Source organism: Equus przewalskii, chromosome 1 (genome assembly GCF_037783145.1).
Source record: "Equus przewalskii isolate Varuska chromosome 1, EquPr2, whole genome shotgun sequence".
In the NCBI taxonomy this organism is placed as follows: Eukaryota; Metazoa; Chordata; class Mammalia; order Perissodactyla; family Equidae; genus Equus; species Equus przewalskii.
In genome coordinates this window covers 26,063,308-26,977,608 of record NC_091831.1, presented here as the reverse complement: position 1 = coordinate 26,977,608, position 914,301 = coordinate 26,063,308, and the positions used below count along the sequence as shown (strand labels likewise).

At 46.5% G+C, this 914,301-nt stretch overlaps 16 protein-coding genes, 6 long non-coding RNA genes and 1 pseudogene across 85 annotated transcripts; 12 read left to right on the top strand and 11 right to left on the bottom strand.

The window, feature by feature from the left end:
• Positions 1-5,402: 5,402 nt before the first annotated feature.
• TAF5 (TATA-box binding protein associated factor 5) lies at positions 5,403-19,758 on the top strand. Its single transcript, XM_070556748.1, has 11 exons — positions 5,403-6,563; positions 8,860-9,097; positions 12,352-12,667; positions 13,424-13,587; positions 13,697-13,832; positions 14,846-14,966; positions 15,700-15,829; positions 17,043-17,207; positions 17,863-18,040; positions 18,223-18,400; positions 18,697-19,758. The coding sequence occupies exons 1-11, from the start codon at positions 6,005-6,007 to the stop codon at positions 18,912-18,914; spliced, it is 2,403 nt and encodes an 800-aa protein (XP_070412849.1). The 5' UTR covers positions 5,403-6,004; the 3' UTR covers positions 18,915-19,758.
• Positions 19,743-25,320, bottom strand: ATP5MK (ATP synthase membrane subunit k). The gene is made up of 4 exons (XM_008542576.2): positions 25,125-25,320; positions 21,363-21,458; positions 21,185-21,277; positions 19,743-19,845 (listed from the first exon to the last, which is right to left on the bottom strand). The coding sequence occupies exons 2-3, from the start codon at positions 21,447-21,449 to the stop codon at positions 21,188-21,190; spliced, it is 177 nt and encodes a 58-aa protein (XP_008540798.1). The 5' UTR covers positions 21,450-21,458; positions 25,125-25,320; the 3' UTR covers positions 19,743-19,845; positions 21,185-21,187.
• On the top strand, positions 25,297-69,249 carry PDCD11 (programmed cell death 11). 4 transcript variants are annotated; one of them, XM_008542573.2, is made up of 36 exons: positions 25,297-25,467; positions 26,817-26,929; positions 28,199-28,330; positions 29,325-29,492; positions 31,004-31,165; positions 32,489-32,609; positions 33,104-33,285; positions 37,651-37,758; positions 39,131-39,337; positions 41,146-41,270; positions 41,453-41,513; positions 42,167-42,313; positions 43,625-43,876; positions 44,452-44,586; positions 45,140-45,334; positions 46,145-46,315; positions 47,309-47,528; positions 48,324-48,473; positions 48,889-49,004; positions 50,325-50,866; positions 51,787-51,849; positions 56,725-56,833; positions 58,214-58,303; positions 58,514-58,616; positions 59,045-59,222; positions 61,233-61,289; positions 61,890-62,012; positions 63,445-63,567; positions 63,975-64,269; positions 64,494-64,610; positions 65,285-65,434; positions 65,655-65,905; positions 66,640-66,808; positions 67,385-67,538; positions 67,992-68,157; positions 68,905-69,249. In XM_008542573.2, the coding sequence occupies exons 2-36, from the start codon at positions 26,828-26,830 to the stop codon at positions 69,074-69,076; spliced, it is 5,616 nt and encodes a 1,871-aa protein (XP_008540795.1). In that variant the 5' UTR covers positions 25,297-25,467; positions 26,817-26,827; the 3' UTR covers positions 69,077-69,249. The 4 variants fall into 4 exon arrangements, with proteins under 4 accessions (XP_008540795.1, XP_008540797.1, XP_070489717.1 ...); XM_008542575.2 differs by having other exon boundaries at positions 25,299-25,467; positions 65,658-65,905; XM_070633616.1 differs by having other exon boundaries at positions 25,333-25,567; positions 65,658-65,905.
• A 5-nt stretch (positions 69,250-69,254) lies between these two features.
• CALHM2 (calcium homeostasis modulator family member 2) lies at positions 69,255-76,930 on the bottom strand. 8 transcript variants are annotated; one of them, XR_011522225.1, is made up of 5 exons: positions 75,967-76,930; positions 73,187-74,648; positions 70,732-71,855; positions 69,762-69,969; positions 69,255-69,375 (listed from the first exon to the last, which is right to left on the bottom strand). XR_011522225.1 is itself a non-coding variant. In XM_008542571.2 (4 exons), exons 3-4 carry the CDS (start codon positions 73,739-73,741, stop codon positions 71,439-71,441), a joined length of 972 nt encoding a protein of 323 aa, XP_008540793.2. In that variant the 5' UTR covers positions 73,742-73,901; positions 74,567-74,648; positions 75,967-76,297; the 3' UTR covers positions 70,672-71,438. The 8 variants fall into 8 exon arrangements, 3 of the variants coding, with proteins under 3 accessions (XP_008540793.2, XP_008540792.2, XP_008540794.2); XR_011522228.1 differs by having other exon boundaries at positions 73,187-73,901; positions 75,967-76,272; XR_011522224.1 differs by having other exon boundaries at positions 69,255-69,969.
• Positions 76,931-79,062: 2,132 nt separating this feature from the next.
• On the bottom strand, positions 79,063-82,794 carry CALHM1 (calcium homeostasis modulator 1). The gene is made up of 2 exons (XM_008542567.2): positions 82,101-82,794; positions 79,063-79,678 (listed from the first exon to the last, which is right to left on the bottom strand). The coding sequence occupies exons 1-2, from the start codon at positions 82,650-82,652 to the stop codon at positions 79,196-79,198; spliced, it is 1,035 nt and encodes a 344-aa protein (XP_008540789.1). The 5' UTR covers positions 82,653-82,794; the 3' UTR covers positions 79,063-79,195.
• An 11,331-nt stretch (positions 82,795-94,125) lies between these two features.
• Positions 94,126-100,824, bottom strand: CALHM3 (calcium homeostasis modulator 3). The gene is made up of 3 exons (XM_008542566.2): positions 100,400-100,824; positions 97,953-98,208; positions 94,126-95,043 (listed from the first exon to the last, which is right to left on the bottom strand). The coding sequence occupies exons 1-3, from the start codon at positions 100,684-100,686 to the stop codon at positions 94,552-94,554; spliced, it is 1,035 nt and encodes a 344-aa protein (XP_008540788.1). The 5' UTR covers positions 100,687-100,824; the 3' UTR covers positions 94,126-94,551.
• An 87-nt stretch (positions 100,825-100,911) lies between these two features.
• LOC139073472 (uncharacterized) lies at positions 100,912-103,552 on the top strand. The gene is made up of 2 exons (XR_011522240.1): positions 100,912-101,399; positions 102,918-103,552. It is a non-coding gene; the product is annotated as an uncharacterized lncRNA (long non-coding RNA).
• An 11,496-nt stretch (positions 103,553-115,048) lies between these two features.
• On the bottom strand, positions 115,049-117,557 carry LOC139073468 (uncharacterized). The gene is made up of 3 exons (XR_011522234.1): positions 117,418-117,557; positions 116,419-116,521; positions 115,049-116,111 (listed from the first exon to the last, which is right to left on the bottom strand). It is a non-coding gene; the product is annotated as an uncharacterized lncRNA (long non-coding RNA).
• NEURL1 (neuralized E3 ubiquitin protein ligase 1) lies at positions 117,207-197,276 on the top strand. 3 transcript variants are annotated; one of them, XM_070557066.1, is made up of 6 exons: positions 117,207-117,564; positions 176,752-176,993; positions 177,409-177,730; positions 190,579-191,268; positions 194,242-194,388; positions 194,778-197,276. In XM_070557066.1, the coding sequence occupies exons 1-6, from the start codon at positions 117,480-117,482 to the stop codon at positions 195,014-195,016; spliced, it is 1,725 nt and encodes a 574-aa protein (XP_070413167.1). In that variant the 5' UTR covers positions 117,207-117,479; the 3' UTR covers positions 195,017-197,276. The 3 variants fall into 3 exon arrangements, with proteins under 3 accessions (XP_070413167.1, XP_070413178.1, XP_070413189.1); XM_070557077.1 differs by lacking the exon at positions 117,207-117,564 and adding an exon at positions 162,491-162,734; XM_070557088.1 differs by lacking the exon at positions 117,207-117,564 and adding an exon at positions 165,971-166,087.
• A 1,060-nt stretch (positions 197,277-198,336) lies between these two features.
• Positions 198,337-444,821, bottom strand: SH3PXD2A (SH3 and PX domains 2A). Of its 8 annotated transcripts, XM_070633632.1 has the most exons (15): positions 444,426-444,821; positions 395,393-395,473; positions 356,252-356,327; positions 325,874-325,950; positions 315,133-315,224; positions 287,923-287,951; positions 268,764-268,808; positions 261,919-262,050; positions 230,412-230,525; positions 225,740-225,823; positions 220,548-220,665; positions 216,608-216,945; positions 215,456-215,505; positions 212,639-212,758; positions 198,337-207,942 (listed from the first exon to the last, which is right to left on the bottom strand). In XM_070633632.1, the coding sequence occupies exons 1-15, from the start codon at positions 444,495-444,497 to the stop codon at positions 205,984-205,986; spliced, it is 3,387 nt and encodes a 1,128-aa protein (XP_070489733.1). In that variant the 5' UTR covers positions 444,498-444,821; the 3' UTR covers positions 198,337-205,983. The 8 variants fall into 8 exon arrangements, 7 of the variants coding, with proteins under 7 accessions (XP_070489733.1, XP_070412789.1, XP_070412779.1 ...); XM_070556688.1 differs by lacking the exon at positions 225,740-225,823; XM_070556678.1 differs by lacking the exon at positions 268,764-268,808.
• LOC139073471 (uncharacterized) lies at positions 317,244-328,792 on the top strand. Its single transcript, XR_011522239.1, has 3 exons — positions 317,244-317,574; positions 321,207-321,395; positions 327,987-328,792. It is a non-coding gene; the product is annotated as an uncharacterized lncRNA (long non-coding RNA).
• On the top strand, positions 388,312-388,860 carry LOC103549799 (large ribosomal subunit protein uL23 pseudogene; annotated as a pseudogene).
• On the top strand, positions 444,510-448,385 carry LOC139073467 (uncharacterized). Its single transcript, XR_011522233.1, has 2 exons — positions 444,510-444,643; positions 445,376-448,385. It is a non-coding gene; the product is annotated as an uncharacterized lncRNA (long non-coding RNA).
• A 24,379-nt stretch (positions 448,386-472,764) lies between these two features.
• STN1 (STN1 subunit of CST complex) lies at positions 472,765-518,227 on the bottom strand. 21 transcript variants are annotated; one of them, XM_070557235.1, is made up of 11 exons: positions 517,784-518,227; positions 517,218-517,410; positions 510,657-510,752; positions 505,711-505,779; positions 500,361-500,525; positions 499,230-499,353; positions 497,905-498,076; positions 493,237-493,359; positions 490,481-490,553; positions 490,142-490,196; positions 483,677-489,296 (listed from the first exon to the last, which is right to left on the bottom strand). In XM_070557235.1, the coding sequence occupies exons 2-11, from the start codon at positions 517,348-517,350 to the stop codon at positions 489,182-489,184; spliced, it is 1,125 nt and encodes a 374-aa protein (XP_070413336.1). In that variant the 5' UTR covers positions 517,351-517,410; positions 517,784-518,227; the 3' UTR covers positions 483,677-489,181. The 21 variants fall into 21 exon arrangements, with proteins under 21 accessions (XP_070413381.1, XP_008516588.1, XP_070413293.1 ...); XM_070557204.1 differs by having other exon boundaries at positions 488,391-489,624; positions 517,784-518,127; XM_008518366.2 differs by lacking the exons at positions 483,677-489,296; positions 490,142-490,196 and adding an exon at positions 473,571-473,879 and having other exon boundaries at positions 517,784-518,142.
• A 42,079-nt stretch (positions 518,228-560,306) lies between these two features.
• Positions 560,307-616,333, top strand: SLK (STE20 like kinase). 4 transcript variants are annotated; one of them, XM_008518362.2, is made up of 19 exons: positions 560,307-561,053; positions 581,008-581,172; positions 582,913-582,961; positions 583,289-583,438; positions 589,478-589,550; positions 589,711-589,905; positions 590,471-590,552; positions 591,724-591,852; positions 592,193-593,569; positions 595,567-595,697; positions 595,906-596,029; positions 597,509-597,688; positions 600,137-600,229; positions 606,222-606,351; positions 606,979-607,103; positions 607,626-607,814; positions 608,305-608,430; positions 609,357-609,470; positions 612,670-616,333. In XM_008518362.2, exons 1-19 carry the CDS (start codon positions 560,904-560,906, stop codon positions 612,814-612,816), a joined length of 3,729 nt encoding a protein of 1,242 aa, XP_008516584.1. In that variant the 5' UTR covers positions 560,307-560,903; the 3' UTR covers positions 612,817-616,333. The 4 variants fall into 4 exon arrangements, with proteins under 4 accessions (XP_008516584.1, XP_008516585.1, XP_070489685.1 ...); XM_008518363.2 differs by lacking the exon at positions 600,137-600,229; XM_070633584.1 differs by lacking the exon at positions 582,913-582,961 and having other exon boundaries at positions 560,699-561,053.
• Positions 616,334-617,995: 1,662 nt separating this feature from the next.
• Positions 617,996-669,050, bottom strand: COL17A1 (collagen type XVII alpha 1 chain). Its single transcript, XM_070633563.1, has 56 exons — positions 668,588-669,050; positions 663,674-663,736; positions 661,716-661,760; positions 660,602-660,706; positions 659,509-659,640; positions 657,827-657,874; positions 656,878-656,913; positions 655,711-655,758; positions 654,146-654,289; positions 652,713-652,871; positions 652,031-652,102; positions 650,605-650,676; positions 649,772-649,840; positions 648,499-648,663; positions 648,035-648,115; positions 646,853-646,897; positions 645,675-645,866; positions 644,126-644,335; positions 643,757-643,786; positions 643,353-643,379; positions 641,881-641,907; positions 641,721-641,783; positions 640,791-640,895; positions 639,936-639,998; positions 639,247-639,282; positions 638,567-638,620; positions 638,293-638,328; positions 637,728-637,763; positions 636,989-637,051; positions 635,738-635,773; positions 635,406-635,477; positions 635,074-635,100; positions 634,071-634,106; positions 631,794-631,829; positions 631,444-631,524; positions 630,359-630,394; positions 629,692-629,769; positions 628,688-628,741; positions 628,505-628,546; positions 628,285-628,338; positions 626,945-627,004; positions 626,574-626,600; positions 626,056-626,130; positions 625,682-625,732; positions 625,040-625,165; positions 624,377-624,514; positions 623,808-623,876; positions 623,262-623,402; positions 622,046-622,135; positions 621,833-621,943; positions 621,190-621,336; positions 620,589-620,927; positions 619,888-620,025; positions 619,560-619,622; positions 619,360-619,440; positions 617,996-618,984 (listed from the first exon to the last, which is right to left on the bottom strand). The coding sequence occupies exons 2-56, from the start codon at positions 663,723-663,725 to the stop codon at positions 618,929-618,931; spliced, it is 4,479 nt and encodes a 1,492-aa protein (XP_070489664.1). The 5' UTR covers positions 663,726-663,736; positions 668,588-669,050; the 3' UTR covers positions 617,996-618,928.
• A 46,331-nt stretch (positions 669,051-715,381) lies between these two features.
• On the top strand, positions 715,382-720,127 carry SFR1 (SWI5 dependent homologous recombination repair protein 1). 5 transcript variants are annotated; one of them, XM_008518354.2, is made up of 4 exons: positions 715,382-715,680; positions 717,212-717,333; positions 717,953-718,366; positions 719,666-720,127. In XM_008518354.2, exons 2-4 carry the CDS (start codon positions 717,238-717,240, stop codon positions 719,849-719,851), a joined length of 696 nt encoding a protein of 231 aa, XP_008516576.1. In that variant the 5' UTR covers positions 715,382-715,680; positions 717,212-717,237; the 3' UTR covers positions 719,852-720,127. The 5 variants fall into 5 exon arrangements, with proteins under 5 accessions (XP_008516576.1, XP_008516572.1, XP_008516574.1 ...); XM_008518350.2 differs by lacking the exon at positions 715,382-715,680 and adding an exon at positions 716,280-716,400; XM_008518352.2 differs by lacking the exon at positions 715,382-715,680 and adding an exon at positions 716,318-717,030.
• A 3,502-nt stretch (positions 720,128-723,629) lies between these two features.
• On the bottom strand, positions 723,630-851,756 carry CFAP43 (cilia and flagella associated protein 43). Of its 8 annotated transcripts, none has more exons than XM_070605702.1 (39): positions 851,598-851,756; positions 831,081-831,210; positions 827,375-827,628; positions 823,494-823,590; positions 817,977-818,144; positions 816,090-816,240; positions 810,503-810,662; positions 806,236-806,303; positions 804,265-804,396; positions 800,004-800,120; positions 790,270-790,350; positions 786,831-786,979; positions 785,155-785,258; positions 781,837-781,977; positions 780,856-781,028; positions 779,376-779,525; positions 776,720-776,850; positions 774,360-774,513; positions 772,214-772,312; positions 771,081-771,158; positions 761,783-761,908; positions 758,895-758,999; positions 757,515-757,631; positions 756,376-756,606; positions 754,397-754,603; positions 752,612-752,701; positions 752,222-752,302; positions 751,484-751,609; positions 743,208-743,327; positions 739,676-739,783; positions 737,920-738,006; positions 737,157-737,245; positions 735,330-735,543; positions 733,730-733,842; positions 732,609-732,768; positions 726,796-726,960; positions 724,829-724,909; positions 724,042-724,195; positions 723,630-723,859 (listed from the first exon to the last, which is right to left on the bottom strand). In XM_070605702.1, the coding sequence occupies exons 2-39, from the start codon at positions 831,191-831,193 to the stop codon at positions 723,693-723,695; spliced, it is 5,061 nt and encodes a 1,686-aa protein (XP_070461803.1). In that variant the 5' UTR covers positions 831,194-831,210; positions 851,598-851,756; the 3' UTR covers positions 723,630-723,692. The 8 variants fall into 8 exon arrangements, with proteins under 8 accessions (XP_070461803.1, XP_070461715.1, XP_070461948.1 ...); XM_070605614.1 differs by having other exon boundaries at positions 851,627-851,750; XM_070605847.1 differs by lacking the exons at positions 831,081-831,210; positions 851,598-851,756 and adding an exon at positions 830,742-830,894.
• LOC139081460 (uncharacterized) lies at positions 754,597-756,930 on the top strand. Its single transcript, XR_011536586.1, has 2 exons — positions 754,597-754,835; positions 756,414-756,930. It is a non-coding gene; the product is annotated as an uncharacterized lncRNA (long non-coding RNA).
• GSTO1 (glutathione S-transferase omega 1) lies at positions 838,329-850,796 on the top strand. The gene is made up of 6 exons (XM_008518358.2): positions 838,329-838,859; positions 839,029-839,137; positions 842,324-842,546; positions 846,168-846,266; positions 849,710-849,816; positions 850,566-850,796. Exons 1-6 carry the CDS (start codon positions 838,826-838,828, stop codon positions 850,717-850,719), a joined length of 726 nt encoding a protein of 241 aa, XP_008516580.1. The 5' UTR covers positions 838,329-838,825; the 3' UTR covers positions 850,720-850,796.
• A 5-nt stretch (positions 851,757-851,761) lies between the features above and the next one.
• Positions 851,762-876,317, top strand: LOC103549794 (glutathione S-transferase omega-2). 5 transcript variants are annotated; one of them, XR_011536438.1, is made up of 8 exons: positions 851,789-852,098; positions 858,515-858,616; positions 858,883-858,991; positions 860,083-860,305; positions 861,252-861,353; positions 861,446-861,660; positions 874,433-874,539; positions 876,022-876,317. XR_011536438.1 is itself a non-coding variant. In XM_008518359.2 (7 exons), exons 2-7 carry the CDS (start codon positions 858,562-858,564, stop codon positions 876,179-876,181), a joined length of 756 nt encoding a protein of 251 aa, XP_008516581.1. In that variant the 5' UTR covers positions 851,762-852,098; positions 858,482-858,561; the 3' UTR covers positions 876,182-876,317. The 5 variants fall into 5 exon arrangements, 3 of the variants coding, with proteins under 3 accessions (XP_008516581.1, XP_008516582.1, XP_070462901.1); XR_011536428.1 differs by having other exon boundaries at positions 851,936-852,098; positions 858,482-858,616; XM_008518359.2 differs by lacking the exon at positions 861,446-861,660 and having other exon boundaries at positions 851,762-852,098; positions 858,482-858,616.
• Positions 876,318-880,931: 4,614 nt separating this feature from the next.
• LOC103549789 (uncharacterized) lies at positions 880,932-883,377 on the bottom strand. Its single transcript, XR_544614.2, has 2 exons — positions 883,240-883,377; positions 880,932-883,137 (listed from the first exon to the last, which is right to left on the bottom strand). It is a non-coding gene; the product is annotated as an uncharacterized lncRNA (long non-coding RNA).
• A 3,233-nt stretch (positions 883,378-886,610) lies between these two features.
• Positions 886,611-912,431, bottom strand: ITPRIP (inositol 1,4,5-trisphosphate receptor interacting protein). 7 transcript variants are annotated; one of them, XR_011536292.1, is made up of 5 exons: positions 911,741-911,873; positions 893,220-893,356; positions 892,461-892,722; positions 887,309-890,450; positions 886,611-887,233 (listed from the first exon to the last, which is right to left on the bottom strand). XR_011536292.1 is itself a non-coding variant. In XM_008518345.2 (4 exons), the coding sequence occupies exons 3-4, from the start codon at positions 892,487-892,489 to the stop codon at positions 888,779-888,781; spliced, it is 1,701 nt and encodes a 566-aa protein (XP_008516567.1). In that variant the 5' UTR covers positions 892,490-892,820; positions 893,220-893,356; positions 911,741-911,969; the 3' UTR covers positions 886,611-888,778. The 7 variants fall into 7 exon arrangements, 4 of the variants coding, with proteins under 4 accessions (XP_008516567.1, XP_070462478.1, XP_008516571.1 ...); XM_008518345.2 differs by having other exon boundaries at positions 886,611-890,450; positions 892,461-892,820; positions 911,741-911,969; XM_070606377.1 differs by having other exon boundaries at positions 886,611-890,450; positions 911,741-911,893.
• Positions 912,432-914,301: the final 1,870 nt, after the last annotated feature.

Sequence of the window (914,301 nt, the reverse complement as noted above, 5' to 3'; positions counted from 1 at the left end):
CTCAGCATCACTTCTGCCAAATATGCATAACCTGAATCTATCTGTGAGAAAACATGAGACAAACTCAAATTGAAAAACATTCTACAAATTAACTGGCCCGTATTCTTCAAAGTGTCAAAGTTATGAAATACAATATGTCAAAGTTATGAGATACAAAATGTCAAAGTTATGAAATACAGAAAAAGACTCAAAAGAGACTATAGAGATATGACAACTGCATGCAATGAATACTCTCAGATTTTCTTTGCTACAAAGGATATTATTCAGACAATTGGAAAAACCTAAATAAGGTCTGTAGACAATCATTGAGACAGTAGTAGTGTATCAATGTTTATGTATTGACTTTGGTAATTGTCCTGTGGTTATGTAAGATAATACTTTATTTTGAGGAAATACACACTGCAATATTTAGGGGAAAAAGGACATCATGTTCACAACTTTTAGTAGTTCAGAGAAAATATATACTTGTTTTTCTGAACTGCTGAGAGTAAGTCTGAACTCCCTATGTGTATATTTATATGTATATATATAGAGAGAGAGAAGGATAAAGCATATGTAGTAAATGTTAATTTGGGGGGGAATGTGGTGAAGGGTTTCTGGGAATTCTTTGTACTACTCTTGCAGCTTCCCTGTAAATCTGAAATTGTCAGTTTAAAAAGTTTTAAAAATAAATTAAATCTGGAAAAAAAAAGTGAGGTAGAGGAGGAGGAAGTGACAATGGAAGAGTCAAGAGATGGCCGGAAGAATGAGGAAAACAAGGAGAAGTTTGAGTCCCACAATTCGGGCAAAAAGATAATTTCAAGAACACGTGAGTGAGTGCTCCCTGGATTTGTCTTGAAATATGGATGTTCCTTCAGAAGTCGGTCCTACATCTTCGTTTCTTGCCCTCTACACTACCTGGGGGTGGGGTGGGGTAAACCTTATTCATTCACGTGACTTCAATCACCACCTCTACACTGATTTCCAGATCTCTATCTCCTGCCTAGATTTTTTCCCTCACTCCTAAACCATACGTGCTTCTGTTTACTGGCTAGCTCCCCTTGCGCATCCTCCAGGGACCTCAAGCTCAACGTGTCAAAAACGGAATTCCTAATCTTCCTCCGTAACCAGGTTTAATTCTCAGGGAATTATATCACCATCCTCTCAGTCACCCAAGCCAAATGCCTGGAAGTTATCCTTAACACAGTCTTTGTCCTCACCTCCTAAATCCAAATGTGACATCCTGTGTCTCCAATACCTACTATATATATTATTTATTTATGTCTCCTTCTCTAATTACGCCTCTAATAATAATTAGTCTAGTCTGGAGTTTTCAAACTGCAGGTCAATTTAAAATTAATTAAACTAAAATTAATTTAATGAGTCACAGTCAATATTTTATTTAAAGAATAGAATATCAAATGTCAGAGGGTACTTCATATGGTAATTATATATAGTATTATTTCATAAAACTTTTGTCTCACTTATAAATATCCATGGACAAGTGTGATAGTATGAGTTATGTTAAATATATTTCTTTTTCTTTAAAGATTTTATTATTTATTATATAAATTATATATACATTATTATATATAATAAATTATTATTATTATTTTATTTTTTATTTTTCCTTCTTCTCCTCAACGCCCCCCAGTACACAGTTGTATATTTTAGTTGTGGGTCCTTCTAGTTGTGCTCTGTGGGACGCCGCCTCAGCAAGGCTTGATGAGCAGTGCTAGGTCCGCACCCAGGATCCGAACCAGTCAAACCCTGGGCCGCTGAAGGAGAGCATGCGAACTTAACCACTCAGCCACCGTGCTAGCCCCATTAAATATATTTCTTATCACGAATCACGCCAAAAATGTTTGAAAGCTACTCGTCTAGATCAGTGTTGTCCAATAGAAATATAAGGCGAGTGGCATATGTAATTAAAAATTTTAATGTAGGGACATTAAAAAAGTAAAAAGAAACAGGAAATTAATTTTAACAAAATATTTAACTCATACCAAAAATATTATCCTTTCAACATGACCAATATAAAAATTATTAATGAGCTATTTTACTTTTTTTTGTACTAAGTCTTTGAAATCCAGTGTGTATTTTACACTTACAGAACATCCACGTTCAGACCAACCACGTTCAGTGGCAGTACACAGCCACACACTGGTAGACAGTGCAAGTCAGCTTATTGCAACCATCTCCGAACCGAACTTGCTGTCTAGTCTTGCCTCCCTCTGATCCTTTCTTCCAAGTTAGCCTGAGACATATAAACATATAAATCTACTCATCTCCTTCCTCAGATTAAAATATTCCAATGGCTTCTTATTACCTTAGGGATAGAGTCAAAAGTCTTGAACAGAATTGACAATTTTTGTCAGGATCTGACCCTAGCTTAGCGTTCTAGTCTCTTCTCTTCTTCCTCCTCATGCTAATACTCCAGCCATAAAGAGCTTGTTACCTAAATATGCTCCCGCCTCTGGTCCTTTGCGTATCCCATCCCCTCCTCCAGCCACCTGCCCCAAAGTTTCCCGCTAGCACAGTAAACATTGTTACTGTCTGGGCTCCATCACTCCTTTTGCCAACATACATGCACATGTGCGAGTGCATGTGTGTGCACACACACACGCACATGCCCCTCAGGAAACCTTCCTGTAGTCAATTGCTACCTTAGACATTCCTCTTTCCAGAGTGAGGTGGGAAAGAGACAAATGCAAATAAAAGGCTTTTCCTCAGACTAACTTGTCTGTGGCCCCGTGACCCCTTTCACTTTGAGCTGCTATTACACACACACATGCATACACATCCTTAGAGTTTTCAGTTTTTATGGATCTATCAGTTTCAGTACCATCTCTAGGGTTGGGTATGATGGGCAAGGCAGGCACTAGAGTGAGTTTAAACTAAAGAATTAACAAGATGGTAAACTTGGGGAAGGGAGGAGGGCGAAAGGGGTGGTTAAGCACATGTATGTGGTGATGGACTGTAATTCGTCTTTGGGTGGTGAACATGATGTAATCTACACAGGAATTGAAATATAATGACGTACACCTGAAATTTATACAATGTGATAAACCAACGTTACTGCAATAAAAAATGATAATTTAAAAAGATGGTAAACTCACAATAGTGGCTGGCTCCCCTGTCACACTCAACCCTAGAGATGGCATCATAATTGTTAGATCTGTAAAAACTGTGAAAACCCTGGGGATATGTGTGCGTGCACATGTGAGCGTGTGTGTTGGCAAAAAGAGAGTGATAGAGCCCAGATAGACACCAGAGGCCTTCCTCCTGTTGGTGCATCCCTTGCCTTTTCCCAGTGCTGGGCTTCAGCCTCTCCCTCTGCGTATCCGTATCAGCCAAGGTAGCTGATACCTCCAGGGAAATACAAACTCATGGAGAAAAGTAGTGAGATGTAGAAGGAGGTGCAACTCCTATTAAAGCATAAAATGGAACAACCTAGACTAGATGAAACAGATTAAATGCATCAGATGGAAAGATAATTTAAATAAAGTAATATATATCCTCAAAGAGAAAAGAGTTCAAATTGGTTACACCCGGGTTTCCCAACCTTGGCGCTATTGACATTTTGGGCCAGATGATTTGTTGTGGGAGGGGTGGGGCTGTCCTGTGCATTGTGGGAAGTTTAGCAGCATCCCTGGCTTCTACCTGCTACATGCCAGTAGGACCACATTTGAGTTGTGACAACCAAAAGTGTCTTCAGACATTGCCAAATGTCCTCAGGGGAGACAAAATCACCCAACTGGGTTACATGAAGCAGGAACAATAAATCATGAAGAACTAATTCGAAATACTATAAAAACTATAATATTTGAAGTAAATAACTCAATAAATGGGTTATATAGTAATATAGATCTAGGCCAAGAACGAATTGCTGTACTGAAAAGTCAGGTAGAGGAACTCTTTTAGAAGGTATCAGGAAGGGGTAAACATAAAAATATGAAAGTTAGACTTAGAGCATAGAAGTGTAAGTATCAATATCTACATCATAAGAATACAAGAAGGGGAAAAATACAGGGAGGAAATGTTTGTAGATCTAATGCTTGCTAAATTCCCAAAACTAAAAAAAAAAATCCCAGATTGAATGGGTGCATTAAGGGCCAATTGGAATAGACAGGAAAAAGCTAGTCCTAGATACATTAGAGTGAAGTGAAAGAACATCAAAGACAAAGAGAAACATCCAGAGAGAAAAAGCAGCTGTTCTATAAAGGAAGAAAGATACAGATTGACAGTAGACTTCTTAAAGCATCCCAGGAAGAGAGTAGGGACAGAATGGGAGTAGCGATCAGAAAGGAAGCAGAAAAGAGAAACAAAAATTAAAAACAGGCTTTGCAGTCATTCAATAAACTTGTCTCTATTGCGGTGTAACACAAAAACCACTCTCCCTGGAGTGAGCAACCTTAGCTGAAGTCTCAACCCAGACTCTCTGGCACTTAAGAGACAAAGCCAGGTAAAAGTAGGCCCCACAGAAGAAAAGTGGGAGGCTTTCGTGAGTCCTAGTATCTGGGCTTCAGCTGTACAGGTGGATCCAGTTCCCAGGACTTGATTCACGAGCCTAATATATGCAACAGGATGTTAATTTACTCTTCACAATGGGGTAAAACGTCTTTTCAGTGAATAGTAACCACACCTGGACTTGTTATTCATGTCATCTCTCATCTACCTAAGTGTTCAATTTATTATCAAGTTAATCAGTGAATACTGAATCAGAGAAATAAGCTGAATGATCCTGAGGAAAATGATGAATTCTCCCCATCTCATAAGAGTGTAGCATCAGATTCAGATTCTCTCTCTTAGCCAGTGCTGAGTAAATGCTAACCAATTCTTGCTCATCTTCTCCCCGACCTCCAACCCCATGTTTTACATTCTTACTTTAGATACCTAATTAGATTAGTTTTATATTTCAGTCTTGAGATCACCCTGAACATTATGATTGGACTTTCTTATCAAACATTTGCAGAACACCTTTTAAGGCAAAGTAAAAATAACCAATAGCTATTTATTATCTCAGGCATCACATATACATTACCTCATTTAATCCTCACAACTCTATAAGGTAGGTACTATCGTTATCCCTATTTTAGAAATTGGGTGACTGGAATAGAGTGAGTTAGGTAACTTGCTCCAGGTCATTCAAGAAAGCCAGTAAGACCTCAAAACCAACAACATGAATCTTTGCCAGATCTTCCCAAAGTCCCAGGCTCACTTTTCTTATCCGTACCTATCCCACAGAGCTGTGAAGTTCAAATGAGATAACATGTGCAGCAGGATTTTATAACCTATGAAGCATATTGCAAAGTGGTATATACTATCTAAAAATATACAATTAAAATGCAGTTTGCTTGTAATAATGGATTACCAAGCACGAATACAGAATGTACATATTTCACAATCACAAAATTCAGGTATTTAAAAACTTTTTATTGAAATATATACGCTGTCAAGGTCACAGAGCTTAAGCTTGCACTCGATTTTTACAAAAGCAAAAATTGCAAAGAAAAGAAAAAAGTAACCTCCATCTAGATCAAAATATAAAACATTACCAATATCTCAGAAGCCTCCCTCTGGCAAAAGGTATATGCTTTTGAGTTAAAGACCTGGATTTGAACCTTGGCACTTTCACTTTCTTCTTGTGTGACTCTGAAAAGTTATTTAACTTCTTTGGACCTCGGTTGAACCATCTGTAAAGTGAAGATAAAAATACCTTATAAAATTGTGGAATTAAAGGAGGTCGTATAATGTAAAACGTCTACCACAGTGCCTGAATATAGCTGGTCTGCAGTAAACGGTAATGACTATCAGGCAAACGTAATAGGCGGCCACCAACAACCACTTCCTGCCTTTCTGTCACTTTCGAAAGTAGCCCTCGCTCTCATTCCTCTTCGCCTTCTTTCTCGCTCCTCCTACTGCCGTAAAGTGCCTTCCAGAGCTGTCGTAAAATGCTCCTCCCCGCCCTCCATGTGGCGAAAACGCAATCACGCTTGACGGCGCGAGGTGGCTCAGCCGCAAGATGGCGGCGCTGGCGGAGGAGCAGACGGAGGTGGCGGTCAAGTTAGAGTCTGAGGGACCGCCGACGCTGCTACCTCCTCAGGCGGGGGACGGCGCTGGCGAAGGTGGCGGCGGCACTACCAACAACGGCCCCAACGGCTGCGGCGGGAACGTTGCGGCGTCGTCGTCGGCCGGCGGGGATGGCGGGACCCCCAAACCTTCGGTGGCTGTCTCCGCCGTTGCCCCGGCGGGGGCGGCCCCGGTGCCCGCCGCTGCTCCGGACGCCGGCGCTCCCCACGACCGACAGACTCTGCTGGCCGTGCTGCAGTTCCTACGGCAGAGCAACCTCCGCGAGGCCGAAGAGGCGCTGCGCCGTGAGGCCCGGCTGCTGGAGGAGGCAGTGGCGGGCTCCGGAGCCCCGGGAGAGGCGGACGGCGCCGGCGGTGAGGCGGCTAGCGCGCTTCTCAGCCGGGTCACAGCCTCGGTCCCCGGCCCTGCAGCCCCCGACCCTCCGGGCACCGGCCCTTCGGGGCCCGCCGCCGTCTCGGGCTCAGCCACAGGTCCTGCGGCTCCGGGGAAAGGTGAGCCGCGGGGTCTCGGGGAGGCAGGGCCGGCACGAAGGGGAGCAAGCCGGGAAAGCAGGGGATGGCAGGCCTGCACCTCTGCGGGCTTGTTTTGAATTTCCTGGGCCCGCCTCTAGGGCCACATGCCCGCCCCTTTCTCTGGTGCGCCGGCTGCGCAAACCCTCTTCGGAGCTGTCAGTTCCAGCGAGAGGCTGAGAGCTGCTGAGCAAAGGGATGTATGGGGAAGGTGGGCGCGGAGAGGCGGGGACCTTCAGGCTTTTGGTCCCTTCCCTCTTATTTGGGCTCTTGAGCTTCGAGCAGGTCTGCATGAACACTAACAGTATTTGTACAGTTCTGTACTAGCGTACTTTAAGTACTATAAATACTTTGTGTATCTTAATTCTTACAATTCTGTGAGATAGACATTCTCTCTCTTCTAGAAATGAGAAAACAGATTGAGAAAGGCCAAGAGACTTGCTTTGGATCACACAGCCGGGGAGTGATGGAACATGGTGTAGCTAGTATTTCTCAGAATAGAGACTAAAGACCACCAGTGTTAAATCTTTTGGGGAATGCAGGGTCCTGGTCATCACTTCAGACTCAGTGAATCAGACCCTGTAGAGGTGGAGTCTGGGAATCTGCATTTTTGAATAAATGCTTCCAAGGGGTATTGATGTGTGGCAATGTTTGAGAACCATTCGTTTAGGAATAGGGATTGGGCAGACCTGGGTTCAGATTCTGTCTCTGTTGCTTTTACTTGTGTGATGCTGATTAAGTTATTCTCCCTAAGCTTGAGTTTTTTTCCCTCTATTTAGTGGGTTGTTGTGAGGCTTGAATATAATACATGTAAAATGCCTGGCACTGGCACTAATAAGTTTATGTCTAGGTATCCATCCCTAACATCTGAGCCCTCCTCCCCTTTTTCCCAGCAACTGTTGTCACAAAGTCCGTGCGGTAAAACTCCTACACAATATAGGGTCTCAAAGGTGATCGTGAGTTGATCGTAAATATTTATTGAGTTAAATTATCCAATGCAGAGCCTCTAGGCAAATTAATTTGTATTTATGAGACCTAATTTTTGCAGCATTGCTGAAGTGAAGTATGGATAGCATTGTAACTCATTGAAAGAAATGTGTGAAAATATGATTGAGAGGAATCTTTTCAGAATGCTGAATTTTGTGAATGAACTATAAGGTGGAAAAATTCTGTTGTTGGTTATTTTGCTATAATCTCTCATCTCCAGAGAAACTTGACCTATTTTTTAGGATCGTAACTCAGAAACCAGTAAGGAGGAAAAGAGGCTGTAAGAGTAATCAGAAGATTTTATAACATTTGTGCAGTGAAGAGCATAACATAACAGTTGCAGCTTAAAAATTTCCAGCAAACGGATTTGATTCACAGATGTATCATTGTTTGCTATATTATTATATTATTGCTATATTATTATATTATTGTATTGCTATATTACAAATAAATACTAATGTTTTCTGCCTTGAAATGGTGGTTATGGAAATTGTTTTAAGCATATAAAATTGAACTATCTTTTGGAAATGTATAAGGCAAAGTCCTTCCTACCCTTAAAATGCTTACATTTTATGAAGAGTGATAGATGGACACATATGAAGGTAACACAGGATAGGATGTGTTATGGGAAAGTTATAAAGTACTTAGGTAGTTCAGAGAGCTGGGAATGTTACTCCCCGGCATGGGTTGTTGGTGGTGGGTGCCATTTGCGCTGATCCTTTTTTTTTAAAAGATTTTATTTTTCCTTTTTCTCCTGCAAGCCCCCCAGTACATAGTTGTGTATTTTTAGTTGTGGGTCCTTCCAGTTGTGGCATGTGGGATGCCACCTCAGCATAGCCTGATGAGCGGTGCCATGTCAGTGCCCAGGAGCCAAACGGGCAAAACCCTAGGCCGCCAAAGCCGAGTGTGTGAACTTAACCACTCTGCCACGGGGCCGGCCCCTGCACTGATCCTTGAGAGAAGATTAATATAGTTTTTTGATTTGCACATACCATGTTTTATAAAATTAGTCTTTACAATAAGGTAGCTCCAGGAAAAATATTGGATCTTCTTGTTATTGATTTGAAAATTTTATTTTAAGATATGGACGAGCTGAAGGAGTTTTGGATGGGCGACTGAAACAAAGGGAAAATCTCATTAAAAGATCATGTGGTTGTGTTGGGGAAGAGAGTTTGAGAGGAGAAGGATAAACATTTGAGAAACAATTCATCTCTGGACCTTAGCAAAATAGCCCTAGTTACTTGGTGCATACCATGTCATTTTCTTGAAAGTTGTTTTTGTTTTTAAACAGTTGGAAGTGTAGCTGTGGAGGACCAGCCGGATGTTAGTGCCGTGCTGTCAGCCTACAACCAACAAGGAGACCCCACAATGTATGAAGAATACTATAGTGGACTGAAACACTTCATTGAATGTTCCTTGGACTGCCATCGGGCAGAGTTATCCCAACTCTTTTATCCTCTGTTTGTGCACATGTACTTGGAACTAGTCTACAATCAACATGAGAATGAAGCAAAATCATTCTTTGAGAAGTATGTGAATTTTTATAAATTTTATATTTACATACATATATATATATGTGTGTATATATATATAAAATGTATATATGCATCTGTAACCACACAAATGTAAGATTACAACTCAAAAAGTACTTTATAAGGGAGAGGTACCTGATACTATGAGAACCTAAAATGGAGGAGTTTGATCTAGTTGGAGAAGTCAGGGAAGGCTCCCACAGGAAGTGATGCTTGAAGTATGATGTGAAGATTAGGTAGGTGTTAACTGGATGAAGAGAAGAGGGAAAACCGTATGTGAAAGCTCTGTGGCAGGAGGGATCATTGTAGGTACAGAGACTGAAAGAAGGCCAGTGTGGCTGGAGTGGAGTGTGGAGTTGGAGCGTCTACAACATGAAGCTGGACAATTGGTTAGGGGCTAGAACAGGCGGGTTCTTGGGCCATGTTGAAGGTCTTTGTGTATCCTAAGAACAGTAGAGGGTTGTATTGGATGGGATTAGATTTGGCTGAGATTCACTGAAAACTCAAACAATAATGGCATAAATAAAATAAAAGCTTAGTTTTGTTTTTATCCTAAGAGCAATAGGAAGCTGTGTTAGGATTAGATTAGACTCAGAGTGGCTGAAAACCCAAACCATAGAGGCTTAAAGTTTATTTCTCTCTCTTGTGAAGGTAGGCAGTCTAGGACTGGTATGGAGTCCTTGATTATCAGGGGCCCAGGCTCTCTGGATCTTCGTGCTCTACCATCCTTGTCATGCAGCTTCCACCTGTGGCACAAGATGGCTCTCCAGCCCTAAGCAATTCTATCAGTGTTATTGTCATCAGGGAGGGTACACATCCTTCCTGGAAGGTGCACACACTTCTTTTTTTATGTCATTATTCAATGGCCACACCTACCTACAAGGGAGGTAGGAAATGTGATCTTTACCTTGATGTCTATGTGCTCAGCTAATATTCAGGTGTTCTCTTGTGGAGGAAGAAAGGAAAATGGATGTTTGAGAACACTGAGGCATCTCTGCTACAGAAGTCATTGAAGGACCATGTCATTATTAGATTTGCATTTTGAAAGGACCTTTATGCAGTGCAGAAAACAGATATTGAGGGGACAGAGTGACTATAGATTGACCAGTTTTGGAGGTTAATGCAGTGGTTCTCAACTGAGGGTGATATTATTCTTCCTTCCCCTGGGCTACTTGAAAATGTTTGGAAGTGTTTTTGGTTGTTATAATGACTAGGGGGCAGGAGCAGGTGGCTTATGGATGCCAAATGTTCTAATATGTGCAGGTAGTCCCACTTAGCAAAGAATTGTTCTGCCTAAAATGCCAGTACCACCCCTGTTGAGGAACAGTGGACTGGAGTGTGGTACTTTAGCGGAAGGAAGTAGACATATTGATGAGGCACTTGGTGATGGATTAGATATGGAGGTGAGGGAGATAAGGTATCATTGATAACCCCTGAATTTCTGGCTCCCCCAGCCTGATAGGGGTGCCCTTCACTGAGATAGAAAACCCTGGAAGAGGACCTGGTTTGTCAGGTTGTGAAATAATCTTGAGTTCAGATTTGAATATGCCTTTGACTTATTTAAGAGATGTCAAGTTGATAGGGGAATGATATATAAGGCTCTGGAGTTCAGAGGAGAGGTAGGGACTGGAGCCATAAATTGGAGTTGTATGCAGTATTGATGGATATGGATGAGATTGTCTAGGGGAGAGTATGAAATAAGTCAATGAGAGGGCTAGGCCTGAGTTTTGAGGAACTCCAACATTTGGAGTAGGAGAGATATAAAAGGAGTAGAAGGTTTAGCCAAGTAGAAGAGATATAAAGGGAGAGGCCAGAGAAGTAGGAAGAAAAGCAAGAGATGTTGAGTTATAGAAGTCAAAGAAAAGGAGTGTTTAAGAAGGAGGCAGTGCTTACCTGTATCAATAAGAGCTCTTTAGTACAAGCAATAGACCCAGAAGCCAGGACTTGTCAGATAACATAGGTGGTGGTAATAGAGGAATAATAGAACTTGGGACTCCTGGCTTCTATGCCGTTGTATTCATTCATTACTCTACGATGTCTAATAGAAGGTATACAAAGCAAATGTTCTGTAGCTCAGTGTGTTTAAAAAAGTTAAGAAAGGCTGATGGTGACAGAACTTGTAAGCTAATTTTTCTTACAGTACTGTCATCAAAAAACCTCTTCCAGTTTCATGGTATAGCCATCTCCTCACACGAGAGGCTGCAGTATCCTAGGGGACTCTCTGTCTCCTTGGTATGGACAGTCTCAGCCCTTGTGGGGACCCCATGCTCAGATGAGGTTATGGGCAGTGATTGATGCAAACACTAAGAGGCTGAGATTTCTAATTTCATTCAAATCTTGGACAGAAACCCTTAATTCATATCTTATGAGTCATAATAGGGTAACACAGGTGACAGTTTAGGAATCTATTGGCTATGTGTCTGTCAGAGCTAGACCCCCAATATCTTATGTTTAGTCGTTGTTTTCTAAATGTTTTTGCATTGTTTGCTGCTCTTAGTGAGTGCCAAATATGATCTTTAATTTTACTTTTTTAGGAAAATTAAGATTTGTAGAAACAAAAGTACAATTAAATTTACTGATTGTCACCAAAGCTGAAAGCTTTATGTAGTTGCTTTTGGTATAGGTGAGTTAAATGGAAGTACTCATTCTTTGATATTGACATTTGTTTATTCTTTTGTCATGTTATTGAAGTACTGATGTTTAATAAATATGTCTGGTATTAAGAATATAAGAAATCATTAAAAATGGTAGATTTTGTGAGAATGCCATGTAATGGTTATTGCTGAGAGGCTGGATAAGAGGTAAATTGAGTTCATTATACAAGTTTCTGCTTTTGTATATGTTTGAAATTTTCCATAATAAAAATTTTTAAAAGTGGTTTTGAGAGAACATAAAATTTACTAAAGCAAGGACTCTAACGTTTTCAAATATCTACCACTGGTGGCATTCCAAAGAGACTGCCTACCCATGGTGGATATCTTATCTTTCATTCACTTACGGTGTTTATTTCAAATTCTCTTAAAATGTTTATGATACATTTCATTAGAGAATTAAATTGGTCATTTTTAGGATGAATTCAGAAACTGAATTGTAATCATTTTGAGGTGAATTACTTCTGATCCTACAGCATAGTCCAGGATTATTCAGACTGCTACGTTGAAAATATTCTGGGATGTTTATAAATATATGGGGGAGAGGCAGATCCCTGAATGATTACATTGAAAAATGACTTTTTAAAATCACTGAAACAGGTTCCATGGAGATCAGGAATGTTATTACCAGGATGACCTACGAGTATTATCTAGTCTTACCAAAAAGGAACACATGAAAGGGAATGAAACCATGTTGGATTTTCGAACAAGTAAATTTGTTCTGCGTATTTCCCGTGACTCGTACCAACTCTTGAAGAGGCATCTTCAGGAGAAACAGAACAATCAGATATGGAACATAGTTCAGGAGCACCTCTACATTGACATCTTTGATGGGATGCCGCGTAGTAAGCAACAGATAGATGCGATGGTGGGAAGTTTGGCAGGAGAGGCTAAACGAGAGGCAAACAAATCAAAGGTATGGGAATAAACCTAAGAACTATATAATGCAGATTATGAAAAATTGTAGCATTTACATCTACATAATTTACACATTTTTCTTATAGCTAGTTTGGGAATAATTTTACACTGTATACTAAGTTTCATGTTCTAAGGATGATGTATATATTAGTGAGAATTTGGGAATGGCTGCATTTAACAGAACCCTGACTACAGTGGCTGAAACAAGAAAGGGGTTTTTCTCACATAAAATGAATTACAGGGGAAGGCCCTCCTGAGCTTTCATGAGGGCTCCACAATGCCGTAGAGAACCCTGACTCCTTCTAGTTTCTGCTCCGCTGTCTTTAGAATGTGGCTTTCTTCTTTGTGCTCACAGATGGCTGTTGCAGCTCCAGCATTGCAACTGCATTCCAGGAAGGCAGAAGGGGGAGGACAAAAGGCATATCCCTGCTGAATGTCCCCTTTTTTATTTAAAATTCTACCCAGTATACTTGTGTTTATATCTCTTGGCAAGAATGATATTACATGGCCATTCCTGGCTGCAAGAGAGCCTGGGAACAGAATTGATTTAACTGAGCACACTGCTCCTCCAACAAAATCGGGGTTCTGTTAGTACAGAAGAAGGGAAGATTGGCTATTGGGTAGATAAGTACAGAATCTGCTTCAGGGTATAAATTACTATATTGTAGTTGTGATTCATCTTATCAAGATATGAAAAGGATGTGTTAATGAACAAAAAATTAATTTAAAAAATGTTGGCTCATTTGACTTGTAGGTATTTTTTGGTTTATTAAAAGAGCCAGAAATTGAGGTGCCTTTGGATGATGAGGATGAAGAAGGAGAAAATGAAGAAGGAAAACCTAAAAAGAAGAAGCCTAGAAAAGACAGTATTGGATCCAAAAGCAAAAAACAAGATCCCAATGCTCCACCTCAAAACAGGTGAGGAAAAAAACCTCAGGAACATGTGTGAAGGTGTAAGAGGATACATTATAGAAGGTTTAAGTTTCTTAATATTCAGAGTAATTTCCAGTCTGTTTTTCTTTCACAGAATCCCTCTTCCTGAGTTGAAGGATTCAGATAAGTTGGATAAGATAATGAATATGAAAGAAACCACCAAAAGAGTACGCCTTGGGCCAGACTGTTTACCTTCCATTTGTTTCTATACATTCCTTAATGCTTACCAGGTTGGTAAAATAACTGAGCAATTTCTGCCTAGAGAGTCATGTAAAATGGTGATTTACCTTTAAAAGAAACTTACATGTGTTAACTAAAATGGAGTTTTCTCATTTAAACTTTTGATATAAATATACCTTAAAGACAGCATAGGGAAAGGAGAATTGGACACTGCTAGGAATAGACAGAAAGCAATGTTTAAAAGACCTTTAGCAACTTGTAGGTACCAGAATCTTGCTTATATGTGCCCCTCATTTCACGGATCTGAATTCTCCTAGCCTTTTAGGAGGAGGAAACTGTGAAGTTCATCTCTGTTGAACTTGGTTTAAGTACTTATGTAAACTTAATATTTTTTATTAAGAATTCTGTTCGTCTTTAGGGGCTGGCTCCGTGGCCGAGTGGTTAAGTTTGCGCGCTCTGCTGCAGTGGCCCAGGGTTCAGATCCTGGGCGCGGACATGGCACTGCTCGTCAGGCCACGTTGAGGTGGCGTCCCACATCCCACAGCTAGAAGGACCTGCAACTAAGATATACAACTGTGTATAGGGGGCGGTTTGGGGAGATAAAGCAGAAAAAAAAAAAAAGATTGGCAACAGTTGTTAGCCCAGGTGCCAATCCTTAAAAAAGAAAAAAAAAAAGAAGATTGGCAACAGTTGTTAGCCTAGGTGCCAATCTTAAAAAATAAAAATAAAAAAATAAAAGTATTTAAAAAAAGAGAATTCTGTTCATCTTTATAGACTGTATAATAAGCTGCTGAGGATATATTTAGTAAAGCGCAAAAATGATTAACATTTGCTTCATAGCATGCACTCCAAATTTGGAGGGCAAAAAATGGGTAAATTGATAATGTTCTCAAGGTAAGTGCTTTCAAACAGTGGGTTTCATAGGAGGATGAAATCCCAAATGATCTTTTATATGAAAAAAATAGCTATCATTAAGTATTCTCTACGATGTGATTGTAATTTTTTCCCCAAAACAATATTTAATATAAAGCTTTTTGTTTTTGTTTTTATTTTTTATTGGCAGGGCCTTACTGCAGTAGATGTCACTGATGATTCTAGTTTGATTGCTGGAGGTTTTGCAGATTCAACTGTCAGGGTGTGGTCTGTGACACCCAAAAAGCTGCGCAGTGTCAAACAAGCAGCAGGTAACTGAGATGACTTATTAGAATGTAGACTCATCGTTAGTTTACACCAATCTTGATTCCATGGAACATACGCACAGATTGTGATCTTAGCAGAATTTCACTTGATTTTCCTTTAACTCAAAATGTTCATTCCCAACAGTGAAAAATGCATTGGAGTGGCAATCAGGAGACTGTCATGCTAGACTGGTTTAATTTCTCTGGGCCTCAGTTTTCTCATCTGTAGAATGAGAGGCTTAGGCTAGAAAATTCCTTAAGGTTAAAAACCTAACATTTTCTGATTGCTTATGAATTTTAAAAAACTTTTAATGTAAATATGGGAGAGTACTTTGTTTTAGCCATAAAAATGGCTAAAAAGAATAAGGTCTGCATTTAATTTTAAAGAAAGTTTCTTGCTAACTGTGTTGTTTAAACAAGATAATGCATTTTCGATAATTTAATATTTCCATAGTTTTCATTTTTGTGAAACATTGTGATATAGTGGATAAACTTGAGTTTCAGACCTAGTCCCAACACTGAGTAACTGTGCACTCTGGCAAATTATTAACTATTCTGAATCTCAGTTTTCTCTCCTATACACTGGGATGATATCACCTAATTTAGAGGTGTTAGCACAGTGGTTGTTATGTAGGAGGAACTGTTCAAATGTTATTTCTTCTCCTGAGCTGTAATGTGATTGCCTTAAAAGGTTTTAATGAATATACTTTTAAAAATCAATATTTCTGGACCATTTTAGATCTTAGCCTTATAGACAAAGAATCAGATGATGTCTTAGAAAGAATCATGGATGAGAAAACAGCAAGTGAATTGAAGATTTTGTATGGTCACAGTGGGCCTGTCTATGGAGCCAGCTTCAGTCCGGATAGGTAAAATGCAAACAATAAAAATTAAATACTGATGTATTATATTGAGATTATGTAAAAGTGAACTGCTGAAAACATTATGCAAATGTTGGGAAAAGTTCTCTTAGAAAAATCTCATGGTTTTTTTATCATTCATTATCTTTTAGCATCTTGCCATTTGTCAATTCATCTTGGGTTGCTGGTGTACAAGATAGCAACTTAATATATAACCAAATTATAGAATCAAGATGCACAGCTTCAGGGTTTGCTGGTTTTAAAAATTAGCTTCAGTTTTGTATAACCCCAAAAGGGGTTAAATTGCTTCTTTGGGTTCCTGCCTTGGGTTTTGTGGCTACTGCGGTCTTCCATCATCTCCAAATTCACAACAGATTCCTGATAGTAAAGGCATATTAGCTATCAATTGAAGATTTATCTTTGTATAATCAAAAGAACTAAGAGGATACAGGATACTGAAAAGGGAATTTGAAACCCACAAATAGGTATTTGCCTATTTTTCATGATCTCTAACATTCTGTAGAAATGGGGGAGTATTTTGTATTCATAATACCATATGTATCTTACTTGGATAGATAATAGCTTTCAATCCATCAAGATTTTCGTCTTCATGAAACTTTGAGAATGAGGTTTTTTGTTGTTTGATAGGCTTTAGCCAGATGATACATTTTTATTTCAGGGAAACTTCTGATTTCATTGAAAACCATTTTACTTTCTGAGTAGCTCAGCTATTGTATTTATCCCTGAAAAAGAGTATTATTCACATGTATAGTGTTTTTTTGTTTTGTCACAGGCTTTCCTTTTAAATTCTTATGCAACTCATAGGATAGGAAAATAGCATCTCCATTTTAAAGTAAAAACTTGAGTTTTAAGTGACATCTTAGTCATATTTCTTAGAAGCCTTTCTCAATTGACCTTATTTGACCATACTTTTTGTTATTACCCCTTGGTATTGTTATTACTTTTTTAAAGAACTATGATTTTCCTTCTATTTTTTTTTTATAATCTAACCTCATCAGTAAGTGCTCAGTAGATGGACGTGTCATGGCTAGCATTAGTTTAGTTAGTACTTTCAACTCTACTATCTACTGTGAATTCCATGTATAAAAGTGAGATATAGCATGTCAGTTAGCTATATTTAATATATTCAAAAGTATAGAGAAACTGGGCGGTAACTAAAAGGTATTCTGGGAATCAAATATATCACCTTCTCTTCTCTCAGGAACTACCTGCTTTCCTCTTCAGAGGATGGAACTGTTAGACTGTGGAGTCTTCAAACATTTACTTGCTTAGTGGGCTATAAAGGACACAACTATCCAGTATGGGACACACAGTTTTCTCCATATGGATATTATTTTGTGTCAGGCGGCCACGACCGAGTGGCTCGGTAAGGACATTGTGATTTTACGACTGGGTCTATTCAAGGAACAGAATGGTTTCTTGCTGAGAATTACAAACTTCAGCCAAACTAATTTTCCATTCTGTTATTCAGGGTCAACTTTTTAGAATGTCAACACTGAAAACTCCTTCTTTGAAAATGCATTTGGGACAAGAGTATTAACTATGTCTGCAATTATGTGTATACTGAGCCCTGCTTTTATTTCCCAAGTTAGCTTATTAACACTCTCCTTGCTTAACACCATCTTTCACTACCACTGTGAGCACCTTTGTCTTCCTGTCATCTCCATAAAAGTTTAGGGTGAGGTAGCCCAGGTTAGAAACTAATTATATGTGGTGGTCAAAACTAGGGGAAAAAAATACTTTTCTATGGGTTAGACTAGTAGTTGGGGTGGGACAGGAGAGGAGGGGGTTCATACAGAGAACTATGAAGAATTCTAGAATTTAAAAATTTTTGTACCACGTCAACTAAGAATGCTATTTAGTCTCAATCATTCCTTCTTTCCCTCGGGTAACTAGTGAGGAAGACCCATTTGGAACTAACATTTCACATGGATGTTTCTGTATTTATTTTGGATAGAATTTTGGCATTTCATACTTAACTACTAATTATCATCTTGTGCTTTTAATAAATTTTTTTAAAGGCTCTGGGCCACAGACCACTATCAGCCTTTAAGGATATTTGCTGGCCATCTTGCTGATGTGAATTGTACCAGATTCCATCCAAATTCTAATTATGTTGCTACGGGCTCTGCAGATAGAACTGTGCGCCTCTGGGATGTCCTGAATGGGAACTGTGTAAGGATCTTCACTGGACACAAGGTATTTTTATATCTTCATTATTCCAGAACAGAAGGTTGCTTTTGAGAGAAAATATTTTTAAAATTAACCAGTGACACATACATTTTAAAGATATTATTTATAACACTAAACTTTACAATTCTAACTTTGTCTTATTTTCTTAGATATTTTTAACACTACTTTTCCATGGGCTTCTTTTTTAGGGACCAATTCATTCCTTGACATTTTCTCCCAATGGGAGATTCCTGGCTACAGGAGCAACAGATGGCAGAGTACTCCTTTGGGATATTGGACATGGTTTGATGGTTGGAGAATTAAAAGGCCACACTGATACAGTCTGTTCACTTAGGTTTAGTAGAGATGGTGAAATTTTGGCATCAGGTAAATGACTAGAAGTGTGTTAAAAGGAAACACTGAGTGTTGACAATTGCAAAATTAAGTCCTGCTGTTTTAGGTTTTGCTTCTCCTTAGCCATGATTCTAGTGTGTCACCCTACCTGTATATTGACTTCTCAGGTTAAACTACTGCTTAAAATGCTCTTTTAGAAGGAAGAGAGTTGTTAATCAGTTTAGATTTCTTTCATGAGAAATATACAGTAAATACATAAAGTATAGCTGACAAAATGTCAGAATTCAATTGTGGATGCTACTAAATGGTTTCCTTTGACTTCCCCGTAGGTTCAATGGATAATACAGTCCGGTTATGGGATGCTGTCAAAGCATTTGAAGACTTAGAGACTGATGACTTTACTACAGCTACTGGGCATATAAATTTACCTGAGAATTCACAGGAGTTATTGTTGGGAACATATATGACCAAATCAACACCAGTTGTACACCTCCATTTTACTCGAAGAAACTTGGTTCTAGCTGCAGGAGCCTATAGTCCACAATAAACCATCGGTATTAAAGACCTTTTGGAAGCTACTGTTTGAAAAAGGGAGACTAAAAGCAAATACCTCAGTAATTAATATTTAAGCTATAAAGAATGTTTTGTCTATATGGATCTGGAAGTATGCTGCTTGGAAAATCTGAACAGGACAGTTCCACGTTTCTATAGCAACCACATTTAACTAATTTCCGTTAGTTGAATAAGAGGTATGTTCGTGGAAGGGACATTTACGGTGCTTTGGATTGTGTGGAAACTATGCATTTTCTGTTCAAATGCTATTTTAATTTATTATGTTTAGAAAAAATCAATTGATTTCAATAATTCATCCTGCTTTAAGATTCAAATTGAGTAATATAATACCATCTTGAATTTTAGCTGAAGAATTCAACGAGCATGTATGTTTCTGCTGTAAAAATGTAGTTACTGTATGGCACTCAAGTACTACGTTAAATGATCCACTAACATTTTTGCTTGGCCCATGATTAGTGGAATGTACGTTAACTGGGTAGGGTGAACTACAGTTCCTTTCTAAGAACTAGGGGAAGTACAACCATCCGCTAACTTCTGAATTTACACCTGTTGGATTTTGAGTGCACCCAACACTCTTTAACCAGGTGAAGAAGTTTAGCTTCCATGTTCTACTTCAGCTAAAATGGCTACACACAACCTAGTACACTTGAAGTCAGACAGACATTTCAGTTGCTTACCTCCAGTACTGAGCCTTGCTTTGGGAAACTAAAAGATTTAGACCAAGTCACTGCCAGTTTTTTGCCTTTGTTGCATTTTGTACAGTTTTTATATTTTTGATATCTTGTAAATAAAGACAACCAGATTTTCCAGGTTCATAATTTATTGTATAAATTGAGTATCACATGATGAGTTGACATTAGCTTCTCAGCCATGGAAACTTAACAGATGAAGTACAGTCTACAATCCTATAAACAAAACAAAATAGTTTAGACACAAACGAGTTCAACTCTACTTTCAAGACATTCAATAATTACTAGTAGAGGACTACCTAGTCTTCTGAACCCCCTGAAATTGAATGCAAATTCATCAGATTCACAAAGGAGTCAGTAATCCTGCAAAATTAAGGTGTCTCTCCACTTAATACAGTTTAACCTAACATTCCACCTTGACCAAAAGAGCTGCCAACAATTCAGTATCATCCTAAATGTATACTATTGGAAAAGTCTAGTAGATAAAGCAACATTTTAAACAGTAGAAAACATCTGTTAATTAATATTTGAGAGACAATTTCTCCATTTTTGTAATGGGGTTACTACCACCCTCCCAAAATTAGAAGGTACCTAATATGGAAAATTGTGCAAAATACTACCTGTTTGTCAGGAATAAGCCATGGACCACTGCATTCTGGGACATGCAGTCCACTAAAGTCAGTGGTTATGGGATTGCAAAAGCTCTTTCAGAGCAGAGGAAAAACTTTCTGTCTGTGGAGAGCTATATCAGATAAAGATCTCGTTTTGGGTTTTCTGAACATCATCTGCCAACACAACAAATATTTATTCACTCAAGCATGGGCAAATGGGTGTTGAGGGGCAAAATAAGTAAACGAAGCCTATGGAAATTTAAAGAAAAGACAGAAATGCTTATATAAAAATTTGAAACTAGCAAACAAACTGGGAAAAATCGGATATATTTGCAATTGATTTAAAAGGTTAAAAATTATTACATAAAGAGCTTACACAAGAGAAATAGGTCTTCACAAAAAGAAGCCCCAATTGTTAAATGAGAAAAGCACATGACGAGAATGTTAAGAAAAAATGGAAAAAATGTACAACTTCATCTAAAAGACAAATTATGTTTACTCATCATATTGACAAAAATCAGGGATATTCAAAATAGTCTGAGGCAAAAGAGACACCCCCTTACAAAGCTGGATGCCCCACAACCCTTTGGGAAAGCACTTCATGCTCAAAAGTCTTCACTGTAATTTTATTTATATTAAAAAATTTTAATAGATTTCCACTGTAAATCATGTATCCATGAGCACCCCTGCATTCAAATTAGAGAGGACAGACTTGTGTTACAACAAAATTACGGACATGAATCACAGCCAATGGAAACCAAATAAAATACATAAAAAAAGAGCTAAAATGTTAAAAATTGTCAGGGTAATGGGATATGGGCAATATTTTCCTCTTTATTTTTGTTTATGTAATGCACAGTGACAACAATTTACTTTTATAGAGGGGGAAAAAACCCTAACATCAAAATGGCCAAGTTATAAACTTTTAAAGGTCAACTCCTTACCGTTTATGTTGCTTTCACCGCTGGAGTTTTTTTAGACCTTAACTTGAAGTATAAGACCAGCAAAGCAATGCTCCCATATGTGGCCAGTACACACTGAAATAGAAAGTAAAAAGTAAATGAGTTGTCACATCTCTGTTCTTCTAAAATATAACTGTTTAAAGGTATCATTAATACTTACATTCATTCTACCTGTGAGAGTATAAGAGTTGAAATATTTTTTGATACCAGTGAACTGGAATTGGGCATCAGTTTCTGGACCTGCCATGATTTCAATCTTTTAGAAAAAGAAAGAAGGCAATGATAAATTGATTTGGGTATAATTTAAAAGACAATTATTTTTTTCAGTTTAAAAACTTTAAAAGTTACTGCATATAAATATTGTTAAATTTTTTTGTATCCAACACAGCAGTAGCAAAGAACAGTGGAAAAAGCCTTGCTGATATGAGAAATTTTTGGAAGGAGGACTTTACCTTGGTTGCTATTACACACTTCAGAATATACATCAAACCACTCAGCAAAGAGTCTCCATGTCCATCTTCTGACCCAATACTGCCTGATGTTTTCACTCCTGGCACTATCTATACCATGGTAGACTGTACATAGAATTAATCAGTTTTAAGACTAGTTGAAAGTTGGCGCTTGTGATACTTTTCAAAGTTTCTCAGACAGGTACCTACCAACTAAAGGTCAACTTACAACCCCTCCTCTTATAATTTTCTTATAAATAATTTAGCACCTCCATGGAAACGTAGTTGATACATACTAGCATTGGTGGTGGGGAAGTTGGAATCCTTCCTTCTTAAACTAAAATAGATAAAAGATTTCAATGTAAATAGTGAAACAAAAAAGTCTTGGAAGAAAACATGGGCAAATATTTTAATCATCTCAGGGAAGGGAAAATATAAAGGCCAAAAACAAAAAAGGCGAAACTTTAAAAGATAACCTCATGATCAGTCAAAGAAATGTAAAATGAGATCAATATTTAACCATCAGACTGGCAAAAATAAAATTATGATAGTAAGTAGTAGTAAGAATGTGGGAAAATAAGCATTCCCTCAGTTGTCTGGAGTATAAACTGGTACAACCTTCCTGAAGTGCAATTTTGCAATATCTATCAAATTAGAAGGTTAGTATACCCTTTTATCTAGCTGATTCATTTGTTCTCCAGGAATTTAGCCTTACAGAAATACTACAAAGTGGAAGCATGTTATATGGTTCAAGATGGTGACTGAAGTACTGTTTATGAAAAGAAAAACTGGAAAAACTAAAGTCCAACTCCAGAAGACTGATAAATGATGGTTTTTATTGGGGGAAATACAATGTGTGTACATCTTTATGTATTGACGTGGAAGGATGTCCCCATGTAATGTTAAATATTAAAAAAAATCCTATTTCTGGACTATATTATACAGCACATAGAGAACAACAGTTCTCACTGGTCCCTAGACCAGCAGTATCAGCCTCACCGGAACTTGTTAGAAATGCAAATTCTCAGGCCCTACCTCAGGCCTACTGCATCAGAAACTGGGGGGCCCCGGAATCTGTTTTAAAATGCCCTCTAGGTGATTCTGATGCACGCTAAAGTTTAAAAAACACTGCAGTAACAGAAACAGAAAGCCAAATACTTATTAGTTATTATATAGGAAAAAATCCTGCATGAATATATAGCATACTTTTAAGAGGGGTTGTATCTATAGTACCTATGTATTTTACAAAGGCATGTATTTCTTTTATAATAAAAAACAGCAAAGGCACATTCAAAGGTCACCAGAACAACACTTGAAAATTCGTATGTATGACCGCCTATCTACCACGACCGACGCCACGCCGAGTCGATTGGCAACATAGACGAGCCGGTCGAGGTCCGGTCGAGATTGGTAGGCAGTGGCAGTAACTCAGCTGGCTCTTGATGAAATGGAAGAGGGAGAGAACTGTGAGGAAGTTGCTATGGAAACTGGCACTCCTCTGTTTACCATTCAAAGGCCTTCAGAGGCATTCATGTGCATAGAATTGGCAATGAAAATGTGGACAAATGACCTTAATTTTGAACACTGTTTCACGAAGGTTCTTGGAGTAATGAAGGAAATCCAAACATGGTTGGGCCCCCTCAGGAACCTTGGTCTGTCCAGCCCAAGTAGGAAAATCTCCATTAAAAGAAATCTTTAGGGACTGGCCGGATGATGTAGTGGTTAAGTTCATGCACTCTGCTTCGGTGGCCAGGGTTCATGGGTTCCCATCCCAGGCGCAGACCTACACATTGCTCATCAAGCCATGCTGTGGCGGTGTCCCCCACACAAAATAGAGCATGATCAGCACAGATGTTAGCTCAGGGACAATCTTCCTCAAGCAAAAAGAGGAAGATTGGCAACAGATGTTAGCTCAGAGCCAATGTTCCTCACCGAAAAAAAAACCCCAACATCTTTATGATGTAGCTTTTATATTAACTGTTTCATTTTATTAAACTTATTAAAGGTATTCTCTTTTTTCCATTCATCCATCTTCATGATACATTTTTGGATTCTTACAGTATCAAGTAGGTTTCTAAGAGAAACCCTACAGAACACAAGAGCTTAACTTTGTCAGATTATTAACTGATAACCCCCACTATCTTATGTCTAACAAAAAGTTTTAGGAGGATGTGGTGTCCAACTGCAAAAATATTAAGGTGCTTTAAATTTCCCTCTACTTTTCACAATATAGGGGGAAGGCTGATGTTTGGGATATTCCACAGAGGACTCATTCTGACTGCAGGAAAGGGCATGGTAAAGGAACTGAAATTTAGTCTTGGTCTTGGAGACTCGTGAGGCTGACACAGAGGGGAGGGGAGGGAGTGGGATGTTGCTAGTGAGATAAAAAACGGGAGCAAAGCCTGGAAACACTTGGGACTGCACCTTTCAGCAAACCGCAGATTACTTTTGGGCAAAGATGGGGAACCCCTGTGTTAGAGGGCCCTTTGTGGAATAATTGAGCTGAACCTTTATTTCCTTTTGAGTCATATTTAAATTCAGAAAGACATTAATGAAGAAGAAAATTACCTAAGACAAATAATTCTACGAATTGTTAAATGGTAGCCTGTGGGAAAGTCTAGAGATGGGGTCTTAGCTTTTGTTTCTTATTAAACGGTGAACGGCTATTAAATGTAATTAATCCTTCCATACTTCTCTTCGCCTGTGAAACGGACATTAAAGAGAAGGCCCAAAGCGGCCAAGTGTCCTCCCTACTTCTCGCTACTTTGTTTCTCGATAATGCTGTCTCCTGTCTGACCGGACACCCACCTGCAATGGTGAGATCAGGAGGGAAAGGAGGCAAAGACGAGTGAGAGCTGCTCAGATACCAGAAGCAGCCTCTTGCACTTCAAGTTTACAGCTCTCTGTTCTGGCGACCACCTAAGAAAGGCCTTCCCGCTGATCGTACACAGATCGACATCTAACCCGCTTACCCGCGGGCCTGGCGAGCGCAGGGGCCGGGCCACGCTCACTCTCGCTTTGACAAAGGGTGCAGCGCAGCTAGGGGCGGCCTGGCTGGCCAGCTTCCTAAGCACAGCTCAGGAAACAAACGGCTACACGCATACAGACGAAAAGAGGTCAATTCGGCCAGAGGTGGGGGTTATAAGCCCGAGTTCTCATCCAACATTACGTCACTGGGTGACCTTGGGGGACTCCCTTTGCTGCGGGCCTCATTTTTCTCCACTGGAAAATGCAATCTAAGGGTCCTCGGGAACTACGGAAGCATCTACCCGCCTCGCACCGAGGTTTCTCAGATGCTATCCGCCACCTCGCGCCCTGGCCCTCGTTGTCTCTAGTTCCTTTCCTTTCTCCGCCGCCCCAGGCCCGCAAAGCGAAGGCCTCGCAGGGTTCCCGGACCAGGCACGGCCGGATTCTAGGCTGGCGCCGCAAAGCCAAAGCGCGAGGTCCGAGCCCGCCGTCCCCTCCACACGCACCTTAGAAAACGCACAAATTCCGCAGCTGCGTCCTTCAACGAACTCAGCAACCCCTCGGTCCGGCCGGAAGAAACCTCCTCCCCCCGCGCCCGTGTCCAAAAGGCGACAGCGATCCGGCCTTCTGCGTTGATTCGCTACGGCTCGAAGCCCCGCCCTTCCGCTTCCTGTCTCTAAAGCCCCTCCCCGGACCCGTAGGACTCCGTAGTATAGTAACGGAAGTAGGGCGCTGAGCCCGCCCGAGCTTCCGGGAGAGCGACGTTAGGCTGCGGATGTGTTAGTCTCCGCGTGTGTGATTACAGCGGCGCGGGCTCCGGAGTGGAGAGGTGCTGGCGTTGCGGGGCCGGTGAGTGAGGGCAAAGGCGAGAACGGAGGAAACCTCGCGGCTTCCAGGCGTGTGACAGGGCTGGGTCCTCCAGGCCACTGCCATGAACCCGCAGTGCCGGGTGAGTGGTTCGGCCACCCGAGCCCGGCTTAGAAGCCGCTCTGCTCCAGTGGCCCCTGTAACATCAGGTTCTGTCCCCGGGAAGTAGTTTAAGTCTCTTCTTTGCCGCTGGATCGCTTTACGCTTTGAAGCTTCAGTTTCCAACTTGTCTGAAATGAGATTAAGGGTCAAGTTCCCAGCAAACTGAATCCTTCTGCACTTTCCTGTTTCTACGAAACGTACACCCATTCCTGATTCCAAATCCTAGGCTCCCCTCGGTTGTCACCTCTTCTGTAGTCTCAAGCCTTTCTAGATTCTTATTCCCAAGTGTCTCTCAGAACCATCCCCTCCTGTCTTCCCTTCTCACTTCTACCTAGTTCTGGTTCTCCTGATTTCTCTGCTGTATTGCGGTTGAATCCTTCTGCCCGGTTTACCTTCCTTCAGTCCTGTCTCTAGTCCTGACCAATCTATAGCCTGCAGGATATTTTTCTTGATTACTGTTCTATCTCTTCCCGTACTTAAGGCTCTGACTTACCAAAGTAAACAAACTACTCATATCTAATTCAAGATCTTCCATAAAAAAGCCCAATCTGTCTTAAAATGTACCTTCGGTTATTATGCTTTATTTGCCCTGTGGTCTAGTTGAACACTTCTTCACGGAAAGGGAACAGCAAGCTTTTGAGCAGTTGTTTGACAGACAACTTGCTCGTTGCTCGTTGAAATAATTGGCTTTTCCTGTTTCCATGCTTTTTCTCACGTTCCTTCTCCTTTTCCCTTTCTGCCTGTCAAAATCCTATTTGTCTTCTAACGGTTCAGCTCAAAAGCATCTTCTTTAGGAAGCTCACCTCCTTTACTGAAGCGTCATCACTTTCTACCTCTTTGTTGATAGTTTATAATCTAATTTGTGTTTTAAATTATTTGTGTAATTGTTTCGTCTTAAAAGTGTGCGTGTTTTTTGAAGGTAAGGGGTTATACATTTGTTTATGTGTGTGCGTCTTAACTGTAGCTGCTTAATGATATTTACTACATTGAATCTAGAACTTCTTTTCCCAGAGGAAAATGTGTGGACTTGTGGTTTTGAAGTAGAGATCTTTGGAAAGGTGAATTATGGATTATCGGGGACCTGGCATCAAACCATCTATTTCTCAGTCCTGAATGCTGTCTAGCACATTGGTGCTAGAAGGCTCTATCTCTTGCCCATTGATGACAGCCTTCAGGAAGTCTGGCACTAGGGCTACATGTCTCACTGTCACTATTTGTGTTGTTTTTAGGAGACCCAAACATGGCAACCATGGAAGAAAGCTTCCCCCGAGGGGGTACGAGAAAGCCCCACAAATCAGACAAGGCTTTCCAGCAGTCAGTTGAACAAGACAACTTATTTGATGTAAGTAGTGTGTTTGGTAAGACTCAGTGAACATTTTCTCCCTAGTGTCCTTGTAAAGAATGAGCCTTGTTTGAGAATGTGTTATTTTCCAGATTTGTTTGTTTCTTTTTTTTTTTTTTTTGCCAAGGAAGAGTCTCCCTGAGCTAACATCCATGCTAATCTTCCCTTATTTAAAAAAAATTTTTTTTATTGCTTTTTCTCCCCAAATGCCCCCAGTACATAATTGTATATTCTAGTTGTGGGTCCTTCTGGTTGTGGCATGTGGGATGCTGCCTCAGCGTGGCCTGATGAGTGGTCCCATGTCCACGCCCAGGATCTGAACCAGCGAAACCCTGGGCTGCCGAAGTGGAGCGGACAAACTTAACCACTCAGCCACAGGGCCAGCCCCCCTTTATTTTTTAGTATGTGGGCCACCAGCACAGCATGGCCACTAACAGAGGGATGTAGGTCTGCGCCTGGGATCTGAACCTGGGCCACTGAAGCAGAGTGCACTGGGGCTGGCCCCCAGATTTGTTTCTTTCTGAAGTCTACTTTTGTAAATTGACCTTGTTAGAGAGTCCATACCACCACAAAGCTGTATCTTTTGAAATATGGCATTTAGTAGTTAAGTTTGCAATGCTTTTGTTCCTTATTCTTAGGAACTTTGTGCCATGTTGATTAAGGATGGAGAGAAAGCAGTTTGATCATTGAATTTTTGAATGGGGTCCTTGCCATGTATAATGGCCAGAATTTGCAGTCTTTACCTAGAGTAGGCTGTGTTCCAAATGCTAGAGGGAAGAGAACTAATGTTTGATTGTATGGCCTTATGTCTGTTTTATGTAATCTTTCCAGCTATACTATGAAGTAGAGTTTGCCACTCCATGATGAAGAACTAAGGCTCAGAGAGGTTATATAATTTAGATGAAGCCACACAGCTTGTTATGGTGGAGTTGGGAGTTTAACTCAGGTCTCCATGACTCCACCTTCCATTTTTTATGCTCTATTCCAAATTTCTTCTTAGACTGGGGAACCCCAATGCCCATTCCAGTCAAGGGAGGAAGAATACAGGAGAGAAGGGGCTTTTGAGAACATGAGGGAGGCCCCGACTTTGGGGAAAGGGAGCATTGATGGCAGAATGAGAGAGTCGGGATTGAAGCAGGAATTAAAGGAACAGTTGGGAGTGGGGTGGAGTGGAGGAGTAACAAGACAAGGTGACGGATAACCTGAAATTGGAGAGAAAGGCCAGGATTGCTGCTTTTCATTCTTTTGCATCTTTTTTCTCCCTTTAAGATTTCTACTGAACAAGAATCCACCAAAAGGAAAAAGAACCAGAAAGGACCAGCAAAAACAAAGAAGTTGAAAGTTGAAAAGAGAGAAAGCAGCAAGTCTATAAGAGAGAAATTTGATATCCTTAGTATTGAGGTTTGTTGAAGTTTGGTTTTGTTTTAAACAAACTACCCGGGTTGCTTAAGTGTGTATATATTCTTCTTTCCCTCTTTCCTTCCTTCTTTCCTTCATTCCTTTCTTCCTTTGTATATATAGTGTATGTTTGTGTCTATAGAGATTCTTGTAGTTTGTGCTCAGAATTGAGCATTATTTCCTTCAATTATTAAACAGTGCCTGGGATCATGTATTGGTTTTTGGTTTATCTGTTTTTCTTTTTAGCTGCTGAGTCCCCCATCTTGCATGGAACTTATATTTTAGTAGATTCATAGGTTAGAACTGGCAATAACTTTAGCAATCATTCTCATTCTACCCTTTCATCATTGTGGAAAGTATATCTCAGAAAAGTGAAGTGGTTATTATGTTCCTTAAATTTTTATAAAACTCCGATATATGTTATAAAAAGAATAATAGTCAAATGATTCTGAAGGGCAAGATTCAGATTCAGCCTGCAGAAGTGTTTTGTTTGTCCTATATGATACTTTAAAAAGCAGTTGTTTAATTTGGTGCCAACATTAGAAAACTAAAAAATTTCATATAAAAACGTGACTTCTGGCTTCTAGTAAAAATATGAAATTGCCAACTACACAAGCGCGCATTCCCTCGTGTTTGTAGTCCCCTGGAGCTGAGTAGTGGTTGCACCCTTTAGACCTGGCCTACACACTCCAGGTGGCCGTGGGCTCCACTGGCCTGCTTCCTTCATTTTGTTGCCTGCCAGGCATTTGAGTTTGGGTTGCTTGGAATAAGATAAAAGGCAAAAATGCCCTCCAGCACCATAGTGCTGTTAACACTGTTGTATGATTTAGACCTTTTACAGTGCTCAGTCGGATGTTTGATAAGCACACTGACTTATCCACATAGGTATTTCCTGTAGCTTTTGTATGTCCGAGTTGGGACTGAAAGCCAGACCCGCTAACCTCCCCAATCATTGTTCTCTTCCCTGTTGTACACATTTCCCCTTTTTCTCTTCTAGTCCCTGTGTGAGGGGATGCGGATTTTGGGTTGTGTGAAAGAGGTAAATGAACTGGAACTGGTGATTAGTCTCCCCAATGGCCTCCAGGGGTTTGTGCAAGTGACTGAAATCTGTGATGCTTATACCAAAAAGCTGAGTGAGCAAGTGGCGCAAGAAGAACCTCTAAAGGTGAGGGAAATCTGGATGAAACCTGTGACTGGAAATAAATTATTGCTGCACAAATAAATGTATAATTAACAACTGCTAAGTGCTAAGAAAGAAAGGTACAAGGTGCCATGAGAGTTTATAATAGAGGATTTTTTTTGTTTTGTTTTTAAATAAGGGGATTTTGACTTAGTCCAGGGAGTGTGGAAGGCTTCCCTGAGGAAAAGATGCTTGAGCTGCGGTCTGAAGGCTGAGGGTTTACTGTGTAAAGAAGGAAGGGAATCGAGCAGAAGGAGCTCGATACGCAGCAGAGAGAAGGCTACTGTGGCGAGAGCAGAGAGAGCAAGGGAGAGTGTGGTGTGGGATGGGGCTGGAGAGCTGGGTGGAGGCCAGACCATAGTTAGGATTGGTTTTTAATTCTAGAATCAATGGGAAGCTCTTGGAATATTCTCGTTGGGGTGAGTGACATGTAGACAGCATAGAGAAGAGATGGAAGAGGTGTGAGTAGTTGCCTAGAGACCAGTTAGGAGGCTATTGTGGTAGTCCAGGCTTGGAGATGGATGGCAGCTTGGGGTCAGGATTTACTGGGGACTGAGGAGGTAAAGTCAGTGGCTGGTGATGGATTCGATATGGGTGGTGAGGCAGAGAGAAGTGTCAGGAAGGAGTCCTAGGTTTCTGTTGAGCATGACTCGACAGTTGGCCATGCCACCGAGATAGGAAACCTTAAAAGATGTCCTGGGTTGGAAGAGAGGATCGTGATAGGAACTTTTGATATGCTGAGTTTGAGATGCAGTTGAGACATTCGGTAAACAGGTGATTCCAGAGCTCAGGAAAGTCTGGGCTAGAGTCATAAATGTGTGAGACTTCTTTGTGTGGGTGGTAATTGAAGCTATCAAGGGGGAAGAAGTTGCTTAGAGGGAGCAAATAGAGGGAGAAAAGACTAAAAGACTGAGCCTGGAGTAAATACTGTATTTCGATTGCTGAGTAGAAGGAGAGTTGCTGTCAGAAGAAGCAGGAGCGGCCAGAGAGAGAGAGAAGACAACCAGGAAATGAAGGGGCTTGGAAACCAGGGAGAAAATGTTTAAAGAAGGCAGGAGTGATCACCAGTGTTAAACGCTTTTTAAAGGTGGCCTACGAGAAAGACTGCAAAATGGGCTGGGTTTAGCGACGTGGGAATCACTGGTGATTTTCTTGGGAGAGAAAGTGGTGGGGTGAGAGAGGTGGGCCACAGATGCAGTGAGCTGAAGAGCAAGTAGGAGATGAAGAAGTGGAGACAGTGAATACAGACAGCTCTTCTGACAAGTCATTTTACATCTGCCCATTGTGTGGAGGTATTTGGAGGCCTTCTGCTGAGATTCAAGACTGTGACTCGGCCACAGACCCTTCTTCCTCTGTGGGCAAGTGGTTACTCTCTTCATCCGCCTTTTGGGTTCTTTAAGGTCTGAGGATGAAAAACCACTGAGCCAGATGTGAGCAGTGGATTCTTGCTTCAAGGGAGGGGTATGTATCACATCTTTCTCGTTTGTATTATGCAGGACCTGGCCCGCTTGCCTGAACTCTTCTCGCCTGGGATGCTGGTGAGATGTGTGGTGAGCAGTCTGAGCGTCACAGAGAAGGGCAAAAAGAATGTCAAGCTATCTCTGAACCCCAAAAATGTCAACGAAGTATTGAGTGCTGAGGCCCTGAAGCCAGGCATGGTACGGATCTGGGCTCAGGGAAGAGGAGTAGACGATGTGCCTTCCCCCTGCCCTGCCTCCTGGGGAGTGTCTAGACCGCCTTTCCTTCAGCTTAACTGTTACACATGGGCGTGGGTCTTTTCCTGGGAAGTCTCCAGGATGCTTTGGGTACTTAATGGAAATTGAAGACTTGAACCTAATCACGTTACCTGGGAGGGGAGGAAGTCCAAAATTTACTAGTGGCAAAAAAAGTGACTCTAAGCATCCTTATCAGAGGATTTACTACTGCTGAGAAGAAGTTCCTGGAAGTGCCTTACTTACCAAGACTTCTTCACAGATGAAGTCTTTTTCAAGGGCCATCTGGCATTTGTGGGGAATGCTTGAGGGCTGCTCTCTGGAGCAAGAGACAGGGTAGACAGGGCAGTTAGTCTGTCAGCTGCATTAGTGGCTGGCCCGCTCCTGAGTCTCCCAGTCCTGTGACCTAGCTCAGAGCCTGCAAGTCCAGTAGGTACAAAACAGTAAGCTACACTCATATAAGCGCTCTTGTAAATTAAGGGAAGGAGAGCAATATGATCTTGTAAACGTTCAGTTAGAAGTGGTGGAGTTTGAGACAGGCCCTGGAAGTTGTGTAGAAATGGGAGTAGAAGTAAACCAAATTGTAGGAAGTCGACAGGTGTTGAGAGCCTGCTGTATGACAGGTGCTGTTTTACACACGTCGTCTGAGGAAATTCTCACAGCAGCCCTGTGAGGCAGATAGATATCACTGTTGGTATGTTTGAGAAAATGCACTCAGAAACGTTTAAATGACTTGCCAAGGATCAAATAGCTAGTAAGCGTCAGAGCCAGATTTGAATGCCGCACTGCTTCCCATGAAATCTAAAGGAGGTTGGCAAGATTATTTTTTGATGTCTTGGAGGTCTTAGAAAAGACATGATGACAGCTAGAGGGGTAGTTCTGGATTCTCACTAGTCATGGTGCTGGGGGATGACCTTGCGGGGCCATCTGGTTTCTCTCTCTTTGAGTAACATAAAGGTCTTTCCTATCTTCTGAAAATTCTCCAGGGGAGAGACCTCTCTGTCATTCGTTATTCAACTGTGTACGACACTCCTCACTGTCTGGAAACCATAAGATCCTTCAAACTCTGGGAGAATTCAAGTTAATATCTTTCCCTTTTCTATCTTCTAGTGGGATTGAGGTTTAAAGTGAAAATTGAGGGGAGTCGGGTAGGATTATGGGATGATGTTGAGATTGATGGTGGCGGCATTCTCCTTTGGTTGTGCATGTTTGCTGTGTGTCCCGTTACCTCGACTTTTGAACTTTTTGGAATGCTTTCTCTTCCTTCAGCTGCTCACAGGCACCGTGTCCAGCCTAGAAGACCATGGCTATCTAGTGGACATTGGTGTTGCTGGGGCCAGAGCTTTTCTGCCACTGCAGAAAGCGCAGGAGTATATCCGGCAGAACAAAGGTGAGGGGAGGAAGAGGGGCCAGTGCGTGATAGTGAGGTGGTGTATATGGAGATTATATATAAATGCCACTTTGGTGAGTAAAATGACTGACTGGTGAGCCCGAGGCTGTTTGGTTTTGCTAAAATGAGTGGTTAATACAGCTGATAGAAAAGGGAAGATGTATGAAGGGCCAGGGTATCTCTCACCAAGATCTGATGGATCAGTTTCACTTTTTCTCACCTAGAAGATTCTACTGAAATTTGGGCCCCCAGGGCCTCTGAACCAGCATTCTCTTGCCTCACTGAGATTTTCATATTTTTGTGGGGGAATTGATTCTAGATCAGTTAGGGGCACTTCCCTCCCTTCTTGTAGTTGGTCCCTTAGAGATTAGGAATGTGGGGAGTATTATGTGGTAGCTGGGCAGGTCGCCATGCATCCTTTCAGGTGTTGCTTGAGCCCACGTTAAAGGTCCTTCTCATGGAGGTATTTTTCCTTTTTGGGGCTGGGCTTGCAGGTGCTAAACTGAAGGTGGGCCAGTACCTGAACTGCATCATTGAAGAGGTAAAAGGCAGCGGAGGAGTTGTTAGTCTGTCTATTGGTCATTCAGAAGTTTCTACTGCCATTGCTACTGAGGAGCATAACTGGACCCTTAATAACTTGCTGCCAGGGCTGGTAGTTAAAGCCCAGGTACAGAAGGTAAGCCATTCATTGTTACTACTGTTTTCTAAAATAACAGTACTTCTTATTGAAGTAGTACCTGCACACAGTCTAAAATTGTGCCATCTAGTAAGGTAGCCACTGGTCACATGTGGCCATTGAGCGCTTGAAATGTAGCCAGTACCACATATTGAAATGGTCATACGTTGGATATACTGATAGACAACATTTCACGTGTGTTGTCATAACTTGTTGCTGGAGGAGTTACTTTGTGACTCCACTGGGAGAGAACTCTTGTAAGCTTGCACTTGGTTTCTTTCGGACTGTTAAATAAACTATTAAAATAAATTTCACCTGTTTCTTTGTAGTTTTTAAAATGTGACTGCTAGAAAATTGCATGTGTGGCTTAGATTTCTGTTGGACAGATCTTCTCTAAAAGATCAAATAGTATTAGAAGACTTTTAATGAAGAACTGTTTCATCCCCCCAACCCCCATCTTTAACTCTGTTAGTTTATCTTTTGAAATTTACCTCTGTATTTCTAAGTAATTAGCCTCTGCTGTCGTCTCTTGGTTTATCAGTTGTAGGCATTGAGTTGTAACTTCTTATCACGGTAGATAAGACTTGGCTCTCTTGATTTTCCCTTCCCTTCCCCAACCTCCCAGCAGTGGCATATTAAAACTTTGATTAAATCAGTATTCAGTATTTAAATTAGGATGACTGTGTACATATTGTGCACTGTTGAGCTAGGTAATATAATATGACTTTCTTGAATAGCTTTTTTTCTCTGTTGTTGATAATCAGCTTTGTTTTAGTCATTTACCAAAATGTATTCCTGCTTATCAGTATTTCTTCACACATCCTGTAGTTATTTTCCTCTCACTACAATTTTCCGTGTTTTCAAACCCTTTAAATAGTCTCTTAGTTACTTTTTTTTCCGACCTGGAGTCCTTTTTACTGTCCTCCTGCTCCAGCCTGGACTGGTTGCTCTGTAGAGCTCCTGCAGAGCTGGTGTGCTGGGACTTCCCTTCTGTGTTATCCTGGATCCTTCGCCACTCTCTTGTACTGGAGCCTTCTTTGATTCCATGTATTTCTCTTCTTTAATTTGCTCCCTCATTTTAATGTGGCACATTCTTCAGAAGCATCCTCAGAAAGGTACGTGGGAGGTTAATTGCTTGACCTAGTGTGTTGGGGATCCCCAAGACCACTCCCAGGTTGGATGATTCACTAGGAAGACTCACAGGACCCAGCATAGTGGTACTGACAGCTGTGATTGATTGCAGTGAAAGGAGGCAAAGCAAAATCAGCAAAAGGAAAGCCCCATGGAGTGAAGCCCAGAAGAAACGAGGCACAAGCCTCTGAGAGTTCTCTCCCAGCAGAGTCACAAAGGGTGTACTTAATTCCTCCAGCAACAAGTTATGACAACACATGTGAAATGTTGTCTGCAAGGAAGCTCATTAGAAACTCTGCCTGGGGGTTTTTATTGGGGCTGGTCACGTAGGCACCCTCTGCCTGGCATCTACCAAAATCCAGACTCTCAGAAGGAGAGTGAGTGTTTAACATAAGACAGATTGTTTGCACAAACAGGTTAAGTACAGTGAGCTGCTCAGTTCTGGGAGTGTTGGGAACGGAATCTAAGTTCCCACCCACCAGCCGAGGGCCAACCTCGCAAGCAGGCTTTTCTAAGGAGCTCAGTCTCCCGTTGGCTATGTTAACTCTTTTCTGCATACCTACTATGTCTGAAAACGTCTTTGTTCTACTCTTACGTGTGGTTGGTAATTAGGCTGGGTTTAGAATTCTAGGGCAAAGGTAACTCGGAGTTTTGAAGTCTGTATTCCCATTGTCACTGGCCTCTGTTTGTGTTGAAAAGTCTGATTTTATTTTGATTCCTCCTCTTTGTATATGTTTTTTCTTTTTGGAAGAGTTCAAGGAGCTTGTCTTTATCCTTTTTACTTTAAAATTCCATGATGATGTGCTTCACTCTGGCTCTCTCTCCATTTATTTGTGCTAGACTCCTGCAATCCAGAAATGCAGATCCTTCAGTTCTGAGAAAGTTTCTTGTGTTGTTGTTCTTTTTCTCAATTTTTAAATTGAGATATAATTCATATATAGTTGTAGTAAGATTCACCGTTTTGAAGTGTATCGTTCAGTGGTTTTTTTAGTGTATTCACAAAGGTGTGTAAGCCATTACCACTATTTAATTCCAGAAGATTTTCATCACCCCAGTAAGAAAACCTGAAACCACTGGTGGTCACTCTCCACTCCTCCCTCCCTCTAGCTCCTGGCAACCACTGATGTACTTTTTTGTCTCTAGGTTTGCCTAGTCTGGATATTTCCTATAAATGGAATCATGCAATATGTGGTCTTTTGTGTCTGGTTATGTGACTGAGCATGTTTTCAAGGTTCATCCATGTTGTGGCATGTGTCAATGATTTATTCCTTTTTATGGCTGAATGATATTCCATCACATGGATATAGCACATTTTGTTTGTCCATTCATCAGTTGGTGGACATTTGGGTTGTTCCTACTTTTGGCTTTTGTGACTAATGCTGCTATGGAATCCATGTGTACGTTTTTGTGTGGACATGTGCTTTCATTCCTGTTGGGTGTAGACCTAGGAATGGAACTGCTGGGTTACATAGTAACTCTACATTTAACTTTCTGGGGAACAGCCAAAGTGTCTGCACTGTTTCGCATTCCCACCCGCAATGTAAGGGGTCTAATTTCTCTACATTCTCACAAACACTTGTTCTTGTCCTTCTTTTATTATAACCATCCTAGTGGGTGGGAAGTAGTACCTCATTGTGATTTTGATTTGCATTTCTCTAATGATTAGTTATGTTGAGCATCTTTGCGTGGGCTTATTGGCCATTTGTGTATATTCTTTGGAGAAATATTTATTCAAAAGTCTTTTGCTCATTTTAAAATTAGGTTGTCTTTTTATCGTTAAGTTGTAAGAGTTCTTTATATTTTCTGGATCCTAGCCCCTTATCAGATCTTGTTTTTGTTTGTTTTAAAGTATAATTTCCTCTTCTTTTTCTGTAATTCCTGTTAATATGATGTTAGACTTCATGGATTAATTCTCTAATTTTCTTATCTTTTCCTCTATTCTTATCTTTGTTTTGATATATGCATGCATTTGTCTATATCCTACCTTCTGGGAATCTCTCAACTTTAACTTCCCATTCTCTGTTGAATTTTAGTTTTGACTGTCGTACTATGAGTGAGGCACTGAAAAACTCCTAGGAAGTCTGCGTGCCTCGGTGGGACTTGCTGACTGGCTGACTTCACTGTCAGGATCTGGAGCTAGCAGACTTTCTCTGGGCAACCTCCAAATATCATTGTTAGAAGTCTCCTCTGGCATATTAGATTTCTCTAGAAAGGATCTACTGACTTCCACCCAGGAGGGTATAAATAAGCCTGACTGCCTGAGACCAGGTGGGAGAAAGGGGCTGGATGTCTCCGTGTCTATATCCATACGACATTCAGAATTTTTCTTTTTTTTTTTTTTTTTTAAAGATTGGCACCTGAGCTAACAACTATTGCCAATCTTTTTTTTCCCCCCTCCTGTTTTATGTCCCCAACCCCCCCAGTACATGGTTGTATATCTTAGTTGCAGGTCCTTCTAGTTGTGGGATGTGGGATGCCACCTCACCGTGGCCTGAGGAGCAAGGCCATGTCTGCACCCAGGATCCGAACCCTGGGCCGCCACAGTGGAGCGTGCGAACTTAACCACTCGGCCACGGAGCCGGCCCCCAGAATTTTTCTTAATCCACATTTTCAGTGTTTGCACTCTTGCTGTGTTTTGAGTCTGGTACCATTTTCCTGGGGAATAACTCTCCCATTGCGTGTGGAGATAGGAGAGGGGTGGATCTATAAGGTGAGAAGAGGACCTTGGGATCTGACCTAGTTTCCCTGATTTCAGTCATCTACCTCATTGCTCTCTTTTGAGGTGCTTCTCATCTCTAATTCCTTGGCTTTTGGGGTCTCTGCAGGGTGAACTGGCCCGCTCATGGTCAGTATCTCCCTTTTGCAAGCACTTGGATTTTACCTTCTTAGTCTGGGCAAATCACCAAGTTAGCAATAATTTGTATAAGTTATCAGGCTGGCAGTTCCCCGAGGATCCTTGTACAAAGCGCCCTCCATCCCTTTGGGAAGTCCTGAGGGTGGGAGGGCTGATGTCCTGTCGATCTGGAAGGGGGTGAGCTTACTGAATAAAGAAGCAGGCAGTGCCAGGAGTTGTTCTGCCACTTAATTTTATAGGAAGAAAGATTGATATAGTTCAGCTGGGGGAAGAGAGAGACGGTTATCATGGAAAATGTGGCACTGAGTATGAACAGCATCTCTCACATTCTTGATTCCTTCAGACATATGTTTTTCATAACTTGTTCTGTTTATTTCTAGGTGACTCCGCTTGGCCTTACGCTAAACTTCCTCTCATTCTTCACTGGCCTGGTTGACTTTATGCACCTGGATCCCAAGAAAGCTGGAAAATATTTCTCAAATCAAGCAGTAAGAAATGTTGCTCCTGTCTTTTCTTTTCTTGATTCCAGTGTGTCCCAATCCAGTAAGACAGCTAGCTACAGGGCAGGTCCTAGGGCTGCCTGTGGACAAGTGTCAGAGAGGAGGTGAGGGCAATAAGAAGTGTTTTGGAAGGACCTCAAGAAACTACCAGTGGTTAAAGAAGAAGCCCGTGGAGGAGAAGGCAACGTTTAGTTTTTATTTCATATTCTTTTATATAGTTTGATTTCCTTTTTTGATAGTGAATCTTTTGCTTTTATAGTTTAAAGTGATGTATTTTTTTATTTTTTAATTTTGTCTAAAGATTGGCCGTGAGCTAACATCTGTTGCCAATCTTTTTCTTTTTCTTTTTCTTCTTCTCCCCAAAGCCCCTCAGTGCATAGTTGTATCTTCTAGTTGTAGGTCCTTCTGGTTCTGCTGTGTGGGACGCCAGCTGAGCATGGCTTGATGAGTGGTGCTAATTCCATGCCCAGGATCCAAACCAGCAAAACCCTGGGCTGCCAAAGCAGAGCACGTGAACTTAACCACTCAGCCATGGGGCTGGCTCTAAAGTGATTTAGAAGAATATTTAACATAAGAGAACTACATATATGTTTAAATAGGAAAATGTGGTTTAAAAAGTGGTGTGAGTAATATAGATCCAATTTTGAAAAAAAACTTTAAAAAGAGTACACCTGGTTAAGATACTGGAAGATTATGCCATCAAGTTAATAGTGATTTAACTCTGGGTGATTTTTCTACCCTTATCTAATATTCAAATTTTCTACAATGAATATGGATTTTGGGAAGAAAATCCCAATATATGTTATTCAGAATTTTTAAAAAATCCTGATATGATTTTTTTTTCTGTTCGTTTTTGTTTTTAACAGTAATGCATGCTAATGGAAGCTATAGAGACTTTTTTTTAAAGTAAAAATAAGGTTTTTCACCACCTAGTGATAATATTATTAACATTTTGGTAAATCTCTTTCTAGTCATTTTTTTCTCTCTGTAGTTGTATTTGCAGAACTGAGACATTTTACATGCTTTAACCTTGCAGTCAGAGCAGGCTGTTCTGGTGTTTCCAATGAGCTCTGATGTAGTGGTGCCAGTACATGGTTTCTGTTGCATATGAGTTAGCCTCATGGTGTTGAGGGGACGCTGGTATATTTTTCCTGGCCTTGAGTAAGCTTTGATTTAGTTGGACATAGTCCCTCTGGAACACTTTGTTTGAATTTTTGCATGCTGTTTGCACAAGCCGGTTTTCGTGCTTATGTCCACAACCTGGTCAGCACATGGCGAGTCTTAACCTCAGAAAGTCTGCTGCAGGTGCCTTGTCTCCTGTCTGCCTCCTCCTGCTCATTTTGCCTTTTCCCTTGTCTAGGTGCGGGCCTGTGTCCTCTGTGTCCATCCTCGGACCAGAGCTGTGCGGCTGAGCCTGCGTCCCGTCTTCCTGCAGCCTGGGCGCCCCCTCACCCGGCTCTCTTGCCAGCATCTGGGAGCTGTGCTGGATAACGTTCCTGTCCAGGGCTTTTTCAGCAAGGCCGGGGCCACCTTTAGGCTGAAGGATGGGGCTCTGGCCTATGCCCGGGTAAGGAGGCTCTTTGTTTTGTCAGGGATCTTATCACTAGAAGCTTTTGGGACTCATGGGTCCTCTTCTGCTTTCTTCATCCCTTGGTATCAGTTTCCTATTTCTGAATATCCCCAAGTGAGGCAGACTGTTCACAGGGACTAGAACAGTGTCTATTTGTTATGTTAGGATGTCTTAGAATCAGTTTGACATGTTTGATAACTAGTCAATAGTAGGTACAAGAATGAATTAGGATCTACACCAGGGCTTGGCAAAGCTTTTCTTTTCTTTCTTTCTTTTTTTTTTTGGCTGAGGAAGATTTTCCCTGAGCTAACATCTGCTTCCAGTCTTCCTCTTTTTGTATGTGAGCTGCTGCCACTGCGTCACCACCGACACGAGTGATGTAGGTCAGCACCCAGGAACCAAACCTGGGCCACCTAAGTGGACTGTGCCAAACTTAACCACTAGGCCCCCAAGGCTGGCCCAGCAAAGCTTTTCTTAAAGGGCTGGATGGTACATATTTTAGACCTCTGGGCTATACAGTCTCTGTCCTAACTACTCAACTCTGTTGTTACAGCCTGAAAGTAGCCATAGACAGTATGTGAATGAACGGGCATTGGTGCGCTCCAGTACAGCTTTTACAGCCATGCGTCGTTTAGCAACAGGGATATTTCTGAGAAATGCGTTGTTAGGCAATTTTGTTGTTCTGTGAACATCATAAAATGTACTGAAGGGGAACAAAATTTGTCACCCCAAAATGTATCTCTTTAACATGAAGATTATTTTAGGCTGATTATTTTTAGGAAACAAAAGACTCAGGAAGTTTTTCTTATTACCTTTCCTTAATGCCTTAAAAGAATTCAGATAAAAAATTCTGCCTCAGTTAGGGGTTACCAGAGGAGAAGGAGGTTGGGGGTGGGCATAAAGGGTAAAGGGGCACATATATATATGGCGACTAACAAATAATGTACAACTGAAATTTCACAATGTTATAAACTATTATGACCTCAATAAAATAAAATTTTAAAAAATTCTTAAAAAAAAAATTCCTGTCTCAAGAAGCAGGCTATCACCTTAGCATGACATGAACTAGATGGTAGACAGGGAGGAACCTAGAACAGCATATTTGTTTGGCTCCCCTCTGTGTTCTGTTTCTGTGTGGCCAAACACTTGTTTTTCACACATGTGCTCCTTTTTACCTACCTCTGATTTGCCTGCCTTTCCTTTGAAGTCTCTGACTCTCCCCACTGCCAATATGTTCTTTTGTCTTTAGGTGAGGATGGTATTTGAGATGAAGGCTTCCGCCATTTTGGCGAGTTACTTGGTTTTTCTGAGTTTCTCCCATGTATGCATGTTATTCAACTTCTCTTTTTCTTCTGTTAATCTGTCTCATGTCAATTTAATTCTTAGATCAGCCAGAAGAACCTAGAAGGGTAGAAGAAAATATCTTCCTTCCCTACAGTACCCAAACCTAGATGATATAGCCTCCTACACACCTAGGCTACATGGTACTAATCTTATGGGACCACCGTCATATACGCTGTCTGTCATTGACCAAAACATCATTACGCAGTGCATGACGGTATTTGCAGAAATAGGCACTGACTTGTGAGCTTTAATTTACTGACCCATGATCTAGAGTATCCTCTGACCTTATGGAGATTCTATGATAGTAAACACCAGTTTTTTAGTTAGAGGAATAACAGGTAATCAGAGTACTGTTTTTATCATAGGTGATAAATGTGTTGTGTCATCTTGGTGTACTTTGATGTCTGATTGCCTCAGATCTGTTGTCTCTTGCTTGTCCTTAATCACTTGGTACTTCGTAGCTCAGCCATCTCTCCGATCCTAAGAATGTCTTCAATCCTGAGACCTTCAAGCCAGGGAACACTCACAAGTGTAGAATCATCGACTACAGCCAAATGGATGAACTGGCTTTGCTGTCTCTGCGGACGTAAGTCTGTCATTAACACGTGTGGGCTGTAGAGCTGTGCTGCTGGGCAGGTGCAAATTCACACTTTCTCCTGGCCTGGCCCTGGGAGGGTGTCGTTTCTTGCCAACGTGATTGCAGTAGCCCTGAATTTTAGGCAGCCTCTATCCTACTGCATTTAATCTTGTATTTTTCTTTTGTTTTAGGTCTGTTATTGAAGCTCAGTATCTTAGATATCATGACATTAAACCTGGGGCATTGGTAAAGGTAAGGCCTCAAACATATAGTTAGTTACCCTCCCAACTTCAGACATTCTTTAGTTCACAGGTTAACGGTCAGCTTGTTAGTCCTCGTGTGAGCACATTTAAAGTCATGTTCCTTGTCTCTGCCTGCTAACTGGAATTTCTTTTTCTTCCCTTGGATAATTTGTAATTAATTTTAAGGGAAGGTCTTACTCGCACCACCCAACAACACAGAGGCAGTAGGTCATAACTCCTGGGATTTGATGGTGTTTTTTTAGACCAGGTCAAAAATTAGTTCTGTGATAATTGAGCTACCAAGGATATTAGTAAGAAGCCAGTTCCAGTGGCCTCTCCAGGCCAATCATTTAGCCCTAGTTGAGCAGCTCCTCTTTATATGCAGAGTTCATTCCTTAGAAGACATAGTCCCTTCCTTTGGAGAAGGTACTGGTAAGGGAGACAAGACATGCTCACACAAAAAGAGGTGAAGGTTGCCATAAATAAACCCAATTGCATCCAGATCAGTGTAGGGTATGTGCTTTACCCCTGTGAGATCTGGAATAACTGGCACAGTTAGCCCAGGAAGCTGGGCTTTGAAAGAGGGGTGACGTGCTTTGTTTTAAGAGCTGGAGGAAAGAGCATGCTTGAGTCATCATGCCATCTTTTCTTTGGACTCACCAGGGCACGGTACTGACCATAAAGCCATATGGGATGCTGGTGAAGGTGGGTGAGCAAATCAGGGGCCTGGTACCTCCCATGCACCTGGCTGACATCCTGATGAAGAATCCAGAGAAGAAGTACCGCACTGGGGATGAGGTCAAGTGTCGGGTGAGCCTCCTGAAGGGTCTCTGGTGGGTTTTTGACCACATGGGAAGAGAGTAGTGCTTCTCAGCTGAAGTTTCTGCCTTTTTCCACTAAATGACCTTAACATCTGCAGTGCTGTGCCTGGCATTGGGAGGAGGAAGCTGAGTCCCTGCTCTTGAGAATTATGTAGTATAATTGAGAATTAAAATATCCATAATGAAGAGAGCCAGGCCAGTGTGTGACCTTTTGCCACATGGTTTGGTGCAGGCTCCATGCTGTAGTCATACCTCAGAAAGGGGAGGTGAGGGTGGGCTGGGGCAGAAAGGATCACTGATGATATATATCAATGGCAACTATCGTGTAATGTGTGCTCTGTGCCAGTTACAGTGCTAGGCATGGGACGTGCATTATTTTATTTAATTCATAAGACGGCCTTATAGAGTAAGAACAGTTGTCCTCATTTTTCAGGTGGGGAAATTAAAGCTTAGGGAAGCCAAGTATCTTGCCTGAAGTCACACAGCTAATAAATGGCAGAACCATTTTCAAATCAGCTCTATATGACAATGATGTCTTCTTGATTTCTGGCAGCGGTGGGACTTGAACTAGAAAGGATGGGTAGGATTTGGAAGGTTGAGGAGGAGTAAAGGGTGTGCCAGGCACAGAAATAACCCAGACAAAGCTTCCAGAACTTGAGTGGTTTATAGCAAAGGCTTGAATCCCAAGAGAAGCTTCGTAGTTGTGAAGATTAAGTGTGATAATACACAGTGCTTAGCATAGGGCATAGTGTGTGTAGGCATTCAGAATGTTAGATTTTCTTATTGTCGTTTTATCTCATTACTATTGAGTCAACAAAGATATTGATTATCCCTTTGTGCAAAATTTTATAGTAGTGCGGTCAGGAGGTTAGAAATGGAGGGATTTCTCTGCCCTCAAGGAGATGACCTCCTGAGGGATGAGAGATGGTTGGCTCTCTCAGTCTTAGTTTGTAGCTAATATTCAGCAGTATTGAGGGGGTAAATTGGTTTAGTCATTCATTCTGTTGGACGAGATGCAGGTGGTCTAGGAGGGAGCTAAGGCAGCGTAGAAGTGAGATAATGAGTGTCACTGCAGGCCCGGGGGGGTGATTTATGGGAGGAAGTAGATTTGAAATAGAGGTGAGCACTCTCTAGATTGTCATCCAGCAGGATGCAGGGAGGATCTGTGGCTGAAATTATTCTCAGAGGGAAGAGCAGGTTCTTAGAGACTATGGCCCCTGGGTTAGGGGGCTGTGGAGACTACCAGCTAGTGGCTCTCTTGGTAATGGTGACTTGATGACAGCCAGTATCCTTTCCCTAGGTTCTGCTTTGTGACCCTGAAGCCAGGAAGCTGATGATGACCCTGAAGAAAACCCTGGTTGAGTCCAAACTACCTGCCATTACCTGCTATGCTGATGCCAAGCCTGGTCTGCAGACACACGGCTTTATCCTCAGGGTCAAGGACTATGGCTGCATTGTGAAGTTCTACAATGATGTGCAGGGACTAGTGCCCAAGCATGAGCTCAGTGCCGAGTATGTCCCTGACCCAGAGAGGGTCTTTTACGCTGGCCAGGTAACCCTTTCCGTGGACAAGCTCCTACCCTTAGTGACCCCATGAACACAGATTTGAAGTAGTAGGAGGGCTACTGTTTAAGGGATAAGGAAGACAGCATGTGGGGCAGTGGGCCTGAGCCAGCTAAGCAGAGGAGATGGGAACAGAGTAGAGAGAAATCCTCAAGGGGGTTCAACGGAAGCCAGTAAGCTAATGAACCTCAGGCCCACAACCTGAAAGCAGTCTTTACCTATAATACGCTGGTGTCCGACACATCAGAAAGTGTTCTGGGGCCACTGTCACCACAAGGGGGCACTGCCATAAAACTGGTGAGCCTGGGTCTGTCTAGGAAAAATAATTTTTTAAAACTTGGGTTTATACCAAAAACATTCATTCATGTCTTCCTTTCACCCAAAAGGCTGACTTGTGGGGATTGTGTGCAGCTCGTGGTACGTTTCTTTTCACTGCCTTCTGGTCTGATCCAGGGTCTTGGTGGAGCTCCCAAGGCCTCCGCAGTGCTCATGGAGGGCCCCTCTCTGCAGGGCCTGACGGGCCTGCTGGGAGGAGTTAGCCAGGCAGGCATGGTTTCTCACCAGGTGGTGAAGGTGGTGGTGCTGAACTGTGAGCCGTCCAAGGAGAGGATGCTGTTGTCCTTCAAGCTGTTGAGTGATTCAAAGAAAGAGTGTGCTGGACACAATCAGAAGAAAAGAAGAGCTGTTAATGTTGGGCAGGTACCTGGACTTCTCCAGACAAGTTATTTTAGTTTACAGTGGCAGAGAGCAGGGTGCTACTGACACATGGGGTCCTGGAACCCGTGGAGGGGAAAGATCAAGGTAGCTAGCAAAGATTCTGGGACTGGAGAGTATTGAGTTTCTTGAGAGATGATGTCATATATGTTCTTTCCTATGTGTCAGAACCAATGGAAGTTGTCTAGGAAAGGAAAGTTCTGTTGTGGTATGGCTTTTCGGCAGTATCCTGCTGCCCTCTTTCCTCTCTGGTCCCTAGGGCCAGCCTGCAAGACTGTCTTTCCTCTGGGACCCAGTGGAGGGACTTGGGAGAGGAGTGACGTGAGCGCACAGATGGGTCCTGGTGTGGCGCGGGTGTGCATGCATGTTGGGTCCTTGAAGGGTGGTGTGGGGTGTGGAAGAAAGCTGCTTCTCTGATCTTGACCTCTCAGTCATCCCTGGTGCTGGAATTTGATGCCTCTGGTCTCCACCTGACCCAGATGAGGTTGCTTTCTGCTCAACACAAGTGCTATTTTTTGTCTTTCTCTTTTCTGGGTAGTTGGTGGACGTGAAGGTGTTAGAGAAGACCAAAGATGGGCTGGAGGTGGCTGTCCTGCCCCACAACATTCCTGCTTTTCTCCCCACACCTCATCTGTCAGACCATGTTGCCAACGGCCCACTGTTGTATCACTGGCTCCAGGCTGGCGACACCCTGCACAGAGTCCTGTGTCTGAGCCAGAGTGAGAGACATGTTGTATCCTTTACTGGTATCTGGGGAGCTGTGGGCCCTGGCGGCTCAGGCTCTGCTCTTAGTTGGAAACTCCATGGGAAAAAGTCAGCTATTTGACTTCGGAAATACCTCCATAAAACCGAACCAGTGGCCAAGCCTGCACTTTCCATCTATTCTTCTGGTGGAAAGTAGGAACAGGATTGAAGTGCTGCCAGCAGATACTGGTGGTAAGGGCAGAGTGGGAGTCCAGGGTATTGGGGAGGCGGCAGTGTGGCCTGCCAGGCCCAGGAGGATATTCCCAGTAGCACGTCTAGCCTTCTTGCACTCAGTGCTTGCCCCTTGAGCTGGAACAGTGAATAAGGTAGCTGTGGTCCTCCTCCTTTCTTTCCCCTTTTTCTCCCTTCCACCCCACTCCCCCCGCCAGGGGTTGGTTACTTTGAAGATGGGGACAGTGGAGGGTTGTGTCATGGCAGATCCAGCTGCCAAGCCACAGGGATGAACCGTTCCCTGTTTGGTTCCCTCCAGTAATCCTGGAGATGAATTAATAAGGAAAGGAATAAAACAGTGGTTCTCAAACTTACGTGTGCATCAGAATCACCTTCAGGGCTTATTCAAACACAGCTTGCTGGGCCCACCCCAGAGTTTCTAATTTCAGTAGGTCTGGGCGTGGTGCTCAAGAATTTGCATTTCTGACAAGATCCAAGTGATGCTGCTGCTGCTGATCTGCACACTTAGAGAATCCTGCAGGAGATGGTGGAGAGTGGAGAAAGGAGATGGGAGAGATGGACATTTCCTCAGTCCTTTCTGGGACATTCCTTAATGAGGTGCCACTAGCTCCTTTGCAGGAAACCAGCTTTGGTCTCCACAGTAGAAGGTGGCCAGGATCCCAAGAGCTTCTCAGAAATCCATCCTGGAATGCTGCTCATCGGTTTTGTGAAGAGCATCAAGGACTATGGTGTGTTCGTCCAGTTCCCCTCAGGTCTTAGTGGACTGGCCCCCAAAGCTGTAAGTTCAGCTCCATGCACAAAGGCCTTTGAGGAGACAACAGAGTCGGGGAACCTGAGGGTGGTGGGAAAGAGCAGGATGCTTTGATCCTTGAACATTTGTCAGGGGCGTGATATAGGAGCTGAGATTCAGTCCTTGTTCCTCTTGCCCAGTCCTGTGTCCTGGCTCAGGGCTGTGTCCTCCTGGAGAAAGGGGCACCTTTTCTACTTCATTCTACAACATTGGGTAGGCAGCTGGTGACCAAGAAGGCTTTATTCTCCACTGTGGTGATACTGAGCTTGTTTTTTGTACTCAGCATGTTTAGACATGGAAATTGATTTTCCCGAGCAGCTGTGTACAGGTTTTGTAGCTCTTGGAATTTTTGAGGTTTTAAGGTGCCAGAATACCCTTCAAATTATTACCTCCCCCGTCCATGTCATTGAATCATAACTTTTGGACTAGAAAAGATCCTAGCAATTGCATAGTTGAACCCTCTCTTATGCCTGCTGAGTAAACTGAGACTCAGAGTGGGGAGGAATCTTACCAAAGTCAGTGTAAGACAGTGGTCCGCAAATGGCTTCTCTCTCATTCCTGCCACAGATAAGTCCTAAATGTTTCTTCCTTTTCAGAGGGCTGTCTCCCTGATGTTTTGCCTGGGCAGATCTCATTTACGTCTCCTGCCAGAACAATTTTGAAAATGGGAACAGCGGGGAGGACCTCAGAAAAATGCGTAGTGAGGATTGCCATTCGGTGTCAAAGACATGGACAGTGAGGTGTCCCTCTGGCTTGCCATTAATGTGCCTTCTCGGCTACGTGCCCTCTAGAAGGCTGGATTGGGCAGCCAGGGCCTCTCCTATATTTTTATGGAAGGAGAGTAGAGTTTTACTTAGGACTGGGGGGAACTTCCTGGGTCCCATCTTCCCCCTCCCACACTCTATTTTGGGTGCATTAAGTGGGTTGTCTTAATAGGAACTTCCTTTGCTTTCTCCATTTTCTGCCCATTCTTCCCGTCAGATCATGAGTGACAAGTTTGTGACCTCCACAAGTGACCACTTTGTCGAGGGGCAGACAGTGGTTGCGAAGGTGACCAACGTGGACGAGGAGAAGCAGCGGATGCTCCTGTCACTGCGGCTCTCGGACTGCACCCTGGGGGACCTGGCTACCACCAGCCTCCTCCTCCTGAGCCAGTGCCTAGAGGAGCGGCAGGGTGTGCGCAGCCTCATGAGCAACCGAGGTGGGGGCAGGAGGGCAGAGGATGAGGGTTGGGTGGAGAGTGTGTGTTTTAAGTAATGCCTTTCTGTTCTGATGAGTTGTTGGGCTTCCCAGAATTAAAAAAAAAAAAAAAATTGGTAAACTTTTTAATGGGAGTATGACCTGCAGAAGGTACGCAAATCATTAAGTGTACAGCTCAGTAAATGTTTATAAAATGAACGCCCTTGTTTAACTACCACCCAGATTCAGGTAAAGATCATTACCAGCATCCCAGACCCCTCTGTGCTCCCTCCCAGTCCAGAATCATAATTTCCCTTTGTTCTGTGGCCTCAGGTTTGCATTTGTTGTGGAATTTATTCACTGCTTCGCTTTTGTTTTTTCATTCAGCACATTTATCTGTGGGTCATATGTGGGTGATAAAATGCAGCAGGGACTTGCTAAAACACTTCGTGAGGGCTTATTACTCTGACCCTCCTAAGCTTTGAACCATTGTGTAGGATTGCTGGAACCCTGGTAGGATTTGAGAACAGGTGGCATGGGAGGGCAGATTCCAAACAGAAAGAATGAAAATTCAGAAACCAGAAGAAAGCATGTTTCTGGTATTGTTTGGCTATTTTCATGAATTATAGCCAAGTAGGACTAGCAAGGGGTACAGGTCTCTGCCTGTGATAGGAGTTTTCATGGCTATTGGACATTTTTACCCAAACTGATTGTACCTTCGCAGTGCTCCACTGTCCTCCGTGAACAGGACATTTCCAAAGGAGAAGAATGGTGTGACTCTTGTTGCTAATCCCTGTTTCCTTTGGAATTCTGGCAGACTCTGTGTTGATCCAGACGCTGGCTGAGATGACCCCGGGAATGGTCCTTGACTTGGAGGTACAGGAAGTGTTGGAAGATGGCTCTGTGCTGTTCAGTGAGGGCCCAGTGCCTGGCCTGGTCCTGAGAGCCAACAGATATCATCGGGCAGGTGAGTGCTTGTGTCTCACCCATCATGGTTGGTGGAGGAAACCTTTTGCCCTTTGCTCCCTCTCCTGGCTACAAGAGTTCCAAATACAGAGGGTAGATGAGATGATTCAATAGAAATTTTTGGCGTGCCTGTCTTGTGTGAATGCAAATCAGAACAACTGACAGCATACTAAGGAAGATTTAGGTGTGAATCTTTTCATTGGTTATAATTGGGTAAATAGAGATTTGACGTATCAGCATGAATTAAGGCGCCCCTGAACTTGAACTGTGGGCGCTAGACCCTTGGTTTCCCCAACCCATATAGACATGTGGCCTCTTTTCTTTTTTATGCCTAAGGGTTTGAGGTCTTGGAGAGATGCTGTCTCCTTCCCCCTGTTCCATGGGGTGATCATGTTGTGTTTGGTTCTGCACTGCAGGGCAGGAGGTAGAATCTGGGCAGAAAAAGAAGGCTGTCATCTTAAATGTTGATATGTTGAAGTTGGAAGTACACGTTTCCCTTTGCCACGATTTGGTGAATAGAAAAGCTAAAAAGGTAAGCTTGCTGAGGACTCCGTTTCCATGGTTTCAAATGCGTCACCCACCCTTCCTCTCACACTCTTGGCTCAGGGCACTAATGCAAATTCCTTTAGATAGGGTGACCGTATACCCAGACTTGTCTGGGACATTCCTAGTTTCTACCTCTCGTCCTGGTGTGGTTATTAACTCACTGACTTTCACTCTGGTTCAGAGGATAACTTATATGGTCACCATGTCTTTAGGGCCAGGCTGGTAACGTAAATGAGTGAGGTGGGCCAGGCCGGTTAGGAAGCTGTAGTGGTAGGACTCTGACAGACCACATGCCCTCCCACAAAGGGTGGGGACTCTTCAGCTCCGTCTGGTTGTTGCCAGGTGGGAACATCTGCATCCAATGTCTTTGATTTTTAAGAAGATGCAGAATTTGGATTTTTATTTATAAATGTGGGAAATGTTAGAAACTGTTTTTTTAAAACATCACATGAATCAAGCAAAACATGGCTGTGGGTGGTTCTGACCTCCAGCCTGCTCATCCATACCTTCTCCTGTATGCTGTTGTGTGACAGAAGAACGAGTTCAAGGGAAGTCTCAAAATTAGTAGTATTTTCCTCTGGATGATGTATATATTTGATCGTCATCTGTAGTACTTTTTAAGTACCTAATTGCGTAGAGTATGGTATAGAAAATTACGTAGATATAGTTCTTAACTTCTCGTTTCTTATAATTTTAAGACTTTAAGAGAGACAAAGAGAACTAGAAAACAACACTAACCCCCTACTAAGGTTCTGGCAGGTCCCTGTTCCATTTTATCATCCACATGAAAGCTTGAACATATAAGGATGTCAGCACAGTTGGATTTGGGGGAAAGACAGGCTAAAGGCCTGCACGTGATAAGCTCTCAGTAATGACTCTATTTGTTGAATGATTGAAAGAGTGAATAAACTGGGTGGAGAGCTGCAGGACTGAGAGGCTCGGGAACCGGTGTTTTACAGCTGGAGAACTGTTAGAGGTCACCTAGTTATGCATGAGAATCACCTAAGTAACTTTTAAAATTCTGATTCTACTACTTCTAGGATAGGACCTAGGAACCTGAATTCAAAACAAAACAAACACTATCTCCAGGTGATTCTGATGTGGCACCTTGAGCTCAGTCAGAGTCACCTCAGTGTACAGGAGGGGGAAGCTAGGTCGAGGGAGCGAAGGCTAGTTTGTTACAGCTCAGACTAGCCTTGGGTCCTGTGGACTCCAGAGGGTTTCCCCAGCCCTACCTTGCCCAGTGGGTGATGGACTAGCACCTGTCCTCTGTATGAAGCGGGGATGTGGGCTTTCTGTTTTCCAGCTGAAGAAAGGCAGCGAACACCAGGCGATTGTGCAGCACCTGGAGGAGTCCTTTGCCGTTGCCTCTTTAGTAGAAACTGGCCACCTGGCAGCTTTCTCCCTGACCTCTCACCTCAATGACACCTTCCGCTTTGACTCAGAGAAGTTGCACGTGGGACAGGGTGTCTCCCTAACCCTCAAGACCACAGAACCAGGAGTGACTGGTCTTCTCTTGGCTGTTGAGGGGCCAGCTGCTAAGAGGACCATGAGACAGACCCGAAAGGACTCTGAGGCAGTCGACGAGGATGAGGAAGTGGATGCAACTCTGGTTGTGGGGACTGTGAAGAAGCATACCCTGTCCATTGGGGACATGGTCACAGGGACTGTCAAGTCCATTAAGCCCACCCATGTGGTTGTGACCCTGGCAGATGGCATCATTGGCTGTATCCATGCCTCCCACATTCTAGATGATGTTCCAGCGGGCACTTCTCCTACTGCCAAGCTGAAAGTTGGGAAGACCGTCACTGCCCGAGTGATTGGTGGGCGAGACGTGAAGACCTTCAAGTATGGAGGCTTTTGGGGATGGGCCGGCTTTGAGGGGAGATTGTTGTAACTGTGGGAGGAGGAATGGCAACTGAGGCAGGTTCCCAAAAGTTGCACATAGATCAGATTTTCTTTTAGTTAACAAGAACATTCACAAAGAATCTTTTTTTTTTTAATGGAATATATTGTAGTGGTTAAGAGCATTGGCTTAGAGTCAGACCTGGGTTTGAATTCCAGAATTGGCACTTAAAATTATGCGACCATGATCATGAGTTAAGTTGTTACTTAACTCTCTGAGTTCTGTTTTCCTAATTTGTAAAGTGAGAGCAATGGGAGTGACAACCTTTTAGGGCCGTTGTGAGGGTTGAAAGAAAGAACCTCTAGTATGTAATGTGCCTCGCAGGTTGCCTGACACTTAGTTGTTGATTGGTATCCATCAGAATTATTATTGTCCATTCTTCACTGCATAGCTTAATTATACTCATCTACTTTAAATCTAGTTACAGTGTGTTATTGTAGCAGAAATGCTTGCTACAATGAGAAAAGCAAAAAATGAATTCAAAGTCTAGCCAATAATTTGCATAATTTCAGTAAGTAATTGTGGGATCTTCAGTAAGTCATTTATTCTCTCTAGACCTCAGCTTCCGTATTTTTGGAATGAAAGAGTTGGGGTACATAGTCTCTAAGGAGAATTCTTTTCAGTGTTTAATATGATGATCTTAAAAGATCAGATGAGCCAGCTCCTTAACATTTATTGCAAAGGATGAGAATAGACACCCTCAGGACACCCTCAGGCCTGGCACATCACCAATGGGTGGTATTGAGGTGGAGTGGTGGTGTTTTTAAGCTTGGTTTGGTGGGGAGTAGAGAGAAATTCTGACCTCCAGATTGTAGTGTTACGGAGATTAAGGGAAATGATTTGGCTTTATTTGTTTCTCCAGGTTTCTCCCAATAAGTCATCCCAGATTTATTCGAACCATCCCGGAGCTGAGTGTTCGGCCAAGGTGAGGGGAACCCCCAGGACCGTGGTCTCATGGAAAGAGCACTGGGCTCTGGCGTCAGGAGCCTGAGTTCCAGTCTTGATTCTGCCAGTGTTGTGACTTATTTTGCCTCTCTCTGTCCTGGTTGTCCTATTTCTATAGTAGGAATATTTGTCTATTACAGGGCTAGTTAGAGGGATTATATGAAAATTAAGGTAAAAGCTGTTTTCAGGGTTTAAGTATCAGTTGAAAGGCTGATTACGGTTCTGTTTATTGGCATATAACAAAAGGAAACATTTTTTCCTCTCAACCCAGTTTTCTAGAACTCAGTAGTTCCCTAAATAAACAACGTGTAGCCAAGAATGCGTGTTCTTTGAGTGTGAACTCTTGCTTGGTGACTGGGATCTCAGGGCGTGCTCTAGTCAGCTCTGCAGGGGCTTCTGCGAGGGATTCTGGGTGGAGGAGAGCTACTGGTTCCACGTAGTGGTGGATCCAGTTTGTCTGGGATCATTTTTTCAGATGATCTTAAACATTTTGATCCATGGGCCTATCTGCTTCTGCTTCCTCCATTAAAAAAACCCTAGCCTCTCAGAATTGATAGGCCATCAACGAGTAAAGCTGGATACACGTGACCATGAGACTAGCTCTCCAGAGTCAGCCCCGGGACCCCTCCAGGTTGTACGTCTTATGTGCCTAGGGATGTTGTGGAAGGGCCTCTTAAGTAACTTTCAGAGAGTGGGGTTTGGTCAGTGTACTGAAAGGACCAGGATAGAAGTGGAATGTTTCTGTGAAAGCTTGTGTCTGAGGCAGGGATATATTCCTGGAAGACTGAGTTCTAAATGCTAACAACACTCCTGGAACTTCAAAGTAAGCCCTTTAGTTCCAGGATAATGAAATTTGGCGGATGCACGCATTCTTGTTTCATCTGTGGTTTCCTTAGTTTTGTAGATTTTCATTGTGTCCCCCTCCAGTTTCACTGTGAAAATAAAGAGATCTCATCATATTAGTCGTTTTAGTCTGCTGTTTCTTCACCTCTGAGGTGTGATGTCTTGTTTAATTAAGGGTTGAGGTCAAGTAGCTTATTCAGGCTAAGGGTGGATATCTTAAATTAATGAATACTTCAAGGGACAAGGCAGTGAACTTGTGGGAAGACCCACTGGGATCCTAAATGGTTCTTGACCCTCAGAGTGCTAGAACCTCTCATGAACTAACACTGCTGTTGTTGGTCCACCCCCTTGTCTTGGGGGACTGTGCTATGAACCAGAGTGGTGGTACTTGGCTGTAGCAGTGTGGGCCAAGTGCATTTATTGAGGAGGTGGAGAATGGAGAGTTAAAACAACAGACAGGGGCCGGCCCAGTGGTGCAGCGGTTAAGTTCGCACGTTCCGCTTCAGCAGCCTAGGATTCGCTGGTTCAGATCCCGGGTGTGGACATGGCAGCGCTTGTCAAGCCATGCTGTGGCAGGCGTCCCACATATAAAGTAGAGGAAGATGGGCACGGATGGTAGCTCAGGGCCAGTCTTCCTCAGCAAAAAGAGGAGGATTGGCAGCAGTTAGCTCAGGGCTAATCTTCCTAAAAAATAATAATACTAAAATAAATAAATAAAAATAACAAGTGGACAGATAAACTCTAGCACATCTTCCACTTCCTCTGTTCCCCTATGTTATAGTGTTAGTTATTTTATTTTAATCAAGGCCCCTGAGAAACATCGTATAAATATATTAGTGGTATTATTGCCATATTTCTCTAATGGTTATGTTTTAAAATACATATTTTGAAGTCAGGAGGAAATTTGTTTAATTGACGGTGTTGACTTATTGAGGAAATGTAGTCGTATTTTCATTCCCGCGTATCCGTGGAGGTCTTATGCACGAAGGGAATGCCGTCTGTACTAGAGCTGAGGTGAGGATCGTGGAGGGCATTCAAGCTAGAGCCGTCGCTTCCTTCTCAGCTGCTCTTTCGGAGGGGTAGGAGTTCAGGGAGCAGAGCAGTTCAAGAGTCTTAAACTGTATCTCTGGGATTCCTGCTAGTTGCTGAGTTTTCTGTTAGCATTACTTCAGTTATGCCCACCCTTCTTTTTTGTGGTTATTCTTTTTTGGAGAGGCAGTTTAAAGTCATTTTGGGAAAAGAAAAAAGGGTAACATACTCGTTATATGTATATGTGTTCTATTTTTTGTGGGTTTTTTTGGCTTAAACAACAGACATCTATTTTCTGATAATTCTGGAGGCTAGGAGTCTGAGATGAAGGTGTTGGCAGGGTTTGTTCTTCTGAGTCCTCTCTCCTTGGCTTGTAGATGGCCACCTTCTCCCAGTGTCTTCATGTGGTCTTCCCTTTGTATACCTCTGTGTTGTAATCTCCCTTTTTTTTAATTATTGTGGTAAGAGCACATAACATAAATTTATCCTTCACTAGTTTTTAAGTGTTTGTTACAGTATCATTAACTATATGCACATTATTGTATAACAGATCTCTAGAATTTTTTCATTTTGTGACTGAAACTCTATACCCATTGAACAATTCTCTGCCCCACCCCCCACGAGGTGGCAGCCTCTGACAACCACCATTCTGCTTTCTGTTTTCTTGAGTTTGATCACTTTAGATACCTCATATAAGTGGAGTCATGCACACTCCTTCTGTGACTGGCCTATTTCACTTAGCATAATGTCCTCAAGGATCATCCGTGTTGTAGCAGATAGCAGGATTTCCTACTTTTTTAAAGCTGAGTAATATTCCATTGTGTCTCTGTACCACATTTTCTTTATCCCTTCATCCATCAATGGACATTTAGGTTGCTTCCACATCTTGGCTGTTGCGAATAATGCTGCAGTGAACATGGGTGTACGATATCTCTTTGAGATCTTCTTCGGTTCTTTTGGATGTACAGTCATGTTTTGCTTAGCGATGGGGATTCTGAAAAATGCGTTGTTAGGCAATTTCATTGTGCAAACATCATAGTGCGTACTTACCACCGTTGTATATGCAGTCAATCGTTGACTGACATGTTGTTATGTGGCACGTGACTGTGTACCCAGAAGTAGGAATGCTGGATCGTATGGTAGTTATATTTTCAGTTTTTTGAGGAGCTTCTGTACTATTTTCTATAGCAGCTGTGCCATTTTACAGTCCTACCAACAGTGTACAGGGAGGGGTTCCCTTTACTCCACATCCTCACCAACACTTGTTCTGTTACATCGCTACAAGTGTGAAGTGATATCTCACTATGGTTTTGATTTGTATTTTCCTGATGTTTAGTGATGTTGAGCACCTTTTCCTGTGCTTCTCAGCCATATGTATCTTCTTTGGGGAAATGTGTATTCAAGTCCTGTTTTCTTAATTGGGTTATTTGGTTTTTGTTATTGAGTTGTAGCTTAATCTCTTCCTATAAGAACACCAGTCATACTGGATTAAGGCCCACCCTGACAACTTCATTTTAACTTTCTTCCTTTTTAAATTCCCTGTCTCCAGATACAGTCACATTCTGAGGTACTGGGGATTAGTACTTCAACATGTCAATCTGAGGGGGAGAGGGGTGCACAATTCAGCCCATAACAGACATTCTAATGTCACCTAACTATGTAAGTTTCATCCTAACTATAACTTATATAACTATATAAGTTCATCCCAACTGTAAACTGCATTAGAGATAACGTGTGTACATTGTCTGTTACAGTGCCAGGCACACGGAAGTTGTGTGTGTGTGCGCGTGTTAAGAAATAACAGTTTACAGATGCTCTCTTCCCTAGGCTTCTCTCTCCTCGTCCCAGAGGATGAATTCCGCAGTATTAATTTCATGTATATCCAGCTCTTGCTTTTATACTTTAATTATATATACACATATATATGTACATATATATCTACAAAAAATTCTGTAGTTTTCAAATTTTACTGCTATGCTGACTTAATATTTTGTAACTTGTTTTTTTCACTCAAAATTTTGCTTTTTGAGATCTATCCATTTTTGTGCCTGTAATTAAAGTAGTAATCTGTCCTATGAATGTGCCAAACTATGTATGTCTCAAACTCATGGAGGACATATAAGGTGGTTTCCAGTTTTTCTCGTTTATAAGCAATGCCACAATGAACATCCTTGAACTTGTTCCGTTGTGCATCCATCCAAGGATTTCTCTAGGGTGGAATTGCTGGGTCATAGGATATCTGCATTTCCAACTTTACTAGTATGTGAAGGTTCTCATTTTTCTATATTCACCAATACTTGCTATTATTATATGTTACACTTTTATTGGTAGTACTTGTACCATTTTATTGATGGGTTTTGTTTTCTCTTAGAAATTACCTGAATTGGTAAGCTGGGCTGGGTCGGAAGGGTGGGAGCTTTGTGATGCCTTTGAAGTAATTTGTGGACTGATAACCTTCAGACCACACCCATTGTTGCTTTTCTGAGAAGAAAAAGAGAGTTAAGAAGGTGATGGTGGCAAGGGGCCTAGGGGACAGAGCCCTGGAGTTTTGAATCAGAGCCCCGACTTCAGCTCCTGGTTTAATAGCATAAAATGAGTTTAGTAATATCTACCCTGCCTGATTCACACATGACACTGTTGTCACATGCAGTGAGAGATTATTTGTGAAAGCCGTTCTGCAAACTGTAAAGCGATAGCTAAAGTCTTATGTAAGAAGTAAAACAGTTTTGTCTCCTAAATTTATGGATTGTTATAGGCTGCTACCTCTTTTGTAGCTTGTTCATATCTAGGCGAGCGCGAGGGCAAAGATTAGCTCAAGTATTGTGGACATTCCTCTTTAAGGAGCGAAATGGGGGTGCGGGAGGTGTGTGTGAGTTAGGGGAGTCCTGTACAATTGATCCGTGACCACTTGGGGGAGATGTTTTCTAAGCTAGAAGCTTCTCCTGAGGTTACTTTACTCTTTCCTTGGCCTTTCTGCCAACAGCGAGCTGGAGAAGGATGGCCACACCGCTCTCAACACGCACTCTGTCAGCCCCTTGGAGAAGATTAAACAGTACCAGGCTGGTCAGACCGTGACTTGCTTCTTGAAGAAGGTGAGTAGTGCATGCCCTGCAGTGCGACGCCATCCTTTCAGAAGGAAAGGGGGAGAAGCTGGAGACACTGGCACTAGGCATTTGATTCTGTTCGCTGCTGTGTTGGTTTGTGGGAGACCATATAAGGCCTTTGCTCCTAGAAAACTTCTGGTCTAATCAAAGAGCTGAAATTAGGGTTTACAAAACAGTTAACCAGCAACTCACAGTTCAACATGCTTGTAGATAATTGTACAAATTACAAAGAAAAATATATCATAGAACAAGACTTCAATGCAGTATTGGATTTACGTCCTTACCTTTCATAAAACTCAGGTGCAGTGCAAAACAATACATAACGGGGTGCCAGAGTATTTGTTCTAACCCCAAGTGGAACAGGAGTTCAAGAAAGGGAGGAGATCGCTAAGAGCTGTGCTGTTTGGAATATATCAGAGAGAGTTGGACGTGTTTGGCCTTGAGGGATCACTCCTCTTCTTTGCTGCCAGATTCTTCTTCCATAAGCACTGTGTGAGCATGTCACTGAGGCTTGGTCCCCTTAGTTACCTGTTGTCTATAGGTGGGGTTCCTAAACCCCAGATGCCTTAGAATGAGACTTAAGGCTCTTCATACTTGGACCTCACGCACCCTCTGTACCAATCACTCTGAAAACCTTTTTCCCTTCTTGTCTTTATTTCTGCAGCTGGAGTACCCTCTATTCCTATTGCCTCCAGCCCTTCAAGGTCCAGCCCAGATAACCCTCCCTTATTACTAGTTCTATATAGTCCCATAGCATATTTTTCTCCCTATTGTACTTCCACTGCTCTAGTTATTTGCATACTCATTTACTCTTTGTAGATTGTGATCTCCTTGAAGGCAGGGCCTGGCTTTTATTTATCACTGTGATGCCATATGCATAGTGGCTGTTTGATAAATGTTTTGTTGAATTGACTTGAAAATTGGGGGGTGTGTTTAGAGCAGGGCCCTGTGCAAACAGTGAAGGATCAAAATCTTAAATTTATTTAGAAGTAGAGGTTGGCTCCTGGAGATGATTAACAATCACTGGGCACAGCTGAGCTTGGAGGCAGCTGCAGAGATCAGTGGGGTTGGTCCTACTGCTTGAGGACATCTCTGAGGTCGTTTTTGCCTCCTCATCAGCTGGGGCACCAGGAGGGAGGCATGTTCTGTAGGCTGGCGAAGAGTCTGAGCTAACTCTGAGGGAAGCGTGGGATGTGGAGGTTGGCCAGGGCCAGTGGGATGTCGGGGTGGATTCCTGTCCCTTGGAGAAATGCAGGATTAGGGCCCTTTCAATGCTGTGATTTTAGGAGAGTCTGTGTTTTAGTGAAGAGAAAAGAAGAGAGACTTGTATCTGTCCTGTTCCATTTCTTCTGTTTTTTTTTCTCCCAGTACAATGTGGTTAAGAAATGGCTTGAGGTGGAGATTGCTCCGGACATCCGAGGGAGAATTCCCTTGTTGCTCACTTCTCTCAGCTTCAAGGTCAGTGTGCTTGAGATCCCTGGAGAGGAAACGCGGGCTCCCTAAGCTCAACTCAGTGTCTCGTGGGTGTGTTCACAGTGGGTACAAGGAACCGTGTGCTTATGCACGGCTTGGTTTGGGGGAGACTTACTGTAGAGACTTAAATGATGTGATTTTGGATAAATGACGCATCTTTCTTCAAACATTAGAGGAATTTTCTTGTCCTTCCAGGTTCTGAAACATCCAGATAAGAAGTTCCGGATTGGCCAGGCCCTGAAGGCCACCGTGGTTAACCCAGATTCTTCCAAGGCTTTCTTGTGTCTCTCGCTCATAGGTGTGGTGATGAATGGTGCCTGCTCAGGGAAGGGAGGAGTGGAAAGGAGTGGGAAGGGGTCTTCACTTGTTGCCCAGGTTGAAGGATGCCTTCAGTATTGGAGGCCTCAGAAAGCCTAGTGTGGTTGGTGCCTTCTTGGAACAGTTTTTCTTTTGGGACTTTGTTCTCTGGCCTGTGTCACTCTTCTACTGTCTGAGTCACCTTTACCTACACAGTTGGTTTTCTCAAGTCCCTCAGAAAGGGTTGTCCACTACATGGCCCTGAGAATATGGCATGGTAATCTGAGTTTTCGTGGTCATTCTGGTCCGCTCAGCCTAGACACCCCAAGTCTGGACAGCCTCCCCCTTCCCCAGCCTGGGGTTGTGCAGCATTCCAGTTCTTTCTTGGCTCTTTTCCTCCTCCCTGAATCAGGTTCATTCTCTTACCAGGTCCTCACAATCTCGAGAAAGGGGAAGTGGCCATGGGCCGAGTGGTGAAGGTGACTCCCAAGAAGGGGCTGACTGTTTCCTTCCCCTTTGGGAAGATCGGAAGAGTCAGCATATTTCACGTGAGTGACTCCTACTCGGAGACGCCCCTGGAAGACTTCACCCCGCAGAAGGTTGTCAGGTAGGCCAAGTTTTTTCCTCTTTTCACCTGTCTGTGGGATTGGTAGAGTTAAAATATATATACATATGTACATATATATACACACGTATATGTCTAAGTAATGCATGGTTTTGTACCAGAAAAAAATAGTATATAAAACAGAAAGTGAAAATTTCTATTGCTCGTCTCTTTTTCCACCACTTTTCACCGTTATATACTTTGGTCTCTAACTTTCAAGACTTTAACACATATATAGGAATAATTTTCCTTTATGTAATAATAGAATTTCATTTTATATACTATTCTGCACTCTCTTTTTTCTCATAGCAGTTTCTCATGGACTTTTTCTTTTCCTATGCTAGTGTATCTAAATCTTCCTTGTTCTTTTACCTTATTTTTAGTATTTTTTTAGCATTTCATTGTGTATTTTTTTATCGGAATTTATTTAAGCAATTCCCTGCTGATGGACCGTGATGTTGAAGTGAATATCTTTGCACATGTGTTCCGATACTAGTGCGAGTATATCTGTGGAGTACAGTCAACGGGTCAAGCAATGTTATACATTGTGCCAAATTCCCCCCAAAGGGCTGTGCTGATTTTTATCTCCATTAACAATAAATGTGACTCTCTGTTTCTTGTACCCCTACCAACCCTGGGTATTCTTCATTTTTAATCTTAGCCATTGAATAGGCAAAAATTGATCTCTCATTTTAATTGGCATTTCTCTAACTGGGCGTTTTCCCCCTTTATTGGCTGTTGACATTTGTTCTGTGCTTTGCTTGTCCAAGTTGCTTGCTCATTTTTACACTGAAGCAGTCATCTTTTTAATTTTCTGAGAATTGATCTGTAGGAGTTCTGTCCGAGGAAAGGGGCGTTTTATAGTTGGGGGGCTTTCTTTATGAACTATTTCGATGCACAAAAGTGAACTACCTCAGAGTTTTGAGCCCTTTTGATAGCCTGAATAAATTAGCATCGAAGAGGCAGACTTCAGCCTGATTCAGTGAAGACTTTTCTGGGGATCAAAATTAGCTGACAGTGGAGCGGACGCCTTCAGGAGGCAGAGACTGAAAAGTATAATTGCTCCTTCCCATCTTGAGTATTCCAGCCACTGGCACCTGCCGAAAGTCTCCACCACTTGTCAGAGCTAAACAGCACAAGATACCCAGGCCTGGGAGGAGAAATAGACTGCCCAGAGAGACCGGGATCTCTCCGCTGTGTCTCTTGAGGCTTACAAAATGCAAGTGTGACTTTTAGCAAAGTATTTATTTTAAATACATTGTATTATAGCCACACCTGTGAGAAGCATTCAGTTGCAATTCCTTCATCTGTCAAATGTGGGTAATAAGTTAATTGCCTAAAGGTCCCTTCCCACTTTAAGGGCTATGACGCCATCTTATAAGAGGCAAGCACCTGTCGTGGGGAAAATTTGGACTGTATTGTTGCTGAGATCCTTCCTACGCTAAGATTCTAGACTTTGCAACTTTGGGCTACTAACTGACATTTTACATGAAATAAATTTGGAAATGCAACCAAAAAGTAAACCCTGCTTTCCTCCCGGAAGCTGCCCTGCTCAGGCCTCTCTGATCGGCCTCCTCAACTAGTGCTGTTAGTCTGTACTGGCACATGGGTCATCCCCTGGTCACAGTTTCCTGTGGTTAGTCTCTCTTTCCACTGAGATCACACATACCCAGGTCCTCACACGGGGCTGTTTCATCTCCTAAATACTCACCACGTGGCTCTCTCTGTCTTCCAGGGCGCTTTCGTGTCTCCTCTTATTTTCTTCTCCCAGTACCTTTCTTGGGTAAGAAGAGCAGGTGGTATTATTTTTACTTGACAGACGGGTAAACTGAGGCCCGAGAGGTGACTTGTCCCTCAGCAGGTTTGCAACAGAATGAAAACCAGAGCCCAGGTGTTATGTCTCCTCACTCTTGCCTGTTGGTTGATCAGCCTGTGGAGAGGAAGCTGGGTCCCTCTGCTGTCTCCCGAGATGCTGAAAAGTCAGCGTTTCCTTCTCTTTTGCTCTCCTTCCAGGTGTTATGTCCTGTCCACTGCAGGCCATGTATTGACTTTGTCCCTGCGATCGTCCAGGTGAGTGTCTGTGTTGTTGGGACAAAAGCGGGGAGAACCCACTCAGAGGACAGAGGAGAGGCTCCATGGAACCTTGGCTTCCCACCTTTATTCTCTGCTTGTCCCCTTTGTACCCTGCCCTGCTTTTACCCAGAAAACCTGAGGACATTCAGATTGCTAGAATAACCTTTCTGCCAGGTTCTTGTTTCCCAGGGAAAGGTTCGATGTCCAAATGTCGGTGTTCTAGGTTGACAGACAGTGGCCCTGGTGAGGGGAGATGATTGGCTTCCACAGGAGGGGTAAATGTGTCATGGAGTGGATTGGCCTGAGGTCAACTTGTGCCCTGGTCAGAAATGGCTGTTTATGAGGCCAGCGCTTTAGGTTTGGCCTCCCTCTGGCTCCGTCAGCCTCTCACTGTTTCTGCATACCCAGCTCACAGACACGTGTTCCCGGCTGACAGGACTTCACGAGAGAGTAGGGCTGGGCTCTAAACGTTGCATCCTACTGACAGGGCCAGAGTCATATATTTACAAACAAACTTTGATTATCCCAGGTGAGCTGGGGGTGAGAGTGGGGAAAAGGGGATCGGTATCTGTGTATGTAAGCCTTTTATTCCTTTAGGACAAACCCGGAGACAAAAAGCAAAATAGCAGATCCTGAGATTAACTCCCTGAAGGACATTCGGGAAGGGCAGCTGCTGAGGGGCTATGTGAAGTCCGTCCAGCCGCACGGTGTGCTCTTTGGGTGAGTGAGGTGGGGCCTGGGGACAGGGCCAGACGGAGTGCCCTCCTGGGCCCGTCCTGTTGTGGTCCACTGCATCCCTCAGTCAGCTTCTCTGAACGGAATATGAAGGAAGGAGAGCCTGAATTCCCCTCAGTTTTTTAAATTCCAAGTTGTTGGGGTTTTTTTTTCTATTTTATTTTTTATTGGGGTTATGATAGTTTACAACCTTGTAAAATTTCAGTTTTACATTATTATTTGTAAGTCATATTGTAGGTGCACCACTTCATCCTTTGTGCCTGCCTGTCACTCCCCTTTCCCCTGGTAACTACTAATCTGTTCTCTTTGTCCATGTGTTTCTTTATCTTCCACATATGAGTGGAGTCATACAGAGATTGTCTTTCTCTGTCTGGCTTACTTTACTTAACATAATACCCTCAAGGTCCATCCATGTTGTTGTCAATGGGACAATTTTATCCTTTTTTTTAATGGCTGAGTAGTATTCCATTGTGTATATATACCATATTTTCTTTATCCGGTCATTAGTCAATGGGCAGTTAGGTTGCTTCCACTTCTTGGCTATTGTGAATAATGCTGCAGTGAACATAGGGGTGCATGGGTCTCTTTGAATTGCTGATTTCAAGGTCTTTGGCTAGGTACCCAGTAGTGGGATGGCTGGGTCATATGGTATTTCTGTTTTTAATTTTTTGAGAACTCTTCATACTGTTTTCCATAGTGGCTGCACCAGTTTGCATTCCCACCAGCAGAGTATGAGGGTTCCTTTTTCTCCACAACCTCTCCAACATTTATTTTTTGTCTTGGTTATTTTAGCCATTCTAATGGGTATAAGGTGATATCCTAGTGTAGTTTTGATTTGCATTTCCCTGATGATCAGTGATGAACATTTTTTCATGTGCCTATTGGCTATCCGTATATCTTCTTTGGAGAAATGTCTGTTCATGTCCCCTGCCCATTTTTTGATTGGGTTGTTTCTTGTTGAGTTGAAATTCCAAGTTTTTTTATACTTTAAAAAAAGTGTTGAATTATTCTTGTTTGGTGTTTTCGACAAAGAGTATGTCATGTCCATGATCATGATTTGTAAATGTCCTGTGAAATCACGTGGTGGTCACAGCCACCAGATCTTACACCCTTCCCTGCTATAATCACGTTTCCTCGTTTTCTTCTTGTCTTTCTAGCAGTTGGTGATTTATACACTGATGCTCACATGTGCGGTGGGCGGGGAGGAAATAGCCTTCAATCATGTCTTCATTAGGCTTGATAATTTTTTCCAGTTTACAAAGCCCTCTTGATCTTGTTGAATGCCAGGAACTTACGTCTGTTTAAATCCTTGTCACAACTTGGGTGTCTGGGAAAGTAGAGACCCTAGGCTTGGCTGTGACTCTGTTACTCTGTTGTTGTATTTGTGACCCTAGGACCCTTGTCTCTCTCTTGTCAGCCTTGGCCCCTCAGTTGTGGGTTTGGCCCAGTACCCGCATGTCTCCCAGTACAGCCCGACCGAGAAAGCCCTTTATAACAGACACCTCCCCGAAGGGAAGCTGCTCACAGCCAAGGTCCTGAGGTAGGTGCCTTAGCTCTCTTTCCTTCTGTCTCTCACCCTTTGTCTGGGAGCCCCGGGGAGGAGATTTAGAGGTAAACTGTAGGCATAGTGGTGAATGCAATGTTCAGATAAATGAAATCCCTTTGTTTGGAGCCTTCTACCTAAGCTCCTAAAAGCAAATGTGGAGACTTTCTGCATAGGCACCTGTTGTTGGGGACAAAGCAGGGGACCATCACGACCACCCCCTCTATTTTTCTGCTCAGCATGGTAAAATGTACAAACCATTCCTAAGAATACCGAGTGGATTCCAAGGCAAGTGGGGCAGGGCCCAGAAAATTCTGGGCTGATCAGGAGAGAAAGGCCCAAGCTGCTTGCGGTGCCTGTAGTCTGTCGTCTTCATTGTCCACCTCCCTCTCTCCCTGTCGTAGCCTGAACCACCAGAAGAACCTGGTAGAGCTGTCGTTCCTCCCGGGTGACACTGGGAAGCCGGACGTGTTTCCCGCCTCCCTAGGACTGCTGCTTCTGAAGCCAGAGGAGAGGAGAATAGAGGCAGAGGTAGACCGCGAAGGAGAGGAGGAGAGGAAGAAGAATCAGAAAAGGAAAGAGAAGAGGAGCCAGAAGGGGCAGGAGGAGGCGCAGCTATCCAGCAAGAAGAAAGAGCCCCAGAAACCACAAGCGAAGAAGCAGGGCAAGCGGCTGCGCCTGGAGTCTGGAAGTGGACAGGTACGTCCCTCAGGGAGGGTGGCCTCGCCTCTTGTGAAAAGCAGAGCCCTTCAAAACTCGGCCAGGCAGCGGCCTAGCCTTCTCTTGGACTGACAGCAGCGTGAGTTTGGAGGCCAGGCACTGGGTGGTGCCAGGAGGGGCCAGGGATGGCATTGCCCTGGGCCACCGGAGGTGCTCCTGGGCAAGGAGGGTGGCTTGGCATTTTTCCCCACCTGTCATCTCAGGAGAGAGTGAACAAGAAGCAAAAGAAAGCCGCTCCATCAGAGGGAGACGACAGTGGTGTCGAGGTGTATTATCGGGAAGGAGAAGAGGAGATAGAAGAGACAAGTGTGCTGCCCAAGGTGAGGGACCACACCTGCTCGGGGAGAGAAGGCAGCTCTGGGGAGGGAAGTCCTCGGTCGCCTGCCTTGGAGCTGGGCTGTCTTCGGCACCATCCTCTTCTCTCTCATTTCCTATAAAATAGGAAAAGTGAGGCTACTAGTTTCTTCAGTTGGTCATCGGCTCCCTGAGGACAGGGACCCCGTCTTACCCATAGAGTGGGCTGCATAAGATAAACTCTAATCAGTGTTACTGGCTGGAGCAGAATTAAGTAGTGGGGTGGGCAGATAGAGGGGGCCTGGCCTTTCTGTGCCTCTGTCCCCCTCTGAAGAAAGGAGAGCAGTTCTACTTGAACTGAGGGAACTGGGTATGGAAGGACTTCCCAGACTTGAGGGACTCACGGCCCTGCCACCTTCAGAACGTTTGTCATATCTCTGTCCTGGCTCTACTCTTATTTTATACACGTGTGTAGATGTGTATATGCACACATACCTATTCTGAAACTTTGTTACCTAAATGAACTTATTTACAAAGAAAGCTTTTCTGTCACTACTATAAAGTTTCCCCAGTGGACCGGGACCTGGCCTGGCCCTGGGAGGAGCGGAAAGGTGTCCGGGCATGGTGGGGGTCCCTGCTCCAGGTGGGACGGAGCTGGGGAACAGGAGTGCCTTCCTCACATGCCTCTGTGATCCTCCAGGGGAAGCCGACCAGGCCAGCAGAAGTGCCCCGGCTGCAGCTGTCTTCTGGCTTTGTTTGGGATGTGGGGCTAGACTCTCTGACCCCGGCCTTGCCACTTCGAGGAGAGAGCTCCGACAGCGAGGAGGACGAGAAGCCACAGCAATCCATGGTGTCGTATTTTGCAGGGCTTTGTCCTTTGTGCAGGGACCCCTTGGTGCCAGTCCCTGTGCTCTGTCCGAGCCTGGGTGTCTCTTGCAGTGGGTGGGGCGATCTCAGGCCAAGAAGTATTTATAGAGCTCGTGGACTGCCCTGCCCACTCATGGTCTCTGCCACAGACCTCCCCAGGGTCTGAGGAGCAGATTGCTCACTTGTTTTTCTTCCTTCCCCAGCAGAAGAAGAAAAGCAAGAAGGAAAGGGAATTGGAGAAGCAGAAGGCAGAGAAAGAGCTGTCCCGCATCGAGGAGGCCCTGATGGATCCCGGGCGACAGCCAGAGTCAGCAGATGATTTTGACCGACTCGTGCTGAGCTCCCCCAACAGCTCCATCCTGTGGCTGCAGTACATGGCCTTCCACCTGCAGGCCACGGAGATCGAGAAGGCCCGGGCTGTGGCTGAGAGGGCTCTCAAGACTATTTCCTTCAGGTCTCGGCTTTGCACCCACCGTAGGGAGGGCCCTTTCGACAGGGAGGGCCGTGTCTCCCCAGGTTGCAGGGCTTGCTGCCTATGGGTCATTTCCTCCTCGGCAGGCTGACAGCAGTTTCAGAGGCTGCCACCAGGGGCCCCTGGGTTCCCAGGCTTTCTCTCCTAGAGGGGCCATCTGTGAAACAGATCTGCTCGTTTATAATTTATAGTCCTCTTCACTGAAATAGCTAAGGGTAACATTTACCAGAGTCCCTACACTAAATAAGGTGTCCAACTTAGAGCACAACTAGAACAGGGAAACATCTCTGCACACACCTGGGTGAAAACCCTGTAGGTGGCCATTTCCAGGCAGAGAGTGGAGTGAGTTTCCTGAAGGCTAGGGAAGAGGATGGCGATCCTTTGCTTCATTCTCTTAGTGTGGGGAGAGAAGCACACCAGAGGTTCTGCTCCTTCCAGCCCACCCTCAGGCCAGTTTAACATTTGATAGGCTTCCTTCCTGGGAATGGAGGCAGAAACAAGGGGAGCCCCAGACCCAGTAGTGGAGGGGGCGGGGTTCCTGCTTCTGTGTGAGCTGCAGGGAACGTGGTCTCTTAGTACGAGCACTTGGGGTGGGAACTGAGGACAGGATGGAGCTTGGGGAGGAAGAAGTACCTTCAGTCAACATGCCCAGATGGGCGTCGGGGGCTCGTTGGGCTGAGATGGTGGAGCTCATGGGCTGCCTGCTCTCCCTCTAGAGAGGAGCAGGAGAAGCTGAACGTGTGGGTGGCACTGCTGAACCTAGAAAACATGTACGGCTCTCAGGAGTCACTGACCAAGGTCTTCGAGCGGGCCGTGCAGTACAACGAGCCTCTCAAGGTCTTTCTCCACCTGGCTGACATCTACACCAAGTCAGAGAAATTCCAGGTAGGAGTCTGGGCCAGGTGGCCTGCTGCCAGGGGGTCCTCAGCCACTCGAAACTAACTCCTGGGAGTCATAGAGGCATCTGGGAAGAGCCCCACATTCTGGATCCAGTCCTGCTCCGTGACATCTGGGCCCTAACTTGCTCATCTTCCAAGTGGGAGAAGTCATTTCTCCCCACCTGTGCTTTAGGAACGTGGGGTGAAGATGAGAGAAATGAAGGGACACTGGGCCCCTGGTGTGTATCCTTTGGGCTGCTGACAGGGGTGTTACAGACAGAAGGTGACATCTCAGCCCAGTGTCCCCTTTCCATCTCTCCTGTACTCACTTGTCATTCTCTCGTCTAGTCTTAGGGCCTCCTTACGGGCACAGGATTAGTTGAGAGCCTCCCCATCGTGTCAGGCCTCCTCGTGTGCTCTCCTCATCTCTCTGAGCCTGCCTGCTCCCTCCAGCTTCTAGAGTTGGGCCTACTCAGTGACTGGAGTCTGTGAGCCCAAGTCTAACTTCCCACAAGCATAGCTGCTTGTCTCTATTGTTGCTGCCTCTGTCGTATCATCTCACCTTACCTCGTCTTTCCCACAGGAAGCTGGTGAACTCTACAATCGGATGCTGAAGCGTTTCCGGCAGGAGAAAGCTGTCTGGATCAAATATGGTGCCTTTCTTCTGCGGAGGGGCCAGGCTGGGGCCAGTCACCGTGTGATGCAGCGAGCCCTCGAGTGCCTGCCCGTTAAAGAGCGTGAGTGCTCACTCCCTCCTACTGGCCCATTCCTGAACACGTTAGGCTCTCTTATCTGGTCACAGGGATTGGAGGTCTTCTTGTCTGAGGCGGGTATTAGGAAAGCCTTGTGGAGGGTACATAGCTCTCTCTCTGTTGATTATATGCTCATGAACATAATGCTTTTTGCATTTAAAATGCTAAGCTCCAAAGATGGAGGAACAAAAAGCAATTAGCATTAACTCTGTTGTCCCTGTCCCACTCCCCTTTCTGGGCCCAGAGAGTAGAGTGTCTGCAGTGGGAGTTGTAGATCAGAGCCCAGCTGTGTATTTGGCCCTAAACCGACCCCACTGTCCCTCTTGTCATCACCAAGGTCTTGGGACCCACGAATAGGGAGTCGTGAGTGTGAGTGTCCCTGCAGCACATTCTCTTGTGGCGACGAGTCTGTCTGCTTTGTGTGTCCCCTCCCTGCAGACGTGGATGTGATTGCCAAGTTTGCCCAGCTTGAGTTCCAGCTGGGGGATGCAGAGCGGGCCAAAGCCATTTTTGAGAACATGCTAAGCACCTACCCAAAGCGCACGGATGTCTGGTCGGTCTACATCGACATGATCATCAAGCATGGCAGCCAGAAGGAAGTCCGGTGAGAGGGGAAAACAGACCAGGGCTCAATTCCCTGTGAGGGGTTAGGGACATGGGCCAAGCAGATGAGGTTTAGCCCCACAGAAGCTCCCAGCCTCCCCAGTTCTCTTCCTCTATCTGGAAAAACAGCTTTGACATGACGTAACACGTCCTATGGCATTCACTTTTCCACCTTCTTTTTCTGCCTCAGGGGCCAGCCTCCCGTCTGTGTGTGGCACCTTGGGTGGGAGGTGGCTGGCCCTGGCCTGGGAGCCAGGAGGCTTGGGTTTCCCTCCTGATTAACCCTGTGCCGGCTCTCGTTGTAGAGAGTGTTCACAGGCCTTATCCCGGTGCTGTCCACCAGCGTCCCCACAAGGTGGGGGGGATTAGAGATGGGTAGACTGAGTCCAGAAAGAACTAGTGCCTCGCCCAAATCCATCAGTGAGTTTTAAGCAGGGCTTTTCTCACAGATCCGTACCTCACTGTGTCCCCCTATCTTAGTAGCTTTGTCTTGATTCCCTGTGTGACTTCAGGCCAGTAAGTCCTTTAGCACCTGTGGGTGTCTGTCTGCTCATCTGGAAGGTGAGGGTGGTGTTTCTCTCCCCATGCTCATGCTGGGAGTTTATAACGGTAATAAAAATAAAGATAGAAGTGGGAGTGCTGGCTAGCAGAGTCCCTGGCTCCGGAGCCAGAAAGCAAGTGGGGGAAGGTTAGCGGGAATCGTGTGTCCAGGGCCCAGGAGGCAGATGCTGCCTGCTCTTCCTCACAGGGACATCTTCGAGCGGGTCATTCACCTGAGCCTGGCCCCCAAGCGAATGAAATTCTTCTTCAAGCGCTACCTGGACTACGAGAAGCAGCACGGCACTGAGAAGGATGTGCAGGCAGTCAAGGCGAAGGCCCTGGAGTACGTGGAGGCCAAGAGCTCCGTGTTGGAGGACTAGTGGCAGGCGGGCTCCGGACGGCCACCGTCAGCAGCGGGCCCGCCCGGCGGAACCTCAGGCGCCGGGGCAGTTGAAAAACTGTGGTGCCTGAGGACTCTATTTAAGTGCTGCTTTTTCTGCAGCACCCTTGGGGTAATCCTGTTAGGATAAAAAAGAACTTGAGATTTCTTGTAGTTAGTTTTTGCTTGTTTTAAGTATCAATTTATTCCATCTTTTTTCTTGTCTGAGGCTGCTCAGTGGTTGCAGGCAACAGGCTCCTGGACTCCCAGAAGACTTGAGGGTCTCTCCATGGCAGTTCCCTGGGGAACAGGAATGGAGGGCTGACTCCTGAGCCTTGTGAGGTCAGGATCCCACTTTGGCCCTGGTAGGCTCTTGGTCCAGCCAGAAGGGGGTCAGCAGGGTCCAGGGAGCGGACCCCCTGCCCTGGATCTTGGAGTCTCTGGGCATTCCCTCAGCCTCAGCTCAGCTGGCACCTTGTGCCCTTTTGTGGAGGCTGTGAGGCTGGGACAGGAGGACAGAGGTGGAGCCCAGAAAGGAAAATTGGGGAACCTGAGCGCCTGAGAGGAAAGCCACAGGTATTGGCTTAAACCACCTGGTGATGTCTCCTCCCAGGCCCACCAGGGCCAGACTACCCACCTCTCCAAATTGGGTGCCTCATTTGTGAAATGGGGTTAAAAAGTCCTACCTTGAAGGCTGGTTCTGTGGATTAAACGAGAGCGTAAGTGTTGGGTGCTGCTGCCAGGCCTGGCAGGGAGGAGGCTCAGGGAGGACCTAGACCAATGTGCTGTGTGGCTTTGGGGAGAGACACGGTTTCTCTGTGTCTCCTTGTAGCTCCTCTGGGGAGAGGTTGCTGGGCAGAGGGCATCGACTGGCTTGGTGGTGGTTCTTGAGTCCTGAGGGAGAGGGGACATGATGGACCCACCATACCCACACCTCCCTGTGACCCTTGTAAAATTCCCAGGAAGATGGTCTCTCTCCAGTATGTTCCAGAGTCCCTGGAGGCCAGCACAGACCCAGTTAGTTGTTGAAGCCAGTGCTTTTTTGGCTTGGTCTTGAGGGAATTAAACATTTTCTTTAGCAGAGCTTTAAATGTCCTGAGGGCTGGAGAGCTTTTCCCTGGGAAATGACTGCGTTGTAAGCCAGGAAGCAGGACAGGGGCAAGGGAGGGCCTCTCCAGTTTTGGAGGTGGTGGAGGTGATCAGGGCAAGGATGGGCGTGGGAGGGAGGCAAAGCTGGGACCGGCCTGGTTCCTGGTCATCGGCACTAGGTTACAAGAGCTGGTCTGCCCTACTGAGTGCACGATCTCCCGGCTCTTGAAATTTAAGCTGAGCTTCCCTCTGAGAAGGGCCAAGCTCTATCTGTCTCCCAGATCAAATCAGATAATGGGATGCAATTGCGAAGAGATCATGGGCCCCAGGGCCTTCCCACGTGTGGGAAGGAGCACCCGGCTCTCCCTGCACCCCTGCCCTCCCATCCAGACTTGCCCAGAGTCTCAGTCCCTTTTGCTTCCACACAGGATGGGATTTGGGCCTGTCCCATGACCCCCAGCCTGCTGTGTCTTGGCCCACCCGATCATGCAGACAGCAAGATCATCCTTTATACCAAGAAAAACTTTATCAAAAATTCAAATATACAAAGGAAAACTAGAGGCATACCTTGGAGGGCACCAGAGCAGCGCTGTCCATATGCAATTACACACAAATTAACTGCACAATATCCTATACAAGGAGCCTACTGGTGAGTTTCATTGTCACCTGGCTCTGCTGGCCGGTCTTCCCAGCCTTGGAGTCCCACCAGCAAAAGGTCATCCACATCGTAGTTAATTAAGGACCAGTTCTGGGAAAGGGTCTCTTCTCCAAAGCTGTTGACCAAGTGGCTGGTGGCAACAGGAGAGGGGTTTCTTCAGGTCTGAGAGCCTTCCTGTCTGAGCTGACCACGTGGTCTGCTACCTTTCTCCTCCGCACCCCAGGTTACTTTGTGTTCCTTTCACCTGGCCTGTTTCCCCAAAAAGCTGTGGTTAAAAAAAAAAATCTCAGGGCCTGCCCGGTGGTGCAGTGGTTAAGTTCACACGTTCTGCTTCTCGGCGGCCCGGGGTTCACTGGTTTGGATCCCGGGTGCGGACATGGCACCACTTGGCAAGCCATGCTGTGGCAGGCGTCCCACATGTAAAGTAAAGGAAGGTGGGCATGGATGTTAGCTCAGGGCCAGCCTTCCTCAGCAAAAAGAGGAGGACTGGCACTAGTTAGCTCAGGGCTAATCTTCCTCAAAAAAAAAAAAGTCTTCAGATGTTGATGTGAGCAGGCAGTGGGGTTCAATTTGGGACCAAGTACTGTCATTTGCAAAGAGCATGGGAACAGGCCCCTTAGGAGGGGAGCAGGGCCATCTCTATGTTGTCCTGGGCCCTGCCGTTGCCCACCAGACCCTGGGCCCACTTGTGCAGGCGGCTGTAGAGTGGGAGGCCCTGGTTCTCGCGATACAAATAGACGCCGGTGATGGCGTTCCACTGTGGCCGCGGCTGTGTGCCTTCCACTGGGAACTTGGCAACCAGCTCCTCATCGTCCTTGTTGAGGGCCACGAAGCCAAAGAAGCGTCGCACATTGTTGGCAGCCAGCACCCGCGAGTGCACCTCGGCCGTGCGCTGGAAGAGCTGGTCCTCGTTGGAGCGGTACTGCGCCCAGTAGGCCTCCTGGCGGTAGCTGAGCGGGGAGCAGTAATGCTTGAGGCACTTGGTCAGGAACACCAGGATGGCCACCACGCCGATGAGCAGCCACCCGAAGAGCTGGCCAGAGAAGGGTCAGGGTTGAGGAGAGTCAAGGAGCTGCCTGACCCCGACCCGCCCCAGGAAGAAGACACTGGTCGGAGCCGGTGGGCTGGGCCGAACCTGGGCCTGAGAACCCCCGGAGACCTGGCTCTGGCACTTGCCTGGCCGCAGCTTCTGCTTCTGTAAGGGAAGCAGGCCCTTCTGGCTGTGATTCTACCTCTTTGTCCTCCCTGGAACTCACGCTTGCTCTGTTCTTAGACTTTGCCTCCTGCATTTTCTGCTGCCATTCCTGCAGCCCTAAGGCCGTCCCTCCCTGGCATCTCAGCCCATCAAAATCCAGCTCAAACTGCCAGGCTCAGCCCAGAGGCCACCTCCAGGAAGCCTGCAAAGGCACCTCTGGGAGCAATCTTGCCTTCTCTGAGTCCCTCATGACCTGGTTCCTCTTACACATTGTTCTTTGCCTCGTTTTGAAGTCTACTCGTGTGCTGGTCTCAAATACTTGTGTGTGAGCCTCTCGAGGGCTAGGACCCTCAAGGTCATCTTCCCCTCCCCATTCCATGCTGTACGGAGATCTGTGGGCATTTGATCATCATCAAGTAAATTTTTTTTCTCCGTCTACCATTTTCCATCTCATTCAGTGCTGTCTCCAGCCCTGCCTCTCTGTCTGCTTGTGTTTCTTATGTACCTGAGAAACCTTTTAGAAAATCTTGTGCTCTTTCCGCTCTCCCCCTCACCCCCTGCTTCTCCAGGTGAACATTTCCAGCTATTTTTCTGCTTCTGCCCTGGTCTCTGCCCTGGGCTGTCTCTCCCCTGACCAACCTCCGCTGCTTCAGAACTAAGCCAAGGCCAAAGCTAGGATCCCGGCAGCAGCTGCTGCTTCCTGCTTCGACTCCCCTTCCTGGCTCTAGGCACTCCCCTTATGTCAGCAATACTCGAGGCCGACTCAGTGCTGGGCCAGGGTCCTTCCCAGGGTGGGAACATGCTCGTCCCCAGAGCCAGCCACACTTCATTATCAACTCATGGCTAACAGCAAACTTTTCATAAGCTTGCAGAGGTTCATGCTCACTCTGGCTGGAGTGAGGGGTTTAATCTGCGACTAGGATCGAGGCTCTGAGCCAGAAGAATGTTTCTTTTAATGTTTAAAACTCTTATTTGGGACTGGAATTGCCCCACCAAGCACTAACCCATGATTACCCAGCTCTGATAACTGACACTGATAATCTAGTGCTTTCCTGGAGACCTCAGCCCTGAGGACCAACTCTGGCTTTAACGCTGGGCCATCCTGGCACTTCCCCTCCAGCCACCACCCAGGGAGGAAAGGAGAGGTGCCTCCTTTTACACGGCCTTACCTGGGACTCGTACTTGAGCCTGCGACTGACCTCCTCCCGGAAGCCTGACAGGTTGGCAGGGCCCTCCCCACAAGGGAACCTGGCGAGGATTTCTGTGGTGTGGGCTGGTGGGAAGCCCTCTTCCCTGGCTGTGAGTGAAGAAGGGTCCACGAACTCGCTGAGAGCGCAGACATAGGCCTCACCGCGCAGCAGGGAGATGACAGACCAGGTGACGGGGGCCACGGCTGCACGGCCCAGGATGGAGCTAAGGAGGAGGAAGTTGGGGGCAGCCGAGCAGTTCTTGGTCCTCCGGTACTGGCACTCAGCAACTAGGTTCCACGTGTGGTTGTTGAGGATGACGCCAATGAGGAAGAGCGCCAGGGCGGGCACACCGATGGCTGTCAGCCCGTACAGGTAGTTCCGGGCTGGCGAGCAAGGGCAGTGGAAAGCCACCACAGAGAACAGTTCCTGGCTGCCCACGGTGCCCAGAGCCACCAACCCGTTGAAAATCATCACATCCTTGCTCTTAAAGAAGAGTGATAGGAAGCGGAAGTTCTCTGCGATCAGGGCTGCCATGGTGACAGGTCGACCGGGGGACCGACGGCAGGGGTGGAGGCAGGAGGAGACCGGGATCGATGGTTCCTGGTGGCACGAGGAAGGAGCTCAGGCCGGTGGGCACCCGAAGGCAGGGCACAGCCTTGCTGTTTATCCGCTACAGTGGCCGGCCTGGCGCTTCCTGTGGAACAGTAGATGACTGATAAATGTTTGCTTCTGAGAACAAGGATTGAGGCCTGGCTGGTGAGAAAGGATGGAGACGGGAAGAATGACGGCAGCCACTGTTCACTGAGCTCCTACTCTGCATCAGTTGCTTTCCACCCCTTGGTTGCCCATCTTCGAGATCCTGCACTGAGCTGTCACATCCCCCGTGTGTGTAGAGGAGGTGGAGGCTTCCTGAGGGTGAGTGGCTTGCCAGGGTCACATGTAAGTAGCAGAGCTGAGATTCTAGCTCAGGTCTCTCTCCCTCAGACACCTAGGTTCTTGAAGATCAGTACCACAAGCTTCCCTTGAGGCGGAGATTAGGACTGGCCTGTGGCACTGGGGAATGTGGGATGTTGACTGGCTTTCCCCTTGGGATTCCAGGTAGTGCCTAGATACTGAGGGACATAGGACTCTTTGGAGCTTGTGTCCTCAAGGCCTCTAGCCCTATGGGTATAAAAGCTGGAGTGGGTATCCTAGTGGATAAGGGACTTGGACTTGACCCTGTGATGTAGGGTGGGGTGGAGGAAGGGGCCCTGAGTCAGTGGTGAGCCTGGGGCAGCATCCGTGGAGTTCATAAGAAGCTTCTCATGTTGGAAACCTCAGGCTCTGGACTGGTTTAGGAGATTCTGGCTCTCAACATACTTCATGACTTTCCTGTGGGCCTCAGTGTCCCCATCCGTGAAAAGAGGATAAATCGTTCTGGAACTTGCTCTCCTCACGGATGCTGGAGGGAAAAGAAAGGGAATAAACGATGCCTGGTAATTGTCCTATGTGTGAAACCCTCCGTCTCTCACCCTGTGGAGTGTTCAGGGCCGCTCCCAGAGGGGAGGCACAGAGGGATGGTTCTCCTTCCTGCAAAGATCAGGAAACTAAGCCCTAAAGAGGATAAACCCTACTCGAGGCCATTCAAATATGGAGGTGCCTGGACAGGACCACGAGCTCAGGAGGCCTGGGACGTGGACAAGGGTGAGTCAAGCTGAGTCCTCCGTTTTCTCAGTCTCCTACTGACCTTGCTCTGTGCCCATCCATGAGAGCCCTGACGAACCTCCCCTTTACCTTCCCACCCATAACCCCGTCCCTATCCAGCAGCCTCTCCTAGCAGCCCTGTTCCACCGAGGTCCCTGGGCCCGGGAAGCACCCAGCCTCCCAGCGACAGAAAGTTTTGGTGAAGGCTAAGCCTTGGCCATGCCCACCAGCCCATCTCGAGCCTGTCTCTGCCTTGGTTTGGGCTGCAGCGGTGCTGGCCGCCTGCCAGGAAGTGGCCATGACCTCAGGCTACAGCCATGTTCTGCCCCAACTCCCTTCTCAGGCTCCACCCACACAAGCCAAGAGATGGGCCAGGGTGTGGCCCCATGACTTTCTCCTCATTGCGGGCTTGAAAAACAAAAGTCCGCAGCGGGGAGTGGAGGGATGGGGTGGCAGCAAACAAAGCTGGAGAGACCTCCCCATATTTCCTTCTGTGCCTCCTCGCTACACCACCACCCCTTGCAGCCTCTGCCAAGACTGCCAGATGGGCCCGGGCAGAGCGGGTGGCCACGTGGGGCACCAGGAGATGGAGGAGGAGGAAGGGTGTGACTCTTCCCCAACTCACAGCCCGGGGGCTCCAGTCTGACTCCTTGGGAAAGGGAGTCTGTAATATTGCTGGGGATGCAGGGGTTAAAGCCATCCCCCTCTCCCTCTTCCCCTTCCCGTTTTGGATTCGAGGCTCCTAATGAGCTCCCCATGGGGACCCTGGGTTCATAAACCACCCAAAGTCGGGTACAAGTTGCCTGAACACTGGCGGGTGGTGGGCAGAGGAGGGACCAGGCCATCTTCTAAGACTTCTGCCCCTGTCCCCCCGGCCAGGCCCGGGTGGGACTTCCTCCAACAACAGTCAGAACAAGAGACAGGCCCTGGAAAAGTGGGGTCGGACTGGCCCTGCCCAGAGTGGGGGGCCTCAGCTAGGGGCCTCTCTCCCCGGCACAAACCCTCTGGGCAGCCTCAGGTGGCCCTGCCATGCTCCTCTGTCACCTGGCACGCCCCAGGGAGGAGCTTTTCCTTACCTGGGGCCAGCTGCAGGTACCAGTGGCCTTGGCCTCCGCGGGCTGGAGTCTTGGAGCTGCGCAGACATCAGAGCCCAGGGACTGGGCTTTCAGGGCGGGCCACCCGGTAGAGCAGCGGCCCCACCCAAAGTGCTGCCACGGTACCCTCTGCGGGCTCCCTCCCACTGCTGCACAGACGCGGGGCGCTTGAGACCAGCAGGGCTTGGGGCTGACGATGTCTTCAGGAAAGTTTAACTCCAGAAAAGAAGAAACAACGGGATGGAACACGCATCCAACGAATGGAAAAACAGCTCTCAGGCGCCAGGCAGAGGAGGGGGGGTGCGGCGAGGGCGGTGCGAGAGGAGAGGAAGTCGTGCCTGAGCACTCTGCCAGGGACAGCATGCCGGGGGTTCCACACCGGCGGGACCAGTTCAGGGGCCAGGCCGGGTGTGGGGAGGGGGGAGGTGTGGGGGGGTGGGGGGGGGCCTTTGGGGAGATCTGGCCTGGGCCTGCCCTCCAGGCCACTTTTAACAGCACCCCTGCTTGATTCTCACCGGACGGAAGCTGCCGGCAGGAGACGGGCAGGAGTCACGATGCTGACTCCTAGCAGGAGACGCAAGGCCAGGAGCCCCCCTCCCCTATTCAGGCCCTTCTCCCTCAGAGCCGTCCTGCCACTAACTGGACAAACCCTCCCACTGCTGGCTCTTTTCTCCATATGTCAGCTAACTCCCCACGTACTGCTTCAAATCTCCGGAGGGCTGACGAGTGAATTCTGGGGTCTAGGGAGTCTCTGAGGTCCTGTGGGCAGAGCTCTGACAGGTGGGTGGAAATTACAAGGTGGCAGGTCTCTGAAGGAAGCCCTTTATAATGATGAGAGCTGCCCAGCCTGTCCCAGAATGTGGTCATGAGCTCCCCATCTGCGGGACTGTGCAAGCTGAGGCTGAAAAGTCATGGGTCAAGAATGCTGAAGGGGAGAGCCCTGTGCAAGGACAGGCTCAATAACCCTTAGGATCAAGGGGGACACCCCCCCAGACCCTTGTCAGCTTTGTGATGTTTGTGGTTCTATGACAGTGGAACTGCTGAGTGACATGGGAGCCTCCCTGAGCTGGGCTTGTCCATGTGCAGAATGAAGGAAAAGGCCCAGTGCTTATTTTTCATATCCTACCTAATGTGCCAAACACCGTTCCAGATTCTTCCTCAAAAGTTCCCCTCCTCTATCCTCACCATAATCCCGAAAAGCAGGTCTTTTAACATTCATTTTATAGACAGACACTCTGAGGCTCAGAGGGATTTGGTGACTTGCCATAGGTCCTTCGGCTCTAGTCTTTGAACTCAGGTCTGCCTGACCCAAAGCTTTGCTCTTTCCTCCACACGTGTGCCTCCCGATACCTCTGGGCTTTCTTCCCACCGGAAGCCCCGACCACCAATATATACCTGGCCCGCACTAATCTGAATCTTCCCCCTGATTCAGGGCATAGATCGAGTCCCGTCTCCTGGAGGCTCCTCCAGCCCACCTTGGCCTACAGGGCTCGCCCTCTTCCCAAATCATTAACGGGAGGGGGACCAGGTCTCAGAATTGGGAATAGAGGGAAGGATGCATAAAGAAGAGTGGGAATTATTAAAACAATGTTGTAAGGATCAAGATCAAAATGAGTTCTTAGATGAGTGGGACTTACATCTCAGAGATATTTGAGGGGGCAAGAAGCCTATATTCTTGGCCCTGCTTCCTCCTCCTCAACAAAGATAGCTCCATTTCCTGATGACCACCTCCTCTATGTCCAGGAGCAGGGGCTAAGCCCTCAGTTTAGAAATCAACACACACATTAGCACCATGTGCTCAGTGCCCACCACGTGCCGTGGGCTTATCTGCTTCACTCATTTGATGCTCACAACCCCACGAGGTAGGTGTCCACATCCCCACTGTAGAGATGAGGAAACTGAGGCACAGGAAATGAAGCAACTGGCCCAAGGGACACAGTTTGGAAAGTGGTAGAGCCAGCATTTGACCCAGTTCTGTCTCTGGAGTCTTGAGCTGTTTCCGCTCTAGTTACCTCCTCTCACACCCTCCACCGTCATCTCCACCTCAGGGCAGAGCCTCTTAGACTTGGAGCTCCCTCCCCAGGGGGTGGGGTGTTTGAGAAAATGAATCTGTTTCTAACTGCTCGAGCCCTGAGGGTGGTCTGATTTTCCCCTGAGACCCGGATGTAAGGGGAGTGTTAGGGTGGTCTCCAGCGTCCTTCCGTGACACGTGCTGTGGTGTGAATGAGTCGGCTCCAAATTCACAGGTTGAAATCCTAACCCCTAAATGTGCTGATATTAGGAGGCGGGGCCTTTGAGAGGTGCTTAGTTGTGAGGGCAGAGCCCTCATGAATGAGATTAGCACCTTATTAAAGAGGCTGCAGAGAGATCCCTAGCCCCGTCTCTCTCAGATCCCTAGCCCTGTCTGTCTGCTGTGTGAGGACGCAGTGAGAGGACCTGGCTGTGGAGCAGGAAGAAGGCCTCCGCCAGAACTCAACAGGCCAGCTCCCTGATCCTGGACTCCCAGCCTCCACAATTGTGAGAAACGAGTTTTCGTTGCTTATAACCTACCGAGTCTGTGGCATTTTGTGGCAGCAGTCCAAACAGACTGGCACAGGAGGCCTTTTGTGTTTGGTGCTAAATAAATGTGAGGTCCACTTTGACAACTGTTGAGTGACCTCCATGGTGACCACACACCTGGCTTCTCCCGAATGGACCTAACTTCTGCCATCTTGTCTCGTCACCTGTCAACCCAGGCGTGTCACACCAGGTGAAGCTGGGTGTCACGTCCTTATGGCCCACCTTAGCCCACTCAGCCTCTCTCAGGAGACTGGCCAAAATTAGAGGATTCTTGCTTCATGAGACGGCTGGATGCACCTCCCCCACCCAATCTCTGGGCCTTTTAGAGGTACTAAAAAGTCCCAGACGAGAGTGGACGCCAGGGCAGGGGTGAAGTGGCTGGGAGGGGCTGGGCAGATGGGAGCTTGTCCCCTCCAAGCCAGGTCTGAACCCTCTGACAAATACTGCTCATGGCCCCGCTGCCCCAGGGCCATCCAGGGCAGCTGGAGGCAAATTTCCTGCCTCAATGGGCAGGTGAATACATGGGCATGTGGGTCTGCTCATGCAGGGGCCTACCGCCCAACACCTGCAGCCTTCATTGTTCCAGCTGGTCTGGGGGTCTGAGGGGTTGCGGGCGCACAGCCCCATTCCTGCCTCTTCACCTGGCCACGGCTCACACTTTGCTGACGTAGGTGGCCACCTCCTTACGTGGAAGCCGGGGCCCTCCCGCAGCCCAGCCGTTGCCCATCAGCGGCTTCTCCTGGCCCAGCCGCAGGGGCGGCTTGCACTTGTGCCAGCTCGTGAGCAGCCTGTTCATAGTGCCTTGATCGGTGATGCCGCGCAGCTTCTCCTTCTCCTCCTCAGCACCTTTGGTGGTAGCCGGGACAGCAGAGCTAGCAGGGGTTGCGGCCAGGGCCCCGTGGGCGTGACCCAGCTCCAGGTCATGGTTCATGGCCTCGAAGAACTGCTGGATACAGACCTTGGCGAAGGCCCTGGCATGCTCCGTACATGTCTCATCAAAGAGCTTGCGCTCGATGTCAATATAGTGGGACCAGTACTTGCTTTTGAGGAAGGCAGCCTGCGTGAAGCAGGGCCGCACAGAGCGCACGATGAATGCCAGCAGTGTGGTCAGCAGCACGAAGGACCAGCCAAGGGCCTGCAGGGGAGAGAAGAGAGAGTCAGCGAGACACTGCCCTCTGGCCTCCTAAGCCTGTCCAGACCCTACAAAGCACTCTTTACAGCAGGGCCTTTAGGGAAAAGAGTACCAACTGGGCAAGTGACTTCACTTTTTTTTTTTTTTAAAGATTTTATTTTTTCCTTTTTCTCCCCAAAGCTCCCCGGTACATAGTTGTATATTCTTCGTTGTGGGTCCTTCTAGTTGTGGCATGTGGGACGCTGCCTCAGCGTGGTTTGATGAGCAGTGACATGTCCGCGCCCAGGATTTGAACCAACGAAACACTGGGCCGCCTGCAGCGGAGCGCGTGAACTTAACCACTCAGCCACAGGGCCAGCCCCATGACTTCACTTCTTGGCCTCCATTTCCTCTTCTGTAAAACGGGCACAGAAATACCATCTCATGCAAATGAGATCATGTGAGTAAAAGGCCCAAGTGTAGGCCTCACACTCAACACACAGGAGTCAACTGGGCAGACCCTGGATTAGGCTGCCTGGGTTTGAATCCTAGCTCCACTACTTACTAGTTGGCTGGAGCAAGGTCCCTGACTTTTCTGTGCCTCAGTTTCCCCACCCATAAAATGGGGCTAGTGATAGAGATAGTTACAGTTGCTGTGAGTACTAACTGTGACAGTAAATGTGCCGTAGTGCCTGGGACATAGTTAGTGGTTAGCAGCTGTTAGCCATTGTTATTACCCCAATGGGCCCTCGCTGACCTCACCTCTCTCAAGGAAGCCTTCCTTGACCTCCCAGACCGTAGTGGCCCTTCCTGCTCTGAGTTCTGTACCTCTCCTTTGGCTCCTGGTACTGTCTGCCTTTCAGTCGCCAGCCCTAAATGAAACCTCCTCTGTGTGGGCTCCGAGCTGTGCCCTCAGGGGTCACCGAGACAAATCCGATGGTCACTCAAACTCTGTGCTGAGAAGCACTGGATGCTTGGGGGCTAGCTCTGTTCTGCCAATAACTCCCTGTGGGGCGTAGGGCAGAATGCTCCCTCAGCCTGCGCTTCAGGGTCAGCCCCAGCTGCACAGAGAAGCATTTGGCCAGATCAGGATGGTGGACAAGGAGCAAACCCAAAAGCGTGTGATGGGGGCCAGTGCGTAAGGGCAGAGCAGACACCAAGTGGGGGGCCGCAGAGCATGTGCTCAGTTTGCGGGGGCACACCCAAAGCTGCTTAATGAGGAAATGTGAGCACTGTGGGGCTGGATCTCCCGATGTTTCAGGTAAAGCTGGAAATCTGATTTGTATGTGAAAATTTCTGGCTTTAGATGATGCTAACTAATTCTAAAATTGAATTTCAAATTCACACTCTGAGGGCCAAATGAAACATGTCTATAGGCCAGGTGGCTGTCCACTGGGGGCCCTTTTAGCTTCCGATATGATGCTAAAGATGTTTACAGATCAAGTAGAGGGACAGCTGCCCCAGGCCCTGAGGCCCATGGGAGAGGAGGCTCAGGTTTGGGAGTGACACAGCGTTCAGATTGGACACTCAGAGTGTGAAACTCACACAGGGCGTCTGGCGGTGATACAGGCCCCACGGGAGAGAGTTCTGGGCTGGAGGGGGTGGCCAGGGTGTCTGGACTGGCCAGAGCAGAGTGTATATGTTCCTCTAGTTCTTGCAGGGCAGGTCCAGCGCCCCCTCTGCCTCCCCTGACAGCCCCCGGTCCACAGTTTGCAAGGGATGCTGCCCGGGCTGGCCTCCCCATGCTGCAATGACTGAAGGGGAGGCCTGAGCGGCTCCCATGAGTGAGGGCCCAGAGGGGCAGAGGATGTGGGGGTGGAGCTGGGGAGGACCCGAGCTCTGGAGTTCCCGTCAGTGGGCCCTCCAACCCTGCCTTTAGGGCACATCCCAACAATGCACCCCCTCACACAAGCCCTCCCTTTCAGGGGCACCCAGACCCTGAGCTCCCGCTCCCCCAGCAGGGAGGCATCAGCTGGGGGCATTTGCCAGGGAAATGTACCCAAATGGCCCAGCCATCCACCAGCCTCACCACTGCCTAGACCTGGAAGAGGAAAAGGATGCAAATTCCCCCAGGCTTCCATGCTGGAGCTCAGGATGGAAGATGTGGGGCTGGCTGAGCTGTTGGGTCCTCTCTGGGAGCCTCAGGACAGGGCACGGTCCTCTGGACTAAGGTAGCCACGGCGCTTTCTCCAGGTGGCACTGATCTGAGGGAAGATATGTGGCTCTGCCTTCAGAAGCCCCCACCTCAGTCAGGAAAATATGCTCCTGCCCCACAGAGCTCTGTCTGAGCGGGGAGACCCAGACTTGTCTGGGGAGTCCCCATCTGTTGGGGAAACATGACTGTGCCCTGAGGAACCCCGTTTCTAGAGGTAAGGGGATTGGGCCCTTCCAGAGGGACTCTGGTCTGGGAGGGGAGACCCAGCCCAAGGTCATCTGGCCCCCTCACCTGGGAGATGCAGCGCAGGTAGCGCACGGCCACCTCACGGGCCAGCAGCCAGTCGCCGTCGTAGATCTCGGGGCAGGGCACCCGGGCCAGCAGGCGGGCGAGCTCGGGTGGAGGCAGGCCGGGTGCCAGGCTGCCATTGCCCAGCACAGTCACTGGCACGGCAGTGCAGAAGGCGCAGAGGAAGCACTTGCCATCGAGCAAGGTGACAGCCACCCAGATGACGGGTGCAATGAGGGCTCGCTGGGCCATGGAACAGAACATATAGCGCAACACGGCAGGGTCCTTGGCCCGGCGGCCCGGCGGCCGCTTCCACTCCTCTGCCAGCATGGACACGTTGTTGTTCATGACCAGACCGAGCAGAAAGAGCACGAGGGGTGGTGCCAGCAGGATGCCAGCACTGTAGGCAGCGTTGTAGCCCGGCAGGCAGGGGCAGTTGAAGTCGAAGGCAGAGTACATCTGGGCGCTGGCCAGCGCCATGATGCCGCAGATGCCATTCATGAAGGACTCTTGGTTGGACTGCAGGAACTGGAAGATCATCCGGAACTTGTCCATTGTGGCCCCCTCGGGGCCCGGTGGCCTCCTCCCACCTCACCACTGCCTCAAGGATGGCCCCTGTGGCCCACTCTGCATGCGGGGTGCCCACCTCATGGCTGAGATGGGCAGAGCTCAGGGTGGTGGCTAAGGTCACTGTCTCTTTGAGAAACCTTCTAGTCAGGTGCTGGCAGAGAGGGCGCAGGTTGGCCAATCCCATGGGTGCAGCCAGGGTTCTGCCCCTCCCCTCCTCACCTCTCCTGGGTTTCTCTCCACAGCCGTCTCTGGTGCTGGGAAACCACGAAGGCTGCACCTGGTGGGGACCAGTTCTCTGTGGGCGTGGGAGGGGGGCGGGGGGATGGGAAAGAGAGGGCAAGGAAGCTGAGACACAGCTGTGAGACACTGTCTCCAGTAGGGTGGGTGTTTGGGAGAATCCAGGCCTGCTGCAGAGGGCTGTGCTTCTGGGCCTTGTCCCCTGGGCTCCTAGGAAGCATGTCGTCTTCCTTCTGCCCTTCCCATCGAGTCTTTCCTCCATGTTGTATCAGTGTCGAAGAGGTCTCCTCTATCAGTTCAGATGGTATAACGATGAAGCGATGGCAGCGTAGTGGCCATAATGGGGGTGATAATGGTGGAGGCGGGGATGCTGCTGCTGGAGGTAAAGGTGATAGAGGTGCTGATGGCACTGATGCAGGTGAAGGTGCTGCTGGCGGTGGTGATGGTGATGGCAATGTTGGTGGTGGGGGTGGTGCTGATGCTGGTGATGGTGATGGTGGTGGTGGTGGTGGTGGTGCTGATGCTGGTGATGGTGATGGTGGTGGTGGTGGTGGTGGTGCTGATGCTGGTGATGGTGATGGTGGTGGTGGTGGTGGTGGTGGTGATGGTGATGGTGATGGTGGTGGTGGTGGTGGTGCTGATGCTGGTGATGGTGATGGTGGTGGTGGTGGTGGTGATGGTGATGGTGATGGTGATGGTGGTGGTGGTGCTGATGCTGGTGATGGCAATGTTGGTGGTGGGGGTGGTGGTGATGCTGGTGATGGTGATGGTGGTGGTGGTGATGCTGGTGATGGTGATGGTGATGGTGGTGGTGGTGAGGATGGCAGTAATGCTGGTGATGTGGTAGTGATGGTGGTGGGGATATTGCTCACAGCGGGGATGGTGGTGGTGCTGGTTGTGTTGGAGATAGTGCTAATGCGGCATGGCATAGAGTAAAAAGCACTGAATTTGGAGTCAGAGGATTTGGATTTAGGAGGTGGCCAAGTCCCATCCCTGCCAGGCATAACGCAGGTGCATTTGTGTCCCATCTGCTTGTGTCTCTGTGGGTATGTCTGTGTGTTTGTGGATTGTGGATGACAAATCCTTTCCTGGCTCCACCTCCTACCTCTGCTCTCCAGATCAAAAACTGAAGGGTGGGGCAGTGGGCTTTCATGCCTGGAGCTCAGGCCTCCGAAAGCCTGTGGGAACCAGGCCAGGGCCCCTCCTTCGGCATATCAAAGTGGGGAGGAGCTTACAGTGATCCCTTTGATGCTGCCAACTCTCCCAGAAGAGCAGGTCAGACCCAGCCCCACCCAGACAGCTCCTGCCCGAGGTGAGCACGTGGGGCTGGGGCTGAAGCAGAACAAGAGCCTGGACAGGGAGACTCCCGGGGGCCCTCAGATCTGTGCAGCCTGTGCGTGCCCCGTGTGAGCTCACTGTGGCCTTGGGCCTCAGTGTCTGTGTATCCTCATGTGTGTGTGTAACCACATGAGTGGTCCTGTGTCTATGAGTCTCTGTATGACCGACAAGAACTGGCACTGACCAGGGCTTCTCCTGTGTCAGTCCCTATGCCAACATTCTACATACATCACCTTGTGTAATCCTCCTACAATCTATGGGATAGGTGCTATTGTCCCCTTTTACAGAGGTGGGGACTGAGGCTCAGAGAGGTTAAGTTACTAGCTAGAGGTTACACAGCTTGTAGGTGGAAGAGTGGATTTGAACCCAGGCTAGGTGGGAGTAGGGGTGGTGGAGGAGGAGGCAGGGAAGTGTTTTCTGGCTTTTCTCCTCCGGCTGAATCAGGTTCTACGGTTCTACTAGACGGGGTTGAAACTCTATTGTGTCACAAATAGGATATATGTGGAGAAGGATATTGCATCCCTTGGCCCTCAGGCTGGCCCTGGGGCAACTGAAGCCTCTAGGCTGGGACATCTAGAGGACCCTTGTTGGGCACTCCTGAGGGGGGCACCCACAGATGGAGAGCAGGATGAGGGAGATCCCGCCAAGGAGGTGTCCACCCCTGAACATCTATTGCAGATCGATGTGCATGGCTGACAAGGGTTCTGAGCTGCTAACAGAGCCTGACACACGGCCCCAGGTCTGGAGTAGTGGGCTGGGGGGTTGCAGGAGGCCAGGAGCCCAGGAGGGGTGTGGCTCCAGGGGCCGCTTGGAGTCTCTGTCTTCTGTAGGGGACATGGCTCCCTGTTAGTTGTGGACGGCCCTTTGGTAGCACCCAAGCTGGCCTGCTTTAACCACATATACACTCTCTGCAAATTCAACTTCGACGTTGTTTTAAAATGCTTTGATATAAAATAATTTGATTGGATTCTAAACCTATTACTGTCATTATCACAAGAATTTTGGTTACAGTTATTGAAAGGAAAGGATGAGTGTTAGAGTCTTTACTTACCATTTCAACAGCTGTAAATTTTTGAATAGTTGTAAAAATTAGTTTTAAATTTATCACCTCCTTGGGCCAAGATTTTTGTGGGTGATGTTTATCACACAATTGAAGAGATGATCATTAAAGAGCCTTGAGGGGTGAGGGGTGGGCAAAATGGGTGAAAGGGGTCGAAAGGTACAAACTTCCAGTTATAAAATAAATAAGTGCTGGGGATGCACCACACAGCATGGCGACCATACATAACAATACTGTTAACAATACTGTTTTGTATATTTGAAAGTTGCAAAGAGAGTGGATTTTAAAAGTTCTCATCACAAGAAAAAAATTTGTAACTATGTGTGTAGTGATAGATGTTAACTAGACTTGTTGTGGTGATCATTTTGCAACAGGTATATACATTGAATCATTACGTTGCGCCTCTGAAACTAATACAATATGTCAATTATATCTCAATTACAAAAAAAAATCTTGACTAGGAATGGCCCATAGTTATTTCATTCAAAAAATCTGATGTTAAAAAGTTGTGTTCATGGAAGCAAGCCCAAGGCTCTCATTTTAAGAGGTCTGGGAGATTTCATTTGGATGTTTTATACCAACTCAGTGTTTAATATCTTTCCTAAGGCTTTGCACTACATCGTTCTTATCATAATGATATAAGATAAAGAAGACGTAACTTTTTTTCTGCCAGGCTCTATAAAAATGTCTCCAGATCCTCTCAGTTTGCCCCAGAGTCATGTACCGATGGACCGGGATGTTCAGAAGGTTAGGAGCTCTGCCTCTGAAGGATGGAGGGGCGGGGGCAGGTGCCTCGAGGGAGAAGGCGGGCTGGCCTCTTGAACAGCAGCTGAGCACACAGCTGTGTCAGTGACCACAGAGCGGGGACAAGGCTGCCTGGGGGAGACTCCTTAACCGTTACCCCTTTACTTGTGCTGTCCCCCTCCTGGAATACCATCTGCCCACCCACATCCACTTCAAGGTCCCACCCATTCTCTTATTGTTTCTTTCACTGAACAGTCAAGTCTTTTTCTCAGCAAGAAACCATGTCACGGAGTGGTTAAGAACACCCTAACCAATGACCTGCGTTCAGGTCTCAACCCTGCCACACACCAGCTGGGACCTTGGGCTGCTAATTTAACTTCTGGGTCCACAGTCTTCTCATCTGTAAAGTGGGGAGAATAGAAGAGTTAACCTCTCAGGTTGTCATGAGGGGTCGGGGAAATGCTGCAGTGAAAGAGTTCAGCACAGGGCCATGCCCACAGCGTGCTCCCAGGAAGTGATGATGCTTTATCGCCCGTAACAGTAAGAAATACCATCTCTGCACCTGAGTTTTAGTAGCACATTTTGAAAATTTGTATTAGTTTCTTATTACTGCTGTAGAGAACTAGCACAAATTTAGTGGCTTAAAACAACACAAGTTTATTCTCTCATAGTCCTGGGTGGTCAGGAGTCTGAAATGGGGCTAAAAATCAGGGGGCGGCAGGCTGTGTTTAGGGGAGAAGCCACTTCCTGGCTTTCTCCAGTGTCTAGAGGACACACGCGTTCCCTGGCTCGTGGCTCTGCAGCACTCCGACCTCTGCTTCCATCACACATCTTGTCAGACTCAGATCCTCCTGCCTCCCTCTTATAGGGACGTGTGATTACATCGGGCCCACCCAGCTAACCCAGGATAGTACCCCCACCTCAAGATTTTTAAAGTAGTCACATCTGCAAAGTCCCTTTTGCAGGTAACACATTCACAGGTGCAGCGATCAGGAGCGGGGCCTTGGGGCCCATTATCCTATCTCCTCCAGTGGGGTCTTTGGCAGTGCATTTAGCAGAGATCTTCTCTGCCCCTCCCCCATAACTCCTGGAGTGTGGCTTGTGACCGGGGTCAACAGGAAGCAGGACGTCATGACCCAGCTCAAACTTCTCCACATGTTGGCAACAAAGTCACCCACCGCCACTGCTGTGGGATGTACACCGGCCCCTTCACTTCCTGCCCTCAGGAGCATTGTCCCGGTACTCAGCCCAGTGCTGGTGAGTCCACTCCGGCTTGGAGGAGTTAAGAGTACCATGAAAAGTAGCATGCAAAGGGGGCCTCTGGGGAGCGGGTGCGCTACCTCTAGGAAAATTCCCAATTTGCATAGGAGAGCACGAGTGTGTGGTGCTCCAGCGGCACTGTCCTCAACCCCCAGCTGTGGGAGCACCCAGAGAACAAGGCAGTGGAGGAGGCAGGAGCTGTCAGTGAGATATGGCTGCCAAGGCAGCTCAAGTACCATCAGGCTGTGTTACCAGAGGTATGACATCTTTACCTAAGAAGGATAGAGTGCTATTCTCTTCTGCATCAGCCAAACTGTATTGGGGGTTGTATATTGTGGCAAAAAAATTGGTGGTGCTCACCAAATATTCCATGGCTTCCTAGCAATTCCTAGCCCCTGTCCCAGGTAGGTTGGGGCCATGGGATTGAGAGTTCCCCACTTCTTACCGCCCTCGCTCTTCTTTCTCTCCCCTGCCTCTCAGACTCTGGACGGAAGTGAAGCAGGGCCTCTGTGCCACCCATCCCCGTCAGCACTCACCTCGACATTACAAAGGCTGCTCACGACCCACCTGAGACATTGGCCCAAGGCAAGCAGGAGGCACCGCAGTTAGTGCCCCTCCAATGACAGTCGGAGATTGGCGATAAACACTGCCCCCCTCCCCTCTGGGTTGATTGAGCCCGGGTGTGGGCTCCCAGGGTTGCCCGCAGCGGTGGCTGGCTGGCCCCGCAGCACCGTTTCCTGCTTCACTCCCCTTCCTGTATCACTTCCCCTGGTCCTTCCTGGTGTTCCCTGGGAGAACTTCCACATAAACTACTTGCAGTCACTTCCTTGTCTCGGGACCTGGGGAATACCACGTGTCTGGATGGTGGCACCCTAAGATGGGTCAGCCGGGTCCTCAAGTGACCAGAGGAGCCCCCCCTCCCCGTTCACCCTCCTCAGACTGCCTGAGTGAGAAATACATCTTTGTTTTGCTAAGGCGCCGACATTTCGGTTTCATTTTTACTGTATTTATTTTTACATCCTGGTCTAACCTGACTAATACAGTGTGGGCTGCTCTACGGGTACATTTTTTTTTCTGCTATTTCTCCCCAAATTCCCCCAGTACATAGTTGTATATTTTAGTTGTGGGTCCTTCTAGTTGTGGCACGTGGGACGCCGCCTCAACGTGCCCTGATGAGTGGTGCCATGTCCGAGCCCAGGATCTGAACCAGCGAAACCCTGGGCCGCCACAGCAAAGTGCACAAACTTAACCACTCAGCCAGCCCCTGTGGGTACATTTTAAGCAGGACACTGACAAACAAGAGCACCCAGGCCCATTTTGCCTCCTAAATGCTGTAATCTGTGCTTCTCTCCAGCTCCACCCGCCCGGCCCTGTCAGCTCTCAGCTGCCTCCTGCACCTTGCACTGGCCCCTATCAAGCTATTCCCGGGCTGCGGACAGAACGACCTGTTAAAAGCGGACATCTGATTAAATTACCACATGCTTAGTTCCCTTCAGTGGCTGAAGTCCAAAACCCTTAACAGGGCCTCTATGGCCATGTGACAGCTGGCCCTGGCACCACTCTCCTCCCAAAGTCGACTCTTGGGCTCACTTACCTGCCTGCTCTCAGCTCCTCAAACAGGATAAACCCCTTTTCCTTTGCACATGCTTTGCACATTCCTAGAGTGCTTCTCCCCCTACTCTTCACTTGAGAAGTTCCTGTTCATCTTTAAGATCTCAGCTGAATGGTCCCTTCTTTAGAGAAATTCCTGAACCCTCAGCTGAGACAAGGCCTGCTGACGCAGCTTCCATGGCCCCCGGCTGTCCTTCCCCTTCACAGCACTGGCTACAGTTTCAAGGACCTGTTTGGAAGGGGTGTGTTTCTTTAATAAATGGGGCTCCCGTGGACCACAAAGGCTGCAGGTCCACATCTGCTTTGTTCACTGCTACGTTCCCAATGCTCAGCACAGTTCCCTGCCTCAGCAGATGCTCAATTAACAGGTGCTGAATGAATGAATACGTGAATAAGTGAATAAAGGGGAAAAGTGAGCCTTGGACAAGATAAATGTGTGAGGAGGCAGGAACTCAGACACAAACAGGAGAGAGTCCTCGCCATGCTGGCTCTTGGCTTGCCTCCAGGGTTAGGTTCTGTGAGCAGAGTGGGGAGGGCTGAAGAGCAGTGCCTCCTTTATGTGAAGGTGGGTGGGACCCTCAGGGACACTCTCCCCTTTCTACAGCTCCCTCTGCCCTCCCCCTGTCAAAGCTGATCAAGCAGAGGCAAGGAAAGCTCATTTCATTTGGCTTCAAAGGGTTGGCAGAGCTGAGAGAACCCCGCCATCTTCTCTGAGACCCTGGAAATGGAAGCTTGTTAGTGTAGGCCAGAGTCCTCTGCTCCTATGGTAGTCTTTGGGTCCTGGTGCCCTTCCTCGTACAGGGATGCCGAAGGTCCCTCTCACATCAATATCCTAAAGTGGGGCAGGCTCCAAACCTCCCACCCTTTCTTTATACCCTCGGTGGGGCAGGTGCCCAGGGATTTATATGAATCCTACAGAAACCCAACCGTCTACTTCGCTGGGACCACCTCCCCGGGTGAGCCGTCCCTTGCCCTGGGCATTCACCAATAAGCAATGATTCTCTCTCAATGCTCCCCCTCCGGGGTCTCTCTGAAGCTCCGCATTTATTGCTCATCCTTCCCCCATCTTGAAATTCACTCCTCCCTGGCATTCTTCTGGGCTCTTTGCCTCTGTTGCTGCGGGCTCGGTAAGCCAAGGAGTTGAAAGAAAGATTTCTCGGACCCTCAAGGTCTGGCAGCAGTGCTCCTCTATTCAGAGAATAGCATGAAGCAGCCTGGGGACAGGACCCATGGGCAGTGAAGAGCGGCAGCATGGGTTGAAGGTAGGTAGGGCTAAATTTATAAAGCATAGGTATGTGAGTTATCGCTTTACAAGACAAAGGCAAGATTATGTAAAAAAGCCATTAAAATGGTGTCAGTGCAGGTGGGGTCTGGTTATCGGGTGGTCCTATAACTCTGGATGGGAATCAGGTCAGATCAGGCCAGGACATCCCAGAGGATGCTGTAGATCACATGTAGGGCAGGACGCCTTGGGCTTCTCTCCTGGGACAGCCTTGATCCTCATCATCTGTGACGGCTCCTCTTCGTCCTCCAAAACTCTAAAAGTCTTGGTCCTTCCTCTTCCCACTCAAGCCTCTCTCTCTTGCTGGCCCTTTCCGTTCCTGCAGCCTCAGGCATGGCTGTCACGTGGATGAATCCCAAGTATCACCCCTCCTGACCTTGCCCGCAAGCACTTGCCTCCCATTCCAACTGTCTGCAGGATAAAGTCAAAGTGCTGAGCTAAACCTTCAAGGCTCCTGCCATCTTCCCCTTCTCCTGCAGAACCACAGCTGCCCAGGCTGTGTGAGACAGGGGACTTACACAGCCAAAGCCACATTTCCAGGACATTTCTGCCTTGCCCAGCTGGCCACTGTGTCACTCAGAAGAGAGGGCTTATGTGTAGGGCAGGGCCAGGAGGGTTATCACCCAGAGTTGCTGAGGCTTTGGGGAATGTGCTTGGCACCCCACAGCTGCTCTCTTCCAAGGGGAGGGTCTTTAGGAGCAGGTGGAAGCCTCGCCCTTGTGTCCCTCACTCCCAGATGGTGGCATGTGCTGCTCCAGGCATCTCCCTCTCAGCGCATATGGATGATTAATGGTGTGGATGGACGAAGGCAAAGAGGTTTAGGGGTGAAACCACATCATTTGGGGACTGAAGAGGATGGGGATGCATTTGAGGGCTGTCAAGGGCAAAGGATCCTGAGAATGTGTCACTGGATGCAGGGAACAGGGAGCATCTCTTGGTGGGATGCATTGGACTGGGCTTCTCAGCCCTCTGGCCAAGGTCCTTTCCTTTTGCCAGGCTGGACTTCGCACTCCTCCACTTGGCTGTTGGCTCACTAGCTCATGTCCTAGCTCCCCTCCAGACCAGAAGCTCCATTAAGATAGGACTATGTCTGTCCTGCTCTCTGGCACTCTAGGCATTCCATCAATGTTTGTTGAATGAATAAATGAAACACGCGTTGTGACTTTCCCAACTTTATGCTTTTGCTCTTGCTGTTTCTTCCCTTTAGGTGCTCTGTCCCCCGACCCCCATCTCTCCCTCCACTTGTCAAAACCCTCCCCATCCTTCGAGACCCATTCAAAGGAAGCTGACAAATAAAAATGGCAAGCAATAGCATATATTGGAGAATATGAGGAAGCCATTTGGTATAAACCTAATTCGGCCTGACCTTGTCTTTCCAAAAGGGCCTGACCGTGGCTGTTGAGCATGCATTGTATATCTGCTTTAGATATTCCCTATGGCAAGAGCAAAGGCCCTTGAGATAAAGGTGCAACTTCCCTCCCCCTCCCAACGTTGGCATTCCCTTAAGGATTAAGCATCTTTCCTGAGGCTAGGAACTGATTGCTGCGCTCACCTGTGACCATCCAGCTTGAGACAATAGGCTCGCCTCCTGCTACGCCCACCGAGATAGCAGACCCCCTACCTGCTGTGTCCATCATGCGCTGTGCTGACAGGGCAATCTTGTGACTACTGTGGGAGGGACATTTCAATCATATGTGAAACGTCCTGTATGAGGGTATATAACCACTCTGTATACCTCACTTCCTGGGTGCCCTTTCTTCCTTTGGGAAGAAAGGCACCGGGCCATGGTCCTCAGATTTCAGCTCAGAATAAACTCATCCAAATTTTCATTTATAGGTTATGGATTATTTTCGTCGACAATAATCCTCAGCCTGGCTCAAGTAAAACTGACCTTCTCTCTCTTATCTATAAAACGGTTATTGGTTATTTTGTGCACAGTACTTTCTATGCAGTAGTTACTCTGTAAGTGCTCAGAAGAAGGCAAGAGTGCTGATTGAAGCCAGTGGCTTTTTACGGGTCCCTAAGCCCAACGTAGGGGTCCCTGTGTTACCGAACCAAGTTCATTTTTGCCCATTGCCCGGAAAGCCAAACACCAAGACTTCAAGATTGCAGCAGAGACAGGGTTAATCACAAGGCAGCCAAGTGAGGAAAGGGGAGAACGAATCTCAAATTCACTTTCCCGAAAATAGGGACTCAGGGACATTTGTGGGGTAGGGGGCAAGGTGGTCTGAAATGTGGAGATAGATGATTGCAGGTGAGGAGAGGTAAGGTAATTGATGATGTGCGCAAGAGTAGTTGGACTCCTTGCCTCTTCATAGGATGCATGTTCACAAAATGGCAGCATTAGCATGACATGAGGGTGGAGTTTTAGCCTCTTGATGTCAAAGGGTCGCTTATCAGACATCTGTGTGGGCCCAGTTGATGGGCTGGTGCTCTCAACTGGCCTGAAGTGAACAAGGGGTCCTAATTCCTGAAGCACAGCTCACACACCCATTACCATGGTGACCCAGGCTCCAGGGAGACGTTATCTATAGGAACCTAGTGGGAGTCAGTATATTGCCTGAACATCACAGTTAACGATGGGTGGGTAAACAGCTAAAAGCTATAATCAATAATTGCAAAAAGGAAAAAGACCCTTTAGTTTCTAGCTACTTAATCATCAATGGCTAACTGTTGGCAGGTTTCACCTGAGCCTCCTTTCCCCAGGCTGGGAGCTCACCAGTACTGACTGGGCCACCCCCAGGTCTCCTTCCTCCCTCCCCACCCAATCCCTGCTAACACTTTGCCTAAATCTGGCCCCACCCCAGTGCCATTTCAGACATTTGCATGGCCTGACCACAGCAGGTGGAGGGGGGAGGCTGAGCGGCAGGGATTGTCTGCTCTTACAAGGTCCCTTGGTAAGAACCCAGGTGAGCAGAGACTACCTGATATGGAGGGGGCTGGCTCCAGGGTGCATCCAGGGGCCCCTGCACTGTTCCCTGTCCCACCCCAGGCCCTGAGGATCAGGAAAACATGGGATGAACCCAGGCCTGCATGTCTGTGGTCAGCATCTGTGCTGATGGAGGCTATAGCAGGATGTGTGTGTGTGTGTGTGTGTGTGTTTGTGTGTGTATGGTGAGTCATCAGGGAGGGGCAGAGGAACCCACAGACCTGATCTTCCCCAACGCTTCCTGTTTGGGCTGCCAGAGATTGAGTGGGCATTTTTCCAACAAAATTTAACCCTAGTTTTTCAAGGGTTTTCATCCCTGAGCCAGACCGCACACCCACACGTGGCCCAGAGGTTCTTCAACATTGGAACTTACAAAATCACCTGGGGTGCTTGTTCAGCATGGAGATTTCTAGGTCCGTCCCTACCACGATTTGCTGATCTGGCCCATACACCATACAGCAGGGAAATCCCCACTGGGGTGCCACTTCTTGCCGAGGGCAGGGGGTAGATACCCCTGGGAATGCGTGGGGAAGGAGGCAGCCTTAGCAAGAGATGCTGAACTCCGGGGTCAGGCTGCAGGTGGTGGGGATGGTGGTGAGCGGAAAGGTGAGGGAGGCAACGCCTGCTAGCTGGAGGTGAGCAGAAGGCTGGGTCGAGAAAGGAGCTGCATCTGGAAGGAGGCCACCCAGGCAGGGCTGCTCAACAAGAAACAGAATTGGTGACACTTAGGAAGATGGGAGTTGGAAGAGTCAGCCTCCTTGACATTCAAATACAGGAAAATAGAAAACTATTCATCTGCAGTAGCCAGCAAGAGGCACTAATTAGGACTTTTGAGAGGAATGCAACAAGCAGAGCTTGCCAGGGCTTACTCAGAGAACTTAGGTGGAAGCTGCCGGAAACCCAACCAGAACATTAAACACAAATACACAAACTAGAGGGCAAACTGACAGACTCGAGAACACCACCTGGCACATAGTAAGCACCAGATAAGCATGTGTTGCTGTTGTTATTATATTATTTATTTTAGAATATTTAGAATTATTTTTATTTTAGAATCTGGACATCTAGGACCCAGAACCCACGGCAGATCTACTTAGACTCTTGCTACTCAAAGTTTGGTCCGCTGACCAGAAACATTAGCATCACCTGGTAGCTCGTCAGAACTGCAGTCTCAGACCCAGCCCTGGATGAACTGAATTAGAATCTGAGTTTAACAAGAGCCCAAGTGAACGTGAGCACATCAGTTTGTGGAGCACTGCTTTAGAGCGCACAGGAGGCCACCCCAGAAACGAGGCCAGGATTGGGCTATTTTTGGGAAGATGGCCAACAAGGGTTAGGCTGCCCTGCCTTGGGGGCCCCACAGTCTCGAAAGCCCCGACCCTTGTCAGCGTGGGCATTTCACATGGGGACGCTGCCGGGGTCCCTACACGTCGGTGTGTTGGGACAGCCTTGTACTCGGGGCCACCATGGGGGTGCGGTGGCTGAGGCCACCCCCCCAGAGCCCAGAGGATGCCATGAGGTCGAGGGGCGGTTTGCTGGAGTACCAGGTGCTCAGGAGGTGGTCCACCTGCTCCTGGCTGCAGACTGAGCGCAGGTGGGCCTTCTCCCTTCCACCATCCAGGCCCTCAGGGGGCTCTGGCACCTCGGGGGTCTCGGGGTCCCTGCTCGCAGCATCCCGGCGCAGCCCCCGTGCCCGCATCTCGCTCTGCATGCTGGCGAAGAAGTGCAGCACGCAGCGGTGTGCGAAGTCCCGCGCATGCTCACAGCACGTCTCGTCGAAGAGTTTCTGCTCCAGGTCGACGTAGTTGCTCCAGTATCTGCGCTGCAAGAAGACTGTCTGGTCGAAGCAGGGCCTTAGGCAGCGAGCCAGGAAGGCCACGATGATCAGCACCAGGGTGATGCTCCAGCCGATGGCCTGGAGAGTGGGGAGTGCGAGATAGGGTGTAGGTAGGCCTCGGGGCTGTAGGGTGTGGCAAGGGTGTTCCAGAGTCTCTCCCTTTACTTACCCCTCCCATCCTTCCTCAGATTTATTCATCTTCCCACCTAGTCATCCATCCTATCAACCATCTCCACCCATCCTTCCTTCCATTCATTCCATCATCCTCACATCCATTCATCTATCCAACTCTCTCTCCATCTATCCATTGTCATCCACCTTCTCATCTGACTATATGTCTATTGTCCTCCTATGCAGCCATCCTTTCAACCATCCTTCCATCTGCCCATCATCTATCCTCCTGTCCAGCCATCTATTCTCCCATCCATTCATCTTCTCATACTCTCATCCCTTCCTTCCAGTTATTTCTCCAACCATTCATCCACCCACCCATACATCCTTCCAACCTTCCCCCTGAAGGAAACCAGAATAGGTCACCCCAAAGCATGCCTCTTTGACATAAGAATTATCTTGAGCTGAAGACAATTAAGAAGCAGCAAAGATAGGAAAAGCTGTCTCTACCCTCCCCTTTTCTGCTAAAGGCAGGATATAAATTCTGCTTTTATTGGAGACAGACTCTTTTATCAGCCTAGAGAGGCGCCAGAGGAATCTGCAAACAAACCTTACTCCGTTTCCTCCCATGTATTTACCTTCCCACAGTTTTTACCCTTAGAAGTCTAAACCCGCTTTCCTTTGTCCTGTCATTTCTCTACAAAGGTATTATTCTTTGTTGAAGATGCTATATAAGCGAGAATCTAAGCCACTACTTTGAGTTACTTTTTTTTAAAGATTGCCACCTGAGCTAACAACCGTTGCCAATCTTCTTCTTTTTTTTTCTGCTTTTTCTCCCCAAATCCCCCCAGTACATAGTTGTATATTTTAGTTGTGGGTCCTTCTAGTTGTGGCATGTGGGACGCCACCTCAAGGTGGCCTGACGAATGGTGCCATGTCTGCACCCAGGATCTGAGCCAGCAAAACCCTGGGCTGTGATGTGCACTGCATACCTTAATAAACTGTTTCCTCTTGTAATTTTGGCTTTTTGTTAGAGTCTTAGCTGAAAACCTAAGATGGGTAGAGGTAAAGTTTTGCTTTCCCTACACTCCCATCCATCCATCCATCCATCCATCCATCCGTCCTCCATCATCCATCCTCCTTTCATCTTTCTATCCAGCACTCTATCCATCCTCACACATATTTGTCCATCCCATCTGTGCATCCATCCATCTTGTATTTGGGAGGAGGCATTGGGGACCCAGTCTTGCTCCCACAGAGCTCACCTGTTAGTGGAGGGAACAATTAAACAGGTGATGCTGGCTAAGTGCCATGTTGAGGGATGTACAGGGAGTCATGGGTATTCAGAGGGACACACAACCTGAACTTGAGGGCTCAGCAAACAGCGAGGTTTAGGCTGAGACCTGATGGATGAGTAACAGTTAGACAGGATACAAACGGAGAACAGTGTTCCAGGCCAAGAGTGACAAGAGACAGGACGTTGTTCTCTAAGGCTGGAGCCCACACTACGCTGATCCCCTCCTCCTGTCTGCCCATCCAAAGCTATAGTCTCTGCAAGGCCTTGTTTAAGACCAGAGCCATGGTGTGGACCTGGAGCAGAGAAGTCGCTCCTCTGAGCCACAAGCAGAAACATATTTGGACCCTTGTCATTTGTAGATGGGATGTCCTCAATTTATAAAGTTCCTTCATTTGGCCTGTCACAGGATCCCTCCCCTACCGATTTAAAATACTCACGCGAACCTTTTATACACAAGGAGCAGAAAAGCAAACAACTTGTTAAATTTAACGTGACTGATCGCTTACAGCTGAGTCAGGACTCAAACCCTGGTCTGATGGCCAATTCCACACTCCTCCCAGTGAACTAGTGAGAGCCTGGAGTGCTGGAGCCCGCAGGGACCATCAAGGTGGAGGAGACCACACCTCCCTTTATTTTGCAGGAGAAAACAGAGGCCCAGAGGGAGAGGGAGGTGGCCAAGGTCACAGTCTGACCCAGAATCAAGCGCGTCCTGCACACTGGCGCCCCCCTGCACTGTGCCGCCGGCCTGCGCTTGCCACGAGCCTGTCTCGGCACGGCAAAGGGCGGGGTTGTGTTTTCCTCTCTGTGGCCCCAGTGAGGCTCTGCATGTGTGGGTTCACGGAAACGCTCTCTGGGGGCCACAGCCCAAGCTGGGGCTCTGGGGGGGGAGTGGTGGAATCTGAGTCTGGGGCTGGGGTTTGCCCCCAGGAGAGGGGAGTTGGTGCCCTGTGGGGAGCCAGGCCTCTGGGGAGAACCTGCTTTGTACAGAGGTCATTAAGAGAGTTTGGAGTACTGACATGTGTGTTCAGATTCCCGCCCTGCCTCTTACAAGCTGTGTGACTTTGGCCTTGTGAACGAACCTTTCAGAGCCCCGGTTTCCTCATCTGCAAAGTGGGGTGATGATTGCCTCCAGCTGATAGGGTTGTTCTGTGAGTTAAAGGAAGTAATAGATGAGATGCTTGACACAGGGCCTGACACATAAGAGTTCAATAGGTGGGAATTAGTATTATTTCTGAGGGGTGGGAAGAATGTGTGCATGGGGTGGGGGGCAGGGCAGAGCAGTACACCTCCAGAACTTTCCTGCCATCCAGCCTTCTGGGGATGGGCCTAGCTGACTCCTGGAGGTGTGGGCACCTCGTCTCTGCCCATGGAGTCAGCACTGATGACAAAGTGCCCACTTCCTAAGGCCCAACACTGTCCCGTATGTGGGTCATACTCCTGATCTCCCCGGGGCCCACCTGCTCCTTGACTGTGTCTCCAGCAGTGGAGTGGGACCTCAGGAAACCTGAAGCGCCTAGGCCCATGCCCCTCGGGACCATTGTAGGATGTTTTCCAGGGCTGGCAGAGGATGCCGAATTACCTGTGACAGGCACCGCAGGTAGCGAGACACTGCCTTTCGAGCAGGGCTGTCCCTGACCAGCTCATCCTCCTTGCAGGGTACCTTGGCCAGGAAGAGCTGCACCTGGCTGGGGGTCATGTTGGCAAAGTCCAGAAACTTCTCGGGGTCCACGTTGCTGCTGAAGGCACACACGAAGCACTTCCCGTCAAGGAGGGCCAGCAGGATCCAGACGAGGGGGGCAGCCAGCGCTCTCTGCAGCACAGAGGAGCACATGTACCTGGGAGCAGAGGAGGGGAGGGGTCACCACGGGCAGCCCGAATTCAGCTGCAGCAGGGGAGACGCAAGGATGGACTTCCCAGGAGAGCTGCAAAATATCCCAGGTGCCATTACATCAAAGGAAGGGCGAGGGGTGAGAGGGGCGCAGGGCAGGAATCCCAGGACGGGAACTCTGGGGAGCTGGTGTTCTTCCCACTCTAGGCCTCGTAGCTGACTCTGTGGGTCCACTGGTGGATAGTTTCTATTCACGTGGAGGGCTTGAGGGCCTCCGATCCCAACCACCTGCGTGGCCCTCTCTGAGGGTTTGGGAAAAGTCTCTGCTCCCAGAGGGGTGGGCTAGAATTGCTGGAGAGTTACCAGCCCCCAAACCAACCTTCTACCCGGGAGGGACGGGGCCTGGAGGATGAACACCCCAGCTTCCTAGCCCCTCAGTGGGACAATTCTGAGGTGTGTTCTACTCACCTCTCAGGGGGTCCCCAGAAAGACTGAGCCCCAGATGCCTGTTCATGGTCACATTCTTCCCAGAGCCTGCTTCTGGGGGAGGCCAGGCTTAGACAGCCCGGCATAATAACGCTCCCAGCAGCAGCACCTCAAACACCTCCCCCCAGCATCCGGGGAGCCCACCCTCTCATTGTCCCCAGATGCCTCTCCTGACCTACTTGGCCCCTCTCGTGGCCTAGATTGAGTATCGGTCACAGGACAGGAGCCCAGTGGAGCTGCGCCTGCTGGATCCCAGAGGAAAAGGCAAAGGGCACACCCAGTGCATGTGACCCCCTGTGTGGCTGTGTGACAGGGAGAATGGACCCCAGTGGAACGTCAAACAGAGGCTGCTTGTGCACAGGATGCACAAGTTGTTTCTAACTTGCATTGTATATGAAACATAAAATGGTGTGTGCTGGGTGTGTGTGTGTGTGTGTCTATGCGGTGTAGTACAGTGTACTTACCCAGTGTAAATTATAAATATATTGTAGACAGGGGTGGCTCCAGCATTTTCTGTGGGGGCGATGTGGTTAGAAGGTGGAACTGAGGACTCGTTGTGAAGTTACATTACGTATGTTTGAGAACACCACAACCGTCCATGTCGAAGAATAGGGGAGAGTGGGAGATCATGAGGGGCTGAAACCCACCAAGCCCCTCCTGCCACTGCCCACACATCTAGAGCACTCAGATACTCTGTCCAAAACACTAAGGGCAGCAGTTCCTGCCTGAGCTGGGAGTCTGCCTGTGTTTGAATCTGAGCCGCTTCTTAGCTGTGGGAGCTCAGCCAAGTCACCTAACCTCTCTGTGCTTCAGGTCCCTCATCCTTAAAAATGGGTCCATTAGAGGGGCCAGCCCTGTGGTCTACTGGTTAAAGTTCCACGTGCTCTGCTTCTGCAGCCCAGGTTCGTGGGTTCGGATCCTGGATGCGGACATACTCCACTCATCAGTCACGCTGTGGCGGCATCCCGCAAGCAAAGTGGAGGAAGATGGGCACAGATGTTAGCTGAGGGCGAATCTTCCTCAAGCAAAAAAAAAAACCAAACCAAAACAAAGGGTCCATCCCAGGGGCAGACCCAGGGCTGAGGTGAGAATGCAGAGGCTGTGCACACACGGCACTTGGCGCAGAGCTTGGCACCGAGCCGGTGCTCACTGTCAGCCAGGGAGCATTACAAATTGCTAAACTCCCTCCTCTGATCTTGATCTAGGGCACCAATCAGGTGCAAGGCTCTGAGGACACAGCAGTACGACAGATGAGGTCCTTGCCCTCAGGAAGCTCACAGAAGGGACTCGCCTTTGAGCCAATCATGCCTCTCACTACCTGCACAACCTCCAAGGTGTGTCATGGGATGGCCTTCGTGTGTGTGGTGAGTCGTAATCCATGGCCAGTATGACACATGTGACCTGGCTAATTCTTGGGAATCCTGTATCATGCATGTGTCTCCAGCACTGGTCACAGAAAGGTGACAAGTGACAGGAACAGAAATATCTGTTTCCAGAGTGGAAACCGGCAAACCCGTCTCTGAACTGATGGTGCCCCAGTTGAGGAAAGGAAGGGGCACATCCAATAGTGCCTGTCAGGGTGGAGGGGGAGCCCCAACCATACCCATGGGGGTCACTGGGGTTTGGGGGTCACCTGGCAGTGCCTGCGGGGGTAAGTGGGTGGGGGAGCCCCTGACAATGCCCATGGGCAGCTGGGTGGTGTGGGACCGCACCTGATGACTCCCGGGTCCTTCCTCCGCTGTCCCGAGGGCCGGCGCCACTCCTCCACCATCACCACGGACTGCCGGTTGGCAAGGAGGCCACAGAGGAAGAGGGCGAGCGGGGGTGTGAGCAGCAGGCCCAGGCCGTAGAGGGCGTTGTAGCGGGCCAGGCAGGGGCAGTTGAAGTCGAAGGAGGAGTACAGCTTGACAGTGACCGCAGCCAGCAGCAGGCAGACGCCGTTCATCACCGACTCGGAGCTGGACTGGAAGTGCTGGAAGAGCATGCGGAATTTATCCATGCCTGGCCTGGGTGGGGGGTAGCCGTCGTGGGGTAGGGGGGCAGAGAGGCTTCCGCCGCCTTCCTGGCCAACGCCAGCCCACGCCGGGTGTAAGCTGGGAGCCTGCAGGAGGTTCTCTCTTCTCTTCCAAGGGCCTGAGGGGACGAGGAGGAGGTGGTGTCCAGTCCCCAGCCCAGCCTCCTGGGGTCCAGCCAAGGATGTAAGGCGGAGGCAGGCTGTCTCCACCAAGGCTGCCCTGCCCAGCCCGAGTGTCCCCCAGTGCCACGCCCCGCCTTTCTGGGGGAATGAGTCACTGCTCCATGAGCAGCCAGCCCAAAGCACCTCTAGGCAAATGCGCCCCACCCTGTCGTTCCATCCCTCCCAGCCCGTTCCTTCCTCTCTTCAGGGTTTGGATACTGAGATCTGACAGCTGGTGGGGCTTCCCGTGAGGGACAGGCAAATTCTGGGTGTGGTAAGGCCAAGATACTGATGGAATCAATTATATTTTCTGGTCTTTGCGAAACACATGACTGGACTGAGCTGAGCCCCGGGAGAGTTCACGTTGGCGTTCATGCTGGAAGGAGCTAGGGGGCACCTACCCTTCCTTCCCCGAGGCTTCCTACAGAGAAGATCCTTGAGAAGAGTTTAAACCACGTTTCAGCGTTTGCCAGTGATAGGAGTGGTGGAAGGGAAGGCCTTCCAGCAGAGGGCACTGCACGGGCAAAGGCACAGAGGTGAGAAGAGGCCTGATGTGGGCCAGCAGTCCGGGCTTGCAGACAGTGGGTATCGGGAGAGAGGACTGGAGGGGTCAGTAGGTGCCTGCAACCCTCTCCTCCATTTTATTCCACTGCCCTCCAGGCCTGGCCCCTGGCCAGCCCAGGTCTCCACTACGTCACTCCTCAGCTCAAGGGTGAGGGGGGCTCCCTCAGCTTCCTTAGCTCGGCGTTCAAGGCCCTCTTAACCGAACCCAGACATGTCTTCCCACCTCCACACCTTTGCTGACACCATCCTTCCCACTGAAAACCAGGGCCCCTTCCTCCCACCTGCTCTTCAAGAGGCAGTTCAGATGTAGCCTGGTCACCAAGCCAGACTGTCCTGGTGACCTCAGCTCCATGGGAGCCTCTTCCTCCCATTCAGCCCTTGGAAAGGCCGCCTTGGCCTGTTATTAACCTTTCTCAGGTGTGGGGGATGGATGTCCCAACTAGTGCAGGGACCTGGACCTGCCCCTTTTTGTTCCCTGCAGCATCCAGTGTGACACTAAGCACACAGCAAGTGACAGCAAGCACTTGTTCTCTGTGACGCTGATGCTCAGACCCCCTTTATTTCCTCTCTGGCCCTGTCAGCTCTGCCCACCTCTTTTTTTTTTTTTTTTAAAGATTTTATTTTTTTCCTTTTTCTCCCCAAACCCCCCGGTACATAGTTGTGTATTCTTCGTTGTGGGTTCTTCTAGTTGTGGCATGTGGGACGCTGCCTCAGCGTGGTCTGATGAGCAGTGCCATGTCGGCGCCCAGGATTCGAACTAACGAAACACTGGGCCGCCTGCAGCGGAGCGCGCGAACTTAACCACTCGGCCACAGGGCCAGCCCCAGCTCTGCCCACCTCTTGACCGGCAGCTGCCTGCCTGTCTGCTCCTAGGAAGCAAATGAGTGCACCGTAGGCCCTGCCCTTAACTTCTCTCTGTCTCTGTCTCCCTCCCTTTGTCTCTCGCTCATTCTGTCCCTTTCTGTCTCTCAAACTCTACCTTTCTGTGTGTGTGTGACTCTCTGTGTCCCTCAGTGTGTGTGTCTGAGTTCCGTGTGTCTCTCTGTCTGTCCCTCTCTCTGTGTTGCTGCCCCTTCCTGTCTTTTTATCTTTCCATCCTCCTCACCCGCTGCCCACCCCATAGCACCCCAGTCTTACTGGCCCCCAGCCTGACATTGGCAGCCTGGCTTGGGGAAGAATTGTGGAGGCATCCACAGGAGCCCATGGGTCTGTTCCTGGGGTCACAGGTCAGTGGGCCTTGGGCCTGGAGCATGTGCTGGGGGTGGGCGAGGTATCCAGACCCCAATTACTTAGGCTCTTCCTCAGTCTTCATCTCTCTGGCTCCCACCCTCTCAGCCCAGGGCCACCCCTGAGAAAAGGAGAACCTCAGGGACTGGGATGGACTTGACCCCACTGACCCTGCTCCATCCAGCCTGGACCAGCGGGTGTCCTGAACTCCAAGTGATGTCCTTAGTTAAATTCATGCCTCAACACTCTTGTCCTTCCCTCAGACCCTGGGCCCTCACAGTCGTGAATGCAGCTTCCCGCCGACTCTCCAGAGCACGTGTGGTCAGCGTCCTTCTGGATCTCCCGACCCTCGGAGGCCTAGCTCCAGCCGTCTGTCTCCACGGAGCTCGCCCGGGCTACTGCAGCTGCACCGACCACCGACCACCTTATTTCCATATTCTCAAATAACTTTTAGAAAATGGAAATATCTCCATTTTTTCTGCTTAAACACACCATTATAAAGAATTTAAGAATAGGAAACATGAGAGCGTCCCCATCACCGCAATCCCCAGAGAGTCTGCCAGTCACTGCACCGGTGTGTGTCCTTCCAGACTTCTTCCAGGACCCAGATGGTCACATGCCAGCTGTGCCTGGTGCTCCTTGGGAGAACTGTTAACCGCCTTTAACTAACCACTGGGTGCCGCTGCTCACCCAGGAGAGCTGGGGTTGCCCGCAGGAGAGGCAGCTCAGGCTGCCAGCTGACCTTCCATTTGAGGCGTGTCTGTTCCTTCTCTTAACATTCGTGACCCAGGTCTCTCACTGTGTCTTGGTTTCAGCTTCTCTGAAGGATGACAGCCTGGCTGTTTGAGGGACCCCTGGGACCTGAAAAATAAATTTTGTGTAGCTTACTTAGCCTGTATTTTGAGTCAGACCGTCCTGAATATGTCCTGCAGGTTTTATAACTGACTGTGCATCTGTACCTCTGAAGAAGGAGCGACAGGCAGAAACCTGGGCCTTACTTATTATTTGCATTTTACCTAATTAGTGTGTTAGTCCGGGTCCTATGAGACAGGATTACCTGTGTGAGGGAAAATGGGGAGGGAGCTGGAGGAGGCGGGAGAGCCATCAGAGGTGTGTGTGTGTGGGCATATGGCTCCGAGGGAAGGAGAGGTCGTGGCATTGGGCATTGAAACCCTTCAAGCCCCTTCCTTCTCCCGGGCTCCCAGTGTAGCAGAGAAGCCCACTGCGACATTCTTTAGTGGGGTGTGGGTCTCAGAGAGGCTGGGGGTCTGTCGGAGGTCACACAGCCTGGTGAGGACAGAGCCAGGAAGGAAGCTGGGATCCTTCTTCTGGGCCTTCCAGCCTTAGTCACCTGCCAGGCTGCTGACCAGAGAGGGACCTATCCTGGCCCAAGGTTATGGTTTTGGACCCTGAGCCACAGAGCTGGGCCCTGAGCAGGGAGGGGAGAGAGCTGGGCTGGGAGGCTCTGAGCAACTCCCTCTCGCATTCCAGTCTCCTCTAACGTGGGGAGTCTCCAGTAAGGAGGAAACAGCACTTCTGGGAGGGCACTGCAGGAAACTGGCATCAGGTCTCTTCCAGGCCATCCTGTCCACAGCTCCACCCTCTGAGAGCTGAGACAGAGCTCCCAGGTCAGCCCGGGGCCTGGGGGCCCACAGGGGAACGGTGTGCTGTGTGACTGCACTGGCCCTTGCTGGGTATTCACTGGAAAATGCTCAAGCAAAGAGAAAGGCATGAGGAAGGCCCTCACAACTTAAAGGAATATGGTCTCTCAGGGTGAGGGGGTTGCTTTGCATTAAAAAAAATTGTGCATTTTCTAAACTGTCTACTTTTATAATAATTTTTAAAATTTCCCAATAAAAATTGTAAACTATTTTTACTGGAGAAACGCAAAGGGATTAAGGAACAGGTAAAAGGAGGGGGGATCACAATTGGTTGCCTGGAGCCCCGGCCTGCTGAACCAGGAGAGGCAGAAACAGAAGAAAGAAGAGAAGGAGAAAGGCTTGCTTTACTCACGTGTGAGGAAAGATGTTAAATTGTACATCTGCTACGTGATGATGCCGCACACCAGACTTTCTCACTTCCCTACGCCACCCCAGGGGTCTGCAGCTCTGTTCTTGCGGGTCTTTTAATTCTGGGAAAATTTTTAAAATTCACATTTTCATTTCAATGATGACGTCTTTTTAGCAGTTTTAAACATGTGTCAACTTGCAATTGGAGGATCTTTATAGAACAAGACTTGGTTTCTTTGCTTTTTTTCTCAAATTGGGAACTTGCAGATAGATTCTTGGGGGTCTTCTGGATTTATTTCCTTTAAAAGGAATCTGGATATTATTTGTGAAACAGTAGCTTTCCCGTTCTTAGAGTGCCTGCGATTGAGAGGGCTCTTTAGGACTGGGTGCCCCCTGCTGGAGAAACTCAGTGTTTCTGATGTGTGAGTGGTGTGTGTATGTATGTGGTATGTATATGTGTAGAGTGTGTGTTTTAAAAAATACAGGTGTGGTTAAGGTTTTTCTTTCTCTTCTTTTTCCTTCAGAAAGAAGACTTTGGATGCGTGTCTCACTTCTCTCTCAGGACTGGGAGACTTTTTTTTTTTTTGAGGAAGATTAGCCCTGAGCTAACATCTTCCTCCAATCCTCCACTTTTTGCTGAGGAAGACTGGCCCTGAGCTAACATACGTGCCCATCTTCCTCTACTTTATATGTGGGACGCCTACCACAGCATGGCGTGCCAAGCGGTGCCATGTCCTTACCTGGGATCCGAACCAGCAAACCCCAGCCCCCAATGAGGAACGTGTGAACTTAACCGCTGGGCCACCAGGCCGGCCACATGGACTGGGAGACTATTGTGCCCTCATGGCCAGCAGAGCCGTGGTGCCCTCTCCATCCCTGAGACCCGACTCTCTTCCGCCTTGATAACAGAGGCCTTCCTGGTCTGTCTCCGGCAGACTTGGTTCAAGCAACGCTGCACGTATGTGGGCTCCACTCTGGTGACTATATCGAGCCAGGGGGCCCCCAAGGACTGGAAAAAGAATGAAAATGAAAAGGGGACTATCTGACAAACGGCACTGGAACAACTGGCTAAGCATTTGGGAAAATCTTAAACTGAATCTCTACTTCATTTTTACACCAAGACAAATTCCAAATGGCTCAAAGATTTACATAAAAATTGAAAACATAAAAATTTACAGGAAAATGTAGGTGAATTTATTCATAGTCAGAGATTAGGGAAGGCCTTTGTGAACAGAGCAGAGATTCAGTAGCTATGAAGGAGAAGATGGGTAAAGTAGGCCTCATAACCTTTGTGGACTAAAGACCAAGAAGTAAAGTGAAAATAACAAACTGAAAAAGATATTTGCCACACAAAGGCCTGTTTTCCCCAATTTGGTGATCATATAAATCAGTAAAAAAATGGACAATCCTATGGAAAAATGGGCAAAGGATGTGAACAGGCTGTTCACAGGAAAAGAAAGACAAGTGGCCAAAATCCTGCAAAGATTCTAATCCTCTTTCATAATTAAATAGAAATCTAAACAACTGGGTGTCTTTTTTTTTTTTTTTTGAGGAAGATCAGCCCTGAGCTAACATCCACTGCCAATCCTCTTCTTTTTGCTGAGGAAGACTGGCCCTGAGCTAACATCCGTGCCCATCTTCCTCTATGTTATATGTGGGATGCCTACCACAGCACGGCTTGCCAAGCGGTGCCATGTCCAAACCGGCGAACCCCGGCATCCAAACTGGCGAACCCTGGGCCGCCAAAGCGGAACGTGCACACTTAACTGCTTCACCCCTGGGCCGGCCCCTGGTTGCCTTTTTAAAATCACCAAATTGTTAGAAACTAACAAATTGCTAATATCCACTGTTGATGAGGGCTTAGGGAAACACTTTCATACACCAGTGGTTGGAATACAAATTTGTACTGTTTTTCGAGAACAATTTGGCAATATGTTTAAAGGAAAAATTTCAATACACATGCTCTTTGATCTAACAATTACATAGCTCTGAATTTGCCCGATGGGTAGATTTGCAGAAGCCAACACAAACAAATGAGGATGTTCATTATAGCTTTGTTTTCATGGCAATAAAACTGTAAACAACCTAAATTTTATCAACAGAGGACTGCTTAAATAAATTATGGCACAGCCATAAAATGGGATCTGTGCAGCCATTGAAAGAATGAAGAAAACTATGTGTTCATATGAAAAAACCTCTAATAGATTCTGATAAGTTAAAAGAAGCAATTTAGTATACTGTGCATGGTGTAATCCCTTCTAGGTAAAAATGTTATAAATATGTAAAAATGTTGGTATTGTGCATACACTTTTTGCTGGAAGGTTACATAGGAAACACAGATAGTTATTACCCTTGGGTTGTCAAGGAGGGGGGACTTTTATTTTCTCTCCAGTTTATACTTTTCTCTGTTGTTTGACTTTTCAAACAATGAGTACAGATGAATTTTATTTTTAAAAGATCAACAGGGCTGGCCTGGTGGTGCAGCAGTTAAGTTTGCACGTTCCGCTTCGGCGGCCCGGGTTTGCTGGTTGGGATCCCGGTTACAGACATGGCACCGCTTGGCACACCATGCTGTGGCAGGCGTCCCACATATAAAGTAGAGGAAGATGGGCACGTATGTTAGCTCAGGGCCAGTCTTCCTCAGCAAAAAGAGGAGGATTGGCAGTAGATGTTAGCTCAGGGCTAATCTTCCTCAAAAAAAAAAAAGATCAACAGAGGTTATCTGGGCAGTGGGTCTATATAGATTTTTAAAATATGTTTCCATAAGTAAATAGATAAACATTACTTTTAAGAAATAGGATTAAAATATATGACTGACACAAAATAAAATAACCAGGTTCAAACCTGAACATTCTTCCACACTTTAATTTTTGGTTTTTACCCCACAGTTACAGAATGCGGAAAAATTTCTTTGGTTCACGGTACGTTTCTAACTCCTTTTCTCAGAAGAAGAAACAGGTAAGCCTGGTTTTAAAATATTATCATCTTTCTCTCTCTCTTTTTTTTTGCATGACTAACAAGCTATAAACATGGATTTTCTGACGCAACTGAAATGAAGTTGTTTCCAGACCCTGCTGAGGGGGCTGGTTTTCTGGCGTGGAGATCCTGCCGGGGCTGGCATCAGACGCTAACTATGGGGTCAAATGCAGAGACTTGGGGGCAAAAACAGGTGGATTACTCTGGGAGAGGGGCACCCATCCAGCTGGATTTAATGGATTCCACTTCTACTCCACAAACACCAAAGTCAGAATGACCCCAGGGCTCCACTTTTCCCCGTGCCTGAGCACACAAACTCACGAGACTTCTGGGACTGCCTAGTGTGGTTGAGTAAACGTAGAGGTGTTTGCGGGGCTGGGAGTGGCGAGTCCCAGCTCTGAGGGTAATCAAGTGCTCAGAGGGTCAAGTTAGGAAGTGCCCTTGTTATTGGCCACAGACCCTCAAACTCTGGCCACGTAGCAACAGATGTTCACCGGGCATCTGCAGAATGCCAGGTGCTGTGCTGATGCGGGGCATACACAGATGCCCACATCAGGTCCCAGATGCAGCCAATGGGGCATCTCAGTGTGAACTGGGGTACTCCGAAGAGGCTTAAGTTTGGGGAGATTCTCCCTCAGTCCTGGGAGACAGTCTCCGTTGGTGGGAGTGACCTTTTCTTTGGTCTAGCCACTGTGACAGGGAGGGCTCCTCCGGAGAGGAAAACCTCAGTAGGAAAGATGAGGACGTGTCCTCAGTGCAGCAAATGTACCCAGGGGGTAATATCCTAGCCGCTAAAGAGTAGGGCTAATTCCTCACTGAAATATTTTCTCTACAATGAAGTAGCTAATGGAAGCTATAAGGATATATATATTTCCCCCCCCAAATGCTCTTTTTGTTTTGAAGGAGGAAAAGAGCAACCTGTAAACATTTTTAAGGTGTTTTGGTTGACTTGAGGGTCCCCCCCAAAAGGTTTGCCAGAGACAAAGGGAATTCTAAATGGAGTTCTAGTGCTGCCTAGTGGTGGCTGGAGACAGAAACTGGGGGGCGGCGGGTGGGAGAGAGATGGTGGGACACACAGGGTTGCTCACTCTGGTGAAAGCAGACTTTCCACAAGTTACCCTCACTGGGAAGAGAGGCCCACCGTGAGGCGCCTTTGGGTGAAGGTTGGAAGAAGCTAGAGCCTCTGGGACCTCTTTTGGGAAAGGTGGATAGAAGTGAGATGTCACACTGCCAGCAGTGATGGAGGAATGTCTGTTTCCTATTCTGAGTCTAGGAATGCAGGGTATTTGAAGCGATTGAAGGCTGTGGGCTTATTGGAGATGTGCCTCCTGACTCCTATTTGTCTTTCAACTTTTGCCATTGCAGGAGTTTTAAATTTTTATGTAGTCACATTTATCATACTTTTCCTTTACGATTCTCTGGTCTTTGTAACTTTCTCAGAAAGGCTTTCCTGCCAAGTAAAAGTCATTTAAAACATCTAGGAGAGAAGAAGGATGCTGGGGTATTACCACCACTTTGAGTATTTTTCTTTGATTTCAGGTTTGCTATTTTAAATCTGCTTCGTGTTCATTAGTGGCCATGTGCTCCCTGGCTAACTTCCAGATTGCTGAGACAAGGCCCCTGGGAGTCGTAAGGGTCTCTCAGGCAGGAGGGAGCTGGTTCAAGAACTCAGTGAGGACACCTTCCCCACAGCAGATGTCTTCCTCAGGCTGGGCACTTGAAGGAAGCTCATTCTGGGGCGAGTGTAATATCGTAGGCATTCAGACTCAGACCATCCTAACACTGCACCTCAGTGCTTCATTTATCAGCTCCTAGGCAAGCGTCTTAGTTCCCCAAACCTCGGGATTGTCATTTGTGAAATGGGAATGATGATGATGATGACGATGATAATAGTACCCACCTCACAGAGTTTTTACCAGGCTTAAATGAACTAATACAGATGAAGTGCTTAGACCACGGCCTGGTACATGTGGCTAAATGCTCTGCAAACATCACCTGCCACTATTATCTGAGCAAACAGCCCTGGGATGGGTCAGGGGTGCTGGACTCCTTTGAAGTCAGTACACAGGTTTCCCAGACAGGGATGCTCATGGTCCTCTTTCTGGTGTCGGGCATTTTCCTTTCTGCTTCTTGCAGGGGCCTCTACCTGTCCTTTTAGATGCAAACTTGGGGGGCCGGCCCCGTGGCCGAGTGATTAAGTTTGTGTGCTCCACTTCAGCGGGCCAGGGTTTCACCAGGGTTTCACCGGTTCGAATCCTGGGTGTGGACATGGCACCGCTCATCAAGCCATGCTGAGGTGACGTCCCACATGCCACAACTAGAAGGACCCACAACTAAAAATACACAACTATGTACTGGGGGGCTTTGGGGAGAAAAAGGAAAAAAATAAAATCTTCAGATGCAAACTTGGGGATGCCTGGCCTCAGGCCTGGATTTTATCCATGGGCGCTGTAGGCCCAGGACTTAGATCTACAGGCTTTCTAAGGGTTTGCTTAAGACTGGAAAAAAACGATATTGGCTCCAAACTATGAAAGGAACACTTCAAAATCAAAATTAATAAATGTTTACTTCATTGCCTACAAAACTTAATGCTGTGCCAACTTCATTAATCGTTAAATGAGTACTCATAAATATTTCATTATAGTTGAAGACAATCGTAGGTTTTTCTCACTTGGCAAGAAATTGAACACATGCCTGATTGCTTAAAAATAAAACCAATTGTACATTCAAGGAGTTCTTTGTAAGTCCAATGATTCCAAAAGCCAAATTGTAAAAATCTTTTCAAAATGTTTGAGGCAGGAGAATTATGTTTAATGTAGGATGTAGTATATTTTGGTATGTTTGACCTGATAGGCTTGGGCTCCAAAGATAGGGTTGGTGGGCTAGGAAGATCCTGGACCCAGGGGCTGCCTCCCAGGGGGAAAGTCTGTCTGTGGAGCAGAGGGAGGGGCAGGGGTTCCCCTCCCTGCCCAGCCACCCCCTGCCCTACCTTCCAACGTGTCTAGCCCTGGTTGGGTAGCAGCCTGCGCTGCCCTGGCTCCATGTGGTGTCCAGCTTTCCCTGGAGAAGTCTGCAGGCATTCGCTAAACATCATCCTCTCAACTAGAACGACCGTCCATATGGAGCAGTTTCCCAAAGTGTGATCAATTAATGACCTGCTTTAGAGTCTACTGAACCAGAATCTCCTGGAGTGAGGCCTGAGAATCTGCATTTTATTAACCATCTCTCCCTCTCCCCCTGTAGATGATTCTGACGCATGCTAAGTTTGAGAATCATTAGTTTTTCGTGTGTGTGCACCCCAGGAGGGAGAAAAGATGATCCTTTTTAAAAAAATAGACTTTGTTCTTGAGAGCAGTTTTAGGTTCACAGCAAAACTGAGTGGAAGGTATATAGATTTCCCATATACCCACTGCCCCCCCCCCATGTATAGTCTTCCCCATTATCAATATCCTCCACCAGAGTGGTACATTTGTCACAGTGATGAACGTACATTGACACATCATTATCGCCCACAGTGCGTAGTTTACATTAGGGTTCACTCTTGGTGTTGTGCATTCTATGGGCTGGATAAATGTATGGTGACATGTATCCACCATTACGGTGTCATTCAGAGGAGTTCCACCACCCTAAGAAGACTCTGTGCTCCACCCATCCATCCTTCCCTCCCCCCAACTCCTGGCAACCACTGATCTTTTTACTGTCGCCATAGTTTTGCCTTTTCAGAATGTCATGTAGTTGGAATCACACCATAAGCAGCCTTTTCAGATTGGTTTCTTTCACTTAGTAGTATGCATTTAAGGTCCCCCCATGTCTTTTCATGGCTTAATAGCTCCTTTCTTTTTAGCACCAAATAGTAGTCCATTGTCCAGGTGTCCCACAGTTTATTTATCCATTCACACACTGAAGGACATCTTGGTTGCTTCCAAGTTTTGGCAATTATGAATAAAGATTTTATAAACATTCGTGTGCAGGTTTTTGTGTGGACATAAGTTTTCAGCTCCTTTGGGTAAATACCAAGGAGTGCAACTGATGGATAGTTTGGTAAGAGTGCGTTTAGTTTTGTAAGAAACCACCAAACTGTTTTCCAAAGTGGCTGTGCTATTTTGTATTCATATTAGCAATGAACGAGAGAATTCCTGTTGCTCCACATCCTCACCAGCATTTAGTGTTGTCAGTGTTTTGGATTTTGGTTAGTCTAATAAGTGCATCTCGTTGTTTTGGTTTGCATTACCCTGATGATGTAAGTTATAGAGCATCTTTTCACAGGCTTATTTGCCTTCTTTGGTTAAATGTCTGCTAAGATCTTTGGCTCATTTTTTAAATTGAGTTGTTTCTTTTCTTATTGTTGAGTTTTAAGAGTTCTTTGTATATTTTGAACAATGGTCTTTTATCAGCTATGTCCTTTGCATATATTTTCTCCCATTCTGTAGTTTGTTTTCTTATTTTCTTGACAGTATCTTTCGCAGAGCATAAAAATTTAATTGTAACGAAGTCCAGCTTATCAATTCTTTCTTTCATAGTTCATGCCTTTGGTGTTGTATCTAAAAAGTCATTGCCAAATGCAAGGTCATCTAGGTTTTCTCCTATGTTATCTTCTAGGACTTTTATAGTTTTGCATTTTACATTTAGGTCTGTGATCCATTTTGAGTTAATTTTTGTAAAGTTCTGAGTCTAGATTCATTTTTTGTATCTGGGTGTCCACTTGTTTGTGTATCATTTGTTGAAAAGACTATCTTTGCTTCTCTGTATTGCCTTTGCTCCATCGTCAAAGACCAGTGGACTGTATTTATGTAGCTTCATTTCTGGGCTCCCTGCTCTGTTCCATTGATCTAGTTGTCTGTTCTTTCACCAGTACCGTGCTGTCTTGATTACTGTAGCTTTGCAGTAAGTCTTGAAGTTGAGTAGTATTAGTCCTCCAACTTTGTTCTTCTCTTTCAACATTGTGTTGGCTATTCTGGGTCTTTTGCCTCTCCATATATTAAAATAAGTTTGTTGATATCCACAAAATAACTTGCTGGGACTTTTATTGGGATGCATTGAATCTATAAATCATGTTGGGAAGAACTGACATCTTGACAATACTGAGAACTACTGTGTGTTTGGCCCTACACTTAGTTGTGGGAGGTGGGAGACTGGACTGGAATACACAAAAGCACAGGACAAGCTCCCCAGGATGCACCTCACACAGTGCCAGGCATACAGGTAGTGCTCAATAAATGGTCACTGGGGTAATGAGTGAAGCTGAATCCCAAAGCACCTGGGAACAAGGAAGCTATGGTGCACCTTCCATGCTCAGGTGGGTAGCACAGACTCCCATCCTTCACAGGGAAGGCCTAGCCTCAGGGAAAACTTTGCGGGAAAGGTACCATTGAGAAGGGAACTGGCCAGGTGGGCTGGTCTGAGCGAGACTCTCGGGCTGACTGGGTGGCTGTATTGATAGGTTAATTCACTGATTTATTCATTCATTGATTCACTGAATAAATATTTATCGAGTATCTGTTATGTATCAGGCACTCAGGGATCTCCCTCTCTAACGTGACCAGCCATCCCCTGCAGTTCGGGCAGGACAACCCTGTGCAGGTTTTCTGATGGCCTGGGAACTATGGGTTGGGCCTCGGGGGTGGCAGGGTGGCCCTGTGTCCTAGCTAGGGATGGCTGTGGCTGTTTCTTATTTTAAGGTTATTTTCTCAACAGGGAGGGAGGTGTCATGCCATTGACGAGGGTGGTCTCAAGTTTAGGGAGTCCGGCTTGGCCTAGACGAATCCCACTCCTGCCTGGCTGGTGGGGGACCATCCCTGTGGCTGGTTCTCGGCTCAGCATCCAGGGGCTCGGGGAAGGATGAAAGGAGACTCTCAGACAAGTATTTTATTTTATCAACATGGAGACTCTGCAAGACTTGAACTGATCTGGGAGCTGTGGAGAGTGAGAAAGAAGGGAAAGAAAGAGGTGAACCATGAGGAGGAGACAAGGCTAGGAACAAAAAGAGGAGAGACAGCCAGGAGAGAAAGTGACAAGGGTGGAGAGAAGCAGAGCAGGGGAGAGAGAAGGAGAGAAAGACAAAGGGAGAGAGAGAGAGAGGAAGAGGGAGAGAGAGAAAGGAGTCAGCCAGAAGGGAGAGAAAGGAGGGAGAGAGAAGGGGAGGGTGGGGGCCAAGCTACTGTTGAAGGGGCCCCAGTTCTGCCCTGAGTCCCTGCCTGGGACCCTCCCTCTCCTGCGTCTTAGTGTGAGCACTCATGGCACCTGCACATGCACATGCAAGGACACACACGTACACACGTGCAAACACGCATGCACTGACACCCACCCCCTTGGGCACGGCCTTCATAATCTACACTGCTGGGCAGGTGGGGCTGCCACTGTGACAGGTGCTGGAGCAACACCTTATGAGTAGCTTCCACTGAAGCCACCAAAACTTCATCCAGCCCCATCTCCCTGGCGGGTTCCTTCTCCCTCCTCCCTTCCAGGATGAGGCTGAGAAGAGCCCTCGGGGCCACACAGGCACTTCCCTGCCTCCTGGCAGCCGCCTTGGTGAAGGATGGCTCAAAGGCCTTGGGGACTCTGTGCAGAGTCCAGGCAGGGATGAGGGTGCTGGAGTCCTTTGATCCTCCGAGCTGGGTCTAACCACAGCCCCTGCCAAGAGAGGGTTTCTGAGGCACAGCACCCCTCAGAGGGGTCACTCTCAGCTTCTCTGGGTCCCAAGCATCCACGTCCCCTCCTTTAGGTCCCTGCCTAGCTAGGGACTTGCACCCAGTTGACACTTGACAGTGGCGCCCCCTCCCACAGTACAGAGCTCCCAGGAAGGGCTAAGGCCAGGCTAGGGAGGTGGCCTTGGGTACAAGACTTCAGAGGCCCTCACTCTCAGACTTGAGCAGGTGCAGGGCTGGCCATGCACGACTCTGAGAGTGAGCATCTCCTTACATTTTATGCCAGGGGTGTCTTGCTTGCCTCGTCATAATCCTGGCCCTGTTGATACTTCCATTATCTCCTCAACCCTCTCAGGTCAGGGGAAGTTTCTGTACTGCCCTCAGTTGCCTGCCTTGGTCCCTAAGGCCTCTCCCCTTCCTGTGGGGGCCCCAGGATCAGGCCGCCCTGAGCTGCAGAGCCCGTTGCCGCCTCTGGACTCCTCAGGCGGGCCCTGGACTCTGGGCCTCTCTTCCCTCCTTCCCGTTGACCTTCTCCTCTCTCTCCTGCTTTGCCCCTAGTCCCAAGTTTAGACCACATGGGGCCTGTGCCATCCCTGCTGTCCCCTACCTTTGGGGCCTCACCCCCACCCCCATGCCCTGGCCCATGCTCCAGGTCCTGCTCCCTGGGGAAGGGAGGGGTGTGACTCCTCTAGGAAGGGCCCCAAGCCTTCCCCAAGCCACGGTCTGCAAATCCTACCAAGGGCCTTGCATTCACGCACACTCCAGGGGAATCAGGCTCGCCTATACAGAGCCTTCAGATTTATTGTGAAGCCAGCAGCCGCTCACAGTGACCTCATTCCAACAGACTTCAGGGGGCATATGAGTGCATGTGAGTGTGTGTGTGAGCTTGTGTAGAAGTGAGTGTATGACAAAGGAGAGAGGTGTGTGCAAATGTGTGAGTGTGCTGCCATTCGGGGTCCATGCATTTCGGACACACGAGTCGTCGGTTGGGAGTGAGCCTCGGGAAGACACGCCCATAAAGAAGACAGCACCTCTGACCTGCCATGTGCAGTCTGCAGCTGGCCGGGCACGTGATCCTCGGCATCTAAGAGGCTGGAGGTGGGGGTGGGGCCTGTTTTTCCCTCCAGACCCCAGAGAGCAGCTGTCATGGATATTTCTAGCTCGCCTGGAGTCCCAGACATTTAAGGATGCCTGGAATGGGGTGGGGGTGGGGGGCAAGGGATGGAAATAAAGGGCGGTTCCAAGGCTTTACTCCCAGGGGTCTTAGCTGAGTTCTGCTGGGGGGCAGGGGGATTCATCCATTCCACAAGTATTTTTTGATAGTCTGTCATGAGCCAGACACTCTCCTAGGGGCTAGGGACATCATGGTGAGTGGAGCCAACCTACATTCTTGTTGCAGGAGGCAGAACATAAACACGAGGGAAAGGCTACTTTCTAACTAATTCCAGAAAACAAAACAGAATAACGGTATGGAAGGTGACTGCGAGTGGAGAGGTTCTTTAGCTGGGGCGGTCAGGAGGTGACACACGAACTGTGCCTGAATAATGAGGAGCCAGCACACGGGGACTTGAGGGAAGAACCTGCCATAAGAAGATGGATGAGATGCTGTTTCACCCCACAGCCTCGCTGGACTCTGGATCAGAGTTGCTGAAGCCAGTCAGGGAGCTCGAGGTGACCTAGAGGACCAGGAAGGCAGATTCTCTCTCTGGAGGGACCACGGTGCATCTTCTACCCCTGACAGACTGGGAGGAGGAGATGCCCCAGGTCCAAGTAGGAGGAGAATGACCTCCTTTTCCCCTCCTGCAGTCTTCCTGGTAGCAGTGCTGAGCTACAGGATGGAAGAGTCATGTGAACAGGGGACTTGCCGAAGCCTCTTTCCTCCAGGAAGCCTTCTTTACTACAGACCACAGAGGACCCCTCACCCCACCTCTTATAGCTGACAGAACCGCTCAGTTCAGAGTTCGCGGTTCTCTGATGGTTTGTCCCTGAGATCTGTTCCCCCAGCTTGGCCAGGGACCCAGTCTCCTAGGTCCAGTCTGTATTCATCCCAAGGCCCCCACTGCCATGTGTCCAGGAATTGGACAGCCTGGGGTTCTTGTTCTGAGCCCCTGCCCCAGTGCCCCTTGAGAGCTCACCGAGAGCGGAGGATCAAGTGCTGGAGCTCCTAATCTCACTTCGTTTATTCAGTCATCCATTCACTCATTTAAATTTTTTTCTTGAGCCTTTACAACGTACCTGCTGTAAGGGAAATTGTAAATTAGAGCTACCTCGCCCGCCCCTGGCACCCAGGGAGCCCAACGTTCTGGCTGTACTGTTTCCCTGGTTTTCAAGACCAAGTCCCAGGGTCCATGAGAGCAACAAGCCCAACCCGTGGAGCCCAAGTCTCGGCCTGATAGCTGACCCCCGCCGGGGCCCCGGTCCCCCGCGCCGCCGAGAACTTGTGGCCACGGGAACGCGGCGCGCCCCGGGACCACATCTGGCTGAGCGGGCGCGCGCGTGTCACTAAGACGCTCATTCACCGGCGCAGCTGTCACCATAACAACCGGAGCCAGGGAATCCTGGCGACGGCTGCGGGCGAGGGGCGGGGGCGGCGGTCGCGGGAGGGACCCGGCGAGGGCAGGAGCGCGGCGGCCGGGGGAGACCAAGCACCGCGGGCGCGCCCAGCCCGCTCCGCGCTCCACGGAGCCCCGCTCCATGCACACCCGCAGGCGGCAGGGCGCCACGCACGTCGCCGCAGCGGCAGTCCCCGCGGGCGGGGACCGAGCCTGCTGCCGACCTCCGAGCCACCGGGCAGGCCGAACTGCTGAGCGCCCGCGTCGCGGGCCCTGACTCTATGGCCCCAGGGGAGCGCGCCGGAGCCGCCGCGCAGCCCACCACCAGCCGGAGGAAGAGGGGAGCCCCGGGCACCGCCGGCCCCAGCCCCCGGGCCCGCCCGCGGCCCCCGCCCCCGCCGCGGGGAATGGCAGGCAGGTAGCCGGCTCGCGCGAGGACCCCCGCGGCGGGCAGGATCCGCCGAGGACGCAGGAGCCCGGAGAGAAGGAGAGGAGGAGCGGTCCGCCCGCCCCCGGCCGCAGCCCCACGAGGGCCCTCCCCCGCGGCGCGCGAGCGCGCGCGCACACACTTGCACACAGTACCTCGGCTCCTGCCCAGTCTTGCCTGCCCCCCGCCGGTGCCGAACCCTCTGGGGCCGGATGCCATGGGTAACAACTTCTCCAGTATCCCCTCTCTGCCCCGAGGAAATCCGAACCGGGCGCCGCGGGGTCACCCCCAAAACCTCAAAGGTAAGGCTCGGCCGGGCCGGGCTCAGCTGAGGACCGGGGCGCAGGTGGAGGGGCAGGGAGAGGTGGAGAGGTGTGGTTAGGGAGGATGGGCAGGTGCCACCTGTTGTGCGCATTTGGAGACAGAAGATGCACATCTCACCATGGAGGTGGGCTGGGGGTGGGGGGCTACGGGTGGTGATGATGAACACCGGGGAGAATGGCGTACCGTGGGGTCTGCGCAGTTCTTTCTGCCAACACGGGAAACGTCACTGGAGTCCCCTCAGGTCACGATGCTAGGAAAACGTGTAGGGGTGAGGAAGGGAGGTTGCTAGGTGTGTAGCGGAGGGTAGCGGGATGCTCATGTCTGCCAGCAGTGCTTCTCAAGGGAGGCACCACCATCTCCTTTTTCATTTGCTCAGGACTGGAGAGGTCACGTTGGAAGCACTAGTTGCATTTCCAACTGGAAGGTCTTAAAGATCCAGCACTGACACATAGCAGCCTGCAAGAAGGGGCCAGAGCCAATGGCTTCTGGAGTCCGCTGCAGCTGTTGACTTTTTGCATTCACTGAATCACTTGGTTTCTGGTTTCCCCAAAGGCCAGATGTCCATTCCCAACCCTAGAAAGGAGTGGCTGGGAGCCTTGAAACAGAGGGACATTTACCAGGAAGATCTTTGCCCTCTAAGCCTGCCGACCCACCCAACACCCTCAGGGGGGCCCCAGGCCCAGTTCGAAGTCCTGCAGCTTCCAGTGCTGTCTCTGACCTTTGGAAGACATAGCTGGGTCCTCCCAGACCCTCAGACCCCACTGATTCCCTTCAGGAAGCTGCTTTTCTGTCACCCTCAGAACCAGCCAGCACTTGTCCTGGGCATTCTGACAGCTAAGAGCCAGGAAGGGAAGCCCTCAGGCTGTCGCAAAGAACAACTGGCTGATTCAGCCCCCTGGGGTTATAAGGATAATAGTAATGTCCTTTGACAAAGCACTGAAGTTTACAAAGAACTTTTACAAACACCTTTTCTTGGGAGCGAGGAAGCTGCTCTGGGTAGTCAGGGAAGCCGATCATACCCACTTTACAGTTGAGGAGAAGCGATGCTGGTTTCGAGTTCCCAAGGCCAGTGCGAGGCAGAGCCAGGCTGCAGATCTCTATCTGCTGACTTGGAATTCTGTCCTCTCTTTCGCTCGACAGTTAACCTTTGAGACTGGGAGAGAGGAGGAGAGATGGGACCACCGCCCCTCATTCTAACTCCAACTTTTTCAGAACTTCACTTCTCGCTCTCAGCTCAGGAAAATCAGTGGGTTTGTTGTGTCTTTCTGGAAATTAATGTGGCAGTACTTTTTAAGAAATATCATATTCGTTGGCCTTGTGATTCCCCCTGAAGGAACTGATCCCAAGGAAATAGAGATGCAGGCAAATACTTATGCAGTAGGCTAGGATGTTCACAGCAGTGTTATTTATACTAGGAAAACAACTAAAATGCCCAGTAATCGTGGTGTATCCTCTTGGTGGAGTGTTATGCAATCATTAAAGTTGTATTTTTGAAGAATATTTGGTGACTTGGGACAATGTTCATAGCAGCATAATGACAGTTGAAAAAAGCAGGATACAAGGCTCTATATACTGTAAGATCCCAGTTTTGTTAGAATGAAATGATATGAATGCAAAAAAAAAAAAAAAATCAAACAACCCTGGAAAGAAGTTTCCAAAAGGTTAACAATGGTTTCCTCTGGGTAGTGGGAACACATGAGACTTTTTCTTTTCTTTTTTTTGTATTTCACTCTTTTCTAAAATTTCTACAATGAGCAAATATTGTTTTATAGAATCAGAAATAATCTGTGAGTGTTAGCATATATAAAGACTGATTCTGAGCATTGGAAACAGAGTCCTAATGATGGAGGAAGCTGTGGACATCGCCCAGTTCAATGTCCTCCCTTACAAGTGAGAAGAGTGAGGGAAAGGGTTAGTGATTTGCCCAGTCACTCAGTGGGTCAGTCAAGAGAGGATGGGCAAGCCAGGCTAAGTCCTTCCAGCGCAGGGGTTAGCTGGGGGCCAGGGAGTTAGCTTGGTGCATTAATGCTCACAAACTGCCCCAAGAAGGCGCTGCTCCATCCTTGACCCTAGGGAAGCCCAAGAAGGCCTCCATAATTGCACCTCTTTTGACTTAAAGATTGGGATGGTGAGGATGTAAGTTCTCTGTGGCTGGGGTCTTTGACAAGGGAGGAAGTGGGCAGGAGAGGGTCTGAGGCCCTCCCTCCTCCCTGCCCCCACCCCAGCCTCCTCCTCTGCCTGAAACCCCCCTTATGCTGCCTCTCTGGTTTGCAGGAATCAGTTCTTCTTTTGTGGGAGTGAATGGTGAAGTTCTTCCCCCGGCCGTCCCCCTCCCCTGCCCATCTCCCTTCAGGCTTGATTCACTAGAGTTTATTCTCCCCTGACGCTACCCACACACCTACTGGAGGTGGCTGTGAGAATTTTGATTCTGCTCCTTTCAAGCCTGAGATGAAGGATTACAGCGTGCCCATGAAGACCATGTATGGGTGCCCTCCATCCTTCATCCAGGGTCCGGTGATCCTCCTTCTCAACCTGACTTCTCATCCTAAAGAGCCATCAGCTTTATTCTGTGATTGTTTTAGTGTTCACTCCAAATTCCCTTCTAACTGTATCAGCACTGACCTAGGAGTCTTCTCTGATACATCAGTGGTTATCCAGAATTCCATTCCAATTGTATTGGTGTTGACCTTGATACTGACTGACTGTGATTCTAAGACTGTCCACCCAGAATTCTGCTGGGACTGCTTCTGTACTCACCCAGAATTCAGCTCTAATTCTTATCAGTGTCCATCCAGAAATTTGCTGGGGGCAGGGACCGTCTTTTCTCTATAATTGTAATCTCTATTGATTTCTCACCATTTTAATTAAAACAACTGGAAGGAGCCTGGTGTAATAGTGGCCCTGGGACTCATTGGAGATCTAAGATTGGTTTGGCTGTCAGGCTGACATGAAATGAGGCTCGTCCATCACCTGGCGGGTGGTAGACTTTGGTCTTTGGTCTTCTTCCTGAAGACACACTGGCCTCCCTCCACTGCTGGCGGTCCCCACCGGGGTCTGAACAGGGTTGGTTTAGGAGTGTCCAGGGCAGAGGTCTAGGGTATAGCTCTGGGCTTAGGACCAATAGACAGTTACGAGGAGCTGCTGTGTGCCTGGCTCAGAGGTGGGGGCTTCTGACATCCCTGTACACTCACAGGCTGAAGATCTACTTGGAAAGGCAAGGCTAAGGGAGGAAATAGAGCGAGTGCTTGGTTGGACCATTGAAATCCCAGATGTATGTGGGCAGAGGGGAGTCAATGAAGGATTTGAGCTGGACATGGAGGAAACTGCAGAAATTGGATACATAGCAAGGGGTGCAGTGGGAGTCCTAGGGTGTAGGGAGGAGAGTCGAGGAAGGGACATACAGCAAAGTCTTGCAGGTGGGAATGAGCAAGTGCGCGTATATATTCTCGGTAGCGGGCACAGGGTGACTGCGGCAGGGAATTCATGCTTCATGGATCCCAATACAGAGAATAAAGATCTTCCTCCTTCCCCAGCTCTTTCTGAGTGCCTGCCTGCTTGATGCTAAGTGGTGAGGGAAACGTAGTTAGGAAAGCCTTTGGGGAGGGCTCCCAGCCCCAGGGGTCACCCATAGATCAGGATTGGATGGGCCACCTCCCATCTTTTTTTTAATTGCAGTAAAATTCACATAACATAAAATGCACCATTTTAACATTTTAAAGTGTACAATTCAGTGGCATTTAATACATTTACAGCATTGTGCAACCACCACCTCTATCTAGTTCCAGAACATGTACATTACCCCAAAAGGAAAGCCTGTACCCATTAAGCGGTCACTCCCCATTACCCTCTCTGCTGAATCCCTGGCAACCACTAATCTTCTTTCTGTCTCTATGGATTTGCCTATTTTGGACATTTCATATAAATGGACTCATACTATATTTGTCCTTTTGTGCCTGGCTTCTTTCACTTAGCATAGTGTTTTCCAGGTTCATCTATGATGTAACATGTATCTTCTTTCATTTTTGTGGCTGAAAAATATTCTGTCGTATAGATATGCCACATTTTGTTTATCTGCTTGTCAGTTGATGGACATTTGGGTTGTTTCCACCTTTTAGTTATTGTAAATTTTGCTGCTCTAAAGATTTGTGTATAAGCTTTTGTTTGAACACCTGTTTTTAGTTCTTTGGGGTAAATACCTAGGAGTAAACCTTCCATCTTTTAAAAGCTGGTACCTCTTGAATTGGATATTTCACAAAGCCACTGGCTGTGACAGCCGCAGGGAGATTGTCCCCCTCCAGCTTTGACTGGGTGTGACGCCAGCCAGACACCTGTTGTTTTCAGAGTTTCTTTTCCATGACGGCTGAGGCTCCTGGCCGGCCGAGGGAGGAGCTTCCCAGGTCGGCCCAGGTGCCTTGATTCTTTGAGGTGGGCCAGAGTGAGCCGTGGGAACTTGTCTGCAGACCCTGAACTTCCTCTCTGCTCTCTGAGGGTGAGGATGTGGGATCCGTCCTCCGAGGACAAGGTCCTACCTTTCATATCCTTGCTGCTTCTTCCCTGAGTCCACATTCTAGATACTGCAATAGCTGCCTTCCTAACTAGCTTCTCTACCTCTGGTTCCTTCTTTGATGCTGCCAGAGCGATCCTTTCATCATGCCCCTCCCCTATCAATGGCATTCCATGTTATGACTGAGACCGCCATAATCGGATATTCAAGGCCTCTGTTCTTTAGCCAACCCACAGATATTCCCGCAGCCCATGTCTGGGCTCCTTCCTTGGTTGTCATGATGCTTGCAGGTTAGGTGAGCTCATCTAGCTCTCCGCCCCCAGCAATGCAGCAGACAGACCTGACGGAGTGGGGTGGGGTAGGGTGGGTGCTGGTGGCCTCCTCTGCCACCCCAAGACTTCAGAGAGGCTAGGCTAAGACAGCCTCCGTTTTCAACTCTGAGCATCTATCTCGCACACCATGTTGGTTTTTAGTTCAGTATGACCTTTGAACCCTGTATTGTCAATCATAGCAATAATCTTTCTAATAGCTACCGTGTGTTGGGTGGTTACCATGTGCTAAGTACTTCCATGTAGATTATTTCCATTAATATCCTCCTGACAACCTACTGGGGAGGGCGGCGGGTATTGTTGTCACCATTGTATAGATGGGGAAAGAGAAACTCAGAGAGGTTAAGTAACTTATCCCATACCACAAGTTAATAACTCATGGAGCTGGGATTCAAACTGTCATGACCACTATACTCTCATGTCCCCATAGAATTTGGCTTCATTGGGTTCTGTCTTCCATTGTGGGAAAGAAACTGGGGAGCAATCTCCTGGGCTCTGGACAGAGCCCCAGAGGAGAGAAAGAGGGTGTACAAGGGGCTCTTGATGTCCCTTCCCAGCCCCCTGTCCCTTACAGCTCCCCTGCAGGGTTCTTAGCCATGGAGACTCATCAGCCAGTTATCACTTTCAAGGGAACTTTCAGTTCCTTTGGGCCACTATTTCTCAAAGCGAGCCTTTTCTACTGCCTGCATCAGCTGGAAGCACGTCTAAAATGCAGGTTCCCAGCCCCCAGGCCAGACCTACTGTCTCAGAATATCTTGGGGGTACGGGGCCCCCAAACCCCAATGAATCATGTTTGATAAGATCCCCAGGTCGTTCTGATGGGTATATCAGGTCTGAGAACTTCCAGGCTGTGGGACCTCAGAACAGACCTACTCTGATGCTGTTGGAGTTGGTGAGATTGGGCTTCTCAGAGGAGGGGAGCCTGGAGTTGGGTGGAGAAGACTTGGAATGGAGCTTCAAGGGCATCTCCGTGAGGCTGCAGCAGCAAAAGCATGGAGGCAGGAAGATGCAAGGTGTGTGCAGGGGCCGGGGCAGTCCCTCCTGCCTGGGATGGGGGGGCTCCCGGTGGGGAGCTGAACAAACACGTCAGTCTTTGAAGGTAGGTTGGCACCCGATCTTGCAGGGGTGAGAAAATCTTGGATCTTGGATCTTGGATGTCAGGATGAATACTTTATTTTTCTATTATTACTTTTAAGAAGACAGCTTGATTTTTTCAATGAGTGGAAGATTTGAACAAATATTTCAACACACAAAATATATGAGTGGAAAACAAGCAGATAGAAAAATTTTCAATGCCATTAGTTATTAGAGAAGTGCAAATTAAAACCACAATGAGGCACCACTCTACTTTCCCGGGAATAGCTGGAATTAAAAAGACCGATAATACCTAGTGCTGGTGAGAATGTGAAGCAGCTGGAACTCTCGAACCTTGCTGGTGGGAGGCGCCTTAGACTTGGTCCTGTAGGCAGTGGGAGGACAGCTTTTGAGCAGAGGAGTGTAGTGACGTCATTCAAACAGCAGCAGCAGCAGAATACCGCTGTGGGGAGGAGGGAAGGAAGCATCTGGAGCTGCTGGGAGGTTAATGGCAGCTGCAGGGCTTCTGTCCTAGGCCAGGCTGAAAGGGCCGGGTGCACAGCCATGCTGACGACCTCATCTAGGATTCCCATGGGTTATTCTGGAAGCATTTCTGACCAATGGCTATGGTCAGAAGGGCAATTGCTCATCAGAATTTTAAAAAAAAAGGATTTTTAAGAAGTGCCTTGATGCTAGGCACTGTGCTAGGTGCATCAATGTAGGTTAATTCCTTTAATTTCTCAATAAAAGTGAGGTTGGCATTATTGTTCCCATTTAACAAGGTGAGAAAATTGAGACTAAGAATGCTGCCTAGAAACACTGACCTAGAAAATGGCCAAGTTGGGATTTCTACCCAGGACACCAAAGCCCACAAGGGAGAAAATTGGTCTTGGAGGGAATTTCTACATGTTGGGGCTTCCTTTCACCGACCCTCTGGGATGGCATGTGCCCACCTCCAAGATGTGCACATTGAGGCATTGGCTCTAAATCACAGAGCCCAAGATGGAGGCAGGATGGACAACAGCAGTAACAGAAGGAGCAAGAGGGAGGAGGAAGGAGGGCAGAGCTGGGCACTGCCCAGGGGAGGCCTGCACCCCAGTGTGCCAGCTGCCTGGGCCTATTTCCTGTTGGTCTGTGACTCTCTCATTCCTGGTCCTGTACACCCAGGGGCCAGAGGCTGAGGGGCTGCTTTTCACTGAGCTGGTTGCTTTGGCAACCCCGGGCAGGATGCAAGTGGTCTCCTTGGTAACGCCTGGGAAACCTGCCTGAGGGATGGAGGGAAGTGGACTGGCCAGCAGTCGGGCTGGGTGGCACAGGCAGGGCAGGCTGCCGAGACCTCAGGCGTGTGGGGAGGGTCAGGCTTACGGAATAGCCTGGGCTGTCTGTTGGTCCTTCCCCAGAAAGCCACAGTCCAGAGGCCCTGAGGGCCTGAGGGCCTGCCTGGTGAGACCAGAGGCATTAATGGGCCAGCTCAGGAAGTGGGAGGAGATGGGGGTGGGAGTGAGAAGAGGGGAGAATATCTTCTGGATGACAGATCCAGCTACAGGGTTTATTAAAAGATGCTTATCAGAGGTCATTACCCAGATCCTGCTGCTTCGGGGAAATGAGCAGGTGCTGACGCCTGTGGGGGGTGGAGCGGAGAGAGAAGAAGGGCTAGGAGAGGGGGCGGAGGGACGGGACTGGAGTCACTGTGAGCAGGTGGGAGGCCTTGGCTTTCTCTGCTCTCGCTGCAGTCCTGAGTGTAGGTGGGGCTCTGCGCTGGGCTCTGGGACTGAAGGGTGGAGTGGGGGTTCCAGGGCTGCTCTGATGCAGAGGGCTCATTCTGTTGTTTAACAAACACATACTAAGCATCAGCGATGGGCCAGATGCTCTCCTAGGCATGAGGATACAGTGGTATACCAAACAGACGAGGGCTCGCTGCCATGGAGCTTTCCCTCCAGTGGGGGAGGCAGATGGGGACAAAAAGGACAAATGAATAAAAATGAGTCAGAATATGATGACAGTTGGTAACATGCGATGTGAAGAAGCCCATGCTAAGCTCTTTACACTTATTATCTCATTTAATCTTTAAAACAACCACGTGGAGTAAGTACAATTATTAACCCCATTTATGGGTGAATAAACTGAGGCTTGGAGAGGGTAAGCAACTTGTCCAAGGTCACACGTCTGGCCTGAGGTGGAGCTGGGATTCTAGCCGAGATCTTTTTGACTTGGGAGCTATCATTCTTTTTTTTTTTTTAAGAAATACTTTTTTTTTATGCAGAACAGTTTTAGATTTACAGAATTATTGCAAAATAGTACAGAGAGTTTCCTAGTATTCTATAGCCAGTTTCCTCCATTATTAACGTCTTACGTTAACATGGAACATTTGTGATAATTAATGAACAAATATCAATACAGTGTTATTAACTAAAGCCCATATTTTATTCAGATTTCCTCAGTTTTCCTTAATGTTCTTTTTCTATACCAGGATCCCACATTATATTTTTAGTTACTACATTATATATTTAGTTGTCATGTTTTCTTAGGCTCCTCTTGATTGTGACAGTCTCTCACACTTTCCTTGTTTTTGATGGCCTTGACTGTTTTGACCGTGACTGGTGAGGTCTTCTGTAGACTGTCCCTCTACTGGCGTTCATCTGACGTTCTTCTCTTGATTAGGCTGTGGTCATAGGTTTTGGAGAGAAAGACCATAGAGGTGAAGTGCCATTTTCATCTCATCATAACGATGGTGCGTGCTCTCAACCTGACTTACCACTGTTGATGTTGACCTTGATCACTTGGCTGAGGGAGTGCTTGTCAGGTTTCTCCGTTAAAAACTTAAAGTTACACTTTTCTCCCTTTTCCGTATTGCGCTCTTTGGAAGAAAGTCGCTGTGCGCAGCCCACACGGGGGCTGGAGAATTCTGCTCCACCTCCTTGAGGCTGGGGCACTTCTTCGACTGCTCTGTCAACTCTTTCTTCAGTTGTTTATCCAAGCAGTTACATTTAGTAAGGGCTGTGAAAGAGAAGCCTAGGGAGCTGGAACGGGGGAACTTGACCTGGTCTTGGGCGTCCGAGAAGGTTTCTCTAGGGACGTCGGCCTCACGTTCCCAGTATGGGTGCTCCTGGCATGTTGGGCGTGGAACTGTTCATTTAGCATCCCTGACCCCTGCCTATTAAATGCCACTGGCCACCTTAATGTCATATTATGACATTAAAAAACAATAGCTCTCTTATATTTTTAAAAGCACCCCAGAGGGGCCAATACCACCCCCAATTGAGAGCATTGAGCTGGGTGTGGAGGGCGGCAGTGAAGCGTTGTTGGTAGGGGCCCTCACACAAGCCCCTGGGCTTGAAGACAGCACTGAGGGTTGGCTCGCTGCTGCTGCTAAGTATGGAGGGGCTGAGTTAAGATGTTGAGCACAGTTTTTGACAGTTGAATGGAGCTAGGGGACAAAAATTAGAATTTAGGACCTGGCAGGGAGGAAGGCCTTTGGAAAATACTCTGGAGTTTTAGTCAGGAACCGTGAAGTCTAGGCCAATGTCATCCCAGCCCTCTAAGCCAAGGAACTTTCAGCAGAAAATCATTCAGTGGCTGCTCCTTTGCCTCTCTGTCCATGGAAGCAAGTTGGTGGTCACAAGGGCTGTCTGTGCAGGGGCGAGGCAGGAGGAGGAGAGAGGGCCTGTCTTGGGATGAAGGGAGAGAAAGAGGAAATATGTCTGGTGGCTTACCTGGACGGCTTTCCTTGCCTCTCCTGCCCCCAGGATGCCATCCTGGCGGCTCCAGAGTTTGGCGTGGGGACGGAAAAGGGAGAACGTTGCCAGGGGAATGTGCTGTCTTATGATTAGGGTGGTGGCAGTTCCACGTGCTCCTGGCTGCCACCTTCCTCTTTCCCCCTTGGCTTGCCCCAGCCTCTGTCTGGCATCTGCTGAAAGGCTGACCTCCTCTAGGGGATGGGCCACTCTAGATGTGTGTGTCCAAATGGGGGTGTCCAGGTGCCCCTGAGAGTGAGGGGAGGAGGTGCTTTACCCTGATCAGAGTAGAGTGAAGCTGCAAGGATGCTCCAGCTGATTTGTTTCACTTGTCGGTGCCCTCTGTGCACTGGGCTGGGTATAGGGGACTGAGAGGTGAGTACTGGGCGTTGTCTTTGCCCTTGATGTGCTCGCAGCCCAGCCTCATCCAGTTCAGACATCAGTCCATATTGGCAGAAGGGTCCGGGAGCCCTTCTCCTCCTCCGTGTCTGCTTTCTTTTTGTTTCTTTCTCTGATCTCCCCAGCAAATGCTCCTTTGAGCACATTATTCCTGAGGGGAGAGGACTGGCAGGTGGTCAGGCATGTGCTTGAGGCTGGTGGAAGGGCTGGTGGCGCTGACTTCCAACATTGGAACCCAAATATACCATAGAGATCGTTTTGTCCTACCTCCTTTCTCAACCCTAGAGTTGGGAAGTGACTTGGCCAACGTCATACAGCTGGACTGGCCCAGGTGGTAATGAGGTCTCAAGGCTCTGCCCTTGCAGGATGATGTATTGTGCTGCTGATGACGTGTGCTGTTCCAAGGGGAACTACCGGAGGGCTTTAAACAGAAGAGTGACAAGATCGTTTAGATGCCTTAGAAATCTCTGGGGCAAGAGAGGGGCAGAGGAGGGGCCAGGCAGGAGGCTGCTGCAGTCCTTCAGGCGAGGAGAGGTGTGGCTTCCAGCAGGGGAGGGCAGCGAGCAGCGAGGCCAGTGGATTAATTTGGGAGATGCTTTAGAAGGTGGACTTGAAGATTTGCAGGTGGGGAGGGGATGCACAGGAGCTGCTTGTGCTGACACGTCCCTGAGGATTCTGACTTCTGGGCAGTGGTCAGTGAGACGCCCAGGTGGCTTGGCTTGGAAGAGCCTGAATACACCGGGAGGGTGGGCCTCTTGGTGTGAACTGATGTGTGGGTGTTTCCGCGAGAGCTATGTCCCACCCAAGGCCTCGAGGTCTTAGAGCCAGGAGGAGAGGCAGGTGAGCAGGGCAGGGCTGGCCCTGAGCTCTTGGCTCCATCCCTACCCCCTGGGACACCATCAATAATGAATGTCCCCTTTGCCCGTCACATGTGGCTCCTGGGTGGGCAGAGGCAGGGCCCTGGCTTCTCTGGTGTGATATGCATCTGGCTTCCGTCAGCTTCTGAACCAGGGCCTTCAGTCCCAACCCAGCCAGGCTTTCTCAGTGGCTCCTCGCTCCCCATGGGTGCCAGTTCCCCCGGCATATGCACACAAACCATGAAAGGTGGCCATAAATCAGCCAAGACAGGCCAAGGCTGCTCTGGTTTTCCCAGAGTTGAGATCAAAGCCCAAGACCCTCACCTTGGGGCTCAGGACTTATTAACTTATTAAACTGTCAAGGGAGGGGAAAGCAGGATGGACTGGATGGATGGCCATATAGTAAGACAGAATGTGAAAAAATGGCCTGAGAAATGAAGCAGCAGGTGGGAAAGGGGAAGAGAGGAGAGAAAAAAGCTGTCTTGGCCCCAGGGCTCTGAGACTTTTCACAGCGCTGTGTCCCTTGTGTTTGTATAGCACTTAAACAGTTCCCTCTTGCTTTCTCCTCCAAGATCTCATTCGATTCCCATCACAAGGATTCTTAGCCCCACGTTACAGAGGAGAAACTGAGAGCCAGGTTGTCCTAGGATTATGAAAGTCTGTACCTCCGAGTCCTGTTCCAGGCCCTTTCTGGGCCTCTTAATGGGGCCTCTGAATCGACATTAGGTTGACACCCGTTCTTGACCCTCACTCTCAAGATACAGACTGGGGTGAGTGAAGCCTTCCATTCCGATTCCAGGAGGACCAGCCAGGGCCCCTTCCTGCCTCTGAGAGCCCTGGACTGTCCTCCAGCTTCCAGGGACAAAGGCAGAGCTTGAACCCAATAGAGTGCCCATCCCTGCCTGAGGCAACAGATCCTATCCCCAGCCCCCAACTCCAGTTGTCGGCAGGAAACTTCTTCTTTTCTTTTCCCAGCTTTATTGTGGTATAATTGACAAATAAAATTGTAATATATTTAAAGTATACGATATCATGGTTTGATATATGGATATATTATGAAGTGATTCCCACAATCGAGTTAATTAACACATCCATCACCTCACATAGTTACTTTTTTTTGGTGAGAACTTTTAAGATCTGCTGTCTTAGCAACTTTCAAGTACACCATACGGTATTATCAACTGTACTCACCATGCTGTACATTAGATCCTCAGAACTTATTTATCTTATAACTGAAAGTTGGTACTTTTTGGCCAACCTCTCCCCATTTCCTTCACTCCTCAGCCGCTGGCAACCACCAGTCTACTCTCTGTTTCTATGAGTTTGACTTTGTTGTTGTTTTCTTTTTAGATTCCACATATAAGTGATACCATACAGTATTTGTCTTTCTGTGGCTTACTTCATTTAGTATAATGTCCTCTAGGTTCATCCACATTGTCCCAAATAGCAAGATTTCCTCCTTTTTTATGGCTGAATAATATTCCATTGAGCGTGTGTGTGTGTGTGTGTGTGTGTGTGTGTGTGTACCACATTTTCTTTATCCATTCATCTGTCAACACTTAGGTTGTTTTCATATCTTGGCTATTTGGAATAATGCTACAATAAACATGGGGGTGCAGATATCTCTTCAAGGTAGTGATTTCATTTCCTTTGGGTATATACCCCAAAGTGGGACTGCTGGATCACATGGTAATTCTATTTTTAATTTTTTGAGGAACCTCCATACTGTTTTCCAAAATGGCTGTTTCAATTTACATTCCCACCAACGGTGTACAAGAGTTCTTTTTTCTCTACGTCTTTGTCAATATTTGTTATCTCTTGTCTTTTTGATAATAGCCATCTGACGGGTGTGAGGTGGTCTCTCTTGTGGTTTTGATTTGCATTTCCCTGATGGTTAGCAATGTTGAGCACCTTTTCATGTACCTATTGGCCTTTGTATGTCTTCTTCGGAAAAATGACTATTCAGGTCCTTTGCCCATTTTTTGAGTCATTATTATTATTATTATTATTTTGCTATTGAGTTGTAAAAGTTCCTTATAGATTTGGGATATTAACCCCTTATCAGATGTATGGTTTGCAAATATTTTCTCCCATTCCACAGATTGCCTTTCATTTTGCTGATTGTTTCCTTTGCTGTGCAGAAACTTTTTAGTTTGATGTAGTTCCACTTGTTTACTTTTTCTTTTGTTATGTGTGCTTTGGGTGTCAAAACAAAAAATCATTACCAAGATCAATGTCAAGGAGCTCTCCCCCTATGTTTTCTTCTAGGAATTTTATGGTTTCAGGTCTTATGTCTAGATCTTAAATTCATTTTGAGTTGATTTTTGTATATGGTGTGACATAAGGGTCCAGTTTAACTCTTTTGCATGTGGATATCCAGTTTTCCCAGGACCATTTGTTGAAAAGACTGTCTTTTCCTCATTGTGTATTCTTGGCACCTTTGTTGAAAATTAGTTGACCATATATGCATGGGTTTATTTCTTGTCTGTCTATTCTAATCCATTAATCTATATGTCTATTTTTATGCCAATGCCATACTTTTTTGATTAGTATAGCTTTGTAATATAGCTTGAAATCAGGAAGTGTGATGCCTCCAGCTTTGCTCTTCTTGCTCAAGATTGCTATTTAGGGTCTTTTGTGATTCCATACAATTTCTGAGATTTTTCCCCCCCATTTTTGTGAAAAATGCCATTAGAATTTTGATGGGGATTGCAGTGAATCTGTAGATTGCTTTGGAAGGTAGGGACATTTTAACAATATTAATTCTTTCAACCCATGAACATGGGATATTCTTTGCATGTATTTATATCTTCTTCAATTTCTTTCCTCAGTGTTTTTTAGTTTTCAGTGTGCAAATCTTTTATCTCCTTGGTTAAATTTATCCTTAAGGATATTTTATTCTTTTTGATGCTATTATAAATTGATTTGTTTTCTTCATTTCTTTTTTGGATAGTTTGTTGTTAATGCATAGAAACACACCTGACTTTTGTGTGTTGATTTTGTATCCTGCAACTTTACTGAATTTGTTCATCAATTCTAACAGTCTTTTGGTGGAGTCTTTAGAGTTTTCTGTATATAAGACCATGTCATCTGAAAACAGAGACAGTTTTACTTCTTCCTTTCTTATTTGGATGCCTTTTCTTTATTTTTCTTGCCTAAGTGCTCTGGCTGGGACTTACAGTACTTTGTTGAATAGAAGTGGTGAGAGTAGGCACCCTTGTCTTGTTCCTGATCTTAGAGGAGGTGCTTTCAGCTTTTCACTATTGTGTATGATGCTAGCTGTGGGCTTGTCGTATATGGCCTTTATTATGTTGAGCCACATTCCATCTATACCTAATTTGTTGACAGTGTTTATCATGAAAGGATGTTGATTTTTGTCAAATGCTTTTTATGCATCTATTGAGATGATTATGTGATTATTATCCTTCATTTTGTTAATATGGTATATTACATTTATTGATGTTGCATATGTTGAACCATCCTTGCATCCCAGGGATAAATCCTTGATCATGCTGTATGATCCTTTTAATGTGCTGTTGAATGTGTTCGCTAATATTTTGTTGAAGATTTTTGCGTCTATGTTCATTAGGGATATTGGCCTGTAATTTTCTTTTCTTGTAGTATCCTTGTCTGGCCTTGGTATCAGTGTAATGCTGGCTTTGTAAAATGAGTTTGGAACTGTTCCCTTCTCTTCATTTTTTGGGAAGAGTTTAAGAAAGATTAATTCTGGGTATTAATTCTTCTTTAGAGTCAGCCCTGTGGCATGGTGGTTAAGTTTGGCAAACTCTGCCTTGGTGGCCTGAGTTCGCAGGTTCAGATCCTGAGCATGCATCTACACCCTCATCAGCCATGCTGTGGCAGCAACCCACATACAAAATAGAGGAAGATTGGCACAGATGTTAGCTCAGAGAGAATCTTCCTCAGCAAAAAAAAAAAACAAAACCAAAAACAAACCCCCCCAAAAAACTCAAAAACAAAACAAAACCCACAAATATAATTCTTCTTTAAATGTTTGGTAGAATTCACCACTGAAGCCATCGGTCCTGGACTTTTCTTTGTTGGGAGATTTAAGAATACTTTACCTAGCAACGCTGTCCTTCAGAATTGAAGGAGAGTTACAGATATCCCCAGACAAACAAAAGCTGAAAGAGTTCATAACCACTAAACCTGCTTTACAAGAAATGCTAAAGGAGTTCATCAAGCTGAAAAGAAAGGACATTAACTAGTAACATGAAAACATATGGAAGTGTAAAACTCCCTGGTAAGTGTAAATATACGGTCAAATTCAGGATACTCTAATGCCGTAATGGTGGTATGTAAATCACTTATAACTCTAGCATAAAGGGTAAAAGAAAATAGCTATACTATAGTATATAGTTTATACTATACTATATAGTTTAGCTATACTAAAAGAAAATAGCTATACAATAGTTGTAACTATAATAATTAGTGGATATATAGTATAGAAAGATGTAAATTGTGACATCAAAAACATAAAATGTTGAGGAGGGAGTAAAAGTGTTGACCCTTTGTGTGTGAGCAAAGTTAGGTTGTTATCAACTTAAAGTGGACTGCTATAACTATAAGATGTTTTATGTAAACCTCATGGTAACCACAAAGCAAAAACCACTAGTAGATACACAAAAAATAAAGAGAGAGGGATCAAAGCATGTCACTACAGAAAAACATCAAATCACGAAGGAAGACAGTAAGAGAGAAAGAAAGGAGCAAAGGATCTACAAAATACCCAGAAAAGAATGAACACAATGGCAATAGTAAGTCCTTACCTATCATTAATTACTTTAAATATAAATAGTCTAGATTCTCCAATCAAAAGACATAGGGTGGCTAAATGGGTGGAAAAAACAAGACTCAACAAACTACCCCATTGTAAGAGACTCACTTCAACTTTAAGGACACACATAAGCTGAAAGTGAAGGAGTGGAAGCAGATATTCCAGGCAAATGGAAACCAGAAGAGAGCAAGGGTAGTTATACCTATATCAGAAAAATAGACTTTAAGTAAAAAACTGTAATAAGAGACAAACAAGGTCATTATAGAATGATAAAGGGATCAGTTCATTAAGAGGAAATAACTAGAGTAAATATATATGCACCCAACATCAGAGCACATAAATATATAAAGCAAATATTTAACAGATCCGAAGGGAGAAATATACAGTGATACCATGATAGTAGAGGACTTCTGTTGTCCACTTTCCACAATGGATAGATTATTCTGACAGAAAATGAATAAGGAAACATTGGACTTGAGCTACACTTTAGCCCAAATGGACCTAACAGACGCATATAGAACATTCCATCAAACGGCAGCAAAACACACATTCTTCTCAAGCAGAGACAAAACATTTTCCAGGATAGATCATACGTTAGCCAGCAAACAAGTCTTAACATATTGAAGAAGGTTGAAATCATATCAGGTGTCTTTTCCGACCACAATGGTATGAAACTAGAAATAAATTAGAGGAGGAAAACCAGAAAATTCACAAACATGTGGGGATTGAACAACATGCTCCTGAACAACCAATGGGTCAAAGAAGAAATCAAAAGGGAAATAAAAAAATATCTTGAGACAAACTAAATGGAACTACAACATACCAAAACTTATGGGATGCAGCAAAAACAGTTCTAAGAGGGAAATTTATAGTGATAAGTGCTTACATTAAGAAAAAAGAAAGAGGGGGCTGGCCCCGTGGCTGAGTGGTAAGTTCATGTGCTTTGCTTTGGTGGCCCAGGGTTCACCGGTTTGGATCCTGGGCGCAGACCTACATACCACTCATCAAGCCATGCTGTGGTGGTGTCCCACATAGAAGAACCAGAATGACCTGCAACTAGGATATACAACTATGTACTTGGGCTTTGGGGAGAAAAAAAAAAAAGAAAGATCTCAAATAAACAACCTAGTTTTACACCTCAAGGAACTAGAGAAAGAAGAACAAACTAAGCCCAAAGTTAGGAGAAGGGAGGAAATAACAAAGATCAGAGTGGAAATAAATGAAGTAAAGACTAGAATGACAACAGAAAAGATCAACAAAACTAAGAGTTGTTTTTTTTTAAAAAGACAAGTAAAATTGACAAACCTTTAGCTAGACCAACTAAGAAGAAAAGAAAGAAGCCTTAAATAAATAAAATCATTAATGAAAGGAGACATTGCAGTTGATATCACAGAAATACAAAGGATCGTAAGACACTACTATGAACGATTATATGCCAACAAGTTGATAATCTAGAAGAAATGGATAAATTCCTGGAAACGTACAACCTACCAAGACTGAATCATGAAGAAGCAGAAATCTGAACAGACTAATAATGAGTAAGGAAACCTCTTTCTTCAGGGCAGAGAGAGCCTACCCAGTGCCTGAGAGTTATAGAGGGGGTTTTCCCTCTCCTGGGCTGGAGCTGGCAGACCCTCTGGGGCTGAGGAGACCAACCAGACACCCAGACCCTGGTGGAGCCAGAGGCTGGAGGACGGGGTGGGAGGAGGCTGTGAGTGACTAGGACACCACTCACATGAAGTTTCTGCGTCAAAATGCAGTCCTCCTGGAAACCAGGGCTCTGGTTGCATGAGGTTCCTCGGGTTCCTTCACTGCAAAACGTCAAGGAAAAGTGTCTTAGGGAGTTTCAGTCTCCTCGTCTGGTTTCCAAGTTGAGGTTGTCTTAAAGAAACAAAATATACGAAGAGTCTGGATCAGCTGTTGAGCAGAGAGTTTCCCAAGATTCAGGGCTTATTCTGAAAGTAGGGGTTTACTGTCTGGGAGTTAAGGTTCAGTTCCCAGGGCACAAGGTTCTATTTTGGGGTGAAAGTGCCATTTCTTCAGGCAGGATTCTGGCTTGGTGTTGCAGTGCCAGTTTTGGGGTCAGTTCCGTGCTGGGGCAAGAGTTTCATTTCTGGAGGGGAGTTTTCACTCCAGGGTCTGGGGTTCAAGACTGCAGTTGACCTTTGAGTCTTGGGGCCAAGAGTTCCTTTTGGGGCTCCATATTCTAGGATTGAGTTGAGGTTCCCTTCTTGCGTTTGGGGTTTGATTATCAGACTGGAGGTCTTGTTCCCTGGGAGGAAGGGAAAAGCTACAAACCCCTTTCACTTCCAGAGAAGACTTTCTGGGACCACCAGCAGAAGAATGGGCCAGTAGACTCATGAGCTGGTGATGGTCCAGGCTTGGGTTTCTGCTCTTGCCTGGATGTGAGACTAAGGATAGATCACCTGTAAGTTCTAGGTCTCCAGCTGAAAGCTTGGCCAGACTGTGGTGGTGACTCACGAAGCACCATCCAAGCTTGCTCGATCCTCCCAAAATGACACTAATAGTGACACTAATAGTGGGCTCCATAGGCACCGATGGCCATTGCTCAGTGAGTCAGATCCATGATGACAGCACTCAAGCTACCCTGGGCGCTGCCAGCTTGGTCCAATTAGTGCCAATTGGATCTTAACTTGTGCTGAGGGGCCCCTGGGGAGAGTGAGCACACACTGAGTGGGATATGTTAAATCTGGGTCCTTGGGGCTTGGTGTGTGGCTCTGGTGGGCAGGAGCTGAGCCAGGTTGGGTCAACAGCCTTCCTCCCTGGTAAGCCAGCTCTCGTATAGCCCAGGCAGTGGCTACAGACATGCCGTAAACCGTGACTGAGGAGGCTGGCTCTCCCCCTTGTGCTCTGTGGAGCGCCTGGGGTGCAGAGGGGTTGTTGCGTCCTCTTGCAGCAGGGTCAGCCAGAGGGTCCCTCTGGGCTGTGGAAACCCAACCCAGACATTGAACTCTGGTGTGGCCCAGCAGGCCTCTGGAGTTCCCCAAGCGCATCTGAGGGGACCCGGGCCAGTCAGTCGTGCCTAGGGTGTGAGGAGGGAGCAGGAGAGGCAGGTAGGGTAGAATGCACTGTGTTTGAGGTCGGGCTTGGGGGTCAGACTTCGTCTTTGCTGCCTGTGCCACCTGGAGCCAGAGGCTTGACTTCTCCATTCTCTAATTCCTTGTTAGAGATCATGCTTGACTAGTCATAAATGTATAATAAATGCTAGTTATTGTTGTCATCATGAGGCTCCACCTTCAGGTCCTGACTTCCACCGGGAAGCTTTCCCTGACCACCCTGGCTGGTTAGATGGCCTCTGTGTCCTCTCCCACTGCTGCCCTGTGCCCCCGTCATGGCTGATCATGCTAGGTGTCAGGGCCTGTGTACTTGTCAGTATCTCCTGCTGCCTGGTTGCTCACTGTTGTGTCACCACCACCAGTGCCTGGCACACACAGTAGGCGCTCGGCAAATACATATTTTGAAATGAATGCAAGGATGGGCTGATTCTGGGGAAGTCAAACTTTCCTTCCACGGGTCCTTCTGGGCTGCTGCAGCCCACTGTCTTTTCTTTGTTGAAAAAACTCTTCCTGAATCCCAGGCTCTGGGGCCAAGACAAGAGCAGGTGAGAGCAACATGGAACCGGCGGTTCCTTCCTGCCTTCCCTGATGTTATGATGTGCTTTGAGTGCCTTCCACGTGCTAGGCCTCGTGCCAGCCTCCGGGGACGGACATGGCCCTGCCCTCACAGCGCTGTGATGCTGATCGCTGGGGTTGAGGGGGGTCAGAGGAGAGGAGGGTGGTCCCTGAGGCTGCGTGGAGTCAGGGAGGGTTTCCAGGAAGAGGCATTTGTTTGGAAGAATGATGGGGAGGTTTGGATAGATATAGACGGCCTTTCTCTTGGGGGCAGGCAGGGAGCAGATGGAGCTGCTGTATGTGGCAGTAAGGCAAGGCTGGCCAATGACAGTGTGGCCTGAGGGTGCAGGGCCTTGACTGTTAGGCTGAAGATGGATTCAGAAGCTGTGGGTACCACAGGTCCCAGCTCTGCCACGCACAGATGAGTGACCTGGTGAAGGTCACGTCACTCCCCGAGTGCTAGTTTATTCACCTCTACGATGGGAACTGTGGTGTCCGCCGCTCAGGGTTGTCAGATCACAGTGGCAAAGCGCTTTGTAAAAGGAGGTGGTCCAGGTGGTGGAGGGATGGAGGGGCAGGCCCTGCAGGGTTAGGCTAGAAGGCAGGTCTGTCTGGAGGGGGCCTGTGTGGGAAAACAGGAAGGCAGTCCGCTTCAGGCTTCTCTGTTTTGTAAATAATTAAATTCTTATCTCAGGTTTATGGTGTCCACACTGCAGGAGACAGGTGGGGCAGCTGGGAACAAGGTGCTTTTGTCCAGGAACTGCTGGAGTCCCTTCCCTCCCCTTTTACCTCCCTCCTGGCCTCCTGGTCATGGCAGGCGGAGTGGGGGTGAGAAGGAAGGACGGTGCCACTCTTGCTCTGCATTTCTCTCTCTCGCCCTCTCTCCACGGCTCATTGTCTGGTTCCCCTTCACATTCCCACTTCTGCAGACACAAAGAGCACTTGCCACCTCGACCCCCAGGCCCCATGTCCCTTGGCGCCACTACCCTGTGCCCGCCCCACATTGATGCCTGTTGAAACCCTTCTCCCTCCTCAGTGGGCTTCTCAACGCCCCCCCCCCCCCCAACCCCCATGGGTCCTCCCAAGGTCTGCTGAGCTTCTCGAGGGGCCTCAGGGGAGCACCGACCTCTCCCTCGCCCCATGCTCCAGAGACAAACAGTCGTTTTTTCATTTTTAGTGCTTAATACTGAGCGTGTGAAGGTCTGTTTAGTCTTGCCCAGCTAACATAAACCAGCCGGAACTGGGCCGTGGCAGGGAACTTTGCTGTAAGTTCCCTTATTTGGAATGAAATTCAGTGTTTTTCACTGGGAGGCAGTGGGGGCTTTGGGGACTCACCGCTGGGCCTCTTCCCCAGGGTGTAGCCTGAGTGGCCCCTCCAAAGGTCACTAAGTTGTCTGTGACACAGAGGCTGGCCCTAGGACATCAGCCACACCCAATGCCTCAGGATGGAGAGAGCCTGGAGTCCCATTGTGCACCCTGCCCTTTCACTGGGGAGAAACTGAGGCTCAGAGAGGAGAAGAGACCTGCCCAGAGTCCCGAGGCAAGTTGAAGCAGACAGAGGTCTGGGACGCAGGGCTCCTGGTTCCCCGGCTCTCAGATCTCTCTGCTGTGCCAGGGCGCCTCTGGCCTCGGAGCTGGTGAGGGTGGGGCTGTGAGGTGGGAGGGGGTGCTGATGAATCTGGCTGGAGGTGGCCTGCAGTCTGGGGATCTTGCAAGGCTTCTGAGGAAGCAGCTAAGGGCAGAGGCCTGGGGCAGTGAGCCTTGGGAGAGACATGGGAGCGGAGGCAGCGGAAAAAAGGAAGAGGTGGCTGCGGGACCCTGGAGAGCTGGGTCCTGGTCCTGCCTCTGCCGCTGTCACTGGGACTTTGGGCCCTCAAGTGCCTCCTTCCCCACCTGTCCTGGGGGCTCAGCCCTGTTTTGCGCATCTCCTAGGGCGGGCCTTGGATGAAGCGAGGTCAGGAAGCGTTTCTGACCTGTGATGGGCTCTGAGGACCAGCTCACGGGGCAGGTGACTGTCCCTCCCTGTGCTCAGGTTTCCGCCTCCTTGTAAAGAGGGGTGTGGACTCTTCATGAGTCCTCCGTGAGAGTGACCTTTAGAGGCAGACCTTGGGTTCCAGTCTTAACTCTGACGCTTAGGAGCTGGGCTACTAATTAGGGGCAGAGACTTCAAAACCCAGGACTCTAGAAGGAGCAGTGAGGGTCTTTGCAAGGATGACATGAACTCGTGTATCCAAAATGTCTGCACCTGAGTGCCCAACAGATAGTGTGGGGAGTGGGGCAGGAAGCAGGCAAGCGGGCGGCCACGGACCTCCAAGCTGCACGGTCGCCCCGGCCAGCCGTGTGGCTCTCCGTGGCCCTGCTTCCTTAGCTCTATCCCAGACCTCTACTTGAAAAACAGCAAGTGCGTGTTTAGTCTTTCTAGAGGAAGTTCCCCATTTAACGTCCTTTAAAAAGAGCCTCTCATTTATTCACTTACTCTTTTCACGGAGAACACACAGCTGGAACGTAGGAAGCTGTAACTGACCAGTGTAGGAATTCCTGACAGTGGAAAAGGGAAGACCGTGTTAGAAAGTGCAGGCCTGATAAATCTTAACTGGAAGGGCCCTGGGCTGGGGATCTCGGGCAGGAGAACGTGTATTGTTTACTATGAACATTCCATTCACTGCTCTTGCAGCAGCGCTAGTATCCGACGCATTTATAAAGGTATGTTCTACACGGTTGGTGAGGCACTCATTTACAAAAGATCATCTTGTTGCCAAGAGCAAACCGCCACCTGGTGAAACATTAAACTCTGCGTCAAAAGTGAAGGGAGATGATGTGTGGACTCACGTCCACACAGGCCCTCGGCTTCTCTGGGCAGTGGGAGCCATTGAAGATTGGAGATTCACTTTTTGGATAGGTCATTCCAGCTGCCCTGTGGAAGATGGATTTAAGGACAAGCTGAGAGCAGGGAGACCAGTTCTGACAGGAATGGGACTGTCTGGGGGGAGGATGCCAAAGCCTGAACTGCAGTTTTGGTGAAGGAGAGGAAGGGCCACGTTTGAGACACATTTAGGAGGTGTGCTTGGCGGCAGTGGTGAATGAATGGTGGGGTGGTAAGGGAGGGGGAGAATCCAAGACAGTGCCCAGGGTTTCAGGTGGCTGGGGGGATGGTGATTCCATTAGGATCCCAGGCAGGAGAGGAGGCTTGGAGGGGAAGATGGGAGGATGAGTTTTGGGATATGTCAGAGGAGCCCTGAGGGTTTCTGGGGGAGACGTTGGGTTGGCAGTTCTGTGGGGGCTCAAAGCTCAGGGGAGAGGTCATGGCTGCAACCTACTGTCAGCAATGGATGCCACTCAAACCTTGAGAGTGAATGAAGGATCCCAGGGTGGACAGAATGAAACTGTGAAGGAGTCATCAGAGAAATACAAGAGAACCAAGAAAGGGTAGAGGGCCAGAGAGGCCAAGGGAGGCCATGGGAGTAGAGTTTAGAGGTCCTGATGTGGCCACCGCAGTAGTTCTAAGACCTTAATGGGCTTCCAGATTGCCTGGAAGCTTGTAAAAATGCAGGTTCCTGGGGTCCACCATCAGATAATCCGGTTTAGTAAATTTAGGGGTGGGTTCCTGGGATCTGCTTTTTTAAACAAGAATCTCAAGCAATCCTGGTGTGAGGGATCTGTGGAACACCCATGGTGAGAGACTTGCCCGGAGGTCAGTCAGATCTGGGTTTAAATCTTGACTCTTGGGTCTTGACCCCAGGCAAGTCCCTTGATCTTCTAAACCTTGGTTTCTTTCTCGGTAAATAAGCATGCTAGTTCCCACCTCATGGCTCCATCGTGTGGATTAAATGAGGTCATAACTGTAGGTCATGTGGCTCCGGACCTGGTCCATAGTGAGAGCTCAGTAAACAGTAAGTGTTTCTTGTTTATCGCTAGAAGTTTGAAGATGGTGAGCAATGGGGCAGGGCAGGCTGCTGACCACAGAGATGAGTCAGCCCAAGGGGAGTACTCCCCTGCCCAGCATCTGGCCCTTAGCTGGGCTGGCCCCAAATTTCTATCTCCAAGGTGTCCTGTCCGAGTTGGTAGGAACCTTCCTGGCTCATTTAATCAAATCCACAAAAACTCCTGAATCCAATCAGAAGTCAGTTTATTACTTCTCAGTGAGAAATTTGCTGGAGGTGGACTGGACGGTATGTTGACTGCTTGGCACCATCTCCCTCTGTAGGAAAGTACTTGAGTGCTGTGTGAACTTGGCGTCGGACCAGAGAGTTGGGGACACGATCTGAGGATTTAATGCCTTTGGGCTCTGAACCCTGCCCAGGCCACTTCACCAACAGGGAAATGCCTGCCAGGTGGACGCAACGCTTGGGCCAGCCTGGCAGGGTGTCATCTCCCTGGCTGTGCTCCTGTGGGCACCACCACGGTTTGCCTCAGTGACTCCCCCTTTTCCCTGATTCCTCAGCATCCAATTAACACATCTTTCCTTTAAGTTTGTTAATACCTCCAGTCAGGTCTCCTGGAAGTCCCACCAGGTCTAGGGCCGTTTCGTCTCTTGAGCGTAATTTTGCACGCTCTGATCCATCACCAGTTGATGTCGTAGACTGAAATTCAGGGAAAACATATTGCTGGGTACCATTGTGACCCCCTCCCTACTTACTGCCCACGCAGGATTTCAAGAAGGAGGGAGTGGGTTAGGTCAATGAGAGCACCACCATACACAGGAATACTTTGCAGCGTTTAATATTATGAGGTACTGTGATAAAAAGTGTCCATCATATTGTTAAGAGAAGAAAGCAAATTGCATGATATGCATAGTGTGCAGAGTATGATCCTATTTGTATTTAGAGTATTATATTTTTCCTTTCTTCTTCCTCCCCTCCCCTCCTTCCTTCCAGCTAGTATTTATTCAGTGCCTACTGTGTGCCAGGCACTGTTCTAGGCACTAGGATATAGCAGTGAACAAATCCCGTCTCATGGAGTTGCATTCTTAGGAGAGACAGATTTAAAAAAAAAAAAGAAAAAGGTAACATATGGGATGTCAGCTGGTGATAAGTGCTATGGAGACAGATAAATCATGGGGTGTGGTGGGGATAGAGATTACAGGTGGGGGTCTGGAGATGTGACATTTCTAAATAGGTTGGCCAGAGCAAGCCTGATGGCAGTGAAAATGACCAGAAGGAGGTGAGGGAGTGAGCGATGCAGATATCTAGATGTCTAATATCTGGCTCTCTATTCTGTGGTTTGATACCTCAGTATCTATCTGTGCATCTGTTCGTCACTCATCCATGTTTACTTTGTTTATACAAACACAGACCACGGCTGAGTGGATGCCCACCCAGCTGTTCCCAGTGGTTGCCTCTGGGGAATAGGCTGGGGATGGAGTGGTGTGGGGAGAGAGGATGCTTTTATTTTTTACCTCATACTAATTGGTACTGTTTCATTTATTTTTTTAAATAATAAGCATATATTGCTTTTATACTTTAAATTTTTTTTAAATGAACTTTTATATCCCTGCCCCTCCCAAAAAAGAGGGTGGTCAACACAGTCGATTCCCTGCTTTGACTGAGCTGCGTGGAGGAATGAATGAGATGCTTGATATATGGTGGCCAGTGGGTGTGCTCAGTAAAGGTTAAATTCTTTTTCCTTCTCTTATTTCTTCCCCTCAGTGCCCCAGGACTGGGCTAGGTATCCAAAAGTGCATGATAACAATGGGTGGAATTCAAACAGATCCTGACTCACTGGTCTTACTCGGAGCCCCTGGGAGTCAGTGCAGGGGCTCTACGTCTCGTGCCTCTGGGGGCTGGTTGGGTCTGGTTCCCCTCCACAAAGATTAAGGAACCCCTTAAGGACTTATCTAGAAGACCCCAGAGCCTCCTTGACCTGTGTGTGGTTTTGGACCCCCTGTCTCAGTCCTCATTATCATTTTGGACATCATTTTAAACTCTACTACTGCCACCAGCAACGGACACTTTAAAAACAGTTTATTCCTTAAATTATTATAAATAATATAGCCTTTGACCAACATCTCCCCATTTTCCCTACTCTTCAGCCCCTGGCAACCACCGTTCTACTCTCTGCTTTTATGAGTTTGGCTTTTTTAGATTTCACGTGGAAGCGAGATCATGCAGGATTCGTCTGGCTTATTTTACTCAGCATAATGTCCTCTAGGGTCATCCATATTGTCTTAAATGGCTGGATTTCCTTCTTTTTAAAGGCTGAGTAATATTCCGTTGTGGATATATACCGCATTTTCTTTATCCATTCATCTGTAGATGGACACTTAGGTTGTTTCCCTTTATTGTCTGTTGTGAACAATGCTGCAATGAACGTGGGAGTGAAGACATCTCTTTGAGATAGTGATTTAATTTTCTTTGGATATATACTCCAAATATATAAGTGGGACTGCTGGATCATATAGTTTAGTTCTATTCTTAATTTTTTCAGGAACCTCCTTTCTGTTTTCTGTAATGGCTTCACCAGTTTACATTCCCACCAATAGTGCACGAGGGTTCCCTTTTCTCCGCATCCTCACCAGCACTTGTCTTCTCTTGTCTTTCTGATGATAGCCATCCTAACAGGTGTGAGGTGATATCTCATTGTGGTTTGATGTGCATTTCCTTGATGACTAGCGATGTTGAACACTTTTTCATATTCTTGCTGGCCGTTTGTATATCTTCTTTGGAAAAATGTCTATTCAGGTTCTTTGCCCATTTTTAAAATCAGGGTGTTTGTCTTTTTCCTGTTCAGTTCTTTGAGTTCCTTATATATTTTGGATGTTAACCCTTTATCAGATATATAGTTTGCAAATATTTTCTTCCATTCTTTAGGTTGTCTCTTCACTCTATTCATTTCTTCCTTTGCTGTGCAGAAGCTTTTTAGTTTGATGCAATCCCACTTGTCTATTTTTGCTTTTGTTGCCTGTGCTTTTGGAATCATTGTCAAGACCAATGTCAAGCTTTTCCCCCATATTTTCTTCAAGTAGTTTTACAGTTTCAGGTCTTAGGTTTAAGTCTTTATTCCATTCTGAGTTGGTTTTTATATATGGTATGAGATAGAGGTCCAATTTCATAATTCTGCATGTGGATATCCAATTTTCCCAACATCACTTACTGAAGAGACTGTCCTTTCCCCATTGTGTAGGTTGTCTCTTCACTCTGTTGATTGCTTCCTTTGTTAAAGATCAGTTAACCATAAATGCTTGGACTTATTTCTGGGCTCTCTATTCTGTCCCATTGGTCTGTGTGTCTGTTTTTATGCCAATACCACACTGTTTTAGTTACTATAGCTTTGTTATTGTTTGAAATCAGAAAGTGTGATGCCTCCAGCTTTGCTCTTCTTGCTCAAGATTGCTGTCGCTTTTGGGGTCTTTTGTGGTTCCATGTGAATTCTAGGATTGTTTTTATATTTCTGTGAAAAATGACATGGGAATTTTGATAGGAATTGCATTGAATCTGTAGATGGCTTTGAAAATACGGATGTTTTAACAGCATTGACTCTTCCAATCCGTGAACCCGAGATATCTTTCCACTTATTTGTATCTTCACTTTCCTTCATCAATATTTTATAGTTTTCAGTGTACAGATCTTTCACTTCCTTGGTTAAATTTACCCCTAGGTATTTTATTCTTTTTGATGCCATTGTAAATGAGATTGTTTTCTTAATTTCTTTTTTGGATAGCATTCTGCAGTTGTCTTGCCTACATGTAATTGAGGGAGACCAGCCTATAGTGCACCCTTTCAAAGCATTCAACTTAGTTTGTTTTTTGGTTGTATTTTTTTTTTAATAATTGTGGTAGGGCCTGGCCCCGTGGCCGAGTGGTTAAGTTTGCGTGCTCCGCTGCAGGCGGCCCGGTGTTTCATTGGTTCGAATCCTGGGCGGACATGGCACTGCTCATCAAACCACGCTGAGGCAGCGTCCCACATGCCACAACTAGAAGGACCCACAACGAAGAATATACAACTATGTACTGGGGCGGGGGGCTTTGGGGAGAAAAAGGAAAAAAATAAAATCTTTAAAAAAAAATAATTGTGGTAAAATACACATAACATAACATTTACCACCCTAACCGTTTTTAGGCGTACAGTTAGTGGCATTAAGTACATTCACATTGGATTAGCACATTAATGCACCATCCATTTCCAGACCTTTTTTCATTTTCCCAAACTGAAACTCTGTATCCATTAAACAGTAACTCCCCATTTTCCCTGCCTCCAGCCCCAGCATCCACCCTTCTACTTTCTGTCTTTATGAATTTGACTACTCTAGGTACCTCATGTAAGTGGAATCATACAGTATTTTGTCTTTCTGTGACTGGCTTATTTCACCTAGCATAGTGTCTTCAAGGTTCATTCACATTGTAGAGTGTGTCAGAATTTCCTTCCTTTTTGCGGCTGAATAATATTCCATATGTTATTGCATACATGTGGTGTATATATAGAGACCACATTTTCTTTATCCATTCGTCTGTTGATGGACACTTGCATTGTTTCTTTCTTTTGGTTATTGTGAATAACGCTGCTATGAACATAGGTGTACAAATATCTGTTCGAGATCTTGCTTTCAATTCTTTTGGGTGTGTACCCAGAAGTGAAATTGTTGGATCATATGATAATTCTGTTTTTAATTTTTTTGAGGAACTAATTCACCTAGTTTTTACAGAAACAACAATCTTCTTTACCTACCCCCTTCTCTCACACTCATATTTAATGGATTTTTAAAAACAGCTTTATTGAAGTGTAATTGATGTATAATATACCGCACGTATTTATAATTGTGCACTTTGCTGTGTTTTGATGTACATATATATCTGTGAAAGCACCAGCACTGTCGAGTTAATGAAGATCTCCATTACCCTCAAAGATGTCCTTGTGCCTTTAGAAATCCCTCTCTCCTACTCCTCCCGCCCCAAATTCAAGTAACTACTGATCTCCTTCCTGTCACTGTAGATTAGTTTGCATTTTTAAGAATTCTATATAAATGGAATTATACAGAAGGTCCTCTCTTTTCCTCTGGCTTCTTCCGCTCGTATACTGATTTTGAGATTCATTCACGTTGTGATGAATTACTAGTTCATTCCTTTTTATTGCTTGGTGCTGTTCCATGGTATGCTTGTACGATTTGTTCCTCTGTTCACCTGCTGATGAACATTTGGGTGGTTTTCAATTTTATGCTATTACAAATAAAGTTGCTAAGAACATTTGTGTACAAGTCTACGTATGAACATGTATTTCCTTTTCTCTTGGGCAAATGCTTAGAAGTGGAATGGCTGGATCTTATAGCAGGTGTATGTTTAATTTAAAAGAAACTGCCAAACTATTTTTTTAAATGGTTACCATTTACGTTTTTGCAGCACAGTAGGAGAGTTCTGTGTTCTCCACATTCTCACCAACACTCAGTATTAATTTTGGCCATCTAATAGGGGTGTAGTGGTATCTCATCAGGGTTTTAATTTGCATTTCCTAATGATTAATGATATTGATCATTTTTTTCATGTGTTTATTTACCATCTCTATCCACTTTGGTGAAGTGTCTACTGAAATTTTTGTGCATTATTTTTTGCCAGCTTTATTGAGATATGATTGACACATAACATTGTGTGAGTTTAAGGTGTACAAAGTGTTGATTTGATACAAGTATATACTGCAAAATGATTACTATCATAGTGTTAGCTCCCACCTCCATACCGTCACATAGTTGCCATTTCTTTTTTGTGGTGAGAACATTTAAGATCTACTCTCTTAGAAACATTCAAGTGTATGATACAGTATTATTAGCTAAATCACCATGCTGTACATTAGATCTACAAACTTACTCATCTTATAACTAGAAGTTTATACCCTTTAACTAAAATCTCCCCATTTCCCCCACCCCCAACTCCTGGTAACCAGCACTCCACTCTGTTTCTCTGAGTTTGACCCTTTTAGATTTCACATGTAGGTGATATCATACTTGTCTTTTTCTGTCTTGACTTATTTCACTTAGCATAATACCATCAAGGTTCATTCAAATTGTTGCAAATGGCAGTCTTTCCTTCTTTCTTCTTGGCCCATTATTTTTTATTTTTTTAAAGATTGGCACCTGAGCTAACATCTGTTGCCAATCTTTTTTTTTTCCTTCTTCTCCCCAAAGCCCCCCAGTACATACTGGTATGATCTAGTTGTGGGTCCTTCTGGTTGTGCTGTGTGGGACGCTGCCTCAGCATGGCCTGATGAGCGGTGCCATGTCTGCACCCAGGATCCAAACTGGCGAAACCCTGAGCTGCTGAAGCGGAGCACATGAACTTAACCACTTGGCCACGGGGCCTGCCCCCCATTATTTTTTATTGGGTTGTTTGTTTTCTTATTTTTGAGTTTTAAGAGTTCTTTACATATTCTGCATTCTCTCTTAGGTATGTACTTTGCAATGATTTTCTCCCAGTCTGTGGCTTGTCTTTTCATTTTCTTAGAAAAGATTTTTGATACTTTTTAGGTAATATTTAAGGAGATTGCATAGTTTCCTGGCATGCAAACCTGTCATAAACCAGTTCAGGGACAACATAACTTCTCATTTTGAGCATACAGTTCGACTGGAGGGAGCAGAAGAGTATGAAGGGACACCAGGGAAGCCCACACCAGTTTTGAAGAATCTGTGTGCTGTGGGCCTCAGTCATCATGTTTTCCAGAGGGAAGGGAGCTCATCATTGTGGCTGAGGACCCGGTTTTTATTTGAGGTGGCAATATGTCCAATGAAAAGACCACATATTCCAGCTTCCCTTGCAGTTTGGTGTAACTATGTGACTACATTGTAGTCAATGAAATAGAAATTAGAATTGTTGGGTGGACTTCGAATACAGCTCCTTTAAAGAGAAGCAGATAGCTGCTGTAGGTCCTTTGATTTTGGTATTCCATCCTCCTCCTGCTTTCTGCTTGGAATGTGGACATGGTGGCTGGAGCTTCAGCAGCTATCTTGGACCATGAAGCAAACTTGAAGTGTCTTGTGGAAAGGTGGGGTAGAAAGATAAAGGAAGCCTAGGTCCCTGATGACTGCTGAGCTTTCACACTAGCCTTGGACTGCATACCTACACACTTCTTCTATGTGAGCGAGAACACCTTCTGTGTTTAAAAATCTGTGTTATTTCTGGGTTTTGTTATTAGCAACCAAATGCAATTCCTAAAGGAATTTGGTTAATATGGCAATGGGTCAAGGGGACGTCATATACTGCATATATATTTACATCATTGAGATCATACTCTTAGAATATTTTTTTATCCTTGCTTTTCATACTTATCTTTATCGCTACCATTGTTTTCTCCATCATCACGACCATCTTCATCTTCATATCATCCTCTTCTTCATATTATTGTTGTGAATAATAATCATTTTCATTATTGTAGCAGTCTTTGAGAGAATTCACTTCTTGTTGGTAGAGGGTTTTTGTGTATAAAATGTATTTCTCTTGTTAAGTATTTCATTGGGGGATAAAGGAAAGGGAGTCTGAGGGAGGCTTTATCACTGAGGAACATGTGTAGAAATGGGTGGAGTTGGTACTCAAATCTAGGGCAGCCTCACTGTTCACTGGGCATTGGCCACATCAATCACTTCTGGCCTGTGAATGGCCAGCATTACTCCACATGGGGAGGCCCTCCAGGCACGTAAGTGAAATAATGGATGGATTTCATTCTTCTGCCAGGGTTCGCTGGTAGGGCAGGTCAGAGTCAGCAGTGCCTATAACGAAAGGTAGAGGAAATTGAACTTGATGGTGTAAGAAATAAGAAACGATTGAAGGTCTTGGGTAGAGGAATAGCGTGGTTTGTGTAGGAAGGATGGGGACAAGGTGGAGGGAACTCAAGGTGGGCAGGCCACGGAGCAGGCTCTCACAGTGGTCCAGGCCTGAAGTGGCGAAGGTCATGTGTTAGGCGGGTCATGTATTCAGCGGTTAAGCAGACATCAAGAGAGGATTAAACATGCAAAAACAATAAAGACAATTATCAGAGAAAATGCCTGTGTGAGGGAAAATAGGGAGGAAGTATGAGAGGCTGGGTGAGCCATCAGACCTCAGTGCAAATGTGACCATGAGTGAAGGAGACGGATAAGGAGGCAAGTTTGGTGAAGCATTTTACACTGCAGTGCAATTCTAAGGAAAGTTCGGCAAGGCCCTTGGGGAGTCCTCAAGCCCAAGCTCCAGTCACTGGTCAGAGGAGTGCCATGTCCGCAAGGAATGGGCCTGCCTTGATATCCCTGATGGCTCAGTCATTAGCTGGGAGCGGCTGTGGGAAGTGTGGCCTTGGAGCAAACACTGGGATGGATGGCAGAGCTCCAGAGCTGGGGCCCTCAGTCAGTTATGCTCCCTGCGAGGGAAGATCTAAGGGGATAACTGGGGTGTGGGATATGGAGAAGGTGACAGCTGCTGTCTCAGGGCTGTCATTGCAAATCACAAATGCTGTCCTGGACTGGCATAAACAGTGAGGTACTGTACTATCTCAGACCCCCGCAAGTTCAGGGGCTGGTGGATTTCAGGGGTGGTGGAGTCAGAGCTCTGAGATGAGGTCTAGCATGAGGCACTTTCCATCTCTCTGCTCTGCCTTCTCTGGGTTGACTTCTGTCTGGACTGGTAGCAACATGGCCACGGCAGTCCCAGGCATTGCAGCCAGACACAACAAGATCTGGAGGAAGAGGAAGAACTTCTCTCATGTGCTTCCTTCTGAGGAGCAAGGAAGCCTTTCTCAGAGGGGTCCTGCTGATTTCCCACTATGCTTCATTGGCCAGAAGTGGGTCCTGTGGCGGTTCTTGACCAATCACTGGCAAGGGGAAATGGAATCATTGTGCTTGGTTTATACCGGTGGATGGCAGCCCTGGCTGCACATTAGAACTAGCTGCAGAGCTTTTAGAAACCCCCCCGCCCGGGCCCTGCTCTCAGAGTTTCTGTATGAATTGTTCTGGAGTGGGGACTGGGCATCAGTAATTTTTTTTTTTTTTTAGATTTTATTTTTCCTTTTTCTCCCCAATGCCCCCCGATACACAGTTATAGATTCTTAGTTGTGTGTCCTTCTAGTTGTGGCATGTAATCAGTAATTTTATAATCCCCTTAGGTGATGCTAATGTGCAGCCAGGGTGGAGAACCGCTGTCATCTTGGAGTAGAATAGATGCTGGGGACTCAGCCACGATGTCTGTTACTGTCACTTACGAGTTTTGTGTATCTTGGGCAAGTCGCTTAACCTCTTTGAAGCTCGATTTGCTCATCTGTAAAGTGGGGGCTGGCAATAGCCGCTTCTGCAGTTACTGGGGAGACTGACTGAGCTCTTGGATGCTCATAGACTTTGCAAACTGTAAGTCACTGACACCTGAGGTATGGTTGCTCATCATCCTCCTTCAATTTGGAGGGAAAATTCAGCTTCTGTGCTGCTAGGAGCAGCCAGGGTGGAGATTTCTCCTGAGCATAGGTTCCTGCCATTAAAATAAAAAAAATGAAAGAGAAGGAAGAACGACAGACTGGGAAACCACAGGCAACTGCAGTGGGCTTTTTTCTTCTTGGAAGGCGTGGGTTTGAATGTGCTGCTATAAATGGTTTATGCAAATGAGGTGGAGGGGCTCATCTCCCTGCTGCCTGAATCCGGGAGACGCTGGGAGGGAGCTGGCACACGGTTTTCAGCATCTCCTCATTGTAGTCCTGCCGTGGGCGGTTGGGGGCTGGTGGATGCTCTCCTGCTGCCTCCAGGGAAGATGGTCAGATAAGGCTCTGGTTTCTCAGTGTTCCAGGACACACCTGGCTGCTTGGCTTCTTGGCCGTTTCTGCCCTAGTGAGCACCTGCTGGTGCTGCCAATAGTACTGAGGGAACAAGGAGGGCCACCTGGGGTCTGTGAGGTCATGGGTCAGGCAGTCTGTTTCCTTCAGGTACCACCGGGTCCACAGGGACCTAGGGCATCACAGCTGGGAGGGTGACCTCAGGGCTGTGATCTGGAGCCTGGAGAAGGGGAAGACCAGGGCCACCATCGCTCCTGGCCTCGTTTTTTCCCTCCTCTCCTTTTCTCGCTTCCTTCATAAAATATACTTTGAGCACTACCCAGCGCCCACCATGTTGGGTGCTGGGGATCCAGAGCTAAAAAGACACCTGTGTGCCCTCAGGTTTCTCCCAGTATGGGAAGGGGACCATTGCCATCACTGCAGGGCTGGGGCTGAGCAAAGGGCTGGACATGCCTTGGAAAAGGCAGGTCTGGTCTGCCCAGGGGCATTGGGATGACCTCAGGGTAAAGATCCCGCTGAACTGAGAGATGAAAGTGAGGTAGGAGTTTTTGAGTGACTAGTGTGGTGGGGGGCGTTCCAGGTAGAGGACCCGTGTTTGGAGAGCCATGGACATGTGTGGTGCAGTCATGTTCTAGGACACACGTGGCTCATGTGCATGGAGTATAGGTACTCGGGGTGGGAGGAGGTCCTGGGGGGTGAGGGCAGATACGCAGGCTGGGCTAGTTCACAGGGGGCCTTGAATACGCCCCAAAGGAGGGTCGAATTTATCCACTGTGGGCTCTGAGCTGGGCAGTGACCCAGCTGGATTAGTCAGGCAGAAAGGTCAGTCTGGCAGCCCTGAGGAAGGGGGATGGGAGGTCAAAGGCTGTTGGAAGAATTGTCCGAATCAGGGTGATGCTGGTGGCCTGAACTGTGGGAATAGCCAGGGGATGGATTTGAGAAGGATGCAGTGACTGCTCAGTAGGGGGAGGCCAGGCTGACACCAGACTTCTGGCCTGGCTAGTAGAATTCAAGGGGTAACCAGGCCCTGGAGCCCTGGGGAGGTACCCATGTTGGATGGGGTCAGGAAGGGGACCAAGAAGCAGTGATGCCCAGCTAGGAGCGTACTGGCCCATCCTTGGTTTTCCACCAAACCTTGGTGGAAAGGGGGTGAGAGGGCGGGTCTGCTGCTTCAGAGAGTGCAGGAATTCTTGACTGCTTCTCCCCAAATGATTCCCCTCCCACATCCCTGACTCAGGGAACTCCTGGTTCAGAGCTAAAGATGCATGAGTCAAATGCTCCATTTTACAGATGTGAAAACTGTGGCCCACAGAGGAGATGGACTTGCCCAAGGTCACAGAGTGAATTATGGGGGCAGAATCATGGCTAGTAAAAATAGACCCCCAATCAAAGACTAATGGAACCCATCTCCCTTAATTGACCCTGAGAGCGGAGAGCTCTCCTCTGGGCAGGAGAAGTGGGTTTGGCTAACCAGGGTTGAAGTTATGAGGGGTGGGGCATTGTTTTAGAGAGGGGACGGGGCTCTGTGGGGAGAGATACCTGTTCCTATTTGCCTAGAAGTGGGGCCCAACACAGGAGCTGCATTAACCCACCTCCTGGAGCCCTTATCCCACCAGGAGGGAGGCACCTATGCAGACATTAAAAGGGATCACCCTCCTTGAATCTCCCCAATCCCAAGTAGGCTTCTGCAGACCTTCCAAGCCTTGGTTTTACCATGGGCTATAGGACCTGCCTGGAACCCGGGAGTCCTGACTCCCAGGGAAGGCTTTGTCCTCTGAACTTTAATTTTTTTTTTTTTTTGGTGAGGAAGATTCTCCCAGAGCTAACATCTGTGCCATTCTCCCTCCACTTTGCATGTGGGACCCGCCACAGCATGGCATGATGAGCAGTGAGTAGGTCCATGCCCGGCATCCAAACCCACGAATCCCAGGCCGCTGAAGCAGAGCATGCAAACCCATCCCCTGCGCCACCAGGCTGGCCCCTGTCCTCTGAACTTTGATGCTGCAGAGTCCATCCTGTGTACTGCTGTGGTCTCTGGTGGCTTGCCTGACCCTGGGCTCCAGCAGCTGGAGGGAGGGAGGAAGAAAGTAATCCCAAAGAGTGTGGCCTCTTGGGGGAGGAGCCTGAGAGAGAGGGAAGGAAGGTGGGAGCAAGGGATGGACGTGCAAATCGGGAGATGGGGCAGCTGCAGGGAGGAAAATGGGTTTCCTGTCATTGCCTTCACCCTGTGCTGACTGCCCCTCATGGGCTGTCCTTTAGGCGGGAAGACCACGGTCCCGACAGTGGCCTTTGGTCAGCCACAGCTGAGCCCTGGCTCCAGAGGGAGGGGCTACCAGCACCGATCCAGCCACATGCTCATGGTCCCCATTCCTTTAGGGACTAAGAGCCACTTTGTGGGGCTTCCTGATGATGTGATGTGAGATTGTCTAGGGTTGGGGTCAGGGACTCAGTTTGGGCCAAGGGTAGAGGTACAGCACAGGGGACAGAGTTCCTTCATCAGTTCAGTGGTCATGAGAGCCGCCAGCCTCTCTGAGAGGCCCTGAATGGACCGCTGTACTCACAGGTGCCTCTGTGCCTGGGGTCCTGCCCTCGACTCTGCAGCCAGCCTGGCCGATGTCCTCTGTGCTCCAGGTCATGCATGGCCCTTGGGGGTTGAGAACAGAGCAGGCATAGTTCAGTGGCTGGACCCCAGGTTGGTCATCCCTTTTGCTCTGTGAGAACAGAAGCTTCTGTTTCAGAGCCTGGCTGAGCCCCCTGCTCCTGGAAAGGACCTGCCTTCCCTTTCTCTTTCCAGAGCATTTTCGGGTTTGTGTCTCAGGGCCTGTGAGGGCTGGGCCCCCCCTGCATTCATCTGCCAGTTCCCCGTTGCACGCGTGTGTGGTGTAAAGCCCTGGGTCCTGGAGCTCAGAGTCCCCTTGGACTCCCCAGTGTGGAAGTGCCAGAGTGGGCGGGGTCGGGCCTGTGGGTGGGGGCAGGACAACGACTGTGGAAACACCACAGCCCGAGTCCAGAACTGGCTCACATTGGGATCAACAGTTTTGTGTTTGTGCCTGTGCCGACCCTGGGCCCCTCCGACTGATGCCGTGTTTATATAATTGAAGGCGGCTTTTCTCAGGGCAGCACTGTGTAATTGACAAAGCCCAGGACCTTGGACTCCTGAGTCTGAGATCTGGGTTCTGGACCGAGCTTGGGCGCTTTCTAGCTTTGGCAATTCATTTCTATCTCCTTGAGCCTCTCTGTTTTTCTCATGTATTAAAAGGGATGAGCATCTGCCCTGTGGTCCCTCATAGGGTGCATTTGCAAATCCAGTAAGATTTTGGTGAAAGTGTTTTGTCTCTTTTAAGCACTGGGTCGTTATTCCCGGAGGCCACTTGGCAGAGAGGCAAGTGCCTGGACTCTGATGTCTGGTAGACATGCGTGCAAATCCCGGCTTAGCTGCGTATTAGCTGTGTGACCTGGGACGCAGTGTTTGGCTTCCTAGAGCCTCCATTTTCCGTTCCCCGCGCCACTGCCTCTGGGGGCCCAGAGCAGGGGTTTCAAGATGCCGGAAGTAGATGTAATTTTCTTGATTGGTCTGGGTCCTTATTTGTCTTAGTTTCTGCCTAATTTTTGCAGGAGGAGGAGGTGCTGAGACCCTCACTGATGGGGTAAAGGCCTTCAGGGGAGCCAGGTCAGAGACCACTGTGTGGTGGGGAGGCCGCCAGGCCCGGTGGGACTGAGGAGCTCTGAGGGACAGAGGCCCCGGGGCGGCTGGTGGAGCAGCTCTGGGGAGAGGCCTCTCTCTTGGGCTGGGGATTCTGGGACCTCGGGCCCCACCCGTCCTCCGACAGCCCCTGGGACTCTCAGCTCAGCCTTCTGCTCTGCTGAATGGCTTCCCGGATCTGGCCTGGTCAGCAGCCCGGTCCTCTCCAAAGCTGTCCCCGTGACCATTTGCTTGGACAGTATCCGCTGCCCACCGTCCTGGGAGGTGCCCTGTGCAGTGCTTAGGAGCGCAGGCTCCAGAGGCCAGCTGGCCCATGGTCCAATCCCAACGCTGCCATTTCCCACTCTGTGTCCCGGGTTCTCATCTGCGAGCTGGGGTAAGGCCGGGGCCTCTGTGTTGAGTTCAGGATGCAGGTGTCTCATCCACAGGACTGTCGTGGATGTGGCACTTCCTGTGCGTTCCACACTGTTCTGAGCACACTATGTGTGTGAACTCACTTCGTCCCCCAGCAGCCCTATGAAGTAGGCACTGTCGTCATCAACCCCATTTTCAGCAAAGGAAATAGACACCAAATGGGGGTTAGAACTGGAATTTGAACCCAGGCAGTCTGACTCCAGAGCCTACTCTTCACCACCACCTGTGAAGCACCTGGTGTAGACATGTTCTAAGTGGTGGCAATGACTCATATTTAGTGTTGTCAGGTTATTGGGGTTTGGCCAACAGTGCTGCTATTGGGGGTGCCCCAGCCCCAGGGCCTGGCCCTTGTGGGGTCCTGCACCGTCACTCTCTTGTGCCCACTAAGGCCCAATGTCTGAGACCGAGTGTTGGAGTGAGAGGCCCCAGCAGTGGGGGGAGGCGGGGCCAGGGCCAGGGTGCAGGAGTAGAGGTAGGGGACAAGTCAGCTGGTCCTGGGCTCTGCCATCCCTCGGTAAGCCGGACCTGGGAGGGGCAGGAAGCAGGAGAGAGCCCGAGGAAGCAGGCTTCTCAGAGGCAGGAGGGTGGGCTGAAGGGGCCCTAGGGGGCCCTCCCAGCCTGAGGGTGGCCTCAGTGGGCTGGGGGCTGAGCACCAGAAGAGGTGGGCAGCGGGAGTCCTGGCTGAGCCATGGGGGCTAAAGGTGTGTGTGTGAATGTGTGTGAGAACGAAAGAGACGGGGGCGGGGGAGGGAGGAAGTGAGGGGGTGGGTGGGGTGGAGGAGGGTGCTCTCTGCCTGCTGAGAGGGGATTGAACCTCCTGCTTGTTGGCTCCAGCTTTTCTCATAATCCGGGCAGGCCCAGCAGGATCAGCCCAGTGTGTTTACACATCTCCGAGGGAGGAGGCTCATGCCTTGCTCCAGCACACGTGTCCTGTCTCCTGCGTCACCTTGGGTCTCCTCATCTCTCTGCCTCACCTCCCCCATAAATGTCTCCTTGTCTGCCCTTCCTCAGCCTCCTCAGCAAGGTTATAATTTAGGGAGCATCTTATGAATTCAGACCCTCGTCATTTATCACCTGTGATCATTGAGACAAGGGCTGGCTTCAAGTTTAAAATTCATTCTACCCCTGAACAAAAGCAGAGCACTAACCAGGTGACAAGGGACGATGTTTAATCTGCCTACTTAGGAGAACCTGCTGTTACCCAGCACTCTGAAACGGCATTTGCATATAAGGCATGCGTGCGATGATACGAATACGGCTTAGAGCAGAGACTGGTGCAAGGTGAGCGGTGCTGAGCTGACCGTGCTGGCGGGATGCTGAAGGCAGTCATTATCTCTCACAGCTGATACCCCCTTCTTCTCCTTGATGTAACATTTATACTTAGTGCTGTACTCGTATCCTGCATCCTAAGTCACTCCTCTCTGAGGTTGGGGCAGGGATCTCAGCCCCTCCAGGTTTTACCTGGATTCCCGAGTTCTCTGGGTCTCTGAACAACAACATTGACAGCGACAGTTACTATTACTTGTTGGGCCAAGTACTGGGTTTGGAGAAGCTTGGTGGCTTGCCCAGTTAAGTAGCAGGCGAGCTTGCCTGTCTGATCTCAAGACCAGAGCTCCCACCCTCCATGAGGGTGGGGTGGGCCCATCACCCACCCTTCCTGGCCAGTGACATAGATCTTATCACAGGCAAATGTTTGCTTCCTGCTGGGGATTCTGAGGGTGTGGCCTCCATCTGGCACACTCTGTTCTGGGATTTGAAACCTGGTTTCTTCCTTGTTCTGTCCTTTCTGCCTGGCATGGATGGTGATCCCTCTGTCTAGTGCAGGCTGGCTGGGATGGCCCTGCGGCCCGGACCTGGGGAGCAGGAGGAGGTGTGTTTGTGTCCTGGAGGGTTTAAGAAAGGGCTGCTTGGCCCTGGGCCCGGGGCCTGGGAGGGGCGCCCAGCTCCAGGCTGTTTTCTCAGATTCCCTTTTGGTCTCCGCCCCCGCCTCCACACCTGTTGTGTTCCCATCATCCTGGGCGGCTGGCAGCTGTCACTGCTGGGGCACCTGTCCCAGCCCCAGAGGACGACGCCCTAAGGGCTCCTTGGCTTCAGTTTCTCTGCAGCACACAGCTCGTGCCCTCTGTCTCTGCCTCTCTCTGTGTCTTTGTCCTCGTCTCCACGCACATTGCTTTTCCTTCCAGGCCCCAGGCGGCAGCCTCCATTCTCATCCTGGTTCTGGGCATGGGAGGAAGCTTTAGGGTGGGGTTCGCTGCTCCCTATTCTCCAGCTACAGGTCCCGTCTAACAGGGTAGGGAGGATGACCCTGGCAGACTGGCCTTAAGCCCTAAATGCTAGGTGACTCATCAGTTCAATCAAATTATCCCTTGTTCTTGATGAGAAAGACACTATAGCAACCAGAAGCTGCGTCCCAGCTCCTCTCCAGCAGGGCCATCTCCCCTCCCTGACCCATCTCTATGGACCTCTCCAGACACCAGGCCCCTCTGCCCATCTCATAAAGAGAACTTATCGCTTCTCCTTGACCAGTCTTGTCTTCTGTGCCTTCTGATGCCCTGACCTGTATGTCATATTAAGCTCCAGAAGACGTTAGACCTGAGTTCAAGGCCTCCTTACCCTCTACCCACTGTGTGACCATGCGAAAGCCTACAACGTACCAGGCCTCCTTTGCTACACCTGTATAATGGGCAAGTTACTTCTTGGGCTGCCTGAAGGCAGTGGCTGGACCCGGTGCTCTCTTGGGGCTCCTTCCCCTCAGAGATCTTGGAGTCTGCGATTCCGATGGTTTCTATTGTCCAGTGAACTTGTTCTATGTTTTGTTCTGCAGTTTCTGGGTCTGCCCTATACTTTATGTTCTGAGAAGGCAGGCTCAGCCTAGGGGTGTGGGTGCTGGGCCTTTGGGGACATGGATGAGAAAGGACTTGGTGAGGAGAGACTTGAGCTGAGTAGCCTACCGTGGAGAACAAGATGGTGCCCAAGAGGGAAGAGGAGCAGGCAGAAAGGGGTCAGGAGACAGCGAGATGGCAGGGGGAGGAGGAAGGCCCTGGTGGGGAGGGTCTGGGGGGCTGAGGGGGTTCAGAGAGCCAAGGGGGTGGAGGGTCCCTCGATGGGGCCAGAGAGCAGATGCAGCCAGTGGCTAGCCAGAAAGAGAGGGGTTCTTTCTGAAGCCCAGCAGGGTTTCTCTCAGAATGAGTTGCTTCCCAAGGACACATCCAGCCCTGCCTTCTGCCTGTGGGCTCTGAGGCATTACAGCCCCCACCCAGGGCACAGACAGGTCTACCTTCTGCAAGGTTTCCAGGATGGGCTCGCCTGTTAGCAGGCAGGAAGTCCGGTCTTATGCCAGTGCTTGATCTCTTCTGCCTTCATTTAGGCTCCATCCCTGGGACGTCACCTCCTGTCTACTGGAAAACACCTAGGCTCTGCCTCTGCCTGGAACCCTTCTGATCTCTTCAGAAGGTCCATCTTCCCCTTGTTTTCTCTTCTGTAAGCAAGAAGAGCCCTTGCCCTTTGACATTTTTTGGATAGAGCATGAGTTTTGATGCAGGCAGTTCTGGGTTTGAGCTCTGGCTTGTCTTGCCTTCAGCGTTCTCTCTCTGAGCCTCAGTTTCACAGCCTGCAGGATGGGGATGATTATAATCCTGCAGGCATGTTGTGGGGATTAGGTGAGATTATGTGTGTGAAATGCCCAGCATGGTGCCTGGCACACAGTAAGTGTCCAATAAACGGTAGCATTTATAACCTCTTCTGTAGGTTTGCTTCTAGATTCTCCATTCCTCTTTCATGTCCTTTCTATCCTTTCACATCCCCTTTCACATCCCTTCTGGCTACAGAACAGAAATAATAATTCTACCACAGCCAAAGTAACCTCGTTCCTTGATCCCAGCATGGCTCCTGCTTGGCTTCTGAAGGGTGGAAGTTGGGTCTTGCCCACCACCGGGTCTACAATTGGCACTCAGTGAATGAATGAATGATGTAGGTCAGTGGTTCTCTCAGCCTTATGTATAGTAACAGAATCCTTTATGAAATTGTATGTGATGCCCCAATGAATAAAACAGGAGAGGTACAACACTGGCTGCCACAGCTTCTATAGAGGCCTGGACACTGCTCTGGGGAGGTGGGGTGGGGGGGCCCTCAGACCCAGGACATTGCCACTTCCTGTTTAAACTGGGGAAGTAGGTTGTAGGAAAGAGGACCCATGTCTGCTGGACAAGCCTTCCAGACAGTAGCGTGTGAAGGCCCAGGAGCCGCCCAGGCTGCCTGCCAGTTCTCTACTCCATTCTGAGCGAGGGCTGCTGCCCACCTGCAGGACTCCCGGTTTGCTGAGCCTTCACCCTGTCCCCATCCCTGCTTGGTTACTCTCCCCCCACCCCTCCACCCCATCCTGTCTCCAGAAAGTTACATGAATTCAGTTCTATTCATGAGATATTTTCTGAGCAACTGCTCTGTGCAGGCACGATGCTAGGCCTCGGGGAGTGAGCTGTGTCGGGTACAGGCCCGACCTTGCTGGATGGTGCTGCTTTCTCCCCTAGTACCTTTGCCTCCTCCTATGCATTCTCCACACCAGATGGCAGAGTGACCTTTTAGAAACACAGGTCTGGTCTTGTTTCCCCCCTGCTGAAACCTGTCCGGGGTTCCCTATTGCTCTCAGAAAGAAGGCCAGATTCTTCACCCTGCTCTTTGAGGCCCTCCTGGTGTGTCCCCAGACCACCTTGGCCTGCCACCAGAAAATTTCCCCAGGTCCTCTACCATCCCTGCTCCAGCGATACCAACCTTGCTTCTTGAATGTGCAGGGCTCCCTCCAGCCACAGGGCCTTTGCACATGTTGTGCTCAGTCTCTGGAGCACTCTCTCCCCTAACTTACCTCTATAACCCATGGACATGCCTACCTTTCCTTCACCATTGCTTTTCAGAAAGGCATGCCCTGAGCCCCCAGAACCTTGCTCTTCTCTTTCAGAACACTTCTGGGACTGTGATGAAATGTTCCTTAGTGAGACTACATGATAAATGTCTGTCTCCCTCTGGACTGTAAGTCCACGAGAGCCGGGACCTATCTATTGTTGATCACCATTGCATCCCCAGCTTAGTGTCTGGCACTTAGTAGGCATTCAATAAATGCTGGTCAAGTTGAATTGTTGAGATGCATGCAGGAGAAGCCAGGGCAGGCAGACAAGGCCGCAGCTAGGCCATGGCTATTTCTGTGAAGGGCAGCGTAAGATGGGATGGGAGAGGCATAGCTCGGGCTCAGAGGAGAGACAAGCTCCAAGAAGCGGGACTCATTCTGCACCGAGGGCCCTAAGAAGGCTTCCCAGAAGAGGTGGTTTCAGTGCTCTGGGGGTGGGAAGACCAGGCTGGCCATGTGGGAGCGGTTGGTGGGGAAAGGCCCAGCCAGGTGCATTAGAAAGCAGGCAGGATGAGAGGGGTTGACTCTGCTGCTGCAGGAACAGCCTCCAGAGCAGCCGCTTTTTGCCTTAGTTTCCTCATCTGTAAAATGGGCATAAAAATGCCACCTATCTCTTAGGGTTGTCATGAGGATTTTTTTTTTTTTGAGGAAGATTAGCCCTGAGCTAACATCTGCTGCCCATACTCCTCTTTTTGCTGAGGAAGACTGGCACGGAGCTAACATCTGTGGCCATCTTCCTCTACTTTATATGTGGGATGCCTGCCACAGCATGGCTTGCCAAGCAGTGCCGTGTCCACACCCGGGATCTGGGCTGGTGAACCCCGGGCTGCCGAAGTGGAATGTGTGAACTTAACTGCTGCGCCACCAGGCCCCTGTCATGAGGGTTGAACGAGTTAATATGTGTAATGTGCTCAGAACAGCCTGGCACACAGTCAGGCCTTGTGTTGGCTATTATTATGTTTATTTTCCCCACAAAGGTGTTTGGGTTATTTCCTCTCGGTCAGACTTTGGCTCAGCCTCCCTCCCCCAGAGGACCTGGGTGTGTGTGCCATGGAGCGTGTGTGCACATACGTGTGGCTGTGCACAGCCACAGGTGAGCACATGCCTGTAGAAAGGGGCAGCTGTTTGTGGAATCAGTGTGGCAGCTTCTCCCAGGGAGAAGAGTCAGGCACACCTTTGGCCTGAGAGAAGGATTAGCGCGCCGGGCTTGTGGGCACTTTCCCCCAGGGCCTGCCCAGCCCTCTGGCTGATGACCCTTGGTCAGGACTGAATGCTCCTCCCCCTTCTCCAGACCCACACAGGGTGGCAGCAACAGGGTCATGCGGCGGGGGCTCAGGGCCCAGCACAGCCCCTCACAGTGCCAGACCTCTGAGTTCCATCTGATAGGAGATGGCCCCCGCCTTTCCCACGGCTCTCTCCCCAGCCCCCACCCCTCTGCCCTCTGGCTTTCCCTCCCCACCCAGATCTTTCCCTGGGAACCCAGATCCCTGACCCTGAGGACAGGGGCTGGGGGCTGGGCCAGGGCCTGAGAGGAGGGAGCTGTCCTGTTTTCCTGGGAGAGGCCCCTGTCCTGCAGAGATCCTGTGATGGGTGATGGACTGTGCAATTGTCCCACGGACCCAGGCCTGAGTCCTGGCTCTGTCTCTGACCTGCTGGGTAACATCAGGCAAGTTCCTGAGCCTTTTGGAGCCTCCACTCTCTTTTCTGTAAAATGGACATAACAGCAGCCCCTGCCACCCAGAATATAAATCAGATAGTGCACGCAGTGCCTGGTGCACAGTGAGTGCTCAGTGCACGGGGGGCTGCTCTTCTGGTGATGCCCTGGGGCTCCCAGCATGCTTGCCCAGCGCTAGGGGGCCTGCCTTCCTGCCTTCCTGCCTTCTCTGTCTGCACCTTCACTCAGCCCTGCATGTGGGGTGCCAGGTTCCACACTCAAGATTTCTCCAGAGACTGTGTGAGTTTGTGGGAGGGTGCGTGTGTTGAGTGTACATTGCAAAGTGTGTACGTAACCATGTAAGTATGCGCCTGGTGGGCAGTATGTGGCTAAGTGGGTACAACGGTGAATGCTTGCGAGTGCTTATGAACCTGTGTTTGTGCACGTACGTGTGACAGGGTGTAGACAGGTGATGTGGTCTGCATACTTTGGCCTAGGTTCATATGTATTTATGATTAAAGGGATGGTTTGGTGCGGGAATCAAAGCGTGGATTCCAGTGCCATACTGCCTGGGTTTGCATCCCAGCCCTGCTGCTTTCTAGGTCCATCGCTTCTCTCTGTTTCAGTTTTTTCATTTGTAAGATAATCATAATAATGGTTCCTATTGATAATAACAATAATACTGAACTCATCATTCAGCCCAGGAGGACCAAAGGAGTTAATACTCCTACAGCGCTCTCAGTAGAGCCTGGAGGAAGATAGAAGCAGTGTTCGCTGTTTGTTGTTAAGCTTCACCAGCCAGACTGTAAGCCTCTTGCGGGCAGGGACAAGGTCTGTTTTGCTCACCATGGTATCCTCATTGCCTTGCCCAGTGTCCACATGTTGTAGGTGCGTGATGGCATGTAAAGGGCTGAAGGCGTGGGTGAATGGTGAGGTTGTGTGTGTGTATCTGTGATGAGGGGTGTGATGGGGAATGTGCATAGGTGCATGTGTGTGTGTGTGTGTGTTTTTATGTGTCTGCTCCGGCTGGGGCATCTCCAGCGCTTTCTGGAGCTTGGCTATTTCAGGAAGCCTCTAGTCTCCTCCTCCTTATGTAAATAAACATGACAGATCCCATCGCCTGTACCAGCGCGGGGAGGTGGGGGAGGCTCCGGGAGTGGGTGGGAGCTGGGAGGCAGCAGTGAGCAGGGCCAGAGGGGTGTGCGTGTGTGCGTGTGTGCGTGTGTGGCCGGCCTCGCGGGCTGGCGGCCGTGTGCGGGAGGGAGTGCGTGGGGGCACGGGAGGGGTGGGCTCGGCCCTGCCATGCCGGCTGCCGGCCGCGGGGGAGGAGGGGGGGCAGGAGGAGGGGAGCTGGCGGCCAGGGCGGCTCCGTGACGAGGCCAGCCGGCTAAACGGAGGTGGCTGTACTGCCCGCTGCCCGTGATGGGGGGACAGATCACCCGGAGCACCCTCCACGGTAAGGCCCCAGCTGATGACTGGGGGGGTCCGCCCATCCCCAGCCTGGGGACCACCTGGGGAGGCTGGGGCCAGGAGCACTGGGGCTGAGGGTATGGTCAGCCCCCTGCCTCTTCACTCCTTGGTGGGCTCCAGGACCATGGGAGGGGGCGCCTTTGGGTGGGGGAAAGCAGTGGGCCTGGGAAAAGCAGGAAAGGGGGCTTTCCCTGGCAGCTGGCGAGGTCAGGCAGCTGAGACTCCCCGCAAAGTCTCCTTGTCCTCTTACCTCCCCAGGGTGCTGACCAGCCCCTAAGTAGGATGTGAGGTCCATACCCTCCTCTCCTAGAACTAAGGAAAATCACAGTTAGACAGCTGGGGCGGGGGGGGGGGACCTGTTTGTGAGTCCTGGGATGCAGGCCATGGAGGTCAGCGCTGTGTTCCATGATGGAGCCGTGGAGAGATGTGCGGGCACACATGTGTGTGCATGAGGATGTGTGCATGTCTGTGCTCATGAGTGTGCATTGGAGGTATCTGTGGCTGTGTACCTGTGCCAGTCTGTGCTTAAGCACGTGGGTAAGCAAGTGACAGCCCCCTACATTGCCTTACCTCTGTGGTTCTCAAAATATGCACTCTGCTGGGGAGGCCAGTGAACTTCTGACCCCTGGGGTTCACGTCCACAGACCAGACCGACAGGCAGGCAGGTGAAGGGGTGGAAGGGAGGAGCACCAGCTGGCTCCCTACTTGCAGACTCCTGCATGCCCGACTCCTGTGCCCTCATCTGCCTGGCTTGAGCGCTGTGGTCTTAGGAGTAACATGGACGATGTGACACCAGACCCACAAGGGGAAACCTTCCCAGGGACTTGCTTTGTCATCGCTGGGCCCCGGGAGCTGGGGTTCCTGTACAAACTGGCTGACTCTAGAACAGTCTGGGCTGACCTTGCGGAGTCCCTGCCACACTCCCCTGTGGCCCCTCCTCCCCCCTCGGACAGGGTATTAGGAGATGGGGCAGCCTCCATCTGCTGGGTCCAGTGGGCACTGGCACCCTGGGAGAGGCCCAAGAAGGAAGGACGGTGATGGCAGGAGTGAGTGGGAAGCTGTGGCCAGGACTGGTGACCAGGTGGCTTCCCCCTTCTAGGTGCTGGACTTTGAGAGAGTAATTTCTAATTAAAAAAGAAAAAGGCATGGAAGGAGACATGGGAAAAGCAAGTCATTGGCTCTCTTAAAAGGAAATGAATTTTGTCCTGGGCCTGGAGGGATAAGTGACAGATGGAAGGCCCTGAAGACACATAATCTGGAGCTGGCCAGGGGCAGTGCCAGTGGCCTGGGCCTTGGCCTGAGACTCGGGCTGGGCTGACCTGGGCCTGGCCCTGCCCGTCTGTGGGACGGGAGCTCCTCTCAGGGCTCATTGGCCCCAGCGGGGCCTGTTGGCAGAGGGTCTGGGCCAACTGGCATTTTCCACTGGAGTCAGACTTGGGCAAGCCTGTGGCCTGGGAAGGACTTAGAGGCCTTCAGAACAGGCTCAGGACGCAGCACGCTGTCCCCCAGCTGTGTGGGAGCACAGACTTCAGAGGGGAGGGAGGACCCCGAGACCACCCGAGATGGTAGGTGGTCGTCAAAAGCTCATGCTCTGGAGTAGGTAGACGTGCGTTACAGCGAGTGTCTTCCTGAGCCTCGGTTTTCTCATCTGTCAGTGGGGCTAATAATAGTACCCTCCTCATAGGATTATTGTGAGGGTTACACAAGACAATGTGAGCAACGACTTAACATGCGCAAAAGCAAAAGGGCTTAGAAAGGCATTCTGAGGCCAGGGTCATATTCCCTCCCTTCCCCCGTGGGACAGGAGGATAACTTGGGGTATGCTGGGAACTCTAGGAGTTGGGCGTCCAGGCTGGGTGGCCACTGGTGAGTGCTAATTAAAAGTCTCATCTGCCTTGATGGCCACCCGCTTGCCAGGACCACCCTACTCAGGCTGGGCCCTTGCTAAGCGGTCTGGCCCCGCCTCAGCCTACCATCAACATGAGCCAGAGATGGGGGTGGGGGTTGTGGAGAGGGGGTATTTCCCTGTACCCACAGAGCACCTTAGCCAGAACCCCTGGGTGCATGTCCTCACGTGTCCTCACCCATGTCCACACCTACGTGTGCCCACACCTGTGCACGGGCTGCCCTGGTGGCTCTGGTTTCACCTCCTCCTGGGCGGTGAGTTGGGGGAAGTGAGAGATGCAGGGGGGTTCCTCCTTCCCACGGGTGCACTCAGCCCACCGCCTGACTCCCTAAGACGTAGTTACATAGTTCTTGATGTTATTTTCACTGTGGGCTGGTTCAAGCTGAAGATTTTAGATGGCTTGGTGACAGTGAGAGGTGAAGGGAAAGTGACAGAGTAACCCGAGACTGTGTGTGTGTGGAGTTTATCTAGTGTGTTTGTGGACATGTTCTGGCTGGCTGTGTTTCTGGTGTCCACAGATTGTGTATTTGTGTTTGATGTGTAAGTGTATCTATCTGTGTAATGTTCAGGGGATTTCGTGTTGTTGTGTCTGCGTTTCCATGTGTGAGCAGCCACGTTTGTGGTACTCTGCCTGTGACATGTCCTTGTTATTCTGCAGATGTCACTGTTTCTGCACGAGTTGTGTGTGTGTGTTTGAGAGTGTGTTTGTGTGTGTGTGAGTGTGTGTGTGTGTGTGTGGTAGGGCTGGTGGTGACGAGTCAGGTTCCTCTGGGACCAGCCTGGCAGGGGACCCATGGGAGAAATTAATTACCATTTGGAAAATGATTTCGGCAGTTACATGCTTGATCTCTTTCATCGGGCAGATTTCCAGAGCTGTTCCCAGTCTTGAGGGCAGGATGGGGGTGGGGAGAGCACAGAGGGAGGCAGCAGCAATACTGGGATGCCTCCCCTCCCCTTCCCTCCCCTGCCCTCCCCTTCCTTCTGCTTCCTCCTGTGCCTCCTTCACCACTCCCCCCAGGGAAGGATGGACCCGTTGCTGAGGGGTTGATGTGCCGATGACACACACAAATGCACCCAGATGTACATGGCCACATCTAGGTTGGTCTCTGGACCAACAAACCCTAGATGCTGGGGTGCAGGGGGCTGAGAGATTGGTTCCCACCATGTCCTTTCACAGAGGGGATGCTGTGGCCCAGAAAGGGAAATGTCCGGCTGAGGTCACATAGCTGGTGGCTCAGAGGGGAAGCCAGGTCTTGTTCCTTCCACAGCTGACCCCCCACTTCTTCTCCTTGGGTTCCTTAATTCTCAAACATACAGCACGGAAAGGGTATCAAGGGGCCTTCTGAGACCCGGGATTAGCTCAGAGGGAGCCGTCTGACTCCTGGCAGCAGCTCTGGAGGCTTAGGCCGAGGTGAGCTCACCAGAGCGGGCAGGTACGTGTGTGAACATATGTGTGCACATGCACACACACCCCACTCGTGCTGTGGGCTCTGGGAGGGTGTGGATCAGGTGGATCCATCTCCGTATTAACCCGTCTTAACCCAGCCCAGTGCCTGGCACACAATGGGCACTAGCAGACGCTTGGTCAGTGAGCGAGAGGGAATAGTGTGGGGTACAGGCCCTGGCTGCTGGACCACGTGACATTGGAGCTGCAGGTGGCGTGACGGGGCAGGTGGGATGCGGCTGTCAGAGACGGCTTCAGATGTGCAGCCTGAGCTGGGCAATAAAGCCAGACGAGGCTGGAGAGGAAGGGTAAGGTGGGCTGTGTTCTTGGTGAGAGTTCGAATCCTGTTCCACTTTTACTGGCTGTGTGACTTTGGGTCAGTCCCTTCATCTGAGTCTGAGTCTCAGTGTCCACTTCTGAAGGTGGGGATGGTAAGATTTACGCTGAAGGGCTGTAGAAAGGATTAAGTGAACCAATGGGCAAAAAGGGCCACCCACCTGCTGCATAGTAAGCTCTCTGTTGGTGGATGTACCTCTGTGAAGGTTTCCACGGAGGCTCCTCCAGGCTGTGGGTGCTCACGAGTGCATACACACACACGTGCCTGGCTGTCTCTAAGGACCCAGATTGCATCTTCTGCCTCTTCCAGCCGTGGTAGGCCCCTGGGACAGAATATTCCCTGGGTGCTTGTGTTCGCCATTAGACATACCCACTGGCTGTGTGTGTACACGCACCTACACACGAGTGAGTGTGGATTTGTGTAAGGGGAACTAAGGGCGATGGTCTGCATGGTGTGTGGACTTATGTGACTGAGCCACGCTCCCCCTCATTCTCTCAGGCCTGGCAGGTTTGGGGGAGGCACTGGGAAGACAGGGACAGGGAGCGGAACCCGGAATAGTTAGCATCTGGAATCCCCTTCTGGTCCCCTCCCAGCAGTGAGGATGTTGGGAGGCACAGCTGCATGCACATCTGGCAGCTGGACATGTCAGAGACTGGGATGTCGCCGAGTGAATGAGCAGGAGGCTCAGGGTGAAGATGAACTTGGCTACGAAGGTGCGATGCTGCCCACTCCCTGCCACTCTCCTTCGCCTCCTCATTGTCATGAATTCCTTCAGTCTTCCAGGGAGCAGCAGGGCCTCTGGATGCCTAGCCTGGCGCCCTGGAGGAGACGATAGGGTGCTAGTCATGCAGCAAAGGTGTACATACATGGGGGCTGCAGCGGTCATGGAGAAACTGACTAGGGTGGGGAGGAGGGATCATGGAGGGGAGGCGGGGCTGAGCATGCTGGCCAGCTAGCTGGGGCTCCCTGAGGACGGCTGCACAGCGAGACAGATCTGAATTCAGAGCCCAGTGCTGCCCCTTACCAGCTATGTGACCTTGGGCAAGTTATTACCTCTCACAGCCTCTGCTTCCTTATCAATAAAATGGGACTAATTGATACTGTATTGCTGCATAACATATCTATTGCTATATAACAAATTACCCCAAAAGTTAGTGGCTTAAAACAACGAACATTTGACTATCCCACAGTTTCTGTGGGTCAGGAATCTTGACACGGTTTAGGGAGGTGCCCCCAGCTTAATGTCTCTCGGGAGGCTGCAGTCAAGTTGTTGGCCGGGGCTGTGGTCTCCTCGGAAGGCTTGCCTGGAGAGGGGTCCATAGCCCAGCTTACTCACATAGTTATGGGCAGTCCTTGGTCCCTCACCACTCGGTTTCCCCATGGGGCTACCTCACGACACGGCGGCCGGCTCCCCACAGAGGGAGAGACCCAAGGGAGGCGAGAGAGAGTAACTAAGATGGAGGTCAAAGGTTTTCTATAACCCGGTCTAGGGAGTGACATCCCATTACTTCAGCCGTGTTCACTGCGTTAGAAGCCAGTTGCTAGGTTCACTTCACACGCAAGGGGAGGGGATTACGAAAGCGATGACTGTCGGGAGGTGGATGTGGGATCACTGGGGCCATGTTAGAGGCTGCTTCCCATGCACACCTATCCTGCCGGGATTGGGAGGGTGAGATGAGCTTGTTTATGGACGGCATCAGGTGCAGTATCTGACACACAGGAAAGAATCAACTCTCATGACCTTCCTTTTCTCCTTTTTCCTGCAGGCAAGTAGGGAGTTATTGAAGGTTCTTGAGCAGGCAGGGCTGTAGTCAGGCAAGTGTTGTGGGATCTTGGTGCTGAGCAGTAAGGGAAGCTGTTCCTTTAGTCTCTTTTTCTCTAATTTCTCCCCAGGATACCAGACAGGGCAAGGCACAAAGTGGGTGCTCCCTGGACATTTGCCAATTGATCCGGGGTCTGAAGAATTGAGTGGTGGCCATTCCTTCAGCTTTTGCTGAGCACCTGCTGTTGCTCTGAGCTAGGCCCTGGGGAAACAGCAGTAAAAAAAGACAACAGCCTCTGCCCTCAGGAGGCTCACGGTGCCTCTGGGAGACAGACACCCATAACCCTGCAGACTTTCCTAGCTGGAAAGCAGTGTCCAGAAGACAGAAAATGATCTGAGTGACTCTTTTCTCAGTTCTCCCAAGGATGGCACATAACCAGACCCTTCTGGGTATAGAGAAGACAAGGCAGGGCGTTGCATACAGTGGATGCCCCAGGGCATTTGGGCTTAATTCTGTGGAGGAATCAGAGTTGAGAAAGGCTGCTTGGGTGCTGGATGCTCTGTTAGGGGCGGCTGGGGTCCCTGAAGGTCCATAGCAGGGCCCCTAATATGGTCTGGGGCCAGAGAGACTTCTGGGAGAAAGTGAGCTTTAAAATCAAGGTCCGAAGGATCGGTGAGAGAAAGGCAGGCAGGTAGGTGGGAATGAGGAAGGAAAGGTTCCCAGGAGAGAAATGGGCTTGGGCCAAGCTTGGAGGCAAGAGCCAGGTGAGGGGGGTGGGCCCCATTAAGAAACCCGGAGATGTTCACATCTGCCCAGTTTTACAGTCATCTCTCACCCAAGCCCCCTCCCCATCTGCTCTCCCACCCTTCCAGCTCACTCCCAAAGTCTTCTGCCCAGTGAGAGCCCTATTCAATGAATGCATATAAGCTAGTCCAAATCAGGGCCACCTGGCAATCTGGGATTAGGGCGTTTGGGATAAGATAAAGCAGAAGTGGCCGGCCTCCCACTGGGCTGAAAGGAGCTGATCATTTCCTATGGCAGTGGCGGTTGCTTTTATAAGAAAAAATAAGACCTTATGTTGGGATCAGGTGTTAAAGTTTGCAGAATTCTTTCACATCTGTGAACTCATTGGGTCCTCACAACAACCTGGAGAAGTGGGCAGGGCAGCTATGATGACTCTGTTTTATGGAGAAAGCAAGCAAGGTTCAGAGAGGTGAAGCGACTTGCCCCAAGTCACACAACAAATCTGTGGCATGGCCAGGGTTTGAGGCCAGGGCCTCCTGCCTCCAGTGCCCATGCTCTTTGCCCCGTCCCATTGTCCAGAAAGGGAGACAAGCCTCCCTCATAGGGGATGCAAAGGATCATGCCAGCACTGGTATTCAGGGCCGTGGGTTCAGAAGGAGGTGATCTTGAACACAGTGGGATTCAGCTGGGCCTTGACACATGGGTGGGATTTGGAGAGGTGCAGGTGGGGCAGGGCGAGAAGATACCTGGGGCAGGGGCAACGGCTTGAGCAAAGGGGTGGAGAGTACAGATGGATGTCAATAGCGATAATTATTAGTAGTATTGTTATATAATTATTAATAACTATTAACTATCAATATAATTATTAACAACTATTATATATAACAATTCTTCTTCTTCTGGCAACCACTTACTGAGTTAGTTTTACATGCCTCATCTCATTTAATCCTCACAAGAGTCCCATGAAGAAGGTCTGTGTGACCCTATTTTACGGATGAGAACACTGAGCCTCCTGGAGGTCTCACAGTTCGTGACGGAGCTGTGGGTTTGGAGGCAGCGGGCTGGGTTCAGATCTGGGCTCTTTACTCTGGCTGGGTGACCTTGGCGAGGACCTGTCTCATCGTGGCATTGGGGGCATAATGAAGACACTGCCTGTTAAGCCACACAGAGGTTGGTCATTGTCATTAGTGTTGGTCTCTCCCTGTCTCTCCTGGGCAGCCCGGCTGAGCCCTGCCCAGGCATCTGGGGCTCTGCCAGCATGGTTCTGGGGCAGTGGGGAGCTCACTCAAGAGGCTACATTGTGCCCGGGCCTCTCTCACTGGGATCCCATCAAGAGGCAGGAATGCGGTCCAGAGCTGGCTGAGGGTCACGGGAGGGCTGGGTAGGCTTGTGTCTGGCAGCTCATAAATGCCCAGGAGGAATGGGCTGTGGGGGAGTTTCCATTTTGTCAGCAGCAGCCTCGCCTGAGTGAGGTGCCCCCACTGTGGCTCCCGAGAAGCTCGTAAAACTGTCACTAAGTGGGGCGGGGGCTCCCTAGGAGCTCTGCGGTGAGCCAGATGGGGCTCCACCCAGGAGCGTTGGCCACTGGGGGAGCAGTTGTGCAGTGCGCAGGCCCAGCATCTTGAGGCCCTTTGATGTGGCCGCTCCCTCAGCTGGGACTGGCCAGCACCTCCTCCACACAGTCTTTTCCCACTGTGCCTGCCATCTTGGACTCATGGGGAAAATGAGCTCTAGTATTAGATGCTGAGTAGCGTAAAGGACTCTGGACATGGCATTGGAAGATCAGGGTTCAGGTTCCAGCCCTACCACTTAATTACTGTGTGACCTCAGCAAGTTGGTTAACCAGTTTGAATCGCAACTCCTCTATAGAATGGGGACCTTAAGGGGTCATGGTGTACATCAAAGTGCAGTAAGGGAACCCTTTTGGATGGTATGGGGAAGAAGCCCTGCCCCCAGCTGCCCTCTGGCACTTTGTATCAGAGTCGTACTCAGGATTAATTCATTTTGCCTTTCTCCTTCCTCCTCCTAGATAGTAATGTCAGCTGAGATGGAAGAGGGAGACAGCAGAAACAGGGACAGCAGGGGGTGGGGCGGTGGTGCTCACCCAGGTCCGGGCTGCCATATTGGACACTCTGAGGGCATCATTCCTATTGTAGTCCTTGAAAATGGCACCCCCGGAGGTGTGCAGCACAGAAGCCTATGTGGCTATACAGGGTGGTCCTGGCCTTTGTTCCAGAAGTGATGAGGCGGGGCCTAGGACCATGGCAACAGGAGGCCAGGAGCGGGCAGGGCCCAGGGATATTTATTTCTGAGGTGGGATTGGCAGGTTGGGTGTGGAATGCTCCAAGACTCCACTGGGGCCTGGGGGGCACGGTGGGGCTGGTGGGTTACTGTCAGGACTTCAGCTGGGGCCTGCTAAGTGGCAAGTGACGGTGGTCCGTGGGCAGGAGATGCTCGGCGGGCCAGAGAGGGTTTTCAAGTCATCCCTACAAAGGTGGCTTGGTGGGTGTTGAGCACGCAGCATGCTTGAGATACAGAGATGGGGCTGAGGACAGTGCCCAGGCAGCCCCTGCATCCAGGGCTGTCCTCACAGCCTCGGAGACCTCACTGGGGGCCCAGGGAGGCAGCATGCGACCTTGCAGGCCCCGGGATCCATGAAGGTGCTTCGCAGCTCCCAGAGCGCTCTCCTCGTACCCAGAGCGGGCAGGGAACAGCACCCCTGCCTCACAGGTGTGGAAGGAACTTAAGGCTGAGAGCGGCAGGCAGACCAGGCCTTGGGGTCTCCTGTAAGGTGGTCCAAACACTGCGGTGGGGTGATGGGGGCCGTGGTGGTCAGGATTCCAGCCGGCCTCTCCTCCATCTTAAGGAAGGTCTGGTTTGTAATTGTTGTTGCTTTTGACATATAATTTATAGACAATAAAATTCATCCTTTTTAAGTATATAATTTAGTGACTTTTGACAAATGCCTAAGTTGTGTAACTACTACCACAATTAAGATATAGAACATTTCTGTCACCATAGAAACGTCCTTTGTGCTGCTGCATAGTCACCTCTCTTCCTGTCCCCAAACTCCGATACCCACTGATCTTTCTACCTCTATCATTTTGCTTTTTCCAGAATGTTGTACAGATGGAGTCAGACCGCATGTGGCCTTTCGAGTCTGGTCTCTTTCACTTAGCCTGCTTTTGAGGTTCCTTCTCGTTGTATCACAGCTCCGTTCATTTTTATTGCTGAGTAGTATTCATTGTGGCGATGTACCACGTTTTCTTTGTCTATTCACCTGCTGAAGGACATTCGAGGTGTTTCCAGTTTTTGGTTATTATGAATAAAGCTGCCGTACCTTTGTGTCCAGGTCATTGTGTGGGTGTGTTTTCATTTCTCTTGGGTCACTGCCCACGAGTGTGACTGCTGAGTTGCATGGTAGCTGTTTAACTTTATAAGAAACTGCCAAGCCATTTCCCACATTGGCTGCACCGTGCTGCATCCTATCAGCCATGTCTCAGGGCAGTGCATGAAAACGTGGTGTGCAGCCAGACCTGATGACCTAGGGGTTAAAGTTCGGCGCTCCCACCACTTCAGCAGCCCAGGTTCCTTTCCTGGTCGTGGAACCACTCCCCCCATCTGTCAGTTGCCATGCTGTGGTGGCGGCTCACATAGAAGAACTAGAAGGACTTACAACTGGGATATACAACCAGGCACTGGGGCTCTGGGGAAAGGAAAAAAAAAAGAGAGGAAGATTGGCAACAGATGTTAGCTCAGGGCCAGTCCTTCCCTGCCCAAACCAACCAACCCATGGTGTGTATTTCTGTGTTTTGGTGGCATCCACACAGGTGTGATGACAGCAGCATACTAGAATGCCACGTCTCCCCCAGCATGCTCCAAGAGATGCCTTGACGTGATACATGGATGAACATTTTTTCCATATTTTACAGTTTTGACCATATTTTAATGTGTATTTAAAAAAAATGCATCCAGCACACCAAACCTGTGCTTTCTTGGCTGTTAATGCTTAATGGTTAAAACACAGGCCCTACAGTCAGATTGCCTGGGTTTGGCTCCTAGAGCCCCTTCCTGTGGCTGTGTGACCTTGGGCAAGCCCCTCAGTCTCTCTGAGGCTCAGATTCATCATCAGTAAAATGGGCTGGGAATGTCCCTCCCTCCCTCCTAAGTTTGCTGTGAGGGTGAGACCAGTAAGTGTGTGTAGAACTTCCAGTGCAGAGCCTGGCCCGTGTTAGCTCTTGATGAATGGCTGCCATTGTTATTAGGTGCACGGCCTGTGTGTGCTGGGCGTGTGTTTATGTGTACTGTTTTGTGCATCCGTGTGTACGTGAATACATGCCTGTGCACACAGTTCATATGTAAATGTGGGCTTCCTGGTCTAAGGGAGAGTCTCTCTCCCACCATGTCTCCTAGCGTCTGGGTTACCTTCATGTGCTCACAGGTGTATGTGTATGCCTTTTTGAGGCCACACATCCGGGTGCACATCGTGCCGCCAGGGAACAGGGTTCCCACATCCCCTGTTCTCCATCGGTCCTGCTGGCAGCCAGCGTGGTTGGGCCTGTGCTGCCCTTGCCCACCCAACACCCTCCCTGTGGAAGGGAGGCCCTGGGGAATGGTGCTTCCAGGGCCTGGCTCTTTGGTCCCTCAGCGTCTCCACCATATTTGCCCAGAGCCAGTGTTTTCTGGACCTTTACCCGGGGCCCTAGGACCCCGGCCGGGATGGATGGGAAGAAGAGGAAGCTTTTTTGAAGGAAGCTGAGGCCCTGCAGTTGGTCCTTGGGTTCTGAGTGGAGGCTGGGGAGGCCTCTCCTAGAAGAGGCTCTAAGCAGCTGCTGGGCACAGCACGCTTAAAATACTGCTTTATTGAGGGATAGTTGACATACACCAAACCACACATGTTTAAAGTGTGTAACTGGATGGCTTTTGTCATTTGTGTACACCCATGAAACCATCACCACCGTCAAGATAGGAAACACATCCATCACCCCAAATGCTCCCTTGTGCTCCTTAGTAATTCCTCCCTCCCTCCCGCCACCGTCCTCAGGTGACTGCCAATCTCTCGTTATCACTGTAGCTTAGCGTGCGTTTCCTAGAATTGATATAGTGGGACAGTGTGGAGGGAGAGGAAGGCTTTGAAAGGAAGGGAGGCCCTGCAGTTACTCCATGGATCGTGTATGTTTTATTTAAAGCTGCCTTCTTTCACTCGGCATACTTATTTTGACATTTATCCATGTTGCTGCTCATATCAGTAGTTCTTGTCTTTTTCACTGCTGAGTAGTATTCCATTGTATAGCTGTACCCTGTTATCCATTCACCCAGCAGGTATTTTTTTCCTTTATGCTTTCATTTCTACATATGTACACATCCCTAAACAATGTGTAATGTTACCTTTCACCAGCAGGTATTTTTTTAAAACCAAGAGTCAAGCTGTGTCTTAGGCTGGCCTGAGCCCCAAGGGCACCTCTTCCAGGCAGGGCACCTGTAGCCAGTGCCACACTCTGTGCTTCACCCCAACTATTCCCTTCCCTGGAATGACCTCCCCTGCTCTGCTCTATCCAGGGGCCACTCAGCCTCTTCCAGGTAGCCTTCCCAGACTATCTGGGCCTCCTCAGAGCAATTTCAACCTTCGCTGCTTGGCGGTTCTCAAAGCCTTGAGCACTGTTAGCAATTCCAGTCTTTTCTCCTTAGTGAGAGCAAGGCGAGTTCCTCCTTGTGTCCCCAACCCCCCCAGCCTCCCTCCTCATGGGCGCCGCATACAGGAAGCTGCTCCAGGGAGGCCTGGAGGCTGACACACAGGGTGTCTGGCTGGCCCTGGACTGCGGACACTGGTGTCTGGGGCCCTCTGGGAAAGAGGAAGCGAAGATGCAAAATTATGCAAACCAATGCAAATACAGCCTGGACTGAAGTCTGGGCTTTCTAGCCTCTGGGGTCCCTCCCTCACTCCCCCCCCCCCCCCCCCCCCCCCCCGTCTTCCTCTCCTTCCTGGAAACCCCTCCTCCCCTTTAGGGAGTGGAGGGCCTCTGGGTACACCCATGCTAACCGAGCTTTCTGTGTTATTAAATTTCTGCCTCTCAGGGGCCAAAGTTTGATCCCAGAAGGCCTCTGTCACATTCTGTGGCTTTCCACTTCCCCGCCTCCATCTTCCCCATCCTCCATGTCGCTCTTTCCTTAAGACGATGGCATGGGCAGGGGCTGCCCTTCCTGATGGGTGGCATAGGGTCTTGGGGAAGAAATGAACACCTCCCCTCCCTTGCCCTCAACCACCAAGGCTGCGCATTAATGCTGCCAGTGCTGCTGATAGATGTCTTAGAGCCACAGGGTGGAGACCGTCCATTGTGCCAGAGAGGGGAAGTCACTTCCCCAAGCTCACACAGCCAGGTAGTGACAGACACAAGCCACCCAACACCTCATCCCATATTCTTTCCTCTCTCTGCCCTGTCTCCTGGATGCCAGCTTCATGTTTGTAAAGCGCCTTCTCCTGGACCAAGCCCTGTGCTGTACTCTGTCCTGTTTTGGGGTGCAGTAGGGCTGTCTGTGGAAGAAAGCTGTATCCCTCCCTGGTCAGGTGCTCTTGAGGCAGATCTGAGGTCCGTTAGGAAACTCGGTGAAGAGGCCCACCTGTGTCTGAGATGTTGCAGGCACGAGAGGGGAAAGCAAGAAGGCAACCTAGGTAGGAAGACATGGGTGTGGTCCTGGGTCTGTCGCTGCAGAGGCGGTCCCTCCACACTTCCTGGTCTTCATGGCAGCCCCACAGTCATGTGTTCACTGCACTCCAGCCTTGTCAGCCCCGCTCCAGTGCCTTCTCCCCCTTCTCCAGGAGGCCTTCCTGAGAAGTGACCTGCCTGTACGTCCTTTTGGCACTTACCACCGTCGGCCATTTGTATTGCAATTTCTGTCCATGTCTTATCTCCCTTCCTGGACTGTTGGCTTCTTGAGGACAGGATACATGTATGTTTCATGCCTATGTCTCCAGTGCCCAGGAAAGGGGTTGGTATTCAGCAGATATGTAATGAATATTTGTTGAATAAAATAAATGATGGTGGTAGTGAGTGACAGAGAATGGTGGTGGGCGTTTGTAGTAAACAGTGATTTATCACAATGATAGATGGTGGAAGATAGATGGTGGTAAATACTAGTGAGGAACAGTAGATGGTAGTTGGTGGTGGTCAGGCAGAGAGGTTATGGGTGAAGGACAATGGTAGGTAGTGGTGGCGGGAGGTGAGAGTCAAGGACAGTGGTAGATGGTGGTGGTGGGAGGTGATGGGTGAATGATGAGGGTAGATGTGGTGATAGGAGGGGACGGTGGAAGATGATGGTAGATGATGGTGATGGGTGAAGGATGAGGGTAGATGGCAGTGCTGGGAGGTGACGGATGAACGATGAGGGAAGATGGTGGTGATGGGATGGTGGAAGATGATGGTAGATGATGGTGATGGGTGAAGGATGAGGGTAGATGGCAGTGCTGGGAGGTGACGGGTGAATGAGGAGGGAAGATGGTGGTGATGGGATGGTGGAGGATGATGGTAGATGATGGTGATGGGTGAAGGATGAGGGTAGATGGCAGTGCTGGGAGGTGATGGGTGAAGGGTGATGGTACATGGTGGTGAATAGTGAAGTGGGAATGGCAATAGATGGTAGCAGGAAAAGGATGGTGGCAAAACGTGGTGGTGGTGTGTGGCAATGATGGTGGAAATACTGGGCAGTGGAGTGACTTCTGCTTATGCACCAGCCCTCTGCCCTTCCCTAGGGGAGCCTGGTCCAGCTCTTGGACTGCCAAGTTCTCTGACACTGTGGCTTGTTCCTTTGCAGACTCCATCGGGGGCCCCTTCCCTGTCACCTCTCACCGATGCCACCACAAGCAGAAGCACTGCCCCCCGGTGCTGCCTGGCGGGGGGCTCCCAGCCACGCCGCTGCTCTTCCACCCACACACCAAGGGCTCCCAGATCCTCATGGACCTCAGCCACAAGGCCGTTAAGAGGCAGGCCAGCTTCTGCAATGCCATCACCTTCAGTAACCGCCCAGTCCTCATCTACGAGCAAGTCAGGCTGAAGGTGGGGCCTCCCTCCCTGCTCTCCATCACTGTATCCCCCTGGGCCTCTGAGCTTTCTCCCCCAGGCACTGCCTTCTGCCACAGCCATTACTACACACTGGCCCCTTCTCTTTCTCTCTGCTGCCATTTCTACTCTTGCTAGTCTCTCCTCTTTCTCTTCCCTCTTCCTTACTCCTTTCTCAACCTTCCCTGTGTGACAAAGAAGGAACGGGGGAGGGGAGTAGCCATGGGGACCAGTAGCTCTCACCAGACTGGTGGGAGGGCTCCTGGGGGAGGGAAAGGAGCCTGAGTGGTGGGTGATCCGGGGTGATGTGACTCCCATGGGAGGGGGTCTGCGGAGAAGGGCGCGCTCCCGTCCCCTGGGGCTCCCTGAGAGGGAGCGAGAGGCTGTCTGAGGCCAGCTGCCTTCCGCCCAGATCACCAAGAAGCAGTGCTGCTGGAGCGGGGCTCTGCGCCTGGGCTTCACGAGCAAGGACCCCTCCCGCATCCACCCCGACTCGCTGCCCAAGTACGCCTGCCCCGACCTGGTGTCCCAGAGCGGCTTCTGGGCCAAGGCGCTGCCCGAGGAGTTTGCCAACGAGGGCAACATCATCGCCTTCTGGGTGGACAAGAAGGGCCGTGTGTTCTACCGCATCAACGACTCGGCTGCCATGCTCTTCTTCAACGGGGTCCGCACGGCCGACCCGCTCTGGGCCCTGGTGGACGTCTACGGCCTCACGCGGGGCGTCCAGCTGCTCGGTGAGTGTCCGCCCTCCCGGTTAGGTGCCGGCCCGCCTCCAGGCCCTCTGGTCCCACATGCTGGATCCCATCAGGCATGGGAGCCCCTCTGCCACTGGGAGCAGCCCCAGGGCCAAGCGGCCCCCGGGCAGCTCGGGGGCCTTTGTGTGAGCTGCAGAACGCCCCTTCCTCCAGGCCACAGCTGTGGCGGGTGGTGCCTGGGCGGGATTTCTGCCCTCCGCGGACCCTCAGGTTGTGGCTTTCAGCATAAACGGAGCCTCGAAGCCCCCCCACCCCCAGGAAGTAGTGAATATGAATCATTGTAACCATGGGTTAGAGAGCACTCACTACCTGCTAGGCACTTCGATCCTGGGCCCAGTAATGGAGGCGAGACTCAAGCTCGGGGAGGTTGAGTCATTGGCCCCAGGAGACATAGTGGGTGAGTGGTAGAGCCAGCACTCAGTCCCAAGTGAGCCTGTGGCCCCTGGGCTCTGCAGCCAATCCTAGCCTAGTGCTTTCTGCAGGGATGTGGGCAAAACAGGGAAGAGGGGAGAGCAGAAGGCACTAGGGGGGCTAAGACTTTTCCGGCTGCTCCCAGCCCCTGGTGTGAGTAAGGCTGCTCAGGGGAGTGAGAGGGCAGACATCCTGTTGGGGACGAGGAGGAGCACTGGCAGGTAGCCCGGAGCTGCTGAGTACCAGGCCTCCCAGCCAGGGCGCATGTGGACCCTAAGATGTCAGGGCTGGAAGGGGCCTCAGAGAGTCTGTGATTTCCTAGGGTCACACAGTGAGTTGGTGGCTTAGCTGGGACTAGCATTCAGGTCACCTGACTCCCGGTCCAGGATCCCTCTCACCTTGCTACACTGTGCGCATGCAGGCAAGTGTGTATGTGTGTGCATACATAGACTCTGGGTGCCAATCAGCCTATTGGCAAATTGGCTGTGTCTCCAGGCAGAGCCTGCACGAGCCTCAGCTTTCCCATCTGTAAAGTGGGTTGGTGGGAAGATTAAATTAAAGGGGCCGTGAGTAAAATGCCCAGCACGGTCCTGGGTATCAAGTTGGCGCTCAACCAATGCTTGTCCTTCCTGTCTGCCATCCCTGCCCCTCTCCCCAGAGAGAAAAATGTCATAGGGGTGGTTGAAAAAGTTTTTTTCTTTTCTGACTTCAGAGCCTAGAAACGGTGAAGCTCTTCTTTTCAAAACACCTTTATTTGAGTAGAAAAGATAGTGCAAGAGAAGCAAAGAAATGAATAATCATCAGAAGCCTTTCTGTTTGCTGAGTTCTAAGCATCAGGAGGCTGTTTTTATTAATTAATAGTTGGTGTGCTTTCTGTTTTTCAACTCAATGAAAGTGTTTCTGTATTCGCATGGACGTGTTAAGAGGCTGAAGCCAGGCTCTTCCGGGTCTCAGCAAGTCAGGAAGGGAGCCCCTGCTGCCCAGGATGAATGCTTTCCGTTCCCTCTGAAATGGGTGTGCCTGCAGGGCCTCTGCCGGCCGGAGGCAGAAAGGCCAGAGTTACGCTACTGGACGACAGAGTCAGACAGATCCTGGTCGGATCCTGGCCTCACCCTGGACTAGCTACGGGACCTCAGATCCTCATCTGAAAATGGGGGTAATAATCGCTGTTCTCAGGGTTCTTTTGAAGGCTCAGGCAGCTGGGTTTCGTGAAGCAGCTTACACACAGTAGGTACGCAGTGATGGGCACTCATCCCCACCCATCCTGGAGAGGGCGGTGCTTAAACCCAGGCTCAAGTCAGCACCTCCCACTGCTCAGACATCCTCAGGGCCCCGTACTTCAAGGCACTGGGCTCCCAAAGCTTGAGTTTGAGCTCCAGCTTGCACACTTCTATCTGAGCCTCGGTCTTCTCGTCTGTGAAGTGGTTGGTTGTGAGTCCTATGCCTTAGCCCAGGGCTCGGCCACATGGTGGGAGACAGAAGGATGTCTCTGCTCTTAAGAAAGTCACAGTCTTGTTGAAGGGAGAGGGGTAAAGGAAGTGGGGGCAATATTCTTGCTTTTCTCTAAGCAAAAAATGCCCTTCCCCCCAGTCCCCAAAGGTCAAAATCCCACTCAGACTTCAAGGCCCAGCTTAAAAGCCACCTCCTCCCTGAAGCCTTCCGGGGCTGAATTCTTTTCTCTGTCCCTTCTGTCCCACCGCCTGGTGCCTGCTCTCCTCTCCGCACTGCGCATTGGCCAAGCCTTGGTCCATCCACATGTCTGTTTCTGCACAAGCTGGGGAGGGCTTTGAGGGAGGAGTCCGTGTCTTCCCCAGCCAGGTTCCTCTCCGGAGCGCAATCCTGTGCCTGGCGTGTGGAGGACACCAAGGAGTATGTGTAGGGTGGGTGAGGGAGGGTAGGGATGGCTGGATGACTTGTTAGAGGAAGGAAAGTAGGGGCGACTGGGGTAGACCCAGGCCTGCTCATAGCCAGTGCCAGGCTCCCTGGGAAATTAGGGACACAAAGCAAACACTCCAGTCACAATCAGGGCATAACCCAAGGGAAGACAGCAAATTGTTTAACGCTGTGGTCATAGGATCCCTTCCATCTGCCGAGACGGTTTCCATCCAGTTATCTCATTTAACCTCTCAGCACCTGGCTCTGGATGGAGGGTTTTTCATCCCCATTTGGCAAGGAGGAAATTGAGGCCCCTGGAAGGCCTGACCTGCCTGCATAGGGATTCGGCAGAGCTGGGACTGGAACTGGGTGTTCTGATACCAAAGGCAGTGCCTTCCCCTTTACCTGTTGGCAGGTGTAAGCGTGAAGGGAGGCAGGAAGTCAGAGGCGACTGAGGTCAGTGAGGGAGGATGGAGTCCAGGAGGGCTTCTTGGAAGAGGGGGCAGACGCTGGGCCTACAAGTTCCAGGAGGGTCTAGAGGTGTGTGGGGATAAAGGGGTCATTCCAGGGGAGATGAGGCTTCCAAAGCTCAGGGGATGAAGGAGGGGCCTGGAGAGGAGTCGGAAGGGCCTCCCCCTGGGGCAGAGCCGGGCGGCTGACCCGGCCTGGCCCCGTCCCCCTCTTTGACTATACATGGGTTTTCACGTGGTGTTTCCAGTTGCATCTGGACTTCCCCGCAGGCCCCTCTGTACACCCGATAAGGCCGAGGCCGCGGCTGATTCCCGTCCCAGCCGTAAATCACCATAATCCCTGGGCATTTTCAAACACTGATTATGGCCCCTAAATTCAATTAGCAGATTAAAATGTCTCTTCGTTTTGTTCTTCCTAAATCGATCCAGCCAGCTACCTTTGGAAGCGGGCATGCTGCTCTGTGCCCTGGTTCGGAGCCCCTGCCCTCTGGGAGCCGCCTGCTGCCCTAAATCGTCCCAGTGTCCGTTTTCTTCCCTCTCCCCTTCCCCCTCCCGCCTGTGCTTCGCTGCATCTGTGTCTCTCCCTCCGCCCAGGTCCCTCCAGCCCCTCCGGCCTCCCCTGGTCTCCCTCCCCGGCTGCTGCCTTTGACTTTCTCCTCTGAAGAAGTCGCTCTCTGTCTTGGGGGCTCTGAGGAGGGGCCTGTCTTTCCTGGGGTGATTGTCCCCCAAACCAGTGTCTCCTCTTTAGAGATTTCCTGCCAGGCCTGCCCGCTCCCCTCCTGTCTCTGTCTGGACCCTGTGGGCAAAGCCTTTCAAACCCCACCTGGCCAGTGTCTGCTCCTCAGAGCAGAGACATCCTGGGGTACCTGGCACATAGTAGGTTTGCAAGTCAGGCCATGGATGGATTGGCCCTCTCCCCCAACAGAGTGGAGGCAGGGGCTGGTGTCTCTCCCTGGTTGACACCTCCAGGCAGGTGCCCCGTCCCCTCCCCCGACTGCCCTAACCATAACCCATGCCCCCTGGGCCCACGCCACGGCCCCAGCAGGCCTGCTTCAGGCCTTCCACGCTCCCCGTTCTGCTGGAGTTCACCAGATCACCCTCGTCCCTCGGAGCACCCTGGCCCAAGCCCGGGCTGGTATCTCCAAGAATAACAGCTTCCTACCTCCAGGAAGAAGGACCTGCCAGCAACTAAATAAATACAAGTTTTATGGGGTGATTAATACTTGAGAGATAAGCTCCTATCCCAGTTTTTCAAGGTCTCCCTGCTCCTCTCAGAAATGTTGGCTCAGGAAGAGTGGCTGTGGGTCCTGGCAGAAAGCTGGTGAGCCAAGACTCCATTTATAGGGTGCTCCTGAGCACCCCTCTGTGCCCACCACAGCCTAGGCACCAAGCAGGGGTTGGGGGAGACACAAGAATGGGAAACCCACCCCTCTCCTTGCAGGAAGACACTGCAGCACACACCATTAACTGCTCTAAGGTGACCTAAATCCACTTCTGCAGTCAAGCGTGCTGAAGAGTAAAACTGTGCGGGTGCAGCCGGGGAGCAGTCCAGGAGGACTTCCTGTAGGAGATAGGTTTCAAGGCAGGAACCAAGGGAGGTGAAAAGAATGGACTGGTTGAAGAGGAGCAATTTAGCCCAGACAGGAGGGATGTGCATGGACACAGAGGTGGAGAATTAGCAGTCAGTTGGGGAGCAGATCCTTCAGGGGAGGGGTGAAGTGGAAAGGTAGTAGGTGACTTGTGAAGAGGGGGTGTGCCCAGGTGTGGGTATGTGCATGCATCACAGGGGAGAGAGCCAAGAGAGTAGAAAGTTTCTGGTAGCTTCTGTGTTGTCAGGTTTTTCAATAAGAGGAAATGTGGCCCAGAGATGGGGAGGGGCCTGCCCAAATTTCCTAGCTAGTCAGAAGCCAGGCCGGGACTGAAATTCAGATCTCCCTGGTTGATCTGGGCATAAGGTCAGTGCGAGAAGACATTGGCAAATCAAATGGTAGTGGCTGAGCCCAGGAGGGTGTTAGGAGGGCATTAGGGGGACCCCCAAGGGCTCACAGCATCCTGCTTCATCCCAGCCTGGCTCAGGGTCTCAGGACTTGGTGAAAGACCCCACCTGCTCAGGGAGGAGAGAGATGTATGGAGACGGGCAGGGTAGCTTTCTGAGGACCAGGCTGCTGGGGGGCCCATTGCTAGGGTGGCGGGCCAGCCTGGCTGCCCTGCGATGAGAGGCCTGGGCCTCTCCAGGGATAAGGCCCTGGGTCAGGTCCCCTGCCCAGAGTGTGCCTCAGCTTGTGGCACAGCGTGTGAGCCATCCCTGGTCGGCTGAGGACCACACTGCCATCAGGACTTCCGCTTCCCAGGCTAAACCAATATTTACCCTCAGCGGTGGCTGCCAGGGGCTGAGAGGCAAATATTAGTTTAAGGAGCTGGAGCCAAGCTCTTGGGATGGGGCGAGGGGCTGAGGATGCTGATCGTGATCTCTTCCTCTTTAACAATTTTCATTTCTTGTTGATTAAAAAAAATCTTGCTGTTCCTTCTGCTCCAGAGACTTTTCCAGACACTTCCTTTCTGTTCACCCCCAATTCTGCCAGTTATATCAGGGCCCAACACCGTGGACCCTCCCCTCCACCGGGAAGCCTTCCCTGACCTCCCCTGTTCTTGATGACCCCCCTCCTCCTGAGCCCTGGCAGCACGCAGAGGTCTAAGTGGTATCAGCAGTTCTGCATCATCTTTTGTCCTGCTCTTTCAGAAGACAGCATAAATCCTCTTTGTATATATTATAAAGAAAGTTATTACTCTACCCATTTTGCAGATAAGGAAACAGAGGCTCAGAGATGTCCGATAACTTGCCCAAGGTCACACAGCTTGGTGGAGCTGAGACTTGAGCCCAGAAGCATGGGCTGTGTTGCCTCCCAGCTTCTCTAAATAGAAGCCCGTCTGGTCTCCCTATTAAGTCTGGAGACCCCCAAGGGTGGGCACTGTGGCCTTCCTGTGTATTCCAGGACAGAGCTTATGAGAGCTCAAGGCCTGAGGGATCATTGCATATGTTGGGCACAGATAGGCCACCAGGGCCCCAGCAGTGTCGGCACAGGGAAGAGGGGCAGGGGGTGCCCAGCACCCCGATTCAGTGGCGAGGGGGATCTGCCTGCCTTGTAGTTCCCCGAAGGCTCCCAGGGGCTGGTCTCTTCCGCTGTTCACGGCGGGCTCTAGTTTTCTATCAGAATAAATATATATAAAATATGACCATATGTCATTGCCAGCATTGGACTGTTGCTAATGTACAGAAACGGCAATTTCATATGTTTCCACCTAGGATCTCTTTGGCCCAAGATATAGTTCCGGGGTCCTTGGAGAGAGACCTGAGGGGCTCAGGGTGGGGCGTGTTTGTAGGGGAGGAGCTGGGGCCTTGCAGACCTGGGGATAAAGCCCTCGTTTCAGAAGCAGGAGACCTGACCGAACCAAGACTTGACTGGGCCACTCCCCAGCTTTGGCCACGTCTCTCAGCTTCTCTGTGTCTCGACCACCTTATCTGTTATTTGAGCACAATGAGACATGTGCCATTTACCTCCCAGAGCATCTGTGAGGCTCAGGGATAGGTAACCGTATCTACACAAATGGGAAGGGCGGTTGCTTTTAGGTTACAGAGGAGTAGCTAATTTAAAAACACCCCCGAAACACACAAGCCCCCAAGCCGGTCCTCTCATTAGAAGAAGGAGACTTAGGGGCTGGCCCCGTGGCCAAGTGGTTAAGTTCACACGTGCCACTCTGGCGGCCCAGGGTTTCACCGGTTCGGATCCTGGGTGTGGACATGGCACCACTTGTCAGGCCACATTGAGGCGGCATCCCACATGCCACAACTAGAAGGACCGACATCTAGAATATACAACTATGTACCGAGGGGCTTTGGGGAGAAGAGGAAGAAAAAAAAAAAAAGATTGGCAAGAGATGTTAGCTCAGGTGCCAATCTTAGGGAAAAAAAAAAAAGAAGAAGACTTAAAACCCAGGCCCGGTATCTGGATGAAAGTCACACCATGCAATCTAAATTGTTTCTGGGAACGAGATCTGTGGTTCTTCAGCTGGGTTGCATGGAACACTGGGGTTCTACAGAGGCATCTTGGAGGGGGCTGAGTGCCAGGGCTCTGTGGCCACCACTTAGACTTCAGCCAGAGCTTTTGGTTCTGTTGGACAAAAGGATTCCACTGCTTAAAAAAAAAACATTGAGGGGCTGACTCCGTGGCCGAGTGGTTAAGTTCTCATGCTCTCCTGCGGTGGCCCAGCGTTTCTCTGGTTTGGATCCTGGGCGCCGACATGGCACCGCTCATCAGGCCATGCTGAGATGGCATCCCACATGCCACAACTAGAAGGACCCACAACTAAAATATAAACTATGTACTAGGGGGATTTGGGGAGAAAAAGCAGGAAAAAAAATATTGAGAACCACCAGATCAGATGATTCTGAGAATCTATACATCTAAGATCCTGTGGCTTGAAGACTATAAATCTAAGAATCTGTGCGTGATTCTGGGACATTCTGCCCTTCCCTCCATGAGCCTCAGAAAGTGTTTGTCTCTCCTCGCTTCCCCTTGGACGGGGGAGAGAGTGGGGGCGGGTGTGGGTTTCAGGGCGCTGCCCAGAGGGGTGGAGAAACCCCTCAGCCGGCCAAGCCGTGCAGCGCCCTCCCGGCTCCTTCCCCAGCCCCGTGCCAGATGCGCACCAGCAGGAGGATGTTTATGGAGACAGTAAATGGGCTGGCAGCGCCTGCCAAACAGGGGCCAGCACATACCCGCCAGCCCGCCCAGCGGCTGCAGGCTGACTCGTGGTTAAAGATTATCCAGCACTCCGGATGAGAGATCTAAACAAACAAGGCTTGGGCTGATGGCAGGCCCTGCTTCAAAGGAGCCCCCTCGCCGATCCCTGCTCCTCCTGCCCCAGTGCCCAGGCCCTGCCTCGATTAACCTGCACTGGCTGGCAACGGTGGGAGGCCCAGTGCCCTCCTCCTGGCCCCGTCGTCCTCTCCCCTCCTTTCTCCTCCCTGGCCCGCCGTTTCCCACCCAGAGGGCCTCTCGTGCTGTCTGTCAATGCAAACCCTCTTGTCCTTCAGGGCTCAGGTCAAATCCCGTTTCTTCCAAGATGGCATCTCTGACTCTTTCTGAAATAGGAAGGGCTTTATCCGAAAAGGGATATTTATCCTAAAGAAGAGAAGGCTCAGAGGAGACCCGAGGGGTGGATATAGGGCACATCAGGATCCATGAAGGAGAGTTTTTCCAACAGCCGTAATTGTTTAGAGACAGGGAAGAGAGAGCCTTGAGAGGTGGTGAGCTTCTTGTCCTCAGGGGCATTCTAGCCATGGCTGAGTGAGAGCTTGGCAGAAGTAAATAGCTTTCCTCATTCTCCTCTAAGGTCCTGTCTAATCCGAGACACTAAGAATTTTGTAACAAAGATGTATTCAAATATTTTCATACCTCCAAGCTTCAATGCTCCCAAGGGCTACTGGCTTCCCAGGGCCCGGGTCCTGGCTTCTTCTGGCTGGGCACACAGTGGGTCAGTGAGTGGGTGCCCTGAGTGCCACCCTGAGGGGAGGCAACCCCTGGCCCAGGCCTCCCTGCCCTTTGCAGGGCCCCCCTTGTTTCTGCCCTGGCCCAGGGGATCTGCAGGGCCACCCCCAGGCACCAAATTAGGCTGGAGCTGAAGACTGTCAACTTCCTTCCTGAAAGAGGGGACTCGAGAGGGAGCCAGCTTAGCAGCTTCTCCCCAGCCTCGTGTTGCCCCTCCCCCCTCCATAAACACCTCCAAAGTGGGCAGTCGCGTGTCCCAGGCACAGATCACATAACTTGTTGCTTCAAAATGTCAGGCCAGCTCCTGCTTGGGGTCACAGGTGGCCCATGTGGTTTTTCTAAGCTGCACGCCAGGGCGCAGTCCTGGGCTGAGGTTGGTCCCGTAGTGTTCTCCTCTGGCTCTGGGGGCCCGGACCCTTCCCTGGCCTCCGACTTGATGTTGGCTCACTCAGCTGTGACCTTTGCTGTCCCTTCTGTGGAGGGCGCTCTGACCAGCTCCTCCATCTCGAGTTTCATCTATTTCAGGGCCCCGGCACAGCTGAGCCCACTGACGGGATGGTTATTTCGGAGCTCGCTGGCAGCCTGCGCCTGCTCCTGACCCCGCGGGTGGAGGGGCTGGGCACGGGCCCCAGGGACTCCGTTTTTAGCTGGGTCCCAGCATCCCCTGGACCTCCTCTCCCAACTCCTGCAATATTTCAAGCAAGGCCCCGGGGGTCCTTTCCCTACCCCTTCTCCTCTCTCTCCGTCCCCCACTGTTTCTCCTTCCTTCTCTTCTTCTCCTCTAATCTCCACTTGTAGCTTCTCCTTCCTGGTCTTTAGTCAGCGATGTCCTTCAATGATCATGTCCTGGGTGCCCATCGTGACTGATAGAAAATCCTAATTTAGGTTCGGAAAGTTAATTGTCTGAGCGCAAGTGGACCTGGCTTTGGTTGGTATACGCAACCTGAGCAAATACTAGTTTCTGAAGGTATCAAGTCCCCAGGTGCCAAGGGCTTCACTCTCTACCTCTGGGCCCTGCAACAACATTGCAAGGCGGGTATTATTACCCCTGTTCCCTAGGTGAGTGATCTGCGGCTGGGAGGAAAGTTGCTTACCACAGGCCACCAGCCAAGGGCTGGATTAGGCATTTAAACTCACGCTTGTATCCCCTCAAAGCCCATGTGCTTGCTTCTGAGTCATGTGGCATGTAAACAAAAATAACGATGGCTCTTTTTTTTTTTTTTGGTGAGGAAGATTCTTCTTGAGCTAACATCCATTGCCAATCTTCCTCTTTTTTTTTTTCACTTGAGGAGGATTAGCCCTGAGCTAACATCTCTGCCAGTCCTCCTCTACTTTGTATGTGGGATGCCTCCACAGCATGGCTGATGACTTGGAGAGGTCTGTGCCCAGGATCTGACCTCGCACAGCCAGGCCACTGAAGTGGAGAATGGAACTTAACCACTTGGCCACAGGGCTGGCCCCTGGCTCACATTAACCTGATGATTACTATGCGCCAGGTCCTCTACTGGGAGCCCTATGTACCTTATTCCACTTCATCTTCATGACATCCTTTCTGAGGAGAGCATTAGAATACAGATTTTATACCAGTCAGTGAATGCTGATTTCACTGCTGAAGAAAAGAGGCCCAGAGAAGTTAAGCTATTTGTCCAAGGTCATACAGCCAGGAAATGGCAGAGCCAGGATTCGAACCCAAGCCTGACTTCGAAGTCCTGGCACTTAACTATGCTCCTATCTTGCCTAGCAGCCTATGGATTTTGGTTACTGAAAAACCTAAAATGCTCTTAGGTTGCATTATTAGAAGTATAGTGTACGTATCAAGGGAGGTGATGGCCACACTGTGCCTTGAGCTGGTCAGGCACATCTGCAGTACTGAGTCTAATTCTGTTTATTGTCTAAGAGGTGGAAGGTGTGTAGGGAGTCTGAGTCTTCCCTGAGGAGAGCTGTCTTCAGTATGTGGCTGAGAGGTAGTGGGTATAAATATGGGGGGCTGGGGTGGGGGGTAGATTTCAGTTTAAGAGAAGGAAATGCTTTCTTAAAGACAGAGTAATTCACCAGGGGTGCAGGTCTCCTGGGAGGTAGTGAGCACCCAATAGTGGGCATATTCAATAGAAGAGGACTCCTGAAAGGGCAGAGACCAGGGTAGCTCGCATGCAGCCCCATTTGGAAATCTGTCCGAGGGTCTGCCAGCTCCGTGGGTCTGGACCGATTGTCCTGAGGGTGTGTGTGGAGGGGGTGGGGGGGTGATATGTGTGGGGGCCCCTGTGACAGCCTTGTCCCTGTAGGCTCTGGCTGGGCATCTCTGAGCCATTCGTTTCCTCCCCACCCTGCTGTCCTCATTCCTTCCCCTCTGTCTCCAACCCTCTGGAGTTCTCAAGGGCCAGAGCCTGGAATCCCTGAGGGCTGGGGGAGCACGGGCTGTTGCCTGGGGTCCAGCTCAGCCCACAGCCCTCCCCAGGTCCCCGCTGTTCTCTCTCGTGCCTCCCCTGCTGCTCAGGCCCTCCTCGCTTTGCCTCTCCACAGCCCCCCAGCCTCTCTGCATCACCGCTGTCACAGAGTCAATTCCCTGGAATAATCGCATTTTCCGGTCGGCTCCCTCCTCCTTGCCAAGCATGATCCTGGGAAATCCCAACCAGCCAGGCCCCGAGAGGCTTCTCCAGGGAGCCAGGGGACTGGCGGGGAGGGCCGACACCCACTCCTTGCCTGGGCCCAAACAGCACTGTTCCTGAAGGGCCGGGGGCGGGGGGAGAACAAAAGCAGGAAGGCTTTAGGGATTGGCTCTAGACTCAGCTGGAGCTGAATTCTGGCCTCTGCTGCCCAAACCAGTCCAGGCCCCCAAGCTTCGCTCTCACACTGAGCATCCTGCCGTCCCTACCCAGTTCCTGGAGAGAAGGCACAGATTCTCCCTTGGGGAGGCTCAGAGAAAAGGCTCCTGGGAAGGCCTGGCCCCTGATGCGGCCTACTAGCCAAATATGGGGACTCCCACAGAATAAACAAGGAGGGCCTGAAAGCGAAGAATGTGGTGTCAGGCGCCGGACAGCCCTTGCTTCAGTCCTGGATGTGCCACTGGGTGCTGTTACATCGCATCTCTGAGCTTTATCTGTACAATGGGAACACCTCCATGGGATGGTTGAAGGATGAGATGCAGGGGGAATTCGTTGCGCGTGATGACTTTTATTGTAAATTACAGGACTCCATAAAGCATGACATAACACAGCCCTTAAAAAAATATGGTGTTGGGGGCTGGCCCTGTGACGGAGTGGTTAAGTTTGCGAGCTCCCCTTCGGTGGCCCAGGGTTTCAATGGTTCGGATCCTGGGTGTGGACATGGCTCATCAGGCCATGCTGAGGCGGTGTCCCACATGCCACAACTAGAAGGACCCACAACTAAAATATACAACTCTGTACTGGGGGGCTTTGGGGAGAAGAATGAAAAAAAAAAAAAGGAAGATTGGCTACAGTTGTTAGCTCAGGTGCCAATCTTTTTTTTAAAAAATATACAGTCTTGGAAACACGGCTATTGCATGGAAAGGTGGTTAGGACGTAGTAAGTGGAAAAGGTCGTTTTGAAAAGGAAATCTGTCTAGCAGGGTTCTCACCTGACGTCCATGGCCGTGGATGGCTTTACGTGATTCACGGATGCCCTGGAATTATCCATAGGATTTAGGGAGAATGTGCACTTTTCCAAGGAGATAGGTCAAAGTTATTACGTTTTCAAAGGGATTTGTTACCCATAAAAGGTTAAAAACTACTGGTATTTAAATAGCATGATTCCATTTTTGCATTAGAAAAATTACTGAAAAATATATTGAAAAAAGGCTAGAAGGTCATACATCCAAATATTAATAGAGTTTTTCTCTGGTTGGTGGGCGGACAGGCGATGACTTTTTCTTTTTGCTGAACTGTCTTTTCTACCAAATACAGTCTGTATCCCTTGTATGATTAAAAAGAGAAAGGGTTTGATTTCCAGTTAAGTCACTTTCAAAAGGATATCTTGGATAAATTAACTTCTCAGCCTCAGAGTCCTGTGGCAATGATAACCTCAAAAGGGAATTGTTAGGATAACATGAGACAATGTATACCAAGAGGCGTTCTGGGGTGAGGGGTAGGATGTCCTCAGTTCATTCAACAAACATTTACGGCTGTCTGCTAAGTGCTGGATGCTGTTCCAGCTGCTGGGGATAAAGAGGGAGGGCCAGACGAGTTAAATTAAAAAAAAAAACAAACAAAAAACACTTTTATGACCGTACCATTTAGAAGCAATCGTATCTTTAATTTTGGTGTCTTTCCTTCCATCCTTACCCCTTTGCTTAAACACATAGTTAGATGTCCTGCAAAACTCGGTTTCCCGATTTTTGCTCGTTAATGGGTGTCCTAAGCACTGTCTATGCCCTTAAGGATCCGGTAAGTATTGTCACGGGGCACGCTGTCAAGGCCGGCGGGAGGCAGAGCGCGCGCCCCGGGGCCGGGGACGGGGCCGGCCCGGCCGGCGCGCGTGACGGTGGCCCTGTCTCCCCCTCCCGGCCGCAGACAGCGAGCTGGTGCTCCCGGACTGCCTGCGGCCGCGCTCCTTCACCGCGCTGCGGCGGCCGTCACTGCGGCGCGAGGCCGACGACGCGCGCCTCTCCGTGAGCCTGTGCGACCTCAACGTGCCGGGCGGCGACGGCGACGAGCCCCCGCCGGCCGCCGGCTGCCCGGTGCCGCAGAACTCGCTCAACTCGCAGCACAGCCGCGCGCTGCCCGCGCAGCTCGACGGCGACCTGCGCTTCCACGCGCTGCGCGCCGGCGCGCACGTCCGCATCCTGGACGAGCAGACGGTGGCGCGCCTGGAGCACGGGCGCGACGAGCGCGCGCTCGTCTTCACCAGCCGGCCCGTGCGCGTGGCCGAGACCATCTTCGTCAAGGTCACGCGCTCGGGCGGCGCGCGGCCCGGCGCGCTCTCGTTCGGCGTCACCACGTGCGACCCCGGCACGCTGCGGCCCGCCGAGCTGCCGTTCAGCCCCGAGGCGCTGGTGGACCGCAAGGAGTTCTGGGCCGTGTGCCGCGTGCCCGGGCCCCTGCACAGCGGCGACATCCTGGGCCTGGTGGTCAACGCCGAAGGCGAGCTGCACCTCAGCCACAACGGCGCCGCGGCCGGCATGCAGCTGTGCGTGGACGCCTCGCAGCCGCTCTGGATGCTCTTTGGTCTGCACGGGGCCGTCACGCAGATCCGCATCCTTGGTGAGTGCTCCGTCGGCCCGTCCGTGGTCCTCAGCTCTCCCTCACCAGATGCCCCCCGGGGAGGGGGAGGAAAGCGTGGATCCTTGAGTTTCACTCTCAGAGTCCCATTAACCCAGATTCCCACAGGTGCATAACCAGCCTGGGGACACACACCCCAGTGGCCACTTAAAAATTTGTTTCCTCCAGCAGTTAACTTTTTGAGGTGCATTCTCCGTTTTTCCCAAATGGGAATAAAGGCCTCTGCCTCTAAGGATGGTTGTGTGTCTAAATAAGAAAAAGAGGTTGGCATGTCAGAAGCCGGGTATCTGTGCGGGGTGGTGCCTGGGTTGGGGGCCTGTGGGGAATCCCTGAGCAGAGGGCCTTGGAGGAAGTGGGGTTGCAGAGGTCCCAGCCTTCCTTTCCTGGGTTTGAATGGACAGTGTTTGAATGGAGTGGGGGATGTGGACTTGTGTGAGCTGTGTTTCCTGGAGTGTTCTGCAGGATAGGTGCCTGTTGAAAAAGGGTCCTTGGGGTCAGAAAAGTTTGGGAAATATGGAGTTTAAAAAAAGCGGGGCATTCTTTACTGCAGAACTTCTCAGAGCTTTGTAGTGTGAATCTTTAAGAAGGGGGTGGTGATTATGGTGTACAGCTTTTCCAAACTGATTTGACCAGAAATCTTTTATTCGCAAAGCGTCTCCACGGAGACTCCTCCTCTGGTACCGTCCCCCCAGAGTGAACAGGTGTTCATGCTTTCCGAGTGCTGTTCTGCTAACCGGCTGCCGTAGACAGGGCTAGTTTCATTAGACTCACTCGGAGAACCTGCATGTGCAGATTCTTCAATCTCACCTCCAGAAATTTTGATTCTTTAGGTCTTAGATCGATCCTGGGCATCTGAATTTTTTTGAGCAAGTTTACTAAGACAAGTTTGGAGACCCCTGGGCCTCAGAGCCCCCAGCCTAGACCTTACCTCAAGGCAAGGAGGCTTCATAGACAAGACAATGTGTGTATGTGAGTGAGCACGAGTTATGCTGCAGGACTGACACACTGTGTATCGGTGCATGTGAGCGACTAAGTGCCTGTGTATTTGTGTCTGTACTGCTGTTGGTGATTGTGAGAGTTTGTGAAATCAGATAAAATCAGTGGGGACTTCCTACTCTGGAAAGAGACCAAGTGAAGATGGAGTGAAAAATGAATGTTAAAAAGAATGAAAAACGAAGGATGCTAAGTAAGAAATTAGGATTGAAGGAAGATAAATCAGGAAGGAATGAAAAGAAATCAGGTAGATGAAAAGACATCAGGAAGGAAAGAAGTTGGGGTGAAAATTCAGGGTAGAAAAAAAATAAATCGGACTGGGGTGCAGGAAAAAAAATTCAAGTTGATGTCAAAAGTTAGTTGGCTACACTCCCCGGGAGACACTGCTCCCCAGATGAAGGAAATTGTTTCAGGGCTGGGACTCTCTTGCCTCAGCATCATCTAATAATAGATAAGGAGCTTTCCAATGAGGATTCTGTTGCCCAAAGAGGCTTACTAGACTGGAGCAAAGGAGAAGCTTAAAAAAAAAAAAATCAGGATTTAAAGTTCCCAAAGGTAAGTGGGCCCAGGTGGGTGCTGAAGAAAAATCATCCAGAATTCCGGGTGCTAAACAGAGTGCTCGAGCTGTTTGGAGACTTGGGCATCTCAACCAGCAAATCGGTGTTAGGGGATCTTGACTGACTCCAAAAAACAAGCCAGTGACAGTGTATGAAGGGTAATTACTCACCTTATAGAGAGAGGAAGGCTGCTTTGTTGAAGCCCTAAGTGAACTCAGAATGGAAGGATATTTCCTTCACTCCAAAACTACAGCTGATTTCACACTTAATGATAAAACACTAGAAAATTCTCCTTAAAGTCAGAAATATGATAGAGATGCCTTGGAATATTGTTCTGAAAATGCTAGCTGGTGTAATAAGGCAAGAAAAACAAATAGGAGGTATGAATTTCTGAAAGAAGGAGATGATAATTAACTTGAAACTGTTAACACTTAGAAGCCCTGTGGACATCTGATGAATAGTGTTAGAAACAATGACTATTAAATGAATTAGGATGAATAACTAATAATATAAAGGTCTCACTAAGCACCTGCTTGTGTGTTGGGCATTATGTTAGGGCCTGTGGGAGAGTCACAGGTGAACAAGATTTCCTGCTCTCAGGAAACTCATGGCTTAACTGGGGAAACAAAGCTGCATTCCTGGGCAGAGAACAAATAATACCCCAGGCTCTGTAGTGGTTTAGTCCTGTGTGTGTGGTGTGTGTGGCTGTGCTAATAGAGTAATGTGGTGGTGTGTGGGGTGGGGTCAAGGCTGCCCAGAGGAGGAGGTTTGAGGACAGCCCCAGGAGGCTCCTGGACAGTCAGCTCTTTGGGGCCCTGGGCCCTGGTGGTCTCGTTGCCAGTTTTATGTATACACAGTGCCTGGTACCTGGTAGGCCCTCAGCAAGGACTTGTTGAAGGGAGGAGGGAGGGAGGGTAGGAAGGAGGGAAAGAGTGTAGGTCAGAACATGTATGGGAGATGGTGAAGGGCTTTTCAAAGGTGCTAATACAGAGGAGAAGGTGGGTGATATCTGGGGACAGTGACAACACAGGGCTCTGGACAGGGGCATGAGGCTAGGGCTTGAAGGACTGTGCTAGGTGGACGGAGGCCTAGGAAACCTTGAAGGTGAAGGATGCGAGGGGGAGGGTGGAGGTGAGATTCTAGGCAGGGGGCTTGTTTGGAGTGTGCTGCTGTCGTAACCCCAACGCACGATGTAGCCCTCCAATTTGTAGGCAGGAACAGAGAGCTGGGGCCCGAGGCTGAGCCGGCCTGTGGAATCTGCCTTGAGCCTAGGGGCTGGGCTGTGTGGTCAGGCTGTGACCCCCATTTTCTCTCCTGGGAATCTGCTGGAGGGGCAGAGACTGGAACTTTCTCCCAGTGGGCCTCTGAGTGGCTAGCGTCTCTCTCCCTCCCTCCCCTGCTGCAGGCTCCACCATCCTGGCAGAGCGGGGCATGCCATCACTCCCCTGCTCCCCTGCCTCCACGCCAACCTCACCCAGCGCCCTGGGCAGCCACCTCTCCGACCCCTTGCTCAGCACGTGCAGCTCCGGACCTCTGGGTAGCTCTGCTGGTGGTAAGTAAGCTGGTCCCTCCAGTTCCGTGGTGTATCCCATCTTGTCCCCTAGCTGGGTAGCTTTCTCCAAAGGACTTTTAGCACAGAGGGAATACCCAAGGCTAGTGCGGGAGGGGCCTGCCTTCAAAGATTTGGGCCCCCTTCCTTCCTCCATTCCTCCTCCTCTCACTGCCTCATGGACACCCTGGCCTCTGGTCTAGGAGCTGAAGGCCAGACGCAGGGCTGCCCAGAGGGCTTCTTCCCTCTCGTGCCCAGAAATTGGGTCGTCAGGGTAAATAGGCAGATCCCGATAAATGGAGGAGGAGACAAGAGGCCGGGGGCTCTCTTCCCGTGAAGCTGGGGCTGGGCTGGGCCATGTCTCCCCCTGAGTAGTGTCCCCTTGCCCCCAGGGACGGCCCCCAACTCACCGGTGAGCCTGCCAGAGTCACCAGTGACCCCAGGCACGGGCCAGTGGAGTGATGAGTGCACAATTTGCTATGAGCACGCGGTGGACACGGTCATCTACACATGTGGCCACATGTGCCTCTGCTACGCCTGTGGTCTACGCCTCAAGAAGGCCTTGCACGCCTGCTGCCCCATCTGCCGCCGCCCCATCAAGGACATCATCAAGACCTACCGCAGCTCCTAGCCCGCTGCGGTGCCCCACCCCGCACACCCACCTCCTCAGACTGCGGCCCAGCTCCAGCTGAGGGGCAAGCCAACAGGGACCCTTCTCTTCTTCCTCATTTTGGAAACTCTTTTCTCTTCTCATTAAACATGGGAAACTGAGGCCCCTGAAGGTTTGGGGAGAAAGGAGATATCTGGCAGGGAGGTGGGAGCAGAAGCAGATCCCCTGGCAGAGGGGAGGGGAGGAGTCCATGTTCTCCCTGTCTTTCCCTTCTCTGCACCCAGCTCTTCCCTGCATGCTGAGGGGCTAAACTGGGGTCTCAGTCTGTCCTAATCCTCCCCAATCTGGGGCAGATTTCTAGGAGGTCCCTCTAGCCTGTGTGGCGCCTCTGTGAGAATTAGAAAACATGTCCGTTCCTCTGGGCAGATGTGGCCCTGAGCCAGGGCATGTGGCTTGGCCAGTGGAGTATGGACTGGACTTCAGCCTCCGTTTGCTTCCTCAGCCAGCTTCCCTTGAGCAGTGTACAACCTGCTCAACAGCAGCCCTGGGCAGGCAGCCCCTGAGCTGCTGCCTTACTCTCTGACCTATACACACCTCTTTCCTCTCTTCCCTGCCCCTTGGGCCTGGCAGCCAGGGGTAAGGCCAGTGGATACCTCTCACCCCGGGCAGGTGCAGCCTCTATGCCATGTCCTTTTCTACTCGCCCAGGGTGGGTGGCCTGAGAGGCCATAGGAGGTTCCAGGTTCTGGATCCCCGGCCCCATGCCCTAGCTGAGATGCCGAGGGCTCCTTCCTGGCTGTAGCCTTTCTGCCCCGTTCATCTCGCTGGCTGCTGCTGCCCGGGACGGCCTCTTGTTGTGGGCTGGAGAGCGGGCCTATCTTCTTTCAGAGTCTCTAAGAACAGGTGCACGTCTCCTCTCTGTGCCCTGTCCTCCCGCATCTCAGCGCTGTCCTGGGCGTGGCTGATGCTTAGAGAGGCTGTAGTGTTCCCAGGAGAGGCCAGAGCCCTGGTTGGGGGTTTCCCTGGGGTAAGACCAGCCTTTTTCCTTATTTTAATTTATTTATTTATTTGGTTTGTGGGTTTTTTTTCGGGGGGGGCGGTGAGCTCCCATCCCCTGGGCCCCCAGAAATGCTGCCCTGGCGTGCAGGGTGCCTGGTGAGGGGCCGGCAGAGGTAGTCCTCACTCAGAATCTTCCATAGACTCCAGCCCAAAAGTCCATGGCCAGCCCTGCCTATCATGAATTAGAAGTCCATAAAAAGGGGCTGAGTTGGGAGGCCTCCTGGCAAACTGTGTCCATTTTACAGAGCAGCAAACTGAGTCTCCTCAAGGCCCCGGGGCTGGTGGATCACCCAGAGCCGCAAAGTGCCCTTCCTCCCTGGGCGGAGCAGGGTTATCATCCTTGGCTCAAACAGCTAGCAGGCCCAGGAGTTCCCCTCCGCAAGGACATGAGTTCTAGGAGGGCCGAGGAGGGGCCCAGCTTGGGCAGGAACAGGGCTGGGGGCCTGCTCTTAGGAAAGGCCCTTCACCTGCGGGAAAGATGGGGAGGGCTGGCTTCCAGCACGTCTGGGTTCTTCCTGGTTTTGGGTGAGGGACTGCCCCCCATCTGCTCTTGGGTTACAGTCGTCTCAGCCCTGCCCACCCTGTCCTGATTGGCCTCGGGCTGGAGCCAGCTGTCTGAGGCTTGGCCTGGTGTCCCCCGAGCCTCCCAGCCCTCTGCCCCCTCAGATGGCTTGTGTCCATCAGTCTGCTGCTCCCTGTGGCCAGCAGAGCATGGGAGTCTAGACCTGGCCACTGACCGGTTGTGTGGCCCTGGCCGGGTCACAGCCCCTCTGAGCCTCAGCTGCCGCCTCTGTAAGATGACTGTGTGGGGAGGGGCAGACTTTCTGTGTGACGCTTGGGCTTTCTTTGGTGAGGGCTGCTATGGGGTGGGGTGGTGGGACAGCACTGTGGGTCAGGAGCCAGGCTGGGCCTCAGTCTGCCCCTGCCTTGCGGTGGGCCTTTGGGAAGTCATGATTCCCCAGTCACTGACCCCGGAGACCCCTTCTGTGGGGGTGGGATGGGGTGGGGCGGGTGGCAGCCCCATCCAGTCAGGGGTCCCATCTCAGAGGAGGAAAGGTGTGAAGTGCAGGGGCTGCGTGGCTGGAGGGTCCGGAAGAGGAAGCCATCTGTTCCATTGTCTCTGTTAGTGTGGGAGTAGTTGCTGCCTCCTTTGTGAACTTGGGTCGCTGTGATTGTGAATAAAGGTGATTTCGTACCAGCCTGAGGGCTGTGCTGTGCAGTGAGGAGGGTGTGCTGTGTGTGTGTGTGGGGGGGGGGGTGCGGTGTGTGTGGGGGGGTGGAGTGTCAGGTCTCCTGGACACGGAGGGGAGTCAGCAATCAGGGAAGACTCCCTGGAGTGGGGGGCTGGAGCATGACGTGGGGCTTGGACAGCAGGGGCTGGAATGCCAGGTGAGCCTTGTTGTAAGATGAAAGATGGCCTCAGCTCCCTGGGTCCGTGAGGAGCAGCGTTTGTTGGGGCAGGAGCAGCAGGGGTCCATGAGGCCTGCTCAGCTTCCCTTGTGGTGTGGCTGCGCCACCTAGGGGCTAATGAGAGGATGACAGGTCCTCCACTCAGGTCAACAGGGACGGTGCTGAACTCCCCAGGAGGAGGGCCTCCCCATCCCTCACCCCAGGCCTAGACCCCTGCCTCTGGCTGGGAACTCAGCTGCTCTCCCACTGGTGAGTGCAGACGCCTATACCAAATGGGTGGCACAGCTGGGCAGAAAAGGGAGGCCTCTGGCCAGAGACCTTTAGAGAAACTTTCTAGATGTGCTGAGTACATCTGGCTGGCCGCAGAAGCTGGGGGTGGCAGAGGGGGCTGGGCACAAAGCCGGAATCGGGCTCATTTGACGGGCCGGCCTCAGAAGCACACAGGATGCCTGCCCTCTCTCCTGGGAGCACGCTCTGGCTGCCAGCCTCTGCCTGGCCTTGAACAGCCATGGGCTGCTTCCTACATCAGGACCGCCCAGCATTGCTTACTGGACTCCAGCAGAAGTTGGGGAGGGTCAGGCGCTCCAAGCTGAAGGGCCAGCTAGGCCCGCTGCATGTACGCCTTTGGCCCCAAGATCTGCCTCTCTCTCTCAACTGCCCAGAAAGCCTCCCTAAGGTGGGGCGGGGGTGGGGCGGGGGGAACTTCAGCATGATTCTCACCAACCGTGGGGGGAACTTACCTGCCCCCCCTCCTCCCTCCATGTCCTCACAGGGCCCCGACCCTGCAGTTCACGCTGCCTTTGGGATAATGTGGCTTTTGCCATTCAGCTGGATGGGTTTTCTGGTGGCAGGGAGAATCAAGAGGTGATTGTGTTCAGTTAAAAAGGCCAAAAACTTTATTTAGTTTTTAGGGAAATACAAGATGCATGTAAACATAAACAAAATACAAAACAAAACAACCCAAATCTTACAGTCTAGAAGCATGCCAAGACAGAGTATCTGCTGCAGACCACAGAGTCCCGTCAAAATGATGAAGGATACCTGGGAAGTGGCAGGCCAAGGGGTGAGTCCCTTCCCCAAGGACGCTGCATTTTTGTGATGAAAACAATGAAAAAAAAAAACCCACCCACTATTAAAAATAGAAACATGAAGATAGTTTAGCACCACCATTGATCCTGGAAATTTGTTAGCACTCAAATTGACTACACTGAATTCAATGTCCTTTTCGTCTGTTTCTCTGCTGAGGAGGGAAGAAGGAACAACCTGCTGACCCCACAGAGCCCACTAGGAGCTGGGAGGCGTTGAATGGACACCATGAGGAACTCCCCAAGTTCTGGAACCCCAGAGACATCCAGCAGTTCCCATGCAAGCATGCAGTCTACAAACCCACACTTCAGGGACCTGCCACTCACATTGGCCTCTGCCAAGTCACCTTCCTGCAGGCCCCTCGGTAACCGGCAGTGAAACCCTTTCCCAATCTGTCCTGGATTTAAAGAAAACCTGTTGCAGAGAATAAGCTGCAGGTTCAAGAATGGTGGCTCTGTTTACCCCCCACTGAAATAAACACTTTTAGGAGCAGTGCGCCTTGGTCACAGGCCACTCGAAAGGAAAGGGCATATGCGCAGACGGGTGTGCGCTGCACCTCGTCTTCTAAGTCACACCAGCGAGGCGGGCTCCACAAACTGAACCACCACAGGTATCAGGAGAGAGACTCGAGGATAACTGGTGTCAACAAGACAAATGAAGCTGCCTTCCTCCCGGATATGCTTGGTGGTATCTAGACCCCAAGGTTCCAGTTTGGGGGTGGTGGGTCCTCGCTGCATGATCCATTATGGTGAGTGGTCTCTAACTGATTCAAGCAATTTGAGAAGTTAGCTCTGGATTGGACAAAGGGAGGTGGGCAAAACCAGCTGGGAACCTGGGAGATGGATGAATGTTCTGGAGCCAGGGCCTCCAAACTCTAAGATCTGCTTGTTGTTGGCAACTTTCCTTCTCTACTAAGTCCATCAGTGACCAGTAAGAACCTGCTGGGGACCCAGCTTGTGGCCCAGCAAGCAGTTGTTTCCTCAGGCTAGCTGCTTCTATGGCCAAATCTTGGGGCTTTTCCAACCTGCTCTGGCTGGACCCTTCGGTGTTGAATCACTGAATTCCCTCCCCACCTGCTCTCTTCCTGAAAACAATCAGAATTGACTTCTTCCTTCTTTCTAATAAAGACATAACTCGACTCCAGACCCTCTCAGGCTTCTCACACTTTTCCCTTTCTGCCTAGAGGACATCCTCTTCTGGAAGCTGCCTTCCCAGGGAAGGGACGGTAAGCCCCAGCCACCCCAAACATGCACACACTTCTCTCGCCGACATGCCTCTCGCTTGCCTCCAACATGCTCGACCCATCCCTTTGCTTTACGACAACAACTCTTCCTCCCTCTCTCTTGCCTCCTGAGGTCCAGCCGATTAGCCAGGATGGAACTGGGAGCAAAGGAGGGACCTTCAGTGCAGGGACTCATTCTCTAAGGCCACTAAGTTCTAGGACTGGGATGGGAGAGGGGGCTGATTGTCAAGGTCAAGTGCAAACTCAAGATTAAAAAAGGTAGGGCTGGGAAAAGGGGTAGTCCCAACCTTAGAGGCAGGCTGAGATCAAGGCCTTGGAACGCAGAGCTCTCTACCCAGTCTGTAAGCACCAGTGTGCCCAACTTCTGGCCGGGGGACAAAACAGGAGGGAAGCTAAATCAGTGGGGCTGTTTTTCCTAAAATGAGGAAGCTTTAGGTCACTGACCCTATCCTGTCACTGATGATAGAGCTTGAGAACCACAGAGGCTGCCCCCAAATGGGGATCATGATTTAGGAAGAAGCTCAGTCAAGAGGGAGCCCCCCACACTACTCCCATGCAGTGTTCAGTCGGGGCCTGCAATCCAGACCAGAGGGGCTGATGTGTCTGCACGTGGTCTGCAGAGCTCACCGGGAGCAAGTGCTCGCCCTGGCCGCCTGACCCACCCTCAGAAACACAAGACCTGAGGGCCAGCAGCTCTTTTATTCCATGAGGATTCCCAGTGATGACGTGCATGGCAGTGGGCCGCAGTCAGCCTGCTAGATAACACACCTGCAGGTGGTGACCCAATTTAACCACCTCAGCGCTTCCACACCCAGTGGCAGCTTTTTGACATCTTCATTTTGGAGCCCGGGACGGTGGCCTAGGCTGCTTCTGCTAGATCTGTTAATGCCAGTGTGAAGTTTCCAACTAAATACTTAATAAAATAATTACCAAAAAAAAAAAAAAAAAAAAAGACACATTGCACTCTCCAGCCAGAATTACGTGTGAATAACACACATACTTGCTGCCAGAAGCTGCGAGTCCCATGGGGCCTGCCCAATGCCAAGGACTTTTCAATGGAGACAGCTTGCCCGATATTTTTTTCCTCTAACCCCATGTTATTTAGTTCAAGTGGGAAATTACCAACACTCACACGTGGGTGCGTGTGCACTTGCACACGCACACACACACACGCATGCGTGAACACACACTTTCTCAACAACACACAGCCCTCAAAAAAGCGAGGGAATCTTAATTCTTTAGCGATGTGGAAAGTTCTCTTACCAGAGAGCTCTGCATCGAGATTCTCAAAGATTGGACACATAGATGTATTCGCTCCAGGGAGAGACACCCACACATGGGGGCACTTAGATCCGTACTGGGACAGAAACTCACCGCACGGGGGGTTGGAGCAGCAAGCGTACAGTACTGGAAGAGGGGACGAGCCCATGAGCACGTCCTGCAGCCCTGAGGGGCAGAGCTCCACGGGCTCGGACCAGGGACTCCCCACCTGCCGCTTTCTCTACTGGCGCCATGTCCGGAGGAGGCCAGCTTCTACCTGCTGTGGGAAGTTCTGTCTCCAGAGCGCTGAGGAGGCCCCTCAGACACTTCTCCGAGACCCTCTGGGGACTGTGGGGGGTTGAGCAGAAGACAGGGCTCCCTCCTCAGGCTGGTCATTGAGATGAATGGGTGGTCCAGGCTCAGCACCAGGCCCAGCTGCAGGCTTGTGGGAATGGGTGTCTCACTGGGGTACGCAGGGCTCAAGGCACCCACATCCCCCAAAAAGGATTTGGTTCTATCTAGGGTTCCTGCCCATAAACTGAACTGAGGTTACACAGTTTTAGAAAGACTCAAACATACATCAAAAAGCTCATGGCCCACACATCAGGAGACTGGGGTGAGAGGGGGCTGCTGGGAGTGATTTTTAGGACAGGTCTTTCCGAGCAACCGGCTGAAAAACAATGGAAATGAAAACAAGGAACGGTTTCTGGATGTCCTTGCTCCGCTCCGAGGGCTGGGGCACCAGGAAGTCAGGCACCCCATGTCAGTTCCCTGAACCCCTTTCTTCTGGGTGGACAAGACTCAACAGAAGAAGGGGCTGCCCTTTGGCGGGGACCCCTGCCATCTTGCCAGGGAAGGGGGAGGGGCAGGAGGGGTAAAAGATGAACCCAGGAAGTCACCTGGCAGCTCCACACGGGGCCACTGTGTCTCCCGCGACTATCCCAACCAGCCCTGGCATCCCTCTTGATAATATTGCACTTTTCCTGTCTCTCAGATTGTTTTCATTTTCGATTGAGAATGCAAAGTATTTGGAGGGAATAGGGGAAGTGAGTAACCTTAAAGAAATAATATATTAGTTAAATACAAAAACAGGAAAAGTAGGGGTACTTTTTTTTTTTCCTTAAAAACAAAATGAACTACCAAACCAAGGTCTAAACTTAAATAATCCTACACCTACTCTGCAAATACTAGTAATATGAAAATAATGCTTGACCGAAATTCCCTTGTCTTTTTTCCTTAGATGATAAAAGTAGTAACATGCCTTGCTGAGGAAAGCAATGGATATAAATGCCAGTAAAATATGCTGCTCTAACATCTGAATGTGATTAAAACGATTCTATATAATGCCGTCGTCAAGATGGAGAATCGAAGAGGAAGAAAGAGAAGCCCGTGAGGCCAGGCTGGGGGTGGATGGGGCTGAGGCCTGGCAAGGCAGGGCCCAGCCACAGCCAGGGGCAGATGGCACACCTGCTGTTCAGGGGTGCCCCTTCCAACTCCTTGCTGCCTCCAGGATCCCTCGGCCTAATGGGAACAGCATGGTGGGGCCAGGGAGCCTGGCCAGGCCTGCTGTTACAAAGTGGGAGAGAGATGAAGACATTTTTTTCCCTCGTAATAAAAGAAAAAAGTCTTTAAACTGAAAGAAAAAGCACCAAATGATGCATCTTCGGGCATTATATAAACCTCAATAATGACCTCAGAAGGGCTCATTATGATTAAAGTTGCAGTATACAGCAATACAATGTCAATTCACATTTTCAATCGCGACTAATGGAAAACTAGGTTTGGACACTGCTGAGATTTCATTTTTCTTTTTCCTTTTTTAGTCCAATCTGGTTTTCCTCCAGATGGGTCAGAGCCTCAGGCCCCTCCCTCCTCCACCTGCTGCCGGCAGTACCCTCCAACATCACAAAGCAGCTCAGTAGCTCTAGGGAAAGGCCCTCTGGCCCTGGGTAGGGCTAGGAGTCCAGGGGCACAAGGCCTGGCACCCCCTGGCCGTGTCTGAGAGGGACTGGCATGCACCCTTCTTGCTTCAAGTATTAATATTCTCTTTGGGTTTGCAGGGTTTGTGCTGTGCTGTGAGTTAGGGGTGATAGTGAGGGGCGAGGGGCGAAGATGAGGCATGGCAATCCCTGTTCACTGCCCAAATCTACCTGCTGTCACCAGGTGGCAGCATTCTCCACTTTTCCTGGATGCCTGAGCAACTCCCAGCCATCCTTAGGGCTGGATGTCACAATGTAAACATGATGACCACACAATAAACTATAACGGGGTTGGGGAGGAGCGCAAGGACTGACGCAGTGGGGAGGTCTGCCGTTAACCAGCTGTGTGATTTTTGGAGTCATTTCCCGTCCTTGGGCTGCAGAACAGGAGGGGATGGGACGGAGCGACCTTTGAGGTCACTTTTAATGACTATCACTTAGAGCTCTAGGATCAAGGAGGGAGGGTCCTTAAGGGGCTGGGAGAACGTGGGGCTCGCGGGTGGTGGAGAGCCCAGGGGGCAGTGCAGACAGTGAGGAAGGGCAGGGAAAGGCAGGCTCTGGGGAGCACTGTGGTCCAGTCCAACTGAGATGCTCTGTGCTTGGCAGATGCGTCCTGCACTCCTTGCTGGCCGGGCTGGCACGTTGCTGATTGAACTGGCTCAGTGCAGACAATTGAGGAGTGAGGCCCCTGGGGCCCTCCCCCTGGAAGATAGCTATGTGGAAGGTCCTTTAACCTGACAGTCACTCTACTTTTAAATTTTATTTTAAATAATCATAAATTACTTTTTTTTCTTTTAATAAATATGTGCTGCTTAAAAATGAGAAAAGTATATACTGCATCTTTAAGTAATGCACTTTGCTCTCTGGGTTTCTTTCCATTCCACCTTATTAAAGTGCATTAATTAAAAAATAATGAACCACTTCTTTATCATTATTGTTCAAATAAGTCCAAATAACATTAATATGAAGACACTAATCCACTACCATTAGTACTGCAATCTAGCAGAGTAACTCACCATCCTGCTCTATTTAATACTGTCCAGCAGAAGAAAATAACTAATTTCAATTTTAAACAAACTTACAAAAAAAAACACAAAAGGAAACAAAATCTCACCACAGCCCTTCAACAAAGAACACGCGCAGTCTGTGATAGCTGCCAGACATCAGTGTACGGCGAGGGAGGAGGGCTGGGGGCGACACCCAGGCAAGGCCGCAGGGGCGGGGGGAGGGGGATACTGCAGCAGGAGATGCTGGCTCCCGTGCTGATCTTCAGGCAGCATATACTGCCCGGGTAGGGGGCAGGGTGGGATGGGGGCGGGGGTGCCTTTCCTCCTTGGTAGAAAACACCAACCCTCAGTCCAGGATTCTGACAGCTGAATCGGGGGCTGTGAAGCCCGATCTGTCCGAAATCAAAGGCACGTGTGGAAATCCACTCCCAGCAAAGGGTGAGTCCTTGGGGAAGCCGCTTCAGCTTCTGGAGGGTCCCCTCTGAAACGTCAACGATTCAAAGACACAGCCCAAAGCTGACAGGGACTTTATTCTCGCTCCTCTCTTCGTGGCGGCACTGCCCCTCAGGAAGACCAGATTAGCTCCTGGCCTGGGGATGCCCCATCTTCTTGGGCACCTATGTCATTGCTTGCAGCCCAGGGGGCGGCTGGTGGTGTTTGTCCAGCCGGGGTCTCCTCAGCCCAGGGTGGGGCTATGGCTGCTTCTCCGTAGTACACACATAAGGCTTCTGGTCCTGCCCAGGCGGGAGAATGCACACGGGATGGCCCTCACCCAGCAGCCTGGGAACTGCCTTCTCTCCTCCCTCCTGGGGAGGGTCCTGCCCCACTGAGGTTGGGCAAGAACCAGATGAGCATTGTCTCTGCTTTGCCGGGTCTGGGACCTGGGGCTCCCCCGCCCCCGAGCCCTCCAGCAAGCGCTGTGCTCAGGTACTGTCCACACAGTGGAAACCAAATAAAGCGACTTTGGCTTGTGAAGGGGAAGAATGTGAAACACAGACGAAACCACCTCCCCACGAGCAGAGGACAGAAAAGCCCCGTCCACTACCCATCCATCCTGCTCCTGTAAGGCTGACCGCCTTTAGGCCCCCAAACAACCCCTAAAATAAGACCAAAACCCAAGGCCCAACAGAGAAGCCCCAAACCAATAAACCTCTCCCAAAACATGCAAAGGAACCGCCCACCCAGAAATATCCAAAATAAAGTCTGTGCAGACTGTGAGGAGACCCACAGCTTCGCCCACCCTCTCTGTAAACTCTGGGCTGGTGGTCCTGCGGGCAGCGCGGGCTTTCTCCTCAAGGCCAGGGGCAGTGGCAGCTAAGAAAGGTGGTCCTTGCTCGCACTTGAGCAACTACTTTTTCTTCAACAGACACTGACAGCGGGCTGGTCCACGGACAGGCTGAGCTCACGGGAGATGCCTCGAAGCCCCAGAGCTGGTGGCATCTTCTACCACACCCAGCTGTGGTGGGTGGTGGCAATCCCTGGGAAACCAGCACCATCCACAAATACAGATTAGGACAATCTGAGGGCTACCTCCACTGGTAAGATGCCAGCAACTGAAACTGGGCTGGGCAGGGAAAGGGCAGAGGAGGCCCCTACAATCACATCTTTTCCAGACTTGCAGCCAAGGCACCATTGGGGTTTCCCAGGTGGCCTGTCCCAAATGGTGCCAAGTCCATCAGCAAAGTCACCAAGGTGCACACATGGGGTTCAGCTTTCTCACCGCTGATCTCAGGCCCATGGCTCCCCTGCCCATTCCCATCCCTGCTCAATGTGGGCCCACCAGGCCCTACCTTCCAGCTGAGGGACAGCCTGGAGGGGGGCATCTTTGAGGTCACACATTCTGCAGGGTTTAATGCTGTCCTCCCCCCACCCCCTCCCATTTCCCTTTCCCTTTTGTCTTCACCTCACTGCTCATCCACACTGAGTCTGGGAGGACCATGCCCCGTTAGTTCTTTTTCTCCAGGTAGTTGGAGGGCACCCAGCCTTTGAAGGGCTTCACCCCATCCAGGATCTGGCAGTACCACCAGCCATTGGGGTTCCTCTCCAGGACCTCCATGGACACGCCCTCCTGGAAGCCTGCTGTCTCCTCATCCCCCTCGTAGTCTGCAATCGAGACATATACATCTTTGAGGTTGTTGTGGATGAACTGGGACTTCTCGATGGGCTTGGGACGCACAGGGGACACGGGGATGCTGTTGCGCTGGGCGGGCAGCAGAGGTGCATCTGAGCCCTGGCTGGTGGCCCGTTCGGCCAGGCGGCCCTTGGCCTCTGCAGCAGCTGAGCGGGCAGTGCTGAAGGAGGAGTTCCGGCGGACACCTCGGAGGCCATCAGTGGCCGTGAGCGACTCGTTCCTCCGCAGGGCGCACGACAGGTTGTTGTCCTTGGGTGGCGGGGACACAAACACGGACTGGGGCCTCACCGCCACCTGCCGCACGCCATTCCTCATCTTCACCACCCCAGCACCTGAGGTCTTACTGAAGCCCCCAGGAGGCTTGGAGGGGATGGGCGGCGTGGCCCTCTTGTTCTGGTTGACAGTGTTCAGTGCTTGGACTCGCTTCTCAATCTTTTCCAGGCTGTCTGATTTGCCCTCGTTCTGCTTGTTCTTGGTGGTTACTGCGTCTGGCTCCTTGCCAGACAGGTCAGGTTGCTCGTTCTCGCCGAGCACCAAATAGTGGGAGGGGGCCCAGCCCTCCAGCTCTCCAAACCTCACGTACCACCAGCCGCTTTCCAGCTTCTCAAGCACCTGTACCTCCACGCCGGCGGGGAAGCTGATCTCTGAGTCCTGGACCTTCTGGTAGGCGCTACATGTCGTGTAGGAGGTGGCCTGCCCTTCCCGTCCTTTCTTGGTGGGTGTGGTGGCAGGGAGGGTGATGAGGTCGGCTGAGCTTCTCCTAGACCCCTCATTCGGACCCTCAAAGGCTGTCTGAGGGGGCAGCTCTGAATCCTCGCTCTTTGAGCCCTTGAGACCACCCCGGAGTTGGCCTGTGGGTCTCAGCTGGCGCCGTAAAGTGCTGATGTCCATCTTCTCTTGACTCTGGGACTCTGCCCGGTTCAGGAACGGCTTGGGCCGGACCGACGGCTTGGCCCGGGCACAGGAGGTCAGCCCAGCCTTCAGGTCAGCGTCCTTCTTTGCCCCGACCTTGGGAGTGCCGCGGATGCCTGCGTCCGAGGCAGAACGGGGCTTCAGGTCACCACTGTTCTTGGACAAGGAGGAGGAGGAGGACGAAGAGGAGCAGGTGGTGTTGATGGTGATGGATGAGGAAAAGGAGGCTGAGGAGTGGTTCTTCCCCAATTCTGCCTGGGTGTTCTTCTCTGCCTTGAGCTTTAGGAGTGACGATGATTTGGGGGAGCCCGATTTTGGGGAGTTTTTCCTGGCAAGGGACAGCGGGGAGCTCCCTGGGGAGTCACTGTCCCGGGAGGAGCGTCTGACTGACAGGGCGTCCTCTGCACACGGCCGGAAGCCCTCGTTCTCATAGATGGTCTCCTCTTCCAGGGCCACATCCTCTGAAGACCCACCCACCCTGAAGCGGGCCCGCTGCAGTGAGGAGGCGGGCGAGGGCCTGTGGGGCTGGGCAGGCCGCCTGTCCCCCGAGCCACTGTCCTCTGTGGGCTCCTCGCTCAGCTCTGGCTCTGAGTCGAAGCCAAAGGCAGGGATGTCATACTCAGGCTCCTCGTACTTGAGCTTTAGCGGGGAGTCCTGGCTCTCGTTAGTGCTCGCTGGAGCCTCCTCAGCCTCCTTGGGCTTGCTGGGGGGTGCCGGTGGGGGTACCTTGGGCCGGGTCAGTGTGCTTGTACGGCGGCTCAGGTTGGGCTTCTTGCGCTTATCGATGTATGACGCAGGGGCCCAGCCCTCCTTCTCACCGATCTGCACGTACCACCAGCCGCCTGAGTTCTTGTCGATGACCTGGGGGAAGGGGCGGGAAGAAAAGTGACTATATCAAATGCCAGAGGTGCCTGTGGTGTGGACGTGGCCAGAACCCGGGTCCCCAGTATCTTACTTGGGTCACCTGGACCACATTTTCCTAACAGTAGTACTTCCTAATGTGGGTTCTGTGGAATCCTGCCCCCAGATGCTCTTGGGACAGAAAATTCTGGGCAATGCCCCTCTGAGAGATGCACAGTGACAACCCGTTATCATAGGCTCTGAGTTCTGCAATTAAAACAACAAAAGTGGTTGGATTTTGTTTAACCCACTGTTCTCCAAACTCACTCAACCACAGAAACTCTTTGTTTTAAGACACTCCCATCACAAGCTCCTACAATATGCTTTGGGAAATGCTGCTGTGAGGGAAGCATTGTGGAGCTGGGTGGAGACAGGGGTCCCAGTTTCTAGTCCTGGCTGTGGCATTTACTAGAGTTAGGCAAATTCTCACGCCTGTAGGTCTTGTTTCTGCACCTTTCCTGCCCACCCCTCAGGAACGCTGCCAGCAAGACATAAATGGGAAGCAAGATAGGTCTTTGACCAGCATGAATTAAAACCCTCAGCCTCAAAAAAGTCAGAAAATAATTCACAAAATGGCAATAAGTACATACCTATCAATCATTACTTTAAATGTAAATGAACTAAATTCTCCAATAAAAAGACAGAGTGGCTGAATGGATAAAAAATAACAAGATACATCTATATGCTGCCTACAAGAGACTAACTTCAGAAGTAAAGACATACACAGACTGTGAGGGGATGGAAAAAGATACTCCATGCAAATGGAAATGAAAAGAAAGGTGGTATAGGTATACTCATATCAGACAAAATAGACTTTAAAATAAAGATGGTAATAAAAGATAAAGAGAGGCACTCCATAATGATAAAGGGGTCAATCTAGCCAGAAGATATAACATTTATAAATATATATATATACCCAACATAGAAGCACCAAAATATATAAAACAAGTATTAACAGACCTAAAGGGAGAAATATATTGCAATACAATAATAGTAGGGGACTTTAACACCCTACTTACATCAATGGATAGATCATCCAAACAGAAAATCAATAAGGAAACATTGGCCTTTAATGACACATTAGACCAGATGGACTTATTTGATATATACAGAACATTCCATCCAAAAGCAACAGAAAACACATTCTTCTCAAGTGCATAGGGAACATTCTCCAGGATAGATCACATGTTAGGCCACAAAATAAGTCTTAATAAATTCAAGAAGACTGAAATAATATCTAGCCTCCCTTCTGACCACAATGCTACAAAACTAGAAATCAATTAGAAGAAGGAAACTGGAAAAACTACAAATATGTGGGATTAAACATGTTACTAAACAACTACTGGGGCATATAAGAAATCAAAGGAGAAATTAAAAAATACCTACAAACAAAAACAGAAATACAACATATCAAAATCTACAGGATGCAGAAAAAACAGTTCTAAGAAGGAAGTTCATAGCAATACAGGCCTACTTCAAGAAACAAGGGAAATCTCAAATAAACAATTTAACTTCACACCTAAAGGAACTAGAAAAAGATGAACAAACAAAGCGCAAAGTTAGTAGAAGGAAGGAAATAATAAAGATCAGAGTGAAAATAAATGACATAGAGACTAAAAAGACAATAGAAAAGACCAATGAAACCAAAAGCTGGTTCTTTGAAAAGATAAACAAAATTGACAAACCTTTAGCTGGACTCACCAAGAAAAAAAGAGGGCTCACATAAATAAAATCGGAAATGAAAGAGGAGAAGTTACAAATGATACTGCAGAAATATAAAGGATCATAAGAGACTACTATGAACAATTATACGCCAACAGGTTGGACAACCCAGAAGAAATGGATAAATTTCTAGAAGTTTATAATCTTCCAAGAATGAATCATGAAGAAATAGAAAATCTGAATAGACTGATTACTAGGAAGGAGACTGAATCAGTAATCAAAAACCACTCAAAAAACAAAAGTTCAGGACCAGACTGCTTCACTGGTGAATTCTATCAAACATTCGGAGAAGATTTAATATCTATCCTTCTCTAACTCTTCCCAAAACATGAAGAGGAAGGAAAGCTTCCAAGCTCATTTTATGAGTCCAGCATTACCCTAATACCAAAACCAGACAAGGACATCACAAAAAAAGAAAACTACAGGCGAATATCACTGATGAACATAGAGGCAAAAATCCTCAACAAAATATTAACAAGCCGAATTTAACAATACATTAAAGGATCACACACCATGATCAAGTGGGATTTATTCCAGGGATGTAAAGATGGCTTAACATCTGCAAACCAACTGATGTGATACACCACGTTAACAAAATGAAAGATGAAAATCATACGATCATCTCAACAGATGCAGAGAAAGCATCTGACAAAACTCAACACCCATTTATGATAAGAACTCTTAACAAAGTGAGTACAGAAGGGATGTACCTCAACATAGTAAAGCACATACAGGACAAACCCACAGCTAACATATACTCAATGGTGAAAAGCTGAAAGCTTTTCTTCTAAGATTAGGAACAAGACAACAATGCCCACTCTTGCCACTTTTATTCAACATAGTATTGGAAGTCCTGGCCATAGAAATTAGGCAAGAAAAAGAAATAAAAGGCATCCAAATCAGAAAGGAAGAAGTAAAACCGTCACTATTTGCTAATGATATGATACTATATAAAGAAAACCCTGAACACTCCACCAAAAAACTGTTAGAATTAATAAATGAATTCAGTAAAGTTGCAGGATACAAAATCAATATACAAAAAACCTGTGGCATTTCTATACACTAATAACAAAATTTCAGAAAGAGAAATCAAGAAAACAATCCCATTTACAATTGCAACAAAAAGAAGAAAATACCTAGGAATAAATTCGACCAAGGAGATGAAAGACTTGTACATTGAAAACTATAAGGCCCTGATGAAAAAAAATGGAAAAGGACACACATAAAGGAAAGCTAATTTTGTGCTCATGGGTTGGGCGACTTAACATCGTTAAAATGTCCATACTACACAAAGCAATCTACGATTCAAGGATATTCCCAACAAAATTCCAATGACATTTTTCACAGAACTAGAACAAATAATTCTAAAATTTGTATGGAACCACAAAAGACCCCAAATTGCCAAAGCAATCTTGAGAAAGAAGAACACTGCTGGAGGTATCACGCTCCCTGATTTCAAACTATACTACAATGCTATAGCAATAAAAACCGTATTGATATGCTATTGGCATAAAAACAGACACAAAGATCAATGGAACAGAATTGAGAACCCAGAAATAAATCCACACACATATGGGCAATTAATTTATGATAAGAAGCCAAGAACATACAATGGAGAAAGGACAGTCTCTTCAATAAATGGAGCTGGGAAAACCGGACAGCCACTTGCAAAAGACTGAAATGAGACCACTGCCTTGCACCATACACCATAATTAACTCAAAATAGATAAAGACTTGAATATAAGACCTGAACCCATTAAATTCCTAGAAGAAAACACAGGTGGTAAGCTCCTTGACATAGGTCTTAGTGATGTTTTTGTGGATCTGATTCCAAAGGCAAGAGAAACAAAAGCAAAAATAAACAAATGGGACTACATCAAACTAAAAAGCTCCTGCAGAGGAAAGGAATCATCATCAAAACAAAAAGGCAACCTACTGAATGGGAGACTATATTTGCAAATCATATATCCGACAAGGAGTTAATATCCAAAATATATAAAGAACTCATACAACTCAACAACCACAAAATAAACAACCTGATGAAAAAATGGGTAGAGGAACTAAATATGCATTTTTTTCAAAGAAGACATACAGATGGCCAACAGGCACATGAAAAGATGTTCCACATCACTAATTATTAGGGAAACAGAAATCAAAACCACAATGAGATATCACCTGACCCCTGACAGAACAGCTATTATCAAAAAGAAAGGAAATAACAAGTGTTGGCAAGGGTGTGAAGAAAAGGAAACTCCCATGCACTTTTAGTGAGAATGTAAATCGGTAGAGACACTATGGACAACAGTATGGAGGTTCCTCAAAAAACTAAGAGTAGAACTACGATATGATCCAGCTATTCCATTTTACCCGTTTATTGGAAGAATACAAAAACACTTATTTGAAAAGATATATGCACCCCTATGGTCATCACAGCATTATTTATAATAGCCAAGATATGGAAATAACCTAAGTGTCCATCGACAGATGAATGGATAAAGAAGATATAGTATGTGTATATACACACACACTATATACAACAGAATACTATTCAGCCATAAAAAAGGATGAAATCTTGCCATTTGTGACAACATGGATGGACCTTGAGGGTATTATGCTAGGTGAAATAAGTCAGAGAAAGACAAATATCATATGACTTCAGTCCTCTGTGGAATCTAAAAAACAAAACAAACAAACAAAACAAAACAAACTCATCGTTAGAGAACAGATTGGTGGTTACCAGAGGCGAAGGGAGTTAGGAGGTGGGCAAAGTGGGTGAAGGGGGTTAATAGTATGGTTTTCGGTGGTGATCACTTTGTAGTGTATACAGATGTCAAACTATAATGTTATAACACCTGAAACTTATATAATGTTACGTACAAATTTTAACTCACCGAAACAAAAAAAACAACCCTCAGCCTCATGGCTCAAAGCTCACCTCTGCCTTTTGTCCACCCCGGAAGCTGATCCCGTCAGAAATGCACGACTGGAATTCGGCTATGGTGTAGTACTCCACCTCAACAGAAGGGGGCTCTGGTGGCTTCGGCAGCTGGAACCCCTAAGCAGAGAAGGACTCAGTGAGCAAAACCCACTCGATCCGAAAGGTAATGGAGGTGAGTGTGGTGTTCACACCAGCTGGACAGCAGCTGACTTGAGGAAGCATCTATCACCTGAGTCTCAGGGTGTCTCCCCAAGAGATCACGCTCCTGACCAGGCTTTCTAAGAGCACCTGCGCTCTATCCGTGACTTGTCTGAGGTATCACAATGATCATTTGGTAACACCCGTCCATCTGTGGAGGCCCAGCGTTCAGATGCCTCAACAGCTAGGTCCCCAAATGGAAATTAAAAAGCAAAGAAATCATTGTAACAAAGCCTGTGCACACTGCCTCAAGGGAGCGGAGAGCCCCTCCTTAAGTCTAAGGGTGAAAGGCTGCAGGGGTGACATCTGGCTGCAGAGGCAGAGCCAGGGGGCATGGCCATCTCTGTGGGTGGGATGGGAATGTGAGGGGGTGTGGGGTTGGGTGAGAAAAGCCCTTGGTCGGTCATCACAACGATGCCAAACAGTCAGGCAAGCACTGAATAAAACTTGGGATCCTTGGCTCTGTGAGCAGGCTGGAACATGCTGGAGAGCCTACATGTTTTTTAAATGCTGGCACATCAATATCTAAGCATGACATTCAAGGACATTTAGAATTTGGCCACAGCCCATGACCTGTGAGCCTCATTCATCCATTTTACAAATGTTTGCTGTGCATCAACCAAGTGCCAGGCACTGGTCTAAGGCACTGGGCATCCAAGAGTGAGTCAAGAGCACAACCCCCTTGCCCTCAGGGAGTGGACGTTCTAGCATTGCTCGGTCTCTACCCCAGCCAAAATGGACTTCTTGCCTCCCCATCATGCCCAGTATGTCCCAGTATCATACAAAGGGGTTACAGCAAAACAATTAAAAAGAAAAGATGTATATGCGTGTGTGGGTGTTGGGGAGGGGAAGCAGCTGTGGTCTAACAGGGAGACCTCAAAAGACCTCTGCCTTACAGCTGGACACATGTGGACTCCAATCCCATCTCAGCAATTCACCAGCTGCGTGGCCCTGGGCGAGGCCCATGACCTCACTGAGCCACAGTTTCCTCATCTGTAAAATGGAAACCAATAACAGGGTCACTAAGAGGATTACTGAGATAATGTACTTAACTTCCGGCCCAGCCAGAGCACAGGAAGAGCTCCATAAGGAGAAGCCGAAGCTGAACATTCCTCCTGAAACACCACCCTATTCCTCTGAGCCTTCTTTGTCCTTCAAGGCTCAGCATGTCCTAATCCCGCCAGTCACAGCCGAGCTGCCTGCGGTCAGAGGGAGCAAAGGTAGGAGGAAGCTGGTTTTGAGGGACTGGCTGTGATTCAGTCAACTTTCTGCCCTAGTGCCTGGCCCTGCAGCCACGCATGTGAGCAGATTCAGCCCAGGCCCCAGCCTGGCCTGGACCCCCGGCCAGGTGGGATTCAGCGGGGCCTAGCTGGAAAGAGCAGTCCTGCCTCAGCAAGCCTGCATCTGGAAGTGTGGAAGGAACTACCCCGTTCTTGCCAAAATCAAGTCTGCCTGAAAATAATCAGCTGGGGCTGAGAGCGATGGGAGGAAAGGAGAACTTGTTGCTTGGTCATGTAAAATGCAAGGGGAAAAGGAAATAGGAACTCTGCTGGGGCTGACGGCCAGGGTGAGGGCAGTCTCACCTCCAGGGGCCAAATCTTCAAAAATCCTGTTTACTGAAGGCCCTCTCTTCCAGGGACTGCTGCTCTCCCCTCTCGGGGGCAGATGCCACTGATCACAGTAATTCTTGCTGCTAAGCCCAGATGTGACTTCAGAAATCTTTTTCCACACAATGCAGCAGGTATGGAAACTCCACTGCCAGCCCTCTAAGACACATGTCATCTCATGTCATCCTTACAACAGCCCTAGGAGATGGCTGCATTGTCCCCGTCTTATAGATAAGGACATTGAAGCTTGTGGAGGGGAAGCAGCTTGCCCAGGGTCTCGCTGTTCCTAAGTGTCGGAAGTGGAATATGAATCCGTGCCTGGCAGGCTCGGAGCCCCATTCTTTCCACTGCATCCACTGCTCCTGATAACAGTTCTCTGTTCTAGGACTCTCGGCCTGCCTCCAGCATCACTGCCGCCCTCAAGCCCCAGCACCCCGAGTGCACATCTGCCTGTCTGACCATCTGGACACCAGGAAACCCCACCCACAGGAGCCAGGAACCCCAGCAGCATTGAACTTTTTTAAGCTTCAGCCTAAGCCAGTCCTTGCCATTCACCTCCTCCCTGGAGGATGCACACTGTCTGCCCTCTGCCCTTCCAGGCTCTGGCATCCACCACATCCACAGGGCATTTCTGAGCAAGGAAGGCAAAGCTGAAGGCTTCCAGGCTCACATGGACAGCAGCCCCATTTCCAGCCCCTGGCAATGCCCCGGCTGGACACTCTCGCCAGCCAGTCTAAATGTTTATGTCTGCCAGTGTGGTGGCTGGGATGGATTTATTTAGCTTTGGAATGCAGTGCGTTTTCAATTATAAACTGTCCAGCAAGGGCCCCAGAAAGGCTGGGCTCCTCAGGCTTCCCTGCCCGTCCCCAACCCCACAAAGCTGGAAGCTACGGCACGGCCTTGGGAAACTTCAGGACCAACAGGTTCTGCAGTGAGCGAGCCAATGAACTGGGGCTGCTACAGGGCATCCTGACGAGGAACAGTAAAGGGAGAAGTTCAGCACACGTACCAGGCTGGATTCTCTGCGAGGTGGAGGCCTTGTCCTTAGGTTTGGGGAGCCTGGAAGAAGAAACACGGCTTCAGAAACCCCAGCCACTCTGGGCAATGGTGCCGGACCTGCCTTCCCTGGGCGTGACCATCTCCGGATCCTGGGGAGCTCCCGCTTTTGTCCCACACTGATGAAGGACCCAGGCTTGCGGTCACTCTAGGCACTGGATTTGGGCTTCTTCAGTGGGAAGCCACAGATCTTTAAGCTTCCTTGGCTGTGCTTCAGGGGCATCCATGAGTCCTCTAAAATGATGCGCGCATTTCAAAATGTACGGACATAGAGGCGTTTGTCAGGAGAAGGGGTAGATAGCTCTATCAGATTTTGAAGGTTAGGAGCAGGGACCATGTCTATTTTTTGCTCACTACCAAATCCTTAGAAGCTAGCACAATTCCAGGCAAGAGGAGGTGCCCAAAAAACATCTCCCAACTGACTGCCAAAAGGATTCAGCGACATGAGCTAACTTAACCAAGATCAGAACTAAAGAACAGCTTTGCTCCAGATTTTAAGGATGGCTGGACACAAACGGAAGCTGGTCTCTCAAGATACAGAACAGTTGAACCCTCAGCGAAAAGCACTGTGGAGCCAGGGAGACCTGGAGGCCAGATCGCCGGGGTTCTCCTGTAAGAATGCAGGAGATTCCTGAAGAATGTCCTTTAAAACTGTGCTTGTAGAGAGAGTAAAACCACACCTTCCAAGTCTTTTAGGCTTCCAGGAACTAGAGAGGAAGGCGATAGGGCAGGAGGGTTAAGGCCCAGAAGGAGGTCCTCTATTCGCTGTCACTCCATAAAGCAGCCTTGCATAGAGGGCCCGCATTTCACAGCCCAGGGACTTCACCTATCTGCAAGGTACCGTTCCCGGCTCTCCACCCAAGAAGGAGGGAATGCTACCAGCTTATATACTCGGGTAACTTATCTTAGGTGGAGGAATGGCCTTGCCCACTCTTGTGATTAGCATGAGACAAGCTGATAGAGTGAGGCTGGGGTCAGGTGTCAGTCACTACCTCAGGAAGAAAATGGCGGGGGTTCCTGCGCACCCCTCTGGCTTTCCTTGCACCCCACGCCCACTCTATAAAGAGCTCTGCAGTGAGGACCCATGGGTCAGTGAGGCTCTTACTGATCTGGGCCCTCTGAGGAGCAATCCTGGCCACAGCTGGGGAGCCCTGGGCCAGCTTGGAGACGGTCCTCTCAGGCACTCCCAGGGCGCTGCCATTGGAGGCGTTGCAGAGGATGGGCAGGCTGATCTCCTTCTTGGTGATGGGGGCCTCAGGGCCCTCGCCTTCGGCTGGTGGAGTCTCCTTGTCCCCCGATGTCTTCTTGTTCAGCAGGTTGCTTATCTCCATGATGTTTCCAATGATTTCCACTGGGCCTGCCAGATTCTTCTTTCGCGCTGGCAGGTCATCCTTGGCTTTCTTCAGGTAGGATGCTGGCGCCCAGCCCTCTTTGCCCAGGTATCTGTGGGGAGGAGTGGAACATAGCATCATTACAGCGCTGACGCCTGACCTCACGCCCCACTCCCGGACCCCAGGCTCCATCTGGCCTTGCCCAGCTGAGCCTTTGCTACCATGTTGTGCAAGACATTTGGCAATCCCACTACTCTGGAGAGAACTGGAACAGAGGGCAGCTGGAAAAGGCACCTCGAACACCACTTCTTCCTCTCTATCTCCTCATTCTTTGCCTGATCCCTCTTAGTGGGCGCTCTCATTCTCTGCAAAGTCAGCCAAACGTGGGACCTTGAGATTAGAAGATTCCTCAAATTTTGGGTTGCCCAAAAAATGGACTTTGCAATAGCCTGCTACTTCACAATCAGTAGAGAGCAATTCTAGAGATACGAAATGAGGTGTATCGCATTAACTGCCCTATTGGAAAGAGAAGTATTCTTAGAGAGGCCAAGAGATAGCAGAGGGAGAATCAGGAAACTCAAGTTCTGCTCTATGGTACCTTGGACGAGTCCCTACCTTGGAGCTCAATCTTTCCTCTTCTGCGAAATACAGGGGGAAAGTAGCTATGAAAATGTATCCAGAAAGATAGACACATTGAGACTGACCAAGAAGGTCTCTATAAAGAAGAGCGAGTGCCGGGGAAATTATCGACACTACTGCAGGGCTGGCAGGTGGGTCACGTTCACAGAACAAACCCACAGAGACCGGCACTACAGATAACATTTCAAATGAGTGGGGTAAGGATGGATTATTACAGGAGCGATTTGGAGACAACTAATTATCCAGTTAGGAAAAACAAGTGAGACCCTGGTCTCATGCTGTACAGCAAAATAACAAATGCAAGTTGGGAACATTTGCCTCATCTTGGGGGTGGAGAAAACCCTTCTAGATGGGACTCCAAAAGCTGGACCAGAAATGAAAAGACTAAAGCATGTGACTGGATAAAATGAAAACCTTTGGTATGGCAAAATGAAACAAAATGAAACAAAACAAAATGAAAACAAACCCCAAACCCCATAAACAAGAGCAGAAAGCAAATGACAGGGCTGACTTAATTTTAGGTGATTTGATGACTTCTGAAAACAAGCTTTTCCCCCTTTTTCCCCATGATGTCGAGCTTCTACCCAAACCAACTGGGAGCTTACTTCCTGGTCCAGCAGTTGCTGGCCAATGCCCCTGAGTCTGGGTTGCAATGTCCCTGTCTGCTCCCTGGGACACATCTGGCTCCTTGGAATGGCTCCTCCACCCCAGATGTCTCACAATTTCCCGTCCCCAGCCTCCCCGATCTGACCTTGATCTTGGGCGCTCATTAGGTGGGAATAAAAGGAATGCGAAAGCTGACGTTTCTATCTATGTGTCTGAGTTTTGCCGGAAAGCTCAGGTAGGAGGTGGCTTCTTCCATTCACGTCACAGGAAGGTGCAGGCAGGCTCACCCCAGCTCACCTGACTGGCCCCTGTTTAGGGCTTAGAAGGCAGGCATCAGTGAACAAATGGATGAAGTCAGGGAGCTGGCAGACAAGCACAGAATTTCAGGGGTAGATGGAAGCAACTAGTAAAGATGCCTAATCTCACATATGAGCCAACAACCAATGCTCAGAAAGCAGAGCAAGTAGCAGAGGGTCACACAGCTAGCTGTTGGCAGCATCTGGCCCAGAACCTGGTGCTCTTGCATCTTGGAGAAAAGAGGAAGATGAATCTGCTGGCTGTTGCAGACGTTTTTTGATGAGAACATGGTGGAGAGATGGGGCACAGGGTCTCGCAGGAGTGACGGTCAGGCCTACTCGCTGCCTGAGTGCTCCTATTTCAAACCCTGTCGTGTTCCTTCAGCGTTACATGGATAAAATTAGACTCCAGGCGGAGAGATGCAAGGGAATCAGGAGTGGCTGTGTGTTTCTGGGTCCAACTCTGCTCACATCTGCTTTCCAGCTCTGGAACATGGAATGACTCCAGAGGGAAGCAAACTGGAAAAGGAGGGATGGAGAGAGAGGGAGGGAGGTGTGTGTGCGTGTTGGGGGGGTGGTGGTGGAGAAGAAAGACAGGAAATGAGGATCAACACACAGCCTGGAATGTTGGGAAATGGCATATTTAAGGGGTGTCTGGCAGCCTTCTTAAGGTGGAAGCTTTTCAGCAGGGTTTTCTCAGTTGAAGCTCCCACTGGCTAAAGGGCCAGGCCACAGGGACAAGAGTTGACTAGAGGCAGCAGCTCAGAATGACTTTATTGGTCATTTTAGAAAATTAAAAAAAAAAAAAAATCCAGCAGCTTTGTAGATAACCTCCAGGCAAGCAACTTAGGTTCCCAGCCTGCCAGAATGTTCGCTGGCCTTTCCATGCCAGATGTGTGATTGCCGGATTTTTAGGTTGGCTCTCCTTTCCATTGCTTAGAAAACAGGAAAGGCTTTGGGTAACACATCCCTGCCCCATCTAACAAGACAGAAAGGGACACCTCAGCCCTCCTGACTGATAACGTACAGGGCAGAAGGCAGCTATGTGGTGTCAAGTCACACTAAGGTTCAGTCCCATGAGGCCAGTGCCCTTCATCCTACTCGTCAGCATAGACCAATCTTAACACCATCGCGGTCTGCCGAGGTCTAAGCAACTGTCTCATGAGTGCCTGCGTCACCTCGGTCAATCCTGCCCCTGCTGTGGGAGACAGCTCAGAACACACATCCTGCCCACAGTGGGTCTGGGGTTCCCAGGTGTGGCGGGCTGGCCAGGCAGTCCCCAGAGCCCACAGATATGGGACTATCTCTGGAGGCTGCCTTATGAGCAGGAGAGAGAAACTGGGCAAAATCATTACAGCTGAGCGGGCTCCAAAGACATCAAAGCATCTCCTGCGAGCAAGGCTCCCTAAGGGTGGCCGCCAGCCTCGGAGCCCCAAGCAGAGGAGACTGGAAGGGCCGGATCTGGTAGGGGAGAGACGAGTGAAGCCCACGGGGTTTAGTTTGTTTCCAGGAGCATCAGGAAAGCTCCCTAGTTCCCTACTCACACTCCCAAATGGGTTTCTTAGCTGAGGAGTGTGATCAGGCCCTGGGAGAGCAAGGCACAGGAGATGCAAGAGGCCTCTGAACTAGGCCTGGGCTCAGGCCTCACTTCTGCCTCAGCTCTTGCAACCACGTGAGCCAGCCCTGAGGAGTGGAACAGCCCGGGACAAAGCCGGCATCTGGGGCCCCAAGTGCTGGGCCGTGGGCAGCAGGGGCTGCCTGCTGGGACCTCAGCAAGGCCTGTGGACGCCAGCGCTCCAGGCAGCCTGAGCTGCAAAGCACGCCAGGCAGTCAAGGCCGGACGCAGAAAACCAAATTCAGATGTGCTGGACCCTCTTGGCAGATGCAAGGGAAGGGATTGCACCACTGCCTGCAAGCTGAGCCTGGGCCCCTGTGCCCCGCTGGCTGCAGCTCAGACTCTGCTTTACATGTCCCGGGAGAGACTCTGCAAGAGCACTCTCTGTTCATGCTGTTCAGCTGTACAGACTTGGAGCGGCCAAGCCCGGGCCACGGGCGCAAAGCTGATGTCAGTATCTACCCGCCGGCTGGTGCCCACAGCCACTCTGCTGCCCAGGACTGGGCCTGAGGGCTAGGGTGGCAGAGAGACATCTCGCTCCTCTGTGGGGGCTCCTACCTGATGTACCACCAGCCCTCCAAATTCTTCCGGATCACCTCCACAGTGACACCCTTCTCGAAGCCAATCTCATCCTTGCTTTGGCTGGTGTAAGGCTGCACAGTGACATACTTCTCCTCTGTGGGTGGTGGGCAAAGCAAGAAAGCACAATTACTTGCGGGTCCTCCTCCTTGTCTCCTCCTTCCTTGGCCTGACCTGGCCTAGCTGGTTGCCAAGGTGCACTGGGTCAGCCTCTGGGCTTTTTCAGCAAAGGGAACAGAAGGGTCCAAACCTCACTCCCAGTCTGTGCCAAAGCCAGCCAGGGCCCCAGTGGTCTAGCAAAGCCCCAGGCAACGTAAAGGCTCTCCCAGCCTCCCAGCCCAACAACGACAGCCAGGCTGCTGGGGCCTGGAGTCCTCAGCGTCCCAGAAGCTCCCAGGGATGAGGGCAGGGTTGGGAGGAACCTGCCCTTTCGGAGTCCTGTGCCAGGAAGTCTGAGACCAACCTTGGGTGTCCCCTGAATACCCTGAGGGCCCGTGGCATGCCCTCTCCTTCCCTGAAGGTGCCACCCTTCCATCTCTGTTGCAGACTTGCTCTCTGGGCCCTTCTCCCACCTCAACTCCTTAAATCTTTCCTGTCTGACCTTCCAATGGCTCCAGGGGCACTTCCTCAGGGAAGCCTTCCCTGACCACTAATCTGATCACCTGATCATGAAACTTCCCCAAGAGGGTTCCAAGGAACGCACGTCCCATGGGAGTGGTTCTATGTGTCTTGTTAAGATAAGGGTCCTGTGGCCAAATGAGCAGTGGCAGCGCTAAGTGCAGCACACCAGGCAGGACCTCACGGGGCACTGAGTGGGACAGTGTGCTGAGCTGACCAGGCGGTGTGGCAGACCCTGCTGGGGAGTGGCCTGCTCTGCTCTCACAGGTGTGACTGCGGGCTTTGTTCAGGGTCTCCCCAGGCAGTGGGAAAGAGGTGCCCTGTGGGAGCTCAGGAAAAGCTTGAGGGGAGCCATTGGGAGGCTGAACAACACGCGTCTTCCCTGGTTCCCTCAGCCCCTCTCCCGGCAGAGGGTCCTGCTGCCTCCACAGGAGTCCTTGCTCAGGCTTCCAGAGAGGTGCTTCTTTGTCTGCTAGGGTCCAGCTCTGCCTGCCCCCAGGAAGCCACTGACATCTAGACCCATAGCTGGCCAGCCACAGACACCCTGACACCGGGTGGAGTGCCTCCCCAGAGGACCGCTCGGGCCTCAAGAAGGAGAATGCTCCCTCACCCTCACCCTCTGGGAGAACGAAGAGCAGACAGACAGGGAAGAACTGGCCATCTGGCCACGCCCTTTGGGAGGGTCACCCTGAACCTACACTGTCCTCTCCAGCCTGGGTGTTCCCTGAGGCTGAGACAGTGTCTGGCACACAGCAGGGGCTCCAGAGGGACTACGGAGCACGATGGGGGAGAAGGGGGAACTGAGCAGCGACACCAAGCGGGAGACGTTCTGGGAGCTCAAAAGAGCATGACGCTGGCACAGAACATGGGTCTCTAAGACGCCTGCGCACCCCTTGCCACCGACTCCCAGCTGTGACCACCACTCCCTGGACTCCTCAGCTAGACGCTGACGGGCAGCCTGAGCCTCTGGCAGCAATGGGGGAGGAGGGCAGCCGCCACCCCCACCCCCTGCAGGAGGGCCATCTGTTCATTCTGCCCAGGATTATCAGGGTCCTGTTTGCAGCCCTGTGCTGGGCCGAGATAGCAGCTCCCTTTGGGACGAACGCAGCTGCCCTGCCAGGCCCCAGGGATGGGCTGCGGGCGGAATCTGAAAGGCTGCCAATAGGCAAACGGTGAGTGACGGGCCTCCACGATTCTTCAGCATGCTCTTCTCAACGGCAGACCTTTCCCAGGTGAAGGCCTTTCTCGGCGTCAACCAGCTCCTGGAAGCTTTGAGAGTCCAATCCGGTCACGCTGGAGAGAGCTGCCAAGAGCGCCTGAGAACCCTATTCAGCCAGATTCTGACTCGGGCCTTTGAGCAGCTCAGGGTTCTGCAGTCCAGCCTGCTCTTGGGCCTGCTCCACTTTCCAGTGGGGCACGGCAAATCCTGGCCTGGGCAGCAGCTAGAGGGGCAGCGCCAGGCCCTGGGGACCTGGAGTTCTGAGGTTAGGGTGAGGCGAGGCCTGGGCTCCACATTTTGCCTTTGTTCAGCTGGGCTATTTTTAAAAGCCTGTGGTTCGAGCAGGAAGCCATCATTAAAGTTTTCCTAGGCAAAGTTGCTTTGGCAGGGAAAAAATTACAGTCCTTCTCTTGGGAAGATCCGAGGAGCCCAGCCCTGCTGTATGGCAGAGAGTAGGGTCTAAACCATGTGCACCCCAAGCACCAGCCTCCGCAGCCCCCCGTGTATTGAGGATGGAGCCCCGTGGGCCATGTAAGCATTCCACATTCCCCTGACCCTCTTGGGGTGGGCAGAATCAAGGATATCAGTTTTACTGGGTAAAGCTGAGCTGCTCCTGCAAAAGGCCCTAGTCGTGGTGGCCCTGGGGCTGATGTGAACACAGAAGTCTGGGAGTTTGTGCTCCCAGTAAGAGAGCTGGCTGGCTCAGAGGCTTGGTCCGCCCTGTCACTGTGCATGTTCCAGGTGATGAGAATTCAGAGCTCTGGTCCCACGCAGGGCAACTCTTCCAATTGGTCTGTTTAGGGGCTCAGTTCTCTGCCACGGTTGGCTCAGATGGAAGAGGTGTGGAGTGCCTTCATGTGGACACGTGCCACAGGGGTCTCAGGCCCCCAACTCACAGGTTTCCCTGAGGAGGCAGCAGAGCCAGCCCTTCCAATGGACTGGGGCCACAAACCCCACCTGGAGGGGGGCTGTGAGTTCCGGGGGGCACCTCAGGGATTCTGGGAAGCACTGAGGCTGTGGTCACTCTGATGTACCATCAAAGGATGGTGGCAACCCTGCCCCAGGGAGGGCTGGCCAGGCCGCCCACGGGCTGGGTGGGTGGGTGGCTGGGGGGAGGTGGACAGGCCTGTTTTGGTTTTGGAGGCAGGGGCTGAAAAGCCCTACAGTTCCAAACCACAGACGCCTCCTCTTTCCAAACGCTTTCCCCGCCGTCAGCAGTCTCCCCGGCTCCCCTCCCGGCCCCCACAACTTACCCAACCCCACTGCAAGGGGCCTTCTGATTCCAAGGCCTGGTTGGCTGAGGGAATGGGGAGTGGAGGCCCTGGGGAGGCACTGCTTTTCTCTTGTCTGGTTATATATGATCCACTGCCTGCTTCCCCCACCGTCAGCTCCGCTGTTTGTAGCAACGTTTTTCCCAGCCAACTCTCTGCAAGCTTTTCTTGGCTGCCTGATTTAACTGAGGGCTAAGACTGGGAAATAATGTTTAGGTCTCTTATTTAAGAGAGAGAGAGAAGTTGTGGGCATGTGTCTGCATATGTAGGGGTGACGAGAGAATGAGGCATTTAGCTGGGTATTTGTGTCTATATATATCACTGTATGTTTGTAATTGTGAATACAGCACCTATGTACATGTGGCACAAGGGGTTATGTAGATGAAACTGTATATGAAGCTCTGTGTGTACTTGTGGTGTTGCTGCAGAGCTGTACCTATGAAGTGGCCATGAGCAGTTAGCCGTGTGGGCAACGTATTTGTGACTGCGTAAATCATGTATATGTGGAACGGTCCACGTGTGGTTGCATAAGTGTAATTACATATGCGTATCTGTGAGTGGTTGTGTGCGCAGGACCGTGGATGTGCAGTTGTGTGGGGGTTGGATGGGAGAGTGTACTGCAGCCATGCCTGTGGCCAACAGGCTGTGCATGGGTGGTAGTGGTTCCCTGGCTGCATGTGTCTGGGTGGTTGTGGAGGCAGTTGTATTTGGGGCTGAATGTGTGATGGTGTTTGGAGCAGATGCTGGAGGGGACGGGGGAAGGTCAAGCCTTTCTCCCTGCTGTTTTCCCAGGCCAGCATCCCAGTCTCCTTCACCGCCAAGGCCGGGGGTTGTGTCCCAGCCTGGCCCCCCTGCAAGGCTGTCCCACTCCTCCTAGCTCTAGGGTGCCTTTGCTTTACATTCAGCCTGTTCTTGCTCTATCCACAACTCAGCCCCCTGCCCTGCACCAGACCCCATGGTCCAACCCACACCCCACCCTCAGGACAAGCTGGGCTCCTCACGGCCAGCACTCTGAGCCTGATGCCGGGCTAGCCACAGACAGAGGCCACCCCAGAGTCCAGGCTTCCTGCTGCCCAGGGCTTGGGGGTAGATACCAAAATATGGTCTTACAGTCATTCAGGAACAAGCTTTGGGAGAGGGGGTACAAGTCACAGGGCATCCCTGCCATTCTAGAGAGGCCAGTGCTTACTGCCACCTCCCAGCTGTGCCATCACTGCCCAGAACACACACGATGTGCTCTCCTCGAGGCAGGAGAAACTAGCCACTCACTGGCCTCGGGGCTCTGTGGATGTTCAGGGGTTTGTTCAGAGGCCGGCCCCTTCTCTCCCTCCCTCCCCAGCTCCTGGACACTGGAAAGGCCCTGCGCCTGCATATGTCTTGGTTCCTGATCAGCCTACGTGGCAGGCCTGGGGCCTCCCTGGAATCCTCTTGATCGGGCCCCTCCTGAAGTCCCCATGGCTAGTGCTGGAGACATTGGAAGCTCCTGACTGGACCCGATCCCTCCATCAGAGCTTGCGGGGGCTGTGCCCTGGGGCCAGGCCAGGGCTGGCTTTGGCTCCCTTCTAGTTTCCTGGGAGCTGGCTGAAGGAGGAGGGCTGTGGGCTGCTCCTCCTTCCTACTCTGTCCCTAAGTAATTGCTACAACAGCTTTGGCTGAGGGAGCACCTTCCCAGAGGAAGGAGGTAATGAAGGGCGGGGGGGAGTGGACGGCCCCTGCAGAGTCATAGACACACTCAGTTCTCATCGCAGCTTGCAAGGCAAACGTGGCCTCTTTTAGAGCCCCCACAATCATGTCCTAAGTCCCATGAACCCCACCCCCAGGATGCTGTCAGGAGCCAGAGCCGCCCCCAGTGTCATCCTAATTCCCAAACAGCCCCCACGCCCGCCTTCCTCCCCCCAGCCTCCCAGCTGCAGTAAGTAAGAGAAAGGTCTGGCCAGTGAATCTGGGTGAAGAGGCCACTGGGCAGAGCAGAGTAGAGCCCGGAAAGGAGGAGAGGCGTTAGTGAGAGAGAGAGAGAGAGAGGTGGCAGCTGCGGGTGAGGACAAGCTGGCTCCCACGGTCACCTCGGCTGTGCTGCCTGTTGACCATCCCGCCCAGGGTCCACCGGCGATCCAGGCGCCGCAGATGGGCCTTGCGTCTCTTGGACACTGGTGCGGGAGATGGCGATGGAACACGCGGGCGACAGGAACCGGCAGAGAGAATGGAGATGAGGATGAGATGGGTTGGGATGGGGCGGGGAAGGGATGGAGGGAGGGAAGGTTCACACGCCCAGGTCATCAGCTCCTGGTCGGAGCCCTCCCGGCACACCCCTGCTGGATGGGGACAGATGTGACAAGTGACAACGCTGGCATGTGGGGGACAACTCAACCAAAGCCAAACCCCGGGGGTTACACCCCTGAACCTGGGAGGGGCTACGAATTTACAATCCCAGCACCTGAGAGGTGGAGACAGGCCTTGGCTCCAGCCTGGTGCAAGGACGGCCCTCCGCTGCAGCCCCAGGGAGAGCTCATGCTCCCGCCATGGCTCTGCCGGTTCCCGCAAGGGCCTGGGGCCCCAGCGCACGGCCCTTACGTCCATCTGCTCTCCACTCACCCACTCACCAAGTCTCACTTGGGAACCAGCCACCATCTGCCAGTACCACGTGTGGAAGAATAAATGTGGCCAGGAGAGCCTTGGGGCCCCTTCCTCACAGAGATTACAGCTCTTACAGCTCTGGGTTTGTTTATGTCTCTGCTTTCTAGGTCATTCCCACTGGAGTGAGGCTGTTGAGACAAAGACGTTGAGTCTCTGCATCCCCAGGGCCCAGCAAAGGTGGCCCCGCGCCTTGGCTTTTCACTTCTCCACATGCCATCCATTGGAGTTCTGACGACAGAGGACCTGCCTCCTGGCTGCTCACTGCTCCAGACCTTTTGTTTAGACCACCCTCTCTGGGGCAGCACCTGCACTGGTCCTCGGGTGGCAGTGGCCCAGCTCCAGATGCCCCCTGCCTTCCTATGGGACACCCAGCTGGAAAGGACACCACACCATGGCTCCAGCATGCCAACCGGCCCCCAACTCCTGGCCCTGCAGAAGGAGGGTGCCAGGCCAGGTCTGGGGTTGGTGGAGGCCAGCAGTTAGAGTAAAACTGTCCAGACACCCCTGGGCCAAAGCCCAGCAAGCCCTCCTGGGAAGAATTCACTTTCCCGGAAGGAGAGCGCCCTGGGCGACCTCCTGCTCCTAAGCAAGAGGCGTGGACCAAAGGTTAGGAGGTGTGCATTCGGTCCAGGCTACACTGCCAGGTTACTGTGTCACCCCGGGCAGGCTGTTGTCCCTCTCTGGTCTCTGTTTCCTCATCTGTCATGGGGGTCGACACCACCTGACAGGGACTGACTGGGCTCTGTGGAAATAAACCAGGCCTGGGGGTGAGGCCAGACTGGGAGGAACTCTGACAGCAGGGCTCCGAGCGGGTGTGTGTGACTTCTCTAGAGGAGCTTCAGCTGATGCCCAGGCCAGGGGTCACCTTAACCGTAGTCATGTTTACCTGGTCTAAACCATTTACAAGGACCATCTCACTGGAGCCTCACCAAAGCTCTGTGTGGTTGGCACTGTCCCCATTTTAGAAATGGGAAACAGGCACAGGTCATGAAGGAACCCTCTGGGTCAGACACCTGAGAGCCTGGACAACATGTGGATCCAGACAGGCTGGCCCCGGAGCCTGGACTCTAGGCCCTGCAATGCTGTTCTTCCCCTGGGATCCTGTGCCCCTTAGCCTGCCAACAGTGGAGAAGGCACAGATGGGGGCCAGTGCCAGGGCTATCCCACCAGGAGGAAGGCAGGTCATCGCCGGTAGCTGGGGGTCACAGGGACACAGGTAGGAACCCAGGTTCTGGTCTTGGCTCTGCCAAACTGACCTGGGGCCCTGTGGAGGTGCTACCTCTCCAGGCCTCCATGTCCTCACCTCTGGGAGGCGATGCATCTGGTGGTTCACTAAAGCACCTTGCCAGCATCAGGCTTGGATCCTCCTCCACATCAGTGCGCGAGAGGGTCTGCACCTCCACTAAAGCCCTCCTAGCCCCTACTGCTAACATTTCCTTTTTTTCTTTTTGAGGAAGATTAGCCCTGAGCTAACATCTGCTGCCAATCCTCCTCTTTTTGCTAAGGAAGGCTGGCCCTGAGCTAACATCCGTGCCCATCTTCCTCCACTTTATATGTGGGACGCCCACCACAGCATGGCTTGCCAAGTGGTGCCATGTCTGCACCCGGGATCCAAACTGGCGAACCCCGGGCCGCCAAAGCAGAACGTGTGAACTTAACCGCTGTGCCCCTGGGCCGGCCCCTAACATTTCTGAGTTCTATGCAACACACCTGGCTCTAGAAGAAACATGAACATATGCCAGAATGTCTGATGATAGAAATAAACCAAAATAGCCATTGTCTCTTTCCTTCCAAAGCAATGAACCATGAGCTGTTACAGAAGCTTTGAGGGGATGAAGGCTTGCAATTCTGTCTACAGGGCTCAGGGGACCTATGAGGGGATGGCAACAGGCCTGGGGTAGAGATGGCCAGAGAGGGGACCAGGGTAGGCTTATCTCTTAGGCACATGGCTGCGGGGGCAGAGAAACTGGTGGACATCCCACAGCAGCGGAGCCTTGGGATGGGGTGCTGAGCCCTGAGTCCTTCAGTAGAGTTGGCGGGGATGCCCAAGATGTGATGATGGAATTCACAGCTGCCCAAAGGTTGCCAGGGGTAGTGGCATACAGGTCCTATCAGAAGCATGCACAGGAAGCTATTTTAAGGAGGGTTACCCTGCGTGCACATGTGTGTGCACACACATCTCTGAATGCAGAACCTGCACTGGCTGCCTGATTCTTACTCCATCAAGGTCAAAATTCTCTACAACCCACTACTGCTTGTTCTGTGCAAAGCACCTGCTCCCTCTTCCAACCAGGCTTGCATCTGTGTCCACACACCTCTCAGGCTCTCTCCCGCCCACTCAGTGTCCTGGTCCTCCCATCATCAACCCAACATCTCCACTGTGACATTCCTGACATAGCCTTTTCAGGCAGGGCTCTGACTCCACATACACACTCTTCTAGCATTGCTTACAAGCAAAATGCTTCACGGAGAGGCATGCAGCACAGTGGTGATGACCGTGGGCCAAAGGAGGCCAACCAGGGCTCAAGGCTGACGAAGACAGCTTACATAGCTAACATCTCGAAGCCTCACTTCCTGCATCAGAAAAATGGGGGTCGAAACAGTGCCCTCCCAGGGTAGAGGCGAGGGCATTTAAAGCACTAGGCCAGGTACCTGGGACTGAGCGAGACAGCACCCTCTAGGGAATGTTATTTCTGAGAGGCCTTGGGATGCCCCGCAGAATGTGCAGTTGGGTAGGAGCTGAGGCCTGGCGACTGTAGACAGACTAGACCAGACCCAGCTCAGGGGTCAAGACCCTCCGGCGCTGCAGAGGTGCAAGGGACCCAGAGGTGAGATGGGGTGCAGGCTCAACCCCAGGCTCAGGGAGCAGCCAGGAGGGACTGGGCACCCAGCCTGAACGTACAGGCCCTTCCTGACGGGGACTAGTCCCTGGAAACCTGTCACAAGGTGGATGTGCACTGCAGGGACTGCAGCTCTGCTCAAGGGACCGAAATAAAGCCTTTACACGAGAGGAAGGGTGGGGCTCCAACTGCCTGCTGAGTAACCGACATTTAGAGGAAGGATGAATAAGGAGCTGGCACTCGGCGGGCTGCGTATTTTGGCCTGGGCAGTGGGGAATGGGGTGGGGGGGCAGGCCTGGAGGTGGCCTGAGCCCTGGGTGGCAGGCCTCCATCCCCCTGGCTCCCAGACGTGCCCATTTGGATGGTCACCACTGACCGTTAGGGCAAGCGTTCCTGCTGCCAGGACTCAGGAGGATTGGAAGGCATTAGGAACAGGGGGCCAGGAACTAGTGGTGGCTCACACTCACTGGCTTGGGCAGCCTACTCTGGGGAATACCTGAGTCCACAGACAGGCTGTCCAGGCCAGCGCTGGCCTGGGGAGGTAGGGGAGGCAGGCTCTCTGAAATGCAACCAGAAAGATCCAGAAAACCCTCACCAGGCCAGAGCTAATCAGAGAGGCTGATGGTGCAGGGGCCAGAGCCACCCATTGGTTCCTGCGACACTGAGAAATGACTCACAGACTTGCCCTCTGAGTCTGCACCCTCGGCCAGGCTAACAGACACCCAGAGCAGAGGCCTCTGAGCACCATAACACACACACAGCAGAAGTTGTATGCACACTGCCCCTTGGGGTCATCCCTGCACAGGGAGCATAGTGTGGGACGGGGATCTCTGTGGGGGCCCCCACAGGAACCCAGGGCTTCTACAGGGAGAGGGAGCTTTGGGGGTCTAGTCCTAAGACTGTTCTTCCCAGTCTCTGCCCATAACTTGCCAAAGCCTGAGATCCACATCCCAAGGGAATTTCCCCTCTAATTTTAGCCCCACGTCAGGGCCAGCAGGGACAGGCCTGGGCTGGGAGGTGAGCTTGTGGGTCAGCCTCAGTGAGACAGGATCCTGGGGAAAGGGACTGGCACACAGCCCCTTCTGACGGTTCTGATGGTTTTAGGGAGAGGAGTGGGAAAGCTGCCTCCAGGAGGACTCGGATTCACTCCTGGGGCCAGGGATGGGGTGGGCACCAATCCCCGAGGGCCCCAGTGGCAGTCAGCTCCCTGCGCCTGCTCCATTACCCACCCCCCTCCTACCCCGAATGTGCAGGCCCTTACCTTCCCCCGTCTTGGAGGTGTTGATGTCTGAGTCATCCCGAGTACCATTTTGGGCCTCCAGGTAGGTGGCAGGGACCCAGCCCTGCTCCTCAGAAGTGCTCACAAACCACCAGCCTGTGGAGGGGACAAGAGAGAACAGGGCCATGAGAGCCCAGCAGGATGGCAGAGGCAGGCTGGGGCCCAGAGGAGGGAAGGAGCAGCGCAGAGGGCACAGCGCCAGACAGCCTGCCGCCTGGCAAATGCCTGGTCCACATCCAGCCTCGCTAAGGAAGACGAGACCAACACGCTCTCTGAGCAGAGGCCCGATGGGCTGCGGCCCACACTTCACAAATGTTTGACGAAAAAATTAAAAAATGAAATTGAAACAATATGTCCAATGTGTGAAAGTCACCTTGTAGGAAAGGCCAGGGGAGCTCTGGCCAGACAGAGACCCTTGCCAGTCTTTCAGTGGACCATTAGGACCGCTGGTTTGGCCTGGAGTTCGGCTGCTTTCTCTGCTTTCAAAGGCATCCGGGCATCAGTGCCTCACAGATGCCTTCCAGTGGTCGCTGTTCCCCTTTCCCATCCGGGTCAGTGGTAATTTTACATCGGTGCTACTTGCAGCTGCCCTTTAAGTGTGCTGACATTTTTAAGTGGGTACTGCACACTCAAGTGACACTTGAAAGTCACGGCCAAATAATACAGGCTCATTCATTTTCTTTTCTTTGTTCGTTGGTTCATTCATTCATCATTCAAACAAACACTGACCGAGCAAAGTACTCTGAGAGCCCGGGTCTTGGGACTCTGCTGAACTGCCTTCAGTTCCTTCTAGAACATACTCTTTACAGGATCCTGTCTTTGTCCCCATCCCTTCCTGATCCTTCTCTGCCTCCCAAAGCAATCTGGGACCGATTCTCTCTTCTGTCCATGACAGAGCTCATGAATTCCAAATCTGCACTGTTCCCTGTCAAGGGACCGTGGAGCTTCTGCCTGGGCATCACTGAGGCTCCAGCACTCTTCGCAGCAGCGAGTGGCTGCCTGAAGAAGGGGCGTGCTGGGGGGCCTCGCAGGTACTCCCAGCTGGGCTTAGCACCCGGAGGTGGAGGAGGCAGCCTGAGGGCTGCTATGATGACAACAGAGAGAGACAGAGGAAAACAGTCTCACCACTGCACAGACCTCAGAACCCAGGGTCATCTCCTAGGTCTTCAACTAGGTCCTCGCTGCCCTGTGTGACAGTCCTGGGATAGCAAATAGCCTGTGATTTAGTGCCTTTTTTTTTTAAAGATTGGTACCTGAGCTAACAACTGTTGCCAATCTTTTTTTTGCTTTTCTGCTTTTTCTCCCCAAACCCACCCCCCCAATACATAGTTGTATATTTTAGTTGTGGGTCCTTCTAGTTGTGGCATGTAGGACGCCGCCTCAGCGTGGCCTGATGAGTTGTGCCATGTCCGCGCCCAGGATGCAAACTGGCGAAACCCTGGGCCACCGCAGCAGAGCGCGCGAACTTAAGCACTCGGCCCCGGGGCCAGCCCCTGTGATTTAGTCTTGAATGTATCCTGTGCCCCATCCATTCTAGGGAGTTCTACAACTCTGTGCCTGCAGCTCTTCAAAGCCCATGAAACGCCACAACATCTATATGATACCTTCACAATGGATCCATGTCATTATAGGTCTGTCCATACCCAGAGAATGTACAGCACCAAGAGTAAACTCTAATGGAAACTATGAACTCTGGGTGATTAGGAAGTGTTGATGTAGGGTCATCAATAGTGTAACAAATGTACCACTCTGATGGGGGATGTTGATAACGGGGGAGGCTGTGTATATGTGGGGGCAGGGGGTATATGGGAAACCTCTGTACTTTCCACTCAATTTTGCTGTAAACCTAAAAGTGCTCTAAAATAAGAGTCTTAAAAAAAAAGAGGGCCAGCCCCATGGCCGAGTGGTTAAGTTCCCATGCTCCACTTTGGCGACCCAGGGTTTCATCAGTTCGGATCCTGGGCACGGACATGGCACCGCTCATCAGGCCATGCTGAGGCGGCGTCCCACACAGCACAACCAGAAGGACCTACCACCAGAATACACAACTATGTACTGGGGGTCTTTGGGCAGAAGATGAGGGGGAAAAAAAAAAAGAAGATTGGCAACAGATGTTAGCTCAGGTGCCAATCTTTAAAAAAAAGGAAAAGAAAAGAAAAAGTCCTGGATGAGAGGTCTGAACTCTCAAGGCCCAGGTCTACTTGGCTCGGAGGCCTGAGCTGAGTCACTGCCCTTCTGGAACCTGGGCTGGATGACTTCCTTCCCGCCCTCTGCCAGATTCAGGTAAATTCCCCTGTCTTTCCCGAGTGGGATGGGCGTGGGCCACCTTCATCACACTCATAGCCTACATTCTGGGCCTACCAGGCATGGGGCCACTGAGTGGGCAGCGCCACCGTCCTCCCTGAGGCCCAGGCCACAACGATGTGGCTGCTCAAGACGCTGTGGCTGATAGAGGCCCCAAAGAAGCCAGAAGGCATGGTCTTGCAGGAGTCTCTGCCTGGGGTCTCTGTAGTCGTCTCTGTCTTCTCTCCTTCTCTCAGCCGCTGGGGGAGCACTCTCAGGGACCTCAACGGTCTCTGCCAAGAAGCACCAGCACCAGGTATTCTTCCCCAGAACCTAAGCGGAGGCCACGGGACAGGGATTCCCATCTCACAGGGCTTTCTGCCCTCTGGCTCCGCCTCCTTGACCACAGGAGTGCACATGTCTGGCCAGGCATCTTCTGACTGGTCTGTCATCTCCCAGGACACTGTCATGGTTCAGGGTTTTTTTCAGGAATTGAAATGGGTGCTTTCTGAATCCTAAATCCCACATAAAACAGGAATCGCAGGGATATGTGGGAAGAGATGGCCCAAGAGTTAAGTCAATAAAGGGGCAGCAAAGTCAAGAGATGGAGAAAGTCAGTCCTGATTAACATCATTTAGAGCTCCAGGTTCCAGATGTGCTAAAGTAAGACCACCCCATTGGACTTCCTAATAACAATGAGCCAAGGACCTTCCTGTGCTGTTTAACTTAGCCATAGCAGTTTCCATCACTAGAACTGCAGAGTCCTCACCAATGCCATCCCTACCCAGGAATCACCATGGTTCATGATTGAAGGTCCATCACCATGAGTCAAATTTGGAGACTAAAACTCCAGTCCACTGGGCATCTGTAACTACAGATCTCAGCAGGTGAGGATGGAGCCCTCCAAATCGCTCTGAGTAAGCAGTCCCTCCCCAAGATAACCTCCAAGAGCCCCAAACAGCAGTCCCCACAATTCCCAACTTGGCGTCACTTTTGGGGGGGTCTCAAGGCTGAGGCTGTCACATGACTCCCCAGGTCCAGGTCCCAATGGCAAAAGCACACAGGTGTTGCCTAATACGTCTCATCTAGACCCTCCCCCAAACTGATCACCCCAGTTCCACCCCTCAAAGCCAAGCCAAGTCCCAGTAGGGAAAGAAGTACCCTGAAGCCCTGGCCTCAAAGGGGAGCCTTTCTTCCCAGAATGTTTCCCCAGGATGGGCCTAGGCTGGGGCCAGGGATCTTACTGTCATCAGACAAAACAGGGATGTGCCTCGAACAGCAGAGCTTGGAAGCACGTGTCTTGTTGAGGGTTTGCCGAGATCCCTCCATGCCCATTCTCTCCCAGTCTCTTTCTACACCAACATGTACCCACTGCCAACTCCATTCTCTGAAACAACCGTCTTTCTCTCTGTCTCCACTGGGAGAATATTCCCTCCTTTTTCTGTGTTAGCCCATGGCTTCCCAGGAAAGCAGGGAACCTGGTGGTCTCCTGGATGGTTGGGGTCACTGTCTTCTAAGCCTTCTCTCTACTTCTGGAATTTGGGCTCCAAAGTCATCCTCAGCAGAGTTTGAAGGAGGCAAGCCCCTCCAATGGCTCCAGGGGAATTTTCTCTATTGGGCCCATCCAAGCCTGTCTTCTCATCTGGTGTAAAGTGAGTCCACCAGCCTGCTGATCTCTTGCTCTCCTCCTCTCCCCGCCTGGCTACCTTGGGGACCAGCCCTCTGCATGGACCTTTCTCCTCAGCTCCAAGGGCCCCATAAGCCCAGGATTCAGGTCTCTTCTCTGCTGGCAGGATCATCTCTTCTCCCCCTCACTTCACCCTTTGAGAACCCTTCCATGCATATTCTGCTTCCTCCCTTCCCCCAGGAGCCAGGGATGGATCTGGACTGATCTGCCCAGGGAAACTCCTAGGCACAGGGCAGTCCTGCCCTCCTCCTTCTCTGATGCATAGGCCTGGCACTCAGGGGTAGCCGGGCAGAGACTTGCTGAGGAGCCAAATATGTGGCTGAGGTGCCCACTGGGCAGGGTGGCATGATGCTCTGCACCTCACACTGCCTAGGTGCCCCGTGGATGTGCCAGGGCTTCCTCTGAGTCCTTTCCACCTCAAAATCTGCACTGCACCAGAAGCTTCTGCAGAACCTGGGCCACATTATCAACTGACCATGATCATCTCCTCACCTCAGGGCAGCAACTTAGGATCCTATTCTCCTGCTGCACCCCCAAGACTTGGGGTGAGACCCTCATTATCTTCACGGCTTGGTGGTCCCTGCCAACCTGGACTATTCCTGAACAGGAACACTGGCCTGGACTTCCACTCCAGCCCTGAAATGTGCAGAGTTGGGCTGTGAGGCTTCACGTCTTAGATCCCTCTTGGGTCAGGCCCTGCAGAGAAGAGCTTGCTGCTAGCTTGGCTGTGAGGCACCTCCACTAAGATGGACAGGCTCAAATATCGCCCAGGTGGGTGTGGGTGAACATGGGCAGAGGTGCCCACCCCAGCTCCATGCTGACCTCCCAGGAGCCCTGGCATGAGTCACACAGTTGGGCCTCCAGGGGAGGCTCCCTGGGCCTGTGCCCACCCACGGCTGCTGTCAGGCCTCTCCCAGATGCCAGCAGCTCAGATGTCAATTGCTACAACCAGGGCTCCTGCCCAAAGTCATTGCTGCTCCACGAAGGAGCAATTAGAGCCTGAACCCCTGGGTGGAGCCTCCCGGCCCAGAGGGCTCAGGTGTCAGCCGGCCCCAAGGGGCTCCCAGGCTGACGTCCAATGACCCGGCATCCTCTTTCCTGCAGAGTCTGAGAGTGTGTGGGGTGGATGTGGGGTAGGTGTGGACAAGGCTTATGTATTTCTGAGTACACGGGAGGTGGGTTACATCCATGTACACATCTGTGTGAGGGACATGCACGTGGAACAAAGGTGTATTGTTTGTCAAGCATTTATTATACACGATGATTATTATGGCCAGACACTGAGAAGAGGACTCTGCATCAGCCACTAACTTTACATACACTACTTTACTGAATCTTCAACAATCTAGTGAAAAAGTGCTACTTGTCGTCATCATCCCCACTTTACAGATGAGGAGACTGAGGCGGAGGCAGATGACAATTAGAAAGAGGCAGAGCGGGACTTCAGGCCCAGGCAGTCTGGCTCCAGGACCCAGACTGTTCACCACCACAGAAGTGGGTAAGGTACAGACCTGCTATATGCACAAGGATAGGGGTGACTCCTGAAAATGTGTGTCCCTGAATACTGGTACTTCATGTATGTACTCATGAGCGGGGATGTCTACGTCACTGAGCATGTGCTTTGCGTGTGTATACCATGAGTAGAGAGGCAGGCTGTGTGTACTTGAGTGTCCATGTGTTCGGGTGAGGGTCCTCTGGGGGTAGAGGGCAATAATTAGGGGTCTGGAGTCAGAATGACTCATATTCAGATTCTGGCTTCCTAGTTCCTTGCTGTGTGATCTTGGGCAAGTTACTAAACCTTTCTGAGCCTCAGTGCCACCTCTCTGATACTGGAGTAATGAATGGAGCCTACCACCCAAGGTTGAAGTGAATAAACGAGCTATTAAGTAACGTAGCTCAGGGCCTAGCACAGTGCAGGAGCTCAAAACCTTGAGCTATTAGCAGCGTGGTGGTGGCGGTGTGGATTTCTTCTAGACCGAGAGAGTCAGCACCCCTGGGTGGCTGGGGGTGTCTGTGCCCGAGGAGTGTATAAGGAGGTACTCACTACAGCCTGGTGACCCGACTTGGATGTGTGTGCGCACATGCCCAAGCATTTACTTTTTTCTGTAGAGTGTGGAGCTGCCTTCAGGGCTTCCAGAAGAACAGAAGGGGTTCTCCTCTGCAACATGGCTTGCTCCTTCCTCAGCTGACACAATACGTGACAGCAAAGCATGGTGGGAAATGGGGCTGGAGGGGAGATGTCCCTGGGGTTTTCCTCCTTGCCCAACACTTCTCAGAGCCATCTTCAGCCTGGCTCCTGTCCTTCGGCTCACATGGTTCCCCAGGACAGAGGTCCTGCAGCCTCCTCTCTCCTGTCCTACCTCCCAACTGATCCCCAAATCCTAATAGTGTCCAGAGCGTCAAGCTCACAATTCACAGCTGCTTATGCACTCTGAGAATTAGTCTTATTCAGACTATAAGTAGCATGTCTACTTCGTCTCCAGGGCAGAACTGAGCTTGCAGCAAGCAGCCCAGCAGATGAAGAAACTGAGGTACAGAGCCTAAGTGCTGGAGCCAAAGATCTGAGTCTGAATCCCATCTCTGCCACTTCTGTGCTGTGTGGTCTCAGGAAAGTGACTTAACCTTTCTGAGCCTCGGTTTCTTCACCTGTAAAATGTTAAGACTAGCATCTACCTTGCAGGCGAGTGTGAGGGCTGGATGAGATAAAGAACAGTGCAGGGGGCCTGGCACACAGCAGGTGCCCACTGAACAGAAGCTATGAGCTTTACTGAATGAAGGACTAAAGCCTTAGGACGTGGGAGGTTAGGTGGCCAGCACTCATGGACGCCAAGGGAGCAGCCCAGGTTACCTCTTGCATTTTTCATGTCCCCAGGAAGACAGGTCCAAACTCCAAGCTGGCCTCTGCTAGTCTTTCTCTTCTGTCCTCCCAGCCTCCATTCTTGGGGAATTCAGTGAGGTTTTAACAAAGGACTTAGCTTTGGACTGCCGAGTGCTTACACCTGTGCCCAGATGGGGGCGACTGTTCGCCGAATGGCTGCCAGACCTGGCCTCTTCCTGAGAAATCAGCCCGTTTCCAGGTGGAAGGGGAGTGGGCTCTTTTTTTGGGGGGTGGGGAGGGAGACACAGAGACCTTGTGCAGCAGGAGATGGTGGGGAACCCCCCAAGGGACCTGGGCCGGCTCTGAGACCCCTTAGCACACCCCTGCACCCCACCTCTACCAATGCCTGCAGCCCATTGCCCCCCCTGGAGTGCCTTTATGCTGAGATGCCCCCCCAGACAGGGAGCAGGAGAGGGGCCACCATGTCCGTTCCTTTGAAGGGGAAACTGCAAACTGCTGGAGAGGAATCCTGACAGAGGAGCCCACACACACTTCGACGTGCAGGAGAAACCTTCACTCTGGGGTCTCTAGGCCTGGTCTTTGAGGCTAAGTCCCCAGAATGGGGAAGTCGTCTTGGAGAATCCTAAATTGGCCAGCCCCCTGAAAGCTGCCTCACCCTGGCTCTCCTGTGAGGGCCACGTCTCCAGAGCACCAGAAGAAGAAGAAAGTTCAGCCAGGCTGCCTGACAGGCCAGGGCCCAGCCCTCCCCCAGGAGGCCAAGCCCAGGAAGAACAGCAATGTCACCTGTCATGCCAGCCAGCCCTGCTCCGTGGGCCCCAATAACGACCCACTTCACCCCCTTTGCCGAGGGGAGGAGAAAGCAACACCAGGGTGGCCTGGATAGCACCTCCAGCTCTGGGCAGGGAAGGGAGACCCCCAGATCCAAGAGGGAAAAGCTCAGGCCCAAGAGCGAGACCCTCTCTTTCCAGGCTGAGCATAATCTTCAGGGAAGCGGCCCGATGGGGCCCACCTGTTTGGCCAATTTCTAAGCCCTCTCAAACTGATTCTTAACTGGGGCTTCTCAACGCTGGCACTGGGGGGGATGGAAGTGGAGATAGAAATTGAGAGTGAGCCACAAACTGAGACAGAAACAGAGTGGGAAAGGGACAGAAAGAGAGGCAGACCAAGAGAGAGAGGCAGAGAGAGTGAGAGAGAGAGAGGCAGAGATGGAAACAGACAGAGAGGGGGATGGGAGGACCTGGGGGAGGGGCCGGGAACCTGTGCCTCTCTGGGAAGGGGCTGAGCCTGGCCAAGTGTGGCAGGAAGTAATGGACACTCCCAGGCCACTGCTGTCCCCAGGGTGACCAGGCCACAATGGCCTCCTTAATGAGAGGATAATGAGATCATTAGGCCCAGAGGAGGCCAGCTGCACACAATTAGGATGTTAATAAAGGTCACAACTCAGCCTAGGATAAAACAATTGGTGGGGGAGGGGGACCCTGCTCCTTCCTCTCCCTCTGAAACGTCCCCATCCTTCTATGTGTCATCCTCCATGAGGCCATCCCTGACTTTCCCCATCCTCTCGGCCCTGCTGGCCCCAGGATTCAGCTGAGAGGCTCCTCCTAGGCTTCTCTTCCAAGACAGAACTTGGTTTGGATCCTGGCTTCATCACATACTAGCTGTGTGACCTGAAGCAGGTCACTGGCCCTCTCTGAGCATCATACCAGGATGATGTGATCTGCCCAGAGGGTTGCCTGGCAACAGGGACATATGGTGAACTCAATAACCAACTATTTACTGAGCACCTGGTACATGCCAGGCCCTGTTCCAGGCGTGAGGACACTGCAGAGAACAACAGTCAGCCGGGACTCAGGCTCTCCTTCCCCATCTTCCCCTGCATGGCACACAGGATGGGCGCGATGCAGTGCAACCGAGCACTGGCGCGGGGAGCAGGAGACGGCGGGGCTTCCACCCACCAGCCCCAGGCGCGCACCCAGAGGACAGGGAGGTGGGGTGAGACTCCAAGTTTGGAGTTTAGAGAACCCAGTAGCCTTTAGGTGACTTCTGGGCCTCGCTTTTTCTTTCCCCTCCGGGTCCTTCACATGTCAGAGCACCACAGTACACCCAGGCCCACGTGAAGGCTTGTGGCTTCCAGAAGGGTGGTGAAGGAGCCAGGAAAAGTAGAAGACACAGTCTCAGGCCTCAAACACCTGCCTCCATTCATGACACATGCCTTGGCTCAGGCTTCGGCCCCTCTGGGAGGGTGATATGTCCACGCATCCCGTGTTCTTTCCTTGGGGCATCTGAAGGAGGCGATGAGGTGAGAATCTGTGAGCAGCAGATGGCGGAGGTGGGGATACTGAGAGGAGGACTGGGGCTGACAGGGGCCTGTCACTAGTGCCGCCCGCCTGGGCACACCACGCCTGGCAAAAGGCTGGGCCCTAAGGGACTGCTTCTGCCCTGGACCCAGCCTGACCCCTTTCCTATAACCTTGGGGCAGATCTGAGGTTTCTATTTGAGAGGGACCAGAGCCACTGAAAATGCGGGCTGCCATGGTCATGCTGTGCCTTTAAGAACAACGAAAGGCGGCCCACCCTCGGCCAGGCCTCCCCTGGTCAGAAGGCTCTGTCAGTGAGCCTCTTGCCAAGACACACTCCAGCTCACAGCACGTGGCCTCCATGGTCCAAAGCAAACAGGAGGAGGGGAGAGGCTCCCCCGGTCTCTCCCGTAGGCACCCCCATAGCCCCTGCCTTCCTGCCTGACCATTCTTCTGGTCCCACCTCTAGTACCCACCCTGTCTGTTGCCCATGACCTCCTCTTCCCCCAGATGGGGCTCTTAGGTCACCAGGGCCCCAGAACCCTCCCTGGGCGCCTGAGGCCTGGATTCCAAGACCATTAGCACAGGCTGCTACGTCACGGTTTGGAAGGCTCCGTGGAGTCTGTGGCAAGAAGACAGCAAGAACTGGGCTGCTGCCACCCCTCCCCCAACCTGGCTCCAGCCTGCCCACCTCACTGGATGGGCCCAGAAGCCCAGTGCTGGGCCTGGGCAGGCTGGGGCCATGAGTGAGGCACCCAGGGGAAGGCCTGGCTGATAAGCATTCTCAGGCAGAGAAGGAGCACATGATAATTCGCCAGGAGAATAGCGGTTTTAAGCAAGGGCTCCAGGGCCCAGTTACCTGGGTTTAAGTCGCAGCTCTGCTACTTACTAGCTGCATGAATTTGGGCATTTGCTTCAGTTTCCTGATGTGTAAATTGGACCTACAGTCATGCCTACATCTCACAGTGTCATAAGGGTTGAGATCAGTTAATCCACGAAAAGCATTCAGAACAGAGTCTGGTTCCTAGCAAGTTGCACCAGACGGCTATTACTAAAGTTTAAGTGCAAACCCCAGGGAATTTTAAAGAAGGAACCAAGACCTCAGTGCCCCTCAGTGAGTGGTGCCCGGGCTGGGCAGGGAGGCAGGTGGGTCTCAGGTGTCTGGAGTCTCAGGGACAGAGAGACTCTTGATGTCACTGTCATTTGGCCTTGATCTTGGAAGGTCTCTACTGAAAACTCTGGGTCTGGTTCTGTGCCTGGCATGGGTGGGGTTCGGGGCAGGGTGAGGTGGAGAATCCAAGATGGCACAAGGCCCCTCCAGGAACTGCAGAGCAGAGGGCCCTGTGTCACAGACAGCCCTGTGCCACAGACATGCACTTGTTGCTACAACGTTTGCTGAAGGAACTGCTGACATCCAGAGATGACACTGAGCAGTCAGGGAAGAATTAAGGGAGACTCGAACTGAACCTCAGACCAGATCTGGAGGGAGGTGAATCTGGTGGGAGGAAAAGGACAGGCAGAGTGGTGGGAGTACCTGTGGCCCACCCAGTAATGCTCACAGTGCCTCACGGTGGGGATTCTTCCAGATGAAAGCAAGAGAGGCACTCCCCTTCAACATCCCTGTCCTCCACCTACCCTATTATAAAGCAGGGCACGGAGGGGTGAGCCTGTGGCCAGATTCCTGAACAGAAGGCGGCTCAGGAGGGATAGAAGATGCAAAAGGGGATTTTCTAACACAATTGTAAATGGTGCAAATGGCAGGGTGAGATGTGCCTATACAGAGGGAGGCCCTGGAAGACGGATGGAGGGGTGGTCCTCATGAAAGAAGAACAGAGACAAGGGAAATGTGCCTGGCTAAGAATCAGGTCAGGAAGGTTAAGGTCTCACAAGTTGATCCCCCAAAATATGCTCAGGGTTTCCCCTGATGTTCCAGGCCAAAGAAAGAGGTTAAGTCGAAAGACGCTGAGAGAGGTTGCGGCACCGTGATGCCAACGCAAGGGGGAAGGGGTCTGCTGGACTCCCATCCGCGGCTCAGCATTTTCTCTCAGGAAGGAGGGTGCTCAGACAGGAAAGTGCTGAGCGGGAGGGTGGCAAGCAAATGGACTGAAGGCGGAGATGGAGGCAGCACTGACAGGCCACCCTCCAAGAGCTCTCATCAGCTGGCCGTGAGAGGAGGTCTGGAGAGCACTTGACAGAGAGCTGCCAGGCCACCACGAGCAATCCTGGAAGACATGGAGATGTTCCAAGGCCAGAGGACAGAACAGGCAAAGGTCCCAACTTCCCAAGAAGAAGAAGGTAAATTCCAGAGCAGAGACGGGCAACCTCAATGCTGTCCTGATCAAGTGAAATGTGCGTTTCTGAGGGATGGTCAGATAGCCTGGAAAATGGTGCTGAGCAGAAAGGCACAACAGGAAGGAAGGGGGCCAGGCCACACTGGATTCTGATAAGGAGGAGTGGACCACTGGCCTGGCGGATCTGGGACGTGTCAGAGCCGAGTCGAGACGTCAGGCCTTGGGGCTCCCATGATGCCCTGGGGGCTGCAGGGCTGCACTGACAGATTGGCAGCTGACAGCTGACCACATCCAAAGAGGGAGTAACGATTTACTAGTCACAACTTGCGGGGGGGTGGGGTGGGGTTTCTATTGGGAACCTGTCCTGTTGGATGTTTTAATCAGTCTCAGGATGAGGACAGAGGCACTGTGCTGGTGGCACCATCTCCTCTAGCGAAAGTTGTGCCAGGACTAGGAGTCAATAAAAAAAGGTCTGAACAGATGGTAATGACAGGTCAAACCTGATAAGATGAAGAGTAGTAAATGGAGAGATGGAAGGATATGGCTTACTATAGTGATCTTATGACTTATTGTCCTAACTTTTTGGAGTAAATGGGGGGTGCTATTCACAATTGTGCCAAAACACTAGGTGCCAACTGGGAGTGTCTAGGCAATTGGGATGTATGGGTCACCCTCCCTGGCAGTGAGGATGAGAAAGGTCCTGGAGTTTGGGGGACTATAAGTTCCGTAAGTTGTCTCCCCCAAGTCAGAAACCTTAGGCTGTGTTAGGAAACGCCTGGACCAAGGTGCCTGGATAAGAAGGGGCAGTGCCAGGATTGGCGCCCAGGTCTGACTCCCAGGACAGCATCCACTCAGTTCTCCTTAAAAACGTCTCCAGCTGTCCGTTCCTTTGCAGAAGGAGACCAACAGTCTGCTCTTGCTATTAGATCCCCAACTTTCCATCTGACTGAGGAGCCGGGAAACCAGTCCCCTCTTCTGCTTCTCCTCCATTCCATCAGTGTCTCCAAAGCAGATCTGATTCTCTGGAGAGTCACAGGACTGGCTTCCCCTCTCTTGCCCTCCCCTCCAAGAGGAGGGGGCTGACCTGTGGTTTCCAGCCCCTTCTCCAGGTTGCCTCTCCCTCACCCGCTCTGAGCCCACAGGGCAGGGCGAGGGAGGGGCACCCAGGCTAAGTGAGTTTCTGGCACAAGATAATGCCCAAGGGCTTTGCCAGGAGAGAGTGACTTTGGATCAGCATTTCTCAAACCTCAGATATTTCCACACATGCATGACTTTTGCATCTCCTTGAACTACGGATACTGTGGTTCATATAGTAAATATATATCTAAAGCCATCCACCATTTTTTTTTTTTAACTTCAAGATAACAATTTGTTTAGGGAAACTTCAGATTGCCACCATGAATAAACAGCTGGGACCACTGGCCCCAACCATGAAATTACAGAGAACAAAGGCATGTAGCGAATTGGAGCTGCACTAAGACTGAGGAGGTGGTGCCCGCAGGCCGCTCCCTCTTTGTTACAAAGGAGATTTATTAGAGAGGGGTCAAAGCCAGCGAGGCACCAAGGGGAGACACATCAGAAGGCTTGGGAGGGAACTGAAACACGACAAACTTTTCTCCCTGTGTGCTGCACACGTATTTGATACTGCCTCCCTGTATCATCTAAGAGTATCCAATGTTCCATGGTGTTGCGTGGACATTTTTTAGGAAACCACCTTTGCATTAGAATGATACTTGGTCACTCAAAATGGCTTAAGAAAGAGGCTGAAGAGTCCTCATCACTGAGTTGAGAATAGTAAATAGCTTGTACTACCCAGGGTTGTGGTGAGAAATCAAAGGGAAAAGAAGAGAAAGAACCTAGAAATGTGTCTGGTGCCTTCAATGTGTATTTCCGGTCCGGAGAAAAGAGCTGAGGGAACCCTCTGTAGCTGTTACAGCCATTTGAAATATAAGAGGTTATCCTTATTCTTTAAACCAGCCTCCTCCAGTACCTAAGAAGTATACATGTCTGAGTTTATTTTTCCCTTTTCCTCTCTTTGCTAAAAATGGAGGTTTCTTGGCCCCAGAACTGAGTTGGTTTCAGCTAAAAGCCTTAGGCTGACAACTGTCCCCTCCCTTCCAGCTGAGTTCAGCCCCTCTTCAATTGGGGCAAAAATAAAACGGGGGCAATTTCCACTTTAAAGACGATGTTCATAAACAAAACGAACCCACTCCACAATTTGTCTAGGGCATTCTTCCCTGCGAACCCTCCTTATTTAATTTCTGCGGAATTTTAAATAGAGGCCTTGCAAAATCCTGCACCGCCTGACGTCAACGGCTCTCTGACAACTCGGATTCGTCCACGCGGTGTGGGGAGCAGCCACCGCGAATGCCGATGCTCTTCCAGGCTCCCTTCCCGGTTGGAATTTGGGAGCCACTGGTGTCACCCTAGGAAACTGTGACAGAAGCACCGCACCCAAGAGTGTCCCGCTTGGAGTCCTGTAACTGCGTTTCCCAAACCTCAGGCATTATAGACATGCAATTAAGCTATCCGAGTAGCACCTGTACTAGTGTTTTCTTTAAAAAAACTTAAATATTATTTCAAAAAGACATTTTCCTATGCTACACTAAGTGGAAAGCCAGTAACCCTTGGCATAAATGGAAGATACTGGAAAAATACATACAACAGAACAATAATGCCATGGACTTATAGCAAGATATTAAGGCAAGTTCTAGCAAGACACTCAGGCTGGGGCCAGACTTTCTCTTGGTCAAAGAAACAACGTCAGCAAGTGTTAACAACACAGGAGCCCCACGTGGAGACTTTCCCCTTGCCTCGGTGTGGCGTGAAAGAGAACTGAAAGGAAACAGCCTTCTCATGATGGGATTCCACGCCATTTAATGCTGTGTCCACCACACATCTGTATGACCCACTCTCTGGGAAACCCTGATCTTGCAGAAGGAGCCGTGGGTTAAGAATACGCAGCCCGGGGGCCGGACCATGGCTGAGTGGTTAAGTTCGCCTCTTCCACTTCAGCGGCCCAGGGTTTCACCAGTTTGGATCCTGGGCACGGACATGGCACTACCCACCAAGCCATAATGAGGCAGTGTCCCACACAGTAGAACCAGAAGGACCTACACCTAGAATATACAGCTATGTACTGGAGAGCTTTGGGGAGAAGAAGAAGAAAAAAAGAAGATTAGCGACAGATGTTAGCTCCGGTGCTAATCTTTAAAAAATAAAAAAATAAAAGAATATACAGCCCCTTAGTTTGAATCCAAGCTTGGTCACTAGTGAGCCTTGAGGTCTTGGGCAAACCACTTACCCTTCTGAAAGTCAGTTTCTTCTTCTGAAAAATGGAAACAAAGCCACCTGCCCTCCTTACCCCTATAGTTACTCTGAGATAATAGATGGGAAAAATCCCTTGAAAAGTATCCGGGTTGTAGATAGATGGGGGCAGAGGGGTTGTTATTCTGAGCAACTTCAGGAACCTGATGGACTCCTAACCCGCCTGGATACAACATACTGCTCAGACTGGATGGTGGCCCATCCCTGTCTATCAGAGAAAATAAAAGAAAATCAGTGTGCCACTCGACAATTTTCTTTCACAGTTAACCTTCCCAGTAGCCACATGGGTTTCAAAACTATCTTCATTTGACAGATATGGAAACTGAGGAGCAAAATGGCCACATACTGGCTGCTCAGTGGCAGAGTGGGATCGGAACACAAGCCTTTCATGGGACCTGGGGGAAATGCCCTCTATCTTGCTTTTGTGTGCACACCCAGCATGGCTCAGAAGCCCCAAATGTGTGGTCTTTCTGATCCATCACTGTGTTCAGGCTTCATCTTTCAAAGCTGCCACCTTTGTGACGTTCCCGTCACTCCCCGCCAGCTGGGATTCTGTCTCCTGCCCGTGTGCTCCTCCAGCACCCTGATCTTAGGTTGGGACTGGCCATCTCCCTCAGCAAGACCAAGAGCTCTATGAGGACAAACGCCACGTCTTACTCATCGTGGCATCCTGTCGAGCCCCTGCCTGGGTCCGTGTTTCAGACAAAGAAGGGGCTCAGGGAGCAGCTGCCACACCACAGTACCTCCTGCTCCCCTTGGCCTCAGTATCTCTCCAGTCCAGCTCCTGGGGTCAGTGCGCGGTCAGCCCTGGGCATCTTCTCTCCAGCTCTCACCCCTCGGGCCGCTCCAGCTGCACCAGAATCCAGCGCAGCTGTTCAGCCCCTGGGCAGCATTCCCTCGTCAAGTGCCCCGTGTTCAGGAGGTACCTCCGACTCAGAGCTCCCCTACAGGGATTTACCCACAGGGACCTGAGGCTGTGAGATTTTTTGCTGCTTGTTGCATAACTCGCCCAAGATCACCCAGCAAGCTATTACTCCCACCCATGAGCTCTTTCTTGCAATCTGCTCATATACCTGATTGGGCCATTTTCATTTGGGCCTCTCCCCTCACAGGAATGGAAAAGCAAAGCTCAGGGAGGTCCCACAGGCCAAGCACCAGGGACAAGCCCACACGCTGGGTGAGGCTCCTGGAGGAATGCGGAGGGACACCACTAACGGCCCCTCCCCAGGCCCATTCAAAGCAGTCCCACTGGCCAGCCACAGGCCTCTGCTGGGACTCTTGGAGCCATGGCTTTTCACACAGAAACAAGAACAGAGCTCACCTCCTTGGTGGGGGCAGCTTGGAGTCCTGGAGCAGGCAGCGCAAGAGAGCTGCTGCCCCCAACCCCCAGAGGGTGGGTGGGGAGAGAGCTACACCCAAAATAGCTTCCCCGACCATGGTGCCCTACTCAGGGCCCAGGGAACTGCAGAAAATTAACTAGGAGGCTGCAGAGTGTGCAGGGAAGAAGATGGCAAATTACCTGTACTCTCTGGGCCTCAGGGTTCTCATCTGTAAAATGGGAGTCACGCTACCTGTGCTTTATGGGGCTGTGGTGGGGGTTAGAGGAAAGAAGGTATTTGGCTCACATCTGATATACAGGAGGTGTTTCAATAATCCCTTTCTGGCCTTTCCCATGGGTTTCTGATATTAATAGTCTACAGAAAGCAGCAAAAGGGTTTAACTTGAGCCTGAAATATCCTGGTCCTGGCATAACCATCCTGGAGCCCCAGCTGGGTTTGTGGCGATTTAGGAATAGGTTCTTTCCCTGAGCTGTTCCTGCTCATTTCCCTTCCTGCCTCTCCTGCTTCTGGGCACCATCTTGTTTTCCTAGTTCCTAAGATCTAGTCCAGTACAGATCCTACCCCAATCCCAAGAGAAAAGGCTACACTTGAACCAGATAATCCCTAGTCCAGCTGCCCTAGAGACCGCCCAGGTCCAGGTGTCTCATTTGACACTTGTCACAGTTACAGTGATTGGTCAGGCAGTGTGACTGACACCCATGAGCACCAATCACTGATGGAACTCTCCTCATCTCTAACCTATCTCTGGTGCCTCCTGCCCCAACACCCAAAGACAATCACCATCCTGCCTCACAACACACCAGCAACCACAGTCTCCTCGGCCAGGTCAGAAGTGGGTAGCTGTCCACTTCCCCATTAGACTGTCAGCTCCATGACACGGAGATCAAGTCTTCCTTGTTCAGCTCTGTGCCTCGGTGCCTGGCACACAGCAGGAGATAAAGGTTGGGGAGTGAATGAATGCCTGATCTCCAGCTCCTGACTACATGCTCGCTTGCTTGCTTTGTTTGGTTTTCTCCACTCTGAATGAGTAGCCAGCCTCTGATCAACACCCTACCATGGTCAGCAGGAAGATCCTGGTACCTAACGGCAGACAGATGGGGTAGGAAGCCAGGAAAGTCACTGACCCCACCTGCCCTCCATATTCCCATCTCCCAGCCTCCATGGGGTCATCCCACCTCCTCAGGGCCCTTGGAGAAGAGACTCCATTCCAGAAGTGGTTCTAAGGTAGGGAGAACTGGATGGAGTAAGATAACAGAAGTCAGGGAGTCAAGGTGGGGCCAGGAAGCTTTCCCCCTTTAAATATGATAGACCCAAGAGACTGCAGCTGAGTCCCAGCCCTCAGCCAAGGCAGACTGTAACTTCACGCCCCAGGAAGGGACCAATATCATCATAGGCTCCAGCCCCCCAGCTCTGGCCTGTCCTTTAGACTAGAACGTGGACGTCTCCACCTCCCAGTCCCTCTGTGCTGGTCTCTGGATCAGAGTTCCTGCCCAACCTGGCTCTGACTCCATCCAGGCCCCCAACCCTGAAACCACTTCTAGAACGGAGTTTCTCATCCAAAGGCCCTGAGGTGGGATGGCCCCATGGAGGCTGAGAGATGGAGGGCAGGCTTGTCCCCTGAGGTCCAGAATCCTTCTCCTAGCTGCCACGTCAGCGCCGACAAGATGCTCTGGCTCCATCAGAAGTGGAGACCCTTTAAGTCCAAGGCGGCAAGTTTGTGTTTGGCTGTGCAGTGAGGCCTGGGACACAGGGCTGGGCTTGAAGCAGAAGAAGGGGGTTAAACGCTCATATGGGAGGCACTGAGGCAGGGTTCTGGATGCTCATTCTCCCTGTGCAAAGCCCCGACGATAAGTCAACTTCCTTCGTTGCCTCCAAGAGACAGCTGGTTAAAATCCCACTCTGTTGGTGTTTGCCAACCTGGTTCTGCTCCCATTACCAATGCCAGGGGGAAGCACGCCCCTCACCATGTCAACACTCCGGGGAGTGGTATTATTTATACCCAAGCATGAAGGAGTTGATCTGATACTTGCCTAGGAGGTGCTGACTGAGGCAGGGGGAGGGGGATGAGAAGCAGGCCCCCCAGAGTTGTTTTGAGGCTAGGAGGAGTGAGAGCCTCATTATTTTGTCATCTTCACTGGGCTCGCAGGGCCTGCTCCAACGTGCTGAGCTATTTTCATTTTTTCTCCACCTGACTGCTCACCCCCCTCTGCCCCATGCTAGGTACGTGGTAAACCTGCAGAAAATGCCAGCCTAAATGCGCAGAAGGGTCAGGACCCTTGGTTGGTGGGCAAGATGAAGGTGAGGATGCCCCAGGGAAACAAGAAAGACTCTGGGAATATTGGCTTTTCCAGTTCATCCTAAGGAGGAATGGGGGTAGCAAACGGGCCAGACACACCCCTGCCCCAATAGCAGCAGCGGTTGGGGGAGCCCAGGCATGAGACCCCTTGCTGGCTTGAATTTTGGCCTCTCCCTACGTCCCAAAGCTACTGCTTTCACAGATCTTGTTTAACTTGAGAAGGATGGGGGAGGAGGGGCAAGGAAAACTGCATTCTTCCCCATCAAAGCCAAGAGTCTAAAGTAATACTTCTGGTTGTAACTGATCCCAGCCTGTTTGTGATTACTGCCCCTTGCTTGCTTTCTGGCAGGATGGCCCTGGAACCCCACAGCACAGCTGAAGGGGAGAGACACCCTCGCTCACTTTGATAATCTTGTCCTCGTCTGACATGACCAAAAACGTCTGTCAGCCTCTCTGCTTTCAGCAGTTCTCCAGGGCAACACTTCAAAACATTACTTTATTTAAAAAAAGGGGGGAAAAGCCACCCCCAACCCCTACCATGAAATTCCACACTACTAATCATATTCCTTCTGTTACCAGCACCATTCTGGAAAACAAGGCAGCACGAGCAGTCCCATTGGCTGATGCAAATTGAAGGAGAGAGGGAAGCTCAGGATTGGACCATCTTCCTCTTTTGCCTACCCCCTCCCTTGTATTAGGGGACACACACACACACACACACACCCTTTTGCTGCCATAGCACAGAAGTGGCTTAGCAAAGCTCAAGACTATTTCTCAGCTGTTCTTTCTCCGGAAATTTAATCTGCAAAGCATTTGGCCTCACAAAGCCCATTCCAAAGGTGTCCAGGAGCCCAGGAGCCCTGTGATCATCATTACAAACCCCGGGATGTTTGCAGCCAGTGACCCATTTGGCTGCTTGGGGGAGAGTTGGCTGAAGGCTTGCCAACATGGTCAAATTCCCCTTGCCTGCTCCCACTAAGCTGAAATTGGCTTTTTCTTGGCCCTCCAGGGGTTAGAGGGGATCTTAGGAGCTCTGGAACTATGGAGATGAAAGGGCTGCTTCTTGCCCAGCTTGGTAAAGCACAGCGGTGGGGAATGGGGTGGTTTGGTATCTAGAAAGCAACTGTGGCCACTGTCTTCAATCCTAATCACAGGTGAGGAAAGTTGATGCTCAGAGAGGTAAAGTGATCTGCCTGAGGTCACCTGGTTAGTAAGTGGCTGAGCTTGGAACCTAGACTGACCGAAATCCTCTTATGCAAAGCCTGCCATTCCTTCCATGAGGGCACATTGCCACCCTGCCCACTGAGATGACACCCTGAGCACCACGCCAAGTGGCAGTTCCCTCACTCAATGCCTCGAGCAAGAAGTGGGTGGCTGGAACTGGCAGAAACCCTCCCCCCACAACCCCCCGGGGCACAGAGAGGTCACTTGGGCAGGCCAGGCCTGGGAGAAGCCTGTAGCCAATGCTGCAGGCAGTGGTGTAGGGCCCGAGTCCCAGGCCTTGCTGTGGGTGCATCCTGGTTGCAGCAACTCAAAATCCTGCTGCAATCAGGAGATGGTGAGCATGCTGAGTCGAGAGAAGGCTGGGGCCTGGTGAGGGTGCCGGTCAGAAGTACAGAAAACAAACAAGAAAAGACAGAGTGTCCAGAAACACCAGGCCTGGAGGCCTGGCCAAGCTCAACAGCACCGTCACCATCTTCCTCGGGGAAGGGAGGAACAGAAGGGGCAGAGGAGGCAGAGCCTTTGGTCTTGGGGAAGACCCACAGCCAGCCGTGGGACAGCCCCAAGACGAGGCGTTGCTAAACGGGAGAGCCTGCTTCTCAAGTTGGGGCATCTGAAGATGATCCTGCAGTGGGAAGCCCCTGTATCTGAAAAAAATGAGTCTGTCTGAATGCACAGGGTTGGGGAGGACATGCAGGGAGAGCCCCAAGTCTCGGGCCTGCCTCTGTTCCGCCCGTCTCCAGGCTCTAGCTTCAGCACCAGGCTGAGGAGCCCAGGGGGAGAGAGCTGAAGAGCCCACTCACCTTCTCCCCTCACCTTGGGGGTGGGCTGGGTCTCAATCAGGGGTGACATGGGGTAGGGTCAGCCCTGAGTTGGTGGCGAGGCCTCAGTGATGCTGGGAGATGCCAGCAGACCTTGGAGACAGCCACCTCTGTACCAACGGTCCGGAGTCGTGTGGCAGCCCTGCCATGAACACGCTGTGTGACACTGGGCAAGTGCCTTCAGTTTTCCAGGCTCTGTTCCTCCTCTGACAAAGAAGCGGTTCGGGCAGATGGTCAGAATGTCTCCCTCAGCTTGGTGGGGAAGGACAGGAAAAGCTCTCTTTCACCTGACACTTGAGGCCATTCAAGGCCCCTCCAGCCTGTTACTGCTAGGTGAATGTCTCCTCTTAGGTAGCCACAGGCACTGCTGCCAGATCACGCCTGTCCACACCACCCTCCACACCGCTGCACGTGTCATTCTGGTTCACTCAGCTTGCAGCACCTTCCTCCTTCAGTCCTTGTTCAAGGCCCACTTTCTCCAGAAGACTTCCTTGACCACCCAACCCAGGCACTGCCCCATCTCTGAACCCGACGGTGTTCATGAAAACCCAGAGCAGACCATGCCTCTGGTCCCGCCCTCCCGTCCCCTCTGTAATGCTGTATGGCCCCAGCAACACTCTGCTTTCTCCCTTGCACATGGTAGGTGCACTGTGAAAATGATCAATTCACTGCATCTGGGCCCTTATCCTGCAGGTAGGAGAGAGCCCGAGAATGCCGTCACCTCCAGCAATGGGAAGATAGGGATGGCTGCTGCATCTCAGAACTTGGTACACCACAGGGCACACAGTAGGTGCTTCATGTTTGTTGACTGAATGAGCAAACTTCATCCTATGGAAGCAGACCCTGCATGTAGGACATCACTCAAACAGGGCTAAGACTGCTGGAACATGTGGGCAGAGTGGGGAAGGAGGCAGGATGGCAGCTCTTCCTTTGGTCTTGTGGGGTCGGGGAAGGGGCCAGGACAGGTCTATTTGTTTGGACAAACGGAGAAGGCAGAGTGGGCTGGGGCCCTGACTAGCACCACCCAGGCACAGCCTAGGCTCTGCCCTCACACCTTCAGCCCTGCCCACCGAGGCCCTGGTGAGCAGATCTCTGGGGAGACCACGAGTGCCCTGACCTATCCACTCATGCAGTCCAGCCCCGGCCCATGGACCTGGCTGAGCTAAACCCTGGAACATGCACACAACTCTTCTGCAGGAAACTGAGTCAGTGTGGTTCCTTTCCCTTTCACGTTCCCTCTGACCTGCCCCTCAGCCTTTCTCCTACCCTAGCCGGGCCTTCAGCAGGACTGACCCTGCTCTCCTGCTCTCTGTGGCCTGGGGAACTCACGCAGCAGAGGTCTCTGGGCTCTGGCTTTCCAAAGAAGTAAAATCCACAAGGAAGAGGAATGCAAACATCCGAATTTCCAAACACTGGATAAATAGCATGTGTTGGAAGCCCACCCCCACCTCCCAGCTGTGCAAACTTTGGGCAAGTCACTTAACCACTCTGGGCTTCAACTTCTGCCTCGGAAAGACAGGATGCCGACATCTGCCCCTCTTCTTACCAAGATGTTTTATAAACTGCATGGTTTTATAGCTTGTAAAATACAAAATATTCTAATTCAAAAAGAGGCCACCTTGAAAAAAGTCCCAAATCCCCTACTAGCTAGCATGAGCAGGCACTCCCCAGGCGGCCTTGACCTCTCCTATGACGTTCCTAGCAGGAGTTTAAAAGAGAACAGACATGCAGGCTTCAGGCCACTGTGCTGAGAACGTCCCTTAAAACACAAGGTTCTGAGACACGGTGATCCAAGGGGACGAGGGGCCAGATCCAACAGGAGAGAGGGATCTGCTGTCAGAGCACAGCGGTCTCAAGAGCCCACTGAGCTTTGCTCACTTTATGGCCAGTGCTTGGCAGACTCTTTCTCTGAGTTTGGCTTTCTCTCACCTCCCACAGCACCTGAGCCACTTCCAAATAATCGAGTCCAATAAAGCTTAGGGGAGGCAAACACATTTTTGCAGGAGCCTGCGAGGTGCCTGACTAAGAAGGGAAATGCAGAGCTGGGGCTGAGACAATTAAATGAAACAAAACTCCCAATATTTCCATATAGCATATTTCAAACGTAGATAGAAGTAAAGTTGGGGGTTACACAAGCCAGAAGCTTCCCTCCAGGATGGGGAGCCCCAGTGAACACTGGCTCCCAGCAGGCATTGCAGAGCGGCTGGGTTAACCTGGTCCCCCTGGCCGTCCCCCCACAACGAGGCCAGGGAGGCCAGGTCAGCACCGGGAACCCAGGGGATGAGGTTATGGAATCTGAAAAGCTGCTGATAGAGACGAAGGCGGTCACCCTTGGTAAACCCCAGTACCACCAGTGCGATTACTGAAAACCCAACTGCTGAGGGGTGTAATATCACACGGCTACGGGGTAATCTGGGGAAGGAACAAGGCGCAATTTCTCAACCCGAATTCCCCGAGGTCCTGACAAATTATACTCCCCAGAAAGCACCGTGGTCCTAGGGTGGAAATCTGTTACATAAGAGCAGAGGAAACGTGGTGGAGGGGGATCTGTTCCCTGCTCTTCGGCAGTGCAGTGAGACCTGTCACTTCTCCTGGGGACAAAAGGCCATCTATATGTGTGCATGTATGTGTGTGCATGTTGGGGGCCGGCAGAGGGTCTCCAGTGTTGCCCGCTCCCTGGGCACCAGGGCCAGGGAATGTCTGGGGACGGGAGTGGGGTCACCTGTTGGCTACACTGCGAGACTCCTACTTGGGGTATGGGGACTGTTATCCCTGGAACAACACACCCTGGCCTGGGACCACCCGGCCTCTCCTGCTTCTCTGCCCTTACTCACCACCACTCCGCCCTGGACCCACTGGTCTCTGGCTCTCCCTCCGTTCACCAAGCTCCATGCGTGCTCAGCTTTACTGGCACCTCCTCGGCGAGGTCTCCCCTGGCCACTCTCTCTCACCTCGTCCTCCAGCTTATTCGCTGCCATAGTGCCCTGTTTACGTCCTGCATTGCACTTTTCATCATCGAGCATTATTTTCCTGATTTACTTGTGACTGTCTCTCCACTACATATGAGCCTCGTGAGGGCAGGAATTTGTTGGCCTCCGTCCCCTCTGGGCCCCAACCTGGCACTTAATGAACTAGGATGGATTTAGTGACAACCAATCACCTGAAGACTGGCCTTGCTGGGGTCCGGGCAGTGTACGGTTCAACTGGTCCCTTGGTGGTCAAACTCAGAAAAGCAGCATTTTGGAGATACTCGTGAACAGACTCAGTGCAAACCTGTCTGCACCTCCAAAGGGCAGGTAGCCAGGTGTTGCCCTGGGGCTGAGCTGGGATGAGCAGCTGGCATCACTGTGGCACTTCAGCTGGATTTCTAAGGTCACCACTGAACCACATTGTTTGCTCAGAATGACTATTCCAGGAAAATGGCCTCAGAGGAGTTTGGGACACGACAGGTCCATGAGCCATCGTGAGGTTAGAGTGATCGGCCACTCCACTTGCGAAACCTGAGCAGATGGAGGCGAGGCAGAGGGTGCCCCACTGCCCCACTCAGCCACCCAGCAGCTGGCTCTAGGCAGGTGGCTGGCAGTGCTCAGTGCTGACAAGCCCTTGGCATGTCCCTGACAACAGCCTGTGCAGATCTAGCTTGATGAAAGCTATTTCCAGTCCCCACTACATCTGCCCCTGCCACCCTCCTCCCCATAGCCAGGATCGCTTGCTTCAAGTACCACCATTCTCAGGTCCCTCTCCTGCTCCCCTACTTTCCATGGCCCCATCCTTCCTCCCCACCCACTTTTGCCCAACTTCCACTTTCTTTATTAGCACATACCTGCTTGAGGCAACCAGACAACTGCCTTGCTGTCCCAGCCCCAACAAGCCAGCCCTCTGCCTGGCATCCACTCATGTGGAACTGGAACTCCTTCCCCTCTCTGCCTACCTAACTCTCCAGGGCCCAGCTCAATGCCTCCAACTCCTCCAGGAAGCCTTCCCTGACTGTGGTAGTCTCCTCACCCACCGCCGACACCCCACCCCCAGCACTTCATCTCTGTGCCATGCAACAGTGTCACTGGGTGACAGCAGCATGGGGGTGTCGCAGGTGGGCCTCTCCTCTCTCCAGCCTTGCATGAAGCCCCTTGATCCCATGAGGGTACTGCTGCTGGGTCATCAACAGGAACTTGACTTCTATTTCCAACTCTTCTCTTTGTCTTAGGCTGGGGCCCTAAGCTGCCCAAGGAACGTCTCCAGGGGGACAACTATGGTCCCTAGCATGGTCTCCTGGCTTCATGACCCTGTAGTAAGCTCCCTGCTTGCCCTACCCACTTCACAAAACCATCAGGCTGAGAGAATCCTCAGACACCACTGACTGCAATCCATTCTCTGGCCAAGTGGGGAAACCAGGGCCACAAGCAGAAAACTGGCCTGCTGTGGGCCCCAACGTCAATCTCTGGCCGAGCTACCCCAGTCCAGTGGTCCTACGAGCGACTATCATGTACTGAACACTTACTGTGTGCAGGCCCTGCACTAGGCACTGAATTCCTTTTGAATCAGCATACACCAACCCTATAGCTGTGGGTAAAATTATTTCCATTTTACCAGGTAAGGAGGCTGATACTTAGAGTGACCTTCCCAGGGTCACCACCAGTAAGTACCAAACCAAGATTAAAACCGGGCTTATCTAGGTTGGAGCTCACGTTGTTAATTGCTGGGCTACCCTGCAATCTCATTCTCAAAACAACCTCTACCCTGAGGTGAATAACGCTGGGTCGAGGGGCCCAAGGGTGGATTAGGATGCCCAATTCTGCTCCCAGATTTATGCTCTATGGTCCTTTCCCTTCCAGCCAGCTTTGTGAAGTGGAGAACAACTGCCCATGAGAGACAGTCTTGGACCAGAATGGACTTTGGAATTGCTGATTAGGCTGACACAGCAGGAACACGCACACACGTGCTGCACTGAGAAAGAGAAACGCTGTCAGAGACCAAGGCCTCCTGACGGCTGGGACAGGCCCGCATGGGCCAGTTGCCACATCTAAATGGAGGGTGGCTCCCTGGAACCAAGCTCTTAACAGGCTGTTGCAGAGTTAAGAGTGTTAGTTTACTTATCTGCAATAAACCTGCCTTTCTAGAAACAGCCTATCCTATCTTTATTGGGACATCTCTTTCCTAGGGTAGCTTGGCAGTCAGAATTAGCCATCAGGTGGTTCCTGAGTAAGCACATAAACTAAGCAAAAGACACAGATGATATTCAGAAGTCCATTTAAGACAATGAAAAGTCTTCAGAGGTATCCCAGCCTCATGGTACAGTCCACCCCCCTTAAGTACCCAGAATGCTCACACTTGGAGCCTGAGCTCCACAAAGGCAGGAACCTTATGGGTATGTGGCCAATCACCACAGGGCCCGGGACAAAGGTATTCAAGAATTACAAAAGAAGTGAATGAGTGAATAAATGAAAAAATACCATGTACAGTATATTTCTCCCTTATAAAAGCCCATGTAGAACTAGTTATAACAATGTTCATGAAGAAATATCTAAGTATGGGGCTGGCCCCGTGGCCGAGTGGTTAAGTTCGCGTGCTCTGCTTCGGCGGCCCAGGGTCTCGGCGGTTCAAATCCTGGGTGTGGACATGGCACCGCTCATCAGGCCATGCTGAGGAGGCATCCCATATGCCACAACTAGAAGGACCCACAACTAAAAATATGCAACTATGTACTGGGGGGCTTTGGGAAGAAAAAGGAAAAATAAAATCTTAAAAAAAAAAAAATCTAAGTAACAGAATAGATACATCCTCAATGTTAAGATTCCAACGTACAAAATACGTGGTTGAAGAATGCATTATCTTTGACAACACAAAATAATCATTAGGACACACAAATCTGTGAGAAAAGCTTATTAGTTTGTCTTATTGATAAAGAGAGTTGTCAAATAATAAATGGTTACATTTCATTAAAAAAAAAAAAACCAAACAGCCCATGTAGTACATATCCTTGCCCCCTCATACTGATGAAGAAACAGAAATTGATTCCTACTTACATCACACAGTTAGGATAGCATTTGATCTTAAACCTAATATTCAGATTCCTGATTCTTTGCTCTCTCCACTACACACACACACAGCTGTGAAATGAGCAAACTAATTGCAGCCAACATGTTTTTGGGTAACTTACCCCCTCTATACCTCCTCTCTCTAAAACCTGCTCTCCAACAGCCACTGCTGAAGAGGTTGGCTAGGTAGCCACGTTTATACCCCATGATGCTTCTGGGCACAGCTGATTGGCCCAGGGCTGGACACTGGATCTAAGATCTGCCAATCCATTGGCTGGCCAGAAACCAATCAGATTCAAAATTTTGAACTCAGTGGCTGCCCTGTGGCAGAGTGGTTAAGTTCGCCAGCTCTGCTTCCACTGCCCAGGGTTTGCCAGTTCGAATCCTGGGTGCAGACATGGCACCGCTCATCAAGCCACACTGAGGCGGCATCCCACATGCCACAACTAGAAGGACCCACAACCACAAATACACAACTATGTCCTGGGGGCTTTGGGAGAAAAAGGAAAAATAAAATCTTTAAAAAAAAAAATTTTGGACTCAGAGAACCAGAGGCAATCATCGGTTGGTGGCAGTCATTTCCTGACAAGCCAACAGCAGGAGACCAGCTGCTGCTGTGAGTGAATAGGAAGAGAAGGAAGGCTGGTCTGCAGTTAGGAAATCACAGTTGGGCTTTAAATCCACATGGTACCCAAGAGAGAGACAGAGACAAGAGAAGCTGCTAAGGCTCATGCCGATTTCCTGGTTCCCAGTACCTGTGAGGCCAGGATGTACTTCCTACCCTTGGGTTTGGTGAGATTTTTCTGCATCCTTTCAACAATCTCTTGAGAAAGTTTGAGTGGCTTTCTGTCTTCTGCTCACAACACAACTGGGACCAAAGCATTGACTTTGGAGGAGACTGAAGATTCTCAAACTCTCCAAGACTCAGTTTTCTCCCCTGAATGGACCAAAAGAGCTCAAAATTTCTTGCTTTGATCTTAGATCCTTACAGCTATGTGCCTCCAAGGAAGGACCCAGTGTTATCATGTCGGTGCCAGTAAAGCAGCAGACTCAAGAAGAAAAGCTGAAGCAGGAAAAGAATGAGCATCTGTTGACTCATATCCCCACATCCTCTCCTGGCCCCTAGTACTGAGAAGCAAACAATCCTGGAATGTTAGAGGCAGCTTTGCTCAACAGAGAAATCAGAGCAACCAGGACCCTGCCATCACCACTCTGCCATAAGATAGACCAGATTATGTCTGCTGGAAGGCGAAGCCAATGCGGTCTTTGAGGTATAAGAATGTTCTACAAAGGAGGCATCTCAGGCACTGCTGTTTATACCACGGGTGGAGAGGTTTCTAAGGACAAGACAACAATGATTGCTGCCTGCCTTGCTAGTTGGCAAAGCTAACAAGCTGTTGAATCTTTCCGCTAGATTTATCCCTGGTGATCAATGAAGACAAAAGAGTCCTTTTCTGGCTGGGCCCCAGGCCCACTGCTTGACCAAAAATGCTTTCCCTGAAGCCACTCAGGTCCCACTTTGGGTATCCTTGACTTCTGTCCACCTATGTTCCCTGGAGTAGGCTTATGCTGGGTACACATCACCCTCCTAAGATCCTCTTAGCTGTTGCTTGTCTCCAAGTTCAAAGGAACAATTAACACACAAATTCCCACTACCTCTGAGCACCGTGCTGCAGGGTGGGACACAGAGACATCCTGCTGCAATGACGTTCCAGGGAGCCCTGCAGTCATCTCAACGGGCCCCCAGCTTTCCCCTCTTCCCAACTCGCAGCATCACCAGCTCAGTCATGATCCCACTCAGGATCAGCCCATTCTCACCCTCCCCCAGTCCTCTGTAGATGGGGAGAGATCTCAGCTGTTGGACTCTAGGGAAATGACTTCAGCTCTTAGCCTGTCACTACAGTCACAAAATGGTTAAAGCACCTTCTGCTGCCTGGGATCATTCCATGATTCCAGTAAAATGATGCCTGTGAAGTCCATGGCCTGGCACCTGTTGTTTACTGTTTACTGACTCTGAACTGCTTTCCAGACATACCTCTCTCTTTAGACCAATGAGATTACAGAGCACTGGTACAACCACACCTCTAAATCGCTTGGTGGCTAGGGTCCCAGCCAGAGGGATTTGATGAGCAGGTGGAGCTAGAGGTGGCTGGATCCCTCTATGAACACTCTACTGGAGAGACTTCAGGCCAAGCGAGAAGGGGACACAGGCAGAGTCCTGGCTCCCAGTGGGCAAGGCGAGGCCCTGGGGGGCAGGGATGGTGTTTATTGGGGTCACTGCCCCAACAACTTGAGTGGAAATGCCTCAACACACCCACCATGTGCCAAGGTCAAAGGCATTACAATTGGGTCTTTGTTCCACTCACCACTCCTTCCAAAGCTAGCTTGCAGGATGCACAACTCCCCTCCCCCACCATCAGACTTCCAGCTTCCTTGAATTGGGAACCCACCCTCCCAAGGATCTGCAGTTTGGCTTCTTTCTTTCTCCTCTCCACTCAGTTTCTCTGGTTAAGCTGGTTGTACACTCCAGGCCTCCTGGTTTCTGATGGCGACAGATAGTGTAGGTCTGCATGGTGGACACAGCACTCCAAGGCGCCTGTGTAAACTTGTGCTGCTGAGCAGCCGTCCCTACCAAGGGTAAAGATACGAAGGTCCCAGAGAAGCGGAAAAGCCACATTCAGGGGAGCTCGCTCTATTCAACACCCAGGGCCCTACAGAGACTCCCAGCCACGGAGTTCAGACCTGGGAGAGGGCTTGGGGAGGTCATCTGCTCCAGGCCCTGCTTCCAAGCAGCTGCCAGGTCATCTCTATTTTACAGAAGGGATAAATGAGACCCAGAGGGATTACGGGACTTGAAGCCACCCAGCCTGTAGGGGGTGGGCAGACACCTGCTTCCAGGGACAGCAACTCCCTCAGAGGGTCTGTGTGCCAGACTGGCCTGCTCTGAGGAGTCAGGCCCCCTGAGCCCTTCAAACAGCCATCGGGGACTCCTTAGGCGAGGAGGTGCCTCTACACCCTTCCAAGCCTAACACAGAACCCCCACTTTGCCAAGGCTCTCCCTCCCCTACCCCTAGGCAGACCTCCAAGTATTGCCAGTGTCCTGGATGGAAATGGGAAGGCAGAGGACACACACGTCCCTGGGAGTCTTATAGCAGGCTGACTTCCTTTTGTGTGGGGTCTCCTCTTCAGCCATCCTGGCAAATGGCTGCTACCCAGAGACATGGAGCTCACTCTCCCTGCTGCTCCAGGATTATATAGCTGTGCTGGTGACACAAGGCAGGTGAGGCAGCAGGAGGGTCCCTAAGTCAGAACTCGGCGTCTGAGTAGCCCTGACCTTATACAGAGAAGCAGGCCTGCCGTCCTTTGGAGCAAGCTCCAAAAACATCTCGCTCTCCTCAGCAGCTATCTCCAATTGCACCATGGGAGATTCCTTCCTTTGGGCCTTGAAGTGCTTAGGGTTTCCAGAGCCAGGCCCCTAAGACAATGCAGCTCCCCTGGGGAGTGAGGAGGTAGAGCTGGTACTGTGACAAAGGCTGAAGGCAAAGCTGTGCAGGAATGAGGCCAGTGTGGGTACCTGCAAGCCTTATGCTGGCACGTGGCTCTGCCAGGTGAAGACTTAAGCTGCCAATCACCTTGGCGATGACTCCAGGCACAAAGGCAGAGCCCGACCTCTCTAAAAGGGGAAGAGGCTGTGAAGACTCCAGACTCAGGAGCGCCATAAGTCACACCTATGTTGGCATCACAGCCCTGTTTCTCAGAAAGCACAGTTCCTGAGCCTCCTGCAACAGGAGCCTGAACTCACTTCTACCAGGAGGCCTGCCAGGATTTCTCCAGCATCTCTACAGCTACTTGCTGCCCACAGGCATAGGAATCAGAGGCCCAGGAACATCCCTGTTCTGTTTTGCTTTTGACTGTAGGTGAGTCACTTCCCCTCAAATTTTCTGTGCCTCAGTTACTCTATCTGTAGAATGGGCACAGCTATTCTTTGGTCTGCCTTCTTTTCAGGGCTCACTCAAAATATCGGAAGGGAACAGAATGGGAAAGGAAAAGAACAGACCCCCTCCCCTCTGGGAGTGTCCTCTAAACATAGCCCAGAGAGGCTCCAGTGCATGGGGCCTTCCCCCACAGCAAACTGAAACCGAAAGAGACTACCCCAGGAGCTAAGTCAAGTCCCAGCTGGCTGTGGGCAAACTGCTGATGGATGTCTGGGGCCAAAGCCCATCCCTGGCCCTGCAGGGAGCCGCATGCGCCTACACCTCTGACGAACAGGACTCAGGCCCTCCTCTCTCCACCTGCAGAGACTCCCACTGCCAAGGGCTCTGAGGCACTTGGGCCCACTCAGCGAGAACCCTGGAACCAGCAGCCCCCTCCACAGCCATCCGCAGGGCCCCAGACAAGACAAAGCCTCAGCTCCCCATGACACCGCAGCTGCTGCAGGACCCTCCCTGGCCCCAGGACCTGGGTACATCCCCCAGTCTGGGCCGTCTTCCCAGGTCCTGATGGGCTTCAGCTCAGCAGGGGGCAGTCAGCTCACCGCCCAAACACTAACCAACCCCTCAGGCCTGGCCTTTCCCCGGACAGCCCGCCAGGGGCCCGAGGACCCCGGATCACACAGTGACATCATGGCCTGCCTTCCCCACCAGCTAGCGGGGTTCTCCGCCCCTGCCTGGCCCCCTGGCTTGGAATATGGCCCCAACTGGGGGAAGCTGCTGTAAGGCGCCCCTGAGGTGGGAGCGACCTTCCGCATGGGCCTCAGAGGGGATGGAGACCCCGAACATGGGCTGGACAGTCACACCCGCGCTGGCACCCTGGCCTTGAATTAACACAAGCTGGTTAATTACCCCGAGCCGTGGAGACATTCCTCCACCACCAGGCAAACTGCTGGCCTGCAGCCCAAACCAACAGGGGAAACTTCAGGCTCCGCGGCCCTCTCCCCGCCAGATGGAAACAACGTATAGCTGCAGAGGTGGGGGAGGAGGAAGGGAACAAAACGCAGCCTGCCGAGGAGCCAGGCCGGAACCCGAGCGGCCGGCCAGCCATCCGGGGCACTCACCGCTTTCGTTCTTCTCGATGACATCCACCACCTCCCCGGCCTGGAGGCTCAGCTCCGAGTTCTCCTGCTTCTTATAGTTGGACACCACCACGTACTGCTCCAGGATCATGGGCTCGGCGTTGGCGTCGGCACCTGGTGAGGGCAGAAAGCACGCGGTGAGCCAGCGGCCAGCCATGGCCCCGCGGCCGGGGCGCCCCCTGTCCATGGGCCTCGGGGGAGGCTGCTCCGTCGCCAGCGCCACTCGGAGGGGCCGCCTGCAGCCAGGGCTCGCAGCTCGCCGGGCCCCAAGGACAGGCCATATAGCAGGGCCCCACACCGGCCCGCTGCAGCGCGGGGACCGGGGGACATGGGGAGCCGAGGGGACAGAGGAGGAGTAGGGGGAGGAGGGAGAGAGACAGAGATGGAGGCCAAGGAAGCTCAGAGGAAGAGCCTTCTGCTGCGATGAGTTAGTCCCGGCCCGGCATGAGGGAGTCTGAGGAGAGGCCGGGGGCGGCCACCGACTCTCCAGACCCCTGGGCCGCAGGGGTGCGAGGGGAGGGCCGCGAGCGGGCGGGCGGCCGGCCCATGAGGGCGGAGGCCAGAGCACAGGAGGGAGAGACAGGCAAGGCCTGGAGGAGGGTTCCTGCCTCCCTCCAGCCCCTCTAAACCAGAGAAAGAAAGTCAGCCGTCCTCCCCTCGGGAGGGAGAGGGAGAGAGCGGGAGAGGAGGCTCCGCAGCCAGGGCCCAGGCGAGAAGTCCAGAGGGTTGGAGGCCGCCAATCACTGGGGTTTACTCGCAACCCTTAAATAGAAACACATGAGACCCATCGAATGAGCAGCCGGGGGTGGAGGCAGGCGAGGGGGAGGAGGGCCGAGACTGTTTACTTGAAACCCAAGAAGAAAGTCCCAGCGCCAGCGGCTGACGAGCCCAGCCCGCCCCCCGCCAGCTTTTCCTCAAGTTCGGCTCCGGTCCTGGCCCTCGGGCGCACCCAGGCACTGCCACCAAGCCGAGGGCCTGGCGCGGGCCGGAGCAGCCTGGGCCGGCCCTCCCAGCCGCTGCCAGAGGGGGCGTCCTCCGCCTGGCTGCGACCTCCGCCACACGGGGACTGACTCAGTCCCCCTCCGCCTGTCCGCGCTGGGGCTAGTGGCCAGGCTCCTGAAAGCCTCCAGCTGCCCTCTCCTGGCAGTTTCCTGAAGCTCGAGGGGTCAAAAGGTGGGGCTCAGCAGAAGGAGGGCAGGTGGGCAGGAGGCTCCCAGCAGCAAGCAACTTCTCCGTCCTCCTCGGCCACTAGGCCAGGGCAACATCCATTAAGCAAGCACTGGGCTGGGAGGTGGACAGACTGGGTGCCCATTGGACATGCTGCTCAGACCTCCCTACCCCTCCCTATTACCACCATAATCACTAGGGTAGAGGTGGGCACAAAACACCTAAGATAATACATGCCCTGCTAGGAGCTAAAAGGATCCACAAACCAGAGACCCACTGGTCACCTCCTACAGGAAGCCTTCCCGGACTACCCCCAGCCCAAAGAGAATTGCTAGTACAGTTAAACTGTTTCTACCCTCCTATATATCTGCCAATCTCCTGGCTGGGGACTTCACACAACCAGCCTGGCTGTAGAAACGGCCCCAGGCGCCCCACGGCCCACTTGGTGCTTCAGCCTACAGCCACCTTCCCTACGTGCCTGAGTCTAACCTGGCAAATGCTCTGTGCCAGGCATGTACACTGTCCCACTTTATTCTCACAACCTTCTTACCTCCCCATTTCACAAAAGGCACCTCAGAGGCCCAGAGAGGGCAAGAGACTTGCCCCAGCTCACACAGCTGCTATGGAAAGAACCAAATTCACTTGGTGTTTTAGGTTTAAGCCCATCTCTCTTTCCATGAACAGAACTGCCTCTGATTTCTGTTTCCAGACATCCCATTCTTTTAGCACAACGAACCTCAACATGGTCCCACAAAATTGCCTGGGGAGCTTTTAAAGAATACCAGTGCCTGGGCCCCACCCCCAGAAACCCAGATTTAATTGGTCTGGGGTATTTTTTTAGACACTGGCTCCTCCTCCGTGCTTCTCACGTACAGCCAGGGGTGAGAGACATGACTTAGATCTTTGGGTCTTTCCATGGGGGAGGCTCCATCCAACCTGGGACGGGGGGCAAAGGAGGGGAAAGAATCCCACTGCCCTGGCAGTCTGCCATGAGGTGTGGGCCCCACAGCCCCAGCTCAGCCCTCTGGAGACCCAGAAGGGACTCTGTCCCAGCTGAGGCCTGCCACATGGATACGTACACACAGCCCCAGGCAGCCCCTCCAAAGCCAGGATTGTATTTCAGGCAGAAATGCAACCAACAGCTGGGCAGTAGGGCCAGCCCAGCCCTGCACTCAGATGGGCCAGCTTCTGCGCCCGCCCCGCCAGCTGGATAGAGGCAGCACTGGACACAGCGCTGACAGAGACTACCTCCCACTGTGCCCAGGGGATGTCCGTGCTTCTTAAGTGCACCCAGCACAAAAAGGGGCAGCCCCTCCTGTGGGATCCAGGGGCTCCCTTTCCAGTTGGTGGGAAAGGAAAACTCAAAACACAAACAGAAGAGGGGGGGAATCCCCTAGATCCTGAGAGGGTCTAGATTACACCGACAAGCAAGTGAGTCCTCGTTAGCGCTCACTTGCGGTCAGCACTGGGCCAAGTGCCCAACCGTATCATCTCGCTGTCTCGTCTGATCCTCACAACAACCCTGTGAGGTAGGTCCTATTATACCCATTTTACAAACAGGCAGACTGAGGCTCATGAGGGTAAGTAATTTCCCTAAGGTCACAGTGCCGGGATTGAACCCAAACCCATCTGACATCATTGCTTGTGTTCTGAACTTCTGCACTATACACGGCCGACAGAGAGCCACTGGTGCCTGGTTTCTAAGGAGGGACCTTGCCTCATCCTGTCTCCACAGAGACTTGAGTGTGGGTTCCTTGTTCTCCTGCTACATCCAATGCCCAGATCACAGTGCCCATTAGGTGGTAGAACTCAGTAAGTGTTTATGGAATGAATGAATGAAATGAATGAGCAGGCAGACAGACAAACAGTGATTTAATGGTTTGTTTTGAGCCAATACAGATAAACCAGGCAGGGCTTTACCTCTGAAATTTGGGAAAACTAGACAGCTCAACTCTGGAAGGTAGAAAGAGGAGATGGGGAAACAGAGGCACAGAGGAGCAAGGAGCGATGGGTTTTTTTTCTTTTTCTCTTTTTTTTTTGAGGAAGATCAGCCCTGAGCTAACTGCTGTCAATCCTCCTCTTTTTGCTGAGGAAGACTGGCCCTGAGCTAACATCCGTGCCCATCTTCCTCTGCTTTATATGTGGGATGCCTACCACACCATGGCTTGGTGAGCGGTGGCATGTCCGCACCCGGGATCCGAACTCGCGAATCCTGGGCCGCCGAAGCGGAACACGCGAACTCAACCGCTGCACCACTCGGCCAGCCCAAGGAGCGATGGGTTTGTGGCCAGAAGCTGCTAGAGAGGACAAGTGGGGTGCTGGGAGTGGAGAGACATCGTTCATTTTAATCCAAGCCAAGGAAATCGGAGGCAAGATTTCAAAGAGGGGAAAAATCCACACTCCGCCTCCCCTAGCCCCTTGGAAAACTGGCCTGAGCTCTCTGAAGATGGACACTTTAGGACACAGGTAGAAACGTTAAGAAAATGTTCTCTAGGCATTCAGGCGGCAGTACTTCTTGGAGGCTACTCCAGACAGGACAGATGGACACGCAGACAGACACTGTCCTCCTGGCTGCCCTCCTCTCCCCTCCCCCAGCACACGCGGGCTCCCAGCTTACACTCTCTGGCATCTGCCTCTCAGGGTGGTGCCTGCCCAGGGCTGCCCGGGCGGGTGTGAGCTGCGAGCAGGTATCCAGATGAGAAAGCACTCAGCAGGCGGGCCGGTGGGTGATGTCATCCCAGAGGCTGCTCTGGATCCCCTCCCAGCCAAGGCCTGGAAAACTGGGGGCTGAAGGAATCGGCCCAAGGGAGGGGGAGGGGCGGTGGAGGGAGCCTCCTGGCTTCGGAAGGGAAGGGTTTGGCAGAGGCCTGGAGAAGGGGTGTACCTCTTCTAGAGAGGAGAGCCCCTCCCAGGTTGGAAGGGGACTTCGTAAGTCTCATCCAGGGCTGGACCCTTTTGCCTTACTCAGAGCCCCTGGCTGGATCTGCTGGGGCTGCGGCAGTGCCCTGGAGCCCTGCCCCACCCTGGCCTCACACCTGCAATTCCTCCACTGCCACCTGCATGGACCCTGGCTCCTGCCTGACCCTGGCTGCCAACTTAAACTTCTAAATGAGGCTTTCGCCAAGTCAGTCCCCTGCTCCAACACCTTCAATGGGTCCCTGTTGCCTGTAGAATAAAGGTCAAATTCGAGCTCAGTCTTTCTTGACAATCTGAGCTCCCAAGTTCCCTGACACACAACCCCTCTGTTCCAGGCAACAATGATGATTCAACACACATGTATCGAGCACCCACCGTGTGCCAGCCACACACTGTTTCACACAGGTTCTTACTTCCAAACCTTTGCTTTAGCTGTTCCCCGACCTAGAACGCCTTCCCTTCTACAATCCCACTTCCACTCAGCCATCTCTGCCCCTCCAGGAGTCCCCTGACCACTGTGGCCCCAGCACTTGCTCCGGGCCTGGACCAGATTTTTTGTGGGGCCCTGCTCCCCCACTAGACAATGTGCTTTAGACGAGAGTCTCTCTGATGAGAGTGGACGCCCCAGGACTGGCACCATAGGACATGGCCCTGGACACAGTAATTGCCCAAGATTCATGATACACCGGCAGGAAATTGGAGTCGCAGGGTCCGAGTGCCCCTACCAGCCCTGTGACCCTGGGGAAGACACTTAACCTCTCTGAGCTTTAGCTTCCTCATCTGTAAACATGAACAAAACAGTCCCTACCTCATGGGGTTGTTCTGAGCATGGTAGGAGGTGACTGGGTTAATGCCCCACGTAAACTATAGACAGTGTTTATGAAGCAAACAGGAAATGGGAGATTTTGGGAGGAGCAGGAGGCGTTTAGGTTTCTCTGCAGCCTCAGAACCAGCAGGCAGCTCAGGGCAGGGGCCACAGGCACCAGGAGAAGGGCGGCCGTGGCTGTGTCCCTGTAACATGCCTCTCAGACCCCACCTCCTGGCAGGCAGCAGGCACTTGCCAGCTGGAGAGCCAGATCAGAGCCCCCTGGGCCCACTCTGGGGTGGAGACCAGGCTGAGCAGCCCCAGGACCCTTCTCCATAAGGATCTCCAGCATCAGCCCCTTACCTCTGAGTTTCCTGTCTCATCGAACTCTCCAACATTCCAGATGGGGAAACCAAGGCCCAGAGCGAGCTGGCGGCTTGCCCAGGCCTCCATCCCTGGACTCCAAGCCTGGCTGGTTTTCTCCAGCCCACACTACCTCCCCTCAGCTTCTCACTCCAAACAGCTGGGCTCATCCTGAGACGCCAAGCCCTGCGGTGGCCCTGGCCCCAGGCTCCCCACGTTCTCCATGACCCCCCCGTAAACCCTGGGCATCCTACCAAAGGCCATCTAGTACCTCACCACTGGTTCCTCCCAGGCCGGCCTCGGCCTGCCGGCTTCTCCACAGGCCCGAGGGCAGCCAGGCTATATGTTTGGTGAATAAAATGTATTGTTGTGGGCCAAGCAGGCTCTGGCTCCCTGGCTTGTGGAGAGGAAAAAAGGGACAGGAGCCCAGTGATTGGCTCAAGCCCAGGCCCTCGTCACAGGCAACACCAGAAGGATGATTGCACGGGGGTCCTCCTGCCTGCTGCCTTCTCCTCTGGCCCCCTCCCAGGAGGTCTACCTCCCTTCCTAGCCCACTGCGGTGGGGGGTGGGGAGAGGGGGCACTGAGCCTCAGGCTCTGACCCCTGGGGCTGGCCCAGCCCCGCTCTGGCCCCTGAACCCTCTGTCTTGTACCCCAACCCTCGAGCCTGACCCTCTGCTCTCAGGTTTGAGCTGGGAAAGTGGGGTCAGGGAGCACTCAGGAATGGAGGGGCTCCTAGAAGCCCCTTCTGGAGATCCCACCCCTCTGCCTGCCACCATCTCCTTCTAGCAGCTGAGAACCCTGCTGGTCAGGTTTTCCACCAGTGTCCAGTAAGACAAAGGCTAAGGACCAGCCCCTGACCCCTGGTCTAGCTCTGCCAGACACAGGGTACAGGCCCAAGTCCCTGAGGGCCATCCTGGGCCAGGCAGCCCAAAGCCCAGAGAGGGCAGCTCCAAGCCCTGATCCCTGGGGGTGGTGACCTCCGTCCCCAGGCTCCCCAGCCCTGCCTCAGCTCCCCAGGAAGGAGCACAGAACGCCACGCCTGGTGTCAGAGACTTCAGCTCTCTGCCTCAGTTTAACTGCCTGAAGCAAGATTAATACTCTTTGGCAGCCCCATCCCACAGGGAGGGCCACTTGAGTCACTGCTGAAGAGGATGGTGGCCTCGCCATCACCTGAGCACCTTCTGTGCGCCAGGCTCCCCGCGGGGTGGCCCTGCATCCGCCTAGGGAGGTTACACAACCCGCCCAAAGCAGCCCAGCCAGGACGTGGCAGAGCTGGGATTCAAACCCACATGGTCTGGGTCCAGAGCGCATTTGCTTACACGCTGTGCTATGGGGTCGTCGCCCATCAAAGGGCTCCAAAGCTGGCTCTGAGACCTAAACAGGGTTGAAAGGAAAGCAGAGGGACAGCCAGCAGAAGGGCAGGCAAGGGATGAGGAGACACTGAATGCCGACGGAAGGCTGCTCCACATCCCAGGGAAGCATGCGGAGAGCAGCCAGCAGCACCGGCTCCCACGCGGGCATGCCTGGGACACACGCGGTCACACACATGCGCTCACATGCACACCGGGCAGTACCTGTCACGTCCTTCTTGGGAGACTCAGCCCAGCTGGAGAGCCACACTTCCGAGTGCCCCGAGAGCGAGCGGCAGCAGGAGAGGAGAACCAGAGGAGGAGAGAGAACCGTTAGGCAGGCAGGAGGTCCAGGCCGGGCTGCAGGCGCCGCGCTGGGCCGGGCGGAAGGCGGGGGAGGGGCGGGAACGATTTCCTGGCCCTGGGCTGGCTGCTGGGCGTGGGCCTGAGTGATTACAGAGGCGCTGGGACACAGCCGGCTGGGACCGGGATAATGAGGTGTCTGGCGAAACGCAGGAATCCTCTGTAGCACAGAGAATCCTACACAATCCTGCCTGGAAGAGGGCCTGTGGGTTATCGCTGTCCCAGAGAAGCCTGGATCTTTCTCTCTGGCCATGTGGGTGGCTGCTCCACAGGGCCGATGGCTCCAAGGATCCTCGCGGGCCAGCAGGCTCAGCAGCCTGGACCCGGACCCTCAAACGTCAGGGTCGGAAAGCCCAGTCTCGCGGCAGCACACCACTGGGCCTGGATGTCTTGTTCAGCCCTCGCCCCAGCGCCCCCTCCCCGCTGAGGACTACAGGCCCTGGCAGAATGGAAGGAAGCCTCGCCCCTCAACTCTAACCCAGGAGGATGGGGCCTTTAGTGACCAGAAGAGATGAGGGCTCTCTTCCAGGCTCAGACAGTCGTGTCTAATCTGGGCCTCAGTTTCCTCATCTGTGAAGTAAGGTTGAAAATTATTCTCCTGGGCCTGCCCCAGTGGCCTAGTTGTTAAGTTCAGCATGCTCTGCTTTGGTGGCCCAGGTTCAGTTCCCAGGTATAGACCTACACTACTCATCTGTCAGTGGCCATGCTGTGGCAGCAGCTCACACACAAAAAGAGGAAGATTGGCAGCAGATGTTAGCTTAGGGCAAATCTTCCTCAGCAAAACAAAAAAATATAAATAAAATAAAAACTGTCCTCCTGCCAAGAGGGAAGAGCAGAGTCAAAGCACCTAAAAGAACATATGATTGTGAGACGTGATGCAGTAACATCACAGTGAGGTAGAAAGCTCTTGGCCTCATCATCAGGACCGACATCTTTAGTACTGACACTGCCTACAGTGTACACTGGCTCATTCCCTCCCCACGACAACCCCCTGAACTGGGTATGCATTTTTCGCCCCATTTTACAAGGGAGGATTCTGAGTTCAGACAGGGGAAGTAACCGGCCCAAGTTCCCACGAGCACAGAGCAGCAGAGCCAGAAATGGAACCAGGTCTGGGAACAGCCGGGCTGGTGCCGTCTCTGCTGACTGTTCATCGCCTCCAAAGGCACACAGCGTCGGCGGTGGTGGGGACACCGAGAAGGAAAAGCTGAGATGAGTGTGAGACGCAAACCCTTGTCCCGCCCACCCAGCGCTGGCCAGAAGAGCTGCCTGACCCGGTGACGAGGAGCAATAATAACCCTAACAGCAGCAAAAGTTTATACAGCATTTACCGCATGCTAAGCATTGTGCTGAGCACTTACATATAGTAACTCATTTGTGTTTCACAGTAATCCTATAACGATAAGATACTCCCTCCATTTTGCAGATGGGGAAAATGAACCAGAGAGGTTAAATAACTTGCCCAAGGTCACACAGCTAGTACAATGTCCATCTCTTGCGGGGACACAGACCTCAGGCCATCAGTTTGACACCACTCACCATTTGAAGCATCTAACCCTCCCTCACTCAGCAAGCTACCCTCCACCTGCAGGCTGGCTCCCCATATAGAACTGGGAAGCCTGGTCCTTGCAGCTCTCATAGTAAACCAACAGAATAGGGCTCTGGTGGGGAGGTTTAACAAGGTCTCTAGAGTCTGACTATTCAAATCCAGGCTCTGCCCCTTTGAGGAAGTTACCTGACCTGTCCAGACCTGTTCCCTCAGTTGTGAAAATGGAGATGAACTGGTACGCTCACCTTCTAGGTTGCTGTGGGGATTAATGAGGTAATAGGCAGTAAGTGCTCAATGATGGTTAGCCACCAGCAACATCTCCCATGAGCTTGGTTCATTCAGCCCTGGGGGCACCAGGGAAATGGCACTCCTGGAGCTACAAGGATGCGAACCGGACGGTGTTTGATATTGGATGCACCAAGAAAATGCTGGCACCCAGTCAGACACGCCTCCCCATAGACACCCCCGACTCCAGTTCAGCTGGAACTGGGGGTAGAGGGACTCCAGGGGATGGTACCCAGAGACAAACCTCCTGTGGCCAGAGCCTCTCACCAGGCCTAGCAGCCAGAAGCCCTCTCAGGCAGCAGGAGGGCCACTGGCCCCGCTTTCTCGCCCTGGTAGGGCCGAGACAAGGTGGACGCACCCAGGCCCTCCCAGGCTTTAAGCTGGTGTGGCTGAGTGGGTCTGAGTTCAGAATATGGGGCTTTACTGCCTGGTGCCACATCTTTCTGGGGGCTATAACTTCCTATTGTGGTACCCTAGATGCAGCCAAGTGGGCTGCTCCCGGCAAGGCCATCCTAACCCCCCGGACAGACCCATCCCAGCCCCATCTGGCCCCATAGAGCCCCAGGCTGACCCAGCTAAGAGATTACCCACGTCTCTCTCTCTCTCTGCTGGCTTTGTCACCTTGTGCACCTTCCTTTGTGGTTTCTGCTGGGGTTCTTCAGAAGGAACCTTTTGGGAAACGCTAACGTCCTTCAGTGAGCCAACGGAAATCATTTTGCCCGTGCCTGGAGAACCCAGGAAGACTTGTTCTGCTAGAACGGGGACGACAAACTTTTTCTATAAAGTGCCAGAGTCACTCTTTAGGCTTTGTGGGCCATGTGGTCTCTGTCGAGACTACTCACCCCTGCTGTTGTAGTGCAAAAGCAGCCCCCCAAAATCTGGAGAAGAATGAGTGGGCTGTGTGCCAATCAAACTTTATTTACAAAACCACGTGGTGGGCTGGGCTTGGCCTCCAGGCAGTGCTTTGCCAACCCCTATGCTAGAAGCTGAGGGCTGTCAGGGAGGGTGAGCTGCTCTCGTCATGGGGGAGATGCTCCAAAACCCTAGGAAAGAAAAGTGGGGACCCCCCAGCCCACCTAGACTAAACGCTCACAAGGTTTCTGCTGCTTGGATGATTTTTTTCAAGAATCATCTTAAAGGGTCTGATGCCCTTCCAGGCCCTCGGGGTTTGGGCATTTGGGCAGGCAGGGGGCAGGGGACAGGAAAAGATCCCTCAGCTTCTGGAAACTGAGCCCCCACTGCTGAGCATGGAACAACCCAAACTCATGCCCGCCCCCTTCACCCCCCACAAGCGGTCTTCCTTTCTCTCTCCAAAGGAAAATGGGAAGCGGACCAGAAACGAGCCTGTCTTTTTAAAATAAAAGTCTCTTTTAAAACATGATTTATTTCCCAGGCCCCTGGGTCCGCAGAATTAATCCAGTTTTGCTGCTCCCACCCCAAACTCCCCCCACTTTAGAGTGCCTTCTCTCCAGCCCACCGAGCAAGTCCTCTCCCAGGGAGGGAAGGACCCCCCCCCCCCCCGCCCCCCGCCTCATTACAATAAACAGAGGAGAGCCCCTGGCTCAGAACCCTGGCCCTCTGGCCAGGAGGCAGACAAGGCTGCTGGCTCAGGGCTGGGAAAAGGGAGAGACAGAGAGACGGGGTGAAGGAGCAAGGAGGCAGGCGCAGCCAAATGAGCAGCTGTGACGGACACAAACCAACTGCTTCCTGCCCTCCCCTCTTTACCTCCCTCTCCTCCAGTGACAGAACCAAGGGCCCTACAGAGCAGGGTCACAGGGCCCAGTGGAAAGCAAAGGGTGCCAGACCGGGAATCTGCACAACTGGTTTTGCTGAGAACTAGCTGTGTGACCTTGAGAAAGTGGCTTAACTTCTCTGGACCTCAATGCTCACATCTATAAAACGAAGCATTTGGGCCTACTGATCTCCAGGGTACTTGTTTGATGTTCTAGACTCTTCGAGCAGAAATCTGATAGTCTCCATAACATGAGTGCACCAGAACTGAAATGAATCTTTCCAGAGAAACAGACTGCCTTTCCAGGGAAAACCAATTGAACGCGCACTCAATATATGGAAACTCGGGGCCGGCCAGTGGCGCAGCGGTTAAGTGCACACGTTCCGCTTCGGTGGCCCAGGGTTCACCGGTTTGGATCCCGGGTGTGGACATGGCACCACTTGGCAAACCATGCTGTGGCAGGCGTCCCACATATAAAGTGGAGGAAGATGGGCACGGATGTTAGCTCAGGGCCAGTCTTCCCCAGCAAAAAGAGGAGGATTGGCAGCAGTCAGCTCAGGGGTAATCTTGCTAAAAAAAAAAAAAAAAAAAAAAAGGAAACAAGTGAAACACGCAAATAATTCAGGAGGCATAGAGGGAAGAGAACTGGGGCAAGAGTTTCCAAAAAATCTTGGTTCTTGTGCTTACTCTGCCACTTAGCTACTGATTCTGGGGCATTTAGAATATCTCTCAGCCTCTTTTCCTTCTGTAAAAATGGGGCTAAAAATACCTAGCTTGTCGTCTTTGTAGAGTTGTTTTAAGAAGGAAATGGCTTAATGCCTATGAGGTTTGGAGGGGTAGGAATTAGGCCTCCGGGACACAGAAGCAGAGAGGGCAACAGGGACAAAGCTGGTGACTAAAGTAGTGTGTGCCTGGGAGACAGGAGGAAGGAGACAGGACCCCTGCCTTGGCCATCCCACAGCACTCACGTCCATTCCTCCCGGCTTGCCAAAACAGCAAGAATCCAGGCTCCGAGCAAACCAGGTGCCCGCAGGTCCTGGCCAAGCACAGTGACCTGAGGATGCTTAGATGCTGACTCTGATTCCTGTCAGTCCAGGTGATGATGAGAAATCAAAGAACACCACTACAGGTACCCCTGCCTTTAAGAAAGCTCCCTGCAAACATCCATACACCCAAGTATCACATAAAACACACCTGGATAGCCCTAAGCTATCTTTTAACCTTGCGTTAACTCCAGAGCAGTGAGAATTGAGTTCAATCTACCCAAATCTAGTCTCAAATCATGATTCCAGGACTCCTTCCCTGGGGTAAAGCAAGTTCCACCCATCCACACTAATAAATTCAGAGTGGGCTGCGAGCCCAGGTGGGAGAGACAGGAGCAAGAACATCCAACAGCACAAACTCCTCAGAGAATGAAAGCAAATCAAAGGCTCAGGGGGACCGGGGCAGGGTCAACCCGCCTTATCGGCTTACACAGCCCCTACCCTGGGCTCCTGGGAGGGGAGGGGAAGCAGGGACCCTGCCAAGGGCCCCCAAATGGAATGAACAACCCCCCCGCCCAACCCCCCATCTTCTGCATGTCCTTCCATTCTTCCATATCTCAGCACACTGGAGCACTCCAGACCTCTCCCTCTTTGGGAATTTTATTGTTCTTGCCTCACTGCAGCCTTGAACTGGTTTCTAAATATCTGCTGTATTCGAGTCTTTTCTCTCCCTTCGTACAACTAAACTTTGCATGGGGCTAGATTTCTCAGGTTTCCTACAGACGCCACGTTGCTTTTTCTTTTTGACTCGGCCACCACTTTCAGGTGTCAACTAATTAGGGCCTGACAGCTGCCAGCCCTGTTATTTAATAGTAGTCAAATACTTGTGGCATGAAAAAATCATGCCCTTGGACTGGACGGAGGAGGGGTCAATGCTGCTACAGTAGCAGCCGGGACCCCTGGCCCTGCCTCCTGCACTCTCAGGCAGGGCTGGCTCGAGGGGAGTGTGATCGGGACAGTCACTCAGGGCCCCACGCTCAGAAGGTCCCTGCACTTGATGTAATGCTCTTCTGTTTCCCATTTGAAATCTTTAATAATTTATGAACAAGAGGCCCCGCAAATCATGTAGCTTGGTCCTGCCCAAGGCCTGAGGGTTCTTGGCCACAGAACTATGAGCGAAATAAACAGAAGCACTCCAGAAGAAATTTAGGAGGGCTGAATTTCTGATGGATATCATCTTAAAGACAGAAGGCAAGTCCTACATGGGAAGACAGGCCATTGTTTGTCTCCAGGTCCCTTCCCTGTAACATCTCTGGCTTCTTGGTGGTACTCCAAAGGCTGGAAGGAGCATGTGGGGACTCAGGACCAGAGAGGGGAAGACAGTGGCCTAAGAACACACAGCAGGTGAGAGGCAAGGCTGGGGCTAGAACAGTCATACCAGTTCCCACTTTCTTAACACTCACGCTCAGCACTGAGTTGAACATCTTGTGAGCACTCTCTCATTTAGTCCTCACGACAATCTGTGTTTTATAGATGCAGAAATGAGGCTCAGGAAAGTTCGGGTTCTTCCCAAGGCCCCACGGCAAGGACATGATGGGCCAGACTTGAGCCCAGGCAGGCTGGCCAGGAACTGGAACGAAAGGGCCTAAATCGGGGACTTTGTTCCCTGGATCCTCCCCAGCCACTGGCCAAGGGAGGTTCATTCATTCCTGCTGGGCTTCTCTTTGTAAATGCAGCCATATTCCTATTTTTTTTGCTCTCCATAAGGGGCCTGCCTCTTTCCCCAGGAGCTGCCTTTCCCAGAATCCAGAGTCCATGTGGGGGCAGCCCAACCCAGGGTAGGAATGCACTGCTGACCCTCCGGCCGCCAAGCTATGCAGTCAGAGAACAGTCAGTTTCCCTGCTCAGGTGGTGAGTAGGGTGGGGTGGGGGCTGAGGCTGGAGCCATTGCATGGCCGCTTAGGGACTAAGTCCAAGGGCACTCACCTAGGCTACGGCTGGGGCCAGCAGATACAGTCCAGCCCACGTGGGTTTGGGCAGAGAGGCCAAGGGTGCCCCTGGGAGCACTGCAGCTGCCCAAGGGGGCTGCCCTGGCAGAGGGTGGTGGGCAGGTCTGCCATCCTCCCTCCACGCTGCTGAAAAGTCCAGAAACTTCCTGGCTAGACAGGTGCTGCAGTTAGTCAGAGGCACCGTGGGTGGACAGAGGGGTGCTGGGTGGGGAGGCCGGCGGGGTTCTGAGCCTCCGCTCCCAGCAGCTGCTGTCTGATCCCACAGCAGCCCCTTGGGTTGCAGCCTCCTCCTCAGTTCTCAGGTTCTCACCTCTTCCTATGCCGGGCCGTCGGTGTGTAGAGAAGAGACAAAAAACACTGTTCAGAGTTCTGGGATCCCAGCCACCCTGCTCCCTGGGGTGGTCTGCCTTGGTGGTCCTCCCCCACTTACTGGGATATCCCCCCTCCAATTCCCCCACCCACCAGCTCCCCCAGCCAAAGCCGGTACACGTGAGGATGAGGCTGCAGGAGAAACAGGGGCCAGTGAAGCAGGATGAAGTGAGCAGCCGCTGGGTCTGCAGCCCCTACCCCGCAGCCCATCTTCCTCCCTGGCTCAGTCTCCACAGAGCACAAGCAGGGGAGGGAGTCCACAGCAATGGGCTCAGGACCGACGTTCCCATCCCCGGCCCACAAAAAGTGCAATGCTTTGTTTTCTCCAGACGAGACTCTTGCTATCAGATTATCAGTGAATCAACCACCAACTATTTAATGAGTATCTACCACATGCACAGCTGGGGGCCCCCGGCCATGACCAACTCACTCCCTACCATCTGTCCCCACAAGTCAGGGGCACAAATATTTATGATCACAGACACTTTCCCAAGTGACCCTGTCTGCATCAGAAGTCAAGTAGATTTGGGGGAGTCAGCGTGGCTCCCTCATCCACCTGCCTGGCACTGTCAGGGCTGCCACTCGAGTGCATCCTTACTCCATAAGGCTGACCCGACTGGAGGGCAAGCTGAGGCCAGGCACAGCAGTCTGGGCCCTGGGTGGGTGGCCCATGGCGGGAGATGCAGCAGGGCTGAGTCGGGAGGCCTCACATCTGTAATTGGACCCTGCCTTTGGGGCAGGCAGGGCTCAAATGCTTCAGCTGACGTCTGGCTGGACACTGCCATCGACTGGAGCAGGATGGGGGTGGGGCTGAGGGGGCAGGGGCTAGGGGCAGAGTTCACTCTTAAACTGAGGTTGTGGATAACCCACTCGTCAAGGTTTGCCGGCCTCTCTCATCTTGCTCTGGGCAGGATCTCTGTACTGTTCACTGACAGTGTCAACTGGCCCCGGAATGTCTGGTTGGTGCCGTAGTCTCAGCAAGTGTCTGGCGCATGGTAGGTACTTACTCAAAATCTGTTCTGAGCCCCTCCAATCAGATCTGACCCTTCAGGGTCTTAACCCTGTCAGCATCCTCATAGCCCCCAAGCACAGTAGGTGGTGCCCAAGAAATCCTCAGTGGCTGATGGAAGGATGCACACTCATTGCACTCAGTCCCAAGGATTTCATGGGGAAACTGAGGCCCAGCTTACCCCACTGTGTCTCCTTGGCACCCAGGGCCCTGCACTCTGTCTAGTCCAGGTTTTGCCTCTGGAGCCACACACAGCCGAGGAAAGACCCTGAGCCTAGCTTGTGCCGGGCAGAGTGGCTCATGGGCAGGGCCCCCGAGCCCGGTAGGCCAACCCTGGAAGGCTGCTGGCTTGCAGCATCTGCTGTAAAGCCTTCAAAGAGAATTTTTAAAAAATTTATCCATAACCAATATGGTCTATGGCAAGATGGATGTTGCAGGAAATGGGAATCTGAGCAAGAACAACTGGCTTATCTACCACGTCTGGTGGGAGCAGGGCTCAGAGAAGCCCTCCATGGTGTGTGCTGGGAGCCCCTGGGCCTCTCTTCACGCCCATCCCTCCCCTGCTCTGCATGGGTCTGGACCAATCCCCTGAGCTCTCAGATGCCACGTAAACAGAGCAGTGTAAGTGTGTGTGTGCGCGTGCGCGAGCGTGCATGCACTGCACGCACGCACACGCGCACGCACACACACACACACACACACACCACTGCTTGGGAAATCCCCACATCTGGCTCTCACGTGACCGAGCAATGCCCAGAAAGCCGCAGCTGGGAGGGCCTGGAGGCCAGGGGAGGGTCAGGAGCGTGTGAGCTCTCGAGGGAGCACAGAGTTAACCCTTTGGCACCACAGCGCAGGGTCTCTGGCTAATGCTGAGCTTCCACCCTGGGGGGAAGCCAGGAAGGAGACCAGTGCTCAGAGGGCCCTGTCCTGGCTCACCGCACAAGTGTGGGAAGGTGGGATCACTTCTCTGGGTCCCCCTGGTCTTCACGTGTGATTTGAAAGGGCTGCTCTTTCTCTGTCCTGTCAGTTCTAGTAAATCATCAGCCTCTGCCTGGAGAGTCCTCCCCTAACAGACCAGGCTGTCAGTCAGCTATTTAACGAGCAGCTCTTCATGCCAGGCCCTGGCTAGGAGGACCATGGCCCTGGAACCGTACGGAGTCAGGGTTCATGTCGTCCTTTCACAGGCAAGCACTCGTGTCCCCCAGGAGACTGCCAGAAGCCAGAGTCCTCCTGATGATAAGGAAAGGGCCAGAGGTGGCCTCTGGGGCAAGTCGTCTCCAACCCAGGCACATGTGTTAATGCTACCGTTAGAACTTTTTAAGCTTCAAGAACTTTAGCGAAGGAGTGGCCATCTGCAACAATCTCTCTGAAACGCACCCAGGAGGTACTCAGTGCCTCAGCCCAGTTCCCAAGATGTGGCACCCTCAGACAGCTAATGCAGAGGCCGACCAGACGTCCTCCGTGGCTGCTCTCCCTCTCCTCTGGCTGACTCACTGAAAAGCCTCAGCCACCAGGAGTGGAAGGCCTCGTCCGGCACCCCCAGGCTGGGCTGTGCCTCCCACGAGGCCCCCTCTCACTCTGCCCCACCCCCACTATGTCATAACCGCTGCTCACTTTCCTACCTCCTCCTCCCACTGAGGGTCCTGAGGACAAGGACCTCATGGTATCCATCTGGGTCCCTGGGCTTCCACCGCAGGGCCTGGCACGAGGAGGTCCATTCATTGGACCAATCTACAAGACAGCCATGGATGGCCAGGGCCAGGGCAGCCAGCTACAGGTCTGGCAGGAGCCATCGAGTCCTAGAAGGCAAGTCTAGCACAGCGTCCATTCAGAAACTTGCTGCCCATCAATTCAGCCCTCAAGGGTTCCCCTCCTCGCAGAGAGCTGCAACTAGCGTCGACTGAGCCATGTGCTTAAAGCAGAAAGAACAACTAAGGTTGTGAAGAAGCTGGGGGAAGGGCCCTCTTCATCAGAACCCTGGGATCAAATGCAATGAGAACTGATGGAGGTCTTGGAGCCACTAGGCTCCAAGGAGGGGCAGCGGATGGCAGGGAGCTGGCAGACCAGGAGAAGAACTGGGCCCACCCTGAAAGATCTGGGACAACGTGATAAAGTCTGCATGTTTGCAAGGTTTCCCCGGGGGGCTGTTGCCAACGTACAAAGACAGTCTTAGTCTGGCCTCTTGTCACGAGCCTGTCATCACAGCTTTATGAGGACCTCGCCCTCCTGCCGGGAACAGTTATGCTCCCAACCCGGACCCTGATCCAACACTCAGGGAACCGAAGGTGGTCCAGTGCTGAGCTGGGGAGACCCTGGATAACGGGGAGAGGCAGCCCCTGGACGCGTGCGGGGGCCTTCTACAGCACGCACCCATTAGCCAGAAGACCAGAGAGGCGGAAGCTCCTCCTTCTGAGCACAAGGAAGAAAGGGACTTTCTGACGGGGGCCCAGTTTTCCTGGTACAAGACTCCAGGTGTAATACTAGCAAAATACGTCTTCGTACCAGCTGCTTGGGTCACACGTGGCAACGACAAGATCCAGGGGACAAAGCACAAAGAGTCAGGGGAAAACAACCACTAATTTTTCCCTGCAAACTTCTAAGTTTTACTGAAACTTTGGAAATTTTTTCCTTGCCATCATATTTCAAAACTCATCAATGATGCCACGAGACAAGTAAGTTACACACGCCACATTTCTGTTTCTAAACAAAGTAACTTTAGATCAGAAAAAGGTGCTAAAACAATAAGTAATGCACATTTTCCCCAGATCTTGGTTTTCCATTGGCTTCATTGTTACTGGAAATGTTTCCTCTTCTGTCACATGTCCATAAACCAAAAAGCCGAAGTGAAGAACAAGTTATTTTCTGGCTGAGGGCCATGGTGGGAGGGATTTCTTTGCTGGACCACAATGTGGGTATTTCCTCCCCCAAGAAGAAAACCTTGTGGAAATATAAGGCAGACGGAGTCTTGTCGCTGCCTCCTAATAAGGCCAGAAGCGAGGTCAGCGGCTGGGCAGGCCCCTTAGATAGCCATTCTCCCAGGCTCCGAATGCTGGGCCAGTGTTCAAGGGACAAGAGACTTGGAATCCTGTCCTCTGACTGGTCCCCCTGTCCCATGTTGGCCCAGCCCCCAACTTGGAAGACAACTGAATCCATCTTCCAGGAGAAGCCCCATCTAGTTGAAGTCCGTCATGGGGGCTCCAGTCCTTCTGTCACCTCACTGCCTGTCTACCCTGAACACCGCCATCAACCCACATGGATGAATCATCCCAAGTTCAACCCTGGCTTCATCTGAGAATCCCCGGGGAGCCTGTCAATAATGCCAATTCCTGGGCATCACCCTCCAGAGATGCTGATTCAGCAGGTCTGGGCAGGGCCTGGGAATCTGTACTTCAACAGGCAGGCTCAGGATTCTGAAGCACACCTCGGGCCTTTGCACATGCTCTTCCCTTTCAGACCATCTTCCTATTCTCCTAGCAGGAGAAGCTAGGTGATAGGAGCGAGGGGGCAGAAAGAAGCTAAGCTAGCAGGGCGGAGGGACTCAAGACTACCAGCTGGCTAGGAGTGAGAGATGTGATTCCAGGATTGGGGGGGGCTCTCCCCTCCCCCACCCCTGCTTCGTGAGTCCTCACTGTCTCTGGCGGGGGAGTCATGGCACAGACGCACACGTGAGCAGCACATTCACTTTCTCCATCGCATCACTGCCACATGGGCTGGCCGTGGAGCTGCCAAATCAATCAGCCCCCTTTCATTCCCAATTAGTTGGCTTTGAACTCCAGGGGTGACATCAGGCAGAGGACCCAGAGCCATGAAAATAAAAACTGTTTAAAAACACCAGGATGGGTGAGATGTGCCAGAAGGCGATGCCTTCACGAGACGCATTTGCTTTTGGAATGGGCCGCTGGAGGGTGCCAGGAATATCTTGGCCATGTTCAATACACAGCCTGGGCCTTTCCCACTGAGGATGGGTGGCTCGGGCAGACAGAAAGCCTTGGAAATTGCTTTGAAAAGTCTTGCTGACATACTCTCCAAGTCTTCCTTTCCAGACTCATCTCCTGCCCTCCCCTTCCCTGGCCCTCTCTTTACTCCTTCCTTCAAACTTCTCAAACTCATACCAGCCAAGTCCTTGCCTGTGCCCGGCTCTCCTGCCAGGGGCATCTGCCCAGCCCTCTGCTCACCTCAATCTCTCGCATCCTCCAAGACACATCTCCAGCCTTGGCTAGCCCCACTCCCTTCTGTTTGACACCCACAGCTTGGTGGATCACAACCCATCCTGTCTTGTATTCACTAATGAAGCCCTCACAACATCTTGCTTTCTCAGCTGAGCTGTGAGCTCCATGGGGCCAGGGACCAGCAACCATCTAAGAGAAATGAAAGCCTCAGGGACCCCGCACTCGGGAGGAGAGTGAAGGCCGCTGCTTTGTCTCTGTGCCTCTCCCTCTGCGGCTGGTGAGCAGGGCAGGCCTGGGGCCCAGAGAGAGCCCGGCTCCGCCCTAGGTCCTACTAGGGCATTCGTCTTGGGGGAAGACGGGCACGAGAGGCCTCACAGACCTGCTCTCTCTGCTTCATGATGGCCCTCCTCACACCTCCGCCTCCTTCCAGGGCTTGGTGGGAGTGTGCTGCGCAGGAGACCGCATTCTGCCCACCCCTCAGCTTGGGCAGGCGGCAGTCCCTCTCTTAGTTGCTTCATCTATAAAAGGAGGAGGGTAGACTAACTGTTTACACTAGCCAGTACTTCCAGGCGGGTTTTGCTTTAAGCAAATCCACTTTATTAAAAACCAAATCACATGAAGAGAAATCAAGGGGATATTAATCACACAGCAAAAAGGGACCCTTTACCAAATGAAGAATCCCTTGTGACCAGTGTGTTCTTCTAGACACCTCGGGGCGGGGGGGGGGGTCTTGGGAGAGGCCCCCTCCCAGTCTATGGAACCTCCTGCTAGAGGTCTTCAGAGCCCAGGTCCTGGCCACCTGTGGATCCCCTGGGCCGTGGCCCAGGAGGGAAGAGACTTCAGTGGAAAGAGGTTTGGATCAGAAGGACCAGATTCGAATCCTGTGTCTACCTGGCTAGGTGACCTTGGGCAAGTGTCCCTTTCCTGGGGACAAGACCACTTGCCGGGGTGTTGTGAGGCTTAATGGCAATTACATGATGATGCACACTCCGCCTTCCCCCACCTGATTGAGGGGAGTCGCTCCTGGAGGAGGACAAACGCCATAGCCAGTGGTCTGTCCTGTGGGAGAGCTGGACACCTATGGTCCTATTCAGAAGAGAAAGAGCTTGACCCTTAGTGAGTGCAGACTGGGCCAGGCACGGTGCTGAAGTTATTTCATATATTAACTCATACTCAAGTCTCAAACAAACTGATGAAGTGCTATCATTACCCCCATTTCACAGATGAGGAAACTGAGGCACAGGGAAGTTAAGGACTCGTCCAAGACCGCACAGCTGGCAGAGCTGGGACGTGAAACCAGGCATTCCAGCTCCAGAGTCTGTGGTCTTAACTCTACAGAATACTCCATCACGGCCGAGTCTGGGTCCCATCTCCCCTGGGGCCAGGCCCAGGGCTCAGAGAATGGAAATCAATGCTTCAAGTGGGTCTTTTTACTCTCCAACTGAAGGTAAGACCAATGTCTCCCCTCCTTTCAGAGCCCATCAATAATTACAATAACAACAATGGCAGCTACTAATATTGGGAGCTGGCTATGTGCTAGGCCCTCTGCTAATTCAATCCTTACATTTAATGGAGGCAGTACTCTTTTTACCCCCATTTTCCATACGGGGGCATGAAGGTCAGAGGTTAAGTGACATGCCCGTCACAGAGCAAACACATGGCAGAGCAGGGGTTCAAACCCTGTCTGTCTGACACCTTAACTCCAAGCAACACGCTTCTCGGCAGTGAAACTACAGTATCGTTGATCTCATCAACTCCATCCAATAATGCAGGTTTTATGACCACTAACATGGAAGCCGGGCTGAGCTCACCAATTTTCCAAGGAAAAACATAAACAGTATTTCATGAGGAACATCAACATTTCCCCGAAAGAACAAACTTGCAACACTCTTGAGCAACCTCATTTACATTTAAACAAACGAGCTGCTCAGCACAGCACAGGGCGCCTGGGGGGGACGGAGCATCACGCCCTCTGCCTGGCAGCAAGCCCAGGACCAGGATGATACCGCAGCATCCGTGGCTGCCTGCGCCCCCTAGTGGTGCAACTCAGACCTCCCCAGCCGTGGGCCCTGGAGAAGGGCAGCCTCTTAGAACTGCGAGAGCACCGTTCCATCTTTCCAGGGCTGAAGAGAAACCCCTGCTCTGGGGAGCCTGCTCCAGCCCCTCTGAGCTCCTGAAATAGTGCTCACCTTGGGGAGGCCAGTCACAGCTAACAGCAACAGGCCCTTCCTACTGCCAGAAGCGGCACAAAACCCTCCAACGGCATCGTCTCCTTGGACCCTCTGCACCTCCCTGCAGGTCGCTGCTATGATGACGACTCCACTTTCCAGGTGTGCTGGCCAGTTTTATGCGTCGATTTGGCTAGGCTACATCCTCAGGTATTCGACCACACACTGATCTAGGTGATGCTGGGGAAGGTATTTTGCAGATGTGATGAAGTCCATGATTATTTGACTTTCAATGAGATTATCCCAAATCCTCTGAGGGGGCCCATGCTCACCAGCTGAAAAGCCTGTAGGGCAGAGCTGCGGCTTCACAGAAGAAGAAATTTCACCTGTGGACCGCAACCCCAGCCTGCCCTTGGATTTCCGATTTGCCTAGCCAGCCTCCACAATCGCATAAGCCAATCCCTTGCAAGAAATCTTTTAATATGTAGCTCCCGTTGGTCCTTTCTCCAGCTAAGCCCTGACTGGACGCTCAGTCCTGCCGACCTGACTGCACAAGTGCTGTCTCTTGATCACCAAAGCCCCCTGCTCCCCGCCCCCAGCAGAAGAACTCCTCCTCTTCCCAGATAACATCCCAGAGGTGAGCCACAGCCATCTGTTTCCTGGCTTGCAGTGTTCATTCCTGCACGCCCGCATCCTTCCATCCACCTGCCCATTCAACAGGCACAAGGGGACCCTGTTCCTGGTGCGAGCCCTACAGCCAAGGGCTTTACTCTCCAGGTGGTGGGACATTGATAATAAACAAGAACCCCCCCCCCCCCAGAGAATTAAAGTGCGCTCAGTGATGTGCAAGGAAGAAGCAGGGTGATTTGAGGGGGGCAGGTAGAAGGTGGAGGATGGGGGCAGCTTCTCTGAAGGGACAATTAAGCAGAACTCTTAAGGAGTCAGCCACGTGAAAGATCAGGGAACAGCATTCCAGGCAGAGGGAACAGCAAGTGCAAAGGCTGTGGGGAGAGAATGAGCTTGAACACAAGGAATGGAAGGTGACCAGTGTGGCTGAGCAGGGGAGGGTGCTGAGTGGGAATGTGGGGTGGCAGGGGCAGAAGAGGGTAGGAGCCCAGGGCAGGATGGCAGGCAGGAGGCAAAACACACAGGGCTGGTAAGCCAGAATAAGGAGTTTATTCTGGGTGGGTGGGAAGTCCCTGGGGGCATTTAAATAGAAAAGCACATTATTTGACACATTTTTTAGAGCTCACTCTAGCTGTGGTGTGAACATCGTGGATGGGCAAAGGCCGAAGCAGGCAGGCCGGAAGCTGGGGGCTTCCAACAGGGTGTGATGGTGGAGGTGGGAGAAGAGGATGGATCCGGAGGTCAGGCCGGCAGGTAAGAGAAAGGGAGGAGTCAAGGATGACTTCCAGATGTTGGGCTCAAGCCACAGGGTGGAGGGCAGGATGGGAAGATGTGGGAAGGGGCAGAGAGAAATGTGAGGCTACACTGTCTCCCAGTTTTTAAGGTCACTGGTCCTGCCTCCTCCATGAGGCTGTAAGCTGCCTGAGAGCTTTCTTCCTGTTGACTCCACCCTCCTCAGGCCTGGCATCAAATTTTGACTCTGTGTCAATAAGAAATCCCTCCAAGAGATCCTCCAAGGAGGAGCTTGGGCTTTGAGGACTAAAATGTGACAAGTGACAACCAGGGAACAGCCTCCATTTCCTCCATGCAAATGTTCCTGGCTGCAGAGCCCCGGGAAGCTCCATGAGCTTCACTATCGAGCCCAGTGAAGCCCTAGATAAGACTCAAATTCTTGGTTTGCCACAGACTGTGGGCGGCCACGGTCTTGGAGCCTGAGGTTCTCGTTTGTAAAATGGGGATCCCACCAGCCACCAGGCAACATGGCTCTGAGCAGCAAATGAGGAAACACATGTAAAGTTGCTAGCACAGAGCAGATGCTCATTAAATAATAATAGTAGCTAGCACTTTTGAGGCACTTTCCAGGCTGCAGGCAGTGTTCTGAGCATGCTAACATACATTCGTTTGTCTAATCGAATCTTCACTATAACCATATGAGGTGTGTATTTGAGTTCTCCAGAGAAACAGAACACGATGTGTGTGTATATACAGAGAGAGACTGATTTTAAGGAATTGGCTCACGTGATTGCAGGGGCTTGGTGAGCCCCAAATCTGATGGGGTAGGCTGACAGGCTGGAGACCCTGGGAAGAGCTGTAGTTCAAGTCCAAAGGCCGTCAGCAGGCAGAATTCTCTCTCTTGCTCAGGGGAGGTCACTCTTCGTTCTATGAAGGTCTTCAAGTGACCAGATGAGGCCAACCCTCATTTTGGGAGGTAATCTGCTTTACTCAAAGTCCACTGATTTCAATGGCAATCTCATTCAAAAAACACCTTCCAGAAACATCCAGAATAATGCTTGACCAAACATCTGGGACCATAGCCCAGCCAACTTGACACATATAATTAACCATTACAAGATGGATATGAATATTATCCCTAATTTACACAAGCGAGAACAGGCACAGAGAGGGTAAGAGGGCTGCCCAAGGTCTCAGAGGAGAAAAGCCAGGCTCTAAACTCCTGCCGTCTGGCTCCAGAGCTGGCACTTCCAACCATGACACTAAGTGGCTATTATCATAAGCACACCAACATAAATTAAATTTCTCCATCCATCCTTTTCCGGGCCTGGGGAACCGGGGGAGGTTTTCCTTGGGTGGGGCCCTGCGTTGCTTAGGAAGCCAGCACAGAACCTGAGCCTCAGAGATGGGGGGTAGGGGAGCTTGAGAGGTTATCTGGTCCAGCTCTTGACTTTACAGGGGGGAAACTGAGGCCCAGAGTAGAGAAGGGTCTTGCCCCAGGTCCATGCCTTCAGAGTGTAATGATGCAATGATGACAGTGCTGCTGATACACTGATACTTCCATGGGACTGAATAGTTGGGACCATTCCACATTAACCTATTTAATCTTCTACGTATGAGGTGGATACTATCATCACCTTTGTTTTAAAGAGAAAATGAGGAAACTGAGGCAGAGAGGTTATGAAACCTGCCTAAGGTCACATAGAGCCAGAATCTGAGCCCAGGCTCAACCAGCCTCTGAGGCCCGGGGTGAGTTTCTTGGGGAGGGGTTGTGACAGAACACAATGCCAGGTTTGCCTGTCCTTCCCAGTTCTCCCACCTGGGGCTCTGACTGCAAGTGACAGCTCAGGCGACGCTGTAAGTCCTCAGGTTCTTAATGCAGCCTCACCCTCCTGTTCATGGAGGAAATGCCCCTCTGTGCCTGTGGGCCAGCACACCAGAGACCCCCCCTGCCCAGGTGACATGCACATGTGCATACACATCCCACAGCCAGACATGCCCCAAACAGGTACACAAACACACACAAACACAGACTCCAATCCACACCCAGAGACATCCCAGCACACTGGCACACACCCAGCACTTATGTACCTGAACATGTAAACATACCCTCAGAGCACACAACTACGAAGACCCACATGCACACATATAACCCCACATACACACATGCCTCTCGATATATACACCAGGACACAAGTTTCCTCGTGCCAATAAACATATAAGCAAGCACTTGTACACACAAAACATACAAACCCATACTCAGAAACACACACTATGCAATTACAGCCATTCCAATTCACTTCCCATCCACCACACATGGGCACACACACCTCTACTGATCCACAGCCCAAGGCACTTGGACACAGATATCTCCCCACAGGAGCCATTCACGTGAACCATGTGTTGATATAGGCTTCCCACATTCCCGAGGGCCAGACCCCCCCCCCTCCACTGGCCGGAGGGCTGCCAACCCCCATAACTCATCACCCCCATAAATACGGACAACACACATACCAACACAGATCTCTCCAGTCCGCTCCCCTATCCCAGTACACACACTGTCCTAACTCCTAGGGCCCACCCTCCCACAGTTAACTACACCCCGCCCACATCCAGGCGTGTTCAAGCCCAGCCTCTGCCACCCACAGAGAACCCTTCTCTGACCCCAGCAGCCGGCGCCCAGCACACAGCGTCCGAGGACTTGTCATGCCTCTCTCCCAGTCTCCACCCCGTTCGCAAACTCCGAGTGGGCCCTGGCACCTGTCCGGCCAATGCCAGGGCGGGTCGGCCCCCTCCCATCCGCAGCTCTGCTGCCATCTCGCAGAGCCCCCACCCCCGCAGCAAGGAGAACGCGCCCGGAGCTGGGGGTGGTGGGGACGGTCTGCGCTGCAGGCGTTAAAAACTCACAGTCACTCAAGTGCGACCCCCCTTTTCAGTCCTGGCTCTCACCTTCGCACCGGGAAAACCCTGCGTCTCCATTAACCCTTTCAGCACCGCGACACCGCAGGAAAGACGCAACGAGAAGTCACAGCAGTGCCCAGCTGTGGGCACCGCAGCCCAGGAGGGAAGAATCCGGCTGCCAACGTTGCGGGGTCTTAGGACCTTCACGAGACACCCCCACACTCTCCATGCACCCACCCCCATTCCCACAGGGGAGAGCCCGGGAGAGACGGAGGGATCAGTGGGAAAAGGAGAAGGTGTGAGTACCAGAGAGCTTAGAGGGCATGGGCTGGGGAGGGGGGCAACTGAAGGGAGGACCCCGGCCCCGTAGGACCACCGGGCGGGCGAGCAAGGACAAGCCCCCAGAAAAGTCCTCCGCAGGATCGGAGAGGCGCATGCATGATGCTGGAGGGGAGGTTGGAGGGAAGAACGCCCGGAGGCTCCCTTACCTGATTTCCTTTTGGAACTGCCATAGTCCCTGAAAAAGAAGCAACAACAGATAGACATGGTTAGGGCCGGGAGAAGACACAAGGCTGCGGGGCTGCAGGGCTGCAGGGCTGCGGCTGCGGGGCGCCCACGGGCCGGCTGTGGTGGGTCCCCCGCGCCGCCGCTCATGTGATCTCAGCGGCCAGCGAGCCGCGCGCACCGCAGCCGCACGCACTGCGCGCCGCGCCGCCCGCGGGTGCCCCGCCAGCCCGGCCTCGGGCGCGAGCCCCGCCCCGCCCCGCCCCGCCCCGTCCCGGCCGGCCGACGGGAGGGGCTCGGGGGCCCGCTCGAGCCCTTTCCCAGGCACCTTCCTGGTCCTCAGCGGATGGGGGAGGGTGAGGCAGGTTCTCCCGCACTTCCTAAATAGGGAAACTGAGGCCCTGGAGGGTGGTCGCTAGAACCCAGGCCCTGCCTGGCGCTGGGAGCCAGCTCCCCTCCCCTGCAGCCCTTCCCTTCCCAATTCTTTGCATTGCTTGCATATGCCCCCTCAGCCCTTAAGTCACTGAAATGTCACCTCCTCAACGTGTCTTCCTCGACATCCTCCCCTTCTGTCGGCCTCAGGGTAATTACAGATTTCCGTGACAGTTGATTAAAGGCTGTCCCGCCATAGACCCAAGGCTCCCTCAGCTCACACTGTGGGTCGTCTCCTCCCCTCGGCATCCCCTGGGCCTGGCCTAGGTGATGGGTGAGTATTGGCTGTCGGCTGAATGTTGAACACGCTTTTCTCCTTAAAGGCTCAGGCTGGGGACCTGGGGATTCAGCTGGGGTGAGGGCAGAGCATGCTGCAGGGGTAACTGGGAGGCCAGGAATGGCAGGAATAGAGGTTGAGCTTCTGAGTACATGAGCACTGGGTTCAAATCCTGTCGCTGGCAATAAGTCAACCCCTCCCCCCTCCATTTACCTGCCCTGGACTACACCAGCCCGGGGCCTGCCCTGCCCGCTAGACTCAGGATGAGGCTGTTTCCTGACTCCTGCCCCCACTGGCCTGCTGTTGGCCCCCACCTCCCCTTCCATTTAACAGTCCTCAGAGGAGCCTCACAAGGCCCTAACTGCCAGAGGTCTGTTCAGTGCTCAGGAGGGGCTGGCTGCAGATCTCTCTGGAGACAGAGGAAATACCTTTCATTTCCCCTGGGGATCAAAAAAAATGCCAATTGCCAGGCTGCGGTCAAAGCGAACTGGCCAGCTAGGTCTGCCTGCTGGAAAGAGGGGGCTCGTGGAGGAAGGGAGAGCAGGTTCACAGGGAAGGGAGTCGGCCTCATGGAGACTCCCCGAGATTCCAATTCTGGAGGCTTGGGGAGTGACCTGGGCTTTGGGGGCATTTGCTGAGCTCCAAGGCAATTTGCCTCCACAGCCAAGGTTGAGGGGCTCCCCTTCTCCTAGGCTCCTATGCTTCCCAAAGTTTGGCCTGGGAACCCAATGAATCAGACTGCTGGGCGCGAGGCCCGGGAACCTGCCTTTCTGACCTCCCCCCCACCCCCCGCTTGAGACTCCCTTGGCATTTATTCCATGCCTCTTTCAATCCTCACATCCACACTAAGAGGAAGGTTCTATCACCCCCAGTTTACAGATGAGGACACGGAGGTTCAGCCACTGCCCAAGGTCACCCAACCTGGGGAAGGGCTGTGGCTTATGAGCGTACCTGCAGGAATGAATACTGCAGGGTGGGTGGGGCGGAGGAGAATTTGTTGAATCTGTGGCCTCGGAAAGGAGTTAGGAAGGTGGGAGAGTTCCCGCCTCCCCCGACTGGCACTCCAAGAAGGCCTGAAGAAGGGCATGCTCATCTCCCTGGGGTAGAAGGGAGACCAAGGAGAGACTGTGTCCTGGAGGGCCTGGCTGTGCCCCTCAAAGGGCAACTGTGGGGAGAATTCCGAGGGAGAAGGAGGAGAGCATTGTATGGCGGCTGCGTCCTGCCCAGCAGACTGGCCACTCCCGAGGGAGGAATTCATTCCTCAGGCTTTATTGCAGGGTGAGGCCTGGGGAAGGGCAGGGGAAGCTGCCCCCCATGCCCCAGCTCTTTCCTGCTGGTCCTGTAGGAGAGGCCCTCTAGGCCTGGGACCACAGTGGCCACTGACCATCCCCTGGCTGCCGGGAGTCTAGACAGAGCGTGGCTCCCTTGCAGTGAGAGCCACCTTCTCCCCTCTGTTTGTACAGCTGCGGGCTGCCCAGGGTTCTCTTTGAGCTTGTCAACAGTGCCGGCAGGGAGGCAGGCAGGTCATTATCGTGTGACTGGAGCACACTGAGGCTCAGGAGTGAGACAGGGACATCATTCACAGGTGCTGAGTGCCTCCTCTGCCAGGCCCGGGTCAGCGATTCCCAAGCTGGTCACTCAAAGGGGTCATCTGGGGAGCTGGTTACCACTTCAGATGTGCTCCCCCCCCAAAAAAAAACATATCGCACTGCTTGCATCGCTGACAAATCCCCCTAGGGGTTCCGAGGCTGGACTAGCGTTGGCTGAGAACCACGGGCCCAGCAAAGTCTTCACTCCATTTACTGCAACCCTGACAGGTAGGCAGGAGTAGTGCCAAGGGCACTCCAGTCCCCACACCATCATCTCCATCAGGACCCCAGGCATCCCTAAGAAACATTTATGCTTAGTGAGAAGAATATGCTTGCAGTGCCAAAGAAGCTTCCAGACAAATCCCCTGGCCTGCCTGTCTTTCCACCATCCCCTGGCAGGCTTGTCCTTCAACCATAGTAGAAATCCTTCCCACCAAGGATTTTTGGATCCCCTGCAGTGGTGTGGTCTCCTGGGTTTGCAGGCGAGGACAGCAAAGCTTAGAGAAGCTAGACAACTTGTTCAAGGTCACACAGTGAGTAGATGAGGCTGGAATTAGGCACCAAGAATCCAGGCCTTACTCTGTGGCTCAAGGTAAATCCCTAATCACTGCGACCCTCCCGGTACCCTGGAGCAGTGAGTGCAGGGGAGGGAGGGGATGACGAGGCCCTGGGGCCTGAGAAGCAAGGGGGTTAAAGGTGTGGAGCCCAGGTCCTGGCAGTGGGGGGCCAGGCTGTGACTGAATGGTGGGAATGGCAGGCATAGGAATCCTTCACACAGGATCTGGCCTCCAGCCAGAGCAGGCTCGGCCCTAATAGGAAACCTCTTGGAGGTTTCTGGTTAGGCACCTTTTAGCAAAGCCATTTCGTATTTTTAGCCACTGATTATACTGAGAAGCAGCTTAGGTATCCAGTGGCTGGGACTCCCCTATCCCTCACAAACCAGGGCATGGGGGGAAAAGGGCAGGGTCCCCCCTCCCACCCCCGCCTCTGGCACGCCCACGTCCTGCTGTCCTGCAATCAGCCCTGGCCTGGGCAGGACAGCAGGCCCTCTGTTGGGGTCCACTTCCCTTATAACTCAGGATCCCTCCCTCCCCACCTCCCCTCCTTGCTCTTCTCCAATTCCAGCCCTGAGCTGGTGCTGACAGTCCCCACCCTGCTGGTGATTCCACTCCGGGTAGGTCACAGTCTAGCCTGCTTCCGACTTGCTGCTGAATCACGATCTCCCAGGGAGCCACAGGAAGGAGAAGGGGAGGGGAGCCAGGGCTACTGTCTCCCTCTAGCGCAGCCAGAAGCTAATGTAATTGAAAAGGCCTCCAGGCCGTGTCCTGACACGGCTCCATCAGGCCACTTGGCATTCTCTGCAACTGGTTGGGGGTGACGAAGACCACAGGTACAGTGACCAACCATCCTAGGCAAACTGGGACATGGGACTTTCAGGACTCAAACTGGGAAAGTCGCAGACAAACCGGGACAGTTTGTCATCCTGTGGTCCACAGGTGAGGCATGGCTGGGGGAAAGGAGTGGGGTGCTTCCAACCCAGCACCACCCTCCTCCCCCATTTAAACAGGGACACTTGAGGCCTCCCGCTCCCCACCATGATATACACAGTTCATCTCTTGGGTCCTTCCTCCTAGGCTGATGGCACCTGCCCAGTGAGGGCAGGTTCTCGAAAGAGACAGACTCCAGTTCAACTCTCCGCTACCTGCTAGCTGAGTGGTCATCGTGGGCTACTTCCTTCCCCTCTTGAGCCTCTATTTCTCTACCTGTAGAATGAGGAACCCCTTAAGATTTGGGGAAGATGAAACGTACAGTATGCACAAAGCGGTTCACAAAGTCCCTGCACAGAAAATGCTACATAAATTGTCTTGGTTATTATTCTTTCCTACCTAGACCGCACCTCACCTCAGTTGCTACCCAAATGGCAAAGGCCTGTTTAAACTTGGACCCTGCAGAGCCCCCTAAAACAAAAGGGGCTTCTTCTTAAGGACCTCACCACACACGATGCTGGCAGCAGTGCCGAGCGTGGGCCATCCCAGCCCCCATTTTCAGAGTTCTGGTATCCATCGAATGTTGCCCACCCAAGAGAAGCCTGTTTCTAGAAGTGAAAGTTCGCACAGGGCTTGTCTGGCAACAATCGTATTTTCAGGGCAACACTGACCCATAGGAACTGGTATGCTCTGGACTCACTGGATGCCTTTAACCTCCCAAGGAGTGGCCAACTCTCAGAGCCCCAAACCAAGGGACGTAAAGGGCCTTGAGTCTTCATGCTAATGGCACCTGGAAGGCTCAGCTTTCCTTTTCTTTTTTTTTCCTTTCTTTTCTCTTGGTGAGACATGCTGCTCTCCTCCCCTGACGTCCTAGTGAAGGGGCTTGTGTTGGAGACAGCAAAGAGGGCGAGGCCAGAGGGAGAGGTGGGAAAGGCACATAACAATTCGTTTGTGTCGGCCACCTGCTTTTGCACATGACCCCCACCCTCTGCTGTCCCTCGGAAATCCCCGGCAGGCATTTGACCTTCATGGCTCTGAAGAGGGCAGATGGTGTTCATCCATTTTATGGATGAGGAGACTGAGCTGCTGAGGGCTTCAGTGGCTCGCCCAGGCTCATGAAGCTAAACCGACAGTCCTGACCCAGAATGATCCCGCACTGAGGCCCAGCAGAGAGTGGGCTGCAAAGAGAGGACTCGCAAGCAGCAGGAGCAGGCTCCCCCAGGGAGGGAGAGGTGAGGGTTCCCAGAGTGAGAGGCAAAGCGAGGAAGAGCCACTGAGGCAGCGGAGAGAATAGGAAAGGAAGGCAGTCTGGCTGGGCTGGCTGTGTGGAAGGATGCTGAGTCCCTGCCAAGAGGAATTCTGAGTGCTACAGGGCTGTGTCCTCTGCTGCCTGCCCGCCCCCCCCCCCCCACCACTTTCCCATTCCCATCAGTGAGTGTCCTGGCAGAGGACACGCACGCACAAACTTCCAGCCTGATGTTCTCACCCTCCTGTCTGCTGGCTGACATTGGCTGCTCGGCCCAGGATGCCCGTCTGCAGGGCCTGCTGCTGCTGGAAAGTGCTTAAGAGACTGGCTGGGTTGCCAGATGGCTGTGGGTGACCTTGAGAGCCAAGTGGTCTTGGGGACATAGCCACTACCTGGAAGATGGGGGCTGGGGCGACGGTATGCAGCCTTGGCCAGGGAAGGGATGCAGAGCCCTTGAAGTATGTAAAGATGCCTTTGAGTGCTGTTATTAACCAATAAGCACTTTCCAGCTCCTGCTGTAGGCTGTCTCGTGAAGGCCTGTGCAGGCACAGGAGAAACGGGCGACATGCTCCTGGCCTGCAAATTTGGGGTGAAGTCGGGGGAACAAAACTGCCTCGCATTCTGAGAAAGCTAGCATTCTGAGTCAATCTATGCAAGAGTCACAGGAGTGTTAACACTCCAAGTCAGAGAAAAAAAGAGATCCTGGGGCTGTAGGTCTTCCAGGCAGCTTCCTAGAGGAGGGAGCTTTGAGCTGGGCCTTGAAGGATCAGAGGAGTTTGCATCCATGGAGAGGTTAGAGAGGGGAAAGTTCCACAGGCAGGAACAAGTAGCTCCAAACAGGAGGAGTTGAACTGGGGAGGGCTGGTGAGCAGATTGCAGGGGAGCACTTGATGTCCTGCTGTGAAATCTGGAAGGTTTCAGAATCAAGGAGTGATGTGGTCAGGGCGCAGCTGGAGGAGGACTGTTGTTAAGAGGCGAGGTGGATAGCCTGGGGGGAGGGACAGGAGAGAGGCTGTCACGAGTCTGGCACTGGTGTCAAGACCCAGGTTCTGGGCCTGGCTTTGCCCCTTAGTGGCTGTAGGACCTGGATAAGCCACTGCAAACTAGTGCTTTTCAAATGACAGGTTGTGACCCATGAGTGAGTTCTGAAATCACCTTAGTGGGTCCCAACAAGCATTTCAGAAAGATAGAATAGACAAAATGATCGAGTCACCCATAGTCAGGGAATGTATCGTTTTGTGAAACTTCTCTTTCAGATGTCTGTCTGCCTACCTGTCTGTCTGTCTGTCTTGTCGGTGTGTATTGGGTTGTAACGTGAAATTTCTTACTGTGGCAGACACAGTTTTAAAAACACTGACACTCTGTCGAGACCTCAGTTTCCCCATCCCTAAAATGAGGTGACTCTGAGTGTCGTCACAGGCGGTTCACTCTCCGTGAAACCGATGCAGCGAGACAGAGCATGTTGGTCCAGGAGCCAAGCGAGGAGGGTCTCAGCTGAGGTCTGGGGAACGCTGGGGGATTTTTCCACCCCACTTGGCCCCTAGCTGGTTTTCTGTTCTGGCTTTTGAGAGCCTTTGCACGGAATGGTCTCGAGGGGCAGCGACCTCCAGGCAAGACAGACAGAGGGGGCATGAATGCTGTTCTGTGCCCCCATTTGCGCCCTGATCTAAATTGTGGCACTGAGGGCCCTTGTGTCCAACAAGAATCCGTCCTTTCTCCGCAGGGGCTGTGTTTTCCAGGGTTCTGAGAATGGGCCCCATTGTGACCATGTGGACAGTCGAGAGAGGCCGGAATTCCTGCCCCGGGGTGAAAACGCTGAATTCCTGGGGAGGGAAGGGGGCTTGGGCACCCCCAGCTGTGTTGCTGAGAGGCCGATGCTGTGGCTATCACAGACCCCAGAAACTGCCCAGGCATTGTGCTTGTCTCCTGGACATCCCAGAGGGTCTCTGCCGCTGCTCCATCCACAGCAAAGCACAAAGCACTGTCTGTCTGTCTGTCCGTCTGTCCCCTCTGACTGGACTCACCATTCTGGGCAAAGGCCTTGAGCATGTCTCCAGCACTGGGACGGGCTCCACTGTGTCCAGGCCTCAGAGTAGAGGGTTGAAAGTGTGGGGAGTGTGGAAGCTGCATTCAGCCACTTACTAGTCTGTGACACAGGCAAGTTACTTAAGCTCTCTGTACCTGCAGTTGTCAAAGGGGATAAACACGGTTCTACCTTTGTTGTTGTTGGGAGGATCGCCTGGGATAATGTGCAAAGCTCTTAGAATGGCATCTGGCACTTGAACAGGACCCCTGGCCAACAGCCTGCTCCACGAAAGGGGCTGGGTTCAGCGTGTGGACAGCAGCCAGAATATAGGAAGTGCTGACCTACCCCCATCATGGGTATGGACTTTGCAAGACCCTGGCTCTATCACCCATGGTGCCAGCTCAGAACCATGAAGACAAACAGGCCTGGCCCCCACCTGTGTACACTCCAAGGAGTCCCACCCAGAGGGTGACTAACAAGCCATCTCTGGAAGAGAGGGAGGATGGGGCGTGGGGACGCAAAGCTGGTTTTCTAGAGGGGAAATGAGGCCGTGCAGCCCCCTGGCCATGGAGTGCTGTGAACTCAGAGGCCACCCAAACTCCTGCTCTCTACTCTGCCAGACTGGCCACAGGGGCTCCCTGGACTTCTGGGGACAGCATACCAGACGTGGGGAATCATGGAAGGGACAGTAGCAAGATGCTGTGATGGGTTCAACTACAAAGTCCCTGGAGAGAAGGGCAAGGAGGGTCTTCTATGTTTGGAGGCTTTTCCTGTCTCTCTCCAAGTGCATTTGACTGTCTGTCCATCTGTTCACCCACCCACCCATTCATCCATCCACCCACCCATCCATCCATCCATCCATCTATCCACCCACCCACCCACCCATCTATCCATCCATCCAACCAGCTGTCCATCTATCCATCCATGTCTTAACTGGGGGGTTGCTGTATAACCTAGCCTTGTGTATGAGCAGAAGAGTGCTGGAAAACTCAGTTCTGCCCTCACAGAACACACTGTCTAGCTGGAGAGATAAGACAACAGGAAAACAAAACACACAAGTTATTACTTTGTGATTAGGTGCCCCAGAGCCTGGCCAAAGGACATGTTGTATAGGAATCCTCAGGAAGGGGAGGTCAGAGTGGTCTGGTGTGGTTGCGGAGGGCTGCCTGGAAGAGGGGGCACTAGAGCTACCCTTAAAAGATGAGTATTTAGGGCAGAGGCAGGAAGGAGATTTGGGGTGGAAGGGATGATGTGAGCAAAGGTGCAGGGGCAGGAACGGATGTGGAATCATGTGCATGTGTGTGTGTGCACGTGCCTATGCACGCACACTGGAGCTGAGGGTGAGGAGATCTCTGGGAGGCTGTAAGCCTGGCGGGCAGGACACGCAGCTGGAGTTGGACTGCAAGCGAGGAAAACGGCTCAGATTTGAGAAAGAACTTGTCAGTGGGAGAAACCGGGTGGTGATGTTTGTAACAGATCTTCCCCTGGAAAGTGGCAGCACCAGCTCCGAGACTGAGAATCGGGTCTGGTCTGGGTCTGGTTTTCCCTGTTCAGGCTGTGGATGGGGACTTCTTTCAGGGGAGACAGAGGACTGCCTCACTCCCCCAGTTGCAGGGGCCCCATCTGTAGAGGTGTGCCTGATCTGTGTGTCTCGACAGACACCAGGGCCCCACTGCTGAGCAGACCTCTGGGCCGCTCCTTGGCCATGGGCCCCTCACTCCCCAGCCCTGGCCTAATTTTGAGCCGGGGCTGGGAAGCTGGTAGCTTAGGCCAAGTGCTCCCTACTGCCCACAGGCCCACGAGCCAGCCTAAGGCCTAGCTGGGTTCCTGTTCCTGCCTCGGCCTCCATGGGAAAGGGTGCTCGGAGCAGGGCCCCAGTATTCTCCCGGGCACCGAGCCACCTGCACTTGCTGGGAGGGCTGGGCTCTTGGAGCTCATGTGGTCGCCTCTTTCAGTGAGAACCCTGCATTGCCCAGACTCTCTGGAACTCCACATCACAAACACACAAGCACTGAGCACCCAGATGGGCCAGGCCCTGTGATGCCTGCTTTTCTCTGAGGCAAGTGCTTTAGGTCCTTTTTTTTTTGGAGGAAGATTAGTCCTGGGCTAACATCTACTGCCAATCCTCCTCTTTTTGCTGAGGAAGATTAGTCCTGAGCTAACATCTACTGCCAATCCTCCTCTTTTTGCTGAGGAAGATTGGCCCTGAGCTAACATCTGGGCCCATCTTCCTCTACTTTATATGTGGGATGCCTGCCACAGCATGGCTTGCCAAGCGGTGCCATCTCCACATCTGGGATCCGCACTGGTGAACCCCAGGCTGCCGAAGTGGAATGTGCGAACTTAACTGCTGCACCACCGGGCCGGCCCCTGTAGGTCCATTTTATAGATGAGGCTCAGACAGGTTAAGTAACTTGCCTGGTGCCACACAGACAGCAAGGGGGAATCAGGGTTGCCTGTGCTTATGGCCACTGCGTGCACCCTCCCATCCTCTAGAGTTTCATATCCTTCCAAGGCCCAGGGAGGGGTGTCTCCTCCAGAAAGCCCACTCACCCCCAAGGGCACTGAGTGTCCCAATTCTGCCCCCAACACCTAGCGGTGCCCTACGTGGAACTGCCTAATAGAATTCTCTGTGATCATCAATGGCAATGGCCTCTCTCTGCACTGTCAAGTCTGGTGGCCACCAGCCACTGTGGCTGTTGAGCACTCGCGATGTGCCGAGTGGGACCCAAGAACTGAATTTTTAATCCTCTTTAATTTCAATTAAAATTTTAATTTAAATAGCCACAGTGTGTTGGCTAGCGCATTGGACAGTGTGGCTGGGACCAAGGGTCTGAATTTGGCACAGGCTGGAAGGTTTGTGTGGCTGACACAGAGGACGTGTGTGTGCAGCTGAGTTCAAATCCCAGCTCTGCCAGACAGATTATTTAGGGTCTCTCTGCCTTCATTTCCACTCTGTAAAGAGAAGAGACAGACAGGACCCACCTAATCGGATGGCTGGAGGATAAAACAGGTAGCACATATTAAGGGCCTGGTGCACGGTGAGTCTCAATGCAGGAGAGCAAAGGCTCCCAGCCTCCGGCCCACTCCCCCACCACCCCCTACCCGGCACAGAGCTCTGCCCAAGGGCTAGTGATTAACCCTGGGGTGGGGGGCGGTGCTCTTGGGGGAAGCAAGGCTTGTAGGCGATATGAGACGACCACCTGGGACAGGCTGGGCAAGGCCTGGGGGGGTCTTGGGAAGATGTGGGGAGACTGGCCGGGCTGGTCCCAGTGGGGTGGGCCAAGGCTTGGGGTGTCTGTTTGAAGATGAAGAAACCCAGGTGCAGGGGGGAAAGCCACTCCACCAAGACCACACGGCTAGGGGGTGGCAGAGCTGGCGCGTGGCAGGGCTGAGGGATCCAACTCCATCAGAATGACTGTTATTCCTTTCACATTCTGCAGGACTCCCCGCTGCGGCCAGGCTGCTGGGCCTCCCAGGGGCCTTGGCCTCACTGACCGGAGGTGGCTGTCACTCCAGCCAAGCCTGGATCCCCCTCACTACTGGACCAAGTGGCCGACGTCATGAGGCTGCTCCACAGTGGGCAGGTGGCTGCCACACTCTGTGCAGCGGGCACTTGAAATGCAGGACAGAGGGGCTGTCTGCCCAGGGCAGTGTGCCCAGGGAACTTGGGGTGCTCCTGCGCCAGCCTGGGCCCAGGGTGAGCTGGGGGCCTCCCACGGGTCTGCCAACTGCCGCCCTGAGCAAGCACATGAGAGGGAGGGTCTAATGAGGAGTCCCGAGAGACACCAAACAGGGGCCACCCAGCGTGGGGTCCACGAGCCCTGGGGGATGGCAGCCCTCTCTGTGCCTCAGTTTCCGCGACTTAAACAATCAGGGCATTGGACTGGGCCCCACCTGACTTCTGCAAAGAGGCCTCCAGCTCCAGGCCCCAGACAGGCCTGCATCCTACTTGCCACAGGAGGGGCAATCTGGGACCCTGGGTAACAGCTTCCTGCCCCAGCCCTCCTCCAACCAGCCTTCCCGTCGGCACCAGACCTGCTCTCTCCCCTCTGGGTCAGCCCAGCTCCAGCTACAGCGAAGTTCTGCTCCCCAGGACGCCCAATACAGATCCCAGTGGGCCAGCACTGGCCACAGCCTCCATCCTCAGCCATGTAATGACATCTGAGCTTCTACTGCCCAGAGGTCCCCTGAGGCCCTGGAGCAGGCGTGAGCCCTTGGACCCCAGAGCATAGTGGGAAAGGGAGAGGGGGATGGAGAGAGTGGGTCAGGCCTTGGTGGGAGTCACCACCAAGCAGCCCCCCGACCCCGAGTGAGCCCTTCTTTCACAAATGGGGGAAGGCATACTGCCATTATTGCTACTGCTGTTATTATTACTAATACTGCAACTGACAAGAATGGTACGTTTCTCAAGCATTTACATTATACCAGGTTCCAAACTAAGCTCTTGACTCCTATCAGCTCATTTCATCTTCACAGCACTCGTACGTGGTAAGTTCTCTTATTTCTCCCATTTTACAGAAGAGAAACGGAGGATCAGAGAGGGCATATAGCTTGCCCAAAGTAACACCGCTTGTGAGTGACAGGGACAAGATCTGAGTCCAACCTGCCTTAGTCTAGTGTGTAAATCACTTACCACCTCAAGGCTGATAAGGACACCTGTAAAATCCAGACAGATAAGCCAAATTTGGAGTAGGTGGGGAAGAGAAAGGGAAAATGAATGCAGAGACTCAGGGCCAGGATATTAAGGTCTAGACATTTCCTTGGAGAGGTCACACCTGCAGCGCTGGTGTGAGGACAGCTGCGAGGAAGGGGAAACCCGGGTGCGACACGTGGCAGTGTCCAGGACCACGCGCTCAGGGAGGCCTGCGGTTTTTGATTCTCACGGCCCCATCAGAGCGCCGTGGCCGACAAGTCTCCTGTTCTGCTCGTGGGGGCTCTGCCCCAAAGTGCCCGTCAGTAGGCAAGCGGCCGGGCTGCAGCCCAGGGACCCCCAAAACCTGGCCTAGCGCAGCTCCGTCTTCCTTTCCTTAGTAGCCCGTACCACGACCAGTCAGTCTTTGCTGTTCCCTTGTTTTTGTCTATTTCCTCCCCTTGACTGTAGGCTCCATGAAGGCAGGAGCTGCGATGTCTCCCCAGGCCTCATACAGGGCTGGGCACAATCCATGTTTGCTGAATGAATGCAAGAATGCCCTGAGCGCTGGCAACCAGGTTCAGGGCTGCCAGGCGGTTCCGAGGGGCTGGCCAGAGCTGAGCTCCAGGCAGACCCTGGGCTTCTGCCCTGCCCCGCCCAGTAAAGGCAGTGGAAGTGCACTGCCTCCAGGAGGTCTTCCCTGATAATTACGATGGGTCTGCAAGCGGTGACGTTACTTTGTGTAAAATACAAAAGGGCTGGAGCAGTCTCGGTGAGCAGAGTCCACCCTGATTACTCGGTGCATTTCCTGTCCATTTAGGAGGACGGCCTTGGCCTCCTGTGCTCCCTACTCTGTCTGTGGCATCACCCAGGGTTGTCAGGGAAGCTACCATGGCATCACAGTGAGCCTGCATGCTCTTGCTGACATCCCGCATTATCGCTTCCACTGTATCTCTCTCCTCCCCCGCTGGACCGCCATGCCTCCCTGCCTCCCTGGCAGGGCCCAAGTCTGAGAATAAGGGTATGTGGGCTCAGGAGGTGCTGGCTGTGTACTGGGCATGACTATGCACTGTGACGTGCTTCATATACATTATTTCAATTCTCTTGACCACCCCAAGAAGGTACTATCCTTACCCCCCATTTTCCAGATGGGGAGACTGAGGCATAAAGAGCTTAAGTCGCTAGCCCAGTGGCAGAGCTGAGATTTGAACCCAGTGCTGGCTGACTCCTAGGCCCATGCTTGGAACTATCATCATCGTTCCCGTCTCTCTTAGCCTTCCCCGCTTCCTGCCGTCCATGAACACCCCCTGCTGCTGCCTGCCCGCCCTGCTCAGAAGCCTCCAAGTCTCCACTGCAAGCCTTCCCTGGCCCAGGGTCTCCCCCTCCCCCTCTGTCTCTGAAGCCTCCCTCAGCATCCGAGTCCAGGGAGAGGTCTGGCTCCCCCACGTAGCCTTCCCTGCACACCTCGGCCCCCACGGGTCTCTCCCTCTCTAAAGTCCCTCTGCACTCCGGGTCTGAGCATCTCCATCAGGGCTGCTTGAGCACCTCGTGCTCAACAATGGTCCCTTGCACACTGGCCAGTCCTGCCCTCCCAGGAAGAGGACCACAGGGGACTGGCCCCTCTGTGCAGGTCTTCCTGAGAGCTTTAGCCAGCACCGACCTCAGGCCTTGAGCAGACTTGCAGTCACATCGTCTTCATACTGTTGTTACAGAAACTCCATGCTTAGTGACGAGGGGCCTCAGCCCCGGAGCCCCCCTGGCTGGGGTGGGTGTGGGGCTTGGGGTCCGGGGCATGGGGTGGGTGCTTCCCTACTTTTCCTGCAGCTGCAATGCTCTTGCCTCTGATTCCTTGCACACCATCAGCTGCTCCTCTGTCAGTCAACAAGCATTTGCTGGCACCTCTTATGTGCCAGCCCTGGGGTCACAGCATTGCGTAAACAGACCCATCCCCTGCCCGGAGGAGGGCTAAACAACCAAATAAAGCAAATTGATAAACTGGGTTAAAGCTGAGAAGGAGAAAGAAAGGGAGGTCTCTCAGAGGAGGGGAGGATGAAAGGAGAGCTTGGGGGCAGCTGGAAGGGCTTGGGTGGGCGGGGCAGGTGGCAGGAGGCGCTGGCCATGGGAAGCTCTTGGAAGTCATCCTAGGCACAGCGAATAAGCCATGGTGACACTAGCGCACACAGGCTTCCAGGAAAGCTCCCTCTGGCTGCAGTTTGGGGGTGGAATGGAGGAGGGTGCGGGGGAGCAGGAGGGTGGGAGGAAGAAGCGGCAGTGGGTGTGGGGACGCCCCAACATCCCGGTCCTTGCGGGGACAGCCCTGCAGCCCAGAGGTCCTTGCTGGCTCCCCAAGCCCCCTGGGGGATGAAGCCTCGATGCTGGCTGATAACACAGGACTTTGGCTGCTGTCCCCCTCTGCTTTATTTCACTCTCTCACTGGTGTCACCTTCCAAATAAACTGCCTGGGCTCAAATCCTCACCCCCAGATCTGCTTCTGGAGGATTCCAAACCGAGACACCTGCCCCTCCTTGAATTAGTTCCCTGACTCTGGCATGAAGTGTCCCCCCACCTGCCCACTAAGATCCTCGTAGCCCCCAGGACCGAGCACAGTGCCCAACACAGCCATGTCGGGTGTGGGCCAATGTGGGGATAACCCATGGCCTCTGACCTCTGGCTCTCGAGGCAGCTGCCTGCGGTGTTGCGGGTCCTCATGGGTCTGACCACATAAGACAGGCTCACAGGTACCCTCTCCTGCTTGGGGTAGAGGCCAGGGTGCTCCCAGCTGTTAGTCTTTAATTCTCTGGCTTGGCAGGTGCAGCCTTCTCTAATCAGGAGCCTACCTCTGCCTAATTAGATCAGACCCAACCACAGCCCAGCTCCCCCTTCCCCAGCTATTCAGAAGGCCAGCCCCTCCTCCCTGTCTGTCAACCAGGCTCCTATTCAGTCTCCATAAAGGGCCCCAGGCGCCCTTCTATGCACCAGCCTTTGGGATGCTCCACACCTGGGGAATGCTTAGAAATCTGCTGGGAAAGTTTCCGAGAGCCAGAAAGCACTGGACTCTCAGTCAAAAAACCTGGTGCCAGTCTAGTTCTCTGGGTGACCTCAGGCAAATCATTTCCCGACTCTGGGCTGCAAAACCCATCAGTGCAACCCGAGGGCTGGGCTGGAGGATGTTGGGGAATGCTGGGCTCCGAAGGCTGGGACTTCGGGCACCCTTCCCCTCCTGCCTCTCAGTGTGACATAGCCAGGATCAGAGAGGCTGCTTTGACGGCTCCAGAAACTGCAAACCCACGTAGCTGCACGCTGAGCCCTGAGTGTTCTGTGGCTGTTGGTCAGCCAGGCCTCTGGCTTTTGCTCCAGCACATACTCACCCCTCACTATAGCAATAGTAATAACAGCTCCCATTTATTATGAGCACGCGCCATGCAGCACACTTGGCGAGCTTTATGAGGTGCAGGACAGGTAACAGCTAGGCTCTCACGCTGGAATCCTCAAGTTCTAGCCATCTCTGCCACTTATTGGCTTTGCAAGTGACTTCTCTGTGCCTCAGTGGCTTTATTTGTAAATTGGGGAAAATAACTGTACCCCCCTCATGGATGGATGGATGCAAAGACTAAATGAGCTAAAATGTGTAAACTGCTTTCTAGGCTGCCTGGACCTTGCCCTGGTTGAAAGTTAGGTATCTTGTGGCTCGAGCCCTAGGTCTGTGGCCTGCACCCAGCGGCCTTTGACTGATTTTATATATATATATATATATATATATATATATATATATATTTTTTTTTTTTTTTTTCCTTGAGGAAGATTGACCCTGAGCTAACATCCATGCCCATCTTCCTCTATTTTATATGTGGGACGCGTGCCACAGCAGGGCTTGACAAGCGGTGTGTAGGTCCACACCTGGGATCTAAACCGGTGGGCTGTGGAAGCAGAGAGCGCAAACTTAACCACTACACCCCTGGACCAGCCCCCTCCCATCGGCCTTCAGAGATGCTCCGGGGAAAGTGAGCATCACGGCTGCAGGGTAGCCGACCTGCACAGCCAAACTGTGTGTGTAATTCCTGGGAGTGGGGATGAAGTTCAAGCTGGGCAGGCAGCTGGTCCCTTGGAATCAAAAGGCAAGGGAGATGCCCACTGAAATGGGTACCCTCGCCCCTCGGCCCTGGGCCCCCACTCAATGCCAGTCCACCTCAGAGCTGCACCAAGAGGCCAAGCACGGCTACTGAGCAATTTGTGCAACGGCCAAAGCTGCCGGGGCTCCCAGAAGGTCTAGAGATCAGAGCAGCGCACGGCAGGGAAAGACTCAGTCCCCGGAACATTCATCTCCTTTTCCCAGACAGGAGTGGAGATGGAGGCCAGCGGGGATCCTGAACCCCGGAGTTTGGGAAGAATGAAAAACTTCCCTCTGGGATCTTTTTAGGGTGATGAAAAGGTCCTCAAATTGGATTGTGGTGATGGTTGCACAACTCTAAACTTACTAATAATCACTGGACTAATTGTACACAAGTGAATTTTGTATTATGGAAATTAAACCTCAGTAAGGCTGTTTGATAAACAAAATCTCCCTCTTGCCTTAAGCACGGCCTCGCACCAACAGCATCTGGTAGGAAGAGCCACAAATGGGCCACGTGTTAGAGACGGGGTGGGGGGCTTAAGGGCTTGGTCTGGGGCTGGGGTCATAGCTGGACCCAGGGCCAGAGTCAGGTCTCAGGCTGGTTGGAGGAAGGAAGACTGCTTTTTTTGAGTGCTTCTAGAACCAGCCCCACTGTGTCCGTGCTGTCAGGGGTGCTGGGCAGCACCCCACCTCCGAGTTCTGGCCCCAGAGCAGAAGGCCCCCCAGGAGCTCTGAGGCTGGAGGCAGGGTCTCAGTGAGCACACCCTGGACTAGCCCTGGGGCTCCAGAGCCTAGCACCTTCTCAGGGATGTGGCCCAGCAAGAAGCCTGGATCCCCCTCAAAGAGATCCCCAAATGTGGAAAGTACCCTAAACTGTAACTTTAGCCACCCCCCACCCCACGACCACAGCAACCACAGGATCCTGATCCAGTTATTCTGCCCTTTGGTCAGATGAAAGGTCCCATCTTGCAGTTTGGAGCTAGTGGTCCTGGCCATCGCCCCCATGCTTCTCTTCATCACACCCCCGTGTGCTCAGCTGGGGTGCAGACCTGGAGTTGGAGTTGGAAGGGTTTGAATCCAGCCTCTGACACTTACTAGCTGGGAGGTAACTCAACCAATCTTAAGTCCTCAGCTGCTAAAAGGAGGCATGAAGCTTACAGGATTGCTCTGACGGCTAAACAAGATAGACATGCTCAAGGCTCCAGCACTGATCTGCAGGCGCCTGCCAGGATGCTGGCAGCTGTAATACCCAATGTGGCCACGAGGTGGAGCCAGATACACACAGATGCACACGATCAACTAAGGCCCTGGAAGTGACCCAGAGTTATAGCAGTGCCTATACTCCAACTAACCCTGAGACCCAACTTTCCCGGCCTGTGAAGGGGAAGGGCTCACATGGTCTCCAGAATGCCTGTCTCTTCCACATCTGACTGTTGCTATGAACATCTTCTGTTCCCACAGCCATCAGCCCCCATCCCAGACCCTGGTTGTTACGTATTTGGACTATTGCAATAGTTAGCTGGTCCTGATAGGACTACAGAATGTCAGAGCCAGGAAGGACCCCAGAGACCCGCAAATTCTGCCCCCTCATCTGATGCTGAAGTGTACAAAGGGTTAACAACCGTCCCATGTCACTCGGCTGGACATCGGTTGCCCCAGGCCCACTCCTCTGGGCTCAGCCCAAGCCAACACTCTCATTCTCCAGGATGACAGAATTTCAGTTCCTTAAAACTGCCGCAGTCTCGGGGACTCTCTCTGGCCTGATTGCCATTCTCTCCCACTCCCCTTCAGTGGCTGGCTCCCTCCTCCCTCTCAGCTCCAATGCTCCCCCTTTAGGAAACCTCCCCGACCCGGTCCATTGCCAGGCTGGCCTGCTGCTGCAGACGGCCCAACACCTGTGCCATCACGTGCTTCCTTTCTGCCGTCTCCCCCCGACTGGCAACTGTCATAAGTCCCATTTTACAGGTGAAGAAACGAAGTTTAAACACTTCCCAGGCCACACAGCAGGTGGAGGTGGAGGTGGAGCCGGGGGCTGGCCCGAGCCTGGGCCCCTTCCTCTGTGCTCTGCGGCCTCCCACAGCCGCGAGCCAGGCCCCGCTGGTGCCGCCTGTCTCCCCTCGCAGGCCATGAGCTCTCCCCGGACAGGGCTGAGCTGAGTCCACTTCCGTGGCCCAGGCCTCACACCGAGATGATCAAGAAACGCTTGAATGACCGATGCCTCCTACCTGGATGCCAACAGAGGAAGCCTGGTCTGGGAGGCCGAAGACCTGGGTTCAAGGTTTAGCTCTGCCCCAGACTCTGTGTAGAGGGGAAGCTAACCAGGGAACGGGTTACAACAGAGGTATAGTAATGAAGACTCCACTCGAATATGACATAACAGCAAAGCAGGCCTCAGGGCTCTGCGGGAGGCTCCCCCTCAACCTGGAGCATCCACAGGGCGTCACGGCCCTGGGAGCAAGGAAGTGGGCACGTGGGGGCCATGGGCACCTGCACACCAGAACCATTCTCCCGGGGCTGAAGTTTCAGGGAACACAGAAAGCACAAGCCTGAGAAAATAACGGGAGGCCGGCCCGGTGGCGCAGCGGTTAAATGCGCACGTTCTGCTTCTCAGCGGCCTGGGGTTTGCTGGTTCGGATCCCGGGTGCGGACATGGCACTGCTTGGCAAGCCATGCTGTGGTAGGCATCCTACATACAAAGTGGAGGAAGATGGGCACGGATGCTAGCTCAGGGCCAGTCTTCCTCTTCCTCAAAAAAAAAAACAAAAAAAAAAGAAAGAAAGAAAATAACAGTGGACCCGGCCCTCCCCACCCCTGTACCAGGATACCCCTCCTGTCCCAACACCTCTTCCAGCCCTGCTTGGGAGAGCCGAAGGTCCTCCACCAGACCTGAAAACGGAGCCACCCTCTCCTCCGCACGGCCCTCACAGGCCTTTGCTCTATGAGCTGGGACCAGACAGGCGGCCCGGACTCAGCCTCCCTCCAGCCTGCCCACCCAGCACCACAGTCAGACCCTCAGAAGTCCTTGTTCCCTGAGCCGATGCCCCTTTCAAGGGGGTTGGACGCAGCTTCCTGTGGGCATCATCCTCCCCACTGCCCACCCAGGTTAAAGGGGGTCATGACAGGGCCTGGGCAGGGGTTATTTACATAAAGTTTTGTGCCGTTCAGCCCCTCAGCCCCCTGTGCACCCATAGTCTCCAGGTCCAGCTGGCTGTCTCACCTGTCAGCATAAGGAGGCTATCTGTGCAGCTGCCAGTGGCAGAGGGGCTGGAAGGACATTGTGGGCCACATCCCTAGCCAGATGGGTGGTGGCAGGGCCTGCTGGGTGTGGAGAGCTGCTCCGCTGACAAGGGTCTGACCGGGACTCGGCAAAGCTCGGGGCGGCTGGGCAGCTCTCCAGTCCACTTCCCAAGCCACCAGTCCCTTGGGGGAGGTCGGTGGTGGGGGAGGAACATCGCCAGAGTTCCTGATAGCCGGAGGGGTACCTCGTGGGGGAGGGGGGAGGGGGCTTCACCCCAGAGTCAGCCCCAACCCAGGCGAGAACTCAAGCTGATAGGGGCTCAGGGGCTCAGGGAGACTCGGCCAGCTCCCGTCTCCAGCTCGACCCAATTCCACTCACCCAGTCGTTTCTGAGTGGCCACTCTGCACCCAGGCCTGGGCTGACGGAGGACCGGGAAAGAAGAGTGAAAGTTCCCGTTTATGGAGCATCTGCGATGGGCCAGGCACTCTCGAGGCATTTAAGCGCGGTATTGAACCTCACCACTATCCTGCACGTGAATACTGTTGGCCCCTGTTACAGATGGGAAACTGAGATTTGAAGAGCTGAAGTGATTCGTTCAAGGCCACCAGCAGAGCCGGGGGTTCTGATTGTTGTCTCTGGAGTTGTCTCTGCAGTTCTAAATTTCAACCCAGCAGTAGCCTTGAGTTCATCAGCCCCTGGCACATAGTAGGTGTGCAGTGAAAACCTGCTGAGTGAAAGAAGGCCATGCAGAGACTCTCTCTCTCTTTCTTGTGCTCTTTCCAGAACCTTCCATTTGCCTCCCAGGGAAGAGAAGGAAGAGAAGAGGGTAACCTGATTCTGTACCTACTACGTGCTCCACACACATTTCATTTCATTCTCCTCAGCGTCCAGGCAGGTAGGTGTGACTTACAGAGAAGGGAGGGCTCCGTCACCAACCCGAGGTCACACTGCTGTCAGCAGGGGAGCCTAGATTCTGACATCAGGAGTCAGACTCCTGAGCAGGCCTGACCTGGAATTTGACTGGGATTGAGGATGTGGGGGCTCCTGTAGGAGCATCCCCAATCTCAGGGCCATCCTGGCAGGACGGCCACACCCCCTCTGTCTTCCTGCTGGGCTAGCAATGCCCCCTCTGTCCTCCTGGACTCTGCTTTCCCCACGGGAGAGCAGCCACAGCCTCGACCTCTTCTGAAATACAAACGGCATGGAGGGCGGTGAGACCCTGCAGAGAAGTGCCTTTTCTTGGGTCTGACCTCATGCCCAGCCCAGCCTCAGAGTAGCTGCCTGCCCTGCCCTGGTCCTCCAGCCCTGGGAACCTCGCTCAGTGCCCTCCAAGTCAGACCCTGGGCCACTTTAACAAGTCCCTGGCCTAAACTCAAACCCGGGTCCACTTGGGTCAGGTAGGACAGCCTCCCTTTCTCTCTGGCCTGCCCAGATGTCCCCCAGATGTGGCAGGTGGCAGGGCTGTTGGGGGTGGACCCCTAGGCCAGATGCAAGAGGGCCCTCTGGGCAGGCTTGGGCAAGGAGGGCTCTGGTCTGGCTGTGGGCCCATCCGCCTCTCACCCCAGGTCCCTGCGAACATTGGACCATTGTTCTAGGCCACAACAGAGAGTGGCTCTGTGGCCCTGGGGCCGAAGAACAAAAACCCGTTTAGCAAGGCTCTGCTCCTCCTATGCAATTTCAGGAATTTAACCAGGACGCTGGCTGGCTTCAGTGGGAAGAAATGTGCTGAGGGGACAGGCCCAGGCCTAGAGCCGAGAGGGGGCGGCAGGGAGCAAGAGACCCTCAGCACGCTACTGGGCCCACTGTGTGCCCCTGGTGCTGTTGTCTAAGAGGTGGGCCCTACTGGCCCAGAGCCCCAGGCCAGTGGGCAGGCTGACAGGCAGGCCCCTAAGTGTGTGATGAGAGGGAGGAACACAAGCCCAGCCCCGGCCTCCGTTTTCCCCTCTGCGACATGGGGACCAAATGCCTGTGTGTCCCCCTGCCCACAGGCTTGGGCTGAGAGCAGAGGGCTAACAGCAGTCAGGCAGCAAAAGGAGGCTGCAGCCCCACCCTGTGGCTTTGGGGGGCAGACCTGAGGTCGGGGTGATGCGGAGCCTCGCACTGCTGCACCTACCCCCCGGGGCTGCTGCGACGATGACGGCCACACTGGCCGTGGGGAGGGCTGACTGCACACAGGTCTGTGTGCGCTAAAGCATCCTCCTCACAACAGCCCTTGGGGGCAGGTGCTATTGTCATTCCCACTCTACAGAGAAGGAAACTGAGGCACAGAGAGGCAAGGGGCAGAGCTGGCCTGGGAACCCAGATCGCCTAACTCCAGAGCGGTCCAGAGTGCTCTTCACACCGCTCCCTTGACAGTGGGCAGTTCGATTTTTAATCTTGTTACACGGCTGTGACTTTGGTTCAGTCAACATTTACCAGGTGCCAGGCCCTGGGGGGGCAGAAATGTGGGCCGCCGTGGTAGGGAGAGACCCATGAGCAGACCAATGTGGTACGGCCAGTGCCACTCCCAGCAGCCAGGCTGTGCACGTCGGTGAGGGCTTCCTGGGAGAGTGTGAGGGCTGAGCACGACTCTGTCCCAGGGCGCACGGGGAGAGGGGTTGGGGAGCGCTGCAGGGAGGGAACAGCAGGGCATGGGCTGCAGGCTGGGGACAGCTGGCTGCTCTCCTGTGACTGGCACCTAAGAATAAGGGGGTGGCTGGTGGGCCAGGAGGCTGGAGAGACGGAAAGCTGGGTCACAAGCCCCCAGGGGCCACACGGGGCTGCACCTCCCCCTGCCCTTCTCCAAGAGGAATGCACATCACTCCGGGGCCCCAGGACTTGGCTCCCAGGGGTCCCTTTGAGAACCTTTAGGTTCATTGTTTCAATTGGATACAAATTTAAACTTGAATAAAAAGAGGCGTTTGCTGGGTCATGTGGTCGACTAGGATGTGAGTCCTGCACGCCAGCCTGAGACTGCCTTGGCTCCCGTCTGCCATCACTGATACCACTTGAGTATCAGAGCAGAGGGGCCTACTGTCTGGGGGGGCTACTGTGTCTGTGGGAGCCCAGCAGCCCGCAGGGCATTCAGCAAAGCCAGGCAGAGCGTGTGGCCCCAGGACACCCAGGACACCGTGCTGGGCGGGCCATGTGCACAGCTAGGGGTCACCTTGGGGTGCTGTAGGGGTGCCAGTGTGTGGCTTCCACAAGGCCAGGCTCATCTGGTTGTCAGAGTTACCACTCGGGATGGCCCAGGGTCCAACCCTTGAGCTCCAGGGGTGGGTCTTTATCGCCTTCCTTCAGGATTTGGTGACCAGGGCTCTCCCAACCCCATACCAGCCACACGGCTGCCCCAGCGTCCACACAGGAGAGGCTGAGAAGCGTCCTCACCAGCTTCTCTTGCCGCCAGCCTGCCCAAGTCTGGATCCTGGCCCTGCCACCTGACAGCTGGGTGACCTCAGGTGGGCAACCCCCGCTCTCTGAGCCTTGATCTCTGTAAAATCACATCAGTCTCCCCACCCTGAAAGACTACAGCGACACCTGAGGGACCTCTGTCATTCATTTGGCAGATGTCTCCCGAGGCTGCTCTGGGCTCTGGGGACACTGTGTGAACGGAACAGGGACAGGCTCCTGCTCTCCTGGAGCCAAGTTCTGGTGGGAGGACTGACAACAACCAGTTACATGTGAAGAAGTGATAAGTTCCGCAAAGACAGAAGCCGGGAAGGGGAGAGCGAGCACTGGGCGATTTCACACAGGGAGCCAGGGACGGCCTCACTGAGCAGCTCCTGCGTCAAGACTGGAAGGAGATGTGGGAACAGGCCAAGGAGCAGAGGGAGGAGCCAGTGCAAAGGCCCCAAGGCAGGAACATGGCTGGGAGGTTGGAGAAGCAGCAGGCAGGCCGTGTGGCTGGAGCAGAGCAGGCGGGGAGTGGCAGGAGGGGCCATGGCAGGGGGAGGTGGGGGGAGGCCAAGTGGGCCTAGACTCTGAGTGATGTGGGGGGCATGGAGGATTTTGAGCAGAGGAGTGACATGACCTGACATATACTTTAAATGACCATACCTTCTGCTGTGTAGAAAATGGACCCTAGAGAGCAAGGGCCGATGCAAGCAGACCAGCCAGGAGGCCAGCATCCAGGTGAGAGGTGACAGTGGCTTGGCCCGGGGGAGCAGCAGGGGAAGTGGGGAGATGTGGTCAGAGCCTGGATGTATTCCGAAGGTAGTGCCCACAGGATGTGCTGATGAGTTGGACGGAAGGGTGTGAAGGAAAGAAGTGAATCCAGAACAACACCAGGGTCTGGGGCCTGAGCCAGGGGCCCTGGAGGAGCTCAGCACTGCTCACACATGGCAGCAACACGTGGTGGCCAGTGTGAGCAGAGGAGCAAGGACGGGGCACGTGAGCAACCTTCCTGGGACAGCCACATGGGGAGGCGCTCTGTGCCCGGTGCCCAAGGTGTCTGTAAGGAACACCCTCTCTGTTCGGGGCCAGGGGCCCAAAGCAACTGCCAGCAGTCCAAAGGGGAGGCCCCGCTCTCCACCCGCGGGGGCCAGGGAGTGCCTGGGATCAAAGCCGAGGGGCTCAGGCCTGCTGCCCACCTCCCCCACCAAAGTGGGGCAGCTGCAGGCCTCGTCTTCCCTGCAAGATGTAAAGGGGCACGGTGCCCCCCCGGCCCCTGCGGACGCTCGAAGGCCCCTGCAGCAGCACACTTGAAAGAGGCCGGGGGTTATCTGCAAAATTCCAATTAAATCCACAGGCTTTGATAATTTGATAAGCCACTCCACCGTCGCCCCGGAGTCAAAATACGCGGTTACTCGGCTACTCGATCCCGTGTTTATGTTTCAAGAGGAGGGGGAGGGGGAGGCGTATTGCAGCCTGCGAGAAGGTGCGGCGGGTGCCAGCCCTGGGCAGACAGATGGTCAGCCTGTCAGCCCAGGGTCACCTCCAGGTCTGGGCTCATTCGTGGCGAGCATAGTCTGCAGGGGAACACAGGGCTCTCTTGGCGGGTCCTGGGGGCCAAGCAGGGCCAGCACCTGGACCAGGGAGGACAAGCCCTCATGACTGTCTGGCTGCAGCTGACCCCACTTCCTGAGCCTCAGGCCTGTCTCATGCCGGAGAGATTCCTGTTCTCAGGCCGTCTTCTGCCAGACCAGCTGTGAACCTGCCCAGGTGACCTGCACCACCTCAAGAAAAAGGCAGATGACCCTGGTTGACACGGAGACTTGGAGGCCCTCCCTGCAAAAGGCAGGCTGTGGTCTGCAGGGTGGAGCGTGCACTGAGCCACATTCCACTCCACTCCACTCCACAACCTTCCAGGAACAAAACCGTTGAGCACTTCCTCTGTGCCCACAGCACCTGGTGGGGTTATCTCAGTACACACGTAACCTCCGTGAGCCCTCGGGACCACTCCATGAGCTCCACATTATGGCGTTTGGGGGATGGGAAAGCAGAAAGGCAGAGAGCTCCAGCAATGGTCAGAGATCACAGAGTCTTGAGTGGCAGGCCCTGACCCCAGAGCCTGGCCCCGCAAAGCCATGCCCGCTGCCTCACCAACGCACAACTCTGAGCTGGTTTCCACCATTCCTCGAGGGCCTTCTGGAGATGAGCAAAAGGCTAACCTATTGCCATTAGTGTGCAGGAGGACACGTGAGGTAGGCCTCATTTATTTAGCTGACTAGCAGAATGGGGTTTAGAGGCACGACTCCAAGGTGGGGTCAGTTGATTTTGTGGTGCCACATCTCCTCCTTCATCTACCAGCCAGGGACCCCTCTCCCCTCCTGTGGGCACATGATCACGTATGACTCCAATGACAACCTGCCTGGGGAGGGGCATCTCTCTCCCTATAGACAGAAGGAGAACAGAAGGCTCCGAGAGGCCATCAGAGCCGGGGAGGGGCAGGGCCAGGTGTGGCCCTGGGGAGGCTCAGGAGCCGTCCCCTGCCCCGGCAGAGTGAGGGTGGGAGCACTGAGACGGGACGACAGAGAGGACACACTGAGAGGTGTCAGGACCACGGTCCTGGTCCCCTACTCCTCCTCAAACCAGGGAGGCAGGCGGGAGGAGTGGAAAGGGGATAGGTCTCTGTTTGAAATCAGGAAATTCTGCGTTCAAGTGCCAGCTCTGGAGGTGAGCCTGTTTCTTTCTGGGATGTGGGGATAAAAACACAAAACTCCTGGTGCAAACCTCTCTCACGAGCCCGCCACACACGCAGTAGGTGCGTGAGAGCCCTGCCCCTCCTCTGCTGAGAACACACCCCTGCATCTCATTTTGTCGTCTGCAGAGCTCTTGCCCAGCCCTCATGTCATCTGAGTCTCACAGACGATCCTTGGACGGAGCAAGAGCAGGGATTAATCACTATGTCCTTGTTACAGATGGGAAAAGAGAGGCCTGGAGAAGCTCCTCGAGTGACCTGCCTTGGAGCTGTGTGGCTAGTAAGCTGAGTTGGGGTGTGGACTCAAGACCAGGCATCCCATCCCCTGTGGTTTCCAACTGCTCCCCCTGTGAACCGTGTCATCAACGAGTTTCTGATGGTTGGGGGTATTTGCTTGTTTTTAAGCCTGTGGCAGTCTGCAAGGGAGATGGCCTTTGTTAGGCCACGTGAGCCTCTGAGCTGGATAATGCTTTTTCCTCCCTCAAAGGGCCCAGGACATTTTAGGCTCTTAGACTTACAGCACGGATGAAAAGAAAAGGGCCCCTTTAGGCATAAGTGCCATGTATGGGTGTGCAGGCTGTGCACTTGACAACCTCTGTGGGTACCGTTCACAGAAACTGCAGTGTGAATGAGGCCCCCGGAGCTGTGCAACGCATACCCTTGTATTCAGGCTTTCTCCTCCTCATCACCAGATGGTCCCCTGCCTCTCGCTATGTGTCCCAGACAATTCCTCTGGACTGTTCCTTCTTTCCCTCTGTAGTAATCCCATCTGCCTCTCTCTCTCCCATCCTGGGACTTTAATATTTCAGGGGAACAGAGATATGGAGGGAGGTGATCAACTAGCATCCTCTTCAAGTCCTCTCCTGTACCCAACCCTCTTCCCCTGGCTGTATTCTTCTGCTCCTCAGCTCCTGGGTAGACACTGGATTTTTCTCTTCATTGAGAACCTACTTGGAGGTGTATAGGTGAGGGAAGTGTTCTGAGCAAGAGAGGGCGGCCATAGGAGGGAAGCCCACATGACTGGGTGGGTCATCTTGACCACCGGGCCCAGAGCATCCTGCTTCCAGAGAGAAGAAAAGACCTACTTGGTTCCCCATTTCTCTCCAACCATGGAAACATCAGCCGGTCTGGGACACTAGTAATCAGAGATTTGGGTTCAAGTCTCACGCCTTTGTCACATACCCAACGAGCTGTATGACTTCGAAAAAAATCACCTAACCTTACTGGGCCTCAGTTTCCTCCTCTGTAAACAGGGATCCTAATGTCTATCATAAAATGTTATAGGTGGAAGCCATGTTGTAAACTCTCCAGGTACAGTCATTGTTATTTTTGATGATGATCATAGAATCTGCTGTAGCCTCCGAGGACTGCTGAGTCAATCAGTGGGTGAGTTTTCAGCCTGGGCAGCACCTGCCCCCCAACCCTGCATTTCAGCTGGGAGCCTGGTACCATCAACAGTCAAGAGCAAGGACTGCTAACCCCGAAAATCTGAATTGCATGACCATTACATTTTCTGTTATCTCGTCTGCTCCTTAAAATAACCTGGTAGTGGGGCTGGCCCCGTGGCCGAGTGGTTAGGTTCGCGCGCTCTGCTTCAGTGGCCCAGGGTTTCACCAGTTCAAATCCTGGGTGCAGACATGGCACTGCTCATCAGGCCATGCTGAGGTGGCATCCCACATGCCACAACTAGAAGGACCCACAACTAAAAATACACAACTGTGTACCAGGGGGCTTTGGGGAGAAAAAAAGGAAAAATAAAACCTTTAAAAAAAAAATAACCTGGGAGCTAGAAAGAGTTTATGTGGAAACCTGCTCCCCAAATGCAGAGACACCCTCACTTGCCAGCCCCAGGGTAAAGGAAATGAGGAGCAAGTTTTGGCAATAAGAGTCTGGGGAATAATGGTCCTGGTTTCTTTGGCGCATCTTTCCTTACCAGCTCTCCCCCTACACATGTCCCCACATCCTGGCCTCTCCATGATGGCCTCAGCTTAGCCCACACCTCCCAAGCATATGGGAGAGGCCTGAGCTACCACTCACTCTTTAGGAGGGTTGACATCCTCTGGTCTGGCCTCAAAGAACCGGAAGACTTCATCACACTGGGAAATGTGGGGAGGCAGCCGGACGAGTGCCTGAGGAGAGACAGGAAGAAAAGGCATTAGGCCTGATGAAACTGGGAACAGAAAAACCAAAAGCAGAGTCAACTTGGGCCAACAGTGATGGGCAGGCTCAAGCACTGTTCCGTGGAAGACACAGTCAACCAGCCACCCACCCATCCAACCAGACAACTGATCAATGAAATCACTACTCAGCTAACTAATGAAACAACTCTCCATCCATCCATCCATCCCATCAACTAACCAACCAGCCAAGTAATCAACTAACCAACTAGTCAACTAATAATAACTAACTAATCAGTCAACCAAGCAACCTATCTACCATCCAGCCAATAATTCATCCAACCAACCAGCCAACTAGCCAGTAAAACAACTAAACAATCTGCCAGTCAAACAAAAAACAGTGACCACTGAACCCTAGGTCTCAGGGCCCTCAGGACCTAGCAATTCTGCATGAATCCTGGAAGAATCCCCTCCTGCCCACAGCACGGGTCCAAGATCCTTGGCCTGACAATCTGAGGTCTTATCCTACCAGTCTGGTCTCCCAGTAGCCACACTCCAGCTGCAGCAGATATTCACAGTCCCTAAATACTGACAGCACAATTACTCATTTAACAACAAACTAAATACTTCTACCGAGAACAGCATGGTGCTATAATGGAGTTGGATACGACCTAGGAAGATTGGGGCGGGGTGAGAGAGTGGTTAGGAAAGACTCTTTGAAGCTGAGCTCTGAAGGATGGGTAAGAATTAATCGGTCAAGGTAGGTGGAGAGATCAAGCATGGTGGTTCCAGAAGCTGACTGAGGTCGGTGTGGCCCGAGTGCCTGAGTGAGGGAGGGCGGGCCTGGGCCTGCTTTCACAGGGCCTTACGTAGGCTAAGCGAGGACGCCTGGAAGAGCAGTAGAAGTAAAGGGCACAGAAAGACTTCTTAGAAGAGTTGGCATGAGCTAGGCTAGAGGGGTTCACAGGATCGGATGGGCGGAGAGGACAGGGATGGGGATCCCATGGGGGACAACTGTCCAGGCAGGGCTGTGGGCCAGCTGTGCGCCTGTCATCCAGGGAGGGCTGAGAGTCTGCTGCCGGAAAGTGAGGGATTAGGGTCAGACGATGGTCAGAGTTCCTGCTGCACACCGACCGTACCCACACCTTGCAGCCTGGGGCACATGGGACCCTGGACCTGGCCCAGTCTAACATGGAGGGGCGCGGGTGTGGCTGAGGCCAGGAGAAGGGAGCTCTCAAAGGGAACTCTGTGAACCCTGCTCTCTAGTATGGAGAAAAAACGCTGGAATGATCCTTTGGTCCAAACAGACAGGAGAGGCCACTGCTAAAGCAGGGCTGAGGAACAGGGCCAAGAGAACTCTGGGCTGCAGCCAGAAGGAAGAGGAAACCCCGGGACTGTGGGGATGTGAGGAGCCACCGATAAGGAGGCTCCAGGTCAGTGGTCAGCTGGACAGGAGGAGGTCACATGCCCATGCCTCCCCAGGCCCCTTCACTGGGGGCTGCTTCAGGAACCATGACCCGGTCCGGTGGCTCCAATGTGCCAGGTGTGCTGGGGCCTCCGTGGGTGCAGTCCCTGGAACCTCATGACCAGATCACGTTACAGATGAAGACCCTGCTAGATGGTAAGCTCCACGTGGGCAGGGACTTTCATCTGTCAACTGCTGTGTCCCCAGATCCTAGAAGGGTCCCTGGCACAGAGCAGACACTCAATAAGCATTTGTTCACATGAACGAATGAATGCATGAATAAGGGTTTGGCTGTGCAAAGCCCAATATCCAACAGTAGTGGGACAGGATAATGGGGCAAAAACAGCACACGTGGTCTTAGGTTGTACTGACAAAGTACAGTGTTGAGGAAGAGGGAAGCGACAGTTTACTTCTTCTCTGAGCTGGTCAGGTAGCAATTCAAGTATGGCATCGAACACTAGGCAACATACCCTGATGGCCTTCTTGATGCCAAACCCACACCCGGGCAAGACGAGACAAGCCCCGACCAGCACAGGAAAGACAACACTGCACTCCCAGCTGTTCCTCCCAGAGCCGGGCTTTCCGGGGCTCTCTAACAGATCACATCCGCACGAATAGCCAGGAAACAAAGAGGGGAGATTAACTCGTAAGGAGAGCCACCACGTGTCAGGCTCTGCCCTGGGCTCCTTGACTCTTCAATCACCCCGCAAACGGGGAGCTCTCATCATGAGCAGGACACGGGCTGTGCCCTGGTGTTACAGGGATGAGCCAGACACGGCCGCCACCCTGAAAGAGCTCACCTGAACACGTGTCACCCCATTTTGTCCTGGAGGTAGACACGGTTGCCTCCGTCTACAATGAGGATCCTGAGGCTGCTGGGGGATGAACCACAATAAAGTAAGTGGCAGAATGAAGCCCGGTGCTCAGAAAGTAGGATGGGTGGAACCTGCCCCAAAGTGCTTGAGTTTTCGCTTAACAGACGTTGGGGGTGCTGTTTGCTCCCCCAGAGAGGGTAGAAGGAAAAGAAAAACTGCAGAAGGAGAGACAGAGAAATGGAGGGGGAGAGAGACACAGAGAGAGACCGAGACAGAGAGATGGAGGGGGCGAGACAGAGACTGAGAGAGACAGAGACAAAGAAACAGATATACAGGGGCTGGCCTGGTGGCGCAGCAAAGTTTGCACATTCTGCTTCTCTGCAGCCCGGGGTTCACCGGTTTGGATCCTGGGTGCAGACATGGCACTGCTTGGCAAGCCATGCTCTGGCAGGCGTCCCACATATAAAATAGAGGAAGATGGGCACGGATGTTAGCTCAGGGCCAGTCTTCCTCAGCAAAAAGAGGAGGATTGGCAGCAGTTAGCTCAGGGCTAATCTTCCTCAAAAAAAAAAAAAAGAGGGGCCGGCTCCGTGGCCGAGTGGTTAAGTTTGCGCGCTCCACTGCGGCAGCCCAGGGTTCGGATCCTGGGCGCGGACATGGCACCGCTCGTTAGGCCATGTTGAGGCGGCGTCCCACATCCCACAACTAGAAGGACAAGCAACTAAGATAAACAACTGTGTACGGGTTGGGGGGTGTGGTTTGGGGCGATAAAGCAGAAAAAAAAAAAAGAAAAAAAGAAACAGATATACAGAGAGATGAAGAGAGACAGAAAGATGCAGGGAGGGAAACAGAAACAGAGGCAGAAAGAGAAGTGGAAATCAGGCACGTGCAGGGCAGGGGCTCCTGGTGGGCAGCAGGAAGGTTCAGGAGGAAGCACTAATGGGCCAGGATGGGCAGGAGGCAGGAGGGAACCATCACCAGGGCCCCAGGCTGTGTGCAGAGTCGCTGCCAGGGTCACCCCCCTGAAAGGGGTTTGGGGAGGGAGGCAGGCCAGGTTTCCAGTCGGCCCAGAGCGCTCACGCCCTCCCAGCTCAGCACACTGCCACCCGCCCCGGCGCAGACGCCGGCCGGCCACGGCTCATCCAGCACCAGCGGCGAACACAGGGGCCCTTCATGCCGACAGAGACCGGCCTTCTGGGGGCAGAGGACGCGTGGGCTGTGAGAGCCTCAGACAAAGAGGCCTTTGGTTGAACCACCGTGGCATCTTTCTTTAATGAGGAGCCCCGAGGAGAGCCGCATCGAGGGCTGGACCCGATTTCAGGCTGACAAGAGGCTCTCAGCTCGGAGCAGCTTCCACCAGAGCTGCCGCCAAGTCCCGCTCTGGCCAAAATCATTTGGCAGGAGAGCCAGGTGCCAAGCAGTCAGTCCCCGAGGCCTGCGCTGGCGACGGCTGCCAGAGCTGGGGAACCCCCAGACCCGGCCTTTCTGAGAGGAGCAGGTGGGGGCCAACACATGGGCATTTTCAGGGGCACCACCCACCAGCTCAGGCCTAAAATTCTGCCATTGGACATTCATGATACATGCCGTGGGGTGGTTAAGTCAGGGCCTCGGGGCCGGCAGACGTGGGTTTAAGTCCTGCCTCTACCACTCAAAGGCTGTGTGATGCTGAATGCATTACTTGTACTCTCTGAACTCAGTACAATGGATTGGATATGGCACCTGCCAGTTAGAAGGTTAAGTAAGGTCATGAATATGAGGAGCCTAGCACAGTGCCTGGCCCTGAGTAAACACGCAGTCCATTTCAGTTGTGACACTATTGTCTTCCTTGTCACTATTCTTTAGGTGAAAGCCGCGATGCAGACTACAAAGAACACTGGAATGGGAGTCACAAGACCTCAATTCCAGTTCCAATTCTGCTGTTAGAGACTTGCTGTGTGACTTTGGGCAGCTCACTTACCTCTCTGGTTGTTTCTTCTAGGATAAAACAGACTAACTCTGGAATCGCAAACTATCTCATGGAACACTTGTTTGATGAGGAAAAATGAGTTCTGTGGGCACATGCGAAATGGTGCCTTGGTGGTCCCCATCTTGGAGATCACCATGTTCTTTACCATAGTAAAGGCTCTGAGAAGTCTTGCAGGAAAGAAACCTGGAAAGCTTTGTTTAGGCCAGCAATTATTAACAATAATGACATCCTGGGGGATTGAATCATTTAATCATCACATTAACTCTGATGGGTATGACTATGATTTCAATTTTACAGAAGAAGAAACCAAAGCACAGAGAGGCTAAGTAATTTCCCAAGGCCACACAGCCAGTAAGTAGCAAGATTTTGAATCCGCCCATCTGAGTTTGGAGCCTACGCTCTGTCTCACCTACCAGTCTGTACTGCCTCCAGCATTGCCCACAGGTCTCTGACCGTGGAGCTGGTTTTCCTATCGACAGCCCCTAGAACACAGCTGGGACAAATCCAGGCTGGAGACAACCTAATTTCTTCCGGGTCTGACAGTCGGTGGCTCCAGGACTGTAAGCAGCACCATTATCAGTGAATTCAGTGTCTGATCTATCATCACCGTGACTGAGCCTTTCTAATAAGCCTCTGACTCCGGTGAGGTCGGAGGGTCCTGAAGGTCCCAGGTGGGAGAACAGCTGGAATGGGCATGACCTCACAGCCCTCAGCATCTAGGGAGGGGCCACTGCCCTGTGGGCTGCCTAGAGCACGCAGGCCCTGCAGAATGTCTGCTGAGCTGACTTCAGTCCCTTCCAACCCTGCCACTCATGGTCTAGGGGGCTGGCGAGCTAGCTGAGAGCAGATCTGGAGAAACAGGGCAAGGGAGTGGGCTGGGGGCAGTGGGTGCCGGGGGAGACTGCGAACGAGGCACTGAAGAGCTATCCAGGTTTTTGACCGCCCTCAGCTAGTCCTTCCAGTGTCCCCTTTCCCAGTGCTAAACTGCTCCGAGGGCTCCAGCTGGTGGCCCCCGCAAGAGCATTATCGGGGGGCCAGGGACACGGGCCACCACTTGGTACCGCATCATCGTTCCAGGTGGTGCAGATCTAGATAAGGCAGAGGGTGGCAGTGCCTCTAGAGCTCCACCCAGATACAGCAGGACAAGCCTGGTGCTTCAAGCGCACCTGCCAGGGAGGGCGCCCCAGGCCGACCGCTCAGACCTCCTGCTTCGAAACGACCCCCCTCCGCAAAGCCCTCCACCCTGGGTAATGTCGGTCCCGGGACAGAAAGCAAAGTTCTGCATTTGGCAAAGCAACCGTGGGCATCCTGCTCTTTCCATGGGGTCGAACATTTTCTTATTTTTAGCAGTATCATTTTGGTTTCTAATCCATGGAAATCTCAAAGGTAAAAACCCAGCTACTCTGGAGGGACTGGGGGTGCGGCCCGGGGGCTGGAGTCCTGTCCGTCTGGTCCCCTATTCTCAGCCCCCATCTGCTGATGCTGCCTGGCCTGTTCCTCCTAGGTCACCACCTTTAATAGGAAGCTGGGGGTCACCGAAATTCTGTAAATCAGATTATTTCAAACATATGTGTTCTCTTTTTGAAGGATGTAAGCAGCAAATCCTTTTGAAATGGAAATAGTGTCTAATGCGAGGTTGCAGCTTAAGTCATTTCACAAGGGATCCTAGTACCTCGGGGCCTTGGGGGCATGTCACCTTCCTCAGAGGTTTCTTCTGCTTGTGTGTGATCTTTGCATCCTGTCCTCAGATACTGGCTGGACACCCACGAGGGGCCAGGCTCTCTGCTTGTTAGTGAAGACACAAAGATAACACACGTGGTCCTCAAGGAGCTCCTGGTCTGGAGAAGACGGACACACAGAAATTACCCTCCTGTGCAGGGCAAGTGTGCTGCATGGAGGCATGTGCAGAGTTTTCTGGGGAGAGAGGAGCAGGCATGGTGAGCTTTCCCCGGGGAGTCAGGGGACTTCGGGGAGGGGCACTATGGGAGCTGAATGCATCCCAGGAAAGGGACCAGCACAGGCCAAGGGGCGGAAGCCTAAGGCAGTCTGGCTAGTTGGGAACAGCTGCGTTCCCGGTGGACTGGACTGCAGGGGTGGAGGAGGGGGTGGGAGCTGAGGCGGAGCAGCATGTGGAACCACACCTCAGGGTGTCCGGCTGAGCGGCTTGGAGGTTCTGGTGGGCAGTGGGGCTCCTCTGAGGGCCTTAAAGGAGAAAGGCTCCTCTGAGTTGCCCAGGCTGGCAACTCCTTTTCCTGTCTGGACCAGAGGAGACGGAGAGATTCTACCACTGGGTTCCCCAGAGTCCAGACCACTCGGGAGGTATGAACGGACCAGTCTTGGCTCTCTGCCTCAGTCTCCCCCATCAGCAACACTCCGGGCCCACACCCACCTTTCAAACGAGGGCCACAACAAAGCTACTCTCCCTGTATCCAGGATGGAGCATGCCACGGACCCCTGGAACTCCTGGCAGGAATCTGTTTCAGTTGCAACATGAACCTTTCTCTTTAATAAAGTGAGAGCCAATGATGGGCCGTGGTGAAAAATCCCCATGGTGGGAGCGAGAATACCTGGGACTAAGAACCACCACAAGTAAGAGCCTCAGTTTTCGAATCGAGGAAGTGGGGATAAAAATGAATGAGTCCCGGAGAAGGGGAGGGCTGGGTAGGGAGACCCTTACCCCTCCAGGGCTGACCCCCTTGTGGGGCTTGGAGTCCCTCCCCCAGTCCAGTCCAACTATAGCCAACCCCTCATCCCTCCCACCAAGAAAGCCATTGACCCCGAAAGCAAGTCTATCCTGGACAGAATAATAGAAGCAAGCTCAGCTTTTTGGGCAGCAAAAAATTGTAGTCGCACCCACCAGGAAAATGAGACCCACATAAACGTCATCGACGTGGCCAAGGGCAGGTTGATCAATCTCAAACACTCTCTCACTGCCCCCCACCCAGGGTATTTATTTTATCCCCTAGACAAACACCACAAACATGTGTTTCACACACAGGAAGAGGGTAAATGGAGTCACTTACAAAATTGTTACCTAAGCCCCTCAAGCATAGCACACGCTTGTTAGTGAGATGAAAGTCCTCAACTTGTCGAGGCCACAGAACCATTAAATATTAACCACATAACCATGCTGCCCGTTAAATTAATTTATGGAGTTAAAGAAATGCCTTTGGAACCCTTCTTGATAGACACGCGGCCCTCAAGTGCCACATAAAACCATCACCCGGCTGGTGCTCGGTAAATTTTCCGTGACATTCATCCAATCTGCTCCATATATGTTTAAAGTTAATACTGAGATTTGGGCTGTGAAACCGCCATTAGGCAGAGGGACTGGCTGGCCGGCAAGGGCGGTGAGCCCAAAGTCTGGGGAGGTCCACGGCACGGTCAGACTTTCCACGTCTGAGTCCTGGCAGAGGTGCGGGCTGCTCTGTGCGCAGAGCCAGCTGCAGACTTTTGGGTGCGTGTGAATCCCCGGCAAATCCCAGACCTGGAGCCCACGTTGTCTGGCAGGTCCAAGGAAGGAGATGTTGGCCAGCCAAGCAGAGCTGCATGCAGAGTACTGGAAATAAAAACCCCAGAGTTTCTAAGCAGTGTGTCCGAGGAGAGGCATGGACAAGGGAAGGGCTGGCCATGGGATGGACGGCACAGGGCACTAACCATGGAATTCGCTGTGGAGGGAAGTGACGCTGAGTGAATTGTTGGATCCCGAGTGGCCATAGATTGGACTGTCGGGTGGCAGAGCTGTGAAGCACAACGCCGGATGGCAGTGACCGGGGGCTGCTGCTGGCTTATCCCTAATGACCATTCCAAGGTCATTCCAAGGTCTCAGACAATCAGACCACAGATCCCAGCTTTCTAGTTCAGCAGCATTAAAGGTCACTTCTGCACTGCCTCGCCCCACACCATTCTCAGAGTAAATTCCCTCTGGGCCGGCTGGCTGCTGGGTGAACCCACGACACGGCTCTTTGTTGCCCAGCTCTGAGCAGCTCTTGTCTGCACTAACCAGGTTAGGAGCCCCTCCTCTTGCAGACTCCACTTAAATGGCTTCCCCAGCCAGCAGCAACATCCCCAGGGCCCCTTGAGTCTCATCCTGATTCGGGAGTCCTGTTCAAAGCCTGACCCCAGCAGATAAGATGCTATCGGCTTTCTCCTACAGATGATGGAGGAGACGGCATTTCCACAGCGCCCGCCTACAGATGCCTCGGGCTCCAGCAGCTCAGGAGGGCCGAGGCTGAATCTGAGCCATAAATCCCAGCTGGAAGAGCCCGCCGCCCGCCCTTTGCCCCCTCCCCCATTAGCTTTGCCCATTTATTTAACTTCCTGGGAAAGATATAAAGAGAAAGAAAAGCTCAGGCTGCAGCCATCAATTTAACTGGAAACAGCAAATGCCCTTTAAAGAGGAAGATGAATATTGATCTGAAGAAGACGAGCTTGTAGCTTAAGGGTATTCATCATCGGGGCATCCTTTTAGGTTAAGGCAGAAAATGTGACCGAGTATAACCTGCACAGTCGCGAAATTCAAACTTGGCTTAATGGAGAGTATACAAGAGCGCTTATCTCCCTAACACCAGTTAATAAATTTAGCAACTTGGTTCTTATCTAAACATTTTTATTGCCAAACATAGTGATTCAGAATTATAAAATATTAGTGCAGAAAGGGACCTTACGGCAACAACTCCATGTAGAGACGGAGCATTTCAGAAGTTACAAACACTGTGATATACATTCTCCCACTCAACCCCCTTCATGAACCCCATGAGATAGTTGTTTTTACCTCTTTGGGTTTTTTTTTTCTTGTGAGGAAGACTGGCCCTGAGCTAACATCTGTTGCCAGTCTTCCTCTTTTTGCTTGGGGAAGACTGTCCCTGAGCTAACATCTGTGCCAATCTTCCTCCACTTTGTACGTGGGATGCCACCACAGCATGGCTTGGTGTGTAGGTCTGTGCCTGGGATCTGAACCCCTGAACCCTAGGCCGCCGAAGCAGAGTATGGCAACCCAACCACTAGGCCACTGGGCTGGCTCCTACCTCCATTTTACAGAGGAAGAAACTGGGGCTCAGAGAGGTAAAGTAACTTGCTCAAGGTCACACAGCTAGTAAGTGGGGCACTGGGATTTGGCCTCAGCTCTTCTCACTCTAATACCAGTATTTGCAACAAAACATTATCCCACATGTGCCTCTCCTCAAGATTCTTGAGTCAGGGGCCGTCCCCATGGGCAAGTGGTTAAGTTTGCACACTCTGCTTTGGTGAGAGGATCCTGGGCGTGGACATAGCACCACTCATCAGGCCATGCTGAGGCGGCGTCCCACAGACTACAACCAGAAGGACCTCGTACCAGAATAGACAACTACCTATTAGGGGGCTTTGGGAAGAAGAAGAAGAAAAAAAAATATTGGCAACAGATGTTAGCTCAGGTGCCAATCTTTAAAAAAAAAAGATTCTTGAGTCAGACTCCACAGTAGGTTTCATTTAACTAAGAAATTCTATCTCTATTAAAGCCAGTGGGGCCCAGTGGTAACATTAAATTGTTTACGTTTTGAAATAACAACAATGAAAAGCTAGCGCCTACTGAATGCTTCCTCCGCACCAGACATTGTGCTGTTGCCTTACGGGTGTCAGTTCATTTCACTCTCCCGACTACCTTCTGTGGAGGGCTGTTCTCCTGCCTACCGTACAGATGTGGAAACTGAGGCTCCTGGAAGTTAAGTAACTTGCTCATGTTCATGAAGCTCATCAGGGGTTCAAACCCAGGTGGTCTGGTCATCCGAAGGCCATGTGCTAAGGCCACTGCAGTGGGAGCCTCGCTGCAGGGGTCCTGGACTCTGATCGAAGTAGAAAGATAAATGGGCTCTGCCTCACGAGACTGCCCTCACTCTCCCGTCTGCTTTTGGCGTTGGCTGTTTTAATGTGTGTGTCTGTGTGAGCATCTGCATCTAGAAAGATGGGTCCATGAACATCTGCTTCTATCAAGACTTCTGTGAATAAACAAACATGCATTTTGGATGTTACCGAACTCAGAACTGATGCCAACAACGTCCCAAAAGGAATTCAAAGAAAGAGTTCTTCTATGTCCAGCAAAATGCCACCTACAGACTCCTTTCAGCAGGAGGCCCCTTCACTTAGCGCCCGAGCCCGTGGAGGTGACTTAAAGGAGTGTTTGGAAATATGGACACGTCTTGAGAGGAGCAGAGACTCAGCTGGGAGCCCAAGGCCTTCATGTCCCAGAGAGTGGCCCAGTCACGGGGTGACCCCTCCCCAAGGTACACCCACACCCATTCCTCTGGCCAGGAAACGCCAGGCCTCGGGAGGCCTCTGCTAAACCACAGCCAAGACTTTTGTACAGACGGCCTTCCTTCTCAGCTGGACAGACTCTCCGGCAGATGGGCTACCACCCCACCCTCAGACACGCCCTTACCCGGCAGTACTCGTCGATGGGCTTCAGCCTTTTCACAGCTACATCCCGGATGTGGCTTCTCCGGAAGAGGATCTTGCCTGGAAGAGAGACGTTCATGAGCCGGTGATTCCAGTAAAGCTGCCATAGTGACCAGGGACCCTACCTGCTCATTCTCCTCTCCCTTGGCTTCTCAGCATCTTAGCTGCCCACCACCTGCCACCATCCCTGCCTGTTGTCAAGGAAACAAGGAGGAGTGGTCACCTCTCCCAGAGGGCAGGAGGGACCCAAGGCTGAGGGCCCAGGACTTCTCCGGCAGCTGAGGAGCCCTGGAGGCTGCCATCTTGGTCACGTCACCTTGTCTAGTCTAATGGCAGGATCCATGCCCCAATGTGGGCGCGGCTCCCAAGTGACCTCGCAAACGAATACAAAGGATGGCCCAACCCACACGCTGTTTTGTTTTCAGGCCCATCCCTCCTTGAGAAATCAGCATTCACTCCTACTAGCTGGGCAGGAATTCCTATTCTTAGCTTAGGTGGGTGGCTATTTCCAGGGCGGGCACAAATCAATGCCAAGGGGAGAGCCACTGCCCCAGCCTGACTGTTCTCCAGCCTCTCTGTACACACAGCCTCCAGCTGTAGGGGTGCAGCGGGGCTGGTCTGCCCCTCTACAAGAATAGGCAAAGCTTATAGGAAATGCCAGCCCCTCAAACCTTCCCAGCAGGCTCTTCCGAGATGGCCAAATTCAATTACAACAAATAGATCAATGCATAGTCCTTTTACAGTTGGTTAAATTTAGAATCTGAACACCTTGGTCTGACATTCAAGGCCTAACACAGCTGGCATTTCTGTGCCCAGTGGCTGTCAAGGTCTAGGGCAATGCCCCCTCTCAGAAGGCCTTCCTTGACTGGCTGAGCTGGGAGTAACCTCCCTCTTTGCAGAACATCCATACGCTTTGTCTGTTCCTAAGGTGCTCTCCACATCCTGCTGTGTATTACAGATATCTGAGCGCCTCCTTTCACCAGGGGCCCATCTGACTCATCTCAGGGCCCAGAGAGCCCGGCACATGGTGAAGTGCTCACCCCGTAGCTGTAACAGGCATCTGTTGTCCAAGTCAGCCCGATTTCCCTCTGCAGAAGTCCCCTCCTCCATCCCAGTCCTTGTGGTTCAGATGGAGCTAACCACACCCCCTGGCAACAAGGGTAGGCACATGACCCAGCCTAGCCAACCAGAGATGGGCAGAGACCCGATCTAGGCCAATGAGGCTTCAGACTCCCATTGAGACTTCAGCTGGCACCTCCTTTCTCCCACAGTTGCTAAGCTCCAGGATGAAAGCCTGGAACTTTTAGTGGCTATCTTCATTATTGTCTGAGAAGGAAACAGACTGAGACAAAAGAGCTGTGTCCAGCACTAGGTAGGTGCTCAATATAAATGTTTCTTGAATGATTAAACAGCAGAGTCAAGAGACGGTGAAGGGCTGATTCCTTTGATGTCATTTGAGCAGCTGGATGTAGCTTTTCCTGAATGCAGAGTCTACCGGGTACTTTTCACTTGCATAAAACAATAAAATTATTTTTAATTTAAACTAGTTGGAGATGGATTTTCATAATTTGCATTAAAGGGGTCCTCACTGAGGTGATCCCCATTGCCTGTGAACAAATATGTAGACTGCATGTTCATCCACTTACGCTTCCTCAGTCACGGTCAAGTCAAGTACTACCATGGCCTTGGTTTAGGCTGTTTCCCCAGAAGCAGACCCAGAGACAAGGAGTTGAGTGCACGTTGTTTATTTGGGAGGTGATGCTGGAAAATATCAGTAGAGGAGCGGGAAGTATGATCAGGTCAGTTAATCACTGTGGCAGCAGAGCTCAGTTCTGCTGGGGACTCTGGGAGATGATGCAGAACACAGCTCAGAGGCACCCCGACCGAGGGCGAGGAGCCTTGGGTATGTATCACCAACTCCCTGCTTGTGTCGAGCTTCTGAGAGCATTAACTCGGGTGCTTCTGGCCGAGGGTGCTCCCGGGGCCAGAACAAAGCCCCAGGTGTGCCCCCCAGAAGCTTGTGGCAGGTGAATGGTGAGGGGACCTGGGGGCACTGAAAGCAGCTGCTTCAGCATCCGACTTCCCCGTCACCACAGGTCCTGGTCACCAGCCCTGCTCCAGTCAGACAGTGGGACACCTAACTCATCACGTGGAGTGTGGCTTCTTTCCATCCGTGCCTCTCATCTCTGCACAGACGGCGTGACCCAGAGCCCATGGTCTGCAGCGCCTGCCTCCCCACGTGCCACACGCTCCACTGGGCACAAGGTCTGCGTAGAGCAGCCGCCCCGTACGTACTTGCTGGTCCACTCACTTTCCTCTCCCAGCCTCTCCCTCCCACTCTCCCTGAAGCCAGGCAGAGGGGCCATCTCCTGTCAGAAGGATGACACTGTGCAGACGGGACGATGTCATCAAGATAAACTGGCTCCGCCACGCGTTCCTTTGGAAAGGAGATAAAACATGATTTATCAAGACACTGGAGCCAGCTGCTTTTTCCTTGAGGGGAGCTGTCACGGATTTGGTATTCCTGGCCTCTGCCTCCTACCCTTTTTTGGTTGCCTGTCACTTTGCTGCCTGCGTGCCGAGGGCACATGTGTGCTGCCGTGGGAACGGCGTGTAAAAATAAACGCATGGTGCGAGGAGGCCACCCTCAGCACTGACAAGATGACGGGCAGCCCTGGGCTGGGGGGCTGAGCCTTCCGCCTGAGCCAGTGACAGCAGGAGCTGGAGGTCACCCAGGCGCAGTGACGCCAGCGCTCGAGAGGTGTCTCACAGGACCCTGCAGGACTCGTCGAAGACGCAGAGGAAACCAAAGGAGAGACCACAGGAGGGCCGGGGCCCACAGGCCTGGCTCAGCCACGTGCTCCTTTTGAAAGGAGATAAAACACGATTTATCCATTCTCCAAAAATAGCATTCCTGCTCTTTCTCACCGTGTTGGAGGACAAAAAGGAAAGGAGGGAGATGGGGAGACAAATAGGGTCCCCCTCCCAGGCCTCCAACTCAAGGCTGGCCACACCTCTGACTGAATCGGGTGTCCCTGAGACGAGATGAGATAGAGATGTAGAGATAGATAGAGATAGAGATAGACATAGAGATAGAGATGAGACAGAGATAGAGATAGAGATGAGATAGAGATAGAGATAAGACAGGACCTGATCCAGCTGCAGAGATAGAACTAGTGAAAAACAAATAGTTAAGGAACAATGAAGGCCTCCATAAGGTGCAGAAGGTTTGAGAAAGGAGGGATGGGGGCGGGGAGGTGGGAGGGCTCTGCCTGGCTCCTCACCCACAGGGGCGTGGGACCCCCACCTTGCCCCCTTGAGCCCACCCTCTGCAGCTGAGGCCACTACGCCACTGGGCTGGCCCTTCCGTCCACTCCCCAGGCTCGTGGGCCTGTGGCTCAGGTGCAGTCAGAGGAGCATTTCCGTACCAGCCCTTTCCCGGCTGAGTGTTTGGAATCCCAACAGGGCTTCTCTCCTTCTCGCTGAAATCCCGACAGGAGTCCGGCTTTCTCTTCCCGGGGCTTTGGCGCAGGCGGTGGGGGGAGGCGGGGAGGGGAGGGAAGATCTGGAAGGGATTCTACGGTCTTGACTTCTCTGTTAGGAATCCAAACCGCACTCGGAAAGCCAAACCGGTGACCGTATTAAAAGGGAGAGAAAAAAGGAGGAGGAGGAAAAGCCCCATTAAGGAAGCCGAGACCACAGGGCATTAAAGACCTCTTGTAAATGTAATTCAGCCCGTTTACAGGGAGGCCAGCCTCCTGCCAGAGTCTCAAAGCCAGGCAGATGATGCCCCAGAAATATGATGAGCAGACACACAGGGCACGACACAGACCTCAGGCTGAACTCATCCTGAGAGCGGGGAAGAGAGCCCGACAGGGTTGGAGCACATAAGCGAAGATTGTGCCCCTCTGCCTGCGCTGAGAAGGTGGGACCAGCAGAAGGAGCAGGGGCCTCGGCAGGACATCTGGGTTCAAGTCCAGCCTGGGCCACAGGCTGGCTGTATGACCTTGAAGCAGGTCCCTCCTCCACTGGGGCCTCTGCATTCTCATCCGCAGACTGGAGGGTGGGGGCTCCACGACTGCTCCCCGAGAAGTCCCAAGACTTACGTAGTGGGGGTGGTGGAATCGAGAGGAGCAGACGAGAAGCGAGTAATAGCTTGGTGGTAACAGCTCAGTGCTTACTACGTGCCAGGCTCATGCTGAGAGCTGTTCATTGGGTTCTCTCGCTTAATGCTCACAACAACTTGGAAGCAAGTACTTTTAAAATCCCCACTTTGCCCAGGAGGAGATGGTGGCTCAGAGAGGTTGAAGGACTTGTCCAAAGTCACACAGCTATTAGGTGGCTGAGTTGGGATTTCAACCCAGGGTGTCAGAGCTCAGAGAGTGAGGAGGAGAGAGACGGCAACAAATCCAGAGTTCTTTGGGCTCGAATCATGTAAGGCCTTGGGAGCCATGGTGAGGACTTAGGATTTTACTGTGTGTGATGGGTGCATTATTTATGTCTTCTCCATGCCAGGTCCTGTGCTGAGGGCTGGGGAACAGCCACTCTGGGGGCTGACTGAGAACCAAGCAATAACCGTGGAGGGTGATGCAATGATGCGTGACCCCTCCCCGGGTCTCAAGTGAATGAATGACGACTGAGTGAATGGGTGAATGAGAGTGAAAGAATGAATGGACCAAGGAAGCAGGGAAGGAGAGGTGACCCAGTGTCTAGCGGGCTTTGGGGAGAAAGAGCTCCTTGTACTTTAATGGACCCTTCCTGTCCCCACCCCACCCCCACGCTGGCTGGGCAGGTGCCAGCCCTGCAGGACCACGGGGATGCTCACCTTCACAAGTTGGTGGGCATCACCTGGGGAAGGGAGGTCCATCTCTGCCCCACCCCCCTATCTGGCCTGACCTTCTCACTGTGAGTGTCCACTCTGGGCCAGGACACACAGGCAGGGCACTGACTCAGGAAGGTCCCCATGCTTAGGTGGCACAGTGTTTCTCCCTCCCACTCAGGATATCAGGCGCTTAATGAGCATCTGAGTGGCACCCGATGGGTCTTAGTAGTTGGCATTTGCTTCTAGAGAATGATTTCAAGAACGTGAGAGATGAGGACTTGGCTCCTTCTTACCGATAGAGAGAAGCAGATAAAGAAAAGACAGAAGCTTCGGAGGGCAGTTAAACCCCTAGGCCAGCCACAGCCTCCAGGGTCCTCCTTGTGAAATGAGGAATCCACAGGTGATTCCTTGAGCAGGAGTCAGGGGTCCAGGGACCAAGAAGAGCAGAAACACCAGACACAGCACCATTGGCCAGGGAGCCCCCGACTGAGCAGTGAAGAGTCTGTAGGAACTCCACGAACTACGCTGGCGCCCACTGTACAGGGCATTAAGAGGGCACTGGCGAAAGGGGTGATAGGCGAGGGCTAGCCTCGGAACCTCTTTTGGTTTGTCTCGGTTGATCTATTCTTGGCAGCCTCTCCTCTTCAAGATTCACAGCATATATGTGTGCATGTTCACATCCTCCCATAACTCCCTCTTCCTTGCCTTTTCTGCCACCTGGAATGCCATTCACCCGTCCATCTATCCATCACTCCATCACTGTCTTTTTTTTTTTTCTGCTTTTTCTCCCCAAATCCCCCCAGTACATAGTTGTATATTTTTTCAGTCGTGAGTCCTTCTAGTTGTGGCTTGTGGGACGCCGCCTCAGCGTGGTCTGACAAGTAGTGCCATGTCTGCGCCCAGGACCCAAACCAGCGAAACCCTGGGCCGCCGGAGCAGAGCGTGAGAACTTAACCACTTGGCCACAGGGCCAGCCCCCATCCATCACTGTCTTGATCGAGGGTTTGCTCCAAGTGCTGAGAACACTGCAGTGAACAAGACGGATCGGGGCCCTGCTCTCAAGGTCTTTACTTTCTAATTAGGGAGGGGATGTGCATGGGAGGGATACAGGATACAATTTGCATATCTAGCAAGTAGTTTGGTTACACATACATGTCTTCTCCCACCTCTATAAAGAGAATAAAACAGGGTAATAGGAAGGGGCGTGCCTGGGAAGGGGGAGAATTCAGCTGGTGGTCAGGGAAGTTTCTCTGATTTCAGTAGAGACTTTGAGGAGAAGGAGCCAGCCGTGCAAAGCTCTGGAGCAAGAGGACTCGGCCAGAGGCAACCACAGAACAGAGCTGGAAGACAGAAGAGAGGCTGTGTAGGAGTCTCGTAGCCACAGAAAAGAGTCTGATTTTCTTCTAAGTGCCCTTGGGCCTCCCCCTGCATCCTAAGGCATGGTTTCCCCATCCTAAGACCTTTTCCATGAAGCCTTCCTTGAATGCCTGTCTCGCCCTCCTTTACCAAGCTCCTGGACCCTCTGGCAGTCACCTTATTCTTGTTCTCCCTCCCTCCCCTGCTGTCTCGGAGAATGTGTTAGGAAGCTGCCATCCCAGGGCCCCCTCTCACCTTCCCAGGGGACCCCCTGATGCCTAGGCCAGCTCTTCTCAGACACCCCAGCCTCTGAGGGCACAGATGTTCCCAACCCCCTCCCTTCAGTGCAGGCCAGAGAGCCTGGAGCATCACAGGGGACTCGCCTAAGAAAGAGGGGAGACCATAGAGGGGCCCAGAGGCCCACAGACCACATGGCACAGAGGCCTTGTTCTCCATGAACAACATTCTTGCCTATCTAACTGGATCTGAGGACAAAAATGAAAGGTGTGTGTTAGTCTCCCAGGGCCGTCGCGACAAATTACCAAAAACTTAGTGGCTTAACACAATAGCCATTTATCTTTTCCCAGTTCTGAGGCCAGGAGTTTGAAATCAAGGTGTCAGCAGGCCGTGCTCCCTCTGAAGCCTCTAGGGGACAATGCTTCCTTGACTCTTCCAGCTTTTGGTGGCTCCAGGCATCCTTGGCTTGTGGCAGCATCTATCCAACATCTGCCTCTGTCTTCACATAGCCTCCCCCTCTGTCTGTGTCTCAAGCCTCCCTCTGCCTTTCCCTCATAAGGACACCGTCTGTGGGTTTAATGCCCCCCCTAATTCAGGATGATCTCATCTCGAGATCCTCAACTTGATTACCTCTGCAAAGACCTGTTTTCCAAATAAGGTCATATTCACAGGTTCCGGGGTTAGGATGTGGACATATCTTTTTGGGGGCCACTATTCAACCCACCACAGGGGGTTAGGAGAGAGTCCATAGGGCTGGCCAGACACCTGACAGAGTCTTGTGTCCCTAACTGACTGTAATCGTCACAGGGCACAGATGACTTTCTACACCCCCTCGACCCCTGGTGACACCTGGCAGGGGCTGGCTGTAACGAATGCGAGTGTTGCCTGATGCCCTCAGGAGGGACAGGGGAGTGTCTGGAGAGAGGGGGGCAAGGGTCTCTGGAGCCCTAGAGGGAAGAGGCCAGCTCTGAGGATCTGAGAGCTGAGTGAAGTGGGGGCTGGCGGGGGTCCCCTCAGGCTCTGCTGGCTGACGTGGCACCCAGGAAAGAAGAGAGAACTTTCCCAAACCAATTAGAGGAAAGAAGACTCGAGAGTTACCAGAGGGACCTCCCTCCGCCGCACAAATGCCACGTCTGCTCATGGGGTGTGCTATGGTCTGAGTGTTTGTGCCCCTCAAAACTCATGGGTTGAAATCCTAATGCCCCAAGGGATGGTATTAGGAGGCGGGGCCTTTGGGAGGTGATTAGGTCGTGAGGGAGAGCCCTCATGAATGGGACTGGTGCTCTTATAAAGAGACCCCACAGAGCTCCCTAGGCCCTCGTTACGAGAGGAGACAGCGAGAAGGCTGCAACCCAGAAGAGGGCCCTCACCCCACCATGCTGCCCCCTGATCTTGGACTTCCAGCCTCTGTGGTATTTTGTTACAGCAGCCTGAACGCACTAAGACAGAGTGACAGGACACAGGCAGTGCCCGTGGGGAGGAAAAAGGAGTAATTACTCTTCCTCAGGCTCCTCCTCCCCCAGCTCTTTGCGCTCTTCAGACCTGGCGTGGGTCCCCGTGTGAAGTGGGCCGGGCCAGCAAACAGACCCTGTGTCCCCCTGCCCAAATCCGGCATCTCGAACGGTTGTGGCTGCTGACAGACTGATGAAGACAGAAGCTCTTAAGTAAAGAGCTCGGGCATAGGAGGGCACAGAGAACAATGCACGGATGCACTAATGGCTCTTCCTCCCCCAGGAAAAACACAAACAGCAATCCCTCCTTCATTTCCATCCATTTAATGTCAGAGGGGCAGATACCAACCCCCACCTCCAGGAGTCACCCCAGCAGGCAGGTGACCTAAGGTGGTCCCATGAGAATCAGCCAGGGACTTTTGATGGTTTAGAGCAAGCAGCCGCCTGTAGGGTACACACGGGCCCTAAGAATACCCCACTCAATTGAACAACCTCACAGCCTACTTCTTGGACGCCTGAGATTACAGAATCAGAATCTAATTTCTTTAAGATTTTGGTTGGGCTGTATAAACTTCTCCCTGGAGAATGACCGTGAGCCTTATTAATCATTCACACCTGAGTATAAACAAGCATCAGCTTTTCACCTGACAACAGGGCCTGGTGAGGGGAGTGAGCACAGAACAGAGGGGTCTTAATGGAAGGGGACAGGATGGGCAGAGGGGAGAAGAATGGAGAAGCAGAGTCAACATCAGCCTTTGCTGGTTTCCCAGCCTCCCTGCAAGCTGGTGCTGCGTTTGATGTTCGGCTGTTTCCTAACTGTGGCCTCCCAGCCTTCGCGTGGCTGAGCCCCACCCATATTAGAGTCTGAACGGCTGGTGGGCAGGCCCCTGCTTTTCTCTCTAGTGCTGCCACCTCTGAACTGCTGCAGTCTGGGGATGGCAGGCCACCTGCTCACCTGCTGCCAGCCTCTGATATGGCCCACTATCTGTAGCTTTGTGCCTGGCTCGGATTATACTCTGCCACCCAATCCTGCTTCTCCCCCGCAACACCTGGCTTTCCTCGCCCTTCACCCAGACCAGTAGAGACAAGGGGCCACGTGGGTGGGTGAGGCCTAGATGCTGAGGCTGGAAGCAGTGGGCACATGCAGGTTCTGGAAGGACGTGGTCCTGATGAGGAAGGTCTGAAGCCCAGGGGGTCGTGAGTCCATGCCCTGAGTTCTGGCTCCCACGCATCTCACTCGATTCATGCCAAGACCCCAGCTCTGGCTAGAGTCTCACCTGGTAGGCATCTGTGGGTTTTACCATCAGCATGTGTATTACAAGGCCCCTAATTTTCTCTTGAGGAACATTCCCTCCTTCTTTCTCAGTCTGTGTGATTTCTTTTTTCTTTCCTGCTTTATCTCCCCAAACCTCCCTGTACACAGTTGTATATCTTAGTCGCCGGTCCTTCCAGTTGTGGGATGTGGGACGCCGCCTCAACGTGGCCCTATGAGCGGTGCCATGTCCGCGCCCAGGATCCGAACCCTGGGCCGCCGCAGCGGAGAGCACAAACTTAACCACTCGGCCATGGAGCCGGCCCCAGTCTGTGTGATTTCAGTGGGGCTAATCTCACCCCACACTCCTGGAGTTACCAGTCAGTAGAGTCAGGCTATGGGCATGTGACCCAAGTTGGTCTGAGAATCAGCCTGAGACTTATGCTGAAACTACCAGGAAGAGAAGTGCTCTCTTTCTACATGGGCTGCTAACTCATAAACTGTAAGCCCCAAAGTTGCTGGGGAGCATCTTTGTATACCTCTGTCACATGTGGGGAAAGCCTTTCTGAGAATCAAGTCACCAGAGAAGAAAGCAAAGCTGAGAGCCAGAGAGATACATGATTTGGTCACCTAGATCCAGCCATGCCTGAAACCATTGCTCCTGAAGTTTTCGGTTATGTGAACCAATAAATTTCCCCTTTTTTCTTAAACCAGGCTGAGATGGGTCTAGTCCTTGTCACCTGGAGGCTCCTGACTAGTATCTGGCTCTGCCATTTACTATTGGGAGATATAGGACAAGTCCCAACCTATTTGAATCTCAATTTCCTCAAACTGCAAAATGGGCATAATACAGTCATGTGTTGCTTAACAATGCATCTAAGAAATGCATGGTTAGGCAATTTCATTGTCATCGTGCAAACATCATAGAGTGTACTTACAAAAACCTAGATGGTATAGCCTCCTACACACCTAGGCTATATGGTACTAATCTTATGGGACCATACATGCAGTCCACCATTGACCAAAATGTCATTATGCGGCGCATGGCCATAATGCCCAACACAAAGGATTATCATGAGGAGTCGATGAACTGGTGCATAAAAGCATTTAACATGGAGCCCAGCCCACAATAAATGCCGAACAAATAGGATCTCTCATGAGCTGACAATTCCGGGTCAAGTAGGTGGGGTGCTGTGGGGGTGGGGGCACAACCTGCCCTTCCTGTCTCTTGGCTGGCCACGTGGAGTCCTCGCATCTGTCTATGCACCTGGCTTCCCCACCCAGGGCCAAATACTGACTCCCTTCAGCCTGCAACAACCTTCTCTGATTCAAACCGCAGCCCCCTACACACACCGGGTCTCCCACACAGCTCCCATTTCCCCTCTTTGGGATGCTCCTCCATCGGCCCAATTCCAAGAGCAGAGAAGGTGTCACAGCGGAGAGGCAGCGATGGCTCACTCCATCCGCCCACCTGGGAGCCCTCCAGGATGACTCACACAGGTGAGTCTCCAAACCCGCGCTCTCCGCGCCTCTCCCACGCACTCAGGGAAACTCACTGGCAAAAGTCCACTGGGGTTTCACCATCGATCAGAACCTTAGCCTTCCTGCCGCCACAGCACACTTACAGGAAGAAGGAGTCAATTTACAGGGAAAAATGATCTCCCAAATTCTGGTTTGGAGGTTCGCAGAGCCAGGTTGAAGGGAACAAAATCTTTCATTCCCCATCCTCCCCGGGGCCAGGTGGGATTTTCACGTGTCTCCTAGAAATAAAGCACCTGGGCCAGCATATCAGAGGTTTTAATACGGAACCAAATGGAACTGAAGGCTTTTTGAGCAGCCTTATAGAGCTATGAGACCAGAACAATTTTTCTCCTTTTTTTAAAAAAAACTTTTCAAGTATAATAAAGATACAGAAAAGTGCACATGCATGTGTATAACTCAAGGAATTTCACCAACTGAACCCCCCTATGTAACCAGCACCCAGGCCAAGGAGCGGAGCGTCGCCTCCCCCCAGAAGCCCTTCTCTGCTGGAACAGATTCTGCAAGGCCTTTCACCCTTCAGGTCGCCTCATGGAGGCCTTGGCAGGCCACTTTGAGGAAGCAAGGCCCCTCTGCCTCTCTCCCCGGTCCTCACTGTTTCCCTCGTAGAATTCACCAGGATTTGTAACGACCTTGCCTCTACACAAGATCTTATATGATGCCTCGTTTACTACTGTATCCTCAGGCCCAGCATGAGGACTGGCACACAGTGGACCCTGGTTGACGTTTGCTGAATGGATAAATAAGTGTGAGTGTGTGTGTGTGTGACACATTCTTGCTCTAGATTGTCTCTCTCATTTATATATACCACACAAACATACACACACCCCTCCAAGGGTAAACCTACCTCACCCCACACACATTGAGGGCTGCCGGCCCAGAGTGGGGCTGCAGCAGACATGGACTCGCCCTCCAGGACCCAGACAGAGCGGGGCCAGAGAGTGTGGTTAACTCGGAGCCCGGCACCAGGGCCAGGCCGTCCCCACTCCATGTGGGTGTGGGTGTGGGTGTGGGTGTGGTGGGCGTGGTGGGCATGGCTCCACACCCTCCCTGTGGGAGCCTGGGAATAAAGGGCCCTATTCAGCCTGTGCAGCCTCAGCTCCTCCCTGCCAGGGGAGGCTGCCCTCAGGAAAGGGGACGGTGGGATGCTGAGCCCAGCTTCCCGGCAGCCTCTCCCGGTGGCACAGCCCACAGTGTGTGCGTGTGGAGGCGGGCAGACCAGGGTGCCAGCGCTCTCAGGGCTCAAAGAGACACAACAGACGGGCCCAGCGGGATGAGGAGGCTGCGGGGAGGCAGGGGCCGTCCCGGTTCCGCGGGGTGACGCTGAAAGGCACAGTTCACTTCTCACGCTGAAGCAGAGGAAAATCCCCAGGATGGAGAGGCCCACTGGAAACGGCCCCACAACCACAGGCCTGGCTGTGCCAGCCAGAGGGGCGTTTGCCTGGCTCTCTTCGGGTGGACACTGTCCCCCAAAGCCTGCTTTGCTGGGGAAGAACTGAGCCCAGACAGTCAACTCTCTGCAGCAACCTCCCACCAACATTTTCTGTGGTTCCACCTCCTGCTGCAGGGGTGGTGAGGGCAATATTAATAACAGATGACAACCACTGAGTCCTTGTGCGTGCTAAGCACAGTGCTGTGCCGCTTATATATAAGCTGTCATTTGACCTTCCTAACGACCTGCGATCTAGCTACTGTTGCTATTCCCATTTTGCAGATGGATACACTGAAGGTCAGAAAAGTTGAGTGACCTGCCCAAGGTCACACAGCTAGTAAGCGGCAGAGCTGGGACGTGATATCCCATGGTCTCTTTCTTTAGATAGTCTGAAAGTGCACAGGCTTTTAATTATTCTTCTACATTCCTATTATTTCTTCCTTTCTCTGTGTATCCCCTTGGCCTGCCTTTCCCAGGAGGTACATCTCAAGGCTAACCCAGCCCCATGAGCACGGTCGGCATGCTTCACTCACTCGCTCACTCATAGTTCAGCCCTCCCCAGTGCTGGGTGCAGCCCGGGGGCTGGAGTGTGATGGTGAACAATACAGACACAGCCCTTGCCCTCACAGAGGACACAGCCTGTGTGGGCACTGCGCTGTGGTGTGATTGGTTATGATGGGGACACACGGGGGGGAGACAGGCCTGAGAAGTCGTAGGAATGAGCCAGGCCAAAGGGAAGTGGAAAGAATGTCCCAGGAGGAGTGAAGAACCTGAGCAATGGTCTAGAGATAAGAGATGAGACACAACTGAGAAGCTGAAGTAAGTTCATGTGGCTGGATATGGGGTTGTGTGTGTGTCTGTGTGAATATCTGTGTGTGTGTGTGTGTGTGTGTGAAGGTGTGTCTGTGTGAATATCTCTTTGTGTGATGGGGTACGTGTGTGTCTGTGTGAGTATTTCCTTGTGTGGGGGGATGTGTACATGGGTGTGTGTGAAAGTGTGTTAAGAAGTCACAGGGTTGGGCTATGACTGGTGCTAGAAGACACTGGGTGGGTAACAGGGTTTGACCACATGGACCACACAGAGCAAAGCAGAGCCATTCAAGTTTCCATTTCAGAAATACACACCCGAGTTCCTGACTCTTCAACTTGAGGACCATGATTTTTACCTGGGGGGACACAGGTACCCTCAGACCCTTCTGAAGCCTTTCTCCCTCAAGTCTTAACTGAGAGGGTCAAGGGATGGGGGGCACCCTTGGGCCTGGTCACTGGTAGGGCACACACAGCACAAGGTCAAACCTGTGTTCTCACCAGTGTCTACACCCACCGCAGTCCAGATGGATCCCAGGGGTAAAACCAGGAGACCCTGGAGGTCTTCATGTCCAGCCCCTTCACTTTCTGAGGTCGAGGCTGAGCTCAGAGAGGGCCACATCTTGCCCAACTTCACGCAGCAAGTTAGTGGCCAGGCTGGGACTCGGCAGGGCACTGGGGCTGGCAGCCTGGTTCTGGGGTACATTTTGCAGCTTCTGCACTTACAGATTATGTCTTTACTAAGCAATTTCTACCTCAACCCTAACCCAGAGACAGGAGCTGCCACCCAGTGACACCATTTCATAGGACTGAAGGCTCAAAGGAGCCTGCAGTAGTCAGCCTCCAAGGTGGCCCTGTGACTCTTGCCTCATGGTCCTCATGTCTTATGTAGTCCCCTCCCATACTGAATAGGGCCGACCTGTGGAGCCAGCAGGATGTTGTAGAAATGATGGTGTGGCTTCCAAGACTAGGGTATAAAACACACTGCAGCTTCCTTCTTGATCTCACTCTTAGATGACTCACACGGCAGGACGACGGCCGTGTTGTAAGGACACTCAAGCAGCCTTACAGAGAGGTCCACGTGCAAGGATCTGAGGCCTCTGCCAATAGCCAGCACCAATCTGCCAGCCACGTGAGGGGGCCATGCTGCCACTGGCTCCCCCAGCCCCACTCAAGCCTTCAGCCGACATTCTGACCACAACCTCACGAGAGATTCTGAGTCAAAACCATGCAGTTAAGCTGTTCCTGAATTCCTGGCCCATAGAAACTGTGTAGGATAATAAATGTTTACTGTTATTTTAAGCTGCTAAATTGGGGGAGGGTAATTTGTTACACAGCAATAGGTAACTGCTACAGGGCCCAGCACTGCTCTTGGGAGAATGAGGGCCCTGTGTTACCTGGATCAGAGATATTTGGGGTGTTGGTTACAAATGCAGATTCCTGGGATTTACCCAGACCCCCTGAACTAGATGGAAGGGGCTGGGGTGGGGTGAGAGTCTGCATTTTTAATAAAGCCCCTGAGTGAACCTCAGGTACCTTTAAGCGGAGAAGTACTGAGCTAATCTAACTCACTTTACACATCTGGAGAGGCTCAGAGAGCTGAGGGGAGGGTCCCTATCACACATGTAAGTGGAGGCAGGCCTGGGTCTGGAAACAGCACCGGACTCCCAGTCCACTGCTCTTTCTACTTATTTCCTCCTTTGTCCATTTCGGGTTGCTTTTTGGAGAGGTGTGAGCTTTCTTTTCTTTTTCTTTTATTTATATTTAAAATTTCCTTGTAGCAAAATGCTACACAGTCAATTGTTTGTCTGCTTAAGAGCTTGCTTTGCCTGGGAAGAACTTTGTCAGCAGTATCCAAAATGTGGGTCTAATGTTAAGAAGGCGAGGGGGGTCCCAGGCCACACAGAGAGCTGGCACTGCTGCAGAATCCAGCATGAGAATAGTCACCAAGCTGCCTTCCATCCACCGAGATACCTCAGCTCCAGGCACTTCTCCCAGGCAAACCAGATGCAGTGTGTACACGGCAGACAATGAAGGAGGAGGATGACGGAGTCTACCTTACCCTGCCAACTGTTACCCCAGTAGGTAAGACTAATAATCCCACTGTTACTCATAGAGCATTTGGGGGCTTAGGAAGAACTCACATACACTCTTACTGAATTACCTTTGCCGACAGCAAGATAGGAAGGTCTGGTGCCCATTCAGTCATTCATTCAACAGATTTGGTGAGTAGCTACTACGTGCTAGGTAATTTATATCTGTTTTCTGTGGGCCAGGCACTGGTTTAAGCACTTTACAAATATTAACTCACTAATCCTCCCAATACTCCAACAAAGTAGACACCATCACTCTTCCCATTAACAAGGAAATTGAAGTACAGAGAGGTTAAGTAACTTTCCCAAGGCCAAACAGCAAGTAGGGGCAAATATGGGGATCGGAAGCCAGGCAATCTGGCTCTAGACTCTACCCTCTTAATGAAGATAAAATAAGGTATGATTCCTGCTCTTCAAAAACTCCACTTTTTAAAATCCCTGTGCCCACAGCAGAAAAAAACTGAAGCTCGCAGATATCTTCTGAATTTCCCTGAGTCAGACACTGCTGGGACTAAGAGCCAGGTGTGCTTCCAGGCAGCGTTACTCTGCTCCACCGCGTGCTCTGTTCACAGGGAAGGTTTAGCAGAAGATGGGTGCAAGGGCAGCGAAGACGGAGGGCGTTTCTAGAGCCCAGAAAGAGAGAGGGCTTCTCCAGGCCCCGTTGGCAAGTCTGAAGTATCCCAAGAGACGCCAGAGCAACTGAGCAAGGCTTCCTCGGCGCGGCTGGTGACTGTCTGCTGCCCCACCGGTACTCATGCCTCCAGATATTCTGGGGCAGTGTTATTTATAGACCACATTTCTATTTATATTTTCATTGAATTCTTGCTAACCCTAGCTAGATCCCCCCCACAACCTAGAGGGGGAGGATAAGAACTCTTTTTCACTAAGTAAGTCAGGGGTAAAGGTGAAGGTCAAAGTCTGGGCTGTGTGTGCAGCCTTCCAGCAGGAGTCCTTTGCAAGGAAGCATTCAAGACAAGCGGGCTTTCTACACTTTCCAAAGGAAATGGGGGGTGGGGGGAGGGCACAAAGCTGGCCTTATACAGAGGCAGCCACATTCTGCCAATGCAGGAGGATTTGGGGTAGGCCTAGAAGACCTCTGTTCCCCTAAAATGTTTTCCCTTTTGCATGATATTTCATCATTAGGCATTTATTCCTTTGGTCTTAATAGCTATTAGGTCACAAAATGTTGGGACTGTGAGAAAACCTAGACAGTATCAAGTCCAATCCTTGTACTTCACGATGGCGAGACTCAGGCTCAGGGAGAGGCTAGGAACTGTCCTTACGGGGGAATCTGGATGAATCAAAGGAAATCTGTTACAACGCACGGGAGACCATTCCAGTGTTGGAGGAAAGCTGGCAGGCACAGCAAAAGAAACTGGGGACAGCGAAGAATTCCTGTCTCACTGAGTGTGAGGAATGAACAAGTAAAACCATGTGATGTTTCCTAAGGTTCTAGTTGGTACCCAAAATAAAAACTTCCTGGTTTTAGGGTCACACAGAAAAATAGAGCTTAAGTGGGACTTCTTTCTTCCTCATTTTTAGTCCCTTGTTGAACTGTGGTTTAGGCAGCAGAATCTGTGACAATGGTCACTACATGATTACTTTATAGGTTTGTGTTTACAAAGCCAGCCTTCTAGAAATCAATTATTTCCTTTGGGGCATTATGCCTGAAATTCCAGCACCGGCCACTAGGTGGCTGGTTAAAGTTGGGTGGGTTAAGTGAACGGCAACAGAAAGTAATGTAATCTAGACAAGACCTTTACAGCAGGATCATGACATGTTATTAAAAGGATAGGGGCCGGCCCGGTGGCGCAGCAGTTAAGTGCACACGTTCTGCTTTGGGAGCCTGGGGTTCGGATCCCAGGTGCAGACATGGCACCACTTGGCAAAAGCCATGCTGTGGCAGGCGTCCCACATATAAAGTAGAGGAAGATGGGCACGGATGTTAGCTCAGGGCCAGTCTTCCTCAGCAAAAAGAAGAAGATTGGCAGCAGATGTTAGCTCAGGGCTAATCTTCCTCAAAAAATAAAAAAATAAAAGTATAGCATTGATCGGGGCTGGCCCCGTGGCCGAGTGGTTACGTTCGCGCGCTCCGCTGCAGGCGGCCCAGTGTTTCGTTAGTTCGAATCCTGGGCGCGGACATGGCCCTGCTCATCAGACCACGCTGAGGCAGCATCCCACATGCCACAACTAGAAGAACCCACAACGAAGAATACACAACTATGTACTGGGGGGCTTTGGGGAGAAAAAGGAAAAAAAAAAAAAAAAAAAAATCTTTAAAAAAAAAAAAAAAAAAAAGTATAGCATTGATCAACTTCTAATTGATATAATAAAAATGATACAGACCTTGAAACAAAGTTTAAAGAAATGTAAACACCCTGGTGCTGGTGGTGTACCCACTGTTTTATACCAAACCTCCATCGTTAATCTCCAGGCACTACATCTTTCGTCAATCCCACTCTGCAGCCAGCACTTCCAGGACATAGGGAACAGTGGTCAAGAGTTTGGGCTCAGAAGTGGAGGAGGGACCTGGGTTTGAATCCCAGCTCTGCCTCTTACAGGCTGAATGGCCTTGGACAAGTCATGCACCCCTTCTAGTCTCTTCATTTGTAAAGTGGGGTGGCTGTCATTAAATGAGATGAATATAAGCATATGAAACCCTCTGCACAGTATCTGGCAAAAGTACGTACTTAATAAATAGTAGCTATAATTCTTAGGTAGAAATGTTCTCCCATTTACTATCGTTTAATCTGTTAAAAGCTCCAAGCCTCACATGGTTCCTCAGAAAGCTGTTTGCCACTTTCCCCCCATAACCAACTCAACAAAAAGGCATCTCTGGGCCACTCGGCTCATGTGTGCACCACTGTTCCACTCTCTCTTTCTGGAGCAGGTCTTTCTGTTGAGAGAGAATGGCTCTGCCAACCACACAGGTCTTACTCAAGCCGTCTTCACCTATTACCAGCTACCAATGTTGTAAACTCAAGAAGCCAAGAGCAAAAACCTTGCCGATCAGAGAAGGCACTGCATTGCCAGTCACTCACTCGTCTCAACTCTCCTTCAGCTTCCTTACTTTAAAGCTTAGGTTTGTAATAATCATTTCATACAGAAGAGCCAAAAATGCCCCCTTAAGAGCCTCAGTTTATTTTTTTTATCTTAACCCTTTTACCAGAAACTCCTTAAAACAGACCCAAGCCTTTTTTCCCTCCTAATAATAGTGCAGGACCACTGACCAGATAGACTTTTAGACAAACTCGTGCCACGTTATCCTCAAAACCACAAGGATCCATAGGCCAGCCTCTCCCATCTCCAATCAGAGAGACTTCTGAAATAAGAACCTTAGCAATCTCCTTGGACCCAAACTTCACCTTGGAAGAGAGAATGTTCTGACTTACAGCTGATGAGGGAGTGTGGCTGGGCCCCGAGTGTCCTCCTGGTTAGGCTGGTGACGGGGACTAGTGGGCTGCACTGTGACTTACACCCCCATCCCCAGGGCGCAAGGAACAGATGCGCAACTCAGGTACGTGCAGGGATGTGAGGCCACTGAACTGGCCCTCATCAAGTTGCCTGTGTGAGGCCTCGTCTCCCCACGCACCTCTAGTTTGGGTCAGAAATTGACTTACCAACGCAGGTTCGGTGGTTTCTGTTATGTGGATGGACTGAACATAACCAAACACCAAGGAGGAAGACCTGAAGACAGAGTCAGCCTATGGAAGGGCTTCACTGGACCTTAAACCAGTGCTTCTCAAACTTTCCTGTACACACAATTGCATGTCGTTAAAATGCAGACTATGACTTAGTGGGTCTGGTGGGGCCAAAACTCTGCATTTCCAACAAGCTCTCAGATGATGCTCATGTTGCTGATCTGCAAACCACATTTTAAGCAGCACACCTTGAAACGCATGAGACTGCATGTAAGACAGCACCCCGGAAAGGATCCCAGAGAGACAGCTAGCTCACCGTTCTGTGTCGAGCCCGATACTAATAATCACCCAGTCACCTTCATGTATTGAGTGCTTACTGTGTGTATCACAGACATTTCATTTGATGCTCTCAATGGCCCTGGGATATTTCACATATGAGGATTATGGTGAAGGTGCAGAGATGTTGAGTAAGCCTAGCCCTGGTCACAGAACTATTGAGAGGCTGAGGCGGGATTAGACTCAGGTTTACCCAGCTCTAAGGCCTCCAGTGCTGAAATGTGATGTTTACCTGCCTCCACCATGGGAAAAGCACAGAGTTTCAACCCAGACAATGAGCACCAAAGAGAAAGCCCAGGGGTGGACCCAGATCTGTCTGAGCCCAAAGACAGGTTCAGATCTGTTGGAACACCATGCTCCAGGGCTGGCAGAGCTGAGAAGTCACACAGCTTCCTTTGGCAATGCAACTTTGGAAATTCTCCCCGGGATCTGCCCAATTTGCTCTCACTAAGGTGAAATCCGGCCCCTTGTGCTCTGGCCTGGGGGGAAACAGAAGGCAGCCCTTGTCCCTCACACCCTGCCCTGAAGGGTAGGGAGGGGCTAGAGCTGCCAGCCAACCCCCACCCACCCCATTCGCTTCCTCCTCTGCCTTCTGAAGGTGCATTCAGGTGAACAGACTCCATCTTCAGGCTGTGCCAGTCCCCTAGGCCCACTGTGGTCTGGAGGCCGGCAGCCTGGCATCTGGGGCCTCCTCAGTGGACATCAGTCCTTGGAACTGTGGAGGTGAAGGGGGAGGAGGGGTTGTCAGGGCCCAGAGCGACTGTACTGCTGGAAGCTAGGCAGCCCCTGGATGAATGGTTCATCAGTTCATATGGGCCTGGGGCGTCTCCAAGACTCAGCTCAGTTCCTGCCAGGGAAGAGCTCTGGCTTGGGGCTCTGTCCTGGGGCCTGGGTCCAGTCGGGGTGACCTTGGACAGCAGCAGAGGGGTCAGGCCAGGGACACTGTGGAGATTTGCCACCAGTGCCCCTCACCTCCTAAGAAGGGGGGCCCTGAGCTCCCTCTCAATGGATCTCAGTGTTCTCCCTGCACCACCCCACCCCCTGCCACCCCCCGCTTCTCCCCACCAAAACCTGGACCCAGAATCCAGAGTGCCCGGTGCCTGGAGGCCCTTGGGGAGGGAAGCTGGTGGTGGGACTCTCCACCACAAAGCATCTTTCATATGCGCCAGAGGCTCCAGCTATCTCAGGGATGAGGGAGGAAGTCATTTCCCTTCACCCCCAGGGAGGAAGTCCAACGTGGGAGTTGGGGGAGGGGTGCTGGGTCTGCCGGCTTGGCCAGGGCTGACCCCACAGAACCGTGGGCATCGTCATTCTTGACCTCTCCCTCAGCCCCGGCTCCAATCCATCAGCAAGGCCTCTTGGCTGTTCCTCTCAAAATACATCTCAGACCTACTTCTCTCCATGTCCACCCCAGGCCAGGCCAGCCTCATCTCCTGCCATGCCTGGCCCACCTCCAACTTGTCTTCCCACTCCACGCTCACTCCCTTGTCCTTCCAGCCTATCTGACACTCATGGGCTGAGGGATCCTTTCAAAACAGAAATCCAATCACGTGACCCCTCAGCCTGAAACCTTTCAGAGCCTCCTCACTGCACACGGGACACATCCTCACCCCTTAGCATGGCCCATGACAACCGCACAGCCTGGCCCTGTGTGGCAGCCACACTGAAAGCCCCCACAGCCTCATCAACCAGGCTGCCCAGGGCGCGCCCAGAGGCCCAGCACCTGCTTCCTTCTCCCGCCTCAGATCCCTCTTGCTGTCCCACCTCTATCACACCTGGGCTCAGGTAACCACCCTGTCAGTCATCTACACTTGAGTGTGAATTTACTGATGCGCCACTGCGAGGGCACAGCAGAGCGTTCTCTCTAAGCATGAAGTGGCAGGATTTGACCCCTGTGAAAGGAGGTTTGGGCATCAGGTTAGGAAACTTTATTTCCAGGGGTGAGGGGTTTGGTGTAGGGGGAGGTCAGAAATGTCACAGAGACTTAAAATTACTGGCATCTGGTGACGGTGCCAACATGCAAGGCGATCCCTGGTTGCTCTAGTTTAACTTCTAGTTAAATTTATTTTATTTATTCAATTTTGTGCCACAGTGATTAGCAAAAGTTATACCAGAATCCAGGACTCTGGGCTCCCAGTTTAGGGCACGTTTTTCTGCACATTAAGTTAAATGGGCTGACTGAGACCATGAAAAGATATGCATTTCTGCTCGGATCAGAGGTTTCTTGGGGAAGATACCCCAGGACATATTCCATTCAGGGCTGAGGATTTGGGGTCCAGGAGGTTGATTCCCTTCTAGAATTGTCTCTAGACAAGGAAGACACATAGCAAGTTGTAAGGAAGTGACCTGACTCTTTCCCTGGTCTTGAAATGTGGGGATGACATGGGGAGGGGTTAGGGGGCCGGATCCACATTTACTTTCAAAAGTAAAAAGACCCCTTGGGTGGCTGCCTCCCTCAGAACTCGTCATTCCCAGTGTGACCCGGCAGCTCTGAAGCTGAGAGCCGCAAAGCTAGTGACCCCGCCAGGCGATCATGGCGTGGGGCCACGGCTGCTCAGTCCCCTCCCCACCATTCAGCCAGATCAGTCATCAAATCTCCCGAAACAAGCTCCTTGCTGCTTCGCAAGTTCTCACAGGCAAGAAAGGGGCAGCGAGAAGTGCAAGGCAGGCTGAAATGCGGTGGGAAGAGCTGAATCAGCACAGGCAGGAAGGGCAGGCAGAGGGCAGGCAGAGGAAACCCCGCGTTTGTGTCCTGTAGCAAAGCCACGGCGAGGAAAGGCAGGCTCACGGCACCAGCTGCTCTCGCTCTACACTTCACCCAGCGTTTGCTATGCTGGTCAATCCGTCTGACAGATGAGGAAACGGACCCTGGAGGCCATGGGACTGGGCCAGAGTCGCACGGCTTATATACGTGAGTGGGGCCCTCTCGTTCCCGGGCAGCTCTGCCACAGGAGACACGCTTGGGAGCTTCTTGCTTCCACAACTCCTGTCTGCCCAGCTCTCCACGGTAACTCAGCCCCCGTCCCCTACCCCGACTTCAAACACACACCCTCAGTCACTCTCAGGTCACTGCCCTTGCTGTCCCCTCAGCCTAACACTCTGGGCCCTGATCTGCCCATGCCTGGCTCCGTGCAGGGGTCACCTCTGCAAAGAGAACTTTTGTGACCACCCAATCTCAGATGCCCCAACCAAGTTACAGGCCACATGACCTCGTTACTTTTCTTTCTGGAACTTATTACTACTGGAAATTGCTCATTTATTTGTTTGCTTTTTTTTTTTTTAAGATTTTATTTTTCCTTCTTCTGTCCAAAGCCCCCTGGTACATAGTTGTATATTTTTAGTTGTGGGTCCTTCTAGCTGTGGCATGTGGGACACCACCTCAGCATGGCTTGATGAGCAGGGCTAGGTCCGTGCCCAGGATCCAAACCGGCGAAACCCTGGGGTGCCGAAGCAGAGTGCACGAACGTAACCACTCGGCCACGGGGCTGGCCCCTATTTGTTTGCTTTCTGACTGCCCCACTGGAAGGTGAACTTCCTGAGAACAGTGACCCAGTCTACCTTGTTCTCAGCGCTATCACCTGTGCCTACTGCTGGGCCTGCACAGAGCAGGTGCTCAATAAACACCCACGGCAGCAGTGAACACACACAGCTCTTCTATGTAGCGTTCAGAACCGGCTGCCGCCAGCAGGCCCCAAGAACTGCCCACCCCAGATTACACAGCGAGAGAGTGATTTTTTGGGGTGGGGGCAGTAATTAGCAAGAGAAGACTCAGCACTTCCAGAGGAGGCTAGAGAAAAGTCACTTTTAAAACAGCACGGGGTGCCTCTCAGGCCTATAATCTCGTCGGTCTTTTTTAAACCCTGGCATTACCAGCAGACTCTAGTTTTCATCCTCCATCACGTAGAAGGTTTGGCTTTTCCTGTTATCCCAGGTCATCACTGGGGCTCTCAGGCCCTCTCCCTTGGGGGCTGCAGTACCTGCCGGGGTCTCTGAGCCACCTGCCTCCCACATAGCTTCCAAGGCCCTTCGCAGAGGGCTTTCCCAGGCTGGCGCCTGGTGGAGACATGCAGAAATGCCTACAACGCACGGCGTGGGCCAGTCTCCTCCATGCCAGGGACCAGGTCTAGCTAAAGACATCCCTTCCCCCTGCTTCCTTCTGCACTGGAACAAACACCGGATCTGCTGCACAGGGCTCTGGGGGAGGGGAGAGGAAGGCCCCAGAGACCAGCTTGCAATTCGCCCAGCACCCTCCTGCACTGCAGCTCCAAACGGCCTCTTCATTAAGGGCTGGTATGTAAACTGGTGAGCTGGTACCAAAGACCAAGGATGCCTGCTGTCCTCTATGTCTGTAAGGTCACGAGGCTGCCTGGAGACTGGCGGCGTCTACCTCGATGATGGTTGTAGGCTCACTTTTCTTCCTAAACTATCTGGCTTCTCCATGACTCATCAGCCCAGGAGTACCTATGGCTATGAGTGGGACTGACTCAGCTATTAGGATGAAGGGGCTTTCTGGAAGCTCAGAGGCCCAGTATCAGCCAGCACAGAGACACAGATGGCTTGTGAGTAGGAGGAGGAGAGACTTTGCAGAGTGAGTTTACCTCTTTCTGCTCTGCTGCCTGGCTTCTGAAGTCCCTCGGTCCCTGGTTGCAGCTGTTTGCTTTTTACATCAGCAGCTACACACTCTACTTCACTCTGTAATGACCATTTCCTCCCAGGGAGCCTCCTTGGGCTGGCAAACGCAGGATGCACAGGAAATCTACTCCAATCCCAGGATGGGCAACAGGAGATGGATTTTCCACAATAGTCTTTTAAAATAAGGCAGAAAGTTCCATGTAAACAGTAGGCTGCCCTGATAGTCTGCTGACCCCATCATGCTTGGTTCAATGTCCTAAAGAACTTCATTTCTGCCCCCAAAGCAGCAGACCCCCGAAAGCACAAGATACACTTGTTGTGAGAGAATTCTCCCTGGTTATCTTGCATTTCTGCATGTCTTTTTAACAAGGCACCAACCGCCTTTTATTCTGGATTATCTTTTCAAAGGTTTGTATAGCAAAGAGCCTTAGAAGACAGAGGCAGTGTCTTGCTCTGGAGTAAACAGCAGGTTTGCACATAACCTTGGGAGATTGGGATAGTGTCTCTCCAGAGCAAAAGGGGTAGGTTTGCTTACTGCCTCTCATAAGAGATGTGGGCTCCCTAAGATGTGGGTTCCTCTCCTATAATGGAACACACTGGCATTCATCTGGGCCCATGGGTGACCCCTATGGGACTGGAGGCAATGGAAATGGATGCAAATGTGCTGATGCTCATGCTGCCTGCTGTGCCGTAATAAAGTCTTTTGTTTCTGACCCTGGAGTCTCGTGTTTTCTACCAGCATCCATGAAATCAGGGTAAGCTAACTTAATTGGCTTGCAAATAGGGCAAAATCTCGCATCTTTCACACTTCTTCAGAGGCATCATTCTGCTCTTATAAGGGTCGATGCTGCTGCCCAATCTCTCAGCTCCAGGTCTGCCGTCTTTCCAGCAAACTCAGAAGCGGCCCCAAATCATAAAAATGGATGTAAATTAAGGAAAGAATAATTACTTTAAAAAAAAAAGTGCTCTGCTTTGCAAAAGAATTTACCACATGCCTCTTTTAAATGATAACATTTAGGACACCTAAAAGATGATGTGATTTGTTCCAAAGAGCTGAATTTGCACAGAAGTTTTCAGAAATATGCCTTAATATAAAACAAAGTTCATCCCTGCTTTTCTCTTGGAAATAGGAATGCCAAGAGGCCAGGCCTGGGAGTGGAGCTTCTCGGGGACTATTGTCAAACCACTGCCTTCTTCCTAAAGACCAACTGGCACGCTTAATAGCATTCTCCACCTCTTTACAATAAAAGTCAATTGCTTGGATCTATAGTCTAGTTAACTGAGTTGTGCCAATACCAATTTCCTGGGTTTGATAATGTACTGTAGTTATGTAAGATATTACCACCAGGGGAGGCCCGGCAATGGGTGTACCACTCAATGGCTACGTGATGGTGGAAAGCGATTTGACCTCTCCTTAAATTGGGAATAAGGCCACCTACCCTGCAGTATGGTGGAGAAATTGGAGGGGAGGAATGTAGAGTACCTAGTATTTTTGCAACATCTTGTGAGTCTATAATCATTTCAAAACAAAAAGTTAAAAAAAAATGCTATGACTTAGGAAACCAAACAGCCAATCTTGTTAGATTCATAATTAAATGAAGACAGTGCTCTGAAAGCCTTGGGGTTCTCCTGTTTGTAATCATATTAAAATAGTAATAAACTAAATGGTTTAACCGCAAGACAAAAAAAATCATTTAGTCAGCACCAGTGACCTCAGCCACTCAATGGCATGAGAGAACCCTTACAGGTCACGTGAGTCCCTATGAGGTTCAGGTCTCTTCCCCGCCCCACACAGTGCACTCCTGAAGCACAAGACAGCAATGGAAGCCAAAGGGACTGCCGGTGGAAACTCCCAGGTCCCTAGCCTGCAAGGGGTGGAGGCGAGAAAGGAGGGGCAAAGACAGTCTAGCTGAGGCTGGCCAAGGCAATGCCTCCCCACCCAAGGAAAGGCCCAGGGCACAGTAGGAAGGATCCCAGCTCTGCCACTTAACGGCCAAGTGGTGGTGGAAAGTGATTTGACTTCTCTCTAAAATGGGGAAAATGCCACTTACTCTGCAGTGAGAACTGGAGAAAAGATCTGTAGAGCGCCTAGTACATGCCCAGGCACATGGTAGGAGGTATGTGTGTATAAGGGAGAATGCCCAATGCATGATCAATCAACAAGTCTTAACAAAGCACCCAGGATGTATCCAGCTCCTTGGGAGAAATTAGAGACAAGTAGATAAGGGCCTTGTCTCAAAGGAAGACCACACAGGTCAGCAAAAAGAGCCGGTGTGTCTCCTTCACTCTCACAGAATGTGGGGTTTGGAGGCCCAGGCAGGCCTGGAGGGAGTCCCTCGCCTTCTCCCTGCCCCCCACCTCTACCCCGCAGGGCACGCAGGCCCTGGATGAACTCTGCCCCTAGAAAACCACTTAGGTTTTCTTTCGCGGGATGCCTTGCTGGAGAACCGCCTGTCCCACGTGGGGTCCATAACTTCCTCTTGCCGTCCCCCACGGGCTCTGCGGGCGTCACAAACGCTGATGGCCTGGGCACAGTAGATTTTCACCCTCAGGGCCCAGAAGGCAGGTTCCAGCCCTGGTGAAAACAACTGTCCTCATTAAGGGCAGTCCCCTTACAAATCTTTATACAGGATTTGATTGATATGTACTGGCTCCCCCTTACCACCTTACCACTTGTTGGTACCACCTTGTAGCCCACACACTGCCCAAGCCTAACCCCCTCTTGAGCAGTACATTCTATCTGTTCCCCAAGAACCAATGGGCACATCTGGGGTAAGCTTCTCCTGGGATGGAGCCTCTGCCTTTGCCCACAGAAGCCCCAGGCCCTCATCACTCTTCAAACCAACAGGCTGACCCTGAACTCAGGCCACACACCACCCAGACATCCCAAAAGCCTATGTCCTAGATGCTAGGACTTAACGGCTCATGTGTGGGATTTTCTGCCAGGATTTGAATGGCAGATGAGCACGCATGTAACCATGTGAGCCGGGATTCCCTCTCCTCTCATTTCGTCTGCCTCCAGCCAGCCAAACTTCTACGGCCCCCAGCCACGAGCACGCGGCCAGACGGGCCACAGCCCAGCAGCTGGCCTAGCACTCCAAACACCCCCTCAGCCTCCACACCTGGGCGGCAGAACCGCACATCCCGCCGCAGCATCTGAAGCTAAAACTGAGACTCTTCTGGAGATAACAGGTACTCTCTGCTTCCTCCCCTTGGGTTTTCCTTGCTCTGAAATGCCAGGCAAGGCAGAGGATTGGCAGAGCTGTTCCCGAGGCTGGCTGCTCACCCTCCTGGGGTGGTAAGAGTGAAGGCTGCTAGGTTCCTTGGTGTGTCTGAACTCTCTGAGGTTCTGCTGGGTCACACCTGCCAGGGCTGAGCCGGGGGAATCAGCAGGTGACCATAGCCACCCTCCCCAAAGGCAGGGAGCTGGAAAAAGAGGCTCTAGCTGGTGTTAGGTAAGACGATAGATCTGTGGTGCTCTTACCGGCTGATGCTCCCACCCCTCACAGCTGTGGGTGTTGGTGGCAAGGGCTCACAGCTGTCCCCAAGATGGGACAACTCTGTGGTGCCATCGGCCCTCCACAGCTCCCTGTGGGATCAGGCTTGGGTGAGACTTAGGTGACCCCACAGCTCTGCCCAGCATCTTCCCCACCCTGTCCTGCTTCTGTTGCTGCTATAGGATGTGCACCCGAGAGCAGCCCTCAAAGGTCACTTGCATAAGAGTCCTCGGCTCAGGCTCTGCGTGGAGGGAACCTGACCTGACAGGCAACGCTCACCACTGCCCTCCTCTGAGACCCTCTCCTTCTGCGGGACCCCCTTTGATTCAGGGTGGAGGGGTGGGCTGGGAACGCTGATGCCCACTCAGCCCTCACTTGCTTGGTTCTGATTATGTCGGGTTGTTTTTCCTCAATTTTTTTCCTTCCTATACAAGCTAAGGAGTGAGTAGAGTATGAAAGGGTTAAGGTAGTTTCGGGGGTGGAGGAGGGGACAGGAACAGGGCCTGGGAGCCCCATGGTGGGATTCCAAATGGCCAGCAACATCCATTCTGAAGTCCTGGAAGGCCAGAAGGCCAGAGCTCTGAAGTGAGAACCCCACGGAAGGAAGGGGAGCAAAGCAGGGGAAAAGGAAACTTCCTTTAGGGTGGGATGGGAGAAGGGGCCAGTCAACCTCACTCCTCTAGACAACATCACCCACTATGTACAGGTCACATCTACAAGGGGGCTGGAAGGTGTCCCTATGCTTGCCTTTTCCCAGGAGCTGGGGGTGGCATGAGGGCAAGTGACATTTTTTATTAATAGTTGCCATTTATTGAGCGTTTAGTACAGGAAAGGCACTGTGCAAAGCACTTTACACAATTCTTTTAATCCTCACCACAGTCCTACAAGAGGAAACTGAAGTTCAGAGAGGTCCTCGGTCCTGCAGCATCTGTTGGGTTATCCTCTGCTGGGGTAGCTGCTGTGGGGGGGAGCTGTAGCCCAGAAGTCAGGAGATAAGAGTTCTGGCTTTGGCTCCACTTTCTGGCTGTGTGGTCTATGCACGTCTATTAGCTTCGCTGGGCCTCAGTTTCCTAGCCAGTAAAATGGGGATAATAACCTCACTGGGGGATCAAACGAGATTATGTACATGAGTGTGCTGTGCTAAGCATGGGTCAGGAACTGGTAATAACAAGGGCTAACATTTCTTTAGGTCCTCCTAGAGGCTAGACACAATTCTAAGCACCTGAGACGTATTAATTCATTTTATCCTTACAACAGCCCTATGAAGTAGATACTATTATCATCTCTCTTGTCCAGATGGGAAAACTGAGGCACAGAGAAGTCAGTACAACTGGTAACCGACAGAGCCAGGGTTTCCAGGGTGAAGCCAGGCAGTATGAGGGCCAAGACAGTGGATGGTGGCAGCAGGGCATAAGCCTTCATGGCCCCTTCAGCCCCACCATCCTTCGAGCTCAGCTCTAGACCCCCCTTTCAGGAGGCCTTTGCTGCCTTCCTCAGCTCACAGTGAGCTCCTTCTCCAGTCCAACCTGGAATTTCACAGTGGGAGAGAGGGGCCCAGCCTGCCTCAACTGGTTCTCTGATTAGGAAGGAGGTCTGTCTCGCTCACTAGCCCGAGGGTTCCTTCAATGAAGGAAAGAAATCCCAATCTCCCCTGAGTCACAGGTTGGCCAGCCCCCACCCCAGGCACTCATTCCTGGGCAAAGAGGCAGCCTTCATGCCCCCAGGCCAGGCCCACCTCCGGCAGCAGGGCACCACACTGCTTCCTGTTGGCTCTGGGACCCTGTGTCCACAGCATCCCAGCTGGGCTCCCAGGCCCTTGGTGGGCAGAGCATCTGGGCTGTACTGGAGCAGTGTCTAAGGTCATTACAAACCTGGATGTTGGACATTCCAAATTCCCTCGGGACTCAGAGCAAAGGCAGGCAGGGCATGAAAATCCCCTGCATTTATTTAGGCCAGGAATGGAGAAGCAGTTATCCACCTCTGCAGAAGGAGCCCAGGGCTCAGATTCCCTACACCGTCACTGACTGGCGCTGGTCTTGCCCAAACTGTAGGATTTAGCTCTTCCTTGTAGCTAAATTAATTCTCTTCCAAAGTTAGCATACAACTCAGAGGCCAGGCAGCAATGCATGCTCTTGCCTTTCGCTGCTTTTGCGGAGCGGGGTTGGTGAGGAGCACGTTTCAAGGATGGACTCCTGTCTGAGGGGGGTGCCCCGAGGTATGCTTTCAAGTCAGCAAGTTGGTACTAACCCCAGGCTGGCAGTGTTCCAGGGATTAACGAGATGCAGACTTGCTTCTTGCAAAGGTCCAACTGATCACCATCATCCTCGAGGCTGGCCTGTGGAGGTCTAGGCCCAGCAACAACTGAGGGCGAAGGAACCTCCCCTGGGAACCAGCCCAGCCCACTGGCTTGGGGAGAAGCAGGGGATGCGGAGAGCAGGGGGCAGCATCGCACACGTGGTTCAGGGCAAAGAGCCCAGAGTGGAGCTGCAGACCTGAGTTCACGTCTCAGCTCTGCCACTTTTATGGGCCGTGACTTAGCGTCTCTGAACCCCAACATCTTTGTCCCTCGAGCACAAATTATAACACACACATCAGCACGGAGATTTATAGATGGTGACAAATAAAAAAGCACTTGGTAAGTTATAAATCCCTAGACCAACTGAAGACATCACAGTAAGATCAGGTTATGACACACCCGAGAAGTCTTCTTCTAAATTACACAACATAATCAAATGCCTTAAACATGTTCTAAAACGGCGTGGTGGTTAATGGCTTCTATGGCCAGACGGACCTGGGTTCACACCCTGACTGCCAACTCACAGGCAGAGATGTGTTAAGCGCTCAGAGCCTGGGCCGAGGACTCGCGGAGACGGGACAGGGCAGTGTGCTCCATTTAATGGCCCCCATAATTACAGTGGGAGCAGTGCGAAGACATCAGCCTGCAGTTCTTCATCTTTTCAAAGGAGAACTTGATCTCTCTATGCTTTTTGTAAAAAAGAAACCAAAGTCCAAAAGCTTGAGAAACTCTTCAGAAGTTACACAGCCCAGGGCCAGCAGAGAAGGCCCAGAAAGCTGGGAGAGGCCCCTGTGAGGACAGTGGCTTCCAAAATTAGGGGCTTCCGATCTCCTGGGGAGTTGTTAATATGCAGATTCCTAGGCCCACTCTGCCCAGAATTTCTGGCTTAGTAGTCAGCCTTTTCTTGGCCTAAGGAAAGCCCCTCCCCAGGTTGCCCCCCATCCCATCAATGGGTCCATCCAAAGCTTACCTGGAAGGAAGGGGATGATTCTCTGCTTGGGGTCCTTTTGGCCACCTTCGATGGGAAACTTATCCAAAAGCTGCATCTGAGAAGCAAGACAGACAGAGGGACAGGATTCAGAAGACTGCAACGGCCCTCAGCATCCCTTCCCCACTTCACTCGGCTGCTCCAGGGCCCTGGCGTCCTCACATGGATGAGTGATGCCTCAAATCCCTCATTTCACAGACGATTAACAAACCACATGGGGCATGAGAGAGAGGAGGCCAGAGCTCTCTATGCATCAAAGCGGGTGTCTGAACAGCCTCAAGGAGGGTGAGGGCATAGGTGGGGGCGTCTGGAGATGCCCTCCAAGCAAGACCACGGTAGGCACCAGTAGGCTTTCAGGCCAGGCTGCAGGTGGGGTTTCCAGAGGCTTCTTTGGACCCAGTTTCTTTCATATATCATGTGCTGGGTGAGCCCTTCAGCCACTCGTCATCCCAAACCCTCCTGGGCCAGGACAGGAGAAGGCCCCACCTGATACTTCAGACAGACCACCCACCTTCCAGAACCACTCTGCGGAAACAGACCCAGATGTTATTTTAATTGCAAAAACCAAATCCAGCCCATTGCCCCGAGTGCTGGAAGCCCCCTCCTCCATCTCCCACCTTCCTACCCTGAGATCGTTGTTTTTCCAGGGACAGACCCACTGGAAGAGTTTCCAGGGTTCTGGTGGAACAACTGTTTTTTTCTTCTGCTATTCAGGGCTGAAACTCTGCACAAACTGGAAAAACACACAGGAGACAGGATGGACGAGGCCACGGCCCCGGTGCGTGTGGTTAATCTCCCTTCCAAGGCAGAGGCGGGAGCTGGGGTGGAGTGGAGAGCGCAGGATCTAGGCCTGCTGCCCAGCTGTGTGGCCCTGGGCAAGGCGGGGAGGCTGTCTGAGTGGGGCCTCCTTGGTAAAATGAGGAAGATCAGTCACATGATATCTGAATCCCATTCCTGCCTTCAAACATTGATGGAGCACCTACTCAGAGCTCTGGGGGCTGAGAAAACTGCGGTAAAGAAAGGAGACAAAGTTCCTGTCCTCAGGGAGTTCACATTCTAGTGGAGGAGACAAACAGTAAACAAATAAACACGCACTATGTCGGGGCGATAAGTGCTATGAAGAAAAATGAAGTAGGACAAGGTGTTGGAGCAGAATAGGGCTTGTTATGTATATACACGAGGAGGGCCTTACGAATCAGATGGCCATTCAGCAGAGACCCACAGGAGGTGAGTAAGCAAATCACACTGGAAGGGGAGAATGTTCCAGGCAGGGGAAACGAGAAGTGCAAAGAGCCTGAGAAGGTCAGTGCGGCTGGAGTGGAGCGAGCGAGGGGCTGAGGTATAGGCAGTGAGATCCCAGAGGCAGGCCGGATGGTGGAGAGCATGGCTCTCGCTACAGGGTGGTGAGTGGTGAATGTGCCACAGGGCGGAACAGGCAGACCAGTCAGGGGCCCATTGATGGTAGCCTGGACCAAAGCACCAGCATTGGAGGGAGTGACAAGTGGATTCAGGCTCGAGTTTACATGTGCGCGTGCATGTGCGCATATATTCCCACTTGCCGACCCCTCTAACACATGATTTTAGGATTCTCTCTTGCACAATCATTATCCAACAGACACAGGCTATTTAGAGCCCACACGTGAAGGGTGGGTCCTTGTCGGATCCCATTCAAAACAAGACAGAGACTGCACGATTATTAACTTTCACTTCCCTGAATACAGACTGAAATTTAAGAAAAGCTGGCTCATGAGTTTTCAAATCCTAACGTTGTTAAGTCCATCTCTCAAACATTTAATAACTGCCTGCTACATGCAAATCCAGCCACTGGGCCAGAACACTATAAACTTGTACTCAGGATTTTTTTAATTAATAAATTTTCAAATAAATCCTACACAGAGTAGAACTCTTATTTTCTCCTTTTCCCATTTTCCTCGCCCACATTCTCTTTGGTAAATTTTATTCCTATATTACAGAAGGATTCATGTTCACTGAGGGAAGAAACTAGAAATGACAGAAGCAGTGGGTGGTCAAGTGGAGAACAAGAATCCCTCATAATCCCTCGCCCTGAAAAAAGCGACATTAATATTTTGGGATACAGATCCCTTCCAGACATTGTTCCGTACACGTAAATAAAACGAGCTCATTGATTCTCTTCACTATAAAATGAGCATTTTTCCATGTCAATGAATACTTCCATATCTACATTCTTAGTTGTGACACAGACTGTCAACGTTGGGATGAACCACAGTTTATTTACCTACTCCCCTCCTGCTGGACATTCTGGCTACTCCTGAATTTTCACTGGCACAGGTAATATTGTACTGAACACCCTTCTCGTGCATCTATGCCCACTTCCTTAATACTTTTTCTATTTTTATTTCATTTTGTTGAAATCTATGCATATTTGTAGGTGTCTTAAATCTTCTCTGGAAGATTGAGAATAGATAGATGGATAACTAGTATGTGGAGGCCAGGCTGAGGGCCTCTGAGGCCATAGAATTTCTGAGGGACGGTACAGAGATGTCTGAGGAGAGAGCAGGCCCAGCAACATGCACCATTGTGGAGTGATTGCCCTCATCAAGCCGCTTATCTCCTGAAACACAGTGGCCAGCTGTGCCCAACAAGCTGTGGGACTTGAGCTGGGGCTCGAAGGAGTCAGGCTACAGAAACTTTCAATTTCCTATCAGCTCTGACATACATTTGTTCTCTGACTCCTAAATTCCTTCTCAGACCTAAGATTCTGAGACTCTCACTAATACCGCGTAGGGAACGTGGTGCCAAGAGGAGCGGGCAGGCGCAGGCAGGATTCATGCCTTCACTCCTTTCCTCCAAAAACATTTGCTGGGTGCTTTCTGGACGTCAGGCCTCTGTTACGTGCTAGAAATAAGTTAAATCACAGTCTTTACACCAAGAAGCTCACAGTCGAGGTCTAGAGCAGGGCTTCACAGCCTTCAGCACGCGTACGAAGCACCTGCCAACATGTTAAAATGCAGGTTCTGACTCAGCAGGTCCGGGCAGCGGCCCAAGATCCTGCATTTCTACCAAGCTCGCAGGTGATGCTGAAACTGCTGGTCCACGGACCACACTCAGCAGCAGAGCTCTAGAGCTGTGCTGTCCTATACGGCAGTCACCAGCCACATGTGGCTGTTGAAATGTGGCCCGTCCAAATTGAGATGTGCTGTAAGTGCAAAATATGCACCGGGTTTCAGAGCCTCAGCACGAAAAAAAAAAAAGAATATGAGGTCAGCCCGTTGGCATAGTGGTTAAGTTTGCACGCTCCACTTCGGTGGCCCAGGGTTCATGGTTTCGGATTCTGGGCACAGATCTACACACCACTCATCAAGCTATGCTGTGGCAGCGTCCCACATACAAAAAGTAGAGGAAGATTAGTGCAGACATTAGCTCAGAGACAGTCTTCCTCAAGCAAAAAGAGGAAGATTGGCAACAGATGTTAGCTCAGGGCCACTCTTCCTCACCAAAAAAAAATATGTATATACGTATGAAATGTGTCTGACAACTTGGTTGTATTGATTGCATGTTGAAATATTAATATCTTAGATATATCAGGTTAAATAAAAATATTTTAGGGGCTGGCCGAGTGGTGCAGCAGTTAAGTGTGCACATTCCACTTCAGCGGCCCAGGGTTCACCAGTTCGGATCCCAGGTGCAGACATGGCACCACTTGGCAAGCCATGCTGTGGTAGGCGTCCCACATATAAAGCAGAGGAAGATGGGCATGGATGTTAGTTCAGGGCCTGGTTTCCTCAGCAAAAAGAGGAGGATTGGCAGCAGTTGTTAGCTCAGGGCTAGTCTTCCTCAACAACAAAAAATTTTTTTTTTAATAATTTCACCTGTTTTCTTTTACATTTTTAAGTGGCTAGTAGAAAATTTAAAATTACATAGGTGGTTCATATTCTATTTCTATTTGACAGGCTGTTATAGGGCAAGATGGTTCTTGAAGTGTAGTTTGAAGTCTGCATATATAAGAATCATCTGGGTGGGGGCGTGTTTGTCAAAAATGCAGTTTCCTGGGCCCTACCTGGAAGTTTGTGAAGCTTTGCTCTGGTGCTAGAGACAGACAAGCAAGCTCTGGAGTGACAGGAATGGAGAGGACATAAGAACAGCATCCTGTGGGAGCTGAAGGAGGAAGTCGGGGAAGGCTTCCTGGAGGAGGTGAGGTCAGCTCTGTCTTGGCAGAGTGAGGACGGTCACGTTCCCTGGGCCTCCTCTGCCAAAGAACAGTCTAAATTCCCTCAATGGATTCATGTGTCTCCTGGAAGACAGGGGCCATCTAACAGCTCTGCAGATCTGAGTTTTCCCTCAAAAGGCCTGTGGGAGGATGCTTTGCAGCTGGCCTCTCTCTCGCCTCATTCTCCTTCTGTAACAGATTTTCCTCTTCCCCTACTTCTGGCTTATTCTGGGCCCCCTGAGGCCAAGACAAGCCCATTGCTGAGAGTACAGGTCCTGTGCAGAGCCACGAGCCTGCCCGCCTCCACCTCTTGCCCACGCTTGTCACATAATCCCACCACCATGGCTGAGCCAACAGAGCCCAGTGGCTGCCCTCCCATCATCCCCAAGGCCCATGGCCACAGGAAAAGGAAGCACCACTAACCAGGTGCCAGTGACATTTCTCTGCCCACAGGTCACCTCTCAAAGACAGCCAATCCCCTGGCTTAGACTCCACAGCAAACCCAAGTAAGGCAGTCCAGCTGAGTTTCCTCCATGTGGGGGGCTCGCAGATGGCACCGTTCAGCGTCCTGGCCCGCGCACGGTATGGCAGGGTGGTGGGCAGTGGAAGAAACATCTGGGGCCATGTCTGCTATACGATCCGAATGTCACTCCACCTAGGGGGCCAGGTGGGCCGTAAAGAGGGTCTGTAACCTGGTCGGTGCCCCATTGGCAGGGCTGGGTTTGAGAGACAGGACTCACTGAGGGGGTCTGAGGGGCGCTGTCTCACGAAGCCCTGTCCGCTTCCGTGAGGAGGAAGCCTGGGTGCGTGGGCAGTGAGGAAGGAAGCCCCCGCCCAGCAGGGACTTCTGCTGTGGCCACCTTTTCAGGCAGGAAGTGGGATCCTCCTGTCACTCCAGCGAGGGCCTGACTCGGGCTGGAGGAGCAGCAGGGCCAGCTGCCAGGGTCCTTCTTAGAGTGAGAGGCATCTGGCTCATGCAGCCCTTTGCAGCCACATCAGGCCTTCGCAGTGCGCAGAGGACGCCAAGCTGTTTATCTAAGGGGCGGATGGTGTGAGAGATACAGGACAGCCCGGCTGCAGGAGCTGGCCCCAGCCAGAGAAAGCTGATTCGGCAGCTCTTCTTGGGCAGGGCTTCGCGGCAATAAACACTGGGGAGAGAGAAGGGTGGGCCCCAAGCCCAGCTGGGGCACATCTGTAACCCAAGAGGCCGACTCCTCGCCCTTTGGAGAGGGTGGAGTTCCCAGCTTTGGGGCCCCAATCCTTGTGACCATTCCCAGCTCAGGAACAAAGGGAACATTACTAAAACAGACTGGTGGGGTCCCTGACCCAGAAGTCCCTTTACAAAGAGGCAAGGCTGGGGCTGGCCCTGTGGCCAAGTGGTTAAGTTCATGCGCTCCACTTCGGCGGCCCAGGGTTTTGCTGGTTCGGATCCTGGGTGCGGACATGGCACTGCTCATCAAACCATACTGAGGCAGCATCCCACATGCCACAACTAGAGGGACCCACAACTAAAAATACACAACTATGTACCGGGGGGCTTTGGGGAGAAAAAGGAAAAATAAAATCTTTAAAAAAACCCCAGAAACCTTGGCATTTGTTCGTCCACTCTACTGACTGGGGGCTTATCAGTCCCTGTGTTAGATGCTGGGGACACAGCAGGGAGAACCACAGAGACAGAGGGACAACAGTGATATGTGTGGCTTTTCTTAAAATTCTTGTTCTTTGTGGCCTGAAGTCTACTTCCCTGTTCCCTTCCTTCTTTGATGGCCATATCATGCCACATCTGCTGCAGGAAGCCTTCTTTGACCTTCCCAGCCTAAGGTCATACCACTTTCCTTTGAATTCTGACAGCACGCCTGGTTTCTATTCCCTATCTCAGTCCTTCACACAGGCCTCCGGGATTTTTTGGTACAAGTTCACCTCATTGCCCTCCCCTTCAGTGGTCTTGGTGTCCTTGCAGAACATCAGTTCACGACAAATGTATGGATTTATTCCTGAACTCTCAATTCTATTCCTCTGATCTCTATGTCTATCCTTACGTCCGGACCACATCATCTTGATTACTGTAACTTTGTATTAAGTTGTTTTCTTTTTAAATAGACTTTACTTTTTAGACCACTTTTAGGTTCCCAGCAAAACTGAGCAGAAAGTACAGACGGTTCTCAGAGACCCTCTGACCCCACACACTCCTGGTCTCCCCCCACCGTCAAAATCCCAGACCAGAGTGGCACCTCTGCTACAACTGATGAACCTACATTGATACATAACTATCACCTGAAGTCCACAGTTTACTTCAAGGTTCATTCTTGGTGGTGTTCATTCTATGGGCTTAGACTACAATGACACATATCTATCATCACAGTATCATATAGAGTAGTTTCACTGCCCTAAAAGTCCTCTGTGACCCACCTGTTCATCCCCTTCCTCGTAGCCCCTGGCAACCACTGATACTTTACTATCTCCATGGTTTCACCTTCTCTAGAATATCATATATTTGGAGTTATACAATATGTAGGCCTTTCACACTGGCTTCTTTCACTTCTTTCACGATATGCATTTAAGGTTCCTCCATGTCTTTTCATGGCTTGATAGCTCCTTTCTTTATAGCGGTGAATAATAGTCCATTATCAGGATGTATTACAGTTTATTTATCTATTCACCTACTGAAAGAGATCTTGGTTGCTTCCAAGTTTTGGCAATTATGAATAATGCTGCCATAAATATCCATGCGCAGGTTTTGGGGTGGACATAAGTTCCAAATTCCTTTGATTAAATAACAAGGAGGGTGATTGCTGAATCATATGATAAGAGTATGTTTAGTTTTATAAAAAACTCTCAAACTGTCTTCCAAAGTGGCTGTGCCATTTTGCACCCCAACCAGCAATGAATGGGATTTCCTGTAGCTCCACATCCTTGCCAGCATTGGGTATTGTCAGTGTTTTGGATTTTCACCATTCTAATATAGATAGTTAGCGGTATCTCATTGTTTTAATTTGCAATTCTCTAATGACATATGATGTTGAGCATATTTTCACATGTTTATTTGCATCTATATATCTTTGGTGAAGTGTCTGTTAAGATCTTTGCCTATTGATTAATAAGGTTGTTCATTTTCTTATTGTTGAGTTTTAAGAGTTCTTTGTATATTTTGCATAATGGTCATTTATCAGATATGTCTTTCGCAAACATTTTCACCCAGTCTGTGGCTTGTCTTGTCATTCTCTTGATGTGTTAAGTTTTGACATCAGGAGGTGTGAGTCCTCCAACTTGGTTTTTCTTTTTCAGGATTGTTTTGGCCATTTGGAGTCCCCTGAATTTCCATATGAATTTTGGGATCCGACTGTCAATTCCTGCAAAGAAGCCAGCTGAGATTTGGTAGGAATGCATAGAACCTGTAGATGAATTTGTGGCGTTCTGCCATCTTAACAATATTAAGTCTCCCAATCCCTGAACATGGGATGTCTTTCCATTTACTTAGTAACATTTTTATTTTCAAGTCTATTTTGTCTGATATTAGTATAACCACTACAGCTCTCTTATTTTCTAGTATAACATTTGAATCCCTTTAGTGATTTTTTTTCACTATATTTTTGAGTTATTTCTTAATGGTTGCTCTAGGGCTTACAGTATACATCTCACCTTATCAAAATCTACTTTAGATTTATACTAATTTAATTCCAATAAGATTTAGAAACATGCCTCCTATATCGCTATATTTTCTCCCTCTCTTTTGTACTATTATTGTTATACATATTACACTTATATATGTTACAAACCCAGTAATTGTTATAATTACTACAGTAGCCCTAGACTGGCAGCTGGGGGGAGAGGGAGCCCTGGGTCCTGGGTAGCACAGGCCAGGAGCAGAGCTTCTGTGAAGCTGAGAAAGCGGGAGGAAGGATCAGGTCGTGGCTCAAACGCCATAAACGCTTGCCATTCTTACTGAAATTTAATAGATTTTCTTAAGTAAATATTTCTCCATTTGCTATATGTATGTATGCCCTTAGAACAATTTCCAGAGACCTTAATTTAAAAAAATTTTTTTTCACCATTTATGGTTGTTTCACTGGGGAGAGTCCACGGAGCTCATCATGCAGCCCTTCCAGAAGGGCTCGCCTTTCATGTTTCCTCTCTGTCCCCTGACCCCAGGGTGCCCAGCCCAGTGGGGCAGGGGTCATCACACCCTTGGTGTATAGTGGTTCTCAAAATGCTGGCACAACTCGGAACTTTCCATGAAGATATAAAAACAATAGATTTGGGAGGGCCTAGACAGCACCACTAAAACAATTATTAGCAAATCCTTTTTTTGGGAGGGGTGCAGCAGAATTCTCTGTTCAAATGAAATCTAATATCAAACTTCAATACATAATTTTTGGAGGTATAGATATCCTTTCATTCCAGAACAATCTGTTGGAAAACTATCCTTTTCCCATTTGAATTACATTAACTCCTTTGTCAAAAAAGCAATTAACTATGTGTGTATGGGTCTACTATTTCTGGACTCTCTATGCTGTTCCATTGATAGATAATATATAACCTGACACCAACACCATCCTTTCTTGATTACCATAGGTTTTTGGTTAAGTCTTGAAATCAAACTTTTTCTTCTTTTTAAAAATCGTTTGGGTCCTTTGAATTTTCAAACACATTTTAGAATAAATTGGTTAATTTCTACAAAAATAAAAGCCTCCTGGGTCGGCCTGGTGGCACAGAGGTTAAGTTTGCACGTTCTGCTTCTCGGCGGCCCAGGGTATGTGGGTTTGGATCCTGGGTGCAGATATGGCACTGCTTGGCAAAAGCCATGCTGTGGTAGGCGTCCCACGTATAAAGCAGAGGAAGATGGGCATGGATGTTAGCTCAGGCCCAGTCTTCCTCAACAAAAAAAAGCCTCCTCGGATTTTTTTATTGGGATTGCATTGACTATAGATCAATTTAGGAAGAATAGCTATCTTAACAATATTGAGACTTCCAATCTACAAACACGGTAAATCTTTCCATTTATTTAGATCTTTCAATTCATTCAGCAATGTATTATAGTTTTGTTTTGTTTTGTTTTTGAGGAAGATTAGCCCTGAGCTAACATCTGCTGCCAATCCTCCTCTTTTTGCTGAGGAAGACTGGCCCTGAGCTAACATCCGTGTCCATCTCCCTCTATTTTATATGTGGGATACCTACCAAAGCATGGCTTGCCAAGCAGTGCCATGTCCGCACCCAGGATCCCAACGAGCAAACCCCGGGTCCGCCAAAGCGGAACATGTGAACTTAACCGCTATGCCACTGTGCTGGCCCCTATATTTTGATACTATTATTAATGGTGTTTTAAAATTTTACTTTCCAATTGCTTGCTGCTAGTATACAGAAATACAATTGATTTTTGTATATTAACCTTGTATCCTGCAACTTTGTTAAAATTACTTATTAATTCAAGTAGGTATTTTTGTCTTTTGCAGATTCCTTAGTGTTTTCTACACAATTGTGTCAGGGAAAAAAAAAAAAGACAGTTTCCCTCTTCTTTTGCCCAATTTGGATGCCCTTTCTTTTCTGTCCTCCCTTATTTCAATGACTAGAATGTCCAGCACAATGTTGAATAAAAGAGGTAAAAGAGAACAACCTTGCCTTACTCCAGTCTTAGGAGGAAAGCACTCAGTCTTTGACCATGGAGTATGACCACAGTGGCAGAATTTTGTAGCTGCTCATGTTGAGGAAATTTCCTTTGATTTCTAGTTTACTGAGTTACTACCATTATTATTATTATAAATGAGTGCTGAATTTCGTCAAATGCTTTTGCTGAATCTATTGGTACAACTGTTTTCTCCTTTCTTTTGCTAATGTGGTGAACTGCACTGATTGGTTTTGGAACGTTGAACCAAACTGCATTTTTTAGATAAACCCTACTCGGTTGTGATGTATTATCCTTTTATATACTGCTTGACTTGATTTCCTTATATCTTTGTGACGGATTTTGCATCTCTGTCCATGATAGATATTATTCCGATATTTTCTTTTCTTATAATGTTCTTATTAGGTTTTGATATTAGGATCACGCAGGTTTCACACAGTGAGTTAGAAAATGTTCCTTCCTCCTACGAGTTTGTGTGTGAAGAATGGTATCATTCCATCCTTGAACGCTGGACAGAATTCACCAGTGAAACTATCTGGGTTTGGAGCTTTCTTTGCAGGAAGGTATTTAATTATGAATTGAATTTATTTAAGAGATACAAAGACACAATATTTTTCTTTTTCTTCTTGAGTCAGCTTTGAAAAGTTGAGTTTTTCAAAGAATTTGTCCATTTCATCTAACGTATTGAATTTAACAGAAGATTGTTACTAACATTTCCCTATTATCTTTTACCTGAGGTAATATCATCCCTTTCCTTTCTTTTTTTTTAAAAAAGCCTGGATTTTTTTTTTAATTTATTCTTTTTTTTTTTTGAGGAAGACCAGCCCTGAGCTAACCTCTGCTGCCAAGCCTCCTCTTTTTTGCTGAGGAAGACTGGCCCTGAGCTAACATCCATGCCCATCTTCCTCTACTTTTTAGATGTGGGATGCCTGCCACAGCATGGCTTGCCAAGCAGTCCATAGGTCCACACCAGGGATCCGAACTGATGAACTCTGGGCCGCTGAAGTGGAATGTGTGAACTTAACTGCTGCACCACTGGGCCAGCCCCCCTTTCCTTTCTAATTTGGGTAATTTGTGTTTTCTCTGATTATTCTTGGTAAGAGTTTATCAATTTTATTAATCTTTTCGAACAGCCAATTTTGGGTTCTGTTAGTTTTCTTCACTGTTTTCTGCTTTTTATTTTACTTATTTCTATTCTCATGCTTATGATTTCTTTCTCTCTACTTATTTTGGCTTAGTTTTTTTATTTTCTTAAAGCGAAAATTTAGATTATTGATTTTAAACTTTCTTTTTAAATTTAAGCATATAAAGACATAAATTTCTCTCTAAACAGAGCTTAAGCAGTGACCTACAAATTTTTAAATGCTACGTTTTCATTAAGTTCAAAACATTTTAAAATTTCCTTTGTGATTTCTTCTTTGGACTCACAGACCCAAGAAACTCAACCAACTCCAAACACAAGAAACAGAAAGAAAACTATACCAATTACATCACTCAAAATCAGTAATAAAGAGAAAAGTCCTAAAAGTGGCCACAGGAAAAAAACATATTACAGTCAGAGGAACAAAGACAGTGATGACAACAGATTTCTTGTGGCAAAAATGCAAACAAGAAGACAGAGGAAGGGCTTGTGACACCTGTGGGGCCCTGGGGAATCTCCACCTTGACCGCAACCACAATTCTGCTTCAAATCGGGAACCTCAGTTATGAACCAAGTCTAGCCAGGTCCTCCACATCCACATTATGCAGATCTCTTCATCTATGAGTTGGTAACCAAATCATTTATCATCCAAATTGGGAAACTTCTGAGACTGAAAGGGAGTGCTGGTAACAATTATGTCAGGATAACAGGTGTAAAACAGGACTTCCAGGACTGCATTGGTTAATGGGGTCATGTGGTTATCCCAACTAGGAGTTCTCAACACCTAGCACACGTCCTGGTATAAAACAGATGTTCAAGAAACGTTTGATGGTCAAAATAACACTTACTGACATCTTTCTGTTAGGCGCTGTGCTAAGAATTTTTACATGGCTGATCTCAGTTAACTCTCGTATCAACTATTTGAGGTAGGGAGTATTATTACTCTATTTTCCAGAGAAAGAAACCAACACACAGAAAGATTAAATAACTTGCCTACACTGGCAAAGTGTGGAACTGGCTCCAGACCCTGGTCTCTTGATATCACAGTCTGAATGAATAAATTTAATGAAAGAAAGAAAGAATTCAGAAATGCCATCATTAGGGTTACGCTTCTATTAAAGTTCACTCAAGGTGGGAAAAAATGGCGCATCCTTAGAAGATCTACTAATGTAATTTACCACATTATGAAATAAAGGATAAAAACCATGTGATCATTCTCATATAAGTACATGAAATATTGGATAAAACTCAATACCCATTTATGATTTCTTTTTAATTTAGCAAATAAGAACTAATCTGAAAATGTTTATTTACCCAAAATAATCCTCAGGGAAGAAACGAAACAAAGACCCTTCTACTGTCACTACCTCTATCCATTATTGAACTAAAGATCCTTGTCAAGGTATCAACACAAGAAAAAGAAATGAGAGGCAGAAAGACTGAGAAGGAAAAAAAAACCCATCAGTATTCACAACCAACATGAAGTTATACACAAAATCAGAGAGAACCCTCAAGAGATGCGCACCTTTGGACCTTGAAGGATTCTCACACCCTTCTTAAAAAGAAATTACCCCTCGAAGGTATAAGACACTAGGCCTTAAAAGAGAAAATAAGATGAAAAAGTTTTGGAGAAGGATAGTGGTGATGGTTGCACAACAAGGTGAACGTACTTAATGCCAATGAACTAGACATTTACAAAAGGTTAAAATGGTAAATTTTATCTCATGTGTATATTGCCACAATTCAACTATGGTAAGTTTTATGTTATCTATATTTTACCATAATAAAATAGAGAGAGAGATAATAAGATCCTAAGGTTCTATAGTATGGAGAACCCGCAGGGCACCGACATGGACTATAGAGGAGTCATTAAAATTCTCTCCTTGTCACTGCAGTCCTTTGAGTTGTCACACAAAGAGCAGTAAGCAGAGCACTCAAGTCTGGAGCCTGGGCTCCAAACTGCACCAGCGGACTGAGTGACCCTTTGCAAGGCCCTTATCCTCGTCTACACAATGGGGGAAGATGATGCAACTCACAGGGAAAAGATGAGAACCCAGAGAAGATGCTGTGGTGGGTGTGTCCTATAAAGAGAAACGGGCAGCAGAGGTGTGAGGCTGCACAGCAGTTGCTCAGAAAGTTCCCCGGATGAGGCCAGGTGGAGGGCGGGTAAACAGGAAGGATGCAGGGAATCACTACACCCGTCAGGGAACAGACTTCACATCCCATATATCCCTGAAGCAGCAGTCAGTGAGAGAGAGCAGGCAGAGAGGACCCAACCACCCTGGCAAGGAGCTGCCTGCAGTGGGTGCGTTTGGCTGCTGGGGCATGGACCCACGCCATGCCGAGGCTAAGGCACAGGGCGCTGGAACACACCCCAGCTTTGAGAGGGAGCCCATCCCAACTTCCAGTCCTTAACAAGTCAAAGGAGTCTTCCCTGACCATTTTCTGGAAAACATGCAAGACTTCACTCCTTAAAATCCCTTCCCAATCAAGCTATTACCTAGGACAGCCCATGTGCTGCACGAGCAGGATTCGGCACGCGTGTATGTAAGTCATGATCCATGACTTGATTGGGAGCTGTGGGAGACCCACACAGGCACAAGGGATTTATTTACCTAGTAGCCTTAGGTGTCAGCCTGCTGGGAGGCATAAAAAGCCATGCAGTGAGAGTTAGGAAAGGACAAGCCCAGTGTGGCCGGGTAAGCAAAGCCGGCTTCCCAGACAAGGACACAGAAGAGGTAGGCCTTGTATAAAGGATAGCTGGAGAAAGGGGGATAGCCCTCCAGAGGGAGGAATGGTGAACATAAAGGCTTGGCAGTGGGAGTGTCAGGACTGCTGGATGGAGTGAAGTGACTTGTTCATGAATTCCAAGAAATGCTGCCACGTGTCACAGAAACTGGCAGGACCCAGCGTGGAGGCCTCTGATGGTTTATTCCAGTGATTTGGGGGTGACCACACAGTTGGCCCCAGAGCAGGATAAGGACAGATGCCTGATGTGCCACTCCACAGGGGGAACTATGGCATCCTAATGCATCACCAGCAATGGGATGAGATGCAGAATGGCATTTCCAGAAGTCATCTCACAGAAGGTACCACATGTGGTTGGTGTTCTGGAGGGGGGGATGGCAGGGGAGACGCCCCAGATGCCTGTCAAGTGATAACACTCACTAAACTGCTGTCTACACGGCCGGGTCTGGTGACGGGTTGGTCCTTTGCTTTGCTGTGAGTCTGAGATGAACAACTCAGGACAACAAAGGAGGCTGTGGGCGCCACCAGGGTCCTTCTCCCCTCTCCCCACCACCTTCCCATAGATTCTGAAGACATTCCAAACAGGCATTTAAAGACCACTGGTTTGAAGGGAACACAAAATTGTTAGCCTCTCCAGGGAGCCCAACCACCTCACTTTGGCCTTGTCTATCCCAAGGTCACCTCTCCAGGAGATACAGCTTGGCATCCCAGGCACAAATGCAGTTGGGAGCACATACTCTTTTTTTTTTTTTTTTTTTTTGCTGGGAAAGATTCACCTGAGCTAACATCTGTGGCCAATCTTCCTCTTTTTTCCCCCATCTCCAAAGCCCCAATACGTGGTTGCATATCCTAGTTGTAATCCTTCTAGTTCTTCTATGTGGGATGCTGCCACAGCATGGCAACTGACAGATAAGTGGTGTAGTTCCATGACCGGGAAACGAACCCAGGCCAGTGAAGCAGTCAGAACACCGAACTTTAACCATCAGGCCATCAGGGCTGGCTCAGGAGCACACAGCTTGAGCAAAGGTTCCTTGGCTCTGGGTCTGACTCTGCAAACCCTGTGCTAAGACACTCCTGCCGTCCCAGAGCCAAGATCTCAAAACTAAGGAGACCCAGGGCTGGCGGGGGAGGGTAGCACTTTCACAAGTGCCCCGGCCTCTGCACCTACAGGACCAACTGTGCAGGAGCAAGCGGGCAACAGGAGCTGTGTGCTTCAAAAACATCAGTGAATTAATGGATCCTCCCTTGCCTGCCTCTCTGGGCTGTTATGAGAGTCAAAGAGGATTAGAATATTGAGCAATTATTGAGGCAAAAATTGAGCAATTACGGGGCCGGCCCGGCAGCATAGCAGTTAAAGTTGCATGTTCCGCTTCGGCGGCCCAGGGTTGGCCAGTTTGCATCCCAGGTGTGGACCTGTACACCACTTGTCAAGCCATGCTGTGGCAGGCGTCCCACATATAAAGCAGAGGAAGATGGGGACGGATGTTAGCTCAGGGCTAATCTTCCTCAAGAACAAAAAAAATTGAGCAATTACTATGTGTCACCCACAGGGTAGATGCGATTAGTCCTGTGTTTTATAGATGAGGAGATAGATGCACAGAGAAGTTAGGGAACTTGCTCAATAACACACAGGAAGGTAGTGATTGAGGCAAGAGTGGAGCCCAGGTCACTGGGCTTCCCAGAGCTATGCATTTTCCCCTTGGAGGCGGAACAGCACAGATAGGGTCTCCCAAATGTATGCACAAGCCCCCATCCCTACACAGGATCGATATCACCACCACTATGATTTAACTAATATTTCTCTTTGAGTCCCTTTCTGGAAAAACTTGAATACTTAATTTCCTTGTATATTACTTTCCTATTACTGCTGTAACAAATCACTATGACTTGGTGGCTTAAAACAACACAAATTTATTTATTAACCTTCTGGAGGTCAGAAATCCAAAACGAGTCCCAAGGAGCTAAAACCAAGGTGTCAGCAGGGCCGTTTCCCTCCTAAGGCTCTAGGGGAGAACCTGTTTCCTTGAGGTTTTGAGCTTCTAGGGGCCACCTATAGTCCTTGGCTTGTGGCCTCTTCCTCCATCTTCAAAGCACATTACTCCAGTCTCTGCTTCTGTTGTCACATCTTCTCTGACTCCCCTGCCTCCTTCTTATAAGGACGCTTGTGATTACGTTGGGTCCATCTGGAGAATCCAGACTAATCTCCCCGTCTCAGGATCCTTAATCACACGTGCAAAGTCCCTTTCACCATAGAAGGCAAGATTCACACATTCTGGGGGTTCGGATGTGGGTATCTTTGGGGGGACCACTATTCAGACTATCCTAAGCCACATGCAAAGCAATAATAGCTGCGAAATCATAAATGTATTGTGTGTGGGTGTGTGTGTGTGGGTGTGTGTTCTAACTATATTAGTTTACGGCCGCCATAACAGACTACCACAGACGGAATGGATTAAACAATAGAAATTCATTGTCCTAGTTCTGGAGGCTAGAAGTCTGAGATCAAGGTATTGGCAGAGCTGGTTCCTTCTGAGGGCTGTGAGGGCGGATCCGTTCCAGGCCCCTCCCCTAGCTTCTGGTGGTTTGCTGGCAATCTCTGGTGTTCCTTGGCTTGTGGAAACATCACCCAGTTTTCTGCGTTCATCTTCATACGATGTTCTCCCTGTGTGCACGTCTGTGTCCAAATTTCTCCTTTTTATAAGGACACCAGTCATTGGATTAGGGGCCCACCCTACCCCAGGATGACCTCATCTTAACTAATTACATCTGCAACAACCCTGTTTCCAAATTAGGTCACATTCTAGGTACTGGAGTGAGGACTTCAATATGTCAATTTTAGAGGACACATAAGACTTCAACTCCTAACATCAACACACATTAAAACAACACATTACTATTAAAAGATAAAGAATTTGCCCACTTATTACCAAAATTCTCTTTCTGAACTCAACAGTGGTGCCTAAACAACAGTGGAAAATGTGAATCATAATAATAAATGGTGCATAGCTAATCAGATCTGGATTCAAGTCAGTGTCCTCATCTGTAAAATGGGATCATGCTAGAACCCGCCTGATAGGGTGGGCGAGAGGATTAAATGACATAATGTTTGTAAAGCACTTGGCACAGAGCCTGGCATAGACTAAGCATCCCCTACACATTAGCTGTATCATCATTCCTGTCATCGGCATCACTCTTGTGATGACACCAGGCTGCATCCCTAATGCCAGGGAAAGTGCTTGGGAAGCTACAGCCCTGAGGTCAGGAAGGCAGCCAGGAGACCCTGGGAGGGGTCTTGGCCAGGCCGTGAGCGTCTGGCGGCCCCAGGGGAGCTGACCAGCTGGTGTGCGTGGGCTAGGCTTGGGGAGGAAGCCTCTGGCTTTTCCAGCTGCACATCGGGTGTGTGGGGGCTGGCTGGGACATGTTTTACATTAACATGGTGGGACCTGAGCTGACAGCCTAACACCCGCAGCGAGACGCACACAGAGCAAAGAAAGCAAAGATGTGGGATGGCGCTATCCAGGAACCTCGTCAAGCCTAGAAGGTGTCCAAGCCATTGGCTCCCCCTGCTCCCCTGACACTGCCCAGAGGGTTCCTTCCACCCACCCCCACCACACTGACCCACAGCCTTCAGAGAAAGCACTGGATAGGATCCGAGAGAGGAGGGCTCCAGTGCCAGCCTGCCAAGGCTTGCTGGGAGACCGGGTCAAGCAGCTTGGCCTCTCTGGGTGGCACGGGCCTCATCTGTGAAATGCGTGCCCTGTCTCCACGGGTGTTGTGAAGATCCAAGAAGACATGTGAGAAAGGGCTGCCACACACCAGACGCAATTATTCCTACTTAACTTCTCTGAGCCTTAGTCTACTCATCTGTGAAATGGGCTCCAGCCTATTTCTCTCCTCCCTGGGGGCTGACATGAACTTGAAAAGGGAAAATGTATATGAAAAGTGCTTTAATGCACGCCAGCCCAGGAAGAACCCAGTAGAAGCAGTTGCCTCTCTCAGCACCGTTTTACCATCATTTTAGTACTGTAGTTAGTGATGGAACGCTTGAGCTCTGAAGTCAGAATTCCAGCTTATTCCTTCCTAGCTACGTGACCTTGGCCAAGGCACTTAACGTCTCTGGGGCCCAGTTTTCTCCTCTGTAAGGCACAGGTGAGTAAAAACAGCCACCCCATGGTGGTGTGTGGATCAAATGAGATAAGCAGGTGAGCGCAGTGCCTGGATGACTATAAGTGCTGACAAATGGGGTCACATTTTTCATGGTGAAGAGACCCCAGTACTATCTTCCTGTCTTGGGTTCTCTCCTCCAGCCCTTTCTGCTTTCAGGGAGCTGCTCGGGGCTGCCCCCCACCCTCACTGTCAATGGCTGGAAGGACTTCAGCGTGCTTCACCTGTAACTACACAAAGCTCTTGTGCTTTGTCCCAACACGAGCTCGCTCATGCTCCCCTTGGCCAAGAGGGAAGGGTGTGATGCTACAGCAGCCAGCCACCTGGAAAGCTGGTGACCAACAGGGCCGGGTCAGAGACGCTGGATTCATGCAGTTCTGAGCCTGGCTTCAGGCAGAACAGGGAGAGCTTCCCCCAGACTCCAAGCTTGAGATATAGTTTCCTACTGTGCAACCGGAGCTACACCCCAATCCTCTCCCAACACGCCAGTGTCAGCCCCTGGCTGCTTGCTGGCCCCTCTTTCCTCGCATCCCCAGGAAGGTGCGGGGCTGGAGGAGCCGGGCACTGGGGCAGGGAGCATGAGAGCCGGGCAGGGAGCATGAGAGCCGGGCAGGGTGCATGAGAGCCGGGCAGGGTGAGGGTGGGGCTGGAGGGGTCTTCTGAGACTGGGAGGAAGAACGTACACTTCCTCCTCCAGGCAATAGGGAGCCCCTGGAGGATGCTGAGCAGAGGAGTAACACTGCGAAGTGGAGTTCTAGAAAGATAGACCTGCCCATTGCATGGGATGGATCAGTGGTGAAAGAAACATCTGTGTGGTGGACACATCGCCAGAGAAATCCTGGAGCTGGCCCAGGGAGTCGGAGATGACACCCCCGCAGAGAATGAGGCCAGCCTAAGAGGCGGCTGCCCACAAGGGTGTGTGTGTGTTTTCCGGCGGGGTCCAGGCTGAGGTCGCTCTGCTCCCTCCTGAAGGGGTCTCTAGCTATCCCTTAGTCTTACAGAGAACCCCTCCCAAGGTTTCTAAACACCCCACCCCCAACCCCCGCCAAAGCTGCCTGACACCTCCCTCTCCCATACGGACGTCCAAACCACCGACAGAGAGCACAAGGCCTGAAGAGGGTGAAGAGGGAAGGAAGGAGACGGCACCTCCACCTTCTCTTTCCAGCTGAACCATGCCCCCCAGCCCCAGTGTTTCTGGACTCCTCTCACCCTGATCATCCCTCCAAACAGCCCAGAACTGTGGTCCCCAAAGCGCCCTTGCCACTGTGGGATCAAATTCAGGCCAAAGTTTGGGACAAAGACAGCATGTTCTTGGCAGAGATGAGGCCACACCAGACTGTCAGTGGTCCCTGCCCAGGCTGCTGTTCAAGGCTGTGAGACTCCAGAGCTGGTCCCCAACACGCTCCCCTGACACTGCTCCCTCCCGGAGAGAAGCCAAGTGGGACCCTCTGAACGGACAATCCCACATCCTGGCCTTCCTGCCTCCCTTCTCCAGGAATCTTGTTTCCTCATTTTTTTCTCTATTCCAAATGGGTCACTGTACTTTCAGGTCCCACCCTCATTGCTCCCCCCAATCCCCAAAGTCTTGTGCAAAAAGAAAAAACAAAAGAATAGGCTAAAGAAGAAGGTTGGGGCATGGGCAGAGTCCAGCTCTTTCCTGTGGCCTTGGCCTGGTCAACATGTAACCCTCACTTCCCAAGGGCTCGCCTCTCCTGTGTTTGGGAATGACCCTGGGGCCAGCAGAGGCTAAAGAAGAAGGTTGGGGCACAGGCAGAGTCCAGTTCTTTCCTGTGGCCCTGGCCTGGTCAATGTGGAACCCTCACTTCCCAAGGACTCGCCTCTCCTCTGCTTGGGAGTGACCCTGGAGCCAGCCAGAGGCCATCCTAAAACTCAGGAAAAGTGCTGGAAGTCCCCAGCAAGATCCCAGGCTATCAGGGGGACCCAGCAAAAGCCAGGCAGGCCCAGGGAGCTGTGGACAGCCCACTGCTGCACCAGGTGACATGGGGAGGTCAACTACCCAACGCCCAACTTCCTCCCCCATTAGAAACTTCACAGCATACGAGACTGAAACACAAGGGAAACCGCTCTGAAGTTTCCAGCATACGAGACTGAAACACAAGGGAAACCGCTCTGAAGTTTCCAGTGACGAGAGCACTAAGTATGCATCATCTCTAATGCTGCTGCCATCCACTCCCATCTGACGGTTCCATCTCTGGCTTCAGGCCCTTGGTTGGCTCTCTGCCTCTCACGGAACACAGCCTATTCATGACCTCTGCCCCAACAGACCTCTCAAGTCACATGTCCTACTACCACCGCACGTCCCCACACACTGCTCAGCCTGCCCACAGTCCTCCCCAGACCTACTATGCTGTCCCACAACTCGGTGCCCTTGCATATTCTGTTCCTCTTACTTGGATTGCCCCACCCCAGTTGATCTCTTGTTGTCACCACCTTTGCGGGCTTTGCATAGGTTCATCCCTATTTCCTCCCTCCTCTAGATTGCTTCTGTAGTTTGGTCACATTTCTAGAACTGTACTTACCACTATATTGTAATTATTTTCTTATATACCTGCCTCTTTTCAAAGCCTATGAGCTTCTTGTAAGCAATGTCTGTGCCTTGATATGCCCACTGTCCATCACAGTGTCTCATACATAGCTGGGCACACAATTAGACTACATGTCCCAGTCTCCCTTGCCATGAGGTACAGTCATGTGACTGAATCCTGACCAATGGAACATGAACAGGGGTGATGTGTGCCTCCTCCAGACAACTTGTAAAATCTTCCTGCCATCCTCCACACTGTCTCTTCCCTCCCCTGCTGGCTGGATACAGAGAGCCGTGGGGGATGGAGTCACCAGATGGGAGAGCCTGGGTTCCTGAATGACCACATGGAGCAGAGCCCTCCAGTAGCTTGTTTTGGTCTATGATGTGAGCAGGAAATAAACCTCTATGATACTGAGTCACTGAGAGTTTGTTACACAGCAGTGAGCCTGTCCTGACAAATACAAAGGAGCTCAGTCAAGGTCCTTTGACCAAAACTGAAAGTGGGAAGACTTATAGAAAATGCAGAATGCCCTGGATCCAATCACGTCAGACATTCCATCCCCTACACGACTGAACTAGTCCTGAAGCCAGGCCCTGACCCCTCCACCCCGCCTGATCCACCACATCACACACACACTGTTTAGAATTCCAAGCATTCTCCAGGAAGGACTAAGAAGGGTGGGGACTGAGGACATGCCAGGTCACCTGTAAAAGTCACCTTAGGTGAATGAGCCCCAACTTGAGATCCTGGTTCCACGAGTTTATAGAAGGCACACAAAGACAACAAGTTGAATTGTAGGGAGGGGCGCCCTCCTCCCACACAGGCATCAATACCCCTCACGTGCCATTCAAGCTCTCAGGAATGCTTCCAACGATGGGCACCCAGCACCCCTTGGAGGCAGCTTCCAGGAAGTGCTGGAACAGCGGTCCTCGCTCAGAGCCCAAATTCACCAGGCCAAATTCCCACCTGGGCCCAAGGGCTGTGACCAAATGGAAGAAGATCACATTGGGACAGAAGGAAGAAAAAGAAAGAAATGGAGAAGAAGGACATCAAATGCATCTTTCCAATACTCTAAGCCCTCGATACTTAAGCTGTGAGCCTGACACTAACCATTTTATCACCTGAGAGTTTGGTGGAAATGCAAAATCTCAAGCCCCAGGCAGACCTGCTGAATCAGAATCTGCATTTTTTTTTTTAAATCAATGGTCAACTTTTTCAAAGATCTTTCCTGTTTTCATTTTATTTATTTATTTATTTTTTGAGGAAGATTAGCCCTGAGCTAACTGCTGCCAATCCTCTTCTTTTTGCAGAGGAAGACTGGCCCTGAGCTAACATCCGTGCCCATCTTTTTCTACTTTATACGTGGGATGCCTGCCACAGCACGGCTTGCCAAGCTGTGCCATGTCCACACCCAGGATCCGAACCAGCAAACCCCGGGCCGCTGCACCACTGGGCTGGCCCAGAATCTGCATTTTCTAGAAGATGGCTAAGTAGTTTATGTGCACATTAAAATTTGAGAAGCCCTCACTGTTCTTTGCCACAAGGATTCCAGCTAACAATTAATAAGTGTATCTCAATAGCAAGTCCGACCTACAAGCAATGGGGGCTAAACAGGAGAACTTGTCTTCAGAGAAAGGTGCATTGCCTGCACTCAGTGCTAGCCCACCATGCATTCATTTATTCATTCAACAACCATTCCCTGAGTACCTGCTATATGTCAGGAACTGTCCTAGGCACTCGGAAAAAGGAAGCTTAAGAGCAGGCAAGATCCTGCTCTCCTAAAGCTTGCATACTTGCGGAGATGAGACAGTAAACAAGTAGTTAAATGAGGCAACGATGGATGGTGATCAGTGTCTTGAAGACAATAAAATGTGACAATGTGACAGGGCCAGGGGCTCTCTGAGGAAGTGGTCAAGGAAGCCCTCTGTGAGAGGGGCCAGTGAGCTGAGGCCTGAGTGCCCAGAAGTCACCTGCTTGATAACCTGGTAGAAGGGAGTTCTAGGCAGAGGGAACAGCAACAGCAAAGACCCTGAGGCAGCAGTGTGTTGGTGGCCCAGGAACAAGCGGGTGAGCAGTGAAATGAGAGCCAGTGAAGGGATGGTGGCACGAGACAAGTCTGGAAGGGCAGGCGGGCACCCACTGTACAGGGCCTGGGAGAAGGTGAGGAGTTGGGAGTTCATTCCAAACAGAAAGCAAGTCTCAGAAAGGTTATAAACGGGTGTGACGTCATCTGATTTCTGTCTTAAAAGGATAGCTCTGGTTGGTGGGAAGACAATTCGGCAAGTGGGGAGACCCCTGAGGAGGGCGGCTCAGCTGTCAGGTGGGAGGTGATGAGGCTGGACCAGGGAAGAGGGCGGAGCTGAGCTACATTTCCAGGGAGGTCTGAGAAGACATGCTGACTTGCTGTTGGGTTGGATATGGACATAACTGGCCAAGTTTGGGGTGGTCCCCACTGGGTTTGATCCCTTTGACACCTCGGGTGCTCATACCAGCTGACCCGGGCAGCCCACGGGCCCCGATCTGGCCTGATGGCATCAAGAGCCGATGCTGGCATCTGTTGCCTCGACGACCTCTTTCCTGGTCACTGCGGTCAGCCATTTAGCCCATGGGAGTGGTTTCCTGTAACTTCTTTCTGGAGGTCGCTGAAGCCAAGGGCTTCCAAGTGTCTCTTATTCGCAGAAGGGGAAGACAAGATGGAGCCCAGATGGAAAAAGAGAAAAACCCCCAAAGCAAAAACTAAAACTCAGCTGAGTTGCCAGGGGGAGCCTTGTAAAGCAGCCCACGCGGTGGGGCCAGCCCCGGTTTCTTAGGCTCTGCGGCCAGCTCTGTTTAATGAGGTTTTCCTGAGGGGAGAACCCGACTCCTGCAGGGGAACCTGGAACAGGAAAAATTCCCCTGCAGAACTTGGTGTCCTCCAGCCCACCCTGGTGCCCAGCTGCAGGTCGCTTGTCCAGGTGGCAGCTCTGCTGCTGACCCAGGTGATGGCTTCCTCTCGGCAACCTCATAAACACAGCAGCTGCCACCCGGGGGGGAGGGGCGGAAGGAGGACCAAGTGCAAAGAGAGAAAGCGCCGGCTTTTTGAGGACTGCCGGCACCTCTGTGCGGGCCTGCCTCCCTCTCAGGCTCAGCATGCACAGAAGCGGGGATTGCTCTGCCCTTCGCGTGTCCCAGGCCGTCCTGCCTCCACACTTTTACTCGCACTGACTGGCTGCCCGGAATGCCTTCCAGTCTACCTGAACCCCAGCCCTTCTGCTCGACCCACCTCTAGGTCCACCTTCTCAGTAAAACCCCGACAGGAGGAAGGGAATCTAGCGTTTATCAGACACCTCCTCTAACTGCACCATTTTATTTCTTTTTTTAAAAAAAGTATCTGAAGCAAATGTGGCAAAATGTGAACATTTGTTAAAGCTGGGAGGTAGGTCCACTGATGCCCATTATACTATTTGCTGTAGGATTAAAAATTTTCATAATTAAAAATAAAGAACAGAAAAGAAAAGCTGGCTGGCTGCAGTGCAGAGAAGCAGCTAGAAGGGGCCAGACTGGAGCCCTGGGGAGTCCCAGTAAGAAGGCTATGGATGCAAGTGAGGAATCAAGAGGAGGGATCTGCGGGGGTGAGTGATGGTGCAGTGACTGAGGGAGGGAAGGGGGGCAAGGAGGAGGAGGGAGGCGTCTAGACAGGAGCCGGGTTTGGAACATGCTGAGGTGCAAGCATTAGTGAGTTATACGTGGAAATACTTAGAAGGGTCAGCCTGCAGTCTGCTCATCTTCCATCTGTCTCTACCCACTCAGCCCCACCTGAACCCAGTGACTTGCCCATAGCAGGTGTTCAACAAACATGGTCAGATGCTCACCCCCCACCCACCCTCCAGTTGATGAGAGAGGTTGGGACCAGAGAGAACTGGCCCTCATTGAGAGAAGATGCCTAAGGGAGAGCAGAGCCCCACCCCAAGCCTATTCCTGATGCCCTACCTGACCCACATTGCCGACAGCTGACAGGGTATTTTGGGGGCCAGCCTGACCCTACAAGGGCCACTCCCTTTCCTGGGCAAATGCCTGCTGCTCAGCTATTTCTAGCAGGGACAGCAGCGGGGTGGGCAAGGCCCTAGAGAAACAGCTAGCATTGGGGCGGGGAGGGATTAGACAATAGAATGGACACATGAGACCCAGGGGACCCCTGCCCAACCAGAGAAGGGGACGAGGGGGACGAGCCAGCCTGAGGTTCCTGCCCTCCAGGGCCCCAGCCCTACCCACAGGAACCCTGAGCCCTACTGTCTGGGGCAGCCTGGGTGAGGGCTGAGAGTACTGCCAGCCCTGTGCACTCATGGGGCCCGGGCACAGCACGGCCCAGGGAAGGGAGACTGCAGGCACATCTCTTCTGGGAGAAGAGCCCATGGCTGGCCATCATGGGTGCCCTCTGGAGGCAGGGCCACCTCCCACCAGGGTGCCGAGACTGTCACACGATTCTAAAGGGAATGCCTCTTCATGGGCCACTGTCAGGAAAAGGTTAATTACAAGGACCCACACTCCCCTGAGACGGGGAAGCAGCCCCCCTCCCACCACAGGCTTTTGTGTTTGGGGGTGCAGACTTGTCAAGCCCCTCGCTCACTGCAGTCAGTGAAACTCCCCCACAACCCGCTACAGACCAGGGTCAGGGTCCCACCCTGCCCTTCCCATCTAGGATGCCTGCTTGGGATGTGGCAGCAACGTGGGGGAGAGATACAGACAAGAGAGACAGAGATGCTGACAAATACATACCAGAGTGAGAGAAAACGCCTCCAGGAAAGAGGCTGGGGAAAGGCCACAGGGACAAACAGAGTCACGCCCAGAGTCAGGCTCAGACTCGGAGACCCTTGGGGAAAGAGAGAGAGAGACTTGGGAAAGAGAGAGACAGAGAGAACACTGCAGGGAGAATCCAAGACTCCAGAGCAGAGAAAAGGAAATGAACAAACCCACAGAAACTGATGATTTCTCTCTCTGCCCAGCCCAAGCCCTCCCCAGCCAGGGCAGGGGGTCGGGGCAGCACCCATTGCCAGCGGCCAGCCAAGCCCCACCTGCTTGGTAGCCGGAGCCTTTCTGACAAGGTAGGAGATGATCTCTCTCTTCTCCGAGGTGCCAGGGCCTCCCAGGCTGGCTCTGCAGTGCTCAGGCCCATGGAGGGGCCATGCCAGTTACACACAGCAATGGACAGGAGAGGTTTGGCGTGTGTATTCCAGAGCCAGACCGCCTGGTCTGAATCCTGCCCCCTACTTGTAGAGAGGGTGGTTCTGCAGCTCCCCCGTCCCCTACCTTGGTTCTCAACTACATAGCCAAGAAACCCTGGTGTTCCAAAGCAGCCCCAAATGTCCCCACTGCACCAAAACCCCACGTAAAACACTGGATAGAATCTCACAGTGTTGAGTCGTCCTACATTTGGTAGACCTCTTGGCCATCTCCCCTGTCTGGTCCCCGCCCCACTGCACAGTAGGATGAGCAGGCACGCCCAGTGGCCCAAGTGCACACATAAAGGGATTTCCCTCCACCCTCCCACTGGGGGTTCCTCCTCACAAGGTTCCAAGATGAGGAGTGGAGCCCTGGGAACCTCGGGATAAAAACAACCCCACCTTCTTGGGGAGCCAGCCCACCAGCCTTCACCAGGGATACCCTCAGAGATCAGCCCGGCACTGTCTCAGCGAGAAGAAGGGCCACTTGTCGTGCTCCAGAACCACCCTCTCTGCAAGCGTCTCACCTCCAGCCCATACACCAGCCTCCTGCTTCCTGTTTGGGTTTTTTTTTAAAGGCATATCTGAATGTGGTCCATTGAGCCCCAGGGGCACCCCCGCACCGCCCCATTCCCAGCCTCCTCCCCAGCCCCGCACCAGCACTGAGCTCAGACTTCCAGCGAGGCTGAACTGGCCACTTTGTTCTGCTGGGCACCAGATAAACGTTCCCTAATTAGCAGATGGAGCCAAATCCTGGCGGGTGTTTGGGGTTGTCTCCTGGCCGGCCCTGGAGCATTCACTTACTGCAGCTCGGGGTTCCCAAGACCCTTCTGTAGCTGGGAAAATGTTCCCCTCGTCCAGGCTAGACACACACCGTGTCCACAGGGGAGAACCTGGAGCCCCTCCCTCCTCCAGAGGGGCCAGAAGCCACAACAGGAATGACTGTCAACCTAATAATGCCCACAGCTGCTCCAGGCTCAGTGTGAAAGGTTTCCTGTGCCTTATCTCCTGGAAATCTCACAACTCTAGGAGGCAGTTTCTGCAATTAGAGCCATTTAGCAGGTGGGAAGGCTAAGATTCTCACAGGTCAGGTAACCAACTGCCCAGGGTCACACAGCTGGCAAGAGGGGGGCCGAGGAGCACGCATACACAAGCAGGTCTGATGACAAAGCCTGAGCTTTCCATCACTGCAAGAAACCACTCCCCTGGGAAAGTTGGGAATTTGGAATCAGCCATCCCACAAGCTCTCTTGGAGAGCCTGATGTCACCCAACTACGCAGGTCGCAGAAGAATCTAAAATCTTTTTTCTTTGGCTCCAGCTAAATTGAGAATATAAAGGAGGGGCCGGCTCCGTGGCCAAGTGGTTAAGTTCGCGTGCTCCGCTGTGGTGGCCCAGGGTTCAGATCCTGGGCGTGGACATGGCACCGCTTGTCAGGCCACGTTGAGGCGGCGTCCCACATCCCACAACTAGAAGGACCTGCAACTAAGATATACAATTGTGTACAGGGTGGGAGTTGGGGAGATAAAGCAAAAAAAACAAAAAAAGAAGATTGGCAACAGTTGTTAGCCCAGGTGCCAATCTTTTAAAAAAAAAAAAAAGAGAGAGACTATAAAGGAAACACCTCCAATTCTCCAACAACTCCTACAATGGCCTTGTCAGAAGGAACATCCCTGAGATGCAGGAATCGTAGCCTCTAAAATCGCTTGGGGGCTGAGGTCCTGCGTAGGGTGGCAGGGAGCTGGTGGGGGGAAATCATTGCAGCTGGCATGTCTGGGTCACCTGGCGGGTGGCAGTTCAGCTGCCAGAGGGAAGAAGAAGCTGTGTTCCCTCAAACAAGCCGAGAGCTCTGGCTCCCACCGCTCAGCCGGGCCGTCCCACGCACCAGGTTCCATCCCGAAGGAGAGCTTGTGCAAGGATGCCAAGACCTCAAGCCCCCAGTTCCGGGAGCTGCCTCAACAAGCCCCCTGGGATGCCCATGGCATGCAGGCCTGATGGCAGTGGTCTATGTCTTGGGTTGCTCGCCCATCCTGTGCCTTCTGCCCTGTCCTGATTTCTCCCACCAGCTGGCGGCTCCGGCTCAGACCAAGGCTGTCAGCCTGGCTTTTCCACCCAAGACGATCCTGACTTTCCCCTCAGGGTCCCTAGTACCAAGCCCAGTGCCAAGCACGTAGCTGGCACTCCTCCAAAGGTGCCAGGATTGACTTGAAATTCCCTCCTGCGGGAAGGGAGTGACTTGTTCACAGCTAAAGGGCTTCACAGAGCACAGACATACACACACGTACAGAGAACACTCACCCGGCCACCACTGAAGATCTTCCTTCCCTTCATTCTCCAGTTGGGGTGGGGCACTGTCCCCCCACCCACTCACCAGCCAACTTTCCTGTTGGTTATCCAAAGATGGGTAGATGGGGCCCCATGGAGGCAAAGCTGAGTTTTCTAGGTCAGACCTTTGGGCCCGGGACCCAAGGAGGAGGGCGGTGATGGAGGCAGAAACTGCACTCCAGGGCCTCCCTGATGAAACACCCAAACACACCCTGACATGACACCCTATGCTGGGAAAACAAGGTGCGCAGCTCCGAGCAGTCATACAGGTGGTGTGGCCTGACTCAGACGCTGCCTCTGGCAGAGCCAGGGTTTACTGTCCAATGAGAGAGGCGGGCACTGGTGGGCAGGACATGTGGGCTGAGCTCCAGGAAGCAGCCGATCCTCTGAAGGAGCTGCCATCTGACCTTCCTGGGAGCCAGAGAGGTCTTCTGCTCTCTGCACAGGCATCTTTTCCCCAGAGAGGGCGAGTGATCCCTGCTCCCGCCAGGAGCTCTCTTGGTGATGCAATGGGCTTCCGGCCCCCATCAGCCAAAAATACAAAGGATTTCTGGATGGGAGGCTAGAATTCCAGTTTGGAATGAACTAGAGGCTAATGCGCCTGAGTTCTAGTCTTGCTGTCACTTCCTGACACTGTAATTTGGACAAGTTGCTTCCCCTCTTAGAGCCTCATTTCCTCATCTGTCAAATAAAGGAAATGAACTACATCAGAGGGTGGCCACTGAGTTTGATCTCAAGGTGTTACTGCCAATTGATAGGTAGTGGCTTCCCTAAGTAATTCGGTTTTGTTTTTTCAGAAAGATTCTGAGACCATGTCTGGACTCGTGATCAATAAACAATGTCTGCCACTGGCACAGGACAGGAACATGCTACGATCAATTTATGATGTCCATTGTGGGCATGAGACAGACAAGTGGCAGCATGAGTGCCAGATACTTACCACCCTGGCACATGATCTCTAAGGGTCTTCAATTGTAAAACCTACAATTCCACCCGATTCCCCAGTGAACACAGTTAACGCTGGTTGGCAAACATCTACCTCCCACATTGTGACACTTGCACATAGTTGATTTCTCGCCCTGAAAGAGACATTCTCGTCAGCCCTACAGGATAGTCACTGGGGGAGCAGGCAGCCCCCAAGTCCCCCAGTGCCCACACTCACAAGACTCACACACTCATCCAGAAGTTTAGAGCCAGTGAACCGTGCTAAGGTTTAATACTCAGAGGGCATCCTAGCTTCTCTAACAATTTTCCCCAAGGTCTACACAGGGGCTCCCCCACTGTGTGAAAATCCCACCCTGGCCCCAGGAAGAGGCTGAGTGACCAACAAAGGGCAGAGATGGCTCCTGACTTTCCAGTGCACAAACTGGGGTCTCATCTAACAGGGCCTTATGTCCATTAGGAACTCCCTGGGTGCCTAATCCATGTGCCCGGATCACCTACAGGCCATTAGCCAAAAGCACACAGGTACCCAAAAAGATGCTAACAGACGGAGTACTCATCTGTTCAGGAAAAGATGAATTCCCAAGCACACCCGTGGCATGGTGCGTATTCCCCAACTCTGGACAGCATCAGTGTCAGACAAGTTCCTCCCTGCTCTGCATCCTGAGACTCTGCCCGCAGGTGGTTCACAGGCCCTGAGCTCCCTTCCTTGGGGCTTATTTCCCTTTATGCACAGATGAGCAGAGGCCCTCCCCCACAAACTCTGCCCCATGGCCAATGCCCCTCCTCCCTCCCCTCTATCCATCTGTTCTGGACCTGCCAGGCACTTCTTGTATAGGTTATTCCTAAACCCACTGGATTGGGGAAACTGCACAAGAGCGGTCATCGTCCTTTCACAAACTCCATCTGCTCAGAGGGGAAAAAAATAAACCCAACTTCGAGTGTGTTCTAGCCAGGTACCAAGTAACCCTGGATGCCCACTCAACGGTAAACAGCTTCCCATCCTGAGCCAGCCTCAAGGTACTAGCCCACCAGGCCTTCCCCTCCCAACAGGCTGCCCTGGAGAATAGACACCACGCAGCCCTCCCCCATTCCCACCCTAATACTCTGCAGAACCTGCCAGAGGGGAAATCAGGGGAGATGGAGAGGAAGCTGGAGGTCACCCTCAGGCCACAGGGGTGAGATGGAAGGGAGTGTTAGAGCAGGAGCAGCTCCCGGGGGAGGGGAAGCCAGCCGTAGAATTCCCAGGAGGCACTGGAATCCCCACAGGGCTCCCCCTACCCCGACTCCTCCAGAGTTCCATCCATCAGGAATCTGAATGATGCCTCTTTCCAAGAGCAAGGAAAAACTGCAGACCAAGAATTACTTTTTAAAAGAACAGTGTTTCTAACAGTGTTGCTGGGAGGAGGGTAGGTTGGTAATGACACTTTGGAGGTCAAGCGTTTATCTGGCAAACCCTTTCCACCACCACCTGCTTCTCCTGCCTGGAGGCAGACTGAGCCACGTGGTGAAAGGGAAATCTGTACTAATGGGCCAGAGGAAGAAACCTCTGCCTCCAGACGGAGGGGGGATGTCCAGCTATTTTCTCTTGCAGGTAAGTTTCTGGGGGTATAACTGGTGAGGTTGCAGCTGCCCTGTCTAGAGTCTCCACGCCAGTCCTTACGTGGATTGCCACATTGCATTCTCACCATTACCCCACGAGGCAGGTGTTTTATTATCCCCATTATACAGATGAGAAAACTGAGGTGCAGAGAGGTTAAAGGTTAGTAAGTGGTGCTGGAGCTGGTCCTGGAACCCAACCATCCTGGACCTGGAGTATCTCCCCTTAAACACTGGACTCTATGACCACACACTTCTCAGTGTGTTTCCTCATGACACAAGAACCACCGCCCAAGTGCTTCTTGCCCCCACACAGAGTTCACGTGCTTTAAACAATATTTGAATACGAGATCCCTGTTTGACAAGATAATTTGCACAGGTCCCTGGGGTTTGTTGTAATGGATTATAATCAGTCACATTCCAAAGGAATGATCTAGAATGATGGCTCGGGAAATATGAGGTAATGTGATTTTAATAATTATTTTCCTTTTCTTTCTCTTGTTAGATGTGCTTTTAATACTGTAATGACCATGAGAGACATAGCTTATTTTAGACCTCCCATTTTCCCTACCTCCCACCATAGGTGTCGTCTTTTTTTTTTTTTTTTTGAGGAAAATTAGCCCTGAGCTAACATCTGCCAATCTTCCTCTTTTTGCTGAGGAAGACTGGCCCTGAGCTAACATCTGTGCCCATCTTCCTCTACTTTATACGTGGGACGCCTACTGCAGCTTGGCTTGCCAAGTGGTGTCATGTCCGCACCAGGGATCCGAATCGGCAAACGCCGGGCCACCGAAGCAGAATGTGCAAACTTAACCGCTGCACCACCAGGCCGGCCCCATAGGTGTCTTTATTAATGTTGCAAATAATACATGAATATATTCTTTTTATAAAAAAGTAAAACATTACAAATAAGGCTAAGGTTCCTCTTTGACCAAGCTCCTCGTCCCACTGATGTCCCCAACTGTCTTCCAAAGATAACTCTATTACCAATTTGGAGCACATCCTTTCAGATCTTTTAAAAATATTTACATACTTATGCTGTATATGTACTTGCAAAAGATACATTTTACTGTTGCTGTTTTTGGATAATTGCTATCATACAATAAATATTGTTTTGAAACTTGCATTGGTCATTCAATAACATTTCTTGGTGATCCATCCACTGAATTGAGATCAATCCCATTTGTTCTGACTGCTGTACACAGTGGGACGAGAATAGTCCAGTTTACCTGGCAACCCCCTACGGATGGTCATCAAGGTTGTTTCCCATTTTTGCCATGGCAAACAACACGAGGCTCTCTGTGCCTTCCTGGGACTGGAAATTGATCTCAGTCAAGGCCATGTTCTCCTCTGTCCAGGGCATGTGAGCAATCACAATGATCCACAGCTCACCACACTGCTGGAGTTAGAACTGCCACGCCAAGCACCAGTACACTCTAGAATCCTCGGTACAAAAGCGTTCTTAGAATTTGGCATGTTACCTCCCCAGGTTTTGGCCCCCTTGCCTTCAGTCTAGGTTCAATGATCTCAAACAACACAGAGCTTGCCTCGCTGATTAAAAGACAGAGCCTGCGGCTTTTCACGAAGATGGTGCCAAAAGCAAAGAAGGAAGCCCCACCCCCTCCCAGAGCCCAAGCCAAAGCAAAGTCTTTGAAGGCCAAGAAAGCAGTGCTAAAAGGCATCCATAGCCACAAAAAAAAGATCTGCACGCATACCACCCACCTTCCAACAGCCCAAGACACTGTGGTTCGGAAGGCAGCCCAGACATCCTGGGAAGATCGCCCCTAGGAGAAACAACTTGACCACCATGCCACCATCAAGTTGCCCCTGACCACCGAATCAGCCACAAAGATAGAAGACAATACACACTTGTGTTCATTGAGGATGTCAAGGTCAACAAGCACCAGATCAACCAGGCTGTGAAGAAGCCCTGTGACACTGACGTGGCCAAGGTCAACACCCTGATCAGGCCTGATGGAGAGAAGAAGGCATATGTTCTGCTGGCTCCTGACTATGATGCTTTGGATGTTGCCAACAAAATTGGGGTCATCTAAACTGAATCCAGTCCACTACTTCTAAATATAAATTTTTTTCACCATAAAAAAAAGATCCTTCAGGAGAGACTTCTCCCCCACCCCTTTTCTACTCTCAGGTTGATCACTGGCAGACACCAGGATCACCCCAATCTGACCTCAGTTGAGGCCTGCTCTGGACATTCAAACCAAACTAAAGCTTGTATAAATTTAACGAACAGAAAAATGAACACAGATGTTTACCTGCAAAGTGAGGGACTGTAACAGAACTCTTTTCATTCTAAAAATGAAGTGATTCTAAAGCTCCCCACAAATGACATGACAAATACACAACACGCCCACACACATACACATCCATTCCAAGGCCAGTTATTAATGATTCGGGATTATAGTTTTGTTCACCCATCATTAGCCTGGCTATTCGAGAGCTGGAAAGGGAGTGTGATCCTGGGTGGGGTAAGTGGGTGGAGAGTCTGGAGAGATGACTAAGGAAGAGAGATAAAAGCTCTTCAAAATAGGTTAAGTCCTTTAGAGCAAATGAGCAAACCTGAACAAACTTCTTAACTCTATCTTGCAAACAGCATGGGGGAAGCTAAAGGGCCTCTCCCGGCTCTCATCAAATATTGACCCTGCCCACTTACTGGCTGCAGTTCAGACTAAAGGGCGAGCAGCACCATGGCGCCAATGTTTGCAGAGCAATTACGGCAGCCCAGCGCCTTGTAGGTCAGATTGTGAAACAACCTTCGATGGAGCTGGGCCTTCAGAGGGCCTTCCGGTCCTTCCTCGGTGGGGCCGGGCCTTGGGGAGATACTTGACAGTGAGGGGGTTGTGCAAGGAAATTTACAGAGGCTGGAAATGTGGTCCAACGCCAATGAGAAGGCAACTTAGGAGCATCTGCGCCCCTTCACCCTCCTCCTCCTCCGCTTAACCGCACCTCCAAGTAATCCAAGCCCTTTACAACCAACAGGCCTCAACACCAGGCTTGTCCCGGCAGCTCCCTGTGGGACAGGTCCCTTCCCTGTTCAGATAGGGCTGAGCGGGGGATTATTTTTAGAAGAAATCAATTTCCACTTGGAGACCAAGAGCCTCTCCTCTCCCTGTTCCCAACTTGACACCTGAAACACCCTTAGAAGCTTGCTCTAGTGACTGACCTGGTTTCCAGAAGAGGTGTTTGGAACAGCCATTGAATTGAATTGCTCTATCAATGGGGCAAATCATGGTGGAACATAGTCTCCCTCTTGCTGCTGGGGCCCTAGAAGATTGCAGAGGGCAACTGGGAAGGGACTGGGTGGTGGCAGAACACTGGGATGGGCATGAAGCCAGATCAAGCCTCTGTGTGTCCCAGGTGGTCTAAAGCAGCACAGTCCATTAGAACTCTCCATGATGACAGAAATGTTCTCTGTCTGCTCAGTACGTAGCCAGTAGCCACTGTGGCTACTGAGCACTTGCAATGACCAAGAAATTAAATTTAATTTAAATTTTCAAAATCAACTAAACTTAACTATAAAAATTTAATCTTTAAAATTTTTAATTAACTTAAATGTAAATAGCCACAAGTGGCTAGTGGTTTCTGCATTGGACAGTACATGTTGAAAGCCTCCAGCCCCGGTGCTTCCCAGTGGGAAGGAAGAGGGGCTGGGCTCCCTGTGCAGCACCTTGTGTGCGGAGGAGGCAGAACCACTGGGTCTGAGGCTCAAGGCAGAAGATATAGGGAGAGAAGAAGGTTTGGGGCAGAGTAGAAGGTTTTATCCTAGTGCCTTTGGAAGGATTTCAGGGGGGGTGTGAATGACCAAAAAGGTTATTAGAGTTGTATATGCACATTCAAGCATTTGTCTGGGGAGACAGTCTTGCTTTCATTAGAAGCACAAAAGGATCTCTGATCTCAAAAATAAAATAAGACAAAATAACTCATTGATCTGTCAGATAAAAGTCACTTCTCCAGGGAAACCTGTTCTGATCCTCGAGTATAACATTTCCCTATAAAATATATATATATATATATATTTTTTTTTTTTTTAACTAAAATCTGTCTTCCCTCCTTAAGCTATACGTCCCATAAAAGCAGTAATCAGATCTGTTTTTGCTCATCAGTAAATCCCCAGAGCCTGGCATACTGCCTAGGACACAGAAGGCATGTACTTAAGATTGGATAGATTATGGGTGGGTGGGTGGGTTGATGGATGGATGGATAGGAGCAGGCAGGCATAAATGAAGGAACAAACTAACAAATAAATTAAGGACATACTTTACCCTGATAACTATAACTTTCAAAGAACAACCAAATTCCCCTAAACTAGAGGGGGGATGTGTGGCTATATCTGCTATCACCAATCAAAACCATATGGGCATCTTCTTAGCTCGCCACTCCCAAGAAGAATGTTCTTTCTTACCTCTTCATCTCATAGCACATTGTTTGTACCTCAGTCTTGTATTTATTTCCTCTATAGTGGACTTAATTGCTTAAAAGTCTACTTTCTCCACTAGACATGGACTCCTGGAAGGAAGAGACCTTGTCCTTCTCAACTTAGTGTTCCCCGGCTTGTGCCACTTCTGCCCTGCAAAAGTGCACATGTGTTTAGCCCCTCTAACCCTGAGTCAGCCTGGCCTGTTCATCTTTATATCTCTACCCTCACCACTCACGGCTGGAGTAAGACCGCCAGATTTAGCAACTAAAAATACAGGACACACGATAAAATTTAAATTTCAGATAAACAATGAATAACTTTTTAAATATAACTGTGTCCCATGCAATATTTGGGACATATTTATACTAAAAAAAGTATTCACTGTTATCTGAAATTCAAAGTTGACTGGAGATCTCATATTTATCTGGCGACCCTAACTGAGGGCTTTGAAAGCAGCAGGTAGCCAGTAAGTGAGGAGTGCGGGTGGTGGGGGTAGAAAGGGGAGCAGGGAGATAAATGTTCTGCTCTGGACAGTCCTAAGGCTTCAGATAAGTGTGGAATGGGCAGGTACCGGGTTATCTGTGGTTTCCCTCCCCCAGTGATATGAACAGCTGGCTCCCCAAGGCTCCACCAGAGCTCTAAGGACCCTGTAGGAAACTCATTAATGCCATGCTCACATCAAAGCGACACTGGCTCTCCTCTGAGCACAAGTCCTCCCCCTCCTGCACCCTGCCTGCCTGCCACCCCCTCAGGCCCTGTTGCCTGAGATTGTTCATTCCCAAGGATCTTCCAGGAGCACCACATACAGAGCAGGCAGTCCCGGCAGAAGCTTTGAAGATGATAACCTAGAGTGATGTTCTGCTTTAGATCTTAATTTGCACACGGGTTGGGGGCCTGAGGACTATGCTGATGTGGAAGTGGCAGTGGAGAGAATTGGAAAAACCAAGATCTATGACAGAGCATCCTTCAAATGCTTCCTGGCCTTGAGGCTGTGGAGTGTGAAGGGCAGGGCACGGCTGTCCATCTCCAGGTTTGCCCCACAGAGGGAGAGGGACACCGGAAGTGCCTGTGTGATTCCAAGTGAAACTAGGTCTTCAAATACCCCACGGCCCTGGGCCCACGGCCAGGGGAGGCTCTGGAGTGCTCGGTATCTCTTTGCACACGACTCCCCAGGTTACAGTAGGGAAGTGGTAGCCCATGACCTCCTCGGCCTCCTCGTGGTAACCCGATCTCCACCAAGAGCAAAAGACACCATTTGAAGAAGGAGAAATAAGAGGGGGAAGGTATGGGGAGACCCATACTGGGGACAGGGAAACCAACTTGTGGGAGGGAGGGTCCCTCAAAGTGGCGTCCAGGCCCACCGCTATTATCTGAATACTGCGAATAAACCCCCAGCTGGGACCTGAATAGTACAAGATTGAAAGTCTGATTAATGATCCGAACTGGTGTCGCTCAGCGGTTCTTCACAGGGGGCTGTGATACTTGACACTGTAAGTAAAATTGTACACATACGCTTTTTTTCTGGGGAGAGGGTTCCACCAGATTCACAAAGGGGTCTGTGGTTCCAGAAGGCCGAGAACCAGGAGTTGGTGAAGCCAGCATAGCAGCTTCCCCGAGGCTGGTTTAGGCAACCCAGGACTTCCTCGGTTCCGAGGTGGGGCTCAGCCAAAAAGGGGAGGAGCAAAACGACTCTGAGAGCAGCCCCTTGTGGGCCACACCCCAGCTCCCCACACGTCTGTCCTGACCCCAGGGCAAGCTCCAGGGAGAGCCTGTGGCTCACAAGACTCTGAACACTCTGGCGCAGGCCTGGGCACAGAGCAGCTCCTCAGCAGAGTGCAGCCAAGTGAAGGAAACAACACAGCAAGCCCATGATATGGGGCGCTAAGCCCCCAGACCCCTACAATGTACAGCCCAGCGTCCTTGTCACCTGCTGATACCAGCTAACTCACTAGACAATCACATCAGGAAAAATGTGGACTCGCTCATTTAATCCTCCCAACAACCCTACTGGGTGGGTAATATTAAAATCTTCATTCTACAGATGAGAACACAGAGCCTCGAGAAGTTAAGGAACCTGTCCAGAGTTACCAGGTGACAGAGCCAGTAACCAGTCCCAGGCAATGTATCCCCAGTGCCTAAACTCTAAGCTGCCGTCTCAGATAGCCTCTCAGAGAGCGACTTCTGAGGGCGACCAGTGATCAGAGATGGAGTTAGCAATGCCATTTGTTCCTCCTCTATGAGAGCCACCATATTAAAATCAGTGACCCTGATAAATAAGAAAGGCTTTTCAAAACAAATGCCACTAAAAGTCATCATGTCATGAGTTCTGTAAAGTGGGTTCATAAAGATGCTACGCTTGGCTGAAAGGCTAAATTCCACAGAACCATCCCAACTCCTTTCCGAACTGCATCTTCAGGGTGGTGATGACCCACATGGACAGACCTGGCCACGTTCATGGCTAAGGCCAGCACACCACACAAGCTGCTCCATGCTGCCTGTCCCCTCCAGACACACAGGAAATGAGCCCTCCAGGCAAGGGAGAAGTGCGGGAGCAGCATTCCTTTCTTGTGAGATTCTGTGACTAGGGAGGGGGTGGGGGAACAGAACGGAAAGGAGGGGAAGAAAAGCTCTGATTTGAGAGTTTCCACTGGCTCTCAGACCCCCCCGGCTCATCAATGAGTCCTTTCAGGGTTCCCTCTCCCCAAATAAGTTATCATTTCCTGTCCAGCACACTACACCCATTGACGAGGTATCAGCAAATCCCACCAGTTAAACTGGACCGACCTAAGGAGATCGGACGGGAAATGAGGGTGGAAGAGGAAGAAGTCAGGAGGGTCAGAAGTGGTTTTCAATCTCACATTGTTGGATTAAGAGAGGATTTGTAATACAGGAAGCTAGCTCACTTTTGGCTTATCTCATAGGTAGAGGAACAAGGACAATGGGATAAAATCAGGTATTTGGGGGCAAATGCAGGCCTGGCCTCTCCAAGATGACTCACCACCAAAAGCCTGCAAAGGAAGGAGTGGACCTTGGTTGTAAGGGCCAGGAGTCGGTGACTCTTCCTTGTGTTTTTATTGGCCTAATCAGGCTCATGGCCCTAAGAAGAATCTAGAACATCTTAGCTTTCCTTTCCTGGTACAGGTGGGGTTGCTGCCCAACTCACAATGATTCTGCCTTGCCTGGTGCCTGTCTCTGATGCACAGGGGTAAGCCCCCTAGTGGTCACATCTGTGCCACATGACCTTCGACCCTGGGCCTCACCGATTGGTCAGAGAGAGCACCTGACTCAAGTCAGGCCAATCTAGTCTTCCCTGGGATTTTTCAACTTGGAAATGGGAGTCAGTCTCTCTGCTGTTGGGAACCACAAGATATGAAATTCAGGAGCTGCTGACAGCCAAGTTCCTCAGGAAGCTGAGGACAGGGCCCAGAGGGAAGCAGACACAAGACAGAGGGAGAGCAGCCCTGGTTTCAGGTATTCCTGGAGCCCACTGCCTCACTCCCCTTTTGACCATCTGGTCAACTGCATAAGCTTTGCTGCTATATCCTTCCTTAACCAAGTTTGCTTTTTCTCTAAGCCAGTAGGGGTGTAAAACTCTCACTTGTAACCAAAGAGGCTGAACCAAATTACTTGGCATCAAGGGAGGTGTCTGCAGTGGTGAGGTGGGATCCATCTCCCCAGTGCACACGTCCATGTACATTAGAGAGAACACGTACCGTATACGTGTACAAACAGGGCAGCAAGAGCCTTATTCGGTTAGACAGACACAGTGGTATGCCCAGTCTGCGTCTTGCTCAAGAAATTGCTTATTTTCTGTTTTGGTCTTTTCTGTGTGTTTACTTTTCTTTGCTTGCAATGATGTGGTGGCTTGTGTCTCGCCCTGGATGTTTATAGACACATGTCTGCTCATGCACAGAGCACCCACAGCTATCCTCCTACCTCTCCACCCTGGTTTCCTACCCCCCAGGCGGAGGAGGGTGACAAAGCATGACTGTTAAGACCATCTGAGGAAGCCAACAAAGCCCCAAGTGTCTGCCTGCATAGCAAGAGTGAGCCAAGCCCAGCTAGACCGTTGAGGTTCCCTCATCTGTCCCTCTGCTCCAACCTTGACGCTAACCCTGAGAGCTCTGACAGGGTGAACATGAGAGAGGCAAGCCCATCAAAGGCTCAGGCCACTCTGGGTGGCAGTGGGTACCATCTGGGCTCAGACCAACTCACCTGCAGGTCAAAAAACTTGCTGTACCTCCGGTAGATGGTCTGGGACGTGGAGTCCGACCAGGTCACGTTGATGATGTATACCTGTGGGGAAAAGGTAAGAGCAGTGAGTGAGTGACCAAGCCTGGGCTTCAAGCTGTGCTAGGCATCACTTAACCAGACTGTGGCTGCTCCATGGCCAGGACCATTCTTTTTCTCATCTCTGTCCCCACAGCCTAGCACAATGTCAGGTACTATTATGGACGCACCACATATGTGTCTAAACACACACACACATGAGAAGCATTCAATAAAATGCTAAGGATGGTTATCTTAGGCAGGTAGGATTACAAGTGATTTTAATTTTCTTCTTTTCATTTACATGTATTTTATACGATGAACATAAAATGGGAGTTGTTAAAAAAATTTAAGTAACTAATTTCCACTGGTTCTCAAACTTCAAAGTGAATGAGATTCTGCAAAGGACCTTCCAAAATTGCAGATGCCAGAGCCCCAGACTCTGAAATTCTGCAGAAGTAGACCTGAGTTTGGGCTACTTATTTTTTAAAGACTTTATTTTTATAGGGCAGCTTAGGTTCACAGCAAAATTGAGCAGAAAGCACAGGCAGTTCCCATACGCCTCCTGCCCGCACACAGGCATGGCCTCGCCCATTAGCAATCCCCCCACCAGAGGGGTACATTTGTTAAGACGAGGCATCTATATTTTTAACAAGCCTATTCCAGGTTATTTTGCCGCAGTTGATCCTCAGAACTCACTCTGAAAAATCCTTCAGGAGACCACAAGCATTACAGAGATGTGTGGTTCCTCTCAGTATCCCTAAGGCTGAACTCAGGGCCTAGCATAGAGCAGGTACTCAGGAGTTATTTCGCTCCGTTGACCAAGCAAACCGACCCTCTGGGTGAGAGGCAGATTCGCAGGAGAGACATCAGCACATGGGAGATTTGTAAACTTTTCTGAAATGAAGGCATTTCAGGCCCCTCTTCCCAATGTCACCCCAGTTCCCAGGGCTCAATCAGGCTCTCCGAGTCTGCTATCGCAGGCCACTCTGTAAGCCTCCCTGGCCCAGGAGGCCGGTGGGACTGCTGGCTGGAGAAGGAGAGGAAGCCCTCTGCCCACACGACCTGGCCTACTGTTCCCACTGTTTCTGTCTCTTTTACCTGAACCCACATCAAAGACACGTCCTCCCAGGAGAGGCCTCGGTTAGAGGGAGGAGTCCCCGCACACAAGCTCAGGGCTATTCTGCTGAACTTCCCCTCTGGTGCCTGCTATGCCTCTCTGGGGTTAAGAGACAGCACTGAGACAGGGGGAGACCTCTGCCTCCCTTCCTCCCTCAGAAGAGACTGAGTGGCTGTGGTCCACAGCGGTGGTTCCCTTGCCAGGATGCCCATCCGAATCACCTGGGAAGCTTCATAAAAGTTCAGATTCCTGGGCCTCTGCCTAGCAATTCTGATTCAGTAGGTCTAGGGGATTCCGCCAGTGAGAACAAAATGGCCAGAAAAGCCAGAGGTCTCAGCCACTGTGAGAAGGAAGGAATGTTAGCAAAGAGAAGCAGCCTTTGGACACCTCAGCATCAGACCGGCCGACTTCACCAGATGCTGGAGCAGGGCTGTCTTAGTCTGCTCGGGTGGCCATAACAAAATACCATAGACGGGGTGGCTTAAACCATAAACATTTATTTCCCACAGTTATGGAGGCTGGAAGTCCAAGATCAAGGTTCCTGGGGAGAACCTGCTTCCTGACTTGCAGATGGCCGCCTTCTTGCTGTGTCCTCACGTGGTGGAGCAAGAAGGCTCTAGTCTCTTCTTCTGATAAGGGCACCAATCTCAGCACTGGGGCTCCACCCTCATGACCTCATCTAAACCTAATTACCTCCCAAAGGCCCCACCTCAAATACCATCACACTGGGGGTCAGGATGTCAGCACACGAGTCTGGAGGGACACAAACATAGTCCATAGCAAGCATGTGTGGTATCATGTTTGGCTGCTCAGTTAACAGCCAAGGAAATGAGCTCAGGATCCAGTCCCTTCCTCCCTCCGATTTCTAAGTCACAGCATTGGCCTCGTGCAGTGTGGAGTGTTTGTTCTGAAATGCACCCAAGAGAGGGCCATAAAGCAAAACAAACAGAGCTGAGTGTTGCCACCCCGAGATGGGGTATTTATGACATGTTTTACGTGATCCTGACAAGAAAGAACATAAAGTAAAAGGCCATCTCCATCCTCACAAGCCCAAAGTAAACTATTGACTATTCTTATAATAAATAGATAGGGACCTGCTGTGCTTTATATCATGTGTAAACATATACCTCATACAATAAGTTATAGAAACCATTTAGGTAAAGGTTACTACATGCCAGCGCAGTGTAAAGTATTCATACGCATTAGCTCATTTAATCTTCAGCCCAATCAGGTAGCTACCATTATTATCCCCAGTTTGAACCCGAGGTTCAGAGAAGCTAAGTAACTTGGCCAAGGTCACACAGTTAATAGAATACAGAGCAAAGGACTTGAAAGTCTAGCTGAGTCCAATCCCCACACTCTTAGCCACACTGGGCTATCTCCCTACACGTGAATTTAGGAGTGTGGATATTTAAACCAAACAACTTGATCAGGACTGATGACATCTTTTTTGATAAAGCTTAGGGTGGTCTGAGGAGTCTGTACACTCCTTGCTTAGGGGATGAGCCCAGAGGAACATGGGGGAGCCACGTCAATTCTGAGAGCCCAAGACCAAGAAGAGACAGAACTTGGGGCCCAGACAGAAGTCAACGGTTAGGAATCTGCAAAAGCAGACGAACGCAGAGGAAATCCTCATACACAATTGGCTTCACGGACTGTGGCAGGATGCTCTGAGATTTTCACAGGGGTTATAACCCAGCCCATCACCCCTGCTGACTCTCAGCTCCTTGATTCCCAAATCCTGCTGGCTACATCCCCCCTCCCACCTGCATCTCCCCATCCTGCAGGTCCCAGGAGGGGAGCAGATGCTGTGCACGACCAGGTGCTGCCTGCCTGACCCCTGCCCAGCAGATGCACTGTAAGGAGGCCCCACGTAACCCTGCTCTCCGGCGAGAGAGCCTGCACTCGCCAGCAGGCCATTAGACAGCAGCCTTTCTCCCCGGCCAACCAAGCGGGGCCCAGAGGAAGAGCTTAACTGCGGCTTAACATGACCCATGCTCCATCCTCTAGTAATTAGGGGCTTCTCTTCACCTCCCAGGAAGAATTAATCACAGGCTCACAGCCTCTGGCAGCTGGGAGGCCTCTCCTTTTGAAGAAGAACCTAGGACCCAGGATGGTGATTCGCCAAGAAAGAGGCATGGATTCTGGAGTCTGCCACACCTGGGTTCACCCTCAGGACCTTCCTTATGGAGACCTCAGTTTGTGAGACCTCAGCCCAGCCTCTCAGGCCCTCAGGCTCCTCTTCTATTCAAGGGGCACAGCCTTCAGGGCTGCCGGACCTGATGTGTTATCCTGGTTATCATCGCAGGTGTGCTCACCCTGTGAGTGACAGGGCCGGGACAGGAACCCAGACCTCTCAATCCCCAGTCTAGGACTAACCAGCCTGGCCAGGGCATGCTCCTTTTGGAAAAGTCCCTTCTCTTTTACTCTTCAAAATAATTGAAAAGTCATAGGGAGTCATCAGTGTCTAACCCTTGACCCGAAACCACACCTAAGACACGCCTTCTGGGGAAATAGCCGGAGGGCAGAGTGATGGAGAGCTGCTCCTGTGACCCATGTCAGCCACAGCCACCCAGCCAGGACATGGCCACGCTTCCCCTCAAAGCGTATTTCTTTCCTTGTTGGGCAACGGATTACTCCTGCTGGCATCTTGCACCCCACTTCCCATGGCCTGAGTGAGCATGAAGGTGACTCAGGTGTGGGGGTAGGGAAGTGAACCCCCATTCCCAGGTTCTCCCAAACCTCTGGGATTTGCCAGAGGCCCCCCAACCCAGCCTTCCCTTCTGGATGAACAGTCTAAATTCTGAGGAAATGATCAGAGACCTTCCTGGAGATAAGCCCAGAGATCCAAAGACAGTCTCCAGGCCCCTGTCTCTCATCTGGGTGGGAGGCTCATCTGCCTTCTTCCAAACCTTGAACACCCTAGATTATCGCTCCAGATGAGCAATGGATACACAAAATTCCAGCCCAACCTACACTCCCCTGCTCCTGCCATCAGTTTCTCAAGCCTCTCTGAGCTGGCCCAGCCGGCCCTGGAAACCCCAGCGATAAACCGCAGAGAAAGAGCAGGTGGAGGGGAAGGGGGACAGGGCAGAGGTCAGCTGAGAAAGCCAGCTCTGTTTACGGCGCCTGCGTCAGAGGCCCAGATAAACTCTCCTCTGGCCGCAGGAGTGACCAAGATAACATTACGCAGCAGCTGGGTCTCCAGAAAGGTTTGCAATTAAACATCCTGCTTCCACACACTTTACTTGGGGTTATATTTCCCGGGTGGAGTTTCCCTTTCTTCTGGATTTAAAAAAAACCCATGGATTCTATTTCCCCTGTCTCTGGCCATTTCAGGCAGACGGCAGGCTGTCTAGGGAGCCCTACTACAGACCAGCAACTGCGTCCAGCGGCCCCCAGAGAGGAAGCCCCAGCATCTCATGTTCACCTGCCACACTCACCCTCAGACACGACCATGGAAACGCTCACCAGACACCCAGCGTGATGCCTTGGTCCGACCAGCCCACCCACTCTGAGGCCATCTTGGGCCGCCTTCCGTCTGCTCAGCTCATTAGGCCCAGAAATGTCTGAGATTTCCGAGACGTCCACGCCTTCCAAGCCCTGCTCCTTTCAACAAGAAAATGGCCTTGATGCAAATCAGACCCACAGCTCAACACCAGAGAGCTGAGAACACAACCCAGCCCAGTTCCTGTGGAGGGATGTCCATGATCAAACCAGGGCTGCAAACAATTAAGGACCCAAAGTTACAGCCCAACCATTCCTAGAAGGCCTAGGACCTGCTCCGTGTTTAATTACAAAGTGCCATTAAGTGCCTGTTGCTCCCTTTGCTTAAGAAAAGTACAGTTAGAGGCAAGGAGTTAGGAACTGTGGAGGCAATCGTATATCTTCGTGGCACTGTGGCTCAGTTTACTAAGGAAGGCCTTATTTTCCCTGGACCCCTGCCAGCTGCCCCTGGCCCCAGGCCAAATGGAAACTCAATGACAATCTTCCTTCATTTGCTCACACCACCATGGGTGGCATCAGCTGGCTAAGACAAGAGCCACTGCTTACAGTTGCACAAGTTGTTCACTGCCCAAAGACTGCCTGGCCAAGGGGCCAAGTAGGGTCTGAAATCTAACCTATACACTTCAGGCCAAGCTGTGCACCCTGGCTCGGGGCTGCAGGCACGCACAGAAAGGAACACCTTATTCTAAGGCATACACAGTGGTTCCAGCCAGGACACAGCACTTTGTTCCCCTGGGTGTGTTGTAACTGCTTTCTAGGACCCTGGAGGTCATATTATCTCCTCAGAACCCAGCTCTTCAACTTGCCTAAATCTTCTGGACAGAGGGATGCTTAACATGTGGAATTGAATGCCAAAGATATGGCCCCAGAAGTCTGAATGAACACAGTCCAACAGCCAGGAAAGGGGAGTTTACGTTTGGGGACATGACTGCTGTCCTGGCTTCCTGCTGGAGAAGTTCATTGTCCCAAGTGCTTCCCCAAGAAGAGGATGCCAGCCCTTCTAAGGTACCAATCAGCTCTAACCTGCTATTCAGAAGGCCTCATGCACTGAGTCCTGTTACGGGGAGGGAAGGGGGAAAACACAAGTTCCAGATTAGACGAGGCTGATCCTCAAGATCCAGACCAGCCGGCAGGGCAGAGGACCCAGGGCTGCCGCTCCCAGTGCAAGCGACTACACCTAATGCTGGGCCGACGCCCCTTCTCCTCCCTGCTGGGGCCCACTGACACACTGGTATGCAGTGAAGGCCCTGGTGTGAAAGACTCATCTTGACAACACTTGGCTGCACCCGGATAGAAAGCCCCCCAGACTCCAACACCTCCCTGGGCCCACTAGCCTCGCAGGTCTGTGCCCATCTCTTGTGGAGTTCATAGTCTGTTTTTCACAATTAGCCAGTTATTATATCTGCCTTTGTTTGCTAATTGCTGCCTCAGAACAACCCAGTACTAGATGCATGCTGTGTCCCTGTCTATTTAACATGGTGATAATGTCCCTCCCAGGTCTCCCTATTGGCAGCAACCATCTTTCCCGTCTCCCTTGAGAGTCCACTGGCCTCCAGTCTGCTGGGCACACTGAAAGAATAACTGGCTGGCTGATCTAAGGAGCGAAAATCCACGAGGTTTGAAGCACCAAAGAGGTCTCTAGGAGCAACACTTAGGGACTGCCCCCACCCCCAAAAGCACATCCCCAGTGGCCAAGGGACAGAATACAAAAACATCTGGCTCAGGGGCCTGCCCAGTGGCATAGAGGTTGGGTTAGCACGCTCTGCTTCAGTGGCCCCTGGTTCATGGGTTCAGATCCTGATCATGGACCTGCACACTGCTCATCAGCCATGCTGTGGTGGCGTCCCACATGCAAAATAGAGGACGATCAGCACAGATGTTAGCTCAGCAACAATCTTCCTCACCAAAAAAAAAAAAAAAAAAAAAAGAGGCTCAGGGCAAGGGTCTTTGCCAACTCAAAACCCTGCCACGAAAATCAAGTTTGATAGCCTGCGGCCAATCGGCTAAAGTTTCTGAGCACCCTCAGGGTGTAGCCCTATTAAAATTCTGACCCTCTTCAGGGGTGGGCGTTTGTTTTTGGAGTTGGGGGGTGGTGACACTGCAAATCTGGGGAACAACCACTACTTAGAAGCCTGGACTTAGAGGGCGACCTCCACCCCAGCATGCACATGCAGGTTGACTATTAGGTTCATGACCAGGTGGTGCAACCTTTCCAGTCCTCAGGCCACCGTACTGCAGGCTTCCTCTGGACCTCGTGTTCATGGAGCAGTCACAGTAAATGCAGCAGAGGTAAACCGTGGAAAGGCTGAGGGACGGGGGTGTGTGCTGGCAGAGTGCCCCTCCCAGGACCACTGGCCCCCTAGTCACCTCCATACACAGACGCCGCCGCTGCAGACCTGCACCAGGTGGCCCTCACCTGGGAAAATGGGCTTTTGAAAGGGACTCAGAGGGGAGGATAATCAGCAGGCTCCTAAACCATATCAAACACTTTTGAGAGTGTTCAGCGGGGACCCATCACACTCAGTGCCTGCCATTGTTTGTACGAATCAGGCCTCGACTGTTTATTTAATTCGGAGGGCACTGGGTAGGCAAGAGGGTCTGGAGGAAGCCCCATTCATTACTCTGTAGATGCGGATAACAGTGGTCGCCTCACTGTTGGGCTGTTGTGAGGATTCGGTGAGCTCGCCCGGTATCTCCCCATTAGAAAGGAGGCTCCCGGAAGAGAGAGTACAGCATCCTAAGGCTCGCATGACACTTGACACCTAGGGGGCACTCACTTAATGTCCCCTAAGTAAGTGAAGGGACAAAGCAACCAGCAGATGCCGAGTGAGTGCTTACCTGGTGCCTGGTTGTGTGACAAGCTAAAGATGGGGCAAAGACCCCGACCTCAGGCCCTCACAGCTCACCTGCGACAGCCAGACTCACACTAACAAATCCAGCAGGGAAACAGTGCAAGACGGAGAGATGGAATGCCAAACAGTGAGGCTCAGAAGGGACCAAAGGCTGTGTTGGCATCACGGAGGAGGAAGACGGCTTTGAAAGCATTTGATGAATTTAAATTTTAGTTCCAACACTTTGCTGTGTGGGCCTGGTCAAGTGTCTTGGTCTCTTTGAGTTAGGGTTTCCTTAGCTGCAAAGCGTGGTTTGTAAACCCCAGCTGGAAGCCTATAACGAGAAGTTCCCATTAAATGTGATGACACACCCGGGGTGCTCAGGACAGGGCCTCACACGGTGAGTGCCCAATGAACACTGGCTATTTAGACACCCAGGAAGAGGGAGGGGTGGACCCGCTTCTTTCCATTTGCCATGAGACGTGGATCTTGACACCAGGAATAGGAGTAGGAGGGAAGCAGGAAGCAGGAAACAGGGACACAGACACACACACACACACACACACACACACACACACACACACACACACGAGCAGTGGTAGAACCACTACTAATAACAAGCCCAGCCTGGGAAAGTAGAAGAGCAAAAATAACTCTGCAGCCCGGGGCCAGGAAAACAATGGCTGCGCTCAGGAGCACCCCGCTGAAAGGATGGATGACAGCGCAGCAGGTCCCTCGGGGTCGGAGGCTTTTTTTCCTTCTTTTCTCCTGTTTCCTGGAGGGGAAATGAGTGTATAAAGTAGGAGCTCCCAGGATTTACAAACCCTACCCGGACCTTAAAAGGTTCAGCTGTCCAAGCTGTGTCCTTACAGACCCCAGAACTAGGAGAGAAATGGCAGGAGTCTCAAACCTTGTTCTTATCTGCACAAACTGGTGGTTTCATTAGGAATAACAATAATAGCCACGCCCACTCATGGAGTGCTTCCTACATCCCAGGCCTGGCTAAGCACTTCATTCAGATTATTTTACTTAATCCTCACAATGATTCTGCAGGAGGGGATTCTTACCATTTCCAGTTCACAGTGAAGAGACCCAGGCCTCTCGAGAGGTAACTGGTCTACCTGAGGTCACCTGGTGGCATGTGATGGAGCTCAGGTTCAAACATGGCGTTGACTACACAGCCTAACCACTTCGTCCTCTTTAATCACTACGCCAGACTGCTTGGAACAAGGCACAGTCCCTGCCACCAGGATTTGCCCTCATGGTTCAATCCACTGCCCTGTCAACTGGTTGCCCCTTCTGTGCAGGTGATCTATCAGTCAGCCCGAGGCTGTCCACGCGGCCGGTGGGCAAAGAGCCCTTCGTGGGGACCAGCGCTCTACTTGGCATGGTTTAGAATCAGTCAGATCAGCTCCATGAAAAGTTGTTACTCCCTCTGAGCATCCATTCCCCATTCATCAAATGGGGTAGTAACACCTCCCTCACTGGGAAGATTGATGAGAACACAGGTCAAGAACAGCCCTGGTGTCCGGGACGCTGCAGCTGCTCAATAAATGTGACTTCCCTTCCCCATCTTCCCTTTCACCGGGCCTGGCACAGACTTTCACACTCTTAGAATTTTAGCCTCTTCCCTAGAAGTTTCTGGAGGCAACAATTAGCCCCAGGTCAAGAAAGGAACCCACTTTGGGTTTCCAGAGCTCTGGGTGTGGTCCCCACTGCACACTCTCCAGAGCACCTGAGGGCAAGTGGTTGAACCTTTGTACCTTCCTCCCTCCAACACTGCCACCACCCTCTGGTCCCCAGCCAGCTTATCAAGAGCAAACAGGTCTGACCCTGACCCCCTTGAACCAGCAGGTGCTCCAACGTAGAGGCCCAGCAGTGAGCAGTGGACATCTTAGGTAGAGCCCAGGAGCCCAGAGAGGGTGACAGTGTGCCCAGGCTGGGGGGAGGAGCTTACCCTACGATGGAAATTGGAGAAAAAAACTAGATGCACATTGACATTTGGGAGCTAGAGTCCCAGAAACCTTAAACCAACGTATCCTCTCCGGAACCATGAAAGGGAGCAGGCTCCTGGGCTTCCATGGGGCTTGGACGCCCACCGGATCTAGGAAAGGAGAATTCTTACTCCACACGTTCCCAAATCAGTGACTGACCCTGGCCTGCTGACCTGGACACACACATCCTGCGAACGTGCCCTGCTCCGTCGTCACACCCTGGAGAGCAAGGCAAAGGTTAACACACACAGCCTGGTTTCCTCTTCCTGGGAAACACAGCAGCAGGGCGAGGCCAGAGGCCAGCGGCCTCCTCCACACACAGCCCGCAGGGGAAATGACCCCGCCGTTTCCTCCCCACCATCTGACACACTCACACCTTCCTCTCTGCTGTGCTCAGCAAAGCCCAACTTTGACACAAGGCAAATTGCTGTCATTAGGAATTTTGTTGCATGGGGTAGACTAGAACAATCTTTTGGGGGAGCATTTTGGCAAATTTGCTTCCCTTTGACTAGCAATTTCACCTCCAAGAATTTATCCACACAAGTGTATGTCTATGTGTGTGTTATGTGTTTATGTATATAAAGATGTCCATTGTTACAGATGTTTGTAATAGCAAAAAATAAGGAATATTGAATGTCTATTGATTAAAAAAATGGTCAAATAAATTATGATTCATACACTTGTTAAAGATAAGGTGGATCTTTCTGTGTCACTACTGGAAAATGTCCACAGTAAATTAAGAAAAGAAAGAAACAGATTACAAAACAGTATGTATACAATATTATTAGATTTATTTTGTGGGAAGTTTGTGTATGTACATGTATATGTACATTTTAAAAAATCTGGAGGGACCGGCCCGGTGGCACAGCGGTTAAGTTTGCACGTTCCACTTCTTGGCGGCCCAGGGTTCGCCGGTTCGGATGCCGGGTGCGGACATGGCACCACTTGGCAAAAGCCATGCTGTGTTAGGTGTCCCACATACAAAGTAGAGGAAGATGGGCACGGATGTTAGCTCAGGGCCAGGCTTCCTCAGCAAAAAGAGGACTGGCAGGGGCTGGCCCCGTGGCCGAGTGGTTAAGTTCGCGCGCTCTGCTGCAGGCGGCCCAGTGTTTCGTCGGTTCGAATCCTGGGTGCGGACATGGCACTGCTCGTCAGACCACGCTGAGGCAGCATCCCACATGCCACAACTAGAGGAACCCACAACGAAGAATACACAACTATGTACCGGGGGGCTTTGGGGAGAAAAAGGAAAAAATAAAATCTTTAAAAAAAAAAAAAAAAAAAAAAAGAGGACTGGCAGCAGATGTTAGCTCAGGGCTAATCTTCCTCAAAAAAAAAAAAGCCTGGAAAAAATGTAACAAAATGATAACCGTGGTTATTTGGGTTAAGAGAAGGTGAAATGGGAACAGTTTCACTTTATACATTTCTGTATCATTTTATTTCTTTTGAAGATGTAAGGCTTTCATAATTTAAAACAATATTTCCATCTTAGAAAACAACTGTGTCCTCTTAGCCTGTCCTCTGGCTAATGTCAGCTCCTGGCTAGTCTGCTAACATCCAACATTTGCTCATTCTTGGCGAGCCATAGGGGATTTCAAGTTCAATGCTGAGCTCTTGAAGCCAAGGTCTACAACCCTGTCTACACATGTAATCACCTGGACTGCTTTAAAAACACTGCCTCCCAGGCTCTAGCACCTACCACTGAAATCAGAATCTCGGAAGGTGGGGTGGGCATTGGTGGTTTTCAGAGCTCCCCAGGTGAGTCTACGGGTTGTTACAGGTGGACCAATACCAAAAAGACCACTGGACTAGCTGAAAAAAATACTCTTTAAATAGAAAGCAAGATTATAGTGTAATTAGTACTATTAAGAGTCAGCCCTGCCTTCAAGAAGTCTAGTTAGGGAGTTTGTATTGGGTGCTTTATCTTAAAGTTCTGCCTCCAATTTTGGAATTCACCAGCTCAAGTGGGGGAAAGAAAACAAGGAGACCAGGATTCATTTGTTCTGAGCTGTGGCTGTGCCTTGGCTTTCTTTGGCATCCTGTGGCCGTCCCCACCTCCATGGGGCCTACATCAGTGACTGAGGGGTCAGAGTCCAGCCCTTCTTAGCTCCAGGAGAAACAGCTGAAAGAATTAGAGGTGCTGAGCCCAAAGAAGGCATTTAAGAGACATGGAACAGCTGGCTTCAAATATTTAAAGGACTATCAATAAGGAGGGGCTCAACTCCAATTGTACCCAAAGGAAGGCAGCAGAGAATGAGTGCAAATTATAGGAAAGCAGGTCTTTGCCCAATATCAGGAAGAACTTTCCAACCAGAGCCACCCACGGATGGAAGGGGCTGTCTTGCGAAGTAATGGGATCGTTAGGGCAGATGCGACCACAAGTCTGTGATGTCGCCGGACAATTCCTTCCTGCTCAGCCCTCCAGCTTCAAACTCTATGAGGCCAGAAACACTTAGAAAGTTTTAGCAAAATCCACCAGGAATGCAGCTCCTTTAACAAAAAGTTTCTCACTCTCAACCAATATAGCCCAAGGACCAGGCCCTGCACTAGGAGCTGGACACATCTGCCGGAAGCCTGAGAGCCTGCCCTCGTGGAACTGGCACGGGGAGCACCAGGCACACACATGGTCATTTCTGACGGTCCAACAAAATGAGGTGCAGTGACAGAAACTGACTTTGGGGGGGTCAGTTTAGACAGATGGTCAGGGAAGTCTTCTCTCAGGAGAGGACGTTCGAGCTGACACCCAAATGCAAGGAGCAAAGCACTGCTCACCAACCAGGGAGCTGGGTGGGACCTCAGTCTGACTCATACCAAAATTGGAAGGGAACCCTTATCTCATATCATACACAAAAAATTAACTCAAAATGGATCAAATACCTCAATGTGAGCAATAAAACTATAAAAGTCTTAGAAGAAAACATAGGCACAAATCTTCATGACCTTGGACTAGTCAACAGTTTCTAAGATATGACACCAAAAACACAGCAACCAAAAAAAAAAAGATAAATTGGACATCATCAAGATTAAAAACTTTTGTGCTTCAAAGGACACCAGCAAGAAAGTGAAAAGAAAATGTACAGAAAGGGAGAAAGTACGTGCAAATCATATATCTGAGAAGGGACTTGCATCTGGAATATATAAAGAACTCCTACAACTCAACAATAAAAAGATAAATAACTCAATTTAAAAATGGACAAAGGATCCGAATAGACTTTTCTCCAAAGAAGACATATAAATGGCCAAGAAGCACAAGAAGAGATGCTCAGCATCATTAGCCATCAGGGAAATGCAAATCAAAACCACAGTGAAGTACCATTTCACATCCACTAGGATGGCTATAATCAAACAGACAGATAATAATAAGTGTTGACAAGGATGTAGAGAAATTGGAACCTCCGTACATTGCTGGTAGGAATGTAAAATAGTGCAGCTGCTTTGGAAAACAGTCTGGCAGTTCCTCAAATGGTTAAACACAGAGTCACCACGTGACCCAGCAATTCCATTCCAAGGTATCTACTCAAGAGAAATGAAAAGTCATGCCCACAGAAAAACTTGTATGCAAATGTTCATAGCAGCATTGTATTATAAAATATTATATATATTATACAATACTCCAAAATTGAAAACAACCCAAATGCCCAACCAACGAATGGATAAATAAAATGATATGTTACAATGGAATATTATTCCATTATAAAAAGGAATGGAGTAGTGATACATGCTACAACATAGATGAACCTTGAAAACATCATGCTAAGTGAAAGAAGCCAGGCACAAAAGGCCACATATTATATGATTCCATTTATATGAAATGCCCAGAATAAACAAATCTGTAGAGACAGAAATAGATTAGTGGATGCCTAGGGCTGGGGGTGGCAGCACTGGGGGAAATGAGGAGTGACGCTAATGGGGTTACTTTTTGGGATGTTGAAAATGTTCTAAAATTGACTGTGGTGATGGTTGCACATTATCTGTGAATATACAAAAACCCACCAAATTGTATGCTTTACATGAGTGAATTGTATGGTATGTGCATTATATCTCAATAAAGCTGTTTTTAAAATATTAGAAGGGAAAAGATGTCCCTCTTGGTTAATGGGTTCTTGCCAGGAAGGACTCTATTTCTCCATTGTCTCAGCCTAATTCCTGCAAGATCCAACCAAGACCCACTGCCTCCTAGCAGCCTCCCTGGCCTGCCTCAGCCCCGGTGCTCCCCCAGCGCCCCCATCCGGCACACAGCAAGGTCATGGAGGTAGGGATCACATCACCTCCATTAGTCTTGGAGGAAACTTATCCTGGGACCCTGCGATCCTCACATTGCAGATCACCAAAACCGGCACATAGTAGGTGGACTGGCTGATTAAGGAGAAAGCTTGGCCTAAAATGTACCTGGTTTCTCAGGCTTGGCAAGAAGAAACCAGGTGCTCTTGCGCTGACAACTGGAAACACTGATGCCTGAAAATCCTGCTGTCTTTGCCTGGAGAGTTTGCCGGCCCCGGCAGAGCCTGGCGTGCAGCAGAACTTTCCCAATCAAGCAGCAAAACTGGGAACGCCATCAGCTCCTGTTTGGCTTCCAGGATAGAAAAACTGCCCTTAAAATCCACTAACCCTGCTCTGACATTGGAAGTGCCCGCAGGAGAGTAACTGCAGAAACTAGGTGAAACCCGCTCACCTTCTCCAGGAACGTGTTTCTCCATCTGTTCACGGTCCCGACCTTGGAGTTTGGTCCAGCCTCCTTTCATCTGATCCTACCGACTCCTTCCCTCCTCCACACCTCACAGCCTCTTTCCACCCACAGCCATCTCCCCCTTCTCTAAAACTCTTAAGGGCACCTGTAGCTACAGCACCCACCTCAGCATTGGAGACCCAGATTGTCAGTTTCATGTGTGTCCATTCCCCCAACTCATTCCCAGAACCGTCCTCAACTGGGTCACAAACTCCTTGAAAGCAAGTATTTAATCCTGACTTTCCTTGTTTTCCCTACAATAGCTAAAGATGTGGGGCACGTGGTAGATCCTCAATAAAGACATGTCACTTTTGTCTGATAAAATTCACTTCAGTCCAGTAAAGATGTATTGAGTGCTTACTATGTGTTGGGCTCCATGTTAGACACTGGCAATCCTAAGTCAAACAAAATACAGCCTTGCCCCCGGGGGGCTCCCAGACTGGTGAGAAAGAGTGACACTAATCGATAATTTGCTGCAGAGGCTAGATTGAGAGATGCGCACCATCTGGGGGAACCCAGAGGCCAGTAGCCAGTAGAGACGGCTTCCTAGAGGAGGTGATGCTGGAGGTGAGGTGAAGGGTGAGAGGTGAGGAAGGTAAGCTGGGTGAGGAGGTGAGGGTTGTAGTGGCGGGAGGATGTCCTAAGCAGAAGAAAGGGCACAGACAAAGGCTAGGAGTGGGGAGGGCATGCAATAGTCTGGGCTGGGTGGAGAACCAGGAGCAGCTCAGTTAGCTGGAGCCCGAAGCCCAAGGCAGTGAGTGACAGAAGGTGAGTGGAAGAGTCCCGGGCTCTGAGGGTTGAGGGAGTGATGGGGGCAGGAAAGAGGAGGAGAGGAGGAAGGCAGAGAAGCAGAGGCCAAAGATGAAGTGTTTCTCAAGTGGAAATTTGGAATGGTTTGGATTGGAGAGGGAGGGAAGAAAGGACGTGAGGGACATCTAAGGACCAAAGGAGGAAGAGATGAGGATGAAGGAGCCGGGAAGGAGGAGAGGGGGCCCTGGGGGAGGAGCAGGCACGAAGCTGAGGCCAGGCTTGCTGATGAGAGAACTTGGGCAGGGAAATGTGTGGGGTCTGGGAAGGAGAGAAGAGGATGTGGGAAGCCTAGGAGAGGATGCTTGGAGATGAGAAATCCTACCCCAAAGGCTTCTGGGACTCCAGATGGACCACAGTCAGGATGCAATGGAGTGACGAGGACAGATCTCAGAGCTGGGAGTGGTGGGGACCCCAGTTCTTGGCAGTCCCCAGGGTGCTTGGCTGCTCAGTGTTGGACAGTGCAAAGAATGACTGAGACCTAGAGACATTCGATGCAAGAAAGTGTAATCAACTTTGAAAAAGGAGAGGGACCAAGTGCTAGAAGTCAGAGGCTTTGTTTTATGCTCAATTCACTCCCAGGCTCCAGATCTGAGATTAAACCTTAGAAACCTCCCCTTCCACCCTCCCCTAAACTTGGCTCAGAACACAGATCCATTTGGAATAAGAGAAGGGGATACCAGGTCACGTCTTCTGGGCCCCCAACCAGCTTCTCCCAGGCCCTTCTTGCTGCATGGCCAGAGGAGACCCTCTTCGGTGCCACAGCCAACTCCAGGACGTCATTTGCTCCCAGGTCCCCTTGGCAGGGTTGGGGAGGAGAGGGACCTGCCAAGCCGGCTGCAGAAGAGCTGCGCACAGCGGCCAGGGAAGCCTGCCAGAGGCCGCATCTGGCCCGGCGTCCCGCACCGATCCCCTATCTGGCCGAGGTGTGGAGGTGAGACAAGAAACACACAGCCGGCCTCCTCTCCCAGCACCCCTCCAAAGTCACGTCATCCAGGCATTCCCTTGGGGAGGGCGGCCCCCTCCCTCTGACCTCAGCCTGTTTCACTTGGCCAGAGCCCACCCTCAGGGAGCAGGCCCCCTCCCCACACCCTCGCTCACACCCGGGCCCATGCAGGGAAAGGCGTGAGCTATAGATTCCAGCCCTCCCAGGCCTGACACCAAAGCCCCAAATAAGGGCTCGCCCCTCCCAGCCCATCTTTTGAGATGCCAGCTGGGCTGCAGAGGAGGGCCAGGAGGCTGGGGAGCTCAGCCAGAACACGGCAGCCCCATCTTCCACCCTCTACGTGGAATCTCCTGCAGCTTTAACCAGGGGGTCAGGGCTGGGGAGAAAAGACAGGGAAACCCAATGTGTGGCATCCAACAGCTTCCAGTATTAAATCCTAGCTTTGCCTCTTATTTGGTGTAAGATTTTGGACAAATCATCTAACTTCTCTGAGCCTCCATTTCCTCACCTCCAAACTCAGGGTAATAACAGGACATGCCTTAGACATTTGAGTACGGATTACATGAGGAAATGCGTGCCAAGTGCTCAGCACAGGCCTGGCCCACAGAAAACACCCAGGGTACGACGGGAGAGTATTCCTTTTATCTCCTGGCTTCCTCTGGTGGCAGTGCCAAAGGAGGATTAGTCTCACCTTTGCAGGCCAAATACAAATGGTAAATTCGTTATTATTATTTTATTATTGAGTTCATCTTTCTTACTTATTTTTACACTTACTTATCCTGGGAAATAGACAACTGATCTCTTCTGTATGTTATACACACTATGCACAAAAGCAACTTTAGTAAATTTGTTTTTCGGAATACACTCTCTAATGGGGTGCTTCTTATGCAGATATAAGCCTTAGCCGCCTACCCCCCCCACAGGAATTGTGGAGCTCTCACACAGCTGCACACACACACAGGTTCTTCCTTGGCATCCCGCCACGGCCCCCACTCCCCTAATCCCAGAGGCAGTGGGTCCAACACCAAGCCCTCTGCCCAGCCATCCAATCACAAGCTCTGCCCCAACGCACTGCCCAGCGCTGGGATGCGGGGGTGGACCCACCTTCATACATGTTAACAATGAGAACCCCAGAAAGCTCAGGGAAGCCCCTTCTCGGGGGTGGGGGTGGGAAGGAGACACTCATTTCCAACTCACAGCACCAATGGAAAACCACCAAAGTCCCCTTGGAGATCACCCCAACTCACCAGGGAACAACCCTCTAAATCCAAAGGAATGAGCTGAACCACCTAACAGAAAAATTTAAAATGCGCCAAGAATGGAAATGTAATAGGCATTTACAAAAAAAGAAATACAAATGGCCAATCCATCCATGAAAAGATACTCAACCTGATGTGTAAGTGAACCAGATGTGTAACTGAAAAAAGAAATCGGAACTACAGATATTATTTTTCTTTAGCTGACCGGCAAAACACTCAAGTTTGGTAAGCCCCACTGCTGATGAAGGTATGAGGAACTAGAAACGTCTGGTACGTTGCAGGAGGGGCGGGAGGAGGGCCGTTTGCCAACATATATCAAAACGAGAAATGCAAACTCTTTGACCTACCAATTCCCCCGCCTGGGGATAAACTCACAAAAGTGTGTCAAGTTATGTGTTTCAGGACGTTTTGAGCAGTATGCATCAAGCTGTTGCAGGATGTCCTCAGAATTAAACACTTTGCAACCATCCCAAGAGCAAGATCGTCTAGGTCCGCCCCTAGGTTGCCCCTGGGGACCTTACACCAAGGGACAGGAGAAGAGCCTAGTGCAGAAGAATCAATCGTTTTTGCATGAATGCTCTTTAAGGCAGTGCTGGCTGTGTCTAAAAGGATATCATTCCCTACCCCGGTCTGTCTTGGTCTGGCTTTAACTGCTGCCCTTACAGGCTGGGGACCCAGTCCTGGTCAGCCAAGTCACAGGGCACCACAACCTGAGGAAGGGACAGAAGCCACCCTAGCAAGTTCCAAGCAGGTTCTATCCTGGAGGCAGCCATTCGTACACAAGCTCAGGGAACACATAACACGAACCCTGTGAACAGGCATGAGTAGTGCCTCCGTCCTATAGAAGAAGATACTGAGATTCCAAGAGGGTAACTGACTTGCCCAAGGTTACACAGCCAGGATGTAGTTGGCTTGGATTCCAATCCCTGTGTTCTTTCCAGCTCGTGGCACAGCCTCAGGCCTCATACCACACCTTACCGACTCCTGGAAACCTGAGGGAGCCTGGGGAGTCCCAGGGATGGGAGACAGGGAGGAGCCTACAGAGGTGGCTGAGCTGAGGGAAGGAGGGCAAGTGGGTAGGGGGCAGGCCTCAGCTGGGACAGCCAGCCAGGCCAGTGGGCTTGCCAAGGCCTCACTCACTACTGCAGTGATGAAGAAAGACATCTCTGCATCCACACCCCAATCCCCTGCCCGGGAATCTCCTTGAGCTGTCCCCTGCTGGCTGATGGCCACTCTCCGGCCCCTAGAAGGAAGCTCACAGGCCTGCCAGGCTACTTTGAAAGCTCAAAGCCTTGTGGAATGCGCCCAATATGGCAGTCTCCCGGGCGACCTCTTACCCATTGACCCTCTGGCACCAGACACCCTTTTCCTCCTGCAGAAACCTACAGAGGACAGAGGAGAGGTCCAGCGGGCCCCAAGAGGAGAGAGGGCAGGGATGGAGCTGGCTTCTGTCAGTGGCTTTGGCCAACTTTCTCCACCCCTTTGGGCCTCAGTCTCCTTGTCTTTAAAATGGGAAGTCAAGGAAAAGGGCAGAGTATGGATAGGACTGCTGGTGTCTCCCCGGCTTCTACATGCTCTGTTCTCCGGGCTTTTCTACGGCTGGGGGAAGGTTTACTTGGAGGGAGGCTGGAGCAGGCGGGAGCCTGGCCCCTGCAGCAGGCAGCTCCAGCTTCCAGCACAGAGGCAATGTTGACTGGGAGGGGAAGGGGATTTGGAGTCAGGCTGGGGTTTGTGACCTCCTTGGTCACTATGGGCTCTGTGACCTGGGGCCCAGAAGTGTTCAGGTTCTAGAGGACGTTTTGAGTATCAAGCAAACATTCACAAGGCTGAGAACAGGCTGCTCGTGTGGGGAATGACCACCCACCCTGTCCCCACCTCCAGGCCCTGACACTGTCCCCTTGACGGACACAAATAGGAATCTCAACAGAGGAGCCAAGGGAGCAAGAGCGACGTCCTCTGAGTTTCAACCATAACTGGAAAGGGCCAGTGTCGGCAGCCAATCAGAGAACAAGAGAATCAGGCTCTCAGGACCAGAAAGGAACCCGAAAGGTCACTGAGCCCTGTCCCGTGCCTGCAGATGCCCAGCGGTGATGGGGAGGTCACAAATAAAGCAGTCCATCCAACCTCTGGGCATCTGATCATCAGAACGTTCTTCCTTATATTGATCTGAATCAACTTCCTGCGAACTCCTGCCCACGCCCACTAGTTCTGCCCCTGGGGCCACAGAGCACAGTTCAAACTCCTCTCCGAAGGAGGGCACTTCCCATGGCCCTCTCCCAGCGTCTCCTCCGCTCCAGGCTGACCTCTCCACGTCCTCCTGTTGCTCCTCATGACCAGTCCTGGTGTCTCCCACCATCCAGGCTGCCTGCCTGGTACCCTGCTCTCATACAGTGTGCACCGGAGCCAGACCCACCCTCCCAGGTGCAGACAGACGGAGAGGGCAGGACAGAAGCAGGTTCTCACCACCTCCCTCCCTCCCTCTAAACCCTGAACTTCTGTGAGTGCATTCTTAGCAATGTGAATTCTGTGACTCCATGCCCAGGATCTGGAGAGTCACTCAACACTGCTGGCTTCCACTGAGCTCTCAGCCAACCCAAATCCTGACACCTCACGCTCCCGCTTCCATGAAAACCAAACTCCTGCTGCCTACACTTGGGCCACTGATTTCTTCTTGGATATAAACCCATTACACTTATGCTTATTCAATTCCAATCTGCTTCAAGGTAGTTTTGGAAGCTGGTTTGTTGTCTGACGCACTCTCTCTCCTTCCTCCCTGTGTCGCCTGTAATGTGAGCAGGATGACATCAAAGTCCAAGTCATTGAAAAAACATTTTTGGTCCAAGACAGTGGAGCCCTGCGGCACACTCCTAGAGACTTCAGGTCAATGCTCACACACTTAGTTCTGCATGAAGCTGAGAACTGGGGTGTTCCTGGGTAAATCACAGTTGTATATAACAGTTATTTATAACAGTTGTATATAATAGATTATTTTATTTTTCAAACCATAAGAAGAGCTTCCTATACAAAGAATCATCAGCAAGTTTTTTCATAAAACAAGAAACGCTCTTGTGATTAAAACAAATCACAAATTGACCTGTTTTGCCCACCCAGAGTTTCATGAACCTCTGGCTAATAAAGACGCCCATGTGTGCTCACCACGTACGTGCTACACTCCCAGCTGAGCATTTCAGGCAGGAAAGCATATGCACAGTATCATTACTTCCACTTTACAAGCAAGGGCACCTGGGCTCTGAGAGGTTATGTGACTTGCCGAAGGTCACACAGATTTAAACCCAGATGTACGGCCAGGGCAGTCACTCCAAAACTTCTGCTCTTCCCAATGTGCGATGCTGCCTCTCAGGTTTCCTTAAAGGTGGCTCCACTTGGTTACGTACTTTCTCTGGACTGAGCCCAGAACCCCATCCCAGGCCCCCAACATGCTCCCCAGCTCCCCTCTGTGATCAGACAGCTTCAGATGTACTGGGAACACAGCCAACCTTGGGAAACAGAGAGGAGCCCCGGATTTTGGTGGAACCAGCTCCCAGTGCTAGGATTTTTTCCCCTAGTGAGCACAATTCCTTCAGGGGCCCCAGGCACACTTTAGAAGCTGGCAGCAACCCAAGCCCACCTCTGTTCAGGGTCTGCCAACAAAGCAGGCCCTGCCCTAAGTTCAGCAGAAAAGGACATCCCTGGGCCTTACCTTAACTACCTGTAAAATGGGTATCACAACAATAATAAGGAAGTGATTCACAGGGTTGTGGGGAAGATCCTGCAACACCTCCCTCCCTCCACCACTGAGCCTTTGCCAAATGCTGTTCCCTCTGCCTGGAACACCCTTCTCCCTCCTTCCAAATTTGCAGAGCTGCCTCCTGTTCATGCTTCAGAGTCCTGTTCCTTCCAGTCGGCTCCTTGTCTCAGTCCATTGCTGCACGTCCACACATGAGACTCTGGTTAATGCCAGTCATCCCAGCCAGCCTGTAAGCTCCCTCCTCTCCTGGCATGTAATTATGTTGGTTCACCCAGGGATCTGCAGCACCTGACACGGCGCCCGGCACAGAGGAGGCACCACTAAGTAACGAACGCTTGTTGGATGAAGGAAAGCAGATCAGTGACAGAATGGGATGGGGAGCATGCTTTTCAGAAGGCCAGCATGGCTGAGTCAATGCAAGGGGTTTGCATGGTCACCATTAGGGAACTAGGAGATGCTGCTTGGAGGGGGCCGGGGGGCCAATGAAAGGGTGTCCTTCAAATTGGACAGGAGGTAGGGAGCAGCAGAGAGCACAGAAGCGGTCAAGGGATGAACCCAGTTCCTTCCAAAGGAGGATGTCCCATAGCCAATCTGTCATCCTCACAGGTCCACACCCATTGCAGATGACCGCATCTAATGAATTATCCAGGGAGCTAGGGGTGAGGAGCGGCAGGAGAGGCAGGAGAGGGACGTCACCTCCCCAGAACCAAGGAAACTTGGCCCTCAGCAGCCACTCCATGTCATCAGCTGTAACATGGAGGCGATGAATTTGGGGTGGTGACAAGGACGGGGCCCCGCGCTCACTCATGGGAGGAGTTGGTGGAATTCCTCCTGTTTCCCAGGATTGCCTCCTCTTCTGCTTCCCCCAGCTCCCTCCTATCTCCCTCCTCACCTCTTAGCCACTCTTCAAGGCTCTCCCTCCCTGACAGCTCTACTAAAATGGAGTCTCTATCTTGGTGTTAGGCAAAGAAAATGTGCTTTGGAGTTAGACATGCAAGTTCAAACTCCACTCCACCATCCATGAACTGTGTGGTGTTAGGCAAGCTACATAACCTCTCTGAACTTCAGTCTAGTATCTGTAAAATGAAGCTCACAGGGTTACTGTGAGAATGAAAAGAGGTCATGGATACAAGGCACGTAGCACAGAGCCTGCCACACGGCATGCTCAACGCACCCTGAGTCCCTTCCAGCCCGTCCCTAGAACTCCCAGGGAGTTTTTGGTACCCAGTTCTGCTGGGCCCAAGAACTATCTTTCCAACAAGGAAAGGTCCTCTCTACACCTAAACTGTGAGGGTTCTGAGGATAAGGCTGTGTCCTGGTCATCTCTGCACAGTCCACGGAGAGAGAGTAGTGCTGAAAAGCATAGGCCTAGGTCTGAATTCCAGCTCTGCCGCGCACTGTCTATGCAACCACAGGCAAATATTCCCCTGCCGGTTGGAGCCTCTGGTCTCTCATCTGTAAAATGGGGATATCGAGAGGGACTGGTAATAGCCATGCCTTGGAGAGGGCTAGTGTGAGGATTAAATGAAGGCCTCCATGTACAGAGCTTTGCACAGTCCCTGGTCTAGAATTCAACCAATGCTGGAGACCGTGATCACCACCCTGGCAGGGCCTGGCATGGTAGGCATCAGCACTGGCACATCTTCTAGGAACGGGGGAGGGGGGCTTTGTAACAAGGTGCTATGGTTCTCTGGTTCTCTGTTTTGAGTAAGGGAGGGGCCCGCTAAGCTGATGCACCTCACCTAGGTGGCCACACAGCGAGCTAGAGAAAGCCAGTAAACTAGCGAGAGCGCCAGGTCCCAAATCTGTCGAAGGAACAAGAGTCCATTCTCCACACCTGGGAGTTCTTCCCTGTGATTCATGGACAACATCCTCAGGTTTAGGAACAACATTCTCACGTTACAAGTCCAATGAGGGATTTTACTGCCACCCCTCCAATGAGCCTCCCGCAGCTCATTAAACAGGCAGGCCAGCAGCTTAAAACTTGGTCAGCTTCGAAGCATTGCCCCCCTCCCCCCGGGGATGGCCCTCAGATAACCCAGCCTCACTTTTTAATAAAAGCAAGCTGATTTCTGGTCTCTGTCCAATGAAAGTCAGGCCGCCTGGCCTTACAGCGTTCGCCCAGCTTCACAAGCTCAACCTGGCGGAGGGAGGGGGGCTGGAGAAGCCAGCGGATCTCATCACTCAGATATTCCACTGCAGGGTGGGGGGCCCCTCCTGGCTGAGCCGCTGCCTGGAGCCCAGGGCAGGGCCTCTGCTAGAGCCATCAGCCTTATCGCCGAGTGTCCATCTTCATTTCAGATGGACGATGAGGAGTGTCTTCCTGCCTTTCGGGTCTTGTGAGAACAAAGAGTGTTTCTGTTCTACTCTTCCTCCCCCTCCTCCTGACTCACCCCCAGCCCGAGTCACAGTTGGACCATTGCTGGGTGAGCTATGATACATACATCGGTGCATTAGTTTATTTCCCAGGTTAAAGGCGCTATCGTAGCTTCTGCAGCCGCATATGGAATACGCACACGCACACTTTCTTTTTTCAGTGGAGCAGTCACCCGTCGCAGCCCATGCTGTCTTGATAGTTCTTCCTCCTTTTGAAGTCTCCACCACATCTTTGGCCCAGTGAGTGGGAAGTTCCAGGCTGCCAGGTTCTTATTTTCTTAACACAGTGGAAATATTTGGCCTTTTCCATAATATTTAGCTCTCCTGATACAATACATAGACGGCACTTTTTTTAATGTGTTTTTAAGGGACTGTTTATTTAATGGCAATCTGTAGGATACCACACACTGCTATGGGAGGCAAGCCCTGCAGGCTGGGGTGGGGGGTGAGCAAAGGAACCATCTAGAATGTTATGCTCCCAACCCACTTCTGGGACACACACAGGCATCCATCTTCTCCAAAGAGTGTAATTCATTATGCCTCTTTTAAGTTAAAGAGGCCGAGTCACTCCCCCAAGACTCCTTACCCCAAAAAGCAATAAATGAGACTAAAATGAACATTTGTGAGGGTAAGAAGGTAAAGCCACTTTTTAAAAGAAGGATTCTGTTTGTTTTTTTAAATAGGCCTGGTTCTAGCCTTTGAAGATGATGGATTAACATGTAATCCTGTGTCAACCACCCAACAAGTATTTACTGAGCACCTGCTAAGTGCAAAGCTCTGTGGAAGAGGGTGGGGGAGGGGCAGAGGGGGCGGGCCCATGGAGGAGGGTAAGGAAGACCCCAATTTCTGCCCTCCCAAATCAGGGAAACACATAACATGTAGCCAACAGGACCTAAAGCCACATTTACACCTCACTGGAACAAGGTAGAAGGCTTCAATAACACTCCACTCCAGCAACATGTCATAGAACAGTTATGATTAATTATCAGTTGAACGGTTCAAGCCAAAAGTTGGAGAGTATTAGGTAGGATTCTTTTCCCTATAATTATCCCCAGCAAATAAGCCCAACTTATTTCCATCTGCAAACAAGTTTGCAGGCCACAAGTGAACAGAGCTAAATCCCAAACCCAGCTTCTGTGATGGGAGGGACATCCGGGAGGGTCTGCAGCCCCACCCCCACCCTGGGCAGGTGACGCAGTGCCTTTCAGGGGCCACACACCAGAATGGCTGGTGAGGCTTCGAGACACTGAGCAAAGGAGGAAAACGAGATAAGAGGGGCTTATTTCAGAGCAAGTTGAAAAACAAAGGAGTTTTAGTTTTGAAAAGCCAGCTGAGTTCTTAAGATAATGGAGGAAGGTTTTAGGTTTCTGGTCCCATTAGTGAGGACTGGGTAGGGAATTATAAAAAGAACTTTCATTACAGGCAGGGGAGACAGGCCAGGAAGGAATGATATGAAGACATTAAAATTCACTGTGTCTTCCAAACTAGGTTGGATTGGCCTTTGGGGAGAAGTGCCAACAGCCTGGAAGGTCCTCTTTGGAAAGGAGAGAGGAAAATGACCTACTCTTCTGGATAATACCAAGTGCTGGCGAGGATGGAGGGAGGTGGGAACCCTGGTTCACAGCTGGTAGGTGTATAAACTGTACAGCTCTTCTGATAAGCAATACGGTAGTGTTTACTTAAACTGGGTCTGTGTACACCCTGGACCCTGGCAATCCCACTCCTGGCTATACATCTTGGGGAGATCTCTGCCGTCGGTAAGGGCTGCAGTGTATGGGGATGATTGCTGCAGCAGAGAGCGCTGGAGGCGACCTCGGTGTCCATTAAAAGGGGGAGCGAACAAGTAAAATGTGCTGGAGGCCAGTATGCAACACTATGCAGCAGGCAGAAGCAACACAGCAGATGCATACATCAGTGTAAATAGATCTCATAAACACAGCATTGAGTAAAAAGGGAATCACCAAACAGAATCTGCAGCACAATACCATTTACGTAGATTACAAATCACACACACAAACAGCACAACCTGTTTTCTGAGGATATAGGCGTTTCTATTAAACAGGTTAGAGTGGATGTGTAAGGGGATAGGAGTGAGGATTAGGGGTGAAGGGGGAAAATAAAAATAAAGCAGGAGGATGGCTGTGCAGTGATGATAATGGGCAATGAACTGGAAAACATGATTAACTTAAGTTGGTGCACCTGAGGTCAGAAAACACAGCATATGACCTCCTCTTTTGGGTGGGAAAGGCCACGATACAGGGCAGGATCAGCAAATACTGATGGAGTGTTACACTCAAGGTCCACCAGAGCCCCTGTCCTAGCAAGGCTCGGACTTAACTTAGCATCTAGTAAGTAGCCTGGAGCGCAAGGACAGGACCCTGTCTATCCTCTCCTCATCCTAAGTGTCTGGGACAGTACCTCACATATGCTTGTTCAATTAATCTTGCAGAGGAAAGAAATATGAACACCAATAATTACTACAAGATAGGAGCTGAGGAAATCCATCTGCCTAGACGGATCCGGAAGGCCTTTTAGAACACACGTCTGAGACATGTCTTAAAGGATTTCAGCGGGTGAGGAGGCATGGTCCAGGAAATGAAAACGGCTTGAGCAAAGGTGCTGAAGAGAGATGCTGGGTGACCAAAAGGTGACTACTCTGGTCTAGGCTGGCTGCAGTGACCTGCAGAAGCCAGCCTAGGCTGCCATGTGGCCTAGAACTGGGGTGATGGGAGAGGGGGCAAAGTGGAAATGAAAAGCAAATGCATCCATGAGACCAGGCCGAAGAAGACCCTGGTAGTAGTTACAGCACTTGGTGCATCAACAGAAGCTCCTGGGGAGCTTTGAAAAAGACACGAACTGTGGTTCCAGCCCGCAGACCAGGCCACCTCAATCCCGAACCAGCCTCCAGGCTTGGAGCAGGTGAGTCCTAAGGAAGGACTTCTTACCAGCTTCCCAGGCAGATCTGGGAACCACACACCAGTAGAATCCAGAATCCAAATGAATGTCAGGAGAGGAGGAGCCAAAAGTCACTCCCAGATTTTGACTCTGAGGACGGGGAAAAATGGTGGTGCCATTAATTTAAATACTGAGCAGTCAGAGAATAGGGTAAGGTGGGTGGGGAGGGGGCACTGCCCTTGGTGAGAAGGTGCTGGCTGGCTGGGGACAGGAGAAGGTCCTGCTGGGGACACAGAGGTCATAGATTAAGTGGAAAAGAAGGTCCAGAGACAGAGCATACTGAGAGAAAAAAACAGAAGCTCAGAATTGGCTATTGGACTGAACTTGGGGAAGCACCTTTGTTTAGGAAATGGAAAAGGGTTATCCAAGGAGATAAGAGGAATGATGAGAAGTGGTGAAAACCAGGTCAGAGAAAGGTCACAAAGCCGAATTTCCACCTGCAGCTGCAGGGGAATTACACCTCTCAGGTGCGAACTTCACTCTCTAGGTCCATCCTCCTGATCACCAACCTCCAAATGAGGCTGCAGGGTATAGAGACTTAACGTTAAAGCGGAACGGAGTCAGCCTGGCAAGCGGCCTGTAGCCTCTAGCACCCCCTCCCCAGTTATGTCACAGGTGGCCTGGTCTGGATGCCTGGCACAGGCTATTGACTTGCCTTTTCTTTCTCTTTTATTCTAGTTTAGTGGTTCTCACGCCGCCCAGAATTGTATACAAAGTGCCCTGGACACTGAACTGGTTGGGCAATTTAACGGATTTTTAAAGGTAACAGTGACCCTTCTTGCTGACTTGAGAACCTGACTCACACATCAGATGAGGCTGCACCACAGCGCCATCACCACCCATTGGTCTTCCGGTGTCCTCCAGTCTTTAAACACGCACTGGGTCGTGTCAAGCAACACCTCCAGGGGCTCCGGGTGCCTGCAGGGAAGTCTGAGATCCCCTGCACAACATTCCAGCCCCGTACCCCAGCCCAGCTTTATTTGTACCCCAGTCTCCTCTGGTACCCCAAATTCCCACACCTGGGCTCCTCTCTGCTCTCCATCATCTGTCTGCTCTCATCGCTGCCTCCCCAGAAAGGGCCTGTCTTCCCCTCCTTCCTCCTTTAATAACCCAAGGATAAAGGCACACCTCTGGAGCTCAGGATGCTGGCTCTGATTCCAGCCCCACCGATCACTGGCTCTGCTGCCCTAGATGAGCCTCGCCCCTCTTTGGTAAGATAGGGATGGGTTAGTACCTACCTCGCAGGGTTGTCGTGAAGATTCAATGAGATAATACTCGGAAAGCACTCAACAATGCCTGGCACATAGTAAGCAGTCCATTAAAACAGATGTACGTGTGCTCACAGGCATGCACACCATGCACATGTACTCATGTACAAACACACCAGGTCCTGGGGGACTGACGCTTTAAAGTGAACAGTTCCCTTCTAGAAGCTTCCACACCACCTGCTTTTGTATCTCCATGGAGCACTCATTTCATCCTACTTAGCTACCTGTGTGGGGGCCTCTCTCTTAGACTGTGTAGTTCGACAAGGGCAAGAATGGAGTCTTGACGTCATTCCCCCGATCCGGTCCTCCCACTCTACTGAAGCCCTAAATTCCTAGCAGAGGCTAATTTAATTTGCCAAATAGGGAGCAATTGAGGCTTTTTGAGCAAGAAAGTGGCCCAATCAAAGCAGTACCCCAGAAAGATTACTCTAGCGTGGGCCAATGAAATGTGTTGCTTGAAGATAGAAGCATTTTTTAAAAATTGAGGTATATAACTCATAAACCATTAAATTCACCACTTTAAAGTGTCAATTCAGTGTTTTTTAATATATTCACAGAACTATGCAACCACCAGCACGATCTAATCCCAGAATATTTTCATACCTCTAAAGAAACCTTACACCCATTAGCAATCATGCCCCATTCTCCCCTATCCCCAATCCCAGGAAACCACTAATCTACCTTCTGTCTCTATGAGTTTGCCTATTCTGGGCATTTCATATAATGGAATCATACAATATGTGGCCTCTTGTGTCTGGCTTCTTTCAATTAGCATACTGTTTTCAAGGTTCATCCATGCTTAGCATGTATCAATAGTTCATTTCTTTTTATGGCTTAATCATATTTCATGGACAGAAGCGTCTGCCTGCCACTGCCAGACACTGCCACCCCAGGGACCAAAGAGGCCCTTTGGAGCCTTTGTCAGTCTCAGTCCCTGGGTGCCTACAAAGAGCAGAGATCCCTATTGACTTCACTGGACAGAAAGTGTGAATAAGAAATAAAACTCTGGGGCTCTTTGTTCCTGTAGCATAACCCGTCCCATCCTGACTGATATACCAATTTTTCACTCTTATAAATACACAGCAATAAAAATCATTGCACCTGTCTTCTCATGTGCATTTCAGAGAGTTTCTCTAGACCCTGAGTCTAGGGTATCCACCCAGAAGTGGAACCACCAGATCATAGGATATACAACGCTTTCAAATTTATTAGATATTGCCAAATTGTTTTCCAAAGTGGTTGATCCATGGAAATTTCCACCAGCAGCATATGACTGTTCCCACTTCCCCATAGTCTAACCACCACTCAGTATTGTTAGACTTCATCTCGTGCTTTGTAATAGGGAACGACACAATCTCTTGAACAAAACCGCTAACTAGGACACTCAAGGGTGTAGAATATATCAAATATTCTGCTTGACCAGAAAGCCCTTCATGTTGCATCTTTTGCTTTTAAACATTACTTTAGCCTGATATCTAGCCATAGATGGAGAAAAAAATGCAAAATAATACAAGGTTCCTGAATTGATTCCACGGCAATCAGGGATCCACAGGGTCTTCATTGTAAATATCAGTTCCTTCTGTATGGATTTAGATACAAATGAAATAGAAGAATGGATTAAATGTGGACTGACTTACCTAACATAAACCCCAGATTCTCTTACCTATCAATGTCATTTCAATAACTTATCCTACAAAAAAAATAGTAGCCCAAGTTCCCAAAGATATATATGGATGTTTAGGGCAGCACTGTTTACAATGGCCAAAAAAAAAAAAAAAACCCCAGTTGGAAAGAATCTCAACGTTCATTAATAGGAGGATAGCTTTTTAAAATTGTAATTCCTTGCTATCTGCTTCTGAACTGCCTTGCAAGTGAGATGACAAATTTCCATACGTTTTAAGATGGTTTCAGGTGGGACTTTGTTACTTGCAGCTGAATACCTCCTAACAAATTCACCAGCTTTGCTTTAGACCAGCTCTAGCTAGAGGAGAAACACACGCAGTCTGACTCCACACGCAGAGAACTCCAAAGCTCTTGGCTCCTTCTCCAACAGCTGCCCCCAAGAGAGAAGTCCCATGACCCTGTGTCTTGAGGGAAGACAGCCTGATCAGGAACCCAGCAACTTTCGCCAGAACTTGGTAAGGGGGCTGGGGAGTTAGTCAACATCAAAAACAAATAAAGATGCTTTTTTGCCTCTCTCCCTGTCCCCTCCCGGAAAGAGAGTCCCTGGGGGACAGCTCAGTAAAGGCTCTGTGCAGTTTCCACCCCTCCCCCAAGTCACTGACCAGGCCAGAGGAACTAATGGGAATAAACTGCAGGCAAGTTCACCACTTTCCTACAAGACCCAGCCTCGGCCAGTTCCAAGGTGGTAGGGCAGGGGGAAAAGCCACACTCGACCGACACAGGGTAGGGGGAGGAAGTGCTCCCATGGAATCTGCACTCAGGACCACGGGCCACCTGACAGAGCCACCACAGAGAGAGAATCAAGCTCACCCTACAAGCCATCAAAAGGGCTGACAGTGGACGAACCTTGAAAACATTATGTGAGTGAAAGGAGCTGGTCACAGAAGAGCACAGAGTATGACTCCTTTTACATGAAATATCTCGAATAAGCAAATCCATAGGGATAGAAAGTAAATTAGCAGTTTCCAAGGACTGGGGACCAATTGCAGGGGGAGGGTGTGAGGGTGATGGCTAAAGGGTAATTCTTTCTGGGGTGATGAAAATGTTCTAAAATTGTGGTGGTGGTTGCACAATTCTGTGAATATACTAAGAGCCACTGAATTGCACACTTTAAACAGGCCACTTGTATGGAATGAGAATTATATCTCAATAAAGCTGCTAGCAAAAAAGGAGGGGGACTAACAGCATCAATGTGGGCCACCCACTGCCATCACCTAGGGAGCTCAGCGAGGATGCCAACTCCCACTGTTTCCTATGTTTTTACCATTAATTTTGCTTCTATGTCAGCTACCAACTCTATGATTCTGTGCTACTTTTATTATCCCCATTTTACAGATGAGAACACTGAGGTTCAGGGAGATTAAGTAATTTGCCCAAAGTCACATGGCTCGTAGGGGACTCTGACTTGCCTGTAACTGCTGCACTATACCACAGCCTAACCCAAGTCAGCCCAGAGCCAAACCTATGCACAAGGGTTAACACTAATATTAACACCAGGTTAATGCCTAATATTAATATTTTCGGGCTGGGAACTTATTAGAGGATGGCTTTTGAAAATTTGTGCTCATCAGGCTGCCTTGCATGAGTCCACTTGCTTCCCAGGATTCACCTTGGCCGATGTTGGGGGCACGAGGGTGGAGCAGAGGTGGCCCTTTAAGATTCTTGGGGACACTGGCAGGAACCGTCTGCTCCCAAGGAGTTGTTTGGAGTCATCGAGCTGGCTGGGTACCAGGAGGTCCTCTCCCAGCAGCTCTGGGAACCCAAGGGTATCTGAGCCCCAGGAGTAAATCCCAAATGTCCTACACAGATTCACGTCTGGGACTTCAGTTTCCGTGGGATTTCCCACTCGCTGACGTGAGCTCTCAGGGGCGGGAGCAGCCAGGCAATCCCAGTGGCCCTACTCCCTCCGTGCGCCAAGAACTCGCACTGACGAAATGTCCACCCTCTATTCCTTCCAGGAACCCAGCCTGGGAAGGCCTGTTTCTCTGCCCATCCTCTTATTAGAGGTTAAAGCACTTAACAGATAACACTGACAGATCTGCATCGCACCATCCCCACACATCTGGACACAACCTCCGCACAGCAGAGAAACCAGCCACGTAAACAAACAGGAGAGAGACCGATGTTTGCTCTCGGGGGATAAAGCTAAGCATACGCTTCCTCAGGCAGCTGAAATCTGTACAGTACCCTCTCCTTGAGGCCCAGGGGGATGAACTCAAGGACTCCCCGCCTTGCTCCCTTCCTCTCCTCAATTCTTTCCTTGCTTCTTCGAAGTCTGTCCTCCATCTTTGCCCCCCTCTGGGTCACAACAACTTTTTCCTGGAATCAGGTCCTCCCAGCAGACCTACACCAGCGTAGTTCATGCAGCCCAGCCTCACAGCCTTCCTGCTCCTACGCTTGCTTCTTCCTCTGTGGCCTCCACTTAAGGTGGAAGTAATGTCCAGAGCAAGTGCCCTGGATGGAGGGGGAGGCCCTTTCTGCGTGCAAAGCCATGGCAGAATCCCACTCACCAGCTCACCCGACACGGGGAGAGGAGGCAGGCGAGGGGGGAAGTTAAGAGGCTGGTCAAATCCCAGGACTGTCACTCGCTAGCTGTGTCACCTCGAGTGAGTGACTTAACCTTTCTGATCCCCAGTTTCCTTACGTATAAAACGGGAGTAACACAATCTTCCTTTTGTGAGAGTGAAAGGAGGCCTGTGTGAACCTGCCTGGCACGGAAGAGGCACAGGAGAAAAGTTACGGTAAGTATACATGAGGATCTATGAGACCATTTTATACAAAATCTAAGGATTCCTGGGCCCCCTAGCCTGACTATAAGGAGCAATCGAAGACAAAAGATGGCCCCGGGAACATGCTTGATGGACAGTGACCCACCAGCTTGTACTACGCCCCTGCCAAATCACATGACACCCAAACACACACCCCCAAACACACATACAAACACACCACATCAAACACTTGCCAACACACACATATACACAACATATCCCCAAATACACATGCATTCCACACGCAAACACATACACTCATATCCAAACGCACCATACAAACTTACATGCCTCCAAACACACACACACAGCCCTCCTCCTTTTCTCCCTTTGTTTTCTTAAAGATGCTTTCACCACCTATAAGGACACCCAGTCTCACCACAATTTCAAACATCATCACAAGAGGCTTTAATGTTCCTAATGTCTGACTCCCTGACAAACAGCTGGATGACAGCAGACTCCACTAGCCAGATACAGACAGGAATTTATGAGAAACACAGTGTCTTGTTCACATATGTCACCTCATACCTGGGCACAGAAGCCAGCAGCCCCTGACCTCCATTTCCTCAGACACTTACACTGCTCCTCCCCACCTGACCTGTGATGGATAAAGATGGTAGATTTCTATTTGCCCATAAGTCCTTTGTTTGTCTATTTCTTTCCTAGAGCAAGTCTATATACAGTCAGATTCCCATGTTTCCAGGGCCCAGCTTTGCTTAGTCATGTTTGCATCAACTGAGCTCCTTCTCTGAAGAACACCTAGAAACTGTCATATCGATCAAGCCTTCTTGAGCCCTCCACTCTGACTCACTCTGGAAACAGCCCTCTTATAAGCTAAAATGACCAGCATCAAACAAGGCTTTTTTCTGACTCCTCTCTAACAAGAACCCCAGAAGCTTCCAGAAAGGCAGCATGGCCTGAGGAACTGAGTCACAAACAGAGCTCTTCAGTCCTGGTCCCGCCACTTGCTGGCAGGAGAAGTTTGCTGTCATGGTTTGGGTTTGTCCCACAGCAGATCCTGAGAAAAGGCCCTGGATGCAGGCTGTCTATTAGGGAGACAATTCCAGGAAACCCAAGGGAGGAAGTATGGAAAGTGAGACCAGCAAAGGATAAGGGCCGGTAAAGGTGTGTTTATGAGCAGGTTACTGCTGTGGGCACCTGGGCTCAGTCCTGCTGGGGATGCTCGGAGGTTCTGGCTGGAACTCGCCTCAAATATTCCCACTGGAGAGCAGGCTGCTGGGACTTCAACCCCCAACCCCCATGTTTGAGGGCAACCTCAAGGAAGGACAACTCGCCCCAGCTCAGCCGCTGGCCTTCCTCAGGTGCACCTGCTTGGGCAGAGCAAGCTTCCACGGAGCCATGGGGCTGAAGCAAGCCCTCACACAGATTGCTGAGGTTGGGAGAGGGGTGATGGGGTGGGAAGCTTGAGGTGAGGAGCTGTCGGTGTGCTGGAAACTACTGCGGGTGAACTGAGGCGAGTCCAGGGGATGTGGGATGGGGTACCAACAGTGTTCTCCACACTTAGAGAAGTCACTTGCCTCTCTGAGCCTTTCCTTGTCTGTGAAACAGGCACCAACAAACATCACTTCCTAGAGGGCCCCTCAGAGGCAGAGATAAGGTTTGTGAGGAGCTCAAGAACCTGGAGCCCTGCCTGTACCAACAGAAGGCACCGTCACCCTCTGCACCAGCAGCCCAGCCACAGTAAACACCCAGAGGCTGCCCATAAGGGAGAGATGTGGAAAAGAGTCATTCAAGGACCCCAGCCAGAAAGGGCAGGCTGGAGCCTCTGACCAGCCTCCCGATACCCTTGCCACGACTTGAGGCTGTTTAAGTGGCCACGAAGGAGAGTGACTGCTGGAGCTTTATGCTGCCTTAGCTTCTCATAGTGACCCTACATGGAAGGCATGGGCACAGTTGGCTGAGGAAACCACTGAGAAGGTTAAGTGACCTGCTCATAGACACTCGACTGGGAAACTGGCATTCACAGTTGATTGCCTGCTGGTCTGAATCTTTACACCCCATTCCCCTAGAACGCCACAGCTCCATCCCGAAATGTCTCTATCCCCAACACGATGTGGCCGCTCAACAGCTCTAACCCGTCAGGCCCCAACGGCCCTGGGGTGATGGGAAGCAGACTCCACCTGCTGTGCCACTCAAATAACAACGGTAACACTTAGGCAGCACTAACTCTGCCCCTGGCACTTACTGAATCCTCCCAGCAATCCTGAGGAAGGCACTGTTATTATCCACATTGTACAGAAGAGGAAACTGACGCACAGAGAGATCAAGTGACTTGCCCAAGGCCACACAGATATAAACGGTAGAGTCAAAATTTTGACTTAGGCAAACTGGCTCCAGAGCCCCTGCTTTCAACTACTTTGCTACATTCCTCTCTAAGGTGCAGACTCATTCTCTTCACCTGTCTGTCAGGAAGGGCCGCAGACCCCAAATGTTGGGAACGGAACTGCCATTGACCTCTCTCCTCAGACAAGAACGGACAAAAGCAGCATGAAGGAGACAAGACAACATGCCCAGCCACCCCTCTTGAAGGGCCAGGCTCCTGGGGAGACAGTGCAAATGCTCCATCCTGAGCAAAGGTCTCTTTCCTGGGGGTTGGTGCACCCATAGCGAGCCCTGGCACTGTGGCCCAACACAATTAGGGTCAAGCACATTTTTTCTTTCTTTTTGAAAATAATGACTTTTCAGTCTGCATGCTCTAATGGGGGTTCCCAGTACAATCTTTCCACAAGGGAGGGTAATGCTAGGAAAAGCCAGAGATAACAAGAGTTTCCCAGAGTATGGGGCCAGGGAGAAGCCAAGGCGGGCTGGCCCACAGCTGCTGGCACATGGAGAGGTGTGGCGATCAGACGGAAGAAGCTCTTGGGCTCAGACACCAGCAGAGATAACTGGTTGACCCCATGGGGGATCTGCCCACCCGCTGAGGGCGGTCCTTGGCCTCAGACCCGGTCTTCTTTCCACTTCTTACATTACATCAGCAGAACCCCTGCCAAGCAGAAGAGAAATCCAGCTCTCCTTGTCGTGCCTCCATCCCGCTTTAGAACCAGTTGTACCACCCCCTCAGCCCAAGTTGAAGTGGAAGTTCTGAATACAGGCGAGAAACCAAGCCAGGCAAATCAGCTCAGCCACGCAGACCCAAAAGCCAGGTCAGGGGAGGAGGGTTCCATCCGCTCTCGGACAAGCACGAGAGAAGGACTCTTTGAAGGGATGGATGCTCTGCCTTATCTGCCAAAGGGAGCACACGTTATTCCATTCACCGAGCTCTGCTCTGCACCTGGCGCTGCTCGCAGTTTTACACACAGAACCCACCGAATCCTCACCACCAGCCTGGGAGAAGCTCTGATTATCCACATTTCACAGATGGGGAAACTGAGGTGTGGAGGGCTTCAGCACCTGCCCCAAGGTCACGAAGCTCCTGAGCAGCCAAGCTGGGATTCAAATCAGGCAGCCTGGCTTAATGACTACACTCTGGCTGCCCCTCCAGCACCGGTCTTAATGCTCACGACATACAGTGACAGAGATCTCATTACCTGATTTTACAAAAAAGGAAACTGAGGCGCAGAGTTAAGCTACCTGCCCAAGGTCACCAGCTAAGTGGCAGAGCCAGGAGCCGAACTGATGTTGGACTCTGGAGGCTGAGTTTGTGACCACCATGAGGACCAGCCACACAGGGCACCAGGGACAGTGGCAGTGGGTGGCCAACAGGCCAGCACTGCCTGGAGAGGGCATGCCAGGGCACAGCAGCTGGCCAGCAAGGCAGGCTCTGGAGGGCAAAGCCAATGGGCCCCAGCGCCCCACGCCAAAAACCAAAAGGGGCAGGGCCAAGCGAGAGTCAGAGGCTGTTGACAGACTGGCAGCCAACAGAGACGATGTAGCCAACAGCTGCTGTTTATTTTGGGGCCCGGGAAGAGGGGAAGGACTGGTTAGGACCCACCTCATTCCAACAATAAACTGAACAGGGCAGGGTGGGGAGGGCGCCCTCCTCCCAGCTAAAGCAACAGCCGGGCCACCTGCTGGGCTTTGCTGAGAGTTGACTGTCTAGGTGTCAGCAACATCTTGCCAGACACTCTAATCTGGCCCCCACCAACAAACACAGAGTGCTCCACCCCGCCCCCTCCCCAGCCTCATGTGCTGGACTTGTAAATGGCCCAGGAAGACAAGGCACACAGCAAAACCACCCCCTGCAGTGTCAGGTTCCAGGAACAAATGGCTTTTCCTGTCTCGGGAACAAAGAGGGGCTGCTCCTGCCTACCACCCATGGCTTTGGTTCCCTGACTCTGACACTTAACTCCACTCTTGCCCAGTGGAGGACACCTAATGACAACAGTCCTGCACGTAAGGTCTACAGACGGCCCCACCTGGGCTGCGGCCAGGCTGGCTGGCAGGATTCCCTGGAAGGCCAGGAAGTAAGAGGTTTCCCGAAGGACTTTGGAGCCCCACCGCCAGTCGGAACGCCAGCTCTGCCTCCTCCTAGCCTACGACCTTTGGTACATTAACCTCTCTGGATCTCTGTTTTCCCATCAGGAAAGTAAGAACCATAAAAGTGCTTTTCCCATTAGGTTGTTGTAAGGATTAAATGATTAAAGTGCTTAGAAGAATGGCTGGCACATAATTAGTGCTGCTATTATTATTACTATTTAGTGCTTTTATTATCATCATCATCATCATCTAGCCTGGAAGTTTCCTTCTATGAACCCTGGACCACAGTCTTCCTGGATACTACACATCGAGTTTAGTTCCCAGGCTAGCCCACAATGTAGGTGAAATAGAGATATCCGGTTCTCGGTGCTATAATCCATCTACTCCATGGATGGGAAAGGTTTTGGTGGACTGGCCTGAGAATCTTAACACCATTTACAATATTATATCAATAAGAATACATATTTTGAATATCAAACAACCAATTTCCACAATTGTAAGTTAAAAGCTGTGGTTCTTTAAAAAAACAGGAGGAGGGTAGGAGGAACGGGCTTTAATAGAGTAAAGCCTTTGTCTACGGGTTTATCCCATGGATCAAGGCCCTACGGTGATCCAGCCCTTCTGCTGGCGTGGGGGAGGGGGTGTCCAAGATGAAAGGATGTGGTGGCTGCTGCCTTTGCAGGAGCTCACCACTCTCTGGCTCCCAGTTAGAGGAACAGCTTTCAGTGCAGTGCCTTGTACACAGTAGGTACAAAACCAATGTTCAGTTAGTGAAACTCCCTGACATGTGCACTGCCTTTGGGGTCCTGGAGTCCCTAACCATGACACTGCATTTCCCCAGGGAATGCCCCTTAGGGGATCAGGGCCAAGTCCCAAACACAGTCCCCACAGCAACCTCTCCGGCAGTGTTTTGGCCAGTTTCCACCTCCAGCAAGTCAAGAGGAGGCCTCGCTGCTGAGCAGAGCACCCTGCTTGGTGCTAGGAGGGATAAAAGGCCCAACTTGACCCCTTTACCTGTCTGATCTCATCGCCCACTGCTCTCCCCATCGCTCACTCCACTTGGCCACACCACCCTCCTTGCTCTTCCCTGAAAAGGCCAGGCATAGTCCTACCTCAGGGCCTTAGCATGTGCTGTTCCCCCTCCCTCAACCACTTTTGCTCCAAATATCCACACGCCTCACTCCCTTGCCTCCCTCAGATCTTACTCAAAAGTCACTCTACAGTGGGGCTGTCCCCAGCCACACCACAAAACAGCATAGCAACTCCCACCACCACCACGCCCTGTCTCCCTCACCCTGTTTAGTCTCCTCTACACCATTTATCCCCCATCTCACACAATGTATATTTTACCTATTTTATTTGTTTGTTTACTGTTTACCTTCCCCTACCAGAATGTAAGCTTCAAAAGGGCAGGGACTTTTATCTGCCCTGCTGTGTGCCCAGTGCTTGGCACATAGTAAACATTCAATGTTGATTGATTGATTGATTGATTGATTGAATGAATGAATGAGTGAATGAATATGAATAAGTATCAGATCAAAGTCCATCCCTCAAGGGGCTTTTCCATCAATCAGGCACACCAGACATGGACTTGCCAAAAGCCGTTCAACCCAAGGCCATTCTTGGTAAGTGTTGCATGAGAGGTAATAAAAATTCACAGATGGGAAATATTGTAAGATGAGAAGTCATGGAAGCTTCTAGGAGGTGGCAGAAACTGAGCAAAACCATGAAGGATGACCGTGATAATAATGACAACAATAGCTGCCATTTATTGAACAGCTTATCATGTGCCAAGCACTATGTAGAGTAACAACCATATGGGCTGGGTAGTATTATAATTATCCCCATTTTACAGATTAGAAAACTGAGGCCCATGGAAGTAAAGAAATTTGACCAAGTGAAACAAGCTAGTAAGAGGCTTCCAAGCCTGAGCCCATGTAGCAGGGGCTGTCGGTGCCCTGCCCCCATCCTCGTGCCCTCAACTTCCAAGTGCTGGCACCTGAGGCCTCTCTGGGCCTCACTCCAGTTGCCAGCACATAGTTTAGCCTGAGCAAGCAGCAAGCTGAAAGTGCCTAGGAATTAAACTGCCCCTGCTCCCAACTACAGTGCTGTGCTCCCCCGTCCCTGAGGACCGGATGGAGAGCCCCAGCAGCTGGAGCTTCTGAAGGGCCAGGCCTTCAAAATGGGCTCTGGACAAGAGTTCAAGGGAAATAAAAATCTGAATCCCAAAACAGAGGCCAGACCTGCCAGGGGTCCTTTCTCGGTAGTGAGAGGTTTGTTATCTCATGGCAACCACATCACGGGTTAATGGAGGGGCTCGGAGGGGAGGTCAGAGTGGGCAGACGACCTGGGTGTAATCTGGACCCTTGAAGTCTTATCTGGGGACCCTGTGATGTGCTCCCTAGCCCCCCAGCCTCTCTGGAAGCTCTCAGGAGGCAAAGCCATCTGTAAAGCCGCAGGTCCTCAGCCTTCCAAGGGAAGGCCACTGCGCACACTCCCTTTGGGTCCACTCCCTTTCTTAAGCCCAGGACAGTGCTCTCAGCATTCCATACCCCAACAGAGCCACAAATCAGGGTTGAGACCCCCATGGGAGCGTGCAGCAAGGGGAAATGCAGCCACGGAGACCAGAGTTCGATGGAGTGCAGAGAGGGGAGAGAAAGTCCAAATGCAGCTAGTTTTGACACATGTGGATGCTTCCAGCCGAGGGAAGAGAAAAAAGAGAACTCCCAACTAACCTCCCAACCTTTGGGGGAGGGAGGGAGGAAATGCATCAATCTCCAGGGAGTACAGTGGAACCATCACAGGCTTTGCTGCTGCAGAGATCTAGGTTCAAATCCTGGTTCTCGCCCTTTACCGCCCTATGATGAGGAGCAAGAGGCTGCACGTCTCTGAGCCTCGGTTTCCTCGTCTATAAAACAGGGACGAGGCTCAGGGTTGCTTGTGGGGATTAAAGGAGACGGTGGACGAGAAGCCCTAACCCAGTGCCTGCACCTAGAAGGGGCTCCACTCACACATTCTCTGACCACTCCCCAGTGCTGCTGCCCGGGAGCTGCCACGTCCGGCCACCATGGGGAAAACGAGGCTGCTTTTCTCCAGTTGCCAGTTGCCAGTGAGTGACTAAAGTAAATAATTAATCCTGGCTTGACACCAAAGTTCAGACATTGCTCTATGATAGACCTTAACTCTGTGAGACAAGGATCAGTGTGCCAATCCACCAGGCCCAGACCAGCAGAAACCCCTGGGCTGCCATCCCTGGAACCCCTACCCTCATGACAAGCGTCCCTTCCGGGTGCCAGGCACTGTGCCGGGAGCTCAATGAATCAATCCCAACCCAGGAGGCAGAACTCAGGGAAAGAGTCTGCCTCTCTCAGAGCCCCACTGCCAGCACCGTGCCAGGCCAGCGAGGCCTCCGTCTCTGTTGTTACAAAGAGAAATTCTCCCACACAGGCAAGTCCCTTAAAATAGCCCTTTGGGTCTGGGCCATCAGGAAACGGAATAAAGCTGGGTCGGAATGGGGCCTACCATGAAAGACTTTACAGAGCAGCCGCTTCAAACGACAGGGACAATCCTTCACGCTCAGAACCCTTAGGTGGGCAAAAGCAGCAAGGCGGGCTTCCTCAACAGAGAACCCCGTGCCCTGGGAGGACACGCTGGGCTGGCAGAAGCCCCCGCTCCCCTCTGCCGCCCTGGAGAGGGACCAAATGTGTAAGGCACGGTGACAGTGTGAAACAGGCACAGGCTTGGGGGAGGGGGCCAACACACCTGGCTTTGTGCTCAACTAACAATGCAACCTAAACTTCTGAACCACGGTCCCAGTATGAGTGAAACGGGGTTAAAAATGCTCACCTTCACGGCTGTGTCAGGACCCGAGATTAAAAGTAAACGGTCTGGCAGTGCCTGGCACAAAGTAGGAATTTAATATGTGGTAGCTGCATGATGATGGTGCCCATGTACTACAGGTCAAGCCCTCCTTTATTACAGAGTGAAAATATTCCTGGAAAAAGGCAAACAGCAAGGGCTCTCCACCAGGAGCCACACAGCGATGGGCAAGAAGTACAGACTGGCCCAAATCCACGCAATCCCTTACCCCACCTGGGACACCCTGCAAGTTCACTGTCAGCAATGCATCTGATCAGTTTCCACCAGGCCTGAAGTTCAGGCTCGCTCCAGGGATCCCAGAGACAGCCTGGAGGGGCCCCCAGGCCCCACTGCATAATTTATGCTGCATTGACACATCTAGAGGAAGGGATTCTGCCCCCACCCCACCACGCGCTCCGCCCAGCCCGGAGGAGGATGGCTTCCTCACCAGCCCAAGGGAAATGACAGCAAAGGGCCAGAGAAAGCCGCCCAGTGGAGGGGCAGAAAGCACAGCTGCTCCCCCTCTGCTAGCTCAGCGGGCTGCCAGTCACTTCCTCCCCTCAGGTAACAGCAGGGAGAGAAGGGACTGGAAATAGCTCTGTCTCTTCCCGTTCACAAAGCGATAGGCTTGGAAAGAAGCACAGTGTAGCTCCCAGAGGTGTTCCAGAAGCCGTCTTCACTGAGGGCCTAGGATGATCCTGGGTCAACCTTGGCTATGAGGGTTCTCAGGGGAGGTAGCGCACCAGGCGTCAGGAACAGCTCCTTTTCGTGAACCATCCCCTGCCGCACATGATTAAGACCCCAGACTGAGGGATCTGGGAACCCTTCAAGCAGCCATTTTCTCGGGGCTCAGCACTTTCCAAAGCAGCTTTCGTAGCCACCCTCCCCTCTGCAAGGCAGGCCAGAAAGGAAGTGAGTAGCCCATTCTCTAGATGGGCTAATGGAGATCTAGTCGGGAAAAGCAACATGTGGAAGGTCACATGGCAGGAGAAGCCAACCAGCCAGGTGGAATCTCCTTGGGGCCCTGTCCCCCTAGGTGTATGATGTGGGGCGTGTGGGGACAGGGCAGGCTTCGGAGCCAGCAGGCCTGGGTCAGTGCAGGCCCCTCTCCACAGGCGGCTTCATAGCTGCGTGGTGTTTGACAATCCACTATAGCTCTCTGGACCTCGGTGTCCCCGCCAGTAGGATGTGGATGCCAGCAGCAACGACAGACTTCGGGGGGCTGCTTGAGAGTTTCCGTGTAAAAGTCAGCACGGAGAAAGCACTCAGAAATGTTAGCTGTTATTTTTATTATTACGTTTTCCCTAAAGAATCAGGCTTACAGGAATATCTGGCAGGGTGGTGGGGGTTAAATAAACAAAGAGGTGGTTTGAAGCATTGCATTTAAAACTACAACAAGTTCAGAGAGTCTGAAAGTAGAAGGCCACATTAGCGGGAATGTTTTGCGTAACAGTGACAATCCAAAGGCATCGTGGACTCCCAGCTAGCTGGGAGTAGGAGCCCCCAGACCCTACAAGGAGAGGGGTCTCCCCTCTCTCGCCACTGGGGTGCTTCATGGCAGTGTCAGGAAATGTGGATGGCCATTGCTCCACCGTGGCACACTGCGGCTGCCTCAGACCCGCCTGCCAGGGCCCCCAAAGCAGCCAATGCCTCACCCCTTGTGCTCCCCCTTGTCCTCCACCCTCCCTCCCCAAGACCTCCGGGGTGCAATCAACTTTTATGAGGCAACCTGACCCCGTGGAGGAAGAGCTGTAAACACAGAAGGCCTGGGCTCGGCCTGCCAACTAAAGAGTCCCCAACGAGAATAGATAAAGAGTTCTATTCCTTACGTAGCTCTGCTCCAGCCACAGCTGCAAGAACAGCCCTAGAGCCAGCTCTGGAACCCACCAGGAGGACCCCACAGTGATAATCAGCTCCCCTTCCCCTGCAATCCTTAGGAGAAAAGGAAAGTTCCGAGGTGTCTTCACAATAAACTCTGAGTCCCTCAGCTGGCATCGAGGCGCTCAGAAAAGCTCCCTGACCTTTCTCTTCCTCCTTTTCCCCATGTGTGGGTTTTGTCCATGTTTTCCTGCATGTTCCACCTCTAGCATCTTTCTTTTCCCTTTCTTGGAATGCTCTTCCCCTCTTTCTCTATCTAAATCCTACTCTTTCCCATCCCAATCCTAAATCCTCCTCCAGGCCCATCATGAAGGCTGCCTTCCCCAGCCAGTCTTCTCTGAAAACTCCAGTCCACGGAGAGCGCTCCCTCTTCTGACCTTAACAATCATCACAGCAAACATCTATGTTGTGCTTAATAAGTGTCAGGTACTGTGCTAAGCTCTTTCCATTTATACACTCCTCTAATCTTCACCACAACCCTATGAGCTAGATCCCATTTTCCCCACATTTTTTCTTTTTTACATATGAGGAAACTGAGGCACAGAGATATAAGTAACTTGCTTGGGTCCCAAGGTAGCAGGCAGCAGAGAAAGGATTCCAAACCAAGAATGCCAGAGCCCAGGCATTCTCCAACAACACAGCCTTCCAGAGGCACGTGTCAACCTCTCAGGAGGTGCTATCTGGAATGCTCAGCTATTTCCATGCCCTCTCTCAGTGGCCAGCTCTAATGTGGAAGAAAGGGACAAGCTCACAGACTTAGGTGTCAGAAACCAGAGTGGGAATCTCCATCTTGATGCTGAATTACTCTGAGCAAGAGTCACATAAACTCTCTGAGCCTCGATTTCCCCATCTGTGAAGTGGGGATAAAAACATCTACCCACCTAACACGGTCGTTACGAAGCTCAAACAAAATCCCCTCTAAGAGATATCTTCTTCACTGCCTGGCACACAGTAGGGACTCATATATTGGTTCTCTTCCCCTTCTCTCCTCACTGTGCATCTTAACATCCTCGCTGGACTCTGCTCAGCACATGCTGCTGATGGGGTGACTTGCCTGGAGGTTACTTGGGGGCACGAGAGGGGCCTCCCTCTGGCTCGCCCTCCCACCCTCGTGTCCTCATGTCCGGGGCCCTGACCTCTTCATTCACCTGCCTTCCCGTGCCTGATTCCACTACACGGAACAGCAGCTCAGCCTAGGCGAGAAGTCACACACAGCTCTGGGAATCCGCCTCTTGAATCGCTGATCACTCTGCTGGATGCTTCCATTATTTTTGGCAACTGCAATGGCAGAGAACACCTCTGGCCCTGGCTCAGAACGTATTTCCAAAGCCAGACTCTCCACCTCATTTCCCACACACACCCCTTGTCCTTCCTGTCCCCTGGATCCCTGTCCTAACCCATTATCCCCTTCCTGGATTCTCAGAACTCAAGAGGAATAAGTGTGACTACCGTATGCATAACGCTATTATTTGTTTTATTTTGTTTAATTAGGAGGCAAAAGAGAACAGAGTTGCCTGTTAGACTTTTTCTGGCCAAGAAATAGTCTGGTCAGTGACTCAGGCTGAGGAAATTAGAAGGCAATTTCCAGGGGACTGCTGTGCAAACCCAAAGTCAGAAGTCCTAACAACGCTCCTCTAATTCAGAGCCTCAACTGGCCATTAATGCAAGCTGGCCCCAAAATATCTGTTTGGAAAATGCAGCAGCTGACGCTTATATTTCTGGAGCTGGAACCGGTCTCCTATGACATCAAATAGGTTTATTTTTCCCTTCCCATCCCCTCCCCTCTGCCTTCCACCACACACAGTGATTCCAATCCTGATTTGCCCCTAGGAAACCCTCACTCAGCTCTAAAAAGGGCCATGATAAATGGCTGGTTGTGCGCCCCGTTCCAACGGCCTTGAAGGATGTGGTTGGTTGTTCCATGAGCGAGGAGACTCGTCAGACCTGTGAATCACCCCTAGATCACTTCCCTCCTTGGAGAAGAAGAAGGAGAAGAAGAAACTGTTCTCCTGCCATGTGTGTGACAGAGGGAGAGAGAAAGCAGGCGAGAGTGCTAACCCACGTGTGGCGCTGGCCTTGAGGCCAGGATTCTATTTGACCTTGCCCTTCCCTGGAGCACCTCTCTGCTCCTCTCCCCCAACCCATGTTCCTTCCCTTCTCCTTCCCAACTTAGCAGGAAGCCCTCACTAGATCAGCTCCAGGAAGCCCTCCAGGTCTGAACAGCTGCTCCTTGTTTATCTGTTTCTCTCGTATGTTGGGTGTTTTCCATGGGGCATGTAGCCCAATTTCCCATCAGACTACGAACAGCTGGGCCTTCCTTTTTTGCCTCGGTCTTTCCTTTTCTCTCGGCGTCACCTATCAGGTCCTAAATGTACTTCTGTGTTTTGGTGATCAGGAACACCAGATGCAAACAGTCCATGTTGAGTGCTCATGATGGGGGCCCAGTCCTAAGTAGAAGCTTTACCCGAAATTATCTCAGGTCAATTTCCCAAAAGCCCTGTGAGGTTACAGGTGAGGAAACTGAGGCCCAGAGTGGCTGGCCCATGGTTGCACAGCTAGGAATAGCCAGAGGCAGGATTCAAACCCTGATCTGCCCACCACCACTCATTCCATAATGGAACTGGCACTGAGAAGACCCTTTGCACGCTGCAGCTGCACAGCTTCCTCCCCTGGGGCTGGATCCACGACCGAAGGGCTCAGAGAAAAAAACGAAGGACACAGAAATGAATGGGTCTGGGGCCAATTCCTAAAAATGTAGCTCCCAGGACCAAGACCAAAATCTGTGATGATCTAAACACAAGGGAGAATGTATTATTTCCACAGGGTCAGTCCTTAATTTATCACCATAAGCATCACTGGGGACCAGATATCATCCTGGATTTGTTCTACTCCTCCTGCCTCACAGTGACCTGCCTCCATTGCCTGCCACTTGCTCACCTCCATGGCACGAGGCGAATGTCCCACACAGTGAGGCAGTCCTCAGATACCACCCTGCATTGCTCACTGACAGTCATGCAGGCTGGTCTCCCCAACCAGACTCCAATTTAGGAGAAGAGCCCCATTTTAGGTTCATTCCTCTTTTGGAGGTAAACTGACCTGAGTTTACCTGGATCTGCCTTGTGCTAACTGAGAGACCCTGAGCAATCTCTAACTTCTTCAAAACTCAGTTAACCCATCTGTATAAAGGAATCCAAGAACCCACCCGATGGTAGGGTACATTCAGTGAGCTGTAGGATTCACATGAAATCATGCCTGTTAAGCATTTGGCATCATCAATGGTAAATGCTAACACTGGCTATTATCTGCACTCCCTAAAGAGTCCTGTAGAGGATCAGAGCGTTCATGACTGGTATTTGAAATAAACAATCAGGAAAGGAAATGACTGTGAAAGCACAATGCCTCCCAAATCCAAACAAACAATTTCTTATTTGTTTTAGATAAACTAGCTTCTCTCCAACACCATATGACTTGACACACAACGACACATACATATGAGTGCAAACAATTATGTGGACCTGAACTCGTCTCCTTATGGAAAACTTTCAAATGAACGTATCTGCAGTTTGCATCCAGCATCATCAGGACCATTTTAAACACAAGTGGTCTGAGGCCAAAGCCAGTTTACCTAAGTTCTTCCAGTGGCAGCTCATAAAAGCTAAGAGAGAAGCTCAACTCCGTGCCAGGGAGCCTGGTCTACACAGCAGCTGCCCACCTTCCTCTAACCCCACCCGAGGCAGGGGCTTGGCAGAGAGGAAGGAAGCCAAGGGCTGACAGCACCATCCAAACGATGGAGGCCACTTGCCTGCTTTTCATAAATGGACCAAAAGCACAAGCCCCTCGGTGTCTAGGCAGCTCCCCCTCATCATGGGGAAGAGCACACTCTTTGCTGGATGTCCTGAGAGAACCTTTGCAGTGTGTTCCCAGCGTTCTGGATCCAGCAGAGCCCCTCCCCCTTGGGCCCCAGGCCTCTCATCAGCGAGCTAAAGCTAAAGTGCACATCCCATAAACCTCTCTGCTTTGCAATATGCCAAACCACAGACTCAGAATTCACCATCAGTGGAGGAGAGGCTGGAAGGAGGCATGCTTCTCCAGTGCAGAGGGCTTCCAGAACATATGCGACTTGGCTGTAGTGTGTCCTGCCAGCTACCCGCGCCAGTGCCTTACCCGCCTGGTATGTAGTATCCCCTGTGCAAGGGCCAAGAGAGAAGGCGCGCCTAAGCTGCAGAGGCAAGCCTGCCCCAACCTGCTCCTCCTGCCCCTGCTGGCCCCACCAACACTTTCTCTTACTGGGCCCCCCACCTTCTGCTAGGCATTACTGCCCCAAATGTGTAGGAACCTCTTGCTACCACCAGATATTTGTCTTCCTAGTCAACCCCTACTGGACTTCGATGAACAAAACCCACACCACGGGCAAAAGGCCAGTTAGACCCGGGTGCTGTGACTAGCTGTGTTGCAAGTGACTTTACCCCAACTGGTTCTCAGTTTCCTCATATGTCAAATGGGGGTGCTGAGCCTGACAAGTCCCCGGGTCCCTGTCAGCTCCACCATTCCAGAACGTATAACATTTCCTTTAACTCCCTTCCTCAGCCTTAGTTATGGCTCTGCATGGCCCTATCTGTTCACTGACATCAGTCCCTGCCCCAAACATAATGTCACTGATTCTTACACGGGAAGTGGAGATGTCCCGGGAAACACTTTGTCTGTAAAAAGGGAGGAAATGATCATTTCAAGAGAACTGGACAGGACTTCTTTTGTGTTTTCACATAGAACAAGTTATTATCAATCTTAAAACCCAAAATCTTTCTTCCTTTTTGCCAGACCATTAATAGCTGCTTTTCAAAAGTGCTTTCTTAGTCAGAATCTCACGAATAACAAGCTACCATAATTTAACCAGGGCTTGTTATGTGCCAGGAACTGGCCTAAGTGCGTTGCATGGATGATCTCATTTAATTCTCCAGACAACCATGAAGTAGATATTATCCTCACTTTAAAAATGAGGAAACTGAGGCCCACGGAGATTAAACAACTTGCCCAAAGTCACATAGCTAGTTAGTGGCTGAACCAGGCTTTGAACAAGACACTCTAACCCAGAGCCCCAGCACTAACCACCTCTGAATACTGTCTGCTCTGTGTCCCTGGTCACTTTAGCAACACCCCTAGCTTGTTGCCAGGATGTCCTACATCTGTAATCTTGAACATGAACGGTCAGAGTTAAGATCTGATGTTTCACCTAAACTCCAGAGCCAGAAAAGCACCTGCCTGGGTGTCAGAGCAGAGAGTGCCATCTGTTGAAAGCAGTGCCAACCTGAACTGAAGACCAGAAAAGAGAACCCCTGAAACTCAGCCTGCAACATCTGAGAAAAGAGGTTAGGAAGGCTGACTTGAGAATAGGTGCTGGGATGGGCAAATGGACATCTGTCCCCAGAGCAAGGTGATGACATGGTGACCCAAGTCCTTCAAAAAGAGCTTTCTTGAAACGACAGGGGAAGATGCCTGCTGACCCAGATAATACAAAAGGAACGACTCTCCCAGAGGCAGCCACCTCCCTGTCTGGTCAGGAACCAGACGGCTTGGTTAGCTCCTCAGCCTGAGCCCAGGCCCATTTATTTCACTATAAAGAAACCAGCGTTCAGAGCTAAGGGTGATAAAGACAGAAAGCCTAGCCCCAGGCCGACATTAGCACGAACCCCAGTCCCCTTGCAATGGGGAAATGAAAGGCATTTCAGATATCATGTGCAGTCTAGGGCAGCAACCAACAGCCTGTTTTAATTGTTAAAATTAATGCTTTGAGCATTCTAAATGCTCCTTTAAGTACCTAATTTGCAAATAAGATGCAGTCCTTCTGCTCTGGATGCCCGGCTGTCTCTTCTACCTCAAGTACAGGAGCAAAGCCACTCAGACAGCCGTCCTCAGGCATCAAGGACACAGTGTTTACTTCCGAAGGTGCGAAGGATGGGAAGACAGGACAGGCAGAGATGAAAGGCAAACGTGTCACACAGACCCGGGAGCTCGGCTCAATCAACCTTAGCCCCTTCTCATTAAGTTTGGGGAAGGAAGGGGGAGGGGCAGCGAGCCGTTCCTCGGAGACCACAGCAAACATTTGCCTCCTCGTGTCTGGAGATGGAGCATCACTTAAGAGGAAATGAACCCGGTTAAGGGTCACGTCCAGAGGAGGGATAAAAGGAAAAGCCACAATTCTTCTCACACCGACGGATACAATGACTTTAAGAAGGAAATCAAAGCTCAGGGCTGAGGGTGGAGTGGGGCAGGGGGTGCGGCGGCCTCCCTGTGCCCCCAGATCCAGACCTACGCAGGCAGAGACCGGGGCTAAGGTGAGAGGAGAGCGCGAAGCTGCCTTCCCCTGGGCAAACCTGTGAAAGCTTCTGGGTCTGGGTGAGCGTGAGCGACCCGAGCCCCCAGGGAGGGCCAGGAAGATGCTCTTTCCCGACGGAGCTTCGCAGCGGGGGTTTGACGAACGCTCCCCCCACCATCCATCAAAGCTCAGGCGGACAGATGACTTCACCGTTGTAACAGACAAGGGCAGCCACTTGCCAACTCCAATGCCAAAAAAAGAAAACGGGACCGAGGGGTGGGGGTGGGGGGAGCAGGGGGAGGAGTGGAGAGGAAGGACAGAAAAGGCTTCCCTGGAGATCACAGCCCTGTGAAGAAACTCCACAGCCGAGGGCTGCCCTGCGGGCACTTAGCTTCAGGACTTAAGAGCGGGGAGGGGCGAGGGGCCACCCGTCGTGGGGGAGGGAGGGGGCCTCCCGGGGGGCCCTGGCCAGCCCCCTGCAGGGGTCGGTCGGGACAGTACTCACATAATGCTTGGAAGGGTTCCTCCGCTTCTCCACGTCCACCACGGTGGCATCTTGCACGCAGTAGGCGAGCATCTTCCCCCACAAAGCGAGTGGCGCCCCCCGGCGGCGTCACCTTCTCATCCCGGTAGGGCTCCGGCTCCTTCTCCTGCTTCCCGGGTCCCCAGGGTCACCGCCACCCTGGCCCAGCGCGCTGCTGCCCGGGCTCCCGGCACCCACAGGTACGGCCCCGGGGTGGGGACGGTCCCGGGGGGCAAGCGAGCTCGGTGCGCCTGGGGCGGCTCCCCGTGGGCCTGCCGCGCACCCCTTCCTCCTGCGGCGCCGCCGCCGCTGCCGCCGCTGCCGCTCTCCGGCTCGTCCGCCCGCTCTCTCCGCCGCCCGGTGGGTCCGGCGGGAACTGGCGGAGCAGAGGAGGGGCGGGGGTGTGTCCCGCCGGCGAGGGGACGGGGCGGGGGCCCCGGAGCCTGCTGTCAGCGCGCTGGGGAGGGGCCAGCGGCGCCCCTTCGCCGCGCTCTGGCTCCGGGGGGCTCGGCGCTGGCGGAGGCTATGGGCGCAGGAGGCGGAGGCAGAGCCGGGCAGGCAGGGAAGGGAAGGGAGGGGAGGGGAGGGGAGAGAGGGGAAGCGCGCGGGGAGGGGCTCCAGGCCCGGGGGAGGGGCTCGGGGCGGCGAGGAGGGGGCTGCAGCCCGGCCCGAGAGGCCAGGGCGGGCCGACGCGCCCCCACCGAGCCGAGAGCGCAGCCAGCGGCCTGGCGCGACACTGGGCTACTTCGCCGGGCACAGAAACTCAGGGTGGCTTCGGAGGGAGGAGGGGCGGGGGGAAGTGTACCCACCCTGGCCTTCGGTCTTGGAGCGGATCTGTGCCTTTTTGTCCCCATCTTTGCGTCCCCCTCCCACTCCTTTCCCCCAGATCTCTTTAATGAAAAGTAGTTTATTACCCTGCTCTTGCTGCCCAGGCCCCCTGAGGAGGAGACGGGAATGGAGAAGGGGCCAGCATTAAACCCTTCAAGTCGGAGCCTCTTTTGATAAACCACCTGCCCCCCTGAGGGTCACAGAGGGTGAGTTCTCCCCGGAAATGTGATCGATCCGCTGCCTGAGTCATTCATCGATCTGGGCCTGTGTAACTAACCCGTGACATCATTTACCAGCCAGGTTACAAGACTGCATAACGCGACTGCCTTAAGCCCAGGGCTCCCCTGGGACCCTCCCCTGGTGGCGAGGAGGGAAGGGAGCACACAATGGTGGGAAAATCCACTGGGTTGGGGGCCAGCTCGTCATTGGCCCCAGGCTCTGGCTTTCTCACCGCCTCTCCCTCTGGTCTGGAAAACCAACTTTCCAAGCCACTTGTCAGTCTCTGGACTTGGAGTACAATTACTATTTAATTCAATTTACACCCCTATCCCCCACCCCCCCCCACCCCCTGTATTTCAACATTTTTTCCATTCTAGTTTCAAATATTTAAAGAGGTAGTGTTTTCACAACTAATCCTATTGTTTCACAGTCACAATAAAGCTTTGTGACTGTGGACTAATGTGAAACATCGAAAATGGGGGCGAAGAGCTTTATGACTTTATTGTGTTCACATTTTCTTCTCTGCACTGTCAGAACCCCTGTACCCATCTAAGACTTGATTCACACATTTGCTTGGTGCACAGTATCCCACTATTCCTCCAGTCTTCTTGGGAAAGGATGCTAGAATGCCAAAATGTGCCACTAAGTATCTGACCTGGAGCAAATCACTCAATGCCTCAGGCTTTAGGGTCACCTTAAGGTCCTCATTTGTAGAATGTGGGTGCTCAGCTAGAAAGTCCTTTAAGCTTCCCTTCTATATACACTCCAAACTCTTAGCAGTAGTTATTTCTATGGAGACATTTTTGAGTTCTTTGTTCTTCCTAATGAACATGTATGGATTTTGATATTTAAAAATAAATATTTTAAAAAATCTCTTCTTTAAAATTCCAGAATTTTAGGATTATTGAGCACCTATTCTGTGCTCATTCACAAGGCACTAAGAGACAGAAGAGAGTGAGACAGTTAATGTTTATGGAACTGAAAACTGAATCCAATAGACAGATGCTTGTCCCTTCCCTCAAAAGACCAGACAGTCCAGCTGAGAAAGGGGGAGACCATTAAGACTGTATCTAATAAAATGTGCATTAGCACTCCAGAAAATGGAGGCCTGGAATAATCAAGGAGAGCTTCAGGGAGGGGCTGTCTCTGTGCAGGGCCCTGGAGGATGGGCAGAGTTTGGAGCACCTTGGAATATTCTGCGTCCTCGGAACTCCTCCAAGCCAGCAGCACTTGCCCTGAGCTGCTTTGACATGTGTGTATCTGTCCATCCCACACCCCATTTCCTCTGAAAGCACCTGGTGCCCAAGGACTGGCTGTAAGTTATCTTGTACTTTTTCACACTCCTCGTCCAGCCAAGCACGGCACCTTAAACACAGTAGGAGCCACGCTACACGAATCCACTGAATGAATGATCGGGGGAGAAGAAAAGGCAGAGCGAGGAGAACATGAGCAACCTGCAGCCTGAACCAGCTGGGGACAGGCAGAGGACCAAGAGGACAGTGTCCACTGGGGGAAGGGTCAGGGAAGAGGACGAGGCACAGGAGAAGGACATAGGAGAAGGATAAGTGTTGGTGGTCCAGGTTGTGAGGGACCTTGACACAAGGCACAGGGCTTCTCTCTCAGAGAAGATGATAGAAAACCACTGTGGATGCTGGAGCAGGTGTCCTGGGAGAAGGTGACCTGGCAGTGGCGCTCAGTGACGGGAAAAGGAGGAAATAAGACACCATGCCCTAAGCAAGGCCTGTTCCCTGTGGGGGTGGGAGGGAGAGTGGGGACAGGTCCTCAGCACTGAGGTCCCCTCCAGGGAAGGCTGGACTGTGGGAACCTGGGAGGGCCTCTGATGATGAATCAAGACAGCCTGTGGGTTCACAGTAGAGGGTTCATAATGGCACCTGGCCACTCTTCCTCTGTGGACTGCAAGGTGTTCTGGAAGTGCGGATTAAGCCTGAGAAGCCCCTGGTGAGCGGAGCTGGTGTTCAGCTGTTGGAGGAACAGAAGAGGAGGGGGGCTGGCTTGGCTTGCATCCCCTTGTAAGTCAGAGCAGTTGGCTCCCCTAAGAGGTACTACTGGTTTCCCACCCACCTTCCTTCTTCTGGACCGGGATCCACACTAAACATGACCCTAAGCAAAGAGATCTGGAAGAGAGAGGAAGGCTTCCATGCTCCCTTGCTGTCCTAGTGACTCAGTGCTCACCTACAAGGTGACGGCCTTCTTCCGGCCAAAGAAACCCCAGACAACCTGACATCTCTTAAGTTCGTGGTCTCGAAGCACAACTTGGGTACTCCCCGCTTCCCCTGTGCTCTGGAATTACTCCACCTGGAGGAAACAGCTGAGCGCCAGACCCACTCCAACCCCATGGTGCTGAGATCTCAGGATTAGTTGGGTGGAAGTTATTTATACCTGTGGGAGAAAAGCTCTTTTTCCTCCTGAGGCCATGTGTCCAAGAGGCTGTAAATATAAAATGACACAGGCTCTCCTTTCTTTCTGGGGTACATTTCACCGTCGTGTAGGTGTCCTTCCCAACAGGGCTTCAGCGTTCCTTTCTGTTCAATACACTCTTCCTGCGGGTCTCACACGTGCCTGCACTCCCCAGAAATGACTGAGACCACCTGAAGGCTCCCTGGAGACAGGACTGTCTCATCCATTCAACAGCCCAGCATGCTTGGCACATAATGGGTACCCTGAGTGGTCTGTGTTGAAAACATCTGCTGAAGGAGCCAGTAGTGCTGGAGAGGTGTAGGTAAACTCTGTTTTGCCACCTCCATCAATGAGCTGGGGATGACTCCAATCCAAGGACATTGTGTGAGTTCAAATGAGAAAATATAATCCTAAAAAGACCCCCAGAAGTTTAGGATGAATAAGGGAAAGAGGACCCAAAATAAAGATGCAAACTGACTGATACCTGAAAATCTGATTTTTCCAAAACAGATAATTGTAGAATGCTTAGAACCAAAGAATTTCCCTACTGGAAGGGACCAGAGATGTTATTTATTCCTCTAGTTTTACAGAGCAGCAAACTAAGCTGAAAGAAACTAAGAAAATTGCCTGTTGCCACACAGCTAGGCTGTCCCAGACCAGCCGTCTTCTCCTCCACCAAGTGTATGAGCCTCTTCATAGGCAGGAGGAGTTCATCTAAAGGGCACACTTAGCGCATTTACAAACACCTTGCCCTCCCTCGAACCCTAGAGACCCTCATTCCAATTCTCATTCACACAAGAATCACACCCTGCAATGGAGGCAGGACACTCCTCCATGGCAGGGACCTGGGTGTCTCCACGATCCTCTGTGCACATGCAAATCAGCTCCCCAAACGCACCCTCTTTCCCATGTGGTCTTCGTGACCACCCCAAAGAAGGCAACATACAAGAAAGCACTGAAAACAGTCAAATGCTAAACAAAGGCACAGTATAATTCTCACTTCCTCCTCAGGAAGTTCATGGCAATTGGTGCTTGTTCATTTGGTTACTAATCATACATTGACCTAGGACAGCTCAGCCACTACTGTATTGAACTTTTATTTACGTCTTTTATTGTTTTTTTAACTTTGCTGTGCTTAGGTTGTGCATTATAAACCAGTAAGAAGCCTGTGAGGGTCTTGAGGACCATGAACTTAGACTCTGGCACCACCCTTGTCCTACTCAGCGCCTCGGCCACCTGACACACACACCCAACACAGCACCGGGCTTATACGTGCTAGGCACTCAGTAAATGGCTTGTCTTTTAAAATTACTGGGATCTCAACAGATTTGTAGGTGCTGCTGCTGAAAGTGATGCCTAAGAAGAGTTAACAGAGGCAGGACTTACCCACCCTGGGTTCTAGTCCCACTCAACCACAACCCAGCCTTGTGACCTTGAAGTCACTTCCCATCTCTGGGTCTCTGGTGATCCTTCTGGTCCCTTCTGAACTCTAGGATGGTGGATAACTATTATGTAAAGTGAGGTCTAACTGGACTATTACCCAGAAATGTGCAAATTGGAGGGAAATTTGGGGCCCTCTCCTGGCCAAAGTGGTTTTAGCACCTTCACCTCCAGCAGCTGGCCTTGCAGTGTCCCTTTCAGTCCCTAGCTGTCCTCTGGTAGGGACAAGCAGGAGGGCCTGGCACAAATAACCTGCCAATTCATAGACTATAAGCAGTCCAGGGCCCTTGTGCTTTTTTCTTTCTTCTCTCTCTTCTCCTCCGTCTCTTTCTTTCTCTCTTTCAGGTCAGCCTTAATTGAGTTATGTTTGGGGAGTGTCTTGAGGATGGTTCCTCCTCAATTTGGAGTAGACAGTGAGGCCAACTTCCATTTTCTCTAGGGGAAAGTAAACTGCTGGCCAGACTTCTCCTCTCTTTGGTTGCTGGGAATGAGACGAGAATGAGGCACCAGCTCTGCCCTGTCTTCTCAGCCCCACTGCTTACTAATTGCAGCCATAATAACACACCCTTCCTGCTGGCCAAACCACCAGGTGGTGGAAGTTGCCTCTCTCTGACTCCCCACACAAGAAGTTCATCAGCAAAATCTCAACAGGCTTCTTTACATGATGCCATTGAGAGTCTCAGCCTCCCGTCTTAGCCTTGACTCTGGGGAGGGTCCAAATGGAGCAGAATTTTTTGATCGAACCACTTCAAGGTCCAGCCTTAGCAAATGACTGTGCCCCTACAGTACCGGAGGGAAATCTGGTAACTTGCTTGGCCAAAGAGGCCAAGGACACAATTAGAGTCACAGAGGAAAATTATTCCATCACTCCAGCCTGCGTCCCTAACACTGGCCAGACATCTGGTCCCCAAACTAGCACATTGTGTTTTAAGACCTTTAGGCATGAGAGTGTGGATGGTTTCATACATCTGTCTCAACTACAGATCATGCGGCAAGTGTATTCCTGCCTGGTAGGGGGTTACCAGCATCATCTTGGTATAAAAGATTAGTCTGCATAGTTCCATTTAACCATAAGCCACCACAGATTTTCTTTTTCAAAATCCCCTGGATTTTCCAGAAGCCAGCAAACCCTTAGTTGGCCACTGGCTGACAAAAAGAACAGAAAAAAAAAATTCCCTTGGGGAATTCAAAGGCAGTCTCTTTAAATAGCCTGAAACCACAAATAACCAAAAATATGAGTCTGATTTTGGTTTGATACCCCCCGCCCCCACTTTTTTTTTTCCAATTCTCTATTCAGAAATGTCATAGAAATTACTGTTTTTCATCCTGTTTGAATCCATATGTCTGTTTCAGGTGAAAGAGTCAAGACTCTCAAAGTCAAGTATAGCTCCAGCTCACATCCTGCCCTTTCTGTCTCAAGCAGAAGATATCCCTGTAGTTGGTTCATTTCTTGCCCAAGAGGCTCAAGCAGGCAGAGGAAGCCTCAGTAGGCTGGGTGTTCCCACCTTGGTGAATCTGCCCAGGATTTGGACTGTCATCCACAAGGTGCTGCCCCAGGCAGATTATTGTGATCACTTTGATTAATCTTACCACCTAATATATGAATAGCGCATGTCTTAGTTAAGACTGTTTGGTTTACAGGCACTAGAAATTCAGCTGAGGCAGCTAAAAAAGGAGAGAGAGCTTTATTTCCAATATACAGCGGTGTCTCATTTTCCACAGACATCTGGGCTTCTCGGAGGAGAACCAGGAAGCAGCAAATCTTGGAGAACAAGATACTTTTCTCCATCTCTTATCTCTGCTTAGCACTGTGTGTCTGTTTTACCCTTCTCTATCTGCAGACTGTTTTTCTCTGTTTCTTCGCCCACACAGCAGGAGTCCGCCACCGCCCAAGCGTCTACCAGTCCCATTTGTCCAGACAAATCGTGGACTCACTGGCCGCCACTGGAGTCCAGATCCCAGTTCCCAGGAAAAATAATCTGATTGGCTCAGCTCTGGTCATGTGTCTACCCTGACCCAATCAATTATCGGGGGGTGGAGTCATGTAGTACATACATGATTATCATGAACTAACCCACTGGGTCAGGAAATTAATTCTAAGAAAGAGGGCTGGTGTGAGTGGCTCACACACCCCAAAATACACCTCAATTATTGTTTACTTTTTCAAAGACTGACTTTGTTTATTTACTCAATGAATATTTGTTAAGTTAGCAACATGTGTCACCCACTCTTCTAGGAACTGGGGCTACACTTGGGGGAAACCAGACAAGGTCCTTGTCCTTAGGGAGTTTATCACCTTTGGGGAAGATACCCATTGTTTTAAATATCATACAAATAAATGTAAAACTATAATTGTGACAAATGTTGTCAAGGTGGGGCAAACATATGCTAAAGTATGAATGGTGGCGATCTCTGGGGGAGAATGTAAAGTTTTAAATTTTGAAAATTAAATTTACCTAAAATTAAAAAAATTTTAATTAATTAAAATTGAACATGTCCTTCTGTAATAATAAGAATTGTGTTTTATTAAAATTTGCATTTTGAAAGGATCACCATACATGGAAAACAGTATGGAGAGTCCTCGAAAAATTAAGAATAGAACTACCATATGATCCAGCCAATCCACTGCTGGGTGTTTATCCAAAGAACAAAAAAACATGAATGCATAAAGATACACGCGCCCCTATATTCACTGCAGCATTATTCACAACAGCCAAGACTTGGAAGCAACCTAAATGCCCATCAAGGGATGAATGGATAAAGAAGATATGGTATATACATACAGTTGAATACTACTCAGCCATAAAAAAGGATGAAATCTTGCCATTTGTGACAACATGGTTAGACCTTGAGGGTATTATGCTGAGTGAAATAAGTCAGAGGGAGAAAGTCAAACACCGTATGATCTTACCCATATATAGAAGATAAAAACAACAACGACAACAAACAAACTCATAGACACAGAGATTAGATTGGTGGCTACCAGGGAAGGGGGGAGGGAGGAGGGTGAAAGAGGTGACAGGGCACATGTGTGTGCTGATGGACGGTAATTAGTCTTTGGGTGGTGAACATGATATAATCTACACAGAAATTGAAATATAATGATGTACACCTGAAATTTATATAATGTTATAAACCAATGTTACCTCAATTAAAAAAATATATATATATAAACAGTAATTTAAAAAAAAAAGAAAGAAAGGATCACTATGGTCCCCAGGTGAAGGGGCCTGGTAGGTGAGGCAGACGGTCAGAAGTTCTGCCATGAAAGACAAGAGATGACGACAGGTTGGACTAGGATGATGGTCCTGGGGTGGAGCAAAGGGAACTTTAGAAGGCAGAGTGGCCTGTTTGTCAGGGATGAGGGAAGCGGAGGTGCTGTGGACAATTGCAGGTTCTTGGCCTGCATAAGTGGGGGGATGGTGGTGCTAGTCAGTTTTCTAAATTTTTTCAGTCCGTGATATACGGGACTGATGTGGTCAATATCCAAAGTTCCCTTTGGCTACAATAATGATCATGATAACAACAATTAAAGTAACAAAAACAATAGCAATATCAGCAATTGTTTATTAAGCTCCTATTGTGTTGTGCCAGGAATTATGCTGAGTAAGCACTATGCTCATGTATTTATTCCACAAATGGGAATTCAGTCACAAACAAGAATGTCCTCCCTTGTGGCACTCCAGGCTAGGTGGAGGAAACAATGACTCAGGTAAGGGAAAACCAAGACCTTAGGGCCCCTCCAAATCTCTGTTTTAAAATATTTGTTTGGCATTTATTTAATGAGGGCTGGAAGAGATTAATTTTTTTTCTATTTTATTTTTTATTGAGGTTAAGATAGTTTACAACCTTGTGAAATTTCAGTTATACATTATTATTTGTCAGTCATATTGTAGGGGTACCACTTTACCCTCTGTGCCCACCCCCACCCCCCCTTTCCCCTGGTAACCAGTAACCTGTTCTCTTTGTCCATGAATTTAACTTCTACATAGGAGTGGAGTCAGTCAGAGGCTGTCTTTCTCTATCTGGCTTATTTTGCTTAACATAATACCCTCAAGGTCCATCCATGTTGTGGTGAATGGGACGATTTTATCCTTTGTTATGGCTGAGTAGTATTCCATTGTATGTATATATACCATACTGGAAGACAGAAATTTTTTAAGTGTGTACTTCTTTCTCTACATTCAAAGTAAGCATTTATTACCTGGACTGAAAGCAATATTTTCTGACTCATCTTTTATTTCATGGTTTTTCATACCTGGATAATGTCAGTCACCTGCTTGTTATGAGTAAAAGAAACATGGGAATATAGCTTCAAACTCTTAAAAGATATTTTGAGTGTTGTTTTTTGGTTTTTTTTACTTTCATGGAGGTCAGATGTTCCCTATTTTTCTGGAGTTCTTGTTTTTTCTTTAATTTTGTGGGTTGGGGGAAGAAGAAGTTTTCTGAATAGTTAACTTCTTGGAGAGCATAATAAAAGGTCTGAACTTACTTTAAACAAATAATTCTTTCCAAGGAACTATGACTAGGCTGTGCATTACTGCATATTGACCTTGCAGCTGGGGGTGACTACTGCTGACTCACAGGGCTGTCTGCTGGCAGGGGTCAGGGCCAGCCCAGCCCAGTCTACAAGTGCACAGCATCCCGCACAGGCACACACTGCAAGAACACTCTGCAGAGATGGGAGGTGCCAGTGAGCAGGGATTTTGAATCTCCACTTGAAGATGCTATTTACTGTGGTAGGAACTGGACCATTTGTGCCAGGAGATGCTTGGAAAATCCCACTCTTCCAGGCCAAAACGCTTAGCCATTTGTCTACCCTGCTTAACACATGAGGGGTTAACAAAGGCAATGGTTGCCTTTTCGTGCATTTTCTTATAATGGCACGAAAGAGGTTGTGCAGATGTTTAGAAACAAAACAGAAAAATCTCACCAACGGATAGGCAAGAAACCATGCAGATAATGTCTGATTACTAATTCATGATATTACTAAAACATAAGAATGCCAGTTCTATAAACACGGGGATACCTGTCCATTTTCTCACCATGACACACCCCCATGCTCAGAACAATGTCTGATGCATAACAAATTTTCACTAAACGTTTGTTAAATGAATGAGAGTAAATATTTTCGACTTATTGGGCCATAGGATCTCTGTTGCAACTACTCAACTCTGTATAGTATGCCTTTACTATGACCCAGCAATTTCATTCCTAGGTCAATAAATGGTGTTCCATTCATACAATGGAATACTATATACCACTGATAAAGGACAAATCAACGCTACATGCAACAGCCTGGATGAAGCTCGCAGACACAATGTTGACAATAAAAGAGATTCAAAGTGCATACTGTATGATTTCATTTATATAAAGTTCAAAACAGCCAAAATTAATTTATGCTGCTAGAGGTCACATTAGTGGCTGCCTCTGAGGATGAACTGGGTGAGGCACAAAGAATTGGGGGGTGCTGGAAATGGTCTCCATCTTGAGCTGGGTGGAGGTGCTCAGCTCTGCACTAGAGTCTGCACAGTGTATGTAGGTTATACTTTGCCGTGGATTGAATGTTTATGTCTCCCCAAAGCACGTTTGTTGAAACCTTAATCCCAATGTGATGGTATTGAAGACGGAGACGTTGGGAGGTAATTAGGTCATGAGGGTGGAGCCCTCACGATGGGATTAGTGCCATTATAAAGCATGAAAGAGGTTGTTTTCTCTCTCTCTCTTTTTCTCTCTGCCCCACCGTGTGAGCAAATGAGGAAGAGGGCCCTCACCAGAACCCATCCATGCTGGCACCCTGATCTGGGACCTGACAGCCTCCAGAACTGTGAGAAATAAATGTCCATTATTTAAGGCAAGCAGTCTATGATATTCTTGTTATAGTAATCAGAATTGACTAAGACATACCTCAATAAAAAAGAAAAAAATGAATGAAATAAGACTACACAAATTATCCCAGATAAATTTCCATCAGATTCTGGTGACTACAAACAACTAAGTTGCAGAAGGATATGAACAGTATACCATTTATGTAAATGTTAAAAATTTTAAAAAATACTATACATGACATACATATGTTTAGGGATATCTACATCTGTGGTTTAAGTATTAAAATGGACAGGAAGGGGGCTGGTCCCGTGGCCGAGTGGTTAATTTTGCGCGCTCTGCTGCAGGCGGCCCAGTGTTTCGTTGGTTCGAATCCTGGGTGCGGACATGGCACTGATCGTCAAACCACGCTGAGGCAGCGTCCCACATGCCACAAGCAGAAGGACCCACAACGAAGAATATACAACTATGTACCGGGGGGCTTTGGGGAGAAAAAGGAAAAAAATAAAATCTTTAAAAAAAAAAAATGGACAGGAAGGATACACACCGACTTTAGGATAGCAGTGACCTCTGGTGAGAGAGGGAAACCAGAAGATTCTGTAATTGTAGTAATACACGTCGTTTAAAAAGGAATTGAATGTGGTAAAATGCTGATATTTGTTAAAACTGGGTGGTGATAACTTATTTTTCATATTGTTCTCTGTACTGTAAAGTATACTTGAAACATTCATGATTTTTAAATAATTTATTAAATAAGGAAATCTAAAATTAATCAGCGGGAACAATGAATGTGCTCTGATAAGGATAGAAATCCAGAGTTGGAGGTTATGGATGTCAGTTTCAGTTTTACATTAGTGTCAGAATCTATTTCTATATTTTGTTATTGTTTCACAGCATCGAGTAATTCTTGATTCACAGGAATACAGTCCTTGCAAACAGTAAGTCTTTAAGCAACTTGTCTTATAGTTTTCTGACACTTCAATGAAACTAATCCAGAAGCTTTGAAAGAAGAGTCATAAGAATTTTCTGTTTTAAAGTTATACTACTAATAATACCTAACAACTGCTCGCATTCTTAAGTTGATTCCATTTCAAGGGGGTCAATGAAAGGTTCCTCTGCTAGTTTTTACTGTCACTGTTCAGCAAAAAATATTTTTCAGATATACTTTGTAAACCCATTAAGATGGTCAATGGTGCCATTTAAAAAATCTGATATCTTAGAGTCTTAATGTGTCAAATATGTTGCAAAATTTCAAATCAGAATTATTTTTTAATATAGAGCCGTGACTTGGCTTTGATTTCATTGCTAACACTTTATGTTAAGTTGTTATGACAAGAAAATCTCAGTGCTGCAATGCAGCTTCAGCCTGCTCAGGTTTGTAAAAGGACCAGCTGCAGCATTCAATTTAAATTTAATTCATTTAAATAAAAGAAGTATTTAGCTAATAACAGGTTTTCTTTAGCCAGATAGAGAGTAATTCCTTTTCTCACTTGAAATGGTCATAACAGCATCTTGCTCTGGCCTGAAAACTGAAAAGTAAAATTTGGATCTCATTGCCCTACAACGACCCCAAAATGCCTGGAACGTCTCCAATGTGAAGACTACCCCTCAGCATCATTGAGATGACATATACAACGCATTTTAAGATGCTGTCTTCTTGATAATGGCTAATGCTGGATGGGTGCATCATATAATGACGGCTTAACCCTGACTCAGGCACAGCTTCATAGAAGCCACTACTCTCTCACTTTCTCCGTCATTGTTTTCTCATCATTTGAATGTCACTACTACATTTTTGTCAATATTTCATGGCATAGTAAAAAAGAAAAAATCTTCCTCAGAATAGCTTTTCTAAATGCATAAATGGCAGAGGAGTGTGGCGGGGAAAGAATGTGGGTCTGGGTTTGGATTCTGTCTATCATTATTCTTTGTGCAATCTTTGCATGTTGTTTAACCTTTCTAAGCTTCAGTTTCTTGGCTATAAAATGGAGATAATAACGCTTACCTTATGGGGTCATTTTCAGGTGAACACGAGATAATTCACATGAAATGGTTAGCACAGTGTGGACAAATGGTAAATCCTCACTAAATATTAGCCCTTACGATTATTTATTGTTATTACTGTTATTTACTAAAATAAGCACCATTTGTCCTTTGGTCTTGCTGGTTTGTAAAGATCATACATAACTTTAATCTTCAAACATCAAGCAAGTTGGATTCATTCCTTTATTCAATAACTATTGAGAACTTACTCTGTGAATAAGATAAAGCAGAGTCCTGCCCTCAGGGAACGTGCATTTCCAGTGTGATCTGTGCATGTGCAAATTCCTCTCTGGCCGAGTGGTCAGACAGTGGTTCTTGATGCTCTTCCACAGCAGCCTACTCTTTCAATGTTCTTGGTGCCCGATTACTAATAGGTCTTACTAATAATAGCTTGAAGTTGCCTAAGCTTTTCCTTAATAGTATGTTCTCCTTCATGGGCACTGTGTTATTTATGTGTGGCATCTAGTGATTTCCATCACTAGACTTCTTTGCATATGTTTTTACAAAAACATTAAGCTGTTCATTTTCCATGGAATGAAACGGAAAGCCTTGTTTTCATGCTCCACTCTGTTTAGTCTCAAAATGGCACAGCAGCTTGGCAGGGTCTATAAAACTAATTTGCAAAATTTGCTACACAAAACATATTTAGGTCTTGGGTAATTTTTATTGCCATAAAAGGTGACTCCCCAAAACAACTAAATACCTTCACGCTGTCTTGTCTTTGAGTGACTTTGCACGACCATTTTCAGCACACTGCTGTCATAAACTATTGTCAGTGAGGCTGATGCTTTGAAGAATTGGTCTGAGGTAGGATATTTGACATCTTGGTCCTGATCAAACTCATCACACCCATCATCAAACTTTCTTCTTAATGTCCTCTTCTTACTAGTGAAATTCATTTTCAGTTTTAAGGGTAATTAAGTCCAGTTGAAGAAAATATACATTAGCAATTCAGGCACTCCTATCTAATGGCTGTAGTAGGATAGAGCCTCGATAAGAAATGTAACATGCAAACTAGTTATTGCAGAACTGACTATTGAACTATAATCTGTGCATTAGCCCTGTGGTCACCAATGTGTTCCCATTTGGAATTACAACACATCTGGATGTGGGTATTACTTATGATTTGAGTTTTAAACATAGCTTTGGAAAATTAACTCTTATGATATAACGTGTAACAGGATCCTTTTTATGTAAAGAGATTTACAGATGTGTATCAGGCACTGTTAGTGCCCTGCCTCGTTCCCCTCAGTTCACCCCAAAGATCCGCAGCTTCAGTGGGGTTTCCTTACACGAGGCAGCCTCTGCCCTCAAGCACCTGTGTCTCTCTGTTTGAGGTCTTACTCTGGCTGTGTGCTGCTGGGAGCAACCTGCAACCAATGCGGGACGGGAGTTGTGGGTAAATCCCCCAACTTCCTTGTTCCTGGGACAATTCTGAAGTGTGTTCTACACAGTCTCTCACGGGGCGCAGTGGGATTGAGCGCTGGTTGCCTAAAATGCTAACCTGTTCATTAACACACGCTTCTTGGCTTTCTCCCTTTTCTGTCTCACTTCCCCACTCCCTCACCGTGCTTCTTTGGATCACATCCCTCCAAAATTACTCACATCCAAATCATTGCAATGCGACTGCTTTGAGGGAGCCCACAGTTAGACACCATGTAATACACATCAAATGATGTGGAAGGATTCACACCTAACTGATAAGGGTCTCATAGGCACAAAACAAAGCGGCTGTCCAGCTCACTAATTCTCCCACTTACTACATAAATGCTACCTCTTTCCTTTTGAAGAATTGCTCTCCTTCCAAAGGCAACTGCCTACCTGGCCATAGTGGTTGGTTGAGGTTGCGCATCTGATCCAAGCCATTGATAACACTGCACACCCTGGCAATGGTGATTGGTCCATGGAACAAATGTAACTCACACTGAACTAATCAGAGACCTCTCCTGGGATCTTTCTAACTGGTGCCTTTGGAAGAGAACTTCTTTCCTTGCAGAGCTATGAAGCTAGGAGCCCAGAGCTGACCTCAGCTGTCTCTCTCACCACGCAGAGAAGCCTGCTCACAGTGAGAGAGTACACAGTGATTCTCAGAGAGAGGTGAGAGAGGAGCAACAGGAGCATCTTCATGGGGTTTGAATTCTTAGGGCAGCTGATCCTAAACCAGCCCCACTCTGTCCCTCCCCACAGTTTGGTTATGTAGGCTCCCCTACGCCTCATCATGCTGGCATATGCTAGCTAAAGCCTTTATCATTTACAACCAAAGAACCCCACTTACAGATGTTTAACTTTGGGGCAGAAAGTTGGATTGGGAATGAGGGTGTGGGGCAGGAGGATCACTTTTCAGATACTGTGTTTTTCAGTTTTACAATTTCCATTTGATTCTTTTTTACAGTTTCCCAATCTCTCCTGAATTTCTCATCTCTTCACCTAGTATATGTATCTTTTACTGTAGACTCTTCAACATGTTTATCAAACTCATTTTAAAGTCCTTGTCTGCTAATTCTGGCATCTGGGTTGTTTGTGAGTCTGCTTCTAATGACTGGTTTATCTTTTGATTATGGGTCACATTTTTCTTTTTCTTCACATATCTGTAATTTTTGTATAGTGAACGCTGTGAGTATGTTCTAGAGATTGGACTCTGGTATCTTCCTCTGATGAGCGTTTTCTTGCAATAGGCAGGGAAATTACTGGCGGATCACATCACTGAAAACTTGCTTTTAGGTTTTGGTAGGATGGGTCTATTTTAGTTTTAACCTCAGCACTAGATAAATACCTTAGCCAAAAATGTAGTCTTTACTCTTAGATGGTGCCTCTTCCATGGTTTCAACTGAAACCTTGGGCTGTTTACCAAACCCCTATAACTTGGTGAGACTTTCAACCCCAAACTCTGTCTCCCCCATGATGGGCAATTACTGAAATCTGCTCAGTCTCATCGGCTGTTGTTTTCCTTTTGGATTCCTTGGAGTATCACCTGGACAGGTACAGTTCAAGGGTCAGCCAAGGATTTGAGGAGAATTTATACACATATTTGGGGGCTTCCTACTCTGTGACTCTCTCCTTTCCAGAATTTTCTCCTCAATTTCCAGCCACTCTAGTTGTAAACTCCTTCTCAGAATCATCAGGCCAATAAGCTTATAGCTTTAGTCCCTCAGTGACCCCTACCCTGTGCAAGCTGCTTGTGGTCCTCAAAGTGTGGTCCTTGGACCAGTATCATTAGCATCATGGGGGAACTTGTTAGAAATGCAAATTTTGGGGCCCCACCTCAGACCTAATGAATCAGAAACTCTGGGAGTGGAGCCCAGCAATCTATATTTTAACAAGCTTTCCAGAGATTCTAATATACATTCAAGTTTGAGAATGCCTGCCTTAGGGGCAAAGCTATATAAATGTGGGTCTCACTCAGAGTGGTTCCCTTCCTTTTCTGTCTGGATGCTCTCCAGTGCCATCAAATAGGGTTTTTGGGGAGGGGATTGTCCAGAATTGATAATTATTATTTGTAGAGAAATCAACCTTAAACAAGCTACTCTGCCAGATGGGAATTTGGACATTCACTTTTTAGCATATATCCTATACTATACACTGTTTGAATTCACTCCCCCAGCATATACATTCTTTGTAATTTTAAAAATAAGTTTAAAATATTTTAAATTGAGAATTGAATGCAACATTTGTGAAACTCTGGAAGCACCTTATAGCTTTATGGAACACAGCTTGAAATCTCTAGTTCAAAGCATATGATTGACAGTATGGTTTGGGATTAGCTTCGACCATGCATAGGAGTATCTCCATGGCAACTGTCACCATAGCATCAGGCCTCTGACAGAGGCAGTAAATGAGCTTGTGCAGAGGAGAGAGGAATGCAGTGTGGTACCTTCCTGGTCCCCAACCCAGGAAATCCCAGAGACATGCCTTGCACCTTGACAGACTAAGAAGCCTGCGGGTACTGACCAGATGAAAATGACTCCTTTGCTACCAGCGTCCTCATTTCCAGAGTTCCAACCTGTTTCCAGAGCGGGGGGTGGGCTCTTCTTAACTCCCAGGGGTCAGATTCCCATCAACCGTGGTTCCTCAGGCCTCACATGTTAACCTTACCTGCTTACATTGCCCAAAGTGCAGAGGGTCCCTGCTACTCAGTGAGAAGCAGGCACTCTCCCTCAAGAGGAAATTTACCTTAAGTTTTACAGTATTCCCACCCTACTAGACCTTTGGGATAGAGAGAGAGTTCATCTACAAAATCACTCCAGCCTTGTCCCCGCTCCCCGAGACAGACCCACTGCTGTTCTAGCCACGAAGGAGCAGGCACTGGGCGGTGCTTCTCCAACTTTGATGTGCACACGAGTCCCCTGGGGATCTTCTTAAAACGTAAATCCCGATTTAGCAGGTGTTATGGGCTGAACTGTGTCCCCTCAAAGTTCACACATTGACGTCCTCACCCCCAGCACCTCAGAATGTGATCATATTTGGAGACAGGTCTTTAAAGAGGTGATCAAGGTTAAATGAGGTCATGGAGGTGGGCCTTAATCCAATGTGACTGGTCTCCTTATAAGAAGAGGAGATTAGGACACAAACACAGAGGAAAGGTCATGTGAGTACACAGGGAGAAGACAGCCATTTACAAGCTAAGTAAAGGCCTCAGAAGAAACCAACCCTGCTGACACCTTGATCTGGGACTTCTGGCCTCCAGAACTATGAGAAAATAAATCTCTGTTTAAGCCACCCAGTCTGTAGTACTTTGTTATGGCTGCCCCAGCAGATGAACACTTCGGTTTGGGGAGGCAACTGAGATTTGGCATTTCTAACAAGCTCCCGGATGATGCTGATGTTGCTGGTCCAAGGACCACACTTTGAGTAGCAAAGCCCTGGAGAATCTGGTTCCTTTCCATTTTATGGCATTGTCAGCAGCTTCCCAAATCGCCTAGCAGGTAGGGGAACAGGACACTTTTTCTCAAACTCTGCCTTCCTTAAGACGGCTAAGGCAATAGTGCTCAGCCTGTTTATATTTGCAGCACTGTTGAAACGTTAGAAATATGGTGGCACCTGTCAGGGGATGAGTCACAGGTTGGAGGATGTAAACAAAAGAAGCGGGCTGGACATAATAGGACCTGATGGATGCAGTAGGTCACCGGCGAGCTTGAGCCTCGTCTAAAGTGCACAGCTGCTCCTCTGTCCTTGAGCCAGAATATGAGCTTAGTGGGGTCAGATTTTCCAAAGTTTCAAAAGAGCCTAGAAATTTGGATTTTTACATTAAATCTCTAGATTTTTAAACTTTTAAATGTTGGCAACTCCGTCCATTTATTTTTGAAATGTGAAGCAAAGGAGCCTCCTGAGGTCCTAGACATGTTCTTGACCTATATCTTGTTTTGAGAGTATACACAGTAAAAATTCATTAAGCAGTACAACTAAGATTTGTACAATTTACTACTTGGAAGTTATGCCACAATGAAAAACCTGCATGGGAATGCTGCACGTCAACCCCAAGGCAGTCGTTACCTGTGGGGTGGAGGTGGGGAAGGAATGGGGTTGGCTTTACCTGTATCTCTAACGTTATTTTTCTTTAAAAAGACAGAGTTGAAGCACATATAGGAAAATATTAACAGCTGTCTAATTTCAGCGGCATCTAAGTTTTCTGCTTTATTATTTTCTGCATGTTTGAAATATTTCATAATTAAACATTTGTAGTATTAAAAAAATAAAGCCTGAAAATACCAACACTGCATAGGCCAAACCCCTTGGAGTCACTGAACCACTCTCTTGGTCTCCCTCGGGCTCTGTACTGCTGTTTAGGTAGGAATGTTTTCTGCTCTGACCCAATTTTCCTACATGCTTCAGAAAATACCTGTTCCCTCCTTGCCACGGGTGTGATGTGATGTCACCCCACCCACCCAGCCCAGTCTCCTATATGACCTTTATCACCAGCTTCAGCTGTCATAAAAATACAGTTTACACATCAACCGGAATTGAACACACACTGTGTTTGGGTCACAGTTCAGAGCCATCAGAGAATGGGCTTCTCTCATCCTGAAAGCAACACAGCCTAGTGGTTAATCTCACAGAGCAGAAACCTGGCTCTTGCAGTTACTAGCTGCACACCTTTGGGCAAGTCAGGCTCAGCCTCAATTTGCTCATCTGTAAAGTGGGAATGATAACAGTACCTACATATCTGGGTTTCTGAGAAGATTTAAGTTTGCTGAGTGTTTGGTGCATAACTGTTCAATACTCATTAGCTATTATTAAGTACTTAACATTAGTGCAATCGTACTTTAAATATCTTTCTTACATCATGGATTAAGTCTGAGGCCACAGTGCTACTAAATTGGTAGCTGACCACCAAGCCTTAAAGGGAAGATACTTTCAACTCTGATGCAAGTAGCAAATGCGATCAAACGTTGTCACGGCTGCTGTTGCAGAAGCAGAGGCAGTCAAAACTCACTTTCTGCCTTCCAGGAACCAACCTGTTTCTGTCCTTTGTGAAGGACCCTGAACTATACGAAAGCAAACTTTAAGGGAAAAGAGAATTGTAGAAGCTCCAGGCTGGTTCATATACTGGCTGCCTCAAACCTCAGGGGGAGGGCACCTGCCCCCTCCCTTTGGACAGCGGTGTTGCCAGGGCAGCCTGGCGTGTTGACTTTCAGGGTTGCTGTTTGGGGCTTGTTGCTCAAGGTAATGCTCGCAGGAACAGCACCCTGCCAGCGGCTTTGTAACCCAAAAAGGGCTTTAGCAGTGACTAATTCAGTCATAAAGGATGCACACAGATCCAAGAAAATCTATTCCCTAAAGGAATATGATTTCAACTCCTTTGCAGTTGGTGCTTCTTTGCCTTTTAAGCCACAAGCATTAGGTTTCTCTGTCTGAAATTCCAGCTCTCCCATGCTGCATTCTCCAGGAGGCCGTTTGCTCTGGTAAAGCACAGAGACACGACTGGTGCCTGCGGTGGGGGAGAGGAGCTCCTTACCCTGAGAGAGCATTTCCTATGTGGTCAGAACATGCACTCTTTCAGCACTTCTGCTGTCTCCTGTTCAGAGGCCCACGGGTCTCCTGAGCCCCCTTTCCCTTCCATTCATCTAAAACTCCCGTGGCATTTACCGTGGTCTGTCCTGCAGAACCTGGGAGTGGCCCTGGCCTTTGCCACTCTCCTTCACCCCTAAATTGGTGACCCACCTGAGTTCTATTCCATTAACATCTCTGACCTCTCTCTCCCGCCACCATCCCAGTTTAGGCCCTCACCACCGTTCCCCAGGTTACGGCAGCAGCCACGTCTCTCTGGTCTACCTGCCCTGAGCTTGCCCTCGTGCAATGCTCCTCCACTTTGCTGCCAAAACAGTCTTTCCAAAAAGTACATCTGATGCCAGCTTAACATCCTTTAAGTCCACCCCTCCCCACCCACACACTGTTTCCAGACTAAATGTTCCCAGTACTGCCAGAAATCTGAATTTTTATGAGAATTCCCCATCGCTTTTTTTGTTTATTTTTAGAGTTACAATATTTTACACACTAAAAAATTATAAAACATTGTAATAAGTCTCCCACCCACTCCTGGCCCCCAATTCCCTCTCTGAAGAGGCCACCCTGGTCACCAGCTTCTTCTGGAGCCTTTCAGACATTCTCACACACACACACACACAAACACACACAAAACCTCTTTTTTATACAGATGGTAGCCAATTTTTTTTAAGTTGGTATAAGATTTTAAAACTCCGAGGGTCAAACAAGACATGTTTGCATCCACGGGTTCTAAATCATGTAGGCATGTGCTTACGACCCACTTGACTGAAAGTTCCCTGAACACGTTCCCCTTTATAGCTAGCTTGCACACAGTTGGCACTCAATAAGTACACTGCCTCTCCACTGAAACATTTATTAAGCCCCACTCTGCTTACTGCTGGGTCTGTCACAGACTTTGAGGTGAACTGTGATGTGGGCAACCTCTGAGGAGACACATGGGAACAGTTAAGTCTGGCTAAGTGTGCAGCCCTGTGGAAAGGGAACCAGAACTCAGCTGGCTATAGGTTCAGAAGCTGCCCACCTCCCATTTCTCCTGGTTACCCGGGTCTACAACAGATGGACAGAGACAGCAGCTCCCCGGCCGTTCTCGGGCTTGCCCTAACGAGGTGTCTGCGTGTGCGGACGGCCCGGCCCCCTACAGAGCGCTGACACCAGCATTCCCAAGCCAGCTGTCATTCCCAGGAGCCGGCGTTCCATTTCTTGCCCTGCACCAGGTCAAGGCAAGCCGGGACGGGACAGAAACCACAGGCACAGGCAGCTTGCTGACTCTTCCCCAGGCGCTGGGCTGGGCTGGGCGGGGCGGGGCTGGCTGCTGGAATGGGTCGGGCCTTTTCATGTTTCTTCATGTTGCGAGAAGGCTCACTGCTCAGGTGGTTTGGGACCCTCTCCTAGGTTAGATTCTATTCGCTCACTTGCCTGTGTTCACAGGTCACCTCTGGCTGGTCAGCATGTCCGATGGATGCAGGAGAGAGTGATATTTTCGGTTCATGATAAGGTGGACCCCACTGAGGAAACGTGACAAACTCTCATCACCTTTCTCTCCCCCACACTCTGAAGTGCTGACTTCCAATCGTTTCCGCAGTGATGCAGGACAGGTGGTTTCGGAGGGAGCATGCTCCTTTGGGAGGGTCACAAGCAATTCCCCTGGAACTGTACTGTGACGTCATGCCTTTCTCTCCCACTCAAGGGACCACTGGAGAGGCAACGTGACCTTGTTCTAAGATTCACCTTGAATTTATCTAATTGTCGTGCAATATGACTCTTACTCTAAACTCAGGTGGGTAATACTTGTCATATTCCTTTTCTTCCTTGATTTCAAGTTACCTAGGGCCTGGAGACCTCATCCTCTGGGCTGGCAGGAAAATATGGGTGGTAGTGGGGTGGGGCAGGCTGTCCCCTTCCCTGGGGACGTGTGAAAATCCAGGAGGTTACGTGGGCCTGGAAAATGAGGATGGGTCCTCTCTTCTCCTGAGACCAAGTCTTCTGCTGATATCCCCAGTGGGTCCCTGTAGAGAGGCAGGCTTGTGGCAGCTTCCGTTCCAAGCTTGGGAATCTTGGCTGAAGCTGGGAATCCTAGGCCGAGGCCCTAAGCCTCTGAGACACGACGAAACCTCGCCATAGAAGTCCTGCCATCGTGCCACCTGCCGCAGGCACCGTAGGGAGCACCTTCCGGTCTGCAGTGCCTGGAGTCCACTAATCTCCAAGCCCTCCCAGGCTCCAGGCTTCCAGAAAACATAAGCCAGCTTCTCTGCACAACTTCTGCATTCAGCCCCCAAACCAAACCTCCCTGAGGCAAGGCTGGCTTCCTGCATGGAAAGAAGAAATAAAATACCGGAAAAACAAACCCCACGCTAATAGCTCAATATATTATCCTACCACCTAATTTATGTTAGAATAAACTAACCATTCACAAATTTCAGTACATCACAAAATTCAAGACTTGTCACAACTTAATAGTGTCACACATCACAGCATATGTGACACCAGCATGGCTTTGCTCTAAAGTAGGGCTAAGAGATGGGAGGGTGCTCTGCCCTCTCCCCTGCTTCATTTGCTCCCTCCACCGACTGGCCTCAGAACAAAAAGATGAAAACCCTTCTCCCTGAGGAAGCGATTTCCAGCCAAGAAGATTATAAAAGGAGTGTTGCCCAGAGCCCCAATTAACTGTACCAAACCCAGTCAGTGATGAAAATGTGGGCATCACCTTATTATGATAATTAGGCTATGCTGATTAAAGTGGAAGCAGCATTAAGATGATTTCTATTACTAAAGCTATCTTCTCCGCTTAATTAGCACTTTCGTAAAAACAACCTTAGCTTTTCACATCAATCTGACTGGAGACAGAGTTACTGAACCAGAGCTGAATGGCATCTGGTTTAGGAGAGTTCTGAGTCGATAAAATGGTGATTGGTTTTTAAAAGATCGCTGCCTTCATGTATTATTATATATAATATTTGGGCAGGCATGTGGCCAAGCACTTGAAGTTATCAAATTGGGAACCTTGAGGCTTGAGTTCTTCAGGATGTTTATTCCAGCTGTGTACTATCTAGGACCTCGGCAGCTGGCCTCTGGGTTGGCTCTGCAGCCAATACCACCGCTAGAACACATGACCCCGGCCGTCCTCAGCCTCTGCTGGAAGCAGTGGCTAATGTCCAGGACAGAATTGCATCCGTCTAAAGGTGGCTCACAATTAACAGATGACGCATCTGTCTAAAGTATGAGCATCTGTCTAAAGGTGGCTCACAATGAACAGATGCTCACCACCACTCACAACTAAAGAAATATAAACTCAAACAAAAACCAGAAATCATTTTTACCTATCAGATGGACAGTGATTAAAACTATTGATAATACAAAGTATGGGTAAGCTTGTGGGCAAACAGTAGACTCATAAATCATTGATAGGAATATAAAATAGACCAGTCTTTTCAGTAGGTAATTTGTCAATGTCTATTCAAATTTTTAAACGCTCATGCCCTTTCTCCTGGCAGTTGCATTGCTAAAAATTTATCATACAAATATTCTCACAAATGTATGCCAAGAAAAGAAAAATGTACAAGGATGTTTCCTGCAGAATTGGTTGCAATTGCAACAAACTGGAAACCAATTAAATGCTTCTCAATAGGGGCCTGGTTAAATACACTAAGGGACAGCCATACAATGGAATTTCGTGACCATTTAAAAGAATGCAGTCAATCCTGCATGCTAATGTGGAAAAAAAAAAACCCTCTAAGACACAGTATTAAATAAAAAAACCAAGATGCATCTAAAATGCTGACACAATTTTTTCTGGAAGATAGACAAAATATTAACATGGTCATTTTTCTAACAACATACATATAATCTAAAAGAATACAGAGTACCTGGGAAGTGGTAGACCATTTTTGCCCCTTCTTTGTACTTTTTTGGTATTAAATTTTTTTTAAAGAATAAGGCTATATGTATATAAAAGTTGAAAGATGTCTGTGAGAGATTATATTTTCCAAAAACAGCCAGAGCAATATTCCCAGTTCTACATGTCCTTCTAGAACCATGTTACTCCCCATCAGGAGGTGGTTTATTCCCTTCCTCTTGAAACTGGGTGGGACTTGGTGACAGCCTCAACAATTAGAATGCCATGGAAGTGACACTGTGTGGCTCCTGGGGCTATGCACAAAACGGCCATACAGCTTCTGGCTGGGTTGTGCTCTCTATTGGGATGCCTGCTCTTGGAACCCAGTTACCTTGCTGTGAGGAATCCCAACCGAACCCACAGTGGAGTGGTTTTGAGTATATTCACAGAGTTGTGTAAATATCACCACTATCTAATTCCAGAACACTTCCATCACCCCAAAAAGAAACCCTGTACCCCACAATTCCCTCTCCCCCCATGCCTTGGCAATCATTAATCTACTTTCTGTCTCTATGGGTTTGCCTATTTTAGACTTTTCATATAAATGGAATCATACACTATGTGGCCTCTTGTGTCCGGCTTCTTTCACTTAGCATACTGTTCTCAGGGTTCATCCATGTTGCAGCATGCATCAGTGCTTCATTCCTTTTTATGGCTGAATAACATTCCACGGCATAAATACATTTCTGTTTATCCATTCATCAGTTGATGGACATTTGGGTTGTTTCCACTTTTTTGGATATTAGGAATAATACTGCTGGGAACATTCATGTGCAAGTTTTTGTGTGGACATATGTTTTCACATCTCTTAAGGCAAGTACTTTAAAGTCACCTGTTAATATTAAATGATACGTAATACATAATAAGTAAATGATACTGAATAATAACAAACGATACATAATTAAAATAATTCTTATTCATTAAAGCAGGTTTCCTAAAGCAACAAACCTGTTCCCTCATGGTAATTCCGATGTAATATGGAACACTACACTAATAAATGGCACTATTTGAAACTCACTTTTTTCACTAATTTACACAAACTTTTCCCCAAATCAGTGTGAATTCATGAGACTCCACTTTACGGTCTCTATCTAAAAATACTAGGGCTATCATGTGGTCTTCAAAATTCCTCTCTTTATGTTCCAAAACGAAAACCTATCATTTTAATCGGAGGGATTTGAGTCTCTTCAGGAATTTGGGGTTTGATTTAGAATTCCTGTGAACACAGAATCTTGTGCTGTGCTGTGACCTTCCTGTTTGGGTTTACCTAACAAAAGTTCAGTAAAAATATGCTGTATTTTTTTAAAATTCTGGATTACATAAAAACTCACTAACGTGGGAGTTTGGGCTCACATTTAGAGCCTCCACCAGGAGACTATCACGCAAACAAAAACTCTATTGCAAGGTTCGCCAACAGACACCATTCCCTTCAGGATGGTCCAGCTTTCCCCCCAGGGCCTGTTTCTCCTCCAGCCAGCCTCATCACGGACTTTCCGAGTCTGCCCATATGCCTCCCATACCCTTAGTAAGGAAACAACTGGGGCAGTGCTGCAGAGACCAACCGTAGAGAAGAAACCACACTAATAAGAAAGTGTGGATGTGTTCTCCAGTGGAAAATTACAAGTTTGCTTGGTTTCAGTCATCGGCACCAAGTCCACAGTTCCTCATCACTGAGTAGACGTCTTCCCACTTGGCTCTCTCTTGGCCAGTGTCCTGGCACACTATCAGACGGAGAAATAATTAGAAAGAAGTGTCTCATAGGGATGAGAGGCCCTGGTAGCTTACCAGATGGGGATGATCATGGCTCTCCAAACAAATCCTTGACCAGAGAGCAGCACGACTTGTCTTCTTGCCACATGAACCACATGCAGCGTTCACACCTCCTGAAACGTCTGTGCACCAGAGAGCTCGAGTGTTCGCTCAGCTTCTCTCCTCTCAGGGGAGCCCTTTGATGGCTCTTCGCTACAAGCAGTGACCCAACCGTAGCCCCAGAGCTTTCCCAAAGCTCCCCTCATCTTCTCCGAGTTCCTATGTTGCTGTGGAGGAGAGAGGCCCATCTCATTCTTGGTTCACTCGTGACTCCGGTTACAGGTGTGTGGGGCAGGCTGTGAGAAGCAGCTTTATTATTGTTGTAGAAATGACTCTCGCTAATTGTAGAAATATCAACATAGACAGATGCAGTTACAAAGCATCTGACATCTCACCTTTCAGAGGTGACAAGTATATCACCTTGGTAAGTGTTTTTAGAAATCTGTTTGACATGTATAATTACTCATACAGCAGTTCTCAAATATACTTGTGAGCATGGTGCTAATTTGTGTTCACCCAGAAGCCGACCCTGAGACAAGGATAGCAAAGGAAGCAACGCCCTTGGGAGGCGCAGCAAACAGCAGTGAGGAGCAGGGAATGAAGACGGCGAGGGCGAGGGAGCTCAATCCCACAGAGCAGCTCTGGGAAATGGTGTGGCACATGTACATGCCTCAGAGATATCGCATTTGAAGGGCCAGGGAGCAGGAGTATTTATACCCCAGTATTATTGGCTGAGGCTGCTCTCAGTGGGTGTTAATTCTGAGCACTTCCAGCTGGAACATCCTTCAAAGACAGTGGAGAAAGCTCCCCAGGAGAGAGAGGAAGGTGCTAGCAGGTGGAGGGCAGCCAGACGCACAAACAGAAGTGGTACCACTTGAAGTATGTGCCAGGCACTGTTCTAGGTGCTGGGACACAGCAGGAAATGAGGCAAAGGAAGAGCCCTGTCCTCATGGAGCATTCCTTCTGTTGGGGAGAGAGGGTGGGTAAGAAACAGATGGAGTGTGTTCCATGGTAGCAAGTATTGTGGAGAAAAATAAGTACTGTGGCCTTCTGGGGAGCAGGGAGAAGGGATCGGCTGTAATCAGCAAGCGAGGGATCAGAACAGCCCTCACTGAGAAGACGACACTCAAGAAAAGACCCAAAGGAGGGGGAGAAGCTCACCATATGGTTACTTGGGTGAAGAACATTTCTGGCAGAGGAAACGGCAAGTGCCAAGGCCCTAAGGCAGGAATGTCCTGGTGTGTGAGGGACAGCAAGGCGGATGAAGCTGAGCTGGGTGAGGGGAAACAGCAGGAGAGGAGGCTCGCAGAGCAGAACCTGCTGCCACTGGAAGCCTTAGGCTCCTCTCTGGAGTGAGACACAAAGTCACGGGGAGCTGGAGCAGAAGACGACAGGATGGCTCCAGCTGCTGTGCTAAGAATGAACTGAAGAGGGGTGAGGGCGGAAGCAGGGAGAACAGTGAGGAGGCAGCTGCAGTGCTCCTGGTGGGGGCAGTAGAAGAGTGAGAAGTGGAGATTCTGGAAATATTCTGAAGGCAGATTCACGGTGATTTGTGGGCAGGCTGGACGTGCGATGTGAGAGAAAGAAGTCGATGGGTTTGGCCTGAGAAACTGGAAAAATGCAGCTGCCTTTTCCTGAGATGGGGAAAACTTCAGAAGGAGCAAGTTTGGGGTCAGGGGTGATTGGGTGCCTGCTTTGGGCGTTGTTTGTGATGTCTGTTAGACACCTAAGTGGAGATGTCAGTAGGAAGTTGAATTTCAGGGTCTGGAGTTCAGCAGAGGTCCAAACTGGATATAAACTGAGAAGTTTGTCAGCATATAGATGGTATGAGCTATGAGACTGGTTGAGATCTCCCAGGGAGCAATCTAGGTAGAAAGGAGGTCTGGGACTGAACCCTGAGCCCCCAGGAAGATGGGCAACTGAGCAAAGAAGGCTGAGAAGGAGCAGCCAGTGTGGTGTCCTGAAAGCCAAGTGCAAAAAGTGCTTCTAGGAGGCAGGAGTGGTCAACTAGACGTACATGTATACGTGTGCCACATTTATATAGACGTATATGCAGAAACACACGCTGTCTATCTAGATACATACATGCACATGCAGGTAGTTTTAGATCAATGGTGTTATACACAGATCTGTAACTCGATTGTCTTCCCACTGAATCTATGGGGAATGGTGCTTCATGCAACAATATCTGTCTGCTCCACTATTTTAATGGCTGCATAGTATTTTATTGTGTATACGTACCATAATTAATCCTTCCCTATAGATAAATACTTTTCCTAGTTAGAGAATTCTAAATTACATATCAGTGGGCATCTTGCGCATTCACCTTTTCACACCTGTGTGATCATCTCCTTGGGATAAACCCTAGAAGTGGGGTTGCTATGTGCAAGGATATGCCCTTTTTATGATTTGATTCGAGACTGCTTCCTGGGCAGTGCCAACAATCCAAGGTGTATTCAATGTGGAACAGCTGCTGACCTCAAGGAAGAACTGCTGGGGTGTCATCCAGGTAGATCCTAGTCTACAGGGACCCTTCTGAGCACACGGAAGACACAGGGCAGCCATCTGACCCCAAACTCTGCTCTAAGAAATCGGGCAGAGGTTTGGGTCAAGTCAGAAAAGTCCATGACATGAAGCAATCTGTCAGTGCCAGCCCTCGGCCTGACACATGGAGCTGCAGCCGCCTTCTGAGTGCGCAGCTGCTCCATCTCTGCGTAGAACAGACCGAGGCCCCAGGCCTGCAGGCTCTCCAGCAGAGCCACTAAGAGCTTATTACGTCAAGAGCAAATGCACCAGACGAAGGCAGATGTGCCTTTTGTGAAATGACTGTAATTAACTCCAAACTTTTCTCCACACTTTATTTTTGCTGGCTGGATCTGTCATCTTGCTGTTACAACAAGCCCATTACATACCTGAGATTTTCCCCTTTACCTTGTCATTCTGAGCAAAGGCATGACTCCACCACCTGTCTGGGCCCATACCTAGGCTTTGTCTGAATGGTGTCGGGACGTCCTGCACGTTCAATGGCAACCTTGAAAATAACATCTACCACTGCCAGGCGATTGGCTGACAGCCTCGGAGAACTGCGGGACATTCAGGGACAGCGCAGTCAGTCACATACGTCCTCAAGTGCAGGGAAATGTACTGAGACACCTTTTGATTCAGAAGGAAAATGACAAACACAGAGCCACGCCTTGGATCCATATTCCCATCTCTGGGTGGGTCTGTAAATGGCATTCGACCCAGGACTCAGGACCCACAGCTGGTGCTTGACCCCTGGAAATCGTAGCTCAGGACACCATCCAGGGAGAACTAGTCCTCAAGAGCCATCAAGCTACCACAAGAAGGTAACTGACAGTCTGAAGATTTAAAAGGCTTCAGATCTGAGATCTGGCTGTATTCTCTTCAGTTCCTCCAGCACATGGGCTTTACCACGGGTTGTCCTTTTACCGTGAGAGACCTCAAACCACACACACCCATTCAGCCACCAACATAGTTTCCTCCCCTTCCGCTCCCAGAGTGATGCCCAGTCCCGTCAGGAGGCCACCAGGCAGGGTTTTGTTGTATGTCATGGCTGGGATAAAGTTATTTTGTCCCAAGGATACAGCAGGTAGAAGGCAGCCTACAGAATTTACGCCAAATCTCATTCATCAAATGACCACATTTCATAGTTTATTATGAGATAATTGCCTCCAGCCTTATAAACCTCTGCAGGATGCTTAAATCAGAGCCTGGGAGCAAACAGCACATGGTCTTTCTCCTCCTCGGCCCGGCTCCGCCCGTGCTGTCTGCTGCCTCTCCTCAGAAAGCTATGTAGTAGTGCTCCATGGTGCTGACGATGTCACTCTGGTCCTCCAGGAGCTCCAGCACCTGCTGCAGCACAGCTTCACTCAGGCCCGGGCTGACGCTCAGGCGAGCACACGCCAAGATGTGCAGGAAGTGGCAGCCCTTCTCCATGTCTGCAGGAAAAAGGCAGTTGGCTTGGACACACCTGCCTGGCCCTCCCCCCGCCTCCTCTGTCCTCTCCCTCTAAATGAAGCGCTTCTCCATGTCTCCAGAATAGGACCTGCATTTTAACTAGAGCCCCCAATGATTCTTACGCACATTAAAGTTGGAGATATGCCGGTCTAGATTATCAGTGAAAACAAAACAAGAAAACCTGTTACTTCACCTCCCTGACCTGAAGCCACTGCTCAGGGACTCAGGCCTTCAACCTTCATGGATTCTCAATCAATAATTTTATATCCATAACCTAATGGATCTTTAGGGCTCGGTCTTTTTTCTCTAATGAAATTACACATACAAGTGCACATATTCAGTGTGGAGCCCCTGGCTCCCTAAGCGGGAGTCCTCTTGAGATTGACAGCAGGGCCGGTTGACAGCAGCCTCCACGTTCTCTCCCGTAAGTCCTGATTGATGGGACCACCGTGGTGAAGAATGGATTCCTACTGTTGGCCTGTCCTCATTCCTCTCTGCCTAGGCTTCCAAGAAGTCTTGTCTGTGACGGCTGTGTTCTAGCAACCTCTACCCTCTACCCCAAAGTAAGACCATTTGGTAGACAGTGATCAAAGGTCAGGGGAAGTCACCTCTTTCCTAGTTGAAATCAATGATTTAGCGTAGTGCTATCACACTGAATCACACACGTGACCATCAGAGGACCACGAAGCCAGTTCAGTGGGCTGTGATTGGCATTCTTTGTCTTACCAAACAGACTAGGAAACTACAGAATGTATTGCCTTATAGTTAGGATAAATATTATTTTGAAAAACTTTATTTCAATTATAATAAAATTATATAATTATAATGGATGCTATATATATATTGTATGCATTATAATTATATAATTCACTGACTCATGATGTAAAATGTATTTGTGACTCTGAGTCAAACCTCACTACTAAAAACAAACCCTCCCGAGCTTCCACTTTAAAGCCCACGGCAGGGCCAGACTTGGCCTCTCACTGTTCTACTCCTGCCACTGGCACACACACTGCTCCACGCAGTCCTTGAGTGCTGTTTTTAGATGACAAAATGCTCTAGGCTCCAGGAAGGTGCTCAAAGAAGTATCGTGTTGTTGGACAAAGCATGGTTTGGGACTCCGCACATTGTTATGGCCTTGGGCAAGTCAAAGCATCTCCAAGCCTCAGGTGAGGACCTGTGGGGAGGGGGGCACCTCTGAGGTCCTTTCCAGCTCTGCGGGGCAGAGACTATCTCAGGCAGTGCTCCTGAGCTAACAAAGACTTGCTGAATTCTGACCTCTAGTGGCTACATCAACTCATTATCCATCCCAACTGGGGTAAAACTTGCCAACTCCACTGTCTCCACGTTTCCAAGCTGTTTCTTCAACATCCATTCAATAAAGATCTCCTGAATACCTCCTAGGTGCGTAGCACTGAGCAAGGAGGAGCCAGTAGAGAGTGGCAGGTGGACTGTTGACTCTGGAGTCTAACAGACCTGAATTCAAGTCCTGCCTCTACGACTGGGGCAAAGTGGTTCACATCATGCAGCCTGTTTGCTTGTTTGTAAAAGGGGAAGAAAATCACCTACTTTACTGAGTAGTTGTACGGCTGAAAGGAGACCTGCGGTAGGGGCTTCTTACAGGGGGAATTTCTATGGTTCTATCATCATGTCCATCACTTAAGAGGATGCACATAACCTAGTCCCTGCTCTAAAGAAGCTTCAATTCAAGATGACTTACAGGCATATGTGGGGCCCTACGCAGCGATGCTGGCTGCCCCAAAGCCCTCGACTATTTCTCCAGAAAGGCCATCTCCTGTCTGAGGGTTGTCTGGTAAGGCTATTCACAAACTGACCTTCCAGTCACAGGGAGAACACGAACACAGACTTTTGTATATGAGAAATTATCTAAATCAGTAAAAGTAGAAAAAGCCAGCCAGCAGCTCCCTGGTGGCTAGCACACTGATATTCGGCTGTCCACCAGACAAACCCATCAGCCAAAGGCAGACTCTGCTGAAAGGCCCTGGCCCTGCAGACAGCACTATGTCACAGTGCGACTCCAAGAGAAAGAAGAACTGTGCCTTACATCTTCCCGAGGACTTCTGCTATTGCCACATTTGATACCGTACCTCTACCAGAAGCCAAAAAGGGCTGATGTTCTAATGACCCAAGTTATACTAAGATAAATTTTAAGACTGTATCTACTAACTGTAAAAAGTTAGGAAAGTACGTCAACAGTATTTTAAAAAGACTATAAGATAAAAAACATTATTCCCATATGAGTGGTGTCATACGGTATTCAGTCTCCACAAAAAGCAGTTGTACTATCAGAGGCACAGAATGAATCTGAGCTGGATACACGTGTAGCTTTTTGAAAAGCTCACGTATAAAGTAATCATCTAGTGAAATGCTGCCATTTTAGAAGACATCAAATATTAATTTTTGTAGCTGTGAAAACGCTATCATGATCATATAGGAAAATGTCCCCACCCTTAGAAAACAGGAGCTGAAGGCTTTTTAGTGAATCTCGCGCAGGGTACGTGGGTGTTTACCGCACCCGTTGTTGAATTTCTCTGCAGGTTGGAACATATCCAGAATAAAAAGTTGGGGATAAAAACATGCCTTTAATGTGGAACTCTTTCTTTTTGGATAATTCACCACTGTTGTGCCCGTACTCAAAGCCAAAATAAACACCTTTAACTTCAGCCCAACAATTATGGAGCAAAACCCATACACGATTCCTTCCAGATCAGTATTAGACTGGACAGCAGGACCAGCGGGGTCTCCAGCGAGAGGGTTAAAGGCTGTCACCTCTGTGTGAGCAAACGGGACGTCACTTCGACTCAACCCTTTCATAGCTGTATGTTTTGAGTATCCTTTTAAAAGTTTTTTGTACGATTCCATTTCCCCCCAATTTTTTTTATTGTGGTAAAATATACATAAAATTTAACATCTTAACGATTTTTAAGTGTATAGTTCAGTGTTATTAAATACATTAATAATGTTGTACTACCATCCATCTTTATAACTTTTCATCTTGTAAAATGGAAACTCTGTACCCATTAAACAATAACTCCCTCCAGCCCCTGACAACCGCCATTCTATTTTCTGTCTCTCGGATTTTGACTACTCTAACTACCTCACATGAGTGGATTCATACAGGATTTGTCTTTTTGTGACTACTTTATTTCACTCAGCATAACATCCACAAAGATCATCCATATTGTAGCATGTCAGAATTCTCTTCCTCTTTAAAGACTGAATAATATTCCACTGTACGTATATGCTACATTTTGTTTATTTATTCATTGGTTGATGAACACTTGGGTTGCTTCCACATTAGTTATTGTGAATAATACTTTGATCGTGGGTGCTCAAGTACTTTTCAAGACTCTGCTTTCAATTCTTTTGGGTACACACTCAAGTGGAATTGCTGGGTCATATGGCAATTCTATTTTTAATTTTTTGAGGAACCACCACACTATTTTCCGCAGTGGCTATACAATTTTATGTTCCCACTAACGGTGCATAAGGATTCCAGTTTCTCCACATCCTTGTCAACATTCGTCATTTTCTGGGTTTTTTGATAGTAACCATTCTAGTTGGTACTATCTCATCCTAGTTTTGGTTTGCATTTCCTGAATGTTTAGTGATTTTGACCATTTTGTCGTGTGCTCATTGGCCCTTTGTATATCTTTGAAGAAATGTCTATTCAAGTCCTTTGCCTACATTTGAATTGGGCTGGGTTTGTTTGTTGTTGAGTTTTAGGAGTCCTCTACATATTCTGGAGATCAATCCCTTATCAGAGATATGATTTGCAAATATTTTCTCCCATTCTTTGGGTTGCCTTTTGATTCTGTTGATGTTGTCTTTTGACACACAAAATTTTTCAGTTTTCATAAAGTCCAATTTGTTTCTTTTTTCTTTTGTTGCCTGTGACTTTGGTGTCACATCCAAAAAATCTCTGCCAAATCCAATGTCATGAAGCTTTTGCCCTATGTTTTCTTTTAGAGTTTTATAGTTTTAGATCTTTTATTTAGGCCTTTGATCCATTTTGCATCAATCTTTGTACATGGTGTTAGGTGAGGGTCCAACATCATTCTTTTGCATTTGGATATCCAGTTTTCCCAGCGCCACATGTTGAAAAGACTATCCTTTTCCCATTGAATGTTTTGGCACCCTTGTTGAAAATCATTTGACTATATATGTGAGGGTTTACTTCTGTGCTCTCTATTCTATTCCATTGGTCTATATGTCTGTCTTTATGCCAGTACCATACTGTTTGATTACTGTAGCTTTGTACTAAGTTTTGAAATCAGAAAGTGTGAGTCCTTTAGCTTTTTCTTTCTTTTTTTTTTTTTGTGGAGGAAGATTCGCCCTGAGTTAACTTCTGTGCCAATCTTCCTCTGTGTTGTATGTGGGTCACTGCCACAGCATGGCCACCAACGAGTGGTGCAGGTCCGCACCTGGGAAACGAACCCAAGCTGCTGAAGCAGAACATGCCCAACTTAACCACTAGGCCATGGGGCCAGCCCCAGCTTTGTTTTTAAATTTTGTTTAGGCTATTTGGGGTCTCTTGAGATTCTATATGAATTTTGGGATAGATTTTTCTATTTCTGCAAAAAATGTCATTGGGATTTTGATAGGGATTGTATGAATCTGTAGATTGTTCTGGGTAGTATCAACATCGTAATAATATTAACTCTTTCAATCCAAGAACATGGTATGTGTTTCTTTTGTGTGTGTGTGTGAGGAAGATTGGCCCTAAGCTAACATCTTTGCCAGTCTTCCTCTATTTTATGTGAGATTCCACCACAGAATGGCTTGACGAGTGGTGCTGGGTCCGCACCCAGGATCCGAACCCTGAACAGCTGAGCTGGAGCGTGCTAAGTTAACCACTATGCCACCAGGCTGGCCCCATGTGTTTCTATTTATGTATGTCTTCTTTAATTTCTTTGAGCAATATTTTGTACTTTTCATTGTGTCTTTCATTTCCTTAGTTAATTCCTAAGTATTTTATTCTTTTTGATGCTACTGTAAATGGAACTGTTTTCAAGATTTCCTTTTCAGATTGTTCATTGTTACTGTATAGAAATGCAGATGATTTTTGTGTGCTGAGTTTGAATCCTGCTACTTCACTGAAATCATTTATTAGTTTTAATTTTTTCTGGAATCTTTAGGGTTTTCTACATATAAGATCATTTCATCTGTGAACAGAGATAATTTTACTCCTTTCCAGTTTGGATGCCTTTTATTTCTTTTTCTTGCCTAACTGCTCTGCCTAGAACTTCCAATACCATGTTGAATAGAAATGGTGAAAGCAGATATCCTTGCCTTAGAGGAAAAGCTTTCAGTTTTTCACCACTGAGCATAATGTCCGCTGTAGGTTTTTCATACTTGGCATTTATTATGTGGAGGTAGTTTCCTTCTCCTATTTTGTTGAGTGTTTTTATCACGAAAGGGTGTTGAATTTTGTCAAATGCCTTTTCTACATCTAGATGATTTTTTTTCCCTTTATTCTGTTGGTGTGACATATTACATTGATCAATTTTCGAGTGTTGAACCATCTTTGCATTCCAGGAATAAATCCCACTTGGTCGTGGTATATAATCATCTAATAAGCTGCTGAATTCTGTTTGCTAAGATTTTGTTGAGGATTTTTGCATTAATGTTCTTCAGGGATATTGGTCTGCAGTTTCTTTGGTTATAGTATCCTTATCTGGCTTTGGTATCAGGGTAAATATAGGCCTCACAGAATGAATTAGGAAGTGTTCCCTCCACTTCAAGTTTTTGGAAAAGTTTCAGAAGGAGTGGTGTGTTAGTTCTTTAAATGTGTGGTAGAATTCATGAGTGAAGTCTTCAAGCCCAGAGCTTTTCTTTGTTGGGAGGTTTTTGATTACTGATTCAGTTTCCTTACTAGTTATAGTTGTATTCAGATTTTCTATTTCTTCATGATTTAGTCTTGGTAGGTTTTGTGTTTCTACAAATTTGTCCATTTCATCTAGGTTATTCATCTAGGTGTACAATTATTTACAATACTCTTAAAATCCTTTTTATTTTTGTAGAATCAGTAAGTAATGTCCTCATGTTCATACCTGATTTTAGTAATTTGAGTCTTCTCTTTTTTTTTCCTTAGTCCACCTAGCTAAAGATTTGGCAATTTTGTTAATCTTTTCAAAAATACCAACTTTTGGTTTCACTGGTTTTCTCTATTGTTTTTCTGTTGTCTATTTCATCTATCTTTGCTCTGATCTTTACTATTTCCTTTCTTCTGCTAGCTTTAGATTTAGTTTGTTCTTTCTCTAGTTCCTTACCTTTTAAAGCTGGGTTGTTGATTTGAGATCATTCTTGTTTTTTTTTAATGTACATGTTTATAGCTATAAAGTTCCCCTGAGCACTGCTTTTGGTGTGTCCCATAAGTTTTGGTATGTTGTGTTTTTGTTTTCAATCATCGCTAAGTGTTTTCTAATTTCCCTTGTGATTTCTTCTTTGATGTATTGGTTGTTTAGAGTGTGTTTAATTTCCACAAATTTGGGCATTTTCCAGTTTTACTTCTGTTACTGAATTCTAACTTCATCTCACTTAGGTCAGAGAAGATACTTTGTACGATGTCTATCTTTTCAAATCTACTGAGACTTAATTAGTGGCCTGACATACGGTCTATCCTGGAAAACGCCTCACGTGCACTTGAGAAGAACATGCATGCTGTTGTTGGATAGCATTTTGTACATGTCTATTAGTTCTAGCTTATTTCTTGTGTTGTTTAAGTCCTGTATTTCTTTCCTTATCTTCTCTCTGGTTGTTCTATCCATGACAGAAAGTGGGGTACTGACATCTCCAACTAGTATTGTAGAACTGTCTATTTCTCCCTTCAATTCTGTCAGGTTTTGCTTCATATATTTTGATGGTCTGTCCTTAGGTACACAAATGTTTATAACTGCTACGTCTTCCTGCTGTATTGAACCCTTTATTAGTATATAATGTCCTTCTTTGTCTCTTGTAAACTTTTTTTAATGTTTTCAGATTATAATAGTTTACAACCTTGTGGAATTTCAGTTGTACATTATTGTCAGTCATGTTGTAGATGCACCACTTCACCCTTTGTGCCCATCCCCCCACGTTCCCCTGGTAACCACCAATCTGTTCTCTTTGTCTATATGTTTAACTTCCACCTATGAGTGGAGTCATACAGAGTTCATCTTTCTCTATCTGGCTTATTTCACTTAACATAATACCCTCAAGGTCCACCCATGTTGTTGTGAATGGGACGATTTTATCCTTTTTATGGCTGAGCAGTATTCCATTGTATATATATACACCATATCTTCCTTATCCAATCATCAGTTGATGGGCACTGAGGTTGCTTCCACATCTCGGCTATTGTAAATAATGCTGCAATGAACTTAGGGATGCATGGGACTTTTGGAATTGCTGATTTCAAGTTCTTTGGATAGATACCCAGTAGTGGAATGGCTGGGTCATATGGTATTTCTATTTTTAATTTTTTGAGATATCTCCATACTGTTTTCCATAGTGGCTGCACCACTTTGCATTCCCACCAGCAGTGTACGAAGGTTCCTTTTTCTCCACAACCTCTCCAACATTTGCCACTTTTTGTTTTGGTTATATTTTCCATTCTAACAGGTATAAGGTGATATCTTAGGGTAGTTTTCATTTGCATTTCCCTGATGATTAGTGATGATGAGCATCTTTTCATGTGTCTATTGGCCATCCATATATCTTCCTTGGAGAAATGTCTGTTCATGTCTCCTGCCCATCCTTTGATCGGGTTGTTTGATTTTTTGTTGTTGAGTTGTGTGAGTTCTTGATATAGTATAGAGATTAACCCTTTGTTGGATATATGACTTGCAAATATTTTTTCCCAATTGGTGGGTTGTTTTTTTGGTTCAATCCTGTTTTCCCTTGCCTTGAAGAAGCTCTGTAGTCTGATGAAGTCCCATTTGTTTATTCTTTCTATTGTTTCCCTTGTCTGAGAAAACATGGTGTCCGAAAAGATCCTTTTGATACTGATGTCAAAGAGTGTACTGCCTATATTTTCTTCTAGAAGCCTTATGGTTTCAGGTCTCAGCTTTAGGTCTTTGATCCATTTTGAGTTTATTTTTGTGAATGGTGAAAAAGAATGGTCAATTTTCATTCTTTTACATGTGGCTGTCCAGTTTTCCCAGCACCATTTTTTGAAAAGACTCTTTTCTCCATTGTATGCCCTCAGCTCCTTTGTCGAAGATTAACTGTCCATAGATGTGTGGTTTTATTCAATTCTATTCCATTGATCTGTGCCCTGTTTTTGTACCAGCACCATGCTGTTTTGATTACTGTAGCTTTGCAGTATGTTTTGAAGTCAGGGATTGTGATGCCTCCAGCTTTGTTCTTTTTTCTCAGTATTGCTTTAGCAATTCAGGGTCTTTTGTTGCCCCACATGAATTTTAGGATTCTTTGTTCTATTTCTGTAAAGAATGTCATTGGGATACTGATTGGGATAATGTTGAATCTGTAGATTGCTTTAGGAGTATGGACATTTTAACTATGTTTACTCTTCCAATCCATGTGCATGGAATGTCTTTCCATATTTTTATGTAATCATCCATTTCTTTCAGGAAAGTCTCGTAGTTTCTGCTGTATAGGTCTTTTACTTCCTTGGTTAAATTTACCCCAAGGTATTTTATTCTTTTTGTTGCAATTGTGAATGGGATTGTGTTCTTGAGTCTTTTGCTGCTGGTTCATTGTTAGAGTATAGAAATGTTACTGATTTATGTATGTTGATTTTATACCCTGCAATTTTGCTGTAGCTGCTGATTATTTCTAATAGTTTTCCAATGGATTCTTTCGGGTTTTCTATATATAAGATGATGTTGTGTGCAAACAGTGAGAGTTTCACTTCTTCATTGCCTATTTGGATTCCTTTTATTTCTTTTTCCTGCCGAATTGCTCTGGCCAAAACCTCCAGTACTATGTTGAATAAGAGTGGTGAGAATGGACATGCTTGTCTTGTTCCTGTTCTCAGAGGGATGGCTTTCAGTTTTTTCCCATTGAGTACGATGTTGGCTGTGGGTTTGTCATATATGGCCTTTATTATGTTGAGACACTTTCCTTCTATACCCATTTTATTGAGAGTTTTTATCATAAATGGATGTTGGATCTTGTCGAATGCTTTCTGCATCTATTGAGATGATCATGTGGTTTTTGTTTCTCATTTTGTTAATGTGGTGTATCACGTTGATTGACTTGTGGATGTTGAACCATCCCTGTGTTCCTGGTATAGATCCCACTTGATCATGGTGTATGATCATTTTAATGTATTGCTGTATTCGGTTTGCCAGAATTTTGTTCAGGATTTTTGCATCTGTGTTCATCAGTGATATTGGCCTGTAGTTTTCCTTCTTTGTGTTGTCCTTGTCTGGTTTTGGGATCAGGATGATGTTGGCTTCATAGGATGTGTTAGGAAGTGCTCCATCTTCCTCTCTTTTCTGGAATAGTTTAAGAAGGACAGGTATTAAATCTTCTTTGAATGTTTGGCAAAATTCTCCAGAGAAGCTGTCTGGTCCTGGACTTTTATTTTGGGGGAGGTTTTTGATTACTGTTTTAATTTCTTTACTTGTGATTGGTCTATTCAGATTCTCTATTTCTTCCTGTTTCAGTTTTGGGAGGATGTAAGAGTCTAAGAATTTATCCATTTCTTCTAGGTTGTCCAATTTGTTGGCATACAGTTTTTCATAGTATTCTCTTATACTCTTCTGTATTTCTGTGGTATCTGTTGTCATTTCTCCTCTTTCATTTCTAATTTTATTTATTTTAATCTTCTCTCTTTTTTTCTTAGTAAGCATGGCTAAGGGTTTGTCAACTTTGTTTACTTTCTCAAAGAACCAACTCTTTGTTTCATTGATCCTTTCTGTTGTCTTTTTTGTTTCAATTTCATTTACTTCTGCTCTAATTTTTATTATTTCCCTCCTTCTACTGACTTTGGGCTTTGCTTGGTGTTCTTTTTCTAATTCTGTTAGGTGTCATTTGAGATTGTTTATCTGAGATTTTCCTTGTTTATTGAGGTGGGCCTGTGTTGCAATGAATTTCCCTCGTGATCGCAGTGGCCCTGTGGGGTCTCTCATCAGCTGTGGGGACAATCACAAGGGGGCCTCCAGTTGCTGGTACCTACTCTCACAGACTGCCTAGACACGCCCCTTCTTTAGGGTCTGCAGTGGTGTTATGGTCTTTCACAGCAGCTGGGAGCAGGTTCATCTAGACTCATAGCTCTGCCACCATCAGGTCACGCAAGCTCTCACTTGTCCACTATGGGTATCTAATTCAGTCTGTGGTTAGCTCACCCAGCTATGCCACTTCTGCTCCAGGGCCTTCCAGCCTTATGAGTGCCGGGCGGGGCCTCTCCACTACTGCTGAGCACAGGCTTTCCCTGTGGCTGCTGTGGGACTGTGGGTTTTCCCCCTGGACCAAGGAGCAGTCAGGCTGGGGCTCCAAATTGTCACCGCCCACTCACACAGTCCCGCTGGGTCTCCCTTGCCCCCTCCAGGCCACAGCAGGGCTGTGTGTGTTAAATGCAGCCAAGGGCTGTTCAGCTGGCAGTGCCCCTTTTTGCCCCAGGGCCTCCCAGCCTTCTGATTGCTGGGAAGGGCCTCTCCACTAATGCTGGGCAGAGGCTTTCCCTGCACCTGCTGTGGGACTGTGGATTTTCCCACTGGACGGAGAAGCAGTCAGGCTGGAGCTCCAACTTGTCACTACCCACTTGCGCCATCCCACTGTGTCTCCCTTGCCTCCTCAGGGCTGCAGCAGGGCTTTGTGTGTTAGATGCGGCCAGTGGGCACACGGTCCCTCTGGTCTCCCTTGCCCCCTTGGGGTCGCAGCTGGGCTTTGATTGTTAGCTGCGGCTGGCGGATTGCTCAGCCAGCGGAGCCTCTTTTTTCCCCAGGGCCTCCCAGCATTCTGAATGCTGGGCGGGGCCTTTTCGCTAAGGCTGAGTAGAGGCTTTCCCTGTGGCTGCTGTGGGACCATGGATTTTCCCACTGGGCTAAGGAGCAATCACGGGGTGCTTGGGGCTGTAGTCACCTGTTTCCACAGTTGCACTGCTGATGCACAAGCACGGCCACCCTTGGTGCCGTGGCGATGCTATGAGCATGTCAGCTGGTGGAAAGTCGCCTGCAGGTACTAGGCTGTCTGGGGGTCAGAGAGTTTTCACCTATCTCCACCTCCTCCTGGGGGGAAGTCCGTCCACCTTCCAATGTATAGCAGCATGGGTCTCTCAGGCGTCCGGAAGTGCTGTGTGGATATCCTTTGTTGACCGATGAATGTCCAATTAGTTGTAGTTCGAAGGGGAGGAGACAAAGAAAACGGCTCACTCTACCATGTTGCTGACATCTCTTATAAACTTTTTGGATTTACAGTCTACTTTGCCTGATATTAGTATAGCCACCTCTGCTCTCTTTTGGTTACTATTTGCATGGGATATCTTTTTCCATTCCTCCACTTTCAATCTATTTGTGTCTTTGAATCTAAAGTGAGTCTCTTGTAGACCTCATATAGTTGGATGTTTTTTATCCCTTCTGCCAATCTCTGTTTTTTGATTTGGGATTTCAATCTGTTTACATTTAAAGTAATTACTGACAAGGGGGGACTTACTTCTGTCATTTTGCTATTTGTTTTCTATATGCCTTACAGTTTTTTGTCCCTTATTTCCTAAGTTACTGGCTTCTTTCATGTTTAGCTGATTTTTTTGGTAGTGAAATATTTAATATCTACTGTCTTTTCACTTCACTCTGCCAAACTCCCTTGAGTATTTCTTGCAGGGCAGGTCTAGCCATAACAAATTCCCTCAGTGTTTATTTATCATGGACTATCTTGATTTCTCCCTCACTTTTGAAAGTCAGTTTTGCTGGACATAGGATTCTTGGTTTACAGTTTTTTTTCTTTTGGCATTTCGAATATATCAGCCCACTGCCTTCTGGTCTCCAAAGTTTCTAATGAGAAATCTGCTGATAATCTTACTGACGATGCCTCGTATATGATAAGTTGCTTCTCTCTTGCTACTTTCAAGATTCTCTGTCTTTGGCTTTCAAAAGTTTGATTATATCATGTCTCAGTGTGGTTTCTTTGAGTTCATCTTATTTGGAGCTCACCGAGCTTCTCAGACATTTATATTCATGTTTTTCACAAAATTAGGGAAGTTGTCAGCCATTGTTTCTTCAAATATTCTCTCTGCCCCTTCCTCTCTTCTCCTTCTGAGACTCCCACAAGGCATATGTTGATCTCCTTGATGGTGTCCCACACATCCCTGAGGCTCTGCTCACTTGTACTCAATGGGCAATTTTGCTGATTCTTTCTTCTATTTGCACAAATCTGCCTCTGAATCACTCTTGTAAATTTTTCATTTCAGTTATTGTACTTTTCAGCTCCAGGATTTCTTTTTGGTTTCTTTTCAGGTTTTCTATCTCTCAGTTGACAGTTCCATTTTGTTCATCCATCATTTTCTTGACTTTCTTCACATCTTCTTTCAGTTCTTTGAGCATCTTTATGACAGTTGTTTTAAAGTCTTTGTCTAGTAGATCTATCATCAGGTATTTTTCTTTCCTTTTCTTTTTTTAAAGATTGGCACCTGAGCTAACAACTGTTGCCAATCTTCTTTTCTGTTTTTCCCCTGCTTTTTCTCCCCAAATCCCCCAAGTACATAGTTGTATATTTTTTAGTTGTGGGTCCTTCCAGTTGTGGTATGTGGGATGCCGCCTCAACGTGGCCTAATGAGCAATGCCATGTCCACTCCCAGGATCCAAACTGGCGAAACCCTGGGCTGCCAAAGCGGAGCACACGAACTTAACCACTTGGCCACGGGGCCGGCCCCACAGGTATTTTTCAGGGATAGTTTCTGTTGATATATTTTTTCCTTTGAATGGGCCATACTTTCCAGTTTCTTTGTATGTCTTGTGATTGTATGTGTATGTCTTGTGAACAGTTGAATCTAATAATGTGATAATTCTGGAGAGATCAGATTTTCTTCCTTCCCCAGAGTTTGCTGGGTTTTGTTAGTTTTTGCTAATTGTTTTGGTTTTTTTTTGATTGCTGTAGGCTGTCTCTGTGCCAACGATCAGCCTGAGGTGTAAACTTAAGGTCTTCTCAGGTCTCTTCCTGAGCCTGTGCCTCTCCTTGGGTATGTGTGGTCACTTTCTAATTTTCCTCATATATGCAATTGCTTTTGAATGCCCTAGTTTTTCTTTTCTGGCTCCCAAAAGGGGAAAAAAAGCAAAGTGAAGGGAGTTTTTAAAAAGGGCCCAGTCTTTTAAATCCCCTAGAAGTCACTTCAGCTCTTGGGGAAGATGTAGCAACAATGAGGGGAGTTACAACAATGGTCACCTACCTCTGTCTGCACCTCTGTGATCAGAAGCAGCAATCAGCAATTAGAGCACAGATCCCTGATATTTGGAGGACCAAGTCTTTTTTGCCTACCCCAGTTTCTGCAAGCTCTGTGCAAGCTGCTCCAGGAACAAGTGCACAGCTGCCTCCCATGTGGCTGAAGGTGGGGGATGGGTAACTGCAACTAAGAGCTGAACATTGACTGAAATTAACCCCAATTTACCGCCCAAGCCTTCCTCTGGAAGTTGCAAGCCTTCAATACACTCCAGAGTTCCAAAATAGTTACATCAGACAGATGCAATAGATGTCTAAGCAGAGAGACAGATTCCTGGTGCTTCCTATTCTACCATCGTCCTAATAGCTTTGCAAAACACCAAGTTATTTCATCCTTATAACAACCCATGATGTAGGTACCATTATTATCCCTAGTTTGCATATAAAGAAACTGAGGCACAGACTCACCCAAGGTCACACAGCTACAAAGTGGCAGAACTGGGATTCAAACCCTGGCAGGGTGGCTCCTGAGCCCAGCTCCTCATAAGTATGCCACATGGCCCATCTTTAGGCAGCTGGCCTCATGGTTACAGTCCTTTTGCTATTGTAGGTTTGGCCTCTGCTGAGATACTCATAAATGACTAAAGATTTTAAGTCGCCCTACCAATCATTCCAACCAAGGGAAAACTCAATGCTACATTTTGTATGAAGGGAAGAAACGAACTCAAGGCCCAGTCGGAATGCTTAAATAAATACATATAATGGAATACTGTGCAGCTATTAAAAAGACTGAGGTACTTTTACATGTACTATTGCTGAATGACCTCTAGAAGCCAATGCTAGATTTAAAATACGAGGTGTGGAACACTGAGCATTGTATGTTAACCTTTCTGTGTGCTTTTTAAAAAGGATGAACTACACATGTTTCTAAGTGCACATAACATCTTTAGAAGGACATGCAGGAAACTAGTAACAACCACTGCCTCTGGAAAGGGGAACACAGAGCCTGAGGCTCAGCAGTGGGACGGAGTCTGACTTTTCTGTTTTTGCACTGTTTGACTTTTCGCCACGTGTGTACATTATTACTCGGAATAATTTTTTTAATGTGATAGATATTTGCTATGAAAAGAAGTAGTTGCAGCAGATTCCAAGACAGTCCCTACGAGATATTTTTATTGGCATTCTCAGTTACTCATGTTCCAGAATTCAGCCCTGGGAGTTGACTAGTCCCAGAGGACTGGCTCATGGCCTTGAGAGGCTCCCGTTCACAGGATGAGTGGCAGAGCCTGTCTACCTTGACACATACTCATCGGGGCTGGCCGGTGGGTTAAAAGTGGACAGAAAACCTGCCACTTTCACAGACCCTCAGGTCACTGAGGTGGTTTGGTTCTCCTAAGAAACCAAATGTGAATTCCTTCCATTTGCTTCACCAGGCCCTAGGATTATTTCAATCTACTCTGTTCCTAATGCAGATCAAACTAAGAATGGCCAGGTGGCCTGGGACTGTGATGAGTGCAGGAATGTTATTTGGGGAACGGCCTCTCATCCTTTCTTGGTTGAGGAATCTCATATTTCACTGCTCTTAAAAGCACTGTAAGAGGACAGCCTGGTGGCATAGTGGTTAAGTTTGGTGCACTCCACTTCAGTGGCCCAAGTTCGCAAGTTCAGATCCCAGGCACAGACCTACACGACCCATCAAGCCATGCTGTGGCAGCAACCCACATAAAAAATAGAGGAAGACTGGCAACAGATGTTAGCTCAGGGAGAATCTTCCTCAGCAAAAAAAAAAAAAAAAGCACCTTAAATCGTGGATAGACGCGTTTTCTCTCCAACTAAAGGATACTTGTCCTTATTGCTCTGAAGGAAGTAAACAACAGCCAGAAACTTTGTATTAAAATAACAGATTGTTTTTGGGGACAGCCCAGTGGTGTAGTCGTTCAGTTCATGTGCTCTGCTTAGGCAGCCTGGGGTTCACAGGCTTGGATCCTGGGTACAGATATACACACTGCTCATCACGCCATGCTCTGGTGGCATCCCATGTACAAAATAGGGGAAGACTGGTACAGATGTTAGCTCAGTGACAATCTTCCTCAAGCAAAAAGAGGAGGATTGGCAACAGATGTTAGCTCAGTGCCAATCTTCCACACCAAAAAAAAAAAAGAAAGAAAGAAAGAAAAGAAAGAAAAATAATAGATTGCTTTCAGTTTATTTTAAGATCTGTTGTCAACACCACTCTGGGATCTGACCTCACCGGTTCTTAAAGGCTACAGAGGGCTGCATACCACAAACACCAGGGCTGGAGACCTGATCCAGCCCCACCCACTGACTCAGTCTGGAACAGGTCCAGGCCCCACGGATGTACGGGCTGAAAGGAATGGAGGTGGACTTCTCGAAGAAAAAGAAAGCAGGGTGAGGAGACCTGCCATCATCAACAAGCCTTCCCACCTTTCTTCCTGCGTCACTCGTTGACATACGCCAACATCTGTTATCAGCATGTGTTTGTAAAAGGTGGACTTTGAAAAGTCACCTTTGAGACTGATCAGTCTACAAAGGATTTAAAGACAGGACTAATGCTTTCTTCTCTTTCCAACTAGTGTGAAATGGTAATGTCTGTTGTGAGACTATCTACAGTTCGCGTTTCTAACCACTAGGGGCTGACCTAACTCCACTACGACCAACTATTTTCTAAGTCATTTCTTTTGTAAATTATCAGTTTCCCAGCTGACTCAATGACACCGTTCATAAACCGCAACGTCTAGAACCATTCCTTCCAACACTAAAAGGCTTGATGTTAGAAGAGAGGAAAATGTCAGGTTTGGGTTCAAAGACAAGGGAGAAGAGAAGAACAAGAAACAACACAAATCAGACAGAAGGACGTCAAAAACTCCTCGTGGTGGCTCACCTCACTGTCTCAGGGTCAGCTGAGGATCTCATCTGTCGAGCCTCCATCCCATCGCCTGGAAGCGGAATCCCCAGGGGTAGGACCTGAGCACTTGTATGTTCAAAAAAGCTCCAAGGTTGAACCTCATGTGCAACCAAGGTCAGAACAACAGTGCGAGCCTAACACTGACTCTAGAGAGGAAGAACCTGGGCCCCAGAGAGGGCAGATGTCCTGAGGAGTCACACCTCCAAGTTACTACTCGGGAAAGCCCCAGGTCTCCTGACTCTCCATCCAGTGGCCCTGGGAGGGAACAGCCCCTTCCAGTGCACCAGGGCCCTACCTGTACATGACCCCACTTACGATTTGGTTTCTGGCAGTCTTCCTGAATGATCCGGTGGATCTTTCTGTGCAGTTCTTTGTCTTCTCTGGTTACCTAAATAGGAAAAACAGTTCGGAGAGAAAGCATTCTTAAGTAACACAGTGGTTGTGTCATCCAGACTCCAAAATTAATATCTAGAATAATTTCTAAAGATTTTGTAACAATCACCAACCCTACACCAACAACGTGGCTTTTGATACGTGGCCTACTGTCCAACCAGCTGTGTCCCCAACCAGCTCACTGCCCTGTGGTTGGCCCAGAGGCACACTCCCTCAGGAGGTGGTTTACTGGGGCCGCGAGAGAAAGAAAAACTGGAATTCCATACTTTTAAGGGGTAACTGTCTTCTTAAATATTCATAACACAGTCATAAAATTTCTCTCATTTGTTGCTATATTTTTGAGGGAGGCACAAGTGATCAAAGACTCCGATCTCCACCCCGGCACTCCTTCCTCCGGGGCCTGACATCTGTCTTGTGTCTCATTAGTTTTCTTCCTTCTCCCAACCACCAAGACAAACAAAAGAAATAAAAACTGTGAGGAAAAGTCAAGATGGGAGTACATCTAGTCTGTCCTTGGAAACACTTTCTGGTCTCGAAGGTAAACATAACCCAGTTCCTTTCTCAACCAGCTCAGGAAAGACAGAAGCAGCAACCAAGCGGGCTTCACCTTCATGTTCAGCAGTAAATCTAATGACAGAAAGGAAAGAAAGAAAGGGGAAAAGAGGAAGGAAGAAAGGAAGGGAAAAAAAAAGGGAAGCATGCAAACAAACACGCAGATCAGGAATGCTTATTGGACCAGACTTAGAGAATGGCCAGATTTATAGAAGGGGCTAACGACAAGCCTGCCTTCTCTCTCACAAGGTTATTATGAGGATTAAGTAGGGTCACAGTGGGTGAGAGCTGCAGAAAGCACTAGACAAACAGAAGTATCTCCATTACTATGATAACCGTTTCCCTGAGGCGAGGCCCTCAGGAATACAGGAACCTACAAGGCCAGGCTGAGGTGGAAGGGGAGAAGTGAAGTCAAAGAAGTGGGTGGGGTCTGCTGAGGAAAAGAGAGCTATTATTGCCTGATCACGCCCTTCCAGCTCAGACTGATTCACCGCAGGAAGTGCCCAGCCCCGCCACACCTCGGCCCTGGACTGCTGCCCTCGGTCCTGCTGTTCCTCGGGAAGCATTGCTTCTTACAGACGCAGGAGGCTGACCCCAGAGCTCCCAGGGGAAACAGGACTGGCTGGGCTGGGGGGGGGTTTAAGGTGAGCTGCCCGCATGAGCTTCTCCAGCCTCACAACCGCCACCAGGCCTTCCCACGCCGGGAGGGGGTGGACCACACTCACCTCATACAGACTGGAATAATCCTTTCAAAAGTTATTCAAACAGTATTTAAAACCTATCCTAATTTTTTTTTTTTTAAAGATTTTATTTTTTCCTTTTTCTCCCCAAAGCCCCCCGGTACATAGTTGTGTATTCTTCGTTGTGGGTTCCTCTAGTTGTGGCATGTGGGACGCTGCCTCAGCGTGGTCTGACGAGCAGTGCCATGTCCGCGCCCAGGATTCGAACCGACGAAACACTGGGCCGCCTGCAGCGGAGCGCGCGAACTTAACCACTCGGCCACGGGGCCAGCCCCGAACCTATCCTAATTTTTAAAAACTCTCTCAATATGGAGACTCACTGGAGTAAATCAACATCAAGAAAGAGTCCTATTGAGGTAAGCGTCCCCTCAGGAATCATGCCTGGAAATAGCGAGATTTCTGGGATTCCTCAAAGTTTGATCTATCTCCAGGAGAACGGCTCATCGGTCACTGAAGCCACGTCGACACGACTGCTATCAATGGTCATGAGAAGGCCAGCTTTCAGCTCGGCTCCTCCAATATCAGAGGTGGGCAGTGAGGGGTGGACTTTTAACTCTGAAAGTAGGAGGCGAGCCAAGCACTCGTACCCCTGGTGGGAGTGTCAATCGGTACAGCCTTTGGGGAGGCCAACCAGACGGTGCCAACCAAAAGCTTAAATGTGCATGCCCTCTGCTCCAGCAATTCCTCTTTTAAGAGTCAATCGTACAGAAATACATAAGTTCACAAAGAGAGTTGGGCAAAAATAGCCACAGCAACTCTATTTGTGAGAGCAAAAGCTGGGAACGACAGAAACGTCCATCAGAGAAGTGGTTAAAAACTTCATGGCAAGTTCCCATAATAGAGAATACCATGCAGATGTCAGGAAGAATGAGGCAGACGTGTAAGTACGAACCTGGAAAGATGCCTATGAAATGCTATTTTGGTCTCAACAAAAAGTTGCTGAGCACTGTTTAGAGAGGTGCCTCTCAACTGTCCCAGGGGACACTTGACAATGTCTGGAGACATTTTTGGTTGTCCCAACCAGGGGGCTGCTACTGGCATCTAGTGGCTGAAGGCCAGGGATGTCACTAAACATCCTAAAACGCACAGGACAGTCCCCCACAACAAAGAATCATTCACAGTGTTGAGGTTGAGAAATGCTCATTTAGAGGATGAGCATATTTTTTTTTTGTAAAACAAAAAAGCCACAGGAGCATTTGTAAATGCAGAGATAAATGTCTAAAGGATATACTGTGAAAAGCAGTACCCAGGGAAAAGCTTAGGGCCAACTTTCACTCCTTACTTTATGTACTTCCTTAATGATTCATTTTTAGGAACAGCAATTAGTAATAAATATATTTGTAATTGAAGCTAGGAAGGAAAAAAATTCACTTGTAGGTTTCTTACATAAAATAGGTTGTCAAAACTACCATCTTTCTGGAAAACGAGTCCTTTTTCCTGCAGCAGCTTTATGGCATTCTTAAATATACTATGAATTGCCTTGGAAGTGGTGTCATTCTTAAAATCCACCTATAGAAAGAGGAAAAAGGGAAAAAAAAGAAGAAAAGAAATAAGTCCCTTCTTACAGCACCTGAGAGCAACTCCCTAGACCAACTGGTTTACAAATTCACCCAGCAGGCTTTTCAGTGCTGAGTCAGACAGATCCAGGTCAGCACCAGCCTAGCAGGACGGTATTTAAGGAGGCCTGGGAAGTTTGCTCCGGCAGGATCACGCTCGATAACTGTTCCTCACCTTAGTTGTGACATTTCTTTTTTGTTTAACTTGACAATATAAAACGGAAAATCAAAAGGACAACCTTTATTTTTTTTTATACAGAACAAACACTGTATACAGATTAGCTCATTTTTTACGTTAAAATTAAAACTGTGGCTATACACAACCTCGTCCTAAAGACTTCAAAGAATTTTACACACACTGAAATAAAGTAGGGATGCCAGCATGTAGAAAGTATTAACTAGTCCCCTCTTCTTACACGGAGGAGAACGGAGGCAACAGCTATGCAGAGACCTGTCAAAGGTGGTCCACGGGCTGAAGGTGGACAGGGGTCCTCCAGGAAGTGAGACCACCACATGGAAGGAACCTCTGCTGCTGTCAGTTTGCTCTCTCCTCCATTTCAATATTTCTTCCCTTCTCTAAGAGAAGTTTGCCTAGAGAGGTTACCAGTCATCCCATTTCTTATTCCCAGGGAAGCTAGGTTTCCAGCCATGTCCCCGCATGGTTAACTGGACTGCGATCTTCTTGCATCAGGGACTTTGTACTCCATCTCAGCCATCTCCTCCCTGGAACACAGTGGGTGACCAAGAAAATATTTTTGTAATGAATGGATAGAAATACTGCACTATAGAGGCTGTGGCCTTATTCCACTGGGGATTTTCAGTTCATTCCTAAAACAAAGAAAGTGGTGAACAACAACTGTCCTTCAAAGTACAGATCTATTTTTAATGTGACAGAAATGTGTCAAGACATTAAAAAGATCAGAGTGCCAAAGAAACATGGCAAAGCTTCCAAAAAAGTGTTTGAAGGCAAAGTCCTAGCTCAAATGGAAGGTCCTTAAGGCAGTGACCTGGGGCAGCACCCACAGATGCTGAAAGAGAGATGTGCTTGAGATTTGCTGACAACATTTCCTCAAAATGTCAGGCAGAGGAAAGAAACCCCCAAATGGCCTCAAGCGTTGACAATTCATCTGTAAAGAGACCTTATCTTTCTAGAAGTGGCCTCCCAACAGGCATTGTTTCAATCTAATAGAACTTGGTGATGTTTCACAAACGTGCTTTCCTGGGCTGAAAAGGACAGTCTAACGCTCTTAATTAAATTAATAGTCTAAGTTTTTCCATAACAGAACAAGCTGAAGAACCTGGTCATTACAACATTGGGGCCTAAAAGTGGACAAACATTCCGGGTTATGACGGCAGCCATTCTCTGAAGGGAGAAGGCTGAGAAATATCTGACGACTCCCACGGGCAGAAAAGCTATTTGAGTGCTGAGTGCGTTTAGAATAAACACCTCACCTAGCAATCCTCAGCCACACATCTCTTTATTGAGGGGGGCTTTGGGGTTTTAAATTTCACACGAGTGCTCTTACTTAGGGGAGCACAATCAACTCAACATTGATTCCGCACAACACTTTTAACTACTTAATCTTTATAATTCTAAGGAGACTTGGGTTTTTTAGTCAAATTAATATAAGGATCCTAAGGGTCAAGTTGATTACATCTCTTACCAAGACAGAAATAAATTGGAAACTAACTAGAAATGATTGTTATCACACGATTACTCCCATCATTAAGAATGACTCTTGGTTATCCCCAGACCATAGAAAAGCCTGGTTCCTCCTCCCAGACTCCAGTAAGATCCAGCAGCAGGAAGAGAGAGTGCTAGGCTTGCAGATTAAGAGTGCAGCTTCAGCTGTGAACAAGGAGGACCCAAGAGAAAAGGCTCTCTGTAAACAGAAACAGTATGCAAAGCCTCCTTTCCAAACACATTTGCCTCAGCTGACCTTGGGACATATTTCTGTGCTGGTTTTAAGGACACTGTCTCAACGGTAAAGGCTCCAATCATCTCATCCAGCCAGGAGCTTTTCCTGGCCTTGGGTCTTTCTTGCCTTTTTCTAAAGAGCAATGACACACTCATCTGATTCAGGAAACTGAAACTACGCAGAGACAAAAACAGTGCCGGGTTGACCGTGGTGAGCCTTAACAGGCCTTTCCTCATCACAGGTCAGGAACTGGGTGGATCTCTGAAATATATAGAGTCTTCATTCCTAAACAAGCTCGACATTTATCCAGCTGTCAAAGAAACAATGGTTTTGCAAGGTCTGCTTATCATGTTTCTGGATTTGCTAAAAGGCCCACCATGGAAAAAAGGGGAGAAAACATTCGAACCTGCGCTCTCCCGGCCTCTGAACTATAACACAATCACAATGATTTTTTTGTGAGGCTTTCATCTGTATGACAACAGAAACTGCCAAAGGATCTAGGATTTCACCACCATTGTAAAGCAGCCTTAGTCTCCCAGGCTCTAGGAAACAGAATTCAATTTAATGACACTGACCACCCCAACCAGAGTCATGTGAGGGAATAATTCATAATTGATGGAAAAATAGTTTCCAAAGACAAAACAAGTATAGTGCCATATTCATTTCTTTTTAGCACTGTGCAGACACAAGTTTCTGCTCTAAGCATTTTCCAAAAGTTCCCCACGGATTGTTTTCAATGGAGGAGGCTTTTAGTCCTCAAAGAGGCCTCATGTCTCTCTACTTAATTATAGTTATTGCAGAAGAGCTGGTTCACAGGAAGAATATGGTCTTCGTTAAGCTTCAAAGTTTCCTTCCAAACATGCCAACAGAGTGGTCAGAAGTCTAGGAGGCCAGCTTGGCGTGGAGCCTCCTCTAAATGATTAAATGAAAGAAGGTCAACCTTGCTGTCAGCGGACAGCTGGAAAGCTGCAACTGTTTAGAAGCAACAGTGGCACAGAACAAAGCGGCCCGTCCTGACCCTCTCCACCTGGGCGTTTCCTGAAACAATATCCCTCATCTCCGTGTATGAAATCTCGGGTCACTGGGCACACAGCCCGGTGCCAGGAAGAGATAATTAGGTTCGTGAACGAAACTGAGAAGCAGTGGTCGTGCCTAGGAGGTCAGGATGGGGACCCGGTATCTGTTCCACCAGAATCACGAAGAATAACTTCCGTTCCCGAACAACGGTATTCACAGCAGCCCTGTTGGTAATGGCAAAAGGCTGGAAAACATTTAAACAGTCCAGGAATGGAGAGACTGGTTAAATAAATTACGGTACATGTAACAAAAGCTATTACATATTGGCAAATCTATATGTACAGCCAAGAAAGACTCTTGGCTTTAAGACGTGCTGTTCAATGAAAAGCTAGGTATAGATGGGTATTTAGAGTGCTATCATTTGCGTAAAAAAGGGCTGCAACTACTTCTAGTTTCTATATGCACAGAACATCTCCAGAAAGACGTTCCTGAGACTAGTCGTGGTGCCTGTCTCTAGCGAAAGTGGGTGGGAGGGAGGATGGGAAGAAAACTTACTTTTAACGAGATACTTTTGGGGACTATCACCATTTGTTCCTTCAATCAACAAATAATTATTGAGCACTTACTTTATGCCAGCCCTGTTCTAGGTCCTAGTTCTAGACAGCAAAGAACAAGACAGACAAGACCTCTGCTCTTAGAGAATTTAAGTTCTGGCGGGAGAAGAGGGAGGCAAATACAAACCAGTGATATCATAAGATATGAAAACAGGGTGATGACATAGCGAGGAAGCAGGTGGCTATCAGAGCAGTTAGGGAGGGCAAGAAGGTGACATTTAAGCAGAGATCATTCCCTGGTGGGATAAATGGAATAAATAAATACGAGTTGTGTTGCAATAACAAAAAACCTAAGAATTGCAATGAAAGCAAAAGCCTAAAACCACAGTCTCAAATAATTCTTAATTCCAAGCAAATAAGTCAACATCAAACAACTTAAGTTCACTAGGGGTAAAAATATGGGGACAGCTTTTTCTAGGACAAATAAACATTTACTTGAGAGTTCCTTGAAATTTTTACTTATAAATCAGACTGACTCCAACTTGGTCTTTATTCAAACTCTTAAAACACAATACGTTCACTTTATCCAGAAGAAGACAGAGCAAGTCATTAACAACCTTGGTTCAAGTTCAAGAATCATCTTGCTGATCGCTCAATAACCTTGGAAGGGTAATTATCTCTTCTCATCTACTTCCCCCTCACTTGGCTCCTGCTGAGATTAAATACCCATCTTGGTGAGTACTAAGTACTACGAACCTTAGACTATTTTCTTTTTCTGCCCAAAGATTAAACAAGGAGGAGGAAAGAGCAGGTCCACTTTCACTTCAAATTCTCAGTGGTCAGTGACCTTTCCAGAATAGAAAAGACATGTGATAGAGCATAACTCTATTCCCTGGGTTCACTGTGGGAGTCTTGATGCCACAGTCCCGCAGTCCCGCTCACCCACACCCTTCAGCTGCAGCCCCGGGGCAGGGACTGGAATCCTCACTGGCGGCACGCTGCACTTACTTGCTCAGCGCAGGCGCTGTGAATCACAGGCTGATTGGCAAGGGACAGCAAAGACTCCACCATTTCCAATTCCTGCTGGTAAAAGGTTTGCACTCTGTTCTCCACGAGGAATTCTTTGGCTTTTTCACTCAGCAAACACGTGAGACTGGCCAGGTCTAGGGCGCTTGGATTGCTGCTGGGGGAAAGTTTTAAAAAGCTCTGCAGAAAACCATCACCTTTGTTCCTTTTTGGTGTGCATAAAACAGAAACTTACCTAGGAAACACAACACTAAATGGATGCCTGTTTTTGACATAAAAGGCAATTCGTACAGAGAACACTGTGTGACTGTTTAAAAGGATGAGGCAGAACTCTGGGAACTAAGAGGAACTAAGAAACTCATGATAGATTAAGAAGTCAAGCTGCAGAATAGTATGTAAGGTATGGTGCCACTGTTGCAAAAAAGCAAATGACAACCCACAAAATACATGGGTGAAGATTCATGCTCGTGCACGCACAGAAGAAAAAGTCTGAAGGATACACATCAACCCAGGAACAGTGGTAACCTCTGGGGAAAGGGGCCGACGTGGGAGAGAGGAAAATGGGAGAACTTTCACTTTTTACTTTATATGGGACTACAGTTTGGGAGTTTTTTTAATATAATTTTTTCGAATATGTAATATATACACATGCTGAAAAAGTTAAAGGGTACCCAGTGAAAAGTGTCCTTTCCATCCTCTCCCCACGTCCCACCCCCTAGGCAGCACTATTATGGATTCTGTCTCCTCCCAGAGTTCTTCGATACAGATACTAGCAAATATGCATATATTCTTAATCCTCCTGTCTTTTTTCTCCCTCCACACAAGACAGTAAAATTGCCCCTGGTTGAGAGCGACTGGTAATATTCTGTAGCTTTTTATTATGCTGTGTCATGGTGTAGTATTTTGATTACGACGTGCCTTAGTGAGGTTTTCTTCAGATTTCTTGCTTTGGGGCTCACTGAGCTTCTTGGATCTGTGTTTATAGCTTTCATCAAACTTGGAAAAATTTCAGCCATCACCTCTTCAAATATTTTTCCTCTGCTCCCTCCAGTCCTTTAGGGACTCCAATTACACATATATTTTCCTTACCACAACTTAGAACACCTGTCCTAGTATCATCCTCACTTTACAGATAAGGACAGTGAGGCAGACAGAGGGTGAGTGGACTTGCCTGCAGCCCTAGGGTGAGTAAGTAGGCAGTTCAGGATTGGAACCGAGGCCCACTCCAGCACCTGAGCTCCCACGGCTTGGCCCTACTGCTGTGGCCACCTCTTCAGCCAGTGCTGAAGTGACAGGCCATAACTTACCTTAGTGCCCCTTCTTTCTCTAGGGCTGGGCTGCGGAAGGGCTGGTCATAAACTTTTCTGTAGATACTGGGCAGCTCAAGCATCCTTGCAATTTGAATGTTGCACACTGGATCGTCCACTTTATCTAACAAGCCGTGGGGGAAAATACACCACAGAAATTACACCGAGATAATTTCTTTTCCATGTCCAAATTGCTGGAGGACCACAGTAAACAAGGCACTTGGTGGGTTTCCTTCCTGGGGGTGCCTAGGGGTCTTATAGTCTAGATGCACTAAAAGTTTCCCAGTCATCCTGCAAGGGGGAATGCAATGCCTGAGGGATCACAGGCTTGGCCAACAGGAGACAAGACTACAGAAAGCACATTAGTGTATTCACTCATCTGTTACAATGGTGGACAATGGGGCCATCCTTGAGATTTCCAAGCAAAATGAGCCAGTGTAAAGAGCATTACTCATCTGATACAGAACGATCCCCTTTCTTTCTTTCTTTTTTCCTGAGGAAGACTGGCCCTGAGCTAACATCTGTTGCCAATCTTCCTTTTTTTCTTTTTTTACCCCCAAACTCCCAGCACATAGTTGTATATCCTACTTGTAAGTCATTCTAGTTCTTCTATGTGGGACGCTGCCACCGCATGGCTTGATGAGCGGTGTGTAGGTCCATGCCCAGGAACCGAACCAGCAAACCCTGGGCCACCAAAGCAGAGCATGCAAACTTAACCACTTGGCCATGAGGCCAGTCCCCTATCCTATTTCTGATTAGCTGTTTTCTTTCAAAGTTAAGGGACCGAATGGTGTTCAAGAAATCTCCATCATTTTGAAGAATATGAACACTCTGCCCTAAATAGGTTGACACTTAAAACCTCAAAGTACTTTATAAACTCTATCTTGTCCAAATAAATTTGCCAACTACATATAATAGTTTTCGTTCCCAATTTATTTATTGTTGTCTCTCTTTAAAATAAGAAATGCTGCCTTTCTCAAGAAAGCATGTTATGCAATATAATTTCCTCTACTAAATAGAGTCAAAACTTTTTATCTGAAGTTTTCAGAAGTCTGACTTATAGCAAAACAAGAGTTTACTGGACACAAACCCAGAATAACAACCAATTTGGCAGAAACATCTTGTGCTTACAATAAGCAGTAGCATGAATTTCTCGCTCTTCTCTGTATGTGCGGACATAACCTCTGATCCGGATAATGTCCCCAATTTCTATCTTTGTTCTCTGCTCAATGGTCTCTTGCAGCTTCTTAAGCTGGGAGGTTAAGCTCCGATCTCTTGTACTTGAAGCAGCTGTAGCTGTTCGGGCCAGAAGGAAAGAGAGAAACGCATAACACAATCCCACCACCACATTCATAAGATAGTGTTGGGGTAAGACTAACATAAGACATTTCCTTATTCTACTTCTGATTAGTTTCTCTACTATAAAAAAAAAATCTGTGTAACCTTTTGAAATCCTCTGTTGAATAAAAGGCATAAGCTGTAATTATTCAAAAGCAGAGTGAAGGGGTCAGAGTCTAGAAGATTTGACAACCCAAGTGGGCGAGTTCCCACATGGCTCCCACATCTTCTTTCTTACCCCTGCATTGCTCGGCGGGTCCTGAGCTCAGTTCTGCTTTGAGTCCAGCTAGGTTTGGTGGCAACAGCTCTAAACAACTCTTTAAAGTGTTCTTGTGGGGAGACAGGTGTGGCATAAGGGGAAAGGGGCCCAAGAGTCTCTTCTTGTGATTCTGTCTATTTCCCATCTCGGCGTTCAACACCCTAATCTCTCATCTCTCACCTTTGTTGTGTAACTAGGCTAATCTCTCTCTTCCTCTCTCTCTCTCATGCACACACACACAAACACACTGCTTGAAACCACAAATTTAAGCAACTTCATGGTGAAAAGAACCCAATGCACATTCAATTCTAAATAATTTCTATCACTTAAATTTTACTTCCAAATTATATTATTTAAATAATAATAATAAGAATAGCCACAAACGTTTGGGTACTACAGGTGCCATTGTAAGGACTTTACAATGTATTAGCACATTTAATTCTCACAACCACGCCTATTTATTATTAGCCCCATTTAACAGATGAGGAAACTGAGTCACAGAGAGGTCAAGCAATTTGCCCAAAGTAAAACACCTAGTTAGCAACAAAGCTGGAGTTTGAACCCGGGCAGTCTCTGACTCCAGAGCCTTCCTGCTTATTCTTAATTCTCTGCTGCCTGTCCCATGAGTATACTTGTATTCCCCGCAGTTACAGATAGTGTGTTTCGATGATTTGTGTTCTCATTTTCTGCCTAGAATAATCTCAAATACACATATGCATCCACAGAATCTATACAACCTGGTATTTTAAATAACAATATAGCATTCTGCCATGTTAACATGCCACAGTTTGTTTAGGTAGTCTCATTAAATGTTTCACCCTCCTCCTTTTCATAATTTTTCATTTCGGTTTTTATCACTAGGGCTGAAGGGGGCTTAGAAGTCAGCACTTGGGTAACTGGAGTCCGACAGACCTGGCTTAAATCTTGGGTCACTTCTTACGAGCTGTGTGACTCTGGGCAGGCTGCTTAACCTCACTGTGCCTCAGTTATGAAATGGGGATAACAATAGAGTCCACCTCATACACAGATTGTTGTGTATGATTGAAGTCAATCCTTACATTGTCAGCTCAGCACAAGGCCAGATCCATAGGAAACAGTCAATAAATATCAGTTATTGCGAAAAAGAATTAAGCCCTTTAGACAAAATTATTTTGTTTTCTTTGAGGTCTTTCTTTGGGGATCACTGAATAGAAAAGTACAAACAGGTTTACAGTTCATTACATATCGTCAGAATGTTTGCCAGCAACAACTAACTGACCATTCTCTTTTTACAAGGTGACACCTCAATGTGTGCTTGCTTATGACTCCCACACTGGGCTTCGGTCATTGGATGTTTAATACCTTAAAAGTACATAAAGATTCCATAATGTTCTATTTTGCTCTTAAATTGCCAGGGAGGCTGTGTGTTTTTATATAAGATGATCTACTCTCTGTATTTCCTTACGTATAAGCCCTTCATCTCTTTTGAACACTTTATGTTAATTTCTGAAAAGTTTTTAGGGAAGCTTTATCAGTTATGCTTATTACATCCAATCTCTCCATTCTATTGCTTTCCTTTTTAGGTTTATTTGATTTCATTTTATTACACAAAAGTGTGACAAACTCTTTTAGTCTATCTCTCTTGTCAATGGTGATAACTTTCAGTGTTCTAAAAGCTAGGGACTCATGAGAGCTTAACATATACACATACCCTCAAATTTTCTGGGATAAATATCCAACTCGATCTCCTTTGGGTTATTTTATGTAAGCTGAAAGATAGGCATCACGGTAACCTCTTTTTTAATATTGTTATCTGCCTGAACCAACAACATCTGTTAAAGGCTGTTTTGTTTCCTACACTGTATTATTTCTGGTTTGTCATATATTAGGGAATGACTCTCTTTTGTGGTCTACTGGTGAAATTTTCTGCTTTTTAATCTAATACAACTTAGATAACAGTGGCTTTGTAATGTGCAAAGGCATTACTTTGAACATATCTTCTATACCAAGGGATACAGCAACCTAGGGAGCATGGACTTTGTGTACCTGGGAACCAACAGCTAGGAATCTAGACACAATCAGTGTTAATGTTACTCAGCTTACTGGGTTTCTTCAGAAAACACCCAAGTATTACTCTTTTTTTTTTAAAGCTTCAGTGCTTAGTTGTGTATTCTCATTGTTAGTTTTAATTCTCTATGTGAGCTATCACCACAGTATGACAACTGAGACGGGTGGTGTGGTTCCACAACCAGGAAGCAAACCCAGGCTGTGGCAGTGAGCGCGCCGAATCTTAATCACTACATCACCAGGGCTGGCTCAAGTATCACTTTTATTTTTTTGAGGAAGATTAGCCGTTAGCTAACATCTGCCATCAAACCTCCTTTGTGTTTTGCTGAGGAAGACTGGCCCTGAGCTAACATCTGTGCCCATCTTCCTCTATTTTATATGTGGGACACCTGCCACAGATGGCTTGATAAGTGGTGCATAGGTCCATACTCGGGATCCGAACCAGTGAATCCCAGGCCACTGAAGCGGACTGTGCAAAGTCAACCACCACGCCACCGGGCTGGCCCCTTGAGCATCACTTTTTAAAAGGTTATTCCAACTGTGTTCCTATCCCCAAGTCCTCTTCTGCTTAGGTTGAATTTTAGACGTGTTTATAAATTCCACCGCCATTATTCAGACATTATAGGTGATAATAAATGCTTCACATGGCACCGTTAAATGATCAGACTGATGGCTTGTCCGAGAAAAAGAGGCCCAGCTTTCATTTAAAGGGTGAGCCAAACTGATGAAAGCAGGGCTCAAGCGGTGTAATTTAATGAATAGAATGAGACAGCTGGAGCCTGACAGAATGTCATTTTAACTAGCCTATTCCACCCTGATAGATAAACTCTTCTTAAAATTCTAACATTAAGGGCCAAGCTTTCTTAACTTTTCTCATAAGCTAAGTCCAAATGGTACATTCAATGTGAAATTTCTAGGAGTTAATACTATATTCTTATACCTTAATGGACTGGAACATGATTTTGACTCAGACTAAATTTTGTTTGAAATAATTTGTCTTTGTTGGCCACTTTCCAGCAGAAAGCTTTAAAACTGAGGGAAATTAAATTAAAAGGGAGAATGGGCTAGTGGGAAGAACTTAAAAATATCACTTCACATATAACGTGACGAGAACCATTTTCAGGCTTTTCCTTTGTGTTCTTACCCTCTCTTTTTATTTTCAATGTGATTTCCCATTAAGGCTACCCGCTGTGACTGTTTATCTATTCATCTACTTACAGATATTTTAAAAATCTCACTCTCAGTATTAACAGCCATTTTATCCAGAAAATTACTAAGTATCAGAGTTATAGCATATTCCTGATGATGTCACTTCTTAAAAAAAAGGAGTTGATTTAGAAAATTAAAACAATGTCTAAATCAGGAGTCTGCAAACTATAGTCCTTGGGCCAAATCCACCTACGACCTGTTTTTGTAAATAAAGTTTTATCAGAACACAGCCGTGCCCGCTTGTTTATGTACTGTCTATGGCTACTTCTGTGTTACAGTGGCAGTGTTGAATAGTTGAGATGCACACCATACGGCCCACAAAGCAGAAAACATTTACTATCTGGCCCTGTACAGAAAAAGGTTACCAACCCTTGGTCTGAAACAAGTATGCATGTTCAAACTACACCCTCTGCTGAAGACAGTGACAATATAACAAGCATAAATCTGCAAATGATTTTAATATCCTAGACATATATGAAAATTCAAATATCTGATAGTCTTACAGGTTTATTTCTTGCCTGTGAGATAGCCGCATGAAAACCTGTTGTCTCCCTTAATTTTTTTGGCTACAAAGCTTCATAAGCAAAGCAGTGTCATTGATTTAGATGTTCCAAAATTAGGAAACGGGAACACCAAAATCATATGAAACTGACAGCCAAATTCTAAGTAAATACACCAGAAAATTAAGCAAAGGAATATTCCACCAGTTGGTATAGTCAAAGTAGGAAGTTGAGATTCTGACGGATAATGGTAAAAGGAAAGAAACCATTCCAAGTGTTACACATTCTTACCATGTATATCACAAGGAGAGAGATATTGGATGTTAGATATGAGAACAGGCAACATTTATTGAATAGCCTCACTGTGTATGGCACCATATTGCTATGCTGTAAAACAGAGAAAAACAAGGTCCCAGTCTCTGTAGCTTCTCTAGAACCAAAAATGATTACCAATCTGGCACAATATTTTTTTTAATATTATGAACTTAAAGCAACTTATAAAAAGAACCTAAGAACTATTAAAATATTCTCAAGAAATTCCAAATGCTGTTTCAGTGTTACAATGTGTTCTCTATACAATTTCAAAGTTCTTTTTCAGTTTATATTATTCATGGCTAACTTCAAAGGAATCCTCTCTTACTTTCTCAACAATCTTAGAATTCCTGGCATATTTGTTTGTACGTGTAGAGATTTTAGAAAATCTGGATCATGGTAGCACAGAAATTAGTGGCAACCATGTAGAAGGAAAAGTCTTCAAGACCTTCTTTGGTCAAGTGATACGCCTGGAGCAAGGGGATTCTGACCTGACTGGCAATTAAGCCAAAACATCTTGACTTGCCTAATAACTGGCATGGTAAAAATGAAATGCTGAAACTCCTAGTAACCTATTCACCTTCCCATAGGCTTATGAGGAAGTGAGCACCAAAGAAAGGGTTGAAAGAAAAACTGGCTCCCCTATAGCATCCGTGTGCAGAGTAGCCAAAGTTCCGGACACGTGGCTTCAAGTTGATCAATGTAATGCCCTAGTGGATAAATGTGTAAATTCAGCACTACAGCTGTTCTGATGAGCTACCCGGGATAAAATCCATCGATTAGCTGAAAAGCAAAGAAGCATCGCAAATGAAATTACCTGACGAAGATTCGGTATTGTTCAACTTTTTCCAGCAGATGCAGTTTATAACTCCAGTGCTATCATCCACTGTGAGAGAAGGGCAAAAGAGTAGAAGAACAGAGATGTGGGCATCGCTGGTGAATTAGCACGTTGTCATTGCATTCAGCCATCCTCAAAGACGACATTTTTCAATAGCCTAATTGTGTAAATCTCTTATCGAACTCTCCTTCCACCTTTAGAAATAATCTCTCACCACATACCATTGGGAACCGCTTGTCTGCAATGACAATGTAATACATGAGCCCAGTGGAATGTAGTCAACATTTCATTTACCTTACCTCAAGGGTACTAATGATTCTTGTCTAAACCTCTCTCAAAAATGGTGTCTGCAGGAAGTTAAGTGCAAAAATTTCTATGAGTACTAACATACAAAACCAGCCTTGCTCTCCAACCCTACAAGAGAGCATCCCATGGTCTGTGTTTGGAGGCACTCAGAGCGCTGCCTTCTGTCAACATTTGCGCTCTCTCTCTAGCTCGCTGACTTACCAAGACAAAGCATCCCAAGTCATTTGGCCTGGGCTTCTCTTTGAAAGAGCTTCTGCCCAGTCCTTACCACTGCAGGGGATGTAAGGAAAGCCAAGTACATCACAGAAGTGCCAAGTTTTATTTTCAGAATAGAAAATAATTATATCTGGTCACACAAACAATACTGGTCTGGATTATTTTACCCCTAGCGCAAAAAAACCAAGACTTCCCACTGTACTTGGATTTATAACCACAGAGGAATTTGGAGGTGTTTTCTATGGGATGACAGGCGTTTTCTCTTTGCCTAATTTCTGACAAACTCAGAACAGAGGTTGCTAAACATGTGGTAGATGGGCTTAATGATTTTTAAAAAATCATCAGCTAGACTTTTATAAAAGCACATGTAATACAGAAGAAACCTCAGGCAAAAATTTTTATTGCTGGTTTAAATGTGTGGAAAGCAGAAGCTGAGAAGAATTACTTCTATTACTAAAATAAATTCTAGATGGATTTTATTTCATTAAATGTAACACAGGTAAACTTAAGAAGATGAGAAGAAAATACAGATGAATACTTTTTAACCTTGGGCTTATAGTTGGCAGGGTGACACTTCTTTAAGCAAACCTTGAAAATCAGAACTCATTTTAAAAAGTCTGATATATTTGACTAACTAAAAACTAATACTACACAGCAATTTTCCAAAGGATGGAGTTAGTGTCTTAACATATAAAGATCTCAGACAAATTAATAAGGAAAAGAACAAGACCACAAGAGACAAAGTGGCAAAGAAAAAGAACATGCAATTCATAGAAGATATAAAAATGGCCAATAAACACGTCAGTACATTAAATTCACTAGTTCCCAGAAAAAAAGAAGCAAATTTAAGTAATTTCTCAACTACTAGAATGACAAATAGTAAAAATACTGATACCCTCATATGCTATTAGTGGGAGTGTAATTTCATACCAAATTTCTAAAGAGCAGGTTTGGAAATATGTATCAAATATATATCCTTTGACTCAACATTTACTTCCAGTAATTTATCCTGAGGGGAAAAATGGAACAAATACACAGATATACACATCCTGTATAAGGTTGTTCACTGCAATCTTGTTTACGTTACTGGAAGTTGGAAATAACCTAATTGTTTATAAATATGGAATTGGTTAAATAAATTACAATGGCATAGCATGAGCATAAAAAGTTATCATGAGGGTCTCTGTTCATTGCTGTTAAAAGATATTCATATCTCACTGTAAAAGAGAAATCAAATATATTATCTTATATAAAACCTAATTTCTGTAAAATATTAAAGAATGTGTTTTGACATAAATGATTTTAAGACATTAAAATGCTGATAGCATTTAATTTAGAGTATGGGGAAGGAACCCCATGTTCAATATACACGTTGACTGAAGGTCTAATTCCAGAAATATTATGAGAAAGAAATACGCGTAGCAGTAACGAGGAAATAAGGCATATCTGTATTGCTTCAATATTAGGAACATGTTAGAAATATTAGGAAGGATGCTCACCCAAACATTGCTTTTGTCTGATTTACAGGGTTTCACATGTGTTTTACGTCCTTCACTAAAATTTTCTCTAGCTTAAAAAAAAATTTTTTTTATAATGAGTATCATTTTAAGAAGCAAAAAAATCAATTAGGACATTTTGAATTTAAAAAAATGTATGACACCTCCAGGGACACCACTTCTCTGGCCAGTTTAAAATCTTGATTTAGAATGGAAAGTCAAAAAATATTAGCACACAAACGTTTGTTCTAGAAAATGTGAGGACATCATGGTCTTGATTGTAGCTTCCCAGGCTTCTAGGTCTGAGCTTGAGTAGCTGCCAGGTGCTCTGTGTGCTTGGGGCACTGCCAGCAAACCCTGACTTCCTGGCTTATAACCTCCCCTGGGAGACCCTCTGCTGGCGCCCTGAGGTCTGGCTGCTGGAATGCCCCGGAAGGGGAGCATCCTTGCAGTGCCTCACAACGTCCTCCCCAGCTGGGAAGCACCGCCTGGGCCACTGGCCTTTTGTTCCAACCACTGGACGAGTCAGTGTGAGCAGGAAGCACCCCCAGCACAGGCTGTGGTGCGTCAGGCGGAGCAGAACCCAGGACAGCAGGAGGGGCCACGTGGCAGGTGGCCCAAGAGACAAGTTGGGCCTGAGGACAGCAGGAAGAGTACAGCTCTCCCTCGAACAGGCCTCACGAGAATTTAAGTCGCAAAAGCGTTTCTATTCTCAATTACTCCAGCCTTCGGTGCTTTTCATCTTCCCATAGCCCACAGGCGTGTCATGCTCTCACGACATCCACTCTAAGGGAAATGCTTATTGGGGAAGAGTCAGACACATCACCCTCCTCGTTTTATAACAGGAAAAGGGGTAAGTGAAGCCCCTTTAGGTCACAGGCATAATATCCGGCTTGGTTCTAGGGCCCGGACTAATGTCCTCAAACAGCCTCATTTATTTCATCTAAAAGACAGAAAATTAAATTTTGGGGGGGAGAGGGGACATGGGGAAGAGAAAAATCAAATTGAGTTATATGGAGACTATTCAGCACACTGGAGTCAGTAAATAGATCGGACCCACGAGTGGAACCTTGAGCAAGTAACTGAGCCTTAGTTCTCTCAACGACAAAATGGAAATAATATCTGTCCTTTCTATTTCACAAGATTAGGGGGAGAATAACATGAAACTATACATGTAAAAATGCTTTAAAGGGGCCGGCCCCATGACCTAGTGGTTAAGCTTGTGCACTCCGCTTCAGTGGCCCAGGGCTTCACTGGTTCAGATCCTGGGTGCGGACACAGTACTGCTCATCAGGCCATGCTGAGGCGGCATCCCACATGCCACAACTAGAAGGACCCACAACCAAAAATATTTAACTATGTACTGGGGGGATTTGGGGAGAAAAAGCAGGAAAAAAAAAAAGATTGGCAACAGTTGTTAGCTCAGGTGCCAATCTTTAAAAAAATGCTTTATAAACTAAAAGATTCTATTATTTCATCACTGGTATTTGGAGAGGAAGTACCATATTGTACTACAGATAATGTATCTGCCTACAGCTGGGTATGCTGTGGGAACTTAGTGAATACTTGTTCAATTATCTGGAGAAAAAGAGAACCAATATCTTTGGTAAAATAAAGTAGAGAAGAGATCCACTACGGGGATGCCTGACAAGGTGATCTGTTTCAGAATATTAAAAATATATATCCTGGGGGCTGGCCCGGTGGTGCAGCGGTTAAGTGCATACATTCTGCTTCGGTGTCCCAGGTTCGCTGGTTCAGATCCGGGGTGCGGACGTGGCACCGCTTGTCAAGCCATGCTGTGGTAGGCATCTCACATATAAAGTAGAGGAAGATGGGCACGGATGTTAGCTCAGGGCCAGTCTTCCTCAGCAAAAAGAGGAGGATTGGCAGCAGATGTTAGCTCAGGGATAATCTTCCTCAAAAAAAAAAAAAATGCTGGGACAAAGCAGAGGGCATAAGAAATCTCATTTCTCACATGTTATTTTACAAGCCCAAAACAGTCATCCTCAGGAAAATGAATACATGTGGAAGAAATGCAGTGATATGGGATCCGTAAATTATCAATCATGCACAGACTGCCAGGGAAATCTTCTTGGTCACTCAGTTCAACCGCCTTCTGTCTTTCCCCAAGTAGAGGAAGAAGATAAATACAAGGCAATACCACAAAAGTGACAATGTCAATTACAGCGACGGTTTGGAATTCAAAATTAAGCTTCCCACAAAACGTCCAACTTGGCCTCTTAACTACAGAGAATCTTAGAGCTGCACAAGGCAGTATATTAAAATACTTACATTAAACTCTGAAAAAAATCAACACCTGTGACACTAAAATCATATTGTAACAATTCGCTGGTATTCAAACTATAGAAACCCCCTATTTAGTTTCCATGAAGCGGGAAGGGAGATTTTCTGATCATGGATATTTACACCTTTGAGTACCAGAAGACTTTTACTTTTTAACTGTTCTAGACATAAATCTTGTAAATTATTTTTCACACACCTCCCTGCCTTCTTAAAGAGTCTACTTTAATATTAATCTGGCCTTTTCTTTTTAAAGGTATCAATATAAACATACACTACCATCCTTTGCTATTTACAGCTATGTCCTCAGGTATCAGGGGTCTGTCCCTGATCACCCAGTGATCCCAGACTGCTGCATTTTAATTCTCCCGCCTCCTAACTCCCCAGCAGCTGTCACTGGACAGTATTCATCAGTATCATTCCTACCCGTTGCCTTGTTTGATACTTAGTCCACATCAGTCGCTCCAAAGGGCTCCCAACAGAGGAAAGCGCATGGGGTTTGTCAGAGTCCCCATCTGCTCTGAAGGCTGGGGATGTTTCAAATTCAACATTCAGCTAAGTGGGGTCCTTCCACATAAACTCATCGTCAAACACAACTGTTCTTACCTCCATAACTGTAGAAAGCATCTTTCTCTCTCACTCCAATTACGGTTCCCAAGATATCTACCTGCTTTATTGGATGTCCATTGTAAAAAAATATACCTGAAAAAGGGAAAGTCCATACAACAGATGATTACATTTTCTGCTTCAATGATGTTAACTGTGGGGGAGGGGGTGGGGTCGGGTCGGGGGTGGAAGTGAAAAATCAGTGGTATGCTGCTTGTGGAAATGCCAGACTTAAAAATCAGCCCTTGACACATGGCAAGCCCCAAGAAATTCAGATGTCTGTCCCTCAGGGGTCCTAAGTGGAAAGCCTGGCTCTAAAGAAGCCTGTACTAGCACAGAAAAGAGAAAACCAGTGTTGCCCAACTGCATTTGGTCAATCTTCTCTGCACTTGCGAAAATGAAATGGACCTCCGTGGAGAACTCTCACAAGGGGCCTGGAAACAGTCATTCTATTATGTGACCAAAAACAGTGCTGTGTCTCAAGGGACTGGAAAAAGAAGAGAGGAAACCACGAGAAATGGTTCTTTGGTTCCCTTACTGGTGTTTTTCTAGGAAACCAGTCATCATTTCTATGAATTAGGAGCAGCATTTTTTTTTTCAAAAAGAAAAAACAAAGGTTACAAAACGCTACCCTCTGGGGCCAGCAGATTACATCTCAAAAGCTTCTCTTTTTAAAACTCTATTTTTAAAACCTAGATGCCAGAGGCCAGCAAGCGGGTCCCCCCTTAAAGGGGAAATGTGAGAAGGTGAACTCTACACACTGACCCCCAGAGGCCTTTTTTGGACTGGGGACAGGACACAGACAGAGGGACTCCTGGCAGGGGTGAGTCCTTGATTCCACCCCGAGGTCCCAGTGCCGCCCTGGCTCCTGCAGAGCTTCCCTCCTTGGGCCCCCTATATCCTCACCTGAACTCCCTATTTTGGCTTCAGCTACGCGTTCTGTGTTCCTGTCACCTGCAGCTCAAGTTCTGACCAAAATCCTCTCCAGCCTCTTTTTTCCTCCCCACAATGGCTGAACTCTTTATTTTCAGAAAGAGGCTATAAACTTTTAATTGGTGACTTCTTTTTTAAATAAATACATGAATTGTAAACAAAGAAACAGATATCACTTCGGCCATTTGACTGTACATTAACCCCCTCCCCACCAAGCCTGGTCAGAGCCTCTCTTCTCCTCATCCATGGGGGACCCGTGGCCTGAACCCCGATGCCCTTCAGAACCCCTAGACTGGCCTCTGTTGACGGTCCTCTTGTTTCCCATGTAGATAAAAGGGCTGGGGACGAGTCACTCACAGCCGAGTCCCAGGGGAGGGACAAGGAGGCTCTAAGCCTCAGTCAGCCAGAGATTCTAGGAAAGTGAGATATGGTTTGAAGGAAAGAAAAAAACATGGCAAATTTAGCCAAAAGAAGGGCCCTCTCTCTTGGCAGAGGCATACTTCCAAACATGACTTAGTGGATTGGAGACTGTGCCCAGGGTGACCTTGGGGACCATGAGCTGAAATGGCAGGGCCACACGAGAGAAGGAGCCTGGGTCACTGTGTCATCTCCAGAGAAGGGGTGCCTCCATCCAGGAACACTTGGATTGAATGGGGACAAACTGGCTCCATAGAAAACCCATGAAATTTTAAGAGCAAGACAGTTCCAATTCACTTCTCCTGAACTCTTGTGATTGAAATCCTGGTGTTTCAGTTACTACCTTTGATGACACCTTGGGGTCCTGTGCACCTGCCTGTCTGCATTGACGGAACACAGAGGAGAGAGGGCGCCTTCAGAGGAGAAGGGTCCCTGCAGACCTTTGCAGGCATGCTCAGATGCTCAGGCTTCCCAGTGGCAGAAGGAAGTTTAAACTGGGAGAATGAGCCTCCCTCGGGGCGTGGGAACGGAGTCCTGTACTGAAGTGTATGCCCTCCTCCCCCGTGCCTGACATGCTGTGTGCACAGAAGGGCTGCGGCACAGCACTGCTCTGGTTCTCAGGTTTGTTGTAGAGCCAGCTGGGGCTTAGAGCAGCCTGAGCCTCCGGCTGGTCTCTCGCTCCAGTCAGCCCTTTCTGCTTTTCCAAATGCACTGTCCAACTAATGCCACTTTCTTTTTCTTTTTTTTTCTTTGAGTAAGATTAGCCCTAAGCTAATATCTGCCGCCAATCCTCCTCTTTTTGCTGAGGAAGACTGGCCCTGAGCTAACATCTGTGCCCATCTTCCTCTACTTTATATATGGGACACCTGCCACAGCATGGCTTGACAAGTGGTGCATAGGTCTGCGTTCCAGATTTGAACCACTGAAGCCCGAGCCGCCGAAGCAGAACATGCGAACTTACCTGCTGCGCCACCGGGCCAGCCCCTAATGTCACTTTCTGTTTCTGCACTAAGCAGAGCAAAGTTAGAGAGAACCATTTTCTAGAACCAGACTCACCTCCCCCTCCCCCAGCCCAACGGATGGTCTGTCCTGGTTGCCAGGCAATTGCCTGCATTAGAGACAGAACACTCCACAGGGTTCCTTGTGGTCAGTTGTGGCCCCCAGGACATTGGCAGTTGGAGACAGAGCCCTGGAGCCCTTTGTATCCATGGAGGGCCTGCTGCCTGCCCGCAACATGTGTTTCCGGCTGGTCCTGGAGCTGCTGTGGGGTGCTCTGCTGGTGATGTCTGAAAGCTTGAGACAGTCCCAGGACTCCTTGGGTTTCCCTGGGACACCCTGGTAAGTGCTGCTATGGGGGTTTTCATAGTAAACAGCCAGCACACTTTAAGAAAGGGAAAAGAGCTAGCCAAAAGGTGTTCTGCCTGGGTTGAAGCACATGGAAACGGCCATGAGAAGACTGAACCAATCACACAAGCCAATGACATCCGTAAGTCATCTGTGGCGGAGACCAGTGCTCCGAGGTGACCGACTCTGTACTGGGCAACACTTGATAAAAACCCCAACCAGGTCTTCACTGAAGGACACAACAGACCTTCTTGAAAATGGACAGAAAGTGGAGCCCCCTCAGCTTTTCTCTCATAGACTGACAATGGCTCGCTTTGAAGGACAGACAAAGTCACTCAAAGACGCAGAAAATCCTTCCAATCTCAAGTGACTGATGCAAAAAAAAAAAAATCTTAAAAGCACCACAGAACAATGGAGAACAAATTTAGAAGAAAATAACAGATGGTTTGAATAAAATCACTCAGAGAAAATTGACTAAGGAGGAAATACACTGCTAGGAAATAAAGAAAAAACTTCCCAAAGTGAATAGAAACATGAACTATATCTCAGAAGCGCAACCTCTATAAGACGGGCAACGATACAGAAAAAGAAATGGAGAGGATCTTTCCTTCTATCAACACAAGAGTCTCCTCTATGAGACCAGAGCTCAAGAAAGTTGGATGGCGGCTCTGTGGACTGAGAGAAAGCTCAATGAGCTAAGAAAAGAAAACAATCACAACAGACACTGGCTAACGTTGAGTTTAACTTGCAGCCTTTCCCAAGTGGTCCTTTTGTTCCTTCTGATCCACATGCAGCCCAGAGGCTCAGACATATCAGGGGATCCAATAGATCTTCAGGTCCCCAAGAGAGAGGAGGGTCATGCTGGGAGGGCTCAGGGATCCAGGGTCACAGGCAGGTATGATTCAGTGTTCCCAGCAGCAGCCTCCTAAACAGTCACAACCACAGCAAGGCATCTGCCTGTGTTTTCTCTCTTTTAAAAGTACTTTTGATTTATCTCCTTCTAGTCCAACTGTTATTTAATTGATGCTACAATTGCTCTCATTGAAGTTTCATAGCATCAAAATGCCTAAGATAGGGGCCGTCCTGGTGGTGCAGTGGTTAAGTTCTCACATTCCGCTTTGGCGACTGAGGGTTTGCCGGTTCGGATTCCGGGTGCAGACATGGCACCGTTTGTCAAGCCATGCTGTGGCAGGTGTCCCACATATAAAAAGTAGAGGAAGATGGGCACGGATGTTAGCTCAGGGCCGGTCTTCCTCTCCAAAAAAAGAGGATTGGGGGCAGATATTAGCTCAGGGCTCATCTTCCTCAAAAAAATTAAAATAAAATAAAATGCTTAAAGATATTTTTTAAAATACAGATTCATTTAATACAATTCTTATGAATACATTATTTTCACTTCATTGGAGTTTCTAGAATTAGATAATACAGGTATTGTATTTTGATTTCAATAAAGGGTTCACTATTATTTATCCCATCATTAAAGTCTGACATGGATAGAGACATTTAGAATAATACGGACTATCTCTGTATGCTGTGAGCTGTAACCAAATCAAACCAAACAAAACAAACCCAAAACCTAAACACCACCACCACAGTCCAACTTCGTAATATTTTTTATTAGTTTAACCCCAAATTCACAGGTTAATGTAGGGAAGTTGACATTTTGCAATCATTTTGAAAGCAATTCTGATGCTAACTACCCAGAGCAAGGTCAAATTGACAGGTTAAGGGCACAGAATCCCACAAGATTGCTCTCACTTCAGTCACCAACCCCAAGTTTCAGGGTCCTCAGGGCATCCACACTTCTAACCAACTGGCTACAAATTTAGGGGTTCCCACAACTCCCTCAGGTTTGATAATTTGCTAGAATGACACACAGAACTCAGGAAGGTGCCATCCTCACAAGTATAGTTTTATAATAAAAGGTACAAATCAGGATCAGCCAAACGAAGAGATGCAGAGGACAAGGTATGGGGGAATCCAAGCGTGAAGCTTCCACGTCCTCAGGACACATCACCCTCCCGACACACTGAGGTTTGATTACCAGGAATGCTCACCCAAGCCTCAGTGTCTAGAGCTTTATCACGGTTTCATTACACAGACATGAGTGAACCACTATCCACATAACAACTCAATCTCCAGCCTCCCTCCTGGCCCAAGGGGTGGGGCTGCTGTAACCAGCTCAAAACCCAACCCTCTAATCATGCTTTTCAGGCATGGACATACCCCACCCTGAAACTACCCAGGGGCCCAGCATGAGACACCTTAGTTAGCAGAAACTCAAGTGTGGTTCAAGGGGCCACCGTGAATAACAAAGACATGCCTCTCATTCCTGAAATCCAAAGATTTCCCAGGTATCAGGACAAAGGCCAGCCAAATTCTTTATGAGACATTCGTTTCTTGTTTTATCATTTTTTGGTGTTAACTTCTGTTATTTCGTTTAAGGTATTCTTTACTGTTTAAATATTTCTAAATTTTATGCAGTCAAAATAAAAGTTTTTTCTTTATGACAAACAAAGCAAAACAAGACAAAAATGAAAACCTAGACTAGTGGCATTTCCCACCCCTCAGAAGCCAAGAGTACAGTCTAAAGAAGATCATGCTGTGAAATTATTGTTGATGTCTGCTTCAACCATGAGACTGCATTTTAAAAACCACGTCGGAAGCATTATCACCAGTGACACACCAGTTTCCTTGGTTTGTTGTTAATACACCATAAAGTCCTTCCCTCACAGAGGAGGTAAGCCCCTGATGACACCTTGAGCACCTACAGGAGATCCGTAAGAAAGGCTGGCATTTGGGGTGTGAATTCATTTCTTCCCATGGAGATGAGCTATGGAGAATACCAGACTGTTCTGGAAAACAGACAACCGTGGGGGAGGATGGCTGCCTTCCAAGGAAAAAAGAGACCATTTCCAAGAATAATTAGGAAATAAAGGTGTGATGGAAAATCTGTACAAAAGGCTTTAGTATAAGGTCATCCAAATATATTTGTACATAGAACTGGAAAAACACAAAACGTTGTCTCATTAAAACTGTGCATACTTGACATTCTTGGCTACTTCTGAATCACAGCTTGCTATTCATGCAAAATAGCAAAGAGAGTTTAACTAAACTTCTCATAGGAAACACGTGAAGATCCACCCACAGCTATATGAATTATTTAAATCTACCCCAAACTGAATTTGTTATATTTTTAGGGAGGAAGAGCCTATTTTAGTGACCACTACTCTAATAAAAAAAAAAGCGATTTCTTTAACTTTACATATGTAATGCTCTGTTGCTCCAATGACTATTTCTTGCTGGCCCACTACCTGCCAGGCACTGTTGTAAGCACAAGGCAGATGACGTCCCTCCTCTCGGGAGTTTACATTATTTTTATTCTGATGAATTCAAAACAAAAGAAAGCACCATAGAAAAATCGGGCATAGTTAATTGCCATTCTTACAAAGAAGATACCTAACCTTTACAGGCGAGTCACAGACCCAGACCAGGTAAGTGGCTCCATCAGGAAACAGCAATGCCTAGGAATGCCTGGTCCAGTAAGCTTTCCACCTTAGAGCAGACCCAGAAAAAACTGAGCATTTTTAAACATGAAAGACCTCAAAACCAAGTAAAAACGTTCCTCAGTAGAAAGGTTACTCCCTCAAGCATCTATTAACAAAATAAAAATAAAAAAGATTTAGACTGTTTTTAAGTTGCATAGAAATGAACTCATTTGAGGGTCCAGGCTGGGTCATTTACAAAGCCTGCAGCAGGGAAGTCTCTCCTGAAAGCCCCTATGCCCCAGATCTCTGCAGCTTTAAGGAAGGCAGCATGGGGTGTAGATGCAGTACCGGGCATCCTCCAGGCTGACAAGCCACATACCTGGCACCTGGCGGGACTCCTTCAAGTCCAGGATATCCCTGATGTAGAGTTTTGCAAAGGCTAGAAACACAGGATCCAAACCCCACAAGAGGGAAGGGGTCTCCTCTTCACACCAGCCGGATTCAGACTGCATCGGGAGGCTGGGCTGTGGTTTCCAGCCAACCCTGAGAAGCTCTGAATCAGAGTCGAGGATCTAGATGGGAGACACAAAAATCAGGACGCAAGGAGGTTAAAGTGGGTGAAATCGGCATGGCCCCAAAGCTGTTCCCGGGCGGGCACCCAGAAAGCTGGGAGGGGTAAACCCAGGGGTCTTGGCCCTATCAAACTGGACGCCACTGGCTTGAGGACAGAGGCGTTCCTCGCGTGAGAACTCGTGAGTTCCTTACACTCCCCCTGGAATCTCCTCTGCCCCGCGGGAGGGTTTCTCCTTTCCCAAAGTATCAACTTCGAAACGGTTAAACAAGCTTTTTACTTTGGGGAGTTATGTCCACACAGGCGTAGCCTGAAAACTGCTTTAAGGGGTGGGCTCCAGGGAGGAATGCGCGCCCTCCTGGGAAAATACGTGCCGGACAGAGTGGAGGGGTCTGCCCGTCGCTCCGCCCCGGGACTTTCTGGTAATCGTCATGCAACAGAAAAGAGGAAAACAAAAATGAAAATCCGCCCCTAACCCCCACTGCCACCCCCGCGCGCGCGCCTGCGCCCGCGCCGCCGGTTCCGAGAGCGCGCAGGCCAGGCCGTCCCGGCGCTTGGAGGCCGCGGGCGCCCAGCAGCTGAAGGAGGCGCAGTCGGCCCCGCCTGGCGCTGGAGGTCGCCTCGGCAGTTCCGGCCCAGACCCGGCACCGGCCCCCGCGGTGGACACCGCGGGCCCCCGTGCCGGCCTTTTCTCCTGGCCTCCCGCAGCCCCGCCCCCCTCTGCGCCCGCCGCGGCCCCGCTCCGCCCTCCTCCAGGTCGCGACTTGGGGGTTGACTCTGACTTTGCTCCTCCCCGAAACCGGTCTTCCAAGCCGCTCTTTCGCTTTGTCCCCCCGCTAGTGATGGGCCCGTGAGCCAGGACCTCGAAGAGGCTGGTTCAGACCAACCTTGTTTGTTCCTGATGTGTTAAATGAACAAGTAAAGCAATACTAGAAGCAGGATTACATTGTGATATATTTTAAATGTTTACTACACTGATAAATGACCTACTAACACACACACACACACACATTGGGAATCTACAGCCTCACTTGGAGATAATGACAGTATCTAAATTTAAATCCTTGAGTAAATATGAGCTCTTGTCTCCGCCCAAGACTAGCCTTCCTTGCAAGATCATGACAAATTTTGTTTCCTTTCCTCTTACTCTGTCTACATTCTGGAATGTTGAACGTTTAAGATTTTTGAAAAGCTGGCATTTTGGTAAATTATGGCCACCTTGATATTGCTTGTCCCCACTAGCCCTAATTTAAAGTGAGAAAAGAAACCACATTCCAGGGCCATAAATAAATAAGGTACATCATGACATTACTCAAGATGGCAAGAGTTCTTTCTGTTTAACAGGGACTCTGTCAAATGGAAGGAGGAGTACAGGTCACTCTGGCAGGCCATCCCTGGAGGAGGTAGATGGTGACCAAAGAGATAATTGCTAAACTATTTAGCAGAGAAGAAACTTTAAGCAGCTAGAAGGGAAAATGTGTGTCATTAGAAGAATGGCATTTAATTACACCCGTGGCCGCTAAGGAAGCTGAAAAATAGAGTCCTTGGTAAAGTTCAGCATCACCCAGATTTTACTGCCATCAACAGTTGGGTCTGTGGAGGTTAAAAATTTAATTAAGAGAAGACACTCTTTCTAGTAGGGGAGGCTTTCTTCGAAGAAGAACATCCAGTAGGACACCCAGTAGGACGAGTGCTTCCGGCTGACCTGTCAGATGGAGAGACTGGTTGGGTGACATTTTCCTGACTGCATATCTCTGCTCCAGGGCGGAACCCAAGAAGAAAATCACTATTGGGTGTACTCAGAGCCTGAGAAGTTTTCAGGAATGACTCTCACGGCTCTCAGGGGTAGAGTGCTAGGAACCAGGGCCCTTGGGGACCCCAAGCTTACTGCCGGCCTTGGGGAGGGCCACACCCGGGTGGGGTGAGGAGAGCAGACTGCCCCAAAGTCATCTTTTACAATGAAGGGAGGACTCCTTGGAGTCTTTTTGATCTGAGCTCAAAACGGGAAGGAGTAGGTTGCAAGGGAAACCTAAGGTGATATGTGGAACAGAATTTCCAAACTCCAGAAAGATCTAGAGGAGTTGGGAAGATCTTCTTCCCTGTCATCCCCATCAGGATAGATTCCAGCTTCCCAAAGCCACTGCCTAGAGGTGGAAAGGGACTCCTAAAACCATAAACACTGGAAGGCTCTTCAGCTTGGGATTTCATAACACTGCAAAGTAGATATTTCAAAACCCAATAGTCCATACTTAATGCTAGGAGCCTTTCTTATGGCTTCTCCATGTGAAATAACCTGGTTTTGTGAGCAGTTTTGGCCATGAGACAATCCTTCCTAGAAAGTTAAGATTTCAGCAAATTCTTCTGGAAAATAAGGGAATGAAACTGCTCATTTCCTATCTCAAAGCTCAAACAATCTCGCCTTACCCATATTTGACACTTTACAGGTAGAATGGAGTTTGTCCACTTGTAAGTTGGGTTAGATGTTCTGTTTGAAGTTTATAAGAAAGACAACTTATCAACATTCTAATTATGTTAATGCTGTGACCCTGGGAGGACATCTGCAGCCACTTGGCATGCTTTGAGCACTCTCTGTGTGCTATGGGGGAGCGCTAAGAATTTTTATTTCGCTGGAGCAAAAATAGTGATGCATGTAATATAGTAAATTACAAAGCAAGAGGCTAAATTGTGATTAAATACAGAATGCGTTGCCTGGAAAATAACTATTGTATGGATTACAGGCAGTATATTGCGGGGGGATCATTAAGTCGGGTAAGAGATGTAATGCCTGGAACAAGGTAAGCACTCAATGTATATAAGCTATTATTATTATTCACTATGGCGGTGAGATTTAAGCTGGGATTGGAGACTATAGAGAAGCTGTTCGTTCATTCATTCATTCATGAAATATGTTTGTAAAGCACTTGTCAAGCACTGTACTAGGCACTGGGGGTAAGAAGGAGACAAGACAGATCGGGTACAGTCTTCATGGGGCTTCCATTCTGTTGGAGGGGAACGGGAAGGACAAGAAAGAAAGAAATGAATAAAATAAGTACAGATTGTTCTCAGTGCTTTGAAGGAAATAAAAAGTATATTATGATCACCCATAACAGGGTGTGGGATCTGCTTTATATAGATCCACTTTCATCAGATGAGAGCAAGTGACGTTCAAGCTGAGACCTGAAGGATAAGGAGCCTGCCTCGAAAAGTGCTAAGGAAAGAGCATTCCAGGAAGCAGTCAGAGTCAGGGTGAATGTCAAATGTCTGGAGCTAGGAAAGCACTTCCCTGTTGGAGGAACAGAAGAGAGCGTGGGGGAGAGTGCTTGCCTATGCAATTGGAGAGACAAGCGAAAGGCAGATCCCAAAGGACCTTGTAGGCCATGATAGGTTGGGATTTTGTTCTCAGTGTTCCTATACATAAAGAGGGGGATACTATTGTGATGGGATGGGAGCAGGGCAAAAGCAGCTGGAGGAGCAAGACGCATTTGTGGGCAAGCCAACACAGCAGCCTGGCTGGAGAGGGCAGCTGTAGGGGAAACAGGCTGAAGACCAGGATTTTAGCTAGATGCTGAAGGGCTTGAATTAGTTTCTACTTTTATTCCCTGTAAGCAATACAGTGTTGTTGATTATTGATTAGAGCAATGATAATGAATTTTTAAAATTGCAAGGATACCTGCCACATCTAACATGCTGTGGGAGAGAATACAGAAATATGAAAGAAGAATTCTCTACCCAACGTACTGAATATATGCTAAAAATTGTGTCTTAGGGAAATTCATTAGTCGATGGTGAAGAAACCAGAGCAAGAAAGCATTGCTGGGCCTGTTGCAGTGGACCTCACCTGTGTCATTTCTCCTCTTGTCTCCCTGCAGCTTTGCTCAGTCCCCTGTGATGTCACACTCTCCCTCTCTCTGGCTTCCCCTTGGCACCTAAGTACGCTCCCTTGCTCTTTAAATGTCATCCAACTTTAAGAAAACAGCTTCTCTGAACACCCCAGCCTCTCTACCTGCTGCCCTCTCGCTCTCTTGCTCTTCTTTCAAAGCTAAGTTTCTTGGAAGAGTCATATGCATTCCCTACCCACGCGTTTCTAGTTCAACCTGCCATAATTTGACTCATCTTAATTTGACTTTGACCTAACTCCACCCCAGTTCGCTACTCCACTGAAACGTCTCCCCTATGGTTAACAATTACATTCAAATTCTCAAAAGCAACCGATACTTTTCTTTCCTTATGATTCGTCATCTTTTTTTCTGATTTTATAGCATTTGATGTTGATCTGATCACATTCTCCCTACCCTGCCTTGGCTTCCTGATATCCTTTTCTGTCTCCCTTCTACCTCTCTATTTCTTCCTTCTTGTGTCCTCTTCCTCTGTTAATCTCTCGCATGTTGATATTCCCTAAAGTTCAGTCTCCCACCCACTTCCTTTCTCATCATATGTTCTCTCTCTGAGTTGCCTCATCTAAACCTATGGCAAACCAGTATTCCAGTGACTCTCGCTTCTGCACATCTAGCCCAGGTCTCTCTCCTGAGCTCCACATCTGAATTTCTGACTGAACTCTCCAGGGTACCTCAAACTAAACCTCTTCCCCCACAGTTCTGCCCCTCTCTAGCCTGTCAAATGAATGTCACCACCACCCACCAATTGTCTGAGTCAGAAAGCTGGAAGGTTTCATGGACACCTCCTCCTCTCTCACCCTTAGATGCAATTAATCACGAAAACCTGTCAATTCAGCTTCCTAAATATGTTTTCTTATGTAGTCTCTCCTCCCCACTACTGTTGCCATAGACTTAGTCCAGGCTTTCATCATTTATTGCCTGGATTACTGCCACCACCTTCCAGCTAGTCCTTCTGCTTCTAGCCTGGCTTCTCTTCAATTCATCATCTGTGTTGTTGCCAGGATGATACTCATAAAATGCAATTAGATAATGTTACTCCCTTGTCTAAAATCTTTCAATGTAGTCTGCAAAATAAAGTTCAAAGTTCTTAGCATTTCATATCACTTTCCTTGTGTGCTGGCTATGACCCACCTCTCTGGACTCATCTCCCACCCAGCTCTCATGGCTGTCCCACACCCTAGGTCAGCCTCTCCCCATCGCTGCTATGAGGAGCACTTCCTCAAGATAATAATACAAGTCTGGTCAAATAAGTTTGAGAATGTATGAAAACAGACTTCAGTACAGTATTGGGCATCGAGAATGTCCAAGAAAGGAACAGAGTGGTTCAAGTTTGAGCACCAAACTCTATTAGCATCTCAAGGAATTCAGTTTGGGAAATGCTTCTGAAGGCATTGGGAACAACTTAAGAGTTCCTAGAATATGCTATGCTCTATTTTGCTTCTCCCCCTCTGCCTGTGATGCCATTCACTTATTAATTAATTAAAAAATGAACTGTATGTGCTAAAGAGTGCTGTATACTGGGCATACAAAGGGCAAAGAGGCTCTGAGTGAGCCAAACAAGTAAACATATGAGTACAATATTATGTCATGATAAGTGTTGTGTAACTTGGAAGAATAAAGTGAGGGGGGATCAGGAGACAGTAACCTTGCCTCCTCCTTTTTCACCAGGGTTATCTCTGAGATAGGTATCAGATTTTACTTCATACATTTTGAAGTTTTGTTGTTAGGTGAATATATATTTAGAATTGTTATATTTTCCTGATGTATTAACTTTTTTATTGTTATGAAATGTCCCTTTTTATCTCTAGTAATATTTCTTATCTTAAAGTCTATTTTGTCTAATATTAACGTAAACACTCCAGCTCTCTAATGGTTAGTGTTTGAATAGCATATCTTTTTCCATCCTTTCACTTTCAACCTATTTGTGTCTTTGAATCTAAGGTGTGTCTCTTGTAGACAGCATATAGCTGAATCTTGCCTTTTTTATCCAGTCTGACAATCGCTGCATTTTGGTTGGGGTGTTTAGACTCTCCACATTTAATATAATTATTGATATGGTTGGATTTTATTTACCATTCCTCTATTTGTTTTCTATGTCAACTCTCTTTTTCTTTCTTCTGCTCCTCCTTGGCTGGCTTTTTTATGTTAAATATTTTCAGTGTAAGATTTCAATTACTCTCTTAATTTTGAAAAAAATTTCCCATGCATTCAATCCAGGCTCTTGGGACACAAGTTTTCCTTATGAGAAAGTCCTTCTGTGGTCTCCAGGATGAACCCCAGTCCATTACTTCCTGCTTTCTTCATCTCTGCAAAGACCGTTATCCTATTCCTGGATCCCTTTTGGTGGAATCAGACCATTTGGGCAGGAAGGAGGAGTTCCTTGGTTTAACTGGTTTTTGTTAGGCATTGTAATCTAAGGATTACAAGATGCATCTTAATTATCACAATCTACTTCAGATTAATACTAATTTAATTCCAGAAAAGTATAGAAACTTTGCTTCAGTATTCCTCTATTCCCTCCCCCGTTTTTTTTTTTTTTTGCACTATTATTGTCATGTATATTACATCTGCATGTGCTATAAATCAACAACACAATGTTATAATTATTGCTTCATATAATTGTATGTCTTTAAAAGAAATTAAGACATGAGAAAAGGATAACTATAGTCTTTCGTATTAGCCCATATAATTATCATCTCTGGTGCTCTTCATTTCTCCCTGTAGGTACGGGCACTCCAAATTGAATGAGCCACTTCAACTGTGGCAGAGGTACTGTTGGTGCTCATGGGCTGCTCTGCCCTGACAGAACATCTCCATTGGCCAACCTGGGGCTGGGGGTGGGGAAGGGAATGGGAGCAGCCCCAGGCTAGAATGCCACAGACAACGTCCACTGTTCCTACCTGAAGTTCAAGCAGAAATGCTTTTCACATTGTTGTGTGCCTCTGATCCACTCTCAGAGTGCTGAAATGGTTATTTGGTCACTTTTGTCCAGTCTATGGTTGCATTTTGGGGAGATTGTCTGCTGATGTTTTCAAACAGCTATGGCTGGAAGTCCCTAATGGCAGGGCTTTGAGTTAACAGTAGGTCCATTGGGTCAGGTGAGAGGAGGTGGCTCGAGAAATAAGTGATGAAGGACTGAATGGTAGAACAAAGCCAGAAATTACCTAGTTGGAGAAAGCAGTTACTCACAGCCCATCCTGCCTCATGGACTCTGAAGAAGATTCCTAAGTCAGCAGAAGGCATGGTATGTACCAGTGTGCAATTCACTGGAGCAATTTCTGGAATGAGAAGAACCAGAAATGTCATCGAGAGATGACTGAAGGTGAGATACCCTCTAGGTCCTTACAGTTAAACCAAGGAACTCCTCCTTCCTGCCCAAATGGTTTGATTCCACCAAAAGGGATCCAGGAATAGGATAACGGCCTTTGCAGAGATGAAGAAAGCAGGAAGTAATGGACTGGGGTTCATCCTGGAGACCACAGAAGGACTTTCTCATAAGGAAAACTTGTGTCCCAACAGCCTGGATTGAATGCATGGGAAAGAATTTTGCATCTTGAAGAAAGGAGAATAGTGGTTGCCAGGAATTGGAGGGAGGAAGGAATGAGGAGTTATTATTTAATGGGTTCAGAGTTTCAGTTTTGCGAGAGGAAAAGAGTTCTGGAGATGGATGGTGGTGATGGTTGCACAACAACGTGAATGTGCTTAATATCACTGAACTGTACTCTTAAAAATGATTAAGATGGTAAACTTTGTTATGTGTACTTTATCACAATTTTAAAAATTTAAAAAAAATGTCTGTATCTCGAGGCAATGCTGGGCATGGTGGTGGTTTATGGTTTGCAAAGTTATGTGACAGTCACTTGTGCACTACATTATGCCTGGTTATTTAAGCCACAAATCCACACGGTGTCTTGTCAAGGGTGGAGGATCCTTGCTGACTGGGTAGTTTACGAGATGAGTGGACTATTTTGGATTGGACTCTTGCTCACACTGAGGTGAGTAGAAACAATCAAACCTTGGTTCTTCACTCAAGTCTTGGATGCACTTCCTCTTGTGAAAAAGCCCAGAGTGTTGCTCTGACAGGTGACAGATGTCCTTAGAGGGGCAGAGCTGGCAACACAACAACTTTCCTAGTGACCACCAGCTACCGGTGCGCATACCAGCTGGAAAATAAACTATCTGTGTCTTATTCTTCTATTTCTCTTCTTATTATAACGGTGCTGCAAACCTTGTAAAGCACTTGGGGGCTGACTAAGGATTGAGTTTTGGAGAAAAAGGATTAGCAGTCATAAAAATAGGCCAGGATAAAAGGATTAGTAAAATCGTGGAAAAGAAATCAGAACCTTTCTTTTTATGCAGGAACTTTGTGAAAGCTTAGGACCTTGGTCAAATAAATTGTGTATGGACATACATACAATTTGAAAAGTAATTAAAAGTAATAGGGTGTTTGCCAATTTTTAATTGTTGGATATGTATTACTTATTTGATAACAAAAGTCATTTTAAAATTAGCATCTCTTGAATTTCACAATTGTAATGTTGAGTGAAGGAAGCCAGATACAAAACAGAGTACATATTGTATGATTCTATTTATATAAAGTACAAAAGCAGACAAAACTCTTCTATGGTGTTAGACATCGGGATGGTGGTTACTTTGGTTGGGGGGGGTGACTTTCCAGAAGGGAGCATGCAGGGGGCTTCTGAGGATACCGGTTATTTAATGTTTCTTGATCTGTATCTATATGATATTTCAAAAAATTTTTTTAAGTTTTCATCCTTAGTATTTAAATAGTTGCATTTAAACTTGAGAGGAATTAAAAAGAGAAGACTTATTAAATGTCTAAAACCCCACATTTTGTGTGATTGTCACATACATAAGAAAATAGACAATTTTAAATGTTAATGTAATTCAAGAGATAAAATATAGCATCATCCCATATTTTTCTTAGTGATTTGACGTGTGCCTATAGGCGCAAGTAGCCATGACATTTCATAAGTATTAGCATAAAGCTGGCCAACTGAATAGAATTTTGTTTCTCTTATCAATTTATAATTCTCCCCAGGGCTACTTTCAATCAAGGAAAAATTTAACTTGTGAATGATGTCAAAGACGGCATATTGCAGAGGTTAATTAACAAGTCCCCCGGAGAAGACTGAACAGCCATTGTGCTGACACTTTCAAGAGCTAATCGGTTCTGATGATGTAATTTGCAGTAGTGCCTGTTGTATATTAGCCGGATGGGTGACAGCTGCTGTGGGCACTGGGGATTAAAGGGTGAAGCATGGGGGTGAGTGCTTTCAAATAGAGAGAGACTTGTATACAGCCGAGAGAATATAACCTGGCTGCGCTGGTTACCCTAGCTGGAAAGCCTGCTCAACTTTTCCTTATTGACACAGATTTTACCAGGTCTAACACCATCTCAGCTCGGGGCTCACTTCATCCAAGACCACTCCAGTCAACACTGACACTCCCTTCCTTGAACTCCTGTGGAACTCACAGTCTGCATGACACACTTTGGCACTTATTTCTTAAATATTTACTGTATACCCCCAACTTGACAGTAAGCTACTTAAGGATGTAATTTTTTCTGTATCTCCCACAGCATGGAACATAATAGTAGGCACAAAAATTAAATAAAAAATAATTGGGACAAATGTTGATAACTGTCCAAGCAGAGGGATGGTTACATGTGGGTTTATTCTACTATTCTTTCTACTTTTGTGTCTTTGAAAATTCCCTTGATAGCAGGGTTGGCAGATTTAGCAGATAAGACTGCAGGATGCCCAGTTAAATTTGAATTTCAAATAAACAATGAATAATTTCTCATTATTAATAATTTATATAACATTTTATTATAATATTACTTACGGTTTTTCACACTAATTTAATCATACAATTTATAACAATATTATCCACATATACTCTTTTATTATACCATTATATTAATATTATATTGTACTTTTATATTATTATTTTATGTTCCCATGGGACATATTTATACTAAAAAGTTATTTATTATTTATCTGAAATGTAAATTTAACTGGATGTCCTGTATTTTATCCAGCAACCTGACTTACTAGAAATTTAGAAACATAATCGGTGATTAATCCATGGGCTAAGAGAAAGTGGATGGTAGAAACAGTGCAGTGTTTTTTAGAGTGTGATCTGGTGTCACCAGCATCAAAATCCTCTACAGAACCTGTTAAAAAGGCAGCTCCCTGTGGTCCCCCACCTGACCCCAGACGTGCCAAATCAGTATTTCTGCTGGTGGAACTCAGCATTTGCAATGAGATTTCCAGGTGATTCTGGTGCTGTTGCGAGCCGACCTGATATGTCTCTAGTTTTTGTGATATGGCCTTTTACTTCCTTGTAGTGGCCTTAGTTGAGCAGCTTCCACTCCAATTTTATGTCAGAGGCCTGACTGAAGAGATGTCACAATTCCTGTTCTATGAGTCACTCACTAAAGTTTACACGTCAAATACTGTCACAAATATTCTAGGAGCCTTTTGTCGTTGAATATTCGTCTACGCCTTGAATATTCATCCGATAGCCCAGCATCCTAACTACTGATACATGTTCTACTAATACACATTCATTGTTATCGAGAAAATTCGCAGCTCCCTTTAGTATTTTCAGGCCAGGGCTTCTAGGGTAACCAAATGTCCTGGTTTGCTGGGGACTGTTCCCATGTCCTGTGCTGTCTCTCGAACCTGGGTGCCCCTGGTCATCTGAGCTGTAGTAGATGTCCTAGTGTGCCATCCAGATCCCCAGTTCAGCTCCAAGGCACTCTTTTCACCAGCTTCTGGTAGTGTCAACTCACAGTTGAGACCCTCCTCAGGGAACTGCCTCATTCAGAGTTATGCCGTGTCCCCAGGAGCAGTAACCCATTGATGCCACCCCAATCCTCAATCAGGACATCTCTGATTAGCCGTCCCAGCTCCAGAGCTCCAGGTGGAGACAGAAAAGGCCTCCGTTACCATTGCCCTGCAATTCACCTTCTCCCTCTTTCCAATCCTGCTTCCCTTGTTCCCTCAGGGGGCAGCTTCTGAAAGCACTTGCTAATATTCTCCTACGGGCAAATCTCAGAGCTGGAGAGTCCAGGGGAATCTGCCTTCCAATAGTTGATACAGAAGTGGGGTGGTCCTGGGAAGCAGATTCTAAAATAAGATTTTGGAACTGGGTCACCTGCTGCCTGGCTGGTAATGAAAACCCCTTGCTAGTGGTAGATGGAGCCCCTGGTGTGGGAGCAGTGCAATTATAAAACTGTTACCAGTAGTGAACCAGGGTGGGAGGCCAGCATCAGGGAACGCACTGGAGGGTGCAGCGTCCTGGGCATCCAGAGGTTCAGGGAAAGTAGTATCTTAAGGACAATGGTATAAGATGGCCAATTTAAGAGGCCAGATCTCCTGAAGTTGAGGCCCAGAACTTAAATTATAATGTAGCGGAGCTCCAGTGAAGGCAGAATTCTCAATCCTTTTGAGTCGGCTATGTCAAAGTCACCCTTAATTGGGAAGGAATGAGATCCTGAGATATGACATGAAGACATTTACAATGTCCCTGTAAATCTTGACTCCCAGATTTCCTCTGAGTCCTCTGGGCTGCAGAAATGGCCTACTCTCCCAATTAAAGCTAAGGATTCCTCACTTTTGAAGTTGATACAGAGATTTTTTTCCCTTGCATGAAAACAGCTCCTTTTCTCAAAGGATCTTAATGCATTCCACCACCCCCTCACCTCACTCCCCCAAAAATAAGTAGGATTAAGTCACAACATAAGCAATGGGCCTTCTAAAGGAGAAAAGAGACTATTTCTCGAAGGAGCTATATTGGCGGAAGCTGGAAGAGCATATGTAGATCCTGAATATAGTCAAGGGGGGAGAACATAAAGTTGATTAAGGAAGAATTCATTGATAAAAGAGCATTCTTTCGTTGCATCAAATTGGTCTGCTATATCAAAAATATCATATTAATCATAGTAGGTGAGCAAGAAGTCCCCGTACGTCAAAGGTCTTGGTAAGACACTTGGGTGTTGGAGGGTAGAAGTTAAACCCTACAAAGATTTAGGGTTCTGCTCCATCAGTGACATTTTTAGGAGCACAGAGGCTGGGCTGTACCGGGACATCCCCTCCAAAGTAAAGGACCAACTGTTGCATTTTTTGCCCTGCACTCCTGAGAAGGAAGCACAATGTCTGGTAGGCTCTTAGGGTTCTGCAGGCAGCATTTTCCACTTTCATGAATACAGTCATGTGTCGCTTAATGATGGGGATACCTTCTGAGAAATGTGTCATTAGGTGATTTTGTTGTTGTGCAAACAACATTGAGTGTACTTACACCAACCTGGATGGTATAGCCTACTACACACCTAGGCTATATGGTATAGCCTATTGCTCCTAGGCTACAAACCTGTATAGCATGTTACTGTACTGAATACTGTAGGTAATTATAACACAATGGTAAGTATTTGTGTATCTAAACATAGAAAAGGTACAGTAAAAATACGCTATAAAAGATAAAAAATGGTACATTGTACAGGACACTTACCATGAAAGGAGCATGTAGGACTGGAAGTTTCTCTGGGTGAGTCCATGAGTGAGTGGGGAGTGAATGTGACGGCCTAGGATATTACCATACACTACTATGCACTTTATAAACACTGTACGCTTAGGCTACACTAACGTTATTTAAAAAATATCTTTGTCGTTAATAATCAATTAACTTTAGCCTACTGTAACAATTTTACTTTATAAGCTTTTTAATTTTTTTAGCTTTTTGATTGCTTTGTAAGAACACTTAGCTTAAAACACAAACACATTGAACAGCTGTACAAAAATATTTTCTTTCTTTATATTTTTATTCTATTAGCTTTTTTCTACTTTTTAATTTTTTTTTTTTTACTTTTTAAACTTTTTTGTTAAAAACTAAGGCACAAACACACACATTAGCTTAGACCTACACAGGGTCAGATTCAACAGTATCATTGTCTTCCACCTCCGCATCTTGTCCCACTGGAAGATCTTCAGGGGCGATAACACTCATGGAGCTGTCATCTGCTATAATAACAATGCCTTCTTCTGGAATACTCCTGAAGGACTTCGTGAGGCTCTTCTTCAGGAGGCGTCACTCTTTTCAGAAATACATCCACGGTGGCTTGTTGGTTGGTTTCTTTTTTTCCTCATAGATTTGCTTGTAAGTTGATAATGCACCATGAACATTCCTTTCTATTAATGAAAACCTTTTGCTGTTGGGGTCCTCGTTTTCAAACCTTTAAGGAGCCTGTTGAGGTCTGCAAAGTTTCTGCTGAACACTTCACTGTGAATTTTCTTCGAGGTTCTTCTTTTTCTTCCCCTACATTTTCGTTTTCTCTTGCCTCTTCTTCAGCTATGCATTTTTGTTCCACTTCCAACAGCTCTTCATTAGTCAAATCTCAGGAACCACCTCTAGGAACTCCCCAACGACATCCTCATCCACACCCAGGTTGAAGTTGTTTGCCATCTCAACCACAGCCTTGTTGATTTTTGCAACCTCCTCATCCTTGGCAAGTCCTTTGAAGTCATGGATGAACCTCTTGAGTGTCTTCTTCCAGATGCCTTGGTGACATCACCCCAAGCCCAAGCAACGTTCTTGAGGCAGTCAGATGTTGTGATCCTTCCAGAATTGCATCAGTGTCTTCTCAGTGTCTTCCCCAGTTGTAACAATAGCCTGGGCAAATGTCCTCCTCAGACAGTAGGCCTTAAAAGCTGCTATAACTCCTTGATCCATTGGTCGGATGAAAGAGGTGGTGTTTGGAGGGAGAAAGGTGGGTGTTTTGATATTGGGATGAAGCAGTAGGTTTGTTTACACCAGCAATACCACAATCAAGTGAGTAATGGTTGTGCCACGACATTATAACAGCTGTGACGTCAGTAGGCAATAAGAATTTTTCAGCTGCATTATAATCTTGTGGGACCGCCATCGTATATGTGGTCTGTTATTGACTGAAACGTCGTTAGTGGTGTGTTACTGTACTGCCTCAGCCCTTTTGCTGGTAACTGAGAAGACTTTTAGCTTTGACTGGGGCTTTGAAGTAAGTCCAGGATGTGGTGACAGCAGCCCTGCCTCTTGGGCCTTTCCAACCACCAGATCTGTGCATTTGAAGTTGCGTGCATTGCCATGTAAACTCCTCCTGCATAACTCCCCTAAAATCTTCCATGAAGAGGTACCTCCCACCATGGTTGCCGTGGAGTATCACCTCTGGATTCCTGTGCTACAAAACAGAGACTCTAATATGGAAGTTTAAAGCTCTGGGCAGTGGAGAACCTAAGTACCCTGGAAATTTTCAAAAACCAGGAAAATTGAGCCAAAGATGGAATGGGAAGGGAGGCCCCAGCTGACAACTGGGTTGCACATCTAATTCATCATTATACAAATTAGGAAGGTGGGGAGGAGTTGTTAAAAATGAGCCAACTCAGTTATAAAAGGCAATAAAATATGAATGCTTTTCACAATTGTTCTTGAACAATTTGCATAGAAAATATAAAGGTGTTGCTGAAGCTTTAACTCATGTTTCCTGACTAGCCCAGAAAGGGGATAAAATTAGGATCCCAATATAAAATCGTATTCCTCTGGTTCTTCCCCCGGATATCAGCTGGCGTCACCATTTCCCTCCTCTGGCTCTGCTTCAGCACCCTGGGATTCTGTCTGGGGCCAAGGCAGCCAATGCCTGAATCAAAAGTGCCTGATTTCTCCTGCAGACGCCCTCGCTGCCCCAAGAGCAGGGAAGACGCTGTCAAGGCTGCCAACCCCACGCTGCCACTGCAGCCGCTGCCCTTTGGACTCTCAGCACCCCACAGAGAGCCCAGCCAAGCTGCCTTCATGGCCTTGACCCCCCTCCCTCACAGACTTGCCTCAGGACAGCGGCTAAGCTGGGGGACAGCCTGGGTAACCCACACTCGGTTGTACTCAGCAGTAGCATATCTAGTGATTTGATACCCAGAGGGGATAATTTTTTTAATTGAGTTATTATTGATATACAACATTATATTAATTTCAGGTGTACACTGTGGTGATTCCATATTTATATATATTGCAAAAGGATCACCTCAGTAAATCTAGTTAACATCTGTCACCATACATAGTTACAAATTTTTTTCTTGTGATGAGAACTTTTAAGATCTGCCCTCTTAGCAACTTTCAAATACGCATTAGAGTATTATTAACTATAGTCACCATACTCTACATTACATCCCCATGACTTATTTATTTTTTAATAGTTATAATACTTCTTTTATAAGATAATATTTATTTATTTTATAACTGGAAGTTTGTAGAGGGGGATAAGTTTTAAACACCCCTGCATATGATAAAATTATTTTCAATAATAATCATGAAATAAAACAAATAGCAATAATGGCCAGAAGAGAAATGCAACATTGAAATTTTTCTGTTTTTGAATTTTGTAGGTATAATCATGCTGGCAAATAATTAAGATAGGAAAATAGAAGAAAAGATTACAGTGCAAAAAAGAAAAAATTAAGATTTTTAAAAATTATACGAATGTACTTTTCCTCAACATTTTTATTATGAATTTTTTCAAACATACAGCAAAGTTGAAGAAATTTTAGTGAACACTTGTATGTCCAGCACCTAGATTTTACCTGTAATATTTTACTCTACTTGCGTTCTCATACGGTAACCTATCTATCCATTTCTATATCCCTCTATCAATATTACTCTTTATCTTAAAATAGTTAGATTCACAGAAAAATTTCAAAGATAGTACAAAGTATTCACACATGCCCTGCACCCGGTTTCTCCTATTACTAACAACTTACATTACTATGGTACATTTGTCACAACTAATGAAATAATATTGTTACATTTTTATCAACTGAATTCCATACTTTATTCAGATTTCCTGTTTTTCCATGATGTCCTTTTCCTGTTCCAGGATCCCAACCAGGATATCAGATTACATTTAGTTGTCATGTTTCCTTAGGCTCCTCTGGGGTGTAACAGTTTCTTAGACTTTCCTTCTTTTTGGTGACCTGGACAGTTTTGAGGAGGACCAGTCAGGTATTTTGTAGAATTTCTCTTAATTTGGTTCATCTAATGGTTTTCTCGTGGTTGTCCTGGTGTTACGGGTTTTTGCAAAGAAGACCACAGAAAACGAGTGCCATTCTCAACACATCATTGTCAAAGTATGTGCTATCAATGTGATTTGTCACTGATGATGTTAAAGTTGATCACTTGGCTAAGGCAGTGTTTGCCAGTTTTCTTCGTGGAAAAGTTACTTTTTCTATCCTTTCTATACTGTGCTGTTCAGAAGCAACTCACTAAGTGCAGCCCATCCTTAAGGAGTGGAGAATTATGCTCCGCCTCCTTGAGGGCGGATTATCTACGTAATTATTTGGAATTCTTTTGTATGGGGAGATTTGTCTCTTCTCTTATTCAATTATTTATTTATATTAGTATAGATTCATGGATCTTTGGATTGTACTTTGGATTATAATCCAATACTTTTTTTTTTCCACCCAAGTTTTTCCGGTTTTGGCCCATTGGGAGCTCTTTCAGTTGGCTCTTGTGTCCCTTTGATATACCACCATAGTTTTGTTTTTTGAGTACTTTCTGGCACTACAGTATGCTCTAGGTTCACCTTGCATATTCCCTGACCCAGTCCTAGGATCAGTCGTTTCTCCACAGAGCCTGGTTCTTTTATTGGAGAATGGTGTTAGAAACCGAGATCTGGGCACCAGATGCACTTGTTGCTACTGGGATGTTTTGTTTCCAAGCCGTCTCAGCAGGTAGGACTAAGAAATATATGTATCTATACTAACCTGTGTATACACACATATCTGCATATGCAGATATAGATTATTATAGGTATATAATCTCTATATATGGGTAGATACAGATTATTATCTATATTAAGATAAACATGAATTCATACTAATGTCTTCCATTCTAATCCAGCCTCTTCTCTTTCGCTATTTGTAAACTCTCTCAATGACAGTAAGAAACCTGGCTCCCACGAGCCATTTGCTCATTTGTGTAATCCTAGCATGAACAGAGAGTAATTTCAGAATTAAATTGTACCCTTTGTGCAACACTTTTAGCAACTAGAGGATAGTATTCGGTTTCTTCTGTCTTTATTCTTTTTTTTTTTTTTTTTTAAAGATTTTATTTTTTTTTTTCCTTTTTCTCCCCAAAGCCCCCGGTACATAGTTGTGTATTCTTCGTTGTGGGTTCCTCTAGTTGTGGCATGTGGGACGCTGCCTCAGCGTGGTCTGACGAGCAGTGCCATGTCCGCGCCCAGGATTCGAACTGACGAAACACTGGGCCGCCTGCAGCGGAGCGCGCGAACTTAACCACTCGGCCACGGGGCCAGCCCCATCTTCTGTCTTTATTCTTATAGTTTCCAGTCATTTCCAAAGTCAGCACCTCAGTGAGGTTAGGTTATATATTTGTATTATAGTTAGATTCTTTGTCACAGCCTGTATTCCACCATGGGATTCCCCCACCCTCCTGGGTGATAAGTTTAAATTTTTCATACATTAAGAGCATTACTCTTGCTCTGTAAAGTTCTATTGTTTTCAACAAATGAATAATGTCATGTAGCTACCACTATAGGAGTATACACAATAGTTTCAAGGTCTTAAAAGTTTCCTGTGCTTTGCCTAGTCAATCCTCCTTTTTCTCCTCAAACCCCTAGCAATAATCCTGGCTGACCTGTTTTCCGTCTTTGTAGGTTTTTCCTTTTCCAGAATATAACCTTACCATTTTGGCTTCTTTCACTTAGCAATATGCATTTAAGATTCATCTATGTTGTTGCATGGGTGAATGCTTGTTCCTTTTGAAAAATGGAAAGAACATATACCAATTTTAGTTCTATTTCAGTAATGAGTAATGACATTTCAAGACTTAACTTCTGGGAATTGGTTGATGACTTCATCAAAATTGATCTTTGCTTCTTCACTTCAAAGGACAGTACAACCAGATTTGACTATCTACTCATAGTTGATCAAAGAACACTTTTTATTCATGTTAATTTTGACAAGTTTCTTTCACATGAAGTAATGTGCGAAGTTTAAAGAAAAGGTAAAATCTTAGGACTGTTACATCTGTAGGAAAAGATGTTCAATCTTCCTCTAAGAGAAATGCTAATTAGAATTATGCAATAATATTTACACTTCTCATATTGTCGAAGATCAAAGGGTTTGATAACATAATATGTGGGTGAGGGTGTGAAAAAGCAGGAACTCCAATATAGTGCAAGGAGAAGTGTAAATTGGAGTATCCCTTAAAATATTGGCAACAGGTATCAAAATTACAAATGCACACGCGTTTGGTTCTGCATTCTACTCATAGGAATTTTTCTGTAGAGGAGCTTACATATGTATGAAGTGAGGTATGTAAAGATTATTTTCTGTAGCATTCTTTGAAATGGCCTACAGTTAGAAATAACATAAATGTTCATCAATAAAAGGTAGAGTGAAAAATTATATTGGTTAAGTTGAATCAGTTTAAATTGCATGGCACCATTAAAAAGACTATAGGAAAGATCTTTCAGATGTATTAAGTGAAGAACGCAAGATGCAGAATAGAGTGTATAGTATCTGTACTAGTTGGAGTTCTCTAGAGAAACAGAACCAATAGCATAGATAGATAGATAGATAGATAGATAGATAGATAGATAGAAGATTGTAAGAATTGGCTCATGGAATTATGGAGGCCAAGAAGTCTCACAATCTGCTGTCTGCAAGTTGGAGAACCAGGAAGGTCAGTGATCTGATTCCATCTCAGTCTGAAGGCCTGAGAACCATGGGAGCCAATGGAGTAAATCCAAGTTCAAAGGCCTGAGAATCGGGGTCGATGGTGTAAGTCCCAGTTCAAATCTGAAGGTCCAAGAACCAGGAGCACCATTGTCTGAGAGCAGGAGAAGACGGATGCCCCAGCTGAAGCAGAGGGAGTGAATTGGCCTTTCTTCCGCCCTTTTGTTCTGTTGAGTCCTTCAGAGGATTGCATGATACCCACCTGCAGTGGTGAGGGTGATCTCTACTCAGTCTGCTGATTCAAATGCTAATCTCTTGCAGAAGCGCCCTCACAGACACACGCAGAAATAACATTTACCTGCTATCTGGGCTTCCTTGGCCCAGTCAAGTCGACACATAAAACGAACCATCATAGTATCCTTCCATTTATTTACAAAATATTTGCCTGCATATGCAAAAATTATCTGTTGAAGGATACTCAGGGAATTTATAATGGTGGTCGACTTGAAAGGGAGCAGGTAGACATTTGGGTGCCAAGGCAGAAGGAGATCTACTTTTCACTGTGTACCTTTTTGTTCTTATGAAATTTGTACTATGTTAATGTACATGTAAATGTGATGTAATAAATTTAATGTAAATTTAAAATCCTTGAATAGTATAAAATAACTGTAGAGAGTAGTAGGGGGATGAGAGCCTTGTGTCTACACGTTTAGCATCATCCTGGCTACTGGAAAAACAAAGCAGACCAGTGGCATCGAAGGCAGCAGGGTTAAAGATGGTCAATATTCCAATGATTTCCTTGCCATGAAAGGAAATATCTGTGTCTAAGGCTCAAACACCTATGCAAGGAATGCAATACATGGATGAATATGGGTGTTTTTGTAAAACTAGTTGAGACAAAGCATTCTAACAGTATGAAGGAAATATTTATATTGAGGATTGGGCCTGGGAGTCATCTTGGACCTCAGTTTGCCTCCATCTCATATGTATGAATCATCAAATCCTACTAATTTAGTCAATTAGTCATTTTAGTTTAGATATTAGAGATAGACTTCCCTCTACCACTTCCCTAGTCTAAGCCACCATGAGTCACTACCCCAGATTGGCATGCCCTAGTCCCTCCATTCTAAAATAGAATTCTTAGTAGCCTCTATTCTCTTTCACAGCACACTTTATTCTTCTTCATAACTCTTATTCATATATGAGAATAACTTTTGGTGTACTTGCTTGATTAACGTCTACTTCCTCAACGGGGCTGTAAGCTCCACGAGGTCAGAGATCGCATATGTTTTGGTAACCACTATATCAAAATTTTGTGTTGAATAAATGAATGAACTAGATTATGGAACACCTTGGACAAACATAGCTGTGTGTATAATGGGAATATTTTATTTTATTTTATTTTTAAAGATTGGCACCTGGGCTAACAACTGTTGCCAATCTTTTTTTTTTTTTTTTCCTGCTTTTATCTCCCCAAACCCGCCCTGTACACAGTTGTATATCTTAGTTGCACGTTCTTCTAGATGTAGGATGTGGGACGCCGCCTCAACATGGCCTGACGAGCAGTGCCATGTCCGCGCCCAGGATCCGAACCTTGGGCTGCCGCAGCGGCGCACGCGAACTTAACCACTCGGCCACGGAGCCGGCCCCTATTTTAAAACTACTTGGCAGAGAATATCGCATAACGAGATGAGTTATCTGAAGCAGGTGTGTTCTTGGTCACAGAGGATGGTCTAGAAAATATGCTAGCTCTTTTTAGTCTCTGACTTCCACAAATGTGTCATGCATGGAGGGTTGTCAGCCCAGATGCTTGAAAGAGGCACAAGACTTCAATACCAGTAATTCGAGCAATTTTCTTTCCATTGTTTCTCTCCATTCTGCTTGTGTATAGAGGAACAGAGAACTTCTTTTTTAAATTTTTGAATTTTTTGTTGTTGTATGAGTTTCAGGTGTACAGCTTTAACAAAGAACTTCTTATTTGAAGGCGTGAGGTCAAAGAAAACTGTCTATACTGTTTTCGCAGCACCTCCCTAGCAAGTCTGTACAGGCTGAGTATGAATTGGGTGGAGTCCATGGCAAAGTTTTACTGCAGGAATTTCCTGAAATAACTCTCCACAAAACGTCGGCTCTCGTAACTGCGGATTACATTGACCTCATGCACTGCTGGTGCGCATTTTCAAATTTGCTAGGAATCAAGAACATCATGAAGAAGTTTCCAGTGATTTTGGTACCAGGTTATAATGGTCAGGAGCACTTTGTACCTATTTTTCTTCATGTTCCATTGTAATAATTATAATGATTTGTTTATGTGTCTGTCTCCTCTACCTTTGGACTGTGCCCTCCTCAAGGGCGGGAATATAATTGGAACTCAATAAATCTGTCTTAAATGAATAATCTGAATACAGCACCTGGTTTTGACTCTTGAAGGAAGGGGATTTATTAGCGAGAGAACAGTTCTAGTCCAATACACCACTTATTAGCACTGTAGCTCATTTAATCTCTCTTCATTTTCCTCCTTCTTAAAGAAATTATGAAAAATATAAACATACAGAAAAATATAAAGAGCAATAAAATTAGCATCTATCTACCACCCAGATTTATACAATTTTTATTGTTTTGTCAAATATGATGGAGAGAATGCCATGTGTTCATCAACTCCTATTTCATTTTCCTCTTCCCAGGTGCACAAAGACTTCATCTCCCAGTCTCCTTTGCGGTTAGATTGGTACCAGGAGATTAGCTCTGCCGATGGGCTGTAACCAGATGTGGTGTGCATTACTTCCAAGGTAAACATAGAAGAACAACTGAATTGTCGGTGTTCTCTTCTCCTGCTGCAGGGACCGTGGAAGCCATATTTTTTAATGGAGGTATAAGAAAATTCTGGAGCCTCCATAAGTCTATATCCCTGAATGACTGTATGGATCAGTGTTTGAGAATCTCCCTGGCTCTACATCTTCATCAACATTGAGTTTTATAAGGTTTTTTTTTTGAGGAAGATTAGCCCTGAGCTAACATCTGCCGCCAATCCTCCTCTTTTTGCTGAGGAAGACTGGCCCTGAGCTAACATCCGTGCCCATCTTCCTCTACTTTATACATGGGACGCCTACCACAGCATGGCTTGCCATGAGGTACCATATCCGCACCCAGGATCTGAACAGGCGAACCCCGGGCCGCCAAAGTGGAATGTGTGCACTTAACCGCTGCACCACTGGGCCGGCCCCTGTAAGCTAATAACACTTTTCTGTTAGTTTGATAATGTGAAAGATTGTTTTAATTTGCATTTTGCTGATTATCAACAATACTAGGCATCTTTTCAAATGCTTGTTTACCATTGGGTTTTTCTGTGAATGCCTGTTCACACCCTTTGCCCATGGCGGTGGTGTGGTTCCTTATCCTAGTATTTTATAGGAATACTTTATATTTGCAAGCTAATCTTTTATCAGTCCCATTCACTGTAAATACTTTCTCCAAATCTGTAGCTTATCTTTTTGTTTTGTTCAAAGTATCTTTGTTGTATATAAGTTTAAATTTTTCAATCTGGTTCTGCTTTGTGTAAGAATTCTTTCCTATCTCAAGGTCATAAAGATATTTTCCTACGCTTCCTTTTGAAAGTTTTAAAGACTTGCTTTTCATTTTTAAGTCTTTAATCCACTCGTAGTAGTTTCCACCCATGCGTGCACATGTGTGGTGTAAAGTAAGAACATTATTTTTTTTTCATAAAAATAGCCAATTTCCCAAGACTATTTATCGACTGGTCCATCTTCTCCGCTAATGATAATACAACTTTGCCGTAGATCAAGTTTCCATTTACGTAGCGTTCTGTTCATAGGCTGTTAAATCTGTTTCGTTAGTTTATTTTGCTGTCCCTGGGTCAGGGCCGTGCTATCTTGATTACTGTGATTTTATAAGGCTTGATATCTGGGAGTGTGAGTATCCCTCCGTCTTGATCTTCATGATTGTCTTTACTGTTGCTGACCCTTTGTCCTTCAGTATGAAGTTGAGGCTGAGCTTGTCACATTCTACAAATAGCTAAGCTGAGGTTTTGGTTGAAATTGCCTTCGCGTGCTGCCATTGTTCTTATTGTGGCTGAGAATGAGATTTTGTTACTGTTACGTTTTCTGGTTGGCCCCAGTGATGCACAGAAATGCTATTGATGTTCATATTTTGATTTTGAAATTTCTTGCCTCCTCGTATTAGTTGTGTCTGTAGAATCCTTGGAATTTGAAGACAATCTATATTCTCTTAATAAAAAGAGCTTTCATGCTTCTTTTCCAATTCTCATATTGCTCCTGTGCAGTATTGAATGGAAGTGGCTAATCTTCATCTTGATTTTAATGAAAATGTCTTTAAAGATTCACCATTAAGTAGTTTGTTTGCTCTGGTTTTTTCCCTCTATTTTCTTTGATGGATATACTTAAGCCAAGGAAATATATTCAACCTTTTGATGCTTCAGTCTCCTCTTTTGCCATATGCAGATATCACCACCTGTTTTACCTATTTTACTAGGCTATCATGAGGATTAAGTGACATATCTTCTCGGAAAGATCTTTGGAAATAGTTAAGTACTATATTCAAATGTCAGTTTACGTGTGCATGTGTACTTGTTCACTGTTCTAGCCTCAATATCTAGATCATTTTCTGGAACAAAGTTGGTGCTCAATAAATAGGTGTTGGATGATAGTGAGGAAAGAGTATAAATATTAAACAGATGTTTCATGCAAAATAATATTTCCTTACCTCTTAACTGGGATGGCAGCAATGGGCATGCATGCTGCCAATCCCTGTATCCCCACCAGTGGCAGAAGTCACTAAATTATCTCACAACTCTTTCTGAGATGGACATAACCTTAGAATCCATTTCATGTCAGTGTTCTAGTCAGCCATTTCCAATCTGTTGTACTTGGCATATGAAAAAGAACTTGTTTACCAAAAGTGCCTTAAAATATAACCAAATCAAGAGCATTTAATCTCTACTTGATTGGGCATATGCTACTGTTGTTAAAGATAAATTTAGGAATTGAGGGTTTCTTATTTCCAAAGGCCAATATCCACAGGAGGGCTCCATAACCACCAGCACACAGAAAACCCATTCTGTTTGATTGGTTTATTCTTCTTAGGCATTTCTTCAAAAGTTGAAAACACAATGATATCTGTTAAGTAAAAAGCAACATCAGATCTATACAAACTTTTCCTCTTTATTAGTAAGATGTTTTGTTCATTAATTTATCTTTATTATTATATTGCTGGCTGGAAATGAGAACTATGAACACAATTTTAATAATTGGTTAAAGGGCTTAATTTTTAAAAATCTTTCTAGCAAAGCTTGCTGAATCTTCTATTTCTGATAGTTAGAAATTGAGGTGAATCATAGTAAGTCATCTGCTCACAAACAAGAACAAATAAGCATTAAATTTTAAAAGAAATTGTAAGGTACATAATTTTATTTTGTATATTTATATTGCTTCTCATGTTACATTTGCTGTTTTCACATTTTCTCATGTTATTAATCTATGACTTCATGGAAAAAGGGACATTGCTGAGTTCCTCTTCTCAAACACTTCCACCTGCTACTCCCCTCCCACTTGCCACAAACCCTTGCCAATTTTTGCCCGAGAACAGACAAAATTTAGAGATTAAAAATAGAAACGTAACATGCGTGTCACTGGAAGGACTTGTTCGTTTACTGAGAGATAGATGATCAAGGAAACAATACTGTGTATCAAACCACAAACCCCACATCTGGAAAGATTTTTGGTGTCACTGTGGTGCTTGACACCTGTCATTTCCCGCTCTGGCTCCTTGTAGGAATGGATGTGCTCCAACTTTGCACTCCCGCTGCTGGGCTTTGTCACAACATTCAAAAAATTCATTTGCTATTTTCTCCACCAACCAACTTTGCCAAAATCAAGCCTTGAGGCTCTTATAAAAGATTAAAATTTCAAAGCTAGTACTTTGCAGTGAAGGGTACACATCACTATTTTGTTCTAATCTGCAACCACCTGACAGGCTCAAGAAGCAATCATGACCAGGAACCAGAATCTCAAATATTGTTAAGTCGTTGTTGCTTTTCAGTTTTGATTTTAACCCATTTGAAAACTATCAAGTAAGGAAATTTGCATGATGTAATATGAAAAAAGGGAGTTTACAATAGTGTGATACATATATATACATACATATATATATGACATTAGGCAAGTTAGCTAAGGTCTGTAAGCCTCAATTTCATCTTCCGTAAAATGGAGATTAATAATAATATCTATCTCATATGATTATGATGTTAGATGAGATAATCTATGCAAAGTACACAGTTCAGCACCTGGTAAGGAAGTGTACAGTAATATATAGTTTATGTAGACTATTTATTATTGTCCATATTTTTTCTTTTTTTAAAGATTGGCACCTGCGCTAATGTCTGTTGCCAATCTTTTTCTTTTCTCCTTCATCCCAAAGCTCCCCAGTATATAGTTATATATACTAGTTGTGAGTGCCTCTGGTTGTGCTATGTGGGATGCTGCCTCATCATGGCCTGACGAGCTGTGCCACGTCCACACCCAGGATCCGAACCGGCAAGACCCTGGGCCACCAAAGCAGAGTGCATGAACTTAACCACTCGGCCACGGGGCCGGCTCCTATTATTATCTATATTTTAGAACAAAGGCTGGATGGACATGTACCTAAATCCTAATAATGGTTGTTTTTGAGTAGTGGGATTTTAGGTGATTGCTATTTTCTTTTCTTTGCTTTGACAGTATTTCTTAATTTTCTCCCAGGAATCTACATTATCTTTTTTTTTTTAATAAGAAAAATTCAGAAGTTAGTCTCCCTCGACCAAAAGTACTGAGGTGGTTCTCACTCACCAGAATAATGGAGGGGGTATAAGTGGAATGAACAGTATTCATGAAGCGTATAGAGCTGCCTGTGGTAGATCACTGTAATGGCCCCCAAGGAATTCCACCTCCTCATGTCCACGCCCCACCTCCTCATGTCCACGCCCCTTTGCAATTTGACTTTGCTGCTCCTCCCTTCAATAAATGGAGTCTAATTTTCCACCACTTGAAAGTGGGCTGGCTTTATGACTTGCTTTGAATAATAGAAAGTGACAGAAGAGATGCTGTGTGAATTTCAGAACCCAGACCTTCAGAGACCTTGCAGCTTCTGCCTTCGCCATCTTGAGATCCTGAGATACTTCATGCTATACAGAAGCCCAGTTTAGTCGACACGAAGGATAGTCACTGGGCCCCAACAGACAGCCAGTGCCAACTACCAGACATGTGAGTGAGACCATCTTGGACCCCTGAGCTTCAGGCAGGTGGTCGATGATTACAGCCAGCTGAGGCTGCAAAGGAGTAGCCCAGATTGTCAACACACAGGATTGTGAGATAGAATATGACATCGATATTTTAAATTACCATGTTTTGGGGTGGTTTGTTACACAGAAATAAGGCTGAAACAAGGCTCTTCATAGATGCCTGTGCTGTGCAAACAGCTTCTACTTCATAGAGGCTGCTGCAGAAAGAAGGGATTTCTCTCCAAACAAATCAATTTATTGTGCAGTTAGTAGAGAGTAAAAAAATCTTTCCTTTTATTTTTGTGCCCTGAACTTAAGCTTACACTATTGTAATCCCATACGGTCATCACTTGGTGAGTATGGAATTGAGGATTTCCTCAACCGCCTACCCCAGGGACCAGAGTGCTCATTTCTAGAAGTCCAGTGTTTGAAACTTGTGAGAAAAAATGTCTCAATCTCAATTTCCTGTTGTATGACTCCATTTTCTGGGAGTATCCTGGCTGGGATATCAAGGGGCCAAACATTCATTCATTCATTTGTTAGTCTGTTCCTTAAATGTTTCTTGAGCACATTGAGACTGGGCTAAGCACTGAAGTTAAAAGAAGACCTTAAGACACAATCACTGACCTCTACAACATGAAGATAAGACGTGCAGATAATGTCAATAGAAAGTAATCTATGCCAGAGTGCTAAGAGAATGTACAGGCAGCTCATAAACCACGTGAGTTTAGGGGAGGGAGAGACGTCTTCCAATTAGGATGACCTGGATTGGGTTTATAGGAAACACGTAATTTGATTTTAGTCTTAAAAGACTGAATTAAGAATTTGGTGGAGGTGAGACAGTGAGGGGCCATCTGGATAAGGGAATCTTCATAAGCAAAGGGCAGGAAAGAGACACAAGACACATTTGAAAGGTGTCCAGGAGACAAATTTAACTGAATTGGGAGGTTCGTTTACTGATTCACTTATTGATCTAACAAATATTTCCTGAATGCCTGCTAGGTGTCAGACACTCTGCTAGTCTCTGAAAATACTGAGATAAATAACATAGGGTCCATCTCTAAGGAATAAGTAATTTGGTGTGCAGGCAGCAAACAGGCCATTGTAGTGAACAGGCTGACAAGTTTGTGGCTGAGTATCGAGGAAGTTAAGTCTGGAAAAGTAGGTTAAGGCCACCTATGGAAGGCCTTGAAAGCCAGGATGTCCCCTCCTGTGGTTCAGAGAAAGCTCCACTTAAACCAAATGGAAAAAATTTTTTTATGTTGTTTTATTTGGAACCACAGTCTAAAAGATAGACAAAAGTGGAACTATTCTGATTGAAGAGGAGGGGCCTAGATGCCTTACTGGCCTTACCTCTCTCTCAGTCCCTTTCCCTGTGGCAACCCCTGGTCACCTCTTCAATTCTAGGGAACATAGTTTCAAAAGCAATATTACTGTGCTGGCAAAAGGGAATCACTGAAGTTTGTTTGGTTACATCAGGAGAGTCACATAATGTATGCAACATGCTCAGCCAACATAGCTTACAATCGTTGAGCACTTACTAGGCAGCAGGTGCCATATGAAGTGTTTTTTTATGTGTGTTACCATTTATTCTTTACTACAACCCTGTCAGGAAGGTACTATTATTATTGTCGGCCCCATTTGAGAGGTGAGGAGACTAAGTTTTGGAGAGGTTAAGTAAATTCTCCAAGTTGTATAGTTTGTAAGAAATAGAGCAGGGACCAGAATAAGAGTCAAGGAGACCTCAGAGTCTGTGCCATAGGTGAGGCACAGCGAGTGAGGGTGTGAGGTCTCCAAGCTATACTGCCTCCTAATCTGCTCATCATGCTCAACACTTGGTTGATGCTATATTACTATTATCATCATTTCTAGTGCTCTTAAAAGAGGCCAAGTATCTAGGAATTATTTCATACATTTGGATATATAATTTTAGTTGAGGCAGATGAGCCAAAGGCCTAGAATCACTAAATTTAAAGACAACTTATTTCAACACAGTAAACAAAATACCAAATGATGTTGTCATTTACCATTCATCTGTTCTATTGGGGTACTATATAGATTTATGAAAATATTACCTTAATGGGTTTTGAGCTACTCAGAGCAGCTCTCTGTAAAGAAAAAATGAAAAACAAGTGGCCAATAAAAATGCTAAGGGTTATACAGACTTAACACATGGTTAACGAAATGCAGTTTCAAACAACGAGATTCCAGCGTTGCCACATATAGTTGTTCAGTTTGAGCATCGTGCAAAGTTGACTGGCCAAGCACGGAGTGGGGTGGAAATGGAGTTCTGCACGGCAAATTCCATGTCCTGGCATGGCTTCTGTCCACTTAGAAGGTTGGGGGTGGCGGGACTTTTAAAATGCATTCACTCACAGAGGACAACTTTTTAAAATCCACACAAAGGCACCCTACAGGTTTGCAGGGGCCCTGTGAAGTAATATTTACCACCTATTATTATTGGCAAAGATTAAAACATTTTGTTATGCCCACAGCTGGTGAGGGTTCAAAGAAGAGGTATTCTCTTGCATTGATTTCAGGCATTTTTGGAATTTAGATTAGGGCTGCTTTTGGGGAAAGTGATTTAGCAATATCTTCAAAAATTTTTTAAATTTTCACAGCATTCAATCTAGGAATTCTGCTTCTGTGAATTGATTCTATTGATATACCACATAAGTGGGCAAAGATGATACTCAAGGATGTTCCTTGCAAAATTATTTGTGAAAGGGAAAACCCAGAAATTATCTATATATTCCTGTAGGAAAGTCTGGTTAAAAAATATGGTATAATCTATATAATGGTATAATACAGAACCACTATGAAGAAATTTGTATGTACTGATATGGAAAAATATAGAGAATACATTCAAATTAAACCAATCAGGTTGCATAACACTTTACACATTGTACTCTCATTTGCGCAAGGAAGTGACATATATATGTGTATATTGTTTTAGACTTATGGGACATTTCTGGAAGGATATACAAGTAACAGTTAAGAGTGGTTCCTTCTTGGAAACGAGGGGAGTAGGTGTGTGGGATTTTAATTTTCCACTTTATATCCTGTTTTGTTGTTTAACTAGTTTTGAAAAATAAGATGAAAACAAATAAAAGGGATTTTGGCTCCTATGTTCATTGCAGCATTATTCACAATAGCCAAGATATAGAAAAAACTTAAGTGTCTGTCAATGGATGAAAAGATAAAGAAGATGTGATATATAAATACAACGGAATATTATTCAGCCATGAGAAAGAAGGACATTCTGCTGTTTATGACAACATAGATGGAACTTGAGGGCATTATTCTAAATGAAATAAGTCAAACAGAGAAAGTCCAATACTGTATGATATTGCTTATATGTGGAATCTCAAATAGGCAACATAGAAGTCGATACTAAAATGGTGGTTACAAGGGGCTTGGGGGTTGTGGAAAAGGGAAGATATTGGTCAAAGGGCACAAACTTCCAGTTATAAGATGAATAAGTTCCGGGGATCTAATGTATAGCATAGTGATTATAGTTAATAATACTTTTATATACTTCGGAGTTACTAACAGAGTAGATCTTAAATGTTCTCACCACAATGAAGAAATGGTAATAATGTGACATGATGGAGGTGTTAGCTAACAGCTATAGGGGTAATCATTTTGCACAATATAAGTGTATCAAATCAACACATTGTACATCTTAAACTTACGCAAAGTTATATGTCAATTATATCTCAGTAAAGCTGGTGATAAAAAGGGGGTTTGGGAGAAATTGGCTCTGGGTCAGAGATAAGCGTGCTGAAAGTTTACTTCCAGCTGAGCACTCTTGGGTTCAATACCTGTGGAAGGGAGGGCAAGGAAGCAGGACTGGGCAGGGAGAAGGTGGGCTGTGAAATAATCTCAACAAAGGCCTCGGCTAAGCCCACAGGATCTCTTTAGCTGCGGGCCCCTCACATTTGTCCTGCGCTGGGGCGAGGGGTGTACCCTGGCCTCAGCCAGTCCATAGATTAGGCTGTCTCAGGAAGAGGATGTGACCTGGGGAGAGGAGATTCTTTAGCTGAGTCAGTTCTGGAGAGGACTGTCTCCCATCACCCAAGGGAAGAAGTGCTTTAGTCCTGCAGGGAAAACTGGGTGGCACACTTAGTACTACTCTGTAGCAGAGCCCATTTTCTGAGTCACAGTGGCACTTTAAATTGGTCAGTAATACCCCACACAGTTAGCCCTTTCAAAGATGGCTGATACAGCTAAGAACACTACCAACTTTTGGTTCTTGTTCCTTCACTCTGGCTTCTCATATTAAAATATTGACCAATGTCATTTAATTGCTTAGTCTTCTTTTTTTTAAAAAAAAAAAAAAAAAAATCCCTGCGTCCATCCACTCATTGTTTGAGACTCTTATCGAAACAGTTGTTAAGTCCTCTGGTTAATTAAGGGAATATTGATTTTCCCCTTCTGTGTAGCACACAAATAAGTAATACTTTGACTATGTAGAAACCCTCATTCTTTAATAAAAATGGTGTTGTATTGAAGCTGAAGAAGCACACCACCTTACAGTGCCTTTGTATTAATAATCAAGCCAACTCATTTTGCCAGCTCAATCAAGGGGTGAGTAATTTGAAAATAATTCAGTTGGCCTGGTTTACAGGAGTGTACCTCATTGAAAATGAGTTTATCTGGAGAATCTGGATGCTATCAAAACATAATGGAACATAACCTCCCTTTGGGAAAGTCCCTCATGGGCTTGAGAGGAAGACAAAGGGAAGTTCTTTGGAAGAGGGCTGGTGCTTCTGAGTTTGCGGATTTAGCAAGATCGGTTCTGGGGTTGGGTGGCAGTAATTCTTGGCTTCAAAGTAGTCTTTATCCTTTAATAATTCCCTAATCCTTGTTGCTATGTGAACCAGCAAACGTTTGAAAGGCAAAGCTGTAGAATGGAATTAGGATGGTCTCCCGAGTGAGGCAGAAAGATTCAATGGGAGCAAAGGACTAGCAGGCTTCCACTTGAAGCCTACGTTTTGAGAAATTCAGTGAATACCCATTAGAAGCAAAATGTTCTACAAATCTCTGTTTAATTATTGGTGCTAATCACAGGTATAAAACTCACCAAAGTGGCTTCTGTATTATAGGAAGAGTCACAAAAAGGAGGAGGTCTCTCCCAGTGGTGGCCCCGAATAATTGTCTGTTGGCTGGGGTAGGAGGTGCGGGGGAGTTGGGGGTTGGGGGGCTTATGGATGGCTTATTGGTTTGGAACTGGAGGCGGGAGGACTTACCTCCAAGCTGTGTCTACACAGCATTTTACATAACATTGAGGAAAACTGTGTCTATGATGTTTGTCCATTTCAAAGAATGGAGTGGGTGGTTGCCAATAGGGATGATGGGTACTAAAGCCCGCTCAGGTCCATAGCTACCATTTTTCTTTCCTATGACAATGAATTTTCAGTGAAAAACAGTTAACCAGCAAAGGACCATATTTTAATATTTTGCTTATGAGCCCTGAGTATAAACTTAAGTTAGCTGCACGGCAGTAATGTAAATCTGGGTTGATTATTAATATTATTAAGGCAAACTTATGAGTTGCCTTTGAATAAGATATAAGGTCACAGTAATTGATGCTAACTATTGATTAGATAAAATCATTAAAACATATTTTTCAGTTTCGTTGAGGTATAATTGACAATAAATTGCACATATTTAAAATGTACAATTTGGTAGTTTTGACATATATATTCACCTACGAATCCATCACCATAATCAAAATAATGAACATAGTTATGGCTCCCGAAGTTCCCACCTGCCCCTGTGTAATTCTCCCCCTATCCCCAGACAACCATTGATGTGCTCTTATCACTATAGTTTAGTCTGCAGATTAGTTTCCATTTACTGTATAAATAGGATGCACTCTTTTTTTGTGACTTCTTTCACTCAGCACATTTTTTGAGATTCATCTACGTCATTGCATGTATCTAATAGTTCATTCTTTTTTATTGCTAAGTAGTGTTCAGTTGTAATGGATAATTTTGTGTGTGTGTGTGTGTTTTTTTTTTTTTTTTGGAGGAAGATTAACCCTGAGCTAACATCTGCTGCAATCTTCCTCTTTTCGATGAGGAAGACTGGCCCTGAGCTAACGTCCATGCCCATCTTCTTCTGCTTTATACGTGGGATGCCTACCACAGTATGGTTTGCCAAGCAGTGCCATGTCCACACCCGGGATCTGAACCGTCAGACCCCAGGCCGCCAAAGGGGAACATGCGAACTTAACTGCTACACCACTGGGCTGGCCCCTGTAAAGGGCAATTTTATGTGTCAACTTGACTGGGCTAAGGGATGCCCAGATAGTCGGTAAAACATTATTTCTGGGTATGTCTGTGGGGTGTTTCTGAAGTGACATTTGAATGGGTAGATTGAGTAAAGGAGAGCCACCTTCACCAGCACAGGTGGGCATCATCCATCCATCGGGGGCCTGAATATGCCAAAAGGCAGAGGAAGGGTGAATTTGCTCTCTGAGCTTGGACATCCGTCTTCTCCTGCCCTCGGTGAGGTATACACAACATGTTACAATTATTTTAGATTTCCTCTGAAAAAAATGACCTCATTAAAAAGCGACCATATGGGTCGGCCCAGTGGTAGAGTGGTTACGTTCCCCCACTCTTCCTCTGGGGTCCAGGGTTTCGCAGGTTCGGATCCTGGACACAGACCTAGCACTACTCATGAAGCCATGCTGAGGGAGGTGTCCCACTTAGCAGAAGCCGGAAGGACTTACAACTAGAATGTATAACTATGTACTGGGGGGCTTTGTGGAGAAGGGGAAACAAAAACAAGCAAAAAAGATTGGCAACATGTTAGCTCAGGTGCCAATCTTTAAAAAAAAAGTGATCCTAGTTTTCCACTATTTTAAGCATTGTAATAGAATCAACAGAATTGACCTTTATAATTTAATTGGGTGTTTGAGAGGGTCCAAGATGGTGATGTGGGAACTCACCTCCTCCCACGGACACACCGTCTCTGCACCTACCTATAGAGCAATTCCTCCTGAGGAACGAACAGCTTCTGCACAACACACGCCAGAGGGATCACACAGAGACGGAAGGAGAGACGCAGACGTCATATGGACAGAACTCCAGCCCAGAAAGGGCGAACTGCAGCAGGGCATCACTCAGGGGCCCTCCACAGTCTCGCCTTCCCCAGGGCACATTGGGAAACCAGCGGTTTAAAGGGCATCTAGACCATGCATGAAGGAAACCCATTAACTAACCCTAGAGCCTTTGCCAAATGGGCAGGGAACTGCTGGAACTTTCTCCAGATCGGAGGTTCCAGCAAGCGCCATCTTTTGCCTTCCCCCTCCACCTTGATAGCAGGTGGGAGCCCAGTCCAGTCACTCTAGCCGCCTACCTAGGTCTCCCAGCACCCCCCAGGCCTGGCCACACCAGCTCCAGCCATCCTGCCCAGGTGTCCTCAGTGCACACCCGCTGCAGCTGCAGCTGTCCTGCCAGGGTGGCCCCGCGCAGTGTGCCTCGTGACCTACCAGCCTGTGCCGGCTCTAGCTTCACATCTGTCAAAGCCACCAGGCACATGCGGTCTACCCAGGGGACACTCCTACATGAGGCCACTCCTTCAAGACTGGGAGAGGTAGCCGTTTGGCCTGATTCATAGAAACAAACACAGAAAGTCAAACAAAATAAAGAGAGAGAGGAATATGTTCCAAACAAAAGAACAACATAAAACCCTATAAAATTTAATTGTTTTTTTCGGTATCTCTAAGTGAGGCTGTGGAAAAGGTCATAATATCTGGATGCATCATGAAGAATGGAAACTTCTGCTGCAGCAGAGGGGTATATGACAGCCTGTCAGGTGGGGGGACAGGGCACTAAGTCCATAAGAAGAGAGAAAATAGGAAGAACAGTGTAAACCATAGAACTCGAGGGCACACAGTTCTTTAGAAGTCACTCAGTCGAATCTCTCATACTTAAAGGATATGTCTGAAATGCCATGGAATAGAACAGAGCCTAAGGCAACAGGAAAGATAGAAAAGAGAACATCATGGATGTTTAAATGATGACACTGAGGTCTGTGTTAGAGGCCAGTGCTACCACTACCTTATAAATCACCTTTGTTAAAATCAGATAAGGGTGTCCCTTTGGGCCGACAGTCTCAGGCACTCAGCCTATTTAATAAAATGTGGGCTGGATTTCAGCCTTCCCCCAACCCTTGGGCGGTGTGCTTTTGTGTGGTGCACAAAAGCCAAACAAGTGGTCTTTCCAGAAGCCAAAGAGAAATCTAGAAACTAGAATTCCTAACTCAGTTGGTTTGGGAGTGAGGTGATTAGAGTCAGCACAATTTGAATATGAAGGTTCAAACAGAAAATAACTTTTCCACCCATCAGGCATAGATCAGGGTGGATAAGACTAGGCACTGAGGCTATGGGTTGGAAGTCAAGGCACTGTTGATCCAGGATAAGAGTGGAATAAAGAAGACCAACTGGAGAACTCCATCTCCAGAGGTCACGTTCTAGTAGAAGATCTGAAAGGCTGAAGGAGAATGCTGACAAGGGGTACCTGGGATGCTAGTCAGTATCCTAGCCTGCATAATGCTGTACTTGACACTGTATTTTCTGTTCCAAAGCTCCTTCATGCTGAAGTGATGCATCTGAGCTGAGACATGGGGGCACTGAATGCGTGTGCGGACTGGGAATTGGTCTTTGATAAGAAAAACAAAACAAAACCTCCATTTGATTTTGGATGATGACAATAAAGAATAAACCTGAGTTCCACTAAACATGAGACAGGATATAGTTTCTCAATGTATCCACTTCAGTCCAATGTTGTTTTTGAGGCCTGGACAAATAAATAAGCAACTCTGTATCAGTATATTAGAAGAATGTTGTATAGTTCAATATAAGATCAAGTGAGAATTTAAGGAAATGGAAAACATTCCGTAACATTCAACATCTAAATTGCAGAGTATACCTTGCTACTGTTACTTTTCAAGTAAAAACAGGATTTAGGTTTTTTTAAAAAAACTTATGCAGCCATTGATTATGACCTCAGGGACTTTGAAATAACTACTGAGATGCCATCTAAGCTTTTTAACTGCCATTAAAATTTTTCAAATAATTAAAAAAATTTCATTAGGCAAATTTAAGGTATTTCACTTTATTACCAGTTAACTGTATTACATATGACTTTTCCAGTTAAAACTGTCCTGATATTAACTCTGCAATTTTAAGGGCTAGAATTTTGGTTACTGAATTACCAAAAGGTTAGTTTGGTTTCCTTAAAGTCTGGCCCACTGAACACCAATTTGTAAGACGGCACTTTAAAATACAGATTCTGGGGTTAAAAGTGTTCGAAAACACTGGATACTCTCGTGCAGAAACACAAAACACAGTACATTAAAAGTTCTTCATTAAGAGAAACTTTAAGAATTTTTCAAAGTTATGTGGCTATAGTACTCCTTTTTAAAATTTTGATTTACTAACATTGTTCCAGTTATAGATTGTTGCTTAACAAACTTTCCTAAAATGTAGTGGCTTAAATTAACAGCAATCGTTTATTTAGTTCATGAATCTGCAATTTGGGCAGGCTCAGTGGGGAAGGCTAAGCTCTTCTCCTTAATGTCAGCTTTGGAGAAGTCTGATTAGAGGCTGGAAGGTCAGCTTCAAGATGGTTCACTCACATGGCTGGCAAGTTGATGCTGGCTGTCAGGTGGGAGCTCAACCAGGACTGAGTGCCTGGGGCCTCTATTCCTTTCTACACAAGTCTCTTCATGTGGGTCTCTATGGGTTGGTTGTTTGGGCTTCCTCAGAGCATGGTGGCTGGCTTCCAAGAATGTGTGTCCCAAGTGACAGGAAGTGGAAACAGCCAATTTCTTAAGATCTGGGTCTGGAAACTGGCACTGTGTCACTTCTGCTGTATTATATTGGTGAAGTATTATACTGGTTAAGCACAGATCCAACATTCAAGGGGAGGAGACATAAAGCCCTCACCTCTTTGTGGGAGGAGTTCAAAGAACGTAATGGCTGTATGTTAAAGTACGCATACAGAAAAATGCACAAATCATAAGAGCAGAGTTCAGTGAATTTTTGCATAATAAACTTATCCACGTAATCAATATCCAGAAGCCTCCCTCGCCCTTATGTCCTCTCTTCCAGTCACTACCCCCTCAAGGGTAACCAAGATCCTGACTTCTAATACTAAAGGTTAGCATAAGGTTTCTCAACCTCAGCTGGATGATTCTTTGTTAGGGATGGGGTGGGGGTTGTCCCATGCATTGTAGCATGTTTAGTGGCATCCCTGGCCTCTCTGCTCACCAGATGCCAGCAGCACGCCCTCCACCAGTTGTGACAACCAAAAATGTCTGCAGAAATTGCCAAATATCCTGGGGTGGGGGGAGGTGGGCAAAATCACCCCCAGTCGAGAATCATTAGGTTAGAAGCTAAAATCTCTCCTTTATTATTTGTCTAAATCCCACTTAATCAGCTAGAATATAAGTTCCAAGAGACTGCAGGTTTTTTGTTTATTTGGTTTTTGGTCTGTTTTGATTTTGACTGATTCTCCAGTCCCTAAGATACTGGCTGGCAGATAGCAGAAAATTGAGACTATCTGTTGAAGGAGGGAATGAAAGGTAGCAATTCTAAATAGTTATTTAAAGAGACAACTCTGGAATATATATTTTTTATTCAACTGAACCCTCAATTACAAGTAATTTGTTCATTTTTGTTAGAAAATGTCATTTTATGAAGTTCACATGGATAAAAACTTGAGAATATTTTTACTTCTAATAGGAATCTATATTGGTTAATTTCCTCCTGCAGCAACATGAAACATGAGCCTCGGAAATAGAAAAGATTGTGATTTCCCAGACAAGTAGGCAATGTCTCCTGATTGCGTTAATAATGTATTGTAATAAGCCACAAATTGTGGTTTGTAATTGCTGTGACAGTTTTGTGAAACAGGAATGCGCTGTAACAAAGTTTTCATTAAAAACCTGGGCGAGGGGCTGGGTTCTGAAAGATCACAAGAGGAAAGGAGAAGGAGTATAACACGGCAGTAAAGGCTTGGGAAGTCATTTCTTTATAGGGAAAACTTGAAAATTTCTTTTGGAAGATAGCCACTGACATTACTCTGAGAACATCCCTCCCTCCCCCATTGCATGTGGCAGGCTTTCCCATCTCATTAGGTAAATTTCTTAAGGATTACCCCAAGAATAGTTTTCAGTGGAAACATGATTCTCAATGAATGTTGACAGACATGCCTTTCTTTTTGAAACTCCTAACTGCATTTATTTACTCTTCAGTCACAAGTGCGTCAGAAAAATGGATACAATTACCTTACTAGTTCATAAGGCAACTAAAGTTAGGGGCACACTGAAAACAGAATTTTACAGTTGCAAGGGCTCTTAGAGGTCATATGATCATTTTGAAGAGGCAAACTACTACAAAAATCTTACTGTAGCAGTTATCCTATTTTCTGGGTCATTCTGAATGCTTTCGTTTTCCTCTGTTAAAAGTGAAACTCACGTGTAAGCCTTTAGGCGTGAAGTAGTGACTTGTCCACAGAGCTAGTTAACTACAGGACGAATAATTTTGAGCCAGTGCTCAAAACTATGAAATCTGACATGAGCCTTATGTAACAGAGAGAAGAAATGTAATACATAAAAGTAGGGAGCAATAGAATAGCACAAAGGCTTTTTATCAACGTCAGAGGATTGGTTGCCTGATAATGCTGTGTAGCTAGGTTACTCCCATTTAATTAATGTCTGAATGAAATAAATTCAATATTGACCATTCAAGTCTTTTAAGTTCAAAAGATGTTAGTGTGTCTAGATTTTTGAACTGGAATTTGACTACCACTTGTAAAAGAAGTATGTCTGTTCAGTTTTTATTTTTTAATTTCCCAAGATTTGAATATGTTAAGATTTGTCATTACATTGGCAATGCTTATGATTCTTTTCAGCACAAGTAGCTAGGGCTAATGAGAGGGTAGGGGTGTTCCTGTGTAACAGTTCTGTATGACGCAGAGAGACGAAATAGAAGGCAGGATATTTTTAGATTCCTTTTTTTGAAAGAAAAATGGTTTAAATCAGGGGATTTGTTTACTTTTAAAACAGGAACAAATGACCAAAACTCTGATTTGGAAGTTTCTGAATGACACACGATCCTATTTCAGGAGAATAATTGACATAATTGCAGATTACTTTCTTAAAATGCCTGAAAACATTCTGCCCTAAAAATATAACTCCACAAGGATAGAAAAATATATTTATACCACAGAGTACTTGTACACCAAAGGAATTTGCTACTTCCGTGTAACCTACACAGTAGCATTTAAAGAACTTCCTAGTAAACATACTGTCTAAATTAGCAATAAGAAGGGTAAAGAAATTGACGTGTAATTTGCTTCCACTAGGTATAAAGTTCTTTCATTTTCATTCAATATTCAACAAAAATTTATGGAATAGGAAGACATTGGGCTAGATGCAGGGGAAGTAAGGATGAGCAAGACACAGTTCCTGCCCTCAAAGAGGTCTCAGTCTAGAGAAAGAAAGAAACACACACACAGCTATACACATGCTCATGCACAAATATACACACACATACCCATACACACATATATTCACACACATACACACATGTTCACACAATACATACACACGCTCAGACACAAACACATACACACTCCCATATACTTCCACACACTCACACACATACACACACTCACATGCATATTCACATATAAATGCATATGCACTCACATATATACCTACATATACACACTCACACATATACACGCTTGGGAGCTAACAAAGTAGAGAGAGTGAGTAGAACGCGTTTTCAAGGTAAGAAGGGAAAGAGAAGGAAATAGCAGTGGCAATAATCCTGGGAGATAGCTATTACAGAAGCTCAGCGAGGCTAAGGAGACAGTCTTAGTGGGGTTAAATGCTGGGCAGTTAGGATTACCAAGATCTGGTTTGAAGTGCACATCTGCCATGACCATGACCTGTTTTCCTCTCTTTTACTAGGGGACTATCATTGTACCTACCTTGTAGGGTTCATATAAGGTTTAAGTGAGGTGCTACATGTTATCCACTTAGCACGGTCCCTGGCATGTGGTAAGCACTCAATACATACTCAGTTTTTTCTTTTCAAAGATTGGCACCTGGGCTAACAACTGTTGCCAATCTTTTTTTTTTCTTTTTCTGCTTTATTTCCCCAACCCTGCCCCCCCCCCCCTCCCCCCGTACACAGTTGTATATGTTAGTTGCAGGTCCTTCTAGTTGTGGGATATGGGACGCCGCCTCAACGCGGCCTGATGGGCGGTGCCATGTCCGCACCCAGGATCCGAACCCTGGGCTGCTGCAGCGTAGCGCGCGAACTTAACCACTCCGCCACGGCGCTGGCCCCACACTCAGTTTTTAATTTTTAATGATATCCTTATTATTATCAGTGAAGGTTAGCTACCTGGTAAATTGTGAAGACAGTTGTCCCCTCACAAAGCTGTTTAGTGAGAATGTCTTAAACTATTTTTAAAGTGAGTGGAGCCAAAAAATTGTGTACTAAATGAATACATGTTTACTGGTTAAAATTAACTTTTAAAGGTTTAAAAATTCAAGGAAGCCAAACTATGATTTACAAATAACACAGACATCTAGATATTATGATCACTGCTGGGAAAATCTGAATCTGTCTAAATGACATTTTGCTTATATTATTAAATACTTTTTGTGGTTATAACTTCGTGGAGAAAATGTATAAGCTATTATTAACTCCATGATCATTTCACCAAAGTAAGTCAGATTTGATCACCTCATTTATACAATACTAACATCATTTGATGTTATTCATTGATATGATGAGGTAATTCATAAAATAAGAAATAAGTGGCCAATATACATATGAAAAGGTGTTACATCGCTAATAATCAGAGAATTGTAAATAGGTTATTTTGGTTCTCAGCTTGGCAAAGATTAAAAGGATGGGAAATATCTCAGTGCTATTGAGGGTGTGATGAAACTGGTACTCGCATACACTGTTAGTAGGAGTATAAATTAGTACAACCTTTCTAGAGGCCAATTTGGCAATATATACAGGTAAAATTTTTTTTTTTAAGATTTTATTTTTTCCTTTTTCTCCCCAAAGCCCCCCGGTACATAGTTGTGTATTCTTCGTTGTGGGTTCTTCTAGTTGTGGCATGTGGGACGCTGCCTCAGCGTGGTCTGTTGAGCAGTGCCATGTCCGCGCCCAGGACTCGAACCAACGAAACACTGGGCCGCCTGCAGCGGAGCGCGCGAACTTAACCACTCGGCCACGGGGCCAGCCCCACAGGTAAAATTTTTTTAATAGAGTCTTTGACTCAGCAATTCTACTTCTTGAATTTTACGCTGAGGAAATATAATCAGAGAAATACACAAAGATGCTTGTATATGCTTGCTCACTGCAGTGTTGTTTATGATGGCAAAGAATTGGAAACCACCCAAATGCCTGCCTATCAATAGAGAAATGCTTAAATAAATTATGGTAGAGCTATACACTGGGACTCTGTGCACCTATTAAATAGGATTAGCTACATCTACTTGTGCTGGTATGGAAAGATGTCCACGATCCATATTGGATACCATTTTTATATTAAAAAAAGTATATGCATAGAAAAAAATCTAGATATGTATCTATATCTGTCTTTTTAAAAGCAGCTTTATTGTGGTATAATTTACATACATAAAATTCACCCATTGTAAATGTTCAATTCAAAGATTTTTGGCAAATTTATACTGTTGTGCAACAATTACCACAATCCGGTTTAAGGATTTTTTTCTTACCCCCAAAAGGTCCCTCATGCTCATAGTCTTACCTTTTAACAGTGGTTAGGTTGGGGGTGAAGTTGGGTAGGGGGAGGGGAGGAGGGGGGAATTATAGACAGCTTCCAAGTTTATATTTCCGTATTATTTGAATTAATTTACAACAAAGATATACTACCTTTTAATTTGAGAAAACAGTGAAGATTTTTCTATTTTGAAAAGAACACAAAAAAAGGAAACAGACTTATACCCTTTGACCCAAATCTACTTCTGGTAATTTATCCTAAGGAAACAATCAAATATGTGGAAAAAGATTTGCGAACAAAGATATTTATCAATGTTTTATCTAAAATGGAGAAAAGTTGTAAGCAATCTAACTATCTCATGATGGAAGGAAACCATTACTAATTTGTACTGGAATAAGAAAAGCACAGGATATAAACCTTTATATGCAGTATAATTTTATCCATGTAAAAAAAATTAATGCACAGTCAAAAGATCCTGTATGGAAATGTAATAAAATCTTACCAATGGTTACCTCTGGATTGTGGAATTATAATACTTTTTATTTTATTCTTTGCACATTTCTTCATTTTCCACAATGAGTATGTATAACTTTTACATCTAGTGCCACCTACATAAATGATACTAATTAAAAATAGATCCTGAGGGGCCACCCCATGGCCGAGTGGTTGAGTTGGCTGCGCTCTGTCTAGGTGGCCCAGGGTTTCATGGGTTTGGATCCCGGGCATGGACATGGCACTGCTCATCAAGCCATGCTGAGGCAGCGTCCCACATGCCATAACTAGAAGGACCCACAACTAAAAATATACAACTGTGTACTGGAGGCTTTGGGGAACAAAAGGAAAAATAAAATCTTTAAAAAAAAAGATTATGATATTGTTTTTGCAGGTGTATACATTTGTCAAAATATATAAAAGTATATATTTTAAACAGGTACAGTTTATTGTATATCAATTATATCTCAATAAAACTATTTAAAAATAGAGGGATCTTGAGAAACAAAATCATCACAATTCTCTTACCAGAAGAGGGGTTTTGTATGCCATTTTGGGGCTGGAGGGCAAAATGGTTGGGAAGGGGTATGTGGGCGTTGTATAGATAGCATCCTGGCCTCTGCTCTAGATGACCTTCCTTCCTTCCTTCGTGGGATCTGCCTTCCTAATACATGCCAGGAATGTTGCCAGATACCTGGATACCAAGATGAGCAACAAGCCACTGCTCCGAAAGAGCTCCTTTCTGGTGGAGGAGGGGAAGGCAGGTCACCAACTGACAGATTCCAGCCAACGCCCACATCGCCCCACCAGGCAGTCTTTTGCGAGTGCTGTCCAAGGCGGCCGGAGGCGGGTCAGGAAGCGACGGCCTTAGTAAGTGGTTCAGATGGAGCCACGAAGGGTGGCACCAGTATTACGGCTGTGGAAGTAGCCAGAAGGTAGATGACCCTCAAAGGAGTGTGCCAGTCATCACTTGAGAAGCGGGCTTAAACAATTTTTATGTATCTATGTCCATCTTACGTGCACACTTGCAACAACAGCAAGGACTGAAATGGAGCCTTTGTCGGTGCAGGCGCCATGCAAGGGGCTTAGATCCACTGTCTCTTTTACTCCTGGCCACAACCTCCAGGTAGGGATTATTAGCATCTTTATTTCACAATGAAGAAACTGAGGCTCGGAGAGGTTACCCGCCCAAGGTCACAGAGCTGGTAAACTCTGGCTCCAAAGCTCCCAGCCACCAGACATCCTCTCCTCTCACTGTACTCTGGGACGCGTTTGAGAGCGAAAAAGTCCATTTTCGGGTCCCAATCAGGACAGTTTAGCTTCCACTCTTTACAAATTTTCCCAGATCCAGAATGGAGACAACATCCGCTGGCACAACCAACAGGGTCTTCCCTGCAGGGGAAACCCCACCAAAGCCGCGCGCCGACAAGGATTTGGGGCGTGCCGGGCAAGCCGGGAGCAAGCTTCAAGGGGCGACCAGCGCAAGCGTTCACATCGCATCCCGCGCGAGGCGCCTGGGGGCGCCTGAGAGCCCCTGCGGGCCGCCCGCTCGCTGGACTCAACGCGCGTGCGCGGGGCCAGAGGGGACGCCCCCGCGCGAGTGCGCGGAGAGCGAGGCGCGCGGCCGGGGGAGGCGGGGTAGGGGGGATGGGGCGCGGGCGCGCTGCGGCGTCGGCGTCGGCGTCGGCGCGCGCTCCAGGCGGAGCTGTGTGGGCTGGTGAGGGAGCGAGGCGGCGGCGGCGCCCCAGAGCCGAGGGGACGCGCGGGCCTGGCGCCGCGGGAGCCGACGGCTGCAGAGGGGACCCCAGGCTCGCGGCCCGAGTCGGTGGAGCTCGGCCTGCCGACTGCCCGCCTCGGAGGCCGCCGGCCGCGCTCCTCGCCCGGAGTGGCCGCCGCCCCTGGAGACTCGCCGTGACACGGGCCTAAGCCGCGGCGGCCGCCGGCGTCCGGACCGCTCGGACCCGTCGGGCCGGGCCGGGTGGGGAAGAGCGTCCGGCCAGGTGCCGCCCCCCGAGGGCCGGCCGGGGGCCGGGCGCCCACCCGCGCGGCCCGCGGGCCCGGCTCGGCGGGAGGGGCCGCCCGCGCAGCGTCCCCACCCCGTGGGCCGGAGCCCGAGTCGCGCCCCGCCTTTCCCGGGGACGGCCCGGCCGGAGCGGCGGGAGCCCGGAGAGCCCGCGCCCGCCGCCTGCCGCCCGCCGGGTCGCGCGGGAGGAGAAGCTTTGCCTTTTATTGTTGTTTTCAGTCCTTAAGTGCGAGGAACTCTGTGGGGAGGAAAAATGTCCTTCTTCAATTTCCGTAAGATCTTCAAGTTGGGGAGCGAGAAGAAGAAGAAGCAGTACGAGCATGTGAAGAGGGACCTGAACCCCGAGGAGTTTTGGGAAATTATAGGGGAACTGGGCGACGGCGCCTTCGGGAAAGTGTACAAGGTAAGAGGGAGAGAACGGGAAGTTGCGCCGGGGAGATGAAAGCCCCGGGCCGGGGGTGGCGCGAGCGCTCCTCGCTCCCTTGGCCCTTTCCTGCCTTCCGCCCCTTCTTCGGACTCCGACAGCGGGGCGTTGGAACTTTCTTTAGGTCGCCATCCAAGGAGCCGCTGGGACAGCAGGATTTCAGGTTGGACACGATGGGGCCTGGATGTAGTTTGGAGAGTGACTGCTAAAGGGAGGCGAGGTTGTCCAGTCCACTCCGTCACACTTTCAAGGAAACGAGGGTGTCCTTTAATTTACAGGTTGGGTCTGATGGTGGCCTTCCAGTTTTTAAAATCAGAAACTCCTTATAAGTGGATTTGTATTTGTCTGCTACCTCTGCGTTCGTGTTTATGCTTATACCAAAACAGTTCCTTTTTGAGGGTCCGGGGCGTGTGTTTGGTTGGTTTCTATGGTTAATACATAACCTGTCACTTGGGAGGAGGGCAGAGTTATTGCTCATTGCAGACTAGTCTTGAGTCGGTTGCTTGACCGCATACTGTAAAATGGAATAGAATTTCTGATAGAAAATTTCCAGAAGAAAACCTGCACCTGATACTAGTTTATAAATATAATTAAAGCAAGCATTGACTAGAAATCAATATCAGCGCTTAGGAAATTAAAAAAAATACACTCACAATAAAAAAAATACATGTGTACACGCACGTCTATACACGTATATTTTCATAGGTACTGTGTTTATTTCAGTAGAAGGAGCTTTGATGTTTGACCGTGAAGGCGTTGATAGTAAGTGTTGGCTTTCTCTAAGGAGTATAGGTATGATGTCATCGGAATATTTTTGTCCTGTGTGAGGTTTTGATGAGACACAGTTTAGGGGGAAGGGCCCACAGGGTTGCCTAGAAGTAAAAACATAAATAACTTAGGTTTATGCCGGACTTTGCAGTTTTTAAAGCACTTTCACTTAATTGGGCCCCCGCGAAAGTGCTGGGAGGGGGGGCAGGTCAGGGGTATCTGCATGTCAAGGATGAGGGTGCTGAGTCTCAGAAACTGTTGAGAGTCACACAGGGTGTGAACTCAGGTCGTCTGACCCTCTGTTTACTCTTGTTTTTAGTAAACTCTTGTTTACTCTTGAACGTGCGTTGGTAGAACTGGTATATTTCGCTCCCTCTGAGCTGCATCTCACTGCTGCCTTTGCCCTGCCTCCGGTGGATCGCAGCCCTAGCCCTCCTCATTCTTTACTTGGGCTGAAACGTCCACTCCTCTGTGCGCTTTCACAACACGTTGTTCACATGGCTGCTGTGGCGCTGGTCATATTATAGTTAATGTGTTTGTGTTTTTATGATAAGACCAGGGGCCACGATTACGCATTTGAGTTCATCTCTTGCTTTAGCAAGTAGTGTGTCTCTTTATATATTTTTTGAAATGAAAGAATGTGTGTTCCCTGCACGTGAGCTCTGTATGAAGCTATTGCGTGCAGTGAAAGTTGGCAGAGGGAGCTTCAGTGCTTGTGTGGAGGGTACACTGTGGATTTCAGCAAGAGCCTGCAGTATGGATAGATGGGAGGGAGGGCTTTTAGTGCAGCAGGAGGATCCCTCCTGGGAGTCAAGAATTGTGTGTTAGTGCTGGCTGTCACAGACCAGCTCTGTGGTCTTAGACAGAATACTTAACTTCCTTGCACCTCTGTTTTCTTAGCTGGAAAAGCATAGATTTCCCTAAAGGTTTGTTTAGATTCCTTCACCTGTGAACGTTCTGTGAGTATGCAGTTATATAGGAAAGGCAAAAATAAATCCTCCAGGCATCTGGAATCTCGTAGTTGAAGGAGGTAGGTGATTATGGGCAGTTTTCATGGTATAAATGTTTTATCGACCAGAAACACTATAGTATTAAGACGCTGGCTCTGGGGTTGGACTGTATCTTGGCTCCCTCACTGGCAGCCTGTGACCTTGGACGAGTTACTTAATCGTTCCATGTCTCACTTTCCTCATCAGTAAGACCTACTCCTCAGTGTGTGAGAATTAAAGGAGATGATAAAGAAAAGGCATATAAAAAGGGCGCAGTAACTGGTAGGAATTACTTGTGACATTTAGCGCTCAGAAGCAAAATATGGGATGGGACAGGAAAAGGGACCCACCAAGATGATAAACCAATTTTCATGGTTTCCAATGGCACAGGCAGATTGTGTGGATAATACTACATGATTAATTCTTTAATGAGTCTTTTTGCAAAGGTAACATATCATCCTGTGGTGAGACATCAATTGAAATTTTCTGAAAAACAAGAGACTTTCTCCATGTAGTTGAACACTATAAAATTATGTCAAGGATAATTTTTGTGAGCTTGATGACGGTTTTAAGTGATGTTTGAAGAGCATGAGTTCTTTCATCTTTATGCTTCCAACGAATAGGCTCTGAGAATTTTTTTTTGAGAAAATTTAAACTTCTCTGACCTTTTTGCCTCTTTTTCCTAAAAGTTTTTGTTTTCCAAGATTCTCTAGAAATTTTAAATTTGCAAACTTCCTTTTGTGTGGCGGAAAAAGCTATCAAACTTTAATATTGTACGTTGTAGTATACAGTAGAAAGCTTTCTAAAATTGATTCTCTCATTTGCTTATGGAAGTTAATAACCATTATAAAGATTAAAGTGTACATAGGCAGTCATTTGTGTAATTTATTTACTTGAAACATTTTCCATCATATAGTTGTATTCTTTCCACTCAATCCAGCACTACACAACTCTGTAACAGATATTTTCTTTCCTGAAAAATCTTTCCTATTTTAGGGGCTGGCCCAGTGGTGTAGTGGTTAAGTTCGTGTGCTCCGCTTCGGCGGCCCAGGGTTCGCATGTTTGGATGCCGGCACGGACCTAGCACCGCTAGTCAACATGCTGTTGCAGCATCCCACATAAAGTAGAGGAAGATTGGCATAGATGTTAGCTTAGTGACAGTCCTCCTCGAGCAAAAAGAGGAAGATTGGCAACAGATGTTAGCTTAGGGCCAGTTTTCCTCACACACACAAAAAAACCCCCCCCAAAATTCTTCCCTATTTTAAATTTATTTTTTCTTTTTAATGATTATTTGACATATAAATGAAGATATGTAGTGTCCCTCACAACTTTTTACGTTGGATTTCTTTTGCTTTCAACATAAAAAGGAATGACATAAAATTATGAATTGAATTGAAACAGAACTCACCACTGTGCTGGATGAAAAACATATGTACATTTAGCAAATAATAATAAAGTGAACCTGTGTGAACAACCATCAGAGTCAAGGAGTAGAATTGCTGGGTTATGGGCTAGTGTATCTTTAATTTTACTAGATGATGCCAAACTATACCAGTTTACACTCCCACCAGCTGTGAATGAGAATTTTCTTGCTCTGCATCTTGCCTGCATTAGGTATTGTCAGAATTTTTAATTTAATTTTATTTTTTTGGTGAGGAAGATTGACCTTGAGCTAACATCTGGGCCAGTCTTCCTGTACGTTGTCTGTGGGACACTGCCATAGCACGGCTTGATGAGTGGTGCTAGGTTCGTGCCCAGGATCGGAACCCGTGAACCCTGGGCTGCCAAAGCAGAGCACGTGAACTCAATCACTAGGCCACCAGCTGGCTCCATATTGTCGGAATTCTTAACTTTTGACAACCTAATGTTATATTTTTCACTGTGGCTTTAATTCATCTTTCTCTGACTACTAGTAAGTAGTTCTTTTCAAAGGTTTATTAGTAATTTGGATTTCTTTTGTGTTCAAGTCTCTCGTTCATGTTCCTATTAGATGTCTTTTTCTTATTTATTTGTAGTGTATTCTGGATTTTAACCATTTGCTGGTTATGGTTATTGCAAATATATTCCCGTTCTGTGGCTTGTCTTTTCATTTTCTTTATGGTATCTTTTTATAAACAGGAAGTTCTTGATTTTAATGTAGTCCAGTTTGTCAACTTTTTCCTTTCTGGTTAATGCTTGTTGTATTATGTTTAAGAAATTCTTTCCTAACTTGAGATCATGAAGATAATCCCCTAAATTATCTCGTAAAAGTTTTATGATTTTGCTTTTAACATTTAGGTCTACAATCCACCTAGAATAGATTTTTGCAAATGGTATGAGGTAGGGGGTCCAATTTCATTTTTTTCTCTGTGTGGATTCCTCATTGTCCCAGAGCTCATCATTGGGGGTAACTATTTTCCCACTGCTCTACCGTGTCCTGTCTGTTATTTAACGTGTGTCTCTTTCTGCAATCTCTATTTTCTTCATTGATTTATTTGTGTATTCCTGTACCAATATCCCACCGTCTTAATTAGGAAAGCGTCAAAATAAATCTCTGCTAGAGTAAGACTTCTTCTTGTTCTTCAACATTGTCTAGTATATTCTCGGCCCTTAATGTTTCTATGTACATTTTAGAATTAGCTTAATTGAGTTCCACAAAAATCTGTGGTTTTTTTGGAGAGATTTCATTGAATTTATGTCAATTTTGGAAAAATTAACATCTGTATGTTATTGAGTCTTCCTATATATGCATATGTTTTATCTCTAACTCTTTTTTAGTTATTTTTCAATAATGGGTTATAATTTTCCGCCCTAGAAATCTAGGGAGCTCAAACTACTTCGAGTGTCTTAAATGCTTTGTTTTTTCTATTGGAATTTCCTCCTTGTTTTGATCATGTATAAACTTCAGTAGTCTTTTGGGAAAGGATCCACGGAAGGTACATTTTTTTTTTAATACCTGGCCTGTCTGAGTATGTCCTTATCGTAATGTCATATTTGATGTATAGTTCGGTTACAGAATTCTAGTTCAAGAATAAATTTTTCCTAGGATTTTAAAGACTTTTTTCCATTTATTGTCTTTTGGCTTCAAGTGTTGCTGTTGAAGGTCTGATGCCATTTTGTTTCCTGATCCTTTGTGATCTTTTTCTCTTGGTAGCTTTTAGGATTTTCTTATTATCTCCTGTTCATAGTGATGTACTTTGATATTGTTTTTTTTCTTCCTTTCAGTTTGCTGGGCTCTTGGTTAGTCCTTTCAATCCAAAGACTCCTGTCCTTCAGTTCTGTGACGTTTTCTTGTATTATTTATTTAACCCCCCCTCCCCTCCCCAATTAATGGCTCTTCCTATGGTCTAAGGATTCTTCACGTCTCTAAATTCGATGGACATTTACTAGTTTACTTGACTTCTCAGGAACATTTGAGACTCTTGACCATCCTTTCTTTTGAAAAGCTTATCTTTTGGCTTTTAGGTCACCACTCTTTATTTTCTTCTCACCTCTGTGTTTACTCATCAGGTTCTTTTGCTGGCTCTCCTTTCTCTTTCTGACTTTAAGTGTTGGGATTCGATAGGGCTTGGTTATAGGCTCTCTTCTCTTCTTTTCTTATGAGAGCCCATCTTCTCCCATGGCTTCAGTTACCATTTAAATGCAACTTATGTCTCTAGCCCAAGATCTGCCTTTTGAACTCCAGACCCATAGAGATTTCCACGTGGATGTTTCACACATTCCTTAAACAAGTCCAGAACATGAACTAACTGAACTCCTGATGTCAGCTCCAAATTTGCTTCTCCTTTGTTCCTCACTCAGTAATTGATATCTCCATCTACCAGTTGCATAGACCAGAGACCTGGAGATCATTCTCAACACCTCCTGCCCCCTTACTCATCAAACCCAATCAATCACCAAGGCCTGTTAATTCTACCTATTCAATATTTCTTGAATCTGTCTCCTTTTTTCTTTCTTCACTGGCACAGTACTGGTCATAATTGCCAATATCTCTTACCCAGACTACAGCTACTTATTGGTGTGTTTTTGGGCTTCATATAAATGTAATCATGCATGTGTTCTTTTATGTCTGGCTTCTTTCGCTCAACATTATGTGGGTGAGATTCATCCTTCTTATATGTAGTAGTCCTTTGATCTTTTTCCTTGTTCTATAATATTGTATTTTATGAAATTCTACAATTTATAATCTCTTCTATTCTTGGTGGACATTTGGATTGTTTCCACTTTTTGTATATTAAAAATAACACTCATGAGGGGCTGGCCTGGTGGTGCAGGGGTTAAGTTTGCACATTCTGCTTCGGTGGCCCGGGGTTTGCCAGTTCAGATCCCGGGTGCGGACATGGCACCGCTTGGCAAGCCATGCTGTGGCAAGCGTCCCACATATAAAGTAGAGGAAGATGGGCACGTATGTTAGCTGAGGGCTGGTTTTCCTCAGCAAAAAAGAGGAGGATTGGCAGCAGTTAGCTCAGGGCTAATCTTCCTCAAAAAATAAATAAATAAAGATACTCATGAATATTCTTATACATTTTGGTGTACATATACATTCATTCTGTTAGATATATACCTGGGAACAAATTTTCTAGGTCATTGGGTATATGTATTTTAAGCTTCAGAAGATGCTGCCAGTCTTCCAAAGTGCTGGTGCCAATTTACACCCCCATCAGTAGAGTATGGGAGTTTTCCCAGTTCTCTGTCATCACCAACACTTGCTATAGTTATTAATACTATTATTAATATTTTATGTTAGCCATTCTGGTGGTGTGAAGTGGTTTTATTTATGTTTTTCCGATGACGAGTGAAATTAAGTACCTCTTTACGTGCTCATTGGGTATTTGGGTATCATTTTTTGGTGAAATTCCTATTTATTTACCCACTAAAAAAATAGTTTTACTGAGGTATAATTTATATACCACAAAATTCATCCATTTTAAGTGTGTAATTTGATGAGTTTTAATAAATTTGTGCAATTGTGCAACCGTCACTAAAGTCCAGCTTTAGAATCCTCTTATCACCAGCAAAAGTTCTCTTGTGCCCCTTTGCAGTCAATTTCTTTTCCCACCAGGATTTTCCTTCCCTGATTACTAATGAGGTTCAGTTCCTTTTCATATGTTTGTTGATCATTTGGATTTCTTCTCCCAAGTGCTTGTTAACGTCTTTGGACTCTTTTTCTTTTTCTCATTGGTTTATGGGAGTCTTTATATATTCTAGATACTAATCCTCAAGTTATATTTGATGCACATATTTTCTCTTGCCTTGTGGTTTGTCTTTTCATTCTCTTTATGGTGTCCTTCTTTTTGTATAGACATTTTAAATTTTAATGTAGTCCAATTTGTTAACTATTTTCTACATGGTTAGTGCTTTTTGTCTCAAGAAATTTTCCTTACCTAAGGTGATGAAGATGTCCTCCTACATTATCGTCTTAAAGTTTTATGATGTTGCCCTCTACATTAGGCCTATAATTAAACTAATGTTGATTTTTGTTTAAAGTGAGAGGTAGGGGTCCAGTTTCATTTTTTCTGTCTAGATACCGTTATTCCAGCGCTATTTACTGAAAAGCCCATCCTTTCCATAGCACTTTGCAATGCCTCCGTCATATGTCAAATGTCATATACACATGTATATATCTATAAATATATATACATGTATACACATGGTATATATCATTTATTATTTCTTTAGGATAAATTCCTAGAAGTAGAATTGTTAGGGCAAAATAAATGATCGTTTATTAATGCTTACTGTGAAACTACCCTACAGAGATTGTGTAAATTTATTTTTAAATCAATTTTTAATTATATAAAAAATTAAAGAATTTCTATTTACTGGAAAAATTAACTTATTAGAGATAAAGTTAGTCTCCTTTGACCATTACTCTTAATTGCTGTTCCTTCTCTCCCTAGATGTAACCATTATCAGTTTCATGTATATATTTCTAGATATTTTTCTGTGCTTCCATGTACGTACATGGGTTATACCTATTTTAACAACCCACCGATGGTCTAATTTCCATGCCTTTATTCCTTAATCTTTTCAATGTTTTTATCCTTTAAAAAAATTATTTGCAGGGCCTGCCCCGTGGCTGAGTGGTTAAGTTTGTGTGCTCCACTTTGGTGGCCCAGGGTTTCACTGGTTCGAATCCTGGGCAAGGACCTGGCACCGCTCCTCAGGCCATGCTGAGGCGTTGTCCCACATAGCACAACTAGAAGGACCTAGAACTAGAATATACAACTACGTACTAGGGGGGCTTTGGGGAGAAGAAAAAGGGGGAAAAAAAAAGATTGGCATCAGTTGTTAGCTCAGGTGCCAATTTAAAAAAAAAAAAACTTATTTGCTTTTTTGATAGGCAGTAAGAGTATCTCTTTCATTTTCCGTTTCTTTGATGTCTAAAGAGATTGCAGATTTTAAAAATAATTGAATTATCCATATTCTAGTAGAGTTGTTTTCTTGATTTGAAAGTATTTTTTATGTACTATGGAAATGAACACTTTATCATAGATCCTGCAGTTATAGTTACGTTAGTTTATGCTGGTTTTTTGATATAAAGACATACAATGTTCTTTATTCTACAAAATGTCAGGGTGTTACTTTGCTTTTTTCCCTTTGCTTTCATGCTTATAAAAGCCTTCCCTCCCCAGAAATTAGATAAATACTTATCTGTATTTTCTTTTAGACGTTTTAATAGTTCAGTTATAAAGAATTTTACTTTTAATTCATCTAGAATTTAATTTTCTCTGGGGGTTGATATGAGGCTCTATTCCCTTCCAAAAAACCAAAAGTATCTTTTATCTATTTCTAGAAATTTAAATACTGTTATTTTGAAAATATAGCAAAGGATAAAGAAGAATATAGAAAAATAATTCTATGGTTAGAAATTTGAACAGTACAAAAAATGGTACAATTGAAAAAATAAAAGCCTTCTCCACCAGTCCTTTTTCCCAAAGTCAACCACTGTAACAATTTCTTGTCTATCCTTTCAGGTAAAATTTTATGCGTATATGGGCATATATATGAATGCCTATTTGTAAAACTGAAAATAGATTTACGTACCTGTGAGTGAACTTAAATGTATATCAAATTGGTAATATAATCACATAGAAAAAGAGCTTCACATAACTTGAATAGAGTGCCCTGACTAGTGGGATATATTTAAAGGATAAAAAGAACTGCAAAGAATTCTTGAACTTTATTGAATAGGTTTGTTACTAGTAGTGATGTTAATGTCATAATTCTGAAAATACTTTATATGTATTATAGGATAGAGCAAATGAGTTACTGTATTGATGCTTTAGGGACTAGGATTGTAACTCTGGGAGAAAGGAGTTATAAACTTGGAATGTGGGGAAAGTAAGGAAGAACCCTGTGATGTTGATTTTTGAATTGGAGGTTTCAGTTTGAACTCATGATAACACGGACACATGCACATGCACATGTGTGCATGCACACACACACACATTCCTATTCTCCTCTGAAAAGATGAGATTCCGCCTAGAAATAATGATTTCGCCTAGAAATAATGATGCCTAATGCTCTTAGCTCTTGGTTTCTAAATACCATTCCCCACTGCAGGGAGTCAGGGCTCGTTGAAAAGGCTGATCTAGGTCAGGGGTAGGAAGTACAAAAATAAGAAAATTGAAAAGTAAAAGCCTCCCCTCTACTCGTTTTTTCCCAGGAGGGGAGAGTATCTTGTACCAGAAAGCAAGGACATGCTCAAATACTACTGGGGACATGCCAAAGGATACAGGATAGTTTGAACAACAAAAATATCAGCAACAAAGTAGTAACCTTATAGAGGAATGCTAGTTAGTTAATATATAAAGATTGATAAAATTAGAAAGACCACTGTTTTGCAACCATACTATATTAATTCAGGCAGAGATTATTGATGGATGCTAAAATCATTGTGTGAAAGGTTGTAGAGGAACAGGATATATACACATGGTTTCAGAGTATCATCCCAGGAGATATTTTACAGTAGAGAGGTCTGGTGGATACCGCCTTAATCAACTGATCAAACCTAGGGTTAATCATCAGTAATAGGATAAACTGTTTTCTCATGTAATTTGATGGGAAATATATAATCACCTAATGTAAATATTTTGACAAGAATACTAACCTGACTCTAATAATGAGGAAACAATCAGACAAATCCAGATAGTGGAATATTCTACAAATCAGTGGTTTGGACTTTTAAAATATATAAACAATAAAGAATGTTTTTAGGCTTTTGAGGACATTTGAGTATGGAGTATATATTAGATATTATATCAATGTTAAATTCTTTGGGCATGTTAGTTATATTGTAGTTATGCAGGAGAATGTCTTTGTGCTCAGGAGATACATGCTGAAGTTTTGGGACTGAAGTGCAGCTTACTTCACATGGTCTAAAAAAAAGAAATGCATGCGTATCTGTTTGTAAAATATGTGTGAATGCATGCTTCGTGTGTGTGTGTGTGTGTGTGTGTGTGTGTGAGAGAGAGAGAGAGAGAGAGAGTGTCAGAAAAGCAGTGTGACAAAATGTTAACAGTTAGTGCTCTGGGTGAGGGCTATATGGATGTTCACAGTTCTGTTCACTCAATTTCTCTGTAGGTTTGAATTTTTCAAAATAAAAAAGTAAGGGGTCATAGTTTTAAATACTCTTGCACATTGCTTTATTTCACTTAACAGTTCTCCTTTTCACTTTTTTCCTCCTTCCATGTATTCATTCATTTTTTTTTTCTTTTTCTCTTTTTCTATGAAAGGAGAAAGTCTCCTTTCTGGTCAGGCAGCTATTTCTATACTGTGCTGCTAAAGTTAGTTGGCATTTATTAAATACTACAGTATACTTTGTACTCAATACCACACGAAGTCCAAATTCCTAGCACATATACATTTATGTTTTTAAAAGGTGACTGAAGCTCCAGACTGTAACAATAACTTTAGCTTGCTGCCTTTTCTTTTTGTTTCCTTGAAATATCTTAGTATTCGTGGTGAGTTCCTTACTTTGACAGCCACATGTTTTGCCCTTTACTTTCATAATTTGACATTGAGAATATTTGTGTGGAAATGATCTTCCTTACTATTTAAAAGCCTTGAATTAATTTTTTATTTTTCTTGAATTAATTTCCAGAAGTAGCACATTTTTGTCGTATTTTTAAATATTTTTTTGGAATTGTCTTTTTGTGTTCTCACTTTTCTATCTTTTCAACTATGCAGTCTATGGAAATTTCCTCAGCCTATCTATCATGCAGTTATCAATAATGTTTCAGTTTATTCATGCTGCTCAGAGTCGACAAGTCCTTGGAATAAGTGAGAAAACTATGTGATCTGAGAATTGGTAAAACATTTTGGAAACTACAGATTTAGCCAACATTAACTTACTACTGACATTTTGTTATTGGTATCTTGACTGACCAATGACTAAGTTTTGAATAAATAATCAGAACAATATAAATAAAATAGTCTTTGAGAATATAAAGTATATTCCTTTCTCTTTTTCAGAATTCAAGAAATGACATGAAAATACTTTTTAAAAAAAGGATTTCTATAATATTTTATAGACATTATGGGAGGAATATGTGCAGTCGATCCTCATTATTTGTGGATTCTGTATCTGTGAATTTGTCTGCTTGCTAAAATGTATTTGTAGCCCCCAAATCTGTACACACAGTACTTTCATGGTCATTTACATACAGGGCAGTGCTGCGAAAAATGGGAGTCCCAGACACATTCCCTAACCCTTCTTTCAGCTCATACAGAAATGACCAGAGGATGGAGACGGTAGAGGGCAGTGTAGTACAGTGCAAAGCTCCAGCTTTGGGATCAGTTGGATGGAGTTTGAATCCCAGCTCTGGCACCGGTTATTGGGGGTGGCGTCAAGCAAGTCATTTAACACTTCTGAACCTCTTTTTCTCTTTTGTAAAAGAAAGAAAACAGAATCTACCAGAATGAATTGTTAGAATCTATGTGAGATGTGTGTACATATTTCTCCTAGGAGCAGTGGTTCAGTATTCACTAAGTCAGTGTTTACAGTGACTTTATAGAACATAACTACCACAAATAATGAAAATTAACTCTTATCTTTGTTAAGTGATGTTGAGTAATTTTACTCTTATTTAATATTCACACTTGTTCCTACCAAGATCTTATCAGGACTCTGAAAAGATCACCAGAACTAGCATATAATGTGAAACAGGTAACAACAGTATCAACAGTCTAAAACTATATGTTTTCTCCAGTGCTGTCCCCTTTCTTCTCACTTAACAGCTCTTTAGAACTTTGGATATTTATTACCCAAATACTTAATCCTACTCTGGGCGTTAGTTTTCCCATCTGTATACCTCATTGGTTTTAGAAGGACTGTGCCAGTTATTGTCTTTTGGCTCCAAACACACCCTTCTATCCTCTGCTTTGTGATGCTATTCTAAGATTTTGCACATCACATGTCTGCCTTGCTAGCTGTTCACTTTTAGGCTTCACAAGGAGCATTAGAGGGAGGCTGCAAGGAGGAGGAGGAAGAAAGGACTTTCACCTTTCTTTTTGTTTTCTGTGGGCTCCCTGTCTGCTTTCCTTTTACCTGTGACCATCATCCTAGTGGAAATTCTTTGCCCCAGCAACAGCAGTTGAATTCAATTTGTAGTTTTTCTGGCACTCATAGAGCTAGGCTCATCATAACCCTTCATAACATCAGCTCCAGTTAGCTGTTCCCCTCTTCCTCAAAAGCTACCCTGGTTCCACAAGACCCCTCTTCCAAGTTCAGAGATGCTAGCAGCAGCTGAGCAGCACCCTGTCCTCAGGGATCTGAGTTCAGCTCTACAGAACCTTTCCTCCAAGCTTCTGAGTATTACTATGTTCAATCTCTTCCCTTGGCAACTCTGGTGCTAGGAGTGGTAGCTTTTTCCTACAGTTGTTACCTCCCTGATCCTTCATGTTCTCTCTGTCTTTTTAGTTATCTACTTAACAACGTAATAATTATTTATATTAAATTTTCTCTATTAAAATAATCAATACAATTTTTTTCTCTTGGTTGGACCTGACTGGTACAAAGATTAAGTTAGTTATATAAATGGAGAATGCAGAGAACAGTGCTTGGCACAAGGTAATTGCTCAAAGAATAATATCTAATAGCATAATGGATACTATAATATATAATAGCATACTTGAAATAATTTGAGATTTTTATACTCTATTTCTTGACAAAATACTAACATTTCCAATTTAACTACAAAGCTAAAAAGGCGTAAAGACAATCATTGAACTTTATTGATCTTGATATGCTCAAATAACGCCACCTCAGTAAGCCTAAACTTAACTACCCTATTTAAATTGTAACCTCTTCCTTGTGTACCCCCAAATTGTCCATCTCCTCATCTTTCTTATTACCTTACTTAATTTTTTTCCACAGTACTAGTAACTAACATGCTCTTTATTTGTCTATTGACTGTCCTCTCCCCACAATTATAAGTGCCATGAGAACAGATTTTGTACATTTTCTACACTGTCAGCATCTGGAACAGTGCCTGACGCATAGAAGATACTCACTAAGTATTTGTTGAAAGAACAAACTGATTTTAGCAGATCATCTTGAGCGTGCTCGCTAGATTTTTGTACTGCGTTTCTTTTGGAGAACAGATTTCTCTGGGGTGTTGTGCTGCGTGTGTTTTCTGCAGCTCCAACTAGTGCCTTGCATGTAGTAGGTGTTCATGAACTGTTATTTGGTTTGTTTAGTTTTCGTGTTTTCTAATGGTTGAATGTCCTTATACATTGGACGTTTAGGGTCTTACCTCTTCTCTTGGTGGGAGGAAGAATACCTTTGAACTCTCAACCTTGAAATCAAGTTATCCAAATCAATAGAATCAATCCCATTGATTACTGAAGTGATTGAATTCTTCTCTTTTTTTTTTTTGATTGGCGCTTGAGCTAACATCTGTTGCCAAGCTTCTTTTTTTCTTTTCTTCTTCTTCCCAAAGCCTCCCAGTACATAGTTCTAGGTACCTCTGGTTGTGCTGTGTGGGATGCCGCCTAAGCATGGCTTGATGAGCAGTGCCATGTCCGCACCCAGGACCCAAACTGTTGAAACCCTGGGCCACTGAAGCAGAGCCTGCGAACTTAACCACTCGGCCATAGGGCTGTCTCCCTTCTCTCTGTTTTTATTCTTTGTCTTTTAGATTCTTTTTATATTTATCCTATTATTATTATTATTTTTGGGTCTTCCCCTTTTGATTGACTAACATCTCTGAGGCACTGAAGTCATCTATATGTTCTGTACTAGTCTTTCAATTTCCACTTCAGAATTTTATTAATATATATTTCTCATTATAGAAAGTATTATATAGTCTTAGAAAAAGTAGACATGTAGAAAGAAAATAAATGAAGATTTAAAAATCATCTGTATTCTTGCCACCCAGGAAATAACCCCTGTTAAAAAAGAATAATGTAAGAGGATGTAATTTTTATCTGACTTCATTGAGAACATGAAACCAGTGTAAGAAGCTTAGATAAGTTGTGTCTTCCTGCAGCCCTCTATTTGTTTCTGTAAAGTGGTCAAGCTTGATTCATGATTCATGAAAATAAAAATAGTGATTTTTTTTGTTTTCTTTTTTAAAATGGCAAAGTTCATTTTTTTAACTTTTTATTAAGATTATGATAGTTTACAACCTTGTGAAATTTCATTTGTACATTATTGTTAGTCATGTTGTAGGTGCACCACTTTACCCTTTGTGCCCTCCCCCAACCCCCCCTTTCCCCTGGTAACCACCAATCAGTACTCTTTGTCTACATGTTTAACTTCCACCTGTGAGTGGAGTCAAACAGAGTTCGTCTTTCTCTATCTGGCTTATTTCACTTAACATAATACCCTCAAGGTCCATCCATGTTGTTGTGAATGGGATGATTTTATCCTTTTTTATGGCTGAGTAGTATTCCATTGTGTGTGTGTGTATATATATATATATATATATATATATATACACACACACACACACACACACACACATATCTTCTTTATCCAATCATCAGTTGATGGAAAAACGTAGTGATTTTTAAGTGATCATAACTGATTTCTGAAAACTTTTTATCAATAGAAGTTATAAGGTATACCTTTAAATTAATATCTGGGTATTTGTTATTCCATTATTACTATTATTTTTGGTGAGGAAGATTGTCCCTGAGCTAACATCTGTTCCCGATTGTCCTCTTTTTGCTTGAGGAACATTGTCTCCAAGCTAACATCTGTGCCAATCTTCCTCTGTTTTGTATGTGGGATGCCACCACAGCATGGCTTGATGAGCAGTGTGTAGGTCTGCACCTGGAATCCAAACCCGTGAACCTAGGCTGCTGAAGTGGGGCATGCAGACTTAACCACTATGCCACTGGGCCAGACCAATTCCGTTCTTATTTTTATTACCATTTGTTTAGTTATTTCATTAAGTCTTTATGTGTAGAATTTTCATGCTTTTAGGTAGTAGATAGATGAGACTTTCTTTTTCACACCTGATATCTATCCATTATATTTATTTAAAGTATAGTTTCATGCACTTACCAATGTTTATTTCAGTTTTGATTTTCAGAGTTCTCTAGAACCAGATCCTGATGAGTAATCATGTTATTTTCAAGCAATAATGTGAGGCAATTTTTATTTCTTATATTAAACCATATAGTACCATTGTTGGTTTAATCAGTATATTCACAGAAATGGAATAATTAAATTTGTTACTATGAAGAACTTTAGAGATTATCTAGTTTTAGTTATTTTCCCCTTTCCATGCCATTCCATTTACAAGTAAAAGACACATCTTTAAAATCTCTCAGGACGTTAATAAGGTATGCAGAAGCAAGATGACTTTTAAGTCCACTCACAATGTCCTTGGTTTCCTACCAGGGCTCATATTTTATAGTATTTTTCTTCAAGGATGGTTTCTCTGGTCTCTTTCTTTCCAAAGCGTTACACTGAAATGGTGAGAAAAGGGCTTGTTTCTCACTGGTTTATTTCCTCTGACTTAGGAGAGGGTTAGTTCTAATTATTGTTGGTTCAATTATAGTATCTTTCTTAGGGAGACAGGCTTAATGCCGTATTTCACCAGATATGACAGACTTTTTACTTTTTAACATCTCTGAAATTGGGATCTGTCCTTTATCGATTGACGCCTTCATATTGTTATTGGCCAGGTGTTGGTCATGATATATCTGTCATTGCCTGTGCGTTGTGAAATTAGTTGTATCCCTGTTGTCACACAGTTGCACTCCTTCATGTTTCAATCAATAAACTATTTAAGGACCTTTTGAAGAAAGAATGTGAGTCCTGGTTGTCATCTAAAAATCGTAGCACCTGTGGTAAGATCAAGAAAGTATCAGCATTATACTTGCAAAATGGGATATAGTGGCTTGAAAGAAAATTTTGGAGGTAGTAGTAGAGGAGCACCCTTTTAAGAAGTGCTGCAGCACCAAAGCTTTCCATGGCCAGAGGATGATGCCCTGTGGAAACGCGAGACGCTGGATGACTGAGTGAAAAAGTGATTCAGAAGAGGCAAACTTAAATGTGAAGAAGTATTTAAATTTTTATGTATGAACAAGGATAATAGATATGCAGTAATTTTTGTCTGAATATGTCCAAAAGAGCTCTTAAAAAAGGTATAACATAAGAATTCTAAGTGATAAAGTGTTGTCAGAGTTTAATTTTTCTTCCGTAGTGGAACATAAGATAATGGCTCATCTTAAAAGGCATCCTAGATTTGATAAAATATAGTAAACTAGAATATTATTCTAGGGTGGTAGAGATGACCAGTTAAAGTTATCTTTTTATCTAAAACATATTTTCTGAACCCTAAATGTTAGGGTTACTTAATTAGTAACTAATTTTACTTTTTACCTCTATTTCTTCTTAAGGAAGTAAAACATAGTAACAGTCTACTTAGGAAGATTCCCATATACAGACTGAGACCTGTTTTGTTTATTCTTTTCATCATCACCTCCATGGTTAGATAATAGTTCCCTAAGAAATCTCCCATGTACTGATTTTTTTTGTACTTTATTGCTGCTGTAAAAAAAACAGAAAGTCCATTTAAAAAAAATTCAAACAATATGAAAAATACAGAAAAAGTCAAAAGCACCTGAAATTCCACCATCCTAGCTAATGATATCTTTCCAGATATTTCTTATGCACCTATCTGTATGTGAAAATGGATGTGTAGTTTTTATAAAATTACGTACCTCTCATGTTTAGTAAGTTGCCTTTTTTCCCATTCAGTGATGTCTTGTGGCTACTGTTCTATCTTAAGAAATATTAATTAGTCAGTTAATTTTAATGGCTGCATAGTTTTCCACTGTGGAACTGTACTGAATGATTTAAGCAGGTTCCTGTTAATGAACATTTAGACTGATCCAGTTTTTTTTATTGTAAATAGTGCTTTGATGAATGTTTTTGTGTATGTATATTTTTTATTTTGTAAAATTATCTCCTTATGATAAATTCTTAAAAGTGGGATTTGGACATTTGTTTATTTATTGAAATACTTCTTACTAGCTTTTAAAAGTTTAGTATTTTTCGGGGCTGGCCCCGTGGCCGAGTAGTTAAGTTCGCGCGCTCCGCTGCAGGCTGCCCAGTGTTTCGTCACTTCGAATCCTGGGCGCGGACATGGCACTGCTCATCAAACCACGCTGAGGCAGCGTCCCACATGCCACAACTAGAAGGACCCACAACTAAGAATATGCAACTATGTACCTGGGGGCTTTGGGGAGAAAAAGGAAAAAAATAAAATCTTTAAAAAAAAAAAAAAAGTTTAGTATTTTTCTCTGTTTTTTATTTTTAAGGTAATAGATGTGATTTTGTTGAAGTGATAACATATATATAATATTGAAATGTCTTAAAAAACCTAACTAGTGTTTTAAGATCTGATTCCTAACTTTTTAAAAAATGATCTTGGATCTACTACATATTTGGAAACCTTTCATTTATAATAATTGGAGGCGAGAAGTTACTCAGCCAAAGAAAAAAAGTGGAAAAGTTAAGGTACTAAGAATAAGGAAAAATAAGCAAACTGATGGAAGTATAGGGAAACTGGAAAGGATAATGGTTAAAATAAAGAAAGGGCTTTGGAAACAGACCTGCGTTTGAATCCTGATCCTGCCTCCTGCTAGCTACATGACCTTGGGAAAACCTTTTAACCTCTCCAAGTTTATTTATCTTCCTTTTAAAGTAGGGATAATAATATATCATGGACTTGTGAGGATTAAATAATAATAGTAATAATTACAGCTAACATTTTTTTTTTTCCTGAGGAAGATTTGCCCTGAGCTAACATCTGTGCCAGTCTTCCTCTATGTCTCATGTGTCACTGCCACAGAATGGCCACCGCCGAGTGGTGTAGGTCCATGCCTGGGAACCGAACCCGGACTGCCAAAGTGGAGTGAGCCAAACTTAAACACTAGGCTGTGGGGCTGGCCTCACAGCTAAAATTTTTGAATCCTTGCTATCTGTGGCAGGCGTTGTATTAAATGTTTATATATGTTTTTTTCACTTCATAAATAGCTGTTATCTTAATTCTCACAAACTTGTGGGATGTAAACACATTTTACTAATGAAGGAGCTAAAACAGAGAAGGATTTTGTAAGTTGCTGCAACCAACAGAGTTAATAAGAGGCAAAACCAGAGTTTAAACCTTAATAGTCTGATCTGGTAGAGCCTGCTATTTGAAACTCTATCCTCTGTCCATATAAAGCACTTAGCACGGTGCATAGCGTGCATTAGTTTATATTTAGGCTATCTTTTAAAAACTATGTCAAGAGAATGAGAAGACAAACCATTGACTGGGAGAAAATATTTGCAGAAAACGTATCTGAGGGGCCAGCCCGGCGGTGTAGTGGTTTAGTTTGCACGCTCCGCTTTGGCGGCCTGGGTTTCACGGGTTCTGATCTCGGGCCTACACATCGCTCATCAAGCCGTGCCATGGCGGCATCCTACATACAAAATAGAGGAAGATTGCCACCTACGTCAGCTCAGGGACAGTCTTCTCCAAGCAAAAAGAGGATTGGCAGTAGATGTTAGCTCAGGGCCAATCTTCCTCACAAAAAACCCAAAATATATCAGAAGAAATCTAAAGGACTGTTATCCAAAATATGTCAAGAACTCTTAAAAACCCAACAATTAGAAAACGAACAATCTGGTTAAAAAAGATGGGCAAAAGATCTGGACAGACACCTCACCAAAGATGTATAGACGACCAATAAACATATGAAAAGATGCTTGACATCATATGTCATCAGGGAATTGAAAATTAAAACAAGGAGATAGCACTACACACTCATTAGAATGACAAAAATCCACACCCACGACACCAAGGCTGGGGAGGGTGTGCAGCAATAGGAGCTCTCATTCATTGCTGTTGGGAATGCAAAATGTTGCAGCCACTCTGGAAGACAGTTTGGTAGTTTCTTACAAAACTAAACATACTCTTACCATGTGATCCAATAATTGTGCTCCTTGCTGTTTACCCAAAGGAGTTGAAAACTTATATCCTCACAAAACTTGCACATGGATGTTTATAGCAGCTTTATTCATAATTGCTAAAACTTAGAAATAACCAAGATACCTTCAGTAGGTGAATGGATAAATAAACTGTGGCACATCTGTATAATGGACTATTCAGTGCTAAAAAGAAATGAGCTGTCAAGCCATGAAAAGACATGGAGGAACCTTAAATGCATGTTACTAAGTGAAAGAAGCCAGTCTCACAAGGCTGCATACTGTATGATTCCAGCTATATGTCATTCTGGAGAAGATAAACGATGGAGACAGTAAAAAGATCAGTGGTTGCCAGTGGTGATGAAGAAGGGAGGGTTGAATAGACAGAGCATAGAGGATTTTTAGGATGGTGAAACTATTCTGTATGATACTATAATGATGGATACATGTCATACATTTGTCGAAACGCATAAAGTGTACACCAAGAGTTAATCCTCATGTAAACTGTGGTCTTTCGGTGATAATGATGTGTCAGTGTAGGTTCATCACTTGTAACAAATGTACCACTCTGGTGCAAGAATGTTGATAGTGGGGGAGGATGTGCATGCGTTTGGGAGGGGAATATATGGGGATTCTGTACTTTCTGCTCAAATATGCTGTCAACCTAAAACTACTCTAAAAAATAAAGTTTATTTAGAAAAATAGAAAATAAAATTTAAAAAACAAGTATGCATTGTAATACTTCTGTTACTTGTACTTTTAGGCACAGAATAAAGAGACCAATGTTTTAGCTGCTGCAAAGGTGATTGACACCAAATCTGAAGAAGAACTTGAAGATTACATGGTTGAAATTGATATATTAGCATCTTGTGATCACCCAAATATAGTGAAGCTTCTAGATGCCTTCTATTATGAGAACAATCTTTGGGTAAGTATTTTCTATTGATCTGTAGGAGTAGCCAAAATGAGGTAATTGTCCTAAAGAAGTTTAGTTGTGAAAACCTGTTTTATGTATTACGTCTTCTGTTTATTTACTTATGTTACTTGAATGAGAGTTGATCTGCTGATGAGAGGGTCGTTAACGACATAATTATCCTTAGCTTCAACAGATGTTCAGATATGTATTTCAGATTATACCATATTTCATGATTGTTTGACATTGGACCCAAATGGAGAAACTTGGTTAAGAATGTTAAGTTTCTTAAATTATGAAATTAGATGGCTGCCTTTTGCTTGTAATTTAAATTTAAGCACTTACTTAAAATTTTTTAAAAGTTTCCTTTGTTTTAAAACCTAGAAATTGTTTATAATTTCTTGCCTGAACTTTTTGTATATCATGTAATAAATTATAAAATGCCTATTAGAATGTTAAGTATTTATCTTACATGTTATCAGGCCCAACTTTAGTGCATGATGTAGTAGTGGCTAAGGCTGTATGTATAAATTTTGTTCATTTTTAGAAAATATTAGGCAGAAATAGATACAGAAATAAAATATTCATTATAATAACCAGTCAGTCACTTGCTCTGTATTAATACTAATTTAATGATGATGGCTTTTTGAAATGGAGTTTTAGTTTTTCTCCCTGAAGGAAGAAGCAAAGTTGTGAGAGAGGAGTAGGTAGTACCATAATAGCTGGCTGGGAATCAAAAGGTCTAGGTGCTGCTGGGTAGGAGCTTGAATAAGTCAGTTAACCTCAATGAATCTGTTTGCTCATCTATAGGATGAGTAATGGTCTGCCTCCCAATTATTTTTCAGATGATGTAAGGAATTTGAAATCAGTTTGTAATTGGCAAGCACCTGTAAAAAATAAAGTGTTGTTATACAGAGGGGAAAAAAAGCAGGAAGCTACAAGTTGTTAATATGTGATTTAAAAAATTATCTACGGCTATTATTAGTGTGGTGTCTTCTAATATAGTTGTTAAGGGCTCTAGCAGAATGTTTCCGGTAATTATAATGAAAATGAACTTCTAGACAGTTTAATAAATAGATAAGATCTTTGCTTGAAACTATCGCAAAATAAAAAGTTGAACAACTGTGAGGGACAGCCTAGTTGGAGAGATAGATTTAATTAATCAAAGAATCATAATAAATATAAAATTACAACTGTGGTAAGGGTTAAGAAGGAAAGGTACATGGTAGTATGTAGCAGGGAGATCTGGGAAGGCATCCATCAGGAAGTGGTCACTGAGCTAGGACCTGAAGCTTTTGATAGATGTTTTTCCTGTTTTTTTTTTTTTAAACTAAAAACAGCCTCCATATATTTTCAGAATTTATTCCTATTAGTAAAGTTAAAAAATGTATTTGGTCACTTAAATCAGAATAGTTACCTTAAAAAGAAGAGTGATAAAATCTTTTAGTGGTGATGAAATGGATATAATGCTGTCCTGAATAAAAATTCTCTATCTGGTAATTTTAGAGAAGCAGGGACACTAAAAATGGTGATTGACAAAAATGCACATACTTCCACAATGTGTTCTCTTTGTGCTTTCTCAAATTTATATCAAGACTGGTGATTTTTTTTTGACACAGTCTTTATGATCAGCATGATATTGTTTCCATAACCTAGGTTATTTGATAGCTTTTCCTTTATCTTTTTTGCTAAATGGAAAAAAAAATACTCAAACTCAATGTTGTGTTAGACACATGCTTTTTTATTTGCCTTCAGATCCTCATTGAATTTTGTGCAGGTGGAGCAGTGGATGCTGTGATGCTTGGTAAATACCTTTTGTTCTTTGTGTTAGTATCTCATATGTTTATATCAAATTATAATTAATAAAAATCAAAGGATTTCAAACATTAATACGTATATATATCATCGTTGAGCGAAGTTCAGTAAATTAAGAAATCAGCTTAATATTCTTATATTCTTGGATAATTGTAATAAAATTCTAAAATAAAATATTGAGTATAATATGTGAGGAAAGTAATCATCTAAAATAAACTCACTGTATGTGATCCTTGACAGTGATGGTAAAAGTATATAGCCTGCTGATATGTTTTCACTGTATAAAAATGAAGATTTGTTTACTTTTTCCTTATAGAGCTTGAGAGACCGTTAACTGAGTCCCAGATACAAGTAGTTTGTAAACAGACTTTAGAGGCATTGAACTACTTACATGATAATAAAATCATCCACAGAGATCTAAAGGCTGGCAACATTCTTTTTACCTTAGATGGAGATATTAAATTGGGTAAGTTTATTCCCTTAAATAAAACATTTGAATTTGTGCTCTGAGATTTCCCCCTGTATGTATGTGACTTAATATGGTTTTATTATGACTCAACTATGTGAAACATGGAGGGTAACTCCATGTTAAATTTTTTTTTTTTTCCAGTGAGGAAGATTGGCTCTGAGCTAACATCTGTTGCCAATCTTCCTCTTATTGCTGGAGGAAGATTGTTGCTGCGCTAACATCAGTGCCAGTCTTCCTCTGTTTTATGTGGGATGCCGTCACAGCACGGCTTGATGAGCAGTGCTAGGTCCACACCTGGGATCTGAACCTGCGAACCCCAGGCTGCCACAGCGGAGCACATGAACTTAATGACCACACCACCAGGCCAGCCCCATGTTAATTTTTACAATACTTCCTTGGATAAATAATTATTCCTTAATTCCCAGAATTCATAAGTATAGGCACCTAATATAAAGACCCTTTAAAAAGAAAGTAAGAAAGGATGGATTTTTATTTTCCAAAAGGCAAGCTTTTAAAAGACTAGTTCTTTTTTCCCTTAAATTTTTGTATGTAGGCTTAATGCTTGTAAATATATAATACATTTAGAATATGATATAATATATAAAACTGCTAACTTAGTTTTATCTTCGTTTTCAAGACTAGTGGTTTCTTTTTCCATGTTTAGTTTTATACCCTGTTTTATAGATGTGGTGTCTTGGCTAAACTAACAAGGTAACTAACTTAAGGTCTGAAAAGGAGGCCTACAGTAAGTATGAGGCCTAGAATTTTTAATTTTGTTTTTTACACTGAGGGAATAAATGATAACTTCATAGGAAGAAATAGATGTAGATTTTAGATGGAGTATTAGTTAATTTCATATATACACATACAAAATGGAAGATACAGTCCTCTTTAAGTGCACTTAAGATATGAATTTAAAAAAAAATCTGGTGATGAAGTCTAAATTAGTTTATTTTGGAAGGATATTAAAAGGACAGAATATTTTCAAAGGCCATGTTAATACCAGTGATCACAGTCATTTCACTTCACTTTGTCATGACGTCTGAACGGGTATAATTTGATATACTGAATTTTAACCTTTTTATTGTGAAATAAACATAGATATAGAAAACCACACAAACAGTTATGTAGCTTAGTGACTTTGTAGCTCTGTAGATGACAGCTTTGTAACTGCTACCTGGGTCAAGAAACAGAACTTTGTCAGGCACCCCGCAGTTCTTCCCCGTGCCCCATCTCAATTACTGCCTCTCCCTTCTCCACAGGTAACCTTTGTCCTGACATTTATAGCCATCACTTCTTTGCATTTCTTTATGGCTCTGTCACCTGGTGTTCCTCTCTAGACATTAGAGTTTAGAGTTGCCCATAGTTAAAACTTGATTTTTCTTTTAAGTCTCTTTTAATTTATAGGTTCCCCCTTCATCCCTTTCTTTTCTTTACATTTTATCTATGGCATGCATTCTTATGGGGGTCATATTGCCCCCAAGGGGACAAAAATTGTTTCTTTGGGAAAAAAAATCTTAGGTATTACAATGGTTTGTGACCCTCTGAAGTACACGAAGAAATATACAGTATATCTGTGGCATTAAAATTTTATGGGGGGAAAGATTAGGAAAAAATGTCTTAAAAAGACTCCTTAGGAGAGTGATGATGAAAAAAAGGTTGAGAAACACTGATCTGTAAGACCTGGGCTGTTGGACCTGTAGAGCTTCCCTCACCTGGTGTTTTGCTGATTGCATACTCATGACGATTTTTAATAAGTTCCTGTTTCCTTCAGATTTGCAGATGAATCCAAAGGCCTCATCAATCTCAAGTTTGATTCTTTTGCAGGGCTTGGGTGGTTTTGTGTTCTTTCATTGGGAGGCACACAGTGTCTGCTTTTTGCTTTTTTTGATATTAGCAGCTATTGATGCTTAATGCCTAGATCTGTTCTTTGATTGGAGTTGATTGCAAAATGAATTCTATCATTTTGTTTTCATGTTTTATTTTTGGTAATACTTTTGATAAAATTATTCATCAATTGTTTTGTTATTTTCATTTATCATCATTATAAAATTAGGAATAATTATATAGGAAGACACTTCCCTTCAACTGTTTGGTCACTCAGGAATATGGTTCGTGTAAACAAGATGGGGAAAATACTTGATTCCTTACTTTTATTTATTTAGCTTTAAAGACAATGAATTGGTTCTCTCTCATCTTTGGTTGGTCACCAATATCTTAAAAAATGTCATTGTTAATTCATGATTTTAATTTTATTTTATAGGTTTAAAATCTATTACGGTTTTTATCCTAATTGAAGTTCCAATTGTACCATCTTTGGTCAATGGGAGCCTCTTCCAGTTAGCTTTTTGACATGACTCTATTAGTCTTTTATAGCTTCCTTCTTATCTCTTATGTTGAGATGTTTCAGGCTCATCTTGTGTTTTCCTTCCTCAAACCTGTAGTCAGTCATTTCTTCAAGAAGCCCTGGTTTCTTTTAGTAGGATGTGGTATTTTAAGACCACAATTTGGGTGCTAGAGATGCTTGTAGTTTCTGGATTGGCTGTTGCTCTAGGCCTTTCCTGAGTTCCTACATATTTCCTATTCAAATTCAGTGTAAAGGTTTTTTTTTTTTTTTTTAACCTAATCTCTTCTATATTACATCTGTACCTCCTTTCTTTTATCCCAAGAGTCCTGGTTCTCAAGGATGTTGATGATAGATGTACAGTATCCCATATTTACTCATTTTAATCCTCACTTCTGTATTTAATGCTCACCAGCAGTCTTTTATGTTCATTTCTCTTTGGTCATGTTGTTTGTCTGAAGTTCATTCTCTGGTAGATTCCTCTGCAAGGGCTCTCCGAGTTCTTATATAATGATAACATTTCTATCCTTTATACTTGAAGGTCAGTTTTGCTGGATAGAAAATCCTTGGCTCACATTTCTTCCCTTGAGTATCTGAAATGTGTTACTCTGTTTTCTTCTGTGATAAAGTGTTGTTGAACAATCTGATGATAATCTGATTTTCTTTCTCTAAGTCATGTGCTCTTTTTTTCTAGCTGCCAAAGAATTTTTTTCTTTAAGGACCAATAATTTGACTTTTCTAATAAATTTGCTCTTATAATATTCAAGGTTTTTTTTACATGAAAGTTTTCTGGAATTACAAATTTGAGTATTTGATCTGTTCTCTTGCATTGACTTTCTTCAGGGAATTTTATTATCTGTTAGTTTGGTTTGCCTATCATCAATATTTATAACTTTCAAGTTGTTCTTATCTTTCTTCATTTCCTTTTTTATCATTGTGGTGAAATGTACTTAACAAAATTTACCATTTTAACCATTTTTAAATGTACAGTTCTGTAGCATTAAGTACATTCGCATTGTTATGCAACCATCACGACTATCCATCTCCAGAGCTTTTTCATCTTCCTTGACTGAGACTCTCTGCCTGTTAAACTCTAACTCCCCATTTGCCCCTGCCCTTAGCCCCTGGCAACCACCGTTCTACTTTCTGTCTCTACGAATTTGACTACTCCAGGTACCTCTTATAAGTGGAATCATACAATGTTTGTCCTTTTGTAACTGGCTGGTTTTATTTAGCACAATGTCTTCAGGGTTCATTCGTGTTGTAGTATGTGTCAATTTCCTTCCTTTTTAAGGCTGAATAATATTCTGTTATATGTACATACCACATTTTGTCTCTTCATCCACTGATGGGCCCTTTGGTTGCATCCACCTTTTGGCTCTTCTGAATAATACTGCTATGAATGTGGGTATACAAATATCTGTTCAAGTCCCTGCTTTCAGTTGTTTGGGGTGTTCCAGAAGTGGAATTGCTGGATGATATGGTAATTCTATGTTTAATTTTTTGAGGAACCACCATATCATTTTCTGTACCAGCTGCACAATCTTACGTTCCCACCAGCAATGCACATGAGCTTCAGTTTCTCCACATCCTTGTCAACACTTGTTATTTTCTGTATTTTTGATGATAGCCGTCCTAATGGGTATGAAGTGGTAATGAGTGTGAATTTGTCGTATTTATTTGCTCTTGCATTTCTCCTAATTTAGTCTTTGTTTCTAATGATCTTTTTATTTCTAATTTTCTTTTGAATCCTATCACCTCATTTCACAGGTTTTTGTAATTCTGACTTATGTTACTCTTTTAGATCTTATATCATTTTTTAAAGTCTTGTAGCTCATTTTGAAACAGTGTTTTATAATTCTGATCTATTTTTGGTGTATGTTTTTTTGTAAATGTATTAAAATCTTATTTGAATAAAGGAGCATACTTTTGTGTAAAATAATGCATACCTTTAAAGAGAAGTATATTTTTTGAAGATTTAGGGATGCCAAAATAGTTTTGAGTTGCTTGACATTTAAAACAGTTACAATTTCTGTTTTATTCATAAATACTTACAGAGAACCTTCCATTTCTGAGATACCATGTTAAGTATACGCAAATGTATAGAACCATATTATCCTGGAGAACCATAAAATACATTACTATAACCAAATTTTTATGATGATCTTATCAGATCACATCGTTGCAAATGGAAATAAGTATATAAAATGCTATTTTAACCTACCACTGGATATATGCCACATCATTCTAAGTAGGATTATAAAGCACACAGTGACTTTAATTTTCCCCTTTACACAGAAAGTGAAGGTGCCTTTTTTTTCCTCTTTAGCTTACCTCTTGTTCATGAGAGTACTTAGGGAGGTAGAAATATTGACAGTGGACAGTTGTTGTTTAGGGCTGTTTCTGGACCTCCTTCCACAGTCATGTTCTGAGGGGAGAAAGTTAAAAAGAAGACCATGTTAATAGGTTTTAGGAAAATACTGGAGTAAGTACTGAACTGACTTTACCTGAGTAGAGAACCTCTTCTGGCAGGAATTTCATATTGTGGTCTCACCTCCTTCCTTTAGAAATGTAAGAGAAGCTTGTAAGTTGAGGAGATGGGGGGTAGTAGGGTGAAGAATCCTGAATAAATCTATTTATATTGCTTCTTCTGCAAATATATCGTCCAAGTATAATGTGTTCTATTTGCTTATTCAATTATGATTAAATTTTAAAACATTAATGAAATATCTAATGTAATGAAGTACTTCATACACCACATTAGGAAGCTTGAACGTCATTCTACAGGCAGTAGGTAGCTACCAATATGTTTTAAGCAGGAGAACTACATGGTCAATAAAAGAACCATGTAATAGACACAAATGATTAGAATACAAAGCAGTATTTTATGAGTTTTGAGAGTTCTACCAATAAAATATCACAAAGGTTAAAATTATGGATATGGTTAGTAATAGTAGTAACCATTTTTTGAGTGTATATTCTGTGCCAGGCCTTTGGCCATGAACACCAAATACTGGAGTTTTGGTTATTTATTCAAGTTTGAGAATTGTGGCATGTCAAACATGAAACTCTAAAAGTTGTATATAGATAGCATGAGGTAATTTTGCAGCAATAGCAATTTTATGTTGCTGTTAATGGTTGTCTGAGCTCTAAGCTGAAAAGGCAGGGTTAGCAACTGAAAAGCTGTGATGATGTTCTCTATAATTTTAATCAGAAAACATTGCTCTTAATTTTCTTCTTTGTAATATAAATTTATGAGGAAGTTGGTAAGACATGCTATCATAAAGGGTGCTTTGGTATAATTTCTGTTTTTCACATTGTAGAAAAAATATTTTTGTCTATTAATTTAATTGTAACATGTAGCACTAGTTGGCATTTGTTTTGAAGTGGATAGACTGGTCTATTTTAAAGGTACTATTTTTTTTCAATTCTGGAGAATTTGTGATCTGAAGATGCATAAAGAATATTAAGTGTATTAATGATGGAATCTTTGGCAGTTTTTTGAGGGGAGGTGGTAGAAAGAGGGTGGTCAAAATTAGGATGGTGGAGAAGTTTTTTCTCTTTCCATTTTGCTTACCCTTTAAGAAGAGTGACCTCATTAAAGACTTGATATTGCTTTCCCCCTGTGTTGAATATGGTGAACTTTGCTTAAAAACTATCATTAATACTTTTGTATGCTTATTTATTTCAAGCGGATTTTGGAGTATCAGCTAAAAACACAAGGACAATTCAAAGAAGAGATTCCTTTATTGGCACACCATATTGGTATGTATTTTTTTATGGATTTACAGAATCAGTTATGTCAACAGTTATTATTACTCATTAATTTTGTCCACATAATTCATTATACTGTCTATCTTTTATGTGGTTTGCAATCACTGTTCTCAAGTTAAACATCTTAACTTTCAATTCTCTGTCTTCATAGGATGGCTCCTGAGGTAGTCATGTGTGAAACATCTAAGGACAGACCCTATGACTACAAAGCAGATGTTTGGTCCCTGGGTATCACTTTAATAGAAATGGCTGAGATAGAGCCACCTCATCATGAATTAAATCCAATGCGAGTGCTGCTAAAAATAGCAAAATCTGAGCCCCCTACGTTAGCACAGCCATCCAAATGGTAAAGTATCCTAAACAAAGCTTTTTAAGAAGCAAAACTTGATACTTTATTCTTCCAGTTTTCTCAGGGTATTTAAATTTAGGTACATGATACCAAGACTAAATGAAGGAGAAAACAAGTGGTTTTTGGTGTATTTTCAAGACTTAAGGACTATATAAATGCTTATAACTAACTTTTCCCATAAATCTGAAAATACCAGTGATTTGAATTCTATATGAAAAAGATATTTTCTGTACTATGAAAAAGTGAGGCATATACGTGGTTGATCTATATTTGTGGAATTTAATATAATACAAAAATTAGAAGAATTTTTGTAATTTTTGGCATGCTTGTGAATATATGGCTGTATCTCGATGGCTAAAACTGTGAACTTACTTACCTGTATATCTAACTTGTATTTATATATGAATAACTTATAAAATCTTAATATTTTCATTAACTAGTTTTCTTCTGCTGAATTAATACTGTTACATTGTGAAACTTAAGCATAATTTATCAGAGTTTTGTTTGATTTTAATAAAAAGAAAGTGAAATAGAATGTCATTGTGAAAATTTTACTTTGAAGGTCTTCAACTTTTAAGGACTTTCTGAAGAAATGCTTGGAAAAGAATGTGGATTCCAGGTGGAATACATCTCAGCTACTGCAGGTAAAATAAAAGTAGAATGACAACAGCAAACCTTGTAATTGTTTTAACATCTCTTTAAGAATACAATTTCAGATCCATTCAGTGTGCTCTCTTTCCACTTGACTTTCCCTGTGGAAACTCTCAATACATTGTAGCAGTTAATATTTGTTTTACAAACATATGTGCTACCTTTACCAAAAGGCATTTAGCTTATAAATCATTTCTCCTGTGCTTTTTTGATTCAGTTTGTGTTCTTTTTATTTTGTTAGTTCTTTCTTTGTTAGTTACTTCCATTCTGTCTCTCCAGTTAATAGAAAGCAAGCACCTTATTATAGGGCAGATGTCTCTTACACTGAGGGTAAATGTTGAGTAAATATTGCTGACCTTTTAAAAATGATATTAAAGTGATTGTATAATTTTGTTTTATAGCAGGACCTGTTTGTAATAGTTGAAATTAAAATTTGTCAAATAATTAATATTACAGGTGGAAAAATAGAATGACACATCTTGAGGTAGTTACTATTAGGTTGAGTTACTGTTTAATTTCTACATTATAGTGTTTTAGGTTGATCTCTTTATCTGGGGGAAAAATTGCCTTGCCCTGTGCAACAAGTGTATCTCTGGGACACGTTTTCTCTTAGTATTTTACTTCCCCTGCACGTGAAGGCTCTAGTCTCTGACAGACACTGTTAAGTGCTGTGTATGCAGAGATGAAAAAAATGTCTTCTCACTCTTAAGAATATTAGAACCATGTTAAAAAAGCAGGTGTTCACAAACACTTTTAACAGAACTTTAAAGCTTTTTGTAATTCTTTTACTGAGGCCTTATACAAGATTTATATGTATTGTTACTTTTTAAGAGCTAGTCATGTACTAACTTGAAACTTGCTTTAAATTTTAGTTTAAATTTTAGATTATGAAATTTTCAAACATACGGAAAAGTACATGTACCTACTACCCAGATATGATGTGTTATTTTTAATGTATTTTTTTTCAGATTCTTAAACAAAAAGGTACAGTTACAGGTGCAGGCAGCTCCTACTCTTGCTCAATTCTCTTTCCCTCCTTCCTTTCCCAGATATAACATTATCTGAAGTTGCTTGTATTTTTACCACATAATGTTTTATATATTTGAAACTTACTTTACAAGCAAGCATTTCAGCTTGAGTGTGCTCTTTTTAATGATCAAACAGCATCCCTTTGTTACTGTTGATTCCAACAAACCAATCCGAGAGTTGATTGCAGAGGCAAAGGCTGAAGTAACAGAAGAAGTTGAAGATGGCAAAGAGGAAGATGATGAGGAAGAAACAGAAAATTCTTTGGTCAGTATTTAGAAAGGAAATTTCATTTAGATAATTTTTAGAGTTGGGTTTTAGGTATTATTGCACCTATATCTAAGGATTAATTGATGAGTAGCAGAACAAAACCTTTAATTTTAGAGGAGAAGATTAATAGCAAGTTTGCTCCTTGCTACGCATTTTTGTCATATTTATTATATGAAGATTTGTCAATTCTTTAAATTATTTTTATAACTTAATCAAATTTTACTGAATAAAGATATTAAATCATATGTATCAATTAAATAATTTATGTAAAAAACATTGTTTTGTTCACCATATTGAAGTTACGTTTTAACACTAAGAATGTTAAAATCTTTTTTAGCCAATACCTGCAAGTAAGCGTGCCTCCTCTGATCTTAGTATTGCCAGCTCTGAAGAAGATAAACTTTCACAAAATGCTTGTATTTTGGAATCTGTCTCAGAAAAAACAGAACGTAATACTTCTGAGGATAAATTTAACAGTGAAATTCTTAACGAAAAACCCACCACTGATGAACTTGAAAAAGCTCCAGAAGGTATTAATGGACATATTAATGATACTCATTTAGAAGCCATGGATGAACTCCATAATAGAACAACAATAATCAAGGAAAATGGGAGAGAGGAGAAGAGACCTAAGCTTGAAAATCTACCTGACACAGAAGACCAAGGAACATTGGACACTAATTCAGTTAATGAAGGAAAAGAGAATGATATGATGATAACTTTAGAAACAAATGTTGAACAGAATCTGAAACCTGAGCAAGAAAGGGATCAGGAAAAGCAACAGATATTTGAAAATAAGGCTGTAACATCTGAAGAAATTAAAGATACTACTATTCAAACAATGGATTTAGTTTCTCAAGAGACTGGAGAAAAAGAGACAGATCTTCAGACAATTGAAAATAAAGTTGAGCTTACAAAGGAAGATACCCAAGAGAAATTGGGAAAAGATGATAAAACTCAAAAAGATATGATCAGTGATACAGGCAATATTATAGGAACAAATGAGGCAGTAGATGTTGGTCAGAAGGCAGTTGAAAACAATGCTGAGGATGCCCAGAGTAATGATGGGAAAGAAGTGGTTGAAGTAGGCCAGAAATTAGTAAGTAAGCCCTTGGAGGGTCCTGAGGCTGGTGGTACTGAGAAAGTTCCTGTTAAGGAAGTAGTTGAAACTAATGAGGTAGATCAAAAATCTATAGAAGGTAAAGGTGATGAACAATTAATCAACAGTTCAGAGAACATAGTAGAGACCAATGAGGAACCTGGGACAAGTCAAGTTGAGGAAGTTACTGAGTCAAGTAGCGCTGAAGAAATAGTGATCAGAAATGCAGTGATTCATACTGACCAAAAGGATTTAGGAAGGGAAACTGACGATGCTCGTAAAGCCACTGCTCAGATAGATACAGAGCAAAAAGAAATTCCCTGTGAAGTGCCAAGTAAAATAGAACCTCACGCTACTGCCACTTCACAGCCTGATGAACCTCAGCCTGTTCCAGTACCCAGTATTAACGTCAACTCTGAAGATGTAGAAAATAAAGGGGAAATAGGTGCTTTATCAAAAACTGAAACCATGTTGCTCCCAGACTCTGAGACTCAAAAGGAAAATGATACCGATTCAGGCACTGGTTCTACTGCTGATAATAGCAGCATTGACTTGAATTTATCCATCTCTAGCTTCCTAAGCAAAACTAAAGACAGTGGATCAATATCTTTACAAGTAAGTGTACATGGGTCCTGGTTTGGGTTTTTCTTTGTCATTTTGACAATTTAGAGTTTGTGAAACTGATGTCTTAAAAAAAATACTAAATCCATGTAGTAGTAACCTTATAAAATTCTTAAGGCCTATGAAGGCAATCAATTAAAAAGAACCAAGGAGAGAGATGCTGGATATAATCTTTAAATTTTTTGATAATACCTACCTGTTTTTGCCAACTTGATATAAACAGTGTAGTATAGTTGCTTAGTGAGATTTGGGTTCTCTTATTGCATGTATCTAGATACTGTTTTAACAAGCATAAATAATATATGAAAGAATTGAGAAATCAAGAGAATGATCTCCCTTTAAGCATGTTTAGGGGATCAACACCCCTTGATTTACCACTGGCCCATACAGATGACCATTCTTGCCGCCTCACTCGTAGCCATCAATACTGCTGTGAGAACCATTGTGGGAAAACAAGCAAAACCAAAAACTAAAACCCAGAACACTGGGAGCTTTTAGAGCATATTCTCAAATCTTATTGTGCTTAAGGGTTCCCAGGGTGAGCTATGTAGAAGTATAAGGTGGGGCCCAAGAATCAGTATTTATAACAAAAGATCCCATGGAATTCTGATACAGGTGAGCCGTGGACTACTTAGAGACTCTGGGTTGACAGCAGAAGAGAAGACTGTGAGACGCAGAAACAACTTAGGAAAACTGACCTTGGGGACAAGACTCTAGGGCATGACTGATCACCCTGCCTACCTGCCCACAATTATTACATGTATTGCCTAGACTGTCTACAGTTGTCAGTTTGTTTCACTGACTGAAATTCCATTAATCTAAAGTTCGTTCACTGACTTAATAGACTTGATAAAAAACATGTAAACACTTCTGTGAGAATTAAAGTGGTATTAATTGTAGGTACTTTAGTAGGAACTGAATAATTGGAAAGTTTGGAGTTATGGGGAGGTAGGTCTGTTTTTGGAGCATGCCCACTTTAGATTTTTAAGGGGAAGTCAGGATAGGATGTCATAGTCTAGGGATTAGGGAGAGAGCATGAGGATACCAGAAGTCTGGCTAACAGAACAAAAAAAGGTTGCAGAAAGGTGATTGGAAAGTACTAAAGATAAACTTTAAAATTCTAATGTGTTTTGACTGTAGTATTTTCACATTCTACTTTCTGCATATCAAAACCGAGTAGTTATCTGCTCTTATCTTATATGTTTACCAAAATGTATTTGTAGGAGTGTTACAGTTCTATTATTTATATTTGCATTTAAAAAGCATTTGGAGACCAGTTGAGGAATGAAGAGTTTGGTTTGATGAAGAGTTGTAGGCAATAGCAAGCAGGCAGACTGATACTTCAGGGGTACAACAGAGGTGCTATCTTTCTAGTAACTCTAAAATCACAAATCCATCTGTGGGCCTGAGATGGAGAGGGGCTGTTGATATGGTTGATGAAATGGATTTTGACTCCCAGTCCTGGCAGTGTTTAAAAATTACCTGAGGAGCCTTTGAAAATACAAATTCCCAACCACCTTCTGATCTATTGTTTAAAGGATGAGCCCCAGGAATTAATTTTTAAGTGTTTTGTCACTGGTTCTAAAACTGAAATCAGAGGTATCTGAGAACCTACAAGGTGAAAAGAGGAAGAAAAAAATGAAAAAAATGGTTAACATGTAAAAGTTATACTGATTGTCATTTATGTGAATTGCTCATTACCTCTTGTGCCTAATTATGATTTAGTGTCACAAAAATTATACATGCACATCATCATAATGCATAATTTCACTTGAAAAAAATTTGATTTCGTCTGTAAAGTCATGTGAAAGTCAGATGAGGTTTGAGATGATATAACTGGTTCTACAAATGAGTCTTAATTGCTTTATATTCATACTTTGTATGTATAGCCTTCATGACTGTTCAGTTTTGGGGTCTTTTTTTAAAGAAGAAAATGTTTCTATCGCTAGTATTTCCCATACAAAGCCTAACTAAAATAAAATCTCACTCAGGAAACAAGAAGACAAAAGAAAACATTGAAGAAAACACGCAAATTTGTTGTTGATGGTGTAGAAGTGAGTGTAACAACATCAAAGATAGTTACAGATAGTGATTCCAAAACTGAGGAATTGAGATTTCTTAGGTGAGTAGAGAAACAACACAATTAAAACTGGTTTTATGACTTCTTTTCAGTCTCTGCAAAGTCTGAAGAATAGAGAAACAAGTAAAGTCTTGGCTAATTTTGGATTATTCTTTTCCATTTGAAAAAAATTATTTAAAAATTTTTTTTAAAAGTGTTACTTAAAAGGTATAATTTGTGCTCTTCTATCATTGCCATTAAATTTTATCAGACGTCAGGAACTTCGGGAATTAAGATTGCTTCAAAAAGAAGAGCAGAGAGCTCAGCAACAGCTCAATAGCAAACTGCAGCAACAACGAGAACAAATTTTCCGGCGCTTTGAGCAAGAAATGATGGTAAAGTCTTAGATTTTTGTACCATTTTGTTAATAATGAAATTTAGTGCTTTAAAGAAAACACTCACTAGTGGGTTTTAGAACTTGTTCTCTGATTACTAGACTTCTCTGGCTTTATGATGTGTTTCTGGCCTTTTTCTCTTTGGTGTTCTGGATGCCTTTTTTTTGTTTTTTTCCCCTTTTTGCCTGAAAGGATCTTCCATCTTAGTCTTCCTATCAGTGACTTACAGTGTAATGGGCGTCTTCATTTTTCTTTGATTAAAATCTGTCATGAAAACCAGGAACCACGAAGCTGGTAGATGGTTTACAAAGTTGTTAGATGTGCCTATTACTGGATAATTCAGTGTTACAATTTGACCCCTCAGATTTAGAATCCAAACTTTTAAGCCAGTCTAGAGCAGTTGTCTTCAAACCTGACTGAGTGTTAGAACTTCTTGAGGGCTTTTACAAAACACACTTACTTCTCTGGCTCCTACAGTTAAGCTTCTATATACCTATTCACAGCTGCTGAAGAAATTAGTGCTGACTAGTCAAGAGTCATTGTCATTGAGTATTTCAATTTTTACCTTGTGTCTAAAGGTGGAAAAGGAATTAGTAATGTGATATAAAATTTTGGTAACTTATGTTGAACATGTAGCTTCCTGTAAGTTAGAAAAAGATCATTTGAAATGTTATAGTATTCGTCTTTTGAATGTAAGTCTTTTGCTGTTCTTGTAATTGAAAGTGGTAAGAATTGTTTTGTGTGAAGTGTGGCATTGTGGATTACAGTAGTTGGATTGTAACTGAGAATTCCTAAGAAGATAGTGAACTTTTGTTCTCATTGAATGGTTTTATAGTACTTATATTCTGTTTTCCAGAACCTTATAAAAACTGGTTCTTTCCCCCTAAGTATTTTCCAAAATGTTTTGCTTTTTAATTTCTTTTTAAAGAAAACACCCTTTATGAGTATTTGTATCCAAAGTTGCAATTATTATATAATACTTAAGTATTATTATGTAAGCAGGAATCTTTTGTTGAAAGAGTAGATTTATAATTCCAAAATATTTTTTGATGGAATAGGATGTTTTAAGAATCTTAGTGAAGAAGAGTAAATCTAATAATGACAAGTAGTGGTACATTATTAAAATAGACCTCAGATAAGGCCTTTGATTTATCAAAAATTTTGTTGGATAAATATTGAAATTTTTCTTAGTACTTCATAGCAACTGGATATTCTTCTGGATTTTCTACAAATTTTAAACATTCTACTACTTGTGTAATAAAAAAGACATTTTCCATGTTAGAAAAAATGAAAGGCTCATCTTTTTGAAAGATTTCATAGTGTATTTTAGTGCATTTGACTTGTTCAGTATTGCAAAGGTTATATATCACCTCACTAAATTTAAATGCTAGTTATGTGTTCTTAGGAAACCTCTTCATTATAATGAGTTAATATGAGTGATAGAAAAGTTCCATGATCTTGAGCTACATTGTTTTATAGAGCAAAAAGCGGCAATATGACCAAGAAATTGAGAATCTAGAAAAACAGCAGAAACAGACTATTGAACGTCTAGAACAAGAACATACAAATCGCTTGAGAGATGAAGCCAAACGCATTAAAGGAGAACAAGAGAAAGAGTTGTCCAAATTTCAGAATATGTTAAAGAACCGAAAGAAGGAGGTAAGTGTAACTATTGTTTTTAATTACTGAAGCTATTTTTTTAATGTACACTTAAGACTGTCTAGGGAATTAGGAATAATACTTGATAGTTAAATAGCACTCATTCATTCTTTTTATCAGTCTTCCTGACAGTCATGTAGGGTAGTAGTAAGTTCGGGCATTATCCCATTTTACTGCCAAGAAAACTGGAATAGAAGAGGGTTTAATGACCTGTTTGAGTTCACAGACTACCGTTAAATGTCCAGCTAAATCTTGGACCAGGTCTTCACATTGAGTCCAGTCCATTTTCCTTCCAGTCTCATTCCTCCCTTATTGATGCAACATTTAAGGCCTTATGTAGAATTATTCTTTGCAAGAAAACTTACTATGTTGTGTTTGTAGGTGGCAACAGTAATTTATCTTACTATTCATAATATTTAATTCATACTTAAAAAAATTCTTTTTGATTAGCTTGATTGCCTTTCTTGGACATTGTGCCAAAACAAAAGCTGAGTAACCTGAAATTTGAAATAATATCTGTGAGTTTATCAAATTGTGAGCTACTTTGAAGAATCACAGGTAGAAAATATCTGTAAAGTCATTTGATTAGAATGAATTTTTTCATTTTTCCTAAAACTGTTCCATAGTGTTATGTAATCTATTTTTCGGGTATTATTTACTATGAAAGATTGTCATTGATTCAGAAAGAGGATTTACATAATGTATTAGTGTGTCTTTTCTCCCCAAATTAAAACTAAGAGAGCTTTACATATTAGCAGTTTTCAGAGATAATTTTATGATTTATTCTGTACCTTTAGTGTAGGAGGAGAATTAACCTTTTTGTAATATAAAAGACCCCAGGGACAATAATTATGATCAGTTTTATTAGGATTGGAACAAAAAAGTCTCAACTGAACTAGTGAATGAATTTTTACTTTTGAGGCAAGTCTCAAATACCCAAATTTATTGACTTTGATATTTAAATTATGCAGAAAATTGAACATCATATTGCTGAACTTGAGGATCTGTTTTAAAAAGGATAGAATCAAACAGTAGTAAATACAGTGTATTCTGTGATTTTTTTTAGGTAAAGATGAATGAAATGGTATATAATTTGATATGGCTACCATTTCTAAAAATTCTTGGTTTGTTACTGTTTATTATATTTTATATTGAATTACTCTATATACCATGATATATGACCTTACTGAGGCTGCATATTAATTTTCTTAAAACCCTGGGTAGTTTTTATTGAAAGGTTATTTTTTAAATATAAGATTAAATTAAAAAAATTTATAGGTGAATATATGATTTAATCCTAAATATATGAAAGTCTCTAGATATTGTAACTATTTTGGGGTAGGAGAGTTTTAACCAGTGAATATGTTTGAGATCATGATATGCATATTTTAAATAATTGTGTATTTTTTTTCCCTTATCGCTAAACTTCTTGCATTTGGGGAGTCTCTTCCTTTTAATGGTGATTTGGTTTCATGAGGCATTACTGATGGGAAATTTTAAATACACTGTGTTAAATCAAAATCAGTCTCTTTCACGGACCATCAATAGCATGTGGTGATTTGGAATCGGGTTGCTTTTGGTGCTTTCTACTTGTAAACACATGATTATTTTTTCATAGTTGGATTACTGATCTATTGTTAGGTGGAATACATATCTAGGATTTTGAAATGATTAAAAGAAGGAGCTATAAAATACTTCATTTTATAATATACTTTATCTGGTATAATAAATCGTAGCATGCTAAACTCTTACTTTATGAGTGCTTATATTACTGATTTTAAAGTTGACAATTAAGTTTGGCTTAAATTGTCAACTAAGGAGAATGTTATTCTAATCCAACACAAAATCATCAGATATGTTCATTTTTATCACACTGTGTATAAAATGGTGTGTTTTGTGAAAAAAGAGAACATAATGTCCATTTATTTCTCCTTTGTATATTCTAAGGCTTACTTTCCCTTTTGTTTTTCTTTTGGTTTCATTAAGTGGATTTAATTTAGAATTATTTCTTTGGTTTTATCAAGCCAATTATGAAATATTGCACTTTTATAAATGGCATTAGCTTTCCTTGTGTTCAATGTTTCCAACATTCAATAGATATGTTTATAATTTTATAATCTTTCAAGGTCAGTTGAGTTTATCACCTTTAGTTAAACATCGGTGCTGCAAGTAATCCTTTACTGATTGTCTTTGAATCTTGAGAGAATGATATATAGGGATAATTAAGCAACTAATTAATCTTTATATGGCATAATGTCCCTTTCTGCACTGAGATTAAGCATGTTCTATCCTTTCATTCTTTTTCTTCAAACTAACACCTGTGCTAATGCATGTTGAAAGAACTTTTTTAACAGCTTTAATATTTGACTTGTAGCTTGTCTGCTCACATAAATGCTTGCTGTGGAGAAAGTATTATTTCCCCACCTCCTGCATGCTTATACACTGTAGGTTATAAATGAAGTGGAGAAAGCACCCAAAGAGCTGAGAAAAGAGCTCATGAAACGCAGGAAAGAGGAGCTTGCACAAAGCCAGCATGCTCAGGTAACAGCAGCAGCTTAATGCTACTAAAAACAGAAAGCAGCATTATTCTCACAGCTCAGTAAACCACGGTTGAAAGGGTCAATTCTAACTGTACTTATGTGATGTTGACTTCTCCTCATACAAAGGTTCCCAGGGCATTCTTTATGTAGCACTAAATTCACACTAAGGTGACATTTTAGTTGCCAATATGAAATTAAGTGGAATGTTTGGAAAGCTGACTCCAGGTGAAATAAACAAGCATGTTAATGTATAATCCACTGTATTCTTATTTTAATCATAATGGAAGCTTATATTTTTAAGTAATAATGTCAATGTTTGATAGAAGACTTTTAGGACAGAAAAATATAGAGGGTGAGTATGTAAGCTTTGTGCGTATGAAAACCATGCCTATTAAAAGGCCATTATTTCTATAAAGTTCAAAGTTAAAGGAAAAATGGTAAATGGTAATGTTAAATGGTAGATCAAACATTTATTACTGTTAACCATTTAAGCAACTTAAAACCAGATTTTAAATATTAAGTGTGTTGGTTATGTATGTCAATGGAAAGAAGAGACATGGATTATATATTAATTGTTTCTTTAAATTATCTTTTTAGTGTGGTTTCATGTGATTTAACAAGTGGTTCCCAGACTTGAATTTTACAGACCCATGAAAAGAAACATAGAAACAACAAAGACAATTGGGGACCATGACGAATGGATTGCCATTAAAAAAATTTTAGTTTTTTGCCAAATAAGGATGTTTTAAAACTGTCGTTTACTTGTCACCATCATTTCAAAGGAGAGAATATTTTAACACCATGAAAAATGAGGAAAATATTTCATAATTTAAAATTTTTATAAAACTAGCCTATGAATAAATTTAGGGTTTTTTTTCTATGAGCCAGTGAAAAATTTTGTCTCTGCCTAGTGTGGGGATTAGTAGTTAAGGTGATAATAGCAAACACAGCATTTACTATGCATCAAGGACTGTTCTAAATACTTTACCTGTATGAACTCATTTGACTTCACAACATATAAGGTAGTTGCTGTACTCTTATTACCTGTATTCTACAAGTGAGGGAATTAAAAACACAGGAAGGTTGAGTGATTCTCCCAAGGTCACACATCTGGTTAGTAGTAGAGCCAGAATTCTTGTTCAGGCAAGTTTGGCTCCACATTTCATACACTGAACCACCATATGATACCGTCTCTCATGTTTAAGCTCTGCTTTCTGTACCTAACCTAGACTCTTATCAGCTCAGCCCAGTGGTTGCTGGCAGTGTCTTATTAATAGCTGAAGAAGTCGTCCTTGTTGGCCACACATCTGTTTTCAGATAATTTGGATTTCAAACCAGATGATAACAATATGGTTTTGCCTTGTAAAGGAATATAGACTTTTTTAATTCCAAAAGGAATCAGACTCTACTGTCGAAATTGACAATTTAATGTTGAATGAATTAGGTAATCCTATGCTTCAGCAAAACTTTGTTGGTTATTTTTCATACAATTCTGAGCGCTGGCCTGTATTTTCCAACTAAAGCTTAAAGCAGTAGTAAATTTCTCCCTGTAAATTTAGTGGAAAATTTAGTAATCTAACAGATTTCAGAAGTGTTTCTCTTTAGCTACTGCTTTTGATGAAGGTGCGAAAACTTGATAACTTTACAGAGTCTATTTTAAACTTTTTTTGAGAATTTATGAATAATAGCCATATATTCATGGGACCAGAATGTATTTGATTATCTAGTCCAGTGGTTTTCAGACTTTACTCCCAGGAGCTCTGGAGTTAGGAAGAAGCACCTCGAGAATCCTTCAAAAAGTGAAGACTGTTGGGCTCTGAGGCCCTGCTTCTACCTTAACTAAAACAACACCACTTTTCATCTGTTCCATAAACTTTATACATTTTTTGATGAGTTTTTTTAAAAGAAGGTTTGACTGGTTGAAAAACAACAGCAGCAAACTGGAGTTTGGAAACCACTGGTCTAGTTCACATCCTTCATTTTACAGATGAGAAAGAGGGCCCCCTGTTCAGTGACTTGTTCCAGGCCTCAAGAAACTCAACATTTGTATAATTATTTTTCCATTTACCAAAAGTCATTCAGCTGCATTCTCACCTGGGAGGTGCGTTGTATTCTGATCCACAGGGTGTTGCTCAGGTCATGATTCAGTCTTTTCAGTTGTCGTCTTGTGCAGTCTTCAACGCCCAAATGCAGGACGTAAGTCCCACATACCTGTAGGAGGATGCCTTCTCCTGTTTTACCTGCTTTTTCTTTGGCTCACATGTGCCTTTTCATTGTTAGCTTTATTTGTTAAAATCTAGATGATTGATAGATGATAATGTCAGTAATGAAGTAATAGTAATGACCTGACGTGAACTTTATAGTACAGTATTCTTCAAAGAGTTTTCACATTTGATTCTCATGCCGCTACCCTAATATAGGGATGGAGTGTGTCCGTTTTGCAGATGAAGAATTCGAGGCACAGAAGACCAAGTGATCTGCCTAAAGTCACAAAAGAGATTAATGGTAGAGCTGGAACTAGAACACTTCTAATACAGTGTTCTTTTTTTCTATCTACCCCACCATAAATTTTAGTTTGAGATTTTCATTTTTTTCAGGAAGTGTCTTCCTAGTAGTATTTTATAAGCTTTGCACATGTGAGAAATTGAATGCTGTGATTAGATTTTATCTTTGTGTGAAGTGACATTTTGATTGCATATATGTATACGTAGATGTTTAAATTATGGGTATGGTCAGAAAAGCCATATTAAATGTGGTGATTTAAGTTCCATTTAACTCTAGTTTTTACTATTCAAATTGTCCACGATGAATAGTGAGTTGCTGTTCTCCTTACTGTAGTTTTAAATTACGTCTGGAGTTCCAGGCTGTATTCTTTCTCACAGTTTCTATAGGGAAGTGAATAGCTTATTTAACACTATAATTTTTGTTTGTGATATTTGATATACACAACTGGAGTAGATAGAATACAGCTTGATTTCAACCCCTCCTTTCCCCTCTCCTGCAGTTAGACTGATTTTTTTTTTGTCATTGGCAGCTGTTGGACTCTAGTTTTCCAAAAGAGTAAGCAAAACATTAATTTTTTTAATGAGAGGGAGAAATTATGAATTACAAACTCTTTTCTGATCATTACCATTTTTAGCTTTTCTTTTGAGTTAAAATGATCAAAACTGTTCAAATAGCCCAATATATTATAACCATTACTTGTAGTTTTCTAGACTCAAAAGTTGTGTTTTTAGTATTTATAGTTATCTGATTAATATGATAAAATTCCTTATCAGAATTTAAACTTGTACGTTTGAAGGGCACTCACTTTACAATTTGTGTCCATTTAAAAATTATTTGTTACTCCTAATGATCAAATCCATTTGCAGTATATTTTTTTAGAGTGAATGCAATTTGTGTGATCTTTTTGGAATGTAAGATCACTTTTCTTTTAGATCCTAAGAGTAATTTCTAATTTATAAATTCTATCGTGAATGTATTACTTGGCTTTTGAAGTTAGGAAATTTAATGAAAGCTCAATAATACTAAATTTCATTTCTTTTGAGGTAATAAAGCATATTGATTAGTATGTAAGGAACCTTTCAGGTAGTTTTTAGTTTTAATATAAAAAATCATTTGTACAGTATCCTTTACTACGTAATCATCCAGACTCTGCTTAATTATTCGTGTCCATTGCTCTATAAGGCAACTGGTGTCTTTGCTAACTCTGATTGTTAGAAAGCACTTCCATGTGTTGCCTACCTTGGCTCTTCCCTCGATTGTTTCTTGCCTTCCGGAGCAGCACAGTGCTGGTTTGCCTGCTTCTATACAACAGTCTTAGCTCCTCTTTCCCCTTGTGTATTGGCTGCTTCAGGGTGTGCTGCTGTAGTTCTTTCAGTCATACATTGTGTGGCATGGTTTCTGTACCCTTTATTCCCAGCTTTGAGTTTTCTGTGGTTTACTTTTGAACTTTCGAAAGTGTGATACTAAGAGAAGGGGCCCACTACTCTTTATGTGGACTGACAGAAAAAACCTATTTGGGACCAAGAGAGTGGAAGTTCCTTGAGGGCAATCCTGTCTTTTAGTAATTTTAGTGTCTCTGTAACTAGTACAGTGCCCAGCATTTACTAAGTGCTTAATAAAGATTTTCTTTCAACTGAACTCTTATCTTCCTTAATCTGGACATAAATATATTATAGTAATATAATAAAAAACTGCATTGACACGAAATTGTCTTCACTTTTTTAGTGGCATTGGCTTAATTTGCCTTTTTAATTTTCACGTATTTATTCACCCCATTGTGTATATTTGAACTTGATTTTTTCGAATCTAAATATTTATATTTATGCTAATTTGGACCCATCATTTCTGTCCATACAGATATTTTTCAGAAGTCCTTTTTACAAACCAATGGTAAAAATGTCGAAAAAAAGAAAACCCTTGATATATCTTGGAGATTGGATTGTTTATTAAACAAATTTGCATATAAAAATTTTATAATGAAATAAAGGAAAGTTTAATTTTTATTAAAAATGATACTGTAGGAAGAAGAGAAGCTTGAATAACTTACTTTCTTTGTTATAACTGCTTAAAAGATAGATGTGGAGAGTTTGCATTTCTTTAAATAAAAGTCAAAAGGCCTTATTCTAGATAGTTTAATTTAAATATTCACTGAGGCTTTTTTTCCTTGGACAAAGTTAGATAGGTGACTGTGGTTAAGTTGGCAATTGTATTTTATAGAGGCAATTTATTAGTCTTTCTGCTACTGTGTGTTTGTATTTATGCCAAAATACGGCAGCATTTGTGACTCCAGATTACTTTAACAGGGCGTCATGAATGGTAAGACCTGATTCGCACCTCCAGAGACACAGTAGTAAGGCAAGCATCTTGAGGAACTCTGGGAGACTCACTCTTTGTGCATTGAAGACCAGGCTGGTAGTGATCCATATCGTGTCAGACTCTGTTCGAGGCCTAAAGAATAGCTCCAAAGCAGATCTTGGAGTTTTATATTCTCTTGAATGTGCAGCAGGAGGATTCTAGATGAAGTGCTGCTTTAACTCTCAGTGTCTAAAGCCGCACTCAAACTGAGTATCCCTTGAGCTAGTCTCAAACTGCTCTGACTGCTGAGAGAGGGATGGAGATCCAAACATTTACAGGCAAAGCTTGCATTTCTCCAATTTGGATGTTATTGTTTTCCTTCTGTAAATGTATGAGTTAGCGTAAAGACCATAAGTCGCTTTCACATTTCCTTTTCCTACACAGTGATTGAAGGATTTTTTTTAAAGTGTAAATTTGACATTTGTGCACATATTATGTACTCAGTAAATATTTGTTGAATGAATGAGTGAATCCCAAACATGTGAGTAGAATTCTCTCATTATAAGGAATTTTGTTTGTGAATTTCTAAAGTGTAACTCACTTTCCTATTCCTAGTTCACTTGTCTTTAGCAGTGTACTATTTCTCATTAAGTCCTCAAATTGTTGTTGTTCTTTTCAGGTACAGATTGTAGAAACAGAAACTATCATCTCTATTAGTGTAGCCATGGTATTTCTTCCTCTGTATTTCTTAGAAAAATAGTTTAAAATTCTGATGTGTCTTTTACTTATTTGCTTTTTATGACCTTTCTTCCTAAAACGCATTTCTTGTTTATGCTTGTTTTATCCACACCATAGTGCAGTGACTAGTCAGTTTTATAAGTTGTAAATTTATTTTCCCAAAGGTGTCAGTGTGTAATGGGGCATTTTAATTATGAGTAGGTCATAGACTTCTTTTGTGCATATTATTAATAGTGAATTTAGAATATTATGTATTCTACTTTTTTTCTGGGCTTGAATTGGGTGACTAATACATTTATATTATATGTATATTCTATAATTTTGGTGGTTTTTAAGTCCAGTTAACTTGAGAAACTTACTTTAGAAGTCTTGTTAAGCACTAATATAGTCATATAGATAAATGGGTGTTTCATTCAGTAGGTACATATTAACTGATGGCTAACTGTGTCTAATAGGAACAAGAATTTGTTCAGAAGCAACAACAAGAATTAGATGGCTCTCTGAAAAAGATCATCCAACAGCAGAAGGCAGAGTTAGCCAATATTGAAAGAGAGTGCCTGAATAACAAACAGCAGCTCATGAGAGGTATGTGAAACTACGCAGCATATGGATATGTATAAAATCATATGTCGCAAACATTGCTGAGATATACTTTGAAATTATTTGAATGCTTTCCTTTGTTAGAGTGCTAGAGGGAAAGAAAGATTATTGTTGAGGTAAATAAGAGGAAAAATCCAAATTAGGAAATACTGCAAGATACAGAATTCCCTTATGACAGTAGAAGTAAACATAAACATATAATCCTTAAAACATCTTTTTGTCCAGATGATGCTAGAAATATACCTGAATAATTTTGTATACTCATCATTCCTTATAGTTTTTGATACAGTTAATGGCTGCATGATAGAATGGGATTTTAAGCACTTATTTCTCCCAACAAATAGCTCAGATTTTTTTTCTTTCTCATTAAGATGATAAAAGGAAATTTTGGTGTTGAGGGTGGGATATTCTTTGTTTATAGGACATCAGAACAGAATGGAAAGTGGTAATAGAGATTATCTTTACATTGGTAATGTTTCATTTATAATTCAGAATGTCCTGTGTGTATTAGTCAGTGTATATAGAACACTTTTATGTAAATATTAAAATGAAGACCAAGGTACATTAGTAAAAAGAGCAAAGTGACATTTTGAAAATTGCTTTTTCTTCTAGCTCGAGAGGCTGCAATTTGGGAACTTGAAGAACGACACTTGCAAGAAAAACACCAGCTGCTCAAACAGCAACTTAAAGATCAGTATTTCATGCAAAGACATCAGCTGCTTAAGCGCCATGAGAAGGTCAATGAAAGGAAAATTTCACTTTTTTGTTCATTTTAAAGTTTACAGAGCTATTCAGTTTTGAAACTTATGTTTCTTTGAGAATGAATTTTAGATTTCCGTTCTTTTGTCCTAAAATTTCTTTGATGAAGTTTGGAGTAATTAATTGTATCTTGATCATGATTGTAAAACTTCTTTTCCACAGATTCCAAGGAAGGTAACTAATTATGATGCTTAAAGGCCTCTTATACATTATAATCTTCATCTTGTCTCTAAAAGGTAGCTACTGTGGCTCCATTTATGGTTCAAGTATCTTATAAACGTGGACTACCTATACTTAGTAAAGGAGAATTTCAATATAAGACTCTTGTTACTAATAGCTTTATTCTTCTTAAAATTATTTTTTGCCTAATATTTTGCTGGTTGGTATGCAACAAAGGAGAGAGTAATTTTGGGAAACAGCAAAAACGAAATGTTATATTTCAGTATATGTGTTGGTACTATTATATCTGTGTCATTGGATTCTGTTTAAAACTTTCTTAGGAAACAGAACAAATGCAGCGTTACAATCAACGACTTATTGAAGAATTGAAAACCAGACAGACTCAAGAAAGAGCAAGACTGCCTAAGATTCAGCGCAGTGAAGCCAAGACTCGAATGGCCATGTTTAAGAAGAGTTTGAGAATTAACTCGACAGCCACACCAGATCAGGACCGTGACAAAATTAAACAGGTAAATAAACAAATTACCCTGTTCTCTTTTAAATTTAAAAAATTTGAATGACCTTTAGAAATGCAACATAATTGTGTTGTAAACATTTAGAGCCACTTGGGCTTGTTGATGTTCACCTTGGCTCCGTGGGCTGGGGCTCGATAGATGGCATCTGCCAATTCAGGCTTCCTAGGGTGGTGGCCACAGAGGGCAAAGTGCTCCCTCCTATGCCCCATACCACATCCTTGGCTAGACTGGTTCTAAGACCAGCCCTGGGAATGAGATGACTTGGACACCTTTTTAAGTCAAAACGTATGGCCTGACTAAACTTTCAGAAGTCCCCGCCACCACCAAAGCCATGATGTAGACTCCAGCTTTGAGTCACAGCTTATTGTTACTTGCAACTTTAGTTTATTATAGTTTAAGTTTTGTTAAATTCCTTAATTATACCTTTGGAAGATAAGAAATTACATTGCTTGTTAATCATATTTATCTTTTGTTTTTCTTATAGTTTGCTGCTCAAGAAGAAAAGAGGCAGAAAAATGAGAGAATGGCTCAGCATCAAAAGCATGAAAATCAAATGCGGGATCTTCAGCTGCAGTGTGAAGCCAATGTCCGGGAACTGCATCAGCTGCAGGTTAGATATGGAAGGTGGAGGCGGAGCTGGGGTCAGTGGGCAGCACAGGGGGCTGGATTTGAGAAAACAATAGCTACTAAAGTAGACTGCACTTATCTCCTGAAAATGCTGGGATTGAAAGGCTTTGTTTCTTGTATAGACCCAAATCGAGATCAGTTTAGTATCATGGACACTGGTTTAGATTTTTTATAACCATTATTAACATACCTCCTGAAGCTAAATTATAACCTAAGAAGTTGAGTCTTTCAAAAGTAGTATTGAGTATTTTTAGTATGTTTTGCAAAGAAGATGAGCAAACTTTTCAAAATGATATAGGCAGTTTTGTTATCAGATTCTGAATTTAAAATTTCTTTTCATTTAGAGAGAAAAATTCATTTTGTTCTAGGTTTTTGAAAAAAGTGATAAACTAAATATATGAGCATTTTTCTCCTAATAAATTTAAAGGTAACTTTAGAGAAGACTGTTTATTGGGCCTTACCTGGAGCATACAGCCTATGTAGTATATAGCCTGAAATGTTCAATTTCAGAGTAGTGTACTCATTGTGGATGCTCTACATATTGGCGTGATTTACTCAATAGAATAGTTCCTAATCCCACATTCTGGTACCAATGGGTAAAATGCAAATAGGCTTCCCTCTGAAGTGTCAGTTTTATGAGCACACCTTTTAGAAAGGGAAAACAGGATCAAACTAATTCTTTCTATTTAAATTCTTTTCATATGGTAAGTAACAGATCTGGCTTCTAAATTTGCAAAAATGATGCTATGACTCATTTCATAATTCTTCGTCCTTGGTTTTTATAGGAGAATTTGAACCTCAATAATAGCTTGATGTTTGATGAGTAATTTATTATTTTGGAAGATATTTGTATTTGTGAAAAATTGCTCAGTTGATCTGAAATATTTTTAATCCAAATTTTATTTTCAGAATGAAAAATGCCACCTATTGGTTGAGCATGAGACTCAGAAACTAAAGGAGTTAGATGAGGAACACAGCCAAGAATTAAAGGAATGGAGAGAGAAATTGAGACCTAGGAAAAAGGTAATTTTAAAAGCTTTAATTAAAATATGTTTGCATTCATCCAGCCAGCCAGTCCTCTGTTGGCTCTTTACCTAATATGTGTCAGGTGCAGTATCAGGGACAGGAGATACTGAGAGGAAGAGAAAGTCTCTGCCCTCAGAAGGTTCAGAATCTAGTGACAAGCAATTACAGATCAGTAGGATCATTGCTCTGAAGGAGGTAAGTACAAGATACAGGGGAGAGGAGCACAATGTGTAGGCAAAGGAAGAGGGGTGCTTAAAACTGCCTGGGGAAGTCAGGGAAGCTTTGGAGAGGAGATGCCTTGTAAGCCAAGTGAGGCTTGAAGGATGAGTAAGAGCTTGCTAGGCAGACTGACATATTGGGGTGGGATGGGGCAATTGAAGTACTGAGACGAAAATGAGGTATACAGGAATCATAAGTAACTCCCTATCATTGTAACGTTATGAGGATTGTGTGCCTATGTGTAGGCATTAAGGAGAGAAGGAAGGAAGTGATGACAGCTTAGTCTGGACAGGTCTCTGGAGCCAGATTACAAGGCCTTTGTAAACTATGTAGATTGACAATCTAGTAAAATAGGAATGGCTTCCCTCCCCCGGCCGGTCAGCCAGCCATCCTCCTTGTTTGCACTTGACTCCCTGCCAGCCTGGTCTAATCGGTCACCCATTTTGACTCTGTTTTTACTATCACTGTTTGATCCTTTCCCTTTGTTAATTCTCAAGCTTAAACGTTTATTTTCTCTTAGGCTTCCTGCCTGCTGTACATTTCAATCAGTCCTTTCTTCTATTTATCCAGTCAGTCAGTCAATCAATCAATCAAGGAAATAGGTATTTAGCACCTACTATGTGCTAAAGGTTCTAGAGGAAGTGAAATGACCAAGTCACTTAAAAGTATGTCTTTTTAATTTAAATTTTATTTATTGTGAAATTTTTGAATAGGTAATACATTCCTGTGGTTCAGAATTGAAAAGGCATGGAAGAGCAAACAGGGAGAAGTCCCTTTCTCTGGTTTCTTTGAACTCTGCAGTCTAGCTTTCACCTCACATAACCAAATCCTATGGCATTATGTAACTGTTCTCGTTAACAATCTTGTTTCTTACAATTCTCTTCTTGCCTGACTTTTGTGACATACTCTCTTCTTTCTCTGTGCTCTTCATCACCTTTTCTTTGTCTTCCAGTCACCTGAAATGTTGACATTTCTTAGTTTTAACCCCCTTATCTCTGTTCTTTATCTTGATGATCTTGTAGCTAGTCGTAGCTTCAACTGTTGCATATTTAAAGACGATTCCAAAACTGGCGTAGTAGGGCTTGTATAGAGCACAAATTCTAAAAGTCATATCGATTGGGTTCAAATCTCAGTGCTGACACTGATTAATTTTGTTACTTAACATTTCTAAGCCCACTTTTCCTCATTTCTAAAACAAGGAGGATGCTACCTATCTAACTGGGGTTGTTAAGACAGTTAAAAGAAGTGACGTGTGTATAGCACTTGTCCCAGTACCTGAGCCGTGGTCAGGGTTCAGTGGATGGTTGCTATTGCTACTATTATTGTTTTATTGTTGTCAGTTCGTGCTCTGAGGTCTCATTTTCCACTTGAGTGTTCCCTTCCTTCTCATTTCGTTCAGGCCTGTGTCCCAGTATCATCTCATCAGAGCTCCCTCTTTCTGATAAATATCCGTAAAGTAGCCTCCATGCCCACCTCAGATACTCCCTATCTCCTCACCTTTCTTTGTTTTTCTTCATAGCATTCATCACAACCAGACACATTTGTTTACTGTCTTCTCAGAATGTAAGCTCCTTGAGAGCAGAGACATTATCTCTTTGTTCACTGAGATATACCCAGCTTCTAGAACAGTTCCTGGCACATCGTAGATGATTAATATGTACCCGTTGAGTGTGGACTAAAGATTGTAAACTCAGGGCCGGCCCAGTGGCACAGTGGTTAAGTTTGCACGTTCTGCTTCTCAGTGGCTCAGAGTTCACCAGTTTGGATCCTGGGTGCGGACATGGCACCACTTGGCAAAAGCCATGCTATGATACACGTCCCATATATAAAGTGGAGGAAGATGGGCATGGATGTGAGCTCAGGGCCAGTCTTCCTCGGCAAAAAGAGGAGGATTGGCAGCAGTTAGCTCAGGGCTAATCTTCCTCAAAAAAAAAAAAGTTCCGTAAGGGCCTAATGAGCCTTGTGGTCTCTAGCTCCGTTTCCTTTCTTCCTACTTGCCTGCCATCACCAGTGTGTTTATCCTCAAGAACATCTCTGAAACTATCATAGTGGTGTTGATAAATCTTTAGTTTCATCAGAATAAAATGTAAATACCTCATTTTGACTTTGAAGCCCTCATGGTGCTACCCATTGGCCACAGTAAACCTTTCTAGCTTCATCTCCCACTAGCCGCTTTGTTCCCAGTTCACGTTCCAATATTGGGTATAATCACCATTACTCACACCAACTCCGAGGTTTCTTGCCTCTGTGCATTGTTTCAGCCACCTCTCTCTGGCATGCCGTCCCCATCCTGTCTATTAAATTCTTATCTTTCCTTGTCTTTTCCTTTCTAAGACTAAGCTCATGTTTCACCTCTTCTGAGAAATCCTCCCGCCTCCTGCCATCTTCTCCGTACTTTGTACTCTGCAGCAGCTCTTAGCCCTGAATAGCTTGTCCATAAGTCATTGACTCCTCAGGTATCTTCCAGGCACTTACTATATTTGCTCTGTATTGTGGGAATATAAAGATGCATCTGGTTTAGGTTTTACCTTCAAACAACGTATAGTCCAGTGTGGAAGAAAATACGTGCACATGAATAGTCTAAATAAAAAATAGAAAATGCTAAGTTCTATGTGGGAGAGACAGATAACAGTTAATAAGTGCCATCTATTGAGTGCCTAGTATGTGTTAAGTGCCTCATTATCACATTTAATCCTCACATAGCAACCCGGTGAGATATTATCCCTATTTTATGGCAGAAGAATGAAATGATTCTGTAATACAGACAAGTAACTGAGCCAAGTTATCAGTTCATGTGGCTGAGCCAAGACTTGAACCTAGGGCTGTGCATAGCCTGTGATCCTGACTGTTGAGCAGTCTGGGCTTCCTTAGGATAATATACAGAGAAAATGTTTTGGGCAAATAGTTTATCTCGGCTATCAGAGTAAATTCTCTTTGTAACACCAACACATAATTTCTTTCTCCCTTCCTTTTTAAGACACTGGAAGAAGAGTTTGCCAGGAAACTGCAGGAACAGGAAGTGTTCTTTAAAATGACCGGGGAGTCTGAATGCCTTAACCCCTCAACACAGAGCCGGATTTCCAAATTCTATCCTGTTCCTAGCTTGCATTCCACTGGATCGTAACAATGGGAAGCATTCTGTGGTTGGGTTTGGCTTTTTACATATGTCATTCTGTTCTCTTCATCTTCTGCCACAGTCTGTAGTAGAGAGCTCAAGAAGACAATCACCGGCCTCACCTTCTAGGTGTTTCTCTGTTTTTCTGTTTTGTTTGTTTAGCAAAGATGAAGGGAAAGGAACTAAGACAGACGCTTGGCCATGTTGGCAATGTGGCATCTTGCAGTAATTCCCTAAGGTGATTATGTTTATTAATCTTAAAAATTGTGTTCTTTAGACACTGTTACCTGAAAAACTACTAGAAATATAGTGTTTAAAGTTATTTTAGAAAGCCTGTTACAGCACTAAGTATTAGTAATTATCTTTTTACCTGACCCAGCTTCTCAGTGATGCCTAAATTCCACAGTTGAAACTCCTGTAGAGAGTTGGAGTAATTTTCTTTTGGTGAATCAGCTCTCTTGAAAAAGGTATGAGTTGCTCAAAATATATTGATTCAGTAAATAAATCGGTTTTATCTTTAAACAGCAACGAATTCTTTTCAAAAAGAAAAATTATTTCAGTAATTTTTCTAAAATAATTACCTGTGTAGGCATGAACTAATCATTCAGGGTGCTAGTTTTATTAAGATAGTGCCTAAAACACTAAATTTCAGTCAAGTCTAAAATAGGATTTTGTTTTTTGATCCAACAGGGACAGAACATCCTTAGCATTAAGCATTATTGTTTTATAAATTTTGCTATTACCATTTGATAGAGATTTTCATCCTAAAATGTATGTTATACAAAGTAGGAAAGATGAAAAAAAAAGTAGCTTTTAGATGTCCAAACTGGAAATGTAAAACTCACCAAATTAAAAGAAATATAAATATAACTGTCCCAGCTTATTTCCTAAAATAGCGCATGAGCTGGTTAAATGACTTCTCCCATCTTAGCAAATTCTGTTCGTTTGAAACTCTGTCAGAGGCCTGCAGGCTGTGTTATATTTATAAATGTATTTTCTGAAATTAATGTTAAAAGTGACATTTGTTCAGAATACTTTTTAAAAAAGAATTTAAGTAAAATATTTAGGCAGATGTCAGAAATGACTTTTTGTTGTTTTGAAAATACAATCATTTGTATTTTGGGTATATTTTGTCCCATGTTTAAATTGTTTAGTTTAATCTGAGTGGGAAAAGCCTTAAACTTTATCATGTGGTTGCTGATATGTGTAATTATTAATGAAATGTTCACTCTTAGTCCCTCTTGAGGCTTAGAATTTCAAGCACGTTTCAGGTCAAACAGTATTATAAACTGTGCTTTGCTGTGTGAGAGGGCACGTTTGTAAATGATGCTTGCTGCCTGCCCTTTGCAACCTACTAGGTACCAAATTGTACAAGTTTCACCTTTTAGTTATATTACATTTGAGGCTGGTGAAAAATTTAAATGTAACTTTGTGGGAACACTGATTCACATTAAGAACATGTAAATATCTGTAGCACTTTCTTGCGATTAATTTGAAAACTTTGAATGCTGAACCTTTTTTTGTCAGTGGTTTAATGGTTTAAAAATGCACGTGATTTTAGTTTTGTAATTGTTTTGACAAGCATAATTTACTTGGACAGCTTTGTAGGTAGCCTTAACTTCTGGCCAAGTTTGTTTTTTATATAAATATATATACATATATATATATTATGTATGGTTGTAAATTCATACACTTATCACATGAATATGTTACTGTATACAAAGCTCTTTTAATGCTTTATTCTCAAATGCTGGGTTGAAAAATGTTTTGAAAGCCTTTTAAAATATATATCTTTATAAAGTAATATTCAGGATGATGATGGAAATTGTTTATATTGTTATGATAAAAATGACAGTATAATCTTACTCAGTTTATTTAATGATTTATTTTAAGGTGGAGAGAAGAGGAGGGTTCTCATACCACTTTCTCCTTTGAAATTTTCAGTTTATTGGCTTTTAAAAAATTAATACTTAAAGCAGTGGACATTTTTTCAGGATCATTTAAATGATATTCTGTCTGCTGCATAGTGTGTGACACATAATTAATTTGGTTTGGATATTTGATTCTTTTTATTCCTTTCAACTTGACATTGAGAGGATTGAATAAAGGAACGAGGCTCCGAGTAGGATGGTTACAGTCTGCTAAGTTTACTAGGAACGCTTGCATCTCCCTTAAAACTGCCCTTTGGACTCAGTGTTATGCTTGCGTTCTCTTTCAGATGTGGCCATATTCATTTGGGTGCAGGACTACAAAATGATGCATAATGTAGAAATGAAACATTCATTTTAATACGTAAAGTTACATAAATCTTTTCAGAAAGTGTTTTGTTATAGAATATGCTGTTTGTACCCATCCCTGCCGACTTCTTGTTAGGTCCTATATGCAAATAAATAATAGTGATCTTTCTTCCTGCATGAAGTGTAGGTGGGGAGTGAGGGAGGGGCACAGACTTCTTTGAAATCAAAGATTACAGTCAAATCCATTCCTGATTTGATTGTTTCCTTGCTGTGGCAGAAAGTGCTATGAAATGCATAAAAGAAAGTCTCTGTATGTGTACCCCAATTACTTAGCCTCCCCTCTTCTCCCTGCGTGCTGCAGCTACACCAGACCGCCACACTTCTGCAGGTCGAGCGCACAGAGCTGGTTGCACCGGGTTGCCTTTCCTAGTCCTGTCAATCCGTGGTTGGGCGTGAACTGCTGAGTTAGCTGCTATTCTATATGGAGTCACAATTAAGCTTTTTCTTACCCTTTTCTATGGGGAAGCTATAGGGTGGGTAAGGAGGAAATTTAGAGTGCTTATACTTTGCTGAAAATATTAGGACTTTCCTGTGACAGGATACAGCAAATTGTAACTAAATATAAACCAGAACCAGAGCTACCTCTAAGTAGTGTTTCCTCAAGCACAAAGCTCTCAGGCACATGAGACCCGCTGTGATGGAGGGTCTCTGATTTCTTGAGCATCAGCGAGTTTCAGAAGTGACTGTCTTTTGTACTCTTCTAGTTCCCTTGTAACTACACACTTTTCCCCATTCCACACTGTGCTTACATGACAAAGACTCTCCTGAGAAGCCAAATTCAGTCAAATGATTAGCTAGAGATACTGTTGATTAATGGAAAACCTGGAACTGAGGTGAAAGAGGAGAGTTCGTTCCAGTTCGAATAGTCTTCTGATTAAATCAGTCAGTTCTTTTCTGGGAAATGATCTTTTATAGGAAATGGGATATTTTAAATGCATTTCTTAAGTTGAAGGCACAACAGTTAATGCCTCTATTGCTGTTCTCTGGCTGACATGGTTTTGATACAGCTTTAAAACTTCTGCTACTAAGCCTGGGATAGAATGTTATACCAGTTTTAAATGTTGGCTGCAGCTTTTTGTGATCCTTCTCTGATTTGCGGTGTAATAACTTCACAAGCTACATTTTCAGAAAGAATTTTCTTTCAGATAATGCCTCTTGTTTATTTGGGAGCAACATGTCTTTTCAATATGGGATTGACAAATGAAAAATAAAGTTATTTCTTAATCTGTTTTGGGGAGCAGTCTTTCCTTGAGAATCTTTGAAACTAGATTTTCCTGCGTGACAGTCTTGCAGCCTTTTTGGTCCTGGTTGTATTTTAACACTTGCAGCCCTCCAGGTCTCCTGACCCTTTCAGACTCGCGCGTATCCCTCACCGTCTGTAGCCACCACGCAGGAAGGTCGTTTTTACTGGGAACTTGGAGGGGATGTCTTTCAGCACACACACTCCTCCTTGGGGAGGTGCTTTAAATATTTCCATCAACATATATACATGTACATATTTTTTATTTCATTTTTTTCCCTTGGGATGGATTTTATCACCAAACATTTCACAAACCATATGACCTCACGTTTGCTAAAAATACCCTCTTTTTGTCATTGATATGTTCATGCAAGATCCAGTAGACACTAGGCAGCGTCACTTGGCAAATGTTCAGCTTGGCTGGAGAGAGGCATATAGCATGTCATTTTCTAATCCAGGAGCATTGCATATTATTGAGCTCATTCTTGACCTTTTTTTCTTTTTTTTAAATGAAACAAAAGGGGCTGAGATCTATCGCCATCCAGCTGAGGACATATCTCATACCTCCCCATCCTTTTTCTGGGTCCTGTCCAGAGGAGGTAGCAGGTTTGGACTTTTACCCTATTTCACTTGGTCATAGACTCAATGAAGACTTGGCTAGCCTAGAAAGGTAAATCTAGTAACTAGCGGGAAACTCCTCAGTCTGATTAATCAAGATAACAGTCATTCAAGGGACATCATACTTGAGCCCCTGAAGCTACTATTACAGAAATGAATGGACTCAGCTTTTAGGTAAAACTGAAATATTAAAAAGGCATGATGCAGTCATTCATTATACACAATGATAATTTTATTAGACAGTAAGAAGTTGTTTGAAATTCTGAAGGCCTATAAACTCATTTTTTGGGATTCCCGTGTTGATCCATAGCAGGTAGCGATCAGGATGTGATAAAGGAGGCAGACAGACCAGGCAGCGTGTTTAGTGCTTGCCTGGTTGGTGCTGCTAGCAATGGTTTGATACATTAGACTACATGTGTGTTTTTCCCAGGATAATACGTGAGACACTCAGGAGAAAATAAACAATCCAGTCTTTTAGAAGAGTAGAGGTGTAGAAGCAATTTAATTTAACTCCGTTTTTAATTGCCCAGCAATTGAGTGTCATAGGTTGTAACAAATTCACAAGTTGGCCAAGTGTAGCCTCTTCTGAAACTAAGGGTCTGATTTTACCATACATTTCTGTGGAGCATTTGATATTTGTGGATTTTTCCTTAATAGGAGTTTTGGTATTCCAAATATTATTACTTGCCCTGCGGTTGTAACTCCTTTGCACCAGGATACATCACTGCATTGATTCCAAATAATTTTGTTGCTTATCTGTTGCATATGTGTTTATTTCAAGTAACTTATGCTTAGGGAAACTCCAGATGGTTTGTAATATGGCCAGGTAGAGTTAGTAGTTGCAGATAAAGATCTGCCTTTAAAGATCTCAACGATTAAACAAAATGCCACGAACTGTGTCCCAAGATTCAACCGTTTTGTTTTCTTGTGTTTATAATAGTGTTAGAGTCAAACCAAAAAACCCAAAATATTTTCTTCCTTCCCTCCCTCCCTCCCTTTTACTTTTGTTAGATGGATCACATTAAACGTAATATTAAAAAAGAAAAAAAACCCTTTAATTGGAAATTTTGCAATTGAAATGACTTTTCATCTAATAGACCAGGTAAATGTTTTTAGACATTGAAAAGTGCTTAAAAACCAACTGCGCCCAGTCCTTGTGCATTTCCTAAGTGCAGAACAGAGTGACATCTTTCGCCGGCATCAGGTATCCTATTTCCCTCTCTCCCTTCCTTTCTTCCTTGCCCGTTGCCCTTCTTTTTCTCTTTGCTGCAGTCTAGTTCAGTAGAACATAGCTATCAACTCTAGCACAGACCTACGGATACACATCATAGCTACAGTCCATCAACCTCTCTAAGCAAGTGGAGATATGATTTGTAGTGAGAAATAACTATTAGAAAGCCTGTCACCACCTTCAGTGGAAGTGAATTTCTTAACTTTTTCTGTTGCAAGAGTTGCTTCTTAGACAACTCTTTCCTGTGACTAGAGAATGCAGAGTGAACAGGGGAGCAAGGGGCCAGTAGCACAGCCTCAGAGCATTAACCAGAACACACCCCACCCATGGCACCCCTGGAAGCCACCCCCATCCTCGTCTTCCATTTTCTGGGCTCATTTTTAGGCAAAGCTCAAGGACTCCTGAGCCAACTTTTACGTAACTGGCTTTCCTGGGTGGGGGTTTGAACTAAGTGTTAAAGAAGCCAAGGGGCTCAGTTCTAGATAGCAGAGAAGTCAGACTCATTCTACAACGCTGCAACTACTCAAGTCCACCCACAGAGCTGTTTCAGATTGCATATCTTTGACCGAATTCTGTGTAGATAGTTCCAGACTAACACAAGAGTTCTAGTTGCCTATTGGCTGTGCTGTCTCAGGAGGCCGCAGAGAATCCAGCTTTTACCCTCTGGAGAGATTCTGACCTAAGTGCCATAAGCCATTGCAAGAATGGGTCCGGGGCTGTTCCGCCAAGGGTAGCTCATGGCTTGGTGGCGACACTTCTCCTTCTCCTCCTCCCAGCATAGACCTGGTCGCCTGAAAGTTAGAAGATGAATAGGAAGTTAAAAGATATCTTGTGGCCTGGGGAGACTTCAGCTTGGGCAATTACGGCAAGTGCGACCACGGCAAAACTGGCTTGAAAGATGAACTCTTTTGTAAGACTCTGTTTACTTAAATTGTTCGCCTTATTTCATTACCAGATGGGTTCTCCTTTTCCTCTTGCGCCGGCACTCTCCTTCCTCTCTCCCCAGCTTTCATTTGATTGTTATGCAAATTACGTTTGTTGGCAGCGTCTGCCTTTAGTAATTGGCATTTGCCTTAATTTCCAGGCTCAGTCTGGAACAAATTGCCCACTTCTCTGTGGAGTGTCAGCCTCCCAGCTCTCCAGAAACTGTGGCAGCCAAGCCTTACCTCTGTCTCCTTTTTCTCCCTTGTGCCCTCGGGGGCCGGGTGACCCAGGCCGACCTGGTGGTCCAGCAGGACCCCTGTCACCTAGGAGGACAGATAGGGGCGTGCTAAGTGAAGCAGGAGTGTGGGGCCTGGAGAGAGATGGAGGAGCGAGAGGTTGTTGTCACATAGGATCTTGGTGGCTGTGTCCTGCCACTGCTTACCTTTGGGTCCTGGGATGCCCACCTCTCCCTTCTGCCCAGGGGGTCCTGGAATGGCTCCATAAGCTGCAAGGGGGGAAAAACTGGCCTTAGACTAGAGATCACCCTGAAGCTTGGGAGGTAAAGTGATTTGTTCAAAGTAACACAGGTAGGAAGTGGGAGAGTTTGGACTTATAAGAGGAAAACAAAGCTTAGATTTTATGAAATTCTCAGCATCTCCATTGTTAACAACTGGAGGTTTTTCGGGAGACTGATTTCTCTGGCGCAGCCCCCATGGGAGGCTGTGAGGCAGGTTAAGTGTCAGGAAAGCAATCGGGGGGAACGCCCTTACTTCGGAAGAAGTCCATGAGGTCCTCGGTCACGTTGCTGTAGGCAGAGAAGACCTTGCTGATGCCGGGGGGCCCCTGGGGTCCAGGCCGGCCTGGTGGGCCCTGGACAGTGTAGGCCATTCCTTGTAGCAGGCCCTGACCTGTAAAACACCCAGAGTGTGGGCACCCTTTTCACAGCGGGGTACAGTGCCCACTGTTGTCTAACTCCTGCTGCAAGGAGACGACACTCAGGGCGGCAAGGGAAAGGCCCTGCCCCTCCTCTGTCTCCCCTGGTCACTGGCTCTGTCTCTGCCTCAGTGGGCTTTCATCAAAGGCTTCTGGACTGCATCCCTGGGCTGTAAGCCACAGGGAGAAAAGGCTTCTTAGCCAACACCCTCCCTCAGCCCCGCCAGGAGACCATCATAATCACAGAGACTCTTCTGAGACCCACACAGGTTAGTTGGGAAGGCAAAGGCCAGAGACCCCCACATGCTGCATTCCCTGCAGTGGCTCCAGTCCTGACGGGGCCCCTCGAACTAAGCTGGCTGAGAATGAGGTGGGGCCTCCTGTCTTCAGTCCCTGCCCATCGGATTCCAGAATTGCTGTCCTCACAGCCTGGGTGCTCCGAAAATGAGAGGGTGAGTCTCCGGAGCCTGGATGTGGAGATGCTCTCGTGCTCCCCCCTCCACCCCCATAGCACAGAGATCTAAGTGTCCCAACTTACGCTGCAAGCTCTCGGACACCCGAACAGCCAGCTCGTTGTAATCCAGACCTCCAGCAAAGCCAGCCCCAAAATATCCGCCATTGCCACCATACATGCCATTTCCTGCTGCTGCCCCATAGCCTCGGCCCAGGCCCATGTCCAGGCCAAAGGCTCCCCCTTCGCCCAGAGAGCCTTCGCTGGCTCCTCCTATGCCCATTGAAGAGCTGTAGGAGCTGCCTGAGGAGGAGCTGCTACCCCGACTGTAGGGGCCATCCATGGACACTAGGCGGCTGTCCCCAGGTGGTCCCTGGGGCCCGGGAGGGCCTGGGGGACCAACGATGAAGCTGCGCACATCAGGACCTGTGGGAGGAAGCTGCATCAGTGGGAGCTCGGGTCTGGGAGGAGAGAAAGAAGACCTCTCCCAGGGTGTCAGGACAGGAACGTCCAGGCACTTGTGCACCGGGGGCGGGCGCCAGGTGGGAAGAAACTGGCTTTCCCCGCCACCGAGGGGCTCCCAGGTAGCTGGCCTCCAGGGACCTCCAAGCCCCTGCTGCCCCTCTTACGGGGAGAAGCAAGGTCTGGGAAGGGGCACAGGAGGCACAGCAGTGTCAGGGGCACCTACTCGTGAGGTAGCTGATCAGTTCGCTCCGGAAGCTGTCGGTGTTTTCAGCTGCATATGTCGCCAGAGCTCCTGAGACACCCGGAGGCCCTCGAGGGCCTGGGGGACCAGGAGGGCCTGGAGGGCCTGGGATGGATGACAAGCCGGCCGCTGAGTGGGAGGCAAGAGAGAGAGAAAGATCAGGCATCATCTGCTGAGACCGCTGATTCCCCTGCCCGGGCTCAGGGCCGCTGTTGGCCCCCCCACCCCTGTGGAAAGGAGGGCTTTAGGCCGCCCCGGGTGAGGGGAGGAGTGAACGGAGGCCCGTGGCACGCCCACTTCCTGGTATCCCTCACACTCCCCATTCTGAGCCTCATCTCAGCCTTCCTCCGCTGAGAGCTGGAGCTCCCGGCTCACACCTGCTCACCTACAGCTCCTGAGGCCTCTAATGGCGGCACCTGGAGCACTGTCTCTCCCCACTCTCCCCCTCAGTGCCGAAAGCATGTCCCTCTCCAGGGCCCCAGTGCCCACCCTGGACATGCTCCAGGAGGACTTGGTGACTGGTGAATGGATTCAGCTCTCCACGCTGCCCTTGCTAGAACCTGTGAGAGCACCAAGGCTGGGCTGCCATCCTCTGCCCTTCTCACCCCTGCTGTCCGCGCCTTACTATGCAAGTAAGATGAGAGGTCCTCCACGCTGATGCTGGACCACGCGTTGCCTGGGATCCCTGGGGGCCCAGGGGGGCCTGGGGGCCCAATGATGCCTCTGAACTCAGACCCTGAGACATCAAGGGAGAGCAAGGAGTCAGCCATGGCCTGGGCCAAGGGGCTCTGCCTTCTGTCCCAAACCACTTGGACAGATGTCCCCTGCTCAGCCTTACCTTGGAGCAAGGAGAGGAGCTCCTCATAGGATGTTCCCGGCAAGCCAGGGGGCCCTGGGGGGCCAGGAAGCCCAATGCTGATTCCAGAACCTGGGGAACAAAATCCCAAGTTGTGATGGATTCAGATCAGACAGAGAAAGGCAAATGGAACCTCCTGTCAGAGAGGAAGCCAGACACAGGAGTGCTGTGGACAGAAGGGGCCCCAAGGAAGGGAAAAGAGAGGGGCAGCGGGAAGAGCCATGCAGAGAGAGTCACTCAGAGAGAGGGTCCCGAGTGAGGACACTGGGGTCCTAGGAAGAGGGCAAGTCAAAAATGCCCAGACCCTTCATCCTGCTGGGTGTGTGGGGGGGTGCATGTGCGTGCACACGTGTAGAGAAGTGTGCGTGTATGTGGGGAAGTGTATGTGTGTGTCTACGGGTGGTCCCTGACTTACAGCAGTTTGACTTATGCTTTTTCAGCTTTATGATGGCGTGAAAGGGATACGCATTCAGTAGAAAGGAACTGTGCTTTGAATTCTGATCTTTTCCCAGGCTAGTGACATGCAGTATGCTACTCTCATGACGCTGGCAGCAGCAGCGACCGCAGCTCCCTGTCACCACGCGATCACAAGGGTGAACAGCCAATACACTCACACCCATTCTGTACCCAGACGACCATGCTGTCACTGTCAGTACAATATTCAATAAACAACATGAGATAGTCAACACTATTATAAACTAGGCTCGTGTTAGATGATTCTGCCCAGCCGTAGGCTAATGCAAGGGTTCTGAGCCGTTTATGCAGGCTGGGCCCAGCTATGACGTTCGGGAGGTTAGGGGCCTTAAATGCATTTTCAACTCGTGATACTTTCTACTTAGGATGGGTTTATTGGGATGTAATCTTATAAATCGAGGAAGATCTGTAAAGAGAAGCGTGTGGGTGTGTGAATGGAGAAGTGTATGTGTGTGTCTGTGTAGAGAAGTGTGAGTCGTGTGCAAACTCCATGCAGGACGGTGCCCAAGACACTCCTTTTGGTTTCCCTTGCCAGGCTCCTTGACCTGCTCTGGGGCCACAGGTCTGAATAGCCCTGAACTCCACTCCTTCCCTCTGGATTTGGGGCAGCCTGACAGGAGAGGGTCGGTGGGACCACTTCAGGGAAGTTCAGCACCCATGTCCCCAGCCAGGCCTCGTGACCACCCCTGCCTGCAGAGGGCAGGCCGGGAGGGCAGACACTCACTCGACATGTAGCTGAGAATGCGACTGCTCAGCTCTGCGTAGTCCAAAGACTGGAGGGACCAATCGCCACCGGCTCCTGGTGGCCCCGGGGGACCCTGAGGGCCCATCAGATACTGACGCAGGTACTGACGCACCTCATCCCCTGAAAGGAGAGGAGGCGCTAGCATGGACGCACCCCAGCCATGGGGCTCCCATGCCACTGGCCAGCCACAGCCTGGTCTCCCCACACAGACTGGCTCCCGAGCGATGTGTGAGCTCTGGGTTCCCAGGCCCACGGTGGGGGGCGGTCAGCAAGCTCTCAGGTACCCGAAGTGGCACCTGCCTGGTAGCCTGGCATGGGGGGCATAGGGGAGATTCGCTGCCCCCTTTCCAGTCAGCTGCTGACTTGCAAACAGCCAGGAGCAATGAGGGAGGGGTCCTTGTTCCAAAGGACCACCTCCCCTTTGCAGCCCTCACCAGGCTCAGACCAGGACAAGACGTGCCTGCCAAGTGCGGTCAGGAGACAGCAAAGGCGCTCCCACCCTCCAGCCCTCCGCAGGCCACTCACGCTGCAGCATGGCCAGGATGTCCTCAGAAGAGACGGAGGCCAACGACAGGCCGATGCTGGTCCCCGAAGCTGTCAAGAAGGAACCCTCGGGTTACCGCTGCTCTGTACAGAAGCAGCCCCCTCATTACTCCAGAATCACAGAGACCTGGTCAGCTCGCTGTGCCCATTTGGGGGCAATGAACGAATGGGGGCATCAGGAGGCTATCTTGAAAGCAGGAAAGGGCAAAGGTGGTTTTTGATTTTGTTTGGGAAGAAATGCAGTCTGTTTCCAAGAGTATGCTAACTCCTACCAGATCCTTCCAACCTGAAAGATGCCTTTTTATATACTTAGGACACCTCTGTCAACTGCAAGAGGGCTGTCTTAAAAATGGCTGTGCAGCGTGGCCTCTGTTCTCAGTCTGACAAACCCTTTCTGAAGCTCGGTCCCGGTGGCTGGTTACCGCGAGTTCAGAACTGAGCATCACATTCAGAAGGGAGGCAAAGCGAACAGCAGATTCAGAGCCGAGGCCCCAGGAACAGCGGCGGACCCTGGGAGGAAGGGGTGCTTCCAGGGGTGGGGAGAGGCTTACTCTGTAAGTAGCTCACGACGAGGCTTGCCAGCTCCGAGTAGTCAAAAGTCTCACCCCTGATGGTGGTGACAGGCCCTGGGGGACCAGGTGGGCCTGGGGGACCCTGAACTCCAGAGAAATAAGACCTAATGATGTCACCTGCCAACAAAGAAAGAAAGCAAAGTCAAGCCCCCAAGAGGGCATGTCTTCCCCACGGATGACATACCCACCCAACCCCATTCAGGGCCCAAGGCACAGCCAGCAGGAAGCCTAGACTCCCCTTGTTACAGATGGACAAACGGAGGCAGAGGCCTGTGCTGGGTCAGGTGGTGCTCGAGAGCTGTGGACCAGCAAGACTCCCGTCAGCTCCCCATTTGACAAAGCTCTGGTGCCCTCACATCCACGGGGATCACAGGGATGAGGTTGGGGGAGTGCGCGCAGGTGTGAAAATGTGCGTGTGTGTGGCTGTGTGTGCATGTGGACGAGTGTGTGAGTCCCTCCTGGGGTGAGGATGAGGCTACGTGTGTGGACAGTGGGAGCTCATAGACTTACAGCCCTAGGTCCAGGGGTGAAAGACCTGAGCCTGGCCGTATAGACTGTTGCCCCCCAACACACACACACACACACACACACACACACCCCACTCACACATGCACACTGCCCTCCTCTGACCGGGGCACTCACTCTGCATGTAGTCAGAGATGTACTGCTGAATCTCCAGGCCAGAGCTGCTGAGAGAGCCTGGAGGCCCAGGGGGCCCCGGGGGGCCTGGCGGGCCTGGCAGGAACACGGTGCTGGATGGTGATCCCCCTGCAGGAAGAAAGCCTGCTGAGCTGTGTCTCCACCCTGGGGTCAGACAAAGGGCCAGGTCCTGCTTCCAGGGTCTCAGGAAGGAGGCTCTTTCTCAGCAGGGAAAACAGGACAGTGGCAAAGAGACGGGTCCCCCCACAAAGGGAGGAAAGGAGTGCCTGTAGCAGCCACTGTCTGAAATGGGAGCTCTCCAGGCTCCTTCCTTTCCTTCGGCAACCTGCTCACCACCCCTCACGGACCCCTCGTCTCAGAACCCCCCTGGCTCCCAGGGTCTGTTCTCTTCTCCATCATTCGTCATCAGCATTGTTCATCGTCTTTATCATCCTGGGGTCCTTCCCTCCCACCCACCCCCGATCTTGTAACCTCTGTAAAGGCAGCTCAGAAATCCTAGCACGTGGAGAAAGTACTGACTTAACACTGAACCATGGGGAAATGAATGAACGAATGAATTCATTCATTGGCACGACCAGCCTCGCTTGAAGAAAGGGAGGAACTTTGGTCACTTCTGGTTCTTACCTTGAGAGTGACCACCAGGAACACCAACAGCACCTGGGACTCCAGGATCACCTGAAATCCAAAACAAGGAGCCCTGTTTGTATCACCTCCTCCAGGAAGCCCTCCTTAGTTAAGCACAACCACACCTATCAGTCTGTGACTCAGTAGTTGTCCCCTGTCTCTTAGTCTGTTTCTGCAATGATACCACGAGCTCCCTGTGGGCAGAGACTATATCCCACAGCCCCGCCCCTTTTTCCCTCCAGCTTTTCCTTTCTGCAGCCTCTTCTTCCTCCCAAGCTTCTAGCACCAATAAGTACTGGCTGCACTCTATTCAGGCTCTGAGAGCCAGCCGTGCTCCCACTCCTCACCGCCTTCTCGGCTGCTCCCTCACTGACCTTTGTCACCTTTGGGTCCCTGAGGGCCGGGTGGGCCTGGCGGTCCCTGCAGGTTGAGTCCGAGAGAACCGGAATCTGGAAGCCAACCACACACACAGTGCAGTCAGCCAGGGCTGGGAGAGGCTGCAGCCAGAGGCAGCCATGGCGCGGGGCTCGGCACTTACCTGAGGCTGAGAACCCTGGGAGGCCCCGCTCGCCTTAGGAACACACCGAGAGGGGAACAGTCCGCTGTGCTCTCCTCGCTCTCCCCAGGCCCCAGCCCTGGACCCCACCTCCACCTCCCCTCCCGAGGCTCCCCAAGACTCATGACTGCTGGGGCTGCGCTGCCCTTTGGGCAGTACCTAGAGCTGCCACACACACACACATAAATTCTCAACCATTCACAGAGACACACACTCTGATCTGCTCTCGCTTGTTTGGACCAAACTCATTCCCAAGAAGCTCAAGGCTCTTGGAAGGTCAGCTCTCGCCACCCCCACCCCTACCCCATGTTTGGTTTAATGTCAGCTCTACTGTACCTTGGTGTCCTCGGGGGCCTGGGGGGCCTGAGGGAAGAAGGCAAAGAGTTGTGAGACACAACCAACCAGGTGTTGTGGCTTCAAGGGGCCCATGGGGGAGGGGATGGGCTCCAGGGCTGGAGCAGACATAGAGCTTGGGGTTCCTCATGCCTCTCCACCCACCAGGCCAACGCAGAGGCAGGATTCTTTATAGAGTTTCTGACCACCATGCCTTCCCCCACCCCGTGCTCTAGACTGCTGAGCTCCTAACAGGACAAGGAGGATGAAGAAACGCCCCAGCTCATCCAGCCTCATCCAAACTCTCCTGGCCACCAGTTGGGTAAGCAGGAGGCACATATAGGCTCCTGTGCTCCCTAAGACACTGTTCTCACCTTGGTCTCCCTTGGGGCCTGGGGGGCCAGGTGGGCCTGGAGGGCCAGAGAAGAAGGTCTCTGCAGAGGAAAGAAATATTCTGAGTGTGGATGCAATGATGCTGGTGAGGGTGTAGCACCTAGCACAGTGCCTGTCATACTGTGGATGCTCAATCAATTCTTGTCAAATGGATGGTGGATGGGTGGATGGATGGTGGATGGATGATGGATGAATGGATGGATGGTGAGTGGATGGATGGTGGATGGATCGTGGATGGATGGTGGATGGTGAGATGGATGGATGGGGGATGGATCGTGGATGGATGGTGGATGGATGATGGATGGATGGATGGATGGATGGTGGATGGATGATGGATGGATGGATGGATGGATCGTGGATGGATGGTGGATGGATGATGGATGGATGGTGGATGGATCGTGGATGGATGGTGGATGGATCGTGGATGGATGGTGGATGGATGATGGATGGATGGATGGATGGATCGTGGATGGATGGTGGATGGATGATGGATGGATGGTGGATGGATGGTGGATGGATGATGGATGGATGGATGGATGGATCGTGGATGGATGGTGGATGGATGATGGATGGATGGTGGATGGATCGTGGATGGATGGTGGATGGATCGTGGATGGATGGTGGATGGATGATGGATGGATGGATGGATGGATCGTGGATGGATGGTGGATGGATGATGGATGGATGGTGGATGGATCGTGGATGGATGGTGGATGGATGATGGATGGATGGTGGATGGATGATGGATGGATGGTGGATGGATCGTGGATGGATGGTGGATGGATGATGGATGGATGGATGGATGGTGAGTGGATGGATCGTGGATGGATGGTGGATGGATGATGGATGGATGGTGGATGGTGGATGGATGATGGATGATGGATGGATGGTGGGTGGATGGATGGATGGAGGGATGGATGGATTTTCCGCTAGAGACAAGTTCTGGGCTACTGTTTGCTCTGAAGTTATTTCCACATGTTTCTATGTTGTACTGTCAGCATTTATCTCATTTCATGTGCATGTGTTCTGTCTGCTTTATTAGACCTGAGCTCCCCAAGAACAGGAACCAGGTCTCCCCAGTCAGTCCAGAAGCTCCCCAAGGGCAGCGCTGGCTCTCTCTCTCAGGCTAGGCTACCACGGGCTATCAGGGTGATCAGGTTGGCATTGTTCACCCTCTGTACATGCGTCAGGTAGCATGGAGTTTATGCAAACACACCTCCGGTGGAAATTCAGAAGGAGGAAGCATGTGAGTAGGTCAGGAAGACCATCCTGGGGCTAGGGCTGAGGTGGAGAACAGGCGTGACTTGACTCCCAACATTACCTGAGCCGGTCAGGAAAGATCCTGGTGGGCCTGGTGGGCCTGGCAAGCCTTCCCCTAGATAAGAGAACGCCCAAGACTTACTAATGCCAAGAAGTGGGCCAGGAACCCTCTGCCCAGGAGGAGAAGGGGAAAGTAAGCTCTTTCCTAAGAGTCGGTCCAGAAGAAGGCTGGGCTCTGGGTTCCACGTCTCGTACCTCCCACCCAGGAGCTCAGCTCTCACCTGCTGGGCCTCGGGGTCCTGGTGGGCCTGGAATGGAAGCTCCTGCAGAAGACAGTGAGGAAGAGGCGATGCTAAACTCAGGAAGCTGATCCCGCCCCTGACAACAGGCTCTTGGCTTCCTAAGTGCCTGAGTGCCCTGTCTCCCGAGATTCCCCACCTCCCACAGATCCCTGAGATGCTCACCTGGTGGCCCAGGTGGGCCAGGTGGGCCTGGGGGACCTCGTAAATCAAGACCTTCTATAGAGAGAAGAAAACAGAAATGAGCAAAAGCTGTCATGAGGCTGCTCTGTGCCGGCCTTACCCTCACCAGGATCGTCAGTGCCAAGCCCCCCAGGCTACACCCACCCCCCCCACACCAGGCCCTGGGGCATGGCACACAACCCTCCGGGACCCCCTCTGCTGGGGGCGCCCCTCGCTCAGAGGCAGGCCAGGGCTGCCGTTGAACTTGCTGAGAGCTGATATGGGTGTGTGGAGAGATGTGTAGGAACGTGGCTGTGGGTCAGCCTCACTTCAAATCCCCACTCCACCACTTCTATCTGGCAGCTTTGGGCAAGTCCTCGACCTCTTTCAGCCTCAGCTTCCTCCGCTGTCGACCAGAGACAACAGGACCTCTGTCACGGGGGCCTTGTGAAGACTCAGTGAGATGCCGTGGCACAACGTCTGGCCCACAGTGACTGCTAAACCACGGCTGGCTGTTGTCTTTGCTTTTCAAGTGTCCGTGCGGCCAGGTGGGAGGCCCTGCGGCATCTCCTCCTGAGATCTTTAGAGGACTTTGGGAATAGGAGGACCCAAGAGTCAGCCCTCCCAGGCAGGGCCTGTGGCTGAGAGCGCACAGAGCCTTGTTGTGGCTCTCAGTGAGTGGGGGATGCAGTGACATCACTCCCGCCAGTGACACTCACCGCATCTGGCTCACTTCGGAGGCCCCAAGTGACCCTGGTCCTCCTGGAATCCCGGGAACCTCTATGACAGCTGCCTCATCCCCAGTGACTCACCCCTCCCTCCCCCCACAGCTGACAAAACCCCTGCTGTTCCTTCTGGCTTGCAGTGCGTTTCAGGAGAACTGGCCATCCTGACTCCCACGGGGGCTTGCAATGACTCACTGGTGCAGCTGCCCCAGGACCCAGTCACGGCCTCTCTCCCACTCCCACCCCTGCGTCACCTGCCCTGGGGAACATGGGGCCACTTACGGGTGGAGAGGACCTCGGAGAGGGACTGAGTGCTGCTCAGGAACGATTCACCAGCAAGCCCTGGCTCCCCTCGTGGGCCTGTGGGGAGGACACAGTTAGGGTGGGCACCGCCTGCAGTAAGCCATCACAGTTTCCCTCCGCAGAGCGTCTGGAGAGGCCCAGGTGCCCAGGGTGGGCGGGGCTAAGAGGTGGGCGGGGCTAAGAAGGGGTGGGCGGGGCCAGAAAGGTTGGCTGTCAGCATTCCCGTCTTGCAGCCTCAACAGCCCAGGAGGAACTGCACCAGTGTTTCCTAAGCCCGACTGTGTTTTGGTATTTGGATAAATCACTGGACAGTGGCACGATGATGAGGGGCTGGCCCCAAGAGGCCTGAGGCCTGTGAAAATAGCCAAGCTTGATCCTGACCTGGGGGCCACAGAGCCCCAATCTCCTCCCTCCCGCATCCAGAGGACCCCTCCCTTCTCAGAAACACGGAAAGGGGTGAGAGGAGGTGTCTCCCATGGCAGTGGAGGCCTTGAAGGCCCGTGGTGAAGAGCTGGGCCACCCCCTCACCTCCTTTCCCAAAATGCTCGTCTCTCACTTGGCTTAAAGACGGGGGCCCAAGTCCACCCAGGGAAGGAAGCCTTCCCGCCGGAGCCCCCGACAGATGTTCTTCCAGGACGGGACATACCTTGCTGTCCTGGGAGACCAGCTGGGCCGATGGGGCCTGGAAATGGGGTTGGGGAAAAAAAGGGTTTATCACACCTCCAGGGTCACAGTTCTAGAAAGAACTAAAGAAAAGGCAGGTGCCCGGGGACACATGTACCTTCCTCGGGGGGCATGGAACAGTGGCCCACGGAGGTCAGTGTGCTGATTTGAGAGCAATAACCAATTCGAGACCGGCCCCGTGGTGCACCCAGTGAGAAGTCCTCTGCCAGGCACCAGCGCCCCTGGGACGGCAGGGCTGCCCCCTCAGACACTGTCCTTCAATGGTTAGGGACTTCCAAGTGCCCTCAGTGCTCCCCCCGACCCCACTGGAGCTCATCAGGAGTGCAGGCTGACCCATGCTTGCATTGGTCATGTTAAATTACGTATTTCATTTACACATAAACACTTTTAAATAGTGAAAAAATAGATATAACAAAGTAACAGGCATTTTAGAAAAATAGAAAAAATTGTCACCCATATTTCTTTAATTTGTAAGCATTTTGTTTTATTTCTTTCCAGTATTTTTCTTTTTTTTGCATCTTGTAAAAATACAGTTGCCACCACAGAGCACACATCATCCAGCACTCTGCTCTTTTAAATAACACTATTATCTCCCAACTTGAAGCCTTCATAGTTTTGAGGTGACCTCATTGTTTTTGGACAATTTGGGGATATTTTCTTCAAATAGATTCCTAGCATTTTTGTTGCCCTTGATGCATATTATCAAATCGTTTTCCAAGAGGAAAAAACTTGAGGACTGAGAGCTCTGACTGGTCACACACTGGCTCTGGAGGCAGGAACAGCCCGGGTCACATCCTGACTCTGCCACTTCTTAGTCGAGTGACCGTAGGCAAGTCATTTACCTGTTCGAGCCTCCAACAGGGCTGCGGGGCCCAGTGTCCCAAGGCCTGCGCGGCTGCCTGAGCTGTCTGGGAGGGGCTTTCTCCACCCCTCCTTACTCTTCCCTGCACTCCTGCCCTGGGTTTCAGGATTTGAATGAAGACTGATATAGTCTGATACAACCTAGGCTCGCTGCTGTTTTGGGGCAAAGCAAGGAAACCGACTGACCTGGCACACCTGGAGGTCCTGGGGGTCCCATGGCTCCAGGAGGTCCCGGGGGGCCTGGGACGGTGATAGTCGATGACCCCTCTGAAAACAGAAGGCACATGGAACACTCAGCCCTGCCCTTCTCACCAGGAGGTTCTGGGACCCAGGCCAGGCTGTGGGCCCAGCTCGCATTGCCTCCGAACTCCCCTCGCCCTCCTCGCCGCTGCCCCGTCAAGCTCAGCATGGCATCCTGCCCCAAGCCCGGTGCCCGCGGACTGTGTTTCTCTGAGGACGTTAAGGCAGAGCCAGGGCAGATGCCCAGGACATGAGAGAAAGACATGAGAAGGGGGACCCCTCCTGGGCCCACCTACCTGAAGTCACAATCCTGCCTGGAGCTCCTGGTTCACCTGGGGGGAGCAAAAGGAGAGCGGTTGTTCCCAGGATCAATTAGTGGCTCAATAAATCATTTCCAAGGCTTCTGGTTGCCTTTGAGACGCACTCCTGAGCCTCTAACCCTCAGGCTAAAGACATTTTAATGAACTGAAGGGGAGCCTGCAGGACGCATTAAGCACCAGTCTCTCTGCGGGAGACCCTGGAGGTCAGAGCATCCATCTTCTCGGCCCACATTAGCTTTTGGAAGAAGCTGAAACTCTGAAAAAGGGCTTCACTTGTGGATGTCGTAGAGTTTGCCTTTCAGTGAGGCTGGAAAGAGGCTGACTTGAGCGTCATTCCCTCTCCCACACTCTATCTTCTCCCACATGCGGCATCTTAGGCTCTTACTGGGAATCACCTTTGGGGGAAGCCAAAGGACAGAGGAGGTGAGCCTGCGTGGTAGACCTGGCTCCCAGAGTGCTCAGGATGCTAGTTCCCTCAGACAATGTAGGGGCCGTGAGAGTAAAAGGAGGTTCTGTGGTTGGTAAGTCTGGGAAATCCTGAGTTACGTAAAGGTTAACCGCTCTCTTTTCTGCCTTCATCTTAGAGGGCTGCAAATGCTAATGTGCATGGAGGACTTCCAAGGAGAGGATGTCAGATTCACACTCTTCCCAAACTTATTGACCATTGGATGCCAAATGGATGAAGCATCTCTGGGACTGGAAATCCACAGACTGGGGAACCAAGTGAGTGAGGTAGAGGATGGAAAAGCCCTCCCCTGGGGGTTCTTTAGGGGCCTCTTCTGTCACTTCCCAAGGTCTGTAGGCCCTTCAGTCATCCACCCAACAAGGGATTTCCCCCTCAGGGAAAGTAGAGGGATGGGCTCTGCTTGCTCTGTGGGTCAAGGCCAAGAGGAGAAAGCACTTGAGTTTGTTTTGCTGGAACACCACCCAGTATTAGGTAAAACGTCCACCTCTTGTGCACATTGTCCACGGAGGGTCTGAAGTCCCCCTTGGGAAGGAAGTCATAGGCCCTTGAGAAGGGCTGGATGTCTGATATCCTCGGAAACCCCCAAACCTATGAGTCTCTTACTAAAGGTGCCATCAATCCATGAATAGATCTATGGGCCCAGAGATTTGTCTGCTTGCAATGTATGAACTCAGTTCTTATTATTTTGGAATTACATTTATTTGTCCTGAAAGAACTCCTTGGCCCAACCAGTGATTGGAAATAGTTTCTGGAAAGTAGTTATTTCATTCCTAGGGTCCCCCCAAGGTGACAGTGACTGTTCATGACAGAACACACTGTACAGAACATCAGGGTTCAGGAACGTGGAGTCACAGGGACAGAAAGAGAAACACTGTCCCTGAGCACTGTTTATCCCTGGACTGGCTCAGGGTTGGGGTCCGATGGTGAAGAACTGGACAATGGCAGAGGAGCAGAACAGGACAGGAGTGTCACCTGCATGTCAGAGTCACCAAGTGGGCCCCAGTCAGACCCCTGAGGATGACTTTTCTTCTTAGAACTCTGACCCCTGAGGATGACTTCTCTTCTAGAACACTGACTCCTGAGGATGACTTCCCCTCTAGAACTCTGACCCCTGAGGATGACTTCCCCTCTACAACTCTGACCCCTGAGGATGACTTCTCTTCTAGAACACTGACTCCTGAGGATGACTTCTGTTCTAGAACACTGACCCTGAGGATGACTTCCCTTCTAGAATGCTGACCCCTGAGGATGACTTTGACTGTGTCCTCTTAGTAGTATCTAGATGCTCCACCCTGCCTGCCTACAAGCCCCCTCTCAGAAAGGATGTGGCGTTCCCAGTCACACCGAAGCCTGCGTGAATGAAAAGGCTGAAAGTGGTTCCTATCCCAGGGAAGGGTCATGTTATGGGAGGCCCAAGCCTAAGCGAGAGGGGTGGAGCACTAATGGGGGCATTTTAGAGGCAATCCAGGGGACAGAAACGCTTTAGGGGGACAGCACCCTTCCAGATCCTCCTCCCACATCCAGTACCAAAGCCAGGCTCAGGATTGTGGGGCGGGGAGGTGTAGGGGGTGGGGGCGGGGCCGAGGATTCAGGGCTTGGTTGATGAGACCAAATGCCTGGCTCCCCAGCCTCACGGCCTTTCACTGAAGCCACTAGATGCCACTGTTGATCCAGGCTCCCACCAGAGAGGGGCCTCCCTCCTGCCAATCTCCTCTTCCCCCTTCCCCCCGCCCCCTGCAAAAATGGCTAGTGAAAAGAAAGAATCTCCGATTTGGAAAATCACTTACCTTTAGGCCCGGGTCGGCCGGCGGTACCAGGAAGTCCTGATGCGATTAAAAACAAGTCAATCAGGATGATTTGGGCCCAGCAATTCCAGACACCCTCCGGTAGTAACTAGCGGCCAGTCACCTGGCACAGCTGCAGTTTCTGACCCTGGAGGCCCGCCTGGCTTTGCCTTCTGCGTTAGCCCGGGCGGCCCCTTGGGGAGCCTCTTGCTCTGAGCCCTTCTCCTTCTCTGGGAAGGAGGGCCACAGCTGGGCTAGAGGGAGGCAGAGGCCCAGGGACTCAGCCCTGGGGGATCCCAGTCCCTCTGGGTTATGAGCCCCCTGCAGCCTGCAAAGCAGCTGTGGTCCCCACCCTGCCCTGCAGTGTGGGGAGCAGATGCTGGGCTTCCTATAACTGATGCAACACCCCCTCCTTGTTTTGTCTCCTGAGCTCCACTGGGGAGCATTTGAAGGATGTCCCTGTGTGCTCAACTTCTGGGGGGACCTCTGCTTGATTTCATTTTACATCTTTGCCTAATTTCCTCTAGGAGTTGGGGCTGGCTGTGGTTTTCTCAAATTTCTCAATCCAGATGGGTGCACACTGGTCCAACTATAGGACAGACTTGGACGCTGAGTCTGTCCCAGAGAAACTGGGCCCTCGGCATGAGGTGAGCTCCCACTCCCTACCATGCCAGTGAGGGATCGGGCCTCTGTGGGGCTAATGGAACTCCCGTGCTCGGAGCCCCCTCTTAGGGGTTCCTGCACCAAAGGGGCTCAGGCAGACAGAATTGGCAGGTGGTCTAACCTCATTTCTCCCAGAATAGCTTTCATGATTGTTCTGTGCATATTTTCCTTCCTAAAGTGCTTCTCAAGACTCACAGTAAAAGCTGCTGAACGCACTTTTGCTGGGGGAGCGAGGGGAGGAGGAGAGGAGACTCTTAAGGTGGCTGGAGAAGCAGTTGCCGAATGCTGGCAATGGGAGGCTCAGCAGGCGGCGTTTAGAGGTGGGAGTGACCTGATGACTCACCCTGAGGTCCTTGGGGTCCTGTGAGACCTACGAAAATAAAACACCGAATTTTAACCACTAGACCATCAGGGCTGGCTCAAACTCTGCAATTTTTAAGAGACTTCTTGCCCCTTTCTAGAATCCCTTGCTTTCAGCTGTTAATATCTCCCTCCCCAGTTGCCAGACATGGTGACTTGGAGGTGTCGGGGCCCACAGCCACTGCACACAGTACAAGCCAGCAGTTGTGGCAGTTCCCTGCTGAGCTGCTGGAGGAAAGTGGGATAAGGAGTGCGCACACATAGACACACACACATACACAGCAGGGCTGTGGCTCCCTCTTCCTGCTCTGTTACCTGGCTTTCCTGGGTCTCCAGAAGGTCCTGGTGGGCCCCGGATTCCAGGCATCCCTGTAAGACCTTGTTCGCCTAGAGAGAGCATGACCAACATGGAAATGTTTTCCTTTTCGGAAGGCTGAACTGGCCAGCACAGCCGATGGTTTCTTGGGGTTTTACTGAGGAACTTGCTGGCAGGTGGAAAGGCGAAGGGGACAAGACCCAGACCTTGCAAGTTTCCACATGACGCATGCCCTTCTGGTGTTATAACTAGGGGGATGGGGGCCGCGTGCTGGGACGTGGGCAGGGCTGGGAGGGGCAGGGAGAGTAAGGAGAGCAGATCAGTGACCAACCTCTTGGGCCTTGCTGTCCGTCTGGGCCAGCGGGTCCTAGGAAATCAGAACCACAGTGTCTCAGGGCCTCTGGGAGCTGCCCTGGGACTCCCTCCCTCCACTGTCCAACAGCCTCTCAGCAAGTTCCTCCCTGGGGGAGCCTGCACAGCCTGTCCCATAGCTGGCGACCACGGAAGAGGCCTGGGCATTGTTGCACTCAGCTGTCTCCTTGTCATTTTCCCCTAAACCAGTACTTGTCTGTCTTCCTGCTGAGAACCATTCCACGATTCCCTGTTGCATCTCCAGCGCCTGTCAGAGGACTCGGCCCACCCCAGATGCTCCATAAATGTCGGCCCCATTTACTCAAGCTCCCGGAAGTCAAGGTTCTCCAAGTTCTTATCTCCTGTGCTCTGCGCATTAGCCTAACCTCTGTCCACTGGTGTCTTTCTGGGACATGGCCTTGCTTTTCCCACATTTTTGTCTTTCCTCACTCATTGTTGTTGTCTCTACATGGAATTTTCCAAATGGATCAAAATTATAAATCTTCCTTACTTTTTTAGGACCAGCCAAAAACGTCACCACCTTCATCCTTCCATTTAGGAGAAATCCTTCTCTCTACTGTATCCTCATAGACTCTCTACCTTTCACAGCACTGGGCGCCTCACACAGCGTTATCTCCCCTTGAAGGAGATAAAGCATCTGACTTGCCCAGCACGGCATCCTGCATGCAGTCAGCGCTTCCTGACAGTTTGTTAATGAACGAGGTAGTAAATACACCACATCCCCACTGCTGCGGCTTCAACCCTCCTAGGACTTACTGCTAATCGCCTGGCCCTCTGTGGGGCCTTGGCCAGCTCCCATGTCCTGGCTGACAGGCCCCTCAGTGAGGGTCAGCAAAAGGGCTGGACACTGGCTCTGGCTGTGAGACCAACCCTGGAGTATCAGGGCCATGCCTGGAACACTGAATTTCCAAAGGACCTCAACACCTGTTCATCCTCCCTGGGGACCTGGGTGGCTTAGTGGCAGGAACCAGGGTAGATTGGCCGTGCCCTGCCAAGCCCCCCAGAGCAGTGAGAAACCCATAGAGACAGCTGCAGCTCTGAGCCCCAAGAGGGATGCCCAGACCCAGAAACGGCCTGTAAATGGACCCTTTACCAGGGCGTGGGCAGACTAGAGAACAGGAGAGGCAACGCTAGAAGGATCTCCACTCTAGGGCCACGATGACAATGGGAATGGGGCAGACCACTGCATTCGTCTCCTGGGGATACTCACCCATAGCTCCTTTAGCCCCGGGCTCGCCCACAGAGCCAGGCAAACCTCTCAAGCCAGGCTCGCCTGCGAAGGAAAGGGGCTAGCTGGTTGGAAGCTTTTAAGCAACGTGTGCTTGACAGTAGTGGGATGCTCCACCCTCTGTACCCACCCACAAGCCTGCCTCCTCCCCAAACAGAGAAGCTTGGGACCAGCGGATGGGGATGCAGCGTCAGCTTTGATCCTATGGTCAAGGCCTCAGGGGCACCCCCGCCCCTAGGGCAGTAGGCACAGACTGGCCCAGAAGCCACACCTGGTCTGCAGGGGCACGTGGAGGAGTCTTATTTCCTTGGCAACAGAGAACTGCCCCTTGTAGCCCAAGCACTGTTACTATTAGTTTCCTTTTTAATCAGGCAGGTTGTCAGGAGGTAAATGGCGGAGAGGGTGAAAGTACTGCAAACTTTCTGCTACTTTGGGAAGAGCTTAATTTTCCCAACAGGATTCCCCCAAAGAATCAGAGGCGAACATAACCTCCTTTCCTGCCCCAGATGTTTACTGTCTGGACTATACAGTTGGACGCTGGCTTATACTCCATTCAGTGCTTTATTTTATCTTGTCATTGTTTTTTCTAGATTGCAAGTTCCCTGAAGGTTTTTAGACAGTGACTGTGTCTCATCCTTCTGTATTTTTTCCCAATTCTAGCGCCCAATGGATTTACGAAAAGTCTTCAATGGATCAAAGTAGACTCCTGTGTAGGACTGACCTGTGAGACCTCGGGGTCCTTTTTCACCTTGGTCACCTAAAATGAACATGGGGTGGGGTGAGGAGGAAGCATCAGTCAGGAGCAAGGAAAACAATCTCACGCAGTAACAGGGAACCCTGGCTGCGGAATGCTTCTCATTGTATCTGTGAGCTCTGGATGTCGGGGACAACATGGCACTAACGAAGCCAGATGACACGATGGATCTCTCCCACAGTCAGGACCGACCTACAAACTGATCCCAGCCCCTGCTGTCACACACATGGGTGCTGTGGACACAAGGGGGGCCAGACTCGAGGGATGCCTCAGTGCTGCATCCTCACCACCCCGAGGACCACCGAGCATTGCACTGTGATGTTGGTCCAACATTGCTACTTCATTTTCCCTCTTTGTGCCTCAGTTTCCCTATCTGAGAGGTTGAACTAAAATGAGCTCCGGGATCCCTCCAGTCCTGGGGTCCAGGAGCCAGTGTCATCTGCGTTCTTGGACCCCAGGGCAGGGGTCACACCTGGGTTCCCAGGAGTTGGCAAACTGTGGTGATGTCTGAGTGGCAGTGGGAGCAACATACCTTTGGGTCCTGGTGGTCCCATAGGCCCTTTGTCACCTGAAAAGGAAATGGACACCTTGGTGTAAAGAGCCCTGGAAGGGACGACCAAGAAGGGGCAGTGTCTGTGTCTGAAGGCAGGCTCCCCGCTGTCCTGACCTCCCTTCCCCTCACTCACCCGTCAGCCTGCACAGGCTGGTCATGTCCGTCAGACCCTCCCTGTCCCCCAGACCTCCTTCGTGAGTGAGAGGCATCCACAGGGGACATCTCCTTCCCCCGACCCGTCCTCCCAGCTTACCTTTGACACCAGGGAGTCCCGCTTCGCCTCGGAGCCCTTGGAGACCTATAGCGCCTGCAAGCAGAGGAAACCATGTGGTTGTCCCCAGCTTTGGAGGGACGGAAACACACACGCACACACATGTACACAGGTACACACCCAGATGCACGCATGCCCACACGTAGGCACACACATGCACAGACACACAGGCGCACACACACACACCAAGGGCTTTCCATGGACTCCTCCCCACGTCCCTGCTACGTCATCCTGTCCCAGGTTCCTTGCCCCCCGGATTACCAGGCCCTGGGCAGAAGGATGCTTCACGGGCCCTGGCAGAGACGTTGGCCTGCATTACAGTGTGGGCTGCAGCTCGGGGTGCCCAGGACGGCAGGACGAGCTCTTTGAGCCACAGGGGCTGAGGTAGAGGCAGACACTCGCTCAGATCAAGGCAGGAGGGGGCCGTCTGCTGCTGAAGCTGCTGGAGGGCCTCGTGCCCCGAGCCAGGCGAGAGTGGATCTCACAGGGCCCCCAGGTCCCCGACCTCGGCCACAGGGCCACACGCGTGGATGTGAGTTTCGTGTCTCCAGGTGGCTCTCTTTATAATTGCTCCTTGTGCTTTAAAAATGTTTGTTTTTGCTTTTTACACCCCTTTCTCTGCCCCAGAAATAGCATCTATTTATAAGAAGAAGCACACTGACCTGGGGGACCCTGTGGGCCGGGAGAACCGCTGGAACCTGAGAAGGATGACAAGACAACAATTATCAGAAGGGTCAGGCACAGGCCAGGGCCGTCCGACCCATGGTGAAGGGTGGGTGGGAGAGCTCCCTTCCAGGTGAGGGCTGTGAGTGTGGGTGTCACCCATATGGTGTGGGTTCTTGCCAGGACCCCGGAGTCAGTGGGTCCAGGAGTGACCCCAGGGCAAGGTTCTCCTTAGGGAGGAAGCTGTAGCCGGGTGGGATCAAGAGACCCCTCTATCCTTCCCAGTCAGAGTAGAACCTTGGGGCTGGGGCAGGGGTAGGGAGGAGAGGTGACCAGATGGCATCCAACTGTGAGAAGGCCCCATTGGCCTGGATTGTCCAGACATGTTCCTCTCAGATGTGTGCATCTGGGCCCCAGCCAGGCGAGGAAATTGTCTGACTTCTGATATCCTGATCCATCTACCCACTTAGGGGCCGTCGAAGAGAGATGGAAATGTGGCTCCCAATCCACCATGGAGCCAAAAATATGGCCCCAATCCTGACCCCTATGGACTCCTTTGTGGGGGAACCCTCCCTGGGCCCATGGACCCCGGCCAGGTCTGGGCTGGTGGGTTAGGACTGTCGGGGATGCCAGCACCTGGACCTCTGTGATCCATCCTGGACGTGGCAAACTTGGGCACTTGACTTACCTTTGGGACCCACAGAACCTGGGACACCAGGTGGGCCCTGAATGCCCGGCACACCAGCAGCCCCTGGGGAGAAATGAGCACTCTGAGAGTGGCCCCTCAGTTTGGTTGTCTGCCCAGCCTGGTGGTATCATTTGAGTGTGTGGTGAGGGGCACTCCTCACCCTGCTGGTGATCTCTGATCCGTTTGGTGCCTCCATGAGGCCACAAGTCACCAAAACACCTTCAGTTTCTACCCCAGAGCCCTCACATTCCACAAAGTCTGGCACCCAGTAGGCGCTCAATAAATATTTGTTGCCTGGCTGAGCAATATTTTTAAGAGAAAATGAAGTTAACAATAAAGCTTCTTGCTCACGATCTTTTGGCATCAAGAGAATTTCTGGAGTCTGCGCTTAGTTTCCCCTGATAAAAGCAGATTCATGGTTAAGAATCTAATTGCAAAATCTTCCCAGCCTCCTCCAGGACTGGGCCCGTGTCTGGGGCTTTCTGTGCCTCCTTCCCTGCCTAGTTCCAGCCGCGAGAGGCTCAAGGGCCTGCACCCAACTCCGCCTTCGGTCAGGTACTGACTGCCCTGTGTGGAGGCCCTGACCCCCTGCCCCCAACTAGGGAAGACCCTTTCTCCTGTGACCGTGTTCCCCATGGATTGCGAGCACTGTAGGGTTCTCAGCCCTAGGCCTGCAACCACAGCCAGCTCACGCCCCCTCCTTAGACCACTGTTTCCACAGGGCCTGGCACAGACCCCCACTCCTGGCTCAAGGCAGGGGCTCAGCAAGTGCTAGTGAAAGAAGGAGGGAGGGAGGAAGATGTAAGGAGGAAGCAGGGAGCTGCTACCCCTCCCCGTGAAGGCATCGCCTCTTACCTCTGTCCCCTTTCTCTCCAAACCCAGGAGGCCCTGGTTCACCGCGGGGTCCCGCGGGGCCTTCTCGCCCTCTCTGGCCCATGGGTCCCTCCATGCCGGGCTCTCCTACAGAAGGGAACGGCCACCTCACAGTTAGGACCTGGTGCCACAGGAGCCTCCACAGCGGTCTCTCTGCTTCTCTCCTGCCCCCTGTAGCCCAGGCTCAACCCAAAAGCCAGAGGGACCCTTCGAAAAGGCAAGCGGATCAGGTCCTACCTCTGCTTCGAACCTGCAAAGGGCTTCTCAACTCACTGGCGTAAAAGCCCAAGTCCTCACAAGGGCCTCCAAGGCCCACAGGGTCGGCCTCGCCCGCTGCCCCTCCGTCTGGACCCTCTGCCTCCCTGTGGCCTCCAGCCAAGGCCTCCATCCCCTTCTCCTTCCCTTCCTCCCCCTCCCCCTCCTCCTCCTTCTCTCCCTCCTTCTCCTCCCCCTCTACTTCCTCCATCTCCTCCTCCCCCTCCTCCTCCTCCTGCTGCTCCCTGATCAGTGGGGGCACCCTTGCCCCTGGGCCTGTGGCTGTTCCCTCTGCCTGGAATGTGCCCCCCAGATCTCCTGGTGCCTGGCTACCTCACTCCCTTCAAGACTTTGCTCAAATGGCGCCTTCTCGGTGAGGCCCCTATTTAAAATTACCCCCTCAGCACTCCCACTGCCCTGCCGAGCTCTGTCTTTGCCATTTCACCAACCACCTCCGGCTCTGCTATGTCCTTTTCTTATTTATCAGGTCAGCTGCCCTTCTCCCCCACCCAAATGTAAGCAGGGGTTTCTCTGTTTTGTTCACTGATGTCTCCCCAGCACCTAAAACAGGGCCTGGCACACAGCAGGCACTTAATAAACATTTATTGAATGAGTGAATGAATAAGGGAATGAGTGAATAGAAAAAGTGACTCTTACCCACGCTGCCTTTTTGTCCCTTTGGTCCTTCTGGACCTGGGTGGCCCAAGGGCCCAGGGATACCTGTGGATACACAGAATTTCTCAGCCCTGTTTCCTCCCAGAATCGGGAGCCGGGACTGAGAGCCGGCAATCCCAGCCACGCATCAGAAGTTACACACCTGGAGTCCCAGGGAGTCCTCGGTCTCCTGTGGGAACAGAGACAAAAGAGAGAGGTCAGCCAGAGGACTCGGGCCAGCTACTCAGAGGAGCCGCTGGTGGAATTCAGGTAGGATTGCCAAATTTAGCAAATAAAAACACAGGGTGCTCAGTTAAGTTTGAATTGCAGACAACGTCAAATAAATTTTTACTATAGGTATGTTCCATCTAACATCTGGGACTTACTTATAATGAAAAACTTTCTGTTGTTTATTTGCAACTCAAGTTTAATTGGGCACCCTGTATTTTATGGCACCGCAGGCCGAGGGGCTCTGGGACCATTGGTCCCCGTCCCCGGCATGGTCAGGAGGGGTGTGTGGCCTGCTGGCTGAAGCCGTGGGGAAGGGGGCTGAGGAAGTGACCCAGGGTGTGCGCATGGCAGCAGGGAATCTTGATGAGAAGTGGAGGGCCACCAAGCGGAGGAGCCCCAATTCCTGCACTGGGATCTCTTGGGAAGGGAGGTGGAGCTGGGGACAGAAAGGTGGCCCTGTCACCTTGAACAGTGTTTCTCAGAATGGACCACGCGCCCTTGGCCTCAGAGCCACACAGGGTGGCCAACACTGCAGGCTCCGGGCCACCCACACCTGCGGAATCAGAGGTTCTGGGAGTGGGGCCCAGAATCTTCTGGCAATTCTTAAACGCACTGAAGTTGCAAACTCCACTGGGCTAGATCAAGGGGCACTGCTGCCGTCACTGGGATTGGAAACCTCTTCCTCCCACCCGTGGACCTGTCCACTGATTGTCAAACCACTTTTCTGAGGAAATATGTCAATTTCCCACAGCACCTAAGTGTGTGCCACATAAGTTAGCACGTGATTGTCCCCCAACTAAGATGGCTGGGCACCTTTTCCTGTGAATATGTCCTGCCTCCTTGCTAGACTACCTGCCCTTTGAAGGCAGGTGGTGTGGCTCCTACTGGATTTCCCCCACAGGGTCCTCAGTGCTGGGTTCTACCCCCAGCCCCCGTTGGCTAAGACCCCCGAGAGCAGGCGGTGGTTCCTGACCTGGTTCAGCCGAATTAACCTGGGGTGGGGAGGTCTAGCCCCAGAACAGCTGATGCAGGAGCATCTGATTCCTGGCAGGACCCAGGAATCTGTATTTCTAGAAATTTCCCTTGAGGATGATAGTAGCAGACCCTCAGACTGCCCTTTGGAGCTGGGAGAGAAGTGGGCCCTTGACACATGCCACCTCAGGGTCCTTGTTCTGAGGGTCCCTGGGGCCCTGAGAAGATGTAGGTGCTGCCTCAGAGATGTATAGCCCTGCGGAGTCATGAGCCCCCTGCCCCCAAGAGCCTGCAGACTGCTCTGCAGTTCACGGTCCCGCTGCAGAAGGGGGATGGCAGGAGAGCATGAGGGGGGTTTCTGACGCTTGCTGATTGCTTTAAACAGTTGACCCTCACAAATATTTAAGGTAGAAATTTCCGTGTTCTGTTTACCTTTAGGGCCTTGACTTCCCATGTCACCTAAAATCAGAAAGATATGAAAATTGTGAGATGAGGTGAGAACCCAAGGGCCCTTCTCTCCCCATATGCTAAGACCAGCTGAGAATCCCTAAACTGCGTTTCAAGGTGAGTTGGCATGTGGCGTGGGCCCCTTTCCATCTCTGCCTGTGTCACTAGGGCACGTTGCTGGGCTTCCCTTACATGATGTATTAGGTCCCTTCCCGTTCCAGGATGTTCTAACTGCAAAGTCAATTCTCAGCCCTCCCAACAGATACTGTAAGGTCTTTCCACTGCTCATCTTTCAATTTGGAAACAAGAAGAGTTTTCCAATCCACCCAGAAAACCCACTCCAAGTGCAGGAAATGAGAACAGGGAAAAGTCTTGATCCACTGCAGTACCTTTAGGGCCCGGGCTTCCTCGGAGATTTCCTAGAAGGGAAAGGAAACCCCGTGTTAGCTGCATATCCTCTGTGTCACACACACACACACACACACACACAATACACGGCACAGTAGGAAGAAAACCAAGGCTAGGACTAGCAGTCAGATTCTAAAGTGTGCTAGCTGGGTGACCTTGGGCAATTCTCTCCAGGTCTCGGTTTTCCCAACAGTAAAATGGGCTCGCACACTGGTCCTCCCAACACAGGACTATCAGAGGACTGAATGAGGAGACAGTTCAAGAGTCCCCTGAACGGGGCACTGCTCCACCCGGAGACAAAGGAGCCAGTGACCGGGAGGGGCTGGCTCTTTGCCTTGCCGCTTGCTCACCGTTTTCTTGTTCCATCATCAGCTTGTTCCTCACGAATTCCCAGAGCACCTCCTTCTGGCCGTCGTCGTAAAGCCCAGTTTTCCCCATGTCTGTTCCCACCTCAGGCTTGTCACCCTGCACCTGAGCCTCGACCTTCTCTTCCATAACCCGCATGTTCCTGGTTTTCTCCAACTCGTCCACACGCGCTTTCAGCTTCCTCACCTCCTCCGCTGAAACGGACACATGAGGCAGCTCAGCCCGAGGGGCAGAGCCGGTCCTTCCAGGCACACACTCACTCCTCAAGGGAGCCTGGAATGGGGGCTCCGGGCTCTGTGGCGGTGTGCCACTGGGGACGTGTTGCTGGAATATTTATGCGGAGACACTCTGTTGTGGCTCCAGAGGGATTAACCTACTTAAAATCATAACTGAGCCTTAAAGAAACCTGGCCTGGGAGTCAGTCTTCTCATCTGAGACGGTGACAGAGGTGGCCCTCACTCTCCCCGGGAGCTGGTGTGGAACAGCAACAGAGCATGGAAAGCAAAGGATATTTATCCAAAGAACATGAAAACACTAACTCAAAAGGGTATCTGCACCTGTATGTTCACTGCAGCCTTATCTACTCAGTCATAAAAAATGATGGCGTCCAGGGGCTGGCCGAGTGGTTAAGTTCGCGTGCTCCGCCGCAGGTGGCCCAGTGTTTCGTTGGTTCGAATCCTGGGCGCGGACATGGCACTGCTCATCAGACCACGCTGAGGTGGCGTCCCACATGCCACAACTAGAAGGACCCACAATGAAGAATATACAACTATGTACTGGGGGGCTTTGGGGAGAAAAAGGAAAAAGATAAAATCTTTAAAAAAAAAAAATGATGGAGTCTTGCCATTTGTGACAACCTGGGTGGGCCTTGATGTTACCCTAAGTGAAATAAGTCAGACGGAGAAAGACAAATACCATATAATTTCACTCATATGTGGAAGATTAGAAAAAGCAAAACGATGCCACAACTAGAAGGACGCACAACTAAAAAAATATACAACTATGTACTGGGGGGATTTGGGGGAGAAAAAGCAGGAAAAAAAAAAGAAAAATCAAAACAAACACATAGATACAGAGAACAGATTGGTGGTTACCAGACGGGAAGGAGGAAGGGTAAAAGGGGTAAAGGGGGACGTTTGAGTGGTGACAGAAGGAAACTCGACTTTTGGTGGTGAAGACGATGGAGGCTATACAGAAGTTGAAATATAATGATGTACACAAGAAATTTAAAAAGAAAAAAGGCTATATAAAGGTACTGCCTGATTATTAAGGGCAGTCAAATTGTTAGTGCAGACCACTATAGGGACAGGGGGCCCTGGGCCGGGAATCAGGAGCTCCAATAGAATCCCAGCTCTGCCACTAAGCAGCCGTGGGACCTCAGCCAGGTGCCTCCTGAGCCTCAGTTTCCCCATCTGCAGTAACAAGGGGTCTGAACCCATGACCTCAGGCTCCTTGGCCCCTGACACTTGGGACACATTCCTGCCCTTCTGAACGGGCAGTTGAGCCCACTGCCCCGCCACCGTCCCCACGTACCTAGAGCAATGAGGCCGAAGAGCAGCCCCAGGAGCAGCAGCCAGGTGAGCAGCAGGCCCAGTAGCCATTTCCACCAGCTGCAGCTGGAGCCGCAGGGGCACCAGGCTGGCACTGTCCCCCACGGGCCCCCGCCACTGCTGCCAACACCACCACCGCCACCACCACCGCTACGGTGGTCATAGCCATGGAAATCTGTGGAAAAGAAGGGAAAGGTAAGGCGTATGCAGGTGTCTCTTGCCCTCTTCCCTCCAAATTCTCTGGCTTTTGATGAATTCTTGTGGGTCCGAGTGAATGTGAGTGGGGGCCTTCAGGTTCCTGTGCAGCTCTGTGAAGGATGGGGCTGGCTCCTGGAATGAACACAGGGCCATGGCTGGTGAAGAGCAGAAGTGTGACAATCCTGGGCCCAAGCTGTGTGACCCTGAGAAGGTCACTTAACCTCTCTGTTTCCTTTTTTTATTAAGTGGGGTTCAAAGATTATCTACTTCATAGGACGGTTGTTGAATGAAAGGAGATAAGGCATCTGACGTAATTAGCAGAGGGTGTAGCACACAGCACTAGGTTTAAAATCTTTATTATGAACATTGATCTGCCAAATTATTTGGCCCAAACCTAAAGCATTGCCATCTCCTCGTCTCAGGTCACATGGCTCTTTCTTTGTAATCCCCAAGTGCCTAGAATTACACTTAGCACTTAAGGGGTGGCCAGGAAGAGTTTTTTTGTTTTTTTTTTTAGTGAGAGTGTTTTTAGTGTCTAAAACGGGGTGATAAACTTTGATCTGCTTCTCTCACAAGACTGTGGGAGCAAGTGTGGGAAGTGTAAAGGGATGGAGATGTGTGTGGTCTTAGTGTCACCTTGAAGCCGTGCGGGGGTTCTGTAAGACACAAGAGTAGCCCTGGTGTGGCTCCTGCCACGTTGGGAGACCCTTGACCGATGGGCAGACAGTGGGTGCCTAGCAGGGGCGGTGGGGCATATGGACACCATCCCCTGAGCTGAGTTCCTTCTGCAGCCTGCCCCCTCTACTGCCCTCCACCCTGCTTCCATCGAGCCTTCAGGGGACCCCTCTAGAGGTGGGTGGCTCCTGTGTGCACTGGCTTCAGGCCAGGGGGCTGCTCTCTGCTCATTCTCCATAACCAGCCCTATCGGCTCCTGTCGCTGCAGGACCCGCCATTCTCACCCACCTGCAGAGGCGGCCTTGGCCTTTGTGGACACAGTCTTCACGTCTCCTGAAAGACAAACCCCAGAACACAGGTTTTGACCTGAGCTTTTAGACTGCAGGATCCCACAAGACAGCCGGTGCGTGCGCTGACCTGGGGCAGGGCTTGAGGTAAATACGTCCCCCAGGCACCTTGCGGAACAGCCGCGTACAGGAACACCCATTAACTCAGTCCTCGCTGATCTGATATTTGCAACAATTCCATTGATGAAGACACGGCTTGGCAAACAATTAACGGTGGGGGAAAGCACAGTTTCATTACCCACTGGTGAAGCTGAACTTTAAAAGCCCAAGACATTTTCAGAGTTCCTTCCACGGTGGGGGTGACATTTGCATTCAATAATAGATGTGCTGTGAGAAATGACTCTTGATTTATTGGTTAAGAGACTTTGAATACGGTTCCCAGCCTGGGGTGAAGGGAACAGAATGGCAAGGATGGGCTTGGAGTCGGGCTGTTCGTGAGTCCCTGATGCTATCTGACCATTGAGTGTTTGCAGCACATGTCGACTTTTCCGGGGAAATTGTTTATAGTGGTCATCAAATTCTGAAAAGGGTCTTTTGGCTCCACAGCCCCATGTCAAGCCCTAAAATGTACAAAACTGCTAACTTTGAAGACTTTAGAGTCAGGCCTTTTGAGGATTTTAACTGATTTCATTTGCATTTATCTAAAAATGTTCTATGACTTCACTTTTCCCTTCCTTTACCGACTTCTCTGAAATCAGTGATTTGGAGAGATTCTACGGCACCTAGAGCATGTGAAGAAATGCAGTTATCCAGGAGACAATCCTGATATTTGGGAAGAAAAAAAAAATAAAGCTAGCCAGTGCTTTGCAAAGCAGTTTTCTATTAGTTCTGAAAATTACGGGAGGACGAGCGAGGCGAGAAAAAAATGCCCCTGTGGACTTTAGAAGTGCCATGGGAAGCGTCTGCTTCCATCGTGTGCGTACATGCATCAACTGGGGGTTTGTCAAAGTGCAGACTCAGCAGGTCTGGGCTAGGGCCCAGGAGTCTGCGTTTCTGACAGGCTCCCGGATGTTACCGATGCTGCTGGTCCAGGGACCACACTCTGAGTAGAGGTCTCAGATGACAAATAAATGACACGGGGTTGGCTGAAGTCAGAGTGGACAGTGATCAGATTTGCTCTTACCATTAGTGTCTGAGATTAGGTAGGTGTCAGCAGTGTAGGCTGCTTGCTTTTCCTTTTTTAGGGTATCCTCTGAAAAAGAAGCTGTGCACACAACCCGTGATAATCTGGAATATTCTCTCCCCACTCCCCCAACCCTGCCCCATATCCTTTTCCACTTGGGGAGGTGGAGGTTAGCCTGGCAGGAAGAGGGCCTGGCTTTCCTGGGGTTAGTTCCCCCACCTATGTCTGTGGTTAGGAGAATTGCTGTTCCCTAAAGACCCCTCTGGGAGCTCTTTGCTGGAATTTTCCTGGTTTATCTGCACTCAGGACAGACCCTGGGACACCCCATTCAGCAGGCATTTTTCATTTGAATGGGATGACTGTGGTTTCATTCTTAAAACATCTCAAGCCACCTGGCCAGGACATTTGGTCTTCTATACTGTCTGTCTTTCTTCTGAACCCAAGTCACGTGTGCTCCCACGTACTTGAAGACATGCTGGCGGGGGAGGCTGTGAAGACCTTCCCACTGTCCTTGGTCATGATCAGCAGCTCCATCTCCTTCTTGGTAGCAGGCACGTTGTCTTTTTCCCGGATCAGGAATTTACAGTCCTTGTGCAAGAGCTCATCATTCTGGACACTTGTAGTGCTGGCTAGAGAGGAAAGAAGTGGGTGAGGAGGAAGGAAAAGGCGCCAGGAGAAAGCAGAGGGAAGAAACGACCAGAGGGAGAAGGAAAAGGAGGGAGGAAGAAAAGAGAGAGATTAATTTGAGGGTGCCCTGCTTTCGCTGACAGTTACTAAGAAGCATCTTGAGGACCAGAGACATCCTCCCCTTCCCGGGAGGGCCTGGCCTTCAGGAGGTTGAGTCAATGTCAGAAGCATTGGGCAACTGGCCTATGAGGCTGCCTCCCACCTGGGCATTATAGGATCTTTAGTGAATGGACAAAAGTCCCCTTGTTAGGCAGGCCATTCTTTAATTAACTTGGGTTCATTTCTATCCTTCACATCTGGAGTGTTAGCATCTTGGTGGGACGCTTTTACTGACCACCCCATCTAACACACACACATGCCTGTCTCTACCACCTCACTATTTCTTTCCATCAAATACATATCATTTTCTGAAATTATCTTGTATGCTTGTCTACTTTTTTGTTATCTGCCTCCTTCACTGGAAATATCAGCCTGCTGAAGGCAGGAATGTAGCCTGCCTTGTTCATGTCTGTACTTTGGGCCCTTAGAACAGTGTCTGCCTCCCACAAGGCAGGTGATCAGTAAATGTTTTTTGAATGAATGAATCATTGAAGGAAACACATCAGGATCAGAGCAATGGAGGGGATAGCCCACCATGTGCCATGAACCCACGTTGATAAAGAGTCTATAGAGAGAAGGGAGGGTATGGCAGCTTCTGAGGGGGTCCCTGGCTCTTGTGATGGGAAACGTGTAACAGGAGCAGGCCAAAGGCTTCCAGACAGGGGTGGGGGCTGGGGAGTAAGTGCCTGACCCTAGGCAGGTGTGGAGGGTGGAGCTTCCTGCCCCCTTGGACAGGAAGGCCAAGGTAAGGTCAGGGACGTGTCTCATCTCTGCTCATTCATGGGAACAACTGAGAAGCCCTTGGAGTGAGTTGTATTTGTGAATCTCAGACCACCAACGGGCCATATGCCCTCCTCTCAGACCACCAACGGGCCATATGCCCTCCTCCCATATGCCAGGTGTCACTGTGGAACAATTCTCTCTGTGGCCAGCTGCCCCCACAGCACTCACCGGCAGAGGTGGACACGCCCGTGCTCACGACGGGGGGACTCTGGGGCATGTTCTTCTTCACACCGTACGCTGCAGGAGAGGAACCACTGAGTGAGTGAGGCCAGGGTGGGCAAGCGGCTCCACGCAGGCTAGAAGCAGCCTGACCAGCCCTGGCAGACAGGAGCCTCCTCAGGTGAGAGGAAGACAATAATAATGAATAATAATAATGAATAATGAAATCAACTCTTGCCAGCCATGGGGGCAACACTGAGAGTTTAAATGGCACTTTCTTTGGTATAATCCTCATCCTTCTAGGACTGTTCCAAGGGCCGCCTTTTCCCCGAAGTCCTCCTAGGCCCTCCCGCGTCTCCTTCCCTGCTGAACTCCCACAGCCCTAATGCCTGCTTTACACAACTTGATTCGTGTCTTGTAGGATCCTCCAATTGTTTCGTGTGTATTAGACTTTCTATCCCAGCGAAACAGTAAGCAAGTTGGGGTTCTCAGCTCTCCTGCCCCCATCCCCAGGTTTGCACAGGGAGTGCACATAAAATAAGCCAGACGATTGACTGACAGTGACAGTGGGCTGTCAGGGACAGCAGTGAGACACAGGGACATAGAGGTGACACCCCACAGCACGGGCTTCCCTGCGGTTTCACTCATGTCTGAGCCAGCAAATGATCGAGGTTGGCGTCTCCATGTCGGGGGGTAGGGACTGTTTCTTTGGTGGGAAAGGTAGATTGATTTTTAGGGATGTTTTGTGTCTCTTATTCAGTTGCTGAAAGGTGATCTTGTGAGTTATAGCTGCAAAGAGGCATAACTCCCCAGCCCCCAAGCTTCAAACCGCAGCTACGGACCTGTGGAGGTGGTGGTCATGCCATGGGACAGGGTGGACGAGCTGGGGGCCAGATTGTTCTGCATGCCAAACACTGTGAAAGGAATTGAGGACAGGTGAGCGCAGGTGCATACAGGAGGCCCCTCAGCTCAGGCAGCCCCCCGGAACCCCAAAACCACTTCCGTGATAAACGCCTTTGCATATGGTAGAGATTCCCAAACTTTCTCGTTCACACATTCTAAGTGACATCATAATTTTTTTGATGCCCCACCTCCCCACCCCAGTTAAAAAGTTACTAACAGTTCCATCTATTGAGTAGTCCACAAAACTTAATAGCAGTAGTTTGCACAGGGTCTGACAGATGTTGCTGTACCCCTCAAAATTTAAAAATATCCCAGGGGTTCCCTGTTCCCTGCAGCACCCTGGGGTGCCTTGGTGCAGGGTGGGAACTGCAGGCATGGGACACAGACACAACGAGGGCAGGAGGCAAGGACTTGGCAAACCCCTGGTTTTCCCTTTGACTCTCCTTCTTCTGAATCAAACACATGAAAGTCCCTTCGCCCCCATTATGATTTCTGAGGCTGGTTGGTTATTTGTTTTTATCCCCCTTAGTTAATAGCTTCTCTTATTCCATCTTATCTACTGTTTGGGGCATAAGATCATGGATCCAATATCAGCCCACCTTCCTCAGTCAGGACTTTGCAAGAGCAGAAGAAATGAAACATGAAGCTGGTGTCTTCTGGGTTTGGTGGGACTCTAGTCAAGCGGAAGTGTTGAAAACCAGAACGTTAAATTTGCACTTGCAGCTATACCAGCCAAGTAAATAAAGAAGGCCCACTTCATTACATTTATTAGTCACAATATCACAGGGAGAGGCAGATTTATTTTTAAAAAGTTGTGGGCTGAAAACTTATTTACATATAGGCTATTATGATGTATGTGTTATGTACATATGAGTGAATAAATATTTCTTTAAAACAGTTATATGTTTGCACTGGAAGCTAAGCAGTATCATTATCTGAGCCCCCAATGAACCACTATATTTATAAAAACATGTGGGGTGAGATCCTTCTAAATTAATGCTTTTCACCTGAAGATGTTCTGAGCTATGCCTCCCTTAGCCCCTTCACTTCCATCTCCCCACCTTTCACAGAAATCAAAGGACCAGCACAGAATGAGCGCATAAGATGTGGTCTCTGGCCCCCTCTGTCTGGACCTTTCCCTGGGGCCAAGCTGACTCTACGATTGACTTGACGGCAGCCTCTGTGCCTTCTCACACATTCCTTTGGCTGCTGCTTCCACGCTGCCATGTGCGTGCAGCAAAGTCCTCAGGCTCTTGGGCAGAAAGGACATCTTCTCTAGAAACCATTCCATTTTCCCCAGCAGGAGAGAGCATCCCTATTAAGCAAACCACCTGGAAAAGGCAGTTCAAGCTGGTGAGCACTGACCTGAGGAGCCGGCACTGAGTCCAGGGTGCAGGGTGGCAGAGCAGGACGCCATGTTATTGGGAACTCCGAAGACTGCAGGGGAGGAGGAAAGCTGGTGGGAGGGATGTCCAACCCAGAACAGGGGTAAGGAAGCACCAGAAGAAACGCGGGGGTTGCATTTTTACATGGTGTTACATTTTTGTTTTTAGGGAAAAACTTAGGCTCTTGCCCCACAGCACAGAACGAAACGTTAGTCTGTGGTAAACCCTGGGTCACAGCCAAGGGGTGGTCGTAGGTTGGTCAGGCCTCGAGAGGACGTTGGTTCCTGCCAAAGCCCCTCTTGTTAGTGATCATTTTATGGAGAAGGCACTTGAAGCCCAGAGAAGTTAAATGACTTGCTCAAGGTCGCACAGTTAATACACGTGGAGTGAAACTAGGCTTCTTGCATCTGTTTTCATATTCTTTCCCATTGCATTTTTTCTGATACACTGTGCTATATAGTCCTTTCTACAGAGAACCCACCAAAAGAAAAACTTTAGATGAATTGAACTGAAGTTCCAGTGGAAAAATCTCGGGACCCTTGGCCACAGAAAGCCCCTTTAGGAAGCCTTGGAGATGGCAAATACGAGATCGGTCGCTCAGCTCCAGGTAAAGGTGTGATGGGTTCAGGAGTGGGAGGGGATATGCGCCTCGTGCCTCATACCCGATCCTGCAGAATAGGCGTTGGTGTTGAGGAGGGACGAGCTCTGGGCCGTCACGTTGTTGTGATAGGTCCCCATGGAGGACCCCGCTGGCAAGGTGGAGGACCACACGTGGGAGGGGAGGTTGGCATCCAGGATGGTTGTGTCATAGGTGCCGGATACTGGAAACAGACACAGGCACACACATGCCCGGGTGAGAGATAAGTCAGCACTCTGTTCTGGGGTAACGCAGTCAGCTTGGTTTGCTGGGACTTTCCTGGTTTAGCCCTCAAGGTCCCCACATTCTGGAAACTCCCTCAGCCCAGGTCAAACCAGGGCAGTTGGTCATCCCACTTCTATCTGAAATCTTACAGCTGGTGGGAACTTGATCTCTTGATTTAGAAATTCTTGCTGGTTCTTGGTGAAACTTGAAGTAGGTAAATTTTGCTCTGGGGTCTGCCCCTTTCTCCTAAGCCCCTCTCCCCACCTCCTGGTGTGCTGTCCCCACCAATGGTCTCCCTCTCTATCTGTTGCTGACTTCACCTTCAGAGAAGTCAGGGAGCAGTGAATGAGGCCCCGTAGCGAATTCCTTCCAGGAGAATTCTAGGCATAGAGCCAGAGCAGGTAGGGAAGTCCAAGGCCACACCGCATGATGGCAGGCTTCTCTGGTTAAACCCTCCTTAAACACTCCCATGTGCCAACCAGACCCAAGGGGCACCCTGCCCCCAAGAGGGGGTTTTGGTGCTTCTTCAAATCCGAAGCCAATTCTGCCTATTTACTGTACAAGAGGGAGCTTGCCACGCAGGTCACAAAGCGCCCTGAGGTTTTGGTTTTATATTAAGAAACAAAAGAAAGATTACACTCTCAAGATTTTTTTCAGTAATGAATGACAGGAAAGCTTTGCATCACAGCAGAACTAGCTTCTTTCCTCATCGCCTTCCAAGGATCTCCTCCTTCGTCTTTCTGCCTCCCACACTCATCCTACTTGACTAGGATCTCTGGGTTATCTGCTTGCCTTCCCCCAGGGGCCCTCACCTCCACCAGGGAAGTAGCTGTGCCTGTGTTGTTCATTGCCTTTCCCCTTGGCGTAGGGGAGGCATGCAGTAAATATTCATTGGATGAATGAATGAATGAATGAATGAAAACACTACAACTTTCGCCAACATTCTTCATTTGGGGGACCTGGCCGACACATCCCCAGGAGATGTCAAGAATCTCCTGGGAGAGAATCTTGAGGATATAGAGTCAGACTATAGTGGGCACTTGGATGGTTGATCAGTGGGGTCAGAAGGGCACAGCTCGCATTTTCACGCTACAGGAAGAGCAAATGCTCAGTGCTTTTCGAAGTCTCTGCCACAGACCGACGGGCCTGCCATGGCATGGTTGAATTCCGGGGCCCGGGCAAACCTGCCACCTGGTTCCCTTCCTCCGTGGCAGCCCGGGCTGTGGGGCTTACCTGACTGGGAGCTTGCTGTCACCATTTTGGTCTCCACGGTGCCTTTCTTGGGGATGGGGAGGGTGTTGGAGGAGTTCCGGGTCGGGCTCACACTTGCTGATCGGCTCCCCTTGAGCAAACGCTTAACATCATCCAATTCCGTCCCTGTCAAAGAACCCCCCAATTCTCCTTAGGCCCAGGATTCCTTCCTGAGTCCAACTGCAGCGGGAGGAACATTTACGGCTTCTGAATACTGAGGAGGACGGCATCTGCTTCACGGACTGGGACATTTTTGGTTAGCCTTACAATTTTTGTGTTTTGTCAATTTATAGCACTTATCAACCTGGCACTTTGTAATATTAATGGCTTCATAAATTCAGTGCCTCTATAAGGAGGCCAAAGTCCTTGGCAGATAGTTCCTAATTAGACCTCATCAAACCCCACTGGGGTGATTCTGTGGCTGAAAGACCCTGTAATCCTGGATTGGGGGCAGGATTTACACCCCAGGCAGTTAGACGACCAGCCCTCTTGAAACTAATGGTTCAGCGGTGGTCTCATACACTCACAGGACACCTCAGGAGTCGGGTCCCTGACCTTGTATGCTCTGGAGTGTCAAAAGGAATTTGTGGCCCATAACTCCTAAATATCATGCTGCTTTTGTGCAAGTTAATATCAAGTGTGTCTGGCTGATACAGTTGGATGCGAGGTGATCTACTGGAGCAAGCTCCCCGTGCCTCCCAACGGGGCGGGCAGGAGAGGAGGGAGGCCTCAGGCCAGGGCAGTGCGCAAGCGGAGACAGAGTTGCAGATAATACGTGCTGGAAGAGCACTCAGGCACCATGCCCCCGGAGCCTTCCCCTGGCCCCGAAAGCTCCATCCTTTGGGCTCAGCCTCCCAAGCATGGAAGGACTCAGATGAGACAGCGTTAGACCTGGAGTCAGACCCTATGGCCCCAGGCACGAAGCTCTTTGGGCAAGCCCCAGGCTCTGCTTGCTGAACTGCCTGACCCAGCTCTTTCTCCTCCTACTCTTTGCACTTGGCTCCAGCTCTAAAATTTGGGCTCGTGTCACAATGTCAAATAACCTCTAACAAGAATAGCAGGAGTCCAGTATAGCGGACAGAGACTGGGGAATCTCTGACATTTGAGATCAAGTTCAAACTCTCCCGCTCTACTTTGACCCTTCTCTGACCTTAACTATCCCATTGTGTCCCCTCCTGTTCCTGTTCCTTCAGCCACACTGAACGCTCCTCCCCCTCATCACATGTCAGATCGGCTGAGCCTAACTAATTCACCCTTCGGTCCCTTCAAGTGACACTAACCCGGGAAGCTTTTCCTGGTTGGTTGGTTTACCGTCTCCCCGTTAGTCTGTGAGCTACCTTGCAGGGACCCTGACTGAATCAGCTCCTTACCCACCTGCACCTAGGCCAGGGTCTGACTCTTAAAAGGCCCTTAGAGACGTTTTGTGATTGAGTGAAGGCACACACACGTGCACACACGTGCACACATGCACATGCACACGCACACACACAGAGCAGTAGCCCTGGATTCCTGGATTCTTTCTTTTGCGCGGGACGGTAACCACTTACATCGAGTAGACGGGGATGCACTCTGCAGTCGAACCCGGATCTCGCTCTCTGTACAGGGGAAGAGATGGAGAGGCTGTGAATGACAGAGCTGGGATCACAGTGCCTGACTCCAAGCTCTGAGCAGCAGATATATCTTTGGGCTGCTCTGAGATCTCTGTATGCTAGGAACAGGAAACCCAGGTGTTCCCAGAATGAGTGCTGCTTCAAAAGAGATGTCCTCTCCCCCCACCCCGACCTGCCCACTGCACACCTCCCAGCTGCCTGGAGGCGTTCTGATGAAATCCCAGGCTGGGCCGGGAGGCTCTTCACCATCAGCAGTGACCAACCCCTTTTCCATTGCTCATTTCCCTACTGCTTGAACCAAATGGCTCTCCTGCCTCCAGAGTCTCTCAGGTATCAGCGAGAGAATTCTAAGACCTAGGGTGTTTACTTGGCCATTTTGGCCTCTTCAGGGCAGGAAGTGGCTGGTTTAACATTATTAGTTAGCTTCAGGTGGAGCATTGGCATCTTTCAACCATCAGCTTAAAGTTGTGGGTGGTTGATATGTTCCTAATTGTCAAGTCACTGACGCAGAATGGCCCGTGAGAAGTCTAGACTGGTCTTTGAGAACTCCCAGGGCCTGTGAAGAACTCTGCCTTCAGCACAGCCCTGGCACATGCTCCTCGCCACTCTCACCAGATTTATCAAGGGCGGCTTTCCCCAGGACCACTTCTCCCTCCCAGAGCCTTATCCATGGGCAGATGTGGAGAGTGCAAAACTGTCATGGAGCCCTTTGAATTTGAAAAAGAGGGGCTTTTGCTCAGTTTCTGATGCCTAAAGGCAGTCATAGCATATCTTGTTAAAGTCAACCAGGAGACCAGAAGTGAAACCAGATGTGGTGGCAGCATCCTCAGATAACCCAGCGCAGAACAAACTACTCCCCAGGTCCTTACCATGTGCTTTCCTCCCTGCCTTCATGTTATTGTTAGATCACTGTCCAGGTCCACCCTCCCCATCCTGGTAGAGCCAGCAAAAGAGTCCCAGGATGCTGTAAGCTCACTGGGGGCAGAGACCGTGTCTTATTCATTCTTCTGTACTCCTCACATTTCCTGGCTCAAGACTGGACACGTCAGATGCTCAGGAAATACTTGTTGAATGAACTGAACTGAACCCAGCGACAGAGCTCACCTCGTGTTTGGCTCCTTCCTCTGGTTGAAGAAGATGCTGAGAAACAAAGAAAAATAATCTTAAGCACGTAGAAGATGTGGCATGCTAAAAATTTTTGACATGGAGGTACATCCATTTGGACGGGGGAGGAAGTTGTTTTCCTAGTATGTTTATATCCACACAGGAGCCTTTATGGATGGTGGATGCTTTATAAACGATGACCACCCAGCAAAAGGGCAGAGAAAGTTTTGTAAGCCCTCAGGGCATTTAGGATGTGAAGTTAGCTAAATGAGTGTTGAGTTTGCTTGCACTTAGAGTGTTGAGTTAGCTAAGGTAATCATTTGGGAGCACGATCCACTTGGACTGGCTGACTACGCTGATCAAACGTATCGGATCTTCCCTTTCATTTTTTGTTAGAGACTGCCTTGGTTTTCCTGCTGTATCCAAATAAAAAAATAAAATTATAATCACTGCACAATCAGTGATCATATCATCAATTCATATGCCCAGTGAGAATCCAAGAACACGGACCAAAGACTTAAGGTCAAGTGAAGATACAGTCTAGGGTTTCACTTGGCACAAAACCTGCCCCTTTGAAGCCAGCTGTGGGGGAGGTGCTGGGATGTTTGGCACTTGTGGGTTCTAACCCCTGCTCCTCTTTGCTGGGAGGTCTGTGCAGCCTGTGTAAGGAAAAACCCTATAATTGTTGCTTGGCCTTGGGGCTTATCTATTCAAGCTTGAGCCCTGTATGAATAGCTTGCCATTTCAGTAGTGTCACGAGCACAGGCTTATGATAGCAAGTTAATGCGCCTGACAGTCCCCTTAAGATGCTTCAGGATAAAGAGCAAGGGAAAAACAGGTCAGCAGACGTCAAACTCCTCTAGAAAAATCCATTTAACTTATGATGTTTGCTGTTCCCTCCCTGTCAGGCAGTTCAACCATTTCATCAGAAAATAAGGAAAGGACATACCAAATTCCTTGCGAGGGTACTCCGGGGAAGAGTTGCCACTGGAGCTCCCTGGAGAGGGGACAAAACACTCAGTACAAATGGTCACTTAAGCCCAAAGGGCTTCTGAGATGAGGGCACCCCTTCGTGCACCTCCACAAGCCTGGGTGTCTGGGAGAGTGAGGTGTGCCCTTCAGCAGGCTCATGATTTAGACACGACGTGCCTCCTGGACGTGGTCATGGCACTCCGTTCTGTTGCTGATCTATTTCAGTGGGGCAGGGTTTGAACAAAGGAAAGTAGGAGGTTTCCATTCCTTTCTTTTTTTTTCCACTTCATCAACTGCATTTGCCCTATATCAGTGCTGATGCAGGTGACCTGTCCCTGGTCAAATAAATGTGCTGTCAGCACCGGACTGTCTCTGACTTTGTCAAGCTTGTCCCGATTGTGGACCTTGTTGAAATGGAGGTACCAGCCCCTGAGCAGGCCTAACATCAGAAAGCCCTGGGGTGACACAATGCATCTCGCCTGGATTTGGGGCTCCCCAACATCCCCTGGCAGCTCTGGGTCTTAAATCATTTACCGGGGCTCCTGTCCCTTAATCCCGCTTCTCCATCACTAGAACCCATCTCCATTCACTATTAGACCCCCTTGTCTATTTTCCACTAAAACTGCTTCTGCGGATCACCAGGAACTCCTGTGACCTTAGGAGCAGAACCCAGATGTCTTCCTCCCGCCTCCTTCTTGACCCTGAGCACTGTCTTGTGCTGACTTCTGTGACGCTGCCTGCCCCTGGTCTCCCTGCCCCTCAAAGACTCTTCTTCGCCTCTCTGAACTCTGCCTCTTCCTTCTCCTTCTTCCTCCAACTTTATCTTCCTTCACTCCTTTCTGCTTTTTTACTCTCTTCTTTGGCCCCCTCCTTCAGTTTTCCAACTGCTACTAACAGCTGTTTGTGAATGACTCCAAACTAGGTATCTGGCCCTGACTTCTTCCCTGAGCTCAAGTTCTCTGGACCCCACTGCCTGCTTGGCACCCCCACCTGATAGCTGTACCATGTGGCTCTGATTCAGGACGAAATACTTGAACTCATCCACATGGAGGCGTCCACCTGGCTTCCCTGTTTCAGTCATTGGCACCACCATGAACTCCACCTCTGTGTTTGAAATCTTGGTGGAGTAGCTGACCTCTTTTTCTCCCTTTTCCCCAATGTTTCAGCAATTGTCAAAACAGTTAGTTCCACCTTTGCAATACCTTTCACCTCCAGCTCCTCCTCTCCTGTCCCACTGCTCCCACCCTAGTCCCAGCCAAGTCTTCCCTTCCCTGGAATATTGAGCAGCTTCTAACTTGTCACGGTGTTCAGCCTCTTTCCTCCCCATTCTTCCTGCACCTGGCTTCCAGAATTCAAGTCCTGGACCTCAAATACGGTCAACTCTTTTACTCAAATGTCTCTGTGGCTTCTCACTGTGTGCAGAATAAAGTCCAAACATCTTAGCCTAGCACCAAATCTGAGTCTCTCCATCTCTCTTCACGCAAGTGCCACTGCTGCTTGCTACAAGTAACAGGAGTCCACAACTGAAGGAAGAGTGGAGAGAAGGGTGAGGGTGCAGACCCCGGTTAATGCAGGTGGCCAATACTTAAATCTTCAAAGAATGAATGAAGTTACTTGGGGAGGAGAGTAGTTCTCCTCTAAAGTCTGTGGGACTGATACCTTCGTAGGTTCCATGGCGGCTGACGTGAGTTTTTCTTTCAAAAGTTGAGCCTGGTGAGTTGGGCAGCGTGGAGGCAGGTGAATGAGCCCTCCTGAAACTGGAGGTGGAGGCATGGCCACGTGTGCTTCCACCTACAAGTGGGGAAAAGCGGAGACCCCTAGAGCACCTCAGATTGACATTCAGTTATATTCTCTAAGTGCACTCAGGGTGTTCAAAATAAAAGAGGGCCCTGTGCGGGGCCAGAGGACGTCAGGAGGCATGGAAGAGGTTCACCCCACATTCCTATGGCGGCTCAGAAATGGGAGATGTTATTATTGCCACTGCCCTTCCCAAGCCGGCCCCTGGAAGGCAGAGGGGTGCTTTACGTCCATGCCTACAGTGCCTGGAAACAGAGAGGCTTCAGCAGGATTTTTCCTGAGGACCTGGCCTTTAATTGCAGATCACTGCTGGATAGATCAGAACATAACCCCTGTGGAAGCGTCCTCAGCAGGTAGGGGCAGGCGCCTCTCTTGGTCAGCCTGGCTGTTTGTGTGTCTTGGGTTTCCTTTTTTAGTTTCACTCCAAGATTTTTTAAAAGGCTTCAGAGCTTATGTGTGTGGGTTTTCTCCCCGCCTTTGCTTTGCTTTGTTTTGTGTCGGATTGAAAGCTACCATGAAAGAGTGTTTCATTGGGAACAATGGGGTTGTGTTGGATGCTTGCCCAGCGGGAACTCAAACAGTAACCCAATCCTGAAGTTTCTTTTGTTGTTGTTGTTGTTAATTCAAATTGTAAACCCTCAGAGTGCACACCCTTCTCGAAAAGAAACGACTTAGAGTGCTTCAGTGGGAAAGGAGCCACTTGCCCATGAAGCCTTCTCAATTAGTTATTGTTATCTATATTGGGGACTTAATGAAAATTGATCCCATTTTAAGTAGGCTTCAAACGTGGATCCTTTGTAAGTCTCATCTTCGCTTGGTCTTCTGTCGATTACACAGCTCTTTGGGGCAATTGGAAGGGATGATGAACACTCGTTATCGTCAGTCTCCTTAACGGAATTTTCTCTCTCCCTGTCCCTCTGCTCTCCCTCAAGCCCTCCCACCGGCAGGCACTTACCTGAGTTTATGTAGCCGCTGCTGCCGTGCATCAGGCTCTGTTTCTCTAGCCGGCTCCCTCCACCGAGAGAACCTGTTTTGGCATAGCCATTGCTGGTTCCCCCTTCTGCAGAAACAAGGAGCAGGTGACAACTTACCGGTGCAATCGGCCCAGAGGGTCCTCTCATCCTCTTGGAAGCATTGCCTAGCTTCCCACCCACGACCCTCTTGGTTTGGGGTCCCTTTCCCACCTGGACTGCCTAGTCAAGGCTCCCATGCTCTCATTTTGTTTTTGATACAAATGTCAGGAGCAAATATTTCACCCAATTTAAAAGGAAAGTCTTCTGAATGGAGCATAGCAAGTTGCTTATTAGGGAAATTTAAATGTTAGAAAAGGCAGCTGCATGATGAGAAGCTCCTGGAAGCCAGGCCCTGGGTTGGCCTTGCTCTTTTCAAATGCCTGATCAGTGCCCCAGACGTGGCAGCCACTAGGAGCGTTGGAGGGATGAGTGACAGCTTTGTGTTGCTGGTAGCCAGTCATCCTCCAGCCTCACCTGCTAATGGGTTGGCTCTCCACTCCCACCCCCAATCTGCCCACCCCACCCCCGTGAGCCAGGCTTCCTGGGAGGTGCAGAGGTAGCTATATGACAGAATCCGCTCAACCTAAGGACCTCCCCAGAAGAAAAGTGGACTCAATCAGGAGCCCGACTGCTGGTGCCTTTCTCCACCCCATGCTCAGGTTGGATAAGATTTCCGATATTTTAGTGTCTAGATCAGGTACATCTATAGAGACAGAAAGTTGATTTGTAGTTTTCAGGGGCTGAGGAGAGAAGAGGGAGAATGGGGAGTGACTGCTAATGGTCATGAGGTCTCTTTTTGGGAAGAAGGAAATGTTATAAAATTAGATTGTTGCAATGGCTGCACAACTTTGTAAATATATTCTCAACCACTGAATTATATATTTCAAACTGGTGGACTTTGTGGTATATTAATTAAGGTCAATACAGCTGTTAAACACAAGATTTCAGATATTTTGGATTTGCTCAACTGGAGAATGAGCTCCTATGGAAAAGGTTACATGTGGAGTCCTTCCCCCATGACCTACTGAGAAGAAAGCTCTTGAGATAGTCACTTACTTGGTGGTAAGGATGTAAGTCTTGTAGTTACTGTTTCTGTGATAACTAGAAAAAGACAATGAAAAGATGAGATATGTAATGCACTGAAATCCCTATATTTTGGCAAGCTCTAAAATTTGTCATAGGCTCAACATATTAAATTAGTTTCAACACAGATTTTTATACAGTTTGTGTTTGAAGGTATGCAATCTGACCCACTGTGCATGAAAATCTGTGCAATAACAATGGGGTTTCATGTGCCTGGAAAATAAGTTTATATCCCTTTGGAACCAAAAGTAGTTAGTTACCCACTGATTTGAAAGATGCCTTGTCTTGACATCAGTGTCTCTCATCTAATAATTAGATCTAGTCCAGGCCTAGATTTGCCTTTGAAGAAGGACCAGGCCCTCAAGTCACTCTCAAAAGTCTCGAGTCCCATTCTTTCTCTGCACTGCCCATTCCAAATGGCCACCCAGTCCATCTGGGGCCAATGCATCAGCCTGGGCTGATTTCACTGTGAAGTGGATAATTACCTTGTACTTCTTTATGAATTTTGGGGTATCTGAAGGACATCATAATTCATTCTAAAATCTCCAGGGCCATTCCTAGGTATGAGGAGGTATAGGAAGGGAGGGGGTCGCTAAGTCACCTTTGGTGCTCAGTGAAATCAAGGATAGATGAACATCAAAGACAGACTGGAAGAACCAATCCTGTTGCCTCCCCAAATTGAGTTTCTCTAGACTCCAAATGATGGTAAGTCTATGGAGGTAATAAAAGCTTCCAGTGTTTTCTAAACACCAGTTGGAAGAAAGACCTCTTGCCTTCCTGAATCACTGTCTCCCGTGGAGCAGCATGGGAGATGGGTGGATCCTAAAGCTAGAGCAGGGCCAATTTTGTGCTCTGACTATGATCGTTACCACTGCCTCCCTCTGCGTTGGACATAAAAGAGCACCCATCCACCTGAGGTCGCTGGTCTTTAAATTGTTCTCGTGTGTGTGCACATGTGTGTGCATGCCCAGGTGTATGTGTATGCATGACGTGTATGTGCACATGCATGTGGGTGTGAGTAAGGAAAGGAGAAAAGGATGGAAGAAGATGGTATGGATCATTTTGTGCCACTTTAGGCTGTGCTGCTGACAACCATTCCACTCCACACCAGTTTTACTGCCGCCCCCTCACTCTTGCGTTCTTCACACTGCATTTTCCTAATGAGTTTGGTTGTCCTAGCAGGAACAGCGTTCAATGCACAAAAGGAAATGGTTTTTCAGACTAAAATGGCAGCTTGATTTGAATAATAGTCCTTGAGCTTTCACTAAACTCTCATTGTATGGACCTTTGGGACTCTCTGACACATAAAAGTAAATTATTTCTTAACCTAAAGTTCAAAGGCTGTGGAGCTACAATTTTTTTATTGGAGATATATGAAAGTCACAGGATAAGTGAAAGAGTTAGAGCTGCTAAGGGGACCATTTAAATGTCTCCGAATTTATCATCTGGGCAGTTCCACAAAAGAAATGTGACTGCTTTCAATTTTCAGTGTGGATGGCAACTGTGACACCAGTGTCATTCTAACACTGTCTCTGCAATAACTGGGATGTTATTCTTTTGGATTTCTGCTGCTCTGTATCCCTAAATAAGGGAATGATGAAATAAACTATGGCAAATTCATTCAACAGAATATTATGTAGCCATTAAAAATGCCGGTTATGAAAACTATACATTGAAATGGCAATTTTCATCTTTGAAGAAAAAGCTGAACGCATTTTGATTACAAGTATGTTAAAATAAAAATCAACAAAAGGCGTCTTGTGTAAAGGAATAAAGCCTATTTAGGAATACATTTTAAATGATACAGTGAAAACAAAAGCAGAAAAAGTACTAAAAAGAAAAAAATGATACAGTTGTGGAATTAGGAATGAACTATTAACTGTTTCCAAATTTTTAAATTACTTTTATAATGATATATAGCATGCTCTTACTTCTTTCAGAGACTTCAGTGCCGTCTCGTTTGTTTGTCCTGGTGACATCCATACCATAGCCACCTGCAGAAAAATCCAGAAACCATGAAAGGCCATGCCTCTTATCATCATTTTAGTAAGTATAGATCTCTACTATTCAAGCTGAGAACCAAAAACTTGATTCCCAGAACTCAAAGAATAGTTCTTTCTTGTGGAGATTTTTTATGTCATTTCCACTTCCTTTATCGGTTATAACAGAGAGTAATTAATAGTTCCACTTTGGATTCTATCCCTTTGTACTGGGATCTTATTTTTCAGGATCTGATTGATCAGGTTGCCCCCAGCTGAGCGTTAAAATGTTTACGTAGAAGACTTGGTGCCCTGACCTTTGACTATGGAATCTCCATTCTTTGCCAAAGTAACAAACAGCTGCAGGATTTCTGTCAAAGAACTTAGTACTTTCAGCTCATTCATGTTGATGCATTCCGTGATGTGCAGTGTTCTGTGTGGAGCTCGATGAATATAAGACATTAATTCTTCATTATTTAGAGTTTGGGTGTGAGAATGATGTTTGATAGATTTAAGTTGGGATAAAAATCATTACAATGGTCTTATGTATAGAACTTTGCACTTTTCACAACTGAAACTTTCTCCTCGTAACAAATCAGCCCTGGTAGGCTTATTCGCAGACATAAGAGGGAAAAATATATGAAGAACATATATGTAAACTCTATCGAAATACGTAGGAAAATACATATTTGCACATGTTATCCATGTTCTCCCTTCACTGTTACTCTGCTTCTGGAAAGGAAAATCATTGTGATCCTGTCCACTGTGTTCTGAAGGAATGAGGCAGGGCTGACATCAGGGGTGGGCTAGAGTCGGGGGTTCATGCTTAAATACACAGGAGAGAATAGCAAGGATCCCTGTCCCACTGGGCTCTTTTGGCTGCAGGTTTGGTTTGGTCTCAGGTTCTGGAAGGACTTGAAATCTGGCTTTCCCTGCCATTCTACCCCCCACCCTCCCCCTTCCTAAACTTCCCTCTCTCCTTGTTCATCTTTTGGATGCAGTTCAATTTGGTTTCTAGAACTCTGGAGAAAATCACTTCTGCCCAGGATGCCCCTTGCTTGGAGACCTCGCCTTTCAGTCTTTTTCGCCTGCCTGGTGATTTAGGGTCGACTTATCTGTTAGGCGTGATGGGCACAGTTCCTTGTTCCGTCATACCTTTAGGGGCCCTCAAAAGTATTTTAATTTCTTTTTAAAATCAGAAGAAAAATAAATAGAATCCAACCTGGATTATATTCTTCCAACGCAGTTATAAAATACAATTTTAAAAACGCTTTTTTTTCTTCATGGAAGAAGGGGTCCACAAAGGCAAAAGTGTCCAGGGCCCCTGAAAGTCATAACGTGGCCCTGGATGACTTCCACGTGGAAAACCAAGACCGCAAGAGACCAGCTGGTCAGCTACCCAATGGAATGAACCAGGATCAGCACAGTTAGCTTCAGGGCCTTGTCAACTGTGCCAACTTCCTGCTCATCAGAGTTTTTTAAATGCAGCTCTAGGCAAAGAATGAGGCATCATGGGAAATCTCCTGGCTGGATCTGAGAAGCCATAGAAGGTCTTTGCAGGTATGTTTCCCAGAGCCAAGAGGTGAGGTGCCATAAACAATTTAACAAGGGAGTCTAGCCTCATTAGAAGGCCAAACCTGGCTTGTGACTATGTCTGCATTCCAGCTATGACTTGTATGACTTGTGTCATTCAAACCTAAGTACAGCCAGATAACTTCTTTGAAATCCTTTGTTTAAGTATTAATTGCCTTTGCTACCTCTGAAGCCCCTCTCTGCCTTTTTTAAATTTAATTGTTCACGAGCTGTGAACCAGGAGGCATTTTGGAGATTAAACATTCAAATGCACCTCTCTGCTGGTGGGAAGCCACCTAGGATGGCGCCTGAACTGATATGAAATATAATCTGAAAGCAACTGTTTATAATGACCCATGGAAACTTCCACTTCCCACAAGTTGCTGCTTATTTTGATCCTTCAACTGAAGTTGCTGCTGGAAGCTATAAATTCGGGATTGGTTGGGTTTATTGTGCTTGTAGCCATCAAGGTAGACTGATGACAGCTCCATTTGGTAAGAGTCTCAGTGTCCAAGCAGCAAACCTGGCGCATGTTTTCTTGTGCTTTCTGTACCCAGAAAAATAATAGACGTTTCTAGGCCCCCCTGCCACCTTTTCGTTAAGTCCTAACGACAGAGCCTCAAGATTTCCGGCGAAAAGCCAAGAGTTCCCTATCCATCAGAGGGTATGAAGAGGCAGCCTACTGAGAAGTCAGATGCCCTCCACCAGGGCCTGGGGCTCCTCATGGAGAGGCACTCTGGGATAGAAGGTGCCCTAGGTGGGTGCAGGTAGATGGGCCCTTGTCTCTCTCTCAGCCCGAAGCCCCTCGATGGCTGTGTCCCAAGGCCATGCAGAATGATTTCTTGAGCCTAAAATGTACAGGACAGAGCTCTGTTGGCTTTGCCAAAACTCTCCCCCAGACTGATGGTCTGATGTGGCAGGGATGTGTTGGGAGATGGATTTCTTTAAACCAAATGTAAGGGGTAACTTTCTATAAGTGAGTTATTAAATAGAAATGGTGGTTGAAGCGGAAACCTGGACTGTGATCATCCCATGAGACCTACAGCATTCCCACAGGACTTCCTTTTTAAACATTTTAAATGCCCATGGTTTAAAAAGTGTAGCTAACGTTAGCGAAAGGGAAGTTATGTGCCCAGGTACGTGTCCCAGCCTGCCACTCCCGACAGAGCTTGCCAGTGGGCTCTCAAAAACACTACTTAGTGGAAGCACGGTCAAATAGCATAATTTTTAACTTGGATGTTTGGGCCGCTTCACTAGAACTAAGGAACAGCAGGTCACTCGAGTTCTCAGTTTCCAAATTAGGCTAATTTCCGTCCATAGTTCTAACAGGCTGCTTTGTGGTTATTTCATAGTTAATGTTCTTTTGAAGACGTAAAAATGATCCCATGTCATTTTCTTATGCAAGAAGCACACTTCAAAATCATTTTTCTACTTTTATGAATTTTTTTCCTTTCCACTTCATTTAAATGATGCCACATCCACCTAAAGCTATTCCGATGATGATGTGGTGTAATACGCGCACGAACAAGCACAGACCGCTGTTACTGATCGTAAACCATTGCATCGATCCTATGCTTTTCTAATGACTCATGAAACACTTGGTCTTTGAGACAAAGAGGGGCATGGAGAAACTCAGTGTTTTTCTCTCTATTATCTATTTCAGGAATAAATATACTCTGGCTAAGGAATCGCAAGTATTTTCATAGCTCTTATTACTCCAATCTCTGTACGCTTTACATTTTAAAACAAAACAACAAAATGCCCAAAGTGTGAGAAACCGTCCACTAGCTATTGATCTGTTAACACAGAAGGGCCAAGCAGTTTGCTGGACTAGGAAAACCAGTGCCCCAGGGTCGATCCTCTCAGAGGTTCTTGTCTCTGCAATACCCCAGCCACGGGCTCACCCACTTGCTTCGTTTGGCATCCTCAATTTTCATAATTTGGGGGTTGGGGAGCTCAGGCACCAGCTTTGTGATTAGGCTGCTTGTTTCCAGCCATGTTTGGTTAAGTCTTGCTGCAAATGAGCCAAACCACGTAGACACAGATTTCTTTGGGTCAGGCATAGTTGAAGAACGTGGTTAGTTCTTAGGTCGGATCAGTTTCACCAATCTGAGCTTCTGTTGAAGTTTGAAGCAGGACTCCTGGCCCTCACTGTCCCCATGTAAATTCTCATCAGATTTCTGTGGGTGTTTTGCAGGGGCTGAGAGTAAAGCAGGCCCCCTCTGATTCTCTGAAGGGCACCCTCAGGGGCTGAACACCTGCTTTCGTTTAGGTCTGACCCAGATCTGTACCTTAGCTCTAAGAGAAAGGATACAGGGGCACCGAGAAACAATTCTGCTTCTCAAATGAATATATTTTTAAAATCTCACTACATTCGATGGATAACAAATCCAAGTATTCTGCTACAGCTTAACCGCTTCTCAAAAGCAGCGATGTGCCAGCAGCTTTGCCTACACTTCCAAAAGTGAAGTGGTAATTTGTCAGTTAGCAGTTAATGTGGTCCCAGTGAGATACCTAAACTGGCAACTCTCACCCTAAAATAAATTTTTTATTTTTTGGTCCAAATTGGCCAGTAAAAGTATGTACACACACAAAATTTTCTTTCTTTTTTTTGTGTTGTTCCAAGTTTGACTCCAGGAAGTTCCTAGATTAATGATATCAATTCAGATATTTCACTTTACTTTAGATTGGGGCAGTAGTAATTTTAGAGTGCAACAAACAACAATGTTTGCTCAACCCCTCGAGCTTAATCAGAACCTGCCAGCGCAGAGGTCCGGGCCGTACATCAGCTCTTAGTACTCAGGGGCTGCTGCTTCTAGAAGCCCCCGCTTACCTACACGCTAACTTCCCCTCTGAGCTGTTCTCTGCTGTCAAGGGGCCAGAGGGACTCGAGGGAGGGGGAGAGCAAGAGAGAAACTGAGATTGAGAAAGAAGGGATTATAAATGCATCGTCTTCTAAATAAATACACAAATAAAACAACTTAACACAAGCCATTTTACAGTACTGAAAATAATACCAAAAAAATCTGGCCACTAGAGCCCAGTTTATCTTAACTGACTTCTTTCTTCGCTTTCCCACTGATGAATCTTGCTTGTTATTCCTTTAAAAGACCTACTCTAAGCCGAGTGCGTAAACCGAAGGAATCATTTATGATCAATTAATCACTTCAATCAGAACCCTTGAAACGAAACAACTTCATCTTATTTTCTCCAACAAACATTTTAAGTTCTCAATGGAAAACCACAAGTCAAAGTCTCAGAAGGAGGAAAGATCAGATCCTTCCTGTTACTTACCTAGTTTGAGATTTTGAAGGAGTTGGAAACAGCTTTGAGTAAATCCCCTTCTCTCTTTCTTCCCTGATGTTTTCTTCTAGACGTTTGCAGTACCCACTTTTTTTTTATCCAGACCCAGCCAAGGTGTGTTAGAGCTGAGTGATCTTTCAAAAATGCTCCCTTCTCCCTCTCTCCCCGTTGTTTCTTTCAGTTCTTTGCTTCCAAACAAGTCCTGACAAAGGTGTGTCGTGGTTTACAGTGTTACTCCACCCTTCCAATTATCTGACACTTGATGGATTTAAAAAAATCTGCCTCCAGGAATCAAACTTTATAGGAGGCAGAAAGCTTCTCCTACCAGCGTAGGTGGATTAACCATTTATGGGGAATATGGTATAAAGGTTCAGTGTAAAGGAAATGCCCTTTTATTATATCTTAACTTCTATAACCAGAGAATTGCCACCACTGGGTATTTCCCTTCCTTGCTGCCATGGCAATAGTCAAAATCCCAATGCGCATGATTCACGGCGCAGCCAGCTAGCTGTGTGCGGGACTTGAGGTCAAGGTGCTCAAGCCCTAGAAAAACTGTGAAGTTGGCAGGATTTATAGTCAAGACCTGTTTCCCCTATAGATGCCTTTGTCCTCTTTCCACCGTTCTGACCCAAGCCAGGCCAGTCCCACCTCAAGGAAAAAGTGAGTGAACTAATTCAGAATAAGATGTTAATGACCAAAAATGTGGAGCAATTGGTGAGGCCCAGAGGTAACCAGATATAGTAACACTGATTCCAAAGAGTGACATGTTAGTGACAGGATTTTAGGCATTTAGCCACCTAAATAATGGAGAGAGGTACTGTTGGGGAGGGTTAAGGACCTTCTTTCCCCTCAAATCAGCAACCACATCGTCTCCATACGCCCAAGACAACTGTGGACTCCCAGAGGCCCTGTAACTCCAGGTACACTCCATAGGGCAGTTAGACTTCCCCCAAAGAGTCAGTTTACACTAATCTAGAGAATTCTCATGAACATCTGAATAGCATGTGGCTTCCTGGGACCCCTAGAGACTAGCTTGAGACTCTTGGTGTTGGTAATATGGGGAGTCTGAACCTGGAACTTGCTCAAATGGTTCTTTGGAGCCATAGCGTCTTCTGGGGACCCAACACTGGGTCTGAATTCCAAGTCGTGAGGCATCATTCCAAGATCCTGGAGGGGAGCTGTAGGATTCCTGCAGTATAGTGCCAGTGCATGTCTGCACCTGCTGTTATGGGCACTCACACCCCATGGAAGGGGAGCAGACTGCTGAGCACCACCTGTGGGGTTCTCACTCCTAAGCTCCCAATATTCTGCATAGGGGTCACATTTCAGAACCCTTTCAATGATCTAGAATGTGACACTATTAGGTTCTTGCTTGCTGGGATGTTCCCACCTTCCACAGATAAATACTCAACATGTCTTCTGTCAATCTCATATCATTGAAGAATCTGGAAGACAGAGAGTTTTCAGGATAAAATTGACATAATCTTGAATCATTCATACCCTTATTCATTAATTCATGAATTAAACAAAAATATGTTGACTCCTGCTTGGAGCCAGACAATGAACTACATACTGAGAGTTTGGTGGTGAAGTACAGACATACTCTCTGTCCATACGGAGTTCACAGTCTAGGGGAGGAAGGCAGACCTTAAACAATGTATTACTCTGCTAGAGCTGCCCTAACAAAATTCTGGTGGCTTAAACAACAGAAATTAATTTTCTCACAGTTCTGGAGGCTGGAAGGCCAAGATCAAGGTGTTAGATTGTTTGGTTTCTCCTGAGGCCTTTCCCTTCGCTTCCAGATGGCTGTCTTCTTGCTCTCTTGACATGGCCTTTTCTCTGTGCGTGTGCATCCCTGGTGTCTCTCTCTCTATGTCCTTGTCCTCTTCTTGATAGGACACCAGTCAGATTAGATTAGAGCCCATCTTAATGGCCTCGTATTAACTTTACCTCTTTAGAGACCTTATCTCCAAACACTGTCACATTCTGAGGTACTGGAGGTTAAGCTTCAACATCTGAATTTGGGGGGGACACAATTCATAACAAATTGTGTACATAGCAAACACATATGTACCAATATACAATTAAGAATGTGATAACTATTTAAAGAAAGAATTCTGGATACTATGAGAGAGCAGAAGAGGAGACATAACCTTGAGGAGGGATGTAAGGGAAAGTTCTGCTAAGAAAGTGACATTTAAACCAATAGTTGAAGGTTGAATAGAGATTATACAGGTGATGGGAGAGTGTTGAGAATGTTCTAGAATCTAGATAGGGAATGAGTATTTGAGAAGGTTCTGAAGTGGAGGAAAAATGGTAAGTTTGAGGAAGAATGATGCCAATATATTTAAGTGCACCAAGTGGAGGGAGGGTGGCAGTGGAAGAGAAGCTGGACAGGGAGGCAGGGGTTAGATCACACAAGGTCTCACAAGCTGTGGGAGGGAGTGTATTTTGGTATTTGGCAAATGTTCTTAAATTGACGTTAGGGAGCATACAGGCACTGTATGAGTGTTTGGATTATTAAGAAAGAAGAGAGACTGCAACTAATGTTTTCTAAGGTCTATTATGTGGCCAGATATTTTACATGCTTTATCTCATTTAGTCCCTACAGCAACTCTAAGAGGTGTGTACTACTATTATCTTCTTTTTTTTTCATGGTTTCTGGGGAAATTTGATTCAGTCAGTGGAAAAAGTAAAGAAACCGGAATTTGGGAAAAGTTACAGCGGTTTAATATTATCATTCTAAAAGAAAAATTACTGTTGAAATTAGCATAAAACATTGTCATAATGTACACCAAGAAAACTTTCTTAATGGTTGCATATATATATTATATATGTGCATATATATACATATAATATATATACATTAGATTGTCTTAATTAAATTTATTCTTAGACTTTATCTTAAGTTTTGTATTAGAGGACAAAATTTGGAAAATATGCCATTTATTGCCAGCAATGTGTGGAAAGAACACAACTAATTGGAGATGGAGAAGCAAGACCCTCAGAAAGGGAAATTCTTTCAACCCTTCTTTGAAATGCTTATCGTTAGCCTTTGCCCTTCAGTCTCTCTGTGCACTTCACGAATGGGAGAGGTCAGGTAGGTTAGACTTTCTACCCTGCTGGAAACGTGCTTAGCCTAGAATGCTAGATACAACCCCTGGGGAACAGGAAGTGAGGCTGTCTACCTACCTTTGTCAGCAGCTGGCAGTATTATCTTCATTTTATAGCTGAGAAAAGTGAAATTCAGAGAGGCAGAGTAGCAGGCCAAGGATTTTACATCTGATTAGTGGCTCCAGAGAGGGGAGAGGGGCTGGAAAAGAAGTTAATAATTGATCACGCCTACATAATGCAGCCTCCATAAACTCCTGGTAGTATGGGGTTCGGAGAGCTTCTAGGCTGGTGAACACATCCATATACTGGGGGTGGGGGTGGGGGGTAACACATCTCAACTCCACAGAGACAGAAGCTCCTGTGCTCAGAACCCTCCCAGACCTGCCTGACCCTATTTAGCTCTTCATCTGGCTGTCCATTCCCGTCCTTTATCATGTCTTTAACAAACTGGTAAATGCAAGTATGTGTTTCCCTGAATTCTGTGAGCCACTCTAGCAAATAATCGAATCCAAGGGGGAGGAGGTCATGGGAACCTCCAATTGGTAGCCAAGTCAGACAGAAGTTGTGGGTAACCTGGAGACCTACTACTCGCAGTTGGCATCTGAAGTGAAGGGGCAGTCTCGTGGGACTGAGCCCTTAACCTGGTGGATTTGACGCTATGTCCAGGTAGATAGCGTCAGAACTGAGTTAAATTGTAGGACACCCAGCTGATGTCATAGAGAACTGGTTGGTGTGGGAAAAACCCACCCCCACATCTGCTGTCTGAAGTGTGTGAGTGTGGTAGGAGTGTGAGAGCAAAGGAGACAGGGGAGGAGCTCTGGGAGGCTTTTTTCTACACAGTGTCAGAGTCTATATTGCACTTGACCCTTGAGTCCTCCTTTCTCGCTATCTTGTGTATTATTAAAATGTAAGGATGTGAATAGCTTTCAACTGAAAGAAAATAGCCAATATCTAAACAGATCAGTCTGAGGGCAAATGACAATTTAAATTAGAACTAAAACCATCTGAAGAGTGGGGATATTTTCAGTGATCAGCATTATGGTGTTGGTGTAATTTATTGATGATTTTAGACAAAAATCTGTCTCTTAGGACTTGGCAACCAGAGACCAATCAATTATTCAACTATAACTATATATAAAACCAAATATGCTAACCAACCACTGGAATCAGCATGGCTGTTTTTTCCCTCCCTTTGGGGTCCTGTAATAACATTGATATTCTCCAGGGACAATGGAAATGTCAGACCCAAAATGAACATACTCCAAAGTAATTCATCCAGAATCCTATAAGCGAACTTGATAGCTAGTAAGCCTGTGTGTGTGTGCACGTGCTTGCTCCCACATGCTCACGTGCGCATGTGTGAGTACTGTTAAGAGTCCTCTACTAGGCCCTTTGGGAGAGAAGAAAATCAAAAGAATTCAAATGCTTGTATTCTAGTTACTCAAGGTTCATAGTTTACGGTGCTTGGCAAAATCATTTATAATAAGACATTATCTTGGTGCACAGAGTGAAAGAAACCTATGTTCATTCAACATTCATACATTAAGTTCCTATCGTATGCCTGGTACTAAGGGAGTTGTCTTCTAAATGTTTTAATTAATCAGAGGACAACAAAATTCTTGCTAAAATGAAGGAACAGAGAGTCAGATTTAGGAGACAGCAGTGACTAAGACACCGGAAAGGTGTTTCTTATTCCCTGCTCCATTTGGGGCTGTGTTAATGAGTCATATTTAATCAATTTTTGATGGACCAGAAAGAAAATCTCCTTAAGAGGCAACCGGAAAAATATTAATCCTCCCAAAATTATGTACTGACTTTTAAATAGGTTGGGGAGAAAGTATGTCTGTTCACGTGTAGCCCGGGTTGGCACCTGGTGACCAGACTCTCATAACTCGATGAGCCACGTGAGTCCGGGTGGATCCCACATTATGTGGCTGACGAGTTTCTGAAATGTGATGTGTAAATCCAGTTTTTGTGACTAGGGTGAGTGTTTTTGTCAAATGACTGTTCACTACCTCATTAATCTTTGTGAACACAGATCTTTCTTTATCTGTTTAGTTTAAAGGAGTGTGCCTTGTAGATGGATTTTTACCTATTCTCCGACTCTCCTCCCATGATACAGCATCACATGATGGTAATATGTTGTTTTTATGCTACCTTCCTCCAGGGATCCTAAAGCTTTGGGACACATTTGCTTTGCATTCCTAAGAGACTATGAGAAGTGAAGTTCACTGAGAAGGAGGTGAGAGAAAATAATTTTATATTTAGTAAGATAACTTTAGTACTTAGAATTATTGATTCCATTCTTTTTTTGGACAGTAAATCCACTGATTTTTTTAAAGAAATGAAGTCCTATATATTTAAATAAAAATGATACAATAATTATTTGTTGCAATTTACTCATTTCTAAGACTGACTAGAAGACCATATTTCTGCCTAGATTTCCCTTTGGTTAGCGTGTACTCCTGGATAATAAGACTCCCTGTAAACAGTTTTGACAACAGCATATGTCACAGTACATGGAGCAGTTTGGCTTTTGGAAGGATACAACTGAGAAATAGTACCAACTCCTACTCTTAAATGTGGGTTTAAGGTCTCCATCTGCTTTTCCTGTCTATAAGCATTCTTGAATTGTTCCCAAACTGTGTATTGCTGCCTATTTATAATGACAAAGCACCCTTATTTCTTTTCTTCCATTTCTAATTTCAGATCCATTCCTTCATTTAACCATTCAAACAACATACATATTTGTTGACTGAGTAAACAAATCCTTATTGAGAGTCTACCATGAACAAGGCATTGGGTGTATAGATACAACTGAGGATGAGATGTAAAACCCACCTTTGAGAAATTTACAATGTAAAAAAAAAGATACATGGCTATATTCACCACATATACAAATAGTTGCAATATAAGAGAACATAAGGTACATCATGAGAGAGGTAAGAACTATGGAAATCCACTTCCAGCTGTGGGCGTCAGTCAATGCTTGGTGAGAAGTATCATGTGAGCTGGACTTTAAAGGATTGGTGATATTAAGAAGGGCAGGGAGGAGCTGGAATTTTGAGCACAGAGTCCAGAATAAGCGGCATAGACACAGGAAAGACTGAGGCTTGGGTGGAGGATGGTGAAACATATGGGAAAAAAGGGCAGATTGGAAGAGGTTGGAAGCGTAGGATGTGCCAGTCGGATCGTGGGGAATCTGAAATGCCGTCTTCAGGAGCATCTGTGGTGTTCTGTGGGTGAGGGGGAGTTATGAGAAGTCAAAAAACGAAATGATGAGAGCTGGGCTGAGCAAAGATTAATTTGGTGACAATGCAGAGAGTAGACCGGAAAAGAAGAGACGAGATAGTGAGACTGATCAGAACACTATGGCAATAGTGTAGGTGAAAGATAATAGAGCCTGAAATTTAGCAAGGCAAAGATGTAAAAGGAAAGGAACTGAGGCGGGCAGAGAAGAGGCATTTAGTGATTGCTATCAGGACGAGAGAGAAGGCAGGGCCTAGGGTGACGCTGAGACTGTCCAAGCCAACCACTGACCACAGCAACTTCCCTCCCCTTCCCTGCCAAGTGGAAAGTTGACCTTCCTCAAAGGCCCACCGGTCAGAGCCTACATTTCAGTGGAGGATATAGAAAAAAAAGATTATTCTCTTTGGTTTGGATTCTTCTCTGCTCCCATTTTGTCCTGTATTCATTACCTAACATATTATGATCAAGAGGTTTAAAAAAATGGTTTATTTTCTGTCTTAAAGAATTTAGATCCTAAGATGATAGGATAATATTAGAATATCTCACCTATAGGTGATACATTTATGAGTTTAAAACCACTGTGTTATGTCTAACGCATGTCCTGCTAAATTATCTGTAACCTGGTTCTAATAATTCAACATTTATAGATTAGTTTTATCGAAACAGAGTAATGAGCCAAAGAAAAAAATACGTGAAGTGTTAGTTGTAGCAGTTGCTGCCTTTTCATAATCAGAGAAAAAATATCCCTTGGATTCCAAAAGATTCCCATGTTCATGGGAGAAATGAAAATCTTCCTGTCTGGGCAGGAAGTCATTTCTAGTCTTATGTTTGGTAATGTTTACCTGCCCACCTGGGCAGTGTTAAGCCTCTCTAAGAACTGGGGCAAGCCAAGTTATTTGCACTTTATTTGCTCAGAAATGACATGGGAAAGATATCAGAAGCATCAAGGAGATGAAAAGTTCAATACTGCTCACAGAAAAGATGTGCTCTCAAAAGTGAATTACTTAATATAAATAGACCAGTTGTTTAAAATGTGTGTTAGGTTTGATCTCTATTGGGAGCAAAGAAAAACAATTCAACAAACAGCAGGAAGCCACCTGACAGATGGAGTTATTACTGGATTTTAATGGCTTTTAGCCCAAAGATCTGAAAAGTCTGTGTCAGGTGATGAGCATTCTCATGTACTGGAGGCCATGATTCATAAGACAGGCTTGGTTTTCATAAAACATGTCCACACAAGGACTATCTTCATTAAGACGAAGACCGCACCCTATTATCTGGTTTGTGTTACCACTATTTCCCTCCCGGGTATATCTCTAGTACACAGACTCATGCTGAAAATCAGGTCTCATTGCCTGACGTGCTCATTGACTCACCATTCCACTGATTATACCACTCATCTAAAAGTTTCTGAACCTCTGTTACACCAGTGGTTCCCAACTTGTAGTTTGGAGACCCTGGTGTTTAGCCACTTGCCAGAATCAAATGTAAATCAGATAATTTAAATTCAGTAAAATTCACCCCTTTTAGTGTGACAAATGCAGATAGTCATGTAACCATCAGCACATTCAAGCTACAGAACAGCTGCATCACAGCCCCGAATTCCCTTGTCCTCCACTGTAGTATCCCCATCTCCAGCCCCTGGCACCTACTAATCTGTTTTCTATCCCTTCAGTTTTGCGTTTTCCAGAATAGCATATAATGGAACGATACAGTAGACAGTCCTTTAGTCTGGTTTCTTTGACTTAGCATTTCAGATTCATCCACGTCATTATGTGCATCATTAGATTGTCTCTTTTTATTACTGAGTGATATTCCATCGTTTAGATATACAGACAGTCCTTAACTTACGATGGTTGGACTTATGATTTTTCAACTTTACGATGGTACAACTTTACTGAAATGGTACACATTCAGTAGAAAACATACTTCGAATTTTGATCTTTTCTTGGGCTACTGCTATGAGGTACGAACTTCTTTTGTGATGCTGGGCAGGGGCAGTGAGCCAAAGCTCAGTCAGCACTCCATCACGAGGGTAAATAACCGGTACTCTGCAGTGCACTGTGTTTGCCAGCATTTTTTGGATGAGTACCCATACAGCCATTCTATTTTTCACTTTCAGTACAGTGTTCAATAAATTGCCTGGGCTATTCAACACTTTATTATAAAATAGGCTTTGTGTTAGATGATTTTGCCCAACTGTAGGCTAATGTGAGTGTTCTGAGCCCGTTTAAGGTAGGTTAGGCTAAGCTATGATATATGGTATGTTAGGTATATTAACTGCATTGTCAGCTTATTATATTTTCAGCTCATGATGGGTTTACCGGGACATAAGTCCATCGTAAGTCAAGGAGCATTTATACAACTTTTGTATGTTCATATGTTGATGGACATTTGGATTGTGGTCATTTTTTATCAATTATGAATGAAATTGCCATAAACATCATGTACAGATTTTGTATGAACATAAGTTTTCATTTCTCTTGGGTAAATACCTAGTGGTGGAATGCTGGCCTAGGTAAATATATATTTAACTTCATAAGAAATTGTCAAATTGTTTTAAAAAATGTTTGTACCATTTTGCATTTCCACCAGCAATGTGTGAGAGTTCTCATTGTTCCACATCCTCGTCAGCTCTTGGGATTGTCCATTTGTCTGATTTTAGCCGTTTTAATTAGTGTGGGGTGGTATTTCATTATGGTTTTAATTTGTATTCTCTAGTGACTAATGATTTGGATTATCTTTTAATGTGTTGATTTGTCATTCATATATCTTATTTGGTGAAGTGTAGTTCAAATCGTTGACCGTTTTCAAATTGGGTTGTTTTCTTATTGTAGAATTTTGGCAATTCTTTATAAATTCTGGATACAAGTCCTTTATCAGATAGGTATTGGTGTTTTTCCAAATACTTTATCACACTCTGTGTCTAGACTTGCCATTTTCTTAACAGTCTTTTGGAGAGGAAGTCCAATTTATCTCTTTTTTTCTATTATGAATTATATTTATTGGAGCCAAGTCTAAGAAAACTTTGCCTAACTAAGTTCACAAGGATTTTCTTACATATATTTTTTTCTGGAAATTTTATTATCTTCAGCTTTACACTTATGTATGTAAATCATTTTGAGTTAATTTTTGTGTAATGTGAGAGGTATGGATAAGGTTCATTTTTTAACATAAGGATGTCCAGTTGTTCCTGCACTGTTTGTTGAAAAGATTATCCTTTCTCCATTGAATTACCTTTGCAAATATGTCAAAAATCAAAAACTCAGGTAAGTTTGAGTCTATTTCTGAACTCTCTATTATGTTCCATTGATCTATGTGTCTGCATCTATTGATTTAATTATATGATTTTTCTTTTTTAGCCTATTGTTGTGATGGATTTATATTAACTGATTTTCAAATGTTGAACAAACTTTGCATACCTAGGATAAATCCCTACTTGGTCATGATGTATAATTCTTTTGTATACATTTTTGGTTTTGATTTGCTAATATTTTGTTGAGGATTTTTGCATCTGTGTTCATGAGAGATATTGGTCTATAATTTTCTTTTCTTGTAATGTCTTTGTCTGGGTTTGGTATAGTAAGGTAATGCTGTCCTCATAGAATGAGTCAGGAAGTATTCCCTCTGCTTTAACCTCTGAAAGAAATTGTAGAGAATTGGTATAATTTATTCCTTAATTATTTGGTAAAATTCACCAGTGAACTCATTTGGGGGCTGGCCCTGTGGCCTAGTGGTTAAATTCATCGTGCTTCACTTCAGTGGCCTGGGTTCGGTTCCCAGGTGCAGATCTACACCACTCGTCGGTGGCCATGCTGTGGCAGCGACCCACATACAAAATAGAGGAAGACTGGCACAGATGTTAGCTCAGGGCCAATCTTCCTCAAGCACAAAAAAGAGAAAGACTGGCTATAGATGTTAGCCGAGGATGAATCTTCCTCAGAAAAAAAAAAATTCACCAGTGAACTCATATGGGCCTGGTGCTTTTTTTTTGAAGGTTATTAATTATTTATTCAATTTCTTTTATAGATATAGGCCTATTCAGATTATCTATTTCTTCTTGTGTGAGTTCTGGCAAATCATGTTTTTCAAGGAATTGATCTGTTTTATCTAAGTTATCAAATTTGTGGACATAGAGTTATCTACAGTATTTCTTTTTATCCTTTTAATGTCAATAAGTTCTGTATTGTCATGTCCCTTCTTTCATTTCTGAGATTACTAATTTATGTCCTCTCTTTCTTTCTTGGTTAGCCTGGCTAGAGCTTACCAATTTTATTGATCTTTTCAAAAAACCAACTTCCAGTTTCATTGATTTTCTATTGATTTCTTGTTTTCAATTTCATTGATTTCTGCTGTAATTCTTATTATTTCTTTTCTTCTTCTTTTTTTTTTTGAGGAAGATTAGCCCTGAGCTAACTGCTGCCAATCCTCCTCTTTTTGCTGAGGAAGACTGGCCCTGAGCTAACATCCATGCCCATCTTCCTCTACTTTATATGTGGGACGCCTACCACAGCATAGCGTGCCAAGCGGTGCCATATCTGCACCCGGGATCTGAACCGGTGAACCCTGGGCTGCCGAGAAGTGGAACATGTGAACTTAACCACTGGGCTGGCCCCCTTATTATTTCTTATCTTCTGCTTATTTTGGATTTAATTTGCTCCTTTTTTTTTTTCTAGTTTCCTAAGGTAGAAACTCTGATGATTGATTTTAGATCTTTCTTCTTTTCTAATATATGCATTCAATGCTATAAATTTCCCTCTAAACACTACTTTAGCTGCATACCACAAATTTTGATAAGTTGTATTTTCATTTTTATTTAGTTCAAAATATTTTAAAATTTATCTTGAGATTTCTTGTTTGACTCATGTTATTTAGAAGCATGTTGTTTAATTTCAATGTATTTTTGGATTTTCCAGTTATCTTTCTGTTATTGATTTGTAGTTTAATTCCATTGCTATTGAGAGCAGACATTGTATGATTTCTGTTCTTTTAAATTTGTTAAGGTGTGTTTTATGGCTCAGAATGTGGTCTGTCTACCTTGGTGAATGTTCCATGTGAGCTTGAGAAGAATGTGTGTTCTCCTGTTGTTGGACTAAGTAGTCTATAGAGTCAATTATATCCAGCTAATTGATGGTGTTGTTGAGTTCAACTGTGTCCTTACTGATTTTCTACCTGCTGGACCAGTCTACCTCTGATACTAGGGTGCTGAAGTCTCCAACTATGATGGTGGATTCATCTGTTTCTCTTCGCAATTCTTTTAATGTTTTCCTCATATAGTTTGATGCTCTGTTGTTAGGCATATACATGTTAAGGATTGTCATGTCTTATTCTAGAATTGACCTCTTTATCATTATGTAACACTCTTTTTTTATCCCTGATAACTTTCTTTTACTTGAAATCTGCTCTGTCTGAAATTAATATAGCTGCTCCTTCTTTCTTTAGACCACTCTTAACATGGTATAGTTTTCTCCATCTTTTCATTTTGCATCCACACTTTTAATCTATATGCATCTTTATATTTAAAGTAGCTTTCTTGTAGACAACATATAGTTGGGTCTAGTGTTTTGAGCCACTCTGACAATCTCTGTCTTTAATTGATGCATTTAGATCACTGACATTCAAAGTGATTATTGATATAGTTGGATTGATATCTACCATGTTCGTTACTGTTTTCCATTTGTTATCTTTGTTCTTTGTTTCTATTGTTGTTGTCCATTCTTTTTCTGCCCTTTGTGATTTTAACTGAGTATTTTATATAATTGCAGTTTCTCTCCTTTCTTAGCATATCGGTTATACTTCTTTTTAAACTTTTTTTAGTGGTTGCCCTAAAGTTTGTCACATACATTTACAACTAAAGTTCACATTCAAATAGTAGTATACTACGTTACGGGTAGTGTGAGTACCTTATAATAGCAAATTAACCCTAACCCTCCTGTCCCTTATATACTGTTGTCCTTCATTGTGCTTATATACATAGGCACACGTAGGCACACGTAGTTGAATGCATTCTTGGTGTTAATATTCTGAACAAGCTGTTGGCTGTTGGATGGATTACAAATAAGACAAATAGCAGATTTTATTTTACCTTCACGTATTCCTTTTTGACGCTCTTCCTTGCTTTATATAGACCCAAGTTTCTGACCTGTATCATTTTCCTTCTCTCTAAAGAACTTCCTTTAACATTTCTTGGAAGGCAGGTCTATTGGCAACTCATTCCCTCAATTTTTGTTTGTCTGGGAAAGTCTTTATTTATCCTTCATTTTTTTTTTTGTTTTTGTTTTGTTTTGTTTTTTTTTTTGGAGGACGATTAGCCCTGAGCTAACTACTGCCAGTCCTCCTCTTTTTGCTGAGGAAGCCTGGCCCTGAGCTAACATCCGTGCCCATCTTCCTCTAGTTTATACGTGGGATGCCTACCACAGCATGGCTGCCAAGCAGTGCCATGTCCGCACCCGGGATCCGAACCAGCAAACCCCGGGCCGCCAAGAAGCGGAACGTGCGAACTTAACCGCTGCGCCACCGGGCCGGCCCCTATTTATCCTTCATTTTTGAAGGGTAATTTCACAGGTACAGAATTCTAAGTTGGTCGGTTTTTTGTCTCAACATGTTAAATATTTCACTCCACTCTCTTCTTGTTTGCGTGGTTTCTGAGGAGAAATCGGATGAAATTCTTATCTTTTTTCTGTCTAGGTAAGGTGTTTTTTTTTCTGGTTTCTTTCAGGATTTTTTATTTATCTTTTATTTTCCTTAGTTTTAAGATGATTTACCTATGTATAGTTTTTCGGGGCATTTATCCTGCTTGGTGTTCTCTGAGACTCCTGGATCTGTGATTTGGTGTCGACATTAATTTGGGGGAGACTCTCAGCCATTATTGCTTTAAATATTTCTTCTGTTCCTTTCTCTCCTTATTCTCCTTCTGGTATTCCCAATACAGGTATGTTATACATTTTGTAGTTGTCCCATAGTCCTTGGATATGCTTTTTTTAAAAAAAAGTCTTTGTTCTCTTTATTTTTCAGTTTTGGAGGTTTCTATTGAGATAGCCCCACGCTCACAGATTCTTTCCTTGGCTGAGTCCAGTCTACTAATAAGCCCATCAAAGGCATTCTTCATTTCTGTCATAGTGTTCTTTATCTCTAGGATTTGGTCTTGGTTCTTTCTTAGGATTTCTACCTCTCTGCCTACATTGCTTCTCTGTTCTTGCATACTGTCTACTTTATCCATTAGAGCCCATAGCATATTAATCATAATGCTTTAAATTCCCGGTCTAGAACCAGCCCTGGTGGTCTGATGGTTGAGATCCGGCATTCTCACCGCCATGACCCAGGTTCGTTTCCCGCTCATGGAACCACACCGCCTGTCTGTCAGTTGTCATACTGTGGTGGCAGCTCACAGAGAAAACTAATGACTAGGATACATAACTATGCACTGAAGCCTAAAAAAAAAAAAGAAAGAAAAGAAAAATAAATAAATAAATAAATTCCCAGTCTGATAATTCTAGCATCCCTGCTATGTCTGGTTCTGATGCTTGTCTGTCTCTTCAAATTGTGTTTTTTGCCTTTTGTTATGCCTTGTAATTTTTTCTTGATAGCTGGACAGGATGTACTGGGTAAAAGGAACTGTTGTAAATAGGCCTTTAATAATGTGGTGGAGAGGTGTGGGAAGAGGGGAAGCACTCAAACAAACTTTTAGTAATGAAGTGGTGAGGTGTGGGAACAGGGGAAGCATTCTGTAGTTCTATGATTAGGTCTCAGTATGTTAGTGAGCCTGTGCCTCTGGACTGAACTTCACAAATATTTCTCTTCCTTATTCTTCCCTCTTAGGTGGGACAGCATGACTAGAGTGGGCTGGAGTTTGGTATTTCCCTTTGCCAGGTCAGTTAGGCTCATAATAATACTCCAGCATATTGGATTCTAGTTAACTAGTTTCCCCTAAGTACAGATTTTGTTAAGAACAGAGTGCTGTTTGTTGTATTTCACCGTGGTTCCTTTTCTCCTCTCCCAGCCAGCAGCAAGAGGGGATTTTTCTCCAGTATTACTGTGGGAATGTGGTCAAGCTCCTGGAGGATAATCTCACAGTCTTGGGGTGGGGGGAGCCCTGTGACTGGGTTCCCCTCAAGTTTCCAGCTTTCAGAGTTGTCCACACTGAGTCTCCAGCAATTTACCAGTTATGTTTCAGATTTTCCTACCCCAGCAGTGGGTCCTATGGCAGTTTCGGCTGATGAGTCTCACTCCAGTGAGCCTCTACTCCCTGTATTGGCCTGTCTTTCCAATCCTTGAGACAATGGTTTGCCTGTGTCCTCCCCTATCTTAGGAATCCAAGGAGAGTGGTTGATTTTTCAGCCTGTTCAGCTTTTTACTTGTTAGGATGGACTGGCTTCCAAGCTCCTTACATGCAGAAGTGGAAACCAGAAGTCTCTATTGTTTTTATGTTCTCAATTTCATTCTTTTCTGCTCTTACCTTTATTATTTCCTCCCTTCTTCTTGCTTCTAGTGTTATGTATTGTTTCTTAAGATGGAAGCTTAGATAATTGATTTGAGATCTATCTTCTCTTCTATTATAACATTTACTGTTATAAGTTTCTTTCTAAGCATTGCTTTAGCTGCATCCCACAAATTTTGATATGTTGTGTTTTAATTTTGTAGGGGAGGAAGACATTTCCTCTACCCGCTGTGGGTTCTTCTGGCTGGAGAACAAATTAAATTCACATGACACAGAATAACAGGAGAAAATTAAACAAAGCTTTACAACATGTGTACATGGGAGAGGCTCAGGCAAGCTGAGCAACTTGCCAAAATGGCTGAAGCCACCACCTTAAATATCATCTTCAGGTAAAGACAAAGGAGGATGTTTGGGGGTTGGGGGTGTCAATCATGGGAGATTACCACACAAGTACAGTAAACAGGATGCAGATTTAAATCCTTGCCTTTGGCATTGATTAGGAGTTTCTAGAGATAAGATCATCCCCCCTTCTTCCTGGTACAGAGAGTCAGACACCTTTACAGATGGAGATTTCCTTTACAAGGTAAATGTCTCTTAACACAGGATAAGTACATTCTACTTTTCAGAGTTGCTTTCCTGTTTGAAGTTTATTAAAAGTAGCCAGCCCCAAATAATCCTCGTGCCAAAGAGACATATCTTGGGGTGGCCAATTCCAGTCTCCCACAATTTTCATTTGAGTTAAGGTCTCTTCTAATTACCCATGTGATTTCCTTTTTCACACATGGGTGTGTCATTTAATTTTAAAATATTTGGGGGAATTTTCTAAATGTTTTCTGTTATTAATTTTTAGTTTAATTATATTGTGGTCAGAGAACATACTTTGTATGATTTCAATTCCTTTGCATTAATTGAGGTTTGTTTTATGTCCTAGAAAAAGTCTTTCTTCATAAGCTTTTTTATACACTTGAAAGAAGATTATTGAAATTAGTTCAAATTTTTACCTGAATTCTTCTTACGTCCTTATAAGGTGACTGGGGTCTTTCCCCTGTGCCCTGCTACAGGTGACCAGTACTTGCATTCTGTCTCCTGGGAGAAAGGCCTGCTTTTCCTTAGTTTCAGGCTGCTTGATCACCATGCAACCTCAGCTATCTGATGTGCTCAAGGGAATTTATGATTTTGTATTTTTTCTGGATTTTTATTGTTGCTAGTGTGGGAGCAATGCTCATTTCAACTTTTTCTGTTCCAGGCATATGTGGAAATTCTAAAATTAAAAAAAAAAAAAAGCAATAGGGTGGGAATTTTAGGACACCAAGAGACTTAGACAATCAAAAGATTATTCCATTCTTTCTTTATTCTCTTCCCAGTACAGTATTTAAGATCTTTAATATTTTTCCTCATACATGTTTCAGCCCTCTGCTTGTGAGATTTCTTCTTCTTTGACCTAGTTGGAATACCTACCTTTTGATCAGGAGCAGGTGCAGTGGGTTTTGCCAACCATCAGGTGACTGTTTCCAAAAGAAGTGTTCTGACCCCTTTTATGATGACTCTTGTGGCAGAAATGATTGGCAGTGATGATATCCAATCATAATTTCTATGGTCTCATTTGAGACTGGTTCATTGGACAGGCCTGTTTTTTTCAGTAACAACATTAAATAGTAAGAAAGTGGTACATGTTCTATTTGCTGCAATATTTGAGATTTATCCTCTGGGAAAGATGCACACATGAGTTACAGTGATTTACTTTAGAGCTATTAATTCATTTGTTTTTCCCACAGAAGAATACAAATCATTAACAGTTGTGGTGTTAATGGACTTTGGTGTTATAGAGAGGATTTCACCAAGGATTTCCAGAATATATAGGAGCAGAAGTGGGTGCAGTACATGTCAAGTTATTACTATGGCTCTGTGCAGACTAAGAATGTCTTACCTGTTAAAGTTGTGGTAGTTGCTTCCCGATTCTCCCCCCAAACTGTACATCTTAATCCACTGCCCTTGTTAGATTTAGGAAGGGTATGTGACCCTTTTCTGGCCAATGGTACATGAAGAAAGCCTATCCAGGAACTTTTGGGAAAGGTTTAGTGCTTTCGAGGAGACAAAGAAGAGCAGCCCTTTTCTTTTTCAGTTGTTGCTATGTCTGGAAACGATGCACAACCCCTAAAATGCTATAGCCACAAGGACAAAATCATCACAGTGAGGAGATGAGCCTTGGGAACCTCCTTGCTCCTTAGTGACAACACTGAGCACCTGAATAAACAGTCATGGAGCCACCCTATCTCTGGATTCCCAGTGTGTGGGATCGAAAACTTCCTTATCAATTAAGTGAATTTGGGTTTGCTTTCTTTTGCTATGGCCTTTGAGGCAATTGTTTAAGATGCTTTGTGAGGCTCTTACCTATCCTAGATACTGAGGAGCTTGCAGAATTACCAAAAATTGTGGACCAAATCTATGCCACTAAAATCCTGTGTAAATTTTAGTAATTCTCAATGATGAACATAAACAAAAGAATGCTGCTCTTGATGATTTTTACCATCCACTCATTTCTCTTGGAAGTAAGCTCAGCCATCCTGCATACTAACAGGATACTTGAAAGGGCAAGATGGTTAGCGTGGCAGAAAATCAAATATGTTTTCTAAGGTAATTTTTTTGCCACATACCTTATGCGTATCAGATTGTGTTCATTTCATTCATATTAAGTGAAATAACCATAGCAAGAAGAGTACCTGAAATAGAGTACTAAAATTTAAAAGAAAATATTATCATTTCTGATTATCTCAAATCCTCCATGTCTTTGGCCTGCAGCTAGAGGGCTTAATTAAAATTTTAAATGGCAAAAAAAATGATAAAGATCCAATGAGTAGTCCTTCTCTTTCCCCAGAACTAACAAGAAGCCACTTTAACTTCAGCATCAAATATTTTATATGATCCTGTGTAACTTGCAAGAATATGATAAATAAGGTTCAAGAAGTGGTCAATTAATAATATAGTACCATAATTTAAATAACATTTGAATAGGTAATTTTGGAAGGAAATCAACAATCTAAATTGAAAACCTGGAAAAACGAACCCACACTGAGAAGAATTGTCTGAAATGATTGCAGCTATATTGATTTACTATATATGGCAGGCCACACCAAGGTTCAAGGCTGCCTGTTTTCTTAGCGATAACTTGTGAGTAGAGAGCAATGTTCTTGGCACGGGAAAAGCACAAAAGGGGTCTTTTCCTTTAATGGGATAAAAATGCAGCAGGTATGTGACCTTTGGGTTTCTGTTTTTGGTTTGTCTGGGTTAAATCAGGCATCTGAGAAAGGACTATGAGAGCTAAGTGGTTATGTAAACCTTAACTTATTTAATCAGCCTATGGGAATTTTTTCGGTTAGGAGAGATAGACACAAATGGGTGACCAATGAAAGACAGGAGAATTTTCTCTGATGCTCAGACAAATAGAGTTGGGGGTAGGGTAGGGTGGGAGGGAATTTCCATTAGTTTCAGGATTTGAGAAGTTAGTGGTCAAAGGAGATCTCATCACAAAAGCTGGGAAGGGTTTCTAAAATAGAAAGTTAATTTCCTCAGATCTCACATGACAGAAAAGCTCCACAGCAATGACCTGCTTGTACTCTCAAGAAGTTCTTGCAGCCCGTCAGACTGCCAGCTTTGTTCAAGTCTGTGCACTCATCTCATCACGGAACACCCTCAGGCTGGGAGATCAGTACCCAGTTAGAGAAAGAACACAGATCAGATATGCTAACATCCCATGGTTGAGGCTGGCTAGAATAATTTGGTATCAACAGAGCTTCAAGAGCCAATCACAAATTTAATGCCTACAGACACCATCCCAGCTGGTCTGCTTAATGAGCCTGAGGGGCTGACTTCACCCCATTCCCCAACCTGGAGACATCTGACCACTTGTCCTTTGCATCTCCACAGCACTTGCCCGTACTCTTCTCTCTGCGCCTCTAACACTTGAATGTACTTGTTTGTTATCTTAAAGTCTTTGGAGAAACGGGCTGGGTTTTATCTTTTCACTATATTCCCAAGACCAACACAGTACCTTTAGTCTAACAGGCATTCAATAAAACTTCCTTTCTCCGGAGCTCCTGATTACTCAATTACTGTAGCCTACCTCTACGGATGTCCAGCTGACAACTCAAACTCAACATGTTAAAAAACAGACCTGTTACTCTCCCCTTTCCCCCCCTCCCCTCAGCCATGCCCCTGGTGCTATTATTCATCTTTGATTCTGCAGGGCCCAGTCTGGATTAGGCTCACTGTAAGTATTCAGAAAATATTCATTCAAGGTGGAATGAGAAGAGGAGTGAGGAAACAGAGAACAGAAAAGAAGTATGAGCAAAATAAAGAAGGGCATCATGAAGCTAATAAAGAAGAGAAGAGGAAAGGGAAGAGGCAAGGAGGATGGTGGAGAGGAGGGTGAGATGGATATTTTAGATTGCTTTCCCCAAATCAAGAGGGATAGGCCATCTAGAGCCCTCTACAGAAGAGCTAGAACACTTTTCCATCTTATTCCACTTCCCTTCCAGTGTTTTCTTAATGGCTTCCAATTTGGGCTAGACTCTCAATGTTTTGTGAATGTGATGAGAGAAGCGACTTACAGGCACGTTTCCACCGTTTCAGCCATTCTTGCACAAGCAGTTAATATCAGCAGCTGGGCTATTTCCCACTATGGAACACTATTCTTCATAACAGTCAACAAAAATAAAAAGTGTGATTAGACTCCTCGTTCTTAAACCTCATAGTTCTCGAGATGAGGCTCTGAAAGGAAGATGTGGGGCTAAGGTTCATTTGTTTTTCCCATGGGGAATGATTCCCTATTTTGCCTTAGGTAGGAAAAGGGACAAGATCTTGCTTGCTCTTCTGGTCCCGGAGTTTTTACAGTCTTGTAACTTATTGTATGTTTTCTTTTTGGGTCCTGTTGCCAGCTCATTTTAAGTCTGATGCTCCAGCCCTTTGAGGGATGGCATGTCATGACTGTAACCCCAAGACATTTTCAGGTAAAGGCAAGATGCAGACACTCCTTGCCGTTATTTGTGGGAGGTACATTCTAGCCCACAGGGGAATGTGTAAGAAATATTCCGTCATTGTAAGGGGCTTGGTCAAATCTTGCTGACACCTGGTAGTTCTGAAGGGTGCTTAGATCTATGAAAAGAGCATTTTCCAGAGAAATTGTTTTTAAACACTTGTTCCAAAAAGAGGCTTAAAGGACTCCTGTGACTTTTTTTTTTTAACCAGTGAAAGTACCTGCCATTCCTAAGGCAGCTGTCCTCACATGCTGTGTGTCAATCTATCCACCCCAGATTCCTGGCATCCCTGGGAGAGGCTTTTCCATTGGAACGGAGAATTTTTCTGAAATATAAATGGGCAAGAGTTTATAAACTCGCTCCCTCAGTCAGCACATGAGGCTGGTAGTGAACACCAGCAATAGGAGGACCCTTCCTGCTGAAACTCCTGGCCCAGAGACTTGAAGCATATTCTTTTTTTTGCTAAATTTTAAACCAAACAGGACAAGTGCCCCTAAAAATAAATTATTTACATGGTACAAGCTCTGTTAAGAGTTGTCTATAGGTTTCTAATATAAGTGAATATTGAAGACACAAGTCAACTTGTTGCCTTCAGGCATGGTGCTCACAAGGCAATTAGGCAACTGTATAGATTAGGGCTGAGTACAACCCCATACAACTCAGTGTTGTGCTAAAAAGTTGGAGTTCAGAGGCAAGAATCATTTTCATATAAGAAGAACAAACATTCATTCTTAATAAAGCAAATGACATCCACCACACAGCAGATGAAATGAGCATATGGCTCATTTTTATTTTTATTTTTTGTTTTATTTTTTGAGGAAGATTAGCCCTGAGCTAACATCCACTGTCAATCCTCCTCTTTTTGCTGAGGAAGATTGGCCCTGAGCTAACATCTGTGCCCACCTTCCTCTATTTTATATGTGGGCCACCTGCCACAGCATGGTTTGACAAGCGATGCATAAGTCCGCACCCGGGATTCAAACCAGTGAACCCCGGGCCACCAAAGTGGAATGTGTGAACTTAACCACTGCACCACTGGGCTGGCCACATGGCTCATTTTTAGATGGTCCTGGTATTTCGTAACTCATGCTAAGTCCATGGATGAACTCTATATTCTACTACAGTGTTTGTAATTGTGCAGCTCTATTTACCTAAAAATATCTAGAATGCTGCTCTTCAGAAAGCAGCTACTGCATTCGTCAGAGGACAGTCTTGGCCTCAGAAGCGGACACTGCTTGGCACTTCAGAGACTTTTCAGCCACACTTGAACCCACAGGTCATGATGTGTCATCGGGTAAGAAGGTTTCCAGAAAAGAAGGATAATTCCATGTATTTGTTTGTTTGTTTGTTTTTTGATTGGCACCTGAGCTAACAACTGTTGCCAATCTTCTTTTTTCTTCTTCTTCTTCCCAAAGCCCTCCTGTACATAGATGTATATTCTAGTTGTGAGTGCCTCTGGTTGTGCTATGTGGGACGCCGCCTCAGCATGGCCTGATGAGCAGTGCCATGTCTGCACCCAGGATCCAAACCGGCAAAACCCTGGACCGCTGAAGCGGAGCGTGCAAACTTATCCACTCGGCCACAGGGCTGGACCCCGTATTTGGTATTTTTAAACAGAATTTATGATCTAGTGAATGGAAATGTCTAAATAACAACAAAAGTGAGTGAAGGAGGAAAAAAATATAATTCAGGCTACTTTGAGAACTACCATGAGCTTCCCGCAAAGGAGTATGATATAGGAGAAAACCAGAATTAACAAAGATAAAGAGTTCGCTTCTTGCTTTGCCATAACTCAAACTCAGGTAACACATTGCTTTGCTGTAGCTTTTGAAGACACTGTTTCATTGAATAGATAATTATCATGATTATAGGTATACAAATAGATATTAAAGTGTTTAACTGTAGTCTTATTTTCTTAGAGTTCTAAATAATTCCTCATAACCTTATTGTTTTAATATTTTCCATGAAAAAAGTTCATTAAGCCTAGGGTCAATAGACGTCATTCTAATCCTTCCCAATGTTTTGATTTAGTAAAATTAATATTATAATGAGACTGTACTAGTGGTAATTTCGATTTGCCTGGCTTAAAATGTTGGGAAACCCATCCTGTCTCACGGTAACTCTGAGCTGCCTTAGATGCTATTCTTGACTTTGAATTTCATCAGTTCTATTTATGGATTGTATTTATGTGTTTTTTGGTTGTTTCTTAACACATTTGAGTGTATCTACTTTCTCTTCTTCCAATATGTAATCAATACTCTCAGTATGCTGTTCTTTTCAATGATTAAAAAGTAGATTTATCTCTAATCCAGTGGTCATAACTACGCATCCAACAAAGTTCACTCTAAGACCAAAATGCAGTCATTAGATTTTCCTCTTTAGTCCTGAGTACTTGCTAGAAGCCACCACTACCTGTGGCTTCTTTGTGAACTAAGGCAGGTAAGAACAGTTATCTTCCTTTCCTGTCATAATGTTAGTCGTTTCTGAGGTGCTGCCCTGAGGAATGCAGAGGGAGGAGTGGAGAAGAAATCTGCTGTCCAGACCTTCTCCAGTTTGAGTATGGGTGATATTCATATACTAAGGTTGTACTAAGCCTTTTGAGATGGCTGTGCCAGGAGTAGGAACTCGCGCATCCTGTCCTGAGTCTTGTGTTGCTTCAGAACATGACTCAGCAATCATCAGAGTGGGAGCTGAGGGTAGAATGGCCCATGGCAGGCCATCCCTGAAACATCATAAGAGAGTCTTTCACCAGAGTGTTGACATATCTTCTAACTGACAAAGATGAGTGGAAAATAGGCTATCCTTGAAATCGTAGGCCTGGGACACAACTTCTTTTGCCAAAGTATTTGGCCCTAAATCCATAACTTGACATAACTTAACTTAAGCCATTGGCTAATGACATAAAAAGAAATTTGTATCATTCCTGGGGAAGAGCGCTAGTGATAAAGAAGACAAAATCAATCAGCGATGGAAAGGTATCATCGTTATGGAAGCTGTATGAAGCTCAGAGATCAAATGCCAATTAACTAAAACTCAATTTAAAAGCAATTCAGCTGTGAGGGTGGACACATGTCATTATGCATTTGTCAAAACCCATAGAAGGTACATCACAAGGAGTGAACCCCAATGTAAACTATGGACTTTAGTTAATAATAGTGTATCAGTATTGGCTCACCAATTGTAACAAACATACCACACTAGTCATGCAAGATGCTAATAACAGAGGAAACTGTGTGGTTAGGGGACAGAGGAGGTGAGGGGGTCTATGGGAACTCTTTGTGCTTTCTGCTCAATTTTTCTGTAAACTTGAAAGTGTTCTAAAAAATAAAGTCTGTTAGTAAAAAGATTTTTAAAAATTCAATAAATATGTATAATGTAGCTAATATGTAGAAATGCTTGTTACTGCTTCAAAACTCCTGAATTAAAAAAAGGCATAAAGCTTGAAACATGTAAGGAAAGTTATTGATTCATGGGCTGCTTGTCTTTCGTTTTTATTGCTTTTTTTGAAAAAAGTGCACATACAGAAAGGTACACAAATGGTAAATTTACAGCTCAGTGAATAGTCACAATGTCAACATGCTCACGCAGTCACCACCTAGGGCAAGAAATAGAACATCACCAGCGCCTCAGAAACTCCACTTTTCAGGAACTTTTAGTACCATAAATTAATTTTACCTGGTTTTGAAATTAACAAAATGGAATTATAAAGTATGTATCTTTTCTATCTGGCTTCTTTTGTTCAACGTTATGTTTATGAGATTCATTCATATCGTAACATTTTTATTGCTGTACAGTTTTTATATATTGTCTGTTGATGGCATTTGAATTGTTTCAGACTTTGACTTTATGAAAAATGCTGCTACAAACATTCTTGTACTTGCCTTTTGTTGAATATGGGCACAAATTCCTGCTGACTCTATACTTAGGAGTGTACTTGCTAGATAATAGGGTATGTACACATTTAACTTTAGTAACTAATGGCAGATGTTCCACAGGGGTTGCACCCGTTTACATCTCCACTAGCAGTGTGTAAGAGTTTCAGTTGCTCTATGTCCACTCTAACACTTGGTATGGTTGGTCTTTTTATTCTTTACCATTTTGGTGGGTCTGTAGTGGTACCTCATTGTGGCTTTGATTTGAATTTCCCTGATTACTAATGAGATTTCCTATCTTTTCATGTATTTGTTGGCCATTTGGATATATGCTTTTGTGAAGGGCCTGCTCAAGTTTCATGACCATTTTTAGATTGGGATTGTTTGTCTTTTTCTTATTTCCTTTATCAGTTATGTAAGTTGTAAATACCTTTTCCCAGTCTATGGCACCCATTTCAACTTTCTTAAATATTTATTATAAACAGAACACTTAATCTTTTCCTTAAAGACCAGTGTGTTTTATGTCTTACCTAAGAAACCTTTCTACTTCCCAATATCATGAGGATATTCTCTCCTATAAATCTGGTAAGTTGCCATTTTTTCAACCTCTCACATTTGGATCTAAATCCTCTTGGAACTGATTATTGTGGATGGTCTGAGTTAGGGGTCAAGTTTCATTCTTTCCCACATGGCTATCCAATCGATCCAGTACCTTTTATTAAACAGATAATTCTTTCCACTATGTCTCTGTAGTGCCATCTTTATCATACAACAAGGCTCTACCTCTGCATGGGTATGTCTTTGGACTCTGTTCCACTGGTATTCATTTATCCTGCTCCAATTCCACAGCGCCTAGATGTAAAGATATAGCACAGCAAGTTGTTCCTCTTCTTCTTTTTTCAACACATGTTGCCTATTCTCCAGCCTTTGCATTTCCAGTTAAACTTCAGAGTCAGTCTGTTGAACACACACACAAATATCTGCCAAGAGTTTCTTAAAATTGAAATTACACAAAATCCAGGTATCAGTTTGAGAGAAATCAACATCTTTAAAATGTAGATTCTTCTAATTCACAAGCCCTATGCCTCCATTTATTTAGGTCTATGATTTCTTGGAATAATGTTTACAGTTGTATGTATTTTATAGTTTATATGTCTATAAACATACAGTTTATATGCTTTAATGATATAGTTTATATGCTTGTATGTTTTATAAACACAGTTTATATGTTTATAATTTTATAGTTTATACATTTCATAGTTTTCTGTGTAAAGGTTTTCTGTCTTTCATAGGTGTTGGATGTTTCTGACGCTATTGGAAACAATGTCTTTTGACATTTCATTTTCTATTAGAAGTTTAAGGAATTTTTACTGTATTGGCCTTATGTGTAGTAATCTTGCTGTATTCATGTATTATTTTGAATAATTTATTTGTAGATTCTTTTGAATTTTCTGTATATCCAATCATTTCATCTGCAAATAGTGAGTTTTATTTTTCCCTTTCTAATTATTATACACCTTATTTCTTTTTCTTGCCTTATTACACTTTGTAATAAGAATTACATCATTGCATCATCATTCAGTACAATGATGAATAGAAGGGATAATAGTGAGCATCTTTGTTATTCTCAATTTTAAAGGAAAAGCTTTCAGTATTTCACCATTGTATTTATCATAGTTTTAACACATTAAATCCTTTATTAAATAAAGTTCCTTTTAATTGTTAATTTGCGCTTTTTTTTTTAGCATGAATTAATGTTGAACTTTCCCAGATGCTTTTTATCAACCATCTATTTAGATGGTCATATAATGTTGAGGGGTTTTTTTCTGTTAATATGCTGAATTATGTTGATTATTAAATGCTAAATCAAACTTGTACTTCTGTAATAAACTCACTTTGGTAATTCTTTTTATGCATTTCATGATTTGGTTGGTTGGTTTGTTTAGAGATAAAAAACATTAAGATTCTAATTTCTTAAGTTGAAAGTTGATAGAGTGTAGAAAAAGATTTTGTGGACTTAAGGATTTGTTTGTGGTATATTTAGCAATATCAGAGCTCACATAGCTACAATAAGAAGGAGTTTTCCAGGAAATTTTTCTGGGAGAGTTTTGGATTCTTCTTGCTTAAAATTAAAGCTAACCATTAAGCTTTTCTTATAAACCCAACTGTGGTCTGGGTACAGAAGTCTTAGGAAGAGAGATTGCTACTCCTAATTTTTGTTAGCATGTCAGATTCACTTCACAGTAATAAAGCCAGCACTTGAGATAAGGAATTAACAAAAATAAAATAATTAAATGTATGATTATGATAGGTCCTTGAATGTGAAGCATTACTTGCAAAAATCAAACTTGACTCAAACAAGTGTTTATCTCAGCCCTCAGCAGTATGAGACTTTTTGGGAAAGCCTAGACTTGGGTCCCAAATCATGCCATGTTCCTTGAGTCATTTTATTTGTATCTGGATAACAAGATTTCAAATCCTTTTCTTCCATGCCTTAGAATTATCATGGAAAACTTACAAGGATAAACATGGAAGAAGTAACACTAAACCACACCATGAGCTGAAGGCTGCCAAGGCTGTTCGGCAGATTGGCTTCCTGCAGTTCCCAGAAATAAGTCATGCCAGTCAACACCTAGAAATGTGCTAGACTCATCCACTTATCAGGAAAAAGCAATAGACAAGTTATTCTGAGCCTCAGAGAATTTCGGAGAGGAAGATGAGCCAAGATTTAGTCATTTGTGTTTTCCAAAGTTTGAGCAGTTCTCTTATTCAGTCATTAGTCGTGCATAGCACGGTTCTCTCTTCTTAAGGATGACTGGTGTAGATTGTGGTCTAAGGCAGCACATGTTTTCTCTACAACTCCCACTTCTTCTTGCTCCCACTCTTTGGGATATCCTCACATACAGTGGCTCTAGGAGTACAGATGTAGTCATCCATTCACAGTATATACCATCAATGATAGAAGTGGACAGCACCAAGATTTCTTTTTTTTTTTTTTTTAATTCTGTATTTGTGAGGCAGTGCTCCTCCAATGTCAGAGGGAGTTAGGAGATCAACGGTTGGGCTCTCCATGGATATTTTAGTAAAGTCTTACGGGTGCCTTAAAAATCATAACTCTAAAGCTTTAGACAATGGGATGCTGACAATACCACTTATGCTTCTGTAAGTGGTTGAGCATGGGGCTGACATGGTGCTCTTCATGGAATAGCATGAAATAAAGCCATAGTTAATTTTGTCATATGAACTAAGAGCAATAAACTAGCAAGAAAAGTGACAAAACTACACGTTTACAAGTCTTTACAAAAAAAAGAAAGCCTTTTATAAAACAAATACTTGTTGAGTAAACATTTAAAATAAATCAGTTCACTGTTCTTTCCTCTTAATATTCACTTGCTACCTATTCATTCTGTTATCTATCATCCATTAGCAGACATTAATGTTTTAAGAATAGTATATAGGAAAAAAAATATAGTTGGAAGCATTCTACTTCGCGTTTTAATTTTTTTCTACAAATTTAGAAAAAGTCACCCTAGTTTTGATTTTACCTGTGAAACACCCTGGACCAGCTCACAGAACACCATTTTTCTACTGGAGCACAATTTGAGAAAATTTGGCTAAATGAGAAAGTTGAGAAAACTTCTCTCATCAAGCAGCTGTCTTGTACTGCCCCTGCTACCTGCCTCCATCCTCAGCTTTGACGTAACCACCACCAGCACCACCACCTTCACCACTGCCATTGCCACCACCTTCATTACCAGTACCACCAGCACCACCATCCTCACCATCATCTTCACCACCATTACGTTGAGCATCACATCTGCCAAGTTCCATATTAAGCACTTTATCTGCACCATCACATCCAACGGAGTAGATATGATTACCCCATTTTATATATGAGGAAACACTGTTAGCGAGATTATCGTTAATATAGCTTTTAAAGGCAGAGCTGAGGGTTAAATCCGGGTATGTCTGACTCCACTGTCCATTCTCTTAACTGCTACCTTACCTTTCCTTCTGTATGACCCAGTATACAGCAGCAAGTGGAGCAAATAACCCACTGTATTTTGTAAGCCTCTCAATAGTCCTTTAATCAGGTGTTTAAAAACTTCTCAATCATAAATCTATCACTATATTATGCAGGGAGTATCTGTCTCCTGTATTCAGGTTTATACACTTGTAGAATATATTTTACAAAATTAGTTGTAAAAACAAAATGTTGATTGAAAAGCAAAGAGGAAGATTCTATCAGGATTGTTGTGAAGACAATAAAATATAGCTCAAATACCACTTTTTTTTTATGAAGCCTTCCTTGACTCAACCTTCTTGGAACTCCTTTATCACTTTCCCTGTGCCCTTTGCACTTTATCCCCTCGTTGAACCCCAAATATCTGCTAAGACTTTTGTGCGGGTGCTGGGGATACAGAGATCAAAGATGCAGTCCTTGCTCTCAAATAGCTCATGATAAAATATGTATTAGAACACCTACAGGGTGCTGTGAAAAAGGGAAGCATCAAGTCTAGCTAGAAGACTTGGGAGAGGGGAATAAAGGAGAGTGTGGGCCCCTGGGAAGGAAGTGAGAGGGGGTAGGGATGATTGTGACCTTTGACCTAATCTTGAGGTGGGAGTAGGAATTAGGCAGATGGAGAAGGTGAGCATGCGTTTGTGTGTGTGCACAAGTATATGTGTGCCTGTGTTTTCTAGGCAGAAGAAGCAAGCAAGATGATAAGAAGAGCCTGGCCTGTTATGGAAACTGCAAACACAGAATTTGAGAAGGCTTGTGCATGGGGTGTGTGCTGGGAAATAGCTCAAGATGAAGCTGGAAAGGTATGTTTGGTGAGGAGTTTGGATTTTATCCTGACAATGATTGTGCATCATTAGAAGATCTTAAGGTCTTTGGAAAGATGATCCTGGCAGCAATGTAGAGAAGGGATGGGCAGGGGAAGTGAGATGGCACAGGGAAAGTGGTACCCAAGTCTAGAAGTCAGGAGACCAGTCAGGAGGCTCTTGAAGGTGTTCGGGCCAGAACTGGTTGGGCAGTGACAGTGACGGTGAAGGGGAAGAGTGAGAGACAAGATATATTTAGGCAAATAAAATGCATGAATGGGGCAAAATGAAACAGCAATCTTAAGTTTCCAGATAAATAAAATTTATTTACTTTTTTGTTATCCCTGAAAAGATTCACATTTCTTTACTTTTTCAGAGATTGCACAGTTAGCAGAATTAATAGATTTAGTATTCTTTGTATGCAGCCAACATATATTTACTTCTTGCTGCACCATCCAACTTTTTTTCCTGAAGCTGAAGTTATGGGTTGGTTTCCACGAACCTGACTCGCCTTTACTCCATTCCCTGGCTACACAGACTGCAAATTATGCTGCCTCTCACATGAAGATTGAGTAAGGGGCAGAGAAGACAGACCTGTTAAAACCCATCCCACTGGGAACAAAGCAACTCAAAAGGCACCACTTCCAAGAGGGCCGGTGGCATCAACCAGAAAGGGAGCACATCCTTAGTACATGTTTCTGCGATGGTGAAAGTAGCCTTCCTTGGTTCAACAACAGAAGCAACAAAAAGAAATAAGAAGACATGCAGCTGAAGGGTTTTGATTAGATTTGAGGAACAGTTTTCTCCTCAAAGAAGCTGTTTGATATTGATATCAGTTATGCCGAAGAATATTCTTCTCCGGAGATTTTTTGGGGGATTGTGATAAAATATACATAAAATAAAATTTACCATTTTTAAGGGTACAGATCTGTAGCACTAAGTACATTTACATTGTTGTGTAACCATCACCTCACCACCATCCATCTCTAGAAGGTTTTTATCATCCCAGACTGAAACTCTGTACCCATTAAACAAAATCTCTCTGTTCCCCTCTCCCTCCAGCATCTGGTAACCACTATTCTTCTTTCTGTCTCCATGAATTTGACTACTCTAGGTACCTCATATAAGTAGAATCATACAAGATTTGTTCTTTGGGCCTAACTTATTTAACTTAGCATAGTATTTTCAAGATTCACCCATGTCACAGAACGTATGAGAATTTCATTCCGTTTAAGGTTGAATAATATCCCATTGTGTGTCTATACTACATTTTGTTGGCCATTTGGGTTGTTTCTGCCTTTTGGTTATGATGACTAATGCTGCTATGAACATTGGTATACAAATATCTGTTGAGTCCTTGCTTTTGATTCTTTTGGGTATACAATAAGAAGTGGAATTGCTGGATCGTATGTGTGTTAGGAAAAAAACCCAGTCTTTCCTCCTGTGTGTCTCTCCTTTACTCACTCTTTGTTCACCATGCCATTAAATTCACTAACGTTTTTGTTTGTATTGACTGTATTATCTTTTTATCACTTATTTTTGTTTAAAGAAGGATAAATTCAGTAATTTATCAGTAATTTGAAGGGCACAGTGAAGGTTCCGCCTGTTGTTAATATTCCCCTGTCTCTCCCTCTATCAGACTGCTGCACTGTCATTCTCTCTTCTTATCTCATCCAGGATTCTCACCTTTTGAGTTACTGATTAAATAGTTAATCCGTTCATGCTTAAGTTTATCCATTCAAAACACATTTATTGAGCACCTATGGTAAGCATCAAATGTTACTAAAGGCAGGGCATGAATTCCAGAAGATGACAGTAAAAGTAAGCAGGGTAACTAGGAGTGGGTCCTACAGTGGCAAGTGAGGGGTGATGGCAGTTAGTCTGGAGCCTTGGGCTTGGGACACTGGGACTCAGATGATGTGGAGGGTTGCTAAGAGGAAGGAAAGGTCCCAGAAGAAAAGAATCCTCTATATAACAATTTTTCCCAGGGCTGGTGCTGATTAAATCTATGTGATGAATGCCAATGTGTCCAATTTGTCTTTGTAAATGCCTGAAAAAATATATTTACTTTTCCATCCTCAGCACCTAGCACATCTTCCACAGTGTTATTGTGATGGTTGTTTCCACGGGGAATTTGATCTGTAACTTTAACTCTCTGTGAACTCAGGAATGGTTGGAACTGGTAATTTCCGGTGTACCAAAATGTGCTACCACTGGAATTAGAGAGACTCAGAGCTGAAAAAGATCACCCTTCCCTCTGTAATTCATAGATGAGAAAACTGGGACCACAGAATTGAATTGAATCTGCCAAAGTCATGTAGCTCGTTAGTCGTTACTGGCAGGGTCAGTAAAGAACTTAGCTGCCTTGATTCAGTCCTGTGCTTTGCTGCAGCCATATTTCTATCAGATGAATGAGTCAGAGGAAAAGAGTTGTAGGTATCAATGTGTGTCATTTATATTCACCAAAAGTTGTATTCAAATGAAAATCCCAAATGACTTCCCTATTTTCCCCCAATTTAGCTGACAACCCTTGATTATGTCGTGCTTAGTACAGATTTAAGCAACCTCACCTTCACAGTGTGTGACCACAGCCCACTTCATCCCTAATTCACTGCATACAGCAACAAAAATCAACAAAGAAAGGGTTTGGAACCATAAAGAAAACTCAAGTAAGTAAGGTCTGTGGCTTCACAGCCTTACTCATTTAAAATTTCAGGTACTGCAAATGTGGCTCACCTAATTTACAAGATATAATCCGGTTTAACCTGATTTTTATAATATTCTATCAGTCCTAAGAAAGTACACGTATATCTATAGTGCATGTTTACATCTTTATTAATCATAAAATGTGAACTTCCATAATCCTTTTTATTCAATTGTATCAAAAGACCTTAAGAAGATGAAGTATGCATTTCTCGTTAAGGAAGAAATCATGATTTTCTCAGAATTTAGCCCCAATTAAATGTGCCCAGGTTTCATGATAGTTGATCTGCCATTTGGACCTCAAAGCCCAGGTTAAATCTGCAGAATAACCTGTAGTATGGAGTAAACAAGCCTAGTAATCAGTAATCTGTTATAAAAAAAAACCCAGTATTTTAAAACACAAGTTTTGTTCTCCTTAAGGGCAAGAAACCTGTGGTAAAGATGTCTTCCTCCCTTCCCTCTCCACTCCTGCCCTGCTCCTTCCTCCCCGCCCCTCCCCTCCCTCACCCTCTCCTTCCTACTCTTACGTAATTCTTGGCAGTGAACTTTGAACTCTTAATGTAGTGGTCCAGGAGGGCTTCCTGTAATCTTAACCTGAGCAGTTATTATTGGAAGGTGATGGGTTTGTAAACCTTGCCTTGAGACCTGCTAATTAGTATGCAAATGTTAAATTTCAGCCTCATATGCACTCTCATTAGTCCATATAATTCTTACCTGTGGTGGTGCAAACCTGTGATAACATGCTATTTCCCCTCTTCAAAATCAAGTCACTACAGGTACCGCCCACCGCATGGACTGCTTGATATCCATGAATTTCATTTTCTGAAATGACTTCTCTTCCTAGAGTCTATTTTGGGGACTTAATCCCGTTCTGAGTGTGGGAGAATTCTATCTAGGTTGAGGGGAGCTGTAAGTCTGATTCTTCCAAACTATAAATGTGGGAAGTATTCGTAGCAGACAGAGTTGTACTGGAGAGTAGAATTGCTGATTGGTTCATCCTGAAAACTAGTGATGATGAATAAATTGCTATCCCTATAGACAATTATTGGAATGAAACAAAGTTTTACACACCTTCAAACCCTGAGGAAAACAGTTCTGAGAGAAAATAATATGTCCTGGCAAAATTGCTTTTTGAAAAAGAGGAACATCTTGCCAAAGATTCAAATTCATTTCTTTCCAGGCAGCTTAATTGCACAAGCTTTATGCTAATTATTGTTATATTAAAGATTTGGCAGCTTTGCAAAAATCTTAAACTTGTACATGCAGGTTCAAAATACGCTATTTCAGTGGCCCAGAGATAGGCTAGGAAAGCATTTCAGATAATGCCAACTTGTAGTAATGCATTTTTTTTTGTAACCTATGGGCAGTTTATAATTTATAGTTTCCCAAGGATTTGCTTAACAAATGTGGACATGATTAGTTGCCTGTCCTGTAAAACCCAAACCTGTGTTCTTTGATATGATGGGATGCTATCTGTCAAATGACAGACTTTTAAAGGTCTGCAAAGATCACCTTTGCTGGTGAGTGTTGTCCTCATACTTGGTATGAATTCCACTCCCAGGAGATCTTCAGCAACACAGAGGCTGAGTTTTTAATATTCAGCATTCATAGAAGGGCATAGATTCACAAGTTATAACAGGTGTAAGGAAGAGAGGAAATAGCATAATGGAGATACACTAAGCCATCATTCACACGTACTATGGAGTATTGCAAAACAAGTAAACTTCTCTTGATTAGGTAAGTAAGTAAGTAAGTAAGTAAATAAATAAATAAATAAATAAAAGGTTTGAAAGCGGCTGCAAGAAAAGGATAATTTGACTCAGAGATAGTCATTTATATCAGGTGAAAAATAACTGAGATGATGTAGGTATTTGATAGCTGCTGTAGTAATAACCAGAGTAGCACTTCAGGGGAAATTTGGGGAGGTGGGAGGGTTGGGAGGAGTTTGAGTTAAAAGTGTATATTGTTGTTGGGCTGGCCCCATGGCGTGGTGGTTAGGTTTGGCGTGCTCCACTTTGGCGGCCCAGCTTCATGGGTTCTGATCCCAGATGTGGACCTACCCACTTGTCAGCCATGCTGTGGCAGGGACCCACAGTAAAGTGGACTAAGATTGGCACAGATGTTAGCTCAGGGTTAAACTTCCTCAGAAAAAAGACAAAAAAAAGCATGAATATTATTGAAGGAAAAGTATTATCTGGCTTAATCTTGTGTTAATTAAATCTAAATATCTGGGTGAAGTCTTGGAGGACCACGTGAGGGTGAATGTAGCTGTATTCTATGCTTCTTTTCCAGGATCTTATCTGTGGGAAAGACATATTTTCACTGTAAAAAACAGTGATGTCATTTGACAATTGAGGATCACCAGCATCTTCAATAATCTTTATGAGTTAGTTTTTGGTAAGCACAGAGGTGTTAACAGAGTTAGAGAGCTGGGTAATGTTGATGTCACTGATGAGCAGTGTAATTTAGGCAGGGGGCACATGGACAATAGGCGCAATCTTGGAGGTGGAAGGGAGCAGATCGAGGGAGGGATATCTTTGCTCAAGCCACCTCCCTCATCTTTGATTATGCCTCTCCCTGGTGATTCAGACCTCCTTATCAGGAGCTCTGCGTTCTGTGGGCTTGGTACTGCTCTTAAAGTTTCATAATGAAGATCTAAGACATTTTATGTTGCCCTTGGGAGTGGCAGGAAAGGGATTAAATTTCAGTTGAGCTCTCAGATCCCGAACTGGGCCATAAAATTCTGGTTATAGGTTAATTCACAGATTTTCTCTACTACTCCACTGATCTTCAAAGTTTGTCAAGAGGTGGAAGACCAGAAGCAAAAAGATCAATAGTGTCCTAGAACATAGTAGAATGGTCTCTTAACTCCTTATTTTCCTGACACTCTTGCTCCTCTATCTTAAAAAAAAAAATCACCAAAAAGAAACCTTTTATACTCTCAAGACTGAAACAGTAATGAGTGGTGTGGACAGCCATAACAAAATGGAGTAACATATATCAGGGCTTCTAAAATGGAGCTGGGAGGCCATCAAGGAAGTGAGGCTTATGCACATATACCACGTCTCTGCCCAGATGAACTCTTTGAATTGTGCTTTGCTGTTGTTATCTTGATCTTCTTTAAGAAATGGAAGAAAATGCTTACTTCCATAATGAGAACCTTATTTTTGCCTTCAAGATGGCCTTAGCAACCAGCCACGCATAGCGAAGGAATAGCAGTTGTTGTGAACACCAATCACATCTTGCAAAACAACCTGTGTGATTTCTCTCTTTTTGTCTTTATAAACTCTTGCCTTCTTTGTCTTCTCAGGAGCACAGTTTGGCTTTCTACTTAAATCCATGTCCCCCCAGGTGCGATTTGAATTGCACAAATAAATATCTGTTTTTTAAATTGCAGTGATTTTTCCTTGGTCAACATTTCTTGGTGTCGTTGGCAGGATTCAGAGCAACTGACTCTGGACCACCGGTGCCACGGTGGACATGCGAAAGGTACCCTCCAAGAGACCCTTGTTCTCCAGCATTTCCACCGGGGAGCCTCGGAGGTCTGACAATAAATTCTCCTGTATCCAAACATCCTATTTCGCTTAGAGTTGAAGTTCAGACCAGATTTTATTTGGGCAGACTAACTGGTTCTGTCCTCACTCCTTTGGAGGGGAGGATCTCCATCCTTGCCTTAACTAGTGGAGGATTGGAGTTCAAGGATTTCTTTTCTGCCCTCATTCTTTTGGAGCGGAAGATTCCGTCCTCATCATAACCAGGCAGAGGATTAGGGTTTGAGGACTTTCCTGGTAGTTCTAGTAGTTTTTTCCCTTATTAAAGTGGCCACATTCTCTTACAATTTGAAATTCAGCTGTTCTTGATAACTAACACAGATGCCTTAGCTTCTCCTCTCTTCTAAATGAGGGTCCTCTGACTCCAAAGATAAGAGATATTGCTCTTTCTGGCCCCTTTCGGGTGACTAGAAACCTTGCGAAAGTGTTGGGACTCTGTCTGTGACATACAGTGGTCTCATGGGGCTTCCCAGCCAAAGAACATTCCCATTCCTGGTTCAGAAAGAACTCCATAAGTTCATCTGGGAGGTACACATAAAGGACTGGTCATCCTAGTACCTTGAGCAAGCTGACACCACCTGGTGTCCAGGATTTTCCGAGACACGTAAGAGGCTGTGTCACCCATAGGTGACACTCTGAGAAGCGGTCCTCACAAACAGCACATACCCAACCCAAAACACCTATCCTACTGCCTTGGTCATCCAAGAACAGCTTTCTTTAAATTATGGGGAACAATTGTTCTAGAACAATCACAAATGATCAACTTCCCTCAGGAACCTCAGCTGGATTTATGTTTAAAGAACATGGTCCCCTCTTTTTGTAAAGTTTTATCTCGATGGACTCATATTGCCTGGGATGATTTACAACTTTATTGGCAAAGATGGGGAACTTTTGAAGTTCCAAAATTAGTTAACTTACGTGTGCAACTAGAAAAAGTTTACGAAACTAGGCAAAATGGGCCCCCCCTGGTGGCGCAGCAGTTAAGTGCGCACGTTCTGCTTCTCAGTGGCCCAGAGTTCACCGGTTCGGATCCTGGGTGCGGACATGGCACCACTTGGCACGCCATGCTGTGGTAGGCGTCCCACATGTAAAGTAGAGGAAGATGGGCACAGATGTTAGCTCAGGGCCAGCCTTCCTCAGAAAAAAGAGGGGGATTGGTAGTAGTTAGCTCAGGGCTAAACTTCCTCAAAACAAAACAAAACAAAACTAGGCAAAATGAATGGGAAGTCTATTTTAATTGGTACCTAGATGCCTCTAAGAGAAATGCTGAAAAAGTTGCTTCCCTTCAGGCAGTTAACTCAAAGCTTTCAGAAGCTAATTGGGATCTCTCTAAAGAAACTTTTAGAACTGGTAAAATAGGCCTAAGCTTTGAAAACTCCTCCTCCTCCTCAAACTCCTTGCTCTCCTTCTGCTCCACCTTCTTCGACTCCTCCTCCCTTGGACCCTTCCCTCGCCGAACTCCCTTTTCAGCCCTGAGGCCGGAGCCTGCCTCGGACCACACAGAGCCCATGCCCCAACCCAAAGCCCCCCCTTACTCCCTTGCTGTTACTGATCCATTTAAAATTAAACCTGGGGAGACAGGAATTGCCCGCATCTCCTTTACTCCCTGGTCAAAAGCTGAATTATGGGCCATAGCTAGGGATTTCCCCAAGGGTAAAGAAGATCCCCACAAGTTTGCTCAAGAATTTAACCTTGTGATCCAAACATGAACCCAATTTCTCTGATGGATACCAACTAATTATAACGCTGGTTGGTGAAGGTCAGAAACAGGGTGCAACTGGCCAAATGGAATAACCCTGTGGAAGATTTTTCCAAACAAAGGGCCACAGATAGAACTGAGGCACTTATATTAGGGAACAGACTTTATGAGGCTATTCCTAAAGCTTTCCTGAAACCTATAGACTGGAAATACTCCAACGCATCCAAAAGCCTGATGAATCTGTTCTTGACCACTATAACAGATAGAAACTACTTTTATTGAAAACTCTGGCCTTTCTGCCATTGATCCAGACACTTACACCATATTTAACTCCACTTTTGTCAACGGCTTACAGGAAGAACTGTTACTACCAGTAAAACGAACCCATCTAAATGGCAAGCTATGCAAACTCCGGATCCAGTTTAATCTGGCTAATCAGCTAGCCCCAACTATCCGGAGAAGTAATAAAAAGAAGGCTACACAGATTATGAATCTCCACCTTCAGCAGTTAACCACTAATCAACATAAACTCCCTTTCCAACATCTTAATTCTACTTCAAGGGTTTTATACTATTACTGTAAAAAACAGGACATTTTAAAAAGACTGTTTTAAATTTACAGGATTAACTCAAGGAAGAGGTAACCATCCCTCTCCAATTTCATCACAACCATCTAAGAACTCCCTATATACTTCTCACAATAGGGGTGCTCCGAAGGCCTACAGGGGATTTTTTTCCCTCCTCCAAGATAATATCTTGGTGGAAATTGATCTCACCACCAGGGAAGAGGTCACCAAGACCCTTATAGACACAGGGGCCACTTATTCTGTTTTAAACCCCACCAGCCTCTCTTGTTCACTCCCTCAGAGTACTCAAACTATACACATGGCTGGGGTTTCTAATCACCCTGTGACAGTCTTTAAGTCCCTTCTTATTCCATTCCAATTAGGGCCCATTCAGCGGCATCATCCTTTTCCTTTAGTTTCTTCAGCTCCCACCTACCTGCCAGGACAAGATTTTTTTGAGGCACAGATTCCTTTCTCTCAAAAGGGGGAAACATTTTAAAATGTTGAACCCACTAATGTAGATCTTCAAGAAGATCCCAACATTTCAATATCTATCCCCATCCTTTCCCTACAGACCCATAATCCAGAACCTCTCCTACATGCTGTCCCTGAAACCCTTTGGTCAAAAAGTTCCATTGACACTGGGCCTGTACATGCTGCACTGCCCATTAAAATCCACAGAGATGAAAGAAAACCCCTACCTAACATAAAACAATACCCCTTGAACCCTGAGGCAATCCAAGGTATAAAACCCATAACTGAAGACTATTTACAGAAGGGACCCCTGTCATACTCCTATCCTCCCTATTCGAAAACCCCATGAGAGGGGATGGAGGTTTGTTCAGGATATTACGGCAATAAATAATAGTGTTGTTCCCTGATACCCCGCAGTGCCTAGTCCACACACTCTGCTCACACCATCCCTAATAGTCCAACCTTCACTGCCATAGACCTTTGCAGAGCCTTCTCTAGTATACCTGTTGAGCCCAAAAGCCAGTTCCTGTTCACCTTTACCTGGGAAAAACAACAGTATACCTGGATTGTTATGCCACAGGGATACACTGAAAGGCCTACCTATTTTTTCTTGGATTTTAAAGGCTAACATCTCAGCTATTGAATTTTCTCAAGGCTCCTTTTGATTACAGTAGATGATCTCCCTCTTTGCTCCCCTTCCAAGGAGGCATCTGTTGAAGATAGCCCTCATCTCTCAAAGGAACCAGCCAAAATGGATACAAAGTATCTAAAGAAAAACTACAATTCTGTTTACCTCAAGTTAATACCTTGGACACTTCGTTTCAACACACGGGTTACTCCTTGACCCTGAAGATTCAAGGTATCTTGTCCTTTCCACATCCAAAAACCAAAAGACAACTCCGAGGGTTCCTAGGGCTAACTGGATACTGCAGAAACTGGGTGCCTAACTTTTAAGACTTAGCACAACCACTATGTTCTTTCCTTAAGACTGACCAACCTGAGACCCTTGCATGGACCAAAGACGGTCAGGAAGCCTTTACCAAAATTAAACAAATCCTCCTAGGTCCTCCAGCATTAGGACACTCCTATTATGGTTTACCATTCTTTCTGTTTGTACAGGAAATCCCCTTGGGGTTTTAACTCAATGTTATGGAGACCATCACAGGCCTGTTGGATATTATAGTTAGCAAATAGATCCGGTAGCCAAAGGACTTCCTCATTGCCTAAGAGCCATAGCTGCAACTGCAAAACTACTAGAAAGCACAGAAGAAATAATCATGGGCTCTCCACTTACTATATATGTTCCCTATTCAGTGAAAGCCCTCCTTAATTTCCATAGTATCAACATCTGTCCTCTAGCAGACTAACCTCTTATGAAATCCTACTGTTGTCACCGCCTAATGTTACTATGCCTGCCTTCTGACGAAATGCCTCATGACTGCATTCCTCTGATGGACCAACCACTGGTTCCTAGACTAGACTTACAAGAACCCCATTCAGCAATGCAAATCTGATCTGGGTTACCAATGGCTCTTATCTTAAAGATGAAACAGGAGCACACGCAGCCCGTATGCCATTGTTTCCCTAACAGAGACTGTTGAAGCTGGACCATTACCAAAAGCCACTTCAGCCCGACAGTCCAAAGTAATAACACTAACCAGAGCCTGCCTTTTTTGGCTGTAGGTAAAACTGCCAGTATCTATACAGACAGCCACCATGCCTTCGGAATAGCTCACGATTTTGGTACGCTTTGGAAACAGAGAGGATTTCTTACCTCCTCAGGGCAAAAGATTAAAAACAGTACATGTTTTAGAACTTTTAGATGCTATTCAAAGCCTAAATCCTTAGCTATTATAAAGATCCCTGGGCATTCCATGGGAGATACTGAGGAAGCCAAAGGAAACTACTTGGCCGATGCAGCTACTAGATAGGCAGCCCTCCAAAAGGAAAAGCTGGTCTTAGAACTCTCCTTATCACCTTCACTCAAAATAGTCACAGAAAATCTTAAAAGTATCCTTCAGGAGGCCCCCAAATTAGCCTCTGAACAAGAGAAAAATTATTGGATTGAAGAAGGCTGCCGACTTAACACTAAAACCAACCCTTGGTATGACTCTAATGACAGATGGGTCCTCCCTGACTGCCTCCAAGAACAAGTCCTCGCTTACATACGTGACTTGACCCATTGGAGTTTAGACAAAATGATACTTTGGGGGAAAAAATACTCTTGGAAATTTTCACCTAAAGTAGTGTCTTATGTCTATAATAAATGTGAAATTTGTCCTAAACATAATCCTGGAAAATCTATCCATATTTCTATGGGACTTTTTCTCTTCCCATCTGGACAATCTGGATTTTATCCATTTGCCACCATCTCAAGGGTACAAATAGGTTTTAGTAACGTTTTGTATGTTTTCCCGGTGGGTTGAAGCTTTCCCATGTCATAGAGCTGTGGCCTCAGTAGTAGGAAAGATACTGATGGAAAAAATTATTCCAAATTGGGGAATACCCTTAGAACTTCATTGGGGAATACCCTTAGAACTTCACAGTGACTGAGGGACCCATATTACAATCTATTTTTCATGTTTGGCCAATAATGCAACATTTTCACTGTGCCTATCATCCTCAATCCTCTGGCCTTGTGGAATGAACCAATGATATTATAAAAACCCAACTGGCACAACTATGGACTCCATCTGCCATGGCCAAAGGCTATCCCATTGGTACTGTTAAATCTCAGATCTACTCCTTTTGGGAAATATAAACTTTAACCTTTTTTTTTTTTCTGAGGAAGATTAGCCCTGAGCTAATATCTGTTACCAATCTTCCTCTGTTTTTGCTCGAGGGAGATTATCCCTGAGTTAACATCTGTGCCAATCTTTCTCTACTTTATACGTGGGTTGCCACCACAGCATGGCTGATGAGTGGTGTATGACCATACTGGGGATCTGAACCCATGAACACTGGCTGCTGAAGCCGAGTGTGCTGAAATTAACCACTAGACCATGGGGCTGGCCCCATAAACTTTCACTTTTTGGCATTATTACTGTGAGATCTTTTTACAGTGTACTCCCGGGAGATGAAGACATAGAACATCATAGCTTACAACCCAGAGATATAGTTTATTGGAAAAATATCTCCATAAGGACTCTCTCCACCCTCGATGAAAGGGACCATATGAGATATTGCTGACTAATCCCTCCACTGCTAAATTAAAAGGTGACTCATGGATTCATGTATCTCATTTATAAAAGATTCCCACATCTACCACCCCTGACTGGACTTCTCAACCTGTTGGTGATCTTAAAGTTATCAAAACTTGCCCCAAAACAACAATCACTTGGATGAGAAGCAGATGACATCTGATGTAAACTATGAATCCCAAGACACAGGACCAGGCCTGTATTTTTAATCTTATATCTTCCCCATCTAAACCCTTATAATGCACAAATCATATGCTTACTTTATAATTGCTACAATAATCATACTCCTGAGTATATTAGCAATCCTAACAATCTTACATGAGGCAGGTCACTTTCCTTGTGTTTTAGATTGCCTTTTTAATATTGTATAACTATTGCCCTATTGTCCTTACCCACCTTAATACTTCACTCCTTGTTTCACCTCCTCTAAATTTCATATAAAACAAGCTAAAAGTTAATCATAAAAGTTTCAGTTCTAATAGTTTTTTCCTAAAAACCATCTAAAATCATTTAACAAAATCATCAATTAATTAACAACAAAATGTCTACCTGAATTTGGGTATCACCCATAATCTTTCCTTGTGTATTGAAAATATAAAGGGTACTAGAAAAACTCTAGATTATTTACCACTCAATATTTGTAACTTCACCCTTCTCTATGATTCTGTTGACCATGATTTCACATCTAACTGGGGTTCAGAAAACCATTATGATGTTACATCCCTTGATGTGTCTCTGTGGTGGGGAGACTCCCAAAATAATGGAACTGGCAATCAGGAAGCTGATATACTCTCCCTAATGGGCACCCATTGAGGTATAGATAAAAAATCAAGAGTAATCAAGGAAGTTAAGTAAAAATGATAATAGCCTTAATGATCCAGTTGACCCTCAACAAAATTCAACTGGCCAAAATCAATCTCATCTGTTGCTCCAAATTTATAGAAACCTTTCTTGTCCCTATAACCATTCTCACAACACTTCTAATTCTGACTACCATGTCCTCTGTGAGAAGAATTACATTTCTGACCATGAGATTCCCTCTTTGGAACCTAACAAAAGGGTCTGGGCACACAGACCCACTTATGAGTATCTCTCAAAAACACGGGATACTTTTTTCCTTGTTGCTCCAATATTTTTCCCACTCTCCTCATTTCCTGGAAAGGATGATGTGGAATAGTAGCACTCATCCTAGATGCTACCGTTAGAAAAAATCCTCCTTCCACTGCTCATATCCCAAATCTTGGTTCATTCTCATATCAACTCAAAAGAACCAAAGAAACTGTGACTTTCAGGGACTTCTTGCATACAACCCAATTGTTCCTAAAACAGGAATGGGATATGCTTTTGCTAGAGAATTATTTCCCTCTTATGGGGTAGTTGACCTTGATAAGGGCATTCGTAACCTCTCGTTTGTCATGATTTCAACCTTTAATGCCACCCAACAACCTATCAAATATCAACGGAGTCAAATAGACAATCTGGCAGAAGTTGTTCAAAATTGAAGGGCTCTTGACATCCTAAATGCTCAAAAAGGCGGCACTTGTGCACTCCTGGGAGAAGAAGGTTGCTTTTACATAAGTGAGCCTGATCACATAAAACAAGAGCCAGAGGTCATAAAAGATAATAGAAATCTCCTCAATGACATACGTCATACTACTGGCTTCCTAGACCACTTTGACCTGTTTGGTCGGTTATTCTCTGGGCTTGGAGCTATTTTGAGATCAGGCTTCCAGGGTTTACTAATGATTATTGTTCTGATTTGTTCAATCTTTGCCACCTCAAACTGCTACTGATCTGCATTTCATGATGCTGTACGTTTATCTCTACTGCTAGAGTGATGATTGCTCAACAGCTTGAGATGATCGACAAATCTTGCAACTCTGAGCAAACAAAGAACTCGATTCTTTGGCCAGACAAAGACTATGCCTAAGACTGTTTCCTGACCACCTCCTTATTGCTCAGATGTGGCCGCGGCCTCTGACTGAGTTACTTTTGCTGATGGACAAGCATCTCACTTTCCTCCCTATGTGGGACATGATTTCCCAGGAATGAGCCTTCCTTGCAATGAGGGAAACATCAACATGACTTCCTAGGCATGAGCCTTACTGGCAATGAAGAAAACATCTATATATCAATACCTATATCTGTCTATGTATCTATCTATTTCATATGGTTGATGTACGATGCTTTCTTCCAAAAGATCTTGATCAAAAGGGTGAAATGTGGACAGTGATAACAAAATGGACATAAGCCCTAACATATGTCAGGGCTTCTAAAACAGAGCTGTGAGACCACTAAGGAAGTGAGGCTTCTGCACATATACCACATCTCTGTCCAGATGGAATGTGAGTTTTTGAACTGTGCTTCACTTTTGTTACCCTGACTTTCCTTTAAGAAAAAAAATGCTTATTCCTATAGGAAAATGCTTACTCCCATAGATAAGAACCTTTTTGTTTGCTTTAGAGATAGCTTTAGCAGCAAATCAAGTGTAGCCAAGGAATAACAGTTGTTGCGAGCACCAATCATGAATCTTGCAAAACAACCTGTGTGATTTCTCTCTCTTTGTCTTTATAAATCCTTGCCTTCTTTGTCTTCTCCGGAGCACATTTTGGGTTTCTGCCTAACTCTGTGTCTCCTGACTTGCAATTCTAACTGCCCAAACAAATATCTATTGTTTAAATTGCAGTGATTTTTATCAGTCAACAGAGGCAGGGGTAGAAGACTCAGTTGACTTCTTGGCCAGCACTTCAAACAGATTTCAATACTGTGAAATTATCTTGGGAGTTGTTATCTCTCAAACTTCAGGTGGTTAAAGATGATTATAAGACATGTTCTGTTGCTTAAAGATTTGCTTACATCTAATGCCTTTTTTTCCTCCAAATGAGTGCAGGAGTGACATTTCTGAGTTAATAAAGGATCTGAGAAAGATGTGGCCTTAAGCAGTACTTTATTACCATTACTTTTCCACAATCTAACTCTGCCACAACCCTCCCACTCACACAAACCCTACTCCCTTCCTCAGTGTTATTAATCTAACCTGAATCACTCCATTCTTCTCCAAGAGACCACACCTCAGTAATACCAGTGAATCATAGACACTCTTGCTTTTCTAGTCATTAATGCTCTTGACAAAATGCCAGATCTGGTAGAATAAAGGATAGGAATTTCAGGTGAAAGGAGCTCTTTAGGTTCTTGTTCAGTATATTACCCTCAATATTAGTTGCCAGATAAATTTTCTAGTTGCCTGGTGGTGGACAAGTTTTTATCACACTCACACTATTGACTCTCCCTAGATCTCGATGCTCTAAGTAGCCATCCTACTCAGGGAGGCAACCTCTCAGGCATGTCTTCTAGCTAAGGGCTCTTTCATCTTGAGGTTGAAAATAAAATACTTTCTTGCTTAAGTTGGCTAAAGAATATTAAACAGTTTACCCACAAAGGTCACCCTTTGATAGCAAAGTCTTCAACAGTCTCTCCAAGTGAATCAATGACATTTTATAGAAGATCTTTATAGCGATCTTAAGGTAATAAAGAAAAGAAGTAGAAATAGTTTGTCAATTACTCAAAGGGAAATTTATGAGATGACGGAGCACTATAACACATCTTCTTTACCATGTGTAGGTCTATAAGATAAGACTTGAATTTATGGCAAGAGAAACCTAGAGGAGAGTTTTTGAAGGCAATTTTCAACTTATATACAAATGTCATGAGAAATACTGAAAGGTAGTTAAGAGAAGTTAGTCGACTTTCTTGTCAGTGTTATAAATCTATATTAAATTTAGTTTGTTTAACTTGTCTTAATGGACTTTATAAATCAACTCAATCATGTGTCTTTTACACAATTCCTCACCCAAGTGGATTTTGATCCTGGTTTTACAAGTGTATATTTATATTTTTAATTGTTTAAAAAAATACCTATGGATACTAGCTACGTTGACATGATATAAAAATTTTTGTCAATACAGAAAATTCAATGGAACAGAATTTAGGTCATCCAGAGATTACTGTTAAGATGTAAAAAATAATGCTAAAGCCAAGAATTTTAAAAATAAATAAATCTACTGAAATGAAATTTTAAATTGTGGCTTAAAATTTGTGTGTGTATATGTGATGTGTTTGTATGGAGAAAGAGAGAGAGAGAGACACTATTCACTATTCTCTTCTTGCTATTAAAAAAGAATAAAAAGGCTCATAAAGATTTTTAGGTCTATGTCATCATCCCACCAACCATAATCACAGACAAGAACGGAAGAAGCATTTTACCACTCCTGGATGAATAACAAAGTGGCTAACAGTAGCCTTGGGTATTGAAGAAATTTAAAAACACACAGAGAAAGCCTGCCTCGGGTTGATATTAATTACTATTATCATTGAATTCTATTGCTCAAGTTGTTCTCTATGGGAGTAAAGAGTCCTTGCCTTCTGGCTCTCTGGGGCAGTATTTTTCCCTGCCAAGTCTCATATGAAACATACAATGTCCTGTGTCAGAAACACCAAATGCCTTATAGGCCAACAGATTTCAGGCTCCTAAAGACAAAGAAAGTTTTATCTAAAGGTATAATAAAAACTATAGGGGATGTATTCCAGATCCCTTATACTAAATTGAAGGTGGAAGATAGCGGGCCAGCCCCGTGCCCGAGTGGTTAAGTTCTTGCACTCTGCTTCCGAGGCCCAGGGTTTTGCGGTTCGAATCCTGGGCACCGACATGGCACAGCTCATCAAGCCATGCTGAGGCAACACCCCACATGCCACAAATAGAAGGACCCACAACTGAAAATGCACAACTATGTACCGGGGGGGCTTTGGGGAGCAAAAGGAAAAATAAAATCTTAAAAAAAAAAACAAAGAAAGTGGAAGATATGTTTCCAGTTTGCTATGTGAGAAGAGTAAGTAAAACACAAGCTTATATATGGGAAGATCATCCAATTCTAACAACACATGGAAGTCAGAGATGTAGGTCAACAAATGCACATTTCTGAAATACAGGTTTTCCTGAGTACTTATTCCAAAGTTCTTTGAAAATCTGGCCAAAACAATCCTGTTTAATATACCAGTTCACATAATAAGCAAGTCAGAACATTTGCAAGGCAAGATGTTGTTTTCCTTTATGCAGCCAGCAAAAACACCGGTCTAAGCTTAGGCTATAATGATAAAAGGATTTTAGAGCAGCTTATTCTTAGGGAATCATAAAAACAACCCAACCTTATGCCCCAAGGTATAAGAATATGCATAGTCTGCATTGTGCTTTTAGTGTCAGGACAAATCATTCTGCTTTTTTCAGCGTGAGTAACTGATGCCAATGGATGAGTAAAGGGAGAAATAAATGTACAGACTGAGACCTGTGGCGTGGTGAGGTGAGTAACACCTATATCACAAAATCATGTACTTTCTTTCATTTTGTAAATACCTTGAGATTAATTTATATAATTTTTGAAATATTTAGAAGGAATGGAATACACGTTGTTAATTATATGTGGAGGGTCCAAGTTTTCTTCTATTTATGGCTTAAATTGTGACGGGTCTTAGAGATCACAGCATCTTAAAAAAATCTGTGGCCTCTTTTTGGGGAGGCAAGTAAAGGGATGAGAGAATTATGTGATGCATTCCTTTAAATCAATTAGGGAACGGTGAATATAGTTGCACACATAAAATAACGATTGAGTGCTTCCTAGATGCCCACTGCTGTTCTCACTGCCTGTCACGAATTCTCATTTAATCCTCCAATCCCTCCGAGGTTGATACTATTATCCCCGTTTTACAGATGAGGAAACTGAGGCACGGAGACTCCACATTACAAAGCACATAAAATATTGGTGCTAGGATTTGAACCTAGGCAATCTGCCTCAACATTTATGTCCTTAATCACTGCATTAGGTTGTCTTCAGGTTCTGTATTTATACCCGACTGTTTAGGACTCAGTTAACTCCTTCTGGGGTCTGGCTACTTCTAAGCCATTATTATCACAAGTTAATAAAGAGACAGCGTCATCGTTTAAAACGGCCATTCCCTAGGATGGAAAACATTGGCCCCTCAAAATTCCCAACTTCCACGTGACTCAGAAATTACTCAACAGTCTTTCTCTAAACCCAGCGCTCCACCCGACTGAGTTAACATTGCTGTTGCCCAGCAACTGAACATCGCCGCACAGGAAACCAGCGGGATTATTTTAGACCCGGGATGCCGCCGCCCGGGATCCAGCAGGGGTCCCTCCCTCTGCCTCAAACATCTGAATGCTGGACCAACATCCTCTCCGTTAGTGATGATTCTGCTTCCTGTATCGCGCCCCAACAAATTTCATCTGGCTATTTTCTCTCAGTGTTGACTAAAAGATTTGAAGCCAAGCTAAGGACTCTAAATTTTGAGGTAGATACAGTAGAAAACCTGTGACAGGACCGCCGAGTCTGTGGCAGCAAAGGCTAGAAAGGAGCTTAGCGGCATCCGCGGGGACTCGAGGAGAGATTTCTAACGTGTTGGATGCTCCACAGGCCATTTCACCCAGCTGCTCTTTTGCGGCCTCTGCCTCTGGAGAGCTACAAGCTGTCAACTGAATGCACAGTCGGCCCTGCGGCTTTTGGTCCCGTGGGGTCTGAGGCAGCGCCTTGGCTGTGGCGAGCGGAGACCAGACTAATGGGAGCCAGGAGCACCGGGGGGGGGTTCTCAGGCGCACTTCACACACAGAAATAACGAAGCAGGAAAGCCAGGCGACGCACGGACAGAGGAGGGAGGGGAAGTCAGTAGGGAGGGGAAGCGCGCCGCCCACTTGAGCGGTTAGTCATTCCGAAGCTCAGCCCGGGCCGACCAGGACGTGGGCGGCGGCCCGCGGCCGCGCGCACGCAGTCCCGCCGATCTTGGGCGGCACCGAGACGCGAGCGTCCGTCAATCTGACCAATCACGCGCCCCTGCTGCCTCCTACGTGGCTCCGCCCCGCTCCCGCCCCCTTGCGGAGGCTCGCGGCCGCGCGCGCCAGTCCCTCTGGCCAATCGCGCGTCTTTTCCGCCTCTCGCGCGGCCCCGCCCCTGGGACGGGACCGGCTCGCGGCCGCGGTTGCGCGCGTTTTCCGCGCTCTGGGGATGGCGGAGGGAGGTAGCGTGTGGGGCGGCGAGTGGAAGTCTAAGAGCTGGGCCTCTTCGGGGTCGGCTGTGGCATCTAGTAGCTCCCTTTCTGTGGTCAGGGGACGTCTCAAGCCCACCTCAGGCCTGCGCGCTCTCGAGGGCTAGTGTGGGTTTCCTGCAGTCGTGGAAGGGGAAGAAAGACTCCTCCCTCTGTTTTTTTTTTCCCCGGGGAAGTTGATGCCTTGGTTTGAGGAAACAGGCTACAGTCGACTCTCCTTTTCAGGGTCTATTCGCTGCTTAAACCAAAACGATGCAGACAGGCGTAAATTTGTCTGCGCTTGTGTTCCTTGTTCCTCGGGCCTGGAGGGTCCTGGGTTCTTGTCACACAACTTTTAGGGTTTGGGCTAGTGTGATAGGTCTGATTATGTTTTTCGACTCAAGATTTGTTAGATTTCCTTTAATTATGAAGCTGGTGTAACGAAATTGGAGACTTCCTAGCTATCCAAAGTTGTTATTCTCCCTCACCCCCCATATGGCAGATTTTGTGGATATTTTGGGAGATAAAAACAAATGGAGAGTCTTGTTTACATGAGATGATAGCTAGTTTGTTATGGAAAAACTAGTGGTCACCAAGTGGACCAAAACCATCTTATTTAGGAAGGTACGTGGGAAACGACTGCAAAAAGAGCGAGAATGGATCAGAACTACGTGAACGAGGAAGTGGCTGGCTTACTTGTGGATGTTATGTACAACAATAAACAATTCTTTGATAAAAGTTGAGGGATGTATAGAGGTGTGGGTTAATTTGATTTCCGCTTTGTGATTATGTTTTGTTTTTTTAGAGGTAAACCAGGATTTCATTTTCAAGATGGAAAGCCCATCAGACTCAGCTGTGATTTCACCTGGCACCCCGCAGGCGTGTGCCAGGCCACCGTCTCCCCATACCAGTAGTTCAAGAAAACAAGTACGAAAACCCTAGTTCTTCCAGTGGATCTGTTCCTTATTTCTGTGTATTGTGGCAGTGGTGGTTTTAAGTCTACCGAAGATTGTTAATTAACGTAATATGTAGATTAAGAAGTAAATATTTTATTAAATACTTTTAGGTTTTTCTCCTAAGATAATGTATTTGACCTTTCCCCCCTGCAAATTTTCGTCTTGAAATCTGTTTTCATTTAGTTTCTGGTCAGGTAGTTACAACATTCCAAAATGAGGAAGTTTGAATCTGCGGTGTTGGGAAGGTCTTTGGTGGCAGGATCTAGGGCTTTTCCTTAATTTGTAACTCGGAAGCCCCTAGAGTGGCAGCAGGCATGCTAGTAGCTGAACAAGTGTTTGTGATTACTGGGACAAGTGTCTCAACACTATTTCAGAAGAGTGCTGATTTTGCTAAAATAAAATAGAGAATAAAACGAATGGAGCTTCCAGGAATTAAAGACATTTTGTGATGGTTGCTTTAGATACATGGAGACAGAAAGCCATCTAGTGGCGTCTAATATGGAAATGTAAGGTCTTTATTTCTGGTAGATTTGTTTAGGTCAGGAGTGGTTTTCTTGATTCACATTATTAATGTTTTGTGCCTTTTTCAGCCTATGAGCGCAACACTTAGAGAACGATTAAGGAAAACCAGATCTTCATTTAATTCCTGTTACAGTGTGGTGAAACGTCTCAAAGTGGAGAATGAAGGAGATGATCAGAACTTTTCAGAGAAACCACCAACTTCAGTAGAAGAAAACTCTGTGGAATTTCGAGAAGATGTTAAACGCATAGACAGTGAATTTGAAGAAAATACCTCTTTGAAAAATACCTTCAAGGATATCAGTGCGTGTGAGTCTGAGTCACTCCATGCTGGGTCATGCAGTGAGGATCTCCAAAATGACTTTGTGAATGAGGATCTTCCCAGAGAAGGATTAAATGAAGAAAAAGCAAAATTGGTGAAGCAGATTCAGGAGAAAGAGGACCTTCTTCGGAGGCTCAAACTAGTCAAAATGTACAGATCAAAGGTGAGAATAATTTCGAAACCATTGCATAATTATAATCTTTTTTACATAAGTGATAGGAAAGTAATTTCAAAAAGAAAAAATGAGTTTATTTTAGCATAATAAGCGGATAATCCAGAAACCTGGCTTCCAACAACTTTAACTCAAATGTAAGTCGTGTCTTTGGAGTAGAGTAGAAGAGGCCTCTAAACACCAGATACAACCTTTTAAAAGTCCCAGCTCTCATTTAATATGCAGTTGAAGCTCTTCCCTCTAGCTTCCAGCCTGTACCAATATTACGAGTATCACATGTTAGATGCAAGTACAATGAGAGCAGAAGTGACAGATGATGGAGAATGATTAAAAAAGCTAAAAATGGGCCACAAATTACAATAAAAAGTATTTTTAGTAATGATCTTGTGTTCCTCCAAATTATTAAAATGTTCCAGGCATTTTGTTTGAGAAAACAACTAACATATATTAGATTTTAGATTTTAACTCAGATGGGTTGAATTAAATAGAACTTGGGACTTGGAAGAAGATAAGCTTTACTTACCTGGATCGTTCGTGTATATGCAATTGCTCCTTCTTCCATAGCGATGTGGCATAAATGATGGAATAGTATATCTTCTTTGCTCTCTTGAATTTTTAGGATTTTTCTAAATATAACTACTTGAGTTTTATGAGATAACGAGCATTGAGAAATATTTTTAATTTGAATGTTGTCTTTTTTAAATTAAAAAATTTTTTTTTTATTTTTTAAGATTTTTTTTCCCTTTTTCTCCCCAAAGTGCCCTGGTACATAATTGTGTATTTTTAGTTGTGGGTCCTTCTAGTTGTGGCATGTGGGATGCCGCCTCAGCATGGCTTGACGAGCGGTGCCATGTCCGTGCCCAGGATCCGAACTGGCGAAACCCTGGGCTGCTGAAGCGGAGTGCGTGAACTTAACCACTCGGCCACAGGGCCAGCCCCTGAATATTGTCATTTTTTAAAGTACAGCTGTAATAGAAAAAGTAGATTTTTAAAAAATCTATGCTGTTGCTTCTCTACATAGTTTGCCCTATTTAATAATTTGATTTTACACTGAGGGTAAGGATGGCCCAGAGCCTGGAGCAAACAAAATAGCGTTAGAACTCAATTTGAGTGTCATTGCAACCATGCTACTTGAAACCATCCTGCTTTTTCCTGGATAGAAGTCCCATTCATGCCCAAGTGTGTTATTCTTTAAACCTACTCATTGATTTAACAACTTTCATTGAGTTAAAATAGGATGCCTATCCAGTTATTGACATACGTTTATGTATGTTTTTTTTCCTGTTTCAGAATGACCTGTCTCAGTTACAGTTGTTAATAAAGAGGTGGAGAAGCTGTAGCCAGCTGTTGCTTTGCGAGTTGCAGTCAGCTTTGTCCGAGGAGAACAAGAAACTCAGCCTTACTCAGTTGATAGACTACTATGGCTTAGATGATAAATTGCTACACTATAACAGAAATGAAGAAGAATTTATATAGGTGTTTAATTCCTAATTTTTTTCCTCCAGAATATCTTTGAGAATGACAACTTAAAAGATACTTAATACATTTTAAAGGGAAAATATAAACCATTAGGGCTTAAAGAAATGTATCTTGATGAACATCAATTTAGGGCAATCTGTTACATAAATATAAACTAAGTTCTAAAATGAAAATTTGATATTTTGTATAAATTTGCCAAAGAAAACTTGACATTTAAAGAAATGTGAAAAAAAATTGTCAGGTTTAAAAAAATAAATGTGATGATTCTGAAAATCAGTTTTAATACATTGTTTTGCTTATTGTGGTAAAAAAAGTTTTATTTTAAATGTTAAAAAATAGTCCAGTCTGGTAAATGTCTAAACCAAAAGTGATCTAAAAATACCTGCCTCTCTGCTAAGTTTATGAACCCTTTTCCATCCATTTACCACATATTTCCATCTTGGTGGTCTAGCAGGTAATTAAACTCGTATGTCCAAAATTGTATCTTTCCTGTCTCTCCAAATTTGTTTCTTGTATTCCTCATGTCATGTAGTGCAATGACCATCTGTGTCTTGCAAAACCACGTATCCTCCTCTCCCACTTCAAGGCATCGTGACATACAAGGTCTTTCACGTTCATCTATCTTTCTAGCTTCATCTGTGGGGTAGATTAGAGTGTCTACTCAGTTCACAGTGACTCCTCAGCCAGAAACCCACCTTCGTAGGGTTTTGTTTTTGGCTGCATATCGTACAGTGTTACCTGTCATCCTGGCCATATGCAGAAATATGACCCACGTTGGCTCAGGCTCTGAGAATTTGGACTTGTGCTCAGGAAAAGAGAGCCCATGTCTTTTGGTGGCTGAAGCTCTTGTACGTAAACTTGGAAGCAGAAAAGCTGGTGTACTAAGGATAGCGTGTGCCCTTACAGAGAAAGGCAGAGATGGCAGATGGAGAGAGAACTTTGCTAGATCAGCGGCTTCCTGGTTCTGGTTTCCAGTCCTTGAGGGCTTTCTGGATTTCTGCTTTTGGGCCTAAAAAAGCTTTACCTAGTTTAAAAAAAAAAACAACAAAAAAAGTACTTCCCTACTAGTAGGTAAATAGCCACTACCCTGAGTCCCCCTTCCCCCAGAGGTGCACCCCACTTTCACTCCAGTACCTCCCCATGATCTAACAAAGCGTTAATGTTTGGTATATCAGGAGACCTCAGGCCCCTGCTCTTGCATCCCTTCTAATTGTTAGTGCTCGTGCCAGTAAACTCTCTTACCCTCCCCCTCATTCCACCACACACAGAAATTCCTGCCTTCTAGACACTGCCATTGTCATTGGCTTCTGTGAACACAAGAGGACTGGCCTAGGCCTCACATGGCCTCCCCTGGCCCTGGGACTCCTAAATGGGCACCCCTGGGGAGCTGTGCTGTTTTGTACCTGCCAGCCTCCCTCACTGCCTGCCGCTCAGCCAGATGGCTTAAATGTGGAAGAGGAAGCAGTTTCCATGGTGATGGTGCTGGCATTTGACTGTAGCTACCCACTGTTGACTAGCACCTCCCCTGGAGTCACCCTTATGTGTCTACTTGGGGGAACAGTTGAACTCTGGTTCTGGGAGGGTTGGGGAGAACAGATTGGGGGAGGGGATAGTAATGGGCATTTCCAGGGCATTGGCTGAGTGCCGAGGGCTCCAACAGCACAGTGGGCACTCCTGCAACAGGAGGTGGTGGATCATGGAATATGGATCCAGCTTATGGGAGAGTCTGGGGCCTAGGGATGCCCATGAGGCAGGCAGTCCACTTTTTTTTATAATTTCTGTTGAATTTTACCTCCATTTAATGGGATACATTTATTAAAAACTACTAAACACCATAGTTTTATTCATAAAAATTAAAGCTACCACTTAGTACTTGCTTTGTGTCAGCTTAAAAAGTATGTTAACTCATTTCAGTATTACAGTTATCAGCATCCCATTTTAAAAATGAGATTTATGATAAAGCAGTTATTTTAAAACTAAGTAATTCTAAAAAACTGAAGTGGCAGAGTGGCAGAGCCAGGATATGAAACCAGGCAATCCAGCAACAGAGCCCTACTCTTAAGTCCTATGCTTAAAGCCATGCTATGTTTGACCCAATTAGTTATATTACTACTTGATAATATAGGTAATATTTTAAAGGGCTACCAAAATATGAATATAATTGCTGTTCAGCAGATGGTGAGAGGAATCAGTACCATGGACAGTATCAAGAGTGGGTTGGGTTGTGTGACCCATGTGCCCCTCCAAAGCCAACACCCCAAACCAGAAGATACCTCCTGCTACTAGAATACAGCTTAGGGGCAAGAGGTTCCTGGTAACCTCCACTCTATCCATGCCTCAAAGCTGAGACATTCAAGCAGGGAGCACTGCCGGAGTCACCCAGTGTGATCGCTGACAAATAGAAATCACACAGGCTATTTGGTTTCTTAAGACCTGGGAATCTACAGAACATTATCCAGTGAAATTTGTCACACTGACTATTAGTAAAGGGAGCTTCCAGGCAGCTAATTTAGGTGACATGGAATTTGTATCACCAGAAAAAAACCCCAAAAAGCCTAGTATATCCATGATTGACTCAAACCAACAGGACAGAGAACTTCTGACAGTCCTAAGTACAAAGTATTTGTACTCTTCACACCGTTGGCTGCATCCTCCCACTCCCACAGTCCCCCCGTCGGAGATAATTTAGAAGGACCCAAGATGTAGGAAGTGTCACCTGCTGAATCAGCCAAATTGGACTACTTCAAGAGTCATTCTAGTACTGAGGAGGGAAGTCATCAAAAATTATGTTGGTCCTATTATTTCTCTTACCAAGCCCATCCAGCACTGATTAGTGTATGGGTGATCAATTATGGTACTGTCTTGGCAATTTCTAAATAGGAAATTTTAAATCTCCTGAAGATTTTTTTCTAAATAGAAGGTTTTATAATAGCTCTCTTGCTTTACGTACACCAGTGTACACTGGATGTGGTGTTGCAGATTATACTTAACATTTAATCCACAAATTGCAGAATAATGAGACATTGACATCACTTGAAGATTGTGGTTAGTGATCCCAATGGTATCATCTTGGAATGCAGCAGTCCACAGGCTGGATTAGTTAATTCACTTAATCTTCTCACTATGTATTTATCATCATCTACATGAATACAGCAATAAACTTTTCATGGAAGTGAGAAAACATTTTTTTTCTGTTTGCTAAACCCTATTGGGTAGGGCACAAAATTGAGTTGTTACAATGAATATGAAATGTAGAAGATTATATTATGTTTATTTAGAAGAAAATATGTTGTAATTTACAAATGATTTAGGGCTTGGTAAAAGTAAACAGTTCACTTTGTTCTCCTTGTTAGAACAAGGAATAATATTAACTGTTCTGGGTTTTTTTCTCCTTATTATATAAGAAATGCTTACTGAAGAAAACTTGGGAAATACTGAAAAGTATAAAAATCATCCATAATTACTTTTCAGTAATTTTATAAAATTAGAAATGCTAGTAGTGGCTAAGAATAGTTTCTTTTTGTCTTTAAGACTTTCTATACTATTACCATGAAAATAAAAAATTAAGACTAAATGAATAAAATAGAATACTTTCTGAGTTAAAATCTTGTTCATTCTTAAACGAAAACAATTCATAATATTTGATACACATTTATTCATGCAGGACAAACATTTTTATAATGATTAAGGCTAAAATTAAATAATTTGCTATTAAAAATATGGAACTAAGAAGAGGTTCTACTTAAATTCCCTGATATGAAAGAGAAAGAAATCATTTTAATCAAATGAATTTATTTTTAAAATGATTGACTTGGCCTTGTGTTTTCCACCAGCATTTTTACATTTGAACAAGAGCAGGAAATGTTTTCATCCTTAATCTTTCAACTTCAGCCTGCAGTATTGAAATCTCTTCAGCTTGTTCTTTTGAAATATTTGTTAACTTTTGTTGTTGCATCATGTTTTCGTATCGTTCTTTGGCAATCTTTTCACAAGTCAGTTTAGACCCTATTCCAAAAATGAAGAAGAAAGGAATTAGTTGGATTATTATCAATACTTTCAAATATAGAAACGATACTCAGAATCAATTAAACGTGTGGAAGAAATGCTGGTAGCTTTATAACTACAGATTTCAGGAGTGCTGATTACTTTTAAAGAAACCTACTGTTGAGTAAAGAAAAAAATCTTACCCATTGCATTACAGATATCTTTTCTCTCTGAGACAGCCACCAACTCTTCTCGTAAATTGCAGCTTAGAGTATAATTTGCTACATCTTTTTGATTGCTGAACTTTCCCAGTTTTTTTAGTAGTTTTTTGCAGTTTTCCACATTCTTTTTGTGAGTCTGAAGTTTTTGTTCCCATGACACCCCATAAAAATAATTTTGAAAAAATACATTATATTTAAGACATTATTCTTAAAATGTAAATTCATTATTATCATTAATCACCATATCCCTAGTGCCTAGCATGATGCCAGCACATAGTAGGTACCTGAATTATTTGTTGAAAGATAGAATGGTATGTTAATACCATATTTGAAAAAATCTTGTATATTCTTAAAAATGAGAGATTAAAAAACACGTGGCCTTGAGATTACGTTGTTTCTATCTTATAAATGCTACACAATGAAAACTGAGCATTTGTTAAGCATTTCTGAAAAAATAAAGCCTTTACAATGCCAAGGAAAGACTCTCAACACTTCTATTACATAAATCATAACCTAATGTGAAATAGGAAATTCATGTACACTCAGATATCTCCCAAGGGGTGAATGCTAATATTAAAGGGAGTGCTTCAGTCTACCGCACTTGTTATGGTTACAAAGACACTATTCAGACATCTATTACATCCTGAATATTTGAAAAGGACGAAGATTTTGTTAGATTCTGTTTGAATTCATGATTTTGAACACTGTTACTTTGTTCAAACGATTCACAACTGTTGGGGTTATAATGATCACTGTCTTTGAGACCTACCTTATCTATAACAGCAATGGTTTGCTCCATTATTCCAATCTGAATGGCAATCAGGGTCTCATAGTGTGGTTCATTTAGGTACTTCGACAGAGAGAAGAAAACAATATATGTAAGGATATTTTTCTCTGTTTCAATAGATAACTTTATAAAGATTATCTTAGTTTTGAAAGTTACTCTTTTCATAAAAATTATCTGTTTAGATTGATTTGACTTTTGTGCCATATTATGTACTTGTATTTATCCATTGATATGCTCACCTATATACTAATAGTTACAAATGCCTAGAGTTTATTTTCTCATTCATTCATTCATTTATTCAACTCATCAAATATTTATTATCTCATTTGAGTCCCATATTAACAGTGTCCCAGTTGAAGACACTGAGGGAGACACAAAGGTAACATGACCTAGTCTTCAATAAAAAGAGAACCTGTAAACATGATTGGTTGCCAGAAAATATGTAAAGTGACATGCAAATTCAAAGGTGGCTTGAGATGGGACTTGGTTTCTCTGGACTAGGGAAATCAAAAGGCTTTAGGAAGGAGGTGGCATTTATCTTGAAAAATAGATTTGGAATGTAAAAAAAAAAATGAGGGAAGATATGCCAGATATAAGAATTAGTAATGAGCAAAGGCACAGAGGTAGAATCCTAGAAAATAGTAATCAGTTGGGTTTGAGAATACTGATGTATGAGAGGAAAGTTGGAATGAATTTGAAAAGTTAGAGTGAAGGACACTGAACATCCACTTAAGTGTTTCATAATTCATTTGCCAGATAAGAAGTGGCGGTCTAAAATGTTTGAGCAGAGTAGTAAGGTGATTAGAGCTGAATAGGAATATTAATCTGACAGCAGTATATGATATAGATTAGAGAAAGACTCAAGGTCACGAGACCAACTAGGAGATTATTACAAAATAGTCTAAATCATTGACAAGGAAGGACTGAGCCAGGGTAGAGGCTGTGAGGACAGAGAATGAGGGAATAAGTAGATAAGCTAGGCAAGACTTGGAAGGCAAGGAAAAAGGAGGACTCAAAAATTACTATACCTTCCAGCTCGAGTGAATGGCTGAAAAGAACAGAAATAAGCAAATTAAGAAGAGTTGCTGGGACCAGCTTGGTGGTGCAGCGGTTAAGTTCACACCTTCCGCTTTGGCGGCCTGGGGTTCGTCAGTGCAGATCCCAGGTGTGGACATGGCACACTATGTTGTGGTAGGCGTCCCACATATAAAGTAGAGGAAGATGGGCACGGATGTTAGCTCAGGGCCAGTCTTCCTCAGCAAAAAGAGGAGGATTGGCAGCAGTTAGCTCAGGGCTAATTTTCCTCGAAAAATAAAATAAAAGAAAAAAAGAAGAGTTGCTGTTGGAAGGTAGGAAATATAGAAATAGAGCTTGAGGAAGGTCAGGACCAGAGATATTGGATTGAAATTGTAATTGAATTGGAATCCAGAGAGCTTGAATTAGTCATTTAGAAATGTTCATTGAAGTTAGAAAAAATAGAGATCATCAAATGAGAGGGCATGGAAAGAAACGCACACAGAGCTAGGGGCAGGATCTTAAAGCATAGCTATGTTTAAGAGTTAGATGCATAAGAGAAATCAGTAAGAGGCAGAGTGGTCTGACATGTTGGAAGAAAAACAAGAGACAATGGGGATGATAAAAGCCAAAGGAATGAACAACTAAGATGGTCAAATGCTACAGAGTTACAGGATGGTGATGACTGGATTTGACAGTTAGGAAATCCTCGGTGAACTACAAGAATGGCTAGAACTATAATTCTGAGTGGGTCACGAAGAACTGGAGACAGCAGATGTAAACTACTGGAAGAAAAAGACAAAACTCAGACACATTATGAAACACTGTTGGCCTAGAATATGCTTGATATCACAGAGGCTTATTAATACTGGTTAAATGAATAAATACACTAATGACTGAAGTTAAAGTTATGTAGTGGGGCAGGGGGAACTTACCTTTTGACGATCTCTTGAAAAAAACAGCATCTGAATGTCCCAAGCCTTCTGATTTAGATCTTCCATTTCCATCTCCATTTTCTTATGTTCCCACTCAATCTGAAATATTCCTTTGTGGACCTCTTTACTTTCCATCATGCTAGCAACTTTCTTTTGTCCTTGAGTCTTTAAAAAAAAGTTACATCCTGATATTCATGTAATGTGATTCTGCATATAGAGTATCTAAAGCTGAATTCTGTTGGAAAACACTTGGATCACAGAGATAATTCTATGTTCTTTTAAAAAGTGTAGTAGTATATATTAAAAAATTACTTCTTGGGCAAAATCTGATCACTGTGAAGCATGATAGTCACTAAAGAGAAGGGATTATCAGATACATTTGAATGGCATAGTCTATTTACTTTATTTGTCAATGATTAGACAAGAACTCCTTTTGTCATCACCAATCTACCAGCTATACATTTGCACCCCTGCTCTCTGCCCTGCTTCTGATGCTATAGATAAAGGATTGTAGTTTAATGGAGCTAGGCATGACTATATATGGTTGGTATGGGGAAAAGCAAAAAATTGGGTTAAATATGATATTTAAACAACTAGATGTTTTGCACTTCACTTCAAATTGCCTACATGAAGTTCAGGAATATTTTTATGAAGTTGTTCTCCCAGATTGCTAATAGTGAAACTACCATGTCTCTAAAATAAATTTGTACAAGAGTTCCATCAGTTAACATTTTATATTTTTCCTCTCTTCTCCTTCAAAAATTTAGCTTTGGGGCTGGCCCCGTGGCATAGTGGTTAAGTTTGGCATGCTCCACTTTGGTGGCCTGGGTTTGCAGGATCTGATCCTGGGGGCAGACCTATACCACTCGTCAGTCATGCTATGGCAGTGACCCACATACAAAATAGAGGAAGATTGGCACGGATCTTAGTTCAGGGCTAATCTTCCTCATGCAAAAGAAGAAGAATATTGGCAACAGATGTTAGCTTAGGGTGACTCTTCCTCAGCAAAAAGCAAAACAAAACAACTTAACTTTTTGAAGTTCATGCCACTATGCTGTACCACCTGCTACTCTTTTTAAAAATTATTTTCATCTTCTGATCACTGCTTGCCCTGTCAATGCCTTGAATTTCCCATTTTCAATGATCTTTCCTCCATCTCAGCTCCCAGATCACACCCTTGATTTTGTCATTACCAGCTCCAAAATCTTAAGTTCAAGCATTTCTCTAGAGGAGTGTTTCTCAAATGGGGTAAATATTGCCCTACTAGGGGAAATCAGACTAGGTTTCGAGACATTTTTGGCTGACCCAACTGGAGGGGGTTGTTGCTACTGGCATCTAGTGCACCTAGAGGGTAGAGGCCAGGGATGCTGCTAAAATTCACGTAGCAACATAGGACATCTCTCCACAACAAATAATCACCTGGCCCAAAATGTCAACAGTGCCAAGGCTGAGAAACACTGCTGGAGAGATAGCACATCTCCTCTCTGCTTTCCTTTCAGTCAACTTTCTTGTCAGATTTATTTATAGTCACGGTCTCTACCTCCTCACTTCAAATTATTTCTTCGACCATCACCAACTGAGCTCCTGCCCCACGCCTCCACTGAGACTGCTCTGGTAAAGTAATTGACATAGTGCATGAGTCTTGCCTCCTTGAGACTGTTTCTCTTACGGTTTCCAGGTTTCCTCCTTCTTCACTGGCAGCTCCTTTTCAGTCTCCTTACCTGACTCCTTCTCTGCTTGCTCTTCCATGGCTGGACTTTGGGTGTTGGCCCAAACTCCCTCTTCTATCTACCCACTTCCTGGGTTGTCTCAAGCAATCTCCTGGCTTAAATTATCTATACATAGATATCTATATGTGATAATCCTTAGTAGTTATCTACATGTGATCTATATATAGAACACTCCTAAATTTCTATCTCAGCCCTGAATTCTGACTGTCTGCTTGATATTTCCATTGGGATGTTTTATAGGCATCTCAAATTTAACAAAGGCCAAAACTCTTCATTCTTTGCCCTCCGTCAGAGCTACATCTCCCCAGTCTTTCTCATGTCAGTTAATGACACCATCATCTATTCAGTTGCTCAAAACTCAAGGAATTTATTCTTGATCCCTCTCTTTACCTTACCCTTCACATTCAATCCATCATCAAATCTGATAATGATTGTTGCTTCTACCATAACAAAAAAAAAAATGAAGGAGAATTTAAGACATTCTGAGACAAACAAAAGCTGAGGGAGCCCATCATTAGTAGGCCTGCTCTACAAGAAATGCTGAAGAAAGCCCTTCAATCTGAAATGAAAAGGCACTAGACAGTAACTCAAAGCCCTAAGAAGAAATTTTTTAAAAACTAAATAAAAAATGTAACTCCCTAGGTAAATATGAAAGTCAGTATTATTGTTTTTTGGTTTGTAAGCACTCTTTATTTTTTAATATGACTTAAAAGAAAAATGCATAAAACAATAATTATAAATCTATGTTAAAGGACATACAATGTATAAAGACGTAATTTGTGACAATAAAAACATAAAGGGGGAGGAACAGAGCTGTATAGGAGCAGAGTTTGTACACTATTGAAACTAAGTTGGTGTTAATTTGGACTAATTCATTATAAAATTAAGATGTCAATTGTAATCTCCAGGGTAATTACTAAGGAAACAACTAAAATTTATATGGAAAAGAAAAGAGAAGGTGATCAAAATGGTATTCTGCAAAAAATCAACTATATACAAAAGAAGGAAGTAACGGAGGAATTGAGGAACCAAAATCTATGATATACAGAAAACAAATATCAAAGTGGCAGAGGTAAGTCCTTCTTTACCAGTAATTTCTTTAAATGTAAACGGATTAAACTCTACAATTAAAAGGCAGAGATAGGCCCAATGGATTTAAAAAAATGATCCTATGATATTTGGTCTAGAAGCGATTCACTTTAGATTCAATGATGTATACAAGTAGCTTGAAAGTCAAAGGATGGAAAAATATCTTCCATGCAAATTGTAACCAAAAGACAGCTGGGGTAGCTATACTAATATCAGACAAAACAAACTTTAAGACAAAAATTGTTACAAGAGACAAAGAAGGCCATTATATGTTGATAAAAGGCCAATCCTTGGGACCAGCCCAGTGGAGCAGTGGTTAAGTGCACACCTTCCGCTTCTCAGTGGCCTGGGGTTCACGGGTTCAGATCCCGGGTGCAGACATGCCACCACTTGTCAAGCCATGCTATGGTAGGCGTCCCACATATAAAGTAGAGGAAGATGGGCACAGATGTTAGCTCAGGGCCAGTCTTCCTCAGCAAAAAGAGGAGGATTGGCAGTAGTTAGCTCAGGGCTAATCTTCCTCAAAAAAAAAAAAAAAGAAAGAAAAAGGCCAATCCTTCAAGAAGATGTAACAATTTTAAACATATATGCACCTAAAAATAGAGCTCCAAAATATATAAAGCTAAAATTGACAGATTTGAAGGAGAAATAGACAGTTCTATAATAATAATTGGAGACTTCAATATCCCACTTTCAATAATGGATAGGACAAGTATACAGAAAATCAATTAAAAAAAAGAGGATCTGGACAACACTATAAACTAATCCTATGAGACATATATAAGAACACACCCCAATAATCGCAGGATACATATTTTTTGCAAGTGCAAATGGAGCATTCTCAAGTATAGACCATGTGTTAGGCCATAAAATGAATCCTAATAAATTTAAGATGATTGAAGTCATACAAAGTATCTGTTCTGACCACAAGGGAATGAAACTAGAAATCAGTAACAGAAGAAAAACTGGAATATTCACAAATATGTGGAAATTAAACAACACATTGTTAAATAAGCAATGGGTCAAGGAAGAAATCACAAGGGATATTAGAAAATACTTTGAAATGAATGAAAGGGAAAACATACCAAAACTTATGGGATGCATCAAAAGCAGTGTTCAGACAGAAATTTGTAGCTATAAACACCTATATTAAAAAAGGAGGATGATCGCAAATCGATAATATAACTTTACATCTTATGGAATTAGAAAAAGAAGACCAAACAAACCCCACAGCCAGCAGCAGGAAGGAAATAGGAAGATTAGAACAAAGGTAAATTAAATAGAAAATAGGAAAACAATAGAGAAAAGAAGTGAAACCAAAATCTTTGAAATCAGAATCATTGGGAAAAAACAACAAAGTTGACAAACCTTTAGTTGTACCAAGAAAATAAGAGAGAAAAGACTCAATTGGCTAAAGTCAGAAATGAAGTCAGGAACATTACTACCAACCTTACAGAAATTAAAAGGATTACAAGAGAATATGATGAACAATTGTATACCAACAAATTAGATAGCCTAGATGAAATAGAAAAAAATCCGGGAAACACACAAACTGCAAAAACTGACTCGAAGTAATAGAAAATCTGGTAGACTTATAGTAAGTAAAGACATTTAATCAGATTTAAAAACCTCCCAACAACAAAAAAAGCTGAGGACCAAAACCTTCACTGGTGAAGACTACTAAATATTTTAAAAAGAATTAATAGCAATCTTTGTAAAACTCTTACAAAAAACTGAAGAGGAGGGAACACTTCCAAACTCATTTTACTAGACCAGCATTACCCTGATACCAAAGCCAGACAAAGAAAACACAAGAAAAGAAAATTACAGGCCAATATCGCTGATGAACATAGATGCAAAAATCCTCAACAAAATATTAGCAAACCAAACTCAATAGTTCATTAAAAGGATCAAACACACACACACACACACACACACACACACACACACACTCCTAAACATATGTTAAAACTGCTGAAAACCAAAGATAAGGAGAAAATCTCTAAGACAAACACATTACATTATGTGGAACAAAGACAAAAAAACATATAGTAGACATCCAGTCAGAAACTCTGTAAGCCAGAAGAAAATGAACACCTTTCAAGTGAAAAGATGGAGACAGACAGAGAACCTGCCAATCAAGGGGACCCAGCAAAACACCTTTCAACAAGGAAGGGGAATCAAAGACAATTTCAGACAAAGAAAAACTGAGAGAAGTCATTACAGGTCTACTTGCAATTCAGTTTAAAGAAGTTCTTTAAGCAGAAGGTATATGATAACAGACAGAAACTTCAATTTACACAAAGAAAGATCTCTTGAAAAGTGAAAATGGAAGGAACTAGAAAATATTTTTTTATTATTTTTCATCACTCTAAAAGACAGTTGACTCTCTAAAGCAAAAATAACACCACTGCGTTGTGGGTATAGAGCATTTGTAAAAGTACAATGTCTGGCAACATTAGCACGTAATCCCCAAACAGCACCAAATCCCCAAATATTCAGAAATTAAATAACACACTTCCAAATAACCCATGAGTCAAATAGAGAGTTACAAGGGACATTTAAAAATATTTTAAATGGAAGGAAAATGGAAACATAAAACATCAACATTTGCAGAATGCAGCTAAAATATATGTAGCCAAGAGGGAAATATATAACATTAAATGTTTATATTGGAAAACAGGCAAGGTGTGAAATCAATTATCTAAGTTTACCTAAGCTTATCATTAGGTGAGTAGATTAAGCCTAACAAAATGATGGCATATTAGAATGAACATTTAACTCTGTGGTCCCGAACTTCTTGTACTTCAGAATTATCTGGGTAGCTTTTAAAACATATGCACGCCTAGGGGTGGGGCCTAATGTACTGTCAGAGTTAGGAACCACTGATTTAACTGAATGAAAATGACTTATCATGGAAATGGGAGAATAGTGAAAAATAATTGGTACAGCAGGTGGTACTTTGGGTTTTTCTCCTTAAAAAATGATAATTACCCGAATCACAGAATTCAAGTCTTCAATTATGTTCTTGTTGATGAGAATTGCATCAGAATACTCCAACAATAACTGGAAATTCTCCAGTTCTACTTGTCCTTGTTTAAGGAGAATTTGGATTGTCAAATTCAGCTGGAATCTCACTTTCTCTTCCTGTAATCTAAATTGAAAAAGACATCAAAGTAAATAGTTGTAGGATATTTATACTACACATTTCACCCATTATCTGCGAATATAAAATTCAAACTTAATTTTCCTTAAGCTGAAGGTAAACATGCTAGAGATTAACATGGAAAATATTTTCCCAGTGATGAGCTTTCCTAGAGGGCTCTATGATACTTCCTCTTATTAATATGGAATTACACTTGGGCTGCTCAAAGAATGGTATGGAGAGAAATACATTCATAAAGTTTTACTTTATGATTAAGAAAAGATAAATATAATTTTGATTGCAAGTGGAAGAAAATAGAGATGCTACCAAATAAATCTATTAAAGTTCTGACTTTGTGTATTGACTTCTGATATTATATTAACAATGTTTGTCTGCTACTTATCAAATATATTCATATTCCTCCTTATAGCCTAGAGCTGAAAATGACGTATAATGATGAATTTGAGAACATCAGAGAAGTATTTATCAATGTGGCTATAAATATGGCCAAAAGTGAAGCAGGACTTAAAACAGTATCCCAATCACTCAGCAAAATACAACAAGCTCCCCTAAAGAGAAAGATATTAGCCGGTTAGGTGTCTATATGGACGTTTCTTGGATGTCTGCTTGATTTTCCACATTGTTTGTGTGGCTTGAGCCGAAAAGTCCTTACTAGCAGAAATAAATTCTACCTATGTATGTATTTTTATGTGGAAAGAACAGATTAAAAAATACTAAGATTTTTCCAAAACGTACCTATTTCTTATATAAAAGCAATGGAACATATAGGTTAGTTCCATTCTCATATAAAGTCTTATGTAACAAAATGCTCTTTTCCAAAGAGACGTTACAAAGCCCAACCGGATAGATAAGTTTTCGCCAGCTGGGAACTAGTGATTAGGAGCCCCTTGATAACACAACCTAATTTAGCCCTAGCTTAGACTTTGAATAAATGAAAGGTTCAAATTACAGGATGAGTTCATGGAAGACTTTTTCAATTTCGCGTTGCACCTTCTCATCATCCTCAGTTCTCCTCCGGACAAAAGCCACCATTTCCATTAAGCCAGCTGCTTTCTGCTTTACCTGAAGCAACCAAACCACACACATCTCAGAACATATGGAGCTTTAGAAATACAAGCAAACTAATTTTAAAAACTTTAGAAAACACACATCTTTTAACTTTGTTATGAAGCCCGTCTTTCTCAGAGATTAACAAAAATTTCTCTCTCTGCCATTACGTAATATATCTAAAACTCACATGGTACAGTCAACAAGTAATCGGAAAAGTATCAAATTTGCTTCTCACTGAAAATTCAATATGCAAGCAACTAGAATTTTTCTTATATTTTATTTTAAAATCTGTTCTCATCATCTCAGATAAAATTATAAAATCATAGATACTTTACCAAGAATATGCCAGCCCGATGCATGTGGCAGTGAATTTAGGGAATCTGGGGGAGGGGAGGCAGGGAATGGTCAAGAAGCAATAAGAGGAAGGACTCTCTTCCCAATTAAACACACTCTCAAATTGTTACCCTTTGCTATATTTAAAAAAATGTACTCTCAGAAACTGATATATAATGATGTACACTTGAAATTACACAGTTATAAACCAATATGACCTCAATAAAATAATTTCAAAAATGTATTCTGGGGCCGGCCCAGTGGTGCTGTGGTTAAGTTCACACGTTCCGCTTCAGTGGCCCAGGGTTCGGATCCCCAGTGTGGACCTATGCACTGCTTATTAAGCCATGCTGTCGCAGGTGTCCCACATATAAAGTAGAGGAAGATGGGCACGGATGTTAGCTCAGGGCCAGTCTTCCTCAGCAAAAAGAGGAGGATTGGCGGCAGATGTTACTTCAGGGCTGATCTTCGTCAAAAAAAAAAAAAAAAAGGAAAAAAATGTATTCTAGCGAAACTATAAAGCTGGTTCTGGTGAAATATATTCTAATCTATGCAAAAAAGAGATGAGTACTACTCAAGACCAGGGCAGAGAGAGGGGAAGTTGTGTCTACAATAGTGCTGTCCAAGAGAAATATCATGTGAGCCATAAATGCAAGCTGCATACGTAATTTTAAATTTTGTAGTAGCCATATTATAAGAAAGTGAAATGAAACAGGTGAAATTAATTTTACTAATATATTTTATTTATACAATATATCCCAAACATTGTCATTTCAACCTGTAATTTATATAAAAAATATTGAGACATTTTCCATTCTTTTTTTTCATACTAAGTCTTCTAAATCTGTGTGTATTTTCCACTTACAGCACATCTCAATTAGGACTGGTCACATTTATTTCAAGTAAGCAATAACCACATGTGGTTAGTGGCCACCATTTTGGACAGTGTGGGTCTGCAAGTACAGGCCTCTACTGAGCCCTCAATAGCACTAAGGTTAATGTTTTGTTTCATCATCATTATTACTATTACTGACTACTACTCTAGCAGGAAAACCTAAATAATTAGCTTTTCTGGAAACACTGACCACCATAAACTATATACTTGATATTAGTATATACTTGATAAATGAAATTGAGATAAAATAAAATAAAATGTTATTATATACTTTCTGTTCATTTTCCACTTTCACTCTTCTGGTCATGCAGAAATGTTCCCAGACCGAGGGGTCCAATCCTTCTGGCATGTTATTAATATTGTCCAAATCATCCATGGCTTTCATTAACTGGGCAAAGGCATCTTTATTCGATTTCCCAGATTCCGGTCGCTCTCCAAAAGGCACAATACCGGCCGTTTCTGAGTGCATTTTCGGTTTGTGAATCCTGGTATCACCAATAAAAGCCCATTAGTCTTCCACATTCTCACACAAAAAACTCAACGTTAAATAACACAACCCTTAGCGTGAGTGTGACATTGCATGACACTTTCCTTTGGCACTTGGGGGCTGCTGAGTGGATTATTCCAAAGAGAAAAGCGCCCACTTTGACCTCCTTTCATACTCTCTGGACGCCCACCCGGGACCTTGTCTGGACTATAGACGTTCCTAACTGTTGTCGGCTCTGGCAGCTTCACCCGTACTGGAAAACGTCTCCCTTCTGCGGGTTTTAAGCAGGCAAGTAAACGCCGGAGACAAATGTGACTTTTCCCTGGTTCTGTGCCACATACCGCCTGCTGGTATCTTTTTTGCAGGTGGGTAGCCTGGAATATGTTCAGATACAGAGGGAACTGGAGAAGCACCTGTTTTATCTACATTAATAGAGTCATTTTGTGTCCTTGGGCTGTGGCTGGGAAGGAAGAAGAACACGAGGATTTGTGTGAGACACTCGCTGTCAAGGTGCTTTACAATACACGGTGACGTCACTGCCAGCCTCTTTCTCTAGATGGGGCAGTGAGGCTCCAGAGAAGCTGTTGGCCCCAGGTCACAGGCCTGATAGATAGTGTTGTTAGGATTTAACACTAATTCTGTCGGCTATAAAGTTTATGCTCTTCCCACTGCTGCCTCCCACTATATGGGAGGTCTCGCTTCTTTCTTCACAAGGCTTATAATAACTCGTTCCTTTAAAAACAGAGGAACCAAGATATGAGGCATGTTTTAGTTTGACTTTCCCAGGTTATATGTGACCTGTCAAAGGTGAGAGAACGGGTTCGTATCTCAGACACAAATGAACCTATCCCTTTGTGACAAACTCCATGAGTTCTAGATTACATTTGGTTGAAAATTATAGAAATCTGAATTTATAAAAATTTGGAAGTCTGTGAAATGTAATTCTAATGCTACTCTCAGTATAAAAATCAGATATTTTGGAACTCTTTTGATAATGGTTATTTTCAATCATTTCAAACCTTGCCTTGAACAGTCACAGCAGGTGCTCCAAGGAAAGGGGACTTGTGGTCAAAGAAATGTGGAAAATACTGCTTACTCTATATTCTCTACTTGGACATCCAAAGGCCAAAAACAAGTTGTGAGAAGTTCTTTAGTAAAGAGAACTGTTTAACCTTTTTTCCTTTTAAATTCAGTATTTTCCCAAACTTATTTTGTCCTATAAGCCTTTTATGTGTAATTCTAATTCATATCTCAGGGGACTCATATTTGCTCATATCTTGGGCAAAATTATTTATAGGTCTGTATGCCGTCTGACTTCAGAGAATCTACTTTCATTTATAACACAGAACCTGTAGAAGCACCGTGCTTACCTAGATACTTAAGTATTTTTAAATAATGAAAAGAAATCATTATTCTTCATTGCCTACCTTAAGATGTAAGAATAATCTAAAAAAAACCCTGCGTTATATTAAGACACTTGAACATTTTCAGGTAAAAGATATTTCACTGAATATTTACATCTAATTGAAAGGAAAATCTGAATTCTGATAACACTCCTCTTCATTTACAAACATTTTTTACAAGAAACGTGATAGCAAAGGAGAAACAAACCTGGGTCGGCGTTTAAAAAGTTTGTAGAGTATGTCCACCTGATGACTGGGGATTTCAGAAAATTCCTTTCTAAAGCTGCGATCCAGAACCTAAGGACAGACAGATCATTGTCAGGATTGTAACCTTTTTCAGAAAACTTTTATTTGTTGACAATACTCTTCAAAATATAGAGTTGTATCACTTTGATTTTTAAAAATCCATGAAAACTTGGTTTATAAGGTAGACTTGTTAGATGGTGTCCACTCACTGTGCATAGACTAGAAAGCACCTCAGGGAATTAAAAATATTGTTTAATGTACGAGGTTTTAGAAATCACCCAGAACTGAAGCTGCACAAAATATTTGCCTATAAAACATGAAAAGTACTCTAATCTATTCTACTCTATTTCATTCCATTCAATTCTATTCTTCTTTATGCTTTTCTATCCGATTCTTTTCCATTGTTAAACAGCTGGTCATAGTCTACTAAATTGATTTCATGACCAACTAGTGGGACCTGCAACCCCATGTTTGCAAAGCCCAAAAGTCTAGATGATCTCTTTTTTGTACAAGAGGAAGTTTAAACCAAAGAAATTTACAAAAATTTATTTTACACAATGATTTTCAGAAATATACATGGCATAGAATGAAGTTCACTCATAACTAAGAATTATAGTAGGAGAAAAATCTATGAGGAAATTAAATTATATTCCCTTTAATCTTCCCCAAATCCAGGCAGCAGCAACTCTATTGCATTGGGGGAGGGGCAAGACAATGGCTCTCACTTTGTCTTCTGCCACTAAGTTGTCATAGTGTTCCTTGTACACATCGAGGTCTTCTTTAGATTTCCGGATGGCTTCTGAAGTCTGGCTCTGTAATATCAGGAATAGCTGATTGGAACTGGAGATTTTTCAGGATAGACAAAAATATTGGGGATACTAAAAAGAATGAGAAATTTCCTAGTACAAGATAAACGTGTCAGTGAAGTATCCGTTACAGGTAACATTTATAGAAGAAAGTAAGCCAATTGGAGACTTTGAAAGAACAAACTTCCAGTCACCTGTTCCTAAGTACCCCCGGCTCGGTATGTGAGTGTGTGAGTGACTATGAAGCACGCTACATCCTTGGCAGAGGGGCATAAATAATGAAATTGCACAGGCTCGGGAGTTGCATGGACCTGGTTTCTGAGAGCCTGAATCTATAAACAGACAGTGGCCAGACCCTACATAAAAATAGAATTCTGACCCCCAACCTGTGCAGCAGCCAGCCAGGAAGTTAAACCTCAACGTCTGCAGCAATGGGTCCCAAGCTGTCAGGGCTCGGTCAACAACTTTCAGCTTTCCTAACTTTCGCCACCATTTCCAACTTAGGACCAACCAGAGAAAGCCAAATATGCTCCCCAAACCAATCACTAAGGTTTCCCAGCTTTTAATTAACTTGCCCCTGCCTTTCCCAAGCCAATAACTTCCAATTAGGGGGCACCTGAAGCCCTGTCTTTTCATTATAAAGCTTTCCCATCCCCCTGCCTGCCTTGGAGTGTCAGCACAAGGGGTGGTGGCTGATTCCCTTATTATGCCAAGGTTCTGAATAGTCTGCTTATTTTCATTTGGATGGTCTTCACTCATTTCCACAGTTCCAGATCCTGCTATATTATGTAATAGTGGGTGACTTAGGTGTGTTACCAGTCTCTCTGAGATGCTCTCCTCATCAGTGAAAGAAATCCAGTACCTTGCAGGGTTGTTATGAGCAGGGATATATTTAGAAGGTGCTGTCCATATGCTGTTTAACAGACTCTTAGCAAAAAGTAAGTACATATGTCATATATGATACTCTAAATCATTCATTCCAAATGTCCTTTACTTACTTAATTAATTTATTTATTTAGGAAGATAGCCCTGAGCTAACTACTGCCAATCCTCCTCTTTTTGCTGAGGATGCCTGGCCCTGAGCTAACATCCGTGCCCACCAAATGTCCTTTATTAATACTACTAATAACAGCTGACATCTTTTGAAAAGCGTTATGTGACAAGCATTTTACATTCATTGTCTCTTTAATGAAACATCTATTCATGCTCCTATTCATTGGAGTTTCTCAGAACATGACAGCTTTTCATTCTCTAAGCTAACCCATTACTTACATTTTTAGTAAAACTCAGGGTGCCAAATAGTCCACAAAGAAAAATATTCCCTAGAGAAGAGCTTTCAAATAGCTTAAAAGGTTATATGTCCTGTCCAAGGTCCCGCAGCCAGTGAGTGGTTGAAAGTAGGTCCTTTCAACCACGAAGCCGTATGGCCTCATTTTATAAACCATATGCCATACGACTAAATGATTGCAGCTGCAGAATCACATAACTTATTAACAGATTGGCGTGGCTGCTTTCACCTGACCCTGGAGCAAAGTCCCAGGCAGGGAGCCAAGGAACGCACGCGGCTGAGAAGGAACATGGAAGGAAGGAAAGGTCTAGGCGTGGGAGCTCTCGTTAAACAAGGCGCACATCTGTCAGAAAATGCTTGTGCTCAGATATTGGGTGCTATCCTTACTTTCTCTTCCTGCTTCCTTGTAAGGTAGTTGTTCAGGAATGCTTCTCTGGAGGTTATTTCTTCATCCAACAGTAAAGAAAAAACAAGGTTATTTATTTTCAATTCCTCCTGTAGAAATATTTAAAAAGGGGGGGGAAATGATCAATACTCCTATGTGAGAAAGGATTTTCCATTCAGGGTCATAGACTTGGCACTCATCAAGCAAATTTATGTGGTACAAGGAAGAAACATTCTGCTTAAGAAAAAGGGAAGATAAGCTGTTGCAATAACTCCCCAGTTATTTCCTTTTTCATCATTTTATTGTAAGATAAAACATATATACAGAAAAATGCATCACACGAATGTATAGTTTAGTAAGTTATTAAAAGGCAAACACCCATGTAATTGCCACCCAGTTGAAGAAATAGAACTTTGCCACTGCCAGGTGCCCTTTCCACGTGTCCTCATGACAATCTCAACCCCAATAATAACCACTGTCCTGACTTTACTACTAATCACTTTCTTGTGTTTCTTTATGGTTTTATTACCAAAGTATGTATCTCTAGGCACTATAGTATAACTTGTCCATTTAAAAAATCATCACATTTTTTACATCTCTCATAATCCACAGGTTCCCTTCCATCCTTTTTGTCCTTCCCTTTTTTTTGTAGTTATCTGTAGTTTCACCCAGTTTGGGTTTTACTGACTGGGTACTTATGGTGAGTTCATCAGGGTCCTTCATCCCGTGTATGGGATGGCAGCTGGATCAGAGGCCTGATCAGACCCATGTTTGATCCTTTTGGCAAGACTAGAGGTGATACTGTGTTCTTTGGTCAGAAGACACATAATATCTGTTGTCTTTCTTTTTGTGATGTTCGCAGCTGTAGATGCTCAATGCCCAGGTCCACTAATCCATTGAGAGTTGCAAATGGTGATATTCTATTGCTATCATTCCTTTTTTGCTTATTAATTGAAATTCTTTTATAAAGAGATGCTTCTCCTTATCTGCTATTTGGTTAGCTAATGGTGCAGTTCATATAGGAAGGCAGAATAAATACTTCACGCTTTTTCTTTATCAGTTTTTAGATAATGAACTGATTGTTATCCTCTGAAGGTAACCAACTGGCATTTTTCTTTTTAAAAGATCACAAAAATTCATGAATTTAAACAAATGTGATGGGTTTCAGTTAATTACAATTATTATCATTGTTGAATCTTAAATTGTCACATTTAGGGGAGCTTTTTAAAGTTGGTTCCTTTTGATATTACCTAACAGTCTTTGATAATTTCCTCATTATCTTGTAGGAAAAGATGTCTTAAGGATATCTTTTGAAAATAACAGCTTTATTAAGATTTATTTTACAATCCATATAACTCACTCATTTAAAGCATATAATTCAATGGTTTTTAGTATATTCACAGAGTTGTGCAACCATCACCACAATTAATTTTAGAATGTTTTGTCACTTTGAAAAGAAGTCCTTTAGCATTCATTTCCCATTTCTCCCCACACCTCCCAGAGGCCTCCTCACCTCCGCCCCAAGGCAACCACTAATTAACTTACTGCCTCTCTGGATTTGCCTATTCTGGACATTTTATATAGATGGAATCATTCATTGTGTGGCCTTGGGTGTCTGGCTTCTTCACTTAGCATGTTTTCATGGTTCATCCACGTCGTAGCATGTATTAGTACTTTTTATTGCTGAATAATATTCCACTATATGGATAAATCATATTTTATTTCTCTACTCCCACTTGTTGGACATTTGGATTGTTTCTACTTTTTCGTCATTATGACTAATGCTGCTATTATGACTAATGTTGGGGCACTCATCCCCAACCTCCCCCCACCCAACTATCATACACATACATTTCCTCCCTGCTGGGCAAGGGATTATGTTCTGTCTATGGCCATGACTCCTGGGGAGCAGGCCCTCTCCCACGGCTATAGGTCTTGCTGGGTCCTGGTAACAGCTCCCTTCCTTTGCTTCTTTAACTCTAGAGATGATACTGGCTTTCCATTTTTTCTAGTCCCTGGGGTTTCACTGTTCCTTGCTGTTTCCCTTACCCTGCCCATACTCCAGTAAAACGTCCCTGCAGTAAACTCTCTTAATTGTAACCCTTTCAGTGTAACATTCCCTTTGGGACCCTGAGGATACGGACATCTTCCTGGAGGTCCCCTTAACCTCTCTCATCTTTTTTGGTTGATGTCCTTGCATCTTCCAATAGCTCCCTGAGAATGAGAGCATATAAATTTTTGAGACCTTGAATTTCTCAAAATATCATTATTCTCCTCTCATACTCATTTGATAGCTTGGCCAGCTAAAGAATGCAATGTTAGTAATAATTTTTCCTCAGAATTTAAAGGCTTCATTCCTAGGTCTTCTTGCATCTAGTTACTGCACGCTTCATTTATATTCTTACTACTGAATCAAATTAAGCTGGATTTTTCATCTGATCTTTTGGGGCATGTGGATTATTCATTCATTCAGCATACAGTATGAGCCAAGCCCTTTGCTAGTTTCTGGAGATACAGGGATGAACAAGACAGACTCAGTCCCTAGCCCCATGGAGCTTATAGTCTTGGGAGCATTAAAAAGTAATCTTACGTATATTAAAATGTAGTTGCAATAAGTGATAGAAAGTAAAAGAAAAGAGTACCTAATAGGAAGACCTAATCTTCCTATTCTGAGGAACTTGTTTTTAAGCTGGGACCTGACAGATGAGTGGATATAAGTCAGGAGGCAAGGAAATTGGCAGAGACTCTTAGTGGCAGAGTTGGGAGGAAGGAGGACACTGGTTTGTGCAAGGCAGCAGAGGAGGGGCCAGTTCAAACGGACTCCATCTTACCAACAAGATGTTTCTCAGAGGCGGGCCAACAGTTTGCAAGTCACGTAGCCAGAGCATGCGTAGAGGAGGAGCTCTCGACCTAAAAGGCCCTGGAACCAAAGATTCTCCCCCCAATGGAACCGAAGGACTGGGACATGACTGGAACCGGAAAGTCAGACTCTCATCAGAGGCGAGAGGTCTGTTGTCTAGGAAATCTGGTATTAAAGCCCTTTCCACACCTTACCTTACGTGTTTAGAACCTTACCATACATGTTTAGAACCTTACTGTACATGTTTAGAACCTTTCCGTCAATGTTGGAAGCCCTCCAATCAAAACCCGCCCCACCAGCACTTCTGTGTACCAGCCCCTTCTCCCTAACCTCTTAAATTTTCCCCCAAATCTTGAATCAGAGAGACAGATCTGAGAGCTTATGCCTCCTGTCTCCTTGCAGATCACTCTCGCAATAAAGGCTTTTCTTTTCTCAAAAGCTGATGCTGTAATAACTGGCTTTTTGTGTGCATCAGACAGGAGAACCCCATCTTCGTGCGGTGACAGGAGTGTGGCAAGTGAGGGGGAGAGTGGGACACATGAGGCTGGAGAGGGAACCTGGGCCAGTGTGGACAGGACCTCAGTGCCAGAACGGGTGTTGGTCTTTATCCTAAGAACAACGAGAGGCCCCTAGAGGATTCCGGAAAAGAAAAAGTCACTTAAGCTTTCCTTTACCTGGTTGACAACCATCTCTGCCTTCACTCTCCTTTCAAAGAGCCTTTTCAAATGTTCATCAAAATTCTGTGTGCTTTCTTGAATAGAGTTTTGAAGTTTCTTCATTTCTGCTTCTAATGACTGAAAGAAAGTCAATAGCAAAGTGAAGGTTTAGGAACATCAAATGCTCTTAGGAAGTGGTGTTTACATTTTGCCGCAAGGGAGGGGCAGGTGGAGGGCAGGCCCTGTGAGGTGTTCTGGGCCCCCTGCCCTCTCCAACCACAGATGTTCCACCTGGATCTACTTAATGTTTTGTGTCTCTAAGATTTTTGCTGAAAAAAGACTGCACTGGGAAAAAAAGAAGTTTAAAAATCACTGATCCTGGCTAATTATGCAGGAAGAAGTAGGCCTAGTAAAACAAATTGCAGCAAATCTTCCTAGAAAATTCTGACTCTCTATACAGGACAGAAATTTCCAGGCACAAAATTGGCTCTAAAAAAATCTTGGATTTTTTTTAAGCCATAAACACCTCTTCATGGAACTTTTAGATTTTAAGGAAATAAGAAGTGAGCATATACATATGTATGTATATTTACATATGTGTACTTTCTCTTGTTTTCTGTATGTTTTGTCCCTCCAAACAGTTCTACATTAGGGGAAAAAAGTCCCACCCCCTTTCTTTAAATTCCACCAGGACTTAGAGCTAAGCACACAGTAGATAAGTTGAAAGCTATAAATTTATATTTTTAAAGAGAACAATATCTGCAGATCAATCCTAGATATACTGTTACAAATGATTTTCTTTTTTTTTTTTTTTCGCTGAGGAAGATTCACCCTGAGCTAATATCTGTTGCCAATCTTCTTTGTGTATGTGAGCCACCGCCATAGCATGGCCACTGACAGATGACTGATGTAGGTCTGCGCCTGGGAAACGTACCTGGGCTGCTGAAGCAGAATGCCTGGAACTTAACCACTAGGCCACCAGGGCTAGCCCACAAATGATCTTGATCTTTCAAATATTTTGTAACTTTTAAATTCTGATATAACTTCAAATTTACAGAAAAGTTGCAGGAATAGGACAAAGAATCCCCATATGCTTTTTACCAGATTAATCAATTGTTAGTATTCTGCCCCACTTGCATTACCAGCTGCTCAATATCTCTTTCTTTCTCTCCTTATCTCTATCTTTTTCTCAACCATTTGAGAATAAGTTGTAGACACTTGAGTACAGGCCAGTTATTTTGTAGACTGTTACTCAGTTTAGGTCTGTTTGATGTTTTCTCACCCTGGGACCACATTATACACATCTAGTAGGATCACTATATAAATCATGTGTATTCTCAGTGCACCACATCAGGAGACACGATGCTGGTTTGTTTCATTATTGGTGATGTTAACTATGATCACTTGGTTAAGTAGCGTCTGCCAGTTTCTCTATTGTACAGTTACTATTTTTCCATTTGTAATTAATTAATTTGTGGGAAGATACTTTGAGACCATGTAAAAATCTTGTTCCTCATCAAACTTTTATCCACCAGTTTTAGCATCCATTGATAATTCTTAATTGAGTCAATTATTACTATGATGGTAATAATATCATTGTTATTTTAAATTTATTTTAAAAAACCAAGTTCTCTCTATGCTGGTTTCATAAAGGAAGAGACTGACTCTGGGAAGATGATGGAGAGAGAAGTTTAGCAAAATGTATAGAGGCATATGATGCAAGGAGAAAGACCACGCAAATTAAGCCAATTAAGCAATAAAGAACTATTAAAATAAAACAAACACAGAAAATCACACCTCCGGGCCAATTTGCTTGTAAAAATTTATAACACTATCTCATAGAAATGGAAAAATTCTACAATTGAGGCCTCCTATTAGTTTATCAAGGTCATGTGTTCCTGGATAATGGAAGCATCGTCCATGGCAAATGGCCAAAGACTCAGCCTGCGAAGCCAGATTGCCCAAGGATCCCAACCCATCCTCCTTTAAACACTAAGATTCCAGGCCTTTGAGGCTCTCTGGTCTGAAAGGAACTCTTTATAATGCCAAAATGGCCTTTTGTTCTGTTCTTCAAATGCCCCACCCTCATCTCACCACAGGCCCTTCTCCTGTGCTTTTCCACCTGTTTGCTCTCCATTCCCTGCTCTTCAACCTAATCATCCTTTCTCATTCTTCCAACGTAAGCATAAGTGCCACTTTCTCAAGGAAGCCTTCCTTGGGTCGTGTCTTAGGTACTGTCTCCAGTCTTAGAAGCGAAGCCTGGACAGGATTCCAGTGCATGTGGTTTCTGGAGGGAGGGCTCTTTTGGAGACACCTGTAAGGGGGAGGGAAGCAGGGAAGAAAGGGACAGGAGCTGAGCAATGATGTGCTCTGAGGCGGCCCAGCCTTGGCCTGATTCCCAGGGGTATAAGGATAATAGAGAGGTTCTGCTGAGCTGTCCCAACTTGGGCCAAGGGGGCTGGACTTTTGCAGCCCCATCTCCTCAGTCAGGCACTGGCTGTCCTGGGTGGGGGCAGTGGTACAACATTTGCAGGTGTCTCTGGACAAGGACGCCTCCTTGATCAGTCAAGGGCAAGGCTTCAGAGAAAGTCTCAGGTGCAAGCCTTTAGCTTTAACACTCATAGCAGTGAGGGGATGGGCATGCCAGCCTGTAAAGGGGACCTAGTGAACACCAATGGCCCTGATCTAAGTCAATGCTTCTGTGTTCAGTGTCAGAGGTGGCACCTGAACTTGTCCTTCCTGATTTATCTCATTGAAGTTAAACAATTATTTTGTGAATGCCCAGTTAGTATAACTCCCTCCCCCTGGATAGTAAGAACTGTGAGGGGCGAAGGCTGTGTCTGTCTATTCACCACGTGTCCCTCGGGGCCGGACAGCCCGAGCACGTAGTGGGAACTCAAGGAGTATTTGTTGAAGACACGAGGGTCACTTTTCCTCAAACATTCCTGGGAAAATCTCATTTTGCCTAAAAATGTCTGCATCAGATGCTGAGAAATGAGAAACAGGGGAAATGAGAAATGGGAGACCAAGTAGAAGGTCCGGATGAACAACGCAGAATCCATCACACCAAGAATTTCTCCCAGCTCTGAAAAAAACCATGGCCTGCAATTTAAGCAGGTATTGTTCTAGCTGACCAGACTGCAAGCTCCTGAGGGCAAAGGCTGTATCCTTTCATCTGTGAGTCCCCAGGCCCTAGGAGAATGCCTGGCACATCACAGGTGTCAGTAAATTCATCCAGTCATTCAAGAAATATTTATTGAGTGTTTATTACGGGTCAAGCATAGTTCTAAAACCTTGGAATATAGTAATGAACAAAACAGACCAATTCTCTTCCCTCATGTTATATTCTAGTAGAGGAGGCAGGTAAGCAAACAAGTAAAGAAGAAGTTGGCCAGGTGGAATAAATACTCCGGAGAACAGAAAGCTGGGGGGATTGGGGTAGAGCAGGATCGGCAGGGAGAGAGATGAGGTGACAATTGAGTAAGATCCAAAGGAGGTGAAACAGCAAGCCATGTGGCGCGTCAAGTCCCTGCAGCAAGAATGAGCTTCGAGCGTGGAAGTCAAGACTTTGCTGGGTGTCTTTGAGGAACGCCAAGGAGGTCGGTGGAGCTGGTGCAGTTAACAAGGGCGAGAGCGATAGGAGATAGAATGAGAGGGGACACAGGGACGGGGAGAGCAGGGACACTGGTGCCATAGATCAGGTGAAAGGTTACAGGAGTTTGGATTAGGATGGGAGTGGTCGAGGCGCCAGAAGAAGAGCTCTCGGGAAATCAAGAAGAAGGGGCTTGAAAGGCAGAGGTGCAGTCTCAGGCAGGACGGCTTCTGGGGAGAGCAGCGCAGCCTGGAAGAGGGGATCTCCTTTTGGAGACTTGGGAGTGAAGGGAAAGAAGGAAAGAAGAAGGGGAGATTAAGAATTCTGCAGAAACTAAAGCAAACCATAAAATCAGAAGACACACCAGCCCCTTCTACCTCAAATAAGAACACCATTGCTTGAAGAACTTAAACTTCAGATCCAATTGACAATGTTAGTCACACAGAGGGGGAAAAAAAAGAGATTAGTCCAAATAATTTCTGAATATAACATGTGAGTGGTCCACCCTCAGTGGGACATATCCTAAGAACAAAAAGAGGTGCAAGGAAACCTTAAAATTGACTTAATCGACTTGCTTTCAGTAGAGGCATTTTATGTACATTGTAGGACCGAGAAAATGAATAAATATCTTTATATTTTGGGAACTAGATTTTGCACTGAGAAAGGAGATCTAATTATTAAACGAAGGAAAGAGAGAAGAACCCTGTAGTATATTGAGTTGGAACTGGAGGTAACAGTATGAAGTTTTGATATCACCTATGTGTATCATACAGATAGGTAGATAGATAATCATATATATATATATTCTTAGCTCTGTGTATGGAAATGGTCTAGAGGCAGTCACCCCACCCCTCCCCAGAAGCAATGAATTGGCTTTTAAACACCAATTCCCAGTAACAGGAATCAGGGATTCTTAGAAAAATAGCTGATGCTACGTACCTAGAACATTCTGTTGTGTTAGAAAGGAGAAAGCACTCAAAACTGATGAGAACATGTCAGAAGGACACAGATGACAACTTGAAGGAGCTCTGAACACTTAGAACATCAAAGAGAATAATGACAGTAATGGATTAAAAACACATTAAGTTTGAAAAAGAATCTTTTAAAAAGAGTGGGCCTGGGATGGCGCAGAGGGGAAGAGCTTCTTTACAGAAGAATACCAACTAATAAATATGGACTAAATGATAGAAACTAGAAAGGAACCATTTTTCAATCACTATAGTAACAGCTGATTCAGGCAAGGAATCATCAACAGATGTCAAAAGACAGGACGAACAGCGAGTCACACAGTCTCAAAACGTCACCCCACAGATTGCTTATTAAATACAAAGGGGAACGAGAACTTATATGTGAAGAAGTCTGCAGAACACCTCTTTTCCAGTGATCATACTTAACACCACCAATAATGGGACCAGCCGACATGAGGTGCCTCCTGAGACCAAGCACTGAGGAGATGACATCACCTATGTAGTATTATTGTCAAAAATATTTTATCTGAATCTAGTCAAGAGAACACAATCCAATCCAAGTTGAAGGATATTCTAGCAAACAAGTGGCCTGGAAAAAAACATCAGTGTCATGGAACACAACACACAAAGCCATGGAAGCGTTCTAGATTAAAGAAGACTAAAAGGGTGTGAAAATTAAGTGCAGTTAAATATATTTTTGGATTAACAACAATAACAGCAAAAAAGCTATGAAGCACATTACTTGGACAATAGGGAAATTAAATACGATATTCAGATTTATATTAGATAATTGTATTATATTAATACTAAACTTTTTGTGTATGATAATTTTATTGTGGTTATGTAAGAGAATGTCTTTGTTCTTAGGAGACTTATACTATAGTATGTGGGAGTGTCACAGTGTCTGCGGTTTATTACCAGTAATTCAGGAGAAAAAATAAAGAACAAATGTGGCAATATTATAAATTGATGAGTATAAGCATATAGGTTTGTGGTACAGGTATTATATTAGGTATATATTATATAAATGTACTACTGACATAGGTATATGGATTGTACCATTCCTGTAACATTTCTTTATATTTAAATAGTTCTAAAAGAAAAATTGGTAAAAAAAATAATCCCCCATGTTGGGAAAATATAAAATGAAATAGGATCTGCCATGGGTCAATAACTGTTGAACCTAGATGAGGAGAGCACTATACTATCCTCTCTACTTTTATATGTGTTTGACATTTTCCATAATACAAAGATTTTTTTAAAAGATTGAGAAGAGAGGAATTAGAGACAGTGAACATAGACTTTTTTCGGAGTTTTATGAGGAGACATTGAGCAGTGGATTGAGAGGCAAGTGGGGCCAAGGGAGTTTCTTTTCTTTTAACTTTTATTATGAAATAAATTTAGACTAACACAAAAGTCACGAGAATAGTAGAAAGAACTCCAGAATCTCTTCAAGGAAGTCTTTTTCTTTGTCTTTTGTATAAGATGAGAGGTGTACACAATGTATTAGGTTGCAGCATGAGTCTATGCTGGTGGGAAAAATGCAGCGGAGAGGGGAAAATGGATGATGCTGGAAAAAGGGGTAAATTGCTGGAGTGACAATGTTGAATGGGTCAAATGGGACAAGATCCAGTGCACAAGAGGAGGACCAGCCTCAGGTGGATGCAACACCATTTCATTCATAAGAAACAGAAAGGCTAGCCAGCCCCAGTGGCCTAGTGGTTAAGTTTGGCATGCTCTGCCTCGGCAGCCTGAGTTCAGTTCCCAGGCATGGACTTACACCACTCATCTGTCAGTGGCCATGCTGTGGTGGCAGCTCACATACAAAAAGAGGAAGATTAGCAGCAGATATTAGCTCAGGGTGAATCTTCCTCAGGAAAAAGAGAGAGAGAGAGAGAGAGAAAGAAAGAAACAAAGAGAGAGAGAGAGAGAAAGAAAGAAAAATAGAAAGGCAGGGAGATTCTTGGATTCAGTGCAGGTGGGTGGTAGACGTGGTGGTAGAAGAGTAAAGAAAATCTCTTCTAGTTGCTTCTCTTCTCCCAGTGAAATAGGAAATAAGGTGAAAGTGAGTTGAGGGCATCAAGTGTTGGAAGTTTGAGGGTGGAGGAGAACGTGTGAAGTGGTCCTCTAGGATCTTGCTCCTTCAAGTGTAGTCCATTGACCAGCAGCAACTGCACCTCTTGGTTGTTTGTTAGAAATGCAGCATCTCAGGGTCCTTCCACTTCAGCAGAATGACAGAATCTGATCCCCCAGATGATGTGGACTAAGCTAAGGGGAAGTAAAAGGCTAGGGCAAATGGTATCACTGAGCAGCTCAAAGGATCCCATAAAGGTTAAGGTCATTAGAGTGAAACCAGTCAGTCCTTTGTTCTTTACCGACTGCACAGTGCAGGTGCAGAGAAGGCCGAGTACTGGATTTAATCAAAGCTGGGTTTTACGCGGTGAGTATGACCAAGGAGCAGAGAGGTAACGGTGTAGGCAGCAGACTATTTTACAGGGAAAGGCCATGGAGTAAATGCCACCACCTTAGGCATCTGTACTCCCTAACTCCTTGAAATCTTTACTGCATTCAAGACTACTCATTTTGGCTTGAAAGTAAGTACTATCTTAGGATAAAACGCAAGGGTACTGCTAGATGATGGCAGTGAATGAAAACAGGCACAGGTTAACAACGCTTTCGAAGAAGTTGTTCATGAGATCCAGCCACTATAAAGCTGACAAACGTCTGCCTCAAATGGTGGTATGATTTTTTCTTCACAGAGGAATAAATATTATTTATTTGGTTGTATAACACCAGCTTTTATGCCTCTATTATAATTGTAAGCAATTTTAATGTGGGACTGTTTCTTTGTGATTGAAGGAGACAAGGGTAAGAGAACCGCTTTGCAAAAATCTCAGATCACAACCGTAAAGTATGTGCTGCACTGACTATCATTCTTCTCTCAAGTCCCTTCCTTGAGATTGAGAACAAATCAAGCAAGAGTATTACCGAACTCAGGTAGATGTGGACAGGGATGGCAACCAGACTTTCAGTGGTGAACACAATACAGTCTATACAGAAGTCAAAATATGATGTTGTAGGGGCTGGCCCAGTGGCATAGTGGTTAATTTTGTGTACTCTACTTCAGCAGCCTGGGGTTTGCAGATTTGGATCCCAGGCATGGACCTAGCACCGCTCATCAAGCCACACTGAGGTGATGTCCCACATAAAGTAGAAGAAGATTGGCACAGATGTTAGCTCAGCAACAATCTTCCTCAAACAAAAAGAGGAAGATTGGCAACAGATGTTAGCTCAGGGCCAATCTTTTATACATATATATATATGTATATATGTATATAATGACATGCACCTGAAATTTACATAATGTTATAAACCACTGTGACCTCAATAAAATAAAACAGATGTAAACAATATAGAGCAATGTCTTGAACACACTATAATAGATGTTCATTAAACATTTGAAGAATGAATAGAAGACCAAATGAATTGTAACAATGTTGGAAATTTTGAAATCAATAAGAACAAAAAAAATTGCAATATGTTCTTTTCGTACCAAATTATTCTAACTCTTTAAATTTATCTCCACCCACTTCCTCAAATTCTCTTGAGAATTTAAGCTGAAACACTATCCTTAAGCTACTAAAGACACTGAGAAAATAAATAACACAATTTTAAAAGATATTGAAACAGAACCCCGGATATGACAGGGTATATTAACCCTTTGCTCTTCTGACCTTTCTATACTTATCTCTTTCTTCATTTAACTCTTTGACTTTTTTCTCATAGTCTTTGAATTGTTTCCTTTCCTCTTCAGACCATAAAGCATCTGGTTTCGCCATGAAAGGGGGTTGAGGAATCACCTGAAGATATAAAGGAAAGCATATACTACAGCTCAAACATATATGTAGCAGTATAGTAAAAGCTCTGCATTATCATTACACTTAAAAAGAGATCCCTCTAAAAGTATATAGTTCTTCACATTGGCAAGACAATAACCTGATACTTCGACCAAAGGATAAGAAAAAAATGTTACAAGTGTTTTTCTATGACTTAAGTGAGAGTGGGCAGTTTGGGATGTACCCAGGTTTGGAGGTGTGTGTTGATATCTTTGTAGCTAGAACTATGCCTGAGCTCCAGGGACACCTATGTCAGGTATCAAAGGCGATGTTTCCTGGTGTATCCAGAGACTTACAGGTGCAGCATTATCCTTGCTTTCTGTAGAAACCAAAACCACTGTGGTTGCTTGTTTTTGTTCATTTGTTTACTTTCTGTCAGACTGGAAGGCAAGTCTGAGGTTTCAAATTTCTTCGTATTTGCCTGATGTGGTATGTTCCTAAGCTGCGTGGCAAGGTTGTGTAATATTTGTTGCCATAGAATTTCTAAAACTGAGGTTCATATGGACAAAAATGGTCAAATTTAAGTAGCTTTCTCCACCCCATTCCACCTTCCAAAAGGATGTCAAGAAATCTCACCATTCTCAAAATGTCTTCCTTCTTGACTTCAAGAACTCCTCCCATCATGTCCATCAGGGCTCGATGTCTTGTGCTGGGGCCCTGGGAAAGAGCCTGAGTCAGGAAGAGTGGCTGAGGCAGAAATCTGACACTCCAGTGGCACCAGGAGCAGCCTCCCATCCAATGTTGGAATGACTGCATTTAGGATTGGGCGTGGCAGGCGTGGTGGGCGTGGTGGCATGGACGGGAGAGGAGAAGGAGGCCACTGAAATTCCAATGACCTTTGACCATGACAAATGCCTTGAAGTTTTTCTATAGTGGAGTACAAGTACAAGGCTATTCAACCAAATTAGGAACAAGCATCCCTAAAGGAAAGAGGGTCTTAGGTACCATTTGAGCAAAACTGCATACTTGTGACAGAAGCCGTTGCTCCATTTCATGGGTCGCCATCCATTCTACTTTGACTTTTTGCCACGGATTGACATGTTGTTGTGCTGTAATCTGAAAGAGAAAATGTAGTTTCCTGCTGTTATTCTTCCAAATTTTAAACCAAACGTTCTTTCCACACCATGGAAGGAGGTTAGAAGGTATCAAGGAGATAAAGGGACTATCCAGATTTCACAATTTCCTATCTTGGAATGAAGATGAGGTCTAAAATGAGGGGTTGGAAAATAGATCATTACTTCTATATTAGCTCTCAAAACCCATCTCGATCACTAAAGAGATTATAACAGAGCACCTGATTTAGATTAGGGGCGTAGGGAAGGCGTTCAAAGGAGTGTCACCTAAGCCAAATCCTGCAGGATGGAGGTCCTAACAGGTCAATAGCTTGGGGCATTCAAGGGATTGCGAGAATGCAAGCATGGTCAGAACAGAGTAGGGCAGGGTGAGCAGCTGGAGAAGAAGGAGCCCAGGGTGGACATTCAGAAAGGGGTTGTGGGTATTATGCCAAGTGAAATGAGCAGCCACTGCAGGACTTAAACAGGGGAAGGACAGAATAAGTTTGGCTTGGAACAAGATCACTCTCCTGAATGTAGAAGGGATTAGAGTAGGCGAAGCAGCGAGTGTGGTGGGTTAACCACGCTCACACAAAGTGACTGCCCGGAACAGGACCTCGGTGAGAGCACACAGTGAGGTACTTGCTATCATCGTGCTAGCACCAGAGTCTTAGGGCACGTGGCAGGAGTCCAGTTCTAGAAAAAACGATTTCCTTAAACAATTCGATAGAGAATAGAGGTTAAGAGGATATACTATGAAGCATGATGGTTCAGGTTCAAACCTCAACTCCATTACTTACTAGCTTTGTTAACCGTGGTCAAGCTACTTAACCTCTCTGTGCCTCAGTTTTCTCACCTGTAAAATGGAGGTAATATTAGTACCTACCTGCGAAGTCTTTTAACAATAAATTAGTCTCAATCTATCTAGGGCACTTAGAATGGCACCTGGCTTTTAACAGGGACTGTATAAATGTTTGCTATTGCTTCTGAGCAACACTATTACCTTTTGCCCCAAAGTAACCAAGCTGGTTTCTTGTGAGCAAGGGGTCTTCTTTGAGTATCCTCTAGCATTTCTTACTTTTTAGAAATGAAATATGGTTATATTTAATTGCTTTCTTCAAGCATTTACTTGTAAGCATCTCTGTGCCAAATACCTTTTAAAGGAGCTGTCCAGCGAGCCCCTTTCTCTAAGATACATACTGCCCCAGTGACCCAGCTAAGCACTGGACCTCCACCAGCCTCACTCCCACAATGTGACCCGACCTCTCTGTGTACAGGCGCTGGATCCAGGCTGTGCCAAGGAGCCCCTTCCCAGGCAAATCTGGAATTGGGACTAAGAGATTCTAGTTTGGATCAGCTGCTCTCTTGAGTGTGAGAGACACAAAGTAGAAACTGCTAGAGGAAGCTGAAAGGCAGAGAGAAGTGAGCTAAGAGAGGAAGAAAGAGGACTTCTGAACTCCTCACAAGGCTCCAGTCTTTGGTTCCTGCCTCTTTCTGGGCTTGGTGTCCAAATCTTCCCTGGGCTCCATGGCATTCAGAAAAGAAATTCTCATTATTGCTGAGACCATGTCAACTGATTTTGTTACTGAGAATGCTACACAACATAGTCACTTCCAGTAGTACAAACAAGCAGAAGAATAAACAAGAGCTCGGGAAGATGTCAGGAGAGATGGGAAGGGATAATGCAGGTGGTCAGTACCTCATTACTTTCCACAACGAGAGTTCTCTCTGGCTTCTCCCGGTCGTCAAATTCTGGTTGCCAGACTAATTCTTCCAAGTCCAGATCTAGAATAATTTCTTGAATTCTTACATTTTTTTCCTTCACACGTGCAACTTCAAGCTCTTTTTGTTTATACGCAGCATTAAACTCGCTATTGAAAGTAGTTTTTACCTTGTAAATGATATCCTGAAATATCAAACGTTACTGTAGACACATCACCTGTCATATCTTTACCGGTAATATGATCCCACAGCTTTACCTCCCCTCCAAAGTCATCTTACAAATTATCAGTAAATTATTCTTCCTAAAGTACGGTTTATATTAAGTCATTTCTTGCTTCAATAATCTACAGTGGTCTGCTACCGTGGGGAGGATTAAAGCAACAGCACAAGTTATACCACAACCTACTTCTTGAAATGTAAGTTGTAACTCAATGTGCGGGTATGTTGACAAATGCTGAAGTGGGTGATGGATACTTGGAGGTTCTCTGGGCTATTCTCTCTACTTTTGTGTATGTTATCTAAAAAATCCATCCTTAAATATTTAAAAAGCGATAAGTGGTATTTAAGTTGGGAAATGTCTTTTCTTTGGAACCTTGTTTGGAGGAGATGTTTGAGGAAGAGAGGGGCCTTAAGAGGTTGTTTGGAGAACCTCCCAGAGAAGCGCGACCACACACAACATTCTTCCTCTGTGTGAACAGGTCATTCTCAGGTAGAGAGGGGACCCAAGCTAGCCAGCTGGATCAGCCAATTACTAATGTGGCTGCAGGTCCAAGTGGATTACCCCCACCTCTGCTAATGAGTAGACTGATGGATCAACTCAAAGTAGCTTTTATTTTACTGTAAGAATTCAGTCTATATATCTGTCCTACTGAAGATGAAACCATTAAAGCAACATGGAAAAACGATCTTACACAAGAATTTCTCTTGGGCTGAAATTACCTTCTTGTAGGAAAATGCCTTAATAAAACAGCAAGAAGGTGAGACCCTGAGAGCACGGGTCAGCAGAAGCTGAGCAACAAAAGAGATAACTAAACAGTTCTGAGTATAAATGCATAGGAATTTCAGGGGTTGGAGGAGAAGAAGAGAAAAGGTTAGGAAGAAAGAGGAGAGTAACATGGCAGGAGGCTTGAACTCAATTACAGATATGGCTGAAGGACTTTAAGGAACAGAAATGCCAACATTAAATTTCAAACCATCTGCATTGGTGCAATCTCAGTCACGGAATTTTCAAAAACATTCAGTAGGCATGTACAGATGTGTTGTGAGACTAACTGGTTTGGTTGAAAGTAAGGAGTAGAAGCTTAGAGCCTGAGGGATGCTGCACCTTATCTCTGAGCCCCAGAAGGTACAGAAGTCTTAGAGGAAATTGTATTCCTCTGATTAAGGGGATAGATAAGCAATCACGTCTTGCTCTTACAAGGAGGTCAATACATCTGGGTTACCTAGAAGATGGCATTCAGGGATTTTTTTCATCTTTGAGCCTACTGAAGTTTGTTTGTGGTGTCAGCTTAGTGTAGGGTGTTCTTTAGAAAAGCTGGTATTGGGGGCCGGCCCGGTGGTGCAGCGGTTAAGTGTGCACGTTCTGCTTCTGCAGCCGGCATTTGCTGGTGCGGATAAAGTAGACGAAGATGGGTGTGGATGTTAACTCAGGGCCAGTCTTCCTCAACAAAAAGAGGAGGATTGGCAGCAGATGTTAGCTCAGGACTAATCTTCCTCAAAAAAAAAAGAAAAGAAAAGAAAAGAAAACCTGGTATCACAGAACCCCGTCCAAATGGCATGAAAGTGACTCTAGTACACAAGCTGTATTTAAAAAAAGATGGACATCAGCCACCTGGATATTTCCGTGTGTACTTTAAAGACATCATGTGATTGGCATTAGATTTTAATTTGAGCCTTTGCAAGATACATCATGGGGAGTTTTAGAGATTTTCAAAGATAAAGAAAAGATGCACCTACTTTCAGTAATATAATTTGGTTGATTTTCTCCTCTCTAGAATGAAGTTCCAATTGGCTTGACAACAAAGAGGTTTGGACCCCAAAATCAGTACTCAGACTACCCAGCAGGTAATTGGGCAAGTTGGTATCTTTGACGGCCACGTCTTCTGCCTCCTCTTCTTCGTCCTCCTCCTCATGGTGCTTTTTAACCGAGGTAATTGCAGGCTGAACCTCAACAATCTCCTTTTGCAGCTAAATACAGAAAAAGACACAGAAATCACGCAATAAAAAGAATTCTCCAAAGGGCAATTTTGTGACAACTTAATTATTTCAATAACCATTGTAAGATGCTAAATTGTCTTGCCAACAACTGAATTCAAAGATAGACAGATGCTGAAGCTGCTGCAGAAGAGATTAAAGCTGCGGAAACTGATAAACTGTGGATAAATCAAAAGAGTAAAAATTGTCCTTGATAGTATATAATATTCATATTTTTCTGTCAGGAGGACAACTGCTTGTAAATATTTTGAGTGTTTCTTGGTATTTAAACATTAAAAAATATACCTTCTCTTCATATTTTACAAAGGAACTTATTCACATAGGACTGGTGGGTGTAGGTTCAGAAGAATTAAATATGCCTTCATTTTATGTCTCAGAAAAAGAATGGATGCAAGCTTCTGGTTAAAACAAAGCTATGCCAAGGGGCAGTGTTTTTTTAGTGGGTTAATAGAGATTGCTGTTAAAAAAAACCAATCTGGGATTGCTTTAGGAAAACCATAATTCCATCAAAACAGATACTTCATCTTTGGTCAATTATCTTAAACTATAATCCTTAGTGATAAGATAAGATAAAAAGAGTATGAGGGGATGAAGGCAACCTCTGACCAGGGCAAGAACAAAACACCAAATCTCATTTTTAAAAGTATATCCTCATATTTGAGGGCTACCCAGTGTTGTATATGATATAGTCTTCTTGATTTCTTGTGTGAGTTTGGCTCCTGTATTCATTAGAATATATTCTACATATTAACAAAGAATGGAAATATAAGTACAAACTATTTAAATTTATCTTAAATTATATCTCAACTCAAATCTGTATGAAGGGAGCCCTGAAATAAAACATATCGCTTATATAAGCACATATATATTTTAAATTGTACTTTAAGGCACTCTGTTTCAATCTTCTTTTGCTGCAAAACTCTCTTCAATTCTTTCAACTCTTCTTCTGTGCGTTCTTTCATTGGGAAGTTCTCAACCACGTAGGGGATGTGAAAGCACTTGGGAAAAAAAAGCAAGATGAAATAAATCCATTTTTAGTACGATTGTGTGTATATGGAGTGGGGGATGTTTTCCTTGATTAAAATTAATTCATAGGTTATCATGCATGAGTGAAATTGGCAATGGAAACTTTCTTTAGAATGAAACAATGCATACCTTTAGTATTGGTGTAAACTCTATAAAACTTTTTTTAAAAATTGGTGTGCTTTTGTGAAGGATTTATTTCTAGAGCACTGGTTCTCAAGTAGGAGTGATTTTTCTTGCCCTGTCCCCCTCATCCCAAGCCCCCCAGGGACATTTGTCAATCTCTGGAGACAGTTTTGATTTTCACTAAGGGGTGTTGGATATTACTGGGGTCTGGTAGATAGAGGCCACGGATATTGCAAAACATCCTACAATCCATAGGACAGCCCCCACAGCAAAGAATTATCTTGCCCAAAATGTGCTGCTCTTGAGAAACCTTGTTTTACAGCAATATTCAACCACACAAACGTAGGGTGACCGTGTGTTTCATTATCCAAATTGGGGGCATATTTGAAAGTGAAAAGGGTGCTGTTAATACTCTAGGACCACATGCATAAACTGGGACTTTTGGTCACCCTACACAAAGAGGGGAATTGTGTTGGGAGGAATCTCAATGAAAAAGCATGAAAAACAGCACTTTGGAAAATGTGAAGGCAGGTACAGGTAGAAATGTGAACAATGTTATGTCTGGCTTTCAACTGTGTGGAAGGTGAATGAGGTGGCCCTTTGAAATAGACAGAGGAAAGAGGTGCTAAGACTAATCTGGCCAGCTTGGAAGCTCATGGGAACTGAGCAGAGAGGGAAGAATGAGATAAGAGAGAGTGGCACATCTAGAATTCAGTATGGGAAGGGCAAGCATGCTTTGAATGCTTTCCTGAATTTTTTTTTTTTTTTTTTTTTTTTGAGGAAGACTAGTCCTGAGCTAACTGCTGCCAGTCCTCCTCTTTTTGCTGAGTAAGGCTGGCTGTGAGCTAACATCCATGCCCACCTTCCTCTACTTTATATGTGGGACGCCTACCACAGCATGGCGTGTCAAACGATGCCATGTCTGCAGCCGGGATCCGAACTGGCGAACCCCGTGCTGCCGAAGCTGAACATGCGCACTTAACCGGGGTGCCACTGGGCCGGTCCCCAAATTTTTTTTCTTAAAATTATTACTTCTTAAAATTTTCTGCTATGAGATTTTCAGTGAAAATTCTCATCGGCTAAGGCGTTGGACCTGGAGTTGTAGCTGTTACCTTAAGAGCTCGACCTTTCACAGACATCGAATTCCAGCATTCTTCTTTGATAAGTTCAGCCAAATATCTCTTGGCGAGGTTATGCATCTCTGCATCTTTTCTTATCTGGAAGAACATGGATGAGGGGAAAAGATAAAACGAAAGCGTGCCGTCTTAAAAAAGTAATCTCAACTAACTAACCAGTCGTGGCTGCACACGTAGTGGCAGAGTTTGATCTTTCCTCAACTCGTCAAGCTGCCCTGCACGGAGTCGCGCTTTTGGGGGGAATCCTTCCCTGTCTTAGAGAACTTTTCCGGAAGTCTAGTCTGGAGGCTTGAGATTTCTTTCCTTGAGGACCAGGGTGTCAACACAAACACCTTCTAAGGGCAGGCAGGTGTGCGACCGTCGCGTGGCGGTGGCAGGCTGCAGAGCTAACGTGCACCTTCTCACACATCGGGTAGGTTGGTGCAGGGCAGAGAAGCGAACCCACTGGGCCAAGTCTTCTTGTCTTATTAGAGAAGATTGAAATTTGTATTTTGATGAAACTACCAGGCACCTCAATGTTGGCTTAATTCTCGTCAATGCATGTTTCAACTGCCAGTTTGTGACCTCTGTCTTGGGGTTTTACTGCACTTAATTCTTCTACTATTTCTGTCCATCATGAAATGAACGCTCTACTACTGTTGGGGCTCATATAATGTACCCTTTCTCATTAGAAACATATGTGTTACCACAATTACTTTTATCTCCTTAAGTAATCCTATTACTTAATATTTACGCGATTAAGTATTCTTATTTTATTAGAGTTTGCCAAAGACCTCTTATGAAAGTGAGGCCCGACAATCTTTAGTCCTTAGGATCCTCTGAAGAACCTTTTCCGCATTTCACCTTGTCAGAATTATTGGCAAACCAGCTAAGAATAATGTCCCCTAGATTAGAAAATATCTTGTTAACTCATTCATTCATTTATGCTTTTTATTCATTTTCTGATCAAATGGCTTTGTTTAATTTGCACTTTGTTTCGTTTTTATCCATCGAGTTAATGGCTAATACAGTTTTAAATTATTTTTTCTTGAATAAACAGCTGTTTTGGCATGTCAGTTGTCAGAAGCTGCCTGATTCTCAGCCCACCCAACCCTCCCTCTTCGCTGCTGGGGCTATTTGATCAACCCCTCCAGGCTCGGTCCCTAATTCTGTGTCCAGGTTGTCATTACTGGGCTTTGGTCTTTTTCCTATAGTTGAAATCCTGACCAGGGCTGACTCGTAGACTAGTGCCACTAACTTTTCCCAGGGACTAGTGTTCTGCTCCCAAACACCCCAAAAGTCTTCAGAGCTGGGCATGCCTACCTCCCCCACCTCATTCCATGAGGTTCCCTCCTGTCCGCTGTGCTACAGCCTTTCTGACCTACTCCTGGAATATTCCAAGCCATTTCTGCCTCAGGGCCTTTGCTCTTGCTGCTCTCTTTGCCTAAGTATTCTCTTCCTCTAGATCTTTGTATAGCCAGATCCCTCTCGTTTTAGTTCCCAACTGAAATGTCACCCCCTTAAAGTGGTCTTCTTTGACCACGGAAGTAGGTCCCCCACATCCATCATAGCATCCAGTTCATGTCCATCATACAAGATAGAGAGATTTGTTTACGATCTATATTCTCCCCTAGGTTAGCCCATGTGGGTGGGACCTATCTGTCTTGTTCACTGTATTCCCAGCACCTACGATAGTGCCTGGCATGTAATGGGTGTTCAATAAATGTTGTGGAATGAATGAATGGTCCATTTTATCTCCTTGAGTCAGCCTGTTGAGGTCCTTTTGGTCTTGGTTCTGTTATCCAATATATTTCCTCTCATTCTCAGCCTTACATTCTTTAGCAATTTGACAAATCTGCATTGTTTCTATATCTTTACCCCCGTCATTAATAAACATGTTTCACAGGACAGAGTCCTAGGGCACGTGATTGGAAAACTCTCCTCTAGACATCAGTCAAACAATCACCTCTTTTTGGTGAAGTTGTTTAACCACTTCTAATCCACTTAACTAAATGTCCTTGAATCCAGCTATATTTCATTCCCTTATTCAGAGAGCAAAATGTTTTCATACTTGCACACTCAAAAAATCAAATGTGCTGTGCAGGTTAAAAAAGAGGTAGCTTAAGAACAGTCTGTGTAAAACACTTAGGGCTTTTACCTAAAATAAAATCCATATGAGTAAACAATATGATGCGGCTGCCGCAAAAAGATGCAAAGGCTGAATTAACAGAAGTATAGTATCTAAGAAGACGGAGATTTCAGTTTATGCTTTTCTCTCAGCTGGCTAGATAATAATTGGAATTCTTTTGTGGGTGCCATATTCAAATACAATGAAATCAGAGGGAAACTGCATGATGATGATGAAGCTATTGAAACTGCATGATACAATGGTCATAGGAGCTGGGAGAGTTAATCTAGACAAGAGAAGATGCATAGGGAACATGGTAATTGCTAATCTTCTCTAACCGTTTTCAGAGTGGCCGTAGAGTAGATGGTGCTCGGAGAGCACAAGAATCAGTGAATATAGGGAGAAAGATCTCAACTCTAAGAAAGGGCTTACTAAACCAGAAGTGTCCAAAGTTGGCATGAGGGGGCTGAGGGGACTTCTGAAAATGTTGAAACATGTAGTGGAAGATAGTTGGCATGACTGTCATGGAGGAGAAACAATCATCAGATGCCTGGCTGGTCCAGATGCTCTTCTTTCCCCTAACCCCCAAATTCCGTAATTCTCAGACTCATTCCATTTATGCACTAGGTTTGTTTTATTCACATTGTGCTGGAAAACTTTTTGTTTTATTTGCATTATCCTGGAAACATTCTCCTTCTATTTTCTTTTTATTTCTTTCATTATAAGTTTATGGTGCTTAAATTAGGTTTTTCCATACCTTTGCCACCTCTTCCTCACTTTCATCGTGAAGCCTTTCCAGTTCCTCAAGATCCAGGGCAAATTCCTGCTGCTCTAATTTTGCGATATTATCTACTGCTTCATTTTCTTCCATCATAGTCAGAACCTGAAATTTTCAAATAGGAAAAGATGGTGACAAGTATAGAATTGAACTTTAAAGAAGAATTTTCTGAGTCTCCTTAGACAGCAATCAGTGAAAAATAGATGTTATGCTTATCTAAATGTAACTATAGAATAAAGAATTAGGTTATGAGATTATTGTGATTATTTAAGTTTTAAAGTGCAATCCTTAAAAGCTCATTGATCTAAAAACAACAAAAAATGTGTAAATTCATCACTTCCTTGAATGATATTGAGTAGTTATTGATATTTAGGTGTGCTAATGGTATTGTGGCTATGTGTTTTAAGAGTTCATATCTTTTAGAAATGTATGCTTAAGTAATTAAAAATGAAATGATATCATATCTTGGATTTACTCCAAAATAATAGGGAAAGGGATAGCAGGTAGGAATATAGATGAAACAATATTGGCAATTGGATTTATTATATTATTATTCTCTACTTTTATATATATTTGAACATTTCTACAGTAAAAAGTACCTTTAAAAGTTTTAACTTCAAAAATTCTGGGGCAAAGGACACACATTGCAATATATATGGCAAAGTATTAATAGCTTCAAAATATAAAGTGCTCTTACAAATCAACAAAAACAAGGCAGAAAATATGATAGAAAAAAGTGAGGACTTGTGTTTCAAAATGGTGAACTGAGAATGGTCTTTACAATCTTCCTTTCCTGCCCCAATCCATAAAATTAAGAAAAAGAAATATATAATAAGTAGATAAATCCATTGTTGCAATCAAGAGGAAAGAAAGAAAAGAGTCCTTTCATAGCATGGAAACTATAACACGTGAAAGATGAAAATCAGATGGATCTGAATGATGCATCATAGCCCCAAGTGCCCACGGGACAGTACTCAACAAAAGGTAGAAGCTACACCAGATCAAGAGCAAGGGGTAATCTAGAAGTACCAGGCAGAGTGATTAGTTGGGAGTACTGCATCAGAAACAGGCAGTGGATAGAGCCTGCATGTACATGTACCCCACCCAGTAAAACTCTCTAGGGCCCAGCAGTAGTAACAGGGGTGTTTCCTTCCAGGTGGAGGAAATTGGAATGAAAATTTGGGTGGGAGAGATAGGCAATGCCCAAGGGATCTGTCAGTGGCTAAAAGGAATAGAGAACACCCTCTTCCCACAGACAAGACAGGTGGCCGAGATACTTCCCAACACTACCCAACCCTTCTCCTTTTACTGAAAACAGAATGGAATACCCACTAAAGTCAGACCTACATGTCTTCCCAAGCAGGCTGAACTGGTGTAGTGGAATTATAATGGCGAGTTCAATTATAAACATGGGCATGTGATAGTAAAAATAATAACAGATGACCAAATATTTGGAGAACAACAAGACCATTGAAGAGAGAGAATAAATTGAACAAACAGAAGATTTGTCACACAAAGAAAAAGAGTTAATTAAGCAAGAACAGTAGAATTTTACAGCAACTAGAATCATAAGAAGAATCAAAAGTTTACAGAACTTAAAAGTTTGATCTTTGAAACAACAATAACAAAATCAATAGATGGGCTGAATAGCAAAATGGACACAGTTAAAGATAATTAGTGACCTGTAAGAGTCAGTTAAGAATTCTCCCTGGATGTCACAAAAAAGGACAAAGAGATGGAAAGTGTGAACGAAAAATTAAGAAACTTGTACGACATATCTAGAGGCACCTACAACTAATAGGGCTTTCAGAAGGAAAGAACAAAGAGATCAGGGGCCACTATGTTTAAAGAAATAATAAAGGATAATTTTAAAAAACAATGAAGCATGCATACTCAAGATTTAAAGGGCATAACAAGTGTTGCATAGGCCCAGGTCAAGAAACAGAAATGTCATGAAACTCAAGAACCAAGTCCTAGAGATTTCCAAAGAGGAAAGAGTGTCACAAAGATAGAAGAATCAGACTGACAGAAGACCTCACATCAGTATCACTGGATGCAAGAATACAGTGGCTCAATAGCTTTGGATCAAAGTTTTGAGGGGACAAAATTCTTTGAGGCTCTAATTCTATAGTCATCAAACCATCATTCAAGTATGAAGTCAAAATAGAGTAGAATCATTTATAGACATTCAGAGGCTCAGAAAGTTCACCAGTGCTGCTGGGCTCTGGACCATTGAGTAGGAAGTCATTGGGTGATGTAGAAAAATAGAAGGTCAAGAATGTGGATTAGAATTTTAAAAACTGAAATAGAATTATGACTCCCAAAATAATAAAGAAAAAATATAAAAATAATAATAATAAATGTGTAAGCAATCCAAGAAGATAGGAAAGAGGGAAAAAGAAATAACTCAAAAGTAGGTTAAATAGAAAACCTCTAAATAAAATGGCAGGAATAAGTTTAAACATATCAATAATCATAATAAGTGTGGCTAAACTCTTATTAAAACTCTTAGATAGGAATTTCAGAAAACAATTCAGCTGTATACCGATTAGGAGACAGAAGAAAGTGCGAAATAAAGGAATGGAAAAAGATATATAAGCAAGTGCTAGCAAACAGAAATATAGCGAAAAATAATATCAGAAAAAGCAAAATGTAAGTTAAGAACATTAAAAGAGACAAACACAGATATTTCATAAAGATAAAAGGAATAATCTATCAAGGAGATCTGCATCTAACATAAATATGATAAAAAATACAAGGATAGGCGCTGGCCCGTGGCCGAGTGGTTAAGTTCACTCGCTCTGCTTCAGTGGCCCAGGGTTTCACCCGTTTGAATCCTGGGCGTGGACATGGCACTGCTCGGCAGGCCATGCTGAGGCAGCATCCCACATGCCACAACTAGAAGGACCCATAACTAAAAATAGACAACTATGTACCCGGGGGGCTTTGGAAGAAAAAGGAAAAAATTTAAAAATCTTAAAAAAAAAGAATACAAGGATAAATTGGCAAATTGCCAATAATATCCTCAAAAATAGCAGTTTAAGCAGCAAAAACATAAATAGGCATATAGAGAACTTGACTAACAATTAGATTGATCTAATAGGAATTTAAAGAACATTTTACCCCCTCCCCCAAAAAAAGCACCAGAAAATAAAATATTCTTTACAAACACATATGGAACTTTCACAAACAGTGACCAGATACAAGGCCACAAAGACAATCTCAACAAGCTTTATTTACTGAGCACAGTGAAATAAAGTTCAAAGTTAGCAACAGAAAGATATAGAAAACAATCTATAAATAATAGAAAAAAATCTGGAAATTAAAAACGGACAAATACATACACTCTTCTAAGAAACCCTTTGGCTGATGTGTTCAAAATGGAGTTGCAAATATTTACAACTAAGCAATAATGAGAAAATTCCATATTGAAATCAATGCAATATAGTCAAAGCAGTACTCAGAGGAATATTTATGGCCTTGCATGCATAATAGGAAAAAACAGGGAATAAACCAAGTTTTCAGCTCAAAAAAGTAATAAAATGAGGACAAATAAACCTGAACAAAGCAAGGAGGAATGAATAAAATTCTAAATGATGAAATCCTAAATTGATCAAATGTATAGTTATAAAATTATATTTAATGTTCTTTTATAAGAACAGAGTCAAATCAATGAAAACCATACTTAATTCTCTGAAAATGTTAATAAAATAGAAATGCTGTTAGAAAATGTGGTCAAGAAAAAAGATAAAAGGCATAAACATAAAACATTAGGAATAAAGAGAGATCTATAACTGAAAAATCAGAAGAGACTTGAAAATTAGAATATGATATAATTTTATGTTATACATTTAGAACTCTAGATGAGATGGACAATTTTCTAAGCAAATGTAATTTATCAAACCTGTGCTTGAAAAGAAATAGAAAATCTGATAAGACTATTGACCACAGAAGAACATGAAACAATTGTGAAGAATCCTCTCTGACAACAGACATCAGGCCCAGATAGTTGTATATGTATGTGTGTATGTGGGTGTGTGTTTTGTTTGTTTGTCTGTTTATCAAATTTTAAAAAATAGGAGAATTCCCATTTTATACAAACTATTCCAGAGAATGCAGAAAAAAAGTAGAAAAACTACTCGAATCACTAGATAAGTCCAGTATAACCCTGATACCATAATTAGACAAAGAAAGTGCAAGAAAATTAGACAAATATTATTTATAAATAGAGATACAAAAATCCTAAGTAAAATTTAGCAAATGGAATCTGGTGTACTACTCAAAATGACTAATGTCTAGCTGAGGAAAGAAAGAATACAAGGCATTTGATAAATTTCACAATAAAATTCACAATAAAAACTCTTAGGTAACAAGGGGTAGAAAGGAATTTCTTTAACTTGTTAAAGGATATCTAACAGAAGCTCTAGCAAGCATCACATTTAAAAGTTAGAAGCATTCCCATTACAGTTCAGAAGAAGACAAGCACGTCCACTGTCATGACCACTATTACATTAGAAGCCATAGCCATAAGACAAGAAAAACAAATGAAGTATAAAGATCGATAAGGAAGAGATGTGATTTTCAGAAGATACGATAGCCTACCTAGACAGTCCAAGAAAAATCAATCAACAAAATAGTAGAACTGAAAAAAGAATTCAGGAAGGCAGTCAGACATAAAATCAGTAAGATGCATATGCATTAGTAGTAACCAATCAGAAAATGTAAGAGAAAAATATTCCATTCACAAAAGCAAAACAAACTGTAAAATATCTAAAATAAATCTAATAAGAAATTTATACAAAGTCACTTTTAGATTAAAACTTTACTGAAGAATATTTTTAATAGAATAAAGATATATATATTTATAATATACTTATATAATATATTTATATAAGATTAATATTTTAACATATATAATGTGTATGAAAAATATATATAAAATTTCAGAGATGGTAAATAAATTCTCCACCAAAGCAAACCATAAGCAATTATTCTCAATCAAAATCAAATCAGAGTTTTTCCTGGAGCTTGACAAGCTGATTTGAAAATTCAAATGGAAAAGTAAGTGTGCATAAAAAAGCCAACTTTTTTTGAAAATGAAGAACAGAGGGAGAGTTGCTTTCAAGATATAAAAACAATGTATAAAGCTACAACAATCTCATTTTGCAATATATATAAATATCAAATCATTATGTTGTCCACCTGAAACTAATATAATGTCGTACATTAATTATACCATAATAAAAAAACAAAAATATACGTATAAAATTTTTAAAAGCTTAAAGTGGGGACAGCCACATGTAAAAGAATGAAAAGTGACCATTCTTTTTCACCATTCACAAAAATAAACTCAAAATGGATCAAAGACCTAAAGATTAGACCTGAAACAATGTCTTCTAGAAGAAAATATAGGCAATACACTCTTTGACATCAGTATCAAAAGGATCTTTTCAGACACCGTATCTCCTCAGACGGGGGAAACAATAAACAAATGGGACTTCATCAGACTAAAGAACTTCTTCAAGGCAAGGGAAAACAGGATTGAAACAAAAAAACAACCCACTAGTTGGGAAAAAATATTTACAAGGTATATATCCGACAAAGGGTTAATCTCCATAATATATAAAGAACTCACACAGCTCAACAACAAAAAATCAAACAACCCGATCAAAAAATGGGCAGGAGACATGAACAGACATTTCTCCAAAGAAGATATACGGATGGCCAATAGGCACATGAAAAGATGCTCATCATCACTAATCATCAGGGAAATGCAAATCAAAACTACACTAAGATATCACCTTACACCTGTTAGAATGGCAAAAATAACCAAAACAAAAAGTGACAAATGTTGGAGAGGTTGTGGAGAAAAAGGAACCCTCATACACTGCTGGTGGGAATGCAAACTGGTGCAGCTACTATGGAAAACAGTATGGAGATTTCTCAAAAAATTAAAAATAGAAATACCATATGACCCAGCCATCCCACTAATGGGTATCTATCCAAAGAACTTGAAATCAGCAATTCCAAAAGTCCCATGCGCCCCTATGTTCATTGCAGCATTATTTACAATAGCCAAGACATGGAAGCAACCTAAGTGCCCATCAACTGATGATTGGATAAAGAAGATATGGTATGTATATACAATGGAATACTGCTCAGCCATAAAAATGGATAAAGTAGTCCCATTCACAACAACATGGATGGACCTTGAGGGTATTATGTTAAGTGAAATAAACCAGATAGAGAAAGACAAACTCTGTATGACTCCACTCATAGGTGGAAGTTAAACATATAGACAAAGAGAACTGATTGGTGGTTACCAGGGGAAAGGGGGGGTTGGGGGGGGACACAAAGGGTGAAGTGGTACATCTACAACATGACTGACAATAATGTACAACTGAAATTCCACAGGGTTGTAAACTATCATAATCTTATTGAAAAGTTAAAAAAAAAAGCTTAAAGTGGTTTGGGTATTAAAATACTCAAAAAAAATTTTAAAAGCTATCAGAATAGTTTAGAATTGGCTCAGGAAGAGATCAATACTCAATTTCAGAATAGAGAGTCTAGAAACAACCCCAAATACATGGGAATCCAGAAACTGACAGAGGAGGCGCTGCCAATCAGTGGAGAAAGGATGGTATATTCAATAAAAAGCATTGGTGAAATGAGCTATTTACTTGAAAAAATAAAGTTAGTTCCATACCTCATACCATTCATGAAAATAAATTACAGGTGAAACAAAAGAGTATTAGAAGAAAATATGTGAGACTTTGGAAGGCCTTTTAAAATCAGACACAAAAAACAAAAGCTATAAACAAAATGATCAATATACTTGGATTGTAATTTTAAAATTCTGCATTAAAAAACACTTTATATAAGCTAAGACACAAGACAAAATATTTGTAGCATATTAGATTGAACTATATAAAACAACAATTTCATGTGATTCAATAAGGGCCACCTCTGGATTTGCCCCACGCACACCTCCATGCTCTTTCCCCTTCCGGCTGACAGGGACAAGAGCAAGCAGAGCAATCTTAGAAGCCATGTGCTGAACATAGTAGTTTCCATCAGGCTGGGTCTCTGAACGTCTGCATGGAACAGAGCAGCTGCTGCATAAATAAATACAAATTAAAAATAAAAATAAAGAACTCCTACAAGCAACAAGAAAAAGACCAACCACCCAACAGAAAAATGACCAAGAGACATGAACACAGAATTCACAGAAGAGGAAATACAAATAGTCTTTAGAGTTATGAAAAGATGCTCAACCTCATTAGTAATCAGGAAAATAAAAACAAGGAGTGGAAATGACCAAAGAAAAGTTTAAGACCATTTCCCAGAAATAAAAGATGAAGGTTTCTCATTGCAAGTGCTCACCATGCATGGCACATGAAAGAAACAAAAATCCCCAAACAAACTAGGGTCCTGGTATGAAACAGATGACATACTGAGACGGAATAATTGGGGAAGGGGGCTTTTAGAAAGATTGGGCAGGGTAAGGGAAATGAGCCAGGCATGGTAGAGCATCTCAGGCTAGCACAGCACCTCTCCTAGGTCTGCAGGACAAGGGTGGGGAGTGCTTCCTGGAACCTGGAGAGACCAGTAGCTGTAGGAGAGGGCTGGCAGTCGCGGCCAACTCAACACCACAGAGAGGACACTGGGGGATTAAAGATCCTGACCTTAGTCTTCTCCTGCCCTTATCTCCCACTGATGTCACTCACTGGCTAAACCCAAATGGAAGCCAGAGGCAAGAGAGCCCATGATGCCATCCACAAAGACCATCTCTCAGGACACAGAGCAGGGTGGGAGAGGATGGGAGTACATCTGCCCCAGCAAACCAAGAACATCCATCAAACATATCAGGATGCATAAGGGTGAAATTTCCAAACAGCCGGGATAAAGAAGGGATCATAGGACTTCCACAGATAAAAATCTCATTACCCACAAAGAATTGGGAATCAGAAGGGTACTGGATTCTATAAAGCAAACATTGAAAGCCAGAAGAGGATGGAGCGAGCATTTAAAATTTGGAGGGGGAAATCATTGTACACCTAGGCAACCCATTGAATGAGTGTGAGAGTAAGATAAAGACATTTTAAGAAAAACCCAGCCTCAAAAAATGTACCTCCTATGTGCTCTTTCTCAAGAATAGAGCCAAAGCATCGTACACCTCTAGGGGGCAGGCAGCATTCACATTGTATTACATTTAAATGGCACTCCAGTAGCACAGCTACATGATAAATGATGTTCCCAAGCAGGGGACAACACAGCAGTCCTGCTTAGGAAGCTACTGGAAGAGGTACACCAAGAAAACCAAGAAAAACAAATGGGACCCTGGAAACAGGGGCTCTAGTCAGGAGGCGGGTGAGAAGATTTCCCAGGAAGATGGATGAGAGAAGGTCCCGGGACAGCAGCCATGGGCCTGGGCTAGACAGCCAGCTGCTTAGACTGGAGCTGGAAGTTGGCAAGCTCTAGAAGAAAGGTCACCGAAAAAAAAGCACTGTCAGCTTGTATACGTCATGTATTTGACTGTATTGAGAAGAGTTTTCTAGCATTTTGAGAGAGCCTGAATAGATAATAGGTACACAGAAAGGCTTATTCCAAAACAAAGGCGATTATTAATTCCAGGAAAAATAAAGTTGTAAAAACGGAAATGTAATTGTAATACACCACATGGCTCAGCTTTAAGAATATTTACATAACTATAGTAGCGTGCCTACTGAGTAGGGATTTACGGGTATGGTGTAGTGGTGTGGGGGGGGGGGGTGTAAAAGAACGTAAATACTCACCTTCCATTCCAAAAAGCCCACAGTTAGTGTCAAAATAGAATTATCAAGAAGTAGCAGTATTAAGAAGATTATTAGAAAGACGGAGGTAAATATCCAAAGAAAACAGCTGGAAGAATTGAAGACAGTTACCTAGAGAGCGCAGGAATCACCGGGAAGAAAAGTAGGACAGGTGCTGCTTTAAAAACATTATTTTTAATTATCTAACTCATCATTTAATTTGTAAAAACGTAAAACATATAACTGATAAAAATAAATATTAAAAAAAACAAATAAGCCACAGTATTTGGGGAAGACAGAGAAGGAAACCACAGCTTATATATAGCATGGTATGGTAAAAATTCTACCCTGTTAAAGTGCCCCAGGAAGCTGAGCCTGCAGGCAGAGGAAAAAATGGGTATGGCTCCTCATGCTGTGCGGAACAAAATAAAGTTCAAAAGTAATTTTAGACCAAGGGCCAAATGTACGTGAAATCAAACACTTACAGTTTTAGCAAGTGCTTTGATTCCTCTTTTTATCTCTCTCCTTTTCTTGGAAAACCGTTTAACCTCATTTTTGATGGCCTGAAATGGAACAAGGATATTCCGTAAACAGGGGAGAGAAATGATCGATAGATACATACATACATACATATATACATAGACATACATAGGTAGATAACACTTCTCTGGAAACAGAAATAAAAAGCATTTAAAAAGTGTGCATGAAATAACGCCACTGCAATACCTTGCTTAAGTCAACTGCTACTATGTAAGTGACAGTTGAAGTAACTTGGAACTGATGTCAATGATAAGGCCAATGGAAAGAAAACAATGAAGTAGTGAAAAATTAAATAGAGAATAGTTGACAAAAAAAAAACCCCAACAGGGCCTGGCCCAGTGGCGCAGTGGTTAAGTTAACACGTTCTGCTTTGGAAGCCTGGGGTTCACTGGTTTGGATCCCAGCTGTGGACCTACGCACTGCTTGTCAAGCCATGCTGTGGCAGGCATCCCACATATAAAGTAGAGAAAGATGGGCACGGATGTTAGCTTAGGGCCAGTCTTCCTCAGCAAAAAAAAAAAAAAAAAAAAAAGGAGGATTCACGGCAGATGTTAGCTCAGGGCTAATCTTCCTCAAAAACAAAAGAAACAAACAAAAAAAAACACACAAAAAAACCAGTCTGCTGTTTTATTGGGAACTTGAGTGAGACTAGATTAGCAGGCTAAACCCAAACATGAGCTGCTACCTTTGTCACGTTCCTGCACATCTGAAGCCATGATGTCCCTTCTCCTCTTCCTGGCCCACCCCTTTTCTTTAAGCCGACCTTGTAGCATCCCCCCAAACTCACTCCAACCCGAGGTATCACAGCTCATTCTCTGTTTTGGGGACCTGGACACTTTCGTTGGGTTTCATATCAGCCTAAGCACAGATCTTAAAGCTCATATAACTTAATCTAAAGGACAGAGCTGCGTATAGGGTGTCTGTTTGCCTTTGGGAAAGTTACACCTATGCAACAGAATGCTCTGCCAAGTAGTATCTCATTCTATTTCTAACTTTCCAATGGGTTTTCATAGGAAACCAATCTATTTGGCACACTTACAGAGCGTTATTTCAAACCTCTCCCATGTTTTATAAATACCTCTTGGCTTTTTTGTTGTATCCAGGGAATTTCCTTCATACCGTCTTGGACCACCTCCTCTTGCGATGAGTCAAGGCGTGTCCTCATGTTCTCATTTACCTTAGAAGCAGACAGACATTTCTTAAATGTGAAATTCATCCAGTTCTTCTCCTTCCACCCTATTTCATGTAATTGCTTTAAATCCCTTTGTACTTGTTGCATTTTTTAAAATACTACCATTTCGTCTGTTCAAGATGTAATGTTTTACTGATTTAATCCCTACCAGTCTGTCCTTATATCAGCCACACTTTTCAGTGATAAAGGGAAACGATCAGACAGTTCACAGATTCGCCAAATCACTCTCTGCCTTCTTCCCGTCACTGTGGTCCAAATGCTCCTGCCTTTCAAAGCCTGCCCCACCATTCGTACTTAGGATCTTAACCTTCTCCTCCTCCTTGAGACCTTTATACTTTTTGAAAAATCCCGTCACCCTCCTGCATCATCCATTTCTCTGCTACTGACTCTTTCCCAACAGTATCCAAACGTGCTCTGGTATCTCTCGTCCCAGGAAAGCTTGTCTCCACCACATTCCCTTTTAGCTGCCACTCCCTTCCTACGCTCTCCTTTGCAGCAAAACGTCTTGAAAGAGTTTGGAATGCCACACTCTCCTGACTCTCCTGTAACCTCACTGGCTGCCCCTTCTCAGTCTCCTCTGTCTCCTTGAACTCTCCTCCTGGATCTCTAGAACTCACACTATCCTGGTCCCCTTCTGTTTCTCACCATCCACTTTTCCATGATGACCTTACCTAGCTTTATGGCTTTAAATTCCATCCACATGCCCTTAACTCTCAAATCGACATTTCCAGTCCTGGCCTCTCCCCAGAACTCAAGGCTTCTCTCTCCAAAGGCCTACTTGGTATCTCCACTTGGCTGTCTAACAGGTTTCTCAAGCTCAGCATGGATAACTGATTCCAGATTCCCTTCCTTCTCCCCACAGCCTTCCCCATCCCTGTGAATGGTACCATCATCTACAACGTTGTTCAGGTAAGAGATCTAGGAGTCATCCTTGAGTCCTCTCTTCCCCTCTCCCTCTCTGTCTATCCACCAGTGGGTTCTGTCATCTCTGCCTCTGAAACCCACCTGGAATCCTCCACTTCTCTTCCTCTTCACAACACTCCTCCACCTCCAGTTTGTTACCTGGACCTCTGCCACAGCCTGCTAACTCATTTACTCGCTTCCACTCTTGTCCCCTACAGGAAAGATTCTCCACACAGCAGCAAGTAATCACTTCAAAAACGTAAATAAGACCTTGTAAATTCTTGGCTCACAACACTTTAATAGGTTCTCACTACATGTAAAGTGAAATCCAGACTCTTTACGTGGTTTACAAAGCCCTTCGTTACATGGTCTTTTCCCACCTCGAGGAACTCACCTCCTACCACTCTCTCCCTTGCTCACTACAGCTGCATGGCCCTTTTTAGGTCCTCAAACACGCTAAGCTCTTTCCCCTCTGCCCTGAGCACTTCTGGCTCATGTTGCACCTCGGCACCCTCTTTTAAGTCAGATCTCAGCTTAAATGTCTTCTCCTTGGCGAAAGGCTATTCTAGCCAAACACTGTCACCCCAACCCATTTTTATTCACTAAATAGATCATGTTAATATCTAATCTTTCCATATGTATTTACTTACTTATCTATCTCTCTCTGCTCACCCTAACCCCCAATTAGACTGTAAGCTCTGCGAAAGCAGATACTTTTTCTATCTTATTCATGCCTATTTCTCCCACAGCCTAGCAGTCAATAAATATTTGTTAAATGATTGCCTGAATGAATGTCGTTCTCTGGCCAGACACTTCTTAAATAATGTACGTGATATAAGGAATAGAGAGAGGCCATTTGAACAAGCATGAGAATTGGTAGTAAGATTTTTTTTTTCAGGCCAGGCTGGATCTTGTACTATGGTTTAAATAAAATCTGAGATGTAATATTTGTGATTGCTTTGAGAAAGGCTGAATATTTTCTCCCAGATGTAGCTCATGTTCTTTCTGAGAATCATCAGATACCTGGATAAAGAGGAATGTTACTAAATATCTGCTAAAAGAAAACCACAAATTGAAAACTGATAGCTGATTTTAAAAGAAAGGAAGGAAAAAGAAAACAATAGTGAACCTCAACTGCGTGTTCAGATGCTGATTCCGAATCCAAGAAATCACTTTCTGTTATACTTAAACACTCATTCTCCTCATCCATGGTCTTGCTCAGAGAAATTAAAAGTTGCTGGCAATAATTAAGAATTTCACTGGCTAAGTTTCCTCCAAACTGCCTATATTCATAAAAAAAGAAAACACATAGGCTACAAAAATCACAATTTTAAAGTCACATTTAGTAGTATTACTTCCAGATACCTAAGCATTTCTACACAAAGAATTGTGGACAATTCTCCACAGTACCCCGTAGTTATTAGAACATACTTCTTAGAGGAGAGCCGTTTCATGGGCTCCAGGACAGGACAACCTCTTGACCGCCCTGGGTGGCTTCTCGTGATGCTGTCCCCAGATCCTTACCCAAATGTCCTCTGTCCTTGCCTTGGCCACTGAACAGAAGCGCCACCGCTCTGGCGGAACCCTCAGAATGCGCTGGGATCTGTGCTGCTTCCCATACCTCGTCACATCCCCACATTCAGTCCTCCTGGCCCTGCTCCCATTGAAGGAAGTACCATTACTTCCACTCAATACACCAGGGCGTCTCAAACTTTAGGCACATCAGCAATGCCTGGAGGGTTTGTGAAAACAGATTCCCGGGTCTCACCTGCCCAGATTCTGATTCAGAAAGTCAGGCGGGGCCCAAGAATGTGCATTTCCGACAAGCTCACAGGTGCTTCAGACACTACTTTGAATAACATTGTTATAGATGATTTAGAGGGGTTCTCACGTGCCTAAGGTCACAAGCTAATAAGTCCTGGACCAAGGTGTCAAACTCAACTTTGTTTTGAGTCAGAAGTCCACCTGATTAACTAGCAATGGATGGAAATGTCCTTACTTCCATAAATGAGACTCCAGCACATGTTTGCTGTTGCCTGAGATGCTGTTTGTTCACTGACTATAAAGGATATGTTAAGACTTACATAGTGAGATACAAGTTAATATTTTATTCAGATTCCATGTATAAATTGGGCATGTTGATGAAATCTTCAAACATCTTTGAAATAAGTGGCTACCAAAATTATGTTGCAAAATCTCCATTTACATTTAACATGTGCAAATATTTAACATTTTTACAATGTCACTGATAAAGGCCATGTTTTATTATTGTTTTGATCACAGAAAGCACCATGAGATATTATTTTTGCAGAAATAAATTGCACATTGACTAAAGATGTCCATTGACAGATCAAACAAGGCAGCATTTAAAACGCAGAGCGTCACCTTCATGCTCTCTACCACCTGGTCATCATCTGTAAGCTTGGGTAGTATTCGTTTGTTTTGTTGTTGAATTTTAGTCTAAGCAAAGTCTAAATAATTTAATACTGTTAAGCAAAGTGTAATTAGGAAAGTACATTTGTTTGTGTGTACACATACATAGATATCTATGGCAGGTTCTTTAGGGATAAATGGGAGTTTGTGAAGTTATCTACTGTTCAGAATTGTCCTCGTTCCTTGTGTTGCTCCAACAGGTGTTACGAAAGGGAGGACTGGTCATCTCATATGTATTAACTACGTCTTCTTATTGTTTGTATTTTGATGCTTTGGCATCTGGGACCTTGCTGACCTTGGAGGAAATGCCCCTCCGAGGTCCAGCCAATTCCTAGAGATAGTAAACAGCAACTAATCCAGAGCCCACATCCCCAACCATCTCCTCCACTGGGCTTTCACACTCAGGGCCTCTATTCCCCTGCCTTAATTACCCCTGGGCCAAGTACTAGACAACTAGGGGCAGGCACTATGCCCCAGAACCCACTGAAATTATCCAAACGAGCCAATCCTAAGCCAATCCTAGCCATGCCTGCTCGTTCCCATGGAAACCATAATAAAGGCTCTTGCCCATGTCTTCCATGCTCCCTCTGCTTCCTTACCCACCCTGGTGCTTCCCCATGGGGACCCCCATAGCATGGCATACCCCCTCCTCTTTGGAGCTGTGAGTAAAACAACCTTTTCAATGGCAGTTGTCTCCTGTTATATTGGCCTTACTGTATCTAAATACTAACAAAATCTTTATTTTAAAACACTGTACTGGGGCCGGCCTGGTGGCACAGTGGTTAAGTTCATGTGTTTTGCTTCTCGGTGACCTGGGGCTCACCAGTTCGGATCCCGGGTGTGGACATGGCACTGCTCGGCAAAAGCCATGCTGTGGTAGGTGTCCCACATATAAAGTAGAGGAAGATGGACATGGATGTTAGCTCAGGGCCAGTCTTCCTCAGCAAAAAGAGGAGGATTGGCAGTAGTTAGCTCAGAGCTAATCTTCCTCAAAAACAAAAAACAAAAAAACCCCCACTGTACCACATGAAGCTGCTTACTGTATGCTGTACGTACCTCCATCTTAGGTAAACAAGGGTGCCGTCATCTCTCCCATTCACCAGAATGTTTTGTCCATTCATTGAAATTCTCACGGATTGAATCCCGTGCCCCTGGTAAGAATGACTCCGACACCTAACAAATGTTTCCTCAATAGTTTTAGGAACAAAGGACAGAAATTACTAATGCAATTCCAATACATGGTTTTGCTAAAGGGGTTACATACACTTGCTTGTGGATAAACCTTTTTCTACTTGTTAACAGCATTTTAGTTGCTGTGCAAACAGCCTCTGGGCAACACATAGCACTAAAAATCCCTAGTTCAAAATACATTCACCAATACTGACTTATTCTCCCATCTGTGTAGTTTGGCAGGAGAGGGGTTATTATCACCAATTTATAATAGGAAAATCAGACACAGAGAAGGGAATGGACTTGCTGACGGCCACGAAGTTAGAGGAGGGACCTTGAGCAAGCAGCGACGGCTAATTCAGATGCCCTCAAGAATGAGGCAGGTTCACTTTTTGTGTGAAGAGGCTGAGTGTGATGAGAGGGTGAGGCGCACTGTGAGGGATGAAGGATGCATCCTCATATGGAGGATGCTAATCAAACTAATTTAACTAGGACCCAAACAAAACACAGCACTAACTTGGTATACAAGGCAACAGTGCAAGCTCCTTGACTAAAAACCAGGATTTCAGTGTGACACTAGTTCTCAACCATGATGCCTTACAAAAATGTTTTTAACTTTTTGAGTAGGAATATTGAAATGGTTCAAAACTCAAAAACTATGAGTGTGCAGCAAAATCTCCTTCCTGTCCCCGACCACCTTCCAAAGGCAATCAGTGTAATTAGTATCCTCAATATCCTTTCAGAGGTTTTTTAATGCATATAAGCAAATTTTTATATAAATATAATTTAAAACATAAATTGTAGCATAATACGTATATTACACAACTTGCCTTTCCTCCTTAACAATGTATCTTGGGTTTCATTCCATATTGTTGCATAAAGATGTGCTCATTCTGTATTATAGCTATATAATATTCCATATTTTTTTTCTGTTCTGTTTATGTACCATTATTTATTTATCTAGTCCTCCGTTGATGGACATTAGGTTGCTTTTACAAACAGTCCTGTTGTGAATATATGAGGTACTTTGCAGAGAATCACCCAGCAAAACCTGACACATTGCCATGTCATGCCACCATTAGTTGTAGTGTACATTCCAAATCATTTGAATGAGAGATGGCAAAGCAGAGTTTGCAAATTGTTCACTTCAAAATAATCTCTAAAGACCTGAAATCAGAAATCTCAAGAGTCCGTTGCACCCCTATGTTCATCGCAGCATTATTTACAATAGCCAAGACGTGGAACCAACCTACATGCCCAGAAACTGATGATTGGATAAAGAAGATGTGGTATATATACACAATGGAATACTACTCAGCCATAAAAAAAAGACAAAATTGGCCCATTCACAGCAACGTGGATGGACCTCGAGGGTATTATGTTAAGCGAAATAAGCCAGTCAGAGAAAGACGAACTCTATATGACTCCACTCATAGGTGGAAGTTAGTATATTGATAAGGAGATCTGATCGGTGGTTACCAGGGAAAAGGGGGGGTTGGGGGAGGGCACAAAGTGGGAAGTGGTGTACCCACAACATGACTAACAAAAATGTACAACTGAAATCTCACAAGGTTGTAATCTATCATAACATTAATAAAAAAAATAATAATCTCTAAAGGATTCAAGATTTTTCCTGTATAATAATAATACCACTTCTGCCCAGTTGTATTCCGAATATGCTTTCTTGCACAGGTGAGCAGGAAAGAGCTGTATGTGCACAACCAGGGCCCAGTTCATCTGGGGACCCACAGGAGTGGGTGCTTGCGATGCTTTAGGTGTGTGGGGTGGAACCCTGGGTAAGAATCACTGACCAGATTAAGTTATACTGATAACCAGTGCAATTCGGTCTCAAAACCTAGAAAAGGATCCTCCATTCTTTCAGGAGAAGAAACCGTTTTCACTTTCTCAGAGGTCTGGTAACAATGAAAATCACGAATGTTGGGGTAGTGGTGACGTTGAGGTCTGCAAGGACCTAGGGGGGCTTGATAAAGGCCACACCCTTCTCCCCTCTGCTCTTCCAGCATCACATGAAGAGCCAGGTGGGGGGCGGCAGCAACCAGCCTAGAGGCCCTCCAGGCCAGGGAGATAGCAGTAACAATCCATAGGTTTGCCACAGCAATTCACTATTTCCAAAGCAGTTTTGCATACACCCGCTCACTGGCTCTCACCAGAGTCCCGCAGGGTTAGAGCAAGCAAGGCTGCCCCAACGTTACAGACGAGCGTCTGAAGCTCAGTGAAGCTCAGGGAGTTTCCAAGACACACAACTAGGTGGTGATGGAGCTGGGCTGGAGCTCACCCTCGCTACCCCTGCCCCGTGTTCCTTCTTTGCAAATCTCAGTCCGCTGGTTGGTATTTTCTCCCTTAGAGACTCAAACCTCGGCACACAAATACGCCTAACGTTAAAGTCAATGATACCATCAGTGGTAAATAAGTTATGAGTCAATTTACCTAAGAAAGCATTCCAATTCCTTCCTAACGGCTTTTGTTCCTTATGTGCGATCAAAATATATACCCCATGATTTTTTTTAAAAAAGGCATTTACCAAAGTGTGAACATCTCGGATACACAGAACTCCACATTTAGCTATTGTTATGAGCCACAGTCCATGTGGAGACAGAGAGAGCATTCCGGGTCCATACTGTTTGCTTTGCATTTTTTGGTATGGCTTAAGAATGCAAATACCGCTATGTTCCTGCCAATCAAAGAAAAGGACCACATTATAGAAAAGATCAGGGGAGGGCAGCTTAGGGTTTGCAGTTGTGCATATACGGTCAGATTCAAACCCACAAATAACGTCGCTGGAAATAAACTGATACATGATAAAGTGGGCACCTGTATTTGCACCACACTTTTCCTCTTTGTTTGCAAATAAAAGTTTGTTTCGCTCAACTAAGAAAAGTCTTCTCACATGTTAGCTACCGTTAAAGATCCCAGCCAACACTGACAATCTTTATTTTTCACCCATCATTTTCATATATCTGCCTGCTCAAGTTGAAATAAATGAGTCAATATTCCCCCTCCGTGGTTCATGTATCCCCCCTTCCCAGACTCTGCACATGCTGTTCCTATTGTCTAGAAGGCCCTTTCCCATCCCATCCCCACCAATCCTGCACCCTCCATACCACAGCAACCCCAACCCCCTGCCAAGATTATACACAATATTTCTCCATGTCTAAATATGACCTATTCTTCAAAGTCCAGTTCAATTGTTACTTTCTCCATGATGGTTTTCTTTCTTTTTTTGATGAGGAAGATTGGCCCTCAGCTAACATCTGCTGCCAATCTTCCTCTACTTTATGTGTGGGATGCTGCCACAGCATGGCTTGATGGGTGGTGTGTAGGTCTGCAGCCGGGATCCAAACCCACGAACCCTGGGCCACCAAAGCAGAGTGTGTGAACTCAACCACTATGCCACCGGGCCAGCCTCCGTGAAGGTTTTCTTGAATCCTCCTTGCCATAAACCATTTCTTCCTTCTCTGAATTTCTTTGTGTCATACTTTGCTGACAGCCACTACCCTGGGAGAGAAGGGCTTTGACAGAGAAGAAGGATGATAGATAATCTGGCCAGTGTATGTAGCAGGAGGTGACACAACATGGGAGAAGTTTGAAAAGAGTCTGATGAAAGGATGCCAGGAACATAGTTTAACTATTTTGTGCAATTTTGCTTAGGGCTCAGGTGCAAAATTGCACTGGAAATCATCAACGTTGTAGCCCCTGACACCTGTGGAATAGATTTTCTAATGATAGATTGTTTTTTAAAGGCACTAAACTAATATTATGTCATCTGCATGTTTATCTGACAAGTATGATGTATGTGGCACAAGTGTGAGGTTGCTCAAATGTATTTTATGATCGATTAACAAATCATGCTGATAGAGATCTAATTCAAGGAAATTATGTTACTATAATAAAGCCATTTGTTAACTAGACTATAACATTAAAGCATAGATCATGTCTAATTAATACAATGTGTCAATCTTTATTGCCATCATAAATGATAGCCAGCTTCAGTTTTGGCATACCGTCTCAGGAAGAAGATAGCTGCAGATGTATGGCACATCATTACAGAAGCCATATATTCGATTACTTTGAAAGTCCAACACTGCAGAGGACAGAGTGTGCTCTATCTCATAAAAGAACTTATGAATGAATTCATCTCTCAGCCTTCCTCTTTCATCAGTAAAGGTTGCAGAAACTGTGAGATTTGGGGAAGAAGAGAAATCATTTGCACCACATACTGATTTTATTTTTTAAGCATTATGAACAATTATGAAAAGCAAAATAAAAAATCTAAATGCTCAATTAATAATGCATAGGTTATTAGGTGATAAAAATGATTTAAAAACAATTTGGCTCCCTTAGAAATACTTGAGTTTTAAATAACTGATAGTAAAATACCTTTTATAAGCCCTTGGTTAATTTCATCAATGAAGTAACAACATATCATTAAAAGAAACTCATGATGGTCTGGAGAATCTTAATTAACACATAAAGGTACTTTGAGGTTCTCAGCTCTCTTATATTCTATAATTACATAGTTGCAAAATAGCTACCCAGATATATTTGTCATTTAAAACAAAGAAAGGGTGTCTATTTTATCAAACCTCTTTATGCAGAAAGCTTTCTTTATCATTTTATCAGTGAAAGCAACTACACAGAAACCTCTCTGAATTTGACTATGTATATTTAAAGCCACAAAAACAGATATCACAAAATGACAAATCAATTTGACAAAAGTGCCGGTCGATCCTGTTTTTTTCTCTGGTAATAAGACAAATTCATATGAATGACAAGGCCTGGAGGAGAGTCCACATTTCACGTTGGTTAGCAGCCACAACAGTGTCACTTTGTAAGACGCACAGAAGGTGGGTGTTTTACTTCTTCATATGTTAAGAGAAAAAAAGTGCTATCACCAGTAAAAAAAAAGGAAAAAAGAAAAAAGAAAGCTATAGCAACTCCTTATTGGGGCCCAGGACAGAAGCGGTTGCTTGTTATTTCTTTACCTTGTGGTAGTGCTAGAGGCAGAGTAAATATTTCCAGCCTGCTTCTTCCTGTTCCTGGAAGTGGGGAGAGCACCATCACTTCCACTATGTCTGTTTCCACAAGTGACACTGTGGATATTTGTAGAATGCCTTTGCCCACCTCTGAAAGCAAACGGAAATCAACACCACAAGTTGTCACTGATAAGTTTAAAGAATCTTTTATCTTCCCATGTAAGATATCACGTTATAGAATTGCCTTTACTAAATCTTTAGATCCAAATCTATTTACTGGATATTTAAAGTGACCTTTAAGCATAAGTGGTGGGGACATTTTTGATGAACAGATGGGGGATTCTGATTAGATGTCTGGGTTGGTGGATTCAACCCAGCTCAGTTGGGCTCAGCTTCTTTCCCAGCCACGGAGGCCCCTGGAGTCCGCCATGTTCACCCCACTCAGCAGCCAGTTTGCCCACTCTCAATACTGAATAAACTCAGGCATCAGTGTTCTTTCGTCTGTAGTCAAGGTATTGCGGGTGTGGTGGGAATACATGTGACTTTATGAGTTTTCTCCTCTAGAAATCCAGGTGATGTGACCTTTGTAAGGTGCCGAGCCTGGACCCACTTTTGGTTCTTTCCAGACTCACTACTCCCATTCTCCTCTCCATGAGAGCTGTTCTGCATGTGTCCACTTTCTCAGGTGCCCAATAGCAGCCCTCCCCTCAGGTGTTCAGTGGATGACCTTTCCTCTTAACAAGGAAGACCAAAGACATCTGACACAAGCAGGGCCTCGACTTTCTTCTCCCGAATCTCACATTTTCTGTTTGTTCCCATCCTCCCTCTTCATCTCCTGACACTTTTGAAGGAACAAAATGTAACCACTTTCCATCTGTGATGTTCAGCCCACACCTGCAATGTCCTGTTACACTACACGCTGTCAATCACCTCTTTCTACTTTCTTGTATCTTTTATAGTTTCTTCTATTCAACCCTCAAGACTCTCCTATCTTCAAACTAGGACTTTCCTTAAACCCCACTTACCCGCCACAGCCACCATCCAGTTCTCTTTTCTTCACCACAAAAAAAAAAAAAAAAAAAAAGAGGAGTTGCTGCTCACTGACTTAATGTTCCGATGGCCACTCCCTGTCTAACCTCTTTGTCTCTTTGTTCTAGAGAAGCAGCTCTCCCAGGGTTACCCACTGACTGGGAAATGTGTGAGGGCCTCAGCCCTCATCCTCACTCCACTCACACTTTTGCTACAATCTACACCTTCATCCAGCCTTCCCTCTTCAAGTTCTTTCTGGAGTGGGTGACTCCCAGTCCTCTCATTACTCTGGCCTGCCCTCAGTTTTCTTCACTGCCTCGTCTTCCTCTGTCCACAACTGCGATGTAAGTGGCTTTTCCCGTCCCTCACTCTGACTGACCAGATATGTTAAAAAATAGAATATTTAGGCAGGACTTGCACCCACTCTGATGTCAGCCACAGGTCCTACCACACTCCCTGTCATCTAATTTACACATTTAGGTTACCTGTTTGGCCTTATCAAGCAATTGGGTTTGCTTCTAGTCTATCTTCTTAAGCCATCTCATCCACTTCCATGATTTCAAGAGAATTCTATCATTAAGCCTTGAACTACAAATCTCCATTTCCAAATTTATGCTAAATATTGCCAAATGAAGAGTTCATGGGCTTCAGAACTACAGAACTCATCAGCTCACCCTATTCCTCAATCTGCATAACATTCTTTTTTCTAGAGTTTTTTCTTCAATTGATGGCATCACAAACTTCCACCATTCAGGATAGAAATTTTGGAGTTATTGCTGATCCCTGCCTTTCACATATAATCGAACAGCAGGTCCTACCAATTCCAGCACTCACTGCCGTCCCTTCCTTTCTCTTTCCGTGACTCTGGTATGGTTGTGTGCATTGTGGGTAAGAGCATGAGCCCTGAAGCCAGACTTCCCGAGTTTGAGTCCTGGCTCCACCACTTCCTAGCTGTACAATTTTGAAGTAGTACGTAACTTTACTGTGCCTCAATCACCTCTTCTGTAAAATAGGGATACTAGTAGTCTCTACCACATAAAAGTTGTCTGTAAGAATTAAATACATTAACACATGCCGAGTGCTTAGAATACTGTCTATCACATGGTAAGGAATCCCTCAATAAATGTTGGCTATTGTTATGATTAATATCATCCCTTGCCTAAGCTACTATAAAAGTTTCCTAACTCATCTTTTTTATTCCATTCTCTTGCCTTTCTGCTCCATCCTTCACACTGGTGCCAGAGTCGCCCTCTAAAAACCAAGTCAAATCACGCCAGTCCCGTCTTGAAAACCTCTGATGATGCTCATTAAACCACAGAACAAAGTCCAGACTCCTTTGAGCAATATTCAACACCCTTCGTCTTCTTTCAGACTTTGCTGCCATGGTCATCATCTAGTCAACTCTTCTGTTCACCTGTTACCCCAGATTTCCTACCATTCCACGTGGCTTTGCTCAGACTTTTTCTCAAGCTGGAATACTAATGTGCCCCTCCTTCACTACTTCAAACTCTTAGAGAACTCTCCCCCAAAACTCTGCACCCCTTCTCCGTGCTGCACTTCGCCCCCACTCCTCTCCTCACACCCGGCAGAATTAATGTCTTCTTCCTCTGAACTTACACGGCACACTGCTTATTTCTCCTCCACTAAATTGTCCCCTTGGCCTTCCCATGTCCCTACAGGGCCCAGGTTCAGCATTTTACACCTAGACGGCATTCTATTGAACATCAGTAAGTGGATTTTAAAATATATTTTGGGGAAAATGCACATATATATTTGGTACTTAAAGCCAGAAAAAAAGTATTAGTTCTCACTATTTCTCACATATGTGGTACCTCACTTAGCAGATCTGTGATTCACCTGGGCATTTGGATGCATATTACTGGAAAAGCTTGATATCACTTTGTTTAAAGAGGAAACTTTAAAGATGCATGTAATAAAATGTTTTTAGGTATCTTTATTAAATAGAGATCAAATATTATTTTAAAATACATTTCAGGGATAAGACAACTCAATTTCCCTTTGTAATAACATTAGAAATATTTAGCCATTTCATTAATTAATTCATTAACTGATTCAAGATAATTTATTTATCATCAATTATGTACCAAGCAGATGTACCAAAAACCTCTAAATATGATGTGGGAATTCTCCTAAGCAACTTTTAACAGTTATTTGAATGCTTCTCTTTTAGAAAATATGCCACAAATAATTGTTTCACTGTAGCCCCATTTTCACAACCTTAAATTCTTTGGAATAAAGTGACCAATATTTAAAATTAGTAAGCATTCTACATAGTACCTGTGAATCCAAGAATCCGAAATAAACTTGAGGGGTTGGCGTTGATAACAAAGATGTATCCTTCTGATGTTCCAACTAGTAGATATCTTCCTCGCTGGTCGTAACTAGAAAAGAAGAAATCTGATTATCAGATTTTACTTGTTTCACTAATAGGATGTAAACAAATTTATTGAATGACAGCACAGAGATACATTCAAAACCAGTCATTCTGACAGTTTATGATTTTTAATATTATCTGACCTTATAAAAGCTGGATGATTACGTGTAAATATGATCATTACATTCTAGGCTGATGCTATTGCCACACCGCGGCTTCCTAGTCCACAGTCAGGAAGATTCAGTAAAGGTGGACAACTATTTCATCGTAAGTGAATGAAATATGACAGCAGAGCTTTCCTGGTATTTCAAGTGGAAATAAGCAATTCTCAAATCAGCGATGCGTGTGACATTTCAGTACCCTTTATTACCAGTACCTGGCAGAGGAGGAAGAATGTCGTGAAATGTTTCTACACCTTCATATAGTTAGAGAAAGTGAGAAATGCAAATTAGGATACGAGAAAGGGATCTGAGAGAGAAGAGGCACCAAAAAGTAAGGTAGAGAGTAAGGTATAAATAGAGGGAGGTTACAGAACCTCCAGCACTGAGCTGGGGGCAGCAGAGCTGGCGGGAACAGCAGAAACCCTGCTCTCCCAGGTGCTGGCTAGGTGGGTGCATTGGGCAAACACTTCTCTTAACCTCTCTGAACCTGGATTCCCTCATCTGTGAAATAGGGACAAGCATAATACCTTTCTGACTGGTGGGGCAAGGACCACATTCAATAAGCTACAAAGTGTGACAGCGCCTCAAGCTGTAAAGCAGGGTGCAAATGTCAGTTCTTTTTAATACTTACTGTTATGATAAATTAACAATAGAAAGAATAATAATACACACTCCAAATCCAATATCTCTATGCTGTCTTCTTAAAAGCACTGCTTCAAAAGATTTGAAATCATCTAAATTCCCATCAATATACTGTCTTTTAAAAATAATAGTATATTCATAGAATGGAATACTATGTAGCTGTAAAAAAGAATGAGGAAGTCTTTATGTGTGGCTAGAAAACACTCTCCAAGATATACCATTAAGTGAAAAAAAATGAGGTGCAGAATATTGTACATGGTTTGCTCCCCTTTAGAGCAACGGTAATGACTCTGGAGCCCAACTGCCTGGGTTCAAACTCCGACATTTGCCATTTACTACCTGTGACATATTAAGCAAGTTATTTAAACTCTTCGTGTCTCCTCCTCATCTGCAATATGGATGCAATGCGAGTGTCTATCTTCACTCGTGAAGTTAATACAACAGCAGTGCCTGGCACACTGTAAGTGCTTGATAATTGTTTGTGTAAATAAGAGGAAGTACTTATCTTTTAGCTTGTTTATGGATAAATATCTCTGGAAAGCAGACATGAGAAACTGGGAACAGGCTGCCTCCGCAGAGGAGAACCGGGTGTGTGGGGACAAAAGTGGGCGGCTTTTCACTACAGGCCCCTCTGTGCTTCTTGAACGTTGAACCAAGTGAGTGTATTAATTTTCAGAACAAGACACGTAAAACTTAAAATTAAATGGAACCGTGGCCTCGCTGGAGTTCTCGACAGACAGGCCTGGAGAAGTTGCCGCAGGGCAGGCAGTACTCACAGGAGGTGCTGGACGGAGGATTCGGAGAGAAAAGCCTTGTGAATTGCCTGAGGGGAGTTGGCATCCCGGATGTCGAGGAAGTGGACAGAGCCACCCTCGGTCCCCACAACCGCAGAGAGGGAGGAGGGAGAGCAAGCCAGAACGGTCGCCTGTGGAAAATAAACCCCTAGAGGCTGAACGTCACTGTGCCGGAAAATGAAGCCTGCTTTCCTACACATAAGGATTCTAGAGTTTATTTGAAAAGCATGCACAATGAGAAGAGTGGCAAGTGTTATGTGGTATTACAAATTCTATACTTAACGTTCCTGAGCTAATTGATTGCATAAGTCAACGGAACCTGTACATCTTATTCTTTTATCCTAAAATTAGAATGATAAAAATAAAAAGGAATTTCTGGAACTTTGATCTGTGGCTTCATTTTAATCCCTAAGTGATTATGACATTATACCAATAATAATGAAAAATAAAATAAATTTAAAATACATTCCTAGCATCTTTTGGACATCTTTATGGAATGTTAGTGGTTTATTAAAATCAGCATTCACCTGCTGGATAATGGTAGGTCCTGGGATGCTGGCATGACTGACGAAGACTTAAGAAAATAAGTATATTGCTGGACCATGTATTCAGTCACCAAAGAAATGCAACACAGATTCCTGCTTATCTCACAATCATTTACAGAATATGATGTCTAAGAGAATAAATTTGTTTGCACGACACGTAAAGAATCAGATTCATTCCCTTATAATTACACTTTGTAGGTTGTTTTGAATAAAATCATAGAACGTTAGAAATAGAACAGATCGTACGAGATAATCATTTGGCAGAGTAGAAAATAGAGGCCAGGAAAAGAGCAGCAATTTCCCCCAGGATCCCATAGCTGGTGGCAAAGCTCAGATGGGAACTCAGGCATTCTGCCTCATTAGAATTCAGTTTCCCAGTTGAGCAGGTTTTTATTTTATTTTTATTTTACTTTTAAAGTGAAATTTCCAAGGCTTAAACAGGTTGGGTCTTTAGTGGTATGTCAGTGTGAAACTGGAAACAAAATAGTGAGGTTTTTGGTTTGTTTGTTTTAGTTTTTTTTAGAGATTTTTTTTCCTTTTCTTTTTGGTTAGGAAGATTGACCCTGAGCTAACATCTGTTGCCAGTCTTCCCCCCTTTTCTTTTCTCCCCAAAGCCCCAGTACATAGTTGTATATCCTAGTTGAAAGTCCTACTTCTTCGGTGTGAGACGCCTCCACAGCATGGCTTGATGAGTGGTGTGTAGGTTCGCACCCAGGATCTGAACTGGAGAACCCTGGGCCGCCAATGCAGAGCACGTGAACTTAAGCACTATGCCAGGCTGGCTCCCTTGTTTTTTTTTTTTTAACTGAACGCTTTTAGGGGAGCTCTCAGTGTGTGTGTGTGTGTGTGTTTTCAAAATAATCAGTTGAAATTATCCTCCATTTCATAGCAGTAATGGGCTAGGCTAAAAATGTACAGCAATATCTGGAGGTGTCTTATGTACCCTGGCAGTTGCCATCAAGGGAAGCTGCTAGTGTCCATGTATCCTGCCATCATGGTGCTGGGCCAGGTTCTCTGGGGACGACTGCCTAAAATGTTCATGGGAACAAAGTCCTGGCCACAGGTGGGGACATCTGGCCTCAGCATCGTGGGGTCAGTCCACTTATCAGCTCCCCGCAGGGCAGCAGTATCTTCCAGTGAGGAAAAACCACCGACACTCCCCGGTGCAGGCTAAACCACGTGAGGGTACCATGCCTGGTTTGGAGCTCAATGAAGGTTTGTCAATTAATTGTGAAAGTTGTCTGAATCTCTCCCTCTGCTCAGGTGAAGGGAAGATATCTGAAGCAGAAAATGGGGCTTCTGATGGTGCCTCTAGCCCTCCTTAGCCAAGAAGAACAAGGTAAGTCCTGATCACACAGACCCTTGGGTAGGGTTTTAAACATCTATCTGTCTCTTTTCTATAAAAGGAGATGTGATCAGATGAACTTTAAGCTCTCTTCTAGTTACAGTAATTCCAATAGAAATGAATACATATAAGCCTTTGTCACACAGATTATGGAATCTGCTCATATTTCACAGTCTTTTAGGTAAGAATTTATATCTTTACCTTTGGGGTGAGTTTTATTTATCCCATTGAATTATGTATCTTTTACATCTTGTGATCCTTTTATGTGAGGTATAACTTATACTTGAGATTTTAATTCCTATAAAAGGGAAGGATTGTAATTCCTCTACCTATTGCCAAGATCCATATCTCATCTAGAATAGCGTAATACAGCAAACGATGATAATTTAAGAAAAAAATAGCATTACCATTGTTTTTTGGTCCTTTTATGTTTTTTAAATATTATTTTATGTAAAATGCTCTGTGAACATGCAGAAATAACAGTATCACCTTGCGGCGGGTGTTGTGAGCAATGGTGGTTTGCCACCCAGCATCCATACACCCTCCTTCTGGAAGATTTCTTGAATATCCATTGAGAAGCCATCTCTCTCTTATTTTCCAGATTGAGTAGAATAGATCTGACTCCCATTTCCAGGGTTGAGCTTAAGCCGATTAGCATTTCTCATCTCCCTGTCCACAGTGATTAGTTCAGGGATGTTATTAAGACATTAGAAGACATTTACTAAGCCTTCTGGAAAGTAGAAACTTCTTTTCCCTTCCTCCTCCTACTGTAGGAGGCTTTCTTCCCTGATGGTCTGAAGTGAGGTTGGCACCTGTGGCATTTGGGTACCACTAAATGAAGCTTAAGATGAAACTAAAGATATAGCATACAGACAGAGAGAAAAACAAGATCCTTGGTAATATCATGTGGGTTGCTGAATCGAGCCACATTTGGAACCAGAAAGTTCTATACTTTATAGTTAGTTGATTGAGCCAATAACCCCACTTTTCTATTTTTGGCTCAAACTGGTTAGAGTGGCAATTTTCTTTCATTTCTAACTGATCCCCTTGAGGTTAGATGGGGCCATTTAACTAGTTCTGGCCAAGGGGATGTTTCATTTCTGAGTAAAGGCACTTAATTACTAATTCAAGACCCTCTAGACTCTCTTCCCATAACATGGCACTGAGGAGCTATTAGTTGATGGCGCTTCCATCAGCCTGGCTCCCTGAGAGACTGTGTGGAGCAGTGACCCTGCCAATTCACAAAGAACTTATAGCATGAGTGAGATGTAAACCACTAGGATTTCAGGAATAACGGCCACCACAGAAAAACTCGTCCTTTCCTAAACACCAATACGGGATCTTATGTCCCACCCCCTGGGCTGTGGAATATACTTTATACACAAGAATTACTCTAAATATATAATGGAAGGATGCAGTAAGGCATCTGTAACAAGTATTTCTGCAGACTATTGACGTGTAAATATGGAAAAGTAGGTTGGATTAGAATTCAATATTTTTTTTAAAGAATCCATTTATAAGGCAGACTTACTGGGGTATTCAGATAAATCCTGCTGACACAGGCACAATCCTCTATATACCAAATACAAACTTCCCCTGAATGTGTGAGTGTCTGTAAAAAAAAGAAAAAGAAAACTCTAAATGGAAAACAAGACTCTGCTATGGAAGCATGTTCTAAATCCCTTTCTAGTACATCAATCACTCTGGTGATTTAGTATAAAATTTCATTTCACCTACATGGATTATAACTACTTTACATTCTCAACATCAATACTTCCAATTTGAACAAATACGAACTATTATCTTTAATACAACTTAAGTAACATATAACAGCTAATGAGGATTAGAAAGTGAAAGATTTTTTTCTCATGTAACACAACTGAGATAAAAGTTACTTGAAAATTCAATGGGATTATTGCCTAGTGAATAAGCCTAAAAATAGGAGATTATACATGGTTATTATTTTAATTAATAAACTTTGTGTTTTAAGAGCAGTTTTAGGATTACAAAAAATTTGAGCAGAAAGTATGGAGTTGCATTTACCCTTCTCCCCACAGATACATGCAATTTCCCCTGTAATTGACATCTTGCATTAGTGTGGTACATTTGCTACAATTGATGAGCCAATATTGATACACAATTATTGACTAAATCCTAATTTATATTAGGGTTCACTCTTTGTGTTATACGGTCTATGGGTTTTGAAATGTATAATGACATGCACTACCATCACAGTATCATACAGAATATCTCACTGCCCTAAAAATCCTCTGTCTTCCAACTCTCCTTCCTTCCCACCCTCCCTCCCCACTGAACTCCTAGCAACCACTGCCACTTTTTTAATTCAGGTAACATTGGATTATAACATCATATAAGTTTCAGATGCTAAGTCATTATATTTTGATTTTTGTGTGGGTTACATCATATTCACCACCCAAAGACTAATTACAATCCACCACCATAAACATGTGCCCTATCACCCCTTTTGCCTGCCTCTCCCCCCCTTCCCCTCTGGTAGCCACCAATCTAATCTCTGTATTTATGTGTTGTTTGTTGTTGTTTTTATCTTCTACTTATGAGTGAAATCATATGGTATTTGACCTTCTCCATCTGACATTTCACTCAGCATAATACCCTCAAGGGGTATTATGTCACAAATGGCAAGGTTTCATCTTTTTTATGGCTGAGTAGTGTTCCATTGAGTATATACACCACATCTTCTTTATCATTCATCCCTTGATGGGCACTTAGGTTGTTTCCAAGTCTTGGTTATCATCAATAGTGCTGCAATGAGCATAGGGGTGCATGTATATTTACACATTCATGTTTTTATGTTCTTTGGATAAATACCCAGAAGTGGAATGGCTTGATCATATGGTAGTTCTATTCTTAAATTTTTAAGGAATCTCCACACTGTTTTCCATAGTGGAAAACATTCCCACCAGCAGTGTATGAGAGCTCTCTTTTCTCCACATCCTCTCCAACACTTGTTATTTCTAGTCTTGTTAATTATAGCAATTCTGATGGGCGTGAGGTAATAGTTTTGATTTGCATTTCCCTAATAATTAGTGATGTTGAACATCTTTTCATGTGCCTCTGGGCTATCTGTGTATCTTCTTTGGAAAAGTGTCTGTTCAGATCTTTTGCCCATTTTTAAATTGGTTTTTTTGTTTTTTTGTTGAGATGTAAAATTTCTTAACATATTTTGGATATTAACCCCTTATCAGATGTATGGTGTGCAAATATCTTCTCTCAATTGTTAGGTTGTCTTTTTGTTTTGTTGATGGTTTCCTTTGCTGTGCAGAAGCTTTTTAGTTGGATATAGTCCCATTTATTTCTTCTTTTGTTTCCCTTGCCTGGTGAGACATAGTATTCAAAAAGATGCTGCTAAGATTGACGTCAAAAAGCATACTGCCTTCCCAAAAAGTAGAAGTCCAGGACCAGATGGCCTCCCCAGTTAATTCTACCAAACATTCAAAGATTTAATACCTATCCTTCTCAAACTCTTCCAAAAAATTGAAGAGGAGGGGGAAGCTTCCTAACTCGTTCTAAGAGGCCAACATTACCCTGATACCAAAACCAGACAAGCACAACACAAAAAAGAAAATTACAGTCCAATATCACTGATGAACATAGATGCAAAAATCCTCAACAAAATACTGGCAAATTAAATACAAAAATATATTTAAAAGATCATACACCATTATCAAGTGGGATTTATTCCAGGGATGCAGAGAAGCTTCAACATCTGCAAATCAATCAACTTGATACACCACATCAACAAAATGAAGAATAAAAATCACATGATCATCTCAATAGATGCAAAGTATTCAATAAGATACAACGTCCATTTATGATAAAAACTCTGAATAAAATGGGTATAGAAGGAAAGTATATATATATAATAAAGGCCATATCTGACAAACCCACAGCTAATATAGTCAATGGTGGAAAAGTGAAAGCTATCCTTTTAAGAACAGGAACCAGACAAGGATGCCCACTGTCACCACTCTCATTTAACATCATATTGGAAGTCCTAGCCAGAGAAATCAGGCAAGAAAAAGACATAAAAGGGATCCAATTTGGAAAGGAAGAAGTAAAACTGTCACTATTTGCAGAAGACATGATTGTATACATAGAAAAACCTAAAGAATCCAGCAAAAACCTATTAGAGATAATAAATGAATACAGTAAAGTTGCAGGGTCAACTTTAAATCAAAATAAATAAAATCAACATTAAAAAATCAGTTGTGTTTCTGTACACTAACCACGAAATATCAGAAAGAGAAATTAAGAATACAATCCCATTTACAATCTCAACAAAAAGAATAAAGTACCTAGGAATAAATTTAACCAAAGAGGTAAAAGACCTGCACACTGAAAAGTATAAAACATTGTTGAAAGAAATTGAAGAAGACACAAAGAAATGGAAAGATATTCCATGCTCATGGACTGGAAGAATTCACATAGTTAAGATGTCCATACTTCCTAAAGCAATCTACAGATTCAATGCAACCCCTAACAAAGTCTGGATGACATTTTTCACAGAAATAGAACAAAGATTCCTAAAATTTATATGGAACAACAAAAGACCTCAAATAGCCAGAGGAATCCTTAGGAAAAAAGAACAAAGCTGGAGGTATCACATTCCCTCATTTCAAAATATAGTACAAAGCTATAGTAATCAAAATAGTATGGTACTGGCACAAAAACAGACACAGAGATGAATGAGACAGAATCAAGAGCCCAGAAATAAACCAACACATCTATGGAAAGATAATTTTTGACAAGGGAGCCAAGAACATATTATAGAGAAAGGAAAGTCTCTTCAATAAATGGCATTGGGCAAACTGGATGGCCACATGCAAAAGAATGAATGTAGTCCATTATCTTACACCATACAGAAAAATTAACTCAAAATAGATTAAAGACTTGAATTAAGGCCTGAAATCATAAAACTTCTAGAAGAAAACATAGCCCTTGATCTTCTTACTGTATCCATAGTTTAGCATTTTCCAGAATGGCATATAGAGGGAATCATACAGCCTTCCCAGATTAGCTTCTTTCACTTAGCAATATGCATTTAAGTTTCCTCTATATCTTTTCATGACTTAATAACTCATTTGCACAGAATAATATTCCACTGTGTGGATGTACCACAGTTTGTTTACCCATTCTCCTATTGACAGAGACCTTGGTTGCTTCCCAGTTTTGACAATTATGAATAAAAGTGCTATAAACATTCATGTTCAGGTTTTTGTGTGGGCATAAGTTTTCAACTAATTTGGGTAAATACCAAGAAGATGAGTTTCTGCATCACATGGTAAAGAGTTTGTTTAGTTTTATAAGAAACTACCAAACTGTCTTTCAAAGTGGCTGTGCCATTTTGCGTTCCCATGAGCAATGAATGAGAGTTTCTGTTGCTCCACATCCTTGCTAGCACTTGGTATTGTCAGTGTTTTGGATTTTAGACACTATAATAAGTGTGTGGTGGCATCTCACTATTTTAAATTGCAATTCTCTAATGACAAATAATGTTGAACATCTTTTCATGTACTTATTTTCCATCTGTATATCTTCTGTGGTAAGGTGTTTGTTCAGATCTTTTGTCCATTTTTAATGGGGTTCTTTATTTTCTTATTATTGAGTTTTGAGAGTTCTTTGTATATTTTGGATACTGATTCTTTATCAGATATATGCTTAGCAAAGATATTTCTCCCAGTCTGTCATCTATCTTTTCATTTTCTTAATAGTGTCTTCACAGAGCAGAACTTTTAAATTTTAATGAAGTCCAACTTCTCAATTTTTTCTTTCATGGATTGTGTTTTTGGTGTTGTATCTAAAAAGTCATTGCTGAACCCAAGGTCACTTATATTTTATGTTTATGTTACCTTTGAGGAGTTTTATAGTTTCACATTTTATATTTAGGTCTATAATTCATTTGAGTTAATTTTTATAAAAGATGTAAGACCTGTGACTAGATTTTTTTTTTGCCCCTGGATGTTCAGTTGCTCCTGAACTATTTGATGAAAAGACTATCCTTTCTCACTTGAATTGCTTTTGCACCTTTGTCAAAGGTCAGTTGACTATATTCATGTGGGTCTATTCCTAGGCTCTTGGTTCTATTCCATTGATCTATTTGTCTATTCTTTCAGCAATACTATACAATCTTGATTACTGTATCTTTACAGTAAATCTTGAAGTCAGGTAGTGGTAATCCTACACTTGTTCTTCTCCTTCAATATTGTGTTGGATATTCTGGGTCTTTTGCCTCTCCATATAACTTTAGAATCAGTTTATTGATATCCCACAAAACAACTTGCTGGGATTTTGATTGGGATTGCATTGAATCTATAGGTCAAGTTGGAAAGAACTGATATCTTGACAATATTGAGTCTTCTCATCTACTTACATGGAATATTTATCCATTTGTTTAGATCTTGTTTGATTTCTTTCATCAGAGTTTTGTGGTTTTTCTCATGTAGATGTACATACAGTTATGTGTCCTTAACAATGGGTTTACGTGCTGAGAAATATGTTGTTAGGTGATTTTGTTGTTGTGTGAACATCACAAAGTGTATTTAAACAAACCTAGATGGCATAGCCTACTACACATGTAGGATATATGGTATTAATCTTATGGAATCACCATCATATATGTGATATGTCATTGACTGAAACATTATTATGTAGTGCATGACTATATTTTGTTAGATTTACACCTATTATATTTTTTTGGTGCTAATGTAAATGGTATTGTGTTTTAAATTTCAAATTCCAATTGTTCACTACTGGCATACAAGAAAGCAATTAATTTTTGTATATTAAACTTGTATCTTGCAACTTTGCTATAGTCACTTAGTTCCAGGAGTATTCTTCATTGATTCTCTGGGATTTTCCACATAGACAATCAGGTCATCTGAGAACAAAGACAGTTTTATTTCTTCCTTCCTAATCTGTATATCTTTTATTTTCTTTTCATGTCTTATTGCATTAGCTAGGACTTCTAGGATGTTGAATAGGAGTTTTCATCGTTATCATGCTAGCTGTGAATTTTTTTATACACCTGCTTTATCAGATTGAGGAAATTCCCCTCTATTCCTAGTTTACTGAGAGTTTCTTTCCTTTTTTTTTTGTTTAATCATGAATGGGTGTTGGATTTTGTCAAATGGTTCTTATGCATCTCTTGATATGATCATGTGATTTTTCTTCTTTAGCCTGTTGATGCAAAGGATTACATTAATTCATTTTTGAATGTTGCACTAGCCTTGCATACCTGGAATAGATCTGACTCGGTTGTGGTGTATAATCCTTTTTATATATTGTTAGGTTCAATTTGTTAATATTTTGTTGAGGATTTTTGCATGTATGTTCATGAGAGATATTAGCCTGTAGTTTTCTTTTCTTGTAATGTTTTTTGTCTGGTTTTGGTATTAAGGTGATGCTGGTCTCACAGAATAAGTTAGGAAATATTCCCTCTGTTTCTATATTTTGGAAAAGATTATAGAAAACTGAGAGAATGTCTTCCTTAAATGTCTACTAGAATTCACCGTTAACCCTTTTTGGCCTGGTGCTTTCTGTTATGAAGATTATTATTAATTATTGATTCAATTTCTTTAATAGATATAGCCTTATTCAGATTACCTATTTCTCCTTGTGTGAGTTTTGGTAGATTGTGTCTTTCAAGGAATTGGTCCATTTCATCTAGGTTATCAAATTTGTGGGCACAGAGTTATTCATAATATTCCTTTACTATCCTTTTAACGTCCATTAGTTAGTTAGTAGTTAGGGGTTAATAGTGACGACTTCTGCTCCATTTCTGATATTAGTAATTTGTATCTTCTCTCTCTCTCTCTCTTTTTAGTTAACCTGGCTAGAGGTTTATCAATTTTATTGATCTTTTTGAAGAACCAGCTTTTGGTTTCTTAGATTTTCTCTGTTCATTTCCTATCTTCAGTTTCATTGCATTCTACTCTAGTTTTTATTATTTCTTTTTTTCTACTTACTTTGGATTTAATTTGTTCTCTTTTTTTCTATTTCCTAAACTGGGAGAGTAGATTACTGATTTTAAACTTTCTTCTTTTCTAGTATATGCAATCAATACTACAAATTTCCCTCTAAGCACTATTTTTACTGCAAAATCTCCTACATTTTGGGAAGTTGTATTTTCATTTACATTTAGTTCAAAATTTTTAATTACTCTCGAGATTTCTTTGAAACAGGTGTTATTTAGAAGTATATTGTCTAATGTCCACATATTTTGGGGTTTTCCAGCTATCTTTCTGTTATTGATTTTTAATTTATTTCCATGTGGCTTGAGAACTTACTTTGTATGATTTCCATTATTTTAAAATGGTTAAAGTATGTTTTATGACCAACAATATGATCTATTTTTGTGGTCAGTCCATGTGAGCTTGAGAAGAATGTGTATTATGCTATTGTTTGATGCAGTAGTCTATAGATGTCAATCAGATCTAGTTAGTTGATGGTACAACTATGTCCATACTGATTTTGATCTTCTACCTGCTGGTTCTGTCTCTCTGAAGAATTTCTTTTAACATTTCTTGCAGGGCATGTCTACTGACAAATTCTCTCAATTTTTATTTGTCTGAGAAGGTGTTTCTCTTTCACTTTTGAAGGTTAACTTTGCTGGATACAGAATTCTATATTGGTGACTTTTTTCTTTCAACATTTTAGATATTTCACTCTACTCTTGCTTGCATGATTTCTGAAGAGAGGTCCAACTCTCATCCTTGTTCCTCCAAGGGCATGGTTTTATTTTCTCTCTGGATTCTTTCAAAATTTTCACTTTGTCTTTGAATTTTCTGCAGTTTGAATATGAAATGCTTGGGTGTAGATTTTTTCTTTTGGTGACAAAGATTGGCCCGGAGCTAACACCTGTTGCCAATCTTCCTCTTTTTGCTTGAGGAAGAGTGGCCCTGAGCTAACATCTGTGGCCATCTTTCTCCATTTTGTATGTGGGACACCACCACAGCATGGCTTGATAAGTGGTGTATGTCCATGCCCAGGATCTGAACCTGTGAACCCAGGCTGCTGAAGCAGAGCATGCCAAGCTTAACCACTATGCCACTGGGCCCACCTCTAGATGTTTTTGGTATATATCCTGCTAGGTGTTCTCTGAGCTTCCTAGATCTGTAGTTTGGTGTCTATCATTAATTTTGAAAAATTCTCAGCCATTATTATTTCAAACATTTCCTCTGTTCCTTCTCCTCTTTCTTCTCCTTCTGGTATTCCTATTATGTATATGTTACATCTTTTGTAATTGATAGTCCCATGGTTCTTGGGTATTCTGTTCTTTCCTTTTCATTCTTTTCTTCTCTTTGCATTTCAGTGCTGGAAGTTTCTATTGACATTTCTTCAAGCTCATTGATTCTTTCCTTGGCCATATTCAATTTATTGATGAGTCCAGCAAAGGCATTCTTCATTTCTGTTACATTGTGTTTGATTCCTAGCATTACTTCTTTATTCTTTCTTAGAGTTTCCATATCTCTGCTTATACTACTTAGTTGTTCTTGCAGGTTGTCCACTGGTTCCATAAAAACTCTCAGTATATTAATCATAATTGTTTTAAATTTCTGGCCTGATATCCCAACATCTCTGTCCTATCTGAGTCTGGTTCTGATGCTCACTCTGTCTCTGTTAACTGTGGTTTTTGTCTTTTAGTATGCCTTGTAATTTTTGTCAAAAACTGGACATGATGTACTGGATAAAGGGATTTGAATTAAATAGCTTGTGTTATGAGATTTTATGTTTATCTGGTTAGGAGTTAGACTGTGTTTACTGTTTGCTATAGCTACATATGTTAGAAACTAAAATTTCCTCTGGTGTCCTTTTTGTCTCCTCTGTCATCTTCGGATTTCCCATGAGTCTTCTTTTTTTTGCTTTTGGTGAGGAAGATTGGTCCTGAGCTAACTTCTGTTGCCAATCTTCCTCTTTTTGCTTGAGGAACATTGTCCCTGAGCTAACATTTGTGCCAATCTTCCTCTATTTTGTATGTGAGATGCCACCACAGCATGGCTTGATGAGCAGTGTGTAGGTCTGTGCCTGGGATCTGAATCCATGAACCCTGGGCCCACTGAAGCAGAGCATGCGAATCTAACCACTATGCAACTGTGCCGGTCCACCTGTGAGACTTCTTCAATCAAGTCTGAGATATGCAGATTTTGCAGTTATAATGACCCTGGTACTGGCTCCAGTGGCAGTTCGTACTTCTGGGCATCTGCTCCAGTAACCTGTGATTCTCTATATCAGCCTGTCTGTCTCTATAATTTTGGGGGCAGTGGTTTGCCTTATGTCCTCAATTTTCTGATGGATCTAAAAAGAATTGTTGATATTAAATTTGTTCAGCTCTTTACTTGTTGTGAGGCTCCTTACATGCTGGACTGAAAGCCAAAGTTCATATCGTTAATTTTTACAAATAACTTTTACTCTTTCACAAGATCAAGACTGGAAAGCAGCTTAAAGTAACTACAATGTGATACAACTTAAGTTCTGTGTCTTGAATCCTAGGGAGTGGGTAACATGAAAATGTTGACAAGTATCTAAATCCTAAATGTGAAAATCTTGTATGAAATTTTTTATTGAGTTGAAACAACCATAAGAATAGACATAATTGTTATCAGAGAACATCTGGAAGAAAAATCATATAATCAGATAATAAAATAATTCAATATTGGAAGAAACATTGTGTTACCTATTCCACAGTCTGTGTATTTTTTTATTTGCTAGAACTCCCAAAATCTTAATGAATTTCCTAATAAATCATATGAAAAGTGAAATATGTTTCTTGAGATCAACAAAAAGTTAAATGAAAAGAAACTTTTTTCTTTTCTAAAAGTAAAGGGTGTTTTTTTTTTCCTAAGTAGGCTGAATTTATGTCTTGTGCATGGCAATTATTTCATTTTCATCCTCAGATGGGGCTGCATCACTCTGAAAGAGGGTAAATACAAATAGTTTAATGAGTGTTGATGACTCATTAGCAATGAATGGGTTTAGAGATCTAGCTTGGAAAGCTTGGATGGTGAATACAAATGGGATGGCTCCTAAGATTTCTATTGCTTTGGCTGTTTTCAGAGACTTAATATGAAGTCATTCTGACCGGGGAGTAGATTTAATGATGGAAGTGGTTGGCATTTCTACCGCATCTTGAAGAATGCTCTCTGCCTCCTATTTGCCTTAGGTTGCACATGAACTTCCAAAATCTCACCTTTAAATCCTACTGTGAAACAGTAAAATATTCCTTACCATGCAGTATTCATTTCCAGGTGTAATAAAGTCAATTGCCTGAAATTTTCCATCACAAGCATCTAGGACTTTATCAAAGGTTGGCTCCTCACCAAAAGTGTAAATATTAACAGATCCCTGTTAAACATACCGAAAAGAAAAGAAAAGAAAAAGAATGTAATTGTTGCATGTGCAGTTCAACAAACATTTATTAAATGCCTACTGTGAGAAAGGCACTGTGTGGGAAAAGGTGATGGGAAATTAGAGATCAACGCAGTAAGGTCTTGACCTTGAGAAGCTTAAAATCTAGATGCTTAATTTGTTTATTGATTGAGTCATTCATCATTTAAAATAACCAATAAATAAAACTTTCTTCTTTTCTCCACTTCCAGGATTTGTTTTTTAAGTTATAAAATGTGACATAACACTTTTTCCTGACTTCAAAAATAATGTATATTTATGCAGAAAATTTGGAAAATGTGGGAAACCAGTAAAGTTGTTAAGATGAACTAAATCCTGTCACATACTAGACCTTGGTGGACACTAAAAATGTTATAAATAAGCCTTTGTGGAAATTGTGGAGATATGGCTGAAGGTGTTACTTTATGACTTGGTTATCATCCTCAGCTCCCAAATTCACCTCTCAAAAAAAACTTATCCTGTAAGTTACACATGTCTGCCACGTAACTGTAATATGGTGTGGCCACTTAACTAGCAATAAGAAGTCTGCTTTCAACTGATGACAAGTTCTTCAAGTTTACTTGAGTTAAACACAAATATTTTTGTTGTTATCTAAAAAAAATACAACTCTGTAGAGTCTAAAATTTGGTAGATATTTACTAATTTTATGTTTCAGTCATTCCTTCAACAAACTTTGAGTGGATACCTTATGCCAGGCACTGCTCTGGATGTTGGAGCTACATCAGATGACAAAACAAGACAAAAGCTTTGCTCTCCTCGTGGAGTTTACATTCTACTGGGAGATTTGGACAAAAAATAAGATGTCTAAATAAGATACATGGTAAGTTAAAAAGTAATGATTCTAAGAAGAAAAAAAATAATGCAGGGAAAGAGGATATTATGTGGCAAAAGATGAGGGTGAAATTTTAACCTGAGTGTCCAAGAAAGGATTTACAGGGAAGGTGGTTCTAGAGAAAAGGCTGGAAGGAAATGAGGAAAGGATTCATGTGGATTCTGTGGGAAAGCATTCCAGACAGAGGAATGAGCCAGTGCAAAGACTCTGAGGGAGGAGCATGCCTGGTGACTTCAAAAAAACAGCACAATGGCCAGTATGATGGGAGCAGGGTGAATAAGAAGCAGAGTGGTGAGAGATAAGGACAGGGTGGGGAGTGGAGTCCACATCGTGGAGGGCCTTGTAAAGCATAGTGAGGATGTTGGCCGTTACTCAGAATGACATGGGAAATCACTGGAGGGCTCTGAGAAGAAAAGAGGCATGCTTTTTTCATTTTGACTGCTATGTTGAGGATACATCCTTTATTCTATCATGTACTGAGAAAAGTATATTAAAATCTCCCGTTGAGATTATAATTTTGTTTCTCCTGTCATTTTGTCATGTTTTGCTTTATATATTGAGGTTATTTTATTTGGTACATACATATTTTAAACATTTATATATTCCTGATGAATTTAACCTCTTAGTATTCTAAAATAAGCCCATTTATCTTTAGTAATGACAATTGCCTAAAAGTCTATTTTGTCAATATTAATATATCTCCACTTGCTTTCTTCTGGTAATGTTCGCATGACATCTCTTTTTCCATCTTTTTAATTACTTTTAATTTTTAAATTTACTTTCAATGTTACTGTACTTTTAATTTTTATGTACTTTCAATCCTATTGTACCCTTATGCTTTAGATATGTCACTTGTAAACAGCACAGTTGGGTTTTGCTTGTTTTTTTTTTTAATCAAGGATGGCAATCTTTGCCTTTTAACTAGATGAATTATTCTGTTTTTTACTTTTATTGTAATTACTAATACATTTGAGTAACCATTACATTTTAATTTATGCTTTCTACTGTCTTACTTGTTTTGTCTGTTCTCTTCTCTCTTTTCTTACCTTGTTTTGCATTGATTTTTTAAAAAATTTCACTTTCCCCCTCCATAGTGTGGAAATTTCATCTACTGATTCAGTTCTTTTGGTGGTTACCTTAGAAGTTACAACATGCATACTTAATTTATAAACACCAAAGCTTGCTTAAAACCTTTTCTCTCCTCCTGGGTAACAGAATAAACCTGAAACACTTTGTTCTATTTACTCCTTTGCCTCCAACTTACAGTACTGCTTTCTGGATTTTTAATTTAATGTTATATTAAAAACCAACTTCACATTATTTTTGCTGTTTTATACTGTCAGTGTTCATTAACATTTCTCCACACATTTACTACTGCTCTTCATTCTTCTTGCATCACAGTCCTTCCATTTGGGATCATTTTCCTTCTGTCTGAAGTACATTCTTTAGAATTTTCTCTAGTGATGGTCTGCTGCTGGCAAACCCAGTTTTGGAGTGTCTAAAAATGTCTTTTTTCACCCCTGTGAAAAAAGTCTTTTCACTGGGTATAGAATTCCTGGTGGTAGTTAGCTTATTTCACTACATCAGGGGTCAGCAAACTTTTTCTATAAATGGACAGAGGGTAAATATGTCAGGCTTTTCAGGCCATGTGGTCTCTCACAACTGCTTAACTCCACCATTGTGGTGTGAAAAGCAGCCAAAGACAATACATAAATGAATGGGTGTGACTGTGTTCCAATAAAACTTTATTTACAAAACAAGCAGCAGGCTGGTTTCGGCCCATGGGGCCATAGTTTGCTGATGTGGAAAATATCATTCCACTAATTCTCACTTACAACATTGCCATAGAGAAGTCAGTCATTAGTCTAAGTCAAATTCCTTTCAAATAATGTTTTTCTCTCTGCTTTTAAGATTTTCTTTGTCTTTTGCTTTCAACAATTTCACTTTGTTAAATATAGGTGTGGATTTTTTTTATGTATCATGCTTGGGATTCACTGGGCCTCTTGAATCTCTAAATTTATGTTTTTTAAACAGCTCTGGAAAATATCTCTCTAAATATTGCCTCTGCCCCACTCTCTCTCCTCTCTGGGATTCCAATCAAACTTATGTTAGATCTTTTCATTGTATCATGTCTGTTACCCTCCCTTCTGTATTATCCTATCCTTCTGGACTGCTTTCTGGATAACTTCTTCTGATCTATTCTCCAGTTCATGAATTCTTTCTTTGACTGTGTCCAATCTGCTTTCAGACATATTCATTTAATTTTTGATGTCTTAGCATATTTTTCTCTGGTAGAAATTCTGTTTGGTTCTTTCTCTCTTCTGTTATGTTACATTTTTTGTTGTTTCCTGTTCTCCACAGATATTTTAAGTTGTCATTTATTAAAACATGGTTAGCACAGCTGTTTTAACTTCTGGTAATTACCAGAAACTTAAGTCTTTCTATATTTAAAATAAGTTTCTTTTAGACAGAAAAATCATTGAACTCTACTTATAATCCATCTAAAGTCATAGCTGAATAATATAAACTGTTGCTAATCCTGACCTTTGAGGTTCACTCCATTAATTAGGAGTCTTCCTAACAATATAATTGAGGTAGACATTTGGTTACATCTTGCATTTATTCCCCTCTCTTTTTCTCTTACAGAACCCATATATTCCTTAGAGAACCACTCGTGGTCCCAATCTCAGTCCATATTTGGGTGGGTTGACTCTACCCATGGTCCAAGGGTAGGCATGTGACTTAGGACTGGCCAATCAGAGATTAGAATCTCTCTGGACGGAGTAATTGACCCAGGAGTGAGGAGGTGACTCAAGTTAGTACAATGAGTCTAGATTCCAGGACATCTTTTTCTAGCTGGTTTCTTTCGACCAGGGTCACCAAGAGGACAGAAATATAAACTGGAATTGCAGGAGGCTCTCTTGACAGCACAGGGGAGAATCTGCATGGGACGGGAGGCAGCAGAGAAGAAACAGACCCAAGAGATGGCAGAAAAATAAGGCCAGTGGCATCCAGGAAACTCCTGAAATCAGATCAACTCCCTGCCCTTTTAGTTACATGCACAAAAACAAACAAAAAACCCTTTGTTATTTAGGTCCTTCAAACTGGGTATTTTTTCATTTGCAACCTAAAGAGTTCTGACTAGTAGAGTATCATTATGCAGCACACTCTGCTCCTCATTCCTGTCGTGCAATGATGATAATAGTAATATTTGAAAATTGCATATCAAGAAATCACCATCTAGCATACCTTGTCTGTTTGAATCAGTAACATTTTGTAACTGGGAGAAAACATCATATGATCCACAGGCTCTTCAACCTCAAGAAAATTCTCTACTTTGTAATTTGAATCTTTAATAATAAAAGAATACACAATGCCATCCTAGAGACCAAAAACAATGAGATAAATGCAGAAAATCAGTCTCAGTCAATGCATAGTACACTTTCCTCATCAGACAAGCTAACTTTATTTTTGGAATCACCATCTATGTTTACATTATCTAGAATGCCGTGTCTTTTTACCTTCATTTAGGCAACTTTTAACCATATTTCCTGGTCAAGTTTCTATTTTATCTCTTTTATGACATACTTTTTCAATTACCTAAAATTTTACTGCTCTCTCCTTTCTTTGAACTTCTCTAGCATCTATCTTTTTACCACATTCTTCACTATACAGGAGGTGGGGCAAATGAGGCAGAGTTTATTATGTGGCTTGTACATAGCAGTCTCCTTACTTCAAAGGATACTAGCCTTAATGTATGTTATTTGATCATTATTATGTGCATTTCTTAACTCCTTAAATGACCCAAAAGTAGGGAGCATGCTGTTTATTTTTCTTGTGTCTTCCTTTTGAGTTTCTCTCACAGTGCTGGAAACAGGGCAAATACCCAGTAAAAATGGGTTGGTGGGTTGGTTGATTGTAAACAGATTTGGGTTAATTTAACTACTCTCAAAAGGAATTTGAGTTATAAGGAATAGTGAAGAGGCTTTGGAGAAATTCATCCATCATTTCTAGATTAGACCCCATCACAACTAAGAGTATGCATTTGTGATTTGGCTGGGTTTAGACACTTGGGACCTGGGGGAAAAAACATGTAAGGTGCTTTCTCCAAGCTCATCATCATTCTCCATCCTTCACCAGAGCAGATGTTCCAATCATTCCTTTAAACTAGGTTTAAAAAAATACAAAGAGTGACCTAGAGAAGGACAAGAGTCAGAAAAGGCCACAAATGCAGACTAAATGTAGGCGAGGTGGGGTAGTCCATTGCAAGGCTGGGGAAGGGGATTATGAGCTGAGTATAGGTTTATGAGCTCCAGATTCCTTCTCGGTGGTGGAGCTACATCTCTCACCCTGACATCATTGCCTAGCTGCCCTCAGGGTCCAGGAGATGTGATCTGTGGCAGTGGAGGAGACAAAGCTAACAGTGGTCTGTGACAGCTACCAGTAGACCTGAGATTTTCGTGTAGGTTGGCTCAAACCTTAGCACTGATTACAACATCATGGAAAAGGAACATCATCTGACTCCTTTTCAGACTTACTGAGGCTGTGTGCTCTAATAAGTGAGAGCAAAGACTTGGAGTTTGGAGTTTGACATAGCTGGATTCAAGCCCCAGCTCCTCCACTTACTGGCTGGTGACCTCTGTAAGACTTGGCTCATTCATCTGTATAAGGAGGAGGCCAATAGTTCCTACTTGGTAGTGTCGTTGTGAGGCCCAATAAGATAACACGAGCAAAGAACTTAGTGTGGTGCTTGGCACAAAGTAAGCACCAAGTAAATGAAGGCTATTAATACTAATTCAATACAGCCAATAACAATACGATCCATGTAAGCTAAGTGGGCACATGTAAGAGGCTGAGCTGAAGCTTAGACAAAGGTTCTATTTATGTCTGACAACCTAAGGCATTAAGTGCACAAACAGGCATGGAATTGGGTGACAGATATTAGGTGTTTGGGGGGGGGGAGATTTTTAAAATTTATTTTTGCTTATTTGCAATAAGATAAATATATGGTAGTTCATTATACCGTTCTCTCTACTTTTGTATATATTTGAAATTCTTCATAATAAAATGTTCTATAATAGCTTCCAAAAGGAAATAGTTTTAATTAATAATCTGACACAACCTGACATTCCAAATTATGGCTCATAATAGTAAATGGCTACATGTGGAAATTGTATATTTTCTTGAAAGCAATTAATTTTGAAGAAAAAAATACATTACAACTCCAGAAGCAAGCACGCCTCCCTTCTGATATGCCATGGTGACTGGACTGATCAGACTTCTCCCTTCTTTTGGAAAAGAAAAACAAGGTAAAACAGGTGACACACAATTAAAATTGCAATACAAAGTAATTAATCTCATTTGCTTTCCTAGGACTATTCATTCCTTTGTAGTTCTTTCTAAAAGTGAACTTCATATTAGAATATCTGCTTTGATGCCTCCCAAAAAATCACTAAGAAAGCTGCTTAGCAATGATTACTGATGTAAATCACACAAAGTTTTTAAAGAAATTTTTTCTTAGAGGTATGCTTTTTTTGGTAAGGAAGATTGGCCCTGAGCTAATATCTGTTACCAATCTTCCTCTTTTTTTTTTCTCCCCAAAACCCCAGGACATAGTTGTATATCCTAGTTGTAAGTCATTATAGTTCTTCTATGTGGGATGCAGCCGCAGCATGGCCTGATGAGCGGTGTGTAGGTCCACACCCAGGATCTGAACTGGTGAACTCCAGGCCATGGAAGCAGAGCGCACAAATCCAACCACTACGCCACTGGGCTGGCCCCCACACAAATTTTTTAAGTTCTGTATCATCAGATCTATGTAACTAACTTTGTAGAATTATATAGTAAATATATTTTATATTTTTAGGAAAGCATTGTCAGAGACTTTAAGAGAACAGCAAAAAAACAAACTAAAACTATATTATTATTATCAAGCTGTATACTTAAGATTTGTACATTTTATAACATGAAAACTTATATCTCAGTAAATAAAGCATGGTAGATAAAAGAAAGTAAAGAGAAAAAAATGTTCTATAAGAGCATGCGTTATTAATAAAATATCCTTGGATGTTGTACATCTGAAACTGACATAATATTATGTGTTAATTATAGCTTAGTAAAAAAATATTGCCCTTGGGGGAAAATAACAAAAGTATATTACCTTTTATGTAGATAAATCATAAGAACTACAAGATCAAATGCTCAGAAGTCACGCATCAAATTACTTGTGTACTGTGCATTATGTGCTTGGCATTTTGCCAGATGCTAAGGTACATGCTGTCCTTTCCCTCAAGGGCTATTTGCCTCCCAGCAGCCCCTTCTTTTCCAACCAAACTGCCACTAGAGTCCAGGTTCTTATGACTCCTGTGCTAGTCTAAGTTCCTGCTGTTCCTATGGCCACTTGCTTCTAGGATTGTCCTTTTCTGAATGATGGCTAATTAATCTCCCCAAGCACAAGTCCAGCTGGGGTGCATTCCCATTCAGGAGTTTTTGATATTTGCCCACTGTCAACTGAATTATGGATAAATGCCTTAGCTGGACAATCAAGGTCGGATATGGTATAGATGTCCTTTCGTTCCCCACCACCCCTGAGTAACACTTGATGCTGTAGACAAACTGGACCACTTCTTGTGTCTCAGCCTTCCCCATGATTTCCTGTCTGCATAGGTATCGTTGCCAAAAATTCCACCTACCCTCATCTCTGCCTGTGAACCCATCCTTCAAGGGCCATTTCTTATTTATTTATTTAGAGGAAGATTAGCCCTGAGTTAACATCTGCTTCCAATCCTCCTCTTTTTGCTGAGGAAGACTGGCCCTGAGCTAACATCCATGCCCATCTTCCTCTACTTTATATGTGGGACATCTACCACAGCATGGCTTGCCAAGCAGTGCATAGGTCGGAACCTGGGATCTGAACAAGTGAACCCCAGGCCGCCAAAGCAGAACATGAGAACTTAACAACTGTGTCACTGGGCTGTCAAAGGCCATTTCAAATGCCACATTTAAAATGACTTAGCTAGGCCTGTTTCCCTCATCTGAATTCCCATTGCATTTTGTGAAGTTCTCCCTTAATAAAATGTTCTATAATAGCTGGCCCCCACACAAATTTTTTTAAGTTCTGTATCATCAGATCTATGTAACTAACTTTGTAGAATTATATAGTAAATATATTTTATATTTTTAGGAAAGCATTGTCAGAGACTTTAAGAGAACAGCATCCCTTAATGAAATCATTTTAATCTACCTGGCTATAACTATCTGTCTACTTGTCTTATTCTCTTCAGTAAAATATAAATCCCTTGAGGGTGGAGCTTATGAGATTACAGTCATGCACCACACAACAAACTTTCGGTCAATGACAGACCACATATACAACGGTGGTCCCGTAAGATTAGTGCCACATAGCCTAGGTGTGTAGTAGGCTATACCATGTGGGTTTGTGTAAGTGCACTCTATGATGTTTGCACAACAGCAAAATCACCCAATGACACATTTCTCAGAATGTGTCCCCATCATTAAGTGATGCATGACTATATTTGCCATCTATGTCAATTCTGAGCCACCTTGCTTAGTGACTTCCACATTGTAGAGGCTAGATAAATATTTATTTGAAAGCATTTATAATAAACCATGAAAATTATTAGAAATAGTATACAGGAAGGAAATAGTGAACAACATAAGACTACACATGATCAAGTCCTAAATCATGTATAACATATTACAAGTGTGATAGGAGTTGGGAAATGAGAAACACTGTTTCATAATTCATTTACAAACACATATAGGTGCTAATTTACTCTGTAGCAATCTCTAGGATTAAACTTTGGAGCCACAGGATGAGGAAAACACAGTTCCTCACTTCAAAGAATTGATGTAGTAGGAAAGACAGACATGTAGCTGGGGCATTTGTGAAAGCATGGGATGAGGCTCTGACACAGCAGTGAGTCTGAAGGAACTCCAGACGTGGGCACCGAATTCTGCACGAAAGTTGAGGTGAGGACAAGGAAGGCTCCACACAGAGGATAATTTCACCAGGCAGAGAAGGAAGAAAAGGGCATCCCAGACAAAGGTAACTATAGATACCGGCAGGCAGAATTTGGAGAAAGCACAGGAGTGATGAGAACTTCTAAAAGGCTCGTGTGGGGGGAGCTGGAACCTGAAAGTCAGGCCAGGAAAGAGGCTTACTTTTTAGAGAGCTGTGGGATGGCATTGTAGAGGTGAGATTAGAGGGTGGACCAAGCCTGGAGGGTACAGGTGAGAGCAAAGGGAAAAGGGAGGGGCCAGGGGAGGAAAGTCGAACCTCATGGCCTCAGTTGTATCAGTGAAGTGTGCGTCAGGGAGTGGTAGAGGGAGCGGATGAGGGACACTGCAGGTGGGGAGAAGTTGCTGTCAGAGCTGATGGCTGAGCTGGGAACTGGAGGAATCAGAGAGCAAAGTGGTAAGACAATGAGCTAGGGAGGCATGTCTGCGAAATGTTGGGAAGAAATGACAGGCTCCATCAGAAAATTCATACTGGGGTGTGCAGGAAATAACACTAATGGAGCATTAGGATCAGATTAGAGAGGCCTTGAAATCCAGGCAGAGCAGGCCTGGAGTGACATGTTGAAAATGGTCTGCAAGAGGGCAGTCTGGCAGGGATGAGATGCCTGGTTTGGGTCAGCTATAGACTGAGGTCGATGAAGTCAGTCCTAAGATTACTGCAAAAATCAAGGTAAGAAATAACAAGAGCAGCTGGACTGGAGAGTGCAGTGGACAGGTTTGGGGCACTTGCCCTGGCAAGGCTCCCTTCTCAAAGGATCTACACCTGGCTGCCACTGGGTGAACACTGGCTTCTGAAACCCAGGCCTAACCCTGGCCAGAGCTGATGGGACCAGGAATGGACACTAGATCTAAGGAGAATAGATCAGATTCTCTTAGAAATTCTAACCAAGCAACATAAAGGTAATTTTCAAGATGGTAGCTGGACTTAAAAGAGAAGGTCATTATGGAGAAAGGGGTTGAGAGTGGTGGAGGGCAGGAAAGCAAGCTTTGATTGGCTGATTAAACAGAACAGGCATATATACAAGAAAGGATACAGGCCAGTAGCTAAGAACTTGGACTCTGAAGTCTTATTGCCTGGATTCAGGTCTCAGCTCCACAGTTTACTAGTTATGTGAATTTGGGCATGTTTCTTCATCTCTCAATGCCGCCATTTCCTCATCTATATCGTGGAGATAAAAATGTTTCTCCTTCTGAAGTTGTTTTGAGGATTCCATGAAATCTGCATTATAGAGTGACAGAATATCTGGAGCATAGAACATTTAATAAACATTAGCTAGCTATAAGGAATAGCCACAGGACTTGGTAACTAACTACAGGGTAAAGGAGAAGGAAGCATCAAAGGTGTGTCTAAGAAAGAGAAAAATAGGGAGCAAAACATCCATCTTGAAGTGCAAAACCATTACCAATGGCAACATTTCTGGAAATATGAAGCAAAGCGGTTTCTCACCCTTTGGTGGTCTGTCTTCTGTCTTATTAAGCATAGTCACCTTCAAGGTGTCTCCGTTAATCATTAAAAGATGACCCTCTTCACAGCCAACATACAGGTCACTTGTTGGAGTCCAGCAGTGCGTAGTCGGGTGAAGCAAAGGATACAGATCGTCTTTAGGCTTCAGGGAAAGATTAGAAACCTTGTGTTAAGACAACAATCATTGCCTAAGAGCCAGAGAATCACCCATCAAAACAATTTCCAAGAAGAAACGAATACGGACCTACAGACATTCATTGGTCCTGCCATTTGCCAAGAGCTAAGTAAACTTCTCCTTCCTTGCTCTATTTTTCTCTCTACATTTTAATTCACTAGGAAGAAATAAAGCATTCTTGGCAACACATTCAGAGTTCTAGTGTCACAGATTTTCATGAAAATTTTGAGTGATAACTTCTACACTGTTTCTTGGTGGACTTTTGGTATCTTGAATCTAAGAAAGTCATCATATAACTAAAATCACCCTTTTTTGAGGAAGACTTTCATCAACATTTCCCCTTACTGGTTTTTCAAGGGGCATGAATGTGATTTTCCTTGAGTGGCTATGGAGAGGTTGGCCTAGATCCTCTGCCTAGTTAGCTTTCATGGAAAGTGAGGAGATGACCCTTTGCCTGATTCCAGTGGCCCCTCTAAATTGGTTCATGAAATGTTCTATGTGACCTTGATTCCATGGAAAAATCAAAAGAAATGCACAAAATCTTAGGATGGACTTACAAGAAAAGCTGGTTTTGAGACTAAAATTAATGTGGACCAAGTATCTAAGGCAAATATTTCCTGCAAAGGCCAGCTAGTGAATATTTTAAGTTTTGTGGACCACATAGATCCCTGTCATACATCCATTTTTTTCATAACCCTTTAAAAAATGTCAAAAACATTCTTAGTTTGGGGCCATACAAAAGCAGGTGATTTGTTGATCTCTGCCTCAGATGATAACACCTCAGAGTGTTATGCCCCTTAGAGCCTTAAACACTGCTGTCCAGCAGGAGAGACGCCACTGCCCTTTTCTGTCGGCACAGAGCAGATCCTTGTAAGTCTAGGACCACCTGCCCTCCTTCCTGGAGGTCAAGGTAGCTGTGGCAGCTATTCTGGGCATGTGTCCCCCACAGCACTGATTAAGATTCTAAATTCAGGATACCATAATACAGCACACCTTCCTTTCTATTTAAACAAGTCAAGCATAGTAGCTTACTTTTATATATTTATTTATAACATAACACTTAGCACTATTTGAGCTTTTTGTTATGCTATCCTGCTATTTAGAATTGCATTAGCTACAACATAATGTTTTTGTTTTCTTTAGGCATCCTTACACCCATAGGAACAGAAAATATTTTTAATAAGCTATTGGCCAAATAACAGAATGCTTAAATTTCTTAAGAGCTCCATGTTTATTTCATTCTTTCACTTATTTATTTATTCATCTGGAAAATCTTTATCGGGCACTAGTAAGAACACTCCAGGCACTAGGCGCAGGGATGTAGCAGTGAGCAAAACCAACCAAAAATCCCTACCCTCGTGGGCTTACATCCTGGTGAGGGAAAATGGGGTGAAAATAAGTTAAGAGGTTAAACATATAGAATATTATGTGTTGAACAGTGCCGTGGAGAAAAATAAAGCAGGGTAAGTTGGAATTCGTTCCAATTAGCTGGGGAATACTGCAAAATATATGGACAGCCATTTTTCCATTCAAGACTCCCTGATGTATGCAAGCATCTTTCTAAGAAATACTCAATTATTTGAATAATATATGATATACTGCTCTTTCAATTTAGGAAAGGTTTGTCGATTCAGCATAAAGCAAGTGTGACACTGCCAAAATAAATATTTCTACTAGGTTCCCAACTGATATAAATTTGTTGCATAACTAATATTTCAACAAACGTTTATTGGGTGTTGGTTATACACCAGGCATTGTGCCAAGTCCTAAGGAATCCCTCTTCTTAATAGGATAATCACCTATCGAGGGAAAAAGTAGTATCAACAAACATCAGAATCAGAAAACATGGTAGGTTATAGGAGAGGGGAGTTGAAATAGTATGGGCGCATCGATAAGAAAGCAAGTGGTTCTTCCTGGTGGAGTGAACAAAGTGTAGAGAAAGACCTAACATTTGAATTGGACCTTGAAATATGACTAAGGCAGAAATCATACATAGGAGCCCTCATCAAGATAATTTTTAAAAGGATAGATTGACTTTAATTACATGATTGGCCTATTACATGCCCTCATTGTCTTGGATTGTTAGAAAATAAATACTTGAGTAACAATCTGGCCACCCTGTGGGTCAAAGAGAGGGGCAAAACCACCCAAAAGGATTAAACTGCTGCTGATTAATGACATTTTTGTGGTGTCTAATTGAGATTTGACTCATAGGGAAAAAAGAGTTACTCACTGAATATCATTATTTAACCACCAGTATTTAAGTTTCTTGGGTTGTCTTGATGACATCTAACCTTGGACTATAAATCACAAAAAGACAGGCTCTTACCTTGTATGGCAAGAGGCTCAAAATCTTTAAAAAACACACATATCTTCTCATAACATGAGTGAATCTGTATATTTGCAACAGAAGGTGAGTTTTAAAAACCTGGGCTATTCTGGCCTTCGTATGTTAAACTAGTATTGTATGTGGCTTTTCTTACTTTAAGACAAACCTGGGCCTGTCTTCCTATTACTTTCTTCCTTTTTTAAATTTCTTTCATCAATATTTTCTTTATTATTTCTTTCATCAATAAGTATATTCTGTGCCATTTAAAAATAAATATGATATTATATGGATTATGTGAGCAGAAACAATAATTTTCAAAATTGAAAATTCTGAGAATTGTAAAAGGAAAGGTGCTAACAGTGTTCAAAAATAATCGTTGATAACACCACCTCCCTGTTCAGGTCTCTGAAATCAGAAATCAAACATTTTGGTCACTTGAAGACCAAACATCAAAAATTTGAATCCAACTTAGCATTGTTTTAGAAAACCTAAGTACCTGAATATGTTTCAGAATACTTGAGTTTACAAAAGAGATCCTTATTTAGCAACTTGTTTAAAAAAAAAAAAAGGTAGAGGCTGGCCTAGTGGCATACAGGCTAAGTCTGCATGCTCTGCTTTGGCAGCCCTGGGTTCAAGAGTTTGGATCACGGGTGTGGATCCACACACCTCTCATCTAGCCACACTGTGGCAGCATCCCACATAAAATAGAGGAAGATTGGCACAGATGTTAGCTCAGCAACAATCTTCCTCAAGCACAAAGAGGAAGATTGGTAACATGTTAGCTCAGGGCCAATCTTCCTCACACACACAAAAAGGTAGTTGGAAAAAGGAAACTGGACACTTGAGATTAAATTCACTATCTTGGATCCAGTTTCTGCCCAGATAACATCTACCCTTGATTTTCCTCCATGCTACTGCTGGATACTGTTTCTAATGCCCTAAATAAGTTGTGTAATGTGACTCAAGGTCTATTTAAAGGCTTACAATGTGCCTTTCTAGTGTTAGCTACAAGAAAGATAATGGGAACATTTAATTTTGTAAAAGTCCACAGTTTGTCAATTTCTAAGACTCTTATATAGATCAAGTCTTTACTGATTTCTTTGCCATTGCTACCCAGGTCACAAGAAATGCCACTCACAGTAAGGAATAGAATCAAGATCTAGTTTTGGTTATGCTTTCGCTCAGTGTACAGACATTGAACAATGCTTTAGTCATTTTCTCACCTTATTTATCTATAAGATGAAAGAGCAAATACTGGGAAAATTTGTAATTTAAATGCAAAGCACATGGCTTTATTAAAATCCCCCGTATGATTTAGAGATGTCAAAGTTTAATATTAAATTTCTGTGTTCGGAAAAAGGTTAAAATGCACTGAGTACAAAAGTCCTAGGAATAAAGATTTCCTGTTTATTATGAGCATTTAAAAAAATTGTAATTCCACATTTATGTATTTAAAGAAGGAATTTCATAGCACTTTTTAAATGACCAGGATAATTGCCTGAATTTTTAATATTTTATGTTGGGTTCATCATGTTGGTACAAAATGTGAGAGGTGAGGGCTCCTATGGAAATTCACAGCAGAAAAAAAATTGAGATAGCTGAAAATGTGGAGTGCTAGGCATCAAATACTAAACACAGAAACATTTTTTCAAGTTGTAAACCTTGGTGGCTGATCTGTTTGTTCTTACTACTTTGCTGCCCCACTGTGGCTGCATGTGGTTGTATTTCCCAGGTTAAGACCTGTGCTATTAAAAGGAAATCGTCATTTTCTGTAATTTAAAAAAGTGAATAATTGTCATCCTTTAGAGGAAATACTAAGAGTATACAACCTTTCTCTTGTTCCCCAGAGATTTTTTAAATAAACTAGTTACCACGTTGAATTATTTTTGACATCTATAGTTTAACTCTCTGCAGTGGTCCAAAACGTTTGAGAACCTCTGCCTGCTTTAGCCTCGACAGGGAGCTTTAGCACAAGTCTTAGCATAACGCACGTTCCAGAGGTTTAACAGAATCAGGCTCCTTAACTTCATCCCAAAGGCCCTGCACGTGTCACTCTCTGCTCCCTGCCCCCATCTGGAAACCATCACCTGTACCTCACTTTCCCCTCATTTACAATGCTCCAGCCATATGGGTCTTTTCTCAGCTCCTCAAACATGCTGAGTTCTTTTCTTCCCCCAGGAACCTTTGCATACACAGTTCCCTCTGCTGAACGCTCTTTACCCTGCTTGTAGCATGAGTAACGCCTCCTTGTCCTTCAAGTCTCAGCTTAAGTGTCATCTCCCCAGAGGGCTACCTTGACCAGCAGATGTTAATCTCAACCTCACCTCCACCTGTTAGAATAATCATCACATTTTGCAATGATTTAACGTATTCCTTTACTTTTGGTGTTGTTACTCTGTCTCTCTGATAGAATGTAAGCTCCAAGAGGCAGGGATTATGCTTGGTTGGTCACCATGTGACCCCCATTGCCTAAAACAGTGGCTGCTACATAGAAGGAGCTTGATAAATAAATGAGAGTGCAACTGTTGACAAACTCCCCTCTGAAACTTTCTTCCACTGTCTTCCACGGCCTTGTTCTCTCCTGGATTTGTTCCTATTCTGTGACTGTTCCTCCTCAGACTCCTCTTCCTCCTCCCAACTCATGAGAGTCAGTTTCTCTCTGGCTCTTCCCTAACACCTGTCCTTTTCATCACACCCTCCTTCCCCAGTGCTCCCACTACCCCTGTCTTTGGGAATGACTCTGACATCCGGTCTCCAGCCCTGCCTTCTCCTCCCTAACACTAGGTCCACTTTGCCGACTTCCACCAGGCATCTCTGCCTGGATGCCTTCCCAGCACCCCAAATTCAGTATGTCCAAAATTGAAATCATATCTCGGCTCCCTGTTTCAGTTAGCAGTACCACCATCTTCCCAGTCACTCAAACTTGAAATTCCAGAGTCTTCATCTCTCGTGGTCTCCAGGGCTAATTTGTGTTAAAAACCAGGATGATCCTCTCTATCCTGCATGTCTCACGGGATGGTTATCAGAATCAAATGAATAAACAGCAAGAGGTGCCAGGTAATTACCCTGAAAGTTTCTGCCTCTTCGCCTACTAGCCCGGCAATGGCTGACAGTGGGAGCACAGGTCCATAGATAAGATCCTTGGGCAACGAGTGGGGGAAAATCATCTCTGTTTCATTAAAAAATGACCCGTCTTCCATAGGTAGTTTTACCGACCTGTAGAAAAAAGAGACGTCAGAATAATCAGAGTAACAGAAGCTAGTTATTGATGTTAACTGCTGATATCGGTGGTAAGCAAGATGGAAGGTGTTATAACTTATAAAAAACAAAACAAACAAATAAAAACCAAATAGTATATTTTAAAATATACATTGTAAAAGGACACATATGCATAGTTATAAATTAAATACACAGGGATTTTCAAAAATTTTCAAAGTTAATATCTAAAGCAGGAATTGTAAATTTGAATGTTGACGGGGTCAGGCAGGTGATGTGTGGCCAGGTGGCAATTCTGGGAAATGGGATAGTATTTTCCCTCCTAAAAGTGGCAGGCACCACTCAGTTCCAGCCAAGAAAGTCTGTTGACACATGAGAATTTTGGTTCCAAAATTTTAGGAGAATCTCATAATCTGCACATTTATAAGAAATCTCTCAAATTTTAAATGTTGGCAACCAACTCAAATAAAAAATAAACATATGGGCCAAAATAAACATATATGTAGGTTGTATTCAGCTATCTTTGCAACATCTGGTATCAAGAATTTATTTTCAAATTTACCATATGTCTACGTTTAATTCACAATATGGCTATAAAGATGAGTTTTGAGAATTCATGGCTTTATGCACTGAAGTCAAAATTTCCTTGATTATGTTTTATGAATGATGAATAGTTCCGAAAAATGATCATGTAAAAACAGTACCTACTACTCAAATGTAAGGCTTAAGTATTTTCAAATCCCGCTTGCTTTCTGAACCAGGACAATCCACTCACTTTGCTTCCAACTTTATTTGCTTATGAAAAAAAAATCAACATTCAGAACCGAGGAGAATATTCAAGGAAAGCAAAAGGAGAGGAAGGTGTGATAAATTACTTGCCCGCCCTGGCAAGGATCTGATAGAGACATTACCCACTTCATGAGAAGGTACGGTGTTGTCAACTCTGCCTAGAGACAGATTTGGCTATTCAATGGGTTCTTATAAAAATGAAATTGAAACATAAAGGGTACTGAGCAGAAAGAAGTGCCTCTCTGAGGACTTTCCATTTAGAAAATTTTATTTATTAGCTTTACATTTCTCTTAAGAAGGCAATTTTTCAAAAACTGTGATTTCAAGGATGTACACGTCAAACATCTCCTTAGTCTTTGACTTCTGGGAGTATTCTGAGAAAAGTCAGCTCAGGGGCACCTTGAATCTTTGAACTCTCTTCAACAAAGGCACCATTGTCATCAGCTATCACCAGGACATTAGCCATGGAATTTCTCTTTGACTCAGTTCTATTTAAATAGGTAACTCCCATAACTCCACTATATGCAACTACCCTTTTGTTTGCAGATAATGTGGCTAAAGGTATAACCTTCCCATATCTAAAAGTTTCCTATTTTTGAGATGCCAGTTGGAAATCAAAGTAATCGGAGCAAAAATTTATAACTGTCCCTTTTATATAATAGGGATGTTTTGAAATAGTAAGAGCAAATCAAATTTTGGAAAATTCAACATTGTTGGAAAAAGCTTTAAGAGGACTTGATTTCAAAAGAAGCTCATTGGGAAATGAAGTCATAGTGCACCCTTTTGAAATGTAAACAATCACTCCAAAGTATTGATATATGTAGAAAGATGGTATAACTTAAGATGAATGAATAAAGCCACTTAATTCATCAAAGAGATCAAATCACCTTATATGAATGCAAACAAAGACCACCACATTGTTGTTTTATAGTATTGAAGTCTCTTACTTTGCTTTGAGATAATACTCCTGGTTACTTCTTTCAATGGTCCACACGGTCACTGCACTTGGACTTGACAAGCACAGCTGGTGCCAGTTCATGGGGTTAAAAGTCATCTGGCTCACATCCACCCCGGGTTGTGACTTCTTGCACAAAATGACACTGGATTCCCAGTTCCTTAGAGGAAAATTGTGTTTGGTGAAAAGTAATTCATATGAATTTCATATCTTGAGAACATTTATCTAATTATTTGAAAACAATTTACATAAGTTGAGACTTAATTTATGATACGATTTATATAATCTATGACTAATATCAAATTTATAAATAATTATGCTTATCATTATACTGTAGCCTTCTAAAAAGCAAAATAACTGTTTTAAAAATATTACTCTGTCATATGATACCAATGCTATTTTATCCTCCTTATTAAATGTGGATTTAACTCATCCAAATCTAGAAAATGGAATATAACATCACATTTGCAGAAAAACAAGTAAGTATCTAAATCTCTTAATATTACATATGAGTACTTCATATGGATCTGGATATACTATACTGGATATACACATTGATACCAATTGATCATTTACTGAGTTTTTAAAATCATAGTATTAGTACTTTAAGATGGATTAATTCATTTACCCATTTGAATGAATATCTTGAATGTCTACCATGAGCAAAATCCTTTGCTAGATGAAGTGAAGGGAACAAAATAAATGTGAGCTATCTCATCGTACAAGGAACCAGCACTCCATTCAGAGCTATGATTAGGAAACTGGAACTGATATTTATTGAGCTCGCCTTGTCTTTGGCTCCCTTCCATCCCCATCACAAACATCCTGTGCATCACATCAATCATTCTCTTGCTGACATCACCGGTTCCCTGGATCTTTTCACTTTTTGCCTCAGGTGCCTAGAAAAACCATCAATCCTGGATGGATACAACTGAAAGGTTGAGCTGCTGGAGACGCAGGAACGAAGATCACAGGACTATGTGTTCAGTGACATTAGACATCGTGGTTATCGCCCCCACTGTACCTTCAATACGACCTCCAATCCTGCCATTTTTCTCTGGTCAGTTCTCTTTCCATTTTCAAAAGCAGCCATTTTTAATATTCTCCATTTTCCCGATGTCTCTAACCCTCCACCTCCTTCTTACTCTCAATAAATAGCCTTGATTCCCATGAAGAAAATAGAGGCCATCAGCAGAGAATTCCCCCAATTTCCTGCTATCAAGCATAACAGCCTGTCGGGATCTGTATCATTCTTTCCTTCTCCCTTCTTGTTACAATGGAAGGCACATTCTTCTTCCAACCTAAGGCCAGTTTTGTGTGCTCTGGGTCCTACGGGTCTTGCGTTCTTAGGAACGTTAGTCTATCTATTATTCCTTCTCTTCTGCATCTTCAGACTCTCTCCTGACTCCTTCCTGTCAACACTTAAGTGCTCATCTGCAACACCTTTTACAAAACCCTCCCTCAGTCTCACCATTCCATGTCTCTCTCTTCTGCCCTTCGAGCCAAACTTAACTGAGCTTTCTAAATTCACGGCCTCCTCTTCCTCACTCTCGCTCTCTCCTCATCCCAGGATATCTACATCCCGTCACCACCATTCCATTGACAACAGCTCTCTCCAAGATCCACTAAAATCCACCTTCATCCTAAATCCTACCGGCACTTCTCAGTCCTTGTCTAACTTTACTTCTGCAGGATTAACTCTGCTCACCAAAACTACCTTCTGAAATCGCTCTTGGACTCTCTGTCACACACCTCTTACAGGACACCTCATACCTCTCAGCCTCACATTGTTCCTGGGCTCTTGATCACCTTTCTGCCTAGCTGACTCAGTGGCTGTCTAACTGTGTAGGCTTTGACTGACTTCAAGTGGGCACAACCCACCTGTGCCTCACCTCATGCCATTCCACATGCCCAGGGGCTTCCTTATGGCCCCTGGGCATGACATGCAGGAGGTCACAATAAGCCTGAAAGTGTGGGGGAGTTAACACCCTGTGCAGTGAAACTTTGATTGATGATGGGGTAACAAGAGTTGGTAGAGATGTTCTTATCTCTTCCTCTCCCGTTCCCAGCCCACTGTCTGACACTGCCTGAGGACTGTCCATGTTCACAGTAATTCATATACCCTCTCAGAAGGTCTCCCGTGAAACAGAGCAATCAAATGCCCTTGGTACCAAGTGGTGGCCGGCAAAGTACTATGTGTTCATATTGGCTCTCCTCCTTCCCTGCCTCCCTGCCCTTTTCCTGCACACCTCCTCTCTGCCAAAGAACTGGCTGGTGAGCTTCTGCCTCAGGCTCTGCTTTGTGTGGAACCCAAGCATATTCTGGAAACCTCTATGCCTGGTGTCCCTCCACCCTCCCTAACTGCTCCTCCTGAGTCTCTGATGAGGTTCTTCTTCCTCTTTCCATCTCTTATTGGTGTTCCTCTAGGTTCTACCCTAGCTTCTCCTTTAGGTGTTCTTATCCACTTTTAGCACTTTGAATACTGATCTGATTTAATAATCCCAAATGTTTATCTCCAGCCCTTTCCCCTGAGCTCCAGTCCTGGAAATCTGTGGCAGAGGCATATTATGTCCATCAACACCTACTCTCCATTTCTCCCTCTGAGTAACAGAACCTCTGGTTTTCAGCCAGGCACATGGTCACCCACATTGTAGCTCACCGTGGCCTGTGACTAAGCTGGCCAGTGGGCTCTAAGTAGTAGCAGTGATGTGTGCAACTTACAGGCTACGCATTCCTGCAAAGGACTGTGCCCTTCCCTTTATCCTTTTCCCATCCTGCTGGCTCCCAAAAATACATGGGTGGTGCCCAACTTTAGAATAGAGATGAGGGCAACACCCTAGGAGTGGGAGAGCAACAAGATAGTGACAGACTGGCCTAAGACACTGGGGATCCACCATACCAGCCATGTGCTGCTCATACCCAGACTATCGCATGTGAGAGAAAGAAAATTCCATCTTGTTTAAGCCACTTCTTTCGAGTGATTTAGGTTTCTGCGACAGCAACTGAACCTAAATCCTAATTGATATCTCAATTTCCAACTAGGCTTCTCCATTTTTTTATCTCAGGCACCCTCAACTCAGCTTGTCCCAACTCATCTTCCCTCCTCCCATGCCCTGGCTATCTTTCTGAATAGCACCATAATGTCCCCAAGTTGCCCAAGTCACAACTCTTGGTATAACCCTTGACTGTCCCTCTCTCTCAGCACCACACCCAACATTCAGTCAGTCACCAAGTCCTATGGAGCTGCCTCCTAAACACCTCCCACATATCTCTACTTCCTTTCATCCTTACTCCCACCACTCTAGCCCTTGCCACAGTCATCTCTCACTTGGACCACCACAGCCTATTAATTGATGTTCATGCCTTATTTCCCCTCCCATATACCTTCGATGATATGGCTGGAAGGAGTCTTCTTACATGCAGATCTGAGCGTGTCACGACCCTGCTTAAAATCCTTGAAAGGCCTCCCACGGCCTTTAGGGTAAAGGATGTCCCCATTAGCATGGCTTATCTATAGGATGAAGATCCTTCCCAGTGTGCCCAGGACAAAGACAGTTTATGCCTATTGCTCTATATTAGTTATTAATAACATCCCCGTTCACTCTCAAAATTTTCCTGATTTGGATGATAAACTACATGGTCATCTGTTTATAAGGCTGCTCACGAGATGGCTTCAGACTGTCCCTCCAGGCTTCCTCTCATAGCTAATCTTTTGTTCCCATCATTATGATGTCTTAATTGATTCTTCAAACCTGCCATATTTTCTCTGACCTCATGGCCTTTGCACGCATCATTCCTCTGCTTCAAATCCTTTTCTTCTCCTCTTCACAAGACTGATTCCTACTCATCCCTTAGGTATTGCTATGGGTTGAATTGTGTCCCCCAAAATTCATATGTTGATGTCCTAACTCTCAGTACCTCAGAATGAGACCTTATTTGGAAATAGGGCCTTTACTAAGTTAAATGATGTCATTTAGTGTGGCTCTACTCCAATATAACTAGTATTCTTGTAAAAAAGGGAAATTTGGAAACAGATACACATACAAGGAGAACACCAAGTGAACACGAGGAGAGTTATTCACAAGCCAAGGAGAGAGATCTGGAACTGCTTCTCCCTCACAGCCCTTAGGAGGAACCAACCCTGCTGACACGTTGATCTCAAACTTCCGGCCTCCAGAACTGTGAGACAATGAATCTTTGTTGTTTAAGCCACTCGTTTTGCAGTACTTTGTTAACAGCAGCCCTTGCAAACTAATACATCCAAAAACAGGTGGGTGGATAAACAAACTGTGGTATATCCATACCATGTAATAGAAAGGAACAAACTCCTGATACACACAGCCACATAAGAGAATTCAAAATAATTATGCTGCAAGAAAGAAGCCTGACAATAAAAGGAGTATACAATATATGACTCCCTGTATATGAAATTTTGGAAAACACAAACTAATCCAGAGTGACAGAAAGCACATCAGTGGTTACCTGGGGGCAGGGCACAGGCAGCGAGGGGTAAGGGAATGTGTGTCAAGGGCCAACAAGGAAGGATCTAAGGGGCACAATGAAACTTTTGGTGATGATGGATATATTTTATTATCTTGATTACGGTGATGGTTTCATGGGTGTATACATAAGTCAAAACTTATCGAATTGTATATAAAAGATCAGTTTATTATATGTCAATTATACCTCAATAAAGATAAAAAAAAGAAAAAAAAGAAATTTTGCACAACTAGAGGGATCCACAACTAAAATATACAACTATGTACTGGGGGGATTGGGGGAGAAAAAGCAAAAAAAAAAAAAAGAAAGAAAGAAAGAAACTCTGCATAAATTAGATGTGGCTCTCTGAATCTAGATTATTACATTTTTATATAAGAAATGCTGGTATGTAAGGAGTATTCTCAATCATTCCTGGAACATGTTGTACCTCCCCTTAATAAGCTAATTTCCACCTGAAGAAGTTTATATTATGGAGGGAAGAGTGAGTGCAGCTTGCTGGCCACATGAGATGACCCAGCAAAGACCACAGATGTGTCTTATCCACAGGTCTTTCCTATACAGCTGGTAAATGCAGTATAATGTTCCACTCTCTGAATGTACAATTGTTCTAATGTCTCTAAAAACCATTACTTCCAACTGAGTTCCAATACAGAGACCATCTTAATTTCAATATTAGTGGAAAATATGCAAACAAGTCCAAGGTACCGTTTATTTGAAGAAAAGATGAGACTTCATGTATTTATAAATGTATTCTTTACCTGACAAAGGAAATATTATAACATATTAATAAGAAGAGAAAGATTATAATTAATTTAGCTCTCACGTAGCTTTTGCCCTGCCAAATTTTACGCCTAAAAGTAGCAACTATATTAAATGTTATTAGGACTTTGATTCCTTCCACTTTTCCCTGTTTCAGATTTTTCATGTATATGTCCTTTGATAAAATTCAGAAGGACAAGATTAAAATGTTAACTTCAAGAACAGATTTCTGCAGGATGCTGAAACTTACCAGAGGGCCAGTTCAAATTCTGGGAGCGAGGAGTAGGTAGCCAGGTAGGTGCCACAGTAACTGAACGAAAGTAAAGTGTAGTCCAGGAGAACGTTGCCTAAAACATAAAATCCATTAAAGGACTGAATGATTGTGTTCCGGTCAACCATAGCCTTATGGCTTATTTCCCTTATCTAATGATTTTAATGCAATTCAAAAGCAGTTAGCTCTTGGAGTCAGAGATCTCCTGGCTGATTTCTAAGACTATGAACATAAAGCTAAGAGCAAAGTTAAGTTTTTAAAAGACATTTGAGTGAATTAAGACCATTAGTCACTGTCTCTAGACTTCAATGCAGAACTGCACCACGTATGGCCCAGTGTGATTTGAGATGACCCAACCACCATAAAATATTCCATGAATCTATGAAACATTGTCATTAGAAAACTTATTCAAACAACTTTAAATACTTTGGGGAGTTGCAATAATTCTAGCTTACTTCCATATGTCTGGCCCTTAGCTTAATATCTTCCAGTTCTTGCAACAACTATAAAAAGTTCTATTCTCATTTGTCCCTATAGCTGAAGAAATGAAACACGACTTTAAAAGTCTTAGCAACAATGTGTTTAAAATGTGCATCACAAAGACGCTAAGACAAGGCAGTGTCTGCTTCTGCCTCCCTGTGCCTCCTCTGGTTTGCCCTCTCCTTCATCTGCTGCTCTTCAGCTTGGTTCCACAGGTAGAAGCTTGGCCTTCTCCCACAGCTGTCCTTTCTATGTTTGTGTCTCTATTGCTAGTTCTGTGTATTTTTAATGTCTCTGTTTCCTGCTTTTTTACCCTTCACACTTTAACCATAATATAATGCTAAACTTTGTCATTTATTGAATTTATTTAGCATAGTCTAATCAATAAAGAAAACAGCTTGTATTTATTGAGCATTTGGTGCAAAAATAAAAGTAATTTTCCGTGGGATAGAGGCCTTAATGGAATGATTTTCTATCCTTGCTATACAGACATTTTCTTGCATAACGTAAGATTATTAACTTTATATTTTCTTTACATTTATTTTAAGTTTAAAAAATACATGGTTTTTGAAGAAAATACTAAAAAAAGCATAAGAAGAAAAATATATCCTGTGTAATCCTACGACCAAATTTGGTAAATTTTGTTCTGGTATTTTCTTCTGTGTGTTTACTTGTAAAAATACAGATACATCTTTTTTCTTTAAATATCGCTTTGCTTTTTATAGCTATAATAATCATGGATTAAATATTATAATTATTAATTCATTTTTAAAATGGAGCTTGGATCATACATAGTGTTACTCCTACTGTTTTTTTTAATTTGCCTTATATTGAACACTTTATCATTAATAATTCTTCAAAATGTGATTTTTAATGTTTGCATAATACCCCTTTATGGGATGTTTTAACTTATTTAACTATATTCATATTACTGAAGATGTAAGTTGTTTCAAATCTTTTGCTATTATGACAGCACTTTTAACTCCTTTGTACACAAATCTTTGGCCATATTTCTGATTATTTTCTTAAAATAGAAGTCTAGTTCTTGAAGTGCTTTTCAGTTAGTCAAATATAGTAAGTATGTACTTCCCAGAAAGACTGTATCAATTTATACTCCCATCTTCAGCAAAAACAGTGCTACCAATTTCACTGCACTCTGTCTAGCAATTATGATCTTTAAAAAAATTGTGACCTGGATAAGCAGAAAAAAATCTCATCTTGGTTTGAACTACACTTTTAAAAATGAATATTGAGATGGAACATTTTTTAATGTTTTTCGTCATTTATAGTTTTGTGGTTTGGGCAAGTTCCTTTGCCATTGTTCTAATGAAATGTTTGTCATTTTTCTTATTGTTTCATAAATGTTCTGAAAATATTTGATCAAATTTGTTCCAGATATTTTTCTCAGTTATGATTTGCCTTTCAATTTTTCATGGTATTTTTGATATTCTTAAGTTTTAAATTTGTATGTAATCAAATATGTCAATGTTTCTATTTTTAATGTTTTTCTTTATGTGAAAAGCTCTTCCCCAGGCTGAAATCATTTCAATATTATACCATAGTTTCTTCTACCTTTCAAATGGGTTTGTTATTTATATTGATCTCTTATTTTCATCTGCTGTGTGTTTTCATGTACAGTATAACGTGAGTATCCAACTTGATACTTTTGTTCAAATAGTTTCTTAACACTAGTTTCGAATAATCCAGATCATCTATTTTGTGTGCGTGGGGGAGGGAGTGACTTCCACCATATACTTAGCTTTTATCTATTCTAAGTCTGTCTCCAGTCTTCAACTCTTTCACTGATCTGGTGATCCCTGCATCAGTACCACACTCTCAACCACCACAGCACCGGAATGTTAAAAGGACCCTCTGCCTTGCCATCATTCTCTTTCAAATTATTCCCATTGTCTACTTTTTGTTCTTCTAGATGAACTTTGGAATCACTTCCTTTAAGTACTCCTGGCTCTCTAAAACATATGATAAACCTATGAATTGCTTCCTGCAAGGAATATCAGAAATATATTTATAATAACCAGACTTTCCATCCAGGAATATGTCGCTGTATATATTTAAATACTTTAAATCAGTGATTTTTTCAGTTTTCTTCATCTAGATCATTCATATGTCTTCTTTGGGTCTTTTCTAAGTATTTAAATCTTCTAATTGTACAGATATTTATTTTGAAGCCAGCATCTTTCTGAGCAATCTTTTATTAGTCTTAGTAGACTATTGCATTACCCGTAATCTCCTTTCCCACAGCTATAATTTTTCAGGTTCACATTTTATTGCATTGGTTAGAACTTCTACGTTGATATTAAATAATAGTGGTAACAACAGGTACCCTGGATGACTTATTCCTAACGCCTTTAGAGTTGCATTATTCAACACGAATGTTGGCCATTGCTTTGAATTAACTTTCGGTTGCTTGGACAGGGTTACAGCCAAAGAACCAAGGCGGGGAAATTTTAAAGATGAAGGATAGTTATGCTCCATATGGGCAGTTCACAACATGTGAATGGGTTATATTTTAAAAGTTGTTTTAATCTGTTGAAAACACAGACAAATTTCCCACAAATAAAATGTTACGAATCACGGTAAGTTTTCCCAGCTTGACTCAAACACTTATTTGCCTCCTAAGGCTAAAGAACTATGACCAGCCTCAAGGTCTCCTGAGCTTTCTGTCCATGCTGTGCTAAATGGAGGAATAATGAGACGGGGGCTCCAGTAGATGTGCAGCAGCCCAGTCTGGGTCAGTTCTCTCTACAAATGAGTCAATAATAATTTAAATGGTAGTTAACATTGATTGAGCACTTGGCATATATGTATATAACTTCATTTATTATCACCACAGCCATTAACAGTAGATACTACCATTATCCCCATTTCATGGATAAGGAAATTGAGGCTAAGACTTTTCTTTACAAGTTATACAAACATCAGTTCACCTGGATTTTCAATAAATCATCAGGAAAGAAAAAACTGTTCTGCAAAAGAACAATTTTCAAACTACATCTAGTGCTATAATAGAGTCTTCTAACCCTGTGCTTGTCAAATTTAATGTGCCTATGAATCACTTTGGGAATCTTGTTAAAATGCAGAGTCGATTCAGGAGGTCTGTGATGGGAGCAGAATTTTCTGCATTTATAATAAGCTTCCTAGGTGATGCCAAGGTTGAAGGTAAGCAGAACACACTTTAATTAGCAAGGCTCTAGCCCACTTAATTAAATCCTCCATGATCAGCCTGATTCCTTCTTTAAAAATGTGTACTACAAAATAAAAACCACTCTTAAAAAACCCTTCATTTATGAGAACTAGATTTAGTCACATCTTATAACAAAATCCTTCACTTATGAGAGAGGAAGGGTCTTGCAGGATACCTTTTAATTTGGTCCTTCTGGTCAATGCAGGAAAGTTGTATATGTAGATGAGGGGTTTTAGCTTCCGGTCAGAAAAAGCCACAACTTCATAAGGAATGTTAGTTGCCACGACGCCCACAATTCCATTCATACACTGGAGTACAGTCTTTTTCTTGGTTTCAATGTTAATAAATGTTACGAAATTCCCACAAGGGTAGCAAATGGTGTTGTCGTTGACAAAATGAACATTCTGCTTAGGGAATCCTTGCACCCATCTTTGGGAAAAGATATGTCACCATCAATATAATACCTTTCAAATACCTTTTCTTTTTTTTTTTTTTAACAAAGCAAACAAAAGGTCATCAAAATTTTCAAAACACATCTATTCCATTTTCACCCTCTTTCTGCCCTCAAAATCCCTAAGATAAAATAACACATATGTTGGCCGTGAGACTGGTTTGAATCTATGCACTACAGAAGTTTAAATGTAGACCTCAAGTTCTTAAAATTTCCTTCAGAGAACTTTTTCAGTGAAACACTTCCCCTAATCAAACCTGAGGAAGTCTTAGAAGGATTTCTGGGGTCTTGTATACCTGGAAGAAAAAAGGTGAAAACTGCAGAAAGAGAAGATTTATCCTAATAGAAAATGGTGTATCCCGGGCTATTCTTTTATAATTAGTTTTGATTTTAAAAATAAACTTTAAAAAACAACTTTGAGGGGCCAGCCCTGTGGCCGAGCAGTTAAGTTTGCATGCTCCACTGCCGTGGCCCAGGGTTTCCCTGGTTCGGATCCTGGGCATGGACATGGCACCACTCATCACTCCATGCTGAGGTGGCATCCCACATGCCTCAACTAGAAGGACTCACAACTAAAACGTACAACTATGTACTGGGGGGTTGGGGGAGAAAAAGCAGAAATGAATAAATAAAAATAAAATCCCTATAATGAAAAAAAAATGTTTAAAAAAACCCCAACTTTGAATAGGACAGCATGCTTTGTGGCTGTGAGACAAATAGGAAGACTACTTCTACTGATGAAGAGTGTGTAGCCATATTTTAGATCTAAAAATACAGAATAAATGCAGAAAATAAAAGGAATTAAGTTGACATGAATGAAAAGGTTAGAACACAAAAAGAACCTATTTTTAAGGAAGGTGGGGTGGGTGTATGATAGAAGGAAGGAGAGATGAGGCGAGATTCTACTTTTATTTAAATGTTAAAGATATGCTTAAAGATGGTGGAGAAGGCAAGTGAAGGACACTGGTTTGGTGGGTAACCTCAGGAGATTGAAGAGTACAGCCAGGACCAGTGGAGGCTGCTGTATGGAATACACTGCGGGTAACACTCTAGAACGTGGAAGGAAATAAATACCATCGTAAATTTGTGCAACACTTTATGCTTTTCAAAGGCCACGATAAACGCAAATAAATCCAAAGTTACTGGATGGGAGTTAGAAGAAAGGGATTGACTTGACAGCCTTAACTTTGGGGAAAATCACTAAAGACAAGGACCGGATGGGTGCTGTCATTGGGATGTGCGCGAGTCGTGGGTATGTATGAAAGATCAGCGGAAAACGGATCACTGAAGGGAATACTGAGCCAGATAGAGGAGAAGGAAATGAAGGGTGGAGAAGAGCAATACTGGGTGAGCAAGCGAGGCTTGAGGTAGCAGAAGAAATGGGGTGGGGGGGCGGTTACGACTGGAGATGTGGTCATTGAATAAGGGGATGGAGGATGGAGAGAGGAGGACACACGGAGGTAGTTCGCAGGAAGGCGCTGGGGACTGAAGGAGATGTCGAAGTTTCCAGGACAGCAGGTCTAAGGAACGGGAGGAAGAAGAGGTAGGAGGGGAATGTGGGTCAGAAGGGTTTCCGCCGGACCGAAGTCAGTCACGGGGCGGTGGTCGCAGCACCTCACGGACAGGGACGGGCTGCTGGTGGTGGAGGACTCGTCTCGCTCCCGGCCTTGAGCCATGGGCAGTGTTTCTCTCAGTCGGGCCGCAACGGCGGGCTCGAGTCTGCAACGGTTTCTCCGAGGCCCCCGGCAGCTGGGATGCTAAGCCTCCACTGTTTACACCCGTATCCGGGAGACCGCAACCCCTGCGCCCATTGGCCCTGCCCTTTCGGCCTGCGCCAGCTCGACCCAAGCGGATTGGTGGAAGGGCTGCCGTGTCTCCGCCAATGGGAGAGCGGCAAGCGAAGCGAGGGGCGGGCCCCTCCGAGGGGGTGCTGGAGAGGCCCAGCCTGCGCCTCAATAGTTAGAATATTAGTAAATGTCGATAGCAGAGATTAATGTTGAGTGCTGACCGTGCTAGACTTTGTTCCAAGCGCCTTGCAGGAATTGTTTTGTTTAATCTTCAAATCCCCTATCAGCCCCACCTTACAGATAAGGAAGTGAGGGTAGGAGAAATAGTTTGCCAAGTCTACAAAGTTGGGGGGAACTTAAAGCCAGGTCTCGTCTAAATCTAGAACTCCAAGCCCTTAATTACTGTGAAGGACTAAGAAGCGTAAACTGCAGGAGAAGCAAAGAGTTTATCTGGGGTCTTAAGAATTGCTTAGTCATTCTGGTCCCTTAATGTGCCTTGCTCAATGTTTGGTGAACGAGGTTATCAGCAAGTTATTTCCTTATGTGCAGTGTCCTTGTTATTCTGCAAGAGGGCACAGAAACTTTGGTTAATTTGTTTCTAACTTTAACCTTGCAGATGTGCTGTATGTTTTCAACAGTGGGGAGGGGAGATGGTGACATCAGGCCCACCCCTAATTCCGAGGCAAGAATATAGAGACCCATCAACCGTTTATCCAACTATTTTAAATGATTTATTAAGATTTAAAAGTCTAAATACAAATTACAAGAATGAAAATTAAAAACCAAATCAAATTGTTTAAGTAAAGCTAAAAATTTAACTTCATTTTTGATTTTCATTAACTCTTTTAAAGTATTTTTGTATAAAAATATTTGTAATTCCGATGTTCACTATTCATCTAGTTGTCAAAGTGAAGAATGGCCATCAGGCTTCAGCAAGTTTCATCTAGACTGACATTCATAAGGAAATGTAGGAGTAACAAGATTTGTCTTATAGAAGATTCCTCAGCCCCCATGCCCTATTATTGCCAATACCACACTAATTCACGACAACCCCTGGAACTACAAATTGGAACCCAAAGAGAAGGAAGAAAACAGTCACTTCATTCTGCTGGGAAACACTACTCAATTAGGAGAGAAGAATACATTCATACTCTCTGAAAGGAAGGAGTGGAGAAATTAATTAACGTGTTTCCTCATCCAAGCTCTTCTGCCCCTTCAATCTTTCTCCCACTCCCTGAATAGTTTCTGCCTCTGAGGTCAGTGGGGACACAACACACAAACCACACAGCGTTCAAACACAGTACATCGTCTTTTGCTTCCAGGACCTGGAGCAAAAGCCAGAGGCGTTTCTCTGGGGCGGGAAAGGGTTTAATCACAACGGTAAATCTTGAGGGTTTCGGTCATGCTGGGGGTATGTTGAGTACTGTATCCTTCACAACAGAGGTGTGGGCCATCTCAAGGATGGGGCCCATGGCAGGGGCACCCCTGGCGGCCGCTATGGGTGGCACTGTGTCACATGTTTGACAAACTATGTACTTAGCGAAAGAGTAAATAATGTAGGAGGAAAACAGTGGAATTTATAAGTATGATGAAATACATTGCAGGGTAACAAAAAGTCAGGAACTTAACCCGACAGGCAGTACCTGGGTGTGCAGGATCCCGATGGTGAGCTGGGGCTTCTGAGGTCTGTTGGGGTCTTGCATCCCAGACAGTTTTGCAGAACGCTGTTATCTGTGAAGTCTAACCTGGACTTCATTTAAAGAAACCCAGAGGCTGTTAATGGACAAAAAGGGGAATCAATTTGCATTGTGGCATAAATATCACTTAAAACAGCGCTTAGGAGAGCATTAGTACCACGCTTTGGAAGACCACCATTTGTGAGCATTACACATTGAGGTGCTGAATTTGAGAAACCTCCTCCAGACTTAGGATCCTCCTCAAGTTGTAAATCTCATCTGCATTGAATTCTCCATTGAAATTTCTCACAAAAGTAAAAGCTTGAAAGCACTAAAATCCATCAATACATTCCCTTTTAAATCCTTACATCTAACTTCTCTTCAATTTCCTTTGCCTTCAGGGTCTTTCATATTGCTGTTGTTTCTTTAGTCTAGAGCCAAAGAAACAGCACTTTCCAAAAAATACATGTTCTGTGGCCAAAAGCTTTTACTGGTAGACACCTGGCATGACGAGTTTAGAATCCGGTGTTTCATAACTGAGTCCACAGTAAGAAAATGAGGATGAAGCAGTGAAAATATTGGACTTCAGGTTATACTGTCAGAGGCTATGTGGTTTAGAGAAAAGAGCCCTTAGCCTAAAAGTTCATGTTCTTGTTCTGTCTCTGCTTCTTACTAGGTGTGTGATGACTGGCAAAGTCACTGAGCCTTCTGAAATTGAACTTCATCCTCCCTGAAGGGAATCTGATCATATTTTCCCTGCCTACCTTCACAGGGTTGTTATGAGCATCAAATGAAATAATGTACATAAAAATGACTTTATATAAAATGCACAACAGACACATGGTTCTGTTACACGGTTACAAGTCATTTCCCTCATCTACTGAGCCTGGGAAGGAAGGCAATGTACACACTGAAAGCAAGCATTATGTTCAGGCTGGCCACATGGTCACATGGCTATGCTAATTTTGTTCTCTGAGTACACAGAATACTGTTGTGGGCTAACACTAAGCAGGAAGAAGACGATCAAGTTCCCTTACATCGTTCATTACATTGGTAACCCATGTTTGTGTTCTGAAACAGTTATGGGTTGGAACATATTAGCAGTTTGTATGATCTGTTTACTAGTCATGATGTGCATTGTTTTAAAATGAAAGAACGTAGAACAGAAAATTTCACAATGCATCCCACATGGTAGGGTAAATAATATTTCAGATCTGCATGTGTATGTGTGTGTGTATTTGTAGTTTTGTACTTGATCATTAAAAAAATGCATTTTTTCCCCTGAAAAAAAAGTAAGTACTTTAGAAGTGACTGTGAGGGAGACATAATCCATCTGATCAAATCTAAGATAAAATGAAACAGGAGAAAATCTACCAAAGAAATTTCAACAGAATCCTTTTTCATTACCCGGAACTTTTATTTTGTACTACTGAAAGAGCTCTTTTAAACTGCGAACGAACCTGGGACTCCACTCCTTGGTCTAACAGATGAATCTAGCAAGCAAGCTGCAGAGGCAGAAAGTCAGGACAATAAAAATCCATGCCAAGCTGTTAGGCTGTGAAGCAGCCTTGCAGGCCTCCTAAGCTTGAGGCTAAATGACCTTGCAACCCATCCCCTCAAGACTGAAGACACCAGCAGGACAAATCAGCCACAGGATGAGATAACGGGACCTCGCTCTCGCGTTTCCCAGCTGCATTTCTTAAAGATTGAGAGAAAAAGTGAGGACCCTGGTCCTTGACTCCGTCCACACATAGATAACACCAACATTACATGCCTTATTTGGCACATAACCAAAAAGTTATTTTTCATGCTATCCTTGATGTATGTGACAATTAGATGTGTGAGCCCTGTACTGCACTGACGCTGCTTTGTTAAGAAGTATCAACACTGCACTCAGATCTGTAGGCCTTGGAGCAGCTCCTCAGGATACTCTGCTGGACTGTTTCCCAGGATTCACATTCCTCAACTTGACAAGCTCCTTTAATTAACCTTTACCCCGACTTTATTTCAGTCAACAAAACCTAGATAGCTTTTTATCATAAAAGAACACAAACTTATTTAGAAATACATTTTTATCTCGTGTTACCCTTGTGCAAGTATAAAAAAGAAAATACAAGTGACATAAGTCAAGGTATTCCTACAACTTCTTCACTTTTAGAATCTGCCTCTTTTGAAATTTTTCACATCAGAGTCGTAGGCTTTCTTTTCCCCTCCCTCCCCCACTCCCAGCCCCAGCATCGTCCTCTGTGCCAACAAGAGCATTTCGTTTAATAAGGCAGCAAGTGCTCTCTTATCTCTGGAATTTTTCTTCCAAGCCATTGACATCCACTCCGCCAGTTCAAGCGCAAGCAATAATATCTGCCTCAGTACTGCGCCCAGCTGACAGTGATTTTAAGATACAACCCAACGTTCAGAAGTGTTCAAAAGTGAAGCAATGTACAGCTTAGAACTGATGAAATATGGTAGTAGCTAAGAGATCAGACTCTGGCGTCAGCCCAGACGTGACAAACCAGCTCCACCATTCGAAAGTATGTTGCTCTTAGGACAGTCACTTAATTTCCATCCCCTAGGTTCCTCATCCATGACCTGGTAATATTTACAGTATTTCTTTTTTCTTTTGCTAAGGAAGATTCACCCTGAGCTAACATCTATTGCCAATCTTCCTCTTTTTTTTTTTCGCTTGAGGAAGATTAGCCCTGAGCTAACATCTGTGCCAACCCTCCTCCACTTTGCATGTTGGATGCTGCTGCAGCATGGTTGATGAGTAGAGTAGGTCCATGCCCGGGATCCAAACCCATGAACCTGAGCCACCAAAGCAGAGCATGCAAAACTTTAACCACTCAGCCACGGGGCTGGCCCCAATAGTATTTCTTATTTAATTTAATTCTTATTTAATTCTTACGGTTGTGGTGAGGATTAAACATGCTTCATGTAGAACACTCAGCAGATACCCAGCAAGAAGGATGCATTCAAGAGATAGGATTATCCCCTACATGCCGTTTGACCACATTTTCATTTAACAATAAATCTTGAACATGTTTCTGCATCAGTATACATGGCTCTACTTCATCCCGTTTAATAGTAGTCAGGGGTTTCTTCCTGTTCTTTTAAAAATTAGTTTCTTAAATTTTAATTTTTTTCAAGTATCACATATAGTAAAAACTCAGATTATATAGAAAGATTTTCAAATGACCAATCTCCGCCTGATTTCTTCTCACTTGATCTTTTCCTATCTCAATTCCACTGTCCAGAAACCCCGTTCCAGCTTAAGAAATAGAACGTAACCAATACCCTGGCAGCACCCGTCCCCCGATGCTGAGCGTCCTCCCTTTGTCTTTTTCTTCCTTCCCACAGAGGTCACCACCCTCCTGAATTCTGTTTGTTGCTCCTCACTTTTCAATTCTACCACATATGCATGTGCCACAACCAATATGCTTTTCATTTTGCATGTTTTTACGGTTAATATATGTAGTCATACCTTAGTTATCATTTTGTGACTTGCTTTTATGAGTTGATCTTATGTTTTTGAGATGGATTTATGTCAATAGTTGTAGCTGTAGTTTATTAGTGTTCGTGACTGGATAGCTGTCCATTATATGAACATACCACACTTTGTTTATCCATTCCATTCTCAGTGAGCTTTTAATATCCCCCTATTTTTTATTGCTATTAAAGCTACTTTCTTTATGGACCATTTATTCCTGTATGGCTTCTTATTGAGAGAATTATAATGATTTTTTTAAATTTGACTTCACTCCAGGCCCTACGTGTTCAATCATTCTGCTGGTATATTCCCATGGACACTCCCTGAGGAAGGCTGTTTCTCCCTGCTGTGGAGTGTCATAGAAGGTTAACTTTTAAAGAAACATTCTTATTCACAAGAAAAGGGCCCCTAATTTTTTAAAAGAGATTTTAAGTATAATTAGAATATAATAACAATGAAACACTTCACGTGATTTTCAATATTCCTAACTTACTCCAAAAAAATGCCTTATTGGTATCTATTTATTATATATTAAAAAGTATAAAATTATTCAAATTACGTTGCTGAAAAGTCACAGAAGAAAGTTGTGTCAAGTGGGTGTATACGGTCAGTGAGGACAGAGGGTGCCCGGAGTGTAGAAAACTATTTCTTATCACTGAAACCTCTAACTCTTGAACTTTAACCATCAGAATCAGTTCAGGTTAGCCACTTTAGGTTAATTACTGATGATCACAGCTGCAAACATGTGAAATACTGTGCCCTTTCTCCTGTGGCAGACAGCAGCATGTCTAGACGCTCACATGCTATGCGCACAGCCACAGAGGGCTCGGAGGCGATGCACTGCAATGCGGAGAAGCACCACCATAGCAGGTTCCTGGGACAGTATATTTTCCTTTCAGTTTATTTCGTTAAGGAATTAACTTTTTACTTTATTGATGAATTGGATCTTTCAAATCATTACAACAAAACGTTACACTATTCATACTAATTAGGGGACAGACCATTCCAAGTACAGACGTCCTCGATATCTGAGAGGGATTGGTTCCAGGACCCCACCCTCCAACACAAAATCTGAAGATGCTCAAGTCCCTTATATAAAATGGTGTCGTATTTGCATATAACCTACACACACCCTCCCGTATACTTTAAATTCTCTCTAGATTACTTATGATACCTAACACAATGTAAATGATATGTAAATTGTTGTTATACTGTATTGGTTAGAGAGTAATGACAAGAAAAAAAAGTCTGTACGTGTTCGGTAGAAACACAACCACTGTAGGCATTTCCATCGGCAGGTGTGTTGAATCTGTGCACGTGGAACCCACAGATGGGGAGGGCCAACTGTAAAAGTTCTCAAATAACACCTTGACCTGGAATTTTTAGTTTGGCCAGTGAGAGGTTTTGCCTGGCTGGGTTTAAATTTACAGGGTTAATTTGCATGACATCATTAATGTGCTAAAAGACTTTCTAAAAAGCTAGTTTTCTAAAAAAGAGTTAAGCAAGACCCATGTTTTAGCAAAAATGTGGTCTATGAACACGATGCAATGTATATAGAAGTGTAGCAATGCAAACCTGAAATTTACACAATGTGAAAAGCAGTATGACCTCAATAAAATAAAATTTTAAAAGATTATATAATCTACAAAAAAGTCTAATTTTTTTCATTTAGTATTTGTCATAATAAACATTTATTTAACACTTATTCTATGTATTCTATGTATTTACTAACTTATCTCCTCAAACTCTATAAGTGAGGCATCATGTTTCTAACAGCCCATTTTACAGATAAGAGAACTGAAACACAGAGGGAACTTCCCCACATTCACGTGGTTAACAAGGGTTCTTAAAATCCATTTGATTTCATAGTAAATTCATATGTTGAATTACGCATTCAAAAATTCATATGTTGAAGCCCTAGTCCCCAGTTCCTCATAATATGACCTTACTTGGAAATAGGTTCATTGCACTTGTAATTAGCTAAATTGAGATGAGGTCATACTGGAGTAGGGTGGGTTCCTAATCCAATAGGACTGTGTTACTGAACACAAACACAGGTTCATTTACCCAAAGTACAGCAAAAGCCAAGCACTGAAACCTCAGGCTTGTAGCAGGAAAGAGGTTTATTAAAGAAAGGCAGCCAGCCGAGGAGAGGGGGCTAATACTTAAATTCACCTCCTCAAAGTGAAAAACTAGGGGTTTTTATCTGGGGTTTTGGTAGGGAAGGGACAGCTCCTGTTGGGGTTGTAGGTAGGAGAAGGGAAGCACGTGCTGGGGTTGTAGGTAGGGGAGGAGAGCAAGTGCTGGGCCAGCATGTGGCCTTGCTGGTTGGTGCCTTCCACCAGCTTGTGTTTGGCCTGTGAGATTGAATCTTTTTCCTTGACTATCTGGACTTTTCTGGTAAGTTTCTGTCCTTGGCCTGAGTTTTTCAGGCCTTGTGAGGCCCAATCTCCTTTTTTCTTGACCATCTGGACCTTGACTTCCTGGCAGAAACAACTCATTCATTACAGAAAGATCTGGTTAGTTTTAGTAGCTGAGTATGTGCATGCACAGCTGCAGTTAGCAGAGAGTATCTCAATTTTTTTCTCTCTCTCTTTTTGTTTTGCTCTAAGTCAGAGAAGATTTAACTCATCTGTTCTCAGTTTCAACTGTTGTCCTTATAAAGAGGGGAAATTTGGATAGGCACGCACACGAGGAGGATGCCATGTGGAGATGAAGGCAGAGATGGGGCGATGCTTCTACACTGCAAGAACCACCAACGACGGCCAGCAAACCACCTGGAGCTTGGGGAGAGGCAGGGTACACAGTCTCTCTCACGGTCCTCAGAAGGAACCAACCCTGCTGACACCTTGATCTTGGACGTGGAGCCTCCAGAATTGTGAGAATAAGTTTGTGTTGTTCAAGTCACTTAGTTTGTGGTACTCTGTTAGCCTAGCCCTAGCAAGCTAACACAGGGGTGGAGCCAGGATCAAACTGGGCAGGAAGGCTCAAAGAGCCCGTGCTTATCACCTCCCTCTCTGCCTGTCCCACAACGGAGCTAATCAAAATAAAAACAGACACGACCCCCCAACCCAGCAATAAATGGCGCAGGAGTTACCAGCTTTTAAATCAGGCAGACAAGCAACACATTGAACAGCCTTTTCCTGTATCTGTACCACGTGCCCTGGAACACCCTCCTTCTTAATCCCTAAGTTACTGGGGGTTGTTTGAGCGAACGCTCTGGCCAGACCCTTTTCATGGACCCCCAGGAGTGCATTCACTCAGTCCACCTGCCTGACTCTGAGCCTGTGCCCTTACTAGGGCTTCAAAATCCAAATGGTTAATAAGTAGGAGATTCTTTAAAGCCCCACCACTATTCTGAGGTTAGTAATATCTAGATCTGTGCTGTTTCCTTTGGGTTAAGATTAAAAAGATGTGTCCTACGCGTGACAGTAGGGACAGTGGTCCTCTCAGTAGACATATTAAACCGCTACTGACAGAAGAAGGAAAATGCTGTCCAGGTGGCTGGAAGAGCCTTTGGAGAGCAAGTTCTGGAATGACGTGAGCGAACGCTCGGTCAGGGGAAGTTGGGGAAAACTTGGGGCAAGGGGAGCTGCGACCAAGTCGGCGCCTGGTGCGGGGACGGCTGCCTGGGTCGCGCCTTCCCCACCCCCGCGCGGGGTGTGGGAAGTCAGGGTCAGGGTCAGGGTCAAGGTCCGGCGTGGACCCGCCTGGAGGGCGGACTGGAGACCACCATGATTCGGGGGCGGGGAATGGCTCTGAGGGTTTCGAACTTCTTTTGTGCATCTCGCCACTGGCGCATCTCTGGGCCAGCATGATACACATTGGCACAACTGCCAGTTCCGGTGTTTTAGGCGTTGTCTCCACCAAACTGGGAAGTTGGGCCCGGGTCAGGGCGCAAGGGGGCGTCTCGGCGCCATTTCCCCCGGGGCGCTCGGGCCGCGGACTCGCGGAGGGCGGGGACTTGAGCCTGGGCGCGGCGGTCTGGGTCGCCCACCGGGCTTGCTGCCGCGGGTTTGCGTTAAGCGCCTGGGCAACTGGGTCCTGGGAAAACAGCTCCTGCCGAGCTGGCGTCCGCCCGAGCCCGCGCTTCTGACAGAGGAGGGAGGGGCGGCCGAGGGAGGGAGGGAGCAAAGGACGGAGGGAAGGAGGGAGCGGAGGGAGGGGCGACTTGCTTCTTGAATCGCCAGCATCCCAGGGGCGCGCGCTCAGTCTACGCTGCGCTGCAATGTCCGGAGGGTCAGCCAGGAGCCTGGGGAAGGGTGAGGCCAGCCCGCCACGAGAGGAGGGGGTGATTTCGGCGATCCTCGGCCGCGTGTCTCGCTGCGGCTGCTCCGGAGCCAAGCCGGGGAGGGGCCCACTGGGGGCGGCGGGGGGATAGGGGTCCCGGCCGCTCTCGGGGCCGTAACCGCCTCCGCTTGTTCCCGGCAGGAAGCCCGCCTCCGGGGCCGGTCCCCGAGGGCGTGATCCGCGTGTACAGCATGAGGTTCTGCCCGTTCGCGGAGAGGACCCGCCTGGTGCTGAACGCCAAGGGAATCCGGTGAGGCCCGAGGCAGGGCCGCTGCCCCAGCCAGCCCGGAACCAGCTTCTGAGGGCGGCGGGGGTGGGAATCTCGAATAGGGCCCTCAGAGCTTCCTTTACTGCAAAATAAACTATTCTCAGCCTTTTTGGGGGACACGTTAAGTTATGGACCCTCTCCCCGGGGTGAGGGGTCGGAGGAATGCCACAGACTCCACCAGTCTACGACACCCTGTTTATATTAAACCTGACAATTTCATGGATTAGAAAAGCTGGGGATCCAGTCAAGGCAGTAATATGCGGAGATCACTGGACGGGTCATCGCAGGCAGCAGCTTTTTGAGCTGTGGGAGACCCCTGATTCCTGCTCCACTGCCCTTTTGCTTTCACCCTACTTCTCTATTCATGTCTGGCTTATCTGATACTGTTTGCTGAGTATATGGTCCCTTCTCGAATGGTCAGTAATTTGCTCCACTACAGAGACCAGATCTTGACTCTCCTGGCACAGTGCCAAGTTCACTGTACTGTGTATATTCCTATAGACTGGGTTGTTGGTTGAATCAAAGAAAGTGTTGGTGCCTGAAAATTCAGTCTTTTGCGAAGCCTCATTGAAGCTAGCATGGTTATTGACATATGGCTTATCCACAGGAAATATGCAATGTCACTCTGATTTTCTCCGTTGCCAAATATTTGGAACCACCTCCCTTCCAATGGGCTTTGGAATCTGTTGAACCGTGGAGAACCACGGAGTGGAAGTTTAAAACAGAGCCTGCATTCTTAAGAAAAATTCCATCTAAGTGCTTAGGGTTTATAAACTAATTTTAGTCTTCTATGGGGAGAATTAGGCAGGCAGTTCTTTTCCCTAAAACAAATGTAAAATGCATTCTAAAGAAAAAAAATTTTGGATTAGCCATCACTTCACTAAGATTTGCATCTTTTTTGGGTGAAATTGATTGTGAACACATAGCAAAATACTCAACATTTAGTCACATTTATCCAAAACACTGTATTTTATCCAAATACTGTACTATTTTCTGTATTAGTCAGAATTTTTTCATTGCAAGTAAGAGAAATCTAATTCAAGTTAGATTGGATTGAAAAAAGACATATCTTGTGCTCAGAGTTGAAAAGTCCAGGAGCAAGACACAGCTGGGTTTGGGAGCACTAAGTCCTGGGTTATATGCCGCTCTGGAATTCTAGGTTGAAAACAACCCTACCTTACTTACTGGGACAGTTTTCCAAAGGGAAATTGAAATGATTTTACCAAAAGTATGTGTGTAGGGGTGAAGAGTGGTGACAGCTGCCAGGTAGTATGAACAGAGGTCTACTACATTCATGGATCAGTTTTCAGTTTGAGTCCCAAGAGACTTTCATCAGAGAGGGACTAGACTTTTACAAGGTGAATGTAAGAAAGCATGGTTTTCTTATCTTCCAACTTGTTGTGGCAGGTGTGTTGACTTGTTGGTTCCCAATGCCAGGTTACCAAAATGTAAGTATGTACTGAGAACCTTCTTTATTATGAAAGCCTAGGCTCCATCTTTTGTTTTCATAGTATAAAGTGTCCGAAATATTGGTAATCCCTTGGCAGGTGGCCTCATTTTCTTGCAGTGGCCTGTATCTGAGAGTCCGGTACTCTGGCAGCACATGAACCTTTTAATACACACACACACACACACACGCTAGTGTTCAATCTGGCTATTCTTTTGTTTCCATAGGGGATTACATATTTAATCCTCAACTAAATGCTGTTCTAGCTACTGCAGAAATAGGAAACAAAAGGTGTTGGTGTGTCTTATTTTTGAGTCACTAATCTGTTCTATTGAACAATTACCCAGCTTTGACAATTATATGGGACCGGCTTTAACAATTACATGCAACTGTCCTTTCTTATTTCCTCTAAAATCTCTCAGGCAAGATACAAATTAGATCTAATTACAATCTGAATATAACCTGAACTTCACCTGTTTTTCTCCTTTTGGGTTTACTTTGTATGATTTACCCATGTAACATTTTTTAAAAACATCAATGCATGGAAATTTAATCTGAAAGTTTATTTAGTGGGTGGATTTTTTGGATTCCTTAATATCCTTGTAAAAAACGAGGAACTTTCTATTGAAATTAGCAAAAGCAATTGAATTTATCATGATTCTCGTATAGTAGCTAGTAGACACAATTCAATTAGTTGCCTTATGTAATTTACAATTAAGATACCTCTTAGCCAAAAATGGAGTATCTTATTGATAATCGTGAAGCATTTCTACTTATTTTATTCGTTCATTCAACAAATATCTACTGAGTACCTATCTGAAACTATTTTGATTTTCTTCATAGCATTTAAATCTATTTAAGATTTGCTTTTATGTGCTTATTAACATGAACAAGACACACAAGATCCTTGCTTTTGTGGAGCTCACGTTCTAGGGAGTTAACATAAGAAAGGTGTCAATAACGGAGCAAAGTAATTTCAGATACATATCAGTTCAATGAAGAAACCAAAACAAGATGACCATGCAATCGAGACTCTCAGCAGCTTCAGACTGGGTGGTCAGGGAGGGCCTCTCTGAGGATGTGGTGTTTGACCTGGGAAGCCAGGCAGAGAAGGCAGAGGACCAGTAAGCGCAGACGCTCTAAGGTGGGAATATGTTTGGCAAATTCAAGGAATATAAAAAAGGCCCATGTGGCCAGATCATAATGACCAGAGGAAAGGTCGTAGAAACAGGTGTGACAGGTAAGCAGAGGTCATATCAAATGTGCCTTGCATGTCAATGGAAAGTGTTTAGAGTTTATCCTCTTTGCAATGAGGAGCAATCGAGGGGTTGTGAGCAGGAAGTTGGCCTTTTTGTCAATTTACTTTTGTCAAAGCTCCACCTGGCTGTGTGTGGAAAGTGGACTGTAGGGAAGCCACGGTGGAACCAGAGAGGCCAGCTGGGAGACTGCTGTAGAGATCCAGGTGGCAGATGGTGTTTTGGATGAGGTGGCAGTGGTAAAGCCGAGAAATGGATAAAGTCAGAATATGATTTGGAGGTCTACTGACGAGTCTTGCTGATCCGTTTGACTTGAGGAAGAGGGGGCAGAGGGCAAGGAATCAAGGCTGAGTTAACTCCTAAATTTGGGGTCTGATCAGCTAAGTGGACAGTACGGCAGTGAAGATTTATTCAGAAGTACAAAAAATGTTTCACTCTCTTCATTGTCTTCTACATGTCTTCCAGGCATGAAGTCATCAACATCAACCTGAAAAATAAGCCTGAGTGGTTCTTTGAGAAGAATCCCTTGGGTCTGGTGCCAGTTCTGGAAAACAGTCAGGGTCAACTGATCTATGAATCTACCATCACTTGTGAGTACCTGGATGAAGCATATCCAGGGAAGAAGCTGTTGCCAGATGACCCCTATGAGAAAGCTCGCCAAAAGATGATCTTTGAGTTATCTTCTCAGGTGTGTGCATAAGAAATTTCAGCTCCTATTTGATTGTCTGGGAAAGATTTAATTTCTCCCTGATATCTGAAGGATATTTTTGCTGGACAGAGTATTCTTGGCTGAAGATTCTTGTCTTGTAAAGTTTTGAATATGTCGTTCCATTCTCTCCTAGCTTGTTAGGTTTCTGCAGAGAAATCTGCTGAAAGCCTGATAGGGGTTTCTTTGTAGGTTATTGTCTTCTGCCTTGCTGCCCTGAGTATTCTTTCTTCGTCATTCATTTTTGACAGTTTTACTACTATATGTCTTGCGGTGGGTCTTTTTACATTGACAAATCTAGGAGATATGGAAGCTTCTTCCACACATATTTCCCTCTCTTTCCCTAGATTTGGGAAGTTCTCTGCTATTATTTCTTTGAACACGCTTTCTGCTCCATTCTCCTTCTCTTCTCCTTCTTGAATACCTATAATTCTTATGTTGCATTTCCTCATTGAGTTGGATATTTCTCAGAGACTTTCTTCACTTTTCAGTCTTAGTTCTCTCTCTTCCTCTATCTGGAGCATTTCAACATGTCTGTCTTCAATTATGCTGATTCACTTCTCTATGGTGTCCACTTGAGCATTCAGGAAATCCATATTTTGTTTCTCTCTTCCATTGTGTCTTTCATCTCTAATATTTCTGATTAATTCTTATAGCTTCAATCTCTTTTCTGAAGTAGCTCCTGAGCTCTTTGAATTGTTTCTCTATATTCTCTTTTACCTCATTGAGTTTTTTGATGATAGCCATTTTGAATTCATTGTCGTTTAGCTTACATATTTCTGTGTCCTCAGGACTGAGTTCTGGGTTCTTGTTGTTTTCTCTCTGGTCTGGAGATTTGATGTACTGTCTGATGTTGGAAGGTCGGCTCTTTCTCATTCTGATATTATTTGGTTGCAGTTACAGCCAGTGGGTGGGAGTCGAGGGCCACGTATTCTGAGCTCTCCACCTTCAGCTGAGATGGCCCAGCGTGGTGTGGGTTGGGGGAGGGGCGCTTTCGCCTGCAAGCAGTCCCAGGTTTCTCAATCAGCTCTCACTATCTGGTCTCCTGAGGTCTTGGCTTCATGAGGTCACCCCGTGTGAAAGCTTTTGCCCTGTTGGATGGCTTCCCCCTAGGCTGTAAGGGCCCTAGGGAGTCCTGGGTGATCCTGCAGATGCATGGCTACTCCCCCACTCCTTCCCTTATGGATCCTCCCATGGCAGCGACCACAGTCCTTAGGGGAGGGAGTGAAGATCTCTCTTACCCTGTTCCACCTCCTCCGAGGGCATCTCCAGCCTCTCTGCCCTCCGTCGCGTGGCTGCATGTCTCTCTGAAGTTTTTATATTGTTAGGATCTCTTCTGTTGGAGTATCGTTGCCCCTTTTTGTTGTATGTTGGAGGGGAGGGTGTCCCAGGCAAGTTCACTCTGCCATGATGCTGATGTCACTCCTCAGGTCCTATTTGAAAAACCTTTGTTTTTTAAGCAAATTGGTGCTGTCATTTATGGTTCAGTGATTTGGGAAAGGAAAACAGAACAGGATTTTGCTCCTGTTGGTTCTGATATGTCCTGCAAGCACTTTCATGATCTGGTTTCTGTTTACCTCTCCTCTTCACTTCTCCTAGTGTTTTATATTCCAGGCATACCGAATGTTTTGTTTTCCCAAACTTGCCACCTTCTTCTCAACTCTCGCTAGAAGACTCTTCCCCTTTCTCACTTTGCCTGGTTATCTGCAAGTCCTGTTTCATGTATCTGCTCAGATAGCACTGCCTTCCAGAAGCTTGTCCATGCCAGGTTAGTGCCAGCTCTGTGTTCCCACATGTGCTAACTTTTCCTGGTCAGTGACTGCCTGCCTTCTTGCCTTTGTGTTGCACCAGGGCTGTGAGCTACTTGAGGGTGAGGGCCATGTTTCCATCACCGTTGGCTTACTGCCTAGGTCTGTGACCAGCTCTGCCACTTGCTAGTTGTGTGACTCTGAGCAAGATACTTGTAACTTTATCACTTTAATAAAATACCTAGAGCTGAGTCCAACATATGCTAAACAGTCAGTGTTAGCTCTTGTTGTTCTAGCCACAGGCTCTAGCAGTGAGCAGCTACTGTGTGTTGGTATTAGTTCTCAGCTGACTGAGTAAATGCCATGAAGGACTGTTTGTATCTTAATTAGCATGAATGTTGTAAATTAGTTCAAACAATTAGTGTTAACAAAGAAACGACCAACAGTAGACAACAAGAACAGCAACATCAGGTTATATCTCTATAATCCTGTGACCTTGTCAAGATGTATGTCACGATGAGCTAAAAGCTGGAGATGCCCACCATTACTTCCCTGCTCACATTCAGGGAAGGGGTGGCCTTAGGGACCATACGACCCTGCCCTCCTGGCTACAGCTCAGCAAACCAGAAATGCATCCACTCACATCCCCAGCCCAATCTTCTTCTCTCCTGGGAACTCAGCACTGAGACACAGAAGACTAAGACAGTAAAAGTACTGAAGCTTTGGAGCTGTATAAATGTATCACTGCAGACTTGACAAACCAAAGCCATGTAAAAGGTACATTTTTAGGGAAGCAGAAATTAAGAGCATTGCAAAGGGAACTGATATATGGAACATAACATGGATCAAACATTTAAGGAGCAGAGATGAAAGACCAGACAGGCCCAGATGGAAATATGGATGGAGGGGCTGCCTACAAATCTTCAGTTCCAATAAGGGCAAGCTGTACTGACATCAATAGGATTTCAGGACATTCTCCTGTAGTTTTACAAGTGCCTGTTTACTTAAACTGGGGTGAGTGGACTTCTGTTTCTTGCAATGAGGCCATACCAAAGACCGAAGTATTAAAATACACGAATATCACCACCACAAGCATTAAGGCATCTGACACTACACTTGTCAAGTCATCCCATAGTCAGCCCCTTTGGAACAGTCTTCTCACATCCTCCCCAAGGTAGAACTCAGAAAAATTCTCTTCCCCAGCTCCCTTTGCAGCTGGGGCCAATGCCTGGGACCTACACTCTTCCTGTCAGATACACACCTGGAGGAGTTTGATTCAGAAATGAGCAATGTGGGGCTTGGTGTGGGGCACTGGTTCTGCTGATCAGTGGCTGGTGACAGAGCTCCTGGCCTTCAGGAGCCATGGTGGTTGCAAGATTAAGATCCAGAGTAGAAATGGCTTCAGTGCTAGTGGCATTAGTTACCTTAGTGTCCAACTTCTGGCAGTGGCACAAACTTAGCATTTAGTGCTCAGCTCACTGGCAGCAGTGGGTGGTTCCAGTCAGGTCAATTCTGAGCATGATTTTGGCATGTTCTAGCTTAGTTCCAGGCCTATTTGTTCAGCCTCTCAACAATTCGATGAGTCACTCCCTGTCCGTTTAAGACATTTTTGGCTCAAACTCACCAGTGGGTTCTATTATTTGCAACTTATAAAATCCTAACCAATGCAGCATCTTGGGTCACAAAACTCTTTCCAAGATCAGTACGTGACCTGTGTGAACCCAGGAATTGGTACACCTTTGAAGTTTCTAGAACACCCTGACACTGGGACTATGAGGGTCTGTCATGCTTTCATGTGAGGGGGCTTGTATATCTAACCTCACACTGATAAACTAAGAAATTATTCTCTCTCTAGATACCAACTTTGCTAATATGCTTTCTTCGAGGACAAAATAAGGATGACTACTCTGGCCAAAAAGAACAATTGCATAAAGAATTCAGCAAGCTAGAGGAGGTAAGCAATCATTTCTCCTAGTTTTTATCAGAGTAAATGATATACTCTGTCCACCCTCTTCTTCCTTCTACTGTTTTCTTCATACTCCCATTTCCCAAATCACTTTATGGCAATTAGTAATAATACCAAATAAGGCATTTTAGTTTACAACAGATTGTCCTAAGCTGTTGTGTTTAAGACAAACCAAAACACCTAAAAGTATTTTGTCATGGGTTTGCTTTTAAAACGTTTTGTCGCATTGATGTTAAAATAACAAGGAAAAAAGAAAATTTCACTGTTTCTATATGTCACCTGTTTTCATTTTTCCATGCTTGTTTCCAGTCCTTGTCCATATATTAAAAAAAAAATTAACATAACTGTAATCAAAACATAGGTACCACACAAACAGTTTGCCACGAATCATATAAACACTTGGGGAAGCCCGGATGTGTCTTTATCTCCTTTAGGGGAGAGCTGCCATTTGGGCCTCTTGGCCTTGAGACATTCCATTCACATACAGCCTTAGGTTTTACTGAGAGAAGACATAGTTCCTGTCTTGTTAGGAATACATGCTAACATTTTATCAGTAAGTATGAAGTTTGCTGTAGATTTTTTCAGAAACCTTTTTTTAATGAAGAAAGTTCTATTACTAGTTTGCTAATTTTTTAAAAAGTCATGATTGAATGTTGGGTTTTATTGACTTTTGTCTGCATCTATTAAACCTATTGAAATGTTCGTAGGATTTTTTTCCGTTTAATCTGATGAATATGGTGTTATTGACAGATTTTTATGGTGTTGCACCATCCTAGCATTACTGGGATAAAACCTACTTGTTTTAGTGGATTTTCAGATATACTCTAGAATTAGTTAATATTTAAAGGATTTTTGCATATTTGTTCATAAATGAGATTGGGCTATTATTTTGTTCTTATAGTGTCTTTATTTGGTTTTTATATCAAGGATATTCTAACCTCATGAGTTGGGTTACTTTCCTTATATTTCTAATTTCTGAAACCATTTGGTAGGGTTTGGCTGTTTCTGTAAAACATTTGAGCCTGGTCTCTTTTATGGGGGTCGATTTTTCATTAGTAGTTCAGTTTCTTTAATGGTAGCTTATTTGGGGGGTTTATATTTCCTCTTAAGTCAATTTTGGTGATTTATAGTTTCCTTGAAAATTATCCATTTCATCTTAGTTTTCACCTATATTGGCATAAGGATGCTCATGTCTCCTAATTTTTAAAAATCTCTACATATAACTGCTTGTATACCGGTGCTCATTTCCAATATAGTTGTATGCCTTTTCTCTAGTTTTCCTGTTCAGTATTGCTGATGTGTATCTTATTAGTTTTTTCATAATTAGTAAATGTTTTCTTAATTCTCTAGTGTTTGTTTTACAACTCATTATTTTCAGCTTTTATTTTTACTTCCTTTCTTATAATTACTTTAGATTTACTATTGCTTTTTTACTAACTAGCTCAGGAGTTGAGTATTTAATGCATTTATTTTCAGTCATTCTTGATTTTTTAATGCATTAATGACCACATCCATTTATGTCTAAATAACACCTTAGTTGCATCCCGTAAGTGTGAATATGCAGTATTTTCATTGTTCAGTTCTAAATATTTTTTTGCAGTTTCCATTGTGATTATCTTCTTTGCCTATCAATTAATCATTGTACTAAACTACCTAAACTACCTTTTTGCTTTTTTCTTAAGTTAATTACATTATAGTCAGAAAATGCATGTGGCATACTGTTTCTTTGAAAGTTAAGACTTCTTTTGTGGACCCAACTGACAACCTGGAAGAGCCTGTGAACCCCCTCTCAGAATAATGTTTTTAAATGCTTAAATTAAAATATGTGAGATTAACTGTACTGTGGTTTATTGCCTTTTTCACAGTGGAAATATCTGCTAAATTTGGGGTTAGTGCCAGGGAGGGCATGTAATTTTTTTTCCACCTAAGTTCACAGACTTTAGGTTAAGAGCTCATGTTTTAAAATGAGTAGTACCTTTAACATGTTCCAGGGCTGACTGAAACTACCATACTTAATTTATCGAGGCATAATATAATGACAGGGACTGCAGCTGAAGGACAGACCCAGACATCATTGTACAATTCTGAGTGCCCAGTAATTGCAAGGCACTCTGCTGGACAGGATGAGGTAGAAAGTAAGATGCAAGATTCATTAGGTTGTAGACAAAAGACAAATAGGTAGATAGAAACACTCCACAATGCAGAATGTTGTATGGGCTCTCAGAAGAACTATGGAAGTTTTATAAAGGGTAAGTTGGTGTGGTGTTAATTAATGAGATAATATTCTCAGTTCCCGCCTTTGGCAAAACCATAATACCAATTTGCCTTAAATTTCAGAAACATACTATTTGTGCTTGGTTTTCAAATCATATTTGGCATCCGTTTAATAGTTAATCCAGTTATTTCCAGTATATTTTAAGTAAATTTTTAATTGAAGTATTATATGCAGAGAAGTACCCAAAGCATGAGTACAACTTAACGAATTTTTACTAAGTGAACACAGCCATGGAACCAGTACCCCTTTCAAGAAACAGAATACTAGTTTGGGCTATTTTTTGTACTTTATACAAATGGTGCATATAATAATGCACTTTTGGGTCTGGATTCTTTCATCGAGTATGAGGTTTGTGAGGTTCATCTATGTTGTGTGTAGTTCATTCCTTTCCTTTGTATAGTGTTCCAACATATGACTCTACCACAATTTATTTACCCATTTTACTCCTGTGGATGGTAAACATTTCCACTTTGGAGCGAATACAAATAGTACTGCAGTGAACGTTGTTATACATATCTTTTGGTGAATGTATGTTCACATTTCCAAGGAGTAACATTACTGGATTATGGAGTATGCATGCACTCAGCTTTACAAGACGCTGGTGTAACATGGTTGTACCAATTTACACTCCTACCAGCAGCAGTTCTACATCCCTGTTAACTTTCTCTTGTTCATTTTTGCCATTCAGAGGGATGTGTAGTGCTATCACATTTTGGTTCTAGTTTGCATTTCCCTGAAGACTAATGTAGTTGAGCACTTTTTCCAATGGTTATGGGCCATTTGGACATCCATTTTGTGAAGTGCAGGTCCTGCTCGATTTTCTAATGGGTTGTTTGCCTTTTTTCTTATTGATTCCCAGGAGTTCTTTCTGTATTCTGAATACCAGTCCTTTGTTGAGTGTGTGTATTACAAAGATCTTGTACTCCGTGGCTTGTTTTATTTTTGTCCACTTTCCAGTTTATTGTGTTGATTGTTCTGCTTCATCCCAAACTAACAGATTCTAAAGCTTAAACTGATCAAGACAAAAAGCCTGCTTGGATATGTCAGGGTAAAAGCTGCTTCTCTCACCGCTCTACTTAACTTGCCTACATCATCTTTGATGATGTGTTTTACTAGATACACAAAATAAGAAGTACTCTTGTCATTTAATGTTCAGGTTCTGACCAACAAGAAGACAACCTTCTTTGGTGGCAAAAATATTTCTATGGTTGATTACCTCATCTGGCCCTGGTTTGAACGGCTGGAAGCAGTGGAGTTAATTGAGTAAGACATTTGAATATTCTGTGCATAATTCAGGATAATGATGATTTGAATAGTATATATTGATCTTTTTCCTGAACAAAAATTAAAATATTTCATACAACTGGTATGAATGGGAACAAGCAGACAGGAGGAGTCTTGGACTACCCAGGGCATGTTCGGATGCCTATACTCAGCATTCCTCCCCATCTCCGGGGGCCAGGGAGTTCTGTGACGTGTAGTAAAATGTTTTAAAAGTAATTTACTCCTTCCCTTCTAGTTAAAAATCCAAAAGGATGTACATTTCTGTAAGGATGTCATGCAGGATTGTATAACCAATGCTACCTCCCATTTACCAGGAAGATTCCCATACTATTTTCCAAACTCCATGTTTTGAAGTTTGGCAGCCACCTTGGCTTGCTCCCACTTCTTAAAGCTTAGAGCCATTCAGGGTTACTTTTCGTCCCAATTTGGCCATAGATTGGTTGTCTTTCATGTTCTCATTTTAAAAAGTTATCAGTCTCTCAATTTGAACAAGTTCTTACGCTAATGGAGCAAGTCACTTCACTCGAAGATTCCTCTTCCATAAAACAAAGACCTCTAAATATCTTCCAAATCTAATGTTTTATGATTATGTGCATTTAAAGAAATATTTTGAAAGGTTAGAAGAAAACAAAATGAAACTGCAGAGTCATAATGATGATATATAGGAGACTTTGCAATGCCTTCCTAGTTAACCTAGCTCACCCCTCCATTCTTTCCACCTCCTACAGCTGTGTAGACCACACTCCAAAACTTAAGCTCTGGATGGAAGCCATGAGGAAAGATCCCACAGTATCAGCCCTCATCACTGACGCGAAGACCCTTCGTGGTTTCATAGATCTCTACTTGCAAAACAGCCCTGATGCCTGTGACTATGGGCTCTGATTGGGGCAGGAGTCAGCAATGGAAATATGTCTGATATTTCCCTTCACTAAAATGAATAATAACATGATTTTATTTTAGCAAGTTCTCTAGCGTCTCATTGGATCACTTCTGATTTGACATCATGGCCTAACTATGGGGTTTCCTCAAGTCCTTTCCTGCAGAAATGTGAACACATTTCTTGTCTTAGGATGCTCAAATGACTAGGATGCTTTTGTCATAGTCTATGTTGAAAACCTCTAAATCATCATCTCCAGTGAGAGTTGAGAGTTCAATATAGATTTCTAACTGTCCATAGGACATTTCCACTTGGATACCCTGTTATCATTTCAAGAGATGCCCTTTCAAGTTTGTCTTCTGCGTTCTGCATCAAGAAACTTTCAATTCCTCATTCTTTCCTTCCCATCATCAACTTAATTTCACTACCTTTCTTAACCCCGTTGTCACCACTGAAAACCAGACCCACATCACCTCAAAGCCAGGTGACTAGGTGGCCTCCCATTTGGTCTCCCAGTCTCCCATCTCTATCCCCCTCAAATCCTTCCTGCCAAATCCCACGGTGGGCACACGGTATGGGCACTGTCAATACAGCACGTAAGGCCGAATGAGTAATTCAGAAATATTAATGCCATCTTCCATACACTTCTATAGCCCATTGGGCTTCTAACTATCTAATTTTTATCATCGAATCACATCCATCAGAAGAAGGCAGGTCGGAGAGCATCATTTCATTCTACAGATGATTCAACTAAGGTCCCAAGGCTGAGTAAACCCTTAAGATGCTGGCAGAAAGGACCTGCAGAACACACCCAGCACAGTGCTCTTACTATAGAATAGGGGGCTGTCGACCCGCCCAAGACAGGCTGGTTTCCTGTACTTACTCTTACACATAAGAGCGCATAACAATCACCTAAGGCTCACCGCCGGATTTCAGATCAGTAGGTCCGGGGTGGGCCGGGAAATCCATATTTGAAATGAGCCCCCCGCCGCATGGTGATGCAGGCGATGCGAGGGCCGCACCCTGAGAGGCAGCTGAGAACGAGCTGACTTCACAAACGGCCTCCTGCCGCCCACTGTCGGCCGCACCAACGCCCAGGCTCCGGGCGGACACATCTCCGCCGCCGTCAGCCTGCCCCACACTCCAGGCCCGGGCCGGCGGCAGGCTGACTCTAGTCGGACAAGAGCTGGGCACCGAAGTGCACAGCCAGCCACCGGTTGGCTTCCACTTTGGCCAGCCACAGACACGGGTGGGGACTGGCGACTACTGTAGCCAGGAGCTTGTAACGAAGCCGCCCATTGGCTCACTCGGCATTACTTGGCCCGAGCGCTTCCAAAGGCTTCGAGGATTGGCTGAGGCTCTCGGCGCCGCGGCCAGTTGGCGGGTAGGATTCTAAGGGGCGGGTTCTGCTTGGGCCCCGCCTCCCTCTGCGGCCACCGCCTCTCCACTTCCGCTTCCTTGCGCCCCAGCGACAGAAGTGTCAAGGGGCGTCTCTCCCTTTGCCACCACCGGCTGGGTGGGTCAGACCTGTGCTGCTTTGAAGGGAAGAGTGGTTTGAGGTCAATTCTGAGTTTGGGGTTTTCGGGGCCCAGGATTGCCAACATTTTATTTTGCCTAACACCTTTAAAAGAAAGCTCAACTACTTCATTTCATCAAAGATTTTAACATCAAAAAACGTACGAGGGTTATAATCTGAGAATAAGGAACAGCTCTTTAAAGCGGATATCTTTGACGTAAAGGGAAAAAACCTCGTTAAGTTGTTATTGTGTTTGTCATTTGGCTGGAGACAGGTAAAGACCGCAGAGCACTAGTTCTCAGCTGCTGCATTGGGCACCGCTAGGTTGGCTAGTTGTAAGGCGCTGACAGCCAGGGGAGTTTGGTCCTCGGGAATGTCCTGTCTTTGTGAGGTCTGTGGGTCTTCCCTGCTACATTCAAATAATAATAAAAATAATAGCTAGTCTTGAATGCTTACTAGGTAATAGGTGAACGCAAAGTATTAAATGCATCTCATCCAGTATCTGAATTAATCCTCCCCAAACCACACGATGTGTTGGTACTATTAGCTCAGATTTACGGACGACAATACCAGGGCGCAGAAAGTTGTGATTTGCCCAAAGTCACCCAGCTAGTTAATGCCTAAGAGGAGATTCAAATCCAGCCTGAACTCTTAGAGTCATTCAGACCATTCTTGAGATAAAGGTTTACATAGGCTTCTGCCCCAGTCTCTTTTTTTATTTATCAGCTCTTAGCATTTAGAGGCTGAGCCAGGAGAGGCTTTGTGACACACCACTGTAATGCTTGGAATTTAACAGGAGTGTTGATGTTCCTTTTCCAAGCTCAAGGTGTTTTGTTTGATCTTACAAATATTTGACTTTAGGATCTTGAAAATCTGCCTTTGTTCATTGGAATGCTGTTATATCAGAATGTTTAAAATTTTTTTCTTTGATCCCTCAAGCTTTAAGGAAAAATGAAGATAGGAAAGCAGAATCAAGTGCTTAAAGAGAAAGTCTCCTGTGACTCTGCTTCCCTAGTGGGAAGATGAGTTCCTCCTCTGACAACTTTAGTAATCTTATGTAGTGTGTCCCAGATTTGTGGTTGTGTGTCTGTGTGGGAGGGGATTGGATAAAGGTGATCAAAAGGTACAAACTTACAGTTATAAGATAACTAAGTACTGGAGATTAATATATAGCAAGTTGACCAGAGTTAACACTGCTGTATGGTATATTCAGAAGTTGCTAAGAGAGTAGATCCTAAAAGTTCTCATCACAGGGAAAAAAAAAATTTTTTTGTAACTATGTGGGGAGATAGATGTTAACTAAATTTATTGTGGTAATTCATTTCACAATATATGTATGTCAAGTCATTATGTGGTGCACCTTAAACTAATACAGAGCTGTATGTCAATTATATCTCAATAAAACTGAAAAAAACATGTCCCCAAGACATTAGAACACAGAATTCCCTATGATCCTAACTCCTGGAAACAAGTGCTGAATGTAGGCCCATCCGGAAATAGAGCCTTACCCTCACTTATCTCACTCTTTGAACTTGATGAACAATATCGGAACAACCGGTAAGATAATCTTTCATGCAAATTAGGCTTCTGAAATATTAGGAGGAATGTCCTCCAGTTTCTGCCACTCAGAGATTGTATGAAAAAAATTCTTGAAAAACTGCAAAATGCAAACTCCATTTCTTCTCCTCTTGTCAAAACAGAGTCTCATGTAAATCGAGTGAAGAAATTACTTCTGTGGTGGCATTCTTTTCCTAGAAGGCTTAAGTCATTATTACCCATGACTCCACATTTTCAAAACAGATCTGATTATATTTCACGTAGCTGGAAACCAATTTGGAGTAGGTTTAATATGCCCTTAATATACCATTGTTTCTTGCTTGAGTGAGTCAGTATAACAGAGGTGTAAACATGATATAATAACATAGAAGGAAAATTTGCAGAGAGGATTTCAAAGAGTTACCTATTGGATCTTAAAAAGGAAGTAGGATTAAGCTTAAAGGTCGTAATCAAAATCTTTCCAGGGAAACCACAGTGTTCGGTGGTAAGATGAAAAACCACATTACTGACCCATAGCCTGCAGCATTCAACCCATTCAATTAGCCTTACACTGGTAACTGGTGAAATACATATTCTGAGTTGAATTTTAATTCTAATGTGCTTGGCAAAGCTGAATTGCAGTGCCTTTCATCTTTATGGATATAATATTAGAATGCACTATGCTATTACAAATGTGTTCTAATTTACCAGTGTTAGTCATTAATTTTGAAGTACATCGAGCTCTTACTATACTAAGGATAGCCAGCACGATTTCACTTGACACTCAAAACCCAGCAAGTAGTTACTATTAGTGTTCTCATTTTACAGGTTAGGAAGATGAAGGTCAAAGAGGTTGGATAGCTTGGCTATGTGCCAAAGCCAGGGTTTGAATATAGTGCCAAGTGAGAACCTTGACATCTTATGGCTTCCCTTCAGCGAAAGAACCGTTTCCATCCCTCTGTCTCTTTTCCCCTAACTACACCAAATAGACTTGTATTTAGAACGTGACTTCCCACATACAGGTATACTTTCAATAAACAATATTTTCCAACTCTCAGAGCTGGTTTCCTTTAAAAGGTGGGAATGAGGGGCCAGCCGGTGGCATAATGGTTAAGTTTGTGCTCCACTTTGGTGGCCCAGGTTCATGGATTTGGATCCTGGGTGTGGACCTGCACCACTTGTCAAGCCATGCTGTGGTGGTGACCCACATACAAAAAAATGGGGGACGGGTCTGGCCCCATAGCTGAGTGGTTAAGTTCGAATGCTGTACTTTGGTGGCCCAGGGTTTGCTGGTTCGCATCCTGGGCACAGACCTAGGCACCATTCATTAAGCCATGCTGTGGTAGCATCCCATATGGAAGAGCTAGAATGACTTGCAACTAGGATATACAACTATGTGCTGGGGCTTTGGGGAGAAAAAAAAAGAGGAAGATTGGCAACAGATGTTAGCTCAAGGCCAACCTTCCTCACCAAAAACTATACCTTAAAAAAAAAGAGAGAGAGAGCCATACCTCCTGTCAGTAAACAAAAAGGCGGGTTTGGCGGGGGGTGGGGAGGGAAGATTGGCACAGATGTTAGCTCAGGGCTAATCTTCCTCAAGCCAAAAAAAATAAAGAGGAAGATTGTCATCAGATGTTAGCTCAGAGTGAAACTTCGTCACCAAAAATAAAAAAAAGTAGGAACGAGGAGAAAAAACTTAGAAATATGTTCGCTTCTGACAAAGCAGAAAGGTGGATCCAGGAACCTTTTTCTTTAGAGATGCAATTCCCAGTTGGCCATTGCTATTATAGACCAGGGATGGGCAAACTAAGGCCAGCAGTCCAAACCCAGCCCGCTGCCAGATTTTGTACAGTCCAAGAACTAAGAAGAGGTTTTACCTTTATAAATGGTTGGAAAAAAATCAAAAGAAAAACAATAATTTGGGGCTGGCTCCGTGGCTGAGTGGTTAAGTTGTTATGCTCCACTTCAGTGGCCCAGGGTTTCACTGGTTTGGATCCTGGGTGCAGACATGGCACCGCTCATCAGGCCATGCTGAGGCAGCGTCCCACATGCCACAACTAGAAGGACCCACAACTAAAAATACACAACTATGTACCGGGGGGCTTTGAGGAGAAGAAGGAAAAATAAAAAAAAAAGAAAAACCATAATTTGTGACACATGATAATTATATGAAATTCACCAAGAGTGAGCCCTAATGTAAACTATGGACTTTGAGTGATGATGATGTGTCAATGTAGGTTCATTGATTCTAAGAAATGTAAGAAACATTGATTGTAAGAAAGGGTAGAGTTGAGCAGTTGAAACAACTGGCTCAAAAAGCCTAAAATATTTACTATCTTGACTTTTATAGAAAAAATGTGCCTGTCGCTGGTGTAGACTAAGATCCTGGCTGGAGTCCTGCTTCAGAGTCAAACTTCCAGGCTTCATAATCTTCCCTCCACCTCTTATTAGTTGTGAGGCTTTTGACAAGTGACTTAACCTTGCTAGCCTCAGTTTACTCATCTTTTAAAACCAAATAATAGGGGCCAGCCCTTTGGCCGAGTGGTTAAGTTCACATGCTCCACTTCAGTGACCCAGGATTTTCTGGTTCGGATGCTGGGCGCAGACATGGCACCGCCCATCAGGCATTCACAACTAGAATATACAACTGTGTACTGGGGGGGCTTTAGGGAGAAGAAGAAAAGAAAAAAGAAAACCAAAATAATAATAGAATCCTTATAGGACTATTTTAAGGATTAAATGAGTGGATACACATAAAGCATCAAATGTTACTAATCATTTATTTTGAATTTGAGAACTCCACATCCTCTTATGGCTTTCCGTGTTAGAATCTGGATATATTTTCCCTCAACTCTTTGAAATCTGCATTCCTTATGTGGAGGATTCATTTGTCTGCCCAGGAGGCATCTCCTTGTCTACCAGAGCCTCTCACGTGACATGGTTATGTTTGTCGCCTCTATTTTACAACCCAGTTGGTCCTTCTTAATCAAAATTAGCTGCAGAATAGTAGTTATCCTATTTCTTTCTCTATCTTCCAAAATGCAAAGTTGTCAGCGTGGCAAGTCAAGAACCAATTTGTCTTTTCCAATACTAGATTTCTTGCTGGCATATATGCATTTTCTTTTCAGAGAACATTTATTCAAACATTTTTGCTATTCCCCAATTCTTATGAAACAACTTGCTGTATCTCATATGAAATCACTCTGAATGACTTAACAAAAAATGTAGTCAAGTCTCTATTCCAAAGATTTTCAAAGATTCTCATTCAGTAGCAAAAAAATGTTAACACTATTAAACAAGAATTTCTGGATAGTTGGAATTCCAAAGCCCAAATGTGCCCATTCATAAGCCACATAATTAGGTTCTGTCATTTTAATAAAGATATTCAGATTCTGCTACCATTTGTTGAGCAGCTATTATGTGCTGTATCTTCTCCTGGACTCATAGTCTTTCTTCTCCACGCTGTTATCAGCTTTAGAGGCCAAGACAATGAGTCAGGCTTTGGAATTTTAAAGTTCTTCAACTCTACTAGCTGGTCACTTTGGGCAAATAATTTCATTTTTCTGAGGCTGTTTTCTATGTTGTAAAATAGGAATAACACTAGCTGCCTAACCGAGTGGTTGTGGGACTCGAAGGTAATCCATGAAAATCTTTTAGTCACTGTGAGTGAGACATATGATACTTCTTTTTCACCTGTCAATCCTACAAAATCCATTGACAAGCAATTCCCATTTCAGCTCAGTCCTTTAAAATTAAAGGAGTTATCTTCCCACTTGCTCAGTTTCAGGATCTCAGCTGTCAGGGTCAGAGCAAAAGCCAGCTACCTCCTTTATCTCATGTAGCTGGAAGAGCTGTCCGAGTGGCCCCTGTATTGCTCTGCAGTTGGGAATGTGTCTTTAGCCATTAAAGAGGGTTTTCTCTGAAATTTATGCTGGGGGCGTGGAGAGTGCTCACAACTTTATCTTTGCCTCTAGGTATCCTATTTCTATTCATTACCGTTTTTCATAGCTTGGGTAAAATCTCACAAATAGGGCCAGAACGAGGGTGAGGCGAGTGAGGTGTCTAAGGTACAAAATTTAAGGAGATACTTGCTCTCAGGGTCACGCAAGATCTCAACACTAACAAATTTTTCTTCCTTATTGCCATGTTATGAGGAAGTTTGGCTTTTTTAAAACAAAGAAGCGCCAGCCCCAGTGGCCTAGTGGTTAAGATTGGTAGGCTCAGCTTCTTAGGCCCAGTTCCATTCTGGTGCGGACTTACACCACTCCTCCGTCAGTGGCCATGCAGTGGCGGCTCACATACACACACACAGAGCGGAAGACTGGCAGCAGATGTTAGCTCAGGAAGAATCTTCCTTGGGAAAAAAAAGAAAAAGGAAAATAACCTTACTTATTATATAGAGCATGTGACCAATTATCTTAGAAATGCAGAAAGGAGAGCTTAGACTAGGAAAGAAAACATTAGCGTTACCTTAGTCAATTTTTATTAAACTCTCTTGACATATGCACTGGAGTTTAAATGCCTGTTCTTCTGGGATTCTTGACCTCGAGAAGAGCCCCCACCGAATGCTGTACCTACATGTTCAAAGCAAGGGGTAGTTTTCAGCCCCCCACCCCCACCCCAACTACTCTTTGGCTTCTGAATCTGGGGCGATGTCTCTCTAGGTTAAGTTATCCTAGCTCCCGTCCCAGATCACTTCCTCTCTGTCCCACCAGAGCCCAGTCACTCAAAAATTGAATTTGGGGCAGGAGGCGCGCGCCTGAGCGCAGCCGTCCCTGGCTGCCAGCGCTGGCTGATGCGCAGACGCCTGGAGAGCATGGCTGAGGATGCGACCAGAGCCTTGGGGAAAGGTGAGTCCTCTCAGCAGCGGTCCGCGGGCTGGGGGCGCCTCATGGCTGGGATGTTGGCTCTGGAGAAGGGGCTGCTCGGCCTTGGCCCCTAGACCAGCGTGGCGGGGAGAGACTGGAAGGGTTCCTCTGCACAAAAGCCACGTGCAAAGCGTCCTCTCTGAGACTCCGGAGGTTGAGCGTGCACAGCCCTCTTGGGGTCCCGGGTGGCAAGTAAGCCCCTCTCCCCACTGGGCTAATCCACCTCTCCGTCCCCCTTTGCCCCGCAGGAAGCCTCCCCCCAGGGCCGGTCCCAGAGGGCCTGATCCGCATCTATAGCATGCGGTTCTGCCCCTACTCGCACAGGACGCGCCTCATCCTCCAGGCCAAAGGCATCAGGTGAGAAGCCAGAGGCCAGCGCCCCCGCAAGCGCAAGGAGACGTTTAAAATCCAGGGCGCCCTGCTCAGATTTCAGAGGGCCTCTCTTTCCCTTTCTTTTGAGGCAAAGTCAGTAAGTGCTTAACGAGGGGCAGGTTTTTTAAGCGTGCCGTCCAGAAATGAGGAGCTTCTGCGAGAGTCGTGTGTGTGAACGAAACTTAGGACAACAGAGTGAGCTGAATGATGGCTCTGGTGAGCAGCTTCCCGCCCGTAGTGCTGATGAAGGAAGGACACAGAGAAGGCTACCGAGGCTTTCTCTGACTGCTCCCTCCAGTGTAGCTCCCACCCGCACCCCAGGCACCCTTGACTGAGTAAAGAATATACTCATTTTTTTCTTTTAATCTTTTTAAACATATATGAGTGCCTCTGGTAACTTTATAGGCTTGAACCTCTAATAATAATAATTAAGAAGAAAAATACAAATTATTGCTTGCTTATGTACTAGGCACTGTCCTCAGCACCTTATACATATTCACTTATTTGAGACTCACAATGATGCCAAGAGATGGGTTCAATTATTACCCCCATTTTACAGTTGAGGACACTGAGCCCAGAGAGATTAAAGAATTTGGCCAAGAACACAAGCCAGACTTCCCAGGCCCCAGGCTGTTAGATGCCAGACTTCATGCTCAGAGTGCTAACATTGATCATATTCTGTTGTGACCTGTTAATATCAGATTTGTATTTTTAAGCTTTAAAATGTATGACACTCCGCAGTGCTGTGGTGCAGCATGTGAGCTCTGAGTCAGACTTCCTGGGCTCCGGTCTCTGCTCTGCTCCTTCCCAGTGGGAATATTGGCAGGAGATTCAACCTCCCAGAGCCCAGAATCACAGGGGCGAAAGAGACAAGGCCTGGAAAACATTTCACATGTCTTACTGTAGGGATGAAGACAATGATGTTGTTCTGTACTTTTCTTTGTAAAAAACCTAAACTTTAAAAAACTTACTGCAAATTTAAATTTTATAAATTGATCCTTCCGCTTTCCAGATGAGCGTCTGCTTGCATATGCCTCCCATGTTTGTTCTATCTTATTTTTCCTTTGCTTTTTAAGACATGAAGTTATCAACATTAACCTGAAAAACAAGCCTGAATGGTACTACACAAAGCATCCTTTGGGCCAGATTCCTGTCCTGGAGAACAGCAAACATCAACTGATCTACGAGTCTGTCATCGCCTGTGAGTACCTGGATGATGCTTATCCCGGCAGGAAGCTGTATCCCTTCGACCCTTATGAGCGAGCTCGCCAAAAGATGTTATTGGAGCTGTTCTATAAGGTATATACGATTTTTTAAAAAGCCACTAACACTCTATTTTACTTTGTGTGTCTTTCCCAAACTTCAATCCATTTTTAAAACCAAATCATTGGTAAAATTGTTTTGTTTGAATACTACGTGTGCCTTAGGAGGATAGGCTGGTACAGAGTGACAGGAGGGTGGTCACCTCTGATATTAAAGGTTAAAGGCTTAACTAATACCACTTTTCCATTTCAACTAGCAGTCTCCAGAGGTATGGTTATGGCATAATTATGACTGTGTGACTTGAGATAGGAATATTGAAAGAGCTGAAAACTGGTGATGTTTTAAAGGGAATAGTTCTAAAGTTTCAGGTAAAAAAATATTGGGATGTGAAGAGGTAATGCACAGAAGGGGGCTGCCCTTTATGCGGAGCAAGAGTGCCAAGTGCCCAGGAAATGTGAAGAAGCGAGAAAAGGGGCACCTGTTGATAATGGGAGAAAAAATGATGGAGAAATTTTAAGATAGCTCTCTTTGAAAAGAAATAAAAATAACTCAGTGATATTAATAGCTGATATATCTTGAGCACTTAGGAGGTGCTAAGCACTGTTCTGGCTCCTTTATGAAGGTTAACTCTTATAGCCTGCACAGTGGCCTTTTAAGGTGGGTCCTATTATTGTAGCCATTTTTCAGATGAGACCACTGAGGCTTAGAGAGGTTAAGTGCCTGGACTAAGACTGTGCAGCATGGAAGTAGCTGCTCAAGTAGGGAGCACTGGAGACCCCTTTTAAAGAACCTTGTTTACATGGGTGCTGTGATAAGGGTATTCCTGGAACCACAGTGACGCCCCTTAGAGGGAACTAGGAACCTGGACGTGAGTGTTGGCCGGTTAAGTTGGAGTGACAAAGCTTTGGCTGCATTTTTAGCCAGAGCAGGAGCACAGAATTCCCTCAGACTTCTCCACTAAGAACCTGTGTCCTCTGATTAGGTGCCACATTTGACCAAGGAGTGTCTGGTAGCCTTCAGATGCGGGAGAGAATGCACCGATCTGAAGCTAGCCCTGCGTCAAGAATTCTGCAACCTCGAAGAGGTACAAGAAAGGGCCCCTCTCCTGTCAGATCCAGTGGAAGAAGCAATGTAGGGACCCTAACCTGGTCACCCTGACACCCTCTGCTTTCACAGACCTATTCTTTCTGCCGGACTTTGACAAGTTCAGCTACTAGTCATCTAACTGTAACTGTGAGTGCTTGCTCTCCGCTGACCTGCTCTGGAATTATTCTTGGAAATCTGTCAAGGAGCTGGGGAAGGACATGTGATGAATGTCCTCCTTTCCCAGAGTCACCACATTCCTTAAGGATCTCTGCAAGGCTTCTGTAGCTTCTGCCTACGAGGCCGAGGTCTGTATTGGTTAGGGGTTGTGTTTGGCTGCTAATAAAAGGGACCTAACTACTGTAAATGTATCTTATAAAGGTTTATTCTCTCACATAAAAAAGCCAGAGGTTTAGGGCAGTTCAGGGCTGTTTTGATGGCTTCTTCATGCAGTCCCCAGGGACTGAGGCTTTTTTCTCTCTTTCTGCTCTGTCATCTTTAGTTCAAGGCTTTCACCAAAATGAAAGATATGACAAGATGACAAGATAGCTGCTGGAACTTCAGCCATCACATCCAAGTTCCAGGTTGTGGAAAGGAGAACAGAAAGGAGAAAATGGCACAAGGCCGTTTCCCCCTTAAAGGACTTTCCCAAAAGTCTTACCAAATGGCTACTTAAATCTCATTGGCCAGATTTTAGTTGTAGGGTTATAACTATCTGTGGGGGAAGCTGGAATTTAGTGTTTTAGCTGGGGATACCCTGAGTAAAATCAGGGTTCTTATCAGTAGTTAAGAAAGAAGGGGAGGGCTGGCCCCGTGGCCGAGTGGTTAAGTTCGCGCGCTCCGCTGCAGGCGGTCCAGTGTTTCGTTGGTTCGAATCCTGGGCGCGGACATGGCACTGCTCATCAAACCACGCTGAGGCGGCGTCCCACATACCACAACTGGAAGGACCCACAACAAAGAATATACAACTATGTACTGGAGGGGCTTTGGGGAGAAAAAGGAAAAAATAAAATCTTTAAAAAAAAAAAAAAAAAGAAAGAAGGGGAAAGTGGCTATGGGTGGGCAAGGAGCAATCTGTACCACGAGATCCTTTATGAACCTGGCTGTAATAGGGTTACTTAACCCTTACCTTTAGAATAATCTGGAAGGTGGGTCTTTGACTTCCCTTATCTTTGTTCCAGAAACTGGTATGTTCCCTTTATGGGTGGGCTGTAACTCTGCTGACAGCCGGAGAATGCTGCTTTTATCCCCTTAAGGGAAGGCTGATTATATTAATATTCTTCCATCTGACCTTTGTCAAGAGGAAGCCGATTAAATTTATTTACTCTTCCAAATTCTTAGATTCTTCCAAATCTAAGACTCTGCCTGTCTTAGAGTTGTACAATTGCAGCACATATGGGTGATTAATAGTCATGTGTAAGAAATGTCAACCTTTGGTCCTGAGACCACAGACTATTATCTTGACTCCGAGGAGTCAGTATGATGTGGTGGAAAGAGTGTTGGGTCCTAGGCTTGGCTTTACTGGATTTCAGACCTTTGGGCAAGGTTCTGGACCTCTCTTTGCCTTCATTTCCACGTTTATAGAATAAGCAAGTGTTTTGAAAGGTGTATTCCTCAGAGCCTCCAGCTTCTGCAGAGGGACCACCCGGGGAGGGGAGGCCTGGTGGCAGTTCTGGATCCTGCTTCTCTGAGACCAGCCCTGCTTTTAATGCCATGTGTAAGACACCTAGTAAGATTGCATCTGGAGGAGAAGGAGAACCTCTGCTTTCAAAAAGAAATTTGAAAGCTCTTGTGCATAGAGAATTTTTAAGGTCTTTATTTTAAACATTAGCTGAACTGATTCCATCGTGTCTGGTTACCTTCTTAAAGATAAATGCTGGGCCAGGGGAAGGGGCTGGGAAACAAAACCCTTTGAATTCAAAGATAATTGAAAACGCATTTTGACCTGTCTCCCTCCTGCGCTGCATTTGGATGATGGATGAACTTCGTAAATTACAGATGGCTAAATAAATGTATAATATTACAACGGAGGCACAGCTCTTTAGGTGGGGCTCTTCCAGAGGAGCTGAACCCATATTTTTGTGCCATGCATTATGCAGCAGGTGCACTGCAAACACCGTCTCATTCAGTCCTTCCAACAACCCTCTCAGGCACACTGTACTACCCCTCCGCTGCAGATCGGAGTGGCCTCTCTGTGCAGCCTCTGAACTAGGTTCTAGAAATACAAAAGTTAAAGACCTTCAGGGGCTCAAGCCTGGAGGAGGAGACAGATTGTTAAAGCCATTTCAAACCTAGGCGTGTTGAGTGCTAGGCTGGAGGGATGCTTAAGAGAGAGCTGGCGGAGGGGTTGGGGATAATGCCTCTCTCGACTACTCCAGGGTGAAGTAGAGGCATAGGGGAGAGCAACTAGTGTGTCAGCAAACAATAAGCAGGGAGAGGTTGGTGTCCAGGGAGTTACTGGTTTGGCGTGTATGTGGATGTGGAGGTGGCACAGAGTCTGATGCCTAAGGGCCTTTACCACTGTGCCGAGGAATTTGAACTTTATACCAAAGTCGATGGGGAGTAATTGAAAACTATTATAAAGAGAGTGGGGTGCTCCCTCTTGCTTTTAAAAAATATTCAGCCCAGAAACCATGTGGGAGATGAATGAGAGGGAAAAACTGGGGGACAGGGGAGGGACAAGGGGACCGTGTTAAGAAGGGATGGAGAGGGAGATTCGAGTTCGGAGATTTTCAGAGAGACAATCTGCTAAGAGGTAGCAGATGTTGAGGATGATTTCCAAGTTTCCGGCCAGTTAGTGTGATGCTTTTCACTGAGAGTTGGTGGGCAGATCAGTTGTGCTCAGCGTGAGGTGCTGACGGCATATTCATGGGGAGACCATGCTCGGGAAGGTAGCATCTGGGTGTACTAAACCTTCGGAATGGTCTTACTGCCTACGAGCTTGACCTGCCAAGGACAGTGCCCCTCTTCACGCACGTGATTTGACATTAACAAGCAGGGCTGTCTCTCTTTGTTGAGTTAAGGCTAATGGACAAGGTGAAGTTAATTGGACAGAGCCACAAAATGCATCAATCATAAGAACAAGAATTGAAATTCAGTGTTTTAACTTTGTGGCTGCCATTTAACCAGAGAAATTAGGAATACAACCAGTGGTGTGGTGATAAATGTTTAACAACTGACTCCCTCTGAAAAAAGAAGAAAAAAAAAGCCCTGTTTTTTAGCATTTGCTGAATTCAGTGGTGTAAATACTCCCACCCAGGGCTAATTTTAACCTATCAATGTGATGTCTCCAAACTCAGAGTTGGGAAGAGAGAGGGGCGATCAGCTGGCTCTGACACATCACTGAATAACACTTGTCCACTTTGTCATCAGTAGCCAAGTCCTGGAAATGACTTGTTAACTAGCCCAGGTTCGGGTAGCTTCAGTGATGCTCGTCAAGGACCACTGAATATTGAGCGTTGTTCTAACCGACTTGAATGTGGTTTTTGGCCCATAAAATGTTAGCAGGAATTATAACTACAATGTAGGCAATATCAGAATCTGAAACGCACCCAGTGAGGTTGAATTCGTTGATCCATTCCTCTAAATACACATATATTGACTCTAGGAGATTCTAGTGAAACTGAAACTTGTCGGAATAATTCTAATAGAAATGATCCCCTGACTTACGCGACTCTTTCGCATGGCTTTGTACAATAAGGATTTTGTGTGAGCTGAGAGTATATTAAAGACATACAGGTTTTCTCAGTGATAAGCAAGTCAGGATACCAGTGTATCACCTTCTGCCATGTTATCATCAAGCAAAAGGCTTATTTTACCTTTTGCAGCCTTAAACTCTGACACTTTCTTCTTTTGCAATAAATACCCTGACTTTTTAATTTTTTCTTTAAAAATCCAGTTTCATAAAAATTAAAAATTCATTATGCTTGTAGTGGAACCACATTTTTCTATAATATTTTTACAATTCTTTGAGATACGTTACTGCTGCTTTTATTATCGAACCAGCAGCTTCCCCACTTGCTTTCCTCTTCTGAACATTTTCATGAGTTTTAGAACTACTGGGATGCCCTTCTGTAATCACACTTTCTGTCTTCAAACCGATTTTCTAGACTTTACTGAATCATTAATCTGAGCAGCAGACTTTTTTTAGCTTTATTCTTTTTTTATGTTTGTTACTGATTTTCCGTTTCAGACTGGCCCCTGAGCCCACCTTCGTTTTATCTTTGTGGATTTGAATGTGGCAGGACCTTTCAATAGTTCTGTCTGTGCCAGTGCCTTCATTCTGAATATTTTCGTTGTGGAAGTGGTCAACCAAGCCCCAGAGCAGTGAAGGACAGGATTCGGCCGGATTTCTTTGATGCCTTGGATTTTTGCTCTGACTCTGTGTTCTTGCGCTTACAGATTCTACGTTCTGGCTATTGCTTGATCCCTTACTAGTCATCATCAGAGATCAATAAAGGGGAGTGAGAGGGAGTAACATAGATAACTCTGGAATAACAATGAGGGAGTGAGAACTGCCCAGTAACTGAAGCCTGCAGCTTCTGGTGGCCACAGGACACTTTTAAGCTTTTAATTCTTGGCATTCACCGGCCTGCTTTGTGGTATTTTACTTTGTATTTTTGTGCAAAGTTTTCCACATTTCCAAATGTGATTATGTGCCTCATGTGTATGTCAGTTTGCCTGAGGTCAAATTTGTGTACGGTGTGTGTACATCACCCAGGAGCATGTGTAATTGAGTATTTTCTCTTTTTTTTTGTGAGGAAGATTGTCACTGAGCTAACATCTGTGCCAATCTTCCTCTATTTTATGTGGGATGCTGCCAAAGCATGGGCTTGATGAGCAGTGCTAGGTCTGCGCCTAGGATCTGAACCTGTAAACCCCAGGCCACCAAAACAGAGCACAAGAACTTAACCACTATGCCACTGGGCCAGCTCCTTAAATATTTTCTTGATTCAAAATTTCACCCATAATCTTAATTTTTTAATCAATTAATTAATTCTATTGAGGAAGATTAGCCCTGAGCTAACATCCATGCCTATCTTCCTCTACTTTATCTGTGGGACACCTGCCACAGCATGGCTTGATAAGCCTCGCATAGGTCTGCACCTGGGATCTGAACTGGTGAACCCCAGGCCGCCAAAGCGGAATATGTGAACTCAACAGTTGTACCACCGGGCTGGCCCCCCTGATCTTAATTTTTAACCTGTCCTTTCTCCTCTCTAAAAAGAATACACTTTTGCCCAATTAGATTATATTGTCTTGGTTAAGCTTTGCTATTTTTCTTTCTTAATTTTTATTAATTTCAAAAATGAAATTAATTTATATATTGTTTAATGGTTTCTCCTTTGATGTCACCAGGACGTGAAGGAAAGAAAGTTTATACCTGGCTCATTGTTTACTGAAAATAATTTTCTGTAGCCTTTTGTGTATGGCAAACTATTTACAAGATAATTTTTTTTTATCAATGAATCTAACATGTCTACAAACTAAATTCATTGTTACTAGCTCTTTTTTATAACAGCTTTATTGAGATATATTTCACACACCATAAATTCACCCTTTTCAAGTGTATCGTTGAGTGGTTTTTAGTATTTTCGTAGAGTTGTGCAATGATCACCACTATTCAATTCCAGAACATTTTCATCAGCCTAAAAAGAAACCCCTTAGTCATTAGCTGTTGCCTCCCGTTTCTTCTCAACCCTGCCAGCCACAGGCAGCCACTAATTTACCTTCTTTCTCCATAGACTTACCTGTTCTGGATATTTCATATAAATGGAACTGTACAGTATTAGCCTTTTGTGAACTTCTTTTACTTAGCATAATGTTTTCGAAGTTCATCTTTGATTCCTTTTTATGGCTTAATAACATTGCAGTGTATGGATACCAAATTTTATTTATCCCTTCATCAGTTGATGGACATTTGGGTTGTTTCCACTTTGTGGCTGTTACAAATAATGCTGCTGTGAGCATTCATGTACAAGTTTTTGGGTTGGATATATGTTGTCAGTTCGCTTGGATTTGCTAGCTAATTTAGCATGTCTACTAACGTGCCACTTTTTAGTTGTAACTGCCATTCCTCCACACTAGGGAACTGGTTATCTCTACTCACCATGGCTAGTTGAGCAGTTTTTGTGCTGTTGCTAGTTTGGTAACTTCATTCATGCTCCAATTCTGACAGTTTCTTTCTAGGTAAACTAATATTTACTGTGTTTCTTTTAATAACCTTCCACTATACGTTCTCCTACCATGTAAATAAAGGAATAAGAATTATTCTTATTATTTAAAAATTAATTTTACTCTTCTCCAATTATAATGCAATACTTGTTCATTAGGGAGAATTTGAAAAATACAGAAAAATATAGAAACTAAGAAAAAAATTCATAATCCCACTACCCAGGAACAACCACTGTTACTATTTTTTTGTTTTCTGTCCTTTTCTGCTACATATATTATTATGTAGTTGAAATCATACTGTATCTAGAACTTGATTACCATATGACATAAGAATTTTCCTCGTATTTTAATAAACTCTATAAATGCTTATTTATATGTATAAGGGTTTTTTATCAGAGCAGCATCATTTATGATAGTGGAAAATGATAAACCTTAATGTACATTAGAGCGGGAATGGTTAAATAAATTCTATTCATCTCGTGGAATTCTGTAGAGCAGTTAAAAATGAATGAGGTAAATCCACATGCATTGATGTGAAGAGATTGCCTGGAAATATTTAAATGAATTATACAGTAATTCAGAGGGTAGGATCCTATTTTTGTAGAAGAAGACAAAACAACTATATATGTGTGCATATACATGTAAATAAATACATAGAAATATGTTTGGAGAGACACACATCAAATTCCTACTAGTGGCTACTGCTGGGAAGGAGATTCAGTTAGCATTGGGGTGGGAAATAAAAGTGGTTAAGGGCAGGGAGGGAGAGTCTTTGCCTTTTATTCTCTTTTCTGTGTTTGAATTTTTTTTTAACAAAGAGAATGTATTTATTACGTGTGTAATTTTTTTTTTGAGGAAGATTAGCCCCGAGCTAACATCTGCTGCCAATCCTCCTCTTTTTTGCTGAGGAAGACTGGTCCTGAGCTAACACCCATGCCAAGCTTCCTCTACTTTATATGTGGGACACCTGCCGCAGCATGGCTTGATTAGCAGTGCCATGTCCGCGCCCAGGATCCGAACTGGCGAAACCCTGGGCTGCCGAAGCAGTGTGCATGAACTTAACCACTGTGCCACCAGGCCAGCCCCAATATGTGTAATTTTTAAAAATGGAAAAAAAAACCCACTTCATTTTGCATAATTTGCCCTGTGTATAAACCCTAGTTATTTATCCAGCACTCTCATTAGAGGTGTTTAGATTATTTCAGTCATTTACCATTGTGGATGATGCTACAGAGAACAGCAGCTTCTTTGCATAAAAAGCATTTTCTCTGTTTTAGAATGTGTCCTTAGGCTGGACTTCCAGGAATGGAATTACTAGATCAAAGGGTGTGAACACTGGAGGCTCGAGCTATATGTTGCTAAACTGCTTCCCAAAGACTGTGCTGTTTACCGCTCCCCCCTCCTCCCCCAGCAATATATGAAAAGGCCCGGAGCACCATCCCCTTTTCACTGTTGGGAGATTTCATTAAAAAAGATATTTGCCTGTTTTGGAGTAATTTCTCACTGCTGATTTAATATGTATTTCTTTGATTGCTAGTGAAGTGGAAGATTTCCCCCCAAAGTGTGCCACCTTTTTGTGTTTTGTCTTGTGAAAATTGTCTGTTCAGAGGGTTTGCCCAGCTGTCTCTCAAGGTCTTACAGATTTTCCTTGTTGGTTTGTAAAGATTCCTTTTAAAGAATTCTTTATATATGAAGAATATTTGCCTGCTTTTTTTTTTTAAGATATGCTTTTTGGTGAGGAAGATTGGCCCTGAGCTAACATCTGTTGCCAATCTTCCTCTTTTTTTTTTTCTCCTCAAAGCCCCAGTACATAGTGGCACATCCTAGTTGTAGGTCATTCTAGTTCCTCTATGTGGGACCCCACCTCAGCATGGCTTGATGAGCAGTGCATAGGTCTGCGGCCAGGATCTGAGCTGGTGAGCCCCAGGCCACAGAAGTGGAGCATGCGAACTTAACCTCTTGGCCACCAGTCTGGCCCCATATTTGCCTGTTTTTAAGACACATTTTTTGTTTTCTTTTAAATTTTAATTTGGCTTCTCTGTTTTGTACATATAGAAATATAACATTTAAAAATACCGTGCTATGAGTCTTTCGGGTGGTTGGGATTTCTTCCGCTGTTTTATGCAGAGGAAGTCCTCTCCCCCTTCAGAGATTTGATAAATATTCATTGCCATTTTCCTCCACCATCCATCACTTTAAAGATATTTGACTTGTCAAGCATTGTCCCACTAGCTTTCCCTCGGTACTATCTTCCAGATATATTTTGACAAAAGAATTAAGCCCACTTGAAGGATTCCAGCTTAGAGTTTTCAGGGTGGTCTTTTAATCCCCAAATGTTGGCAGCTGCATTCCGAATCTTCACAGGGGCCCTAGGTCAGGAGCGGTGAGCAGCAGGAGGGGCGTGTTCTGGGCAGACCCTCCTTCTATGGCTTCTTTCTGGAGGGGAAATGGTTTTATCTGTTCTCTGTTCTATACCCTTGGTTTGTTTTAAGGAATCGGTTCATCGTTGTTAGCTCAGACTCAGCTATATGTCTGTGCAGCAGGGACCTGAAATTTGAAAACTTGAGAACCTCCCATTATCTTTTATGAACTTAAAAGATTCCTGCCTGGGTGTTGTGTACTTCGCTACTGCTTCGGGATAAGAGCGTGCCTTGCGTATGTACTGGCAGGTGGCTCTGTGCCTTTTGCGGGGGAGAGGGGGGTGCTTCTCCTTCTTAAGAACTATTTCCATTAAGAAAACGGCTTTCTTCCTCCTCCAGCAAGGACAGCAGCGTCCGTTGCGAACCTCCACGCTGTCTGTCCTGGTTAGAGTCCCAGCATTTTTCGGCAATGGTGTAAATAAATGACGGTGGTGCAGGGCAGTGGGCGCTTCAAGGTTTGAAGTGCAATTAGTAAAGCTGAACCCGAAAGTCCAAGACTGTAGACTGAAACTTTTTAGGATGACGGGTTTGAGGAAGTCTGAGATTCGCTTCTCTTTGTGATCTTGTTTCTCACAAAAAACTTGCAGATGTCTTTTTTCCTCCTTGGCGAACCTCCTCGGGCAGCCTCACCACCGATGGCCACGCGGGGGAGCCCCGCGCGCTTCTTCCTTCTGCTCGCGCTCCAGCGCCAACCTCCCTTGGCCCCCCTGGGGGAGCCCGAGAGGCCCTCGCAGATGAGGTGCCCTTCCATCCAGGCTTTCCACGTTCAGGGGGTGGAAATAGTAGCTCCACCTCATACCAAACAGCTCCTCCCTCTTCATTTGCGTGCTCACTCCTTATCCCTTATCCCGTCCAAAAGCGAGGGGAAGGCTCCATAGTCAATTTTTTTATTGAACTGGAGACCAGAAAATTTTAAAAATAGATTTTTCTAACATTCCAGGACGTCAAATTGCTTTTCCCCCAAAGCTTAATTCTTAAGCCTGAATTGAACATGTGTTAATATTTTTAGGAAACCCAAGGGCTAGAAGCTACAGCCTCAGTGCCCTCCCCTGGCTGTGTGTGGCCTGGTGGGGGCTGTCTGGGGCCTGGGAAGAAAAGCATCTTCTAAGCAGGCTATTTTGCCTTGCTTGATGATATAAAGGACAATAGTTCTGAAAGTAAGGGATTCCATGGTGAGAGATGCTATTCAACATAAAGAATGGCCAATATCATTATATGTGGCAGGTGGGTGACAGAAAGAATTCAAAATGGAGTTGTTAAAAATGAGATATTAACATAACCGCTGCTAAGCGGATGGAGGTACAAGGGCAGTTTCCTATTCCATTTCTGATGATAAAACACTTAGGAGATTAACACTGTCAGTTTATTTTACCTCTGACCGTCCTAAAATTTGTCAGAGGAGCTAATTGGCTGTAAGCAAGGGACTCATCTTAAACAGAGAACACAGAACTATTTTAGTAAAGCTGATCAATGGAATGAAACAGGAAGGAGAGATGTTTGATGATCTCTTTCACCGTGGTTATGTTGGCGTTCTCACCTCCTTGTTTGTCGGTTAGGTGCTCTGGCAGACCGAGAGAGAGTGAGAAAGAGTTGGGTGGAGGAGGGAGTTTTCCCAGGGAAGCTCAGTGGGCCAGTCCTTGGCTGTAAGGGAGTCCAGAGTTTGTTGGTTCTAAGCTTTTTGCTGATACTTAAAGAGCAAAGAATTCACAAGAGATATGGGGAAGTTTCTGTGATTCAAGTCCTCATACATGCGTATTTGAAGTTGAGTGACAGAAGGGTTGACACTAGTCTGGGAATTAGGAGCATGGTGTTTTGTCTTAGCTCTGGCACCAACCAGAGAGCCCCTTTACCTCCCTGTGTCTGCATTTCCCCCTCTGTGAGTCAGTCTCTTGTGCGTCCACGTGAGAGACAAGAATCCACTCGCCAGCGTGCTTTCCTCTCTGCTTCAGCTGCCGGGAAACTCAAGTCAAATTCAAAGCTTTACTTAAGGAACTGCGGGAGCCTTGGCTTGGTATCTTGATGCCATTTTCCTTCCTTGTTTTGACCTTCTGTTCTAACTTTTATTTTCCCCTAAACTTAGCGTTGTATTATTTTTCATCTTTCATATTTTATTGTACACTGCACCTCTAATCCTCTGTGTAATGAGCATGGTATGAATAAATGGTAAAATGGGAAGAGAGTTGCATTAGAGGGTTCCAGTGGCCCTTCTGGTACCGATGCTGTGCGATTCTAAGGGGAAGAGTCATTTCACATGTCTAGAAGGTACCAGGTTTGCATAACCCTCTAAGGAGGCCCGGCCAGGATGTTCTCCTATGTCACTGGGAGGTGTCTCTGAAGGAGCCAGCACTCTGCTAGTTTGTAGGAAAACAGCTTTTCTATTGGGATTTTGAGACTTGCCCTGCAAGAAATCTGGTAGAGAAATGCCTGTCTGAGACAGGCATCAAGAATCTGCTGCCGTATCAAGAACTCCTAGGAATTGTGATGTCACACTTAGATTTAAGAAAGTCTGAAGGAACGTGGACATGTATTTCGGGGATGAGGGAGAGGCCTGCACAAGATAAATGATCACTCACCCATTTCGTCCATGCTCATCTTGACTTTATCTTGTCCCCGTACCTTCATAGGGCTTCCATTACTTTAGGAGTCTTTATATGAAAATTGGTCATATCAATAAAAGCATATATATTTCAAGGTATACTCCTACTGTGAGCAAAGGAAAAGCTTATAAAATGTTTACTACATAAACAGCAATTACTAAGCAGTTACTCATTTTCAAAGTATCTCATCACTTTACCCAAAGGACCCATACGGGATTCCATTAAACGTCCATGTATGATTTGTTTTGACAAGGATTTTCTCAAGAGCACCTCTGCTCTGTAAAGCAGAGGAGTTACACAGATGTTCCAGAGTCCATCAGTTTAGAATTGGTTCTGGATTTGTGCCATGAAAGTGATAATAAGCTGGAGGTATATGTTTTAAAGCCAGAGATAAAAGTTTGGGTAATTATTATCTATTCCTGAGCATAAGGAAGGTTTGGGGCTTTCTGGAATCCATAAAAACTGAACAATTTGTTCCGTTCCCCTGTAAGTCAGGTCTTATTTATACATGACTGAAAATGGCCTCTGTTTTGAGTTTTCACTGGTCAGATTCTGCTGTTTGAGTGCCATCCTGTTAGTTTCTTTGAACCAAATGATGCTAGTAACTTGGTTCAGACTTCCAGGACACTAGGGAGGGAGTCTGACTACCACTCATGCCATACTGGGAGATAACAGAGACAGAATTTAGGGCACCAAGATTTGCTTTCTCTTCTGAGAAGGGTGGCAGTGGGGGATCTCATTGATCTTTTCTGTCAGGGATTGTTTGCTTTCTGTGGATGTAAGCTTCGGGTGCCTCGTGCTTTCTCGTCACAAATCCAGAACCAATTCTAAACTGATGGACTCTGGAACATCTGTGTAACTCCTCTGCTTTACAGAGCAGAGGTGCTCTTGAGAAAATCCTTGTCAAAACAAATCATACATGGACGTTTAGGGAATTTAGGGAATTATATACATGGAATGAATAGGGAATTATTCAGTTGATTAGGAGTTAGATGGGTCAAAGAAGGTTGTTTGCTTGATTTAACGAGGTAATTGGCCCCATCCTTTTCTCTTTGGGAAGACCTGGCCCAACAATAACCCCTGCTAAGTGCTTTTGCCTTTTACTTTTTCAAGTACTATTTTTTTTTTTTCACTATCTTTGGTTATCTGTCTGTTAAGAGTCTATCTGTTTCTTTAGAGTCCATCTATCTGGGTTGGTTTGTCCCATTTGGGAATGAGAGATTTTATTTTAATGCAAAATGTTGATGGTGTTGAGTGGCCAACAATGTGAAGTTCAAAGGGCTCAAATAAGAAAAGAAAATATGATGGAAAGACAGTGTTGGGAATTGAGGGAGCCCATTAAATAGCACTGGTCTCTCCTCCTTAGTTTTGAATCGATTGAGAAATAAGGCAAAAGAGGAAGACATGGGGAGACTACGGGATCCCCTTTATTACAGATAACGTGGGTCCTGGAGAATGGGCACCACAACTGCAGAAGTGGGGTTCCTGATGTGTCCCCCCAGCGCCGCCTCCCAGTAATGGGCAGCGCTGGCCTGAGGCAGGACCGCCCCTCTCCAGGGGCTGAGCTGTCCATGGAAAGCTTAGCCCTCGGAGGAGCCTGTCCTAGGCTAAGAGGGAGGGGCTGGGGTGTCCTTCCAAATTCTCTGATCAGAGGAGCCACATCATCCCTCCAGTGCTGAAAGGAGGGAGGGGCTGAGTGAGGCCAGGAGTACAACCCTAATGGAGGTGGAGGAAACCTCAGGAAAAGAGAAGAAGCGTTCACCTAACAAAACAGAAAGAGAATCAAAGCCTCAGTTCTTTGGGAATTAATTTGATATTTGTGTCTAGTATCTATAAATGTGTCGGCAGGTAGGGAAATTAACTTGCTTTTGTTCTCTTTAAACTTTTAGATTCTTGGCTATCAGAACACCGTCTTCTTTGGTGGAGACTGTATATCCATGATTGATTACCTCTTTTGGCCCTGGTTTGAGCGGCTGGATGTATATGGAATAGCTGAGTAAGACATTTGACCTTGTGGTCATGATTCCTGGGGGTCGCACTGGGGACAGTGGTTGAAATGGGCAGTTTATCAAATGGCCATTTACCCCCTTTGGACATGTGTCACGATGAATGTAAAAGAAATCAGGTTTTAAACTATGTGTTTCCTCGTTCAAAACACATCTGTGCTCCTCTGCCACGAACCGCAGACCCAAACTTGGTCCATATTTCTGCTGCTAAGACCCTGTGTCCAAAAGCCTCCCGTACGGAGGGCTTCAGAGCTGCTGTCCTCATCAGTCCACCCAGCGAAGGCCAGTGGTGACAGCAGAGGAGAGTCCCAGGCACAGGGTTTTGCTGACTTGTCTGTAGCTCCCTCCGTGGCCCTCCACCTGGTCCTTCTAAGTCCCCCAGTGGACACCATACACCTTACTCACATCTTAGTTCCCTGAGGACTCTTCCTCTGGATAGAAATATCATTAAAAAATAAATGATTTTAAAAGTAATATATGCTTGACGTTAAAACGAACAAAATGGGCAGCCATACACCATAGAAGTGTAGAGATGTTTAAAGTGGAAAATATTGCTCAGTAGACTCTGGGAGGCCGTGCAGGGTCCCCAGGCAGACGGAACACGTGCTTTGTCCCCACGATGCTCAGAGGACAAGTTAACTTTGTGCCGGCACCTGCTCTGATCCAAGCCAGTCCCATGGTGGGTGCAGGACAACTCTGGCATTTGGGAATCTCGTCCTGCCAAGGCAGAACTGTGACCGAAACCTCGTAATGCACAGGGTTGAGTCTATCCAGGGGTCGTCTCCTGCGCCTCCCACTTCAGCTGTTTCTGAGGGAAGATCAGATGCAACACATTTGGGTATTTTAAACTATGTCTCAACATAGACAAAAACCCGTCTCCTCCGGGCCAGAGTATTGAACCAGAGGTCAGGAAGCCTCACGTCTGCTCCTGGATTTCCCGCTGACCAGGTGACTATGTTGAGCACGCAGTTTTACATATCCTCGACCTAAACCTGATCGGTCTTCGAAAGGGCCCAGTCACCTCCATTATTTCAAAGTTTGATGATTGTTTTAATCATTTTTCAAAAGAGTTTTTGGAAACGACTTGTCTTTATTTTTTTCAAGCCCCCTAAAGTCAAATCTGAGAATGATGGGAGAATGTTTCTCTCCGTGGGTTGTCTTTTTGTTGGTAACCAGGGAAGCACAGACCCTTTATTTCCCCAGAGCAATTTGTCTGCAAGTATTTTAACTGTATTGTTAAAAGCAACAATCTCAACTTCTACAATTCAAAAGCACACACAGCTATTCCGAAAATAAGATTTTCCTCCAGTAAATGATCATGCTCGGTTGAATCAATAAGATAGCTATGAAAACTTTATTGCCCAGATAAGCCCATTTTTCCTACCCTGTAAATCTAAAGAGCAATGCCTGTGATCTTTCCTGATGCCTCCCCTTCAGATGTGCTAACGCTCCTCTCCTCTCCTCTCCTGCAGCTGTGTGAGCCACACCCCGGCCCTTCGGCTCTGGATCGCAGCCATGAAGCAGGACCCTGCAGTGTGTGCTCTTCTCATAGATAAGAACATTTTCCTGGGCTTCTTGAATCTCTATTTTCAGAACAACCCCGACGCCTTTGACTATGGGCTAAGCTGCTGAGGCTCACAGTCCACCCCTTCACCAGCCAGAATTCCCAAGCTCATCATGATGCTGCGTCAGGAATTGTTTTGGTGGGTCAATAAATCTCTGTTCATTTTCTTTGAAGTTCCCAATAAACATGGAGACAGAAAATGTATGCTTTCTGATAATCATTTGTATGAGTCTTCTAGCCCATAGCTTCTAAAGACTCTCTAGAAGTCTCTAGTGCCCAGTGCTAACGTCCAAGCACATTTTGGGATCCTGTGTGCCTGCGGGTTCCTTGGCCTTTTCCCCAGTTTGACCTCCAGATTGTTAGTGCTGATGCCGAGGTTCCAGGTCTACCCATCCCTGATGTTTGTCACCACAGATTGGCACCCCCACAAGCTCCCAGGAGAGAGGAAAGTTAGAGAAGGGAGGGAAGAAGAAAACACTCCAAGTCAAAATATCCTCCATCTGGCAGACGAAAGCTGCGGTCCTCATGGGCGTGCACGAGTATCACTCTCACTCAGGCTTTGGCTGTGGGCCTGGGAGACACCGAGGGTCTTGTGACTGAAAGAATTCCAAAGCAGGAAACGAAACACCCGTTATCACCCTGGACTAAGTACGTCAGAATTTCACCGGTGCTGTCAGGGCTCAGGATGGCTCACAATGTTCCCTAGCCGACATCCTGCCTTAAAAAAACACACACACTCCAAACCGAGTCTCAGGCAAAGGTCACTCTGTTGGATTTGCGTCACATGCTCTTTCAGTTCGTCCCAACAGATGCCTCTGGTTGCCTGTGTGCACCAAGCCCTGGGCCACGGAGGGCATAAAGGTGACAAAGATGACACCCAGGAGGCCCTGATCTCTCCGCTTGTCTTGGTTGCGGTTTTAAGCCTAGTGCTTTGGAGGCGCTCGTCTTGCAGCAGGAATGCATCCCTCGGCCAGCCATGGCATCTCCGCAGGCTCGGCCCGGCAGCGCCCACCACTGAAGATGGACAGGTCTGTCCAATGCCATTTTATCTCGGAGTCTAGGGATCAGCCTGTGACCATTTCAGCTTTGTTCACACCAAATCCTTTCCTGGACTCTAGCCATGCTGAGAGACCAGGGACGCCCGTGGTGATGTTTTGACTTGTCCGTGCCCACAGAGAAGCTGTTTGCTGCCCCTACCTCTGACTCAGCCCAAACCAGGCCCATTTTCCCCCATGTCTCAGCCCGCCTGGCCATCTGCTGCCTCTGGTGGATTTTGACTCATGTAAATAGTTACCAGTGTGACTCCATGCCATTTGGACAGACACAAGCCTGCTTGGGGAGGTGGCCTGGTCTGCCAGAACAGGCACTGCCTGATAGGGGCAGTCTGCTGTGCCGTCTGCTCAGGATAGGGCATCCTGTTGCTGTGGCGCCCGGGCCAATGCAGAGTGAAGTCATATTTCCCTGGGATCTTTGCTCGACCCCTGTGGCCTCTCCTAGGACTTGGGGACAGATGGGTCTTTACAGGTGTAAACCCTGTGTGCTGGTGAGGCTTTGGCATGGGACCAAAATTGCTGTTGACACAACAGATAACAGCGTGTTTCCATATGGCCACACCGAAGATGCTCTCTTTAGGGGCTCCTCACACTAACTTAGAAAGCTTGAAGAACCAGGAAATAAAGGATGGAGAAAAGTGCTCATGGGCAAAGGTTGCAGGCTGGTGGCCTGTAGCCCAGTTTAGGATTTGAATGCCTTTCGGCAAGGTGTGCTCTCTGCAATTTGCCAGGACCACCTGCACTGCTTCCATGTCTTCCTTCTCATTCACTTATGTCACCTGTCCGACCCACAGAGGTCTCTGAGTTGTCAGCCTCTGGATGAAACTAGAAGGATTTAGCCTAGAGAAAAGGAGCAATTAAATAATGCTTCATGAGGAGCTTTCAAAATACCACTTCTTTCATTAGCCGGGCAGAAATAATACATCAGGCTTAAAAAAATACAACAGTGAGGAGCCGACCCTGTGGCCGAGTGGTTAAGTTCACGTGCTCTGCTTCGGTGGCCCAGGGTTTCTTTGGTTTGGATCCTGGGTACGGACCTAGCACCAGTCATCAGGCCATGCTGAGGCAGTGTTCCACATGCCACAACTAGAAGGACCCACAACTAAAATATACAACTAGGTACTGAGGGGCTTTGGGGAGAAGAAGGAAAAATAAAAAATAAAATTTTAAAAAATAATAAAACAGTGAAAAAAAAATAGGAAGTCTTTCATCATCTCATGTCCCAGAGTAACCACTTCAACAATTGGTGTCTATCTTATAAAAGCACGTTAGGGGCTGGCCCCGTGGCCGAGTGGTTAAGTTCGTGCGCTCCGCTGCAGGCGGCCCAGTGTTTCGTTAGTTCGAATCCTGGGCGCGGACATGGCACTGCTCATCAGACCACGCTGAGGCAGCGTCCCACATGCCACAACTAGAAGAACCCACAACGAAGAATACACAACTATGTACCGGGGGGCTTTGGGGAGAAAAGGAAAAAATAAAATCTTTAAAAATAAAAAAAAAAGCACGTTAATCTAAGGATTTAAGGTGAGAGCTGTCCTCTATGTCCTGCAGATTGGAAAATTAGCAAATTAGTTCAAACCATAGCATTTGAAAGAGCCTCATTGTCATAGATGATATTAACATCAGATTTGACGACTAGAGGAGGTCGTGTGTAGCTCCCTTCCTTAGAGGTTCTGAACTGGAGCCCATCTGGACTGAGTCCAGTTATGTCCTGACGGGGCAGTGGTGGGGTGCTGTGGGAGTGGCCGGGACATCTGGCAGTGGTGGTGGTGGGTGAAGGAAGATGGTGACTCAATGTTACTTGAAATTCCTTCTAGCTGTAAATTGCTCTGATCTCAGCCAACAGAGTGGCTGTGAGTGGATTAAATCTAAATTCTAAGGTACTAGCTGGAGGTCCCCTTCAGTGCTGCAGGGACAGCCTATGTCTGCCTCCACATTGCTCTTTGGAGCTTTGATGGCAGTTGGAGTTGAGGAGGTGGTGGGGTCTTTCCCTTGATTTTTCAGCTTCATGTCCCACCTGGTCCACGGTTCATTTTTCAAAGTCAATGGCCTTGATGGAGGGGGAACTGTGCTGCTCTGAGAACCAAGCTTGACTCCATCGTGGTTCCTGTTGGCCTGGTTCTGTTTCTTATCTAAACTCTTCACAAATAACCAAATACCCAGCCCAAGGGGGTTCTCATTGATTAGCCTCCAGCCTCCCCCACCTTCGCTACCCCCCTGTGCCTGAACACTGTGCCCTCCCAGGAGACCCATTTCCCATTCATCTTCATCTGTGAGTCCCTGGAAGGCTGGACATTTGGTCTCTTCAAACATTTTGCTCATATCTGGCTTGTCAGAGTTCTTGGCCCTTTGCAAATGCTGCTTCCTCCACTCTCTAATCTTACTCAGAGCAGCCTCCTGGGTTTTTTCCCACTAACTTTTTCTCTTGCCAAGTTCAGATCAAAATTCTTCTTTGTGCACCACAGTGATTAAGAACGGGGCTGTGTGGTCAGATGCACCAAGTTCAAATCCTAGCTCTGCCACCACTAAATTCTGTGGGCAAGTTGCTTAACCTCTCTGAGCCTCAGTTTCTTATCTGTGAAATCGGATCACTAAGCACCTATTTCATAGGGTTGTTGAAGAATGATGAGATCATCCATGTAAGGGCTTAGCACCTGCTGGGGAAGTGCTCAGAGAATGGCAGGCAACCCTGTTATATGAGGAGGCTTCTGCAAATGATCTGACTTGAACTCTGTGTTCATTCTCCCATCACCTTGTGGAACAAGATGTCCTACATCGCACACAGCTTGATTCGTGGTTTGGAGTTGTTTTCTGGTTGTTTCACGTGTGTGTGTTTAGTCTCAAATGACCTGTGAGCCCTTGGAAGCTGGGACTTTTCTTCCTCCTCCCTCCCCACGCCTCGCACCGCAAGTCTAGTTTAGTGCTGTGCATCCTGAAATCTTGCCATGTTGTTGATGATAGTAAAATAAATACCCTCTCCCGTGTTATGAAGGAGCACTCAGAATCTCCTTTATTTGCCCTCTTGGGGCGCGTTGTCTCCCTTCGATGGTTAAAGTGTGAAGGATTTAAAATGCCCACAGGTCTGCCCAGTTACTAGGCAGCTTGGATGCTGCATGGAACACAAACGTGCCCCAGGACCATTCTGCTCCTGGAAGGATGATTACACATGTGCTCCAGACAGAAACTGTGGAGTACTCTGCCCTGTCATTTCCTCCTAAGGATCTACCATGACCAAGAATCCCCTCGCAGGTAGCAAGGGTCCCCAGCCCACTTGGTCAGTAGCATATGGCCTCACTCCAGAGGGCCTGGTTCAAGAGCAACAGTCAGCTCCCTGGCTAGTAGCAAGCAGGAAAGAGCCCTATGCAGGCCTGTCCAGCGGAGGAGGACCAAGCAGCTGGGGCAGGCTCTGACTGTGCTGCCCACCCAGGGGAGCCTGAGCAGGGGCAGCCCCTTTCCCAGCATCACAGAACTGGGGGGGCTGGGAAGTGAGGGGGATGGACATCTCTTAGCAAGAGCAGCCTTTGCTAAATCTGGATTGGTTTATGCTTCCACAGCTGTGGAATATTCAGGTTATGCTCAGGGGTTTAGAAAATCTCTCAAAGGATGTGTGTGTGTGTGTGTGTGTGTGTGTGTTTGCATGCCTCTGTGCTTTTCTGCTGTAGGAGGAAGGTACAAGAATGAATAACGAGGAACTGTATAAATGATAAGGGCAGGAGGTATTTTTAAAATTCCATTCTAGAATAAATGGTCATAGGCTCTCATTTGCTGAAGAGAAAGGTCCCCTTTGGAGACTTTATCTGCGACACTGTCCTGATAATCTGAAAACAGCAGGGGGTGGGGCGGGCGACATTCAGATGTCCCAGGTGCAGTGGTGGCAGGGGCTGCTTAACCTGGAAGCCAAGGGAGGGGTTAGCCGGGGCTCTGCTGAGGAAGCCCTGCAAGATACCCTCACTTAAAAGCTGGGCTTCAGGTATAGAGGAGGGAACCCTGGGGTAGGGTCAGAACAATAGTTAACCTGTTTACTGAGTGCTTACTATATGTCAGGTACTAGTTACATATACTAGTTACACCTCACAACCTTATGAGGTAAGTACTAATTGCTCCCACTTTACAGAAGGGTAAACTGAGGCTTAGAGGTGAAATGACTTGCCCAGATGTCACACAGCCAGTAAAGGACAGAGCCGGACTTTGAATGCTGGCAGCCCACGGCGGAGGCTGCACTCCTAACCTCTGCACTCCTCTGCTCCCCATCGCCGGTACCACCTCTGCCCTCCCCTGCCTCCCTCTTCTGCTTTCCCCTTGAGACTGGGAGCTCTCTCGAGGCAGGAATAGGGTCTCACTTGAACTTTGTTTTCTTAGCACCTGGCACAGTGCCTGCCATATGGTAGTGACAGCCACTCACTAAGTGTTTTGTGAATGAGCAAATACCTGGATATGTGACTGGATGAATGACAGAAGGAAGGATGTATGGATGACATAGAAACCTGGACTCCTTCCAGAGAGTTCATCTCAAAGCAGCTATCACAGCTGTCTCCCACTTTGCTGTCCTGATGAGGCAACTGGATCTCCCCAGAAACAGGGATGCCCTGCCTGGTACCCTCTCTCTGGCTCTGTTGTTGCTATGGTAACTGCTGGTCTGGGCTCTGGCTGTTCGCCTGCAAAGGGACTAGGAGAGCAGAGGGGTCAGAGGGTCCAAGACAAGAGACCCCTCCTTGTTCCCTAGAACTGGGGCCAGTGCCCCAGGCCTGCTTTGGTCAGGCCCACAGACGCTTCCTGAGCATGCACCTGGCCCTGAGGAAGGTGTGGAGGAAACAGTTCCTGTAGGTCCCACGCTGTGTGCCGAGGGAGCCCCCAGGGAAGACAGACCCAGGAGTGAGGATTGTGGCCGGAGGAGGGACTTGAGGGACAGCCTCGTCACCAGTAGGGGAACCAGGAAGTAGGAAATTGGCTGTAGGGAGCCCTCCTAAGAGCAAGGTAATAACCGCTGCCGTTCTCGTTGTCGTCGAGTTTACTATTCGTCAGGCCCTGAGCTGAGTGCTTCACATGTGCCCTTTCTCCTCAGTTTTCTCAATGGCTCTATGAGGTGGACAGTATTATTCCCATTTTACAGGAGAAGAAATGGAGGCGAAGCGAAGGCTCACAGAAATTATGAGACTTGCTGAGCTAGGACATGGCACAGCTGGGATTTGAACACAGAGCCCAAGCTCTTAGCCCATGTGCTCTTTACTCTGTGTCTGGAATCTCGGTCTCATTGCTCTTCACATGGCTTTGTCATGGGAGAAGTCTGGGTGTCTAGTGGGCAGGACTCACAGGTGGGCCTCCATTTTGAGTGGGCACGTGGAGAACGGGCAGGGGGTCCCCCGTTCCTGGTCTCTCTATCCAGCATTAAACATTCAGGCTGAGCAACCGTGCTGCTTGAAGCCTTGTCTTGTTCTGGAGGGGTGGAGCTTCAGTAGTTTCTGGCCTGGGCGGCCTGTAAAATGCTGCAAGGAGGAAATACTTGTGTGGAGAGGGCTTCTTAGGAATCCTTCCAGACAAAGCTGTGAATATCCAGAGGGCTGAACGCCACCAACCTCCTTGGCCCTGAATCTTGCTCTACTTAAGGCTTCCGCTGTCGTCTCGTTGGCCCTGATTCCTGGGGCATGGGGAATGTATGGGCTGACTCATTTTCCTTGGCTGGGAGATCTTGCAGCCGACTTGCTGGTTTGACTCCTGGGGGGCTGATTCAGCACTAGCCATGCCCTTTGGTATAGACCCAAGGCCACTGTCTGTCTTTGGGTGTTCAACCACTCTCCCAAGAGACTTTTGGTCTAACACAGCTCACTCCACTCTCCAGGAATAGGTGAGCAATGAGGCCGTGGGGGCTGTGCGAGTCTTCTCTGGCCTATTGGGAAGACAGGCCCAAGGGCAGCTTATGAGAAGTGGCAGGAAGTGGGTCTTTGCTTTCTATTTCTATTTTAAATCAAGTTACCCTAAGAAAAACCCAAAATATTACTGGTCAGTGGGTTTTAAAGAAACACATAGAATCAAATTCTTCCCCACTCCCTACCCCACTCCAGTCCTGTAAATCTCACCTTGTACTTTTAAGACCTAACTTTTCCCAGCAAGAAAAGAAGAATGTCTTTGACTATCTCTGAGGTTTATGTGCTCCCATCTTGCTGGGAGATAATTTGTTGTTGACAGTTTCATTTTCTGGTTTCTTTGTGGGGCTGTAGAGGAAGATCAGAGGGATAAAAAAATGTGACTTTGGCCTATAAAGGAGGGGCCCCACATTGTGCAGGAAGAAATAAACCAGCCCTGGGCTCAGATGAATGGAACACAAGCATTTGGGGAGAGAAAGACAGTCGTGTAGATTGGCTTTTCTTTGGGGAGGCTCCTCACATTTTCCCATGTATCAGCTAACATGGTTACAGCTCAAACCCAAAGCTGATTTGGAAGTTCTCACATTCCCCCCATGCCCAGGCAGGCCTCAGAGCCACTCCTTGACTTCACTTTCAATCACTCACCACCTTTCACTGCACTGTTCTCGGGCTCATTTTGCAACCATTGGTCTTGTCTTCCTAGTAGTAGACTCAGTTCCTTGGGGACAGAGCCCTTGTATAGTTCTATTCCCCACATAGTCCTGGCCCAGGCTGGAACACAAGCTGTATTGCTCAGTACTTGGTTGCAAATGCCTTTTCCTCACTCTGGAGTCATGATGATTGAATAGATCCCAGGCAACAGTTTATTTTTATGGTAAGATGCTTGGTGATAAATCCACAGACAGCATGTTGGTGAGTAGAGAATACAGCAATTACCAGGAGAGGAAAGATCCCCTCAAACAGGCTTTATGCACAGAGCGCTCGCTGCAGTGTTGTGTCTAAGAGCAAAAAAAGTGGAGCCACTGAAGCGTTCCTCAGTAGGGAGGCTGGGTAAATGAGGGTTCACTCATCCACATGGGGAGAGAGTCAGCAGCTATTTTAAAGAGCAAGGTAGAGCCAAATGTTCAAAAAAGATATCCAAGAAAAGTTAGATGGTATGATGCAATTTATGTAAAGAAGAAAAAGGGGGCATCCATACATGTGATACATACATGGAAAATTTGGAAGGATACACAAGAAACTTCATCTTGGTATCGCTGGGGAATGGACTGAGAAGTCAGGAGTGGGAGTTTTTATCTGTTAATTTTTCTGTCAGGGGTTGAATTCTTTTATCATGACTATGTTGTTTCTATTTTTTTTAAAAAAACTAGTTAGAAAAACAAGCTATCTTTGGATGGCAATGAGAAAAGTTAACTCTAAAAGGTGCCCCTCCAGGGTGGTGGGGGGGTGCAAGGCAGAGGAGGGTGAAGGGGGCGGGGATGAGGCGAGCTGAAGGCACACGCTTCCTTCGCTGTGTGGTTCTTGGCTCTGTCTGCCCGCCGTCCGCTGGCCAAACCAAACAACCTTCCAGCTCTATGCCATGAGGTGGAGACCGGACGGAGCATGAGAATGTTCTGAATCACAGCCTTCGGAACAGCTTATGTTAGCACTTGAAGACCTTCAGTGATTGTTGCCACCAACGCCGCTCCGGAAGCCAGCTATAAAACCCAGCAGCACCTAACAGAGCGCTCATCACGGTTCAGGACTTCCTAGTGGGCAGATCGAGTTAACTGTCTCACTCAAAAATTGCCAGTGGCTCACCGCTGCTTATTGTATGCCGTCCACATTTACCTTAGCTTAGTGTTCAAGGCTTTTCCATGGTCAGCCCCACTTGACATTTTCAAACTCATTTGCTACGATTTCTCAGTATATATACCAGCACTGCCTGGGGTCAAATCCTGGCTTTGCTACTTACCACTGTGTGACCTTTGACAAGTCACTTAACCCTTCTGCGCCTCAGTTTCCTTATCTGGAAAATAGGGAGGATGATAAGGGTACCCACATCATAGGGTTGACATGGGAATTAGATAAATAAATATACGTAAATGCACATAGAAGGGTGCCTGGCACACAGTAGATGCTCCTTAAATGTTGCCTACATCTATTATGCATTCCTACTGACTCCATGGTTCTGGCTGGAATGCCTTTCCCCATCAGTCTTACCCATCTTTCAGAAGCTCTCTCAGGCAGCACCCTACCATGAGCCTTCCCTAATCCTCCCAGGTATCAGCGGTTCTTGGATTGTCAATCACCCGGGGAACTTGGCAAAATGCTGATTCCTGTGCCTGACTCCTAGAGATTCTGAAGTCTGCGTTGTGGCCCAGAAACCCACACCCGGGCGATCTCATAGGTGTAGTGCAGGGCCACACCTGGAGAAGCAGGTCCTAGCTGGGCTTCTCCTTTGAACCCACCAGCAGTGAGTTTCCACGTTTCCTGTGGTGCTTTTCACAGGTGAGTAGTTGGGAGGTCACCTTACTCTGTCCCTCCCAGGGCACAGGCTCGGTCCTATTCATTTCTCTTTCACAATGCCTCATGTATTTCAGGCTCCTCATAAATGCTTGTGGACTATGAATGACCTGCTAGAAAGAAGTGCTCACCAGCTTCTGCTCCCCCATCCTCTCTGCTTCTATCACTGTGTGACGGTGGGTGCACTCAGGGGGTGTGGCTGATGCCACTTGGATCATAGATCCCAAGCAGGCTCATTGGCATCCCCCAGGTCTATTTTCCAATAGCTCTGTGGGAAAGAAGTCCACTTGGGTTTTCGTTAACTTTCCATTTGGAAAGGAAATGAGAGCCATCCTCAACTAGGGGTTGCATCGGTCACTTGAGGGAGCTTTATCAAGAGCCTTACCTGAGTGCCACAAGGGTTCAAGGTGGGGTCAGAACATTTGACCTGGCTCTCTAGGTGATTCTGACGACACCCTTGATTATGAGCCAAAGTGCTGGTCCCAGTTCACCGGGGCTGTGCTTCAGCAAGGCAGAGGGAGGGGCCGGGGCTCCAACCTAACCAACCTCTTGGCCTCAGGCCAGCCCTACTCATTTCGACTTGTCAAGAGGCACAGCAAAATGTAACTCTGGAGTGTTCTGCACAGCAAGTGAGCAGATGCTGGGTTAAGTCAAGCATCCTTTGGAAAGAAAAGAGATTCTTTGGAGAAAGAGGGCTGGATGCTCCTTAGTGGAAAGGCCAAAGTTTCCCAAAGAACTAGAACTCTTCCACTTACGAGACAATCTCTTTCCTTGAAAACCAAAAGCTTCAGGTTACTTCCAGCTCCCACATTTCTTTGCACACAGCAGCCCTGTGAAACAGGATCTTGTGCTGGAATCCACCCTACAGCTGGCTTTCAAAGGCCCTTTCTGGAACTCTGCAGGCTGCCTCAAAGATGGGCTAGAAATGCTCTATTTTGTTATTTTTTAAAGTTTCCTGAAAGCATAAGAATAAAAAGGGAGTGAAAGCTTCCGCTCATCAACAGGAAATCCACCCCCTCCCCAGCTCTGCCTGGGAACCTCACAGATTTCCTGATGGTAAAAACAAACACTGTAACCAGTTTCTACTCCTTGCAAGAATTTAATATAAATAAGGCAGCCAGAAACACCAGGAGCCCCGCTGCTTTCTGCTTCAGCAGCAGCTCTGGTGCATAAAAGGATCCCCATCTCCCCGCTGAGCTCTGTCATCTCTGAACAAACAAGAGGCCAGAAGGTATTTTTCCCGTGAACTTTCTCCCGGAAGCAACGGGGAAGCCGAGGGGGGTTCAGGCTTGGTTTTGGCTTCTGAGGCTGGTTCTTGGTTGCTGGGGTCTCTTCCAAGCACAACGAGAATAAGGAAGAAGAGGGGAAAGGAAAGGCACAGAGATAATAAATAAGGAAGTTCACTTCGACTCTGGAAATGAATCCCAACAGAATGTGGGGCTCGGGCTCTTGTTGGAGACCACATGGGCGGGATGGTTCCCGGGGTGCCTGGTGGCCTCTGTGGGCCTGGGGAAGCACAGACCCGGGCACTGCTCGGTCTAACTCCAGCTCACATGGGAAGCTTCCTACAGGCTTCAGTGCCCAGTCACAGCTGAGGCTCCCATGAATTCACCCTGCCGGGCAAACTGTCCATCTTACACTGAGGTTAGGTGAGAGCACTCCTGGGGTAGGGACAGGATCTTTTCTTCAGTCCGTGGTGAGCCTGACACCCCGTGGAACCAGGTACGCTGTCTGAGAGGCATGGCCAGCTCAACCCCTGGAGGGAGAGCCAGGTGGCAGTGCCGGTACGCTTGCTCTCGCCGCCTCCTTGGCCCTCTGCAAGGCTTCCTGAGGCAGTGCCGAGAGGAACTCCCTAAGGGCCAGTGAAGCCACAGTGGAGGAGGAGAGGCTTCCCAACCCTCCTGAACCAGGCCTGGAGACTGAGGCCAGCTCCGACCACAGGCTCTGGCACCTGCCCAGGGACTGCAGCCCCAGCAGTGCCAAGGTGGCCTCTCAGAGGCCTGGAGGCTGTGCCTGCAGTGCTGTCCCTGTGTGTTCCCAGCCAGCGGAGCCTCTTTTGGGCTCTTCGGGTCTTGGTCATCTGTGCGGCCAGCAAAGGCCCATCCAGAAAGGGGGGTTCTGTGCAGTGAGGGAGTCCCACTGGCATGAACAGCCGAGGGGGTCTTGGGGCTTGCAGATGGGGCTGGGTTTCCACGGCAGCTCCTGCTTAAAGGTATGCCCTGCTCTAGGACTGGGACCCTGAGGAAAACTCAGGGCTATGGCATCCCTCACCTCTCAGCTCTGCAGCTTTCTCTGTAACTGGGCATCAGAGGCCACGCTGCAAACCAGACGCCAGCACCCTGGCCACCAGGCTCTGTCCTTCACCCCAGTCACCCCGCTCCTCTCCAGCAGCTTGCCCCTGCAGCGTCTGCCCTCCCCCACCATATGGATGGTCAGAGAGACCAGCCGTGGAGAGAATAAAGAGGGGTGAGGGGCTGCTAAGCTTGTACCCAGCATGGTATGTGGCACCCAGGGGGCTCAGAACACAGCGTGCTGGGGGAAGAGGTTGGGAGAAGGGGGTGCACCCTGAGTGAGATGTATAGCTGAAAAAGCAGCCAGCTGAAACTTCTCTCTGCCACCAAGTACCCACTTCTGTGCAACAGAGACATTAGCCACCTGGGGCCTTGAATCTCTAGTAGGTCTTGTCTCCAAGTAATATAAAAACCTGCAGCCACTGTGGGATCCCTATTGTGCAGGCTGTGGATGGAAGGTTGCAAATTCCCATATCTGAACCCATTAGTGCTTTGGTTGCAGATGCTTGGGGCCAAGGGTTACTGGAAATCAGGGTGCAGCGTCTTAACATGGGTTTCTGCCAGCATTCCTGTAGATCCTCTGTTGACATTCAAGTAAAGATGGGACCTGGGATGTAACAAGAATTACACCCAAATCGATGTTTGCATTGTCTCTAACTCAGTGTCCATGAAGTGTTCTGTCATCATCTTGGCCATTTGCGGTGATCCAACAGTAAACTGCAAAGGATCAGTCCCCAAACCCAGACAGTCACGTCACCCACAGGCCCAATGGCCTGAAAGCAAACCAGCTTCTGGCTTGGAATTGTCTCCTCTGCACCACAGGGCCTGGCTTCCCCACAGGCTGAGCCGAGCTCCCGACAAGGCCCGCCACTTTCCCAGGACAGGGCTTGCAGGTGCCCCCAGGGCCGTGGACACAGGGGCTGCCCTGCATTCTGGCCCTCAAGGTCCCTGATGGTCTACAAGATGACAGCTTTTTGGGGCAGGCTGGCATGGTCTGAGGGGATGTGTACGGAGTACTCATTAATGAGCGCCGGGGCATTCTTGAGCATCTCATAGAAGGAGTCCACTGTCTTCCGGTAGAGACGGCGCTGCAGGACGAAGGGCCGGAAGAGGTTGAGGGGCTCGGCCCTGCCCACGGCCTCAGGCAGGCCCATGGCCTCGGGCACCTTGCGGTTGCCGATGAAGAAGTGATGGAGCTTCTTCTCGAGCAGGCTCTTTTCCACGAAGCAGAGCAGCTCCTGCAGACGAGCATCCAGCTGCCCAGCCTTCCAGTCGGCGGCTCGCCGGGCGAGCAGGAGGTGCAGCAGGGCAGTCTTCAGGTGGTAGTTGCCAAGCCCGCTGGGGCCGGTGAGACGGCTCTGCTTGGAGAGCAGGAAGGAGGCGATCTGCAAGCAGCTGAGGTGGCAGGCACCCTCGGGCAGCGCCTTTGAGGTCATCCTGAGGAAGTGTCGCTCGTAGACAGCGAAGGACAGGAGCCAGTCAGTGCTGGACGCCGGGGTCCCCCCGGAGGGCTCCCTGGCAAGGTAGGAGACGAAGTACAGGTCCGAGTCGTCACACTGGATCACAGGGATCAGGTTAAAGGGCATGAACTTCCCTGAGCGGAACTTGATCTTGAGGGACCCTGGGGTTTCCAGCTGGCCAAAGGCCAGGTCGAACTCGTACTTGTGGGCGATGCGGTGCCAGGCTCTGGTGAGGGCCATCTGGAACCACTTCATGACCTGCATCGTGTCCAGGTATGGGGAATCTCTGGCACACAGTGGGTCTTTCACCTCCCTGCCAGGCTGCAACAAGTTGTTCTTGCCATGAAGGAGACACAGCATGTCTTCCCCGAGCTTGGTCTTGCCGCAGATACAGCCCCGTGTATCCTCGTCGGCCCGGACCACCTTGATCTGGCCGTAGCCCTGGCGATCCAAGGGCACCGAGCGGCTGGAGCACCAGAGCTCTGGGTGGAAGTGGAAGGGCTCTGGGGGCATGAAGGGTACAAAGAGGTTGCACAGCAGTGGCTTGTCCACCTGCCAGTTCTCATACATGCTGTCCACGCCAATGAAGTCTTCCACCTCCATGTCTGTGTCCCGGTTGCAGAGGCTCCTCAGGGCTTCCAGCAAGTCATCCACGAAGCCTTCCACGAACTCCCGGGTGCGGGCTGCATCAGCCGTGGCTCCCCGGATGCAGCGCTCATAGAAGTGGTCGAGCGTGGCCTTGTTGGGCAGGGTGAGGCCCCGGAGTGGGGCACCCTGCAGGCCAGGCAGCTCGTCCTCGTCCCCACCCAGGCACTCGGGTGAGGGCCCGTCCTGGTGGTCCTGCCGCCACACCTCGATCACCAGGAAAAGGATCATGCAGAGGGTGCTCCACAGGTCCCAGGCCACGCGGCTCTCGTTCTGCTGCTGGCCTTCCTCCGCCACGGGCTCCAGGGCCTCCTTCTCGGCCGCCAGTCGCGCCACCTCCTCCTCCAGGCGCAGCTGCTCCAGCTGTAGCTTCTCCTGGTGCGCCTGCATCTTGCGGATGATCTCCTCCTCATTCTCGGGGACTGTGGCGTTCTCCCGAGGGAACAGCAGTGGGTGGTTGATGATGGCGGTCACCACCACCAGACACACCCGGAAGAGCCCCAGTGCCATGGCTGGAGCTTTCCTGGGAAAAGAGAGAGAGAGACAAAGGTCGCACCAAGCTTCTTCCCTGGACCCTCCCACCAACCTCTGCCCTATGGAGCTGGTCAACGTCTTATAGTTTCTTCTCCGACCCAACCACAGTCTCCTCATGTGCTTCAGTCTAGCCTTGCAACAAGAACCCCGAAGTCCCACACCAGCAATCCTGGCTGAACAAGCCACTGTCGGTGGATCTCTGTTTCTGCCTGCCCAGGCGGTCCTCTTTCTGGTAGTAGTATCCCACTTTCCCTGGAACCAACCCTTTTCTACTCCCAGCCCTTATGGCTTTGCTGGGGATAAACCCACCCCCAGCTCCAGGGGTGAGCATATAACCCAGGCCCAAGACTATTCCATGCCTTCCTCACCCCGACACAGTGATGGGTTCAGGAATGAGCATATGACCCCATTTGGGCCAATGGGAGACAGAGGTATGATTTGTTGGGACCACTGGAGAGAAAGACTCTGTGGCCTAGAGTTGCTGGGAACAGAATTACACCTGCTGGTGGCTCTCGAGCTACCTCAGAGGGGCGTTGGCCTGAGAAAGATGCCAAAGTAGAGGAGAGCAGATCTTCTGGATCCAGCTATGCTTGAAGCCATAACCTCTGGGCTGTTTCAGCATATAAATCGATAAATTCCCCTTTTTGTTTAAATCAGTTTGAGTTGTTTTTCTTTCTTTCTTTTTTTTTTTAAAGAGTTAATAGAGCTTACTTCTGTTTTTAGAGGAAGCTTGGCCCTGAGTTAATATCTGTTGCCACGCTTCCTCTTTTTTCTTTTTTTTTCTCCCCAAAGCCCCAGTACATAGTTGTATATCCTAGTTGTAGGTCATTTTAGTTCTTCTATGTGGGACGCCTGCCACAGCATGGCTTGACAAGTGGTGTGTAGGTCCACACTCAGGATCTGAAACAGCGAACCCTGGGCCACCGAAGCGGAGCGTGTGAACCCAACCACTAAGCCATGGGGCTGGCCCCTGAGTTGTTTTTCTATCACCTGAAACCAAAATAGTCCTGAATAAGACATGCTTTTCTCCCCCAATGCCTTCTGGTAAAGGTGTCTTTCCTCCCTGCAGTAGAAGCTGGCGGCTAAGAACAAGAGGACTGGGTCCCAAAGCCAGCCTTGTCGCTGATTAGTTGTGTGACCTTGGGCATGTTAACTGACCTCTCTGAGCCCCAGTTTCCTTATTGAACAAGAAGAAAACCATAGTTCCCACGGGGGCATCGTCTTGATGGAAGCACACACAGCACAGGGAATGGTGCAGAGCATAGATTCATTAAACAGCAACTGTTTTTGAAGCAGTTTTGAGCCTTTATCTTCCCCTACTGTAAATCTCTCCTGATCTGGAAGATCCCACCCCAGATGCAGACCCTGAACTCCTGGCCTTCTCCTGGGTCTTTCCCCAGGACAACCCTGAAGACACAAAGAGTGACTGAGTCAGTGGTTTTCCTCTCCTGAGGCACCTGAACTTTAAATCCAACTTGATTATGAAAGGAGACACTTCATTCCTCCAGGATAAATGGGTATTTAGGCCTCAAGTGACTTTTGGGGAAGGGCGCACCCCTTGCCATCCTTGCTACTCAAACTGTGTAGCTGCAACATCTCCTGAGAGCTTGTTAGAAATGCAGAATCTTGGCCCCACCCAGACCTACTGAACCAGAATCTGCATTTTAATACCATCCACATTAAAGTCTGGGATGCACTGTCTTATAGTGTAAGCCTTAGCTTATACCCTCTCCTCTCCCAAGCACAAACCTTGGGAATTAACAAGGGGCCTTTTCCACACTTGCCCTGCCCCCTTCCTGCCTGGAACCTCAGCCCGGAGAGCAAATGGCCAACGGAGGTTGTTGTTGGACCACCAAGAACACAGAGGGCTCCTTCCACCCACCACCCACCCCGCTCCCGGTACACGCCAACATCCACTGATGGGACCCTCTGCCTTTTGCCTGAGCCCCGGTCCCTGACCTTGAATTTGCACCCTGAAAACCACTGTTCTGGCTCTTACCCTAATGGTGCCAAGGAGCAAGTATTCATCACCAGGGAAAGACACCTCTGCAGGTTCCACCTGGCAAGCGGCAGGATGTAGATGACCTGAGTTGCCACACTTGTGCAAAGCCTGCTGCTCAGATGTGACTCCACCCTGTACACAGCTGGACGTGTCAGCAGGAATCATGAGGGCTGAGGGGGAGGGAGGTCTGGCAGCAGCAGAATTCAGTAGGCAGACCATTCAGGCCTCAGAGATGAGCTTTGAAGCCTTTGCATTTCCACTTAGGAGGAAACGGAGGACAGGGGAAAGTGGAGGATGTCAGACTGGAATGGGTGTGGGGTGACGAAAAAGTACGGGGGTAGGTAACCAGCTTTTCTTCTGCAAGAGAAGGAGCAGCTTGCTAGATAATTGCACCAACAGGTCAGCCCTGGTTTCTACATTAGAGAATCATCAATGGAAATTTTGCCAGGGTGGCGCTAATCAAACGCCACCCTGATGTGATGTGAGGCTGGCTGATTAACGTGGATCAGTTTTAAGATAAAGGCATGGGGTACTAATGGTAGAACATCAGGCAGCAGCCAGTGAGGAGATAATTTGGGGGTTTGAAGGCTCTTCAGGGCCCCTGTACTGTAGGCAGCCACCTTGGCAACTTCTAACACCAGAGGTCAGTTTCCATGCCAACTTAGGATAGAATGCCACCAGCTGGGGAGTGGTGCCATCTCCAAGTCCTAGGACTGGGAAGTCCTCCCATCTACCCAACAGCATCCACAGGGCTACCTGTGTACATCCTCGTGCTTGCTGGAGAATGAAGGGCTATACAGGAAAGGCCTCCTCGTACTGGGGCAGGCAAGGTTCAAAATTCTGAACCAACCAGAAAGATCGACTCCGTGTGCAAGGTGTTAAGAGGACAGACTCTGGAAGAGACAGACCGGGTTAGAACGTGGCATGTGCACTTACTAGATATGCGACCTTGGACAAATCATTCAACTTCTCAGAACATCAGTCTCTTCGTCTATAAAATGGGAATACTAACACTTGCTGTTGTAAAGCCTGAACAAGAGAATGCATATAAAGCCCTTAGCAAAATGCTTGCCCCTGAGCAAGTTCTCTTATAAAAGGGTAGCTGTGATGGGACGGGAATGTGCAGATGAACCTGCCTGCAGGGGTTGCCTGCAGGAGTGGGCCATGCAGATGCCCCTCCAAGGAACTCAGCCCACAATAACACTGAGGATAGTAGGGTTACAAACAAGACTCTACAGGAACATGAGGGAATGAGGCGACAACGTGGAAGGAGCCTGAGCTGCAGAAGCAGAGAGGTCTGGGTTTGAACCTCGACTCTGCTCCTTCTGAGTGGTCTTGGGTAAGTCACATGGCTTCTCTAGGGCTCCGTTGCTTTACCTGGAGGTGGAGCTAATAGCAGGCCCTCCTTCACAGGGAGGTTGGGTTAAGCAAGATAATCCATCCCAGGTGTTTAGCACAGTGCCTGCATAGAGTAAGCACCATACAATACCAGCTGCTCACCCTGCATCAACCTGTTTTCTCACCTGCCAAGCATATCCGCCCTGCCCAAGTCCCAGGGGTGTGGAGGAACGCACGCTCAAAAGCGCTTTGAAAGCACAAAATGCTCCCCTGATACCGCTGTCCCTTGGCACGCCGCTCATTCCACCCTGCCCCCCAGCAGAGGCGAGAAGCCTTCAAAGCCTTGGATTCTCCCGGAGGTGGAGTTCCCTCTGACTCACCCCTTGCTTAAACCATCTCTCCCTCCCAGGGATGGGACGGGATCCCAGCTGTCATTTTGCTTGTTAACCTTGGCACAGGCTGGCTCTGCCTGTGGCACCCTAAGGGGTGGGGAACGGGCGGTGGCTGCTCAGTGCCCACTAGATGGGGCCAAGTCAGAAGCCTCTGCTACTTCCCCTCCTCAAACCACCTCACAGGGAGCACTGCTCTGGGGGCCTCGGGGTCAGAAGAACGAGGTGGGGGGTGGAATCTCGGCGTTTTGACTTTTGGAGACCATGGGGATAGGATAAAGAGCGGGAAACCTCTCACAAAACCAGGGACACGTGCACACACACACACTCCTCCCCAAAGGGCCCTGACGGTTCTCCCAATCTCAAGGATGTCTGTCTCCACCTTGGCCCCAGGCTCTCACCTCTAGGGGGCTGCCCCACACCTGTAGTGGTGGGGTCTGAGACACCCGGTGGGCGGGTTCGGCTTGAAAATAAACCTGGGTCAGTCCCAGGGCTTCTGTCTGCTTGCCAGGAAGCCAGCCGGAAACCTGCTGAGTTCCTCTCCGCCCCCGCCCGCCCTCCCCCCCCCCCCCGCCCCCCCCCCCCCCCCCCCCCCGCCCCTGCCCACAGAGAGTGGCGGCCCCTGCAGGTCACGGCTAAATTTAGCCTGGCAAAGATCCAGGGTCACAGGGCAGCAGGGGTTGGAGCAGAGGGCGGCCTCTGTGTACCCCCAGCAGAGGACTGCAGGTGGTCAGCCAGGACCCATGGTTCACTCAGACCCTTACTCTGAGCCTGGCCAGACCCTGGGGGAGAAATCCAAGGCCTTTCCCTTCCTGGGGTCCCTCACTCCTGTGTCCCCTGGAGCCCTACAGGACCACAGCACACCATAATCCAACGAATGCCCCTAAGAGTTGTCCAAAAGCAATACGCTTCCATTTACTAAGGGCTTGCTAGGATGTGCTGGGCCCTGGACACACTGACGCCCATAATCTCCTAAGTGGTGGGTGTTTTCCATGTTTCACAGGTGGATTCACTGAAGCCCAAGAGACAAAGTAATTTTCTAGCCACACACCTAGAAAAGTCACAGCCAGGCTGAGATTCAGCCTGTTCTGTCTGTCTCCACCTGCAGAGCCCAAGTCCTTTCCATCATGCTAGATTTACAGAGCACCTATTGGGTGCAAGGAGCATGCTGGGGGCTGCAGGGCCCACAAAGATGAGTGCGGCATGATCCTCAACAATAAAAACACTGCAGTTCACTGAAATCAGCAACTCCAAAAGTCCCATGCACCCCTATGTTCATCGCAGCATTATTCACAATAGCCAAGTCATGGAACCAACCTAAGTGCCCAGCAACCAATGATTGGATAAAGAAGATATGGTATACAATGGAATACTACTCAGCCATAAAAAGGACAAAGTTGTCCCATTCACAACAACATGGATAGACCTTGAGGGTATTATGTTGAGTGAAATAAACCAGACAGAGAAAGACGAACTCTGTATGACTCCACTCATAGGGGGTAGTTAACAAATAGACAAAGAGAACTGATCGGTGGTTACCGGGGGAAAGCGGGGGTGAGGGGAGGGCACTAGGGATGAAATGGTGTACCTACAACATGATTAATAATGATGTACAACGGTAATTTCACAAGGTTGTTAACTATCATAATCTTAATTTAAAAAAACCCCCAAAACCGAAAAAACCCCACTACAGTTCACGCAGGGAGGCAGCCAGCCAGGAAGACCCATCACAGGACAGAATGAGCTGAGGGCATGCACCGAGTACCAGCAATAGGCTATGAAAAGGCAGAGAGGGTTTCATTCCTGTTCTTCAATTCCCCTCCTTGGCTGTTGACCCACCTGTTGGGGAGGTGTGGGTGTGTAACCCTGTAGCCCCCTCCTTCCAGACAGAATTCCTAAAACAAACTGGGAACATAGGAATGTCCAGCCCTACAACGTGTTCATCAACACCCCTTCTGCCCCACGGCCCACCTACCCCCGCCCAGGGCTGGCTGACTGTGGCCTCAGCAACAGGGGCTTCCAGGACCCTTTTCTCAGCAGCCCAGGAGTTCCCCTGGGACAGTGGTTCTCAAAACGTGGTCCCAGATCAGCAGCACCAGCAGCACCTGGGAACTTGTTAGAAATGCAAATTTTTCAGGTGCAATTCTGGACCTGCTGATCTGAAATTCTAGGGGTGGGGCCCAGCACCTGTGTTTTAATAAGCTCTCCATGTGTTTCTAATGCCCACTCAAGTCTGAGCACCACCCCTTCCCAAGCCAGGCGGGCCTCCAGGGAGGCGGAGGGTGGGGCTCCCGCAGTGTCACTGCAGCCCAGATCAAGGAGCTCGACAAGGGTTTGCCCCATGCCCAGCCTACCGGATGCTAATTAGCTCTGCTAATTACAACAGCAAAAGCAGCTGGGCCCTGGCTCCATCTTCAGAGCGAAAAAGAGCAGCTGATGTGTTTCCTTATGAAATGGAATAAACGAGGCGGGTTGATGGCAGGTGAGGGCACTTGTAGCCCAGGCCCATGTGGTTCCTTGGGTCCCTTTCACAGCTTAGGTTCTGGACCCTCTGAGAAAGAAGGAGCCTAGGGAAACCAAAGTGTTGATAAGTTTGGGCTGAACCACTACTGTGCACTGGGCCTTGGGCTGGAGTTTTACTGTCCCAGCTAACGAGGTGCACAGTTGTTTGGAGAAAATAAAGCTACAAATTTAAGAGAGTCAGAATTTAGAGTTGTACTAATCTAAGCCCCATTTTACAGATGAGGAAACCGAGGCCTAAAGAGAAGACATGTTTGCCTGGGAGGGTGGGGTGGAGGTGGAGGCGGTCCAGTTGGGCTGGAATCACCCTGGGGCCCTTCACAGGGATTCTGCCCAAACAGGAGAGGAGTAGTGAAAGGCAATGATGTTTTCATTAACAGCTGACATTTCTAAAGCTAAGTACTCTGCATGTGTTTTGTCATTTAACTTTCAGAACATCAGTTAGGTAGTTGCAACATCCCTATCTTGTGAAGAGACTGATGGTCAGGAGGTTCACCTTGTAGCCTCTAAGATTCCCTCTGGGCAGTGTGTGACTGAGCCTGTCCCCCCACCCCTGCACCAGGGAATAAGGCAATAAATGAGCCCTGCCACCACCCCCTGCCCAGTGGCAACTGCCAGTGGCGACCAGATCAAGGAGGTTCAACCTGGAAATCATCCAGGTTGGCAGTCCCCAAAAGCTTCCCAGGCCCTGGAGAACCAGGACTGTGAGAAATGATAGGTTGAATGCAGAGCACGAGTCTGGCCCTGAGTCTTTGTGTTGAAGTTTGGGCCCCACGAGCAGTCTGTCTGAAGCCCTGGTGAGGCTCTCCTCCTGTCTTCTGGCCTGTCTCATCCCCGATTCCAAGCTTCTCTCTAGCAGAACCCATGCCCCATGCTGGAATAAGACCAGCATCCCGACCCAGCCCAATGGCACCATCATTCAGGGCCAGCTCAGGGGTCCCTCCTCCAGGGAGCCTGCCCTTTGGTGCAGGCCTACTTCCCCCTTCTCTGAACTCCTATGGGTCAGGCCTTCCTGCTCGTTGCTTGTGTCAGTTCACCCACCACTCCCTGCCCTCTCACCTATAGCTCCAGCAAGGCCCAGAAGCTGAATGTCCTCCTGCCTCCTCCAGGGCACCAGGCATGGGGCTGGGCATGCTGCAGGCACCCAACATATCAGTGGGTGTTGACTTATTGCACATTTGGGAGGAGCGGCTGGCTGTGGGAGTGACACGTCTCCTCCAACTCCTTCCTCTTCACCTAACTTGGGGCCAGCGGACAGACAGATTCAGCACAGATGGTTCTGTAAGGGCAGCTCTGAGCATTGCTGCTCAACATGACTGGCTCCCACCTTCCAGGATAGGGTCCCCAAGGGGAGAGGAGAAAGGCCTTGTGAGCTGGCTCACACCCCAGCAAGGAGATGGCCACAGAGCTACCATGGGGCATCTCTGGCTGAGGTCTCTCTTCACCTGCACCCCAAACAGGGACGGAGGAAGGGGTGCTGAGTAGCACTGGGGGTGGGGGCTGGGTCCTGGTAGGCCTCAGGCCCAGGCAGGAGAGGGAGAGAGAGGCAAAGAAAGGAAGTGAGGAAAGAGGAAGGAAGAGGACTAACACAAACTAATTGAGAAAGTGGGTAGAGAGGGTGTGGTTCTGGGCTCCCACGCCTCCTCTCCTCAGTGTCTTTGTAGCCCCCACCCCCAGTCACCTTCCACCCTTCCCACTGGGCAGGATCTTTGTCTTGGCCTCTAGCCAGGCCCACCTTCCTCTGACCTGCCACCCTCATGGCCACTGGGTTCTTTCTCTTAACTCCTTTCAGTCCCCATTCTGAGGGCAGGGGTTGAAAACCAAATGCCTGGGTGGGGTGGGGCAGGCCCCTACAGTCAAGGAGCCGGGGTGCAGGTGCTGGAGAGCTGAGTGGTGGGGATGGGGTCAACGGAGCCACACGTGCTTCGTCTAAAGGAGAAAGCCACCACCTCGCACATTCTTCACCAAGAATGAATGGCATGATCTTTTTTTGTTCCCAAGAGAAGTCAGAAATCTGGATTTTATCAAAATCCCTCAATTTTACAACGTCAACTGCTATTTCAAAAATTCTTTAAAAACCATGTGAACCAAATAAAATACCTCAGCGGGCCACCCAGAACCTGCAGGCCCTGGTCTGTAGGCACCCCCACCTGTCTCCCCTCTCTTGCCCACTGCAGCTCCCAACCCCGCATCAAGCATTCCCCAGGCTACCCTTGACCCCAGGACTCTCCTCACTCTTCCCCCAAGAAATACCAGCACCCTCAGTCCCTCTGCATCCAGGACTCCCTAAAATATGGCCGGAGCTCAACGTTTCTCCCCACATCCAGTCCTGACTCTATTCCAGTGTCTCCTAGTTGGCCCCAGCAACCATCCTCAGAAGAATCATGACCACCATTTCTGAGGGCTGACTATGTGCCAGGCTAGGGGCTTACACAAATGCCTTCCCCACAGCCTCTCCAAAGAGTAGAAGAAAAGAGAAAGGGAGCCTGTAGCCTAATGAGTATGCACTAAGGAGCACTCAGTATTACAGAGGAAGGTCCATGGTCCCCAGGACCAGAGAACCAGACCCTCACTGCCCCTCCCTCACCCAGGGGAGACCCCAGACTGCCTGAGCAGGCACCTGGGCTCAGGAGGACCCAGGGGTCAAGACTGGGCCCTGGTGAGGGTTGGGGAGCAGGACAGAATGAGGGAGAGAGCAGAGAGGAGAGGACCCCGTCCCCATGCCCAGTGGAGATAGACCTATTGATGAGCCCTTGGAAAGTTGATACTGTAAGGGAGCAGCCTTTTCAGTAAGGTGAGCTCTGCTGTCGCCACACATGGCCACACTGGCCACTCATAGAGGATGACCGGTCACGCCCACCAAAGCGTTAAGTTTCCTCAAGGACCGCTCTCAGAAGAGGGAGGGGTTTCCAAAAAAGTCACCAGGATGCCAACCTCATCCTTTGGACTGGACTGGGGTCATGCAGCCGGCCAGCCCAGGCACAGGAAGGACTCCGCCGATACGGGTGGGAGGGCCCACATCCTTCCTGTTCCTGCTCCTCCATCAGCAGCTCATGCACATCCCCTGATGAGCAAGGATGGAGAAGGCAGGGAAGCCATCAATCTCCCAGGAAGGACATGGTGTCCTTCCGTCCAGCCATCCTGCTCACTTCCCCACAGCAGAGGCCCTGACCCAAGGGGCGTCATGGAAAATCACAGTGTCTTGTGACAGAGACAGACAGACTGAGGCCTGGTGTCTCAGAGGCTAAGGGATGACAAAGAGGCCTGTGGGTCACAGAGAAAAGGAGGGGGCTCCCCTGAGTCTGGGTCCACATCCCCCTTTCTCTCATCCATTCTCCCCAGGGCACCTGGAATCCAGCAGTCACTGCAGTGGGTTGAATGGAGGCCTTCAAAAAGATAAGTGCATTGCTAATAGTCGGACCCCGTAAATGGGGCTTTATTTGGAAGATCTCTACAGATGTAATTAAATTAAGGATCTTGAGATGAGATCATCCTTGATTACCTTAAATCCAACAAAGAGTGTCCTTATAAAAAGACGGAAAAGGAAAAAACAGACAAAGAGCAGGAGGTGATGGAAGACAGAGGCAGAGGTTGGAGAGATGCTGCCACAGCCCAGGAAGGCCTGGAGCCACCGGAAGCTGGAAGAGGCAAGGGAGGATGCTCTCGTGGAGCATTTGGAGGGAGTGTGGCCCTGCAGGTACCTTGATTTTGGACTCTGGCCTCCAGAACTGTGAGAGAATACATTTCTGTGGTTTTAAGGCACCGAGTTTGTGGTATTTTGTTACAGCAGCCCGGGAGACTAAGGCTGTCTGAGCGCACAGCGCCCTCCTCTCCCCACCCAGCTCCCCACCGACCTTCCCGTTTCTCCCCAGCCATCTCTGCCACAGCCTTTGCTCTGCACCAAAGCCTGGGATTCCAGACTGATGGGGCTCTCCATCCCTGCCTGGCGTGGACCTTTGGAATCAGCTCTGAGCACTCCCTAATTCCCAGCCACCCAGGGAGCCTCCTGCCTCCAGAGGTCTCCCTTCTCCACTTCAGTGGGCTCCTCTTTCCATGCAACACAGGCCTGAGCTTTAAGCCTGATGTTCAGGGCCTGGCCCCAACCAGTCTCTGGGGACCCTTTGGTTCCCTTTCGACCTGCCCCAGCCATTTCAGATTATCGACTGTCCCCTGAACACCTCCTATACTTCCCCACCATTTCCTGCAATGTCCATGCCTCATGTCTCTGCCGGCCAAAACCCTACCCAACGGTCCTCACAGCAAGCCCATCTCAGAAACGGCTTCCAAGAGCCTTCGCAATCCTTCCCCCGCCCCCAACTCCTGAGACAAATCCTTTCTGGAAAGGGAGAGAAGAACAAAGGGAGAGAAAGGGCCTATTGATTAGGCCTCTCTGAGTGCAGGCAAGCTTCTGGTGCCTTGTGTAGATGGTGTCTGCACAGACGTGCCCAGAGCAGGGACCCAATAAAAGCTTGTCCTCTCTCCTGAGTTAGCCATCTCACCTGTGCAGGAGCCCCATTTCCCAGGCAGGAGCCCAGCGTGCTGAGAGGTTGAGCAATCACTCAAGGCCACACAGTAGGAAGAGAACAGAGGAGCTGGATGCCCCGCTAGGCCCTTGGCTCCAGACTCCGTCATCTCCCCGGTGTACTCCATCCTGCTCTTTCATCACAGTGGGCTGCCTGAGTTCTGGTCTTACCCCAGTGCCTTCCTTGGTGTGAGCCCCTCCAGAGCCAGGGCAGGCTTGTGTGTCTCGCTATTCCCCAAAGCACCTGGCAGGGACCAAACACAGGGCCACCTGCTCACTGTGCTAAGGACATCTGCGACCCTGGGGACCCAGCTGCATGCTCACGCCCTGCACGCTGGTGACACCAGTTTCCAAAAGAAGGCCTCCATCAGTGCCCTCCATTCTTAGGAAGGATGCATTTCCTACAGCGAGTGTGCACCGAATGGCCTCCCTTGACACCCGGATCCCCACCTCAGGTTTCTAGACCTGAAATCACAGGGTGCGTGTGAACAACAGAAACACTGTGCTAAGTGTTTCCCCTCACACCCTCTCAGAAGCTGGCTCGGGCTCGGGCTAGCATTTCTCCGAATCTCCCCTCTGCCTATGGGCCCCAGCTCACCCATAAGAGCACCTGCATGGAGGGAACATCGACGCCCGCAGGCGTCCCAGGGCTTCCCAAACATGTTCCCTGTCTCTCCCCCGACCCTGTGTTCTCCACACCCCCTGCCTCCAAGCAGAGCAGCAAATGCTCAGGACAAGCCACACTTTCCCCGTGGGGCAGGAAGCAGGCTCCAGACAGCAGCAAACACCCCGGCTTGATGGGGGAGGGGACTGGAGTGGGTGGAGCAGGAACCAGAAAGTAAATACAAGGGACAACAAAGGGGAGACTGAGCCTTCCCTCAGCCACTGCTCCGATACGCGCCCACCACAGATGCGCTGGGGCTGGATGGGATTAAACAGACTGCTCTGCCCAGCAGCCACCTTCCTTGGGATCCCCGGATGGGAACAAAGAGAAACCAGCTCAGAGAGACAACCCAGCCTCTTGGGCAGGGGGGATGGGCCCCCAGGGCTTTTCCAGCCACAGAAAGGCCAGTCCTTCCACCCCCTCCCTCCCCATCCCACCGCCTCTTACTCACATCCTGGCGCAGAGGGATTCTGGCCCCCACACAGTGAAATCCCAGGCTGTTCTCCCTCCCCATCCTCTCGCCTGCGGTTTGGGCTGGGCAGGCGTACCTGCCACCATGCCTGGGCCCCAGCCGGGCTGGGGAGAGGGGGAGAGAGGTGGGGAGGAAGGGAAGCGCTCTGGGCCTCCAGCACACATACACACAGGCACTCACATACATACACTCTGTGCCTGCAAAGCTCTAAAAACCCCTTTCATCTTAATATACGGCAACAGCAAGAGACACAAAGGCAAGAGGGAGGCCAACCCTGGTGTAAAAAACTTCAGAGCTTGTGGTCGGCCTCTTGGCTGCTGCTCGCTGCTGTAGGGACCTGGGCTGCACAATGGAGCCGGCACCTGCCTGCCCTCCTACACCAGGGCTGCATCCAACGGGCTCTCCTCCTCCAAGGAAGGCTTGGGGCCTGGACCGTGAGGCCAGCAACAGTTACCAAAATTACCCCCAGAATCATCTCTGACCGCACAGAGTCACACGCCCTGTGAATTACACAAAAGAACAACAAAGACCTACAACCACATAGTTTTCCAGCCGCAGGGATGGAGTGACGGCAAGTGATGCCCACACTCTATCCTAGCTTCTGCCAGAGGCTGCACTTGGCACCTAGTAGGTGTCCCTGAACCAACAACAGGGACATGCGGGTCAGGCTAGGGTGGGCAGAAAGCAGCCATTGACACTGCCAAGTTCACCAGGACATACTCTCACCCTAAGGCCACACAGAGAGAAACACCCCAAAGCTCTCAGCTCAGATCTTAACCCTTTGTAGAGGCTTAGCATAGAGAAGTGAAGGGGCCAAACTCTGGAATCGCAAGGCCAGGTTGGGTTGAATCCTGACTCTCCCGCTTGCTGTGACAATAGTACCTACTTCGTGTATGATGGTCACATGGTTGTGCTCTGTAAAGGACACTGTTATTGGCATTGGTGACAAGGCCAGTTCTCCCTTTTGATTTGTTAAATCTTGCTGGGTGCATCTTGGGGACTTCTCAGGGAAGAGGGAGGTGATCAACACCCCTGCGGCAACTCCAGCAGCCTGGGACTGGCAAGTTGTTTCCCCCACCTCCCCATTTCCTTCTCAAGGCCCCAGGGGCTGCCACAGAGGGAGAGCAGGAAGCTGAGCACCTGGGAAGCTCACAGCTCCCTCCCTGCCATCAGGCAGTGGCTCCTCAATCCCTTCTGAGCACCTGGAAGGAGAAACCAGTGTTGGTCTCTGATGCTCCACGAATGCTTGCTGAATGCTTGCTGAACGAATGAATGAATGGAGTCAGGACTGGGAAGAGAACCTCCCCGCCTTCACTCCCACGAGCAGGAATTTGAAATGGGAGTGGAGTGGGAAGTCTTGGATGAAGTAACTTCTACGTTTTTTTCCCTGGGAGGCACCCTGCAGTCAGAAAAGCAAAGCGCTAACAGTGGTAAGCATGTTGGGAAATGTGAGCAAAAACCCTTCCAGAGGAGAGACCACAGCCCCTGTGGGTCTGGACGGCCTTCACCTAAATGCAGGCTGACTCACCACCACCGTTTACCAAGAAAAAGACCTAGCAACGAACCCTGACATAAGTTATATGACACCCCGCTGCCTCGACCTCCTTGCCTGAGAGTCTTAAAGAAATGGAAGCTAAATGGAGGGTTATAGGGTTCGATGCAAATTAGGTCAGAGAAGCAGCAGAGAACTACCCTTGGCAGACGGATGAGCAATTCTCCCTTTCTAGAGAAAACCAGACAAGCCACAAGGCCCTGATGCCCCATGGGAGGGTTTAGTAAACAGCAACCAATGCGCCACATGTACTGAGATTTAAGCATCGTGCAAAATGCTTTACGTGTAACATCCTCACAATAAACCTCTGAAGGAGGCATTCTTCTCATTTTTACAGGTAAGGAAATTGAGGCACAGAGAGGTGAGGCCACTCGGTCAACATCACAGACCAGGGATTCAAACTCAGGACAGTCTGAGTTTCAAGCCTCCAGTCTTCTCATGATGCTGTGCTGCTCAGGGATCTGGTACCTGTGGAACATCAGACATGCACCTGTGGACTTGCCTTCCCGTACAGTCTGGGGAAAGGCAGGTGACCATTTAGGTGAAATCTGGCCATGAAGCAGGGAGTTAGACTTAATGACCTTCTCAGGGTCCTTCCACCTGGAGACCCTGGGAGTGCGACCTGGGATATCTGAGATGGCTTTCCAGCCAAAAGGATGGGAAAGCCATCTCTGAAGTAGACCAGGAAAGGGAGCAAGGGCTCGCTGACACCAGGGGGTGCATTTTGGGGTGAGGCATCAGGGAGGAAATGGCACGGATGCACCGGGGGCATCTGGGGCAGCACACAGGGGTGAGGTCCAGGAATCCCAGGCTCGCTTCCCCTCCAGCCCAGGCACGATGTTTTCTGGCCTCCTCAGCACTCTTGAACAAAGTCTCAGCCAACAAAGGACCTTTCACGAACTTCAGGCGGGTCCCTGACTGCTGCTGAGAAGGCTATTGAAATAGGCTCCCACGAGAACAGGGTTATGAGCACAGGGTTTTACACCAACTAGCAGGCCCAGAATTACGACAACGCCCTCCCTTCGGTTTGACACAGGCTGGTAGGAGACTCTCCTGCATCCACTGCAGGGAAATGACCTGGAGGGAGCAAGGAGAAGCAGCCCAGGAGAGCTTCAAAGCTGAGCCCCTCCTCCCAGGGTGTGAGGGTCCCACTGGGTTATTCACCTGGAAGTGAGACATTTGAAAACTGTGGGCTTTGTATTTTTTGTAGGGACTTCCATCTGAGGATCTCAAAGTGCTCTGAATATTATCTGGTACTAGCTGTTACTGTCCCCATTAACCAGGGAAATGGAGCCCTGTCTGCTAATATCACACAGAGAGTCACAGCAGGAGGGAGCTGGAGTTGGTGGTCTGCTTGTTGTCTTCTGACCTTTGACACTTAGGCTTTGTGGTATTCTGTATGCTACCTTCACACTCAGTGGGCCAGGTGTCCTGGGGTGGCAGAAGGAATCTAAGGTACTGGGAGGTACCGATCTGGGTTTGAATCCTATCTCTGCTGTTTTCAGCTTTGTGACTCTGGGGATGTTGCTTGGCCTCTCTGAGCCTGTTTCTTCACCTGAAAAACTGAAATAATACCTAACTCAAAGGGTTTCTGTGAAGAAGAGAAATAACTATATGCAAAGCCCCTAGGATGGCACTTTGTTCAGAGTAGGTGCTTAAAGAATGAAAGCGTTATTTATTTATTTTTTAAAGACTATTCTACTTTTATGAACAAAAGATCATGACAATGATTTGGGAACTAGACTTTTAAATAGAAGCATAATTTGCAACGAATGTTCTCTGCTAACAATATTCTAATTTTCATCTATAACCCTGAAAAAGCTACATTCATACAAAAATTAGGGCAATTACTTTAGCCACTGATATGCTCGATGTCAGGAAAGCTATGTTAAAGCATCTGAAGTTATGGCCAGTTGCACAAAGCAAAAGCTTTAATCAGATACCTTAAAGTTGAGAGACAAGGAGACTCCTGTCCTGAAACCTCTTTAGAGAGAGACCCACCACATCCTCCAGTTTTCCACCTTTCTTCAGGCCGGGGAGTTCTTCCTTTCCTGCATCCTTCATTGTTGTGTTGGCATTTGACAGCCCTAGCTTAGGAACTTCCATCTTAAGTAGAACAGGAGGCAGCACCTTCTAAGACCTGGCTGAAGCCATAGGTCACCAAATTAAGAGCATCAGAATTGCTGAGTGAGTTCAGCCTTAAAAACAGTGCTGCCCTGGGTTTCCTTTTGGCAGGACACAGTTGACACCCCAGCATGATGCCTTGCACATCGTAGGTGCACAATAAATACTAGCTCAATCAGCGAGTGAAGGTTCTCTCTTAGTCAGCCCCCATAGCAAAGACGTGGGCATCCTTGTTTTTCAGTTTGCTGTGGGGGTGAGGGTGAAGAAGAAGAGAAAGCCACTTTTCTGGTCTCCCCCATTACTGTTCCAGCCTGCTCTTCCTCTACCTGTTTCACAGACTCGGGCTGTAGAACAGAGGCCCAGAGCCATGGAGGGCGCCAGAAGCCGCTGTAAGCAGTCATGCTCTTTGCTCGAGTCGCAGCTCAGAGAACTAAACAAGACTGCAGCTGTCTGTACTGCTCGAGCCAAACCCAAGGCCCAAAGACTCCCCACCAACTGGCTCACTGCCCAGACTGCCCACCTCCCTCTTCCCCTCGCCCATCCTGAGAAACACACCTGGGGACGGCACGCCTTCTGAGCTCCTTCCCTTCAACATGTGTCTTACAGTTGGAGTAGTTCTTGTTCCTCCCTGTCTACCTTAGGGTGGAGGTGTTGCCTTGGGCAACAGTGATGTCACCAGCAAGGTGCTTCCATTCCGCTGATGTCACGGGACAGGCTATGCGGGTGGAGGGGGATGTGCTTTCTATGGGAAACCATCACAGGTTCCAAACCACCGAGGAGGATCCTACAGACCTCTTGGACACTCTCAAATGACCCTCCTCCTCTTCCAGAAAACGTTCCCACCCACCCTTCTCTCCCCTCTGAGTGACTGGGATAGGCCGTGGCTCAAACCTGACTTTCCCTCTCCCAGAGTCAGCTGAAAGGGTGGGAGGAGCAGCTTTGTCCTCAGCTTTGAACAAACCACAAGCAAGGGCACCACTGGACTTCTTCTCACCATCTGGGATGGTCTGGGTCCCTGCATCCTTGCCCTTTGCCCAGACCTCCGAGGAGGGAGCAGTGGCACTCATGGAGAAGCTGGTGGCCTAATTTGGTAGAGGATATAGATCCTTGATTGACCTCTACCATCTTTAAGAGTTCATACTAGCCAGGTGGCCAGTCTATGCCAGCCACCATTCTCAGCGCTTTCTATACGTGCCCTATGTGGGGTTATCTGCATTTTACTGATGATGAAACTGAGGCTTGGAAAAGTCAAGGCACTTGTCCCAGTACAGAGAACACCCACCTGCTGAGCAGTGGAGCCAGGAGTCAACGCAAGTCTGCCCCACTCCAGAGCCCACGTGGGTCACCCCTCCTTGGCTCAGGGGCACCTGGAGACTGCAGCTTACTAAAGATAAGCCATGAAAGGGCCTGGACAGAGACCAGGGAGAGCCCTTTAAATCCAAAGAGGCCATCTTGGCAGGCCACTGGGGCAGCCAAAGCAAGCACTGCCTTAGCCCTGCTTCACCCCCATGCTCACCCAGGGGCTATGGTCAGTGGCCAGTCCTCGCCCTTCCACTTCCCAGAGCATCCTGCTGATTAGGGACCATGTTTCTTTGCTCTGAGCTTGGCCTCCTGTGACCCATCCAAGCCACCTGACCATCGTCTCGATCTGCATATAGCATTTACCCCTATGGCCTGGCCCTCCAACCCTGAAATTGTATAGTAGTTATTTAACTTATGCAAATGCAACTCTATGTAGTTGGCAGCTAATGCTTATAAAGCACTAAACAAAATAAGTAAACAAAATGAAAATTATGAAAGAGCAAAAGGAGAAATCCTACCAGGTAAACACTGTCGTTGAGACACTGGCCAAGGAGGTGCACCCACAACCAGGACGGCCAGAGTACTGGTCCAGCTGGCAGGTATAACTCTCCATGAGTGAGAGGGCCACAGAAGGGAACAGAGCCCCACACTATTGGGCCAGCACCCACCACTCCCTCCCCCGACCCTGCTCTGACTCCAGCTTCGCCAGGCACAAGCTGCCTTCTGATCTTTGGTTTCCCATGTGCTTGCCCAGGACCCAGGGAACAGATACCATCCAGATTACGTGATGGCCACGAAATCTCCTTGCAAATTAACACACTGGCAATCCTATTTGTACACCCACTTCTGGGAGCTTCTTGAGGTGACTCAGTAGCCCAAGTCCAAACCACTCTGAAAACTGTGGAGATTCTGAGTGTGCACAGGTGAGAGGCAGACCCTGGGACAGGAGACATGATCCAGGTAAACATCTTCCTTATGGGAAATCTGCTGGGCACCAGCTGGCCCTTCCCAGGAGACATCTTGACTTCCTCAATGGCTGAGATGCCTATTTTGTTTAAAATAAGGTCTACAGACAGTATGTAGTAAAATGCTCTGTTCCAGCTGATTAAGTGCTGAAATGTATAGTGTGGGAAATCAGTGATCATATACACGGAGCTGTGAAATGGAGCTTGGGAAGGGCGTCTGCAGGCGGACAGGACCTGGACAGGGATGTTTGGGACATCACGTTTGGACAGCATGTTTGGACACTCCCCACCTTGTTCCACCCCTGGTGCCGTTCTCTGCCTGGGTCAGGGGCCCTGTGTAGCTGTGGCCTTTTCCTTCGGCACCACACCCAGGTGGCACTTACTAAGCACCCTAAAGCCAGGCCCCAAACTGGATTTGCCACCTCACACCGCCCAGCGATTAAGAAGGAAAGTCATTCAATGCTTGGGCCAGGCCTCTCCATCAGCCATCAAGATGGGCTTGCCTCTTTCTTTTCTTGCCTTTCTGCTGCCAGATGAGATTTCCATCTTTCCACCATCTGAGCTGAGGAGGGGTATTTCCTTAACAAAGAAAGAAATAGGCACTGCCCTTCCCTCTTTCCCATGAGGACCCCCAACCAAATGAGCTTTTCAAATTTAACCTGCTTCTTGCTCTGTGAGTGTTCAGTGATGGGGACTCAGCTTCCAGGCTCCTAAACACTCACTTCTCTGTGCCTTAGTTTCCTCATCAATAAAATAGGGCTACTGTGAAGATCAAATGAGTTAATACAGGCCAAGTGGTTTCGGAAAAAAAAACAACCAAACCTGTCAAATGTTAAGCCCTTAATAACTGTTGGTTATCAGGGCTGCTGTGTATGGTTGTATAGATGGTGTACTGCTCAAGAACACCCGGTGGTGAGGATGAATCCAGCTCACTTGCCACTTGCCCAGCTATGTGCCGTGGCTATATTCATCCAGATGAGGCTCCTTTTTCTAAATGGCACCAAGGTGCTGTCCCCTTGCTAAGAAGGAGGACCTTATTCAAACTCACACAAGCGACAGAATAGGCTAGCAGCAGCCCTCGAGGTTATTATCAGCCCTCAGCCTTCTCATGGCTATGTCCCCCTCCCCAGGGAAACTGGATTAGTCTCAGCGATAAATAAGGCCCCGCTCCTCAGCTCCCCGGCACGGCACGCTGGAGCACTGGCCCCTCTCTCAGGACACTTCTCGGTTAAAGCCTTCCCCACAGCCTGCCCTACTAGCGCATTCCTACTGAGGGGACTCCGGGCCCCAAACATGGAGCCACAGAGTCTTGGACTCTGAAGGGACCATCTCCGTTGTAACCATTGATGTCCATCTGTCTCTGCTGACAATGACAGGCAGCGCATTACCTGCTGAGGAACTCCAGTTATTGGCAAGTTCCCTCTTACAACTGAGGAAGTCAGATCCATCTCCTTGCTTCTCCTAACCAGTGAGTCTCTGATGCCAGACAGAGCAAGTCTTCTCCTTTTTTCAAGTGACAATGCTGGAGATTTCAGAAGGCCACCAACCTTGTCCCCCTAGGCTTTTCGCCCCTGGGGGAAATACTGCTGGTTCATTCCTTTCCCCTTCACAAGAAGCACTTTCCAGACCCTCCAAGCCATGTCATCCCCTTTCCTCCGGGCAAATTGCCACTTGGTAGTGGTGTCACTTGCAAGAAGTGGCATGGAGAACTGGGCTCATGCACTCCCATGGCCCAACCCTACTCTTTCTGGGCTCCATGCATGGGGTGCTCCTCTCTGCCTCCCACTGAGATGTGTACCCTCTCCATCAGACAGAATCCCCCACTTTCTTTCTCTTTATTGACTCCAGGGGGTCCAGGAAGGGAGAAAAACAAAACCAGGTTCCTCCGAGACAATACCTTCTTAGGTGGGCAATTTTGCCAGAAGCCTCTCCCAGAAGTTCCTCCCCATCCTTGCCCTTGGATAGAAAATTCACCCACACACCCTCAGAGCCTGTTCCTGGTAAGGTGACAACTTCTGGGATGATGGCATCGGGTTAAAAGTTCAGATGCTTGCCCCCTGAAAGCTGCAGCTTGAAACTGTGGCATCTTTGAAAATTACAGAGCTAGAGGATGGCACTTGAACGAAAGCCTTTCCATCCACTCAGGGAAAGCAGAGGGTCAGTATAACCACTTCATGGTTACCCACAAGTGGAAAATATGAGGGCAGAATGGGCTGGAGCAGCACACTGGGAATCAGCGAACGATGAAAGCAGGCTGGAGGGAGGACTAAAAAGCACAGCCTATTAGGTTACTAATAAAGAGGTGAATGGCAGCAATTCTACCCGTGTCTGCCACGCCATTTTCACTGCTAACCTGGGCCTGTGACTGCACCAGGCACAGATCAGCTTCACCTGGCAGCATCTCCGAGGTAGAACTGGTTTGTAAAACGGAAGGGCCCTGGGTCAACCCAAAAGAGGAACAAAAGAAAAGAATACGATTCTGAAGCTGATTTCCATCCCAAAGACCAGGGTCCAGGCTCTGCCTGTATCTGGTGCTCTTCTGGTTTTGAAGGCGGGCCCTTCTCCCCAAAGGCCAAGTGCGGTCCGAGTGGTTCGGGAAAAGATTTTCCCTTCCTGGGCGGCAGCACTTTTGTTTTTAAAGAGAAGAAGCCAAAATGGATAGGAAGCCCAGCCCCGGGGCTTCTGAGTCCCTTCGCCCAGCAGCCAGAAAGATGGAGACACTGGGAAAGGGTCGGGGATGGGGTTAGGGGTCACGTGGCAGAGACTATTTGCAGCCCCAAGAGAAAGTTGTGCACCGAGTGGGGTCTCCTCCACTAATAGCCCCGAAAGAGGAAGCGGCGGGGGTTTATCCGGCCCAAGCAAGCTCATAGCTTCACTACCTTAAACTACGAAAAAAAAAAAAGGTTCTTTCCTACTCCCTCCTTCCAAGGAGGGGAAGGAAGGCGGGAAGGGAGCTGGCCAAGGAGCAGGTCGACCCGGCCTGTCTTTTTGCCGTGGCGCTCGGCTCAGACGGTCAGAAGTAACGGATCGTCTGGGCATAAGGAACAAAGACGTGGTCCCTCTTGCTTGAGTGCCGAGGCTCGGAAGCCCAGCCTCGGTGCGCCTCAAGGAGGAGCTGCCCAGGTCTCCGGCGCCCGCGCTGGAGCGGAGGCTGGAGCGCAGGATCCCGCGCGGCGCGGGAAGAGTGAACCCCAGAGGACAGTGCGCCCCGCCTTGGCACGGGCGCTGCAACCAGGTCTCCAAAGTCAGCCCCAACCTGGGGGGCCGAGCAGGCGCCCCGAGCAGCCCTGGCGCCCCTGCTCCGAGCCGCCATCTCGGGCGCAGCTCCGCCTAGTCCCCCTTCATCCTTTCATCGCGCCCTTCTTCCCTCCAACGCACGAGGTGCTCGGGGAGGACGCTGAGCCTCGCAGCTGCTGGCCCGGGACTTACGTGTAGCCTTTGTCCCCGCTCCCCGTCGCGGGAAGGACCGCCGAGCCCAGGCGGGTCCCCAGGGCCCAGACGCGGCTGCTTGGCGGCGGCTGCGGCGGAGCGTCCAGCCGGGCAATTAGAGAGACGGGGGCGGCGATACCCCGGCCGGCTCCCGCCTTCTGGCCTCCATCAGCGGGGCTCTAAAGGGCTGCGGAGTTACTCATTTCCTGGATGTCACAAAAACTTTTCCTCCTTATAAGAACAAAACACCCGCCTCTACCCTCGGCCGCGGAAGCTCCTTAAGGAGGACCGTGAGGGTTCCCGGGGCTAGACCCAGGGTCCGCCGCGGAGGTCTGCCCATTGACCCCTCGAGAAGCTCCAGAGGGGACGGCAGAACTGGAGGGTGGCCGGGTGAGAAGGGATCTAGTCACTGGAACATACTAGGGCGAATGGACAGGGAGTCGGGGAGGACGCCCTTAAAAGTCGGTCTAAGCCGGCGGGATGGAAGCGGTTAAGTGACAGCACGTCTACGGTGCGTTTTCCGCGGCGCGTTTTACAAGCGGCGGAATTCCAGGGCTACTATTTTGTCCTCTGGAGGGAAATATAAATCGAGACACAAAGCTGACCCTTTTCTCTTTTGCGGCTTGAATGGATTAAAACGACTCACCAAATTTTATGATAAATGGATGCACCGTCGCCTTTCTGCCTGAGTAGCCAGGCACAAAGGAGGGTGACGACTAAGTGCTCCTATCCTGTAGAGGGCGCTTTAGTGCCCAGAGCTTGTTTACAGTTGTGAGGTTAGTTAGACCCCCCCACTTTAGACCCGAGGGAACTCAGGCCAGGAGGGACGGCAGCAGAACCTTGGCCGAAGTTAATGGATTATGAAGTCCATAACCTGTTATCTTCTCCTTGTGACCCGCCCAAATTCCACAGCCAGTGGAAGTGGCTGGGAGGGGCTTGAATAAATCCTGCCTTAAGTGGCTTTTGGGGAGTCAAACGCCAGGGTGGGTACATTGGAGGAAATGATGAGAACACAGTCCAGAGTGATTATCTCCGTTGCTCCTGCTGTTTGCTCATGGATCACCTTCTTCCTTTCCTAGTCAAGCCAGCCAAATAGCTTTAACGCTCGCCTGGAAGACATTAGGCTGAGTCTGAAAGATAAACAGGCAGTGAGAGAAGTTCTAAAAATAGACCTCCTGGCCCTTGGCCCAGGTTACTCTTGTTTTCAAGTTTCTGCGGCTGCTCACAGCTCTTTCCTTATGTCAGGAACACTTATGGAAGAGTTTTGGGGGCTGGTGGGGAAGGGTGAGGAATGGGGTGATCTGGGGAAAGATTCTTGAAAGAGTGTGTATTTCCAAAATGTTTTCAAGTTGGGTGGGTGGAATACTCACCCACCCTCCCCAAAGCAGGTGAGGAAACTCCTGGAAGGTGGGGTCACCAGAGTGAGCACCACCATACTGCTTTATAAATCCTTGAAGAAACCCTGGGGTGAGAATTCAGGGTTACGTATGCTGGAATGCCAAGGAATCTCTCTGGGACTGTCATCCTGTGTACAAAGTTGTTTCAGCATTTCTAACTGGCTATGTATAGTTATTTATACAAGGAGCATTTATTAGATTTGTTTTTCTTTTAAACCTGATGATTTCACTCTCTGTGACCTGACAGTCACCTTTATGGGCTCCTCTCTGCTCTCAGCACAAGGTCCGCTGTCCTAACCTGGCACATAGGCCATTCATGAATTGGCCTCTATTTATCTCACCAATCTCATATCTCCCTCCATGCTCCACACCAAACTCCTTGCATTTCTTGGAACTCGTGCTTCTCAGAATGTGGTATGCTGGTTGTTTTTCTCCCCTTGGATAGTCACATGTGCTCTATCTTTTGCCTGCAACCTTCACCTACCCTCTTTCTCCAACCCGTCACCCCCAATGCACACACGCCTTTTTGGCCTGGCTAACACGTGCTCTGTCTTCAGGTCTCAGATTTCTCCTCTAGGAAGTCTTCCTAACCCTCACGCCTGGGTTAGACACCCTCCCTATGTAGTTTCCATAGCACCTTGTGCTTACTCTAGAAAGGGTTTTTAAAAGATAGGAAAGTACAAGGATTCAACTTCTGGGAATGTGAGGGGCCAAGAAGTCAGGGAACTTCTGCTTCAAACACAGAGATGCTGAAAAAAATGTATCAAAAATTGAAAGAAAGAAAGGAGGATCTCTGGGTGTGAGACAGGAAGAGGGACCTGAGAGGCACATAGGGGTATTTTACACTAATATAAGCACAAATGGCTAAGGACTAGGGGTTAGTACCCATTCAAGCCTTGAGTTCTAGAAAGGCAGGGATCCGGACTTGAGACCCTGCCTAAAGCTCACACCCTGGAAAGGGTCTTAGTGATGGGAGGATGGAGAAAAAATTTCTGCCACTCGTCCAGGGCCACAGCAAGGAAGTTTGTGGTTTGTCCGGGGCACTGGATGAATTTCAAAATGTCAGCTACAGAAATTGAAACCACTATCTTCCCTCTGCCATGCCAGGTGTGAGGTCCCAATTTACACTACATCGTGTGCACAGATGTGAGGTTCCAACTTACA

Excerpts from the sequence above, each read along its gene's own strand:
- CALHM2 (XM_008542570.2), bottom strand. The coding sequence starts at position 73,741 with ATGGCAGCCCTGATCGCAGAGAACTTCCGCTTCCTATCACTCTTCTTT. Across the intron at positions 71,856-73,186 it reads GGCTCAAGTACGAGTCCCAG|CTCTTCGGGTGGCTGCTCAT; the intron begins GTAAGGCCGTGT and ends TTCTCTGGCCAG.
- SLK (XM_008518362.2), top strand. The coding sequence starts at position 560,904 with ATGTCCTTCTTCAATTTCCGTAAGATCTTCAAGTTGGGGAGCGAGAAG. Across the intron at positions 590,553-591,723 it reads ATACATCTCAGCTACTGCAG|CATCCCTTTGTTACTGTTGA; the intron begins GTAAAATAAAAG and ends ATGATCAAACAG. Across the intron at positions 591,853-592,192 it reads AAGAAACAGAAAATTCTTTG|CCAATACCTGCAAGTAAGCG; the intron begins GTCAGTATTTAG and ends AATCTTTTTTAG.
- ITPRIP (XM_008518345.2), bottom strand. The coding sequence starts at position 892,489 with ATGAATACTTGCTCCTTGGCACCATTAGG. Across the intron at positions 890,451-892,460 it reads TGCTCCTTGGCACCATTAGG|GAAAGCTCCAGCCATGGCAC; the intron begins GTAAGAGCCAGA and ends CTCTTTTCCCAG.
- COL17A1 (XM_070633563.1), bottom strand. The coding sequence starts at position 663,725 with ATGGATGTCACCAGGACAAACAAACGAGACGGCACTGAAGTCTCTGAA. Across the intron at positions 661,761-663,673 it reads CACTGAAGTCTCTGAAAGAA|TTATCACAGAAACAGTAACT; the intron begins GTAAGAGCATGC and ends GTCTTTTTCTAG. Across the intron at positions 646,898-648,034 it reads CCTAATCTCAGACACTAATG|GAGACGTGAAGACTGTGTCC; the intron begins GTAAGAGCAAAT and ends TTTGTCTTTCAG.
- LOC103549794 (XM_008518359.2), top strand. The coding sequence starts at position 858,562 with ATGCGCAGACGCCTGGAGAGCATGGCTGAGGATGCGACCAGAGCCTTG. Across the intron at positions 860,306-861,251 it reads TATTGGAGCTGTTCTATAAG|GTGCCACATTTGACCAAGGA; the intron begins GTATATACGATT and ends TCCTCTGATTAG. Across the intron at positions 861,354-874,432 it reads AATTCTGCAACCTCGAAGAG|ATTCTTGGCTATCAGAACAC; the intron begins GTACAAGAAAGG and ends TTAAACTTTTAG.
- GSTO1 (XM_008518358.2), top strand. The coding sequence starts at position 838,826 with ATGTCCGGAGGGTCAGCCAGGAGCCTGGGGAAGG. Across the intron at positions 838,860-839,028 it reads AGCCAGGAGCCTGGGGAAGG|GAAGCCCGCCTCCGGGGCCG; the intron begins GTGAGGCCAGCC and ends TGTTCCCGGCAG. Across the intron at positions 839,138-842,323 it reads CTGAACGCCAAGGGAATCCG|GCATGAAGTCATCAACATCA; the intron begins GTGAGGCCCGAG and ends CATGTCTTCCAG.
- ATP5MK (XM_008542576.2), bottom strand. The coding sequence starts at position 21,449 with ATGGCAGGTCCAGAAACTGATGCCCAATTCCAGTTCACTGGTATCAAA. Across the intron at positions 21,278-21,362 it reads CTCTCACAGGTAGAATGAAT|TGTGTACTGGCCACATATGG; the intron begins GTAAGTATTAAT and ends TTTCTATTTCAG.
- STN1 (XM_070557235.1), bottom strand. The coding sequence starts at position 517,350 with ATGCAGTCTGAATCCGGCTGGTGTGAAGAGGAGACCCCTTCCCTCTTG. Across the intron at positions 498,077-499,229 it reads GAGAAAGAAGGGGCACTAAG|CAATCCAAGCGCCCTAGACC; the intron begins GTAAGTTATGGC and ends TTCCCCCAGCAG. Across the intron at positions 490,197-490,480 it reads AGACTGCCAGAAACCAAATC|GCGATGGGATGGAGGCTCGA; the intron begins GTAAGTGGGGTC and ends TTCCGCTTCCAG.
- SFR1 (XM_008518350.2), top strand. Across the intron at positions 717,334-717,952 it reads CCAGTAGTTCAAGAAAACAA|CCTATGAGCGCAACACTTAG; the intron begins GTACGAAAACCC and ends TGCCTTTTTCAG. Across the intron at positions 718,367-719,665 it reads TCAAAATGTACAGATCAAAG|AATGACCTGTCTCAGTTACA; the intron begins GTGAGAATAATT and ends TTCCTGTTTCAG.
- CALHM3 (XM_008542566.2), bottom strand. The coding sequence starts at position 100,686 with ATGGATAAATTCCGCATGCTCTTCCAGCACTTCCAGTCCAGCTCCGAG. Across the intron at positions 98,209-100,399 it reads AAGGACCCGGGAGTCATCAG|GTACATGTGCTCCTCTGTGC; the intron begins GTGCGGTCCCAC and ends CTCTGCTCCCAG. Across the intron at positions 95,044-97,952 it reads ACCTGCGGTGCCTGTCACAG|GCCATCGGCTGGAGCATCAC; the intron begins GTAATTCGGCAT and ends CCCACTCTCCAG.
- CALHM1 (XM_008542567.2), bottom strand. The coding sequence starts at position 82,652 with ATGGACAAGTTCCGGATGATCTTCCAGTTCCTGCAGTCCAACCAAGAG. Across the intron at positions 79,679-82,100 it reads ACCTGCGCTGCATCTCCCAG|GCCCTTGGCTGGTCCTTCGT; the intron begins GTGAGGGGGCCA and ends TCTCCCCTGCAG.
- PDCD11 (XM_008542573.2), top strand. The coding sequence starts at position 26,828 with ATGGCAACCATGGAAGAAAGCTTCCCCCGAGGGGGTACGAGAAAGCCC. Across the intron at positions 41,271-41,452 it reads GCTTTGCTGTCTCTGCGGAC|GTCTGTTATTGAAGCTCAGT; the intron begins GTAAGTCTGTCA and ends CTTTTGTTTTAG. Across the intron at positions 68,158-68,904 it reads GGCAGCCAGAAGGAAGTCCG|GGACATCTTCGAGCGGGTCA; the intron begins GTGAGAGGGGAA and ends TCTTCCTCACAG.
- SH3PXD2A (XM_070633632.1), bottom strand. The coding sequence starts at position 444,497 with ATGCTCGCCTACTGCGTGCAAGATGCCACCGTGGTGGACGTGGAGAAG. Across the intron at positions 287,952-315,132 it reads GATGTCAACCCTCCTAAAGA|GGACTATGGCAGTTCCAAAA; the intron begins GTGAGTGGTAGC and ends CTTCTTTTTCAG. Across the intron at positions 220,666-225,739 it reads CAACAGGCAGCACAGCCGAG|AGGAGAAGTATGTCACTGTG; the intron begins GTGACCGTGGGA and ends CACCACCCACAG.
- CFAP43 (XM_070605702.1), bottom strand. The coding sequence starts at position 831,193 with ATGAAGTCCAGGTTAGACTTCACAGATAACAGCGTTCTGCAAAACTGT. Across the intron at positions 818,145-823,493 it reads GAATTTGAACTGGCCCTCTG|GAACTGGGAATCCAGTGTCA; the intron begins GTAAGTTTCAGC and ends TTTTCCTCTAAG. Across the intron at positions 804,397-806,235 it reads GCGTGCTTGCTTCTGGAGTT|GATGGCATTGTGTATTCTTT; the intron begins GTAATGTATTTT and ends TTTGGTCTCTAG.
- NEURL1 (XM_070557066.1), top strand. The coding sequence starts at position 117,480 with ATGGGTAACAACTTCTCCAGTATCCCCTCTCTGCCCCGAGGAAATCCG. Across the intron at positions 176,994-177,408 it reads ACGAGCAAGTCAGGCTGAAG|ATCACCAAGAAGCAGTGCTG; the intron begins GTGGGGCCTCCC and ends CCTTCCGCCCAG. Across the intron at positions 194,389-194,777 it reads TCTGGGTAGCTCTGCTGGTG|GGACGGCCCCCAACTCACCG; the intron begins GTAAGTAAGCTG and ends CCTTGCCCCCAG.
- TAF5 (XM_070556748.1), top strand. The coding sequence starts at position 6,005 with ATGGCGGCGCTGGCGGAGGAGCAGACGGAGGTGGCGGTCAAGTTAGAG. Across the intron at positions 6,564-8,859 it reads TCCTGCGGCTCCGGGGAAAG|TTGGAAGTGTAGCTGTGGAG; the intron begins GTGAGCCGCGGG and ends GTTTTTAAACAG. Across the intron at positions 13,588-13,696 it reads AATGCTCCACCTCAAAACAG|AATCCCTCTTCCTGAGTTGA; the intron begins GTGAGGAAAAAA and ends TTTCTTTCACAG.